Genomic DNA, 1112511 nt, shown 5'->3' with positions numbered 1-1112511 from the left:
CTATTAAGAAATGTTGACAACTTTGCCAAACATTGAAATGCTCGTGTTACCTCCACTTCCGGCCATCCTGTGTTTGTTCTGTCTGCAGTGGGGCGGGGATGGGGGTCGGGCATTTGAGGTATTTGAACCCAGGAGGAAGGTTGATAGAGACTCTGTGTTGAATTAGTACTGCAAACTACTGCACAAAAACATTTGTCCTCGTCCTTTTTCAAATAAATACATTTCCTCACAGCGCGTCATGGCGCCGATGGAACAGTAGAGGGCGCCATTCAATATCAATTCTTTACATTTGAAACTCAACTGACCCTTTTTATGTTCAACTTATTTGGGGGATGGAAAGCATCCACGGGGATATTCCTTTCATAGATCATAGGTGAGTTTCTCAAGGAGGTGTCCAAAAAAAAGCAACATCCCATCTCGTCCCGCCTCTCTCCTCTTCCAGCACCCCCCTCCCCCCACCCCCAGCAAGTAGCAACCTCATCCTGACCTCAGACTGAGGAAGGTGCAAGAGCAAGGCGAGGAGGATGCCTGATCCATACCTGGAAAACCTGGAAAACTTTCACTCACGGCAACTTTAAGGAGGTATGTTTCATTGTTGTGTATGATGTTGTGATAAGTGATAGGATGACGCCATCACATATGCGAAAATGACATCTTTAAAAATAATATTGATCATTTTTGGATGCATTGTGGTTGTAGTTTATAGTAGTCTCCATTAGGCTGAGTTTCTTTTTCATATATATCTATACAGTACAGCAGATTTATTTACCCATTTTTATTTAATAATGTCATTTAAAACACATTTTTATTGTTATTGTTATTTTTATTTAAATTTATATATATATTTATATTTATTTATATATGTATATTTATTTATATTTTATCATATACATTTAAACCACATTTTTTAAATTATATACATTGTGTATATACATGAAAAAGATACAATATCAGTGTACCAATATTTGGAACCAGTTTAACAGTGATTTTAATATATCAATATAAATAGTATTTTAATATTATGAATACTACAAATATTTTCAAATATGCATATAATGACCTCTCCATTTTTGTTTTATTTTTGTTCTGGTGTGCAAATGTACCAAAATGTGTTTATGAATGTATTATTCTGCTTTTCTTGTTCGGAATTATTGTCAGAATTTGTGTTATTCTTGCATGGGATTAAGATTTTAAGATTATTAAGATTATTAAAATGAAGATTTTATTTTATTTTATTTTTATCCCATTTTTAAGACATTGTTTTTTAAAGCTACAATTCCTGAGAGCGCCTTTAATGTTGGAGATAAAACCGAGAGCGCGGTGAAAGCCAAGACAAACGTGTGTGGCCATGGAAGAGAAGAAACAGGAGCTGAAAGCCGAGCGTCCGTCCTCGCTCCCTCAGCAGTTATCGATTAAAGGCTCGTCTGCCGTACAGTTAGAACCTCCTGTCGTGCCGAGAGGTATAACGTCTTCGGTGCACCGTCACTCGGCATGCGGCGAGGTCAACTGTAGTAGAAGCTATAGGACATCACTGTTGACTTTCATCTTCTGTCCCGTGTAGACAGTCCCGTGGACCGTAGACAGTCCCGTGGACCGTAGACAGTCCTGTGGACCCTCGGCAGTCCCGTGGACCCTCGGCAGTCCCATGGACCATAGCGGAAGGAAGGTGGCAGCAGACTGGAGATGTTTACCAAGAAGCCTCCTCCAGGTTAGTATGCCAAAATCCACATCCCGTTACACCAACTATTAGATTATTAGATGAGGACAACTTGGATAGACTTTAGAGTAGTCAGTGTACAGCTCGTGCAGCTGTGTTTCCCTTCAATGAACCACAGCTCCCTGGCACTGGTGGCACTCATGCAGCCCCACACCGTGATGCTGCCACCACGACCACCATTCATGTCGCTCCTCATCAGCTATGAAGACAGTAGTCTATTGTAATACAGCAAGGGTGTCCTAATGAGGCCCCGGGGCCATTTGTGGTCCGTGGTTGTTTTTTTATTGGCCAGCGGCACATTCTAAAAATCTTAACAAGAAAATGTTAAAAAACAAAAAAATATGTTTTTCATTTTACAATAAATTATCCTTGGAATTATTATGAATTATTAAATATAATTGCAATAGAATTGGTACAAAATATTTTATTAAATAAAAGAAAAAAGTTGTAATCCAATGAGAAAGTTGTAATTTTTTTTTTTTAATATGACAAAAATGTCATTTTAGTAGCATAGAGTTAAAAAGTTATGAAGAAAAAAGATGTAATTCCTGACTTCATTGTGATACCAAAGGTCATCCACCAGCAAGCATCATCAGCATCTTCACGTGTGTATTGCATAGTGGCAAAGTACACACACCTTCATGGCGCCCGGTTGCCCCGTCCTGCAACCCAATCCCCAGCGAGAGCCCTGTGGTTACCTTGGTAACGTCCTTGCTCATGCGGTGATGTCATATCTCCAGCTGTCTTTTGGTGGCACGTCTCATAAGATAGCATAGGTTATGTATGTAGCATGTCATATATTCATGTGTTATGTTATGTTATGTTATGTTATGTTATGTTATGTTATGTTATGTTATGTTATGTTATGTTATGTTATGTTATGTTATGTTATGTTATGTTATGTTATGTTATGTTATGTTATGTTATGTTATGTTATGTATCCACGTGTCCTTGCTACCGCTGGCTGACATGCTGATCCATCTGAGGGCGCCATCACTTGGCTGCGACTGTGCTGCCTCATCATCATCGGTGCAACAGATCACGCTGATGTACACATTCCTCTAACCTCTAACCTTCCTAGCTTGACCTTAAAAATGAGCGCACTCCTGTTATAGAAGCATTTTTACTCTCAGCCTATGGAAAAGGGAGAGCATCCTGTCTGTCGTGTAGAGGATCTTTTGTCTAGCAGGATGTTAGAATGTTGTATTATCGTGTTCAACAATGCTAACGTTTCACATAATGAGGTTTGTGCATTTGGAAGTGAACCCTGAAAGAAATCTTGGATGGCTCTGAACGCTCGGTTTCAGAGAGTTTTTTTGTTGTGAGAAGTCACCAGCTCCGTCCAGCCCATTACTTCCTTATATGGGTGTGCCCAGGGTGCAAGTTGTACCAGCTGTACAAGCCGTGGGTGGAATGAATTGCCGTTTTGGAAAAAAAATCCAAGGAAATACAGCTGGAATAGGTGCAGATTGTGGAAGATCTGGAAAGCTTTCTGTGTGGGCTATCACAACTCAATACAAATGGTGGAAAATAAGCATAATATGTCCCCTTTAAATATAGCAGAGGGCTCTCATCATATGGAACAGTTGTTCTCAACTGTTGACCCAAAAGTGGTTCATTCAAGCTCGTTAAAAAATTGAAAATATGTAATATACATAAGCACATTTGAGCAATATTTTAGTCATCTTCCTCCTTGGTGTATATTTGTTGTTGATTTATAAAATACAGTTGTGCCTCGGTTAGCATCAGTAATGTATTCCAGAAGGACGGACTCAAACCAAAACAAACTCTAACCAAAACAAATTCAATTGATTAATTAATTAATAAATGTTTGAAAATATCTGAGCACTCCTGTCATATACAGGATCTTTGATGATAGTGTTTTTTGTTTTGTTGTGTTTTTTTGCATGGTATAGCCAAGGACAACATTTTGGGGGCACCAAAAAGCTAGTCCCCAACAAATGAAAGACATTCTGAGTACACCATCTTGATCTTCATCATCATCCTCATCAGTCAGTATGGCCAACGTTCACACCTCCGTCAAGGCCATGCACTCATGACATGTTTGATGTGTGCCGTTCAAATGTGTGTATGTGTGATGAATATGTAGCCTCGGTCTTCGTATTAAAAGTGTCCCTGTACACAAGCCAGCAACAGAACTCCGAGGTGGAGTATTTCGGCTGGAATCGATGCTCGTATTGTCGTTTATGTCTCAGAAGGAGCCTGCAAGTTTCTCTGTAATGGAGCTGTATAGATTTGTACACACTTCTCTCATCTAAAGTCAGCATTAGGGCTTCTAATGCCTTTGCTGCTGCCAAGACGTATTAAACACTTAATGGGCAGTTTGCTAAAGATGCATTCAGGTTCGGCTCGGCTTTCTTGGGGAGAACACGAGATAGGAGCACGAGTGCATCTCTCAAAGTGAACGTGCACCTCAGCGCGTGTCCGCCATTTTCAGTTGGGTTATTTTGGGAAAAATCAATGCGAACGTAGTTAACGATGACATTCATTATTTAGATGACGAAGTAACTCGAGTTGCCTGGTAAGCAACTTCCCAGTTTAGAAAATCACTTCAGAAATCTTATTACTGATGAACCCAATCCAGTTGACTTGTTTTAATTTGAAAACAAAGTCCTTAAAATGGGAAGGGAATACATGGATTTCAAAATAAAACCTGTAGCTCTGACAGTCCTTCAGCAACTGACGTGGGAGCCGTAAGTTTGCTTGTTTTGTTTTTCTTCAGTGACTTTGCTAACCTAGCATGCTATTGCTGTTAAAATGTGAGGGTAATTTTAGCATTGTAGCTCACACAGCTATGCTAGCGTTGCTAACCTGTATGCTCTTAAAGTGGAGCACTTTTGAACATCAAGGCTACATTTTAGACAAAACATTTCCAATATATTATTGTGAGATATCTGAGACTATTTAAAATGATATTGGACCCGTAATACTGTATATTATAGCGTACATGAACCCTAACTGAGAATGTACTGTATAACCTAGCATGATATTGCTGTTAAAATGGGAGGGTAATTTTAGCAGTGGCGCTCACACAGCTATGCTAGCGTTGCAAACCTGCCCCGTTCCTTATTTTTACATAATTTTATGTGATATATGACGTCTATTACTTTGAACAAGTTACATTATAAGTGTATCTGAGAGACACACACTCTGTCTGAGACAAATTCGGACAAACACGACTCGTTAGCATCGAAGCTACAGACACACAAAATAGCGTCTTTTCAGTAGGGCTGGCTAAAAGCACTTTTAAACATCAAGGCTACATTTATTTCAATGTAAATTACTATTTAAAATGATATTGGACCTGTAATACTGTATATTATAGCGTACATGAACCCTTGCTGAAATGTACTGTATAACCTAGCATGATATTGCTGTTAAAATGGGAGGGTAATTTTAGCATTGTAGCTCACACAGCTATGCTAGCGTTGCTAACCTGAATCCTCCTGTCCCGCTCCTTATTTTTATATAATTTTATGTGATATATGACATCTATTATTTTGAACAAGTTACAGTATAAGTGCGAGGCTACATTTTAGACAAAACACTTTATTAACACACATTATTGTGGGATATCTACGACTATTTAAAATGATATGGGACCTGTAATATTGTATATTATAGCATTCATGAACCCTTGCTGAAATGTACTGTATATTGTGTATATTGTAATTTGAACATGGGCCAACTAATTGGCATATAATTATTGGCTCTAGTGATTGCATAACATCTCTACTGAGATGATTGGGTTAGAGCTGCAGAAACCCAGCAAATGGCAGCATCTGTATTAATTAGCGTGCATGTCATTATGTGCTAATCGCTTTAGTTGTGCCATTGCTTCCTGTGGCTTCCTCATTGCTGCTCATGTAGCTATCAATGAAACGTATCATCAGTGCAACGCAGGTCCTTAATACTCATGTACTGTACCCCGTTGCAGCCATCCATGTCTTTTGGAAAATGTCTGGTCGTGAATGAGTTACTATATGTATCTTTTTGTGTTTGTGTGTCGATGCCACCCCTCAGAGGAGAAGAGAATGGTGAGGGCCAATGACAGAGAGTACAACGAGAAGTTCCAGTATGCGGTAAGGGGACGTCGTCTCTGGTATGTAACGTTATACTACACTACAATCATACCTGGGTCCTTTTCTTCTGCTCAAGACGAACTACATCACAACATCCAAGTACAACATCCTCACCTTTCTGCCCATCAACCTGTTTGAGCAGTTTCAGGTAGCGGCCAACACCTACTTCCTCTTCCTGTTCCTGCTGCAGGTAAGCGACAGTCCTGTTGCTGCTCGCCACAATGCGCTGCGTTCACTGAGTGTTATTCTCTGTCCAGTTGATTCCTCAGGTGTCCTCTCTGTCCTGGTTCACCACTATCGTGCCTTTAGTGATGGTGCTGAGCATCACGGCGGTGAAGGATGCCTCAGACGACTATGTTAGCATGACAGATGCGTATATTTCAAAGGGAAGTGCATTTATAAGAACTTAACCTTCTTCTTCTCTGTCGCCTTCTGCAGTTTCGCCAGCAGAGTGACAACAAAGTCAACAACCGTCAGTCTCAGGTGCTCATCAGTGGCTCGTAAGTTGGATCATGAAGGTTGAGACGTTTTAAATATGTGTCTCTTTGAGATTTGTCGCCATTTTTGGCAGATTTTTTTAACCCCTATTTTGCTGTGTCAGGCTAAGGAATGAAAAGTGGATGAACGTCCGAGTTGGCGACATCATCAAGTTGGAGAACAATCAGTTTGTGGCGGTAAGTTACCGTTTGTACGGAATGTTTGCAATCAGGTAAACCAAAGTAGACATCGACAATTCTCACCGCCAATCAGGGAAGAAAAATAATGGTGACAACAATGACAATGCTACGATTAAAAAGGATTTTTTCACTAATTCAGCTCCCTAGTGCAGTGAGTGTTTTGGAGTCGGGGGGGTTTAATCAACGCTAACCCCTGCCTGTGTTTGCAGGCCGACCTGCTGCTGTTGTCCAGCAGTGAACCTCACGGGCTGTGTTACATAGAGACCGCAGAACTGGACGGGTCAGTGAACGCACCGCTCCTCACCACCAAGGTGAAGGGAACTGATTCTGATGGGTTCGATGTCTTACAGAGAGACCAACATGAAGGTGCGCCAATCCGTCTCAGTGACGTCCGAACTGGGGGACCCAAACAACTTGTCTGAGTTTGACGGTGGGATTTGACACATTTTATTTTACTCCTGTCTTGACTCATTTGGTTATTTCATGTACGTTTGTCGCTCTGTATGTGAAGGTAAGGTGGTCTGCGAGCCCCCCAACAACAAGCTGGATCGTTTTAACGGGACTCTGTACTGGAGAGACAGGAAGTACACCTTGACCAACCAGAACATGCTCCTTCGAGGGTGTGTATTGCGCAACACTGAAGCCTGCTACGGTCTGGTCGTCTTTGCAGGTAAAATAAAAGTGTCTGGTGTTGTTGTTGCCATGACGTTTTATAACCCTATTTCTCTAAACTGCACTTTTTAGGAAATGTACCCATTATTCAAGAATGAAGGTTTTAGGAACCCAACTGCGACATGTTTCAAAGTTTAACTCGTCTAATTGTTTGTTTCCCAGGTCCAGACACCAAGCTGATGCAGAACAGCGGTCCTACCAAGTTTAAACGTGCCAGCATCGATCTTCTGATGAACACGTTGGTCCTCTGGGTAAGACATGCTACTTTTGTCACATCTCACATCTATTCCAACATCATATCTTTAATCGTTCTTTTTTGTCTGGCAGATCTTTGGCTTCCTGGTGTGTATGTGCATGTTTTTAGCGATAGGGAATGCGGTGTGGGAGCAAGTGGTAGGTTCTCGCTTTCAGAATTACCTACCGTGGGAACCTCCCGTGAACAGCTTTGTCTTCTCGGCTTTCTTTGCCTTCTGGTCCTATGTGATCATTCTCAACACCGTGGTGCCCATCTCTCTCTATGTCAGGTGAGGATGAACATTGAGAACGTTTGCACTTGTCATGTTTGGTTCGGTTCAAATGAACTCTGATCATCTGAACCCTGGTGTGCACCAAACAAGCAGACTGAGTCCGCTATGAGTTTTCTTATGAGGCTTCTTAAAACAATATGAGTTCAAAAGAGTCATATATTTGCATCACAACAATGCCTCCTCAAAAAAAAAAAATCAGACCTCACAAAACGCTTGTTATATTTGTCTCCAGCCATATCCTATACGCACTGTCGCCTGTGTATGGGATACTGCCGTCTTACTGATACCTTTTGTGTCATAACAGCGTGGAGGTGATCAGACTGGCTCACAGCTTCTTCATTAACCGGGACCAGCAAATGTTCTGCTCCCAATGCAACACAGCAGCTAAGGCCCGGACCACCACTTTGAGTGAGGAGCTCGGCCAGGTGGACTTCCTTAAACACACACACGCACACACACTGTTTATCATATGTTTTTGGAATGTGGGAGGAAAGTGGGGTACTCACACGCACACGGAGAACATGCAAACTCCACACAGAGATGCCCAAACCCAGATCTCCTGACTGTGCGATCAACATGAAAACCACTAATCCACCGTGTGGCTTTAAAAACATTTAGGACAAAAAGAAAACAATCACATTATCAATGAAAAACAATAATAATATCCCAAAAACAAACATACATAAATGTAGTTTTCTGACAATACTGCAACTAAGGATAAACAATAGTTAATTTTAGAATACTTTATTTCATTCAGGTTGAATACATCTTTAGTGACAAGACTGGAACCCTCACTCAGAACATCATGAACTTCAACAAGTGCTCCATCAATGGAAGCAGTTACGGTAAGTCCACATTTGGGATTGTGATTGTCTCCCTAAACTGATGACTGATGCCCAGCCATAGAACCGTGGGTCCTAAGAATCCTTAGGGTAATATAATCCAGTGAAATGTGTATTACAGTCCAGTACATTTGTGTGACTTTTAGGTGATGTGCCAGGCCCACCGGGACCCAAGCCAAAGGTCAGTCATCATCATAAAATGAATGCTAGTACTATACCAACATATTATTGTTTCCTTCCCAGAGGCTGGACTTCACTCCCTTCAATCCCCTGGCAGACCCAGACTTCTGTTTCTATGACGACACGCTGCTGGAGTCGGTCAAAGTGGGAGATTCCTCCACTCAGGAGTTCTTCCGTCTGCTCTCCCTCTGCCACACGGTCATGAGCGAGGAGAAGAGCGAAGGTGAGGAAGATGAGGGCGCTCACTTCTGTCCACAGAGTCCCCCTCGGTGACATTCCGTGCTCCGTGTCTCCAGGAAAGCTGGTGTACAAAGCTCAGTCTCCAGATGAGAGCGCTCTAGTGACGGCCGCGCGAAACTTTGGATTTGTTTTTCGCTCTCGAACGCCTGGGACCATCACCACCACCGAGATGGGGCGGCCCGTCACCTACACGCTGCTGGCCATCCTGGACTTTAACAACGTACGCAAGAGGATGTCTGTCATAGGTGTGCTGCCCTGATAGACACGTACACCGCGCATGTAATATTTACCAGGGCTGTCAAATCTGGTTTGTTAGATTTTATCCATAGTCGATAATCGTCATTATTAGGCACTTAAGTATCTCTTTAGGATTAGGATATATTCATTTATTCATTCATTCATTCTCCGGAGTACCCGGAGAAAATTTAGGATATATTTAATAAATCAATAATATGTGATGAATGTATTATTTATTTTATAGATTATATCTAAGATGAGATAAGGTAAGTAAAATGAGGTCACATGATAGATGACAGGACACTGTCAATGTGTGTTTAGTAGGCTCTGTAGTAGGTACAGTTAAATCATGAGACAGACTAAATGTCATTGTTGATGCCAGTCATGACAGATGATTTATGTTGATACAAGTCATAAGATAGGAAGATGGACCCCTGTGTTCATTTGTCCCCTTTTCTGTTATTGTCAGTACGTAACCCAGAGGGCAAAATCCGTCTGTACTGCAAAGGTGCTGACACTGTGTTGTTGGAGAGGCTCCACCCCTGTAACCAGAAACTGATCGATATCACCTCAGACCACCTCCATGTGAGTCAACCAAAGGGTCGATCAACCCACTCGTGATGCTGTGACGCCATCTAGTGTTTGTATATTTTGGGGCGCCAGGAGTACGCGACAGAGGGGCTCCGGACCCTGACTCTAGCCTATAGGGACCTGTCCGAGGAGGAATGGGACACGTGGTCCAAGAACCATCGCTGTGCTGAGAAAGAAGAAGATCAGCTCACAGCTGTCTATGAGGAGATTGAACAAAACATGATGGTCAGTGAGACTTCTTCTTGTGTAAGTCTGTGAAATAATGCTTGTGTGTGTCTAGCTACTCGGTGCTACAGCCATAGAGGACAAGCTTCAGGAAGGCGTCCGAGAGACCATCGCTCTCCTCTCCCTGGCTAACATCAAAACGTGGGTTCTTACTGGAGACAAGCAAGGTGAGACACAATCCCTGTGAAAACTGGCCCAGAATCTGCTTAGTCTTTGTTGGCTTCCACAGAGACGGCTATTAATATCGGCTACTCGTGTAAGATGCTGACCGATGATATGACTGAGGTGTTCGTCATCAGTGGGCACAGTGTACAGACAGTGAAGCAGGAGCTCAGGTCCCATTTGATACTTTTCCTCAATTAACACATGATTCTCCTCTCCTGTTGAAGTGTTTGGTTTATTCCTATCCAGGAGTGCGAGAGAAAGGATGATTGAGTTGTCACAAAGTAAGGACGGTGAGAAAAACGAAGGAGTTAACGGGTGTGGAGACGCCCGCTTCAAGGGTGCAACAAAAAGGAAAGTGACCTCCGACCTCACGGATAGCTTCTCTGGGGAATTTGCCCTCGTCGTCAACGGCCACAGCCTGGTATGAACATAAACTCACTGGCCACAACATTAGGTACATCTGCACATGATAATGATAATGCGATATGGTATTATACAATAATACATAATATGTGTAAAGTGTACCTAATGAAGTGACAGATGAGATATAAATAGAGTCTCATGCCACTCAAGCTTATCAAGCTCCTTCTCTCCACCAGGCCCATGCGCTGGAAGGAGACATGGAGGAGGAGTTTGTCACGACGGCGTGCGCGTGCAAAGCGGTGATCTGCTGCAGGGTCACCCCTTTGCAAAAGGCTCAGGTGGTGGAGCTGATTAAAAAACACAAGACGGCCATCACCCTGGCCATTGGGGACGGAGCCAATGACGTGAGCATGATCAAGAGTAAGTCGGAGTAAGAACCATAACAGCAGGGCGGAATAAGAGAAGTAGCGAGCTGGTGTTACGAAATGCCAGACGGGCTGTGTGGCAAGTTGTGGCATGTTGCCGCACATACTGTGTCTTCATCACGCTGGGAACTGGATGTTTAACCGCCTTGGTAGTCACACTATGTTGAGTTAACCCAGTAACTCAATGTACTGTGTTCCTCTGTGTTTGCTATGTGTTGCATCACCTTGTGCTTGTAGTACTGTGCACATGCTAGTACATACATACACGTGTCCCCTAGAGAAAGCTAGGGGTACAATTTGGGCATTGGGCTTGCTGTACATACCAGCTATATATACTAGCTACTCAATTCCCAAATCAAAATATTGATACTTTCCATATTTTGATACCCAAACTCACCAGGAGCTGATCAGACTTCTCATGAGCTCAACTCAAAGATCTAAAACTTTTTCTACATGCAGCTCAAAAGGCTGAAATATTGTTTCTCGACTCTGTCGAAATCCAAAATTCCCAAGCTTCCCGAACATGCTCGATTGATGAGGTGAGTATGCTGGACATGCAAGTACTGGGATGTTTTCAGCTTCCAGGAATTGTGTCGATGCGTGTTCAATATGGGGCCGTGCATTGTCATTGGCATTTGTGGATGAATGACACAATGGCCCTCAGGCTTCATATCTCGTCATCGTATATCTGCATCCGAAATGTCTCCAACACCGTAAAATGCATCTATATCGTGGATCGGGTGGCCCAACAAACATAGGTGCATTTTATTGATGCCATTTTGAAGCTAGCAAGCATGTTTGGGATGCTCTGGATCAACGAGTACGGTTTTTGAGTCAAATGATGGTTACTGATACCGGTTTTTGGGCCCCCTGTGCATCCCCAATGCAGTTCAACTGCACATTTTGGAGTGGCATTTTATTGTGGCACACTTGTGCAATAATCACGCTGTCTCATCAGCATCTTGATATGTCATACCTGTGAGGTGAATAGACTATGAATCATGATTGATGAAGGCTTATTAGCACACATTTTGACAGATAAGTGAACAATATTTGAGAGAAATGCTGTAGGCCTTTTGTGTTCATAGAAAAAGAAGACAGATCTTTCAGTTCAGCTCATGAAAAATTGAATGAGATGTGTTTTGTGCCTATTTTCTGAGAAAAAAAATAAAATATTTTTTTTTTACCAGAAATCATGTTTGTGCAGTGCTGTGAATGTTTCCTCTTCCTCTCTTCCTCCAGCCGCTCATATTGGGGTGGGTATCTCGGGCCAGGAGGGCATCCAGGCCGTGTTGGCCAGTGACTACTCCTTCTCCCAGTTCCGCTTCCTACAGCGCCTCTTGCTGGTGCACGGTCGATGGTCCTACCTCCGCATGTGCCGCTTCCTGTATTACTTCTTCTACAAGAACTTTGCCTTCACCATGGTGCACTTCTGGTTCGCCTTCTTCTGCGGCTTCTCTGCACAGGTCAGGAAGGAAATGTTCCGGTGCTTCACAAATCCTCGTTTACACTTGCACGCACCTGGCCCCCACAGTGGTGCACAATTTTGCGTGTTGGTGAGTAAGCTGGTCATTAACAGGTGTGAAGTATCTGGAAACTGTGCAGGACTGCGCAAAGAAAACACATAATATCAGTGATCTAATCATAAATGCAACGCACTGCAAATGTACGGAGGCAAAACTGGTGCAAGTCTAAACGCTACTTAAGTCTTGAATGGAAGAAGAAAGAAAAAGCCTGTTCCTGTCTCTCTCTGTTTGGTGTAGACGGTGTATGATCAGTTTTTCATCACACTCTTCAACATTGTCTACACATCTCTCCCTGTGCTGGCCATGGGCATATTTAACCAGGTTTGTTCATCAATACAAGTGTGTGCATGTCCTGACCATGAATGGCTTGAATTTTCCGATCTATTTGCGCCCTCTTGTATGTTAGGACGTGTCTGATCAGAAGAGTCTAGAGTACCCAAAACTATATGAGCCTGGCCAACTCAACCTGCTCTTCAACAAGAAAGAGTTCTTCATCTGCATCGCCCAAGGCATCTACACATCAATGGTGCTGTTTTTTGTCCCTTACGCCACCATGTCCAACGCCACAGAGAGCAGCGGAGAGCCCCTCGCTGACTACCAGACCTTTGCTGTCACCACAGCAACAGCCCTGGTCATTGTTGTCAGCGTACAGGTAAGCCAGGCCAGAACACTGGGATTTTTCCCTGCAGCTGTTTTAAGGTTATATTGAATCCCCGTGGGTTAACCGCAGTGTGTGTGCTTTGGTTAGATAGCGCTTGACACATCCTACTGGACCGTCATCAACCACGTCTGTGTGTGGGGCTCGTTGGGTTCCTACTTTCTCATCATGTTTGGTCTGCACAGTCAGAGACTCTTCACCATCTCCATCACTCACTTCCATTTCGTAGGTCGGTGTGATTTATTCCTTAAATAAATTCACCACTTAGTCCTCTTTCTGCAACGTTTATGACGCGGGTGTCACTGCCTTCCGGTTGATCGCTATCAACCTTTCTTGATCTGTTCTGATAGCTCTACTTTGGTCATCATTATACGTAGTACATCTGTCATCTCCAGTTTTAGCACTCTCTTCCACTCATTGTCCTCTCTTGTACTTATTAGCGGCCAAATGGTGGTAAAATGGTCAAATTCATCATCACACCAAAAGGGGACTAAGGAAAGTGCCATGGGGAACTCCATATTCTACCCTTGTATGGTTGTTTTTGAATGCAGGCAATGCTCAGAGTACACTATCTCAGCCGGCCGTGTGGTTGACTCTTGCGCTGACGACAGCAATCTGCATCGTTCCAGTTTTGGCACTACGCTTCCTCAGATGGGTCCTTAAACCTCAGCTCTCGGACACGGTGAGGAAAAAACACACAACACACGAACGTGTCCATCTGCCTCCTCGTCAGCTTCACTGATCTAATTGTCATTGGTTCATTTTCCAATTGGTAAATGATTAACTGTGTTAAAACGGCTGAATACATACTGTGACTGAATGACCACTGCAAATATTGATTGAATCAGTCACCACTAATGACTGAACGGTCTTTTATTGCAACGTCCTCTTGTGTGATCTCTCTTGTCGGAGTGTCTTGAACTGGATGTTTTTGCATTTGTTTTTACTTTCTCTCAAGTTGAAGGCACATATGTGCGATTTTTTTCGTGCAGTGTAGCGTCTTGCACTAACGTCTTTGGCCGCGTTGTGTGTGACAGTCAGACGGCTAAGCTAATAACCTAGAAAATAATTAAATCCATCGGCAGGTGGGAGGTTTTATATAGTCTTAGTAGCCTAATTCATAATAACGGCATAATATCCTTGAAAGCCTTCCGCTCTTACTGTAGAGTCGACCCAATGACTTCCATATGAGTCAGCACAGTAGCCTGGGAAAAAACAGTCACAGGATGGGCGGACTGAAGGGGGAAACTGAGGTGGGATTAAAGGAATGAATGCAACACTATTTATGGAAAGTTATTATGGAATATTTATTTATGTCTCGTTGAAACCGCATAAAATTCCTTCTGGTTCCATGTCCAGGTCCGCTATGTTCAGCTGGTAGTGGAAAAGAAGAGGAGCCCAGCCGGGAGCAGCATGGCATCCACCTGGTGCAACGTGGGCAGCATTTGGAAGGACCGCCCGAGCACAAGAGACGGCTCCCGGAGGTCCGGCTATGCCTTCTCGCACCAGGAGGGATTTGGAGAGCTGATCACCTCTGGAAAGAACATGGCCAGCTTCGCCCCCAAACACAGCTCCAGCTGGATCGACACCCTCCTCAAGAAGAAACATGCTCACAGTTCCACCAGCGACTTGGCAGAATACACTCCGGCGGTCTCACACTCGTCTTCCGTTCCTGGATCTTTGCAGGATGTTCCCATCAAGGAAGAAAGTCAAGAGAAGCTTCCAGAATAGAGGCTGGTCCATCACCCAGAAAAGATCCTGATGCTTTGCAAAAACCAAACGGCATGGTCAACAAGCACAGTGTATCCCATAGGGCATCCCCAATTGCTTAGTATACTGTATATTTACAGTACATGCACCAAAGAGGCGTGGATTCATCACGGTCCAACAGCTACATATGTCAAGTTAGCATCCAATGAACAGAAAAAACAAAAAGAAATCCTGCATCAATTATTTCTCAAGGAGAGCAGTGCAACAGGTAACGCAATGCAACCCATCACGGTAACACCTTGTCATTTGGTTGGCTGCATCATATTGATGTGTTTACCACACACGCTTTTGATAGTACGGATGATTGACTTTGTCATGTGATGTAATAAGACGTATCACCTGACCCGGTGGCTCATCTTGGAAAGCTAAGCGGAAAAACTTGAAAAGAATGTGGGCGTGAATTTTATGTGATGTCTCGTCCCTGCACACTGTATGAAATGCGCTTGAGGTGCTTAGTTCCTGATCAATGGGAGGTATTTTGGTATTTTTATTTCTTACGGTGTGTGAAGCTTCTCTCAAAACGCAAATGCTTCTATCAGAGTAGGACTGTAAAACTTGAAATAATGTCGTCTTAAACAACATTTAAATATCTTGCTGTCCTTTTTGGATGCATGATGTTTTTTCATGACCTACCAAAACTTACATTCTTCTGGGAGTGGCAAGAAAAATGACCTCAATTCCAATCTTTGTGTCTTTGTGGTTCTAAGAATCGTAATGTTTTTACAACAAACTTAAAGGGGAACTGCGCTTTTTTGGAAATTTCCCTGTCATTTGCAATCCTTGTGTGAAACATGAACACATTTCTTTTCCTGTTTTTTTGCATACTAGCGTGAGAAAACGATTAAATATGAGCTAGCTAACAATGGACTTCATGAGAAGAAGTCCTCACAAAAAAACGCCAACAATGTTCAATTTATATAACATACTTCTATATTAACCAACCTACAGTGATATTGTTATTGTAGCAGCTAACAGGAAAAACTATATTTATCTGGCGGACTAACATGACTAGCTAGACGAAGGAAATTTCGGTAATGTTTCAAATCATCAAAATAGGGCAAGATACTGCAAATAAAAAGCTGTTACAGTTTTTTTTTAAGTAGTCCAAATAGGCGTGTCCCAATGACGTGCATTGTTAGCTAGCTCATATAAAAGGGAAATAAATGTGTTCATGTTTAACATAAGGATTGTGAATGATGGCCAGCATTCCAGTTTAATTTTGGTTAGAGATGTTGATTTTTATTATAGTTTGATCAACAAAAGAGTTTCTGACTATTTGGTAGGTTTGGGTTACCTTCCAGGGCTGCACGGTGGATGAGTGAACACCCGAGTTGGAGATAAATGTTTTCACAGGGAAAAACCAGAGCAGCTAATAGATGTCTGGATCATCCTGCAATATAATCTATACTGCAGGATACCTTTATTGGCATGGAGTTCAATTCCAATGTTGATCCAGTTACATGGGGCTCTGCAGGAGGATATCCTTTGTGTGTGTGTGTGTTTATGCTTGTGTGTGCGTGTGCGCGCATGCACGTGCGTAGGGGGCGGATGAATTTCACAATAACGAGTTTCAGAGGAAGTTTGTAGTTTGTAGACTCCAGACACAAGTCGGGCTCCCCGTTTACAAACAAGGACAAGGATCCAGAAGAAGGACCGCTGCCAGAGGCGATGTGACCGCTTTACGACTCCTCTCTGGGGGGATCTTTACAAGCAAACCATGCACCGTTTCCTCCCTCTGCTGTGTGTCTGGCTCTGCATCACGCCGGTAGGCAGCTTTTTCCAAGGGACCTGTCCGAAACAAGGTACGGAACCAATGCTGATGTGAGGACTTTTGTAGTGTGCCTCTTATGTAGCCTTCCTGGGTGTTTTATGACGTTATTGGAATGAAAACGACAGTGATAAGGATGGTGGAATCATCATCATTCTTTCTGAATTTCGTGTGTATTTATCTCTATTTAATTTGTGTCCCTTCCAGCAGCTGCGGGAAAGTGTGTTTACTCTTTAAAAGAGCAAAAGGTCATTTGGTAGACTTTCAACATTTATCTTTCTAAGAGTCAGTGAGTTGAGAGTGAAATCAGAACATGGTGGTTATTTACATTAGTGACAGAACAAGCCAGATGAAGATGTAAAGGAGGAAGTTACATTTGGTCATTTTTGGTCATCTTTATTTGTTTTGTTTGTTAACTATATAACTGTACAAACTATGCTGAGGTTATTTTACCACATATTATTATGTTATTCTCATTAAGTTAAGACCTTTTGTCATTAGATTCTTAATATGATGACTTTGTTATTGTTTTATTTTTGCTGATTTTTTTTAACTTAAAAGATATTTAACACAAATGGACCCCAGGCCGCACTTTGGACACCACTGCCCTAACCTGACCCTAATTAACATCCTAACCCTAAACCCAACCACAACCAAAAACCTAACCCTAAAAGTAACACCAATATCAACCCTAATCCTAATCTAATCCTGATCAAACCCTAACCCTTAGCCTATTGACACACAATAATCTGTACTATTTCCTTTCTGTCTTCAGAAGCTCCCCCTGGTGTGCTAGTTGTGTCCCCGGGCAGTAGCTTAGTTCTGTCCTGTGATGGTGACGTGAAGGTGGACGGAGCAAAGGTCAAGGTGTCCAAACAGAGCTCAAACAACAACAACACAGGAGAACATTCCTCCAGTGAGACGCAGACCACGGCGGAAAAACCACACCGCAACAAAGCTTTAAGAAAAGATGATACAAACAAAATGAAGGACGAGCGTCAGGACCAAGGAGTCCAGCCTACCAGTTCACCTCCTAAGGCTGATGGCATGGACACCAGCACGCCGTCAAGGGGCTTCAAGGGGAAGTGGAAGTTGAATGGGAAGACTGTCGGGAGAGGACACTGGGATTGGGAGGGGTTCACGGTGGGGAGGGGCGGGACACAGCTCTCAGTGTCCTCGGTGCAAGTGAAGGATTCCGGGAATTACTCGTGTCACCACCGAGGCAGAGAGAGGTTCACCTTAAAGGTCACGGTGGCAGGTAAGCCACAACACGTATAACACGGGACTCCATGCTGGGTAGATAACCACGGTTGCCATCCAAACTAATACTGGTTTAATACTAATGTTTTAGCATAAGCAGGACTAAATGAACTTCCACAGCACCCACACTGAGGACAGAACACGTGAAGGACATATGAACTTGTCATTCAAACATGACATTCAAAAGTGAACATTTAACATACACAAATTTTGCATGGCTGGATGGAGCCTTGCGATAATCGTCCTGTCACGCAGGGTATTGGTATTGTATCGTATCGGTGTGGTATCTGTATGGCATCGTATCGGTGGCTTATTGCTATCTGTATGGTATCGGTATCTCATCTGTATGGTATCGGTATTGTATTGTATTGGTGTGGTATCTGTATGGCATCGTATCGGTGGCTTATTGCTATCTGTATGGTATCGGTATCTCATCTGTATGGTATCGGTATTGTATTGTATTGGTGTGGTATCTGTATGGTATCGTATCGGTGGATTATTGGTATTGTATCTGTATGGTATCGGTATCATATCTGTATGGTATCGGTATGGTATTGTATCGTATGGTATGATAGCTGTATGGTATCGGTATCATATCGGTGTCTTATTGGTATCATATCTGTATGGTATCGGTATTGCATCGGTATAGTATCTGTATGGTATTGGTATGGTATCAGTACTGTATCAGTATCGGTGTCTATTGATATTGTATCTGTATGGTATCGGTATGTATCGGTGTCTATTGATATTGTATCTTTATGGTATCTGTATGTATCGGAATGGTATCTGTGTGGTATCAGTATTGTATCGGTATTGTATTGGTATGGCATGATATCTGTATGGTATCGGTGTCTTATAGGTATGGTATCTGTATGGTACAGGTATAGTATCTGTATGGTGTCTGTATTGTATTGGTATTGTATTGCATCGGTATGGTATCGGTATACTATCTGTATGGTATCAGTTTCGTATCAGTTTTGTATCAGTATTGTATCAGAATCATATTAGTATCATATCAGTATCGTCAATCCCAGCCTGAGTTTCAGTCAGTGTGGGATCGTACACAAAATCAGCGGTATCGCACATCATTAGTGGTTTCCTCCATAAACAGTAAGAGTATTTGTTCTATGATGTACTGTAGATCCTCCAGAGACCCCCAGACTGTCCTGCAGCAAAAAGTCACCCAGCAGTAAGATCCGCTGTGAGTGGACGCCTGAGAAGCCGCTGACTTTACGACCTCACTGCTCCCTGTTGCTCAGTAAACGGTAAGAGACAGTCGCTGTGCTTGTGCCGATGCTGCCGTTCCGGCGTATCAGACGCTAATCTATCAGATCAATAAAAGTCTTGATCAGTGTGATTGTGCTCGTTCTAACAAGCCGCTTGTCATCATTAACATGACACGTTTATTTTAAGCCGCACTCTTGGTTTCCTCCCATGACACTTTCCTATCTCCTCTTCCCGCCCTCTCCCAGGCCCAGCGACACATTCCATCGTGTTCCATGCTCCTCCTCCTCCCATTGGTCCCGCTGCTGGTGCGCTCTGGACCACGACGAGGACGAGCTCAGAACCAGTCACATGGCCTACTTGTGTGTGACAAGCGCGGCTGGCAACGCCACCAGCCCCATCTTGTCCTTTTCCCCTCTGGGTATACGTACGTTCTCGCCAACTCTCGGCATCACCTTGGCCTCGGCTTTTTAAGCCAGTCATCACGCTTCTCTCTGATTTCTCAGTGAGGCCCGATCCTCCGGCGGCGGTGGCGGTGCGACAGGAAGTAGGGCATGAGACCAGGCTAAAGGTGAACTGGACTTACCCCGTCTCCTGGAAGTCTCAAGACACGTATTATGAGCTCGTCTATGAACTCAGATATCAACCGGTCGATTCTTCTCACGAGCAGGTACACCCCAGCAACAACGATGGAGACCTGTCCTTAGCATCACCAGAACCCCATCACCATCACATCACCCCCATCTTTCAGCAACTCCACTGGCACCTATAAAAGTCCATCCATAACCTTGCCCCCCCTTACCTCTCTGACCTCATCCACATTCTCAAGCCATCCCGTTCCCTCAGATCTTCCGCGTCCCTCCATCTCACTGTACCCTCTGCACGTCTTAGCACTATGGGGCACTACGTTTTTTATCTTCTGCACAGCGATCTTGGGTGTCCTGAAAGGCGCTTTTAAATAAAATGTATTATTATTTATTATTATGATTTAAACATGCTCTTACTGAGTGTTTGTGTGTGTGTTAGGTGAGGTTAATCAAGGGCCGTCGCTCCTTCACCATCACAGACGCGCTGTCAGGTGTGGAGTACATGATCCAGCTCAGGACTCAGGATGAATTTGACGGACTGTGGAGCAGCTGGAGTGCACCGGTCTATGGCAGCAGCTGGACTGGTAATTAAGTACAAAACAAAAACACAACACACTGACATATTTAATTGCACTTTATCCTTGCATAAATCATCATGTAGGAAGTATGATTATGATGTTGGCATCCACTTGGAATCCCGCAGTACTTGAGCTTCCTTGATACACAAACGTAGCCATGGCAACCCCAGAAGGAGGCGCTCCTGTTTCCTTCCTGCATGTTCAGTAGAGAGTACTAAGAAGAGCATGCAAACACTTTCTTGGGCTCCTTCCTCTTCCTGTCTTTGTCACAGAGCTTTAGGATTTTTCCAAAATTAAACCTTTCACTACGCCAACAGAATGAAATGAAAACCAATATAGAAAATAATCTTGATGTATGAAAGGTATTTGTTGTCCAACATGGTTCTTATCATGGTTGTGTAGTGTGCAGTGCTGGGCAGAAACAGCGAAAACTAAACGTTATATATATATATACATGTACATATATATATTATATATATAATATAACCTTATTGATTTATGTTGTGTTTCAGATGTAAGGACGCAAGAACCCGTGGCATTGCTGAATGACGACTTGGTAAATATGATATTATTATAATGTAGATTGTCTACCGTAAATCCCGGTGTTTAAACGGAACAGATTTGTACAAATATTAACCAAACGTTTCCAAGTCCGTAAGAACCAGGCAGCTCTTTATTTGACAGGAGCAACTGAAAATAATAGTTTGACTGACTGTGTCATCTTACACTAAACTCATCACACAGCAACTTAACACTCAAAAGGAATACCTAATAAATATACAAACGTGTGCCAATACGAGTTAAAAAAATTTAAACTTTTTAGTGAGAGAAAACCATTTCATTTGAGAAAATGCCAGATGAGCCCAGAGGGAGGCTGACGTCCTTGCAGAACCCCAATGAATATGTTACTCAGATGCAATGCATGATGGGAAAACGTTTTTTTAAATCATTTTAAACTCATATTTGTCCATGTTTGTCAGATGTACTTTTGGAGTGTTAAGTTGCTGTGTGATGAGGTTAGTGGTCTTAGTAAGATGACACCATTTCATATTCTTATATTACAACTTTGAAAGATGAAAATGATAACTTGATAGCTTTAACTTTATGTAACTATACTGTAACTTTACAGTTTTTGTACAATTGTGAACTTTTCTCTTTAGATTACATTTAACATGCACAATAGTTTTTTCTGTTAATAATTATTTTTGCAAAATGACTGCTGACTACGATATACGTATAGTCTGCAGTGCAATAAGAGTACTCTATTTCATTTCAACTGCATGACAGTTAGCCACATTAATATGTAGACATTTTTTGCTATTGTCCTCCATTCAGTCTCACTCTCTCTCTTGTCATCTTCTCCGATGTTCAGTTCCCGGAGTACGAAAGTTCTGGAACAGAAGAGGAGCCATCAGAAGGTGAGTCCTGTGTCGTACTCACTCAGTAGTCAACGTATTGAGCGTGAGACTCGGGGAAAGGAGCAAGTTGATGTTGAAAAGTTCCCTCCGCTTTGAACAGGAAGTCATGTCAACATCAACAACCGCTGCACAGGAAACATGGCTCAACACACCTTGGCTTAGCCACTCCCGAAAATGTACTTTGGTGGTCATTGTTCTCAATTTTTGTGGTTAAAATTCATTGGAAGACATTATAGCATGCATATCATACACACATTTTTCCAAGTGTTATAATAATTAACACTAAAGCATTAGTGTCCAAAATTATTTCAATTAGCCCAAAGCGCATTCTAAAAATACAAAAAAACTGCAGTAATTTTGCAAGAATAAGGTGGAACTATAAGGAGAATAAAGTCATAATTATCAGGGAAAAAAGGCATCTTTCAGAGAAAGATTTTACTCGAATAAGGCCGAAGTATTCTGAGAAAAAAAAACAAAGAATGAAGTTGCAAATTTTTAAAAATTACTTTGGAAAAAATTATAATATTAAGAGAATGAAGTCAAAATATTATAAGAATAAAGTCATAAAGAAAATGTAGTGTAAATATTAGAAATAATGACATCAAAGTGCAGGACCCGCCTGTTGTTTTATTGGCCTCAAGCACATTCCAAAGATGCAATTATGGAGAAGGTTGGGTCAGCGGGTGTTTTGGAGAGCGTATTGATCTGTGGGAGAAATTCCAAGTCATTCCGCCGTCATGTGTTGCATAGGTCATAAAAATAGTAGCACCGGCAACGCAGCCGGGGTGCATTTCGTCTCACATTTTCACCCGTTTGTCTGCAGCGGTTCAGGAGGAGAAGAGTTTTTTTTCACATGGCCGTTCATGTCTTTGCAGTACTTCCTGAATTAAGCGTCAGTAGTCCCACAGCTGTGTCACATCACATCCTGTGGATCTCATGTCCGTTGGCCCTCTTCGCTGTCATTTTGGTCGCCTGCGTGTTCAGGTGAGACTCAGAACCAGCTCACAACCAAAGTGACAAACTCGGGATTGTGACCCACGTGTTCCGTTTCAGAGACAAGAACAAATTCTTGTCCAAACTCCACAGCTTGAGTCTCCCCGGTCGGCAACCCGCACCGCCTGCCCCGATCGCACCAGAGGGTCGAGCTCTGGTGACTTTTCATCCCCCGGCTACCAAAGAAGACGAGGAGATGGGGGGAAATGAAGACGAGTGGTCAGAGATGGCGAGACAGGAAGTCGTTCATTACAACAACACACATTACTTCTTAGCCCAAGGCCAGTGACGCTCACGTGACGATGGACTTCTCAATATCGATCTAACACCAGGGAAAGCTTTTCTACCTTTTATGACTTCTTACCTTAAACATGCAGCCTTTAAGCTAATCTATTCACTGATGGACCATTCTATTGTACAGAGAACCGCATGTTGCGGTGTGGTATTTTTGATAAAGTCTATTAAATATCAGACTTGTGAATGTCAAGTCGGGTCTATTTTATTTTATTTTCTCATTTGGATGCAGCAGTTTATGCTCGGCGTCACTAAGAGGTGTTTCTAATGTTTTAGTGAGCTAATAACAATGGCGTACAGGGGACATTGAAGTACATCACATGTTTACATTTTTCAACATGTCTGTCCGAAAAGGAGCAGGATGAAGCAGATTTATTTCACATTTATGATTTATAATGCAAAATTGTGAGTATTTGTCCTAAGATTATAACAATAACTATTATTTTTATTATACAATTTGACTGTATAATACAGTGCATTAACAATGACGACTGATCAGATGTGTAGGTGTACCTAATGATGTGGTCGGTGAGTGTTTACAGCACAAACGAACATTAAACAGGACCTCTTTGTGTACCTATGACGCCATTTTTCACTTCCAAGTACTGCGAATTCCAAGAAGTGTAACGTTTGTCGTCCATACTGACTGCTTCAGGGCGATAGAAACTACAGATCAAGCAGGTGTTGTGTCGCCATCTTGCGGCCAAATGTTGTCACTTCAAGCGATCGTTACCACAGCAACTGTTTAGTGTCAGCAGCAGATGAAAGCGCTTATCGTGACTCAGCACTTTTGACGTATTCAAAGGAGGGCAAATGGCGGCAGAAAGCGCCTCGGGAAAAAAACTGGACGTCAGCATTCTGAGCGCCGACCAGCGGGAGAAACTCCGCCTGTTCAAAGTAAGAGTCAATTAAATAAAAAACAAAGACAAGATGTGTGGAGTTTGACCGAATTTTTGCGAATTTTTGAGCACAGATCCAGACGAGGATCGACAATGAGAAGTACCTGATGGCGCATCCTGAGGTGGAAATCCTGGTTGGAGACTTCCTCAGGTTTTATAAGACGTCCATATATGACACCAATTGTTTTTTAATAAACAATAGTAACTACAGTAACTGAATTGTGAATATATATTCCAATTTTGACATCCTATGAGTGCTCCCATGAGAAAACATTGTTGGGGTGGGCATATTGTTGTCCCAAGCTGCAGTTCGGTCTATGGGCGTTAGAGGGCAGTCATGTCCAGCATTCTGGTTCGAGCAAGCGTTAGCAAGTGCGTAGATTAAGAAAACGAGGAAGTGTTGTTGCATTGTATGTTCTTAAAAATGAATGGCCAACTGAATACAGCCATTCTAACGTACAGTTATTCAACCGTATTTTAAATTAATAGACGGTTAAAATGTTTACTGTCAAGTCAACTTAATTTTTCTGCTTTTGAGTATTGACTGTTTGTATTAATATATGTATACTACAGTATATTCATTTTGATAAATATTGTTAGTTTTTGAGTTAGTACATAGTATATTTACAATGACATCTCTATCGACTGATTGGGTAACTTCTACAAATTTCAATGCCTTAGTTCTTCAATAACTACTCATTAGTTCGTCTGTAAAAATGTATATAGTTTATTAAAAGTGGTGAATGGTCATAACTGTGACACATGTACAGTTTATCATAAAATGATGACACGGTCCACTTCCTGTTTGTCTTACAGAGACGTGCTTCTTAAAAGACCCGCTGACATCTGTGCTTTTGCTGCAGGTGAGTGACAGCACACAAAAACACTCTTTATTGTTCCAATCAATGTGCTTTATCGCCTTCCTTCAGATCATTTCACTGACCCAAACCTTCCCGTGGTTATCAATGCTAAAATGGAGACCATAAAGACGGACTGAGACTGAGGCCCCTACCAACGTCTCTCTAGTGATGTTTACCAAACGTTGTGGGACAATAATAAAGGGCTGATTCTGCTACAAAGTCTTAGCTGCTCATTTAAAGCAACCTTAGGGGAAAAAAAATTCTTTATGGTGCCTACAAAGGTTGTAAACAGTACTGTATCAGGGCCCTTTATTTACCTAGGATGGTGATATTTGGAGAGATTGAAAAAAACTTACATATAACAAACTATAACTGTAATAATGATTTAGACAGCATGAGAAAGTGGAAAGAGAAATGCAGCTCATTGGACACATAGTGATTTAGGCTAATAGGCTTTTTTTCCAAGTTAATTAGGATTTTACCCACCATATAAGTGTAAAATTGTTGATTTTTCAATTTTTGCTGTCCTTGTTTTCAGTTTTTGAAGCTTTTCGCAAAATGTAAAAAGACATAAAAATATGAAAGTGTCCTATAATTTTTCTGTATGCGGCCCTCGGTGGAAAACATTTGGATTGCTTGATTCATGGAAAAAGCAAGCCTGAGATGAATGGACTAAGAAAAGTTGCAGCCTGCTCACCAAGCAGCGTGAAGCGTGACAACATTGTTGCATTTCTTCCACTTCCCGCTTCTGTGGTTAGCATCACACTTTGGTACCCTTTTGTTTGTTTTGACCTTTCAAAAAAAATCGTTCAACTAGGTCTGAGCAATATATCGATTTTTTTTAGTATCGACATTTCTGTTAAGCACGGTATCAAAAACCAGTATATCCTTCATATCGATTTAGACTGGATTTGATGGAGGTCTCATGTTTCAAGATGGCGCCGCCCGAGTACAAGCTAGTTAAGGCTGCTCCGTGTCTCCTGCAGCGTTTTATTGTTTAATAGTGCTTTATTTATTACTTCTTTGTTGTTTTTGTGCCATACCGACCCTTAAACAAGTGTGCAGCTATGGATATTCATCTTATTACGTTTGTAGTTTACCGCTTGGGCCATTGTCGACACTCGGGCGCAGCTGTTAGCATCTGTTAGCATCGTTACGTCCAATTATCGGATATCCCCGCGGAAATATGGAGGTGGAGAGGCTGCGTGGCGGGAGTGAACAGCGAAAAAGACGGCATCAACCATGTTTACCGTCTGTCGTCGTGGGGAACTTGAAATGGAAACGCTAACGGCGCTAACCCGGCTACAGAGACTACCGTAAGTGCGTAAAAGTGCACTAAGTGCACTTACTACCGTAAGTGCGTAAAAGTACCATAAGTGCCACTATTGCACTGAAGATTGAACATTATATTTTACTTTTTCTATATTTATCTAAAAAATAGAATATGCTATTTTATTTCAGTGGCAATTTTTCCAATATTGCTTATATTTTAACACAACTTTGTACACATATTTGAATTTGACTTTGGTTTGAGTTGTGTTTATGGAAAAAATGTCGATATGAGTTTTTGCCCAGCCCTATGTTCAACCTTTGGGGTGTTTGACTTTTGAGGTTCCACTGTCCATTTGCCTGACTTTTCATTAGCTCAAGAAAATAACACCAGTTGATCTTTTGAAAACTTGTCGCCCCCCAGGCGTGGAGACGCTCTGACAGAGGGAACATCTTGTCTCTTGTTCATGAATAATTGACTTAGCAAAGATTTCAACCTAAATGACAAATCACAGAATCAAAGAATGTGTAACTGTTGTTATAACGTCCTGTTCTAAAGAACTCACCAGGGGAGAGGTCTTAGTCTACTTTACAGTGTCACAGTACATGTTGGCACTCGTGTTGAACCTCAGCACCCCTGGTGCTGGTGGCACTCGTGCAGCCCTGCACCAGCAAGACACAATTATTTGTTACATCCAGGTTTTTTATGCTTCTAAGTACAAAAATATTTAATTTATTATCACTGAATTGTATAAGACAGAAATTCATTTATCACAGTCAAGTCTGAACTGCTGTCATTTGGCTCCTCTCAATGCGGAGGAGCAGTGAGTTTTTTCACCTGGATGATAGTCATTCTTATTTCTAAGGGAAAGCTTAGCCAACCACGGGAGAAAAGTCTTTTTGACCCACCATCTAGTACTCAGTATTCATGACGATAGGTTATTAATTTGTTATTTAAAAAAAAAACAGTAAAGTTAAAAAGTGTCAGTATCGGCGATCCTGGCCCTGGATTTCCCTGGTGGTGGATCCACATTAAAATTTTTCAGTATGACTTTTTTAATCCCTTCTATGAAAACATTTACCAGTAAAAAAAAAACAAACTGAAATCCTGCTCGGACACCATAAACCCTCCCACTTGACATCACACAAAAGGACGCACTCCCAGGCAGCAAAGTCTCCTCCACTCTCTACTGGAAGAGAAGACACACGTTTGTAAGTACTTGACTTCTTTTGTGGTATTTTTGTCACAGAGTTTTGATTACATTTCCATTGGACAATTTTTTGAGTGTAAAATGATTGCGGCATCAATCAAAGATGCTGCTTTGACCTTCAAGGAAAAATAAATCTAAGTTCTGTACATGACGGACGCCCCCATAGGAGGAGGTGGTAACTATGGGGAAGTTCTCATAAGAGGCCGCTGTAAAAGAGAACAACAATGAATCAGCTGTAAATGTATGCAGATCATCAGCAGTCATTTTTCATATTTTTTATCCTCACCAGCAGGCGTTTCATCATGGCTGCAAGGGGTGGATTTTCTCTCCTTATTGTTTCCTGCTCAGCCTTGGGTAAGCATCATTAGCGTGAAGATGTCTAAATACATGCCCACCTACTGTGTTGGCCGTGATATTAGTTTTCAGACAAATACGCCATGGTTGTGCTGTTATTAAACACTTTTTTTTTTTACATATTTTACATTATTTTAAAATGTGTCTGCCAAAGTCAGTTGGGGTGGGCTCCAACATACCCGTGACCCGAGTGAGTGAGGATCATGGAAAATGGATGCATGGATGACTTTGATATTTAATTATTCAACACATTAATTGTTTCAGTTGTAAAATTATATTATGTAAAAATTATTTATAAATCTGTTATTTTGTTTTTAGTATTTTCAAAATTATTTAAATTATTTTAAATATATTTTTATTATGATGTACATTGCATATTTAATTTTAAAATATAATTTTCAAAAATCATAGACACTACGTATTTTTAAATAATATTTTATTAAAATAATTTATTAAAATGTATTTATAATTATTACATACATTGAATATATTTAAAAATCTACTAGATAAAAAATAATTGTTACATAATCAAAGGGAAACTTAATCTTTCTTGCCAAATGTATTTGTTGTGTCAATTGTCACCGACTTACAGGTTATGAAATGTTAGTGATTGACACGTCTTCATTTGTCTGTTGATCAGTGTTGATCAAGTCCTGCAACGCTCAGCCGGAGTGGACGAACTCGGACACGATGCAGCCTCACAAAGGAAAAGCAGCACCGGATTCCTTCGATTCGTACCCACCAGAAACGGTGCGTTCACTGCAATCGAACATCAGCCTCGTCCCGTCTTTACTTCCGCTGAATGCCTTTTCCGGCCTTCTTCACGTAGATGTGTGCCACGTTCCGCTCGGCCAACTTCACATCCAAGGTGAAGAAGAGCAACATGGCGCCCAGCTCGGCCAGGAAGCTGCTGCAAAAAATGAAAGCGTGCTACGCCGGAACGCAGGAGTTTGTGGAAGATGTGCAACAGTGAGTGTTTGCGCGTACACACGAGTGCCATTTACTTGAGAGAAGCTAGGTAACAATTTGCACGCACAATTCCTAAGTGACTTTTACTTGGGAAATATTCAAGTAAAATTTACTTCTCAGCAAGGATTTTTAAAAAATTAAAAATACTCTTTAACATTACTTGAAATTGATTGTCTTAGACACAAAAGGTACTCTCTTTGCTAGTAAATTTTACTCAAAATTTGCCTCGGGAAGTCTGAGTGCAAACAAAGTATATTTTACTATCTGGTATCAGGTTGTAAAATCAATACATTAGTTATGTAAATATTACTGATCAAATTTACATATAAATGTGAGGATACAAAGTTACACACAATCATCAAGTAAGGCATTAAATAAAGAGTGAGATTTTAGAGTAAAAGAATATAATATAATATTTCAGGTAATAATTACAGGGCCAAAAAAAATAATTTTTTTCAGTGGAGGACATATTGTGAACCAAGTGGATAAAGATTTGGTTTGGAGGCTTTTTCATACAACAAGTTGTCATGCAACTTGTCATGTGTTAGGTAAATAGATTTTTATACATACAAAAAAACAAAAAAGAGCATATTTCACTCATACTTGCAAATGGTGATTAATCATGATTAATTAATTAGATTAAAATGTGCAATCATTTGGCAACCCTAGTATTATTATACGGAAGCTTTTCTCCATTTGACGCTATTTATTGTCCGGCTACGTCCACAGGCTGGGCTCATTGGCTTGTTACTTTAACGACACTTCCGCCTTGACCCCTGAACTCAATCAGCAAGTTCTGGCCCTGTTTGCTCAATGCTACAACCCGCTGGCCACGGTGGTACGGTACAAATCTCCACTTGTTGTTTTTGTCTTCAAATGCCAATCATCTCGCTTTGACCCCCAGCAAAAGACGCTCGTTCTCAAGAAGGTGTTTTCAAACACCAACTGGACCACGTCTGATGTGCTGCGCGTGCTCGGCGTCACCGTTAGCTTGCTGTCGCCCATACCGCTGGATAACATCTCTAGCTCCGATCTCCAAGAGGCGCTGACAAACCTGACGTCGTCTGACGTCCAGTTGACGACCAGGCAGCAGCGCAGCGTCGTCACCAAAGTACTGGGTGATGAGAAGGTGAGGCCTTCCAGGAGCTCTTCTCCAGTATCACAATGTTAGGAAATTTACATGGAAAATTCTATCAATTGGGATAAAAGATCCAAGAAAAATAATTTTCTGTCCATCGTTCCTTGGAAATTTGGTGAATCTTCTTTTAAATCATGTAAAAATTGATGATATGACGATAAAATATGACAATAAATATGAGGGCAGCATTGGCCATGATAACAAGTGGACTGTAAATTCATAGAGTGGTTCAATGACACCCCCTGCTGGCAGAAATCTATCATAACGCCACTACTCTGAAGCGTTGGACCACAGCATACATATGTATGTGTATGTATATAGTATGTATACGTATGTATATATGTATTGGTGTATATATGTGTGTATATATATGTGTGTGTGTATGTGTATATATGTATATACATACATATAAATATACACACACATATATCTACATATACATACATATATATATACACATACATATATGCGTGTGTGTGTATATATATGTATATGTGTGTATATGTATGTATGTATATATGTGTGTGTATATATATATATAATGTTTGTGTGTGTGCGCGGAAGGCCCCCAGTGAAGCAATCAAGGGATTAACTGTGCTTTTTCTTTGGCTTTCCGCCACACCGCACCACCTGCTGTGTAAAGTGTCCAGAGGTTTCCGGCCAGCAGCTGCTCCAGCTGGCTCCGGTGGTAAAAGGAGTTCCACGCCATGTTCTGCAGAGTACGAAAGCTTGGGAGTCGCTGGAAGACGTGGAGGTTCTGAGGAACATCTCCAGGGGGATGAGCAGGGGTCAGCGAAAGGCCGTGCTGCTAGAGGTGGGCATCAAACTACCTCAGTGGAGTCTGTGTTGACTTCAACGTGACGGGTGTGCGTTCACCGTAGCTGCTGAAGAAGAGGAGCGCTTCGGAGCTGGTGCGCCAGCTGCCGGGTTCTTTGCTGCGCAGCATGTCTGTGGAGAACCTGGATGAAGCGGACATCACCTCCTTCCACCAAGTGAGGGGGGAAAGCCTGAGTCGCCCACAGGTCGCTACACGCGTCACGCTCATCTTCACGCTCATCTTCACGCCCTTTTCAGTCACAATGCTAACACGTGTCTTCTCCTTAGGCTGCTTTTCTGGCTAAAAAGCTTTTCAAGGGAAATGAGTCGCTCTTTTGGTAAGCTAGACAAACAACAGCCAATGTGGTGGACTTTCAATACGCTAAGTCCCTCATTCTTGGAAATGTGTGTGTGTGTGTGTGTGTGTGTGTGTGTGTGTCATGGCGACAGGAGGACGTCCCTCCTTCAGGGCGTTACCTGCCAGATGATTGACAAAGTTGCTGACACAACCCTGCAAGACATGGCTCAGGCCATGGAGAAGATGCCATGGTGGCTCTCCCAAGCACAGGTATCAGCCCTGCACACCTTGGTATCCATCTGGTACCAACTCAACACACGCATTCTATATAAATATAATTATTACAATAAGTTCAGTAGCATCAAGTGGAAATATTAAAGAAAAAGAAAGCAAGTCGTTTTTTAAAGTTTTTTTTCAACTTGCTTCTAATGTACTTTTCTGCTCAAAAAAACACGGGAAACCTCCCTCACACTCATCTGGGGCCTCAGAAGCACCCAAAAATGGCATAAAATGCCAGTGTTTGAAATTGGTGATTTTTGACAAAAAACGTAAGGGGTTAGTATGGCGGTTTTTTGTCATTTTTTTCCAACTTGTGGCTAATGCACTTTTCTGGTGAAAAAAACACGGGAAACCTCCCACACACGCATTAGGGGCCTGAGAAGCACCCAAAAATGGCATAAAATGCCAGTGTTTGAATTTGGTGATTTTTGACCAAAAACGTAAGGGGTTAGTATGGCGTTTTTTTCATTTTTTTTCAACTTGCTGCTAATGTACTTTTCTGGTGAAAAAAACACGGGAAACCTCCCTCACACGCATCAGGGGCATCAGAAGCACCCAAAAATGGCATAAAATGCCAGTGTTTGAATTTGGTGATTTTTGACAAAAAACGTAAGGGGTTAGTATGGCGTTTTTTTCAGTTTTTTCAACTTGCTGCTAATGCACTTTTCTGGTGAAAAAACCACGGGAAACCTCCCTCACACGCATCAGGGGCATCAGAAGCACCCAAAAATGGCATAAAAGGCCAGTGTTTGATTTGGTGATTTTTGACAAAAAACGTAAGGGGTTAGTATGGCGTTTTTTTCAGTTTTTTCAACTTGCTGCTAATGCACTTTTCTGGTGAAAAAAACACGGGAAACCTCCCTCACACGCATCAGGGGCATCAGAAGCACCCAAAAATGGCATAAAAGGCCAGTGTTTGATTTGGTGATTTTTGACAAAAAACTTAAGGGGTTAGTATGGCGTTTTTTTCATTTTTTTCAACTTGCTGCTAATGCACTTTTCTGGTGAAAAAAACACGGGAAACCTCCCACACACGCATTAGGGGCCCGAGAAGTACCCAAAAATGGCATAAAAGGCCAGTGTTAGATTTGGTGATTTTTGACAAAAAACGTAAGGGGTTAGTATGGCGTTTTTTTTCAGTTTTTTCAACTTGTGGCTAATGCACTTTTCTGGTGAAAAAACCACGGGAAACCTCCCTCACACGCATTAGGGGCCCGAGAAGCACCCAAAAATGGCATAAAAGGCCAGTGTTTGAATTTGGGGATTTTTGACAAAAAACGTAAGGGGTTAGTATGGCGTTTTTTTCAGTTTTTTCAACTTGCTGCTAATGCACTTTTCTGGTGAAAAAAACACGGGAAACCTCCCTCACACTCATCGGGGGCCTCAGAAGCACCCAAAAATGGCATAAAATGCCATTGTTTGAATTTGGTGATTTTTGACAAAAAACGTAAGGGGTTAGTATGTCGTTTTTTTCAGTTTTTTCAACTTGCTGCTAATGCACTTTTCTGGTGAAAAAACCACGGGAAACCTCCCTCACACGCATCAGGGGCATCAGAAGCACCCAAAAATGGCATAAAAGGCCAGTGTTTGATTTGGTGATTTTTGACAAAAAACGTAAGGGGTTAGTATGGCGTTTTTTTCAGTTTTTTCAACTTGCTGCTAATGCACTTTTCTGGTGAAAAAACCACGGGAAACCTCCCTCACACGCATCAGGGGCATCAGAAGCACCCAAAAATGGCATAAAAGGCCAGTGTTAGATTTGGTGATTTTTGACAAAAAACGTAAGGGGTTAGTATGGCGTTTTTTTCATTTTTTTCAACTTGCTGCTAATGCACTTTTCTGGTGAAAAAAACACGGGAAACCTCCCACACACGCATTAGGGGCCCGAGAAGCACCCAAAAATGGCATAAAAGGCCAGTGTTTGATTTGGTGATTTTTGACAAAAAACGTAAGGGGTTAGTATGGCGTTTTTTTCAGTTTTTTCAACTTGTGGCTAATGCACTTTTCTGGTGAAAAAACCACGGGAAACCTCCCTCACACGCATTAGGGGCCTGAGAAGCACCCAAAAATGGCATAAAAGGCCAGTGTTTGAATTTGGGGATTTTTGACAAAAAACGTAAGGGGTTAGTATGGCGTTTTTTTCAGTTTTTTCAACTTGCTGCTAATGCACTTTTCTGGTGAAAAAACCACGGGAAACCTCCCTCACACGCATCAGGGGCATCAGAAGCACCCAAAAATGGCATAAAAGGCCAGTGTTTGATTTGGTGATTTTTGACAAAAAACGTAAGGGGTTAGTTAGTATGGCGTTTTTTTTCATTTTTTTCAACTTGCTGCTAATGCACTTTTCTGGTGAAAAAAACACGGGAAACCTCCCACTACGCATTAGGGGCCCGAGAAGTACCCAAAAATGGCATAAAAGGCCAGTGTTAGATTTGGTGATTTTTGACAAAAAACGTAAGGGGTTAGTATGGCGTTTTTTTTCATTTTTTTCAACTTGCTGCTAATGCACTTTTCTGGTGAAAAAACCACGGGAAACCTCCCTCACACGCATCAGGGGCATCAGAAGCACCCAAAAATGGCATAAAAGGCCAGTGTTAGATTTGGTGATTTTTGACAAAAAACGTAAGGGGTTAGTATGGCGTTTTTTTCAGTTTTTTCAACTTGCTGCTAATGCACTTTTCTGGTGGAAAAAAACACGGGAAACCTCCCTCACACGCATTAGGGGCCTGAGAAGCACCCAAAAATGGCATAAAATGCCATTGTTTGAATTTGGTGATTTTTGACAAAAAACGTAAGGGGTTAGTATGGCGTTTTTTTCAGTTTTTTCAACTTGCTGCTAATGCACTTTTCTGGTGAAAAAAACACGGGAAACCTCCCTCACACGCATCAGGGGCATCAGAAGCACCCAAAAATGGCATAAAAGGCCAGTGTTTGATTTGGTGATTTTTGACAAAAAACGTAAGGGGTTAGTATGGCGTTTTTTTCCTTTTTTTCAACTTGCTGCTAATGCACTTTTCTGGTGAAAAAACCACGGGAAACCTCCCTCACACGCATTAGGGGCCTGAGAAGCACCCAAAAATGGCATAAAAGGCCAGTGTTAGATTTGGTGATTTTTGACAAAAAACGTAAGGGGTTAGTATGGCGTTTTTTTCATTTTTTTCAACTTGCTGCTAATGCACTTTTCTGGTGAAAAAAACACGGGAAACCTCCCACACACGCATTAGGGGCCCGAGAAGCACCCAAAAATGGCATAAAAGGCCAGTGTTTGATTTGGTGATTTTTGACAAAAAACGTAAGGGGTTAGTATGTCGTTTTTTTCAGTTTTTTCAACTTGCTGCTAATGCACTTTTCTGGTGAAAAAACCACGGGAAACCTCCCTCACACGCATCAGGGGCATCAGAAGCACCCAAAAATGGCATAAAAGGCCAGTGTTAGATTTGGTGATTTTTGACAAAAAACGTAAGGGGTTAGTATGGCGTTTTTTTCATTTTTTTCAACTTGCTGCTAATGCACTTTTCTGGTGAAAAAAACACGGGAAACCTCCCACACACGCATTAGGGGCCCGAGAAGCACCCAAAAATGGCATAAAAGGCCAGTGTTTGATTTGGTGATTTTTGACAAAAAACGTAAGGGGTTAGTATGGCGTTTTTTTCAGTTTTTTCAACTTGTGGCTAATGCACTTTTCTGGTGAAAAAACCACGGGAAACCTCCCTCACACGCATTAGGGGCCTGAGAAGCACCCAAAAATGGCATAAAAGGCCAGTGTTTGAATTTGGGGATTTTTGACAAAAAACGTAAGGGGTTAGTATGGCGTTTTTTTCAGTTTTTTCAACTTGCTGCTAATGCACTTTTCTGGTGAAAAAACCACGGGAAACTTCCCTCACACGCATTAGGGGCCTGAGAAGTACCCAAAAATGGCATAAAAGGCCAGTGTTTGATTTGGTGATTTTTGACAAAAAACATAAGGTGTTAGTATGGCGTTTTTTTCAGTTTTTTCAACTTGCTGCTAATGCACTTTTCTGGTGAAAAAAACACGGGAAACCTCCCACACACGCATTAGGGGCCCGAGAAGCACCCAAAAATGGCATAAAAGGCCAGTGTTTGATTTGGTGATTTTTGACAAAAAACGTAAGGGGTTAGTATGGCGTTTTTTTCAGTTTTTTCAACTTGTGGCTAATGCACTTTTCTGGTGAAAAAACCACGGGAAACCTCCCTCACACGCATTAGGGGCCTGAGAAGCACCCAAAAATGGCATAAAAGGCCAGTGTTTGAATTTGGGGATTTTTGACAAAAAACGTAAGGGGTTAGTATGGCGTTTTTTTCAGTTTTTTCAACTTGCTGCTAATGCACTTTTCTGGTGAAAAAAACACGGGAAACCTCCCTCACACTCATCGGGGGCCTCAGAAGCACCCAAAAATGGCATAAAATGCCATTGTTTGAATTTGGTGATTTTTGACAAAAAACGTAAGGGGTTAGTATGTCGTTTTTTCAGTTTTTTCAACTTGCTGCTAATGCACTTTTCTGGTGAAAAAAACACGGGAAACCTCCCACACACGCATTAGGGGCCCGAGAAGCACCCAAAAATGGCATAAAAGGCCAGTGTTTGAATTTGGTGATTTTTGACAAAAAACGTAAGGGGTTAGTATGGCGTTTTTTTTTATTTTTTTCAACGTGCTGATAATGAACTTTTCTGGTTGAAAAAACAAGGGAAACCCCTCACACACTCAACAGGGGGCCCAGGAGTACCCAAAAATGGCATAAAATGCCAAAATTTTAGGGCGTCAATTTTTGACAAAAACGTAAGGGGTTAGTATGTCGTTTTTTCTGTAAGATGTACATGTATACATACATACATATATACATGTGTAAGTTATACTACTTATACTGCAGCATCCATGGTATGTACTTTCAGGTTGGATGTGCAGCCAGGAAATACTTGGCAACATTGAGGAAAGATCAGCCGGACTACTTCCAGGTCATCACGGAGGAGCAGCTGAACAGCATCCCGACGAGTCTATTCATCCACCTGCCGTAAGAACACCAAAACTGTGTCTTTAAGAGCGGAGGTCATTCATACGCTGCATATGCTGCTTCCAGGCCTCGGGAATTGAACAATCTGCCTGACTCAGTTTGCCAAGCCTTTGTCGACAAAATGCAAACAGCCGACCTCAGCTCACTGCCTCGGCGATCTCCGTCTCGACCCGCTCTGCTCCAGAAAGCACTGCTCTGCCTGACCAAGGTGCGTTTACACACGGTGTACAAATGATTGCTATTTCATAATCTATACATTTTCCTTACTGTTGTTTTCAGGTATAGCATAATCATCTTATCTTTTTACAGTATATGATACTGAAAACCTAGAACGAATAAAGTCTTATTTGAAATAACGTTGTCATGGAAAGTACACATCCATCGTTGACATCAAGATGAGTTTACTGACTGATTGACGAGAGCATGGGGTGCTCAAGCCAGGCGATGCGTTCACTGTTTTCAGGAGAACACGTCATCGCTACTGACCATGGACGATGTTTCCCGACTCGGACCGCTCGTATGCGAGCTGGAAGTCTCCACGCTTTCCAGCCTCATAGACGCCGACAGCCTCAACTCCAGCCTCCACGCCATGGCCGCCTGCCCACAACTTCCTCTGTGGAACAGGGAGGCACTGATGGAGCTCGTCACAGACAACTTTGGGTACTTCCTGTTCCGAGCGGACACCTCAGATATGAAAGAGGCGGGATGTCACAAAAAAATTTTTTCTATCTCCCACAGGGATCCGTCTGATTGGTCACAGGAGACGATGGAGTCTTTGGGTCCACTCTTGGTTTTGAACGAGACCACTCTGCTGGCGCTGCCCTTCAAGGTGTGTAGCTTCCAGTCTCCCAGCAGATGGTGCTGTTGGTCGCTAATTCTCATCGGCTAAATTAGCATGTGTGAACAGAGACAATCCAGATTTACATTTGCAGTCCAGGGAATTTTATTTATTAATACGAGGGTCACATTGAAAAAAATAACCTGAGATTTCAAGAATAAAGTCATAAATTTAGGAGAAAAAAGTTGTACTTTTACAAGAATAAAGTCATAAATTTAGGGGAAAAAGTTGTACTTTTACAAGAATAAAGTCATAAATTTAGGGGAAAAAGTTGTACTTTTACAAGAATAAAGTCATAAATTTAGGAGAAAAAAAGTTGTACTTTTACAAGAATAATGTCATAAATTTAGGAGAAAAAGTTGTACTTTTACAAGAATAATGTCAAATTTAGGAGAAAAAAAGTAGTACTTTTACAAGAATAGTCATAAATTTAGGGTAAAAATTTGTACTTTTACAAGAATAAAGTCATAAATTTAGGGTAAAAAGTTGTACTTTTACAAGAATAAAGTCGTAAATTTAGGAGAAAAAAAGTTGTACTTTTACAAGAATAAAGTCATAAATTTACAGAAAAAATATTACTTTTACAAGAATAATGTCATAAATTTAGGGTAAAAAGTTGTAATTTTACAAGAATAAAGTCGTAAATTTAGGAGAAAAAAAGTTGTACTTTTACAAGAATAAAGTCGTAAATTTAGGAGAAAAACTTGTACTTTTACAGGAATAAAGTCAAATTCAGGCGAAAAAACTAATTTAGGAGAAAAAAGTAGTATTCTTACAAGAATAAAGTCATAAATTTAGGAGTAAAAAGTTGTACTTTTACAAGAATAAAGTCATAAATGTACAGAAAAAAAGTTGTACTTTTACAAGAATAAAGTCATAAATGTATAGAAAAAAAGTTGTACTTTTACAAGAATGTCATAAATGTATAGAAAAAAAGTTGTACTTTTACAAAAATAAAGTCATAAATTTAGGAGAAAAAAGTTGTACTTTTACAAGAATAAAATCATAAATTTACAGAAAAAAGTTGTACTTTTACAAGAATAAAGTCATAAATGTATAGAAAAAAAGTTGTACTTTTACAAGAATAAAATCATAAATTTACAGAAAAAAGTTGTACTTTTACAAGAATAAAGTCATAAATGTATAGAAAAAAAGTTGTACTTTTACAAGAATAAAGTTGTAAATTTAGGAGTAAAAAGTTGTAATATTAAGTCTTACATTTACTAGAATAGAATCGTAAATTTGTGAGAAACAATATTACAATAATAAACTAGAAAATTTACGAGATAAATCATCGTAATATTCCAAGAATTACTAGTAATTATTACTAGAAAGTCGTACATTGACAAGAATTGAATCATAAATTTACGAGAAAACAGTAATTCCAAGAACCAAGTAGTACATTTGAGAAAAAAAACGTAATATTGAAGTCGTACATTTACTAGAATAGAAATGTACAATAACGAGGATAAGGTAGTACACTTCCGAGAAAAAAAAAAGTAATATCACAAGAATGAAGTCATAGATTTGAGTGATGGATGTTTGGTGTGCGGCATCGGCGCGGCGCGGCGTGCTCGTGCTGGACTTCCAGTACGAGAGCGTGCGTGCGTGCGTGCGTGCCGGTTGGTGGACGTTCAGGATGCTAGGTCCTCACCGCTATGCTTTGTGGGCCTGCAAGCCGTGGATCACGGAGGTCTTCTATTTCCTGAGGACGAGACACCAAGCAGAAGCTCTGAGGAGGAAATTCTTCAACATCATCACATCCAAACGGGAGCAGGGACGCAGAAGGAGAACAGGTCAGGAGTTAATATTTAGCGTGTTACCGTTTTTAACCCGAGATGGCGTCCATTGTCCCTCCTCTAGCCAACGCTGGGACTCGCCGTTGGAGCGGGAACAAACCAACGGTGGAGGCCATAGCGGCGCTGGGACAGGACAACGTGTTCTGGTCGGCTGATCAGCTGGACGCGATGCCGTCAGACACTTTCCTTGTTGCCATGGAAACACTCGGCACCATCCCTGACTACGACTCGGAGCAGCTGCGTGTGCTCAGCAAAAAGGCAACGGAGGTAGAGTCCGGATTAGAACTAAGGAATATCGTAAGCGTGGTCACGTGACTTTGTTGCTTGCGTCCAGGTCCTGGGTCCAGCGTCCCAGATGAACGAGAGCGTTGTGGCACAGATGGGATGCATCGCTCAGGGATTCTCCAATTCCGACCTGGAGAGGATGGCCTTCTCCTTGGACACGCTGGAGGAAATGGGACGCTGCGGCTGGAAGACGACACAGGTGACGTCCAAGCCGCTTGTATCCGCCATCTTGTTCTCTCAGTAGAAGATGTGTTGGCGTTCTAGGACGTGACTGTTTGACTTTAGAGGTTGTATTCTTTCCATCCCGATGTCCACGACCGACAGCTGAATCCGGTTTGGCGAAGCGTGGCTAAGCGCAACAATCTGGCGGCTCAGCGGCTGGACGCGTCACACATGGTGGCTCTGAACCGGTTCATGTGCGGCCTGAGCTCCGACGAGATCTCCCGGCTGGATCTCCGTGCTTTCAGGTTTGAGGTGGATTGATGATGATGATGATGACGACGATGGGTTAAAACGCGTGCTTCAACAGGGACGCCGTCGGCGGCATCAACGACATCCGCTGCTCTCTCAAAGTCGCCCAGCGGTTTAAAAAGGCGCTCGTGTCCGCCTTTGGAGACCCCAGCAGCTGGACGGCGGCGACCGTCTCCGAAGTGGGCAACATGATCGGTAGGAAGTCCCGCCCACCTTTGTCTTGTGGTGTTTCCATTCTTAGGAACGGCTTGGGTTGTCCTCAGCTGGCTTGCACGCACGCGACTTCAAATCCATGGACGCGTCCGTCTTCATGTTTCTTCGTGAGAGCTGCGTTCCGCTCCTTCATCCGACGGCCATAGCCGTGAGTCCCGTACTCTACCTGATCCATCTACCAGGTTCTTCACCTCCACGAGTCCTGACTCGTTTCTGTTCCTCACCCAATCAGGGACTCTCTGCCGACCAGCTGAGCGCCCTCGGGCCCGACAACGCAGCCAAGGTCACGGCCGGACAGCGAGCCGCTCTTTCACGTGTGCAACTGGACGCCCTGGAGAGGGCCGAGATGGGGGAAGGTCCAAATCCTGCAAGTCAGGTGCAATCAAGTGGTAATGTGATGACTGTGCGGTATTTACCCGCTTAGCCAAAATACGACAAGCCAACAGAACTCTGGTATCAACGGTATCGGTATCCACAGTCATGTATCAACATGGATCCCTGTTTTATTTGACTAATAAGAGTGGTTGACTACTGATAATATGGAAATAATAATCATAATCTAATGACGTAAATAAAAGTGAGCATGAAGACACTCTTTTCATGTATCAGTATTAACAGTGCTTAGCTTCTTTTTATACTTGCACAACAGCAAACAATGCTAAAACGATGCTCCATAAATATTTCAAGATGGCGACCAGAGCCACGCTGCTTTCCAACATGGAGGCCTCCTAAATGAAGCGAGCGCTCCCACACTAAACCAAATCCATCCATGAAAAGGTGAGCTGGCCTACCTTCATGGTTGTCATTCTGGTGTCTCTCTGATGTCCAGGAGCTCCGTCAGTGACCACCGAGGGGACGTCGGCCCTTGGCAAGCTTCTGGTTCTCCTGGTTGGCTTCCTGCTGCTGTGACATCCTGCAGACATCACTGAGAGACTGGCTACATTTCTTAAAAGATCAAATATATAACTGTGAATGTTCTGAACTCCTGTTTCCATGCCACCAGCTGGACTTGTGTCACAGCAAAGTCAGCAGCACTTGAATAGCGCCTCTGCTGGTCGCAGCCAAGCAGTGCACTTCAAACACTGAAAGAATGATTTTCTTTAGCTGAACGTTGGCGCCATCTAGCGTTGGAACACTGAATCTTACTGTTAATAAAGACCACAAATTAATTGCATGACAATCTGTCACTTTATTTTTTTTGTTCGAACACCATCAACACCTCGCTAAATTGTTGATTGATCTCCTGAGAAGATAACCACAAGCGCACATAAATCACTCAATAATAATAATAATAATAATAATGCACACATTAAAAAGAATCGTTCTCTAAAAGTCTATTTGTCCCGCTCAGAAATATTCTGGAAAATTCACACAATATTCAGGAAAATATACAAAATTTTGCTGTCGGCCGACTGAGCCACTGATTCAAGTTGAAACCCGAAGTCTCTTATTGAGTGGAAAAGACACATTTAGGGGGGATAAAAGGACAAACATACTAAATGACACAATGTCAGCATGCACAGTGGAACCCGTGGAACCCGTGGAACCCGTGGTCCCCCCAACATGTTCTGGATAATAAGCCCCCAAAGTTGCACTAAAACATACGAGACTGAAGCCAGCATCTAACCAACCCGTGTAAATCAGCTGTTAGCAACGCCTGCAATGCTACAGTATGTCTGTCCTGGCTGCTCAGTACCGTACGGTTAAAGTAACCATCAATTACAACATCAAAGTTACTTGTTTTTGTCATCTAGGAGTTAGCGTGAAGCGGCTAACCGAGTTCCACTGTAAACGCTGGCTCGCTATGGAGAGACAAGGACAGTGAAGAAAAGTCTGGCAGTTAAAATAAAACATATTTTCACAGTCGAACTCGTTGGAGTCACTTTTTTTTTAAATTTGTGGCGACAGAGACGAACGCATGGTGACGGATCTCTCGTTGCCATATCACAGTGAAAAGCGGTTAGGGGGAGTCTTTAACGGGATTAAGTCCTTTCGGGTCATTACTACCGTGGTGAGATGGATATTTTTAAGTCGTTGTCTATGTTTAATTTCACTAATATTTTTGTTTTATATTATTTTATTATTTTTTTAAATATTTTTTTATTTATATTTTATATATTTTATATTTATTTATTATAAATTATTAGTAGCGGCATTTATTTATTATATTTATTTATATAAATTTATTTATTTTTATTATATTATTATTTTTGTATTTATATATATTAATCTCTTGTTTATGACAGTTAGAAAATGCTTCATCTGGACCAAAAATATCCCCAATTTGCTTACATATGCATATTTTAGGCTAATAGTAGGCCGAGTCGAGTACGAAACTGCAATGCAACACATTATGACTAATTGTATTATTTTGTTTGCATTGTTACATTCATATATTGTTTCATTCTTCCAAAATAGTTTTTTTGATGACATTTTTTGAACCTAAAATGTGATTATACTGTAATTCTTATCAACAAATTTAATGCAAAAATGATTGAATAATGTTGAAAAAGGTCCATAAAAAAGCATCAGTACCGTTACTATTGGCCCTGCCTGTACTTGGTGGGACTCAATACCAACTGGGACACGTAGAAAGTGGATTCGATCCTGAGCAGGAGGTTCAAGGCTAAGGCAAACAACATGAGCATCATCTCTAATCTTTACGTCATTTGTGCAATTTTTGGTTTCAATTTAGCAAAGCCACGACTCACCGACCAATAAGGCGCCTCATCACGGTTTTCCCGGGTTTCTTGCGTTGATGAAGGCCATCCCGTGAGTCCTGAAGTGCGTGTTGAGATCGGCGGTCTTGTGGAAGCGTTTGCCGCACACCCGACAGTCCAGAGACGCGTCCTCCTCCCTCGCTGCAGCCATGTTTGTTGGCGGCGGGGGCGATGCTGCTGCAGGATAAGCCGCAGGATTCTCATCAAGGATCCGGCTGTTCGGTGGAGACGACACTTCAGATGAGTTGGCCGTTTCCTGTTGGTCAGTGAACGCGTCTCGGACTTTGTGGGTGATGAAGAGGTGGCGTGAGAGCGAGGTGGCGGAAGTGAAGCAGGCGCCGCACTGCACGCACTGCTGCTTGCCGACGCCGCCCTCCGACGTCGCTCGATGCTGGCTGATGTGCGCCAGGAAGGCCGGTTGGTCTTCGGTGGCGAAGCGGAAGCCGGAGGACTCCGGGGGGGAGTGCGGGGCCGGCGTGGAGGAGGAGCGGCGCTTCTTCACAGGAGTGGACTCGTCGTGGTGTTGGTGTTCCTTCTTAGCGGCCGCTCTGCGTCCACGGCGGCTCAGCGGCGTCCCGTCGTGTTCCGAGGAGCTGTCTGCTTCTTCGGCGGCTCCCTGCTGAGATGACCTCATTTCACATTTGGCGCTGACCGGGACGCCCCAACAATCGTGCCTTCACAAACGTGGCTCCTGATCACCACAGCGTTATTACGTCCACCTAATGGCCGCTTGTTGATATTTACTTTTGGAAACAGGATCAACTCCATCATTTTTGCATTTTAGGACCAATTTTTATCACTGTGGCGAATATTGTGGCCAGGAATTGAACTTACCTTCTGCATCTCCGAGCCGTGTCGAAGGCGGACGTGCTTGTCCAACATCGCTCTGCTGCTGAAGGTTTTCTTACTGCCCGTACAGAACCTACAAGCACAAACAATCAATTCCTGGGTGGGTAGAAAAAGGCACGTCTACACCCATGAGACCCCTGCACTCATCAAATGTACCATATCTGGCTCTCAAGCCACAGGCTCCCTACCCGTGTTAACATTGCGGGGATAAAGAAGGCAAATACGGTGTTCCCTCGCTACATCGTGTTTTGGTTTTTTTTTAAGTGCAATTTAAATATATTCTAAAGAGCGTTGTGTTCTGTGTCCTTGTGGTGTATTAGAGTCACCTCTCAGTGCTCTGCTGTGTGTGTCTGTTATTGTATTACTGCTACCGGTATAGCCACAACAGTCCTTACTGGCTGGGGAACAATCTCGCTGTCGCTAGTGAACTAGCTTACTTTGTGTGCTGCTTGCTAACCGCCAATAAACAACAAAATAACCGGCTAAATTAAACTTTGCTTGAAGGAGTCGGATAACGGCAGTTTTAACAAGGATAGAAAAACACTGCAGCTAAACGCCACCAGGACAAATTGGCTACTTAAATTGGCTACTTCACTTCTTGGGAGCAATTTTGGGAACCTATCGCTGTACAAACTAAGTTGGTGAAGATAATGGCGGTTTGCCAGCAGCGCAACACTCACTGGCAGCGGACGCCTCGGCTGTGTTTGTCACGGATGTGCCGTCTCAGACTGGAGGTGGAGGTGAAGGAGCTCTCGCATTTGTTACAAGGGAAGTTCTTCAAGATCTAAAAGCACACCAAATGACATGAAAATGGCTGCCGTGTGACCATCAACATGAACTCGGTGACCTTGTTGTGCTGTTCCGCCATGTGGTGGATGTACTGTTCCCGGTCAAGGAAGCGCGCCTGGCAGTCAACGCAATTCCACCCTGAGAGAGTCTTTGCGTTGCCGTCCTCCTCGCCGTTTTTATCGACGTCATCCTCACCGTCTGAGCTCTCTAACTTGACTGGCGGCTGCGGGCTAGAAGAAGCTTGGGCACCGGGCAACTCTACGGCCGCTTTGTGGCTCTGTGGGGTCAGTGGAAGAAGGGACGACGTTAGTCGCTCATCTTCCAACGCTGGATTTGAGGAATAAGCATGAAAATACCTTGACGTGATCCATTAGGGAATTCCTCTGGGAGAACAGCTTGGTGCACTCGGGACATTTATACACATGCACCTTTTGATTGGTTAGGTGTGACTCAAAGTGGACGCACAGCAAGGACTTGTGAGTGAAAACGGTGTCACACATGACGCACTTGTAGATCAACCTGTGGAAGACAAACACGTTCCTGTCAGAGGCACGCATACGTTTTATGGTACGACCCGTGTGCGGCGTACATGGCCTGGCCCTCGGTTAACGTCGGGTGATGCGTCGCGATGTGACTTTGCGCGCTGGGGGCAGATTTAAAGGCCATGGGACAGCTGGGGCACTTGTGGAAAATATCACAGTGGGCCTGCTGGATGTGGGACTTCACCGAGTTCAAGCCTCCAAACACCACCAGGCAACTGGAACATCTGAAAAGACAGACAGACAACCCGTTTAGAAACATGTTTAGAGCCCTCTAGCCATGAAATAACACCCCTATAGTCACATTTATATTTGTATCACCCAATATAGTAGCAGTAATCAGAGAAAATATGAAATAATTGAATATTTTCATAGCTATGGCACAAAACAAAACTATTTAGAACCTTGTAAACACATTTTTAGAGCCCTCTAGACATGAAATAACACCCCTATAGTCACATTTATATTTGTATCACCCAAAATAGTAGCGGTAATCAGAGAAAATATGAAATAATTGAATATTTTCATAGTTATGGCACACAGAAAACCTGTTTAGAACCCTGTAAACACATTTTTAGAGCCCTCTAGCCATGAAATAACACCCCTATAGTCACATTTATATTTGTATCACCCAATATAGTAACGGTAATCAGAGAAATAATATAAAATTGAATATTTTCATAGTTATGGCACAGAAAACCTGTTTAGAACCTTGTAAACACATTTTCAGAGCCCTCTAGCCATGAAATAACACCCCTATAGTCACATTTATATTTGTATCACCCAATATAGTAACGGTAATCAGAGAAAATATAAAATAATTGAATATTTTCATAGTTATGGCACAGAAAACCTGTTTAGAACCTTGTAAACACATTTTTAGAGCCCTCTAGCCATGAAATAACACCCCTATAGTCACATTTATATTTGTATCACCCAATATAATAGCGGTAATCATACAAAATATGAAATAATTGAATATTTTCATAGTTATGGCACAGAGAAAAACCCGTTTAGAACCTTGTAAACTCATTTTTAGAGCCCTCTAGCCATGAAATAACACCCCTATAGTGACATTTATATTTGTATCACCCAATATAATAGCGGTAACCATAGAAAATATGAAATAATTGAATATTTTCATAGTTATGGCACAGAGAAAAACCTGTTTAGAAACTTGTAAACACATTTTAGAGCCCTCTAGCCATGAAATAACACCCCTATAGTCACATTTATATTTGTATCACCCAATATAGTAGCTGTTCCTTGTTTTTTTTCCTGGATGGTGTACTTCCTGTGGTGGCTATTGTCTCACCAATGTATTGTAATATTCGTATTACCCAATATAGCAGACATAATAACAGTAAATATGCCATTTAAGGAGTATAAAACAGAACAGGAAGTGACGTCAGTGAGGTTCCGAGTTGAGATTTAACTTGTCATGTGTTATGACCCCAAAAGTAGCCAGTGTTATTATTATGGGATTGTTACGCTATTATTAAACGTGTTTAGCAATTAGCTGCCACACCTGTAACCGATGCGTCGTGCAAAGTGCAAACAAGTGTGATCCAGATGTGCCTGAAAGTGCGCCTGCTTGGCCGTGCCGCCACATTCGGGGCAGACGTACGGCGGAGCGCCTTGGTGGATGCGCTGATGCGCTGCTGCGCTGCAGCCGTTGGGCAGCAGCATGGGAGGAGAACACTCCGTGCACGGCTGGAGGAAGACGAACCCGAGTCAAAAGATGCCATGAATTGTTAAGTGAAAATAAAACAATGGAGACTATTTGACTCACCGTGCTTTGAGATTGTTTGCTTTCTTGGAAATGTTGAGCCACTTCCTCTTTAGTGCTGAACTGAGTCTGACATTCTGGACATTTATTCCCGATGACCTGCAGGGAATCTGCTTTGTTTGGTGTCGCTAGATGTGGCTGCACCTTGGACTGGAAAGTGGACTGTCCTAAAAATGATGGAGACACAGGGTCAAACTCTTGTAATCATAAAATCTTCATTAAGTGCAAAATAAGACCATTGTGTCCGTTTAAAAGAAATCGCACTATTATTCATTCATTCATTCATTTTCTACCGCTTTTCCTGATGAGGGTCGCGGTGGGTGCTGGAGCCTATCCCAGCTGTCTTTGGGCGAGAGGCGGTGTACACCCTGGACTGGTGGCCAGCCAATCACAGGGCACATATAGACAAACAACCATTCACACTCACATTCATACCTATGGAGGAAACAGGAGTACCCGGAGAAAACCCACGCATGCACGGGGAGAACATGCAAACTCCACTGGAATTGAACCCTGGTCTCCTAGCTGTGAGGTCTGCGTGCTAACCACTTGACCGCCATGCCGCCCCGCACTATTATTATTATTACTACATCGAGCTAGCTGCACAGAAACGGAGAGTCACTAACCATTGGGTTCACTGTGGCTGATCATCAGCTCCACAGGCACAGGATTCATGACCAAGTGGGAACACTGCATGATCAGGCCTCGCTCCTTGTGCTCCCTGGCGTGCAAAAGGAGGCTGCACTTGTTGAAGAATGCTAACCGCTTGGCGCAGTGATTGCACGTCACCTCGATGCGAAGCGAACGCCGATCGTAATGCCGGGCCAGACTCTGCTCAAGGGCGAAGGCGTCGCCGCACTCCAAGCAGCGGTAACCCTGTAAAAGGTTCAGAGTCAAGATACTCGTAGGAATTTGAAGTAAATATATCGGGAGTTTTGGTGCATATCGCCCAATTCCATACTAATTTTTTTTTTTGGATGTTTATGAGATTGATGTTGATGAAATAACACCCCTATAGTCACATTTATATTTGTATCACCCAATATAGCAGCGGTAATCAGAGAAAATATGAAATAATTGAATATTTTCATAGTTATGGTACAACAAAAACCTGTTTAGAACCTTGTAAACAATTTTTTAGAGCCCTCTACCCATGAAATAACACCCCTATAGTCACATTTATATTTGTATCACCCAATATAGTAGCGGTAATCTGAGAAAATATGAAATAATTGAATATTTTCATAGTTATGGCACACAAAAAAAACTATTTAGAACCTTGTAAACACATTTTAGAGCCCTCTACCCATGAAATAACACCCCTATAGTCACATTTATATTTGTATCACCCAATATAGTAGCGGTAATCTGAGAAAATATGAAATAATTGAATATTTTCATAGTTATGGCACACAAAAAAAACTATTTAGAACCTTGTAAACACATTTTAGAGCCCTCTAGCCATGAAATAACACCCCCACAGTCACATTTATATTTGTATCACCCAATATAGTAGCGGTAATCAGAGAAAATAATATAAAATGCCGCACTCCAAGCAGCGGTAACCCTGTAAAAGGTTCAGAGTCAAGATACTCGTAGGAATTTGAAGTAAATATATCGGGAATATGAGTTTTGGTGCATATCGCCCAATTCCATAATAATTTTTTTTTTATGTTGATGAGATTTACCTGTGCAGGCAGAGGAAGGCCCCACTCCGGAGGAGGGGGGGAGCTCAGGTCCGGTTTATAACATGGCAGCAGGTTCTTATTGGTGAGAATTTTGTTGAAACTTTCCACCAAGTTGGTCTGGGTCTTGGAGATGACGGCCCCGGCGCTGCTGACTATGGAGGCCGGTCGGCTGCTGCTGTTCTGAGGTGGGCTCTGCAGAGTCTTGCGACCCAGGCTGCGGAGGCTGCCGCCACTCGGGATGGTTGATGATGCGGACATGGGGGGAAGAGGTGCAGTTTTTGCGACGCCGACAACCGCGGGGGGGACTTTAGCTTTCGGGACTGCTGTGCTTTTTTCTTTGATTGCACCTTCCCGGGATACCCCCTTCTTAGATCTTGGATTGGGAGCTTGTGGTGAAGATTTTGAAGTATCCACGCCCTTTAAATTTGCCCGTTTTTTAGGCGTTGTCTTTGTTAAAGTCTTTGGAGGCACTTTGATTTTAACTTTCAGGGGCAACAATTGGGATGGAGCTGTCAGCGTAGCATCTGATGATGACTCGGACGGCAGGCCCACATCGCCATTTTCCTCGTTTACAGTTTGCTCATCTCCTGCAGTCTTCTCAGTGTCACTCGACCTGCCCTCACAGTCCATAAGCTCCTCCTGGTAATCAGAGGCAGCATGGTTCTCTACTGTAGACGACTCCGGGCTGCTGCTTCTCTTGTGCGGCAGAAGCCCCGTCTCGCTGGGTGGTGGGCTCTCGGGCGAGTCCCTCTCATCGATGATGTGCTCTGGGTATTTCTCCTCTTGCACCGGTGCAACCAGACAGTTCTGGCTTGGAGGTTGTGGAGCTGCAACCGAAACAAGCTTCACTTCCTGCTCATCAGAGGTGCCGGAAGATGCATTTTGTGGGGGAGTCCTTGAAGTGGTTTCTGGGGAGGTGCACAGCTCAGGTTGATACCTGACGCCGTGTTTCAGTTTCGGAGGCGACGGCATGACAAATTCGGGGCTTTCGTGGATGACCAGCGGGCTTCCCAAGTCTGGTTCCGAGTCCTCCTCATCCAAATGTGTGGTATTCTTATTTGAAGCATTCCCATTGTGTGCTAAAGGAGAAGCACGGTGCGCCTCCTCCTTCTGCTGCGTCGACAAGGAAGGAATTGGAAATTTGCTCGACTCCAGATGTGGATTGCAACCTGTGTCATCTTCGCTTAATCTCCATGGAGCCGCGTTGGGACCACGAGCAGCAGACCCAGCATTGTACCTTGACTCGGTGTCATCCAGCTCAGGAGTGTCTGTGGCGTTGGTTTTCTCGCCGTCATCTTCACAAGCCCGCACGGTGTTCATCACAATGACACTGACAGCAGGGGGGTTACTGCGAGAGGTTGGTGAGCCCGGGAAGGTGGAAGGGGAGCGGCTTTGACCTTCCTTAGCTTTATCAACATTATTATTAGCGGCAGGCACATTGTCGTCTTCTGGGCTTGACTGGATGGCATCAATGTCCGGGATATCAAAAGCTGCCAGCAAGTCATCAAAGTCTGGGGTCTTCACGTCCCCCATCCCCCGCCTACAGTTTCAGAACCTATCAAGACAGCACGTGAGTGAGGAACAAGTCAATTGTTGGAGTTTCTTTCTACATCTAAATATACAGCTGACGCAAACCTGAGGTTGCTCGACTTCATATTATATAAACAACACACACGTATTGTATATTAACAATATAACCACGGCTCATTATTGATGTCAAACATTACATGTCAAGATTCAACAAGTGGTTCCTTCGGCTAACAGCTTAGCACGGCGAGCTGGCCTCGTTGACGTCAACCATATAAAAGTGAAAAGCTAATAAAAATGTGCAACACTCAGCAAACGAATAATGTTTAGTCGTCTTAAAATGTGCTATAGGTTCCGTGTTTAATGATAACATTCGCATGAACGTGTGCTAAAGTTGCGTTACCTGTCAGCGAGCGAGGTTGAAGACAGACTTTCCTCTTGGTCGCACAAATATTACGTCACCACAAGGCGCAACGGCGGTAAAGACTTTACGTCAACTCAATTCACTTTACAGCACTTTTGTTTGGGCAGTGGAAATAACAAGTATTGTGCAATATATGGTTGTGATACTATTACTAGTACTGCTACTATTACTAGTACTGCTTTAATTAAACTTTATTTTATTTAATTAAACTCATTTACTTTAAATGACACTGCTATATTAACAAGCTACAAAATGCGTCAATATACAGTGTGGACCAAAAATTTTATAGTTAATTAACATTTGACACTTATTCAATATATATTATATATGTTTAATAATATTAATATATTTTAATTTTTACATATTAGACATTGCATAACTGTACCCTTATTTTTGGCCCACCCTATATAGCATCTAAATATAAAAATATATCTAATTAAAATATACAATTTCACCACCTTTTTTGGCCACCCTTTTTAATAGCATTGTATTCAATGACCATACACATCAATGGAAAATGACAAAAAAGTGTTAAGGATGGAGAAAGAATTTTTTATGCTAATTGAGCTAATTGTGACACAATTTGTGACAAGAGTCAAACAAAAATGTTTGGCATTTATAAAAATAAAAAAAAAGATGGAGACTGATTAATGTAACCTTAAATTAGAGGTAAAGATGTTATGGAAAAAAAGACAAAACGCTGCTGGGGAAAGATGTTGTAAATGTTGCTCCTGTGAAATACACCAACATACAGAATGAAGTGTATATTCAGACACCATATTCCATTCTTTCTTCCTTGCTGTTCATTTCTTTTTCTCCTCATCCTTCTTGGTGTCAGGTTTGGGGCCAGTCTGCGATGCCAGTGAGCCCATAGCATTACGGATGGCCTCGTTGTTGGGGTCAACGCCAGGAAGGTTCTCCAGGACGCTTTGAAGGAACTCTGGGTCCTGCATGACGTCGTAGTCTTCGTCATCCTGGACATAGAAAGCGTCAAGACTCGATGAGCTAATTGTGTGTTTGGTTTTTTTTGTTAGCTACAACTGGATGTAACATTTACCTTGGTCTCACTTGAGTCCATGTCAGCGCCTGTGTCCATGTCCTCCCCGCCAAACTCTGCAGGAAATGGAGAAGCAAGCTGATTAGGCAAAGTCGACATAAGTGGTTGTCCACAACCTAAACGAGCCATTGCTTGAAGTTCAAGTTCTACGTGTTTATGCGCCTGAAGCTAATTAAGTGACGATGTCAAGTGTTCACCTGCTGCTGATCCCTGCATGGACATCTGCAGAGCATAGGCAATCTGCTCATCCTCTGTCATGCGGCTGAAGTCAGGCAAGGCAGGTGTAGCCGAGTCTGTCGTTGGAACGGACATCTTCAACAGGGCATCCTCAGACTCTATAACAGGAAGAAAACACGCTGTGGCTGATCCACCTATGTGGTATCTATAAAAGAAAGACACTACAAGATGGCGGATGTTTATTACCATCGGCAGGTGAGGAAATGCCAGCTTCGGTAGCTGATGCCACAGCGGCCCTGCGGGCTTCATCCTCTTGCCGTTGTCTCTGCTCCTCCATCGATACCCTCAGAGCCTGGACAGGAGCAAGTAAGAGTTGAAAAAAGGAGCTGTGAAATACAGCGTCCCCCTTTTAGCTCTTCTCTTACCAGGGCCAGCTCTGGGTCTGCGCTGGGATCCACTCCAAACTCAAAGTCACTGGCACCCAGACCTAACACCGCACCGCCTTCCCCGGCAAGGATGGGCGAGGACAGCAGAGCATCTGCCAGACTGGGGCCAGGAGGCACTGTGACCAGATGGGAGCCCGTGCCCTCTTTACCGTTCAGCGCATTGATGAAGGCTGTCAGTTTTTCTGTGTTCATTTCCTGTCAGAGTGCATTGCAGTGAGCATGTAGAGCACAAAACGCAGGTGTGTGTGCGCGCTAGTGTGTGTGTGTCAATACCTCCTCTCCAAAGTTAATGATATCAACATTAACTTTTTCTTTCTTCAGACGTTTTGCCATTTTGACCAGCTGTAACAAGAAAAAAAATGTTACACCATCGACACGATGCCAACCATAAACACAAACTACATATTCTAAAAATAGCACATTTCTTCATATAGTCTTGAGGAGTTAAACTGCAAAGTATCAATCATGTAGAAAAGTGGAGGCTTATAATTGGACTGTAATTGTCTCTGTCCACCAGGGGGAGCCAGAGGAGCCGCCAGCTTTGGGCCTGGTGGACAGAGACAGCTGATAGCTTTGAATGAAATACTTTGCTGGGGCGAAATGCATTATGGGAAGAACTTACGTACTTATATTCTATATTTCTTAGCTACCTTTAAGGGCTGCATCAAGTTAGACTGTTTTATTGAGTAATGACCTCATGCAATTTCCAATGGCTTCTCTGTACCCTGGAAATTTGTGCAATAAAGTTTTGGGAAAAACAATATTTAATAAAAGATGAAACCAACAAAATTAATCTTTAACAACTGGGCAGTTGTTTGATTACTCAGTTTCACGCCTCCTCTATTGCTACGGTTGGGGGGGATGAGGAGTATCAACAAGGAGCTTATAGTGTATCGCGGAGAAAGGGACAGAAAACCCACACATGGAAAACATGCAAACTCCACACAGAGATGCCCATACGGAGATTCGAACCTCTTTATCGTTGTCCTCCACTGGACTGCCAACAAACGCAATGATGCGCATCTTGTGGTTCTTGCCCTGTCGGTGCTTCAAAGCCAACTGCAAAGAAGAGGAGAACAAAAACTATGAAGACCACCAAAACCAACATGAGCAGAGTGCAGTACCGCCAAAAAAAATCAATAACTTACATGTGCTACCCTGATGCCGGTGCAGAAGCTGATATTCCCACGAGGCTGCACGGCATGCAGCTTTGACAGTATCCTCCCCGTGTCTGGAGTCAGGGTGGTCAGCACTTCACAGTTGCTGCTCAGGAGACAAATAAATACTTGGGTCATTATAATACTTTATTTCTAAGGCAAGCAGGTTATCTGTTTTTCGCTCCCTTTCCAAGCATTTTTTAATGGTGTCAGCTTTCCTTTTCTTTGTCACACTGCCATTGTGTTCTTAAGAGACATGATGAAGAGAAAGCGATTTGGGTCTTTTTTTTTTTACCAGAGCAAGTCTCATATTTATCAACCAACCCACTTAGATGGAAACCACCATTTTAAGCAAGAAATAGGAGTGCGTCGTAGCCACAAAACATGGCAAACCGAGGACCGCCTGTCCTGCAAACAGCGCTGCTTACTTTGCCATGGTGATGAGGCCCACGTTGTTTTCAGGGTTGCTGCGAGTCTTGGAGTGACAAACGATATTGACTGCATCCTGCTGAGCCTGAAGCCTGGTGGGAAGAAAGTCGCCATTGCGCATGTACTCACTGTTGTCCACACTGTAATAAATAAAACTAAATGTGAGAATAAATGATTGGTGAGCTTAATGATATACAATTGTATTCAAAACAAATCACATAGCAAGCAATTTGTGATTACAATACTTTCCAAAAAAACAAATTGTTGTTGTTTAACGGTAATCTGAGAACTAGTGAATTGTGCTAACCTATTAGACGGCAAACGTTTGCTAGTTTTACAATGACACTAGCTTATGAGTTGCGGCTAATGCTAACGCTCTAAAATCGCCGGTTTTCTCACACTTAGACCAAAAAAACACCACCGCACAACAGTCCATATCTATTGGGAATAAACGTTCCTATGTTTGTCATGAGTGACCATCTAAATGTAGCCTTAATGACGCGAAAAAAACAAACATTCTTGCTAGCTATGTGCGCTAGGTGGCTAGCATCGGGCAGTGACTCAGGAAAAAAAAACAATAAAAGTATTTATCTTAAACGAACAAATTTAGCAGCAAAACGACAACAACGTGAGTTTTACAGTATACGTAAATATTTTCCGCCATTGTATGAAATGGCATTAAACGTTAACTTGAAGCCTATTTTTCGCATCCTTACCAGACCATAGTACTTTCCAGCACCATCTTGAAGGCTCTTGTTTTCTACGTCATCGTGACGCATGATGGGTAATGTTGTTTTTTTTTTTTTAAGGGGACGACCCTTAAAAAAGCTATTTCTGTTGAATGGAAAACATGGATTGCTAAATATTTTACAATAACAAAGACCCCAAAATTATGCAAAGACACAAAACACACACTCACTGCACTTAGAAGCACCATTACTGACAGGGTGATGCAAAGATTGTGAAGGAGAGATACCGCAGGTCTTTCCTTCCTGCAGCTGTCAGACTAGAATATTAAAAAAAAAAACTGTGCAATAAACCGTGCAATAAATATGTGACTTGGTCAACATGCATACAGCGGTATTTAGTTTATTTAACTTCTGATTTGCATTTGCAACATCTGTATTACGCCATTATTACCCCAAGCCCAAAGTCCTCAGCCTGCATGTCTTATTTACAAAAACTTAAAAAAACGACATACTAACCCCTTCAGTTTTTTGTCAAAAATCACCAAATTCAAACACTGGCATTTTATGCCATTTTTGGATGCTTCTCAGGCCCCTGATGCGTGTGTGTGAGTTTTTGTGTGCATTAGCCGCAAGTTGAAAAAAACTTTGACCTTGTGGGATACATGGTGATCGCCTACGACGCTGCATTGTTACGAGCACCCGTTCGTCCGATGTTGTGCCGTGCATTACGTTGCACAATTAAAATAAACTTTTCCATATTGACCCCCCCCCCTCGTGTTTACCTAAGAGTCCAAAATCCTCCGTGCCAGTGAACAAATGACATTTGAAGACAGATAAAAGGCAAGTCCTCCCTTCCATCGAGCCTGCACAGTCAAGACAAGGTAAGACGTCACATGGTGCTCCATATCATACATTCATATGTCATGATATGATATATCATACAGTATATAGTATAGCATATACCTTCTATTTCAGATGGAGAGACTCTTCCTTGTAATGGTGATGCTTGCATCGTGTTGTGCAGCACCCACAGGTAGGAACCCGTTCAAGACCCTAAAACGCTGTTTTATTTTGGATCATTTCCAGAAGTACATTTTGCGATATTACCTCACATTGCGTTCAGTAGACTACTGCATATTTTTACCATATGCTGTATGTTGGAGAACTTCGTCAGATAAGCCCCACGGTTGAACTGTCTAACATGTTTGTTGTGGTGTGCAGATCTTTCGGGCAAAATGTTTGTCTTCCCCAAGGAGACCAACACAGATCATGTCAAACTGTTGACATCCAAGTCGTCGTTGGATGCCGTGACGGTGTGTCTCAGGTAAACCAGGTGATCAGGAGCGTTTGATTTCATTCCACTGGTGTTAGTCTTCACTCCACCACCTTCATCCTGTGTCTGATCAGGTTCTTCACAGACCTCACCAGGAACTACGGGCTCTTCTCTTTGGCGACGCCCGCACACAGCAATGATTTTGTTCTCTTCAAGATAGACAAAGACGATGTCATCAGGATGCACGCTCGGGACGGTGGCACGGACTTTCTGTCCCTGTTCTTCCCCCCCAATTCCTGGCACTCCATGTGCGCCGCCTGGAATTCCCAGAACGGTGTGGCGCAGTTGTGGGTGGACGGCAAGCAGACCGTGAAGAGGTTCATCCACTCGGGGCAGCCCATCAGCGGTGAATTCTTCCCCATCCTGGGTCAAGAGCAGGACGCCTACGGCGGAGGCTTCGACGCCTCTCAGTCGTTCATCGGGATGATCTCCCGGCTTCACGTGTGGGACTACGTGCTCTCTGCCGCTGAGATCCGACGCTACGTGGAGGACGCCAACTTCAGCCCGGGCAACGTCTTCAACTGGAGATCTCTGGACTATGAAATTGTTGGCAGTGTTTTGGTGGAAGAAGAGATCCTGTAGCAGCGTGAAAAGATGGTATTGAGTGGGCTGCAGCAGCTTGAGAAAAATAAAGATCACCACTTGACAAATCTGGTCCAATTTCCTTAAAATTGCAACTATTATATCCTTTGTTTTTCATACTACGACTAATCTGAGTCACTATTACTATTTTTAAAAACAGCCACTATCTCAGTTTTGTGTCGCTTTCTTGCATTTCTGCTTTTTGTTTGAAATTCTCCAAAAAACACGACTGTCGTTGTTCGTTTTTGTATATTATTATGACTTTATTGACTGAATTTTTTTAGGTAGGTAGGTAATAAATAATAAATAATAATGGTGGTCCCAGGTGAGGGATGAGACAAAGAGTAGCTCAAAATGACCCTGATGATGACTTTAAACTTTGGACCAGGTTTTCAGGACCGCGGGTGCAAAAGGCCGAAATGAGTTTTCTCCACAGGGTGGCTGGGCTCTCGGTTACAGATAAGGTGAGAAGTACTGTCATCCGGGAGAGACTCGGAGTAGAACCACTGCTCCTCCGCATGGAGAGGAGCCAGATGAGGTGGCTTGGACATCTGGGTAGGATGCCTCGTGGACGCCTCACTGGCGACTTTGTTCTCCTAACACTGCCTTAATTACTAATTATTTATGCTAATAATTACACACAATGAATACAGTTTCACATAAAATATAATGTTTTCAATGCAGTACTTTAGTTTCCTCGTGTGTACCTCTGTAGTACTCCATTAAAAAAACAAACGTGTGCAAAGTCACCAAGCCCAAAGTCCTCGGCTTGCGTGTGTTATTTACAAATACTTTTTTTTTTAAATAAGCAGTTCAAAGTCCATTTATTTCTTTCTCTCCTTAAGCCTACATATAAAACTACTTGAGGATGCCCGGTGGGATACATGGTGATCGCCTACGACAGTGCATTCGTGTAGTTATCTTTGCAATAAGCGGCATTGTTACGAGCACCCGTTCGTCCGATGTTGTGCGGTGCATTACGTTGCACAATTAAAATAAACTTTTCCATATTGACCCCCCCCCCCTCGTGTTTACCTAAGAGTCCAAAATCCTTCATGCCAGTGGACAAATGACATTTGAAGACAGATAAAAGGCAAGTCCTCCCTTCCATCGAGCCTGCACAGTCAAGACAAGGTAAGACGTCACATGGTGCTCCATATCATACATTCATATGTCATGATATGATATATCATACAGTATATAGTATAGCATATACCTTCTATTCCAGATGGAGAGACTCTTCCTTGTAATGGTGATGCTTGCATCGTGTGGTGCAGCACCCACAGGTAGGAACCCATTCAAGACCCTAAAACACTGTTTCATTTTGAAGTACATTTTGCGATATTACCTCACATTGCGTTCAATAAACTACTTATATTTTTACCATAAGCTATTGGAGAACTCATATATTTTTGCATTTCATCCAAGTACGAAACTAAATGTAGAGCATACAAGTGTATTCAAGAGTCAAATTGCATGTTGAGTACTATGAATTTGTACATGTTGATGCTGCGGGCCACAGTCTGGACACCACTGCTGTATTTAGAAAATGTCCTTTCCCCTGCGACATGAAACCATTTTTCTATACCATGGAAATAAAGATTAAAGCAGAGAAATGATCAGGAAAAAAAGAGCGATCTACTGTACTGGTTCCATAGAAAAAAAGATGCAGGTGACCAATGACGCGTCATCAAAGTGTCCAGCAGATAAGCCCCACGGTTGAAATGTCTGACATGTTTGTTGTGGTGTGCAGATCTTTCGGGCAAAATGTTTGTCTTCCCCAAGGAGACCAAAACAGATCATGTCAAACTGTTGACATCCAAGTCGTCGTTGGATGCCGTGACGGTCTGTCTCAGGTAAACCAGGTGATCAGGAGCGTTTGATTGCATTCATTAAGTCTTCACACCACCACCTTCATCCTGTGTCTGATCAGGTTCTTCACAGACCTCACCAGGAACTACGCGCTCTTCTCTTTGGCGACGCCCGCACACAGCAACGACTTTCTGCTCTTCAAGATGAACACGGACGATGTCATCTCCATGGAAGCTCGGGACAGCAGCACACGTTTCCTGTCCCTGTCCTTCCCCCCCAACTCCTGGCACTCCATGTGCGCCACCTGGAATTCCCAGAACGGTGTGGGGCAGTTGTGGGTGGATGGCAAGCAGACCGTGAAGAGGTTCATCCACTCGGGGCAGCCCATCAGCGGTGAATTCTTCCCCATCCTGGGCCAAGAGCAGGACGCCTACGGCGGAGGCTTCGACGCCACTCAGTCGTTCATCGGGATGATCTCCCGGCTTCACGTGTGGGACTACGTGCTCTCTGCCGCTGAGATCCGACGCTACGTGGAGGACGCCAACTTCAGCCCGGGCAACGTCTTCAACTGGAGATCTCTGGACTATGAAATTGTTGGCAGTGTTTTGGTGGAAGAAGAGATCCTGTAGCAGCATGAAGGGATGGCGACAGTGTATCGAGTGGGCCGCAGCAGCTTGAGAAAAATAAAGATCAACAGACCAATGTTCCTTATAATATTAGGACTTTATGTCCATCATGTTTCAAAATTATTTTTGAAACAGAACTCTTTTTGTAACCTCATATACATCAGCCTCAATTTTTCATATGTTAAAATACATTTTAATATTTCAACTTTATGCTTCTAAAATTACATAAAAAAATATTTTTTTAATTTTTAAAGTTTTTTTTATCTTCATCTTTAGACACCCTTGTTCGAGGTTTCCCCGTGTGTTCGAGTCTCAGACCCTCCCGGGTGTAAACCAACATTGACGGAGCATAATGAAGATTTACAAATGTTCCTTGTAATATTATGACTTTATCCCCATCATGTTTCTAAATTATTTTTGAAACATCATTTTTTCCAACTTTTTTTTTTTTTTAAATTGCAACATCAGCCTCCATTTTTCATATGTTAAAATACATTTTAATATTTCAACTTTATGCTTCTAAAATTACATTTTAAGATATATTTTTGATTTTTTAATTTCTTTTTGTTTTTTATCTTTAGACACACTTGATTGAGGTTTCTCTGTGTGCCGTGTGTTGGAGTCTCAGACCCTCCCGGGTGTAAACCAACATTGCCGGAGCACAATGAAGATTTACAAAACGTGTTTAATCCTTAGAATGCATGAAAACATCATCACCACCACATTGACCCAAACATGGTAGGAGCGTACAGGCAGCACATATTGCATGAGAAGGCATTTCAGTGACTTCTATGTACATTATACACATTTTTGTACACACATCTTGTAGAAATATAGTCATTGAAGCATATTCGGACAAACAACCAGCAACAATTGGCTCATGTAAAACATTCATGTAGAAAAAAAAAAAAAAGCACGGGAGATTATGAACCCGTTGTGGAGAGAATAGATTTCTATTTTGTGGTAAGAATCTAAGACGCACAAAAAGTTGTCCTCTTCATTTATAAGATAAGCAATCCTTCTAGACAGTACAAGCATACAACTTTGTCTATGAAATAAATATACGTACTTGTGTGTATAGTGAGTGCTGGCAGACTGTTGCCGTTGCGTTGGCTCTTTAACAAAATGTAGTGTCCAAATATCGCAGCACCAGATTGCATATAGCGATCAGACCAGGGTTCCCCCAAACCGACAGGGCGCGGACGCCAAAATGCGTCTCCATTATTCTCAATGGTTTGGGAAAACCCTGCGTTAGGCGAGAATCTATCCTCACGAGGGTTACTGGAGCCTATCCCAGCTGTTTTCGAGTCGAGAGAGGCGGGGTACGCCCTGGAATGGTGGCCAGCCAATCACAGGGCACATAGTATAGACAAACAACCATTCACACTCACATTCATACCTATGGACAATTTGGAGTCGCTAATTAACCTAGCATGTTTTTGGAATGTGGGGAGAAAAAAAACCCACGCATGCACGGGGAGAACATGCAAACTCCACACAGAGATGGCCGAGGATGGGATTGAACCCGGGTCTCCTAGCTGTGAGGCCTAACCGCTCGTCCGCCGTGCAGCCAGTTAGACAAGACTGTCAGTCAAAATTCAACACAAAAACACACACAACGGAATCTAGAAGTTTCTAACTCAACACCGACTAAATTTTTAGGTTTTTTTTCTTACATTTTGGTTTTAACACCAAAAATATCCGCACTAGAAGAAGATGGCTCTACAAAGCTACCCCCAAATGAAGCCAATTATAATTTAAATTTCACAGGAATGCGCTGGAAAACAGTGACTGGATATACAGTAGCTTATCAGATGTAAACAAACAAAAAAGGGGTCCTATCCTGCACATTTCAAAGGCTTTTAAAATGATATTGGATCCCAGTGAGGTACTATAGGACCTTTAATTTGAATAAAATATCCTCGCTAGATTGCTGTTCCAACATCGCAACCTCCCTCCAACATTTATTTCAGCAAATATGTTACTTTCTCTTAGCCTAAATTAAGCATTTAAGCAACTAAATGAACTAAAATCAAAATACAAAGCAGAAGAAGCGTTGAAATTGTGAATGTAGTATTCCACATTAGCCACTAGGTGTCAGTAATTGCTCTGTGAGACCGCTATCAGACTTGTGGTCCGGAAGAGGCATTTATAGCTGATCCCACCACAGGCACAATAATAATCACAATAAAAAACACACGTACTGTTGGGGTCATAAACCCACGACAAACTAAAACTCAACGCTGAACCTTCGACGTCACTTCCTGTTTTAATGAAGTCTTAAATATTTACTTTTTTGTGTCAACCATATTGGGTAATGAGCGTAAAGCCATTTAAAGGCGCCGTTACACTACTTTGATGAGACAATAGCCAATGCAGGAAGTACACTGTCCAGAAAAAAACTATAAGAAACTGCTTACGTTTGAGTCTCTGTTACCTTATGTGTGTCTAACATGTCTCAGTTTCCTTGATTATATCCACTATATTGGGTAACACAAATGTAAAGGTGACTATAGGGGTGTTACTTCATGTCTAGTACTCTCATAATGTTAAAATAATCTATTTAGAGGATCTTAAAACAGGTTTTTGATGCCAAAACTATGAAAATATGGCATACTACTTTGCGGAAATTCACGTTTCCGATCCAGTCAGATCTTGAACCAACTGTCCGTGACAGACCAGCTTTGAAAAAATTCGGAAAGAGCGTGATAGGGTGAAGCCCTACACCAGTTTGAGTTTAATACTAAACAGCAGCTGTTTACTACGGGACCTGTCCGGGTATGCCACAGCGTACCTGAATGCGTCATGGCCAATAGATACATAATAACACTGAACATATACAGAATTCTGCAAAGTTCCAAATGCAGGATAGGGTCCCTTTAAGAACCTAATATAACTGGATGGTGAACATTTGCGGGACTTGTGCGTCTTTTGCAAAACTCTTCCTCCTCTCTTTGGTGCAGTAACCGGTTCAGAAAATAATCTTTGCATTGGACATGAGATGTTTTTTTTCAGTCTATAAAGTCGAGACCCACGACCGCGCCTTCCTCCCTCGCTGCTGCATAGACCACATGTGGCTGAAACTACAGCACATAAGATGAAGTCACATATAGTCAAGCGTATGTGAAATATCTCACTGTTGTACAGTATTAAAAAAAAAAAAAAAAAGCACCCCGAATGCCACCTCAATGTGTTATTTAGTGCTCCGAACAGCAACGGCATGAAAGCAAAAGCACACTATATGAATAAGACATATGCTAACATTCAAAACAAACACTACTTGTATATGTTATTATTAATAATTGGTCCAGGGGTGGATGCAGGCGCCATCATTTCCGTAACCAGCAGAAATGAACAGAAACAGACGTTTGTCTGAGCGCACTGTAGATGCATCGGTAAATTATCCAATTTCACTTCATTGGTCCAAAAATTATTTATGTATTGACTGGATTCATTCATTCATTTTATGGCGCTTATCATCACGAGGGTCACGGTGGGTGCTGGAGCCTATCCCAGCTGTCTTTGTTCACCCTTATTACTTACCTGATTAATAAATGGCATCCCTCTCATTATGTGTAATGTTGCATTCACTTGCAATGCATCGCTTCTAATGTAAGATTCTCATAATATGCAGACCTTATTCTCATACTAGGACTTGATGGGATTGCGGTAAAATACTTTTCAAAGCCATGCAAACGATTTGCTGAGAATGACATGCAATGATCGTCTGCAGTAATAAGGCATGTGTGTGTGTGTGTGTGTGTGTGAGTTCACTCAAGCTGTTCATACTTCAATAGAGGGGCGGGGAAATGCATGAAAAGGCACAGACACGACAAGACAAAAACAGTCGCAGCTGGTAACGCTTGGCGGCTTCGTACTTCACGGGAGAGCAGCTAGTGGCCGCCAACTGCTCTTCCCACCGTTCTCGTCAAACTATTAGCACATATGGTCGACATGAGAGGCTTGAGAGACTTGAGAGTCTCACGTTCGTCCGGGTTAATGAGACGCATTCTATGAGAGGAAAGGCGTTGTACATTCGGCGGCGGTGAGACCTGATTGCCTCGCACGGGTTAGAGCCATCCGTCTGCTGTTTTTGAGATGGAAAACGTGATTGCGGGGTGTTGATTTGAAAACGTCTAACAACCGCAGCGTGAGAGCCTGCGGAGGGGAGCACCAAGCTGATGTGCTTGTAACAGGAAGACCAAGTAAACTATGATCCCACTCACACTCACTTCAGTGTGCAGCGTTCCTGTGCCCACACACACAAAAAAAGTGACTCATCATCATAGTAAAACGAGATGTCCGAAATTAAACCACTCTTGTGATGCACAGTTGCTTTTCAGGGGCGGGAAAAAAAACAACTTCAAACATATAATGAAGGAATTGTCGTCCTAACTCCAATTCATACCGTTTTGGGTGACCTTTAGGGTGTGTGTGTGTGTGTGTGTGTGTGTGCACAGTGACAGTGTTGACGGCTGGGAAAGACTACATACACGCAACACAGACACGTGGTGGCCCGTCACCGCTCTTCTTTGTCATCTCAGCCATCGCCATGTCCTCCAGCGACCCCCTTTCAGTATAAACGGTAGTGCAGGGGGTCCAAGGTGGGTGGGTGGTTGGGTGGGTGGGCTTTCGCTGTCTCTTTATGCTTACTTCGGCCCACCTCGCCTTTTTCCAGGCACGTCCTTCTCTCGATGGCACTGTGCACTCGTTTACTGCAAAGCAAAATCACAACGTCAAAATATGAATTTGGTCCAAATCCACGCACAGTGGAAACTCTAAAGTCCAATGTCCCTGAAGCCTTATTATGATAAATTAAGTCTTTAGTGATGTTCTCACGGTAACACATGTTTGCTCCATTTTTATAATAATAATAATAATAATAATAATAGAAATGTTTGTTTTTCCACTATTACCCATGGTTACCCGCAAGAAAACACATGCAATTATTATTATTATTATATTATCACTTAGCCACAGACGTGGGAGCTGGATATGTCATCATTTTCTTTTTCTAAAATGGCTTCTAATCGCTAATAGGCTAAGCTAACAGGAGCTAAAAGTCAGCTGTGTTTTGTTTGTATACAAAGAGACCCACCTAAAGCACAAGCATTAATCCTCCCATTGCACTGTTATTAAGGGCTAGGCCGCACACTAGGCCGCAGTTCCTCGACAATAAAGCAATTAACTTCTTTTTACACTTGTACAACAAATGCTACTCTGTGCTTTACAGTTAATAAATCAATAAATAAATAAAGGTTTGATGATTTGACAGTTGACACATTCCATTTCAGTCCTGCTTCCTGGGATTATTTGGCTTTAAGAGGTTCCACTGTGTGACGCGAGGGCCGTTTTTGAGGACATACAAAATTGATGTTCGTCTCGGGGATGATGTCAGATAGCGAAACTACATCTTCACTTCCGGACAGGTTGGCTGAATTGTCTGCACTGCCTTCAACCTCCAAACTGGAACAGAGATAGGTCAATAAGAATCCATAAACCAAAAGAGGGAGGAAGTGAGATTTAAAGATAGTTACAAGATATTTATTATTAAGATAGTTACAAACCTGTGAAAAGCACCCTGGTCGTAGTCTGTGTGCGCCGATTTGTGCACCTCCACCCCCACAGACCTAAACGTCAAAGTGTTGAAAACCGATATTGATGATATCGGCCAAATACTGGCATAGAATTGAGAATCACAGTTCATATCAGCGTCAGGTCTTGTCCGACAATGATATTAGATATTATATTACGTAGATATGTCAGTGATATGTCAGTATGCCCGTGTTACAACTCAAGTTTGGATTATAAATATGCATTTTGCAATGAAAGCAAGGAGACGTGAGGTATCATCCTACTTCTAATCTAATGTTTTGTTCACGCTGCATCCACGTGTGATGCGTCCAATTAATAATTTTGCATATATATGTCATATTTTGAACTTTTTTCTTATGTTGATGTTTGTGACACATACAAGTGTGCAACTTTCAAAATTGAATTCTTCTAATTTGTGATTTTTTGTTGACCATGGCACTTTTTCTGTAACTTCGTATTTTTCCCAAACAGTATGTACATGGGATATCAGTAATATCGGTAACTAGCAGTAACCAAACCAATATGGAGCATCTCATCCCTTTGATGATGTTTTTTACCTTAAGGGAGGAGAGGAAGCAAATTCTAGGCTGCCTACTGACGAGGTGGAAAGGTTGGCCTCGCAATCAGTCGGGTTGTCCTGCAACGTCGGGGTGTTGGGAACCAGATCTGGTCTGCCCGGCTGGACTATTAAAAGCAAAGGCAAAATCCGGGAACTGAGTTTCTCCCAAAGCACTCAAAGTGGCTCATCACTTTAGCTCTTACCGCCGTCAGCCTCCGACTCTGTGCTTTTAAAGTGGGGATGGTAAACCAGTCTGGGGTCCATAAGCGACTGCCCCGTTGCGTGGGAGAGTGGGGTGGGAGCACCCAGAGTGGGGGCTCTTCTAAGCCCTCCTTGACCTCCCCCACGACTCTTCTTAGATGGAGAGGGCTTTACTACAGAGGACAGAGGAAGTGCTGTGTAAGAGCCCTGCATTTCCTGTGGCAATAAAGCACTGAGAATTTTAAAAAATAAATGGCAGATGAGGACTTACGTGGGATTTTCTTGAACACCGTGCTGCACATGAAATGCTGGAAGCGCTCTGCATAGAAGCCAGGTCTGTGAACTGAAACAGTGTCCTACAATATGACAGCAAAAAAAGCCATTAACATCATTTCTTATGTTTTTGGTTCATTTTGTGTACAGTTCTTACCCCATCATGCACCAGGGCCTTCCAGGAGTGTTCCAATCTCTTAACAAATCTGAAGGGTCGAATATAAGAGAAGAAAATGGTACACCAATAGGCAAGGGGCATGAAACTAGATTTTTTGGTGAGCTACAAACCTGTACGACTGGAGGATGTCGATGATGCCGATGTAGATGAGTAACCTCTCTCCTTTTGCGTTACGAGCTGGAATACCTCCCATGCTGCAAAAAAACACCAGAGATGATTCAGAAGTTGCGGGTTATGTAACATGCTAACACGTCTGCAGGTGAAGAGACTCACTGGTCTTCCGAATCTAAAGCTCCCTTTCCCCGAGCCTCCCCCTGGATGGACTCCATGGCCGTACAGTAAAGACTCTTCTGGGCTTGAGGCCGGCGCTGATCCGGGGTCACCGCTCCCTCCGACCCCCCGCTGTCCGCCGAATAGCCACCGGAACGTTCTCGCTCCCGACTGGCCTGGTCCATGTTGTGAATGCCCATCAGCAGACTGTAATCCATGATTTTGAAACTCTGCAAGAGCTTTTTTTTTTAATAACACAAAACAATAGTTTTAGTTATTAGCAATCTCCATTCATGCCTTCTGTCCAAGTAGGAAATATTACAGGAAAAAAATCGAATTCGAGATTGACATCTTCAGTTCTGTCAACCTCTACAGTGTTCCAAACGAGCAATGGGCCGCACTTTGGACACCACTCAGATAAAAGCGTGTGATGTGACCTTTGACCCCCTCCTTTAGCTTCTTGAAGGAACGTGTTATAACTAAGAATCGACCGATACATCGGCCGGCCGATATATCGGGCCAATATTTGCGTTTTTTTACTTGAATCGGTATCGACCGATACACGCGTGGGTTCGCCGATATATTTTTCCGCCGCATGATTTAAAACTTGAGACCTGTAATATTTGTTATCATTGTAATTTTTTCATATAAATTGAGGGAGCAAAAGCTTTATCGGCCACAAATATCGGCCCAAGCAAAATCGTCCATCGGCTAAAAGTGATGAAAAAAAAATGGTATCAGCATCGGCTCGAAAAAAAAACATATCGGTCGATCCCTACTGGAAAGTGCCTGCATAAGTTGACGTCGACATAGGTGTGTAATAATAAAAATAATAATAATAAAAAATATTACCCTGAGGCTAGTCTGGAAGGTTAACCTCCACTTCCCCTCCCTGATGTCCTTGTTACGGCGCACACCTCAACAGGGGCCCCAGGAGCACCCAAAAATGGCTTATAATGCCCAAATTTTAGGGCGTCAATATTTGACAAAAAAGTAAGGGGCTAGTATGTCGGTTTTTTTTCAGTTTTTTCGAAAATCGGTATCGGCCGGAAAAAAAAACGGTCGATCCCTAGCTATAACTGTGTTGTATTGGTGAAAGACATGCCATTCTATACGTACATACAACACAGTACGGCGCCATAAACAAGTGACTCAAGGTATTGTTTGTTACAAAAAAAAAAAAGTGGGAAGCATAAAGACGTCACAGCCTTTTAAGTGTACACCGTGACAGCCGCCTGACATTTACCATTCACGGCACGACATTTACAGAGTGGTTGGTCGAGTCGAGTTACCTGAGAAGATCCAACTTGTGTGTTGATGTGTATCTTTTTCCATGCATGCATGAAGAGGCAAAGCCATGCTGACTCAGCACATCTAAAAAAATATATATATTGCTTGCCTTATATAATATGATACTTGCTAAGAAAAATAATAAATCAGTCGTTTCAAGTGTAAGCTTCTATCAAAGTAAACAAAGGATTAGTTTGCAGGTTCACTCAAGCATTAGTTCTCCATTGAGGCCTTGCAAGATAAGTCAGCCTCAGTGTGGTGGGGAGGCTGGAACCTATCTCAGCTGACTGGGGGCGAAAGGTTGACTCCACCAAGGATTGGTCGCGGGTCAAGACACGCAGTCACAGGGATCTATGTTTGTGAAGATTACAGTGGTGCACAAAGAGGGAATGCTGCTGTATGGAGCAGAAAGATTCCCAAGGAAAAGCATTGGAAAATCATTAGAAACTGGGACAACTACGTTATACAACTATGTTTATTGTAATATAATGTATTCTGTACTATATACTCTATTGTAGGGGTGTTCAAACTTGTTCCACTGAGCCACATACTGAAAAGTCAAAGGAAGCCTGGACTACTGTGATTGTTTATTTACACAAACCGGAATTTCTGGAATTAAACCGTAATAAAAACGAATGCTATTTGTTCCGAAATAGTGCCAAACAATGCGTGTAACACAGCTGGTTAAAGAGTACTCTACAAGAAAAATCAGTCACCGCTGTCCTCCTCCTCCTCCTGGGAATTAAAACCACTCAACTTGTCCTTTTCAGCATTGGAACCGAAAGGCCCCGGAATTCCCTCAGCACATACGCCGCACCTCAAGATTGATCGCCTTCAACCTGAAAGCCGCATCAAATGCACCTCTCCATGATACCACAAATGAGCCGTATCTAGGGTTTGAATAAATACCATGGAAAGTTGGACTGAAAGAATGAAATTCTGATGGTCGCCTTATTCTAACTGTCATACGCTCATACGCTCCCGTACAGGCGGAGCCGTTTCGCCGCACCCTCCCTAAATGATAGTGTGCTCTTCTGTGACTCACCAGGCAGTCCCTCTGTATGGTCTTGCTCAGGGCGTTGTAGTTGTCCGATTCAAGCTGCAGGCCATCGGGCATATCCTGGATAAAATCCAGATCTTTGTATATGGGAACAGCCTTTTCCCTCTCCTTGGGCGACGCCCGTCTCTTATAGGTGGAGCCTTTCAAGTCGTACTTGAGGTGCATGGGGATGATGCGGGGGAGGAGATTGTTCATCACAACGATGCGGATATTCTTGCCCCCCGCCTGGACGCAGTAGAGGCCGTAGAACTTGGGCAGGAGTGTCCGCTTGTTTTGGTTTATGTTCTAGACAAAAACAAGTTTTCCGTAAATACCTCACAGCAACAACCACCGACTACCAACAACGCAGCTTTATTCTGACCATGAAGTATCCAGGAAGTAGTTTCTGGAGAAACTCCGCCTCTTTGTGCTGTACTGTTTTGATGATAAACTCGTCGTCACTGGAGACGTAGAAAAGAGATCCACTGGCTCCCGGGTTGGAGAGCTCAATCAGTGGCTCGCTGCACAGGGAATACTTGCAAAGAAAGAGTAGGCCGTGTTACTATCCGCTCCGGAAACATCTAGAGACACAATCTCCGCTTTGATTGTGACTTTGCGCCTCAAGTGCTTACCAGGTAGTCATCTGGTCGAATGCCAAACAGCTCTCTGAAGTAACGAAAGGCGATGGGAGCGTAGGTCTTAAAACGAAAGTCGCTGTAGTGATGAGCTGGAGTCAGGTTGCTGCCTTCACTGGGGAGACACATCAAGACGCTGACATCAAGGCCGAAACAGGAAGAGCTGTCTATCGCCGAACTCAAGTCAACATTAGGTGTGCACCTTTGTTTTTTTACATTTTTTGTCAAAAAGTGACGCCCTAAAATTTGGGCATTTTATGCCATTTTTGGGTGGTCCTGGGGCCCCTGTTGAGTGTGTGTGAGTTTTCCCGTTTTTTTGACCCGAAAAGTGCATTACAAGCAAGTTAAAAAAACTGAAAAAAACAACATACGATTGTACGTTTTTTTTTGTCAAAAATTGACACCCTAAATTTTTGGCATTTTATGCCATTTTTGGGTGCTCCCCTGTTGAGTGTGTGTGAGGTTTCCTCTGTTTTTTTGACCCGAAGTGTGCATTAGAAGCAAGTTGAAAAAAACGACATACTAACAACCCCTTGCGTTTTTTGTCAAAAATTAACGCCCTCAATTTTTGGCATTTTATGCCATTTTTGGGTGCCCCTGTTGAGGTGTGCGCCGTAACAAGGACATCAGGGAGGAGAAGTGGAGGTTAGCCTTCCAGACTAGCCTCAGGGTAATATTTGTTATTATTATTATTTTTATTATTACACACCTATGTCGACGTCAACTTATGCCGGCACTTTTCAGTAGTGATCGACCGATATGTTTTTTTTCAAGCCGATGCTGATACCGATTTTTTTTCGGTCACCCTTAGCCGATGGCCGATTTTTGTGGCCGATATTTGTGGCCAATACTGCTTTTGCTCCCTCAATTTACATGAAAAAATGACAATGATAACAAATATTACAGGTCTGAAGTTTAACCAAATATTTATTGAAATGTAAACACGGAACTCAGTAGGATTCGGCTTTCTTAAACACATATTTAAACGGCAATATCGATATCGATATATCGGCCGATCCTTACTTTTCGGCAATAAAAAGAACACTATGGACCGGAGATAGACGGGTTGTCGACTTATGCTGGTTCCACTGTAATAAAACCCAACAATAGCTCTGCTACCAACCTGGGGAAGAAGATGCTTTCAACAACCACAAAATCCTGCATGAGCACATCCCTCTCCGCCTTTTGGCTCAAGCTGCCGACCGTGTGAGTGATGCCCAACTGAATGGCGCCTTTTAGGGCAGAGGATGTCGTCTACAGAATGCAGAGAGGAAGAGGCTTGTTAGCAAGTTTACAGCTACGTACGATGCCGTCGCTGGTGTCCATCGACCAGTGTGTCCATGACTGTCCACTGGCCTCCGCAACCCAGTGCTAACCTTTTTGTAGGTGGTCTCTCCCGTGGTGGTCTCAACTCCACGGTGTCCAATGGTCTTCTTCATACTCTGAGCCGTGGCTGAGGAGCCAGGCATCTGAGTGGAGAGTAGAACAAGGCTTACAAACACATTGTATATGAAAGCTGCAAGAAAATTATTCAATATAGTTCTTTGGTTTTTAATTTATTTACATCCCATTTACTGTAAATTCTGGACTTTAATCTGCTACTTTTCTTTTTCCACACACTTTGAAACGCTATAGCTTTAATACCATGGTTTGAAGTGTTATGTAGCGATTGTATTTGATCAGAAAAATCTCAAGTAAGTTTAATCAAGTTTAGAATTAAAAATCAGAGCAAACCAGCCTACACAAAGTGTAGGTAGGCTTACAGGGTTTGTACAGTGTGTCTTTCTGTGTAAATATCCCGTGTACCCACATCTACTGACACCTACTGCACCAATACAGAACCCAATTAGAAGAGCTGTGTGAAGAAACCCGTCTTTTGTAAGATGACCAAGTTCAGTCGACATGCTAGTTCATCAAATGTTTTTTTTTTGTCCTCTCGCCACAGTTATGGCATTGCATAATTAGCACCTCCCTACCAACCACCAAAAAAACAAACACAAAAACCACGTGACGTTCCCAGCTGTGCCATCCCGTCTCTCTCCAGAAACGGAATGTCAGCCACCACACGCCATGGCCTCTGTGTGCCAACATGGCGGCGTGTGCGCTACCTTTTAATTTGCCAAACAGGGGTCACGGTGCCAAGTGCTGGTTCAGCCTGTTTGGATTGGTATGCGCTGCGCTTGCCCCCGTACGCTCAAGCCGGACCAGTAGAACAGGAAACGATTGTGTTGGCAGGTGATTTGATTTGAGCCTCCGAGTAACGGTTCGTTGACAAAAGCTACACAGGTGACTTTCTCGAATGAAGTCAACAATCATTAAAACGGAGAGGTTTGTGGTCTGAAACCTTTCGTTGTTCCTCCACTAGATGATGGAAATAGCTGACCTATTAGTATTAGTATTAGTATTGACAGACCAAAAATGTTTTCTTTCACATTCAAACCACTTTTAAGGGATGAGGCAAATCATGTACGTAATGTGTGAAATGGTTTCCTGTATGGTGTCACAGCATTGAGCGGGCGATTGCTCCAACACTGGACAGTACCGCTGTTGCAATGCTTTGTCATGAACAGGAAGCAACAGACGCCTGATGACGCAAGGATAATCAACCTGCTCTGTTTAGCTTGGAATGTCAGCCATGTTAGCCCAGGGGTCGGCAACCTTTACTATGAAAAGAGCCATTTTACCCGCTTGCCCACTAAAGAAAGATAGCCTGGAGACGCAAAAAATACATTTAAAACAACATTGGAGGGAATTTGGGGATATCAAAGTAGTTCAGATAAGAAAAGAAGAGTTGTAGTACTCTTGCTAGTATAGGAGATAAACTTACATAAATGTACATGTGTGTAAACTAATGTAAACTGATTTGTTTACTCTGGCGCAAACATGTTTTTTTTTATGATCGTTAATTTCTTTTTTAGACATGTCAAATAGCTCTGGGAAAGTATGACCTATTTTCCTTCATGTCAGGATGCATTCATGGTCTGACACAAAGTTGGATTTTTTTAAAGGGTCCACAACAAATAGGCTGAAGAGCCACATGGCTCTGGAGCCTCGGGTTGCTGACCCCTGTATTAGCCTGAATATGATAAAAAAATATGTAAAGTGGCCAAATAATTCCTTTAACTCCTTACCTCTGAGGGGCCCCCCTTGAAGATGCCGCTGGTCCCTAAAAAGACAAAGCAAACTTTATTTAAAACATGATGCAATACAGAGTTATAAACTGGTTAATGAGCTAGCCCATTTCCAGCATGCTAATGACAACAAGGTCAATGATGAGCCTTCACGGCCACATGTACTAACTACTGCTTCTTCATACCAGCAGCTCGGCACAAACTGGACCCCCCCCCTCCCACCCAGCCCCCGAGTTGCCTGCTCCAGATTCACAGTCCCTGCGGAAGTTTCTTCAATTACCGCCTCCCTTAAAAATGTATTTTCCACAGACTTCTGTACAGTCAGCGAGTACAGAGCATATTCCTATCCGGCTACCACTACACATTAAGTGGTCACATATTATTTATACTCTCGTATGACAGTTCAAATGCACGTTCAAATGTTACTTAACACATTGCCTGGACAGTTAGTAATGGTTATTCGTTCAACTTTGGAATATTTCAAACAATGCACAACGATGAGCCAATTCAAGAAACAATACAAGCAGTTGATGTTTGCTAAATACAAGGATGAAGAGTCTTGAACCAGTCATGATGTGCTATATATATCACTATATTGACACTTACTATGGTACACATTATGGCATTGGATGCTCATATCGCCGAGTACTTCGGTACGAGGTACATTATTAAAAAAAAAAACCTTAAACTGTATTATGGAAAGCAGGAAGTGAACAAATGTAACAGTTAGTGATTGTAAAAGTACCAGATGGAGGAGTAGGATTTAATAAGCTTTGCTTCTTCCTACTCCTTTGGACATGTGGAACTGTGACCTGATTATGGGATGCACTCAATTGTAATCTGATGCATGTTCAAATGAAATTAAACCATTACCGTAATTCTATTTCCATTTCAAGACAGGAACCAATCAGAAATTGACACGTTTCCCCGAACATCGATTGTGGTCAAAGTGCTGCAATTTTGACAGAAATGGGCTGAATTCAAAGGAAGTGAATGCTCGACACGATTCCATTACATAAACATTCGGTTTAAACCTACAGTACTTTCTCGCCCACTCTGAGGGCACCTCTCGCTTGTAACTAGTAGCAACAGCTCAGCTACTTCAATGTAGCAGCAGCAGCAGATGCGCAGGTCAACGCATCCAAAAAGGATGCTGGGAATTGTAAAACGGATACAATGTGTTTCAACAAGTAATACACAGTTAAGCAGCGTTTCAAAGTCCATTTTAAAAAGGTATCTTAACAGATAGATAAGTAGATAGATAGATAGATATCATCATCAAATATGAACAATGTACAGCGAAAAACAGTAATTTGTATAATTTAAATTTTTTTAAATAAATAAATAAAAATAAATAAAATATGAAAAAATAAATAAAATAAATAAAATAAATAAAATAAATAAAATAAATAAAATAAATAAAATAAATAAAATAAATAAAATAATAATTTAAAGTATGTATGTGTGTGTGTGTATTTATATAATATTTTTGTTGTTACAGCGAGGAATCTCTGTTTACAATAAGCTACAAATGCTTTATTAACATTAAAGCTCTCCAGACATGAACTAGCAACCCTATACTCACCTTTACATGCATATTACAAATATAGACGGCATAATAGTAGTAAATTTAAGACATTAAGTGTTCCCTCGGGAAGGAGACTGAGTGGAGGACAGGAAGTGGCAGCGGGGGTTCAGAGTTGAGTTTCAGCTAGTCGTGGGTTATGGCTGCAACAGTAGCGTAGTGTTCTTTATGGGGGATTCTGGCGGCCATGTCTGGTGATCGTGTCTTTGAATGTGTCCTCACAGCGCCGTATTTTTGATCATTTATCCAATTTTACGCTTGAACATGGTTACTTTATTTTCACTCAATAACACCCCTCCTCCCCCAAGCATGATTTATTCATTAATGTGTTTTTGACCAACTGCGATGCCACAAAATTCCAAGCTCGAAGTGAAGAAGGGCGACTGTAATGCGCTTGGACAAACAAACATGGATGTCACGTTGCTGGCCGGCCCGTTCAAAGAGTCCTAGAAGACTTGGGTACTTCGACCCGAGAGATTCGTTCCAAATGCAGAGTCATCTGCTTCCGATTAGCATGGTTACACACTAGTACACGACAAGCATCATTCCGCTATTGGTCGATCGGTCTCTTGTTATGAAACATCATCACGAGCCATGCACTTTCTATCCACGCATAGACACACCCATGCCAGTACCTCGTTGCAACGCTCTCCTCCAGAAATGAGTCCTAATATCTGGAAGGTAGGACAGGGTCAGGCTAAAACACTTCCGTAACAAAATAAGAAACCGTGAGAGCCAACGTGTACAGTATGTACAGTATCATGTACCACCACATTATCAGTTGCTTTATCAGTAGAAGTAGTACTAGAATAGTAGTAGACAACCAAACTAACCCAATTACTTAACATAAGAGGACAACAGATCCAAACCATCTGTTCCTAAACTACACAATCCCTGCCGGAATCTCACGTGTCGCCTGCAGCCTTTACTTGGCAAAAATAGTCATGTAGGGCAGCCAATGAGACGGGAATCCAGTTTCAAGCTATGTTTGCTAATACTATGTTTGCTAATACTCCTTTGGCTACGTTTTCCGATATTCTTCTAGCTACATTTGCTGATATTCTTTTTGTTTACATTTGCTAATATTCTTCAAGCTATGTTTGCTAATACTCCTTTGGCTACGTTTTCTGATAGCTACATTTGCTAATATTCTTCAAGCTATGTTTGCTAATACTCCTTTGGCTACGGTTTCCGATATTCTTCTAGCTACATTTGCTAATATTCTTCAAGCTATGTTTGCTAATACTCTTTTGGCTATGTTTTCTGACATTCTTCTCGCTACATTTGCTGATACTCTTTTGGTTACATTTGCTGATATTCTTCAAGCTATGTTTGCTAATACTACTTTGGCGACGGTTTCTGATATTCTTTTAGCTACATTTGCTAATATTCTTCAAGCTCTGTTTGCTAATACTCCTTTGGCTACGGTTTCCGATATACTTCTAGCTACATTTGCTGATACTCTTTTGGTGCCATTTGCTAATATCCTTCAAGCTATGTTTGCTAATACTCCTTTGGCTACGGTTTCCGATATTCTTCTAGCTACATTTGCTAATATCCTTCAAGCTATGTTTGCTAATACTCCTTTGGCTACGGTTTCCGATATACTTCTAGCTCCATTTGCTGATACTCTTTTGGTTACATTTGCTGATATTCTTCTAGCTATGTTTGCTAATACTCCTTTGGCTACGGTTTCCGATATTCTTCTAGCTACATTTGCGGACAACAAGCTAGCATCCTTAAAGCACAGACATGGCTAACGGATCGCATATGGTGGTATCAGAAATTTCAAAATGTGAATTACACGAGTATTCTTTTGGCTACATTTGCTGATATTCTTCTAGCTATGTCTGGTTCATGGATTGGACATCTCCACAGGTGGTAGCAGCAATTTTGAAATGTAAATTATGTTGGTATCGGAACTCGATACCAAAACTATCAAGACACAAAAACAGAGTGGAATACTTCACAAAATATAACATAACATAAAAAATCACTTTTCACAGATGTGGGCATCCCCCACCCATGTTATATTCCTCGGAGAGGGTTGCTGAGTCACTCAACAAAACTACTCAGAGTCCCACATTTTCGGAAAGTAAAAGAACTACCCTCAAGAGTAAATGTCCTGCCCCTGAACATGGATGAATAGATGTTTTAACGTTGCTACCCAATTCAAAGATTGTCTATATAAGAGGAGCATTGCCTTGTACTGCGTTTGAGCGAACTTCACCCCCAAAGACCCTTGATATTGTGATCGTTCCGTGCTGAACTTTGGCGCACTTGGACCCGTAGGCCAGTGTCATAGCATTTGAGGGTAAGTTGTTGGCCACGCGGGCCACCGGTTGAATGAACTAGTGGAGAGAATGGTTAAAGCGACATGGTAACAATGCTGCCACCGTTATTTTTGGTATCGGTGTCATTGGATGGACTTGCAACACAAATATATATATATATATATATATATATATATATATATGAACACACAATTTGGCAAAATATGAATAGTGCGAAAAATTTGGTTTGCTTATCTTGCCCCCCCAATGTGGTAACACGAAGGAAATTACCGGTTTGGCAACAAAAAACGACCACTGTGGTCTGAAGGATTTTGGCATAATATACCATGGCTGTAAAGAAATATATTTATTCGCTACAACAAACCTAGTTATTTAGATATAACTAAACAAGCTACCCATCAGTCGATTCATTTATTTGCCTCGGTGCTAGCTCTCATTAGCAACCTAGCCACCCGGGGCTGCCTAAATTCAATGGCGCCACATCTCTAAATGATGTCATCTCTACGAAATGTCACCCCGACGTGTTTGTATGTTACTTTAATGACCCAAAGTACAAAGAAGTGATGTCTAGATACCTGTCGGGGCTGTTGATCCCGGGTCTGCTGTTCCAGCAGTCGCCATTATGGTTTCACTGTGTTCACATCACAACCAGCACCGATGCGTTTTCATTCGCATGCTCTTCGGGTGGCAGTGGCGCCACAGCGCCTCCCAGTGGACGGAAGATGTTACATGTTTACCTTTGTGATCAGTTTTCCAACAAGCCATTTAATAAATATGGAAATTGTAGCCTTAGACATTTTTGCTCTATTTTATGTTTATGTTGTATGAATTTGCAATGTTTATTGAAATATTAAATTAAATATTACAAAAACAAAAGTTTTTATAAATTTTAATTTACATTAACATACATGGCATTAAGTAATGATGAACTAATATTATGACTGTAAATAGTAATAGAATATTTTGATAAAACAATTTCCTAAAAAAACACAGCATGAGACAAAATAAAAATGAAGAAAACTTTATTCCAACAATTTTGGGTGCTATCTTGAATCAACCTTTATAATAAAAATAGTGGCACAATGACACAGAAATCAGTCTGATTAGCATTAAAAAAGATGTTTATTTAGTACAGAACACGTGTGTGTGTGTGTGGAGGGGGGGCAGGGGGGTGTTATATAAAAAGATACAAATAATACTGGCAGTAGATGAAGCACAAACGTGGTCCACGTGATAAAAAAAGTGGGATTTGTGCAAGATGAATACTTTCTGTCGATTGGTTGCAAGCGTTAGTCGACGTTTAAATGGGACACCTTTTCTTCTTCTTCTGGTTGGAGACCTTGGTTGCCTTGGTGATGGCATCCATGACAAAGTCGGTGACGCACTTTGGCAGCTCCGGGGGAGCCATGCGGCAACAGCGGCGGGCGGCCGGCGGGGACGTCTTCCTCGATGAACACATCCTGGTGGACGTCTCCTCAATCTAGATCATAATTAAACAGTTTAATCGTTCATAGTTTAACACTCTTAGTTTTATTCTCTAATCGGAGGCCTCACCTTCTGAAAAAAGCAAGAGTTGTGGTTTTCTGGTGACAGGGCGCAGCAATCGTTTAGAATGTTCTTGACAAGAAAGTCAGCAGGTAACCTAAAAGGCACATCAAAAGTGGACACATCATTCATCTCTTCCAGCCGTGTCCGTCATCAAGACTTTAGTAACAGTGCAGCCAATGTATGAATGTTTTAAAATTCTAAAAGTGCGCCCCGTTAAAAGAGCTCATTAGTCCAAAATAAGTATTTTTTCAGATAACTAATCTTGAAAAACTATCTTTTGATGCTTGTTGAGGTCTTACTGGGTCTCCGGCAGCATTTGTGTAGCTTAATAAGCTGATTTCTACAGAAGATTCATTCATTCATTCATTCATTTTCTACCGGGGGTGCTGGAGCCTATCCCAGCTGTCTTCGAACAAGAGGTGGGGTACACTCTGGACTGGTTGCCAGCCAAACCATTCACACTCACATTCATATGTATGGACAATTTGGAATTGACAATTAACCTAGCATTCATTCATTCATTCATTCATTTTCTACCCCTTTTCCTCACGAGGGTCGCGGAGGGTGCTGGAGCCTATCCCAGCTGTCTTCGGACGAGAGGCGGTGTACACCCTGGACTGGTGGCCAGCCAATCAATCACAGGGCAAATATAGACAAACAACCATTCACACTCACATTTACCACTTCCACACAAAATAAGAGGAGAACTCATTCATTCATTCATTTTCTACCGCTTTTCCTCACAAGTGTTGCGGGGGGTGCTGGAGCCTATCCCAGCTGTCTTCTACCCTGGACTGGTGGCCAGCCAATCACAGGGCACATATAAACAAACAACCATTCACACTCACATTCATACCTATGGACAATTTGGAGTCGCTAATTAGCCTAGCATGTTTTTATTTGGATTGTGGGAGGAAACCAGAGTACCTGGAGAAAACCCACGCAAGCACGGGGAGAACATGCAAACTCCATACAAAGATGGCTGAGGGTGGAATTGAACTCGGGTCTCCTAGCTGTGAGGCCTACACGCTAACCACTCAAGCACCGTGCGTCCCTCTACAGAAGATCTTGTGAGAAATGACCCTTTCTTACACTTTCTTGATGATCTTGCGCGCCTTACAGACTTTCGGGGCGAGGTCTTCGGCGGACAAGGTCACGTTGTATCGCGGGTCAGGAGCCAGCGATTGGAAACAGTGGAAGCGATCGCCGCCATTGGCGCCACGACAACAGTGATGGTCAGCCTTGCCGCCCTTCTTGTTGGAGCAAAACCTGCTGAGCTCAGCACGCCACTGACGGACACACACATCAAATACGAGACAGACGTTAAAAATCAGACATGGACGTTATTATGAATATTCAACCGTCAACGGTCTTCTACCTTATGCTCGGCACACGTGACGACATCCTGCTTCTTCTTGCAGCACTGTTTGAATCCCTTCTCCATGCGATTAATCATCTTGGCCTGACGAGCCAGCATCTCGTAGCCGGTACCCGGGAGGCACTTGAGGCTGTACAGGGGGCGCAGCTTCTGGTTGCGACACAGCCCTTCCACGTTATCCTCGGTGGGTCGACCGGGGGGGAAGATGAAGTCACTTTTCGGGGGAGTAGACGGTTGTGTTCCTCTGCTGCTGCTGCTGGCGCTCTGCTGAGTCCTGTCGAGTAGAAGTCACGCACAAATGTTTATTTTCCTGTGCTTGTATTGGTATTTCTGCATCTAGGGTTATCGTCACACATTTTTATCTTGGCTATGGAGATGGAGATGGTGGATTTAAGTCATTTTAGTCATCGTGCTTTGAACATCACACCCCCAATCTGTTGTCGTTTTCAAAAATTAATTTATAAATGATGGCTGTTTTGTGGTTGAATTATTTTTTATCTATTATTTATAAAAATATACATATATATTTAACTAAATTGTACTTCCTTTCCTAAATTGAGCATTTTCAAGCATAAAAAAATGCTAAATGAACAAACTAAATGAACTAAAATACAAGACAGATGTGCCGGAGTGGTGAATGTAGTACTAAATTTGGCCACTAGGTGTCAGTAATTATTAGGTGAGACAAGCACCAGACGTGATAGACACAACAGGCATTTATTGCAAGTTGAAATGATCAGACACAATCATAACAACAACATAATAATCATAATAATATGATTGCTACTCTTGGGGCCATAACCCACGACAAACTACAACTCAACTCTGAACCTCTGATGTCACTTCCTGTCCTCCACACATCCCAGGGGGAGCACATGGACTGCGACACACCAACAGTTTTATTTTCATCTTAAATGACAGATTTTCTCTCAGTATGTTTGCTATACTAAGTAATCAGAGTTGAAAGCCATTTAAAGCTGCCATTACAATACAGTGATGAGACAACAGCCACTGCAGGAAGTACACTGCCCAGGGAAAAACAACGTGTGAGTCTACGTTATCTTATTTATGTCTCATATGTCTTTATTTCCTCTGATTATATCAACTATATTGCGTAATACAAATGTCAAGGTGACTATAGGGGTGTTATTTCATGTCTGGAGGGCTCTAGTAATGTTGAAAAACATATTTAGGTCATAAACAGGTTTTATACGGCATAACTACAAAAATGTTATGTTTTTTTTTTTTTAAATGCTCAAAGCAGTGATGATGCTTAATAATTGACACATAAAATTTGATTATAATTAATTAATTTAATCATGTTAATTATATTAATTATATTTTTAATTAAATAATTTTAATTAAATGAATAATTAATTTGATAATTTTAATTATCGTTGTAGTTGCACATCCAATCGTTTACCACAAAGATATTTCCCTTGCTTATTATGGATAAAAACATATTTTCATCTGTGATTAAATGTGATTAATTGTGAGTTAACTATGGGGAAATGCGATTAATCATGATCAAATATTTTAATCGATGGACAATATATCCAAATTCGTGTCAAAGTGAAAGTTTTGCTTGAAATGTATCTTCACAAAATGCCTTTTTGATATTTTGCAGAAACTTATATTTATTATTAAGAAGTTAAAACAATGTCAACGTAAGCGGTTGTCGACATAACCAAAAGTGGTCATTGCTTTTACTTTTACTGGTTTTTGCAAAATGAAAACGGTTGCATTTTGTTAATAGCAGCTGAGCAGTTCTTCATTTGATTTTTTTAAATAGATTTTTCCATAACCACAAATCTGCTTCTGCAAAAATAAGTTAGTGATAATGTCGGCGTTAACAATATTCCAAAGCAGCACCCCTTTGGCTCGGCTTAAGCGGGCTCCACCGTGCCGCTACTTCCCTCCATACCTGTGACAAGTCTTTCTGTCAAAGCTGAAGTCAAAGGTTGCGGGAAGCGGGACCACCGGCAACGCCTCTGTTGGCTCGTAGCTGGGATTGTGAGCGTCGTTTTGGAAGCACAGGAGCCTCTCGTTGCCCGTCTGTCTGCAGCAGTGATAAAGCCGATCCTTCACGGATGAATCCTCCTCGCAGAATGTTTCCACGGATAGCTCCCACTAGGCAAGCAGAGGTCATATAAAAGCATAACTGAAAGTCAGGATGTGTGCGGGTCACATGACGTGTGGACGGATGAGCCAACATTAAGCGAAAACACTCCATTCAAAACAACCCTTAGCTTGCCTGTCGCGGGGCCTGTCAAGGCCTGTGTGCTATGTCTGCCTGGGTGGTGGATGACGGGCTTATCAACAGCTTTAGCTTTATTGAAAACATGCAAGTACCATCAAGTTGGGAAGGATCCTTTTTGGGTGTAAAAACACCACAAAAGGAATTAAGGAATGAGAGGTATGCTATGTACAGTATTGTATTACTATGCCATCATGCCTACACCAATTTACACCAGACTCGTCTGTTTTTATCCGCCCGGTGGTGAGGGTGTGGGGTAACAAGGCGACTCATTAGAGCCCCGAAGACATGAAATAACACCCCTACAGTCACCCTTACACGCCAATTATTCATTGTTTACACCACATCGCAAATTCTACGCCGCAGGGACACGAGACGACCCATTAGAGAACTGTAGACATGAAATAACACCCCTATAGTCACCCTTACACTCCCGTTATTCATTGTTTACACCACATTGCAACTCCTACACCGCAGGGACACGAGACGACCCATTAGAGCTCTGTAGACATGAAATAACACCCCTACAGTCATCCTAACACTCACGTTATTCATTGTTTACACCACATCGCAACTCCTACGCCGCAGGGACACGAGGCGACCTATTAGAGCCCTGTAGACATGAAATAACACCCCTACAGTCATCCTTACACTCCCGTTATTTTTTGTTTACACCACATCGCAACTCCTACGCCGCAGGGACATGAGACGGCCGCAAGCTAGCTAACTAACCAGTTATTTCTCCTAAACTTAAGAAGCCAAAAACTTACCACTTCCACACATAAAATGAGGAGAACCTATTTTCGCTCTGGCACGATAAGACGATTTTCCGTGAAAAAAATGCCCGTGTCTACCGATTGACACATGGTCTGTCCTTAAAAAATACATGTCTTTAAAAAGGAGGTGCTCTTTTATTCAGGTCAATACGGTAATTGTTGATCAGGAACATGCAGTCAACCCCTTGGTTTTTTCAGTCTTGTTTTGTATGTTCACCCAGCTAAAGTGTGCGTAAAAATCAAATCACAGCTGTGAAGACTCACCGCCTGCGTGGCGCAACACAGCGTCACCTCCCTCCCCCACGTCTGGTTGCCTTTGCAGCATGTGCTAAACCACGCCTCCGCGTTATTGACAGCGCTCGCCCTCCGCCGCTGCTGGCCGAATCCTGAACTGGGGAAGAACGATTCGGGGTAGCGAGGACGAAGGTCTCCATTGAGACAGAGGGCTTCCAGATTGTCGGAGGTGGGCTGGCCGAGTGGGAATTGAACGTGGTAATCCAGCATGGGAGGGTGAGAACGAGGGCCAAAACCTGGGTGACCTTGGAAGAAAAGAGGGACTCATCAAGTTACCTGCTAGTGGAGGTTTACTGATGGAAAAATTATAAAATTATAAAAATAATATATATAATATTATTATATAAATAAATAAGAAATAATATATATAAAATTATAAAATAATTAAATTATAATAATTAAAATAAAATATAAAAAATAATCATATAAAATGTAAAATAATAATAAATAAATAAAATAAATACATTTGGGCAAACATTTGGGTTTCCAAAAAAACCCTTTGAAATCCAAAATGTCTGGAACGGATTGTGTTCCACATTAGAGGTTCCACTGTAACTAAAGTTGAAAAGGTGAAAATAGACACGCACGTCCTCGAGGTGACATGGCTCCTGGCCTGGAACCTGCACGAATAAAAGGCTTTATCAGTGACAAAAAATGACATTTGACTTTGAAAAATGAAAATTTGAAAAATGTCTTGGGGTGTCTAGCGTGGATGGTGCTAAGGGAGGCACCCCCGATGCTGTATATATCATGTAAACAACTCACCTCTCCCTCTTGGGGTGTCCAAGATATCAGGCTCCTGCTCCACAGCAAACTCTTTCGGAGAAAACAAACACAAGACACTTCAGGAAAGCCAGTTGAAATAAAGGTTAGAATGAAGGTCAAAGTCAACACTGCACCTTTTGGATCAAGGAGATCAGTCAGGTCCGCCTCTTGCTGCATCACAAATGAATCAGGTGACTGCATCTCTGGAAGACACAGGATGTTATTGTTATTATTATTATTTTTTTATATTATTATTATTAGCGTGGCGACAGGTACTTCATTTCACACAACTACTAAAATCACACACTTCCTGCTTGGCGTCACAACAGAACCGTCCACCCCATTTGCCAATGCTTCACATCTGAAGCCACAGCAGCACCATAATAAACTTAATTTTGGTTATCGAACGGGTTCTGATGACAGAACTGAAAATCGACCCCTCTGAAAAGCAGCACCTTAGGCTATTTTTGGAGTCTTACCGGGACCCCTCTTGAGGGTTTTTGTGAATTTTTACGTGACACAAAACAAGGTCATGGTATTGCAGTAACCAAAAAAAAATATGCTTACACAGGTCCTGGCAAAACATAGGAAAAGTGACCCCTCTGAAAAGTAGTGTCTTAGGATATTATTGGTTTCTTATGTAAAATATAACCCCCCACCCAATGAGGGTTTTGGAATTTTTGCGTGACTCAAAAACGGTTCATAGCAACAAACAAAAATTCATTTTTAGGAAGGTCTTGACTAAACATCGGAAAAGCGACCCCTCTGAAAAGTAGCGCCTTAGGCTATTATTGGTTTCTCCTCTCATCAGGGTTTTAGGACTCTGTCGTGGCACAAAAAGGGCTCATGGCAGCAACCTAAAAAAATATTTCAGGACAGGTTCTGACAAAACACCAGGAAAGCGACCCCTCTGAGAAGTAGCATCTTAGTTTATCTTACCTCAGGACCCCTAATGAGGGTTTTACAAATTTGCCGTCTCACAAAAAGGGCTCATCGCAGCAACCTAGAAAAATATATATTTTTGGACATGTCCTGACAAAACATCAGAAAAGCGACCCCTCTGAAAAGTAGCATTTTAGGCTATTATTGGGTCCCGGCGTGGGGCCCCTAATGAGGGTTTTAGAATTTTTGCGTGACACACAAAGGTCCCGTGACAGTCACGTTAAAATAATATTTTGAGACAGGTCCTGACAAAACGGTGGGAAAACCGTTGTGTCTTAGGCTTACTGGGTCATGCCAGGGGCCCCTGATTAGGGTTTGGAAATATTTATGTGACACAGAAAGGGGCTTATGGAAGCCACCTAAAAAAATTGAAAGAAGAGCTAGAGGTGTAAGTAATTATCTTGTTTGAATAAAATGCGCACTAATCACAAAGCCCGGTCTCAAGTGTTGGTGCCTGCTCGCCAATATCCCGTACATCTCCTAATTGTTCCTGGCAAAGACTCAACGCTCAGATGTGAAAACACTCCCCGAGGCTTACCTTGCATGATGGCGTCGAGGTCAAAGGAGACCTCACGTTGTTCCATGCTGCGCTCATCTGGAAAGTTGGGAGCCAAGCAAGAGAGAAAGAGACGAGCAGAGAGTCAGACGGTTACGCAACCGAGATGTTTTGTTTTGGCGTCAAAATATGACAGGCAGACAGGAAGAAAGTACTTATCTTTGACAAAACACGTTTCATGTACCCATATTAAGTGTTTTCCCCAAACCTATGTACAGTATAATACCACTTTTTTAGTATTTCATCTGTATGCTACTAAAATGACATTTTTTTAAACATAATGAGTTTATTCTTGTAAAATTGCTATTTTTTGTCTTAATATTTTTACTTAATTATCATAAAATCACAGCCTTTTTTCATTTTTGCTGTTGTTTGATTTTATTCTCAGAAAATAAAAACTAATATTCAAAAAATTTCTTTACCTTATTTGTTTGTTTGTTATAATATTCTGACTTAAAAAAAATGTTTTCATCTTTTTGCTAGTAAAAATACATTATTTTTCCCCATAATATTAAAATGTTATTCTGGTAAAGTTTTACTCTACTTTTCTTCTTAATATTTTGACTTTATTCTTGGAAAAAATGACTTTAGTTTTCTTGTATTTTTTAGAATGTACTGTGGGCTCCAAATGCCCCCCAGGCCACACTTAGGAAAGCTCTGCTTTAGCTTACAATCCACTAAAAATGGATTTTGACATCATTAGAGCCCTCTATGCATGACATAACACCCCTATAGTCTCCTTTACACGCCAAAGTTGACTTTTAGCTGGATTACAGTCCCAACAGTGTGGAATACATTTGAAATACACAATTTCAATGTGGCTTTTGAAGAGTGAATAAATCACCCCTGCATTGAATTAAAAAATAATTAATTATAATTTTTTTTCGATTAAGTCAAAATGTCAAAAAAAGTCAAGTAAAATGTGTATGTACTGATGAACACATTAACTGAATATAATACAGTAGTGTAGCAGCTATATTTGTTTGTACAATTATATTAGTATTTAGAAGCTGTATTATTACAGTAAACAAACTGTAAAGTGATAACAATATACATTAAAAACCAATACATAGGCTTTAAATTAGATTTCAATGTATGTAATGTAACAGTAGAGCTGTCATTTGAAGTGTATTTCATAAAAGTAGCATATTTATATTTAGAAGTGTTAAAAGTGTCCATTGGCTAATCAAAATGGAGGCCGGTCATCTGCCAGAAAGCAAACACACAACTATCTAGCGAAAGATAAACAAAAAATAAGCCAACTTACCCTTGGCCGCCGAACCTAACAGAACCAAGAGAGACACAACATGGTGGACCAGAACCCAAGAGGAGCCCATTGCGGGTTCAAAGTGTTAGCCCCGGGCGCGGTGAAGTCAGTCAGCGGTAGCCGACCTCGAAGGCTCACTGGACGGGTCAGACACTCACACGAGCCCGCTGGTGTAAAAGGATCCGACAGACGCTGCGGTTGTCGTCCTCTCTCTGAGCAGAGGCAACACCGGACCAGCCGTTTTATTGACTCGTTGGATCATTCCACCGTGAGATGAGGCGGGGAGAAGACGGGGAAGGGGGGAGAGAAGGGAGGGAAGAAGTATTTGGACATGACTCATGTGTGATTAAATCCTGCATGCCTACTGTTATGGCAACTTATGGCTTATCTACATGGGCCACAACTCGTATGGACATGACGGACACTTCCTGTTTACATTATTCGTATCTACATGTGCGAGTCATGAACGAGTCGTTGTTTTATTTTAAACTAAATCGGGACTCACTGGTACTCCTTCCCTGCTACAGTTAGCTAAATAAAAAATCAAACCAGGTAACGTGTCAGGGTGTGATTATCGCGAGGTTGGTGTTTGGAAGTTGTTGGCCATTTTCGAGGCATGGGTCTTAGAATTCGGGTGATTCACAATTTACTGCAAACTGGTATCAAGTATCCGATTAACTTCAACTCGAGTCAGTAAAAGAAATCGAGTTTCTACCGAGTTTGCCAACTCCTCAGTCAGCAAGGTGTCTGTTGGCTGTCCTAAAAGTAGCCAGAAGTCTTAATTCATTGACTCTCATTAGTTCAGTGGTGAGAGAGACCCGATTTCGGATCAATTTGCTTTAAAAATGACAGTTATAAGCAACAAATTTGTTAATTTTCAGCTCCAGTAACACCCCGTCTCACTTCCATTGCCATTGTTTGCTCACGAAGACGGATGCAGATAAAGCAACGATAATAAAGCAATTGAGTTGACACTCCGGCCAACAGCGCCCCTAGTGATTCGTCAGAACATTACACGTCTGAAGAGCCCTAGAAATCTAAATTATATGAGGAAAAAAATAATGTCATTTTAGTAGCATACTTTATGAGAAACAACATAAAGTCCATATATTTTGGGAATAATCTTTTTACAAGGATTATGTCAGGAGAAAGTAGAAATATATGGAAAATTAAAAAAAAAAGATCGAAGCTGGTACTAATAAAAGGCCTTTTCACCTACACCACAAAGCTGAGATGCATTTAAAAAAATATATAAATATATATAACTTCATAGCATATCTACATGTGTTGCTTTCCACAATATAAAAGTAGCCCTTGCAATCTTTGACTTTTCTCGATGTCTTTTTCCCACCTCCATGGAGTCCTTCATGGAGACAGACGCTCCACTGCCCTTGGAGGCCGTCAAATTCCTTCTTATCACAGGCCCAGGGTCAAGGTGACCTTGTAGATTAAAGTAAGAGAATCTGACGGTGACCTCCAAACATGAGAGCAGACAGCGAGTAGCGCTCAGATGCTTGCGAACACATTATTTGTAAATCGCCATTGTCTCACAGCCGAGCAGCGACTGCTATGCTAACTTGTACTTGTAAAATAATGTCTGGTACTCTCAGCAGTTGCGTAAATAAGAACCCAATTTTCATTTTTTCAGGGGGTGGGGTTGCCGATGATCACAGTAAAATTATGGAAAATATTTCAGTCATCGACAGTTTCTGCCAAAGTGCTTTCAGTCATGTTTTTTGCAACATAAATTCCCTCTTTAAAGCACAAAACGTAACAGCTGATGAACAGGAGCAAGTGATAACTGGAGCGAGGATGCTATTTCTGACATTTGTGAAAGTGAAAAAATTTGTGGGCTTACCTTTGACGTACATGCACTCTATCCTTCTCCAGGAAAAGCTCTCATACTTTGTTGTAAAAGTCTGGTCACCTTCTGTTGAGCCCGGATGTACAGCGGTGTGAAAAAGTCTTTGACCCCCTCCTGCACACTTAAATGTTTCAGATCATACAACAAATTTAAATATTGGCCATAAGTGAACACAAAACGGGATCTATCAATATGTAAAAGTCATTTTTAAAGCTTTGGGACTCCAGCCAACCACAGTGAGAGCCATTATCCAAAAATGGTGAAAACATAGAACAGAGGCAAACTTGGGCAACCAAAATGAACTCCAAAAGCGTAGGGACGACTCATCCAAGAGGTCACAAAAGACCCCACAACAACACCCCACAGAACTGACTTGCCTTAGTTAAGACACTGGGCAAGAATAGGTTGGTAAAATATGGTGGCGGTAGTGTGATGGTCTGAGGCTGTTATGCCATTTTATTCACTTCAAGACATTCATTAAAATGTCTTGTATTATTGATGCTGTGATATTTAAATCTACCGGACACTTTAGGTGAATTTGAAAACATCGCCGATACCAGTCTGATTTGTACTCAATATGGGATCGCATTACTACTTTCAAAAAGTCAAACATGGCAAATTGTTCAGCTTTATCAGTCGCCAAAGTAACACGACAACGTTTGCTTCTTGCCAAAGAAAAAAAAGCATCTGCTTCTTAATCATATCCTGCGTGACTCACTTTTTTTTTTGTCGGCATGACAACATGTGTTGACTGCGTAACTGTCCGAAGTTTGGAATAGTTCAAAGGCTGTGGGAGGATCGCGTCCAACTCCTATCAACATTTCGTAACATTTTTGTTCAAACAGAACGTCAAAACAGAGAAGCGGTGAAGACGTTTCCTTGCAGTCTCAGCATTTTATTGACTTCATGGTGAAATTTGCACACAAAGAATGTTGTGTTTTTCTGCACTTAATGCTAAAAGCCAAACAAGTTTTTTGTTGTTGGATTTAAAATCACATTTGCGGGACCTGCCAATGCAACTTGTGATATATTTATATATATGTATATATATATATATATATATATATACAGTGTGCATCACAACATTGCTGTACTGTGGAGCTACAGGAGGTTACTATTGGGGTCAGCATCTTCTCATAACGTACAAAATAGCTTGAGGTGTTTGCTACGGAGCCTGATCACCGTCATTAAGTCTTGGCAAGCACTGAAACTGAAACATACGGAGCCCCCAAAAGGAAATGGGTGATGGGTAAAAAAAAATAAAAAAAATAAATTTCCCTATGTTCCCTTAGGGGCTCGGTCTTTTGTTTACATTTTGCGGTGACACTATGTTTATTTTTTCAGGGTCTTTGTCTTTTTAATATAAAACATATATATATATTTTAATAAATATATATATATATATATATATATATATATATTTATTTTTTAGTTTTTTTTTAGTTTTTAAATTATTTTTAATAATCTTATTTTTTTAATATCGATTTCCTTGTTTTCAATTTCAACGTATGTTTTATTTTTGTGCTTCTGACTTAATGGCAGTGTTTTGGCGTCTATAGTGACAGACAGCACAGGCCGCCCCCGCTCCATTTTTAAAGTCATTCTAGCCCCGCCCCCTCATTTATTGATTGTATTACAGTACACGGGAACTATCACAGGAGTGCCATTCAAACGGACAATCAATTTTTCCCTTAAGAAATATTAATTAATCCAATTCATCCTTTCCAAAAAGCCTAAAATGTTCACACAAAACACATTTTTCAGAATTATACATTAATATGCAGAAAACAACTGGAAATGCATATAAATATAGATTGTGTCGAAATTGTGTGTTTTCAACGGGCGGACGCTAACCGAGGCTCCACCAGTCAAACCTTTTTCAGCATTGTTTTTTCACCTGCATCAAAACCAGCTTATAAGTGGACACACTCACGTCACAGTGCAAGCTATCTTATACTTATAGAGAAATATTTACACGTAGCATTAACAACAACAACCACAACAAAAAATAGGCTTGTCTGGAATATTTCAAAATAGCATCAAGATATGAAAATAATACTGAATTATCTGAATGATATATTCATACAAGCTCAGACCACGTCACCGATGGCTACTCTCCAAATTACAAAAATAGATCATGTATTATGTATGTATTACCGTATTTTCCGGACTATAAAAACGCATCACGAATAAAAAAAACACACATACATATAAGTCCCATTTTGGGAGCGAAATTGACTTTCAAGTTAACGGAGAACAACAAGCTAAATACGTAACGTGAATAGGCGGTATGTTAACATATGCTAACATATGCTAACAGTTATTCGAACTAACAAACGATAAAACAAACGACCTTGCTTACAGATTGTAATCCATCTTTTTCGGTTGATGTTTACGTTGTAAATATTCGGTGGTACGGGCGTGATGGGAGTAGCAGATACTGGCACCGCAAGGCTAGAGCGCCCTCTTGTGGCTGTCAGTGTGGAGAATACAAACATACATAGTAATTCGCCCGGAGTATAAGTGGCAGGACCAGCCAAACCGTGGGGAAAAAAAAGTGCGACTTATATTCTGGAAAATACGTTCCGTGATGTTACCGTTAATGACTGGATGATTGGCGTTGACGTCATCGGTTGTCGGCGTAACTTCTGTATACGATAACATCAACTGTGTGTGTGTGTGTGTTTGATCAGTGTGTGGCCTCGGGCAGAAGCAGCAGCTCCGCCTCAGAAGCAAACAGCTCCTTGTAGAGGGGAGGGAAGAGAGTGTGAGCGGTAAGCGGGTAGCGCCGACTGAACCAGCGCAACTTCTCCATGTGCAGACTGCACAGTGAACGCAACACGGACATCCTCTGGTACAGCTGCACAAAAAGATACAATGATGTACTACTGAAGCGCGGTGCATGTTTTCAACCAATCGGCAGCCTGGAGTGCTTGGTTTTGATGTACCTTATGCATCAGGCTGTCCCGGTTGTCTCTGCGTAGAATGTGTGTCAGACCCAATTCCACGCTTCTTTGCACACGCTGCACCCTGCCTCTGTCCTCCAGACACGGCCGATCTGCAGAGAGACATCACCACCGTCACTTTGTGCTGCTTAACCACAATCAACCAATCTTGCAATGACTACCGACGACCACTAGAGGGCAACCCACGACAACAATGAACCTGGGATCCAACCGGTGTGAAAAATAAGACATAAGAATACATACATTTAAACATTATAACTTAAATAAGGAATTAATCATGGATAAAAATTATTACTGTGCAGCCTCAACTTATTACTGGATATTATATACGTATATTTTAAAGTTGGATATTATATATCAAACAGTGCATTCATTTATAACTGTGACAAAAATGAACCTGAGATTAAAATAGGTAATAATAATAATAATGATAATATAGAATAATAATAATGATAATAATAATAATATCTTAATATATAATAATTATTATAATTATTTAATATATAATTATATAATTATATCATATAATTATATATTATTATAATATAACAATAATTATATATATATATATTATTTATACATTTATTATTTATAATTATATATTATATTATATAATAATTAATCGTACAAAATAGTTATCAATGAAATAATGATAATAAAAAAAGTCAGGCTGTTATTGTAATTCTACAATTTCTTATAACTGGACTATAATTCCATAGAAAAATAATTTTGTAATCTACAAAAATAGATAATACATGAAATAATACATTTATAACAAACAAAAATTCAGAGTGGTTAGCATGGTGGCCACACAATCAGGAGATCGGGAAGAACTGGGTTCGATTCTGCGCTTGGGCATCTCCACATGGAGTCATAATTAGGTACAAATATGGCAAAATACAATCGAAAAATTTTATTAAAATATTTTATCATTGTTTTTAGAATGACTTCCAACTATTTAAAAAAAGGTTCCTAAGTGGTTTGAAATGTCCCCAGTATTATGGATGGCTTGTTGAATGATACTGTTACATATTTAACAATTTCAATATGTCTAAATGGGTGCTGTAATCCCGACCTCGCTGCGGAACGGGATTAACTGTTCGTACCTGATTTGGCGATGTAGGTGTGATGCTTAGCGATGCCACACTAATAAACATATTGCGAAATCCCAACCAGGCATAATTTTTTACGTTTTCTTTATGGTGTTTCATTCCATGGTTCAGGTGTGCCTAATAAAGTGTCCTACCAGCATTGATCAAGACCAGAGCGCTGAAGAGCGCCACCTGCTGCTCGGTGAGCTTCAAAGCGCACAGGCTGTGCGCAAAGTCGAACACGGCCGCGATCAAATCGGTGCACGCTGCAAGAGAAGACGTGTCGCCACGGTGAAGCGGAAGAAGAAGGACTTCCGAGATAACGTTCCCAGTAGAAGCGTCCTCACCCAAAGACTTGAAGACTTCACTTCCGGCGAATTTTCCGTCGAAGAAGACGGTGTTGTTGTCGGTGTTGAAGGAGCGACTCATCCTCACCAGAACCACCTCCATGGAACCTGAGGCCCGGCGGATCCGGCGGATGGAGTGCGAGTCATCAGTTGGACGGCGAGGGAGTGAGTCTGCGGAAGGTGACCTCACCTGTCTTGAGGAGGGCGATCTGGTCGTTCTGGCTGAGCAGACGGAACCCGGGGATGTGTTTTGCAAACTCCACCACGTACTGCACCGCATCGGTCAGACGAACCGCGCAGTGCTGCCACATCTCATCCACTGACTGGGGGAAGGAGAACGTGTTACCGCCATTACGTCTTCGAATCTACGCATTTGAAGTAGAAGTTAGGGAGCCACACGCTAAAAGTTCTCCTGAAGATCAGTTAAGAACTGTAAGAACTGACATATTGCACTGTTGGAGCTTAAGGAGGCCATTCTTGCTAACTGGCTAACTGGTTAGCTGGTTTCCAGGAGGCGAGTGGGAATGTTGCTCCAGGTATCGGAGACGGTTTCACAGAGGGCATCCGCCGTCTGGACCCTTGCCAACCATCCCCAAATGTTCCCCATTGGATATACGGTAGATCAGGGGAACACGCGGGATGTTCGGAAACACTGACGTTAGTCGTCCTTTGTCAGGCACACATTGTCATTACCACACATGAAAAAGTACTGTAGATGTTTGCTAGTTGTGAAAAAGTTACCAGGTAGCTAGAATTTAGGTACGTCCGTCATAGAGGTTGGCGGTAGAGGTGCCCTAGTTAGGTTGGTAGGTAGAATTTAGTTCAATATTATGGTGCAAGACCTTTGTCAGGCACACATTGTCATTACCACACATATGAAAAAGTACTGTAGATGTTTGCTAGTTGTGAAAAAGTCACCATGTAGCTAGAATTTAGGTACGTCCGTCATAGAGGTTGGCGCTAGAGGTGCCCTAGTTGGGTTAAAGTTAGGTTGGTAGGTAGAATTTAGTTACTAGTTTAGTTAGATACTGATGTTGAATATTGATACCGATATTAGCCAGGGAGCTAGTTCCATGATGGATGAATCTTGCATGTATTATGGAGTCACGCTAGCCCTTATGTGCTAGTCAGTTAGGATGGTAGGTTAAAAGCAGTTAGTGAAGGACGTGGTGGAGGTCAGCTATTTATGTAGGTACAGTAGTTGGTAGTACAGGTTTATGTTTTTCATTGCGTTATGTATGTTCGCCCTTTTAGCTAGGACAGTAAAAATTAGGCGAGTTAGCTGTTTATGTTGCAAAGTAAGGTAAGGTAAGTAAGCTGAAATTTGAACTTGAATGTAGGCCTCGTCGAAGGTCTGAACTTCCCTTCATGCCACTCTGGTTTTAAGCCACTGCAAGAGGCAGAAGAAGAGTGGAAAATTCTGAAAAGTATCTTTTGCAGTTTCCTGTTAGCTTCCTCAAAGAGAACAGTAGCCGCAGCCTGAAGCCCCCCCCCCTCCTAAAAAAGGCCGCATGTTGGTTTTAGAGAGCCCCTAACGAGGTCACAGAAAAACCCGAGACAAAAACGCTAGTTACTTTGCTCTGGTAGGCTTGGACCTCCTCCCTGCTGAACACCTTCCACTTGAGCGCCTGCAGCTCCTCCGCTCGGAACTGGGAGGTGTCCTTGTTGGAGCGGACGATGCTGGCGCACAGCTCATCTGAGCCAATAGGAAGGCAGTCAGAAATACGACACATACGACATTATCTGGCTGTGCCTTTACTTCACCTGTATTACGCGAGTAGGGGCCGCGAGGGTCCTCGGCATGGTTGTAGGGATGAATCGCAATCAGGTCATGTGACGATGATCTCGAGTCCAATCCTGATGTGAAGATGAGAGAACAGGATGATGCAAACAATAAGAAATACTTTCTATAAAGTATAAAAAGAGTAACGAGAGCATCACCTCTTACGTCAGCGTGTCCACTGGTGTCCAACCTCATGAGGGTTCTGGAAGATGGCGAGATAGCGGAGCTCCTGTAGATGATATCAGACACTTGCGGCTGGTTGGGGGAGCACAGAAGGTAGGGGTGGACATCAGCGGTGAAGGACAGAAGTTCAGACTCCGCGCTGTAGGAGTAGGCTGAAGCCACGGGCTGAAGCAGCTGTGAGGAGCAGTCTTGGCGCTCCTTGGTGGTGTAGGACGAGCCTGACTGGGCGTCCATTTGTAGCTGCTGCTGCTGCTGTCGGTGCCGTTCCACTTCAGCGATGAGGGAGTCGCGCTGGCGTTTGGACATGCGTCCAAACTTCACGGCTGAAGGGGACAAGGTGTTAAAAACTCAGGTAAACCACAAGAAGGGTGCAAGGGCGCCTCACCGTCTTTGCTCATGCCTTGGGCCAAGCACTTCTGCAGGCGGCAGTGCTGGCATCGGTTGCGGCTGGACCGGTCGATGGTACAGTTACTCTGTCTGGAGCAGGAGTAGGACACCGTGGGCAGCTGGCTACGACGGAAAAATCCCTGATTTGAGAGCGGAGTGAGATTTTAATGATAAAAACAACCGGATTTAAGTTGTCAAGACGTCCGTTCTGTTCTTTACATCAGGCGTGCTCGGTCTCACCTTGCAGCCCTCGCATGTGATGACTCCATAATGCACTCCAGAGGACTTATCACCGCAGATCTTGCATGGGATAACTTCAATCTGGGCTGAATAAACACATACACAAAATGCTGTGAGAAGTAAACATTCACAACAATTAAACTAAATTTACAAAGAAAAATGGAAAATAAATTCTAAATAATCAGATGTATTTGTTCCACAGTGGAAAAGTGGAAGAAAGTGCACGACAATGTACTTCCCCTTGAAGATCAATCAACTGATGTGAAAAAGGGGAAGGTATTTCCCGCCAATAATGATCAAAAATGAGCAAAGTAACATCAAATACAACGAGAGTGTCTTGTGAGGACATGGAATATGAGCAAGCGGAGAGAGGTGGCGAGCGTGAAGGTGTGAAACCTCAAAACCCTTTCAAGTGGTCGACTGGCTTTTCTTCTCGCTCTGAGTGTCCTGCTTTCAAGTCGTGTCTTTCTCAGCGAATCCTTCCCTGTCTCGCTCATCAAGGACACGACTGCCGGTAATACTCTCGTGTTCCATCATTGCCAGTAATACCCGTCCCCCCCTTTTACCGAGCCTACCATCCCCCCAAGTGAACCTAATACGTACTACAACTTTTGCTTTGGGGTCGTTTTGGTTTGGTCGTTTCTATGGTGACGTATTGGATACACAAATATGCCGTGCGTGGATTTGTATGTTTGGGCTGTGTGGAACTGTGTCAGGGGATCTGTGTGTTAGTGTGTCAGTGTGTGCCCTTCTCTCCTGGTGCCACACATCACCCAATGTGGGACCGCCACTGATTTATTTTCTGATACAAACAAAACGTAATTTTTTGCCATCAGCATGCAGGACATTTGTTATGAATCTCATTTTATATTGGCCAACTTATTACTTAATTCTCATTTTATTTACATTATTGATTTAAATTGAAACAACCTTCATTGTTTTTATGTTTTTCGTTTTTTAAGTACCATTTCGGGCACCGTTTAACCATTTCAAACCTACCGATTTAGCACTAGTATCAGACAATATTGAAACGATAGCCAACCCCTGTTAACCTCTATTAAAGAAGAAAATCCCATCGTTGCGTGCGGACAAGAGATATGTGAAAATAATATTTGTTTTATAACTATACAGTAATCTCTCGCTTATCGCAGTCAACTGACCGTGATAAGTGAATTTCCACAAAGTAGGATTCCTGATTCGTAAATGAAACATTTTCGTTATGGTTCTTAACATTATTAGAGCCCTCTAGACATCAGATAACATCCCTATAGTCACTTTTACACACCTGCTACCCAATATAGTAAATATCATGAGAAACAATAAGGCATTCAAGACAGGGGAGCAGAATGGGTGACGGAGAGGAAGTGAGTAAAAGTATTAGTGTAAAAATATGAAAACGTGTTCTGCGTTGGAACGGATTAATTTGACTTTATTTGAAAAGATTAATTCGCTGTGAGGCAAACAAGGATAGGACAAAAAACACAACAGCTGGAGGACCGAAGGACAAGTACTAGGAAACAAGCGAGTAACAGTACGCCATGTACGCTTGGTCATCTGTGATAGCTTAGCGTATATCCAGCTACATTGGATTAGTTCAGTGCTTCTCAGTTTTAGCATCTTTCATGTACAAAATGTATCTGAATACGTTGATAAATAAAATGTGGCCCTGTGTACTTTGATAAAGTGGCTTGGTATTTGTTGGAGGTGTGCAATATTGGTGTACAAGCCACGGCACCTGTGGTGTAGCGTTAACATCTGCATCAGGTGCTAACTGTACAGTGCAGCTCGACGTTTTCTGGTCTAATACAGCGGCTTCAAAAAAAAAGAAAGAAAAAAAAAACAAAAACTGATGCCTCGCAAAATTCCATTAGCGGTGGGGTTTTTATGAGAGTGTAAACACAAAAAGGAAATGAAATCGCACAACTTTTTGGCAAAGGTGCGTGTCTGAGTATCTGTGTGTGTGTGTAGGTGGGTGGGTATGCGTGTCTAGTACATGTATGGGGGCATCGGATGGGGTGGGCCACTTTCATCGAATTGAGAAAAAAATCACTCTGTCAGCGGTCTGCTCCCTGCACTGTGAAATGGACAACAAAAAACCTCAACTTTCCTGTGACGCAAGTTGAAGTCCCTGATAAGAGTGTACAAAAAATAAAAATAAAAATAAAAATAAAAATAAAAATAAAAATAAAAATAAAAATAAAAATAAAAATAAAAATAAAAATAAAAATAAAAATAAAAATAAAAATAAAAATAAAAATAAAAATAAAAATAAAAATAAAAATAAAAATAAAAATAAAAATAAAAATAAAAAACAACTTACCACACACATCCAAACATTGCAAAATTCAAAACATATCTCGTATACAAAAATATCCCGTTTAAATTGGTTAGTGTTTGGATGTTGCGTTATTCCACCTCATATGTTAAATGTATATTTTATATACACAAAGTGCTGAACAAAACAATGAAATGACAAAAACAACACTTTCTTCTCTCAGGTTTAATCAAATTAATAATTGTAATATAATACGGCATGGCTGCACGGCGGCCTCACAGCTAGGAGACCTGCGTTCGATTCCACCCTCTGCCATCTCTGTGTGGCGTTTGCATGTTCTCACAAGTCAGTTAAACGGAACACTTGCTGTTTTTTTTAGCTTTTTTTGTGAGGGCTTTTGTGTCAAAATAGGTATTTCTCATGATGCCCGTTGCTAGCTAGCTCTTGCTAGAATGCACAGAAAAGGGAAAGAAATATGTGTCCATGTTTCACATAAGGATTTTGAATGATGGGCAATTTTTTTTAAAAAAGTGCAGTTCCCCTTTAATTACTTTTTTTAAACTAGAAAAATGCAGCATTAGCCACAGCGTTGTTATTATTAATTTTGACAAAATTCAGTTATTTTTGTTTTGTCTTGACTTGTTCTTCTCTTCTTTTCAATCTGTATTTTTCTGAATAACACATCTCACAGCTGTAATTATAATAATACAGTGAAACTTTGGTATTTTTGCCCAAGGTTATCTATAATACCCGCCTAAAGAATTTAAAAACTCACAAAAAATGTGCAAATGTGTCGGGCCGTGATTGCTGATTTGTGAATCTGCGAGGATCCTCTGTACACTCATTTGTTTGATCACCTTCGTCCAAGCTAAGGTGCCGCCATCTTATCATATTTGCCCCTGCACGGGATGAGAAACGTTCAAACAGTCTTGGACTCCATTTGCCATATTTCAGACAGGAAACGTGTCACCTGCCAGATTGGGCGCTTTGATGTGAAGCACTTTGCTTAAGACGCTGCGTCGCAACAAAGGAAATCCTCTCAGATAAAGATAACGCATGTACAGATCCACTCCGGAATCCCCCCCCACCCCCACCCAAAAGTCTTAACAATGATCGCCTCTGCCCTGTGTGGTACACGCGTGCGGTGTTTTATTCCATCACTACTACATGATTGTTGCACGATAGGAATATTAGCACCACTTCCTGTGCATATTGTTAACTGCGCGCTTGCGGGCCGCAACATCAGGTGCGCCGGCCTAATGTCATTGAGTTTCAGGCTTAACGAAGATAAGAAAGTTTTGGACTGACATTGTCATAGCAGCAGCTTTATCATGGTGGTTGCAGTTAGTGACTGCAATGCATCATATTGAGAGTTTCTAACGTTCTGGTTACCTCATTTGGCAAAGACGAGAGTCCGTATGTTGCGAATACCTCTCAGTATGATGAAGTGCAACACTGCGACATCAGACATTTTTTTTTTTGCAAATATACACACTATTCTTGTATTTACTAACATTGATTAACAGGGAATACACAGATTGTTATTATTCATAATAATTTATTATTCTTTATCTATTCTTTTAACACGTATGGCTGAGATGCGGCTGACCCCAGCTAAGTACATGTGGGACTGGTCGCCTGTCAATCACAGAGTATTCAAAATACAAATTTTAAGTTACATAAAATAATAATAATAATAATAATAAGTGTCATTTTGTGGTTAGCATTTATTTCATCGTTTTCTAGACTTGAATATTTGCAAAGCATGGCGCTTGATCAAACCTTAAAGCAGACAAAATTCTGATTGACTTGTGGGAATATTTAAATTGTGTGGCTAACACTTGATATTCGCTACTTCCTGTGTGGCACATTAAATTGACTCATTTCACTGGAGAAAATGGAAAATCTTAAAAACAAGTTTATCCCGCACAACTATACTCTGCTGTGGGGCTACAGGGTGGCTATGGCCACCCCTGGTAGCTCTACGGCCACAATATTGGCCATTTGGATAGTTCAGGCATCAACTTATTGCCACCCCTATGTGAGTAATGGTCTCACCATGGCCACCCCAATTAAAAAAGTCTGTCTGACTGCGCACACACACACACTGGAAATAACTCTAGTCTCAATTGTGTAACTTAAATCAGTCCATATAAAGACACAAGATTTTATCACTCACTACATACATGGAAATTCGAGAAAAGATTCGAACGGTCTCATAATCAGTGACCGCAACAGTCGGCGTTCTTGATTTCAACAAGATTAGAGACTGTACATTTCATACACAAGATCTCACGGTGCGCGCACACACACACACACACACACACACACACACACACACGCACTACAAAAAATGCCTACCTCGCATCATCTTGACTCGTCCACTTGTCTCAGACGTTTGTCCCACTTTTCCTCTCACTTTGTCTTTCTTCTTCTGCCACGCACCTCTTCTTCCTACCATTATTAGAGGTGGTGTACACCCCCCTCCCCACCAAGCACCCCCCCCCCCCATCATCTATGTGGGCGTGCACACGTGCGTGCATGCGTGTGCCATCTTCCTTGTCAGTGTGAGGGACACAAAAGCACAAAAAAAACGGGACTGTCCCCCCCCCCAAATCTTTTGAAACAGGGACTTTTTCCCTCAAAGCTTTGTAGTCGTCGTTCACCCCACTCACTCTTACAAGCACGCTGCACCGCCTGTCACAAAACGACATTTTACTGCGACTTTTCATTGATGTTTGTGGAAAAAACTCAGACTGATGTGCAAAAAAAATAGTATCAGTGGAACAATACTATTTTTTTTTGTCAAAATAGTCATATCACTGAATTCAAAACATTATTAGTTTAAAAAAATATTTTAAAAACTTTAGAATGATAACCATTAAATAGTAATTGGTTGTAGATACTTTCCCAATCAAGTCATTGAATGAGTAACCCTGTTATTCCTTCATAATTGTAATTAGAATTGAACCTCGGTTAGCATTGGTTTACGTCCAAAATGTATGCCCAAATTTCGCCTTGGTTTGCGTACATTTTCCAGTTAGTGTAAGAGGGGTGTCCAAACTTTTTCCACCAAGGGCCGAATACTGAAAATCAACAAATGTGGGGGTCTGCTTTAATATTTGTATGTATTTTTTCAAGGTCCATATAGGTCAGAAAAGTAAAAAAAAACATAATAGGTCCAATTTAAAAATATATATACAATTTATATTATGGTATTTTTTTAAAGGAGCACCAAATCTATCTGTGGCGGTCCAAATGCATTTATGGCAGGCCACCACTGAGAAATGAATGCATACTTTAAAAAAAATGTCTGTATACGGCCCTAGATGGAAAAGAAACAGGACACATCTGACTTAGCAGGTTTGGTTTTCCTGACTTTTCTTAAGCTGCCACACCTCACACACAGATGGAACATCCCATGAGTTAAATGAAATTGTTTTCTGTAGTGTAATTTGATCAGCAGTGAAGAAATGCTTCCTCTTCTACATTCGCTGGTGTTGTTAAGAAGAAGGACGAGTGAAAGCACAAAAGTTTAACATCATTCAATATGCAGCTGCACTGACGTTCGCCGATATAAATACAACTTTTTATGTTACCATTGTACCACCTGACACAGTCAGTGTGGTGTTGGTTTGGGTATTTGGATGACACACCCAGGTGTGTTGTGGCAGAGCAAAAAAAAGGAAAACAGAGATGCTATCGCTGTGTTGCGTAGTCAGATGTCACAAAGCAGCAAAGCTGCTGTTGAATACATGAGTAGGGTGCGCGATAGGGAGACATGGTTGAGGCGCAGGTGCAACACCGCCTTGCCGTGTCCAATAGCTCAACTCCAACAACGCCACAGTGTGCGCGTGTGTCGTTATTTTCTGTCAATCTCTCAACAGGTGCCGTTGATAGCTTCCCTTCCTAAGACGTTAACCACATTGCATGCAAAAATATCTAGCACAAACACAGGCAATGTCCTTACCACACACACACACACACACACACACACACACACACACATTCAGTTGTACTTACTCAAATGAGTCTTCTTGGACACGTTTCCTCCTGAGGATAACAACATGCAGTTAAAAACTTAAGGTGTCCAACAGGTTGCTTAGTTACACACATACAATACAACATGAATGGACAGTATTCATATACAAAACACCTACAGCTTACACTTACAACATACTGGACCCAAGCATTACTTTTTAACATGAGTTAGTTTTAAAACTATTATTAGTTTTACATTAATTTAGACATGTTTTGTTAAGTTAGCACACAGTTTTTGTGTTCATGGCAAGTGTTTGAGTTCAGCTAGCTAGCTAGCTAAACATCCAGCTAGCTAGCTAAACTCAAACAAAAACTCGTATTTAAACTTGTATTTAGTAATGTGTGTCTTCGATTTTTTTATGCTGTCATTTGAAATACTATTTTTTCAATTTTACCAGACAAAATAGATTCAAAAGTACCAGAATGGGCTCGGTATCGCCATTACTAGCTTGGTATTATACATCACTACTGGTATTCCAAACAGGAAGTGACGTCACCACTCGTTTGTGTTTAAAGAACTGTTTACGTCCTGTTTTATCACGCAAATGTTTTGTTACATATTTAATTTAACTTGGTATTATGCCTTTACTTTTTTTGTGAAATTGAAACACGAAAGTGTTTCACCATTGAGACGTGTTTTTCATTAACCATTTTTGCTGTATCTTATAACACATATTAAAAGGTCCAATTATAGCAAAATGTTAATTTCAGTGAAACACACGCCACCTAACTGTTAAGTCGCCCTCGATAAAATAAATTGTCAACAATTACCTTAACCTTAATTACCTTAATCGATTACCTTAAACGTCACGTGATCTGTAGCCGGGCGGGAAGAACACTCAAACCCCGGAAATATTCGCGGGTCGACGTGTCAAGCTGCGATGGCCGAGTGGTTAAGGCGTTGGACTTGAAATCCAATGGGATCTTCCCGCGCAGGTTCGAACCCTGCTCGCAGCGTTTTTGAAGAGGAGACGTATCACTTTGGATGTAAATGTGACACAAAGTAGTCCACTACCTCGCTGGTGTTTATCTTTCTCCACACACAAGTGCCTTGCTAGATAGTCATCTCTATTATAATGTCATGTTGCATAATGAAAACAACTGCATCACAGATTAGGCACCCTGGAACTCTTGTTTAGATTATTGATGTTGCTGAAAGTGGCTGCATGGTGGGCGCGCAGGCCTCACAGCGAGGAGCTTGCATGTTCCAAAAATATGCTTTGTTAATTGGCGACTGCAAATTGTTCATTGGTATGAATGTGAGTGTGAATGGTTGTTTGTCTATATGTGCCCTGTGATTGGCTGGCCACCAATCCAGGGTGACTGCAAAATCCACTGTAGAAACAAGTAGAAACAACGCTGCGAGCAGGGTTCGAACATGCGTGGGAAGATCCCATTGGATTTCAAGTCCAACGCCTTAACCACTCGGCCATCACAGCTCCCCTAAATGGTCTCCAAGTCGCATTCTAGCTCTCCAAAGAGCCTGGATGCTACGCTAGACGTTCCAAAGGAGAGCACAAGCAAAGCCGGGTAGAACAAAAAGATGCAGACTCGAGACAAACGCAAAAAAAAAACCCACCCACGACCGCCACCAAAACCATGACAGTCATCACCTTAAAAAGACTTGACAGCATGATGAAATACTCAGAAACCACACTGTGACTGTACGTTAACCAGATTTAAATCAACACCACAGAACCTCCAGTATGAATAATTATATTTTATATTATATTTTATATTCAATCACAGAAACAAACCTTGGACAAAACTAAAACTCAATCGTCAGATTGAGTAATTCAGTCAGCATTTTGCAAACCTCACATAAGTCATGAAAATATGCAAGTCAAGTCTTAAGTCATAGTTTTGAAATGTTCGAGTTCAAGTGTTTGATAATACTCTGAGTGGGGGCACGTTTTAGTCAACTCACTGAAAAACTCAAATATTTTCAAGTCTTCAGAATAAAACCTGAACGAAATTGTTATTGTTATTGAAGTCAATACAGTGGAACCTTGGTTCGCGTCAATATTTTGTTCCAGAAGGTCTGACCAAATTATTTTTTTCCCATAAGAAACAATGCAAATCCAATGAATCCCTTCCAAAAAGCCAAAAATATTAACATAAAACATGTTTTTATAATTTTACACATTAACATGCGGAAAATAATTGTAAATGCTTATAAATAAATATAAAATGAAAGGTATAAATGAGCATATAAGGTTACTTTTACCTTCATTGAAGACCATGTGGCAGCCAGATCAACCGCCGCCACCTTCCTGTTTTGACATGAGTTGTTTCTTGAATTCGGTAATTTCTCACCTCAGTACCGTAACCCAAAATGTAGCCAAAGAAAGCTGCAAGTGGCAGCATTTTTGATAAATAATGTGAGAAAGACTATTGAATTAAAAAAATAATAAACAGGAAGATGGTGTCTGTGTGATGTCTCGCTTCCACGTTACATCTTTGGGTAGTACAACAGTAGTCGTCAATGAAGGTAAAAGTAATCTTACATGTTGACTGAGCCCTTTCATTCACCGTTTACACTGTATGCATTTGCAATTGTTTTATGCATGTAAAACGTAAAATTATAAAAAAGTGTTAATATTTTTGAGTCGACTGCCGATGACATCATCGACAGGTGATGTAACTTTGGGTTTTCGTGAATGCACTTGGATTTACTTTAGCAGTGCTTTTAATAGAAAGGCGTCAAGCAAAAACAGAAGCCAAGTGCAGGCTAATCCCTGTGGATTACGCCAGATTACTGCCATTTTTAACCTCCTCACACCGCACGTTGGGTAAAGAGTTCTGACCGAGTGAGAGAGGATGCAGAGGCACAAAAAACATCAACATGAACAAAAACACAACACATAAAGTTGAAATGGATTTCAATGTAAATAAAAACAATGACTATATACCTCTTTTGATGGCATTATCAGCAGGGGGCGCGTCAAATTGATCATAGTCCATCACTTTCACCACAAACACCTGGCATGGGATGCGCATGCGCAAACATAAACTCTTATTAGTTGTTTATATAGTACATTTTGTTGTAATAGTAGCCGGAAGTAGTATCGGTACCTGTTGTTCTAGCGTCCAGGCCGACGCAGACATTTCAAAACATGCGCTGCCATCGGGACCACTTCCTGTCTTCACGAGAGGTCCCGGAAGACGGGTTGGACCAGCCTCGCCGAGTTTGGAAGCAAGAACCGAATGAGCAGTGAGAGGACTCGGAGCGAGGTGCGGCAGTGCCGGTGTTCCCTGGGCAAGTCCCCCGCCTCCTCCTTCCCCTCCTCCGGGCTCCGGTGCCTCCGAGCGCGCTGGCCCCGAGTTACGTCACCGCCTCTTATGCAATGGCAGCGGTCTGCATTGGGCATTGGGCCAGTGAGGAAGTACCATACACGTACAATTAATCCATACTATGTTGGTACACAGTAGTGGGGGTGGCGGATCGATACTCGTGTGATCAGATCGACTTTGTACTTATTTGAACAAAAATCAATGTTTTTTGTTGTTAATGTGGTTGAAATGTTATATTAATATATTGTAATGGTAATGGTTTTATTTCATTTGAACATGCATCAGATTACAATTGAGTGCATCCCAATCAGTAACAGTAACATTTGTTCACTTCCTGCTTTCCTAATATAGTTTAAGCTAATTTTTTTAATTAATTTTTTTTATTTATAATTTTTGTCACGTACCAAAGTGGTAATGCTAATGGTTTTATTTCATTTGAACATGCATCAGATTACAATTGAGTGCATCCCAATCAGTAACAGTAACATTTGTTCACTTCCTGCTTTCCTAATATAGTTTAAGCTATTTTTTTTAATTAATTTTTTTTATTTATAATTTTTGTCACATACTAAAGTGGTAATGCTAATGGTTTTATTTCATTTGAACATGCATCAGATTCCAATTGAGTGCATCCCATAATCAGTTCCCAGTTCCACATGTCCAAAAGGAGTAGGAAGAAGCAAAGCTTATTAAATCCTACCCCTCCATCTGGTACTTTTACAATCAGTAACTGTTTTTCACTTCCTGAAAACTTCCAATTTGTTCACTTCCTGCTTTCCTAATATTTTATGTTATTTTATTTTATTTTAATTATTTTATCTGATTTTTTTTGCAGTACATTTAGCGAGTGAAGATTACTTTTATATTATTAGCCCATATTTCCACACAATAAGTAAGATATGGTAGAACCAGAGAGCAATAAAGAGTGTGGATTGATTTCTGATTGAGAACAAATTTAGCTTTGTTCAATACTGAAATATTTCTGACCACCTTATGTTGTATATTTGTAATATGAGGTTTCCAGCTCATATTTTCCTCTATTGTGATCGCCAGAAATGTATTTTCGTTGTTTACTAAATCAGGGAATAACTTCTTGGACACAAGCGGGCTGAATGAAAGATACGTTTTTTTTATTTTAAAGTTTTCATTCATATTAGGAACAATGCTGAAAGTAGCAGTTTTGATCCTGTCCTTTCTGCCGCAGCAACCTTCATTCATGAAGAAAACCCCGAGGGATTTCAACTCCTCCACTCGGGACAGGATCTCATCCCCGACCCTGACATGGCACTGCCCTCTTTTCCAAGTGAGAACCATGGAGAACCACGTTAAAGGACTTCCTTTAAAATAACCTAGTATAATAATAGTCATGTTTTTGTGTGTGTGTGTGTAATAGTTTTAACTGACAACACCCTTGCCTGACCTTGACCACGACTCTTGACACACACACACACACACACCGCAAATACGTTACAGATAGCAAGGTAGCTTTTCAACTGAGGTCAAAGGGGCCCTCCAACAGAGAAACCACACAAGTGCGTGCTCCTCAGATGTGTGCAATGTCAGCACTATATGAGATGATAATTGCGCAATATTTAGTGGGAGGGGGCTGAAGAACATCCATAAATGTCGGAGAAATGATGCGAGTTTCTTTATTGACGTCAAAGTTTGCGTTTTATTTGATGTATGTTTAGCTTGGACTGTCTCAGCGACACATTTGTCTGTTCTTGATACTTTAAAAGACGACTCATACTTTCATCATTTTTTTTTTTAGAAATTCATACAGCATATCAAGTTTTGAGTATGTTAAGGACCCGACATGTGGAGAAGATTTTACAGTGTGTGATGTTGGTGTTAGTAAATAATGAGGTAGTCAAGTAAGATAAATTAGTACAATATGGAGGCACTAATTACAAACTTTTATGGAAATGTATGGACGTCACGTAGCACTCGTGTGACGACATGACAAGTCGGCACATCTAGTCCAACCTCGGTGGGGGGTGGGGGGGGGGGGTCTAACAGCTACAAAAATCTAGAGTTTTTTTCTAACGCCACCACAGAAGTGTAAAAAAAAAAAAACAGAAAAAGTGTGATTATAACCATAGAACCATAAATATCACATACTGTGTGACCTTGGAACCGTTCTGGCTGCTCAGTACAATCTGAACAATGCAGTGAATGACATATGATAAGGCTTTAACAATCCACTAGATCAGGGGTTGAGTGTAACAGTTTGAAGTCATGGTTAGTGTCCCACTGTCTAAAAAAAAAAAAAAATTTCTAAAATAAGTTAGGCACATAAAACACACACAAAAAAGCACTTTTTTCCCCAAGAAGTCCAACGAGGAACAACCAATAGCGTTTTAGGTTTGTGTCACACTCCCAATAAATGGCTGACATTGATTGACAGGAACAGGACTGTAGAAAGAGACAAGAAAAAAACAACAGTGATGAAAAAGAAAATGGAGTCCATATTGTACACGTTAGAATGAATGAATAAAATATGTCACCTTTGGCCTCCGTGTGCAGCTTGGAGCCATCGGTGCTGGTCACTTTACAGGAAATAAAGGTCTTTCTGCCTTCCCTCTTATCGAGGGTGCTTTCGATTAACACCGTACTTCCCAGTGGGATTGGGCTTAAAAGAAAGCGGGTCTTTGTTAGGAAAACATTCTTATATGCATTCAGATTTACAGTCAGAAAATACCCGGTTTAATGCCGCTGTTCAATTAACTGACATCGGGTGTGTGGTCTACAAAAACATGGACCCGAACAATGATGGCGGCCGCGTGGAAAGGCTCGAAGACTACCACCGACCACAGGAAACAGCCTCCCCTCGCCCATGCAACAGACAACAACAGGGTGGCAGCAACCCCCCACCTCAGCCTGCACTAAACCATCAGTGAAATGGAGATCCGTCTGGACTCCAGGACCTGGATGCAGTGAAAATGGGGCTGCATATTCCACCATCCTGTTCAATTCCACCTTTAAACATCATAGTTCCGAGCCATGTCCTCACCCCCCCTCCGCATGTCTGTGGGTCAACAGCTTCCTGACTGACAGGAAGGTACCAAGTATGTTTTTCCAGCTCCCGGAACATCAGCATCGGCGCCCCACGGGGGTGATGTCTTCACCCCTCAATTTTTCAAACGACACCACTGGCCTCGTCAGAACAACCCGGAACTGAATCCACTCAAAACCGAGCAGGCGACAATGGACCTCAGGCGCCCCACAAAACATTCGACTGTTGATTCCAGCCAATTCACTCAAAGTAGACACATGCATATGGCCGGTATGACATTAAACACATCGTTATTGTATTGAATGTGAATATGCTGCATTGCTAACCTGCGGTAATCGATATTTAGGTTGGCAGTCATCAGAGGTCCAGATATGTACGCTGCATGAGTCCCTGACACAGAGTCAATCATGGTGGCGATTGCCCCCCCGTGGACATGTCTGGAAATACAAGCAATAAAATGCTCACTAGTAAACAAAGCATCATATAATCTTCATTTGATTTAATCTTTTCATTATGGATTGATCGATAGAGAGAGATAACATCATCGATAGGTAGGTAGGTAGGTAGGTAGGTAGGTAGAGAGATGGATAGAAAAAAAGAGCAGTAATGTGGTGAGACTAAAGTAAAAATATTAGCAGAATAATGTGATAAAAATGTTGTAATCTTACAAGAAAAATTTAAAAATTTTACACAAATAAAGTTGTAATATGATCAGGGCAAAAAAAATATTTAATTAGCCCTCGCCCTCAAAAACACAAACAAAAAATGAAAAACAGTGAAATGAATAAAGTAAAAATATGAGAATAAAGCCATAATTTTATAAAAAATATTGTTGTAATTTTAGGAGAACAAAGTTATGCTATAAAAAGAAAAAAATTTAATTTTATGAGTAGAAAAAAGTAAATTTTATAAAAATAAAGTTGTTACATTAGGAGAATAAAGTAATAATATTAAGAGGGAAAAAGTTTTGATCTTAAAATAAAAATAAAAATAAAAATAAAAATAAAAATAAAAATAAAAATAAAAATAAAAATAAAAATAAAAATAAAAATAAAAATAAAAATAAAAATAAAAATAAAAATAAAAATAAAAATAAGGTTAGATTTGAGAGTACTTTTCAAGGCACCTAAAGTGCTGAAGAAGTGAAAAAGGAAAAAGTGATAATTTTCCAAGAATAAAGACATCATATTATGAGGGGTGGAAAATTATTTTTGTAGCATAAAGTTGAAATCTGTGGAAAATGTTTGTACACTGCTGCTGATGGAAAGATAGCTGGATGGATAGTAGCTACAGGGTAACAGGACGGTAGATAGCTCACCCCGGGGGCCCCTCCAGCAGGTATCCCGCCTGGAAAATGCAGACGGTCCTCTGCTCTTCTTTGTTAAGAAAAACAACATACTCAAAGGCGGCCCCTGCGGTTTTGATGCTGCGGGTAAAGAGACGGTTTTTGGACTGGATGAATTTACTTAGATAGGCGCCACCTGAAGAGGAAAACAGAAGATTGGTTTCTTTTTCGTGCTCGTCGACTGTTAATCAGGTGAATGTGTACGTCGGTCCATGCTGTCCACCTTTTGCATACTTGAGGGTGCGATTGTAGCTGGGTAATCTCCTCCAGGGTCCCCTCTGTTTCTCCCCGCTTTCAGTCTCCACCTCACACTGGCTGTTGTAGTAGTCATACAAGCGCATCATTTCTTCACTCCAGGAGGAATTTGGCTGACTGAAGTCCCGAGGCTTGAAAGAAAACGGGAAGGGCATCCCCTGAGGATGATGACAAGGTGCAAAAGTAAACACTGTGTCTGTGACACACTTTGGTACTTAGACATTTGATGGCGTAGTGCAAAGTATCGACACAGTGTAAATACATTAGATTGAGTTTGATACACTGACCTGGTAGAAGGGTTGCATTACACCATATTTATGTTGAGACATTTTGACAGGCATAAAAGTACATACCACTATGGTGCGCACAACGCTGCTTGTGAATGGTTGAGGGTACTTGGATGGGGTTGAAGCAAGGTTCTGACAGCCTTTCAGTATTCGGAAGAAGGTTCTCGCCATGTGTGCGTTTGGCATGAAGATAATGGTAAAACAAACAAACTATAATAGTTAAAAATGCTTATAAATTGAAGGAAATTGAAACGAGTAAAACAAACATATGCCTTCATGTGACGAGAGTTCACCTCTGTCAACTTCCGGCATGCGGGAGCGGCACAGCCTGACGCAACGCGTGACGTTGTGATCACGTGAGCTATGTCTGCATTGTAATTGGCCAGAATGGAGACACTATTTCCGGAACTAGTCGACTAGTTCTCACAGCAACGACCTTAAAGGACCCAGACCCAAGTACTGTACTGTATATTTTGTAAAGAACCAATAGCGACAGCCTAAAGATGCATTTTATTATAGAAATATTGGCATTTGAGCAAAGTACCTTACAAAATTATTAGTGTCGTCATTTTGTGTATTGTTTTTACCGTATTTGTTGTTCTTTGCTTTATTTGCTGCTGTACAGCACGTCCAGCAGTTAACTTTTGTAAATAACATATAAATAACTTTCTTTTTTATTGTTTATTGTACTTGTGTTGGACAAAATCACAAAACTCGTTTTCCGGGGCGGGCATGAGGGACTACTTGGATGTGACGTCACAGAGGGGTTCCTGAGTCACGTGCCTTAATTCCGCAGTGTGATTGGTCTGTATGGACCCTATTTATTTCCTATTGTAAACCTGTATTCTCAAAAAAAACACTTTTGTTGAAACAAAATGTTTAAAATAATAATATATAATAATAATTTATAATAATATATATAATAATATATAATGATAATTACAATGCATTTGCAGTATTTGTAATAAAGTGTGAAAAGTAGTATTAGTATATAGTATTATGATAAATCAAAATATAAAGATTTATGACAAGAAAAAAATGTATAAATATTTGCAAAACACTAAGAATACGCTTTGTGACCGATACCAGTGACAAATCCGAGATACGGGATGTTTATTTTTTTGACTTTATTTTGCACTTAGAAAAGGTAGACAATTTAACACTGCGGCACCATAACGTCACAAAAAGAGACAAAAACATCTCCACATCTGCATCAAGTGGAATTGATTCTTCTATTCAACAAAAGAATCGCATTTTCACAAAACACACCCTGAGCTCGTGGGTCCTGCTCAGCATCAACATTGTTGTTTTCTGATTTGTCTTTAATGTGGAGCATCCATTCCACACAGCCTCCTGCAAAACAGGAACAACGATAACATGTAAAACAATGCAAGAGTAGTAAACAAACACCGCAGCAGAAAGGACCGGTGCGCTTGTAGATATTATTTTCCACCCTGATTGAATGTTTCCTACCGTGCCTCTGCGATGCTGGGATCAGCAAAAATGCAAACAGCTTTGTCTCGATCCAAGATCTGTTGTTTCAAGCTCTTTAATTGCTCCTCTGCTTTTGCTTTTTCCTCCGCGTGATCAGCTGAAGGGTGGAGCAAAAGAGAAAGTCATATTACACACTATTGTTGAATCCAGGTTAATAGTATCGTGTGTTTATTCATTTATTTTTTGTAAAATTTGTACCCTTTTGAGCGCATCGGTACTGCAGTAGAAGATTTTAATTATTTTTCACATTGCTGTATTTGTGGACTAATGCTATACTATACATACCTTTGATTTTAGCTATGGAGTTCATGACATCTTTCTTGTTCTTCTCCGTGCTTTCCTAACAAAGACAGTCATAAAGTATTTGTTAGTTATTTCAAGTAGAAATGTTGCAAGGAAGCAAAAAAAAAAATATGTCTCAATGACCCTCTGGTGTAGCTAAGTACAGCGGAACCATGGTTAGCGTCATTAATTCATTCCAGAAGATGTGACTCTAACCAAAACAAATGTTATCAGAATCAATTAATCTGTTCCATATAGATGCATGTAAATGGGAATTTTGCGCCAATAATTGAGAAATGGTTGTAGCATGGCTAACTTTTCCAAAAGGCATGTCAACCTACGTATACATTGCTACAAAATATTTTAAAAAATTAAGGAAGATGTAGTCACCCATGCAAATTCAATTGCAATATTAATGTAAGACATTTTTTGGTGACGGTGTGGCAAACAGCGCTAAGCGTGTTCTGCGTATACTGGGAATGTTTGTTTACAGTTACAGCGAACTGGGTGCAAGAATAAACATGCCATTGTAAAAAAAACAACAAAAAAAAAAAACACAGACATTTTACTTATGCAGCCTTAACACACACGCAGCCAAACTAGCATGCTCTGCTAAACTAAGCTAACCCAGCTAGCTTCAATTCACACTCCTTTAAAGAAGTGTCCGCCAACTTTTGTTGGTGTTTTAGGTCGCTAGTTTTTATGATGAGATTCCGCCACAATTGAGCGGTCCGCCGGGGAAATACTTCCCCACACGAATATTCCTTCTCCTTGTGATGATAGCATTTAATTTACATTATGTAAATTTCCACAAGATGCCACGTTTAACGATCAATTCTATTGTTATTGACCAAATTCCATATATGGTGGGTGGTTATTTATGTATTAATTATTTATGTATGTATTAATTGGACCAATAATTTATATATTATTATTATTATATGGTTATTTTACAAGTGACTCTTATTAAAAGACTAGGCTAGCATGCAGATGTTTGTATGTCTTTATTAACCAAGACATCATTTCCGGTCAGCACGTGACTGCTGAAAAACAGGCAGACCGGCTGGAGGTGTTTTCTGCACATGCGTAAAACCGATCGCATTTCCGGTACGGATCGTGTAGTGACGAGAAAAGACGTTTTTGTACGCTAGGAACACAGCTGGACTTGTGTGAGTTGTAAACGCAACTCTAACCGAACGGGGCGGCCGCTAACCGAGGTTCCACCGGAACCAAAATATTAGAAACAGCCACCGAAGTCACACAGGAGTTAATTCAACACGCAAGTGTGTATTTCACCGCTTGCCTGAGTTTTACCGCACGCATCCAAGTCCTTTTTGACTCCCTGCTCCGTTTTCTCAGTCGCCGCTTTGCGTTTCTTCAGCTCGTCCATCCTGCCCATGACGGACGCCAGGTTGGTCTTCAGCTCATTGATTTGCGGTTTGATCGCGTCTATGACTTTCTCTTCCCTCTTGGCCACTGACAAGTCCTCCAGTCTGCGGGCTTTCGAATTGCGGAATTCCAACTCCTGGCGCAAAGTCTGGAAGATCATTGCGGCCATCACCGCCAAACTGAGGCCGAATAAAACCACCACGAACTTCATTTTGTGCCTGTTTGATTTTATTTCCAGCTCTCCCCGATCCTTCACCCGCCAAACTACTTCTTCAATAGGACTTCCGCAATAAGTGACGCACTGATGAACACACCTTGATGGGATTTACGTCCTGCTGCGGCCACGCCCACAATACAATGACACTCCACCCCCAACCCGACTCCATGACAGATTTACACCTGCTTTTTACGCCATTATTCATGTAAGACACGCACTGTATGCCGTACGTTGGGGGGATCCAAGTAGCTGCACTGTCGATATCAGCAGTATCAGCATCGGTTCAATGGATACTAGCGTACTGATATCGATATTTCTTCTCTTTATTTCCACAAATACCTGTATATTTTTATTTTGTTGATGTTGTCGTACACACTCTGCAGTGCTAATTCTGATATTTCACTCAATCATGGTTTAAAAAAATATATATTAATAAATAATGCTGTTTTGTGGTTGAATATGGCATATTATGAGTTCATAATTGGAGCATGAAAATGTCTACATCAAGTACAATACAAATATAAGACATTCAGAAAATGTATTTGAGATGTTGTAATGTTCTGCAGTGGTCACTGGGTGTCAGCGGTGTTACTGTACAGTGCCATGAGATACACAAGCACCAGACTGATACTAATAGTAAGATGAGATAAGATATGCCTTTAATTTGCATTGCACAGCAGCAAGAGTACAGAATCAGTTAAGCAGTACAAAAATACACAATATCGAAAAATAAACAATATAACCAAGCCAAGTATTAACAAAATCAACAGTTATGATATAACCCAGTTATATACAAATACAGTATGCAGATAATATGAAACGAGATGAGATACATGACCAGTCTATACACTGAGATCTTGCCGGTGAGTTAATATGAGGCATTATAGAAATACTTCACATAGAACTTAATATATTCATTCATTATTAATGAATATATAGTATAGTAATAGAATCTAAATGGTGTAATAATAACATGACAAGACACATGTCAAACCGAGGCAAAATCGGGGCATACATTTTCGACTTTAACCAAAAAAACATGCTAACCAGAGCACTCAGTCTATGGGGACTAAAGCTCCAATGTTATTATTTCGATGGGCCAAGTTTCAGAAAAAAATCAAATATAATGCCTCTCTTTTATTGTATTCCGACTTGTGTTTATCAATGTCAATCATATTCACACCCATTGTGATTGTTAGCCTTCAAAAGAACCCAAAGCCAGGCCTCAAATAGTTTGACATCCGTGAATGGCGCATGTAAACGGGATTGATCTCAGGGGATGTCGTAGATTTGGCACGATGAATGGCACATTAGAATCCAGAAATACTTTACATTGTATGTATTGGGAGTGTCTACTTCGCCATAAGAACACGCTAACCTTGCCAAGCTACATTATTCACTCAATGTGGAAAGTTGGCACCCATATTAGGATTTCACCAAGTCAACAGGATCACATTTGGGATCGGTTGCCGATCATTTTTCAAGATCATTCAATGATTTGCTGGTTTGTGCCTTGAATGTCCGATAATTAGCTCCACGGTGGTTGAGTGGTTAGCGCACATGCCTCACAGCTAAGAGGCCTAAGTTCAATCCCACCCTGGGCCATCTCTGTGTGGAGTTTGCATGTTCTCCCCGTGCATGCGTGGGATTTCTCCGGGTACTCCGGTTTCCTCCCACATTCCAAAAACATGCTAGGTTAATTAGCCACTCCAAATTGTCCATAGGTATGAATGTGAGTGTGAATGGTTGTTTGTCTATATGTGCCCTGTGATTGGCTGGCCAGCTGTCTTTTCGCCCGAAGACAGCTGGGATAGGCTCCAGCACCCCCCATGTCACCCTTGTGAGGATAAGCCATAAAAAAATGAATGAATGACTGTCTGATAATTATTGATACTGATAATTATTGGCCAACATCAGCATAAAAATGTGATATCGGTTGACCTCAGTATCGGATTTTTAGGGGCATAAAGAGAAAATATAAAAAATTAAAGTCATAATATTATGAGAAACAACAAATTTGGAAAATTAGGTTATGGAATGTTGAAAGTCAAAATATTATGGTAATAAAGTCCTAATTGCAAGAATAAAATCTACAAGAAACATGCTGGAAAAAAAATTAAAAAACAGCTCTAATGTTGCAAAAATAGTCAAAATATTAAGAGGACAATTATTGTAATTTAAAAAATAATAAATTTTTTTTTCAATTTTTCACAAAAATAAATGTAGTTGTTTTTTGTAAAGTCTTAGCATCCTTTCATTTTCCAGTCAGTGGCCCTCGCAGGAAAAAGGTTCTACACCTGACAGTACACCTGTCACGCTGGTATCGACACTATCGATGCTTGTATCGAGCCGTGCACTTCCGATCACAAGACACGTGAGCGTGTCTTAGACACACCTGGAGTTGAACGCGATCGACGTCTCATTCCGTAGACTTCATCGTGAGTTTATGGGTACAAATCCGTGATTTAGGAAGGTGCTGACCCGGAAGCACACCGGAAGCGGTGCCATGCCGTCCGTTTAGAGGATCGTGTCGCAGCCGAGAGACGCCAGGTGAGAGGATGAAGCTGCAACTGTTGCTGCCTCTCACCATCGCGGTGACCGTCATGTTGGTGGTGATCATCAAAACCCGCAAAAGGGAGCACGACCAAGTGGACAAACAGAACAGGATCGAGCGCATCAAGCTGCGGCTGACGCACGACCTGCTGGGAGGATACCAGGAGGAGAAAATGTCCCTTGAGAACCAAATCGAGCAAAGCAACAAGGACGTGAACGCGCTGAAGACTGGAGGTGTCTCAGTAGATCAGAAAGTACTGAAGACCAAGGCGGACCTAAAAAAATGCCAAGGAGCCCTGGTAGGAACTAGATTCATCAGCAAATAGTAATTTAATTATAGTTATTTTTATTTTTAATAGGAAAGGAATTATTCCCCCATAAGTGTAGTTACTTCACAGGGAAAGTCATTTATTCAGTTGTGTAACATTTTTCTAAATAATTCATATATCCGACTTGTACCGTACAAGGGGTCCAAATAATAAAGTCAAAATATTACCAGAAAAAAGGTGTTATCTAACAAAAAAAAGTTGCAATTTTATGATGTAATACTATGGGGAAAAAAACATAATTTTAGTAGTATAAAAAAATGAACATAATGAGAAACAAATAAAGTTAGTTTATGGAAAAAGTTATTATTGACAATAAAGTCAAAATATTATGAGAATAAAGTCGTAATTACGAAGAAAAAAAAGAAAGACAATCATTTTAATTTCATTTTCCTTTGTATTGATCTGTGGACTCCTTTAGAGCAGCTACACTTTCAAGCTTTCTAGATCTTCCAGAATCTGCACCCATTCCAGCTGCATAAGGGGTCCAAATAATAAAGTCAAAATATTACCAGAAAAAAGGTGTAATCTAACAAAAAAAGTTGCAATTTTATGATATGATATTATGAAAAAAATATCATAATTTTAGTAGTATAAAAAATGAACATGAGAAACAAATAAAGTTACTTTATGGAAAAAGTTATTATGTTTTGACAATAAAGTCAAAATGTTATGAGAATAAAGTCGTAATTCTGAAAACAAATGTTAATTTTCATTTCATTTTCCTTTGTATTGAGATGTGGACTCCTTTAGAGCAGCTACACTCTCAAGCTTTCTAGACCTTCCAGAATCTGCACCCATTCCAGCTGCATTTCCTCAGATTTCCAAAACGGTCTGTTTTAATGAATTATAGTTATAGTACCAAAACAGGAATTTTAATAGTAAAGGAATTATTCCCCCATAAGTGTAGTTACTTCACAGGGAAAGTCATTTATTCTGTTGTGTAATTTTTTCAAAATCATTCATATACCCGGCTTATACCATATAAGGGGTCCAAATAATAAAGTCAAAATATTCCCAGAAAAAAGGTGTAATCTAACAAAAAAGTAGTAATTTTATGATGTAATATTATGAAGAAAAATAACAAATTTAGTAGTATAAAAAATGAACATGATGAGAAACAAATAATAAAGTTAGTTCCTGGAAAAAGTTATTATGTGTTGACAATAAAGTCAAAATACTATGAGAATAAAGTCGTAATTTAAAAAAAAAAAGACAAACAGAAAGTTAAAGGAGACCTATTATTATGTTTGTTTTCAGCCCTTTGTATTGAGATGTGGACTCCTTTAGAGCAGCTACACTCTCAAGCTTTCTAGATCTTCCAGAATCTGCACCCATTCCAGCTGTATTTCCTCAGATTTCCAAAATCAGTTTTAATTAATTCCACCCACGGCACACCCACTCCGCTGTGATTGGATATTTGGACTTTATGCGACTGAAATGACATAATTTTCCCTCCTTACATTGGACCACATACATAACTTCATAAAAAGGGGTAATGACATAAAAAGGAATTTATTGAAAAGGAATGCAGAATTAACTCCAAAAACCAGTGTAGTTAATAATAGAATCTCATCATGGGACATTCCTGCAATGTCAACAAAAACGGGAGTGCCAGCCAAATAGAGAGACAAAAGACAATGTGTGTCTGTCCGTGATCATCACACCGATAAGATGCACGTCGTTGATCATAAAGATAACACAAATCATATCGCTGACTTCCTCTTTCCTTCCCTGCAGAAAACACTAGATGATGAGTTGGTGGCACTGCAGACACTATTCACCAATCTGGAAGGTAAAAAAATGGTACTATTTTAGCTAACACGACAGCACTGTGTACCGTATGTCATTGTCTAAATATACACAGTATCTCATAGTACACAGTACATATCTCAAGTACATCCCTCCTTGAGTACTTGAGTGCTATAGAAATAAATGGAAAAATGACTCAAACACACCACAACGCAAGTGAGTACCAAGCTAATAGTGTCATGGCATGAGGCTGCATGAGTGCTGCCAGCACCGGGGAGCTGCGGTTCACCGAGGAGAAACCCAAATCCCTATTATCTGGAATGTAAGGGCTACTGGAATCCTCTTCCGCTCCTGATGACATCACTGAGAGAACATTAGCACACACACTATGGTGCGTTCAAGGACCGTGGAGAAGGTCGCTACTCACAAAAAAGAGCGTACACACAAAACCTATGCAATTTGTTACTGTTTTAAAAATGTAAAATTTGATGTAGTTTTTTTTTTTTTTACCATTGCACCTGAACCCTTCCCCTGTTCTGCAGTGGCAGCTCTCGTGCAGCCCCATGCCATGACACGCCTATCTTGTATCAGTTGTACTCAGATGTGTTAGATACTATATTAAGAAGTAGAAGTAAAGCTAGTAGTAGCCTCTAGAGCCGGAATTCCAGCATGTGCTTTAACTCCAGTTTGCGTGGTCTTCCCATGTGATCATGTGACCTCAAGGTGAGAACGGTAAGGAGAAGGACTCGTGGATCGCTGAACTGGAATCCCTCAACAAACAGCTTCAAAGTCCGAGTGCCATATGTGCCTTTTTGAAGAAAGGAGCAGATTCCGCAAGGTATATATACGGCATTGTTTCCACTTTCTGCACACAGTCGGCATCCCTCATCCTGGGAATGCTGGGAATTTCGCCTCATGTTAACGTATTAAAACTATATACGGTATTATTTATCAGACTCAAATCATGGACGATATCGTGCAATCACCAGCTTTTTATTGGTTTCTCTTGCAGCAAGCTGTGCAGCAGTGAAGGGCCTGAAGGGGCCCTGAAACCGGAGGAACCGAAACCAGAACCTCCCCAACCAGAGGAGCCCAAGTCAGAGCCCCCTAAAACAGTGGAAACAAAACCAGAAGAGATAAAACCAGAGGACCCGAAACCAGAGGAACCCAAACTGTAAACCAGAGTAGCTCAAGATGGAGGCTTCTAAACAGGAAGAACCGTATCGGCCTTATGGAGAAATAATGTAATAATCATGTAATATCATATCGGACCTTTCCTGAAGTTGCCACATTTCTTAGCTACCTCTGGAGTGTTAAGTTGCTGTGTGATGAATATAAATGACTGTTACGGCATTGAGTAATTAACGACCTCCTGACATTTCCATTGGGTTGAAAAGATCGAAGTGAGTTTTTTCATGTCAATTAAAAATTTTCACGTACTTGTACCACGCCACAATATGCCATTTTATGACGTGGATATGTACAAATCCGTTTTTCTCTACATTTAGTGGGTGCAGCTAAAACACCGGCGTGCCTTATACAGCGGAAAAGACGGTTACAAATCAAACATCTTATTTCCCTGACTTTAGAGATCCTGACTTTAGACCCTGTCTGACTGGTAGGATATGTTTCCACTTCCACATTGTTTTGCCTGTATGTGGGTTGCACATTAAACCACTACACAAACTACCACAGCGTAACTCTTTCATATTTAGGCAACGTAAAAATAAAATATGAAAAATGTTTGTGTATTTTGAATTAAAAACAGTTCACATGACAAAAAAAAGTATTTTTTTATGATATTTCAGAATCAGAATCAGAATTAGAAATAGTTTTATTGCATCATATATATATATCACACATATATATGATCATACATATATGATCACACACATACTAGGAATTTGTTTTGGTGAAGTAGGTGCAGACACATCTATTGATAAATGAAAATACAAAAAAAAAATTTTTTTTACACATTTTTAATTTTTTAAAAAATATTTTACGGTTCATTGTAATAACCTTTATTAAGGTTGTAAAGTGTTTAAGCATATTATATTAATACGGATGCAATTTTCTTGCTTTTTATGGTCACACTTTCCTGTCTTTTTCAAAATTATTTATTAGTTTTTTATTTATTAATTATTATTAAAAGTAATATAAAAGTAGAATTAATTATATTAGTTAATTAATTAATTAATTAATTATACTTAATTTTTGGGAACTTTTTGCAACTTTTGGAAAAATTAAAAAAATCAAAAATAAGATTTTTTTTGCTGTGTATCTGCAATAAATGCTTTCTCTTTGCTCATGACTTACACATGGCGTGTGTTTTAATGTATATTTAGGATATACTGTATATATATGTACTATATATGTTCATATAGGAAGAATTTAAACAACCTTTTTGCTCACGTTTGACTTTGCCCCTGCTGGGTGCTCCATCTGTTTGAGTGTATTAAAAAGCGCCCCCAGGCTGACAATTAGGCAATCAACGGGCTGTCATTCTGCCCCAATAGGCTGCCAAGGTCATGGCAGCAGAGGATACAGAGATGCTGCTGATGCTGGTGCTCACTTGGGTTGGTTGGCCGCACGGACTTCAGAAAGCCTCTTATGTGGAAATGAATGTCACCATGAAGAGTTCATCCATTCGTCGTTGGGTTCTATAGCATGTGGAAACCCTCCGTTGACTCCAGTGACAACAAACTAATATTTGTTATGAGTAAAATAAATGTGGAGGAATAATAGTAATAGTAATAAGAAATAGTAGGTTGGGACCCATCAGTACATGTTCTACTGCATTACATTTATGCATGTGCTGGATTTAGTGGTGTACATAAACAGTATAAACATTAAATATGAGTTATGATTACTATTATTTTACCAGAGGGATGCTGTCAGGCAGAAGAAGTAGTCCCCCATCGGGCCTTTTTTTGGTTCATGGGCTGGGATAGGCTCGAGCACTCCCCATGTGACCCTTGTGAGGATAAGCGGTAGAAAATGAATGAATAACTGTCCGATATTAATTATTGATACTGATAATAATTGGTCAACATCAGCATAAAAATGTCATATCGGTCGACATCAGTATCGGATTTTTAGGGGCATAAAGAGGAAATATTAATATATAATATTAATAATATTAAGTCGTAATATTATGAGAAACAACAAATTTGGAAAATTAGAATTAGAATAAAATCTACAAGAAACATGCTGGAAAAAATTCTAAAAAAAATGTTAAAAAATATTAAATATTATTAAAAATATTAAAAATTAAAGTCGTAATATTATGAGAAACAACAAATAAAGTTCTAATTTTTTTTAATTAGGTTATGTAATATTGAAAGTCAAAATATTATGGTAATAAAGTCCTGAAAAGTGAATGAATGAGTTATTATATATGTATATATGTATGTATATATATGACATACAACCATTCACTTTCAAATTCATCCTATCTTCATGTGTGTCCTCCCTGAAAGTCATTTGATTTTGCAGCTGCAGTGTGTGTGTGTGTGTGTGTGTGTGTGTGCGAGTGTGATCCCACTCACAGTGGGATGAACATCGTGTCTATTGATCATCGCTAATGTGGGGAGGAAAGGCTACAGGCCTGGATCAATCCAACCCTAATTACATACAACAGTGACTGTGACAGTGGCCCCCCCACCCATTAAAAAATCTCTGGGTGTTGTATATAAATAGCGTCCCACTGGGGAATTTCTCCCACATTCATTTTGAACTTAGAATGGCGGTGAGGTATGACTTTTTTTTTGTCGCCATCTTGGTAAGTGTTGTGTGTTTGCTTGTGGTTTCCCGAAGGATGATGTTGTCATTTATTTGAATTTGCGTTCATGTTTTGACTGCTTTGTGTCGCCACTGCAGGCCGGAGACGTTCCGATCAGCTGGAGGCTGTGTGATATGTTTGATATTCGGTTGTTCTTGTGCTCGACTATGTCAACTAAATATCAGACATATTCCTACAGAGTCCGGCACTGACAACCTTGGGACGCTGTGACAAAGGCCCTTGCTTATACTGGCTGTAAACTTCCATGTCTTTTCATAGAAATAGCATCGTATGGTAAATATTATATTAGTATTTACAGTTGGATTTGTTCTCTCTGCAAGCGAAATAAAAAAAATGTACAACGTGACAGGTGAATGTGCTTGCGTTTTATTGTTGACTCTTCTTTGTGTGGATTCGAATCCTGTTCTGTGAGAAAACGTGTTTGGGGTTGGAAGTTGGAAAGGAGGAAAGTCATTCATAAGTCTCTTTGCTTTCCTTACTGTAGCTAACTTTATTTATTTATGTTTTGTCAGTATTTGGTTTATTTAATTATTGTTACTATTTATTTTATTTTTTATTTTTTGATGTAGAATTTTTTTGAAGAAAGTGTTATTGAGATTTCATATTTTTTAATTTCTTTTTTTGTACTGTAAAAAAATACTTTATTTATTTATGGTTTTTCAGCATTTGGTTTATTTAATTATTGTTACTATTTATTTTTTATTATTTTATTTTGGTGTAGAATTTTTTTGTAGAAAGTGTTATTATTGAGATTTCATATTTTTTTAATTCTTTTTTTGTACCGTAAATTGTTTTAAAAAATTACTGTATTATTATTTCTTATGTATAATAGTTTTGTTTTGTTACTATTGCTTTGGGACTTTAATTCATTGCTATATCATTTAATTTTTTAAAATTCATTAATTAAAAAAATATATTATTCATTTCATTTTTTCCATTTATATTTGATTCCTTTTTGTATATTGAATTTTTCGAAAAATTGCAAAACTATTTCTTAAATGTGTCTGTTTCTCCGTGGGCTCTTCTTGTAGTTGTTTTTTTAATATCAATTTTTATGTGAATATGTGTTTTACTATTTAGAAGTGATTTCTTTATCATTTCTGCCACTACTTCTACATGATTTTTCATTTTTATTTATTACAATGAGGATTATTAGTATTATTAGATTTTGATTTATTTATATTTGTTTAATATTAATATTGATGTAATATTTTTTAGATTGAGAAATGTCATTATGATTATTTATTTAATTTATTATTATTTATTAGATGTGGATCACTGATGTGTGACTGAAGGTCCTGGCTGGCTACAGCATCACAAATGTGACGTCACACGGACGCTGTTGTTTTGACAATCTGATGATAAGTTATCACAAAGTGTCAAGGAAGGCATGGCATGAAATAAGACAAGCCTGATCCCTCAGCAGCCTGGGAGGTTGAATGAGGTCGCCAGTTAGGGAAGCATTCATCAGAAGAATGCGGACTAAACGTTCAGGTTTGACGATGGATTGCCTCGAGCCTGTTGGTCTTGTTAGAAATAGCTAGGCAGGGATGGTCTTCTGCACTGAGAGCATTATTATTTCTAAGTTGGATTTATCAGTGCTAATGGTGGATGCAAACACGGATCTGTAGTCTGTCACTTTCCATATCTGTTGACCATCAACTGGGCCAAACTGCAATATTTGGTATCAAGGGTCACATCGGACAAAGAATAATCTGAGATTTCATGAATAAAGTCATAAATGCCCAATGCCTGTTACGACGGAGCATTCAAATAATCCGAGATTTGGAAGATAAAGTGCTACATCGACCAGAAAAACTCATAATATTCCGAGAACAATGTGGTATGTGACCTTTGGCCTTGGGCTTGTGGAGGGGGCAGGGCAAGGGAGGCGGAAGTGAGAAGGGCCAGACAGGCTAACCAGTTTGTGTTCATCTGCTCTGTTTTGCTCCCACGTTTTAAATAAAAGCTCGCCTGAAGCAAGAGGGCCATTTCCTTCGTTCCTTCTTTTCTTCCTTTCTTCTTAATGTATTTTTGAAATTGTAATAAATATAATAAACAACTAAAAATACACTTAACATATATATATAATAGGATGGCTAGGATTTTAGCATATTTACTTATGTGACAGCTAAATAAAAATACTTATACTACACTTTTAAAGCAGGATTCAATTATAAATACAATGAATAAATAACCCACTTGAATTTAATTTATGTCTTTTTTTTTACATTATCAAGGCCACACATTCTGCATTAAATCATTCCATAAGCTCATATTTTCCATTTAGTGTTGATCGTGGTTTGTTTTACGTTATTGTGGGTTTATTTTTGTAATATCTCCTTAATGCCGCTAGAAGCAGTAATGCGTAAAAACTAAACAAGCAATTCCCCGGAAAACAGGCGTAGAAGAAGAAAAGAAAGTCGCTGCATTGTGACGTCACAAGACCGCGCGGGTGTTGCTTGTCGATAGTGGCAAAAACACGATTCATTCTGGTTGTTTTCCGAACTTTTTAAGTCATTTCAATTTCATAAAAAGAAGAATATCACCGAAATGTGGATTCTAATTCCGGCGGGGCCGGGAGGTATCTATTGATATTGATATATACTGATATTTTAACATAACGAACTTAAGCTGTAGTAAATGAAATGCAATGAGTGTGACTTAGTTTAGCTACTTCTGACCGGAAAGTGTCATTGATGAAATATTTAACTATGTGGCAAAATACAAGTTTTATCTTATATTATATAGCCTACATTTGCTTTGTTTGTCTTTAAACAATCTGTATGATGTGTTTTGTGTAACTATTTATTGTATGTTGTTTGTACTGACCAAGAGTGGATTGGTTCCACCGTCGTTAATGCACAAAATGTCGTCACATATGGGTTAGGGAGTTTGAAAAGTCAGTAAAAAGCTCTTGTTATTGACAGGTGAGACCCACTATCTGCTCTCTGGTAAAGAATATGTGGTGGGTCGCAAGAACTGTGAAATTCTGCTGCCTAATGACCAGTCCATCAGCAGAGCCCATGCTCACTGCATAGTTACTGATCAGGTAAGAGCGGTATATGCAAAAAGATTTTAATAGGAATATCTACACATGTTTACCCATTTGTCATGTATTTCACCCCAAGACACTGACCCTGAAGGACACCTCCAAGTACGGCACTGTCGTCAACGGCAAGCGCCTGGCGGAGAACACTCCGGTGAACATGAAGTCAGGGGACAGTGTTACATTTGGAGTCTTTCATTCCAAATTCAGGTACTGAGGGAAAAAACAACAGGACGTATCATTAATCAAATATTCATGAATTAATTCTATCCTTTCTTTTTCCTGCCCAGCGTGGCTCATCAGAAGCCGGTCGTGTGTTCTTCTTGCTTGGACGACGTCGGCAAAGCTGCCCTCTCTCAGGCTCTGCAGCTGCTGGGGGGAACGCTAGTCAACACGTGGAGTACGGCATGTACCCACCTGGTCATGCCGTCGGTTAAAGTCACCATCAAGGTCAGAAAGGTCACTTTACTTCCGTGTCTTTATGTGTGTTCATCAACATTATTCAACCCGCTGAATTCTATGGCAGCTCGTTTCCGCCACAAAAAAAAAATTATCCCAATTCTGAGATAAAAAGTCAAAATAATGAGATAAAAAGTCGAAATTCTGAGATAAAAAGGCAAAATTTTGAGATAGAAAGTCATAATAATGAGATATAAAGTCATAATAATGAGATAAAAAGTCAAAATTATGAGATACAAAGTCAAAATTTTGAGATAAAGTCAAAATTATGAAATAGAAAGTCATAATAATGAGATAAAAAGTCAAAATAATGACATTAAAAGTCAAAATTACGAGATAAAAAGTTGAAATTTTGAGATAAGAAAGTCAAAATTATGAGATAGAAAGTCATAATAATGAGGTAAAAAAGGCCGAGATAAAAAGTCGAAATTTTGAGATAAGAAAGTCAAAATTATGAGATAGAAAGTCATAATAATGAGATAAAACATAGAATTCAGCCCTTTTTATGTCAACAAAAAATTTGAGACCCAAGAGTGTCATTTCTGGAAAAATGGGTCGGTTTATGTCTACACGTGTAGTATTCAATATTTCCCACAGGACCACGATGTAGCTGTGGCAGTTGGAGAATGCCTTAATGGTTGAATTTGGTATTGTTAACTTCATTGTTATCGCCAAGCATTATGAAAGGACTACCGCAGCATAACGACTGTCTAGTTACTTCCTGTTCAAGGCAACGTGAGCTTCAAAATAAAAACACGGTTGTTTTAACCTGGATCCTGGAAGAAAGAAAAAGCGCTTATCATGTTGACATCACCGGGTTCTTCTGTACCTCAACTTGTAGACCATTTCTGCCCTGCTGTGCTGCTGTCCCATCGTAAAGCCGGAGTTCTTCTCAGAGCTCAGCAAAGCGGCCCAACAGAAGTTACCCCCTCCTGTAGCCGAGAGGTACGATGCCATCGTGGACTTTTTTTCTTGTTTTATCGTTTAATCCGCAACATGAGCTAATTTTTCCTGCTTCGTTGTCATTTTTAGATTCACTCCTGACATTGATGAGCCCAGCTTGAATAAAGAGGATGTTAACCTGGCGCCGGATGTCAAACGCAAACATCTTTTTGGAGGAACAACCTTCATATTTCTCAGCGCTAAACAGGTATTGTCACATCTTGGATTCAAGTTCATCAGCTCTAGTGTGACATTGTATGTGATGGAGGTTAGCACTCATTTCTGGGGAATTGCAATGACTATGGGTTCGACTATGTTGACATGTGTCGTAGTATTCCCGGGTTCCAGTGTTAGTATTAATGTTTCTCTAAATGTTTCATAGCTCAAGCGTCTGAGCACAGCGATAAGTTTTGGTGGTGGGACAAGCCAACTCCTGGAGGAAGGCTCCCTGCCCTCTGACCTCCTGGAGTCACCGAGGACCTGCGTGGTGGACGTTTCTACTGGCAGCTCGCAACCTGTGCTTCCACCTTCTACCACAGGGTGGCATGATTCCGTGAAAAACATCGTTGAAAGGTGGTATGGCATGATCGCTCATACTGATACGTTTGAAATTTTGCAGATGATTGAATAACTTTGCCTTTTAGTTGCACTTCATGATAAATAAAATACTTAAGACTTGGATTTTAAGCAAGCATAACGATATTTTTAGGCAAACAAATGTTTGCAAACAATCATTCTCGATGCCGCTTAATTCTCATTAAGGTCACACGGGTATGCTGGAGCCTATCCCAGCTGACTTTGGGCAAGAGACGGGGTTCCCACACACGGGGAGAACATGCAAACTCCACACTTAAATGCCCAATCATTTGTATCCTATTGTGGTATCTTCTGATTATGCAAACAATAAATAAATAAATAAGGTATATACAATATATTTGAACAATACAACAAAAAAAACACAGGGCGGCACGGCGGTCGAGTGGTTAGCGTGCAGACGTCACAGCTAGGAGACCAGGGTTCAATTCCACCCTCGGCCATCTCTGTGTGGCACATTCCAAAAACATGCAAGGTTAATTGGCCACTCCAAATTGTCCATAGGTATGAATGTGAGTGTGAATGGTTGTTTGTCTATATGTGCCCTGTGATTGGCTGGCCACCAGTCCAGGGTGTACCCTGCCTCTCGCCCAAAGACAGCCGGGATAGGTATCGATCATACTCTGCTACTACCCTTGATATGGATTCGATCGGTATTTGTATCGATCCAAGAACTTCTTTCTCTTTCTGTGAGACAGGAAACGCCTTCGAGTCATCACAGAGTCTGAAATCGGGTTGGCTGCCATCTACGCCTCATGCAGCAAGTACTGCAACCCGACCAGTGCAATGACAGATACAGGTAGAAGAACGTGAACCGCCGTCCCTCTTCCGTTGTTTCACGTCTTTTTGCTTCTTTCGGGTTTAGTGCCAAAGGTGAAGGCCAGAAGCCTGAGCGCGTCTTTGTCCCAGCATGTGGCAGTGGATGAGACCGTCTTACCAGCGGCGTCACAGAACATCACGGCGTACGTGGTCAACACGGAGACGTCACAAATGTACAACACACACACACACAACTTCCTGGTCTGTTTCATTTCAGTCTTCCAGACTTGCCCCCGTTTGCCTTGTTTATCAGAACAGATCCATGCCAGACCACCGGCATCATGGCGGTCGGAGAGACACCGGAAAAAACGCACAAAGGGACCGCAAGTCGTCCTAATGGTTCGAAAACCACAACACAGATGATGGTGACAGATTCACATAGCTTGACGGAGACCACACACTCCCAGAGGAGGAGGCCTGAGTCCAGAGTTATGGGTAGATATCGTCAATCGCATTTGTGGAAAACGTCAACAAAAAAACAACGGTTGATAGCAAAATGCTAGCATACCGTTGTTTATTATATTTTGGTTATGTTGACAACAGCTTATGTTGATGTCTGCTAGCTGGGTTGTGGGTCATCAACATTTAAAATATCCATTTGTCACTCACCACTTTCTAGTTGGACAACTCTTGTTTGTTCAAAAATATATGAACAAACTCATTCAGTCATCCCTTCCACTGTCGGCCATTTTAGATTTGGCTGATCTTTCTATGGCTATATATATATATATATATACATAAACATCAAACCTACCAAAACACAAGCGATTAGACTCCCGTCTGTCGCTAGACAAAAGTTTGTTTCTACATTTTTCCGTTCTTTAGTAATCAGCAAAACATAGGAAAATATCAGTTCCCAACTAAAACGGGGAGAAAACCAGCATTTTGTGCAAAAAAAACATTTCAAGCTTAATTTTTGACGCTGATATTTGTTGTTTTTGTGACATCTCAACAAGTATACCAACATAAAGAACACAAACTAGGGGTTGTTTTACACCCAAATCATTTATTTACAAGTGTAACACCATAAACCCCCCCTGGTGGACCATGAGAGGTCATAAAAAATAATGCAATTAATAATAATAATAATAATAAATTAATAAATAATAATAATAAATTGAATTAATTGATTAAAAATAATCAATAATAATAATTAAATTAATTGATTAAAAATAATCATTAATAATAATTATTAAAAATGATACTTACTTTTTGCAAATATTATTTTAAAAATGATTTTTATTGTAAAATATTTATCCACAATTTAAAAAATATATTTATATATTATTTATATATTTATATTTAAGTAATTAAGTAACCTATTGAGTGTTATTGACCTGTCACAATATTTTAGGAACTTTATACAGTTTATGATTGGAACATAGCTCTCTGGTCATCATGCCAGGCTTGAATGCAGTTATGAAAAGTATGAGCATTAATGTCTATGTCCTGTTTATAGGACAAAGGTGGGCCCTGAGTTGGTAAAGTTTGGGAACCCCTGCCATAAACTATTTAGCATTTTTGTGAGTGTTGCGTTGTATGAGTTGTGTTACATTTGAAAAATCCTAACTTCCCATTAAACCGTGTTTCTGGGCGAGGGCGGTATAGGAAGTGGATGCTCACCCTGGACCTGTAGCTTGCGTGTAGTTCAACACCGGGCCCAGTCGTGATGAAGAGGGAGAAGCACTGAATCATAAAGCACCGATGAAGAACAAAAAGCAATGACAACACAAAGGAAAAACAAATTCTCTGAAACACCTTTGCACTTTCAGGACATCAAGACCGGAAGACGACAACTTCGGGGCCGCCTATGGCAAAGCCTGGTGTGGCTAAGAAGACATCCTTGTCAAAGAATTCTCCTCAGCACGTTTCTCCAACAACGTCCCCACAGAAGCAGTCGACAATGACCAGTTTTTTTAAACCAGTCAACAAGAAGAGGTAACCATCAAGATGAATTAGCATCCATAAACACAAAAGATGTCGCTTGGTGGGATACGCTGGTATGTCTGCATCCATTTTTTTTGACAGTACAATTGTGTGTTTTTCTTCAAGGCCTTTGGATGAGGAGCTGGCGGCTGTGACGTCACAGCCAAAGCGTCCCGTGCTTGAACCCAGCATCAACACCTCTTCTGACACCCCCTCATGTTCAATCCAAGCCCCTGCAGCTTCTTCCCAGAATCCCACGAGCCACAATGATGATGATCTCATCGTCGATCGGTCAGCGTCTTCATCAGAAGCGGCCTCCCACACGAGCAGAAAAAGAAAGGGTATGGAAGAAGAAATGGATGTGGCTGAACTGGAATTTATCATGTCCGAGGACATGGACGATATGGATGAGTCGCTCTCTGCGAGCCAAGCGGCACCTGCAAGAACCCACGCTCCCGACCGGCCGTCCGAAGCAGCGCAGGCTTCAAATAAAAAGCAACGCGTGGCTCGTGAAGATGATGACGCCACCAGCAGCCTAAGGTCACGGTTGGGCCTGGAAAAAGCCCCATCTGTCCATCAAAACCACCGAACTGAGCTGCAAGTTGTCTCAGAGATGGCGGCGAAGCCATCAGAAGCGAGCACACGCGGTACACGGCAGCTTGTTGAAGCTAACAAGATGTTCTCCATTAAGGTCAGTTGGAGATTTCCGATCCTGGTGTTCTTTTTCAGCCTTTCTCTTAATACTCCTGTTTGTTCTCCTAGAATGTTGAGCCACTCAAAGCAGATGTTGGTCAGGACGCAGAAGATGCTGAGGTTCACCTTGGTCAACCTGTCAAACTGGAGGAGGTCGAAGTAAGTGGTTTACATACGCAGGGGTACACCCTGGACTGGTGGCCAGCCAATCACAGGGCACATATAGACAAACAACCACTCACATTCATACCTATGGACAATTTGGAGTGGCCAATTAACCTAGCATGTTTTTGGAATATGGGAGGAAACCCGGAGAAAACCCACGCACGCACGGGGAGAACATGCAAACTCCACACAGAGATGGCCGAGGGTGGGATTGAACTCGGTTCTCCTAGCTGTGAGGTCTGCTAACCACTCGACCACCGTGCAGGCCACTACCTTTTATTTCTGGCTTTAAAACAAAAACACTGAACAAACCATCTGGCTACATTGACACAAAAAAACTTTTAATTCAAACCATTCTTTAAAATGTGTATTTATTAATTTATCCTTAATATATTCACTTATTCTAACTTATTTACTTTATATTTATTATAAATTCTGTTCAACTTGAGGTACTTTAATTTATTTCTCTAACTCTGCATTTGAAATTCTTTGTTATTCTTACATGTATTTTCATTTAATAGATGTATAGGAAATAATGGAAATTGAAATAATAAATTTTAGGGTCAGACTGTCCCCATATTAACTGTCAAATGTAAAAAAACAAACAAACTGTTAACCACTTTACAACAAAACAACGATATGCTAGTTTTTAGGAAAATAAATTGTGCCCTCACCAGTAATTATAACGAGTAGCCAGGACAGACGCTACCGGAACATTACCAGTGCTATGGTCATCATCACACTTTTCCTCTTTGCCATCACTGCTCTGTGACAAAAAAAAACATTTTTGTAACAGTACCGTATTTATCCTGATTTTATGCTGCTGTGTTTGTGTAGCCTCTCCTCACTGTTAGCACATGCTATCCACTAAGTTGTGTGCCTCTATTGGCATGAAGACATAAAAATAGACATAGAAATGTCTAAAATGTCAGAGTCGTTTTCTGTGACAAGGTTACAAACTCCCACATGCGTTATCAACAGACAGTAATCATTTGCCTGGCACATCCTGGCCCACTTCCTGTTTGTGTGCAAAGGTTCACATCAGTCCTCATTGGCGTTGTTTGTGTTGACATTTAACAGCCCCCTGCATCTAAAACCAGAGTCTCTTAGTTGTTGACTCCCCTTTGGCTACTTTCAGATAAACCAGTGGACATCTTTGTGTGTTGGTGTTGCAGGAAACCAAAGTGGACCAAGACCACCCTAAAAACCTGATTTTGGTGGAGTTCAGATCCCTCACCGTCAACGTGCTGCCCAAAGCCCAACCGCAGCAGACGCTCGCCAACAGCTTTGCAAAGAACTTCAAACGTTTCCGCAAGGTCAGGACTCAGAACTCGCTCATATCCAAATATATATATAATATAATATTTAATAATATATATTTATAATATATTTAAAATATATTTAATATTATATATAATACTATTGTAAAAGTATAAAATAATAAATTATAAAATGATACTTATACAATACAATACTATACATAACTTATACATAACAATATAATATTTAATAATATAATAATAATATATATGTATATATATATACATATATTATAGATATAAAAATATATTATTACATAGGCGCATCATTTTTTTCACCACTTTTGGCACTTTTGATGCACGATAAATGAATTTCCGCTTGGGATTAAAAATAAATACTACATGGCATATTTTCATAGTTTGGGCATAGAAAACCTACTTATGACCTTCTAAAACAGGATTTAACCTTATTACAGCCTTATAGACACCTTTATACTCATATCAGCTAATATAGTGGATATGATAAGCCATAATGAGACATAATAATTCATCTGTTTGCATCGGGGAAGGTCCTTGTTGTGGAATCTCCTACGTAATGTGGTGTATTATGTTTTATTGAATGACACAGCAGCATAAGGAACATGCTGACTAGTGGTAGCATGTACTCTTACAGTACATGTAAACAGTACTCTGTACAATACAATAATGTTGACTTTTTGGCTCCTGTTGAATTCGATGCATTCAATGCACTATGCTATATATGGAAACATGTTCTCTTCTCACCCCGGGACAGATGCACGGGCCCAGGACGGAGTGCTCGGCACACATCATCGGTGGGCCTGAACTGCTGGTCCACGACCGGGGCAAGAACTCTGAAATGGATGAATGGCTGAAAGAATCGCTTGAGGTCTGATTCCCTCCATGATGGTGCGATGATTTGTGCTTCCACTCACGATTTGTGTTTCAGGCGGAGCGTCAGAGCAGACGGGAGGAGAGCCAAAGAGAAGAACTTTTTAGGTGAGATGTATTTAAGTGTATAAAATTGATCTAAATGTCAACAACAATCTGGAACCGTTGAACCCTGATAAACGGGGGAGTACTACTTTACCAACTGTACTGTAGGTACTCTGCAATGCTTACTACTACTTTACCCACTGTACTGTAGGTGCTTTGCAATGCTTACTACTACTTTACACACTGTACTGTAGGTACTCTGCAATGCTTACTACTACTTTACCCACTGTACTGTAGGTACTGTGCAATGCTTACTACTACTTTACCCACTGTACTGTAGGTACTCTGCAATGCTTACTACTACTTTACCCACCGTACTGTAGGTACTCTGCAATGCTTACTACTACTTTACCCACTGTACTGTAGGTACTCTGCAATGCTTACTACTACTTTACCCACCGTACTGTAGGTACTCTGCAATGCTTACTACTACTACTTTACCCACTGTACTGTAGGTACTCTGCAATGCTTTTAATATGTTGTGGACCAGCCAGGACGTACGGTAATTAATCTTGTGTACAAAGTTTGCCGCAGACTAAAAGCATGAATATTTTCATCTTCCTGTGCTGTCATGGTGTATTAATCATAGTGACTTAAGAGTAAAGCATACTGCTGCGGAGGAGACCTGGAAGGGGGAAAAAGTAATTATTTACTACTTAAAATGTGCAGGTACTACATTTAAGGGTTTTTTCTTCTACCTGTAAGACCTGAGGATTTAACTGTGAAATATTGTAATGCACGCAGCCGTTCTAATCAACATAATTAACAGAGAACCAGGCCCAACGCGCTTTCATCACAGCGGTTTCCACGGTAACGGCGGTGATGTAAGCCGCCGTGTTTTCTTTGACGAAGCAGAAAAGAGACAGTCCGAGATTGATTTTGTGTGTGTATGTTGAGGCTGAGCTGTGTTTGATCACCGAGTCATGCTCAAGTCAGTCATGCGTGGCCCCGGGGGGGAACAGACTCTGCCGCTAAGAAAACAGCGCAGTACATTTCGCCAGCTTAAAAACCAGCGGGTGTCCAGACGTGCTTTATAGGAAGCCTGTTTGCTTTAAGCTGTTCAAACACGCTCACGCCGTCTTTTACGGCGCTTCATTTGGGCTGTTTTTTGTTTGTTCAAAATGCCTCTAAGGACATTGAGGAATGAGCCATGAGGAATGTTAAAAGCCCGTCCTGGGGGGGGGAGCCATGACATCAACTGTTTGTCTCTTCCTGTCTGTTTTAGGTACAACCCCACCAAATTGACCAGGAGAAGATGAAACACCTCCTGGGCATGCCCGTCACCCGTCAGTGCAACGGTCAGATAAGACGATCGCATTCGTGTTCACTCACAGCAGGGTGGCCAAAATGCGGCTCTGGGGTCCGTATTTGTTTTTCACCTGCGACACTTTCTAAAAATACAATTAAACGAGAAATCTGAAAAGAAAACAACACAAAAACGTAGGAATGTTGATACTAACACAGTTAGTATTCGTTGAATTGGTTCCCACTAACATTCCCACTATCCGAAACGGACATCAATTTTTCCCATAATGGAATCATTTAAGTCCAATTAATTCGTTCTCGAACGCTGACACACAGTTTCTTACTTTTTACCTTCGTTAAAGACGTGATTCTTGATGGGAGTGTTCCCAAACGCCACACGGACGCCACCTTCCTGTTTTGCCATGAGTTATTGCTTGAGTGCTTCTCGTCTCACTAACACAAAATGGAACCAAAATAGCACAATTTTCGAAGAATAACACTAGAGAACTGAACTTAATTCAAGACATAAACAGGAAGTTGGTGTCCGTGTCGTGAAAGGAATCATTTAAGTCCAATGAATTCATTCCCGAACGTTGACACACAGTTTCTTACTTTTACTTTTACTTTCATTGAAGACGCGATTTTTGATGGGAGTGTTCCCAAACGCCACACGGACGCCACCTTCCTGTTTTGCCATGAGTTATTGCTTGTTTCTCGTCTCGCTAACACAAAATGGAACCAAATCAACACAATTTTTGATGAATAACACTAGAGAACTGAACTGAATTCAAGACATAAACAGGAAGTTGATGTCCGTGTCGCGAAAGGGATCATTTAAGTCCAATGAATTAATTCCCGACTGTTGACACAAAGTTTCTAACTTTTACTTTTACTTTCATTGAAGACGTGATTTTTGATGGGAGTGTTCCCAAACGCCACACGGACGCCACCTTCCTGTTTTGCCATGAGTTATTGCTCGAGTGTTTCTCGTCTTACTAACAAAAAATGGAACCAAATTAGCACAATTTTCGATGAATAACACTAGAGAACTGAACTGAATTCAAGACCAAAACAGGAAGTTGATGTCCTTGTCCTTGGGAGCACTCACATCCACAAAGATGTCACCTTAAATGTCATTTTATCCCTTCCATTTATATTTATATGCATTTTGAATAGTTTCATGCATGTAGAACTGTAAAAAAAATGTGTTTTGAATTGACATAAGACGTACACTGACCTGAAAATGTATTTAAAACGAGGTAAAGTATGCTAACTGAGGTTCCACTGTAGTGTGTGTAGGATTTAGGATTGGTTTTAGCAAGATTACAAGGTTTGCACCCGCTTAAGTCAAACATTGTGATTATCCAACTATGAACTTTATGAAGCCACCGACGGAAAATAATGTAACACGCGTTTTCTTTCTCATTGTTTTATTTGTCAATAATAATAAAAAAAAAACATGGCATAGAAAACATTACAAAGTATTTTTATGTTAAAACCCGACATGCCGAGAGCAGCTTATCCTTAGACCAAATGTTTACCTGCTTTAGCAAGCGGATGAGAGGCGATGGATTCAAGTGTCGCTGCCGTCTGAGCAATATTCTCCACCATAGGGATGGGTGTTTTATTCCTCAATTCATTTCTATGGCATGCACTAACTGGATGCAACCAGCAGGGGCGCTGTTAGCAGTCCTATCTTAAACCTGCTGTAAATACAAGCGCTTGCCGACACAAACGGGTTCCGCCAAGCTATGGCAAGGCTCAATATGACATGCATGGAAATAGGAGTTCAGAATAAAATTCTCTGAACTTTACAGCCAAACAAACAAACTAAAGCTAGTCTGCTACGAAGTCACCTCGCCAAAACATGGTGGCACCAATAGAGAATGCGGTAAGCTAAATATCAAACACCTCTCAATTCTGTATTGAATGTCAATGGATGGTGCAGGTGTTCCTAATGATGTGGCCAGTGCGTGTATCCAAGTCTGCCCAAGAAGCACTGAAAAAAACCATCAGGAATTCCTGATTGACCGCTAATGTGGCTAACAGTGACCCGTCATAATAAATAAGCCAAAAAACTACGCACACAAAATGTAAGCTTATATTGCAGGTGTGTTTTCAATGAGGTGAGCTTATTTTGCACGTGTTCAAACATTCAAGCATTTAATGACAAGCCGTGTGGAAAAAAACAGCAGAGCAATACACACACGCCGGAAATCATTATTACTTAGTCACTTTTCTTCTCGTGTTTTGTGTGCTGTGTCGGTTTTCACAGCATACAAGCTAACGAACAAGGCAACCGTCACGTTGGTTCTTTGCAACCGAGCTGTTTGGTGTAGTTACTGTTGGAGGGATGCCGCTATACCTGCTCCGAGTGCCCTGAGATGACTTGAAAGTTAAGATAAAAGACCCTTGTTTTTGCTGTCATGAATGCTATTAGTGGAAATATGTGGAAATTTGGCCCACAGGTTGTGGTCATCCATTGTGAGAAGCGTACATGTACACGAGGCAACCAAAAGGCAAAATGTGTGTTTAATGCTGCCGTTATTTACAAAGTTAGGGCCACACTAAAAAGAAAAAAAAAACCTAAGAATTAAGTAATTTTATCAGAAATAAGCAGTACATTTATGAGCCTAAAATATGCTTTGTTTGAGAGAAAAAGAAAAAAAAGGGTAAGAGGGAAAAAAGTTAATTTTATGATTTTTTTAAAATAGTTGTGACTACAAAAAAGTTTAAAAAATGTCGTAATACTATGAAGAAAAGTGTAAGAATAAAGCAGTCATATTTTAATGATAAAAACATCCCGCAAAACCAGAATAAAGTAAAGAAAAATGCAATTGTACGCCGAAAAAAAATTTGCATAGAAATGAAAGCCTCTCGCGACACCCCCTGACAGTTCCCCGCGACCCACTATATGAGAAGCACTGTATTAAGGTTACATTTATGACAATAATGTTGTAATATTTTGAGAGTAATGTCATAATGCTACAATAAAAAGGTTGGAATTTTATTGTATTAAAGGTGTAGTATTTTGATTAAAGTTAAGTTGTACATCTGCGAGAATAAAGTTTATTTGTGAGGTGAAAAAAAAATTTTATGACCAAAAATATAATTTTACTAGACTAGAGTAAATTTGGAGCAAAACAGTCATAATGCTACAAGAAAAAAGTTATTATACTACAAAAAAAGTTGAATTTCATGAAAAAAAAATCTCAAAATTAAAAATAAAACTTGTAATAATACAGTTAAAAATAAAAATAAACTTGTAATACTACGAATATACTTGTAATACTATTTCCCAAAGATTTTTGATTTTTTTTCCCGTCAGTGTGGCTTAGTAGTTATTTTCTTAGTACAAAAAAAATATTTAAGCTACTAAAATTCTTTGAAATGACCAAAATTCCTGTCACTAAAAGATATAAATCTACACTCAGTGGGTAGCAACGTCGCACGTTGGGTACATTCAAACCTGCCTGTGAAATGATTTGCATAGAAAGCCTCTCGGTTGCACTCTGACTAAAGAGATAGATTACATACAAGTAGATATAAATAGAATATTTTCAACCTTAACTGAGGAAGCATCTACAACTCCAAAAAGCGGATTGTCTCCTAAGGAAGATAGACGTTGCTAGTTTAAGTTTATTCCTGGTGTTCACGCTTTCAGAGAACATTTTTGGGAGTTCAGTACTAAATGATAGCATAGATGGATTCAAAGAAATGCAGAAATCGATGGAATTACCTGATTGAAAAAAACCCACGTTCCCATTCACTGTGAGGTTCCATGAATAACGGACATGTAGAAAATGTTGGCACATAAGTAGCTTACATTTCTGGAAAGTCAAACACGCTAAAGCAGTTCTCTAGAAGTTCGGGTATTTTTGGTGGTAAAAACGGCAGAATATCATCCGTTCAAATAAAGCTATTCCCGCCGTTGCCGATGAGCTTCCCTTTCTTTTTCAGTTTCTTCAGAAGGCAGGAAGCGATGCCGAGGGCGCCGCCCTTCAAGAAGCGAACAAAGTTGTCTCCCACCAACGGACCCATGGCGAACAGACCGGGTTCCTTGGTGCACTCAAAGGTGTAGGGGTGGATGTCGATGGGGTTCTGCTTGCAGGAGATGGGCTTTGTCGGATCGAGGCCTAGATACTGGCCCTGCCCCTTCAAGAAAAACAAATTGGGGTTGGTTCCAATCAGCACCAGAGCCATGGATATCTTGAAGGCCTTCAGGGAATTGTTCCCCTGCAGAAGACACTTCATGTCCGACTGGAAGGACACCACGCAGTGTCCGGGGAAACTGGTGTAGTCTGGAAAGAGGCCGGCGTTAGCGGCCATGTTCGCCGCGGTCAACTGCGTCTTGGGGCACATTTTGGCACACACCGAAGAAGCAATGCTCATGGTCTGATTTGGACCAGACGAGGGTGCAACGGTTGTGTAGGTCTGAGAGCACATCATGTTGTAGACTTTGTGGTACTCTGGGTACAAAGTCTTGGGCAGCTGTTTGAAGATGAGGTCAGAGTCGTCTACGTTTTTCCTGAAGACGTGCAACACTCTGATGTTGCTGTTGCAAGCGCACAGAACCGCATCTGCGGCGCTTAAACCGGCGCCCATGACTAAAACCGGATCTGAGTTTGTATCTAGCTTCCGCAGGTTTAAAGCCAAGCCCAGGTCTGCGATGCTGTGGAACACAAAGGGCAGGTCCTCCCCTTCCACATTTAATCGAACCGGCGAATCGGATGCACCTGTGGCCAGAACTACATTCTCAGCAAACAGAGAGAAGGGGACATGAGTGTTGTTCTGCACCTGCTGGTATCCCCGTACCTCCCAGAGAGACCCCGATCCTCCATCGCCATTTCCCTCAAAGCTTTCATCCTGACCGTCATCCGCTCTTTCGCCTCCGAGATTTTCCAGACCTTCCATCTTGTGCGCACGGCAGAGTCTCTGGACCGATGTCACGTACGTGTTGTCAACAAAATTATTTTGGAGGCCTTGTAACGTCACGTAGTTTCGGTAATAGGATGAGATCTCCTCGGGGGTGGCCCTGTCGCTGGTGGGATCCCTTGGAAGAAGAGAGGGACAATGGGCAAAGAGGCGGCACCAAACAAAGGCTGTGGGTTCTTTTCGGTACCTTCGTTTTTCGCTGATCAAGTCCCGGTAGTTGACGCCAGGGAGTTCCATCCAGATGCCGAGACTTATTGTGAGCATGGAGCCTTCCATAGCCTGGAGAAGAACGAAAATGAAGATCCAAAAGAACAACTTCAGTTCAAAGTTTATACAGTAGAACCCGTTTAGTGTCTTAACCCAACTGATCAAATCCTGGTCCCGACACGTTCTTACCACTCAAGAAAACATTGAAAGTTTTGGTTACGTCGACGTGGATCCGGCAGTCCGCGGGCCGTCTACTTCCTGTTCCACCGTGTAAGGAAACTTACATGCCAGGCTCCTCCGGGCGTCGCCTTCCCTAAGACGAGATGTGGAATGTGTTGCTGCTTGTCCCTCCTCCACTGGAGCACGGGTGGGTACTCGTACCCAAAGTCGGCGTTGGGGTGGAGTAACGTGTCAAACAGCACGGCGACGGGGTTCGTGGACCTTCCCTCAAGACCTTCGCTCAAATATTCCAGATCCTGCAGACAATGAATATCTGGCGTCTTTTGTTCGTCTAATCCTTCGAATCTGTTTCCCGATCCGGGATTTGTACCTGCTCAGTAATGGGTAGGTGTTTGGTCTCCTGTAGTTTTCTATATAGTATCGGGTTTGGGTGGACCGTCGCCGTGTCTAGGTAGGGCTTGTTGCCACTCAGCAGGTACGACAGACAAATACCAGATGGTCCATTACCTGAACATGGAAAGCGATCATCACAAAAGGGGACAAGGAAGGATTGCGATGAACAAAGTCCCGATCGGTGGTTACCTATGATGATGACAGGAACTGTAGGTGGGTGCTCTTGTGGGTGTTGATCGGTCTCTTCCAGAAGAGGCATGGCTGGAGCCTGGGCCACTGCAAAGGATGAGAGAAAAGCTCCATCCATTTCGGTACCAGTCCATTTGATATTTTACTACACAGCCACGATTGTGCTTGGTGTTTTTTTTCCTGACTGGCAGGTTCAAACTGGATAGCTGTCTTTGTGTCTGCACGCCAATATTGTCCTTGTTGTCATCTCATGACCTAACCCCCCCCTTATATGGAAGTACCCCGCCACAAGATAAAATGCCCGCCCTGCCAGAGCGCCCACACCCCCTATCCCATCCTATCAAAGACCGCCTGAGGCCGGGCTAGCGTCTCTTTAACCCCCGGTGCCGCTTCCCACACAAAAGCCGCTTCTAATCAGATTTATATAGGCTGGCGTCTGTTATGAAACATTACTATTGTGTTTGTGTGTTTTGGTGTGTTACACGACGGCGCCATTGTGTGGCCACCGGGCAGCAAATCCCCGCTGATCACTCCTCCCAGTGGGCTCTAATCCCACTGGGTCTGTTTATGTCTTTACCGCCCGTTAGAACAGCAGCGGTATATGAATGGGGTCCTGGCACCGTGACAGACACCAACGTCATAGGTCCTAGCTCCTAGCTCCTAGCGCCTAGCTCCTGGCCATTTTATGTGTGTGGTTTTGCCGCATTGGGAGCTAACGAAACAACCAACATGTTGGCCCCAGTCAGGTGATCGGGAAGACCTCCGATATTCCGAAACATGTATGTTAGGTTAATTGGTGACTCTAAATTGAATGAATATGAATGTGAGTGTGAATGGTTGTTTGTCTATATCTGCCCTGTGATTGGCTGACGACCAGTCCATTGGCCGGCAACTCAAAAGTCAGCTGGGATAGGCTCCAGCATACCCCTCGTATAGAAAATTGATAGATGGATATTCTGTGTGTACGCTAGCAACCCCTCCACCCACTGAGACAAACAGACTAACAAAAGGCCTCACTCCCGTTCATGCCGTTGTTCTATGGAATAAACATGCTAAGGTACTGAAACCGATTGAACCAAACAACTGGAACCATAAAACAAAAAAAACCTGTTGGACCCCGCCCATGCACTGGTACTGGGGCACTGCCCCATCCGTGGTTGGGACCCCTGCCTTCTGAGACACACTCCCCGCACTTTGAGTAGAAGATGCCTTCTTGGCTCCTACTATCCTACAAAGAAGTGCATCATTGTACTACTATTGTACTTTTCGGGAACATTACTGCATATTAAATGGTGAAATCAGTCACCTTGGAGGCCAATTATTCCTATTAGTACAGCGTGTACCTGAAGTGACAATAAAGTCAATATACTACCCTTAAAAATACTGCAGACTTCACTTGAACATCATGTTCTTAGTATGTTCAGTGTCATGTATTTCCATTTCTAGCCTGTTGTCCCAGGCCTCGATCTTTGCACCTTGTGTTGATTTCCACGCTGCATGCAACTATCAGGATGCTGCATCCCACGCTGGCTCAATTTTACACCACGCCGCTACATCGTAGTAAGCCCGTTTCTCCATCATTGCATCATTCAGGTCAATAGTCCCATTCAAGGACAATCGTTTCTTACCGCGTTGTGGATTGCGTCTCTTCTTTCCTCCCCGTCGCGTCCTGTGATCACGACCCACGGCGGCGTGTGTGTGTGAGTGTGCCGTATAAATAGGCTGATGCTGGTGGGAGGACTTGTAGGGGATGCGCACGACGGATTCCGCGCACTGGTGATCCAAGCCGAGGGATGGAGCTCTTCTCCGTGTAAGAGATGCGAGAGAGTGGACCCCCCCCCCCAAACATGCGCATCTCGTTCTGCGCTGGCAAGTGTAGGCGCGTTCACGCAAGGTTAACACGCGCACTCTACACTCCACGTGGAAGCGAGCCTTGTGAAAGCCGGCGCGCCCCCGTAAACACGTGACAAGCCAAAACAACACAGTGCAAATGATAATCTGTGCTTCGATTTCGGTGTGTTGTATCCGATTATGGATGAAGCGGCCCTTGTATCAAAAGTGCATGTCTCCGGATTAATAATGGCAAACCGGGATTAAATCACATGTAGTTGAGACGAAATCTCCGCATACTCTCGTTTTCGCAATTTAGTGAAACCGTGTATATTGTGTAACTGTCTAGGTTCTGTTTACAATCCGGATACCTGTATTTTTAAAACGTAATTCATGCATTTACGACGGTCATATTGTGACTTGAATGCACCACCTCAGCCATTGGCTCCTGTCCCGCGGATTGATACACGTCAATGTTCACGTGATGCGGAAGCAGTTCCGTCGCATCATGCAAACAGACCTGCACGGGTCGGTCTTCCAACCCAAGCTAACACGCAGCTACATTGGCTTCTTAAACGGCTAAACTCTTCTAAACATGGTTCAGCTGTGCAGCATTTGCCTCCGGAAAGTAAGTATTGTTGTGAGGACTTCATACCCGACACTTTTTGTTAAGAATTTGTCAAATTGACAGGCAGTAGCTCGCTAGCTAGCGAGCTAGCTAATGTCAAAACAGCCAATGCTAACTGGCTACATATGACTGAATGGGCTGTGTGTTCACGTGCGGTTTACTCGTGTATTTTCAATAGTTAAGATAGAAAATATAAACACCTAAACGTGAAATACTTTCAAAGTTAAACATGGTTCAGCTGTGCGGTATTCCCCTCCGGAAAGTAAATATTGTGAGGACTTCATAACCCACATTTTTTGATAAGCATTTGTCAAAGCGACAGGTAAGTAGCTCGCTAGCTAGCGAGCTAGCTAATGTCAAAACAGTCAATGCTAACAGGCTACATATGATTGAATTGGCTGTGTGTTCACGTGCCGTTTACTCGTGTATATTCAATGCTTAATATAGAAATTATAAACACCTAAACGTTAAATACTTTCAAAGTTAAACGTGGTTCAGCTGTGCAGTATTTGCCTCCGGAAAGTAATTATTGTTGTGAGTACTTCATACCCGGCACCTTTTGCTAAAAATTTGTCAAATTGGCAGGCAGTAGCTCGTCGCTAGCTAGCTAGCTAGCGACTAGTTTACTCGTGTATTTTCAATGCTTAGGATAGAAAATAGAAACACCTAAACGGTAAATACTTTCAAAGTGTGGCACGGTGAGCCTCCAATCAGAGAATATCATATGCTACCCTCTTAAAAACTTGTTTTCTGGAGCTTTTTTTGGCTCACTCCACACTCCATTTACGCATTGGAGTATTTGGGACATAAGTACATTTTGCCTTTGCCTTTTGGAAAATGCCGATTTTTTTTCATTTTTGTGAAGCTGTTGTACCTTTCAGAAGAAGCCTGTCCCTGTACTACGGTGGTATAACATAACAAATACAATACAAGTATGTAATCTGGCTGGTTTTGTGTCTTTTGCAGTATGGAAACTTTGTGGACAACGTCCGACTGTTTGTCCGTGCTGGCGCCGGCGGCATGGGCTTGCCTCGCCTTGGGGGGCACGGAGGAAACGGTGGAGACGTTTGGGTGGTCGCCACCGAGAAGATGACGTTGAAAAAGATCAGGGACAAGTACCCTCAAAAACGCTTTGTAGCCGACGTAGGAGCCAACAGCAGGTTCGCTAGCCATAATAGAATCGATGGCAAATTATGAGTGGATTGTTTATTATTTGAATTGTTTCTATGTCAACAGTGTGCGGTCCCTGAAAGGAGAGAAGGGGAAGGACAAAGAGATTCTGGTTCCTGTGGGTGTCACAGTCACAACCGATGATGACAAGATAATTGGTAGGTGGAAAACTGCCACAGTCGGTAGAACAGCAACACAGAGGTCAGCTTTGGCTTCCTCGTGTGCCGTTTTGCACCTTATTCATACGGATGTGGGCTTTTTAGAACAGAAAGTAGGAACATTTTATGTGGAACACGCTGCATTCTGGGATCATTTCCCCAGTAGGAAATGATAGAAATGCAGACGTTGGTCAGCTAAGTTGGGAGGTTCTGATGCACTTTGTCTTCTTCTCAAAGGAGACCTGAATGCGGAGGGTGATCGCGTGATGGTGGCCAAAGGAGGACACGGAGGGTCCTTGACCTCCGCCTTCCTGCCCAGCAAAGGCCAGTCAAGGCAGATCAAGCTGGACCTCAAACTCATCGCTGACATGGGCATGGTGGGGTAAGTGTGTGTGTGTGTGTGTGTGTGTGTGTGTGTGTGTGTGTGTGGTGTCATTAAGGCCCCCAACTCAAGGAACCGTACTTTGTCCCCTTCAGGTTTCCGAATGCGGGCAAATCCTCCCTGCTGACGGTCTTGTCTAACGCCACGCCTCAGATAGCCAGCTACGCTTGTAAGTACCTCGGCTACGTTTTGGTATTACGTTATATTTACATTACTTATTACGTACATGATATTTATTAGTGATTTATTTACACTTATATTACATCATTTTTACAATATGTTAGTTATGAGTACTAGTTTTTAAATTGGATTTGTAATCAGTCTTTTCAGTTTTTATAATGTGTTCTATTAGGTATGCAAAATATTAGGTATTAACATTTTTTATTAGTTATTTCCAGGGCTGTCAATCGATTAAAAAGTTTAATTGCATGTTAACTCGCAATTAATCACAGATGATTAAATGATACACGGATTGTTTTTCTCATAATTATGACTTTATTCTCATAATATTTTGACTTTATTCTCCTAACATTTTGACTTTATTCTCCTAGTATTTGGACTTTATTGTCCTAATATAACATTTAGTGCTAATTTTTCAAAAATCATATCTTTAGTAATTGTTTCTCATAAGATTATGACTAAAATTATTATTACTAAAATTATGAGTTTTTAAAATCCTAATATTTTGGTTTTATTCTTGTAAAATTACCCACATTTTTCAATTTTTGCTGCTCCCCTTATTTTTTTGCAATGATACTTTTAGAATGTATAAAAAAAGGTGGGGCCACAAATGGCCCATGTGCCGTACTTTGGACACCCCCTGGTTTATGTGGACATGTAGTATTGTTAATGTAATCATTACCACTACGTAGTGTGAAAACATGCACACAGTGACTTCCTGTTCACTGCTGTAATAACCTATAATAAAATGGCCCCCAGTTATTATTTATGACTTCATTTTTGTACGCCAGGGTTCTAATGCGTGTTGTTGTTTTGCAGTCACAACGTTGAAGCCCCAGATTGGAAAATTATTCTACCAGGACCACAAGCAGGTACGTAAAGGTGGGCTGCGTCTTGCAGTACACTTGAAAGTATTTTGAGTGCATCAGTATGTTGGTACTAAGAAGTACATGAAAACGTTTCACTCAGTAGTCCCAACCTTGAAGTATTCCATTTGAAACACAGTCGCAGTATTGGATATCAGTGAATTTAGTGTTTAATTACAGCACCTTATAGTGTCTTTTATTGTGGATGATACGTAAGATAAGACAAGATTAATTATTAATTAGTCCCACAAGCGTAAATTACAGATTTACAGAAGCAAAAGCAGAGTACAAAAAACACACAAGTATAGAGATGGCAACATCAAGGTAATACAAAACTGTATGTATGTATGTAAGTACGTATGTATGTAATTGCATTGTGTACTGATGGTTGCTTTTCCCTGACGTAGATCTCCGTAGCGGATCTGCCGGGTTTGATTGAGGGCGCTCACATGAACAAAGGAATGGGCCACAAGTTCCTCAAGCACGTGGAGAGAACCAAGCACCTCCTCTTTGTGGTTTGTGGCAGCGGCATTATCTTCTACATCCGTGCCCCTATGTCTAGTGTTATACATTGTGGTTGTCTACAGTTTTGGTTTTTGTTTCTTAGGTAGATGTTTGCGGCTTCCAGCTAGCGAGTCAAACGCCATTCAGGTCGGCCTTTGAAGCCGTGCAGCTCCTCACCAAGGTGACGCTCACCAAGAAGTCAGTGTTGCGTTTCCTGGATGGACTCAATGTTGTAAGGCGTCCGCTTCCTTCCCCGCAGGAGCTGGAGCTCTACAAGGAGGAGCTTGCGGGCAAACCGGCCCTGCTGGTGGTCAACAAGATGGACCTCCCTGATGCTGAGGAGAAACTGGCCGAGCTCAAAGAGCAGCTGCTAAACCCAAAAGGTGAACACGTTGGAAGTTCTGTGGCTATAATCCTCAGTTTCATTGGTTGTTTTTTTGTATGCTGTAGACTTTTGCCATACGTTGCTGCCCGCCGACATGATACCAAAGAATCACATGACGTTCAGGCATGTGGTTCCCGTCTCTGCCGCCACCGGGTTCAGCGTGGACCGCTTGAAAAGTCTGATTCGGGAGTCCCTGGAGGAGGACGACAACATGGCGACCGAGGCCTTCCGTCAGGAAAGACTGCAGCTGCTGAGGCACCGCTGAGGTTAGCATTGCACCAAACAACATTAAAATAGTCCAAGAGGCGGAGATACACAAACAAACCCGCACACGCAACTAAATGTACAACTGTTTTTTTGCACCACAAAGTTGAGGCAAGTGTGTTGATGAAAGATTTATTGATATTAAATATTACAATACTGAATTAGGAGGGAAAAATGGGAGGTTTTTGCATCATTGTCCTGTACAGCACACAGGCTAAACTTATTCACAAAAAACACTTTTCATCATCATGTGTGGGCGGGGCTCAAAGACTAATGTGTTGCTGTCTTATAGTCCTACAGGAATACATTCAATGGACCAGCGCCCGAGAGTGTGGGTGTGTTGGGGGGGGGGGGGGCGTGTGTGTGTGTGTGTTGGGGGGGGGGGGCGTGTGTGTGTGTGTTGGGGGGGGGCGTGTGTGTGTGTGTGTTGGGGGGGGGGGGCGTGTGTGTGTTGGGGGGGCGTGTGTGTGTGTGTGTTGGGGGGGCGTGTGTGTGTGTGTTGGGGGGGGGGCGTGTGTGTGTGTGTTGGGGGGGGGGCGTGTGTGTGTGTGTTGGGGGGGGCGTGTGTGTGTGTGTGTGTGTGTGTGTGTTGGGGGGGGCGTGTGTGTGTGTGTGTGTGTGTTGGGGGGGGCGTGTGTGTGTGTTGGGGGGGGCGTGTGTGTGTGTGTGTGTGTTGGGGGGGGCGTGTGTGTGTGTGTGTGTGTTGGGGGGGGCGTGTGTGTGTGTGTGTTGGGGGGGGGCGTGTGTGTGTGTGTTGGGGGGGGCGTGTGTGTGTGTGTTGGGGGGGGCGTGTGTGTGTGTGTGTTGGGGGGGGCGTGTGTGTGTGTGTGTGTGTTGGGGGGGGGCGTGTGTGTGTGTGTGTGTGTGTTGGGGGGGGGGCGTGTGTGTGTGTGTGTGTTGGGGGGGGGCGCGTGTGTGTGTGTGTGTGTTGGGGGGGGGCGCGTGTGTGTGTGTGTTGGGGGGGGCGCGTGTGTGTGTGTGTTGGGGGGGGGCGCGTGTGTGTGTGTTGGGGGGGGGCGCGTGTGTGTGTGTGTGTGTTGGGGGGGGCGCGTGTGTGTGTGTGTGTGTGTGTTGGGGGGGCGCGTGTGTGTGTGTGTGTGTGTTGGGGGGGCGCGTGTGTGTGTGTGTGTGTGTTGGGGGGGGCGCGTGTGTGTGTGTGTGTTGGGGGGGGCGCGTGTGTGTGTGTGTTGGGGGGGCGTGTGTGTGTGTGTGTTGGGGGGGGGCGTGTGTGTGTGTGTGTGTTGGGGGGGGCGTGTGTGTGTGTGTGTGTTGGGGGGGGCGTGTGTGTGTGTGTGTGTTGGGGGGGGCGTGTGTGTGTGTGTGTGTTGGGGGGGGCGTGTGTGTGTGTGTGTGTTGGGGGGGGCGTGTGTGTGTGTGTGTGTTGGGGGGGGCGTGTGTGTGTGTGTGTGTGTTGGGGGGGGCGTGTGTGTGTGTGTGTGTGTTGGGGGGGGCGTGTGTGTGTGTGTGTGTGTGTGTTGGGGGGGGCGTGTGTGTGTGTGTGTGTGTGTTGGGGGGGGCGTGTGTGTGTGTGTGTGTTGGGGGGGCGTGTGTGTGTGTGTGTGTTGGGGGGGCGTGTGTGTGTGTGTTGGGGGGGCGTGTGTGTGTGTGTGTGTTGGGGGGGGCGTGTGTGTGTGTGTTGGGGGGGGCGTGTGTGTGTGTGTGTGTTGGGGGGGGCGTGTGTGTGTGTGTGTGTTGGGGGGGGCGTGTGTGTGTGTGTGTGTTGGGGGGGCGTGTGTGTGTGTGTTGGGGGGGGCGTGTGTGTGTGTGTTGGGGGGGCGTGTGTGTGTGTGTGTGTTGGGGGGGGCGTGTGTGTGTGTGTGTGTGTTGGGGGGGGCGTGTGTGTGTGTGTGTGTTGGGGGGCGTGTGTGTGTGTGTGTGTTGGGGGGCGTGTGTGTGTGTGTGTGTTGGGGGGGCGTGTGTGTGTGTGTGTTGGGGGGGCGTGTGTGTGTGTGTGTTGGGGGGGCGTGTGTGTGTGTTGGGGGGGGCGTGTGTGTGTGTGTGTGTTGGGGGGGTGTGTGTGTGTGTGTGTGTTGGGGGGGCGTGTGTATGTGTGTGTGTGTTGGGGGGTCGTGTGTTGGGGGGGCGTGTGTGTGTGTGTGTGTGTTGGGGGGGCGTGTGTGTGTGTGTGTGTTGGGGGGCATGTGTGTGGGCGTGTGCGTGTGTTGGGGGGCATGTGTGTGGGCGTGTGCGTGTGTTGGGGGGGCGTGTGTGTGTGCGTGTGTTGGGGGGGCGTGTGTGTGCGTGTGTTGGGGGGGCGTGTGTGTGCGTGTGTTGGGGGGGCGTGTGTGTGTGCGTGTGTTGGGGGGGGCGTGTGTGTGCGTGTGTTGGGGGGGCGTGTGTGTGCGTGTGTTGGGGGGGGCAAATGATTTAATTTCACAGCTCAAGTTCGGGCCAACAAGAAGAAATATAAAAAAACACAAATACAATAAAGCACTTCATTAGCGTGTGAGTCGCTGCTGTACATAATGCCGAGAGAGAAAAGTGAACAATATAAAGGTATTTAATAATAAAAAATATACTACTAGTAGCAATAGTAATCAGTAGTAATGATGGTGACCTTCATATGCTAAAGCCTAACAGACATGATTTACAAAAGGTGCTAAACAAAATGACAAATGCACAATTCAAACTGTACAAAAGAATTAGATTTTGGGACGTCAATGTCAAAATGTTTTGGACGGGCTACAAGCCATGAAGCTAAGAATTCGTATAAATTAAAGGGGTCCTATCCTCATTACGAAAGCTTTTCCAATTATTTTGGATGCCAGTGGGCCACTATGGGAAGTTTACTTGAATAAAATACTAAAATACTATAATATTAATATAATAATACCCCGCCACCACGCACACCTGCAGAGAGACACGCCCCATTACATGCTAATTGATATTGGATAGCAATAGCGCTCGTTTTGTTTCCGATCTGATAGTGATACTTTAACCTTACATGTCTGGTGAATTTAAAATGTAGTTTAAAACATTTCATTGAAATAAATGAATTTTTAAAAAAGTTAATTTAAATTATTATTATTATTAAATTATTAATAAAGCAATTTTTTTTAAACCCTGAAGTGTATTGAGGTAGCAGGGTGATAAAATATAAACAACGCGAAGTACAGCAGAACAAACGGAGGTCAAAATCATACTTTTAACAATAAAAGAAGAATATAAGTAATCTTATTGTATTTTAAACTTTTTAAGACTGCACGGATACTGGCTAGTCGGGTATAGACGTACAATTGTTACATCCGAAAAAAACACTTTCCGGCTGCCCTACTCAAGAAAAAACGCTTTGACAATGTTACTGTATTGTCCTACCGATGACGCAGCGTCGGGAGCAACCGGCGGTTGAGTATCTTGCCCAAGGATACTTCGGCAGGATCGAACCTGCCACCTTCAGGTTGAGAGCCGCCTACCACCCGAGCCATGCCACCTTGCAGGTCTGCTTGCAGGGAATTCAAACAAAAAAATGAATCAACATAGTAATCGATGAACAGGATGATGATGAAATAATGTTTGAACCAAAGCCACCTGATGATGTCACTTCCTCATCACGTTGCCAGCGTAAGGAAGGATAGAACCCCTTTCATCATGAGAGCCTGCATGTCAGCTTTACGTTCCAGGTTCTTCTTAGTAGCCGTATCAGGTTGTCTACCTTCTAGATCTCCTCATAAAGGGGGTGTCAGGAGTCCACGCGAGAAACGGACGCAACAATTTAAGGTCACAGTAATAAAAAAAAAAAAGTGATTTTCTTTCCGTATGTACACGACATGGAGAGGAGGAGTGATGCGTGATCGTGAGCTACGATGGCCACAAAGCGGAGAAACGGCGAAGTATATCTGCTCCTCTCATGCGTTCCGTCCCAAAGAGAGTCTTTGTTGATTCATGCATTTTTAGTCTTTCTACACTCGCCAACGAGCAACGGACATGGAGGACGTCCACAGTGGGGGGGGGGGGGGGGGGGGGGGGGGAGATGGCTCAGGGTTAGGTTGGGTTGGGTTGGGGGGGCGGAGTCAATGCTCCAACCGGTGCTGGGTCCCTCCAGCACCGCCAGTGACGCTCACCTCTGTTGGGTTTGAGTTTGTCTTGTTGATCAGAGTCCATTTTGTTTTGTGTGTGTGTGTGTATGTATGTGTGTGTGTGTGTGTGTGTGTGTCGTTCAGTTTTCCTCCTCTCTTATATCGACGTCTCCCACAGCTGCAAAGATAAGAAACATCAAAGTGAACTTTAAGGATGTACAGTCGTGGCCAAGCGCTTTGAGATCTTTCAAGGCACACACAGCATACACACAGTATATCGTATTCCAGTATACGGAATCCACACAAACATTTTCAGTTCAAAATGATTTTACTACTCTACTCATTAGTTCCTCAGTAACTACTCTAAGTCATTAGTTTGTGGTTAGTTCTTAATTAGCTGCTCAGTAACTACTGCATTGATGTGTACCTTAATGTAAAGTGAGACCATACCCATAAAAATATCAAATCCAATTATGCAAATCAATACTTGTGTCACTCTCAAAACTGATGGCCATGACCATAGGAGACGTATTTGAAATGGTTAAAAGTAGCATAGTATAATAAAAGGTGAGCAGAAGGAAAGGATAGAAAGCAAGATGGCGTCAGTCACCCTTGCACTCTGCCTGCTGGCTTTCCTCTGGTCATCGGGAAGGGGCGGCATTGGGTAAGGGTATCTCCTGCTGGATGCAATAGATCCCGTGGAGGAAGTGGGGGACTTGGCAGGAGACAGTGTCCTATGAGGAGGAAAAAAAAGTCAATGGTTGTTGCCAGGTTGCCCTGTTTGTCGTTTGTCAGTGTTGCGTGTCGGTGCACTCGTGGCTGCCTCACGTTGTGTACTTTTGGTGAATGACGTGAGGAAACCAGGAGAACAGAGTAAAGTGGCTAGGAGACACACTGAAGCCGACCCATAGCAGCTTGTTTCCAATACAGTACTACAATACTACAGTACTCGATATACTGTATGTGGACCAGTCAGCCCAGTGGAGGAGAGAAAAGTGCAACCTACTGCTTCGACAGATACATAATATACAGTAGTATTCTAGACTGGACACTAGGTGTCAGTAATGTTACACAGCCACCACAGGAAGGAACCTCCCTTTGCTAAGGTGTGAGTATACTAATATATTAGCTCTTATTTATGCCAAATATGTCGAATTGTATCTTATTATGTCTACTACATTTAGTAACACAAATGTAAAGTTGACTATAGGGGTGTTATTGTATGTCTAGAGGGCTCTAATATGTAAAAAAAAAAACATGTAGAAGGTCGTTGACAAGTTTTCTATGCTGTAAATGCAAAAATATGCCAAATAAAGAATAAGGTCTGGAGCGAGGGATTATTGTATAGTTAAAAAAAAAAGGTTTGACACTGGAACTGATTATTTCTACTTCCTACTAGTCTCTAAAGCATGATTATCTTGGGTAATGTACCCCGGACAAAAAAAAGGCAGTTAACAGGAGCAGCCTGGTCCCCGCCATCTCTCTGACTGTTTTTGGAAACAATGTGCTGTGGGACACAGCGTTCGGAGTGGCGACCTGGCGGGGGCGGGGAGGTCTCGGTCATGACGTCCTCGCACTGCTCCTCTGACGTCATGACTGAGACGCATGTGGTCACCGGCTGACACACTTGACATCACGACAGTCAACATGCAGACCGAACAATAGGCTGGGGGAGGGAGGGAGGGGGGGGGGCATAACAACACATGAGGTATAAATACACTACGGTGCATTCAAATCAAATGCAGTGGGGAAAGGATAAATAGGCAAATGAAAGGATGACATCTTGTCTTGTTGCTGCTCAGGTTTGAACACGCTGTGTACTTTCACTTTGGCCAAGCAAAAAGTGAGGGGGGGGGGGCTGTAAACAAGAAGATATACCTAAGGTACGGTCCTTGTGTGTTTTTATTCACATCTTCTACCCATTTAGTTACATCATAAAAGTCTGTTTTGTCGTGAGGGGTTAAATACCTGTGGGGTGGGGGTGGGGTGGGGGGGTAGACACAAAAAAGGAGAGGAGAGGAAGTGTAAGAATGAAGGAAAATGGAAAAGGATGGTAAAAAGTCTCAGAGTGAGTGACAGAGGAGAGGCATCCTGAACAAGACAGCACAATGCAAGTGGACTGGGACGGTGGACAACCCCCCCCCCGGCGTGGTTTGTGATGGAAAATGGAGGATAAAAAAAAACTAATCACACACACGTCACCCCCCCCCTCCCCCCCCATTGTGCATTCCAAGCGTCTCATGCTTGCAACGCAAACATGTGCCAAACACAGCCAGTGCACAATGTGGTGCATTCACAGGCATACGGTAAATCACAACTGCTTGAGAGAAGGTTTCACGTGTACGAACGTGTCATCAAAGCAGAGAGCGGAAGGTTGGCGGTTCCATCCTCGCTCCCTCCCTCCACCCACCCAGTCACTGTCGTCATGGCAACATTGGTGTATGAATGGTAATGATACTACCCCAAGGCAGCTGTGCCCACGGATGTACATTACCACCACCAGCGTGTGTGAGGAATTAATGAATAATGAAGTCACGTCATTGTGAGACACTCTGGTCTAGTCAATTATTATTATTTACTAATTTTGCCCATATGTATAATAATGTTATTTTAATAATTAATATCCTTCATTTTGTTGACCAATCAGTCGGGGCACATAGAGTAACTTGTGTTTTCTGTCCTCCATTTCTTTCATCACGGCTCGCCATGAGGTACTTACTCTGTGGAGTTGGAGCGAGCACGGAACTTCTTTCCTTTCAGTTTCTTGCGATTGCCACTCAGGTTTCCTGGCGAGACAACAGTTAGACCGTTAGGGGCGTACACACCAGAGGCACGACCACCCGCACTCGTATCTCCGCGTTGGCCGAGCGTTACCTTGCCACGAGTTGCTCCGCGGCCGACCGTTCTCGCAGATGTCGGAGATGTGTTTGGCATCTGGGATTCTCTCGCTCCACGAGTGGGAGAGGCCGTTAGATCTATGACAACGACAACGTGCACATAAGCGATACAATGACAAAGATGCTAAAATAAACAGTAAAACCTCAAAAGTTGGTTGCCCTGAATTAGACCACATTGTGGTGGAAAACGGGCCTCTAAAGGCACACAAAAAAAATCTCACAGGTGGCGGGACTTCAGCCCTGTGAGAATCGAAAGCATTGCCTCCAAGATGGACGTGTGATGGTAACCATAGAACTGGAAATGTTCAAATATTTCTTAGTCTGTACAGTTCAATCGGATTTTGACCCTGGAACAAATTAATTCCAATTCCATGATTTCCTTTGGGAGGGAGTGAGTTGGACCTTAGGGGCTCCACTGTACTGTACTGTACAAAAGGAAGGCATCACATGACAGGAAGTAGTGTGTGCACACACACACAGATAAAACGAATGACGGAATGGCGAGATGGCACACCTGAATCCAAACAGTGAGATGTTCTGAGTAATGGATGGGATGGATGGAGTGAAGGACAGGGCGCAAATCTGAAGGTGCGACAGACAGGCTGACCTCTTCTTGGAGCTGCAGCCCGAGTTTGTGCTCACGCCAGGCGGCATGTCGCTGTAAAAGGAATCGGCATCGCTGGGCTTTGTTACATAGTCACCTGGGGGCATTTGCCTGCACATACAAGAGACGGCGTTCATCTTGGTACACGTACACGTGACCCGTCGTACATCCGTTTAGCTCTTTTAATCATTTATTTCAGCCATCTTCCATGCAACTTGGCTGGGCTTTTCTATTGATATTGTATAATAATAACAGTTGAATTATGATATCCTCACATAAACTCTTTAGTACGGCACAGCATTGAGAAAATAGAGAGTGAGCAAACCGGCAGAATCTTCGGTGAACCTCGGACTCCACGTAGCATCTCTGCTTGTAGCTCCTGAGAGGTGAAGAGGAGGGCCGTCAGTCAACAGTGTGACGCGACCGGTGCCAAAAGACTTGCATGTTTATGAATATCATAATATCTGCTTGCAAGACGTATGATATAGCGTGTATAATGTTAGCAACCATTCTGTTACATCAGGGGTGGGCAAACTTGGACTTGTTGGCCACGCTGGGTTAAAACATTTGGCAATAAACACCAGCGAAGGTTAGCGGAACCTCGCAGCGTGGATGGAAGCTAGCAGGGTTAGCATGGTTTAGCATGCTAGAGTGCGTGACTCGGGATGGGATGAGTATATCGTCACCGCTCTTAATTTTGTCGCCAGCTCAAAAATAAAAGCGTTGTCTAACTGTGTAAACAAGAGACGCGTGGCGTTGGAATTGCATGCGAGCTTCCTTAATCACAAGCACGGACATTACGGCTTGATGATTTGCTAGCGATGTGTGCTGAAAAGTTAGCCAGTTTGTTGCCAAATATTATTACATTTTTTCGTTTGATAACATCATATCTTGACGCATTCCAAAGATTTTGAGATTTTTGCCAAGGTCCGTATCGCCCAACCCTACTCCAAATGCCTGCAAGGCATGCTGGGTAGTCCACAATATGAACTGTTAACAATAAAAGATTGGATATCAACAGTATGTTAACTACTTCTCTGACGACCTCAATCAAGTAAAAATGTTGGGAGAACACAAGCTACCCAGCATGCCTTGCGGCAGGAATATATGGGTGTTTTTTTTTTAGCGTGGGTATTATATGTAGATTTGTATTTGTATGAGCACATGATGCAATAGGTAGGTTACTTTCTATGTTGTTTGCCCACCCTGTTAGATAAATATGTTTTCTCAAAGTGAGCATTATTACTAAAGGTAGAATTTCCCATCCAGCTTTTGTAGCAGCTATCCGTATATAGGCCACTGGCACACTCACTTGTAGCACCAGGCCGTCACAGCCAGTATGAGGGCGAGGAAGAGGATGGACCCAACGATGGCCCCAATGATGATGTTGGTACTGGTGATGCCTGATACACAGGAAGAAGGGGAGGAAGGAAGGAAGCCGGATTTGTGTTAGTTGATTCTCCTATTTCACTTAATCGGGACACATGGGGTTGCGGGGTACAAAACCACAAACCACTGCAAAGGAACACACCGTCACACCACACTTAGCAAGGGGGGGGGGGGGGTGTAAGAGGTGAAAAGGGGGAAGTCTGGTTTGTACCAACAGCTTCACATTACATTCAATAGGCAGCCTGAACTGGCTGTGGGACGGTAAGAGGGGGGAAAGAACCAGGAAATGAAATAGTAACTCAAATCTGACCTCAAGGAACTGCGTCAAAGACCTGTCAACAAAGAATGGGCGTGGGAAAAAAAAACAAAGAAAAAGTGATGCTGACCGGTGATGAGCAAACAACAAAACAGCAAAGCAAAGCATAAAATATTCATAACAAAATGAACGAGTATAAAAGTGGATGACAGGAAGAGAGAGAGAAAAAAAAGAAATGGCAATGAGTGGTGAGAATCGGTGATAGCGCTACCTGAAACCGAGGCTGTGGGTCCCACCACGAGGTAGCTGAGCGGTGAGGTGGAGTTACAGTCCTCTCCTGCCCAGCCCAGGTAGCACACACACCTCAGCTCATTACTGCAAACCTGCGGAGGAAAATAACACCACAAATATAGTCTGGTTGTTTCAGCAGAAAATATCATTACCTCTGAAATATAGCTTTGCAAAGATGAGAAAAATTACACTAAATTTGGATTGGAAAGTTAGGGAATTTTGGACATTAAATTTCAAGTTAGACACCGTCCACTGGATATAAACGGAATTTGGGGGAATTTACTGACATTTTGGGGTGTGCACACACCGTCATGATGATTTGGTAAGCAAATATGCTTCCAAAAACATGCTAGGTTAATTGGCCACTCCAAATTGTCCATAGGTATGAATGTGAGTGTGAATGGTTGTTTGTCGATATGTGCCCTGTGATTGGCTGGCCACCAGTCCAGGGTGTACCCCGCCTCTCGCCCGAAGACAGCTGGGATAGGCTCCAGCACCCCCCACGACCCTCGTGAGGAAAATGAATGAATGAATGTCTTGGCCTCCTACTGGTCGGATGTGACCTAAACCCCTCCCCCCAGGGCGTGTCCCAACCCAAAGCTTGTGACCATAGGTGAGGGTAGGAATGGAGATCAAACGCTAAATTGACAGCTTTGGGCTTTTGGCTCAGCACCTGATGCAGGTACCTGGGGCAGGACATCATCCCCCCTGATCCAGAGATGGCAATCCTCCCTCCATAGACTTGGATTTAGAAGTCCTGAATCTCATGTGAGTGCACGTGTGGATGTTTGTACCCCGTGTCCAGAGCAGACGGTTTTGTCGGTGGTCCCGGGGCAGGTGCTGAAGTTGAACTGCTGGAGGGGGAGACATTTGTGGTTGAAGCAGATGCGGTCTGTCCCGCAGGCCGTGCCGTCCTCCACGTAGCCCAGGTCGGTGTCCCCGTCGATCACCACGTGGGCACCGCTGACATAAAACACATTCGTCACTCACAAAGATACATTTTGAAGTAAGTACTCACTTTAAATGTTTTTGTGTACCTGCAGTCCAGAGAGGCACTGTGTCTCGCCACCGAGAAGGACGTCAGGCCTCCTTGCAGCTCCCCCAGGCGTGGGGCGGGCGAGATGTTGGAGCACAGCAGGTAACCGCAGTGAACGTCCCTGCGAGACGGAGATGGAACTGAGAGCACAGCAGAGACGTTTGGGGCGAGAGTCAAGAGAAGACAGACTGACTGTTTGTTACACTGGATCCACGTGTCTTGGTCCCGCCCACAGTTGCCCTTCTCCGTGCCCTCAATGTTGAGCTTCTCGTAGCAGAACTTGTCAGCCGCCATGGCCTCTGGAGTAGACAAACACGGTGAATGGATAGACGTGTGTCAATGGAGCAGTGATGTTTACAGCGTATGTCAAAGGCTAAAGACGTGCATGTAGACAAATGTATACTGTACAATGTGTGCGTATATGAACGGACATAGGGATATGTACTTGTACACATCAGGCGTGTATGCGAACGGACATACAGGCGTTTGCATTACACCGTATGCACATGCAAAAGGACAGATATTCACATTATGGGCGCATACAAATTGACAAATCGATGCTTATAATTTTAAGAATTATTAAGAATGTATGTGAATTGGCAAGCAAGTTGAAATTACATATGTGCGAATGGACAGACAAATGCATACACGTGGAGGTGACAGAAGGCACATACATTACATGTGTATGTCAAGGGTCAGATATTTACATTTTGTGTGCAATAAATGGACAAATAGATGCTTCCATTGTGTGTGTATGTGAACGGACATATGCATGTATACATTATATACGCATGCTTATGCAAACGGACCTACAGATGTTTAATACTACCATTGCAATTGAACGGAAAAAATTCAGTCAGACAAATGTGCATATTATTTATATGTGCATATATTTATATGTGCAAATGTGTGCACAAGTGAAGGGACATACAGAAATTTGTATGGTGTGTGCATATAGATGGTTAAATAGATCCATCATGTGTGCATATAGATGGTTAAATAGATCCATCATGTGTGCATATAGATGGTTAAATAGATCCATCATGTGTGCATATAGATGGTTAAATAGATCCATCATGTGTGCATATAGATGGTTAAATAGATCCATCATGTGTGCATATAGATGGTTAAATAGATCCATCATGTGTGCATATAGATGGTTAAATAGATCCATCATGTGTGCATATAGATGGTTAAATAGATCCATCATGTGTGCATATAGATGGTTAAATAGATCCATCATGTGTGCATATAGATGGTTAAATAGATCCATCATGTGTGCATATAGATGTTTAAATAGATCCATCATGTGTGCATATAGATGGTTAAATAGATCCATCATGTGTGCATATAGATGGTTAAATAGATCCATCATGTGTGCATATGGATGGTTAAATAGATCCATCATGTGTGCATATAGATGGTTAAATAGATCCATCATGTGTGCATATGGTTAAATAGATCCATCATGTGTGCATATGGTTAAATAGATCCATCATGTGTGCATATAGATGGTTAAATAGATCCATCATGTGTGCATATAGATGGTTAAATAGATCCATCATGTGTGCATATAGATGGTTAAATAGATCCATCATGTGTGCATATAGATGTTTAAATAGATCCATCATGTGTGCATATAGATGGTTAAATAGATCCATCATGTGTGCATATAGATGGTTAAATAGATCCATCATGTGTGCATATAGATGGTTAAATAGATCCATCATGTGTGCATATAGATGGTTAAATAGATCCATCATGTGTGCATATAGATGGTTAAATAGATCCATCATGTGTGCATATAGATGGTTAAATAGATCCATCATGTGTGCATATAGATGGTTAAATGTCAATGGGTGAGCAATGTTGACATGATGTGTGTATGCAAATGGCCGTACAAATGTGAATGGACATAGAGATATTCCACGATGCGTGTACGCGTCGGACTTACTCTCTCCCCAAATGTACTTGCACTGCTTGTCTTTGGTTTTGCATCTCCCGTTAAAGCAGCGGCCCTGCAGACACCGAGAACAGTCGGAGTCAGGAACAAGCAAATATTATAATAATATAAGTTTTCATATTGTGCTGTCTCACCTGGTCCTTTTCACACGTGTAGCCATCCATCTTATGCACGTTTGGTGGACACTGACAAAGCAAGACGAGCGTGAGAGCTTTGTTCAAACGGTTTGGATGCTCCGCTGAGCGGCAATGATGCTCACCTGGCTGGAGTTTCCTGTGCAGTTTTCGGGGATGTCGCAGTCGTTCACTGCATCCCGGCACACGACGCCCATGAATTCCATCTGAGGGAACGCGGGAAGAACAGGAAGAGGACTTACTTAAGGCATAAGGGCTCCCTTGGTAAACACCGTGTGTAAGCATCTCCACCAATATGGCGCCAAGGTGTGAGAAAGACGGGCATAGCGCGTATCTTTGTTACCTGGCAGTTATTGCAGCACAGCCCATCGCTACATTTGGAGCCTTGAGTTAGGGTGCACTTTTTACAGCAGTTCTCCCCCTCTTTGGCGCACTCCTGTGACGACATCACAATGATTTACATTTCATCAGAAGTCTACCTGGGCAAAAATAGCAACTTACCAGCGGGCTGCCGCAGTCACACTCCTCCCCTGGCTCCACAAAACCATTCCCACATTCAGGAGGGTCCAGCAGCTGGAAGAAAAACAGCAGATAGCGCCATCAAGGCTTAAATATCTCTAAGAGGAGATATCTGTCTTGAGGAAACAGAGCAGCCAGAAGTTTATCAGATTGTGAACTATAGCATGGCTACTGTGAATGATAATACATGTAACACGGAGGTGAACATTACGTGCTTTATGCACATTGCAAACCTTCCAGTCCGACCTGCATCACATGGCGTGTGAGTGGATTTACTGTCGGAGATTGAAAGCTGCCAGTGTGGTTAATGTCAAAGCAGAAATTGCAGTAATTACACGTTTGATCAAAGTTACTTAAGATTTGTAGGATCAGAATGTGATGGCTGCATGTGACTATTAAAACATGTCGTCAAGTCTAAGTTGGGCCTAGTTCCTGGTACGGCACGCTAAGCATCATGGGAATAATTTGTGGAAAGAAGCTCAACGGTTAAATATGAATATGATTAAATACAAATTTTAAAAGTATTTTCAAATATGATAGCACTTTAATAATCACTACAAACAAAATAGGGATAATGATATGGTATATGGCGTTTGCCACTGAAGACATACCTTCATGGGTTTGTTGAACAAACAGGCTCCTCCCCCGCTGTTTAGGAAGTTGTAGTATTCCTCCACGTTGCAGTCAGAGAACTTCTTGGGCAGGTAGAAGCTGTTCAGTACAACCACAGCATACTAGGGGTCATGCGGTTACCACGGCAACAGGCAGACAACACTTGAAACACTCTGCAGGATGGGAAAACATCCAGTTCATCATTACCTGCCAGATGCACCGTAACAACTAGGCACGAATGTGCAGGAATACTCACGGTTGAGGGGATCCGCACCACAACCTGGACTTAGAGTACACCTACAATTGTGAGGTTTTGGGTAATGAATGGTAACGGACGTGGTGGAGGATCCAAATTTGAACAGTTGCGGCATCCACCTCCAAGTCATGAGCCCTTAGCGAGCTCTTAGTGAGTGATTGGACCTGTCGCTCTTATATTGAATAAAAGCAAATGCTTAGTTGTTGATGGATGGATGCAGGCGGACTTCTATTATTCTATTCCCTTTCTACTGTCATGGGAGCTCTGCCAGATTGAGGCTGATTGAGCGCTACAGCTACTTCCATGGTGTGCTAAAAGACTGCTGCATGAGATATTTTTTTTTAAAAGGTTTTAAATACAAAAAGGCATACAAGTCTAAAAATGTGGTTAATATCGAACAATAAGCATGTAACATCTGACCCCATTCACCCAACATCTTGCACATTGAATTTAAGTAGAACTAAATCAACTGTGCTTCTTCCTACTCCTGTTCGGACTTTGTTGAACTGTGCAGACGTAAACTTTGTAAGGCATGTTGGAAGGAAAGTGACAAAGGAATAATAATAATAATAATAATAATAATAATAATAAATAATCTTCCCTTTGCCCCCAGCTACCTCCACCGTCTTGTACCAGCTATGATTCCATACATTAGATAAGCCTGTGAAAATATAACGTTCAAACATGCAAGAAGCTGGCGTCAATGGACATGGCTGTGGCTGAACATTGAATACAAATGTCTGAAATACCATAATGGCGTTGATTTGCGATAGAGATAGAGAGCGAGAGAGCAACCAGAAGACAGGCGACAGAGCGCGGAGGTGCTGGTCCTCTGTCACGTGACCTCCTGCCATATTAAGACAGAAGGCGGGGGAGTACTACTGGAGCCCAATCGGGCGGGGGAGTAGCGTACCACACGGTTAAAGGGATAGGCGTTCATTTACCATGAGACTGACATTGCAGACAGTATCAATCGATTACACATGGACGAGACAGTGATGGGAAGTGATGAGGCGTCCAATGGGACAAGTGAAGCTATCTTCTAAAATAAATAAATGAGCCAAAAAAATAAACAAAAACCCTGTTAATTACACCTACTCAGTCTGTTGACATCCAACACAAAAGAACCGCCTTTCCAAAGCTAATAATACTCACTTGTTTGTTTACTACTGAGGCTGCAGTTTGAAGCAATGTAGGCGTAAAACGTCAGGAAACTAAATATTACCTTTGTAAAGGCAGTATTGTTGCACTGGATCTCAGTAGATTGGAGATAAGGTGCGCCTAATGAAGTGTCAGCTGAGCGTAAACTTGAACAAACAACACAGACGGAGCGCTGATGTTCAACATGATGATGACAAATACAGCCCGAGCGGAGGAAAACCTTGAAGGGCCATCAAACTGCATTTAGTTCACATCATTTGAACGACACACAGACATTTGCAGCGGGCTGTCGAACTGCGGCGAGAAAGGTTGTGATGGCTTACAACCGTTCTCCCAAACGGAGCGCAAGCAACGTTCCAGCCAGGCTTCTGCTCACCTGCTGTCCCATTTGGGATAGACGGGGGAATGCAAGAAGTATTTAAGAGGGGGGGAAGGGGGGGTAATTGCACAAATGCACAACACATATCACAGTGATGCAGAGGGAAAGTGGATGTGTGCTAGCATCATGAACAGAACACAAAACAGTGCGTCATCAAGCGTCCAAAGGGGTACCAAAGTACCAATCACTAGCACGGTTTAGAAAAGGGGCCTGGGGTGACACCTACTGGTGACTTCTTCAACTGCAGCGGTGTATTGTGCAATCAAGTGTAAAGAGCCCACAACTGAGGTTTTAATGTTATCAGGGGCGGGCTTACCATGAAGCAAACACAGGCTATTGGCCGGGGACGCGTGATTTCCAGGGGCACCCAAACGTCTCATAAAAACTGACTGTTTTTCCTTCAATTTAAAATTTCAATTTTAAGTCACATATTTAAAACGACACAAGTTTTGATGAAAACTACAGAAGGCGTCGACCTTTTTCACAGTCACAACAAACGCAGACACGATGACAGTGCCGAGGAGAACGCAGTCGATGACGCTGAGAGTGACGCTTTTTATCACAAAAACGTGAGTGCCGAAGCGGTAAAGTACGGTATGTTAAATGTCGATTCATGTTCTTATCGATGACAGTAAAAGCCTTTTCTATGCCGCTCATCCTCACCAGGGTCGCGGGTATGCTGGAGCCTATCCCAGCTGACTTTGGGCGAGAGGCGGGGACTGGTCGCCAGCCAATGGCAGGGCACATATAGACAAACAACCGTTCACAATTTGGCTTCGCCAATGAACCTAGCATGTTTTTGGAATGTGGGAGGTAACCGGAGTACCCGGAAAAACCCCCCAGGGCCCCAATGCCTAGGTTTACCTTGGGCCCCCAAATGCTTATTATACATTGCTGTAGTGTAACTTACCCAACATCATCCATGATGCAGCCCGACCAGCGATCGTCACATTTGCACTCTCCTGGAAGACAAAAAGTACAGCTTTTACGGGTATTTATTGTAAATGTTTGCAAAACACGCGGGTTACACAAACGTACCATTAAGGATCCTCTTCTTGTCGGAGAAGATGCCGATGTTCTGCCCCAGGGACTGAGCCAGAGTTATGGCCATCTCATCCGTTTTTCCATACTGGAGGAGAAAGACAAAAGGACATAATCCAAATAAGTCTAGAAGATAAACATAAGACAAAAGAGAGGGCTCTGGGTGGGCTATTATCATCGACAAATTAACATCCCAAAGTTTTACCTCATTGACTCCTCCCCCTTTAGAGAGGGAGCACACTCCCCCCATGTAGGAAGCGCCCCCCCAGCTGCTGTGAAAGCGATTCCCTCTGGGGAGAAGAAACCAAACGGTAAAGAGTCAGCAACGTATAGCTGCTGGAAATGGATGCTGCAGCGGAACCCTTCAAGTCGACACCCCCGCAGGCTGGCCGACTCACGTCGACATAAGCGGTTAACAACATAAACTAGCCTTGCGTATTTTCTTTGCTGTCGACAAAAGCAAGACATTGTGTGCGTCGACGGGTGGCCACTTTTTAGCTGTGTACTACGAAGAACACGGCGGTCCAGGACTGTCCTCCACATAAAATGTGTGTAATTCCCAAAAGGTATATTTTGTCGACACACCTACATTAAAGCTGGCAGCCTCCACTGTAATCCCGTCATGACCGTTTTAATTTCAACTCACGAGAAGAGGTGCACGGAGTCGCATCGCTCCGTGATGAAGTCCTTTCGGTACTTCATGAACTCCCTCAGGGTCACCATGGGGTCGTCGTCGATGTTGAATTTGTTGTCTGCGGACCATGTCTCCATGGCAACCAGCACAATGCGCGTATTCAGCTGCTCCTTGAAAATCTGGAAAAAATTCAAAATTAAATGATGAAAGGGTCCTCAACAATCTATTTTATACCAGTTTTATGAGTCCCTGGAGCCTGTTTATCAGCACCAAACCACGCTTCCATGGAGTCATGACCCGTGATACTTCATTAGGTACCGGTTACTCTAGTAATGAGTAATCTAACTCTTTTACGTCGGACTAGTGCAGAGTTACAGTTTATATGTGATCCAGGTAAAACTTACTAAAAGTTTAAATTCCAGTACTGAGGCTAGATTTTGAACACGCTTCCAATACAGGACTCGGGGGGCCTCTGAGAGGGATTTAGGTTGTTCCTGATGCAACCTACGACATAAAGTGCTGCAAATGGCCTCGTTGTGCAAAAAGGAAATTCTACTCGCACATGGAAATCAATGGCGACTTTCCGCAGACAGTCTGCAATCATGTGATCTTTTTCAAGGCCGTGACAAAAAAGCACGACCTTTCTCCGGAGCTTCTCCAGCTGATCACCTTACAGTCGTGACCCTGCAAGGTCCGGTCGCATTTCAATAGCGAAGCACAGAAAGGCACGATCAGGCATAACCGTGATGACAGCGAGTTTGATATGCTGCTACGCTCCCGGTCCTCGAACTGAACACTCACGAGTGGCTGCTTAATGGCTGTTTAGGGTGGAGAGCCAGCTTGGTTAAAATGACAAATCAGCGCCGATACCAGGAAGTGCTTGTGGCGAGTTTTCCGAGAGGAGGATCAATACAATTCTTACCATGTCAGCCATATTGACCACTGACTTAGCATAGTTATTGGTGTGGCCGACGCAGAGGCGATGCTTCTTGTACTGGAATGAAACACAGAAGGGAATAAACACATACGTAAGTGGAAAATATCATATAACATTGAAACATAATATTTACACACTGATCATTACATTAGCTCCAGTTGCCTATGTTGTGACTTAACTAAACATATAAGGCAGCAAAGTAGCCACAAATTGTTCTATAATGTTATCATACCATAAAGTACATGTTGTCTCACACACCCACAAAACACCTTTGTTATACTTTTACTACTCTGCTCTCATAATTGTTCCAGTACTATAAATAAAACCATTACACTTCATATATTACACTGTTTTTAATGCAAAGTCATATGGGGATCCGAAATGAAAACAATAAATATCAATAAATAAGTGTAACGTACCATTAAATGGTCATTGATCACCATCAGCTCGATGTATTTAGTCTCATCTTCAACGCTTCGTGACATATGTGGAGCCTGGAAGGCAAACAAAATCAGACTTTTATCAATATTATCAACTCTTAACAAGATGATACCAAAAACAGAACCCAAACATCCAAATACACAAAGTTTAGTTTCCCAAAAACATGTGAGAGCAACTCGGATATGTGAGAAAAGACGACGCAGGAGGTTAATATTTCATGGAAAGGAAGAGCTGGGAGGATGTGGAGAGCTGTGTGAGTGGGAGAAAACTTGCCTTTTAGCTTTGCGAACAAATACCAAAACACATACAAGTGGGACACAGACACATAACACAATGCTTATATATACACACCTGTCTCTTTTTTCTCCTGTGAACACCTCTTGATCCAGGAAAGGGAGGACTGGGAAAAGGTGGCTCTGGAAGATCACCTAAAAGAAGCGAGTCCCATCAGCACTCAACCAAAATACTGTCTTGATCCCATTTCCATACTCGGGCTCACCAGCGAGATCATGAAGAAGTCCATCTGGTCCTCCTCCAGATTTGTATATCATGTGAACGCCGTCATCCTCCTGAAGGACAAAAAAAAAGCAATTATGGCTGCAATTGCAGGAAAACTTTCAACCATACGGAGGAACCGGCTAGAAAAGGCAAGTGAATGTTAACATTTATTGGCTACTCACTGTTTTTATAGGACTTGAATCAATTTTAACAACTTTAAATGGAGTCAACCATGTGCCTGATAAAAGGAGAATGTTGTAGATCAATTAATCCCAAGTCTGTGTTGCTTAGAGTCCCCGAATAAATTGTTTTTATTGACTACCAGTGCTTGCACACACACACACACACACACACACACACTCTCTCGACAAATTCCACCAAAATACGGACGTGAAGCATACTATACAATTGCAAAAATTTCAAACAAATTACCACTATTTGCTCATATCACCTCGTACTTCAGTACGAGGTACATTATTTAAAAAACAAAACAAACAAAAAAAATACCAACTGTATTATGGAAAGCAGGAAGTGAACAAATGTAACAGTTAGTGATTGTAAAAGTACCAGATGGAGGGGTAGGATTTAATAAGCTTTGCTTCTTCCTACTCCTTTTGGACATGTGGAACTGGGAACTGATTATGGGATGCACTCAATTGTAATCTGATGCATGTTCAAATGAAATAAAACCATTACCATTACTATTTTGTACAATGAAGATGGTAGAAATATTCTATTGTAGTTTTATAAACAAATCCTAGCTTTGTGTTATGGGTGACAAAGCTAACTTGTATTTTATTTTTAGTATATGCACTTTGGGCACCACTGGTGCAGATGTTTTTGATAAAGTTATAATCTAAATATTGAAAACGTCCTGCAAGCAAACATCATTCATTGCCAGGTTCGCTGTAATTTGCATAATTGTGCATAATTTGCTATGGAAGGTCTAATATAGTAGCAAGGTATGGAATACAAGCGACCAGCAACTCTTGACCAACCTTTTGGAAAAACCTGAAATACACTGTCCTTATTGAGGGGACGCGACAACGCCATCACTGAGACGGGAGGGGAACCGAAATACATTATATACACCATTATTACGTCAAATAAGCCTCCATATTGTGTACACGTTTGTTCAAGTAAGCAAACCTGCGAGACTGCGCTGTGGGGAAAGCCCTCCCTTTCCTCCCTGATGCTACATCCTGTTGACTAGCTAGCTAGCTCCTGTACCTTAACGCTACTCGTTTGCTTTTGTTTTACACTTGAAAAAGACACACGCCAAACGCCACAACATTTCACTATGAACACCATTGAGTTGCTGGAAAAATAAGGTACGATACGAGTTGGTCTGGTGTGTCTAGTTTTCCGATTTTAAACCGTATTTTGGCCGCACACGAAGAAAGACTCAACAGGTGGCTGTGAAATGCTAACGCTTTAGCCGCTAGCCGTTACAGTCGGGATAGCAAAGCTGACTTTTAATATTGAAACTACCTTTATAACGAGTGCTTCCCGTGGCACGCCGCGGGTTTTTATGACACATTCAAATTATGACAAAGTCAAATGTAGTTAATTTGGATTATTTGCCTGCTTACTTACTCAGCAAACTTAACGCCGCAGGTTGCTGGCGAGGCTACCTGGCTGGCAGGTGTGTTGATTGGCTGATTACGATGCAGTAGTAACTGACAGGATATGACGTCATTGTTATTGAACTTAAGGTATTTTTTTATAATAAACAATCGATTTTATTGCATTCACGTTTACATAGGAATCGTAAAAATAAAACCACATGTGATTAGGACATATTGCAAAAAATGTTTTTTTTAATGCCTGAGATAAAGAGCAAACAAATATTTAGTTGTATTTTTTGTGTAATTCTATTGTTCACTTATCTAGTCCTGGCGTGCCCCCCCTCCCAAGTGGACTCCACCACAGAGTCTGTTTGCAAATGAAATGAGAGCATTGTCTAAGGGACAGCTCATATTAGGTCAACCACACTATAGTGAATAGAACTAGAAAGGGGGGTGGGCCTTACTTCACTATCACTAGATCAGGTGATCTTCTCGATCCAAAATGATACTTTTCTAATAACATTTGTCTGGTTTCTTCTCTACCTCTTTTAGGTATTTTATCTCCCCCCCTTGTGATTTACAGCTCCGCTCAGCAACAACGACAAAAAACCACCATGTCTTGCCGGGACATCCACGCCACCAACGCCTTTGCCTTCTTCATAGCCTTCGTGTCTGTGGCCGGTATGACAGTAGCAGCCCTAATCCCTCAGTGGCGCGTGACCAGACTGGTCACCTTCAATCGCAATGCCAAGAACATCAGCGTTTACGATGGGCTGTGGGCGAAATGCGTCAAACAAGATGGCTATTCGGGATGCTACTTCTATGACTCAGAGGTACGGCGGTGAAGTAATAATGTAATAACATAATGTGACCTGCATATTAACCAAGCTAACTGTTAACATTTTTACGCCAAAGAACTACGTTTCTGGCGTACTGACACCTTGCAACAGTAGCTCATTTTTCCTGGGTAGGAACCTGCTGCAGTATTTGTCTTTACTGCGTTCTAAAACAGAACATCTCTTGCTTCATATTTCCAGTGGTACTCCAAAGTGGACCAGCTGGACCTGAGGCTCCTGCAGTTCTGCTTGCCTGCAGGTTTAGGTTTCGGCTCGATGGCCTTGCTGCTGTGCATGGCCGGAATGTGTAAAACCTGCTGCTGCTCAGACAAGCCCGAACCGGATATTAAAAGCATCCGCTTCCTGGTGAACAGCGCGGGATGTCACCTGGTGGCAGGGATGTTTCTCTTCCTGGGCGGCGCCATCGCCATCGCGCCCTCCGTGTGGTTCCTGTTCCGCACTAAGGAGCTCAACAAAAGATATGACAACATTTTCTCTGACGGCTTTGCCGTGTACGTGTCCATCGGCTGCTCCGGGGGGCTGATGTTAGCCGCCCTGCTCATGTTTATGTGGTACTGCATGTGCAAAAGGCTGCCTTCGCCATTCTGGTTGCCCCTTCCCTCCATGTCCACCTCCGCGTCTACTCAGCCGCTCACCGCTAACGGATTCCCCCCGTCGCCGCTTTACGGCCCTCAGCCCATGCCGCCGCCTCAGGCCTACCCTCCCACGGTGATCGACACACAGACATATGTTCCGGCGCAGGGATATGTGCAAAGTGTGGCCGCCCCCGCACCGCCACAAGTGTACATGTCTCAGATTTCTGCTCCAGATGGGTACGGCTCAGAGGCGGGAGGCGGGCAGGCATACAGCTACGCGCCCTCTCAGAGCTACGCGCCCTCTCAGACCTACGCACCCAGCCAGACCTACGCACCCAGCCAGACCTACGCACCCTCTCAGACCTACGCGCCCTCCCAGACCTACGCGCCCTCCCAGACCTACGCACACAGCTACGTCGGCCACCGCTACTCCAGCCGCTCACGCACGTCAGCCATCGAGATTGACATTCCTGTGGTGACGCAGTAACAAAAAAAAAAACGAGGCGCGAGTTAATGATCCTCTTCAGAGGCTGATGAAATTGCTGATCATAGAAGCGAGCACCTGTCGAGATACTCCAAGTGTTTAATGAAGGATGACATTTACCGAAGAACAAAGAGTCACGCTGTTGGTGCAAATGGAGTGTTTGTATGTTCAAAACAAAAAACAAAACCACTAAAATATGTCCTACTAACTGGTCTTTTCACTGTTTGGTGCCTAATAAGTAGCAAATATTCATCCATTGGAAGCCTGGACACTGGATGCCAAATAACTGCAAATTACTTCTCACCACATGAAGTATGCGATGATGCCATGTAAAGATTTCGTGGAGGTGCCTGCTACTTTGGTGTAACGTATTGTTGATCATGTGAGCAGCTGTTATTAATGCACTAATATGAAGTACTAATGTGAGCAACAGTGCCACTTCACACTGTAAAACGTTGTAGTTTGTTGTTACTGTAATGTGATACACTGGTCACGCGGGTCAAATGATGATACATGTACTAGAATAAGTATTTGCATCACTTAATGAACATTCCAATTTAGTTGTTTTATTTAAGAACACACTAGGATTTATCGGACACTTTATTTTGTTATATTGAGGTCAATGAAAGAAAGTAGTTTTTGTACACGTTTTTTCCCCCCATTAAAAACAAAATGTGATTTTTGTGTAATTTCTTCCTTCATTTAGCACACACGATCACATTTCTGTTAGGTGCTTATTAATGTCATACAAATATAGTTAATTTTCAAACAGCTAAAATAATGCATAAGGCTAAAAACAACCAATTAGCTAAAAATGTCATCTAGTACTTCTCTACAAGAGAGGAGAAATATGATCTCAGGGAAGAAGTACATTTGAAACACTTCTATGCTAGGACTACGTTAAAAAAGCCGTAGCATTTCAGTATGTGGAATCAAACTATGGAATGGATTGAGTAAGGAAATCAAACAATGCACAACGATGAGCCAATTCAAGTCTCGAACCAGTCATGATGTGCTATATATATCACTATATTGACACTTACTATGGTACACATTATGTCATTGTATGGTCATATCACCTCGTACTTTGGTACGAGGTGCATTATAAAAATAAAAAAAAAGAAAGAAAAAAACCTTAAACTGTATTATGAAAGCAGGAAGTGAACAAATGTAACAGTTAGTGATTGTAAAAGTACCAGATGGAGGGGTAGGATTTAATAAGCTTTGCTTCTTCCAACTCCTTTTGGATATGTGGAACTGGGAACTGATTATGGGATGCACTCAATTGTAATCTGATGCATGTTGAAATGAAATAAAACCATTAGCATTACCATACAACCTATTGCACTGTATTGAAATACAATGAAATACAATGCTATTTGCATTGTGTGCTGATGCTAGAGCGACTATAACATCAGCTCTTCCAAACACACCAGTTCATTTGGGTCAGATTGCTTTTTGTGTGCGCTTCACGAAGGTACGAACACGCAAGCAGACGAGACAATAACTCCCTGACGTCTGGTCTGATCTTCTAAAACGATGTTAATAAATATTTATATGATCACAGCACAGCAGTCTCGAGGGGTGGGGGTGAACGTCAAGACGTTGATCTCCCTGGTGTTTACTAGTCTCATCTTTAAAGCGAGAATCTCAAACGAACAGCCAGCAGCATAAAGCGCCGCAGTCTGCTTCGTTTATGATCACTTTTTAAATAAAAAAAAAAAAGTTTGCTGACTTCAGCGGCTGGTGATTATTAAGAGCTTCATTAGAGAAGTGCAGGCCACGCGTTATTTAACATTACTGCTGACTGACCAGCGTTGTCGTCTTTGTTCCCCCAACGGCCTTCAGACGCCGCAGGGCGTGTGTAGAGGATGGAGATTAAGGCCCTAAACACAGATGGCTTTCATATGTTGGGCTACAAAGACAAGGGGGCGGGGCTTGCGTTGCCACGGGACACGACACCTCCTTGGATGACTGGCTGATGAATATAATGCAATGAGGTGTAACAAGCTCTGGTTCTGTATGTGTGAATGAACTGGTGGTACCCCGGGACCCCCAACCCCCAACCCCACTGAACACTCTTATTCCATAAGCTAAAAAAAAAAAAAAACATCTTGGCAGCCCCCCCCCCCAGTCAGTCACAACCTGCCACTAATCATCACCCCCACAAAAATCCACCATGGCACCACCACATGGAAGCTCCCCAACCCCCCAGGCCCAGCTACCTCCCCCAGCCTCCTCCATCCCCAAAAACCAGCACACCTCTCATCTTAGCTGAAGGTTACTAAAAAAAAAAAAAAAATCTATTCCGGACAAAGAAAACCCTCTTTGGTGACTGAAACATGTCAAGTAAGTCAGTGTGGGGCGGCCATCTGCCTTGACCAGTTGACAAAGTACGGGTGGGCGTATCTATTCAAATATCGACATACCAGTGACATACCAGTCAGTATAAGAATGATATTTGAAATGGATATTTTTTCATTTCTTTCCCCCACAAATATCTGTGTTTTATTTTTATTTGTTTATTTTAGTTTTATTTAATTACATCTTGCAGTGGCTTTAAGATTTAAGAATATTAAAAACGTAACTAAATAAGCGTACAGACATAGGCAAGCTCAGCTATCACCATTCAAATGCCACTAGGTGACAGTATCGCAACATCCTGTTGACTGCTAGTTTTACTTTATTTTAGTTTAATTATACAGTGGGTGGTTGTTTTTATTCTTGACAGTTGCCAGGTAAGAACCTAAACTGCTACTGAAAAGCGATGTTTGAATTAGTTTTTATTAAAATGTTTTTTTCCAGTTTCCTGTCAGCAATGTCACCCTTAACGAGCAACTTTAATTGATTTTTTTTGGGTGAAATATTCTCAGAGGAGCAGGTCTAGGTTGTTTAAAAAAACAAAAACACCACCAAAAACCAGAACATATGGTATTTTACCGCAGCATCTTTCCACAAAGTGCGAGCAGTCACATCCGAGCAAACCTGGCAACGTGCACCTGCTGCAACTTGACTTGAACTGCTCACTCGTGTGCTTTTATGGTTGACAAAAGATGCCGACTCAACAGTAGCACCTGGAAAATCCCGTACGTTACGTTTCAACGTTTGCTGATGGAGGATGCGCTCTGCTCACGTCACGGCTTTACCGCGTCCTCAAAGAAAGGGGCAGATGGATTTACCATATGGCCGTCAGGAGTCATGCCGACTCCATCTCAACACACGCCTCCTCCTCCTGTGGTGATTTTTGCTTGATTACGTGATTTTTAATCCACATGAGAACATTGCATGCCTGAGAGTCCATGTTGTTGTTTGTTCGTTTCTGTGCTAGTACTTCTTTAGTTCATCATTTTGCTGATATTAGACTGGACTGGACCGGTATTTTGGATGACACAGAAAGTTCAGTTTCTGGGTCTGTGGTTATCATCACCCTTTTTCCATTTGCGGACAAATCAGCTAGTGTTTATGCTATTCTTGTTAGCAACTACTTATTTTGATTGTATTGGTTTCATTCAGGGGCTGCACGGTGGTCGTGTGGTTAGCGCGCAGACCTCACAGCTATGAGACCAGGGTTCAATTCCACCCTCGGCCATCTCTGTGTGGAGTTTGCATGTTCTCCCCGTGCATGAGTGGGTTTTCTCCAGGTACTCCGGTTTCCTCCTACATTCCAAAAACATGCTAGGTTAATCCTAATTGTCCATAGGTATGAATGTGAGTGTGAATGGTTGTTTGTCTATATGCGCCCTGTGATTGGCTGGCCACCAGTCCAGGGTGTACCCCGCCTCTCGCCCGAAGACAGCTGGGATAGGCTCCAGCATCCCCAATGAGTCTCTTCACATTTCTAGTTCTATGGTTACCATCACACTTCCAACTTGGAGGCAATATTTTTGGATTCTCACAGGGCTGAAGTCCCGTGACCTGTGAGATTTTTTTGTGTGACAGCTGGGATAGGCTCCAGCACCCCCGTGACTGTGAGGAAAAGCGGTAAAAAAAATGAATGAATGGTTTCATTCATTTCTGGTTCTATGGTTATCATCATCCGACTGTTATTCAATTTATACGGCCTATCTTTTATCTTTGAGCCGCTCTTGCCGGCAAGGATCTAGAAGGTCTAAAGAGGAGCAGCTAATTTAAACTGTCTTTCTGCTCTTTTGAATAATTCACCGTCTCCAAAAAACACGGGAGAGGAGTCAAGCGTGAGGAGACAAGGCCAAAAAAAAACAAAAAACAAAAAACACAGCCTCGTCATAATACAATTCTGTGACAACCAATCAAAGGATTGCATTTATTTGTGCTTGCCCTTCATGAAAGGACTCCCCGTTTGCAGCGTTTATCCTCTCACCTCCATCAGTTTCTGGCTCCGGTATGAGAGCCTCGTATAGGAATGGAGTGCTGACAGCTCTCTAACAAGTACGGAGCCAGCGCACCCCAAAGTCCATTACCTCGCTTATCTTGTCCCTTTTTGCTGATTAACAGTAGAAACGGACTCACATCTTGCGGCTATTTTAATTAGAGAGGACAGAGACTCAACGCATGCACACAATATCTCAAGCTCGGGGCGTCACGAGGCAATCTGAGGTCCATCCTCTCTCCTTTCCACCATAATGCCTTTAATCGTTATTATCTAATTAGCTGAAGGCTTCTTTACCGCAGGCTTTGTAACGGAGCACGTTGAAAACCTTTGTGTGTGTGTTAGAGACACATTTTTGTCTCATCATCCTCTCAGGACAATGGCTGACCCCCTTTTTCAATCCTGTAATCCCATTTTTTTAGGTTCATTATCGGCTGGTAGCGGCATCCACGAGCAGATTATTCAGCGGTACGGGTGTAAAAACTTACATCGTTAGTCCCGCCTTCTCCTCCCGGCTCAATCAGGTAAGTGTGATTGCCATCGAAGAACATTCCACTGCAAGACAAGGAAGTCAAAGTGTTAGTCGCCACATGTTGCAGGTTGGTACAAGGTCATTTATTAAAACTAAATATGAGTACACAAGGGGACCGTACTTCAACATTTGCACAAATTAGAGATTTTTTGGAATCAAAAATAGATGGATGGGCTGGACGGTAACATTCGGCAAATTCTGGTTTATCTGGAATTTACAGGACCGATCCGTACTGCAGAAACGCTAGTCCAAGATTCTCTATGAGTGGAGCATTTTGTTGTTTTTTTTAAGCACAAACAGCAAAAACTCACATCAAAGATGTTTTATATGACAGGAGCGCTTGGCTGTCTAATATCCCGTAGTCTATATTACGGAAGCACTCGCTGTACTTTAACACAGGGGTCCCTAAAATAGACACGTTTTTTTAAAATAGTTTTGTAAATAATGACATTAAATTGTATAAAAATGCGTATCAATTCCGGAAATAAAAGGTACTGTTTTATTGGAAAAAATAACATACTGTTGTCCCAGTGGTCCTTGAACGCACCATAGTTTTGAGTCAACAATCCATACTATGAGCAGTCATTCAGCTGCAAAAACGTCAAAGATCTTCTGCTGCGCATCCTTGGAGGTTTCCTTCCCCGGAGATGCTTTGCCAGGCAAGTGAAATTGGGTAAAACGCTCCAGTGTCCTCAAACAGACGACATGCGCACGCCGTCGCTGCAACGCCGAGCACTTCACTTAATAAGTCATAGATCAGTTTCTCATTCAGCAGCTAGGTGAAGGTCTTTGGCGGCGGCGTGGGCGCACCTGAAGTGACCGCGCCACGGCCGTTAATTAACTTTATCTGAAGCTTTTAAGAGATTGGCTGTGTCCAAGCCCGGGCGGGGGGGGGGGGGGGGGGGGGGTACAGTCTGCACATGTTTGCAATTAGTCTCTGTTAATGACGGCAACCAATAAGGACTACAAATGATTAGTGGGTTAAGTCACATTTGGGAGAATTGTGTCTTTTTTTTGGTGTGTCCAAATGATCTTAATGAAGTTGTGGTGCATAATAAACACTAATAATAAGACGTCAACGCAACCCTGACTTGCTTATATGGGCATGCCCAGCACGTCGAGCAATGGCTCCCGGGAAATGTTTCTTGGGGTGTGCCTGAAGAGGCAAGCATCAGGCAGAAGTGGTTGGTGTTCCCGATTCCCGGCCAGCTAGAGAAAATAATTATCTGTCAACGGCTCGTCACACAAGATCGTTTTGTGGGCCGATAAGAAGGACTGTGGGCCAAACTGTTGCTGAAGTCAGACATCTTTTCATCTTTTCTTCGTGTTGAAGAGTCAGACGAGGAAGCTCACCGTCATAATTGTGTTTATTTTACGTTACGAATCGGACAAAAGTGGTTGCCTGTGTAGCAGTATAGCATGTGCATAAAGCGTGTGACCAATCCCAGCAGGGTGGGCTGGCCCCTTTAAACAGTCCAACTGAAAAGAAACACGAGCCGACGGTGAACGTGACGGAAGAATCGGACAAAAATATCCCCTCTGTTTGCGGTTAAGAGCTATTATTGCAGTGTAGGTTTAAGTTTCCGTATGTCTATCACACACACACACGCACACACGCAAAGACAGCAGGATGTATATTATGGTAAATACATGACGCAGCTTATGGGAAGTACTCTGACTGTAATGTCTGACGCCGCTGTACAGTCACACACACACACACACACACACACACACACAGAGGGTGAAACGCCCTCATCATCGCATTTCCTGGTGTGGACCAGCTCCAATGTCCCCCATAGTGCAGGTGTCAAATGCGGGGCCACATAAAGATAGAAAGAAAAGATTCAATATTATACCTTGTCTTATATTGGGGGATAGAGATTTATATAGCCAACCAACAGCCAGAGCTTTTCTTCCCATCACTCACACACACACACACCAGAAATGGAATGCTCAAATGAGGAAAGCAACCATCCTTCATTTTTCACTGTGTGGCCCCCGGCTGGAAGAAGCTTGCACATCTCTGATTAGAACGTTAAAGCGAAGCAGAGCTGTCCTAGATGTAAGTGAAGGGTGCACATGCAGCGGAAGCGTTTATTACGGTACTATATGTACTTACTGCAGTCCGTGGCAGGTAGAGAGGGCGGCAAAGGAGCGAGGAACATCTCTCACCTTCCCCTGATAGTAGCAGTGTTCTCCTCCCTGTGAAAACACACACATGCTGGTAATGTGAGAAGCAGTGGCGTCATTAGGCCTATTTTAAAATGGTCTAAAATGTTCTTAAGCCCCGCTAAATAATTTTATTTTTTTTTTTTTACAAAAAAATCTAAAATTTAATATAATATTTTGACAATTTCAAAAATGTCATATACAAATTTCATATAATTAGGGCAAAAGTAGGCTAATGAGCAAGTCAATAAGCAGGCTAATACTAGTAGTAATAATCAGAAGAAGGATAATGATGATAGTAATAATAATAGGCTAATTAATAATATAATAATAATAATTATTATAATTTATTATTATTATATATTTATTATTAATATTTTATTTACTGTAATTTATTTATTTATTTTATTATTGTTATTATATTATTATTAATTGATCACTGTCCACTGGACAAAATGGTTGCAGAGTTTGTGTAGATTGTGTGTACTTGTGTACATTTAATGGTGGCCTAAAACAATTGAGTATCTCTACTAAATCTGTCCAAAAGTGGGAAAGTTATATTCCCGTTCTTGTCTTGTTTTGATTTGTTTTTTGGATTTTTTTTTTAAATGTCTACTACATTCATTCATATCCTGTGCATCTCCAGGGGGCTAAGCCCCTCTCCGCCCCCCGTCCTCAGAACCTAGTGACGCCCCTGATGAGAAGATACACTGTAGCACGTCATCATCAACGCTTCTCTCCCTTTATTTACAATCTCTGCAAGCGTCAACACATTTATGTCCCACTGAAGTGCACAACGTCTAAAAATCCCTTCCACGCCGCCTAAGGGCCATTAAGCAGGAAGCTGGACTCCCCGAGGAAACTCGGCTTTTATCAGGAGGATCGATTGCTGCGCTGATGCTGCGCATAGCGACGCGCTGCTACGCCCTGGCGTTTTACGACTTTGCACGCACGTGCTTTGCTGGGAAAAACATTTCAATGCTGAATATCAAAAAGCGGAACATCTGGTATTTAGCGTTTATGCACACCAGCAGCATCTTTCCTCAAAGTTCGAGCAGTCACATCCCAGCAAATCTGGCAACGTGCACCTGACAACTTGACTTGAACTGCTCGCTAATGTGCTTTTATGGTTCACACAGGATACCAAATACCAACAAAGGTGATGAGAAATTTGCCCTTTTCATTAGTTTGATGTGTTGCTGCAGGGTAAACACATAAAACACTGACGATGGCGGCTCTGTTGAAGGCCTTCCTTGTTCTGTTAATCCTTAAAAAGTATAAAATATTCGACAGGGAGGGATCAGAACTCTAAATTAAAAATGTATAAAATAGCATCGCAATTAGGTTCATCCTCGACGATATCAAATATCATACTCATTTTGCGGCTGAGAGGAGCCAATCCTAATCCATCATGAAACGGCTACTTATGTGATGTAACAACGCCTCGGTGGGCTCTCCCAAACTCCCTACGATTGGAGTGGATTATCACTCTTAATCTGGTGTTAGTTCAACACTTTGTGACACAGCAACTCCAATTCCACCGCAGTAGCGAGTGAATGGAGTTGGGCTGCACACTTAAAAAGAGGCGGGGTCGGGGCATGATTGTACAAGAATGACATGGTGAGATCTCTCCTCCCACCAGTTATTAATGATAATCACTTTGTGTGATACAAATAAATACTTGACTTGAAATAAGGCACACAATTAAAGTCCACAGTACGTGTACGGTATTCACGTAGATGTATCGTATAATTAATGCAATCGCTCCTCCCGCCAGTTATTCACGATGACCGTGACAACTTGAAATAGGCCACTAAATTAAATCCACAGTAGCCTCTATCACACACTACAACATGCGCAGGCAATGCAGACGTGTCATGTAAATAACACAATTACTCCTCCTGCCAGTTATTAATGCCAACTTTTACAGTATAACGACAGCAAGACTCCGATATTCCGGAAAATCAAAGCCCGGGGTAGTTTGCCAACACAGTACACATGCCTGCACAGTTGTAGACGTGTCACAATCGATACGATTACTCCTCCCACCGGTTATTAATGATAACCACCGCTTTGTGTCATACAAATAAGCCACAAAATTACACTCAAGTCCACAGTATGCATTATCACATACTGGCACAGGCATGCGCAATGTAGATATATGTCATATAGATATTGCTATTGCTCCTCCCACCGGTTACTGACGATAACTATAAACAGGATGACTCAACATAAGTTGCAAAATTAAAACCCACAGTATAACATTCACACACCAGCCCGTACGCTGGCAATGTATACGTGTCATATAAACAATGCCATCACTTCTGGCAGTTATGGATAATAACCATAATAATAATTGGATCACTCCTCCCCGCCAATAATTAATGACAAAACACACATTTTGTGTCATAAAATTCAATTGGACGACTCGATCATATAGTCGCACGTGTGCACGCAATGTGGACGTGTTACATGATTGATGCAAATGCTCTTCCCACCAGTTATTAATAATCACTTTGTGACACTGAAAGCAACACAGTGACTCGAATAAGCCACAAAACGGAAGCCCAAGATACGCTCGATCACATGTAATAACGTGTAATGTAGATCTGTTGAATAATTAATGTGATTCCTCTCCGTCAGTTATTAAAATAGAAATACAAAATATGGTGGATGATGCGGACAATCTTACAGCGGTGATGACCGTCCTGCCTTTGGCCGACAAATGCTTCTCCACGTACTCCGAAGACAGCAGATCACTGGGAAGAGAAGAAGAAGAAGAAGAAGAAGAAGAAGAAGAAGAAGAAGAAGGGAAAAGTCACCAAATGTTCTTTTTTTTTTATTTGGGCAAATATATGAAACATTACAGTGCATTTCTTACCATCAATCAAAATATAACTTTACATTATTTACATTTGTATTCAACTATCTGATCACAAGCCCAAAAGGAGTAGGCTGAAGCAAAAGCTTATAAATAATCATGTTCAATGCCACAGTCTTGTTTTCCCCTGTTATTATCATCATTGTAATATTATTATTATTGTTATTATCATTATCACCATTATTATTGTTATTATTATGACCATTTTTATAATCATCATTAATGTTACCATTTTCATCATTATAGTTGTAACAATTTTTTTTTATTATTGAATAGAATTAAATATTTACAGACTTCATTGCTTCATGTAGAGTGCTGTATCATTCCATCTGTTGTTTTCTGAAATACGCAGTATTTGTGCTTTTATTGTCAATTTATTTATTATAATTTATTTATTATTTACTTTCCCCCCCTAAGTGTTTGTGCTTTTATTGTCAATTTATTTATTATAATTTATTTATTGTTTACTTTTTCCCCCTAAGTGTAACATTTCCATATGATTTTCTGGATTGCATGTGTCTAATCTTGTGCATTAAAAAAAACAGACTATGTTCATTCAAAGTATTCATTCAAGTGTCACGATTATATTTTTTTATGGAACAGTTTTATTCCAAATCAGCTTCAAGGAGCCCCCCCAAAAATTAAATGGGCTAATTATGACCCCAGCAAAGAGGGACAAGGCTATTTCCAGCCAGCAAACACAATTAAACAAATGTGAGTCCGCCTTGGAGACATTGGCTGTGTGAGGAGTGTCTATCACGGCACTGAAGGACGGATAGAGGTTGGCGTAAAAACAGCAACACGGGCAGAATAGCGAGGGAAGAGGAAATAAATTGAGAGGGCTAAGTAGCAGGAAGACAGTAAAACTAGTGTGTGTGTGTGTGTGTGTGTGTGTGTGTGCTTTCTCAGCAGCAAGAATCCCAAAGGAGATATACACATCCCAACCTGAGACAAAGATATATGGGGTATGATACACACACTGCACCGCAATATGCTAAAGAGAAGTAGAAATAACAATCAGCAACGGTTATTATTTATTTATATTATAGTGAATATATTTACATTATTATTTTTATATATTTATTAGCATAGTATTGTTGCATTGTATAATTACCATACAGCATTGACCCGAATATAAGACATTTTCTCAAAAAGAGTCAGAAAATTTTAATTAAATTGTAATTATTATTTATATTATTTTATTATTTTACTTTTAATATTAATATTTATTTTATGTTATTGTTGAAAATAGTGTTTTTTAGAGAGTGGAACAACTCCAGCAGCAAAAAAATCAAATTGTTATATGATGATGATAATTATCGTGCAATAAACTGTGCAATAAACCGTGCAATAAGCTGTGGATTAATCAACATGTACAGCTCTAAATAGTGCATATAAGTTCTTTATTTGTATTACCTTGATTCTGCAATAATTTGATTACAATTACATTTTGTTTTTTATTTTTTATCGGATGGTGGAATCTCTGAATGTTCTGAGCTCCTGTTTCAATGCCTGTGTTGTTTGTATGGAGCTGAATAGGGACGTCAATGTAGCCCAAGTTCAAGACAATAAAGTTGTCTGTTAAAAAAAATAATAATAATAATAAAAAAATAAAAAAAAATAAAAAGTTGTCTGTTAATTCATATATTTGCAGTAGTCGGTCATGTACTTCAATTTTTCCGCATATTTGATTCATTTGTTCAAAAATGAGTCAGATGTTCCGCTCCATTAGGCAAAACAGGAAGTCAGGTATAGTATTATTACATATTCTGCCTCACGACAGAGTGCAGACTCACACAGGAAATAGACTCCCTCTCTAAGACTAATGGCCGCTTCGGTCTGGTAATAAAAGCACAGCACACATGAGAGGAGAGGCAGGGGAGATCAAATGGAAAGATGGAGGAATGGCTATCAAGGGGCGAATAAAGAGGTAGTGAATGTTAAAAAGAGGGGGGGGGGGGTGTCAACGCAGGCCTCGGGGCTATAACAAATATCTCATCATGCACCAGCCCGTGGAAAAAAAAAAATCCATCAATGTGTATGGAATACAAAACCAAAAATAAAACGGCAAAAGTATGGAAAAGAAGCAGAAAAAGAAGACTTTTAGTGTTTATGTGAGTGAAAGTCTGGGGGTCAAAAGCGCCTGGGATTTGTGTTTAAGATTCACAGCTTGTGATCTTAATCCAACGCCACGCTAAACCCAGGCGAGGCAGAATGGGGAAAGTGGGGAGGGGGGGGGGGCAACATGGCAACCACACGGGCCTCTGATGGTGGAGGGCTGATAACGGATTTAAGCTAATTGTTGGAGGATTTAAATAATTTATTAGATAGACAAAAGACTAAACGTGAGCCCCCATGGTCCAAACACACACGATTCGCTCCTCCTGTTAACCTGCCATAGTAACACTTACAGCTAGTAGTACTTGGAAAATAAACACTACGTGCACGAGTACCGAGTCTTACCAAAAAGTGTATTGTAAAAATGTATAGTGTATTATTTTTCAAAGACGACATACAGACTACATGTATGACTATACTGGACTACATCTAGACTACCGTGTTGTATTCAGGATTCAGTGTTTCCCACAGCATTGATGACTGTATGTGTTTCCTTGCAGTTAACAGAGGAAAAATAAAGATTTCATGCATCACCCCCCGCCCCCCTCACTCAATCAAGATGTCATCACCAGTATTTGTCCTTGTCAACACATTCAGCTTTGTTAACTACGGAATACATACAATAATGTCAGATGGTCCTTTTGCGGCATGGCTGAAATGCAGTGGAAATATGGATGGATGGATGGAAAATGCTTTTTTTCTGTATTATGTTCCACATTGGGCTGCACGGCGGTCGAGTGGTTAGTGTGCAGACCTCACAGCTAGGAGAACCGAGTTCAATCCCACCCTCGGCCATCTCTGTGTGGAGTTTGCATGTTAGAAAAACATAGCAAAAACATGCTAGGTTAATTGGTGACTCCAAATTGTCCATAGGTATGAATGTGAGTGTGAATGGTTGTTTGTCTATATGTGCCCTGTGATTGGCTGGAGTACAGCCAATCCAGTACCAGGATGTACCCCACCGCTCGCCTGAAGACAGCTGGAATAGGCTCCAGCACCCCCGCGACACTCATGATGATAAGCGGTAGAAAATGAATGAATGAATGAATGTTCCACACTGCACAAAGGTTGAACGCAAGCTAATTATTCGGCGGTCTGGGGCTGCATGGGTGATGCCGGCACTGGGGAGCTGCGGTTCCTGGAGGGGACACATAAGTTCCAACATGTGGCGTGACATTGTGAGGCGCAGCATGATCCCCCCTGCCTCCGGGAACGCTCAGCATCAGGAGCCTAAGCAGACCTCCAAGATGGCAGGCCTTGCTGAGGAAGAAGAAGCGGTCTAGTCCTGAATATAAGCGGATTATGTAGCGGGACTGCTGAGAGGTAGAATACCATCATAGCTTCAGTTAAGGGTCAGTTCGAAAAAATGGGAGATTCTAAATGCTTCACTTGCTACCCAAAAACGGTTTTAATTGGCGGTTGCCAAGCCAACGCCGATGAATTGTGAAATGCTTTGAATCCACAGCCTACTCGCCCGCTTAAAACCGAAGACGACACCGTGCGTTCGTTATTGTGCTCGTCGTTTTCGGCGGCACAGAAATGATGCGTCTGCCAGTCTCGTTTTTCCGAGTTCACGACCCCTTTTCATCCTCCGCTCTGCCTGAAGGCGTTTCTCCCGGGCTTAGTCTCCGCCGCCACGTCTCGTGTCTGCTCGCTCGCATCCCCCGCTGTCAATCAGAGGGGTTTCCGACATCCACAGACGCTCTGCCGCTGTGAGCTGACAGCAAGCTCGTAAGCGGCGAGCACACAACAGCCATTTACGTCACGGCCCTCTCTCTCTCTGGCGTTCTCGCCTCTTTAATGTCAGCCGGCCCACTCATGCTGGGATCAGGCAGCGAGCAAAAGGAAAATGATGCATTCAGAAGATCTATTGAGATTCATTAGGAGAGCTTTCTTATTAATTGGTTCCAAGTTTGGGCATACTTTAAAACTCAGCTGCTGGGTTGCTATTTGAACAAAAGTCGTAGAAGAATCCTGACGTTTGGATGTCGAGTCTTCTTGAGCCACATATAGACAAACAACCATTCACACTCACATTCATACCTATGGACAATTTGGAGTCGCTAATTAACCTAGCATGTTTTGTTTTTTTTTATTTCTAAGAGCCAGTGGTGTCATTAGGAATATTATAAAATGTTCTTAAGCCCCCCTAAATAATTTGATATTTTTTATTGATTTTTTTTTCATTTATTTTTTTATAAAAAAAAAAATGTCTGACAAATTTTATGTAATGGGGCAAAAGCAGGCTAACACTAGCCTACTACTACTACAAGTAGTAGTACGAATAATCAGTCATTTTCTACCGCTTATCCTCACGAGGGTCGCGGGGGATGCTGGAGCCTATCCCAGCTGTCTTCGGGCGAGAGGCGGGGTACACCCTGGACTGGTGGCCAGCCAATCACAGGGCACATATAAACAAACAACCATTCACACTCGCATTCATACCTATGGACAATTTGGAGTCGCTAATTAACCTAGCATGTTTTTGGAATGTGGGAGGAAACCGGAGTACCGGGAGAAAACCCACGCATGCACAGGGAGAACATGCAAACTCCACACAGAGAGTGACCGAGAGTGGGGAAAGACAAAATAAGAAGCCAAAAAGTTACCACTTCCACACAAAATAGGAGGATAACTCATTCATTCATTTTCTACCACTTATCCTCATGAGGGTCACAGGGGGTGCTGGAGCCTATCCCAGCTGTCTTGGGGCGAGAGGCGGGGTGCACCCTGGACTGGTGGCCAGCCAATCACAGGGCATATATAGACAAACAACCATTCACACTCACATTCATACCTATGGACAATTTGGAGTCGCTAATTAACCTAGCATGTTTTTGGAACGTGGGAGGAAACCGGAGTACCGGGAGAAAACCCACGCATGCACAGGGAGAACATGCAAACTCCACACAGAGAGTGACCGAGGGTGGGGAAAGACAAAGTAAGAAGCCAAAAAGTTACCACTTCCACAAAGCGGTAGAAAATGAATGAATGAATGTTTTGAAATGAATACCACAGAGAATGTATGTTATGAAAAATTCGAACTACAGGGTTTTCATAAGATATTACAAAACGTTGAGTTAAAATATTTCAGCAATAAGGAGTGATGGTGGGTAGCCAACATCCATCCTGGTTGAGAAGCAGCGGTCTAAAATTCCCGTCACGCTCCGTGTCGCCAGGCACAGCGTGAAAAAGCACAAAAAGGCAACTTTGGCAGCACGAATGCGAGCTAGCGTGAGAGTGGAGGCATCGGCCCAGGAATTGGACTGGGAGCCTTTCATTGCTTGCACAAAGGAAGCATCTTTGAGTGCTCATGCTAACAAACATTAGCATTAGCCTTCTCCTGCATGTATGGATGAACATGTGCTGTGTCAGGCGGCCATAATGAGGAGCGGGGAGTGCTGACGAGGAAAGAGCTACCAAGTCGGAAAGGTGGATGTGGGGAATAACGACGTGAAAAGGGGGGGGGGGGTTTCTCTTTAGGGATCGCTGCAGCTGCTCTCACCTTAACGCCCACCCCCACTTCCTGTCTGTATGCCTCGGCCTTCCTCGTTAAAAGGTCCCCGGGCTATAATCCAGTCACTCTCCAATCACTTATCAGCTTGACGAGGATGTCCCGCTTCCTATACAGGGATCACTTATTGATTTCATGGCAAAACACAGAACTTTGAACTCACAGCGTCTCTTGATGTTCGTTATGGAGGCGGTCCTTCGAGCATGCGATGTACAGGAAGAAGCGACTGCTGCATTATGCAGTATGTGTGCATGCTGCACGCTAGGACAAGAACATGCAAAGCTACGCTATCTGGGGCCTCACCTGGATTGTTGCTAAGTGAATTATGATACATTTAGGGTTCTAAAGAACAAGAACATATGTGGACAATAGACAATTTCAGCCTGTTGAACACATTTAGTGAGCAACTTGTACCGTATAAGCAGAAGATTTTTAGTATTCATATTTTTCCCCATTCAATTAGATTAAAATTTGTTTCATTGGTGTAAATATCACAACAATATTTACAAAACACCAAGAATCAATTCAACAAAAATTAAATCAAGAAAACATGACATTGTACTGTTAAAACTCGCTCTGTTGGTGGGTGTACATGTGCGTTTGTTACATTATATTATTGTATGTGTGATTTTGTGTGTTATATGGGGAAGAAATAATCAAAAGAAATAATAAAATATAATAATAATAATAATAACAATAATTTTATTAAAACAATTGAAATTATCACAATTATGTTATCTTTTTAAATTTGAAATTAATTTAATAATAAAAATTTATTAATTTTAGAATTAATTTTACTAATTATAAAATTAAGTACAAATTAATTTTATAATTTAATAATTAAAGATTCCTTTCATGTAAAATGATACTCTTTGAATAATATTTTTCTAATATTAATTATTATTTAATATAATTAATAATATTTGTAAAAATATATTTGGGGGTCCAAAACCCCCCAAAACAAAAATGTCTATTGGACCAGTCTTGGCCACTTATTTATATCAAAGTGCACCGGCACCATTTTGACTTGTACGTTTCTTGGCTCTCTGGCAGTTGCCATTGATAACTGGCAGGAGGAGCAATCGTCAAGCTTGTGGATAAAAAAAATCACGGGAGGGCCACCCCCCCCCCCCTCAGTTTGGATGTAACTGGAGCTTCATGCATTCATTTTCCTAATCTCTGAACATACTTTCCCATTGATTTCCAATGCGACATTCCTGACAGAAGACAAGAGCAATCAATGAGACAGTAGACATGATAGTTCACCACGTTTTGTGCAAATGGGACAAACTGACAGATAGACAGAGGCGGGATAAAAGGGGGAGAGGAGGCGGGGGCTGGATAATGTACTTGTGCCTGTATACTACATATATGCTAGCTTGTTTTCCGAAGCGCTTTGAACACAACCCATCGGGGACGCCGCAAATGTTTACAGTCATGACCGTAAACTGAGAGGTTTATTCTTTAGAAGGCTCTCCTTTCAACGAGCTACTTCCCGCAAGCATACAGCTACACAAACACGGTACCCACGCTATACTTCCCCATCTGCTCGATTCCATCCCCACACACACACACACACACACACAAAAGATGGAGAGTACTTAAAAGCCATCCACACGTTCTATACTCTACACTCAAACAAACACACACCGTTGTGTGTATTCCTCCTCACTAAATCAGACCTCGCCTTTTGTTCGATAAATGACAGACGATGGAGCAGAGGAGGAGAGACAGCGATGGAGATACAAATGGAGGGGGAGAGCGCCGTTGGCTTGTATCAGTGTCAGGAAGCAGGTCGGGTGGATGATGCATGGTCCAGGAATGGGCCATGAGAGGGACTTCAATCACACACGCGTGGATGTGGAAGGTCGCACGTTCGTGTAGGTACAAGCGGCCGATGGCGGTGACATGATGTACTCGCGTACGACACAGAGGCACACATAACTACATCGGTTATATCAAAATATACACGTACATAAAGTGGAAATACATTAGTCAACTTACTGTATTTAATACTGTAATCTCCACCTCGAGTCAATGTGTCAGAAAACTAACTGTTGTGGCTGTAGGCGACATCTTGATGTCATTTTTAATCAATGCCACAAGATGGCAGTATCACAGTATCATTTTATAATAGTTAGGGCCCTGTGATTTACACAGTATTACATGCTATCATCAGTTTAATTGGTTTACGTCCCAATGAGGTGCATTGTGAGCTAGCTCCTATTAAGTAGTTTTGTCTTCCACATAAGGATTGTGGATGCAAAATTTCAAAAAAGTGCAGTTCCCCTTTAAGACTGGAATGTGGAGAAGGTGCGATTTGTTGTGCGTGTAAAAGGTGATGTGAAATCAAATTAAATTCGGCAAGAGGTGTTAAAACAAAGACGATGTGATGAATCACTTCTTTGTTGGTTTTGGTCCTCTGATCAGTCCTTTTAGAGTTATTACGGTCATTTTTCCCGTCTCATTAGTTCCGATCCCTCCTTGTAGTTTCTAATTAGGACAGCACTTATTGTGCTACTTCTGCACCTGAGGCCCCGACGACACGATACAACGTTGCAGCAGCTGCATATTATCGACGACTGAGACGCCATTTCTTCGCAACACGCCTGCCAATGCACACGCACGCCCACGTGTATGCGCACATTCATCAAACTATTAAGCCGTGGGATGTTTGAATGACAAACATATGTACTTAAGGGGGCGTTCATTCCACTCTACCCCCAACACGCACTTCACACACATGAATAATGCATTTAGCATTGTAGCAGTAACTGACCCTCGGCATTAGCATAAAGAGTGTGTCTTGCGTGCCGGAAAGCTGACGCGACGGGCACTGGTGGAAATAACAACACACTGAGCGCCTGTCAGTGGCAACACTAGCACACAAGAGGGACACGCGGCGACACTGGAGAGACGATGTAACTCCAATTAGGACCCCCCTCACCTGCTCTCACGAAATATTTGTCAAACATGACATGATATTATCAGTGTTTTTCCCGTAGAGATGGGGTGCTCAAAAACACATTATAATGGGACTGCTTTGGAGCACACCTCATACACAGCTGGTTTGAACATGCATCAGATTACAATTGAATGCATCCCACATTTGTTCACTTCCTGCTTTCATAATATAGTTTAAGTTGTTTTTTTTTAATTTTTTTGTCACATACCAAAATACGAGGTGATATGAGCATCCAATGACATAATGGGTACCATAGTAACTGTCAATATAGTGATATGTATAGCACATCATGGCTGTTTACGTTTACATATTTACCGTTTACGCTGCTTCCTGCTTTCATAATATTGTTTAAGTTGTTTTTTTACATTTTTAAACATTATGACTGTCTGACTGACTACGTTTACATGTTTAGGCTGTACATTGTTCATATTTGATGTCATCTATTTATTCTCCACATTATTATTTATTATTATACGGGAGCCAGGCAACTGCATTTTGTTGGCAATTTCACTGCTGTGTTATTGTGCAATGACAATAAAGAAAGTCTATCTATCATAAGACAACATAGTAGTATGTTTACATTCGCAAAAAAAATAATCAAAACTAGCCTTCAAACAAGCATGGAAAAAAACCTAAACTCAAGACTTAAACTCAACCAAAAACGTATTTATACCTCTTATACGTTTTTTGAAGGTAAAGTGAAGGTAAAAGTAACCTTAAATCTTCATTCACGCTTATGTTACTTTCTATTTAGCGTGATGTAAGAACATTTCCTTATGAACTTGAGCAGTAGTGTGACATAATGCAGAGCTTCACACACACAAAAAAACACTCTTTCATTTTACACCATCTATTATTCACCAAGAGCAGGTGGGGTGGGGGCCAAAGGGTAGGGCTGAATGGAGGAGGGCGTGTGTGTGTGTGTTTTAGTGTTTGGTGAGGATGATTAACAAAAAAAAAAAAGGGGGGGGGGGCAACCCCCAATCTTATCTGCACCTCTTCCGTTTGCTCTTGTCCAATGAATGGTAAATAGCGCAGCCGGCTGCAGCGATGGAGGAGTACGAGCCAGACAAAGACCTCAGACCTCGTAACCCCGCCCCCTCTGTATAGACCGACACACTTCACACGGGTGGCTTGTGTCAATACAACACAAATGAAGGCACGCTTTCAACACATGTAACAAAAAAAATGTAAGAGTAGCTTAAAAAAACGGTACAAAACCCCCAAAAACGGAACAGCAGCATTACTCATTCATGTGATTTTCTAACACAGAGTAAAAAAAAAAAAAGGTCCCATTCAGCTCTGCAGCCTCCCACTCTGATAAACAAAAATGGACATGTGGCTTTCAAGCAGGGAATTAGCGTGTTATCGCAGGACAGACAGGAGCTGAAAGTGGAAAACTGTCAACCCCCCCGAGGAATGAGAAAGTGGGCCTCGAAGTGGGACAGACAGCGCTGCTAAACTGCTGCAAAGTGTGTCACATACCACGGACATGGTACTGCCCCTTTTACTTGTCGACACTACACGTCTAGTCCACACTTTGTCTATGTTAACTAACTGGTACACCAATTTACTAGTCAAAAAATATTGAAAGACAAGTTCATTGTGGCCATTAAGTACCAGTAGTGTGACTTAATAGCTTTTCCTCTCATATCGTGTGGAAGTGGTTAGTTTTAGGATTATTTGTTCTTCTTCCCAACTCAGTTTGAAACACTTTAAGAAGTAAATTGCAGAGGCTAACTTGTTAGCTCAGTAGCTTGCTATGCTAGCAGCAGCAGCAGTGATCCCGTAGCTGGCGCAATGTGGTGTAAACAAGGAATACTAGGAGCGTAAAGGTGTTATTTCATGTCTACAGGACACTCTTTCTAGAGTCATGGGCAGGTTTTCTATGATCCAACGACAAAAATATTAAGTTTATTAATATTGAATCTTAATTCATGGAAATTTAATTAGTCGCTTATTTATTGTAGGATTTATTCCCGAATCTTGATATCTCTGGCTTGTAAACCGAGTCCAGTTGTATCAGCTTATCGCTAAGCACCGTGACAGGACTGTTTAGTTACACGGAAGTCATCCGGGGTAGGCTCCAGCATACCCGCCACTCTAGTGCAAAATGTCTCAAACTCCCGCTGTGTTCGTAACAAAAGGCAACACTGTTTTCAAGTACAGTATAACTGGCGGCGGCATTTTCAGGCAAAACATCCCAACTTTGACACTTTTATGGACGCCAGAGTTTAGCTTTTTTTCAAAAAGCAGCCCAAAAGTCCAAGTGGGTCTAGTCTATTGGTATTCCAAGCCACACTTGTCTAACTGTTGCCAAGAGCGACTCGTTGGAGGCCGATGGTTGGCTCTGAAATGTGATTTGTGACTTGTGTGCTGGCTTTCAGATGCAATTGTGCTGGAGAGATGATTATGCCCCAACATGTCATCAAACTGTTCTCACTGAAATGCGTTGCACAAAACGTCCGCATTTCCATTCCGCCACACTGACACCCTCCAATGAAGGCGGTGAGCTGAAAGAGGGTGTGTACGGTAGAAGTGATGAAAGTGTGTGAGAGTGGCAGGGGAACATGAGAGAGGGAGAAATGAAGAGTAAGGAGGAAAGTGAGTAGCTGACTTTCCATCAGTGGTGATCAATACGAGCGTCTGACAAGGCAGCACTCCAGCCTTTACTGTAAATCACCCACGATTATGATGGAGCCTCTAAATCATATCCATAATAATAATAATAAAACAATACTTACTGGTTCAGCTCCACATCCAAGGTGAATTTCCTGCCAAAGGCCTCCAGTTGAAAGCTGGCCTGATCCACGTGGTTCACCTGCAAGGGGGACAGAATGGATGTCAAGATCCAAAGCATCAGCGCTTTATTCATGCGGGCTTGAATCAGACGCGTCAACGGTGATGGATGGCTGCAGGCCTTCTGGCCACAAAATGACGGCTCATTAAGACGTCAATGTTCGTTAAGTCTTTGCTTTGGAGCCACACACACACACACACACACACAAGAGAAACAGCATGTACGAACATCAAGCTCCAACATGGCGTCAGTAGGATTTGGTGGTAAATCTTACAAAAATTAATTAAAATTGTCATTGATATTCTCTCTGAAAATACATACTGTATGTCATAGAAGTACATTGAATGGGTATTTTTTTCCCTACATAGAAACTCGGCAACTCCGTGACCCCTTAGACCCCCCGTAGTTACTGGGGTACTAAGGCACATAGAGTTAGAGTAGTTACTGGAGAACTAAGGCACATTGAGTTAGAGTAGATACTGAGGAACTAATGAGTAGAGTAGTTACTGGGGAACAAAGGCACATAGAGTTAGAGTAGTTACTGGAGAACTAAGGCACATCGAGTTAGAGTAGATACTGAGGAACTAATGAGTAGACTAGTTACTGAGGAACTAATGAAGAACTAATGAGTAGAGCAGTTACTGACGAACTAATAAGTAGAGCAGTTACTGGGGAACTGAGGCACATAGATTTAGAGTAGTTACTAATTTTGTAGTTGTAATTTTGTGTACCTTATTGTGAAGTAGTAATGTAGTGTTACCGTGACAAAAAACATTGTTCATTAAGAAAATGCATTATTTTCACATAACCCCCAAATATGTCAGCCATCTATTAATTATTGTGTGATTTTTGTACCAAAATATGGTATATATTATGTATATAATATATTCTATATACTATGTAACCTGTCACTGATTTTGGTACCTGAACAGTGTGACATGCAATACCATGATTCCGAGTGTGTGTGTGATGGATGCGACCAGAGGAGAATTCCCATTCCTTGTCAGGGTTGGACACAGATGGTGCACGAGGCTTCATTCATTCATTCATTCATTCATTCATATATTACACAGCCTGGGGTCAATGACAAAGCACCAAGAGTCATTCCGGTGCAGGTCAAGCCAGGGGAAACCCCCAACTCCCTGCCCCCCTCTCCCGGTCCATGCTAGTGCCACGGGCTACCTTCATTTCATTAGAGCATGGATGCTGCATGACAACAAGAGGAGGAGGGGAACCGAGGTCAACCGAGGGTGACCTTAGCTCACACGCTCCCCGGAGAGCGCACGCTCTATTGTTTGTAAGCGTGCGTGTCCTCAATGCATATATGGGTGGCTGCTACGCATGTGTGGCATCCACCCTCCACCATGAAATCTAATATGGAATATTGAATCCTCGTTGGGAGGTAATGCTGTTTAAAAGACAGCGCATCCCTGCTTGGTTAGAGCGAGCCAGTCCTCCCAGGTCTGCACTAAAGCGTTCCCACATTGATTTCCATTCCAGACCACAGAGCAGCATGAGTGTCCCAACTTTTTCCATCGAGGGATGCATACAGGAACGCTGAAGGATGTGGGCGGCACTTACGTATCCCTTCGGTGTCTGTTTATTGAACGCGTTCAAATAAAAAAAATAGCATTTTCTTAGCGAATTGCGAGAATACGGAGATACTCTTCTCGCTATGCTTCTTAAAAAAATCACATGACAACAACCTACAAGGCGCATCATTTCGGGTAAGGGCGTCACGCCATTTCATATCCCAACTGTGGATTTTAGTTCAGTTTTGCCGAAAGCGACCATGTTCCGGTTTTGTTCATCGACCTTGTACTCGAGTCGACTCGGTGAGAAACCGACTGTTGCGCTTTTTAGCGTCCTTTGTCGCTAATGTACAACGGCAACTAAAGCAACAAGGAGGGTGGTAGTGGAACTAATCGATGTGTTATAACTGGGGCTGTCAATCCATTAAAATATTTGATCGTGATTAATTGCATTTTGTCCATAGTTAACTTAGAATGAATCGCATTTAATCGCAGATGGAAATAGGTTTGTCATTTCTCTTTTAAAACACATTGAAATCAATCATAATATTAACAGTAAATATTATTTTATTACAATACGCTAACTATTTCTTAAGTTTTTCAATGTTTAATGCAATTTGCAGGTTGACCAGGCTGTTGTTTACAATTTAGCAAACAGAGGCATTATGATGGTCATTTTACGATAACGGAGATCAATGAATCAGTCATCAAACCACAGTCCAGCATCTGAGAAAAATGATATTGAAAATATTTAGTCCTGGTCGTCTTATCTTAAGTGGCCCCAGGGGCCGCTGTTGGGGCTGGCCGTAGCGAGACTTATACAATAGACAAAAACACACAGTCTAGTTTCATTTGAGAGGCTTGTTTTTCCACCAAACACAACATGAGCACTTTGCTAGCGGTAGTTGATGTTTGCGTCTGGGATTTAAAAATAGCCAAAGTCTATTAATAACAACCTGTGTGTGTGTGCGGCATTCTTTGAAATACACACTTGATGGGTTTGTTTTTAGATTACGGAGCTAAAAACAGCCAATAAGTGATCAAACCCGCGTTGAGGTGACATCAGAGGATGATTGGCGACTAGTTTGGACTCTCCAGAGACTTCTCGGATAAGTCCTTGTAGTAAATACGCATCATAGCTGAATCAACGGAAGTTGATGGACACGCTGATGAGGCATGATATGCTGCGTGTTGCTGACTTTGCTTGGATGACGATGCTGCGGTGGTGGGTGATGAAAGCTCGATATATCCATTCCAACGCAGCACTTGTATGTCCTCAAACTAATGGGAGCGACTTAATGTTTACAATTTACTGTTGCACTTCAAATTATACAACCTCTGCTGCATTGTAGAAACATTTAAAATGAGTGAATATTAAAATAATTTCAATTTTTAACTTCATGAAGCAATGCAAGACGGGCACATGAATCTCAACACGGAACCACCACCATCGTTATTCCGTTGCAAGGATGACAGTATAACTAAACAGACTACCCAACCCCGCCAAAACAACATCAGCAAACTCTTCTGTCCTGTCTGCACGGACCATCCTTCTACTCACACACAGAGTCAGGACACGTCACGTTCAATGACATTCGGAAATGACAAAACTCTTTGATACTACACATAACAGCCAGGTCACTACACTCTTTGAGCCTGATCAAGGATTTGTGTCTGAGAGTTACAATAATAAAGGTTGTTGGTGCTTTTATTTTTATATTACCGTTTAGATGTCATTACTTGGCGTATTTTATGTGTTCATGTGTTCTGTGTATTTTGCGAGTGGCGAGGGAATGAATGAAGCTATAATTTAGGTATAGGCTCCGATTTACATCACAGGCTAGGAGCATAACTCTTGTATTCAAGAATTGCGACCCCTGGTGGGGAAAACATGCAATAGCAACTTGTGGCATTCTGCATGTTTGCAGGATGTAAATGGAGGTTTAGGACCAAAAGACGAAATATTACATGTTATTTGTGGAGTGGTGTTAGGTATGGGAGTTGATATTTTTTAAATAATCGACTGTAAATATTATGTTTAGTTTTCTATATATTTATAATATTACTGTGTTTTTCCAGCATGGACTGATACTGCCTGCTTTGCAAGTATTTTCCAGGAAGGTGCCGGGTACAAACATGTAAACAAGGAGACAAGGCTGCAGCCAGCCAGTTTCCCTCCACCCCCAAAACACGGCGTGCATACCTGCGTGGATCCGGGTCTGCCCTTCACCCGGGTGCTGAGCTCATCGTGGCCGATCTGGCTGTGGTTGTGTCGGCTGTAGAGCAGGCGGACGGGCACCGTGTCCTCCTTGCCCAGGAACCTTCCTTCTTTACGAGGCGCCTTGAAGCTCGACGAGGCGCCCCCTGGACCGGGTGGGGTGGGGGGGGGGACAGTGCATTTTTATTATTATGAAGACAAAAAGCCCCCACACATCCACCATATTTAGATGTCCATTCCTGTTATTTAAGCATGTCCAGTAGCAGGCTATAAATGAATAAATATGATAAATATAATAAGAAATTACCATTAAGGAGCTGGGGGTTGCTCTGGTGACCGACGTGCATCAATCCACAGACGCACAAAAGGGAAATCCACCATGGGGAGCGCACCATCATCATCTTCTTCCTGTTCATGTCCGTTGAAGGGAATTACAAAACAATGCGGTAATCCACGAGTGGGCTCTGGTGGGGTCCTGCCTTCGCTAGGGGAGGCTGCTGATCTGGTTTCTGCAGTCCCTGTGATCGGAGGCCATTGGGAGGGGGGGTCCGGACGAGACCGAACGCCGAGCGCGTCTGAGCGCACCGAGACACCGCGGTTCATCAGCGGCAAAGAGGAGGAGGAGGAGGGGGTGTAGAGAGGATGAGGAGAGGGAGGGAGGGAGACATGGCGGGAGGGGTGGGGGAGGGATGGAGGCCAGGGGACACCTCCTTAAAACACATCAATATCCAGCGGCTCACTGCAGAAACGCCTCATGCATAAACATGAGCAAGGAGGGATGGAGGGGAAGCTGCGGGCCGGGCCTTCCACCTCCTCCGCCCTCTTCTCTGGATGCTGAAGCCCGGCGAGGAGCGCCATTCCTCAGACTCATCTCCCCGTGACTCACGCAGTCATCTGCAAAGGCGCAATAAATCAAAGCATATTGGAAGAGGAGGGACGATGGGAGACGTTGTATTTAGCATCCGGTTTCATTATTCTTCACCAGTAGACACATTGATTGATTATACTGGGAGGGGGAAACCAGACAAGAGTTAGAAAAATGCAGCACCATGATTGCATTTTTATTTTTCATATTTCATACACTAAGGAGATTTTGATGAATGCATATCATATTTACGCAATTATATTATAAATGTGCAAAATGTGTCTCCAGCATCTTCCATCCTGCTACATTGTGGCGTTTAGACCCGGCGTGTTTACACCTGAGTCAACTGCTTCTTTTGCACTTTGTGTTGTGCGGCTGTTGTGCATTAAAAAAAAAGGCAAAAGACGTGGAACAAAGAGGCAATTTTGACCATTTTCTGCAAAAGATTTACGATATACAAGATAAGATACCTTCAACGTCGTTCCTTTACAGATGGACGCTGTCAGCGCCTCGTTTTCCTCTTTCACGCCATCTGTGTGTGGGACGGGCTGCACGGCGGTTGAGTGGTTAGCACGCAGACCTCACAGCTAGGAGACCAGGGATCAATTCCACCCTCGGCCATCTCTGTGTGGAGTTTGCATGTTCTCTCCGGATACTCCGGTTTCCTCCCACATTCCAAAAACATGCTAGGAATGAATGAATGAATGAATGAGTTCTCCTATTTTGTGTGGAAGTGGTAACTTTTTGGCTTCTTACTTTGTCTTTCCCCACCCTCGGCTATCTCTGTGTGAAGTTTGCATGTTCTCCCCGTGCATGCGTGGGTTTTCTCCGGGTACTCCGGTTTCCTCCCACATTCTAAAAACAGGCTAGGTTAATTAGCGACTCCAAATTGTCCATAGATATGAATGTGAGTGTGAAGTGTGTGTGGTTGTCTATATGTGCCCTGTGATTGGCTGGCGACCAGTCCAGGGTGTACCCCGCCTCTCGCCCGAAGACAGCTGGGACAGGCGCCGCGACCCTCGCGAGGATAAGCGGTAGAAAATGAATGAATGAGTGTGTGGGACAGGACACCGTCTGTGTGTCAGGGTACTGCACAATGCCAGGACCGAGCTGCCAATATAGGTCACCATTTACAGGTAATTAACTGCTACCCAGGAACTTGCCTGGGTGTTCTGTATAAAAGGCACCTGCGGATAAATAACTAGCGTTGCGGCTGTGATGAACCCCCATTCCTTGTTGGTACGGTTTAAACACAACAGCCAGCAAGGGAAAACAACCTCTTACAATCCATTTCATTCCATAATTCCCGTCTGGTCTTCGAATCCCAGGAATTCCACGTGTGTGTCGTCACTGGAGCAAAAAAGTTGCCGCAGCGTCAGCAGGGAATCGTCGCAAGGGTCATGCTCTTGACATGTCAACTTTGGGTCTAGTTTCCGTCTTTTGCGTTTATAAGCTTTGACCTTCCTCTTTACTCTCCTGGCGGGAGAAGTTCGGGTCTGTGAAGGAGGATCTCGCTCCCAAACGCCTCTGCTCGCTTTCCCGGGCGACTCGGTGTTCCCGTTAGCCTCATCTGGTTGATTTGTGATAACGTCGGGGCCTCCCAAGTATGACACACTGCGCAGATCTTGATGGGCAGGTGGTGTCAGGCTGTGCGTGTCCGTGTGAGATACTTGCACATCAAGGCTGACCTGAGGGAATAACAGGGCACTGTGGGTCACACGCTCACCGCTAGAGGGCGGCGTTGCTGCATTCTCGGCCGACTTTTGAGGGCAGGAAGTGAACAGATTCTGTCTGCACACAGATTGGAGTTTTGACTTGCGTGAGGCAGAAAGCCACTTCCTGCCGCGAATCAGACGAGCTGGAGACATTTTTAAAGCGTGTTGTGAAAAAGGTTCTTCTGTGCCGTCAACAGGAGCGTGCGGCTCGTCTTTAATACTCCTCGTGGAGTCATGGTCTCGCTTGCTGCCGAGCTCAGTTCTTCCAAATGTTCCAGGGGAAACCAGAGCGGTAGAAAGAATCCACCTTGGTCTGACGGGAAAGTAAAAGTTTTTATTTTTTTTTTAAGTGATAGTCTATGTGTTACCAAGGGAAACTTGAAGGGATACCTTTTAACAAGAGCGCTGACGCGAGTGAAGCTGCAGTGTAGATTGGAAAGGAGTCGATCCACCACTTGATACGCATCGCTCTTGGAGAAAGCCTTGTGACGTTCACTCTGCAGGTGCTGGATTGAACGGATGTGACAGAGGAAATGAATAAAAGATAAGGGTGACAACATCTCTCTTTTTGGGGAAAAAAAATGTCCTGTGGGCACCGAGATGATCTAATTCATCACACAACAAATGAATATTAAGTCTATAATTTTGCCACGTGCATGTGTGTTCGTCTGTCTTTTAAAATATATCTACCGTTGCAAGAAGCGCAGTCATACAAATCTGCACAAGGAGGAAGTGATGTACAATGATTATTATTACTCCTGTACTCTCTATTCATTCGTCATTATTTTATTTAATTAGTTGTTTTTTTTTAATCATCCATCATGTACGTCTTCCAACTCCTTTTCAGACATGTTGAATTGTGCCAGTGTCAACATAAAGTATGTGTAATTTACTTATTTGCCCAGACAATGCATTTAGCTTTCAGCATTTTAGCTTTTAGAATCTAACTAGAAAGATGGATATGTTTTACTGAACTTCTGACTTTATGAACGACAAGCTACGGTAAATGTGTTCCCCTATTTTTACACTTGGGGGATGGGATGACTCGATACGCTCACGGCACCGTGTCAGAATGAAAGTGAAAGAACAGAAGACCAAAGCCACCCCTGCATTCTAATCTACGACATGTTGCATACAAATGGAAAGTTTAACCAAGAGTAAATATTACCAGTTCTCCTTTAGATTTACCGGTTCTCCTTTTTTGAACAATTCCAGATGAATTCAAAATCTGTATCTGATTATAATCTGAAATGTCATATTTAAAAGATATATATGTACAAGTCCTCTCGCCAACCCTTTGAAAATATATGTTACAGGAACATGTTTGTTCCCTTACAACAGTGCTAATCAAACTTTAATAAGAGCAAGAATTTCAAAGGTTTTGGAAAACAATATATATTAAAAAAAATCATCAAGGATACCAAAAACAGTGTTATCACCACCCACTCCATCCATTTGACATAATAATAGCCCTCAATCTCAAAAAAATAAATAAATAAAAACTTTTTCTCTGCTCCAAAAAACAAAGCCTTACTGTTGTCAGGTTTTCGTATCTGGCAGCGCAGCACTCGCAGTAGCCGCCTCGTTTCTTGTCCTTGTTCTTCTTCCGCCCAGCGGCTTGTTCTTCAGGGGTCGAGGCTTTGCCACTTCTACGGGATAAAATCACAGCAACCGTATTTCGGTCAAGCACCTTCCCGAGGCTTCACTACAGGAAGTCAAAGACTGCTGGGACAGATAGTTTTTTAAATGTAAACAAGGATTGAAGCAGATTGCCGCCATACCTGTTCCCTTGCTGTTTGCCCCCGGCATTGTCTTCATCGTTAAATAAGAAGGGACTACGAGGGGGAAGCGTCTTCAGGTTTAAGTCAGCCATGTTTGGCATGGTGAGGTATATCGGACAGTAATGTCTGAGGATAATAAACCAACGACACTTGAGAGAAGAACGGGCATTTCAATGTAGTACGAGGATGCCAGCATTTAGTGTGCCTCACCTGCTGGAATCTTCAACCTTGATGAAAGGTTTGTGGATGCGTCCTCCTTGGGGGACAAGCAGGTTTGAGCACACGTTTATAGATAATGACAGATGACTACAAATACTGCACAAGCCATTCAACCTTTGTGTTTCCGATGGGTGTGCTTTGCTGTTGACTCGGCTTTGACCTACAGGAAAATAGGGTCCAATTAAAAAAAGAACGTTTACTGTTTACATGAATCTATTATTTTAAAAAAAACAACTTACATTTGTTGTGGCTGCAGGGCAGTGGCTTGCGAGGATCTTTTTCTTCTTCTCAACATACGCCATCACATCTGCAGATGAGTGCAAAGGTAGCATCGCAACACACACACACACAACACAAATACTTTGTACGACAATGTTACTTGATGTAGTATTTGTCTGGCATGAAAACACACCATTCATGTAGAGGATTTTCACACCCCATTCCAGAGCATTTGACAGGATCTTGTGGATCTGCACTCTTTCCTAAAAACAAACAAGATTACTATCCCCCATTCATTGTATTCTCAGGGCTTTCAATCGATGACAAGTGGACATTTAAGGTTGTCTTAGAAGACGCTTTGCCTCACAAACCAAGCAGGCTTCATTGGTTCATGCTAAGACACTAGGAGGATCTTGCAACAGACTCTCGGAGTAGAGCTGCCCGATCCAGTCCACCTTGTCTTTGAGCATGAAGTGATAAGGCAAACCATCCAAGACAACTTAAACAGTCCTGTTCCCATCGATTGAATGCCCTGAGAACCCCTACCAATATCGTTAAAATATACGATTAGCAAGCCAACAAACCTTTTCCTTCACTGCCTTCTCCGCTAAACACTTTCCACGACTGACAACCTGCAAACCAGAAATGGAAAAAAAAATTGACATATTCTGAATGGACAAACATGTATATGACAATACACTTCGGAACCTTCAAAGTCAAGTGCTGCCAAGTGAGCTCACCGTTTCTATTTGACCCGTAGACCTGCTCTTTGTGTGGTCACTGCCGTGGAGCGGCTGGAGCGGATTTGGGCTAGGGAAGGGTGAACTGTGTCCAGATTGCGGGCTTGGGACCGGAGAGTCTCGCTTGAGGCATTGAATGTATCTCGCCTCCCTCTTGTTGGTTACGAGATACTTGATTTCTTTGCTGAAGAACTTCTCAACACTCTGAGAAGTAACAGGAGTAACAGAAGAACAGTCACAACTGTGTACAATTTAAACTTTATCGATTTGAGGCATGAAAGCTAAAATTTTATACCAAAAGCTGAAGCGGGAATTAAAGTTTTAAGTATTCCACAGCACAAGTCATACAATAAAAGGTGTAAAACCACAGTTGAAGGGTTAAATTATGATGCTATGGGTCGTACAAGGTCAGCCTCATGTTTGTTATTTAATAATAAAAGTAGTTATCCCACAAGATGATTAAAAATCTCCCACCCCTCCGAGGCGCTGAATGTCTCGCTCCAATGACTCTGCTGTTTTGTTGGATGGCAGGTCCAGGTAAAACACTTTCCCAGCAAAAGGTTTAAGCAGCGCCAAATGGGACTTTTGTGACGTCTTGTCGCCATTTTTGCTACCTTTTCCTAAAAAAACAACAACAACAAAGTGACAAATGTGGAGAGAAGTAAGCTCTTCAAGATTAATGGAGCTTTTTTTGCTAACTCACAGATCATTATGTATTGATCCACTTATTATTTTAACCAGGAAGACGAACATTTAAGTATATCAGGGTAATACGTTTACCTTTATAATTTGGTCCAGTTTTCCTCTGTGTGGATTTGGGCCTCATTATGTTCTCCTTAAAGGAACAAAAAGCATTTCTTTGCGCTCTGTTGTGAGACGACATACCCCAGTCACTGTCCTCAGTTGACCCCTGTGGTGATAAACATGGGGGGTATTTACGCATTACTGCGCCATATTGACGTAAATATTTATTTTTTTACAACTAATACTCCATTGTTAGCTAACAAGTATACTGTACTGCTAGTGGCGCGAGCAACTCACCGTTTGTTGCCTAGCTTCCTTTGCTTAAGTTACATCCATTCGTCCAATTTCACGTAAATTCAGCGCTTCGGCAGCTGCATTTTATCATTTAATGACGAGCGTTACCCATTATCTTTAACATTTGTAACTGTTCGTCCCAGTTACAGAGTTTTAACGTCGACGTTTCACCTTAAAGATTCATTTCCCGCTCTACCAACTTACAGTGGTGACGACACTGGGTTGCCATGTTTTCACCCTCGAGGCGCATATCCAACAATAACGTTGAAATGACTGATTTCTACTTACGTATGTTTAGCATCTCATATTTTATTCAATTTCTTCTCCCAGATGATTTAAAATTGTGGGAATAATCCCCAGTATTTCCACTAAGCACTCTAAATGGCGTGAAAATGGAGTGAGAAATGTTTCTGGTTTCCTTCATCAAAATATGGCAACGCAGGAAATAGGTATATTCACCTTCGTGTTCGGATGTGTTGTTTCCACACTATCTTAAAATAAAAGCAAAAACCATTAAAGTTATATATTTGGACGATACACACGTAACAGCTCGTTACCACGAGTTTTTATATGTATAAGGTTACTGCAATTGGCACTGCGTGAAACTTTCATTTTCAGTTTCGAGAATGTGCGAAGCAGAAACTAATGTTATGAAACATTTTGTCATGCAACACCGATGACTAGCAAGACCTTTGAGGTAAATACACGTGTTTTTATAAATTGTGTTTTAGGAATTATAGGACAGGAGTGACTGTAACCTTGAGAGGGATATTTATTTTAATGTCACAAGTATTTGTCGACGTAATTGAGCATTTGCAGGTAGGCGCATTAGGTATCCACGCGTCCTTCTCGTATTAGCTTTTATTGAGCTACAGGGCGCCGTTGATATTAGCAAATAAATACTATCTTTAGCGAATTTATGGCTGCATAGCGTTACATATTCCTATCACAGTGCGTTTATTGCTGTGTCTTGTCTTGTCAAAAAGCCATGAGCGGTCCTTCCTCGAAAGGCGGAGATGGTGGCATTACTCCCATCCAACAGATGGCGGCGTCCTGCTCCGGAGCTTTGCTCACGTCTCTATTTGGTGAGTGTCACGTGACGTATTTGCTATTTCATCAATAAGTCAACTAATGCTGCTTTATTTACTTTACTCATTTTAGTCCATTATTATATTTAATTTCAGTCACACCTTTGGATGTTGTAAAGATCAGACTTCAAGCGCAGAAAAAACCCTTCCCCAAAGGTAAAATACAACACAAGTCAAAAGTTTGGAGACACCTTGTCAATCAATAACACTAAACTTTTGACTGACATGGTCATGTATTTTCCTTTCAACGTTTAGGCAAATGTTTTGTCTACTGCAATGGACTCATGGACCATATATGTGTGTGTGAGAATGGCAACAATAAGGCCTGGTACAAAATGTCAGGCCACTTTAATGGCACAGCGGTAATTAAATTAAAAATTAAACATAAATGTCACAATTGAGGGGGGGGTACACATTATAAATGAATTATTTTGTGCTCCTGCAGGACGCCTTTGTCAGGATAGTACGCAATGAAGGAATCAGATCACTGTGGAGTGGTCTCCCTCCAACACTGTGAGGCTTTTTTTGTTGATGTTTTAACAATGTTCCCGTAAAGATGGTTCATGTTTTTGGTCTATTGTGCTCTAGTGTGATGGCAGTGCCGGCGACCGTCATCTATTTCACCAGCTATGACCAGCTGTGCACAAAGCTCAGGGTCAAGATGGGCGACCACGCGCAGTTCGCCCCAATGGTGTCCGGAGCCGTCGCCAGAGGTGCGCTATCCCATCAAGAAGTCAAAATAACCCCTATACTCGATTTAATGTATACAATGGGTATCCATCAGTGGGCGCGGCCTCTGTGATCAGCCCCCTGGAGCTGATGCGCACCAAGCTCCAGTCCCAGAAACAGTCGTACCGGCAGCTCGCCGCCTGCGTTCGCACGGCGGTGGAGGCGGACGGCTGGCTGTCACTGTGGCGAGGCCTGGGGCCCACGCTGCTGCGAGACGTGCCTTTTTCCGCCATGTACTGGTACAACTACGAGAGGGGCAAGAAGTGGATGTGCGAGCGCTACAACACCAGAGAGCCCACGTTCACCATGACCTTCGTATCGGGCGCCACGTCTGGTTCGGTGAGTCTGTAGACCATGTTCATTTACACGTGCTTTGTCAGTCCCCTATAAGTGTGTACTATTTTTTGGGTGTTTCGGCTAACCACTTAAACGTTACAGTGGCCGTTTTGTAGAGCATGCTGCATTGTGTGAGAAATTTCAAGTCATTCCGACATATGGGGTTTAATAACAGTGCCACTATGTGGTGTGTTTGCCCGAAAAGTAGTAGCACAGGCGACACGTTTTCACCGTTTTTTTTGTGCAGCGGTTCAAGTGTTAGCTTATACAGGTGGTCCTCGGTACTTGATGTTCACAGGTCCACTCACTCGAAAAGTAGTTTCAGCGCAAAACGGTGGAAGAATACACGCCACGCGCCAGATATCAGAAAAAAATGGCTATAAAATACAAAAAGTACCAATATACGACCCTTTTTCCATTCTTTAGTAATCAACGTTTTAGGAAAATATCAGCTCCCGACTAAAAACAAATGTGTGAAAAGATACACTATTTTTTGCTTTTATTCTATTTTTTTTATTTTTATGACCATCCAGATATCTAAACAACTACATAACACCAAACAGGGTTGTTTCACATAAAAATAACTCTTTACAAACCATGAATTATTTCCAATTTTCACATTTGGAACTAAACTGTGTGTGTACGCATTCAAATTTGCCTCCAAATCCGCATGCTACATCCCTTCACTTCCACCTTGTGGCCGTTTTATGGCTTATTACTAAAAGAAGTGTTAATGCACTTGAGTGCAATGTCGGTTGAGAGTTGCATCATCGCCTCTTTTTGCCTCTCACGCAAAAAAAAAAAAAAAAAGTAAAAAAGTACAAATATGTTTTTGGGTTCGGGTGTGCGGGTTTATAAGAACTTCTAAGTACGTCTTTGGTACTAAATGAGTTACGAATTAAGATGATTGAATGCTAATATATATGCTAGAGGGGTCATGGATTCGGTGCGCTGTTACCAGGAGATCTTTTATACTTTATATCTTTCATTACAGTATTTTACACGACGACTACTGTAAATCACATTCTAGGAACCCGAGGACCATCTGCATGGAGACTCGTGTTCACAATAAAATATGAATAAAATAAAAGCAACATTTACTTTCTTTCAGTTTGCCTCCATCGTGACGTTGCCGTTTGACGTGGTGAAAACCAGACGGCAGGTGGAACTCGGGGAGCTGCAGGCGATGAATTGTAACTAAAGCGTCAAGATGGCTTCATTTTTGTAATGTTATTATTTCCCCAACGGCATTGATCAGCTGCTTGGTGTTTCTATGGCGACAGTATCACACCAGGCCTCCTCCACCTTCAGCGTGATGAAGAGGATCGTGGCACAACATGGCGTCACAGGCTTGTTTGCGGGTTAGTGTGTTGTTGCCCTCCAACCTTTGTTGCCAGACGTCTTCGCCTCCTTTACTCCCGCTTTTATCCTCACTAGGTTTCCTCCCTCGCCTCATCAAAGTGGCGCCGGCTTGCGCCATCATGATCAGCACCTACGAGTTCGGGAAGGCTTTTTTCCGCAAACACAACCAGGAACGGATACTGGGACCCTTGCAGACCAGTAAGACCTGAAAGATTACCAGTTCAAACGCCCCCAAATCGAACACCAAGAAAAAAACAACACTGTGAAATGTTTAAATAAGCAGAAGATTACAAAGCTCATATTAAAAAAAAAAACTTTTAATGATAGTATTGATCATTTATAACTTCCATTTTTGTATAGGGATGTATTATAAGTTATATTATGTATTACTGAATATTCATGAGCAATTGTGCGTGATGTGCTTTTGGGGTTTTGGGTGACACGTCCTCCACCAACTCAGGGCAAAATCAACCATTGGAATGTTCTGAACTCCTGTTTCCATGCCAGTGTTGCACCATTGCATAACGTAGCTCACTAACTCTCTCATGTCTGCTTCTTCAGTCAGCAGACCGAATCAATAGAGCCTCGACTTTTTCGAGACGCGACGAATGGAAAATCAATTCTTTTGTTGCGCCCATCCAGATGACGGTTTCGGTTCGAAATCTATATCAGTGCCAACGAATGAAGGATGGCATGGAAAAGGTTGTCTTGTTAGGTGTAAAACTCACCCGGTGTTTCCTCCAAATGACGAATAACGACTGAAAAGACAAAATGAGTCCAATAAAACGTAATTTGTCTGATGTTTCTGATGTGAACGAGTGCTTGAAAAAGCAGCAAAGGTGCGTGTTGTTACGCTCGGTTTGATCCCGTTTAACACAAGTCAATCAGGACAGCATTGGGAATAATAATTAAAGGGGAGTACAGAGTCTGAGTCAACTGAAAGGAGAATATCAATCATATCAATCATAGCGGTCACGACCTGAGAACAAAATACTGCGTTATCCACAAAACTGAAAGCAAAGGCACACCACAGAAAAGCACCTGAGAACTAAAGATGATCTGTTTGCAAAATGTGACAGAAAGTGCGGGTGAGATGATCTTTTGTGGACAGATCACCCTGAAAGCATCAGTATGTGATGATTGGCAACGTCTCTCGATACGAAGCATTCAAGTTAAAAGGAACACGATGAGCGGAGAGCATTTTAACGTTGGGAATGCTACACCACTTAAGAAGTCAGGAGTGTCCAAACTTGGTCCAGGGAGGGCCGCATACAGAAAAATGACGAAAGTACTTTGATACAGTTTGTATATTTAAGTCCAATGTAAGTCAAATACTACAAACTAAGTCATTTATGAGATTACATTCAAGAATCAGCCAATGACGCATGACTCGGCTCCAGAACCCCCCCTCACTGGAGCCTATCCCAGCTGTCTTCGGGCTAGAAGCGGGGGTACACCCTGGACTGGTCGCCAGCCAATCACAAGACAGACAATTTCCCAATTCGCTAATTAACCTAGCATGTTTTTGGAATGAATACCCGGAGAAAACCTACGCATGCACAGGGAGAACATGCAAACTCCGAGGGTGGGATTGAACTCGGGTCTCCGAACTGTGAGGTGGTTAGCTGCGCGCTAACCACTCAACCGCCGTGCAGCCCTGAGCAACTTATATTGACATTAAAAAAAAAAAAAAAAACTCCAAAGGAGTCAGTGCAACATACAGGAAACGGCATCAGTTTCACAGCAACTATGGTGCATTCAAGGACCGTGTGAAATCTCAATGCATGATGACATAAATATGTAAAAAAAAAACATGTACGTATGTATGGCACATATGTATGCTGTACATTTGACCTGTTTTGTCACATATTTATAAATTATTACCAAACTAAATGAGATATTTTTAAAAAAATTATAAAAAAGGCCTATTTGAAAAGATAGTTTGTATATATTTATTAATATTATCATATCTATTTGTGATATATGACATAATAAACATTCATATATATATATAATATTTACATATTTTTAAAAGATTTATAAAAAAAAAAAAATCGAGCTAAAAATGGCCCGCGGGCCGCACTTTGGACACCCCTGACTTGACTGAACATGGCTTCCAAAAGCGAACACGGAACATTAATTTGTACAAAAATAATACCACGTTGAGGGGACTGCCGAATGGCGTGCGTGGCGTGGCGTGGCGTGGGCCTACGTGGGCGTGAACCCCGGGCTGTTGACCTCTGCGGCCGGACTAGCCAAACACTCGTTGGACCGCAGACTGGCCAGAGACCTGAAACTGTTGACGGAGGTCAGAGAGCCGCACAGCCCCCTGAGAGACGGCGACTGCTCCTTTCCTGGATGGGACGGGATAAGATCAGCGCCTTTTTTGAAGAGCGTTGGGAGTACCGTGCGGCACGTGTTACCTTGGCGGGGCCAGTGTGCGCAGGCGGCTTTGGTCTCCAGCGTTAGCGTGTGTGACGGTTCTAGGGACATCTGTGATAGGCTCATGTGTGCCGGGACGTTACGGAGGCTCTTGCTGCAAAGCAAAGATTGCACACAGGAGGTTAACTCCATAAAACCTAAAAAAAGAAAAATTCATGAATCCATTCAATGTGTCCATTGACGTACTCCTCCCACTGGCCGGTGCTGTTCCTCACAAGCAGCGTATCCAGGGCGACGGCGTTGGCGTCCAGCGCATCGGGGGATGGCCACTGATTGGTGAGGTGCGCCGTCAGCTCCCGTCGCGACCGCAAATCGTTGTTCTTCAGAACTGTCCTGACGACCCACGACAAAGAACACTTGATGATGAACTTTTGGTTTGGTTGACACAGTATTCCATCCCAAACATCTCCAACGTCAAAGCCCCTCACTGCGTCCTCAATGGCACCCAGCGCCCCAGCACCCCGCCACCCGGGAAATCCAACTAACTCACAGTTGGTCCTGCAGCTCCAAAATGATCAACTCCAGCTGCTCTTTCTCCAGCGAGTGTGAAAGGTGCGTGTCAACCAGGCTCTGCTGAAGAACTTTGTGATGTGTGGTGGCCTCAGCCAGCTGGGCCTCACGCAGACGAACCAGCTCCTCCAGGTACGACTGACGACAAACCGACAAAAAAAAAAAAAGACAAAATGGGAGTGACACAAACCATTTTTTGAGTCAGCAATTTATCGCAAAAACAAGCATCCATCCATTCAATTTTCTATGCCGCTTATCCTCACTGAGGTCATGGGGGTATGCTGGAGCCTATCCCAGCTCACTTCGGGCGAGAGGCGGTGTACACCCTGGTACTGGTGGCCGGCCAATCACAGGGCACATATAGAAAAACAACCATTCACACTCACATTCATACCTATGGACAATTTGGAGTCGCTAATTAACCTAGCATGTTTTTGGAATGTGGGAGGAAACCGGAGTACCCGGAGAAAACCCACGCATGCACGTGGAGAACATGCTAACTCCACATAGAGATGGCCGTGGGTGGGGAAAGACAAAGTAAGAAGCCAAAAAGTTACCACTTCCACACAAAATAGGAGAACTCATTCATTTTCAACCGCTTTTCCTCACAAGTGTTGCGGGAGTGCTGGAGCCTATCCCAGCTGTCTTCGGGTAAGAGACGGGGTACACCCTGGTACTGGTGGCCGGCCAATCACAGGGCACATATAGACAAACAACCATTCACACTCACATTCATACCTATGGACAATTTGGAGTCGCTAATTAACCTAGCATGTTTTTGGAATGTGGGAGGAAGCCGGAGTACCCGGAGAAAACCCACGCATGCACGAGGAGAACATGCAAACTTCACACAGAGATAGCCGAGGTTGGGGAAAGACAAAGTAAGAAGCCAAAAAGTTACCACTTCCACACAAAATAGGAGAACTCATTCATTCATTCATTTTCTACCGCTTTTCCTCACAAGTGTTGCGGGGGGTGCTGGAGCCTATCCCAGCTGTCTTCTACCCTGGACCGGTGGCCAGCCAATCACAGGGCACATATAGACAAACAACCATTCACACTCACATTCATACCTATGGACAATTTGGAGTCGCTAATTAACCTAGCATGTTTTTGGAATGTGGGAGGAAACCGGAGTACCCGGAGAAAACCCACGCATGCACGAGGAGAACATGCAAACTTCACACAGAGATAGCCGAGGGTGGGGAAAGACAAAGTAAGAAGCCAAAAAGTTACCACTTCCACACAAAATAGGAGAACTCATTCATTCATTCATTTTCTACTGCTTTTCCTCACAAGTGCTGCGGGGGGTGCCGGAGCCTATCCCAGCTGACTTCGGGCGAGAGGCGGGGTACACCCTGGACTGGTGGCCAGCCAATCACAGGGCACATATAGACAAACAACCATTCACACTCACATTCACATAGAAAATGAATGAATGAATAATGCGATATTATGAGACAGTACACTAACACTATGCTATTGCTAAGTACATTTTGAAGTATTTAGCAACACAAGGATTAAGAATCGAACCTGTTTTAAAAAGTTTCAAGCGCAAGCAAGCACCCTACTCTTGTCAAAAATGGTCCCTTGTGACATTTTCAAAATGTCAGACTTCATATTTTATTCATGCGTTTCTTTCATGTCGGATCTGGGTTACCTTCTGCTCCAGCGCCGTGCGATATTTCTGCTCCAGGCGTTTGCACTTGCTGACCAAGTTGCTCTGCTCGGTGAAGATGGACGCGGCCGTGGCCATTTTGTCGGGCGTGCTGCTGTCGCTGCCGCTGCCGCTGCTCCCCAGGGTGCGCATCTCCTCCTCGTCGCTGCTGATGCTGTCTGCGCTGCGCACAGGGGGAGCGACGCCGATGCCGTCAGCCAACGTGCGTGCACACTCCGCTATCGGGTAATCGGGTACACAAGTACCTTTGGGTGAACTTCAGGTAAGGCGTGTAGTCGATCACCGAGGGGCCTCCGCCGTCAAGACCCTCCCCCTTCAGACAGAAGCTAAAGCGACGAGATAAGATAGCAGATGATGCCGTATTTATGGCACTATGACACCCAAACGCCTCACCGGACAAAAAGACGAGGTACCTGAAGTCGATGGTGTTGAGCCCGATTAGCGTGTCGGCGAGAAGCCCCGCCTCCTCTCCAAGCATGATGGCTCCCTCGTCGTAAAACCTCCTGCAGCCAAACACAGTTGATTAGCTCATTGGCTAAACGAGGTGGAACCCGTTTAAGTCGACACTCCTGTCGCCGTAACAGGAAATAGCGTTGACCGTCTTGACCACGAGTCATGGACTCCTACAGAGCAGCTACACATGATAACCCGCGCACAAAGCTTTCTAGATCTTCCGGATTCTGCACATCTTTTTGCAGTATTTCCAGGGATGTCCTGTTTCCCAACAAAATGGCCCATTTAATTTACTCCGCCAGGTACCACTGTGATTGGTCACACTTCCGAGAGTGCTCCCGAGGACTTCCGGACAGCTGCCGAGCTCATTTTGTCCGATTACTTTGAAATTAAACGCTGATAAATTGTTACTTATAGCTTGCTCCTCTGACTCTTCCACACAGCCGAGCGACATCGGAGAGGCGACTTCAGCAACAGCTTCGCCCATGTTCACGAAAGTCGCAGATTTTTCTCTTGCTGGCCCAGAACGCCGACCACTTCTGCCTGATGTTGGCCTCTTTAAGCAAATTAGCTCTGCCTCGCACCCAAACAAACATTTCTCCCTACAGTGTGTACCAGGGCATGCCCATATAAGGAAGTCGTGGTTGGACTGATGTCAGTAGATCCAGAACTTCTCTCAGGGCTCACTTCCAAACCCTTTGGCATGGTTTAACCCGATAATACAACATTGGAAATACATTTATATGTCACAAAAGTATTGCAACATTTCAGTCAGCCAATCCGAGTTGCGTTCAATGATGCAGATTGATTGATTGATTGACATTAGGAGGTAGTTCTGCACTCCTAGTGCCGTACCCAATGAGTGCATAATGTCGTATTAAGACGCAGCACACTCAAACCTGGTAGTTTTCAAGTCCCTCAGAGCAGATGAGATGTAGTCGGATAATCTTTTCTCCATCAGGACCACCCGGATCCACGCTCGACCCTGAGGAGACAAAAATATGGCGGAACTAATTTCCAATTTTCCGTCACTAATATTATATTTTTTAACTACTACAAACAAATATTGTCTGTGGAGGCAGCTTGTGGTTACAAAGGTGGCATTGTAACTCTGCTGCTGAACACACCTCACACGCAACTGTTCTGCCAGAGAATAAGAAGATGTAGCAAGAGTGAAGCATGTTTATCTTTTAGAAAACATGGATATTTTTCAGTTTCCATTTTCCATACTTGCATAGGAACCCTGTAAAAAAAAAAAATGAAATGCTTAAATGTGACGTCAGATCTTACCTTAGCTTTGGATGTTCGCACATTCTCCATACACTCGATGCTTCGGATGCAATTATGAGGGACTTTACTGCAGGCCGCTTTGACATAATCCCAGAAATTCCGAGGACTCTCGTAGCCAAACCAAGAGGTCTGACCTGGGTGACGGAAAGAAGGACAAAGTAAGATCTTAAATCAAGTCTCCAAAACAATACAAGAACTTCTGTTAGAGATGACCTTTAAGTCGATGGTTGAGGATATGCTCCAAGATGGACATAAAGTTCACTAAATCCGCAGAAGAATCGTCCATGCTCTCCAAGCAGGACCGATCCAGGAGGGTCTTCACGGAAAAACTGAAAGCCAAAGTGGACCGTCTTCAGATTGGACATTTAGGTTTTGTCTCAATTGACAGTTAGCATTTTGAATGCCCTCAATCGTCGCCATCTTGGCTACTGTATGTAGATGACCAACTCAAGCCTGACAGTCATGGATTTGGGACTACACTACACTAAAACTAGTACAAAGAGTACATAGTATACATATTTAAGTGTACTAATGCAAGAGTTGGGTTTGAGACCGTCTTTTCCTTTGTCGTGTTATGGTTAGTCTCACAGCAAGAGACGTGCACACATCTGCCCTCCCCAGTCGTAACAAACCTAATCCCATTCCAACTAATGAGGCAGAAGGAAGAGTGGATGGATGAGCCTGCAAACTTGTTTGTCCACCTTTCCATCAAGCAGATGATCTGACTGTCTCCTGCATCCGTTGCCTAGCAGCAGTGTTTGCAAGGAATACAGCAGACAAAAAAAAACATCATATGGGTGCAAGTATGTAAAAAGCTTATTCAGGAACTTTGGGAAAAGCTTAGAAGGAGGATTTGTGTGTTGTTTTTCGCAATTTTATGTATAAAATGGCAATGCTGTCAAAGTATTGTTACCTAATAATGTGGATTACATGTCCTAGAAAGTGGATTTTCATGATAAATTCAGTGCTATGGACGACAGTCTATATATATCCCTATGGAAGTCAACGAATACTTGCAAGTAAGAAAACAACGCGCATATTAAAAATGGAGGTAAAAATGCATAAATGTTCAGTCAGGTGATGACTTGATTGTACATGACGAGGGCTTCCTACCGGCACACCGTCAGCAGGTTCCTCCTTTCCACCGCCGCACTCCTGCCCGCGGACCGTTTGCGGCTGACATGCAGCCCCGCGCCGAGCGACGCCATCCCCGGCCTGAGTCGGCGAGCCAGCGTCCGGAGGTGGTGCGCACAAATCGGAGACGGTCCCGCGGCTTGGTTCTCCTGTGCGCGCCGGAGGAGGGACACTGGCTGCTAACGTCATCCAGAGAAACTGCTCCAGGGAGGGACGAACCGGAAGTAGTGGCGACTACACCACAAGAGACGGATCGTACTTCCGGTTACGGCTTTCAGCATCAAGACTCCTCGGGGTAAGCAGCACTTTCTCCGTTTTTTTAGAAAATAAATATTCCATAATTTATACACTCAGAATGATTATTGGATATAACTAGCTTGTCATTAATATTTCTAAATACCACCTAAATGGAAACTCGGATTTATCCTTGACATCTTTTTTCAAAACAGCAAATCGCCAAAAGATAGAAAAAATGAAAATATGTCCTAAAATGATATATCATTGCGTTTATGGTATATTTTGAGTTAGAAATTCGTGTTTGAATGTGTATTGACATAGCAAATCGTGACCTCAAGCGACGTTGACAACCGGAAGTAAACAGTGCGACACCCAGTGGCGGCAAAGATGAGCGTCTGGTTTAGTTGCTTTATACTCAAATCACCAAAGCTATTTTATTTAATTTCCTGAGAGGATAAAACATCGTTGTATCTGCAAATACACAATGGAGATGAATGGACCGCATAGTATTTAATAATAGTTTGCTTCTGGTATTAATTTGACATGTTGAACTGCCATCATTTGAACGGTAAGTACATAAAAGACATCTTAACACAGCACCAGCTAGAAAGCTAGCTTATTCCTAATTCAACAATATTAAGAATGACATTTTATTTATTTATTCCACATATTAGCAAGCTGCTAACAAGGAGGTTTTGTGATTAAAAATACATGAAAAAGAAATGTATGCCAAAGCAAGCATTAACCTTCCTCTTGTGTTAGCTTTCTGGTATCATCTCTTATGTTAACAGATCGTTTTTTACCCATGTGTTAAATCAGCTATAAAATAAATAAAAACAATAAGTTACCATTAAATTTGCTTCTCATGTCTTGCGTACCTTCCCAGTTTGTGCAGGGGTGTCAAACGGTAGATGGTAAAAATGACTGAAGGCCCTCATCTGTTTTGTAATGACTTTTTTTGCATGACAATCCAGAGGAATAAGCTAACTCTTTTGGACTATCCTGATATGAATCCAATAGAGAACACCTGAGGGCGGATGTTTACAAAAATAGACATCAGTTCCAGACAGTGGAAGCCATCTTCACCACCTGGGGCATCAAGCATGCCCAAACCAACATTTTGGAATAAATGGCTTACTAAAAAACATTTTTGTCTCACTACCATTTCTTCTTTTTGTATTTTGTAAAAATGTTATCTTAACGGAACTATAAAGGTGCGAATTGCCACCGTAAAATACTAAATAATGACATTTTTGTCTTTGCTCCAGTTGAATGTTTTTTCCGGGAGCCCCTTAATCCAAACACCCGCCCCCAAAATGATGAATGTTGTTTAGAACTTTGAGAGTTGACGTGTAAACACATTTAATGGCCGCTACCTTTGGTCCACGTGTTTATATACATTATTACCTTTAGTAAAACCGTTATCTAAAATGTGTTGCACGTGCACGCTCTCTCACACACATTCAAAAGTCGCCTACAATTTAGCAATAAATTCCCTCGCTAGATACGACATGCTCGTCAGGTTTATCTTTTTTTTAGTCTCTCATCTCCTTATCTCTTTTTGGCTGTTATGACTAAATATGTATAGGTAAAATAATAAATAGCATCATGCTGTTTGTACAAACATTGCTTCAACACCTCAGTCCCTAATGATGTATTTATTACCTTTTTCAATATTTAATGTACTCCATAGTGGTCAAAAGGTGAGGTCAGATGAGGGTGCGGAGTCAAAAGCAGTTGAATAGAGTCCCTTTTTGTCGCTGACACACCTCCAAACATAAATTCATAAATCAATGATGCGCCACGACGGGACATAAACAGCCAGTAAAAATGAAAACCCAACGTAGATGAGCCATCATCAGCCAGTGAAGGCTGTCGGGGAGGGCAGCTGAGCATTGTGTTTATTCTTGTGAACAGACGTTGGAGCCACGTGAGTGGGAGGGAGAGGTAGGAAAAAGGGCGAGTGGAGAGGAGGAGGGGGGGGGGTCCAGTCCAGTCCACTCGTCAGTCACCTCTGTGAAACACAGGAGCAGGGAGGACAAGCTCTCAGGAGGAGTGGGGGGGTCTGTGTGTGATCACCATCTCCGTCTGAGATTGGAGTCCCTTTTGGAAGTTGTTTTGTTGGTTTTTTTTTAAATCATTAAGTGATCAGCTGTGGTTGATTCCCATTGCCATCTTGTATTCCAGACATGGATGAAACAGGCGAGTTGAAAAAGGACAAGAGACGTATTTATTTCAGGTAATGTTCTGTAACTCTTGGATTCAAAAGACGGGAATTGCGCTGATGATTTTGTATTTTTACCCAGTAACTCAAAGAGTAAGGATGGCGAAGTTAAAAAGAAGAAAGAAAAAAAGGAGAAGTTGCCCATGGTTGGCCCCATTGAACTGGTAAGTTGAATTATTTCTGTTCCTTTACAGCAGGGGTGTCCAAAGTGCGGACATTGGGCTGTTTTCATCTTACAGCTTGTTTTTTTTAATTGGCTTTTGGCATATTCTAAAATGGAAATTCATTATTTATTAGGGCCATGATAAATAATGCGCTAATGGCGGTTATTCTATCCATCCATTTGCGATATTGCATGTGGTCATTATGGTCGCCAGCCCATCACAGGGTAAATGTAGACACAGAACCTCCAATGGAATGAATGGTTTAGAGATAGGTAGAGAAGGTAGAATTGAGGTAGAATTGTGGAATTGAACCCTGGTCTCCTAGCTGTGAGGTCTGCACGCTAACCACTCGACAGCTGTGCCGCCATATTATATATATATATATAGATATATATCACACTTTAATTTGTAAAATAATTTTTTTTATCGTGTAATTTTGCACTCCACCCTCTCTGTGGTCAATTTGAAAAACTTCAGCTCTCTGAAACTTTGCAAAGACAAACGATAGTTTTTTTGTGCTGTGGGAGCATTACCCCACAGACAATTATTGGGTATTACAGTGGAACCTTGGTTAGCGTCGTTCATTTATTCCAGACTAGTCAGACTCTAACCGAAACGGACGCTAACCACATCAAATTGTCCCGTAAGAAAGAATGTAAATTCAATTCATCGGTTGATCAACCACCAGCACCTTCTTGTTTTGACATGAGTTGTTTCTTGAATTTAATACCGGCTTATTTTTAAATGTGTTTTTAACCAAAAATCAGCAAATGCTGAATGATAAATGTGTGGAGGGGGGGTCCAATGTGTGTCCTAAGATGAGGACCACCTGTATTGACTTATATTGGAGTGTCTTCATCGTCTGCATCCTTCAATTGTTTTCAATTGTTCAATTTTCAATTGTTCCTTATTGTGTATTGTATTATTGTGCTTCTACTACTGCTGTCTGGAAATGGCTTTAAAATGAGATTTCAGCGTTTCCCCAAGGCCTTGACATCTTCTGATTGGCGGCACTGAGTGAATTGGAGGGAATAATGTCTCCTTTTCTGGTGAACACAGTTCAAGTTTGCAGAAGGCAAAGATTTGGCGCTGCTCATCTTTGGGACACTGATGTCCATGACCCATGGCGTGGTGTTGCCGATGATGCTAATCGTGTTTGGGGACATGACGGACAGCCTCGTGAGTGATGCAGCGGCCTCGCTCATGAACACCAGCCACCCCAGTGAGTTCACACAAACATTTCCACTAGCCTGACTAGACGGTATCCTGAGAAAAATGTTTTTTTTTTACAGATTTCACAATGCCAAACAGTACCTTACAGGCGGACATGACCACGTAAGACCAAGAGGTCCAATCAGGACTTATCCCTGATGAGATGACATTTGACCATTTTTTCTCCTAATTCCAGCTTTGCCATCTATTACTCCATCTTGGGCGCTTTGGTGTTGGTGGCCGCCTACATGCAGGTTGCCTTCTTTACGCTGTCAGCCGGACGGCAGGTCAAACGCATTCGAAAGCATTTTTTCCATAGCATCATGCGACAGGACATCGGCTGGTTCGACGTCAGCGAGACAGGAGAGCTGAACACTCGTCTCACAGAGTGAGTAACGTCAACGCAGCGTAATAAGTCCCATTTAAGATAACCATTGATATGATTTCATGTGCACTAACAGTGACGTCTATAAGATCCAAGAAGGTATTGGAGACAAGGTGGCCATGCTGATCCAGTCCTTTACCACCTTCTTCACCTCCGTCATCATCGGTTTAGTCAAAGGATGGAAGCTCACCTTGGTCCTCCTGGCCATTAGCCCCTTGCTGGGTATTACGGCGGCACTTTTCAGTATGGTAAGCCTTGCTCTTTGTTCGGCCATCTTGAAATCCCGATTCTTCTCGCTCTGCTTATACGCATCTCATCTTTTTGAGTAGGTTCTGACGTCATTCACCTCTAAAGAGCAGACTGCTTATGCTAAAGCGGGGGCCGTGGCAGAGGAGGTGCTTTCTTCCATCAGGACTGTGTTTGCCTTCAGTGGTCAGCAGAGGGAGATTGACAGGTGTGTGGTAGGATGGTATATGCCGCATGAGTGACGATTACTATTTCAACTTGACGGCGCAGTTCCAGTACCGTGAAATGTGGCGCGTTATTATTGTAGAGTCCATTTTTTTCCCCCAACTTTATGTCAACAACAAAATGGCAGTGCGTCTCTGCGTCCTCTCTACATCCACACGACACTTCCTCTCTCTCCACCAATCACGTGCGAGGTGCATTCACGGACATTCGAACTCAAACAAGCCTTTATGTACTAATGTATTAAGTTCTCAACGCCACACACACCAGATATTTGAATCATCATATATCATCATATATATCATATATCATCATATGTTGGCGCGCCCAAGGAGGACAGTTCCCTTGGACTTCAAGGTGAAACTTGCTTTAAAAAATGTTTAATACATTTTTTAATTTGTCAAATAAAATAAACAAATATATAAAATATATAAATAATAATAATATGAAATATATATGTATATATATAAATATATATAAATAAAAGAATAACAATAAATTAAATACGTATAAGAAATGCATAAAATAAAATAAACAAATATATAAAATATATAAATAATAATTATATAAATATTTATATATATAAATAAAAGAATAGCAATAAATTAAATACATACAAGAAATAAATAAAAACTTCCACATCCAAGCCGTCACTTCTATCTGCAGGCAGCGTTTTGAGTGTGTGACTAAGCTAAGCTAACAACCATGAACACATCCCAAAGATGAAAATTTATAAAATCAAAATAAGTGAGATCAAATTGACAGCTTCCACCTTGTGTCGTACAAGTTTATACGTCATACTTTGCGGCTACAAAAAATGTTTCTTCAGTAAAAGAGGGGCCAAAATTGCTATTTTGATAAAGGTAAAGGTTGCCGACTCCTGGCCTATGCAGTTCATGTCAGAGAGGATGGAGGAAGCGAAGGTACAATGAAGTCATTTCTGTCGATGGTAAAATGACTGTATAGAGTTTTTGTCTGGAGTCTGGATTGGTTTTCAATGGCTATGTTTACATGCAGCCCAAAAAACCAAATATTGGTATTGGTACAGATAAGCCACGGTTGATTCTTATGTCTTTGCATCGTCTCACAGGTATCATAAGAACCTGCAGGATGCTAGGAACATGGGAATAAAGAAAGCAATAAGTTCAAACATCGCTATGGGCTTCACCTTCTTGGTCATCTACCTGTCTTATGCTCTGGCCTTCTGGTACGGGAGTACACTCATCCTGAGTGGAGAGTACACTATCGGGGTTGTACTCACGGTGAGTGGAACGAACATTAACACCATTAAGAACATCCGGACCACGCTCTGAATAGAATTTTGAAGCTAAGAAATTGTGTGTTAAGGTTTTATTCGCTCTGCTTCTCGGAGTGTTTGCATTGGGGCAGACCTCACCTAACATCCAGTCGTTTGCCAGTGCTCGAGGAGCTGCACACAAAGTGTACAGGATCATTGAAAATGTAAGGAAAAACTACATTCTCTCTTTTTCTCTGTCCAAGTTTAGGCAGAACATGTTTTCTCGTAGAGCTGCCCTGCTGTCGGTTTGCATCAGTGCATAAGCACACGTGTGTTGTGGCACACCAGGAAGCCACTTTAACACGGCGGACGACGGCGAGGAGGCGGTGAGGGGGATGGAATTCGCTCTAATTGGAGCGCCCTCTGTTTCAGTGCATATTTGGGAGATCTGAAACAAACGACGATTGCAGTAGCCTGACTTAAAAATGTTCATCTAAGTCATATTAGCAATATGACGAATATGCGAGGTCAACATTCGTTTTAAGACGAGATAAATGAAAGTTGTTCAGGCTGCGGCTTGCTAGCTTTTGATTATTTCTTAACCTTCCTCTTGTGTTAGCTTTCTAGTATCGTCTCTTATGTTACCGGGTCGGTTTTTGACCCGTGTATTAAATCAGCTATGAAATACACTAAAAACAATAACCATCAAATTTGCTTCTCATGTCTTGGTTACCTTCTTAGGCTTCCTCATCCATGAAAATGTTGGCTTTAATACTTTTGGTGTGGGCATTTTTTGTCACTATACCCCTCCATTTCAATTTCCAAAAATGGTCAAATGAACCTCAAAAGAATCATATTAATAAATTTAATTCTTTTATTACCTGGCTATTAATGAGAGCTATAGAACATAGCTCTTAAATCAATTAGTTTGATTTATTTTCTCATTTTAGTATTAATCACTAAATAAACATCTATGGTGTTGGGGTGAATTTTGACCCATATATATTCATGTCAAGAAAAGGTAGAAAAAGCAACACAACTTTAGTATCAACTGCAATCAAAAAGCAGAACAGGTCCAGATCTTGCTGTACTTCTCGCCATTCTTTCCATGATCCAAATTGTAAATGTGAAATCAGCCATCAGTCAAATGAGTGAATTCACCTCACATGTATACTGGAAAAGCGGTCAAAATGATGAGATGATGATGAGAAAATGAGCTGGTTGTCATTGTGTTGGCTAATTGTACACTCAAAATATTGCTTTATAGTCATATTATTAGAACCGGGTCCAAACACACCCTAACATTACAGTGGTCATAATTTCAACCAAACCATTTTAAAATGTATTTTTTTGTTTTTATTTTGTAGAAATAGAGTTTACTGACAAAGTCAAAAAGCCTTAATGCAATAAACAAATGTGATGTGATTCTTTTAATGCATTAACATGTAAAACGGGTCGGTGCCGACCCTAACACAAGAGGAGGGTTAAGGTATCTTCTTCCATCCATGTGGAGAGACTTCCCCAAACAACAGTACGTTTGTTTGCGTATCCGCACATTGAGCACAGCGGCTCAAGTAAAAGGCTGCATAAACAAACACCAGCCCGGTTCGATCCTCCCGCAGAGCAGACGCTCTTCCTCACATTGTGTCTTTCTGGCCTCTGATGAATATCAGTTTCTTTGTCCCCGCTGTGACTAAACTTCCAACCACACCTGAGAAGTACTCAGTAGAAGTACACGAAACATTTTTGCTCTGCAGAAACCGAGCATCGACAGCTATTCGGACGGCGGCTTCAAACCTGACGCCATCACTGGTAACATACTGTTCAAGAACATCCACTTTAACTACCCCTCAAGGCCGGACGTCAAAGTAAGCTACTCACTGACACTGTTTAACATGCTAACCACTTTTCCATCTATTTAATATACTTATATTTAAAGTATGAATGTAGTTCAGTGCTTCTGATATCGTTTAGGCCTGCAGATGAGGCTTTGCTGGCCCTAACTGCATACCATTGGTATATTTGCAGGTATTAAACAACATGTCTCTGAGCGTGAAAAGTGGACAGACCATTGCTTTAGTAGGAAGCAGTGGCTGTGGAAAAAGCACCACCATCCAGCTGTTGCAGAGGTTCTACGATCCTCAGGAGGGAACCGTGCGTTCGCATTTATTAAAGTTCTCCCTCGGACAGATTTAGTCACAAGAAATGGACACATAAGACACCCTCCGTCTTTGCAGATATTCGTCGATGACCACGACATCCGTTCTCTCAATGTCCGCTATCTGCGAGAGATGATCGGAGTGGTGAGTCAAGAGCCCATCCTTTTTGCCACCACCATCGCAGAGAACATCCGATACGGCCGACCGGACGTGACGCAGCAGGAGATCGAGCGAGCAACCAAGGAGGCCAACGCCTACGACTTCATCGTCAACCTTCCTGATGTGCGTTCGTGACTTAAACACATTTGTCCGCCACTTTCCAATCATGACACTGTTTGTCGTTGAGCAGAAGTTTGAGACTCTGGTCGGGAATCGGGGGACTCAGCTGAGTGGAGGACAGAAGCAGAGGATTGCAATTGCTCGGGCGCTAGTCCGGAACCCCAAAATCCTTCTGCTGGATGAAGCAACATCTGCTCTGGATGCTGAGAGTGAGACTATTGTACAGGCGGCACTGGACAAGGTACAGCAGACTACTTTAGTTTGGCTTATGCATGCTAGGCTAATCGTGGGCGATGCCATTCATCGAAGTTATGCTGAATTGGGGACTGAATTGACGATTTGACGTTTCACCTTCTTATCCGAACAGGTTTCATCCGTTCATACTCATGACTTGATCAGACAAATCGATCTGGAAGTCGCCTTTTTTTATTTAGGCGGGATGTATCAGCGCTTATTAAACTAATAGTTATCTTGCATTACTATCCTTTTCAGTGTTTACGGGCAAGCGTTATTGTAGACGTTATCATATGTAATGTATACACACAGGAGCTGCTGTCGGCCACAACTCACTACAGTATCTGCTCTCTCCACGCAAAGAAGCTGCTGCTAACAATTAGCGACACAGAACTGTAGCTAGCTGACGTCATAGGGGCGTGTGAAAGGCACACAGATAATGCGCTACATCACATTTTTGAAACACTGCGATCGAGTTCGACGGTCGCAATGTAGCATGACTGTAATGTGTCATGATACCTAATACTGTAACCATCCGTTAACGTTTACAACTTCGTGCAGGTCCGACTGGGTCGTACCACCATAGTTGTGGCCCATCGCCTCTCCACTATCAGAAACGCTGATATCATCGCTGGCTTTCAAAACGGAGCAGTTGTGGAGTTGGGGACTCACAGCCAGCTGATGGAAAAAAAGGGTGTCTACCACAGTCTGGTCACTATGCAGGTAACACTGTCCCACAACGTTCATCTAGGATCAGAAGTGTCAACCTTGTGGTTTACTGGAATTCTCATCTTAAAGACCTTCGAGGACGCCCAAGATGAGGAGCAGTATGGCGACCAGGAGGAAAAGAGCCCGGTATCATGCCCGGATTCCCCTCTGATTAGGAGAAGGTCCACAAAAACGTCTTTTGCTGGTTCAGAAGGAAAGAAAGAAGAGCAAGAAAAGCTGGTGGACGGCAAGGACAAAACCGAGGAGGTGAGATTGGTGCGTTGTACATCTTGAACCACATCCAAACATGAACCAGATTTTTGTGTTTCTGTCTGCAGGATGAAAAAGTCCCACCCGTGTCGTTCTTAAAAGTCATGCGTTTCAACCTTCCCGAGTGGCCTTACATTTTGGTTGGGACGATCTGTGCTACAATCAATGGAGCAATGCAGCCTTTGTTTGCCATCCTCTTCTCCAAGATCATCACTGTAGGTTCTTGTCGTGCATATAAAAGTTCTGTGTGAAATGAAGCTGCCTTTTCCACATTTTCAGGTGTTTGCAGAGCCGGATATCGAAGTTGTTCGACAGAGATCTGAATTCTTTTCACTCATGTTTGTTGCTATCGGAGCCGTATCTTTTTTCTCCATGTTTCTCCAGGTATGCATACCAGCATTCAAATTTTAAGAGCAGTCGAAAAAAAATTTGCAAGAATGTACATATGGCACTGTTTGGTCCTAAGGAGGTTGGAAGTACAGATTCAAAATGCAAAAAGAATGGTAATGGTTTAATTTCATTTGAACATGCATCACATTACAATTGAGTGCATCCCATAATCAGTTCCCAGTTCCACATGTCCAAAAGGAGTAGGAAGAAGCAAAGCTTATTAAATCCTACCCCTCCATCTGGTACTTTTACAATCAGTAACTGTTAGATTTGTTCACTTCCTGCTTTCCATAATATAGTTTAAGGTTTTTTTAAAATAATGTACCTCGTACCAAGGTGATATAATAAGAAGTGGGAGTGAGATAGAAATGTCAGATAAAAATGTTTTGAGTAAGCCCTGTGACATAGCCAGCAGCCGTTTGACACCCCTGCACAACCTGTAGCTGCATTGTTCCATTGAAGGATAATCATGGCGCCCCCTAAACTGTGCCGTGTGGAAAACATCTCAGTAATTGGACTTCGCCCGGCACCTCAACAACTTTAATTTGGGCCCGCGGGTGGATCCAGATCCTGTGGCTCAGGTTCGGTGAAATTCCTTTGGGTCTACCGTTTGATTTCTTTGTTCCATAACCCTTAAGTTAGGTCAGGTCAGATCTTACTGCGTCCAACCTCAGAAGCAATGGCGCACTGCGAGAGGCCTTGCTTATGCAGCTTAACAATACGGCCGTATTCAAAGAGACCGGCAATATGTACATTCTTGCGGTCTTTCAACTGGTCTTGACATTTTGATCAGGAGTTGTGTTCAATGACAACATCAAGGGAGCCATTTTTTACATTTAAAGTTTGTCTGTGTGCTTGCGTTTGTCACAATATCCAGGGTTACTGTTTTGGTAAATCTGGAGAGATCCTTACTATGAAACTGAGACTTTCAGCATTCAAGTCCATGATGAGGCAGGTATGTTCTTCCCTGAGATCATATTTCTCCTCTCTTGTAGAGAAGTATTGGATGACATTTTTAGGTTATTTTTATTTTTGTTTTATTTTAGCTGTTTGAAGATGAACTATGTCAGCAAGTTGAAGTATTTGTGATTTTAGAAATAAGGAGTTAGTATGTTCTCTGTAGGCGGCATTATGAATTATCCTTACTGACCCTTTTTTGCAGTACATTTAGTGAGTACTGCAAAAAAGGTCAGTAAGGATAATTCATAATGCCGCCTACAGAGATGCAGTACATTTAGTGAGTACTGCAAAAAAGGTCAGTAAGGACAATTCATCATGCTGTATAAGATGCACCGGCCTTTAAGCCACATTTTGAGAGAAAAACAGATGTGTACGTTTATAAGCCACAACGGACTATAAGCCACATGCCCATGTCATCACCAGTCTGTGAGGACCGGGTAGCTCTTTATCTCGTTTATCAATATAACAGGATTACTCACAGTGTAGAAGGCTAAAACCATTGCACAGCAACTTCACAGTCAAAACGAGGAAATATTGCTACCAGGGTGCTGCAATAACGTCAGCCTCTCCGGCTGCAATAACCAATGAAATACTTTGCTGGGACCAAATGCATTACGGGATGAAATTAAAGTAGCTTTTGTTTTTTTATTTTAAACTTGTATTGGTACTTGCATTGTATATTTATTATCAAATGTTTGCGTGTTAAGTTGCTGTGCGATGATTTTAGCCGTCTTTGTAAGATGACAACGTCAGTCAGACAATGTTTTTCGCGAGTTTCCTTACCGCTTGTGATTGGCTCCTGCCAAAGAATGAGCTACCGTTTCCTCACTGACTTGCAAGCGGCACAGTTTTGGCTCCTTCAGAAGTATCGGAATGGTGAGGTACCGGAAGGCCAAGCGGTGGAACAAAGGCCGACCTCAGCCTATTGTTCTCCTCAACCTTTGGATGGAGTAGAGTAAAGCAGTAACTTTTATTGTAGACTATTTATAATTTAGCTCATTCCAATCTATCAAGATATTACAACCTTAAAATACGGTCCGCCGGAAGATGGAATGATCCGTATAATGATTGATTGATTACATAACACAAGTCAAATTTGTTTTCTTTTAGGATCTTGGCTGGTTTGATGACCATAAAAACAGCATTGGTGCTCTCACTACAAGGCTGGCCACAGATGCTGCTCAAGTCCAAGGCGTAAGGCGTTTCATCCACTCAAGCCACACATACACATCCTTTAAGCGTTAACGTTTAAAGACTTTTTGTCCTCTGCTCAGGCTACGGGAGTACGTCTGGCTACTCTGGTCCAGAATCTAGCCAACATGGGCACCGGTCTGATTCTGGCCTTTGTGTACGGCTGGGAGCTGACGCTGCTCATCCTAGCAGTGGTGCCTGCTATGGCAGTGGCCGGAACGGTGCAGATGAAGTTGCTAGCCGGGCAAGCTGCCGAGGACAAGAAGGAGCTGGAGAAGGCTGGAAAGGTGGGGGTTATGTTGGAGGAAGCTTTGTTTGTGTTCCATTCGGCCTCATTGTCCCAGGCAAAACCCAATCTTTGCAAACATTTACAACACGGATATCTGAAAAAGGCATATTTTTCTGGTTTTTTTTGTCCACACCCAAGCGTTGTTTTGGTGGGTTTTAAGCTTGGAGGCCATTTTCTGTCCCTCCACGATGGTGAAACCAAAGACGGTCCATAAAGGTGTCGCTGAACGACTTTGGTGTCGAACTTGACTTTACCTCAGTGCTTTAAACGCTGGGATAAAGTCAAGCGTACGACGTTAGCACGTAAATGTGATGCTCATGATCTGTTTCCTCAGATCGCTACAGAAGCCATCGACAATATTCGCACCGTTGCATCCCTGACCAGAGAACCCAAGTTTGAGTCTCTGTATCATGAAAACCTCCGCGTTCCATACAAGTAAGGACAAATCTGTGGTTTTTTTTTTGTTTTTTTTTTTTCAAAGTGGTCTTGTTAATGGTTTTGTCCGTTTTTGCAGAAACTCCCAGAAAAAAGCCAACGTGTACGGCTTTACCTTTGCATTTTCCCAGGCCATGATCTACTTTGCTTACGCAGGATGTTTCCGGTTTGGAGCTTGGCTCATTGACAATAAACGAATGGACGCAGAGGCAGTTTTCTTGTGAGTCAACTTACTTTGGTTGTGGTTTTACATCAATAGATCACCCAATATGGAATCTCTGGACGCATTTTTACGCTTGGAAGTGGTTTTTGGTTGGCATGCCTGCAACAGTGAGGGCAACGTTCAAATTTGGACAGTAGCTGAGAAAGCTATGTTTATCTTTTAATCATTTACTTACGAGCTCAAAAGGCATTTGCGTGGCAACAGTGACCGTGATGGGATTATAAAGAAAGAACAGTAAACATACCGATGCGAGGAGCAGCTGTTTTCACATTAAAGTTCATCACATGGCGCTTTTGATAGCGCTTGTCATATAACGTGACTAAATGACAGTAAACGTTGTATTCCATCCAGGGTGGTTTCGGCGGTTCTGTATGGCGCCATGGCTCTGGGAGAAGCCAATTCCTTCACTCCCAACTACGCAAAGGCCAAAATGTCTGCTGCACACCTCATGGTGCTTCTGAACAGAGAACCCGCCATAGATAATCTCTCAGAACAGGGGGAGTCACTGGTATGCCACGCGACGCCTTACTTAACCTTTCTGTTTACATACAGATTATGTAATCAATTTTTTCCCCCACCCTCCTCAAAACTCCAGGAAAAATTTCACGGTAATGTGCAGTTTGAGAGTGTAAAGTTTAACTACCCCTCACGCCCCGACGTGCCAGTCCTGCGAGGTCTGAATCTGAAGGTGAAAAAGGGAGAGACGTTGGCCCTGGTGGGGAGCAGCGGCTGTGGAAAAAGCACAACCATCCAACTTCTGGAGAGGTTCTACGACACCTCCAACGGGACAGTGGTGAGAAGACACACGGCGGCTTTATGACGCTCATGCCTCTTCACCTACCGCCTGTTGCCTGGTGGTTAATGGTTAGTGTTTTTATAGCCGCTTTACTGGGCTGCACTGATAAGATCACAATACCGAGCACGGGAGGTCATTCTGAAAGCTGCTGCTGCTGCTGACCAATCAAATACAACATAGTACACGGAATATTCACCGCTGACTTGGTCTTAATTTGGGACCAAAACAATGCTAAACTTTAAAGTTAATCTTTGACATGATTACTGTATTTTCTGGACTGTAAGTCGCTCCCGAGTTCCTACGCATGTATTGAATTTGATTGTTATACATTTATTAGCTGATTCATCTGAAAGTTATTGTTTCCATTAATAAAGTTAGGGATTAGGCTCTAAAAAAGGGGTCGGCAAACTTGTTCACTCACGGGCCGAGGTAACAAAATTGTAAGAAAATATATTTAGAGAAATATATATATATATATTCATTCATTGTTGCTAAAAATGGACATATAGCAGATTTGATTACACTTTTACAGATAAAATAAGACAAATTTGAATAGTGGGCATGTAAGAAATATATTTTCTCAAATATTATTATATTATATATAATATATTGTATATATATATATATATACATTTAATATATATATATATAATATTTTCTCAAATATTATTATATTATATATAATATATTGTATATATATATATATATACATATATATATATATAATATATATATATATATTATATATAATATATTGTATATATATATATATATATATATACGTACATATATATATATATATATATACATATATATATATATATATATAATATATATATATTTGAGAAAATATATTTCTTACATGCCCACTATTCAAATTTGTCTTATTTTATCTGTAAAAGTGTCATCAAATCTGCTATATGTCCATTTTTAGCAACAATGAATGAATGTGAACCCAATGAATCAGTTAAATACTAACAAAAAAAAACTCATCCTATGGTGAGTAATTAGTTTTACATGCAGAAAAAAAAATGCAAAATAATTCTAAATGCCAGACAAAATTGATAACGAACATTTAACATCACTTTTACCGTCAAAAGGGGTACTTTGCGAGGAGTTCTTGAATTCAAAAGTGTTTCTCACCATCTTTAGCAAAGTTCTGGCAAGCACAGCTGGTTTTTTTTTTGGGCCCCATGGTGGATTATTTTTGCAGACAGTCACACACAGTTGAACAGAATGATATAGTTTGTTACGTGCAATGTTTGGCCGGAAGATAACAGAGACGGCATACAAAAACTGAGGCAAAATTTTGGCAACAAGTTTTGTAGAAAACCAAAACACGGAGCATTAAAAAAACAGGGCTTCAAAACAATTTGTTTATATAATGCCCCAAACAACAATCCTCCTTGTTTGAAACTTGATATTTCATCTACTGAATTTTGACCTACCTGGAGACTTGGACTATATAACTTCTGCCTTGCTTATCTTCTGATTTTTCCTCGCAGATGCTCGATTCCAGGAATGTGAAAGAGCTGAACATCCACTGGCTGAGGTCTCAGATGGGTATTGTGTCCCAGGAGCCTGTGCTGTTTGACTGTAGCTTGGCTGAAAACATCGCCTACGGGGACAACAGTCGCACTGTAACCATGGAGGAGATTAAGGCGGCTGCTGAGGCCGCCAACATTCATAGCTTCATTGAAAGTCTACCAAAGGTAATCGTCTTGATTAAAGCTCACTTTGTATAGACTTGATTTTACTCCTTGTTAGTATTTTCTAGTCAACTTAATGATGACTTTGTTGATTTTAAAATCTGAAAACAAAACAAATTATTACGCCGCTGACTGTTTTCTGCGTTTACCTGAGCAGAAGTATGACACCCAGGCGGGCGATAAGGGCACCCAGCTGTCAGGTGGTCAGAAACAACGAATAGCCATCGCCCGAGCCATCCTCCGTAACCCCAAACTGTTGCTTCTGGACGAGGCCACGTCTGCACTCGACGCCGAGAGCGAGAAGGTGGGTCTTTACCTTCTCTTCTGGAAGATCTCTGCATTCCTCCGTCTCATTTGTGTGACCTTTGTCCTCTCCAGGTGGTGCAAGAGGCGTTGGACAAAGCGAGGCAGGGCAGGACGTGCATCATTGTAGCCCACCGTCTGTCCACCATCCAAAACGCAGACCGCATCGCTGTCTTTCAAGGAGGGGAGGTGGTAGAACAAGGCACACACCAACAGCTGTTAGCCAAAAAGGGCGTTTATCACATGCTGGTCACGACCCAGATGGGTCACGGAAGGGAATCAGAATAATCACATGAATTAACTTTATTTGAACAGGTATGCAGGCTTTGTATCATGTTTTTTTAATTATCAGTAGTGGCTGTTTGTTTGAATGCACTACCTCAGCATTGGCATTCGTGCTGACTTCATCATCGTCATCATCATCCTCACACAAGTTGCCTTTTAGTCAAATGGCTTGTTTAGCACGTTTTTGTGCCTTTTCCTTTAGGGCTGTCCAAGCACTGTGCCAGATTAGACCAATGTAACATTACTAGCATATTGTACAATCTGCACTGGAGTTGTACTACTGATGTTTGCTGACAAATTGATGAATGTGAAGGCATTAAAAAGTCTTGAGTTTGGAGAACTACAATGTAATATTGAATGTATTAAGTATTGATTAAAGTTTTGTATTTGGTTCACACTGATTGTCTGTAATGACTGACTACATAATGTTTCTTTTACTGCAATGCCACTGGATGCATTTCACAAATTAATTAATATAGTGCAAAATATGACAAATACAGCAAAATGCAATAGAAATCATAGACTTTCTAAATACATATGTTTTTTTTTTACATTATTAGACCCTTATAGATAATACCCTCGTAGGTAATAACACAACTATAGTCACATTGGCTGCTTGTCACACAAGCTTACAGCCATGCACCCTTGATTGACACAAGCTGGGACCAGTTAAATACCAACATTTAAATGACATCCGCTCAGGAAGGAAGACACGCCCTTGTGTGGGCGTATCTCAAAGCTCTCGCGCACTTAGCTTAACCTCTTTCTGGTTTTTACAACGACCTGTTCATGTAATGAGAAGTCTGGCATACAGGACTTTTGTAGACAATTTTTCACACAATTTTTTAAAAACTCTTAACCTAATAACTTCACAACCTACGAGGTCATTTCAGTCCAACCGTGTTCAACGTTCTTACTTGTAACAAAGGAGCTAGCATGCTAGCATGGCAACCGGAACCGGAAGTTAACTAAAGCACGTCTACGTTGTCATCAGCGGTTTAAAAACAGGTTTTTGTTTATTTTTCATGAAACAATTCTCAATGCATATAAAAAAGTGCGATAAATGAACATTTAAGGCTACTTTTATCTTTATTGAGGATGTGATTCTTAATGTGGCAGCAAGACACCAGTGCATCATCTTCCTGTTTGTCATCACATTTCTTGAATTTCTCCTTCGTCATCAAAGTTTCGGCACTTGAACCTTTCTGTGATTCCATTTGGAGTTTTTTGAGGTGAGAAACACTGTTGATTTACTTGTATTACAAATACTTGTATTAAGAGGCAGTGAAATAGTGATCATTTTATTGTATATGCAGCTACTGCCACCCTGTGGAGTTAATGAAAACTACATCAAGAGGTTGCCTATAACCACATAGCGACATATTCATATGAATGCTTCTGAGGGTTTCAGATTTTCAGTTAAGAGGCGGATTCAGTCGATAAAGGCCCAGGTACGGAATAGAAGAAGTACTGGCAACACCCAAGTCATTTAGGTAGTTAAACAACGCTGTGGGCAGCTTTTTCTCGAAGCAAACATTTCATAGCCTGTTTTTATTTACATATAAGAACAAGATCTACCAGTTGGTCAAGGCTGTTTGATAATTATTGAAAGACTGTCCAGTCTGTACAGTCAAAACAGCCTAGTATTGTTCATCTCAATCTTCATCTACACCCGAAAAGACTTGACTGTCCTTCCCAACTACACCTCTGTCAGTAATGTGGATTCAGGGGAGGCCGGTGAGATAAAGACTTTTTAATGGGGACGTACAATACTCATTTTCATCCCTTTGTATTGAATTGTGGACTCCTATAGAGCAGCTACACACAATAACCCGCACAGATTAGATAGATTTGTCAGAAAGATTGGTCACACGCTCAAAGTGACATCACAAAGAGGCAGTTTTACCACATATTTTGAAACCGAGCGTTTTGAGTCATCCCAAACTTCTTTTTAGGGCTCACTTTTAAATGCGTTAACATCATTATATGAAACTTTGGCATCGTTTCACGCGAGAATACAACATTCTAACTACATTTGTAGGTCAAAAAAGTGGAAAAATTGGTCCCCTTTAACATTGACTAGAGTCATTCATTAAGTCTTATGGTGGGACTTGAATACCGAAGACTCAAAGGAGTTGCAACATTAACACTGCAAAAGTGAAAAAAACTTACAAAATATTGAAAATCCAAAATAAACAACGACAAGTTATAAACAAGTCTAATATTGCATGTCATAAGCAGAAATTATGCTGATGTAGAAGGAAGTGTTAACCACCAGATATTGTCATGTGACCAATCACAGCGGAGTGAGCGTGCCTAGAGGAGAGCTGGGGGTGTAGTAAATTAAACACACCATTTGAGTCAGAAGCAGGAAGTGCATGTAAACACTACGCAAAAAAAGAAGTTCTAGAAAGCTTTCTGTTCGGGTTATTGTGTGTAGCTGCTCTCTAGGAGTCCACAACTCAGTACAAAAGGCCGGAAATGTTCATCCGGCTCATTCATTGTCATTCTTTTGCAGAGTCTGTGTATATATCCAGTTTTGTGGAGTGTGTTACCGCTGGACTCTGTTAGTGTAAACCGGTAAGGCAAGTACGTCAAAAGTATTCATATAGCACCTTTTACAGACAAAAAACCCCACAAAGTGCTTCAAAATCAAATTAAAAACCACAGTATATACACAATTAAGAGAGGCTAAAATAAAAGAACAGCTGTCACATCAGAATCACAATCAGAATCAGAATAAAAAACGATTTAAATTGGGTTTTAAACACATCAACGTCAACAGTAAACCGGAGGACTTTAGGACCCAGACGTCGACTTAAATCATGAGCAGTGATGCTCTTCATTCACCTTATGGTGGCTGCCAACCAGGAAGTGGAGAGGGACAGACGCTGGATAGCCAAACATGTACTTGCGGTAATACTTCGTTTCTCCTTTTTAAAGTTTTGTAAAATAATGTTTAATAATATTCAAAGGCTTAGTTTGCTTTTTATCCATGTTTCGTGTGAGAAGGTCCTGTATATGTATAGGTACAGCGTATTTTTTTATTTTTATTTATAATAAAACTAGTAGTTTGGGTGGTTAATCGAGTCATATTTTAGGCCTAGGTGTTTTACCAATTAATATAAAGTCATTTTGTAACCAATGTCGTAATGCAATATGATGTATAAAAATGAATTACACGAATTAATCACTTAATTTGGTCGATAAAGGTGAGACTCGCTGGAGAATGAACGAATAACAAGCGTGTTTACGTCTCGATCAACTCTTTCTTTATTGCAAAAACAATAAACAAAAACAAAAACGCCTGCTTGGAGGCTGCAGCGAGGAGACGTTTAAAGACGGTCGGAAATCACAACTTCCGGGGCGCCCATCCAAGTAATAGTGTCGTGTCTGATTAATGACATCTTTATGACTGTTTCATTGACTTTTGTGTACAGTGTTTTATTACTGCGTTGCATGTCATCTGTGAAAATGATTTAATTGAATGATTTAATTTGAGTTAATATTAATTTACAATTAAACCACAGCAGGACTTACATCACAGTCTGGGAGATTTTAAAATAATCAAAATAAGCCAGGACTCTTTGGGTTGGTTTACAGTCAATGGCGGTATCTAGTCATCCTAGGCGCCCTACGAGTCCATCAACGCTGGGGAGGCAAGGCAGGTTTATTTATAGGGCAGAAGGTAATTCCAAGAGTAAAATCACTTCATAAAAAATTTAAATTATTCTAAAATTATTCCATTAAATTCCATAAAAAGTAAAAAAAATATTTTTTTTGTGTGACAAGTCTGTTAGAGTCGTGTAGCCTGCTGGAGACAAATCCAGGTTACACACTATTCCCTTGAGTCCCTTGCTTTGGTTGCCAAAAAGATGCTGCTGTTTTTGATTTAATGTGGCTGTTAAAATTCTAGTCAGACTTTTATTACTCCTTACCTGGAACCAGGGAGATGTTACTGTTTGTATTTGTATTTAAAATTAAATATTATTAATTGCATCCATTATTATGCATTTGATTTGCTTTTCTGCAGACCTCATGCTGACTGGTCCAAGGCTGGAAAAGGCGGTATAATTCCCTCACTTCTCTAACAACATCACCACCACCCTCATCATCTGATCACGTGCACTTCCTCCCGAAGAATGAGATGCCCCCTTCCCAAATAAACCTTCAGCAAGTCACCGCACTTCCGTAACCGCGTGTCACCAATAGTGGATAAAGCCACATGAGACTCAGGGGGAGGGGACAAGGGTGAGTGCTGTGTGTGAGCGACCCATCTCCGTCAAACACTGGAGCCTGACCATCGGGTGTGGAAGGACAGCAGGACTCGGGTATGATTCCGTTTTTTCTTTTTTTGTGGTCAGCTTATACTCCTTTTTGAAATGGCTTGTTTTTTCCAGACAGGACGACTGAAGTTTTGTCATTTTGACGTTTCCCAAACCGATAAGGCCTACAAATGGCTGAAACTGACAAGTTTCAAAATGATGCAACCGATTGTCAAGAAGATGTTTGCTTAAGGTAATATTCTGTAACTCTTCAACAAACCAGTTAAGTGGGTTGTCCGGTGAAATTACATCACAACAATAATGAAATGAGTCCAAAAATGAAATGAGCATTTAAAAATTAAGAACAATAAAGACATTACACTGATGATTGTATATTTTTTTTCCAGTGATCTCAAAAATGAGGCCGACGAAGGTAAAAAGAAGAAAGAAAAAACAGCAACAGTACCCAAAGTTGGCCCCATTAAAGTGGTAAGTTTCATAATTATCATAATTATTGTACTTTCAGTATGCATCATAATTGTCAATCCTGAATCAAGTACATTTACAGAATATTAAAAACCTGATCTGGCCGTCCGGCATAAAAAAAAACAATGTTCGCTACCAGAATCTTAAAGGAAAATGGCACACGTCACATGCATTGTAAAGATATAAAAACAGATAAAAAGAGACAGCTCATTAGTGCATGTAATGGGACACAACTAAGCCGTCTCCAAAGACTGTTAGTACAATACCTCCAAGAACCTCCAACAAGATTTTGTGGTCTTCTGTCCAGGTACATTCATGATAGCATGGAATTGTTAGTGTTTTGTTGTGCCATACTTTGGCATTTTAAGCATTACCGGAACTTCCTTGTACGGTATATTGTGTTCACATAGCAGCATAGAAACGGTCACCTACGCCTAGTATTAACTTCTCCAAATATCATTCATCAAACAAAAGTTAAATATTAGACGGCACATGGCCCTGTGAGATTAATTGAGTCCAATAAGTGTGGGAAAGGTTATAGAACCATTTCTAAAGCTTTGAGACCCCAGCAAACCTCAACGAGAGCCATTATCCACAAATGTCGAAAACATGGAACAGCGCTGAACCTACCCAGGAATGGCACGATGACACATCCAAGAGGTCACAAAAGACCCCACAGAACTACATTTTGCCAGAAAACATCCCCAAGACCTTTTTGGTCTGATGAGACAAAAGTTGAACTTTTTGGAAAGTGTGTGTCCCAATGGCCTCATTTTAGAAAAAGGTAAAATATGGTGGTGGTAGTTGGAACTAATGAATTTGACTATTTCGTATGTTGCGTTCATGTGATCTTATTCATTGGCATTTGGCCGTTATCCCACTCAGATTAGAGGACCAAGTGAAGTATATTTTACCACATGTACTAATATATATACTACTATGTAGATACATCGATAAACACAACTGCTTCCTGAGATTCTTCAACGTTGGTTTGGCCTCCTCTTTACATGAGCACAGTTCAGGTTTGCAGACAGCAAAGATGTCGTACTCATAGTCTTTGGGACCTTGATGTCGGTGGCGCATGGATCCATAATGCCTTTAACGTGTGTCGTGTTCGGGGACATGACGGACGGCTTCACGCATCACTCGCTGCATCAAATCAACGCCAGTGACGCCAGTGAGTCCACAGCAGGAGTAGCGATTATCCGATTAAATTATGACAAATTTGCTAACACTTTATCTCTTCTGTTTTCAGATTCCACCTTCATGATTCTTAACGACACCTTTCAGGAGGACATGACCACGTAGGACAGGAAGTCAATGAAGGTTCCCATAATGAGGCACATTTCATCCATTTTTTTTCCCATTCCAGCTTTGCCATCTATTACTCCATCTTGGGCGCTTTGGTGCTGGCGGCCGCCTACATGCAGGTGGCTTTCTTCACGCTGTCGGCCGGACGGCAAGTCCTCCGCATACGCAAGCGATTCTTCCACAGCGTCATGCGACAGGATATTGGCTGGTTCGATGTGAACGACACGGCAGAGCTCAACACTCGTCTCACAGAGTGAGTGTTGTGTAAAGTCCGCAACGCAGTCGCAAACGCAGCGGAACCTCGGTTGGCGTATGCCGTATTTTTCAGTTTTGGTCCAAAACGTACACAAAGATTTAGCACCTTTTTTTTCCCGGGTTAGCGTACAATATTGCACGCGTCTGGTGTCGTTAACTCGTTCAAATCCATTTTCCAAAACAACTCTTCCATTGGCTGGCCATTTTAGACGGTTTTAACTGATCTTTCAAGGCACCCACAATAATGTGTTCTAAGGCTGTATGAACATGGAACCTACCAAAGCAAAGATTAGACTCAAGTCTTCCGTCCATCCGTTTTCTATGCCGCTTATCCTCACAATAATTACTGCTGTAAAAAAAACCCAATATCCCATAATAACCCATCCGTCCATCATCAGCCTCTAGGGACCAGGAAGTAGCCCACCAAATACTAAACAGCTCGACTCTAGTGGGTGCAGGTCTAGTTTTATGTGAATGTCATAGAAATATCCTCCATAAAATAGTCGTATCATACATGAAATATTATGATATTATGATATATTATGATCCCGTTTGGAATTCCGAAACATGATTTCAATTTTTGGTCAGGTTTTATCTCCCCCATCATTACATTGCATGCCATGTATTACTTACTATATGCAAGGACTAACTAATTGCTCTTTTTCCTTTACATGAACAGGGATGTGTATAAGATCCAAGAAGGTATCGGAGACAAAGTGGGAATGTTGCTCCAGTCCATTTCCACCTTTGTGGTTTCCTTAGTGGTTGGGTTATATAAAGGATGGAAGCTCACTCTGGTCCTCCTGGCCGTCTGCCCCTTTTTGGGTCTCACAGCTGCACTTTTCAGTAAGGTAATAAAGCCTTCAGCTAAAGAGCATGCCTCGTCTTAGTAGGGTTCAATGTTAGCTCAAACGGGTTCCAAAATGGTGTACGCTGCAGGAAACTGGGCGTTGAGCTGTGACATCATACTGTATGAAGACAGAGTTGGGTCTGCACCCTCCCGCCGCACAAAAACTTTTTTTACGCTTGTGATTTTTACAGGCGATTACACGGAAACAATCTGCAGACGTGATGTCACAGCTCAAGCCATGAGGGCCGTCAATTATTATCGTGATAATTAATGATTTCTTCACATTATCCGTGTGTAAGAATTTGGGCTGCCTTTTAACGGTACGTTTCTCGCTAGGTGGTGACATCATTCACCTCGAAAGAGCAGGCTGCTTATGCTAAAGCGGGGGCAGTAGCAGAGGAGGTGCTTTCATCCATCAGGACCGTGTTTGCCTTCAGCGGTCAGAAGAAAGAGATCGAGAGGTTTGTATGCTCGTGGTTGAATGTGCAAATGTAGAACTATTTATTTTTATATCAGTGACGGACACTGCATTTGATACCTGGGCCTTCAATGGGGACGATGGAGATCTGCAGGATTGGTTTTCATTGAAACGCTTCCTTTGTTTTGTCTTTGTGATGCCTCACAGGTATCATAAGCACTTGGAGGACGCTAAGAAAATGGGAATAAAGGCGGTGTTAAGTTCAAATGTTATCATGGGGTTCACCTTCCTGATTATATACCTGTCTTATGCTCTAGCCTTCTGGTACGGGAGTACGCTCGTTCTGAGTAACGAGTACACTGTTGGAACTGTACTCGCAGTGAGTAGAGACGTCATTGTCATTTAACAACGGCGCTCAAATGGAAGCTAACAATAACGCATGTGTGTTAAGGTTTTATTTGCTTTGCTGGTTGGAGCGTTTGCATTGGGGCAGACCTCACCGAACATCCAGTCCTTTGCCCGTGCTCAAGGAGCGGCATATACGGTGTACAACATCATCGACAATGTAAGGAGTCACCCTTTCACACCTTCTACACACCCTTTGACCATACCTCTTTTTGGCGCCGTTTGGCTGTAGCGTTTTTGTATCCTTGTTAAAACATTTTGACTGATCTTTTGAAATTACATAGAATATTGTGTTCTAGGGCGATATAAACACATGCGGGTGTATCCAATGAGTGTGTTGAAGCCTGGAGAGATCTAGAAAACTAATAGCAACAAATATTTGCGATGCTGCACGTCACAGCTTCTAAGCAGGTCCAATGACAGACAAAGTAGTTTTAACATTATTTTTCTTGGTTATTTTAAAGTTATTCTCGTGCTATGTCATATTTTCTGTGGGCCACCATGTCCAAACTTCACTATACCTGCTCTTTAAGAGAAGTAAATGCAACATATGCAACATATTTATTTATTTTGCAGAAACCGGGCATCGACAGCTATTCGGAGAGAGGCTTCAAGCCTGACTTCATCAATGGAAATATTGAGTTCATGAATATCCACTTTAAATACCCCTCAAGGCCAGAAGTTAAAGTAAGTTCATCACTGACATTTTAACATGCTAACCACTTTTCCACCTATCTAATATACTTATATTTAAAGTATGAATGTAGTTCAGTGCTTCTGATATTGTTTAGGCCAGCAGATGAGGCTTTGCTGGCCCTAACCGCATACCATTGGTATATTTGCAGGTATTAAACAACATGTCCCTGAGCGTGAAGAGTGGACAGACCATTGCTTTAGTAGGAAGCAGTGGCTGTGGAAAAAGCACCACCATCCAGCTGTTGCAGAGGTTCTACGACATTCAGGAGGGATCCGTAAGCACATATGCTCCTCACGATAAACTGACACAAGGACACAGCTGAAGAACAATCAAAAGGCATCCCCCCTGTCACTCTCTCTGTAGATATTTATTGATGAACACGACATCCGTTCTCTCAATGTGCGCCACCTGCGAGAGATGATTGGAGTGGTGAGTCAAGAGCCCATCCTTTTTGCCACCACCATCGCAGAGAACATCCGATACGGCCGACTTGACGTGACGCAGCAGGAGATAGAGCAAGCTGCCAAGGAGGCCAACGCCTACGACTTCATCATCAACCTTCCTGATGTATGACTTTTATATTTACTTCAACTTGCCGACATACTTTCCAATCATGTGACTGTTTTGTCCCTGAGCAGAAGTTTGAGACGCTGGTCGGGGAACGAGGGATTCAGATGAGTGGAGGACAGAAGCAGAGGATTGCAATTGCTCGGGCGCTAGTCCGAAACCCCAAAATCCTTCTGCTGGATGAGGCAACATCTGCTCTGGATGCTGAGAGTGAGACTATTGTACAGGCGGCACTGGACAAGGTACAAACATACAGTACATTTAGGGGCACGTCTATGAATCCACATTAGTACCAGATTGTTGCCACGCTGCTACGTGTCAGTCAGTCGAAGCAGGAGCCTGGTTCGCAAGTCACTCCTGTTCCTGGTGAACGTTGACCTCCGCCACGGTGTTGCAGGCATGCCCAGTTAGGAGGAGGCTCTGGGGTAGACCTCGGACACGCTGGAGGGGTTGTTACAGCTGACCCATGAATGACTCTGAAGCTTCAAACCCCCCTTACTGAAAATCCACCTTTTGTGTTCTGTGCAGGCCAGACTGGGTCGGACCACCATCATCGTGGCCCATCGCCTCTCAACCATCCGAAACGCTGACATCATCGCCGGCATACGGAACGGCGAGGTGGTAGAGTTGGGGACTCATAGCCAGCTGATGGAAAAAAAGGGCGTGTACCACACTCTGGTCACTATGCAGGTAACACTTGCACACGTTTGCTTGCCATTTATGGATATTTCATATTTCCTGTCATATTTTGGTCATCTTGCAGACCTTCCATAAAGCAGAGGAGCAGGAAGAGTCTCAGCAGCATGAGAAGACCCCACTGTCCATAACCATCTCTGAATCTTCCCGACCAAGAAGAAAGTCTTCCTTTTCTGCTTCGGAGGGAAATAAAGAAGAGAAGGAGACGTTGGTGGATGCTACAGCCAAGAGAGTGGATGTAAGATGGCTGCTTTATCTGCTTTACAATGAAGAAGAAGAAGAAGAACAGGAGACGTGATTGGCTTCTTTCTCCACCTTTCTGCAGGATGACAAAGTCCCGCCCGTGTCCTTCCTGGAAGTGATGCGCTTCAACCTCCCCGAATGGCCTTACATTTTATTCGGGGTCGTCTGTGCTGTACTCAACGGAGTCATGCAGCCCATGTTTGACGTCATCCTCGCCAAGTTCATCGTTGTAGGTTACAACTTCAGCCGAGCGAGATTGCTTTCAATGAACAAAGTTATGAACTCTCCTCTTCCAAACTTCAGGTGTTTTTGGGTCCTGATCAAGAGGAGATCAGAAAGCGGTCTCTATTCCTTTCCCTCATGTTTGTTGTTATTGGAGTTGCATCTTTTTTCGCCACATTTCTACAGGTAAACATTAACACCCGTACATTAGTAGTGTGATCATCCAAGTTAGGACTAAAACGGGACCTATTTATGCTCATTTGGCGCCCTTTGTATTGAGTTGTGTACTCATAGCAATTAATACATGATTACCCGCAAAGAAAGCTTTCTAGATCTTCCAGAATCTGCACCTACTCAAGCTGTATTTCCTTGGATTTTCCAAAACGGTCTGTTTTAATTTATACCACCCATGGCCCGCCTTCCTGGCCCTGTGACGTGTAACCAAGCACATCCATATAAGGGAGTCCGGCTCACTGTGATGTCACAAAACGCTCTGAAACCAAGCGTCCCCAAACTTCTTTCATGATCTGAAATTTTGCCATCAGAACGGTACAAGAAAGCAATACTTGCTGTCAGTCGCCATACCAGGAGTCGAATAATAATAATAATGCTAACATCTGTCTTTCTCCACTCTTGAATTTCATATTTCGATCATGTTTAAGTGTGTTTGTTTTTTTTTTACAGGGTTTCTGTTTTGGTAAATCAGGAGAGATTCTGACCATGAAACTGAGACTGGCGTCTTTTAAGGCCATGATGAGGCAGGTAAGTGTAAGAATTACTTCCCAGTGGACATATGTCGAAGGTTTTGTCATTATACAGTCATACACAAAAATAATAATAACAAGTCTAAGTCAGTCGTATATCAAGCTGTCCGGCGGTCAATAAGGACTATGAACCAAATTCACCTTGTAGTGCAAATGGAGCGCAAATGAAAAGCAATTGGCAAGACAACCTAGCTAGCCTTGCTAGCCAACCAGCTAAACCGTTCCCAAACACCAACAGAAGTCTTTCTTCTTCTTTAGTCTTTATAGGATTTAGTGAAACTGTGACACAATACAGAACTTGAATGAGAATAGTACATATTTTGGTTACATGTACATTTAGTTAGCAACAGGGATGAAAAATGAAAGCTACACAATACAAAGGAAAACCTAGCTTAGCCAACATTAACTTAGCTAACATTACACGGGACTGCTTAATATTAACAATTACTATATAAACATAAATGGAATGGAATGACAATAAAGGCCATTCCATTTATATTTATATAGTATTTATATTCATAGTTGTATTCTATATTTAGGATCTCGGCTGGTTCGATAACCCCAAAAACAGCGTTGGCGCTCTCTCAACAAGGCTCGCCTCAGATGCTGCTCAAGTCCAAGGGGTAACGCACGTCTCTCCAGCGCTCATAAAATGTTCTTTATCCACACTGATGAACACGTTTCCCTTTGTTGTAGGTTACGGGACTACGTTTGGCCGCAGTGGTTCAAAGTGTTGGTAATTTGGGCACCTGCATGATTCTTGCCTTTGCGTACGGCTGGGAGCTAACGCTACTCGCACTAGTGATAGTGCCCATTATGATCGTGGCCGGAACCGTGCAGATGGAGTTGATAGCTGGGCACGCCGAAGAGGACAAGAAGGAGTTGGAGATAGCTGGAAAGGTGGGCATTTGGTTTAGCAAGGAGTGGTGTGAAAAGTGTTGGAACCCCCCCCCCTTCCTGATTTCTTTGTTTTTTTCTATGTTCGTCATACTTACATTATTCAAATCATCAAACACATTTAAATACTCGGCAACACAAAATGCTGAAAAGGCTATAAATCCATTTCTAAAGCTTTGGGACTCCAGCAAACCACAGTGAGAGCCATTATTCAGAAATGGCAAAAATCGGAACAGCGGTGAACCTTCCCAAGAGTGACCGCCCGACCACAATGACCCCAAGAGCGCCTCCCAGAGGTCACGAAAGACCCCACAACAACATCATAAAGAACTACAGGCCTCAATACCCTGTGGTCTGACGAGACAAAAGTGGAAGGTGTGTGTTCCATGACATGTGGCGTAAAAGTAACAACATCATACCAACGGTAAAATATGGTGGTGGTAGTGTGATGGTCTGGGGCTGCTGTGCTGCTTCCGGACCTGGAAGGCCTGCTGTGATAAATGGAAGCATGAATTCAGCTGTAGGAGAATGTCCGACCATCTGTCGGTGACCTCGAGCTGAAACCAACGATCCAGAACACACCAGCGAGTCCACCTCTGTGTACTTGTGCCGGCTGCCATTGTGCAAATATCAGTTTGACTCCCATTATGTGTCAACCATGATATTTTTATCATGTGTCTTATCAGATTTTCACAGAAACCACCGACAATATCCGCACTGTAGCATCTCTGACCAGAGAGCCGTTGTTTGAGTCCCTGTACCAAACGAGTCTCCAAGTTCCATTCAAGTACGTGACATCCTACAACTTGTGGAAATATTTCAAAGGTTAAAATGAATTGAATGGCATTTTTTATGACCATTTTCTCTGCAGGAACTCCCAGAAAAAAGCACATGTGCAGGGTGTCGTCTTCTGCGTATCCCAAGCAATGCTGTGCTTTGCTTATGCAGGATGTTTCCGCTTCGGAGCTTGGCTTGTTGACCAAGGGCGAATGGATGTGGAGGCCGTGTTTTTGTGAGTGACGTTCTTCTCTCCTGCTTTATGATGGACAATTCCAAATGTTTGTGTGACAAAATACGTCCTTACAAAATAAAATGAATTTCTTCTCTCAGAATTGTTATGGTGCTTATATATGGCGCCATGGCCGTCGGAGAGGTCAATTCCTTCACCCCAAACTACGCCAAGGCCAAAGTATCAGCTGCTCACATTGTGATGCTTCTGAAAAGAGAGCCTGCTATCGATAATCTCTCCGAGGAAGGACAGCCACTGGTAAGCAGCAAGAATCCTCCCATGAGAGCAAGCAATTAATACATACTTAAAACTTAATAATTAATTAATTCTGTCTCCCGCTTGAAATCCCAGGACCAATTTGACGGTAATGTGCAATTTGAGGGTGTAAAGTTTAGCTACCCGTCACGCCCCGGTGTACCCGTCCTCCGAGGGCTGAATCTGAAGGTGTGCAAGGGAGAGACGTTGGCCCTGGTGGGAAGCAGCGGCTGTGGTAAAAGCACAACCATACAACTTCTGGAGAGGTTCTACGACACCATGCATGGGACCGTGGTGAGAAGACAAATACAAATATTAGTTTGCTAATTGTTGACGTTTTTTTGACTAATGTACCACACTGCAAGTAAGCTAAAAAACCAACACAGGTAATCGGACTTAGTGGGAATTACCTTTTGTTTACCTTTTCGACTTTGCTCGCAATTGCGTTAGCCTTGCATATTTGTTTTTGTCATCTTTGGTTTTCCAGATGTTGGATTCCAAGAGCGTGAAAGAGCTGAACGTCCACTCGATGAGATCCCATATAGGTATTGTGTCCCAGGAGCCTGTGCTGTTTGACTGTAGCTTGGCTGAAAACATCGCCTACGGGGACAACAGTCGCACTGTAACCATGGAGGAGATTAAGGCGGCTGCTGAGGCCGCCAACATTCATAGCTTCATTGAAAGTCTACCAAAGGTGAGTCCTAATCTTGATCAATGCTAACTGAAGATTCTGGATGTTATTAGGATTTTGGTAAAGGCTAATGTTACTCTCTGTGTTTGCTGGAGCAGAAGTATGACACCCAGGCGGGCGATAAGGGCACCCAGCTGTCAGGTGGTCAGAAACAACGAATAGCCATCGCCCGAGCCATCCTCCGTAACCCCAAACTGTTGCTTCTGGATGAGGCCACGTCTGCACTCGACACCGAGAGCGAGAAGGTGGGTCTTTTCTTTCCGTTCTGGAAGATCTCTGCGTTCCTAGGTCTCATTTGTGTGACCTTTGTCCTCTCCAGGTGGTGCAAGAGGCGTTGGACAAAGCGAGGCAGGGCAGGACGTGTATCGTCATTGCCCACCGTCTGTCCACCATCCAAAACGCAGACCGCATCGCCGTCTTTCAGGGCGGCGTGGTGGCAGAAGAAGGCACACATCAACAGCTGTTAGCCAAAAAGGGAATCTATCACATGCTGGTCACGACCCAGATGGGCCATGGAAGGGAACGACAGTGATAATTCTTGTTATTCTTAAATAGTAGTTGACGCTTTGAATGTACTTGAGTGCTTTTTGTCGACTTGCTCATCTCATTAAGGCATCACACAAGTTGCCTTTTAGGTCAAATCCCTTGTTTAGCCTGTTTTTTGTCTTTTAGGTCAGGGGTCATGGAGTAATGGTTTTGATGGTTGTTTAAATTATGTCCATGCGCAGCTAATATTTACTTTTTACAGCGTTTGTTTATATATTATATGTAAGATTAGTGACTACCTGGTTTGTGTTTTTTTAAATCAATGGTCAGGGATTATCTGCTACCTACTTTTTTAATGTTTGAAATGATATTTATGCACAGCTAATATTTAATTTTTACTGTGTTTATATATGATATTATAAACTAAAGGTATATAGTAACATCATAAAATGCTGTTCTGTCTTTCGGTAGATTTCTAAATACTTGTGCAGGGCCGGCTTTAGGCTTTTTGTGGCCCTGAACAAGATTTTGTTGGTGGCTGTTATGGTTTGCTGTGTTTTTGCACTTTTGAAAGTCTTTTAGGAGACGATTCATTGGAGGAATGTTAACATAGGATAAAGTTAGAAATGCCTCTGCAAACATTAGAGTGTAATAGGATATGATATGGATACAATACATAGAATAGGATTTGATAAATATCTTATACTCATGTCAAAACTACTAGTCCATACCTGTCAACATTTGTATTTGGAAATACAATAATAGAAACATGTTCAGCTCAAAATCTGCTGCTTTTTTTTTAGTTTTCACGACCATTCACAAATGTTTACTTCTGTGACATCATGTGCTGTAATTATTATGAATGATGGTCAATAACCATACTTCATATATGTAATATGTTAGTGGTTATATCGTACATATCTAATCATAATAATGCTGAGTTTGGCTAGCAATAAACTGCGTTGTGTTCTTTGGTGGCTGTTGTAGCTGTAGTTCTCCCCACCAACCAGAGGGGGGAGCTTTTATTCTCTGTGCACAGCATATAAAATGTACAGCAACTTCATGCACGCGACCCAGATTGACAGGAAATGACATCTCCGTGATGTCAAAGTTCACGCAACAAAAATAAATACAAATAAAACAAACTGCACATAAATTGGTGCATATGACCACGAATACATACATGAGAAATGGGAAACGAGTTATTAGTGGTATTAAATGAACTCTCCGTTACAGTCTAAATAGGAAGCGCAAAAGTCCTACAGTCAACGCCCCCTTGAAGGCATCACGTGCAGCCATGGCGCATCCGCACCAATTAGCTAGCTTGCTTTTGACGTAAGTGTGTTCTTCCATCTGTGGCTAGCTACGGCGCGTCATCGGCACCCGGGATGTGTCGACCACGTCTGCCGCCCCGTTTGAGTCCTGAAGGAAGGCGATGAAGGGAACCATGAAGGGAACCATGAAGGTAACCATCGCATGGCTACCTGCACCAGGCTAACTGTTGACGTCCTGTTTATCAGTGAGCCGCTGCTGCCTTGTCATGTCCGGTTATGCCTTTTGCTCTCTCTCTCTCTTATCCACTTTTATTTTGCCTCTCATGTTACTCACTGATTCGATGAAGTTTGAAACTCGAAAAGTTTATTTGTTGTATGCTCTGTCTCAGCTTGACCTGTTGACCTTTTGGTGTCAATGACATTCATTCATTTTTTTTACCGCTCATCCTCACGAGGGTCGTGGGGGTGCTGGAGCCTATCCCAGCTGTCTTAGGGCGAGAGAGGCGGGGTACACCTTGGACTGGTGGCCAGCCAATCACAGGGCACATATAGACAAACAACCATTCACACTCACATTCATACCTATGGACAATTTGGAGTCGCTAATTAGCCTAGCATGTTTTTGGAATGTGGGAGTACCCGGAGAAAACCCACGCATGCACGGGGGAGAACGTGCAAACTCCACGCAGAGATGGCCGAAGGTGGGATTGAACCCTGATGTCTTAGCTGTGAGGTCTGCACGCTAACCACTTGACCACCCATAATCACTGTTAGATCATTGTTAATTAGCCTATTATTATTACTATCATCATTATTCTTCTTCTGATTATTACTAGTAGTAGGCTAGTATTAGCCTGCTTATTGGCTTGCTTATTAGCCTGCTTTTGCCCTATTACATAAAATTTTATAAAAAATAATCTATATCTAAATCTATGTATAAACAAATCAATATCATCAATAAAAAAAATCAAATTATTTAGGGGGGCTTAAGTACATTTTAGGGGGGGCTTCATCCCACTCACTGCACTGCGTGAAAGGTTGCTGCAAGCTGGAACATGCTTGAGTTTGCAGTGACAAAAAAAGTTGAAAATATTGTTAGAACTCAAAAATACTCATGAAAATAATGAAACGTGAACCACCAGAGCGGCATCCTGGCCCAAACAGATCAGCGTTCCACCTGGAAGCATGCCCACGTATTGATGCAGACACTGATTTGGTGTATGGACACAAGTAGCCATGTTTGATGTATTAAACTACATCTTCATGCAACACACACCATGTACACTCACAACTGGAACAACAACAACATGCATGGTTACTTCCTGTTTGATCTGCTAAATATTATCCAAACATACAGCGTGTGTCCATATTGACACATATCCAAGCTGACTCAAGCAGCTTTGAGGTCAACGTGGTCACACAATAAGGAGGAGCAGGCAAGGCAGGGCAGGGCAGGGCAGGGCATGACAACATGGCAATGTCAACATAATCCATATTGCTTATCTGCAATTCTACTAATGACAGCGGTTATATATTAACTTGTGTATATATTAACTTGTGATACACCAAGACAACACATGATCAGTGAAATAAGGAAAAGATGTCAACAGCGGTACATGTATGCTGGACATTTTTGTTATATGCGAGGTATTGAGCTACTTCCTGTTTTTTTTTTTTTTTCTCTGTTCCTGCAGACGTCCAGGAGTTGAGGGCTGGGGGGGGGAAGACACAAGCAACTGCGTGTGTCGGAGTATTTTCATCTACCGATCGACTACCTCGCCAGCAAGTACATCTCGGTAAGCCTGGAGTATTTTAGTAGTAGTTTTTTTTGTAGTATTTTTGTTCTTACGCTTCACTGTAGTTTTGTTACTAAATGTTGTCATTAAAAGACTGTTTGAACTTTAACCTTTGCCTTAGCTTATTCTTCCCGGGTTCCCACGTATATATGAACGCTGTATTATTACCTATTTATAAATAATTGCGTTTCATACCGAAAAAACAGTTTTTTTTCCTTAATTAAAAGCAAAATAATGAAAAATAATTTCACCAGTCAATAAGCATTTCAATTGTTTTTTTCTGCAGACTTCATACTGACTGGTTGGAGGCTTTATAATCCCCACTTTCACAAACGCCTCATCCTCCCCTCCACCGTGTGACCTCCGCATCCACTTTGAGCGATGCTCAAACCCCCGTAACTGCCGGAACGCCGCACCGCATTCTATGTCACCAATAGCGTCCTTCATTACTGCCGTGATGTGTTCAAAGGCGTCAGGTGTTCCACAGGGGGAGGCAGCAGGAGGAGGAGAGAGAGAGGGTGTGGCTGCGTGTCGGCGACCCATCGCCGTCAAACACTGGAGCCTGACCATCGGGTGTGGAAGGACAGCAGGACTCGGGTATGATTCCGCTTTTATTATTATTATTAGGCGCTCAACCGTCAATCAAATCCTTTTGATTATGGCTTGGTTTTCCAGACAGGATTACTGAGATTTTCTTGCGACGCGTAAACGTTTTCCGACCTGCATCTTCCTCCGCTAAGGCCGACAAGATGGATGACACAGACAAGTTAGGAAACGATGCAACCAACGGTCAGCAAGATATTTGTTTAAGGTAATGTTCTGGAACTCTTCAACAAACTGGTTTAGTTCTTGTCTGGTCAGATTATATTACACCAAAAAACATCCAAAAATATCAAATTAGTAATAAATAAATTGATCATTTAATATTTGATACAGTGATCTCAAAAATGAGGCTGACGACGGTAAAAAGAAGACAGAAAAAACCCCCAAGCTACCCAAGGTTGGCCCCATTAAAGTGGTAAGTCTACACGCAATATTCCTCTTATTAATATCAATATATTATCTATATAAGCATAGAAAACCTGCTTAAGACTAGAGTCATCCGGACATGAAATAACAACCCTATAGTCACTTTACACTCGTATTAGCCAATATAACAGACATGGGTCGGCTTTGCCTCAGGAGCTGGTGCGGGTCAACCAGAAACCGGATCCTTGCTCCCTCCGCCCAGTCAACTGTCGTTGTGTCCCCGGGGGGGTAAAAACACTTCCACTTTGCCTCCAGTGCTGCCCACACTGGTGTATATGAATGCGAATGAGAAGTTTTTGGTGGTAGTTTTACTACCTCTGGACGTCTGTGTCTACAGATGTAGTTGACCACCACCCGCCATTTACGTCGTAAATAAGACTTGTGTGTTGCTGTAAACGAGGAAATGATGCGAATGAGAAGTTTTGGTGGTAGTTTTACTACCTCTGGACGGCTGTGTCTACAGATGTAGTTGACCACCACCAGCCATTTACGTCATAAATAAGACTTGTGTGTTGCTGTAAACGAGGAAATGATGCGAATGAGAAGTTTTTGGTGGTAGTTTTACTACCTCTGGACGTCTGTGTCTACAGATGTAGTTGACCACCACCCGCCATTTACGTCATAAATAAGACTTCAGAATTGAGTTTTATCCTTTCAAAAGGTTACGCCCCTTAAAGTAGGTTCTTTTAGGGATTCTTGTGCCTGTTGCGAGGTAATTCAAACTCAAGTCTGGTGCTTGTGTGTCTCGCCGAACATGACTGACACCTAGTGATCAGTGCAGGATACTTTGAATGCAACTTCTGAATGCCTTGTATTTGTATTTTTAGTTGATTTAGCAAGTTTTATGCTTGAAAATTATACATTTTAGCACAAAAAAACCCCAATATATTTTGGAAAAACCATGATGGAGTGAAGCCGTGAAATTGAAAGCATGAAGTGGAGTGGGACGGCCATTTTGGACATGTAAACACCTATTTCCAAATCAAGGTCATTTTATTTTACCTGTATGGTAATTGGCCTGTATCAACTAATGTTGACTCAGATTGCAAAGGATCATGGGATATGTTTAGATCTGGCCACACATCCTGGTGTGATGAGCTAATGAGCGCTGATGAGTGGCTGACCACGGTTGCCCGAAAGGCCCCGTAGCTAGCAGCGCCACCGATGAGGGTATTTTTCTCCGAGTATCTGAGACACTTTGGTCTGAGCAACTGCTGAAGTGAAGCATAGTAATCAGCTGAAAGATAACGCAGATCGCCGACAGAAAAGATAAGCGCATTTTCTTACCGTGTACTTTTGGACACCAATTGATTGATTAGCCACACGCGATAGTCGCTTTGTGTAACACCACGGCGACACGTATTTGCACTAATATGTAACAGCAAGTTTTATCTTCCAGGTCCGGCTTCACGTTATTACCAACATTATTGGGAATATAATGGAACCTTGGTTTTCAGAGTATTTGGTTTGCCTGTTTTTGTATACTGCCTTGGTTATCATATAAAGATACAGCTTTTTAATCAGGCTTTTAACTAATATTTTTAAACTTTTCTTATGTTTTTATCTTTTTAGTCCTATTTTTAGTCTTTAGATTTTAACTCCAGTGTTTCCTCAGAGGGGGTCCTCTGTGTCGGGTCAAACTGAGGGGGTGGCATCTTTGGGTCCCTTCGACACGGCCGGCTGGGGGTTCCTCCCTTTTAATGTGGGGGTCCGCCTGTCTGTCGGAGTCGGGGGGCCCGGGTGCTGGTCCCCCGATGGCACGGCCTGCGGCTCCTCCCAGTGTGGACGGTCCCAAAGGTGGCGTTTCCTGGATCCTCCTATGCTCCTATAGAGGAGCTCCACACAATAACCAGCGCAGAAAGCTTTCTAGATCTTCCATACTCTATACATAAGCCTCTCCTGCAGCGTCTCCCACTAAGCCCGCTCCGCTGTATTGGTCACAGTCCCGAGCGCTCCCGAGGATTTCCATACAGCTGCCGAACCCTAATTCCTAATTTTGCAGTTAGTCGATAGTAAACAGCAATTTACGTTGGCGTCGGAAAGGCGTCCAACTTCAACAGTTTGGCCGATAATCCAGCTTCATATTGGCCCGTGTTTACAAAACAGTCCCATGTGAAGTGTCATTTACAGATGAGCATATTTTCTCTTGCTGGGCATGCCCATATAAGGAAGTCAGGGTTTCCTTGACCTCAGTCGAACTGTAAAACACAACAGTGATACCATAGCTATAATATAGCGACAAAGCTCCATTATTTACGTACACACAGCGTCACCAACTGGTGAGTGCATAACATAAAAACGTCTCATTTTAACTATGACAATAACTTTGTGTACCTTTTATTAAAATGTAATGTGGACATTTTATCATGAGATGCTTATTTAGCCAAATTATGATCAAACAAAAAATTTTAAAAGACCAATACCGTTGACCAAGTATACAGTGGAAAAAAAGTTTATTTATTCTAGTCAGTCTGGGTGGCGCATTTGACCAGACAGAATTTCTTAGGGCCTGTATGGTTAAAAAAAATGTAATAATATCATAATAAGATCTCCTAAAGATCAGGGTTTTATCCAATCCAATCCAATCCACTTTATTTAAATAGCGCATTTTATAAACAGAGTTTCTAGTAAAATTAAAAAGTAACAATCCAAAACTAAAAGATCATTTAAGAAATAAAATATATTCAAATATTTAAAAACAAGAAACAAAGCAATAAAAGTATAAAAAAATAAAACCAATTACAATAAAAACAAAGAACTAAAAGACACAGGACCATACCGACTCACTCCGAGTTAAAAACCAGAGAATAAAAGTGGCTTTTAAGACGAGACTTAAAGCTTTCGACGTTGGGGGCCTTTTTTACTTTTTTACTGATTCTGATACCGATTCCGAAATATATATATCTATACGATACATATGAAGAGCTTGCAACCAAAAGGCGCTAAATCCATTTTGACTGATTTCGAGAAAATCAATGATTTTTAATTACGCACATATCAATCTATTTGGTCATCAAGTCTATATTGCAAATGAAAGAGCTATCAATATAGGTCATAAAAATGCATGCTATAAAAATCCTGCACACACCATGTATTTTATATATTTTTTTTAAATTACATTTTTTTTCGGATTTAGCGCCTTTTGGCTGAAATAACTTTGAAGTCTTGAACTCGTTACATTGTATGTTTTTAAGTAAAATAATGTTTCTCATGAAAGTTGGAGGTGTCAAGGTATGACATGCCTTTTATGGCGTAAAAAAAAACTTCCGTGTTACAGAATACTGTAAAAACTTTGTGTTCTCCTGAATTGCATAACATACTGTAACTATCATACATGTACTTAATGTACACAAATGTACACAACAAAACAGGATGCGCACTGTTTTGGCTTTCTGTATGTGCAGTGCCAATTGTATTCTTCTCTCTGATTGGTCAGATTATCAATAGATAGGAAACTTGGGCCGATCAGAATAAAGAATAAAGAAAGGGATTTAGCTCCTTTTGGTTGAAATCTGAAATGGAAATAGCGCCTTTTGGTTGAAAGCATAAATTTCATATCACTTTTTTTCATATTTTTTAAAATGATTTCAAGACCGAAATATGTGATTTGGATACACATTAAACTCATGAAAAACATGCAACTTAGTGAAAATTGGATTTAGCGCCTTTTGGTTGCAAGCTCTTCATATATATATATATATATATATATATGCTTTTTAACGCATTGGTTTGGCCTCCTCTTTACATGAGCACAGTTCAAGTTTGCAGACTGGAAAGACGTAGTCCTCATGGTCTTTGGGACCTTGATGTCGGTGGCGCATGGATCCATAATGCCTCTAATGTCGATCGTGTTTGGGGAAATGACGGACGGCTTTACACAACATTTGCTTCATCAAAACAACGCCAGTGACGCCAGTGAGTCCACAGCAGGAGTAGCCATTATCACATTAAATGATAACAAATTTTACTAACACTTTATCTCTTTTGTTTTCAGATTCCACCTTCATGATTCTTAACGGCACCTTTCAGGAGGAGATGACCACGTAGGACAGGAAGTCAATGGAGAAGGTTCCCTTAATGAGGCACATTTCATCCGTTTTTTTTTTTTTCCCCCATTCCAGCTTAGCTGTCTGTTACTCCGTCATGGGGGCCTTCGTGCTGGTGGCCGCCTACATGCAGGTGGCTTTCTTCACGCTGTCGGCCGGGCGGCAAGTCCTCCGCATACGCAAGCGATTCTTCCACAGCGTGATGCGACAGGATATTGGCTGGTTCGATGTGAACGACACGGGAGAGCTCAATACTCGTCTCATAGAGTGAGTGTTGTGTAAAGTCCGTTTTGTAGACGCTTCCTGGTTAAGTCATAAACACAGCGGAACCTCGGTTAGCATATTTTGACCTTTACACCCAATATATAGATATTGCCTCTGTTTGCGTACAATATGGCGTGCATTTTGTTTGATTAATACACAGAGTGAGGCGGACTCATAGTGTTTTTATCACACAACTTCATTCGTTTAGTATCAGGGTTTGGCTAACTAAGACTCTCTTGTTTTTCTCGTGCCGCATTTTGATAACCAAGGTGAGAAACGCTGTTGAATTTTTAGAAATAATTCACAACAAAAGGTAAAAGTCACACTAAATGTTCATTTATCCCTTCATTCATTATTTATATGCATGTTTTCTGCATGTGAGATTTTTGGGTGTCCAAAACAGAATATGAAGATTAACTTGATTTGGTTAGAGTATGTTTTGGTTTGAGTCGGACCTTCTGGAACGGATTAATGACGCTAACGGAGGGTTCAGCTGTGTAGGACTTTGTTTATTTGAATTACTATGACGTCAGGTGGAAAAGTCGACATCATCACCATTAATCAAACTGCTCATTCATAACATTTATCCATAATAATCTTCTATGAACCAGGAAGTAGATTATCAATTACGGTACTATACAGGTCAGTTCTAGTATTACGTAAATGACATGGAAATATCATACCTAAAATACTTACACATTTATCTTTATTGTAATTGTATATGAGCCAAAATCTACAGTATGTGTATTATAAACATGTTTTGTTTGATAGAACTCATTTCTGATTGTTTTTCCTTTATGAACAGGGATGTGTATAAGATCCAAGAAGGTATCGGAGACAAAGTGGGAATGTTGCTCCAGTCCATTTCCACCTTCGTGGTTTCCTTAGTGGTTGGCTTATGTAAAGGATGGAAGCTCACTCTGGTCCTCCTGGCCGCCTGCCCCTTGTTGGGTCTCACAGCTGCACTTTTCAGTGAGGTAATCTTTTAAAGCGAACCTATTATGCTTTTAAATGTTGTTAGAATGTTGTATTATCATGTTTACGATAATGACGTTTGCGCATTTGGATGTGAGCCGTGAAAGAAGTTAGTGATGACGCTAAACGCTAGTTTTTTTCTAGAGTTTTTTTTTCCCCCAACACCGGCTCACTGTGACCTCACAGGCTTCCTTATATGGGCGTTCCCGGTTACAGGCTGTTAGCTGTACAAGCTGAGCGGGACCAATCACAGCGGAGCGTGTATAGTTGTGGGTGGAATAGATTCAAAAAGACCGTTTTGGAAATCCAGCTGGGATTAGGTGCAGATTCTGGAAGATCTAGAAAGCACAACTCCATACAAAGGGCCCCAAAATGATAATATAATAGGTCCCCTTGAATTAGAGATGTCCGATACTATCAGTCACCGATAATTACCGGCCTGATATCAGCCTTAAAACGGTATCGGGATCCCTTTATGATAACCGATGCTAAGCATGTAGCATTAACATACTGTTAATTATACATATTAACATATTTGGGAAACAGGCACCATAAACAATGTAATACTGATTATGTCACATCACTTATGGAGCAAAAATAGTGCCTTTACCTAAAAATGAATGAATTAATTATTTAATTAATAAGAAACACAAATGTATTCTTATATAAAAGATATAATACAATCAGAAATTGTGGCTCATCTTACTAGATTTAACCGTACGTTCGTCCCCAGGTGGTGACATCCTTCACTTCCAAAGAACAGGCAGCCTACGCTAAGGCGGGGGCCGTAGCGGAGGAGGTGCTTTCATCCATCAGGACCGTGTTTGCCTTCAGTGGTCAGAAGAAAGAGATTGACAGGTCTGTACGCTCGTGTATATCCATCGAGAATATTCTCTTCTTTATATCAGGTGGAGCATTTGATTTATTAACTAGCCTATTATTATTATTATTATTACTATCATCATTATTCTTCTTCTGATTATTAGTAGTAGTAGGCTAGTATTAGCCTGCTTTTGCCCTGTTATATGAAATTTGTCAGATTTTTTTTGTAAAAAAATTTTGTATAAAATTATTTAGGGGGGCTTAACAACATTTTATGGGGACTGAAGTCCCCCTAAAATAGGCCTAATGACGCCAATGCTGCACACCAGTGGTTTATACTGTATTATGTTTTAACATGAATACCTCTCTGGTATGAAAACAGTGTCAACAAAGTGATTATTGGTTTTGTTGCTCATGTTGTGTCTTTGCGATGCCTCGCAGGTATCATAAGCACTTGGAGGACGCCAAGAAAATGGGAATAAAAGCAGCATTAAGTGCAAATGTCATCATGGGCTTCACCTTCCTGATGATATACCTGTCTTATGCTCTAGCCTTCTGGTACGGGAGTACGCTCGTTCTCAATCACGAGTACACGGTTGGAACCGTACTCGCAGTGAGTAGAGACGTTCATATGTTAAATGTCAAATAGAGGTTTTGGAGCTAACAATAATAATGGATTTACTGTATGTGAAGGTTTTATTCTCTTTGCTTCTTGGAGCGTTTGCCTTGGGCCAGACCGCACCCAACATCCAGGCCTTTGGTCGGGCTCAAGGAGCGGCATATACGGTGTACAGCATCATTGACAATGTAAGGAATACCACATTCTCATTTTATTTTACACATCAGAATTATAGAATAGACTCAAGAATAATAACGCACTTCTATTTCATGTAAGTATGAAAACATAGCATCAAATTGACATTGTCGTTGACATTGTTTTCATTTGTAGCAGAACTTTACTCATGAAGTAAGGTTGGTCGGACACATGGAAGAAATAAAATTTAATTAAAAATATCCAGCAAATCTTTTTACTTTTTTGCTTTTCAGTACATCCTCGATCATATTTTCTTTGACCCACCAGTGTCCAAATAGCACTCCAACCGCCCTTTTTCTCGACAGAAACCGAGCATCGACAGCTATTCTGAGAGTGGCTTCAAACCTGGCATCATCAGTGGGAACATTGGGTTCAAGAACGTCCACTTCAACTACCCCTCAAGGCCAGAAGTCCGAGTAAGTTCATCACTGACGCTGTGGAACGGAAACCAACTTCAATGCTTCCGGAATCCATCATGGTTTTTGGGCGCCAGCCAATCACAGGGCACATATAGACAAACAACCATTCACACTCACATTCATACCTATGGACAATTTGGAGTCGCTAATTAACCTAGCATGTTTTTGGAAAACCCACGCATGCACGGGGAGAACATGCAAACGCCACACAGAGATGGCCGACCGAGGGTGGAATTGAACCCTGGTCTCCTAGCTGTGAGGTCTACGCGCTAACCACTAGACCGCCAATTCATATTCAGTGAATCTGAAATTTAATTGGTTAAAAAAAACAGCGCAATTACTAATAGTGTTTATTAGCATGGGCCAGCGCTCCTGATTCTGAAGGCCCTGGGAAGATTACATTGACAAAACAACATACTCATGTATAACAACATACTCATAGTGTACATTACTGGAATCAACGTAGCTGAGAGACAAACTACGGAATGAAGATAATGGACTCTTGGGAGTAAATACAATAATTACAACACGTGGAACGAATACCAGAAGGCCAGCAGAGGAGGCTTTGCTGGCCATGATGGCATACCCTTGGTATATTTGCAGGTATTAAACAACATTTCCCTGAGCGTGAAGAGTGGACAGACCATTGCTTTAGTAGGAAGCAGTGGCTGTGGAAAAAGCACCACCATCCAGCTGTTGCAGAGGTTCTACGACATTCAGGAGGGATCCGTAAGCACATATGCTCCTCACCTCTAAAAATATTTTTATGAGCCATAAATGAACATAAAGTAGTACATCCATACTTTGCTTATCTCATTGAATCCTTCTGTGTAGATATCTATTGACGACCACGACATCCGTTCTCTCAATGTCCGCTACCTGCGAGAGATGATCGGAGTGGTGAGTCAAGAGCCCATCCTTTTTGCCACCACCATCGCAGAGAACATCCGATACGGCCGACTTGACGTGACGCAGCAGGAGATAGAGCAAGCTGCCAAGGAGGCCAACGCCTACGACTTCATCATCAACCTTCCTGATGTATGACTTTATTCATATTTTTTTTTTTTTCTGCCACTTTCCAATCATGACACTGTTATCGTTGAGCAGAAGTTTGAGACGCTGGTCGGGGAACGAGGGATTCAGATGAGTGGAGGACAGAAGCAGAGGATTGCAATTGCTCGGGCGCTAGTCCGGAACCCCAAAATCCTTCTGCTGGATGAAGCAACATCTGCTCTGGATGCTGAGAGTGAGACTATTGTACAGGCGGCACTGGACAAGGTACAAACATACAGTACATTCAGGCACATGTTGGGGCACCTCATGGTCCAGACTTTAGTCAGGTAGGTGTCTAAATCGTAGGTAGCCCTGGTGAGGATGGCTGTAGTCGACTACAAGTGGTGCTTTCTTTCATAGTTGACCCTGTGTCAGGTGGGACTTACATCTCAAAATGTGCTGCGTTAAAAGTTGAAATAGGGTGGTGCTTGGTTTTTGGTGACACCTAGTGGTTGAGCTTGGAACACAGTTCCAGGCATACTGCAAATGAGATAAATCATCAGTAGGACCCAAAAAGTCAATTCACCCATCTAATTTGCATGATGATGTCACCAGGCTCAGGAATCTTCAGCGCTTCTAAGCTATTAGAAGTCTCTTGGTCTCGGTCTTTCCAGTCAGGAAGACTGACCGGGTCAATCTCTTGGTCTCAGTCTCGATCTTCTACGCTATTAGAAGTCTCTCAGTATCGGTCTTTCCAATCAGAAAGAATGACCGGGTCAATTTCTTGGTCTCGGTCTTTCCAATCAGAAAGAATGACCGGGTCAATTTCTTGGTCTCGGTCTTTCCAATCAGAAAGAATGACCGGGTCAATTTCTTGGTCTCGGTCTTTCCACTCAGAAAGACTGACCGGGTCAATCTCTTGGTCTCGGTCTTCTACGCTATTAGAGGTCTCTCGGTCTCTGTCTCAGTCTCGGTCTTTCCACTCAGAAAGACTGACCGCGTCAATTTCTTGGTCTCGGTCTTTCCAGTCAGAAAGACTGACCGGGTCAATCTTTTGGTTTTTGTCTGGTACGCTATTAGAAGTCTCTCAGTCTTTCCAGTCAGAAAGAATGACCGGGTCAATCTCTCGGTTTTGGTCTTCTACACTATTAGAAGTCTCTCGGTCTTGGTCTTTAAAGTCAGAAAGACTGACCAGGTCAATCTCTTGGTCTCTGTCTTTCCAGTCAGAAAGAATGACCGGGTCAATCTCTTGGTCTCGGTCTTCTACACTAGTAGAAGTTTCTCGGTCTTTCAAGTCAGAAAGACTGACCGGGTCAATCTCTTGGTCTCGGTCTCAATCTTTCCGGTCAGAAAGAATGACTGGGTCAATCTCTTGGTCTCGGTCTTGGTATTCTACGCTATTAGAAGTCTCTCAGTTTTTCTAGTGAGAAAGACTGACCGGGTCAATCTCTTGGTTTTGGTCTCGGTCTTTCCAGGCAGAAAGACTGACTGGGTCAATCTCTTGGTCTCGGTCTTCTACGCAATTAGAAGTTTCTCGGTCTCAGTCTTTCCGGTCAGAAAAAATGACCGGGTCAATCTCTTGGTCTCGGTCTTTCAGTCAGATAACCCCACCCCACCCGCAGAGCGAGGCGTGACGATAGAATAAGACAGGAACGGTGAACTGACTCTCCAGCCAATCAAAAAAGAGCATTAGCAACCGATCGTACTGAATGGATATTTTAGGGGCGGTGACCTCGTTCATTCCGTTCATAAAAAAGAATTAGTTCTTTTGACCCGTTCGTTTGATACGACCCCCCCTTACTGAAAATCCACCTTTTGTGTTCTGTGCAGGCCAGACTGGGTCGGACCACCATCATCGTGGCCCATCGCCTCTCAACCATCCGAAACGCTGACATCATCGCCGGCATACGGAACGGCGAGGTGGTAGAGTTGGGGACTCATAGCCAGCTGATGGAAAAAAAGGGCGTGTACCACACTCTGGTCACTATGCAGGTAACACTTGCACACGTTTGCTTGCCATTTATGGATATTTCATATTTCCTGTCATATTTTGGTCATCTTGCAGACCTTCCATAAAGCAGAGGAGCAGGAAGAGTCTCAGCAGCATGAGAAGACCCCACTGTCCATAACCATCTCTGAATCTTCCCGACCAAGAAGAAAGTCTTCCTTTTCTGCTTCGGAGGGAAATAAAGACGAGAAGGAGACGTTGGTGGATGCTACAGCCAAGAGAGTGGATGTAAGATGGCTGCTTTATCTGCTTTACAATGAAGAAGAAGAAGAAGAACAGGAGACGTGATTGGCTTCTTTCTCCACCTTTCTGCAGGATGACAAAGTCCCGCCCGTGTCCTTCCTGGAAGTGATGCGCTTAAACCTCCCCGAATGGCCTTACATTTTATTCGGGGTCGTCTGTGCTGTACTCAACGGAGTCATGCAGCCCATGTTTGACGTCATCCTCGCCAAGTTCATTGTTGTAGGTTACAACTTTTTTGATTTTGGACAAAATCATGGAAATGAATGAACGACTTTACGAACTGGCTTCTTCCAAACATTTTAGGTGTTCTCACACAGCGATCAAGAGGGGATCAGAAAGCAGACCGTGGTCCTGTCGCTCATGTTTGTCGTTATTGGAGTTGTATCTTTTCTGACCACGTTTTTGGAGGTACGCACGCCGCCATTTCTTCCCGTACGTTAGCAGTGTAATAATCACCGTTAAGACCGAAACAATGCGTAGTTTACTGAACAAGAAAACGGCACAAGAAAGCAATAGTTGCGCTTGACTACACAATACTTGATCAATCCTTGCGCCGGGGGTCCAATTCCGCTGTCAAATATTGCGTAGGACCTTGATTTATTTTGAACATCAGCAATGTAGCAAAATAGCGTATTTTCCGCACTTTTTTTTCATAGGTTGGCTGTTCCTGCGACTTATACTCCAGAGCGAAGTCACCTTTTCTGTTTGTTTATTTTTTGTGTAGCTGAATAAGCATTGTGTTAGCATATCTTAGCCTATTCAGGCTGTTCTCTATTCTTTTATTGTTATGACTTGCCTTCTAAGAGGACGTAATGTCGGTTTTAGTCATAAAAAAAATTACCCGCAAAGAATGCGACTTATACTACAGAGCGACTTATAAATGAAAACAGTCACCTTTTCTGTTTATGTTTATTTTTTGTGTAGCTGAATAAGCATTGTGTTAGCATATCTTAGCCTATTCAGCTTGTTCTCTGTTCTTTTATTGTTACGACTTGCCTTCTAAGAGGACGTAATGTCAGTTTTAGTCATAAAAAAAATTACCCGCAAAAAATGCGACTTATACTCCAGTGCGACTTATGTATTTTTTTTCTACCTAATTATGCATTTTTGGCATTGTGTGACATATAGTCCAGAAAATACGGTACTTTTCGCCGCCGAATGACCAAGTTACTAACATCATCTTGAAGGAATTTCATATTCTATATGTCTTTTATGGATTTTACAGGGATTTTGTTTTGGTAAATCTGGAGAGATTCTGACTATGAAACTGAGGCTGGCGTCTTTCAAGGCCATGATGAGGCAGGTGAGTGTGAATGGTTGTTTGTTCGATATGTGCCCTGTGATTGGCTGGCCACCAGTCCAGGGTGTGCACCGCCTCTTGCCTTGAAGACAGCTGGGGTAGGCTCCAGCACCCGTAGCATTGGGTATTTGTGCTAACCAACCAAAAGGACAAACGATGATCTTTTACGTTGTGTAAAAACACGACATCAAACACGTCAGATGCGCCTGTGATTGATTGAAATGGAAGCGATTTGAACGCCCGAGCAACGTTACGCATCTTGCTAGAAATTCGGGGGTCAGTCATTCGCAGTAAGCTGGCAACTGATATGTGCAAAGTGGAACAGGATGAAAAAAAACAAACAAACCAAAACTTTAACTATATTTGGAAAGCAGGAAGTGAACAAATGTAACCATTACCATCACTGCTACGGTCACAGTCCACTGTAGCCTGGCAATTGATCCTGGTCTTGTGTCTTTTTTTGGTAATGTGAACAACCACATAAGAGTTTTCACAATAAATCCTTTTTTTCTTTTTTTTAGGACCTCCCCTGGTTCGATAACCCAAAAAACAGCGTTGGCGCTCTCTCCACAAGGCTGGCCATCGATGCTGCTCAAGTCCAAGGGGTAACGCACGTCTCTCTCGAGCTCTAACTGATTTTATCAGCACACTGACCAACACGTTTCCCTTTGTTGTAGGTTACGGGACTACGTTTGGCCGCATTGATCCAAAATGCTGGTAATTTGGGCACCTGCATGATTCTTGCCTTTGCGTACGGCTGGGAGCTAACGCTACTAGCGCTAGGGTTAGTGCCTGTCATGGTCGTGGCCGGAGCTGTGCAGATGACGGTGTTAGCTGGGCACGCCGAAGAGGACATCCAGGAGCTGGAGATAGCCGGAAAGGTGGGCATCCATCAACTTGTCTTTTGGATGAATTGAATGAATTGAGGGCGGCACGGGGGTCGAGTGGTTAGCGCGCAGACCTCACAGCTGGGAGACCAGGGTTCAATTCCACCCTCGGCCATCTCTGTGTGGAGTTTGCATGTTCGCCCCGTGCAAGGAACGAACAAAGGAACAAAGGAACGAACAAACTCTGCAATGGAAAACTCACAGGTCCGAACTCAGACGAGCTGAGGGAGGAAGGAAGGAACGAAGGAAAGAACGAACGAACTCTGCAATGGAAAACTCACAGGTCCAAACTCAGACGAGTCGAGGAAGGAAGGAAGGAAGGAATGGAGGAAAGAAGGAACGAACAAAGGAAGGAACAAAGGAACGAACGAACTCTGCATTGGAAAACTCACAGGTCCGAACTCAGACGAGTCGAGGAAGGAAGGAAGGAAGGAACGAACAAAGGAAGGAACCAAGGAACAAAAGAACGAACAAAGGAACGAACAAACTCTGCAATGGAAAACTCACAGGTCCGAACTCAGATGAGAAGGAAGGAAGGGAGGGAGGGAGAGAGAGGAAGGAAGGGAGGAAGGAACAAAGGAACGAACGAACGAACTCTGCAATGGAAAACTCACAGGTCCGAACTCAGACGAGCCGAGGAAGGAAGGAAGGAAGGAACGAACAAAGGAACGAACCAAGGAACAAAGGAACGAACAAAGGAACGAACAAACTCTGCAATGGAAAACTCACAGGTCCGAACTCAGACGAGCCGAGGAAGGAAGGAAGGAAGGAAGGACAGAACAAAGGAACAAACGAACTCTGCAATGGAAAACTGACAGGTCCGAACTCAGACGAGCCGAGGAAGGGAGGAAGGAAGGAAGGAAGGAAGGAAGGAAGGACGGAACAAAGGAACAAAGGAACGAACGAACTCTGCAATGGAAAACTGACAGGTCCGAACTCAGACGAGCCGAGGAAGGGAGGGAGGAAGGAAGGAAGGAAGGAAGGAAGGAAGGACGGAACAAAGGAACGAACGAACTCTGCAATGGAAAACTGACAGGTCCGAACTCAGACGAGCCGAATTGAATGAATGCAGGGAATTAGTGCCAGCTGCCATTGTTTGGTATAATGGGAGTTTGACTCCCATTATGTGTCAACCATGATATTTTTATCATGTGTCTTATCAGATTTTCACAGAAGCCACCGACAATATCCGCACTGTAGCATCTCTGAGCAGAGAGCCGTTGTTTGAGTCCCTGTACCAAAGGAGTCTCCAAGTTCCATTCAAGTACGTGACATCCTACAACTTGTGGAAATATTTCAAAGGTTAAAATGAATTGAATGGCATTTTTTATGTCCATTTTCTCTGCAGGAACTCCCAGAAAAAAGCACATGTGCAGGGTGTCGTCTTCTGCGTATCCCAAGCAATGCTGTGCTTTGCTTATGCAGGATGTTTCCGCTTCGGAGCTTGGCTTGTTGACCAAGGGCGAATGGATGTGGAGGCCGTGTTTTTGTGAGTGACGTTCTTCTCTCCTGCTTTATGATGGACAATTCCACCTTATTAGGACACATAGAACAACCCAAAAACACAAAATACACACTTTCTGAATTTCTTCTCTCAGAATAGTTATGGTGCTTATAAATGGCGCCATGGCCGTCGGAGAGGTCAATTCCTTCACCCCAAACTACGCCAAGGCCAAAGTATCAGCTGCTCACATCGTGATGCTTCTGAAAAGAGAGCCTGCTATCGATAATCTCTCCGAGGAAGGACAGCCACTGGTAAGCAGCAAGAATCCTCCCATGAGAGCCAGCAGTCTTAATACATCTTCTGTCTCCCGCTTGAAATCCCAGGACCAATTTGACGGTAATGTGCAATTTGAGGGTGTAAAGTTTAGCTACCCGTCACGCCCCGGTGTACCCGTCCTCCGAGGGCTGAATCTGAAGGTGTGCAAGGGAGAGACGTTGGCCCTGGTGGGAAGCAGCGGCTGTGGTAAAAGCACAACCATACAACTTCTGGAGAGGTTCTACGACACCTCACAAGGGACCGTGGTGAGAAGACAAATACAAATATTGGTTGTTTGCTAATTGTTGACGGTTAGTTAATTAGTGCTACTCTACTACACTGCCCCAGTTAGCTCCAAGAACCAACACAGGCTAATTGTGAGACGGTAATTTGATTTATTGCATTGACTTTATTCTCCTTTTGGAGAAAAACAACAAATCCTTTGACCAGAGTCTGTCACAGAACTGCAGACTACAATCTTTTCTATTATTTATGCTAAAAATCCAAAGTTTAGAATTACTTACTTATCAGTTTTTTGCCAATTGTGTTAGCCTTGCATGAAACCTGGCCGGAATCAAGTATCGAATATTTATTTTTTGTCGTCTTTGGTCTTCCAGATGTTGGATTCCAAGAGCGTGAAAGAGCTGAACATCCACTCGATGAGATCCCATATAGGTATTGTGTCCCAGGAGCCTGTGCTGTTTGACTGTAGCTTGGCTGAAAACATCGCCTACGGGGACAACAGTCGCACTGTAACCATGGAGGAGATTAAGGCGGCTGCTGAGGCCGCCAACATTCATAGCTTCATTGAAAGTCTACCAAAGGTGAGTCCTAATCTTGATCAATGCTAACTGAAGATTCTGGATGTTATTAGGATTTTGGTAAAGGCTAATGTTACTCTCTGTGTTTGCCTGAGCAGAAGTATGACACCCAGGCGGGCGATAAGGGCACCCAGCTGTCAGGTGGTCAGAAACAACGAATAGCCATCGCCCGAGCCATCCTCCGTAACCCCAAACTGTTGCTTCTGGATGAGGCCACGTCTGCACTCGACACCGAGAGCGAGAAGGTGGGTCTTTTCTTTCCGTTCTGGAAGATCTCTGCGTTCCTATGTCTCATTTGTGTGACCTTTGTCCTCTCCAGGTGGTGCAAGAGGCGTTGGACAAAGCGAGGCAGGGCAGGACCTGCATCGTTATTGCCCACCGTCTGTCCACCATCCAAAACGCAGACCGCATCGCCGTCATTCAGGGCGGCGTGGTGGTAGAAGAAGGCACACATCAACAGCTGCTAGCCAAAAAGGGAATCTATCACATGCTGGTCACGACCCAGATGGGCCATGGAAGGGAATGATGATTCTTGTTATTCTTAAAGGGGACCTATTATGCATTTTCCACCACGTATAAATGTAGTTAGAATGTTGTATTATCGTGTTGAACGATGCCAAAGAAGTTTGCGATGGCTCAAAACGCTGGGTTTCAAAAGGACTTCCTTATATGGGCGTGGCTGTAAGCCTGATAAGATCCCTGCCCTCCAAGCTCTGTTTCTCTGTTTACGTTGTTAGCAATGCCTCGTACGGGAACGCCACATTTGTTTCCAATTCCTACAGAGGCGACCATCCGGCACAAGTGGTTGGAGTTCCTGATTCCCTTAATCTGTCAGCGGTATTTCACACTGGACTGTTCAGTGAACATGGGCCACGATGCAGCTGGACTAGCCTGCAAATTAGCCGCCTTTCCAACATCGAGTCGGAAGAGCAAGCAGTAACTAACAATTTATTGTGTCCTTATTTTTTATTTTGTGTAAGTCATGGAGTCAAAAGTGTTTGTGTAGCATTATAGAGTGTGCATACACATCAGGCTAAAATGCTAAAGCTACTTACCATTGAGAGACGTTTTGAAATAACCACTTTTCTTGAGAAATGTTGACTGTTTGAATGTACAATCGTAGCGCAGCATGGCCACGCGTGCTTTTTTTTGTCGACGGCTTCAAGCGTTGCAAGGTGCCTTTCACTAAAACCTCTTGTGTCTTTCACATTCGTGGTCATGGAATTATATGCTACCTACCTTTTTTTAATTGTTGTTGAAATGACATTTATGTACCGCTGATATTATATTTTTACAGTATTTATACACAATATTAATAGTAGGAAGTAAAAGGTATATGTACACCTGATCAAAATGTAAGACCGGTTTAAAAAATCCATTGGATCTTCAGGAGGTTCTACGTATAGCTTCAAAATACAAAATTATGAAATAATAATAATATATTTATATTAATTATATTATAAAATAATTTAATAATTAATTAAATTTATTAAATTAAAAAAAATTACATTTAATTAATTATACTATAATAAGATATATTATAATATTATTCATGTGTCTGTAGCGTGGTTAATATACGTAGATGTCACATTATATGTAAACAGCATTTTTTAAAATTTGGATTCAGTGCTTAATAGAAGCCAAATTAATTAAAAACAGATTCAAGAGGCATATTGTTTCTGCTCAATGATTTTATTTTCATACAAAAGGCTATAACCCTCCATGCATACTTCCATAGTCTTGTACTCGTATGGGTCCAGGTCAGTCTTTGGTCCTTCTATTGAAAAGAAGAAAGTTGCTGATTAAAATGCATGAGACTGCAACAAACCGTGTACTACTGCTGCTGCTGCTGACTTTGAGCAGAATTTAAAAATACATTTCTCCGCATGTGTGAATGTATGGAGTTTCATAAGAAACATTAGTATGACAACAACAACAACAAACGACAACCACAATCACAAACATATTTGTATATTTTTCCACCTAGTTCTTCAGCCTAGCAATGTGGATGCCAATAAGGGATGTCCGATAATTATCGGTACCGATCAGAAGTGTACTATCCGTCGATATCGGTATCAGATTTTTTTTACTGTTCATGAAAACCGATATTTATAAAATATGTATACAACACATATATCAGTATCAGTAGGGGAACTTGAGAGTTGGACAATATCGGCAAATATCGGCAAAGAGCCGATATCAGATATTCCTAATAATAATAGTAATAATAATAATAATAATCAGCATATCGTTTTTTCAGCAAAAGAGCTAATCAGTTATCCCTAATAATAATAATAAAAATAATAATCAGCATATCGGTTTTTCAGCAAAAGAGCCAATATCAGATATCAATAATAATAATAATAATAATTGGCATATCGTTTTTTCAGCAAAAGAGCCAATATCAGATATCCCTAATAATAATAATAACAAAAACCCGCTTCATATTAGATATAAATGGTGCCTTGTTGGTACATTTGGAGTTTAAGTACATGCTTAGCTTTGTCTTTTTAGCTGTTTTTGTATCTTTAAAATGCATTAAGAAATGCATACATGTTTTTGTCTCACATAAGAATTGTGGGTGATGGTAAAAATCCCTTGAAAGTGCAGTTTTCCTTCAAGTTTATAAGCTAAAATTTTCTTTTTTGCTTCAGTGCCCACTGGTGGATCAATACAAAAAAAAAAACAGATTCAAGAGGCATGTTTCTGTTCAATGTGTTTATTTTTACAAATCATATGAAATAATGCCTCAGTTACATGTCAGTCACAGCAAAAAAAAACAAAAAAAGAAAATAAAAAAAACAGGTTGGTATAACCCTCCATGTATACTTCCATAGTCTTGTACTCGTATGGGTCCAGGTCAGTCTTTGGTCCTTCTATTGAAAGGAAGAAAGTTGCTGATTAAAATGCATGAGACTGCAACAAACCGTGTACTACTGTACATACCTGTACAGTATGTACATACTGTATACAGTACACATACCTGGAGTCTAAAGAGGCCTTGCACACACATATGGTAGTAAAGTATCACAGGCGACGTCATCCCAACATTTACCAACTGCAAGCAGAATATAGTAGTTGTAAGTATTTCTCTATGAAAGATACAGACTATGAAAAGTACTTTCAAAGTCATCAAATACTGTCGTGTACCTTGACTGTTTGTCTGGATGCAGCACTCTGGCAGTGTGTTGTCTGGTTTTTCTGGACACCAGACTGTGTTAGTCATGGCCGTACCATCGATCCAGAAAAAGGATCCAGGCTATACGAGCGGGGAATCAAGTTCAATATCAAAATATCCCCCCCCCCCCCCCCCAAAAAAAAGTAAAACTAAGGAAAAATTTGTTGATACCGTTTGGCAACCTGAGCCTCCGATCCATGTTTCGGACTGAGTCAAAGTCTGGAGGAATTTATGCTCGTCATCATTATGGATTGATACCAGGTTCCCACCCATGGTCTGGCATTGTACCTGCGGTGGGTACATCCGGAGAAAGATGTGTCTTACACAGCAAAGCACTGACTGGCAAGCCGTCTAAAAGCATCATATCATAATAATAATAATAATAATAATAATAATAACCACCTCAGCATCAGCCCAGTTCTTGGTGGAGGACTCAAAGTAGTAACAGCGATTGTTGTGTTGTTTCCAGTTGGCTGGACAAGTTGCCACGTTTGTATGAGGATGGTCTCCAGCTGGATCTGGTGTGGACAAACAGGAAGTGTGGTGCGTTCAAGCCAACCCGACCGACTAGCGCATCAAGACCCGGTACTCACCATCAGCTGTAGCCAGTGCCACCATGGCACAAACAACTAAAGACACAGTCAGCATTGTGGTGAAGACGTTGAAGACGATGGACTGAGGAACCTATGAAGTCATACAAAAGACTTATTGAGTCATGGCAATCTGCAAGAGAGAGCAGACAAAAAGGGTGCGAGTGCAAACCTGCTGGGTAAGAGCTCCTTGATGGTGGGTGGCGCTTGTCAACCTGAGCTGCTCTTATATACTGTCACTTCACCTTCATCAGCTGCCCTTTGTTTATTCATGCCTGGCATATCATAAGACTTTGAGCCCTGTCAACAAATCAAAGGGCATTGTGTACAAACACGACTTTACCGTAAGGAAAAAAAATGGGTAAACATGACAAAGTCAAACAATAATCCGCTCTTGATGGCTGCTGTGTTTGCTCGTGAGGGCTGGAGTCCATCCCGGCGGACCGAGCTTATCCGACTCTAATGAATGAAATGATTTTAAATCACAATGTACAGTATATTTATTTTTAGAGGACTATTATGAACAGCTGTCAATCCGCTGCATCGATCCATGCATGCATCCATGCACAGGAAGAAGATGGAGATTCAAACCCTCGATCTCCTGACTGCGGAGCCAACATGATAACAAGTCATCCACCGTGCAGCTACACTGCCTGCCAATCTCAGTTGTTCCGAACTGTTGACCCCAAGTACTTTTGTATCTCTTCTCCCTGTAACCTCACTCATCCACTTGGGTTCCTCACCTTTCCGAGGCTAACCTCCACTCTTCTAGCATCTCCTCCGGCTGGTCGATACTCTCGCTACAAATCCCGACGTCATCTACAAACATTGTAGTCCATGGAGGTTCTAGTCTAAGCTCATGTCAGCCTGTCCATCACCATAGCAAACAAGAAGGGGCTCAGAGCTCATCCCTGATGCAGTCCCACCTCCATCAAACAGGAAGTACCATGTGTGGGATAAATGTGTGTCAACAAAACATTTAGGGAGCGTTCACACTTGTGCTTCCGGTCTCTAGTCTGGAGCAAAAAAATGAAACATTTGCTGAATGCTAATATGCTAATAATAAAGAAAAATATGAATACAAAAATATGCTTGCTGACTATTGTTTTAAATAGTAGTTCCCAAATTGATATCCTTTTACAGAAAATTTGATGTAAATATCGTTGTAGTTGCACATCCAATCCTTTACCACAAAGAGACTTCCTGTAATTATAATTGAAAAAAAAAAAAAAAACGCATTTCAACCTGCGATTAATTCTGAGTTAAATATGGACAAAATGTGATTAATCACAATCAAATAATTTAATCGGTAGACAGCCCTAATGATTTTACTTTTAGATGACGTTTTAGCGAAAAGGTACATAAAAAATGACCACAAGGTGAAAATGCGCAGGTAAAAAAAATGGCAACATTGGGGGGGGGGGGGGGGGGGCAGCAGACACATTCTCATTTGTGTTTCACATTTAATTTTTTTTAAAAGGCTTTAGCTATAGATATACATGACTGGTGCATACTGTAGTGTGTCTTTTTTTTTACCTGTTTTTATATCTTTAGAATGCACAGAAAAGAGACAAAAAATGAACAAAAATGTAGATTTCCATTACATTTTTATGCACAGTTAGCTTCCTTTGTTTTTTTTAAAGTACACGCTTAAAAAAAATGTAAAAAAAATAAAGTACATGCTTAGCGTCGCCTTTTTAACTGTTTTTGTATCTTTAAAATGCATTCAAAAAGGCACATGTGTTGGTGTCTCACATAAGAATTGTGGGTGATGGTAAAAATCCCCCGAAAGTGCAGTTTTCCTTCAAGTTCATAAGCTACATTTTTTTCTTTTTTTGCTTCAGTGCCCACTGGTGCATCAATAAAAGTCAAATTAATTAAAAACAGATTCAAGAGGCATATTGTTTCTGCTCAATGATTTTATTTTCATACGAAAGCCTGCCTCCATGCATACTTCCATAGTCTTGTACTCGTATGGGTCCAGGTCAGTCTTTGGTCCTTCTATTGAAAAGAAGAAAGTTGCTGATTAAAATGCAACAAACCGTGTACTACTGTACATACCTGTACAGTATGTACATACTGTATACAGTACACATACCTGGAGTCTAAAGAGGCCTTGCACACACAAATGGCAGCAATGTGTCACAGGAGACGTCATCCCAACATTTACCGGCTGTTAACAAAAATCAAGCGTCAAAGTTGATCGGATTGACAAGTATTTCTTTATGAAATATACCAATATACCAGGTCATGAAGGATGGAAAAGTACTTTCAAATACTGTCGTGTACCTTGACTGTTTGTCTGGATGCAGCACTCTGGCAGTGTGTTGTCTGGTTTTTGCGGACACCAGAAAGTGTTAGCCATGGCCGTACCATCGATCCAGAAAAAGGATCCAGGCTATACGAGCGGGGAATCAAGTTCAATATCAAAACACGCAAAAGAAAAGTACAACTGAAGAAAATGTGTCGTTACCATCTGGCAACCTGAGCCTCCGATCCATGCTTGTGACTGAGTCAAAGTCTGGAGGAATTTATGCTCATCATCAGCGTGGATTGATACCAGGTTCCCACCCATGGTCTGGCATTGTGTCTGCGGTGGGTACATCCGGAGAAAGATGTGTCTTACACAACAAAGCACTGACTGACAAGCCGTCTAAAAGCATCATATAATAATAATAATAATAATAATAATAATAATAATAATAACCACCTCAGCATCAGCCCAGTTCTTGGTGGAGGACTCAAAGTAGTAACAGCGATTGTTGTGTTGTTTCCAGTTGGCTGGACAAGTTGCCACGTTTGTATGAGGATGGTCTCCAGCTGGATCTGGTGTGGACAAACAGGAAGGATGTGTGGTGCGTTCAAGCCAACCCCGTCGGAGTTCGCAGACTCGCCGATCAAGACCAGGTACTCACCATCAGCTGTAGCCAGTGCCACCATGGCACAAACAACTAAAGACACAGTCAGCATCTCGGTGAAGACGTTGAAGACGATGGACTGAGGAACCTATGAAGTCATACAAAAGACTTATTGAGTCATGGCAATCTGCAAGAGAGAGCAGACAAAAAGGGTGCGAGTGCAAACCTGCTGGGTAAGAGCTCCTTGATGGTGGGTGGCGCTTGTCAACCTGAGCTGCTCTTATATACTGTCACTTCACCTTCATCAGCTGTCCTTTGTTTATTCATGCCTGGCATATCATAAGACTTTGAGCCCTGTCAACAAATCAAAGGGCATTGTGTACAAACATGAGTTTACCGTAAGGAGGAAAAATTGGGTAAACATGACAAAGTCAAACAATAATCCCCAAATCATAACCTCGGGGTAAGTGCCAAGATGAGGGATGCAGGGTAGAATTGGGATTCAGCCTTATTAAGAATGATTTTCTGCTATATACGATGTTACATTATTAAAGTTCTAGTCTGTAATCAGGGGAAGTTACTACCTCGGAAACATATATTTATTTAACAACTCAATACACTCATATGTGACTTTACCAGTCATTACTTGCACAAACACCCATTCATCACTAAAATTAATATATCTGCAATATGTCTGCTCCTGTGAAAATATTATGTGTATATATCTTGTTAAACTGTCTTTTTTACTCTACTTTTTTAAACTTGACTATTGCACTGAAAGGAGAAACTCTCCAATCTCGTAAATACTTCAACCTGCTGATATAGTTAATTTTCAAACAGCTAAAATAATGCGTAAGGCTAAAAATAACCAATTAGCTAAAAATGTCATCCAATACTTCTCTACAAGTACACTTGAAACACATATGCTAGGACTACGTTAAAAAGCCATTGCATTTCAATATGTGGAATCAAACTATGGAATGGATAATAAATACTACTAATAATTATTATTATTAAAAAACAAAAAAAAAACCTTAAACTATATTAGGAAAGCAGGAAGTGAACAAATGTAACAGTGATTGTAAAAGTACCAGATGGAGGGGTAGGATTTAATAAGCTTTGCTTCTTCCTACTCCTTTTGGACATGTGGAACTGGGAACTGATTATGGGATGTATTCATCTTGTATAAATGACAATAAAGGCCATTCCATTCGAAATGCTTACTTCACTGAGAATTTGTTCTGGAAAGAAATGTATTTATTCCTAACCTAATTGATCCAAATATCCAGAAAAAAAATAATAATAGCAATCACTGTAGCGCCATTTCTTATTTCCTTTTGTAATATTAATATGACTTTAAAAACGACTTCTCCATATTTCTTCTGCAGAGGCAGAGTTCACTCGGACTGATGATTAACCACTTCCAGTCCATAGATGTCCTTGCTGTGATGCCAAGGTCAATGGAATATCTTCCCCCCCCCCAGGCAAACACCAGACAGGGTCAACATTTTCATTTACTGAAATTGACGAAGCGAACTTCGGGCGTGGATTGATCAGCAATCACCTGACACGTAGCACGGAATGATGCAAGCGTCCCGTATTAACGGCGAGGTCGCTGCGTCAGTCCTTGAAAGTGTCCAGTGTCGCCCAAGGATTGGCCCTGTGATTGGCTGGCCACCAGTCCAGGGTGTACCCCGCCTCTCGCCCCAAAGACAACTAGGATAGGCTCCAGCACCCCCAAGACCCTCGTGAGGATAAGCGGTAGAAAATGAATGAATAATAATAATAATAATAATAATAATAATAATGTTTCTGTAGCTACATGCTGGGTTATAGACAGGCATAGACAAACACTAGCATTAGCACATCATTAGCATTGACGCGACAGAGACACAAAGGTGGTCCAGGGTTGCCCCAAGACAACTGGGATAGGCTCCAGCACCCCAGCGACCCTTGTGAGGATAAGCGGTAGAAAATGAATAATAATAATAATAATAGTGCTTCCATAGCTACATGCTGTGTTATAGACAGGCATAGACAAACACTAGCATTAGCACGTCATTAGCATTGACGCGACAGAGACACAAAGGTGGTCCAGGGTTGCCCCAAGACAACTGGGATAGGCTCCAGCACCCCAGCGACCCTTGTGAGGATAAGCGGTAGAAAATGAATAATAATAATAATAATAATAATAGTGCTTCCATAGCTACATGCTGTGTTATAGACAGGCATAGACAAACACAGCTAATTAGCATCTATGCTACAGAGACACAAAACGCTGTTTTCCCAGTGGGTCTTACAAAAAGTACTTTCCAAAAGTTTCTAAATTCAGTAGCTTTTAGCCAACGCACTTCTAGGATACAGTTGAAATTGTTTAACAATACTATCATAACTTTTACAATACGTCAATTCATCCAAAATGTGCTGTTATTACATAATATATAATTTACATAATGGACCGTTACAGGGTTCAATTTGGAATTCACGGGGAAAAAAAAACGTTTGTGTCACATGGAAGTTGAGGTTGCTGTGACTGCTGTGGACATTTTTTTTTCTAGATGGGCTGGAGTGGAGAGGGCATTGCCCTTTCATCTGATCTTCTGCTGGATTTGAACACAGCACACCAGGAGCACAGGCTCTATCCTAAAACGATGCCCTCAGCAGGCATGCTGGCAGCATCTCTCCTCGCTTGCGTCATGATGGCGTTAACCGCAGCTGACGGTGAGTCGGGCTTTTTCTTTTCTTTCTGCATTTTAATGCTATGAAGGATGTAGCATACATCACGGTGAAATCCTTGTACTTGGAGTCCAACATATCAAAGTACTTATCATTCTGTTCCGCAGGACATATCCTGTCCAACAGTACTTGCCCTGGCAATTGGACTGATTTTGGGGAACGGTGTTTTCGTTTTGTTCCTACGCATATGATTTGGAGTACAGCTCAGGTAATCTGGATGATTTCTTTTTTTTTTTTGTACCGGGTATTCCCATTTTGTCAGCTGGCGTCTTGTTTCCTGTCTTTTCTGCAGAGACATTGTCAGTCCATGGGGGCAAACCTGGCATCAATACACAACATTAAGGAGGTAGAGTTGATCCACCGCATGGCAGCCAATGACACAGCCGTGTGGACCGGAGGCTCGTCTTGCCAGCGGGTAACTTCCACTGGTGCATTATTTCCTCACCAGTATGTTGATATGATGGGCAAAAACATGGAAGATTGTACCCATTTGTTTTGTTTCTTTGACTTATTCTGTTGTGCAGACGAATTTGTGGCTTTGGTGTGACGGAACAAAGCTAGACTATACGTACTGGTGTCCGGGTCACCCCATTGAGGACGCTGAGAGTTGCTGTCTGCATGTTTCTCCCAAAGGTGAATAAAATGCACAGGTAGTATCGTGTCTTAACCACCAACCCCCAATAATGTAAAAGTTTACTTTCATTCATCCATCCATTTTCTGTGCCGCTTATCTATGTGAGCACCAAATTGCAAAAACTTCTTCATGTTATGCTGGGTGACAGCTGAAGCGTGTTAGGACCCCAAAATGTGCAAGCGTTAAGTTGCAAACATTTTTTGGTAATGGTAATCATTTAATTTCATTTGAACATGCATCAGATTACAATTGAATACATCCCATAATCAGTTCCCAGTTCCACATGTCCAAAAGGAGTAGGAAGAAGCAAAGCTTATTAAATCCTACCCCTCCATCTGGTACTTTTACAATCACTAACTGTTACATTTGTTCACTTCCTGCTTTCCTAATATAGTTTTAGTTTAACCACACCCAATAATCCATCCATTTTCTGTGCCGCTTATCCATGTGAGCACCAAATTGCGAAAACTCCCTTATGTTATGCTGGGTGACAGCTGAAGCGTCTTAGGACCCCAAAATGCGCAAGCATTTTTTTTATTACAAAAGGATGTGTCAAGGCCGGGCTTTGTTGCTTTAAGGTTCGACCCCAGGATGCAGACAACAGGACCAAATTCAGGTAAACAATATTTTAGCTATAATTGCAGCAGAAGGAAACGCAACTCAAGTAGCAGACGGACAAACAACAATGACCCCACCAAGGGAGAAGCACACACCTGAACTAAATACACACTGGAATTAGGGACAGGTGTGGGTGATTAGGGGCAACCAAGGCAGACACGGGAAAACAGGAAGTCATATACAAAAATAAGAGCGTGCAAAACGGAACCCAAAGCCCGAGAAGGTAACTCAAACTCAAACAGTCACGTGGGAACCCACACAGGGCGTGACAGGATGTCCAATTTTGGCCAACGTATTTCCAGTATACAGTTGAAATTGTTGAACAATATTATCATACGGCACCTTTAACAGCCTCAACAAATGTTGACTTAAACGATTGCTTTTGGTTGTTTGCAGATGGAAAATGCTGGGTAGAGTTTGCGTGTAACAACCTGCTCCCATCAATCTGCGTCATGAATCGGCCTTAACTGCAGAAGGACCCGGCACAGAAGCATGGCGTAACGGAAAGAAACCGGCAGTGTTTGTCTGAAGAAATAAAACATCTGTCTATCTGCCATTAATGGATGCTGTTTCTGGTGAATTCTGGTGAATTAAAAATAAATTTCTCTGCAAGTTTCATGTCAGTGTTGTCACGGTTCGGCATGTCTGTGTTGCGATGCGACCCCAGGATGCAGAGAGCAGGACCGAATGCAGGTAAAAAAAAAATATATATATTTTTTGCAACAATTGCAGCAGCAGGAAAAAAGCAACTCAGAAAGCAGAAGCACAAACTATAATGATCCCACACAGGGAGAAGCGCACACCTGAACTAAATACACACTGAAATTAGGGACAGGTGTGTGTGATTAGGGCAACCGAGGCAGACAAAGCAAAACAGGAAGTCCAATACAAAATAAGTGTCAAAAATGGAAACCAAAGCTCAGATGAAATGCAAACAAACTGTCATGTGGGAACCCACACAGGGCGCGACAAGTATGACAACAAACGACAACAACAATCTTAAACATATCGTTAAATTAAGTATGCAATCCCTTTTTGGCTCCAAATTACACTTTTTTTTCACCAAAAGAATGAAAGAATGAACACCAACACCGACTAGCATATGTAAAAAAAAATAATAATATAATGAGAATTGTCTTTCTGCCCGAAAAGTTGGCATGGCGTTGTTAGATGATGTGTTCAAGCGACGCAAACAACAGAAAATAAATATAAATATTCGTCTAGTTATTAGGGCTGTCAATGAAAATACATATCTGATTTGATTAATCACATTTTTTGTCCATAGTTAACTCACAATCACATTTAATCACAGATGAAAATATGTTTTTATCTATAATAAGTTGGGTAAATATCTTTGTGGTAAACGATTGGATGTGCAACTACAACGATAATTACATAAACTTTTATGTAAAGGGATATCAATTTGGAAAATTTGGTGCGAATTACTGCGCTTCAACCAAACTATGGTGGGGGCCAGGGTCAAACAGGAGGAGCCATGTTAATTGTGCATAAAAATATTTGCCGCCATTTAAGGGGAACTTTCGTTAACACGTTATTAACGTTAACGTTGACAGCACTAGTATTCATATTTGTGGGACTAATAAAGACATATCATATTTATACGTATGATAAATGTATTTTCTTTATTATTCCAAGAATTTTAAATATTTCAATTCATTCATTAACATGTTCTAACGTAAAATTTGCTGAATCAGCACTTTTCCTTGATTAGTGCACAAGCCCCGCTTACCGTCTCGAGTAGCTACTGGATCCTAGATCGTAGAAGTCACTAGATGTCAAATTAGCATATCATTTGCATATGATATTTGAAATTGTTGTGGGAAAAAAAAACACATAACCTGGTAAGAAAGTCAACAAGATGTTTAGGTTTTAAGCACGCAATTAGACTTTTTAATACGCTTTCATGCGTCACTGCTCTCCATTTTGTTGCATTTGGCATGACAGGAAATAACTAAGAACCACTGAATTAACATAACATTCCGACTGTGATTGAATGAATTGATCTTTCCTGCTCATATTTTCGGTTACATTTTGCGTTTAGCGTCATAAGCTTTATGAAAACCCTGTGATTTCAGTAATCATTACCACAACAATTTAGCAATTTAGCAATTAAAGACAGCACAAACAATGTTTCCAGTAACGTAGGAATGTCTGACATGCCGATATTGTCCAAAATGTATCAATTTCCGATACCGATATCAGCCGATACTGATATTTATCAAATACTACAGTATTAATTGGCCCTGTACCCTAGAAACCGCCCATGAATGATACGGGAAAAGGCCGAAATTATACTGTGTCAAAGCCCAGGGCACTGATCCTGATAAAATATAGAGTTTAACCATGTCCAGTATCAGCCCCCATAGCTGTCCACTCAGAGCGCGCTGCTCTGGTATCGTGCCCGTTAAACAACCAATCAGAGAACAGCTCACGAGCGTGAACACACAGCGTTTGTTTTGCTGTCGTCTGTGCTCTGTGAAAATGTCAGCGGTTAAATAGTAAATAGTATAGTAAATATTAGTATAATAGTAAATATTAAATAGTACGTGATAATAAGCTCATGATTAAATAGTATGTGATAATAAGGTCATCACATGGTTTGTCTGGTGATAACCTATAAGTATAACATGACGTATCTCCTGTGGTGGACTGAACACATACTGTATACAGCATTTTTTTAAATATCGATTTTCATGATCAGGAAAAATCCGATATCGCATTTTAATGCTGATATCGGGCCAATAGTTATCGGCAGCGATATTTGGTCATTCGTGAATGTTACATCACCGTGTTGACACACAATGCCAAATTGTCACAATACATACAGAACATTTAGTTATGTCAATGAAGTCAGGTAAAAAAAAAAAACAGGGAGGGAACGGGTGTGTGCTCCGTGTGCGAGTCCTCCAGTCAAACAAAACCAAGCGATAGATTGGAGGGATGACATCCCAGAAGCACAGGAATTATTTTTTTTTCTCTTTTACTTTACCTTCAGGTGGTCAGGTGTGACTCCTTGGTTGTGCTCCAGGACTACTAATTAATATACATTATATAGAATGTATATATGAAATCTAAATTTGGACCATCAGCTTCTGACCAGACCCAGTTATGGCTGAAACAGAGGACCTGCAAAAGAACCAACAGAGCATTTGTTTAAGGTAATGTCCTTATTTATGAGTTATCCATGAACCAGTTGTGCAGCTTTTCATATTATTTCAAAAAAAGAAAACAAATAGATTTCAGGCATGATTTCATATTTAAACCAGTGATCTCCGGAATGGTACAAAGAAGAAAGACCAAAAAGAAATGGTGCCCATCGTTGGCCCCACTGAACTGGTACGTTCCCAGTCTCAAAATCCACTGCTCGCAAACAATATTCAACATTTGTTTTTTTTTTCCTCGTCAAATGAACACAGCTGAGGTTTGCAGATGGCGTAGATGTTGCACTCATGGTCCTGGGGACCTTGATGTCTATGGCCCATGGGTCTGTGTTGCCTATGATGTGCCTTGTGTTTGGCAACATGGCAGACCGATTCATACTCTACTCTACAGCAACCGACATCATCAGCAGCAGTGAGTTGACAGAAATGCTACAAATATATTTTACAATCTAGCGAGCACATCATTAATACTAATGTGAAACATGGGGACACATACTAACATACTAACTCCTTATTTCTAAAATCACAAATACTTCAACTTGCTGATATAGTTCATCTTCAAACAGCTAAAATAATGCATAAGGCTAAAAAAATAACCAATTAGCTAAAAATGTCATCCAATACTTCTCTACAAGAGAGGAGAAATATGATCTCAGGGAAGAAGTACATTTGAAACACTTCTATGCTAGGACTACGTTAAAAAGCCATAGCATTTCAGTATGTGGAATCAAACTATGGAATGGATTGAGTAAGGAAGTCAAACAATGCACAACGATGAGCCAATTCAAGAAACAATACAAGCAGTTGATGTTTGCTAAATACAAGGATGAAGAGTCTTGAACCAGTCATGATGTGCTATATATATCACTATATTGACACTTACTATGGTACCCATTATGGCATTGGATGCTTATATCACCTCCTATTTTGGTACGGGACAAAAATTTAAAAAATCAAAATTAAAACAAACAAAAACCTTAAACTGTATTATGGAAAGCAGGAAGTGAACAAATGTAACAGTTACTGATTGTAAAAGTACCAGATGGAGGGGTAGGATTTAATAAGCGTTGCTTCTTCCTACTCCTTTTGGACATGTGGAACTGGGAACTGATTATGGGATGCACTCAATTGTAATCTGATGCATGTTGAAATGAAATAAAACCATTACCATTACAATGTCTTTCCCTAACAGTTAGCATGAGGGAGCTAACAATGCACAACATGGGACACACCGATAAAGCCCTCTGAAAAAAATCCCAACAAAGATTTATTGTTTTCTATACATGCTGTGACCATGCACTACCAAATATGATAACATGCAATACCGACGGTATTTTCAGCATTTTAATAATCCTGGGCGCAGTGATCGAGTGCGACTTCTGTCAACAGTAGCAGCATGTCAAACACGTGTCTGTTTGTACTACAAATTATGGAAAACATTGCGAGAGATTCTGACAACAACTACTTTATATATATATATATATATATATATATATATATATATAGAGGATGAGCTGCAGGTTTTAGAAGATGAGCCCGCAAAAAGAGAGAGTGAAACTAAGAAGGTAGCAGATGAGGGGCAAGTCACCACACCGCCCACACCGGGCATTGAAAACAGGACCTCCGGAATGGGAGTTGGGAGCGCTGGCCGCCTGGCCAAAAGCCCAGACTGTCGCCCGAACGTTCAGGATGGCACATAAAGGTTTTTTATCTTCCAGAATCTGCACCTATTCAGCTGTATTTCTTTGGATTTTATGATTCCGGTCTGTTTTAATGTATTACATGGTGGCTTGTTCTTGTTTGCCTGTCATACAGATTGGTGTCCTATTGTATTTTTTAACAGCGTGTATTTTTAACGTATTTTTTAATAGTTCTAATAGTTCTTTTAGCTACTACAAAAAATGTTGGGGTACCTTGATTTGTATACAGGTCAGGTTGTTGATGATGGGCAAAAATTCCCAAAACGTTGGCGAATATTATAACCTTATCTTTTGTGTTTTTAGATTCCTCCATCAGAATTATGAACAGCACCTTCGAGGCGGACATAGACGTGTAAGACCAAGATCCTTTTACACTGACTGACTCACCTTTGATCATTTTGGGGTTTTTTTGCACTTTGCATGCAGCATCTCCATCGACTACACCGCTGGAGCGATCGTGGTGCTGGTGACCGCCTACATGCAGGTTGCCTTCTGGAGTTTGGCAGCCGGGCGGCAGGTCAGACGCATCCGCGAGCGTTTTTTCCAAAGCATCATGCGACAGGACATCGGCTGGTTTGATGTCAACAAAACGGGAGAGCTCAACACTCGTCTCACAGAGTGAGTAGCCTGTAATTGACACACTCCTGTCCACTTTGTCATTCACTTCCTTTAAAAGACAAGCAGATACAAGTAATGACTTCCAAAAATGGCCAAAATTAGAGAAGGACAAAGAACAAAAACATTGTGTGGAACTGGTCCAGTTAGATAAATTGGGACTTTTTCCATCCCCAAAGTGCTGGCATGTGTGGGGTTCAGTAGGTTGTTTTGGTTCTAGACCTGCTCCGTGTTTAACGTGCTTGTTAGAGATTGTTGTTCCGAACTTGCAATTCATGGCCATTTTGTGCATGTACAGCGACGTCTATAAGATCCAAGAAGGTATTGGAGACAAACTGGGGATGCTGAGCCAATCCTTTTCCACCTTCATCTTATCCCTCATCATCAGTTTCAGCAAAGGATGGAAGCTGACTCTGGTCATCCTGGCCATCAGCCCCTTGCTGGGTCTGTCAGCTGCTTTTTTCAGTAAAGTAAGCGTCCTCTTTTTCCAACCTGGCCAGTCTCCACCTGGAAAACAAGCGTCTTCCTACTCGGCTTCATTGCGTGTTTCTGCCAAGGTGCTGACGTCCTTCACTTCCAAAGAACAGGCTGCCTACGCCAAAGCCGGGGCCGTGGCAGAGGACGTGCTTTCTTCTATCAGGACCGTGTTTGCCTTCAGTGGTCAGCAGAGGGAGATTGACAGGTACGTGCCGGATGTTGTATTATGTAAGTCGATCCACAGCTGAAATGGTTTCAATAACTCGGCAAATGTGGAAGTTGTAAGAATAAATGGAATTGGTGCATTGGAAGATGTAAAAATCTGGCACAACCAGTTTTTGTTGGTATGTTGAAAATAAATACTCTGGATTTCCTGAATGAGCTGAATGTGTTAATGTCAGGATGGTTTGACTCCAGGGAGAAATGTAGAACTTGGGAAAAATTGCCCATCTATTTTCAAAAGGAATCATGGAAAATGTGGAATTAGATCTAGAAAGCTTCCTGTGCTGGTTATTGTGTGTAGCTGCTCGATGGAGTACACAACTCAATAAAAAAAGGGCGGGAAAATGAGCATAATAGGTCCCCTTTAAGGAAGCTGGGTAAACTTACTGAATCCAGGGGTCGGCAACCCAAAATTTTGAAAAAGCCATATTGGACCAAACAACAAATATGTCTTAAAAAAGCCTTATAATGAAGGCAACACATGCTGTATGTATCTATATTAGCTATATTAGCCTACTATCAAAATGACTAAGTTGGCTACAAATACATAATTAGCATTCATAATTAAATGTTTATTTTCCCTGCAGCGCATTCTGTAGGGAATGACGCACCACGTGACTACTCTGTTGTATGATGCCGCCTCAAGTTTAACTTTATTACAATATTAATAAATTATGTTTCATTGCTTTGATGCAATAAAGAAATTTTATTTTGAGGATTAGAAAAAACAACAAAAAAATGGATTTGGAATTAATACAGAATTAAGTTTGATTTCCATGTAAATGCCAAGCAAGTCAGTGCAAGGGTAAAACGCAGCTGCTGACGCAACCGACTTAGCTATCCTCGGACCCGAGCAACAAAACACAATAATATCCCTAAATGTCATTCCAAATATATTCTGACGAAAATCCAAAATCACTTCATAAAAACAGTTATTACCTGTTTAATGTGACTTCTGTTTTCAGACATGACTGGTCAGCTTCTCAACATCGGTCGTGTAAGACGAATGTTTGTCCTCCTGCAGAAACCATATTAAAAGAAAAAATATATTTCCTTACCCCATCTTTTTCCATTTTCAAACATTTTTCAAAAATCTCCACGGAGTCGCGGGTTGCCGACCCCCGGGTTAATCCATGTGTTCTCATCCTGGATTGGGCTTTGTGCAACCAGTTAAACCCAGATCTGTTTTTGGGTTGGATATGTGAATCCTACTTTCATGCTATTTTGGATTTGTTTGTTGTCCTTGTAGGTATCACAGCAACTTGGAGGAGGCTAGGAAAATGGGAATGAAGAAGGCCTTAAGTTCAAGCATATCTTTGGCCTTCTCCTTCATGATGATCTACCTGTCTTATGCCCTGGCCTTCTGGTATGGGAGTACGCGTGTTCTGAGTAACGAGTACACCATGGGAACTGTACTTGCAGTGAGTAAAAACAGCGACGGTTTACTTCACTGAAACTAAATGGTTTGAATAGAAGTTTGAAGCTAACAATAATGTATGTGGTTTAAGGTTTTATTTGCTTTGCTTCTTGGAGTGTTTGCGTTGGGCCAGACCGCACCAAACATCGAGGCCTTTGACGTTGCTCGAGGAGCCGCATATACGGTGTACAGCATCATCGACAACGTAAGGAATTCGACATTCTCTCATGTCAGCTTCATCCAACATTTACTTCCTGTAACTGAGTGTTTTTCAACCTTTTTTGAGCCACGGCACATTTTTTACATTGGAAAAATCTTACCAAATCTAACCAAAAATGTTACAAAATGTCACCACGCCCTCACACGTGCATCAATAAGTCTATCGGAGGAACAAGGCAGGTGTTACCACACGGACCAATATTACATTGCTCTGCCAGTCTTTACACCACAGACACTCCACAGTAGCCACGTTTTTACATCACCAGTTTTTCTTTTTCCGAATGACCTTTCGGAAATAAAAGAAAGGAATATTCCAATCTCTTGTCTACATGCGCCGTGAAAATCGACCAGAATAGTCAATGGGGCATGCGCAGTAAAACGTAAACATCAACATCACGTGATACCGGCTTCCCCAAGTTTTTCTTTCACTTGCTGGAATAACTCCATATTGCCAGTTTTTCGTCTGTCCGGTCTTGAAATTTAGTTTGAATCAAAAACAAACTTAGTCCAGTGCCGATTGCTGGCCTCCGTTTTTTTAAAACTGAAGAACGTCTGGATCTGCGTGTTACGTCATATCTGAGCATGCCCTGAAAGAACGCACCCTGGATGAATTTAAACAGGAAAAGATCAAATTCAGTCTTGCTAATATTTTATAATTAAACTCAGGACATGTTTTATATACATATATATTTTCTTTTTTAATAAAACTGCACTTGTGAATGGCGTATAGAAGGGTTTAGATTCTGTTTCACAGATGGCGCTAATGCACACGAAAGCTGCTTGCCAACCGCGAATAAACAACAGAACAAAGACCACGAAGAAGAAGAAGGCAGTCTGACAATTTTCCGTTTGAGCTGGTACAAGATACCTCAATCGGATTGGTTAAAGGAATATTCCACCCCTGTTCAATTCTTTCCGTTTGAGCAAATAAACCAAATGCAATTGGAATATTTGGATCCATGTATACTATTGACATAATGGCTATTGACATAATATTTGCAAATGATGATTAATAAATGTTAATTATAAAAAGGTGATATTGGATAATTCCTCACGGCACACCTGACGGTTTCTCAAGGTACACTAGTGTGCTGCGGCACAGTGGTTGAAAATCACTGCTGTAACTGCTATACATTGCAGCCTGGTGCGATTTCCCTTTAAGAGAAACATTTTTACTCTACAGAAACCCAGCATTGACAGCTATTCGGAAAGTGGCCTCCAGCCTGACTTCATCAATGGGAACATAGAGTTCAAAAACATCCACTTTAACTACCCCTCAAGGCCGGACGTCAAGGAAAGCCTTTCTAACAATTATTTTATAAATAGACTCACGTATGTACAGTGTATATATATTTACATTTGCATAACTGTCCTCCAGGTATTAAACAACATGTCCCTGAGCGTGAAGAGTGGACAGACCATGGCCTTGGTAGGAAGCAGTGGTTGTGGAAAAAGCACCACCATCCAGCTGTTGCAGAGGTTCTACGATCCTCAGGAGGGATCTGTATGTACATATTTATAAAGCTTTATGCAAAAAAGACCGGATAGTCTAGATCTAGCCACTATAGATCTACATACGTACACCGCAGGTCAAACCAGTCCAACATAAAAATATTGAAAAAGTCTTCTCAAAGCTCACATACTTGTCTTACTCTTTGTAGCCCAGAACCGGACTTGACAAAGTAAGTTGATAACCACCGTCGCAGGTACCGGTGAATTCTGTTTAGGGAAAGTAGCTTTTGCATTATGACCACAAAACCTGGTTTTGTTGAGCCGTTTTCATAGTATACCCCCACAGTCGACACTACAGCGACATGGCAAAGCAAACCAATCCATCACCAAATGTCAACATTTCTTCCTTTTGGTAGATATCTATCGGCGACCACGACATCCGTTCTCTCAATGTCCGCTACCTGCGAGAGATGATCGGAGTGGTGAGTCAAGAGCCCGTACTTTTTGCCACCACCATCGCAGAGAACATCCGATACGGCCGACTTGACGTGACGCAGCAGGAGATAGAGCAAGCTGCCAAGGAGGCCAACGCCTACGACTTCATCATCAACCTTCCTGATGTATGACTTTTATATTTACTTCTACTTGCCGACATACTTTCCAATCATGTGACTGTTGTTGTCCCTGAGCAGAAGTTTGAGACGCTGGTCGGGGAACGAGGGACTCAGATGAGCGGAGGGCAAAAACAGAGGATTGCAATTGCTCGGGTGCTAGTCCGGAACCCCAAAATCCTTCTGCTGGATGAAGCAACATCTGCTCTGGATGCTGAGAGTGAGACTATTGTACAAGCGGCACTGGACAAGGTACAAACATGCATTCGGGCACATATTGGGGCATTCCTTAGACCTGAAGTACACAGTATGAAGTATAGAATGAGAAAATTAGATTTTTTGTGCAGGCCAGACTGGGTCGTACCACCATCATTGTGGCCCATCGCCTCTCCACTATCATAAACGCTGATATCATCGCTGGCATAGAGAATGGAGAGGTCGTGGAGTTGGGGACTCATAGCCAGCTGATGGAAAAACACGGGCTTTACCACAATCTGGTCACCATGCAGGTAACGTTTGAAAAAAAAACTTGTACAAGCAGATTGTTAGGATTCACACATGGGTAGAATACGCTCCACGGATAGTTCCATTCGTGGATGTCCAATTCTGTGGTTGTTCGAGCACAGACGACTTTTGGCAATTTGGATGCCCCTTGACCTCTTCTCATCACCTGATTGACAGCTGTCCATCTGTTCGATCATCAAACTAAAGGAGTCAGTGTGAGCTAACCGGGGCGGACATTACCTTAACCGAGCTAGCGCTGTGCTGTAACCGCCAACTCCAACAATGACGTTTTCCATACAAAATGCGGATGAATCAGGAAAACTAAGACGCTATCGGTCGTGGAAGCTAACTCAATTGTTACTAAACAATTGTAGTAATTACATCTATTATATATTTACCATAAATGCACTTACTCTGTTCCAAGTTCAATGATGGACGAGGTAGCTAGCTGTCAATCTGGTGGGTCCATCACCTATGCCGCTCATCCTCACTCGGGTCACGGGGGTATGCTTGAGCCTGAAACAGTCTGCTTGTAGATGGGGGGGGTTAGCGGTTCTCGACTTTTGTCACATTTCTAAGACCATACATTTTCTCACGACATTCATTCATTTTCTACCGCTTATCCTCACGAGGGTCGCGGGGGTGCTGGAGCCTATCCCAGCTGTCTTCGGACTGGTGGCCAGCCAATCACAGGGCACATATAGACAAACAACCATTCACACTCACATTCATACCTATGGACAATTTGGAGTCGCTAATTAACCTAGCATGTTTTTGGAGTACCCGGAGAACATGCAAACTCCACACAGACAATGGCCAAGGGTGGGATTGAACTCGGGTCTCCAAGCTGTGAGGTCTGCGCGCTAACCACTCGCCCACCGTGCAACCTATTATTATTGTTATTATTATTATTATTCCACTTTTTCCGTATCCAGTACTTTTTGACCGCCGTGCAGCCCTTTCACACAATATTTGGGCAATTTTTATATTTACAGCATAATCAGTCTTGTCTTCTCCTTTCATCTCCATTTTGTAGACCTTTGAGAAAGACAAGCAGCAGTCTGACAAGCAAGATAAGAACCCACAATCCAACATTTTATCTGAACCTAAACCTCATAGGAGGAAGTCTAGAAGAGGTTCTTCCTTTTCAGATTCGGAAGGAAAGAAAGAAGAGAAAGAAAAGCTGGTGGATCCCAAAGATGAGACGGAGGTAGGATTGCCAAGAATATTCCCCAACAACAAAATGGGGTGACTTAGATCTTGCTTCTGCGTTCCCCAGTGTGATAACGTAGCACCAGTGTCGGTCCTCAAAGTGATGCGTTACAACCTTCCCGAGTGGCCTTACATTTTGCTGGGTCTGATCTCTGCCAGCATCTATGGAACAATCCATCCTCTCTACTCTGTCATCGTGTCCAAGTTTATCAGCGTAGGTCACCACTAAACAACATTTATTTTCGGAAAATAAATCAGCATGGTCTTCCAATCTTTCAGGTGTTTGCTGAGCCTGATCACGAGACTATCAGAAAAAACACTGAATTCCTTTCCATTATGTTTATGGTGCTTGGATTTGCATCTTTTTTCACGTTGTTGCTAAAGGTAAGCATGAACGCAGACTCGCAGACTTCAACTACAAAACAACAAATTGGGGGCCCACTTAACACCTACAGCAATGGCTAGGTGTTACGTAAGTGGGATAATCATGCACACCATGACCTCTACATGTCCTTGGAATCAATGAAAAAGGTTCACACTGTGATGTACAGTATGTCAATCATGTCAATGTCCTAGCGTGTCTGTCGTTTCAAACAGGGTTTCTGTCTTGGTAAGTCTGGAGAGATCCTGACCATGAAACTGAGACTTGCATCTTTCAAGGCCTTGATGAGGCAGGTAGGTGGCAACGCTACATCAAAATCGTAAGTTTCATTTTCCGATGCTGTGTATCGAATTGAATAATTTTGTCAGTACACTTGAACAAGTACACTGGGTATAGTAATGGTAATGGTAATGGTTTTATTTCATTAGAACATGCATCAGATTACAATTGAGTGCATCCCATAATCAGTTCACAGTTCCACATGTCCAAAAGGAGTAGGAAGAAGCAAAGCTTATTAAATCCTACCCCTCTACAATCAGTAACTGTTACATTTGTTCACTTCCTGCTTTCCATAATACAGTTTAAGGTTTTTTTTTTGTTTGTTTTGTTTTTTTTAATAATGCACCTCGTACCGAAGTAAAGTTTGTTTTTGATCCACACTAAATTTCAAGACCGGACGAAGGAAAAACTGTCAATACGGAGTTATTCCAAAGTTATTCCGAAGTGAAAGAAAAACTCTGGGAAGTCGGTATCACGTGATGTTGATGTTTACATTTTACTGGGCATGCCCCATTGACTATTCTGTTTGATTATAGCGGCGCATGTAGACAAGAGATTGGAATATTCCTTTCCGTGGATACCATTGTTTTGGGAAAGGTCATTTGGAAAGAGAAAAACATGGCTACTGATTGGCCAGCTTTCTGATGTAATGTCCCTGATCACCTTGGAGGACCGGTTTTGATCTCTTGTAGGACATCGGCTGGTTTGATGACCCGAGACACAGTGTTGGAATCCTAACGACAAGGCTGGCCTCAGACACTGCTCAAGTCCAAGGGGTAAGGAATATTGATTCTTTGACTTACAGATGTAAAGTACAATACTTGGTACCTGGTACTTGTTGTCCGTTTGCAGTTATATAAAATACGTAAGGTTCTTTTACCCCCGTCCATGTCTACTCAGGTTACTGGACTACGTTTGGCCACTATGATCCAGAATATTGCCAACCTGGGAACTTGTCTGATTCTGGCCTTTACGTACGGCTGGAAGCTGACTCTGCTCGTACTCGTCATAGTGCCCGTCATGATAGTGGGCGGAGCTATGAAAATCCGCTTGTTAAGTGGGCAAGCCGCAGGGGAAAGAAAGGAGCTGGAGAAAGCTGGAAAGGTGAGGAGTGAGCGACCATCGTTCTGTTCAAGTCCATCCTTCTCCGAGTGTCATGTGTTGATCGATTGTGTGTCCCGGCAGATTTTTACGGAAGCCATCGAAAATATCCGTACCGTTGCGTCTCTCACCAGGGAGCCCAAGTTTGAATCTTTGTACCACAAGAACCTCGAAATTCCATACAAGTATTCTTCCTCACTCTGCTTTAATAATATCCAAAGTGCATATTCATTTGATGAATCATTATTTGTGTCCCCGCAGAAACTCCCAGAAAAAAGCCCATGTCCAGGGTTTGATCTTCTCTTTCACCATAAGCGTGCTCTACTTTACTTACGCGGCTTGTTACCGCTTTGGAGCTTGGCTTGTTGTCCATAAACAAATGAATATTGAAGGAGTTGTTCTGTGAGTACCGAGTCCTTGTTAGTCTGGGATGAGGTTTTAGGATTTGATACTGCATTAATCCCAATGTTGTCAATGCATTGTATCGATAGCTTAGCATAAAATTGTCACGAAGAGATCCTTAGACGACTCAAGTGACTTCTTCTGTCAGGGTGGTCACAGCCATTGTGTTTGGCGCCATGGCCGTTGGAGAGAATAATTCCTTCGCTCCAAACTACGCCAAGGCTAAACTGGCCGCCGCTCACATTCTGATGCTTCTGAACAGAGAGCCTGCGATTGATAATCTCTCACAGAAGGGACAATCATTGGTAAGCCGTAAGAATCCTTACTGGAGAGCAAGTCCTGACCTGCAGTCTTAACACAATATCTGTCTCCCGCTTGAAATCCCAGGACCAATTTGACGGTAATGTGCGATTTGAGGGTGTAAAGTTTAGCTACCCGTCACGCCCCGGTGTGCCCGTCCTCCGAGGGCTGAATCTGGAGGTGGGAAAGGGAGAGACGCTGGCCCTGGTAGGAAGCAGTGGCTGTGGTAAAAGCACAGTCATACAACTTCTGGAGAGGTTCTACGACACCACGCATGGGACCGTGGTAAGACGATAAATACGACTGTTTTTACGAGTACTGCACTGAGTACTGCACTACCAAGACTTAGAAACATCCTGAAGTATTGCTTACTTAGATCATTAAAACTTCAAACATGATGTTTGATCTGAAGTATGTTGGCCTACCTTGAATCTTGGACAGGATACTTCAGTTATGAAGACTTGTCCTCGATTGCTTAGTTGGCAATTTTGTGATCTTCCAGATGTTGGATTCCAAGAGCGTGAAAGAGCTGAACATCCACTCGATGAGATCCCATATAGGTATTGTGTCCCAGGAGCCTGTGCTGTTTGACTGTAGCTTGGCTGAAAACATCGCCTACGGGGACAACAGTCGCACTGTAACCATGGAGGAGATTAAGGCGGCTGCTGAGGCCGCCAACATTCATAGCTTCATTGAAAGTCTACCAAAGGTGAGTCCTAATCTTGATCAATGCTAACTGAAGATTCTGGATGTTATTAGGATTTTGGTAAAGGCTAATGTTACTCTCTGTGTTTGCCTGAGCAGAATTATGACACCCAGGCGGGCGATAAGGGCACCCAGCTGTCAGGTGGTCAGAAACAACGAATAGCCATCGCCCGAGCCATCCTCCGTAACCCCAAACTGTTGCTTCTGGATGAGGCCACGTCTGCACTCGACGCCGAGAGCGAGAAGGTGGGTCTTTTCCTTCTCTTTGAGAATGCCTCCAATTTGCCCGTCTCATTTGTGTGACCTTTGTCCTCTCCAGGTGGTGCAAGAGGCGTTGGACAAAGCGAGGCAGGGCAGGACGTGTATCATCATTGCCCACCGTCTGTCCACCATCCAAAACGCAGACTGCATTGCTGTCATTCAGGGAGGAGTTGTGGTAGAACAAGGCACACATCAACAGCTGCTAGCCAAAAAGGGAATCTATCACATGTTAGTTACTAACCAGATACGCCATTAAAATATCAAAAAGTAACTCATTAATCGGACTATGCTGGCATAAGTAAGTGAAGGACAGGACAGATAAACTTCAGTTATTACAGCTGCAGGTTTCTTCCATTTTCCAATATGCTACTTGGGGCTCGTTTGCAATAAATTGCAAGTTTGTCTCCCTCCTGTGTCTTAATTTTGCACGTTTCAACCGGTTTAAACATTTTTTGATCAGTAGTGTACGATAAGTAATTAGTGACATTCTTTAGCCGAGGCCACATAAGGATCACACAAAGATGACAGAGACAAGCACCAAACAACAGACTTACCACTAAGAGATATGCACACACCCACAGGGCAACAATTAATACTGCGGGGAATGACAAACAAATGACATAACATTAACTATTTACAAAGCAGTCCCGGGAAGCAGGAAGTGCTCCCGTTGCTCCCCTCCAATTTTAAATACTATTGAGAATTTCATATGTATTTATCTGTACTGTACAAAATGAACTCAAAACTGAAACCAGTGAAATGCAACAAAATAGAGAGCAGTGAAGTATAGAAAATACCAGGGGTCCCCAAACGTTACCAACTCAGGGCCCACTTGAAAATCTAAAACATGTCTGCGGCCCACCTTTGTCCTATAAACAGTACATAGACGAAATGCTGCGTTCTCAGAGCACTAATAATTATTATTATTATATTATTATTAATAATACTAATATATATATATAATGTAATCACTTATAATATATTATTATATATATTATTATTATACATATTTATTATTATATATATTATAATATATATAATTATTGTTAATTATATATATATAATTACTTATAATATAATTATTGTAATAATATATTAAAATATATGACATTAAAATATATTATTTATATTTAATATTAATGGTACATATTAATAATAATATTATTTAACAATAATAATTATTATTAATTTAATAATAACATTAATAATTACTATTATTACTAATATTTATTACTATTAATAATATTTTTATTATTAAGATTCAGGATTGAAATGAAAGCAGGGGGATAAAGGAAGCCCAAACTTTTCATCTGTGGTGTACACACAAGACAGAATTAATTCTCATAATATTCATAACTGCATTCAAGACTGGCATAATGACCAGAGAGCTACATTCCAATCATAAACTGTATAAAATTCCTAAAATATTGTGACAGGTCAATAACACTCAATGGGTTATTACTTAGGCCTATTAATATTTTTGCAATAAATATTATATAATAAAAATTATTTTAAAAATGATATTTGCAAAACTGAATGATATTTTTAATGACCTCGCATGGCCTATCACTCATGGGAATGATGGGTATATACAATATGGTGTGTTCAGGCATGCTGAGTACTATTTGAGCAGCAGTGGCCGCACATAACCTAACTCAGAAAATAAGGTAAGGATGTTCTGACACATCGTGGCCTCCAGGCAGCCATGGAACTGCTGAAACAGTCCCTTTATTTGCTGGTAGGGGAAGGAGTGCTATTGTGCCCCACTTCATAGATTTCCTCCGCTTCAGGCAAGCTACAGTGATACTATATCAGTACAAATGTATTATTTCTTCAGCGTGTATTCTACAAACAGAAATGATCACAATGTGTTTGGGACAAAGGGGAGTGAAAATATGATTGAAGAGTCTCAGTTTGGCCAGAACTGGTGTAAAGTGAGACGGACCAGACCCCTTAAGAACGACTTAACCACATATGTTGTACCAGTAAGAGTCCTGACGGCTAAGTTGACAGCTACGCATTCAGGAAATAATGTCAGACTAGTAACAGAATCACAGGGATTTTTCACTCTAAACAAAAACGGAATCACAATCAATTGTCATGATGGCTACAACATAAACGTCCACCCATCCATCTTCTACCGCCACAGCAGCCTAAGCAGAGAAGCCCAGACTTCCCAGACTTTGGTCACTAAACATGTCCACAGGGTAAGAACGTGGATCACCCGGTAAACTGAGAGTTTTGTCTTTCGGCTCACCACAACAGACCGATACAGAGTCCGCATCTCACAGTCAAACCCTCACTGGAAAAGGATCCGACTTATTGCAGGCAATGCGAACCAAACTCTGACACCGGGCATCCAGGGAACAAAGCACAAAGCTATATTTGATCAAAGTTACTTCATATTTGTCAGATCACAACACAATCTATGCATAAGACTTTCATTAAAACAAGATACGAGGTGGTCCGGTACGCCATATCCCCGGAATACTCCCCAAAGAATTCCTCGAGCAACATGGTCGAATGCCTTCTCCACGCCCACAGAACACAGATAGACTGCTTGGTCAAACACCCAAGTACCTCAAGGACCCTGCCGAGACTGTAGACCAGGTCCACAGTTCCATGACTTGGACCAATGGTAACGGTAATGGTATTATTTCATTTGAACATGCATCAGATTACAATTGAATGCATCCCATAATCAGTCCCCAGTGCCACATGTCCAAAAGGAGTAGGAAGAGGCACATCTTATTAAATCCTACCCCTGCAAAACCGCACTGATCATCCTCTCCAGAACCCCTGAATCGATCCTACTGCTGTGTTTACACAGTTTAGTGCAAAAGATTTTATTATGTCAATTGACGTAAAGTCAGGAGGGGGGGCGTGTCCTGTGTCTCCAAGCCATCTTAAACAATAAATATGTGTGGAAGGATGACAGCCCCGGACCACTCAAGAAAATTCATATTTCTCTACTGCTGTATTCTCAAGCCGTCAAAGTGGGACTCCTTGGACATCGCTAGCTTAGCAGACAGAATTAAAGTGATTTCTTCCTCTGACAAGAAAGACGCAGACATGGCTGAAACAGATGAGCTGCAAAAGAGCCAGCAAGAAATATATTTAAGGTAATATTCTTATTTATATCCATAAACCTTGTCTGAATGGCTGCATGTGAAAAGATACTTAAACCAACAAAAGGAGGGAACTAAAGGATGGAACTACACTTTTTGGGAATTTTGCCCATCGTTCACAATCCTTATGTGAAACATAACAACTAGTTAATTTCAGCCAGCTTACAATGCCGTCATTGGGATACAAATATTTTGACTATGGAGCCCTCAAAAAAAAAACTCGAACAATGTTGCATTGTTTGATATACATGCTAAACTAAACAATTAACGATTAGCTATTAAGTTTCGGTATAGTTTTAAATCATCAAAATATATGATACCGCAAGATACTGCAACTATTACATGTTATCATCAGTGTATGATCATTTTATGTATATATGTCAAACAAGCGTTTTTTAGAAGGATTCATAGTCAAAATAGGTATATCTCCAATGACAGCATTGTAAGCTAGCTGAAATTAACTAGTTTTTGTGTGTTTTAATGCACAGAAAAGAAAATAAATATATGTTAATAGTCAATGTTTCGGTAGAGTTTTAAATCATCAAAATACGGCAAGATACTGCAACTATTACATGTTATCATCAGTGTATGATCACTTTATGTATATATATCAAACAAGGTTTTATTTTGGAGGGATTTATAGTCAAAATAGGTATACTAACTGAAATTAACTAGTTTTCTTGTGTTATGATGCAGAAAAAACGGAAATAAATATGTTAGCAGTCAATGTTTCAGTAGTTTTAAATCATCAAAATACAGCAAGATACTTCAACTACTACATGTTATCATCAGTGTATGATCACTTCATGTATGTACATCAAACAAGCGTTTTTTTTAGAGGGATTCATAGTCAAAATAGGTATATCTCCAATGACGGCATTGTAAGCTAGCTGAAATTACCTAGTTTTCTTGTGTTTTAATGCACAGAAAAAGGAAAAAAATATATGTTAATAGTCAATGTTTCAGTAGTTTTAAATCATCAAAATACAGCAAGATACTGCAACTATTACATGTTGTCATCAGTGTATGTTTTAATGTATGTATATCAAACAAGCATTTTTTTTTAGGGATTCATAGTCAAAATAGTTCTATATCTCCAATGACAGCATTGTAAGCTAGCTGAAATTAACTAGTTTTCTTGTGTTATAATGCACAGAAAAATGAAAGAAATATATGTTAATAGTCAATGTTTTTGTTGTTCATACACCCTTTATTCAGTATAAAAAAAAACCTGTAAAATTAAGTGTTGTTATTTGATGCGGTCGGATGTTTAAAGTGCTTCTGAAAAAGGGACACATATAGACGATCATATGATACTTTTCAAGATAAAATAGGACAAATAATTCCAGGTGGATGGTAAGAATGATAAACTTAAAGAGGACATATTATGCTAATGTTTGGCGCTTTGCATTGAGTTGTGGTCAGCTCCGCACGATAACCCACACACAGACACACTTTCTAGATCTTCCAGATTCTACAGCTCTTTACGCAGTGTTTTCCGACCCAAACGGCCTGTTTACTTTACTATATATTATATTTTGATTGATGTAATAAATGCACTGTAATGTTTTACATATTTGCCCAGATAAAATGTAAAAAAATAATAATAATAATAACCAGCTCTGTTACTTTTCACATGTAGCTATCAGATCAGAATGTACAAAACAATAAAGATTTCCGAAATGATTTCTTTTATGATTTAGTGATCTCCAGAACGAGAGTGACGAATGTAAAAGGAAGAAAGATAAAAAGGCAAAGGTTCCCTCGGTTGGTCCCATAGAACTGGTAAGTTCCCACTCCCACAATCCACCGCTCACTAACGATATTCAACATTTACTTTATCCTCCCCTTTCAAATGAACACAGTTCAGATTTGCAGATGGCGTAGATGTTTTACTGATGGCGTTTGGGACCTTGATGTCCGTGGTCCATGGGCTTGTGTTGCCTCTGATATGCGTTCTGTTTGGCGCCATAATGGATGAATTCATACTCTCCACAGCAACCATGGACACCATAAACACCAGTGAGTTCACAGACATGGAAACAGACTTAATAATGGAGAATATTCCACCTGATTCACCTTATCGTTTATGTTTTTAGATTCCACCATCAGAAACGTCAACAGTACCTTCGAGGACAACATGAACTTGTAAGACCAAGCTGCCCTTGATCACTGAATGAGACACCGATGATCATTTGGTTTTTTTTTAACTTACATTCCAGCCTCTCCATCTACTTCTCTATCGGAGCAGCCATAGTGCTGTTGGCCGGCTACGTTCAATTTTCCTTCTGGACTTTGACAGCTGCACGGCAGGTCCGACGCATTCGCAAGCATTTTTTCTACAGTGTCATGCGACAGGACATCGGATGGTTTGACGTCAACAAGACAGGAGAGCTCAACACTTGTCTTACAGAGTGAGTCAGGTGTAAATGACACAGTCGGGTCCTTCAAATAATCTAATTTTAGCTTATAGCCTGACATTTTTACAGACAATCTCATCTCCAAAGTGTTTGCATGCGTGGGGTCCAGTTGGTCTAACTAGCCCATAAAACCTAAATGATCCATTACAATCGGGAAAATATTAGGAAAAATAAATGCATTATCACATCAGTGCTTTTCACTTTCCGGTTGCTGCATCGCTGCTTTTTTACGTATACATATAAATACGTAAATACGTATAAATATGTCTTGCTCTGGGACCAAGCAGTCGGGTTGAAAAACACGTATAAATACATCTGTGCTAGCAAACTGGTTAATTTACGCAGATATTTACGTAAATGTATCTTCAGTACTAGCAAGAGTACTCGATAAACTCCGCTTTTTCTCTTCCGAACTACTTTGGTACCCCACAGTTCCCTCCATATCTGACAGCCAATCAAAACGTTGGGATACTGGTCATTCATTCTGGCGTCAGGTCGCGAGGTTTAACCAAGATGATGCTATCATAACCTTACTAGTTAGCAGAGGTTGGCACAAGTACACACTGTACTTTTATTTGTTGTATTGCGCTGTTAAAACTTTTAAACGTTTATAAGATGTTGTTTTAAAATGATGTTTTGCAACCCCTGCCTCAGTCCATTAAGGAAATTAAGTCAAATGTCCATCCTACCGGCAACCTAACAATAGAAATAGATGGATCTCTTGGAGAATAATAAAGTACTTTATGTACAGAATCTAACTAACAGAACACAATCTTGCGTGTAGATGATTGACAATAACTGCATGTGATGATGTTAAATGACATATTCACCATCATTTTATTATATGATTGGCCAGTAACGTCTTTAAGATCTACGAGGGTATTGGAGACAAAATGGGGATGCTGAGCAAGTGCTTTTCCACCTTCATCTTATCCCTCATCATCGGTTTGAGCATAGCATGGAAGCTGACTCTGGTCATCCTGGCCATCAGTCCCTTGCTGGGACTATCGGCAGCTCTTTTCAGTAAAGTAAGATTCTCCTTTGTGCAGCCTCCATTTTGAAAGCAAGGCTTAACTGTGTGTTTCTGCCAAGGTGCTGATATCCTTGACTTCCAAAGAACAAGCTGCCTACGCCAAAGCAGGGGGCGTGGCTAAGGAGGTGCTTTCATCCATCAGGACCGTGTTTGCCTTCAGTGGTCAGCAGAGGGAGATTGACAGGTTTGGGCAGGATGCTGTACGCTGCATGGTTGACTATGAGCTCACACTGAATCCGCTACGGCTCCGTTGCGGTCGTCGGAAGTATTCCGCAAGATCGAAGTCCCCGTTGTTGGCTCACACTCGCTCCGGCCAAACGGAAAAAAGTCTGTTGTGGGTTTCCGGCTTAGCCGCTGCGTCTACCGCAGTCAGTGTGAGTGGCACTTTGGGGCAAACCGGACTTGATCAGGACCAGAGCCGCAATGGATTGTGTGAGCTCGGGATGAAGGTACAATTTCTATTTGCACACGATTTTTCCAGAGCGGAAAGGAAAGCAATAGAAGTACAAAAAGCTAGCTTTTAATTGGAGATAAATTTCGGTTTTTCATGTTGAAGACATTTCTGAAACAACAAATGGTTGGCTGTTGTTTTGATATATTTGATGACGCAAAATCTATTATCCTGCCCGGCTAGCCGCGTGTTTGATTATGCCATAGCAACAACGGATAGCTTGACCATATCGAATACCAGCCTTGTTTTGGACAAACCACTCAATTTTGTGTTTGAATGTTGTCGTCACAGGTATCATAAACACTTGGCGGCGGCAAAGGAAATGGGAATAAATAAGGCAATAAGTTCAAACATCTCTGTGGGCATCACCTTCATGATGATGTACCTGTGTTACGCCGTGACCTTCTGGTATGGGAGTACGCTCGCTCTGAGTAATGAGAACACCGTCGGAAATATAATTGCAGTGAGTGGAAACTCTATTCTTCAATGGAATGGTTTGAATAGAAGTTTGAAGCTAACAATAATGCATGTGCTTTAAGGTTTTATTCACTTTGCTTCTTGGAGTGTTTGCACTGGGGCAGATCTCACCTCAGATCGAGGCCTTTGCCAGTGCTCGAGGAGCTGCATATACAGTGTACAGGATCATTGACAATGTAAGGAATTTGGCATCTGTTCTTATTCAAACCATAGTTTTTTCCACATACGTATGTATGTCACATTGCCAACACAACACTGCCCTTTTGAGATAATTGAAATTTTACTCTACAGAAACCGAGCATTGACAGCTGTTCGGAAAGCGGCTTCAAGCCTGACTTCATCAATGGGAACATAGAGTTCAAGAACATCCACTTTAACTACCCCTCAAGGCCAGAAGTCAAGGTGAGCCCTTTAACTTTAACACTTTAACTTTTAACTTACCTTACCTTACCTTACAAATGGGCTTGTACAAATACTACATTTGCATAACTGTCCTCCAGGTATTAAAGAACATGTCCCTGAGCGTGAAGAGTGGACAGACCATGGCCTTGGTAGGAAGCAGTGGCTGTGGAAAAAGCACCACCATCCAGCTGTTGCAGAGGTTCTACGACCCTCAGGAGGGATCTGTATGTACAGATTATTTGTAAACAAACAAGAACATACATTATTCACAAAAAACAGACATGGTAGAGCAAACCAATTCATCGACAATTCTTGTCTTACTTTTTGTAGATATCTATCGGCGACCACGACATCCGTTCTCTCAATGTCCGCTACCTGCGAGAGATGATCGGAGTGGTGAGTCAAGAGCCCATCCTTTTTGCCACCACCATCGCAGAGAACATCCGATACGGCCGACTTGACGTGACGCAGCAGGAGATAGAGCAAGCTGCCAAGGAGGCCAACGCCTACGACTTCATCATCAACCTTCCTGATGTATGACTTTTATATAAAGCATCAGCTGTTGTTAATTTAAATTAATTACAGATCATAATTAATCACTTGACAGCACTATTTATACCGTCCACTTACATACTTGTCTTCCACTTACCAATGATGGGACTGTTGTCGTTGAACAGAAGTTTGAGACGCTGGTCGGGGAACGAGGGACTCAGATGAGCGGAGGGCAAAAACAGAGGATTGCAATTGCTCGGGCGCTAGTCCGGAACCCCAAAATCCTTCTGCTGGATGAAGCAACATCTGCTCTGGATGCTGAGAGTGAGACTATTGTACAGGCGGCGCTGGACAAGGTACAAACATACATTCAGGCACATATTGGGGCACTCCTTTGACCTGAAGTATACAGTATGAGTATAGTAAGTACTGAGCTTGAGTAAATGTTATTTTTTGTGCAGGCCAGACTGGGTCGCACCACCATCATTGTGGCCCATCGCCTCTCAACTATCAAAAAGGCTGACATTATCGCTGGCCTAAGGAATGGAGAGGTCGTGGAGTTGGGGACTCACAGCCAGCTGATGGAAAAAGAAGGCGTCTACCATAATCTGGTCACAATGCAGGTAACATTTTTACGCAATGTTTCGTTGATATTAATATTTCCATGGCAATCGACCTTGTGTCTTCCTCTCATCTCCCTTTTGCAGACCTTTGAGAAAGAGGAACAGCAGTATGAAGTGCAAGATGATAAAAACCCACAATCCAAATTCTCTGAACATACCGCCTACAGGAGGAAGTCTACAAGAGGTTCTTCCTTTGCTGATTCACAGGGAAAAAAAGAAGAGAAAGAAAAGCTAGTGGATCCCAAAGACAAGACAGAGGTGAGATTGCTGAGAAGATTCAGTTTTCCAGATTTTAGCTTTATACCAACAAAGAAAAATGGTTGATCTTTCTTCTGCTTCCCGTAGTACGAAAAAGTCCTGCCTGCGTCGTTCCTCCAAGTGATGCGCTTCAGCGTTCATGAGTGGCCTTACATTCTGGTGGGTCTCATCTGTGCCAGCATCAATGGAGTAATCTATCCCCTCTACTCTCTCATCGTTGCCAAGTTCATCGCTGTAGGTTACAACTACTGTCAAGTAGGATTGCCGTAATTTCTGGTGTATAAATCACAACCACTAAATTTAGAGAAAAACAGATTTGTACATATACAGTATAAACCACACCAGACTATGGCATATTGTGACGAGCACGAGTCCGCGAGAACCAGGCAGCTCTTTATTTGACAGGAGCCAATCATGAGCGATGAGAAGGCTCACAATGATCTTATCAACGCATCGGAAAATGCAGGTTATTACTCAATATGACAGTCTGACTCACGGTGTCATTTTAGATAGAAGGCTAAAATCATCACACAGCAACTCAACACTCAAAAGGCAGAAATATACAAGACAATTACCAATGGTTTAAAATAAAAATAAAAACTATTTAAACTTTTTCCCATCATGCATTTCTACACCGTGAGTCAGACTGTTACACTGAATAACGACCTCCTGCGATTTTCAGTTGACAAGCTTTTGGATAGTGGCTCCTGGAAAAGAAAGAGCTACTGTTTCCTCACCGACTCATAGTATTTAAACAATTAGTGAAGGAGATGCCCCATGGTTATAAATTAGCCGCATCGCTGTATAAGCTGCAGGGTAAAAAAAAAAATAAGAAAAAAGTACCAACTTATAAACCAGAGATTACGGTACTTCATTTTTGGGGGCAAAACAGATATTTTAGGAAAAAAACCAGCATAGTGCTCTCATCATCTAATCTTTCAGGTGTTTGCTGAGCCTGATCAGGAGATTATCAGACAAACCACAGAATTTCATTCCATCATGTTTGTAGTGCTTGGATTTGTATCTTTTTTCACCAGGTTCCTACAGGTAAGCAAACTCACAATAAGGCCACTTTGACCAAAATCCCAAGGCACACTCTGTCACCCACGACTACATTTGTTTGCTTGCTCGTTGTCACTTTACACAGGGTTTTTGTTTGGGTAAATCTGGAGAGATCCTGACCATGAAACTCAGACTTGCATCCTTCAAGGCCTTGATGAGGCAGGTAAATGGAACAGCGAGTCCAGCCACTGCTCACCATTTCTGCACTTAGAAGTTTGGTGAAACTTTGTGTTAAAATTGAGACAGCATGAGTCTGACATCTTTCCGTTAGCCCTTTCCACTTGCTTAGCAGTCAATTAAATCCATGCTAAATTTCATCAAGCATTCCATTTTCATTGATGATTGTCTTTTGCGCCCCGATTGGCTGTAGGTTATTGTCAATCAATCACCTTTGTGCTGTGTCATGGCTGCCAAACTAGCTAACCGTGTAAGCTGCTTGCTAATACTGTAATACTTCATCTGCACTGTACTTACTACCTGCTGTGGCTCTTCCCATGAGGCGTTCGAGTGCATTACGTAAATGTCAGTGTTTGGCGCTAATGTAATGTCATGTACACATACCACATGTCAGGAGTCTAGGGTCAGCCTGAAGGACTCCTTGGAAATGTGTTTACTTTTCTTTCAGGACCTTGGTTGGTTTGACGACCCAAGAAACAACGTTGGAGTGCTCACCACAAGGCTCACCTCAGACACTGCTCAAGTACAAGGGGTAATGTACAGTATATATCACCTTTCTTATTTACAGACATGAAAGAATGAAAATACACAATGGTCACTGGAAAAAAAACTCAAAAACAAAACAAAACTAAAATGATACAGGCAATGGAAATCCAAAATCAAAATCAGAAACAGGGTCACTCAGGCTTTCAGATAAGGAGGATGACACCTCGACTGAAAGACAGTTGCAGAATTATCAGTTTCAGATATTCTCGACAGCAAAAATTTGATGTTACTACAAGCCTTAAAGCTCTTAAGGAGTTAGAAAATAACCTTATGGAAGAAAACTGAGCATTACGCAATCAAATCAAGGTTCTACAGAATGATATTAAGGCACGACTGGAAGATAATGCTATCTTGAGTGCTGCTCTTAGGGAGGTGTAAAACCCTACAGAAGAAAATAAACCATTATGCATTGATACCAAGGTTCTACAGAATTATGTTGAGGCACTACTGGAGGATAATGGTATCTTGAGTGCTGTTCTTAGGGAGGTGTAAACCCTACAGAAGAAAATAAACCATTATGCATTGATATCAAGGTTCTACAAAATGGTGTTAAGGCACTACTGGAGGATAATGCTGTCTTGAGTGCTGTTCTTAAGGAGGTGTAAAATCCTATGGGAGAAAATAAAGCATTAAGCAATGATACCAAGGCTCTACAGAATGATGTTAAGGCACTACTGGAGGATAATGCTGTCCCGAGTGCTGTTCTTAAGGAGGTGTAAAACCTTATGGAAGAAAATAAACCATTATGTATAGATATCAAGGTTCTACAGAATGATGTTAAGACACAATTGGAGGATAATGCTATCTTGAGTACTTCTCTTAAGGAGGGGCAAAACCATATAGATGAAAATAAAGCATTATGCAATGATAGCAAGGTTCTACAGAATGATATTAAGACACTATTGGAAGATAATGCTGTCTTGAGTGCTACTCTCAAGGAGGTGCAAAACCCTATGGAAGTTTTCCTCTTGGGAAGAGAGCTTTCATTCTTTCATAGTGAAGAAAAAAAAAAGTACTACCAGCTCACCACTTAGTTATGAAGGAATCAAATTCAGTTCGCTTTGGGTGCTAAACCAAGCTGTGCAAAAAAACCCTGACCTGTAAAGGCAAGAAAACATGCATTAATAATTCATATTATTAAAAAGTTTTCAATAATTCACTTCAGTAGAATAACATTTTATCGCACTTGTTTCGTCTCTGCCCAGGTTACTGGGCTATGTTTGGCCACAATGATCCAGAATATTGCCAACTTAGGCACTTGTCTGATTATTTCCTTTGTGTATGGCTGGGAACTAACTCTGCTCGTATCGGTGACGTTGCCTGTCATGATAGTGGCTGGAGCTTTAAAGGCAAAGTTGACAACTGGGCAAGTTGTAGAGGAGAAAAAAGAGCTGGAGAACTCTGGAAAGGTAAGGCTTGACCTAACTTCATTCCGCTCAAGTCCGTTCTCCAGGTGTGATGTGTTCATGGTGTGCCCCATCAGATTTTTACAGAAGCCATTGACAATATTCGAACAGTTGCATCTTTCACAATGGAACCCAAGTTTGAATCTTTGTACCACAATAACCTGCAAATTCCGTACAAGTATGAAAGTTCCTTGATTTCTTGTCCATAATATCTAAAAAAGCTAGTTACTACATAGAGTAGTCTTTGATGGTTCCCTCGTTCTCTTTCCACAGAAACTCCCAGAAAAAAGCCCATTTTCAGGGTTTGATCTATGCTCTTACCATATCCGTGGTTTACTTTACTAACATGGGTTGCCATCGGTTTGGAGCGTGGCTCATCGCCAATAGACGGATGACCATTGAGGGAGCTATCTTGTGAGTAATATCTCCATGTTTGTCTGGATTGAGGCTTTATGATTTTCACAGAAACATACTAAGTAGCACGACACAATTCCCGCACAAAATCCCAGTGTCATAAACACATTGTAACGACATTTTATGCCAGGATTGATTGATAAGGTCAAAATTGCCATTAAGGCTGCATGGACACCTACTTGCTCAAATGATTTGACTTCCTCTGTCAGTGTGGTTACAGCAATGGTGTTTAGTGCTGTCACTGTGGGAGAGACCAGTTTCTTCGCTCTAAACTACGCCAAGGCCAAAGTGTCTGCAGCTCACATGATGATGCTTCTGAACAGAGAGCCTGCGATCGATAATCTCTCACAAGCGGGACAGTCTTTGGTCAGCAATAAGGATCCTTATTGCTTATGTACTGTTTACAGATCCACAGTCTTAATGTATTTTCTGTCTCCTTTAAATTTCAGGACCAATTTGATGGTAATGTGCAATTTAAGGGTGTCAGGTTTAACTACCCCTCACGCCCTAATGTAGCAGTCCTCCGAGGGCTGAATCTGAAGGTGAGAAAGGGAGAGACGTTGGCCCTGGTAGGAAGCAGTGGCTGTGGAAAAAGCACAACCATACAACTTCTGGAGAGGTTCTACGACACCTTGCATGGGACCGTGGTAAGACGATAAATACGAGCACTAATTGAATTGCACTGCATTGACAATACTTGGAAACATCTCAAGGCGCTTGCTTATACTTTGGCCTCACCGTAGACTTGAACCAAATGATTTGGATGTTACATGTTCATGGGAGGTGTACTGGCCTACCTCGAAAGCATAGCTTCAGCTCCTGAACCTTGAGTGACAACTTTGTGATTTGGTCTTCCAGATGTTGGGTTCCAAGAGCGTGAAAGAGCTGAACATCCACTCGATGAGATCCCATATAGGTATTGTGTCCCAGGAGCCTGTGCTGTTTGACTGTAGCTTGGCTGAAAACATCGCCTACGGGGACAACAGTCGCACTGTAACCATGGAGGAGATTAAGGCGGCTGCTGAGGCCGCCAACATTCATAGCTTCATTGAAAGTCTACCAGAGGTAATCATTTTGTAGAGTCATCAATTTGATTGAAGCTCACTTTGATTTGTATGTTTCTGAATCCTATCATTATATTTCTGCCCTAAATGAAACATTCTGGGCTTCCCTTAAAGGAGACTTATTATGCTTTTTCCACTTTTCTGACCTATAAATGTTAGAAAGTTGTATTCTTGTGTTAAACGATGCCAATGTTTCAGATAATGAGGTTTGTGCATTTGGAAGTAAGCCTTGAAATGGGATGGATCTAATGCTCGGTTTCAGAGAGTTTTTTTCTCACACCGTCTCTCTGTGATGTCACAGAATGCCAGGCTTCCTTATATGGGCATGCACTGTACACCAGATACGCTCCTGCCCTCCCCAAAGCTCTGCTTCTCTGTTGAGGTTGTTAGCAATGTCTCCCAGGAAGTGTTTCTTCTGGTGTAAGGGAAAGCTGCATTTGTTTACAATTCCTAACAAGGCAAACATCAGGCAGAAGCGGTTGGAGTTTCTGATTCCCTACCAGCAAAAAATATATATTTTAATCGGTGAATGGCATTTCACACTGGACTGTTTTGTGAACTGTTGTTGAAGCCCGACGCCTTTCCAATGTTACTTGGCAGTGTCGTAAGTAATGGAACAAAAGCGGTTGTCTGTGTAGCATTATAGAGTGTGCATAAAGAAAGTGCGCAGCAAATTACAAGCAAGATATTTACAAGTGAGTCGGGAATTGCTAATAGTAATTTCCCGCCACATTCAGTGGGTCTACCAGAGTTTCTTAAACACTGGTAGTCCTGCAAAAAAATGTTGTAGAACGCTAAAATGTTAAAGCTACTTACCATTCAGCGGCGTCTTGAAGTAACCTTTTTTCTTGAGAAACTTTGGACTGTCCAGTCTCTACTTCTGTACCTGTACCCGGTCTCTGTACCTGGCTCTGTACTACTGCATCCTACATGAGTACTATGTGATAATTACTGACCAGAAACATGGTGACAAAATCTATATATTCATTTCATTAAAATGTATGAGTGTGTAGTTAGCATGCAAACATACTGTATAATATAGTACTTCATCTCTCTGTTTGCTGGAGCAGAAGTATGACACTCAGGCGGGCGATAAAGGCACCCAGCTGTCAGGTGGTCAGAAACAACGAATAGCCATCGCCCGAGCCATCCTCCGTAACCCCAAACTGTTGTTTCTGGATGAGGCCACGTCTGCACTCGATGCCGAGAGCGAGAAGGTGGGTCTTTTCCTTCTTGTCTAGAATGCCTTGAATTTGCCCGTCTCATTTGTGTGACTTTTGTCCTCTCCAGGTGGTGCAAGAGGCGTTGGACAAAGCGAGGAAGGGCAGGACGTGTATCATCATTGCCCACCGTCTGTCCACCGTCCAAAACGCAGACTGCATTGCTGTCATTCAGGGAGGAGTTGTGGTAGAAGAAGGCACACATCAACAGCTGTTAGCCAAAAAGGGAATCTATCACATGCTGGTCACGACCCAGATGGGTCATGGAAGGAAATGAACTATTCTGGCATAGGTTGAGTAGGTAAGGTATAGGATTCATCACCCTATGGAAGAATGAGTGGAAGTTATTGCGGCTGGTAATGGTTTAATTCATCTTGAACATGCACACAAATATTAGTAATTGTATTTGTACTGTCTGTAAATAATACTAGCCGTAGGTCTTTTGGAACTTTACAGAAGTCGTTTATATCAGTGATTTTCAAACACTGGTGTGCCGTGATGACTATATATGTCAGGAACCGTTGTGTCGTTTGACGCCCCTCCACAACCTGAAGCTCCATTGTCTCAATTGAAGGAAAAAGCACCCCATATCTCCTTGCCAGTAACAGTGGAAGCCATCAGGACTGTCAGGTTACACCTTTCAATGTCCCATGTTTGTTGCGCTCATGTAAAATGCTAATCTTTTTGTTGCTTGCATATCATTAACTTGATTTGTCTCCATAGCAATGCATGCACATACACAATATTAGTCCCAGAAAATCAATAATAACTTTAATGTTTTACTGATGATGATTTAACTGTTGTGGTTTGCTAGGATGTTCCGACATGTCCAGTACACTTTTACACCATCAACGCTTAGCGAAAGCGTCTGTAAAGCTCAGAGCAGGAAGTGGGTGGGATATAATGCTGACAGCACATTCAAAAGTTAGCTCCCTTCAGGCATAACCTTGGCAAACAGTCCCCTTAACTGTGCAGTATATGCAGTACTTCTATAGAATATGTAGGATCGCCGGAGGCTGCACCATATGACGCCTTGATGGTGTGTTTGCCGCCTTGATGGTGTTTGATTGTGACAGACACGGTGTCTCAATTTCAGTATCCAGAACATATTTATTATGTTTGAAATGTTTATCTATCATAAGAAATGGAATTGAAGGAGCAATGGTGTCCTTCCCGAGTAACATCCAGGTTAAAAATCTAGACTCTAGATTTTTTTTTTCTAGACGAATAATATTCATCTACATTATTCATCTACTTGGGTATAATTGGGTTTGTAATAATAATATTTTATGCAAGATTTAGGTTCATTGGGATAATGATGTCAAACTTACACTAAAAACATTACACAGAGCTTACAAACTAATAATTCTACAACGTGTTATTGGTTCCATCTCAGTGTGTACTCACGGTAGGCGGGGCTTGCCCACTAAGCCGAAAGGAAACACTTTCGGCAGCCTCAGGTTTCTGCTCTGTATTTGATCAAGAAATGTGCAAAATCAATACATGCAAAGTCAATACATTAGACTGGACAAATATTCATACATATATCATTATATATATTTTTGACATTTTCATCATCACTGCACCTTATACATCCTCAGCCATCGACAAAGCGCTCACCAGAGTTGTGTGTCCAGGACTGGAAAACATCCAATAGTTTTGGGTAGCGGCATAAAAGGGAAATGTGGAGAATTCACATCCAAAAACACCCTCAGCCAAGTCATTAGTTCTTCAAATTAACTCTTTTGAATGGATAAATACTTTTTCAGTGGTGAGGTGTTTTACTAAAAATGTACTATCACTGTTTGCCTGGGTCCGGCAAATTGTCAATAGGTATGAATGTGAGTGTGAACGCTTGTTTGTCTGTATGTGCCCTGCGATTGGCTGGCATACATTAGTTATTAAAAGCTTCTGTTTTATCATTTGCTTTAGTTTACTTAAATGAATGAAGAGAAAATACCTCCCACGGCATCTAGTATCTCTTTCACGTGGTCTCCTTCTGTGCCACACTCCTGTTTGTGGGTAGCTGCTCCTCATTGGAGTTAGTCTACTGCACCACAATAGAATCAGAATCAGGCTTCTCCATGTGGAACTCCAAACTCGTCAAATTTCATTTTTATGCACACACACAAAACAATTTTTAAAACTGCCACTTTCCATTTAACTGGTGTCATATCCATCCAGGTACCTACCTGTTTGGGTAGAACTTCATGATCCTCATCTTCCACATCTTTCCACTTCCTCTTCGTCTGGGTTCCTTCTTGTCGGATGTTGTCACCCTTTATGAACTCCTGTCTCGTCTTACGCAGATCACTGTAGTTGTCTGTGTAAGAAACCGGAAAAATTAATAGCTTGTAATAGCTCTTTTGCATATTGAAACACCTATTAAAATATGGAAACTCCTGTAGAAACTGTCGCAGGCCAAACATGTAGTTTTAAGAATGCAAAAACAAATGTACACTTACAGTATATGCTGAATTACTATACTATGTATACTATGTAATACATACTATACTATACTACACTACACTACACTACACTACACTACACTACACTATACTATACTATACTATACTATACTATACTATACTATACTATACTATACTATACTATACTATACTATACTATGTATTTTGCCATGGACCTACCTCCTATTAAAATAAGCAGACATTAAAGCATATATGAAGCATTGTATTGTGTTGTTAGCTTAGCTTTTTCATATCGGGTATAGATGTAAATGTCCAGGCACCACTTTGACAACAATGTGATTAAGCTAACTGGAAAGCAACACAACTGACAACTTACCCATAGTTGCTGGTCGTCAGTACTCATCTATAAAATCTTCCCAACTTCCACAACATCGTCCTTGAAATAATTCATGGCAAATGCCGTTGTGGCATCTTAATGCTGAAAAGTATTTGTTAGCTAGGCTATGTCTCCTTCCGTGGCGAACGGCACCTTTTTGGGGGGTAGAGAGGGAGGGGACGTGAAATGGCGCGAATTTAAAATGAGGCGATTCCCATTGGCTGCCAAGTTAGGGGGCGGGACCACGGCAGGAAGTGCAAGGCATACCGTCCAATGAGAACGCGGCATTGCAGAAGCTTAGCTAGCTCCTAATAGCGATTTTGAATGCTTTATACAAAACATCTTTATCAAACCTTATGAAAGGGACTAACTTCATCAGTAAAGTCAAGTGAAATGTTTTTCTGTGTGACTTTTAAAGCATAAAGATAATTGAGCGCACATATTGTATATTAGAAAGTTTTAAAACTCCGGCATAATTAATTATAAATCTATATATAAAATGTATAATATATATAAATGTTGAGCACAAGTCAATGACTTGACCTTATTATACATGTGGTATTAATGTACTTAGTATAAGCCAAGTATACTTCACTGTACTCTTCTTAAGTATATAAAATATATTTTATAAAAAGTAAACTTCAAGTATACTTCCTCATTTTTAGTATAAAATAAGTATACTTGAATAAAGGTGTTTTTGCTAAGGGAACATTCCGCTGTATTTTCACATACGAAATCCTTATTTGCCAAGTCAAACTGTACAGAACATTTAGTTGTGTCAATAAGAGTATAGTCAATGAAGTCACGTGAGAAACGGAGGTTGGGAAGGAAAAGAAACGCGATGTGCCGTAAGCGCCAGCAATCTCAAAAGGAACGCTAAGTTGGTGTGGAAACATGACAACCCAAGAGCACGCCGGGTGATTCTTGTTGTTATTCTGCTTTATGCGTACGTTTGCGGACAGGACCATCATACGGGACTGCTATTTAAAAAACATTTTGACCATCATCATCATCATCTCGCCCAGACATGGCTGAAACCGACGGGCTGCAAAGGACCCAGGAAGATATTTTTTTAAGGTAATAAATTTGTTTGCACACAAACAAATTCTCAATAGATTTCACAGATCAGTTCCTATTTGAACCAGTGATCTCCAAAATGAGGGCGATGAAGTTAAAAGGAAGAAGACAGCAAAGGCGCCGACGGTCGGCGTCACTGAACTGGTACGTTCTCGGTCCACGGTCCGTTGCTCACAACCCGTATTTAACATTTACTTGTTGTTTACTTTTTTAAATGAACGCAGTTCAGGTTTGCAGACAGCATAGATGTTGCACTGATGGTTCTCGGGACCGTGATGGCCATGGCCCACGGAGCTGTGGTGCCTCTGATGTGCGGTCTATTTGGCAAAACGGTGGACCAATTTGTAGTGTACTCGAAAATATTCAAAAGCAGTGAGTTCTCGGAGACGCAATCAAATAGTTACCTGACTTTAAATACGGAGAATATAATGACAGCTTATTTTTCTGTGTTTTTTAGATTCCTCCGTCCCACTTACGAACGACACCTTTGAGCAGGACATAAACGTGTAAGACCAAGATGTTGTTTTTTTACACTGAATACGACACCTTTGATGATTTAATTTTTTTTTTTAATCCCAAAAAATCCAGCCTCTGTATCTACTTCGCTATTATAGCGGCTAGCGTGTTGCTGGCCGCCTACGTTCAAGTTGCTTTCTGGACTTTGGCAGCTGGACGGCAGGTCAGACGCATCCGTGAGCTTTTTTTCCACAATGTCATCCGACAGGACATCAGCTGGTTTGACACCAACAAGACGGGACATCTCATTACTCATCTCACAGAGTCAGTCGCCTGTAAATCAAAAATTCCGCTCCACCGCCGCAAATTCCTGCTCAAGTTTTCATTTTCCTGAACAGTAACATTGATAAGATCCAAGAAGGTATTGGAGACAAATTGGGGATGCTGATCAAGACCATCTTCACCTTCACCTTATGCCTAATTCTCGGGTTAAGCCGAGGATGGAAGCTGACTCTGGTCATGCTGGCCATCAGCCCCTTGTTGGGAATATCAGCTGCTCTTTTCATTAAAGTAAGCTTCCTCGTTGTCCAGACGGTCATGCCTCCATTTTGTAAACGTGCCCTCTTCCCGCAAGGCTTAACTGTGTGTTTCTGCCTAGTTGCTGACATCCTTCACTTCCAAAGAACAGGCTGCTTATGCTAAAGCGGGGGCCGTGGCAGAGGAGGTGCTTTCTTCCATCAGGACCGTCTTTGCCTTCAGTGGTCAGCAAAAAGAAATCGAGAGGTGTGCGGTAGTACGAAAATACTCGTGGTGTGTCGGTCATGAACGAACGGATCAAAAGAACTAGTTCTTCAACTAGTTATTTTTTGTAAACGTAATGAATGAGGTCACCGCCCCTGAAATACCCGTTCAGTTGCAAATGTTTTTATTGATTGGCTGGAGAGTCAGTTCACCGTTCCTGTCTTATCCTTGCCTGTCTTATCCTATCGTCACGCCTACAACGCCGGACGCTCGGATCCGAAGGGCTGTCATAATACTTCAGATTTCAAAGTACGTCATCACGTGTTGTTGCGCTGTAGAGTCGGAACGAACGTGAACACGAGTGAACGAACTGACTCGACACGGCCGACCGGGGAGATCACAGGCTAACGACCAATTGACCGAAATTACCGAAATGAACGTATCTAGACCAAGACATTGAACCTCTGTCACACTAGAGCGACATGGCAAAGCAAACCAATCCATCAATAAATGTCAACATTCAAAAATGTTGAGTGGGGAGGCGGGGTTCAGCATAATCCTGGCGTTTGGCCGGGGGTTGGGAGTGTAGCGATCACAGCGTCGGATGGGGGGGTCGTAACGCCGGACGCTCGGATCCGAAGGTACGTCATCACGTGTTGTTGCGCTGTTGAGTCGGAACAAACGTGAACATGAGTGAACGAACTGACTCGCAGGCTAACGACCAATTGACCGAAATTACCGAAATCAACGTATCTTTTTACTGAATGAAACAAAATTATTCCGATGATTGGTGCGCTGGAATCCAAAACTTTAAATTTTTAATAACATTTTTCGTTTGTTGTCCTCGCAGGTATCATAAAGACTTGGAGGAGGCTAAGGAAATGGGAGTGAAGAAGGCAATGAGTTCAAACATGGCTATGGGCTTCACCTTCATGACAATACACCTGACTTACGCCCTGGCCTTCTGGTATGGGAGTACGCTCGTTATGAGCGGCGAGTACACCATTGGGAATATATTCACAGTGAGTAAAAACACTGGTAGTTTGACTCCACTGAAACTAAATGGTCCGAACAGACATTAGAAGTTAACATTGATGCATCTTGTTTCAGGTTTTATTCGCTATATTTCTTGGAGTGTTTGCATTGGGGCAGATCTCACCTCAAATCGAGGCCCTTGCCAGTGCTCGAGGAGCTGCATATACAGTGTACAGGATCATCGATAACGTAAGGAACTCTACATTCTCTCATCCCGACATCCATTGAGACTGAAGTACTTCAGTCATCAGTACTATCTGTATCTGTTCACCCATCTTAATTATCTGGATCTGCCCTCGTTGGATGCCGCCTGTAGGATCCGTCTAGGGCAGGGGTCTCAAACATGCGGCCCGCGGGCCAAATGTGGCCCGCAGGACACTAGTTTGAGGCCCCCGCCTTGATATGAAAGTTTAATGTTAGTGCGGCCCGCGCAAGTTTGATATGGATGCCGTATGGTATCATGTACCCAGAAAAAATGATCACGTTTGATTAATGTTCATGTTGAAGGTTAAATAACTGTTTATAGTTATCCTCCCTATCTGTGTGGAAGTGGTAAGTTTTTGGCTATTTAAGTTTAAAGGAAATAACTTGAAGGCTACCATTTAGGTCGCTAGCTCTCTAGTTTGCGAGTTAGCATGTGTCTCAAGACCCTGCAGTTGCGCAATATGTTGTGAATCAGCGGTCTCAAACATGCGGCCCGCGGGCCAAATGTGGCCCGCAGGACACTAGTTTGAGGCCCCCGCCTTGATATGAAACTTTAATGTTAGTGCGGCCCGCGCAAGTTTGATATGGATGCTGTATGGTATCATGTACCCAGAAAAAATTATCACGTTTGATTAATGTTCATGTTAAAGGTTAAATAACTGTTTATAGTTATCCTCCCTATCCGTGTGGAAGTGGTAAGTTTTTGGCTATTTAAGTTTAAAGGAAATAACTTGAAGGCTACCGTATAAGGTCGCTAGCTCTCTAGTTTGCGAGCATGTGTCTCAAGACCCTGCAGTTGCGCAATATGTTGTAAATCAGCGGTCTCAAACACGCGGCCCGCGGGCCAAATGTGGCCCGCAGGACACTAGTTTGAGGCCCCCGCCTTGATATGAAAGTTTAATGTTAGTGCGGCCCGCGCAAGTTTGATATGGATGCCGTATGGTATCATGTACCCAGAAAAAATGATCACGTTTGATTAATGTTCATGTTAAAGGTTAAATAACTGTTTATAGTTATCCTCCCTATCCGTGTGGAAGTGGTAAGTTTTTGGCTATTTAAGTTTAAAGGAAATAACTTGAAGGCTACCGTTTAGGTCGCTAGCTCTCTAGTTTGCGAGTTAGCATGTGTCTCAAGACCCTGCAGTTGCGCAATATGTTGTAAATAAAAAAAGAGTATAAATGTGACTATAGTCGTGTTTTGTCATGTCTACAGGGCTCTAATAATGCTTTGTTCATTTTAATCTGAAAAAAATAATTTGTCTACCGACCAACTATATGTGGTTTCTTAAGTTTTTATTATTTGCCGTTTTATTATTATTATTATATTTATTTATTTATTTATTACTGATTGATTGATTTTCTTTATTCTTGATTTGTTTATTTATTTTTCCTCTTATTTTGTGTAGAAAAATAAAAAGTAAGATATTGGAACAGTGGAATGTTTTATCAGAGCTTTTATTGTAGAAAAACCAAAGCAAAGTTTATTCATTTTTCTGTTTTTAATAAATGCGTTTTTTTTTTTTGTAAAACCTGATGCGGCCCAGTCTCACCCAGACCCTAGCTCCAGTGGCCCCCAAGTAAATTGAGTTTGAGACCCCTGGTCTCGGGAAAGGCGTCGCTGTGTGTGACTGGCCAATCACGAGCATTTTCTTTAAATAACAAATACAGATATGACGAAATATCCTTTAACGGATACTCGATCATAACGGGTATCCGACTCATCCCTAATTTTTCCCACGTCTGCCCGGTAGCAGTCCTATTCCACAAGCGCCCTTTAAGATAACCATTGACATTTTACCCAACAGAAACCGAGCATTGACAGCTATTCGGAGAGCGGTTTTAAGCCTGACTTCATCGATGGGAACATCAAGTTCAAGAACATCCACTTTAACTACCCCTCAAGGCCAGAAGTCAAGGAAAGCTGACGCTGTTTATTTTTCCACGCTAATACCACAAAGAGGAATGTCTCCATATTTAAAATGTATATAACTACCATGCAGGTATTGAACAACATGTCCCTGAGTGTGAAGAGTGGTCAGACCATTGCTTTAGTGGGAAGCAGTGGCTGTGGAAAAAGCACCACCATCCAGCTGCTGCAGAGGTTCTACGACCCTCAGGAGGGATCTGTATGTACATATTGACACAAAAAAGACATTTAAGTGGTATACCGCAAAGCCAGTTTAGTGTGTTAGGTCCACGCTTTCAGCTTAAAATCGGCGAGAAAAGCACCACAAAAGTTACACACGATAACCCACGCAGAAAGCTTTCTAGATCTTCCAGACTCTGCGCCTCTTCCTGCAGTGTTTCATTGGATTTCCCGCCTTCCTCCCCAAACGGTCTGTGTAACTTGATCCACCCCGTTCCGAAGTGATTGATCACACTCCCAAGTGCTCCCAAGGACTTAAACATGCGCAAACCTCATGATCTGACACTTTTGTAACAACATTTATAGGTCAGAAAATGGGAAAAGCATAATAAATCCCCTTTAAGTTGGCACCACAGAGCACTTGGACGCTGCCAACTAGTGGTCATCCCCTGGTACAGCATGTCTCCTGAGCAGACTGATGCAACTCATCAGTCAACCTAGTACTTACTTATATTATGTTTCACTTAGCTATGGCCATGATAAACTGATCAGTCACTAACTGGCAAAAAAGTAAAATATCTGTAAAAAAATATATATTTCAACAATATAGACATAAAAAAAATGAAAAGACTCTATTGGCAGTGATAATCTTTCTGAACACGCCATAATAATCACTTGCTTATGTTGTGTAAAATACACTTGCTAGGATCGCTTCCTTTTTGTGTGAAGGTAGAACAATAGGCTGCTTTTTATGTTAACGCGCACCGAACACAAAGCTTAGAACCGGACTTGACAAAGTGAACTGATAACCACCGTTACCGTGGAACGTAGCGTTTGCATTATGACCACAAAACCTGGTTTTGTTGAGCCGTTTTCATAGTATACCCCCACAGTCGACACTACAGCGACATGGCAAAGCAAACCGATCCATCACCAAATGTCAACATTTGAAAAAAATGTCTTCTTTTCGGTAGATATCTATCGACGACCACGACATCCGTTCTCTGAATATCCGCTACCTGCGAGAGATGATCGGAGTGGTGAGTCAAGAGCCCGTACTTTTTGCCACCACCATCGCAGAGAACATCCGATACGGCCGACCTGACGTGACGCAGCAGGAGATAGAGCAAGCTGCCAAGGAGGCCAACGCCTACGACTTCATCATCAACCTTCCTGATGTATGACTTTTATATTTACTTCAACTTGCCGACATACTTTCCAATCATGTGACTGTTTGTCGTTGAGCAGAAGTTTGAGACGCTGGTCGGGGAACGAGGGACTCAAATGAGCGGCGGACAGAAGCAGAGGATTGCAATTGCTCGGGTGCTGGTCTGTAACCCCAAAATCCTTCTGCTGGATGAAGCAACATCTGCTCTGGACGCTGAGAGTGAGACCCTTGTACAAGCGGCACTCAACAAGGTACGAAGATGCAGTACTTTCAGACTCGTTACTGTGTTGAAGTACATCTCTTGTAATTGCGCCTGGGCTTATGCTACTTGTATTTTTGTGTGCAGGTCAGACTGGGTCGGACCACCATAGTTGTGGCCCATCGCCTCTCAACTATTAGAAACGCTGACGTCATAGCTGGCGTTCAAAATGGAGAGGTTGTAGAATTGGGGACTCATAGCCAGTTGATGGAAAAACAGGGTCTGTACTACAATCTTGTCAATATGCAGGTAATACTTACCGACACTTGCTGTATATTTCCAGGAAAAAACAACCTCGTGACTTCTTCTTCTCTCGGTTTTGCAGACTTTTGAGAAAGAGGAGGAGCAGTATGAAGACCAAAACGATAAAAACCCACAATCCAAACATTTCTCTGAATGTATCCCCTATAGGAGGAAGTCCACAAGAGGTTCTTCCTTTGCTGGTTCAGCCGTAAAGAAAGACGAGAAGGAAATGTTGGTGGATCCCAAAGACAAGACAGAGGTGAGATTGCTTCGAAGATTCAACATGAGGTGGCACCAACGACAAGAGGAATGACTTAGATCTTGCTTCTTGCTTTCTCCAGTGTGAAAACGTTGCGCATGTGTCCGTCCTCAAAGTGATGCGCTACAACATTCATGAGTGGCCTTACCTTTTGCTGGGGCTGATCTCTGCCAGCATCAACGGAATAGTCCATCCTGTCCACTCGCTCATCATGGCCAAGTTCATTGCTGTAGGTTACAAATAGCGTGGAGCCGGATTACAGTGGAACCCTGGTTAGCGTCATTAATCCATTCCAGAAAACAATTCTCAAGGAAATTTACTTTGGAGATCACCACATCACCACCTTTTTGTTGTACTGTTTCTTCATTTTTTTATCTCACCTCACTCGCCCAAATATTGAATTCCAGAAATAACTCATGGCAAAACAAGAAGGTGGTGTCTCGCTGCCACGTGTCAGGGAACAGTCCCATTCCAGAAATAACTCATGGCAAAACGTGAAGGTGGTGTCTCGCTGCCACATGTCAGGGAACAGTCCCATTCAAGAAATAACTCATGGCAAAACAAGAAGGTGGTGTCTCACTGCCGCATGTCAGGGAACAGTCCCATTCAAGAAATAACTCATGGCAAAACAAGAAGGTGGTGTCTCGCTGCCGCATGTCAGGGAACAGTCCCATTCAAGAAATAACTCATGGCAAAACAAGAAGGTGGTGTCTCGCTGCCGCATGTCAGGGAACAGTCCCATTCAAGAAATAACTCATGGCAAAACAAGAAGGTGGTGTCTCACTGCCGCATGTCAGGGAACAGTCCCATTCAAGAAATAACTCATGGCAAAACAAGAAGGTGGTGTCTCGCTGCCGCATGTCAGGGAACAGTCCCATTCAAGAAATAACTCATGGCAAAACAAGAAGGTGGTGTCTCGCTGCCGCATGTCAGGGAACAGTCCCATTCAAGAAATAACTCATGGCAAAACAAGAAGGTGGTGTCTCGCTGCCGCATGTCAGGGAACAGTCCCATTCAAGAAATAACTCATGGCAAAACAAGAAGGTGGTGTCTCGCTGCCGCATGTCAGGGAACAGTCCCATTCCAGAAATAACTCATGGCAAAACAAGAAGGCGGTGTCTCGCCGTCACATGTCAGGGAACAGTCCCATTCAAGAAATAACTCATGGCAAAACAAGAAGGTGGTGTCCGTGTTGATCTGGCCGGCACGTGTCAGGGAGCAGTCCCATCATCGCTAAGCGGGATGTATGCTAACTGAGGTTCCACTGCGCTTGATTTTTGGAGGCAAAAACCTTTAATTTCAATAACAGTCTTCCACTCTTTCAGGTGTTTGTGGAGACCGACCAGGAGGTTATCAGAAAACAAACACATTTCCTTTCCATTATGTTTGCAGTCATTGGATTTGTCTCTTTTTTGTCTTTTTTTCTAAAGGTAAGCATACTCCCATTAACGCATATACTCGCTACTTCAATACTACTACAATACTTTAATGTCAAAGTCCAAGTTGTGTCACTTCAACCACACAGGGTTTCTGTTTTGGTAAATCTGGAGAGATCCTGACCATGAAACTGAGACTTGCATCTTTCAAGGCCTTGATGAGGCAGGTAAGTGGAACGAGGAATTCTTAGGAGACCTTATCGTGCCTGCAGGGTTTCCGGAAGCAAATTACTGCTCAATTTCATCCAGTCATCCATTTTCATTGGTGATGAAGGAGGCGGAAAACTTGTGGAATAGAATGTCCTTCATCAGCCTGACGGACTTTACTTGGTATTTCTTTAAGGACATTGGCTGGTTTGATCACCCGGAAAACAACGTTGGAGTGCTCACGACAAGGCTGGCCTCAGACACTTCTAAAGTACAAGCGGTAATGTCTATCGCTTGTCTTATTTAAAGACTTTTATTTAAAATTGTTGGTACACTTTGTGGAAAAATAATAACAGTAATGATAACAGTACCTGACTTTGGCATATGCACCATTTTTGGTCACAAATTGTAGACCCGATGTGTAAAGTAGCCTTTTCAGGCGTGCCATTTAATGATACTTACCATTGGACAAACGCATGCCCCGAGATCTAATAATCTCTAATAAGACTTTCTGGATTTACATTATTTCCTATGAGAAAAATTGATTTGGTTAGAGTACGATTTGGTTAGAGTCGGAGCAGACTAATAATGCTAACCAAGGTTCCACTGTATGGAACCCGTCTGCACTCCGATATCATCACCAGAAAAGCCGATATGAATTCTTGGCGTCAGGGTACCAACAGTTTCGACCTACGTTCTTTAACCACATGAGTTTAACCCCTTCTGTCTCCGCTCAGGTTAACTGTAAAAACATATTTTGTGTTTACATTTTTGGCTTTCTGGTTGACATTTTCTGGATTTACATTATTTCCTATGAGAAAAAATTATTTGGTTAGAGTACGATTTGGTTAGAGTCGGAGCAGACTAATAATGCTAACCAAGGTTCCACTGTACGGAGCCCGTCGGCTCTCCGATATCATCAACAGAAAAGCCGATATGAATTCTTGGCGTCAGGGTACCAACAGTTTCAACCTACGTTCTTTAACCACACGAGTTTAACCCCTTCTGTCTCCGCTCAGGTTAACTGTAAAAACATATTTTGTGTTTACATTTTTGGCTTTCTGGTTGACATTTTATGGATTTACATTATTTCCTATGCGAAAAATGTATTTGGTAAGAGTACGATTTGGTTAGAGTCGGAGCAGACTAATAATGCTAACCAAGGTTCCACTGTATGGAACCTGTCGGCACTCCGATATCATCACCAGAAAAGCCGATATGAATTCTTGGCGTCAGGGTACCAACAGTTTCGACCTACGTTCTTTAACCACACGAGTTTAACGCCTTCTGTCTCCGCTCAGGTTAACTGTAAAAACATATTTTGTGTTTACATTTTTGGCTTTCTGGCGATTTACATTATTTCCTAGGAGAGATATTTATTTGGTTAGAGTACGATTTGGTTAGAGTCGGAGCAGACTAATAATGCTAACCAAGGTTCCACTGTATGGAACCCGTCGGCACTCCGATATCATCACCAGAAAAGCCGATATGAATTCTTGGCGTCAGGGTACCAACAGTTTCGACCTACGTTCTTTAACCACACGAGTTTAACCCCTTCTGTCTCCGCTCAGGTTACGGGTCAATGTTTGGCCGCGGTGATCCAGAGTATTGCCAACATTGGCACCGGTATGATTCTGTCCTTTGTGACGAGCTGGGAGCTGACACTGTTCCTACTAGTGATAGTGCCCGTCATGATAGTGGGCGGGTTTTTCCGGATGAGGGCTATGACTGGGCAAGTTGTAGAGGACAAGGTGGAGCTGGAGAAAGCTGGAAAAGTAAGCACCGACCTAGAATGGTTCTCCAAAATTCTGCAAATTGTTCACGGTGATGTGTCATCAGATTTTTACAGAAGCCATCGAGAATATTCGTACTGTGGCATCTCTGACCAGGGAGCCCGAGTTTGAGTCTTTGTACTCCAGAAACCTCCAAATGCCGTACAAGTACGTGATCCTTGATGGCTTGTCTGTAATATTTAAGATCTCTGGTTTAAGATGGTTCCCTCTGTGTCTCTCTTTCTGCAGAACCTTCCAGAAACAAGCCCATGTGCAGGGTTTTCTCTTCTCCTTCACCATGGCCTTTGTCTACTTTACTTACGCGGGTTATTTCCGGTTTGGAGCTTGGGTCATGAAAAACAGAGAAGCGACCATCGAGGGGGTTTTTTTGTGAGTTTCTTGTTCGTCCGGAGTGGGACTTTATGATCGATATGATGGATTTATAGATCGCACAGTAGCAAAACACAAAGCACCCAATGTCGATATCTAGGGCCACAACTCATTCACGTTAAAATTGCCATGTACGGCGCATCCACGGCTACTTGCCAGATCGTTTTGATTCATCACGTGCTTTGACTTTTTCTGTCAGCGTGTTTTCAGCGATGGTGTATGGCAGTATCTCCATTGGAGAGGCGACTTCCTTTGCTCCGAACTATGCCAGCGCCAAAGTGTCTGCCGCTCACATTATGGCGCTTCTGAACAGAGAGCCGCCAATCGATAATCTCTCACAAGAAGGACAGTCACTGGTAAGATACAAGAATCCTCACAAGCGAGTACTGTTGACAGATTTTCAGTCTTTATGCATTTAAAATTCCAGGACCAATTTGACGGGAATGTGGAATTTGAGGGTGTAAAGTTTAGCTACCCGTCACGCCCCAACATACCCGTCCTCCGAGGGCTCAATCTAAAGTTGAGCAAAGGAAAGACGTTGGCCCTGGTGGGAAGCAGCGGCTGCGGAAAAAGCACAACCGTACAACTTCTGGAGAGGTTCTACGACACCGCGCACGGGACGGTGGTGAGATGACTCATACAGTAATCCCTCGTTTACTGACAGTGATAAGTGAATTTCCGTCAAGTACGAGTCCTTGTTTATACATAGAATAAATTCATAGTTAGGACAAAGGAAACCTGTTTACGACCTTCTAAATATGATTGTCAACATTATTAGAGCACTCAAGACATAAAATAACACCCCTATAATCACCTTTATGTTGAAGGTACTCAATACACACTCCTGATCAAAATTTTAAGACCAGTTGAAAAATTGTAAGAATTTATTTATGCTAAAATGCTAAATGCTAAAATAAGTAATAGGAGTCAAAACAAACAAAATGTGGTGAGGGATGTCTGTACTACAAATTGTTGGCGGTTTTTATGTGTATTGAATTTCACTACACTGACAAAACCAAGACAAATCCCGGGGCATTTTCTTACTTTAAGCATTACTTAGCATCGTGCTAATTATTTGGACTGCATTTTTTTTAGATCTTACATGACATTTCATCTAAAGTATGTAAGAACCTACCCTACCTATCAGTTCATGCAAGATATGGTTTTAATGACAGCTCCTCTACAAAATAGGTACGTAAAGTTGTGTGCTGCAGTGAAATGCTTCCAAGCGGAAACAGTGGTTAGGCTGAACTCATGTTCTCTAAACCATGGAGTTGCGTTGGTTAAAATGATCCCACAGAGGGTGGCCGGGACCACCCCCATAGCATCGCCGCTACTTCAAACTTGTCCACAACTTTGTTTTTCCAGATGTTGGATTCCAAGAACGTGAAAGAGCTGAACATCCACTCGATGAGATCCCATATAGGTATTGTGTCCCAGGAGCCTGTGCTGTTTGACTGTAGCTTGGCTGAAAACATCGCCTACGGGGACAACAGTCGCACTGTAACCATGGAGGAGATTAAGGCGGCTGCTGAGGCCGCCAACATTCATAGCTTCATTGAAAGTCTACCAAAGGTGAGTCCTAATCTTGATCAATGCTAACTGAAGATTCTGGATGTTATTAGGATTTTGGTAAAGGCTAATGGTACTCTCTGTGTTTACCTGAGCAGAAGTATGACACCCAGGCGGGCGATAAGGGCACCCAGCTGTCAGGTGGTCAGAAACAACGAATAGCCATCGCCCGAGCCATCCTCCGTAACCCCAAACTGTTGCTTCTGGATGAGGCCACGTCTGCACTCGACGCCGAGAGCGAGAAGGTGGGTCTTTACCTTCTCTTTTAGAAGATCTCTGCGTTCCTATGTATCATTTGTGTGACCTTTGTCCTCTCCAGGTGGTGCAAGAGACGTTGGACAAAGCCAGGCAGGGCAGGACGTGTATCATCATTGCCCACCGTCTGTCCACCATCCAAAACGCGGACAGCATTGCTGTCATTCAGGGAGGAGTTGTGGTAGAAGAAGGCACACATCAACAGCTGTTAGCCAAAAAGGGCGTCTATCACATGCTGGTCACGACCCAGATGGGTCATGGAAGGGAACGCGGAGACCCAAAAGAAATTCATTGAACGGACAAACGGACATCCCAGGACTGTCCCGTTTTCCCTCATTCCTTGGATCAATCAACAAAAACACAAGAGTGAGAGGCTACTTCCCCACTCCATCTCTAGCTCATTAGCAATGAGCTATAAAGAAAACAAGTGTAACTATAGGGGTGTTATTTCATGTCTACAGGGCTCTAATAATGACTAAAAAATGTATTTAAACAGGTTTTCTATGCTCTTATGACAAAACTGGTTTTCGGGTAAATTCCAACTTACATCCCAGTTCGTAACCCGAAGACCACCTCTATTGTTTCGGGAATCTCAAACATATCATATTTGGCTGCCATGTTACAAATAAGTGTTGATTATGTCGATTTAACAAATAAACACCTCACCTCAAAAAAAAAATGCCTCCTTTATTAACACAAGTGGGAATCGATGACGGTTTCGGATGCCACCATGTGACTCAGTTCATGATATTACCAAAATAACAATTTTATAATACAGAGGGGGTATTTTCATATGATTAATTACAATATTACAATATAATAATTTAATTCAGTTTCATTGTATGTGGGGGGGCTGCACGGTGGACGAGTGGTTAGCGCGCAGACCTCACAGCTAGGAGACCGGAGTTCAATCCCACCGTCGGCCATCTCTGTGTGGAGTTTGCATGTTATATTTATAAACTAAAAATTATGAATTTTTTTAACCAAACATTATGAATTTTAAGAAAAAATTTAGATTTTTTTTTCAAAACAAAAATTTGATTTTTTTTTTTACAAAAACATGACTTCACCCCCAAAATACAGTGTTTATACAAACATTATTTTTAGAATTTTGCCACCAAAAAAATTTTCTCCAAAGATTTTAACAAAAATGTACCCAAATTTCGGCACGGCGGACAAGTGGTTAGCGTGCAGACCTCACAGCTAGGACACCCATGTTCGATCCCACTCTAGGCCATCTCTGTGTAGAGTTTGCATGTTCTCCCCGTGCATGCGTGGGTTTTCTCCGGGTATTCCGGTTTCCTCCCACATTCCAAAAACTCCAAATTGTCCATAGGTATGAATGTGAGTGTGAATGGTTGTTTGTCTATACGTGCCTTGTGATTGGCTGGCCACCAGTCCAGGGTGTACCCCGCCCCTCGTGAGGATAAGTGGTAGAAAATGAATGAATGTTAGTGGGAAATATCAGGAAATGCACTTATGCCGATAAAGGCCTCCTCTGTAGTGAATGCCATACCTCCAATAAATGCATGGTAAGTAGTAAATAGGAATGTGTAATACTGTCCTGTGTAATGTTAAGAAACATAAAACAAGTACGGGTTTGGTGCTGAGATGAATATTTACAATCTAAAAACAATCCACAAGATTTAGCTTAGCGATAAATGACACATTCATAAACAGGCTAATTAGCAATGAACGCTTACGTTTTCACTGATCTGTGCTCACTGTAAAGTCCGCGAGTTTGATACCCAAAATGAAAACCCGAACTACTTAAAGCTGAGAGGTGGTTGCCAGGTGAAACATCTCGTGCATGGAGTTGGAGAAGTTGTTGAACAGTGCCACTGCGTCGGTCTGACGGCAAGATTCCCAGGCTGAGATGGAGATCACAACCCTGTGGGGTGCGGAAGGGGGGTCAAAAATATTTTTATTTTCTGATCATGCATTTCAGGGGCTTTAAAACTGAAGTATTTTGTTTGTTTTTTAATAAAATACTCCATAAAAATTAAAAAGCGTGGATTCGGAAGGATCGCGTTCAAACGCCATACGAGCTGCATAGAGACACGCCCCCTCAAGCGGTTCCGTGCTAATGCGTATTAGCAAACAGTGAATAATAATTCAATATTGGACATACAGGAGAATAGTAAAAACTCTTCCTATTTTAGATACACAAACCTTACATCCCCGAAAAATCATTTCTGGCTGCCATTTTTTTATTTTTATTATTATTATTTTTTTGCTACCACAACATGTCTGCGTCTGAAACGTTTCGGAACTTAAGTCAAAGTCAACAAAAACTACACCGGAACCAAAGAAAGTAATCACGGAAAATAATACACACTCAATAAACTTCAATACATGCAATGCAGTTTTTCTTCTGTGTGTTGTTGGTGTAAATACTACAATACACCAAACCGTCTTTTTAAAAGGTGATAATAAAGTTATGTACTTACCTTTAACTTTGATGCTGACCAAACACTTAAAAATGTGCTTCTGCTTCTATCATCATTGTCCTGGTGGCTCAGTACAAATACGGCCTGTGTACCGTGTTACTAGATCGGCATAAGTCCTGTACTACGGACGTCATATTTTTCCTTGGATATATTTTTGGTATTACTATTGGTAGTATTGAATTGTTCCTCGAGATGCTCATTGATTGGCGTCTTGGTTGATGGTTTCTCTACCAACTTTAGAAACGGATTTTTCCCAAAACGTGGCATTCTGAATTCCAAATTCCACAGTAGAGTACCACACCCGGTATTAGGACTACACACACAGGAAGTACATGGATGGACCTACCTGTCATTGTTGATGCGGTAGAAGAAGCCGTAGCCGTGATGCACCATGGGAGCAACGGCCCCCAGGACTGTCGTGTAGCCCACCAGGCTGGACGACAGCACAAAGTTCCCGCCGCCTCCACTGCAAGTAGAAACACAAAACTATTGGACTAAATCTACTACATTTTTAACAATTTAGAATTGAATTACCTCTTGGCATAGAGGGGGTCTGTAAAAAGAGCAGGAGTGGGACGTCCCTCTTCTTTGGCGATTAGATACAACCCAAGAAGATGCCTGTCGAAGCCTGGGAACAGCATCACGGTTACACTTCATTAGTTCATTACGTTCCCGGACTGGTGGCCAGCCAATCACAGGGCACATATAGACAAACAACCATTCACACTCACATTCATACCTATGGACAATTTGGAGTCGCTAATTAACCTAGCATGTTTTTTTTGGAATGTGGGAGGAAACCGGAGTACCCGGAGAAAACCCACGCATGCACGGGGGAGAACATGCAAACTCCACACAGAGATGGCCGAGGGTGGGATTGAACTCCGGTCTCCTAGCTGTGAGGTCTGCGCGCTAACCACTCGACCGCCGTGCCGAAATTTGGGTACATTTTTGTTAAAATCTTTGGAGAACATTTTTTTGGTAGCAGAATTCTAAAAAAAAAATGTTTGTATAAACACTGTATTTTGGGGGTGAAGTCATGTTTTTGTAAAAAAAAAATAAGAAAAAAAATAAAATTTTTGTTTTGAAAAAAATCACATTTTTTTCTTAAAATTCATAATGCTTGGTTAAAAAAATTCATAATTTTTCTTTGGATAGTTTATAAATATAACATGCAAACTCCACACAGAGATGGCCGAGGGTGGGATTGAACTCGGGTCTCCTAACTGTGAGGTCTGCGCGCTAACCACTCGACCGCTGTGCCGAAATTCGGGTACATTTTTGTTAAAATCTTTGAAGAAATTTTTTTTGGTAGCAAAATTCTAAAAAAAAATGTTTGTATTTTGGGGGTGAAGTCATGTTTTTGTAAAAAAAGAACATTTTTGTTTTGAAAATTTTTTTAATTTTTTTCTTAAAATTCATAATATTTGGTTTAAAAAATTCACAATTTTTCTTTGGATAGTTTATAAATATAACATGCAAACTCCACGCAGAGATGGCTGAGGGTGGAATTGAACTTGGGTCTCCTACCTGTAAGGTCTGCGCGCTAACCACTTGACCACCGTGCCGAAATTTGGGTACATTTTTGTTAAAAACTTTGGAGAAATTTTTTTTTGTACCAAAATTCTAAAAAAAAAATGTTTGTATTTTGGGGGTGAAGTCATGTTTTTGTAAAAAAGTAAAAAAAAAACAATTTTTGTTTTGAAAAAAAATCTAAATCTTTTCTTAAAATGTATAATGTTTGGTTAAAAAAATTCATAATTTTTTTTTGGATAGTTTATAAATATAACATGAAAACTCCACACAGGGATGTCCGAGCGTGGGATTGAACTCGGGTCTCCTAGCTGTGAGGTCTGCGCGCTAACCACTCGGCCACCGTGCAGCCGGTAATTGAAGTAATTAAGGTAATTATTACCTTTGCCGTCTTGTCCCTCTGCCATCAGCTTGTTGTGTCTGTTGAAGGCCTGCAGCATGGCTTTCCTCTTGTCTTGAATCTGAGTACAGTGTTGACGGGAGCTAGTTAAATGATCCCCACTGTGTGTGTGTGTGTGTGTGTGTGTGTGTGTGTGTGTGTGTGTGTGTGTGTGACACTACACACTTACAGTGCACGTGGGGTCCACCATGGCTTTACACCAGGCGAGCGCCTCGCTGGTGCAAGGCCGCATGGTCTCTGTCCTGCCGTGGTAGAACCTGCGGGTCATCGCCGTTTCATAGCAGCTTCCTGGTCTGAAAAGAGGATGGCAAATACTTCCTTGTACTTTTACAAACGCATGAAGTAAAATGTACCTTTTGTTCATTTTGTAGTAGCTGAGCTGCAAGGCCAGCTGAACAAAAGTATCCGGATGAAGATTCTTCTTTTTGATGGCCGACTTTCCAAAGCCGGTGAAGGCGTAGCACAAAAGCTGGAGGTCCCGCGCCTGCAAAGCGACAGAACCCGTTTCATCCACACTTATTTTCCTGTCATGCCCAGAAATGAAATACTACTGAGAAAGTGATCTGTACTGTACAGACTGAACCTAAAACTGGGTATTTTTGTTACTTTGTTACTACATTTATTACCGTCTCCTGGTATTGGCGTTTGGCGTAGCTTATGTCACTCTGAACTTTTTGGTCCACGGTAAAAACTAGCTCCTCAGGAAAAGGCACGGGTCGCACCGAGTCTGAGCCCTACAGGTGATAACGAGGAAAATGAAAAGAAAGGATGTCAGCAGTACTTCAGTGTATTCATTCATTTTCTGTCGCTTTTCCTCACGAGGGTCGCGGGGGTGCTGGAGCCTATCCCAGCTGTCTTCGGGCAAGAGGCGGGGTACACCCTGGACTGGTGGCCAGCCAATCACAGGGCACATATAGACAAACAACCATTCACACTCACATTCATACCTATGGACAATTTGGAGTCGCTAATTAACCTAGCATGTTTTTGGAATGTGGGAGGAAACTGGAGTACCCGGAGAAAACCCACTCATGCACGGGGAGAACAGCCAAACTCCACACAGAGATGGCCGAGGGTGGGGAAAGACAAAATAAGAAGCCAAAAAGTTACCACTTCCACACAAAAAAGGAGGAGAACTCATTCATTCATTTTCTACCGCTTATCCTCACAAGGGTCGCAGGGGTGCTGGAGCCTATCCCAGCTGTCTTGAGGCGAGAGGCGGGGTACACCCTGGACTGGTGGCCAGCCAATCACAGGGCACATATAGACAAACAACCATTCACACTCACATTCATACCTATGAACAATTTGGAGTCGCTAATTAACCTAGCATGTTTTGGAATGTGAGAGGGTGGAATTGAACCCTGCGCGCTAACCACTTAACCACCGTGCCACCCGAGTGTATTCATAGAAAAAAAAAAAAAAAGTACCATGTTTACCTTCCACTTGCCCTCAGTAGCTCTGAGTTGCTGGTCGATGTACCAGCACATGGACACCAGGACCATAGCATCATACGGCGCATGCTGCACAACAACATCGGACGTTTCGTCTTCATTTTGTGGGTCACGAAGGCTCCTTAAACATGAACACTCACATCACAAGTGGATCCAAAGGTACCATCGGAGAACACGAGGGAGTTGTACGATTTGTCTCCCCAGCGAATGGTGGGGTCCCCCATGAGAGCCTCCCGGGTCATCTGCAAAGGAGGGTTCAAAGTGTATGTGAAAACACACAGCGACGCAGATCCTGGAGGTCGTTTGAAAGTCATGCAGTGCGTACGTTTGTGTAGTTCTCTGCAGAGGAGTAGGGTTTGGTGTCATCCAGTGATATGACGAAGAGGCTGCTCTGGATGGTCTCCAGGATGGTTTCATTGTGGGGGTCCACGCTTATCAGATGCTCCCTGGCCTGCAGGGGGAGAAAACAAACATCTAGAAACAATAGTCTTTTGCGTTGTTTTGGGCACATTGCTAGCTAATACAGGAGTGTCCAAATGCTTACAGAAAAACTGCCATGCTATGCTAAGCTATGCTAAGCTATGCTAAGCTATGCTAAGCTATGCTAAGCTATGCTAAGCTATGCGAACAAAACATACACATCCTAGCACACGAGGGTCGCGAGCCTATCCCAGCTGTCTTCGGGCAAGAGGCGGGGTACACCCTGGACTGGTGGCCAGCCAATCACAGGGCACATATAGACAAACAACCATTCACACTCACATTCATACCTATGGACAATTTGGAGTCGCTAATTAACCTAGCATGTTTCTGGAATGTGGGAGGAAACCGGAAAAAACTCACACATGTAAGTGGAAAACATGCAAACTCCACACAGAGATGGCCCAGAGTGGAATCGAACTCGGGTCTCCCAGCTGTGAGGCCTGCGCGCTAACCATTTGGCTACCGTGGAGCTAATTAAATATATCTCATTCCAAATTATTCATTTTCTGCCGCTTATCCTCACGGGGGTCGCAAGGGGTGCTGGAGCCTATCCCAGCTGTCCGGTACACCCTGGACTGGTGGCCAGCCAATCACAGGGCACATATAGACAAACAACCATTCACACTCACATTCATAACTATGGACAATTTGGAGTCGCTAATTAACCTAGCATGTTTTTGGGAGGAAACCGAAGTACCCGGTGAAAACCCACGCATGCATGGGGAGAACATGCAAACTCCACACAGAGATGGCCGAGGGTGGGGAAAAGACAAAATAAGAAACCAAAAAGTTACCACTTCCACACAAAATGTGAGGAGGAGAACTCAGGAGAACAAAGACGGCCAGGAGTGGAATCGAACTAGCTGTGAGGTCTGCGCGCTAACCACTCGACCGCAGACTAACCAAAGTGTTTTGTAAGGTGTTCCAGTCGCGGTCCTTTACACAATTCCTAAAATAAGCTGCTTACGTCTCATGTAGTATTATTGAAACTATGCATTATCATTTTTCTTATACGGTACTATATGCTATGATCCACTAAGTCCCCTCACCTTTGCCCATCGAGTCCTTTCATCTGAGGTAAGAGCGGCCACGCCGTCACCGTGTGGTCGCCCTTGGCAACGTTCTTTCACATAGCTCAGCTGCCTAAAAGGTGAAACCGCATATGAATTGATTATGAATGTATTCCGTACTTCCATTCATTCCTGGAGGACTCGTGTATTTCTTACGGTATTTACCTGAGGAGTTCCGGCGGCGTGAGGATTTGTCCGTCACACAGAGCATCAAATGTGAAAATCCGCCCTCGACACATGACAACCAAGTGGGAGGGGCATTTGCCCTCTTGCTCTGTGACGCGACACATTTATTATTAAGAGTTATTAGTTATTAAGAGAGCTGGCCGTGTTGCATATTTAGAGACGTACCGGTCTTGAAGTAGTTGTAGAGGGCATCCTTCTTAACTCCAGGTACTTTGCAGGTGCAGAAGAGCATCCGGAACTGATCCATATCTAACGGAACCTTTCCAGCTTTCTGGGGCGCCATCTTCTCCCTGAAAGCGCATTCAGCAAACACGACAAAATGAAGCGTCACATGACTTGAATTGAGGAAACATACGTGCCTCATCTTACTTGTAAATGAGGTTCCAGTACTGCAGCGTGTGCCAGATGTTAACACTGGCCCGCTGCAGTTGCGTTCCCTCTGCGGGGGGCCAGCAGTGCTCCAGGTAGGGAGCCGGCCCAGCGAAGTTCACGTTAAGCTGCGAGGGGATGCGGACCTCCAGGTATGCCGTGTCTAACCACCACTCCTCCAGCTGGATGATTCAAATCAATAATTTCATAATTAAGAGTCGATTAATTGAAGTGCCATGGTTGAATACGAGAGCAGAACAAACCCAGTTCCTCCTGGTTTTGGCTCTCTGGAGGAGTTTCTGGTGCAGCTCTTTCCCGATGCCATGTTGAAATTTCTGCACGATATCCACTGTCGAGTTAAACTCTGTTTCGGATGCAAATGGACGCACTGCGGGAAGAACAAACGCATTAATTATTAACATTTATATGTTTTTTATCATTAAAGAAATGTAAATAAATATGAGTCTATGTCAACACAACTGAACACAAAATGCCATTTTTAAATGAAATCTTTTATTATTAAGGGAGAAAAAATCCAAACCTACAGAGCCCTGAGTAAAAATTGCAAAACAAAAACAAAACAAAACAAAACAAAACAAAACAAAACAAAACAAAACAAAACTAAACTAAACTAAACTAAACTAAACTAAACTAAACAAAACAAAACTAAACTAAACTAAACTAAACTAAACTAAAACAAAACAAAACTAAACTAAACTAAACTAAACTAAACTAAATTAAACTAAAACAAACCAAAACAAAACTAAACTAAACTAAACTAAACTAAACTAAACTAAACTAAACTAAACTAAAACAAAACAAAACAAAACAAAACAAAACAAAACAAAACAAAACAAAACAAAACAAAACAAAACAAAAACAAACTAAACTAAACTAAACTAAACTAAACTAAACTAAACTAAACTAAACTAAACTAAACTAAACTAAACTAAACTAAACCAAAAACAAAACCAAAAACAAAACAAAACCAAAGAAAACTAAACTAAACTAAACAAAAACAAAAACAAAAACAAAAACAAAAACAAAAACTAAACTAAACTAAACTAAACTAAACTAAACTAAACTAAACTAAACTAAAACAAAACAAAACAAAACAAAACAAAACAAAACAAAACAAAAACAAAAACAAAACAAAACCAAAGAAAACTAAACTAAACTAAACTAAACTAAACTAAACTAAACTAAACTAAACTAAACTAAATTAAACTAAACTAAACTAAACTAAACTAAACCAAAACAAAACAAAACAAAACAAAACAAAAACAAAACAAAACCAAAGAAAACTAAACTAAACTAAACTAAACTAAACTAAACTAAACTAAACTAAACTAAACTAAACTAAACTAAACTAAACTAAACTAAACTAAACTAAACTAAACTAAACTAAACTAAACTAAAACAAAACTTTACTGAGATTGAGATCTATCAGTGTGGAAAAGGTTATAAAGCCATGTCTAAAGCTTTGGGACTCCAGCCGACCACAGTGAGAGCCATTATCCACGAATGCTTCCCTGGGGGGGGCCGGCCGACCAAAATGACCCTAAGAGCACAATGACGATGCATCAAAGAGGTCACAAAAGACCCCACAAAAAGAACTGCAGGCCTCATTTGCCTCAGTTAAAACATCTTGATGATCTCCAAGACCTTTGGTAAAATACTCAGACCACAGAAGTTACTTCAGGCATGTCACGTATGTTTATGTATCAATAAGACATCATAGTTCCTCATATCAGCTCAATATTACCATGCACATTTAGCCTTTATTACTTTTATCAATTGTTTGGAATATTTGGTTGCGGTATTTGCAGTATTTAAAAAACAGCATCACCTGCATCCAGGTACTTGGACAGGCTGCCCTCCAGTGAAGGGACGGGTAGGGGGGGCAGGCTGCTTTGGTACTGGAAGGTCCGCTCTTGCGGTGACTCTGACAACTGACTGCTCATTTTTACGTCCGCCTGCACACACAAATAAATGTCGGGGTGACTACTTCCTGTCATGACAAGCCCTGATATTATCAAAGATCCTCTATATGAGGAGTCCCCAACCAATTTCCCGACGCAATAACAAAAAAATACTTAAAAGTACACACATTTGGAAGTAATTACATCACATTTTATGTATATGGACAATAAGGTTGTCTTTCTATATGTGCTCTGCCATTCTTCTTGCTCAAAGTCAGCTGAGATAACCTCCAGCATACCCTCTGGAAATCCCACAGTCCTTGAACGCACCATTTCACTTTCTGCACGGATAGACTACAATACTAAGATGTATTTTCGTAGTTTTTTTTCTTTCGTTTCACAAATTGAAGTTATTTCATGCTCAGGACATCACGTGTTACCCAAAACATCGAGCAGTGACGTTTAAAACGAACTACATGCGTTTGTTATGATTTCGCTGTTGTTTATTCATCATGCATATTTTTTAATAAAGTCCGCGAATTCATGTAAATAGTCAATTGTTTGCATATACTTCGGAAAGGATCGTGTATGTCCTGTGCGTGTAAATCCGTGTCATTACTACAATAATTCAAAGAAACGGCATAAATTGAGTTTTAGCTAGCTTACCGTGCAGGTTTACATGTTTACATGAACGTCACTGGCGCTTCGTATGTAAGAAGTCAATATGTGCCCTACCTTCGGGATATGTTAACAGCAGCTTAATGACGCAGCATGAGAGAAAAACGTGAATTTTATGAAGAGTTTGCGAAGACTCGGTTCGGGTTTCGGTATCCTGTGTTTACTGCTGCTGTTCACCTTTAGCCCACTGCCCCACACGAGCAGCCGGGACGAAGGCACTGCGCATGCGCGCCCCAGTGGCTCTTGCCCTACATTCAAAGAGTGGTTGCTATGGAGACATTCTATGGAAACAGTAATCACCGAGTAAGTGCGGTCTTTATTTAAAAAAACATTTTTTAAATGAACTTATAAAATGAATTGTTGAAAACTACAATAAAAAAAAAATACGAACGTTCAGTTCTTTATGCTTTCAGGAAAGTTAAGATGTAACTTTTGGTATCTCAATACCAGCACAAGATAAGATAATAATGGTTTGTTCCTCAATTAGTAGGGTGCAGCTACAGCAGCAAAGACAAAGGAAAAAAATACCTATAAAGTATGAATTTATGCCAAAGGTTATAAGAATAAAATCTATTTATATATGAGGATTAGAGCCCCAATGGGAAAAAAATTGTGACAAGGAAAAGTGTCAACATGTCAGATTCAGGGTATGAATATTTTCTTAAGTCAATTAAATATATTATGTGTTTGTCTTTTCCATGACATTTTAATACATTTTTTAACCTGTTATGTAAAGGGGACCCATTAATGCTCATTTTTCAATGCTTTGTATTGAGTTGTAGTCTCCTATAGAGCAGCTACACACAATAACCAGCACAGAAAACTTTTTAGATTTTCCAGAATCTGCACCTATTCCAGCTGTATTTGTTTATTCTACGCACGTCACACCCAAAGTGCTCCCCAACTATGAACCGTATAAGGAAGTCTGCCCCTAGAAAAAAAATGTTAATTTTCCATTAGATTCCATTAGAAATGAGCCACAAATAACACAAAAGAGTAGTGCAGATGTTTTATTTTCAAAGAGTTAACATTAACATTGATTATAATTTCTAGTAAGTCTTTCTGCTGTAATGACAAATCAAGTTTTATTTACCGTTGTCGAGAAAATCACCAGACGTTAGCATTCGAACGTTCACACAAAAGAAAAAGCAGAGTAGCAATTAGCGAAAACATTAAAAAGGCGCATGGACATTGTTATTACGTTGCAAACGGAGATGCAAAAGACACACACAGGTGAGCAATTTAGAAAAACAGCGTGATTACAACCTCTGAGAGCAGAGGTCTGGGTGTTAATATTTTTAAGACGGCAGCCTCGCTTCAGTCCTTCATTGAGTCAAGAATGTTTTCATTTCCGCTTGCATTTCCATTCCTTCATTGCATCCCATATTTGCTGATGACTTCATTCGCGAGTGCCGTGTAAGCTGCCATGGCGTCGTCCTTGGACATGCCTGAAAGAGAAAAGACAGATTAAAAATACAAACAACAACATGCAATGCATGGATTTGGATTTTGACCTTTCCGGGAGTTCCAGGCGTCCCACTTGGCTTTTCCTTTCATGTCAAACAATCCTGGTCTATCTGTAAAATATGTGAACGTGCACATTGTTATTGCATGAAATTATTCATTATTAACAGTAATTCCGTTGTGCAGTACCGGTGTTGACATCTCCAACGACCGCCTGCTTGTACAGGCCGTAAAGGTCCAGGAGTTCCTGGTCTGATGGTCTCGTTTTCAGGTTCTTTACGTCCTCGGCCGCCTTCTCAAAGTCTGCCTGAAAGTGAAAAAGATGGCACGGCGTTAAAAAAAAAGAACACTTTGCAATATCAAGTGTGTTATCTAATAATAAAAGGCAGGTTGTTTAGTAATCAGTAACAAAAGAAATAGCGGATAAGTAATCTTGTGTGCTGAACTTTAACCTATTAGAACACCACGTGGGGGGCTAAACAATAGGCTTTTATGCAAGACTGGTGCTTTTGTTCCAACTTCAACCGATCTACTTCACAAAGGAACTAGGACACTGAAAGACTGACTAATACAGACCGCTAGCAAAACATCCAGTGTTTCTTCTCAAACCTTACACAAAAGATATTGCACACAAATATTAATTGTAGCACCAGTCCTCTAAAATCAATCCTTTTTGCGCCCCCCCCCTGCATGGAATACTCTTTAATCTGAAGGAAAGTGTGCAGCATGTCAATCAGAGATGGACTACAGTGTGGGACTTGCCCGCATGATCACAGTCGATAATCGGTAATGGTCCATGAAAAAGTCAAATATCATAAATATATATTACCACAGAAGTCATTTTTGCTCGACGTGTGTTCGATGTGGTTATTTTAAAATCGATGTCGGCTCGTTCTTGTAGCTGCAGATGTAATTGCAAAAAAAACAACGGTTCACTGCTAGAATGTAGCAAGGACGAGGCTGGTGCTAGTGAGGCGGGACCATACAGCAAGGGGAGAAACTGATTGGCTGGCTGACTTATGCGCATGCGCACGCAGTAGACTGGAACTGACAGTTCTGGATGAGGCAAAGTCCACACGAACATGGGTAGTTTGGATTGGAACACGTATCTTCCCCCCAAAATAGATTTTAGCATATCATTAAAAAAAAGTAAAAATTGTTTATTACAATGAGTGATGAGATATAACTGTATCAAGTACGCTGTAGGTAAAATTATTGTTACTTTTTTTATTATGAGAAAAAACGGCAAACCCGGTGACGTCATCTATGTGCGACACACAAGCGCCTATGCCCTGTTTAACCAAATGCAATTTAAGAGAGCTCCACAGTTGGGGGCATGTCTTCGAAATGACAGATAAGCCCACCATACAGCTTAAAATGATCAGAAGTGAGAGCATTTAGCAGAAATGCACAAAAACGTTTATTCCCTGCTTGATTCACATCACGCCATGTACCGGCCACGTCTTCAGGACTACTCGTTCCACACCTTCCGGAAAAATAACTGCCATCATTATACTTTCGATAACATGACAACCATCGATTTTCCAAACATGTTTAATGGAAATAAAACAATGCCACCATTCCAGTGAATTGTGGTTGCTGTACTGTCTCTTTAAAAGAGGTAAGTTATTTTTTAAATAAAGTTTTTTTCAATTTCAAACAAGATGGCGGCATCCTGTGGCTAGCTCATGTGTTTGGATACACGGATTCTTTCACAATTACATTTAAAGAGAGATAAACTTACTTTCTGTGGTGACACGCAGGTAAATATTTTTTTGTGTTGGACTTTTTAAATTATTTATTATTTGATTTAAGTGTAATATAACTACAAAGATGTTACGTCTATGCAACGTTTACATCTGTAAAGTTTCAGATGATATTGTTACAGTTTTTTTGTTTGGTGAAAACTGCAAGTCATTCATTATGTTTGACTAGACACTAATTAATGGTTTATATTTTTTTTTCAGTTCTAGTGAAGAAATGTCCACCCCGGGAAAGTCAGGTGGCAAAAAAGCCAAAATAAGGGCAATTCCACCCAAAACCTCCTTCACCTGCCCTTTTGGACTACAGTGGAGCCCCCTTCCTCAACACGACATGCATTTCATCCTGACTACTTTAAAAGAAAAACTAACTTCAATGGGTCTCGAGAAGAAAGAGCCAAAGGTGTTTAGGCCTTGGAAGAAAAAACAGCGCAAACAGAGCGATCAAACCTCTTCATCTAGGTCAGATCCCGTCTCAGAGCCGAGCCAGGACCCGGATAAGAAGGATTCACCAAAGGGTGGCTGGACAGATTTGGCAGCGAGGAGACAACTAGCCGTGGGCATCAATGAGGTCACCAAAGCTTTGGAGAGGAACCAACTCAAACTGGTGTTGGTGTGCAAGTCCGTCAAGCCGAAACACATGACCAATCACCTGATAACACTGAGCGCCACCAGAGGAGTCCCCGCCTGCCAAGTTCCCCGGCTAAGCGAGAGCGTGGCGCAATCGCTGGGCCTGAAGAGCGTACTAGCGCTGGGGTTCTGGCAGAACGGTTGTCGAGACGACGGCACAGAGATATTCCGTGACACCGTGGAAGCCATCATACCTAAAGTGCCCTCACTGGATGTTGCTTGGCTACAAGGTGCGGCGGCGGCGGCAAGTGTCGCGTTACGACCGGAGGAAAGCAAGAGGCCCGGCCAGAAAAGGAAACTGGAGCCTGAGTGTGAAGAACCTTCCTCGTCCTCCACACTGCAACCTCTCCAAGTGAAAAGAGTTGTTCCGAACCCTGCAAAGAAAAGAAGGCTGAGAGCAAAGAAAGACAAATGACAAATCGTGTCCGATAAATATGTTCAGCACCACGGCTCTTACCGTTTATGTCTGAAGAGAACCCTTTCATTTTCATGGATTTATTTAATGTGAGGCTTTTTTTTTTGCTGCTTGACTTGGGTCCTCACAGTCTGTGTTTTTGTCCTGTGTTGGTAGCCAACATGGAAAAATGACACGACACCCAAAAGCGGGTCAACATCATCCTACCATTCCGTGCCGTTTATATAGAATAAAGCAGTGTTTGCCATGGCAATGCGTGTCAAAAAATTGCACACTCGTGACAGAAAATGGTACACATTGGCACAAAATGACCACGCTCCCGCATCTGTGAAGCAGTTGTGACATTTTGTCCCGTTTTATATCATCTCGCAGCTGCAGGAAAGAGCAGGAAAGAGGCATAAACTAGAATAAAAGGAGGCACTGACAATCTAGGAGTGGGAATTGCTGACCACAAGACATCACTTTTGGGTGTTATGATTAGTCGTGAACAGTAACTTACAAGGAAGATCCGAGAAGCTACAGAAATGACTTGAGAATTCGACCCAACTTGGTATAAAAAGTGAGGGGGAAATTGAACATTTTCATGTAAATGACACAAGCTTTGATACGTGCTGTCCATATTGTTTAGGGAAATTATGCCTGCCACAAATTTGCAACGTTTCAAAAATTTTCTTTGCACACTGATACACACTTTACATCTGTTTAGCACCAATTTTACTCATTGGAGGCAAAATTGTGTTCCTATGTAACATAGGAAAAAGGTAGAAAAAATGCCAGCTCTGACAGGAAGTGTTTTTTTATATTAATCACCAAAGGTAGAAAATCGCCGCAACTGACTGTCCTCCCCCATTCAGAAGTACTAGAAGTTCTCATGACGATGCAGCACCGTCGCTTTTTGTGTGACTGACAACAAATGTTCAAATGATCCTTGTTGATTTTTGTCAAGTGAATTTATTCAAATATCCATGCTGGTATAGGCGGCGTGTGTGTTGAAACAGATTGACATTTGCATGGGCTCACGTGATCTAAATGATGCTGGTACAAGTTCTTTCGTCTTTCTCGCAGCTTACAGTGGATTTCAATAAAAATATTGGACTTCAGTTTGTTAACAAAGCTGTTTGTGTCGTCTCCAAAGTGCATTCCGGCAAAGTCTGACAAAAATCTTCCAAATAAGGCAGGTATCTGCGTGGGGGGGGGTTGTTGAGTCGTCACTAAAGGGCGTGGCTAGTAACATGGAGTCTACAATCACAGCCAGCAACATGCGCAACATTCACACAAATGCAGGCAAAACGTCGGCGACGCAACCAAGTCAGTGTTCACCCGCTCACTTGACCTAAAACAACAAACCAGCAGTCTGCTTTTCTTTGTTTATAAAGGGAAGGAGCACAGAATCGGCTTCAGTGGTGCAGCGACGTCTCAAATATGAGAGTAGAACTTTTTGAAAAAATGAAATTTCACAGTTTTCTGGTTGCCCGCTTGGATTTTTTTTTTTTTTTTTTTTAAAGGTGAATTTCTAATTGGATGTGAACTTTTTTCCATGCATTTAGCGGCACGACACAAAGAAAAAAATAACATATTTGATTTTAGACTCAGACACAGTATGACAAGAAACTAGAATGAATATAAAAAAGGACCTGAACGCAACAAGAGAAGGAAAAACAGCCCAAATATCAAACTAGCGCAGCAGTTCTGTCTGTGAGGAATCATTGAACAGCAACAAAAACAAATGCAGCTTATTCTCGGAATGAAAAAGTAAATGCTCTTTTCTCTGCAATTTATACTAAATACTGTCTCCAACCACAAAAGGAAGACACAGCATTGTCTTCTTGCACCCTTACACTTCAAAAGTACCGTAGCGGGTTTTCAAAAAACGGGGCCCTTGAGGACTTTTAAGGAGCCCCTAAATTGTGCTTCATTGATTTAATACATTCTTCATTAAAAACAACCAAAAAAAAAAAAGTTGAGTGTTTCATGGCATCCGACCTCGACAGTGCACCGGTTGATTTCATGAAGGATCAGGAGGGTACAAGTCATCATGAGGAATTGTACCCACAACATCATCAAATCCGACGTACCCAGAAAAGAAAGTATAGATACTGCACGAGCAGCCATTGCAATAAGAACATTCCCACTACTCAAGTGCAGCAGTATACAGGGACAGCATAACTTCTTTAGAAGAAGCTCAATTTAAAAAAAAAAATTATTACATACCGCATGTTTACTTACTGTTTTTTCTTTTTTTTTTTTTGACTGACATACCGCATGCCACACCGCTTCCTTTCAAACTTCCAGCTGTTTTGGAGCATCTCAGGCATAGCATGATGTTCACATTCAGAATGTTGATGCAACAGTCCCCCCCCCCCTCCGGAAAAATGTGCCAGAGAAGCCTGCTTCAGGATGAGCTGTGTGTGTGTGTGTGTGTGTGTCTGCCAGAGGTTGGTTGTGTCAACATCCTCATTGTGTGTGTGTGTTTTTGTGTAGCAGCCCCAAAGGCACAGGCTACTGAAGCACGAGGCCGACCTGCAACACAAGAGGTTTCCATTTGTGTTGCATTCAGTCTCCCATTAAATAAAATAAAAACAAATTCAATGAACTGACCTTATCAGGGTCCATTGGGGGACATTTCCAGTTATAGAGGTAATACTGCAGATTTCCATCACCTATACCAAATTTCAGCTTATCCAGAAAGACTTTATTCTCCATGAGGTCCAAAGCATTGAACACGTCAAAGCCTTTCTGTTAAAAACAACAGCAGAAGCACATGAGAAGACAAGATCACAGACGTTTGCACCTGAGATGCAGTTTTTAAATTGTTAAACTAACATGTGCCCCCCCCCCCACACACATGGTAACAGAAAGAGTGGAACCATGTCGCTTGTTTCTGGGATCCCAGTGGCGTCATTAGGCCTATTCTTAAGCCCCCCTAAATTATTTGATATTTTTTATACATTTTTTAAAACTTTTATTTATTTATTTATTTAGGAAAAATATATCTTGACATTATTTTGTAAAATGTATTTATTTAAGAAAAACTATCTGACAAATTTAATAAAATAGGGTAAAAGCCCTATTTTAGGGGGGCTTCAGCCATCCTAAAATGTTCTTAAGCCCCCCTAAATTATTTGATATTTTTCATACATTTTTAAAAACTTTTATTTATTTATAAAAAATTATCTAACATTTTTTTAAATTTATTTATAAAAAATTATCTGACAAATTTAATAAAATAGGGCAAAAGCCCTATTTTAGGGGGCTTCAGCCACCCTAAAATGTTCTTAAGCCCCTCTAAATTATTTGATATTTTTCATAAATAAAAAAATATTTAAAAAAAAAATTATCTGACATTTTAATTTTATTTATTTATTTATTTAGAAAAATTAGCTGACAAATTTCATAAAATAGGGCAAAAGCAGGCTAATAAGCAAGCCAATAAGCAGGCTAATACTAGCCTACTAGTAGTAGTAATAATAAAATAATACAAAGAATAGTGATGATAGTAATAATAATCGGCCAATTAATAATATAATAATGATTATGATATAATTGATGACTGTCCACTGGACAGAATGTTAGCAGAGCTTGTGTAGATTGTGTGTACTTGTGTGCATTTAATGGTGGCCTAATGGTGGCTTAAAACACCAGTAAACACCCTAAACCACCCCCCCGTCCTCAGAACCTAGTGACGCCCCTGGGGGCGCCTACTCACCAGTTTGGCGAGGATGAGGGCATCGTTCATTAAGTCCAGTAGCGGCGTCTGTGTGTGGACATTGTAAAAGGAATACGCGGCCTTCAAGCTCCGATGGAGGGGGTGATGCATCACGGTGGAGGGCAGAGTGTAGAAACTAGCAAAGTCTGTCAGGACGCCACCGGCACCCTGCGAGGTAGGTACAAGAGCCGCATCGACGCAAGGATAAGAATTTCTTCACCAGCCGTAATCTTCCGTGGTTTCGATGTCTCGATGGATATCAAAGCATGCAAATGAACGTTCTTGCTACCTCTACAACGTATGTGTCGATGATGTTCTCCTGTGGTAGGAACCAGTGAGCCACTTCCTCTTCGCTCATGGAAGGCGCCAGCTGGAAACGTCTCAGGTACTTCTGCAGCAGCTCAGTCACCTGCCGGATGTCGTGCCTCTCCATCGGCCGCAAACCAGCAGTCTTGATGCTCTGCAGTAGAGAAATAAAAGAAGCGCATGGAGCCAACAGATACTTCAGTGAATCATCTCTGCTGTATGAGATGCAGGGCAGAGAAAGAGGTGGAGATGTTTACATCTGGTAGTCTGTAGAGTTTCATGGTTCTTTGCAGGGTCATGTTTCTGCTCAGGTGGGAGAATTTGACCTCCACCAGCTTTCTCGGGTTCAGAGAGCGATGCCAGTATCTGAGTGATGACAAGTAAGAAATCATTGCATGATTGGCTTTCCAACTGAGTTAACATGGATCATTTTCATCATAAAAACATGAAACATAAATGGATGGCTAGGAGGAGGAAGTGGATGCTGGAATATGATGGAAATGATTGCATAATATCGGAAATGATAAATGAGAAGTCATGTGATTGTCACTTGACATGACAAGCCTTACGCCGGGGCCCGGTTGGTAAATTACATACAACACGTCTACATAAACGAGTAGGAGAAAATTCAAGACATTTAGAGCAGCAAATGAAAATGTAAAAAGGATGCCAAAGTATTTGTTGTCTATTCGTTGCCGTTGAGCGCACGAGTCCTTACCTGCACGTGGACACCGGTTTAGGCAGCACGACTCCCGCCGTGTACACCGCCTGAAATATTCCTTCCAGGTTGACCCGCCGCGTTATCTCTCTGATGAGCACCGGCGCTACTCGCTTTGAACGCAGCTTCTTGTGGACACACAGGAAGTTGATTTCGACCATCCTCTTCAACCTAAGTGGAGATGGAGCATTGGCTGTAAACGTACTTTGTCATCGCTGCTTCGAGTGGGGTACAGACCACAACATTAGGTACAATCAAAATACAGCGGAACCTCCGTTTTCGTACGCCTCGGTTAGCGCATATTTTAGTTTACACCCAAAGAGTTACGGCAAAATGTTGCCTCGGTTTTTGTATTTTATCGCACAACATCCCTGTGAGCATGTTAGCATTGCAACCAGAAAAAAATGATTCAGTTAGAGTACGTTTTAGCAATGATTCAGTTAGAGTACGTTTTAGTTTGAGTAATGATTCAGTTAGAGTACGTTTTAGCAATGATTCAGTTTGAGTAATGATTCAGTTAGAGTACGTTTTAGTTTGAGTAATGATTCAGCTGGAGTATGTTTTAGTTTGTGTAATGATTCAGTTAGAGTACGCTTTAGTTTGAGTAATGATTCAGATAGAGTACATTTTAGCAATGCTACAGTTTGAGTAATGATTCAGTTAGAGTACGTTTCAGTTTGAGTAATGATTCAGTTAGAGTACGCTTTAGTTTGAGTAATGATTCAGTTAGAGTACGTTTTAGCAATGATTCAGTTAGAGTATGTTTCAGTTTGAGTACGTTTCAGTTTGAGTAATGATTCAGTTAGAGTACGTTTCAGTTTGAGTGATGATTCAGTTAGAGTACGTTTTAGTTTGAGTAATGATTCAGCTGGAGTACGTTTTAGTTTGTGTAATGATTCAGTTAGAGTACGCTTTAGTTTGAGTAATGCTTCAGTTAGAGTACGTTTCAGTTTGAGTATGTTTTAGTTTGAGTTTGACCTTCTGGAACGGATCAATGACGCTAACCAAGGTTCCACTGTCGTCGAAAATGCATTAAAGCTCATTCCATCAATTACTCACGTGTCATAAATGCGGATTTCTGCAGGTATGGCACTAATGAATCCAACCAGCTTCTTATTTGAGGAAACTCGCACGCCACAGTGCCACTGAGGTAACCAACCGGGTGGACGTAAAGCCCTGACGGGGGAGAAGACAAATTCAGAGACGTGCATATCATTGCTGCAAACCTGGAATTTCCCCTTGAGGGACTAATAAAGGCATATAGACGTCAATGAGCATCTGACAAAGCACAACGTAGATGGGAAAAATTAAAGAACCTGGAACGAATCCCATTCAATGTAACTTGTTTAGCATGTCCAAAACAATGACATCTTTGAGGAAATAAAAAGGTAGAAGAGGAAGAGGGGCGTGCTTGTTTCTGATGTTAAAACAAGGCTCTAACAGAAAGACAGAAAGGGAACATCAGGTTGGCTGCTTACCATTTGAGGAAGTTTGGTGAATAATCAAATCTAAACATGTTATCGTCGTCCTCCACGTAGTTCTCATTTAACAACGTGTACAGCTCCTTCAGCTGGGGAAACAAAACACACTTCATGACTTGGGTGACCTGCTGAAACAAATGTCACCCAACCCCCCCACCCCCCGCCTGCTGTACTCACCACATCCGCGTTGCTGAGATCCAGAGTGTCCCACATGAAGCCTTGAGGTAAGGAATAGGGCTCCTGTCTGATATTCTCTTTGTCAGCTTCGATTGGGCCGTGGCTCGTCACCACCTCATCTACACAAACAACACAACGCCTGTCAAACCCATGACCTCACTTGCATGGACCCCATCGTCATGGAAACCTGATTACTGTAATACCGCAAAGCATGCCATTCAAGTGGACCTTACAACTCTATAATACTTTGAGGCAATTGCTCAAGAGCAGCAGATCCCACTTGTGCAGCCAAAAGAGCGATATGACACACAACCTCGTCCATCCCCATCCATACTAATCAAGTCCTCTTGCACCGTGTTCTTCTTATTGCTGAAACGGTGGTTCTTTTGGTATGTAGCCCTAGCACACAATCTGTCAAAATCGTCAAAAATGTCCGGTACTGAGAGGGATGTCTCGGATGTCGTAAAAGAACATCCAGCAATTATCTGCCTGTGCGGGATGTCTGTGCAAAAGGGCCTACAGGCACGGAAAGAAGAGGCAGAAAAATGCAAGGTCGCATGGTAAAAACGCGTTTAAGAGTGGTGTACACGTTAAATACTTACTTAACTTGGGCACTGGCTGTGTGTCCCAAAACTGGTACTTGTGCTTGGCTGCCTCATCAATGCTCTTCGCTGGGCCCTGACAGGACAGCAACTCCATGGCTCTTTGGATGTCCTGAAGCTTCTGGATGGGCAAACCTGGATTCTATTGAACAACAGGAGATATTAAGTACGAGGACAGGACAGTGGAATTTTAAATACATATGTACTTTTTGCACTCATGTTTGGGTGAACAACAGTGAACAAAGCTAGCGACTAGCAAAATCAAGTGTTTTCAACATGTGTTGAGGTTGTGTGGGACCTCCACATCGCCTCAGACACTTTGCACATTCGTCGCGCCAAAACACTTGGAAAAAAACAAACATGAAAGCCGTCCTATATTTGCTAAAAAAAAAGACCTAGGGTCCGTTCTTTCATCACCACTGCCGTAAGACACGAGTCCCCATTGGCAAACCACTCCGAGCCATGGTATGAAGAGTCTTGAACCAGTCATGATGTGCTATATATATTACTATATTGACACTTACTATGGTACACATAAGGTCATTCTATGTTCATATCACCTTGTACTTAGGTACGAGGTACATTATTAAAAAAAAAAAACAAAAAAAAACTTAAACTGTATTATGGAAAGCAGGAAGTGAACAAATGTAACAGTTACTGATTGTAAAAGTACCAGATGGAGGGGTAGGATTTAATAAGCTTTGCTTCTTCCTACTCCTTTTGGACATGTGGAACTGGGAACTGATTATGGGATGCATTCAATTGTAATCGGATGCATGTTCAAATGAAACCGCTGATTTGAGGTTTTGTTAATTGTAGTGATGTCATAAGTCTTTAATAAGGGCAGGTACAGTTTGTTGAAGCCGACTTTGTTTGAGTTGTTCTTACATCCAAGTGTGCACAAACTACAATTACAGGAAAACTAGCTTGATAATACCACCAGCGCTTAGCAAAGTCTCCTGCATAGGTGTGTGCGTGCTCGGCCCTCAATGAACCACAGCTCCCCCAGTGCCCGGCAGCACTCACTCAGCCCCAAACAATGACACTATATTGGTGTATTCACTTGTCTCGCCAGCAAAGAAACAAAGCAATCTAATATTTACACCTTGATCTCCTGAGAGTCAGAAGCAGAGTCCGACTTGGCTCCTCCAGAGCTTGGCTTCTCCTTCTTCCTTTTTTGTTTCTTCTTCTTCCTCTTGGCCCCCAGATCTCCGCATGGACTACTATGGAAATGAGGACAAACTCAAACATCACGTTATCTTGAGGTAACTTGGACTGAGTCATGAACATAGCAAACAAACAAACACACACAAACACAAACGGGCGCACGCACGCGCAGAAAGGCGCGGAGGCAGCGGGCTAACGTTAGCTGTCATAGCAACGAATGACAGCTAGCTAGCCCAACGCTAGCTAGCTAACGGTTTCCCTGACACCCTTTCAATAAAGCCCGTATGATATTTTTAAAGTAGTTACAATGACATTTACAAATCACACAACTTTTTAGTGATGTTACGAGCCCGAAAACATGGCCCTACAGGCGGGAAAGCCTGGTTATGTTTGAGTCGGCTAACTGCATTAGCCACCAAGCACATCACACATCCTTATAAACACACACACACATACACACACATACACACACACACACAGGCAGTCTTGTGTGATGTATGGCGAGTGTGTTGGCCAGCTCAGACAGGCCGTCCTCACCCTTGCGTATTCTCATTCTCCTCCTCGTTGTCCCCGTCTATCCCGCAGGTGTCCTGGTCGTCCAGCTCCAAGCTCTGTTGGCTGGCCGCGGATTCGCTATCCTCCGCCATCATTAAAAGGTTTCAAAAAAAATGGACAAGCGCCGTCTGATAGAGATCGCGGCTCCGGGTGACAGGAGGAAAAACAAAGGGAAGCCAACCAGGAGGAAACAGCACCACCTAGAGGACAAGAGATGTACTGCAAAGCTAAACCTGGTAGGGACTCGTACTGGACACAATATTAGGTACACTTGCCCTATTGGATTACATTGTTTTGGTGCAGTTGTACACAGATGCAAACTACAAAAAAAACATTTTGTTGTCGACTGTGTTGAATGAATGTGGGTGACATTTGTCAAATGATATTAATTGTGAAAACATTTAAATATTTTATAAACTAGTAAAAAGAAAATAATAATGCATAAAATGTATTGGTTTTTTTTTCCCAATTGTGGCATGATGCAAACTTACTTTCCTCAAAAGGGTGGGGGTACAAAAGGTACATTTCCCTCTAAATTTAGATATGAAGGCACGTGAAACCATATTAACATACTTGGCAGACAACTATTCACACATATGGGTAATTAAGAGTCTCCAGATCATATAAACTGTACAATTTATGGATGCTATTCTCACAAACTGCACCCCCAGCTGGCCCACAAAATCTAAATGCTATACCGTTTAATGTGTGTGTGTTAGTACGGGGGTATGGGAAGCATTTTCATCTCAGCTGGACAGTTTAAACAGAGCGGTTACAAAAAGCCCATATGCACACATTGTTTTCGTTTGGCTCTTTATTCAGAATAATGTAATGAAATATAGAATGCAAACGACCAATTTACACACTCGAGATCAGGCTAGAGAGAAGTGCCGAGGCAGAATGCGGACTTGCATTATTTTGACTCAAAAAGGAGGAAAGGAATGATAATAAAACATTTATGTGATTGCTATGACTATATGAATCAGAGTGGTACTGATTATTGTTCAACTCTCTCACATGAGCATAGTATGCCATTAAAAAAAAAAAAAAAAAAAGCATGCAGCATGACTCAGAAAAACATAAAAAAATTAAAAAGCAACGCTGGATTTGCTTGATCAATTTCCCTGCTGCGCTGCAAACCACCTGAATGTGCATTATGGAGGAGTGTAACTGCATTTTACAGCACACCTTCAGTCACTGGCGGGAAAAGGTACGGAGGTAGAGCAGAAAAGATGAAGGCAAAATAGGGTGAGGAATAAATAAACGGTGATCATATCTGGAAAATCTGTATCTTAAGAAAAAGGCACTTGGGGACGAGGGGAAAATACTGCAAGCAAAACAGTTTGGTTTCAGGTAATATACAAAGTAAAAGTACATAAAAAAGGCAAGTGATGAAGAAAAGCCCTTAACATATATTTAGAGAGGCTCATCGGGTTAAAATACTTCACGTTGGCAATTAAAATCAGTAAAAATGACACAAAAAGGCATCTGAAGCGGGTGTATAAAAAGTGATGCATAGCCTTTACAGCAAACAAACCATCAGTGATTCAACTCCTTCAACAAACAAACAAAAAAAAAACCTTCATAGTATTTACTCGACAGTATCGTTACTTGGGACTTCACTAATAGTGGTATTCCATCCTTGCCGTGCACACGTAGTGGTTTTTGTCATTTTCTTCATGTAAAAAACACCCCTCAGACCGGACAGGCTCCATTGATTCTCTAACTCTCTCGGGCTCCATCAATGACACCTAGATATTTTTTTTTTTAATGAAAACAAAATGATACTAGAAACATATATACGTATATGTAAAAAAAAATAACTGTACACATAATGTATTTGCTGGGATTACATTTTCAAATGTCACCTGCGAGTCCAAGCCACATAGCCTACTATGTAAGAAAGCCTCCCAAAGGACATCACGTACATTCGTGTGCTAAAGGCGACTTGTTGCGTGGGAGTGGGCTTGGAATCAGAAGACAAAATGGAGGTTAAAGTTGACTTTGAATGTGTTTTGTTTCCTGTCGCTGATCTGAGGCCAATATGGCTTAAGGAAAAGGATTTCTGTAGTCCATCCTTTGTGACAATCGGCCATCTCTTGCATGGACGACGGCTCCTAAAAAGGCATATCGTTGTTTTGCATATACAGTATATTAAAAAAAAAAAAATGTTAGTGGTCGTTTCATAAAAAAAATGGACCCAAAAGTTTGTAAAAGATCCCTTGGTGGTCCCTTTGTTTGGGGGACCCAGTGCTGAAGTCAGTGCTTTGTAGGAAGAACCAATGGTGAAATCCAGGAGGATTCATTTCAGGTTGAAGGCCAGCAGGGGTCGCTCTTCTCGCCTCTGCCAGGGGCTCTTCTTCTCCTCTTCCCCGTCCTCGGGTGCAGCGTCGTCTTCGGGGGAGGCGGACAGCAGCGTGTTCCCGAGAGCGACGTCATGGTGAGGGGACAGAGGACGAGGAGAAGACGCGTGTGATGATGAGGATGGCGAAGGAGATTCCTTGTGTATTTGTGCGGCTTCTGCGTCTCCCGCGACGGACTGCACCGACCCCAATTTGCTGTCCTGGGAGTCGTACTTGAGGGTCTCCTTGCTGCCCGCCGCCTCCACATCATCCACGTACACCAGCTGCGTGAAGGCCGTCGTTGGCGCCGTGCCCTTTGACCCCTCCCTTTCGTCTCCTCGCTCCTCCTGTTCCACGTCTCTGCCCCGGCGACCCGCTCGTGGCTCATTCAGGTCCACGCCGGAGTCCAGACTGGCGTCGTTGCTGCTGCCGTGTCTCCGCCCGCTCCCCTGCTGAGCGCCGCCGCTGCCGCCGGCCGCGTTACCGTGGCAACCCGCCCGCTGAAGGTCGATGTAGGAGTGGCGTATGTGAGCGTTGGAGCGGCCGTCCAGCGAGACGAACCAGGCCCGCGGGTGAGGCAGAGGCTTCCCGCCTCGGAGCGCCATTAAAGTCTTTTCAGCCAAGAGAGTGTCCTCGCTGTTTATTTCCACCAGAGCCGTTTCGCCGAGCGCCGCCGGGATGGACAGCGCTTCCACCAGCTTCTCCCCGCCGCCCCGCTCGGAAGGACCTGGGATGCAGTCTTTCGGGGTTTGTCTCTGGGGCTGCGCTGGCTGCGAGGCGTTAAGCTCGGCCTGGATGGTTTCCAGGTCGCTCTGCTGGTCCGTTTGCAGCAGGAGGGCCTGACCCGACAGGGGGTGCTCCCCGGGCAGGCGCATGTAATGAGCGGGGATGACCAGGGTGGGGCGCACCCTCGGGTAGGTTTCGCTGCTGCTCAGCAGGTCCACCGAGGCACAGCAGAGCAGCTGTCCCGGTCTGGAGAGCGAGGGGGGGCGCTCTAGGTGGTCCACAGACCGGGACAGAAGGTAGTCGGGAGCTCGGCACTCACCTCCTTCGCCTCTGCTGGGGGAGTGAGGGGGCGAGGAAGGGGAGACGACGCCGCTCAGCTGATGTTCGGACAGCAGGCCGTGGTTTGCGGCAGACAGTCCATCGGGTATGTTGTTACTGGACGAGCACACGGAGGCGTACGACTGACGGTAGCCTCGGTCCGTTGCGCAGGAGAGGGCGGACTTCAGCTGGACCGTCTCCACAGACTGCCTGTAGTCCCGGCTGCGGGGCGTCAGGTTGCCCAGAGAGGAGCCTTGGTGGCTGTTGCCCAGGGACGAGCGGCTGTGTTTGCTGTGCTGGATCAGGCTATGCGGGTGGCGATTGTCTCCACGCTCCAAGGAGGAAGGCTTCAGCATCGGTGTGGTCATGTCAGGCTCCGTCCCCGTGGAAACCAGCTCCAGATGCACCTGAAAAAAAATAGGGTGACGCATTCCAAAGATGCACTGAAGCACAAAATGGAAGTTGAGCTGAATGTGGAATACAATCTAGATCAGGGGTCTCAAACACGCGGCCCAAATGTGGCCCGCAGGACACTAGTTTGAGGCCCCCGCCTTAAAGTTTGATATGGATGCTGTATGGTATCATGTACCCAGAAAAAATTATTACGTTTGATTAATGTTCATGTTAAAGGTTAAATAACTGTTAATAGTTATCCTCCCTATCCGTGTGGAAGTGGTAAGTTTTTGGTTATTTAAGTTTAAAGGAAACAACTTGAAGGCTACCGTTTAGGTTGCTAGCTCTCTAGTTTGCGAGTTAGCACGTGTCTCAAGACCCCGCGGTTGCGCAATATGTTGTAAATAAAAAGAGTATAAATGTGACTATAGTCGTGTTTTGTCATGTCTACAGGGCTCTAATAATGCTTTGTTCATTTTAATCTGAAAAAAATCATTTGTCTACCCACCAACTATTATTATTATTATTATATTTATTTATTACTGATTGATTGATTTTCTTTATTCTTGATTTGTTTATAAATTTTTCATCTTATTTTGTGCAGAAAAATAAAAATTAAGATATTTGAGAACAGTGGAATGTTTTATCAGAGCTTTTATTGTAGAAAATCGGAACCAAAACACTGAAAAAGTTTGTATATTTTTCTGTTTTTAATAAATTTTTTATTTTTTTTTGAAAACCTGATGCGGCCCAGCCTTGCCCAGACCCTAGCTCCAGTGGCCCCCAGGTAAATTGAGTTTGAGACCCCTTATCTATCATTATGAATAGTCATAATGGTGGCCAGTCACGTTTTAAGTATCATAATCATAAGTCATTATTTACCTCGTTGTTGATGAGGTTGAGGTGAGACATGGAGGTGGCTTGGTCCCTCTTGCTGCTGTCCAGACCAGACGCCAGTATGAGCTTGCGGTGAGAGCCCCTGGGCTTCAAACAACGACGCCTGCCGAAAGAGGAAACACGGCGTGAGGCCGTTCCAAATCATCCTGTGTGAACGCCAACTGGTATAACGCCATCACACACCTGCAGTGGTACAGAAGGACGCAGAGCAGGCACAGCAGGATGAGGGCCATGCCTCCAAGGATGGCCAGTAGAAACATGGTGTGGTACATGCTGATGTCTTTGTCAACCAGAGGACCTGCCGGAACGCCGAGAGGAACGTAAGAATAAAAGTGAAAAACTGGCTTGAAATGGTGATTCTCACCTGAGTGGGGTGGGTACATGGCGGCCACCCAGTATCCCAGCTGTGGAGCAATGTAGGTCAGGATGAGTTGGTCGTCGACTTTTCGCAAGTGACCCAAACTGCTCTTTATCCAGCCACCTATCCAAAAAACACATGGATTTTACTGTAATATCCGTCAGACCATAAAATACTATTTAAAGAGAGTTTTTTGGTTGAAAATGCGGCAGTACTTGACTCGTCCACAAGATGGCGGAGTATGACTAAAAGTCATAAAGAGTCACTTGATCTTTGCTCCTGATCCGCTTGTAAATTATTCATCATAAGCTTGGCCACATTTACAGTTTTTATTAGTTGACTGGGTTCAAAAGTAAAACTATATACTCATATTCTTTTTGTAATATTTTTGCTGGTTTTCTCATCATTTAATTTATTGTCTGTAATATTTGACTTTATTCTTGTAACGTTATAACTTTTTCTCCACAATCACAACTTTGTTTCTCATTATGCTTTTTAAATTTTAGTATAAAATGACATTACTTTTTCCCTAACAGCAATAAATTAGAAACAACAAATAAGATAAAAATGACCAATTTTGCAATTTCTAAAAACAGTAAAAAAATAAAAAAATTAAAAAAAAAAAAAAAGAAGACTTGATACTCTTTTCGTAATATTTTTGCTGGTTTTCTCATAATATATTTTATTATCCGTAAAAAAACTATAAATTATAACTTTTTCTCCACAATCACAACTTTGTTTCTCATTATGCTTTTTAAAATTTAGAATAAAATGACATAACGTTTTCCCCTATACTTTATTCTTGTGACATTACTGCTAAATTGTATTTTTCTGAATGTTCCGCTGGCCAATGAAAAAGCAGCCATGATCTGCAGACGGCTCCTGTGCCGCACATTGAAGACCCCCGGGTGCAGTCTGCTCATCAGATCATGAAAACATAAAACGTCAATGAAATCAAAAAGGAAAACATCCTAAGTGAATTCCCCTCTATTTTCCTTCCACTTGACAGACAGGATGAACCGGCTGAAACGGGGGAACAATGAGCCGCCAACCTGGCAGCGCCAAGGACCAAACCAAACAACACACGGATTGACTGGTCGCTGCAGCGGGGAGGAAGCATTCGCATGCGACGCATCCTGTGGAGGTCAGGGACAACATGGAGGGGGGGGGGTGACCCTGGTTCTGTGTTTACGGGCACGTTAGCAACATCAAGAATCTTAAAAAAGACGGAGGAAACAAATATACATAACCTGGCGCTGCTATGAGAGGAAGCGGGAGGGACAAATGGAAGTGGAGATAATAGAGACGAGAAAAGGGAGCCTGTGTGACTCAGCACATCTGACAACACACACACACACACACATCACTAAACCATGTGACAAGCCCTGCCCAGATTCACCCTGGTTCTGTGCGTCTGTCAGAAGGCTTTCCTGCCTGTCTTGCTTATTTAAGATCAAAAATGTTGCCACTTTTTCATCTATTAATAGCCTTGACTGTTGCACAAGACAAACAGGTTTCCCAGCGATCGCACGAGTGTCTCGGCGGTGGGAACCGCGGTTTATCATCCTGATGTATTCCTCCAAACGGTCCAAAAGCTCTTTTCTCTGTCCTGGTTTCAACCCGTGCGTTACCACAAACACGCAAATAGTTGCTCGGTGAAACCCAATCAGGTGTCGGGTGACTCTTGTTTTGTTATTTATTTGGGTTGGGTTGCTAGGCAACCGGGGATGTAGCCCGCAGAGGGGTCTTGGGACGGCTTCTGTTATGGAAATAGTCATGCGTGTAGGCTACAGAGCGTGCATGTGTTCCTTCTCATTTCAGAGAGGGCTGGGTGCTGAAAGGACGGCACGACAACAAACAATCAAAGGGGCTAAATGACGTACAATGCAATGATGCTCCATGTGAATCGGTTTTACAGTGCAGACATGTCTGACTCGGCAGATGATGGCGTCATCGGCTTTCTGGCCGGCGTCTGCGGGACTGTTGAAATCATTGCGTGGGCCAGCATTGTTTAGTCAGATATGATAATGGATGACAAAGTGTGGCGGTAACCATATAAACCCAAATTGACAGAGGAAAGCACATAATAATAATTATGACAATAATTCATCACCGTGTCAACATTCTTCATGAAAACTATACAAATGACATTTGGATGTTTTTTTATGTACAGTACAGTCATCAACTTCTTTTTACGCAGGATTTATGATGCTTCACTCTGGAACAGATTACCGTAATTTCCGGCGTATAAGCCACACCCACTAAATTTAGATCACGGGTGTGATGGAAAAAAAAAACTCACTGGAAATTGCAGGAGGTCATTACTCAACATTGCAGTCCGACTCACGGTGTCATTTTAGAAAGAACGTTAAACTCATCACACATCAACTTAACACTGAAAAGGTAGCTAAGAAATATATAACACAAAACTTTACTTTTAGGGCATGATTCTCTGGTAAATATTCATCAATATATTAATATAACTAATTTGAAACTATCTTTGCGGCTTTATGGTTTTTACTGCTAAAGGACCAGAGGCGACATGACGGGTGGAAGTGACGCAACAGCGATGTAGCGATAATCTAAAGTCATGGCCTCTGAGGCGCTTAAAAGGCAATGCATCTTAAAGCAAATCATCGCAATTCCTCAACACCATGCAAAAGTGACCCCCCCCCCCCCCCCCATCCCCCCAGGGGCTCTGAGCAAGAGTATATTGGGATGGCATCAGATGTCAAAGTTGCCTTTTCCAGTTCTTAATGACCTTGTAAATCAGGTCATTCATCACCGCACCACACCATGTTTGTGCATCAGGATATATATATTAAAAAAAATCTATATGAGGCATCCACCCTCATGCTTGGAACAGAAGAAAGGCTTTCATGGGGTGTGTCAATACGTACCCAACCGCGGGTCAAATCTCCACGCGGGGACGTGATCATTTTCCTTCAGGCCGCTGTCCGCAGGCAGCGGGATGGACACGGTGATTGGTTCATTCACCTGCAGCTCCGCTCCGTCGCTGGCCAATAGGTGGACAGAGACGGCGGCCACTGGAGTCAACGCCGACGGCTTCTCGGACCCTGCGAGAGAAGATATGTCAGCAGGGTTTAGACAGACAGGAAAGAAAACAAGGGAAGGGCAGGAAAGGAGGCGGAAAGTAAAAAAAAAAAGGTTGGTAGTGTCACAAAGCTCAAGTATGCCTGTGTGTGTGTGTGTGGGGGGGGGGGGGGGGGGGGGGTGTGGTATTCCAGCCGAAGGCCACACATACACACTCTTAGGGAGTGATGGGGATGCATGCAGGCATAACCAGAGCATGCACACAGGGGTTATTGTGTTTCAGAGGGTCCTGCAGAGAGAGAGAGGCCTGCTCAGGGTAGCGTCTGCAACACCCTATCCTCCATTACACCCTACCCCACCCCCACCACCCCCAACATGCCGTCTTCCAAAAACTACCTGTGCCATTGCCGCCAGGGACCAGCAGGTAGGGAAAGTGCTGGATGAGCTGGATGAGCGAGGGCGAGTCGGCCACGCTGAGCAGAGCGGTCAGGTTGGAGTACGACGTGTTGGAAGGAAGACTCAAGGCTCTGCGCTGGAAATGAACACTGGGCTGGTGCCTAAAACCTTGCAGGGGGGGGGGGGGGCAGAGATGTACCAAAATGTCAGATGGTTATGTTCTTCCTGGGATTGGAAACAACATTTCCACAACAATATTTTGATGCGTTCAGTGGACAAGCCTTGGATTAGCCGACTTGTTATCAAAAATAGCTTGACCATGTCGTCCTAGCTTTCATACGTATATACACTAATCTTTCTTGCAGTGGCTAACAATGCTAAACATGAATTTGTACATTCTGTGTATTATATTATTTTTGGATGCCATTTTGCAGGCGTGGCGGAAGTCAAGCGTACGTACGGTATATATTACGTACGTTTCTCTGATTGGTTTATTGCTGCCAGAGTATATACTGTATGTATTACGTACTATTCTCTGACTGGTTTACTGCTGCTAGCATACATACAGTACGCATTACATACTGTTCTCTGATTGGTTTACTAAGCCCCTGTGTCAGCGGGGAACCGTGTGCTAACAAGAATATTTTTCCCATTTAGAAATTATAAATGCACCTTGTCGGTTTTTAAAGAAAATTAAAGGCCTTCTAGTGCAGAAAATACGGTAATTTAATAAAGCCATTCTTATAGCGGTTTTTAAAAATGTATTTTAATGGTTATTCTACTTGATTTATTCCTTCAAACGCCATCTTCACATATTTGATATGATTATTTCCTGTTTTTTTTCATTTGTATAATTAGCATGGCTATATTGTAAATGATGCTAATATGATTCAGTGTTTAAAATAAGTAAAGCACGGTGGTCGAGTGGTTCGCATGTAGGCGACACAGAAGACCTGGGTTCGAATCCCCTCTGTGGGCGTGTCTGCGTGGAGTTTGCGTGTTTTCTCTCCGGTTTCCTCCCACATTCCAAAAACATGCTAGGTTAATTAGCGACTCCAAATTGTCCATAGGTATGAATGTGAGTGTGAATGGTTGTTTGTCTATATGTGCCCTGTGATTGGCTGGCAACCATTCCAGGGTGTACCCCGCCTCTCTCGCCTGAAGACAGCTGGGATAGGCTCCAGCATACCCGCGACCCCAGTGAGGATAAGCAGCATAGAACATAGATGGATGACTCCAATCTCTTGGATTCTTTATTATGAGGTGAATTTGCACAGTATTGGATCGATATCGTCGATTATCTAGATTATCTATATTTCCAACAGAGAAAATATGAGTTTGAGGCAACATGAATGAGTTTGCATTAAGCCATTCTAAATCCCGCTGCTATCTGTGGCATGTATCCATTTAGCGACTATCGATGAGGTTCCATAAATAGGAGAATAGTACACTGCTGGCTTGGGTAAGTGATATCATCATGGTCTCAATGCACATTCCTGAGTGGTGAGGACAACACCCAGCTGTGTTTAAGTGTTTTTAGAGGTATGGTGAAGTACTGCGTGTAGTATCCAGGTGAAAGCCTTCGTCAAGAGAGGAGGTTGTAGTCTGCGGTCGTGTTTGCTTGAAAGGAAACAACGCCGTTTCTCTTCATTGTGCGTCCCCTTCCTTAACTCTTTGTGCTTCTACTCACCCCCCCCCCCCACACACACACACATTTCTCTCACCCTGTGTTCCTCCTTCTGTTGGACACTTTTACCCCCCACTCCTAAACCCTTCTAAAAACGCTCCACCCATATCCCCACTTTCCAGCACAGATTGCATCGTCGCCCCCCCCCCCCCCTCCACCATTCATTCCTTTTACATCGCCCGTGCCACACGCCAAGGTTTATCTCTCCCCAGGGCTGGCATCGTCCACACAAACGATGTGGAAGTGTGTCAGACAGGACGTAAAGCAGCCTGCGGCAAGTGTGTCCTCGCCAGTTTACATATGAATGGCGTCTGTATATCTGGTGCATGTCTCTGAGCCTCGCACTTGAAATAACTCCCTTGTCACTCACAAAAATAATAAATAAACCCTACCAAAGACTCATTTCAGTGGGAAAGCCCTTCCTAACGGAATCACGCACATGTTATTAAAGAAAAGAGGGCATCATTTGTATTCATGCATGCAGAACAGGGTGGGACCCGTCTTAACAAAAGTCCCAGTTTTGTTTATTGAATGACCTATTACATATTTAGAGCCCTATGACTTCTGTGAACGGCCCATAAAAACGAAAATCTACTGTGAAATGCGGAACTTCTCGGAAATTGACCGTGTAAATGAATTCGTAGCGTCATGTCCAACACTAACCGCCCCCCTCCTGAAATAAAACATCAGTTAATTCAGGGGAAAAAAAACGTTGAAACGTCAAACAGACAATGTAAGCTAGCCGGGTTAGCTTATGTAGTTTAGCCACGCGTGCCAATGTGGCTGTACGAGATGTGTTTAGGTGTTAACGTAAGAGAGGCTGGGGCACATATAGACAAACAATCATTGACACTCACGCTTATGGACAGTGTAGAGCCAATTACCCAATTACCCGATCACGGGACCCTACATATTTCATTCAATCAAATACAGTGCAACCCTCGGATTGGCTGACACCAAAAATAGGAGTTTCCTGAACATTAACTTGTGACACTTGGCGAGGATTGTACTCCATTTGTGCAAAATCTAAATAGGTGCATTTTGTTAGTTGCAGAAACGGGGCTAAACAAAAGAACATCTGAGATGTCCATGAATCGTGAAAAAAAGAAAGGACCTTTGCCGTAGCTTTAAAAAGGTAAGTGGCTTCCATTCCTGTTGCAGTTTTTTTTTTTTTTTGTAACTATGATTTATTTATTCCAAGATTGTGCATTTTTAACAACCCCACAAATAAAGCAGTGTACTTTGGTACATGAAAACAACACACCACACAAAACAAAAAGCTTGAACATATTTCAACAGCTAAAGGAATAGAAAATAATTACAAATAATTGTGATAAAAATAGAAACATAGATAGTTGTATTAATGGGTCAATAATAATATAGTGTACCACTATTTTTTTGTTTGTTTGTTTTAGCCAGAAAGTTAGTCAAGGGTAGAAAGCGGCCAAAGTGTGGACCGTGGGGATATTTACGTCTTTTGGCGGGCCACGGGTAGAATATATTTAAACAGGAAATACAGCTGGGGTAGGTGCAGACACTGGAAGATCTAGAATGCTTTCTATGGGTAGAATATATTTAAACTGGAAATACAGCTGGGGTAGGTGCAGACACTGGAAGATCTAGAATGCTTTCTATGGGTAGAATATATTTAAACAGGAAATACAGCTGGGGTGGGTGCAGACACTGGAAGATCTAGTATGCTTTCTATGGGTAGAATATATTTAAACTGGAAATACAGCTGGGGTAGGTGCAGACAGTGGAAGATCTAGTATGCTTTCTATGGGTAGAATATATTTAAACAGGAAATACAGCTGGGGTGGGTGCAGACACTGGAAGATCTAGAATGCTTTCTGTGCAGGTTATCATGTGTAGCTGCTCTGTAGGAGTCCAGGGCCAAAACTGAGCATAATAGGTCCTCTTCAAATGCGTTCTACCGAATACACCACAGGAGTTAGTGGCAGCAATGGTTTGATTCCGCTTTGCAACAGCACAGTTCCCATCTTCACAGAGTTATTCTTATATTTTGCAAGATTAGCGTGTAAATAACGCTTAGAACTTCATTTTTTTTAGGGATTTAAACGTGTGGAAAATACGCCCCGCTTTTACCTTGGAAATCGGAAACAATCTCCACAGCATCTTCGTACACCGTCAGAGTGGCGGCTCTCTCGGGTAGAAGACTCAGGCTGATAGAGGAAAAGACTGGAAAACAAACACAAGTGCAGACGATGCATTAACTGTACAAATTAAAAAATGGCAGACGGAGACGAGCTGATCACTACCAGACATAACAAGTCATTAAAGCATCTCTATACATTTTTAATAAAGCCCGTTTTCCCGGCAGCAGCGCGGGACGCCCCCCTCCGACCCGGTAGACTGCACGTCTTTCTTTACTCTCGCTTCCTTCCTTTCACTCCTTCATTGTTCAGAACTGGTAAGCGTGATAATCCAATTGGCTGTCGTTCCATCGGCTTATAATAGCCCCCCCCCCCCCCCCCCCCACACACACAATCCTGCTGGCACAAAGCACTATAACTCGCACACGTTGTAGGCCGGCCCCCTTGCTGGCTTTCTGGCATCAACTGTAATAAATTAGTAATGGAGCGGGCCACTCGTTAGCTCAGACACCCGGCATGCATTCATCTAGCAGAGCATGAGGAAGCGGACTCATCCAGTGTTCTACCTACCAGGTAGTCGGGAGGGTCTCCAGGGCACGGAGTTTGGCACGTAACCGTGTTTGGTTGCAGTAACGACCAACAGGGTCCCCAGGCGGTATGGGAAGCGTAGGTAGGCGTTGCCGTCGGCCAGTGAGGTTTCCGTGGTTACCAAAGTGTGGTTTGCAAAGAGCTGTATGGATGCTCCCCCCATAGGCTGGCGAGTGCTGGAATCGCTCAGGTGGACCTTCAGAGTCACTTCTGTGAAATACCAAGAGAGAGAAATCACCTAAATGCTTCCAAGAGGATCAAGTCTCTACACGCGACACTTATTACATGATGTTAGAATGAAAGTCATCTCATAAGTCAGGTTTTGGATCGTTGCGCTGCCCTTTGCCTCCCATCTGCAGCAAAAGCATTCCATAACTCACCAATGGGCCGGCCGGCTTGACAACTTCCTGGATTCCAACCAATGGAACTTCCCCTCTAAAACAATGGACCATTTCCCTTCATCAAGTACGGCTCACAAAGAAATTATCTAAGCTAAAGTAGTAGTATTACATTGAAAATACTCAAAAACAGCAGAATTTAACAGCAAACTGCGGCCTCACAGCTAGAAGACCCGAGGTCAATTCCACCCTCGGCCATCTCTGTGTGGAGTTTGCATGTTCTCAACGTGCATGCGCGGGTTTTCTCCCACATTCCAAAAACATGCTAGGTTAATTAGCGACTCCAAATTGTCCATAGGTATGAATGTGAGTGTGAATGGTTGTTTGTCTATATGTGCCCTGTGATTGGCTGGCCACCAGTCCGGGGTGTACCCCGCCTCTTGCACGAAGACAGCTGGGATAGGCTCCAGCACCCCCAGCCCCCGCTTCTGAATATTTGGTGACATTTGTACTTTAAGTGTGAAAAATGATGCAAAAAAATATCCAAATTCAGAAGCATTACGTTGAAATATTTGTAAAATAAAAAAATAACTACCCAAAAATGGGGTACTGGGATAAGACCTTTGGGAAAATACTCGGAATACTTTTTGGAAGGTGTGCGTCCCATTACATGTGGCGTAAAAGTAACCTCTCATTTGAGAAAAGGAACATCATACCAACAGTACAATATGGTGGTGGTAGTGTGACGGCCTGGGCTGTTTTGCTGCTTACCAATTACTTTTTTGCAGGTAATTTACAGTTTGATGATGCAATCTCTCACACACTGATTATTTTTTTTAATCGCTTAATTATTTTTATTATTATTTCTTTGAGTACATTTTTTGTTAGAGTTTTTGTTTACACATTTTTTCAAATCCTTTTCTCAGTGACTAACCCATAAAGGAAAAAGTTTATTACTAGAATAAAGTCAAAATATTATGGGAATCAAGTCATAAACTGTTGGAAAATTTACAAAAAAAAAAATACATTAAAAAAATCCCATCATTTTATTCACTTCCTCCACTGATAAAAAAAAATGTAGCATCCTTTCCTCCAGCTTTGGTCTAATATTTACAAAATAGTAACTGAACCTCTCAACTACATGGTTCACATCATCAATCTAAATGAAATGGAGATTGAGCATTATTGCTTCAAGGGGAGACAGAAACAAGCGCACCTCTGCTTTCTGAGGAGACATAACCCCACGGAGCCATGTTTGATCATTGGCGGCTGACTGACCCGTGGTGACCCTTCAATTAAGGCAGAAAGGCTTTTCAACTCCCTGGCCCTAAAACATGTCCACCTCCCCCATACTGAAATGCAACTGAATTTTGTGAGCTCACCTTCAGCGGCACGCACACAAACCCGGGACGTGTGCCCTTCCCCCACTGCGAGATCTCACGGTCGACCAGTAACCGCTCTTACAATGTTTGTGGGAGTTCAACCAGAGTGCAGAGCCCCGGTCCAAATCCCGTATTTGCAGAGATAATGCAAATATGGAGGTGCACCCAGACAGTTTTTGAGATCACGCTCAAACTAAAAACATGACAAGATGGGTGTAGGACCTGATCAGGGTTCCGTGTCCACGTTCTGACCTCTGACAAGATTCTTCCCTTTATTGCATTTGTACCAGCAAAGCAGAGGTGGAAGCATGGAGAACACAAAGAAGCTCTGCAAAACTGCAAAACTGCAAAACTTCATCCAGAGTGTCACAACCTCACTTCCTGTTCTCCTCCCAATGATCCGCTGTTAGGGGTACCAGCTGCAGTCACTTAAAAAAAAAAAAACTCCCCTGGGAGAGCCAGGACTGACAAGCAAGAACTCACAAATGCAACAGGCCCCGCCCAGTCCTCTTCTAATAAATCAGCAGTGGGGTGACATCATTGTTAAACAAGCTCAGAGTCTCCCCTGCACTCCCACACGGACGAGAGAGGAAGCCTGAAGACCAACTAGAAAGCACCCTACTCACTCCGTGTGGAGAATAAAAGGGCATAAAAGAGTGAAAGAAAGGCTCCATGATGGATACCAGAAATACTTTTCACAAGTCTTATCTGTGGCCGTCATTATTAGGGACTAATGGTAGTGGTTGCTGCTGTTTTCCGTCATCAGGATTAAAAGAAAGGATGTGAATTGATGGCTAATCCCATTAACTCAGCAGGGGACAGAGTGGCGAGGTTACATCATCAGGTCTCCACACTAAGGCTTTAGAATGAGAGAGCCGTCTTCATCTTGCTTCAAAAGGTCCTTTATAATTTTATACCGACCAGTCCCGCACCCAAAAAAAGCATGTTGGAGGTGTGTTGTCAAATATCTCAATGCTGGAATTTTAAAAGTCAGTTTGCCAATTTGGAATATTGGTGTGGACCGCTATATTGATCTGTAACATTTGGTTGTAACATGACTGGATTCTTTAAAAAAAAAAGTGGACTGACTGAACTCCAACATTGGTAAACATAATTACAGGCAATAAATTACATATTGAAGCAACAATGAAGGAATAAAACCTTTCAGGTGATTTTAATAATCAACCCCTCAATTAAATCACCTGCTGGACAAAATGGTTGGAAAGAAAACCTGCAATGTCTTGCGTCTCCATTGACACATATGATTTACTGTGTTTTGCACAGGACTGAAATCTATTAGTGGCAATAGTGAGACTTTTTTTTGCGGTTTTGCAGAAAACAGAGTGAATCCTGAGGGACACTAATGTAAAGGGTGTGGGGTGGTGGTCCAATTAGATAGGTATGATATATATGTTACTTATATAGACTTAGCTCCAAAGATGGCTGACACAATAAAGTCATTTAAAAGTACACAGGTCACAGCAGAACCTCATAATTCAGTGTAATTAGCTGGTCTTTTCCGGGAAATGCACAATTAATTAACTATTGTAGTAGTAGGGAAAAACATTATTCTCATAAACTCTTTCGACGGCTTTGTGCATCTCTAAAGACACACATTTTCGACAAATGTAATGATTTGATAGCAAATATGACTATAGCCTCATCGCCATCATGGGCTTCATACAGATGAAGACAATACAGTACAGTCGATACGATAGAGTTCTCGGTCACTGTCTTTACAAGACAATAAGTGTATTGTTTTAAACGGTTTAACTCAAAAGAGATGAGTCAAATAATGAACATCAAGCTGGACATAAACAAACAAAAGTTTCTTCGCTAGCGGGGCTAACGTTAAGCTAGCTAAGTTGAGGTCACATCAGCATCCCAGCAGGCTAGCGGTACCATTAGCTTCTTAAAGTACGAGCTAGCCCCTTTCGTGAGACGGGTCGAAGCGGGCCAAGGTGTTCGAAGAGTCGTTACCTTCTGTGGCTGTATGTTCCCTCGGTGTTTTACCGGCTCCTTCTGGAACTAGAAGTCCAATAAGCGCGACTAGAAGCACGGCGGTCCTGCTCCCTTCCACAGCCCGCATCATTGCAGATGGGGAGAATCAACGTCCAAAAAAAGGCACCAAACAGCAGCCCAATCTTTTGCTTTCACAAAGTCAATAAGCGACCACACTTAGTCCGTAAAGGCGGCGACTCTCCATGTTTAGCGACATCAGCATTTTCAAATGAAAGCCTTGTCTTTTCCTCCGTGGCGCATCACCCAGCCCCCCTTTTCTTTGCCTTTTTTTTTCCATGGACGAGTCAGGGTCAGAGGAGAGCAAGCCTCAAAGCCACATGCCCGAAAACAGCACCAACAGGCGGCTTCATCCAGGGCGAAGCGTCGGTGACATTGACGGAACTCTGGCGTCTCCTGTCGGTTAAACGTTGTACTGCTTTGTAGTCGCCTCTGAAGATGGGCGATACATGCTGTATATATTGCTTGTATATATTACTTCAGAAGATCAACCAATAATTCTGTGTTTTGCCTTTAATTTTTTTTATTTAATCAGCGTAAAACACAACAATTTTAAGCAAACCAAACATATTTATTAATAATAACAAAAAAATAATAATAAAAAAAACAAAGCCAATATCGACTCTTGTGCAAATCGTGCCTTTTTGCTTCAAAATCCGTCCCACAACCAAGGACTCATTCCCTGAGTTTGTATAAACAATATAACTACATACAATTTGAACAATATCATCAACGTGGGTCAGTATTCATCCGATTACAGTCTTAATTCCGATGAATTAAGACAACAACAAAAAATCTGAGGAGCCACTTGATATTCGAAAGAGTCGGCTCTTTTTTTTAGTGAGCCGACCCTTTTGTACAAAGACACGAAATTTCCATCATTCCTGCCTGGCAGACAATGCGGAGGGGTTTTTCAACCCATGTTCATACGCATGCGCAGTCTGACATTTAAGAGAAAAATGAGTCGATTTGGATTCTATTGCGTTTTTCTTTTTTTGCTAATTAAAAGCCCGAGTTTGATCCTTTTCTTGTGCTTTGCTATTTTTCTTTATGTCCATTACAGAACGCGATAAAAAAGACCGCCATGTTTATGTTTTTCACCTCAGCAGCAGCTACAGTATCAGTGCACTGTGTGTGCGTGTGCGCGTGCGCGTGTGTTTTGGTGTCAGGGCCATCTCGTCCTTGCTACTTTGGGCTGCATGAAGACGTCGTGACGTCACTGCGAGACCGTAGATTGTACTCCTGTTGCTGTTAACGTGACCGAGCAGCATGGATACGCACGACACATCCGATAAGAGAGGCGTTTTAAATGGACTGGACGCCCAGGGGACAGCGGTTAGCAGTGGGCAAGACACAACAGCGGACGGAAGACATCTCCACAACAAGTAAGGCTGCAAATACCAGTACTACTGATTTGGAAGTACTACTGATTTGCCCCATGCGTCTACAAAATGCAGTAGTATCCTACTCTCTTGTCAGATTAGCATGTTATTTCTCGTATTCAGTGTACTATCTACACAGTATATGCTGTATTTCATTTGAGTTAAGCACCTTAGCTATACAGTCATCCTTTGGGTTCCAATTTAGCAGTTTTTCAAACATTTATCGAACAAATCATGTTGTTTTGTGGTTGAATACGTACGGTTAGTTTTAAAAAAATATGCACTTCTAAGCAGATTTTACGTATTTTTGCTGTTTTAAATGAACTAAAATACAAGGCATTAAGAAGACTCATTCAAATTGTGCCTGTAGTAATCTACACTGGTCACTAGGTGTCAGTAATTGTTCTGTGAGACAAACACCGAACATGATTGCCGGAACAACAGGCTTTTATTGCAGGTTTAAATGATCTCACCACAGGCGCAGTAATAATCATAACAATACACACAGGCTACTTTTGCGACATTAAGTTAAAACCCCCGAAATTGCTGCTTGTCCTACGTAAATCTGGACAACACACACAAACACAAAGTTAGATTTATGTTTTAGATTGCTTATTTTCTGATTATATTGGGAAATAGAAATGTATAGGTGACTATAGGGGTGTTACTTCATGTCTGGAGAGCTCTAATAGAAGATCTTAACCAGATTTTTTATGCCATAATTACAGAAATATTCCATATTTTAAAAAGGAATCCTAGTTTCTGGAAATTCACTTATCACGGGGGGTCTGGAACCAATTAACTGGGATAAACAAAGTATTATAAGTATTACTGTATACCGGTGGTCCAAAGACAGCTTGTTTTTGATTGGCTCTTCACATAATTCATTAATGTGATTGATTATTAGATACTACACTAATTAGCTGTATCATCTGTAGTACTTAATAATGTTGTGTTCAGATACTAGGTTACCATATATTGACCTGCATTGGACTGGTTTTAGAACCTTTAATATACAAATGTATATCAAAAAAAGTTAGCACACCCCTTTAAAGTGCAACATTTATCCAAGATTGGTTAAAAAAAACATCAACCAAAATGTCTGATTGGATTAACAAACAAATAATAACTGATTGTATGCAGTAGCTTGAAACAACACATAGGGGGCGACACAAACATCCTTTCCAGGCAAGTGTGTATCAAAGGCTAATGAATGGTTTCGTGTTCTGTGATATTTTCCAGAGTTATTCATCCAAATGGGTCTCTCATTATCAACATGGCTGCACGGCAGAAAAGCAGATGGTCCTCCTTCCTCCTCGTGTGCTCTCCGCTCTCTGGCCGTCCCCATCTCGTCTCGCCTGGAGGTCATTTTAAACTCCTCTCCCGTCGGTCCAGGAGACAGCCACTCACGATGGAGCTCCGTTCACTGCTCGCCTCACGTCCGTCTGTCTGCCAGCAAAGAGGAAGCCAGGCGTTCCCCCGTGGAGCGGAGCAGCGACGGCGTGAGGGCGGAAAAGGGTGTGACGGGCGGGCTTCACGTGTGGGAGGTGGTATGGATGCCCAACCACAGAGGAAGTCACGCTGTCTTGGGCATCTCCAGGCAGGGCTGCCCTCTGCAGGCATTAGGTTACAATGTACTGGTCGGGGGTGACATTCAGTCATGGGGGTGGGAACTCCAAACCAATCAGATCTGGCATGATGGACAAAATCGAGGAGCTTACCCGGAAAAAAGGGGGAGGTGTTGTAATGAAGCTGAATCATCTTCCCAACGTACCCAGCCAGGTTCACTGCTGGCAGAGACGCCTCTTCCCATTCCTGAGCGCATCCTCATGGTCTTGGATGCAGACGCAGGGACCCTAGGATTTGTCGTCGACGGCTACTTCCTTGGTGTTGCGTTTGAAGACCTGCCCCGTGGTGTGGAGCTGTTCCCAGCGGTGAGCAGCGTGAGAGGAGGAGCCTGTATACGACTTCGATATCTCAACGGCGCCACCCGTGAGTGCTGAGAACAGAAATGTGTAGCCACAAAGCAAAGACGACTAAAATAACACAATCTTTTTTTTTTTTTCCTCAGGTGATCCTCCAGCCTTGCTGGCGTTGTGCGGGCTCTCCATTCGCCGTCATTTAGGCCCACGGAGGCACAATCAAACAGATAAACTGCCTCTACCGCCCGCTCTCCGGCGCTACCTTTTTCTGGTCACTAATGGTTACATTAGAAAAATAAATGAACATACGGGGACATAATTGTATTTAGTACAAATCATATTTATGTAACAAAGTATGCGGGCTTCAGTTTTCTATGGTGAAATTATTTTTGTGTACAAAATAAATGACTCACATGGACTGTATCATGTTTGTACCTTCTGTACTGTATGCCCCATCGCACTTAATTATTATTTAAACATATTAATTCTTTCTGGTTTAGAAATTCAAAAACGTATATATTTCTATGGGTGACTTGAGCGCTGAGCCGGATGGCACTCCGTTGCTATGACAACGGAGTGAAGTGTCGTAAAAGCGGCGTGGCTTTTCCCTCCTCCGCCATTGAACGTTAGCATACGGCTAATGCTACACAGCAGTCGATAAAACCCGGATTCCCTCACTCTCTTTCCACCGTTAATTACTGCTTGCTGACATTTATCAGAGAGTTGACAATGTAAGTGTTATCTAACATTAATTATTTTTTTCCTAAATGTGTTTTTAACGAAGCAAAGTTGTAGCTTCTTGTCGCTAATTAGCAGCTGTCTGATTCGGACTGCTAGCCACAGGTGCAATGAAAATGTCACGTAATTATATACATTATTTTTTATTATTGACATATATCATGTTTGGGCGAGTTTTTATTTTTTAAATATAATTTTAGACAGTATTGGATTCAGACCTGTGAATGGCTGCTATGGAAGACTTGAGAGGAGGAGGAAGTGAAGGTCTCATATTTGCTTCCACCGAAGAAGAGGAGGACTCCTCCGAGGTTTGCTTCACTGTAAAAAGATAACATAATGGCACTCAACGCCATACATACGCTGTATATGTTTGTTTCTAGATTTTATTGAGCGTTTTGGCACAACATGATCAAGTGGGCCTCTGCTTCTATGACTGCAAAGACTCCTCCATTAACTACATGATGGATACTCCAGACAACCACGAGCTCCACCTGCTGGCGAGAAGTATGCATTGCACCAGTGGAGCATCTTCCTGAAGCATATTCATATATTCATATTTTGTCCTCATCGTTTAGTCATTCAGGAGATTAGTCCCCAAGTGATTATCACCAGCGCAAAGCAGGAGCGCTGCATGACCCGCTTCCTGCAACAACTTGGTGAGTTCATGGGAATAGACCCATCAATGCAGTTTATGTACACTGTATGGCAAATATTAATACTATAAAACAAATACATAATGTGTATAATAATGTAAGTGTTTTACAGATCTATTTCCAATGCAACACGCTCAACAAGAATATCATTCTGGGCTTTCTTGGGATCAGTCCAGTGAGATTGTACTGTATAAATGCATCAATTGTTTATAAATTTCTGTTTAAAAATGTATGTTTTACTCATCAAAGTAATAGGAAAAAAAATGACGATTCGGTTGGCACTAAATACTGCATTAAAAAAAAATTCTGTGACATATTTTTGTCACTCAATTTATTATTTAACGGGGAATCAACTTTATTTTCCTGTGTCTCTGGAGGATAATGAAGTTTGGGAATAGAAAAGGGAGTTAAAATGTGCCGGAGGAGTTGTTTTGTTGTGTTTTCGGACATGAGACAAGCTTTTTTTCTGGGTCAAGGCGATGATATGACATAAGTAGAGTGTGACGTTAAGAGTTAGTGAGTGATATGGGATAAAAACCTGTTTTGCTAGCTGCTTTTTTTGTGTGTCAAATTCCTTTCAGGGTCAAACCCAGACTACAAACCAGAAGTGGTTACCTATCCATATGTTGACTTTGGTAAACAAACACTCCAAAAAGGCTTTCCGCTATGTCTTGTTTCCAGTCTTCACATTTTGAATTTGAATGCGGTAGGTCTGGAACTCGGTAAGCAGAGGTTGCTTTTGGCCCATCTGCCTTTCCTGCCTGCCTCCATCTCAGAGCAAGAGAAGTTGGCCTACCTCTCCTCCTGTATCTCATTTGACTTCCCCCTCATGGTGAGCCAGCTGTTGATACCACATTCCAGCTCATGAAGTACCAGTTTTATAGCCTTTGTGTGTGTTTGTGTGTGTTTGTGTGTGTGTGTGATGGGGTTGGGGGGCTAGCTGAGGGCAGTTGGAGCTCTTTTAAAATGTCTGGACAGGAGGAGAGTGGGAGTTGAGCTGGAAGACAGCAGTGTCGGCGTTCCTATCCTGCATTTCCGTGCCTACACACTGTAAGACGCACATCAATAAACGGATTCATATTTTGTCATTTTCCAAATTAGCATTTTGCAAATGACTTTTTTTGTTCCCCAACCCAGTAAGGGTGTCGTTCACATTAACAAAGATGCATACAGGTGAGTGATACATTATATACAGTATATACTGTATGTCAGGCTGGTTGACGGGTCATTACATTTGCACCAGTGTCCTGCAGATCTTTAAATCAGAGCTCCACCCGTCAGTGTACAAGCTTCATTCGGGTGAAAAAGAAGGCTTTAGTCTTTATGGTATTTTGGCAAAGAAGCACCACACAATCTTCTCCAGATGAAGAGACATCAACATACATCAACGCACATACGCTGTATCGGCGCTTTTTCATTACGCTGTGTTTCAGGGATACTAAACTGCTGCAGGTGCAGGTTTGGCTCCAGACTGTTACGGTGAGTAACTCTGATAGGCTCAAACACGTGGCCCGCAGGACACTAGTTTGAGGCCCCCGCCTTGATATGAAAGTTTAATGTTAGTGTGGCCCGCGCAAGTTTGATATGGATGCTGTATGGTATCATGTACCCAGAAAAAAATTATTACGTTTGATTAATGTTCATGTTAAAGGTTAAATAACTGTTAATAGTTATCCTCCCTATCCGTGTGGAAGTGGTAAGTTTTTGGCTGTTTCAGTTGAAAGGAAATAACTTGAAGGCTACCGTTTAGGTCGCTAGCTCTCTAGTTTGCGAGTTAGCATTTGTCTCAAGACCCTGCAGTTGCGCAATATGTCGTAAATAAAAAGAGTATAAATGTGACTATAGTCGTGTTTTGTCATGTCTACAGGGCTCTAATAATGCTTTGTTAATTATAATCTGAAAAAAATAATTTGCCTGACCACTTCCACACGGATAGGGAGGATAACTATTAACAGTTATTTAACCTTTAACATGAACATTAATCAAACGTAATAATTTTTTCTGGGTACATGATACCATACAGCATCCATATCAAACTTGCGCGGGCCGCACTAACATTTTAACTTTCATATCAAGACGAGGGCCTCAAACTACTGTCCTGTGGGCCACATCTGGCCCGCGGGCCGCGTGTTTGAGACCCCTGATGTAATGTATACAGGGACGCAATCTAAACTCAATGTGTTGCTGTCGCTATTCACTATGAGCAATGTCTCTGTCTGCACCAGTCAGTGGTTCCTGCGTCCCACCGTGGACCTCGCCGTGCTACGCAGGAGACAGGAAGTTATCCGCTTCTTCGCATCGCCTCGGAACTCAGACTCCCTGAGCACCCTACAGTCGTCGCTACGCAACATCAGAAACATCCCAGTAATTACGACCGACCTACCTGTTTTGTTTTTTTTTTCCCAAAACTACATCTGTGATCGTTTCCCGCGCGTAAACATCGGATTGTGTGTGTTGCAGACACTTCTACACAGGATGTCTCTCTCACACACCAAAGTAACAGACTGGCAGAATCTCTACAAGGTTAAATCACCATGCAGGCAACGACTTATCTACAGTATGTTGTTTTACTGTGCGAGGGGAGGCTTGGTGTGTATTTTTTTATTTTTTTTTTTAGACCGTGTTCAGTGCCGTGTGTATCAGAGATACTGTGCGTCACCTGCCTCAGTCCGTTCATCTTTTCCGGGACATCAGCGAAGGCTTCTCTGATGACCTCCACCACATCGCCTCTCTCATCAGCCGTGTGGTACCAGATGAAATCTCATATCCATTCATTTTCTACCGCCTTTCCAAGGGTCGCGGGGGGTGCTGGAGCCTATCCCAGCTGTCTTCGGGCGTGAGACGGGGTACACCCTGGACTGGTGGCCAGCCAATCACAGGGCACATATAGACAAACAACCATTCACACTCACATTCATACCTATGGACAATTTGGTGTGGCCAATTAACCTAGCATGTTTTTGGAATGTGGGAGGAAACCGGAGTACCCGGAGAAAACCCACGCATGCACGGGGAGAACATGCAAACTCCACACAGAGATGACCGAAGGTGGGGAAAGACAAAATAAGAAGCCAAAAAGTTACCACTTCCACACAAAATAGGAGGAAAACTCATTCATTCATTTTCTACCACTTATCCTCACAAGGGTTGCGGGGGTGCTGGAGCCAATCCCAGCTCACTTTGGGGGCGAGAGGCGGGGTACACACTAGACTGGTGGCCAGCCAATCACAGGGCACATATAGACAAACAACCATTCACACTCACATTCATACCTATGGACAATTTGGAGTCGCTAATTAACCTAGCATGTTTTTGGAATGTGGGAGGAAACCGGAGTACCCGGAGACAACCCACGCATGCACGGGGAGAACATGCAAACTCCACACAGAGATGGCCGAGGGTGGAATTGAACCCTGGTCTCCTAGCTGTGAGGTCTGCGTGCTAACCACTTGTCCGCCGTGCCGCCCGAAATCTCATATCATCGCTTGTAATTATCACTTCATGAGACTTGTTGTTTAACTGCAGGTGGATTTTGAAACTAGTGTAACCGAGAACCGTTTCACCATCAAACCAAATGTAGATCCCGCAGTTGATGAAAGTGAGTGACGAGAGTGGGGGGGTGGCGCTCGAATGAGACTGTGTCTTATCTCTATTCTTTTCTCTATTAGAGAAAAGGCAGATGGCGGGCTTGTCCGACTTCCTAACCGATGTTGCCAGAAGAGAGCTGGAACACCTGGATGCCAACATACCCTCCTGCTGCGTCATCTACATCCCGCTGGTGTGTAAATATAAAAAAATAGACATGAACGTACTGATATTTATATGCGACTTTCTCACCAGATTGGATTCTTGCTCTCCATCCCTCGTCTGCCTACCATGGTAGAGAAAGAAGACTTTGAGTTAGTGGGGCTTGATTTCATGGTGGGTCCGTTATCTTCACATTTGACACGACCTCCAGCATGGTTTTCATTGCTGTGGCGGCTGAGTCAACGGCACCTCTGCCAGCTGCAGGGCATGATAACCTTAAAGGGGACCTATTGTGCTCATTTTCGCTCCTTTGTATTGAGCTGTGGGCTCCTATAGAGCAGCTACACACAATAACCCGCACAGAAAACTCTTTAGATTTAGCAGAATCTGCACCTATTTCCTTTTGATTTGTGCTTCCTGTCAAAGCGGTTCTAATTTATTCCAAACACGGCCCGCCTCCGGGCATGCCCACTCCGCTGTGATTGGCCACACGCCCAAAGTGCTTTCTCGCTATGATCCATGTAAGGATGTCCACCCCTCTTTGACATCACAAAGGGGCAGTTTTAAACTTCTTTCAGCGCTCACTTTGGCATGGTTTAACACAACATTCTTTGCTTTGTCTTAAAATGTTGGTTGCACTACTCAAACGTGTGCGTGTTTATAATTACTGGACTGTTTAACATGAATTCACCTTTCTTTGTGTGCTCCTTACCAGTATGACAACATTGGTTCTGCTGCAGTATCCCTTATTCAAAAAATCACCAATCATTATACATGTAAAGAAATCATTTGCGTTTAATGGGTTTTCACATTTAGGAAGTAACAGCCTCTTATTTATTATCCCTAACTTCCAATTAACAACCCGTAAATAATTCATACTGCTATAATTAGAGCATTTTGTGGTAATCAATTCCACACAGTGAATCCACAAATCCATTTATTGTGCCCAACCCTAATGGTTATCAATTCTTCTGGGGATGTTCCCAAGATCTCAGCATATCAGCCGCACGTTGCAGGATGCGTGATCTTAATGATCTTAATAGCTCAGATAGTGTCCGCGTCCAAAATATCGATACCACGGTCAGCGCTGATTGATTTTACTTGTGAAAAATGTTTAGGCTGCTCTAAGAGCTCTTTTTAATCAGCGTAAGAGTTTGTTGCCGTTCTGTTTTGACTTATGCTCATCGGTGTGTATGTTTGTTTGTGGCGAGGCCAGTTTCTATCAGAAGATCGACTCCACTACCGCAGCCAGAGGACGAAGGAGCTTGACGTGCTGCTGGGGGATTTGCACTGCGACATTAGAGGTTCTTGACACTGTATCTTGTATTTACAAAACATTTGTAAATATGCGCTCCTGGTATTAAATATTAGCCTGTATCCTCCAGACATGGAGATGACAGTCATGAGTCAGCTGCAGGACGCCATACTGGAGAGGAGCGCCGCCCTTTATAAGGTCATCTAATATCACAGCATTATGTACACTTTCACAATCTAATACAGCAGAAAAGCATGAAAAATATTCCTGTCAGTATGATACAGTCCAGACATATACAACTGTTACATTTAGGTTGCATTATTCTAAGTACGAATCCGTTCCTTCCTTGAAGGTTCTGAATTTGACCGCTGAGCTGGACTGTCTCATGGCGTTGAGCAAAGCCTCCCAGGAGTACGGCTACACCTCACCCAAGCTAGTCAACCAACGGAAGATATCCATCACTCAGGGCAGGTGGGCACTTGTCACACAAATGAAATACTTTTTTTTTTTTTTTTTTAAAAAGAGGCTTATTAATTGAAACACTGCTTCCAGACACCCGCTGCTGGAGCTGTGCTCTCCTGTTTTTGTGGCTAACCCGTTTGAGAGCTGTGAGTCGCAGGGCAGAGTCAAAATCATTACTGGACCCAACTCGTGCGGGAAGAGCATCTACCTCAAGCAGGTGAGAGGCGGGGTACGCCCTGTACTGGTTGATCTCCCAAGCTTCCCCTTGGATTCACCATTTGTACTTCTGAATCGCTGCTAATTCAGTCTTTTTTTTTTAAACCACATTTTTGTCAATGGGTTTGCTAGGTGGGTCTGATTGTGTTCATGGCTCTCATTGGCTCCGACGTGCCGGCAAAGGAGGCGGAGATCGGCCTGGTCGACGGAATATTTACCTGCTTGCAAGGCAGAGAGTCTGTGTCTGTAGGCCTCAGCACCTTCATGGTAGACCTGAACCAGGTAGACGAACACAACACTGTTGTGATACGTCTGTCTCAGGATGTGGAAATACAAAATAACATACGTAAAATAGATGACATGTCATTCTAATTGTCATCCAGGTGTACATCACTCTTCCATCGTCAGGACATTTTCACAAACACACATGTTTACCCAATATAATTATCTTTTTTCCCTCCATATTCCAGATGTCCCAAATACTGAACAGTGGCACCGGCAACTCATTAGTCCTCATCGATGAATTTGGAAAAGGGACAAACACTGTAAGGAGAATTAAACACACACTTATTAACATTAGGCGGTCCCAGTTAACATTTACCAATTTAAGGCGTGTCATGCATTAAATATGACCGTGTCATGCAGCCGCTTGGTGGGAAATGTTTCATAATATAATTGCCCTTTGAATTTTGCCATGTCACTCTTATCGTGTTATTTCCATATATATTAACTAATAAATCACACTGTTTCATGGTGGCCTACAACATATTGTTAGTCAAAAAAACATGCATATAAATATGCTAATTGTATTTTTCGCCATGATTAATCATTATAGCGGAAAAAGATCAAATATTTATTATAATAAGAAATGCAATAGCACAAGTAAAGTCCTCCCCTCCAATGAATGCCTTACATATGAACATATTCATAAGCTTCTATTTGACGTGTTCATTGCACTAGTATTCTTTTTAAGTATCTGCAATAACACCAGCAGGAGGCAGGTTTTGTTTTCTGCCTCAGAGGCAACACTAAGATGAGATGCTTTATTACCAGCAAAGTCACGGCTGCACTAACCATCTAGGAGACAACATTTCAGCCTGACTGCAGACTTTTGTAGCCCCTTTCACACAGAGATCCTGCAAAATAGCCGTAATAATAAGATGAATGGCCATAATTAGATTAAAACATTAATCTTGGTGATGTCAAATTATGATAACTATTTTATTAAAATGCTAAAAATATATTTACATATAGCATATTTAAACTCAAAGCTTTGGATTATTCATTATTAATAGCAGATCATCTTTTTTCTTTACATTTTTGACTTGCTCTATTGTTCCCATTTTTGCTGTTTTACTTGTACAACCTGCCACGGCCAGGCCGCACTTTGGACACCCCCTGCCCTAGAAAGTCATAGATACAAATGACATCACATGTCAGCGCTAAGATGATTGATTTTGTCAACAACATAAAATGTCCATTTTGTCTGTGATCTACTTCTTTGCATTTGAGTCGTGTCATTTGTGCTCAACGTCAAGGCTGTTGTGTGATTTGTCTTCTTCTTCCTTCGCCTGTGCCTCTTACAGGTGGATGGCTTGTCCTTGCTGGCAGCCACCATCTCTCACTGGCTGAGAAAAGCTCCTGCAGATGTTCCTCATGTCCTGCTGGCCACTAACTTCCACAGTTTGCTGCAGCTGGGCCTTTTACCCACGTCCGGCCTGCTGTCTCTTCTGGTACTAGCAGATGCTCTCACTGCAATATTTAAACCTCCAGCCTGCAGCGTGTGAGCGCAGGAAGACCGAAATAGCGTGCCGGAGAGCTTGTTGGAACTCGTGAAGACTCTGCTTGTGTTTCAGACTCTCGAGACGGAGACGGACGGGGATGATTTGGTGTTTCTGTACCAACTGAAGGAAGGCATCTGCCAGTGTAGCTACGCGGCCAACGTGGCAAGATTAGCCGGCCTGCCTGCCAATCTCGTACAGAGAGGCGTGGAGGTGTCTGAGCTCTACAGGACAGGAAGACCCATCAAACGTGTTGACAGCGCGTCATCGGATGAGCAGGCCAACAGGTTTGTGTGACTCTCTTGTTTAGTCGTGTGTGTTGGACATGCCGGGGTGTGTGTTTCTGCTGCCGACTCAGGTGCAGGACTGTTGTGGAGAGATTTATGAGCCTGGATCTGGAAGACGAAAACGTGGATTTGCAGAGCTTTATGAAGGAGGAGGTTCTGCCCTCTGCTGGACAGCTGCCGAACAACTGACCTGTGCTGCTGGAACGCAGGTTCCAAATAAGGTTCCGAATACTAGCAAAGAATTCTGATGCTTTTCTTCATCTAAAAACAAGCTGTTAAATATACTTTCATGTGTTATCCTGTTATATGAAAGGGTTGTACGCTAAATTGTGTTCTGCAAACTTGTCGGATGTTGTTTTTCAAGCCTGTGCAACTGGTAAATTGTCACCTTCACCATGTGGGTGTAGTCCCTTTTTTTGTATTGGCAGCACACAGTGAATAAACATTGGCTTCTCTCAGTGTGCGGAGGCCCCTGCAAAGTGCCAGGACATCATGAACGCGACAGTGATGCAGAAAAGTGTGTCGGCCTGAAGTCCGAACGCCGCGTTGCAGAAGGAGGCGTCGCAGCAGCGTTTGGTCATGACAAAGATGGTGTTGTTGGAGAAGAGCTCCACGGTGGTCTCCACGTCGCACTCCTCTGCTTTCACGCAGCCCAACGTCTTGACATCCAGGACGTCAGCTGAGTGGGTGGGGGGGGGGGGGGGGTTATAAAACATGACAAGCTTCTTTAACACAACAGGTACTAAAATAGTACAATAGGCAACGTACCTGCCTTCCCGTGACCGGTGAAGCAACGCTCCCCGGGGCTGCAGTCGGTTTCTGTAGTGTAGCAGGCATCCCAGAAACCCAGGTCGCAACGAAAGCACTGCAGAAGCTCCTCCTCTTCCTCAAGTCCTTCTGCGTTCATCATCTGCTCCAGAGGCTCCTCTTCCTCACCTGCGCCCACACAGGTACTGTTGACGTACTCTTGACAAACCTCACAAGAACGATTGTGCAAGCTCACCCAATGACTAGTATCACGCAAAAGCGAGTACACGCCTACACGAATCAGCCACCATTTGTATTACAGTCCATCTTCTCAAGAGCCAATGTGATAGAAATGAAACAGTTATACGCTCTATCTGGCAACACAAGTAGCAAGATCAGCACAGGTGATGGAATTGAGTGCTGATGGTAGGTTTCCTCAAGCAGACACGTCATCATGGAGGAGTGGAAGAGGATTCCAGAAAGAAGCTGTGCAGCTTTGGTAAATTCCATGTCTAAGAGGATTAAGGCGGCGCTAGATAACAATGGTGATAAATAGTGACACCAAGGACATGCTCATTGTGAGGATGCTATTCTAGTCCATGTACTGCTATTCAAGCTGTACGTTGACTACTCTAAATTATAGTATGCAAGTTTCGTTTCTCTCGTGTTGCCTTTGAGAAGATGGAATAAATGTGTGTGGTGTCCAGTTCCCTCGCTAATGTGAGGTCCTACTGTAAGAGGTGTCCTAAACATTGTTAAGGAGCTTCATTCTGTTGAGCGCTCCAACATCTCAAGAGATGCTTTGTTTATTCTCCAGCGGTCTGGAATTTGTTTGGGTGATTTGTGTTGTTCGGGGATGGCTTCTGGGTCTTAGGGCAGCATCCTGTTTTAATAAGCAGACAGATGGCGGGGACAAAACAGAAAAGAGTTGGCATCGTGTATAACAAAGCCTTAACCCTCCAAGAATGTGCAGTATAATAGATATAATAGATGTGCTGTCGTGCATTTACTCCCAAGAATCCAAACAGACGACTTCCCTCACAATTAGTCATGTGTTGGCAGTGTGTGTGTGACGGAGAGAAAGGGTGAGAAAGAGAAAGACATCAAAGCAGCAGCTAAATTGAAAAATGGAGGGTTTTCCCCTACAATTGTTAAGTACTCTTCAGCAACGTTTATTTAAGAACTGCAGAAGAGAACCAGCATTTATTTGAGGAAAGGAGGCTTTATTTGTATGTTTTTTATAACATTTACAGAATAATCATTAGTTTTTCATTAGTTCCTCAGTAACTACTCTAAATTCATGCACCTTCGTTCCTCAGTAACTACTTATTAGTTCCTCAGTAACTACTCTAAATTAATGCGCCTTTGTTCCTCAGTAACTACTTATTAGTTCCTCAGTAACTACTCTAAATTCATGTGCCGAGTACCTCAGTAACTTCTTATTAGTTCCTCAGTTACTACTCTAAATTAATGCACCTTTGTTCCTCAGTAACTACTTTAAATTCATGCACCTTTGTTCCTCAGTAACTACTTATTAGTTCCTCAGTAACTGCTCTAAATTCATGTGCCTTCGTTCCTCAGTAACTACTTATTAGTTCCTAAGTAACTGCTCTAAATTCATGTGCCTTCGTTCCTCAGTAACTACTTATTAGTTCCTCAGTAACTGCTCTAAATTCATGTGCCTTCGTTCCTCAGTAACTACTTATTAGTTCCTAAGTAACTGCTCTAAATTCATGTGCCTTCGTTCCTCAGTAACTACTTATTAGTTCCTCAGTAACTGCTCTAAATTCATGTGCCTTCGTTCCTCAGTAACTACTTATTAGTTCCTCAGTAACTGCTCTAAATTCATGTGCCTTTGTTCCTCAGTAACTACTTATTAGTTCCTCAGTAACTGCTCTAAATTCATGTGCCCGAGTACCTCAGTAACTTCTTATTAGTTCCTCAGTAACCACTCTAAATTCATGTGCCCGAGTACCTCAGTAACTTCTTATTAGTTATTTGCATGCCTTAGTTCCTCAGTAACTACTTTAGTTCATCAGTAACTACTCTAAATTCACATTCCTTAGTTCCTCAGTAACTACTTATTAGTTCCTCTGTAACTAATGTAAATTCACGTGCCTTAGGTCCTCAGTAACTAATCTAAATTAATGTGCCTTAGTTTCTCAGTAACTACTTATTAGTTCCTCATTAGTTTTTCATTAGTTCCTCAGTAACTACTCTAAATTCATGTGCCTATATTGATGTGCCTCAGCCATGAGCTCTTCATTAGTTCCTGTGTTACTGTATTTTTGTGTACGTATTGTAAAGTGAGACATGCTGTTTCATACATGATATTTTTTTGTCAAGCATTGAGCATTTTTTGTCAGGCCCTCGAATGCATCGTGACTCCGATTCCATCAGTTCCTGCATCATCTGTCATTAGTGGTGAGTACCTGTACATGATGTACTTTACATGTACTCAATAGTTGTGGGAGGCATATTTAGGGCTTAAACCTGGATTGTGTCCTAAGTGAACAATGGCAATTGAAGAGAAAAGGGGAGGGTTATGTTGCTGAATATAATCTAATAATTACAACAGTCAGGTTTTTAATGCAAATGCTAATCCGACATTGTAGTGGAACGGCAACATGAAGCTAGCAGGAGGGTGGGTAGATCGTGTCTATTACGTATTACCTATTATGTACTTTACGCTAATGTGCTGGGCTGTCTTTGACTTGTTGATGTTCTTGTTGGCTGACAGAGACACTGCTATGAGATAATGAAGCACAGCCAACGAATGCACTTTATGTGTGTGATAAAACTCAGCAGTCGTAACATTTATCAGAGATGCCCTGGCTGGTCCACCGGTAACACAAACCACATTACCAAACATGCCATGACTTATTCTGTCGCATGAACGGCGAGAGATGACACACAGATGGCTACACGGGTAGTGTTGCCAGATGGGAAAATGACAAATTATCACACTAGATTCTTAGCATTCATGTATTTTGAGAAAAAATATCATACACACCTTATTTGTTTGGTTTTTTAATGACCATGAACAACAGAAAAAAATTGACTAGCACTGATTTAGCATTTGAACAGAAAAGTCATCATTTGTCTTTCTGGGCACAGTTTTCTCCGCAAGCGTGGTGATGAACGAGGTGACTTAGTCCTGCCGCCTGTGAGTCGTTATTTCACGAGGCACTTCTGACATCTGGTAAAGTCAGTGTTGTTTAATCCAATGCTATAAAAGCCAAAGTGAGTCCACACTTGCTGGCGGAAGACATTTATAGCGGCTGTATTTTAATAATAATAATAAAAAAAGATACACAACAAGAGCGTATCGATAATCAATAAAACATCATTTGTAGTAAATAAATATTTACTAATGCCCACTAATGTGCTGCAGGCTTGCCAAGACTGTAACAAAGATTCTATTCCTCATCCGAAAAAAACGACGTAGCTTTGTTCGTTCTTCTTAAGCTGTTATTTTAAGGAACAACTACCAACAACAACTTATGGACTAAAAAGCCTCAGAGCTCATTTGGTTGCAGAGTGGCTGCTTGATCCCGTAAGATGAGTTTCAGCTGAACTCTTCATCCGCCCTCATCTCGTTAGCTGTGGCAAGCTCAGGTCCTCTCAGCAGACACAACAAGACACTCATTGTTTTAACACTTTTAACCCTAACGTTGCAAAAGTTGTAGTGTAACTTCAATGGAAGCTTAATATTTATACTGCAATACTGTTACTTCTTTGGCACGTTGAATGTGTAATGTCATAGACATTTGAATGGGTCCGAGCAGTTGGGAGAAAGTCAGTGTTTTGAAAGTCTCTGGAAAGTCTCAAGTCTTTCATTCCAAGTCTCAAGACTGGCAAGTCATGATTCAGAAAGGTCGAGTCAAGTCTCAAGTCATTGACAAATACAATGAATGCATTTGAATTGTTTTATTTTTAAAGGGGACCTAAGAATGTTGTATTCTAGAGTTAAATGATGCCAAATCGTCAGATAATGAGGTTTGCACTTTTGGAAGTAAATTTTGGATTTCGGTTTTACAGAGTCCTGGGTTCTACTGACATCAACGTGATCCAGACAAACAAAGACCTACGATCCAAAAATCCTCTGGAACTGTTGGGAGTGTGGCCGATCACAGCGGAGTGGGCGTACCTAGAGAGACCGTTTGGGTGGGAAGCAGGAAGTCAATTGAAATACTGCAGAACGAGGTGCAGAATCTGGAAGATCTAGAAAGCTTTCTGTGCAGTCATCGTGTGTAGCTGCTTTAGTCAGAGTCCAATACAAAGCTCCGAAAATTAGCTTAATAGGTCCCCTTTAAATAAAATAAGACAAGAGTGACAAGACTCAGGATGCAACCTGTGCATCTTTCTTCTTAAACCTGATTGGACGTTAATAAATGGATTCGATATGGAAGAGTCTGTGGGAAAATGTGTTGTCTTGCTGATAACATGCAAACTCCACACAGAGATACTTAAGATCTCCTGACTGTGTGGCCAACATGCTAACCACTCAAGTCGAGTCCAAAGTCATCAAAAGCTTCAAATTGCAAGACATAAACCAGTAAGTGTAACTGGTCATTTTACCAGTTCTTTAACATATCCTGGAGGAGGCGGCGAAGCTGTTTCGCTGTATAGCTCAAGAAAACCGTAGACCGAACATCAGTAATCCGAACCTTACCTTGAGCCGACATGAGCATCACGATAGCAAAAAGGCAAAACGTTAGTCCCTTCATTGTCAGTGGGATACTTTTCCTATTGTGTGCACCATGAGGGCTGCAAAGGAGAGCAGGGGGCGGACTTCAAATTGGATTAGTCAGTCATGCCTCTGCTTTCAGGATCAGCACTAATCAGCTGCTGCTGTATACCTGAAAATTAGCATCAGCCTATCACAACAAGAGACGATAACAATGGCGACAAGCAACGGCTTAGTGTGTTTACTTCAATGTCAGAGATTTGGTTTCATTAGTGTGTCGTACAGTATGAATGGCACATATGAAGCTCATTTGCACTGTTGTTGTTGTTGGTGTTTCGTAGGTGAATCGAAATGAACATTTTCAGCCTGCAACATCACGCTCACCAGTTCATGGCTTGTGTTTCTCTCTTCCAGAAGAGGAAAACTGCATGTGTCCTGAGTCAGCGCTCGGATAAGAGGCTTACATCCTACTGTCCGTCTGCTTAGATACACGGTACCACACACACATACACATACATATGTATACTCCGGAGGTGAGGATTTGATTCAGTTATATTCACAATGCAGCATGAAAACTGCATTGCTTGGATTATATAACTGCCGCACACACTCACAAATAGTACATAAGAGAGCAAGAGCAGTTGTTTTTTTTGTTTTTTTTTTGCTTACAGGAGATGTTATGCTGTGTGCATAAAGGTACTGAAATTGTCCAGTCAGTGTATTCGACTGCAGCTAAACTTTATCCAAAGCGTTGATATGAATATTTCACACTAAATATCCTCCCAGGTAACACTGTTAAATGTTCACAGTACACAAGGCAATTTCATCCAAAAAGAAAACGTTATTATCCAACAAAATGTATGCCGGCGGTCATGGAAAAAATGATGAGACCACCCTTGTTTCTACAGTTTCTTGTTCATTTGAATGCCTGGCACAACTAAAGGTTGCTTTATTTGGACAAATATAATAACGACGACAAAAATAGCTCATGCGAGTTTATTCTTTTGATAGCTATTCATGTAAGAACTTCAGTCATTTGGGTTATTGTCAAGAAAGCCGGGCTGCACGGCGGTCGAGTGGTTAGCGCGCAGAGTAGGAGTTTGCATGATCTCCCCGTGCATGCGTGGGTTTTCTCCGGGTACTCCGGTTTCCTCCCACATTCCAAAAACATGCTAGGTTAATTAGCGACTCCAAATTGTCTATAGGTATGAATGTGAGTGTGAATGGTTGTTTGTCTATATGTGCCCTGTGATTGGCTGGCCACCAGTCCAGAGTGTATCCCGCCTCTTGGCCGTAGACAGCTGGGATAGGCTCCAGCAACCCCTGCAACCCTTGTGAGGAAAAAGCGGTAAAAAATGAATGAATGAATACACTGGGGTGGCACAGTGTCCAAATAAATGTACCTTTGGTTGTAAAATGCGTTCAAATTGATCAATAAACTGAAGGAATATCATTTTTTCCATGACTGTATATGCAAAAAAAACCAGTGATGTCCATAATTCCATATTTCCTCAAATAGCGACCAGGGTGTGGGTTTATTGAGACCACAGAAAAGCAGTTTACGACCTTGTAAATCCTGTTCTAACATCATTACAACCCCCCCCCCCCCCAGACATGAACTAAAACCCATATGGTCGCCTTTACATCTACACTATATATAATATAGCAGATAAGTAAATAAGCCATTTAAGACAGAAATAAGACTTGTGCTTGTAAATGTGTTGTCTGGGGGGGCGAGTGGAGGGCGAACAGGAAGTGTTTTTATTATTGTGCCTGTTGTGAGATAATGCAAAGTCTGGTGATTGTGTGTCTTACTGACACCTAGTGACCAGTGTGGAATACTACATATCATTCGTAGTGTCTTTGAATACATCGTCTCAATGCCTTTATGTATTTATTTAGTTTGGTCATTTTTTATGATTGAAAATGCAGAATTTAGACAAAAAAATGCATATTTTTGACTAATAATATTACTATATTATAATGTATTTGTTTATATATATATATATATATTTAAAATAGTATTTATTTATAACATATAAAATATTTAAAACAACATTATTTGTCTGGTAGAAGTAGCGTGAACTGATCACTTTCTTGAATGTTTCACACATATCTCGCCGAGAATGAGATGTCATTGCTTGTGTGTGTGTGTGTGTGTGTGTGTGTGTGTGCGTGTGTGCGTGTGTGCGTGTGTGCGTGCGCCATCTTTCTGAGCAACTCGTGTGAAGGAGGCTGGCAGCTTGTTTCAAGATGCACTCGCACCTTCGCTAACTTCCTGCTGCCGCAGAATCATAGCATCTCCACACAGCCTGCCCACACACACACAAAAAGACCTCAGCTGCGTGTTGGGGGGGGGCTGGGGGGGTGGAGAGATGCAAATGACTGTACACTTCAGCAGTGAGAAAACACACTCGGTGTAAAAGCCCTAAAGCCGCCATTAAAAGCCATCTCCTGCAGTAAGAGGAAGAAGCCAAAAGCGACACACCTGCTGGAGCTTTTGGAATAAAGTATATGATGGAGATGATGGCGGGATGAAAAGGTCAAGACGGTGGGAGAGCCAAGCTTTGCTGACTTCTGCTGCGTCAGGGAAAACTCAATAGCTTCTTTGGAATTTCTCCCCCCCCCTTTTAAATGCCATCCTTCTTTTCCGTCCCAGCGCTAATTGAAATTCTTTAACACCTCTCCTGACCGCACGGAAAGAAGAGGAAAAAAGACGGTGAAGCAGCTGACATTGTGAATTTAAAGAAGAATGCAAAAAGCAGCGGCTGGTATTTTTAGCCTGAGCAGTAGGTGTGGAGTGAGAGGAGTGTGGCCTTAACGTGCCATCTCTCCTTTAGACCATTTCCTCCGATAAAGACCAGATGATACCACGCCTGCGATAAGATACGCACTCATTTGGCAGCTAATCTGCCTCATCCTCTTAAAACGGACTCTCTCCGAGCGAGCGTTAGCAAACCCCCCCGCCTGGAAGAGCCCATCCTATATCAAATAGGTTTAAGAAGACAGCTGGGATAGGCTCCAGCACCCCCGCAACCCTCGTGAGGATAAGCAGTAGAAAATGAATGAATGAGTTCTCCTCCTATTTTGTGTGGAAGTGGTAACTTTTTGGCTTCTTATTTTGTCTTTCCCCACCGCCGGCCATCTCTGTGTGGAGTTTGCATGTTCTCCCCGTGCATGCGTGGGTTTTCTCCCGGCACTCCGGTTTCCTCAAACATTCCAAAAACATGCTAGGTTAATTAGCGACTCCAAATTGTCCATAGGTATGAATGTGAGTGTGAATGGTTGTTTGTCTATATGTGCCTTGTGATTAGCTGGCCACTAGTCCAGGGTGTACCCCACCTCACGCTCTAAGAAGACAGCTGGGATAGGCTCCAGCACCCCCCGCGACCCTCGTGAGGATAAGCGGTAGAAAACGAATGAATGAATGAGTTCTCCTCCTATTTTGTGTGGAAGTGGTAACTTTTTGGCTTCTTATTTTGTCTTTCCCCACCGCCAGCCATCTCTGTGTGGAGTTTGCATGTTCTACCCGTGCTTGCGTGGGTTTTCTCCGGGTACTCCGTTTTCCTCCCACGTCAGAGGTGTGACAGAGGCAGGACGGGGACTGTGTGAAAGGGAATACCGGAAAGCCGGAACAGGGGTGTGAAGTTTCTAACTTGAGGGCGTCCAGACTTTTTCCAGTGAGGGGGCTCACATAAACCAACACATGTAGGTATGCTAAGCTAAAGTTAAAAACTAAAAGTGAAAAAGCCTATTATTTTTTTTTATGCTGTTTTTGAGTTTTATGAGTTTTATGAGTTTTTTTACCCAAATATCTCAACTTTCTTCTTAAATAATTAATTAATAATGAAATAATTAATTTTCTCTTGTAATATGATGACTTCATTCCCATAATATTTTGACTCCATTCACATATTAGAACACATTTTTACAAAAATTACAACTTTATTTGTTTTGATTGTCATAATATTACAACAACTCAATGCTATGGCAGTATTTGTCCTCATAATATTATGAATTGGGCCGCACGGTGGTTGAGTGGTTAGCATGTAGGTCACACAGTCCAGACATTAGGGAGACATGGGTTCGAATCTCGGCTTGGGCTCGGTTTTTCTCCGGTTTCCTCCCACATTCCAAAAACATTGACTCCAAATTGATAGGTATGAATGTGAGTGTGAATGGTTGTTTGTCTATATGTGCCCTGTGATTGGCTGGCCACCAGTCCAGGGTGTACCCCGCCTCTCGCCCTAAAACAGCTGGGATAGGCTCCAGCATACCTGCGAGGATATTGAAAATGCATGTATGGAATATTACAAATTTAGTCTTGTAAAATAAGATATTGTTAGTTAAGATAAGATTTTGTTAGTTTTTCATAATATTTTGACATCTTTATGCTACTAGCATGATGTTATTTTTGATGTAATTATGACATCGTAATGTATGTAAATGTATGGTTTTAACAATTTTGTCAATTATTTGTATTGTTTATATATTGTTTAGTTTTTACTATTTTTAGAATGTGCTGCTAGCCAATAAAAAAAGCCCGCTGGCCACACTTTGGACACCCCTGCTATAGCACACAATGCAATAATCAAATACCTCACAAGTATTTCTATCATCACAGCAAAGAAGTCGTTTTTTGGAAGACAGATTTTGTCTTATGAAACGCAAACAAACACAGCAGTGCCCCAATTTACTGGGTTCTGAAAGACACATAAATGCACCGTCTCCCGTTATGGCTCTGATGCCTCAATATTTTATGACACAGGATGTACTATTATGTATTATTATTACACAATTTTGCAACACCGGCAAATAAATGCCTGCTCTCCTGTTACGGCTCTGATGCGCCATTTTTCCAACACGGGATCTGACGCCGCATCCTAAATTATGCGGCGTCCCAGCGTACACGGGGGGTGGGGGTGTAGAGGCAGGACGGCGGCTGTGTGAAATTGCGATGTTTCAGACGTGTGAAAGACTCAGGCGTCTTCTCAGGACGGCGGATGTGTGAAAGGGGACAGCGGAAGAGGGTGCAAAGTTCAACACTCACTTCCCCCACCCTGCGTTGAAAGCAGCTGTCCGCCGCGTGACGGGAATCGTACACATCGGCCATGTCGATGGGTGGACATATTAGCTTCTCTGTATGACGCAAGGGCGGCATGGCGGGCCATGTGGCTAACGCACAGACCTCACAGCTAGGAGACCAGGGTTCAATTCCACCCTTGGTCATCTCTGTGTGGAGTTTGCATCTTCTCCCCTGGGTTTTGTCTGGGTACTCCGGTTTCCTCCCACATTCCAAAAACATGCTAGGTTAATTAGCGACTCCAAATTGTCCATAGGTATGAATGTGAGTGTGAATGGTTGTTTGTCTATATGTGCCCTGTGATTGGCTGGCAACCAGTCCAGGGTGTACCCTGCCTCTCGCCCTAAGAAGACAGCTGGGATAGGCTCCAGCACCCCCGCGACCCTCGTGATGATAAGCGGTAGAAAATGAATGAACGAATGAATGAGTTCTCCTCCTATTTTGTGTGGAAGTGGTAACTTTTTGGCTTCTTATTTTGTCTCTCCCCACCCTCGGAATGAATGAATGAATGTATGACGTCAATTTTGCGGAATCTCTGTATGAGAGAGGATTTAGGTTCCGTCCCAGAAAAACTGGAAAGTCAGAACCCCCCCCCCCCCCCCCCCCCCCCGCCTTGAGGAAGTGGAAGTGCATCGGCTCAAGGCGTGAAGTTGTCGGCCGGCAGTCTGGAAGCCTCTCTAAGGTGTTGGAACATTTACAATTCAAACACCTCATGGGATCTTCAGGTTTCCCTTCAAGGTTCCGGCAGGAGTGCCGATGCCGTCCGTGTGTTACGGTTCTCACCGTCCACGTAGGCGGAGGAGTGAGGAACCGGCAGGTCGCAGGACGAGAGTCGGGGGCTTGGCTCCTGGTGGTGCAGAACTCTGGCCAGGAGAGTGGACCTCCCCTCCTTCTCTGCCCCGTTCTCGGTTTCGGTGCGAGGCAGCTGAGATGTTGCGTTGTCCTCGTGGTTGTGTCGGCCCAGACACAAAGGGAGGGGGTATAGGGCCCAGTCTTGGTTGGAGAGGGGGGGCGTGAACCACCCCTGGTCCCCGTCTCTCCCCTCCCAATGCTCCTGACTGCTGAAGCTGGCTCGGTCTTGCGAGTCATCCCAGCCGAGGTCCCCTTTCAGGTCCTCCAGGTCCTCCGAGGACTTCAACCTGTGGACCTCCCGATCCCGGTTCTCGTAGAGCAGCGTGGCGGCGCAGATGAAGATGAAGAGTCCCACGCCCATGACCACGGGCCCCGCCAGCTTCATCCTCTCCACGTGGCTGCCCACGCGCCCCCCGACGGGCTTGGGCACGGCGGACACATACCCCGCCACGGCCACGCTCATCCCCGCCAGCACCACGGCCACGCCCACCATGAGCCACACGCCCGGGGCCGAGCGCAGGTGCAGTCGGGTTCGGGCAGCGCCGCCTCTTCTCAGGCGGCACGCTGCCGGGAGGCAGGCGGGTGAGGAGCGGGAGGAGGCGGGGCTACTGACGGGGCTGCTGGCGGCCGTCATCCTTTGGCTTTCAACTGTGAGACAAAGTGTGGCACATTAGCGAGGAGGCGGGCGTGGGGGGGGCGGACACATGAGTGTGCAAACAACAGGAAATAGCTGCCTTTTAATAGGACATGTGGCCGCCCTAATGAGACGGCGGTCCTCCGTGGGGCCGCGTAATGCATCCTCATACTTACAGCCAGGCACCCGAACCCTGGGTGACCGCACAGTTGGGCTTTTAGTTCCACGCGGTGTCAGACTCCGCCTTCCTTACACCATCTTTACATTGGCCTGTGGGGACAGGTATGATATATACAAGTCTGCCTGGCAACAAGCAGCCAATGGGAGCAGTGCTGTTTCAGTGCGGTATCATTTTGGTCGCCGTTTGTTGGTTTGTGTGTTGTTTTTGTTACGCAAAAAACACACAACCGATGACATTTTGTTCTCATTTTTTTCACTTTTGTCTTATCTTTCGGCTTTTATTGGGAAGCTTTTCAACAGGCTCCAGTCTGTTTTTCTTTAGTGAGCGAAGAGGTAAAATTAAATTAAATGAAATTAAATTTTGATAGGAAAGGTTGCCGACCCCTGATTTAATGTTTAATAAAAAATTTATCTATTTTCCTTTAGTGAGCGAGGAGGTAAAATAAAATTAAATAAAATTAAAAAATTAAATTAAAATATTGATAGGAAAGGTTGCCGACCCCCTGATTTAACATTTAATGAAAAATTGATGTATTGATTCATTCTTGGTTTGTGTGTTGTTTTTGTTACTTCGGATGTACGCAAAAACGACACAACCGATGACATTTCGCTCTCATTTTTTTCACTTTTGTGTTATCTTTCGGTTTTTACAGGGAAGCGTTTCAAGCCTCGCCGAGTACCCGAGGGGTCGGCAACCTTTCTTATTTTATTTTATTAAAATTCAGATCTTGCTAATATAGAATATAAATGTACATAAATATTGAAATGTAAACTGTTTACCTTTGGTGACAAACATGTTTACTTACTTACTGTTAAATACTTGAGGATTGCGAAGGGAGCCACAACAAAGAGGCTGAAGAGCCACATGCGGCTCTGGAGCCGTGGGTTGCTGACCCCTGCGTTAAAAATAAATGCCTACTCTTGACTAGCATAAAAATATACAAATATAAGGCGTTCAGAAGATGCACTCAAAGACGTGACTACACTGGTCAATAGGTGTCAGTAATGTTACACAATAGCCACTGCAGGAAGTACGCTGTCAAAAAAAATAATTCATATATTGTACATCATAGATTTCAGCGTCATCTCCTCGTTTACTACAAAGTATAATTTTGTGTACAGCTCTGTGGATTTACATGGCTATCTACTGCTTCGGTCTTACCAGAGCGCCTGCTGCTGATTGCAGAAATCCACACGGTGTTCTGTCTTTTTGGGTTTTTTTTTTTAAATGTTTAAAAAGTACACGAGTGACGCAGTTTTCCCGTTGCCGTCTTCCAGGATTTTGACCTCTTTTGTCATTGCAGTCGTTCCCAACTCATCCTTTAGCAGAACACCGAGCGTGTGTAAGGGGGTGGGGGGGTGGGTGTGGGGGGTTGTGTAAGGGCACAAAGTGCTTTTATCAAGGTAGAGCCGTGCTGCAGTGTAGTTTTACTTGCCTTGTTTTGCTCCTCAGCGCCAATCATCGTCCCGCTCCGGAAGCATCAGTTGGCTCGGTCGTCCACTTATCCGCTCCTCGTCATCTTTGGCTTGTAATGCTCAAAGGGAGACTTTCACCTTGTCCCCCCCCCCACACCTCACACTCCACCACCTCCTCTGACGCTTATCCTCCTGGTGTGCTGGTGTGCAGAGTGTGCCGCCGCAGTCACCCACTGATACTAAACCCTTTTTTTATTGTAGGAAGTAACAGTGTTGTTAGAAAAGTGCTGCAAAGCTGCTCTGCCTCCTCTCTCTCTCTCTCTCACTCGCTCGCTCTGTGTGTGAGTGTGTTTGCGGAGGAGGGGTCGTGGGAATGAGGGGCAGTCTCACGGTGAGTCGTGTTATTCTTGGAGGTTGACATTCACGTTGATGTAATACTTTTTTTTTTTTGCTCACCAAAAAAAAAGGGACACTAAAACCATAACAAGGCAAAAATAGATGCAATATGTGTTGTATATCTACTACATGAAGCTACAGCAGGGGTGTCCAAAGTGTGGCCCGAGGGCTATTTTGGGTTTTTTTTTATTGTCCTGTGGCACATTGTGGTAGTAAAATGTTTTTTTTATTTCTTGGCTTTTTTAAATCAACCTTGATACAAATTTTAAAACTAGTCTCAACGAATGTTTTTAAGACCTTGAAAAGATCTTCTTTATAGAAGGTAATTGGTTCCAGACCCGACCATGATAAGTGACTTTCCACCAAGTAGTTTAGAGCAGTGAAAACCTTTTTTTTTTTTAACATTATTAGAGCCCTCTCGACATAAAATAACACCCCTATAGTCACCTTTATATGCGTATTACACATTATAGTAGACATAATAACAGAAAATAAGCTATTTTAGACATAAATAAAACTCACTGTACCAGTCCAGGGTGTACCCCTGGGATAGGCTCCAGCACCCCCCGCGACCCTCGTGAGGATAAGCGGTAGAAAATGAATGAATGAATAAAACTCATAATCGTGCAAGATGAGTGGGTGGTGAACAGGAAGTGATGTGAGTTTTAGCTTTTAGTTTGACTAGCTGGGTTATTATTATTATTATTATTATTGCGCCTGCTGTGAGATAAACCCTTCAAACCTGCAATAAAAGCCTGTTGCCCCAGCGGTCAAATCTGGTCTCACCGAACATTAAAGTCCATAAATCCATAAAAAGGCCCATTTTCTTACTTAGCTTTCATATGCTGCCTGACATGTAGAATACTTTTCACTGGTCAGCTAAACACAGAATATGCATATGAAAAGGTCTTAGGTCAAGTGAGTACATAAGTCAGTGTGCATCTTATTTCATTTCATTTATTTCATTCTCTCTCGGACACGCACGCACGCACACACATTCCAAAACAGCCACAGCTTCCTCGGAGCCAAGGCTGCGGTACCATTAACCCTTAAATTAGAATACATAAATAAAAGCTGTTTGCATTATAAACACTCGCTGTTGTATACGCTCCAAAAAGTTGTCGTGACACTGACTTTTTTTTTTGCAGCGTTTGCATAATAACTGTCATTAGGTAGCTGGATTCTATTTACATTGACAAGAAAAACGAAACAAAACAGATGCTTTTTTTTTTTTTTTTACATTCGTGTGCCATGAAAATAGACGAAAATAAATAAAGCTTCTTCACTGACTGCACATTTCATTGACATAATTCTCTCGAAAAAAAGAAGGAGCTGTCATTTAAAGAAAGTTTCTTCATTGACATAATTAAAAAAGGAGCTGTCATTTAGTCACTGTACTCTCATCCAAGTCACAGCTCTTGCTCCCTCTAGTGGATGAGAGAGGAAACTACATCCTGCCTTTCTCCGATTGTAGTAGAAGCTTAAAAACCTGTAAAAGCCACCTGCTTGGAGCTCGGAAAGCACCAGTTGATAAAAAAAGATGCAAAGTGTTTCCAGGCGAGTGAAGCCGAGTGTTTCTGTGTGTGGTCCGTCCAGGAGGGAGCGGAGTCGCCATGATGGAGCCGCTCGGGCCAGCTCTTCATTCTTCATCGGCATTCTTCAGCATGAGGATGGAGTTGTAGATCTTCAGGGCGGGGCCCAACTTGATGGCCAGGATCTTGACGATGTCTGATTGGGTGAGGAGCAGGAAGGCCTCGCCGTCTATTTGCTGGAGAAAGACAAGAAAGGTCAAAGGTTACGAACCACGGCTAAAAATGTTCTAAACCGCAGCGATTACCTCGGTTTTAAATGTAGCAGCATGCTCTTTACAGCCGGGCAGCCCTTTGACGAAAGCGGCCACCTGATGGAAAAAAAACACGACAGTGAGAAGGCGCCCCTCAGCAACCGCGCCGGGTGTTTTCGCTGTCCTCTCACCTCCTCAGAACTCCACGCCGCCACCCGCTTGGCCGTCAGCCCCAGGACCTCGGGCAGCAGCTGACAGTGTTTGTCCCAGCACAGTGCCACCCGGTGGTGAGGAGCCGCCGTGAGGCCCGGGGAGAACACGGACTCGTGGAGGGCCTGCTGGAGGGAGATGGAGTCTGCTGGGGAGGCTGCGAGGAGGAGCAGAAAGAACGTGCTATTTTTGTTGAACCAGCCTTCACATGGAGAGGAGTCAGTTGAGGTGGCTCGGGCATCTAGTCCGGATGCCTCCCGGACGCCTCCCTGGTGAGGTGTTCTGGGCATGCCCAGCCTGGAAAAGGACCCGGGGGGCAGACCTTGGACACACGCTTATGTCTCACAGCTGGCCTGGGAAGGCCTTGGTGTCCTCCTGGTGGAGATGGAGGAGGTGGTCGGGGACCGGGAAGTCTGGGCTTCCCTGCTAAGACCCGGACCCCGGATAAGTGGAGGAAAATGGATGGATGGATGTACGGACAACCAGCCTCAACACAAGCTACACCAAGTACAGGCCAGTGTTTTGGTTCTACTTATTAAACAATATTAACTTGTTCGATCCCGGCCATTTTTACAACATCACATCATTAAAGGTAAGACACTTTTTAATTCATAATTCATAATTCACGATGCCCTGTCCATGTTAGCTTCTTCCAAACTCTATGGGAGTAACGTCATTAAATATGTAACATAACAAGAGGCCACACTGGAGTGTATAAGGTAATAATTCATGTATTTTTATGCCATTTTATACTATAAAAAGTACTTAGAAAATAGAAATTACCTTTGCTATCGCTGACCTCCTCTTTGACGTAGTGCATTTTCAGGTATTTGGGAACTGGAGCAGTCCTGCAGGAACAACGTTGGAAGGTTCAAGGAAAACTTTATTTTATTTTTTTTAGTAATAAGAAGATTTTTTTTTTACCGTTTCAGTCTGGTTCCATTTTGAGTCTGCTCACTGACGCCACCCGGTGGCTCCGGCTGGCCGCTGCGTCCCGAGATCTCCGCTTCCGCCTCCGCCGGTTTCCTAGTAACAGAGACAGCTGACCCTCAGGTACGGAGCGCTGCTGTGGAAAAGCGAAGGCCGAGCGAGGAGGCGGACCTGCCGTGGGGGTTGTCGGCCACCTCGGGCGGATCGGGTGTCGATGCGGCCGGCGTTGCGGCGGTTGCGTTGGGTTCGGGGCGGCGCCCGCGGGGCGGGGGGCCGCCGAGCGTGAGGGGCGGCCGCTCGCCACTGAGACGGTCTGGGAGCAGGCTTTCCTTGCTTAGGTTGACGTCGGAGTAGGGGCAGCTCACCTGGCTGCGTAGAGCACACGTTATTAATATTATGATGCTGGAGCCTATCCCGGGTGACGGGACAAAAACAGGACTCACGTGTAGTGTGTCCCGTAGCGAGGTCCCCTTATGTGGCCGAGCCCGTTGCATCCTGGGGTGGGACAGCCCTGTCCTGGGGGGCTCGCCACGTCATTAGAACCTGAAAGGACACACATGTCCAATCCATGACGGATTCCAGGTTTTATAAGGTCGGCGAGGAGCGCGACTCAAGTGCCTCACCGTTTGGATGATGGAGAGGGTGTCCGGTTTTGTGGGACCAGCCTACAGGGTGCAGGTCTGGGCAGTCAGTCTCCACCCAGTAGTCGTACTCTGGACTCCACCCGTCAAAATGGATCTTAAAAAAAAAAAGAAGATGTAAGCCCGTGTGCGAGCGGTGGCGGCGGCGTCACGTTTTGCACCTTGAGCCGGTGGTCGTCTGTGTCGGCGATGGTGGCAACCCGGATGAGCATGGGGTTCCTCTTATCCACGGCTTCCACCTTCATGCCCACCTGGAAGCCGTGCGGCGGGCGCTGACACAGAAGATACCCGTTATGCACGTTTTCTTCCCCCCACGCTATTTACACGTGTGTCTGTGTGAGACGTACCGGTTTGAAGGCCCGAGCGGGGGCGGCCTGTGTGCCCGTCTCCTCCAGGTATTTCTCCCAGGAGAAACTCTTAGGTTGCTTATATTCTGGTCAGAGCCAATGACGACATTGTCACCTCAGCTGATATTGAATGTCCAATGTGCTGCCAAGTGTTGAGTGCATAAGAAGCATGCGGTCCGACTCAGCACTCCGAATAAAGGGATGCTCCGATCGGGATTTTATGCTGCCCATTTTGATCCAGGACTGAAATCGTCCCATGCCAATCACATGGATCAATTATACATTTGATTTATGATCTATGATCATTCCAAAGCAGGGGTCTCAAACTCAATTTACCTGGGGGCCACTGGAGCTAGGGTCTGGGTGAGACTGGGCTGCATCAGGTTTTCCAAAAAAACAGAAAAATGAATAAACTTTGCTTTGGTTCCGATTTTCTACAAGAAAAGCTCTGATAAAACATTCCACTGTTCTCAAATATCTTATTTTTCTACACAAAATAAGATGAACAATAAATAAACAAATCAAGAATAAAGAAAATCAGTAATAAGTAAATATAATAATAATAATAATAAAACGGCAAATAATACAAACTTAAGAAACCATATATAGTTGGTGGGTAGATTAAAATTAACAGTTATTTAACCTTTAACATGAACATTAATCAAACGTAATATTTTTTTCTGGGTACATGATACCATACAGCATCCATATCAAACTTGCGCAGGCCGCACTAACATTAAACTTTCATATCAAAGCGTGGGGCCTCAAACTAGTGTCCGGTGGCCCACATTTGGCCCGCGGGCCACGTGTTTGAGACCCCTATCTCCTGACTGCCAGCAGGCCAAAAAAAAAAAATAGTTAATTACTAATAAAAATGAGTAATTAATTAATAAAGGGCACGGGACCTGGTGGACTTTGGATGGGGGGGGCGGCACCTGGAGAACCACCTATCTCATCCTAATAATTCTGTTATTTTTTTGGAATATTTTTCAGGTGACTGTCACGCACACGTCAGCATACCAAATGGCATATTAAAAGGAAAGCTTGTTTTGGCGAGGATGACACTGCTGCCCGAGACTTTAGTTCGAGCAAGGCACTACACTGCGTGCTGCCATAGCACCATGCATAGCGTATGTCCATCATGGGATTTTTCCAAGGAAATCGTCTGATGCTGATGGGTGGCCTGATCGATCGGAGCATCCCTACTATAAACACTCTTAACTTCCTAAGAGTTAAATGAAACTAATTACCCTTGAAATCAGAGCATTGGGTACAACAAAGCAGTCTAATAGCATCCAACACAAGAGATGCATCTAATTATCATACTGAAAGATGTTTCTCCTATTTTGGAGCAAAATAAGGTAACCACATTACAAACTTCAATAATAATAATAATAATAATAGAACTGTGATGCAGCTCTTGAATTGGACCTCATTAGATTGATTAGCAAGGCAGCAAGCGGAGCAGCATTGCTATCTACGTAGAACATCTAAAACATCTACAACACTTGGACTCTAGAGAACAGCAAAGTAGTTTATACTGACCCACGTGTGTCCTGGTCTGTGTCTTACCAGCTGGAGTGGTCAGAGTCAGCTCGGCCTCCTCGCAGTAGCCTACTGGGTGGATGTACGGACTGCTGGCATCGCACCTGCGCACAGGTAACAACATTCATGGAATCGGACATTAGGGAAAAAACGCTTATGGAAAAGATGAATCAGTTTCCCATCGTGGCTGGAATTAGCGGCGAGGCAAAAAAAACATTGGGAGCTGTGGCTGTAGGCAACCTTCCTGATGTACTTTGTAATAAATTAACTGTAAAGGATGGCACTAGCTACACTTGAGTGGTCGGAATTCAGCAGTTTTATCTACCTGTGCATAATTCATGCTGAGTAGTGTTTGCCACAGGACTACTTCCTGGGTAAGGAAACGCCAAATACGCGGGCGGGAAAGATTCATGCTAGTGCCGAAACATATTTGCTCACCAGTAATCATACGTGTCGTCCCAGTTGTCAAAGTGAATGAGAAGTCTGTTGTCCACCACAGCCGCGATGGTCGCCACACATATCAGAGACGGGTTCTTCCTGTCGACCGCCTCCAGTTTCATGCCCGCTCGAAACCCGGACGGCGTCACGGACTAACAAGGAAATACATTAGTGTGGGTAGCGGCGGAATGGAAGGAAAACATGGACGGCGTTGTGGGACGCTTACTGTGTTGAGGCTCTTGAAGAGATGCTTGGGTGCCAGCTGGGCTCTGCAGTTCTTCACGTACATGCCCCAGTTAAACTCGCGATCCTTAAAGTCTATGAGAGTCGAGCGGGTGTAAGTAAAGGCCCCAGACGCCCATAGGCGATAAGGTGATCGACGCGTGTTTGTGTGCGACTACCTTTGGGCAACAATAACTTGTGTCCGTTCTTCTCACACCAGCCCGCTGGTTTCAAATCCCACGAGTCGGCATTGGCCCAGAAGTCGTAGCATTCTGGGTAGCCGTCAAAGTGGAGCCTCACTCGATACCCTTGGATCTGTTCACAGAGAGACAGAGGCAAGTAAGGATGACGCGTCTCTCCTCGTCCAACAAACGCTGGTCACCTCCGCAACGGTGAGCACGCAGAACAGCGACGGGTGACACGGGTCCAGCCCCTCCAGCTTCATCCCCATCTTGAAACTGTTTCGGCTTTGAGGAAAAGACTGATGCTGCAGGACGACGAGCAGAAGTGGTTGTTGGCGGTGAAAATGAGGTCAGCGATTTGAGTCGTACCTCTTTGAACAGTTTGACCGGAGCAGCGACGGCCTTCTCCTCCTCCAGGTAAGCTGGCCAGCTCCATGCTCGCTTCTTATTCTGTGGGGCTGCGGCTGGTGGGCGGGGGCAGAGACATTACATAGAAATTAAATGGCACTGGTAGATAAACACAATGGAGACTTGGCTGGTGTGAGATGGGCACAGAGAGGGAAGGGTGCCCATTATTGGTACCCTGATCTATTGGACGTCGCTTGGACGTGAGCATCTCTGCAATTAAGCCACTAACCAAATGGAAAAAAAGTCTAAATATAGAAACATTATATTCCCACACTGTTATGTACAAACCTAACATTCCCCAGTCACCCCATCTTACTGTCACGTACCAAGTTTCGCCATCTTGGCTCCTCTCCTGCCTTTGGTCGTCCTGGTTTTCTCCTACGAAAGTGGAAAAGGGAACAGTTGTGATTGCCGTGTTCACACCAACAACGGTGCAGCTTTTGTAGCGTCGGTGGACACTGGCCGCCCTGCCTCTTGTTCCTCTTGGTTGTCTTCCTCCTCGTCACCAGAATCCATGTAGATCTTCCTCTTTTTACGCACACGTTTCCCCAGCGTCTCGCTTTCCACCACCTGACACTCCCTGGCCTCGCCTGGAGATGACCTGCGCAAAATAAATAGATATCTCGCTATAAACACGCCCACTTTCGGTAAAAAAAAAACATTTTGTTTACCTGCCACTGGAAGGCTGGGCACAAACGCTGCTACAGAACTTTCCCTGTAGGAGGGCATCCCGGGCAACTTGACCACCACAGGCCTTGCACTGCGTAACCTCCTTGTCGGGAGCAACTTCCACACGTGGAGCAACCTCCGCTTTGGAAGCTTCTGTACTGGGGGGCTCCTCCAGAGACGCGACAGCAGGAGCAGGGGCTGCAAAAAAAGAGGATAACCTTAAACTGAAACATGGATGTGCTGTAGAGTAGTCAGTGTGCAGCTTATATATAGCGGCATAGCTTTACTGTCCACACACAGCCGTTGTGCCAGTAGCACTCATAAAGCCCCAAATCATGACGATACCGCCACCATGCTTGACTGCCACGATGACATCCTTGCTAATTAGCATAATGGGCCATATGCATGTGCATGTTTTATGGAAAAGTGCTTTCATGTCTGCGAAAAGTTTCTAGATTTGTTCTAGAGGGATCTAAATAGAGCAAGTCGCTCAATTGGCAACACTCATCCTTCCTGCAACATCTTCTTATTCTCTGGCAGAACCCGACCGCGATAAAGAGATTTCTGCGATATAGGAATGTTAATATTAATGTTAATAAATGGAATATTGTCATAGTTTGAGCATTAATAAACTATATGACATTATTAGAGCACTGTAGACATGCAATAACATGCTTACAACACATTACGCGACTATTATGCTGCAGGGACTCGAGACGGACGCTGGCAAGAAAAACTTCTGAAAAACCCATCTACGGTCCATAGTTGTTATGACAAGCTACATTCAGAGTCATTGCCCATCATAATGTGTTCACGAGCGAGTACCTGTTCCCGGCGGTGCTGCTGACTGACTCTTATTGGCTGGTACTGCTGCCGTTTTGCCCTGTGATTGGCCCTCTGGCGGAGGGGTGGGACTGTGAGACGGTGCCGGATCCAAAGTCCCACTTTTAAGCTCTGGCTCCTGCCCTTTGACCTCTACGTCTGTCACAATCTCAAGAGTGCCAAACTCTGTCATACGGAACTAAGGGACACAAAATGCATTAAGATTAGAACCAGTTCCGGTAGCAGCAACACTGTACGCAGCATATAAGACGGTAATAGCAATAGCTGAAAAACACGCAGTGTAAAAATATATAAAAAAACATATGTGTGCGTACACTGGGCAAGAATTAATGGTGGAAACTTCACTGATTGCAAAATACATATAAGAGGAGAGATCAGACACACAAAAGATGGACATGTTGCAATGAGAGTTGACTTCCTGTACCCTGATGTCACTTCCTGGCAAAGTGGCAATGCCATCCTTCCAGTCCAGAGCACCCATCATGTCAAACTCTGTGCCCTTTGAGGGGCCGTCACTCGGCGGAGTGTCAGCCATTCCCAATCGTCAGGAATCCTACACCTGCAAAAAAAAGTACTGCAATATTTGGTATCAGAAAAAGAGTAAATAATCTTGTCAGTGGTGTAGTCTTTGACTGTAGACTTGGTAAGGCATGTTACGCGTCCAGGGTTGTCGCTTCCTGCACTTGTAAACAGCGATACGCAACATCACCGCTAGATGGCGACGGTGTGCCGCCTTTGCAGGATACACCATGCACTTCGATTTCACACAAAACACTCAGTAATAACACTCTTTTGCAGGCCAACCAGCGGATAAATGTGCTCGCAAACGACCCTGTTAGCATGGACCTCCATCCGGATCACTGGCAAACAGAAGAAAAGCTCCCCCAACTTAAAGTTAATCACATAAATTCATCTTTTCCTTGTTTTAACAGTATCTCCGAAAGACGTCCGTTTGCCTCCACGTAAACAAGCGTTGGGTTTATTTGTTTGCCACTTTCAACAAGAACGCAGTCCCCCGCAGCGACCGCATCAACTTAAAACCGTTTTGCCCCCATTTATACTGCGATATAACGTTTTAGTCCTGACGCAGGCTCAACACTGGAATAAGATGATGTTTCTGTTTGTTTGATGGCGTCAACCCGGGGAAAAGTGACAAACGACCCGAGCCGGTGTCTGTGCGGGGGTTAAGTTTGACTTTATAGACGACGGCTCCGTTGTTTTTATTCCAGCCGTAAATAAAGTGTACGTAAGAGAGAGCGCCCATGATTAGCATTCGGTCTTGTACAAAATGGCGGCGCGTGGGGAAGAGGCCACCAACACGTTGAAACTTATGTCAATTACTCAAGTTACGCCTCGAAACAAAGCACACACAATGAAGCCAGGTGTCGAGCAGGGGCTGACGTTTGCCGTGTAATTTCCTGACTAGTTGTTTTCCCCCGCCGTGGTTATTTTCTTCACTTTCCCCCCCTCCCTTGTCACGGAATGTCAGCCCGGGTTGGCTAGCTAGCGCTGACACAAAGCTAACTGTCAGCTAGCTCCGCTCCGTTCTAACTCAAGCGGCGGCGGCTAAGCGGCTAGCATAGCATTGTGATTGGATGCAGCCAGCTAAGGGCGAGCTGTAATAAATAAGTTTACCGGTTAATAACAACAGGAAAAGACGTCCCGCGACTCTCTAATATTTAACACGTCGCCATTAAGACTGACAGTGACACCGAGCAACTGTTATTGTCTTCGGCATTGTTGCGTGATTAAATTCTTCTAGAGAAACTTGAAAAAAACGATTTATTCTCACCGTTCACAATAAATCGGAGTGGAAAAGAATAACGCAAAACAACAGACGCCCTTCTCGGTATAACAGCGACGCTTCAAACTTGCAATAAATCACCATTCCCGACGCGGTGTGTTGTTTTTTTAAAAATGTGGAACTCACCTCGTTTCTCTTTTAACTCTTATTTAGAGCTGCTGGGGGAGAGGAGGCTGCGCATGCGCGGAAGATGCGCTGCCTTGACAAGTTTGGCTCTCTGTGTAAAAAAAAAAAAAAAAAAGTTTACAATCGGCGATCGGTGGTGCATGACAATCAATCATAACAAGTCACTTTAGCACCGACGATGTTGCACACAAGCAACCGGCTTGGGTGGAGCTGTGCGCGCATTGTCTGTGTTTAACGCCAAGAAGCGACGATCAAACCCGTCCCCCCCCCAAAAAGACGACGGTTTGCTTGCATTTGTAATGAACACGATCACCTCATGTTAATTTCTGTCAAGTTATCCAACAGCAGTGTGCTTATTACATGGCGGAATACTTAAGTAGCAGGCGCCTTACGCAATGCATGTGTATGCAAATCAACGCGCGTTCTAATCATCATTTATGGACACACAGCTTGAGCATTTTTGCTCCATCTGACGTCCCGCCGCCACCAAACTGTCCTCATATAACCTGCAGATTCCCGTGCCGTTGTTTTAAGGCTGCGTGTCACGTTTTAGCTCGAAGCACCGCAGCGAGTAGTTGAACATGCGCAAAAAAACCACACACACTGTAGTGTTCATTTTGCGGATTTGTGGGAGAAAATGAGAACGAAATGAGAAAGAAGAAGTCATTTTAGCGAACAAAGGCAGTGCCAGCTTTCCGGGGGTGAAGTGCAGGAGAGGAGAAGCGGTGCCTCGGGGTTGTAGTGTCGTGTGTTGACCGCTAGATGGCAGTAGATGACCGCGTTTTATGAGGAGGAAGCATCAAAATACTATGTTACTAGTACTGTGTATTCTATCTGAGACAGAAGTAGTTTTAAAGATGTCTCTGTTGAGGTGGATATTTTTTACCCTGAGGACATTGAGCGTGAGTTTTTATTTTTTTACATCTTACAATGTAGTAAAAATAATACATGGCAATCAAAGTGCCAATCATATCAACGTATGATAATAATAACAATAAGCACACACTTATTGGAATGGAAATGTTGTGTTTTTCAGATTAAAATAGTGTCAATACAAAAAGTCAATATATAATATTCTTACAGCAGGGAAACTGATATTTGACTTTCCGGATTGTCATGCCGTGTTTTGGCCGCTAGATGGCAGTAGTCGAGAGTGTCTTTTTTTTATGTGTGAGGCTGAAGAAGGATATTGAAGGGGCGGATTAACCGGGTTGCGCAAGCCGCAGCCACACGCATTATTTAGGGACACGAAGAAACCATGACATGGCTTTCAGAAGCAAAGCGGTCGACTCCAAGGTAAGACACTCAAATGTCGACACGACAGACCCCCGGCTGGGTTTCTTCATGCGTGTGCCGTGGCACGATGACGTCATGTAAACATGTAAAAGGCGGTGGTGCACTCATAACACCTGCTTGGAAAAGCTGCATTCACTGGACACAATATTAGGTACACCCTGTGGTTCATACTGGGAGGGTGAAAATATTATCCGGTGTAGGATCCATTTGCTTTAAGACAGTAAAAACTACAATCATAAATATTTTTCATATAGTACAAAACATACAGTATACTACATATATACTGTATATTCAGCTGATGTCCTTTTAAAAGATTGACTCCCTTAAAGTGGGAAAAATAGAAATATGTAAGATTTTCACGCTCACTATTTTTTTTTTTGGGGGGGGGGTTCTCCACCCCCTACAGACCGTACTCTGCAACCTGCTGCTGTGTTTGCTCATCTTCTACTCCCTCTTCTACATGATCGCAAGCGTTTGCTTCGGTGCCTTCAGGTATGGTTATGTCCATGTTATTGTTACGAAATATACGCTCATTTAGCTTGACTGTATACTGTAGTATATACTGTAGTATATGTATATTTCATACACAGGTTGGATGACTTCGATGGACTCATACCGTTTGACTTTAAGACCACACCTGAGGACTCCACTTCCAAATATTTGGGTGAGCACACTTTGGGAAGCCCACATGATCCAAAAAGACGTATCTTTTTTTAAATCAGGCGGGGTACACCCTGGACTAGTGGCCAGCCAATCACAGGGCACATATAGACAAACAACCATTCACACTCACATTCATAGCTATGGACAATTTGGAGTCGCTAATTAACCTAGCATGTTTTTTTTGGAATGTGGGAGGAAACCGCAGTACCCGGAGAAAACCCACGCATGCACGGGGAGAACATGCAAACTCCACACAGCGATGACTGAGGGTGGAATTGAACCCTGGTCTCCTAGCTGTGAGGTCTGCGTGTTAACCACTCGACCGCCGTGCCGAAATTTGGGTACATTTTTGTTAAAGTTTTTGGAGAAAATTTTTTGGGTAGCAAAATGTAAAAAAAAAAAAAAAATTGTACACTGTATTTTGGGGGTGAAGTCATGTTTTTGTGGGAAAAAAAGGAAAAAAATCAAATTTTTGTTTTGAAAAAAAATCTAAATTTTTTGTTAAAATTCATAATGTTTGGTTAAAAAAATTCCTAATTTTTCTTTGGATAGTTTATAAATATATAATGATATTCCAGTACACCACTTTGTGTTTTTATCTTAATTACAGCTTTTTTAAAATCATATTCTGCCATTTTGCTGTATTTCTCCAATTTTTCTATATATTTTTTTGTTGTTGTTGTCGCTACATTGTGCTCTGAGTCGCAAACGTTCCCCGGGCCGCACTTTGGATACCCCCCGCTGCCCAAAACTGCTTTTTCTGAGAGAAACATGACAGGCTGGAGGGCCCACATTCTTGCATTCTTTGGATCCATCATCAGACTCTCCCGATGTCCCAAAAGCGCCACTTTACAGCATCAGTAGAAATGTAACGTTTAAAACATAATTTTAGGGTCCTACAATGCCTAAATATTTGTACCTGTGTGTTTTATCTCCCTCCGACTGTCTCAGTCAACATCCTGTCTCTGGAGCTCACATACTTCAGCAGCAGCCTGCTGTTTGCCGCCGTGGTCAAGAGGCGAGTGTGGGATTATGCCGTCACAGTCACTGTCCTGCACGTCTTCATTACAAGCATCGGTGAGTACGGGAAAAACACTTCATTAGGTGTTTGGCTTTAGGCAGACATGACGCGAGTGTTTACCGTGTTTATTGTATGTTGCAGTCATGCTGGAGTTTCCGCTGGCGTGGCAGTGGTGGTTGGCCTTAGGTGAGGCAAATGGCGAACCATTAACTCTCCGTTTACTTTGATCCTGTCATGTAGATCTCCGCCATTTTCACACTTTGAACTGTAAAATATGCCTTTCATCGTTACTAAACATATTTTAAATTGAGTTTCATACATTAAGAAATCATTAAAGTCAATTATAGCCTGTTTATGACTTTCTAAATCATTATTAGAGCCCCGTAGACATGAAATAACACCCCTATAGCCACCTTTACACTGTTATTCTTTGTTTACGCCACACTGCGCAACGCTAATGCGCATGGTACGGGATCACCGCAGAGACATGAGACGGACGACGCTTGCAGCATGTAGCAAGCTAGCGAGCTAGCTACTTAGCCTCTAATTTATTGGTTCCAAACTTAAGAAGGATTTTCAAACGGAGCGGGGAGGAAGGAAAAAGCCAAAATCGTGATGGGAGGAGAACCTTGTTTCACTCCATCATGATGAACATGCAGTGTTAAGGCAAAGTAATGTAAGGTAACGGTTCATCAATGTAACAGTTTGACCAGAATACTACTTTGTAGTATTTTTTTTTATACCACGATGGCCGACTGTATGTACATTATCGTCGATTATTATTGTCAAAGCGGCAATGTAGCGTTTCCACTGTATTTGTCATACACTGCGTTATTATTGTTATTTCACAGGTAGCGGCTTGTTTCTGATGATCTGCAACGGTCAGCTGATTGCTTACTTCACCTGCCCAGCGGACCAAAGCTATGTTGCTTTTACCGTCTATTAAATGGGATAGTGTTGTCATGTGCAAAAGTCTTGGGCCGCTATTAGATAAGTTGTTTAAGCAGTGTTGTAACAACCCAAATCATCCCCAGGGATATAGTGATATACCATAGAGTGTAAAACAGCAGGATTTACTGTCCACGCACAGCCCAAGTTGAGTACACTTCACAATGAATAATTCTTGGGTTGTTACCGGACTCCTGGGTCCACCTCGCTCCTCATCCAAATGTGACGCCAACCTTCCACGGCGTCAACATCATTTTTCCTGCCGCTTTTTATTTGTCACGTTACGTTCAATGTCAATGGTGGCGTGAGACTTGCTGATGGTTCTATATGTTTGAGTTATGATGCACAACTTAAAGTATTTGTTACTGTATCTTTAAGAGCTACGAATGTAACACCTGAATGTTGGGAATGTTGCAATATTTATTTATTTGAAATAAAACTAAACATTCCATCAATCAAACAGGGCTGTGAAATGATTAAAGACTCATCACAGTTTCCAATTAATTAATCATGATTAATCAGTATGTCTGAAATATGGCCATTTTTACAGCGTTTTATTGAAGGAAATACAAATGACAGGGCAGGATTATACACTGTATATTTGTATGCATTCAATGATTTAAATAAAGTTTATTGAGGCACAAAACCTCTATCGCTCTTACAAAGACAGGAAGTCCAACACATGGCAGACATGCTAGTTCTAAATGCTGCAACGGGGTGCGGGGGCGGAGCTGATCTTGGAGACGATTTTAAAGCATCGGCTGATATCGATACCGTGCTTTTGCGTTGATATCGTCCGATACCAATCAGTGGCCGATGGATCGGAGCACCCCAAGTTGACACAATGACTGTGTCGTTGTGGAGATACATATACGGAAAGTTCTAGAAGAGAGTTCTAAAAGAGCGTCAGACTCCGTGGGGAGCGCTGTCAGGGGGCGTGGCTTGTCATGATGCGGCTGCGTTAATTCCGCTAAACGCAATGAATGAAATAAATGAGCCATTGACGCGCTATTTTTGACAGCCCTAATTTTCCTATTCCATTCTGAAAAGTGTCATACAATATAATGCAATGTACACAATGTATCCAGGTATATTATATGACATTATATTATAGTTCATATACTGTACATTTTGATTTATGACATAGAAAAATAAATATTTTGTCCAATGAGAGTACCTGGCCATGCTATGAAATTACTCCGGTTGCCGTGCACTTGTTCATGTAAGAGAACCCCGTAAAGACTTGGCTAGCCCCGCCTTCTTGGCTCCTGTCAATCACGGAGGCGGGCAGAGGCTGCAGCGTGAACTCGGGGTCAATGTACCTGACGTCAGAAGGACTGGTCTGCCAAAAGGGAGGCGGGACACACGTTGAAGAGCGTAATAATGTCACGTGAAGCACTCGTCTTACCACGTCGGGGACAAACGGGGGTGTGACCTTCCTTGTCAGGAGGTCGTCCCAGTGGATGGATGCAAAGAACGGATGCTCCTGCAGCTCCACCTGGTTGACGTTTGATGTTTAATACATGATCTAAACAACGTTTACGGTTCTGTAGGTTCTGTACTGTTGTCTTACAATGTCACGTCTCTCTCCCAAGCGTTTTGACACGTTCCTTTCCAGTAAGCCCTCCAGCAGCGAGCAGGCCGCCTCGGATACGCCGCTGAGCGGGGGGAGAGGCGCGTGGAGTATCTTCTCAAACATCTCTGCTTTGCTGTGGCTGTAAAATGGAGGCTGAAGGACCAAACAGAGTCAAAAATAAGACGCAGAGAAGAGGTGAGGTGATTAAAAAAATGTGCCACCGACTCACCACTCCGTACAGCATCTCGAAAAGCACACTTCCGAGTCCCCACCAGTCCACTGCTGGACTGTATGTGTGACCCCGCAGGACCTCAGGAGCGAGATACTCAGGAGTGCCGCAGAAGGTGTGCATGATTCCTCCTACGGCCACGCCTTCTTTGCAGAGTCCAAAGTCAGTCAGCCTCACGTGACCCTCGTTGTCCAGCAAAATGTTCTCTGGTTTCAGGTCTCTGAAACAAAAACAAGTACGTGTTGATTCACCTCCTGACACAGGGGTGTCCCAAAGGGCAGCCCGGGGGCTATTCATGGCACATAAACTAAAAAAAACGTGGAAAAAAGGAGCAAAAAGGCATAAAACCTGAAATGTAATATATATGTAACACATAGAAATGAAGATTTGTATGATGGCGACCAGTCCAGGGTGTACCCCACCTCTTACCGCAGTCAGCTGGGATAGGCTCCAGCATACCCCTGTCACCCTAACGAGAATAAGCGGCATAGAAAAAAGATGAATAGAAAATTAGTATTTCTAGAAATCTCTTACTTTCTATGCCGCTTATCCTCACTAGGGTTGCAGTGGTATGCTGGAGCCTATCCCAGCTCACTTTGCGCAAGAAGCGGGGTACACCCTAGACTGATCATTGTGATGAATAATCTAGAATATTACTATATAATGTATCAATATAATTCTAATAGTTTTAATAATAGCATACCCGCACGGCGATTGAGTGGTTAGCGCGCAGGCCACACGGCTAGAGACCAGAGTTCAATTCCACCTTCGGCCATCTCTGTGTGGAGTTTGCATGTTCTACCCGTGCGTGCCTGGGTTTTCTCTGGGTACTCCGGTTTCCTCCCACGTTCCAAAAACATGCTAGGTTAATTAGCGACTCCAAATTGTCCATAGGTATGAATGTGAGTGTGAATGGTTGTTTGTCTATATGTGCCCTGTGATTGGCTGGCCACCAGTCCAGGGTGTACCCGGCCTCTCACCCCAAGACAGCTGGGATAGGCTCCAGCTCCCCCGAGAACCCTCGTGAGGATAAGCAGTAGAAAATGAATGAATGGATTACTAGTACTAGTACTGTAATTGATTATCAGTAGAGTCGCCCCCTGGTGGTGTTTAGGAATTTAGCTTTGTTTGGCTTTTTTTTCTTCTGGTTTTGTACCTCCAAACCTGATTGTGTCGACCGCCATTTTCTGGAAAAATATTCTTCAAAGGTCAAAGTGTTCCAGTTTAAAGCGCCAGCAACACGACCAATCAATGGCGTAGAATCCTAGCATAAGAAATCAGGTGACTCTGACTGTGTTTACCTGTAGACAATGTCTAAGGAGTGGAGGTAGCCAAGCGCCATGGCCATCTCCGCAGCGTAAAAAGCGGCCCTGCTTTCAGGAAACGAACCTTCTTTCTGAAGATGGTAGAACAGCTAGACGCAAACAAAACAAAGGGTTACAGCGGCTTAGCGGTGTTATAGCATGGCTGGATGTAGTTGTTTACCTCGCCTCCATTAACGTAGTCCAATACAAAGTAGAGCATGTTTGGGGTCTGGAAAGAGAAGTGGAGTCCCACCAAGAAGGGATGCTGTAGTCCTTTAAGTAGAACGCTCCTCTCCACCATCACATGCTGCTGCTGCAAATGTAGCACAATACAGTCAGATGCAAGAGACCGGTACCGGAACCGGTGCTGGAGGGTCTACATTGTATCCTGGTTTGAGAAGTCTAGACCGAATCATTTCTTAATAGCGATCATGATGATTACAGCTGGATTCACAACATCACCAATTTAAATCAAGTCTACCAATTATTGCGCCGGAAGCTAAGGAACACACTTAAGTCGGTCCCGTTTATGTCGACAGCCCGTTTGTGTCAACCAACGCATCAAGTCCCGGTCCACCGTGTTTTTTTACGACTCAAAAATGCCCACTTAAGTCATCAGCAACAAACATCAAATTTGACATCCAAAGGGGTCATTTCGATGAAAAAAGGGTCTGTTTATGTTGACATTTTTTTTGTATCGTTTTGTACCGTTAACGTCATCAACAGCACTACTAGATATGCCTTAATTAGTCCCACAAAGGGATGTTTTAGCTTTACAGAAGCGAAAATACAAAAGTGTATAAATTGCAAAATCAAGGTATTTGAAGTCAAGGTTTATTGCACAGTTTATTGCACGCTTATTCTACACGATTTCTGCGATGTAACTCCCCCTTCACACACTTAGCATGTATCATTCCATCGCTAGTGGAGCTAATTAGTGCAGTCAGTGTGTTTTAAAACACTGACTTCCTGTTCAGTGCAAAGCAGGGGTTGTTACGATATACTCAGCTGATGAGACGAGACGATACACAATCATGGGTTCATGAAAACGAGACGAGATTTTAACGTTACTTTTAAGAAAATGACAACATCTACGATTGGATAAACAGACTTTTTCCATTTAACCGAGTCACCAAACAATGCAGGCATATTCTGAAATATTTTAGCGCTTTACATGCATGACCTGTGGGAACTTTTTTTTTTGGAACTTCACGGAAGCTTTATTGTTATTAACACATACAACAAAAATAGCACAGCTATTCCGTCGACGAGTCTACGTAAACCTCTGACCGCCAATTACCTCTTTTCTCTTAACAATGGTGTGTTTGTGTAACGCTTTGATGGCGTAATAGCCGCCATGTTGTCGGTGTCTGGCCAGCAGGACCTGCATGGATCGAGGGATGACGTTAACACATAACAAAAAGAAGACATAATACCCCAAAATAAAATACCCTACCTTTCCAAAACTTCCTTTGCCAATAACCGTGAGGTAGTCAAAGTCCGATGGCGTCATCCTGGAAGACAAATAGTAATAAATTATTAATTCATTTAAAGTTTAAAAAAGCCACTTTTTCTATGTTTCATTTGTTTGTAATATTTCTAATAACATTTCTAATTTAGTTTAATTTGTATTTTTAATTTTTAATTTTAGGTTTAATTTTTATTTATTTATTTAAATGTATTATCTTAATATTAGAACTTTATTCTCCTAATATTTTGTATTTATTCTTGGAAAATGACTGCTCTTTTTCCCATTTTTGCTGTTTTTGTTTTCTTGTTTAATTGTCTAATTATAAATTGCTGAGTGTCAATAGAAAGGGACACTAGACAAAATGGCCCCCAGGCCGCACTTTGGTCAACCCTAGGTCCACAAATATTTGTGTAGGTTTGATTTTAAGAACTTTATACATCACCACAATGGTTTTGAAATATAATAATAATATAATATAATCATGATAAAACTCTACAAATGTCAGATGACTTGCAGGCCAACCAAAGCGTATGACATCACATGTCAAACATGTTATAGGCGTGTTATAAGCGTGTACAGTGCGGCTGCTAACGGAAGATACTCACAGGGAAGGTTGAGACTGTACTGAACTCTGAGATGACAGAAAAGACACAAAAGGTCAAGAGGGCAGGCGTCCTCTCATTTCCTGTCAATGCTAAGTCATCTTTAAAAAAAGCAACAGCAACAAACATTACACCTTGTACTCACCACAGCGTCTCCGTCCTCCATCTTTGATTTGCGCCGAAGACGCAGGATGTTTTGAGTATCCAGGCTTGAAGGAAGAAAACAGTATATTTAGGGTTGAGATGTTTCCTTATGATGTACAATCCCTTTTCATGCTTACTTACTGCTGATAGAGCGGTTGACAGGAGGCCATTTTGTGTAATACGTTGCTGAAAACGGTTTTCTTCCTCTTTAGAAGACCTGGAAGACAGACAGAAGGAGGTTTACCCCTAATATACGATATCAACATCTACATGATGTGTTTAGTATCTGGGTTACTCCTTGGGATTGGCAATGCCACAAATTTTGGTAATGATCCAAGTCAATACATGGCCAAAATTACTGATACTGATATAGATAGAACATTTAGTACTGAACATTCCCTGAGTTTATAAATAAAACATCAATACAACAACATGAACATTGTTACTGTATAAACAAATGAAAAATTAAAATTATGAAAATAAACATAGGAAAGAACTGACAATATCAATACCAGCCAACACTGATACGACCTATGTATCGATAAGATCGACATTGGAATCGATCCGCTCGCCCATAGTTAACTGCTGCCACATGTTTATAAAACACCTATTTCCAAAACGTTATTAAATTAGCGCTGTATTAAAAATATATAATTTCACAGATTGTCAGTTGTGAATTTTTCGATAATTCTGAAAGTTTGCACCATTTTTTACAGTTTCTTCTAATTGGGGTTAATCAATTGCTAATATTTTTAGCTAGCTATTTGTGAAAAAAGGCGCAGGCGAACATATAACGTTTAGACTGCTGAGTGACTCCTATACAAGCTTTAATAAGGAATGTAAAATGTTACTCTTCAAAATGTAGCATCAATTTAATAGAAAATATAAAAAAATACAGTATATTCAAACATTCTACACGACGTGTTCGAATCACTCACGGGGCGCTACATCCTGCTAGCTAAATGTAAAGTAGCCTCCTTACCTGAGAAAAATGACACAAGCCGACTCATTCTGGCGTACGTCATCGCTCCGTCCTGACTAACATTCATGTGGATGAATGAATGAGCAGCTATTTTGGAGTCAATTATCGCCGGCGTTGAAGGAGGAAGAAGTTTGTAGTGTAAACAATCACAGCTCGCTTCCCCAAATTACTCTGCCTTCACTTGACAGACCACAACTCAAATGACTACCACTGGTGCGTTCAAGGAGCCTCGGTCATTTTGTTCTTCGAGAGAAAAAAAAGGAAAGCTGCTGCATTTAAGAACATGGGTGAGTGGCCACGTTTAGATTGAAAAAACAATTACATTTACAACACAAATTATTGGTTTGATAGCTATCAAAAACGTCATTGAAAGTTATACCTACTTGCACAACTAACTCCAAATTTGATGCCTTTTGTTATTTGTATGGGTCATAATTCCAATAAAAACGGGACCTGAAGGCATCATGCTATTGTACCACTTTTCAACAGGCACTTTTTTGCAGTTGGTCCTCAAAAACAGCAGAGTGCTCCTGTTACACAGTATAAAGGATCTTTGACTAGCTTTTTTGTAATAGGGTCATAAAAACAGCAGAGGGTTCCTGTCTTATAGAGGATCTTTGACTTGCATTTTTTTTTTTGCAGTCGATCTTTAAAAACAGCAGAGTGCTCCTGTCGTACAGAGGAGCTTTGACTAGCGTTTTTGTTTTGCAGTTGGTCCTCAAAAACAGCAGAGTGCTCCTGTTACACAGTATAAAGGATCTTTGACTAGCTTTTTTGTAATAGGGTCATAAAAACAGCAGAGGGTTCCTGTCTTATAGAGGATCTTTGACTTGCATTTTTTTTTGCAGTCGATCCTTAAAAACAGCAGAGTGCTCCTGTCGTACAGAGGAGCTTTGACTAGCGTTTTTGTTTTGCAGTTGGTCCTTAAAAACAGCAGAGTGTTCTGGTCGTATAAAGGATCTTTGACTTGTGTTTTTTTTGGTCAGTTTTTAAAAACAGCAGATTGCTCTCAGATTGTCATATAGAGGATCTTTGACTAGTGTTTTTTTTTTTTTTGCAGTTGGTCCTTAAAAACAGCAGCATGCTCCTGTCCGTTAGAGGATCTTTGACTACCATTTCTTTGCAGTCAATCTTAAAAAACAGCAGAGTGCTTCTGTCAGATAGAGGATCTTTGACTAGCATTATTTTTGTAGTCTATCCTTAAAAACAGCAGAGTGCTCCGCTCGTATAAAGGATCTTTGATTAGCATTTTTTTTTTGCAGTTGGTCCTTTAGAACAGCAGCATGCTCCTGTCATTCAGATGATCTTTGACTTGTGTTTTTTTCAGCCAGTTTTTAAAAACAGCAGATTGCTCCTGTCATATAGAGGATCTTTGACTAGTGTTTTTTGTTTGTTTGTTTTTTGCAGTCGGTCTTTAAAAACAGCAAAATGGTTCTGTCATATAGATGATTTTTGATTAGCTCTTTTTTTTCGAGTCGGTCCTTAAAACAGCACAGTGCTCCTGTCATTTGGAGGATCTTTGATTAGCATTTTTTTTTTCAGTTGGTCCTTGGGCCCCCAGTACAATTCAGTTGAATGACCTTACACTGGTGTGTCAAAGGTCTCATCGTGGCTAAAGTAACCCACTGACCTTGCCTGAATATGTTTTTATTAATCACCAACCACACTGGTTTAGCTTACTTCCCTTTTAGAACAACGTTTGTTTATTAGTTTGGACTTTTTCCAGCCGTTCATCTTTGGGAATTTCCACACCTCATAAATGAGCTCCTAAAAGAAAGGAGATTCTGCCAATGCATTCTGAACAAAACGTCCATTGCAAACTAAATATATCAAATAGGTCATGGCAGCTACGAGCGAGTGACGACATTTGACAACTCTATATCGCTCGTCCTGTCTCAGGTGGCCGTCGCATGCTTGAGAATCCAAAGCACCTGTCAGCACCGTCACAGGGCCGCTTCGGGATTTACGGCCAAGTGAAAGCGCTGCTTGCTTATTTCATAGGCTTCAAATACGTCTGGCATTTCTCTCGCAATGATTAAATCTTACCTTTTTTAATGAGCTCGTTGCATAATCAGAGATTTATGACAGCTTGTGGTCATATAGTGGATGAAAATAGAAAGACAGGATATTAGGTGTGATGCAGCAAGTGATAACATCTCTCTGACCCCCAGTTCTTGCACAGGAAGTGCACGCAAAGTGTAAATAATCAAACACGCCACAGAAGCATCAAATGAAGCAGATAGAAAGGGACGTTGCTGTGAGTGACATGTGAAGCAATGTCCCGTGTCCAAAATGGAAAGAGTTGATATGGGTCATGTTGGTTGCTGGTACAGAAAGCCGATCCTTAGACGCTTCCTCGCTTGTCCGCATCGAGCCGAGAGTAAACCGGTCTCGGCTGGTCAACGGCGTGACCGTGACCACATCAGCATGAAAAGCGCTCCAGCAGGCAGGTGACATTGAAGGCGATTCCCACACGTGATGAGCACGAACAACATTCTGGGTACATGGGGCGACCTTTGACCTCATGGTGCACTCCTGATCACACGCCGATCTGTATTTAATGTCAACATTTCTTTGCTTTGTTGTTTTAGTCACGCACCTTAAGATTTATTTGTGTAATATTTATTTATGTGTCGTCAATGCATGTCAAAGCAATTGACATGTTTGACAGCTGCAGTACCCACAATCTCCTTTAGATGGCGACAACAAACCAGAGGCAAAGTCTATTTAATCATCATTTAATCACTCCTGTATATTATTATTATTTGTGTATTATTTTTATGCCTGAAAATGCTTGCTTTTCGTTCCCTGTTATTATAAAATGGTAACATGTACTTATGAGTATATTGAGTATCATGAGTATATTGCTGATACAGAGTATAGGATTAAAATAACTCTCTTGCTTAACATGGTTAAGTGTGCAATTATATATTTAGAAGATAACATATTTTTCTTTAATATTTTGACTTTCTGCTACTAAAATAACATTATTTTTCCTCATAATATTATTCTCGTAAAATTGCAACTTTTTCTCGTTAGAATACGACCTTTTTGTCTTAATATTTAGATTTTTTTCCACTAATTTCAACTTTATTCTTGTGAATGTTCTACTCACAGTTATGACTTTATTCATACAATATTTTTATTGTTTTTCCAATTATATTATAACCTTTTACACAAAGGTATTTTCAAAAAAAAATTTCTCGCAATATTTTGACTTAAAGAAGATTAATATTAATCGATTTAATATTTAATTAATATTTAATATATTATTTTGGTTTGTTTTTTCTTAATATTGGGCACCACTTTTCTAAATAAACAAAACTATTAGCGCTGTTTTCAACCTCTGTATATTGCATTATTATTATAATAGTTGATACTAGCTTGATGAGGTCAATATTTTTCAATTCAATTTCAAGTTAATTTAATTCATAATTTGATATTGTCGGTATTGTGATGTTTAAATAGTCGAGTCAATTTTATTGCTCTAGCACCGATTGACAACAAGTATCGGCAATACCTATTAACGTGGTATCGAATCTATGCCGAAATCTACAGTATCGCCCACCTCTAGTTGTTGTCGGCGTGATAGTTTCCCCATTCTTTACGTGCGCGCCCCCGCGGAGCGTGGCTTCCAAGTTCGCGGGCGCGCAGCGCGAAGGGGCGGGGCGGGACTGCGCGCAATCAGGGCAGCGCTTGATGAGAAGTGTCCCGGATATTTACCTTCCTCTACCTGGATCCTCGGACACGCTGCCCCTTTCCGAGGTGTCCTCGGCGGTCTCTCTCATGTGTATGACTCGTCTCTGAAGCGGGACGACTGAGGTAGACTTGACTCTTTTCTGAACCAAAAAAAAAGTAGTTTCGGGCATGGAGGAAAGTTTACCAGCGAGACGTTTGTTCGTGTTTAGGGTGTTGCTGACTGAACTTGAGGCTGTCAACAGGTTCCTTGTTCGGCTCAAAGTACACATAGTTCACTGTCGTTTATATTGACACGCTTATTACTTTTCCAAATAAGGCTTAGTTTGTTTTGTTTGTGTACATTAACTAGTTGTTTACTAGTCCCTTATCTACAATATCTCATTCCATGTCAACATATCACAAATAGATGTTTAAGCTAGCTTAAGCTAGCATGTACATGCTGATTATCCCCTTTCATAAGAACATGTACTTGTTAGTTGATTAGACGCCAAGCCTGTGAGAAGCTGTGGAAAACAAGCCATCAGATTAGTTTTTAATACATTCCAAGTGTGTTGCCGTGTCAAACATTAACTAAAAAAAAAAAAAAAACAACAACACTGTGGGTCCCTTGTTGAGTGGGATCCATGACTCTTTTACCTAGCCCAGACAGGAATGGATGCATTCAAGGACTATTTCTAATGCATGTGTATGATGTTTTTGTGGGGGTGTTTCAGCTGTAAAAAATGTTTAACATTCTTATCATTCAGCCGCCAGTGCAGGGAAGCGGCGAGATGCAGAGTTAGTGGGACGGCGGGGACGTGTTGAGGCCAAGGCCTAACAATAAATACACTACACACACACGTACAGAGTCACTCCTTCGCATTCATGCTGCATTACTCACTGGCAGGCCGTTCGCTTCATCCATTACTCAACGTGCAATGTCATCCTGAGGGAGGTGCTGTCAGACAACAGTGAGGAAACATCTCAGCCTAGCCTTGTGGATCATTTTGGTTATGTGTTTTTTTTTTCCAGGTCCCCTCACACTGACGAGCTAAAGGGCTGCTGTGGTGGGGGCAGTTACCGTGGTAACAGACATGCCCAAACCGGACCTGCTCTGCCTGATTCAGCTGCTGGACGGCACCATCAAGACCTTCAGAGTAAATGTATGACACGCACACACAAATAGTATTTCCTGTGTATGAGGAGATCATATGTTCCCGCTATCTGTCACCGCGCTCTGCTAATGATCGTTGTGTCCGAGCGCCATTCTTGTTCCGCATTGATCCACGTCTCCTGTTCGTCAGCGACCTCGGTGTCAAGGACGAGCTAACCTCATACAGTAAAGTCACGCTTTAGTTTTTTTTTTTTTTTTGCATGGTCAGCGCATCAAGTCAAACGAAGCCCGTCGGCGATTTAGACACAAGCAGGGCAAGTTGCTCCATCAGACGCCAACTGTGTAGCATCACTAGTTGAATATTAAATATGCAATACGGTGTGTCGACAAATTGTGTATTATGAAAGTCCTGTCCATCATTCAAGCCCATCATTCTCAAAAATTGACTCGTTAATCAGTAGCTGCAATATTCTTGTTAATCAGCTAAAAAATGGGTTTGGGCACGCTTGATGGCTTGCATGTATGCAGTAAATCTCTACTAGTCTGTTTGAGACTTTTTAGTGTTATTTCCTGTCCACTCTAATGATGTTTAAAACCATATTCAGGAACTGTTTATGCTATAAGTACAAAAATAAGGAATCATTTTCTACCGCTTATCCTCACGAGGGTTCCGGGTATGCTGGAGCCTATCCCAGCTGTCTTCTTAGGCCGAGAGGCGGTGTACACCCTGGACTGGTGGCCAGCCAATCACAGAGCACATATAGACAAACAACCATTCACACTCACATTCATACCTATGGACAATTTGGAGTCGCTAATTAACCTAGCATGTTTTTGGAATGTGGGAGGAAACCGGAGTACCCGGAGAAAACCCACGCATGCACGGGGAGAACATGCAAACTCCACACAGAGATGGCCGAGGGTGGGATTGAACTCAGGTTTCCTTGCGCTAACCACTCGATCACCATGCAGCCGACAAGGAATCATTCATTCATTCATTTTCTACCTCTTATCCTCACGAGGGTCGCGGGGGTGCTGGAGCCTATCCCAGCTGTCTTGGGGCGAGAGGCGGGGTACACCCTGGACTGGTGGCCAGCCAATCACAGAGCACATATAGACAAACAACCATTCACACTCACATTCATACCTATGGACAATTTGGAGTGGCTAATTAACCTAGCATGTTTTTGGAATGTGGGAGGAAACCGGAGTACCTGGAGAAAACCCACGCATGCACGGGGAGAACATGCAAACTCCACACAGAGATGGCCGAGGGTGGAATCGAACTCGGGTCTCCTAGCTGTGACGTCTGCGTGCTAACCACTTGACCACCGTGCAGGTCGTCGGTCCAATGAATGGGAAATTCCTATTTGAAAAACCCTCCGACAGCATTAAGTGATACGCCATCTTTGTAAGGAGGAGTCAATGGATAGTAGCGCATCTGTTAAATTTCGCTAAAAACAATAAATGACTTCATAAAGCCGCCATTTTGTAATATGCCAAGATTAAAAAAAATGAGATGGCCGAGGGTGGGATTGAACTACTTGACCGCCGTGCAGCCTATAATGAATCATATTACACGGAAATTCACTTATCACAGACGGGTCTGGAACCAATAATCAGTGATAAACGAGGGACTGTATTCTTGGCCGGAGCAATCGACCACAGATCACGGGGTTCTTGAGTGGAGCGCTCTTAAAGTGCTTCCTGACTTTGTGGGTAATGCAAATCAGCTGTAAAATAATGCGCTTCGCACCACAGATGGCCTATAAAAATGATTAATGATCGCTCTGTCTAGATCAGGGGTGTCCAGACTCTTTCCACCGAGGGCCGCGTCCCAAAAAAAAAAAAAAAAAAAAAAGGAAGTATGTCGGGGGAGCAAACGCTGCGGTCGGTGGTGTTGGCCGCGCCTGGTGTCATTTGCGGTGTGTCCAATGTGTCAGAAGCAGGATGAAGGCGTAGTTCTCTTGGACCAAGTGTGTGACCACCTGGGTCTGCAAGAGAGACAGCTCTTCAGTCTGCAGATCAGAGAGTCCAGCACAGCCGTCCCCTCAATCACAGCCAACACACACTCGCCTGTGAGCATTAAACCAGCCACTGTAACGTATCGCACATTCTCATTGCCTAACAACCACAGGGAGCGCTTACATAAATGTTTTTTTTAAGCCCCTTGTAAGCCATTATGCTGAATGAATTTCTTTCTTTCAGAGATGGCTGGAGCCTGAGAAACCCTTGAAGAAGCAGATAAAAGGTATTCGAGTCCATATAATACATTGTTTTTGTTCAGAATGGCTCTCATTAATATTTACATAATGGCGTTATCATTGACGTTTATGTGCAGGTCTCGCTTATCCCATTTATCTAAACTTCAGAGTGCGCTTCTTCATTTCCGACCCCAACTCTCTGCAGCACGAACAGACAAGGTACTCACTCCAATATTTTGTTTTCTTACCCCTGTACTAATATTAGCCATGGTACTAATATTAACTCGAACTGAAACAGTAGCCTTCAAGTTATTTACTTTAAACTTAAATAACCAAAAACTTACCACTTCCACACGGATAGGGAGGATAACTATTAACAGTTATTTAACCTTTAACATGAACATTAATCAAACGTAATAATTTTTTCTGGGTACATGATACCATACAGCATCCATATCAAACTTGCATCAAACATTAAACTTTCATATCAAGGCGGGGGCCTCAAACTAGTGTCCTGCGGGCCACATTTGGCCCGCGGGCCACATGTTTGAGACCCCTGATCTAAATGGTCTCACAAAAAGCTCATTATTTCATCTTGTACGGATAAAAAAACAACACATTTTCTCATGTTTGAGTGCTAAAGTGGCTAATGTTGTCTCTCTGCAGGCACCTTTACTTCCTCCAGATCAGGAGCGATATTAAAGAGGGCAGGTGAGTGTGCACAACAAGCCTGAACACGGCCATCCGCCCCATACGTGTGTGCTTTTTAATAGCTGTTACATTGTGTCACGCTGATTTGCAGGTTGCAGTGCCCGTTGAGTGCAGCTGTAGTGTTGGCCTCTTATGCTGTGCAGTGTGAGTCTCCTCCCAGAGCAACGACTGATTAATGACTTAATAATAACATCTGTGCTGATAATTACGCCTGTTGAATATGCTTTATAGTTTGTGGGGGCACTCATTCAGTTCCCCTGTGACAAAAAAAAGTATTGGGACACTATAAAGTAAACATTTGAGTAATATGGAACTGGGGTTTCTGCTTTGGGTTTCAATTTCAGGGTTCAATTCCACCCTGTGTGGAGTTTGCATGTTCTCCCTGTGCATGCGTGGGTTTCCTCCCACATTCCAAAAACATGCTAGGTTAATTAGCGACTCCAAATTGTCCATAGGTATGAATGTGAGTGTGAATGGTTGTTTGTCTATATGTGCCCTGTGATTGGCTGGCCACCAGTCCAGGGTGTACCCCGCCTCTTGCCTGAAGACAGCTGGGATAGGCTCCAGCACCCCCGCGACCCTCGTGAGGAAAAAGCTGTAGAAAATGAATGAATGCTCTAATTATAGCTTGGGCGGTTTATTTTTTATTATATTTATTTATTATGACTTGATTTTAGTAATAATGATCTGGAGTGCATGAGAAAGTCAAAAGCAAAATTTAAAAAAATGATACCACACGGTCATTTATTAAGGATACTGCACAACACTGCGACAGAACCGATGTTGTAATAGCGCTGAGGGGCAAACTGCTCTGCTAGCATGAATAGCACTGCTAAGTTCATTGTCAACAATAAGGAAAGTATAAAGCCTGAATTATGCACCAGCACCACAACAACCAGCCTCCGAGTCTACTAGCGGCGCTTGATGTGCGCCTCCCAAAAAAGACACCCGGGTGGCGCTTCAGTCGCCATTCATCAGAAGTTAAAAAGCTAGTCAAAAAGAAAAAAATAGTTATGTTTTGGTGAAGAATTGCACGTGAAGAACTCGGCCAGAGAGCTAGAAATGCATAAAGACACCATCAGAGTTGCAGCATTTTAAAGCACATGCAGAGGTAGATACTGGATGCGGACCACACAGGCGTTAATTGGAGCATTTATAGTATATTAATACTGCGTCTCAAGACTTTTGTCCATATTTAGACTCATCTCGTATTGACTGCATCTCTCTGACCTTTTTAGCCGAGCTGGGGGATCACTGCCCATCCCAGCAAAGCGGTTACTTGTCAAAATGCCACTTCATCCCTGAGCAGGATGACGACTTCCTGTCCAAAGTGGAGGACCTGCATCCACAGCATAAGTAATGATTTTTGCATCGTGTCCATCCAGACATTTGCTGTGCTTTGAATTTCTCGCCATGTTTAGGGGTTTGAAGCAAAGTGAAGCGGAGTTGTGTTTCCTCAACACAGCGCGGACGTTGGAGCTGTACGGAGTGGAGCTGCACACCGCCCTGGTATCACAGAACCCCCACGTTTCATGCTCAACTTCCTCTTTTAAACGTCCTTCCACGCTCATCGCTGTGCGTCTTTACAGGACACCAACAATGCCCCTCTAATGGTGGGCTTGGCATCGAGTGGTGTTGCAATATTCTGTAATATGATTTGCTCCAGTTTTTTCCCCTGGTGAGTGATGGCCGCGCTAATTGGATTGTTGTTTGACTCACCAAGGCCGGAGTGAATAACGTTACGTATTCCCGCACAGGGCCAACATCATCAAGATTTCATTTAAGAGGAAACGCTTCCTTATACATCTCAAACGAAAACATGTAAGTATAACCACATAGCGATGTGATTATATGCCGCATATAATGGAGAGATCATGTGACATCAACGCACGCTCTGCTGCAGGGGGAGACCCAAGACTGCGTGGTGTCGCTGGTCCTGCCCTGTCCAAAGACCTGTAAGAACCTGTGGCGCTCCAGCGTGGATCATCACTCCTTTTTCAGCTGCAACCGGAACGCCAGGAGCCCCAAGCACAACAACAGCACGGTTCATTCCTACAGGAAGTTGATAACTCATCACCTGGGCTTGGCGAACAGTAAAAATGAAAGGTGTGCGGTTGAAGACGTCGTTTTCTGGGTATAAATACTGAAACTTTGGAATTTCCAGTGGTCCGGTGTGCCAACGCGTCGTAGGCGGGATGGTGTGGAACCCCGTCCTGCGGAGATCTATTTCATCCGAATATTTGGAGACCAAGAGCCTTCCGTCCAGATCGCCCCCCAACACCCCCAACTGGTACGGCATCCTTCCAAACCGTAGTTTGCGGTCTTTCATCTTCCTGCTGCGACAGGCGGAGTCCTCGCGTTCGCCACGGCATCCGCAAAATCCGCCCATCGTCCATGGAGCTGAGCGGCGAACTGAAAGACGTGTGCGAAGGAGAGGACGTCTTCTACACATACAGGACGTCCGTCAGCAGTAGCAAGGGCAGCGAGGGGGATGCTTCGCTGCATCAGTACGCATTTTGTCTCTTTCCCTTCCATATTGTGGGCCCTCTTAAAATAGAAATGTTATTTTTTTATAAATAGAAATTATGTTTTTCATTTGCTTAGTGATATTTTTCTTTGCTGCAAGGCAGCATTAGCTTCCAATATTGCCTTGATATCATCCTGTAGAACCTTTTATCATTGCGTAGTGCTCTATTTCTTCCTGAAGAGCAGCGGCCAAGGCAGGATTATCATCTTGTAGTACCTTGATATTGTCTCGTAGTACCTTTTGGTATCATCTTATTTAACGATAACCGTTCATATCACTCCCAGACTCTCTGGACTGTAGAACCTTATATCATTGAGTCGTGCTCTATTTCTTCCTGAAGATTATCATCTTGTAGTACCTTGATATTGTCTTGTAGTACCTTGGTATCATCTTATTTAACAGATAACCGTTCATTCTGCATAATATCACTCCCAGACTCTCTGGACTGTAGAACCTTTTATCATTGCGTAGTGCTCTATTTCTTCCTGAAGATTATCATCTTGTAGTACCTTGATATTGTCTCGTAGTACCTTGGTATCATCTTATTTAACAGATAACCGTTCATTCTGCATAATATCACTCCCAGACTCTGGACTGTAGAACCTTTTATCATTGGGTAGTGCTCTATTTCTTCCTGAAGAGCAGCGCCCAAGGCAGGATTATCATCTTGTAGTACCTTGATATTGTCTTGTAGTACCTTGGTATCATCTTATTTAACAATAACCGTTCATTCTGCATAATATCACTCCCAGACTCTCTGGACTGTAGAACCTTTTATCATTGGGTAGTGCTCTATTTCTTCCTGAAGAGCAGCGCCCAAGGCAGGATTATCATCTTGTAGTACCTTGATATTGTCTTGTAGTACCTTGGTATCATCTTATTTCACGATAACCGTTCATTCTGCGTAATATCACTCCCAGACTCTCTGGACTGTAGAACCTTTTATCATTGCGTAGTGCTCTATTTCTTCCTGAAGATTATCATCTTGTAGTACCTTGATATTGTCTTGTAGTACCTTGGTATCATCTTATTTAACAATAACCGTTCATTCTGCATAATATCACTCCCAGACTCTCTGGACTGTAGAACCTTTTATCATTGCGTAGTGCTCTATTTCTTCCTGAAGATTATCATCTTGTAGTACCTTGATATTGTCTCGTAGTGCCTTGGTATCATCTTATTTAACAGATAACCGTTCATTCTGCATTTTATCACCCCCAGACTCTCTGGACTGTATAACCACGGCATGGACGAGGTCTTACAAGCTGACGACAGCACAGCAGATGAGGATGGAGTCAGTAGCTTTGTGTACAACAAGGTCGGCCATCATAGGCCATCCGTCAGGTATGCTCTATCCATATTTATTGGTAATCACGAGTGTTGATTGACCAGGCCCTGTGCGACGGCGACCTGCTGCTAATTCGCATTGCTCCCGATCACGAGGGCAAGTTTGGCTTTAATGTTAAAGTAAGTGTCACAAGTGTTAGCATGATAGCATGTCGCACCGTTCTTATTCCATGTGACTTTTCATAGGGTGGGGTGGATCAGAAGATGCCTCTATCCATATCTCAAGTTAAAGCCGACTCGCCGGTAAGAGCTTATGGCAACAATCTAGTTAAAATCATTTTCTCACATTTCTCACCCTGACTCATCTCCAGGCCGGCCGATGTGAGCCCAAACTGCTGGAGGGAGACCAGGTGGTTCTCATCAATGGTCGAGACATTTCTGAACACACACACGACCAGGTGGTCATGTTCATACGGGCCAGCAGAGAGTCGCACTCCCGAGAGCTGGCCCTGCTCATCAAACGCAAAGGTCTGCTGACGGAAATGCAAATGGAGAGGAATGCGCCGAGGAGGCGGAGTGTCAAAACTCGGCGACCTTGAATGTCCTTGTTTATCCAGGTCCCGGCCGAGCGGCGGCTCTGCTCCAGCTGCCTCCCGCCCTCACCCTCGCCGGCCACTCCCAAGGAGACGGACCGCAGTCACCTGGCCAGCGGGTCACAACGTTGGACGAATCCATGCGACAGCTGGAGAGAGGGATTCAGTCCGGCACTCTGTGCTTCCACTTTGAGGTATTTGAGTGGAGTCTATCTCAACACTGCACACAAATGTCTTTAATTGTGTTCATTTTAAGCAGGATTTAGCCGGTCCCATTCAGTTACATTCGCTATCATAAAATGCTTTTCTTTAGGACAGATGTTGTCCCTAATCCGCCCTGGTCCAGCACAAAGAGATACAGTGGAGCCACAAAAATTCTATTCTGTGATGCCGGTTGAGAGTTGAACAATATCGGCATATCAGTGTCAGAATTGAACAGCCTCCTAATTCCTTCATCACACACTTTGTCAGCCTCTCTCTCTTTTCTTGTTGCTCTTGGTGTCACTTTTATATTCAGGCAGTTTAGCCCTTTAGTCCTTTTTCATCGGAGTTCAAACAGAAGCTGTAGTAGGTCACGATTTCCTGAATCTGCACCATATGCATCATGGGACCTGTAGTTCTATTAGCCATAAATTAGCCGCACTGCAGGGTTCAAGGTGGAGGCAAAAAGTAGAGGTTTATACACCGGAAGTGTATTTATTTTTTAGATTGTATTGCTGACATTGCGGAAAACACAATATTTGCTGGCATTATGCATAATAACAGCTGAGTTAGTTTTAATTAATATATATATTATTATTATATATTATATATTTAATTAATAGTTTTTATTAGTTTTTATTCCAGGTTAAGTTTTACTTGACTTTTGAGCCGGGATGTCTGATAATTATCAATACCAATAATTATCGTCACGATATCAGCATAAAAATGCGATATCGGTATCGGAAATTGAGAGTTGAACAATATCGGAATATCAGTTTGCAGCAAAAAAGCCAATATCGGACATCCCTACTTTTGAGGCATATTTGACGTCAGAGTGGCCACTGTTTTTGTTTTCTCATCCATGTCAATTGTCTTCCGTTTTTGTCATTCCCAGAATTTATACAAGAGGAAGCCCGGCCTGTCCCTTTGCAGCGCTCGACTTCCAGAAAACATGGAGAAGAATCGCTACCGGGACATTTTACCTTGTGAGCGCTTCCTCTTTCACCCTTGACCTTTTCCTAACCTTGCATCGCAGCTGATTGCTGCAGCGTTGATGTCCCACTCTGCTTGCAGATGACGCCACCAGAGTCACTCTCCAGGGCCAGGAGGACTACATCAACGCCAGCCACATCACGGTGTGCATGAAGCCGGTTAAGCACAGTTTTCCATCACCCGCATGTCGCCGACACTGCATATTTATTGTATGCGTGTATTTGTGTGTTTCTCAGTTGGCGCCTCCGGTGTCTGGTGTGTGTTTACGTTACGTTGCAGCTCAGGGTCCATTGCCACACACCTGCAGTCACTTTTGGCAGACTGTTTGGGAGCAACAGTCTCACACCATCATCATGCTTACAACTCTGACCGAGAGGGGGCGGGTATGCATGCTACCACCAGTTCCTACGTACACATACATACTTCAAAATAACATATATTTTTACATATTACACAAATTTGCTGCTAAGCCGAGACGTGAATGTTTGTTCTGATATCTTAGCATATATTGACCTATCTTGGACTGGTTTTGGCGCCCGTATCCTTTTTATTTTTCATTCAACAGTTTGGTCACCCTTGCCCTCCACCCTTCACGCTGCGTGCAACACCCGTATTTGTTCAGGAATGACAAGAAGTAAACAGGAGAAACACAAACAGATGGGAACACGTAATTGCTGTTTCTGCGCTGTGCAATTATGATAATTCCGTTGTGATGTACAACTGCCACAGCACAGAAGAATGTGACTAAATAACAACACATAATAATGATAATACTGCATAACCCATTTTTGTATACTAATTTGTACACACCCTGATTGATAGAAAAATATAAAGTTATGAATTGTAGTTTTAGTAATACATACTGTATATATTCACAAGTATAATGATAATACTACATAACCCATTTTTGTATATTAATTCGTACACACCCTTATTGATAGAAAAATATAAATGAAGTTATTAATAGTAGTTGTAGTAATATTTTTATTAGTAATACATACTGTATATATTCACAAGTATAATGATAATACTGCATAACCCATTTTTGTATACTAATTTGTACATACCCTGATTGATAGAAAAAATATATAAAGTTATTAATAGTAGTTGTAGTAATATTATTAGTAATACATATTGTATATATTCACAAGTATAATGATAATAATAATACTGCATAACCCATTTTTGTATACCAATTGGTACACACCCTGATTGATAGAAAAATATGTATAAAGTTATTAATAGTAGTAGTTGTAGTAATATTTTTATTAATAATATATACTGCATATATTCACAAGAATAATGATAATACTGCATAACCCATTTTTATACTAATTTGTACATATCCTGATTGATAGAAAAATATATAGTTATTAATAGTAGTTGTAGTAATATTGTTATTAGTAATACATACTGTATATATTCACAAGTATAATGATAATAATGATAATACTGCATAACCCATTTTTGTATACCAATTCGTACACACCCTGATTGATAGAAAAATATGTATAAAGTTATGAATATTTTAGTTAGTAATATTTTTATTAATAATACATACTGTATATTGCATCATCTTTATCTACCAATAAAAGAATAGAGAACAGGCTGAATAGGTGTAAGATATGCTAACACAATGCTTATTCAGCTACACAAAAAATAAACATAAACAGAAAAGGTGTCCAGTGTTTATGTAATATAAACACTTTTTTTTATTTATAAGTCGCTCTGGAGTAGAAGTGGCAGGAACAGCCAACCTATGAAAAAAAGTGTGGCTTATAGTCCGGAAAATACGGTACCTTATACTCGAAATCTTACATTTATGGTCCTAATTTTGTGGTGAAGGCAGATAAAATGGCCAAAACGTAGCTAAACAATAAACTGGTTTTATGATTTGCACTTGAAAACATTTAGTATTTCTGGTAAAAGTCGTGAATGATGTATTTCACAGCGCCGTTCACAGTATTCATGCAACCGTATGGAGACGCGTGGCGATCAAGGTTTTCATCTCTGAATGAGCGCTCATTTATCACAGCTTGCCTGTTGCTTGGTAACCCCAAGCTCCCATTAATTGATCCTTTTTCTGATCTTCGTCAAGTGCCGTGACATTTTCCTTTCTTGAGGCGTGTGTTCTCTTTCTCTCACACACACACACACACACACACGCACACACACTGACAATCACTTCACATCCTGCTCCTGATGAATCTCCTCTCCTCCCTTGTCTGCAAATGTACACCAGTTTGATTTCAAGAGCAAGGAAATGATATCCTGACGGATGACTCATATCTAAGGCAACGTTATTGTACGCTTATCGCTCCGCTGTGCTGCTTTTACCAGACCAAGTGCCACCAGTACTGGCCGCATCCGCCTGAGGTGAAGGATTACGGCCACATGCGGGTGAAGTGTCACTCGGAGGAGTGCAACCTGGCCTACGTGACGCGGCGGTTCACACTCACCCACACTAAGGTACAGCGCCGGTACACGACCCCTTCACTTCATAATGACTGTTGGAGTCGCCATTTGTGTGTGGTGTTCTACTACACATGATGTATTGGGCCTTTTAATTCAGAATTTACAGCGGAAACTCGAAAAGCTCCAGAAGCTCGCACTCCAACTGAAACGGATGTTAACCAAATCAATTTTTTCCATAAGAAATACATTTTTTTTATAGTTTTATACTTAATAGCTTGACATGCAGGAAAAAATTTTAAATGCATATAAATACTAGACATTAACCAATGCGATACTGATTGGTAGTACTCAGGGAGTACCGATAACTGATATTTTGGAGCCGATAGTCATTTGCTATCCGTAAAACTGTAGGTAAAACAGCTCGTGTTGATGCAATTCCAATTAATAAGCTGTAAAATACAGCACGTTTTAAACACACTCATACAGCCACACTAGCATGTTCTGCTAAACTAAGCTAACCGAGCCAAAGGAGTTTTTTGGCCAACTTTTACCCGTGCAGACAGAGAGGCTTACCTGCATCAGAGCCAAAATAACCCAGTTTTAAATTGATCTCTTATTGGCTGTAAGAATTTTAAAAAGCCTATGTCAATATGTTTCAATACAAAATATTGATCAATCACTAATAAATACATAGAAATGATAAGCTTTTACCCTCTTTGAAGGTGTGATTCTTGACGTGACTGTCCCCCAAAGACACAATGTGGCAGCGAGATCAACCACCACCATTTTCCTGTTTTGACATCATAAGTTGTTAGCGTGCTGGCCTCACAGCTAGGAGACCTGAGTTCAATTCCACCCTCGGCCATCTCTGTGTGGAGTTTTCTCCGGGTACTCCGGTTTCCTCCCACATTCCAAAAACATGCTAGGTTAATTAGCGACTCCAAATTGTCCATAGGTATGAGTGTGAGTGTGAATGGTTGTTTGTCTATATGTGCCCTGTGATTGGCTGGCCACCAGTCCAGGGTGTACCCCGCTTCTTCAATGAAGGTAAAAAAAACCAAAACCTTAAATGTTCCTTTAGCCCTTTCATTCCTTGTTTATAAGCATTTAGATTAGGCAAAATTTGCAAAATTTGCAAATTGAGGCAAAATTGTGGTGTAAAAAAAACATGATGCTAACCAAGGTTTGAAGGTGGAATATGATATTATTTTTAAGCAGTCTTCCACAACAAACTACATTACCTCCATTTTCACTTCCTATGAGTTTCATTCCCTTTTTGTAGTATCATTTTTACTCCATATTGTGTGGACAGAAAACATTTTTGTCCCTTTTCCTTTTCTTGGTTGCTAGTTACCTTCAAGAGTTTTAAGTGCGTTTGCAGTTTGCAGTCCGCAGTGCTTGCCGCATGTCTACATCTTAAACAGCTGTGCTCTTTATAACATTGCCATGGTTACAGGTTGGGGTGTTGGCGGATGAATTTCACATTAAACTTGAGCTGAACTTTTGGGTGCAACACAGATTTATTGCACACCGACAAGGCAATCACAAAAAAAAAAAAAAAAAGCACGCACCCGTATAGTCGTATGTTTGAAACGGGTTGAATCAAAGTCAGAATTCCCCTGCATAACAATGGTTCTGCGATATTAACATAATCCCTCAGTGAGACGTACAGGCGGTGACTCATGTTAAATGAAAACACCAGAAGGCCACCGTGCATTTTCTATTAATGCTCCGTAACTGAGGGGGAGGGGTATTCACTCCATTGCGTTCCTTCCAACACCTTCCACGGCCACGTGAGTAAGTCATGACTGTCAACGCCACGGCGATAGTTTGCTACCACGTTGGTGACATATGTCCCGTGGCAGAGCTCACCGCGGGACGATACCGGCAGCCAACGTGGCGGTCATTTCCGCGTCGGGCTGGCGACTGTGTGCACAGCGAGAGAAAACACATATGTGTGTTTCCATGGTGCACACTCTTACCATGTAACCGTGTTATCTGATCGGACTTTCCACATTACGGCCCTTAGCGAGGCACCTCGGCGTATCACCACGGAGCTCAGCCAGGCATGGACGATGAATGCGCTCACATGCATGCACAAATACTCCTGTGTGTGTGTGTGTGTGTGTGTGTGTGTGAGCCCATCTGTTCCCCTGGCGGTGCTCTGGTTAATCCCTGCATGAAGTCACAGGCCACCCCCCCCTCCTCCTCTTCCTCGCTCAAAAACACTCAACTCAGCTCTTCTGTCCTCCTCTCCAGTCCACCTGTTTTTCTGTATTTCATCCCACCGCGGTGTCGTCATCCGGCACTTCCTGATGTCACCTCAGGGTCACGTGCGCTGTTGCTCTTTTTTTTTTCCGAAGCGCCCTCCTGCTTCTCGTTCAGTCACGCACGTCTTGTCTGGATGATTCATGTCTCTGAAGCTCCACAAAGTTACAGTCTGGTTTAGTTGCTTTCAGACCGCTTGTCAATGTGGCGTTTTCATGCTTTTTTTTTTTTTTTTTTCCCGGTATCACTGTTCTGTATGAATTGCACCGGTATGGAATGGAGGGGGTGAATGAAGTTGATCCTGCAATTCCCCCCATTTTTTGGAGGTTATATCAGATCCATGTATGTTTTGCAAAGCCTTCTTTGTCTGCCGCTGGTGGCGCTAACATTGTGTTGAAGCAGTTGTGGGTTCACGCTGGGTTCTGTGGGTTCCCAGCTGTCTTAGGGCGAGAGGCGGGGTACACCCTGGACTGGTGGCCAGCCAAACACAGGTCACATATAGACAAACAACCATTCACACTCACATTCATACCTATGGACAATTTGGAGTCGCCAATTAACCTAGCATGTTTTTGGAATGTGGGAGGAAACCGGAGAAAACCCACGCATGCACGGGGAGAACATGCAAACTCCACACAGAGATGGCCGAGGGTGGGATTGAACTCGGGTTTCCTAGCTGTGAGGTCTCCGTGCTAACCACTTTTCCACCGTGCAGGTGGAAGAATGGGAAATTCATTCATTCATTTTCTACCGCTTATCCTCACGAGGGTCGCGGGGGGTGCTGGAGCCTATCCCAGCCGTCTTCAGGCAAGAGGCGGGGTACACCCTGGACTGGTGGCCAGCCAAACACAGGTCACATATAGACAAACAACCATTCACACTCACATTCATACCTATGGACAATTTGGAGTCGCCAATTAACCTAGCATGTTTTTGGAATGTGGGAGGAAACCGGAGAAAACCCACGCATGCACGGGGAGAACAACTCCACACAGAGATGGCCGTGGGTGGGATTGAACTCGGGTCTCCTAGCTGTGAGGTCCGCGCTAACCACTGGACCACCGTGCAGGTGGATGAATAGGAAATTCCCATTTGAAAAACCCTCCGATGGCACCATTAAGTGATATGCCATCTTTGTGAGGAGGACTCAATGGATAGTACTGCATCTGTTAAATTTCGCTAATAACAATAAATGACTTCATAAAGCCGCCATTTTGTAATATGCCAATCTTTTGCTCTTCCACAATGATGTCATGAGTTTAAATGAAAATACCATGGTTTTCTCAACCATTTTAGGTGAGATTAAAAAAAGATTAATTGGATCAATTAATTTCACATTATGATTAATTAATCTCTAAAAAAAAAATTTATTTCTTGACTGCACTAATTATAGATAACTTTGTAGACGATGTCTATCTCAGACAAATCAATCCGGAATTCTATGGAAATCCTGGTCTTCTCCAGAACAACTTCAGTTCATGAATGTGTTTAATTATGTAGCATAGGTTGTAGGATCATTACATACACTCAAATTATCTTCTTTTTTTTCTGTGTCCGGTCAGCGAGGTGAGGATCGTGCAGTCACACACCTGCAGTACGTGGCGTGGCCCGACCACGGTGTACCCGAAGACCCTTCCGACTTCCTGCTGTTCGTCAGCTCGGTCAGGGAGAGGAGACGAGCTGAAGAGCCTCTCATGGTGCACTGCAGGTGACACTCGTACTAATTGATACTCCGCTGCGAGCCCGGCGATGTTCATTCAGGTTGAAATCTTCTCTGCTTTTCCAGCGCCGGGATTGGACGGACAGGTGTTCTGATCACCATGGAGACGGCTCTGACGCTGTTGGATAGGGGGCTTCCGGTGTTCCCGCTGGACGTTGTGAAAACACTGAGGGATCAGCGAGCCATGATGGTTCAGACCACGGTACTTTTGGAGCAAACACGGGCCATTCTGACGCCATTTGTTTTATAGTGTGAAACAATTCATCCCATAGGAAAGCATGAAAATAGAACGACTGTATTTACCTGAATATAAGTCGGAAATATGAGCACATTTATTCTAATGATGAAATTATAAAATACATTTTAAGATAGTGGTGATCAATGATGCATCATCAAGAGTCATCAAACATTTCATTTTGTCTTTAAAAAAAGGGGTTGTCTTATATTCATCATCGTCTTATATTTGGATCATTGCAGTAATTTGTGCCAAATTTAACTGTAAAATAATTGCCAAAATAAGTTGTTACTAATACGAAAACATTAAAAGAAAGCTTTTAGCGTACTGCTGCTACCATTATCACCCGTATTTTTGAAAGGCGATCCGCTCCACTGAGCTGCTTCTTGTTGATGTTTATACAGCATGCAAATGAATGGCTCCTGTGGAAAACATCCACAGTGAAAAAGACGTTGAATTAGACATCAATTCAGTCTTTGGTGTATTTCATTACCTCAAGATAATTATCTGAATTATTGCAATGATACAGTGGCGTTCAAGAAGGGGAATAGTATCTTGGGAATTGTTGTGATTACTTAATCTATTGGGTTATCGTGTTTTTGGACCAGCCAGGAAACTTCTGTAAGTTCATTTACATTATCAATGAAGATTTTCAGATGTTCCATAACAGAGTATTGGAAGTATGTTGTCCAAAATGTCACCTTAATGCTGGAATTTAGGAAGCCCAACTGGGAATACTGAGCAGTGTCTCCAATAATATCTGTTTTTTAAGGTTTTGGTAGAACAATGGGCTGCACGGCGGTCTAGTGGTTAGCGTGCAGACCTCACAGCTAGGAGACCAGGGTTCAATTCCACCCTCGGCCATCTCTGTGTGGAGTTTGCATGTTCTCCCCGTGCATGCGTGGGTTTTTTTCCGGGTACTCCGGTTTCCTCCCACATTCCAAAAACGTGCTAGGTTAATTAGCGACTCCAAATTGTCCATAGGTATGAATGTGAGTTTGAATGGTTGTTTGTCTATATGTGCCCTGTGATTGGCTGGCGACCAGTCCAGGGTGTACCCCGCCTCTCGCGCCCAAAGACAGCTGGGATAGGCTCCAGCATCCCCGCGACCCTCATGAGGAAAAAGCGGTAGAAAATGAATGAATGGTAGAACAATGCTATGGTATTTTGGTTATTATCAAGGAAACCATGGAGGTTGCTAAATATCGGCTCTAAAATTCGCCTGCTGTGTTTTCCTGTATCTTACGTCTCCTTTTGTCTGTTCCAGTGTCAGTACCAGTTTGTTTGTGAGGCTATCCTGCGAGTCTACAAGGAGAAGCAAGTGGGATCTCCGGCCTCGTAGATCCAAAATCAGAAACAGCACCAGAGGAAATTGAGCCTCATAACTTCCACTCAAGTGACTCCCACCGAGGGGGCTGACAAGCACCGCAAGAGATTAACCTCTGTCGTGCCTGCGGGGCCCGCTTGCACGGTCTGGATGAGAATGATGTAGCATCCATAGCACAGCTGGATGTGAGCTATGTAGCCGAGATCAAATAGGACACTTTGAATCTTTACACTCGTCTGCCTTATTAGACTCCGCAATAAGCTTGTACAGGACAGGAGACGTAAAACAAGGACGCTGCTAAGCTCGGAGCTCAACTTGTTCAAAGAGGGCAGTGGGATACTTCCAATATAACGTGTGGATTAAAGTGTGTGTTTTTAGTAGAGCCTGGCTGGAGATCACTACAGAAGATACTGTGTGGGGGTACTGTGGTGTTGCTGACACCCTGTGGAGCAGCACCCACTTTCCACTTAAATTATTCTCATGATAAAAAAAAACTGATTTGTATGCCTTTGTCTGTTTTTAGACCAAGTTAAAAGGTTCAAAATAATCAGCTTCCACTACTTGGATGCCCAGTGGGATACATTGGGGTGATCTACAATCAGTGTCTATCTTTTTAAATACATTTTAACATTATTAGAACCATTTGGACATGAAATAATATCCATATAGTCACTTTGCATTTATATTTTTTTATTTAGAACACATTGATCAACACTTATGCTGACGCTAGCTAGCGAGTTAGCAAGCTAGCGAGATAGCAAGCTAGCGAGATAGCAAGCTAGCGAGATAGCAAGCTAGCGAGTTAGCAAGCAAGCAAGCTAGCGAGTGAGCGAGTTTTCTCTGCCGCTTGTTCTCATTACAGTCGCGACGTCTTCTAAACCAAAGAAGCCCAAAACGTACGATGAGGAATGAGAGAAGAACCTGTTTTCAGTCTACCACGCCGCGGTAACGGTAATGTCGCCATGTTTTGTGTCATTACTGCCGCCTATTGACCAGAATACTACCTATCACTTGGATTTCAATGTGTTTTGACTAATAATAGACCAACGGTGATCATTATTAATTATTGAATTCATGAATAGAAAACAAAGGGAGTGATAATCGAACTATTTGACATTCAGTCAAGTTCCTGTGAAGTTCTTGGACAAAGTATGAAGAAGAAGCCAAAAAGGCGCCATATTGAAACAGCAGTAGTCCGTTGCGTGGGTTTGTGTTTACTTTACACACAAGCGGGCTTGCAGCATGATTTCATGTTCAATTTGACAACAATAGAAATCTTCAAAGGATACAGAATATTATGTAGTATTATGTATCATAATTACGAATTAAATAAGTAATTATAATAAAAACGTCAAAACGTAACATTTAAAAAATAATTAAAAAATTAATTATGTATTTATTTGATAAATTCTGTATTATATTTATTGGTATTAATAAGGAAAGACGTGAAAATGCTATTAAGCCCCTCTAGTAACACCTTGACCTTAATGTCCTGACTTGCAGCAGGTGTCCAATAGAGGGCGCCTCTCCTCCTGCATCCACACACACACACACACACACACAGTCAGCAGGAACAGAAGTTTGAAGTGTTTTGACGCAGGCGCAGATCAGGCTGTTTGTCCAGTTTCGCTGGTTGACTTTTACCTTTCAGCTCGGAACCGACTTTCACATTCTCATGCGGGGCTTTTAAAGCTTATCGACCCGCTGGCAGGGGTTCCAGTACCGGTCCAGATGCCGTGTAAGACTTTCCTCCACCCTCCCCGGAGCGGGTGACTCAGGGGTCCCCACTGCGGAGCGTCCAAGGCGGGATTGTAGTGTCGGTGCGGCAGGCAGGCAGGCAGGCAGGCAGGCAGGCAGGCAGGCAGGCAGGTGCACCCGGCCGGGAGAAGGAGGAGGAGGGCGGCCCACGGAGAGCAAATCAACTGGTTGGCTTCTTCTGTTAGCATGCTGGTCGAGTCCCAGCGTCCAGCCTGAACCGCCACAAGTCTTCGCCCGCCGACCGACTCACTCCTTGCTCCGGGGAAGCAGGCAGGACGCCTCCCCCTCCCTTCCAGCTTCCAGCGAAAGGAAAAAATGATGGGCTTTTTGCGCCGGACGTTCAGCCGCCGCTCAAGAAGCCGCTTTCAGGCGAGAGAGAGGGACGAGCGGGACGGTAAAGGAGGCGGAGGGGCGGCCGGTGGGAACCCTCTGCTCATGGCGCACCAGCAGCAGGTAGTCCACGCACCGGCTGTGGTCACCGGGGGAGCGGCGGTTCATATCCCGGCGGGTGGGACGGCGAAGACGACCATCACCTGCCGGGTGTTGCTGCTGGACGGCTCGGATGTCAGCGTGGATTTGCCTGTAAGTAGCTAATGATTGTGAGTGTGAGATGGAGATTCCGTCTGGTAACTTTACATCACTTTGTGGATTGATAGGTGTCATACCAACCATACCGGATATCACCTTTATGTGGAAAGCACAGAAAGTTGAAAACATCAGTGAATGTTTGGTTAACCTGTGAAGCCCCATGGAGGCCATGTTTATTGAAAATGAAGCTTGGTATCCAAGTCAATGTTTGCTTTGATGGTTGAATGGTAATGGTGCTTTTCCACCAACAAGGCACGTTGACGCTGTTAGCACATTTACCTACTGATGACGCAGCATCAGGAGCAACTGGGGGTTCAGGATGTTATCTTCGGTACCATTTTGATTACTACAAAATGTCAAAGTGTGCATACTGCAGCTATTCATTCATTCATTTTCTACCGCTTTTTCCTCACGAGGGTCGCGGGGGTTGCTGGAGCCTATCCCAGCTGTCTTCGCGCGAGAAGCGGAGTACACCCTGGACTGGTGGCCAGCCAATCACAGGGCACATATAGACAAACAACCATTCACACTCACATTCATACCTATGGAGTCGCTAATTAACCTAGCATGTTTTTGGAATGTGGGAGGAAACTGGAGTACCCGGAGAAAACATGCAAAATCCACACAGAGATGGCCGAAGGTGGAATCTAACTGTGAGGTCTGCGTGCTAACCACTCGACCGCCGTACTGCAGCTATTCTACTAGTAAATGGAAATCCATCCATTTTCTGCCGCTTATCCTCACAAGGGTCGCGGGGGGGCTGGAGCCTATCCCAGCTGTCTTTGGGCGCGAGAGGCGGGGTACACCCTGGACTGGTGGCCAGCCAATCACAGGGCACATATAGACAAACAACCATTCACACTCACATTCATACCTATGGACAATTTGGAGTCACCAATTAACCTAGCACGCACGGATGCAAATTCCACACAGAGATGCCTGAAGGTGGGATCGAACTCGGGGCTCTAGCTATGTGACCTTCACGCTAACCACTAGATCACCGTGTAGCGTAAATGGAAAAAAAGATGGAATTCATATTATTTGAGCTAAGGATGCTAACATGTATTCTGTAGTCAATAACAGTACTACACACGTCCACAGAAACGGACTCTTTTTCACTTTTTCATAGAAATTAGTCCCTTTGGGTGGCAGATCTTATATCGAAAAAGGCGGTCGACCATGTATGTCGATGTCGACTTAAGCGGGTACTTTATAGTACTAAGAAAAACATGGCGGCAGAAGTTGTGAACCATTGCTTTAAAAGCTTTAAAAACTATGTTTGCAGCATACATTTACACCCCTAATTTGTATTTAATGCATATTTCACGTATATTTTTTTTCCACTTAAGTGTAATAAAATGAAATATCTCATGTTTCTCCGTACCACAACACGAGCCTGCGTACCGCTAGCGTTACCAGCGTTGCTTTAAAAGAGCCAAAACAAGGCGTGTGTTTTCCTGCCAAGGTGCACCGAAGAGGCGTGGTTATGTCTGCTGTATGCTCCGCCAGCTCACCGCATCACTTCCCTGTTTTGGCTTTAGGGAAATGAAGCCATACGATTCCAAGCGAGTCCAAGCCCTTCTCCTCGCTTGCTTTGCCCTCAGAATTCCCCTTGTCTTCCCTCCTTGTGCCATCTTAATCTTCTTGCTCACACTCTCTCCTCCTCCTCCTCCTCCATCCTTTCTCAATTCCCCGAGTCCCTGATCTGATTTGATGTCACACACACACACAAGTGGGGTGGATGATGAGCGAGTGTGTGGGTATGCGTGCGTAAGTGGCTTTTTGTAAGATGTTTTTTTTTGAAGGTTGTGTGTCAGCTCATGCTTCTCCGCTGTGTGTCCAGCTGGGACTCCCAGCAGCGGGAAACAACACCAGCACGGACGTTCCGCTAAGGTATCGCGGCACCGACAAATAATGCAAAGTGACACATGGCTCATCAGAGCGGTGCGGCTTAGTCACAGATGTGTTGCAACAAGTTTGCTCATGTCTTCATATTTCCCCCAAGGCTCCGACGCAGGTGAGACAGCCCAGGCGGTAAAAGCTTATTAGCCGTTCACCATGTGGGACTAGGTCATTTGTGTCCCGCTATTGCCGCTTCGTGGTCACAAATAGGATCCGGGTCATGACTTCAATCAGAATACGTGCTTGCGGAATGAGCCTCATGTCCCCAATCCTTTAATGCCTCTGATTTCCTCACATACTCACCAGGAAGTTTGGACTGGTTATCAGGATCCAAAGTACAGGGTTGTCATCTTTTTTTTTTTTTTTTTTTTTTATAAACGCACACCCACCCACTTTACTGTCTAAAGTGGAGCTGGTTCAGTTCCGGTTGCAGACAATGAAGCCCACATGAAGACTGACTCCTGTGTCACAATGGAACCTGTTTATGTTGGGATAGTTGGGGATTTTGTTGACATGAACTTGTATCAGCACTGTACTACATCTAACCCCCTTTCCCCACTTGGTCCAATGAGTCCAGCTCAGGTCGGGATTCCTTCAGCTCAAAGTGAAGAGATTGACTTCTCGGAACAAACAATATGCATTCAAAAGAGTAATACTTTTGCATCACAGAAATGCCATAAATGTGACGAAAAGGCACACATAAACAAGATAATCGCCGAAGAAGATGTTCCTGTTGCACAGAGAATAGACTCTGTTTGTGTACAAAAAGTCAAGTTTTCACGGTTTTGCGCCAGAGACTTGTTACGGTCATATAAGCTAGCATAGAGGTCTCCTGCAGTTGCCCAGAGTCAGGACTAAACCCAGACAAGGTGAGGCTGCGTTTCGGTTTTATGCTGCCAAAATCTGGAACGGTCTTCCAGAACATGTGAGACAATCCTCAACATTGGCAAATGTTCAAATCCAGACTGAAAACAGTTCCAAAACTATCTTACCTACACTTTCAATTTGTACTTGTATGTTTTATAGAAGGATTTCATGGAATTCTATTTTATGTGATGATTTTCAAATTTTTTCATGGAGGCGTGATTTGGCAGCCACGTTTCTGTCCGTCTACACAATGGCAGCTGTGACTCCAGATGTAGTTTACCACCTACCGAGGTTGAGGAGTGAACGAAAGGCGCTACATAAATCTAATCCATTATTTATTATCTGTGGAACAGAATCTAAACCCTTCTATACGCCATTCACAAGTCCAGTTTTATTTAAAAAAAACAAATCTATATAAAACATGTCCCGAGTTTAATTATAAAATATTAGCTACATTGAATTTGAACTTTTCCTGTTTAAATTTATGTATGTTGTATTGAAGGATTTCATGGAATTGTATTTTATGTGATGATTTTCACATTTTTTCATGTGCTGCCCACTGGTGGTCGGAGGTGTGATATGGCAGCCACGTTTCTGTCCGTATACCCGAGGGCAGCTGTGACTCCAGATGTAGTTTACCACCTACCGAGGCTGAAAGGCGCTACATAAATCTAATCCATAATTTATTATTATACACAAGGACTCACACTGCGCTATGGTTGGCATGACGGCCGACTCCTCCCGTTCCTCGCCTTCATTCCACGGCCCTTGGCTGGCGAGGCTGGCTGATCATTCATCAGCTTGATTTGTCTTTATTACTGGCATGAATGTACTGTCGAGTGAGCGACGCCATGTTTTTGACTCGATAGATTATTGTCAGTCTCGCTATTCGTTATCAAGACAAGACAATGATAATCATTTTTTTCAAAGCAGTCCTTGTAATGTATAATTGTCCGTTTTAGCTCACATTGTCAGCCATAAAAGCTGCGTGAGATTGAGTTTAGCTCGAAAAGATCATTATATTCAACACTCACTAAGCCCCTTTTTTTGGAAACAATTCACTTTTGTGTTTTTCTGTTGTAGAGCAAATGCAAAGGCCAGGACCTTTTTGACCAAATCATGTATCACATAGATCTGGTGGAGGCGGACTACTTTGGCCTACAATACATGGACTCTGACCAAGTTTCGGTGAGTCCTTCATTTAAAATACACAAGCTTGACTTTGGTGATGACTTTTTCTTTCCCAACAGCACTGGCTGGATATGTCCAAGCAAATCAAGAAAGAGATCAAAGGTACGCTACATTTTTTTTAAAGATGCCTGGGATGGCTCGTGTGCATGGCGGGACCAGGTGGCGCATTATCAAATGTTGACGTGGCGATTAGCATTTGGAGCTGTACCCTTGTTTGCTCTGCTGTGTGAACATGGAGAAGCTGATGTGATACACGGGAAACGGGACATCCACTCACTGCTCACAGACTGCACAACTACAATCTTTTTTTCTTTTTTTTCGAGGGGACCTATTTTGCTCATTTTGTATTGAGTTGTGGACTCCTATAGAGTAGCTACACACAATAACCCCCACGGAAAGCTTTCTAGAACTTCCGGAATCTGCACCTGCTGTGACGTTACAGTGAAAAAACTTGCTTCCAAATGTGCAAACCTCATTATCCGAAACTTTAATATCGTTCAACATTCCAACATCACTAGCCACGTATACATGGACCCAAATATTCCAATTGCATTCGGTTTATTTGCTCAAACGGAAAGAATGTAACCTTTGTATACACCTCATTCCCAAAGAAAAGTGCCGATCCGAATGAACATATAATGGGATTCCCGGGGGTGGAATATTCCTTTCCCCGATCCGATCAAGGTATTTTGTACTCGCTCAAACGGAAAGTTTTTCTTATTCTGTTTATTGGCGGTTGGCAAGCAGCTTTTGGTGTGCATTAGCGCCATCTGTGGAACAGAATCTAAACCCTTCTATACTTTATTCACAAGTCCAGTTTTATTAAAAAAGAAAATATATATATCTAATCATAAAATCATAAAATATTAGCAAGATTGAATTTGATCTTTTCCTGTTTAAATTTATCCCGGGTGCGTTTGAAAAACTGGCAGTACGTTGGTTATTCCAACAAGTGAAAGAAAAACTCTGGGAAGCCGGTATCACGTGATGTTGATGTTTACGTTTTTACTGGGCATGCCCCATTGACTATTCTGTTTGATTATAGCGGCGCATGTAGACTGAAATATTCCATGGATACCATTGTTTTCAGAGAAGTCATTCGGAAAGATTCCATTCGGAAAGAGGAAAAACTCCTCATGTAAACGTGGCTATTTATAGGTCAGAAAAGTGGAAAAAGCATCATACATCCCCTTTAAATATTCCTCTTTCCTTACATGAGAGTGCAGCGGTATCTTGGCTGACATCACATGATACGCATGCGTTAATGACGCAAAAAAAATCTTGCGATTTTTTTCCCCATTTTTGCACGTCGGAGCACATACGCCGGGATGTAACTCCTGATCACATATTTTTGTGAGGTGTCAAATTTGCAGGGCAGCGAATGAACTGAATTCCCCTTCTGGCTTTTCCTTCACTCAGATGGTCCACCATTCCGACTGTTCTTCAGAGTGAAATTTTACTCCTCGGAGCCAAATAACCTGCGTGAGGAATTCACAAGGTAAGGGGAGAGGAAAAAAAACACATCTCTCTTCAGCGTGATGGCGATAATGATGAGGTCCAGAGGGAACGTGAGGCAAATTACGTTGTCGCTAAATGGACTTTGTCGAACAAGGAGCGTGTCGCAGAAGCTTATGTATATCATGTCAGCAAAATGGATGTTATTGCTCAATTAAAAATATGCATAAACACATATGATATTTTTGACGTTACATTTCTCACTGCAGGTATCTGTTTGTGCTGCAGCTTCGACAAGACATCCTGTCTGGCAAGTAAGTGGAGTGGACACGTAAAAGACACAATTTCACGTAAACCGAGGTGTTTGACACACTGCCGTCGGGGGGGCGGCGGCTTACGTTTGGGCCGTATGATGGACTGAACGTTGGCATTGGCGAGGGACAGTGACGGCGCCATCGTTCCCAAGCGTACAGAACCTGGCTCTTGGCCTCATATTTACAAACCGCTCAGGTCCAAACTAAGCACAGTCGTCCCTCGTTAATCACGGTTAATTGGTTCAGCGATAAGTGAATTTTCCTCCAAGAAGGATTCAGTGTTACTAAATGGAATATTGTTGTAGTCATAGCATAGAAAGCCTGTTTATCATCTTTTAAATATGTTTTGTAACATGTTTAGAGCCCTCCAGACATGAAATAACACCCCTATAGTCACCTCAAGTGTGTGACATTAAATGTGTGGAGGACAGGAAGTGACGTGGAACGTTCAGAGATGAGTTTTAGCTAGTCAGTAATTATTATGTCATTATTATTATTATCTCACTGAACAATTACTGACGGGCGGCACGGCGGTCTTGTGGTTAGCGCGCAGACCTCACAGCTAGGAGACCAGGGTTCAATTCCACCTTCGGCCATCTCTGTGTGGAGTTAGCATGTTCTCCCCGTGCATGCGTGGGTTTATCTCCGGGTACTCCGGTTTCCTCCCACATTCCAAAAACATGCTAGGTTAATTAGCGACTCCAAATTGTCCATAGGTATGAATGTGAGTGTGAATGGTTGTTTGTCTATATGTGCCCTGTGATTGGCTGGCCACCAGTCCAGGGTGTACCCCGCCTCTCGCCCGAAGACAGCTGGGATAGGCTCCAGCACCCCCGCGACCCTCGTGAGGAAAAGCGGTAGAAAATGAATGAACATGTTTAGAGCCCTCCAGACATGAAATAACACCCCTATAGTCACCTTTACATGTGTATTAGCCACTATAGTAGACATAATCAGAGAAAATAAGACATATTAGACATAAATAAGATGATATGGACTCGCACGTCAACAGGTCCTTTCTGGACAGCGTACTGCAGCGGCTTTACACATGTATTACCCAATATAGTACATATAGTAAGAGTATATAAGCCATGTAAGACGGAAAAAAACCATGTGTGTGACATTAAATGTGTGGAGGACAGGAAGTGACGTGGAACGTTTTAGCTAGTTGTAATTATTATGTCATTATTATTATTATCTCACTGGACAATTACTGACACCCAGTGGCCAATGTAGGATACTACATTCACATGTTCGGATGCTTCTTCTGCGTTTGTATGTAAACAGACTCCACTGTAATTTATGGGCGTAGGTTGTAAACCATGAAAGTCCATGAAAGAATGGATAGATCATCCCAAAACAATGCGCTTCAAAGCTAAGTTCAAAGTTTCACGCCTATCAGCGGAATGATAACCAACCCCGCAGCCTGCGGGTTGGTGGGGATCAAAGGTCAGGTGACACAAGTGTCACATAAACAGACTGCATGCGAACACACACACACACACACACACACACAAGCAGCAGTATATTGGCCATCTCTGTGTTCCGGCTTTATCTGGGCCACACATCCCCTGAGTGCAGCTCTATTATAACACTCAAGATCAGGAGCTGAAGAGAGATGATTATTTTCGGAAGAGGGTTGCTCCTTTATCCACACACGCACACACACACACACACACACACACACACACACACACACACACACAGACAGGTAGATGATTGTATTTGACTTGGCCCGGTGTGTACGCAGCCATCCCACTGACAGCCGCTGATCACAGCAGCTCATCTTGCCCCCCTTTTTTTTTTTCTTCTCTCCTCAGACTGAAATGTCCATACGATGTCTCAGTAGAGCTGGCTGCGTACTGTTTGCAAAGTAAGTGCTTTTTTTTTTTTTCATACCTCCAACATGGCTCCTTTAATGAAAGGAAAATATTATTATTATAGAAGCGGTGTTAGATTAGTAGTTTTTCCCCTTCGGCAAATCTCAAATGCCAAATCGTCCAAAAATAGCTTTTTTTAATTATTCTTATTCCCGAGACATGTAAATATTCACTGCCTATTAGTTTGAGTGTGTAACAACGTTAGGTAAACCTGCACGCTCCTAATGAGATCCAGTACCAGAGCTGTATTAAGTATGCACAAAAGCATGATTGATGCTATAACTACACTATAACTATAACTATACTCATCAATATATTTTTAAATATGTCATTATAAGGGACAATCAAACAAATGACCGTTATCGTTTGTAAAATCGTGTCTCCAAGAGGGAGAATGAAGCGCACCGCTTGACTGCGACCAGCAGAGGCGCTGTTGCTTCCACCTGTCTGTCCGTCTGTCCAATTAATATTTAAAGATCTCTACTTTGTGTTGTAGGTGACAAAGTGTATTTGGACTTTTTCACCACTGCTCATTTTTGCGACTTTACGCCGAGAATGATTAGACTTTTCTATATTGCTGATGCTTATTATTATGCTGGAGTCTATCCCAGCTGTCGTCAGGCGAGAGGCGGGGTACACCCTGGATTGGTTGTGTTTTTTTTACCAATATTGACAAAATTGTTCCAAAAAATTATTGTGAAAAGTGTATTTTTCTTCCTCGCAGTACTAACACGTTATGCTCATAAAGTATTTTGTCGTGCTGTTCCAATTTTTTTAATATTAGTATTATGACTTAATTCTGATATTTTTACTTTATTATCATCATAAAATTACTGCTGTTTTTTTTTTTTCACTTGTTGTTTTTGTTGTTTTCTCTTCCTGGTAAGACTTCACAATAAAGTACACAAAATGACTTGTTAATGGGGAATGAACCTACCTAACCCAAACCACCAATCATTTGTTCCTCATTAGTTCTTATTATGCTAGGAATCCACTGGGCCGGCGCCAGTTGGTGCCACTTGGCGCCAGAGATTATGTGATTGGCGCGTAGTGGCTCGCTGTGGCGCCGAATTAATGTTCGCTCGGCATGTTACCGTTATTCGTGGCAATCACATAATCTTTGGCGAGAAGTGGCACCAACTGGCACCAGCCCAGTGGACACAGAGTAGCATCATTGGCGCAACTTGGCTCGGGCCATTACATTCCAGTGGATTCCAATAGGCGGATTGCTTGTGACATTTGGTTCCACTTGGTGGACACTTGGCACCGATTGCTGGATGCAAGTGGCGCGATGAAGATTTTAAACATTTTGAAATTTTCTTCCTGCCAAATTCAATTTTTGCCGGCATTACGGGCCACCACGAGCCAGTTGGGAGGCAGTTTGAGCCACTGCACGCCACTAGGCACCTTATTGGCGACACAGCAAATTGAATTGGCGCCAACTGGCACCAACTGTGGACTCTCAGTCACGACTTTTTGTGTACTTTATCGCTTAATTTTTTAATATCGCTTAATATTTTTTGCTTAATTGCAGGCGAGCTGGGCGACTGCGATCCCTTGGACCACTCTCCCGAGCTGGTGTCGGAATTCCGCTTCACTCCGAAACAAAGTGAAGCCATGGAGGCGGACATCTTCAGCAGGTGGCTGGACCTCAGGTGAGACATGGACGTTTTCAGGCGACGAGCGGGTAGTCGCCGTCCCGTCCTCCTCTTCCTCAGCCAGCCACTCTGCGGCCGGTCTGTGTGAAGGATTATGGGATTAATCCCAGGAGGGTCTTGATTGATTCGGGGCAGTATTTAACCCAGCGGCGGTCTGATCGCTCCCATCTGGGATTAGATTACGTATGCCATGCAAAGTGAGGACAACACCCATGAAGTAGATGCCGTCTCTTTGCAGGGGGAAGAGTCCCTCCCAAGCCGAGATCTCCTTCCTCAACAAATGCAAGTGGCTGGAGCTTTACGGAGTCGACATGCACTTTGTTAAGGTGGGCCATCCTCCATTCATCCAACCCAGGTGGGCAATGCTGAGCTTTAAATGTGCTAAATCTTCAGGGCAGAGACGGAGGTGATTACGCACTTGGTCTCACTCCCACGGGCATCCTGGTGTTTGAGGGCGCCAACAAAATCGGCCTCTTCTTTTGGTAAGACGTCACAAAAGCTCAGTTTTTTTTGGTGGGGTATCCCCAAAAACGCCGACTGGAAAAAAACCTCACAAAAAGTGTTATTTTCTTGTATCACTTTGCGCTCCCGCCTGTCCATTGTTGCGCACATTTCACCGGTTTCACAGTGTTTACTGCTGGGATAGTGGAAGTAAACATGTGATGACGACATTCCTTTCAGCACGAAGCCACAGGGATATCTTTCTGAACCGGAATACACGGATTTCTTACACATCCGTAGGTTTCGCCTGAAGACAGCTGGGATAGGCTCCAGCACCCCCTCGACCCTTGTGAGGGTAAGCGACAGAAAATGAATGAATGAATAAATGAACGATGGACGAGTGGTCAGGCAGCCAGGTAGGAGACATGCCACGGGCCAGTAAAAAACAAGCTGCCGGCTCCAAATGACCCCTGGGCCGCATGTTAGACACCCCTGGAGCCAGCGATCAAAATGTCTCAACTTTATGTCAAAACCAAATATCCAATAAATAAATAATATATCATAATAAAATAATATATATAATAATATATAATATAAAATATAATATAAAATATAATATGAGAATACATATAACAATACATATAATAATACATGTAATAATATAAATAAATAATAAATAATAAATAGTACTATAGCTCTCACATTGCCGTGATCGCGATGTAAACACTGAGAAACACGCATATACACAACAATGGACAGGAAGTAGCCTGCGAGGTCAAACAACCAGCAGAATTAAGTCATGAATTATATGCGGTCATCAAATATGGAATCTGGCTAAAATGTTGACTTTGTGTTTGACACGCAGGCCCAAAATCACACGTCTGGATTTCAAAAAGAGCCGACTCACTTTGGTGGTGGTGGAGGACGACGACCAGGTTGGTAGTCTACAAACGTTGGTAGTCTACGCTGGCTATATTATGGATTTCCATGTCCTCCATGTCCAAAGGGCCGCGAGCAGGAGCACACCTTCGTGTTCCAGCTGGCCAGCGCCAAGAGCTGCAAACACGTGTGGAAGTGCGCCGTGGAGAGCCACGCCTTCTTCCGCCTACGGCAGCCAACCACGGGGAAGACGGGCCGCAGCGACTTCACGCGACTGGGCTCCCGCTTCAGATTCAGGTAGAGCTCAAATCACAGGTAGCGAGAGCCCAAGCGTAGCGGACATTTTGTCCTCCGAAGGGACGTTTGCCGTTATCGCCTTTTTCTGAAATGAAACGGAATCAAACAAAACAAGCGACACTGGTAATGCTTTTAAATCCTCAACGTGCTCATCAAAGTATACGCGGGTCCCGGCCCCAACATACGAGCGGTGATGTGTGCTTGGTATCTATGGTGATGTCGTATCTATGGTTACATGGATGTGTTCCTATGGCGACTGAGATATGTCCTTCATATTGTTTTCTTTCTCGCTTTTTTTTTTCTTTTTTAACCAAAGCAAGTATTCACACCTGAGGGACACATCCTCTTATTTTCCACAAGGGCTCCACGCAGCGCACGGCTTGCTGCCTTGCAAAGGCAGGCAGCAGGATTTGTACCGACGTGTGTGAATCAGTAACATAGAACAAGGCAGGGGTGTCCAAACTTGATATGTTTCATTTTGGAAAAATAGAAAGGGTTCAACCATTACATTATTTTAATATTTAATATTATTACATGGCATAGTGGTTAGCGCTAACAGCTAGGAGACCGGAGTTTGATTCCACCCTCGGGCCATCTCTGTGTGGAGTTAGCATGTTCATCCCCGTGCATGCGTGGGTTTTCTCCGGGTCCTCCGGTTTCCTCCCACACTCCAAAAACATACATTCATTCGGAGTGTGCTGGAGCCTATCCCAGCTGTCTTCGGGCGAAAGGCGGGGTACACCCTGCGCTGGTCGCCAGCCATTCCAAAAACATGCTAGGTTAAATGCCGTCTCCAAATTGTCCGTAGGTTTCGCCCGAAGACAGCTGGGATAGGCTCCAGCACCCCCGCGACCCTTGTGAGGATAAGCGGCAGAAAATGAATGAATAACGGTGGACGAGTGGTCAGCGCGCAGGCCACACAGCTAGGAGATGTGCCACGGGCCAGTAAAAAAAAAAACAAGTTGTCGGCTCCAAATGACCCCTGGGCCGCATGTTGGACACCCCTGGAGCCAGGGATCAAAATGTCTCAACTTTATGTGAAAACAGCAAAAATGGACAGTGTGAAGTCTGCAACGTATCTTTACTCATACGTGAGCTGCGGCTGTCGTCATAACAATAACACGGAAAATACCTCCTGATTCCTTGATTCCTTGATTCCTTGATTCCTTGATTCCTTGATTCCTTGATTCCTTGATTCCTTGATTCCTTGATTCCTTGATTCCTTGATTCCTTGATTCCTTGATTCCTTGATTCCTTTCCCTTGTCCCTGGCAGTGGTAAAACGGAGTACCAGGCCACTCACAGCAGCCGACTGAGGCGAGCCAGCACGTTCGAGAGAAGGCCGAGCAAACGCTACCCCTCCCGCACGCAGTCGCTGGGCAAAGGTGAGTTTTATCGGCGCACGCCGTGTACGACCGGAGAGTCGACCAGATGCGCCATCGCTCACCGTCGGCCCCCTTCATGCCTGCCGAGGCACAATATTGCGTCAGAGCATTGTCGAGCTCATAGTGTAATAATGATGTCACACGCTTGCATTCAAGACATCACATTAAACCGAAAGCGAAGGCATTTTGCATTCAGGGACTTGGACCTTACCTCTTCTTTCTGCTCTGCATCCAATGGGGATATGTGCTAATTCAGTGTTTTTTACTTAAGAAAATGTCATGGCAATGGTTTATTTGTTTTGGACATGCTTAGCGACTTACATTAGGGACATCGTGTTCCACACACACTTGCATAATTCATCATCACAATGTGTTGGAATTGATATGGAACTCACCGGCCGTGTTGAGTTAACAAAATTTATTTTAAAATTAAATTAAAATTAATTTAACACACACACACAATTTTACGCTTAGAATTCATTGAATTATTTGTCTAATTATATCTGTAAAAGTGTCGTACTATCAGCTGTATGTTCTCATGTCCCTTTTTTCAGGAGCACTTCAAACATCAGACCACATCAAATTATTTAATTTAATTTAATTTAATTTAATTTAATTTAATTTAATTTAATTTTTTTCTGAATAAGACATGTTGCCAGCTTGTATGTTAAAAATGTAAATACTTGGAAAGCAACTAGGGGGCCGGATTCAAACGCTTGGTGGGCCGCATGTGGCCCCTGGGCTGTAGTTTGCCCACCCCTGATATAGAACATAGTAACTCCATAATAATAATAGGAAGAAAGTAATCTAAAAAAACATGAATAAGTAACAAATAGTATATAGTAATATAATAGTAAAATAATAATAAATTTAATTAAACCTTACTGTAATAGGCCGCACAGTCAGGAGATCGGCAAAACCTGGGTTCGATTCTCAACTTGGGCATCTCTGTGTGGAGTTTGCATGTTCTCCCGTGGGTTTTCTCCGGATACTCCGGTTTCCTCCCACATTCCAAAAACACGCTAGGTTAATTAGCGGCTCCAAATTGTCCATAGGTATGAATGTGAGTGTGAATGGTTGTTTGTCTATATGTGCCCTGTGATTGGCTGGCCACCAGTCCATCGGCTCCAGCATGCCCCCACCACTCTAATGAGGATAAGCGGCATGGAAAATGGATGGATGGATGGAATTATACATTTTGTCAGGTGATGAAGGTCTTTCCTTCCTCCTGCTGTCAGACTCCAATAATCCTGTACAATAATCGTGCAATTAACCGTGCAATAAACCTGCTTGATCTACACAACTGTAAATAGTGTACATATGTTGATATGTTATGGCAATATGTGATGTATTTTAATGGGTTGGGGAGTAACCACATTTGTCTGCAACAAGTAATTATTGAACAATTTGGCTGTAAGAAATCATTTTTCCATTCTTACGCAACTGGTAATTGAGCTTGTTAGCGTCAAAAAGTGCTTTACATTCCCCGGGCTTACAGTGTCACCTTTCCATACTGTCAAAAAACACCTGCTGTCACTCTCCCTTTAATCCCTTCCCTTTGAGCAGGCGCCGCGCCTGCGCCCTCGCGGCTATTCAACACCGCCTCGACGCAGTTGAAAGGTCACATGGTTTACGTGCTTTCTCCGCTTTTCAGTTGCTGCCATCTCCCCAGTGAAGCCGGCTCACATCAGGTAAGCACGCGAGGACACGCTTTTTCATTTCTGATATGTGGGTCATGGCACCGTGTTTGTTCCTTCTTCTTCGACCGCTGCGTCGTTGCCACGCTTACGCCTCGCTGGTGCACCCTGCAGAGCAGAGGAAGTAACTGCAGGGACGTTCCGCTGACTGGTTTCATTATTAGTTAGACTCATGAAACTGTTTGAATGCTTGAACCTGATGAACTCTGCCTCACAACAAATGGTGGGGGGGGGGGGTTGATCATGTGATTTATACCAAAGAAAAAAGGTTACTTTAGTTTTAGTGTTTGTTCCCAGCCATTTGTGTATGAATAACATTGTGTATTACTCTACTTTCTATTTCTACTTCATATGTTTTTATCTTCAGTACTTGCAATTTTATTTACTATAAGGAAGTAGCACATGCGCAGGGCTCACAGCCAGGAGACCCGAGTTCGATTCCACGCTCAGCCATCTCAGTTTGCATGTTATCACCGTGCATGCGTGGGTTTTCTTCCGGTACTCCGGTTTCCTCCGTGTTTTTTCCTTATTACGTGTCCTAGTGGTTAGCGTGCAGGCCACACAGCTAGGAGACCCGAGTTCGATCCCATACTCGGCCGTCTCTGTGTGGCATTTGCATGTTCTCCCCGTGCATGCGTGGGTTTTCTCCGGGTACTCCGGTTTCCTCCCACATTCCAAAAAACATGCTAGGTTAATTAGCGACTCCAAATTGTCCATAGTTATGAATTTGAGTGTGAATGGTTGTTTGTCTATATGTGCCCTGTGATTGGCTGGAGACCAGTCCAGGGTGTACCCCACCTCTTGCCCCAAGACATCTGGGATAGGCTCCAGCACGCCCGTGCGACCCTCGTGAGGATAAGCGATAGAAATCAAGCTATGAACTGTACAGTGCTGCCATACGAAGCATCAAACCTCATTGATTGTCGTTTTTTCTTTTCCCGCCCTCGCTCCAGCCCTGATCCCAGCCTGCACGCAGTGAGTGACCTCCGATGACCTTCTTAAAAACACACACGCACACACGCACACACACACACACACACGCCGTCACAGCACGCGCGGCGGCTCAGTGACATTTAATTTTCTCCAATCCTCTCCAGTACCAGCACAACATCCCGATGGCGGGTCACGAGGCGTGGCACCCGGCGGCCCACACCTCCTTCACGCCCTCCATTTACCTGCATCCCTCCGGGCACACGGCGCCGCACAGGTAGGACGGTGGGACCGGCGTAGCGACGAGGGGATGACGTGACCACATATTTAGTCGCTTAATCACACTGCAGGGCAGGTTTCTATTTTTAGAATGCTATCTTTTCCTTTCATCTCACTTTCATGTCGCTCATACACCTTGTGTGTGTGTGTGTGTGTGTGTGTTTGTGTGTGTGTGTGTGCTCGCCTGTGTGTGTGTTCAGACCTTCTGTCGGGGCCTCGTCCAGCCCCGTGTCCAGTCACCCTCCCATCCCAGAGAGAACCACCAGCATCCTCACTGGACCCATCAGTGTCGTTCACAGGGACAAGGTCATGACTGCACTTTGACCCCTATTTGACTTTTGAACCAGACTCTTTTTTGACCCCCCCCCCCCCCAACCTTCATCATCATTCTCATCACATTGTTTGTTGTTCTATAAGAAGACAAACTAGAATGTAACAGGATGCTTGAATAGTGGCTGGGTTTGCTTGTGCAAGGTCAGGAGCTTTAAATGGCCGTAGTAGGCGAGAACCTGCTTTGTGGTGCCTTCACTTGTCACTTTTTCTCTCTGATTAGAGGCACCGATGAAGTGATAGATGTGCTTAGAACGGTAATTTTTCAAGAGGTTAAAAGGGTGCAATCCTGCATGCTGCTTTCGAGACGCTGCTGCTGCTGCTGCTGCTGCTTTATTGTCGTATGTGACGTCATGGATGACATTTATATATTTGTTTACATATAATGTGCTTTTGCCGTGATAGTGGGATAAGATCTATTGAAATCACATTGTGCCTTAATTCATTTATTCATCCATTTATGGGTTTTTGCCATATTGCTTGTTCAAAAAAAATAAACAAATGTGAATGAATGCAACGTTCAGCATCTAGAAATCCAGTTTTTTCATGGTCTTATATTGGTGTGTATTGCTGGAGATGAAGGTATGAACTTCTTTGAAACCCTTATTTGTTCGTTCATTTCCAATTATGATGGTTTTTACTGGGACTTCTACTTTTAGCAGTGAATACAGTGGAACCTTGGTTAGCGTGATTAATTCATTCCAGAAATTCAGACTCTAACCAAAACGGATGCTAACCGAATCCATGTATATTCATATATTTAAGGTTACTTTTACCTTCATTGATGTCGTTGTTCTTGACGTGACTGTCCCCGAAGACACGGTGTGGCAGCCTGATCAACCACCGCCACCTTCTTGTTTTGACATCATGAGTTGTTTCTTCAATTCAGTAGTTGTCGCCTCAGTACTGCGACCCAAAATGGAGCCAAAGAAACACTATAGAATTCAGAAAATAACTCATGACTAAACAGGAAGATGGCGTCCGTTTGGTGCCTTTTCATTAATATCATTAATATGCATTTACAGTTGTTTTATACCTATAAAATTATAATTATAAACCGCTGATGATGTCATAGACGGGTGATACAACTTCCAGTTTTGGTTGTCAGTTTGTTTGCTAGCTCACGCAGTGTATCAATAACACGACCGGACACAAGTCCGTAAATTGTTGACGCTAACTGGGACGGATGCTAACCAAGGTAACAATATATGTTGATTTTGGGGGGAAGGGAAATACATTAAAATATCAGTTTCCATGTGAGAATGTTTTTGCAAAATGGCCATTATTAGGGCTGTCAAGTTTAACGGAAGCTTCTTTTAACGGTGCTGGGGGTTTTTTGACACGTGCTCGACTCCTGTCTGACACTTGAACACACCGTAGTTTGATTGAACCGGGAACAAATATTGAGCAGAAATGGTGAACTCTCATAAAATCTGAAATAAAATGTCCTAACTTATTTTTTAAATCTGTGATTAATTGTGATTAATCATGATTAAATATTTTAATCGATTGCCAGCCCTAGTTTATGTAGACTAAAAGTTTGGTTAATTAATTAATCCCTATCGAATCTCTTGAACCGCCATGGAAAATGTCCAACTTAATTCCACAAAGTGGGTACGGCAGCTTGAGAAAAATACAGAAAAAAAGTATTTTAAGCTTGTTGAATTAATAATGTTATGATTTCATGGTTGTATTTTTTTTTATTATGTCCTGTGTCGTCCTCCTCAGCTTCCCTCTGAGCGGTCCCGCCTCGGACCATCAGCTAAACATGGAACAGAACGAGACGTCATATTCCGCCAAGGTCCATCGCCGCCATCGCCGCCACACACACAGCCAGGACACGCTCTGCCACACGCACAATAAAATCAGTGAGTGCACTTTTACCTGCAAATATTAAGTATATCTCAAGTATGTGGTGCGTTTAGGTACAAACAGAAACAATACCACTCCTATAGAATGGCGTTGCGGGACAAGGTCTCGCAAGTATTTAAATACGCGGTACGGTATATTGCCAATATACAAGGCATATTGTTTTACAGTATATGACGTATAAACACACACTCGCTGCTGACAACAATTCTGTATGATTTATAAAGTGCAACGATAACCATAGAACCATGAATACAACAACAGTGACTTAGGAAAGGGTCTGTTATTATTATTATTATTATTATTTGTAGTCATTTTTCTTTTATTTTAGAATGTCGAGCGTCGCCCTGCCCGGGAAAAGACTTGGAAATGTCTCCGTCTCTCCGAAAGGCCGTGGAGTCAGACAGCGAGTGTCCTCCGTGGCCTTCACTGCTCCTCAACATGGACACCAGGGTCAGATAGACTTCTTCCTTTTCTGCTCACAAGATGATCAATTTCCCGCCTGCTCTCACTTGTCCTTCCGCAGCGAGAAGAGAAGCAGCTGTCGGAAAAGTCTCTCCATCCTCCCGCCGCCGCCGCCGCCTCCTCCTCTCCGGCTCTGCATCCTGACCACCTTAAGTGTAACATTTTCAAAGCTCAGATGGAGGCAGCTTTCAGGGTGGGTACCAGAGAAGATCTCCATTTCATGCCGCGTGTGGGAACGCTTTCATGTGCGTCCTTTTTGCACACAGAAGGAAGGTTCATCGAGTCCACGAGGGAAGAACTCCAACATGCCTCTCAAGGACAGGCCAGTTGTGTTCATCTTTTCTTCCTTCAACGCCAACAAAAGTTCAATCAGGGTTTTATCAGCATATTGCAGAAGCTTACATAATAGGCATAAAATATGTATAATAGCTAGCATACTTCAACACGTTTATGAACCAACGGAAGGCAGGGATGGCCCGACGTTCAGGACTTGGAGGCTCCTGTCAGCACATACATTACATTACTAGTTACTGAGGAGCTAATCAGTACAGTAGTTACTGTGGAACTAATCCATAGAGTAGTTACTGGGGAACCAGGGCCTATAAATCTAGAGTAGTTACTGTGGAACTAATGCATAGATCAGTTACTGGGGAACCAAGTCATATATATTTAGAGTTGTTACTGAGGAACTAATGAATAGAGTAGTTACTGAGGAACAAAGGCATATGCCTTCAGAGTAGTCACTGAAGAACTAATAAGGGACTAATGTGTTGAGTAGTTACTGAGGCACATACATTTGGAGTAGTTACTGAGGAACTATTGAGTAGAGTAGTCACTGAGGAACTAATGGGGAACTAATGAGTAGAGTAGTTACTAGGTAACTAAGCCACATTCATTTAGAGTAGTTACTGTGGAACTGATGAAGAGTTAATGACCAGTTACTGACAAACTAATGAAGAACTAATGTGTAGAGTAGTTACTGGGAAACGAAGGCGCATGTATTTAGAGTGGTGACTGAAGAAGTAATGTGGAGCTAAGGTGTAGAGTAGTTACCGATGAAGTAATGAGGAACGAATGCGTAGAGTAGTTACTGGGGTACTAAGGCTCATATATTTAGAGTAGTTACTGAAGAACTAATGAGTAATTAAGGAGTCGAGTAGTCACTGAGGAACTATTTAGAGTGGTTACTGAAGAAGTAATGATGAACTGATGAGAAACAAATGCGTAGAGTAGTTAATGGGGAACTAAGGCTCATGTATTTGGAGTAGTTACTAATGAAGAATTAATGAGTAGAGTAGTTACTGAGGAACTAATGGGGAACTAATGAGTAGAGTAGTTACTGAGGAACTAATGAGTAGAGTAGTTACTGAGGAACTAATGAGGAATGAATGAGTAGAGTAGTTACTGTGGAACTAATGAAGAATTAATGAGCAGTTACCGACAAACTAATGAGGAATGAATGAGTAGAGTAGTTACTGAGGAATCTCAGGTGTCGACGACTAAAATGTCAGTATGGTCTCCAGGTATCACAACTCCTCCCAAGACTCGCTGGCGTCCATCTTGCCTGCAGACCAAGCGTCCCTCAGACCAGACGCGGCATCCAGCGCCAGCACCAACCGCAGGAAACGTCTGGTCAGACAGTTCAGCTTGTGAGTTCATCGCCGCCGCCGTGCCCTCGGTCTGCACCGCGGGCCTTTTATTCGCCGGGAATCTCGAATCCGAGCGTGCGTCTCTCTCCTTGTCGGGCAGTAACCACGAGGATGAAGACAATCTCCCTGAAGCGCTGGCGGCCATTTCCTGCGAGAGCGCGGCCAAGTCGGGCTCCAGCAGCTCCCTGGACAAACAAGTCCAGCCGTCCATTTACCCGCAGGTACCACGCCCACTCATGTCACCCACGGGGGGGCCGTCATGGGGGGAATGGATTCATGCTGTGTGGGATTGTGTGTGTGTGCATCAGGTGGATAATGTGCCAACATTGACGGGGGGTGGTCCGTGCTGTGTCTCTCCTTTGCCTTCCCCCCACTGCTCCCCTTCTTGCTACTGTAGCCCCCTCCCACACCTGGTCCCTTACCTTGCCGCCCACCACGACAGGTAACGCACCTTATGTATCTTCTTTACAACAATATATAACAATGGACACACTTCTACTGGAACCAATCAAGTCCTGCTTAAAGGGGCCGTCTGCTAGTGGTGGGCGGATCGATACAAATATCGATCATCACGATCCCAACGTCGGTATCAATATTGATACAGCAGCGTTTGATTAACCGTGACCCAGCAACGACCGCCCACCATTAGATGCCAGCCAGCCAGGGAGGCAAGGCAAAGCCCAGACTAACCACAGAGAGAGCAGGAGGATGGCAGAAAGAATGAAAATGAAAATGAATAGAGTAGTTACTGAGAAACTAATGAGTAGAGTAGTTACTGAGGAACTAATGAGTAGAGTAGTCACTGAGGAACTAATGAATAGAGTAGTTACTGGGAAACTAATGGGAAGCTAATGAGTAGAGTAGTTACTGAGAAACTAAGGCACGTTCATTTGGAGTAGTTGCTGTGGAACTGATGAAGAATCAATGGGAAGTTACTGACAAACTAATGAAGAACTAATGAATAGAGTAGTTACTGAGAAACTAATGAGTAGAGTAGTTACTGAGGAACTAATGAGTAGAGTAGTCACTGAGGAACTAATGAGTAGAGTAGTTACTGAGGAACTAATGGGAAACTAATGAGTAGAGTAGTTACTGAGAAACTAAGGCTCGTTCATTTAGAGTAGTTACTGTGGAACTGATGAATAATTAATGGGCAGTTACTGGCAAACTAATGAGTAGAGTGGTTACTGAGGAACTAAGGCACATGCATTTAGAGTGGTTACTGAAGAAGTAATGAACTGATGTGTAGAGTAGTTACCGATGAAATAATGAGGAACTAATTAGTAGAGTAGTTACTGGGGAACTAAGGCACATGCATTTAGAGTGGTTACTGAAGAAGCAACGATGAACTGATGTGTAGAGTAGTTACCGATGAACTAATGAGGAACTAATTCGTAGAGTAGTTACTGGGGAACTAAGGCACGTGCATTTAGAGTAGTTACTGAAGAACTAATGAGGAATTAATGAGTAGAGTAGTTACTGAGGAACTAATGGGACTTAATGAGTAGAGTAGTAATACTATAATATATAATAGCGGCTGATCCAGTATACAGTATATATAGTATCCAGTATATGGTGCATACTGTATTACAAATACAAAGATGATAGTACTATTATGTCTGTTGACATTCTTCTTGTGGACTAAATCTAATATTGTGTGTGTGTGCGTGTGTGCGTGTGCAGTAGCGGCGAGGAAATGTGCGTGGACAGAGAGAAGATACTACGAGCCCTCCTCATGACCGAGCTCTGAGACCACGACCTCCGACCCCTCCCGGGCTTTGGCCGCAGTCAACATTTGTGAATATTTATTTGATATTTGCTTCAGTGTTCCTTTCTATTCATCCAATGGAAAGTATAGATACCGCAGGGGTGGAGCCCAGGGCTGATTATGACCATAAATATGGTTATTAACGAGCTACACGATATCATTAAATGATATTAGTAGATGGTTTGATTGACATTATCGACCAACATGGGATGGAGTTTAACGTCTGTTATGTTAGTTTAGTTTAGTATTCATGAAAGGCTTGGACACCCCTGTTGGTGCATGCATGATATTAGGCAGTATCCTGTACTTTATAGTGTACATATACACTGTATGTATATACAGTACTGTATGTAGATACACTATATTATTTTCAACAACTTGAATGTATTTGACGTGAAACATCTTTTACCAGAGAGCTTGTTCCTCCTCACGGAGTGACGGAGGTTCAGTTGCACCGCATGGACAAAAGTCATGGGACACCTGACCGTGACAGGAAGTAGTCGGTATTGAACGGCAGGATGCAGGTTTTGTTGTGTTTATTTATATGTCTGTTTCTACTTCATGCCTTCATGACACATTGCTTTACAAGGAAATGTATTTCTAGCTCTTCTTGTCCACAAGATAAATACTTGCAATCCAAAGGAATTCGAGAGGCACTTTGGGTCACAGCCTCTCTCTCTCGCTCTTTCTTTTTCTCTCTCTTTCTCCATTTTTTTCTTGTATCATTTCATTCAGGCTGTTTAAGGGTTGCAAAGACGTTCATTCACTTCACTGTCGTGTTTCTTTGTTCTTTTTCAGGAAGTTCATCACATTTTTAATGAGGAAATTATATTCTGCCCATAAAGGTATTGTAAAAGTTTTTTGATGCTTCATTTATTTATTTATTTATTTATTTATGTATTTATCGTTGCTCAAGTTTTTTTTTTAAGTAACGGACTGTATTACAATGGATTCATTGGAATAATGAATAATAACAGTGACATTTATGTTAAAAAAAATAACATGTTTTCTATTGATTTATTGGTTATTATTTAATGTATTTATTTATTTTTACTACACTTATATTTAGGGCAAAATAATTTATGTAAACAAAAATTACACATTTAAACATTGATTGATTTAATATTATTTAATTATTTTTATACACTTTTGGGGGGGCAAAATAAATAATAGTAACAGTGAAATTGATGTTAAAAAATAGCAGATTTTCCATTGATTATTATTAATTATTTAATTATTAATTAATATGGAGCAAAAGAAAATAATAGCATCAGTGAAATTTATGTTAAGAAAATTTAAAAAATGTATTTTATACAAATTTTGGTATTAATTAAAAATGTTATGATTTATATAACTAAATGTCTATACTATAAATATTACAGTTAATTTTTATACATTATAATGAAAAATACTTCATCATTATTAATTATTATCAACCCAAAGGGTGAACCAGGTGAGTTTAAGCGACATAGATAATGAATTAATGATTATTATTATTTTTGGGAGGAAAATCCTTCTTCTAAAAGCTGCCTTCTAAAATAGTCCGCTAGAGGGAGACACATTGTCTCCGTTTGGCAGCCGGTATTATCTTGTCACAGAAAGCAAGCTGACATGTGGCACCGCGTGACAGACACGCGCCAACGTCTTCTTCTACTTCCTTCAGCAGCGTGATATCAAAATAAAAGCAATATTTATATTCTACTTAACCCAGTTCTAATTTGTGGTCCCTCGTTAAAGTACACTTGATGTTTGAGGGACACACTATCAGGTTCAGGACAGCATCTTTCCTGTGTGTGTGTGTGTGTGTGTGTGTGTGTACACTGACTGACACGGGAATGTGGATCAGCCTCACCCTGCATGCTTCTAAGTGTGTGTGTGTGTGTGTGTGTGTGTGTGTGTGCGTGCGTGCGCAGCTTCCCCTCCCTGTGAGAGAATGCTGGCATTATTAAAAAAAAATCACCAAACCAGGACTCACCTGTCAGGTAAAACAATACGCTAATTGCTGTCTTCTGCTGTTAGATAATCATCAAAGGCAATCCAGCATTTTGGGGAGCTTACTTGTGGCTCCAAATTGAACCGCGGGCCTCGTTACAACCATGTGACCTCAACCAGCCAATCAGAGAAGACAGGTGAGATTCCTAAATGCAATTTTAGAGTTTTTTTTATTGTGGATTATAAATGAACATTATAAATGAATATTATTCATATATGATGGTTGAAACATATTTTACTATATGTATTTATATTATTATGTTATATTACATCATAATAGGTAATATAATATTGAATTGATATATATTTTATTTTACAATGACTTTACAACAATTGATAGTAATTAATGAGGAACTACCTAAAATCACTGCTCATTAGTTCCTCAGTAACTACTCAAAATATGTGTCTTAGTTCCTCAGTAACTACTCATAATATGTGTCTCAGTTCCTCAGTAACTACTCAAAATGCGCGTGCCTTAATTCCCCAGTAACCGCTCGACTCATTAGTTCCTGAGTAACCACTCTACTCGTAGGTTCATCAGTAACTACTCAAAAATGTATGTGCCTTAGTTCGTCAGCAGCTACTCTACTAATCAGTTCCTCGGTAACCACTCTAAACATATGTGCCTTTGTTCCCCAGTAACTACTCAAAATGTGTGTGCCTTAGTTCCTCAGTAGCTACTCATTAGTTTATCAGTAACTACTCTAAATATGTTTTGTAGTTTCTCAGTAACTACTCATTAGTTCCTCATTAGTTCTTATTAGTTCATCAGTAACTACTCTACTCATTAGTTCCTCATTAGTTCTTATTAGTTCATCAGTAACTACTCTACTCATTAGTTCCTCAGTAACTACTCTAAATGTGTGTGCCTTAGTTCCCCAGTGACTACTCTAAATATGTTTTGTAGTTTCTCAGTAACTACTCATTAGTTCTTGTTAGTTCATCAGTAACTACTCTACTCATTAGTTCCTCAGTAACTACTCTAAATTCGTGGACCTTAGTTTCTCAGCCACTATCCCACTCATTAGTTCCTCACAAACTACTCAAAATGCATGCGCCTTAGTTCCTGAGTAACTACTCTACTCATAAGTTCCTCGGTAACTACTCTATATTTCTGTACCTTAGTTTCTCAGCAACGTCTCCGCTCCTTAGTGCATCAGTTCCCCAGTAACTACTCTAGATTTCTGTACCTTTGTTTTTAGTTCCTCAGTAACTACTCTAGATTTCTGTACCTTTGTCATTAGCGCTTCAGTAACTACTGTATTTTTGTGTACTTTACGAGAAAAAGTCATGAATTGAAACTAAACTTTATTATTTTGTTTTTAAAAGAACATTGAAGTTTTTCAAGCAACGAGTGAGGACTAGTAGCAGTAGTAAGAATGGTAAAAAATGAAGCTGCGTAATTACAAAATAATAGAAAAATAATAATAATAATAACTGAGTCATGTTGATAAAAACCTGGTCTACGTTGTGAAGAGGAGTGTTTTTTTCCCTGACTTGATGAAGCGTTCCAGTGGCGTGGAAGCGCCTGCGGTGAATGTTTAAAAGGGATCAAGTAGGGTGGGGTGGCCAAGATTGAATTACACAACGCCAAATCTTCCCTGGGGGGGGTCTGACATGTTTTTTTTTTTTTGTGTGTGTCTGCTTTCCTCCTTTCTTCTGTTCTCGCCATTCTCCCTTTCTCCTCTCACATAATGTGTGTGTGTTTGTAATCACTGTGGGCCGTGTGAGGGGGTTCCCACTTGAGCCTGCAGCCACCCGAGTGTTTGCACACACACACACACACACACACACACCGTTAAGTATCTTAATAGTTCTGCAATTGTCATAATAGATTTATTGAGTTAGTTTTGAGCAGGGGTTTATAGTCACAAATCTACGATATTGATTATTACAGGAGGGACCACTTTGGCCTGCACGCGGCCTCAATGTTGACAAACAAAGGTACACAATTCTAACATAAAGGACATATACAGTATATACTGTATATTCAGAAGTATCGATTAGCAGTGCATTGGTATTTGGCATTATGTAAACATTTTTACTATACTAACTTCTTCATGCACTAAAGCGTCCAATACAATCATGTACAGTATGTGGAAAAAAAAAAAACCACATCAAACACGTTGGCCATTCAAATCAATACATAGAAGTACGAGGGCCACACTAAAAAGATCAAATAATAATACTACTGGAATAAAGTTGAAATATTATTATGCGATATATTTATAATATATTGATATATTATGATGAGAAATAAGTTGTAATAATTGGAATATTAAGAGCAAAAAGATGTGGTGTCCGAATATTTTTGAGGAAAAATACTTTAATAGGCGACATTATCAAATATGACCTACTATGCTCATTTCCTGCCCTTTGTATTGTATTGTATTGTATTGCATTGTATTCCTGCCCTGTGGACTCCTATAGAGCAGCTACATGTAATAACCAAACCAAAAGTTGTAATTTTACAAGAACTGGCATAATATTAAGAGGGGAGAGAATAGTGGGAATAACGTTGTAATATTACAGAAATAAATTTTAATTTCAATATATAAAGTTATAACAAAGCTATATTAATACAATAATTAAAAAGTCATATTGGACCAAAATTGTTATAATATTACAAGAAAAAAAGAGTTGTCAATTGACAAGTTATAATAAAAAATGGGAAAAATAAAGCTATTTTTGGTGAATAAAATTGGAATATTACAAGAAAAAGTTGTTATAATATTACGAGATAAGCAGGTGTAAATTGAAGAGAATAAGTTTGTAATATTCCATGAAAAAATAATTCTATTTATATCTAAAAAAAAAAAAAATGTCGAAAAAATAATAAAATTGTAACCATTGAAGTTTGCAATATTTACATGAATAAATATTATGAGGGATACGCGGATAAGACGAGAACAATGCGTCATTTGTGTAACAATAAAATTGTAATATTAGCAAAAAGGCATTGTATTTTTACAAAAATAGCCGGGATGTCATGATTTTTAAAAAGTTGTAAATATAATGATATTATTGATATAATATTCGATTACATAACTTCCCCCCCAAGTTATTTAAATACAATATTTGTTATCTTTCCACTGTGGCCCCAATAGTCCCATGTATAAACACACACACACACACACACACACACACTTTCTCTCTTCACGGAGAAGCTTGAACATTTCTCTCTCGTTCCACAACGACATTCTTTACCACTTTGGTTGGTTGTGAAATATATAATAGTGACGCTCATAATCATAATAATCCTAATAATAATCCTAATAATAATAATGTAACACATGGCTATAAAGCTTTCCAGAAGAAAGACACTGTGCAATAAAATGGTATCAAATATGATGGCGGCTGTTCTTGAACATATAAATAAGAGTACGTTTTAAAAAGGCTAACAATATGCGGGATCCGGACCGGGCGTGACTCTCTAGAGCAGACTCAGGTCCAGGTACTGTCCCGCGGGCTTGGTCACCAGGCCGGGGAGGGACACCAGAGGCGGGTCGCCCCCGCCCGATTGGCCAATCAGGCTGCTGCTGAGGAGGGAAACCGGCTCCACGGGAGTCTGGACGTTTGGGACAGATGGGGGAGGGTGCAGGAGTACAATGTTTAGTTTTAGCTGGGGGGGGTCATAGTGGAAAAGTGTGATGATAACCATAGAACCGGCAATGGAAATAAATGATCAAACGCAGTATACTTCGTCGTCGTATTTTGCTTTTTCTTTAGCTTTTCATGTGTTTTTTGCGATGATGTTACCACAAAAGGACACTGTTGATGGTAAAGCGGAAATGTGATAACAACCATAGAACTGCTAATGGAATTAAATTGCAACATTGAAAGCAGTCATCTACACGTCCTGGCTGCCGAGTACAATATGGCGGTTGGAGTTCAAACGTCCTGAACCTTTTTGGCAAAAAATTTGCAGTGAAAAGTCGCACCAAAAAAATTCCGAGCTCAAACCATCTCGTGAGGCATTTAAGGATCAACGCTTTTTCTTGAGCTTTTGAAAGGGCAATGTCTGCGTCCTGGCAGCTCAGTACAATAGCAGATGGACTAACCCGGAGTCTACCATAGCACCCGTTGGATGATTATGTTTTGGACTGTAATAACTTTATTGTCCGTGCCGTGAAAAGAGACAACAAAACGAGAGCATAAATCGTGAAAAGAAGAAGCTGGTTTTAGTTAAGTTGGCGAGCGCGTGTCCCGCGAGTCTGGGGCCGGGGGGGGGGACTAAACGCAACGCCCCGCCTCCAGTCGTCACAGCTCATCCAAACCTGCCGCCGGCCTCGGAATCCTTTCAAGTGCCCTGCCCCGAAATAAAAAACTGTCAAAGTGGAGTCGAACGCATGCACGTGCCCCAGGCTGCGCACGAGAGCGTGGCCCCAGGGCGTGCTGCGGAGTTAGGTGAGGGAGGGGGGGGGTGAGGGCTGACGGAGACAAGCACGACCCTAAAAGGACTCGGACGTGGAGCTCCGCCCTCATGTTGGATGTATGATTTGTGTGTCATCCGCCCCCCTTCCATGTCGAACTGGGGCCCTTGAGCGCAAGTCGAAGCAAGCACAAGTGTGGGGCGGTCACACGGCAGGGAGAGAAGACAGGATAAACTCGTTTTTAGAGCACCCCAGGCAAACGGCAGCGCGTCTGACAATACACGCCCTCCGCATCGGAAGACTTGTGTTCCAACACTTGGACGCTACGGAGGCGTCGTGTCAGGTAGTTCCTCATCACGCACGCACCCACGCACCCACGCACCCACGCACCCACGCACCCACGCACCCACGTCTCACCTGATATCCCTGCATTGCATTGATGAGGTCTTTGCTGTTGTAGGTCAGACCCGGCATGCGCATCAACCCCCCAGGTGTGGACAGGGCGGAGGGGGAGGGGAAGAAGCCTACAGTGGTGGGAGAGCCAGGTGGGCTGGTGGGAGAAAGGAAAAAGAGAAGCCGTCATGGTGGGAAACCTTCAGTGGACTGGGAAAGCAGGAATGCTGGTTAGTTAGCAACATGGAATATTCCATATGGAATATTCAAGCTTCTAATACCATAAAGTTCAGTTAGTTTTTTATTTTATTTTCTACAACCTCCCTTTTCATTCATTCATTCATTCATTCATTCATTCATTTTCTACCGCTTTTCCTCACGAGGGTCGCGGGGGTTGCTGGAGCCTATCCCAGCTGTCTTGGGGTTTGCTGGAGCCTATCCCAGCTGTCTTGGGGTTTGCTGGAGCCTATCCCAGCTGTCTTGGGGGGGTTGCTGGAGCCTATCCCAGCTGTCTTGGGGTTTGCTGGAGCCTATCCCAGCTGTCTTGGGGTTTGCTGGAGCCTATCCCAGCTGTCTTGGGGGGGTTGCTGGAGCCTATCCCAGCTGTCTTGGGGGGTTGCTGGAGCCTATCCCAGCTGTCTTGGGAGGGTTGCTGGAGTCAATCCCAGCTGTCTTGGGAGGGTTGCTGGAGTCTATCCCAGCTGTCTTGGGAGGGTTGCTGGAGTCAATCCCAGCTGTCTTGGGAGGGTTCTTGGAGTCTATCCCAGCTGTCTTGGGAGGGTTCTTGGAGTCTATCCCAGCTGTCTTGGGAGGGTTGCTGGAGTCTATCCCAGCTGTCTTGGGTTTTGCTGGAGCCTATCCCAGCTGTCTTGGTAGTTTGCTGGAGTCTATCCCAGCTGTCTTGGGGGGTTGCTGGAGCCTATCCCAGCTGTCTTGGGGTTTTGCTGGAGCCTATCCCAGCTGTCTTGGTAGTTTGCTGGAGTCTATCCCAGCTGTCTTGGGAGGGTTGCTGGAGCCTATCCCAGCCGTCCTGGGGCAAGAGGCGGGGTACACCCTGGACTGGTGGCCAGCCAGCCAATCACAGGGCACATATAGACAAACAACCATTCACACTCACATTCATACCTATGGACAATTTGGAGTCGCTAATTAACCTAGCATGTTTTTGGAATGTGGGAGGAAACCGGAGTACCCGGAGAAAACCCACGCATGCACGGGGAGAACATGCAAACTCCACACAGAGATGGCCGAGGGTGGAATTGAACCCTGGTTTCCTAGCTGTGAGGTCTGCGTGCTAACCACTCGGTCGCCGTTCAGTTCAGTTATTAACTACCTTTGTCCCGGAGGATACAACCCCCGAACCCCCCCCCCTCGCTTTGATTGACTCAGCGACACTATCAGGTTCCCACGGAGGTTTGACGTAAAGACCCTGACGCTCCCTTTCCTTCGTGCGGCTGTAGCCGACCACACGGTCCACACCTCGGTTGGTTAAAATAGATGCTGGGTGCACGTTTACCTGGGGTAATAGGCTGTGTAGTTCATGTAAAGCTGTGCCGACGAGGGGTAGTAGGGGTGACCCGGGTGTAGAGGACGAGGAGCTAGCAACACCTGACCGAGGGGAGGGTAGAGGGCTGCGGCTGCGGCGGCGGCGTCGGTGGGCAGGATGTGTGGAGTGGGGGTGAAGGAGTAGGACGGCGGAGATAGACCTAGAGGAGACCACAGAGACCAAAGACGTAGGTCAGGTGACGGCGATGAGAAAGGAGGCACTCGTGCTGCGTGTTTGCGGACAATGAGCACCATGACTTGTTGTTATGGTGGTCATTGTTTGCACTGTTTGTTTATTTCTAGGAGATCTTGGCGTTTAAATCTGTTTTTGGTGATGTTGTCATACACAACAGGAACTAAGTGGCATTTATTGCCAATCATGAAAGTCATGAAAGGACTTGACTTGACTTGCCCCAGCATGACCTCATTTCTGCGTCCTACCCGTGCCATCATTACCACAGTCATATATGTTATATATATTTGGCCAATTGGGAATGAGTGTCAAAAACCTGCTTGTTGTGTATGATGTGAAGCTCCGCCCACCTTCCTTGAATTGATTAGGTAAACACAACAGGCACACACGCCTAAGACTAACTGGTCAAACTGGAGCCACGGTTGGGCTACGTTTATTCCAACTCCCACTCGTGTTTGATGGACACCGTAAGAAGTGACAAAGACAGGATGAACTCCGATCCGATTCCTGACTGACAGATCCACATGAGAAATGCATGCAAGGCTAGCCAAGTGAATCACGCTAATTCATCAAGCGGCACCACACCAAGACACACGGCAGCGGCGGATCTCCTGGTTAGACCAGTACGTCCGGTCTCCCGCAGTTCTAGATTGGTGGAAAAACCCAGCAACTTCTGCCCCCCACGGCAGGAGCCCACCTACCCTGCAGGCCCCGAAGCGCCCCCAGCTCCCAGCAGCACTTACGTCTGGACTTACATGGCGGCGGGCTGAGCCCTGTCCCACTCCTGTTCCGGGTGTGTGTGTGTGTGTGCGTGTGTGAGAGCGAGCCTCCCATCAGCACTAGGCCCATCTCCTCGGCGCTGCAGGGGAACACCTCCACGTAGCGGCTGTTGGGCCCCCGCTGGCACGACATGATGTGCTTGTGGAGCTGCTGCGAGGCCGAGAGTGCTCTTTCCGCGGATGTCATCTGGATGAAGCAGTCGCCCGATGGACGACCCTGAAAACGCACGATCTTCTTAAAAAATAACCCGGCGCCAGTCCAGGTGTGCTGGTTTATGGGCGTACCTGCTGATTGAGGACCATGTGGACGCCTTGCGGTCGGATGTCTTGGGTGAACTCGCCCAGGAAGGTGAGGATGTCCTCTATGCTCGCCGTGTAGGGCAACCCCCGCAGCCTCAGGCAGTCCCTCACGCTGACAGGAGGGGGCAGGAGCGACACGGTGGGCAACACTGACACCAAGGGGGCGGGGGCCACGGGGATCAGAGGGGCGGACGAGTAGCGGTTCAACACCTAGGACATGAGAAGTTACATTTATCACACATTAAACTGGAATGACACCCAGTAGAGTGCATACATCTGCCAAGTGTGGATGGGAATCACCGGGCGGCTCCTCATTAAGATATATAACAATCCCACGTTAGCATAGTACATAACTCCACTGTGGCAAACTTCCTCTTGCTTGAGGAGGTGCCTTGCATTTATATTTATACTCTGACTCACACATCACGATCCAGCAAACGCCTACCTCACTCGCGGTGCCCTCCGTAATAACACAGCAAGGCACACAATGCATGCAATACATGCAAAACAATGGGAGACTTCATAAAGACTGATATTGTTCAATGTTATAGTATATTCATGAATTCTTTAATTGGGAGTCATTTTTGCGTAATCTTTCTACGCATAGTACTGTCTACTATCTACTACTACTACTATATTTCAGTATGTGGAAAACGATGCACAACGATGTACCAATTCAAGAAACAATACAAGCAGTTGATGTTTGCTAAATACAAGGATGAAGAGTCTTGAACCAGTCATGATGTGCTATATATATCACTATATTGACACTTACTATGGTACCCATTATGGCATTGGATGCTCATATCACCTCCTACTTTGGTATGTGACGAAAAATAAAAAAAAGAAAAAAAGAAATAAAACAAAAATAAATAATTAAAATAAAATAAATCACTTAAATTATATTAGGAAAGCAGGAAGTGAACAAATGTAACAGTTACTGATTGTAAAAGTACCAGATGTAGGGGTAGGATTTAATAAAAAAATAAAACTAAAATAAAACCAAAATAAATCATTAAAACAAAATAAAATAAATCACTTAAATCATATTAGGAAAGCAGGAAGTGAACAAATGTAACAGTTACTGATTGTAAAAGTACCAGATGGAGGGGGGGGTAGGATTTAATAAAAAATTAAACTAAAATAAAACAAAAGTAAATCACTTAAATTATATCAAGAAAGCAGGAAGTGAACAAATGTAACAGTTACTGATTGTAAAAGTACCAGATGGAGGGGTAGGATTTAATAAGCTTTGCTTCTTCCTACTCCTTTTGGACATGTGGAACTGTGAACTGATTATGGGATGCATTCAATTGTAATCTGATGCATGTTCAAATGAAATAAAACCATTACTAATTTTCAATCAAACTTTTCGTAGCTGGCTTGCTACCAACAGGATATCGGTATGTTTGCATTTGTAGAGGCCACCAATAAAAGTGCACACACATCGAAGAAGGTGCCGACATCCAGCAAATGTGTAAAGTCGTATGCTTATCAGCTCTCTGCATTGGAATATCCTTGTTTTCTTTATGCAGCCAATGAAGGAGTGAGAAATCCACAAAGAATGAACAGAGGACAAAGGCGTAGCTACTACAGTTACTCTGTGGAGGCACACTAAAAGTAAACAAACTGTAAGTACTTCTTCCCAGCAAATAACAAAGCAGTAAAAAAAAAAAAAGTCACACACCCAATGGTGCAGTTTCCAACTGTCCCATCATCAACGCCTTTTCAAAAGGATCAAAACAAACAAGCGACATACCTGTTGGACCTCCGCCGCCGTACTCTTAAATAGCTCTATATATCTTCTCCCCAGGATCTCCTTGTGCTTCCTGAGTGCACACTGTGCGTGTTCATCACAGGCGAACAAGACAAAGGCGTCGCCAGTGGGACGGCCGTCCGGGTAGCGTACGAATAGGATGCCTTCCTTCCCTCCGCTGACCGGACATGTGTCTTTCAGTGCGTCCGCCGGCGAGAAGAAGGCCAGCACCTGCTCGGGCGTGGCCGTGAAAGGAAGCCCTCGCATCCTCACTATGATCTGGTCCTCCCGGGACAGGAAAATGGCTACTTCGTTGGACGTACCTGGCACAATGGGTAAATACATAAATACAGGATATATTTATATCAATATAAGACTACAAGTCATTCATTCATTTTCTACCGCTTTTCCTCACGAGGGTCGCGGAGGTGCTGGAGCCTATCCTAGCTGTCTTTGGGCGAGACGCGGGGTACACCCTGGACTGGTGGCCAGCCAATGACAGGGCACATATAGACAAACAACCATTCACACTCACATTCATACCTAAGACAATTTGGAGTCGCTAATTAACCTAGCATGTTTTTGGAATGTGGGAGGAAACCGCAGTACCCGGAGAAAACCCACGCATGCACGGGGAGAACATGCAAACTCCACACAGAGAAGGCCAAGGGTGGAATTGAACCATGGTCTCGTAGCTGTGAGGTCTGCGCGCTAACCACTCGACCGCCGTGCCGCCGACTACAAGTCAATTGCGTGGGAAATAATTGTTCGTTCATTCATTCATTTTCTACCGCTTTTTCCTCACGAGGGTCGCGGGGGTGCTGGAGCCTATCCCAGCTGTCTTCTTAGGGCGAGAGGACTGGTGGCCAGCCAATCACAGGGCACATATAGACAAACAACCATTCACACTCACATTCATACCTATGGGCAATTTGGAGTCGCTAATTAACCTAGCATGTTTTTGGAATGTGGGAGGAAACCGGAGTACCCGGAGAAAACCCACGCATGCACAGGGAGAACAGAGATGGCCAAGGGTGGAATTGAACCCTGGTCTCCTAGCTGTGAGGTCTGCGCGCGAACCACTTGACGGCCATGCCGCCGACTACAAGTCGATTGTGTGGAAATAATTGTTAATTTAGCTAATATGTTGTCTATGGCAGGGCTCTTCTTAGAAAAAAAAAAGAAACGTCAACTTGAAATTTGACATCAAAAACGCTGAATCAACACAAGGCCGCAAACGGCAAGCGACCATCATAAAGGATGAAGACGGTATTCTTGAACATGTGAAAGGATCTTTTTATTGTGCAACTTTAAAAGTTCTCTGTGTGTTCTGTGTATGGCGCCAGTGACTTAGGTGTTGATTTAGGTAAGCATGATTATTATTATTAGGTCTAATTTAATAATTATTAAATAATTTATTTATTATTAAATAATTTAATAAATTAATAATCAAGGAAATGTAGTCAAATGGCGATCCTGAATAACCACTAAAAGTCAAATTGCGATGGGACATGGCATGGACATGTGTTCATCACACTGTATTACATAAGCGATTGTTAAGCTCACCTCCTGCTATCTTCAGGAAGTCCTCTCCTGTTGCTTTGTAAACCTGCAATCAAAAGGGAGTCGTTTTAGAACGACACGCAGTAGAGCGGCCTGCTTCAGGTGTGCCCATCCAGCAACGGGTTACCTCAATGTATCTGTTGCCCATATGATGCTTATGTCTTTGAAGCGCCAGGTCTCGATGTTCTTCACTGATGAAACGAACAAGGGCCTCGCCGTTCCTCCTCCCCTGAGCATTGAGGCACAACGCAGCCCCTCCTCTGCGAACGCAGCAGCAACACACAATCAGACTCATTTCGGCATGTGAGTTAGAACTCCTGGTGTTTATGGTCATGCACCGACTTGGCAATATTTAGTCCGCTGAAGAAGCGGGCGATGTCCTGGTCTGATGACTGCCAAGGCAAACCTCTGGCTCTGATTACTGTGTTGTCGTTGACTTTCTCCATTTTACTGCTGCAAACAAGCATGTCAGCGGAGTCAACTATAGGGAGACGGTCAGGAATATTGGACTGGACCATACATGACTTACCAAGTACCCGTCTCAAACTTCTCATTGACTCTTTCCGGGTTTGAGAATGTGTGACCTGGAATTAAGAACTGCCTTCAGACATCTTAGGTAAGAGACTACACTCATTAGCTTATCCAAGCTAGGCCTAAAACAGAATATACCCTCCACAGACACTTGACTTTTATTGTAAATGTTGATCTGAAATAAGGGGAGAACAAAAATAGATATTTCTTATGGCCGTATCAATTACTTTGGGATTTACTGTATACGGTCATCCCTCGCAATATCGCTGTTGCAGTTTTTCAGAAATGAATTCATTAATAAATGATCGCCATTTTGCGGTACACTACGGTATGTTACTAGTCAAAACATATTGAAATACAAGCGATATGTAGTATTCTGGTCGCTAGGAAGCAGTAATGACATTAGCTTACATTACAAAAAAAAGTTATCCTCATATTCAGTGTGGAAGTGGTACATTTTTAAATCTTACGTTTAGAAGAAATACATTTTGAGGCTAGCTGCTAACTACGTTGCACAGTGTGTTGTAAACGATGAATAATAAAAGTGTCAAGGTGACTAAAGACATGATGTTAAAATATTTATTAAACCGATTTTCCATGATATAGCTCCAAAAATATTCATTTTTATTAACATTGAATTCTATTAACCAATTAACCGCTATAAATGAGTCTCAAGTCTTCAATACCAAGTCGAGATGAGACAGGACGAGTCAAGTCCAAAGTCATAGGCTTGAAAGATTCAAGTCCTTACGGGTCATAAGCACTGTTAGGTGTACCAAAGAAAATGCCATGATCTCATAATTTGTGAATGCAAATACAGTTATCCTCGGCAGCATGTGGAAACATCCCACTGTTAATCACTGCCACAGTGATCACAGTCTCCAGCAGTGTGGAGCTTGCAGAAATGGAATCCAGACCCTCGTTGTTTGCTCTTAAATTTGATTGGACGTTAGATGCCATTATAACGGTCTTGTTAGTTTAATACTTTGAATGGGGTCCCCTGTTTCCTCAACACAGTATTGTCAAGTCATTAGAGTCAAGTCCCAAGTCATTGATATCAAAGTCGGTTGCAGTCTCTGACGATATCGTCGAGTCCAAAGTCATCAAAATGGTGACTCGAATCTAAGTCGTGTGACTTTGAGTTCACACCTCTGCAAAACAGCGCGATGAATGTGAAACCGCATACCAAATGAATTATTTAAAATGCTTTGGCTCCAAATGTGAATAGCGTTTGAATAATAAACAGCAGGCCCATGCATCATTTTCATAAAATCTTGCACCTTAATTAAGTCCCATTGCGTACAGTGGGGTGTGGTACTCACATAATGGCTCAGAAAGCAGGGTAAGCACAATGTTGGCCATGGTCTGGACCTGTTGCACTGCCACTTCTGGAGACAAAGTGGCCGATGGATCCATTGTACCCACTTCTACTGGTATACTTAAAGCTGAAGAGGGGGCTCCATCAAGGAAATGTTGTGAGGAATACGATGAAATAATGAGCGAGGAAATGGTTTCCGTGTTCCGGTGTGTGCTCGCCCTTGTTAGTTAAGCACACTTGAACTGCTCGGCAAGGCGCTGATCATTTGCATTTCAAAACTTCCATCTTTTTCAGCACGGCGACAAACAACAGTGTGTAAAGGATACACTCCGCCATGGCGTATACGTCCAAAGCCTTAAGGTTAGATGAGGGGAAGTGCGTCTTGAACTCTTTCCGAAGGTCAAAGAAGGAGTAGAAGCATTCTGGGATCAGGATGTTCTATACGAGGGAAACACATAATGCGGCGTCCTTGTTTCAGTTTATTTAAGTGTCTTCTAAGCCGTGGTGTTTGAAGATGTGGGAAAATGTCGGCGGCAACATTGTGTGCTCAAGTGTGGTATGTGCATGGGTGTGTTCCCATCATCGAGTCTGCATGAGCAAATTCAAGCAGGAACACAGGCGTGTTTGCAAGCGAAAGGTTACTGCGGCAGTTCGAGCGCACATACTCCTCGGCTGTGGGGCGTTCACCCACCCAGCCCGCTTACCTTGCCGGTGGCCTCGGGGTGAACAACTTGACGGATATGGAGCTGCCCGTCTGTACATAAACACACTGACGTGCCCGCACCTGCGCTGTTCACTTCATTCGTCAGCTGGAGTTGGAACTGCAGAGACACGAGTTTGAAAAAGAAACACTTCATGAAAGCGATTCAGATGCAGGAACTGTTGCTTGTACTTATTATTACCATATTTAAAGCACTTTCAAGGCTCTTGGCGTTAAAGACACAATCTGCTCCGGATCCATTTTCTTCTTCTTCTTCTTCTTCTACTGCTTTTTCTACAAACTCCGTCACCACATTGTCCGGTTCTTTTGCCTCTGTGGAGTCTGACACTTCAGGCGTAATCAGAATCTCGTTCACCTTACCTAACTTTACGGCAAAGCAAAAAAGAAAATGGGAAAAACATGTAAATCAAAGATATAATTGGTAAATAGCTGTAATAGTCCATGTATTAACAATTATGTAGATGAAATGTTATAAATAATTATTCAAATGCTTCGTTAATAAAATAACTATGAATGAATAACTGCAATACAGACACGTTTCATCACTTATTATCTCGCTATTAAGCCACCGCGTATCTAATGCACACAATAAATTGCAGTATGAACACTTTTAAAGAGCATATTAGTAGAATATCAAACTTTAGGTGGCTATAACATGGTAAATATATACAGAACCAGTCATAGGTTTCAACACACCAACTCATTCTAAGGTATGATAAGCGTATCCAAACTGATTGTGTACATGTATAATGGCATAGATCATGATAAAATAATATGGGTATTTATTGACATAAAGTGCGTCAAGGACAATAAGGTTATTCATCATAATTAGGTCAAGTCTGTATGCAATTAATAAACATGGTTATAGTGGTTATAACTATGATTTAAACACATATACAAGCAATACAAGCACATTAGGCATCTTATATCATGCTAGCATCTGACTCTGTCTACTTAAGCCAAATTAGCATCCTAGTTACATACTTGTTGGCTTTCATTTACAAGAGCAGTATTATCGAGTGAAATACGTTATTTATTAATAAAGAAATGTCTACCTTTTTGTTATTTACATCCACCTGCTGCCACACCAGCCGCACTAGTTCCTTCTCGTCGGAACCCAGCAGCTCTCCACCGGCGCCAGATGTGGCGGCGCACAGCACCACCAGGTAGTCTACCTGCGCCGTCATTTGAGGACCGTCAAGGCACGTCTAAATACTACACCAAACTCGACCGGAGCAGCTACGTCGAGGAAACAAACACCTGTGACACCTGGGCGCATAGGTGAGCTCGGTGGGTCCAGAGTTTGTCAGCGTGGCTCAGTGTTTTCCTTACGTGAAGCCACCCTCAGCCACCATCGCGGAGTAATAATGGCTGAAGGTTGGCCGTTTTTGTAGTGGAGCTTCTACCTGTCGGGTCACGTGACTCCCTACCTGCCGCCTCCCCTCCCTCCTTCAGGCGGTGTGCAGGTTAGGACGTGGCACACGAAGGACACCAAATACTTTAAAAATGAATATAATTCATGTATATGTTGATGTAATTTTAAGTGAGCGAAAGGGGAGCGGGTTCTAATGCGGTTAAGTATATGCTTAACCTTAGTTCAACAAGTAGGCTATAAGCGTTTAAACGATTTATTTGAAATTTATTTTTTATTTAAGTAAATCATGACAGTTATAAAACTATTAATATATATCTATCATAAAACACACAAAATAATTATCCTAGCACATTTTTTAATTGATTTCGTGCACTCTTGGGACGGTTGTGCCCCGGAAGTAGTTAGTCACAGAAAGCGGAAGTTGACCCCGGGCCACTGGTAGCTGAAAGCAATGGCGGGGGATTCTTCAACGGAGCTTCTCTTTCTCGATACATTTAAACACCAGAGCGCAGAGGTGACGATATAGACGATTACACGTTGAATTAATATCTTTGCTTTGAACCGTTGTGTCGTTTCTGGTCTGGAGTTTTCGGAAAAGCAAGGCGCAAGCCCGAAGCTAACAAGCTAATGTTAGCATTGTCTCCATGGAAATCGTGGTTATTTACATAATGAGCCAGATTGATTTATGTAGTAAAAGTAATTATTATTGCATGATATATATTGTCTCTTACTGTTGTCTATTTCTAAATAGTAGACCTAATATACTTTAAGTTGAATTTTGGCTTTGTTTACTTCTGAAACCAACAGCTCAAGTGTTAGCGCTGGCCTGTGTTTTGTTTTGATTATGGATAATGCACTCATACACGTTTACCATAATATTTACCTTCTTTGTACAATTATTTTCAGTTTACCAATGTGGATGTGGTGCGCTTCCCCTGCGTGGTTGTCATCACAGAAGTCCGTGTCATTCCTCCCGGAATTAAAGCCCATAGCAACTTACCTGACAGCAGAGCATTTGGGTAAGTCATGTGGCTAGCCCATGATAGCACAAGCACACACTATCGATGAGTGATCGTGTTTATGGATAAACACTTGGTACCTAACACCTTAAAGTGCACAGGCAATGCTTTAAGTAACATTCTTAGTTGTTGTCAAATTAAATAAAAGTGCACTTTGACGGTGTGCAAGGAGGCCTGAGGTTGGCATTAGACCTAATGCATATGATTTCATATAGGTGTAAAAAGTATTTTTTTATGCTACTGAAACGTGATGCAGTATTGAATGTTCAGCGGCCTGGGAGGTGAGCCAACAATGTACATTCCATTCTTCTTATATAATGTAGTGATGCTTGAGCCATCTTGTGCTGAGCAGTCAAGACAGAGACTTTGATTTGTACTCGATGATCATTGCACATCACATTTTTTATTCTTGTTATCACTGGTACCCTTCTATTGTGGCGGCGCAAAAAATGCAGAGAAGCTAAAGAATAAGCAGAACATACTTATGTGCTTGTGTAATCCTGAAATTTTTGTCAATGTCAGTAGTGTAATTTAAAGAAATAGTTTTTTCAGTCTTCATAATATATTTTTGGAAGGTGCTGATTGGCACAAGGTGTTCATCTGTTTAACCGAGCGTGTGTTCCTGTCTTTCTAGAAAGACATCTCCTCATGCCTTCCAGCTCGAGCTGTTCTTCAACAACGTCCCCAAACCGAACAGCCCCACCTTCCACAGACTTGGCAGGTGAGGATAACATTATTTCTGCTCCACCCCCAAACCCCCCAAACCCCCCAAACCCCCCAAACCCCTCCTTGTTTTGTTTCTGTATCCTTAGGAGGCTGTCCTTTTTTTTCCATGTCTGTGTTTTCCTGGGCTGACCTGAAAAAAATGATGTCTGTCTGACCTGTAGAACCAGTCACGGTAGCATCTAAAGTCGCTTCTCAGTGGCTAGTGGGGTGTGTTAGTGCGCACCCACACATATTCTGTTGTCATTGTTCCTACTTTGGTTAACTGGTCTCACCAGAAACTCAACCGCCCACCCCCACCCTCGTCCTACCCTTGCTGCGACCGAGTGTGACAACACTCATCAGTGGTCCCAGCATGGAAACATTATAAGAACATCGGTTTATGCAGTAGCACCAGGGCATCAATAAGAGTGTCCATTAGAGTTATTGATAACTACCATTATATGGCTGAATGTTTTAGATAAATACAAAATATTTTGATGTTTTTTGTGTTTTTATGAGGGCTGCCTTACTCTGGAAATGTAGTATGAGGGACACATTTTCACAGAATAAATAAATATTACTATGTAACTGTTTCAAATACATTTCATTCATATGACCCAACACAACATATTTTTGGTGTAAGCAAAATAGTGTATATACTGTGTATTTGTATAGACTGTTATTGATTGTTGTATTTTTATATATTTTCCTACTCTCTCCCTACAGTCTGGAATATGATGAGAACAAGTCGATCGTTTTCAGACCCAATGGGAAGGTGAGGTGATATGCTGGATGTGACGCCAGTAGTTTGACCTATATCCTTTACAATTCAATGTGTGGGAACGCTAAAACCACTACAGGTGGTGCAACGTTTTGTGTTATGACATGCCTCTATAAATTATTAATACTAATGGTTGTCTAGATAGAAAAACAATGCAATGAAAGAATGCGTAGGCGAAATAATATATAGTCACATGTTGCTACACTGAGGAAGGACACCATCACGTTTGAGGGTCATATATGGAGGCAAGGTCTGCTCCAATTAGTTTTTTTTATGTTCCTGTCCTGTTTGGTTGCAGATCCAAACCAGACAGTGATGGAACTGCGCAGAACAGACTGAATGTGGTGTAGAACTGGATTAGTAGCCCTATACATTGTCCTATACAGTGTCTATGTGGGAGGACCACTTCAGGTCCTGAGCGTTTGTGGTTCCCAGAAACCTGAAGGTGTCCACATTAGACACTGTGCTATTGAGGAATATGAGAGTGGGGATTTCTTCTGAAATCCACCATCTACACAGTCTTTAGTCCAGAGTTCGGCTCAGGATGGTTCTGACAACAGCAGAAATTTGATCCTCAAAATAACATTTATTTTGAAAACTTGTTAACTCTTTTTTTTATATTTGTGAAGATCAACACAGATGGCTTGGTGCTGCGTGGCTGGTACACCAGCCTGACCTTGGCTGTGTACGGGACAGCGGAGCGTTCGCATGGACAGGACCAAGGCTCATCCTCGCCTCCTCCACCGCCACCCCCGCAACAACCTTGCGGGCCTAAAAGACTTGTCAAACAGGGTGGGCATCATTCCAAAGAAAGCCAATTGCTCATCGGTTGAGTAGGGCATCCCTTCTTACTTTGCTCAGTGTTTTTTTTTTTTTTTTTTTTTGAAGAGTGGGAAAAAGACGACCAATATAATGGCAGTCCACCCAGACCAGCACCCCGAGGGCCTCGTACCCCGCCAGGGCCTCCACCCCCAGATGATGACGATGAGGAGCAGGTCCAAGTCCAGGGACTGAACAGTTAGTAACACAGTTTCCTTTTTTTTTCCTAAAAAAAAAATCTGTTTTTATAAGACGTTTGCGTAATGCTAAGTGGGCCCCTGGGTGTGATATATGGCGTCTATTTGGGTGGACAAGTGCAGGGCAAAAAGTGGCTAAAATTGTGTGTAGCAAGACAAGGTGTGGACTAGCATCTCATTAGCATAAAAGCTACAGACCCACAAAAGGTGGCCTTACTTAGAGCACTTTAAAACTGTATTAAGATTTTGGACAAAACAAAAACTAATGTGATAAAAAAAAACTATCATATGGGATCTTTAAGCACTGTCACTTTTTATATGCATATGTAAGGGGTAATACCGGAAGTGACCTGTATGGAAGGTGTAAAGTTTTGCATAGGGGAGGGGCAAAAAAGGGGCGAGTTCACCACGCCTTGTCACTACTGTCACTACCAAAAGGATAAAAAAAAAAGTAACATAGTTTCCTTCTCTAACTGTAATAATATTTAAAAATTCACGACTAATATGCGTATCATTTACACGTCTACTACCGTGCGGTGTCACTAAATGTCACGTTGACGTCAACAGTGGGCATGGTCAAAGAAGAGCCACGCGAGGGCCGCGAGGACTCCCTGGAGGCCGTGTCACCGGAAAGATCATTGGCCGCCGACGAAGCGTACTCCGACGCTGAGCGAGAAGAAGAAGGGGAGGAGGAAGAGGAGGAGCAAGAGGAGGAAGACGATGCGCGGACCGAAGGGAGCGCTCCGGAGGATGAAGAAGAAGAGGAGGACGATGAGGGTGAGGACGAGGAAATGGAGGAAGGTAGGGGAGTTGTTTGGTGGTGGAGTAGGATAGTCCCCCAATCCCAAATGGAACCACGGCATCAAGAGCAGAGTCCATTTGAGATTGAGTGAAAATTCCAGATTGTGTGCTGTGGCATGCTGCCTCCATCGACAGTGGACGCTAGCCTGGCCTCATCGTAAGCTTATAAATAAAAGTGGACACCCCCGTCTCCACAGCCATGCTTGTGCTGTCATCATCATTTCCTGCATGTTGAACGGACCCCTAATGCTTGGGAGTGACGGTGTCATCAGGTTTGTCTGTGAATGTATTAGTAAACAAGAAAGGAAAATTTGCTACCAGCGTTCTTGTTTCGCAAATAACCTAGCCTCGAGCCTGAGTCCCGTTTTATCTCTTACACCCTCCTAGGCGATGACGGCTATGAGCAGATTTCCAGTGACGAGGACGACCTGGATAACGGCACCTTTAAGTTGCCCTCCTTTGACATGGACTACACACCCGAGGACCTTGCGTCTGTTCCACCGGTCCAGTATGACCCCTACGAACGGGAACTCCGACCCCTGGTCTACTTCACCCCGCCATACAAAACACTATTCGATACCCAACTAGAGAAGCCCAGTGTGGAGGAGCCCAAGGAGCCTACCAGTCCAGAGGGAGCAGCACTTGGAGAGGACACAGAGGCGGTGGCACAGCTTAAAGAGCTGCTAGGGAGCATCGGCGAAGACAGAGATGTCCGCTGGGTCACGGCTCTGGAAGAAGCGTCAGGACTCCTGGCCAAGGGCTTGGCGTGCCTAATTAAAGAGGGTGGTGTGGAAGACCACGTGGAACTTTTAGCCCAGTGGGCTCTCCAAGCGCTAAGTATGGAGATTGCGCTAACACAACCAATTGCTCTGAACCTCAGACAACTGAAAGCAGGTGCCAAGCTAGCGTCTTACCTAGCAGAGAGTCCACAGGGCTTGACGGCGCTGCTGCATGACGGGGCCCTCGGCGTGCTGCTGGACCTGCTCCACAGGGACCATATCTCTTCTACATTAAAGCTGAGCCTCATTAGGGCACTTGATGCACTTATTAGCTCTCCTGTTGGAGTAGAGGCTTTTCTCAACCCCGGCGAGTCAGAGAAGAGTGGCTATCAGGTTAGCGCCAATGGAGTTGCTATTTTATGTTTAGCCTTTTTTGAAGCCCCGAAGTACACGTGCATCATTGTTATGTTCTTCTCAGCGTTTAGTCCAGCTCTTCCTGCGTGATGAAACAGTGAGGGTCATAACGGCTGGCAATGCCGTTCTTCAGAAGAGCCACACCTTTGAGGTGCTGCTTGACCTCCAGCGTACGGCAGCAGCGTGGAGTGAACCACAGCCGGTACACACACACACACACACACACACACCCCTGTAACTTTAAAAACGGTGGCTATTTTGACTGTAATTACTTTCCAGGAGGACATGGAGGATGCTGAAAGCGCCATGGAGGAAGAGCCGGCTCTGAGTTCCTCGTCCCCCGTGAGCGAGGCAGAGCTTGATCGGTTGGTGGGTGTTTTGGAGGAGTTGTATCAGCTGCTGGAGACGGCCCCTCACTGCATGGTGCAGCCCCCAGGCAAAGCCTTCCCGACGTCTGCCAGAATTACAGGACCCCAAGAGAGGGATGACCCATACCCAACTCTCTACAGGTACCCATTCACACACGGAACGCTTTTTTTTTAAATTCATTTGTGCTGATTGATGGTATCTCCAGGTACATGCATGCCTGCCGTTTCCTGGAGAGCACCTCCGTGGTGCTATCTGCAGCGGCAGCGGCTGGACACTTGGGCGTCACCCAAGCTGTGAGAGAGGTCCTCCGCTTCCTGTCACTCACACAATCGGGTCTGCTCTTCCTTCTCGCCCAACCCTCTCCCGCCAACTTACTTCTGCGGCTTCTTGCATCTGTGGCTGAGACCGATGGGGAGGAGGTGACCTTTACGGGAGGAGAGGGTGGCCTCAACGGGCCCGGCTTCGGTGAAGAAGGCTTTGGCGCGTGGCTCATGCAGGCCCTGCACGCTCTCCAGGGGATCTCCGAGCTCATGAGCCATGTGACCTCAGGAGTGGACGGAGGAGTGGGCTTGGAGGAAGGTGACAACCCAGAGGTCCTGGCCATGCTCCATTCACTCTATCTGATGACTTTCACTGTGACCGGCCGCAGCGCTGTCGCTCACGTCTTCAGTTTGGACAACAACTTGTCCTGCCTGGTCGCTCTTCTGCAGCACTACAGCAAGGACGGACAAGGGTGAGGACATCATCTGCTCCTTTGTCTTTGTTGGCGAGAAAAACAAACCACCGAGATTCCTCATGTCTGAGTATGTCTCACTGTTTTCTTTTAGCGAAGCCAAGACTCGCAAAGCAGTGACGTATAACTACGCGTGCATGCTGGTGTTGTTGGTGGTGCAAAGCTCAAATGAACTGCGGATGATGGAACAGCATGCTGCTACGTTGCTCACTATATCCAAAGCTGATGACACCAATGCTAAGCTACAGGGTAAATATGACCAATTTGTGTTTATGTTTGCAATTCTTTTCCACGCTGACTTTTATGTTGTTCCTCAGAGCTCAGTAAATGGTTGGAGCCTTTGGAGAAAGTGCGCTTTGAGATCGGCAGCATTCCCACCGTCTTAGAATACATTAAGCAGGTATAGAATTCTCATTTCATTTTCTCAAGTGATTTTGCATGAATTCGGCAACATCATCTATTGATCACATGACTTTAAACCAAATCCTGCCCAAGGAAGGCATTCAACTGAATGATCTCATCTAATAACAACCCCCCTGTTGCCATCTACGCGTCTGATGTATCTCCCAGTGGTATGCAGGGTTCCACTGACATGCCTGAACTGTTCCAACATATTCCCGCACTGCTGCATGTTTATGTCAAGACTGCATAAAAGTAATTGCGCTATATATCATTTTTTTTTATGTGTGTTTTTCCCTCATGGCTTCAGAACGTGGAGCATGTGTTGACTCCTGAGGGGACTGGATTGGTCACTGCTCTCAGGGTGATCTGCCACATCGCCTGCCCCCCGCCTGCTGTCGAGGGTAAATGATAAGAGTAGCTTGTGCAAAACTAAAATTGTCAACGTTATCAGGAAAAAGCCCAAACAAACAAACTAAATTTATGCTGTACCATATTTGCTCAAGTAATGACTCCACTCTCTCAGACGCCCCCCATAAATAATTTTCATAAAATCCAAAAATTGTATATATAACCTCCCAACACGGTGCTCAGCTCGTCTTCCATGTTTGCCCAGGTCAGCAAAAGGACCTAAAGTGGAGTCTTGCCGGGGTTCAGCTGTTCTCCGGCGAAGGTCTGGATACGTGCGTACGCGTCCTGCAGAAGCTATGTGGCGTCCTGCTGCAGCCGTGGCGCTTGCACGGAAACATGGGCCCCACGCCGCAGCGCTGCACCATCCTCAGCATTTGCGTCAGCACACTGCGCTTGTTGCGCACGATGCTGACGGAGCTGCTCCGCGGAGGGGCGTTCCAGTTCAGGGACACCCGCGTGGCCAGCGTGTTGGTGACACTCCACATGATTGTTTGTTCCATCCCTGCATCCGGACGACTGGACGGAGAGGAAACCAGAGTGCAGGCTCTTATCGTTGATGTGCTGCTCACCTTTACTCAAGGTGTCAACGAGGAGGTGTGCGGAACTCCAAAGATTACTCAAACCAAGCTGTTCCTTTTATTGATGATGTGACTGGTTTTATGTTTCTCACAGGTGACGCACACAGAGGAGACTCTGGCCAGTAACACTTGGTCTCTGATGTTGAAGGAGGTTTTAGTGTCGTTACTCAAGGCTCCTGAAGGGCTCTTCTCTGGTCTCACGTTATTGTCTGAGCTCTTGCCTTTACCGCTTCCGATGCAAAGCACTCAGGTACATCACCTCTTTCATGGCACTCGCATTTGTCATTTATTTATTTATGGGACGGCGGAGAACAAAGTGCAACTTCCTGTTCGTCATCTTCTTACTGTACACATCCATGTCACTGGTTCCTTTAGGTGTTATCGGTACAAGACGTGGCAATAGCCTTAAACACAAGAAAGCTGTGGAGCATGCACATCCGGGCACAGTGGAAGGTGTTCTCCGAGGCCTTGAGATGCGTGTGCGCCACCAGCTGCCCTCCGCTCTTGGCCATTCTCAGGAGGGTGTGTGTTCAGCTGGCCGACCTCTCCTCACCCACCGCAACACTCATCATGAAGACCTTGCTGGAGATGCTGCTGGAGGAGCTTCAGCCGTGAGTGAAGGACCCCCGTGCGCGTTTCGGTCACCTGTATGGGTTGCCGCGAATTGAACGAGGACTAAATGTGCTAAATGCTGCAGGGCGGAGGGGAAAGCGTCGTGCTGGGGCCAGGTCCTGCGCCTGCTTTCTTTGACGGACGCGCTGGCGTCACAGAGAGCTTGCAAGAGTGCCATGTTGCACCTGCTGTCCGGATCAGTGTCTGGAGACGAGGATTTGGTGGATCTCTTCCCCTTGCTGCTGCCCCTACTGGTGCCCCCGTCTGACCACTCTTTACAGCAGCAGCAATGCAGTGAAATCATGGGAACAATATTACAGTCACTGTGTGACCAGGTAAGGGAATTCAACCGTGGGTAAAAAAAAATTCTTCACAAGGAGAGGAGGCTCAAAAGGTGAAATGCTCTCTTCACTAGGATATTTCTCTGGTGATGTCGCAAGGAGGCGATGGCTGCGTGTCGGAGGTGGAACAGCTGGCCAATGCGCTCCCAGGGCGAGATATGATGTCATCAGTATGCAACGCCTTGATGGAGGTTTTGGCAAATGCGTACAGCAGCGTCCCTCTTCTCCTCACCTCTATCAGGACCCTGACGTTCCTCACGGAGCACGACTATGGACTTTACCATCTCAAAATGTAAATAGTGTAAATGGTTTAAACCCTTTTTGTTACACAATTATTGCCACTTTTTAATGCATCTTTTGAATAACGTTTCAGAGCTCTGAAGAAACACAGTGCGGGTTTATATTCGCTCTTGAAGAGGTTAGTGTTTCCGTTCAACAAGGACTCTGCAGATCTGCTGTCAGCTCTGATAGACTTCCTGCGGCAGATTGTCAACACAGACTCAGGGGTAAGTTCTGCCAAAATGTGGCCATTTGCTCTCATAAGTTGGAAGTTTACTACCTCAAGTGTTTTTGTCCAGTGTAATGAGGAGGGCCAGGCATCTGCCGAAGAGTCGTCTTTTGCTCCTCCACCACGGTTGCTGAGCGGATCCGAAATGAAAGCTCTCCTGCAATGGGAAAAGTCCGAGTCGCATCCTTTACCTACTTTGGAGAAGCAGATTACGGTACAACTGAGTGAAGGATTAATGACATGTGTTGTTGTCTCACAAAGCCTTTACGTGGCTCGAAGAAAATCAATCAGTAATAAATAAATATAATAATAATAATAAAACGGCAAATAATAAAAACTTAAGAAATCACCTATAGTTGGTCGGTAGACAAATTATTTTTTTCGGATTAAAATTAACAAATCATTATTAGAGCCCTGTAGACATGACAAAACACGACTATAGTCACATTTATACTCTTTATTTACAACATATTGCGCAACTGCTGGGTCTTGAGACACATGCTAACTCGCAAGCTAGAGAGCTAGCCACCTAAACGGTAGCCTTCAAGTTATTTCCTTTAAACTTAAATAGCCAAAAACTTACCGCTTCCACACGGATAGGGAGGATAACTATTAAGTTATTTAACCTTTAACATGAACATTAATCAAACGTAATAATATTTTCTGGGTACATGATACCATACAGCATCCATATCAAACTTGCACGGGCCGCACTAACACTCATATCAAGGCGGGGGCCTCAAACTAGTGTCCTGCGGGCCACATTTGGCCCGCGGGCCGCGTGTTTGAGACCCCCTGATCTATACTGTATGTATATAGCATGTGGATATGTGTTTCCCATGCAGAAACTCTGTAAGGAAGATGATTCCCTGGAGACCATGTTAGAAAGTGTGACCGTCCTGAGGCAAACACTGGAGACTGCAGCAGATGAGCCACCGGCAGCCGATACGGAACCTACGCTCCCGGTGCCGGAAACTCTTGCCGCTCAGTTTAATCACCGGTAAAACCGCTGATGATGCCCCAGTCGAGGAACACAGAACTGAAACTAACCCAAACTATTCATGTCATTTTCTTTAGGACAGTGTTTATCCTCTCGGAGGCCCTTGATGATCAACTCAAGGCGCTGTGGTTCTCTCCCTTCCAAACGGATGACATAGAAAGTGAACTCGACATGGTGAGTGCCGGTGCTGCATATTGTCTTGCGCAACATCACTAGCCACGTATACATGGACGCAAATATTCCAATGGCATTCGGTTTATTTGCTCAAACGGAAAGAATGTAACCTTTGTATACACCTCATTCCCAAAGAAAAGTGCCAATCTGAATGAACATATAATCAGATTCCCAGGGGTGGAATATTCCTTTTCCCGATCCGATTGAGGTATCTTGTACCCGCTCAAATGGAAAGTTGTCAGACTGCGTTCTTCTTCATGGTGTTTTTCTTCATTGGCGGTTGGCAAGCAGCTTTGGTGTGGATTAGCGCCATCTGTGGAACAGAATCTAAACCCTTCTATACGCCATTCACAAGTCCAGTTTTATTAAAAAAGAAAATATATGTCTTTATAAAACATGTCCCGAGTTTAATTATAAAATATTAGCAAGATTGAATTTCATCTTTTCCTGTTTAAATTTATCCCGGGTGCGTTCTTTCAGGGCATGCTCAGATATGACGTAACACGCAGCTCGAGACGTTCTTCGGTTTTAAAAATGGAGGCGAGCAATCGGCACTGGACTGCTGCGGAATGTTTTGATCCAAACTAAATTCAAGACCGGACGAACGAAAAACTCGGGGGGAAAACTCGCGGAAGCCGGTATCACGTGATGTTGATGTTTACGTTTTGCTGGGCATGCCCCATGGACTTTGATTATAGTGCCGCATGTAGACAAGAGATTGGAATATTCCTTTCCGTGGATACCATTGCTTTCGGAAAAGTCATTCGGAAAGAGAAAAACTCCTCATGTAAACGTGGCTACTTAAAAGCAGTTTCTACTTTTTAATTCCTCACTTCAGCTTTTGGAATTGCACTACCAAAAAATTCAACTCTGAGCTATTTTTGTTGTCATCATATTAGCCCACACAAATGTATCAATAAGAACCAATGGTGACCTAATAATCTTATCCATGATTGCATCAATTGACACACTTATGAGCCACGGTGACGCCGGTGCCGTCTCAGCAGCTCTATCCTGTCTATGTCATAGGTAAAGGTGGACCTGGTGGGTCTGGCCCAAGAATGTTGTCCAGAACTGGACCTGAAGGCTGAGCTGGAGCGCTCCTACCTGTCAGAACCTTCCTCCCCCGGTCACGCCAAGGCTCAAAAAGGCTTCCGGCCAGGGAAACACAAACACGAGACCTTCATCACATCCAGGTAGCATAATTAGTCTCAATTAGCTGAATGGTTTGACTGAAATGAAACGAAATGAAATGTCATCGCATTTTGCAGTGGTAAATCAGACTACGTGGAACCGGCGAAGAGAGCACACATCATGGCAGCCCCGCGTGGCAGAGGGGGTCGAGGGGGCTTTGGACAGAATCTCTGCAGACCCCACGACATCTTCCGCCAGCGCAAACAGAACACTTCCCGTCCTCCCAGCATGCACGTGGATGACTTTGTGGCAGCGGAGTTTAAAGACATTACCACCCCGATTGGACTCTTACCCCCTAAACGGCCTCCTAAAAGCGCTCCCAAGCTCCCGACCAGAGGACTCTTTACCGGAAACCGAGGCAGAGCCACCTTTCACAACCAGACTCGCTTTTTTACTCCACCGCAGCCTAAAAGTGTACTTCTGTCTGGTATGTACGCACCTCGTGTCTTGATCACGTGGTAGTCATGGGTCATAATGGTGGACCGAGGGCTTGTTATGGTAACCTCTTCAAATCTCACACTGGATCCGGAATCCGGAAGGATTCATTCATTTTCTACCGCTTTTCCTCACGAGGGTTGTGGGGGTGCTGGAGCCTATCCCAGCTGTCTTCGGGCGAGAGGCGGGTTACACCCTGGACTGGTGACCAGCCAGCTAATCACAGGGCACATATAGACAAACAACCATTCACACTCACATTCATACCTATGGACAATTTGGAGTCGCTAATTAACCTAGCATGTTTTTGGAATGTGGGAGGAAACCGGAGTACCCGAGAAAACCCACACATGCACGGGGAGAACATGCAAACTCCACACAGAGATGGCCGAGGGTTGAATCGAACCCTGGTCTCCTAGCTGTGAGGTCTGCGTGCTAACCACTCGACCGCCGTGCTGCCAGATTAATTCATTCATTTTCTACCGCTTTTCCTCACGAGGGCCGCGGGGGGTGCTGGAGCTTATCCCAGCTGTCTTGGGGCAAGAGGCGGGCTACACCCTGGACTGGTGGCCAGCCAATCACAGGGCACATATAGACAAACAACCATTCACACTCACATTCATACCTATGGACAATTTGGAGTCGCCAAGTAACCTAGCATGTTTTTGGAATGTGGGAAAAAATCCGGAAAAAACCCACGCATGCACGGGGAGAACATGCAAACTCCACACAGAGATGGCCGAGGGTGGAATCGAACCCTGGTCTCCTAGCTGTGAGGTCTGCACGCTAACCACTGGCCCACCGTGCTGCCGGATGTAAAGCAATGATCACATAAAGACCGCTCACAATTATGACAAAAGACATAATCCGAGGGGGATTTGAACATGTCAGGGACCCCCCAGGAGGCGCATCAGCCTGAGAAAAATAGAGACATGTTTAAATACTTCCTGTAGTTTCAGTTTGACGTCAGTCAGCCGTTCCGAACCTGCACTTTGTAGTCGCTTCTCAGCACCAGCAGGAGGCGCTAAAGTCTTGTATTTTTCCACAGGTAACTATGCTCGCCGAGAGGGAGGCCGAGGCTCATCGTGGAGCGGCCAAGTCCCAGCCGTCACTCACAGAGGAACGTACAGTGAACCTCGGGGGGGGCAAAGCAACTTCACACGAGGACCTCTGCCTTCCAGACAACTTCCTGCTAGTAAGGAATGACGCACACGTTTACGTTAAATGCATTTCTAAACTACTTCTCATCATTTCCCAGATGCATATCGCCTGGCTCCACGTGATCGCGCCCCACGCGGAAGAGGAGGCACCGGGCTGTCATGGCTTAGCGGAGGAGGAGGCGGCGGAGGTGGAGGCGGCGGGGGCGCGGGTGGTGGTGGCGGTGGAGGAGGTGGCGGCGGAGGAGGAGGAGGAGGGAGAGGGTCCCAGGTGAGCAAGTTTAGCGGCGGGGGAGGGAGCGGAGGCGGGAGGGGCCGACACGTCCGCTCCTTCACCAGGTAAATCACACCTGGGCATTGACTGGAGCCTGTTAGGGCTCCTTTTTTGGACCAATGGGGATCTTTTATGTGTCGTCTCCATGGCGATCATGATGTCATAATGATGTGCAGGCTTTTGTGTTGTTTTATGTTTTGTTATTATGAATTGTACCCAGAGAATTAAAGTTCATAGCAACAGAGTTGTTTCCCCTTTCGCCATTTTAATTGATTTTAGCCTTTAAATTTGTTTGTTTTTAATTTTAATTGGTATTTTATATTTATATCTTTTATTAGGCACACATTGAAATACTATATATATATGGCAGTACATGATATTATGTTATATTACTACACTAATCAGTGGAGTTTATGAAATGAGTAGAAGTTTATTCACAGTTCAACCTACAGCCAAATGATATAACATATTTTTCAAACACAGCGTCTCCTTCTAAAACTTCCACTTCCTGTTGTGCACTTGATGTGATTACTACATCTAGTTAAACTTTGTTGACCAAGAAAAAGACGTTCTTATTTGGCTAATCTTCAGTCCAGTCTTTTCAGATGACTGTGACCTCCCGACTCTTCTTCTTGATGTAGTCCAGCGTCATACTCCGGGTTCCACTCTTACGTGCGCCGTCACTCAGCTGGGGTGAAGGAGGAGGAGGATCTGATGCATTCAAAGCCTGAGATGAGTGAAGTGATAGACCGGAAAGATTTAAGGAAGCCTCCCTTCTCTGGTGCCTCGATGGCTGAGAGGATGGTTCCCATACGGGTGTATGCTGATCCCCCTGCTGAGGGGCCTCTCGGGCCACCTGGTCCACAGGCTGCTGACACTTGGCGGGGTGCAGGTCTCTGAGGAGCTCCAGGAGTTCCTGCTTCTCCAGCTCCACCTCTGCCAACTCCTGTCTTCTTAGACGCTCGGCTCCCAGGAGGGCACGCATGTCACCCATCACACGGGACAGCTGGCCCTGGATTGCGAAGACAGACCGTATGGCTTACATGTAAGAACAGAACCAGGAAATTCCACGCATGCACGCACGGACACCGGGGTCAACATGCTAACCAGGGGTGTCCAAACTTTTGAGTAATAATCCAAATGATCCAAATATTTCCCCTTTCTTCTCAAATAATATTCATACATTTTCTTCTCCTAATATTATGATTTTATTCCCATAATAATTTGACAATATTCCTAATTTTTCTTATAGTTTTTCTTATAATTTTACAGCTTAATTTCATCTTTACGCTACATTCCTTACAATATTCTGAGTTTATTCTTGTGAAATTGCGCCCTTTTTTTATTAGAATACGACTTTTTCGTCTTAATATTTTGACTTTATCACCATAAAATTATTCTCGTACATTTTCCTCATGGAATTTTGACTTTATTCTCGTAATATTTTGACTTTATTCTCGCAACATTATACCTTTGCAACTTTGTTATTTGTTGATTTATTTGTTTTTCATAATATTACAACTTAAAAATTTTTTTTGTTTATGCTCCTAAAATCACATTATTTTTTCTCATGATATTCCCACACTATTCTCATAAAATTATGACTTTTTTTCATTAGATTGCAAAATTTTTCTTTTAAAATTTTGACTATCATCATAAAATTATTGTTGTACATTTTCTTCTTGGAATTTTAACTTTACTGCTGTAATATTTTGACTTTATTCTGGCAAGATTATACCTTTGCAACTTTGTTTTTGATAATATTACCACTTAAAAAACATTTTTTCTTTATGCTCCTAAAATCACATTTGTTCTCATAATATTTCCACACTATTCTCATAAAATTATGACTTTTTCTCGTTAGATTACAAATTTTTTCTCTTAATATTTTGACTTTATTCTTGTTTTAGTGGTATGCTAGAATGTGCCGCAGCACAATCAAAGAACAGGCTGCACTTGGGACACCCCTGCGTTACGTCAACCATCAAGTGTTTCTTTTTACACTTTAGTTGAGAATGTTTATGTGACAGTTTTGACCCCGGAACTGATAAATGCAATGTCTATGAACACCAATCGGGGGGGGGGGGTAAAAATAGTTGGGTCCTGTAAAAATGCTCTCTGCTTGTGGCCACGTTACCTTCACCTCCTCGACTTCGTTCTTCAGCTGCGACTCTTTCTGCACCATGTGTCTCCTCTGCGAGTCCAAACGAGACTCCATCTCCCGTCTCACCTCCTCCACCTTGCACAGCATCTCAACCCTAACGTGGAAGAGCGGAACCTCAGCCCAAAAAAAAAAAAAAAAGTGTCCAGGTAACGTTGCGTCCGTCCACGTTGTGATACATACCGCAGCATCTCCACTTCCGTGCGCAACTCTGCCACACAGTTATGCTGCGGTTGCTCGGTGGAGAGGAGCGTATGGCCGCACCCGTTTGGACACTCTCTGCTGCAGAAGTTGCATTCGGACAGGTGAGCCTCCAAGCCACGCCTCTCGACTTGAGCGGGACAACCTTGCAAGAAAAAGGCCACGTGAGGTACATTTTCACAAACCTATCTCAGTTCAAAAGCAACACACTGCAGCATGGGCTGTACCACTGCACACACACACACACACACACACACACACACACACACACAAATGAAACGCACACATTCACACGGTTGCTATGCAATACCTACCACAGTGGTAACACATGTACTCGCCACCTGTCAACAATAATGTAAACCATGTTGAGAGAACAAGACCATTGTACACAAAGTCTCATTAAAGAATGATGGGAAGTTGACCCCGGCTGCCCTCTGAGCAAGTCCCCGTAGATACAGGAGTTCATGTGGTTGCCATGGTGACCAAGGTGCCACCTGTTGCGTTCTCCCATAGGTGTGTCAGATTACATTTCCATTCCCAAAAGACGCAACGATGACATGTTGACTGTGAGGTGGTGTGTTATATGGTGCTATACAAGCTATACACGGACTACTCTAAAGCAGGGGTGTCCAACCCCGCCCCCCCCCCCCACATTTTTCCAAATATTCTTAAATAGTTTGAAATAATTTCATGAGATTTATTTTCGTAATATTGTGACGTTATTCCCACAGTATTATAACTTTTTCCCCAAAATAATTTTTTGGTTTCTTAGATTAAAAAATAATGTTTTTGCCATTTATAAAAGACCTCTATGCTACTAAAATGACATTATTTTTTCTTAAAACATAAATAAATATAAATTCATTCGACATTTCTTACTATTTTGGCTTTATTTTTGTAAAATTACATAGTTTTTTTCATTATTATTATTTCCCAACCATTTTAACTTTCTTCTTCTCATAATTATAACTGAAAATATTTGAATATATTCTTAAATAATCTTTAAAAATTATTATATTATTTATTATTATATATTATTACTATAATTTCATTTGTTGTTTTGTTTCTCATAACATTTTTATAATATAATTTTTTTAATTCATTTTTCTTTAGTACTTCAATTAAATGATGTTATTTGTCCTCACGATATTACGGCGTGAAATGACAATTTTTTCTCTTAATATTTTGACTTCATGCTTGTGAAATTATTACTGATTTTTAAATTTTTGCTGTTTTTTTAAAGGTTTCTTGTTAATTGATGTTTTCAGCACGTGCCACAAGCCAATAAAAATACTAAGGGCCACACTGTGGACCCCCTCGGCTCTAAAATATATCCAAATAGTCACTTGAGAAGATATAAAGTATGAAATATGAGTGGTGTGCTCGCTTTTGTGAGATGCTGTAATATTTAAAAAAAATCAGGTTTCCTACCTGAGTTTGAGCATGATACAAACGCAAAGTCGCACTCATCCTCATGGGTGTGCAGGCTCTCCAGCGAGCACACAACATCACACCCGTGTCCTGCGTTCACACAACGTATCTGCAGACGGTTGAGGTCGTTACGCATGTACCTGCCAACACATGATGATATGATGAACAGAGAAGATAATATAAAAACGTAACATAACCCCACCCAGTCTACCTGTAGAGAGGTTTGAGACCTCCCACATCCAGCGGCTGCCTATCCTCCGGACAAGTGTGGTGATGGAGCAGCCAGCTGCTGATGCAGGCGCTGCAGAAGGCGTGTTCACAGGGCGCCTGGAGGGGGCGCTCGAGCACGTCTCGGCACACGCAGCACAGTAGCCCGTCATTCACATATCCCACAAACCTCTCCAGGTCATACCCCATCCTAAAAAAAAAAAAAAGCACACATGAGAATTCGACACATCGCATTCCCGCTTTCCTGCACATCCTTACCTGACGGTCCAACTTTTCCTCTTCCTGGTGACCTTTACGTCTGAGCTACGCCCTGCCCTTCTTCATTGCTCTCTTTCCCTGTTGCTTCATCACATTGAGGGTCTCCTCTCTCTTAAAGCCCGCCCCTACCTCTGGGAGTGCATGTCCCTGGAGACGTATGCCTGGCAACAAAGGCTTCCGGACGCGGGAAAAGCAGCTGTCAGACGGGAATGGACCGGAGCAGAGGGACAAACGAGACAGAATTACAGGTCACACTCACATGTCAACACATGCCGATGTGGGGTGGTTGCTCCTTGAGCTGCACTCAGATTACTGGCGTCTTTGCCTATAGGTTACTCTCGCTCTCCCTGGATGCGGGATTAACTTGGATTAAACTCTCTCCCGCGCTGATTGGATTACAGGCCGCACAACATCAAATGACGTCAAAAATCAACAAGCAACCGATATGGCTGCATCCTTCCACTCCACTATTGTTATTGTCATGTTTGTTCTTAGAACAACATTTCAGTGATTAATTATAGGCTACTTCCTGTCCATTATCAATTCCATCCAACTGTACTGGGGTGTACAGAATAGTTAATAATAATTATTATTATTAATAATTAATAACTAATCATGCCTTTATTGGCTCTTGGTGTTGTGTTGTCCAATAAAGAAAGTATAAGTATAAAGTATATACATAGTTTACTATGTTCTAATTTGTTACTTATTGGTAATTTTATAAATATATGACAGACATGAAGATGCTAGATTACATAAAAATTACCTTGTTTTGGTCCCTTCAATTAATCACATTATCACAGAGCACCTTGTTAGTTTGATTCCAGTTCCTCTACCTCTATTAATAAAAGTAACACTACTGGCACCTGTAGTAGAGTACTACAAGTCGTCACACGCCGGTCGTTACCGCCTCCAGCGGCGCAGCAAAACAAGCGCACCACTCTCCCTCTCATGTCGCACCTTCTTCCGGGATTTTAACCAATTACGTCTCACAGCTTGCTCAGCGGGAAAACGGTGCAGAAACAAAACAATACCGCGTCAGAAAAGCCAAGTACAAGTGACTTTTTCTGAACTATCATGGCTTCTAACTGACTTCTAGCTGGTAAGTTTTGTTGTTAACTGTTTTTAAGCTTACAGTCATTACAGTCAAGCGTGTTTTGTCACTACCGAGTTACTGAACTTTCTGGCGTTCAACAGCTAGCTAGCTTACAGTTTGAGATAGCTACATTGTAAATATGTGTAATAATTACATCATTTTCCCAAATTAGGTTGTGTGTGTTTATAATGAGGCGCTCTGGAGCCCCCAGCCAACTCCTGGGTAATGCTGCGAAAAAGCCTCGTTTTATACCTCCTGGAGCATCTTCGTGTGTTGCAGTTGAACCCAAGACCCAAAGCCCTAAACTAGGCTTGGGCGATACCCTGAATAAGGTGAAGTATTTTCATATTTTAGCTACAACATGGGTGTCCAAAGTGCGGCCTGGGGACCAACTGTGACTCATTGCTTGTTTTGTATTGATTGGTCTGCAGCACATTCTAAAAATACAAAAATATCAGCAACAAGAAGGGGTAATTAATAAGAAAAAGGCTGAATATTGACACTGCATTGTTGTTGTGTATTCATCCAGCAGTAACATCTTCCTTCTTCTCACACTCCTATTTCCCTGTAAGGTGCAGAGAAGTCTAGCGGCGCCACCTCCCAGTCAAAGTGAATGCATTGGCCAGGCAGCACCAGCCTTGTCCAAAGCTCTGGCTCGAGTGCTCAGTGCTACAGAAAGTAAGGAGAATATTGCCGACACCCAACCTACAAGCCCTTCCTCACAAGAGCTCATAACATCAACAAGCATCATAGGAACAGGTAAGGAGACCGACCAAGTAGTTGAATGGGGGGAAAATTGTATTTTTTGACTTTAAATATATGGAAGACATGTTATCTGTCACCAAATCACATTTAATAAGCTATGACAAAAAAATGCTGATGCTGTATCTCCTCTGGAAAGGATACAGACTAATTCAGGGGTTTTCAAACTATGGCACGGTGAGCTTCACCTCAGAGAACAATTTGGGTTGTACTACTTACTGGAAAACTTCCTGTAGTATAATTTGTGGCATTTTCTGCTTACCTCAGACAATGTTTACATCCTTTATATAGGAACTAAAAATCCACTCATTTTGCATTTGACTTCACTGAAGTCTGATAAACAGGTTGAAGAAAAATATGTTTTATACGCCGCCTCTGCAGTCTTTTTAATATTTTTGGAAATTTGTAAATATTTTGATATATCAAATATTTTATTACACTTAATTTACTTAAAATGGGATTATAATGTACAGTATTTCTTTAACTGAATAAGTACACCTTCACTCCATCATAGTGAGATGTGTTTTGAGTGGCTTATTTAGTCACTGGTCAAAAATATTACACACACCTTTCAATATGATGCAGTGTACATGTCTGACTGCAATATTTAAAAGTCAATCATACCCTCGTTTTTCAAAGTTATTTTATATACTGTATATAAATACACACACACACAAGTATGGTTTTGTCGTTATTGTGTCGACCCCTGCTGGCGATTCAGAAGTATGCAGCCTCAACTCCTCCAACATATATCCATTTAAAAACACCGACGCAACCTTCATTTTAGTAACGTGTTTGTTTAATACTCAATACGGAAAGCCTAACTGCTAAAGAGGATCATGTGATTTTTGTATGTGGCGAAGCGGCAGGTTAGTACCGTGGTCCTGGACCCGGTCGGGATCCGGACTCAAGCCGCTCCTCCCCATCGATATCATCCGTTGCCTTTACTTCCCACCCGGAAAACAGCCCCATCGGACTCGAACGACTCCCACCGCAACACTAGCGTGATCTGGCCGTGTCAACATCAAGCTCAGACGCGTTAGCATGTAGCATCACTACGCGCGCGCCCAGCGTAGTCGCGCCCCCTCACGGACATGTGCAGCGCGCTCTCTCTTAAACTCCTCCCCCAGCTTAGTTAAACCCGCGCTGCAGACATCTTCGTGCACAACAGTGTCCGGGTAGACCCAAATAAACTGATCTGCACCAACCCCCCCACTGAGTGTCACCATCTTTTGTTGTGTGTTGAGGCTGCAGGGCCCCGCTGTGCTCGGTTTGAGGTTTAGAGAGGCCGGGCTGTAAGTAGGTCGGGCTGGGTTTAAGCGGCTTAGCGACGTCAGTCTAAGCTGAGAGGAATTCATCCAAAACCCTGCGCGGTAGGCGGGGGCCTAAGCGAGGCTGGCCTAGTTAAGCCTGATTCTTATTGTTCACAGCAGCAGCCTGGTTTTGTTGTGCAAGGAAGCAAGAGAGGCAACCAAGGAGTGGTGCGTTTCCACTCTCATGACAGAACACAGCCTGTGTTTGTTTTGGAGTGGGAAGAGGAGGAAAATGAGGCCTGTGAAGCAGTTAAAGCTGTGTTGTGTTTACATCACGGTGGACTAAGAGAATTCTGCATCAGGACAAGAAAAGACAGACAGACAGGTGGTGGAGTGACAGCTGAAGGCCCGACTTGGTCTGCGCTTTTAAGATGGCATCGGGCTCGGTGTTCCTCTCCAGCATGGTGGGTAAAGCTCGCTCCTCCAACTTCACCCTCTCTGAGAAGCTGGACCTGTTGAAGCTGGTCCGCCCTCACATCCGCATCCTGGAGGAGCACACCAACAAACACGCCGTCATCGTGGACAAGAACAAGTGCTGGGACACCGTGGCGGAGCAGTACAACGCCTTGGGGGGCGACAGGCCTCACCGCACGGCGCAGGGCCTCCGGACCCTCTACAAGAGGCTGAAGGAGTCGGCCAAACAGGAAGTGATGCAAAGGAGACACGCCCAGCCGGAGTACAGAGCCAGCATCTCTGAGCCTACCAGGAGAATAATGGAGATGATCCCTCACCTGTTTCAGCATGTGCCTATTCACGAAAAGGACCTGGCGCTGCGCAGGTACACGCACCGGCACGGACACACACAAGTACTACACAAGTACTGCACAAGTGACAAGATTAGTTCGGAAGCCAACGCGCACCCAAACATTTGGGGTTCTTTTAGTATTTAGTATTATATCCAAAATTTTGATAAATTAGACGATTTTCACCCCAATGATCTCAGATTTTAACGAGCTCTGCTAAAAAGTTTTGTAGAGCATCACTGAGGCACGGGAGAATGTCGTCAGGGCGTGCTGCAGCGTGTTTGGCAGGAGCTGGACTGCTAACATCATGTCATGTCACAGACTGACATTTTTTATTTTATTTTTTAAATGAAGCCATTTTGTTTGCCAAGCACATGTTGTTACACAGATTTTATTTGGGACACGTGACATTTATATATATATTTGATATATTCAAATTTGTTGTATTGCTGTTGCTAATCAATGCACTGAAGATTGTGTAAATCCACTGACAACACACAGCCATTATTGGCTAAATAGCTAGCAATACGTGTGTGTACCAAGATAATTGCATCTTGGTGGTGGCAGTGTCATGGTCTCAGGCAGCATGAGTGCTGCCAGCATTGGGGAGCTGTGGTGCATTCAGGGATTCCAGTAACTAGTGAATTCCACACCCGAGAGAATTAAGGCAATGCTAAATATCAATTTGTCAATCAATCACGTGTGTCACCAGCTATTTGTACAATAATGGCCATGTATAGTTCATAAGTCTATACTGCGATAGAAGATGTACACTGACTATTCTCAAGTATTTCCAAGTTCCAGTTTTATAGTATTGTTCCTTGAGAATATATATATAATTTGTCAATAAGTGTCATGTGACCGTTTTCACTCATGTTGATCCTTGTGTCCATCCACAGATTAATATACCGTAAGCACGCATCTCCCATCGAAGCTCCTGGCAGCAGCTCCTCTCTTGCTGGCCTTCAGGAATACTCGGCAGCCGTCCCAGCTATTCCCCATGAGGTAGTCCATCTGGACGCCGAAGATGATGTAAAACCGCCTCCGGATCTCCCCATCCCCTGCACGCTCTCGGAGCCAGGGCTGGAGGCCGGCCAGGAGCTGGAGGAGGAGCGGGATGCCGACAGCATCCACGATTACGAAGCATCCCTGTCACCCGCCCCTTCGTCTGTCAACATCGCCCTTTCCGCATCGCCGCTGCCTTTACGCCACGACCTGTACCCCAACAACATCTACCCCCACCACGAGCCCGAGCAATTCCGCCCGGTGCACTTGGCCAAAGAGGAGCACGAGTTGGTGATAGCCAATCACAGGAAAGTGGCCGTGTACCTTGAGGAGAAGAGGGAGGGGCTCAAGAGGAAGCAGCAGCTGGAGGAGGAACTTTTGAGAGCCAAGATCAAAGTGGAGAGGCTGAAGGCGGCCCGACTCCGACATGGATTGCCCATCTCTCTTTAGCACACGGAACCAGAGACTCTGGCCCTACGTGCACCATTTCATCTCAGGGTGGTCCACACATTTTTGCCACTTTGGTGATGTGCTACTAAAGGCTACAGCTAGACAGGGTTAGTCGTCAGAGTCTCATCATTTTTGGGCAGCACTCGGAATGGAATGGACTCCATTTTGAGAGGAACGAAAACAAAATGTCTCGTCCTTCGTCTACTTTCCATTGGTGAATCAAGTGACTGATTGTTGATGCTACACCATTTCCAGCCACCGCCATCAGTTTTTACACCGCCAGGTTCAAGGGGCCATACGTGTTGAGCCAAATCCAGCTGGTGCGGGTTCGAAAAATCTGCGAGATAAGAATCATGGACTACATAGTGCCTCCCGCAGACGACGATGAGCCTGCCTACCGTCAGCGTCTGTTCATGTTGCCGTTATGTCTCACATTCTTTTGACAGATGACGCAACAACACTGTGATATGTAATTCTGACAAATTCATAAGGGAATGATAATTATGTGCATCTTAAGGATGCCGTTTCTGCCATCGCTCCATTGTAGCCGTGTGACAGTGGTGCCAGTATTTGGAATATTCTTGTCTACTGTTGAATATTTTGGAGTTCATTAAAAAAAATCAACTCGTCGGTTTATAATGATGACTAAAATCATGTTTAAAGATCTCACGCTGAGCCTTAATGCACAATTCTAATGTTGTTACACCTTGTTACATGAGTTAAAAAAAATAGTTTGTGGCCAGTTTAGAGAAAAAGGCAGATGCAGTTTTGTGACATTAAGAATTATTTCATATACTGTAAGTGACTGGAATATTGTTGTATTTTTGGTAAGTGGCTGTTGGGTATTGTTACTTTTGTTTGTCTTTTTTATATTAAATACAACATTACTATCCTGCGGCCTTTTTTGTTGTAATGTCATTCAAGCTCCACACAGGGAACTAGTTGTGCTGCAACAGCGGCCTCTGCTGGTGTGACCCCGTGTGTGCGTGTATAGAATCTCCCTCATGTGTGTTTTTGCCTCTATTCCCACAGCCCCCCCACAGCGATCTGCCGGAGCAAATCGAGTTCCTGATGCGACAGACTGCAGCCGGGATGCCGTGCGCTACTTCAGCGTCATGTGGTGTAAGGCCAGTAAGAAGAAGCACAAGCGCTGGGAAGGGGATGCCGTGCTGGTGACGAAGGGGCGCACTGCCACCTTGAAGGACATGGAAGGCAAGAACATTGGGCAGGGTAAGGCTCCTCAGTTACTAAAACTTTGTCCAAAGTGCAGCCTACAAGCTGTATACCATAATGTCATACTTTCTGTCCATGTAGGTAGCGGCTACAAGGTGTCAGTATTGGCTTCCCTGTGTGAGGGGGACAGCCTAATGATTGGAGCGAAGGAGGTGGAGGTCATGGGTGTCATATCTGCAGAGAATTTTGCCACCGGACGTTGTTTCCAAGAAGCCCAAGGAGATGGAGAAGATCCACCGCCGAAGACGGCGCCTTCACGATGCTTGCCATCCAAACCTTTCTGCCCTCCTACACTTTTGGGGAGAGCAGGACTTCCACGATCAAAACCAGCAGAGGAACACACCTGCAGACCTCGCTTTGATCCACAAGCTCCAAGTATGTAGACACCTTGTAGCTACAGAGAGCGGACAGTAATTGATCTTTGTAATGTTCCTATCAGATGCACTAGTGATGCCTCGGCCGTCCCCCAACCATCAGTGGTCTAATAACAAGTCTGGACTCCCTGTGGTTGATGTCGTGGTTGACCCGCACCTGACAGCTCACCTGCGCCCCCATCAGAGAGACGGCCTGCTCTTCCTCTATGAATGTGTTATGGGCATCAGGTTGTACTTTTATTTGTAGGTCTAATCTCTTCTAAAAGGCTCCTACCAACTAACATTTGTGGACCTCAGAGCTGAAGGGCGCTACGGGGCTATCCTGGCTGATGAGATGGGTCTCGGGAAGACCCTCCAGAGCGTGGCTCTCTGCTGGACGCTGCTCAAACAGGGTCCGTATGGCGGGAAAGCGGTCACCAAGCGTGTGCTTGTGGTCACGCCTGGCAGCCTGGTGCAGAACTGGGGGGCCGAGTTCAACAAGTGGCTTGGCCGTGAGAGGATCAACGTTTTCACTGTGGATCAGGTGAGGAAGTTACCGAGCCCCTGAGGGGGCCGTAAAGTCCAAAAAATGTATGGATCCTCTACTTCCGCTGTGATTTTTTTTTCACACGCCCAAAGTGCTTCCTAACTATGAACCATATAAGGAAGTCCACCCCTCTGTGACATCACAAGGGAACGGTTTTCCCACGCCTATTCAAACCGAGCGTTTTGAGCCATCCCAAACTTCTTTTAGGGCTCACTTCCAAATCTCAAACCTCATTATCTGAAACTCTGGCATCATTTCATTTTCTACCGCTTATCCTCACAAAGGTCGCGGGGGGGAGAGAGGGGGGCGGGGTACACCCTGGACTGGTGGCCAGCCAATCACAGGGCACATATAGACAAACAACCATTCACACTCACATTCATACCTATGGACAATTTGGAGTCGCTAATTAACCTAGCATGTTTTTGGAATGTGGGAGGGAGAAAACCCACGCATGCACGGGGAGAACGTGCAAACTCCACACAGTCAACATAAAAAATAATAATCTGGTAATTTTTCATGTCCATAAGAAACAACTGTAATTGGATTTAAAGTACTTAATGGATAATTAAATGGAAGTATTTACACAGTGCAACATTTATTTCAGTAGTGGCATTGTTTACACATTTGTTAAACAATTTGACAGAAACCGACCACTTCATGCAAGCCGCACTTTTATTGACGGGCATGTAGCGCTCTCTTGTGCTGCAGTGAAATGAGTCCAAGCGGAAACGGAAACAGAAAATTGTCCCCCCCAGCTGTTTAGTTAGTTTGTCTATTGTCTATAACAACTTGTTGTGATGCTGTATTTCAATCCAAAGGAGCACAGGATCGAGCAGTTTGTTTTGTCTCCTCTACACAATGTCCTTGTGATCAGCTATGAGATGCTGCTGCGCGGCCTTGAACAGGTTTGCTCGCCTCATGTCTCTTCACGTTTGGGTACGATTGTGCGATTGTGTAAAAAGACAACTGCTGAATGCCACTTTTTTTTTTTGGGAAGGTTCAAAAAGTGGAGTTTGGTCTTATTATCTGCGATGAAGGTCACAGATTGAAGAACAGCAACATCAAAACATCCTCGGCCCTCAGCAGCCTGAGCTGCACTCGCAGAGTCATACTAACAGGTACAAAGGACCCCTTAACGCTCAATTGGGGGGGGGGGGGGGTAGCGACAAGCTGCTGTTCAAGTTATATTAAATGTCTCTCCTAGGCACCCCTGTACAGAATGACCTCCAGGAGTTCTACGCCATAATCGACTTTGTTAATCCTGGCATTCTTGGCTCAACCACTGCGTATAGGAAGGTGTATGAGGAGCCCATTCTTCGCTGCAGGCAGCCTTCCTGCTCAGAGGTGACGCTCCTTCCTCCACACTACATGTTCAGTGATTGTAGTACCAACTATCCTAAACCCCCCCCCCCCCAATAGGAGGAGAAATCTTTGGGCGAAGAGCGAGCTGCTGAGCTCTCCCGACTCACCGGCATGTTCATCTTGAGGAGGACGCAGGAGATCATCAACCGCTACCTCCCACCCCGCATGGACTGGACCCTGTTCTGCAGGCCGTCTCCGCTGCAGCGAGAGCTCTACGGGCATCTCCTCAGCCACAGAGTGTTCAGAGCCTGCCTCCAGGGCTCCGTGCAGACACACACCCACCTGGCCTGCATCACGGCCTTGAAAAAGCTGTGCAACCACCCTGTTCTGCTTCACTCCACCATCATGGTTGAGACAATTATAGCGTTACAATTATTATAAATATGCGCAAATGTTGTGATGCTGAGAGTTCCTGTCTTCTGCTGTTCAGGAAAAGGCTGCTTCAGAAGAGATGACCTTATATGAAGGTCTAGCACTGTTTTTCCCAGAGGCCTACTCTTCGGATAGCTTAAACCCTGCTGACTCGGGGAAACTTTTGGTTCTGTTGGACTTGCTGGAAACCATCAGACAGCTCAGCCCAAATGACAGGTGTGTGATTATCACGCGTGTAGTAGCTTAGCGTATTGTTGATGAGAGTGAAGGTGTCTCCTCCAGGGTTGTGGTCGTGTCCAACTACACTCAGACCCTGGACATGATCCAGAGCGTGTGTGTGCACATGAGCTACACATTCTGCCGGCTGGACGGACAAACGCCCACCAACCAGAGGCAACGTCTGGTCGACGGCTTCAACAGCCCTCATTCTCCGAATTTCCTCTTTCTGCTGAGCTCCAAAGCTGGCGGGGTGGGGCTCAATCTGGTGGGGGCTTCCCATTTGGTGCTCTATGATCTCGACTGGAACCCTGCAAATGATATTCAGGCAAAAGATCGCCCAAAATATTCAGTGTGGACGATGATCTGCTATTGCAACATTCTTTTGTTTGATGTTTGCAGGCCATGGCTCGAGTGTGGCGAGACGGACAGAAGAAGACCGTGCATACTTACCGTCTCCTCACTGCAGGTTGGAGTAACTACACATAACGGTTTTTGGAAGACATGTTGGAATGTATTACGCTAATGGTGGTCCTTGGTTTGGTTATTACTTGATGCAAGTCTAGTTTATTTATACTTAATTTAACAGCTAAATGACTCACATTGTACACAGAACACATGAAGGACCTATACAATACTGCAATTGTGGAAAAAAAACAATTTTTTACTTTTATCCCTGTGGATGTCTTGCACATTGGAAGGGGCGTTGCAAGGGAGGGAGATGTAGTGAGGAGGAATTACTCATGATAGTGGTGGTATTATTATTATTATTATTATTATTATTATTTGTTGCTCACTGTACACCAGACTGATTATAAATGGAATGTTTCCATCGAGGTACCATTGAGGAGCGCATATTCCAGCGGCAGGTTTCCAAACAGGGACTCTCTGGGACAGTGGTGGACCTCGGCAAAGGCTCCGAGCACGCCAACTTCTCCACCAGCGAGCTCAGAGACCTTTTCAGCCTGACTGAAACGCCCTCTCTAACACACGACCTACTGAACTGCAGCTGTGACACGAACGGATCCATCACTTTGATCGGCACGTTGATAATCTGACTTTACCTGGAAAAGATAGAGTTACTCACTCAATTGCTTTCTTTCCCCGCTCAGATGTTAGAGATGATGAGGAGCAGGACGATGCAAAGCGGCCATGCCAGCTCGGGCGTGAACGTGGCGGGGGGTCGGGGCAGAAACATCTCAGCATGTCCGAGCTGATGAAGTGGCGACATTTCTCTGGAGACGCCCACACCTTCTCAGACCCTTACCTTGATCACGCCAGAGACCATGTCACCTTTGCCTTTCAGACCACCATCTCACATACGGACCAGTAAGCACAACTACGGACCGGAACTGATCAGGGCAATATGGCATCCAATGCAAGAGCAGTATCAAAATACTTCATATAGAAAATAAAGCTTGAAAAACAGGCAATCATTTGACTAATGAGTTTTGTAGTTGTGTAGAAGAAGGGTAAGGTTTTTGGGAGTGAGCATACATTGAGAGTTTGCGCAGGAGTCCCTAATATTGTGGAAGGTGAGTGTCATTAAAAATAAAAAAAATTGTAGTGGTAATAAAACTTGATTATTTATTGTCCATTGTTGCAGGTCAGGACAACACAGTCTCTGCTCATGCATGGACTTCCTGCTGTGTCCATATAAGGTAATACTGTCTTTTGAGTCCATTTTATGCGGTCCATCAATTGGGAATAATCTAGTTTACATGCTCCTTCCTGCCTTGTGACGGTTTTCACTGAACAATAAGCTCGCCTCGCCGATACTTTCTCCCGCAGTGACCTTCAACATGGCTGTGTCAAGTGAGTCAGGGGTCGTTTGGTAGATGTAGCCCACTGCGGCTCTGTTCATACTCTTCTTTGTCGCAGCGGCAGCGTGGGAGTTGCGTGTCTGTGTGTGTGTTGCAGCATGGGCTGCGTATGCTCTGTCAGAGCGGCCCAGTTGCAAGACATTTTATTGTTACATAAAATGGCCGATTTATTGTATATTTGACCATCATCACGCTGCATGATTAGGCAATTTTATTGCATAATAAGTGGGTTTCTGGGATGTTGGGCTTTGCTCTTTATGTGAACTCGCATGATTACACAAATCCCCTTATGACGACTATTATACTACTGACTGTTATGTGAATGACTATTATACTCGCCTACTTGAAATTAGATTAGGTGAGCTGTCTGCAGTTCCTCAAAAAAAAAAAAGCATGCACAACTCTAATTTCTCCAAATATTATTTAGATACTTATTTTCCCCAATGTGGTCCTCGGTGGAAAATACTTTTCCACCCCTGCCCTAAGTGAAAATGTCCAAAATGTGAGGGTGTATTTGGCTGTATGAGAGGAACTCTCCATCCATCCATCCATCTTCTATTCCGCCTATCCTCACTTGGGTCACTTTTTGGGCAGGGGGCAGCCAAACAACCATTCACACTCACGCTCCTATGCACAATTTAGAGTTGCCAATGAACCTAACATGCATGTTTTTGGAATGTGGGAGGAAGCTGGAGCACCCAGAGAAAACCCACTCACTCAAAACTTGACACAGAGATGCCCAAACGGAGACGCGAACCCAGATCTTCCAGCTCTTGCTAACCACTAGACCATCGTCTATTAGACCAACAATAATTTTTGACCCAAAAAGAACGTTAATGGTTTTGGAACGATGAACAAGTCCTTAAATGAGGTGGCTAGAGGTTGAGTGTAGCAACTGTCACTAGGCAACAACCGCTACAAAGGTAGCAGGCTTTTGTAAACAAAGGACTCCACTGAAACTTCCCTACTCATCTCAATCCATCCTCACCGTGTCATTTATCACTTGATTGATATCCAGGACAGCCAGTCTAACATTAATATGCCTAGCATTAGCTTACACCCCGACAATACAATACAAACTAACAATAGAACTCTATCGAGCTAATTCTCTAATGTATTTATTCTAAACTGAATCGCGATGGGGAAGAAGGACAAAGCAAGAAGCCAAAAATATTACCACTGCCACACTGAATGGGAGGATAACTTATTTTCAATCAAAATCAATGGTAATGACTCATCAATGTAAGATTACTGACGCCTAGTAGTGACCACAATACTATATATTACATAGTCTTTCAATATTTTTGGACTATTATGAAACGGCAAGCATTTATGCTTTCTTGTTGGAAAATAGTCCCATAACCGCAATTTTTTGTGTGATTTTCTACTTGGACAACACATTTGACTGCATTTCCAGGATTGACTATTAATTGTTTGGATAAATTTTTTTTTTTTTACTTGTGTAATCTCTCCCTGAATGTTCTTAACTCCTGTTTCCATATTGTGTGGGGAGCTTTGGCTGTAGCATAATGTTGACATTATGCTTCATTTTGCTTCAAGATGCGATTAATCAACATTATTTCTATGCGATTCTTAATGATCAGTTAACTACCATGATGGCCATGCCTATTTCCTATTAGCGTCCCACAAGAGGGCGGCCCGTGTCGGGGCAAGACCCGTATGTGTCATCATGCGCCAGTGTTGCCACCAGACACGTGTCAGATACACACCCGTCCGATCGCCATCCAATTGATCCAAATGGTGTCTCGGGGGCCATGTGTCTGGTGGGTGCACGAGGTGTGGTCGGTTCTAAAGCTCTTACCGTCCGCTGCCAATCCCCCTTTTAAGCCTGCCAGCTCATAGACCAGCCTTATGGATCGGAATGAATGACTCCATGGCTGCACGGGGAAGGGAGGGGTTAGGATGAGAGACTAAATCACAGATTGGACGTTTATTCCCTGTGATCCCGGGACCTCTGAATGAAGAGGCATTCGGGCCAAGCCTGCGGCATTAACTCTCATCGAGGTCACATGTCTTATATTTCATTCATTATCACTTAGAGAATCATTGACATTTAAGCTGCATGAGCTTTTAGCCACGTGCATCGGGCCGGCTGCACGTACTCTTCAGGCCGCCAACTATTTTATCGTCTGGCGCTTCAAAGGCACCTGCTCAGACACAGCAGAAGTGATCGAACTCATCAAGGAGCAACGAGTCCTTCAGAGAGAGGCGGCCTTCGTGGCCATAACATCCTATTCAGGACGTACTTTGCCCTTCACCCTATTTATGGCCTCTCATAGAGTACTGCAGCGTACTGACAAACCTGTGTTTGATCGAAATTCACAGTTCTTTATGCTGGCGGTTATGAACAGTTGGCCTTGCACCAGCATGCAAATAATCCCCGGCAGTCTATTCCATACACAGCATCGTTCTTCCTGAACCACAAACTAGTCTGCTTGATAACAAATGGGCTGAATTCAATGCTTTTGTCACCAAATAATTTTCCCTGGGTTCTTGTACAGTATTGCACCCAACAAACTAATCTGCAAAATTGAAACCGCGTTGCTGACTGACTGTCTGTGCATTTTTTCATTGAGTGTGACAGCTAAATAACACGCCATGGGGGCAAAGAAAAAACTTTTGACGTTGATCTGACCAGGATGTAAGGCAAGTCTGCAGTCTCTACTTACGGATTGGATTTTGCTGTGTGTTTAAAAGCGGACATTTTAAAAAGATCAATCACCGTTTGTTATCAACTCCGATAGTCCAGCTAGCAGCACAAACCGGAACTCTTTTTTTTAAGTACTTGCTAGTGTGACCAACCACTGCATAGTGGGCATACAGGGACATACAGAAATACAGCTGAATAGGTGCAGATTCTGGAAGAACCATAAAGCTTTTTGTGCTGGTTATTGTGTGTAGCTGCTCTATCGGAGTCCACAACTCAATACAAAGGGCAGAAAAATTAGCATAATGGGTCCCCTTTAAGAAAAAGGAGGAAGTAAAAATATTACATGAGTAATAAAATATGATTAAATTGTTAACAATAAATCCCAAAATGAATATGTTGAGTGTATATAACTGGGCTCTTCTAGTAAACGTTTTGTTGATTTGCACAATTTGAGTAAATTAAGCAATGACTGAATGAAAAATGTTGCTTAATATTACTGAATTTGAATTTGGCATAATGTATTGTTGTGGAGACTGTCTGGGCATGTGGGACACAACACCGTGCTCCGGTATCAATCATGTCGAAACTGACCGTCGTGACCCTGCCAATGTGCAGCATGAAATCCTCCATCGCCTCCCGAGCTCTCCTCGCCGCGCTCCAGCACTTAACAAGGATTTAAGGTTGCCCCCGTCGTCTGTCGGCCAGATGAGATCACAGTGGATGAAACCACAAGTACTGCAAAAACAACAACAGCAGCAGCAGCAGGAAAAAGCCTTGTGGTAATCCCACAATTAGTATAATGGCTCTGTATGGTCGGCTCCTTGCAAACCAAACCACGGAGACCAGTTACAATCACATGTTTGCAACATGAAAGCAAAGGAAACACGCTTGATTGATTGCAAACAAGCGTTGAGGTGAAATAGGATTTTCATCAGCTCCTTTTAAACACCAAAATGTGGATTCTGTCAGGTATTTACACTATGATGATCTCTTGATGGCAAAGGCAAAAAAAGCTTTCTCTCTTTGAACGTGGTAAGATTGTTGAGCTGCTGAGGTTGGATGCAGTTATTTTAAGCTTCAAAGATCCTGACCTAACCCCTAGAACCGGTTGTTAGGGATTTGCACCAGAGCACCAAACATGGGATACTGAAAAGTTATTTTTGTTAAAGTTTTATTCTCTACTGAGAAAATGGCTTCAAATGTTACTTTCATGACAAGGGGGTCCCACTTGAGATGATACAGGGGAGCTAGGGGACCATGACTTCCTGTTTCCGTTTCTAATGCGATGCTACCAGGGACATTTCGGGACAACACAATTGGACTGACGCTTTGTATTAAGAACATACCATAGTACCGAAAAATACGCTAATCCGCACCACTGTAATCAGTTATCATCTTTATCTACTGTACAGTCCATGTTTTAGGTAACATTTCAACATTCCTAAATGTTGTGTCAAAAGAAGTTAAATTACCGTAAAATGCAAAAATAAAATTTAAATTTTTAAATTTAAATGTATCCACTGTTAGCTATGCAGCAGCCTCCAAGTGTTTCCATTCACCTTCATGAGAACAGCCCCAGGTTCCATCTGAGCGACCGGGTCATTCATAAACTTGCACTTGGTATTTTTCCAAGCCATTAATGACATGCCTGTGCTGCTCATGATGGCTTAGCTGCTAAATCTCCTCTTAGAGCGCTCTTACTAGCTCCTGATTGGAGATAGAAGTCATATTTACAGATTGTCCGACAGTGAAAAGATGATCCTTCATGCTGACTTGGAAGTATAACCAAGATGTCCGTTCATTTGATATAAAATCCTGTTATGACCATTTCCACTCCACCGTGATTTAACCATCATTATCATCATCACAATTATGATCACTGACTTAACACAAAAAGTCTAATGTGTAAGTATAATAATAAATAACATTTCCGGCTACATGTCCACTTCACAGATTATTAACACATTTCATAGTTGATATTTAGTCATGTAGTAAATCCTTGTTTCCCTGTGAAACTCTTCAGTGACACACAGATGTTAAACATTACAAAGAAGCTGCTAATGCAGGTTCAAATCCTACTCCTGACACATCTTTTCTGGGGGGAGGGATTTCACATAAGATCCATTAGGTATCAAGTATACATTGTTTTTTCTAAAGGTGGTCAAGTATGTTTTTTTTTACTCACCCACAAAAAGTATGACATCTATTTAATTTAAGTAAGGCGTCTATTTAAGTACTTTGCCTGATTGTCCCCTGCCTGTCCCCACAGTGCGAATGTCACACTATGGTGCATGTCATATACGCAACTTGTGGCACGAATGTAAGATTATGCTGATGTATGTTTTGGTTGTATTTTTTTTGTGAACTCTGAAGACTAAAGCTTGAAATTTTCTCCCAAATAAAGGAAAAAACCTGTCAGGAGTGGGATTTGAACCCACGCCTCCATTTGGAGACCAGAATTCCCACTTCATAGGAAGGATCGGGTCCTTGAGTCTGGCGCCTTAGACCGCTCGGCCATCCTGACTGATGATCAATGAAGTACCTGCTTAAGTCAACATCGCTTTTAGACCCAAAGAGGTAAATTCTATGAAAAATGATACTTTATGGACCTTGAACAAAACAACCTGTCAGGAGTGGGATTTGAACCCACGCCTCCAATTGGAGACCAGAATTCCCACTTCATAGGAAGGATCGGATCCTTGAGTCTGGCGCCTTAGACCGCTCGGCCATCCTGACTGATAACCAATGAAGTACCTGCTTAAGTCAACATCGAGTTGAGACCCAAAGGGGTAAATTCTATGAAAAATGATACTTTATGGACCTTGAGCACATTCACTGGATGCTCACCAGGAAAATTCCTGTCAGGAGTGGGATTTGAACCCACGCCTCCATTTGGAGACCAGAATTCCCATTTCACAGGAAGGATCGCGATCCTTGAGTCTGGCGCCTTAGACCACTCGGCCATCCTGACTGGTGGTCAATGAAGTACCTGCTGAAGTCAACATCGCTTTTAGACCCAAAGGGGTAAAGTCTATGAAAAAACATACTTTATGGACTTTGAGCACAAGTCACAAAGCAACCTGTCAGGAGTGGGATTTGAACCCACGCCTCCATTTGGAGACCAGAATTCCCTCTTCATAGGAAGGATTGAATCCTTGAGTCTGGCGCCTTAGACCCCTCGGCCATCCTGACTGCTAACCAATGAAGTACCTGCTTAAGTCAACATCGAGTTGAGACCCAAAGTTCTACGAAATTCTATGAAGAATGATACTTTATGGACTTTGAGCACATTCACTGGATGCTCACCAGGAACATTCACGAAAATGCCTGTCAGGAGTGGGATTTGAACCCACGCCTCCATTCGGAGACCAGAATTCCCACTTCATAGGAAGGATCGAATCCTTGAGTCTGGCGCCTTAGACCACTCGGCCATCCTGACTGACAACCAATGAAGTCCCTGCTTAAGTCAACATCGAGTTGAGACCCAAAGGTGTCTATGACAAATGACCAATGGACCTTGAGCACATTCACTGGATGCTCATTGTACTTTCTGTGGGTTAGATAATTTAACAACCCTGTCCACGTTTTGAGAAAAAACAATAAGATACACATGGATCTTGTGGAAAATTCACAAAAAACACTGTCAGGAGTGGGATTTGAACCCACGCCTCCATTAGGAGACCAGAATTCCCACTTCACAAGAAGGATCGGATCCTTGAGTCTGGCGCCTTAGACCGCTCGGCCATCCTGACTGTTGACCAACGAAGTACCAACAACGAGTTGAGACCCAAAGGGGTAAATTCTATGAAAAATGATACTTTACGGACCTTGAGCACAAGTCACAAAATAACCTGTCAGGAGTGGGATTTGAACCCACGCCTCCATTCGGAGACCAGAATTCCCACTTCATTGGAAGGATCGGATCCTTGAGTCTGGCGCCTTAGACCGCTCGGCCATCCTGACTGGTAACCAATGAGGTACCTGCTTAAGTCAACATCGAGTTGAGACCCAAAGTTCTATGAAATTCTATGAAGAATGATACTTTATGGACCTTGAGAATATTCACTGGATGCTCACCACGAAAATGCCTGTCAGGAGTGGGATTTGAACCCACGCCTCCATTCGGAGACCAGAATTCCCTCTTCATAGGAAGGATCGAATCCTTGAGTCTGGCGCCTTAGACCGCTCGGCCATCCTGACTGAGTATAGAAGCATAATTTGAGTTATCATTACCGAAAGGTTGCTAAAATGTCTAATGTATTATTTTGTTCCTATTTTTCATGCACAGATATAATGTCCCCAAACGCACCACTGTCACCTCTGTGTTTGTGAATGCACCTGTGAATATATTCCTCATGCTGGCACACCAAAGTGAAAAGGACATTCAGTGTGACAGTGGGACATGTTGTAGTGTCACATCTTGTATAAGTCCTTAATTCTATATTCATGCATGCATTGTGTAATCACTCTGCTGTGCAATTTAATGCATTTATTAGTGTGACGTGTGTGAGAGTCCACGTAGACCAGACATGTCCAAAGTCCGGCCCCCGGGCCAATTGCGGCCCGTGGACAAATTTTTACCGGCCCGCGGCCTCTATCATGAAATCAATAATATGCGGCCCGCCATCACTGTTGACCACAGTATAAAATACATGTGTACAAAAATTTTTCATTTCACCAGAAGATGGCAGTAGCCCTCTGGCCGCACTCTGGCCGCCGTGACCCTTGGCCTTGCGTGATCGTTTCAGCCCAGCCCATTTCTAACATGGCGACTATAAACAAAAAAAGGAAAGTTGACCGTGAGGGCCGCCGCTTCCAGGACAAGTGGAAATTTGAGTATTTTTTCACTGAAATACGAAACAACTGTGTCTGCCTAATTTGCCAAGAGACTGTGGCTGTTTTCAAGGAATTCAACATCAAGAGGCACTACCAGACGAAACATGCTAGCTACGACAAGCTAACTGGGAACGAACGCGGTGAAAAAGTGAAGCAACTGGAAGCTGTTTTAACGGCACAGCAAAGCTTTTTCACAAGAGCCCGTGAGTCAAATGAAAATGCCACAAAGGCAAGCTACGAAGTGGCAACGCTGATTGCAAAGCACTGCAAACCTTGTCAAACCTTGTCAACTTCTACCGCCAGCTGGATGAAGGCAGGTTCCAAGCAATTCGGACATTTGCTAAGAAAATGCTGAGCTTGTTTGGCTCCACATACATGTGCGAGAAGACATTCTCCGTTATGAACATTAACAAGAGCCGCATGAGGACGAGACTGAGTGACTCTCACCTGCGTGACGTCTTGCGCATCAAAACCACTGCTCTTGAGCCAGACCTGGACTACATACTGCAGTCAAGATCCCAGTATCACCCTTCACATTAGTGCAGGCAAGATATTTGTTAAGTCCTCTGAGTTGAATAAATTCTTAAATCTCAGTTAATTAATTTTTTTGTGATGGTCAAAATCACAGTTTGAATATGCAGTGATCATTGTTTTGTTTTCAGCACTGTTCCTACAGTGAGCATATAATAGTGAATAATATGTAATCTTTCACATGAACTTAGATATCCGTGATAGTTTTCTTAATTTTTTGTGGTTTGTGATTTCGGTAAAAACCTAAATGTAAAAAAAATGTAAAAGTAAAAGTATGCCATTTGTAATTAAAAAAAATCCCAAAAAGTTAATTTGTATTTAATGTTAATGGTTCAAAGAATGTCAGGCTAAATAGTCGGCCCCCACACATTTTCACCTTACCAAATCTGGCCCTCTTTGCAAAAAGTTTGGACACCCCTGACGTAGACTATGCCTCCCTGAGAGAGAGGGGGAGGGGAGGGGGGGCGTTGCCATATAAACATGCAGGGAAACCCCAGCTGGATTAAGCGAGAGGGAGGCAGGGAGAGGACACCAGATGCTCCGTTTGACTGTTAACAGCAGCAGGAACCATATTTGACTTTCAACACTTTTCCCAAGTTAATTTGACAATGAAAGAAGTAGCACCTTCTCCCTAATTTGAGCCCGGCACCATGATGTCCAGCGTCCGCCGGCACAGCCTCCGTCTGCAGACCGAGCTCCACCGCTGGAGCATCTGCGACCCGGGCACCCACCTCCTCCCCGACGGCATCTTCGCCCGCGTGCCCGCTTGCATCTCCCGATCCAAGTCGTGCACCAGCTCCGCCGGGGAGTCCGACGGAGGCAGCCGCGGTAGCTGGTCCTCCTCCGACTCGGTTATCTCCGCCGATTCCGGCAGCCCGTACCGGGTGGTGCTCCTCGGGGGCAGCGGGGTCGGTAAGACCGCCTTCGCCTGCATCTTCTCCGGGGCAGCGGACAGCATGGACAGTGATGATTGTGAGCTGTGTGGAGGTGAGAACCGAGCATTCACTTACAATGATGATCATGTTTTTAACATATGAGCATTTCCATAGATGTTGAGTAAAAAAAAAAGTATAATTTTATATTTTATATATAATAATTTTGCAGGAATATCCACATTTTAAACCCACTTTTTATTCTTTTTGCATGCGTCAGCAAATTCTCAAAGTGGAATTACTTATAAAACATATCATTAGATATTACACTAATAAATAAATTGTTAGCACATAACTGTTTTTATCAACTTTAATGCACAATATTGCCCTTGTATAGCTTTCATGCTTTTTTTTCAGATGAACTGCAAGAAAAGGAGATTGATGTTGATGGAGAACCTGCAACTATAACCCTATTGGACACATGGGATGCAGACGTGAGTCAAGCCAGGGCCGCAGTGAACGATACCACCGGTCCGGGGGTTTAATTTGTGGTTGGACACCCCCCCCCCCAGCTTGCGCTACACAAACTAACTCGTGTATGTGTTTTACAGACGGACACTGAGTGGGCTCAGGAACGCTACATGGAATCAGGCGATGCGTTCCTGTTGTTGTACTCCATAACCGACCGGGCGTCGTTCCTTCGGGCGTCGGAGATTCGTGTCACCCTGCGTCGCCTTCGCCCCGCTCAAAACACACCCATCATCCTGGTGGGCAACAAGTGTGACCTGGTTAGACGAAGGGAGGTTTCCACCAATGGTAAGATAATTTTGTTTTGTGAATATAGTACAGTACATATATAGTACATACATACTAGTAACAGGCACCTTAGACCATTCGGCCATCCTGACTGATAACCAATGAAGTACCTGCTTAAGTCAACAGTTGAGACCCAAAGAGGTAAATTCTATGAAAAATGATACTTTATGGACCTTGAGCACAAGTCACAAAACAACCTGTCAGGAGTGGGATTTGAACCCACGCCTCCATTCGGAGACCAGAATTCCCACTTCATAGGAAGGATCGGTTCCTTGAGTCTGGCGCCTTAGACCGCTCGGCCATCCTGACTGATAACCAATGAAGTACCTGCTTAAGTCAACATCGAGTTGAGACCCAAAGGGGTAAATTCTATGAAAAATGATACTTTATGGACCTTGAGCACAAGTCACAAAACAACCTGTCAGGAGTGGGATTTGAACCCACGCCTCCATTCGGAGACCAGAATTCCCACTTCATAGGAAGGATCAGGTCCTTGAGTCTGGCGCCTTAGACCGCTCGGCCATCCTGACTGATGACCAATGAAGTACCTGCTTAAGTCAACATCGAGTTGAGACCCAAAGTTCTACGAAATTCTATGAAGAATGATACTTTATGGACTTTGAGCACATTCACTGGATGCTCACCAGGAAAATTCACAAAAACGCTGTCAGGAGTGGGATTTGAACCCACGCCTCCATTCGGAGACCAGAATTCCCACTTCATAGGAAGGATCAGATCCTTGAGTCTGGCGCCTTAGACCGCTCGGCCATCCTGACTGATAACCAATGAAGTACCTGCTTAAGTCAACATCGCTTTGAGACCCAAAGCGGTAAATTCTATGAAAAATGATACTTTATGGACCTTGAGCACAAGTCACAAAACAACCTGTCAGGAGTGGGATTTGAACCCACGCCTCCATTCGGAGACCAGAATTCCCACTTCATAGGAAGGATCAGGTCCTTGAGTCTGGCGCCTTAGACCGCTCGGCCACCCTGACTGAGTATAGTACCAGTATCACTGCTACTGATGTTGACTTTTTTCAATATCATGATTGAAATGATTTATCGATATTTGGGTTGATCTGATCGTCTACGGTATAGTCGCCTCTTATTTCGACCCCCTTATCCCTGCTTTCAGAGGGCCGTGCCTGCGCCGCCGTCTTTGACTGCAAGTTCATCGAAACCTCGGCCGCCATGCAGCACAACGTGTGGGAAGCCTTCCGCGGCATCGTGCGACAACTGCGTCTGCGTCGAAACCCCAACGACGCCGCCGCCACCAGGCGCCGGGGCCGCCGGGAGAGCCTGCCCATGAAGGCCAAACGTTTTCTGGACAAGATGGTGGCGAGGAACAATCCCGGCGTGGCGTTCTGGCTCAAATCCAAATCCTGCCATGACCTGTCAGTGCTGTAGGAGGGTGATTGACACATCTCAGCGAGGAGTCGGCCGCGTGGGCTTGTGGAAAAAACAGATGGCGCCGTGAGAGGCGTTCAAGAACACTTTCGGCCCTGATGATGACGTGAACTGTTGAAAAGCAACTGCTGTGCAAGAACAATGCGTTTACTCGTGTTTTCGTGTTTCTTCTTCTCTCCTAACGTTGCTCTTTGTGCTCATTCCTGCCTTCGACTAAACTACTAAAATGATTTATTTTTTATAATAACAAACTTTACCCTGGGCTGATGTGCATTGTCTTTATTCTGCCGCCTGGATGTAGCTTCAGTGTTAAATAAAGTGACCTCACTACTGAATATAGAGACGCCTCTTTTGTGTCAAGCTACACAAAAAAAACACACAACAGGCTGAAATGAAATAATGAGTCATGATGATTATAATGTCAAGCGCCATTTTTAATCAAAAGATATTACCTAATGTGTTTGTGTGTGTGATTGGCTGGGAGATTTGGGTCACTGTGACACAGAGCAACATGCTTCCATCTTTTTGTATCACGACTCTTGACTCCCCACCCGAATTGTTTTTGTGGGGACATTTTAGTCGGTCCACATGAGAAAATGTTACCATAAATCTCTTTCACGCTATTTGAGAGGGCCTATGTGTATGTGTCTTCTTGTCATTGTATGTTTGTGTGGCCCAACTCATGACATGCCGCCCTTGTTGTGGGGACCTTTGGTTTTGCGAGTACATTTTGGCTAGTCCGCTCAAAAGAAAATAGGATGCACTCCTTTCACCTTGTTAGACTATGTATGTGTTATTGTCTTTTGGTGTTGGTGTAGCACAAGTCATGACATGCCGCCCTTTTTGTGGGGACCTTTTGGCTACCTCACTCCAAAAAATTACAGGCTAGGCTCCTTTCACCTTATTAGACCCTCTGTGTGTGTATGTGTGTTATTGTCTTTCAATCTTTTTGTATCACGACTCTTGACTCCCCACCCTAATTATGGGGACCTTTGTTTTGTGGGGACATTTTAGTTGGTCCACATAAGAAAAATGTTACCATAAACCTCTTTCTATTCTATTTAAGCATTTGTGAGTGTATGTGTGTTCTTGTCATTGTATCTTTGTGTGGCCCAACTCATGACATGACGCCCTTTTTGTAGGGACCTTTAGTTTTGTGAGGACATTTTGGCTAGCTCACTCCAAAAATGACAGGCTGAGCTCCTTTCACCTTATTAGACCCTGTGTGTGTGTGTGTGTCTAGGGAGGTTATTGTCTTTTGGTATTTGTGTGGCACAACTCTTGACATGCCGCCCTTTTTGTGGGTACCTTTGATTTTGTGAGGACATTTTGGCTAGTCCATTCCAAAAATGACAGCCAGAGCTCCTTTCACTTTGTGTGTTTATGTGTGTTCTTGTCATTATATCTTTATGTATCACAACTTTTGACACGCCACCCTTTTTGTGGGGACCTTTGTCTTACAGTTTAGGACAGTTTAGTCGCTACAAAAGATATTACGAGATATTTGTTGTTTGCGACCATGTATGAATAATTACATAATGGTTCATGTGAACGCTCTTTGTGCTGCTAAGTCACAGGTTGCGTTCAAACGTCCTCGCTGCTGTGAAACGGTGACTCATTCACAGGCTGTTCGCTCCCATCGGTTAAGAATTCACACACATTGTCGCCTTCTTCTTCTCGTCCTTCCTCCTCCTTCACAGCTTGTCACAGGATGTTTGGATAGATAAGGACGTCGGCATCTTCTCTCAGTAAAGACATGGAAAATATGCAAAAGTATCACCGATGCAGCCAAGGTCGACTTTTAACCTTCACAGTGGTGACCTGCCAGTTGACCCCCGTGACCTCTTATTGCCGCCCTCCTTTTGCACGGGGGTGTGATCCATCAGCGCTATTGGCGAAATGAAATCCTTATCGGTCATTTCCGCTAATGGACAATCTGAAAGCAGTCCACTGGCGGGTAGGTCAAAGTCTGAAATGAGAAACTTTGCGCTGAGTGGTGGAAATTGTTGTCTCTTAACATTCCCGTCATTGTTTACGTTTCATTTTCCATATTTCTCAATGATTCTAAAGATTATTGTACTTTTGAATTTACAGTTACAGTTGTGGATAAATGTCTAATCCAATGGCGAGAGACTAACCCTTAAACACGCCTTCTCTCGGATACAACCATGACTTCATCCAGCCAATCAGTGACAGGAATGGAAATAAGAATTCACTATTATGCTACAGCATTATATTACGCTGGTATATTATAATAAATAAAATTATAATACAAATTACAAAAAAATACTCTAGTTAAACCAAAAGTCTTAAATAATACATGTTCGATGCTGCCTGTCCAGGGGAATGCTGGAGCCTATCCCAGCTGACTGATCAGCAGTCAATCATTGTTATTGTATAATCAATTTTAATTTATGAATTATTATATTTATATGCAGTTTATCCTCACTAGTGTTGCAGGGGCTATGCTGGAGCCTATCCCAGCTGACTTCAAAACTTGCCCGGCTCCAACCTGGATTTGAACCATGATCTCCCGCACCATGAAACTTTGGTGCTACCAGCAGAGCTAGCTAGCTGGCTACATAGCATTGTTCTAAACATGATTAGAAATATTTTATAAAAAAATATTATATTTAACATATTTATTATATTCATATTTAACAGCCAAATCTCCAATCCTTGACATGAATACACGTCTTTCTCTATTCTAAGCCTTCTAAATAGAGCAAAACTGCTAGCACAAGGCAGCTAACAATGAAGGGAATGGTAATGAGACACACCTCTTCCGCTTATAAAGCCCTCTGTTTAATACACGTCCAACAATTTTATGGTTTTATATTCATGCCGTGACCATGTAGCAACAAACACATTCATCACAACAGACACTGAATAATATTAAAATGTCTGTTTCATTTAAAATGCCTTAGATATGGACTTGGAGCGGTTTCAGAAGGGAAGATAAAACGATCATCCATTTAATCGGAAAATGTAATCTAAATAGTTATTGGTAATTAAAATATATTAATCAAAACAAAGCGAGAAGATGTTTAAAGGTGTTTTTATATTGTTAATTCCATTGTTATGATTTAAATCTGCCTGTAATTACGTGAATCTGTGCTCTGTGGTAAATAATCATCCATTATCCTGAGATCGATTGCTTTTGTCTCCCGACAACATCATGTAGCTGTCTGCCATGACACCTGCGTTCACAATGGCGGAAACGCCACAGGTTCACGTGAGCTCATTTCTTCACTAATTTAATATTATTTGGTAAAACCACGTTCTTATATCGTATTTCATAAATATCGACTACCAAAAAGCCATATTACACGATTCAAAATCACTTCTCCGTGTTTACTTCTTGACAGGTGAGTAAGTATTTTCAAAATAGAACATTTATTTTCAAGCAAAATGGCTAAGTCTATTGTTGGTAAACAGATTCGATTTAGTTTTTAAAACAATATCATAAAATATCTTCAATACATTTCCAGTACATCTCATTAAAGTAAATGACTTTTATCTTGGAGGCAGATGGAGCCCAAACAAGTGTAATATCATGTGGTTATATTCATACATTCATACATATACATACATTCATTCATACAGTATATTCATATGTTTATAAGTTATACTAAAGTATTAAGGAATATTTCTCAACTGTATTTGGGTTTTCCAACACAGTGTAGCCACAAAGCAGCATTGAAAGCATCAAGGTGATACAAGGAGATGATGTCATTAGCTCTCTGACTGTATTCCTCCTCTCCTTCCTTCCTTCCTTCCTTGCTTCCTTCCTTTCAGGCAGGCCCGCATTGGCCGAGGGCAGAGGTGATTAGACAATCATTAGATCCAATAAAACTTTGCAGGTTAGCATGTGGTTAACGTTTGACCAAACAGGATGAAGCTGCTCACATTGGTCTCCGCTCGGAGTGACTGGCGAGATCTCTCCGTGGAAAGGTAAAAGCTCTCTGCTCTTTGTCTGTATTTGGTCGTTTTTAACAACATTGCATGTTTTTCTTTGTCGAGGCCTTCTTGGTGACGACTTCCAAATGGAAAATTCCAATCTAATACTAATGATGGATATTTAGTCATGTGATAATAAAGCAAATGTGTCATTTAACTCAATACTACAACACCTTGCTCACTGTAGTTAAAAAAAAAAGTAACAATTTGTAGTTAAACTTGTTCTAAATGTGTCACCCTGAGACAAGAAAAGCATTCAAATGAATCATTTAGTTGGAATAAATCCGGACCACGTTGGTTGGGTGACTTTACCAAAAGGTCACAACTCAATGTCACCTTCGGGTGGGTCCACTTCCCCCTTTTCTGCACTTTGTGTCACCACTAACTGCCAATCATGCATAGATAAGCTATGTGATTTTTTTTACAATATTGTCAATTAAATGTGTTTTTTTTTCCCTGCAGATTAGCAAAACACGTTATTTAAGCAACACGTTTTACTCGACATTTGGTCAAATGGCATCCGATACAAGCGGCGTATCATAAACACTGAATATTGTCATAACCCTGTGACAGATTGAATAGATTGTGCAGGCGTACCTAATGAGTGACATTTAGGTGCATAATTCTAGCCTTTTATAAGGTGGTGCAGTCAGTGAATTAATGCAATGGTACACAATGATACACAATTAATTGTCATTTATCCATAGTTAACTCATAATTAGTCACAATGAATTGCAGTTTTTGTTTGTTTCTTTCGACTTTTTTCTTACTTTTCGGACTTTTTTTGATGCGCATCCTGATTATTATCCCGACTTATCTATGTATCACAAGTGTACTTTTGAAAGATTAATTTATCAACACGAGAGTGGATAATATGTTTGCATTATATAGTCTGGTTTTTTTTTTTAAACAACTCAACACAAATATGAAAAAGAAACATAATTTGGTAAGGTAAACTGTCCATCATTGGAATATCATAGTCGTCAAGCAACATCATTTCAATATTGCAAAAAAAAAAGGCGTGCAAAAACACCCAACAACTAAGTGAAATGAAAAATTAATAATGACAACTTATATTAAAAAAAAGTAAAGAAAAAAAGAACAGCCAGTCCTTTGCAGAAGTAGGGCTGTAGGGCTGTTATACTCCCAAACACTCTTTTACACTTTTCCTGATCTGGTGATGTCAGCAAGTCTTGCAAATAATAATAATAATAATAATAATAATAATAATAATAATAATAATAATAATAATAATAATAACGCTTTGTCCCCACATATTAAGGTGACACACTCTCCAAATAAATGTCTTCGGCTATGCTAGCTAACTAGCTTATGTACTCTAGCACATTCTCTCGCTTCTTCACTTTCTCTGTCTCAATCCAGCAAGTACGTGATACTCAACATACTTTTAATAACTAGAATAAAAACCGCTCCAAAAAATAACTATCACGATTGCCGTTAGCCGATGTTTGGTACCCACAATGCAGTAAGGACACAGTAAACAAAAAATATAACCAAAAGTGCTGCAACCATAAAGCAGGGAAGAAGGCTAACAAAAAGCACAGCTAAAAAGACAAGCAGGGAAAAAAAATCACTACTGGATACTTAAAGTAGTAATACAAGTAGTAATACTCACCAAAACTACACAGGAAGCACCAGAGAGTAATGATACGGAGGCTTGGGGAGATTGAAACAATCTGGCAACCAGAGTGAATTACAGCCATGCTTAAAAGTGTCGCCAGGTGTGTGCTGGTGAGTCGGAAGCAGATAACAATAACCGTGCAATAAACCGTGCAATAAACCGTTCCGTTTGTATTTGTATTACACTGTTTTTGCACTTTATTTACTTTTGTGAGCTTGGTACGATATGTAAATGGCGGGTTCCGCAGAACATTGTGCTGAGAACTTCCTGTTTTCTTCCCAGACTGCGATCGCGATGACTCCCGTGGTGCATCTGTGTCTTCTGGCGCTCCTACTCAGCTCCGTGAGTACACTGCATATTCATAGGACGTCCGCAGCAACGCCACATTTCCCGGACCACACGATAATAAGTGATGAAGGGAATGACTCACGGGTGACTCATTGACGTGAATCGTGTCCTTTGCCCTGCCCCGTCCTCGCCAAGGATTTGGCTTCAATAAACAACCAACCTTTCTTGCTTCAGGGATGTTTAGGATGCTTAGGTGTGGCAAGAGATAACATGGCAGCATTCATTCATTCATTCATTTTCTATCGCTTTTTCTTCACGAGGGTTGCAGGGGGTGCTGGAGCCTATCCCAGCTGTCTTGGGGCAAGAGCCGGGGTACACACTGGACTGGCGGCCAGCCAATCACAGGGCACATATAGACAAACAACCATTCACACTCACATTCATACCTATGGACAATTTGGAGTCGCTAATTAACCTAGCATGTTTTTGGAATGTGGGAGGAAACCGGAGTACCTGGGAAAAAAACCCACGCATGCACGGGGAGAACATGCAAACTCCACACAGAGATAACCAAGGGTGGGGAAAGACAAAATAAGAAGCCAAAAAGTTACCACTTCCACACAAAATAGGAGGAGAACTCATTCATTCATTCATTTTTTCTACCGCTTATCCTCACGAGGGTGGCGGGGGTGCTGGAGCCTATCCCAGCTGTCTTCGGGGCGGAAGGCGGGACCTACACCCTGGACTGGTGGCCAGCCAATCACAGGGCACATATAGACAAACAACCATTCACACTCACATTCATACCTATGGACAATTTGGAGTCGCTAATTAACCTAGCATGTTTTTGGAATGTGGGAGGAAACCGGAGTACCTGGAAAAAAACCCACGCATGCACGGGGAGAACATGCAAACTCCACACAGATAACCAAGGGTGGGGAAAGACAAAATAAGAAGCCAAAAAGTTACCACTTCCACACAAAATAGGAGGAGAACTCATTCATTCATTCAGTCATTTTCTACCGCTTATCCTCACGAGGGTCGCGGGGGGTGCTGGAGCCTATCCCAGCTGTCTTTGGGCAAGAGGCGGGGTACACCCTTGACTGGTCGCCAGCCAGCCAATCACAGGGCACATATAGACAAACAACCATTCACACTCACATTCATACCTATGGACAATTTGGAGTCGCTAATTAAGCTAGCATGTTTTTGGAATGTGGGAGGAAACCGGAGTACCCGGAGAAAACCCACGCATGCACGGGGAGAACATGCAAACCGAGGGTGGAATTGAACCCTGGTTTCCTAGCTGTGAGGTCTGCGTGCTAACCACTAGACCGCCATGCCGACATGGCAGCATATTTGTTTTATTTTACATGACGACATTTTTACCTCTGACAGGCTGACGGATCGGGCCTGGAGGGCAAGAAGGTCTCCTTTGAGAACATGGTGGTGGAGGTACCAGAAGGGACACCCGTACCCTACGTCCTCTATCAGGTATTACACGTACAAACACACATACTGACTTCACTCGTTCGTTTTATTAAAAGCATTAAAAAAAAAGATTTCTGGTCCTTTTCAGTTCCAAGTGGCCCATCCAAGTGTGAATGGCTTCAGGTTGAGCGGAGAAGGTAGCGACGCTATCAAGATCTCCGAGGATGGATGGCTGTACCTGGACAAACCTCTAGACTGGTCCCACGATGACAACTACCTGATTGCGGTAACATGCTCTTCATATACTACATCTGTTTTTTAAGGGGGAAAAAAGTGATTCCCCCCTAAAGCTAGTAACTGGTTGCCCCCCCTCTTAGCAGCAACAACTGCAATCAAGCGTTTGTGATACCTTGCAATGAGTCTCTTCCAGTGGAGGAATGTTGGCCCACTCATCTTTGCACAATTGTTGTCATTCCGCCACAATGGAGGCTTTTCCAGCATGAAGCCTTTTTAAGGTCATGAATAGGACTCGGGTCAGGACTTGGACTAGGTTACTACGTAGTCTTCATTTTGATCTTCTTCAGCCATTCAGAGGTGGACTTGCTGGTGTGTTGGTTTCAGCTTGAGGTCACCAACAGATGTTCGAAACATTCTCCTACAGCAGAAAGTCTTTCAGGTCCTGAAGCAGCCAAACAGACCCAGACCATCACACTACCTCCACCATATTTTACTGCTGCTATGATGTTCTTTTTCTGAAGTGGGGTGTTACTTTTACACCAAATGTAATGGGAGTATTTTCCCAAAGGTCTTGGGGATCATCAAGATGTTTTCTGGCAAAATTGAGATGAGCCTTAGTGTTCTTTTTGTTCAGGAGTGGTTTTGGTCTTGGAACTTTTCCATGCAGGCCGTTTTTATCCTGCGTCTTTCATAAACACTGATCTTAACTGAGGCAAGTGAGGCCTGCCCCTTTTTTGCATGTTGTCGTGGGGTCTTTTGTGACCTCTTGGATGAGTCGTCGCTTTGGGGTCGCTTGGGGTCATTTTGGTCGGCCGGCCCCTCCTGGGAAGGTTCACTACTGTTTCATATTTTTTTCCATTTGTGGATAATGGCTCTCACTGTGGTTTGCTGGAGTCCCAAAGGTTTAGAAATGGCTTTATAACCTTTTCCACACTGATAAATCTCAATTATTCTCATTTAAATTATGTTTTAACGAGGGGGGGGGCAATCACTTTTTTCTTACACAGGGCCATGTTGTGTTCTTTCAAAAATAAATGAAATTTATGTTCAGTTGTGATAAATCGACCATTGACAAAATGACCGTGTGTGTCCAGGTGGAAGCTTTGGCAGATAATAAAGTCGTGGAGGGGCCAATTTACGTGACCATAAACGTGTTGGACGTCAACAACCACGCTCCGGTCTTCAACCAGAGTTACTACACCGCTCTGGTCCGAGAGAACGCTCCGGCAGGTCTGTGAGATCTCCTCACAAGAGAAAGTGAAAGTGAAAATATGAAGTGTAATATATCACCGCAGGCGTTCCCTTCATTCGTGTGTTTGCGTCCGATCGGGATGACCCCTCCACTCCCAACGCCCAGCTGAGGTACAGCCTGGTCAGCCAGATCCCAAACAGGGACAACACTCTGCTCTTCCAGGTGGATCCCGTCACCGGCGAGATCTCCACATCCCAACAAGGTGCTCGTCTTGTCGCTTGTGCACAGCTCACGTGCACAAACCGAGATGCCAGCATAATCTGTCCATCCGTGCTGATAATCTGCTATAGCGCCACAGTCCAGCCAGATTACGCCACTCATCTTGTGTGGGCAAGATTAACACAGATTGGAGGCGGACTGCTGAAATAAGTAGCGTGAGATTGCACACGGCTTTCATGACCGAATCAACAAAAGCACGTGAAAACGATTGACTAGTTGTACTGAAGATCTAGACCAGGGGTGGGCAAACTACGGCCCGGGGGCCACATCCGGCCCGCCAAGTGTTTGAATACGGCCCGCCCAATCTTTCCAAAGTATTTCATTTAAACTCAACATACAACCTGGCATCATGGCCTGAGCCAACCTTTGATGGTTTTATCAATTTCGTTTTTTGACATGGTCTGTTGTTTACAAAGTGCTCCTGAAAAAAGGGACACAAGCACATAATAATAATAATAATAATTATTAGATTATTATAATTATTATTAGAACTATTATAATTATTATATTAATGCTTATTATATTAATTATATATATTATTGTTATATTTGCATATTTTACATAATAGAACAGTTATTATTTTAATTTTATTGTAATTATTATAATATTTTATTATTTTTAAAATATTTAAATATAAATATAAAATAATAAATAATAATAGCAGATTGCGTGACAATTTTACAGATACAATAATACCAGGTGGACTGTTACGTGTAAAATATATAGTCTGCCCCCCCCCCCCCCCCGTAAATTTTGTCATATCAATGCGGCCCGCGAGTCAAAAAGTTTGCCCACCCCTGACCTAGACCGTCACACTACCTCCACCATATTTTACTCATGCTATGATGTTCCTTTTTTCTGAAGTGGGGTGTTACTAGTTGTACATCGCTGTTTACACACGACAACACAGTCTCATATCACTATTTGTTTTTTTTTAAAATACTAGCATGCATTGCAAAATAGTTGCTGTTCCGCGGTTGACTATGATCACAAATATTGAAAGATAAGTAAGTATTGTGGTTATGAGATATGGCGTTAGATTAGAGATTGGCTACTGATATTGAAGGTTCTTCCCTCATTAATCGTGATAAACGAGGGACATATTTATTTGTATTTATTATTTGTTTCCTAGACATGGACTAGAGCGTCACAGGTAATCGTACAAGCGTAAAAAGAAGTTAACCTGTGCTAAAAGTACAACCCTTAGTGTCCGTGTCTCCATGTTGCACTGAGCAACTACGACGAAGACACGTGCTTTGTTTGTTCCCCGCGTCACAATCAGTCCCGTTTCCTGTTCTATGGTTATCGTCACAATCACACAGTAAACACACACGCTGACCGGGCATTGTACTGTACAACAGGAGAACACAGCCTCAAGGCCAGCGAGGCCATCCAGTACGCCAGAGGAGAAGAGCGCGGCGTTGATACTCTGAAGGCAAAGTTTGACCACTACTGTCCCGCGCCGACCGTCCCGCACGAGGACAATCCCTTCTTCGCCTGTGTGGAAAGAGCAGGTGTGTTTATCTTTGATTGTATCGGAATGTTGCTGTAAGAGTTACCTGTGTACCAGGGGAAGTAGTTTTCATTTTCATTTCATTTATTTTTATTTTGTTTTATTTTTGTTTTTTGTTAGGTGACTTGTCAAATAATTACAGTTTTTAATCAGGTTATCACAGTTTTCAAGTTAATTAATCATGATTAATCGCCACTATGTCTGAAATATTCCCATTTCTATTGTATTTTATGATGGAATTACACTCCTGTTGAAATGTTCAGGTCGGAATAAAGTTCTAGAAGAGCGTTAGACCATGATTGACAAAACATGGAACGCAATTGAATTGAAGCCCTATTTTTAATTTTTTATTTTTTTTTTTGCAAACAGCCCTTTTACAATCACTTCCAAGTATTGTATGATGCTCTTGAGGGGAAAAAAAAATGAAAAAACAAAAAAAAAAATTTAAATGTAAGAAAAATTGCCAGAAACTTTCCATGGAATTGCTTTTTTATTTGTATTTTTTAGAAATATTCCAAATTGTACAAAATTCAGAATGTATGTCCATTTATTTTGTATTACTATTCATTTTCATGTACAATAGCAAAGGTCTTTAACGTTTGGATGATTTCCGTCCTCATCTTCTTCTGTGGTGTCAGAAACGAGAAGGAGGAACCTAAACCCCCTTGGGGATCCGGACTACACCTTGTTTGTGCGGGTCCAGGACATGGGGGGCGCGTCTGAGACGGCGTTGAGTGGCAACACCAGAGTCCACATCGCGGTGCAGCCCAACCTGTGGGTCAACCCTGGTCGGATCAGCATTGAAGAGCACGGCGAAGGATCTTACCCACGTATCGTTACAAAGGTGAGGATCCTTCTGGGATGGAGATGCTTGGGACGCGTCAGGAGTACCCATGGCGGTGTCTGCTTGTAGGTCCAATCCAACCATCCCAACGCCGTCTACAGGCTCGTGCAGAAAGAAAGAGAGCTGAGCTTCCCCTTCCAGATCACAGAGGACGGAGAAATCCTCTTGACGGAGGAGTTGGACAGGGAAGAGAAGGACATGGTGAGCAACGTGGTTCTTCTTCCTCCATGAGCCTCCGTGAGCAACCTTGTTGGTCTTTTAGTACATCCTGGTGGTGATGGCGGAGGATGACTACCAGAACCAGGTGGATCCACCCATGGAGATCCAGGTGGTGGTGGAGGACGTGAACGACAACGCGCCCGTGTGTGTGAACGAGGAGAGCGTGTTTGAGGTGCAGGAGGACGAGCCAGTTGGTGAGACGTTCAAGGACTTGCTTACAGTGGATTCCCATCAAAATTACTCTACAATGATATATTGGACTTACTATTTATGATTATATTATTTTTATCACTATATTTATTTTACACTCTTTACCAGGGGTGGCCAAAGTGCGGCCTGTGGGCCATTTGCGGCTCGCTAGTGGGTTTTTTTTTGGCCTGTGGCACATTCTAAAGATGTAATTCAACAAAAAAAATTAAAAAACAACAAAAAAACTGCATTTTAGTAGCATATTATTAGAAAAATATATATTATTTTAGTAGCATGAAGTTAAAATATTAAGAAAATCTATGACAAGAAAGTTTAAATTGTTGGAAAGTAAAAAAAAAATAGCAGAAATAAAAGAGAAAAAAAGGTACAATTTTTATGAGAATAAACTTAATAATATAATATTATAATAAGTAATATTAATATAATATTAATAATATAATAGTAATATAAGTAATATTAATATAATAATATAATAGTAATATAAGTAATATTATGAGAAAAAATAAATAATATGGTTTTATTGGTATAGATATATTAAAGAAAAAATAATTTATTTATAATTTATAATATAATAATTTATATATATATATATATATAGTTATTATTTTTGAGAAACAAAACAAAACCAAGTTGCCATTTTCGGAAAGTTTTAAAAGTTAAAAATTCATAACATCATGAGATGAAAATTGAAGAAAAGATGATTTGACATGACAGAAAATGGAGAGAGAAAAAAAAGAGCAAAGACCAAAGTTCAAATGAATAATACCATTATCATATTTTTTATGAAATACATAATATCATCCATCCATGCAGACACCCCTGCTCTTTACTGTCATTGTAGCTTTCCTTATTATCATGACCCTTCACCGATTGGCTGGGCGTAGTCACATGGTTGGCTGCCTTGTGGCATCCATTTTGGCTCAAATTGACAGTTTGTGAAGCTATAAGTAGGTCCTGAAGCAGCCAAGTACTACTAGTACTATAAGTACTACTTTGACACTACTCTCTTATGTTGGAGTCGTGGAATAACCAATGAAAAATACTAAATGTGGAAATATGGAATAAGAAATGTAGCGTTAGCATCTCATGCTTTCAGGTAGCCTGGTCGGACAACTGCTGGCCCACGATGGCGACGAAGAAGGGACGCTCAACGCCCTGCTGACCTACGCCATCGTGTCCCAGCAGCCGCCCACCTCGCCCGACTCCTTCGCCATCGATGCCGCCTCTGGTCGGATTCAAGCACTGCGCTCGCTGCAGCGTCGAGAGAATCAGGTGTACAAGCTCACCGTCAGAGTCAGTGATCCAGGTAACACACAGAGACACACACACATAGCACGTGTGTGTGTGTGTGTTACCTTGTGTGTTGATCACGCGTGTCCCTCAGCTTACAGTGCAGATTGCAAGGTGGTGGTCAAGGTCATTGATGTCAACAACGAGCTGCCTCTCTTTGAGAAGAATGATGTAAGGTCACACATACAAGGGTGTGTTGTGTGTATATATATGTGTGTGTGTGTGCGTGTTGCGTGCAGTATGGCAGCCACACGCTGGCGGAGGACGCGGACGTGGGACACACGGTGCTCAGCGTGGCGGCGTCAGATGCCGACGACCCGGAAAGCGGCAGCTCCTACATCGAGTTCCACATCTCGGAAGGCAACGAGGACGAAGTCTTTGCCGTGGAAACAGACGGGAAAGGCGTGGGTCACCTGGTCATCGCTAAGGTAGGCCTGACCTTTGACCTCTGACATCATGGTGTTGCTATTTTTTAAGCTGAAACCTCAACTCAATAATATTATTAATAATAATAATATATTCTAATCATTATATTTTGTAAAAGGTAATTTACCATGAGCAGATATACAATATGTATATCATATATACAGTAATATAATTGTGCATTTTGTTTTTTTAGGCTCACATCTAGCATTTATTATCATAGTAATTATAATTATTATTGTGATATTTAAATTGCATAATACAAATGTTTATTTTATGACTGTATTAATATCAGAATGTTTCTCTATTATTTCTGCTATTATAAATAAGATGTATTATGGTCATAAATAAAATAATTATCATTATTACATATAAATTAAATCATAAATTCAATAAATGTTGATTAAATACACAAAATGTATTCATAGTTTCAAAATAATTTGTATTATTATTTATATAATACATTATAAACTTGTATTTAATAATTCCTTATGGTTTTATTACAGTACTATATCATTTAATGTCATACATTAATATAATTACACTCTATTATTTTTATTATGAATGAAGTGTATTATGGTAAGAAAGAATCATTATTGGCATTATTATTAATTTTACGTATTATATAATTATTGCTATTATCATTATTACTACTAGTTTAAATATATACGTATTATGGGTCATAAATGGTAAATTATTAAATATAATACAGGATTAAATAAACAATTTATTCGTACTTTCAAAATTATTATTAGATCTTATATTTTCTTATTATAAATTATTTTTTATATTAATTATAATAATATTAAACATACATTATGTTGGCTGAAATAAAGAATTTATCATCAAGGAATAAATGAATGAATAAAAACATGAATACATTTTATTTTTACTTTTATTCATGGTTAAAAATGAAATCTGAATTATTATTGCTATTCCATAGAATAAACTATGTTGCAGCGATGAAGGTTTGTTAGCGTGTTAGCTCGGTAGCTTCAACGTGGACACTAAGACTTCCAAAATGTCTTCCAGCCACTGGACTTCGAGACGTCCGCCTCCTACAAGCTGAAGATCGACGCTCGTAACCCGGAGCCTCTGATGAGCAGCCTGGAGTACGGCGACCAATCCAGCGCCGTCGTGTCGCTGTCCGTCACGGATGTGGACGAGGTCCCGGAATTCACGTCGACCGTGCTGGACGTGAGCGTGCCGGAGAACGCCACCAAGGGAGCCGTGCTGCTCACCGTGGAGGCCCAGGACCCCGAGGGCAAAGACATACGGTAAAAGCCCACCAGGGGGCGCCCACACGTGCCGTCGTGAATTCATGCTGCTGCTCTTGTCATATAGACGATCTTTGATTAGCATTTTTTGGTATATTCATAAAAAGAGCAAAGAACTCCTGTCATATAGAGGATCTTTGACTTGCTTTTTGTTGGTATCTGATTCCCAATAACAGCAAAGAGCTCTTGTCATATAGAAGATCTTTGATTAGCATTTTTTTGGTATCATATTCCTAAAAAGAGCAAAGCACTCCTGTCATATAGAGGATCTTTGACTTGCTTTTTGTTGGTATCCGATTCCCAATAACAACAGAGAGCTCTTGTGATCTTTGACTAGCATTTTTTTTTGGTATCATATTCCTAAAAAGAGCAAAGCACTCCTGTTATATAGAGGATCTTTGACTTCTATTTGTTGGTATCAGATTCCTAAAAACAGCAGGGTGCTCCTGTCATGTAGAGGATCTTTGACATGCTATTTGTTGGTAGCAGATTCCCAATACCAGCAGAGCTCTTGTCATATAGAAGATCTTTGATTAGCATTTTTTGGTATCATATTCCTAAAACGAGGAAAGCACTCCTGTTATATAGAGGATCTTTGACTTGCTATTTCTTGGTAGCAGATTCCCAATACCAGCAGAGAGCTCTTGTCATATAGATGATCTTTGACTAGCATTTTTTGGTATCATATTCCTAAAACGAGCAAAGCACTCCTGTTATATAGAGGATCTTTGACTTGTTATTTGTTGGTAGCAGATTCCCAATACCAGCAGAGAGCTCTTGTCATATAGATGATCTTTGACTAGCATTTTTTGGTATCATATTCCTAAAACGAGCAAAGCACTCCTGTTATATAGAGGATCTTTGACTTGCTATTCCTTGGTAGCAGATTCCCAATACCAGCAGAGAGCTCTTGTCATATAGATGATCTTTGACTAGCATTTTTTGGTATCATATTCCTAAAACGAGGAAAGCACTCCTGTTATATAGAGGATCTTTGACTTGCTATTTCTTGGTAGCAGATTCCCAATACCAGCAGAGAGCTCTTGTCATATAGATGATCTTTGACTAGCATTTTTTGGTATCATATTCCTAAAACGAGCAAAGCACTCCTGTTATATAGAGGATCTTTGACTTGCTATTTGTTGGTAGCAGATTCCCAATACCAGCAGAGAGCTCTTGTCATATAGAAGATCTTTGACTAGCATTTTTTGGTATCATATTCCTAAAAAGAGCAAAGCACTCCTGTCATATAGAGGATCTTTGACTTGCTTTTTGTTGGTATCCGATTCCCAATAACAACAGAGAGCTCTTGTCATATAGATGATCTTTGACTAGCATTTTTTTTTGGTATCATATTCCTAAAAAGAGCAAAGCACTCCTGTTATATAGAGGATCTTTGACTTCTATTTGTTGGTATCAGATTCCTAAAAACAGCAGGGTGCTCCTGTCATATAGATGATCTTTGACTAGCATTTTTTTGGTATCATATTCCTAAAAAGAACAAAGCACTCCTGTCATATAGAGGATCTTTGACTTCTATTTGTTGGTATCAGATTCCTAAAACGAGCAAAGCACTCCTGTTATATAGAGGATCTTTGACTTCTATTTGTTGGTATCAGATTCCTAAAAACAGCAGGGTGCTCCTGTCATATAGATGATCTTTGACTAGCATTTTTTTGGTATCATATTCCTAAAAAGAACAAAGCACTCCTGTCATATAGAGGATCTTTGACTTCTATTTGTTGGTATCAGATTCCTAAAACGAGCAAAGCACTCCTGTTATATAGAGGATCTTTGACTTGCTATTTGTTGGTAGCAGATTCCCAATACCAGCAGAGAGCTCTTGTCATATAGAAGATCTTTGACTAGCATTTTTTGGTATCATATTCCTAAAACGAGCAAAGCACTCCTGTTATATAGAGGATCTTTGACTTGCTATTTGTTGGTAGCAGATTCCCAATACCAGCAGAGAGCTCTTGTCATATAGAAGATCTTTGACTAGCATTTTTTGGTATCATATTCCTAAAAAGAGCAAAGCACTCCTGTCATATAGAGGATCTTTGACTTCTACTTTTTCCTATGACTTTCGGGTGTGAAAGTGTGCGTGTGCTATTTCGTTGTGCAGTTTCAAGATGGAGGGCGACCCCAAGGGGTGGCTGGAGATGGACGCGGCCACGGGAGAGATCCGGACCAAAGACAAGCTGGACAGAGAGACTCTGGAGACCTTCGAGGTCAAGGTCACGGCTTACGAGAAAGGTCAGTTTGTGGATTCCCGTTTGAAGCGAAAGTGGCGTGAAAGTCCGGCGTTTTGACAGACAACCCGGACAAGTGGGATGAGCGCGTTGTGTCCGTGAGGCTGCTGGACGTCAACGACAACGTCCCCAAGCTGACGGAGACGCAGGCCTTCATCTGCGTCCAGAAGCCAGAAGCGGTCTTCATCAAGGCTCGTGACGCAGACGGCCCCCCCTTCTCGCAGCCCTTCACCTTCGCCTTCGCACACGGGAAGAAGTCCCACAACTGGGACCTGCAAGTCGTGGACGGTACGATGAAAAGATGATCTAGTGGCTCGCGTCCATCGTGATCACGTCCGTCTCTTTTGTTCCTGGCGCAGGAACCTCCGCAAAGCTGACTCTGAAGAAAACGCCGACTGAAGATAAAACCTTCTCGCTGCCCATCAACGTTAAAGACAACGCGGGAATGGGCGTCACGCAAGCCTTTGAGGGTACAGCTCACACGCAAACATGGCAGCCACGCCTTCTGGTCACGTGACCGCTCACGTTGCTCTTGTCTTTCCATGCCAAGTCCACGTGTGCACGTGCACGGAGCTGGGCTACTGCTACACGGCGCCCGCCGAACACAGCTTCAAATACGGCTTGGGACCCACCGTCGGCATCTTGGCGGGAATTCTGGCATTCTGCGGTGAGTCTCCCGAAATCGGCGTCTCAACTTCTCCCGTCTTACCGCCTCCTTTCTACGTTCCTCTGCAGTGATCGTCTTCGTGGTCGTGATCAAACGTTCGAGTAAACAGAAAGCGGCGACGGAGGAGAGGAACGCCTTAATGTAGCGATAGCTTGTTTATTTGTTGCGAAATGTTAGCTTAGCATGACATCTTTTAGCCCAGGACGTAATTGGAAAAAGGCGCTTGAACCCTAATTTATTGACCCGTGGCCCCCCGCACCCCCACGTGTGTACCAATTCTCAATATTTGTCATGTTTGTTTTGTGCCAAGACGCCCCCCCCAATAAACAAAACAAGTGGGCCACTCTAGCACTCTGGCCGCTGCTTTCCACACCGACATCTCGTCTAATCGTCTAATGGCTGACGTTTCACTCTGCACTTGCAGCCAACACTTTGGTCTCCTCCGTCTGCCGCCCGCCACACTGATGACTCATCTCTTCAGGCGGCAGGGAGGAGATCACATGATTGGTGCTTTTTCTGTCCGAACGTAGACGTCACATGTGAGGGTTGAGTGTGGAATCCGCGCATTGCGTTCGCTACGCCGATAGCCATACTGGGACGCTACGCCGATAGCCATACTGGGACGCTACGCCGATAGCCATACTGGGACGCTACGCCGATAGCCATACTGGGACGCTACGCCGATAGCCATACTGGGACGCTACGCCGATAGCCATACTGGGACGCTACGCCGATAGCCATACTGGGACGCTACGCCGATAGCCATACTGGGACGCTACGCCGATAGCTTATACTGGGACGCTACGCCGATAGCTTATACTAGACGCTACGCCGATAGCTTATACTAGACGCTACGCCGATAGCCATACTGGGACGCTACGCCGATAGCCATACTGGGACGCTACGCCGATAGCCATACTGGGACGCTACGCCGATAGCCATACTGGGACGCTACGCCGATAGCCATACTGGGACGCTACGCCGATAGCCATACTGGGACGCTACGCCGATAGCCATACTGGGACGCTACGCCGATAGCCATACTGGGACGCTACGCCGATAGCCATACTGGGACGCTACGCCGATAGCCATACTGGGACGCTACGCCGATAGCCATACTGGGACGCTACGCCGATAGCCATACTGGGACGCTACGCCGATAGCCATACTGGGACGCTACGCCGATAGCCATACTGGGACGCTACGCCGATAGCCATACTGGGACGCTACGCCGATAGCCATACTGGGACGCTACGCCGATAGCCATACTGGGACGCTACGCCGATAGCCATACTGGGACGCTACGCCGATAGCCATACTGGGACGCTACGCCGATAGCCATACTGGGACGCTACGCCGATAGCCATACTGGGACGCTACGCCGATAGCCATACTGGGACGCTACGCCGATAGCTATACTACACGCTACGCCGATAGCTAGCCCCGATCCAAACCTTTATATTTCCAAAAAAACTTTAAAAAGTTGTATATTTACAAGAAAAAAATATTGTATTCTTTGCAAATATTTTCATTTAATTGAAAACAAATGTTAACAAATTAAAATTGGGACACATTTTATTAGGATGTTATACATATCTTTTAAATATCTTCTTTTAAAAATATATATCTTTTCTTATATTATGATTTAACGCCTAATGTAGAAGTTCCTACCTTGAATAAAAACCACCATCTGTGAGGTACCGCCAGGAGTAGTACTACTACACTAGACAACAGTATAACACAAGTGGTTTATTTGTCATTCCCTATAGAAAATAGTTCCCCAGCTTGGATTCCAACTTCTACAAACAGCATAGACGAGATTAAAAGCTTGTAACGTGACTAAACGTAGCTGGATCCAAATGTACTGTAACTTTGGAGTACATGACGAGTTCAAACACTGCCTGGAGTGTTGGGAAGTTCTAGCACGGCGTTTCCCTACCTTTTACTGATCCTAGATCAGCCCGGCAAGTCACCTGTTGTGTTGCAGGAAAGGCAGCAGGTGGATGTAGCTGCTGCCTTCTAGTGGCAGAGCGTTGAATAGCTGGCATAGAGCAGATAGAACATAAAGATATGAGTAGTGATTGGGAATCACTGGTGTCGTGCACAGCTAACGTGCTAATGCTACGATATGATAGACAGTAACAGCCACTTCTAGTAAACAAACAGATGAAACTAGCATGATAAGTGTGTAATCCACAATATTGTGCAACATAGTTTAGCTTTTTTTTTTTCCCCAAAAAATATTCCCAGCATTTCTTCCCGACACTCTTTGGAATTTCTGAGGATCTTTTGGCACAAAATAAGTTTGTAACAGTGTCTCGTCAGCCATGGCGTCAAGTGTGAGTGTTTACAAAGTACCATCCCATGGTACGGTACATAAATAAAGTCGCTATAAATACTTCACGCAACCAGTGAACTCCCACTTCCACACCACGTGTGAGTGTGTGCGTGTGTGTGTGCGTTTACTCAGCGTTGCGTTCCGATCACGTGCGGGTTAAACTGGGAGACGATGATGGTGATGTCGTCGCGGTACATGCGGGCCAGCTCCTCGGGCAGCGACAGCATCTTGGAGAGCCTCTCGTGGTCCACGGTGCCGAACTCGTTGTTGCCCACGGCGTGACGCATCAGGTGGGTGGCGGCGTTCTGGTCCTCGAAGGCGGACGAGGCGCGGGCCTTGCGCTCCTCCAGCAGGCCCTGCATCTGTCCCAGGGTGACCCTGTAGCCCCCGACGGTGAGCGGCTGATGCTGGTGCACGCCCGTCAGGTACTCGCCCACGATGCGGACCACTTCCTGTCTGTGCAGCGTCTCCCACAGGCCGTCGGAACCGATCACCTGCGTGGGACAGACTGCGTGGATAAAAGTGCCTGTCTACGAAAATAGTCTGATGCATAAATACCTATCCACAATACGCATGCCAAAAAACATTCCAGCCGCAAGGCATGCTGGGTAGCTTGTGGTATTCATTCTCTCTTTCAGAATATGAAGAGGAGGTCATCAGAGACGTAAACAAGGTGGGGTTGATATCCAATGACGACTTGTGCATACTTCATATTGTTGTTAGACTACCCAGCATGCCTTGTGGGCATTTGGAAATAAGAGTTTTAAGTCATGTTTAGGGCTTAGTTGTACTTTACCACCCACGTAGTAGTGAATGAAGTATACGGTATTAAGTATACGGTATTAAGTATACAGTATTAAGTATACGGTATTAAGTATACTGTATACGGTATTAAGTATACGGTATTAAGTATACGGTATTAAGTATACGGTATTAAGTATACAGTATACGGTATTAAGTATACTGTATTAAGTATACGGTATTAAGTATACAGTATTAAGTCTACGGTATTAAGTCTACGGTATTAAGTCTACTGTATACAGTATACGGTATTAAGTATACAGTATTAAGTATACAGTATTAAGTATACAGTATTAAGTATACAGTATACGGTATTAAGTCTACGGTATTAAGTATACAGTATATGGTATTAAGTCTACAGTATTAAGTATACAGTATACGGTATTAAGTATACGGTATTAAGTATACGGTATTAAGTATAGTACTGTATACAGTATACGGTATTAAGTATAAGGTATTAAGTATACGGTATTAAGTATACAGTATATAATATACGGTATCAAGTATACAGTATATAATATATGGTATACAGTATACGGTATATAGTATACAGTATAGTATGGTATACGGTATACGGTATATAGTATACAGTACATTTCCTGCGGTTAGACCACAGCACCCGCGTTTATGAAGCGAGCAAGCCATAAAGCGAAGAAGCCAAGAGACTCACCAGGAATCGATCCTGCGGCCTGAGTCTGTGATAGGTGATTTCGGGCTCGGCCGTGAGGTAAGGAGGGGTGTGGTAGTTGGGGGGGATGAACTTGGTGTGCTCGTTTTCGTTGAGCTGATCGGGGCCGGACTCCAGCACTCCCTTCTGCAGCTCGATGCTCCACTTGAACTTGACGTCGCCAAAAGCACGGAACGGCATGAGGAGGCCCAGCAGGCGGTCCTGGCGTATGACCGTCTTCCTCTCGGACGGGGGGTGCTCCCCTCGGATCCGAGCCACCTCGTCCTCGTTCTGGGCGCTGTGGTCGTTGGAGAGCGTGTGCGCGCTGAATGACCCGTCCTCCTCCTGCACCCCCAACACCGCCCGAGCATCGCCGGCGTTGGCGATGTACCTTTAGAAAACAGACAGCGTATCTCAAGGCCCCGCCCGACGTACGATAGATGATGTCATGCTTACAGGTCTGGTCCGTCCACGTGAGCCACGCATGCGGTCGCTCCGGAGAAGGCCACCCTGAGAACCCAGTAGTGCAGGAACGCGTTGGGGTCTCCAACCTGGACAGACACAACGTGATGCCATCACACACAGCTTTGATTAGGAATTGAACGTCTCCCAAGTGCCTGTAGCAAACTAGCTAACTTTGAGTTGCGTGCTACGTGCCGATAAACGTTAGAATAAGAATAAGCAGCAGCTAACCGACTAAAGGAATCTTTGGTTCAAGGAGCGGGACGAGGACGTCAGCATGAGGAATATGTTTTAACAAGGATACAAAAACGCTACAGCCGAGGAGTGAATATCTGTGAGGATTGTACTACAAAGAATCTTTCATAGCAATGATCCTCTTGGCTTTCAAATGTTATGTCAACACAAGTGGCCGACTGTGTCGACGTCGACTTCATGGGCACTTTTACGTAATAACAACACATGACCAAACGTTTTCCAGCAAGGTCACATCATGAAAAAATGAAAGGAATCAAAGGACACTTTGATATTTAGTAAACATAGGCTAAGAACTTGTATATATATATATATATATATATATTTATTTATATACGTATACACAATTATGATTATTAACTATTTTTAATATGAACGTGCTTTGCTATTTTTTCCCCATTTTTTTCAACTGTGTTGTCAAATTGTCTTCTGTAATATTATGACTTTAGTCCCATAATATTGTAAATTATTCCTATTTTCCCAAAACATTTGTCTTGTTTATCATAATATTATGACCTTAAAACAAATGTTTTTAATATTTCAACTCTATGCCACTAAAATAACATAATTATAATAATATCATAATTTCCTCATAATTATACCAGTTTATCATGTCAGAATAAGACTTTTTTTCCCTTCTTAATATTTTGACTTTATTCTTGTAAAATAGCTGTTTTTTTATTTTCCCACTATTTCAACTTTCTTCTTGTAAATGTTCTTCTCATAATTATGACTTTATTGCCATAATATTTTTGAAATGATAACTTTTCCAATTTCCAAAACAATTCAAACTTTATTAATTGCTCTGTTTCTCGCAATATTATGATAGTTCATATTTCAACTTTCTGGTACTAAGTTATTTGTTACTACTTTTAGTAAAATTATGACTTTTTGTTAGATTAAAAACATTTTGACTATTCTTTTTCCCTTTTTGCTGGTGTTGTTTTTTTTCCCTTGTTAATTCAATTTCTACAATGTTCCACGGGCCAATAAAGAAACACAAACAGCTCCAGGGCCGCAGTTTGGACACCCCTGAATTATAGTCCCCATTAATGGGATCTAGACAAGAGTGCATTAGGGACATGAGAGAAGGTACCTGAGCCTCCAAGGAGATGTCATTATCCAGCCTCTTGAAGGCATTCATCAAAGCCTCGCTGGTTTCTGGGACGTCGCCTGGGCTGAAATGGGAGAAGACGCCACAGCCTCATTAGGGAAGAAGCAATTCGCCAGTATGTTTCCATGCACTGACTTCGCCAGATTACCCAATCGTTAGGTTTCGCCGTTCTGTGATTGGCCGGCGTACCCCACCCACACCCACCCCCCCTTGCTCCAGCACACCCCTACTGAGGATAATCAGACGACCCAACAATTTCAATGCTATATAGCTTGGACAGCTACTAGCGTTTATCAATGTGGACATAATGGGGACCCACCCGGCCACAATCAGTTTGAGGTTATGGGGACCGGCGTGTGCACCAAATGCCGTCGGAGCGCCGGTATCAAACAAAAAAAAGAACCAGTTTCCAATGGCATCATGTCCTGACCTGATCTTATGAAGCCAAACACAATCTCATTGAAAACGTTACATGCGTGTTGAAAAACTGGTTTTAAAGTCAATTTATGCAATAATTCTGTTTTTTTTTCACGAATTCCGTGAGAACTTCATGGAAAGCGAGCTGGTAAGAGTAAATCATGTCGTTCCTGCGTTCCTCACCTGGTGAGATCAATCAACTCCTGCCAGTAGGTCCGCAGGCTGTTGAAGTACAGCGTCTGAGCCTCCCTGCTGAAGTAGTCGTTGGGGTGTTTGTGCCACTGGAGGATGGGGCTCAGGGCCCGGCCCCCCTCCACGGCGGCCTCCAACTCGCACAGGGTGTCGTGGGGCAGCAGCGACACGGCGATGTAGTAGAAGAGCCTCTCGCTGAGCGCCTGGTGCGGAGACGGAGATGGTGGGGGTAAAAAAGCAACTAAGAGTAGAGTATAGCATAAAAATGAGCTCCACCTGCGCGCAAGCACATCCGGCGTGGCCATCAAACACGCCCAGCAGCATCCCTCGGGTCTGCAGGCATGTGGCGGCACTGCGGCGGTCTTCTATCGGAGCGTTAGCCGGGAGCTGATTGCTCTCGAAGCCCATCACGGATGACAGGTTCTTGCCATCAAACTCGGGCACCTGGAACCGGCACACAAGTCACTGAGTTAGACTTGACTTGGACTAAGTCCAATGACGATGACCTCTAACTAACCTTGAAGCTGTACTCGTTGGCTTTGAGGATGGAGTTGACTTGCGGCGGAGTGAGGATGTAGCTGTGGAGTGCTGAGGTGGTGCGGTAACATCTTGAGGGGGTGTGACGCGTGTGGGATGGGCGCCTGGAGGCAGGTGGGCGGGTGGCGGACCCTAAATGGTGATGCTGGCATGGTACCAGACTGGAGGAGAGGACCGTCGCCCGGGGCAAACCCCGGAGGAGCTGTGACATCACGGGCATGGCTGATGGAGAACTGCAAACACACGCATGCCCATGACTTACAAGACACTACATGTCACTATTACACACTACACACTCTGGGTGTATTCTAGCAGCCCCGCCTCCACCCACCGAGACAGAAAGCATCTACGACTGACAAAAGGGCTCAATCCGTTCATGCCGTTGTTCTATGGAATAAACATGCCAAGGTGCGGAATCCAATGCACAGAGTGAACCCTCTTCCTGCTAGTTTGGAAGCGAAATCTTGTTATTTGTGTCAGAATTTCAACTTTTTTGGCGCTTTTTTTGATTCATTTTGACCGATTTCTGTTGTTTTATTTCTCTAATGCACCGCATGCTAATAAAACAATAAATAAAACCTAATAAATAATAAAATAATAATAATAATGATAATAAAACCCCCTTTAAACACAACCGCTATCATATAAACTCTTCAGATCTATTACTGAATGCTTCTGTCATTTATTTTCATTCATTAATTCATTTTCTACCGCTTATCCTCAAAAGGGTCGCAAGAGCGAGAGGCGGCCTACACCCTGGACCGGTGGCCAGCCAATCACAGGGCACATATAGACAAACAACCATTCACACTCACATTCATACCTATGGACAATTTGGAGTCGCTAATTAACCTAGCATGTTTTTGGAATGTGGGAGGAAACCGGAGTACCCGGAGAAAACCCACGCATGCACGGGGGAGAACATGCAAACTCCACACAGAGATGGCCGAGTGTGGAATTGAACCTGTGGGGCCTGTGTGCTAGCCACTCGGTTGCCGTGCAGATTTTTTTTCTGAATGAGAAATCTTGTTATTAGTGTCAGCATTACAACTTTTTGGGCGTTTTTTTTTTTGTTACATTTTTACTAATTTCTGCTGCTTTATTTCTATAATAATCAATAAATCTCCTTTTCGGGCATGTTAAATTACATAAGTAATCATGTAACATACATCAATGTCACATTTTAAAGCACATTCTAAACTAAACTTAACCACACAAATAAAATATGAAAAACAGTAAGATGCAATGCAGGCCTCCACCACTCCAAGCAGTCAATTATAAATATTGTAAAATCTCTGATCTCTTTTAATTCTATGTAATATTATACAGCACTAAACAGGCACTGGTAGTCCAAGCCAGTAACTTAATGCCTTAGGTCTTGTAGCTTAGCATGCTGTAGGTCAACAGGCTAAAAATACCGACTGCAGGACGTTTGCATGGTGAGATTTGTTTTATGTGGCCATCCCCGGTCTGAGAGTGGATATATAGGACTGTTACATAATCACAAATATTTGTCAGCCATACTATTCCCTTCGGTTGAGGGCGGGGTAGTAAAAAAAAACCCGCACGCTTCTCTGGCGTATGTTATAGCCTAACAATACAATACAATACACGATATATTAAAGGTGCAACAATATGAAATATGAAGTAAACTTCTCACCTGGCTAGCAAACGTGTAAGCTAGCATGGTAAAGCAATGCTAACCATAATAGGCTACTAGCTTGAGGGTTACACCCACTTATACTACGACGGTTAAACAGCTCATGTCCGCTTTAAAACGTACGGTTGTATTAGTTCAAGTATTCCCTTTTTCACACAAGCGAAGGTTAAAAACGCATTACTGACTCACCTTCAACGAAGAATGCAAACAACTTATTTAAGTTCATGGCTTTCCACCAGGCACTCCATTTCGACGCCGTTCATCAAGCGCCGCACCGCAAGTGGAGCCTGATTGGCTGATCACTAACACCTTACATGACGTCACACCAGAAAATAAAGCCGGCCTTTCAAACTAAGAGTGGTGACTTTGGTAAGAATTGTGTGACCCGAAGCAATGACATACAGGTTAATGTTTGCATTTCAAAATAAGAGATATCCGGAAAATAAGGAAGTCTGATGCTGATTGGAATTCATTACGTTTGTGTGTTTTGAGTTCAGCTTTGAATTTCTTTTATTACAAAAAAGTGTAAATATACTAGCCCCAAGGGATTAAATAATAATAATAATAATAAACAATATTAATATTTTTATATTTTTACTAAACTTATAGTAGATATAGATATTAATGACTTATTTTTGTCCTGAGGATTTTGAGTGTGACTTTATGTTTTGAACCTGACAATGTAGCAATAACGCATGAAAAACCAGCTGAGCAGTTTCAGGTTCTAATAAGAAAAATACTCATTGAAAGGCATTTTTATTTTTCGTCCAATAAAGGCCTTTAAAGTGTTAAAATCACTAAAAATATTTAAAAATATAATATATTTTTTCCACTTTCTTAATTATAAAAAATCTTTGAATTACTATCATTTTCACAGCAATGCCATAAAATAATCGAATAATTATATTCAGCACAATATTGTGCATTTCTATTGACTGTATGCAAGAAAATAAATTACATTCAATGAAGTCATTGCGCCTAATTTGTATGACAATTTATTACAAAAACTTTTAATTCATGAAAAAAATAATTACCAAAACTATATTTACATGATGAAATAGGTATGTACAATTAGAAAAATCATCTACATGTAATCACTGACACTATTGGATTATGTACATAGTAGCTACCGGGGGTGTCACAAGATCTCGCGAGATTAGAACGTGACGAGAGTTGTCGTTCGGGGAAAAAAAATGTCTCCTGGGCACCAGGCCTGGGACGATAATCAATAAATGATTTCATAGCAACACATGGAATTAATGAGTCCAGTCTCTCTGTCTCGGTGGGTGGAGGCGGGGCTGATGGCATATACACACACAGCGTAACATATGATGTCACATATTTTTTTTCATCTCGTCTCGTTCTCTTCGGCCCAATCTCGTGACACCACGAATAAATGCCTAAATCAGAAATCTGTCATCCACCAGAGTTTTGTTGACAAGGTTCTTCCTTCCGAGGGCATTGCGAATTCTTTCAAAGATCTGTTAGGAATACCCAAAACTTCCATCACTAATGACGATACATTAAGCACACACACACATTCGCACAATACCCACCATTTGCTGCACGTACGTCAGCACGGCTGCGAGTACGAAGCTTTGAGACACAAGGTCCACGACGCAGAAGAACAAGGTGTCGAAAATCAGCAGTGTGCCCTCGTTTCCATAATAGAGTACGTCGCTGAAGGAGTGGCCTTCGTCTGTGGCGGTAAACAGACACGATGTAAGTAAGTAAGTACTAGACACAAATACGGCACGCCATCTCTCAACCCAGGATTGATACCATTGTAAAAGATGCTCTTGTCATTCGGTTCTAGGAACTCCATGCCCATGACTCTCTCAAAAGTCAGTTTGTCCCTCACGTAGTAGTCCATGTCAGGGTGGGCCTGAGGGAACAAAACCAGCATAAGAGAACAATCAAGATGTGGAATAAGAAACGGATCTAAAGACTAACATGCTCGATGACTGATCCCAGGAAGTGGTTCATGGTGTGGTAGGCACGGATGTTTTGCTCCATCTGGTTGGCTGAAGCCGCGTCCATAAGCCGTGATGGTCCGTGACGCTGGAAATGTATGAAGACGGAATAAAGAACCGGAATACAGCGGAACCCGCTTGCAACGAGACGAGGACAAACCTGAGTGAAAGACTCCCGTATCCTGTCATAATGGGAGCGCAGCCGCATGGAAAGGGCCACCTGGAAAGTCTGGATGTCCGTGTTGGGAAGAAGACCTCTTTGGCCACACATTGACTCCTTAATGCAAAAAAAAAAAAAAAAAAAGAGTAAACATAACGTTCATGCTTATAAAAATCCAAGTCTACAAGTGAGCATACCGCTTCTCTCCTCAGGTTGTTATTCATCTCCTCCATGTTGGTGTCAGCGTGGCCGTGCACCGAACGCCCGTGGATGTAGTAGCCGAAACAGCGGTGAGGTAAAACCAGCACTGAAATCTGCACAGGAAACGTATGAGTGGTTAGCACGCAGGCCACACAGCTAGGAGACCAGAGTTCAATTCCACCCTCGATCATCTCTGTGTGGAGTTTGCATGTTCGCCCTGTGCATGTGTGGGTTTTCTCCGGGTACTCCGGTTTCTTCCTGCTGGAGCCTATCCCAGCTGTCTTCAGGCAAGAGGCGGGGTACACCCTTTTTTTTGTACAAACACTGTATTTTGGGGGTGAAGTCATTCATTCATTCATTTTCTACCGCTTATCCTCACGAGGGTTGTGGGGGTGCTGGAGCCTATCCCAGCTGTCTTCGGGCGAGAGGTGGGGTACACCCTGGACTGGTGGCCAGTCATTTACCTATTTTTTAGGTGTGGTAAAAAATATGTATGGTAAATTTGGGTACATTTTTGTTAAAATCTTTGGAGAAAATGTAATTTTTTTGGTAGCAAAATTCAAAAAAAAAATTGGGGGCAAGAGGCGGGGGTACACCCTGGAATGGTGGCCAGCCAATCACAGGGCACATGTAGACAAACAACCATTCACACTCACATTCATACCTATGGACAATTTGGAGTCGCTAATTAACCTAGCATGTTTTTGGAATGTGGGAGGAAACCGGAGTACCCGGAGAAAACCCACGCATGCACGGGGAGAACATGCAAACTCCACACATTGACGGCCGAGGGTGGGATTGAACTCGGGTCTCCTAGCTGTCAGGTCTGTGCGCTAACCACTCGACCGCTGTGCAGCCCCATTCCAAAAACATGGTTGTTTGTCTATATGTGCCCTGTGATTGGCTGGCCACCAATCCAGGGTGTGCGCCTCTCGCCTGAAGACAGCTGGGATAGGCTCCAGCACCCTTGTGAGGATAAGCGGTAGAAAATGAATGAATATTTCAAATATATCTTATTATTAAATTGCTGATATTGTGATTCGTAACTACTGCAAAATTGTTTACAAACTCCTGTAATAGGCTCCAGCAATACCCTTCAGCAATCCTAGACTTTATTCACATGTAGTAAAGGTCAACTAGAGGTCATCTGTAGAAGTACAATGTAACTCACATTACTGATGGAGCAGAGATCCACAAACTGTCGGATTTTGTCTTCCACAAAATGCTCGTAAAACACAGTGAAGAAAAGCACCTGCACGGATGAAGAAGATATTTAACAGGTGCGCCTCCTTACCTTCTTATGGGGGCTGAGATTTAAGTCCAAAATGTCACCTGCAGAAGCCCAACGCAGAGCCAGAGTGTTGCCGCCACGCCGTAGCGCATGATAAGGCTGTAGGAAGGTGCGTACGCCTGCGGGGGGCGCTGTAACGTCGGCCAGGGGTCCCTCAGGGCTAAGTTAGAGAATCCCAGCACCTGCAAAAATCAAGCAGGGTGACATTCCGTTGAAAGGGAATACAAGTACAAGTATGTACGCGGAGTTGGAAGTACTTCAAGGAAGAAGAGCACAGCCATGATCTGAAAGGTCGGGCGTATTTTCCGGATGGTTTGGATCTCGTTCCACTCGTTGGCCACAAAGTACGTCCTCCAGATGCTGACGGGGGAGGGATCACGTTTCTGCTGAGCGTTGGCTAACAACAGACGGACATTCGATAAATAGATATGCAAAACATATTTCCAAAATTGTGACTACCTGACGCGGTCTTGCTAGTTTTGCTGCGTGGTCTCTCCCAGTCAATAAAGAAGACGTCAACAGACAAGTGGACTATCAGCTTGTGGAGGAACTGAAGCGCCTGGACACGGCGTACAAATGCGTTAAGCGTAGCAGGACTTCATGTTGACATGTAGCGGGTCTCACCTTGAGGGCAAAGGCGCAACTGATGTACATCACAAACTGCTCCTCCTGGTGAGGAAGTGGTAGCAACACTGACGCCTGCTGCTGGGCCTGAAAACAGACATCTTCATTGTAGGAGCTACACAATCCCAAAGCAAAGAAGATACGTGAGCATCAATCACCTTGTAAAGGATGAGCCAGTACAGTCCGGATCCCACCGTGACGGCAAGAAAGACATTAGCCAGATCTCCGGCGTAAAATAAGAAAAACATCAGCATGGTCTGAAAATAGGAAGCGGAGTTAAAAAAAATAAACATTTATCATTTATGATAAATATACTATACTGTACCCTGAAGTCAACGACAGGCGACGCGATCCTCCTCTTCCAGCTGACGGTCTTCAGCACTGATAAGAGCACAGCCAGACCAGCCAGCACACCGAGAGCAGTCTGCACACAGACCATCAAAGTCACATGGTTTATAAAAAAAAAAAGGTACACAATGACCTTAGATTCGTACTCACATCCGTCTTCATGCGAGCCTCATTCTGATCCATCTCATACTCCACAGCAAAGCTCATCTACGGGAGGAGAGAGGCAGAGACAATGTATACTTTACTGTACACAGTAGCACACGTCGTTACTGGGAAGCAGTACCTCATCACATCCACCAGATGGCGCTGTTTCTTTACAATATTTATCTTACTAAAGCAAAGTAGTCATTCATTTATTCATTCGTTTTCTATCACTTAAAATTTGTATGGTAAATTTGGGTACATTTTTGTTGCAAAATTAAAAAAAAATTTTTTTACAAACTATTTTGGGGGTAAAGTCATTCATTCATTTTCTACGGCTTATCATCACGAGGGTTACGGGGGTGCTGGAGCCTATCCCAGCTGTCTAGGGGTGGGGTACACCCTGGACTGGTGGCCAGCCAATCACCTATTTTTAGGTGTGGTAAAATTGTTGGGGGTTTTTTTTGCAAAAAATTTGTATGGTAAATTTGGGTACATTTTTGTTAAAATTTTTGTTGCAAAATTTAAAAAAAAATTTTTTTCCAAACTATTTTGGGGGTAAAGTCATTCATTCATTTTCTACGGCTTATCATCACGAGGGTTACAGGGGTGCTGGAGCCTATCCCAGCTGCCAATCACCTATTTCTAGGTGTGGTAAAAAAAAATATTTGCAAAAAAAATTGTATGGTAAATTTGGGTACATTTTTGTTAAAATCTTTGGAGAAAATTTAATTTTTTTGGTAGCTTAATTCAAAAAAAAATTTGGGGGCGAGAAGCGGGGTACACCCTGGACTGTTGCCAGCCAATCACAGGGCACATATAGACAAACAACCATTCACACTCACATTCATACCTATGGACAATTAACCTAGCATGTCGCCAATTAACCTAGCATGTTTTTGGAATGTGGGAGGGGGAGAACATGCAAACTCCAACAGAGATGGGTGGAATCAAACTCAGGTCTCCTAGCTGTGTGGCCTGTGCGCTAACCACTCGGTTATAAAAAAAAACTCAGATATAAAAAAAAAACCAAAACAACGTAAAACAGTTGAGGGCGTGCAATATAGCGAGGGATGTCTGTCGATGGCCGCCGACCAATCACTGTTGCCGGGTAGAGTTCCTGACTCACATTTGCCTGAAGACCGACTTAGCTTGAGTTACACAAGCGAGTGACATGACGGAGCCGACGACGTATGTTGTGACTTACAGACACAGTCTGTGTGTCCATATCAGTGATGGGAAGATCTCGGTACTCCACAGTCAGCAAAGGAGGAAACACCTGACCCTCCTGGGAGCGTGGAACCAACTGGAACCTGGACACATTGAAGCACGTCACGACATATTTACAAAACAACCATTCTGTGTCTTTAAATGTCAGACCTTATTTTGATAGAACTGGCAACCCGGACCACTTTAGGAATGGAGCTCACACTTTTCTCTCTGCCGCTCAGCGCATCCACGAGAAACATCCGCCGAGACAGGTACCAGCTCTTCATGCTCTCTGTGAAAGGCATACCCATAAATATGACACCACACCCCAAAGATCCGACACTGCTGATCCTACGCAAATACCACCTCGGTTAACGAAGCGTCCGTTGTACTGCTGGTTATACACCAACGTGGGCAAGGGGAGAAGTTTTCTGCCGTCTTCTCCACCGAGGTCCATGAACACATCGTAAAACAGCGGCAGGGGATGAGCGAGCACCAGGTCGGCGACTGAAACATCACACTAGCGACAAACACACATGAGTCCTGAGTCCAAGTCTTTTATGGTGGGCTGAACAAGACCAGCATACTTACACTTTCGTGGTAAGCGGTGCCGAAGCTGAAGGCAGACGAGCGTTTGGCGTCCGTTTGCGGGCACATCTGAACAAGAAAAGCAGATATCGTGTTCATTGTGAAGTAATCGGCGTATGCCGATACACGCCAATCAATATGTTTTCAATCAGCACATTAAAACGGTTAATGCAGCATTTGGGAGCCGGCACCTGTAGATTGGATGCTCCGATGTTTTCCCATTTAAGGAACTCTCCTCTGACGTTATAAACGGCAGCAAGAAGCTTAATTCCTATGTTCTGTCCAAAAATAACAAAATGTCAGCTCATATAGGAAGATTTTCTGTATCATTGTTATTTAGATTACCTTGTTTCTTCCCCTGAAACTGAAGCTAACCGGGACTGGGTCGGTCTGAAGGACTCGACTTGCCAGCCCTGGTTCGTCGCCGTAGTAAAGCCACGGCAAATGGAGTCTCCTGCGAACAAAAACGATTGACATCCAATCCAATCTAATATCGTGCGTCTGCTCTTACCAGTAGGAAATGACTTGAGTGGAAGTGAAAGCGGCCTGAGATCTGAAGACGGCGTTAAAGAGGCCGCAGGCATCAGTGCCCATCCCGCCGAAGGAGTGCATGTTCATCACGCACATGTTGCCGAGCGCCTGGCACGCCGTCAGGTTGGAGAAGCTCTGTTTGACGTATATGATTGGTTAACATACATGATGGAGGTCACGCCAAGAGCATAATCAAAAAGATGCATAATCAAAAAGATGCATAATCACCAGGCAGGCTGCTGCGGAGGAATACAGGTTTTTGACGAACCAGGCAGACAGGACACTGATCTTCTACAAGAGGAACGCCATCACAGGACATCAGCTCATGTATTTTACTATAGACTCAAATATTTATACAATAGTTATACAGTATATATTTCAAGAAAAAAAGTGTATTATTAGTGTCTACTTGGATCTTTGATGTTTTTTCCCATGTTTGTTGGTTTTGTTTTTTGAAATTTCTAAATATTTATTTGTCAATTTTCTTTTTCTATTATTATGAGTTTATTCCCATAATATTCTTTTTCCCACAACCTAATTTTCCAAAAATTACAACTTTCCTCTTTATTCTAAAAAAAGTTTTTTTTCTTAATAAAATTTAATGTAATTTTAATTTAATTTAAAAAAAATTATGATTACTTATATTTCAACGTTCTTCTTGTAAAGTTTCTTTTCATAATTATGACTTTATTCCCATAATAATTTGTCTTTATTCTCATAATATTGTTGTTTTTTCCGGAGCCTCATTTTCTAAAAATTACAACTTTTTATGTATGTTTATTTTAATATTTCAACTCTCAGCCACAAAAATGTTTCCTCTTTATTCTAAAAAAAAATCTATGTTTTTTTTCTTAATAAAATGCAATTTAATTTTTTGTAATTTCTGCAACGGTTATTTTTTTATGATTATTTTCCAAATATTTCAACTTTCTTCTTGTAAAGTTTCTTTTCATAATTATGACTTTATTCCCATAATAATTTGTCTTTATTCTCATAATATTGTTTTTTCCCGCAGCCTAATTTTCTAAAAATTACAACTTTTTATGTATGTTTATTTTAATATTTCAACTCTCAGTCACAAAATTAATATTAATATTACAACTTTATTTTTAAGGAAATCTATGTTTTATTTCTCAATAAAATGTAACACTTATTCATTTTTGTCATTTCGGCTCTGGTTATTTTATTTAATTTTTTTAATAGAAAAAGTGAGAGACAATAAGAGCAACTCACCAATTGAGAAAAGCTGACGCTGGGGTTGACATTAGAGGGCAGGCTGCTTGGGGGGAGACACAACCCCCCTGCCTGGAATACCAACATAACATATAACATGGATTATTAAGCTTTAGAATAATATCTGTTGAGAGCGGAGTGAGCTCACCAGCACGGAGGGCGAGTTACACACGCAGGAGCTTTTGATGAACGAAGCCTGGCATCTCTCACACCTGAAACACAGAAGACAGATAGTGTAAACAAAACAAGATACGGGTGTCATTGTACGATGGTTTGAATGCCGGGTGTGTCTTTTGACTCCACGGCACGGATACCTGTCTCCGCTGCTGTTTGGCACTGAGAAAGCTGAACCGTTTCCATTGCAGATCTCACACACGGCTTCATCCAAAATGTCACCGCTGATGTCCCTCTCCACTGGAAGAAACAATGGCCGCAGCAAGCAGCCATGTGGAAATGAAATAGGGTACATGATATGAAATGACCCAGCAATTCACCCCACCGAGGATGTATCCTGCGGGACACTGGCACCCTCCCTTGTCAGTGAGACTACCCGGGCAGCGGATGCACCCAAAGCCATCTTTAGTTACTGCCTGGAATGAAAATAATGAAGATGCGTTCAATGGTGGTATTTTGTAAGACAAACAGCATGAAGAGTACTTACAGGTTTGTCTGCTGGACAGGACTCACAAGCGATGGACGTCTGCTCAGTCGGGACAGTTCGGAATCCACTTTTACATACGCAACTCAGACCTGGAAAAGTTGAAATGAATTAGTTTGGTTTATTAGTTGGAGAAATGATGAACCGGCATGATGTTCTATGTCTTCTTTTTGCATACAGATATGTAGATTGAAGACATTGTTTGGAGTAGTAGTAGTTGCAGTTGAGGTAAGTGGGCGTGGCCTTTTGCCTTCTCTCTCTCTGCACCAGAAATAACAGAAATTAAAAAATGATCTAATATGTATATGGTACTATGGTCAAGGGATGTTATTTAAAAACGTTAAAATCCTGAAAAAATATGTATAGTCATTTTTAACAGAGACAACATTAATTTAAAAAATATAATGGTATTTTTTTAATATATACATATATGTGTATATATATATATATATATATATATATGGTATAATGGTAAAAAAACAATCCAGAATATTCATTTAAAGACAGAATGTATTTTTTTTAAGTATTACAAGTTTATGAATTAATTTGCATTTGCATTTAACAAACCATCATTACAATCCCATAAGTTTGTTATTATTTTATGTGCGCCAATGTTTCAAATAAGAGTAACAAATGTGGTCTGTTATATCAAGAGTGATGCTACAGTGCTGTTTTTTTGTTTAAGAACCATGTTTGCTTTTAAATAAAATCATTAAACGTTACTTTTAAAGACTAGCAAACATTGCAGGACACACGATATGGAAAATGGACGAACAGTGAACCTTTGTGCGTTTTAGTGAGATTATTTCCAAACCTCCATCGTTCTGTTGTTGATTCGGACCGCAGCTAGCACATGACAGACTGGAAATGTCAAAGAACTCGTCCACACTGCAATTAGAAGGTGCTTGAAAAGGGATGATATACAGTTGGCCGTGAATCGGCATAAATTGTATAAAAACAAACACTATGAACGGCAATCTGTATCTGCTAAGAAAAAGCGGTAGCGTCCCTGTCGCCATGGTGTGGCGTTTTCTTCCTGTTTTGTGGGCGCAGCATCCATTACTGTAATAATGCACTAGCGCCACCTTGTGTTCCGGAGGACGCACGGTGGCAGTTGCAGATACAGTAAGTAGGTCTATTGACAAAGGATACAAATAAATACAATAATTTAACATATGAAAAAAAATAATAGAATAAAAAAATAAAATAAAATAATTAAATAAGAAATATATAAAAAATAAACTGAACTAAAAATAAATCAATAATGTAAAGTAATCTGAAAAATAGAATAAAAACAAACAAATACCAATAATTAAATGAAATACAAATGAAAAAAAATATATAAAAAATCAACTGAAATAAAAAAAATCAATCAAATTATGCAAAGAAGTAATGCATTTACTTACGCTCCTAGTGGACTTGCAATGACAATGAATGTAACTCCAGAAAAAAACATTATAGACAATGTAATACAGTGAAAGTCGAAAAACTTTAATCAATAACGTGTTTGACATATTTGACACTGAACCTCACAATAAAGAAGCCGAAATGAAAAACAGTACTGTCTAAAAGGGGACACGGCAATCAAAAATGAAAACTTTCATTATTGTTCCAAATGATTTACCTTGGTCATTACAAAAGAAATCTCTCATCCACCTGACTTTTGAAGGCCAGGTTCTTCTTCCCAAGCCAAAGGCGGATCCTTTTAAAGATCTGTTTGGGAAGTTCATTCATTTCATAATGAAGTTTATCTCAGGAAAATAGTACAGAAATACTAACCACTTGCTCCAGGTACGTCAGCACGGCCGCTAGTACGAAATCCTGACAAGCCAGATCGATGATGCAGAAGAATAAGGTGTCGAAAATCAGCAGGGTGCCCTCATGTCCGTAGAAGAGCACGTTGCTGAACGTGTAGGCCTCGTCTGGGATGACAAAGGAGCTTTAGGAGAATGCATCACGGAAGAGAAAAGCAGAGGACAGCACAGATAAGATACCGTTGTAAAAGATGCTCTTGTCATTTGGTTCCAGGAACTCCATGCCCATGATCCTCTCCAATGTTAGCTTGTCCCTCACGTAGTAGTCCATGTCAGGGTGAGCCTGCATGAGGGACAAATAAGCCTGGAAATGCACCACCAACAACGATATCGGCGTCAGACTAACATGATCGATGACGGATCCCAGGAAGTGGTTCATGGTGTGGTACGCCCGGATGTTTTGCTCAGGCTGGTTGGCTAAGACCGGGTCCATCAGCCGTGATGGTCTGTATCTCTGGAAGAACGCAGTCAAGCATTTCAAATGTAAACAATTTCACTTAGAACAGGGCTTTTCCGAGTGTGAGGGCTCTTAGCAGCTCGAGAAAAAATAAGAAAATACATTTTTCAAACCTGCTAAGCCAGGGGTGTCCAAAGTGTGGCTCAGGGGCCATTTGCAGCCCTCCAGCAAAAATGGGAAAAATAGAGCCAACGGTGTTGAAAGTGTTGTCTTTACAATATTAAAAAAAAAAACATTTTGTACTAAGCTAACATCAGTTATGTTAAACTGGACTGAGTGATCCATCCTAATATCAATAGTATCAATACCAATGGTAGTGCTGTATCCGTATCGGATGGATACTAGTGTCATGAGAGCGATATTTTATTTTATGTTTAGTTGTTCATATTGTTAGATTTTTATCTATTTGTTTGTGTTCAAAATACTTGGAAAGTTCTGAGTGGATTTGAATTAAATTTTCAGGAATTGTCGGATATATGGGATATGGAAGAACTGATTACGTTTTGGAGGTGATCTGGATCACCATCTGGATCCAGGAATTTTTTCAAGGAGACTTTAACATTGCAAGATAGGACAACTTTTGACATTTGTGCATATAACTCCACAAGAAATGGTCTGCGCTCCTCCATTGCTTCTCCAGTTGATATTGTTAGATGTACGGTTATGTGGTGAGACAAGTAGACACCGTAGTGAAGGACTCCTGGATCCTGTCATAATGGGAACGCAGCTGGGGGGAAAGGGCCACCTGGAAGGTCTGGATGTCCGTGTTGGGAAGAAGACCTCGTCGGCCACACCTTGACTCCTTGATGCAGAAATACAGAAAATGACAACCTGCTGAGTAGAGAACCTGCTTCCGTATTGGCTCCCCACATTTAAGAATATATTAAATAATAAGAAAATAAGTAAGAAAAAAAAACGCATTAAAATAAAAAAAATAACTTTAAAAAGGTAAAAATAAAATAAAACCAAAAATACATAAAATAAAACAAAAACACAAAAAAACTAAATATACGTATGTATAAATAAATATTTTAATAAGACAGGAGTAGATTATAAGATAAAAAGAATGAATATAAAAATCAAAATAATAAAATATAAACTACATAAATAAAAACCAAACAAGACAAAAATCTAAGGAAAAATAATGTAACTATAAAAATTATAAAACAAAACCCCAAACTTGAAAAGTTCTGAATGGATTTGGATGACATTTTGGGGGTGAGCCGGATCCCCGTGTGGATCCTGGAATTCTTTACCATTCCAAAATAGGACAATTTTCGGCATTTGTACATACACTGTACAACGCCGCAATGAATGATCTGTACAAAAAAATAGAGAACAAGGTTCTACAACCGTGATCCATGTAGGACTATTATTTTGGTGTCAATCATATTATTTTTAGAATGTGTGGCAGCCGGCCAATAAACAGTCGCAGGCTGTAAACGGGCCACACCCCTCGTAGATATGCAAAGAATTGCGTCAATGTCAACGGCAATGATGTCAACACATACCGCTTCTCTCCTCAGGTTGTTATTCATCTCCTCCATGTTGATGTCAGCGTGGCCGTGCACTGAGCGCCCGTGGATGTAGTAGCCAAAACAGCGGTGAGGTAAGAGCAGCACTGAAATCTGCCCAAGACAAAAGACTTTTTTACATTGGGGGGTGGAAGTGCGGGTGGGGGTGGGCAGACGGACACCGAGATTTGCTGTTTCGTAACTCACATTGCTTATGGAGCAGAGATCCACAAACTGGCGGATTTTGTCATCCACGCAAATCTCATAAAAGACCGACACAATGACCTGTGTGGATGTAGGAACACATGTTGCATGGCACTTTTTACAGTCGGTAACGTAAAGCGAGAAATACGTCACCTGGAGAAACCCAATGCCGAGCCAAAGTGGTGCCGCAAGGCCGTAACGCAGGATCCGGCTGTGTGAAAGTGTGGAAACCTGGGGGGGCTGCTGGGTCAGAGGCAGGGGGTCCTTGACTGTGAACTTTGAGAACCCCAACACCTGAAAGGTATTATGAGATAGTATAAACGGGCAAAGCAGACAGCTGACATAATAAAGAAAAGAGACTAAGAAGTACTTCAAGGAAGAAGAGCACAGATATGATTTGAAAGGTCGGCCATATTTTGCGCATGGTCTGGATCTCGTTCCACTCGTTGGCCACAAAGTATGTCCTCCAGATGCTGACGGGGCAGGGATCACGTTTTTGCTGACCCTTGGCTAACAACACAAATGCAGGATACAGTAAACAGACATGAAACAGGCACAGCTAAGAACCATTTCAATACCTGGCACGGCCTTGCTGGCTGTGGTGCGTGGTCTCTCCCAGTCAACAAAGAAGACGTCAACAGACAACTGCAAGGCCAGCTTGTGGAGGAACTGGACCGCCTGGAAGGACAGAAGACAATGATCCGCATACTGTCAGGATTTGATTGATGTGATATGGGTCAAATTGATTTGATATGTTCAAAGGTCATAACCAGGTGATGTTAGATGAAATATTTAGACCTATACTCTATTCTCCTCAGAAAAGAAGACCTGGATATCACATACATATGCACTTTTGTCCAGGGGTCGGCAACCTGCTACTCTGGCTTCGGCCACCTTGTTGCATCTCTCTTTGCCGAGCGCTGTGATTGTGTTTTTTAACCACCAAAGTAGGAGAAATGTGCATTTTCACATATAGGGGTCGGCAACCCGCGGCTTCTACTTCCTTGTTGCGGCTGTCCTCACCAAGCACAGTAAGTTTTTAGTCATTTTAGACATTAGTCTTGGGGTCGGCAACCCGCTAGTCCGGCTTCAGCCTCCTTGTTGGGCTCTCTTCACCGAGCGTGGTGATTGTTTTTTTTAAACAACCAAAGTAGAAGAAATGTGAATTTTCTCATATAGTTTAGTCCTGGGGTCGGCAACCCGCTACTCCGGCTTCAGCCTCCTTGTTGGGCTCTCTTCACCAAGCGTGGTGATTTTTTTTTTTTAAACAACCAAAGTAGAAGAAATGTGAATTTTCCCATATAGTTTAGTCCTGGGGTCGGCAACCCGCTACTCCGGCTTCAGCCTCCTTGTTGGGCTCTCTTCACCAAGCGTGGTGATTGTTTTTTTTAACAACCAAAGTAGAAGAAATGTGAATTTTCACAGATAGTTTAGTCCTGGGGTTGGCAACCCGCTACTCCGGCTTCAGCCTCCTTGTTGGGCTCTCTTCAATGAGTGCGGTGATTGTTTTTTTTTTAACAACCAAAGTAGAAAAAATTTGCATTTTCATATATAGTTTAGTCCTGGGGTCGGCAACCCGCTACTCCGGCTTCATTGTTGAGGTTGTTGAATTTTAGAATGTGTAGCAAAGCCTGATTTTTGTGGGGTGATTATTATATGAATATACAACATATTTCTGTGTGGCTATGTTCCGTCGACTCACCTTGAGAGCAAAGGCACAAATGATGTATGTCACCAAGTGCTCCTCTTCATGAGGCTGTGGAAAGCTCAACGTCACCCGCGTTTGGGCCTAAACACGCACGCAGGGGGAGAAATATATGTGAAAAATGCAAGGATGGAGCCCAAGTCAACCGTGACGAAAGCTGACCTTGCACAGCATGAGCCAGTAGAACGCCGTCCCCACTGAGACCATGAGGAACACGTTGGCCAGATCTCCAGCGTAAAACAAAAAAAACATCAACACGACCTTCAAGAGGGAGGACATGACACCAACATCAGGGTCCACTCAGGGGAAACGGACATCTGGGATATCACGTGACAGTCACCCTCAAGTCAATAACAGATGAGGCGATCCTCCTCCTCCAGCTGACCGTCTTCAGCACCGATAAGACCACCGCCAGACCAGCCAGCACACACTGAGCAGTCTGTGCACACATAAAAAAACTCACCAAGAGGATATCAACCAGTCATCTTAGATCCAAGGCTAAAGTCATCACACAGCAACTTAACACTCAAAAGGTAGCTAAGAAATTAAAATAAACTATTTTGCCTTTTTCCCATAATGCATTTCTTCCCAGCAGAGCAGTATACTCAATAAAATGAACTATAAGTAGACTTTTTGCTAAGGGCAACCTTGCCAGGATATACAAAAATTTATCATCGACAGTAATGTCCATTTATCATGATTTTGCAACTGTAATAACTTCTTATAAATGTATTTTGGTTCTTATTTTTGGGTGCCTGGAACGTCCTAACTGGATGTACATTACCGTCGCCACTTTTCTGTTAGAACAGTGCGCCCTTTTTAGGAAAGAGATATGCTCAGCTGATGCTAATTTTATGTATTCTTAGCCTAAATTAAGCTTTTCCAGCATAAAAATGACTTACATGCACTAAAATATATAAACTGTTTCAAGCATTAAAGGATGTTGATGAACTACACTGGCTACTCGGTGTCACTGATTGTTGTTATAATAATTATTGCAGATTTGAATGATTACACAACAGACAATAAGAATACTAATCATCATTATCATAATCACCGTAATAGCACTGTTGTGGCTATACTCCAGCGACTTAAATGGCTCATTTTCTCTCATTATATTTACTATGTTGGGTAATATGAGTGTAAAGGTGACTGTAGGGCTGTTATTCTCTGTCTCGGGGGGCTCTAATAATTGCAAACAGGTTTTCTATGCTCTTAACTATTGAAATATTTCATTTTTGAATAAGGAAACGGACAATGCAGTCAAGTTCAAGCCAGTAAGCGGTAGTACTTTTGTCGTACTGTTTCTACTCACGTTCACGACGTGGACCTTGTACGTCACTGCGGTCGGCTGCAAACATCGAGACAAACATTAATTAAAAATGGCGTTTTGGGGGGATGCTAGGATGTCTTCAGTTTTAATTTAATTTCCCATGATTATATTCAAACAAAATTTTATATAGATAAAATATAATGTGTGCTTACTTACGTCATCCATCATGAATGTCTGCAATAGTAAACAACAGATGCCAACGCCCCCACAAAAGGCAAAAGGATCATGGGATTCAAAAGGCACGCGTAATAAAGTCACAATACATCATATAGGTGATGCTTTACATACATAAACACAATGACTGTCAACAGTTAGTGTTAATATGAAGGCCCTAGCGCTTGGTCGTTATTAGTAACCAGTGTGCCATCACCTATATCAGTAAAATATGGTGGAGGTAGTACGATGATCTGGGTCTGTTTTGCTGCTTCAGGAGCGGGAAGCGTGATTTCTGCTGTCTACCAAAACAGTGCATTTTCAAGGCATTGTTCATATCGAAGTCTTAAGTGCGCGTATTAATCACGCAGCCACCCAATTAGCATAACAAGCATAGCTAGCATGAGGTTGTTGAAGTTGAAATACCGAGCATGACAAGATAAGTACATGCATCTTTGGCGCATCAGATCTGGTTCCTGGTTCCTCCCCAGAGGAGACGCGCAAGAATTTTTGTACGTCATCACCATGATTTGTGAATGAACAACCCTTTCTTCTGCAATGTAGTCCCCGCTGTATTGTTGCGTTATATTGTAGCAATACTGTTTCCGCTTTTTTCCCCCTGGATTTTACCCTTGCACATGAGTTTGTCACTTGTGTACAGTATGATTGAAAAGTAATAATACATAGTAGTAATAATAGTAAGACTTTGCAGGCTGATTTTCCTCTGCTCCCTTGAGTCGAGGTCAGTGTTGCGTTGCTCGCTGATGTAGACACTTCAGCTATGCTAACTTGCTTTTCCTGTTGTTGAACTCGCCGACGATGAGGTGGTGTGTTGTTGACAAACACCGGGACACACACATCCATGTCAGTGCGCCCCCCCCTTTTGTGTGTCTGCTTATTCATTCAGGCTCCAGCAACTGTCTAGCAAATGTATATGTCACAGGTTTTATATGGGTTGGATTACTTTAAAGCCTTTTGTAGAGCTTCAACGTTTGTATCCGATCACATCCTGCTGTCCCTTCAAGGATAGCGGGCACAGCAGGAGGCTGTCTGGAAACTGGGACAGTTGGGGACGGTACCTGAGGAGGTGATTATTTGATCAAATGATCAAAGCACCCCCTTCACGGGGCAGGGGGACATCAATCATGAAAACCGATATTAAAAATGGTATATGTCATATAGTTTTTTGTCAGAAAGGCCAATATCGGACATCGCTAATATATATCATAATATAGTTAGCGTGGAACAAAACTCATCACCATAGATTGTGTTCACTTGTGTCAGTGAATTATGTTCATCCATCTGTTTTCCATGCCGCTTATCCTCATCAGGGTCGCTGGGGTATGCTGGAGCCTATCCCGGCTGACTTTGGGCGAGAGGCGGGGTACACCCTGGACTGGTCGCCATTGATGGAAGCAGTAGATCACTGGACAATTTTGCCCCAACTTTTCATTGCTACAAAATTCTCAACAAACAATGGTATCAGTGCTTGTGGTTAGAGAAGATGGGAAAATGTATCATTTATGGATGTAGCAGAAATATGAGTGGTTTAAAAAAATCTCCATATTGATTTTATCAAAGGAGTGTATCGTTAGCATGCTAATATATAACTAATTTATCCATTCAATATTTTTTATATGATAAAAAGTTCCTTGTTGATACAAAGTCAAAGATAATTACCATGAGGTGTATTAAAATACTGTTTCAGGAGCATCGCCTTGTGATGTGGCTTCCTATTTTCTTGCTGAAAACTGGAAACAACAGTTGGTGTTGAGCTAACTGTTATCTGCTAACACATCTACATGTCTCAACTTGCTAGCTCACGCTTTAGGCGGGAAACTTTTATTGTCTCCTCTGTTTCCTGGTTCCTCCGGAAATGTCCGCCCCTTTAGAATCGTCCTGATACGGTCCTCGTATTTCCGGGCCCAAAACAAAAACAAACACTTCAATTTGAATGAAATGTCGTCTGCTGATAGTTTAAGTAAATTAATACCACATATACATTTTATATTGTCCTATAGATCCGGTCTATGAATTTGAAAGGCTTGTAAAGTTAATTTTCTAAGCAGTAATTTAACTTGATGTGGTCCAACACTCAAAATAAATCCGATACTAAATTGAAGATGAAGTAATCCACCTACCGAACATGTAGAATGAAAGTACACCGGATATCGGTGTTTAAAACTTATGTACGGGCTGGAGAGTGAGCCAAAGAAATAAACACTTCTTTAAAAAAATCTTTAAAGATGTTTTCATCATCTTTGAAAAAGCAAACTGTTATAATTGGGCCTCCCGTCCACTGAGTGGCGTTATTGTGTTGTGTGGAACACTTGCATCGCCCGAGGGGAAGCGAGTGCAACTGAGGGTATAAATAGCTTGATACGTACTTGTTGTGGTACTTTCCGGACCAGACAGAAGGCGAGCGCGTCGCCTCGGCGCTCGGCTACCTCGTCGGATAACGGCTCGTAGTTAGGAGCGGCATTATCAGCCTGTCTTTCAGAAAGTACCCCCCTGTGTCAAAAATGAGAAGCGGCGTCGTCAGATTAAAGGGACTGGATAAAAAAGCGGGCGCGGAGGACATCCGACACTTTTTCCAACGCTTCCACATCCCGAGCGGTGGCGTCTACATCCTGGGAGGAACGCAGCGTGAGGCGTTTATTGCCTTCGCCTCCGAGAAGGAGGCTGGACGAGCCGCCCGCTACACTGGGCGTCCTCTTAAAGGCTCCAAGGTGGAAATACGACGGAGTGATATTTCAGAACTGGAACACAAGCTAAAGTACTTTTTGAAGAAGAGGAATCATTCAGCCAGTAAGTCAAGTTCAAAGCCTACAAAGACACTTGAAGGGACTCTGGCGCCCTCTAGCGTCCATCCACAGCACCTGTGTGATGGACTCTCTGATCCAAGGACTGTTTTAACCCTTTCCCTCTCGAATTCATATTCTGTTAGTGGATTTGAGACTTCGGACAAGTCTCAAGATTCCTTAAGCTCACCACCTTTTGTTACTGGTGATTGTCCACAGCCACAGAGTCCCAGAATATCTCCACCTTTATTTCCCAAACCAGAAGGTCCAAAATCTGTTCCATCTTTTGTCCCGAGTGGGTGTCCAAAGACCCTTGATGATCCACACACTCGTGGAACCATTCCTCATTGTGTTGCCGGTGGATCTCCTCCGCAGGTGTGCAACAAGCGCCATGATCCCAGGTGTCCAAAGGCTCCTGAAGATCCACGCACTGGTAGAACCATTCCACATTGTGTTGCTAGTGGGTCTCCTCCGCAGGTGTGCAACAAGCTCCACGATCCCAAGTGTCCAAGGGCTCCTGAAGATCCACGCACTGGTAGAACCATTCCACATTGTGTTGCCGGTGGATCTCCTTCGCAGGTGTGCAACAAGCTACAGGATCCCCGGTGTCCAAAGGCTCCTGAAGATCCACGCACCGGTGGGTCTCCTCCGCAGGTGTGCAACAAGCTCCACGATCCCAGGTGTCCAAGGGCTCCTGAAGATCCACGCACCGGTGGGTCTCCTCCGCAGGTGTGCAACAAGCTCCACGATCCCAGGTGTCCAAGGGCTCCTGAAGATCCACGCACCGGTGGGTCTCCTCCGCAGGTGTGCAACAAGCTCCACGATCCCAGGTGCCCAAAGGCTCCTGATGAGCCAGACCATCCCAGAACCAATCCACCTGTCGTTTGCAGTCAGCAACCATCTTCAGAGTCTTTACACGATGCGTTTTTTCTCGGCGTTTTCACCGCTTTGGAACAGCTGCAGCATCGCTATGGAAATGAGCACCAGGACATTTTGCCAGGACTTGATTGGCAGGATCCTAACATGGGTAAACCACCAGAGCGTAGGCAGCAGACTGCGCCGCCGTCGCCGCCACCACCAGGCTACGTGAGGCTCTCGGGACCGCCACCCTCCACCACTAAGAAGGACATTTGTACTTTCTTTGAAGGGCTGAAGGTGCAGGAAGTGGTGGCCAATGTCAAGTTGCAAAACAGTCGCGTGTGCTTGGTCAAGTTTGGGGATGTCGACGATGCTCTGGCTGCTTTAGGGTTCAACCATCGCTCCATGGGGGCCGTTTGCGTGGAGGTACGCACCGCCACGGCGCTAATGTGGAGCGAAGCGTTACAAGAATGTGAAAATGCAGCAGTGAGGCGAGCCAAACTCAACCACGGCTCTCTCGCGGATGCACCAAACCACAAACGGAAGCGCCATTTTGCATCAGAGAACAAGCTGCCGGCGTCGTTGAAATGCAACACCCGCAAAAAGCCCCGAATTAAAACTCCCCCGGCGATTAAAGAGTACATCGTCATGGTGTGCAATATATCTGTTAGGACAACAAAGACAGAATTAAGAGATCTGCTCGGATATCCTCACATGGCAAACTCCAAAATCCAACACTTGCTGGACAAGAACCTCAGCAGGACGGACACGGCGTTTCTCATTTTTAACCAAAAGGACGACTTTGAACACGCACTAAAATACGACGGCTTCTGCATGGCCTCCAACGCTATTAACGTGTCAGCAATTACCAGAGAGAAGATGAATCAGATGATGGCACTAAAAGCCAAACTGAGTCCAGAGTACGGCGTGGTGGACCCCCCGCAATCAGAAGACGACTCAAGAGGGAAGAGGGCGAAGAACCCGAATCCGGCAGCTCAAACGTGCCTGCTGGTTGAAAACCTGCATGCGAATACAAAAGAAAGCAGACGGCACACAAAGCACTTTTAATGAACAGCGAATCCTGCTGCACGGCCGCGGTGCATTTTTACGTCCCACAAACCTGCCGTGATGGCCCACAGGAAGTAGTCAGGACTTTGGAGGAAAACTGTAAATTGCAAAACACAAATTGGATTAGTGCATTAGTTCGACATTCTTTGCGTGTGGCCATGCACTAAATCTCACCTTTGGTTAGTAAGTTTCCTAAGTTTGCCTGCAACAGGCCCTTTTGGACCAGGTTCCACTTCAGTACCAATTGTGGAATTTTTCCAGCACTCTTCCAAACCCTTGAGGACACTTTTTTTTCTTTTTCTATTGAGCAATCAGAGTGAACTTGACAACGCTTGAATAGAATTGTTTATTTCCAATTAACATGTTCCTTCCATCAGATGAAAGGACTGAAAACTCTTTAAAATTCAAAGACTGAAGAAAGGTTTTGTTTTAATAAACTAAAAGTCCAAAAATAAAAAAAGCAATATATACAAAAAGAGCGACTCCTGAATGTTCACCACGGGAAGAATCTTCATGTCTAGAACCTGAGGGGACCGTCGGAATAACGAGATGGACCTGCATGCACAGTAACAGCATTGAAAGACTTTGTTAAAACAGGAAGAAAAGCAAGAGGAAGAAATGGCCGACTTCTTACTCCATCTGCATTTGAATCTGTGTCATGGCCGGAAGGAAGGTCCTTACCTTTGGTTAAAGGAAGCGAAAATCTGTCGCTTCTTGGCAAGCTGGACGACATTGATGAGAACCCCGAGGTCATTGACAAGCTGCTCATACTAGGACCCTGTGGAGAATGGAGATCAAAGTCAATCATTCATACTACATGTGGCTAAAAACTACAGTTCCGTGATGCTTGGAGTGCAGTACAGGGTCTGGATGTACTTGCAAGGATTCCTCGTATCGAGCACCTCCATTACAATCTCTTGCGTCACCCACGGAGACGCGGGAAGGTGGACGAGGCTAGCCGCTATCCAAAGCGACAAGGTAACGAAAGAAGGAAACAGGAAGTCGGACGCTGTCGTAACACGGCAACAATGAAGCCTGCAAGTCAACCACGGCTGCAGCGGGACGCTCTGACCCGCCATTTGTTTTTTGTCAAGGACACCTGTTTGTTTCTCCTATCTGGGATCGCGGTGGACGTCTCCGTGGCAACTGCTGTTTTATCGCAACGACGCCCTGCGAACTGAGCTCCGAGATTTGTCTCACTGTATTATTATGCTGTATATGTACGACAAGATCAATAAATGGCCATCCCATTCGTGTTATTCCAGCCTGTCTACCGGGGTCTCCATTTTAAATGAAGCTACTGCTGTGACTCTTCTACAAAGCTATCATTATTTACACTTTTCCTCTCATTATTATGACTTTCTAGCTCATCTCATAATTTCGACTCTCAAAATTTCGACTTTTTATTTCATTATGACTTTCTATCTCATAATTTCGACTCTCATTATTTCAACTTTTTATCTCATGACTCATCTCATAATTTTGACTAAAAATTTTGACTTTTTATCTCATTAGGACTTTCTATCTAATCTCATAATTTTGACTCAAAATTTTGACTTTTTATCTCATTAGGACTTTCTATCTAATCTCATAATTTTGACTCAAAATTTCGACTCTCGTTATTTCGACTTTTTATCTCATTAGGACTTTCATCTCATAATTTCGACTTTATCTCATGACTTTCTATCTCATAATTTTGACTCATTATTTCAACTTTTTATCTCATGACTCATCTCATAATTTTGACTAAAAATTTTGACTTTTTATCTCAGGACTTTCTATCTAATCTCATAATTTTGACTTCTCATGACTCATCTCATAATTTCGACTCTCGTTATTTCGACTTTTTATCTCATTATTAGGACTTTCATCTCAATTTCGACTTTTTATCTCATGACTTTCTATCTGATAATTTTGACTCATTATTTCAACTTTTTATCTCATGACTCATCTCATAATTTTGACTAAACATTTCGACTTTTTATCTCATTATTAGGACTTTCATCTCATAATTTCGACTTTTTATCTCATGACTTTCATCTCAATTCTGACTCAAAATATTTGACTTATTTTGTAATTTTGACTTATTTTGTAATTTTGACTTTCTATCTCATAATTTCAAGTCTCTCAAAATTTTGACTTTTTATTATTCAACTTATTATTTTGACTTTTTATCTCATTTCGACTTACCATTGGGATAATTTTTTTTCAGTGGCGGAAACGGGCTTCCATAGAGAAGGGAATCTTGTCATTATAAGGGGGTGCAATGAGGAAGTCTCCCTGTGATGCAAGTCATTTAGGAATGTCTACTATACCGTATTAGGTAGGATGAGTATAAAAGGTTCCTACTAAGGGTGTTATTCCATGTTTACAGGGCTGGAATAAAGTTTTTTTAGAATGTCAATAACAGGCTTTCTATGCTCCAACTCCAACTCTATGCTCCTTTGTGGAAAGTCACTTTTGGCGGTCGGGCCTGGAACCCATCAATCGCTGTGATGGAAATATTTATAATTTAGCATTAGGTCAATTGATTAGAACAAATACAGTATTTCTGCTAATGTGATAATTGATTTCCTAGCACAACAACATATGCCGTGTTGTGGCTCCAAAACAGGTTTCTCCAATGGCGTTTCCATGTTAACGGGTTCTGGTTAGACCAGGATACGTCCTTGCACCTGATAAAAGTGTGGGGGGGCACTTTCGGCAGACGCTCAACTGTTTCAACCGCCTTCCGTTCTGCAGAATAAATACCCATAAAAGATGGATGCCAATTTAAAAAGTAGCGGGTGTACTAGTGCAGTTTGTAAGGGTCCAAATGTGTACATGTTGGCAGGTGAGAATGGTGTGAAAGGGATAAATTGCATAAGAAAAGGTCGTCGGCCGCTCACCGCAGATGATATGCTCTTCAGTCTGAACTCCATCAGCAGGTCCGTAAGTTTCTGCGTCACCTTCAGCACCAGCTGTGCATCCTTCTCATTCTCGATCTGGAAGGTATCCTGAAAGCGCACAAACGCAACGTCACGACGAGGCACGGCGGTCCCAGATGTGCTGCAGGAAAAGCCGCCTTACCAGGTAATCGAGCAGCGCATTCGAATGGATGCCGCCGGCTGGCGCTGGCGGCGCGACGGGGGGTCTTGGCATGTCGAACGGCTTCTTCGTGTGCAAGTCCATTAAACTGCCCCCCATTGTGGGGCTTTGGTAGTTGTCAAACATTTCGCCGGGGTTATAGCGACCTGGTCCGTTATTGGCTCTGAAGTCATCACCCGGCCGATCTGGGTAGGATCCTGGACCCATGTTAGAGTCTGGGAACCCGTGATCGGATGGAAAGCCTTGATAGTCTGATGTCTGAAATTCCGCAGGATATTGTTCGTAAGGACCTTCGTTTGGGGGAAAGTCCTCGTGAAACGACTGGTCGTCGAACACTGGACCTGGGAAACAAGTGTGCAGCGGCCCATTTAGCCCCATTGCTGGTGCTGGCGGGGGGATGGCCTTAGGAAAAGCAGTAGCTGAGGACAGACGGAAAAAAAAAGTGAACCCAATATCCCAATATGAAATATTTGATATGGAGAGATTGACTTACAGAATGCTTTGAAAGACGGTATGTTACAAGGCTCCTTCATGACGACCTAAAGGATCACGAGTCCAAGCGTGAGAAATGGGATCAGGATATCCTTCAAAAAAAAAAAAAAAGGCATCCACAGCCACAGTCACTCACCTTGATTTGTCCTCTCCCATCCATCTTCTCCACTTCGGCTGTGATATCCTTAACCTTCTTCTTCAGGGTGGCATCTTTGAGGCACTCCTCCTCGTCAGACGTGACCTTATTAGGGTGTTCCTTTTTCTACATAACGGGAAATCACATTTTTATTAACAACATTCGGATATTTTCAACTTTTTGTTAAAAGACCAGAGTCAGGTAGCGCATTTTATTATTGTATGTACCAACCCCTTCCCCGAGCACTACACGATCTACAAAAAGAAAAGGCAACAGAAGCAAAACAGTGAGTTTAGTTGAACTTTATTCAACAAAAAAACTCAGCAAATTTCACTCTGCAATTTCACCATCAAAACATGCCGGGTTCCCTCTCATCATTGTCGGAGTCAGTCTCGTTGTCAGGTGGCTGTTCAGCAACAATGCCGGCTTTCGGCCAACCCGAAGAAAACCCGTTTGTAACAAAGACCTCTAGACAGGAAGTAACACCCTCTATAGAGAATAAGCCATTTAAGACATAAATGACACCCGTTGCTAAAGTGTGTTGCTGTACATGTTTTCCCAGACGTGTGGACTAGTGAAAGTGACGTCGGGGCTTGGAGTTGATTACGGCTGCAACAGTAGTTGTTATTGATATGATTATTAAGTTGTTATGTTGTGCACCGCCCCACTTTTACTCATGTTTTAACTGTGTATTAACAAATAAATGTTGTATTTTGGTGTGTCTTCTACTCTGTTTACTTGCTTTATTCAACTCCATTCTTCTGTAAAGTGTCTGAGTATTTTGAAAAGCGTAATACAGATAAAATGTATTATTATTATTATTGTGCGAGGATTCAAACCTGCAATGAAAGACTGCATCTTCTGAATGTCGTGTGTGTACTGCAGGTGCCTGGCTCAGCTGCAAATTCTGATGTATGCGACTTGCACATTTCCACAGGAAGTTGTCTGTGACTAAGTGCTACTTCCTCTTTTACAGTGTGACTCTATTTGCAAGAATAAAACTCCTAACAAATTGGTTTTGCACCAAACAAACTGGAAGTCCTCCAGAAGAAGGGGCGAACTGCAGGAATGGACTAAAGGATTAAGGAGTTAAAGTCCTGCTTCATCATCAAACTTATACCAGTCTACCTGGAAAAACTGCTATGATTTTCTCTTTGTGAAATTGTTCTTGTTGTCATTGATTCAACTCCACTGAACTCATCGAACGACTCACCAAGTATCGCAGGTTGTGTCTCCAGCTTTTCACGTGAGCAACCATGTCTTGCAGCAAGCGTGACACCGAGCAAATTTTGCACAGGTAGTGCGGCGGGACGGTCTTACTGGGGCTGCGGTACTCCCACACATACTGGAGGCCTGCGAACATGTCGTATGTGGATTTTGGCAGTGAAAGTCCAAGCACCAGGAATGTGCAAGAGAATTTTGCTTACCAAGCATAGGCTCTATGATCTTGTTCAACACTTTTCCGAGAGAGGGCACGGTCTGGAAGGATGCTCCTTTGGCATACACTGGCATCACACAACAATGGTTAGTGCAAAAATAGACAAAGTGTCAAAAGAAATAAAGAAAATGTGCTTGGGAAATATGGCAGTTTAAGGTCATTTTGTTTTCTTCCATGTGTATTAAATGGACAACCATTCAGAATGCAAGCCGCTGGTCTGCTGTGAGGCTCACACCGCATCCATCGCGGCCACCGGTAGCATTCCATAAGATTGAAATGCCCGTCGTAGGCTAACACAAGCTCGGTGCGACGCTGCTTCGTCTGCATTTGCCGTACGGCAACACGGAAAGAATCCGTTCATGTTCGGACCTTTTTGGTGTCGCTGACATCAGATATCATTAAATAATAAACATGAAAAATAAAAATATAATTACACACGTGCCTTTGGTTGACCAGAACGCGTGTGATCTCAGAACGGTACTTTTATTTACGTCTGACGGGCCTAAAATTAAACCCATTGCACAATTTGAAATGTTCACATTCAGTATCTTAGCTAGCTGGTTGGTGTCAATATGGAGCACCCCCCCACCAGAGCTACACCAATAATTCAATGTCAAGGTTCTGCCTTTGTTTCAGCATGTGAGCACCACTGCCCCATGCTAACGATTTTTGCTATTCAAGGTAAAAAAAATACATAAATAAAATAAAAAAAAAGCAAACCTGTTCTGCTAAATGCATACAGGTTGACAAGTCTGCCACATGGTGGCAAATTTGGGTACAACAAAATGTACTGGTCTCCATTGAACAAGAGCACCGGATGATGGCACACAAGCCCAATCTCTGAGAGTGGACCAGCCACCGCTCCCGTCATGCGAAGCAGAGGGGACGTCAAGGCCCCAAGCTTCGGTTTTCTCAGCACAGGCAGCGGTACCATGTATGGAAGACTTACCTATGTCATCAGCCTGCTGCAGAAACTGCTTTCCCTGTCAGGGGAGGGAATAAGTCCACATAAAGGAGAAAGACACATACAGGCATTAGTGACACCTTGACACCTACTAGCTGTGGACCAAACTTCTCAGCGATGTACACCACACCACATCACATGACTGCCTTGCATCGGCAACGGCCTGTCATGGATACGGGTGTACAGATTCTCACCAAGTGAGAATTGGGTGCATTGGGTTCAAAAGGCTACACAGACACTCGGTGAATGAGTCACGTCAAAACATTGAGGTCGAGACCTCAATCTCAATCATATCATAAAGACATGTTGAGAAAAAAATATATATTACTATAATCTACAGTCCATTAAGGATGCGTTCACACTTGTAGTCTGGTACTATGGTCCAGACCAAAACAGTTAAAATGATACACTTTTGTCAGCAGACTAAATAACGCTCACTCGCCATGGTCATGGTTACGGTCACATCTGCTGACGTCATATCGCGATTGGCGTTCACACTTCCTCGCTCGGGACTACAGTCCGCTGGCAGGCAGACCAAGACCCACCTCTCAGGCAGGCAGTCTCTGTCCCCATGCGGTACAGTCCTGAACAGCGTTCAGACTTGACCAAATGAATGATACTGGCGGAGCAAACGGGCTCAAGCCCGTTTTAACCAGACCAAAAATGACAAGCGTGAACGCACCCCTATAGTATATGGAGTTAAAAAGACGTTTGCAGCATCCTGAATGAAACATCGCACAGCCACCCATTTGCTTTATTAAAAAGGCAAGGTGCAGGTTTATTGGTTACGTTAATATTTGGATATATTTTTAAACATTTTTGCAAATTTTTGTTGCAGCTATACGGTGTGTTTATTTTGTTAATTTGAGGTTTGTTTTTTCTGAACTGGATTGACATAATTCTCTATAGGAATACTTGCTTTGGTTAGAGTCCGTTTTAGTTTGAGTCGGACCTTTGGGAACAGATTCATGACGTTAACAAAGGTACCACTGCATTTTATATTTGCAGCACTTTCCTGTTTTCATTTGCTTTACGGCATTCGTGTGTTTTTCGTTTTGGGTCATTTTGTTTGAAACGTTTGCTCGCAGTTGGGAGAGAATGGGGGTGTTAAACACTCATTTGTCCTCTTTAGTGACAATTGTCCAATTGTCCAAAAAAAGTCGTTCTGTACTTACCTTGGGTTTTTTGCCCTTCTTCTGCTTAAATAGAGCCGTTGTGTTTGGGTTGCCGTTCTTAAAGTGACTGACCGATGCCCCAGACTCCATTTTCTTCTTTCTTTGCTGCTGGTTTAAACAATTCATTCACACAAATTAAGTCACATTAAGAAGAAAGAGTTGAACACTCGTTAAATTATATAATAAGTTATAAAGAAATTATTTCATATGCGACGGCGGTTCGAGTGGTGTTTTGTTTCGTTTGGGGCCTAGTCACGCCATTTTGAAAGGCAGTTTAATGTTTCTAATAGAACTACGTCAATAAGCTTCATGTAAGACAGACTGCAAACCAAACATCATTTATCAGCCTATATAAGCGTTTCGAAATTTACCTGAGATCAGTTAATACGCATGAAAATATCCTTGGATTTCTGGCAGTCGATCCAAAAGACGAAAGCTGTGAGAGGTGACTAAATTGTGTCCATGGGAGATACACCCGAGAAAGACAAGGACAGCCCGGAGATGTGCCTGCTTAAAATGTATGATTATTTTTTCTTTTTACTGAATTGTGGTACCAATATACCAATACCAAAATAACATGAATAAAACACGAACACAATTTGTCCCTGAAAGTTTAAATTTAAAAGTAAATATAAAAGACAAAAATAATTAGTCCCAGGCATTTACGACGGCGACTATGTAGTGTGTTGCTGTTGTACACCCGGACACACCGTTGTAGACTGAAGGAGAACTGTGAAAGGTATTGAACACGCTGATATTTTTGCTCAAATATAGCAGCGATATCGTACGCTTGTCACGTTGTTTGTGCATTAAAACGTTACTGCACGTATTGCCTCGTCGTACCAAAATTAGAATTTCCGCCACGAATGTTTTATTTTATAAGCCCCGCCGCCGGTTTGAAAAAAGAGGCGGTGGTTATGAAAACATGCACACTTTCATCAGAACCGATCGGGGCACATGATTGAACCATAAAGTAACTCGTATTGGAATAATAGTTAACATTGTGCCTTTTTCCTTCAAATCCAGACAACTAAAAGTGTGCTACAGTTTAAATCTCGGAGCCGAGACCTTAGACTGACGTAAGTTCCCTCAAACACGCTGATGATGATGCTCTGTTAGCATGCTAATGCTACTAATACACACAGCTGTCCTGTACTATATACTGTATATATGGATCTAACTTCCACGAACCGATTTTGATAATTGGCACTATGTAGTGCATATCGATTCATTAAATTCTCAATTGCTTTGCAATGACACACTACCAGCCTTTAAATGCCACCTTTACCTTGATGTTGATGAATAGGTTTGGCATCAGATTGTTGCAATGAAGTCCAAGAAGAAGAAGAGACAGGATGACTTCCAGAAGGTCAAGTTAAAAGTGGGAAAGAAGAAGCCCAGAGCTGACAACGCCACCAACACAAACTTCCGAACGAAGGGAATACATCTACCTGAGCAGCTGAGGACGGACACCAGTGGTCCCACCACTCACAGACAGCTTGGCATCAATGTAAGTCCAGTGTCAGTGCCTTCAGGATGTAAAGCACCGCTCTGGAATTTGCGTGCTTTCTTTACCAGGACCTGTTGTCCCAGCTTCACCATTACAACGCCAACGTGAAACACGGTGCCTTGCTGGGTTTGAGAGAGCTGCTGTCGTTGAACCCGTCTCTGTTAGAGCAGCATCTGTCACGTTTGCTCTCAGAGGTGGCTGCTGTGTTCACTGACAAGGATGGAAACGTTCGTGTGGCCGCCACACGGGTGCTCAGGTTAGTGAGTCAACTGATTATGTAAATGACTATTTTTTTAGCCTTCCCGTAACTGCTTCTGATCAAATAACAACTTGTGTTTCCAGTACATTTATTTGTGGCGGTCCACTACAAATAAATTTAAATCGCCACTGATCAATTTGGCCATGCTTTGCACTCACCATTGTGCCTCATCCCATAACAGATTCAGATCAAATAATAACGTGTGTTACAGGGGTTTCCAGTACATTTATTTGTGGCGGTCCACCACAAATAAATTTAAATCGCCACTGATGAATTTGGCCATGCTTTGCACTCACCATTGTGCCTCATCCCATAACAGATTCAGATCAAATAATAACTTGTGTTACAGGGGTTTTCAGTACATTTATTTGTGGCGGTCCATCACAAATAAATTTAAATCGCCACTGATGAATTGTGCTCTTACTTTGCACTCAGTTACTAGGAGGCCAATTGTGCCTCATCCCGTAACAGATTCAGATCAAATAATAGCTTGTGTTACAGGGGTTTCCAATATATTTATTTGTGGCGGTCCACCACAAATAAATTTAAATCGCCACTGATGAATTTGACCCTACTTTGCACTCACTTACAAGGAGGCCCATTGTGCCTCATCCCGTAACAGCTTCAGATCAAATAATAACATGTGTTACAGGGGTTTCCAGTACATTTATTTGTGGCGGTCCACCACAAATACATTTAAATCGCCAACGATGAATTTGGCCATGCTTTGCACTCACCATTGTGCCTCATCCCATAACAGATTCAGATCAAATAATAACTTGTGTTAAAGGGTTTCCAGTACATTTATTTGTGGCGGTCCACCACAAATACATTTAAATCGCCATTGATGAATTGTGCTCTTACTTTGCACTCACTTACAAGGAGGCCCATTGTGCCTCATCCCGTAACAGCTTCAGATCAAATAATAACTTGTGTTACAGGGGGTTCATTTGTGGCGGTCCACCACAAATACATTTAAATTGCCACTGATGAATTTGGCCATGCTTTGCACTCACCATTGTGCCTCATCCCGTAACGGCTTCAGATCAAATAATAACTTGTGTTGCATGGGTTTCCTGTACATTTATTTGTGGCGGTCCACCACAAATAAATTGAAATCGCCACTGATGAATTTTGCTGTTATTTTGCACTCACTTACTAGTAGGCCCATCGTGCCTCATCACGTAACAACTTCAGATCAAATAATAACTTGTGTTACAGGGGTTTGCAGTACATTTATTTGTGGCGGTCCACCACAAATAAATTTAAATCGCCACTGATCAATTTGGCCATGCTTTGCACTCACCATTGTGCCTCATCCCATAACAGATTCAGATCAAATAATAACGTGTGTTACAGGGGTTTCCAGTACATTTATTTGTGGCGATCCACCACAAATACATTTAAATCGCCACTGATGAATTTGGCCATGCTTTGCACTCACCATTGTGCCTCATCCCATAACAGATTCAGATCAAATAATAACTTGTGTTACAGGGGTTTTCAGTACATTTATTTGTGGCGGTCCATCACAAATAAATTTAAATCGCCACTGATGAATTGTGCTCTTACTTTGCACTCAGTTACTAGGAGGCCAATTGTGCCTCATCCCGTAACAGATTCAGATCAAATAATAGCTTGTGTTACAGGGGTTTCCAATATATTTATTTGTGGCGGTCCACCACAAATAAATTTAAATCGCCACTGATGAATTTGACCCTACTTTGCACTCACTTACAAGGAGGCCCATTGTGCCTCATCCCGTAACAGCTTCAGATCAAATAATAACATGTGTTACAGGGGTTTCCAGTACATTTATTTGTGGCGGTCCACCACAAATACATTTAAATCGCCAACGATGAATTTGGCCATGCTTTGCACTCACCATTGTGCCTCATCCCATAACAGATTCAGATCAAATAATAACTTGTGTTAAAGGGTTTCCAGTACATTTATTTGTGGCGGTCCACCACAAATACATTTAAATCGCCATTGATGAATTGTGCTCTTACTTTGCACTCACTTACAAGGAGGCCCATTGTGCCTCATCCGTTACAGCTTCAGATCAAATAATAACTTGTGTTACAGGGGGTTCATTTGTGGCGGTCCACCACAAATACATTTAAATTGCCACTGATGAATTTGGCCATGCTTTGCACTCACCATTGTGCCTCATCCCGTAACGGCTTCAGATCAAATAATAACTTGTGTTGCATGGGTTTCCTGTACATTTATTTGTGGCGGTCCACCACAAATAAATTGAAATCGCCACTGATGAATTTTGCTGTTATTTTGCACTCACTTACTAGTAGGCCCATCGTGCCTCATCACGTAACAACTTCAGATCAAATAATAACTTGTGTTACAGGGGTTTGCAGTACATTTATTTGTGGCGGTCCACCACAAATACATTTGGCCCTATATATATTTGCGTGTGAATCGCTAGCAAAACAGGTGTCCTTTTTACCTCTCAATCTCCCTAAAACAACACAGACTTTAATTGCAGGTATATTTCCCAATCTGTGCCTGCGGAACGAGTGGCCCCCTTTTTCCCCCTCCTCAGTGCCCACCTGTGTTGTGCCATGACTCACATTGAGTTGGGCATCCAAGAAGACGCCATGAAGGTCCTGGACGTGCTGCTGGAGCACTACCCGGCCCTGCTCGCGGCACGGCCCGCCGTCCTCCTCACCAACTTCCTGGAGCTAATCTCTCACAGGCAGAGCAGCACGGGCGCTAAAAAGGACCAGGATCCCAAGGGACGCACGTGGGCCCTCTCGGTCAACCCCTGCAGAACCGTGACCAGCCAGCAGTGGCGCCTCTCCGTGCTCCTCAGGTACGTGGACGGCGTCTGAAAAAGCGCTCGTTCAATGCTTGCTGATGATCTTCTTTGCGTTTCAGGCTGGGACGTTTTCTCCAAGCGGTCGTGGAGGAAAGACCGGTGGAGGATTGTGACACGTCCGTCCCGGCCGAGGGGCTTTTCGGGGTGAGCGGCGAGAGCAGGATCACGCCTCTGAATCTGATCTGGGGAGAACTCGGGAACAGCAAGATTGAAGTTAAGGTGTACGAGCATTCCGGGAGTAAACCAACGCCGCATTCCACTTTCAAACTCCGGTACGAATCCTACGCACACAGTCCTCATTGTCTGAACACCTGGCAACACCAGCTAGCATCTCCACTGGCGTCCTCGTCACACGGGTGGTCTCAAACCACCTTCATCTTGGAGGTGCGTTTGGGGTCTTTATAAATGTTGGAAAACTGACATGGGGCCCCATTTTCGTGGACTTGGAATTCAATGTTTGCGTCAACAAACCACAGCTCCCCCTGCGGTGGTGGCAGCACTCGTGTAGCTCCATAATTATCTTGTTGCCAGGTATTTAGACAATAATGACTATCATTGGGTAGTAAATATATACTGTACATACAAACTGTACACTGTCTATAGTACTGTAATACAAATGCTGACTGACTAGCGTATTTTATCGTCCGTGTAGACCAGAGTCTGAACACGGAGGAGACGGGGGCGAAGGTTTGAACTCGGCCGATGCTGTGCGGAGCTTCGCAGCCACGCTGGTCCCGCTCCTGCTGGAAGTGTGGGTGGAGGCCAACGCCAGCGATTCGCCGAGCAACAACTCCGAGGGCGGTCACCTGCTCAGGCCGGACGCCATGTCGGTCATGTTCCAGGTCTTGACGATTTTGCAGCTGCTCCGCAAACTGGCACCACGGCAGGAGCATCAAGACGCCCTGGTGAGATCAGGGCAGCACCGGGACTCGTGTGTTGATGAGCAGGATTCAAGGCTGACCCCCCCCCCCCCCCGCCCCCCTTATTGTGTGTGTCTAGGATGCGTGGTTCCGGAAAGAATACTTGGGGGATTTCAAGCAGTACTTCATGAAAAACTTTCCCTATGGTCTTCAGGACACGCCCAAACAGAAAAAGAAGGTTAATCTCAAAAGGTAAGAAGTTTTTTTGAATGTAGTTGGAATGTTGTATTGATATTTGGATGGCTCAAAACGCTTGGTTTCAAAAGGCGTGGTAAAAAACGTTCCTTTGTGATGTCACAGAGGCGCCTACTTCCTTAATGCTTCATAGTTAGGAAGCACTTTGGGCATGTGACCAATCACAGTGCAGTGGGCGTGCCCTGGAATAAATTAAAAATGACCGTTTCGACAGGGAGCGCAAAATCAAAGGAAATCCAGCTGGAATAGGTGCAGATGCTGGAAGATCTAAAAAGTTGAGTAATGTGACAACATTGTGTGTATGTGGATAAAAATACACACCAGAGTTTTTTCTTACCGGTTACTTGTTACTATTCTCTGAGTAATAACACTTTCTAAGTGGCGGACAAAATGTTCGATGCCACAGGAAAAATGGTAAAAACCCTCACCTTGACTGTCCTTCCTGCAGGGGTATCCATACGGCGTCGGCCCCCGATGTGAGCGTGGACCCTCTGGCGTTGAACATCACACTCTGCCAGGTCATGGTCTCTCTGGGCCAGAGGCAGGGAGGCGGCCGAGAGGCGGACGGCGGCTGGCTGACACCTCTGAGGACGTTCGTGCGAGACACTCTGGGCGGCGACGTGAAGCTGAGCTACCGGCAGCTGCACATGCTGCTCGGCACCGTGTGGAAAATGGTGCTCACGCAAAAGAGCAAAAGTGAGCCAAAGCGAGAAAGCTAAATTTGCCAATTTAGACGACAGGAATGCGCTAACTCATTTTGTGTGTGTGTGTGTGCTGATCTGGGTTCAGCAGTGACCGAGGACCTGTTTGCGGCGGCGTATGCATACTACCAACAGAGGCACCTAACGCTGCAGACCAGATCTCTCCTGCTGTCCTTCTACAGCAAGATCTACCTCCACGAGCAAGGACATTCACATGTTGCCAGGTGAGCACAATGGAGCACGACATCAACCGGTTGCACGCTGGGAGGAGCTTTAACGCTGACCACCCGTGACAAATAAATACACTTGCCTTGTTTTGAAGGAGCAAAGTGCTGGGTCAGTGGCTGGCGTCGCTTCCTGTGCAGTTGTCCCAGCTGGGCCACCGGAATCCCGGTCTTTCCGCATTGCTTATCCAGTCCATCCAGGCTGCGGCCTCCAGGGGCAACAAAGACCTGCTCAACAGTCTGCAGACGCATGCCTGCAAGCTCTACGGTACGCCATGCTCTTCACGCTCACATGTCCTAATCAGATAGTATAGTGGGGTTTCTGACATGTGCATGATTGGGAATGGGGAATGGGAATGACCCAACAATGGGAATGACTCAACACCGCTGTGGTCATCCTGACACTCATTCATTCATTCATTCATTCATTTTCTACCGCTTATCCTTACGAAGGTCGCGGGGGGTCAGCTCCCAGCTGACTTGGAGCGAGAGGCGGGGTACACCCTGGACTGGTGGCCAGCCAATCACAGGGCACATATAGACAAACAACCATTCACACTCACATTCATACCTATGGACAATTTGGAGTCGCTAATTAACCTAGCATGTTTTTGGAATGTGGGAGGAAACCCACGCATGGCCGAGGGTGGAATTGAACTCGGGTCTCCTAGCTGTGAGGTCTGCGCGCTAACCACTAGCCCACCGTGCAGCCCATCCTGACACTCATATTACCAAATATTGTAGCCATAATCAGATGACATGAGATGCGTCGTCATGCTTGAAGGTCATTTTTGCTACTGAAGGTACAGACGGTTCTTCTCTGTGTTCAGTGGGTGAAAGTGATCAGTCCGTCTGGGTCATTTTTACACTTTCAGGGATCATCCCATCGATTCCCATCCAAAACATGACTGATATCATAGCCTTGTTGGGACATGGTGGCCATCCATAACATCACAATGGCAAAAACACTAATCAAAGATCTTCTATATATGCCAGGGATGCTCTGCTATTGTTAAGCAATAGCCCAAAAGCAGTGGTGAAGGATACTAGGGGTTCTGTTATGGTAACAATCTGCTGTATGTTGGCATAGTAGGGTTGTTGTGATACGAGGAAGCAGCAGCAGGAGGCGAGGGGGAACTTCTGGCAGTCTACCATCACAAGAGTCCTTTTGTCCGAGGTCTTCTGACATCAGCATGTGCGTCAGAGAACGACACACGCACGCTATCAAAGTGTTTCCTGGCATCAAAAAAAATTTTATTTATTTTTTTGCTGCACATGTGCCCGCGGCCTACGAGGCGGTACGTACAAATCTTCTTGGATCTTCTAGACGTCACCGTTAGCGCAGATGAAATCATATCAATGGTTATCAATCTTAAATGGGACTTATGATGCTTTTTACAATGTTGTATTCTCGTTTTAAACCATGACAAAGTTTTCGGAGAATGGGTCGATACAGGCGGGTCCTCGTCTTAGGACACACATTGGACCCCCCCCATCCCCCTCCACACATTTATTATTCAGCATTTGATGATTTTTGGTTACAAAACATATTCAAGGGCTGCACGGCGGTTGAGTGGTTAGCGCGCAGACGTCACAGCTAGGAGACCCGAGTTCAGCTCCACCCTCGGCCATCTCTGTGTGAAGTTTGCATGTTCTCCCCCGGGTACTCCGGTTTCCTCCCACGTTCCAAAAACATGCTAGGTTAATTAGCGACTCCAAATTGTCCATAGGTATGAATGTGAGTGTGAATGGTTGTTTGTCTATATGTGCCCTGTGATTGGCTGCATGGCCACCAGTCCAGGGTGTACCCCCGCCTCTCTCGCACAAAGACAGCTGGGATAGGCTCCAGCATCCCCCGCGACCCTCGTGAGGATAAGCGGTAGAAAATGAATAAATGAATGAATTAACTCATGTCAAAACAGGAAGGTGCTGGTGGTTGATGAACCGATGAATTGAATTTACATTATTTCTTATGGGAAAATTTGATGTGGTTAGCGTCTGTTTCGGTTAGAGTCTGACTAGTCTGGAATAAATGAACGACGCTAACCAAGGTTCCACTGTAATACCCAATAACTGTCTGTGGGGTACGCTCCCACAGCACAAATTTTAAATTGACCACAAAGAGTGCAAAATGACAAAAATCTGTCTTGTATCTCCCCGAAGATCCACAGGAAGGCGCTGTGGTTCTTTTGCCGGTAGAGTCCCAGCAGCGACTGGTGCAGCTGCTCTACTTCCTGCCCAAGATGTCCTGCCCGCTTCTGGCCAACCTGAGCGGCTGCTGCACGGCCGGGCGAATCTCGGCGGGTCTTGCCGGCTCGCTGATTGGCATTTTACACCTGAGGTGAGCTTCTTTGTATCGCTTTTGCTCGGTTTTGCACGCCACGCAGACACACACCGCCGGGGCCAAAACGCGGCGGTAACGCTAATACTGAAATCACGACTGCTTTCCAGATGTATTAAACGCAGAAGTAGAAATAACAACACTGACACTGACGTGTACGTCGGCCCGTGAAGTACCACACTGCCACCATGAGAGGGCAGTAGCGCCCTGTCCCACCGACTCCACGCAAAGCCGCCCGCTCCATCCTGACTTGTTCCTTGTGTCAGCGCGTTAGGGGTCGTCTCGGTCCAACGGGACGAGAGCGTGGCGACACAAAGAGCTCATTTTGGGAAGCTGGAATGCGGTGTCGTCACGGCGAGGGATAGTAGTTTTCTGCTCATCACAAACGCCGTGTTGTGTGCGGGCCGCCGGGGCCGCTGTTGCTCGCAGCCGCTCGTATGTGCTTCAGGGCACGGGCCCCCGTTTCATAAGCGTGCTGCATAAGTAACTCAATGTTTCCTCATAATCTGTCAATTATAGAGGAATGGTGGAACCTCCAAAGTTGAACACAGCGGTTTGCCTACGAGTTGTTCGAATTCGGACCTGACGCAAGTAAGTACGCTGGAACCTTGGTTAGCATCATTCAGTTGTTCTGGGAGGTCTGACTTTAACCAAAATGGCCGCAAACCGAATCAATTTGTCCCGTAAGAAATAATGGAAATCCAATTCATCCGTTCCAGAAAGAAACTTTTTATAGTGTGGCATGCAGAAAAACAATTTAAAAGCATATTAAAATATATAAATGATAAATGAAAAGGATAAAGGAACATTGGGCGTTACTTTTACCTTCACTGGAGACGCCGTTCTTGACAACCGTCCCCAAAGACACCATGTGACACAGAGATCAACCACCACCACCTACTTGTTTTGACATGAGTTGTTTCTTCAATTCAATCATTTTGTACCGCTTATCCTCATGAGGGTTGCGGGTGGTGCTGGAGCGTACCCCAGCTGTCTTCGGGCGTGGTACACCCTGGACTGGTGGCCAGCCAATCACAGGGCACGTATAGGCAAACAACCATTCACACTCACATTCATACCTATGGACAATTTGGAGTCGCTAATTAACCTAGCATGTTTTTGGAATGTGGGAGGAAAACCCGGAGTACCTGGAAAAAACCCACACATGCACGGGGAGAACATGCATGGGATTGAACCCTAGTCTCCTAGCTGTGAGGTCTGCACGCTAACCACTCGACAACCGTGCAGCCGTGCAAATATATTTATTCATTCATTCATTTTCTACCGCTTATCCTCACGAGGGTCGCAGGGGGTGCTGGAGCCTATCCCAGCTGTCTTCGAGCGAGAGGACTGGTGGCCAGCCAATCACAGGGCACATATAGACAAACAACCATTCACACTCACATTCATACCTATGGACAATTTGGAGTCGCTAATTAACCTAGCATGTTTTTGGAATGTGGGAGGAAACCGGAGTACCCGGAAAAAACCCACGCATGCACGGGGAGAACATGCAAACTCCACACAGAGATGACCGAGGGTGGAATTGAACTCGGGTCTCCCAGCTGTGAGGCCTGTGCGCTAACCACTCGTCCAATTGTGTTTCTCATCTAAATTTTTTGAATATATCTTACAAATTCCAGGCCTCAAATGGCCCCCAGGCCAGACTTTGGACATCCCTGAGCTACACAGTAATGCACTTTTCTTTTTTTTTTTTTGTTCCCCAGGTCGTCTCTGAGTGGCTGGTCACTGGGGAGCCAGGAAGCTTCTCTGCAGGATGTGGACTACATCAGCTTCCTGTTCTCCACCCTGACGGGCTTCTCGTGCGACCAGCTCTCCCGCCTGGAGGCGTCCCGTGACGCCAGAGCTCCCGCCTCCCCTCTGTCGCCCCTGAAGCTTCACCGCACCCCGCTGGAGCAGTTCACGCACCACTGGGACGTGGCTGAGGTGTGTTCAGGGTTCCTCTATGTCGGGAGTGCGGCTCGAAAGTTTCGCCAACGCACATCAGCGCAGCCGCAAGTGAGAGAAGACGGGCGGGTAAAACCGAGAAGTTGATATTGTGATTTTCCACATAAGAGCTCAGAGCGCTGAAAGCGTCCCCCGCTTTTATCGCGCGGCGCAGGTTGGAGATGCGCGGTTATCGTCCACGGTGGATATGTACCAGCTCTAATGAGAGCCGGTGGCGTGATGAGAGCGTGACATTTCTGCACTGAAATTACACTTAACGTAGCCAAGCCTCGGGGCGGGTGGTGTGTGTGCGTGTGGGGGGGGGGGGGGGGGGGGGGGGTTTAAGGGGGGGGGGGGACTTGTAATCACTAATTCAGCTCCTCAATTATGGCCTCAGATCCTGCCTCTCTCATTTGCCTGTCGGAGTCAATCACAGCCGAGTGGCGGTAAAGAGGAGGGACGGGGGGACGCGAGGGGGGGGGGGCGGCATTAAGGGACGGACCGTGTCAACGGCGGTCGGACTAATGAGGCGGGATTGTTTCTAATGACGGGGAGAATGTCAACAGGTGCGGCGCCATGACAAACGTTGGCGTGCGCTCACGCGCGTGTTGAAATAAGAAGATCTAATTAGGGGATGATGAAAACGGACGACGGAATTCTGGGAATTATCTGGGAGTGCGGGAAGACGGAGAAGAAAAAAAAGAGTCATATCGCTACATTTTCACCGATGTTGATGAATCTGCGATATTTCATACTTTATATTGGAAATCGTGTGGGCGGCGGTAGCGTCATGATCCGGGGCTGCAAGAGTGCTGCCGCGGTCAGTGGGGGTGCTGCGGTTAACACGTACTTCAAATGAAGCCAGAGTGGTTTTTTTTTCTATTCATATCGGCTTTATCGCCACGTACAGGAAGTGTGTCACCGTCTGGAAACGCTGGGTTCCAAGACTCAGTGCTTTGAGATCATCCAAAATGGCGTCCACGAGTACCTGGTGAGTACCAAAAAAAAACGGGTTTCAGGTCTCGGGGGTTGTCGGCTAACCGTGTGTGTCGCAGACTAAGCTGAGGGTGGTGCCCGACAGCATGGCGGCCGGTCTGCTCAGAACCGTTTCCAGACTCACGGACCCGTCCCTGCTTCCGATGGAACCGGTACTGCGTTTCCTGTCGCGGTGCTGCCTCAGCCTGCTGACTCAGCTGGTCGCCGAGCAGCAGGAGGCGCCCGACGACAGCCCCCACAAAAGGTCCCCCATCGTCTCCTCGCCGCTGTTAAAACGCCGAAAAGGAAGGGACATTTGTTGACATTTTTTTTGGCTTCTTCCTGCAGGGAGGCCGTTTGGGCGGCGTGCGTGACGGCGCTGAGCACCGTGCCCCGCCTCCTGAGGATGGTTTTGCAGATACGTGTGGGGGATTTGGCGGAAGATGAGCTGCCCCAGCTGGGACGGGTGTTGACCATGCTGCTGCAGCACACGCCGCTCACCAACCAGATGATGGCCAACACCGGTCTACTGCAAGAAATAATACAACACCTCACGGTACTTATCGTACGGCCGTCCCGAATATTTATCCGAGTATTTCTTCTTCAGAAATTGAAGTACTTGTGGCCTCGTAAATACGCTTGTAACATTATTACGGCCCTCTATCAGGACTTTTACACTCTGTAGCTGTAATAAGAGGAAACGACTTAACCATAGGGGTGTTATTTTATGTCTACAGGGCTCTAATAATGGGCTTGTCATTGAGCCGAAAGTTTGTCGAATTGGCAGCCCCGTTTCCGTCATGCTGCCGATTCTGATCAACCGTGGGTGACATTGGCGGATACCGTCACTGATCACATGGTTTCACATGGCACATATAGACAAACAACCATTCACACTCACATTCATACCTATGGACAATTTGAGGTCGCTAATTAACCTAGCATGTTTTTGGAATGTGGGAGGAAACCGGAGTACCCGGAAGAAAACCCACTCATGCACGGGGAGAACATGCAAACTCCACACAGAGATAGCCGAGAGTGGGGAAAGACAAAATAAGAAGCCAAAAAGTTACCACTTCCACACAAAATAGGAGGAAAACTCATTCATTTTCTACTGCTTATCCTCACGAGGGTTGCGGGGGGTGCTGGAGCCTATCCCAGCTGTCTTGGGGCGAGAGGCGGGGTACACCCTGGACTGGTGGCCAGCCAATCACAGGGCACATATAGACAAACAACCATTCACACTCACATTCATACCTATGGACAATTTGGAGTCGCTAATTAACCTAGCATGTTTTTTTTTGGAATGTGGCAAACTCCACACAGAGTGGCCCACTTAATTCAATGCTAAAAACTTATATATTCGGATACGTATGGTGTTAGCCTCCTCGATGCTAAAGTGTGACATGTCTTGTGTGCGTTACAGAGGTACTCCTGCGGCGCGACCAGGGAGCAATGGCTGACCGACCTGCTCTACTGTTACAGCGTCACCGTGGCCCACGGCACGTCGGCTCAGCGCGGCAACATTCAAGACATCTACTGACTGAACGCACGACAAACACACACACACACACACCTCAAGGGCGACTGCGCTTTGTACACGAGACAGCGGAACCATGTTTGTATTTTTTATTGTGGTAATAACACTTTTTTTTTTTTTTAATGTTGAAAACAACAGAAAATAAAAGCAATGATACAAATTTTGTGTCCATTTTTTTCCCCAATGAATATTTTCATATTGTAATAAAAAGTAATACTTAGTGTGTTCTAACAAGAAACATGAGAAGGAATGCATTGTGATTCGTGCGTTAGCATTCGTGTGTGTGCGTGTGTGCGTGCAGGTGGGCTATCCGTATGAGCGGCTGTTGATGGAGCGCCTCATTCGCCACAACAGGAGTAAAGGTTATCTCGGTGTGTGTGAGCCGCAGCGCCGACCACGAGAGCGGGGGTGGGGGTGGGGGGCGGAGTTGTGTACGTGCGTGTCTCACAATGGATAAAAAGGTTATCTTTTTTACACGCGTCCTTTCTGCAGACTTAACCCCCCCCGCCCTGTGAGGTCACGCCTCTGATGTCACGCGGCTTCATTTTAGAAAACGGTGCGCCCCGTCCAACAAAAAGGCTTTGCTTGAGAAAACATTCAAACACATCCGTCTCTCGGCACTACGTGTCGATTTTGTGTCCTGGTTGGCCCCGGCCCCCCTGCCCGGCGCTATGCGGCCTCAGGTTGTACGAGAAGCGCCTGGCGTGATTCACGGCTTCGGTCAGGTGCACGCGGTCCAACCCGCTCACTGGATAAGCCACACAAATGTTTAGTCCTCCTTGAAAAGCGCCCGCGCCGAGTGAGTGCATGCGAATGAACTTACGTTGGCTTTGAGTACGCAGAGGGAGGTCCAAGAGCAGCTGGGACCCTCGAAGTGAAGGCCCCCGTATGGCCATGGAGTTTCCTGGAAGGGAAATAGAACACAGCGGACATCTTGAGTCGACGCAGCACTGGTGAATAGCAGGGTTGTAAAAAAGACAGCATGGTTCAACAAACAGGATAAATACATCTGAAAATATAGTGATTTGAAATGTACAATAAACTGGTGTTCTGTTCAATTTGGAGGTTTTTCTCATGTAAAAAATGAGAGCATGATAAAAAAAAATCAGAACCACGCTCAAAAAAATAATATAACCTGCAAGCTGCGTCATTCAACAAACTGTTAAATGTGGAAAAAACATATGAAATGTGCAATAAGATGGGTACACACTGTTAAATGTGCATTTTTTTTCTCATGTACAAAAACTGAAAAACTTTTTCTCATGTAAAAAAATGAGAGCGTGATCAAAAAAAAAATAATAATAATATGACCTACAACCTGCGTCATTCAATAAACAGGACAAATACATCTGGGGGAAAAAAGTAAAATAACATGGTTACACTGTTAAATTTGCAGTTTTTTCTCATAAAAAAAATTAAAAAATTTGCATGATAAAAATCAAAAACTTTTTCCAAAAATAATGTGACCTATAACCTGTGTCATTCAACAAACAGGACAAATAATTCAGAAAAAAATGAACACAATAAGCTGGTTGGACTGTGGTGCAGGTTTTTCTCATGTAAAAAATGAGAGCATGATAAAAAAAAAAAAAAATCAGAACCACGCTCAAAAAAAAAATAACGTAACCTGCAACCTGTGTCATTCAACAAACAGGACAAATAATTCAGAAAAAAATGAACACAATAAGATGGTTGTGCTGTGGTGCAATTTTTTCTCATGTAAAAAATGAGAGCATGATAAAAAAAAATACTAAATCAGTGCTTGTTTCAATATAATGTGGCCTATTACTGCACAAAATACAGGAATAAGAAAGGAATAATATAATAATATAATAATATGACTTACAACCTGATGAGATGGTTCCACTGTTAAATTTGCAGGTTTTTCTCATGTACAAAAAATCTGCATGATAAAAATAAAAAATAAAAAAATAAAAAATAATGTGACCTACAACAAACAGAAAAAATAATTCAGAAAAAAATGAATACACTAAGATGGTTGTGCTGTTGTTGTGCAGGTTTTTCTCATGTAAAAAATGAGAGCATGATAAAAAAATATATATAATAATATGACTTACAACCTGATGAGATGGTTCCACTGTTAAATTTGCAGGTTTTTCTCATGTACAAAAAATCTGCATGATAAAAATCCCAAATAAAAAAAAAAAAATAATGTGACCTACAACAAACAGAACAAATAATTCAGAAAAATGAATACACCAAGATGGTTGTGCTGTTGTTGTGCAGGTTTTTCTCATGTAAAAAATGAGAACATGATAAAAAAAAATACAAAATCAGTGCATGTTTCAATAAATAATATGGCCTATTACCACACAAAATAGAGGAATAAGACGCTACATTTTTGTTGTGCTCGTTGTTGCGCAATAAGAGTGACACTCTTGGAAGGTTTTAGGGCCAAAATGGCCGCTCCGGTTGCCAGTTGTGTTATGTATAAACGCGTAACGGTTGTGTAACGGTTGGAAGAAATACGATACGGGAGATGAGCCGATTCCGGTGCAATTAGATACTAGATAAAGGTGTACCACCTTTATGATGGGCAGTGCCACCCGGGCCAGATGCTGGATGTCAAACGTCTGTCTGAAACAGAGAGAGCGTGGACGTCTCATGACTGTGTGTGTGTGTGTGTGCGTGTGTGTGTGTGTGTGTTCAGCGGATCGCTCTACACTGTTGACATTCCCCCTGACAGCTCTGAACTTTTCACGATGCCGCGACTGTCAGAGGGACAAACGAGGGAAGGAAAGGAGGAGAGGCGAGGCGAGGTGAGGAGTGGGAGGGGAAACGCCACGTCACCGAGTCGGGTCGGAACAACTGAGGAGGTTCTGTCGGTCGTAGTTCAGTTCCTCATGTCCGTACTCCGAATCATCACCTGCTCATGTTTGCTGAAGGTCAGGCCTGTCGTGAACCGGCGGGCCAAAGACCCCCTTAAATTAGAGATAGGTGTTGGGGCGGCCATTTTGTTGTGGTAATAATAATTATTTTTCCCGGGGCGTCAGTGGATGGAGACACGCGGCCACCCTTGTGGACATGCCCCCCATGGTTGGGGGACAATTTTGACAAATGCGGCTCTGTGGTTCAGCCTAGCTGCCGTTTCACTGCAGCACACAACTTTCCGTGGACCCCGGAGTTAAAACAGGGGGTGCCGATCGGCATCTGCTTCCGTATTATGTCCTACTATTCCCCAGGTGTACATTTAGAAGTACAATTTTTAAAAATAAAAATAAAAATAAAAATAAAAATAAAAATAAAAATAAAAATAAAAATAAAAATAAAAATAAAAATAAAAATAAAAATAAAAATAAAAATAAAAATAAAAATAAAAATAATTCATTTTATTTGTATAGAGCTTTTCAAAATACTCAAAGACACCACAAAAGAATGGAGTTGAATTAAAGCAAGTAAACAGAGTAAAAGATACATTAAAATTAAAATACAACATTCAATCATTAATACAGTTAAAAACATTTGACTACATATAATATGATATAGTTGATGATATTAAGACAGAAAAATCTTACCATAAATGTTTTGCAGCACCGAGGTCTTACTGGCCGCAGGTTTAGCAGACGAAGCTCGCAGCTCCGTCTTCCTCTTCCTGGCGAGGGCGTGGCTCAGGTCGCTTAACTCCGCCCCCCTGCGGGCCCGGCCCCGCTCTCTGTGCCTGCGTGCGAGGAACCTGGAGACATGCGCGCAGTTAGTTGGATGGAACGACAAAGCCGTACTCGCAAACAAAGCTAACGGGCTGCTAATTGGCCGCCTATGTGCTAAGTCGTAAACGGAAACAGACGGTCTGCGGTGTTTGCAGCCTGTTAAAGCTGCAAACAGCCTCAAAGACCTTAAAACGGGGTGTGCAAACCACGGCCCGGGGGCCACATGCGGCCCACCAAGCATTAGAATGCGGCCCGCCAGTAGTTCAACTTTTAACATACAAACTGGCAACATGACTTGCAAGTCGGATGTCTTATTTAGTAAAAAAAAAAACAACAAAAGTGTAAAATAAAATTTTAAGAATTAAATTATAATTTTATGTAAAATTAAAATTAAAATTTTATTTTAATAATTAAATTAAATTAAAATTGTATTTAGAATTATAAGTAAAATAATTAAATTAAAATTTTATTTAAAATTAAAAGTAAAATAAGATTTTAATAATTAAATTAAAATTGTATTTAAAATTCTAAGTAAAATAACATTATAATAATTAAATTAAAATTGTATTTAAAATTAAAAGTAAAATAACATTATAATAATTAAATTAAAATTGTATTAAAATTAAAAGCAAAATAACATTTTAAAAATTAAATTAAATTTAAATTTTATTCAAAATTATAAGTAAAATTAATTTTAATAATTAAATTTAAATTTAATTTTATTAATTTGATGTAGTCTGATGTTTAAAGTGCTCCTGAAAAAAAGAGTATAACACTTTTACAGATAAAATTAGACAAATAATTCAAGGAAAATGATAAGCATAAATGTGTGTGTGTGCTAAATATATGTTCTGGCCCCCCCCTGACAATTTTGTCAACTCAATGCGGCCCACCAGTCCAAATATTTGCCCACCGAGCGTCCTCGGCCTGAGCACTAACACGATCCAGCGCTTCAACTCGCCTTCGCCACGCTCGCTGGATGACCCTCGCCGCCTCGTGCCTCCTCCGGCGCCGCTCCCTGTCGTGTCCCCTGGCCGCGTGCGTGGCGTCGTGTGCTTTTCCTGAAGGGCTTCTCCTGTTCAAAGGTGAAGTGAGATCTTTGGTCTTTTCTAGAGCGTGCTTGTGGTGCCGGTGCTTCACTGGATCACTCTTCCTTGGAGCGATGCTCTCCCTGGAGGGGGTGCTGGAGGAAGGTCGGAGTTCCCTGACTTTGGCCATGGAGGAGGGTCTGCACGCCGCTCGGCTGACGCTGGCGCCCGGGGAGAGCGTGTCCTCCGGTCTGTTAGCGACAGGTCCACCTGGCGTTGTCGTATCGCAGCTCACGTGACTTGGAGGGCTCACAGAGTCAGCTGGATCGGCTGCTTTCCTTCTTGTGGATCTGCTTCTGTGGCCTGAGATTCATTTAAGGCAGATTTTTACGTTAGAAACCCCTAGCTTTAATTTCCTGACCTAATTCCGAGCAGCATACCATGCACTGTCGTAACTATTAAAATAAAATTTTAATAATTAAATTAAATTAAAATTGTATTTAAAATTAAAAGTAAAATACAATTTAAATAATTAAATTAAATTAAAATTGTATTTAAAATTAAAAGTAAAATAAAATTTTAATAATTAGATTAAATTCAATTTGTATTTAATATCAAAAGTAAAATAAAATTTTAATAATTAAATTAAATTCAAATTGTAATAATTAAATAAAAATTGTATTTAAAATTAAAAGTAAAAACATTTTAATAATTAAATTAAATTAAAATTGTATTTAAAATTAAAAGTAAAATAACATTTTAATAATGAAATTAAATTAAAATTGTATTTAAAATTCAAAGTAAAATTACATTTTAATAATTAAATTAAATTTGTATTTAAAATTAAAAGTAAAATTACATTTTAATAATTAAATTAAAACAGCTTTAATTTCCTGACCTAATTCCGAGCAGCATACCATGCACTGTCCTAACTATTCCATCCCAGCCTTTTATTTTCTTATACTTTCCACAATTTAGGTCAAAATCAATACTGACAATAGTGATTCCATATTTTCTAAATTCCGAGCATACCATGCACTGTCGTTACTATTCCATCTGAATACGGCATCCAGACTTTCATCTTCTTGCACTTTCCTCATCTTTGTTGGCACAATTTAGGTCAAAATCAATACTGATAATAGTGATTCCATATTTTCTAAATTCCAAGCATACCATGCACTGTCGTGACTATTTGATCCTAACGCAGCAAACAGTATTAAATGTTATTGGAAAACCTTACAGTGGGCCTGACAGTTATTTTTACGCCATATGATCCTACCTTTGTGTCTCTCCTCTCTGCTCTTCCGTTCATGTTTAGCCGCTTTCTTTGTCTCCACCGGTGAGTCGTTCACGGATAAATCTGCCATCAGGTTCTCGAAGGACAGCTTCCCCTGCACGGCCATCCCCGAAGGCAATTTTCGATTCTCCGCCGTGGCCATAGAGATTTGCAGAACGGCTTCTCTCCTCCGCAGTTCCTCCTCTCGCTTTCTGGACAGAAGGAAAAGCAACATGGCTTAAATTTGTGAGTTTGCACATGCTGTATCATCTTCCATGTTACATCGATATGCTTGACAATGATGCGTCATTGTCTAGTGTACATCCTAAACAAATAATCAATGGCTCTCACTGTGGTTTGCTGGAGTCCCAAAGCCTTAGAAACGCCTTTATAACCTTTTCCAGACTGATGGGGTTTGGTGTGAGGTAAAAAAAAAAACAAACTGCAGCTCGGACACCATCATTTAGATTTCGGGGCATCCGAATCATCCATCCATCCATTTTTTTTGTTAAATAAATGCACGTCGCAAAGCCAAGTGTCTGAAAACTAATGGTAAGTAAATAACAAGTAGCAAGAGGACGGAGACAGGAGGAAGATGCATATGTGTGCAGAGACGACAGAACCAAAGACAGATACGAGCAAAGTGTGACTGTTCCTGTGTGAGCCAGACGACAACAAAGGATGTCAATGTCCAGAGTGCATCGCGTGTCCAGGAAAGAGACGACAAAACGAACAAGACAAAGCGGTCGAGGCAGATAATCAATATTTATATTTGCAGAAAGTACAAATATTTTCAATTATATTAAAGGGGACGTATTATGCTCATTTTTCCACCCTTTGTATTGAGTTGTGGTTTCCTATAGAGCAGCTACACACAATAACCCGCACAGAAAACTTTCTAGATTTTCCAGAATCTGCACCTATTCCAGCTGTATTTCCTTTGATTTGTGCTTCCTGCCTTTCACAGCATGCCCACTCCACTGTGGGTCACACGCCCAAAGTGCTTCCTGACTATGAACCACATAAGGAAGTCCGCCCCTCTGTGACATCACAAAGGGCCAGTTTTACCACTCCTTTTAAAACCGAGTACTTCCAAATGCGCAAATCTCATTATGTGAAACTTTGGCATCACTGGAGCCACTGGGGCTAGGGTCTGGGTGAGGCTGGGGGCCACTGGAACTAGAGTCTGGGCCGCATCAGGTTTTCCAAAAAAAAACAAAAAACAAACTTCATTTATTATAAACAGAAACTGCTTTACCCTACACTTTTTCAGTGCTTTGATCTCAGTCATGGATGATGAGATGAAAAAGCAAAACAGGCGGGCGGCTTGCTAGCTTGCGTATGGGCGGGGCAAAATGGCGTCAATTGTGTGTGCGGTGTGCACGCACCTTTAAGCTGTCATTTCTGGGTTCATGAAAACCATACGGCATCCATATCAGACTCCCGTGGGCCGCGCTGACATTAAACTTTCATATTAAGGCGGGGGCCTCAAACTAGTGTCCCACGTGCTGCATTTGGCCCGCGGGCCGCGAGTTTGAGACCCCTGATCTAGAGTATCTATTTTACTGAAGTACCCATAACAGGGTGTCTATGAGCGCCATGCATGCATGTGTTCACTGCTGATTGGCCGCTACCCGTGACGTGGTTCTGTGTGTAACCAATCAGACGGTGCCGTGGGCGGGACATTGCTGGAGACAAAACTGCGGCATGAGAGCCAAAGGAACTCACTTGGCTGCGTCTTTGCGGAGCTGCTCGTGCCTCATGAGGAGCTGCTTCCTCTCCCGGAAGGCCTTGCGGACGGTGTAGCCCTTGTACACGGCCTGGATGGAGGAGGCGGCGATGTCCTGGATGGCGGCGATGGACAGGGCGCCGTGCTCCAACATGAACTGAGTCACCTCGCTGTGGCCCCCCAGTAGAGCGTAGTCCAGCGGGGTGTACCTGCACATGAAGTCGCCATTTGTCAGGCACCGCCCTTTGTGATGTCGTCACGGGCATCGGCACGATACATCATCAAAGCGCCACCTCTCCTCTGTGTGCTCCATCTGGTTGGGGAAGGCCTTGTAGCCCAGCAGCAGCTTCACGGCGTCCAGGTAGCCGTTGTTGCAGGACCAGTGGAGAGCCGTCCGGCCCTGTGCGGATATATATAGTTATATTTATATCCGCATTTTATATGTAAACAATAGACATACTTACTGTAGTCTGTGTGAAATGGGTATTGGAGGTGAAATACTATGATATTGTCATTATTATTCATGGTAATATAGGAAGACATTTGGGGTGCACGCAGGAAAACCTTGCAGAGAACCGCCTACAGAGAACATACTAACTCGCTTATTTCTAAAAATAAATACTTCAACTTGCTGATATAGTTCATCTTCAAACAGCTAAAATAATGCATAAGGCTAAAAAAAATAACTATTCATTCATTCATTGTCTACCGCTTATCCTCACGAGGGTGATGCTGGAGCCTATCCCAGAGGCGGGGTACACCCTGGACTGGTGGCCAGCCAGCCAGCCAATCACAGGGGACATATAGACAAACAACCATTCACACTCACATTCATACCTATGGACAATTTGGAGTCGCTAATTAACCTAGCATGTTTTTGGAATGTGGGAGGAAACCGGAGTACCCGGAGAAAACCCAAGCATGCAAACTCCACACAGAGATGCTGAAGCAGGAATCGAACCCGGGTCTCCTAGCTGTGTGGCCACCACTAAGGCACTGTGTAGCTTTAAAGTTAGCTAAAATTAGGTAATTTTAGGTAATATTCACCCAAAGACAGCAACCCTAGTGAGGTTAAGCGACATAGAAAATTGATGGATGGATGTTAGAATTTGATGAGAATACAGTCAAGAATTACAAGAATTTCTTTTTTTATTATAAAATGAAGATATTGCAAGAAAGGGTCAGAATTTTAGGAGATAAAACTATTAACTTATATTAACCTAGCATGTTTTTGGAATGTGGGAGGAAACCGGAGTACCCGGAGAAAACCCACGCTTGCACAGGGAGAACATGCAAACTCCACACAGAGAGGGTGGAATTGAACCCTGGTCTCCTAGCTGTGAGATCTGCACGCTAAACACTAGACCGCCGTGCCGCCAAATGTAAGTTACTGATTGTAAAAGTACCAGATGGAGGGGTAGGATTTAATAAGCTTTGCTTCTTCCTACTCCTTTCGGACATGTGGAACTGGGAACTGATTATGGGATGCATTCAATTGTAATCTGATGCATTACATTACCATTACCATTACCATTACCATTACCATTACCCTTGCAACTTTAAAAATACATTGTGTCCACCGGGCGGCCATTCACATGAATGAATGAAGCATGACTGCGGATTCCCAACCTCCTTGTCTTGGATGTTTGGATCGGCGTCGTTCTCCATGAGAACAGCCATGCAGGTGATGTAGCCGCCATAAGCCGCGCACTGCAGAGGAGTCCGCCCCGCTTGGTCCTGCCCAGTAGAACCAACACGATAACATCAAGCAATACCGGAAAATTCTGCGGGTATCTGTGCACGTACCTGCACATTGGGACTGATCCCGTTCTCCATCAGAATCTGGCAGACTTCGGCATTCCCTCCCAGAGCGGCCCAGTGCAGAGCAGTGTGACCGTCCACGTCCACCAGGTCCACGCGTGCGGAGCCTTGGTTGGACACAGTGAGCGGCGCTGAGAACATGGCATCGCGGATCGCGCCGAGGTTGAGCCCACCTTTGATGAGCGTGAGGATGACGTCCCTGTGTCCCATCTCGCAGGCGCGAAACAGCGGCGTGTGTTTCATCACGTCCAGAGAGTCCACCATGGCTCCTTTCTCCAGCAGCAGCTTCACGGTGCTCACGTGGCCTGAAAGGGAGGCTGCGTGGAGCGCTGTTGGCACAGTTGCAGGATACAACGTTGGGGGAATTCAATAAGAACTAAAAACATGAATGGCTGCACGGTGGATGAGTGGTTAGCGCGCAGGCCTCACAGCTAGGAGACCCAAGTTCAATTCCACCCTCTGCCATATCCGTGTGGAGTTTGCATGTTCTCTCCATGGGTTTTCTCCGGTTTCCTTCCACATTCCAAAAACATGCTCCAAATTGTCCATAGGTATGAATGTGAGTGTGAATGGTTGTTTGTCTATATGTGCCCTGTGATTGGCTGGCCACCAAGACAGCTGGGATAGGCTCCAGCAACCCCCCGCGACCCTCGTGAGGAAAAAGCGTTAGAAAATGAATGAATGAATGGACTGACAACGGCTGCACGGTGATCGAGTGGTTAGCGCGCAGGCCTCACAGCTAGGAGACCCGAGTTCAATTCCACCCTCGGCCATCTCTGTGTGGAGTTTGCATGTGTGGGTTTTCTCCGGGTATTCTGGTTTCCTCCCACATTCCAAAAATTAATTGGCGACTCCAAATTGTCCATAGGTATGAATGTGAGTGTGAATGGTTGTTTGTCTATATGTGCCCTGTGATTGGCTGGCCACCAAGACAGCTGGGATAGGCTCCAGCAACCCCCCGCGACCCTCGTGAGGAAAAAGCGTTAGAAAATGAATGAATGAATGGACTGACAACGGCTGCACGGTGATCGAGTGGTTAGCGCGCAGGCCTCACAGCTAGGAGACCCGAGTTCAATTCCACCCTCGGCCATCTCTGTGTGGAGTTTGCATGCGTGGGTTTTCTCCGGGTATTCCGGTTTCCTCCCACATTCCAAAAATTAATTGGCGACTCCAAATTGTCCATAGGTATGAATGTGAGTGTGAATGGTTGTTTGTCTATATGTGCCCTGTGATTGGCTGGCTGGCGACCAGTCCAGGGTGTACCCCGCCTCTCGCCCCAAGACAGCTGGGATAGGCTCCAGCACCCCCGCGACCATGAGGATAAGCGGTAGAAAATGAATGAACGAATGAATGGACTGACAACGGCGCGCAGGCCTCACAGCCAGGAGACCCGAGTTCGATTCCACCCTCGGCCATCTCTGTGTGGAGTTTGCATTGGTGTTGTGTTAACATTTTTGGCTTTCTGGAACGGCTTGTTTGGATTTACGTTATCCTTATGGGAAAAATAAATTCAGTTAGCCTCCCACATCCAATCTTTTTTTTTTTTTTTGGTGTCCCGTCCAGCCATTGGGGGCAGATAGTATTCCACATCAGGAAGTACTGTAATGGGAGTAACCAGGCAGCCTGGCTGTCCTTCACACCGTCTCATTTCCATACGCATACATAAACAATGACCCTGTCTGGCTGAGCATGGACGCCATCGTCATGGTCATTATACATCCAAACAGCCCCTCGGGGGTCAGTACTTGGGCGGCGTGTCACAAGTGTATCCATGTGTGACTAGTACTGCTCAGGAGGACCGCCGCTCTGCGAGTCCACGCTAATTTTGCTGACACAACCGGCGTCCCTCTCTCGGGGGATCACCTTTGAGATCGGCCATTAAGGAGCCGCCGGCGACACGCTTGACGAGCGGAGCATGTGGAACGAGCGCTCTCACCTGTGCCGCCGTACTTGTCGGCCATGTTGATGTCAATGTGAGGCGTGAGGCCCAGCATGGTGCGAATGACGTCGTCGCTGCCCTTCCCGGCGGCCCACATGAAGGCCGTCCTGCCCTCCAGATCTGGCTCGTCCTTCACTGACGGGTGGGATAGAAACACGCCTACAGTCTCCTGTTAGCAAACATACGCAATAATAATAATAATACAATACAATAATAACACAATGACATATTTCTACACTTTTACAAGACTACAGAATGACAGACGTTGGTTACAGTGTTCCCTCGTTTATTCCTGCAATAAGTGAAACCCGCAACATAGCCAAATATATAATTTTTTACTATTATATATGTTTTAAGGCCAGAAAAAAGTGATCATTATAACGTTTTCTCACATTTGTCTCTTGCTTAAACACGCTCAAAGCTCAAATTTTAATTTTAATGATCACCCTACCGGATTGGACGCAAGAAATTATAAAGTGACTCACACGTTTTTTCATTCCTCCGACCCTGCCTCGTCCTTGTGCCATTCAGCTGTAATGTTTTTGTATCCTTGTTAAAACAGATTGCTCCTATTGGCGTATTTTCGCTTCTTCTTGTTTCTTCTACTGTTTACAGGAGATTGAGTCTTAATGGTCTACAGCCAATCAGGACGGAGAAGACAAATTGAGTCTTAATGGTCTACAGCCAATCAGGACGCAGAAGACAAAGGGCTGTACAGACAGAAGAGTGAGAATAGAGAGACAACGGTGCCTTGCGCTAAGACACAGAACTATAAAACTTCCCAGAATGCAATTCAAAATTTAAAAAAATCTGTGGATTTGTGGTTCCTGCGTGACTCACAGCATTGTTGCTCTGCGCTCCATAGTGCAAGGGTGTCGCTCCTTGGCTGTCTGAGGGAATGGTGCCTGACGTGTTCCTCTCCAGAAGCAGGTGGACAATTTTAGCATGGCCTGAAATCAAACGGGAGGACGGGAAGACACCCCTTTATACAGTTAAAACGCACATTTTTTGGAGCGGCCTTTTATTGCAGCCAACCTAAGGCAATAATAATAATAATAATGCTGGCTCATCAGCATCGGCTTGATAGGCCACAATCGTAATCATACCACAATATAACAATCGTATCGAAAAAAATAAATCTCGATTTTTGAGGTCAGCTCATGAAAGACGGGGGTGCAAATCTAGTAGATCCTCTGTGGATATGCTGCTCTGTTTTTTTTAGCCTTTTACCAGCTAAAATGAGACAACAGCATCTTTGTACGCTAACATTTGTGAGCAGCACAAACTAAGCTCAAAATGTTGACTGACGTTTGGTTTGGTTTTGCGACGTGCCGCGTGATGAAAGATAAACAGGCGAGCCGCAGCGACAACGATGAATACGGTCATGCGTTTGCTGACCCAGCAGGGCGGCCCAGTGCAGCGGCGTTCTGAAGAGGTTGTCGTAGGCCGTCACGTTGCAACCCTGGTAGGACGTCAGCACCTCCACCACCGCCTGATTGCCGTCCGCGACGGCAAAGTGCAGGGGTGTCCGACCCTCGTAGTCCTGCCAGTTCAGCAGCGACTCGGTTGGGGCTGCTTCCTGCACACACACACACACACAATACAGTCAATGGTGTGTCTAAATGACCTTAACGGTGCCCCCATTCATGCTAGCTGGGGGGCAGTGGGTCATCTGAGGACTCTTAAGTCAGAATCATTCATTCATTCATTCATTTTCTACCGCTTTTTCCTCACGAGGGTCGTGTTTTTGGAATGTGGGAGAACTCCACACAGAGATGGCCGAGGGTGGAATTGAACTCGGGTCTCCTAGCTGTGAGGCCTGCGTGCTAACCACTCGGATCACCGTGCTGCCATTGTCAGTCCATGCATTCATTCATTCATTTTCTACCGCTTATCCTCACGAGGGTCGCGGGGGGAGGGATTGAGGGGGTGCTGGAGCCTATCCCAGCTGTCTTGGGGCGAGAGGCGGGGTACACCCTGGACTGGTGGCCAGCCAGCCAATCACAGGGCACATATAGACAAACAACCATTCACACTCACATTCATACCTATGGACAATTTGGAGTCGCCAATTAACCTAGCATGTTTTTTTTGGAATGTGGGAGGAAACCGGAGTACCCGGAGAAAACCCACGCATGCACGGGGAGAACATGCAAACTCCACACAGAGATGGCTGAAGGTGGAATCGAACCCTGCGCACTAACCACTTATGCACTGTGCCACCCCAGTGTATTCATTCATTCATTTTTTACTGCTTTTTCTTCACGAGGGTCGCGGGGGGTGCTGGAGCCTATCCCAGCTGTCTTTGGGCAAGAGGCGGGGTACACCCTGGACTGGTGGCCAGCCAGTCACAGGGCACATATAGACAAACAACCATTCACACTCACATTCATACCTATGGACAATTTGGAGTCGCCAATTAACCTAGCATGTTTTTTTTGGAATGTGGGAGGAAACCGGAGTACCCGGAGAAAACCCACGCATGCACGGGGAGAACATGCAAACTCCACACAAAGATGGCCGAGGGTGGAATCGAACTCGGGTCTCCTAGCTGTGAGGCCTGCGTGCTAATCACTCGTATGGAGGTCAAACTGTTTCCAATGACTGCATATAAACGAATGGCCGACGTTCACCGTGTACGGCCGACGCGTACCAGTATGCAGCGGACGGTCTGCGTGGCGCTGGCCTCCTGACTGTGCGCGGCCCAGTGCAGGGGGATCTTGCCCTCGCTGTCGGGGATCCCGATGTTGGAGTCATGCTTGATGAGGAGGCGGACGTGCTCCGGTCTGTTGTAAAACGCCGACCAATGCAGGGCGGTTTGCTGCGAAGAGACGAGAGCACAGGCAGGACGGGATGAACAAGGAAGAGACGAGGGATGACAAAACGGGGTCGAGAACAGAGAGGGCCGTTGTGGCGTCGGCTTTGAGCCGCTCTGTTACGCAAAGAGAAAAACCCGCTGATAAATGCGAGGGCGAGCGGCGGCACAAAGCTCGCATTGAAACCCTGATGAAGCGACTGGCTTATTGGATGTGCCGTCATCTGACACCGTGATGCGTTTCGGATTATTACAAAACTATCGACTGATGTCGGACGCACCTCGGCGGCGGCACACAAGGCGGGCTCTGTCTGCGCGACCACAGATACTTCAACCGTTCGCTGTGACATGAGCGTGTCTGTGCGTATGACCTCAAAACGGCGTGGATAAAACCGTCCCGAATGGCCTGAGTGACTGTGTTAATCAGGAAGTGCATCCAAACAAAAATGCCCCTGAGGTCAAAGTATTAGGATTTTGGAGCATCACAGCTAGGAGACCCCGAGTTCAATTCCACCCTCGGCCATCTCTGTGTGGAGTTTGCATGCGTGGGTTTCCTCCCACATTCCAAAAACATGCTAGGTTAATTAGCGACTCCAAATTGTCCATAGGTATGAATGTGAGTGTGAATGGTTGTTTGTCTATATGTGCCCTGTGATTGGCTGGCTGGCGGCCAGTCAAGGGTGTACCCCGCTTCTCGCCCCAAGACAGCTGGGATAGGCTCCAGCAACCCCCAAGACCCTGGTGAGGATAAGCGGTAGAAAATGAATGAATGAATGAATGAATGTCTTATTTATGATTACATCTACTATATTGGGTCATAGAAATGTCAAGGTGACTATAGGGGTGTTATTTCATGTCTGGAGGGCTCTGACAATGTGAACAAATATATCTAGAATATCGTGAACATGATTTGTGTGGGGAAAAAATAAGGTCACTTTACAAAAAAATTTAATAATTAGCCGAGTAGTTAGCGCGCAGGCCCCGAGGCCATCGAACCCGAGTTCGATTCCACCCTCGACCCTCTCTGTGTGGAGTACTCTCCGGTACTCCGGTTACTCCGGTTTCCTCCCACAGTCCAAAAACATGCTAGGTTAATTAGCGACTCCAAATTGTCCATAGGTATGAATGTGAGTGTGAATGGTTGTTTGTCTATATGTGCCCTGTGATTGGCTGGCTGGCCACCAGTCCAGGGTCAATGTCCTATTTTTGATTACATCTACTATATTGGGTCATAGAAATGTCAACGTGACTATAGGGGTGTTATTTCATGTCTGGAGGGCTCTGACAATGTGAAAAAAAAATATCTAGAATATAGTGAACATGATTTGTGTGGGGAAAAAATAAGGTAACTAAGGGGCGCAGGCCTCGAGGCCATCGAACCCGAGTTCGATTCCACCCTCGACCCTCTCTATGTGGAGTACCCTCCGGGACTCCGGTTTCCTCCCACATTCCAAAAACATGCTAGGTTAATTAGCGACTCCAAATTGTCCATAGGTATGAATGTGAGTGTGAATGGTTGTTTGTCTATATGTGACCTGTGATTGGCTGGCTACCAGAGTGTACCCCACCTCCCGCCCGAAACATGCCCTTGTGAGGATAAGCGGTATAAAATGAATGTATGATTTTTTAAATTTCCATTAATTCCAATGGGAAAACGTGTTTGACTTTGGAGGTCGACGCTGTACCTTGTTCTTGTCCTGCGTGTCGACCTCTCCGGGTCCGATGTGTTTGAGCAGCAGCGCGAGCGCCTTGGGCGAAGGGTGCCGTGTGGCGAGGTGGAGCGGGGTCATCTCCTCCAAGTCTTTCTGCAGCCAGTTGGCGTGTCGGGACAGCAGCAGCTTGAGGAAACGGACGTTTCCCTGTGACGCGGATTTCAGCCAAAGTTGCAGAATGAGATCACTGTGCTTTTTCTTTGATGACACACACACACACACACACACACACACACACACACACACACACACAGCTTCTAGGCTTTTTAGCAATGTCTTGTTCAATCCAGGGGTCATCCATCTTTGTTCACCGTCCCCCCCTTACATCTATTTTCAGGTGTGTGATGAGGTGTTAAACAGTTAACACCCCTCTTCTATTCATCCCCATCATCATCATCACCATCATCCTCAGGGTGGATGATAAACCACAAGTGCCCCCCCCAGCCCCCCTAGAGTGATCTCCTGGCCAACAGCCCTCGTGGGACAGCAGCTAGTGTGCATGCGTGGGTGTGTTTTGTATATTTACTATGCGGCGGCCTGAAAGCCACAGTCTGACGGATCTATCTTGAGTGTGAGCATGCATCTCCACCCCGTGTGTGTGTGTGTGTGTGTGTGTGTGTGTGTGTGTGTGTGTGCGCTCCTGTCCTCCCTATTCTCAGTCCAATTAGATCGGTAATCCCTGGCCTCTCCGCCTGTCTCAGCCAATTATTGATTCTGTGTCAAAGACATGCCCCCCCCCCCTCGTCACGATCATCCCCATACACACGCACACACATACACACACACACACAAATACCCTATTACCACCCCCTTTTCTTCAAGTATATAGTGATGGCACATTAGCGACCAATGTGACCAAATGAAGAAAGAAGTCAGCGCTGAAGAGGATTGGGACATCCAAAGAGAGTTCGGGACTTCATTGGGAACTTCTTGTAGATGTTAGTTCTGTCCGGATGCGGTCTACTTACTCACGGTGCAACAAAACAACAACAACAACACATCCGCAGCAGGTTAACGCGTCACATGTATCAACATCTAAGCGGTAAAGATTTTACACTGTGGTGTAAATTTAGATGTGCCCGCAAGGCATGCTGGGTAGCGAGGCGGCAACAATAATATGAGCTGTGAACAGTAAAACATTGGATGTTAACTCCTAAATGTTGGGGGGGTGGGGGCAGGGCTATATGGGTGTAATTTTGGGTATTTTGCATAAAGATTGAGTCATACTATTTCCTGCCGCAATAGCGCTCCACGCCATGTTGCCGGCTTCAATATTCATTCATTCGTTTTCTACCGCTTATCCTCACGAGGGTCGCGGCAGGGGGGTGCTGGAGCCTATGCCAGCTGTCTTCGAGGCGAGAGGCGGGGTACACCCTGGACTGGTCGCCAACAGCCAACCAATCACAGGGCACATATAGACAAACAACCATTCACACTCACATTCATACGTAACCTAATTAACCTAGCATGTTTTTGGAATGTGGGAGGAAACCGGAATACCCGGAGAAAACCCACGCATGCACGGGGAGAACATACGTGTGGCCTTTGCCAGTTCTGACATAACATAAGTAATAAAGCAATATAACAATGTGTCACAATAAAGGTGAATATAGTTCAACATAAACATATTGAATAGAAAAATCTATATAATAATAATAAAGTGCATGGCGCCGAGTGGTTAGTGCGCAGGCCTCACAGCTAGGAGACCCGAGTTCAATCCTACCCTCGGCCCTCTCTGAATGGAGTTTGAATAGGAAGTGAACAAATGTACCATTTATATTCATTTTTATAATAATATACAGAGAGTATATATATAATAATTGATGCTGTCAATATGGCTAGCTTGTTTCCGCTGGGCCCCGAGCCTCAACCACCGGGAAACTTGTCAAAAAACACAATAAATATAGTTGGAAATCCCAAATTTGATGCATTGTTTGCCGCAAGGAGCGACTCGTCCCACTTTGCTTGACGGATTAGGAATGTACCATTGTGCATGTGCTAGCAGCTAATATACTGTATTATTCCCCTTTTTTTCTATGTCATATTTGGTCCCATATTTGCTGATACTATTTGTGAATACATAAAGGTGACGTTTCGTGATGTTATTGAGTGCTAATGTAGTGGGGTCCAAAAAAGGTTGGGGGCCCACTGCTGTATGTATTAAGTTCTATTGTCATTCTTTCCTGAGGCTATAAAAGCAGCCACTAGAGGGCACTGTCTTCCCACAGCTTCTCCATCCCAGCCTAAGCTTGCAGAGCTTTACTTCTTGACAATTCTGCTGGATAAACTTTGCAGACCGGCCGCAAAAAAATGCCCACCCCCATCCCTCCCGATCTGCCTCATGTGCAAACAGCCAGCATTTGACCGACGTGACCCCCCCTGGCTAAGAGGTGCAACATCTTTAACCTGCTGCCTGAATCATTGCGTCCTTGCAATGTGTGTGTGTGGTGTGTGTGGGGGGGGGGGCGTGCCTTCTGAGCAGCGAGGTGCAGAGCCGTGCGCTGGCTGTGGTCCGTCTTGTTGACCGAGGCGCCGGCCTTCAGCAGAATCTCCGCGCAGTCCAGGCGATCGGCCAGCACGCAATACATGAGGGGGGTCCGCCCAAACTGGTCCTCGCGGTCCCTCGCGGCCGGCTCGGCTACACACACACACAAGATAGACGCGTGAGCATGAATGATGGTACCCCCGGGGTGGGGGTGGGGGGGTGGGGTATTATCTTAAATACTACACTCCTACCAGCCCCCCCACATTCATTCATTTTTCCTCACAAGGGTCGCGGGGATGCTGTAGCCTATCCCAGCTGTCTTCGGGCGAGAGGCTGGTGGCCAGCCAATCACAGGGCACATATAGACAAACAACCATTCACACTCACATTCATACCTATGGACAATTTGGAGTCGCTAATTAACTTAGCATGTTTTTGGAAAGTGGGAGGAAACCGGAGTACCCGGAGTCCCGTAGAGTACTCCACACAGAGGGTCGAGGGTGGAATCAAACTCGGGTTCGATGGCCTCGGCGCCTGCGCGCTAATGTTTGCATGTTTTAGCATGTTTTTGGAATGTGGGAGGAAACCGGAGTGGGAGACGGACACGGGGAGAACATGCAAACTCCACACAGAGATGGGCGAGGGTGGAATTGAACCCTGGTCTCCTAGCTGTGAGGTCTGCGCGCTAACCACTAGACCGCCGTGTCCCCTCACACTCATGTATTCATATTTCAGCACAATTAAATATCACTTAGGGGCGGCCCGGCGGTCTAGTGGTTAGTGCGCAGACCTCACAGCTAGGAGACCAGGGTTCAATTCCACCCTCGGCCATCTCTGTGTGGAGTTTGCATGTTCTCCCCGTGCATGCGTGGGTTTTTTTCCGGGTACTCCGGTTTCCTCCCACATTCCAAAAACATGCTAGGTTAATTAGCGACTCCAAATTGTCCATAGGTATGAATGTGAGTGTGAATGGTTGTTTGTCTATATGTGCCCTGTGATTGGCTGGCGACCAGTTCAGGGTGTGCCCCGCCTCTCGCCCGAAGACAGCTGTGACCCTCCTGAGGAAAAAGCGGTAGAAAATGAATGAATGAATAAATATCACTTTATGGAGTAAGCATTTACTCTTTTTCTGGCCTCGTTCTATGACCGGTCACATGGGTTTTCCGCCAGGGCTGATTTTGACCTCTGACCTCCCCGCACACATTTTCCTTGCAGAAATCAATAAAGCATTCCAGTATTACATACTAATGCGAGAGGACGCTGTGCTTACTGTAGGTGATGCGGCCGAGGTAGCAGAGAACTCATTTTGAAGAAAATCACACACGCGGAAAAAAAACAACAAAAAAACTTCCCAATGTGAGCTTTCCCGGTCAATACGCAGGTAAGGGATGAGGCGATGCTAATGTGGAAAAGTTTGCTGTAAAACAATACAGGCTGTGGGGGACAAAAAGTGTTGTTTTACCTGTGATGAGTTTGAGAAGTGCGTTCTTATCGCCGTTGACGGCTGCGGCGTGGACCTGCGAGCCCGGAGTGGTGCCGCCCGGGCTGGACGGCGCCGAGGCCTGTCAGACATGAACGCACATGAGGTCACAACTCCACCTGCGGCCATTTTCTCTTCATCAGCATTCTTACTACTCAATACCATAACATTAAACTACAAGCCGTTTACCGGACCATGGCAACCACTTTAAATGACTATAAATAACAGTATTAGTTAATTAGTTAATTACATTAATTAGGACTCCAATTAATTGAGCTTTAGAGGAATTTAGACTCCAATTTAGGCTTGAGTGTAAGGGAACCTTACAGGTAGAACACATGATACACATGCTAACCATCACAGAAAGCTTTCTAGATCTTCCAGAATCAGCACCTATCCCAGCTGTATTTCCAAATCGATCTGTTTTAAATTTATTCCACCCACACGCCCACTCCGCTGGGGTTGATCCCGCTCAACTTTTACCGCTAACAGCTTGTACCCGGGCACGCCCATATAAGGACGTCTCATTGTGACTTCACAGTGAGATGGTGTTAGAAGAAACTCTCTGAAACGGAGCGTTCGGAGCCATCCCAAACTTCTTTCAGGGCTCACTTGCAAATGCGCAAACCCAATTATTTTGAAATTCGTTAAACACGAGGATGCAACATTTAACAACATTTATAGGTTACAAAAATGGAAAAGGCATAATAGGTACCCTTGAAATAAGTGTATGTTGTTTACGGTACCTATTTTGGCTAAATATATAAGGCTAAAGTTGGGTGCATTGAAAAATCAGTCAAAAATCATCAAACTGCACCACACATGCTCTCTTCTATTGCAGAGTTGCATCATCACCTCTTTGTGCCTCTAGCGCAAAAAAAACAAACAAACCATAAAAGACGTATAAATACATTATACGTTACAAATGTTAATAATGTTAACCGGAAAATGTACAGAAAATGAGGCACATTTTGGCCAAAGTTTTGTCGACTGAAATCATGCTAACTGGGGCGGACACTAACCGAGGTTCCACTACATAATAAAATGTGTATATATTTAGACTGCAATGTGTAAAATACAGGCCGCAAAATCAAAACGGTTAAGATTGAATGAGTTAATAATAACCATTAAAATAATAATAATAATAATAATAATATTACTTGATTCAGATAGACACCAGAAGCATGCCCATATAAGGACATCCGTCTCACTGTGAAGTCACAATGAGCCGTAGTCATTATCTGAAACTCGTTATACGCGAGGATACAACATTTAACAACATTTATAGGTTATAAAAGTGGGAAATAACACATTTTTTAAAAAACTTGATATACTGAAATGTTGTTTACGGTACATATTTTGGCTAAATATATAAGGCTAAATTTGGGTGCATTGAAAAATCAGTCAAAATCATCAAAATCATCACCAGTCGGATTCACGCAGGGTATTAATAAGGCTAACCGGAAAAATGTACGTAAACTGAGGCACATTTTGGCCAAAGTTTTGTCGACTGAAATCATGCTAACTGGGGCGGACACTAACCGAGGTTCCACTACATAATAAAATGTGTATATATTTATACTGCGACGTATAAAATACAGGCCGCAAAAATCAAAACGGTTAAGATTGAATGAGTTAATAATAACCATTAAAAAAATATATAATAATAATAATATTATTTGATTAAGATGAACACCTGAAGCTCCCTCCAAATGAAGACATAGTGCTAATGTATTAGTGAGCTGATGTCTTCTGACAGCATGAATGTGGATGAGGTGTGTGTGTGTGTGTGTGTGTGTGTGTGTGTGTGTGAGTGGGCTCTCGCTGAGGGGGTTAAATCTCTTCCTGGCCCCACTTAACAAGAGCCCAGTGAAAGCTTGGTAATCTGTAGACAGGAAGCAGCTGGGGAGTGAGGGTGTGTGTGGGGAGACCCTGTGTGAGCGTGTAAGAGGGGGGTCTCTCCTCATGTCTTATTAATGTCTCATTAATACTGCAAGATGCGCCGCTCTCTCTCTCTCTGTGTGTGTGTGTGTGTGTGTGTGTTGAGAGATGTGGGACAAAGCCTGCGGGGGTACAACGCAGAAATCAATCATTGCCCCTAAACACATAAACGCCAGCGGCACTAACCCCCGGGTCCTTGTCACCACGCGAGATTTTTCGCCGTTTGCGACTGACAAAAGAACCGGGAATCCGATGTCCCTCAACGTTTCCTCCTCGTCTCACGCCCCTTCCTCGCTTCCACCTCGTAAAAAGAGAGCTCCTGCGGACGGTGCGTGCGGCGCGGCAATTACCCATCATACCTCCTGCTTTCTCACGCTCCGTCCAAGTAGCGTATTAGGGACTCACGGTTGCTTTTCTAGCTTTAATGCTACGTAAATTGCCGTGTATGCTTGGCACATGTGCTCTTCCATGGGGAGTCGGTTTCCTTGATATTCCCAAAATGAACCACAAGCATCTAAACCCATCGCTAATTTGGACTTATTAGTCAGCAATGCTGCATTCTAATGTCTAACACGTGCTGAAAACAAAACGGGCAACGCTGCATCTCGACAGGAAGAGCAGCACTGTTTTTCCTAGCCGTCCAAATTATATAGTTCATACAGAGTCCATTTAAAATGTATCTAAGTCCACGCATGGCACTTTAACTTGCGACGTGACTCTTCCCAAAGATACCATGTGGTGGTGAAGAAATGAAATGTACGTAAACTGAGGCATGAAATAATGCAAGAAGAATGAAATAATGCTAACCGGGGGCGGATGCTAACTGAGGTTCCGCTGCTACAAAAACTGCCCAAATAAGGAACAGTGAAATGTAACCTGATGGCTTCCGACGTTACTGGCATGACAAGGAGAACACCCCCGCCCCCGCGACGATCTGAGCTTCAGATTGCGCAGGGGCGTCAAACGGCAGCTTCCATTATGACTGAATTCTTTCGTCTGAATGAGGAATAAAGCCACTCTTTTGGAACAACCTGCGTGTGTCCCCCCTCTACTATAGTGGAACCTGTTCATGTTGACTGTTTATGTCGACTGTTTATGTCTCTACTACAGTGGAACCTGTTTATGTTGACTGTTAATGTCGACTGTTTATGTCTCTACTACAGTGGAACCTGTTTATGTTGACTGTTTATGTCGACTGTTTATGTCTCTACTACAGTGGAACCTGTTTATGTTGACTGTTTATGTCTCTACTACAGTGGAACCTGTTTATGTTGAATGTTTATGTCGACTGTTTATGTCTCTACTACAGTGGAACCTGTTTATGTTGAATGTTTATGTCGACTGTTTATGTCTCTACTACAGTGGAACCTGTTTATGTTGACTGTTAATGTCGACTGTTTATGTCTCTACTACAGTGGAACCTGTTTATGTTGACTGTTTATGTCGACTGTTTATGTCTCTACTACAGTGGAACCTGTTTATGTTGAATGTTTATGTCGACTGTTTATGTCTCTACTACAGTGGAACCTGTTTATGTTGACTGTTTATGTCGACTGTTTATGTCTCTACTACAGTGGAACCTGTTTATGTCGACTGTTTACGTCTCTACTACAGTGGAACCTGTTTATGTTGACTGTTTACGTCGACTGTTTATGTCTCTACTACAGTGGAACCTGTTTATGTTGACTGTTTATGTCTCTACTACAGTGGAACCTGTTTATGTCGACACTTTATGTCGACTGTTTACGTCTCTACTACAGTGGAACCTCTTTATGTCGACTGTTTATGTCTCTACTATAGTGGAACCTGTTTATGTTGACTGTTTATGTCGACTGCTTATGTCTCTACTACAGTGGAACCTGTTTATGTTGACTGTTCATGTCGACTGTTTATGTCGACTGTTTATGTCTCTACTACAGTTGAACCTATTTATGTTGACTGTTTATGTTGACTGTTTATGTCGACTGTTTACGTCTCTACTACAGTAGAACCTGTTTATGTTGACTGTTTATGTTGACTGTTTATGTCGACTGTTTACATCTCTACTACAGTGGGACCTGTTTATGTCGACTGTTTATGTCTCTACTATTATTTGAAAGTCGTTAAATGCGAGGATACAACAGTTAACAACATTTATAGGTCACAAAAGAGGAAAAAGTATAACATGCCCCCCCCCCCCGATCTAAATCCATTTGAGAACATTTGGGGATGGATGGCCACGGAAGAGCGGATGCCCTCCAGTGAAGCCATCTGGAGCAACATTCCCAACCCATTTTTTTGGGAAGGATCAACAAGAACTTGTTGTGAATATCCGTATCTGTGTCATTTTATGACAGGTTTTATAATAAATTCCCAATTATTGACCCAAACAGGAGTCGTTCATCTGAACGGCTGCACTATTGTAGAGTAACTAATCCTTAGATTAACATCAAGTCACCCCATGTTCTTTTCCGTGATGATAAGAGGTTATTAAAACTTTTCCTTTGACTTTTCCCGGCTTATTCCGATCCTTTGCTCCTGACCTGGAGTCAATACAAACATCCCCAGCTGCTACTATAAACATATTCATTGATCTATGAATAATCTTAAATGCAAGGGGGCAAGAAAAAAAATAAATCTGAATTTGAGCCGACGCTGACGCGGGGAGGTGAGGGGGTCGTAGGGGGGGGGACACAAGTCGATAAAGCCGATTGATGTGAGGGACATTCAGGTCAGCGAAAGGAAGCAATTAGAGTTTCATGAGGGCCCGTGTGTTTTGGAAACACCTACAGTGAATCCAAATTTGTCGAAAAAGCCTTTTGAGATGCCGCGTCTGGAATCAAACAAAAGAGGTTGTAAAAACAACGGCTGGGTCCCGTTGAGAGGTTTTGCAGTGGTCTCATTTGGCCATTCACGCGCGTTCCTCGGGGAGCACTCACTTGTTAATATGAAGACAATAACTCAGAGTAAAGCATTGATCACGGTGGGCCGAGGTCCGGGCCCGCCGATTGTTTATCTGTACCGCTATCGATTCATGCTGATGCTGACATTATTTATTCTTTATTCATAGTCTCTCTTGTATAAACGCAGGAAGTTTAACAAAGAATCTACACTTTGTTCCGGCCTTTTAGAAACACGACAGGAGTGCTAAGCACGCGGGACTCAAAAAGTGGACTCTGTATGTGTGGATTTTAGTCTATATGTTTTGGGAGGGGGCGGCACGGTGGACGAGTGGTTGGCACGCAGACCTCACAGCTAGGAGACCCAAGTTCAATTCCACCCTCGGCCATCTCTGTGTGGAGTTTGCAGGTTCTCCCCCGTGCATGCGTGGGTTTTCTCCGGGTATTCCGGTTTCCTCCCACATTCCAAAAACATGCTAGGTTAATCATTCATTCATTTTCTACTGCTTTTTCCTCACGATGGGGTGCTGGAGCCTATCCCAGCTGTCTTTGGGCGAGAGGCGGGGTACACCCTGGACTGGTGGCCAGCCAATCACAGGGCACATATAGACAAACAACCATTCACACTCACATTCATACCTATGGACAATTTGGAGTCGCTAATTAGCATGTAACCTAGCATGTTTTTGGAATGTGGGAGGAAACCGGAATACCCGGAGAAAACCCACGCATGCACGGGGAGAACATGCAAACTCTACACAGAGATGGCCGAGGGTGGAATTGAACCCTGGTCTCCTAGCTGTGAGGTCTGTGCGCTAACCACATGACCGCCGTGCCGCCCCGCTAGGTTAATTAGCGACTCCAAACTGTCCATAGGTATGAATGTGAGTGTGAATGGTTGTTTGTCTATATGTGCCCTGTGATTGGCTGGCCACCAGTCCAGGGTGTACCCCGCCTCTCGCCCAAAGACAGCTGGGATAGGCTCCAGCACCCCCAAGACCCTCGGGAGGATAAGCGGTAGAAAATGAATGAATGAATGAATGTCTTATTTATGATTACATCTACTATATTGGGTCATAGAAATGTCAAGGTGACTATAGGGGTGTTATTTCATGTCTGGAGGGCTCTGACAATGTGAAAAAATATATCTAGAATATCGTGAACATGATTTGTGTGGGGAAAAAATGAGGTAACTTCACAAAAAAATGTATTAATTAATTAGACGAGTGGTTAGTGCACAGGCCTCACAGCTAGGAGACCAGGGTTCGATTCCACCCTCGGCCATCTCTGTGTGGAGTTTGCATGTTCTCCCCGTGCATGCGTGGGTTTTCTCCGGGTACTCCGGTTTCCTCCCACATTCCAAAAAAAAACATGCTAGGTTACATGCTAATTAGCGACTCCAAATTGTCCATAGGTATGAATGTGAGTGTGAATGGTTGTTTGTCTATATGTGCCCTGTGATTGGCTGGCTGGCCACCAGTCCAGGGTGTACTTGTGGCCTTTCTGTCTATTCTACACGTTTCTACGAGTCTATTTTCTGACACTTGGTACGGTTAGACCCGTTTGGGCCCAACACAGGGCTCCTAAATACGCCGCACCGCCTCCACGCTTCTTTCCCTTGAGACTGTGCAGCTCCGATAGGAGACGGAAGCTGCAGGGATCCGTCCCTGCGTTTTGACTGACAGGTAAAGAGGTGGGAGGATGGATAATATCAGCCCACAGGGATGCCGGATCCACAAAGCCCTATTTCTGGGGGACATCCTGGATCCCCCGAAGACCAATGAGCTGGCTCCCTCAGCTGGGGGCCGGGCCCGGGAGCACAGCGGGGCCAATCAGCGAGGTGGTAGGAGGCTGAGTGACATATACGCCTGCTAATTTACATCATTACCGCCATGCATCCTGACAAATGAGCCCCCCGGGTTTGAGCCAATCACCTGGGAGGGTAATGCAATTAGGTGGAACCACAGCTGTCATTCAAACAGCCACAGGGAGGGGGTCAGGTAGTGGCGCCTGTGGCCAAAACACCCCTGCCTGCCGCCTTGTCGTTCACACACGCACACGCATGCAGATGGAGAGTGAGAATTCCCGAAGCGCTGGTGCGGATATGAGGAGCAGGATTTTAGGGATGTGTGTGCCCACTAAAGGGACACTGCGGAGGCCTGGGCCCTCAGGGGCGTCCCGCAGGGACACAGAGATTGACTTGTGCCCGGTGGGTGCTAGTGTGTGCTGTGATCTCACTGGATGCATTTCATAAATAAACGCTGATTGTACAAAATAAAATGAATATTACAATAATTTGGTGGTTAGCATGTTGGCCACACAGTCAGGAGATCAGGAAAACCTGGGTTCAAATCTTCGCTTGGGCACACCCTGGACTGGTGGCCAGCCAATCACAGGGCACATATAGACAAACAACCATTCACACTCACATTCATACCTATGGACAATTTGGAGTCGCTAATTAACCTAGCATGTTTTTGGAATGTGGGAGGAAACCGGAGTACCCGGAGAAAACCCACAGTCTCTACTACAGTGGAACCTGTTTATGTCGACTGTTTATGTCGACTGTTTATGTCTCTACTACAGTGGAACCTGTTTATGTCGACTGTTCATGTCTCTACTCTAGTGGAACCTGTTTATGTTGACTGTTTATGTTGACTGTTTATGTCTCAACTACAGTGGAACCTGTTTATGTCGACTGTTTATGTCGACTGTTAAAGTCGCTACTATAGTGGAACCTGTTTATGTTGACTGTTTATGTCGACTGTTTATGTCTCTACTACAGTAGAACCTGTTTATGTCGACTGTTTACGTCACTACTACAGTGGAATCTGTTTATGTCGACTGTTTATGTCTCTACTATAGTGGAACCAGTTTATGTTGACTGTTTATGTCGACTGTTATGTCTCTACTACAGTGGAACCTGTTTATGTTGACTGTTTATGTCGACTGTTATGTCTCTACTACAGTGGAACCTGTTTATGTCGACTGTTTATGTCTCTACTACAGTCAAACCTGTTTATGTCGACTGTTTATGTCTCTACTACAGTGGAACCTGTTTATGTTGACTGTTTATGTCTCTACTACAGTGGAACCTGTTTATGTTGACTGTTTATGTCGACTATTTATGTCTCTACTACAGTGGGACCTGTTTATGTTGACTGTTTATGTCTCTACTACAGTGGAACCTGTTTATGTCGACTGTTTATGTCTCTACTACAGTGGAACCTGTTCATGTCGACTGTTTATGTCGACTGTTTACGTCTCTACTACAGTGGAACCTGTTTATGTTGACTGTTTATGTCTCTACTATAGTGGAACCTGTTAATGTTGACTGTTTATGTCGACTGTTTATGTCGACTGTTATGTCTCTACTACAGTGGAACCTGTTTATGTCGACTGTTCACGTCTCTACTACAGTGGAACCTGTTTATGTCGACTTTTTATGTCGACAGTTTATGTCTCCACTATAGTGGAACCTGTTTGTGTCGACTGTTTATGTCGACTGTTTATGTCTCTACTACAGCGGAACCTGTTTATGTGGACAAGCCGTCTATGTCTTCTTATTGATAAAAAGTCCCTGCTTCAGCCGACTAGGCATATATGGTCGACCGCTTTTGTCGACATGTCTCTTTGAACGCGGTCAGGTCAAACTGTTGCTCTGCCTAAGCAAGGCTTCTCGCAGCGCAGCGTTGCCGCTGAGGTTGGACGCACTAAGTCAATCACTTCTTATAAAATGAAACTGAAAAGTCAAGTACTCGACCCCAAAAAATGTATTTTACATGTGACGCCGAAGTAATCAAACAAGTGTTGTGCCTTTTATGGCACAGAGATGGAAGAGGGCGGAACTGAATGCAAAGTACCCGTGCATTTGAGTGACATGCGTATTAGCTTGATGGCTAATCAAGCTGATGTCGGCCTCGTTAAGCGCAGTTCTGGCCGGAACATCTTGCGTTGATGTTTGCGTTGTGTCCACTGGTCGATACTGGCCTGAGTGACAGCTTGTCCAGTCGTGTTAATCAGAGACTCTTCACTATTTCCATAAACACATCACGGCGCTGGCGTCCAAATAAAAACATTAATAAGGCAAAAAAAAAAACAAAAAAGAATACAAGGTGTACAAAATGAGCTGCTGTCGTCTTGTCTATGTGGGTTCGATGCTGTTTGAGTCACTCTTAGAGCGGGTCTATGTGCTCTGTGTCCTCCCATTATATCACTAATGAGGAGCCCTCCGGAGGGATGGATGGATGGATGGATGGATGGGGGGGCTGAGCGGACAGAAAAAGACAGATGAAAAAAAAAAAAAAGAAAAGGAGGAAAGAGAGACCGACATCAGCTTGAGGACGTTTCCCTCTTCGCCCTCCCATCTCCTCTTCCACACACCTCGGAGTCTAATTGGACTAAAACTGTGATCTAATTAAATGTCCAATTAAAGTGCAGAGAGCAACGTGCCCAACGGCGGATCACAGTAGAGGGACATAATCAGCTGGAAAAACAAACAAAAAAATCAATGCCAAACGGGGGAAAGACGTTAAAGCAGAAATGGGAGCGTGTCATTTATTTGGGACGAGGCGCTTTTTGTCCGTCTTTACACAAGCTGACGTATCATTTAAAAAAAAAAATCAGTTGCAGTGGAACACGTCCATGTCGGAAGCCCCATTCGGGCTGGCTGATTGACATAAGCGGTTGTCGACATAACAGAAATGATTTATTTACTTGTGGCTAGACGACAAACGGTCATCACAGAGGACGATCCTGCGTGTTTGTTTTGATTCTTCTGTTTTCACATGATATTTGAACGATATACTAACGACATACTAACCCCTTACGTTTTTTTTTCAAAAATCGACGCCCTAAAATTGTTAAAATTTTGGCATTTTATGCCCTTTTTGGGTGCTCCTGGGGCCCCTGTTGAGTGTGTGTAAGGTTTCCCCTGTTTTTTTGACCAGAAAAGTGCATTAGAAGCAAGTTGAAAAAAATGAAAAAAAACGACATACGTTATGTATGTCGTTACATTTTTACATCTTACGTTTTTTTTCAAAAATCGACGCCCTAAAATTTTTTTAATTTTGGCATTTTATGCCATTTTTGGGTGCTCCTGGGGCCCCTGTTGAGTGTGTGTGAGGTTCCCCCTGTCTTTTTGACCAGAAAAGTGCATTAGAAGCAAGTTGAAAAAAATGAAAAAAAACCACATACTAACCCCTTACGTTTTTTTTCAAAAAATTGACGCCCTAAAATTTTGGCATTTTATGCTATTTTTGGGTGCTTCTGGGGCCCCTGTTGAGTGTGTGTGAGGTTCCCCTTGTCTTTTTGACCAGAAAAGTGCATTAGAAGCAAGTTGAAAAAAATGAAAAAAAACGACATACTAACCCCTTACGTTTTTTTTTCAAAAATCGATGCCCTAAAATTTTGCCATTTTATGCTATTTTTGGGTGCTTCTGGGGCCCCTGTTGAGTGTGTGTGAGGTTCCCCTTGTTTTTTTGACCAGAAAAGTGCATTAGAAGCAAGTTGAAAAAAATGAAAAAAACGACATACTAACCCCTTATGTTTTTTTTCAAAAATCGATGCCCTAAAATTTTGCCATTTTATGCCATTTTTGGGTATATTATATATACCCATAACGATATTAGTGGACAGGTTTTGAAGAACTTTTAACTACAAGAAAAATAAAAGTCACAAAATACACAGACTTGATGCAGCTTCAAGTCATCAACAACATCAAGGCAATCGTTTCGACAATATTAGCAACACGTGTAATTCATTGATCATTATCAATAAGTCCTAGCTTAATTCATACACAGAAATTACTTAGTAATTCTGACATTCACTCAAGTTTTTGCTCTTTTTTTGTTTCTTTTTCAGTGCTTAACTAATGTCTTCGCTATACATCCATTTTCAGGGGTATGCTGGAGCCTATCCCAGCTGACCCTGGACTGGTGGCCAGCCAATCACAGGGCACATATAGACAAACAACCATTCACACTCACATTCATAACCTATGGACAATTTGAAGCCGCCAATTAACCTAACGCTGATTGTATGTAGGATTGCAAGGTTTATAGTGTCTATTGTCTTTCTGTGTAAATATCCCATGTTACAACCTGGACACCTGAATCTTATACACTTAAGTGCACTTTTTAAACTTTTTAAAGTTGTTTTCAAATGTTGTATTTGTACTTTTAGTTTTAATTCTGTTTAAAAGCTTGACAACATTTAAGTAAAAACTCAAGTTAATAAAAAAGTTTCCTTTGATGTGTTTTCTGTGCTTGAGTACCTAAAAGACACACATTTTTACTTGTATTTGAGTACAAATTTATGAGTAAATTTAAGAGTGGTTCGCACGCAGGCCTCATAGCTAGGAGACCCGAGTTCAATTCCACACTCTGCCATCTCTGTGTGGAGTTTGCACGTTGTCCCCCGTGCATGCGTGGGTTTTCTCCGGGTACTCCGGTTTCCTCCCACATTCCAAAAACATGCTAGGTTAATTAGCGACTCCAAATTGTCCATAGGTATGAATATGAGTGTGAATGGTTGTTTGTCTATATGTGCCCTGTGATTGGCTGGCTGGCCACCAGTCCAGGGTGTACCCCGCCTCGCGTCAGAAGACAGCTGGGATAGGCTCCAGCACCCCCCGCGACCTTCGTGAGGATAAGCGGTAGAAAATGAATGAATTTAATTTACATTAAAATTACATTTACTAGAGTAAAACACTTTAGTACTCCGTCCTCCTGTGTATTTATTACTAATTCTCACATCCCAGTACTAGTGTTTAACATTTATTTACAGATATTTCATATTAAGTTATCTATTTCTGGAATAAAGATAAGTGCGTAATGAAATCCGTGTTGTGGTACACAACTAAAAGGGTTAAGACATAACATCAAGTCCATCTTTACACTTTCCTGCCACTGATAGTCAGATGGCGCGAATGAGATCAACCTTGCACTTTCTCCATCTGTGAGTTGCTCCCACACTGTGAGGCCCCTATGGACAGCTTGAGCCCATAAAATATTAACGCACGGATTCAATTCAACATTCTAGTTAATCTTCCCTAACAATTAAGCTGCGGCGGCTCACATAATTAGCTTTGTTTTCGTCTCAAATGACCTTCGACTCCTGGGAGAGAAACATAATTTGGTGGCAGACGGGGGGGTAATCCCAAAACTAACCTCTGATTTTTAACCACAGCTGCACTCTTGCTCTTTTTGTGTTTGCGTGTTCTTACCATGGTTGTTTCGCTTTCGCTTCAGCGCATTCTTGACGGGTGCGAGTCCATGTCCCCTACCTGCCCTGATCCCTCCGTCCTGCTGGGGAGGAGAAAGAGGATCAATCACATACTGAGACGAGCCCACCTGCTCACACGGTGAAGTGCCAGAAGAACAGAGTCCTTTGGTACGCTCCAAAAACATGCTTATTCCATAAACCGGACACTGTAAATTGTCCGTAATTGGGAATGTGAGTGTGAATGCTTTGTATATGGGACCAGTCTAACATGTACTGGGATAGGCTCCAGCTCACCCACAACCCTAATGGGGACAATCAGACTTGAAAATGATAATGGATTAGTATTCTATTCTCAGTCTTTATTATTGTCGTCACTTCAAGTAAGTACTCATAAACTGGGAACCAAAATGTGATTTTTTTTTTAGGTTCACCACAATAAATGAACAGACTTTTCTCATTTGAATACGTTCTAGTAAGGGACACTCAACAAAACATTAAATGCTAAAATGTTGATTAGGCGAGGTTATCTTAAAGTAACGTCAAGCAGGGGACATCACAAAACTACCTTCAATGTATCTTAGCAGAAACAGGATGGATTTAACAATACAACAAAAAGTCACGTAAAAATGATGCATCTCGCGTCATTCTAAAGTTGCCCGTTTGTAATTCACACATACACACCCGTAATGGTTAACTACATCGAACAAATGGTACTCTTATTAATATGTTTACCTTTGCAGACAAACTCTTCTAAAAGTTTTCTTTCAGGGCGTCCCGTTGGCTGTCGCTATACCGAAACACTACAACTCCCATTTACCAAGCTTTTACATTAGCTGCCATGTTGGTAGTTTTCTCACCCGTTAGAAGCGTTGCCTGCTGTCATTTATAAACTACATTTCCCTTGAACGCAAAATGCTCTCCCGGATATGTCACACTCGTTTCCGTGGTCACCAGAACATCGGTTCGCCGCTTGTTTCCTGTTGCAGCAAGGAGAGCGGCGGCGGCGGCGTCGAGGCAGACAGGGACGACTTAACACCTCCACAAATTCCACTATACAATGAAACTATCGGCAATATTACCCTTTCTCTGTGATCGCATCATCTGCATTACACTGCTGGTAAGCGCCTTCCTCGCCGCCCTGCCGCTGACACAGTTAATAAAGCGCTAACGTGCAAAGCTAACGTTAGCGCGGAGGGTTGCTAGTCAGTTGCTAGCTAACGGAGCAGTTTCTGTTGTCGTTAGCCGGGGCTTTTGTAGTGACTTGTTGTGAAAAACTGTTAATTCACTGCTGAGGATTTTATTATTTTGTTCGATTACTGTAGGGGGCGAGTTTTTGCCTGCAATGTTTGCGTTTTGCACGAACTGTTAGCAACCGGATTGTTCAGTGAGGCTGTTTTCCAGGTATCGGTGCTTATTTTGTACAGTGCTGATGGTTATATCATATATAATATCGTACACTTTGTGTCCAGTATAAAGTGTACTTTGGGTATATCAGATTTGGCTGAGCATTTAATTACTTTGTGGATGCATGTGAAGTAACAAGATAGCACTGCTGTTAAACACTTTTTAGATTAACTATGTTCCGTCATTTACAGTGTTTTCTATGAGCTAAACGTGCTGTAATGCGAATGTTATTGATAGCTATTATAAGTTAGTAAAGGTCCTAGATGCCTGTGACTGATGCTCATCGGTTGGTGAGTTCCTCTGTTGTGTCTCATTCTCATTGGCTAACAAGCCGGAAGTAAACGCCGCGGCTTTCTAGTGAGTTTGGGCCGGACGAGACCAGAGTTTTTCCCACTTTTAATCCAACTTTAACCAACCGCAATGACTCATATTCCACAGATGAAAGCTTCATCGTGTGGAGTTCAAATGTAATTTGTAATTAAGAGAATTATATGACAACAGTCGCTCAATGCGATATTCACAGTCACTACCAAAGCTCCTGCAACTGCTCTCCTAACTGGTTGGACCAGATTCCCACACAGCAAGAAAGATTCCATTCCCCGTGTATAAATGTAATTAAATTATCGCCATTAGACACTGGCAGCAGTGTTTGCTCTCCCTCTATGAATATTATAAAGAGCACCGTCAACAGTTAATTATTTTTAATGCATATTCTGGGTTGGAGTCTATCCCAGTTGACTCCTATGGTCACCAAACAGTCACAAGGCACACACAGACAAGCATTGACACTCATGCACACTAATGGACGATTTTGTGTCTCCAATTAGACTAAAATGTATGTTGTTGGACTGTGGGAGGAAACAAGGCGGCCAGCGATTTAATACAAGATGCCTATATTTTTTGTATTTTATGTATAATGCTGAAATATATGAAAAAACCTGCATTAAACGTCCTTCGCAGTCATTCATACAAGGCACACAAGTATTTTATAGAGTAAATACTCTTGTAAGATTGTTCCCTCAGAGTTAATAGTTGTTTGTTTTTGGGTGTGTTGACGCCTGCCTTGCGGTTGGTTTGATTTTAAAATGAAACTATCAACCTGGTGTGCTTGCAAATGAAGGAGTGCATCAACACCAAAGGACATGACATCAGAAAGCACAGTAGTGTGAAAGAACACCTTCAGAATGTTTTCCTCCGGGACTGCAGATCGCTGATGTAAGTGTTTTGTGTTTTGCAGGTGATGGGCCTTTCCACTCCGGGACAAACAGAAATCACCAGTCTGGACTCGGGCAACATTGACGACGTCCTAAGTAAGACACGGCAGAACATACATCACCTCTTAAGTATCACTCGCGGCACAAATCACTGAGTGTGTTTGGTCGTGTGCTTGTGTGTCCCTACAGACAACGCTGGGGTTTCCTTAGTCAACTTTTATGCAGACTGGTGAGTGACTTGCTTGTAAATAGCCGAAATTGAAATAAGCCACTGGAGGGTCAATTATGTTGCTTAGCTATTTCTGTCACTTTCATAGAGGCAGATCCTTGAACATGCCCAAGGATACTGCAGCAACCCTGCAGTTTTGCGTCTAGTGTTAATAATGTGAACATGGCAGGCGTGGTTGAGCCCGACAGAATCCTGCCTTGATTGACCCCCCCCCTTCCCCGTCCGCGTAGACCACACTGACTTTGTCTCACCCTTCAGGTGCAGATTTAGTCAGATGCTCCATCCCATTTTTGAGGAGGCGTCGAACATCGTGCGGGAGGAGTTTCCCGACACCAAGCAAGTGGTGTTTGCACGCGTGGACTGTGATCAACATTGTGAGTATTGACGGCTCCGCCCTTTTCCTTTGTTTTGTCTCTCCACCCCTTGTGAAAATAGACACAGCAGGTCAGTTACACGGGAGACAGTTTGTGTCCTGATAAGTCGCTTACCTCATTTGCTACACAAGACGCATTTGTTTTTTCCCAACCTGAAGACGCGTATATATATATATACATATTTTATGATTTATTTGCGAGGGAGGCAAAAAGAAGCGACGGCTCAACTGCAAAATAGAGGAGACCATTGTTTGGTGCAGTTTTAAGATGTGAAAACGGCCACAAGGTGGACAAAGTGCATTTTATAAGAGCTCGGCATGCACGGAGCCGTGTAGCATCCACCAGGTTTACTCATTGACGGAAAATTTCAATGCATGCACAGCTGCAAAAAGTACACGCATGCACACACACACAGTTCAGTTCACGGTGTTATATATGTAAAGAAATGATGTTCATGTAAAACGACTATTTTTTGTATCGTTTATGTTGTGGCGTAGTTGCTATGTTGGTTAAATATATATGGTATATTTATAATATGATATATATTTCACTGAAATTGCTGATCCAAACAACCAGTGATCTTGAAAATTGGGGGCGTCCAAACTTTTTCACACCACTGTATGCTTGAAATGTGTCTTTTTACCACAAGCGTTATTTCTTGAGAAGTGATATTTTGCAGAAACAATCTTTTTTTTGTCTCCTAAAAGATGCGTCTAATCTGTCTTTTGGTATATACCACGTTCATATCGCCCCTGAACACAACATTCCGTGTTCCGTGGAAAAATCTGTCAAAATTGTCGTAAATGGCCGGTACTGAGAGGGATGTATTTTGGAAAATGGCTCCATACCGATATCCGACCACGGTCCGATATCTGCTAATACATCAGCAAAAACCAGTATTGGATTATATCTGCCTGCAGTATTATTTTAAGTAATAAGACCGTGGGTCTTTTATATCAATTCCACTAGAACATTTTATTTGTAATATTTGAATTGAATTTCATCCATGTTTTGAGTCTGGCCAATTATGGCATTGATGCATATCGTCTTTTCGTCGAAGCAATTCCAACATCTTTCATGTAATATATACAAAGCGGAAAAGGTCCCTCAAACACACACACACACTTAATGGGCCTACATACGCGAAAATGGCCGCCACACCAAAGCGTGGCACAGACAGAAACCGCCGGCCGCAGCCTTTTGAGATAAAGCAAATTAAAGAGAATTATTGATGACCCGCAAACTGTTTGAAGGCTAATGACAAAACTGCTTCTTCCTGTGAAGCCTGGAGGCTTAGAGACACCCCGCGGAGAGATTGACACCTGCCTCACCGACACACACATGCGCACACACGCACCAACAAACACACAGGCAGTGAGTGTGTACACAGCGAATATTTACCCCTGGTGGTGGGTGGAGGGGGGGAGGGCGGCTTTCATGTGGGAGATCAGAGCCCAGAGCTGTCTGAAGGTTGTGTCTTCAGCCTTGTGGTTTCGACTCCGGTTGCCGCCGCCGCCGTCGCCGCCGCTCCTCCGTTTTACACTTTTACACCTCTTCATCAATCGATTTCTTCAACTTCTCCTTCTGCTTCCGCGCAGCGGTCATCGCCCAGCGCTACCGCATCACCAAGTACCCCACGCTCAAGCTGTTCCGCAACGGGATGATGATGAAGCGGGAGTACAGGGGTCAGAGGTCGGTGGCGGCCATCGCAGACTTCATACGCCAGCAGCAGGTGGACCCTGTGAAAGAGATTCACTCGCTGGAGGAGCTGAAAGCTGTGGATGTGAGCGGCGGCGACGACACGTTTACACACTGTAGAGTAGTCTGTGTGCAGCTTGATCAGACATCCGCTGGTACAATAGGAGTAGCAAGGCAACTGTCCAGCACACGAGTGCTGCTGCCATTGTGGGGAGCTGCGGTTCTTTGAGGGAGTCACAAAGGCCAGGAGCATCAAGGCAGTGCTCGATACCACTGGTGCTCCCACTGAATTGTCACATTTTGGACAGTAATGGCCGTGTGTTGACACTAAATCAACGCTGCTTTCCAAGCTGCACACTGACTACTCTAAGGAATATATGTTGACATTCTGTCGTCCCTCGCTTATAACTGTTAGTTAATTGGTTCCAGACCCCACCCCGATAAATGAATTTCCACTATATAGGATTCAATAGCCACGTTTACATGAGGAGTTTTTCTCTTTCCGAATTACGTTTTCTGAAAACAATGGTATCCAAGGAAAGGAATATTCCAATCTCTTGTCTACATGCGGCGATATAATCAACCAGAATAGTCAATGGGGCATGCCCAGTAAAACGTAAACATCAACATCACGTGATACCGGCTTCCTCGAGTTCCTCGGTTTTGAAATTTAGTTTGGATCCAAAACAAACTTTCCTTAGCAGTCCAGTGCCGATTGCTCGCCTCCATTTTTAAAACCAAAGAACGTCTCGAGCTGCGTCTGAGCATGCCCTGAAAGAACACACCCGGGATAAATTTAAACAGGAAAAGATCAAATTCAATCTTGCTAATATTTTATGATGAGAACTATATTTTCTTTATGAATAAAACTGAACTTGTGAACGGCGTATAGAAGGGTTTAGATTCTGTTCCACAGATGGCGCTAATGCACACGAAAGCTGCTTGCCAACCGACAATAAACAACAACAACAACTTTCCGTTTGAGTGGGTATAAGATACCTCAGTCGGATCGGGGAAAGGAATATTCCACCCCCTGTGAATATTTGGGTCCATGTATACGTGGCTAATGTTAATAATTAGGATATTTTCATTGTTAGAGCATAAAAAAACCTTTCTAAATAAGTTTTTTTAACATCATTAGAGCCCTGTTGGCATGAAATAACACACCTACAGTCACCTTTACACTCCTGTTACTCTTTCACACATTATCACATTATGCAGCTTTTAGGCTGCATAATAGACCGGAGTCTAAAACCGCAATATTGCGAGGGACGACTGCATTGTCGCCTGAGAATGCGACGCCGTAAAGCAACACTTGGTGTCATTCCACAGAGAAGCAAAAGGAACATCGTAGGTTACTTTGAGAAAAAGGACTCGGACAACTACCACTCCTATGAAAAAGTTGCCAACATCCTCCGAGACGACTGCGTCTTCATGGCTGCTTTTGGGTGAGTGTTTTTCCCCTCTTCCTGACCCCCCTCCCCGCGGGGAACCTGATGCGAGTGGTCCTTCCCAACCCCCCTTCCCCCCGTCACCCACCAAACCAGTTCAGCATCCGAGTCGGAGCGCTTCAGCGGCGACAACGTCATCTACAAGCCGGTGGGGGAGAGCGTCCCCGACATGGTCTACCTCGGCTCCCTTACCAACTTTGACCTGACCTACGCTTGGGCCCAGGACAAGTGTGTGCCTCTGGTCAGGGAGATCACTTTTGAAAACGGAGAGGTTGGTCCCATCAGCAGTAGATTTAAAGTTTTAATGAAGGCCGCCATCTTTTTAACGTCAACTGTGTGTGTGTGTGTGTGTGTTGTACAGGAGCTCACCGAAGAGGGGATCCCGTTCCTCATCTTGTTCCATCTCAAGGAAGACAACGAGAGCTTAGAGAAGTTTCAGCATGAAGTAGCCCGACAGCTCATCAGCGAGAAAGGTGAGGACTTTTGGCTGTTTTTTTTTTCTTTTTTTTAATTGGCCCGCGGCGCATTCTGTAAATAAAATTAGATAACTAAATAAAAATATTTCTGTCTTTGTTGCTCAGGGTCGATCAACTTCCTGCACGCGGACTGCGACAAGTTCCGCCATCCTCTCCTCCACATCCAGAAGACTCCGGCCGACTGTCCCGTGATCGCCATCGACTCGTTCAGGCACATGTATGTGTTTCCTGACTTCAGAGACATCGAGTAAGTGACACCTTTCTCCGGGGAGACGCTCCCTCAAACCGGAATGACGCGAGGTTCTTGGTGCTGTGAACACAAAGCCAACATAACACAACACATAACACTGCTTTTCCAGAAATGCTGCAAATGTTTGATAAAACTTGACAAGAATTGCCAGCATGTCATAAACGCCAATTCCACAACGTCACAGCGTGAAAGATGACACGTTATTACAAAATTGTGCATATTTAGTAGCTGCGATGCTGCCTTCAATGAGCGCTGAACAAAGTGCGAGATCTTGACGCTTGGTGAAAAAACTTTACCTGTATTATCACATATTTATACATTCATTTAGAAATGATTACTGGTTTTCAATAATTTCATAATATTATGTAAAAAGCAATGAGGGGAATGTAATGTAAAGTGACCAGACATACCCCCCCCCCCACCCGACGGTGGTGTCACAGCCCTATGATTGATTTGACCTCTTTTGGTGCATTTTGGGCTCGTTATTGGCCGACATGCTTAATGATGTCTCGTCTTCCCGAATAAAGCAGGTTTTATTGCACGCGTGCGCCACAATACGCTTACTGGGCAGCAGCCAGAAAAGGGTCCCACCCCGCGCCGCCCGGCCCCCCCCCGCCTTGTGAAAATGCGCGCTTTATGAATGGGCCAGGACAGCGGCGCTAATGTGACATGATTTGGCACGGGCAATAAGTGCTAAACTAATCCATTCTAATCAAATTTGCTCTTATTTATTGTGGCCCAATCAGAGCCTGATCACATAGACAGAAGCCCCGAGGACTGACCAGCCGCGCGCGGCCTAATTGCATCACATCACCGCTGCGTGTGGCACACGGCTTGAAATTGCATTAGCACAGCGTATGTTATATGTATGCGCTAATGCGCCCCTCTCTCGCACACACACACACACACACACACGAGCGTCCACCGGGACTGCGGCCCGAGCGCCTCCTTGTGTGACATGACAGCCGCTCATGACCTGTCATTAATAAGCCGGCCGGGCAGCTCTCTCCGCTCTATGGATTCACGCAGGAGACGTTATCCGCCGCCACGGCCTTTGTCTGTCTCCATCTGTCTGTCGTGTGCAGGAATGCCCCCCACACCCCCACCCCCCCACCCCACCACACACACACACACACCGCGCACTCATCACATGTTCTCCTTGCAGTGTTCCCGGCAGACTGAGACAGTTCGTGTTGGACCTTCACTCCGGAAAGCTGCACAGAGAATTCCACCACGGCCCCGACCCCACGGACAGCACGCCCGGACAGGTCTGGCGGGACACGCACTCGATGTCGCGCACTTGTTTTTTTCGGAGTCTGCAATTATGCCTTTGAATACCGTGGTCCCTCGTTTATCATGGTTAATTGGTGCCGGGGCAGACCAGTCTGCAGTTATGCCTTTGAGTACCGTGGTCCCTCGTTTATCACGGTTAATTATGCCGGGCCAGACCGTGATAAGTGATGTCTCGCATTTGTTTTCGGAGTCTGCAATTATGCCTTTGAATACCGTGGTCCCTCGTTTATCACGGTTAATTGGTGCCGGGCCAGACCAGTCTGCAGTTATGCCTTTGAGTACCGTGGTCCCTCGTTTATCACGGTTAATTATGCCAGGCCAGACCGTGATAAGTGATGTCTCGCATTTGTTTTCGGAGTCTGCAATTATGCCTTTGAATACCGTGGTCCCTCGTTTATCACGGTTAATTGGTGCCGGGCCAGACCAGTCTGCAGTTATGCCTTTGAGTACCGTGGTCCCTCGTTTATCACGGTTAATTATGCCAGGCCAGACCGTGATAAGTGATGTCTCGCATTTGTTTTCGGAGTCTGCAATTATGCCTTTGAATACCGTGGTCCCTCGTTTATCACGGTTAATTGGTGTCAGGCCAGACTGTGATAAGTGATGTCTCGCACTTGTTTTCAGAGTCTGCAGTTATGCCTTTGAGTACCGTGGTCCCTCGTTTATCACGGTTAATTAATGCCGGGCCAGACCGTGATAAGTGATGTCTCGCATTTGTTTTCGGAGTCTGCAATTATGCCTTTGAATACCGTGGTCCCTCGTGTATCACGGTTAATTGGTGTCAGGCCAGACCGTGATAAGTGATGTCTCGCACTTGTTTTCAGAGTCTGCAATTATGCCTTTGAGTACCGTGGTCCCTCGTTTATCACCGTTAATTGGTTCCAGGCCAGACTGTGATAAGTGAATTTCCGCAAAGTAGCAGTCCTTAGTTCTAAATGAAATATTTTCATAGTTAAGAGCCTAAAAAACCTGTTTACGATCGTCTTAATACGGTTGGTAACATCCTCCACCTGCTCACTTAAAACGACTCTTTTTGTGTCCCATCAGGAGGAATCTGATGTGGCCAGCAGCCCCCCGGGGAGCTCCTTCCAGAAACTGGCGCCCAGCGAGACCCGCTACACCATCCTCAGACGGGACCGCGACGAGCTGTGACCTCAGACGGCGCCTTCCCAAGTCACCCCTTTTGACTCGATGCCGCGCCTCGGTGGGTGGGGTGGTATGGGGGGATGGGAGGGGGGACTCTGGGCAGGACAGGCCAAGCGGGACGGATCAGCAACACCCAACACCCTTACTGAAGAGACAGCGATGAAGAAGAACCGGAGAAGGTAAAAGAGTCCATGTTGGAAGAACATATATTTTCTTAAACATTTTTATTTGGGATTTTTGAGGGAGGAGGAATGTGCGTGCAGGGGTCGAAAAAAGGTCTTTTTACGTTTTTTTTTGTTTCGTTTTTTTTTTGAGCTTGTACATATGTTCCATGGCATTTTGTTGATCTAAATTAAATGCTTTTCTTTATTTTTATTCCACCCCTTCCACTCCAGTCGTTCTCATCCGTGGCTACGTCTTTTCAAAGCTCAACATTACGTACAACATCCGTTCCGTCTTCTCAGCCATGCTAGATGCTAAATGCTAAATGCTGAAGCATTACCAACATACGTTGTAGCTAAGAGAGACAGCTATTTGGTACTACTACACCTTTTTATTTACAGTGCCTAGAAATAGAAATGGCCCCCTTTGCTTTTCTTTTTGTTGTTGTTGCAAAACGGTGGGTGTAATTTAGTTTTCCTTGAATGAAATGTCAGGAAGATGCTATTTAAACGGTTCATTAAAAAAAAAGCACCTTTTGGATTACTTTCCAGTTGTTTTCAACCCCTTGTCTATTAAACACGCTAAAGTAAAGACTAATGTAATGTAGGTCAAGGTGTGTTAAATATATTTCACCTTCTAGGTAGAAAAAAAACAAGTGTGATGTCATATATATGTAAGTTTGTTTTCTTTATTTTTTTTAATGAGAAATGGACCATAAATGGTTTCTAAGCCAGAGTTTGGACACCCGTGCTGGAACTCACTCATAGTGCCACGTGTATAAATCATAGTAACAGCAGACATGCATTAAAAAGCCCAAAATTGTGTGCCATGTGACACTAAATTTGACCCCCCCCCCCTTGCAGAAATTTCACTTTAAAAACTTTAAATTACCTCCACTGTGATGCAAAGTGAAAGGATGCTCTACTAGGCAAGTGTTTTGTGTTCAAGCGTACATTTTGTACATTCGTATGTTGTCTCCAGACAGCGCGAGGAGCCCCCCAAGCGCCCCACCCACCCGGCTGTTTGATTTGTCTTTTCAATAAGTCCTTGTACAATCCCTCAAGACGGATCCAAAAGTGGACTTGGGAGGACGTAGTGGACTGGTTGCTAAGTTGATATCCTGTCCTTTTAAGAGGCCAAGAGACATTGGGACATATCAGCCCCCCCTCACCCCCAGACATGACAAAGTGGATGCCATTTCCAAATGAGTCATCTCAAAAGGGGAACACGGATGACAATTAAAAGTCATTTTACAGAATGTTGTGTTGCCAGGTGTCTTTTTGTGTCTTTGAGTAAGAACACAATTTAAAGAGTTTATTTAGCACTTTAGTACTTCAAGTGACCTGCAAATTGGCACTTTGGTGTGTTTTCAATATGTTTCAATGCAGTAATATTACAGTACAATACAGTCAAGAGATTTCTCGTTGTGGTACAAGGAAAAAAAGTATACTCACTACACACATTTTTGGGATCCAATACAAGAGCTGTATCAAGAATTGTGCCTTTGCTTTAATTTAAAGGGACTGCTTCCTGTCACATTGCATAACAGCAAAGCATAGAATGTTTTGCGAAACTGCTCTGCTAGTTATTAACAGTATCGTTCACCAAGTCTAACCATAAGCTTACTCATACGGGGGACATATAGTCATAAAATTAACATTTCCGCTCCTCCTGCCAGTTATTAATAACCAACATTTAACATAATGCACACACAGATGCTGCCTAACCTCCGTTTTATGTAATCCAAATATAAAGGAAGACTGGAATAATGCATAAATTCATGCCAAAGTAAGCTTGCCCATGAGCAATCCAGTCAATCTTGTCATGGCTCCTCCTGCCAGTTATTCATGATATTGCGCAGCAGAAATAAATAGAAATCATCCACAATGTCAATCGTATGCTGACTCACGCAGGGGAACATACATTGTCGAGTCGTTACATTAATGTTGTCCTCCCGCCAGTTATTAATTATAACCACCATTTCTCATAACGCACATTCACGTCAAATAATTAGTGTCATCACTCCTCCCACCTATTATTACTAATATCTGTTGCTTGGCACTTGACTTAAAATAACTTAGTCGAAATGTAACAGTAACCTCCTGCCAGTTATTAAAAAAAACTACCACTTCCCAAAAATGTATATAAAGACATTAAATATTCCGTCTTAAAAGTACGCTCGCTCGCTGACAACAGACACGTCGTGATTAATGTGGCCGCTCCTCCCACCGGTTATTAATGAGCTCTACCTTGCTTAACAGCAATACATAGAAACCGTAGAGCTGTTTTTGTTTCCTTATATAGCCACCAAATAGGAGGTGAAGATTGTTTTGAGTCACAGAGGAGCTGCTCCCCCACTCCTCCCACCGGTTATTCATAAAAACTACCACTTCACAAAAATGTATATAAAGACATTAAATATTCAGTCATCTTAAAAGTACGCTCGCTCGCTGACAACAGACACGTCATGATTAATGTGGCCGCTCCTCCCACCGGTTATTAATGAGCTCTACCTTGCATAACAGCAATACATAGAAACCGTAGAGCTGTTTTTGTTTCCTTATTTAGCAAACAAATAGGAGGTAAAGATTGTTTTGAGTCACAGAGGACCTGCTCCCTCACTCCTCCCACCGGTTATTAACGCTAACCACCACTTTTCTCTGCAAAAATAAATAGAAAAATGAACGTGACTGCTCCGCCCACCAGTTATTCATGATGACGCAGTTGTACTGTACTGTGTACTAAAGTGAAGGCGTACGTAGAGCGATTGGGCTGAGGTTTGTACATTTGCGGTCTTGAACATAATCAGCTCTTGCATGGGATGGCGTTATGTTGTGTTAATGTTGTGGCCAGTCACTCATTCCAAAGACCTTATAGGAGACAAGACGGCGTGTAAGATGGCGGCGCCTGTGTTTTTACGATCAACATGAGCGCACAACTATGTCAGATGTGACGCAACCTCGTTAAGAAGCAGGGTTGCACGCGTCGTAAACAAACGGATTCTGACAGAAACACGTGTGTTTTACATAAGAGCGTTACAGCTCCGCTTACCACTCAGGCGTTTTGGTCGGCGCTGCATCACTTGTCCTCGCCCGACCCCGCCTCCAACGGCGGCGGCGCCGTCAGCTGTTTCATCTGCAGTTGCAGCAGACCTTTGCGGTGCTTTTGGACCAGGTTGCCTCCCGCGAAGCCCAGTGCGCCGCCCCCGACCGCGGCGGCCACACCTGCGGCTTTGAAGCCGGCCAGCAGGCCCAGCGGACCCCCCAAGACCCCGCCCAGCAGCGCGCCGGCCAAGGGCAGCACCGCCAACTTGTAGCCCGCCGCCTGGAGAGACGAACGCACAAGAGATCATGCTTTATTAAAACATTTTTACATAACCAACATGTTGCATAATTCATCGAAAAAAATCCATATCACCTGTTGCCTCGCTGCGCGTTACCTTCACGTTTAAACAACGATGCCGTTCACAAACCCGAATGACCTTACAGCATCAAACTCAAAGTAGCACGCTTTTGCGTGGCGACACAAACTCGGTGAAGGTCCGCCTCGCCGAGACGTAGCATAGCGTAGCGCTCGTTAGGCCAAAAGGGTGGAGGGAGATAACGCAGATGAGAGGGCCGTCAGATGTTTTAACATGTTCAAACGCCTCCTAATCTGTCATCGGGTCAAACAACACACACACACACACACACACACTCCTTACCTGAACGGAATCCTTTTAACTCAGATGGAATTAGAATTGGCTGCCACGGGGGGAGGGGGTGGAGTCTGAGGATGTTAGCGTTTGAACTACATTAATTTAATAGTGAAGTGTTAATCAAGTGTGTGTGTGTGTGTGTGTGTGCGTGCGCTTATTAATTGCCATCAGCAAAGACCACCTTCCGCTCTGATGATAGCGGCCGCAAAATGCAACCAGGCTGCAGTCCAAAAGAAAAGATAACGGAATCGATTTGAAGCCGGCGTGGAAGAGTGCGTTTCACATTGACGACGCACGCTTGCTAGCGTGTGGTTTTTTAATTCTCCTTCCCAATGTGTCAAAACGAAAATGGAGAAAGATTATAAACCGTCAGTGTCAAGGAGTACTAAATCCAGACTGAAAAGTGAAAAAAAAATTTTGCTCAATCTGTTGTCGCTGCTGTTGTTGGAACTAGCATAAATGTGTATATTTTAAATCATCAAAACACAGCAAGATGCCGCAAGTATTACATGGTATCATCAGTGTACTTGCTCACGTTGTTTATGTTTATCATAAACATGTTTTTTCATGTTTATGTAACGATATGTTGTTAGTTTAGGGGCTTCGTAGTCTAAATATGTACGTCCCAATGATGCGCATTGTTAGCTAGCTCATATTAACTAGTTTTCTGGTATTATAATGCACAGACAAGGGAAAGAAACACCCTGTACGTGTTCAACTGTTCATGTTTTTTCACATAAAGATTGTGAATGATGTAGTTCCCCTTTAAAGTCAAAATATGACAAGAAACCTGAAACCCTCTGGGGGAAAAAAAAATACAAAAAGTTGGAGACAGAATAGCTCTGTCCCATAAAAAAAAAAAACAAGAACAAAGCTGTATTTTGGGGGGCAAAATTTTTTTATTTTCCAATAATTTAAAAAAAGTCAAAATTTAATATGAATGGACTTTTTTTTTCAAATTTTGTCAGGACTAAAATTCTAAATTTTCAAGAATGAAAATGAAATCTAATGAGAATTAATTGATGAAAAAAGGTAATCTTACAGCAATAAAACTGTCTTTTCTGTAGAAAAAGATTTTAAAAAAAAAGTCATAATGTTATGAGAATTAAATAACATTTTTATTCTGATTTTGTTGGGGTAACATTTTTCAAGAAAAACTTTTTTGTTTGTTTAAAAAGTTGCAATCTTATATTTATTTATATTTATATTATATAAATATATTTATAAAATTATATTACATAAATAATATAATATATATTATATTATATAAATATTTTTTTATATATTTATAATATTTATTTATAATACATAATATTTATTACATATATTATAATATTTTTTAGGGAAAAAAGCTAAATCTTTTAGAGATTTAACTTAATTTTTTTTCCGGAAAATAAAAGTAGTAAGGAACATTAAAATTACCTGCTATGTTATCAACCTGACCTCATTGGACCCTTTCATTGTTTTGTTTTACTGAACTTGTTTTTCCAACAGTCGTTCTCATACAGGACACAGGAAGTTCAGAGATTTAGGAGTAAAACGATCGTAGCTGCGGCGGCGGTGCGTGTGTGCGTAGTCGACGGCTCGGACATGTGATTCACGCCAAATGTTTCGCATTTTGAGTGTGTCATACGTGTGAACGCCACCGATGTGCACTCACGGCGGAGTGTGTGCTCACATGGCGATGAAAAGATTATACGGTCATTCCCAGCTCTTCTTCATACGACACACACAAGCGCTCTCTCCATCCCTCTCCTCTCTCAATTTCCTTAATTGTGGCTTTCCTCCCTATTGAAGCGGATCAATAGGGACAAACGCTGTCGGAATGGCTGCGAGGCAAAGTGCCATCGATCAGCTTGTTTCCCCAAACACACCCGCGCGCACACGCGCGTACAGAGCATACACACCTTCCCCAGGCTCTTGGTCCCCTCCTCCACGTTGGCGGCGGCTGTGTTGACGTTGTCCTCGATGCTGTCAATCTTCTCCTGCTGGGACTGAAACACAGGGGTTCCACACGTATGCAAATTATATTCGGAACACACACACACAGATCTACTCGCGACACAACTTTTGACATGCAAGTGTTATCGTGGGGACCTCCATGTATGCGTGGAAATTTTGGCTGGTCATGGTCTTTCTCCACCGGTTTGTGTGTGTGTGTGATTTGTGTACATCTCATGAAATATTCAGAGTGGCAGCTGTCTCTCTCCCTATGAGGACGGTATGGACACGGTGACCAAACAACGAGGATGGCACTTTCCGTAGCCCCCGACCCACCGCCACGAGCCCCTTTATGGAAGAAAATATGTATTCATTCATTCATTCATTCATTTTCTACCGCTTTTTCCTCACGAGGGTCGCGGGCGGTGCTGGAGCCTATCCCAGCTGTCTTTGGGCGAGAGGCGGGGTACACCCTGGACCGGTGGCCAGCCAGCCAATCACAGGGCACATATAGACAAACAACCATTCACACTCACATTCATACCTATGGACAATTTGGAGTCGCTAATTAACCTAACACTGATTGTATATAGGATTGCAAGGTTTATAGCGTCTATAGTCTTTCTGCGTTTAAAATCTTGACAACATTTGAGTAAAAACTCAAGTTAATAAAAAATAAAAATCTGTTATTGCTCTAGGGCACGGCGGTCTAGTGGTTAGCGCGCAGACCTCACAGCTAGGAGACCAGGGTTCAATTCCACCCTCGGCCATCTCTGTGTGGAGTTTGCATGTTCTCCCTGTGCATGCGTGGGTTTTCTCCGGGTACTCCGGTTTCCTCCTACATTCCAAAAACATGCTAGGTTAATTGGTGAAAATCAAATAAAAAAACAATTGAATTTTTATTTATTATTAACTTATTAAATAACTGTTTGTTATTTTTTTCGACACAAAATAAGACGGAAAAATAAATAAGCAAATCAAAAAACAAATTACACAAATTAAACTTTCATATCAAGGCGGGGGCCTCAAACTAGTGTCCCACGGGCCAAATGCTGCCCGCGGGCCGCGAGTTTGAGACCCCTGCTCTACTAAGTTCCTTTGATGTGTTTTCTGTTTTCTGTGTACCTAAAAGACACACATTTTTACTTTTTGTATTTGAGTACAAATTTATAAGTAAATTTAATTTACGGCTGCACGACGGTCGAGTGGTTAGCACGCAGGCCTCATAGCTAGGAGACCCGAGTTCAATTCCACCCTCGGCCATCTCTGTGTGGAGTTTGCATGTTCTCTGTAAGATATTTCTTACGTGCCGGACATGACCCTGCTTCATTGATCCTCATTACCATCAAATGAGCATCATTACGACTCCTCTGTTGTTTATGCCGTGCGGGCGCTGTGAGGCGTTCAGGCGCACTGGTGACTACGTGTGTTCGCCGCTAATTGTTACTCAACTTGGGCTTTATATTATTTCATTGCAGTAGAAGCAACATAAAGGATGTAATATGAAGAGAATATTAAGGTGACACACATTCCAAGTGTTTCCACTGTGGTCGTGTATAAAGCATTACCCCCCCCCCCCCCCCCCCCCCCCCGGAGACGTCGGAACGACATGTCTATGCTCTTTCCCCTCCTCTTCTTGCCTGTTTTCAACCACAACGGCGCCGTCACTCTCTTTCTCCGCTACTGTTAATCTCCTCCTACTCTCGTCCTCCCGCCATCCCCCCCGAGGGTCGGCTGATAATCTGAGCCGTCTGTTCTCCACCTGCTCCGATGCGTCCCGACGTTCCCCACCTCCTCCATCCCTCCCTATAGTCGACCGCTCTGCTGTGGCGAGACCTCCCGGGGCCCTGCGGAGGTCCTTAAACTGATCTGCTGTCTCGGAGGAGCCCCGTCAGGAACACAAACAAGAGCAGGGGGGGGGGGGGGTAAAAGCTAATCGTTGTTCGTACTTACGTGTACGAGCGCAGAGAAGGTTGTCACCATACCACTCAGCTCCTTCAAATCCTGGACGGAATGAAAAGTACACGTATGTAGTACACATATCATCTTGTAACGTCGCAAAATCACAAGACTTTGTACTTGCAGATGATACATTTCACTTACAGCCAGCAGATGGCGCTGTCAGGAAAAAAGCCTACACTTGTATCTACTTGATAATGCACAGTGCTGCCACCTGCTGGACTACAGCGAAACAGTATTGGACGTGTTTAGGACGGTACCACTGGAGGAGTTGTATTGCATCGATACTGCCATAAAAGCTGGTTAAAGGCATTATGAATATAGTTAGCTTTAGGCAGGGGTCTCAAACACGTGGCCCGCAGGACACTAGCTTGAGGCCCCCGCCTTGATATGAAAGTTTAATGTTAGTGCGGCCCGCGCAAGTTTGATATGGATGCTGTATGGTATCATGTACCCAGAAAAAATTATTACGTTTGATTAATGTTCATGTTAAAGGTTAAATAACTGTTAATAGTTATCCTCCCTATCCGTGTGGAAGTGGTACGTTTTGGGTTATTTAAGTATAAAGGAAATAACTTGAAGGCTACCGTTTAGGTTGCTAGCTCTCTAGTTTGCGAGTTAGCATGTGTCTCAAGACCCTGCAGTTGCGCAATATGTTGTAAATAAAGAGTATAAATGTGACTATAGTCGTGTTTTGTCATGTCTACAGGGCTCTAATAATGCTTTGTTAATTATAATCTGAAAAAAATAATTTGTCTACCCACCAACTATATGTGGTTTCTTAAGTTTTTATTATTTGCTGTTTTATTATTATTATTATATTTATTTATTACTGATTGATTTTCTTTATTCTTGATTTGTTTGTTTATTTTTCATCTTATTTTGTGTAGAAAAATAAAAAGTAAGATATTTGAGAACATGCGTTTTTTTGTTTTTTTTTGGAAGACCTGATGCGGCCCAGCCTCGCCCATTTTAGGTATGTTCCAAAGGGGAGGAACCAAGATATGGCGTGGAAGTACCTCCTCCAGGTTCTCCCAGGACTCGGCAGCATTTTCCTCTGTAGGGATCTCTGGTAGCTGAGACTGAACCTGCCATCCACAAACGGGCTCCTCCGCGTCATCGCCAGCACACGAGATGCTGGTCTCACAACTGCCGGACGGCGGCGAAGACGGCGTAGGCTGAGGTGCGGGATTGGAGTGCAACTGCAGGAAGTCTCGCACGGCCGCCGCCGCCCTGTCCTTGACCGGCGCGACGAGCCTCTCCAGAGCTGCGGCGTCTTCCGTGCGGACGCGGCTGCACAGCTTCTCCATCTCTCGAATGTTTGCCCTCAGCTGCTGCGGTGTCACATGACAAGATGATTTGAGTGTGAACATTTGATTCGTGGTGGCAGGACAGACAAAAGAGGGAAAGTGACACATTCGGTGGGGGTGGGGGGGGGGCACGTCGGGGGATTCGACTTCGAATCTCCGCGTGGAGTCCGCAAGTGTGAACGGTTGTTTATCTGTTCGTGTTAGCCCTGTGATTGACAGCCGATCAGTCCAGGGTGGACCCCCGCCTTTCACCGCCGGGCCATCAACCGCTCTGTCAAAATGAAAATTGTTGAAGTTACCCTCCGTCTGACAGACCCACCCTGCGCCGCTGATGGGAACCTTCAAAGGGGACCGAGGGGCTGGGGGGTTACTTAATAACCATGAGAGACGTGAGGCAGGAAAAACAGGAGGCCCTTCATCCCTCCGTGCCCTGAGGGTGACAGGAGGATTACACCTCGGACATCCACCCTCCGGGCTGCGACGCCACCTGGACCGAATGGGGGTTGGGGGGTCGACGTTCTGCAGATAACACGTTTGTCTAATTACGCTGCATGAATAAACATGCGTGTAGGAACGTGCGCTCACGTGCATTAAACTGAAAAACAGAGCGATTAGCGCCGAGGCAGTCTGGTCAGGTTCCTGTCAAGTCTGCGAGTGCACGCATCTGTTTAGCTATCTAGCTAGCTAGCTAGCTAGCTATCTGTCTGTCTCCCACACTTAAAGCAGAGTGCACTAACCCGAGTCTAGATTAAGACACGGGAAAGCACTCTGTGTGCACCCCCAAAGGCTTGCAGGGTTCATGGTGAGAGGATTTCTGGGTGCCTATTGGTTTCCAGTCGACAGCGTCCCTCGAGGAATTTCACACCCATCACGTCAACGAGTTCACACACACTCTCTTCATCCATGGGTGCTAAATCTGATCTTTTTTTTTTAATGTTTGTTGTATTAACATAGTCAATTCTGATGTAATTACAGTGGAAACTGTAAATTCCAACGCTGAAAGGTCACATAGCTTGGAATTTGATTAAAATCTAGGTTATAAAAGGAAAATAAAAAATAAAAATATTTCTGCAAATTTGGTGAAACCTCAGTTCAGCCGGCATCACATAATTCTCAATTCATTCTTTTGAGACTTAGAAGTGGCTTCTTGCATTAAGCTAATTGGAGCACCGGGCAATCTGCCTTTCATTCCGAGCATGCAATGAATGCGGCGCATTAATACGGTGAATATTTAACCGAAATATTAATTCTGTCGCTCTGTTCTTATGTGTCCCTCGGTGCTGCTCCCTGCTCGAGTACACTGAAGAAAGAAACTGAAAGAAAGAAAAGAAACCCTGATTAAAATGTAAGAAGAAGTGAATTGCTAATTGTGTAGCCTAAAGGCTAGGTTCCTAAAGTGGGGTACACGTAACAATTGTCATAGGGGATAAAAACGTGAATAAAAACAATTAGCGCCTAAAAGTGACAATTACGAGTGCACCTGAACACCTCACGGCACGAGGAGACGGAAGCAGGATGCATCATATCAGCAAATAGTAAGTTTGAATGATTATTTTGTGCATTAAGAGTGTTTTATCTTGACGAATCTATTCATAAAAGTGTTCCAATTAACCCCCCCACGGCGCAGCGTCAAAAACCAGTCCGTGGAGTGGAGATTCACCCGGAAATGATTCACCCTGTGGAATCCCTCCGGTTCTTTTTTTCTCTCCATTGGCCTTAAAAAATCATACTAATAAATTCACTTTGTTTGTATTACTCACAAAGCAGGGATACAAGTTGCTTTTTTACTTTAAATGAGACATAATATGCGTCTTCCAATCTATAAATGTAGTTACAATGTTCTTTTCTCGTGTTAAACGATGGCAAAGTTTCAGATAATGAGGTTTACGTATTTTGGAAGTGAGCCCTGAAAAAGGTTTGGGGTGGTTCAAAACGCTCGGTTTCAGAGGGCGTTCTAACACTGGCCATTTGTGATGTCACAGATTGGCCGGTTTCCTTATATGGGCGTTCACTGTAGGAGTGGTGTCTTTAATACCCCAGGATCTGCTTTTCTGGGATTCAACACATTTGGTTGTATATTTTAAAACAATTAATCGGCGTTTAGTGGGCGAGTGGTTAGTGCGCAGGCCTCACAGCTAGGAGACCCGAGTTCAATTCCACCCTCGGCTATCTCTGTGTGGAGTTTGCATGTTCTGTGGGTTTCCTCCCACATTCCAAAAATATGCTACGTTAATTGGCGACTTTAAATTGTCCATAGGTATGAATGTGAGTGTGAATGGTTGTTTCTCTATATGTGCTCTGTGATTGGCTGGCCACCAGTCCAGGGTGTATCCCACCTCTCGCCTGAAGACAGCTGGGATAGGCTCCAGCACCCCTGCGTGACCTTTGAAAATGAATGAATGAATGAAAATCTGCATTTATTATCAACTTTTTGGGTTCGCAGCTAGCGGCGCACCATCGGACGTCCTTCTAAACACAAGGGAGTGTCACCAACCAGTGTGGGTGAGCAGACTTTTCGCGGGAAGCACAAAATCTAAAAAAATACAGCTGGAATAGGTGCAGATTCTGGAAGAACTAGAAAGCTTTATGTGAAGGCATTTTTTTTTATACCATGGCGAGCTGTGACTTTATTTTAGCTGCATTTTCTGCTATTTTTTGTAATGGTTGCAACTGAAATTTTTCATAGTAATGACCCCAGTTGACTATGGCGGATGTACCTGAACAGTACGGCTGGCGTTGATGTGCTCTCGATGAAGGCGGTCCCATTGCTGGCTTTGTTGGTACTGCAACGATAAAGCAAAAATCAAGACATCCGCAGGCGGAACGGTTTGGTTGCAGTCGTATGCTACGCCGAGGGGACACCTTCAGTATGTTGTTGTGGTGTTTGTGCAGCCTCTCCAGGTCGGTGGGTAGAGCCACTTTAATGAACTTGTGTATGGGGGCCTCCAGGCGCCTCAGTGTCAGCTTAGTGGTTTCTTCCGCCATGGGGACCTGTGCTGACGTGACACCACGTGCCCGCTGGGCTTAATCTCTGCAGAGATGAGAATATGTCATCATTAAGTTTGGGACTGCGTTAGAAAATGACTGCTAAGCATTCATGCAGTGGCTGCTTATGAAAGTAGGAGTTATTGAATGTTTAGCATTCTACATTAAATAAGTGGATATGTGATGTTCTGTTCCTCAAAGCAAGTAACTTGTCGATGTTGTGTGCTGCCAGAGAAGAGGACCACATTCCAAAAACATGCTAGGTTAATTAGCGACTTCAAATTGTCCATAGGTATGAATGTGAGTGTGAATGGTTGTTTGTCTATATGTGCACTGTGATTGGCTGGCTGGCGACCAGTCCAGGGTGTACGCCACCTCTCGCCCGAAGACAGCTGGGATAGGCTCCAGCACTCCCCGCAACCCTCGTGAGGTCCCAAGAGACAGTTTTTGTCTTAACAAGAAATATTGACACATTTTAATCTCGCGAGATCTCGTGACACCCCAATTGACCACATGCATTTCATCACATTTCACACAAGAAAAGAGGAAGTGGGCAAATTGAAGCTCAAGTTACGAATTTAGGTTCCTTGCGCCACAAAACTATCTCGCTGCATGCAAGTGGAGATTGTGCATTTGGCAACAATTTGATTTCCACGTGAAAAATCCCATTGGGCATGCTCAGAGTCATTTGTGAAATTTGTAGTGCTTATGCAAGATCCTAAGATTAGAGCTTTTCATTCACATCCAAATATTTATCTACATCCATTCTAACAAATTTAATTGACGTTTGAAGCCGTAAAATACACTACAAAATACTACACAATACAAATTTATATAATGTTACACAACTGAACTGCACACCACGGTGAATATTCAGTAGAGTATAATATTTATTCAAATGTGTCACCTCGATGCTAAGCTAGGGCTGTTCACTAAACCGGGGAAGAAACAGCAGACATATAACCAGGAAATGAGGACAAACAAGCTGAAGATTAACAATGAATAATGATATGTAATAATTAGCCCACTTCAACTCATACATGCTAACGTTTAAGATGCTACGAGCTAATGTAAGCTAGCTGTAGCTTTGGTAACTCCCACTACAAAAACGTCGAATAAACCGAACAATTTACTCTTTACATAAAATGACACTTACCAGAGAAAGAATATCTCTTAAAACCCAATACGTATGATTCACTGTTCCATTTTGTGGAGGGGAAAAAAACATTTGTGACTGTGTAGCGAGTTTCTGACAGTTATTTGTAAACAATTGACGAAAGCGCCCGTGAACCCGTCCGACCTCAAACAGCAGTGACGCAACTTTGGTTCCGCATGATGATCTAAATGTATACTACGTAATTAAAGAGGACGAAATACTCTCAGAATGAATGACACTGAAAACAAAGCTGCTTTTTATGAGTTTGACAACCAAGCTGTGGTAAAATTAACTCGTTATTAAGGCTGGCCACAATATTTGGCTCAATAAGGTTAACTATAAAGGCTGTATAAAATATAATGAAGAAAATAACAAAAGTAAAATCAATATAAACTAGCTGTGTTGTAATATGACAGAAGATAAGTGGGATTCCCCCTCCTCTGAGATGAGCCATCTTGAGTGGGTCGGCTGTGTGTTTCCACTTCCTCTTCTTTACCATCTTCTTACCTTTGACATTCAGGCCAACCCCCACACAGTTTCCTCCTAGTAAAGGAAACACTGAAGCACACAACCCCCAACCACAAGGTGATTTCCCTGCCTGCTTGTGCAAAAAAAAAATACATAAAAAAAAAATGACTTAACCATATTAAGGTTGTCATTGCACATGCAATCTTCATCCACTTCCAGGGGACTCCCAGAGTTGCAGCATGAGTGGGAAGAAAAAGCTCAAAGATTGTGTGCAAATCACCAGAAATGTTTGTTTATTAGTGTGTGTGACTCAGTGTGTGTGTGTCACTCAGTGTGTGTGTGTGTGTGTGTGCATGTTTCAGTCACAGGACTCAGGTGTGTCATCCATTTGGGTCTAATCCAGGAAGTTTGTCAGCGGGAGAGGAAGACAGCAGGCAGTTCCGATCACTTCTTACCACCCGCTTCTTAAAGCGTAATCATCAGCCACCCTGTTGGATTAGCGCGTCGCTCATTTTTCGATGCGTTTATGTCATGTTGACGTTTGACATAAATGCATAAACACACATTGAAATATAATAAAGGAAGGGGTATCACACTTTTTTTTTCATTATTATCCTCTAAAAGAATTCCTCCATGAGCTTGTTCTTTGGCTTTTTGACCAATGTGTGATGACAACCATAGAAACCAGACATAGGAAACGGTTTCGGCTAATATATTTGACAATTATGGGGGTTGTTTTCCTATTCGGATTAGAATAAATGATGAAGCCGCAGCTAGAAATTAAATCAAAAATTAAACAAACACACACAAACACACACACACCAGCAGCTCTAATTAAGACTCTGGGGGTATCTGCTATCTGTCAGCTGTAATCGATTGTCCAGGAGACTGACACTTCATTGAATATATGTGTAAGTGTGTTTAAGTCTTAGCTTCCTGCTACCTAGTTGTGTTATTTATCTCCTCTGCAGTAAAATGATCGCATCATCTTTTTCATAAGGACTCTAAACACAACTACAGATGTAGAAGAAAGAAAGAAGAAGAAGAAGAAAGCAACATTAATTCTTCATCAGCTTCAAGGAAAAATTGGCGTTAGGAAGGATGTAGTATCAGTTTAACTCTTCTTTCATGTGTCATCATTACATATCCAACTGGGTAGCGTTCAGGTACGGCTTGGTCTCGGGTCCCGGGTCGAAGAGGGCGGCCTCTGAGGTGGTTTGTAGACGAGGCGGGTGGTGATGATGTGGTCTGCTGTCTGGTCAGGCTCCCCAACTCCTTTCTTGGAAGTCTCACGGACATAAGGATGTGAATCCATCCTTTCCAGGGTCAAACTGATCTCATAAAACCCTTATTAAAATGTAAGAAGAAGTGAATTGCTAATTGTGTAACCTAAAGGCTAGGTTCCTAAAGTGGGGTACACGTAACAATTGTCATAGGGGATAATAACGTGAATAAAAACAATTAGCGCCTAAAAGTGACAATTACGAGTGCACCTGAACACCTCACGGCACGAGGAGACGGAAGCAGGATGCATCATATCAGCAAATAAGTAAGTTTGAACGATTATTTTGCGCATTAAGAGTGTTTTGTCTTGACGAATCCATTTATAAAAGTGTTCCAATTAATCCCCCCCACGGCGCAGCGTTGAAAAACCGTCCGTGGAGTGGAGATTCACCCGGAAATGATTCACCCTGCGGAATCGCTCCGGTTCTTTTTTTTCTCTCCATTGGCCTTAAAAAATCATACTAATAAATAAAGCAGGGATACAAGTTGCTTTTTTACTTTAAATGAGACATAATATGCGTCTTCCAATCTATAAATGTAGTTAGAATGTTCTATTCTCGTGTTAAATGATGGCAAAGTTTCAGATAATGAGGTTTATGTATTTTGGAAGTGAGTCCTGAAAAAGGTTTGGGGTGGTTAAAAACGCTCGGTTTCAGAGGGCGTTCTAACACTGGCCATTTGTGATGTCACAGATTGGCCGGTTTCCTTATATGGGCGTTCACTGTAGGAGTGGTCTCTTTAATTCCCCCAAGATCTGCTTTTCTGGGATTCAACACATTTGGTTGTTTTAAAACAACAAATTGGTGTTTAGGGTAAAGTGGTTAGTGCGCAGGCCTCACAGCTAGGAGACCCGAGTTCAATTCCACCCTCGGCTATCTCTGTGTGGAGTTTGCATGTTCGGTGGGTTTTTTCCAGGTACTCCGGTTTCCTCCCACATTCCAAAAACATGCTAGGTTACATGCTAATTAGCGACTCCAAATTGTCCATAGGTATGAATGTGAGTGTGAATGGTTGTTTGTCTATATGTGACCTGTGATTGGCTGGCCACCAGTCCAGGGTGTACCCTGCCTCTCGCCTGAAGACAGCTGGGATAGGCTCCAGCACCCCCGCATGACCTTTGAAAATGAATGAATGAATGAAAATCTGCGTTTATTATCAACTCTTTGGGTTCGCAGCTAGCGCGCGCACCATCGGACGTCCTTCTAAGCACAAGGGAGTGTCACCAACCAGTGTGACTTTTCGCGGGAAGCACAAAATCTAAAGAAATACAGCTGGAATCGGTGCAGATTCTGGAAGAACTAGAAAGCTTTATGTGAAGGTTATTGTGTGTAGCTGCTCTATAGGAGTCCACAACTCAATACGAAGGCTGAAAAATGAGCATAGTAGGTCCTAATAGGTATATATTTAAAAAAATTCAGTATGTGACCCTTGGTGGAAAAATGCTAATGTGCCCGTAACTTTTGTGTCAACGTTGTACGTTACAATAACAACACGTGGAATGAGCCGTAATCCGACATCATGTGTGTCCCATCCCAGTCGCAATCAATCACCTGCTCGTCTCACTGCCCTGCCCGTGTGCGGTTCTGCGTTGCGCTGTTGCAAAGACGGGACGGGCGAGTGATGGCAACGACAGCGGAGAGGACATGTACTGGAAAATGTCACCCGGGCGATCAATGCTGTTTAACGAGGCTGCAGGCTGATCCGGACCTCATGCTACCGTTCTTGCCTTCTTCCTCTCCTTAATCCTCTTGTAGGCGATCCTCCTGTATCGCCTTTCACACTTCCTGTCAAAGCTGGCTCATGTTCACCTTTTAGTACTGTCGCTGTTCTGTATAAACGGACACGTACAGAGACAATTTTTGGAAGTAGAAACAGAGGTGGGATGACGCCCCTGTGAGGGTATTTTCACTGGGGTGTCGTACTATAGTATTTTCAACCATTTTAAATAAGACTCAGAAGGCCAACAAAAGTGTTTTGTTAAAAATTGCTCCATCATACTGGCAACATGTGGTTTTGTGTGTCTGTAGCTTTAATGCTAATGAGCTGTGTTTGTCCACGCCCCTCTCTGAGGGACTGAGACAGGAGGACACAAATGCTAGCAACACTAGCATACCAATGTGTGCTACAGTACTTAATAATAATATCATATAAATAGCGGCACGGCGGTCGAGTGATTAGCACGCAGACCTCACAGCTAGGAGACCAGGGTTCAATTCCACCCTCGGCCATCTCTGTGTGGAGTTTGCATGTTCTCCTTGTGCATGCGTGGGTTTTCTCCGGGTACTCCGGTTTCCTCTCACATTAAAAAAAAAACCATGCTAGGTTAATTAGCGACTCCAAATTGTCCATAGGTATGAATGTGAGTGTGAATGGTTGTTTGTCTATATGTGCCCTGTGATTGGCTGCATGGCCACCAGTCCAGGGTGTACCCCGCCTGTCGCCCAAAGACAGCTGGGATAGCTGTGACTATGAATGAATAATATAAATATAAATATAAATATAAATATAAATATAAATATAAATATAAATATAAATATAAATATAAATATAAATATAAATATAAATATAAATATAAATATAAATATAAATATAAATATAAATATAAATATAAATATAAATATAAATATATAATAATTATAATAAAATGAATAAATAAATAAAATAAATGTAAATAATGTATAAATTATTTATATTATTAATTATTTACTTTATTATATCTGTACCTTTAGTTGTGCCAGGCATTCAAACGGATCAATAAACCATGACCGCATGTCATTGTCAGGAAGTGCAGGAAGTGGCAAATATAAAAACAACACAGGAGCCAGAATAATCAGAACTAGTTTATGATTTCAAAGTGCTGAACAGAAAATCCAGTGAACCAAAGAGAAAGAAAAAAAAATCGAACAGGAAACTCAAAACCAAAGAGGGACATTTAAAAAAAAAAACAAACAAAAAAAAAACAGCAACTTTTTCTCTCTCTTTTTTTTGTTTGTTTTGCGTCTTTTTGAAAACAATGCACAAGTCGTACCACAATATTTGAAAAAAGCTAAAAACACTTCAAAATATTAGTTTTTGTATATTTATATATTTATATATCTATAGAATTTGCTTTTTTTCCTTCTTTTTCTTTAGTTTTTTTTTTTTTTAAATATCACTGCTGCCGTGAGTGTGTGAGGGCTTTTTTTTTTTCTTTCTTTCAGGGAGCGGAGAGGGGGGGGGTGGTTGAGACACATGAGGCAAGCTGCTTTTCGACAGCTTTAAAACACACCATGCAGAAGATGCTGGCTTCTCCAAGCTTCTCATACACACACACACACACACACACACACAGGCAAAAAAAAAAAAACAGCATCGGAACACGGTCCCGCTCACACTCACGTCGCCACAAATAGAAAAAGACTGTCGGAATGTCGAGCACCCTGCTCTCCGGGTGTGTGTCGGTGCTTGTCGCCCTTTGCAGGGTGTAAGTGCTTCACAAGCCCGTTTTTTGTCTCCTATCATTTCAATATGCGTCATAAAAATAAAAAAAAAAAACAAAAAACAAGCCATTCAAGTCTGAGTGAGCAGTCATCAATCGTTAGTGCACGTTTCTCGATCTCCAGCCGTCTTTCTTCTTAGCCGGACTGACAATATGGGACACGTCTTCAAATAATTTAGAGTTTGAAATGAAGCCATTCCGTATGCTTCCTCCAACGGGACGAGAAAAAGCGGTCCGAAATTGCACTTGGAATCAAACAATGCGCTTCCTGTGTTATTGAACATGTGGACGCTCACATGTGTGCAATGCATGATGTTCTCAGAGCTGCCCCCCCCTTCCCCAGACGGCAAAACGTCCTTTCCCACGTGTGGAAATTAGAAGTGGCAAAGCATTTTTCGTGTCTTTTCATGTGCTTGTCCTGTTGGCATCACATAGCAAAGTGAGTTTTTTTTTTTTTGGGGGGGGGTTCTTTCAATTTTCCTCTCCGTCCTTCAACCATCAGTAAGGCAGAGTGTCCAGGAACCTGTCAATCAAAGGCGGAGGTGGCACCAGGTCCTCCAGCTTCAGGTAGAAGATCCGCTGAAGGCCCTGAGTCCTCTGGGAGCGCAGCTCTGCCCTTAAGCCCAGAATACGACTCAGGGCGGGCGTGGCCTTGGACGAGGATGACGAGGAGGAGGAGGAGGAGGGGCCGCAGCCCAGGTGGTCTCTGAGACAACAAATCACTTTATTCTGGAGCTCCTCCACCCGCTTGGAATCCTTCAGGCCAGGGACTTGCTCTGTGGAGAAGGAGGACGGATAATTCAATGTTTGCATAACTTGGATGACTCTTCCTTTATTTATAAGACACTCATGTGAGTGACAGGAAGAAAAGCTCAGACTCACTTGGAGGGAAATTGTTACTCATATATCCGAATATAAATAGACTTTTCAGTCTGTTTTCTATAGGGAAACATTCCATGTGTATTACAGTCTATCAATAGGGTTTACATGACAACAAATTAGCATTCATTCCCATGATAATCGCCCAAGTCGGTATTTCAAATACATTCTATAAACTACCACAAATTCCTAGTTAAGTGTCATTCTTGTCCAATTTAATATTTCTCAACTAAAACTGTGTACATACAACAAAACCAAATATTCTTTAGTGATAACATTTGGACAAATGATCCCAAATGTACGTTGAAAAGTAATATTTTTTTTGTAATTTTTTTTTCTTGAAAACAAGATTTTTTTTAAATCTTGAAAAAGTGTCATTTTTTTGTAGTTGAAAAAGGAATTTTTTTTCTTGAAAATTCCAGATTGTTTTTTCTTAAAATAGAATATTTTTTGAATAACGCAAATTTTACAATTTATTTACTTTATTTAAATTTTATTTAATTGTTTTTCCTCAAAATAATTTTTTTATGCAAAGTAATAATTTTTTTTCTTGAAAAAGTGAATTTTTTAAAATTGTTTTTTTTTAAATAATCTTTAAAAAAAATATTTTTTCTCAACAACCACAAATTCCTAGTTAAGTGTCCAATTTAATATTTCTTAACTAAAAAAACCCATGGAAAAATGACAGAAATTGCCACTTATTTGCCTATTTTTCCATATAATGCCAAAACAGAATCAATATGAATAGAAATGTACCTTACATAGGTCGTATTAAAGACCAAAAAATGGTGAGTTGCCATTAAAACTACCACTATATTCAAATTTTCAGCTAAACTTTCAACGGTAAAAAAACAAATATTCTTTTGTGATAGCATTTGGACAAATGATCCCAAATGTACATTGAAAAGTAAATGTCTTTATTAGTAAATAATTTTTTTTTTAAACAATAAAAAAAAAAATCTTGAAAAAGTGTCATATTTTTTTGGTTGAAAAAAGAAGAAGTTTTTGGTTGAAAACATAAATTTTTTTCTTGAAAATTCCAGATTGTTTTTTCTTAAAATAGAATATTTTTTGAATAACGCAAATTTTTACTTTATTTAATCAATTTTATTTACAACTGTTTTTCCTCAAAATATATATTTTTAAAATTTCTAAGAAATTTTTTTCTTGAAAAAGTACATTTTCAATTGAAATATAAAATAAAATACATATTTTTTTATAATCTTTAAAAAATTATTTTTTTCTCGACAACCACAAATTCCTAGTTAAGTGTCCAATTTAATATTTCTTGACTAAAAAAACCCATGGAAAAATGACAGAATAGAATAGAAAATAGAATATATATGAATAGAAATGTACTTTAAATCGGTCGTAATAAAGACCAAAAAATGGTGAGTTGCCATTAAAACTACCAATATATAAAATTTTTCAGCTAAACTTTCAACGGTAAAAAAAACTAAGAAAAAAACAAATATTCTTTAGTGATAGCATTCGGACAAATGATCCCAAATGTCCAGTTCTGTAAATTTAGGCCACATTTTCCGCCCCTTTTGCGGTCATCATGAAGGAAAGCGGTTAGCGACGTCGTCTTCTTCTATTGAATTGCACCTCATTAGCCCGTATGGCTTAAGTTCTTAACAGGCTTTAACCTGTCTCAGTCACCGCTGATCAATACGCAGCCTAACCTAATAAGCCCTCAGCACACAATGGATGCGCAGAAAAACGTTGGCGTGCGCACACACAAAACACGGACACACAAATTGCGTAGCGCAATTGAAGACACGGACAAAGACAAAAGTGCTCAACAATTAGCTGATTATTCGGCCCTGTGAGCCGCCAAATGAGATTAGAAGCACACGCCGCATACACACAAAACACAAACACGCTGCTGCCCGTAGCAACTCCAGCGGCACTCCAACGGGGCTTAATGTGACACTAAGTCATTCTGCAGAGCACGGGGTGTACACCCGCAGCACACACACACACCCTGCAGGGAGGCCGTGGCTGGGACCACTTTGAGATCTCCATTATGTGAAGCGTATTTATTGTTTGTTTATGTGGCGCTTTTGTTTGTGCGCTCAACTCCAGCCCTCCTTTCAGCGTGCCTTTCAGACCTCTTACTTACAAACTCACCCCCGGTAGCGAGGGGGGGAATCGATGGCCGCCTTTCTACGTGGGCCCACTCTGAAGTGGTCGATGGCCCCGGTCGCTCCGGCGGTGCGCTTGTGTGCGCGAGCGAGGTGGCGCTGAGACACCGGCGCAGCGCCGTGGTGGGCTGGTCGATGAGGCGCAGAGTTAAGTGCTCCCCCAGAGAGAGGGGGGCTTGTGTTGGGGGGCTTTAGAGCGAGGAAGCCAAGGCGGTGAGGGCCGTAAAGAAATTCAGCAACGACGACGGGGGGAAGGCTTTTACGTGTTGCACGTTTATGTGCAGACTTTGGGATGATATTTATACGTGGATGTCATGTTTTACCCTGAAAATTTTACAATTCTTTGTTATCCGTACGTTCATCATATGATTATATTGTGCATAATCCATCAACTACTTCATTACTGATTGGCTGACAAAAGTACTGCAATATAGTGCTTTTTTTTTACTTCAACAAGAGCGGTCCTTAGCCCATTAAAGGCTAAGGCTAAGGACACAAGGTCAAGTTTCAGGGGGTGCAAAAACATGGCCTTATTCTCTTAAAAAAAACAAATACCAGTATCCACTTAAAAAATGTGATTAAAAAACATGTAATGAAAAAAAAAAGAAAATTAAAATATTATGTTTTTTTAATCATTAAAAAAACATTTTTTGTGTGAAAAAGTAATATTTATTTACCTGGTTTTCCTCAACAAGTACATTGAAAAGTAAATTTAGTTTATTCTTTAGTTTAGTCTTTTTAGTAATTTTTTTTCTTGAAAACAACTTTAAAAAAAAAAATCTTGAAAAAGTGTAATTTTTTTAGTTGAAAAAGGATGATGTTTTTGGTTGAAAACCTAATTTTTTTCCTAGAAAATTCAAGATTTTTTTTTCTTAAAATACAGTGTTTTTTGAATAACGCAAATGTTACAATTTATTTACTTTATTTAATCGATTTTATTTATGATTGTTTTTCCTCAAAATATTTTTTTATGCAAAGTAAAAATTTCAAAGTAATTTTTTTTCTTGAAAAAGCAATTTTTAAAAATTGAAATATAAAATAAAATACATAGTTTGTTTTTCTTGACAACCACAAATTCCTAGTTAAGTGTAAACATTTTGTTTTTTTTCTTGAAAAAGTAATTTAAAAATTGAAATATAAAATAAAATACCTTATTTTTTTTAATAATCTTTAAAAAATAATATTTTTCTTGACAACCTAAATTTATTTACATGAAAACATACACATTTTCCCGGAACGTAATTTTTTTTCATGCAAAGTAAAATATTTGTAATTAAGGAGGATTTTGTGTTGTCGAAAACATAATTTTTTATAGTGATTTGTTTATTAAAATATTAAGAATTACTTTGAAAAAGACTTTTAAAAATATAATAATTTATTTGTTTAAATTGACAACTTTATTAACGGGGTATATACATTTTTTCCAGCATGTCTTTAGTCTTTATAATTCACTTTGGCGTTTTAGGGCACTTTCCACTCCACTTTTGGATAGATGGATTTTATTCTGATTTTTTATGATGATCTTTTCAATAATATTTTGTTCCTAATAAGAAAAGTAAAGAATCTTAGCCAGTTTGAAGCAAATATAGCAAAGGCCCACAGCACAGCACAGACCTTCACCGATTAAAAACAAAACAGGTACTTCCTGGTTGAAAGATGTCGGCTGGCGCTATTGTGAGTCATTTTGCTTGATTGACACAGCAGATTTTAACACGGACACCATTGAACACCACGCCGTGTGAAATCTTCCACTTCCGTCCAACCTATTTCATTATCTATTGATTTTTTTGCACGTGACAAAATATTTAAGCCCTTTGACCGCTAACTTCCTGTTTCCTCAGGGTCCACTCTGGCCGTGGATTGACTACCGCGTGTTCCGCACATCCACGGCGATTAAAGCGGCAGGTGTGAAGCAGGTGCAGCAGGTGGCGGTGAGTATCGGGTTCTTGGGAGCGCTAGCAGAAATGTGCTAGAAGCCGCGTACGTATGCATGTCTTGCACCTGATCGCTGTCACGTTCAATCCCCCCCCCCGCGCACGCACTTGAGTGGCAAACACACGTAAATCCACCCACAGTCCAATTCGTCTTATTTACCTGTGAGCAGGACGAGCGCGGCCAAGCAGGCGAAGGCGGACGCGTCCAGGTTTAGGCTCTGGAGATGGTTGGAAAAGTCTCGAATGGAGTCCAGCCACTCTCCGAAACCACGAAGGCACTGGAACCTGTGCAGCACCAAACCGTTACAGAACACGAGTTTATCCTCCGACAGCATCGACCTGGAAACAAAAAGAAAAATGCTGAGTTCAGGGCCCTTTTTTTTAATAAACACTCACACACAATTTGGACACACATCAAACATGAAATTATAAATTATTATTAAAACATACTATAAGCCGTGAACGACCGGCACGGAGAGGTAGATACCCTAAACGAGTTGGGCTCGAACGGCTGCGTGCCAGGGAAATATGTCTTAATGAAAAGGCTTCCATGGGTTCCTCACGACACACAACCAAGCAGCAGAGAGGAAGACAGCGAGGTCTATAAAGTCTTCTTTATGAGTGCCTGGCTAAACAGCATGCCTCCTTCTTATTAGGAGCCTGAAATAAAGGAAGACAGATGGAGGATGGAAGTTGCTGGAGATCAGAGACCAACATCATACGTCTCGTGTCTTCGTGCTATAGCGCACGCACGCATCTAAATAGCAACGTAATCACCACTTTAGTATGTTTTGATTCAACTTATGGGTATGATACCCGAGGGCTGCATGTAGTCGAGTGGTTAGTACGGAGGCCTCACAACAAGGAGACCAGGGTTCAATTCCACCCTCGGCCATCTCTGTGTGGAGTTTGCATGTTCCTCCCACATTCCAAAAACATGCTAGGTTAATTAGCGACTCCAAATTGTCCATAGGTATGAATGTGAGTGTGAATGGTTGTTTGTCTATATGTGCCCTGTGATTGGCTGCATGGCCACCAGTCCAGGGTGGACCCCGCCTCTCGCCCCCAAAGTGAGCTGGGATAGGCTCCAGCACCCCCGCAACCTTTGTGAGGATAAAATTAAAATTAATAAAATTAATGAATGAGTTTTCCTCCTATTTTGTGTGGAAGTGGTAACTTTTTGGCTTCTTATTTTGTCTTTCCCCACCCTCGGCCATCTCTTTGTGGAGTTTGCAGCTGGGATAGGCTCCAGCACCCCCCGCGACCATCGTGAGGAAAAGCGGTAGAAAATGAATGAATGAATGAAGGTCAAATTCAACCATGATACAATGATGGCTTATTAATTACTATCCATGCATCCATTTTCTAGGGTCACGGGGGGTGCTGGAGCCTATCCCAGCTGTCTTCGGGCCAGCCAATCACAGGGCACATATAGACAAACAACCATTCACACTCACATTCAGTCGCCAATGACATGAGTCGCTACAGAGTTCGCTAAGGTAATGTAATGGTTAGGTAATGTAATGGTAAGGTAATGTAATGGTAAGGTAATGTAACGGTAAGGTAATGTAACGGTAAGGTAATGTAACGGTAAGGTAATGTAACGGTAAGGTAATGTAACGGTAAGGTAATGTAACGGTAAGGTAATGTAATGGTAAGGTAATGTAACGGTAAGGTAATGTAACGGTAAGGTAATGTAACGGTAAGGTAATGTAACGGTAAGGTAATGTAACGGTAAGGTAATGTAACGGTAAGGTAATGTAACGGTAAGGTAATGTAACGGTAAGGTAATGTAATGGTAAGGTAATGTAACGGTAAGGTAATGTAACGGTAAGGTAATGTAATGGTAAGGTAATGTAACGGTAAGGTAATGTAACATAAGCCACAAGGTGGAATGCTGCGTATTAAAGCACAACCAATTCCAAACAATGCGCAGATGTGACGCACGGGCACCCAAGCTGCCGTCCACAATCACATTATATATACAGCTGGATTTCTGCCACGCATTCCGCTCCCCCCTGACGACGGCGTCGCCACGGTAACCCACCCATAACCACTGAAAGTGTTTGGTGAAGGGGGTGCTTACAGCAGGAGAGCGGAGTAAATTTACTCTTACAAACATTGAGTGTGCACACACACACTCTGACGAATATACAAGCATAAGCTCGCATAAGAGGGGGACGGGGGCACGGGGGGTCCTGCAAGGCATCTGAGTTCAACATGGGGGCCGGTCATCAAAGATGATATAGGTCCGCGTGGCGTGTGAGTCACTGCTATTCCTGCTGGAGCTGTGATGCCACCACCCGTAGTCCTACCCACCCTGCACCTGGACCCATTAGCCGGGGCGGACGAGAACAAAGTTGTACATCATCAGCGTGTTTGGGTGAGTAAGTGTGTGTGACTGTGTTAGTTTTTTTTTTGGCCCTAGACGACAGCCGGGGACAAAAGGATGAGTTTGTAGGCCGAGCCCCGCTCCTCTACATAAATTTAAGCCGCCGCATGCCTTGCTTGGAGGTGCACGGTAACCCGGGGCAATGCGGTAGGGGGGCGGCGGGGTACCACAAGACACACACACTGTACTGGACACATGCGCTACGTGATGATTTCATCTCGGATTGAGTATGAATTTCCTGCCATGACGTCTCAGCTGACTTGTTTATTTTTTTAATTTTTTTTTATTTGTAGAGGGAATTGAACTTGTCGATTCACACGCACACACACACTCACACAAATTGAGCCCTCTTGTGCGTCACACATCAGACAAGCGGAACTCCGTGGGTGTTGCTGCTGTCATAACCACCGACTCCATTCATAATTCTCTTCATATGGCCAATTACTCAGCTCCGCTCCTCCACCTGAGGAGATCCACCAACACGGCAGCACACTTCCTAAGTGCCTTATAATGCTCACCCATGCCTTGCTGCCTAAACGGGCTGCCATGGTCTATACGGTAAACGGTGTTCATCTGTTGAATTGACACATTTTCTTTAATTATTCATTAGCATGAATTCATATTCATTACTCCGTGGCAACAACCTGCCGAATATGCAATGCTGCCTTAACGGGCATTGTAATCAGAAGTTGATACAGTATGTGTGTCAGTGGTTTTCCATAATATTTTGACTTTTTTCCATAATATTTTGACTTTTTTCTATAATATTTTGACTTTATTTCCATAATATTTTGACTTTATTTCCATAATATTTTGACTTTTTTCTATAATATTTTGACTTTATTTCCATAATATTTTGACTTTATTTCCACAATATTTTGACTTTAGTTCCATAATAATTTGACTTTATTTCTACAATATTTTGACTTTAGTTCCATAATATTTTGACTTTATTTCCACAATATTTTGACTTTATTTCCATAATATTTTGACATTATTTCCATATTTTGACTTTTTTTCATAATATTTTGACTTTATTTCCACAATATTTTGACATTATTTCCATAATATTTTGACTTTTTCCCATAATATTTTGACTTTATTTCCATAATATTTTGACTTTAGTTCCATAATATTTTGACTTTATTTACACAATATTTTGACTTTAGTTCCATAATATTTTGACTGTATTTCTACAATATTTTGACTTTAGTTCCATAATATTTTGACTTTTTTTTCACAATATTTTGACTTTATTTCCATAATATTTTGACTTTATTTCCACAATATTTTGACTTTATTTCCATAATATTTTGACTTTATTTCCACAATATTTTGACTTTAGTTCCATAATATTTTGACTTTATTTCCATAATATTTTGACTTTATTTCCACTATATTTTGACTTCATTTCCATAATATTTTAACTTTATTTCCACAATATTTTGACTTTAGTTCCATAATATTTTGACTTTATTTCCATAATATTATAATTTTTTGCGCTTCCTAATGTTAAAATTTTTTTATTTACATGTTATTACATGTTATTTTTTATATTACATTTATTTTTATATTTATATTTTTTTCCTCTCAACTTTATGGAAGTAAAATTTTACATTATTCTCATAAAATTATGACTTTTTCTTGTTAGATTACAACATTTTTCTCTTAATATTTTGACTTTATTCTTGTAAAATGACAACTGATTTTTCCATTTAAACAAAGTTTTTTTTTTAATATATATTTTAAATATTATAAGTTTCTTTAGTATTTCAAATTGGGGTCGGGGCGTGAAAACATAATAATATGCTGAGGGCCAATATACATAAAAGAAGCTGCGAGCCCCCGGGTCATACGTGTCCTGTGCATGATTATGTATACTACCTATACATAAAAGTACATAAAAGTACATAAAAGTACTGGTCTCATGGCCACATCAGCCTTTGAAGCGTTAAAGGCGTAGAAGAGTGACGCAAGAGATGCTGTCCAGGCGCCGTTTGCCATGATCAACTTACGAACGTGACCATTTTATGACATCCCATGACACTTGCACTACTCCATCATTGAGTAGCGCTATTGTTAGCGTGTCGCTTGCTACAGCTAGCATGGGATCCACTCCCGCTCACTACCCTACTACCCAACTGCACCGCCATTGACACGGCCTTTGGGGCATAGGCGTCAGCCAATGGGACGGGTGGATTTTCAAATCAGCATCTATCTCACCTGTGAGCCAATCGCAAGACAAACAGCTCCAAGAAGGCGGAATCTATGAGAAGGTTCTGATCATCCCGCAGGAGCTCGGAAAACCCCGGCAGCCGGTCGGCCCAGCACCGCGTGGTCTCCATCGAAATAGTAAGGAGCCGGTAGAAAAGGTGGATGTGCTCTGCATCCGAGGACGAGGAGGGGGGGTCAGCAGCACTGAACTGTGGGACAAAAAGAGAAGATGAGAATCTGCACGGAACTTCTGATTGGAGACATACTTGGAACCCTTTGGAGAACTACCTGGCTGTAGTCAAGGTCGTGGGGCGTGCAGTGGGAATAAGCCCGGAGCAGTGCGGAGATCAGGCTGAGGGGCGGAGAGGGAGGGGCCGCCTCTGTCTGCAGGGGGCTCTTTGGTTTGGAGGGCAAACGGCCACGACGCCCTTTCAAGCTATCGGTGCGCACCACTGTGGAGACATGACGTGGGCGTGAATAATCAGCAATTAGTTAGCGGGGTTTTTTTAGTGCTGCAAAATGAGACGCGATGATGTGGTGACCAGCCAGCAGGTGGCACCGGAGTTGTGACTTGTTGATGGGAAAGACAGGTGTGTGTGTGTGTGTGTGTGTGTGTGTGTGTGTGTGTGTGTGTGTGAGAGTATTTGCACTGTGGCCTAGGGGGAATTATGTGTGCTATCAAAGCAGCGAGGACCATATGTCTAAATTCCATCTTGCTTTCTTCTTGTTAAAATTCCTTGTGGGGTTCCACACGGTATTTTGAACTAACTATTTATTCATCGGGGAGGTCGGCCCCCGAAGAAAACAACACGGTCGTATTCTTCAACATGAACTATAATATATATATATATATATATAAACTTCAATACTATGGAAAACAACTAGCAACTAGAATAAAGTTGGAAATTTACAAAGGAAAAAGGCATACTTTTGTAAGAATAAAGTTGGAAATGTATGAGAAAAAAAATGTAATATTATGGTAATAAAGTCTGAATATTACGTATCATGACTTTATTATGTACTACGTAATATTAACATCGTAATATCAAAATAATAAAGCCGTACAGAGAAAAAAGTCACAATGTTACGTTTTACATAATATTACGTATATTTACATTTTTTTTTACTAGCAAATTTACAACTTTATTCTCAATTTTAGGGCAATAAAATCATAAATTTACCAGAAAAAAAGTTGTAAATTTACAACTTTATTCATGTAACTTTCCACCTTTTATTCTTGAAATCTCAGATTTCACGAACAAAGAAAAAAAGATCGTAATATCAAAATAATAAAGTCATACAGAGAAAAAAGTCACAATGTTACGTTTAGCATAATATTACGTATATTTGCAATTTTTTCAAGCAAATTTACAACTTTATTCTCAATTTTACGGGAATAAAGTCATAAATTTACTAGAAAAAAGTTGTAAATTCAAATTTTTTTGTGTGTAAATTTATTTTGCAATTGTTTTCTAGCAAATTTACGACTTTCTCAATTTTAGGGCAATAAAATCATAAATTTACCAGAAAAAAAGTTGTAAATTTACATTTTTTTTTGTGTGTAAATTTACAACTTTATTCCCGTAAATTTCCACCTTTATTCTTGAAATCTCAGATTTCACGAACAAAGAAAAAAAATCGTAATATCAAAATAATAAAGTCATACAGAGAAAAAAGTCACAATGTTACGTTTAGCATAATATTACGTATATTTGCAATTTTTTCAAGCAAATTTACAACTTTATTCTCAATTTTACGGGAATAAAGTCATAAATTTACTAGAAAAAAGTTGTAAATTCAAATTTTTTTGTGTGTAAATTTACAACGTTATTCCCGTAAATTTACAACTTTATTCTTGAAATCTCAAGATTTCACGAACAAAGAAAAAAAGATCGTAATATCAAAATAATAAAGTCGTACAGAGAAAAAAGTTACAATGTTACGTCTTTATTACGTTTTACGTAATATTACATATATTTAAAAAAAAATTCTAGCAAATTTACAACTTTATTCTCAATTTTACAGGAATAAAGTCAAAAATTTACCAGATTAAAAGTCATAAATTAAATTTTTTTTGTGTGTGTGTAAATTTGCGACTTTATTTTCATAAATGTATGATTTTTTTCTGGTTCATTAATGACTTTATTCACGTAAATTTCCACCTTTATTCTTGAAATCTCAGATTTCACCAACAAAGAAAAAAAGATGGTTATATCAAAATAATATCGTACAGAGAAAAAAGTCACAATTTTATGTCTACATTTTACGTAATATTACATATATTTACTATTTTTTTGCTAGCAAATTTACAACTTTATTCTCAATTTTACGGGTATAAAGTCATAAATTTACCAGATTAAAAGTCGTAAATTAATTTTTTTTTGTGTGTGTGAATTTACGATTTTTTTTCATAAATTTATGACTTTTTTCTGTTCCATTTACGACTTTATCCATATTTTGAATGATCCAAATAATAAAGTCGTACAGAGACAAAAGTCACAATGTTACGTCTTTATTACGTTTTACGTAATATTACATATATTTTTTAAAAAATTCTAGCAAATTTACAACTTTATTCTCAATTTTATAGGAATAAAGTCATAAATTTACCAGATTAAAAGTCATAAATAAAAATTTTTTTGTGTGTGTAAATTTGCAACTTTATTTTCATAAAAGTAGGACTTTTTTCTGGTCCATTTACGACTTTATTTACGTAAATTGATATTTGTCGTACAGAGACAAAAGTCGGAATGTTACGTCTTTATTACATTTTACGTAATATTATTTATATTTAGATTTTTTTCTTGTAAATTTACGACTTTTTCTCTGAAATTGACGACTTTATCCTCGTACATTTATGCCTTTATTCTTGAAATCTCCGATTATTCTTTTTATTCAACGTGGCCCTAATACTCGGCGGTAGCACACTTCTTGGGAAAGACGCATTGGAGTTGAGTAACGAGTACGGAATACCGACCTTCCTTGACCATGCCCACGCTGAGACACTTCTGGAAGCGGCAGTACTGGCATCGGTTGCGTCTCCTCTTGTCCACGGGACAGTTCTTACTGGCCAGGCACACATACTTGGCGTTCTTCTGCACGGTGCGCTGGAGAGGAATAAAAAGAGGAGCAAAGAGACGTTCCAATAATCAGCCCCCAAAACACAATCAAGCGTTTATTTCATTCAATTTCAGCTTTTCCCTGGCAAAGAATGAAAGCAGAAGCTCGCAGGTCACTTTTTAATTACGCGCTGAAAGGCGGCGCTGACATCAGTATAATTAGATAAAATTCATTTCCCCAACAAGCGTCGCCTGCAGGGGGGACCGTTTTATTAGCGCGCGGGCTCCACAATGGCCGCCGTGCACGTGGCGTGCCGAGGAGGCTCCCGCGAGACAGGCGCAAAGGAAGGAAGGAGCCGACTGATCAGATTGTTTGTGAAGCTCGCGGGTCAAGCTCGTGGCACCTCAAGGGGGGAGGGGGGGGGGGGGGGGGGGGCTCGCGGGGTCGCGCCGCTCTCGACGGGCCCCGCGGGAGCTGTTTTCTCCTCGGCTGGCTCGCCCGATTATTACTGACCTTATTAAAATGAAATCAGAAACGGGCTGCGTGGGGAACGCCGCCGATGGAGATCACAACAACAACAAAAATTCAAATCGTTTTCTTTTCATGGCCATTTTAACTTGCGTTTTACTTTTACGAATAAAAAGGTTTTTATAAACGGAGGGGGTCAGAGGTCGCTCCCCCGATGACTAAGACATCTCCCCTCCCTTTTAAAAAGCACGAAAAAATAATAAATTGGACATTTTGGAAAAAAGACACTGTCCAATAAAAAGTACATTTTGTAAGTAAATTTTTAAATAAAATTTTGTAAGTAAATTTCCCAAATTTTGGGAGTGAAAAACAGTTTTTCGCTGGAGAATAAAAAAGTCACATTTCAAATTTCAAAAGTTGATGAAAGCCTTTTAAGAAGGCAAAATGTGCTTATACGCGCTTTTCGTCGGTTCCGCCAAAGTGTTGTTTTGTTAGCTTTTTCGCGAAATTTGGAGATACGTGTTTTAAAAAATGGACAAAAAAAAAAGAAAAAATAGCAGGTTAATTTTCACGACTGTTTTTTTTTTTAATTGGGTAAAAAAAATAAGAAACGCTGACGAAATGTAGAGATACGCGCTTTTTGTTGGTCCCTCCAAAGTGTTGTTTTGTTTGCTTTTTCGCAAAATTTTGAGATACGTGTTTTAAAAAATGGACAAAAAAAAAAAGAAGAAATAGCAGGTTGATTTTCACGACTTTTTTTGTTTTTATTGGGTAAAAAAATAAGAAACGCTGACGAAATGTAGAGATACGCGCTTTTTGTTGGTTCCTTGGTCCCTCCAAAATGTTGTTTTGTTTACTTTTTCACAAAATTTGGAGATACGTGTTTTGCAAATGGACAAAAAAAAAAGTTTTTTTTTGTTTTTATCGAGTAAAAAAATAAGAAACGCTGACGAAATGTGGACATTTGCGCTTTTCGTTGGTCCCGCCAAAGTGTTGTTTTGTTTGCTTTTTCCGAAAATTTGGAGATACGTGTTTTACAAATGGACCAAAAAAACAAAGAAATAGGTTAATTTTCACGACTGTTTTTGTTTTTATTGGGTAAAAAAATAAACGCTGACGAAATGTAGAGATACGCGCTTTTCGTTGGTTCGTTGGTCCCCCCCAAAGTGTTGTTTTGTTTACTTTTTCGCAAAATTTGGAGATACTTGTTTTGCAAATAAACAACAAAAAAAAAAATTTTTTTGTTTTTATCAAATTTGATTAAATTTTATTAAATTTGGACACTGCACTGAGAAATTATTTTATGGCTAAAATTTTGTGGGGGTGGGGGGGGGCTTTGGCTTTAACCTGTGCATCAGCATGGCCCAGCATTTGTAATAACATCTCTATGATTACTCCCATGGCTACAAATAATAATAATAATAATAATAATAATAATAATAATAATAATAATAATAATAGAAGCGTTTAGCGCCCCACCGAAATGGCCGCACCCCCTGGGGTGTAGCATAGCATAGCATAGCATAGCATAGCATAGCAATTATTCCATATGCTGCGGCACGAGTGGTGAATTGACACGATGAGGCGTTTACATGTCGTTAGGGTCGGTTTCGTAGTCACCCAGCTGCCCCCCCCCCCCCCCCCCATTGTGATGACTATGCAGTTGGACTCAGAGATCAGATGTAGTTATAGTATGCATTACACCACAAAGTGAAACTAGCAACGGCGGGGGGGGGGCTGTCCTTCAGGAAAACAAGAAAAGCAACAGCAAATGTTGCAGATGAGGTAAAGGTAGCGCTGATCGCACATGCTGGGGGGGGGGGGGGGGTTCTAGACATGTAACATGTGCTAATATACATGGTTGAAATTAAAAACCTTTAGGGATTTTTCTCCCACCCCCCCTTTTATTCCTCTGCTTCTTAATCGGGGGGGGGGGGGGCCCTCTGTTATAATGTATTCATATTTGACTGACAACTCATGAATGTATTTGACATATATTTGTATGTCAAAATGACTAAATGGAGCGCATACTGTAAATTCTGGCAGGCCACTTATTGAACACCCGCAATTAATTCCCACTGAAAACATCATTTAAAAAAAAAAAAATTACACTAATGAACTCACAACAATTTAACATGCTAATACTTGTGGCATAATTGAATATAATCAGGAAATAGTGTTTTTTTTAGGATAATAAAAGCATTATGATAATAATGATAATGCTAACAACGTTTTAGCCCATGATTTGATTCCTGGAAGTGAAATGATGTGCGTGCTAAATGATGTTTCCAACAAGTGGACGTGCACAAACATTATCTTGTGGCCAAGGAAGCAGGAGACGAGGAGACAAGGAGAGAGAGAGACAGAGAGAGAGAGAGAGAGCCCGCGGCCCGACCGGCGACCAGACTATGCTTCCGTTAATTACCACATGAAAACAAATTGTTTATCTCATTGAAAAGAAGGAGAATTCATTCCATTTTACAATTGCTGGGGAAATAGAAATAATAGAAATATATTTGCACGGTGGGCGAGTGGTTAGCGAGCAGAACTCACAGCTACGAGACTAGGGTTCAATTCCACCCTCGGCCGTCTCTGTGTGGAGTTTGCATGTTCTCCCCGTGCGTGTGTGGGTTTTCTCCTGGAATTCCGGTTTCCTCCCACATTCCATAAACATGCTAGGTTAATTAGCGACTCCAAATTGTCCATAGGTATGAATGTGAGTGTGAATGGTTGTTTGTCTATATGTGCCCTGTGATTGGCTGGCCACCAGTCCAGGGTGTACCCCGCCTCTTGCCCTAAGAAGACAGCTGGGATAGGCTCCAGCACCCCCGCAACCCTCGTGAGGATAGGCGGTAGAAAATGAATGAAGGAATGAGTTCTCCTCCTATTTTGTGTGGAAGTGGTAACTTTTTGGCTTCTTATTTTGTCTTTTCCCCACCCTCGGCCATCTCTGTGTGGAGTTTGCATGTTCTCCCCGTGCATGTGTGTGTTTTCTCCGGGTACTCCGGTTTCCTCCCACATTCCAAGTGGTTAGCGCGCAGACCTCACAGCTAGGAGACCAGAGTTCAACTCCACCCTCGGCCATCTCTGTGTGGAGTTTGCATGTTCTCCCCGTGGGTTTTCTCCGGGTACTCCGGTTTCCTCCCACATTCCAAAAACATGCTAGGTTAATTAGCGACTCCAAATTGTCCATAGGTATGAATGTGAGTGTGAATGGTTGTTTGTCTATATGTGCCCTGTGATTGGCTGGCTGGCCACCAGTCCAGGGTGTACCCCACCTCTCGCCCTAAGAAGACAGCTGGGATAGGCTCCAGCACCCCCGCAACCCTCGTGAGGATAAGCGGTAGAAAATGAATGAAGGAATGAGTTCTCCTCCTATTTTGTGTGGAAGTGGTAACTTTTTGGCTTCTTATTTTGTCTTTTTTTCCCACCCTCGGTCATCTCTGTGTGGAGTTTGCATGTTCTCCCCGTGCATGCGTGGGTTTTCTCCGGGTACTCCGGTTTCCTCCCACATTCCAAGTGGTTAGCGCGCAGACCTCACAGCTAGGAGACCAGAGTTCAATTCCACCCTCGGCCATCTCTGTGTGGAGTTTGCATGCGTGGGTTTTCTCCCACATTCCAAAAACATGCTAGGTTAATTAGCGACTCCAAATTGTCCATAGGTATGAATGTGAGTGTGAATGGTTGTTTGTCTATATGTGCCCTGTGATTGGCTGGCCACCAGTCCGGGGTGTACCCCGCCTCTCGCCCTGAAGACAGCTGGGATAGGCTCCAGCACCCCCCCCTCCGCAAGTGGTAAAAAATGAATGAATGAATGAGTTCTCCTCCTATTTTGTGTGGAAGTGGTAACTTTTTGGCTTCTTATTTTGTCTTTTCCCACCCTCGGTCATCTCTGTGTGGAGTTTGCATGTTCTCCCCGTGCATGCGTGGGTTTTCTCCGGGTACTCCGTTTTCCTCCCACATTCCAAAAACATGCTAGGTTAATTAGCGACTCCAAATTGTCCATAGGTATGAATGTGAGTGTGAATGGTTGTTTGTGTCTATATGTGCCCTGTGATTGGCTGGCCACTGAAAAACAGTTGGGATAGGCTCCAGCACCCCCCAAGCGACCCTCGTGAGGATAAGCGGTAGAAAATGAATGAATGAAATAATAATTGACGGTACTGATATGATATTGTTGTGAAATTGTGTGTGTGTGTGGTCACATGGTACGTGGGATATGTGTTATAAGAATCTATAAAATGACTCGTGTAACTTTTGCCGATTCAAATCGGCGGATACATTTTCTGAAATGTCGGTTTGTGTATTTTATTTGTATTTGAGACTGAAAGTGAAAGTTTGGGGGGATTTTTGTCTCGGTTGTCTTAGAGAGCGAGTGTGTGTTCTCACATAAATCACACACACACACACACACACACACACACACCATGCACGCACTTTCTGGCCATTCGGTTGCCGGGAGCGACGACCTCTGTGGGTGTTCTGTGCGCTCATAATGACTCCTCTGATAATTTAGAGAGGGGGGGCAAGGTTTCGTGGGGTGCCTGCCGTCTAAGTAGCTTAAATGCTAATACAGGTTACCGCTTGTGTTGATATTTTTACCTTGAAGAAGCCTTTGCAGCCTTCGCATGTTCGAACGCCGTAGTGCTGGCAGGCGGCGTTGTCCCCGCACACCGCGCAGGTCCCCTCCCCCTGCGGCCCGCGGGGCGGCGGCGATGGCAGGCTGTCCCCGAGCAAGGGCCCGCAGGGGCCGAGCGCCAGGGAGCGGAATGCCAGGCTGGTGCCCCCGGCCCCGCGGTGCAGCTGATACATGGGCTGCTGGTCCAGGGGCGAGGCGTGAGCATGGGAGACTGACGATGACGAGGAGGAAGAGGAGGAGGAAGTGCGTACCAGGCCCCCCGAGAGACCCTCGTAGCCTCCTGTGCTGCCCCCGCTGTGGGGTGGCGAGTGTTGGTAGAAGTGTGGAAAGCGGGGGGACTTGAGGGAGCTCGTGTCCAGGTTGGAGCCCATGGAGTGGGGATGCGATGGAAGGGCGAGGGGGTGCTCCTCCCACAGGAAGGAGGTGCCGGGCTGCGGGGGCAAGGAAGGGGTGGTCGGAGTCGAAGGGGGGGACTGTTTAAAGTACATGGCGGAGGAGGATAACGCCTCCAGCTGGGGGGCGGACGGATAGCTGTCCTCCTCCTTCTTGATGGCGGGCCTGTGCGGGGGCATCTGGTAGAGGCAGGACGACTTGGGCTCGTAGCCCCCCTCCACGAAGACGTTGAAGCTGGGGAGGGAGGTGGTGGCGGCGGCGGCGGAGATCTCTCCGCCGCCCAGGTCCAGCTTGGTGTAGTCGGAGGTCATGAGGTCAGAGCCGTAGCTGTCCCCTTGGTAACCGAAAGACTGGCCGGAGTAGGCGGAGCCTGGGGGGGCGGGCCCGTACTGAGCCTGCACGCAGGGCATGTCTGGCGAGGAAGCAGAGCACACGTGGACGGTTAGAACCAAACGCTTGATGGGCGTGTACAACGTTAGTACGGCAACGGTCGTTAGTGGCGGAGGAGGGTGGACGACGCGCTAGTTCATCGCTAACCGACGCGGCGCCGCAACGTGACTACGAGCTGCGGATGCGCATGCACGCCTACTCTCATGAGGATGCGTTCACACTTGCGCTTCGGTACTCTGAAAATTCTTCATGCTGGTATTTATTGTCACGGGACCAAAGGTCAAAGGTCAAAACCCCAGTATGAGTGTGACTGCAAAATAACCCGCCATGGGGGCCCATGAAGAAGTCCCATATCAATACCTCATAATTAACTCAAATTAATCACGACTTTGCATTGTTTTCTGCATGCAAGACTACAATTATTCTCCATAAAATGAAGAATACAGAAAAAATTGCTTTGGTTTTCACACATGCTAATGCTAATTAACAACAAAAATGAAGGTACCGCTGTACAATAACGACTCCAAACTAAAATTAAACATCTCGGTTCTTTTTATATTCTGTGATTTGGTCGGATTTCATTTTTTTTTTGTGAAATTAGGGAACATCATAATTACATAACACACAGCAAACATAAATTCACATTCAGAAGAATTTGATTTTATTTTCTCCATAATTCTCTAGAGCAGGGGTCTCAAACTCAATTTACCTGGGAGCCACTGGAGCTACGGTCTGGTAAAAAAATCAGGAAATAAATAAATAATTTTTAAAAAATAATATATATATATATTTAAAAATAAAAAATACAAATAAAAATATAATAAAATATCAATAAATATTAATTATATTAAATATTAATAAATATATATAATATAATAGTCTTCAATGCTTGATGCTATACCCTCCACTCTTTCAGTGCTTTGGTTCTTTGGAAAAGCTCTGATAAAATATTAAATTATTATAAATTAATTTTTATTTATTATTCAATTATTAAATAAAGGTTTAATGTTAATTTTTTTGACACAAAACAAGATGGAAAAATAAACAAACAAATAAAAAAAACAAATGAAACAAATGAACAAATACATTTTTATTTATGACTAAATTATTAAATAAATGTGTAATGTTAATTTTTATTTTTCGGCACAAAATAAGATGGAAAAATAAATAAGCAAATCAAAAAACAAATGAAACAAATGAAACAAATTTCATATCAAGGCGGGGGCGTCAGACTAGCGTCCTGCGGGCCAAATGCGGCCCGCGGGCCGTGAGTTTGAGACCCCTGCTCTGGATGAAGAGAAAAGAATAGGAAATGTGTAACAATGAATGTCCAGCTTATGTGAAAGGCGTGAATCCATGCAAAGTCAATAAAGAGAATAAAATAAAGGAGTATTAATAGTGGAAACAATAATAACTATCAATTAATTGTATTAATCCATAATTAATCAATTAACTGTATTTTGTCATTTCGCCACTACTTTGGGTCTACTTTGGGTCTACTTGCAAGGGTGAACGCACCGTAAGAATGCACAACTCAGTTGGAACAGACATTTTTCTTTGCATTCTGGGAGGGGGGGGGTTGGGTGGGGTGTGGAGGGGGGGGGCAGGAGGGGGGGGGGGTTTGATTCTGCTGATTCCTCACCTAAAGTTAGTCAAGTTAAAGAAGCCCTGCAACTTTGTGTCCTCTGTGTGCGTGGGTTAGTCAGATGGCCAAGCAGATGACATGAAATAATAATGGAACCCCATGGTGCTGCTGGATGTGCACACACACACACACACATGCACACGCACACACACACACACACACAAAATAAGGCCCCCGTTCTGCAGCAGACACCCGCCTTTGTTTTTTGATTTAATCCGGACATAGTCGTTCTCTTATCAAACTTCTTCTACGTCATACACTTGTATGTGTATGTGTGTATGTGTGTGTGTTTATGTGTGTGTGTGTGTGTGTGTGTGAGCGTCAACACAACAGTCAACACACAACCGCAGACGCCTGCACGCACGCACCTAATGGCCCCCCGCATGTTTGGCCAGTCAAATAGGGGACGTATCAGCCGTGCTGTGGAGTACCTCCATCCACTCACACCAGCTTTTAAAGGTCATTTAAAGGTCGTTTATTCAAAGACACAAAAGAGTCCTCATCCAAAACGGAAGAAGTGTGCGGAATGGCACGGTCACTCGCGTCGTCACAAGATATTATTCCCGGAAGGCGGGGGGGTGCTGTTATTTATTTATTTTGGAAAACACAACGAGTGCACGAGTGGTTAGCGCACAGGCCTCGCAGCTAGGAGACCCAAGTTCGATTCCACCTTCGTTTGCATGTTCTACCCGTGGGTTTCTCCGGGTACTCCGGTTTCCTCCCACATTCCAAAAACATGCTAGGTTAATTAGCGACTCCAAATTGTCCATAGGTATGAATGTGAGTGTGAATGGTTGTTTGTCTATATGTGCCCTGTGATTGGCTGGACACCAGTCCAGGGTGTAGGTCCCGCCTCTCGCCCCGAAGACAGCTGGGATAGGCTCCAGCACCCCCTGCGACCCTCGTGAGGATAAGCAGTAGAAAATGAATGAATGAATGAGTTCTCCTCCTATTTTGTGTGGAAGTGGTAACTTTTTGGCTTCTTATTTTGTCTTTCCCCACCCTCGGTCATCTCTGTGTGGAGTTTGCATGTTCTCCCTGTGGGTTTTCTCCGGGTACTCCGGTTTCCTCCCACATTCCAAAAACATGCTAGGTTAATTGGCCACTCCAAATATAAGTATTTTTTTTAAAGCTCAAGAAAAAGCAAAACTTGCTTTGTGTATTGTGGAAATATTAACCTAAAAAGCAAAAAAAACTTTTGTCAGAATTTGACCAGTGGGTTCCAACTGACCTTGTGACCCCTTCTATGGACGAGTGAGGTAATTAACTACAAGGTGTTAATTGGAAGCAGGCGTCAATGGGAATTAATAATAACAATGATTTGTAGTGCATGAGAAAGTGCCAAGCAGTAGCTCTCTTTGACCACATGGTCTTTTTGGAACATGTTTATCCCGACAAGAGGAACACATGCAGCATTTTAAAGCACACGCAGTGGTAGGTAAAGCTGATACTTAATTTCAGGAAGTTGCCTACAGCCGCAGTTTAAGGTTGTATTGTGTCTTCTTACAGGTCAGCCTTTTCTTGACCTTTGTCCTCAGGGGAGATAATGATATGTGAATACAAATAAAAAATGGCGGCTATGTTGGTTACACTCAATGTAAAGCAGTGCCTGGTCATGTGATCACAGATGAACGTCGTGTTCTACGTAAGCATAAAATAAGAAATATAAATAAAAAAATAACTCATTCATTCATTCATTTTCTACCGCTTATCCTCACGAGGGTCACCGGGGGGGTGCTGGAGCCTATCCCAGCTCACTTTCGGGGCAAGAGGCGTGGGGTACACCCTGGACTGGTGGCCAGCCAATCACAGGGCACATATAGACAAACAACCATTCACACTCACATTCATACCTATGGACAATTTGGAGTCGCTAATTAACCTAGCATGTTTTTGGAATGTGGGAGGAAACCGGAGTACCCGGAGAAAACCCACGCATGCACGGGGGAGAACATGCAAACTCCACACAGAGATCGCCGAGGGTGGGGAAAGACAAAATAAGAAGCCAAAAAGTTACCACTTCCACACAAAATAGGAGGAGAACTCATTCATTCATTCATTCGTTTTCTAGCGCTTATCCTCACGACGGTCGTGGGGGGTGCTGGAGCCTATCCCAGCTGTTTTCGTGGCGAGAGGCGGGGTACACCCTGGACTGGTGGCCAGCCAATCACAGGGCACATATAGACAAACAACCATTCACACTCACATTCATACCTATGGACAATTTGGAGTCGCTAATTAACCTAGCATGTTTTTTTTTGGAATGTGGGAGGAAACCGGAGTACCCGGAGAAAAGCGGCATGCACGGGGTGGAATCGAACCCCGGTTTCCTAGCTGTGAGGCCTGCGCGCTAACCACTCGACCACCGTGCAGCCTAAACACGGAGGCCATTTTCTCCTTAATTGGAGCTGTTTAGAGAATTCCCGTATACGAGAGATCCGAATGCGACGCAGGGTGTTGGTTTATGTGGCAAAACGCAAAGTATGAGGAAACGGGGTGGCCGCAGTGGCGAAGGACGGTGCCAGCAGCTCGAGCCTCAGGTGGATTGTGCGTACAAGTGTTTGCACCTGTCACATCGCTTAATACTCTTGTGGTTGAAGGGGTGTGTGTGTGTGGGGGGGGGGGTAAAAAAAACACTACAGCTTACTTTTAACTGATTGGGATGCTAGCCTGCCAGTCCGGTACTTAAGTCCGTATCCGTGTGTGTTTTTACCGCCAGTCTGAGCGGTGGTGGTGTTAAGGATGTAAACATCAACCCGCATGTGCTCAATCGGCCAAAAGCATACACCAGCGTCTCGGGGAAGAACCTGTAAATCCACTTCAATCTGGTTCGGGCTTCAGTTTTTGGCGGCTTCACACACGCTTTTTTTTTTTACACCCATAGGCACAACAACACCGATGCAAAGCAAAAAAAAACCTTTGGGAATCCAACAACAGCGCTCTCAGATTTTTGGCCTTTTTTTTTTGACTACCATGCATATGTGTGTGTTTGTGTGTGTGTTTATGTGCAAGCAAGAGGACAGACAACCCAAGCGGACACACAAAGTTGCGTAGCGGCGGTGATAGCAAGAGCTAGCAAGAGCGAGGTGAAGGGAGACAGTCTCTAACCTCGAGGTGTGCATTTCAACTGGACAAACTGCAGCTGTTCCAATAACTGAGTGCGCTTGTTCATTGTCACAATGCCATAGATCTAACAAATAAATAAAAACATGGAGGTTGCATACATCAATACAACACAATTCAACACCAGATTTGTTTTTTTTTTGGTAAAGGGTAGGGGGGTTGCATTTAAAAAAAAAAAATTTTTTTTTTTTTTGCATTGAATTGAAAGATTTAATAAAATAAAAAAGAAAACACACACATGCAAAGCAAAACATTTGACATGATAAATAATAAAACATGCATAATGTGTGCGTGGAAGTCAACAATGCAGTTATGCAACAATAGTGCAACTCATCTGCTTTCTTTTCTTCTAAAAGAAATACAGACATGTGTGTGGGGGGTGGGGGGTGGGGGGAAGAGGATGTGGAGGGGGGTGGTGGGGGGGTAATTAATGAAAAAGTTAAGCTACCTGGTGTGAGAGCTTCGCGCTGAATGGTGCTGGGTGTCCGGGCTTCAGAGGTGGCGTGGCTCCTGCCGCCGGGACGGGGCTCCTGAAGCGGGCAGGGCTCGGCGGAGGAAGGGTCCAATCGCCGGGACTCCGGGCTCGGCGCGGGGCACTTTTCCGAACCTGTGTCTGGAGGAGATTGATTTATTATTATTATTATTAATGCGTTACTCCTAATTTAGTTCACTTTGTGCGTCATTTTTAACCTGCCACCACTCAAAGAAACATAAAAACTCATATTTAACAACAAAAAAATCACATAATAATCATGTTTGAGCCCAGTAAAATTATATTAAATACAATATCTGCAATATTTAATACAAACCCAGACGAGTGAGCACTTTTATAAAGGTAGCAGATCTTTCCAAAGCCACCGTGGTCTTCTTCTTCTGTTGTGACTTCATCAGACTGACAGCTTGCAGTTGTTTTTTTTTTAGGAGGGAGGAGAGAGTCTTTCATGCAACTCCCGTATGCGCATATGCATGCATGCATGCATGCGGCAGAAGGAACTCCCGTAACTCGGTGCGCCTCCAGCTTGCCTCTCACTATACAGCCGGACGCGGGATTGAACGGCGGGTTTGAAGGTTTTATAGCGCCCCCTTTCTGTCACGCGTACCACATTTAGACGCCTACTTGTCTGATATTCTTGCATGAGAAGATTTTGCACCGCCTTTAATGGCTTTTCTTTAACTATTAACACCACAGTGCACAATTTCAGCCCAATTCCTTGCCTGATAATAACATTCAAAGTTGCAATGTTGACATCTCGATCAACATTATTGTTTTTAGGGTGTTTAAAAGACAATAAAATAAAGAAAAGTGACTAATATCAATGTTATATCGCACTTCACTAACTGTCATGTATCAAATATTAGGAGTTTTGGTTTAATTTGCAGAAAAAAAAGCCTACCTGAAAGCGACGTAACTTCAAAATAAAACTTTATTTAATCACACAAATGCACTTTAGTCATGACATTTCCTAACAGGCAAGTAGACTCCTCTTGTTGGGGGTACCGGTAACCAGGAGAGCCGCAAAGAAAGTGGAAAACACGCACCCGGGAGCAACCGGTAAAGCCCTCCCTATCCCTCCCCTTCCCATATGCAGCACCGATAAATCCGAGGAGCAAGTGAAGCAGACACATTAAAAGGTGGATAAAAGTGTCGTAAAAACACCCGCAGGTGTACTTCACTGTCACAGAAAGTAGTTTCGACAATTAAAAACAACACTCGTCAGTGAAAAGAACCCGAGTGGTGTACCGTAGGTGTATTTTAACGCGATAATTAAGATAAATATACACCATATACACCGAAATATAAACGCGGTAGATCATTTCCATGACAACCACAATGGAAGGCTACGGAGGCGAGCTTTCAGGGGGGGGAAATGAGCTCATGGATGAGAAGTTGAGTGTTTAAAAGTGCGCAAGGCATCATTCATTGATAACTGACTTACTGCTTTGCTGTGGCGGTTCCGTCTTTACTTGCGATGATGACAAGCCCGCATCTAGTATCCTTTTCCCATCCGCAATAATCACCAAGAAATGTCGAGGTAATAATAATAATAATATTTTTTAAAAAAGCAATACTCTAAAAGCGAGGCAAAAAAAAGTTTCCTTTCTAGTTGTTTCTTGAAAAAATAAAAATAAAAAGTCAAGTGGTTTAAAAATGAAAAACAAGCACCCGAGTGGTACATGAGAGTCGGAGTGCCGTCCTTGTGAAGCCGATCGCGCCACTTTGCAAAGTGTGCACTTTGTTTATGCGCGCCGTCTGAAGGGAGAAAGTGAAATAGTGCATTTTATGTGGGCTCAGCCTCCACTAGAGCGCCTGGTATGCGCTACGTCAATGTGACGCCATGGGATAGGTGACGTCACCAAGTAAAACTCTCTCTCTCTCTCTCTCTCTCTCTCTAGGTCTCGCGCGCGCTCACTCACTCACACACACACACAGAGGAGCACAGCGAGAAGAGAGAGAGAGGGAGCCGAGCTGGTTGGTTTGATGTGTGCGGTTAAAGGGGGGGAACACTTTGCTTTAGCGATAAGGGGGATCCAATAGGCGGTAGGGCTTGTTTGTAACTTCCTGTATTTGAATGAATCCGCTAAAAACTTGAAAAAAAACATCTTTAAAACGTTAGGTGATAGAAAATTCCCATTTTCAAATCAGACCGAAAACTGTAGTATATAGAATGTAAGTCCTACTCTAACAAAAACGGACTTTAACCGTATCAAATTTTCCCATAAGAAATAATGTAAATCCAATTAAACTGTTCCAGAATGCCAAAACTGTTAATACAATACGTATTTTTTATAGTTTTAAACGCAGAAAACAAGTCAAGTATTCAGCAAAATTAAAAATAACCTTAAATGGTGATGCCTTACATTCGGAATTTATATTTATTTTGAATTGTTGAATCACTGTCTGATGACGTCATAGACAAGCGACGTAACGTTTAGCTGGGCTAAAAAGGCTAGCTAGCAAGGATAAATCAATGTAAAAGTTTTAGTGACCCATTTTATTCGCATTTCAATGAAACAAATTACTTTGGCTGGTTTATAAAACACGCAAAACGCCATTGTCCATAAGCTATTAAACATTTATCTCTAAAACATTGATGTGATCTGTATTACATGTGTTGCTAGCATGTCTTCCAAAGCATTTTTGAACACAACCTACAGGGGGCGCCACAAATGTCAGCTTGTTTCTGTTGTGAATTGGCACAAAATAAATAACGTCAAATAAATGGCGTCAATACAATTGGCTTGGAGGTCAGCGCACACGTTTTCAGTTGCATTTCGGTCTAGACTGTGGTTTGACCATTCCGAAACTTTCATTTTCTCCCAGTCATCAGACCGGCTTGCGAGTTTAATTCCAAATTTGGGAGCGACTGACAAGAGCTCAAAACCACAAGAGCACTCTTGTCATACAAAGGATCTTTTTTTTTTTTTTTTTACTTCATAACTGCAGAATGCTGCTGACACATAGAGGATCTTTGACGAGTGCTCCTGTTACATAGAGGATCTATGCCCAGTGTTTTTTAGGATGTTGTGTAAACCTCATTCCCCAGAGCCTTAAGAGCTGCACTGGGTGGTGTTACTGTTACAATAGCATGGAAGCGACCAAAACCATATTTTAAGAAGCTGCTGCCATCATGATTGATATTTTATACATCTCCAAGAGAAATTAATTGAAGTTTCTTGCTTTTGTACTCGTTATGCTGACTGAGAAAGCTTGTTAATTTGGTATGCAGTTGGTTCACTTAAACTTCTACTGTATTCATTCCTGACTTTATTCATAATGGCATCAAAAAATGTGAAGTATTGGCTGAACTTTGCACTGATGACGTACATAAAGAACAATAGTGAAGTTCTGACAATATGTGCTACAACCAATCCTTTATAAACTGTAACATTTCGTTGAACGTACACGACAACCACAAAATTAAATGTTTCCCCTGTAGCAAAAAAAAAAAAAAAGAGAAAAAAAACAGCAGCCAATCACGAGGCGCGTAATTTTTTGACAACGTCCTAATTCTGGCCAATGACGAGCACTGGTGGGAGGGGACAGCCTTGACGCACTGAGGCTCGTGATTGACGCAAGCTTTGTTGCTAATTTTAGCAGCTGGCAGACGGAGGCTGGAGGTTGAAAGGGAGTCCATTCATTGTACCGGGGCGGGCCCTACTATTTCAGCGGCAGCAATTGTGATCCAGCCAAGCCAAATATAGTCGTAGACAGGTATTTTTAGCCATACAGCGTGTCCCCGTTTTTTTTTATTCGACCCAAACCTGATACGGGATACCGCTTTAAGTAGCTCCAAAAGCGAGCACGCGCTCGGCTTCGACAGTCAGCTGATGCGACGCTCCCGCCATCACACACACACAGTAAACACAACAACTATTAGCTAACATAATGCGTATAGCAGCTAACCGTGGGAGAACGGAAGAACCTTCGCTATGCCCGGCGATAAGTGTTGGGAACTCGGGTTCGCCAGGCAGACACACACGGCAGGTTTGTGAAAGAGCACCAGCCTCAAACCACAGCACCCGTAGCCGCTAAAAAGTAGTCAGGACTCGGGTAGAGAAGCGGTGTAGTCAAGCGAGAGGCAAAATAAACAGGCGTTATTAAGTACATTGCTAATAAGTCCAATATAAAGCAATTAAACGACATTCAGCGTTATAGCATCACTCTACACTAACATTATTATTTGCATTTATCCCAAATAACTGCATAGAAATGCTGTAGTATCCAGTGTAAACCACCATAACATAAGCCAAAACTTTGAAATTGTACAGGCAATGTTTTAAGTAACTTAAAAAAACAGGCATACAAATGTAAACAGAAGTTACTCATAATGTTTAAAACATGAGAGCACGCAAAACTCATAACTTAAATGATGGATGGGTAGTTTTGGAAAAGAAACATCCATGTAAAACAAGTCCTCGGTTTTATTAAAATTTAACTTAAAATTTATTCTCACATCCTGACCCAATTCCGAGTCTCCCGTGGTTTTCATGGAGGGAATTTGGGTGTATCAAAGTAGCTCAAAAGGAGGAAAAGTGTTGATTGTGTACTTTTGCTAGTACCTGATCTTGTTACTAAGAAAAGATAAGATAAAAATATGTCTTTATTCGTCCTTCAGTGGGGAAATTTGCATTGCACAGCAGCAATACAGTACAGAATCAGTTAAGCAGTACAAAATACACAATATAAAAAATAAACAACCCAAGTATTTACAAATCAACAAGTTATATACAAATACAATTTGCAGATAATATGAAATAAGATGAACGGTCTATACACTATGAGATCTTGCTAGTGAGTTAATATTATAGAAATACTTCACTTACAACTTAATATATTGCACTTAAAGCCTTAATATTGCACGTATTATGGAAGATTAATTTACATACATGTCCGTGTAAACTAATGTAAACTTCCTGCTAACTTACTCCCCTCGATAAGTTGCCTCGGGCAGCAGCTTCATCGGCTAGCAAGCTGCACATTATGGGATATAATTGAATTTACACATATATATATATATATATATATATGAACAAATAAACACATTTATGATGGAGGCTGGAAAAAAAACAAGCTTCCTTTCCTTAAATGACCGGCAACCACCACTGCTGCTTAATATAGCGTAACATTGACTTTTCCACTCATCATAAATAGAAAAATGATCATGAATCCACATGAGTGGTATCGGCCGACTTCACTCATCGGAATCGGCGGCACAAAACCCCCCGATCGGAGCATCCCTAAATGACATACAACAAGACGGGTAAGCATAAAAACATTCCAAACCCAAGGCAATGATTAATACAGACCTGTGTACGAGGGGGAAAATGCAAATTAACGCCAATGTGTCATCTCCATGCTGCAAATGCTGATATTTGCCTGAACAAATTTTAGAAAAGTACTCAAAGTATTGCTCGTTCACCGGTCAAATATCTTACTTTTTATTTTTCTACACAAAATAAGATAAAAAATAAATAAACAAATCAGGAATAAAGAAAATCAATCAATTAGTAATAAATAAATAAATATAATAATAATAATAAAACGGCAAAAAAAGAAACCACATATAGTTGGTGGGTAGATAAATTAATTTTTTTCAGATTAAAATTAACAAATCATTGCCCTGTAGACATGACAAAACACAACTATAGTCACATTTATATTTTTTTTTATTTACAACATATTGTGCAACTGCAGGGTCTTGAGACACATGCTAACTCGCAAACTAGAGAGCTAGCAACCTAAACGGTAGCCTTCAAGTTATTTCCTTTAAACTTAAATAGCCAAAAACTTACCACTTCCACACGGATAGGGAGGATAACTATTAACAGTTATTTAACCTTTAACATGAACATTAATCAAACGTAATAATTTTTTCTGGGTACATGATACCATACAGCATCCATATCAAACTTGCGCGGGGCCGCACTAACATTAAACTTTCGTATCAAGGCGGGGGGCCTCAAACTAGTGTCCTGCGGGCCACGTGTTTGAGAACCCTGATTTACAACATATTGCGCAACTGCAGGGTCTTGAGACACATGCTAACTCGCAAACTAGAGAGCTAGTCACCTAAACGGTAGCCTTCAAGTTATTTCCTTTAAACTGAAATAGCCAAAAGCTTACCACTTCCACACGGATCGGGAGGATAACTATTAACAGTGATTTAACCTTTAACATGAACATGAATCAAACGTAATAATTTTTTCTGGGTACATGATACCATACAGCATCCATATCAAACTTGCGCGGGACGCACTAATGTTAAACTTTCGTATCAAGGCGGGGGCCCCAAACTAGTGTCCTGCGGGCCACATTTGGCCCGTGGGCCGCATGTTTGAGACCCCTGCTTTATACAATGCAATTGATTCCAATTTATGTACTTATTATGCCCATAAGTCTGTCCAACTATGTCATTTTCTGAATATTGATATGGCATTAACTCCATCTTGTGTTTTGTAGGCCAAAACATGTCCTATAGGCATAAGTCACATGTTCTTCTTCGGCTGATCCTGTGCTGTTCTGCTTCCCTGAAGAGTCTAAAGAATTTTCCGGGTCACCCAAGGCAAGTCCTCATAAAAGGAATTCTTTATTTTGTGAAAGGGACACTGTATGGAGGGTTGCGAATGTTGACCCCGCATCACTTCATTCTCCATCACGGTCACATAAAATGTGTCGACGGAGCAGTTTTGCCTTCACTCGATTGTTTGTGCCTTTCACCTGGAGTCCCGTTTGGCCCGTCGGTGACCTCATCATAACGGTGACGTTTATACGTAATCCAGATTAGCCCGATTCTTTATTCCGCCAGACCTGTGAGTAAAAAGAGATTATGACCGAGTTCTTAAAATAGAATCGAACGTGCGGCTTATTAACATTGAAAGTCAGGAAGTTCACAGACGAGAAAGACAGTCATAGTACAATACGCTATAAACATAAACATAACTGAAACCTTGTGGCTTATTTCCAGACGATGTGTTGATTCAGATAGTGAAATGTGGCAGTTATTAATAACACGAGTCTACGAGCAAAATTCTTCCGAAGCAAAAGTAGTGACTTTTTTTTTTTCTTGGTTCAGACGTACAGATTTCCTATACTTTCCAAGATACAGTATATTGGGTTCAAAATAAGGCAAAAACGGTCGTTTATCAGAACGTACAGTGCATCCAGAAGTAAGCAGTTCTATCGGAAAGCCTGTCTTCACATTCCAATACATTGGTTTTCATACGTCTAGAGTTCTGACATCAAATGTTTTGGTAATGGTAATGGTTTTATTTCATTTGAACATTTTAATCTCACTGAAACAATACCATAACATTGGTGTTTTTTTTATATCTGTTTTTTTTACAGAAAAAATTTGTTCACTTCCTGCTTTCCATAATACAGTTTTAAGTTTTTTTTGTTTTTTTTTTTTAAATAATGCACCTCATACCGAAGTACAAGTTGATATGAGCATCCAATGACAGAATGTGTACCATAGTAAGTATCAATATAGTGATATATATATGTAGTACTTCATGACTGGTTTCAAGACTCTTCATCCTTGTATTTAGCAAACATCAACTGCTTGTATTGTTTCTTGAATTGGCGCATCGTTGTGCATCGTTTGATTTCCTTACTCAATCCATTCCATAGTTTGATTCCACATACTGAAATGCTATGGCTAGCATAACGTAGTCCTAGCAATATAAGTGTTTCAAATGTATTCTTCCCTGAGATTCTTCCCTTTTGTTTTTATTTCAGGCAATCTCTCTCTTGGAAGCGGACAAAATGCTTCCAGGTAGAGAAATTTCACAAACTTTTGCATAATTATAAGCAGCTGGTGGCAAACCTTAAGTTCTCAAAGTCCTTGGCTGCAATATGTCACTGAAGATACACTTTTTGCATTCCCGTTTGGATTCCTTTTCCGTGGAACTGTGGAAGTAAGTGATGAGCACGGGGGAACGATTCCATCGGGAGATTGAAGCTACGGAGAAAAGATATCAGGGAAAAGTGGAATCCATCTGTGCTTGTTGAGTAATATCGGAATGTGGTCAGGGATGACCCTGCCACTGAGTAGAAGATCCAAGCCAAAAAGCGTCTTTCGGATACCGAATCAAGTATTTGTTGTTTTAAGTGATACTTCAGCTTGTTTTTCATAAGATATCTGTTAGCATATTTTTTGTCTCGTCGAAAATTTGACCCTGGTTTGCATCCATTTCCCGCTGAGCATGGAATACAGTGTGCGTCTTTTTACAAAACGTCCTTGTGAGCAGACTGAGCCGAAAGCCATTTTTCCCCCAGCTCCGTTCCCCGTCTATGATGTCAGTGGTTGACTCTGTAGTTCTATCCAAACACAGTTACGCCTAGGGGTGTCACAAGATTACGACGTTGCAAGATGTGGGATCATAAGCCTGGGATCATAATAATTAATCACAATTAAATGACAATTAACTCTGTATATTGGTTTCAACACCTTGGGGTAATAAATTGCAATATATTTAGGGCGGCACGGTGGTCGAGTGGTTAGCGCGCATACCTCACAGCTAGGAGACCAGGGTTCGATTCCACCCTCGTCCATCTCTGTGTGGAGTTTGCATGTTCTCCCCGTGCATGTGTGGGTTTTCTCCGGGTACTTCGGTTTCCTCCCACATTCCAAAAACATGCTAGGTTAATTAGCGACTCCAAATTGTCCATAGGTATGAATGTGAGTGTGAATGGTTGTTTGTCTATATGTGCCCTGTGATTGGCTGGCCACCAGTCCAGGGTGCACCCCGCCTCTCGCCCAAAGACAGCTGGGATAGGCTCCAGCACCCCCGTGAGGAAAAGCAGTAGAAAATGAATGAATGAATATTTACTGCAATTTTACTGATTTTTACTGATATTTTTTGTTTTTGCTACAGGTCAGAGGTCACCTGGACTGGGCTCCACGTAGGGCGATCAGAGAGCTGAATGGTGAGTTCAAGTTTGATTGTCGTTATCAGGTAATGTTTGCTTTTTAGATGGTTTAGAGACAAATCTAGACAGGGGATGCTAGCTATTCCAAAATCGTGTTGGTTGTATAATAAATTGGCGTAAATATTATTATTTATTATTATTTTTATGTCTTAATACACTATGTGTTTTATTGTTCATAGTTGTTGTTGCAGCTGGACTACCCAGCATGCTTTGCGGATATTTGGAAATACCAGTTTTAAGTTATGTGTTATGATTTACATTCATTCATTCCTTTTCTACCGCTTATCCTCACCAGGGTCGCGGGGGGTGCTGGAGCCTATCCCAGCTGTCTTGGGGCGAGAGGCAGGGTACACCCTGGACTGGTGGTGGCCAGCTAATCACAGGGCACATATAGACAAACAACCATTCACACTCACATTCATACCTATGGACAATTTGGAGTCGCTAATTAACCTAGCATGTTTTTGGAATGTGGGAGGAAACCCGAGTACCTGGAAAAAAAACCCACGCATGCACGGGGAGAACATGCAAACTCCACACAGAGATAACCAAGGGTGGGGAAAGACAAAATAAGAAGCCAAAAAGTTACCACTTCCACACAAAATAGGAGGAGAACTCATTCATTCATTAATTTTTTCTACCGCTTATCCTCACGAGGGTGGCGGGTGGTGCTGGAGCCTATCCCAGCTGCCTTCGGAGCGAGAGGCAGGACCTACACCCTGGACTGGTGGCCAGCCAATCACAGGGCACATATAGACAAACAACCATTCACACTCACATTCATACCTATGGACAATTTGGAGTCGCTAATTAACCTAGCATGATTTTGGAATGTGGGAGGAAACCGGAGAAAACCCAAGCATGCACGGGGAGAACATGCAAACTCCACAATGAGATGTCCGAGGGTGGAATTGAACTCGGGTTTCCTAGCTGTGAGGCCTGAGTGCTAACCATTCAGCTGCCCATTTGGTGTGTATTTGTCAGACAATTCCTTTTCAGGGAACTTGAACATTACGGAATATTCTTACACACAGGTGGCATACGTCTTTGATACTGAGTTGACTTTGTGGCCCCCTTTGTCCCCCCCCATATTTATGAGGGTGTACAGTTTGGTGCTGATCCAAATCTGGGTTGCGTCCCAGCTTTTTTGGAAGCGTTTTGTGCCAACATATTTTCAGTCTTGTCCGATTTATGTCCCAGGCCGTTCCTTCCTGGGGACCAAGAGTGAGTTTGTGAGCGGCGTCGCCGTTCCAGCGTCTTGGCAGCTTAACCACGGACACATTGCACCGCCACGCAGTGAACTCTGGTTTATCGCAGAGCAGAAGTGAAAAGTGATTGTGTCACTTTGAATGAGGCCTCTATGCGGACGGGGGGGCCAAAGCGGCAGCACTCAGCGCGCCGGTGACACCGGAGAGCGGAGAGGAAACAGAGGAAGGCTTTTATCTCACTGTCACCAAATCTGCTCCGACTGTACGTCAGAGTACAAGGAAGGGGAGGACGTGCGGGGGGAGGGGATTGCCGGGCACGGTGGCACGGCGCTCAATAGTGGCATTCTTCCTTTTCCGTGGACGCACACACCCCAGGGGGATTCCCCCACCCGGGAGTGTCCGAGTGGAGTAACGCAAGCCATCCCTGCCTTATCACCCCAGTGCCCAAAGACAGGAGAAAGCGTCCAGAAGTGTTTCCATGAGCCATGACACAGGCGGACGCACAGTATACCACTCCGGGCCATTAGTAGATGTTATCACGTGTTTTTACGCTTTCCTCTCCAGTGTGCATTTCCACACGGCAAAGCGGCGCTCCCAATGTTCCACAGTGTTTTCCCCCCCTACGCTTGCTTGTTGGCAGATTTATCGCATTTGTTTATGATTACGCTGCAGTAAAATTTAACCGCGTGATTCTCTTCTTTTGAAGGTTGTGCAACAGTGTGAGAACCGACCCGCCCATTTTTTGCATACATGTGCATGTCCACGCGTTTATGGGTGCGTTGAATTTTAGTACCTCCACCGCACACAATTTCTTCCATGATGTAGATTCATTTGCATTGTGGAGGGCTGCTAAAGATCGTAAACGTTTTCCATATCAATTTGATGTTTGGATGGAATTCATGTAGATGTTTAGAAACCGGACGGTTTAGGCAGGAGTTTGTTTTTTTTCCGAATGACTTTTCCGAAAACAATGGTATCCAAGGAAAGGAATATTCCAATCTCTTATCTACATGCACCGCTATAATCAAACAGAATAGTCAATAGGGCATGCCCAGTAAAACGTAAACATCAACATCACGTGATACAGGATTCCCCGAGTTTTTCCTTTCACTTGTTGGAATAATAATTCTGTATTGTTTTTCGTTCATCCGGTTTTGAAATTTATTTTGGATCCAAAAGAAACTTTTCCGCAGCAGTCCAGTGCCGATTGCTCGCCTCCATTTTTAAAACCGAAGAACGTCTTGATCTGCGTGTTACGTCATATCTGAGCATGCCCTGAAAGAACGCACCCGGGATAAATTCATTCATGGAGCCTATCCCAGCTGTCTTCGGGGCGAGAGGTGGGACCTACACCCTGGACTGGTGGCCAGCCAATCACAGGGCGCATATAGACAAACAACCATTCACACTCACATTCATACCTATGGACAATTTGGAGTCGCTAATTAACCTAGCATGTTTTTTGGAATGTGGGAGGAAACCGGAGTACCCGGAGAAAACCCACGCATGCACGGGGAGAACATGCAAACTCCACACAGAGATGTGGGAGAGTGGGATTGAACCCTGATCTCCTGGCTGTGAGGTCTGTGTGCTAACCACTCGACCAACGTGCATCCCACTCGGGATAAATAAAAAATAAAAAACAGGAAAAGATCAAATTCAATCTTCAATCTAATATTTTATAATTAAACTCGGGACAGGTTTTATATAGATATATATTTTCTTTTTAAATAAAACTGGACTGGAAGGGTTTACATTCTGTTCCACACTAATAATGTAAAAAAATATTTTGAATGTCACAAACAGGCTTTCTATGCTCTAATTATGAAAATATTGTATTTATTTACAAGGAATCCTACTTCGTGGAAACTGACTCATCACGTTCAGGTTTGGATCCAGTTAATTGTGATAAACAAGGGATTACTGTACTCTGAATAATGCGCGTCGCTGTGTAAAAATGTACACAGCGGCAGCAATATCATCCTCATTTGATCTCTGTGGCTGGTGTAACTAAATTGTGCAGGTGTGACTAATGTATGATGGCTAGTACTGTAGATGCTATTCAAGGATCCACTCTGTCATTCACAAGTTGGAGACATTTGTGATTATATGCTCTAACATCTTAGGACAACTTGTTCAAAATTCTGCTGTTGGGTGGCTCACGAGGACACATTCTATAAGTCACACCATGCAGTATCAGTCCGCAGACCTCGCAGATAGGAGACCAGGGTTCAATTCCACCCACGGTCATCTCGCATGTTCTTCCCGTGCATTCCCATTTCTCCGGGTATTCCGGTTTCCTCCCACATTCCAAAAACATGCTAGGTTAAGCAGCGACTCCAAATTATGAGTGTGAATGGTTGTTTGTCTATATGTGCCCTGTGATTGGCTGGCCACCAGTCCAGGGTGTACCCTGCCTCTTGCCCTAAGAAGACAGCTGGGATAGGCTCCAGCACCCCCGCGACCCTCATGAGGATAAGCGGTAGAAAATGAATGAATGAGTTCTCCTATTTTGTGTGGAAGTGGTAACTTTTTGGCTTCTTATTTTGTCTTTCCCCACCCTCTGCCATCTCTGTGTGGAGTTTGCATGTTCTCCCCGTGCATGCGTGGGTTTTCTCCGGGTACTCCGGTTTCCTGCCACATTCTAAAAACTGTCCAAATTGTCCATAGGTATGAATGTGAGTGTGAATGGTTGTTTGTTTATATGTGCCCTGTGATTGGCTGGCCACCACCAGGCCAGGGTGTACCCCGCCTCTCGCCCGAAGACAGCTGGGATAGGCTCCAGCACCCCCGCGACCCTCGTGAGAATAAGCAGTAGAAAATGAATGAATGAATGTAAATCAAGTACTTGATAAACAACAGCTGAGCGCTAAACATAACACGTAACTTAATACTGGTATTTCCAAATATCCGCAAGGCATGCTGGGTAGTCCAGCTGCAACAACAACTATGAACAATAAAACACTAATCATCTCGCATGACGCATGCGTGGGTTTTCTCCGGGTACTCCGGTTTCCTCCCACATTCCAAAAACATGCTAGGTTAATTAGCGACTCCAAATTGTCCATAGGTATGAATGTGAGTGTGAATGGTTGTTTGTCTATATGTGCCCTGTGATTGGCTGGCCAGCAGTCCAGGGTGTACCAAAGACAGCTGGGATAGGCTCCAGCACCCGCCGTGAGGAAAAGCGAATGAATGAATGAAACAATACAGAGGAACTTCAAGACACTAAGTTTGCCAGATTGTTGCGATACCAACAGTGCAGTGCTTCTGGTTAGTGTTGAGGCCAGCAGAGAAGGCCTTGCTCGCCTTGACTGACTGAATTCCATTCATCAAGTGAAGACCTCCACCTAAAAAAAAAAGGTACTACATAATAACGAAATGTCACATAGTTTGGCAGGCTACCCCAAAAAAAGCCACATGAAGCAGTCTCACGTTTGTGCAACAGAATCACATGTTTTGATGACGATAAGAGCTTTTCACTTCTGGTTGGAAATAACCATTTCGATCATAATGTTTACAACTAATCCTGAATTGTAAGGGGCACGGGATAGGCTGTGTGAACAAAGGGTATGTGATTCAACACAGTGTAGGCGGTTGTTTAAAGGCCATTTTTTTAGGGAGGTGGAAGAAAGGGGAACATACATAGCAGAGTTTATGTATGTGTGACATTGTTGTCAAAACATTTCACATAACTTCCCATTGAACAGCATGGCGGTGACCTTACATGACATTGGTACTGATTATGACCGTATTTGTATTTGACCATTATTAGAGCCCCAAAGACACAAAATAACACCCCTATAGTCCACCTTTACACTCGTTATACTTTGTTTACACCACATTGCACAACATTTGCGTGTATGCTATCACCGTAAGGACGTAGCAGATAGCTGCCGCTCATAGCATATCGCAAGCTAGGAGTTAGCTTCCAATGTATTTTTTCTAAACTTACAAAAGTGTTTCAAACAGGGTGTGGAACAAGGACAAAGTGAGTAGCCAAGAAGCGTACCACTTCCACACTAAATGGTAGGAGAACTGTCGGACATTCAGTGACTTTGCGGTGTTAAGCTAATGTAATCTAAAGTAATGTCACATCAGTGTGACACTAGTGATACTTATTGACCAGAATACTACATATGACTCGTCTTTCAATATTTTTGACTAATAATAGCCCAAAGTAGAGGTCTATACGGAGCGGCTGGGGCGGGGCGGGCTGAAGAAATCTCAAGAACATGGCCTTTTTGGACTTTATGCTTTCTGCGATAGTTCTTAGGGTTTATAAATTTGTGTAGATAATAAAAATCAGATAATAAAAATAGCCTCATTTGTTTCTCGAAAGGTCACCTATATTGTCCATAATCCTTCCTTATATCATATATTTCACACAATTTATACTATCTTATTTTGTCAACCACAAAATCCTTTATGAATTAATTGATTTTTGAAAAACTTCCAACCTAAAATGGATACATTGTGCGGAATTGATTCCGGATCATTCTTGAGCATTTGAAAGAAAATGAAACAGTCAACTCCCGTGGGTAGAATCATTCTGCTGAGTACTACACTGGCTTTGAAACAGGAGTTCAGAACTTTCAGGGAGCGATTCTTTACCCTAGTAGAAATAGCATTTGGTAATGGTAATGGTTTTATTTCATTTGAACATGCATCAGATTACAATTGAATGCATCACATAATTACTTCACATTTCCTCATGTCCAAAATTATTTTTATTATTTGACAATAAGAACTGACATATTAATAGAGTATATTTCTTTTGTTGATGACAGACGGAATGCATTGTAGTAGTTTGTTCAACGTTGATAACGCAGCCTTCCATTCAGTCTTCAAAGCGAATGAATGAAATGCTTGCGTGGATGTAATGAGACGTAATATTTTCATGCGTGCTTGAATTCAGGTATGTGGAGCTTGACTTCGAGAAAGGGAGGAACTCGACATTGCTCGGGGCCGTATACAGTATGTGTGTCTTTGTGCTTGTGTACACATGCACGGTACAGATCAGGGTTACTCAGGTTTTATACATATCGGGATTACTATACCCTTTTATACAAGGATTGCCAGCGAAGTACTGCTCACTAACGTATGTACTTGCAACCTTTCATTAGCAAATAATGGCGCGTTTGAGGTTGAACGTTTAATAACACGTGACAACAATGTTGACATTGAAGTCGGGTCGCTTTGAATGCGAGTCAGCTTCACCTAATTAATGGCTTTGTAGTTGGGCTCATATTCTTTTCTAGTCCTTGTTGAAACTGAATCCCCCCCCCACAAAAAAAAAAGCTACAAAAGCCATAGAAATAGCAGAGTAAATCCTTCAATGCTAGTTGAAATCAGCCCTTGTGTTGTACGCTAAGTCCATGGCTCATGTGACTTTATACACAACAGGCTACTTATCTGTCTGGACAAGCGTTCCCCCAAAAACAGATACAAGGGAAAGAAACTTTTGATTCCTACTGAATTTAGGTCTTTTTGGGTACGCAGAAAGTGCTAGTTTGAACATTATAGGACTCATTTTTTTTCAAGATATTGGTCGAATTTTGAATTAGCGCGCAGACCTCACAGCTAGGAGACCAGGGTTCAATTCCACCCTCGGTCATCTCTGTGTGGAGTTAGCATGTGTGGGTTTTCTCCCGGTACTCCGGTTTCCTCCCACATTCCAAAAAAAAAAAACCATGCTAGGTTAATTAGCGACTCCAAATTGTCCATAGGTATGAATGTGAGTGTGAATGGTTGTTTGTCTATATGTGCCCTGTGATTGGCTGGCCACCAGTCCAGGGTGTACAGAGGCTGTTTGACTCCAGTCTAAACTAAAGTAAACTTTCAAGAGTGGATGGTTAGAGTTGTGTACTCTCTCAGTTGAACTTTATTGTAAACATCCGCAGAGGGTACACTGGCCTGGCACACTTTCTGTTATGTGTCTCCGTTAAACCGTTCCCCTGCAACTTGTCTTGACTAAGGAACCTTTGCATTACAATCCTATTGTTCTACTACCTTAGTACTTTGCTATGCGCTTGAATTCAGTAGTGTTTCTCTCCCTTTATATGAAAATTGTGACTTTTTTATATTTATTTTTTGCATGCACAGATTCCTTAGAAATACAGTGTGCCTGAATGCCTCATTCGCGCCCAGTGCAGCTCTTGAAAGGAGAATGGAAGAAACAGATACAGAGATTCTCTGAGCAGATAAACATACATACATAATAAAGATGATTATAGATTCCCGGGATGGAATCTGTCTATTGTGTCCCAACACTGAAAGAACCACTATCCATCACCAATGCATGGATTCTTTGTCAGGTGCTGTTTTGCCATACGATAACTGAGACAGTTTTCGTAAATCCTGACATAGTTTTGTCAAGAAATTAATCCGACGAAAAATTTGATGTACGAAAACCGAGTTTTTACTGTTTTGAATGTCATCATTCTGTCTTGATATCAACCTTTGGGCATCTACGACTTGGAATTGGAAACCTACACAAAAGTGACACTAATCTGTGTCCAATAATCTAAGCTAGCCATTTTTTTTATTGTCATTGTGATCTTTTTGCGAAATCCTCAACACAAGTAAAAAAAAAAAGTCCAAATATTTTCCACCACAGCGATATTCCGGGGGGAAAGGAGTGCCAGGCTTTTTCTACTGATGCTTAGCCAGCTGCATACCTGCAAATCAAGTACTTAGCTCGCCACTCCCTGCATCTATAACCGCTCACTCGTTTCGGGGGAATGCAGTGACCATAAAAGTAGTCGTAATTTGTTGCTGACGTACGATGCTTGCAACCGGTGTCATCTATAATCTGTATTGTGGGTTCAGTAGAATTAAAATGGAGTCCATTTTTGGGTTTTTTTTCTGCAACAATGAGACAGCAACGTAGCGGCGGCGATCATTTTCTTTAATTTAAGTGGAAAATCACTTTTTGTGATTTTCCAACCATGCATACATGATGGTAAATAGAGCTGCCTGACTATTCGTGTTCTAGGAAATGAAGATCTCGACTTAGTCGTCAAATTACATTCCAATGAACCCACACTTGTGAGATTCCTTTGTGGACCGTTTGACTCTCCTCGTGTTCGTATCTGTCCATTTTCATCATTGTTTGAGAATCGATCACATTCTTGATCTCACGGTCGTAGCCTGGGCTTCCTGATGCTGCGGTGACTCACCGCTACCGTATTACGAAACACTAGAGACCAGTGCCAGCTTGTTCAACCTCAAGTTGTCTGTCTACAGATCCTGCAGTTAGCCTGGTTTAACCTCGACATAGGCTACTGTCGTGATTCTGTGCCAAAGAAGTCGTTACCGCCCTAAAACCTGAACTAGTTTTAGCACATATTGTCATAGACTGTAAGCGGAAGGTGCAATCTTTTGTTTTTTTTGGTTTGACTGCATGTCCAACATAAACGGTAGTAAGTATGTAAGTAAGGTGGAATTTAGTGGTACCAAATTGAGGTAAAACATGAGGTATGGTTTTCTACCGCCGTACACGTTTCCTCAAAAATTTTTTACCAAATTTGTCTGTTTTTGTTTTTTAAGTACCGGTTCAAGCACAGTTTAAAGGGGACCTACTATGCACATTTTACGGCCTTTGTATTGAGTTGTGGACTCCCATAGAGCATCTACACACAATAACCCGCACAGAAAGTTTTCTAGATCTTCCAGAATCTGAACCTACGCCATTTGTATTTCCTTTGGATTTCCACTACGGCAGGGGTCTCAAACTCAATTTACCTGGGGGCCACCGGAGCGAGGTTCTGGGTGAAGCCGGGCCGCATCAGGTTTAAAAAAAACAAAAAACAAAACGCATTTATTAAAAACTGGAAATAAAATAAATAAAAAAAGACAATAAATCAACCAATCAGTAATCAGTAAATAAGTAAAATAATAATAAAACAGCAAATAAGAAAAACGTAAGAAACCACATACAGTTGGTAGAGAAATAATTTTTTTCAGATTCAAATGTACAGTATTAACAGTTATTTAACCTTTAACATGAACATTAATGAAACGTAATAATTTTACCCAATTAGCACGTTAGCATCGTACTCAGTTCCATCTGGGAGCGGCGTCGTAACTTTAACAACATCTTATATCTTGACGTGTATTTTCCCTTTTATTCCAAATCATTTCCTGCATTTATTTGTACCCAGCGTCATATAAGCCTTTAGCTTCATTGCTAATCCAAAGCAAAACAGGGTGGGGTAACAGGGTAGGGTAACAGTATGGGCGGGGCAAAATCATGTTAATTGTGTCCGGTGTGCACACAGCTTTAAACTGTCATTTCAACATTAAACTTTGGCATCAAGGTTGGGGGCCTCAAACTAGTGTCTCGCGGGCCACATTTGGCCCACGGGGCACAAGTTTGAGACCCCTGCACTATGGTCTGTTTTAATTTATTCCACCCACAGCCTGACTTCTCATAAGGCTCACCGTGACATCACAGTTATCCGGTGTCTTTGAAAACCGATCGTTCAGAACCATCCCATGTCGAGACGTTGTGAGGCGAGGCATTTTGCAGCGGTACGGATACAAGGACTTATGTCTTCCAAGTGTAAGGCAGGCTTGAAAAACCATCACGGAGGAGACGTTTGGTCTCAGCCGTTCCACTGTGACGTGTATCAGTAAGGATAAAGATTGTATCCTTGAACATGTAAAAGGATCTGCTTCTATGAAGTAAGATAGTTATTGTTGTTGTTATGGTTATTGAGATGGAAAAGGTCGCTTGTTCTTTGGCTGGAGGATCAGAATCATCACCGTTTACCAGTGAGCCCAGTCATTCAGGAAGTGATCCGGTATCCTCCACCCCAGCACCTTCTTCTGCAGCTTAAGATGTTTTATTTTATGACTGTTTTGTTGAATTACTGTATTTTACGTCCTTCTTGACTTCTATGTACAGTGTGACTGAGGAGTTAATTTAGGTGTAGATCCAACTTAGATGAAAACTGGACTCATACGTATCATGTTCTAGCAGTCACGGCCCAGTCACATCCTTAGTAGTTCAGCAGGGATTATTATGCGGTCAACTACATTTTGTCCTCAAACAACCTGCACCATACCTGGACTTCACTTTCCATTTCTGTTCCAGTCTTGCAGTCCATCTTCACTCCACTCATGTCAGAACGTGTCATGACCTCACGCTGACCCTCTCAGTAGCCCCCCCCCCCTTCTACCAACTCACCACCACTTCACTGCTTCACTTTCTGGCTCTTTACCCCCTTCCTGTTATCACTGGATACGCACTGTTGACCTCTCTTTAAACCTTCCACTCACCGCTTCCTCTTTCCCTGTCTTTTATTTCCCACCTCCTGTTCCTTCCCTCCCGTCAGGGGGAACTTCCACTGCAGCCCCCACATCCAATCCAGGAACAGGCTTCCACTGTGGAAACAGCCACATAATACCGCTTAAGTGTTTTTTCCAAGCACGGGAGGGGGGGGGAAACACACATTTGCACTCCTGCCATCATTTTTCCAATTTTGTGATTATCTGTACAATTTTAGAGGGGGGAAAAAATAGGCACTCTTTGATTTTCAATTGTTTCGCTCCCAGAGTGCACCCAAGGAGACTGCTATTTTTGATGCTACTGTTAAAAAGAACAACAAAATATTACATTGTATCAATGCATAATAAACACATACAGTTAGCATAGTCATAGAATGGTCATATGAGCATAGAAAGTACACGAAGAGTGAAAAAGGAACTAGTACGGTTCAGTTTGGTCAAGTGTGAACGCAGTCCACCCAACCCAGGACTGGACCAGCTTGGTGGGTGGAGATCGGCCGAGAGATCAGTCATGGCCCGCCTGTGGATGAGGCAAGTGTGAATGCCGACCACACCAACGCACCAAAACACCGGATATGATGTCATCAAATGGTGAGCGAAATCAGGCCATGTTTTGCTAAGCTGAGTCTCTCTGCCAGACAGAGGAAATTGTTGTCTTTTTATCATTTGTTACATCCCAGCGTCCGAGATGCGACTTCATGCGAATTACTGAGTGTTGTTTGGGCCGCCGATAAAAATAAGAGTATCGTACCATAAGTGCGGCATCATCCTCAATCGTTTTGTGAGACATCAACATACGTCTTTCCCTTTGTGTGTGTTCTAAAGACAGAAAACCAGCTAGCACGAGGCAGCTAACAATACACGTACAGCCATCCCTCGTTTATTGCTATTATTCATTGTTTACATCACATTGCACAGCCTAAAGGATCACTTCAAGGATGCATGGGCATGCCCATATAAGGACTATCAATATTTTTTGACTATTTACCGGCCATAGTCAACCATGAAACAACGATCATTTATAAATGTATTATTTTTTCTAAAAAAAAAAACAACTTGATACAGCGAGGGAGCGATATTCTATCCTTGGTATCCTTATATATCCTTGAGTGATGACTGTAATGGGAGTCATGTATTTTAACTATAAAGCCTTCTTTAGAAAAAACATCAACAATGTTCCATTTATTGTTATGATATGACCTTTTTAATGAATGACTTCTACTGTGCATTTCTCACAGGGCTATTAATAACCAATATATAAGTACCAAACATGAACATAATGGCACATATTCAGTTGTTTATGTGCTGGAGAGTGTTTTATGATGCAGAATAGACAAAGTGTAACTTAACCATGTTTCTTTTAACCTGTGTGGAGGAAGTTGATGGTTTGATTTAGAATATATTGCTTAAAAAAAAAAAAAACTCTCTTCAATGCAATAGTAATTTATTGATGGTCTTGAGCAGGGGTCTCAAACACACGGCCCGCGGGCCAAATGTGGCCCTCGCCTTGATATGAAAGTTTAATGTTAGTGCGGCCCGCGCAAGTTTGATATGGATGCTGTATGGTATCATGTACCCAGAAAAAATTATTACGTTTGATTAATGTTCATGTTAAAGGTTAAATAACTGTTAATAGTTATCCTCCCTATCCGTGGGGAAGTGGTAAGTTTTTGGCTATTTAAGTTTAAAGGAAATAACTTGAAGGCTACCGTTTAGGTCGCTAGCTCTCGAGTTTGCGAGTTAGCATGTGTCTCAAGACCCTGCAGTTGCGCAATATGTTGTAAATAAAGAGTATAAATGTGACTATAGTCGTGTTTTGTCATGTCTACAGGGCTCTAATAATGCTTTGTTCATTTTAATCTGAAAAAAAATAATTTGTCTACCCACCAACTATATTTTATTGTATATATATATTTTATTTTATTGTTTTGTGTAGAAAAATAAAAAGTAAGATATTTGAGAACAGTGGAATGTTTTATCAGAGCTTTTATTGTAGAAAATTGGAACCAAAGCAAAGTTTTTTAAATTTTTTTGTTTTTAATAAATGTGTTTTTTGTTTTTTTTTCAAAAACCTGATGCGGCCCAGTCTCACCCAGACCCTAGCTCCAGTGGCCCCCAAGTAAATTGAGTTTGAGACCCGTGCTGTAAACCGTTTAGTCCTGAGAGTGGTGCATCCTCCTTTGCACAATCCTCATTTTTTTGCACAATTTCAGCCAAACTAGCGACCGCCAAAAGGGGGTCTATTATGCTTTTCCACTTTTCTGACCGATAAATGTTGCTAGAATGTTGTATTATTACGATGCCAAATTTCGGGTACAAGCTGAGTGGGACCAAACACAGCAGAGTGGGCCGTGCCGGGAGGCGGGGGAATAATGGGTAGAATTAATGAAAACAGACCGTTTTGGAAATCCAAGTAAATACAGCTTGGAAGATCTAGAAAGCTTTCTGTGCGGGTTATTGTGTGTCGCCGCTCTATAGGAGTCCACAACTCAATACAAAGAGCCATAAATGGGTATAATAGGTGACGTTTGTGGAAAAGTGCAGTTTGCCTTTTAGGTTCTTGATGATAGTACAATCACTGTGTTGTAAATAAACTGGCAAATAAATGTTTCATGTAATGTGAGCTTCCATTGTTTGCACTTTGGCCATGGGCTTGAACTTAGTATGATTACACTGTATCACAACCGAAGGTCATTTTTCATCTTTGATACAGTTGGTCTCAGGACTGGTAGCTACAAAGGAAAGTACTTAGTAAAGTATGTACTAAATGTAATTCAGTCATTGTATCCCCGATTGTGCTACGTGACAAGCTGCAGAGGATGCGGGTTTGATTCCAGGAAGGGCTTCTGCTGTAAAAAATCTATGAATTAAGAAGACATAACAGCGGGCGAGTGGTTAGCATGCAGGCCTCACAGCGAGGCGACCCGGGTTCAATGCCACCCTGGCTATCTCTGTGTGGAGTTTGCATGCGTGGGTTTTCTCCGGGTACTCCGGTTTCCTCCCACATTCCAAAAACATGCTAGGTTAATTAGCGACTCCAAATTGTCCATAGGTATGAATGTGAGTGTGAATGGTTGTTTGTCTATATGTGCCCTGTGATTGGCTGGCTACCAGTCCGGGGTGACCGCCTCTTTCCCATTTTCATGAGAATTTCTGTGGTTACAACATTTTAACTTTGGTTTTAGTATGCATTTTGCTTTCACCTGCTAGCGCGGTAAATTAAAACAGACCATTTTGGCAATCCGAGGACATACAGTTATAATAGGTACAGATTCCGGAAGATCTAGAAAGCTTTCTGTGCGGGTTATTGTGTGCAGGTGCTCTATAGGAGTCCACAAAAATGAGCATAATAGGTTCTCTTTAAAGTGATGTTACTCATCATCTTAGCCTCAGACTAAAATGTGTCTGTCCTCTGTTTTGGGAATGGTTTCCGTGGAATGTCTGGGCAAGAGTCCCACTTTTCCCCAGTGGAGCTGACTCTTCACATACGACTATCAGTGTGCAACATGAAAATGAAGCACAGAACACTACACTTAAAGTGGACATATTATTCTTTTCTGGAAGGGAGCCCTGAAAACAGTTTTGGATGGGTCTGTATGCTGTGTTTAAACATCACTGCAACCCGGACTTTTTTATATGGGCATGCCCCCAGGAAATATTATTTTCCAGTGTTAGGCAAAGCTACATTTGTTTAGCTTAGGCAAGCATCGGGCAGAAGTGGTTGGAGTTGATGATTCCCAGCCAGCAAGAGAAAAATATGCTAATTTGTCAACGGCGCTTGACACGGGACTGTTTTGTGAACATGGTCGAGTGCGAAGCTGTTGCTACTATCCGCCAAACTGTTGCTAAAGTCCGACTTTACTTTATCTTGCTGAAGACTCAGAACTGTAAGCTGTAAGTAATAATTTATCGTTGCCCTAACTGTGTTTATTTTGTGTAAGTAATCTAACCAAAGGGGTTCGGCTGCTGTCCGGGGTCCTCGGGAGCGCTTGTGAGTGTGACCAATCACAGCGAAGTCGGCTCAATGGGAGATATACCCGGAGGAGTAAATTACACACAGTTTGGGCGGGAAAAGGCGGCAAAAGCCGAGAAAACAGTGCAGGAAGAGGTGCAGAATCTGGAAGATCTAGAAAGATCTTTGTTGTGTAGCTGCTCCACAGGAGTCCACAACCGAAAACGAGTATAGCAGGTCCCCTTTAAGACAACGGTATAAACTGTGAAACATTAAGCTAGCGGTTTTTATCGGGCAAGACAGTAAAACGATGAAAGCTGTTTTACTGATCATCATATTTTCTCGGCAAATGGCTTTTTTTTTATGCATGCTAGCGGTAATAAATCCACGTCTGTTGTGTTCTTCAGTATTTATGTACGGTGTCTGTCAGTGTTATGGCTATAAATAATGCATTTAGTAAGTTTGAAAAGGTTTAGACAACTACAGACGACTAAAGTACGGGATCTGGGGTCGCTATGGCAACAACAGAGACACTATGCTTCTTATTACAGGCTACTGTAGCATCACTTGGATTTGGAAGCTGTTATTTTAAGGAACGGTAGGAAGAAAATGCGCGTCTGTTTGTCTGTTAGCTCATTTCTTTTTATGCGTATCTATCTTGTCTTCTTCCTCCGCCAACACTGGAATGTGCAACTTGGGGTCGACCCCGTGATTCATCTCTCCCACACTGACCACACCGCCGTTGTGCGGACCGAGAAAGTCTCGAGTGCAACTCACACAGAGACGGACGGACAGACGGACACGCACTTGCGCTGAGCCACCGTCATGGCGTCACGCACTCTTTGTGGTCGCCGGCAGCTGTTCTTGCTCAACTGTGCTCTCCGCCGTGACGTCAGAGCTTTGTTGTTGTTGTGTGGGAGTGGGAGTGGGAGTGTGTCATGCTTGATGTCACAACAAGGATGAAGCGGTCAGAGGTTCCTCAACCTTGTTACGTCTTGTTGACCACTGAGAAAAGTCGTTTGTTTTTTTTTATGGCCTGGTTGCAATGCAGATGAACCAATCGAATATTTTGACATAATGATAAACAGTTATCAATAATGGGTCGGAATCAGACTTTTATTCTACTACTTACTTTGTACTAGTTCATTTTTAGTTTGATTCAGCCATCAGTTTAAATCTCTTTAGATTGCTGTTTAGTCGATGCTTTTATGAATAATATGGAGGCTGCACGGAGAACAAGTGGTTAGCTAGGAGACCTGAGTTCAATTCCAACCTCGGCCATCTCTGTGTGGAGTTAGCACCCCCGCCCCCACCTCCCCCCATGCATGCATGGGTTTTCTCCGGGTACTCCGGTTTCCTCCCACATTCCAAAAACATGCTAGGTTAATTAGCCACTCCAAATTGTCCATAGGTATGAATGTGAGTGTGAATGGTTGTTTGTCTATATGTGCCCTGTGATTGGCTGGCCACCGGTCCAGGGTGTACCCCGCCTCTCGCCCGAAGACTGCTGGGATAGGCTCCAGCACCCCCCACAACCCTCGTGAGGATAAGCGATAGAAAATGAATGAATGAATGAAAACAGTGCTGCACGGTGTATGAGTGGTTAGCACTCAGGCCACACAGCTCTAAGACCCGAGTTCAATTCCACCCTCGGCCATCTCTGTGTGGAGTTTGCATGTTCTCCGGGTACTCCAGTTTCCTCCCACATTCCGAAAACATGCTAGGTTAATTAGCGACTCCAAATTGTCCATAGGTATGAATGTGAGTGTGAATGGTTGTTTGTCTATATGTGCCCTGTGATTGGCTGGCCAGCATTCCAGGGTGTACCCCGCCTCTCGCCCGAAGACTGCTGGGATAGGCTCCAGCACCGGCCGCGATCCTCGTGAGGAAAAGCGGTAGAAAATGAATAAATGAATATATTTGCACTGCTGCACGGTGGGCGAGTGGTTAGCGCGCAGGCCTCACAGCTAGGAAACCCGAGTTCAATCCCACCCTCGGACATCTCAGCAGTAGAAAATGAATGAATGAATGCATATAATATGACGTGTGATAAACAGTAGCTTAGCAGTAAAATAATTAATCGCTGTCTTCATCTTCCTCCTGCGTCTTCTTCGGTGTCGGAATTGAACAGCCTTCTAATTTTCTTTGTGACACACTTTGTCAGTCTCTCTTTCGCTGTCACTTTTTGTGTCAGTCTCGTCTCAAGGCAAATTGGCCCTTGAGCTTGTACTATCCTCTTCATCATGATAGTGTGTTTATTGACACTGATCCGTGCTGTCAGGCTCCATTGGCAGACTTGAACAAATGTATTTGTGCATTTATGTATTTTCCATGATGAAGGTGTGTATGAAGTGCAAAATGAAGCATCGCAAGATTAGAATGTGATATTTCTGCTATTAATAATCGGCCAAGATGCATGTGCATTATTATTATTATTATGTGCATTACATTATGATTTTGTTTTCTTTACTACAAGTCGGCCATGACACAACTAGCCATAGTGTGTAAATGACTTCTCGACTTTTATTAGTGGGTCACCACAAATAAATGAATGTTTGTGAAACGGTGATAATGACAGACAGAAATATTTTTTCCAACAGTTAAGAATATTACAATATTACTTACAACAAATGTATTCAAATTCCCTGCGCTAAATAATTTAGGTCAGGTTAACTCTTGATGTGGTTTATCAGTAGCTACTTAGACGTAGTGTGCTTTTTGAAAAGAAATGCATCAGTGTTTCACCAAAACTGGGTCAGAGGACTACCAAACTGTCTTTGTTGTATTTTGACACTCTGACATTTTTTTTTTTTTACGCAGTTGTGCATGTGCATGTCTGTGTGTGTGTGTGTCCCCATTCATAGTCACCATGGTGAAGTCCTAAAAGTCGTCATGACAACTCCATCCACAGCCGTGTTGCGAGCCAAAACACACAACTGTCTCCTATGCATCACCACTGTTCACACAAACGCTCATGGAGTCACTATCGCGCACAACAAAGACACCCACACGCGCATCCAACGTCTATGGCGGTGTCAAAATAGATGCGTAATATCCAAAAAAAAGTGTTTACCGCTATCAGGATCACCGAAAACCGAGTCCGCTTTATCTTATTTTTATTTCACACAACTCTTGTGACTTGTTGAGTTTTGACAGGCTTGTTGGTGGGAAAAAAAAAATGTGAGAGGCGCTAGCGGCATGTGCCGGAAGGTGATGCCACCCTCGGGAGGGGGGGGGGGGGTCTCACCACTGGCACCTCCCCCACACCCCCCTTTCGCTCACCTCTATACACACACAGCCCTGAGCACATTTTACTCCTCGATGGTCGCCCCCCCTTACGTGATCTGTACCTATATCTGACCCATTTTTCTACGTGCGCCGCAGCCACCCACCCCTCTACATTTCCACTGGGGTGGAAAACACTACTAGAGTGGGGAAAAAAATGTCGGGGGTCTCTGTGGAAGATGAGCTGAAAGGCGGCAGGAAAGTATCAGGATGAGTGAGTCTGTCCATTAAGCCCCCCAGGGGTGCACCTCAGGGTGCCGAGGGATTGGCCCTTGCGTTAAGTGTGTGTAAGAGAGTTATTGGAAGCATGGAGGTGTTCCAGAAATGGGAATAACATTCCCTCCTTTCTACTCTCTCCCTGTGCCTGCACCGTACCGAACAAGACTTTTCTGTTTGAGAAAAATAACATAGAAAACACATCTTTGTGACGAGAACAGAAGGAATGGTCCAAGTACAATTCTTTGAAAAATGCTTTTATGCATCCTCTCAGGAGAATGCCTAAGGAGCATCTCCAAGAGCGTCATTGTTGGGTGTAACTTCCTTAATGTCAGGCATCCCTTGTGGTCATGGTTATAGTAATGACGCAGTACTGACGTGCAAGTCAGGCCGTTTAGGCTGGCCTAAACACTATCGGAATTGACAACTTCCATTCTAGTATTTATTAAGATTGTATTCTTTTATTATTCCCAACATTAGTTATTAGTTATTTACTGTAGGGCTGGGCTATATAGCGATATTTTAAAAAATAGTCATATTTCTGGGCTGCACGGTGGTCGAGTGGTTAGCGCGCAGGCCTCACAGCTAGGAGATCAGGGTTCAATCCCACTCTCGGCAAAAACACAAAAGAGTCCCCATCTAAAACTGAAGTGTGCGGAGTGGCACGGTCAGAAGATATTATTCCTGGAAGGTTGGGAGTGCTGTTATTTATTTATTATATGGCCTTGGTTAGCGCGCAGGCCTCGCGGCTAGGAGACCTGAGTTCGATTCCACCTTCGTTTTGCATGTTCTCCCCGTGGGTTTTCTCCGGGTACTCGGGTTTCCTCCCACATTCCAAAAACATGCTAGGTTAATTAGCGACTCCAAATTGTCCATAGGTATGAATGTGAGTGTGAATGGTTGTTTGTCTATATGTGCCCTGTGATTGGCCGGCCACCAGTCCAGGGTGTACCCCGACTCTCGCCCCAAGACAGCTGGGATAGGCTCCAGCACCCACCGCGACCCTGGTGAGGATAAGCGGTAGAAAATGAATGAATTAATGAGTTCTCCTCCTATTTTGTGTGGAAGTGGTAACTTTTTGGCTTCTTATTTTATCTTTCCCCACGCTCGGTCATCTCTGTGTGGAGTTTGCATGTTCTCCCCGTGCATGCGTGGGTTTTCTCCGGGTACTCCGGTTTCCTCCCACATTCCAAAAACATGCTAGGTTAATTAGCGACTCCAAATTGTCCATAGGTATGAATGGAGTGTGAATGGTTGTTTGTCTATACTATGTGCCCTGTGATTGGCCGGCCACCAGTCCAGGGTGTACCCCGACTCTCGCCCCAAGACAGCTGGGATAGGCTTCAGCCCCCCCCCCCCCACGACCCTCATGAGGATAAGCGGTAGAAAATGAATGAATGAATGAATGAATGTAAATCAAGTACTTGATAAAGAACAGCTGAGCGCTAAACAAAACACGTAACTTAAAACTAGTATTTCCAAATATCCGCAAGGCATGCTGGGTAGTCCAGCTGCAACAACAACTATGAATAATAAAACACTAATCGTCATCATCATGACGCATGCGTGGGTTTTCTCCGGGTACTCCGGTTTCCTCCCACATTCCAAAAACATGCTAGGTTAATTAGCGACTCCAAATTGTCCATAGGTATATGAGTGTGAATGGTTGTTTGTCTATATGTGCCCTGTGATTGGCTGGCTGTTTTAGTGTGCAAAATCCTAGTTTGAACTGCAAGACTCTTCATTGGGACTATCTGCCATCTTTGATTCGCTATACTTTTGCTCACATCGGAGTCGAGTGGCGGTCCGGTTCGATCCAGGTAGTGATAAACACCACCCACTCTGGTCTCGCTTGCTTGCTTGCTTGCTTGCTGCTGTCTCGTGATGTAAATGGAAGTGAGAGAACACCCACTCTGTCCACATTGCTGTGACAATCATGTGACAAGTACTGCAATGACACAGCTTCATCATCACCAGGTGGACAGAGTAACTCAAGTTGGTGCTACTAGTTTTTCCTGTACTATATACTCCTGTATATATATATATATATATATAACGATAACAAATGTTGAGAACATATGCTTATTAAAATGGTGTCTACGTAGGTGTCTGCGGCAAAGGAAGTATGCACTTTCACTGGCTACTCTCACATACGTATATATGCGTGCTTATTGTATCTGTATATCGTGTATATTAATCCTGCAAAGAGAAGTGAGACGGACACTTCTGCTCTTTTTTTTTTTTTTTTACTAAAATTAGACCTTCCACTGCAGCTTGCATCACTTCCTCTTACACATGCGTTTGTTATAACCTGACTTATAATTTCCTTATCTGGCTCTGCGTGGTTGCCGTCTTGTGTGTGTGTGTTTGTTTTATTGTGCGCGCGTGGAAAAGCGGTTTTGTGTAATGGCACAATGTGTGGGCGGGGAAACAGCTGGTGACTCCCGTCAGCGCGCATCGTGGATGAGCGGCGTGCTGTGTTACATTGTCGTTACTATGTATGTACATCTGTGGCAGTTACACACGCAAACGCAGAAAGTGTGCGTTTGTTTTGTGTGTGTGTGTGTGTGTGTGTGTGTGACGGAAAGTGGTTGTCACCACGCAACGTCAATTTCAGGGTGTTTTCCAAAACCAAACTGGAAGCAAGAGTGATGAGGATGTGATGTCATCAGCGTCATCGGGCTTTCGTTCCCGCCCACAAACCTCAACTCCCTCAACTACTTCACCGCTACTTAGTAGTTTTGTCTGAGTGTACATTTTTCCGTTTATTTTTCCGTCTATCTTCATGTTTTTATCGCTACCCCTCGTGCTGCCCTGCAAGGGAGGACAAGGAGGAGGCCATTGGCTTTTTTTTTTTTTTTTTTATGAATGAGACGTGTTGTTTACTTACTGCGAGAGCTATTTCTGTCACTGCTGATGATGAGCACACACTGTGTTACCACACCAACTTCCTCTTTTATTGCACTTCTGATTGGTGTAGATTCGCCACTCCACCGCATTGGCGGTGTGTCACTCTTACAGTGGTGTGTGAAAAAGTCTTTGCCCCCTTCCTGATTTCCGATTGTTTTGCATGTTTTGTCACATTTACATGTTTCAGATCGTCAAATCATGTAAATGTTAGTCAATGACAAAACAACTGAACACAAAATGCAGTTTTTCCATCCATCCATCCATACATACATTTTCCTCCACTTATCCGGGTCCGGGTCGCGGGGGCAGCAGTCTTAGTAGGGAAGCCCAGACTTCCCGGTCCCCGGCCACCTCCTTCCAGCTCCACCGGGAAGACACCAAGGCGTTCCCAGGCCAGCTGTGAGACATAATCCCTCCAGCATGTCCTAGGTCTGCCCCGGGGCCTTTTCCTGGCTGGACATTCAGTTTTTAAAACAAAATAATGGAGAAAAAAGGGCACATATAGACAAACAACCATTCACACTCACATTCATACCTATGGACAAATTTGGAGTCGCTAATTAAACTAGCATGTTTTTTGGAATGTGGGAGGAAACTGGAGTGATTAGTGATTAGTGTTTTATTGTTCATAGTTGTTGTTGCAGCTGGATTACCCAGCATGCCTTGCGGATAATTGGAAATACCAGTTTTAAGTTACGTGTTATGTTTAGCGCTCAGCTGTTGTTTATCAAGTACTTGATTTACATTCATTCATTTTCTACCGCTTATCTTCACGAGGGTCGCGGGGGTGCTGGAGCCTATCCCAGCTGTCTTTTGGGCGAGAGGCGGGGTACACCCTGGACTGGTGGCCATGCAGCCAATCACAGGGCACATATAGACAAACAACCATTCACACTCACATTCACACCTATGGACAATTTGGAGTCGCTAATTAACCTAGCATGTTTTTGGAATGTGGGAGGAAACCGGAGTACCCCGGCTCCGTTCTGGCCGGCGGAATGGAGCCCACACACGACCGGAGGAGACCCCCCCCCCCCCCACCACCCACCCACAAAAGGAAGGAAAGTGTAGGAGCACAAGGTGTCTAACATCCACCAGTTAACCGAAAAGCATGCTAACCGGGGTGGGCCTTAACCGAGGCACCGCTCTGTATATACTATAAATGATGAAAGGTCAAATATTCAGCGTCTCCTTCCCCACAGACACCATCTTCTTGTTATTTCTTGAATTCAATCGTTTCTCACCTTCTTTATCAAACCGGTAGAGACGGTCCGTGTCTCACCCATCAGTCCCAAAGCCAAAAACCCCTTCCCCCAACGTCCAAGGTCCTGGTTTCAGGATGTTGGGCAGTGTGGCTTCCTGTCGGTAATGACATTTCTCCGTCCAAAATAATTAATTGCATTGATAAATGGGCTCAAAACCCAAGCAAAACGTGCGACCACACGTCATGATATCAAGCGGCATAGAAAATAAACAAATGGATGAACGTGATGATACCACGAAGCATAAAGAATAAAAAAAAAAACACAATCTTCATTACCTTTCACCAGACTAATACCACACTAGCGGGAATCTAGTCTGGTCCGGTGTTTGCATGTGTGGGTGTGTGACTGGGGGGGGGGGGGGCCTGGATGTTGAATGTGCCAATCCATAAGCCCCCATCGACAGAAAAAGTACCGTTCCTCAACCGGAAAGATCACTGGAGGAGAAACACTCCAACTGGATGTCCTCAGAGCAATTCACACACACAAATACGCTCAAACACACGCTCACAGTGGGCAGGCGCAGATGTCGATATGGAATTTGGGCGAAAGAAAATGTACCAGTGAGTGGGAGTCGGAGCAAAAAAAAAATTAAAAAAAACTTCAAATTGTGATCCTTTTTAACAAGTTTTTACGACTATATATTTTACAATAATATCATGTCGGCTGGTGCTGGCTCAATTCCCCGGGCCGGTGCTCTAACAACTTGTCGTTGGAGCTCTCTGGTGTCCGTCCCCAGCCAGGACCAGGATAAATAAATGGGTGGCTTACACCAGGAAGGGAATCGGGTGTAAAAACTAAGCACAACAACTCATGCAAATGATGATGTGAATGGAAAATACTACAATTTGTGACCTAAGATCACAATTAAGACTCTAAGTTCAAGTCCGGGGCTGCACGGTGGACAAGTGGTTAGCGCACAGACCTCACAGCTAGGAGACCAGGGGTTCAATTCCACCCTCGGCTATCTCTGGGTACTCAACAGCTGAGCGCTAAACATGACACATAACTTAAAACTGGTGTTTCCAAATATCCGCAAGGCATGCTAGGTAGTCCAGCTGCAACAACAACTATGAACAATAAATCCGATCCCGTATGGATCGGTTTGATACAGATACACGTTTGTTGCACTCTAAATACTTGGACCGCTTCACCTTCCTCAGAAATACATTTATTATCTTGGTGGTGTGTTCAAGCTCTGCTTGTTCAGGTAGCTTTTTTGCCTCTTTGTGAGTTATATAATCCCGACAACATGCAGGCTTTTTTTTTTTCTTTTTTTCTTACAATCATGTTTATGTCAGGTTGATTTGTTTCCTGCTATCTTGCAGTTCTCCTGCGGTGACGTCACACTCGTATTGCTGACGGAATCTCCTCCTCGGTGTTGCAGTTGGCAGCAGGAAAATACCTGTCACGGGGTCACCAGGGCCACCGGACACGAGTCTTAAGAGAGTGACGTCAGCGGTAAGTCTTACTCCAGCAACTTTACTACACACACGGACAGCCAGGGGAACCCTCACACACACACACACACACACACACAAGCACAGTCACACTCCCTAATCCAATTAGGACATTAGTTTGTGTCCCGGGCCTCATCGGACACATGCTAATCCAATTATTTGTGGATGGATAGGCCAGGCAATCCCAGTGTTTCCCTGCTCTAATGTGCTTAAGTCCGCCACACCGGGAGGACACCTCATACGCACAAAAGGATCCCACCCCCTTTGCTATTTTTGTGGACAAACACCCTGCCTGCCCGGTGAGTCAAACCGAGGCGTGGAAGAAGCCAAGAGTGACTTTCACGCAGTCAGCACAGTCGCAGAGAGGAAAACCGGAAACTTAGTCCAGGGGGTAAGCGATTTTCCCCCTACGTGGAAGCCAATGCATATAAAACTACTAAGCGAATAGTCAGGAATAGTCAGGAATAGTCACAGATTTCTACACGCTGGACATTATCTTCATCCGCGCCAAATGATCAACAAACCATTTCACCCACCAAACGTGCGCTTCATTTTCCTTCCACTAACAAAACATTGACACCAATTTGTAGAGCGTGTGTACGTGCGCATGGAGAGGCTCTTTATTGCACAACTCACTTCAACCGGGCCCCCCTCCAAACAAGGACAGAAGTCCACACAGAGGCCCTTATCCGACTCACTCCATCTCTAGGGCTGTTCTATTCTCTTTTATTCTCTTCACAAACATACACATTGTGTCGATGGTCGTCTCGGGAAGTGAGATGGAGTGCCGTGGCCTTTCCGCTCTTGATGCGATGCTCTGGGCTTGTTAACATTATGGACACATGAACACGCCAGGTAGGAATGACATCCACTCTCCATTCACACTAAGCATACCTGTCAATATTTGCATTTAGATATAACTATAGTAGTACTTAGTAGTAGTTGGGTATTCATTCATTCATTCATTCATTTTCTACCGCGGGGGTGCTGGAGCCTATCCCAGCTGTCTTCTTCCCTGGACTGGTGGCCAGCCAATCACAGGGCACATATAGACAAACAACCATTCACACTCACATTCATACCTATGGACAATTTGGAGTCGCTAATTAACCTAGCATGTTTTTGGAATGTGGGAGGAAACCGGAGTACCCGGAGAAAACCCACGCATGCACGGGGAGAACATGCAAACTCCACACAGAGATGGCCGAGGGTGGAATTGAACCCTTGTCTCCTAGTTGGGTATTTACATGAAAAATGAAGAAAAACATAGCACATAGAGGCCTCACAGCTAGGAGACCCAAGTTCAATTCCACCCTCGGCCATCTCTGTGTGGAGTTTGCATGTTCTCCCCGTGCATGCGTGGGTTTTCTCCGGGTACTCCGGTTTCCTCCCACATTCCAAAAACATGCTAGGTTAATTAGCGACTCCAAATTGTCCATAGCTATGAATGTGAGTGTGAATGGTTGTTTGTCTATATGTGCCCTGTGATTGGCTGGCTACCACCAGTCCAGGGTGTACCCCGCCTCTCGCCCGAAGACAGCTGGGATAGGCTCCAGCACCCCCGCGACCCTGGTGAGGATAAGCTGTAGAAAATGAATGAATGAATTCAAGTACTTGATAAACAACAGCTGAGCGCTAAACATAACACATAACTTAAAACTGTTTTTTCCAAATATCCGCAAGGCATGCTGGGTAGTCCAGCTGCCACAACAACTATGAACAATAAAACATGAGAAATCAAGAGTATGTCAACGTCCCTCCTTGTTTACTTCTCTGATAAACTCCTCAACATATTTTGTACCAGTGCCACAAGCTACCCAGCATGCCTTGCGGGGCAAACATATGGGTGTTTTTTGGGGGGGCACGGGTATTAAGGGTAGAATTGGGTAGAATTGTCCATAGGTATGAATGTGAGAGTGAATGGTCGTTTGTCTATATGGGCCCTGTGATTGGCTGGCGACTAGTCCAGGATGCACCCCGCCCGCGACCCTCGTGAGGATAAGCGGTACAAAATGAATGAATGAATGAACATAGCACATTATACTCCCATCTTGTCTGATTACGCCAATCTTAGGCGTCCTTATTTTGTCGCCTGAGGAGATCGATTAAGGCCGAAGATGCTTTGTAGATAACTTTTGTCTTTCCATGAAAAATCGTAGAATTCTAAGGTTTTTCTGTGAATGAAGAGCTATTTTTAGCCTTAGGTTGCATTGTGAAAACAGGCCTGGGGTATTTAGTGGTTATTTTGTATAGTAGCACTATTTTTCCACGGGCTGTCATGCATTTGAGGTCAAAATCACCAAAACATCAGTGGCCACATGTACGTAGATAGCATGCTGCATGTGACCATGCATCCATTTTCTATGACGCTTACTTATCCCAGTAGGGTGGCGGGGGGTAAGCTGGAGCCTATATCAGCTGACTTCAAGCGAGAGGTTGGGTACACCCTGGACCGGTCCCATACGGACAAACCGTCGCATTTAGTCGCATTTCAGCATTGACAAAGTATGCCTTTAATTTTCTCCGACACTGTGCGATTGCATGAAATTAGATTTTGAGCGAAAAATCCTCACATCGCCGTGGTTTGACTGGCGACCAGTCCAAGGTGATAGGCTCCAGTCTCCTGTGACCCCCGAACAGGATAAGCGGTATGGGAAATGGATTGAGTTAACCAGTTAACTCAAACACCTGAGGTGCACAAACGACAAGACAATAGCCACGTTTACATGAGGAGTTTTTCTCTTTCCGAATGGAATCTGACTTTTCCGAAAACAATGGTATACATGGAAAGGAATATTCCAATCTCTTGTCTACATCTCTTGTCAATGGGGCATGCCCAGTAAAATGTAAACATCAACATCACGTGATACCGACTTCATTCATTCATTCATTCATTTTCTACCGCTTTTTGCGGGGGGTGCTGGAGCCTATCCCAGCTGTCTTCTGGCGAGAGGCGGGGTACACCCCGGACCGGTCGCCAGCCAATCACAGGGCACATATAGACAAACAACCATTCACACTCACATTCATACCTATGGACAATTTGGAGTCGCTAATTAACCTAGCATGTTTTTGGAATGTGGGAGGAAACCGGAGTACCCGGAGAAAACCCACGCATGCACGGGGAGAACATGCAAACTCCACACAGAGATGGCCGAGGGTGGAATTGAACCCTTGTCTCCTAGAGTAGTTGGGTATTTACATGAAAAATGAAGAAAAACATAGCACATAGAGCTGCACGGTGGATGAGTGGTTAGCGTGCAGGCCTCACAGCTAGGAGACCCAAGTTCAATTCCACCCTCGGCCATCTCTGTGTGGAGTTTGCATGTTCTCCCCGTGCATGCGTGGGTTTTCTCCGGGTACTCCGGTTTCCTCCCACATTCCAAAAACATGCTAGGTTAATTAGCGACTCCAAATTGTCCATAGGTATGAATGTGAGTGTGAATGGTTGTTTGTCTATATGTGCCCTGTGATTGGCTGGCTACCACCAGTCCACCAACTCCACACAGAGATGGCCGAGGGTGGGGAAAGACAAAATAAGAAGCCAAAAAAAGTTACCACTTCCACACAAAATAGGAGGAGAACTCATTCATTCATTCATTTTCTACCGCTTATCCTCACAAGGGTCGCGGGGGGTGCTGGAGCCTATCCCAGCTGTCTTCTTAGGGTGAGAGGCGGGGTACACCCTGGACTGGTGGCCAGCCAATCACAGGGCACATATAGACAAACAACCATTCACACTCAAGTTCAATCATGCTAATATTTTATAATTAAGCTCACATATTTTATATAGATATGTATTTTTTTTTAATAAAACTGGACTTGTGAATGGCGTATAGAAGGGTTTAGATTCTGTTCCACAGATGGCGCTAACGCACACGAAAGCTGCTTGCCAACCGCCAATAAACAACAGAAGAAGAAAAACACCACAAAGAAGAACGCAGTCTGACAACTTTCCGATTGAGCGGGTACAAGATACCTCAATCGGATCGAGGAAAGGAATATTCCACCCCTGGGAATCCCATTATATATTCATTCGGATTGGCACTTTCGGTGTATAAAAAGGTTACAAATACAAATAACCCGAAATGAATTGGAATATTTAGGTCCATGTAAACGTGGCTAATGTTGCGTTGAGAAAATGCCTAGCACATTTAGCCAGGACAAAAGTTACAAAGAACACGTTTGTCTCTTAATCTAATCGTATTTAAATGAAATGTACTCTATGTACTGTTGGCAAGGTCACATGCTGGAAAGTCAAATCTTGTTTGTTCCAGATGGGACCACACATTTCGTTCATTCATTCATTCATTCATTCATTGAGCATGAACCCTAAACTCTACACTGAAATCCCCATCTGACATGCTCACTTATTTAGTACAGTAAGTATAGTAAGGCGCTATTCACACGGAAACATTTCCAGGTCAAAAGTATTTTATTAGCATTACCGCATTTTTACTGCATTTTTGTGAAAACGGCAACCAGAGTGGGAGTTTAAAGTGTCCACAGAGGTGCTTTATAACTCTAATCAATTATTATGACAGTATTACTATTATTCTAATTGTATCATTTCACCTCCTTATGCTGTGAAGATACTAGGCCAGGGGTGTCCAAACTGTGGCCCAGGACTCGTTGATTACCGGCTGAGTCATATTATAGGACACGGACTGCACGGTGGTTGAGTGGTTAGCACACATGCCTCACAGCTTGGAGACCCGAGTTCAATTCCACGCTCGGACATCTCTGTGTGGAGTTTTGTTTTGTTTTTTCCGGGTACTCCGGTTTCCTCACACATTCCAAAAACATGCTAAGCTAATTAGCGACTCCAAATTGTCCATAGGTATGAATGTGAGTGTGAATGGTTGTTTGTCTAAATGTGCCCTGTGACTGGCTGGCCATCAGTCCAGGGTGTAGCTCCCGCCTCTCGCCCCAAGACAGCTGGGATAGGTTCCAGCACCCCCAGTAACCCTTGTGAGGATAAGCGGTAGAAAATGAATAAATATTTCAAATATATCTTACTATTACATTGCTGATATTGTGATTTGGAACTACTACTATATTGTTTACAAACTTTTGTGATCCTGGGATAGGCTCCAGCAATACCCTGCAAAAATTAATGAATGAATAGTTGTTTGTCTATATGTGTCTTGTGATTGGCCAGCCACCAGTCCAGCGTGTACCCCCCGCCTCTCGCCCCAAGACAGCTGGGATAGGTTCCAGCACCCCCAGTAACCCTTGTGAGGATAAGCGGTAGAAAATGAATAAATATTTCAAATATATCTTACTATTACATTGCTGATATTGTGATTTGGAACTACTACTATATTGTTTACAAACGCCTGTGATCCTGGGATAGGCTCCAGCAATACCCTGCAAAAATGAATGAATGAATAGTTGTTTGTCTATATGTGCGCTGTGATTGGCTGGCCACCAGTCCAGGGTGTACCTTGCCTCTCGCCCGAAGACAGCTGGGATAGGCTCCAGCACCCCCAGCAGTGTTTCCAACACACTGTTGGAAGCACAAAGCAAAAATGGTAAAAATCGAGCAAAAAGCAAGAATGCAAAGACTTAAATTAATACAACACAAGGCTTTATCGAGAAATATGTCATTTTTAAAATCAAATTGCTCACTTTCTCACTCAAACAGGGGTCTCCAAAGTGTGGCTCGGGGGCCATATGCTGCCGATTGTGACTTTCAGTGTTCATTTATCTTCCAGTCGTCATTTATATGCATTTTGAATAGTTTTTTTTAATGTAAAGCCGTAAATTGTAAAACTTGTGGAACGAATGAATTAGCTCTACTTCACCGCACGTCACAGATAACCTCAGATGCTCATTTGCCTTTATGCTATATGGAACCAGGGAACAATGTTGATTGACTAAGTGTAGCAATCTGTGCTTTTGCAGGAAGCACGGCCCTCTTAGATGCTCGACATAATCATAAATAACAATAGCGAGTGTCGGGATGGGTATTGTGTACGTGTAAAATATCTCAGCTCTGTGGGTGAAGAGCATATGCTTGCAGTGGGTCAGCGTGGAACGACTGACAAGAAAAAGCGAGGGGAAAAGGGAAGAGATTTCAGCTGCAGGGGACAGTGGGGGATAGCACATAGCTCTTGGGATGTCGAACCACGGACAATGCAAGTGTGCTCTGCATGTGTGTGTGTGTGTGTGTGTGTGTGCGTGCACGCCCCGAGGTAAAGCAGTGGATGTTGAAGCTGATTTGTTCTGATGGATTCAAACACAGACACAGACTCTTGCCTGTGACTCACAGACGAGACACAAGTATCCCTTAGGGGACAGCCCGGGGCACGCACACAAATACACACACACACACATACACACACATACACACACATAGGCACGTGCTTGCCAGGTTAGATATCTGCCTACTTGTGGATTTAATTCCAGCAGGGATTTGAAGGCAGCATCACGTCGTTTCAATGTTTGACTTCGATTCTTCAGAGATCAGAACCGCGTTAAAAACCTCTGATTGTGAGGTCACATGATACTTGACACATGACTTTAATGCAAATGATTGGAAATATTTAAGATTAAGATTAAGATATGCCTTTATTCGTATTTGTATTGCACAGCAGCAAGAGTACAGAGTCAGTTAAGCAGTACAAAATACACAATATAGAAAAATAAACAATATAAACAACCCAAGTATTAACAAAAATACATATACAAATATTCATTCATTCATAAAATACATTATATACAATTTTGCTATAGACAATTTAGCAAAAAAATAACACAGAAATAGTAAATGATGCTGTTTTTGTCCTTGAATACGCCCTATTATTAGTCAAATGATATGCATATTTAAGGTAATAACACTTATTTTAGGGCTAAATTAAACACGTTCAAGCATAAAAAAATTGACTAAAGTACTTTTATTGCAGGTTTTACTGATCTTAAGACAGACACAATGTTCTCTAACAAGTTTCTACTGTTGCGGCCGTACTCTCCCGCAAGCTGAAACTCAACTCTGAACCCTTGACGTCACTTCCTATCCTTGAATACGCCCTATTATTAGTCAAATGATATGCATATTTAAGGTAATAACACTTATTTTAGGGCTACATTAAACACGTTCAAGCATAAAAAAATGTACTGAAGTACTTTTATCGCAGGTTTTACTGATCTTAAGACAGACACAATGTTCTCTAACAGGTTTCTACTGTTGAAACTCAAACTCTGAACCCTTGACGTCACTTCCTGTCATACTCTGCTCCCGGAGGGAACACATTTATAGTGACACACAAGTCTTTAAAGGGCTTATTTACTTTTAACCATGTCTACTATATTGGATAATATGCGTGTAAATCTGACTATAGGGGTGCTATTTCATGTCAAGAGGACTCTAATGATGTTAAAAACATATTCAGAAGGCCACAAACACAATAAACCACAAAAAAGAAAATGATGACTGTAAAAAAACAAAACAAAAAAAAACCTCTGATTGTGTCTTTTCCCTTTTGGGAATATTTTTCCCGTGAAAATGAAACGGGATTAGGATGTAACTGAGTTGCTTTCTCACGTCTGTCAGTGTAGTGGCCTAAATGTACTGTATGAAAGCACAATGTCCGGTTGTGTTGTTGCCTATATTGTACAATACAGCGAGTCGCCAGTCATGAATGACGCTTATTGAGCAGCCTGTGGGAACGAGCTCTCCGGGTGCACGGGCCGCCTCCTCTCAGGGCGGCAGAAGTTTAGCACAGCCACTTGAGGGTGTGGACGCAATAAAGATGGATGATGAGGCCAAAAGCTCTTGAGTTTGTTGCCCCCGAGTCAAGACTTTGCCTCGTTCCTTCCCTGACTAACCGCTTGTAATCGGACATTAAAACGCGAGCCAACCACTTAACATCGTTTGTGTCGAGGCCGACTCGCACAAAGCCAACACACAATTTGCCTGCGCGGTCGCAGCGGGATGCGGAGATGCATCGGGGGCACGCAAAAGTGCCGTGGGGTTAATATGAGCAGCGTGTGACGTCAACCGTATGCTCGTTATAACAGAGCTGGGAGCGTCAAAGTGACAGATATCACACACAGGCAAACACAGTGAATTAGCGGTGGCTCATGCTGAGATCAAAACATTAATCACAATTCAATGCTTGCTTATTAGAAGCACAAAATGGCCGGGCGGTTGCGTCCTGTGCCTGTTAATGTGTTGCTCCCGTTGATGCAGACTTGTGTGGAGTCTTGCAAAGTAGGTACCGAGTCTCTTTGTTTGGTCACCCTACGGTCAGGAGCTCGGGCAGGTGGGCGAAACTGGTGGAAGATTCTACAGATACTCTCCAAATACTGTACGTTTTGAGGCAGTCACTTGGTCATTTCAAGGTTCTGCTCACCTCCATAGGTTTTTGATGGCATGGCAGTATGGTGGCACTCTAGCATCTTAACACGCTTGGTCGCTAGCCACTCCTTTTTAGTCCCTCCACAGACTTTCTATGGGATTATGACGTGGTGCCACTCCTATGTTGTCTTGGTTGTATGAATGTTTCCATGTCCATGTTTGGAAAAAAAAAATCATTGTGCACTTGTGTCATGTGCTGGTTAATACTGTATTTTCTGGACTATGAGTCACTTTGGAGAAAAAAACATACATAAGTCGCACTAGAGTATAAGTCGCACAAGGCCAAAAATGCATAATTAGGTCGAAAAAAACATACATAAGTCGCTCCGGAGTATAAATCGCACCAGGCCAAAAATGCATAATTAGGGAGAAAAAAACATACATAAGTCGCACTGGAGTATAAGTCGCACAAGGCCAAAAATGCATAATTAGTTAGAAAAGAACATACATAAGTCGCTCCGGAGTATAAGTCGCACCAGACCAAAAATGCATAATTAGGTAAAAAAAAACATACATAAGTTGCTCCGGAGTATAAGTCGCACAAGGCCAAAAATGCATAATTAGGTAAAAAAAAAACAACCCATACATAAGTTGCTCCGGAGTATAAGTCGCACCAGACCAAAAATGCATAATTAGGTACAAAAAAAACATACATAAGTCGCTCCGGAGTATAAGTCACACAAGGCCAAAAATGCATAATTAGGTAGGAAAAAAACATACATAAGTCGCTTCGGAGTATAAGTCGCACAAGGCCAAAAATGCATAATTAGGTAGAAAGAAACATACATAAGTCACACTGGAGTATAAGTCGCACAAGGCCAAAAATGCATAATTAGTTAGAAAAGAACATACATAAGTCGCTCCGGAGTATAATTCGCACCAAGCCAAAAATGCATAATTAGGTAAAAAAAAAAAAACAACCCATACATAAGTCGCTCCGGAGTATAAGTCGCACCAGACCAAAAATGCATAATTAGGTAAAAAAAACATACATAAGTCGCTCCGGAGTATAAGTTGCACCAGACCAAAAATGCATAATTAGGTAAAAAAAAAACATACATAAGTCGCTCCGGAGTATAAGTCGCACAAGGCCGAAAATGCATAATTAGGTAGAAAAAAACATACATAAGTCACACTGGAGTGTAAGTCACACAAGGCCAAAAATGCATAATTAGGTCGAAAAAAACATACATAAGTCGTACTGGAGTCCTATGAAAAAAGTGCGATTTATAGTCTGGAAAATATGGTACTTGTGTAAAGTAGGTGAGACGGTGAGTGATGTCAAAAACTGGACTCAAGAGCGTTGGGATGGGGTAACTGTGGGTGAGGACACATAGAACATATAGGTACCTTTTGAGTCAGTCGCTTGGCAATTTGAAGTTTCCGTACATTTTTAGATGGGATAACAAGCCACTTTGTTCGATAGCCACTCCTTTGTCGTCTTTACTGTATGTTTTTGTGTCCTTGTAAAAACTCGAGAACCCATCCACAAGCCGTCCTCAGTGTTCTGGCGGAGGCCAGGAGGTTCTCTTCCAAGATTCTGTGGAACATGGCGCCCTTTCATCGGCCCCTCAATGCATCTGTTTGTACCCAGAGCAGAGAAACAGCCCCAAAGCAGAATGTTTCCACTTCCATGTTTGTAAAAAAAAAAAAAAAAATGACCGTGCATTCGTGTCATGTGCTTGTTAAAAGTATCTTCTTGTTCCCGTGAATCCTGCTCACTAGGTGGGTCAATAGAGAAGATGGTACAGATACAGTAGATAGGAAAAAAGGCCAAAAATGGCCCATAATAGCCTGAGATGTGACCACATTTATTGCCCATTAATTCAGTCTACTGTCACTGGGTAGAAACCCGGGAAGTCAATCAGTCAATGTGCCTATTGTCCCTCAAGGGTCACAGTAGGTGAGGTGATGTGGGAACCGCTAGCGGAAGAGAGATACTTTCCACTGCTTTCTGAATGTGGAAAATTGATTTGTTCCCTGTGAAAAAAAAAAAGAGTCTAGCGTCTGGAGGAAATTGTGTATATACTGTATTAAAGCATTTAAAGCGTTTCCATGACTGGGAAGCAAACACGTGTTATGGTTTGAAACGGTTCATAAGGAGGCGAATGCAGTACTGAAGTATGTGCTTTGTCCATAAAGTGATGATGAAAATGCTCGCCAGTGCACCCTATGCATGCATGCATGTAATTTTTCTTCAATTATGAACCCCACTGAGACAGTGAGACTTCACGTGTGGTCCCTCGTTTATCGAGGGTAATGGGTTCCATACCAGTTGGAGTATAGAAAACCTGTTTATGACTTTCTAAATACTATTTTTAGCATTATTACAGCCCTCTAAACTTGAAACAACATCACTGCACTGCACCTTTACACTCCTATCATTCTTTGTTTACATCACATTGCTCAACTGTAATGCCTGAGCTATGGGATTACTGCAGGGACGCAAGAGTCGGCCGCCCCTTTAAACATACCATGTTACTAAGCTAACTAGTTAGCCTCTCCAGTTTATTCATTCATTCATTTTCTACCGCTTTTTCCTCGCGGGGGTGCTGGAGCCTATCCCAGCTGTCTTCGAGCGAGAGGTGGGGTACACCCTGGACTGGTGGCCAGGGTCGCGGGCGTGCTGGAGCCTATCCCAGTTGTCCCAGTTGGGCGAGAGACTGGTGGCCAGCCAATCACAGGGCACATATAGACAAACAACCATTCACACTCACATTCATACCTATGGACAATTTGGAGTTGCTAATTAACCTAGCATGTTTTTTGGAATGTGGGAGGAAACCGGAGTACCCGGAGAAAACCTGCGCATGCACGGGGAGAACATACAAACTCCACACAGAGATGGCCGAGGGTGGAATTGAACCTCTCCAGTTTACTTATTCCAAAATTAAAATGTTTTAAATGAAATTGGAAAGAAGGAGAAGAAGTAAGATGCAAAAATCTTACCACTTCCACACGAAATGGGAGGAGGACTATGCAATGTCGGACATGCCATGAACGATTACATGCAGTGTGAAGATAATCTAATCCGTGTCAGGCGATGTTACCGACGTTAAGTGGCCAGGGTCACGGGCGTGCTGGAGCCTATCCCAGTTCTCCCAGTTGGGCGAGAGACTGGTGGCCAGCCAATAATAATTGTCCATACATAAACACAAAACAATTGCCATTTAATTATTTTAGTGAGGGACTGTGCAGTGCAACCTAGGTTCGGTTCAGGTGTACCCTGGTTAGCGTGTTTTTGGTTAACGTTCAAAATTCACGCCACAATTTTGCCTCGTGCATTCTCCGTTTAGCGTACAATGTAGCGCATGTGAGGTTAATATAGAATTTCGTTACGTAAAACTGTTTTGAGTTTTTTTTTTTTTTTTGTGAAGACTTTAGCATCAAAATAAGTACTTCCCTTGAAGTCAGTTGTTAGCTAGCTCATATTGAGTTGTTTCTTTGTGTTATAATGCACAGAAAAGTGAAGAAATACATGATTGTGAATGATGGGCAAAAATCCTCCCAAAAGTACAAAATTTGGGAAAAATAACATTCATTAGAGGTGGCTAGATATTCGAACGTGAGATTATTTTTCTCATGCGAAAATTTCATTCATTCATTTTCTACTGCTTATCCTCACAAAGGTCGGAAGGGGTGCTGGAGCCTATCCAGCTGTCTTGAGAGATGGGCGAGGGTGGAATTGAACTCGGGTCTCTTAGCTGTGAGGCCTGTGTGCTAATAAACAAGGTATTTTTTTGTCATTTTAGGAAAAAATGAGTAGTTTTTTCAGTGCATTGCAGTGTCAATTGAAAGCAAAAAGTGGGCATTTATTGTTTCTTTACCATCCCGATGCTTGTTGTGTAAACACAGTGGAGTGCGGAGCCGCCCTGACAGTGGAAAATGAAGCGGCGAGCATGTGGGTCTGCTAAGAGCGATCAAGCGAGGGGGGGGGGGTCAGTGCCGAAAGCCCAAAGTGTCATGTATAAAGCACTTATTGAAATTTAGCCAGACTCCAGCTATCAGCAGCTTATCCATCTTCCTTGCTCGCCACTTGTCTTATTTACCCCCCCCACTCGGAACATATTGTGCATATTCTGTTGCCTCTGTGGTATTTCCGAATGTGTGGTCGCCGGCTCAGCATCACCCCTGGACTTTATCACTCGTGATTCGGCGTGGTCGGGATTACGGCAGCATTTCCTCCGCAGCAATGTCATGATGTCAAAATCTCTTTCTCCGGGTTTGTTGGTTTTCCGAGACAGGATGAGCATATTACGAAAGCATTTAGGAATCGGGAAGATATCGTCAGGGATACTTTGAATTCCTCGTGGAGATGTTTGAGTCTGACAGAGAAGGTGAAGTGCAGTCCAGCCAAAGCCGGCGTTTGAAGCGGCGAGGGAGAAGGGTGCAGCGGTCGCCTCCCCCGCTCCCGCCTTCCTTTTGAGGCCAGAGCCAGCTGGATCTCCTCACGGCTTTAGAATTACGGGACAGTTAGTCGGGGAAGCCTATTATGGGTATGAGGACACAACACGTTTTTCCACAAGCAGGGGCGATTACGCCACCCCCGGTTCGATAGGAATCAGGCTTTTCCAGCGTTATCGGGCCAGGAAGTGATGATGCAGTGCATTCCTCGAATAGCAAAGTGGTCAGGTTTGCTCCTCGCTTTGGACACGTGGTGCAAATATTTACCTAAAAGCAGACTGGGTGGTAATAAAACTAAATCTTAGGCTTGCCATTACACTTATGAAGTCATGCGGGAGGAATAAGAAACTAGTAAAGAGATGAAAGGAATGCAGAGGAAAAATTATGCAAGAGAATGACGGAGCGGTGACACACACGGCAGCTATTAGCTAAAAGTCATTTGCAGGCCATGCGGCACATTAGCGCTTTTGCATATGAGGTCATTTTTACATCACTTCTTCCCAACAGTTATTCCTCAATTTCTGGGTCAGCCTCAAGACGTCCACTAATGCAATACAGTGGAACTCGACTCAACTCTAACCGAAACGGATGCTAACTGAATGCATTTATCACTTAAACGGGAACTGCACTTTTTCGGGAATTTTGTCAAACATTCACAATCCTTATGTTAAACATGAACACATATTTATTTTCCCTTTTCTGTGCATTCTAAAAACAATATGAGCTAGCTAACAACAGACATCAGACATTACGACGCAAAAGCCCCATAAAAAAACCCTAAAGAAACGCCAACACTGTTCATGAAAAACAATTTTTAGCTGGCGGACTAACACGACGCCTCTCCATTTCACTAAAAAGACTCAACAAGATGCTCTTTTGCTGTCAGAATTTTTCTTACCTGAGAACTGGAGCCCCCATTTTGTGCTGGAAGAGACAGCCATCCCAAGGAAGTGTTGCCAAAAAAGTTTGGGTAGTGTTTTAAGCCATCGGAAAACTGCAACTATTACCGTATTTTCTGGACTATAAGTTACTCCGGAGTATAAGTTGCACAAAGCCAAAAATGCATAATTAGGTAGAAAAAAACATACATAAGTCGCTCCGGAGTATAAGTCGCACATGGCCAAAAATGCATCATTAGGTAGAAAAAAACATACATAAGTCGCTCCGGAGTATAAGTCACACCAGACCAAAAATGCATAATTAGGTAGAAAAAAACATACATAAGTTGCACTGGAGTATAAGTCGCACAAGGCCAAAAATGCATAATTAGGTAGAAAAAAACATACATAAGTCGCTCCGGAGTATAAGTCACACAAGGCCAAAAATGCATAATTAGGTAGAAAAAAACATACATAAGTCGCACTGGAGTTTAAGTCGCACAAGGCCAAAAATGCATAATTAGGTAGAAAAAAACATACATAAGTCGCTCTGGAGTACAAGTCGCAGGAACAGCCAACCTATGAAAAAAAGTGCCACTTATAGTCCGAAAAGTACAGTACATGTTATCATCAATGTAAGTGTTAACCCGGGTTAACAGGCTGTAACAGAATGGACATTTAAAATGGCTATTTACCACGGACCGTACCATGATATTGAATATTTTTAAAGACAAGGCTCAACATTGAAACAACCTAAGCGTGTTGGCTTAGTCAGACATCACATGGTATCCTTACTATCAAAGTGCATTATTGTTGTTTTGGAGGAGGCAAACGGGGGGGGGGGGGGGGGTAAGTCCATGTCCCTGTCGACTGAGCTCTGCAGCATGCAAACAACACTACGCATAGATTATTATCAATCATAATATTGCTTCATTAAGAAAGGTCAGCTGTCAAATTATTGGGTGATGTCGGAGGGCCTTCCTTGTGGTTTGGCTTAATCAGCGTAGCCAGTCACGGCAATATCTACTTAGGAGTTTTAGCATGTCTTGATGTTGCTACAAATGGAAGTGGAGCCAACAAACTATGTTTTGTTGTATACTGTGTGCAATGATAATAAACTTGGGTGACAGTGGAATCGAACTCAGGCTTCTAGCTGTGTGGCATGTGCGCTAACCACTCGCTCATCGTGCAGCCCATATAGTAGACATTCATTCATTCATTCATTCATTTTCTACTGCTTTTTCCTCACGAGGGTCGCAGGGGTGCTGAAGCCTATCCCAGCTGTTTTGGAGCGAGAGGCGGGGTACACCCTGGACTGGTGGCCAGCCAATCACAGGGCACATATAGACAAACAACCATTCACACTCACATTCATACCTATGGACAATTTGGAGTCGCTAATTAACCTAGCATGTTTTTGGAATGTAGGAGGAAACCGGAGTATCAACAAACTCCGCACAGAGATTGGTGAGGGTGGAATCGAACTCGGGTCTCCTAGCTGTGTGGCATGTGCGCTAACCACTAGGGCACTGTGCAACCCATATAGTAGACATTAATTAATTTTCTACTGCTTTTTCCTCAAGAGGGTCGCAGGGGTGCTGGAGCCTATCCCAGCTGTCTTCAGGCAAGAGGCGGGGTACACCCTGGACTGATGGCCAGCCAATCACAGGGCACATATAGACAAACAACCATTCACACTCACATTCATACCTATGGACAATTTGGAGTCGCTAATTAACCTAGCATGTTTTTGGAATGTAGGAGGAAGCTGGAGCATCAGGAAACTCCACACAGAGATTGCTGAGGGTGGAATCGAACTCGGGTCTCCTAGCTGTGTGGCATGTGTGTTAAACACTTGGTCACCGTGCAGCCCATAAAGTAGACATGAAAAGTGAAAATAAGAAATGTTAGCAGTGTTGTATCTCAAACATAATAGTTAATAAAGGTTAAATGATAGTGACAGTTTGACCCGGGAACAGATTATTTGTCCATCCATTGCTGCATGGGGCAAACCGTTGTGAAATGTGAACAGATGGTCGTGAATCCGCACGCGTATGTTGAACACGTCCAGTGTGCTCATGCCGCTCTCGAACAGGCCCACCTGAACATAATCAGAAATATTTCACACTCGTCGCCATTTACCACTTGCTCGTTCACTCCAATTAGAGCTCTGGCACTCCACGGAGGACAAGGGCCAAGCGAGTGCTTTGGAGTGCGCGTGAGTGTGCGGCCGCTGGAGTGGTCGTGTCCCTGAAAGACTCTTCTTCCTCCACTTGGCGCCGAGCGAAGAGTGGCGCAGCCGTGGAAGTGACAACTCTCATCCTTTTCACCGCGGCGAGAGAGAGCTACCGGGTCAGCATAAAGTGCTGCCGGGCGCTATTACCGTGAAAAGGACCCCATCTCGGGGGTGTCCTTTCAAGTGTCTGATGAACAGGACACTCCTGGCAGCCGTGGTCAACTTGTGTGTGTGTGTGTGTGTGTGTGTGTGCTTGTTGAATGTGTTGCCGGGAAGGTTTGTGTGTCTGAAACCAGATCAGATGTGTGTGACATCCACCGCGTGAGGGTGCATTTATAGAGCGACGCATGTGTGTGACAGACTACAGTATTATTGGACGGCAGTGTGTTTGCACCGGCCACTAATAGCAACGTGGCTGATGTTAGTGGATCAGGTTCCGTCACACACTGTGTGGCGTAGAAGCGCCTGATTCAGCAGGTGTCCCCGACACCCCTGCCAATGTTCTGTGCTATCTAGGATGGACTTGTTATGTGGACTGGGGACATACGCACACTGACCCTAACATGTGCTGTTGAGGAGTATTCATTTATGTGATTAAACTGACTTTTAGGGGGGCTGCACGGTGGATAAGTGGTTAGCATACATGCCTCACAGCGAGGAGACCCGAGTTCGATTCCACCCTCGACCCTTTCTGTGTGGAGTACTCTCCGGGTACTCCGGTTTCGTCCCACATAACAAAAACATGCTAGGTTAATTAGCGACTCCAAATTGTCCATAGGTATGAATGTGAGTGTGAATGGTTGTTTGTCTATATGTGCCCTGTGATTGGCTGGCCACCAGTCCAGGGTGTACCCCGCCTCTCGCCTGAAGACGTCTGGGATAGGCTCCAGCACCCCCGCGATGTTGTGAGGATAAGTGGTAAAAAATTAATGAATTAATGAAACTGACTTTTGGGGGCTGCGCGGTGGAGAGTGGTTAGTATATACGCCTCACAGCAAGGAGACCCGAGTTCAATTCCACCATCGACCCTCTCTGTGTGGAGTACTCGCCGGGTACTCCGGTTTCCTCCCACATAACAAAAACATGCTAGGTTAATTAGCGACTCCAAATTGTCCATAGGTATGAATGTGAGTGTGAATGGTTGTTTGTCTATATGTGCCCTGTGATTGGCTGGCTGGCGACCAGTCAAGGGTGTACCCCGCCTCTCGCCTGAAGACGGCTGGGATAGGCTCCAGCACCCCCGCGATGTTGTGAGGATAAGCGGTAAAAAATTAATGAATTAATGAAACTGACTTTTGGGGGCTGCGCGGTGGAGAGTGGTTAGTATATACGCCTCACAGCAAGGAGACCCGAGTTCAATTCCACCATCGACCCTCTCTCTGTGGAGTACTCGCCGGGTACTCCGGTTTCCTCCCACATAACAAAAACATGCTAGGTTAATTAGCGACTCCAAATTGTCCATAGGTATGAATGTGAGTGTGAATGGTTGTTTGTCTATATGTGCCCTGTGATTGGCTGGCTGGCGACCAGTCAAGGGTGTACCCCGCCTCTCGCCTGAAGACGGCTGGGATAGGCTCCAGCACCCCCGCGATGTTGTGAGGATAAGCGGTAAAAAATTAATGAATTAATGAAACTGACTTTTGGGGGCTGCGCGGTGGAGACTGGTTAGTATATACGCCTCACAGCAAGGAGACCCGAGTTCGATTCCACCCTCAACCCTCTCTGTGTGGAGTACTCTCCGGGTACTCCGGTTTCCTCCCACATAACAAAAACATGCTAGGTTAATTAGCGACTCCAAATTGTCCATAGGTATGGATGTGAGTGTGAATGGTTGTTTGTCTATATGTGCCCTGTGATTGGCTGGCCACCAGTCCAGGGTGTACCCCGCCTCTCGCAGACAGCTGGGATAGGCTCCAGCACCCCCGCAACCCTCGTGCGGATAAGCGGTAGAAAATGAATGAATGAATGGACTGACAACGGCTGCGCGGTGATCGAGTGGTTAGCACGCAGGCCTCACAGCTAGGAGACCCGAGTTCAATTCCACCCTCGGCCATCTCTGTGTGGAGTTTGCATGTTTTCCCTGTTTTTTCCGGGTACTCCGGTTTCCTCCCACATTCCAAAAACATGCTAGGTTAATTAGCGACTCCAAATTGTTATTAACCTTGACTTGAAATTTCTCCCACAGCTCAATGTGCTGTACAAAACGATTGATGAATTCATGAAATTTTGGTCCACACATTTCGGTGACTGACCAGCACATGCGTCTCTAAGATCAGGATTGGTTGAAAAACATGGCTGCCATGACTCATCAAATAAGTCATTGAGCGTTTGTCTCATGATGATCCAACATTGAGGATATCTGTATGACATGTAGCATACTGAGGCCACAGATGTCATTAGGACCCCCCATGGGGGTTTTTTTCACATGACAAAAGTTGATCAGTTCAACAATTTAACAGAGAAGTCTCTTATTTAAGCCCCGGCAGATGAAGAGTAAAAGCATCCAGTTCCTTTTCTTTTCCAGCCGTGTGCACACATAACACAACGCACGTTTACATACAAACAATGAACACTCAGTCTTGGAAAGTCGGAGAATTTTCCAAGAAGTTGATTTGAAAACTGACTTGGTGTGAGAGCAAATAAAGTCAACAGAGAAGATGATACATTAAAAAAAAGATATAGAGTACTGTCAATATGATGAGTTAGCCAATCACAGGGCACATATAGACAAACAACCATTCACACTCACATTCATACCTATGGACAATTTGGAGTCGCCAATTAACCTAGCATGTTTTTGGAATGTGGCAGGAAACCCGGAGTACCCGGAAGAAAACCCACACATGCACGGAGAGAACATGCAAGGGTGGAATTGAACTCGGGTCTCCTCGCTGTGCGCTAACCACTCGACCGCCGTGCAGCCCTCAACACAATACATACAATACACACTTATTAACTTAATCACCGCGCAGCCTGTTTATTTAGCCGTAGTTTTTCTTGATCAGTGAAAATTGTCTAAAGTAGCTAATTAACCTAGCATGTTTTTGGAATGTGGGAGAAAACCGGAGTACCTGGAAGAAAACCCACGCATGCACGGGGAGAACATGCAAACTCCACACAGAGATGGCCGAGGGTGGAATTGAACCCTGGTCTCCTAGCTGTGAGGTCTGCGCGCTAACCACTGAATGGCACGATTAAACAAAAAAAAACACCCATGTTCTCCTGCCGCAAGGCATGCTGGGTAGCTTGGGTGGTACTCTTTCTCCCAAAATGTTTGCTTCATTGCAAAAATATGTTAAGAGTAGATGTAGAGGTTGTTTTACATGGTTTTTTTTTTTGGTTTTTTTTTTCACTGGGTGGCACGGCGGTCGCATGTTCTCCCCGTGCATGCGTGGGTTTTCTCCAGGTACTCCGGTTTCCTCCCACATTCCAAAAACATGCTAGGTCAATTAGCGACTCCAAATTGCCCATAGGTATGAATGTGAGTGTGAATGGTTGTTTGTCTATATGTGCCCTGTGATTGGCTGGCCACCAGTCCAGGGAAGAAGACAGCTGGGATAGGCTCCAGCACCCCCCTGCGACCCTCGTGAGGACAAGCGGTAGAAAATGAATGAATGAATTTATTCACTTCGTCCCTGAAGGAGTTTTATGTGTACGTGTTGCGTTTCCGTTGATCTAATGTCGCGATCAAAGTTCTGTTGAAACGAGATAGCGCTTCCCGTTGACACCACGGAGTTCAAGGATGCTGCCGCCGTCGCAGTGCAAGTCCCACACATGGGGGGGCGCTTCAGTTTACGAGGAGTTAAGAAGGGTTGAACGGGTTTAATCCGGCTGCTGTAGTTTGTGGACGATCACATTTCCGTGGCCGGCAGTTGAATGGACAGGTGGTGTGATCATGTTCGAGTGCGAGTGTGCGTGTGTGTGTGTGTGTGTGTATGCATGGGTGTTATACAAGCCCATAATTATACTCTGAGACCTAGTGGAACAAGGCACACATGCATGCATTCGGGGTACACATGCACACACGGGAACAGCATCATGAGTTGGCAGTGTGCTTCTTTTCCACCCAGGGTCAGCCTTAGTTCACGCGCACACAGGAGAGAGTTAGGATGTGTGTCAGGGAGCGTGTGCAGTAACCCTGCTTTGGTTTTATTTTTAAAGTGAGCTCAGACAAAGGCCTTCAGTCAAACTTCTCTGAGAACAGGACCTTGGGAACATGACCAGTGGATGTTGCGTCACATCGTGCGTGGATGTGCGCTTTGTTTTTATGTGTGTGTGAGAATAGAGAGCGTCCAACTTTTGCTTGTAAAGAAGTCACTTGTTCGTGCTGGAAAGGAACAAAGACGGAGGAAAAAAAGTTCTTGGAAATTCTTGCCAGATGTGTCACACATACACATGTTCTAATCGGGTGGAAAGAGCTCATCCTTGCAGTTGGCTTGCCAAAGAACTGGAGGTGGACGGTATCGGTGCCGGATACAGATACTGCACTCTGTACTCTACTATATATTGTAAAAATGCATGTGTACTGGGCGGCACGGCGGTCGGGTGGTTAACGCGCAGACCTCACAGCTAGGAGACCAGGGTTCAATTCCACCCTCGGCCATCTCTGTTTTCTCCGGTTTCCTACCACATTCCAAAAACATGCTAGGTTAATTAGCAACTCCAAATTGTCCATAGGTATGAATGTGAGTGTGAATGGTTGTTTGTCTATATGTGCCCCGTGATTGGCTGGCCACCAGTCCAGGGTGTACCCCGCCTGTCGCCCGAAGACAGCTGGGATAGGCTCCAGCACCCCCGCGACCCTCGTGAGGAAAAGCGGTAGAAAATGAATGAATGAATAATCGAACAAAAGGGGTTCGGCAGCTGTCTGGAAGTCCTCGGGAGCGTTTGGGAGTGTGGCTGATAAATTGTTACTTACAGCTTGTTGGAAAGGCGTCGGACTTTAGCAACAGTTTGGTGGGTAGGTCAGATTCTGCCGTTCTTACACATGCATATTTTTACTATATATTTTTTTTACATTCATTCATTCATTCATTTTCTACCGCTTATCCATTATGCATGGGGGAGAACATGCAAACTCCACACAGAGATGGCCGAGGGTGGAATCGAACTCGGATCTCCTAGCTGTGCGACCTGTGCGCTAACCACTTGTGCAGCTATAAATGGAACAGTGTTGCTTTTTTAGGTATTTTTATGAGGGCTATAGTAACAAAATAGGTATTTCTGTTGTTAGCTAGCTCCTATTAACTCGTTAATTGATGATTGATGGGTGATTGACATTCATTCATTCATTCATTCATTTTCTACCACTTTTCCTCACAAGGGTCGCGGGGGTGCTGGAGCCTATCCCAGCTGTCTTTGAGCAAGAGGCAGGGTACACCCTGGACTGGTGGCCAGCCAGCCAATCACAGGGCACATATAGACAAACAACCATTCACACTCACATTCATACCTATGGACAATTTGGAGTCGCTAATTAACCTAGCATGTTTTTTGGAATGTGGGAGGAAACCGGAGAAAATCCACACATGTGTGGGGGAGAACATGCAAACTCCACACAGAGATAGCCGAGGGTGGAATCGAACTCGGGTCTTCTAGGTGTGAGGCCCGCACGCTAACCACAATTTTTGATAACATGATAGAGTGAAGCCGCAAAATTTGACCCACAATATGGCGAAGGTCTACTGAAGTCCCTCAAAAAAAAAGTGATTTTCTTTGTTTTTCTCAAGCTTCTGCACCGCCCATATAGTGCGTTGGCGCCACCTCACGCTGTGAAAAGCCCCTGGTCCACATCATCACGTCAACGTCACTGTGTGTTGTCATGGGGAAGGCTTTAAAATGTGGTTTCAGATGATGAAGGAGAGAGGGAAAGAAGGGAGGATAGAAAGGTGGAGGAGAAACGCTGTTACTCTTGTTCTGTGGAGGTTTCCTGGACCTGCCAGGGGAATGGGGGAAGCCTGATCTCTGTTACATCACACACACACACACACACACACACACACACACACACACTGAGTGTAATCTGTCCCACATCTACACACCGCTGCCTGCCCCCGTCTTTCCTTCTCCATTTCTTCCTGTGTTTTTCAGCTCTTTTATTTCCACTCATGACGCACTCTGCCATAATGAAAGCGTTAAGGGGAGTCCGGTTAAGACTCTGGCTGCTGCAGATGGGGGGGGGGAGGGGGGTGCGGAGGCTGGTTAGCGATGTGGTATAAAGTGTCACCACGCATAGCCGCTATATTTACAACGCGCCTCTTTAACGCCGAGCCTATTTATAGCCGCCAGATCTTTTCTCAGCATCCGCCGCACATTGTTGCACCGTCACAGACGCGAGCATCAGATGACAGTGGCGGCGTACGCTGCGCTACGCTGCCAAAAGGGAACACGCCTGTTCTCCGGCAAGTTCCTGTTGCGAATCCAACCTCTGTCTCTCTCTCTCACACACACACACACACACAGTCATCAGATACAGATACAGTACTCTGGACTTTCCCTCCTGACAGCCTTGTGAATTGTCTTCTACAGTCAAATATACTAACACATACTAATATGATAATATTATATTCTATCCATACAAATAATGCATGTTTACCATTCATTCATTCATTCATTTTCTACCGCTTTTCCTCACGAGGGTCGCGGGGAGTGTTTCGGGCGAAAGGCGAAGTACACCCTGGACTGGTGGCCAGCCAATCACAGGGCACATATAGACAAACAACCATTCACACTCACATTCATACCTATGGACAATTTGGAGTGGGGATTTAGAGTTGGAATATGGGAGGAAACTCAATAGATGCCCAAGCGGAGATTCGAACCCAGATCTTCCCATCTCCTGACTATGTGGCCAACATGCCAACCACTCAACCACCGTGTAGCCTGTTTATTTAGCCGTAGTTTATCTTGATCAGTGAAAATTGTCTAAAATAGCCAATTAACCTAGCATGTTTTTGGAATGTGGGAGGAAACTGGAGTACCCGGAGAAAACCCACGCATGCACGGGGAGAACATGCAAACTCCACACAGAGATGGCCGAGGGTGGAATTGAACTCGGGTCTCCTAACTGTGAGGCCTGCGCGCTAACCACTTATCCCATTTCATTCATTCATTCATTCATTTTCTACCGCTTTTCCTCACGAGGGTTGCGGGGGTGCTGGAGCCTATCCCAGCTGTCTTGGGGGGCGAGAGGCGGGGTACACCCCGGACTGGTGGCCAGCCAATCACAGGGCACATATAGACAAACAACCATTCACACTCACATTCATACCTATGGACAATTTGGAGTCGCTAATTAACCTAGCATGTTTTTGGAATGTGGGAGGAAACCGGAGTACCCGGAGAAAACCCACGCACTCACAGGGAGGAACATGCAAACTCCACACAGAGATGGCCGAGGGTGGGGAAAGACAAAGTAAGAAGCCAAAAAGTTACCACTTCCACACAAAATAAGAGGAGAACTCATTCATTCGTTCATTCATTTTCTACCGCTTTTCCTCACAAGTGTTGCGGGGGGTCCTGGAGCTTATCCCAGCTGTCTTCTACCCTGGACTGGTGGCCAGCCAATTACAGGGCACATATAGACAAACAACCATTCACACTCACATTCATACCTATGGACAATTTGGAGTCGCTAATTAACCTAGCATGTTTTTGGAATGTGGGAGGAAACCGGAGTACCCGGAGAAAACCCACGCATGCACGGGGAGAACGTGCAAAATCCACACAGAGATGGTAGAGGGTGGAATTGAACTCGGGTCTCCTAGCTGTGAGGCCTGCGCGCTAACCACTTATCCCATCGGTTTTCATGATTGGGAAAAAAAAAATCTGATATCGGACCAATAATTATCTCACATCCCTAATTAAAATACATCAAGTTTTATATTTAGAACATGTTTATATTTAGAACACTTTTCAAAAATAAACAATGTCTGAGAACCAGACGCAGTCATCAAAAGAGCCACATTTGTGGTTCCCGACTCCTACTAGTCCATAATTCAAAGCCTACTTCAGGCTAAGTTATTCTCCATGACACACATCATTTAAATGTGTACTTTTTTTACTGGCTTTCACCTTCGCATGCGTGCATGCAACCCAAAATCAGGTTTGTAGTTCAAGCGAGGGCTCTTTTAGTCGTCTTAGCGGCTGCCCAGTGTGTCTGGGGCTGACTCAGGAGGCCTCTATTTCTGTCTATTACTTCACACTCTGAACCAATATAAACAGAATAATTCCACATCAGAGTGTACAGGCTCCACAGTGGCTGCAGCGTTCTGTTTTGGTCCGCGTCAATGTTTTTAAACACAATGTTAGAACATACTTTACACAATATATTTTCCATGAAGTCACGGACTTGAAACATTTGGCAAAAAAAGCCTTTCAGGTGACCCAAATAAAGACGGTGATTGAATAAGTGGTTGAATATGTTCTAGTCCAGTGTCAAACTGCGGCCATCACAGGGGGATCCACACTTTTTACACTGAAAAATGAAAGGATGAAAGGGCCATTAGACTTCTTTTGTTGGCGCCTTTTTTCTCTTTGATAGTTTGACTTTATTATTTTTTTGTTTTTTTTCCCAACATCCTTCTTGTAGTTAAGTCTTTATTCCATAGTATTTTGACCATATTCCTGTACTATTACTATTGTATGGTACTATATTGTATGGTCATATCACCTCATACTTCGGTACGTGACAAAAATTAAAAAAAAAAAAAAAAAAAACTTTAACCATATTAGGAAAGCAGGAAGTGAACAAATGTAACTTTTACTGATTGTAAAAGTACCAGATGGAGGGGTAGGATTTAATAAGCTTTGCTTCTTCCTACTCCTTTTGGACATTTGAACTGATTATGGGATGCACTCAATTGTAATCTGATGCATGTTCAAATGAAATAAAACCATTACCATTACCATTACCATTACCATATTATAACCAAAAGTAAAAAAAATTACAACTTCAACATTCCTCACGAGGGTCGTGGGGGGTGCTGGAGCCTATCCCAGCTGTCTTCGGGCGAGAGGCGGGACCTACACCCTGGACTGGTGGCCAGCCAATCACAGGGCACATATAGACAAACAACCATTCACACTCACATTCATACCTATGGACAATTTGGAGTCGCTAATTAACCTAGCATGTTTTTGGAATGTGGGAGGAAACCGGAGTACCCGGAGAAAACCCACGCATGCACGGCGGAGAACATGCAAACTCCACACAGAGATGGCCGAGGGTGGGGAAAGACAAAATAAGAAGCCAAAAAGTTACCACTTCCACACAAAATAGGAGGAGAACTCATTCATTCATTTTCTACCGCTTATCCTCACGAGGGTCTCGGGGGTGCTGGAGCCTATCCCAGCTGTCTTCGGGCGAGAGGCGGGACCTACACCCTGGACTGGTGGCCAGCCAATCACAGGGCACATATAGACAAACAACCATTCACACTCACATTCATACCTATGGACAATTTGGAGTCGCTAATTAACCTAGCATGTTTTTGGAATGTGGGAGGAAACCGGAGTACCCGGAGAAAACCCACGCATGCACAGGGGATAACATGCAAACTCCACACAGAGACGACCGAGGGTGGAATTGAACCCTGGTCGTCCTAGCTGTGAGGCCTCCGCGCTAACCACTCGACTTGCCGTGCCGCTTAAAACAAACATATCAAGGTTTAAAAAGTACTCCCGAATCAAGCCTGAGTAGTACAACTAGTACAACTTGAGGCCCTGGGAACTACTTCTTCCACGGGGAGACATTAGTGTGTGACACCTTAAGGCTGTGGCATCCCAGTGGGGGGGGGCGGGTGTGCATTTTGGCTAGTGTTGCTGCACAGTACTGTACGTGAAGGCCTTAGCCGGCGATGAGAGTGCACGGGTCATCGTGATGGTCACATGTGGTTTGGGACCGTAAGGAATTGTGGCAGCTGGGAAAGACTCCCGAGGGAGTGCTGGGAAAGCGGCTATAAAGACGGAACGAGGGACGCCCTCAGCATAAAAAAATAATAATGTTGTTCTCTTTCTGCGTGTCGTCATATGAGGTCTCTAAAGTCGTAATCGTATGTGCGCAGCATCGCAACACAGGAAGCCTCGGTGACGCTTTCACACCGCCCACTACAGTATAGACATGACAATAGAAAGCCTCAGCCGAGGCATCCCATAATATTCCGTGTTTGGAGACAGCAAAAAGAGATGCTGGCAAAGCAAAAAGGTGAGGTTAGACACGCTCCGCTTCGGACACAAGCGAGAATAAACATCTGACATTAACACCCCTGTTGAGTAAACATACACCTGAGTGGCGGCGTGGCGGTGTGTGTCGCCGCCAATGCCGCCGCCAATGCCGCCGCCCCCGCACACTGGGTGCGTACAAGCGTCTCTACCCATCTCTTGAGCCGTGACAGACCCAACAAACAGCGCCACTTCAGGGTTCAGAGCAGTTCGGTCCTGACGCCCGGCCACTCCACTCCACGGCGTACACGCCTCCATTGTGGTTGGCCACACCTCTCCGTGAATCACCACCTTATCGTGGTGGAGGGGTTTGAGGGGTCTGGGGCTATATGCCCCTCGTAGGGGTCTCCCAAGGCAACCAGGTCCGAGGTGACGGGACAGACCAAGACTGATTCAGAAGACCCATATGAGCAAGAACAAGAGGAGAAAACGTACCTGGCCCGGATGTGGGATACCGGGGCCTCACCCTGGAGCCAGGCCCGGGGGGAGAGGGGCTCGCAGGTGAGCGCCTGGTGGTCGGGCCTTCACCCGTGGAGCCCGAAGAAGCCACACGGGATCTCCCCCCTTGTAGACCCACCACCTACGGGGGCAAGCATAAGGGTCCGGTGCAATGTGTGTTGGGTGGCGGTCAAGGGCGGGGGCGTAGGCGACACCCCCGAACACCACACACACACACTTTTGACTGCCGTGCTTATGAGGGGTTTATTTACTCATTCAAATCCCTCATTCAGGCGGCACAGCGGTTGAGTGGTTAGCGCGCAGGCCTCACAGCTAGAAGACCTGAGTTCAATCCCACAGATGGACGGACTGCAAACTTTCCATATCTGTTATTCCTGCAAAATGACAAAGCTTTGACAACGAGTCTTCAGTTTTAGCACAGTGGGAGGAGATGCTTTTGTCCATTTTGTTGTTGATGGTCCACCCACACAAGAGGCTTTTTTTTTTTTTTCACCATTCCATGGCTACGATATTGTCCACGGTCCCTAAACAGCACATTGCTTTGGTGAATGTAATTGTACACACAGTATGGCGGTGCCTGCAATGTGGAGGTTGTAGTGCTTGCTAACTAAAGAAGTCATATTTGATGAATCAGGGCGGCATCAAGCAGCACGCATGGATAGTCTCTCCTTCCTCGTCAGTGCAGCTCCCAGCGCACCAGTCACGTTTTCCTGGTGGAAGAATATAAATATGCATGATGTGTGTGTGGGTGAAAAGTGGACATAAGACTTGCAGGACTGGATTGTTCGTTCTTCTTCGTTTCAAATGTGTTGATTCATGTTTATGTATAATACATTTATTAGAAATCTATATCAATTATGACAGTCACTCTTTTGGAGTGTTCCCTTCATTGAAATCCATTGGAGAATATGTGGGGATGTTTGCGAGACAATTTATTTTTATTTTTATTTTTATTTTTATTTTTATTTTTATTTTTATTTTTATTTTTATTTTTATTTTTATTTTTATTTTTATTTTTATTTTTATTTTTATTTTTATTTTTATTTTTATTTTTATCATTATTATAAAGATTCAGTATTGAAATGAAAGCAGGGGGATAAAGGAAGCCCCAAAATAATAAAATGCAATAAATATTTTACAATAAAAATAGTTTTTTGTTTTTTATTTTTATTTTTATTTTTATTTTTATTTTTATTTTTATTTTTATTTTTATTTTTATTTTTATTTTTATTTTTATTTTTATTTTTATTTTTATCATTATTATAAAGATTCAGTATTGAAATGAAAGCAGGGGGATAAAGGAAGCCCCAAAATAATAAAATGCAATAAATATTTTACAATAAAAATAGTTTTTTGTTTTTTATTTTTATTTTTATTTTTATTTTTATTTTTATTTTTATTTTTATTTTTATTTTTATTTTTATTTTTATTTTTATTTTTATTTTTATTTTTATTTTTATCATTATCATTATCATTATCATTATCATTATCATTATTATTATTATAAAGATTCAGTATTGAAATGAAAGCAGGGGGATAAAGGAAGCCCCCCCAAAAAAAATGCAATAAATATTTGACAATAAAAATAGTTTTTTATTTTTATTTATTTATTTATTTCTATTTTTATTTTTATCATTATCATTATCACTATTATAACGATTCAGTATTGAAATGAAAGCAGGGGGCTAAAGGAAGCCCAAAAATAATAAAATGCAATAAATATTTTACAATAAAAATAGTTTTAAAAATAATATTTCCTAAAAAGAATCATATTTTTAATGACCTCTAATGGCCCACCTGAAGTACCACCACAGCCCATTAGGGGGCCGCGGCCCACACTTTGGGAATCACTGGCATAATGCGTTAAATTAGGGATACTCCGATCCATCGGCTACTGATCGGTATCGGCCGATATCAGTTTAAAAAAAGGACGGTATTGACATCGGCTGATACTTGCTTTAAAACGCCGATCAGCTCCGCCCCCTGTTGCAGTCATCCTGTCTTTGTGGGAGTCATATAAGTTTGAGTTTGAGTTACGCCCCCCCCCCCCCCCCTCCCATAGAAACCTATAACCTATGGACCTATAGAAACAATGTAGCATTTCTAGTGCAGGAGGAACTTTTGTTGTGTGCGGGTCAGCATCGGCTGCATCTGCACCAAACATTGTACAATTTCACACTTCCGAATTCTATCCTATCACCTTGGGGGGGGGGGGGGGGGGTGCTGTACCACCCTGTCCATCAAGACCTCGGGTGCCGGCCTCACACTCCGGCTGTCACCCCCTTGAGGTGGACATTCTCACGTTCACAGCTCGGTACTGCAAATGTGGAACCGAAGGGAAATCATTTTCCCAGAAAAACAAAGAAGAAGTCGAGGGCGTCAGGCTATCCTGCATCCACCCGAACCCAAGCTAGGCATTGATCTTACGCCGTGGATCCAGCTTTCCACACGGGCCGGCCCGCACACTTGCACATATTTGTGCGTAACCTCGAAAATCTTGTGACTCACGCCGGCGAAAACAGTGTGACTGTGAAATCATGTCGTACGAAAAAAAAAACAAAAAAAAAAACGGGAAAAGGTCATTTGCCGCGTTCTCACAACAACTTGACGTGGAATCAAAAGTCACTGGTGGGTGCCTACAAATCACTGACTCACTAAAGAGTCATCAATATGAAACGCCCTCATAAATGAATGAACACATAAAGCTCCTGTGATCGCTTGTCTTTCTGGGCTTCTCCATTATGAATTAGGCTAATACACACACACACACACACACACACACACACACTTTTATTCCCGGCCTGTCCCTCCTCATCAGTCATTCACCGTGGCAAATCTATGTGAGAAAAATCTGCCAGTCGGCATTTTTTTTTTTAAATCTCCCTGTAGATTTTGGATTTGCTTTACCTGACTTTGCTAACATCCACTCATCCATGCAAGCAACTGGTGAGCATCGAGTGGGGGGGTTGGAGGAGGTGCTTGTTTCCTTTCTCCTACTTAAACAAGCGAGTGTGTGCACAAGAAAGCCTGACTACCTTGCGTTACATCAGGGAAAGTGCATTGTTACAATTTGGGATTGGGAACATTGCATTGGGAATTGGAAATTGGTATACTACTAGAATGTATGTTGGCTTTTAGGCTGCACGGTGGAGGAGTGGTGAGCGCACAGAGATGGCCGAGGGTAGGATTGAACTCGGTTCTCCTAGCTGTGAGGTCTGCGCGCCAACCACTGGACCGCCGTGCAGCCCAGTAATGATGACTTTTTGTCTCATTATTTTGGCTTTTTAGCTCATAATTATGACTTTTTAGCTCATAAATATGACTTTTATCTCATAATTCTGACTTTTTATTTCATAATTTAGATTTTTTATCTCATAATTTTATCTCAAATTCCACATTTATCTCATAATTATGACTTTTTAGCTCATAATTATGACTTTTATCTCACAGTTTTCACTTTTTTTATCTCATAATTATGACTTTTATCTTAATATTTTCACTTTTTTATCTCATTATTACGACTTTTATCTCACAATTTTCACTTTTTTATCTCATAATTATGACTTTTATCTCAATATTTTTACTTTTTTATGTCATAATTCTGACTTTTTATTTCATAATTTAGATTTTTTTATCTCATAATTATGACTTTTATCTCAAATTCCACTTTTATCTCATAATTATGACTTTTTCTCATAATTATGACTTTTTAGCTCATAATTATGACTTTTATCTCACAGTTGTCACTTTTTTATCTCATAATTATGACTTTTATCTTAATATTTTCACTTTTGATCTCATAATTTTGACTTTTTATCTAATAATTATGACTTATCTCATAATTATGACTTTTTATCTCATAATTATGACTTTTTATCTCATAATTTAGACTTATCTCATAATTATGACTTTTTATCTCATAATTTTGACTTTTTAATCTAATAATTATGACTTTCTGTCTCATAATTTAGACTTTTTAGCTCATAATTACGACTTTTATCTCACAATTTTCACTTTCTTGTCTCATAATTCTGACTTTATCTCATAATTTAGACTTTTTATCTAATAATTATGACTTTTAATCTAATAATTATGACTTTTATCTCACAATTTTCACTTTTCTATCTCATAATTATGACTTTATCTCATAATTATGACTTTTATCTCACAATTTTCACTTTTTTATCTCATAATTATGACTTTTTTTCTTGTAATTTTGACTTTCTTATCTTATAATTTCGACTTTTTTTCTCATAATTATCTGCGACCCTCGTGAGGATAGAAAATGGTCGAAAATGATTGAACGAATGAATGAATCTCATAACTCTGACTCACCATTGGGATAACTTTTTTTTTCAGTGGTGGAAATGGACTTCCATAAAATAGTCAAGTTTATTTATAAGAGCCTCAAAGGGCTTAAATAATAAGAATAAGGAGAATAAATAAATCGGCTTGTTATATGTCAATGCTCTATAATAATAATAATAATAATGACAATTTTGCTGAGTGGTGAACATTTGACAAAAGGTAGCTGTCAAAAATGCAGAGACAAACACCCCCCCCCACCCCCCCCTCCCATACACCAGCATAACAAGACACCCCTGAAGTCATAGGGGGATTATGGCTTGGGGACCGCCTTGTCATTATGTAGTTATTATCCCTTCTGCCATCAAAGAGCTTTGACATGCTTGTCGGCATTCCCACACTTAAACCCCAGTAACCCCCCCCCCCCCCCCTTATGAAATCGTACATAACTCTGCAGTCACTAAGCAGTCACCAAAATAATATTATTATCATCACAATATTATACAGAAATAATGCATGGTAGAAACGTATGCAAGATATTTGAATATGACTAGTATATGAATATGAATAGTGGTGAAATGTAGTAGTGTAGACACGCCCCAGCTATGAAGAAGGAATGAACATTACTCAGAACAGGACACGCTCACATGACATGCAACTAGCAAACAAGCCTTCTTCCACTGTATGCAAATCAGCAGGCTTGGGAGATGCTGGTGGACCTGCAACATATTTGGAGGTTATTGGACGGAGATGAAAGAATATTGACTGCGTGTTGCATTCTGCTGCACGTCGTTACAAAGACAGCGTGCTCGCTGGATGACAACGCCGATGACTAACACGATTAGCGCCGTGGAAAACAACTTGCCCGGTGACTCACTGACGGCTTCTCTTTTAAGTCATTTTAGCTTGGAAGTGGATCAAATCGGTTTTGTCCTCATACGGTTGTAAATTAGGATCAGTTAGGGGCCGTCCTGGTCTTCCTTACCTGGGTTGGTTCCTTACCTGGTTAGCTCCGCCTGACCTTTGCCACTACTCAAAAAAAAAAACAGCCTCGTGTTCGGCCATTTTTCAAAAAACAACTTTATTTCTAAAATCACAAATACTTAAACTTGCTGATAGAGTTAATATTCAAACAGTTAAAATAATGCATAAGGCTTTATAAAATAAAATATATTATTATATAATATTATTATTATTATTTTTATTATATTTTATTATTATAAAAATTTTATATATTATATTATATTTTTATTATTTTTATTATTTATATTATATAATATGTATTATATATATACAATATATATTATTTATATTATTTTATTATTATATTATATACAATTATTTTAAAATATATTTTAATTATTTTAAGTATTATTAAATAAAATTATAAAAAAACAATAATAATATAATATTTTATTAATATAATGTATAATATTACTAAAATATATTATTATATTATGTTATGTTGTGTTATATACAATTATTTTTAAATATATTTTAATTATTTTAAATATTATTAAATAAAATAATAATACAAAATAATTATATATTAAATAAATAAAATTATTTTGAATTATAATTATTAATTTTAATTATTTTAAAAATATTAAATAAAAATAACCAATTAGCTAAAAATGTCACCCAGTACTTCTCTACAAGAGAGGAGAAATATGATCTCAGGGAAGAACTACAAGGGTGTAGTCGGGGTGTACCCCGCCTCTCGCCCCGAGACAGCTGGGATAGGCTCCAGCACCACTCTTGTACCCTTGTGATGATTAGCGGTAGAATGAGGAATGAATGTCTACTATATCAGGTAATATATAGGAGTGTAAAGTTGACTATAGGGGTGTTATTTCATGCCTAGAGAGCTCTAATGATCTTAAAAAAACGTGCAAAGCTAATTAGCGACTCCAAATTGTCCATAGGTATGAATGTGAGTGTAAATGGTTGTTTGTCTATATGTGCCCTGTGATTGGCTGCCTGGCCACCAGTCCAGGGTGTACCCAAGACAGCTGGGATAGGCTCCAGCACCACCTTTGTACCCTTGTGATGATTAGCGGTAGAATGAGGAATGAATGTCTACTATATCAGGTAATATATAGGAGTGTAAAGTTGACTATAGGGATGTTATTTCATGCTTAGAGGGCTCTAATAATGGTAAAAAAAAACATGCTAAGCTAATTGCCGACTCCAAATTGTCTATAGGTATGAATGTGAGTGTAAATGGTTGTTTGTCTATATGTGCCCTGTGATTGGCTGGCCACCAGTCCAGGGTGTACCCAAGACAGCTGGGATAGGCTCCAGCACCACCTTTGTACCCTTGTGAGGATAAGCGGTAGAATGAGGAATGAATGTCTACTATATCAGGTAATATATAGGAGTGTAAAGTTGACTATAGGGGTGTTATTTCATGCTTAGAGGGCTCTAATAATGGTAAAAAAAAACGTGCTAAGCTAATTGCCGACTCCAAATTGTCTATAGGTATGAATGTGAGTGTGAATGGTTGTTTGTCTATATGTGCCCTGTGATTGGCTGGCCACCAGTCCAGGGTACCTAAGACAGCTGGGATAGGCTCCAGCACCCTCCGCGACCCTGGTGAGGATAAGCGGTAGAAAATGAATGAATGAGTGTTCCATGAATATATGTTAAGCAGCCAGGTGATAATCCAAAGCCCCCCCAAGTTGCTTCTCCACTCTTTGTCACTCACCCCGTGGGGGCTGCAGAAGGAGTGGAAAATATAGTCCGCTAAAAATACACTTACAAACCCTCGGGCGCACACTTGCATCCGGGCCAGGTGTCTTTAATATTAGAAAGCACAAGGCTGACACCTGAACCACTTTGGCACAGAGGCGTCGCTGGGCCACATGTGTCCGTGCCCCCCTCCCTCGCCACCCGACAGGTCATAAGCATCACAGCCCAGTTGTCGACGCATACTTTGGCAGTCACACGGGCATCACCGGGCGTGACGTGGCCCCCCGACGCCGGTGGGAGGCGACACCACGCATGTGTGAGGCAAAAGGTCACGGCGTCGAATGTGTGTGTGGACCGAGTGGGGAGATCTTACTCAGCTGGGTGCGTTGGATTCATTGTTCTCTCGTGGTGATCAGCATTATTTTGTACAGCTGGGTTACTATTTTGTGGTACCGCTCCGTGAAATCCAGTGCCCCCCCCCAGAGAAGATCTTTACACTATTCATATGTCCTATGTGATTCTTTATTGTCATTGTGATTGTCAAGGTAATACAAATCAATAAGTTATATACACTATCTACTGCTATGTACACAGGTTTATTGCACGGTTTATTGCACAGTTATTGTTATTGTACAGGAGTTTTTTGGCGCAGTTTATAGAAAGGATGTAAACAGTGTTACATCCAAAATTTATGTATGTGTGTAGTATGTATGTACGTATGTACGTATGTACGTATGTACATATGTATGAGGACTGATCCAGATAATGGAATACTTCTGGATACTCATTCATTCATTCATTTTCTACCGCGTAACCTCACAAGGGTCGCAGGAGGTGCTGGAGCCTATCCCAGAAACTGTGTGCAAACTCCACACAGAGATGGCCGAGAGTGGAATCGAACTCGGTTCTCCTAGCTGTGAGGCCAGCGCGCTAACCATTTGGTTGCCATGGAGCTAATTAAATATATCTCATTCCAATGCTGGAGCCTATCCCAGCTGTCTTCCGGCGAGAGGCGGGGTCCATCCTGGACTGGTGGCCAGCCAATCACAGGGCACATATAGACAAACAACCATTCACACTCACATTCATACCTATGGACAATTTGGAGTCGCTAATTAACCTAGCATGTTTTTGGAATGTGGGAGGAAACCGGAGTACCCGGAGAAAACCCACACATGCACGGGGAGAACATGCAAACTCCACACAGAGATGAGATGGCCGAAAGTGGAATCGAACTCGGGTCTCCTAGCTGTGAGGCATACACACTAACCACTCGACCACCGTGCAGCCCCTTCTGGATATTAATAATGGTCATCCATTCATTCATTTGCTACCGCTTTTTCCTCACGAGGTTCGCGGGGGTGCTGGAGCCTATCCCAGCTGTCTTGGGGCGAGAGGCGGGGTACACCCTGGACTGGTGGCCAGCCAATCACAGGGCACATATAGACAAACAACCATTCACACTCACATTCATACCTATGGACAATTTGGAGTCGCTAATTGCTAAACCTAGCATGTTTTTGGAGGACACCGGAGTGGACACCGTAGTACCCGGAGAACATGCAAACTCCACACAGAGATGGCCGAGGGGGATGAATTGAACCCTGGTCTCCTAGCTGTGAGGTCTGTGCGCTAACCACTAGACCACCGTGCCGCCCTCTAATAATGGTAAAACCCATAAATAGATTTTTTTATGCTCTAATCGTACTTCACTGAAATTCACTTATCACACTCGGGTCTGGAACCAATTAACTGTGATAAATGAGGGATTATTTTACTCCCAACATTGTTCATCGTCAAATGACTTTGATGGAAATGAGCAATATTGCGTTTGTTGTGAATTTGATAGCACAGAAGGTCATATCTATGACAGGATGTGACGCTTTAGACACGCTGACATTTCCGAAATGTGAAACTAGATTTATATCTACATATATAACGTATCATAATTCCACACTGGGGAGTATTATTATTATTATTATTATTATTATTATTATTATTATTCTGGCAAATCAACACCCTTGTTTCTAACGCTACAATGTGATGTGTGTATTTGAATTACCTTATACCAGGGTGAGATGCTCTCTTATTTATTTTTATCTCAGGAAGGATCCAAGTCTAGGAAGGCTCGGCATTCTGGACACACACACACACACACACACACACACACATATACACACACCTGACCCACACAGAGCACACATGACCGAGGCTCTGGATGGCATAAAACTGGAGTCAGATTATTTTACAGCGAACAAGCTCTCACCTTTTAGCAGTTGACTGTGGCGACCATACCAACTAACTGCTGGGGGCACGGACATAAAAATAGCAACCTCTTCATGTACAATCATCTTTTATGTATTTATTCTTTTAATATTTTCATTTTCAGTCATCACCAGGTCAGCTTTTCAATGTTTTGCTCAGAAATTTAGTTGTCACTTGCAATTTTCTTGGGTTTAGAAACAACTCATGTCAAAACAAGAAGGTGGTTGGTGGTTGATCTCGCTGTCGCATCGTGTCTTTGGGGACAGTCACGTCAAGAATCACACCTTCAGTGAAAGTAAACATAACCTTAAAGCAGGGGTCTCAAACTCGATTTACTTGGGGGCCACTGGAGCTAGGGTCTGGGCGAGGCTGGGCCGCATCAGGTTTTACAAAAAAAACCAAAAAAAAAAACGCATTTATTAAAAACAGAAAAATGAATAAACTTTGCTTTTGTTCCAATTTTCTACAATAAAAGCTCTGATAAAACATTCCACTGTTCTCAAATATCTTACTTTTTATTTTTCTACACAAAATAAGATGAAAAATAAATAAACAAATCAAGAATAAAGAAAATCAATCAATCAGTAATAAATAAATATAATAATAATAATAATAATAAAAACTTAAGAAACCACATATAGTTGGTGGGTAGACAAATTATTTTTTTCATATTAAAATGAACAAAGCATTATTAGAGCCCTGTAGACATGACAAAACACGACTATAGTCACATTTATACTCTTTTTATTTACAACATATTGCGCAACTGCAGGGTCTTGAAACATGCTAACTCGCAAACTAGAGAGCTAGCGACCTAAACGATAGCCTTCAAGTTATTTCCTTTGAACTCAAAATAGCCAAAAACTTACCACTTCCACACGGATAGAGAGGATAACTATTAACAGTTATTTAACCTTTAACATGAACATTAATCAAACGTAATAATTTTTTCTGGGTACATGATACCATACAGCATCCATATCAAACTTTATCATTAAACTTTCATATCAAGGCGGGGGCCTTAAACTAGTGTCCTGCGGGACACATTTGGCCCGCGGGCTGCGTGTTTGAGACCCCTGTGTTAAACGATGCAAAATTTCAGGTACAAGCTGTACAAGCTGAGTGGGAACAAACACAGCAGAGTGGGCCGTGCCGGGAGGCGGGGCCACATATGACCCGCGGGCCATGTATTTGAGACCCCTGCCTTAAAGGAAAACCGGCCATTATTTTCCGCCATCATTCAGAACCCTTATGTGACACATGACTACATATTTAGTTTTAGAGTTAGTATAAGCTAGCTAACAATGCATGATACCTAACATAACATACCTAACAGACATTTTTTTTCCCCAAAAAAAAATCATTTAAATGGTCGCGATTGAGTTAAACAATCTACAGTGATATTGTTATTGTAGCAGCTAACACCAAAAACTAGCCTTGCTAGTCTCACAACACCTCTTGTTTATATTATTGATGTTTTTAAGTAAGGGCTGCACGGTGGTCAAGTGGTTACTGTGCAGACCTCACAGCCCGAAGACAGCTGGGATAGTCATAGGCATGTTTTACATTTTGAAGTAACATTACCAAAATGACATTCAAAATATAAAAACTTTATTCATAATCATCCATCCATTTTCCACCAGGATGCAGATGGCCGTAGCCAATGCCAGCTGTCCTCCTTTCATCAAATAGTCAGCCAGCTAATTCTGCAGATTTGATGACGAATATGTGGAGTATGGTACAAAACCATGCAGCACCACAAGTGGCATTCATGTTTTTACGACCTCTTGATGGCAAAGGCGAGACAGCTTTCTCTCTTTCAACCTGAGGGTTATGGAACAAAAAAAAGTCAACCAACCTTGAGCTGAAGTATTGGCTGTCAGTCAAGACACGGGACGATCCGATGCCGAGTCCAATGACTACCAGACGGCATCTACGAGACAAAGAACAAAAACATCTTCGGAATTGTACGAGCGCACCAAACAACGGGACATTGAAAGTTTTATAAAATAGAACCTTGATGGTCCCACATGAGATGTTTTCCACACGGCGCAGTGGATTTTTCCTTCAATTGAACTTCATGTGGGGCGGCACGGTGTTTGAGTGGTTAGCGCGCAGACCTCACACAGCTAGGAGGATCAGGGTTCGATTCCACCCTCGGCCATCTCTGTGTGGAGTTTGCATGTTCTCCCCCGTGCATGCGTGGGTTTTCTCCGGGTACTCCGGTTTCCTCCCACATTCCAAAAACATGCTAGGTTAATTAGCGACTCCAAATTGTCCATAGGTATGAATGTGAGTGTGAATGGTTGTTTGTCTATATGTGCCCTGTGATTGGCTGGTACCCCCGCCTTTCGCCCGAAGACAGCTGGGATAGGCTCCGGCACCCCCCCGCGACCCTCGTGAGGAAAAAAGCGGTAGAAAATGAATGAATGAATGAATTTCAGGTTGCGCAGGGGCGTCAAATGGCTACTGGCTTTGTGGCTGATTAGCAGGGGGCACCCCCGTGACTGAAGACGGCCCTCAGATGTGGACCAGGATGGTGTTTTGGACCATCCTGCGTGTCACCCTGATCTAAATCCAAATTGCTGGGTCCATTCTTGAACATGTATTTTTATTTCCTGGGGTCTTGGGGGTCTTGAACGTTCACTCACTTGTTTCCAACGAATTGCTGACTCTGCACATTTTTTGCGGCACTCCCATTTCTTTTATGTTCCAACCTCCTTAAATATAAATTCCTGCAATTTTTCAACTGGTCTGCGTATGACATGTTTTGTTGTTTTGCACGGTGTCACTCACCAATCCCACGCCCACACACTTCCACACTCATGACCATAAATATTCCTCCCTGCAGGTAAACACAAGCTCCAGATTTGGAGTCCCGTCCATCCTTCCGCACCTCCTTGAGCGGGAACACGCCTTCTTTAGGTAAGCTCGCCTGTCATGCGTGCACACATCTCACGTACCGTGTTGACTTTTGAGCCGATCACACGGTCGGTAAAGCGTGGAACGGACGGGCGGCTAGAATTGATTGGCGATGGGCCAGCCAGGGAATCCTAAAGCATGTTAGAAGCAATGCAGCTACACGACTCCTTCCATGTTGTGTCATCAACACCATTAATCCTAGGCTCAAATTATAATCCAGTAAAAACAGGTCCGACTGGTATATTAATAACTAATACACAAAACAATTTCTCTGATTTAAAAACAGTTGGAGTAGAAAAGTTAGCTTTTAGACATACAAAACAATTCATTCATTTTCTACCGCTTATCCTTACGAGGGTCGCGGGGGTGCTGGAGCCTATCCCAGCTATCCCAGTCTTTGGGCGAGAGGCGGACTGGTGGCCAGCCAATCACAGGGCACAAATAGACAAACAACCATTCACACTCACATTCATACCTATGGACAATTTGGAGTCGCTAATTAACCTAGCATGTTTTTTTGGAATGTGGGAGGAAACCGGAGTACCCGGAGAAAACCCACGCATGCACAGGGAGTACGTGCAAACTCCACACAGAGATGGCCGAGGGTGGAATTGAACTCGGGTCTCCTAGCTGTGAGGCCTGCGCGCTAACTACTCGGCTAATTAATTAATACATTTTTTTGTAAAGTTACCTTATTTTTTCCCCACACAAATCTTGTTTACGATATTCTAGATATATTTTTTTCACATTGTCAGAGCCCTCCAGACATGAAATAACACCCCTATAGTCACCTTGACATTTCTATGACCCAATATAGTAGATGTAATCATAAATAAGACATTCATTCATTCATTTTCTACTGCTTATCCTCACGAGGGTCGCAGAGGGTGCTGGAGCCTATCCCAGCTGTCTTTGAGCGAGAGGCGGGGTACACCCTGGACTGGTGGCCAGCCAATCACAGGGCACATATAGACAAACAACCATTCACACTCACATTCATACCTATGGACAATTTGGAGTCGCTAATTAACCTAGCATGTTTTTTTTGTAATGTGGGAGGAAACCGGAGTACTCCACACAGAGATGGCCGAGGGTGGAATTGAACCCCGGTCTCCTAACTGTGAGGTCTGCATGCTAACCACTCAACCGCCATGCAGCCCGTCAGTGAAAACAAATCAAAATAAATACTTTCTGTATTATCTAGTCAGAAATGACTGCGAGCCAGATGCAGTCATCAAAAGAACCACATCTGGCTCCCGGGCCATAGGTTTCCTACCAGTGCTTTTCAAACTGGGGGGCCTGGCGTTATGATGGAGGCTCCCATTAACACGTTTCATTATTAACCTTTAAGGTGCCATTTTTTTCAAGAAAATATTCACTTCTGATATTACAATTTCATCAGTATGACCCGAAGCAGGGGTGAGCAAACTTCGGCCCGGGGGCTACATGCGGCACACCAAGCGTTTGAGTCTGTCCCGCCAAGTATTTCAACTTTTAAACATCAAAACTGGAAACATGACTTGCAAGTCAGATGTCTTATTTAGTAAAAAAAAAAACAACAACAACAACTAAATTGAGTTAATCTGACTTTAAATTAATCGGACCGGTGCCACGTGCTGCTGTCAGTTCAATATTCTACTTTTCTATATTTGATAAACACCGATGAAGAATTGCGTTGACGATGTCAAATGAGAGTTTACAACGTCAGGTCGTCAGCCCCCTGGGCGGGCCCCGCCTGCAGCCCCCCCCCCCCCGGCACTGAGGGACAGCTTAGCCGCAGCTCCTCCATATTTAATTGTTATGTTGAATTATTCTGGCTCGGTGCCGTGTTGTGCCACCGTGCATTGGGCCATGGAGTTCACTGTGTGTGTGTGTGTGGGGAGGGGGGGCAGGACAGGGACGAGAGGGAGCGGTAGGATAGCGCCCGAGTTTGCCACGAACACCGGGGGCCTCTGGGAAGGCAGAGCCATAGCAACAAAATGAATTAATGAACAGGGCCCAAATGCTACGTTTAACACAACCAACAAGCTCTCTCTTCAACACACACACTCACTCACACACACTCACACACACACACACTCACACACACACACACACACTCGGTGACAGCTGGTGGTTTCATATTCAACATTCTGCTAACCTGGCGATGCAAGTTGGGCCCAAACTTGGTTTACAATACAAAAACATGGCAGCCGCTCATGTATGTAATGTTACCTTCAGGTTCTCCTAAGTGTAGGAAAACTGCTAATTCTTTTGTAGTCATTGATTATAAAGACGCTTTTACAATCATGGCTAGTTATTAGCCTCAGTTACTACTATATAGTATTGACACAAGTCAATGGACGCAAATGGTAATAGTTGAAAAGAGTAGTCTGCAGCGCCCCCCTCAGGAGACAAGCAGTACCAACCTCTATGAGTAAATAGTGTATGTATTTTACTTGGGATGTTTTCATTCATTCATTTTCTACCGCTTTTCCTCACGAGGGTCGCGGGGGTGCTGGAGCCTATCCCAGCTGTCTTTCGGCCACCCTGGACTGGTGGCCAGCCAATCACAGGGCACATATAGACAAACAACCATTCACACTCACATTCATACCTATGGACAATTTGGAGTCGCTAATTAACCTAGCATGTTTTTGGAATGTGGGAGGAAACCGGAGTACCCGGAGAAAACCCATGCATGCCGTGGATTTGAACCCTGGTCTCCTAGCTGTGAGGTCTGCGCGCTAACCACTAGACCGCCGTGCCGCCCCTTGGGATGTTTTTTACTTTTTAAATGAAAGTGCTGAGATGCATTCAAGTGCTGAATTCTACTTTGCTTAATCATTCTTTCAGTGTTTAGCTTAGCTAAATTAGCCTAAATTGTTATTACTTACAAAATGACATCACAATTGATTTTTGTTTTGTTTTTATTGTACAATAAAAATCACATTTTGTACAAATACTTTTAACAAAAAAGAAAAAAGTATTCAGGCTGCAAGGAGAAATAACGTCCCGGCTTTGATCGGCAGCCGATGACAAACATGGACGATAACGTGAGCGTTGAAAATGTCTTACTTTAAATCCAAAAAGTTTTTACATGCTTTGTAGTCGTGGAAGGAGATGATGGGGGGTCTGCGGTTTGGTCCTGGTCCGAGGCGGTCGTCATCAGGTGCGGGGGTGGGGGGTGGGGGTTAAGAGCGGGTGTATTTACCCCAGATGTGAAGCATGAAGACGGAGGCGATGAAGAGCAGGCTCATCACCAGCACCGGCACCGGCCCGCTGTTCCAAGACATATTAAGAGTCATAAACCATAATAATCCTTTTTTTACACAGAAGTTGCGTTCACATTGCGTGTAAAAGCCGCCGTCAACAATTGTCCAGCTTTGGAGGTCGTTTGACGGGCGTAAGAGAGGGCGGGACTTTCTTGTAAATGTCTTGTTTTTTTGTCCAATTGTAAAAGATAGTAATATGACAAGATTAGTGACACTTAGTTGACAAGACTGTATGAAAAATATGGGGCTGCGCGGTGGTCTAGTGGTTAGCGCGCAGACCTCCCAGCTAGGAGACCCGAGTGTGGAGTTTGCATGTTCTCCCCGTGCATGCGTGGGTTTTCTTCCGGGTACTCCGGTTTTCCTCCCACATTCCAAAAACATGCTAGGTTAATTAGCGACTCCAAATTGTCCGTAGGTATGAATGTGAGTGTGAATGGTTGTTTGTCTATATGTGCCCTGTGATTGGCTGGCCACCAGTCCGGGGTGTACCCCGCCTCTCTCGCCCCCAAGACAGCTGGGATAGGCTCCAGCGGTACAGAAAATGGATGCATGGTACTTAGTTGCTGTGGCAGAATGCAGGTTAATCCTGTCATGCTTTTATATTGACGCTTACTTTGCACTGAACAGGAAGTCATTGTGTGCATGTTTCATGTTGCTCTTTCATGCTATAATAATAATGATGAAGTTAACAAATTGATTGATTAATTACTCCGGTTTCCTCCCACATTCCAAAAACATGCTAGGTTAATTAGCGACTCCAAATTGTCCATAGGTATGAATATGAGTGTGAATGGTTGTTTGACTATATGTGCCCTGTGATTGGCTGGCCACCAGTCCAGGGTGTACCCCGCCTCTCACCCCAAGACAGCTGGGATAGGCTCCAGCATCAGGAAAAAGCGGTAGAAAATGAATGAATGAATTTCTACTACAGTACACTCTTTTGCACTCTGTGTGTATGCCAGGGGCCCCGCCTCCGCCCAGCGAGACTGTATGATTGGCAAAAAAAAAGGCCTCACTCCGACATGGTACTGAAGCCAATGCACAGAGTGAACTCTCCCCCCGCCTGTTCGGAGGTGAGCGACGAGCAAAACAAACACGCATGCACACGGCAATATTATGGAGTTCATGTTCGCCGTGCGATTAATTAATTACGACTTGTGAGGCACCCTAGGCGCTAGCCGCCCCTCCCCTCGTTTATCCCGATGATGAGCTTCTCTTACCATTCAACACAAAAAATGGCCGACCTTTAACCGCGATTCAAGCCGAATAAACAACGCCTCGGAGTGTACAAACAAAAGTAAGAAGTTTGAAATGGTTTCTCGTTAGCTTTCAAGTCCGAGGGCTTTGTGGAGTGGCTCATTTTATTGATGAGCAACTGACACAAGGAGGGGCTCTCATCCCTGAAGGAGGGGGAAATGGGGTGGAGGGGTTGGGGGTGCATCGCTACGCAACAGCATCGCCATGCCAACCGTCTCCTCCCTTCCCCGCCTGTCAGAAGGCTGTAATTGAGTTGACCTTTCAGAGTGGCTCCTTTAATGAAGCTTTGCGAGCGCCGTCTAACGCGGGGAACAAACGCGCACTCGATATACAGCGGCGTGCGGGGAGTGTGCCCTCCTTCGACGCCAGGAGACACGCACTCGATAAGCAGCACAGCGCCATCGATCAACCGCGTCCGCCTGCGACCAGGGGATGGGATGCTTTCTTTAATAATGGGCAGGATGGCTTGATGTAGGAACAGGAAGTTATGGGACTTTTATGCAAAGTTTCCACACGTGAACATATCTCGGTTTCATGCTACGTTCATACGTTTTTGTTCATATTTACCTATGAACAAGTGTGGCTGCAGATTGTTACGATACTTACACTTTGAGTCCCGGCGAGTCCTCGGTGTAGAAGCGCCACATTCCACCGGTACCAGCAGACCCGGTGGTCCTGGCGCCACTACGGGTACCGCTGCTGGTTGCTTTCCTGTGCAACACACGGACAAGTATATGTAGACTGAGAAAACTTTAAATTTTAGTTTTGAGTCGTAATATTACATTAATAATATATATATTATATTATATATATTATATTATATTATATTAAAGATTACAAAAAAATAAAAATTCAAAAACAAATTGGCAATACTTCGCACCTATGAGAATAATCATATAAAAATGATACTTGTGTGTTGAGAATAAATTTGTTCTACTATGGGAGAAAAAGTGGGATACTAGTCAGATCACAGTAATTTTACAAGAATAAATCTAGGAAAAAAAAACTGAAAAACCGTCTCATCATATTACTCTCATGAAGTTTATTCTAATAAAATTGCAACTTTTTTCTCTTAATATTTTGAATTTATTCTCATAAAATTAGTGCCGTTTTTTTCATTTCTGTTTTTTTTAATTTTCCAAAACTATTTAAAATTTCCTCTTGTAAATTTTCTTCTCATAATTCAGGCTTTACTTCAATATATTCTTATTCTTGTAATATTTTTTTCCCCCTAACCTAATTTTCCAAAACGTACAACTGCAATCTTTGTTTTGGTTCTCATATTTTGACTTAAAATTTTTCTTCATGTTACTTTACTCTCATATTTTATCTTAATATTTTGACTTTATCCTTGTAAAATCACGGCTCATTTCAGCCGTAAGCATTATGTACGTTCAAAAAGAATCGATGAATTTTGTGATGACAAATCATGTACATCATTACGCTCCGTCTCGTCAGTGGAGCACCGGCTACAGCCTGTGATGATGGGGCGTCATTTGACCAGATTAAAAAGATGTTAATGAAGATGCTTGATAATGACTTCACAGCGAACCTTTTTGATTGGGCACCGATTATCCCCCTAGTGAAACATCTATCTGGCATTTTAATCTAAACGTAGCCAGAACGAGGCTGTTTAAAAGCAATCATGGTATGATCAAATCATAGGGGGAGGGGTCAATTATGATTGTCTGGGAATCGGTGTTTGTGCAGGTAAATAATCGCTTTGACATGATTTGTCTGATGGAATCTATGTTATTTTATAGTTTCATATGCATCCGCTGGCCTCATTTTATAACATCTGCTTAATTGTGCATTTATTCTCACCCGAGTTGACCTTATTGCTACTTTTGTGCAGACTTCTAAGCTGTTTAAAAGTCCAAATTGAAGCTCTGTGGACATGTTAGTTTGAAAGGCTGTGTACCTCTGCCGGACTGTGGATCCTGCTGCCCTGGGGGCCACTGTCTTACTGGGGGAACGGCTAGAAGCCCCAACGTTGGTTGCACTTGCAGCTGGTCCAGGCTGTGGAAAAAACGCAAATTAAATCTAATATCAGTATACAATTATTTACTAATATACATCCCTACAGCTAAGAGATGACTCGTCAACTTGCTAGTATTTCAAGCTAAACTGAACAGAACTATACTATAAATTGCTATTTTATATTAACATAAAGTCTCAGACATATGCATGATGCACATTAAATTATTTAATCTTGTGTTTTATGGAAGTTATAAGTGCCTTAATTTCTAGTGGGTAAAGCCACGTATACATATGTTGAGCTAATGCTAGCAGGCTAACAGATAGCAAAAGAAAATGTGTATTTAAAAGCACGTCGATTTGTCTCAGAAGAAAAGATGCAGATGAAGGCTGCGGGTCTTACCATGTTGTTTTATTTGTTTGAAGCGAGATGAATCCCTGAGCACCTCTCCCGATAATGTCCACGTCAAATGATGGGATGGCAGTAGTGAATGGAGTGCTCAAAACTTGAGAAGGGACCAGCAAAGCTGACGCTAGTCGAAAAAAGGACACGACTGCAAAAACTTCGGACCTGTATAGGTGGCCAAAACGATGCCTGTAAATAACTCCAGTTCGATACCAAATTATTAAATGCAAACCACACCAAATGAGATTTAGTTAATATTTTACTAATATATATTGCTTTTAAAAAATATAGATGGTCGTATATTTGATAAAAATCATCAAGTATTTGTTTTTGTTAGTCGGCAAAAATAACGAACCTCTATGCCGTTCTGGGTGACGTGTCTTCTATGAGACGTGTGGTTCTCAATGGGGAAACTGGCGCCATTTTGGCGCAAGCAGGAAGTCCGTCGCGCTTTATCGCGAGAGTGAATTTAGAGCCACTATGGCGGCGTCGCGTATAGTTTCATGACAGCAGGTTTGGCGAGAGCCCACCGAAACGAGTCACATCACTGGTCTCAACTTGGATAAGATATCAGAGAAGGTAAACAAAAATGTATGAAAATAACGTGTAAATGTGCCTTCGTTGATATCTCTATTGTACGCGTTTTTTAGTTTTGAGAACGGCTAAGTTGTAATGTAATGTGATTGATTTGAATGGACATTTCATCTCCATGTGTGTATATGTATGTGGTATGTACAGGATGGTACAGGTGGTTTTTCTGCATCCAGACCTTGGTATAGGTGGAGCGGAGCGCCTGGTTGTTGACGCTGCTGTCGCTCTAAAGTCTCAAGGATGTAATGTCCAAATCTGGACTGCCCACTATGACCCGAACCACTGTTTCTCTGAGACCCTTGACCCAGACCTACCTGTGGTAAGACCAATGCGCTGTGTCCCTTGCTATTTTTTTCCACGCGTAAATTATCCCTCAATTTCTTCTGACAGGTGTGTGTGGGTGACTGGCTGCCCACCAATGTTTTTGGTTACCTCCATGCCCTGTGTGCTTACCTACGCATGATCTACGTGGCGCTCTATTTGGTTTTCCTGAGTGGCGTGGAGTACGATGTCATCTTCTGTGATCAAGTGAGTTGTTACAAATGTGGATAAGCTCCGTATGTACGTTAATGCCAACTACTGTATACTACAGTATACTTATGTACTCTCAATTCCATCCTAGGTGTCGGCGTGTATTCCGGTACTGAGACTGTCCCGTCGTAGGAAGAAGGTTTTATTCTACTGTCACTTTCCGGACCAGCTACTCACTCAAAGGAAGTCGATGCTGAAGAAGATGTACCGTGCTCCCATCGACTTCCTGGAGGAACGCACCACCGGCATGGCTGATTTGGTATGTAGAGGGGTGAGGTTTGGATGTGTCTCCAATAGATTGCAAAATGAGACTGCATGATGGTCGAGTGGTTAGCGTGCAGACCTCACATACACGAGTTCAATTCCACCCTCGGCTGTTTTTTTTTTGGGAGTTTGCATGTTCTCCCCGTGCATGCGTGGGTTTTCTCCGGGTATTCCGGTTTCCTCCCACATTCCAAAAACATGCTAGGTTAATTAGCGACTCCAAATTGTCCATAAGTATGAATGTGAGTGTGAATGGTTGTTTGTCTATATGACAGCTGGGATAGGCTCCAGCACAGCCGCGACCCTCATAAGGATAAGCGGTAGAAAATGAATGAATGAATTTCTGTAATAATACTACAATATTACATGTTTATATGCCTTTATGCAATTAAAAAAAAGGGTTGAGATTTCTCTCTTCAGCTGTTTAACAGTCCTTGAACGCACCATACGTGTGTGAAATGACTGGCGACGATGACGTGACTCGGATTCCATCAATTCGTGTGCAGGAAATAATTGGACTCGGACTCTATGGTGCTTTCCTTTATTCCAACACAGAATGCTAGGAACAGACTTTCTGGAATTTTCTTTTCTCCTTTCCTATTTCCTTGTAAGAACTAAAAAAAAATGTGAAAATATTTAATCTTCCTGTTTTTTACTGGCTAATCCTCTTAGGGTGTGTGTTAGAGCCGTAACAATTAATCAATGAATTGATGATTAATTAACTTTCTTGATTGTTTTTATTTTCTTAGTCATCCGTGAAAGACGACATATTATCTTTGTGTTTTTGTGTTTTAACTCTTTGTGTTTAGCTCATATTGATTTGGTCCATCCAGGGCAGGGGTGTCCAAAGTGCGGTCCGGGGGCCATTTGCAGCACATTGTAAAGATTTTTTTTTTTTTAAAACAGCAAAAATTGATAAATCGGCACTAATTTCCAAAGAATACAGTCACAATATTAATTAGTTAATTAATTAATTAGTTGTAATATGTCAAACTAAATAAAAATGTGGAAAAATGTTTACTGTTTGGGGAATATATTAAATAAATATTATGGGAATAAAGTCATAATTTGCGAGGATCATTTAAGAATGCTGAAATCTTTTTGTATATATGTACGTATTTATATATATTATTTATTATGCTGTATTTATTATGCTGTACACAATGTCAAAGCCCTGGTCTAGACCTTACTGATTACTTAGCTTCAGATGAATTGACAAAGAAATAATGGTTATTTGAAGCCCTAGTGTGTCGCTCTTATTTTGAAAAGCCCTGCTGTAAGTTTTAGAAAAAAAGCCTGATGCATTTTTACTTCCTCTTAGATTCTGGTAAACAGCCAGTTCACCGCAGGAGTCTTCAGGGAGACCTTTCAGAGTCTCAGAGGGGTCCAGACAGACGTCCTCTATCCCTCCCTCAACACGCGCACCTTTGACCGGCCATCCACCGAAGCACACGTCCTGGAGGGGCTCCTCCCCGAGGGAACCAACCACCTGTTCCTCTCGCTCAACAGATACGAGCGAAAGAAGGACTTGGGTTTGGCGCTGAAGGCCCTGGCAGCTCTGAGAAGCGTCCTCCCCCCGGCCCGAAGCGCAGGTGTTCACCTGGTGGTGGCAGGAGGCTACGACGACCGAGTCGGCGAGAACGTGGAGCACTACACGGAGCTGAAAGGCCTGGCGTCGGAACTGCACTTGGAGGACTGTGTGACTTTCTTGCGTTCCCCCTCGGATTCCGTCAAGGTGGCGCTGCTGCGGGGGAGCCACGCCGTGCTCTACACCCCGAGCAGGGAGCATTTTGGGATCGTCCCCGTGGAGGCCATGTACTGCCGCTGTCCCGTTATCGCCGTGAACTCTGGTGGGCCCCTGGAGAGCGTAGCGGATGGAAAGACCGGCTTCCTGTGCGAGCCCACGGCAGAGGCATTCTCCAAGGCCATGGAGAAGCTGGTCATGGAGCCACACCTCCGTAGGGACATGGGACAAGCTGGCAGGAAGAGGGTAGAAGATAAGTTCTCTCTTTTGGCCTTCTCAAAGCAGCTCTACGGCTACGTTGTCGGCCTCAGTCGCTGACGTCAAGACTGCAGGTATTTTTTTCTGGAATGAGCGGAAGTGGGAGTCTTCATCTGGCTTGAGGGGTGGAGTTTTAGGAGGACAATTAATCAGCGTTCCCTTAGACGTGTTGCCGAGGAACAGAGTTCCATCCCAATTATGAAGACACTAAATCGCAACACAGCAACCAAAATCTATTGATTCATACGTTTATGTTTTTTTTCTCCAGCATCTTCATGAGAGCTGCATAGTTCTCCTCAGCTCGCACGCCGTCCTAAATCAATAACCAGGATGCTTTCCTCCACTTCCTGTCTGCTCAGAGCTTTGTACCAAAGACGCTGGCCTGCTCCGTGACTCCTGCTGCTGCACGGAGGTTATTAGCAGATGATAGAGCGTCTTTGGCTTCATTAGAGGTCTGGATGGTGGGCAGAATGCCGCTGTCTGGGTCATCATGGAGGAGAATACCAGAAGGTCATTGTGTCTACGCAATGGCCTCCTCAGGCCCTCCCTATTGTACGGACACGCTCTTATTGACATTCCAGCAGTCTTAATAAACCAGAAGACACACACACAAAGTTTCTAACAGCCGCTTTGTCGGAAACTTTCTTCTTTCCTTTTATTTTGCTTTGTGGGGGTGACACACAAAATATGGCCTTTGCTGTGAGAACACGTTTCAAAGTAAAGGTTTTTTCGTATTTGGGAAAATTGGTGGTGAGCGCTTAGGTTTCTGTCTCCATCCGCTGCTGCATAATCAGTTCGAGATTCGCGGTTGTGTCGGCGTGGTCGGCGTTCGTTTTCTGGAAGGGAATCTGAAAACAGGAAATGACCATCAACAGGTGATGTACGAGTTGCCTTCCTAGAGTTTTGGTTTAAGTTAGGACTTAAAAGGATAGTTTGGATTTGGATCCACGGTGACTTACCCCACACTAGGTTCTGGTGGGATTTTTTTGTGATTGGGAACATAGTTCCGGTGAGTTTATGGAACCACTTAAGAGTTTGGCTTCTGAGAACAATATGCGTTCAGAAGAGTAATATACATTTGCATCACAAAAAAAAAAGACCTCACAATTTTCCTCTGCTTATTCGGGTCCGGGTCACGGGGGCAGCAGTCAGACTTCTCGGTCCCTGGCCACCTCCTCCAGTTCCACCGGAAGGACACCAATGCAGGCGTTCCCAGGCCAGCTGTGAGACATAATCCCTCCAGCGCGGCCTTTTCCCGACTGGACATGCCCGGAACACCTCACCAGGGATGCGTCCAGGAGTCACGAGCCACCTCAACTGACTCCTCTGGATGTGAAGGAGAAGCGGCTCTACTCTGAGCCCCTCCCGGATGGCTGAGCTCCTCACCCTAGGATTATGAGGTCTTTGTTTTGAGAAGCAAAACTATTAAGTGTCCTCACAAACTAACCAGAACTACGTTCCTCATCACAGAAATCCAACCAGAACTTGAAGCGAGGGGGTAAGTCATCGTTGATGCACTACACTGCTTTTGGGAATGCCATACAAAGAAGTATCCCTTTAAACCTGAACCTCTTACATTGCCCCTCAGGAATATTAGAACAATGGACGGAATCGCACATTATCCAATACGCGGAATCGAACCCACCTGGGTGCAAACTGCCCGTCCATAGCGAACAAATGTGGCAAAATGCTCGCTGTTGAAGTTGATCAGGTCGTATTTGAACTCCTGGTTGAGAAACGTGTGACAGCGATGCATCATCACATCCAGCGTGGAGGGAACCAGCTGGTGTTTGTCATTGTTGACCCGGATGCGGATTCCTGCCGGCACTCTGATGTCAGAAATGGGCTCAGAGATGATTGTGGTCTTCTTCAGAACACCGTCACCTTTGGACCTGGGGAGCATGAGCTGCATGAGGCTGCGGCACGCTTTTTGCGTCATGTTCTCATCTTTGAAACAAGGAGAAAAAAGGACAAGCATAGCAAGATCATCCAGGTCTTATCTTACTTTCACTTTACTTTCACTTTAAATTAAATCATATTTCACTCGCTCACCTCCAACTCCAAAATGGATCACATGACCTTTTCCCATATAAACTCCCCAGAGAGACAACCCCAACCATGGATTGACAAACTCTATCAAGTCTCCAATCTCCGCTGTGGATACTTTATTATCAATCTGGGGAGAGAAATTGTTCAAATGAGCAGACTTGTGAAAAGCAATTAAAGAATAGTCCACCAGAGGGCGCCATAGGACCCAGAGTCAAGAGAGAGGCTGACGTCAATGCAGTGCCCCAATAAATTAAGCGCAATGCATTATGTAAAAAATTAAATAGAGCATTGCTACATATTTGTATATTTCTGAGGTATACCTTTTCGGTGCTAAGTTGCTGCGTGATGAGTTTAGTGTTCTTAGTAAGTCAGACTCTGTTGTTTTATATTATGACCTGAGATTTCCAATGGGTTGACAATCTCGTTGCGAGTGCACTAATAGCTTTTGATTGGCTCCTGCCCGAAAGAAAGAGCAAAATTTTCCTCACTGACTAGTGAGCGGGACAGTATTTAAATAATTGGTAGCAGTCTGGAGAGAGAAATTGTTCAAATGAGCAGTCGTGTGTAAACATTTGTGGAAAGCAATAAAAAAAATAGTCCACTTGAGGGAGCCATAGTACCCGGAGTCAAGAGAGAGGCTGACGTCAATGCAGTGCCCCAATAAATTAAGCGCAATGCATTATGTAAAAAATTTAATAGAGCATTGCTACATATTTGTATATTTCTGAGGTATACCTTTTCAGTGCTAAGTTGCTGCGTGATGAGTTTAGTGTTCTTAGTAAGTCAGACTCTGTTGTTTTATATTATGACCTGAGATTTCCAATGGGTTGACAATCTCATTGCGAGTGCAATAATAGCTTGTGATTGGCTCCTTCCCGAAAGAAAGAGCTACATTTTCCTCACTGACTCGCAAAGTAAAAGCGTTGTCACAAGATTAGAACTAGCCGCACCACTGTTGGATTATTTCAAAATAAGAGATTGTTTATCTGAACTTATTTCTTTGCTTCTTTCTTTATGAAGACGTTTGATCGAAACGCATAAAATACAAGCTCACCTGTCGCCACTTCATTGGAGAGAGAACGCTGTCCCACGTTCCCCGTCGAGCCATGGTTCGTTAGCTGAGGACAACCAAGCGCCCAAGGAGTAAAGAAGATTTTCTATGCTGCAATCAGGTTGTATAAAATCCCTAACGTAGCCTTGGCTGATGCAGCTGGAAGATAGGCAGCCTAATATGTTACTTATTAATCTATTACATGCTTTGTTATTCTTACATGCAAATAGAACAAATAGTTCTCATGTCGTCGATTGATTTCCACCAAAGCTCAGATGCAAACAAACTAATGCTGATCTTGCTTTGAGCTTTAGTGATTATTGGTTCCGTAAGGTCTAATTAGTGCTTGGAGCCTTGATTTGATTTAAAATACATTTTAGTAACATAGTTGAAGTAGCATTAGCGTGATTCTGTCAATGTATGTATGTGACTTGGGGACTAACACCGCATTGGTTTAACAAGTGTACCTATTTCAGGGTCCCGAGATGCCACCCCCGCCAGATAGTGGAAAAGTGCATGAAAGTCAACAAAGAGGCTGTACTGTACAATACGCAGGTAATCCACCATTTTGGTTTGCAAGTGCTGTTTATTTATTTGTTTTTTATGTGTATGGCCGTATGACCATGTGTCCTACCTACTGTATCCAAACTTTTTCTACCGTTAGCTGAAAAATCACCAGGATATGTGTGCCACTTGGAGCTTTTTTATTTGGTAAAAAAAAGGCTTAACATACTTTAGCAACAATATGCTAAGAAGTTGTACTGCGTATATACTAGACTAGTCTAGTATATACTAGTGCTAGTCTTCGTCGAGCACCTGTGAGTCAGTAAAGCTTGAGTCTTTATTGTGTGAGTCAGTAAAAGTTGAGTCTTTAGTGAGCACCTGCGAGTCAGTGAAACTCGAGTCTTTGTCTGGTACCCGTGAGTCAGTGAAACACGAGTCTTTGTCTGGTACCCGTGAGTTAGTGAAACACGAGTCTTTGTCTGGTACCCGTGAGTCAGTGAAACACGAGTCTTTGTCTGGTACCCGTGAGTCAGTGAAACACGAGTCTTTGTCTAATACCCGTGAGTTAGTGAAACACGAGTCTTTGTCTAGTACCCGTGAGTTAGTGAAACACGAGTCTTTGTCTGGTACCCGTGAGTTAGTGAAACATGAATCTTTGTCTGGTAACCGTGAGTTAGTGAAACACAAATCTTTGTCTAGAACACGCGAGTTAGTGACACATGAATCTTTGTCTACTACCCGTGAGTTAGTGAAACACAAGTCTTTGTCTAGTACCCGTGAGTTAGTGAAACACAAATCTTTGTCTAGAACACGCGAGTTAGTGAAACATAAGTCTTTGTCTACTACCCGTGAGTGAGTTAAACACGAGTCTTTGTCTAGTACCCGTGAGTTAGTGAAACATGAATCTTTGTCTAGTACCCGTGAGTCAGTGAAACGCTAGTCTTTGTCTAGTACCCGTGAGTTAGTGAAACACGAATCTTTGTCTCGTACCTGTGAGTTAGTGAAACTCGAGTCTTTGTCTGGTACCTGTGAGTTAGTGAAACACGAATCTTTGTCTAGTACCCGTGAGTCAGTGAAACGCTAGTCTTTGTCTAGTACCGTGAGTTAGTGAAACACGAATCTTTGTCTCGTACCTGTGAGGTAGTGAAACTTGAGTCTTTGTCTAGTACCTGTGAGTCAGTGAAACTTGAGTCTTTGTCTAGTACCCATGAGTTAGTGAAACTCGAGTCTTTGCCTGGTACCCATGAGTTAGTGAAACGTGAATCTTTGTCCAGTACCCGTGAGTTAGTGAAACATGAATCTTTGTCTAGTTCCAGTGAGTTAGTGAAACAGGAATCTTTGTCTAGTACCCGTGAGTTATTGAAACATGAATCTTTGTCTAGTACCCATGAGTTAGTGAAACATGAATCTTTGTCCAGTACCCGTGAGTTAGTGAAACATGAATCTTTGTCTAGTTCCAGTGAGTTAGTGAAACATGAATCTTTGTCTAGTTCCAGTGAGTTAGTGAAACAGGAATCTTTGTCTAGTACCCGTGAGTTAGTGAAACATGAATCTTTGTCTAATACCCGTGAGTTAGTAAAACTCAGGTCTTTGTTGACCGCTCCTGAATCGTGTGAGTATGTGAAACTTGAGTCTTGGTCGAGCACCCGTGAGTCAATGAAACTCAAGTTTTCATCGAGCACCCGTGAGTCAGTTCGGGTAGGAAGTGGAAAGGAGGGTTGATTTGATTGCTTTTTCCAAGGATCTGATACATTTCTACAAATACAGGTAGAGTAACGAGTGGCACATTGGTTACCTGGTTTCCTTTAGCTAGCTGTAGTAGCGGCGAGTAAGTGAACGTGTTAACCGATTCAGTAAAAACTAGCGTCCATTGTCTAATTTGAAGTACACGAAGCACCATGGGTGAACATGTCGGTGAAACAACATGACCATACGTTTTATTACCGAGACCAACAAAGAGAGTGTAAAAATTCCCAGTGAAGAAAGTCCAAGTAGCAGCGGATCGGGAGGAGGCGTGGGTGTCCGCCTGGCCTCCCGGTGCCCTGTGGTGGGGTTCTTATTGAGATCACCGTGTGTCTGAGTGACAGCGATAACCAGCACCCAGGTGCCACCGGCACATGCCGTTTAATTAATTAATGAGACCGCAGGCTTGCTTTTCTAATTCCAACCATCCGGCGTGGGCCGAGGGGGGGGTCGGAAGAGAGAGGGGAGGGGGTTGCATGTGCTGTAGATAGGCCTGCAATGTTGGTGTAGGTGTGTTTTCAGGCGAGGAAAGCAGAAGATGTATGTGCGGCTGCTGGCGCTATATCCGTTTTCCTCGGCACTCTGGGACCTGCTCTCCTTGTTAGTGTTGGAATATTAAATATGTGTAGAATATTTTTACTGCGTCTCATGATTGGGAGTTAATCATGGGCTAAATGAAGATGATGATGATGATGAGAATTACAGGGTTAGTACATCAATTCCTGCTCCCCGTGTAATAACCAGGTCATGGACTCATGGCCCAGAAAAAAACATGGTGCACGTTAGCGAAGGTGCTTAGTGCAGCACACGTGTCTCGTTATGAAGAAGAAGCTTGTGTTAGGAGATGAGAATTAACAAGCTTTTATTTTTAGATTGCTCCCGTGTTCTCCTGTGTTCTTCTCGGAGACAGTCAGTAACACAAAGCAAACAGGAACGTGCTAATGAAAGGAAATAATCCAACAAAACAACGGCTTGTGAGACTTATTCTAATTTGGTAGACATCATTTTGACGCTACATGTGTTCCATACTGACATAAAGTGGCCGTGACCATTTTTGGTCACTCTCCGGCCACCCCAGTGGCCACCCCCACAGTTGGGGAACAACTTTGACAAATGCGACAGAACGTTGTTTCCGACTGAGCGCATTTCACTGCTGCACACAACTTTACGTCTTGCATGAACTGCAAATGGTAGCTAAGTTTACTGTGTAAACAACTGGGCATGTCAACCGCCATAACCGGTTGAGACACACAGCCGCCCCACAGAGAGAGGGTGGAATTGAACCCTGGTCTGGTAGCTGTGAGTTCTGCGCGCTAACCACTAGATCGCCGTGCCGTCCTATTTTTGACATGATTATTTCAAAAAGTTGTATCGTGACGAGGGCGGCACGGCGGTCGAGTGGTTAGCGCGCATGCTAACAACTCGACTAACCATGCTAACCACATGCTAACCTAGCATGTTTTTGGAATGTGGGAAGAAACCGGAGTACCCGGAGAAATCCCACGCATGCACGGGGGGGAGGAACATGCAAACTCCACACAGAGATGGCCGAGGGTGGAATTGAACCCTGGTCTCCTAGCTGTGAGGTCTGCGCGCTAACCACTAGACCGCTGTGCCGCCCTATTTTTGACATGATTATTTCAAAAAGTTGTGACGAGGGCGGCACGGTGGTCGAGTGCTTAGCGCGCAGACCTCACAGCTAGGAGACCAGGGTTCAATTCCACCCTCGGCCATCTCTGTGTGGAGTTTGCATGTTCTTTCCGTGCATGCGTGGGTTTTCTCCGGGTACTCCGGTTTCCTCCCACATTCCAAAAACATGCTAGGTTAATTAGCGACTCCAAATTTGTCCATAGGTATGAATGTGAGTGTGAATGGTTGTTTGTCTATATGTGCCCTGTGATTGGCTGGCCACCACCAGTCCAGGGTGTACCCCGCCTCTCGCCCAAAAGACAGCTGGGATAGGCTCCAGCACCCCCCGCGACCCTTGTGAGGCATGCACGGGGAGAACATGCAAACTGGAGGTCTGCGCGCTAACCACTCAACCGCCGTGCCGCCCGGCATCCATACAGTATTCTGTATATTAATTAAATACAACAAAGCATGAGCCGCCTTCACTTTCCGTGCATGTGACAGGAATTCCCAACATCAGCAGCATGACAGCACCTGCGCTAAAGTAAAAGATGATCTCCATTTGTATTCACATCTCATCATTTAAACGCGCTTTTAAATGCAGAATGTTTGTATTTCATTCTTTACTGCCCCCCCCTTTTAACTATCCAAATACACTAAACTCCTCCCCATAAATGGGAAAACTGCATCCCTCACAACCGCAAAGGCAAACAAAGTCAGATATGTGGCAGCCCAGGAATGATTTACTAGCACCGAATAAAAGTCCATGCTCTGTGGAAGATCATAATAAAACATTTATGGTCTCTGATTGTGGAATATTTTACACACCGGAGCCTCCACAAAAATAACTTTTATAGCCCGAGAATGAGACGCCTTACGACGTGTTCTGCTTTGTATGTTGCAGTTTAAAACATCGTAAAGCTCCCAATATTTAACTCACAGTAGCTTTATTAATAAGACTATATATTTTTACCAGTAAAAAAAAAAAACACTAAATAAGACAACAGAATGCACACAATAGCCAATCCAATAGCAGGATGTGCTTGCTGTGTGCATTGTTTACATGTACAATACACAATATAATTATTAGTTATTATCCGTCACGTCGTCGCCTCTTTCTTTTCTTGACAGGCATTTTGCTTCGTCAGCTGTTAGGTCTCAAAGTTCACTCCATTATTTGACACGCTGCTTGTTGTCACTCACAAATCAGGATTTAATAATTGATTGGGGGGGGGGGGGCAGAACTTTATTTTTCTGTCCTACCTCGGGTCCCCTTGTGCAAAAACTGGGCCCCACTTGCGGACTTGGAAGAAATAATTTCACAGCACAAAGAAATTGTATTATTTCATCCATAAAAATTATTATTTAATATTTGCTGTTCTCCATGAATGATAAACTACCCAATGCTAACTTTATTTACGACTTAAATGGCTCATTTGTGTTTACTATATTGGATAATATGAGTCTAAAGGAGGCTGCATGGTGGTCGAGTGGTTAGCGCGCAGACCTCACAGCTTGGAGACAAGGGTTCAATTCCACCCTCGGCCATATCTGTGCATGTTCTCCCTGTGCATGCGTGGGTTTTTTCCCCACGTTCCAAAAACATGCTAGGTTAATTAGCGACTCCAAATTGTCCATAGGTATGAATGTGAGTGTGAATGGTTGTTTGTCTATATGTGCCCTGTGATTGGCTGGCCACCAGTCCAGGGTGTACCCCGCCTCTCGCCCAAAAGACAGCTGGGATAGGCTCCAGCACCCCCGCGACCCTCGTGAGGAAAAAGTGGTAGAAAATGAATGAATGAATGAATGAATGAGTCTAAAGGAGGCTGCACGGTGGACGAGTGGTTAGCGCGCAGACCTCACAGCTAGGAGACAAGGGTTCAATTCCACCCTCGGCCATATCTGTGCATGTTCTCCCTGTGCATGCGTGGGTTTTTTCAGACAGCTGGGATAGGCTCCAGCACCCCCGCGACTCTTGTGAGGATAAGCGGTCGAAAATGAATGAATGAATGAGTTCTCCTCCTATTTTGTGTGGAAGTGGTAACTTTTTGGCTTTTTGGCTAACTTTTTTTTTTTTCCAGACACCGTTGCGCTCTCTGTGTCTACCGAAGTCATTGTGAGAGTGGCACTTTGCGGCAAACTGGACTGGATCAGGACCGGAACCGCAACAGATTCAATGTGAGCCCGGGATAAAGAACGGAAAAAGGTAGAACTTTTTTTTTTTTACTATATCGCATAAGAACACAAAATGCTGTGAGCCTTGAAAAATCAGTAAAAATCATCAACAATGGACGCTTTTTGAAAAATTGTATGAATGCCTGGCATCAACAAAACATGAACCGCCTTCACTTTCCGTGAATCTGACAGGAATTCCCAACATCACTAGCATGACAGCACCCCCGCGACCCTTGTGGGGATAAGCGGTAGAGAATGAATGAATTGTGTGGAAGTGGTAACTTTTTGGCTTCTCTAAATGTGACTGTAGGGGTGTTATTTCATGTCTAGAGGGCTCTAATAAAGTTAAACACTATATAGAACAGGTGTCTCAAACTAAATTTACTTGGGGGCCACTGGAGCTAGGGTCTGGGTGAGGCTAGGCCGCATCAGGTTTTCCAAAAAAAAAACAAAAAAAACAAAATTAATTTATTAAAAACAGAAAAAATAATATACGCTAGCTCGCGTATGGGCGGCGGGGGGGGGCAAAATCGCGTCAATTGTGTCCGGTGTGCACGCAGCTTTAAGCTGTCATTTCTGGGTACATGAAACCATACGGCATCCATATCAAACTATTAAGGCGGGGGCCTCAAACTAGCATCCTGTGGACCGCATTTGGCCCTCGGGCCACAAGTTTGAGACCCCTGATTTAGAAGGTTGTAAACAGGTATTCCATGCTCTAACGATGAAAATATTGTATTTGTAAATACGCAGCCGGGTCTGGAACCGATTAACGTCGATAAACGAGAGTCGACTGTAATTTGATTATGATGAGAATAACACACAAGAAAAAAAAATAAACATTTAAAAAATAAACAGTAACTCAACTAAATCCGCCCAATCCTGTTGGGCGGAGGTGGAGGGTGCGGGTCCGGGGACAGGAGAACAGACCTCCCGTTGAACTTGGCCGTCTTCCAAGCGCTCATTTCGCTCGTTAATCTGCCGCAAATGAGTCGGTCACGCCGCCTTTTTAAACAAACACATTAACATTTGAGACACCGAGCGCGTCCATTCTTTCTGTCCTGCTGCTGCATCTTTGTGATCCACCTGTCAGCGGGGACTTTCTTCATCCAAGGTTCGAGTCCGAGGTGCGTGCGCGTGTTGCCATTCCCGTCCCTTGCACCTGTGGCCTCGAGGCGCTCGTCAAAACAGACCACAGGTGTGACACCGCATAGCTGGATGTCAATCATCACTTTGACGTGTGTGTGTTGAGAAACAATGCTTCTTTGATTCTTGGTGTTATGTTAACGCTGCATTATCTGTCTTAATGTGTGTGTGTGTGTGTGTGTGTGTGTGCGGCTGTTAGATTGAGCTGTCACGTCGGCAAGCAGCAGATGAAGATTAATGGAGCGAGCAAACAATAAGAGGCTGGCAATGATCATGAATATGCTAATTGGCCAACACACTCGCTGACATGCACGTTGTGTGTGTGTGTGTGTGTGTTTGCGTTATGGGAGGTGATGCGGGTTCTTTTGGGACACACCTAAAAAAAAAAAAAAAAAAAAAAAAGCAGGGTGATGGACAGGTTTGGTGTACATGAGCGAGTGTATTAAAATGTGTGTGTTGTAATGAGAGGCTGAAAAAAAGCAATAGATGGACGGATCTATTCACTGAGAGGAGGATGCGGGGGCGATGGGGGGGGGTCCTTTGTTGTCTTGTCCCATTTTGCTGGTTCTCAGGGGTGCTTCCTGTGTTTGTTTGCAGCCATTGAAAAAAAAAAAAAATCCTCTCTCCTCACGTCTCATTTTTACTCCCACCCATCTGGGTCACCCCCTTCCCTGGCCACCCACTCCATCACCTGAATACACTCTTTTGCCCCCTGGGGAAACATTTGTAGGGGGGGGCTCTCTGACCTTCCCCGTCCTTTAAACACACCTGCACTTAAACCCCCCCCCGCCTCCCTTTCCTCGCCGTATCCTGATGGAGAGAGTCATTTTGTGGCGATGGATGGCGCGTGTAAAGCAGTGCAAGGAAGCGGTTATGATTGGCGCTAATGAGCTCACAGGGGACGCGGCGCAGAGAGGGAGCCGGCCAATGGCGGCGGCCGCTGGAATGCGACTCCCCGCTGAGCTGAGGCCCACGCGTCTTGGGAGTTTGTTTGTGAGTGAGTCCCGGTGGTCATTATGCTGGCGTTCTGCTGAGCTGGTTAGCGCGGCAGGGCTTGGACAGCGGTACTTAAACACTTGGATGTTGAATTACATCACATGGAGGCAAGGTCACTTGGCTTTGGAGCATTAAATGCTCTACTAGGGCACGGGGCGGAGACACCGACGCACCGGGTATTCCACTGAGTCCGTGCTATTTGCGTCTCCGGGAAATAACATGTATAAATGCACAATACAATTAAGATTTTTTTGGAGTAAGCATGCATAAAATATCAATTATAATATACTATAATATATATAATATATAAATAGTAAAGAAAAAAATATGTATCAGTCCTGATATGAGAAATAATTGGGTTTTGTACAACTTTTGAAAAAAAAAGTTATACTACGGGAACATAGTATCACCCCTGATTCTGTAACGCCCCTCCATGTTACATGATTCTGTAACGCCCTTACATCGTACCTGATTCTGTAACGCCCTTACATGGTACCTGATTCTGTAACGCCCTTACACGTTACATGATTCTGTAACACCCCGACATGTTACCTGATGCTGTAACGCCACTACATGTTACATGATTCTGTAACGCCCTTACATGGTACCTGATTCTGTAACGCCCTTACACGCTACATGATTCTGTAACACCCCGACATGTTACCTGATTCTGTAACACCCCGACATGTTACCTGATGCTGTAACGCCCCTATATGTTACCTGATGCTGTAACGCCACTACATGTTACCTGATTCTGTAACGCACCTCCATGTTACCTGATGCTGGAACGCCCCTCCATGTTACCTGATGCTGTAACGCCCCTACATGTTACCTGATGCTGTAACGCCCCCTCCATGTTACCTGATGCCGTAAGGCCCCTACATGTTACCTGATGCCGTAAGGCCCCTGCATGTTACCTGATGCCGTAACGCCCCTGCATGTTACCTGATGCTGTAACGCCCCTGCATGTTACCTGATGCTGTAACGCCCCTCCATGTTACCTGATGCTGTAACGCCCCTGCATGTTACCAGATGCTGTAACGCCCCCGCATGTTACCAGATGCTGTAACGCCCCCGCATGTTACCAGATGCTGTAACGCCCCCTACATGTTACCTGATTCTGTAACACCCCTGCGTGTTACCGGATGCTGTAACGCCCCCCTCCATGTTACCGGATGCTGTAACGCCCCCCTCCATGTTACCGGAGGCTGTAACGCCCCCTCCATGTTACCGGATGCTGTAACGCCCCCTCCATGTTACCTGATGCCGTAACGACCCCTCCATGTTACCTGATGCCGTAACGCCCCCTCCATGTTACCGGATGCTGTAACTCCCCCTCCATGTTACCGGATGCTGTAACGCCCCCGCATGTTACATGATGCTCTAACGCCCCTACATGTTACCTGATGCTGTAACACCCCTACATGTTACCTGATGCTGTAACGCCCCTACATGTTACCTGATGCTGTAACGCCCCTACATGTTACCGGATGCTGTAACGCCCCTACATGTTCCAGCATCAAAAGTAGGCAAATATAGGCCTTTCTTTGAGTGCCATTTGTTCCTTATTCCTGGGGGGGCGAGGGGGGCCTGGATCGCAAATAGCGGGGATCTAGTGGATGTACACACAACAATATAAGACAATGTAACAGTATCAACAGTATTGATAACACTATCAACAATAACATAGAAGAAAACGGACAATTATTGATCTCATCATGCTAGTATCGATCCCATCCATACGAATCCTATCCATACTTGGATCGATCTGTCCACCCCTCAATGGATACTGAGTGAGAATTGCTGCTGTAGAGGAAGGTGTGTGTGTGTGTGTGTGTGTCTTATTACCATGCATCATGTGTCAGTGTTGTCCAGCCGGCTGAGCCTTGACACGGTGCTCCAGGGGGAGGGAGTTATAGATTACTGGCTGGAGCAGGCAAGGGGCCGAGGGAGCTGCCGGGGCCCAGACCTGAGCACTGTAGGCTGGGCACGGCTATCTGCTCATCATGCTGTCTCTGGAGGCTGCGGAGGCTTAACCTGGAGCAAGGCTCTGATTAACCAGACTAATGACGCCGCGGCCCCCAGCTCCCACTCCTCAACACTATAATCACTGCTTAAGGCCCCCGGCCAGTTGCCGTGTCTATATGTAGAGGGAGAGAAAGAGTCGTGTTCACGGAGAACGTTTTCTCATTACGATTTGGTAAGAAGGAGTTTGCATGTTCTCATGTCGGTTCGAACCATTGGGTCTTCAAACCCTAGCACCAAAGCGGTCCCTTCCACGTACTCCACCTAAAAAAACACAGCAGTACGTCACTACAAAGTGGGTGCGGTGCATTGGTCAAAGACCCGGAGAAAACCCACAGAACATGCAAACTCCGCACAGAGATGGCCGAGGGTGGAATTGAACCAGGGGTCTCCTAGATGTGTGGCCACATAAATAAAAATATATACATATTCCATTAATGGTACATATTTAAACATGCAATAAATGCCTTTTCTGGCAATCACGTCTGCTGCTCATCTCACTGAAAAAAATAGTGACACCTTGTGGTCAATGTAGAATACTACATTCACAATTACAATGCTTCTTTTGCCTTGTATTTGTATTTTAGTTTATTTTGTGACTTCATTTAGTCGCTTTTATGCTTGGAAATTTAGGTCAAAAACAAATACAATCTGCTTAAATATGATTTTAAAAAAATAATAATAATAGGCGGGCGGCACGGCTAGTGGTTAGCGCGCAGACCTCACAGCTAGGAGACCAGGGTTCGATTCCACCCTCGGCCATCTCTGTGTGGAGTTTGCATGTTCTCCCCCATGCATGCGTGGGTTTTCTCCGGGTACTCCGGTTTCCTTCCGCATTCCAAAAACATGCTAGGTTAATTAGCGACTCCAAATTGTCCATAGGTATGAATGTGAGTGTGAATGGTTGTTTGTCTATATGTGCCCTGTGATTGGCTGGCCACCAGTCCAGGGTGTACCCTGCCTCTCGCCCAAAAGACAGCTGGGATAGGCTCCAGCACCCCCTGCGACCCTTGTGAGGATAAGCAGTAGAAAATGAATGAATGAATGAGTTCTCCTCCTATTTTGTGTGGAAGTGGTAACTTTTTGGCTTCTTATTTTTGGCTTTTTGGCTACCTTTTTTTTTTTTTTTTCCAGACACCGGAGCGCTCTCTGTGTCTACCGAAGTCATTGTGAGTGGCACTTTGCGGCAAACTGGACTGGATCAGGACCGGAACTGCAACAGATTCAGTGTGATCCCAGGATAAAGATATCCGGTTTTCCTCCCACATTCCCAAAAAACATGCTAGGTTCATTGACGACTCCAAATCTTCTGCCCTCAAATGGCCCCTCGGTTACACTTTGGACACCTTGAATGTAGGCCAAGAAACATGTCGCATTAAAAGGCTGCGTTGAGTCGCTGTAGTGAAATGTTCGAGTGCGTGTGAACGCCGGCACTTTTGAGTGAGTTTACCGTGTGCTGATCGATGCGTCATCCGTGTGCTCCTTATCTCCGAAGCAAACATTTGACTGATGATGGAGGCTTTCGGTTCTTCATAGGCTGAAACGCAGCCAAACCGTAACGATGCATGCAAAGCAGACGAAGACACGCCAAGCCTTTGTTTCAGTGTGGCGGTGAGCATACTACTGTGTACTGTGTACTGTGTACTGTGTACTGTGTACTGTGTACCGTCAGTGTGTATTGAAGGTGGGAATGCCAATAGTGCTGACTGTCCCCTGTGATGAAAGTTGGCACTGACACATCCTAAATGAAGCCCTCGGGCTCGGTTTCGTGGGGGGGTTGGAGGGGGGCGGCTGCATCACAGGCCCACCTTGTGACTATTGGAGGGCGTTAGACAAGAGGAAATAGCTCCAAGTGGAGTCAATAAGTGATCTAGCGCCTGTCTGATGTTCAAAGACGAGGTTGAGGGTGTGGGGGTGCGTGGGGGGGGGGGGGGGGGGTCCAACATCAGATTTACCAAAGTAATGTGCCAGCACAAAGAGAAGGAACAAGAAACAAAGGTTCAGTTCTTCGTCCCCACGAGGCCGCGTATCTCTCAGACTACAAAGTATTTGACCCACGTTGATTTATGATTTATGAGATCCATAAAAGTCCATTCAAAAAATGGTGGCTCCAGAGAACATTTGGAATTTGACTCAAACGCACAAAAAAAGTAAAAAGAAGTACTTGACAAATGTGTCCATACAAATCCAATTCAGGAGGCCTTTTACACAGCCGATAAAAAGCCCCCCCCCCCCCCCCCCCTGGGAAAAATCTCTCTATTTCCCTGTAAAATACCCCCCCCCCTATTTAATACCACACTTTTTTTTTTGTCATGATTTCTCGTGACTTGTTGCTCCTAATGTTACATCTTTCATCTCTGTAGCATTACTGCCTTAAGAAATAAGAAAATTGCACTTTGGGGTGAATATTGGCCATCATCTGCAATCCTTATAGGAGATTCTGTGCGTTCTAAAGATATAAAAACTGATAAAAAAAGACAAAGAAACACTTCACCACGCCCTCGCTAGCTGTATGCTGCTAGCTCTTCATTAGCTCCTCAATAACTGCTCTGTATGTATGTGCTTTAGTCGTTACTTCCACGAGAGTTCTTTATTATTTCTCAGTAACCACTCTTCTCATTAGCTCCTCATTAGTTCTTCATTGGTTCCTCGGTAACTGCTCTAAATTTATATGCCATGGTCATTAGTTCCTCGTCAGTTTTTCCAGTAACTACTCTAAATGCATATGCCTTAGCCATTAATTCCTCAATAACCACTCTAAATGTATATGCCCTAGTCATTAATTCCACATTAGTTCTTCAGTACTCTAAATGTATATGCTTTAGTCAATAATTCCCCAATAACTACTCTAAATGTATCAGCATAAGTCATCAATTCCTAAATAACCACTCTATGTATGTGCAATATGCCATCAATTCCACATTAGTTCCTTGGTAACTACTCTAAATGTATATGCTTAAGTCATTAATTCCACATTGGTCCTCAGTAACTACTCTAAATGCTTTTGCCTACATCATTAGTTCCCCGATAACTACTCTAAATGTATGTTCCTAAGTCAATAATTAGACATTATATCTTCAGTAACTACTCTAAATGTATATTCCTTAGTCATGAATTCCTCAATAACTACTCTAAATGTATGTGCATAAGTCATCAATTCCTCAATAACCACTCTATTCCACATGTATGTGCAATAAGCCATTAGTTCCACATTAGTTCCTCGGTAACTACTCTAAATGTATATACCCAAGGCATTAATTCCACATTGGTCCTCAGTAACTACTCTAAATGTATATGCCTAAGCCATTAGTTCCCCCAACAACTACTCTAAATGTATATTCCTTAGTCATGAATTCCTCAATAACTACTCTAAATGTATGTGCATAAGTCATCAATTACTCAATAACCACTCTATGCCAAATGTATGTGCAATAAGCCATTAATTCCACATTAGTTCCTCGGTAACTACTCTACATGTATATACCCAAGTCATTAATTCCACATTGGTCCTCAATTCAAGTCATTAGTTCCCCCAACAACTACTCTAAATGTATGTGCCTAAGTCAATAATTGGACATTATATCTTCAGTAACTACTCTAAATGTATATTCCTTAGTGATGAATTCCTCAATAACTACTCTAAATGTATAGTCCTTAGTCATTAGTTTGTGTTGGAATAAATCCAACACAACCAAGTTATTTTTTCTATTGATAAAAATACTAAATTATATAATAATAAAATTAATTTATTTTTAAATTAATTTTAATTGTATTAATACATAATAAATGTTGTTTTAATCTAATTTCCAAATGTTTAAATTAATAGTTTATCTCGCCCAATGATTATTTCTCATAAACTATTTTTTTTGTCTCTTCCTTGTGAAATATCAATTTCACATAAGATTTTTTTCCACATAAATAATATGTTTTTTCTCTGAATATTGCATGTTTTTCTTGTAAAAACGATGGCTTTTTTCCTCATAAATGTATTTTCTCCTTTAACGTCGCATCTTTCTTCTTCTTGTAAACTTTTTCCAGGAACAATCACAACTTTTTGACTTTTTTTCCCCTCGTAAAATCGATGTTATTTTCCATCATAAATCTTCTTTCTCACGTTACATTTTTTTCTTGTAAAATTTTAGCTTTTTTTCTGAACTTATTCTGACTTCAGTACCTCCCCGCTGTTGGAGTATTTCAGGTGTTATGTTCCTAAGAAAGAGGATTACAGGTGAATTTGCAGGTGCTTCAACATGACGCACGTGTGCATGTTTGTCGTACGTGCGTGGTGTGTTTACGGTCAAGTTGACGAAGACTCCCGGGCACGTGCACTCAAAGCTTTTGTATGTGTGTGTGTGTGTGTGCGAATGGACCCGGCGGCCATTGTTCTGCTGTCACCGAGTCGTCTCTCGGGCCCAGGAGACACACCGCTGACATTTAGCAGGCCGGCCCACCCCATCACCACCAGCGCCCCCCTCCCTCTCCTGCTGCTTCCATCAAACTCCTTGCTCACTCTCTTTTCCTGTCACTCCTTGGCCGTGTCCGTGGCATGATGTGCGAGGGAGTGTGTGTGTATGTGTTAATGAGCGGCCCTTTAAGGCTATTAAGATAAGATTGCTACGCCCAGAGTTCCTCATTATAAGCATCGCCCTTACACAGAATGTTAATTGGGTGGACGGTGTTTAAAGGGGGCGGTTGAGAGGGTTGGGGTTGGGTGTTTTGGTGGTATATGTGGAAATAGTAATAGAAAGAACAGGAACTGGCTCATTTGTGTCCGTGGAGTCGCATGGCGGCAAGGTTAAAGGTCATGGGTCTTGTGTATGTATGTATGTCCTAAGTAGACATGCGTGGTACGGTCAAACTAAACCAACAAAACAAAGCGACCCTGATTGTGTTTCATTATTCCATACTGCGTGGCTTTAGCACCACCTGCAGGATGTTAATGGAACTGTATAAATATCTAAGCGAAGAGTCTACAATTCAGTGCATTCTATTAAGAGGCAGAAAAAAAGTGAGTTATTACATAAGTGTAAATGTCACGTGACAATCACAAATGGCGTGTCAATTTAACATTAATACATTTTAAAATATTACACCGTTGTTAAGGTTTTATTTTCAACACGACAATTAAAAGAACAAACAGGAAGCTCTTGCTTGTCACGCTCATAATAACATTATGGATTTATACCGCCATCGTGTGGCAAAATGGTGAACAACAACCCCGACAGAACAAGTGGAAAGCAGTCAGTTATTGCTGAAGTTGGCACACAATTAAAACTAATAATCAATAATAATATTATATATATTTTACAGATGAAATTATGAAGAAATATTCAATGTGTGTTATGTATTATCGACTGTAAATATTATGAATTGTTGTTATTATTAACAACTTATTAAGTTAAAACTAACCATGCTAGCTTACATTTATTGTATCGTTGTCTATAGCCAAATATGGTTGTTGTGCTTGTAGTTCCCAGTGGTGTACAACATTATATTTATTATTATATTATCAATGATAATTAACATATTGTCCAATAACCGTTCACCAATCGATACACCGTGCGGTGTCTGATGACGTTTTTCCTCTTCATTGGCGGCCATGTTTGACAGGCAGATCATGGAGAAGACGGAGTGGACGAAACCATTCTATCTCGATTTGAAAAAAACCCACATCGTGATTAGCCATCTTCAGTGTGTATCATGACTGTGATTCCAAAGAGGATTTAGATTTTTGTGTGTAAATTAGACGCCCAGATTATCTTTGGATTAGCGTGAATATCCCCGAATTAACACCGAGGCACCCCCATTTCCCCCCTGTAATGATCCTGCTAATAAACAGCCATCGAGGATGACGGAACCGTGAAGATGGGCACCTGGGAAGGGAATCGGAGAAAAATGAGGATTCACTTCAATTTATGACCAATTTTGTCCTCGACTTTCTTTTTTTAAAAAAAAAAACAATAACGTGGTCATGATTTTTGTCCTGTGGACGCTGCTCATCCACGGTAGTGGATGGCGGGAGGTCTCCCCGAGCCCTACCGACGAGGGAGCACTGCGGGCCGGCCACGGAGATCACGGAGAGCCGGGCCACCAGGAGCACCATAAAGACTCATACAGCACCTTCGCCTCTGAGTTCTTAGAGTCCAGATATCTGTCTGATGATGGTGAGTAGTACTCTCTTAAAGTACTAGATCAATGTTTTAGTAGTACAGTATATCCTGTGTACGAGCACAGAAAAAGGGGGTCTTTCAGCACCCAGGCCAGCTCCCCCCACCCCCTCAGGGTGCCTACCCCAGACCCCCCTCTCTGCATGGATGTGTGCATCAGGTGTGTCCAGACTTTTTCCCACCGAGGACTACATACTGAATAATGAATAATAACAGATTTGTTTTTCCACTTTGGGACATTGATTTCAATGCTAGCAAATCACAACAAGCATCTAATATTTGGGGGAACACTTTTATAGAAAAAAAAACATTGTAAGGTAACAGAAAAAAACACAATTATTTTATTATAATTATTATAATTTTTTATTATTTTTATTACAAAATATAAACTGAAAAAAAATATGAAAAATATATAATAATATATATTATTATTATGTATTTATATTATTATATTTGTGTATATATCATTTAGACACAGAATCTAGTACATTTTGGTGAAGATGGGGAAGCAAGAGCAAAAGGCGGGATTTATTATTCCAGTTTGAGTCACTGTTGTTGAGTACTGTGGAATATAATGGTACCAATAATGGTACCCCTGTCTGTCACCCCCCAGGAACCTTAAAGGGGAACTGCACCTCTTTGGGTATTTTGCCCATCAGTCCCAATCCTTATGTTAAACATGAACACATATCTCTTTATTATAGCACTATGAGGATCTACTAAAATATTGATGTCATTTTTTTGTACAGGTTATCCATTCCCCACCGCCCCGCCAGTGGACCCATTTGCCAAAATCAAAGTTAGTGACTGTGGCGTAACCAAAGGATGTATCAGGTAAGAACAAAGCAGCAAGTGTCACATGACCATTCTTCTTTTGCACAGACATGTATGTGTGTGTGTGTGTGTTGAGGTATGGAAAACCTGGCTGCGACGCTGAGACATGTGACTACTTCCTGAGTTACCGTCGCATCGGGACTGATGTGGAATTTGAGATGAGCGCCGATACTGACGGCTGGGTGGCTGTCGGGTTCTCCTCTGACAAGAAAATGGTGAGCCGCTGATCTGAGGTCAGCTCTCTTGGGAAAAAGACGATAGAGGAGCGCCGTCGCCGCTAACATTTCACCAATGTCGTATCTTCTCAAGTAACTACTCTGTAGAGTAGTCAGTGTACAGCTTGTACAGGCAAAGTGGTAGCAGCTAGCTGGAGTGTATGCTAACCATGGAACCCGTTTGTGTTGTCAACTCGTCTGCCTGCCCATCATCCACAATCCTTATATGAGACATGAACACACGTCTTTCTCTTTTCTGTGCGTTCTAAAGATATAAAAACAGATAAAAAGAGACACTTAGTTTGCCTTTTCAGCCTTTTGAAAAATACTGCAATAGTGTCTGTTTGCGTATGATGTGACATGCGTACAACCAAGCTACAGTGACAATGTTATTATTATTATTATTATTATTATTATTATTACGCTGATTGAACTACATTACTGGCCAGCTAGCGACTAGCTAGCGACTAGCTTCATCACCGATTCGCCTGCATCGCATCAACGTCGAGCTCACGACGCCTCAGACCACTACAAAAGTTAACGCTAGCTGTAGCCGTTTGTTTCTGCGTTGCTATGTGAAATCAATGCACCGAGGCAGAAGTACCGCTAATACTTAGCATGACCAAAATACTATAAGTATACTGTAAGTACTACACGGTCACAGCATCTATATAAAAACATTTGGAAATGTTTTCATAGACGCCTGTAATAGACACTGCTAGGTGTATTCTATTATGTGCTATCTCTTTTTATCTGTTTTTATATCTTTAGAATGTACATAAAAGTGTGTTTATGTCTCACATTAGGATTGTGGATGATGGGTAAAATTCCCCCTCATTCCCGATCCTTATGTGAAATATGAACGCATATTTCTTTCTCTTTACGGTGTGAAGTAATAAGAGAAAACAAGTTAGAATAAGCTAGCAAACAATGAACATCATTGGGACTTATTTTGGCTATAAAACACTGAAAAAAAATATGGGATCGCTTTACAGGAAATGAAGTTAAATTTGCAGTGGACGGACGGTTTGGGAGGTTTTATGCTCCTTGCTAATTTCCACAGGGCGGCGACGACGTCATGGGCTGCGTCCATGACGATAATGGCCGCGTCCGCATCCACCACTTCTACAACGTGGGCCAGTGGGCAAAGGAGATCAAGAGGAACCCCGCCAGAGACGAGGAGGGCATCTTCGAGAACAACCGCGTCACCTGCCGCTTTAAGCGCCCTCTGTACGTCCCCCGAGAGGAAACGCTCGTGGACCTCCACCTGTCGTGGTACTACCTGTTTGCGTGGGGGCCTGCCATACAAGGTCAGCGTTCAGCCGTGAGGGTTCTTGTTGCCTTTTTGGTCGCCCGTGACATCATCACCTCATTTCTCCTGCAGGCTCCATCACCCGACACGACATCGACAGTCCGCCAGTGAGCGAGCGTATGATCAGTATTTACAAATACGAGGACATCTTCATGCCTTCCACTGCCTACCAGACCTTCAACTCCCCGCTCTGCTTACTCCTCATAGTAGCCCTCACCTTCTACTTGCTGATGGGAACACCGTGAAAACCGAGGAGGACAAAACAACAAGAGGAGGAGAAGATGTAGCAGCAATAAAAAGAAGTTGCCATTTAGTTTTTCTCGAAAGACACCGTATCAGATACTTGAAACTAAATATATCACAACTATAGTACATTTTAGGGTTGCCAGATGCTGACTTCACATTTAAAAAAAGCCAGTTATTATGAAGCTTTTATTCAAAAAAAGCAAAGACGAGTAAATAAAATCACCGCATGCGCTCGGAAATCCCCACTGAGAAGCAAAAAAAGAGAGCAGATGGCCAATGTTCACTGGCTCGTGATGAACTTGACCCAGGACAAAAAAATGAACCAGTCACAGCCGGAATCCTTTTTCATCACCCGTTTTCTCCGATTCGCCATATTTTTTTTTAATGAATATCAATGTGCATTTACTTTGCAAAAGACCTCAATTTATGGCACATCATACATTCTACACATTGCCAGATATGGGGGTTATTAAACTGTATGTTGACTGTGTTTGACAGTGAGAGAGGCTGCTATAGCTGAGATAATAACTGCAATAACTCACATTAATACAGTATACACGATGCCTACATAATACTATTAGAATATTACAATAAAAATGTTATTATAGTCTGTAATGTGTCCTGTTTATCACTCCATGCACATAGTGAATTGTTTGTCATCAGTTGCTATGCAGGCTTTACTTGCTGTTAATATTTTAAAAATACTGTAAAAAATATGTAAGTTAATAATTAATACAGAAAATATATGATACTTTATTAATTAATACAATAATTAATAAATGATAGTCGATGTGTATGTTTTTTTTTAATGGTTAAAATGATTAAAATGAGTGGATAAGGGTACGGGTGTGGTTACGACTACATTTCCCATGATGCACGTCGTCGAGGCAACGACACAGTTTTTCTTTCTCACGCGGCAAAAGAGGTTAGGGAAACATGGCGGACGAGGAGGACTCGTCGCCGGACCCTGCCGCTGGCTTTCCCCCGGAGAGCCCTGGCACAGGTCGGCACCACTCCGTCTCCTTCTCCGAGAGCGTCCAGCCGGCCGTTGGAATGGTTAGCCAGCTTCTAACCCAACCGTCGTCGCTGAAGTTCGACAAAAACATCAAACAGGCCTTCTACAACACCGGGGCGATGATTTTTGTGGCTATCTGCTGCGGGGCGGCGGTGCTGGTCTACTTCATCCTGGAAGCCTTCCTCCGGCCGCTGCTCTGGGCCGTGCTGTGCGGTACCTTCCTCCACCCTTTCAAGCACTCCCTGGCCGGGCTTGGACGTTCCTGGCTCAGCGGTCTACAGGACACGGGGACGCCCATCGTGGTTGGGACTCTGCTGGTGCCGGTGTGGTGTGTCAACTACGTGGTGGACGCCACGGGCAGGCAGGTGGTGGAGAAGCTCACCCTGTTGCTGGTCATCGGAGCCGGGGCGCCGCTGCTCTACCTCCTCTACCTGTCGTGGAGCTTTATCGGTATGCAGGTGTTACTGGGCTACCTCTGTGGGATCATCGCCGCCGTGCTGGACTGTTTCCACGCAGTGTGGGTGAGTTGACACTGACAATATATATACTATATATTATATATACAATATATAGTACTTAGTACTTAGTATACTAGATAGTAAACAGCAGTATGTTTTACAGTGGTGTATAACTCCATTTTTATGCAGTCTGATACTTCATCCCTTCACAAACAACCCTTGAACCATTTATTCATGTGCTTTCAAGTCAAGCTAACATGCTAAAGTTAGCAAACAAGCTAAAGTGAGAAACTTCCTCTAAATTACTTTTTTGAGCACTGCATTGGTGCAACAATGTCAACAATGACAACTACCAAAATAAAGTTTTTTTTTTAACTATACCACATCATAGACTGAGCAGCTAAACTTAATGAAAAGTAAATAAAGTAGGGCAAATAATAGGCAAATACATGAAGGTTTTGCATGTGTTGATCTACATGTCAAGAAATACCTTTTTAAATACTACTTTAAGCAATAATAACATTATTTTTATCAACAAAAATAGCACAGCAGTAAATAAAGTAGCTCCCTAAATGGGACCTGTTATGCCTTTTCTACTATTCTGATCTATAAATGTAGTTAGAATGTAGTATTCTCGTGTTAAACGATGCCTAAAAAGTTCAGATAACGAGGTTTACACATTTGGAAGTGAGCCTTAAAAAAGTTTGGGACGGCTCAAAACGCTCCGTTTCAACAGGCGTGGTAAAACGGCCCCTTTGTGATGTCACAGAGGGGTTCCTTATATACTTCCTTATATATAAACTCTGCTGTTTACTTACTAGCAATGGCTCTTACAAGAAAGCATTTGTTTACAATTCCTAAAGACGCCACCTTCAGGCACAAGCGGTTGGAGTTACTGATTCCCTATCAGCAAAAAAAAATGCATTTTAATCCGTCAACGGCATTTTACATTGGACTGTTTTGTGAACGTGGGCCAGTATGTAAAGTATGGAAGAACTAGAACGCTTTCTGTGATGGTTATTGAGTGTAGCTGCTCTATAGGAGTCCACAACACGATACAATGGACAAAAATGAGCATAATAGGCCCCCTTTCATAAAAAAAAGTGTACACAAACACAGCTTTTTGGTTTGTCATAAGAGACATGCATTTTGACATGTTTTTAAACCGTATTTAAAGTATTCATGTGGTATATATGAAATATATATATGTACTATATGAATGTAAATATACAAATATATGAATGTATGAGCGTAATGGATTCCAGTCAGTGTGGTTGCGGGTCCTGCAGCTGTCAGACTAAAAACTGCTCTAAAGAAATCCTGTACAGTAACCGTGCAATAAACCGTGCAATAATAATATCTTGGATAATATGTTTTTAGAATAACCGGGAGTATATAAAGTAAGTTAAGCAGGCAAATTTATGGCAAATTCCAGTCATTGTTTTTTTTTTTTGTTATTATCAGGTGTGCACCGTGGTTGTGGGCTATTTGTTGGCAGTGGGCTTTAAGTGGAGTCCTAGCACTGAAGGCTACTTGAGAACTGCTGCTCTGCCTGTGTGGACCACCCTGCTCTTCTACATTGGTGAGATTCTAAGAGAACACATGCAGAATAAATGCAGTGTAACATGAGAAAACCCCCCCTCCCTTCTTATTTTTAGCACATGGGGGGGATTCTGCTATGAGGTTTTGACCTTTTGAGGGGTTGAATTGTTAAAAAGGACATCCTGCAATACAAGATACATTATTGTTAAATATTTTTTCATATGAATTAATAGTATTTGATGTCCGTGTAGTGTCTCTGACGGGCTCGTGGAAGGTTCCACTGTTTGTGCTGGTGCTTGTGCTGCTCCTTGTGGGCTCCCAACAGAAACCACCCGTCCCTGGCAGAGGTAAGGTTATCACGGTTCGTTGGTTCGTTGGCAGGCCTCACAGCTAGGAGACCTGAGTTCAATTCCACCCTCCGCGCCATCTCAGTGTGAAGTTTGCATGTTCCAAAAAAAACATGCTAGGTTAATTGGCGACTCCAAATTGTCCATAGGTATGAATGTGAGTGTGAATGGTTGTTTGTCTATATGAGCCCTGTGATTGGCTGTCCAGAGTGTACCCCGCCTCTCGCCTGAAGACAGCTGGGATAGGCTCCAGCACCCATCCCCGCCGCGACCCTCATGAGGATAAGCGGTAGAAAATTAATGAATGAATGTATATTATTGTGATAATGTGACACTTTTGGATTAATAATGTTTATTATTGAGTTTCCCACTGGGAAAAAAAATACATATATATTTTTTCATTTATTTTTATTTTTTCAGAATTTTTTTTCATATATATATATACGTATATATATTTTTTATTCAAAAAATATGTATTTTTTCATATATATATATTTTTCTGAAAAAAATATTTTCATATATACGTACATATATATAAAATATAATTTGTTTCCAGTGGGAAACTCAATAATAAACATTATTAATCCAAAAGTGTCACATTATTACAATAATACATTAATACATTCATTCATTCATTTTCTACCCCTTTTCCTCATGATATATATATATATATGTATTTATATACGGCTGTCGGTATGAGTGTTTTGAGTATTTCTCTTTCTGTTTACCAACGCTTAGGAGAGCTGTCGGGACAAGTGTTGTCATTTGCTGCTAGCACGTTTTACATGGCCGTTTCCAGTGGTAAACTTCAGCCAAAATCGCAGTCCGGCAAAGCATCTGCAACAGGTGAGCAATTTGTACATGTACAAGTTGTACATGTATTACCTTATACTTAAAGCAAAATAGTGAAGAAGCAGAACTTATTCCGTTTCTTGTGTGTGTTCCACCCTTAAGATGGTGAAGATTCAGTAGACCACATCCCAACCACCCCCGGATACCCTCAGACCTCTCGCCCAGTACCGACCGGTCTCTTCCAGAAAGAGAAGCCCTCCCAGAAGGCCAGCGACATCTACTTCATCCTGCTGGTCTGGGCCATAGTCCTGGTCCAGGTGTGGCTCAACCTCTGGATCCTCCAGCTCCTTCCCATCCCCGTGGCCGGTAACATAAACATACACGACATGACATGACGCCGTCTGTCCAAGATGTCCTCCTCACAGCTGTGTTGATGTTTCAGTGTGGGTGATGAAGAAGCTGGTGGTCCATTTTGGACTGAAGAGCTTTGCGGCGCGGACGCTGTACTCATGGTGGGCGGTGCTGGAACGGTTCGGTCGGGAAAGAGAGGAGGCCCTGCTGCCGGGTCCTATTAAAGGCGTGGCTCAGTTCTTACTGCGTATCGACACGAAGGTAACGTTTGTCCATTGTTGGTCTTATATTCAATATGGCTGGAGCCTGGTTAAGATATAAGACTTATGTAAATGGGTCACTGAGGTTTTTTGTGAGGGCTTTAGCATCAAAATAGGTATTTCCTGTGACGCCTGTTGCTAGCTCGCTCATATAAACTCGTTTTCTCGAAATATGTGTTCATGTTTCAGGATTTTAATGATGGGCAAAAAAAAGTGCAGTTGCCCTTTAAGAAAAAAAAAAAAATGTATATTTTGTTTACCGTTTTACCGTTTTGTGATATTGAAGGTGGTTATTGCTTTGAAAATGTACGACACAAGCAATGATTAATTGGGGTATGGCATCTATTAGTGAGGAGTATATACAGTAATCATGGCGTCTATTAGTGAGGAGTATATACTGTAATCATGGCATCTATTAGTGAGTAGTATATACTACTGTAATCATGGCGTCTATTAGTGAGGAGTATATACTGTAATCATGGCGTCTATTAGTGAGGAGTATATACTACTGTAATCATGGCGTCTATTAGTGAGGAGTATATACTACTGTAATCATGGCGTCTATTAGTGAGTAGTATATACTACTGTAATGGCGTCTATTAGTGAGTAGTATATACTACTGTAATCATGGCGTTTATTAGTGAGTAGTATATACTACTGTAATCATGGCGTCTATTAGTGAGTAGTATATACTACTGTAATCATGGCGTCTATTAGTGAGGAGTATATACTGTAATCATGGCGTCTATTAGTGAGTAGTATATACTACTGTAATCATGGCGTTTATTAGTGAGTAGTATATACTACTGTAATCATGGCGTCTATTAGTGAGTAGTATATACTACTGTAATCATGGCGTCTATTAGTGAGGAGTATATACTGTAATCATGGCGTCTATTAGTGAGTAGTATATACTACTGTAATCATGGCGTTTATTAGTGAGTAGTATATACTACTGTAATCATGGCGTCTATTAGTGAGTAGTATATACTACTGTAATCATGGCGTCTATTAGTGAGGAGTATATACTGTAATCATGGCGTCTATTAGTGAGGAGTATATACTACTGTAATCATGGCGTCTATTAGTGAGGAGTATATACTACTGTAATCATGGCGTCTATTAGTGAGTAGTATATACTACTGTAATCATGGCGTCTATTAGTGAGTAGTATATACTACTGTAATCATGGCGTCTATTAGTGAGTAGTATATACTGTAATCATGGCGTCTATTAGTGAGGAGTATATACTGTAATCATGGCGTCTATTAGTGAGGAGTATATACTGTAATCATGGCGTCTATTAGTGAGGAGTATATACTGTAATCATGGCGTCTATTAGTGAGGAGTATATACTGTAATCATGGCGTCATTAGTGAGTAGTATATACTGTAATCATGGTGTCTATTAGTGAGTAGTATATACTGTAATCATGGCGTCTATTAGTGAGGAGTATGTAAGGATAGTACCCCACCTCACCTGTAGAGACCCCCGACTTGCCCACACTCTCCTTTTCTTGTTGTTTTTGTAGCACGGGGTTGGGGGGGGGGGTGCAAACCTTTCCAATAATAATCTTCCCAATGTCTCTTTGTGTCTTCCATCCAAGCTGTGGCATTGGCTTAACAAGCAGGTAATGATGCAGGGATGAGAGAGACTGCTAGCTAAGTGTGTGTGACATGATCAACAATGGAGAAGCAGGATATTGATGAGTGAGTGAATGATGGAGAGAGAGAGAGAGAGAGAGAGAGGGCACACGCTTGGACTGGCTTTAACCCATCCATCACCTTCCTGTGACGTCTACATGTTCTTTTATCCCCTTGACTTAGATGACACTTTTTTCCTTGTAGTTCCCATTGCTCCTTATTTGTCTTTGCTGTGGTGGTTTGGCTTGGCTGTGTGTGACTTGCATACACCCCCAATTCATCTGGTAGTAGGGGCTGTGTTATAGGCCGACACGTAATGGTAATGGTTTTATTTCAGATTACAATTGAATGCATCACATAATCAGTTCCCACTTCCACATGTCCGAAAGGAGTAGGAAGAAGCAAAGCTTATTAAATCCTACCCCTCCATCTGGTACTTTTACAATCAGTAACTGTTACATTTGTTCACTTCCTGCTTTCATAATATTTTTTTTAATAAAAAATGTAAAATGTAATGTAAAATTTTTTTTTTAAAGGGAGGACGCTACAGGTTATGCAATGGTAGTGACATTTTTGGCATTCAAATTGTATGAAAGACACACAAAAGTGACGGCTCCTTTAGCTCCAGGTTTTTAAGTCCAGGGTTTTTTTTTTAGGTGCAAGCAGCTTCTCCACCTGAAATAGACTTTGCTTTGTCCCTTTGTGTTTTCAAGCCTCTCCCCGCCTCTCCCCTTCTTCTGTGTGCTCCGTGCAGATGGTGGTGTGGTTGGAGCGCTCCCTGGATAAAATCATCAGCATCTTCATCATCATCATCTTGGTGACGGGGACCCTCCTCGCGGCGCTGCTGCTCACCGCCATGGTACGTCTTGTCTTCCTTTCCCCCCCCCCCCTTCCATCCCTGCTTCTTGGGTGATGTCGCCTCGCTCGAACCTGCTTCCAGGTTCATCACGAGAGCGTTCACATCATCGAGGTCACCAGTAATCTCATCAACGAGACCGTCTCCAACCACCCGGAATGGGCAAAGTAGGCCGGGGCCGTCTTCTTGTTTCTCATCACTTCTGGAAAAATCTGTGAGCGTCGTGCCGTAAGAATCATCCTCCTCTTCCTCTCCAGCTTGCTTCCAGAAGCTCGTGTGGTCCAGAAGGCCTTGAATTCCGCCGCCACAAACGTCTATCAGCACGGCCGAGAGTGGATAACGCAAAAAGTTGGCATATTTTTTTGAGTAATTGTGTGAGTGTGTGATGCAATCGTCCCTCGTTTATAACGTTTAATTGATTCCACTCCCAAGTCCCATAAACTAATTTCCGCAATATAGAATTTAATGTTAATAAAAGGAATATTTTCATAGTTAAAACATAGAAACCCTGTATATGACTTTCTAAGTACGTTTTTAATATGGTTAGAGCCCTGCAGACATGAAATAGCACCCCTATAGTCACCTTCACAGTATGCAAACGCATGCGCAACTCTTATCCTGCAGGGACTGGACACGGCTGCTAACTAGGAAGCTAACTCAAATCAATTTCTTCTAAACTGATGCAGTCGTCCCTCGTTTGTAACGGTTAATTGATTCCACACCCAAGTCCCAGAAATTAATTTCCACAGTATAGAATTTAATGTTAATAAAAGGAATATTTTCATCGTTAAAACATAGAAAACCTGTATATGACTTTCAAAGTACGTTTTTAACATGATTAGAGCCCTGCAGACATGAAATAGCACCCCTATAGTCACCTTCACAGTATGCAAACGCATGCACAACTCTTATCCTGCAGGGATAGGAAGCTAACTCAAATTAATTTCTTCTAAACTTAAGACAAAAATGTACCACTTCCACATGTGATGGGAGGAGAACTTTTTTTTTTGACATTTTATTTATTAATTATGTTGCTGATTATTTAATTTCATATTATTTTTATAGATTTGTTTTCAGTGAAGCATTTACTAGCACAGATGCTAGCCCTCTAGTGTCAACCGTTTAGGTTCATACTTTGGGTGCTAATGTCGTCATACCATCACCAGGAGGTCAGACCTCTTCCTCGGATGTCATCCCTGTACTGCCCACATCCGGCCACTAGGGGGCGTACTTCTATGGATAACCGCATCTCTTTCCTTGGTGTGCAGCTTCACAAGATGCTAGGAGACAAGGCCAACCACACGGCGATGATTGAGAAGCAAGTTTTGGAACTTTGGGACAGACTCTACCACTCCTGGTTTGTCAAGGTAGCAATGGAAGCAGTCTTCTGTGTCTCTGTTCAGATGTTCACCTTATTGGGGTCTATTTCTGCGTAGAACGTGACCCACTCTGGTCGCCCTCGTAGTCAGAAGATGAACATCCACAGACAAAACAGCTGGTTGGGGGACATCCTGGACTGGAAGGACGTTGCCTCTTTTCTGCAGGAGAACATTGAGACACTCTGGTCTGTAAGTGAGGGTTTTTATTTCGTTACACAATGCTCCTTTCTGCTCTCCAAGTCATCAAGTTGAAGGACCTGGATGTTCTTTGTGGTAGTTTTAACGTCGATGATCTTGTCTCTCAGATCTTGGAGTCTCTTTGGGTGGTGATGAGCAGAAACCTTGGCCTCCTCATCTCCACGACGACCACACTCCTCACTGTGTTGTTTCACAGCGGCACTGCTGTGCTCAACTTCGCCCTCAGCCTGGTGAGTAGACCAGAAGACCCCCCCAACTGAACCCCCTGGTGAACCAGGTCTCAGTGATGTGCTGTTTGGGTGCAGGTGATCTTCTTGACCACCCTCTTCTACCTGCTGAGCTCCAGTGGAGAATCCTACAAACCTGTCAAGTGGGTCATCAGCCTGACCCCCCTCTCCCAGCCGGGACCCTCGTCCAACATCATCGGACAGTCCGTGGAGGAGGCCATCAGGTAGTACGGATGTTTCTTCTTATCATGCGTGACCGCGTTGTTATCATCATCATTCACTAAGAATATGCATCTCATTAGACTTATTGACTTCATGTTATTATTCGTCAACATACTCACTCACCTCATACACGTACGTACGTATGTATGTATGTGTACATATGTATGTGTACGTACGTGTGTATGTATGTATGTGTACGTATGTATGTGTACATACGTATGTGTACGTATGTATGTGTACGTATGTATGTGTACGTATGTATGTGTACGTATGTATGTGTACGTATGTATGTGTACGTACGTATGTGTGTACGTACGTATGTGTGTACGTACGTATGTGTGTACGTATGTATGCGTGTGTACGTATGTATGCGTGTGTACGTATGTATGCGTGCGTACGTATGTATGCGTGCGTACGTATGTATGCGTGCGTACGTATGCGTGCGTACGTATGCGTGCGTACGTACATATGTGTGTACGTATGTATGCGTGCGTACGTATGCGTGCGTACGCATGCGCGCGTACGTATGCGTGCGTACGTATGCGTGCGTACGTATGCGTGCGTACGTATGCGTGCGTACGTATGTGTGTGCGTACGTATGTGTGTGCGTACGTATGTGTGTACGTATGTACGTATGTGTGCGTACGCATGCGTGCGTACGTATGCGTGCGTACGCATGCGTGCGTACGCATGCGCGCGTACGCATGCGCGCGTACGCATGCGCGCGTACGCATGCGCGCGTACGCATGCGCGCGTACGCATGCGCGCGTGCGTGCGTGCGTGCGTATGTATGCGTGCGTGCGTATGTATGCGTGCGTGCGTATGCGTGCGTGCGCGTGCGTGCGCGTGCGTGCGTATGTATGTATGCGTGCGTGCGTATGTATGCGTGCGTGCGTATGTATGCGTGCGTGCGTGCGTGCGTGCGTGCGTGCGTGCGTATGCGTGCGTGCGTATGTATGTATACGTATGTATGTATGTGTGTATATATATATATATATATATATATATATATATACATACTGAAGAAAAATGATCTACAAAAATGAGTACTATATTTAAATAATATGAAAAGTAAATGTTTAACTTGATTGTATATTGATTACTAGAAATAGCATGAGGATATCTTAGAAAAAACAAGAAAAAAATATGTATTTGCTACTGTTATTAATAGCAGTGTGATAATGTATATATTATTATTATTATTATTATCATTCTATTTTGTATATATATCACATCACCATTATTATGAAGGGCTTTATTTGAAAGAATATGTTTACAACAAGTAATGAAATAATGATACGTTTGTGTGTGTCTGCTAGAGGTGTGTTCGATGCCTCTCTCAAGATGGCGTGCTTCTACTTCCTGTACACGTGGCTCACACACACCATCTTTGGCATCAACGTGGTCTTCATTCCTTCAGGTGAGCGTCTCTCTCTCTCTCTCTGTCCCGCTCTCGTCATTCCTCTTCTCACTCTCTCATCTTCCAAAATAGCTCTGGCCGCCATCTTGGGGGCGGTGCCCTTTCTGGGGACGTACTGGGCGGCCGTGCCGGCCATGTGCGACCTTTGGTTGGCTCAGGGCGAAGGCGTGAAGGCCGTGCTGCTCCTCGTCTGCCACCTGCTGCCCACCTACTTTGTTGACACCGCCATCTACTCCGACATCTCCGGGTGAGCGGCTCAAACACTGGACACTTCATTAGGTACACTTTGCGTAACATCCCACGGCGAGCGTTAGTATCTGTCAAGACTCGTATGCGACCTCATGAAGTGAACTATTGTAACGGGGGCGGCGTGTGTTTGTTCAGGGGGGGTCACCCCTACCTGACAGGCTTGGCGGTGGCGGGCGGAGCCTACTACCTGGGCCTGGAGGGCGCCATCATGGGGCCCATCCTCCTGTGCATCCTGGTGGTGGCGGCCAACATCTACAGCGCCATGCTGATGAGCCCCAGCTCTGCGGCGCCGACGCCGGTGCAGACCGGCTGGCCTCAGCAAGGAATCAGGTTCGAATCCTGCCTTCCGACCAACGTTGCACTAAATGTTCCACTCTTGGCAGCTTATCTTTTTTTTTTTTTTTTTAAGGCCCTTCCCTGACTCCACCCCTTCTGTCCTGAAGAAGAGCAGCGACTGAGAACGACGCAGGTAGAACATCATCTGACCCCAAAAGACCCCTACCTGGGCCCGGGTGTCCAGCAGCAAGATGCCGCCCGAGGAAGGCGGCGGCGTGGCCGTTTACCCACAATGCTCAGCTGCACCGACGCCCTGAGCAATAAGCTGCCTGCTGCTGTCAATCAAGACGTGATTTGACAACACTGCTTTTACACTTACGGTATTTCTACACACACACACACACACACACACACACACACACACACACACACACACAGGCAGTCTTCTGGAAGCGAAACCTTCCATGGGAAATGAATGGGAATAAACTGGAAATGTACTTTTTTCCTAAACAGTCCTTCAAACTAGAACGGAGTATTTAGGCCAGACGGGGAAGAAAACCATCGCAGATTTTGAGGATAAAGTCGTACATTTACGAGAAAAAGTCAAATAACGTTACCTTTGCCCAAGGCCCGCCTTAAGTCCCGCCTTTTTTCATAGCTGTCTCTGCGCATGCCTGTTACAACGGAATAAAACGATACTTGAGAACAAAGCTGGAAATTATGGACAAATAAGTCAAACATTTACAAGAAAAAAATGAGAATTTCTCAACGTTTTCCTCGTGGATTTATTTATTTTTGTAATATTACCATTTTTTCTTGTAAATATATGACTTTTTTTATGAAAATTATATATTATTATACTTTTTTTTCCCCAAATCATGAATTTATGTCTGTTCTCGTACACTTACAATTTTATTCTAGTAAATTTATGACATTCTCGTAATATTAAGGTGTTTTTTTCTCAAATGTTTGACATTTTTCTCATAAATTCACGACTTTGTTGTGGTAATATCATGACTTTTTCTCGTAAATTTAATACTTTAAATTTCTGACTTTTTGTAAATTTACGACATAATTAACGACTTTGTTCTTGTGAATTTCTTGAGAATTTGTGGCAATAATTCAAATCATGAATTTGTTCTCGTACACTTACGACTTTATTCTAGTTTATTTATAAATTTATGACATTCTCGTAATTTTAAGGCGATTTTTTTTCTCAAATGTTTGACTTTTTTCTTGTAAATTCACAACTTTGTTGCGGTAATATCATGGCTTTTTGTCGTAAATGTAATACTTTATTCTTGTAAATTTCTGACTTAAAATGACTTAAAATTTGATTTAAAATTTTTATAAAAAAAAAAAAATTACATTTCCAACTTCAATTTACGACTTTAAATGCACGGCTTATAATGTAAACGTATGATTTATGACAAATCTACGACTTTTTCTGTTTGTACATTTACAACTTCGTTCTTGAAAAAGTTCCGTCATTCCTCGTAAATGTATGACTTTATTCTCATACTGTACTGTGTACAGTACCATGTACTATACTGTGCTAACGTTACAACGCTAGTAATTACGGCACGATAACAGCTAGCATGATTGGAGTTCAGACTTTGGATTTTGTCGATTTCCAGTTTAAATTCTCGTCATTTTCACTTCCTCCCATGGAATGTTTCCAACTTCCTGGAAGTTTCCAACTCATTAAATGTGCTGAGTTTGCACGTCTGCAGCAGCACGGCTGCTTTCCTTCGCCACCGCACTTTCATTGTTTTTCTCTCCTAAACAAGGAACCTAAGACCCCCCCCCCCCAATTAATATAAGACATTATATATGAATATGACCTTTCATTACAGTTTACATTTTTTGATCACGTTAGTGTTAGCTTGGATGCTAACGCCAGCCAAAGACGAGACATATTTTACTAAATGGAGCACTCTTGTACCAAATGTTAAAAAGACTAATGAAGTGTTTTGTTTACTTGTTTGACTCCACCAGCACTTTGTTCACAGCTCAAAGCTTTCATGGAAAAGTTTCTGTTTGTCTGTCAGTGATGATTGTGTGTAAAAAGTGTCTTTGACAAGCAAACGGAAGGGGTGGGTAGTGTTGTTTGGTTTGTGGTTTGGACAAACAACATTCGTGTTTAGCATCGGTTTTCTTGTTCTGCTATGCTGATGTTATTTCTAAATGGCTGCACTGACAATTAAACACCACCTTTTCAACACATTTGTCTCATTCTTGTCCATCCAGCCCATTTTCACCTTCATTGCTAGCGAACCTCTATTCAACATTTGACAGTTAAGTACGCACATACATATGTACGTACACATGTACGTACGCACATACATATGTACGTACACATGTACGCACATACATATGTACGCACATACATATGTACGTACACATGTACGCACATACATATGTACGCACATACATATGTACGCACATACATATGTACGCACATACATATGTACGCACATACATATGTACGCACATACATATGTACGCACACATGTACGCACATACATATGTACGCACATACATATGTACGTACACACATATGTACGCACACATGTACGCACGTACATATGTACGCACACATGTACGCACGTACATATGTACGTACACATGTACGCACGTACATATGTACGTACACATGTACGCACGTACATATGTACGTACACATGTACGTACGCACGTACATATGTACGTACATATGTACGTACGCATGTACGTACGCACGTACATATGTACGTACACATGTACGTACGCACGTACATATGTACGTACACATGTACATATGTATGTACACATGTACGTACGCACGTACATATGTACGTACACATGTACATATGTATGTACACATGTATGTGCGTACGTACATATGTACGTACATGTGTACGTACATATGTACGTACACATGTACATATGTATGTACACATGTATGTGCGTACGTACATATGTACGTACACGTGTATGTGCGTACGTACATATGTACGTACATGTGTATGTGCGTACGTACATGTGTATGTGCGTACGCACGTCCACATGTGCGTACGCGCGTCCACATGTGCGTACGCACGTCCACATGTGCGTACGCACGTCCACATGTATGTGCGTACGCACGTCCACATGTATGTGCGTACGCACGTCCACATGTATGTGCGTACGCACGTCCACATGTATGTGCGTACGCACGTCCACATGTATGTGCGTACGCACGTCCACATGTATGTGCGTACGCACGTACACATGTATGTGCGTACGCACGTACACATGTATGTGCGTACGCACGTACACATGTATGTGCGTACGCACGTACACATGTATGTGCGTACGCACGTACACATGTATGTGCGTATGTGCGTACGCACGTACACATGTATGTGCGTATGTGCGTACGCACGTACACATGTATGTGCGTATGTGCGTACGCACGTACACATGTATGTGCGTACGCACGTACACATGTATGTGCGTACGCACGTACACATGTATGTGCGTACGCACGTACACATGTGCGTACGTACACGCACGCACACATGTACGTACGTACACGCACGCACGCACGCACACATGTACGTACGTACACGCACGCACGCACGCACACATGTACGTACGTACACGCACGCACGCACGTACACGCACGCACGCACGTACACATGTACGTACGTACACGCACGCACGCACGTACACATGTACGTACGTACACGCACGCACGCACACATGTACGTACGTACACGCACGCACGCACATACACATGTACGTACGTACACGCACGCACGCACGCACATACACATGTACGTACGTACACGCACGCACGCACATACATATGTACGTACACGCACGCACATACATATGTACGTACACGCACGCACATACATATGTACGTACACGCACGCACATACATATGTACGTACACGCACGCACATACATATGTACGTACACGCACGCACATACATATGTACGTACACGCACGCACATACATATGTACGTACACGCACGCACATACATATGTACGTACACACATACATACAGTGCATCCGGAAAGTATTCACAGCGCTTCACTTTTTCTACATTTTGTCATGTTACAGCCTCATTCCAAACTGAATTAAATTAATCTCTTACCTCAAAATTCTACACAAAATACTCCATTATGACAATGTGAAAAAAGGTTTTTTTGACATGTTTTGAATTTATTAAAAATGGAAAACAAAAAAATCACATGTACATAAGTATTCACAGCCTTTGCCATGAAGCTGAAAATTGAGCTCAGGTGCATCTTTTTTCCACTGATCATCCTTGAGATCTTTCTACAGCTTCATTGGAGTCCACCTGCAGTAAATTCAGTTGATTGGACATGATTTGGAAATATAATAACTGTCTATATAAGGTCCCACAGTTGACTGTGCATGTCAGAGCACAAACACCAAGCATGAAGTCAAAAGAACTGTCTGTAGACCTGCGAGACAGGATGGTCTTGAGGCACAAATCTGGGGAAGGATACAGAAACATTTCTGCTGCTTTGAAGGTCCCAATGAGCACAGTGGCCTCCATTATTCCTAAATGGAAGACGTTTGGAACCACCAGGACTCTTCCTAGAGCTGGCCGGCCTTCTAAACTGAGCGATCGGGGAAGAAGGGCCTTAGTCAGGGAGGTGACCAAGGCCCCGATGGTCACTCTGTCAGAGCTCCAGCGTTCCTCTGTGGAGAGAGGAGAGCCTTCCAGAAGGACAACCATCTCTGCAGCAATCCACCAAGCAGGCCTGTATGGTAGAGTGGCCAGACGAAAGCCACTCCTTAGTAAAAGGAACATGGCAGCCCGTCTGGAATTTGCCAAAAAGCACCTGAATGACTCTCAGACCATGAGAAACAAACTTCTCTGGTCTGATGGCTTTCGTATGTCGTTTTTTTCATTTTTTTCAACTTGCTTCTAATGAACTTTTCTGGTCAAAAAAACAAGGGGAACCTCACACACACTCAACAGGGGCCCCAGAAGCACCCAAAAATGGCATAAAATGCCAAAATTTTCGGGCGTCGATTTTTGAAAAAAACGTAAGGGGTTAGTATGTCGTTTTTTTCATTTTTTTCAACTTGCTTCTAATGAACTTTTCTGGTCAAAAAGACAGGGGGAACCTCACACACACTCAACAGGGGCCCCAGAAGCACCCAAAAATGGCATGAAATGCCAAAATTTTCGGGCGTCGATTTTTGAAAAAAACGTAAGGGGTTAGTATGTCGTTTTTTTCATTTTTTTCAACTTGCTTCTAATGAACTTTTCTGGTCAAAAAAACAAGGGGAACCTCACACACACTCAACAGGGGCCCCAGAAGCACCCAAAAATGGCATAAAATGCCAAAATTTTCGGGCGTCGATTTTTGAAAAAAACGTAAGGGGTTAGTATGTCGTTTTTTTCATTTTTTTCAACTTGCTTCTAATGAACTTTTCTGGTCAAAAAGACAGGGGGAACCTCACACACACTCAACAGGGGCCCCAGAAGCACCCAAAAATGGCATGAAATGCCAAAATTTTCGGGCGTCGATTTTTGAAAAAAACGTAAGGGGTTAGTATGTCGTTTTTTTCATTTTTTTCAACTTGCTTCTAATGAACTTTTCTGGTCAAAAAAACAAGGGGAACCTCACACACACTCAACAGGGGCCCCAGAAGCACCCAAAAATGGCATAAAATGCCAAAATTTTCGGGCGTCGATTTTTGAAAAAAACGTAAGGGGTTAGTATGTCGTTTTTTTCATTTTTTTCAACTTGCTTCTAATGAACTTTTCTGGTCAAAAAGACAGGGGGAACCTCAAACACACTCAACAGGGGCCCCAGAAGCACCCAAAAATGGCATGAAATGCCAAAATTTTCGGGCGTCGATTTTTGAAAAAAACGTAAGGGGTTAGTATGTCGTTTTTTTCATTTTTTTCAACTTGCTTCTAATGAACTTTTCTGGTCAAAAAGACAGGGGGAACCTCACACACACTCAACAGGGGCCCCAGAAGCACCCAAAAATGGCATAAAATGCCAAAATTTTCGGGCGTCGATTTTTGAAAAAAACGTAAGGGGTTAGTATGTCGTTTTTTTCATTTTTTTCAACTTGCTTCTAATGAACTTTTCTGGTCAAAAAGACAGGGGGAACCTCAAACACACTCAACAGGGGCCCCAGAAGCACCCAAAAATGGCATGAAATGCCAAAATTTTCGGGCGTCGATTTTTGAAAAAAACGTAAGGGGTTAGTATGTCGTTTTTTTCATTTTTTTCAACTTGCTTCTAATGAACTTTTCTGGTCAAAAAAACAAGGGGAACCTCACACACACTCAACAGGGGCCCCAGAAGCACCCAAAAATGGCATAAAATGCCAAAATTTTCGGGCGTCGATTTTTGAAAAAAACGTAAGGGGTTAGTATGTCGTTTTTTTCATTTTTTTCAACTTGCTTCTAATGAACTTTTCTGGTCAAAAAGACAGGGGGAACCTCAAACACACTCAACAGGGGCCCCAGAAGCACCCAAAAATGGCATGAAATGCCAAAATTTTCGGGCGTCGATTTTTGAAAAAAACGTAAGGGGTTAGTATGTCGTTTTTTTCATTTTTTTCAACTTGCTTCTAATGAACTTTTCTGGTCAAAAAGACAGGGGGAACCTCACACACACTCAACAGGGGCCCCAGAAGCACCCAAAAATGGCATAAAATGCCAAAATTTTCGGGCGTCGATTTTTGAAAAAAACGTAAGGGGTTAGTATGTCGTTTTTTTCATTTTTTTCAACTTGCTTCTAATGAACTTTTCTGGTCAAAAAGACAGGGGGAACCTCAAACACACTCAACAGGGGCCCCAGAAGCACCCAAAAATGGCATGAAATGCCAAAATTTTCGGGCGTCGATTTTTGAAAAAAACGTAAGGGGTTAGTATGTCGTTTTTTTCATTTTTTTCAACTTGCTTCTAATGAACTTTTCTGGTCAAAAAGACAGGGGGAACCTCACACACACTCAACAGGGGCCCCAGAAGCACCCAAAAATGGCATAAAATGCCAACATTTTCGGGCGTCGATTTTTGAAAAAAACGTAAGGGGTTAGTATGTCGTTTTTTTCATTTTTTTCAACTTGCTTCTAATGAACTTTTCTGGTCAAAAAAACAAGGGGAACCTCACACACACTCAACAGGGGCCCCAGAAGCACCGAAAAATGGCATAAAATGCCCAAATTTTCGGGCGTCGATTTTTGAAAAAAACGTAAGGGGTTAGTATGTCGTTTTTTTCATTTTTTTCAACTTGCTTCTAATGAACTTTTCTGGTCAAAAAGACAGGGGGAACCTCACACACACTCAACAGGGGCCCCAGAAGCACCCAAAAATGGCATAAAATGCCAAAATTTTCGGGCGTCGATTTTTGAAAAAAACGTAAGGGGTTAGTATGTCGTTTTTTTCATTTTTTTCAACTTGCTTCTAATGAACTTTTCTGGTCAAAAAGACAGGGGGAACCTCACACACACTCAACAGGGGCCCCAGAAGCACCCAAAAATGGCATAAAATGCCAAAATTTTTGGGCGGCAATTTTTGAAAAAAACGTAAGGGGTTAGTATGTCGTTTTTTTCATTTTTTTCAACTTGCTTCTAATGAACTTTTCTGGTCAAAAAGACAGGGGGAACCTCACACACACTCAACAGGGGCCCCAGAAGCACCCAAAAATGGCATAAAATGCCAAAATTTTCGGGCGGCAATTTTTGAAAAAAACGTAAGGGGTTAGTATGTCGTTTTTTTCATTTTTTTCAACTTGCTTCTAATGAACTTTTCTGGTCAAAAAGACAGGGGGAACCTCACACACACTCAACAGGGGCCCCAGAAGCACCCAAAAATGGCATAAAATGCCAAAATTTTCGGGCGTCGATTTTTGAAAAAAACGTAAGGGGTTAGTATGTCGTTTTTTTCATTTTTTTCAACTTGCTTCTAATGAACTTTTCTGGTCAAAAAGACAGGGGGAACCTCAAACACACTCAACAGGGGCCCCAGAAGCACCCAAAAATGGCATGAAATGCCAAAATTTTCGGGCGTCGATTTTTGAAAAAAACGTAAGGGGTTAGTATGTCGTTTTTTTCATTTTTTTCAACTTGCTTCTAATGAACTTTTCTGGTCAAAAAGACAGGGGGAACCTCACACACACTCAACAGGGGCCCCAGAAGCACCCAAAAATGGCATAAAATGCCAACATTTTCGGGCGTCGATTTTTGAAAAAAACGTAAGGGGTTAGTATGTCGTTTTTTTCATTTTTTTCAACTTGCTTCTAATGAACTTTTCTGGTCAAAAAAACAAGGGGAACCTCACACACACTCAACAGGGGCCCCAGAAGCACCGAAAAATGGCATAAAATGCCCAAATTTTCGGGCGTCGATTTTTGAAAAAAACGTAAGGGGTTAGTATGTCGTTTTTTTCATTTTTTTCAACTTGCTTCTAATGAACTTTTCTGGTCAAAAAGACAGGGGGAACCTCACACACACTCAACAGGGGCCCCAGAAGCACCCAAAAATGGCATAAAATGCCAAAATTTTCGGGCGTCGATTTTTGAAAAAAACGTAAGGGGTTAGTATGTCATTTTTTTCATTTTTTTCAACTTGCTTCTAATGAACTTTTCTGGTCAAAAAGACAGGGGGAACCTCACACACACTCAACAGGGGCCCCAGAAGCACCCAAAAATGGCATAAAATGCCAAAATTTTTGGGCGGCAATTTTTGAAAAAAACGTAAGGGGTTAGTATGTCGTTTTTTTCATTTTTTTCAACTTGCTTCTAATGAACTTTTCTGGTCAAAAAGACAGGGGGAACCTCACACACACTCAACAGGGGCCCCAGAAGCACCCAAAAATGGCATAAAATGCCAAAATTTTCGGGCGGCAATTTTTGAAAAAAACGTAAGGGGTTAGTATGTCGTTTTTTTCATTTTTTTCAACTTGCTTCTAATGAACTTTTCTGGTCAAAAAGACAGGGGGAACCTCACACACACTCAACAGGGGCCCCAGAAGCACCCAAAAGTGGCATAAAATGCCAAAATTTTCGGGCGTCGATTTTTGAAAAAAACGTAAGGGGTTAGTATGTCGTTTTTTTCATTTTTTTCAACTTGCTTCTAATGAACTTTTCTGGTCAAAAAGACAGGGGGAACCTCACACACACTCAACGGGGGCCCCAGAAGCACCCAAAAATGGCATAAAATGCCAAAATTTTCGGGCGTCGATTTTTGAAAAAAACGTAAGGGGTTAGTATGTCGTTTTTTTCATTTTTTTCAACTTGCTTCTAATGAACTTTTCTGGTCAAAAAGACAGGGGGAACCTCAAACACACTCAACAGGGGCCCCAGAAGCACCCAAAAATGGCATGAAATGCCAAAATTTTCGGGCGTCGATTTTTGAAAAAAACGTAAGGGGTTAGTATGTCGTTTTTTTCATTTTTTTCAACTTGCTTCTAATGAACTTTTCTGGTCAAAAAGACAGGGGGAACCTCACACACACTCAACAGGGGCCCCAGAAGCACCCAAAAATGGCATAAAATGCCAAAATTTTCGGGCGTCGATTTTTGAAAAAAACGTAAGGGGTTAGTATGTCGTTTTTTTCATTTTTTTCAACTTGCTTCTAATGAACTTTTCTGGTCAAAAAGACAGGGGGAACCTCACACACACTCAACAGGGGCCCCAGAAGCACCCAAAAATGGCATGAAATGCCAAAATTTTCGGGCGTCGATTTTTGAAAAAAACGTAAGGGGTTAGTATGTCGTTTTTTTCATTTTTTTCAACTTGCTTCTAATGAACTTTTCTGGTCAAAAAAACAAGGGGAACCTCACACACACTCAACAGGGGCCCCAGAAGCACCCAAAAATGGCATAAAATGCCAAAATTTTCGGGCGTCGATTTTTGAAAAAAACGTAAGGGGTTAGTATGTCGTTTTTTTCATTTTTTTCAACTTGCTTCTAATGAACTTTTCTGGTCAAAAAGACAGGGGGAACCTCAAACACACTCAACAGGGGCCCCAGAAGCACCCAAAAATGGCATGAAATGCCAAAATTTTCGGGCGTCGATTTTTGAAAAAAACGTAAGGGGTTAGTATGTCGTTTTTTTCATTTTTTTCAACTTGCTTCTAATGAACTTTTCTGGTCAAAAAGACAGGGGGAACCTCACACACACTCAACAGGGGCCCCAGAAGCACCCAAAAATGGCATAAAATGCCAAAATTTTCGGGCGTCGATTTTTGAAAAAAACGTAAGGGGTTAGTATGTCGTTTTTTTCATTTTTTTCAACTTGCTTCTAATGAACTTTTCTGGTCAAAAAGACAGGGGGAACCTCAAACACACTCAACAGGGGCCCCAGAAGCACCCAAAAATGGCATGAAATGCCAAAATTTTCGGGCGTCGATTTTTGAAAAAAACGTAAGGGGTTAGTATGTCGTTTTTTTCATTTTTTTCAACTTGCTTCTAATGAACTTTTCTGGTCAAAAAAACAAGGGGAACCTCACACACACTCAACAGGGGCCCCAGAAGCACCCAAAAATGGCATAAAATGCCAAAATTTTCGGGCGTCGATTTTTGAAAAAAACGTAAGGGGTTAGTATGTCGTTTTTTTCATTTTTTTCAACTTGCTTCTAATGAACTTTTCTGGTCAAAAAGACAGGGGGAACCTCAAACACACTCAACAGGGGCCCCAGAAGCACCCAAAAATGGCATGAAATGCCAAAATTTTCGGGCGTCGATTTTTGAAAAAAACGTAAGGGGTTAGTATGTCGTTTTTTTCATTTTTTTCAACTTGCTTCTAATGAACTTTTCTGGTCAAAAAGACAGGGGGAACCTCACACACACTCAACAGGGGCCCCAGAAGCACCCAAAAATGGCATAAAATGCCAAAATTTTCGGGCGTCGATTTTTGAAAAAAACGTAAGGGGTTAGTATGTCGTTTTTTTCATTTTTTTCAACTTGCTTCTAATGAACTTTTCTGGTCAAAAAGACAGGGGGAACCTCAAACACACTCAACAGGGGCCCCAGAAGCACCCAAAAATGGCATGAAATGCCAAAATTTTCGGGCGTCGATTTTTGAAAAAAACGTAAGGGGTTAGTATGTCGTTTTTTTCATTTTTTTCAACTTGCTTCTAATGAACTTTTCTGGTCAAAAAGACAGGGGGAACCTCACACACACTCAACAGGGGCCCCAGAAGCACCCAAAAATGGCATAAAATGCCAACATTTTCGGGCGTCGATTTTTGAAAAAAACGTAAGGGGTTAGTATGTCGTTTTTTTCATTTTTTTCAACTTGCTTCTAATGAACTTTTCTGGTCAAAAAAACAAGGGGAACCTCACACACACTCAACAGGGGCCCCAGAAGCACCGAAAAATGGCATAAAATGCCCAAATTTTCGGGCGTCGATTTTTGAAAAAAACGTAAAGGGTTAGTATGTCGTTTTTTTCATTTTTTTCAACTTGCTTCTAATGAACTTTTCTGGTCAAAAAGACAGGGGGAACCTCACACACACTCAACAGGGGCCCCAGAAGCACCCAAAAATGGCATAAAATGCCAAAATTTTCGGGCGTCGATTTTTGAAAAAAACGTAAGGGGTTAGTATGTCGTTTTTTTCATTTTTTTCAACTTGCTTCTAATGAACTTTTCTGGTCAAAAAGACAGGGGGAACCTCACACACACTCAACAGGGGCCCCAGAAGCACCCAAAAATGGCATAAAATGCCAAAATTTTCGGGCGGCAATTTTTGAAAAAAACGTAAGGGGTTAGTATGTCGTTTTTTTCATTTTTTTCAACTTGCTTCTAATGAACTTTTCTGGTCAAAAAGACAGGGGGAACCTCACACACACTCAACAGGGGCCCCAGAAGCACCCAAAAATGGCATAAAATGCCAAAATTTTCGGGCGTCGATTTTTGAAAAAAACGTAAGGGGTTAGTATGTCGTTTTTTTCATTTTTTTCAACTTGCTTCTAATGAACTTTTCTGGTCAAAAAGACAGGGGGAACCTCAAACACACTCAACAGGGGCCCCAGAAGCACCCAAAAATGGCATGAAATGCCAAAATTTTCGGGCGTCGATTTTTGAAAAAAACGTAAGGGGTTAGTATGTCGTTTTTTTCATTTTTTTCAACTTGCTTCTAATGAACTTTTCTGGTCAAAAAGACAGGGGGAACCTCACACACACTCAACAGGGGCCCCAGAAGCACCCAAAAATGGCATAAAATGCCAACATTTTCGGGCGTCGATTTTTGAAAAAAACGTAAGGGGTTAGTATGTCGTTTTTTTCATTTTTTTCAACTTGCTTCTAATGAACTTTTCTGGTCAAAAAAACAAGGGGAACCTCACACACACTCAACAGGGGCCCCAGAAGCACCGAAAAATGGCATAAAATGCCCAAATTTTCGGGCGTCGATTTTTGAAAAAAACGTAAGGGGTTAGTATGTCGTTTTTTTCATTTTTTTCAACTTGCTTCTAATGAACTTTTCTGGTCAAAAAGACAGGGGGAACCTCACACACACTCAACAGGGGCCCCAGAAGCACCCAAAAATGGCATAAAATGCCAAAATTTTCGGGCGTCGATTTTTGAAAAAAACGTAAGGGGTTAGTATGTCGTTTTTTTCATTTTTTTCAACTTGCTTCTAATGAACTTTTCTGGTCAAAAAGACAGGGGGAACCTCACACACACTCAACAGGGGCCCCAGAAGCACCCAAAAATGGCATAAAATGCCAAAATTTTTGGGCGGCAATTTTTGAAAAAAACGTAAGGGGTTAGTATGTCGTTTTTTTCATTTTTTTCAACTTGCTTCTAATGAACTTTTCTGGTCAAAAAGACAGGGGGAACCTCACACACACTCAACAGGGGCCCCAGAAGCACCCAAAAATGGCATAAAATGCCAAAATTTTCGGGCGGCAATTTTTGAAAAAAACGTAAGGGGTTAGTATGTCGTTTTTTTCATTTTTTTCAACTTGCTTCTAATGAACTTTTCTGGTCAAAAAGACAGGGGGAACCTCACACACACTCAACAGGGGCCCCAGAAGCACCCAAAAGTGGCATAAAATGCCAAAATTTTCGGGCGTCGATTTTTGAAAAAAACGTAAGGGGTTAGTATGTCGTTTTTTTCATTTTTTTCAACTTGCTTCTAATGAACTTTTCTGGTCAAAAAGACAGGGGGAACCTCACACACACTCAACGGGGGCCCCAGAAGCACCCAAAAATGGCATAAAATGCCAAAATTTTCGGGCGTCGATTTTTGAAAAAAACGTAAGGGGTTAGTATGTCGTTTTTTTCATTTTTTTCAACTTGCTTCTAATGAACTTTTCTGGTCAAAAAGACAGGGGGAACCTCAAACACACTCAACAGGGGCCCCAGAAGCACCCAAAAATGGCATGAAATGCCAAAATTTTCGGGCGTCGATTTTTGAAAAAAACGTAAGGGGTTAGTATGTCGTTTTTTTCATTTTTTTCAACTTGCTTCTAATGAACTTTTCTGGTCAAAAAGACAGGGGGAACCTCACACACACTCAACAGGGGCCCCAGAAGCACCCAAAAATGGCATAAAATGCCAAAATTTTCGGGCGTCGATTTTTGAAAAAAACGTAAGGGGTTAGTATGTCGTTTTTTTCATTTTTTTCAACTTGCTTCTAATGAACTTTTCTGGTCAAAAAGACAGGGGGAACCTCACACACACTCAACAGGGGCCCCAGAAGCACCCAAAAATGGCATAAAATGCCAAAATTTTCGGGCGTCGATTTTTGAAAAAAACGTAAGGGGTTAGTATGTCGTTTTTTTCATTTTTTTCAACTTGCTTCTAATGAACTTTTCTGGTCAAAAAGACAGGGGGAACCTCACACACACTCAACAGGGGCCCCAGAAGCACCCAAAAATGGCATAAAATGCCAAAATTTTCGGGCGTCGATTTTTGAAAAAAACGTAAGGGGTTAGTATGTCGTTTTTTTCATTTTTTTCAACTTGCTTCTAATGAACTTTTCTGGTCAAAAAGACAGGGGGAACCTCACACACACTCAACAGGGGCCCCAGAAGCACCCAAAAATGGCATAAAATGCCAAAATTTTCGGGCGTCGATTTTTGAAAAAAACGTAAGGGGTTAGTATGTCGTTTTTTTCATTTTTTTCAACTTGCTTCTAATGAACTTTTCTGGTCAAAAAGACAGGGGGAACCTCACACACACTCAACAGGGGCCCCAGAAGCACCCAAAAATGGCATAAAATGCCAACATTTTCGGGCGTCGATTTTTGAAAAAAACGTAAGGGGTTAGTATGTCGTTTTTTTCATTTTTTTCAACTTGCTTCTAATGAACTTTTCTGGTCAAAAAGACAGGGGGAACCTCACACACACTCAACAGGGGCCCCAGAAGCACCCAAAAATGGCATAAAATGCCAACATTTTCGGGCGTCGATTTTTGAAAAAAACGTAAGGGGTTAGTATGTCGTTTTTTTCATTTTTTTCAACTTGCTTCTAATGAACTTTTCTGGTCAAAAAGACAGGGGGAACCTCACACACACTCAACAGGGGCCCCAGAAGCACCCAAAAATGGCATAAAATGCCAACATTTTCGGGCGTCGATTTTTGAAAAAAACGTAAGGGGTTAGTATGTCGTTTTTTTCATTTTTTTCAACTTGCTTCTAATGAACTTTTCTGGTCAAAAAGACAGGGGGAACCTCACACACACTCAACAGGGGCCCCAGAAGCACCCAAAAATGGCATAAAATGCCAACATTTTCGGGCGTCGATTTTTGAAAAAAACGTAAGGGGTTAGTATGTCGTTTTTTTCATTTTTTTCAACTTGCTTCTAATGAACTTTTCTGGTCAAAAAGACAGGGGGAACCTCACACACACTCAACAGGGGCCCCAGAAGCACCCAAAAATGGCATAAAATGCCAAAATTTACGGGCGTCGATTTTTGAAAAAAACGTAAGGGGTTAGTATGTCGTTTTTTTCATTTTTTTCAACTTGCTTCTAATGAACTTTTCTGGTCAAAAAGACAGGGGGAACCTCACACACACTCAACAGGGGCCCCAGAAGCACCCAAAAATGGCATAAAATGCCAAAATTTTCGGGCGTCGATTTTTGAAAAAAACGTAAGGGGTTAGTATGTCGTTTTTTTCATTTTTTTCAACTTGCTTCTAATGAACTTTTCTGGTCAAAAAAACAAGGGGAACCTCACACACACTCAACAGGGGCCCCAGAAGCACCGAAAAATGGCATAAAATGCCAAAATTTTCGGGCGTCGATTTTTGAAAAAAACGTAAGGGGTTAGTATGTCGTTTTTTTCATTTTTTTCAACTTGCTTCTAATGAACTTTTCTGGTCAAAAAGACAGGGGGAACCTCACACACACTCAACAGGGGCCCCAGAAGCACCCAAAAATGGCATAAAATGCCAAAATTTTCGGGCGTCGATTTTTGAAAAAAACGTAAGGGGTTAGTATGTCGTTTTTTTCATTTTTTTCAACTTGCTTCTAATGAACTTTTCTGGTCAAAAAGACAGGGGGAACCTCACACACACTCAACAGGGGCCCCAGAAGCACCCAAAAATGGCATAAAATGCCAAAATTTTTGGGCGGCAATTTTTGAAAAAAACGTAAGGGGTTAGTATGTCGTTTTTTTCATTTTTTTCAACTTGCTTCTAATGAACTTTTCTGGTCAAAAAGACAGGGGGAACCTCACACACACTCAACAGGGGCCCCAGAAGCACCCAAAAGTGGCATAAAATGCCAAAATTTTCGGGCGTCGATTTTTGAAAAAAACGTAAGGGGTTAGTATGTCGTTTTTTTCATTTTTTTCAACTTGCTTCTAATGAACTTTTCTGGTCAAAAAGACAGGGGGAACCTCACACACACTCAACGGGGGCCCCAGAAGCACCCAAAAATGGCATAAAATGCCAAAATTTACGGGCGTCGATTTTTGAAAAAAACGTAAGGGGTTAGTATGTCGTTTTTTTCATTTTTTTCAACTTGCTTCTAATGAACTTTTCTGGTCAAAAAGACAGGGGGAACCTCACACACACTCAACAGGGGCCCCAGAAGCACCCAAAAATGGCATAAAATGCCAAAATTTTCGGGCGTCAATTTTTGAAAAAAACGTAAGGGGTTAGTATGTCGTTTTTTTCATTTTTTTCAACTTGCTTCTAATGAACTTTTCTGGTCAAAAAGACAGGGGGAACCTCACACACACTCAACAGGGGCCCCAGAAGCACCCAAAAATGGCATGAAATGCCAAAATTTTCGGGCGGCAATTTTTGAAAAAAACGTAAGGGGTTAGTATGTCGTTTTTTTCATTTTTTTCAACTTGCTTCTAATGAACTTTTCTGGTCAAAAAGACAGGGGGAACCTCACACACACTCAACAGGGGCCCCAGAAGCACCCAAAAATGGCATGAAATGCCAAAATTTTCGGGCGGCAATTTTTGAAAAAAACGTAAGGGGTTAGTATGTCGTTTTTTTCATTTTTTTCAACTTGCTTCTAATGAACTTTTCTGGTCAAAAAGACAGGGGGAACCTCACACACACTCAACAGGGGCCCCAGAAGCACCCAAAAATGGCATAAAATGCCAAAATTTTCGGGCGGCAATTTTTGAAAAAAACGTAAGGGGTTAGTATGTCGTTTTTTTCATTTTTTTCAACTTGCTTCTAATGAACTTTTCTGGTCAAAAAGACAGGGGGAACCTCACACACACTCAACAGGGGCCCCAGAAGCACCCAAAAATGGCATAAAATGCCAAAATTTTCGGGCGTCGATTTTTGAAAAAAACGTAAGGGGTTAGTATGTCGTTTTTTTCATTTTTTTCAACTTGCTTCTAATGAACTTTTCTGGTCAAAAAGACAGGGGGAACCTCACACACACTCAACAGGGGCCCCAGAAGCACCCAAAAATGGCATAAAATGCCAAAATTTTCGGGCGGCAATTTTTGAAAAAAACGTAAGGGGTTAGTATGTCGTTTTTTTCATTTTTTTCAACTTGCTTCTAATGAACTTTTCTGGTCAAAAAGACAGGGGGAACCTCACACACACTCAACAGGGGCCCCAGAAGCACCCAAAAATGGCATAAAATGCCAAAATTTTCGGGCGGCAATTTTTGAAAAAAACGTAAGGGGTTAGTATGTCGTTTTTTTCATTTTTTTCAACTTGCTTCTAATGAACTTTTCTGGTCAAAAAGACAGGGGGAACCTCACACACACTCAACAGGGGCCCCAGAAGCACCCAAAAGTGGCATAAAATGCCAAAATTTTCGGGCGTCGATTTTTGAAAAAAACGTAAGGGGTTAGTATGTCGTTTTTTTCATTTTTTTCAACTTGCTTCTAATGAACTTTTCTGGTCAAAAAGACAGGGGGAACCTCACACACACTCAACGGGGGCCCCAGAAGCACCCAAAAATGGCATAAAATGCCAACATTTACGGGCGTCGATTTTTGAAAAAAACGTAAGGGGTTAGTATGTCGTTTTTTTCATTTTTTTCAACTTGCTTCTAATGAACTTTTCTGGTCAAAAAGACAGGGGGAACCTCACACACACTCAACAGGGGCCCCAGAAGCACCCAAAAATGGCATAAAATGCCAAAATTTTCGGGCGGCAATTTTTGAAAAAAACGTAAGGGGTTAGTATGTCATTTTTTTCATTTTTTTCAACTTGCTTCTAATGAACTTTTCTGGTCAAAAAGACAGGGGGAACCTCACACACACTCAACAGGGGCCCCAGAAGCACCCAAAAATGGCATGAAATGCCAAAATTTTCGGGCGGCAATTTTTGAAAAAAACGTAAGGGGTTAGTATGTCGTTTTTTTCATTTTTTTCTGCTTGCTTCTAATGAACTTTTCTGGTCAAAAAGACAGGGGGAACCTCACACACACTTAAGAGGGGCCCCAGAAGCACCCAAAAATGGCATGAAATGCCAAAATTTTCGGGCGTCGATTTTTGAAAAAAACGTAAGGGGTTAGTATGTCGTTTTTTTCATTCTTTTCAACTTGCTTCTAATGAACTTTTCTGGTCAAAAAGACAGGGGGAACCTCACACACACTCAACGGGGGCCCCAGAAGCACCCAAAAATGGCATAAAATGCCAAAATTTACGGGCGTCGATTTTTGAAAAAAACGTAAGGGGTTAGTATGTCGTTTTTTTCATTTTTTTCAACTTGCTTCTAATGAACTTTTCTGGTCAAAAAGACAGGGGGAACCTCACACACACTCAACAGGGGCCCCAGAAGCACCCAAAAATGGCATAAAATGCCAAAATTTTAGGGTGTCGATTTTTGAAAAAAACGTAAGGGGTTAGTATTGATATGGTAACACCTAGCATGATAGTGCTAAGTACTAATATTACAAAGTATAACATCCTTTGTGAGATGTCAACAAATATGAAAAGTCGGTGCTTTGACCATCTCAACGCATTAGCATAATAAACTACACCTGTTCAATAAATGTGACTAACAGACGTAATTGTAGTCAAGACGTAGCTCTGTCGACCTCTGCTGGACGAATTAAATATTACATATTGCCAAAATTTCACCGCGAGCTAATTAAAATAACACGATCACCAAACAATGAAATACATCACTAATTATGCAAATAAAAATGCAAAATAATGTACAATATTGCTGTATTTTACTCACATACGAAGATATGACCACGTTTCCGTCACGAAGCTCTCACGTGCGATTGTCTGCTTTGCGACTGCTCGTCTGGTATATGTCCGTCACTCAAAAAGGTCCGACTGGAAACAACGGCTGAGTGGTTTGAAGTCTTCAAATCAAAGGCATTTTAAATTAGAAGAATTAAGAGGAAAGTAGAAGAAAGATATTAGTGGTGCATAATTTTAATTGTATAATAATAGTGACAAGTGTTTGACCCCTTTTACCATTAGCATGTTACGTGTTTTGCTTTTTCTTTGCTGTTAATTGTGTTTTCCGGTGATGAACTTCTTGAGGCCTTGCACTGAATCAGCATAAATATCGTTTTCAATATAAATATATTTTGCTATTGTTTTTCTTCTGACTCTACTCAGCATGTTTCCCATTTAAAGTGGAATCAAGGAAAAGTGAAACGTTGATGCTCGGAGGTTAAAAATACACCAATCCATAATTAATTGGAGAGGGAAGCACAAGGAAGGGAAGATCCAATCATCCAATATTTAAAATGCGGATGCAAAAACAATGTTGGGAATTTCTTTGGGATGAATTATTGATCAGATCTTATTGGAAATCCTTACTGGGGACCTTAGAGAACACATGAATCATTTGTACAGTTCCTGTATATTTCAAATGGTGTCTGCTGGGTAGACAGGAGTATTATTACGCTCTATCATTGTTATGATTTTGAAGTAACATGTATTGAATAATTGGATCAAGTTGTTTTGAATCAGGGTTGGTTAAGTTACGTACGTACGTACATACATACGTACGTACGTACATACATACGTACGTACGTACATACATACGTACGTACGTACATACATACATACATACATACGTACATACATACATACATACGTACGTACATACGTGCATAGATACATACGTACGTATGTACGTACATACATACATAGTATGTACGTACATACATACATATGTACGTACGTACGTACATACATACATAGTATGTACGTACATACATACATACATAGTATGTACGTACATACATACATACATAGTATGTACGTACATACATACATACATAGTATGTACGTACATACATACATACATAGTATGTACGTACATACATACATACATAGTATGTACGTACATACATACATATGTACGTATGTACGTACATACATACATACATACATAGTATGTACGTACATACATACATATGTACGTATGTACGTACATACATACATACATACATAGTATGTACGTACATACATACATACATACATACATATGTACGTATGTACGTACATACATACATACATACATAGTATGTACGTACATACATACATATGTACGTATGTACATACATATGTACGTATGTACATACATATGTACGTATGTACGTACATACATATGTACGTATGTACATACATATGTACGTACGTACATACATATGTACGTACGTACATACATACCAAGGTATACATACGTACATACATACATACATATGTACGTATGTACATACATATGTACGTATGTACGTACATATGTACGTATGTACGTACATACCAAGGTATACATACGTACCTACGTACGTACCTACATACGTACGTACCTACATACATACACACGTACGTATATACATACACACGTACGTATATACATACACACGTACGTATATACATACACACGTAGTACGTACGTATATACATACACACACACGTACGTATATACATACACACACACGTACGTATATACATACACACACACGTACGTATATACATACACACACACGTACGTATATACATACACACGTACGTATATACATACACATACGTATATACATACACACATATGTACATACATACACACACACACGTACATATATACGTACATACACACACACACGTACATACATACACACACACACGTACATACATACGTACACACACACACATACATACATACATACTACACACACACGTACATACATACATACATGTGTACATACATACATGTTTACATACATATGTACATACATACAATATCACTATCTTATAAACTTTCAAAAGCTTATACCTGATGCCTGTGGTCATACCCTACCAGGCAGCATTTATGACAAGACACTTCGTACCTCAATCAACCACTGAAACAGGTGTTAGCTTAGCTTAGCTTACATCGCGGCCCCAAACTGTCGTTCTTGTAAAGGCAAGCTAGCGAGAGAAGCAACAGAGGAGACAGGATGTGACTGTTGTCCTTGTCAGGTTGTGTAAATGCCTTCACTTTTATTCACGACACTTGGATGCTCTCAGAGTGGAAATCCGGACACGTCTGTCCCAACACAATCCAAACAAAACCACAACAACACTTCTTCTCATTCCCACTTGAAATGATGCGTCGTGTGTGTAAACACTCGCTGGCCACATCGCTTTGATACGTAAAAAAACAAAAAAAAACATGATGGATGTGGTGTCTTATCGGATATGGGCGGAGTAAAATATGACGAGAGCTGATAAAGTGAGATATGTCCTAAAAGACGCTCCACTCTTTTGTCCCTGAATGCCTCACACGCTCTGTGGAGAGTTCAAAAGCAGCATTGTTTAAAAACAAATCTAAAATAAAAAAAATAAAAAATTAAAAACAATTGGAAGCCAACAAGCTGTTGTCAGTTGATGCTACAAGCTCAGGCGCCTAAACGGGTAGCGGGGGGGGAGGAGTTGGTTAGAATGGAAGAAGCTTGTTTACACACTGGAGTGGCTTGAATGGAGGCGAGTGGAATCGCGTGTGAAGGGCAGTGACACGGGACATTTTAAAAAAATTGATATGTTACTTGTCCTAAATCTCAATGTCACTTTTGGTCCTCTCGTTTTTTTTTGTGTGTCCCGCCCATCAGAAACAAGCTATTCGTTCATAAATGCACCAGGCGTTCAGTCTGGGTGTAATGACAAGGAGTGGACACCAGAGGGAGACAAACACTCGCAAGGAGAGAACACAGGCACGCTTTTAAGAGTTCATTTTCACAACCCATTAGAAAATTAAATAAAAAAAAAAGGAAAAGCAAACATTCATGTCACACACAAATTAAGTGCACACAGTCTGTGATAAGAGGCAGTCAGTAAACGTTACATGATGACCACGTGGACGACGTTTGCACACAAAAGGGGGAATCACTCGCCGAGTCTCCCGAAAACAAAGAAAAGTCAAACATCCAGTGTCTCCTCCTAGCCGGAGTCCTTTCCTCTCATCCAACACTCCTCCCCGCGTTGATGGAAGGCAGGCGGAGGTCGTACCGTCCCAGCCGTCCTCCCGCATCCCCCTCACGGGACCTCCCTGGAGCCCTTTCCCCCCCATTTTCTTTCTGAACGTGATGGCTTCCCGTGCGCCGGCCGCTGTATATGTGTGAGAGTGTGTGTCCGTTGATCGGGAGGGAGGGAGAGAAAGAGGGAGAGAGAAAGTGGGGGGGGGGGGGTGGCGTCCTGTTCGCTCAGAAGACCTCAGGTAGTGTGACGTTCCGGAGCAGCCACTGCTGGGAGCGCAAGTGTGTGCAGTCTCTGACGCTGGGAACCTGACTGTCCTCCTCGCTGGCCTTGTCCAAACACTGGTTGCTGTTGACGTGCACCAGGCTCAGCTTCTGGGATGGCGCAAGCACATTCAAGAGCATTCAGCAACATTCGGCAACACTCAACGACATTAACTAACATTAACTAACACTTAACAACATTAACTAACATTCAACAACATTCGGCAACATTAACTAACATTCAACAACGTTAACTAACATTCAGCAACATTAACTAACATTCAGCAACATTAACTAACATTCAACAACATTAACTAACATTCAGCAACATTCAGCAACATTAACTAACATTCAACAACATTAACATTCAGCAACATTCAGCAACATTAACTAACATTCAACAATATTAACTAACATTCAACAACATTCAACAACATTAACTAACATTCAGCAACATTAACTAACATTCAGCAACATTAACTAACATTCAGCAACATTAACTAACATTCAGCAACGTTAACTAACATTCAACAACGTTAACTAACATTCAGCAACATTAACTAACATTCAGCAACATTAACTAACATTCAGCAACATTAACTAACATTCAGCAACATTAACTAACATTCAGCAACATTAACTAACATTCAGCAACATTAACTAACATTCAGAAACATTAACTAACATTCAACAACATTAACTAACATTCAGCAACATTAACTAACATTCAGCAACATTAACTAACATTCAGCAACATTAACTAACATTTGGCAACCTTCGGCAGCATTCAGCAACATTAACTAACATTCAGCAACATTAACTAACATTCAACAACATTAACTAACATTCAACAACATTACCTAACATTCAACAACATTAACTAACATTCAACAACATTAACTAACATTCGGCAACCTTCGGCAGCATTCAGCAACATTAACGAACATTCAACAACATTAACTAACATTCGGCAACCTTCGGCAGCATTCAGCAACATTAACTAACATTCAGCAACATTAACTAACATTCAGCAACATTAACTAACATTCAGCAACATTAACTAACATTCAGCAACATTAACTAACATTCAACAACATTAACTAACATTTAGCAACATTAACTAACATTCAGCAACATTAACTAACATTCAACAACATTAACTAACATTCGGCAACCTTCGGCAGCATTCGGCAACATTAACTAACATTCAGCAACATTAACTAACATTCAGCAACATTAACTAACACTCAGCAACATTCAGCAACATTAACTAACATTCAGCAACATTAACTAACATTCAGCAACATTAACTAACATTCAGCAACATTAACTAACATTCAACAACATTAACTAACATTTAGCAACATTAACTAACATTCAGCAACATTAACTAACATTCAACAACATTAACTAACATTCGGCAACCTTCGGCAGCATTCGGCAACATTAACTAACATTCAGCAACATTAACTAACATTCAGCAACATTAACTAACACTCAGCAACATTCAGCAACATTAACTAACATTCAGCAACATTAACTAACATTCAGCAACATTAACTAACATTCAACAACATTAACTAACATTCAACAACATTAACTAACATTCAGCAACATTAGGCAACATTCAACAACATTCAGCAGCATTCAGCAGCATTCAGCAGCATTCTGCAGCATTCGGCAGCATTCAGCAACATTAACCAACATTCACCAGCATTCAGCAACATTTGTGCAACATAAGCACAAACGCTTACAATAACTTTACAATAACCTACACACACTTATAGTAGTTAATAATAATGAGGAACTAACCTACCTTACCATAACCACTACTTTCTCATTAGTTCTTCAAGAACTACTCTAAATTCATGTGCCTTAGTTCCTCAGTAACTACTCCAAATGTATGTGACTTAGTTCATCGGTAACTACTCTAAATGTAGTTAATGAAATAATGTATTATTATTATTATTATTATTATGGCGCATGGACGCTTGACTCACCACAGGGTCGTACTCCCACAGCTGGTTGCCTTTGAGGTGATGACACTTGAGCATCATGACGGGTCCGTTTAATTTGGACACATCCAGACACAAGTCATCCGTCCTGATCTCCTTATTGGCCGTGTAGGAGAAAACCTTGCAAGGCGCACAAACCAGACCAAAGCTGTTTACTGTGACAGTATCGGGCAAAGTCATTTCAAAGTCATTCATTCTAAAATGAATATATAAGGAATGTTTTTTTTTAATTTTTTATTTTCCAGTCGTACCTGGTTGCCCCCCATGCCGTGGCAGTTGAAAATGCCGACTTTCTCGTTCTCTTTGCGGGCCATGTTGTCCAAGCACTGATTGGTCTCCACATTTCGGATCTTTAAATGAACATATTATATTATATTGTGTAGTGATAAATGAAAGAATGCATATATATGCTAAAAAGTTATTAAAAAAGGCATCTCACACTAAAAAAAAAATCATATCTGGAATACAGGAAGTGAACAAATGTAATAGTAACATATGGGGGTAGGATTTAATAAGCTTTGCTTCTTCCTGTGAATTGATTGAAGTAATGTATTCCATTGTAAACTGATGCATGCTCAAATAAAACTAAACCATTAAAATTAAACCATTATAACTTTTGATGCTGTTTAGTTTTTTTTAGTTAAATTCTATTTTTAGAATCTGCCATGAATGAGTTTGTAGCTTTGTAGATTTTGGTCACACTCCAGCCACCCCACTGGCCATCATGTATTTATTGGTACCTTTTACCCTGTACTGCTAATATTACTGCTTTGTGTACTGGAACCATCATTTCCCTAAGGACACATGCCCAAGGGATCAATATAGTTCTATCTAATCTAATCTACAATATACACGGACACCATGAAAGATTCCCAAAGGCAATAAACATCTCAGGCTTCTTTGTGGTGTGTGTGTGTGTACATGTGTGTGCATGTGTGTACCTCTCCGAGAGAGTAATAGTGGCGAGGAATCTGGGAGTCGGGATAGACGTTTTCCAAGTACCAACTGAAAGGTTTGCATTGAAGCTTCTGTCTGAGAGCCGAGCGAGACGTGATGTCACCGTAGTCCACTTTGGTCACACCTGAACACAAACACACACACACACACACATTGAGGTGGGGAAATATACCTCAAAAATGGAACAAAACTTGCAATTGAATCATCATGTGTGCTGATGGGGATTAACATTTTGGGTTCCATTTGGCTTTTTTGTGCTTCATAATACCGACACAAGTAAATATGTGCTTATAACCATAGAACCAAAAATGGAAGCTTTCAAAGTAACAATTATTAAACATCTGTGAAATACATACAGTACACTAATTCATAAATTGCAATGTAGCCAAGTGCATAATGTCCTTTAATATTACTTATTATTATTATTACCACCAGTGTGGGACTGAGGAATAAATGAATAATGGCTTCACTTCATTATGAAAGGGTCCCTTGTAAGAAGGTGCTATATGAAATCAATACATTATTATTTATTATTATTATTATAAGTTTTCTTAAACATTACTTTGCAGTATCTCCTTTGCCAGCTTGTGAGTGTGTGCATACACTAGATGATGCTCCTTAGCGTGAAATTACTCTCTACCCTCCCCCACCCCCCAGTCCCGCACTGTTGGGTCAACACAGTGATATCACACACAAGGTTAATTGATAGATCACACCTACTTCACACACACACACACACACATGGACAAACACACACACACACACACACACTCACCAGGGGAGATGATGTAGAAGAAGTTCTTGAATTCGTCCATCCAGACTTCTGCCAGTCGTCGGTTGTTTTTGTTGATGATCTGCCCCGTTCCTCCAGGAAACGTGTAGGGCGTGGCCTTTCTGAACACGTGACCCACGTGCGAGCATGTGACGATTTCGAGGGTTCCGCCACACTGCCATATCTGTGAGGAACACGCACACGTACGCACTCACACGCGGGTAGGCCACTTAAGACGTTCGTCCAAAAGGTTTTTTCTTCAGTTGTAAGATTTTAGGTGTGGCGTTTCCTTGTTCATGAGGGTGGGATTGAACCCTGGTCTGCGTGCAAACCACTCGACCACCGTGCAGCCATTCATTCATTTTCTACCGCTTTTCCTCACGAGGGTCGCGGGACGTGCTGGAGCCTATCCCAGCTGTCTTTGGGCCAAGAGGCGGGGTACACCCTGGACTGGTGGCCAGCCAATCACAGGGCACATATAGACAAACAACCATTCACACTCACATTCATACCTACGGACAGTTTGGAGTCGCTAATTAACCTAGCATGTTTTTGGAATGTGGGAGGAAACCGGAGTACCCAAACCCAAACGGAGTACCCAGGTCTCCCGGCTGTGAGGTCTGTGCGCTAACCACTCGACCGCCGTGCCGCAAATGTGTTGTTTCTTTAGTATATATAAATTATAATGAAATATTTGCAGAAATGTGAGGGGGTCAGCTAGGAGACCAGGGTTCAATTCCACCCTCGGCCATCTCTGTGTGGAGTTTGCATGTTCTCTTCGTGCATGCGTGGGTTTTCTCCGGGTACTCCGGTTTCCTCCCACATTCCAAAAACATGCTAGGTTAATTAGCGACTCCAAATTGTCCATAGGTATGAATGTGAGTGTGAATGGTTGTTTGTCTATATGTGCTCTGTGATTGGCTGCTGGCCACCAGTCCAGTCACTTTAAATGTTTGTTGCCGAGTTTGTGTGTCATGTGTTACCGAACGTGGTCCTCTGTGGGTGTGGAACACTCACTCTGAAAGAGATTTCCAGGTTCTCCCCTCCCCAGATGTCCATGCCTGCGTCATACGTGCCAATCTCCTGGAAATAATCTCTGTCGATGGAGAACAGGCCGCCCGCCATCGTGGGAGTCCTGGAAAGAGAAGCGGGTGGTTAATTCCCTACTGTTCTATTTTACTTTAAAAAAAAGGTCACATAATAGACGTATCAGTCCAAGGTTTCATGTTGTTTTCCTGTTTCTCCCTCCCTGCTCCGCTCAGCCTTTAATAGCTTCAAGACGACAGACACTCCGCTTTCCACATCTAAAAATAATTTCCTCTCGCTGTCGAAGAGGCTTATTTTCTTGGTTTGTCAGGTTGACACACAGCAGACGACGGTACGTTATGTAAAAATGTAAAAACAACCACAAACATCTTTGTGTTGTAGCCGTTTTAGCTGAGGAGAAATGAATATGTGGCTTAGATGTAGGAGGACACTAGCAGAAAATTAATGTTAGAAAATACATCACGGGAGTCTTTATTTGATGTTTAATTCTATTATTGAAACACCGCAGTGACCTTGGTCAATCCGAAATGCGAATCAGCGTCAAATTTGACTATGTAAAGAAGTAAAAGTGAGCTTTTGCTTATCTACGTGTGCACAACGATGATGCAACTACATGAAAATCTTTCACGAAAACGTTCCCGTCTCGCTTGTTTGTATTCACCTGTTCAAGTGAGCAAAACAAGAGAACACGTGCAAACATTTCTGACACGAGCGCCGTGTCATTATTTCATTATTTTAAGGCCTTGCAACCCCCGTTGAGTTTTTGCAACAAAGTTGCAGTTCTTAGCAATTCCGTCAGCATTTCAACAGTTCTTTTGTTCTGCACACTTTGATACAAATTAGGCGTTAATCTCCTTAGATGGCCTGTGCTGAAACCCAAGAAGCACTATACAGCTTGGGAGTTGGAAAATATGCTTAAAAATAATGATATGGGACATATTTTCAATTGTGCTGACCCTGCAATGCCTACTTAATAACGAAAGCTATTGATGGGCTACTGATGTTATTGCTAAATGGAGTGCAGTCAGTGATCAGTGTTTCCTATAGGACTGCAATCTGTGTGTGGTTTTTTTTTTGGGGGGGGGGGTCGCTGTGAAGACCGATTCATGCTGATTCTCCAAAAAATGTCCAATAAAACCAGAAGGGTCTGAATACTCGCAACAAAGCAACAAAGTGGCCAAGTTCCTCCTGCTACATCTTCTTATTCTCTGGCAGACTGTGTGCTAGGTCTTTACTACAAGGCGCGATGCTATAGCACTGATAACTTTGCTGTGTTTTAAGCTCCCGACAGTATAATAATAAATAAAATAGGCAGGTAACTGACACGGTAGTGGAAGCCATAAAAAAGTAGTTTCTTACTACTCCTTTCATCGACCTTGATGTTCACTGACACATTTAAAGGAAAAAATTATACAGTATTTGATCATTTATTAGTCATTGTTGAGATGAAAACTCAAATAAGATGACACTTTTCGCCCCCGTCATGTCTTTGTAGACTGCAATCTGTGTGTTTTTTTTTTTTGGGGGGGGGGGGGGGGGGGGGGTCGCTGTGAAGACCGATTCATGCTGATTCTCCAAAAAATGTCCAATAAAACCAGAAGGGTCTGAATACTCGCAACAAAGCAACAAAGTGGCCAAGTTCCTCCTGCTACATCTTCTTATTCTCTGGCAGACTGTGTGCTAGGTCTTTACTACAATGCGCGATGCTATAGCACTGATAACTTTGCTGTGTTTTAAGCTCCCGACAGTATAGTAATAAATAAAATAGGTAGGTAACTGACACGGTAGTGGAAGCCAGAGAGACAAAAAAAAAAAGTAGTTTCTTACTACTCCTTTCATCGACCTTGATGTTCACTGACACATTTAAAAGGAAAAATTTATACAGTATTTGATCATTTATTAGTCATTGTTGAGATGAAAACTCATAAGATTACACTTTTCGCCCCGTCATGTCTTTGTAGACTGCAATCTGTGTTTTTTTGTTTTTTTTTTGGGGGGGGGGGGGGCTGTGAAGATCGATTCATGCTGATTCTCCAAAAAATGTCCAATAAAACCAGAAGGGTCTGAATACTTGCAACAAAGCAACAAAGTGGCCAAGTTCCTCCTGCTACATCTTCTTATTCTCTGGCAGACTGTGTGCTAGGTCTTTACTACAAGGCGCGATGCTATAGCACTGATAACTTTGCTGTGTTTTAAGCTCCCGACAGTATAGTAATAAATAAAATAGGTAGGTAACTGACACGGTAGTGGAAGCCAGAGAGACAAAAAAAAAAAGTAGTTTCTTACTACTCCTTTCATCGACCTTGATGTTAACTGACACATTTAAAAGGAAAAATTTATACAGTATTTGATCATTTATTAGTCATTGTTGAGATGAAAACTCAAATAAGATCACACTTTTCGCCCCCGTCATGTCTTTGTAGACTGCAATCTGTGTGTTTTTTTTTGGGGGGGGGGGGGGGGGGGGGGGGGCTGTGAAGATCGATTCATGCTGATTCTCCAAAAAATGTCCAATAAAACCAGAAGGGTCTGAATACTTGCAACAAAGAAAAATTTATACAGTATTTGATCATTTATTAGTCGTTGTTGAGATGAAAACTCAAATAAGATTACACTTTTCGCCCCCGTCATGTCTTTGTAACGCTTTGATAAAGTGAGTGACAAAAGGCTTTTTCACAGTGCAACAATAACAGCCAGTTTGACTGCTGAGTCTTTCTGCAATATTGCCAATGATATGTGTCTAAAGGCTGGGGGGGGTGGGGGCGCGGATTTGGCATTCATTGGCCCCTGACATCATGTAATACCCAATGCATGCCAGCCAATACTAGCGTTTCAGTTCAAATACTTTAATCGCGCATGAGGGGACAATAACGCTCACCGGCAATTTGGAGCAGTTTTGAAACAGTTGAGTCCTTGCAGTATCTTTTCAATGCTCAATGATTCTGACAGAACAGGACTCATTCATTTCCGGCTCTAAAAAAGCCACCCTTTGTGAGGGACTTGCCTGAAAAACAAGTGAAATGCGGCGGTGTTGTAATGCGTGTTACATAAGTGATTAGAATATGTGTGTGACCTTGAGGAATGGGGTCAGCGTTGAAAACAAGAGCAGGAAGAAGAGATGATGGACAGGCTGAAATACAGAAACACTTTCCAAACCGACGCCTGGCAATTCGTGTTGTGTGTGCGCTTACACGTTTCACTATTCTTTTTTTCCACCACCCTGGTATCATTCCATGATGATTAGAGGTGACAAATGACCGTATTGACCAACATATAAGACGAAGAATAAGTATTTTACCCAAGAAGTAGTATTATAGAACAGTTATGATATAATATGTCCTTTTGTCACCGATATAGAAAACAGTTTTTTTTTTAACTTTTAATGTTGTCTTCCCAAAACTATGCCTTGAAAAAGAGGGGTCGTCTTATATCCAGGTCAATATGTTATATGTGAAAGGGACATTGTGTTCATTTTCACTCCTTTGTATTGAGTTGTGGACTCCTATAGAGCAGCAACACACAATAACCTGCACAGAAAGCTTTGTAGATCTTACAGAATCTGCACCTACTCCACCAATGCCTCTGGACACGCCCACTCAGCTTGTACCCAGGCACATCCATATAAGGAAGTCGTCGCAGTGACATCACAGAAACCGAGCGTTCAGAGCCATCCCGTATTTCAGGACTCACTGCCAAGTGCGCAAAACCTCGTTATGTGAAACTTTGGCATCGTTTAACGTGAAAATACAACATTCTAGCAGCATTTATAGGTCAGAAAAGTGCAGACGTACAGATAATATATGAAAGAAGCTGCTATTTAATTTTGTATTACTAGAATATAAAAGTTTGTTCTTCTGATTTTGTCTTTAGTAATTTTCCAAAAAAAGTGTCTTTTAAAAAAAAAAAGAACGATCGTCTTATGTTGGTGGGAAAAAAAAACAGACTACTGGGAGCTGACAGTGCACAATCAAAACAAACCCACCTGACAGGAAGTGTACGGTCTCCCTTGCGGCGGTCCATTTCTCTCTGGGGCACCGGGTACCATCTGAAGTTGAGCTTCCAGTTGAAGCCTCCGTACGTCATGTCTGATCCCGCCATGTACTCGAAGGTGTCGTCGCTGATCACGTCAATGATGGGACACACAACTGTCCTCCTGGTCCACACACACACAGATCAACACCTAGCTTACGTTTCTGTTGCTGTGGTCATCAAAACATGACCGTACGACTGTGACTGTGCCATAAGAGACATTGCTAATATGCTAACGCTCATTACCCCCTTTTTTGTAAGAGTGCTTGCGTGAGGCGGTAAACACAGCATGACTAATTAGCCTACAAATGAACATAAGGGCAAAGCCTCTGCACACTCGCTCGCCAATTTGGTGCGTGCCTTTCTCGCTGGGTGCTTGAGGTCTTACTTGTCTTGCTTGATGCGAGCGAGCAGCGGCTCCAGCCAGCCTGTCGTGCATTCGCAATGAGCATCCAGAAAGGTAATGACCTGCAAAGAATGAGAAAAAAAAACACATAAAACAAATTCCCAGAGTGTGTCGGGCCAGAGGTAGCGCAGGTTACATGTGCGAGCACGGAGTTCACTAACCTGGCCTGTAGAGATGGAAGCCCCCTTGAGGCGAGCGCGAATGAGTCCGGACCTTTGATCCATCCTCACCACCCTGACAGGAATCTCCAGCCTCCGCACATATTGCTCCAACGGCCGCTTTAGGAAATCTAACACACATAAGTGTAAAAAGAAATAAAACAAATCATGAAACTATTTTTTTTTTAAATAATCGTTCATATATCATATCATATATCGAATCATATAGTTTGTACACTGTATGGAATGGTTCTACTTTTAGAACATACGTATCATTTATCGTATCGTTCATCGTATATTAACCCATGCACCAAATTAATCGTGATTATATTTTAATTATATTTTTTATATTTTAATCAAAATATATATCACAAATTTTACACAAAATAAAATAAAAATAACAAAAAAAATAAAATACACATAAAAAATACAGATAAAATTAACAAAAAAAATCCAGGTTGATGTCACAAATCTACGGGAAATTTTTATTTTATATTTAAAAAAAGAAGAAGAAAAAAACAACACAAACACGTGCTAACACGCACACACATACACTACAGTGGCCGAGATCAAACAGTTAACTATGGACAAATGTGATTAAATTAATCGTGATTAAATTTTAATTATATTTTTAATATTTTAAATATTTTTATCAAAATATATATCACACATTTTTCACAAAATCAGATAAAAATAAAATAACAAAACAAAATAAAAAAATAAAATACACATAAAAAAAATAAAGTTAACTATGGACAAATGTGATTAAATTAATCGTGATTATATTTTAATTATATTTTTAATATTTTAATGAAAATATATATCACACATTTTTCACAAAATAAATTTAAAATAAAATAACAAAACAAAATAAAAAAAATAAAATTAACAAAAAAAAATCCAGTTTGATGTCACAACTCTATGTGAATTTTTTATTTTAAAACAACACAAACACGTGCTAACACGCACACACATACACTACAGTGGCCGAACTCAAACAGTACACGTGAGTCGGACTTAGTGTGTTTTAAAGCTGCCGACAACACACACACACACCCACACACACACACACACACACCTTTGATTCACACAATCACACCTGCAGTCCCACACGATGTAACGGTGCAGTGCAGTGACAGTGGTGGCTTGGGTGTAATAAGAGCGTAATCCCTGCCACTGACGAATTAAAGACTTAACCCCCCCCACACATAAAAAGGGATTTACAGTACTGCAAAGGGTGTAGTGGCACACTCTGCCCCCGGGATGCTGGACATCACAACCACGATAAAAATCCCACTGTTGCTTGAAAAACCTCAATGAGACTCAAACAGAAACGGACAAGGAAAGCTCCAAGGCCCGTGTGTGTGTGTGTTTATGTGTGTGTGTGTGTGCATATATACCTCGTTCACTGGCATCGTCCACCAGAACAATCTCCTCCAGCAGCGTGTGGGGAGAGCGGTCGATGACAGAGTGGACGGTGCGCAGCAGCGTGCTCCACGCCTCGTTGTGAAATACAATCACTACGCTGGTTCTGGGCAGATTGTCAGGGTATAACTTGTTCTTGCACCTATATAGACACAACACACAAGCTATATTTATAAGGCTGCCAAGGAGGAGTAGGAGGAGGACACTGGAGGCACTTGGACAGCAACACAATGTTGTCATTATTGGCATCAGTGCACCAATCAGTGCGTCGTTTATTGCCTCGGGAAACGTGGTAATCAACGATGCCTCGAAGCATGACCTGAACAAAGCAAACCGAGGGTGGGTAATACGTAGGCCAACACGGGCATGTGTGCAAATTTAGAAACGTGCACAAATGAGAGGTAGGGTGATGACAGTTTACTTATGTTGCAACGTCATTTCTCTCCTCATTCACCATCAAAACACAAGTGTCTTCTGTAAGTGTTACAATGACTTCAAATGGGAAACTTTATCTGTTGAAATCATGTGAAAGAAAGCGCAAGGCCTTTTGCCCGAGCTTTACGGATTAAGAATTTCATAATCGTCTTAGCAGCAAAAATTATTTTACTTCCGTGTCATAATCTTAGATAAGAGTGAATATTATGAGCGATTAACATATAACACAAAAACGTACACTGCGGACAAGAAGCTTCATTTGGGCGAAACCATATTTGGTTGGGTCAGGCAGTCACGGAGACAGACCAGTGTGGGCACGCATCTGGCACACAATCTAGGTCAAAAGCCAGAGTAGAATCCGCCGCCGCCGTCGTTGCCAGGAAGCCAACATGCACGCTCTCTGATATTAAAGGATAAGTCTGCAAAATTTACTACATTTTTTTTTTTTTTTTTTTTTGTAATCATCCGACAAAGCCTGTGGAAAGCTCAAAACTAGCAGTGTAACACTTACTGACGTTGGTCTGTTTAGATAAAATTATCTGCTATTATTTCATTTTTTATTTTGCTCAGACAGGAAGTCAACGGCATTTCACACAGGACTGTTTTTGCGAACATGAATGTGAAATATCCACTAAACTCCACTACAATGGTGCCTCTGACAAAGTGTGTCCGACAATGAGTGCGAGGTTGGAGGCAGGGCCTCACCTGTGCTCCACCCGCTGAGCTCAGGGGTCTCCAACCAGTAGATCATGAGCTGCCAGTAGCTCCTAAACTTTGCAAGACTTTATTCATTTATTATGAACTCCGATACCCACTATCTTAAAAGAAAGTGGGGTTCGTTCGTAGTAAGGAAACACTTTGGGTGTGTGACCAATCACAGCGGAGTAGGCGTACCCGGAGGCGGGCCGTGGATGGAATAAATTAAAACAGACCGTTTAGGTTTAGTCTAAACAAATCCAAGGAAATACAGCCGGAATAGGTGCATATTCTGGAAGATCTAGAAAGTTTTCTGTGCAGGTTATTGTGTGTAGCTGCTCTATAGAAGTCCACAACTCAATCCAGTGTCCCCTGTAGGTCCTCTATAATTTCATTCATTCATTCATTCATTTCTTACCGCTTTTCCGGTGGCCGGCCAATCACAGGGCACATATAGACAAACAACCATTCACACTCACATTCATACCTATGGACAGTTTGGAGTCGCTAATTAACCTAGCATGTTTTTGGAATGTGGGAGGAAACCGGAGAAAACCCACGCATGCACGGGGAGAACATGCAAACTCCACACAGAGATAGCCGAGGGTGGAATTGAACCCTGGTCTCCTAGCTGTGAGTTACGCGCGCTAACCACTCGGCCACCGTGCCGCCCCCCCTATAATTTAATTATCAAAATTGTGTTCTCCCCGTGCATGCGTGGGTATTTTGAACGATAAAATAAGTTTGAATAAGGGCTGCAAAAAAAACCTTCCGTAATTGTTTTCAATAAACCAAACACCATGTATGTAAGTAACTGCCATTATAAGCCAAGCCGCTTTTCCCTTTGCATCCCTTGATGAAGTGGATGGACCTGGTGTGTGATAATAATAATCATGAATTACTCTAATGTTAAGCGAGTGGTTCCTTTTCATTGTTATGCACGAATACACAAACCGCGGAGCCCGATGGCTCACGGGTCCCAGCTGGAGACTCCCTGCTCCATCCCACTTCTTGAACGCTACCTCTCCGTTTTGCATGTTCAACAAAAATCCAGGGACGATGACGTACGGCACAATTTCACTCTGTGTAAACATTCACACTTTTAATTTGTATCCACATCAGACACTCTTGACATCGACATCTGTTGGAAAACTGAAGGACTTTGTGCGTCTCCGCCAAGCAGACCTGTTTTGACGCACGTCAAGTGTCACCGTGTGTTGATTTTTGTGTGCCGTGTGTTTAAATAAGACAGGGAAGGTGGAGCAGCGTTTGGCAAAAGGCAGGCAGCGTAATGAGTTACAGGTTGTCTGGCCCAGCGAGGAATCGTGGGCACGGTCAACAGCGCAACATCGCAGCAATAAAAATGATGCAGTCAGAATGTAAAAATAAAAAAAAGGGTAAAAGCTGTCATGTGTTGTGTCATCATGGAAAATGTTCCCATGCTGCAGATGATCCACCCAAGGCACATGTGCACAACCACACACTAGCCCATTAAACATACACATACACACACAGAGACTGGACTGTAATGTCAAAATGGCCGATCCCCTTGTCATTTATTTCACTGTAAATGCCCTGCTGACAATAATGGAAATAAACTGCCAGTGTGTTCACGCTCTGCAGTTTGAGCTAATGGTGACCTACGCCGAATTCATTCGGCGGCTTCCGTCAACCTGACACACACATACATACACACGCACGGTATTGCGATATTGACTCGGTCTTATCTCCTAATTGGAAAAGTAGATAGACGGTGAGGCGGCTGAGGGAAAACACACCTAGTAATCAACTCTTGTTCAAAGACTAAAACACATTTCACGGATCAATGTCTTCTTTTTCCCCTCCAGTCTGTCGTGAGCGTATGTGTCCTTCCTTGCCTGTCAGTCAATATTTTTTTGAAAACGTTCATTATTTGTACATGCATAGTCCTCTAGTGAGGAGAGGCCCAAAGGGGCTAGAGGGGGTTGTAACTGCATCCGATATATAATAGCCAATTCTCTTTTTAAAGATAAAATCCACTTTCATTGTTGTATTTTCCGGATCATAAGTCATACCAGGCAAAAAAAAAAAAAAGAAATGTGTCATGAAGAAGATAAAAAAACAAATGTCCGGAGTTCGATTCCACCCTCGGCCATCTCTGTGTGGAGTTTGCATGTGTGGGTTTTCTCCGCGGCTTCCTCCCACATTTAGTACCCGTACCCCGCCTCTCGCCAAAAGACAGCTGGGATAGGCTCCAGCACCCCCGCGACCCTCATGAGGATAAGCGGTAAAAATGAATTAATTAACTTTAACAGTTAGCTATAAGATGTCCGCTACAAGCTGACAACCATTCACACTCACATTCATACCTATGGACAATATGGAGTCGCTAATTAACCTAGCATGTTTTTGGAATGTGGGAGGAAACCGGAGTACCGGGAGAAAACCCACGCATGCACGGGGAGAACATGCACACTCCACACAGAGATGGCAGAGGGTGGAATTGAATCCTGGTCTGCGTGCTAACCACTCGACCACCGTGCAGCCATTCATTCATTCATTCATTCATTAATTTTCTACCGCTTTTCCTCACGAGCGTCGCAGGGGTGCTGGAGCCTATCCCAGCTGTCTTTTTAGGCGAGAGGCGGGGTAAACCCCGGACTGGCGGCCAGCCAATCACAGGGCACATATAGACAAACAACCATTCACACTCACATTCATACTTATGGACAATTTGGAGTCGCTAATTAACCTAGCATGTTTTTGGAATGTGGGAGGAAACCGGAGTACTCGGAGAAAACATGCAAATTCCACACAGAGATGGCCGAGGGTGGGACTGAACCCCGGTCTGCGTGCTAACCACTCCACCACCGTGCAGCCAGTTCAGAGAATATGATACATGAATAACTTGATTGCATTGAATCCTGCAGTAGTTTGGGTAGCTTATTTCGGGTACAGCAGACATCTTTCAGTATGATGTGTTGTATTTTGACCGGTGTCCCGTCCCAACAATGGACATTTATTCAAAGGAGAACCTGAGCCGAATAAAAAGGAACACCGAGAGGCCGGCTCATTCCGGATACTCACCCTTCTAGCCGCACGTCGGGTAATGACCGATTGAGCGCAATCATCTCAGAGGCCATCAGGTTGAACTGGTTGATCTTAAACATCTCCTTCATCTTCTCCTGGTTCTCCTTCGGGATCACCACAGGCTTCCCACCTTCCCCGGGCCCGTCCCGCGGCCTCACTAGGGAGTCTGCGGGCAGAGACGCAAACAAATGTTGAGTGTCTGTTCTTCTGCGTACGTAAAAATAAATACTCACCTTCTCTACCAGGCAGTCCTCTTTCCTTCTTGTCGTCGCACTTGTTGCACTCGCTGAAGTAGAGCAGGATGAACATGTCCAGCATCACCCAGACCAGAGAGGTGGCCAGAACCACCTTGCAGTAGGCGAACCTCCGCATCCTGAGACAGACACATAAAGAGACATAAAGAGACATGAGCCTGATGAAGCGGTCACTAGTCCAATTTCCTCTCCATTGTGCGTGCATTTTCTTCTCATTCCCCCTCAACTGCCAAGCCCTCCTTGCAGCTCATCTTCTAAGCACCTCCCGTCCGTCTGAGTCGCGTCTTATCTGCTGGCTGGTTATAGTCACATTTGGAATTTGAGTATTATTGCATTGCTGTCACTCGGCAAAATGAATGGAACTTTGTTTTCTGCTTATCGAGCGCTAGTTGTAACAATTCCTGACCGCTGCAAAACAATGGCTGCGTTTCTGCCAGGAAGCATCTATGTGACGTACGGTGCGCTCGCACCGGGCAATCAATAACCGAGCTCAAGCACACTTGGTCCCTAAAGTGCTGACTGTTTGATGAGTGTAAGCCCCCCCCGCCCCCCCGCCGTACTCAAGCACGATACACCCCAGCAGCCGTTAGAAGGGGTGAACTTAGGTATGATAAGAACACAGACATGCTGCATAATTGATGCAACGGTCCGGCCGCCAGTCATAAATATCATAAACCACCATCTTGTGTTAGCTCCATCATTTGTTTGCACCACTTGTGTTCGAAGAGGCCTTCAAACACTCGTTTGGAGGATTTCATGAACAGACAGAGGCTTCTCTACAGTGATTCATTCATTTTCTACCGCTTATCCTCACGAGGGTCGCGGGGGTGCTGGAGCCTATCCCAGCTGTCTTGGGGGGTTGCTGGAGCCTATCCCAGCTGTCTTGGGGGGTTGCTGGAGCCTATCCCAGCTGTCTTGGGGGGTTGCTGGAGCCTATCCCAGCTGTCTTGGGGGGTTGCTGGAGCCTATCCCAGCTGTCTTGGGGGGTTGCTGGAGCCTATCCCAGCTGTCTTCGGGCGTGAGGCGAGATACACCCTGGACTGGTCGCCAGCCAATCACAGGGCACATATAGACAAACAACCATTCACACTCACATTCATACCTATGGACAATTTGGAGTCGCTAATTAACCTAGCATGTTTTTTTTGGAATGTGGGAGGAAACCGGAGTACCTGGAGAAAACCCACGCATGCACAGGGAGAACATGCAAACTCCACACAGAGATGGCCGAAGGGTGGAATTGAACCCTGGTCTCCTAGCTGTGAGGGCTGCTAAACCGCCGTGACCTGGCATGATATTGATGTTAAATTATTATTATTCCATAGTGTCCCACCTTTGTGTCATATTGTCATATGTGATATATGGCATCAATTACATTGGACAAGTGCAGAGTTAGAGAGCATGTAACTCTCCGACCCCAATGACTAAAAACCTGACAAGGCCATCAAAATGTCATTTTTTGGGGTGTTCAACCATTCATTCATTCATTCCTTTTCTACAGCTTTTCCTCACCAGGGTCGCGGGGGGTGGCGTACACGCTGGACTGATCGCCAGCCAATCACAGACCACATATAGACAAACAACCATTCACACTCACATTCATACCTATGGACAATTTGGAGTCGCTAATTAACCTAGCATGTTTTTGGAATGTGGGAGGAAACCGGAGTACTTGGAAAAAACCCACGCGAGAACATGCAAATTCCACACAGGGTGGATCTGAACTCGGGTCTCCTAGCTGTGAGGCCTGTGCGCTAACCACTCATCGTCATGCAGTCGGTGTTCAACCATTCATTCATTCATTTTCTACCGCTTATCCTCACGAGGGTGGCAAGGGGTGCTGGAGCCTATCCCAGCTGTCTTTGGTCGAGAGGTCGGGTACACCCTGGACTGGTGGCCAGCCAGCCAATCACAGGGCACATATAGACAAACAACCATTCACACTCACATTCATACTTATGGACAATTTGGAGTCGCTAATTAACCTAGCATGTTTTTGGAATGTGGGAGGAAACCGGAGAAAATGAAAACTCCACACAGGGTGGAACTGAACTGGGGTCTCCTACCTGCGAGGCCTCTGTGCTAACCACTTGTCACCGTGCAGCTGGTGTTCAACCAGTTCATGAAAAACATTGCACTCGCAAAACATTGATGATGATTAGACACCATATGATTCTTAAGATATTAATACGTACATAATAATAGTACTAATAGTAATAATAGTGATTTGGCCCCATAACTATAGTCCAGCTTCTTGCTTTGCAACTGGTGTTAGAAACAAAACAGAACGGTGACGACCATGAACGATTCTTACTGGATTCCCAGAGTTCCTGTACTTCGGCAATACTATCTGTATTTTGTTTTTTGACAAATTACAGTTAATATCAATAAAGTCGTGTCATTCGTGTCAACAAACCAACATTTTATCATCACTACACATCAATAATCTAACAAGTAAAGTGTAAAAGCACATGAAAATAAACAAGCTCCAGGACCGTTTGCACATCAAATCCCGACCAAACAACCCAAGGTGTCAAAGTGACAAAACTGTTGTGGCCCGCAGCGTCCGTATGTTCAATGCTAAGCCAGCTACTGCACATCAGTCCAGAATAAAATCATTTTCATATAATCAATCAATTGACATACAGCTTGAAATGACTATTTTTTTAGCTGTGGAGGACGGTGTTGGACAATGGAGCCCGTCGCAGTCGCTACAGGTTTCATTTAAGATAATGCTACATTTTGACCTACTTTCTAAACCAATTTAAAGACGTTTAAAACTCAAACGATAACCGAGCCTTGTGCGTGCAGCGTTCCGTACTCGAGAGCCACTTGTGTAATATGGAATGAATGTTTTATAGCAACAAAGCAGTGCTTTAGATACACGGAGAGGGGAGAAAGAGATCTCCATCGGAGAGCTCCTAAATAACCTGCTGTGTGTATAAGCCAATTTGCCATTCGTACATGCAACACAGCAAATCCCCGTACACACACACACACACACACACTCACGGCGGTGAGAGAGAAGCTGTGACAGTAATTGCTTTTCTTTGGCAGGCAGCGACAGACAGACAGACAGACAGACAGAACCACATTAAAATTCCTCTGCTCTCCTTTCCGCCTCTCCTGCAGCACCATCTCCTCCACTTTTGACTGACTCGATGCTTCAGTCATCCCTCGGGTTACGGCAGCACAAGGAGAAGGAAGAAAATTAAATTTGGCCACGGCGATTTCTGCCTCATGTCGCCGGGAGACAAAAAAAGTTGTTTGCGAATCGGATGCAGAAGTGCACGGCGCGCGTTTCTAAATTCTACCTGATAGGATTGCCGTGCCACAAAGTGCCATGCAAAGCAGAATGACAAGAGGGAAGATCTGTTTGTTCTCCCGGTACGGTCTTGTCCACGCAGCAGTTCTACAAGGTTAAAAACAAAAGTGGAGCATATGTCGGCTGTCCCGGTTGAAAGATGACATACAACAAATGACAACAACAAAGGCGAACTCAGGGCTCTACATTCAAAACAAAAATGACTTGCCCACGGGGAATCCTTAAGGTGAGAACTACTTGCCCGAACTTGCCCCCATGTAAAACGAAAAAACTGCCATAATGATATCATCTCATTTTTGTGGCATCACATGAGAATCTCAAATAAAGATGAAATGATTATCATTTGTTGTGGTTGTTTTCCTACATAGATCATAACGTTGCATGGAAATCTGGATTGTCAAGAGACTTCTAGGCACCTTGATAAATAAAAGTACAGTAAACCTCGGATATATCGGATTCAATTGTTCCCACTGGTTTTGTCCGATATAAGCGAAATCCGTTATATGCGTATACCGGAAAATGTCCGTTTTACGCATATAACGGATTTATATCCGGTATAAATCCTTGAAACTGCTCTAAAAGTGACATCTGTTAGTGTGCGGTTGCATCATCACCTCCTTTTGCGCATAAAAATGTAAAAGATGTATAAATAAATCTTTGGGATCGGGCCTTTTGGATTATAAAAATATATAAATACATCTTTTGAAAGGCTTAACGTAAAAAAATAAATAAATATTAAATTGGCCACAGGTATGAATGTGAGTGTGAATGGTTGTTTGTCTATATGTGCCCTGTGATTGGCTGGCCACCAGTCCAGGGTGTACCCGGCCTCTCGCCCCGAAGACAGCTGGGATAGGCTCCAGCACCCCACGCGATTCTCGTGAGGAAAAAGCGGTAGAAAATGAATGAATGAATGAATAATAATAATATTCTAATAGCACAACTTTGCTGCACGGCGGTCGAGTGGTTAGCGCGCAGACCTCACAGTTAGGAGACCAAGGAATTCAATCCCACCTTCGGCCATCTCTGTGTGGGGTTTGCATATTCTCGCCGTGCATCCGGGGTTTCTCTCCGGGTACTCCGGTTTCCTCCCACATTCCAAAAACATGCTAGGTTAATTAGCGACTCCAAATTGTCCATAGGTATGAATGTGAGTGTGAATGGTTGTTTGTCTATATATGCCCTGTGATTGGCTGGCCACCAGTCCAGGGTGTACCCCGTCTCTCGCCCCGAAGAGAGCTAGGATAGACTCCAGCACCCCAGCAGCTCTTGTGAGAAAAAGCGGCAGAAAATGAATGACACTCTTATTGTTTACACAACATTTGTTGTGAACAGCGCTCTTATTTTGAAGGCCGGAAGTGTGTTGTGTGTTGAGAATGGCCGAGGGAGCAAGAATAAACGTGCCTCTGGTCTCAGAACTTGCATGACGTTACATTAAGAAGCGGCAAAACACAACAGCTCGGCTAAACTAAGCTAAACTAAGCTAGCTTCCATTCACACTCCATAGAAGAGTGGTTTCGGCAACGTTTTCCGGTGTTTCAAGTCGCCGTGTTGTGATGGGCGGGTTAAGGTTTGTGATTTGTGATTTTCTCCACACAAAAGTTCCTTCTCTAGACGATGACAGCATTTTAATCACAAAATGTCAATTTCCACAAATTCCGCGTTGAGCAGTAGATTCCGTTTTTATTGGCTAGTCTAGTCTCTTTTAAACGCACAGGCTTCCTTGTTATATAATTTCTCTATCACGCCCCCCCCCCCCCCCCATCCCTATAACTCAATCGTTGCCATCGTTACGCCCCTGCTGGTATACAAATTTCCCCTTGTGGCACTAATAAAGGCATATCTTACCGGCGTATCTTCCCCCATTGCAACCAATCCCCTCCTCTCCTCTACTCAACAGGCTTAACCCTCCGTCAGAAGTTGCTCAAGCAGAGGATACAATTATATGACTGCGAGGGAGGAAGCTCTCTTCAGGAGATGCAATATTTATGCAGGTAAATGAAAATAAAAAATGAGAGCGATGGTGTTTAAATGCGTGAGCGGCATTGAAAGATTCACATGTTTGGTAACATCTGTCAAGAACAGGGGTCTCAAACTCAATTTGCCTGGGGGCCACTGGAGCTAGGGTCTGGGCAAGGCTGGGCCGCATCAGGTTTTTCCAAAAAAACAAAAACAAAAACAAAAAAACGCATTTATTAAAAACAGAAAAATGAATAAACTTTGCTTTGGTTCCGATTTTCTACAAGAAAAGCTCTGATAAAACATTCCACTGTTCTCAAATATCTTAATTTTTATTTTTTCTGCACAAAATAAGATGAAAAATAAATAAACAAATCAAGAATAAATCTGTTATAAATAAATATAATAATAATAATAAAACGGCAAAAAATAAAAACTTAAGAAACCATATATAGTTGGTGGTTAGACAAATTATTTTTTTCAGATTAAAATGAACAAAGCATTATTAGAGCCCTGTAGACATGACAAAACACGACTATAGTCACATTTATACTCTTTTTATTTACAACATATTGCGCAACTGCAGGGTCTTGAGACACATGCTAACTCGCAAACTAGAGAGCTAGCGACCTAAACGGTAGCCTTCAAGTTATTTCCTTTAAACTTAAATCGCCAAAAACGTACCGCTTCCACACGGATAGGGAGGATAGCTATTAACAGTTATTTAACCTTTAACATGAACATTAATCAAACGTAATAATTTTTTCTGGGTACATGATACCATACAGCATCCATATCAAACTTGCGCGGGCCGCACTAACATTAAACTTTCATATCAAGGCGGGGGCCTCAAACTAGTGTCCTGCGGGCCACATTTGGCCCGCGGGCAGCGTGTTTGAGACCCCTGATTGACAACATATTGCGCAACTGCAGGGTCTTGAGACACATGCCAACTCGCAAACTAGAGAGCTAGCGACCTAAACGGTAGCCTTCAAGTTATTTCCTTTAAACTTAAATAGCCAAAAACTTACCGCTTCCACACGGATAGGGAGGATAACTATTAACAGTTATTTAACCTTTAACATGAACATTAATCAAACGTAATAATTTTTTTCTGGGTACATGATACCATACAGCATCCATATCAAACTTTAACATTAAACTTTCATATCAAGGCGGGGGCCTCAAACTAGTGTCCTGCGGACCACATTTGGCCCGCGGGCCACATGTTTCAGACCCCTGGTCAAGAACAACAGCGGCGACAACGCTTACAATTTATAAACCCAGAATACAAAAGCCCAGATAGATAGAAGGTAGGCGCTAAAAAGAGTAATTATTATTCAAATTTAGTGAAAAAGAGAGAGTCGGGGAGGGAGAACAGGTCGAGACAAGAAAGAAAACAAAGAGCGAAAGTGCCCACAGAAGCGAAAAAGTACCAGCTAAAATTGATTACCAATTTAAAGCCTGGCACAGGCACAAAGTGGAATTAAACACTCCAATCAGTCAGACCTTCTCAGCCAAAATCAATACATATTACCGTCACAAGGCTGCACCGGAACACACACACAGAACAACAAATGTCACAATCCAAAGCGCCGCTGTACTGTAATTGCTCTTCCAACACTGCAAGTCATTATTAGAAGAAGAAAAAAAAAAAACATCCATTATCGTAACGAATGAGACAATAACGTGCTAATTTGTGTAAACACACACTCTTATGAATACACGACCATGTCGAGTGATAACACTATGCGAGTGGGATGCTGGAAGCAGCAGGTTTGTGTCAGGGTGTCAGCTGTTCCCGGCCTGCTCCTCCTACGCCTCCTCGTTCGCAATCAGGCTCTGCGGGCGAGATTTAAATGGCTGCCCCTGTCTACTAAGCACTTAAGTAGTCTACTCAGTATACTGTACATACTGATCACCAGAGTGTGAAAACGGGCCTTCTGCCTCTACTTAACGGGTCTAAACTCAAACTGTGCCTGTACCTGTGCACGCCCGGGATTAAACCGGGTTGATAGCACTAGCCCTCGAGCTGTCGACTCAATTCTTAAGGCTTATGTTTACCAAAATAATTTTGCACAGCTTCCGTTACATGTACTAATGTATGTATCAGTTACACTTAGCGCTTAATAACCAATGAAATGACACGTTTTCTCTAAATAATCTTAAGAGTTCCATTATAAGCAAATATGAATATACATATTGAATGCCAGTACCAGAGAAGTAAACAAAACTTGATGTTCCATTTCATATTACGACGTTAAAAAGCCATAGCATTTCAGTATGTGGAATCAAACTATGGAATGGATTGAGTAAGGAAATCAAACAATGCACAACAATGAGCCAATTCAAGAAACAATACAAGTAGTTGATGTTTGCTAAATACAATAATGAAGAGTCTTGAACCAGTCATGAAGTACTACATATATATATATATATATATATATATATATATATATATATATATCACTATATATATATATATATATATATATATATATATATATATATATATCACTATATTGATGGTTACTATGGTACCCATTATGTCATTGTATGGTCATATCAACTTGTACTTCGGTATATAACAAAAAATAAATACAAATACAAAGTAATAATTAAAAAAAAAAATTAAATTATATTAGAAAGGCAGAAAGTGATTGTAAAAGTACCAGATTTGTACCATGTTTCCAAATATTTCAACTTTCTTTTTAAATAATCTTAGTAAATTTTCTTCTAATAATATTATGACTATCACAATAATATTGTAACATTTTCCTTAATTTAATTTCCCCACCCAAAAAAACAAAAAAATGAAAAAAAAACCCTTACATTGTATTATGGAAAGCAGGAAGTGAACAAATGTAACAGTCCTACTCCTTTTGGACATGTGGAACTGTGAACTGATTATGTGATGCATTCAATTGTAATCTGATGCATGTTCAAATGAAATTAAACCATGAACCATATTAGCCAGTCATACTTGTGGTCATACCTGCCCAGTTGAAAGGGGAGTCTCTGGTCAGATGTACAGGGGGCTCCACCAGCAGGGAGGGCAGAGCGTCAGAGATCTGATTGCGTGTCACTCAAACATGCTCCTGGACGAGACGAGACAGAGAAAGATGCGGATGAATCTGAGGCAGGATGCTCAGGACAGGAAGTGTCTCTTGCGTCGTGCATTTATTTGGTAATCAAATACAAATGGTCACGAAAAGCTTTTGTTTTAATTTTTCATGTTATAAGACAATTTTAAAAAAGTACATTAATGTAAGGGGCGGCACGGCGGTATAGTGGTTAGCGCGCAGACCTCACAGATAGGAGACCAGGGTTCAATTCCACCCTCGGCCATCTCTGTGTGGAGTTTGCATGTTCTCCTCGTGCATGCGTGGGTTTTCTCCGGGTACTCCGGTTTCCTCCCGCATTCCAAAAACATGCTAGGTTAATTAGCGACTCCAAATTGTCTCCAATTGTATGAATGTGAGTGTGAATGGTTGTTTGACTATATGTGCCCTGTGATTGGCTGGCCACCAGTCCAGGGTGTACCCAGGGGCCTCTCGCCCGAAGACAGCTGGGATAGGCTCCAGCACCCCCCGCGACCCTTGTGAGGAAAAAGCAGTAGAAAATGAATGAATGAATGAACATTAATGTAAGCAATTCTGATTAAAAATTTAAAGCACAAAATAAAAATGATAATTTGTGACCTGTGCTATTTTTAGAAGATGCCTCACGGGGCGCCTTAAGTGGTCCGCGTGGGCGCCCGCGGGCACAGCGTTGGTGACCCCTGCTCTATATGTTGATCTAGAAACCTTAACTCCACTGTAAAAAAAATTGTTTACATCTTGATCATTTTCTTACAAATGATACATGTACAGTACAGGAAGTGAGCAAGAAGCGTTAGGATTACATAAGATTTGATTCTTCCTCTATTGTGAATCGTAACGTGAAGATTCCAATGTAAGCTGCATGCATGTTCAAAACAAATTAAAACCATTAGCGCAAAAAAACGTAGTAGATGTTGGAAAAACCGTGCCTTGCAGGATCTGGCAAGACACCAAGTTGTTTCATCTTCACCTCTGCGACGCCAAAATTCATACACAGGAAGACCAGAGCAGAAATGTCCTACACCACGACCTGAAAACAGACTTCCTAGTTGTGCTTATAAAAGTATGCGGAACGCTCAGCATACAGTCAGTGTCACAATCCATATTTCCAGTCCACCGACACTTCCCTTATCAGTGGAAAAAGCATCATCATTCAGTGAATAAAACGTGGACCTTGGAAAGTCAATTATTTACAGCTTGCATTCTTCTGTACGGTGTCGGGAAATCAATCTGCTTCCCGTCCTTTGAGAAAGCTCGAAAGTCAAACATAACTAGACTGATACGGGATGAAAGCGCGATGACGGAGCAGGAGGGTGGAGAGATTGACAAGTCGGAGCTGCTCATTTCACAGGATTAATCTGCTATTTTTGAAAAATCCACAGAGAATGAAGATGAGAGGGAATGTGACTCAGAGTGGGCATAGTGTGTGTGTGTGTGTGTGTGTGTGTGTGTGAGCGTCTTCAATCTAGTCCTTGGCCTACTTTAAATCCAAGTCATCATTTTGGCCTATTGGGGCTTTATATTGCCAGCCCGTGTGTGTGTGTTGTATTACAAGACGTATGATATCATAAATCTCTTCCTGCAAGCCCACACACCGCACTGCACTGCATTACTGACGGTTGTGCTGCAGTGCAGGTGTGTTTCAGAATACCACCAGGGGTGTCTGCTTGTCCCTCTCAGCTGAGTCACGATCCCCCCCATCTTCCTCCTACCTTTTGCTCCATCTCCATCTTTTTTTTTTTTTTTTACTGTCCATCACTCTTTTTTCTGTTTACACACTGTCAACTTCTTTGGGACTTGCACCAGCTTGAACTTGATAGGGCCGAATTCGGTCTCGGGCTGATACTGACACTTAGGGGCATGATACCGGGCCTGATACCGGACAAACCATGTGATGATGTTATTATCACATACTATTTAATCATGAGCTTATTCTCGGGTACAGGGCCAATTAATACTGTAGTATGTGATAATTATAGGTTATCACATGGTTTGTCTGGTATCAGGCCCGGTATCATGCCCGAATGATACCGGGCCTGATACCAGACAAACCATGTGATGATGTTATTATCACATACTATTTAATCATGAGCTTATTCTCGGGTACAGGGCCAATTAATACTGTAGTATGTGATAATTATAGGTTATCACATGGTTTGTCTGGTATCAGGCCCGGTATCATGCCCGAATGATACCGGGCCTGATACCGGACAAACCATGTGATGATGTTATTATCACATACTATTTAATCATGAGCTTATTCTCGGGTACAGGGCCAATTAATACTGTAGTATGTGATAATTATAGGTTATCACATGGTTTGTCTGGTATCAGGCCCGGTATCATGCCCGAATGATACCGGGCCTGATACCAGACAAACCATGTGATGATGTTATTATCACATACTATTTAATCATGAGCTTATTCTCGGGTACAGGGCCAATTAATACTGTAGTATGTGATAATTATAGGTTATCACATGGTTTGTCTGGTATCAGGCCCGGTATCATGCCCGAATGATACCGGGCCTGATACCAGACAAACCATGTGATGATCTTATTATAACATACTATTTAATCATGAGCTTATTATCACGTACTATTTAATCAAAAGACCATTTTGTTTCCAGAAAATGTTCAGTTTATTACATGTATTATATCTAAACAGTGTAAACACAATAATTGCAAAAATATTGAAACAATAATATTTTATCAACAGTCTTATCTTATCAATGTCTGACAATTAAAGTACTAGCACTAGGAAGCACTAGGAATATTTATAGTGTGTGTTCACGCTCGTGCGCTGTTCTCTGATTGGTTGTTTCACGGGCACGATACCAGAGAAGCGCGTTCTGAGCGGACAGCTACGGGGGCTGATACTGGACATGGTTAAACTCTATATTTTATCAGTATCACTGCCCTGGGCTTTGACATAGTATCATTTCGGCCGTTTTCCGTATCATTCATGGGCGGTTTCTAGGGTACAGGGACAATTAATACTGTAATATCTGATAAACAACTTTATCAGATACTACAGTATTAATTGGCCCTGTACCCCAGGGCCAATAATCCAATAATCAATTGGCCCTGTACCCTAGAAACCGCCCATGAATGATACGGGAAAAGGCCGAAATGATACTCCCGACAAAAAACAAATAGGGAAAATAGCAAACAGAATATTAGACCAAAAAACCCAAACTTAATGGATTAATGGAACTTTAATTGTCAGACATTGATAAGATTAGACTGTTGATAAAATATTATTGTTGAAATATTTTTGCAATTGTTGTGTTTACACTGTTTAGATATAATACATGTAATAAACTGAAAATTGTCTGGAAACAAAATGGTCTTTTGATTAAATAGTACGTGATAATAAGCTCATGATTGAATAGTATGTGATAATAAGATCATCACATGGTTTGTCTGGTATCAGGCCCAGTATCATGCCCTCGCGTGCCAGTATCGAGGGGGCATGATACCTGGCCTGATACCAGACAAACCATGTGATAACCTATAAATACCAGTTGTCTCACTTAATACAATCAATTAAATGGTCTTCTCCTTTCTTAAAAATTTTTTTTTTTTTACTTTGTACAACCACCTAGTGTTGTACAACGCGACTTACGGTTATGTCATGTAGCCGTAAAATAAGTCATGATACATAACAGAGTTTTCAAAGACATACACCTTTAGCATTATAAACATACAATCATGTAACACTTGTTTCCTTCCAACGCTGAGCCAATTGGATCGGTCAAATCGGACCGAACACACACCTCCTCACAGCTTCAGTGTAAGAATTGAAAACCAACTGCAAATCGGGCAAGCAAGTGCCTCTATAAATAACTATCACACACACAAACACACATACACAAACACAACGCAGAGCAAATAGCAATGCAGCTCTATCACTGTCTGCAGATCAAACGGTCTGCTCCCTGACAGTCCAAATGCTGCGGTCTTGTGTGTTGAGCAAGGAAATAATCAATCACGAAGGCAAAAAAAAAAAAAAATGAGAGCGACACATTGAGGATGAGCACACAATCTCTGTATACATGATATGGCAAAAGTGCAAAAACATATTGACATAGCACAGCGTTTTCCACCAGTGTAATGAAACCCAAGCAGCCCATCTGGCTTAGGATGGCTGCCAAGCAGGCCTAAGCATCTGGGATTGAGATGGGGGGGTGGGGGGGGGTGTATTTCTCTGATGTTTATCCAAACTAACCTGCAAAGTACTCTGTAGAACAGGTTGCGTGCAGAATGTTAGTAGGTGTAAGTACGTTTTGGTATAAATCGGGATTTGACAAAGATTGATAAAATGAGGCCGCACTGTGGTCAAGTGGTTAGCACGTAGGCCGCACTGGGATCGGGAAGACCTGGGTTCGATTATTCGCGAGGCATCTCTGTGTGGAGTTTGCATGTTCTCCCCGTGCATACGTGAGTTTTCTCCGGGTACTCCTTATCCTGGATGGACTACTCCTGGATGGATGGACTCCTGGAAGTAGGAAGTGCCTACTCGACTATCCTGTTCTATGGTCCCAACCTCACAGGGGTGGTACAGCTCCCCTACATGGACTAGTGGCGTGGCTGCGTTTTCATCCAACTGGTTTTAGCTTATGTCAGTCCTCCCACATTCCAAAAAACATGCTAGGTTAATTGGCGACTCCAAATTGTCATACCAAAAAGGTATGAATGTGAGTGTGAATGGTTGTTTGTCTATATGTGCCCTGTGATTGGCTGGCCACCAGCTCAGATAAGTTCCAGCATACCTGCGACCCTAATGTGGATAAGCGGCATAGAAAAATCGATGGATGAATGATAGTATTAGAAGACTTATACGGTCAGTGACACTGGAAAGAATTGCAAGGTTTATAGTGTCTTTCTGTATAAATAGCCCATGTGACACATGCGAGTACGGCCTGTGTATACTTTGTATTTAAATTTGGTGGATGCATCTTAAATTTAGGTGCATTTAATAGTCAGGAACTACGGTACCTAACACTGCTTCAGGTCCCCGAATCCTACATGGTTGCATAAAACTGCGACTCTGCGACCGGTTTAGACGCACATAGCACATATGACAAATAAAAGTACCTTTAACTGAAACTCATGACTGACTCACTCTGATTGTGACGAGCAAAGAACCGGGAAAGAGGGTGCGGCTGTGTGGCCAAACTGTTAGCTTCTCATCCACCCATCCCACCCAGCTCTCTGTGGCTACAGAACACAAACGGTTCTCCAAAACAGGACTCTTTCCATTTAGTCTTTTCTGTCCACATCCAAAAGGCCAGCAACTGAGACAGACTACCAAAGTGGACGAGTGAGAAGATGGCACTGGTAGAAATACTATACTAATAATAATACGGGTGATGGAGTAGAATTAAGTTCATACAATACTTTGAAAAGTCAAATTAGCCTGATAAAGACTGATGACTCAAGTCATGGTCCATAAAAGAAAAAAAAAAAAGGCGGGCGCGTGAGTCAAGCAATGCCATCCAGCCTTGACAGCGACTCTGCAACCAGCCATCCGTGTTCAAGCGTTAAAATCAACAGTTCCGCTGTGTCTTTACAGACAGAAACACACGTTGAAAAACTGGAAAATATGACTGAAAAGGTCACTAGAGCTCTATTTCGACCGAGCGGTACAGTTCAATTCACTTGATATCGCTAAAGGCTGATTACGGGTCGTGTTTTGACCCGCAGGGAGAGTCGGCGGGATGGCTGGGATTGCGACACAAAGTGTGACAAATGAAGCAGCGGCACAGCGTCAAACTCGCCAACAGATTAAACAAAGAAGAGAAACACACCGCTGTCCATCACTGTCTAAGCAAACGGCTTTGAATCTTGTCTGTTGGTATCACGAATTACACACAGGATGCTCTCTGCAGACTGAAATCTGAGTAAAAGTACGATGGAACAGACATGCCGTGACATACTATATATTAAAAATGTCATACATGTACTGTATATGCCACAAATACTATGTAGGCTGTTAGTCAGGTTGACATACACCCGTTCTAAGAAAAGTACAGTAAGTATAATCTTCATCCAAACAGTCTGTAGCAAAGTAATGATCCGAGTTCGATAAAAAGTCGTCCATTCATTACGTACCGTGTCCATTGGCATTGAACCATCTGTCATTTTAACATTTTTGTTTTCAACCACACATGCTCCATCCGGATTACTTCATTCCCACGATGTCGACGCAAGGTACTGCGACATGAAAATCACAGTTCTCCGTTGATTACTCGACAAGATCAATGCATCCGGCAACCCAAAACAATTGAAAACAAAAAAAAACAGTTGTGTGGGAGTTTTCAATTTTATCGTTTTGTTTATCTACGGAAAAATAGTTAAAATGTGACTGTATCTCTAACACTGCATCTTGGAAAAAAATGGGACCTTTACTAGCATACCAGAGCTCGACAATAACAATGTACCGATGGCCCGGGGCAAGTTAAAACAAAATTCGGGCAATTCGATATTCCCGTCGGGCAAGTGCACTTTGGCATGCCATACTGACAAGACTTTTTTTTTAAAGCGGTTCTGGTTGGGTGTTGGTAAAAAACACGGACTGCGTAATTCCGGTGGTGATTTGCAAACCAATCCTTGCAAATCTTGAAATGGACCAATCAGAATCGTTTACGTAGACCGCGGTTCGCAGTCCACAGTCCGTGTTTTACCCACACCCGTTCTTGTTCGCGATCAACCAATCAGCGATGGTTTGACTAGGAAAACATCTATCATGGCGTCCATGCCAACATCGTCTAATTCTTCACCAAATTCTAAAGGAAAACAGCAAAAAGTGATGAAACAGTGCCTCCTAAAACAAATCAAGAATAAAGAAAATCAATCAATCAGTAATAAATAATAAAACGGCAAATAATAAAAACTTAAGAAACCACATATAGTTGGTGGGTAGACAAAATTTTTTTTAAATTAACAAATCATTATTAGAGCCCTGTAGACATGACAAAAAAACGACTATAGTCACATTTATACTTTTTTTATTTACAACATATTGCGCGACTGCAGGGTCTTGAGACACATGCTAACTCGCAAACTAGAGAGCTAGCGACCTAAACGGTAGCCTTCAAGTTATTTCCCTTAAACTTAAATAGCCAAAAACTTACCACTTCCACACGGATAGGGAGGATAACTATTAACAGTTATTTAACCTTTAACATGAACAGTAATCAAACGTAATAATTTTTTCTGGGTACATGATACCATACAGCATCCATATCAAACTTGCGCGGGCCGCACTAAAATTAAACTTTAATATCAAACTAGTGTCCTGCGGGCCACATTTGGCCGGCGGGCCGCGTGTTTGAGACCCCTGATCTATGATGATCTATGTAGGAAAACCACAAGAAATGATAATAATTTAGTCTTTATTTGAGATTCTCATGTGATGCCAAAAAAATTATATATCATTATGGCAGTCTTTTCGTTTTACATGGGGCAAGTTCGGGCAAGTAGTTCTCACCTTAAGGATTCCCCGTGGGCAAGTCATTTTTGTTTTGAATGTAGAGCCCTGCATACGCTAGTTTGTCAACACCATGACGTGTGTACACTTTGGTTGGTATCCAAGGTTTCTCAATGTGTTACATGACACCGATTGTAACATATGTTGTAACAGAGGGTGCCATACTTGGCGTTCGCAACAACAAACTGCCTACGCCTTTGCCTCCTTCCAGGCCTCCTTGCATTTCGAGGTCTACGTCTCCAGCGGCGTGTAAAAGGAAGACCACCACGCATGCCGACGGAACACCAAATCCATGCAAAAACCAGAGGATGAAGAAACCAGAAAAAAAACAACTGTGTTGCATTCAAGTGTAGCTATAGCTGGACTGTTCTGAAAATGTAGAGGAAACTCAGGGAGTGAAAACAGGAATGCCAGGAATAGAGCGAGGATAAAATTGGTACGGAGGAGCAGGTCCACCTTCCTTTGACGCGCCGCTTTGTCGCACTTATTCTGGATGAAACAGCTCCGGTCGCGGCCTGTTGTGCTTCCATAGAGGGGCCATGCTTTGGGAAGCTGTCACTTTCTGGACATACTGTATGTAATCACGGGAGGGGGGGGGTAGGAAGAGGAACAAACAGTGACCGAGAGAGACTGACAGGGACAGGCGCAGGGAAAGAGTTACCGCTAGAAAGATAACTGTTTCCTGTTTACGGAGGGTAGAAAGTACAGGACAAAGAGCAGCAGGCCACTTGAACACAACGACTGACTGCTTGAACACAACAGATTTGGCCCCGTTCTGAACTCTGAACTGTTGAGGAAATACTGTACCTGTGTGACACATTCAATGTCGTAGGAGATGGGATGTGCGTCATAACGAATTAACAATTGATTCTTAAGAATTATCTTGATTATATGGATTGTTCATTTTATACCGCTTTTCCTCACGAGGTTCGCAGGGGGTGCTGGAGCCTATCCCAGCTGTCTTTGGGCGAGAGGCCCCCGGGGTACACCCTGGACTGGTGGCCAGCCAATCACAGGGCACATATAGACAAACAACCATTCACACTCACATTCATACCTATGGACAATTTGGAGTCGCTAATTAACCGAGCATGTTTTTTTTTGGAATGTGGGAGGAAACCGGAGTACCCGGAGAAAACCCACGCATGCACGGGGGAGAACATGCAAACTCCACACAGAGATGACCGAGGGTGGAATTGAACCCTGGTCTCCTAGCTGTGAGACCACATGTTATGTTTTCATCTATTTATTCCTCTTCTCTAACACTACTGCTTCTTATTCCACTTCATTTTTTGTCCGTTAACTACTAAGGATCGACCGATACATCGGCCGGCCGATATATCGGGCCGATATTTGCGTTTTTTTCCTTGTATCGGTATCGGCCGATACGCGTATGGGTTCGCCGATTTATTTTTCCGCCGCATGATTTACAGTCAGGCATCCGACATTTCAATAAATATTTGTTTAAACAGGAGACTTGTAATATTTGTTGTCATGGTCATTTTTTCATGTAAATTGAGGGATCAAAAGCAGTATCGGCCACAAATATCGGCCCAAGCAAAATCGGCCATCGGCTAAGGGTGATTGGTAAAAAAATCGGTATCGGCCCCAAAAAAACATATGGGTCGATCCCTGTTAACTACTCCATTTCGTGACCAATTCAACCGAATCTAACATCAAAATGTTCAGCTCGGTCAGGACAAATTTGCTACCAATTCAGACTTTTCAAAGTATTCCGAAATTTATTATAGTTTCATATTTTCAGCAAGAAATGTTTACATTTCAATAAATATTTGTTTAAACAGGAGACTGGTAATATTTGTTATCATGGTCATTTTTTCATGTAAATTGAAGGATCAAAAGCAGTATCGGCCACAAATATCGGCCCAAGCAAAATCGGCCATCAACTAAGGGTGATGGAAAAAAATCGGTATCGGTCCCAAAAAAACATATGGGTCGATCCCAGTTAACTACTCCATTTCGTGACCAATTCAACCGAATCTAACATCAAAATGTTCAGCTCGGTCAGGACAAATTTGCTACCAATTCAGACTTTTCAAAATATTCCGAAATTTATTATAGTTTCATATTTTCTGCAAGAAATGTTTACATTTCAATAAATATTTGTTTAAACAGAAGACTTGTAATATTTGTTATCATGGTCATTTTTTCATGTAAATTGAGGGATCAAAAGCAGTATCGGCCACAAATATCGGCCCAAGCAAAATCGGCCATCGGCTAAGGGTGATCGGTAAAAAAATCGGTATCGGCATCAGCCCCAAAAAAAACCATATCAAACCACATAAAAATGTTCAGCTCACTCAGGACAAATTTGCTACCAATTCAGACTTTTCAAAATATTCCCATATTTATTATAGTTTCATATTTTCTGCAAGAAATGTACCCATTATAAATGAAAGGGCAATTTAAATGGTGCCCTTTGGTGGTGAGAATGAAAATTTTCCATTACTGAATCATTTTGTGGGTCCGAGAGTGATGGTATGGCCTGGTTGATAAAGTACGTGCTTCCCAACCCAAAAGGTACCTAGTTCAATTCCCGCTTATGCGTTCATAATGTTGTATAGTGTTAGATTACATCAGACAGAAGTCACGCTCCTCTTATCACCGCCGACATCTAATCTGACGAGACATCAAATTCTAACATTCATTTGTGATTTCAACCATCAAACTTCCCACATTTAGAGCAGATTTGATATTTTCTATAAAATACAGTTATTCACGCTTCCATATCTCCTCCTATCCACTCCTGCTGTGTTAATAGGCACAAGAGTTTGCAATGCCCCGAGCTGTAGAGAGCTGAAACGCTCCCGGCAACATTTCCAATCCAGAACAAACTCCCTCGTGATTCAAAGCAGCATTTCATGCAATTCGGTGCAATGGGATATATTTTTAGCTGCGTAAGCTGCAGTGACATTAATGAACCTAAACATTTTCTTTTTCCAAAAAGGTTTTCCAGGTCGTCCCTAACAATACATGCATACTAAGGAAGTTTAAGAGAAGATAAAAAATCTTCCGCGGAAATGTGACCGGGATGCAAAATGAAATAATGACTTCCTGTCGTCATAATTTTTAGTTTCACTTTGTGTGTCCATTAGGATGATAAGAAACTGCTGATGTGAGCATGTTACGTCACCTGTCACTGCTGTTTGATGTTACAAACCAATCCGTTTCTGTGCTCGTCTGCAGACAGCTTGGGAGGCAGACAACGGATAATATGGCGGCTGGAAATATTCATTGACACAAAGGCGCCCAACTTACTTGGCTTAGTTACTTAGTAACTAAGGAACTTAGGAACCGTCAGAAAGCACGTAAGACGATTGCTTCGTTTACAAAGTGATCGATATGAGGCTGGATATTTTTGAACTACTTTTGTATACAAGGTAAGTTCATTCATTCATTCATTCATTTTCTACCGCTTATCCTCACGAGGGTCACCGGGGATGCTGGAGCCTATCCCAGCTGTCTTCGTGCAAGAGGCCCCGGGGTACACCCTGGACTGGTGGCCAGCCAATCACAGGGCACATATAGACAAACAACCATTCACACTCACATTCATACCTATGGACAATTTGGAGTCGCTAATTAACCTAGCATGTTTTTGGAATGTGGGAGGAAACCGGAGTACCCGGAGAAAACCCATGCATGCACGGGGAGAACATGCCAACTCGACACAGAGATGGACGATGGTGGGATTGAACTACTTGGTCTCTTAACTGTGAGGTCTGCGCGCTAACCACTTGACCGCCGTGCAGCAAAGTCGTTCTAGTAGAATATTATTATTATTTGTGATTAGAATATTAAGGTTTGTAGCATTCATTCATTTATTCATTTTCTACCGCTTTTTCCTCACGAGGGTCGCGGGGGTGCTGGAGCCTATCCCAGCTGTCTTCGGGCAAGAGGCCCCGGGCTACACCCTGGACTGGTGACCAGCCAATCACAGGGCACTTATAGACAAACATTGAAATCCTTGGACTACTAACTGTGAGGTCTGCACGCTAACCACTCGACTGCCGTGCAGCAAAGTTGTTCTATTAGAATATTATTATTATTTGTTATTAAATATTAAGTTTTGTAGCAATCATTCATTCATTCATTCATTTTCTAACACTTTTTCCTCACGAGGGTCACAGGGGTGCTGGAGCCTATCCCAGCTGTCTTCGGGTGAGAGGCCCCGGGGTACACCCTGGACTGGTGACCAGCCAATCACAGGGCACATATAGACAAACATTGAAATCCTTGAACTACTAACTGTGACGTCTGCACGCTAACCACTCGACCGCCGTGCAGCAAAGTTGTGCTATTAGAATTTTTTTTTTTTATTAGAATATTAAGGTTTGTAGCATATTAACACATTTTTTTTGACTGATGCGGCTCAAAGTGCGGTATAGTAGAACAACACGTAAACAGCAGTCTGACACATATCTGTAGGAAAGAAACCACTAGCTAAAATACCACTACAGTGTGCGTGAAGGAAATCAGTTACATGAGCAGCAGAGATCTGGAGAGCCCATTTAAGATAACCGGATGGTGAACTGTGCTGAGTCACTACAAGGTTGTATAACGTCAACTTCAGATTCCTACAAAAATGGCATATTTGTTCTATCACATCTGATCATTTCTGATCTTATCGCATCTTATACACAAATCCTCTCTGCTTGTCCATGGCAGTCGGCATCGTTATGTAACCAGCATGGCTGCATGCATGCTTGCTGTCATTTAACACCACTGGGCCAGTCCAAGCGATCTGATCTATGTGACCGTACTAACAAAAAAAAAAAAACAGACACTCAATAGCCTATTAGCAGCTGCAAAATGCACAATCAATCACGGGGGCCAAGATCTAAATATATCCACATGCAACTTCCCTTTCGCACCAGCACGTCTCTAAAACCAGCTCGGGCTATCAATATTCCATTTAAGCAGTTCCGTCATTAGGTCGATATCCCGGCACATGGCATAACCACTGATAAGCTTCACAATTCCGTTCAGCATTTTCCTGAACACATAACGGGTCATATTCAATTTAATCACTGGCATGACTTTCCAGCATGCTTTATTGCAGGGGTCTCAAACTCAATTTACCTGGGGGCCACTGGATTTCGGGTCTGGGTGAGACTGGGCCGCATCAGGTTTTCAAAAAAACCCAAAAAACGCATTTATTAAAAACAGAAAAATGAATAAACTTTGCTTTGGTTTCGATTTTCTACAAGAAAAGCTCTGATAAATGAAAAATGAATAAACAAATCAAGAATAAAGAAAATCAATCAATCAGTAATAAATAAATATAATAATAATAATAATAAAACGGCAAATAATAAAAACTAGAGAGCTAGCGACCTAAACGGTAGCCTTCAAGTTATTTCCTTTAAACTTAAATAGCCAAAAACTTACCACTTCCACACGGACAGGGAGGATAACTATTAACAGTTATTTAACCTTTAACATGAACATTAATCAAACGTAATACTTTTTTCTGGGTACATGATACCATACAGCATCCATATCAAATTTGCGCGGGCCGCACTAACATTAAACTTTCATATCAAGGCGGGGGCCTCAAACTAGTGTCCTGCGGACCACATTTGGCCCGCGGGCCGCGTGTTTGAGACCCCTGATTGACAACATATTGCGCAACTGCAGGGTCTTGAGACACATGCCAACTCGCAAACTAGAGAGCTAGCGACCTAAACGGTAGCCTTCAAGTTATTTCCTTTAAACTTAAATAGCCAAAAGCTTACCACTTCCCCACGGATAGGGAGGATAACTATTAACAGTTATTTAACCTTTAACATGAACATTAATCAAACGTAATAATTTTTTCTGGGTACATGATACCATACAGCATCCATATCAAACTTTAACATTAAACTTTCATATCAAGGCGGGGGGCCTCAAACTTGTGTCCTGCGGGCCACATTTGGCCCGCGGGCCGTGTGTATGAGACCCCTGATTGACAACATATTGCGCAACTGCAGGGTCTTGAGACACATGCTAACTCGCAAACTAGAGAGCTAGCGACCTAAACGGTAGCCTTCAAGTTATTTCCTTTAAACTTAAATAGCCAAAAGCTTACCACTTCCCCACGGATAGGGAGGATAACTATTAACAGTTATTTAACCTTTAACATGAACATTAATCAAACGTAATAATTTTTTCTGGGTACATGATACCATACAGCATCCATATCAAACTTGCGCGGGCCGCACTAACATTAAACTTTCATATCAAGGCGGGGGCCTCAAACTAGCGTGTTTGAGACCCCTGATTGACAACATATTGCGCAACTGCAGGGTCTTGAGACACATGCTAACTCGCAAACTAGAGAGCTAGCGACCTAAACGGTAGCCTTCAAGTTATTTCCTTTAAACTTAAATAGCCAAAAACTTACCACTTCCACACGGATAGGGAGGATAACTCATTTCATTTTACATGGGGCAAGTTCGGGCAAGTAGTTCTCACCTTAAGGATTCCCCATGGGTAAGTAATTTTTGTTTTTAATGTAGAACCCTGAGGTCCTGTTGCACATGGAAAGTATGTAGTAAAGTAAAGGATGTGCACACACACACACACACACACACACACACACACACACACACGACAACAATGCTGCTGCTGTTCAGTAAGCCATCAGCCTGTAGTAACAGTTGATACGGTTATCAGTGTGACTGGGCTACAACCCCTTTCCACTCAAAGGGTCCATAGTCTCACGCACTCAAGGAAGCAGATAAAAGCCACAGATGAATGGTTGTGTCCATGTGGCCCCACAGGGAACGCTGAATTTTGGACAAGAAGAGTGACTTAAAGCACACAACTGCCACAGCGGGGGTCTTTCCCCTTGCTCTCGTTCCTCCCCGCTTCCTGCTTTACTCTCCGTTTGGCTCCTGCTGACATACAGCGTTTAAAGTCAGCCTACATGGAAACTATTAAGGATACAGAAAAGACACTTGAGGATCCAAACAACCTCAAAAGTGGACCTTCGAGGACAACAGTTACACAATGGAAAGTGTTTGTTTTGGGCTCACACAAGCCTAATTAAAACCCAGGAGAGGAAAACAAAAGGAAAAAACTTGCTCCTTGCACGGCTAATTAAAAGGGATTTTGCTATGCTACATGCTTTTTTTTTTTATTTGTGGTTGTTTTAGACACGTCATTTGTTTTGTTTGGCAAAATGAGGGCTGAGGGCGACGGCCACATGTGGCCCGCAGGACACTAGTTTGAGGCCCCCGCCTTGATATGAAAGTTTAATGTTAAAGTTTGATATGGATGCTGTATGGTATCATGTACCCAGAAAAAAATTATTACGTTTGATTAATGTTCATGTTAAAGGTTAAATAACTGTTAATAGTTATCCTCCCTATCCGTGTGGAAGTGGTAAGTTTTTGGCTATTTAAGTTTCAAGGAAATAACTTGAAGACTACTGTTTAGGTTGCTAGCTCTCTAGTTTGCGAGTTAGCACGTGTCTCAAGACCCTGCAGTTGCGCAATATGTTGTAAATCTGGGGTCTCAAACACATGGCCCGTGGGCCAAATGTGACCCACAGGACACTAGTTTGAGGCCCCCGCCTTGATATGGAAGTTTAATGTTCGTGCGGCCCGTGCAAGTTTGATATGGATGCTGTATGGTATCATGTACCCAGAAAAAATTATTACGTTTGATTAATGTTCATGTTAAAGGTTAAATGACTGTTAATAGTTATCCTCCCTATCCGTGTGGAAGTGGTAAGTTTTTGGCTATTTAAGTTTAAAGGAAATAACTTGAAGACTACCGTTTAGGTCGCTAGCTCTCTAGTTTGCGAGTTAGCATGTGTCTCAAGACCCTGCAGTTGCGCAATATGTTGTAAATAAAAAGAGTATAAATGTGACTATAGTCGTGTTTTGTCATGTCTACAGGGCTCTAATAATGCTTTGTTCATTTTAATCTGAAAAAAATAATGTCTACCCACCAACTGTATGTGGTTTCTTAAGTTTTTATTATTTGCCGTTTTATTATTATTATTATATTTATTTATTTATTACTGATTGATTGGTTTTCTGATGCGGCCCAGCGTTGCCCAGACCCTAGCTCCAGTGGCCCCCAGGTAAATTGAGTTTTATTTAGAATCAATTAATCGCTACAAACGAGTGATTACTTATAATTTTTGTAGAAGTCACTGTACCGCTTGTATAGCAGTACACATGTACTGAAAATGACTTCACAACACAAGTACATACACCAAGACCAACAGTCATGGTCTGGGGGCTGCAAGAGTAGTGCTGGCATTGGGGAGCAGTGGTTCATGGAGGATGTGACACCTTGGGAAACTGGGCCAAATGGCAGTTTTCCAACGTGATAAAGATTCCAAACACATGTCCGAGATAACAAAAGGGCCTTGCTGAGGAAGCTGAAGGTGAAAGTGACGAAATGAACCAAGTATGTCTTGGAACCTGAACCTGAACCCATTGACAATACAGTGGAACCTTGGTTAGCATAATGAAATGGACGCAAACTGAATCAATTTTTCCAATAAAAAAATCCAATGAATCTGTTCCAGAAAGATGCGTGTCATATTGTACGCTGACCGGAGAATGCACTCAAATCGAGGGAAAATTGTGGCTAACCGAGGCGGCTAACCGAGGTTCCGCTGTAGTGGCTGTTTTGACTTACATTTAATGATTGAGTGATGTGGTCTAACAGAGATAGCACAAAGGCAACAAGGCCAAGTCCAAACAGGATTCCCTTTTCAGGATGAAAGTGAGATTTGAGAGCCAAATCTTGATAAATCCTCGGTGTCGCCGCATTACAAGTCATCCGTTGCTGCTGCTACTATTGGCAAGTGAGTCTCATTAGAGCCCTGAGTGGCACTTTAGCCATTGCCCTTGACCAAGGCACTGGCTTCAGAAGTTGAAGATAATTACCCCCACTGCACTATGACTGCCCCTCTGCACTCTAAACAGCCGGTCTGACTCCAAAATCCCCTTTGAGTTTTTAATACAATGTTCTTTTTTGGATGGGTTATACGTTGCAGATACGTTGCAAAACATCGAGCAGAGCAGGGGTCTCAAACTCAATTTACCTGGGGGCCACTGGAGCTAGGGTCCTTTAAACTTAAATAGCCAAAAACTTACCACTTCCACACGGATAGGGAGGATAACTATTAACAGTTATTTAACCTTTAACATGAACATTAATCAAACGTAATACTTTTTTCTGGGTACATGATACCATACAGCATCCATATCAAACTTGCACGGGCCGCACTAACATTAAAATTTCATATCAAGGCTTGGGCCTCAAACTAGTGTCCTGCGGGCCACATTTGGCCCGCGGGGCGTGTGTTTGAGACCCCTGATTGACAACATATTGCGCAACTGCAGGGTCTTGAGACTCATGCTAACTCGCAAACTAGAGAGCTAGCGACCTAAACAGTAGCCTCCAAGTTATTTCCTTTAAACTTAAAAAGCCAAAAACTTACCACTTCCACACGGATAGGGAGGATAACTATTAACAGTTATTTAACCTTTAACATGAACATTAATCAAACGTAATAATTTTTTCTGGGTACATGATACCATACAGCATCCATATCAAACTTGCGCGGGCCGCACTAACATTAAAATTTCATATCAAGGCTTGGGCCTCAAACTAGTGTTCTGCGGGCCACATTTGGCCCGCGGGCCGCGTGTTTGAGACCCCTGGTTTAGCGTGTCTCTAATCACACAATAGTACAGGCTTCACTGACTCCAGACCCCAACTCACGAGATGAGACAATTGATGACCGTTTTGACCACCGTCATTTTACCCGGGCCATTCAATGTGGCAGCCGTAAATTCCCGCTCCCCTTCAAGGGCTGCTACATTCACACCCGTTTTCCAATTAAAAAAAAAGAGAGAATGCCGAGATTGTACTCAGAGCGGTGAAGGATTGTAACCCGAGTACAACATTCCGGTTCTCCTTACGAGTAAAATTGTCTATGCTGTTGTCACAGGCAATTCACACTCTTTGACCTTTGCAGCATTTCTTGAAACATCGTTTTTTCAACTGTATTGCATTGTACTGTACATTTGCAAAAACTTTCCGTGAACGCACACCATTTTGCACTGTTCCGTTTAATTTTCACTGTTCCGTCAGTATGAAGGCTCTGTATCTCGATGTGTAGTTTATTTCAGTCGGGGAAAAGCTGTTTGAGGTCATTTAGTCGTTATCGTTGCCTATTAAATTCGGCATACTGCTTCGTTTTGTGTTGATGGGCCTACCTTGCTCATTATTAATACTCCCATACGGGGGCTGTGGCTTTTTCACGAAGGGAGGGGGTTCACAGCATATAATGAGAGATGGTATCACGTTCACGAGGAAAGAGGTTTACCCTTCAGAAGTGACTCAAGGTACACATATTATTGTTAGAACATCTTTAAAAAGTCAATTTTCCATAAAAAGGCGAGAAATGTCAGCCTCTTAATATTCACGGCACTCCAATTACTTTTACGAGAACCGCATGTCTTACTGTGAACGAGGACAGCTTAGCTGGTAATTGGCGTACCTAAGAACCATAACGATAAATCATGATCTTAAGTGTCTATGCGCGGTATAAAAAATAAGCACGCTGTCATTCGTAACAGAGTAAATAGAGACATCTGTGTCAAAGTCTGCGTCACACGGCGGTTTCGCCACGAGTCAGCAAAAATGAGACGTATTCTACTTTACAACGGTGGGTAAAAAAAAAAGGGGGGGGGTGGGCAAGGAGCGGAGCAGAGCTGTCACCATGGAAACTATGCCTTTTTCCTGTCGGCTCGTATCTCGGGACTGAAACAGATGCTGTGAGCAACATACAGATGAAAGCAACACACTGTCACACCACGCAGGAAACTGGACCCAACTGGAAAAGGGTTAGCGGGCGCGACCTTCGCCGAGCAACTGAACGCTAGCTCGCTCTCGCCGCAAATGTTCCGCCGCATTTCTCTGTGTAAAAAGGACAAATTGTAAAGTCTTCATTCATATGGTGACAGTTTGAGCCTTAGGAGCTTTTCACAGGAAGTAGCTGTGCAGTCAACGCCATGGGAGGAAGTGACTGTAAAAAACAAGTATATAAGTGCAATTTGAGTCGTCCACCTGGCCTCGCACCAGTGGGATGGGGGGTGGGGGGGGGCTCGCTTTCGTATCAGATGCCGTAAAGCATATCAGCGTTGTGATACAAGTGAAAAAGTGTATTAATATGAACTTGTTTCCAAAGGTTTCAACTTTCTTTTGAAATTTTCTTCTAATAATATTATGACTACTACAAAACTATTACAAAAATTAAATTTTCCCCCTCAAAAAACCCAAAAAACCTTAAATTGTATTATGGAAAGCAGGAAGTGAACAAATGTAACAGTTACTGATTGTAAAAGTACCAGATGAAGGAGTAGGATTTAATAAGCTTTGCTTCTTCCTACTCCTTTTGAAAATGTGTATTAATATGAACTTGGGTCTGCCCTCCCCCCCATGTTTCCAAATATTTCAACTTTCTTTTTAAATAATCTGAGTGAATTTTCTTCTAATAATATTATGACTATTACAATAATATAACATTTTCCTTAATTTAATTTTCACAAAAAAAACAAAAAAAAACTTAAATTGTATTATGGAAAGCAGGAAGTGAACAAATGTAACAGTTACTGATAGTAAAAGTACCAGATGAAGGGGTAGGATTTAATAAGCTTTGCTTCTTCCTACTCCTTTTGAAAATGTGTATTAATATGAACTTGGGTCCGCCCCCCCCATGTTTCCAAATATTTCAACTTTCTTTTTAAATAATCTTAGTAAATTTTCTTCTAATAATATTATGACTATTACAATAATATTATAACATTTTCCTTAATTTAATTTCCCCCCCCCCAAAAAACCTTAAATTGTATTATGGAAAGCAGGAAGTGAACAAATGTAACAGTTACTGATTGTAAAAGTACCAAATGAAGGGGTGGGATTTAATAAGCTTTGTTTCTTCCTACTCCTTTCGGGCATGTGGAACTGTGAACTGATTATGTGATGCATTCAATTGTAATCTGATGCATGTTCAAATGAAATAAAACCATTACCAAATTTTTTTTGTTGACCTTTTGTAAATTTTTCTGTCTTTATTTTGATAATTCTACAAATTCAGACAAACATTTTTTAGCCTAAAACTGTGCTTGTGTTTATTGCTGAATGTTGACTACCTTTGAAAAGAGAACTAGATCGGGAAAGACTGAGGTGGCATCTTCACCTTGCTTTCTTATGATTTCTTATGAATATGAAAATATTGCATCATAACATCTACCACCATAGCGTTACAATGATTCTTCCTGTAATACATTATGAGAAAGACATAACCAATACAACCCAGTGCAGATACACACAAAAACCATATTGCGGTGCATTGACTATGTTCACTAATAACTTAGGATGTAAATGTTTACATTGGCCTTTAGTGGGTTCAAGCCAAAGTGTGAGCTAGAAAGGCTCCCTGGTGGCACTGACTGACCCACTTTGACGCAACTCTATCCCCGACATGACCCAGAGGAAAACCAGAGGACGCACACGGTCGCATACGGATGACAGAAACTGACCAACGAGAAGGAAGCAACTCTAAATGCTGCTGATGGATATCTGGCTTCATCCCTCTTGTTTTCTTTTGAACGTCATCAGAACATCGGCTCTTTGTGGTGCTGCTATCTGATCTAGACAAAGCGCTAACAACATCCAGTGTCACGACACAACACGAGTACCTGTAGACCGAGTGGTAAAGTGTTGTTTGGTTTTTTTTCAAGCTATCTTGGGAATATCCGACTAATAAAAAGGTGCAGGCAGTGAAGCACAGTTTTGTGATTGTAAATTGTACAGTACTAATAAATACAAGAACATGTACAGCAGTAGTTGTAGTAGTAGTTCCTCCAACAGCAACCTCTGCTTTCAGTGCCACGATCAGGGGTACGTTGAATACATTTATTAGCCTCCTTATTTCTTTTGGTGGCAAAGATGTAACAACGTGTAATGTAAGGAGAAAAGGTTCATACCTGTCATATGCTTTGGAACCGATAACACAAAGATAAGATACAGGCTTTTTTTTCCTTAAAATAAAAATAAAAATAAAAATAAAAAAAATAAAAATAAAAATAAAAATAAAAATAAAAATAAAAATAAAAATAAAAATAAAAATAAAAATAAAAATCCCTATTCACATACTGTATCTACATGGGTTGGTTATGACAATGTAAAAGTGGCACCACACGTCCTTTGATTTTTCAGTTGATTTTCCAGTTATTATGTAAATAAATGATGGATTTACAATACCTTTCCCCTGTTATTATTATAATTGTAATATTGTTATTGTTATTATCATTATTGTTATAATCTTTATCATTATTATTGTTATTATTATCACCAGTATTCTAATCATCATTAATATTACCATTTCCATCATTATAGTTGTAACAATTTTGGGATTTTTTTTAATAATTATTTAATTTTACAGACTTCATTGCTGTATCATTCCATCTGTTTTCTGAAATTCGCAGTATTTGTGCTTTTATTGTCAATTTATTAGCCCACTTTCCCCCCCCCCTAAGTGTAACATTTACATATCATTTTCTGGATTGCATGTGTCTAATCTTGTGCATTAAAAAACAAGAACTTGAGACTGTGTCACTTCTTTTCACTTCTTAGAAACATTCGATTCATTACACAGCAACTAACACTCAAACGTTATACCTCGGATGTATAGACACATGTATCAAAACTACTTTAATATAAAAAAAAAAACAATTGAAAGTGTTTCCACGACACATTTTGTTTGAGAAAATCGTTGAATCGGAGGAGCATGGAAAGCATAGAAAATGGCACTGCAATGCTGCTCTACCCGGTGCCCAAAGCAAGACGGGAGTTGACCTCTCATTGTAGCGCCCCAATGAATGCGTTGCAATGCAAAAAAAATTCTAAACTCATATATTGACATGTTTGTATATTTGTGCACATACCTTTTGAGTGTTAAGTTACTGTGTGATGAATTTAGCGATGTTAGCAAAGTGTTTTGATGACACCGTAGAAAATCAAGGAATATAAATGGGTATTTAAAAATAATGCAATATAATTTGTTGGCGCATACTTTATATTATAATAAAAATGCCTTTTTACGAATGAAATATAACATGCTCTGATTTATACTTTCTGCAGTAACCACTCTATGACAACAACACAACTTTAAGCACTACATTCATCCACAGTAACCAAACCTATAAAACTGATTCATGATCATTAATCTTCAAGCAAGGTTACAGCAAGGATATGAACACCCCCCCCCCCCTCCACCCCCTCTCCTTCTCCATTGCCACATTGTTAAAACACAGAACAGGATCTACAAAGCGGAGAAGCATCCACGTGAAAGACCGATTCCAACTCCGCCTCGCCCCGCCTCCCATGAGCGGGGGGCCGTGACGAGCATCGGCGACAAACCCAAATTAATGATGTGACAAACACCGAGATAAACACAGTCAGTGTCAGTCAGATATGCGGAGGATCAGTCAACATTAATTAAACCGAGTGAAGTCATCCGCTGAAACAAATTGGCAGGACTCATACTTTCACTATTAAATGATCCGCTGATTCATTCCAACAGTGATTCATTGGAGGCTCCGGCTAAAAAAATAAAAATAAAAAAAAAAAGTCTGGCTATAAAGAACAATGCTTAATTTATTTCTCCTGAGTCAAAGAAAAAAACAGTTTTGTCGCATAGACGGCATAAACTAATAAAATCCCCAAAGTATTTACGAATAGAGAGTCAAAATGGAAAATGTTTGCCTTTCATTTTTTGATAAATGAAACCACTTAGCGGCTTGTCAAATTTACTGCAGACTATCACACAACCAATAAACAGCCTGGTTTCATTTCCAACCGCTTCTTACTACGTTTGCTTTCATCTCAAGCAGCTGAAGCTTTCCAATAAAACTTCCAGATTTTACACACACACACACACACACACTGTTGCTGCTGTGTGTGTGTGTTTGCGTCTGACTACTTGGTCGTGAGCATGCAAGTGGTTCTGATCCTGCTATAGTCCCACAGTGGGAACAATGGCATTCCTGTGCTGCGAGCTCCAGGTGGCTGTGGAAACCCAATCCTAAAACTAAAGCAAGCCTAGCTGGCACACGGAGAGAGCTGGGAATGCTGCTGCCTCCCACCGGAGACATGTGCCAGAATGGCGCTATTGTTCCTGACGAGCTACGTACGAGCAATAAGAAATTCGCCGCCACGGATGACAAACAAACGCATCACAGATTTACACCTAGATATTAGGGATCTAACGGGGTGCAATGGGGTGCCGTGATCCCGGTTCAGCACGGACATCGATTTGAAGGTCACAATTAGGTTTATTTTTACAATTGCAACAATCACAGTCACAGTTTAAACAGACTAATTTATTAGTGAGTGGTTAGCACGCAGGCCTCACAGCTAGGAGACCTGAGTTCAATTCCACCCTCGGCCATCTCTGTGTGGAGTTTGCATGTTCTCCCCGTGCATGCGTGGGTTTTCTCCGGGTACTCCGGTTTCCTCCCACATTCCAAAAACATGCTAGGTTAATTAGCGACTCCAAATTGTCCATAGGTATGAATGTGAGTGTGAATGGTTGTTTGTCTATATGTGCCCTGTGATTGGCTGGCCACCGGTCCAGGGTGTACCCCGCCTCTCACCTCCAAAGTGAGCTGGGATAGGCTCCAGCACCCCCCGCAACCCTTGTGAGGATTAGCGGTAGAAAATGAATGAGTTCTCCTCCTATTTTGTGTGGAAGTGGTAACTTTTTGGCTTCTTATTTTGTCTTTCCCCACCCTAGGTCATCTCTGTGTGGAGTTTGCATGTTCTCCCCCGTGCATGCGTGGGTTTGTTTTCTCCGGGTACTCCGGTTTCCTCCCACGTTCCAAAAACATGCTGGGTTAATTAGCGACTCCAAATTGTCCATAGGTATGAATGTGAGTGTGAATGGTTGTTTGTCTATATGTGCCCTGTGATTGGCTGGCCACCAGTCCAGGATGTACCCCGTGTCTCGCCCCCAAAGTGAGCTGGGATAGGCTCCAGCACCCCCCGCAACCCTTGTGAGGATAAGCGGTAGAAAATGAATGAGTTCTCCTCCTATTTTGTGTGGAAGTGGTAACTTGTTGGCTTCTTATTTTGTCTTTCCCCACCCTCGGTCCTCTCTGTGTGCAGTTTGCATGTTCTCCCCGTGCATGCGTGGGTTTGTTTTCTCCGGGTACTCCGGTTTCCTCCCACATTCCAAAAACATGCTAGGTTAATTAGCGACTCCAAATTGTCCATAGGTATGAATGTGAGCGTGAATGGTTGTTTGTCTATATGTGCCCTGTGATTGGCTGGCCACCAGTCCAGGATGTACCCCGTCTCTCGCCCCCAAAGTGAGCTGGGATAGGTTCCAGCACCCCCTGCAACCCTCGTGAGGATAAGCGGTAGAAAATGTATGAATGAATGAGTTCTCCTCCTATTTTGTGTGGAAGTGGTAACTTTTTGGCGACTCCAAATTGTCCATAGGTATGAATGTGAGTGTGAATGGTTGTTTGTCTATATGTGCCCTGTGATTGGCTGACCACCAGTCCAGGGTGTACCCCGCCTCTCGCCTGAAGATAGCTGGGATAGGCTCCAGCACCCCCCGCGACCCTTGTGAGGATAAGCGGTAGAAAATGAATGAATGAATAAGGAATACTACTTTGCGTTAATACTCACGCTCATCTAGTCATCAGTCAGAACTCAGCCATGATGCATTCAAGGTCTTACCAAAAGTCTGATAATTTCAACTATCTTCAAAAATGCCTATTTTCCACACTTGGGTGTAAAAAATAGATTTTTGCTTTACAAATTAGGGGTTGCCGACCCGCCTCTGAAAAAAAAAATGTGCTGAGGCCAGACCACACTGTCAACACACATACACCGCACAGGAAACGCATCATACCAACTCCACGGCCTTGAAAATGAGGAACATGAATCATTTCCTCCTTATGTTGAATTAACACAAGTTTGAGGTGTGAAGAACACGACACACACAAACACACAAACCGACTTTAACGTTACATCCGCATCTTAAGGCAACCGTTATCATTATTTATAGCCAACCTGATGTTGAGAATACAATCAAAGCTGTCAAAGCTACAGGTTTCCTCCCTCAGGCAACACACAAACACACACACACCTGTGATAAATAATAGATCCTCCTCTCTTTCAGGGACATGACAGATTCATTTGACTGCATACTTGTCACATCTTCATCAACTCTGCTTCATGATGACAGTGAATCAATTTCCCTCCCATCGTAGATCATTACATTCCTCTTAATGCACGGTTCTCTCGGTGCTTGCACTGAGTTTTTCCACGTTTGGAAAACAGATTACAGATGTGCTTTCTGATTGGCCGTTGACCGGTCCAGGGTGCGCCCAGCTGGGATAGGCTCCAGCTCATCGCAGCCCCAAATGAGGATAAGTTGAGTAGAAACTAGAAACTGGATGGATGTTCAAAGTATGTTCAAGCACTGCATGACATGCTATTATATTTGTCGAGAAGGCCAAAAAAGAATAATATGTTTTTTCTCTCATTAATGTGACAGTACTGCAAATTTAGAGTACACACATTTACACAGACAATAACAACAAAGTATGTCCAGACAGGGCAGCATCATGCATTATTATTTTCAGAGCTGCATGAAGGTTCCATCACAAATTTGTATCCGTGTTAAAAAAAATAATAATCCATGCAAACTTCTGTTATTGCAGCAAATAAAAAGTGTGATGAAATTATATTATTAGCACATCCTATTCCGTTAACTTGCCTGCCTCTGTCAACAAGAACTACCATAGCGCCTGATCGCGGCTACTAACATGTCACTGGGGGACAAGCAACCTGGCGCTGGGACAACATGGCAACGACAAGGTTGTTTATTTCAAGAAAAAAAAAATAATTCTCGCTTACCTTGATTTAACAGAGTGACGCGGCAGCTCCGAGTCCGCCCGAGACTATCCACAAAACTCCCCCCCGGCTATGGTACCAAGTGTCGCGGCTAAAGTTAGCTAGCTACGTTAGCTTCCACGGCTAACGACTAGGGGGGGCGAGCCTCCTGTGTGTCACTGCCGTCGAACACCAACCTTTTACGGCATGGAAAAAAAGGAGCTTAGCGTAAAGGCCGACGAGCACATCTACGCGGCCGTGGCCCGACGTCTACAGCCGATGTGAGCTGGGACATCCATGAGGGTTAAGTAGGGTGGATACGACGGCTGAAGGAAAGGATTGCGCGGCTGGCTGGCTGGCTGGCTGGCTGGATGACTGAGCGCCGTCCCTCGCGGTTGCCGGGGCGGACGTGCTGCCTCTGGCTGGCCGGGACCTTATGTGAGAGAGCGGGGAGGAGGGGAGAGTGTGGCTCCTGATGCACGGAGGGGGACGCACAGGCAGCCAGCATCACTGTTCATCCCTCCCTTCACTGCTTCAACCCGGAAGGAATACCACCACACTGAGCCCATCCTCTTCAGAAAAAAAAAATATGGAGACATTTAAAATCCATTCACATCAAACAAGGACTATAAAAGCCTCTTGCATGCATCTTAATTTAAAAAAAAATACATTACAATTTGTTTCTCAAAAATGACATATCCAAAATATTACACCCCATCCACAAAGTCTACATAGTTAACAAATAATTGGAAGTGTACATATTAAGCGCCACTAAGTACTGTATATGTACATGAAGATGGAACGCTTTAAAAAATACTTAATATCTTCATAAAATTAAATAATTGCAAAAATTTCCACAAAATAAAACATTAAAAGTGTGCAGTCTGCAGACTTTAGAGGTCATATCATATCAACCGGGATTTGAACATTGCCAAAGTTGCTATTTGTCTCACATCTTTTGGAAAACTGTCAGTATAAAACTAAAACACTCACTGTATTTAGTCTTAGATCCCAAGATGGTTCATGTAGCTCTAGGGTTAAGTGGCTGTGTGATGATTTTAATGTTTTTTTTTGTAAGAGGACACTGTGACTTGGACTGTTAGCATCCTGCGATTTCTGATGGGTTGACTGATTTGTGACAGCTTGTGATTGGCTACTGTCAAAGTAAGAGCTACCACTTCCTCACTGAGAGCGAGAGCGGCACAGTATTTAAACAATTAGTAGTATTTCGGAAGTACAGGCGATGTCATGAGACCAGAATCTGGTCATAAATTATCCGCACCAATCTATAAGGTTTATACACCGGACATTATGGTAAATAATTTACATAATTTGCTTGCCTGAACCAATGAAAAAACACATTGTTAGAATTAAGCAATCAGTTTTTCTTGGTGAGACATTTCTTACATAATCTTGACTGAACCAAAGTGCACCGTGTTGACTCCCAGAAACTCCTTCTTGTGAACAAAATGGGAATTTTGTTTGAACATTCCAAAGCACAGAACGATAGAACACACAGAGACTTAACATTCTGAAGGCTTATCTTCCTACCTTGAATGCTGGACAGTGGAACACCAGATTGTGTCTTTGAAATGCTAAGCAGTGTTTAAGTACATTTACTTATGGTCATTGCAACCCCTCCTCTTTCTTTGGAAAAAAAAAAAAAAAAAAAACACTCCCAGGGCAAACAATGTGTCAAACAAAGACGCCTCTGCACGGTTTTTGCCCGGCTGCAGAAACACAAGGTATGAAGTACTGAAGCTTCTTTTCGCTGATCCCCATTTATCAAGTGTTGAAGAAACATCAACTTATTTTCTCTGGACAGTTCGAGAACATTTTGGGAATTATTGGAAAGCCAAATGTTGTTTTTGGTCTGCCACATGCAAGCATCCCCACCTGAAAAACAGAAACTCACTGTCCAAAGTGAGGCCACATTGGTTAGCATTTTGTGTTCATTTGCATTGTTTGATTCTGTTACATCCCAAAAGGTGTCTAGGGTAGGGTAGGGTGTAACAAATAAAAAGAAAAACAGCATACTTGTAGGTCAAAAATATTAAGTATTTAATGAATAAAAAACAATCTCCACAAAGTCTGGATACGGAACAAAAAAAATCCTCAAAACCAGGACGTTGGGTTGGCCCGGATAATAACGTAAGATGATCCATTAACAGATGGAATCAGAGTCAACATGGCTCGGATCGACATCCATACAATTGTGGTGTGTTCAAGGACCGCCAAACAAAGCAGGGCGTGTCAGTGCTTGAGGAAAAAAAAATTTCAGTGAGGTAAAAAAAAAAAAAACATGTAAAAAATGTTGGGCTTCTTACTTCTTTTCTTGTTTTTTGACCAAAAATCCACAAATTTGCAAAGACGTGAATGCTGAATCACCGGGTGCCACACTGAGCTTTCCTGTTAAAACTGCAAAAAAAACAAAAAAAATCTGCTTTGGTTTAATATGCATTCATAATGCTGAGTATGTCATTTTAAAAGCATATTATGTAAAAAGGTTAGTAGAGTTTTTTCTACTCCGGTGACATGCAAGCGAGTACCCCAAGCTACTTATTGATCTCGACTGGTGCTCGTACAGTATGTGTCAATGTTGATAATGGGAATAGATGGCTCGTGCATGTATTTGCGCAAACGTGTGGGCGGATTTGAAATGCATATGAACATTTTGACTAACACAAAGGCTATCATGAAATGTGAAGAGGCGGGTTTTAAATGTCTACCACCCACCTCTATGTATAAATAGGAGGCCTCTGTCTGTGTTTGTTCATCTATGACAGCCAAAGACTGACTACCAGTGGTGTGCAGGCAGGGTCAGCGAGGCCTAAACACGATCAGAAACACATTCAGAATGTGGAATCAAACTATGGAATGGATTGAGTAAGGAAATCAAACAATGCACAACGATGAGCCAATTCAAGAAACAATACAAGCAGTTGATGTTTGCTAAATACAAGGATGGAGAGTCTTGAACCAGTCCTGATGTGCTATATATATCACTATATTGACACTTACTATGGTACCCATTATGGCATTGGATGCTCATATCACCTCATACTTCAGTACGTGACAAAAAAAAAAAATTAAAAAAATGTTTTATGAAAAAATATAAATTAAATTAAATTAAATTAAATTAAATTAAATTAAATTAAATTAAATTAAATTAAATTAAATTAAATTAAATTAAATTAAATTAAATTCATCTTGTACTTTGGTATGTGACAAAAAAAATAAAACAAATAAAAACAAAACCCAAAAAAAACTATATTAGGAAAGCAGGAAGTGAACAAATGTAACAGTTACTGATTGTAAAAGTACCAGATGGAGGGGTAGGATTTAATAAGCTTTGCTTCTTCCTACTCCTTTTGGACATGTGGAACTGGGAACTGATTATGTGATGCATTCAATTGTAATCTGATGCATGTTCAAATGAAATTAAACCATTACCATTACAGGTCTCTTTTACCTTCCCGCGCACGAAATGTGGCCCCCGTTGGAAGATGCGTTTAGGGAGGGGCGGCCCTGCTCCTGATAACGTTGATAAAAGGTGGACAGATTTATTGGTTGACTTTGTCTTGCCATTCTGGTGTTGGTACCATTTATACAGAACAGTGACTTTGAAAAAATCACTTCCTGTGTTTATATTGAAGTGTAAAATGGCATGAGACGGGCCCTGTTGCGTTTAAAGCTATTGTCGTTCTCCGATTGTATTTAGTCTTAGATCCCAAGATGGTTCATGTAGCTCTAGGGTTAAGTTGCTGTGTGATGATTTTAACGTTTTTTTTTGTAAGAGGACACTGTGACTTGGACTGTTGGCATCCCGGCAACAGGTTTGTTACAGCTTGCGATTGGCTCCTGTCAAAGTAAGAGCTACCACTTCCTCACTGAGAGCGAGAGCGGCACAGTATTTAAACAATTTGTAGTATTTCGGACGTATAGGCGATGTCATGAGACCAGAATCTGGTTATAAATTACTGGCGTCTGTCTGCAAGGCACGCGGATTAATGCATTCTCTGCTATTGCAGCACAGCAATAGCAATTCTGCAGGATCTCTATGGGAAAGACTCACAAGATAAGCAAGGATGTTCTTCTGTTTTCCACTCACACACACACACTAAGTCGCTCGAATGACACCAGCAGCCCTCACTTAATCAAGCTCTGTGCTGTGTTGAATTTCGGATTTGGAGCTTCCTTGTAGTGTGGAGGTGTCTGATTCCTTGATAGACCCTTCCTTTCCCCCTTGCAGGCTTAGAAAGATACACGAAAGGCACTTTCCCATCAAACGTTGTTGCATTGACAAGCAAAGGCCCACTCAAGGCCCCTAAGGCGTAGCAGTCTACTCTTAACCAATCAGAACATTCCTGGAGGGAGTTCTAGCTTGTTTGACCCTATACTTAACCAGCCAGATTTATAGGATCTCTGAATGTTTGTGATTCAGAAATAACAGCTCCACACGTGTGGATTTTTGATTTAAAAAATAGTTTTTGTTTTATTCTAGGAGTCCACTGGTGCCAGTTTGCGCCAATAGTCAATCTTGCTGCAAATGTATATCTAAACCAGTAGAAACTAGTAGAAAATAATTATTATCAGCGACTTTGACTTGTTTTGTCTGATTGTCAAGGCAATTGGGACATTGATGATTCGGGATGGACTCAAAGATAAACTAATCAGACCCTGCCGGTTAAAAGTTACTGTCAATAGCGTGGCCGTGAAGTTTTTACTTTTTGTTTTGCCATTTGAAACGTAGAAAAAGAGCTAAAAATAAAAGAGGAAACTACAACTGGCTTTGTATAATAGTGTCATTTTACAAGTTACTACACCGTTTTTTTACAACATAAATAATTATAATGTTAATAACAGTCGATCATAATAGTGTTAATATCTTAATAATAATGTTAAAAACAATAGTATGGATATTGTTAGCTATAGATTATACTGTTTGCGACGCTTCCGGGTCACGTGTCACAAGAAAAAGGAAGTGAAATAAATCAACATCCGTTTGCCGGGACCTGTCTGGGGCTGTGGAGAGCAGCTAATGCTAACGGGACGTGAAAAAGCTACATTAAAATACATTTTATTAATCGTTGTGGAGAAATAGAGCAACATATGGCATCCCAACTCCCTGTAACGATCAAGAGTCAGCCGGTGGCCGGCAACCATGCTGCTTTACGGGGGAAGAAACGTCCCTGTAGTCCGGCGGTGTCTGCCGCCGCTGCTCAGCCTTCGAGCGGGGGTAACAGGAGGAAGAAAACTCAAGTTATCCAAGGGTCACAGAATCAGGTATAAACCAAATGGCTCATACTGTAAGAGTACATTACTACTCTCCGTCTGTTAATTTTTACATTTTATTCCTTCTTTCGTACTGGAAATCGACTGCTGTTGACGCCATCTTTGTTTGTTGACAACATGTAACTTTGAGCTCAAGTTACTTATTTTAAATAATCGTCACCATTTCATGTTGACATGTGAAACACTCATTGTGTTCTTTTCAGATATCAGCAGTAGAAGCAGTGTGTGATATGAAAACAGTCGGATCAGTGGACAACACACCAACAACCGCCATCAACACAGAATCCTCTCAAACCAAACCCCCACCGTTCAAGGACCCTTCCTTCACGGTGGCTGCCACTTGATAATTAGCATTGCTTTGTTTTTGTGGCTTCTTCATTAAATTCACACCTTTACTCTCCATCATGACAGCATTCCGGGATTGGCGGAGCGGCGGCGGGTAAAAAAAACAGAACATGGAAGAATCTCAAGCAAATTCTGGCTTTGGAACGGACGCTACCCTGGAAGCTGAACGACCCCAATTGTGAGTTCCACTTGTAAGCGACGATCGGCATTCTATTTGTTCAACATTTAATAGAAATTGAAATAATTAAAAGAATATGAAACTTGTATTAACAGTACAGACAATGTAGCATTTTAACTTTACTAACTTTACTAGTGTAAAAATAGTGTAAAAAGACTGTCTTGCATTAATCTTAGTGGGTTATTGTCAACCTAGCCATATTGTACCGAGCAGCCAGGACAAAGATAGTCCTGTCTTGAAATGGGTTACATATATAATTCTGTGATTATCATTGTAATCCCAGTTTATGGATAATTAGTGGGTAATTGTAAGTTATTAATTATTTAATGCTATTAATTTATTATGTAATGTGTAAAACTAAGACAGGAACAACATCAAATTAAAAGCACAAAGGAAATAGAGAGCCATGATCCACCACTAGAGTCTGGAGTTTGTTTTTCAGAGAGTGGTAACAGGCAGTGTAACATGAATTAACTTTTGGTTGTGAAAAAATTGAACAAATATGTACATTAGCATTCAATATCAATATCGTGCAATATCCATTCCCACATAGTATCAACATTTGGGACTAAATAGGTGTAAGTAAAATGAAAAAAAATACAGTATAGTCGTCTATCTGTGCAGCATGAGGAAAAAGTTAGCACACGCACACACCTATGGTGCGTTCACAGACCGTCAAACAAAGTGGCACGGGTTGCCGCTCGCCAAACATGCAAAATTGTGGGATTTCTAATTGTATATTATTTTTTAATATAATTATAGCCCATAATTTTCCAAAATATGCAGCTGTCAGACTCCATAATATAAACGTCTCCCAAAATCCTGTACAATAAGTGCAATAAACTGTGCAATAAACCGTGCAATAAATTAAAATTTTGTGTTTTTTGAATTCTGCTTTTAATGAAGGCAAAGCTTATCTTATTTATGAATGAATGAATGACAACGAGCTACATTGTGAATATTTACAGTACAATGCACATGCAATATAATCATCCATGTCTTATTTTGTGCATCCACAGACTACAACATTGATGCCCCTCCCTCACTGAAACCAGCCAAAAAATACTCAGACATCTCCGGATTACCTGTAAGCAACTTTAGGGATTATTTAATAAAGTAAACGCAATAACATATCTATTATTATTATTATTATTTCTCATATTCCCTCAGGCCAGTTACACAGACCCGCAGACCAAACTACGCTTCACATCCACAGAGGAGTTCTCATACATCCGCCTCCTCCCCACTGATGTCGTCACGGGCTACCTGGCCCTGCGGAAGGCAACCTGTATCGTACCGTGACAGCTAACCGGCGTTTTAGTCGTTCACAGACGACAATGGATAACCCGGATCACAGTGTTCGATGAGCACTGAGAGACTGGTTTAAGTTCTCATCAGCTGGGTGTTGATAGAATGCACAGTGCCCCCTTGTGGTTGTCACTTTAAAGTGCAGGCTATATTTTCTGTGAAAATATACTCGAGTAACATGAATTTCACGTTCATGCATGTAATACAAGAAAAAAGCCATTTTGAATTATAGTACTAGTTATCAATAGTTCTACATGATTTTAATTATCCATCTATTTTCTATGTTGCTTATCCTCGCAGGCACGGTATGCTGGAGCCTATGACACCAAACTTTGGGCGAGAGGCGGGGTACACGCTGGACCGGTGGCCAGCCAATCAGAGGGCACATGTAGACAAACAACCATTCACACTCACATTCATAACTATGGATAATGTGGAGTCGTCAATTAACCTAGCATGTTTTTGGAATGGAGACTCATTCATTCATTCATTCATTTTCTACCGCTTTTTCCTCACGAGGGTCGCGGGGGGTGCTGGAGCCTATCCCAGCTGTCTTTGGGCGAGAGGCGGGGTACACCCTGGACTGGTCGCCAGCCAATCACAGGGCACATATAGACAAACAACCATTCACACTCACATACCTATGGATAATGTGGAGTTGCCAATTAAACTAGCATGTTTTTGGAATCGAACTCCATACAGATGTGCCCAAACGGAGACTCAAACAATTTTAATTCATCTATAATTTTTTTTTACTCCTATACACAAATGAGACTTATTTGTCACAATTGGCAGTATTGTTTTCCACACCCTGGACTGGTGGCCAGCCAATCACAGGGCACATATAGACAAACAACCATTCACACTCACATTCATACCTATGGACAATTTGGAGTGGCTAATTAACCTAGCATGTTTTGGAATGTGGGAGGAAACCGGAGTACCCGGAAAAAACCCACACATGCACGGGGAGAACATGCAAACTCCACACAGAGATGACCGAGGGTGGGGAAAGACAAAATAAGAAGCCAAAAAGTTACCACTTCCACACAAAATAGGAGGAGAACTAATTCATTCATTCATTTTGTACCGCTTATCCTCACGAGGGTTGCGGGGGTGCTGGAGCCTATCCCAGCTGTCTTTGGGCGAGAGGCGGGGTACACCCTGGACTGGTGGCCAGCCAGCCAATCACAGGGCACATATAGACAAACAACCATTCACACTCACATTCATACCTATGGACAATTTGGAGTGGCTAATTAACCTAGCATGTTTTTGGAATGTGGGAGGAAACCGGAGTACCCGGAGAAAACCCACACATGCACGGGGAGAACATGCAAACTCCACACAGAGATAGCCGAGGGTGGAATCGAACTCGGGTCTCCAAGCTGTGAGGCCTGCGCGCTAACTACTCGGCTAATTAATGAATACGTTTTTTTGTAAAGTTACCTTATTTTTTCCCCACACAAATCATGTTCACGATATTCTAGATATATTTTTTCACATTGTCAGAGCCCTCCAGACATGAAATAACACCCCTATAGTCACCTTGACATTTCTATGACCCAATATAGTAGATGTAATCATAAATAAGACATTCATTCATTGAATGAATGTCTCCGGAGTACCTGGAGAAAACCCACGCATGCACGGGGAGAACATGCGTGTGAGGTCTGCGCGCTAACCACTAGACCACCGTGCCCACCTGTTGAGTTGCTAAATAATATTATATCAGCCTCAAGAACCTTGATTGGTTACATGAAAATGGCTCAGCAAACCTTGTCTGAATGTCAAACAAGTATTTTTGCAATATCCCTCTTGGGAATTGACACGTCCATTTGCTAAGATTTGAGCCTCTTACTTGGCACATTCCTAATGAATGTCCAGGTGGGCGCCAGCAGCAGAGTGGCTGCTGTCTCGCTGTGCCCCGCGTCCTAAAGTGAAGCTGATGGCGGCAGCTCTTTTTAGTACATCTGTTCACGTTAGAGCAGCACTTTCATTCCTGCTGTGGCATCAAAACCTCAACGTTGTGATTAATGATGTTGGGGGGGGGGGGGGGGGGGGACTTTGTGCCAACACAGCACGCTACCCCCAATAGTGTGCTGTTTGCGTGTACATTTTTAGCAGCGCTATGCTTTTTTTTTTTTTTCCATCTCGCATATTTTATTATTGCAGATGTATGAATTTGGTCAGATATTAGCAATATCATCATGTGGAATGCAGTGTTTCTAATTGACTTGCAGTCATACTTCATCACCAGCAGGGTGTGCTAGAGACCTGCTCAATCTGCATCCACAAAGGTCAGGAGGCAGCTGTCAGTTATGTCATTCATCACTAGTAGTGACGTCATCAATATTAATTCCACAGTTAAAAGTACTGTATATATATATATATAGTACTTAAAGGCACATGACTTCATTACCAAGCCGAGCTAAATTGAGTCAGTACATGCATGAAATACTGTCATTTTGTAGCACTAGCATCATTAGGAAGATAATTGTGTCCCATCATCTTTTCCTGGAGGTTTTGACGTTGACTGTGTTGTACAGAACACGTGTCTCGGGACGCAAACGCAATCGGGGTGCTCATTTGGCCGCTCGTCTTCCTGTATTCTTTGTCACCGTTAGACTGCCTAATGAGGGAGAAGACGCCGTCTAATGCTGACAAAGTGTCGGGCTGCTTTTCTCGCTTTTGTGTAGCATGTAGCAGATTGCTTTAATATGGAGCTGGACATAGTGTTATTAATTACAGCTGGGAGTATTAGTCATAGAATTGATCTGGTACTGCTGACGTTAGCTACAACGACATACTACAGGTATACAACAAGTTGGCGCAAAGGTTATTTTATGGACTGCATTATGTTAAATAATATCATTTGCACTCTGCTCAGTCAGTCCTGTCATTAGTGGGAATGAAAATGAAACATAAATAACATTTCAAAATGTATACACAAGAAATCAAAGTGGGAGAAAAGGAATCTGGAAAAATATATTTAAAAAAAAAGAGTCACCCTTCCAGGCATACTAAAAAAAAATCTAATAATAATTAAAAAAAATCATGCAGTTTGCCAATTTTCTCTGCATGAATAGAAAAAAACAAAAAAAGTTAGTTTGGAAATTAAAATCAATAAACCCATAATTAAATAAGTCATGGCAATGAAACAAAATAAAGCTACTACCTTGTTAGAATAAATTAAATATAAAAAATATAATATTATTTAATTTATTTAAAAGGTATAGCTTATCTCATCTTGCTTAGTAAATTATAACTACCACAAAAAATAAATTAATAGACACAAAGAATTTTAAATATTAATTTGTACAAAGAATCATCTGTGAATAAATAGTAAATTATTACAAATTAATAAGTAAGTCAAGAAAATGAAACTAAAGATTCTACCTCATTAAAATAACGTCTAATATAATAATAAATAGTTGTGGTTGTAGTTATAGTTTTATTTAGTTCAAACAAAAATGTTTAAAGTAAATAAAAATGTAACAAATAATAATAATAATATATTAATAAATATATTAAATATATAAAATTGTACAAGGGATCAGAATTAAATTAAACAAAAAAAAGTAAAATTTATCCAGCAATTAAGTAAATAATGTGGGCACGGTAATAAAACAAACTAAAATAAAACAAAATAAACATTTGCTGGAATTATTAAATTAAAGTGAATAAACCCATCATTAAATATGGAAGTCATGGCAGGGAAAGTAAAATATATATAATAATATTTAATATTGAATTTATTTAAAAGGTATAGCTTATGTCATCTTGCTTTGTAAATTATAACTACCACAAAAAATTAATTAATAAAAACAAAATAAAGAATTTAAAATATTAATTTGTACAAGGAATCATCTGTGAATAAATAGTAAATTATTACAACTTAATAAGTAAGTCAAGACAATAAAACTAAAAATTCTACCTCACTAAAATAATAAAAAAAAATTGTTGTGGTTGTAGTTATGGTTTTATTTAGTTCAAACAAAAATGTTTAAAGTAAATAAAAATGTAACAATAATATATATATAAAAAATTGTACAATGGATGAGAATTAAATTAAACAAAAAAAGAGTAAAATTTATCTGGCAATTAAGTAAATAATGTGGGTACGGTAATAAAATAAACTAAAATAAAACAAAATAAACATTTGCTGGAATTATTAAATTAAAGTGAATTAACCCATCATTAAAATTACAAATGAAATGAAAGTAAGTACAAATAAATATGAAATAAAATGAAACTTTTGATGATTTTTTTTTTTAGTCGAGGGTATTGAATTAAATTAAATGAATTTAATGATTTAAGTGACATTTCATAAAGCTGCGAGTCGATGTGACCAGTGACCAGTCCGTCGATGTCGTCGGGCTTTGGAGGTCAAACAGCAAAAGTGCCATCAGATAGCTAATCAACTCATTCACATATCATTACACTTGCAAGGCTAAATCGCCGTTAATCCTGCTGAAGATCCAATAAGTGTCCTCTCTCACAGGTCAGCCTCTTTATATGTGTGTGTGTGTGTGTGTGTGTGTGTGTGAGCACATGTGGGCATACGGACAGGCGAGAAAAGTCATCCTTCACGTTGATAGACAACGATTGTCCTTCAACCACATGACCACATTTGGCGTCTCCTCTCTTGTCCTTCTCTTCATTTTCCTGCACAGTCCTCTCCTATCTCCTTTGTCGTCCTCTCTCGCTCCCGTAAAAAAAAAAAAAAAAAGAGTCCTCTCCCTCTCTCCTGCCTGCCATGGCTGCTGGCTTGAGGATTAGCACTCTGCTTTGGGCGTTGATTGATAACACGACTGTCAATCTGTCCTTTCAGGTTCACCCGTCTCCGTTCTTGTATAGGTTTTTGGATTGTTTTCATGTTTGACTATTTGTTATGGTTAAATTTATTTTTTTTATAGACTTTGGAACATATAATAAAAGTAAAATAAATACAAAATAATCAGTAAAAAATACAATAAAAATGTATTAATACAACAAATTTTTTCTGTCAAAACAGATAATTTATTTATTCATTCATTCATTTTCTACCGCTTTTCCTCACGAGGGTCGCGGGGGGTGCTGGAGCCTATCCCAGCTGTCTTTGGGCGAGAGGCGGGGTACACCCTGGACTGGTGGCCAGCCAATCACAGGGCACTATTCGTTATGGTTAAATTTATTTTTTTATAGACTTTGGAACATATAATAAAAGTAAAATAAATACAAAATAATCAGTAAAAAAATACAATAAAAATGTATTAATTCAACAATTTTTTTCTGTAAAAACAGATAATTTATTTATTCATTCATTCATTTTCTACCGCTTCTCCTTACGAGTTTAAACAGTCTGATTTATTATTTGTGCTGCACAGTGGTCGAGTGGTTAGCGCGCAGACCTCACAGCTAGGAGACCAGGGTTCAATTCCACCCTCGGCCATCTCTGTGTGGAGTTTGCATGTTCTCCCCCGTGCATGCGTGGGTTTTCTCCGGGTACTCCGGTTTCCTCCCACATTCCAAAAACATGCTAGGTTAATTAGCGACTCCAAATTGTCCATAGGTATGAATGTGAGTGTGAATGGTTGTTTGTCTATATGTGCCCTGTGATTGGCTGGCCACCAGTCCAGGGTGTACCTCATGCCCGAAGACAGCTGGGATAGGCTCCAGCACCCCCCGCGACCCTTGTGAGGATAAGCGGTAGAAAATGAATGAATGAATGAATAGATAAACGAACATTTAAAGGGGACTTAATGTGCTTTTTCCACTTTTCTGCCCTATAAATCAATTTGGTTAACGTCCGCTTTGGTTAGCAGTTAACAAATGTTGCTAACCAAGGTTCCACTGTAAACCAAAAAAAACTCCATCATAGTGTTTTTTGTCATCATTATAAATGTACCTTTCATTCCACTGTGGTAAATGTGCTGACAAGCGGTAGAAAATGAATGAATGAATGAATATTTAGTTCATATTTAGTTCATTCGTCATTCGCAGGTGATGTCAAAGGTCGTTATGATTGTTAGTTAATGGGGTACCATGACTTAATAAAGCTTCCTTTGACTAATTTCAGCAAATATCCGAGTCTATACTATGTGATGAATAATAAAGTGTCATCGGCCAGTGAGAGGTAGCAGGAAGGATGTGACCCAGCGACCTTCTCCACGACAGATGGAACCAATCTCGCCAATCCCAGACACACCATCTATTCATACCTAACCTGTGTGTGTGTGTGTGTGTGTGTGTGTAATGATAGCTTCTGCTGCTGCAGATGCAACTCAATGCCTTTCTGTGCTTAAAAGCTATTACATGTCACAAGTGGATTTATGTGCTATCAGATGCGTGTGTGTTGGTATCTCACCTGATATTTCACCACCGCCTCAGCCAGTTTGGTATCTGATATAGCTATAAATGTCAATTCCGGGCCTCAGATTAGGAGAACAAACCATAACATTTCATCCAAAGTCAACTTTTTACGACATTGCATTGCAGAAATAAGTTGATTTGAACTGCGAAAATGTTAAAAAAAAAAAAAAAGAAATAAAAAGGCTTACAGTCAAATCAATTGTGCAGCCGTGGAGAATATTTACAGCAGTGGTCTCAAACATGCGGCCCGCGGGCCAAATGTGGCCCGCAGGACACTAGTTTGAGGCCCCTGCCTTGATACAAAAGTTTGATATGGATGCTGTATGGTATCATGTACCCAGAAAAAAATTATTACGTTTGATTAATGTTCATGTTAAAGGTTAAATAACTGTTAATAGCTATCCTCCCTATCTGTGTGGAAGTGGTAAGTTTTTGGGCGATTTAAGTTGAAAGGAAATAACTTGAAGGCTAACGTTCAGGTCGCGAGCTCTCTAGTTTGCGAGTTAGCATGTGTCTCAAGACCCTGCAGTTGTGCAATATGTTGTAAATCTGGGGTCTCAAACACGCGGCCCGCGGGCCAAGTGTGGCCCGCAGGACACTACTTTGAGGCCCCCGCCTTATACGAAAGTTTAATGTTAGCGCGGCTTGCGCAATTTTGATATGGATGCTGTATGGTATCATGTACCCAGAAAAAAATTATTACGTTTGATTAATGTTCATGTTAAAGGTTAAATAACTGTTAATAGTTATCCTCCCTATCCGTGTGGAAGTGGTAAGTTTTTGGCTATTTAAGTTGAAAGGAAATAACTTGAAGGCTACCGTTTAGGTTGCTAGCTCTCTAGTTTGCGAGTTAGCATGTGTCTCAAGACCCTGCAGTTGTGCAATATGTTGTAAATCAGGGGTCTCAAACACGCGACACTAGTTTGAAGCCCCCGCTTTGATACAAAAGTTTGTTAGTGGGGCCCGCGCAAGTTTGATATGGATGCTGTATGGTATCATGTACCCAGAAAAAATTATTACGTTTGATTAATGTTCATGTTAAAGGTTAAATAACTGTTAATAGTTATCCTCCCTATCCGTGTGGAAGTGGTAAGTTTTTGCCGATTTAAGTTGAAAGGAAATAACTTGAAGGCTACCGTTTAGGTGGCTAGCTCTCTAGTTTGCGAGTTAGCATGTGTCTCAAGACCCTGCAGTTGCGCAATATGTTGTAAATACAAAAAAAGTATAAATGTGACTATAGTCGTGTTTTGTCATGTCTACAGGGCTCTAATAATGCTTTGTTCATTTTAATCTGAAAAAAAAAAAATTGTCTACCCACCAACTATATGTGGTTTCTTAAGTTTTTATTATTTTATTATTTTATTATTATTATTATATTTATTTATTACTGATTGATTTTCTTTATTCTTGATTTGTTTGTTTATTTTTCATCTTATTTTGTGTAGAAAAATAAAAAGTAAGATATTTGAGAACAGTGGAATGTTTGAGCAGAGCTTTTATTGTAGAAAATTGGAACCAAAGCGAAGTAAAAAAATTTTTTTTTTTAATAAATGCGTTTTTTTTTTTGGAAACCCCTTGGTTTACAGTGTATTGACACTGCAGAGGCTTCATGAGTTACCGTATCGCCAATAACTATGACTATCCATCCTAATATATTGTATAATGCTCATTGCATTACAGAGATGATTGCATTGGCTTTTGCCAGTTTGTCAGTGTGACAGTATTCAGTGTGCGGGGACACCATGATCATTGTCCTTGCAGATCAACATTGAGCAGATACAAGATACATTACATAAGCATGACTTGGTGATTTGCTTTAGCCAAGTAATAACGCTGAGTGGAAAGGAAACGAACGACCTCACACACACACACACACAATGTTTTGCCGGGGAGTGATGTTAAATGAAGCATGAAATGAAGAGTCAGAGGTGTTAGAACATACCACCACTAGGGAACCTCCACAGAAGACTGACAGCGGCCGTGCAGGTCAACACAGATCAGGACAACCGGTAACGACTCACAACATTGAGCGCCCCCTAGTGGGTGAAAAAGTATTCTCAATTTGTACCTTTTTTTTTTAGAAGCATTTAAACAACTGCAAGGTGTAGATAAGGGTGCCCTGTGGTGTGCCACAAGCCTTTTTTTCCCCCCACGAGCTATTAACAGTGGAATAGTGCAGCCACTGTGTGCTTTTCACACTCGGCTTTTCCAACGACAACATCAGTGTCGACATGCGGACATATTTTGACATTGCTTTCAACACAACACGGCGGTAGATGTGGGGTGATAAACGCCCCTCACCCAGTCCCAGCCGACCAGCCTACCCTTACACAAAAGGAGGCGTCCCGATTTGTTGCATTCCTGACAAGCATTATAACAACTGTAAGCAGCAGATGAAGCCCCTTTTACACAGATATCCTGCACAATATCAGGGATATTAATAGGAAAGCCACAATATTCTTCATGGCATTGTGTATTGTGAGACATTCATCAAGGAGGCATGAGTTGGGGTTCCAGGTACAGAGCAGAGGCTTCCGGTTCTGGATGGAGAAAAGAGGAACCTTCCAGGTGGAGAGATTCCTGGTGGAGACTAGAGGTTTCCTGTTTCAGCTGGAGAGTAGTGGCTTCTGGTTCCGGGTTGAGAATAGAGGAACGTAGAGGCTTCTGGGTGGATAAATTCTGGGTAAGGACTAGAGACTTCCGGTACCAAGTGGAGGCTTGCGGTTCTGGGTGGAGAGGTTCTGAATGGAGAGTAGTCACCATCAGTTCTAGGTGGAGAGGCTTAGGATGGAGAATATAGGCTTCTGGTTCTAGGTGGAGCGTAGTAGCTTATGGTTCCGGGTGGAGAGGTTCCGGATGGAGAGTAGAGGAACCTAGAGGCTTCCGGTTCTGGGTGGATAAATTCTGGGTAAGGGCTAAAGACTTCTGGTTCCAGGTGGAGGTTAGTGGTTCTGGGTAAAGAGGTTCTGAATGGAAAGTAGTCACTATCGGTTCTAGTTGGATAGGTTTAGGATGGAGAATATAGTCTTCTGATTCTAGGTGGAGGCTTCTAGTTCTGGGTGGAGCGTAGTAGCTTATGGTTCCGGGTGGATAAATTCTGGGTAACGACTTCCGGTTCCAGGTGGAGGCCAGCGGTTCTGGGTAGAGAGGTTCAGCATGTAGAGTCATTGCTATCGGTTCTGGGTGGAGAGGTTCTGAATGGAGAGTAGTCTCTATCAGTTCTGGGTGGAGAGGTTCAGGATGGATAGTCGTTGCTATCGGTTCTGGGTGGAGAGGTTCAGGATGGAGAATATAGCCTTCTGATTCTAGGTGGAGGCTTCTAGTTCTGGGCGGAGCGTAGTAGCTTATGGTTCCGGGTGGATAAATTCTGGGTAACGACTTCCGGTTCCAGGTGGAGGCCAGCGGTTCTGGGTAGAGAGGTTCAGTATGTAGAGTCGTTGCTATCAGTTCTGGGTGGAGAGGTTCTGAATGGAGAGTAGTCTCTATCAGTTCTGGGTGGAGAGGTTCAGGATGGAGAATATAGCCTTCTGATTCTAGGTGGAGTCTTCTAGTTCTGGGTGGAGCGTAGTAGCTTATGGTTCCGGGTGGATAAATTCTGGGTAACGACTTCCGGTTCCAGGTGGAGGCCAGCGGTTCTGGGTAGAAAGGTTCAGTATGTAGAGTTGTCGCTATCGGTTCTGGGTGGAAAGATTCTGAATGGAGAGTAGTCTCTATCAGTTCTGGGTGGAGAGGTTCAGGATGGATAGTCGTTGCTATCGGTTCTGGGTGGAGAGGTTCAGGATGGAGAATATAGCCGTCTGATTCTAGATGGAGGCTTCTAGTTTTGGGCAGAGCGTAGTAGCTTATGGTTCCGGGTGGATAAATTCTGGGTAACGACTTCCGGTTCCAGGTGGAGGCCAGCGGTTCTGGGTAGAGAGGTTCAGTATGTAGAGTTGTCGCTATCGGTTCTGGGTGGAGAGATTCTGAATGGAGAGTAGTCTCTATCAGTTCTGGGTGGAGAGGTTCAGGATGGATAGTCGTCGCTATCGGTTCTGGGTGGAGAGGTTCAGAATAGAGAATATAGCCTTCTGATTCTAGGTGGAGGCTTCTAGTTTTGGGCGGAGCGTAGTAGCTTATGGTTCCGGGTGGATAAATTCTGGGTAACGACTTCCGGTTCCAGGTGGAGGCCAGCGGTTCTGGGTAGAGAGGTTCAGTATGTAGAGTCGTCGCTATCGGTTCTGGGTGGAGAGGTTTAGGATGGAGAATATAGCCTTCTGATTCTAGGTGGAGGCTTCTAGTTCTGGGTGGAGCGTAGTAGCTTATTGTTCCGGGTGGACAAATTCTGGGTAAGGACTAGAGACTTCCGGTTCTAGGTGGAGGCTAGCGGTTCTGGGTAGAGAGGTTCATTATGTAGAGTCGTTGCTATCGGTTCTGGGTGGAGAGATTCTGAATGGAGAGTAGTCGCTATCTGTTCTGGGTGGAGAGGTTCAGTATGCAGAGTCGTTGCTATTGGTTCTGGGTGGAGACTATAGCCTTCTGATTCTAGGTGAAGGCTTCCAGTTCTGGGTAGAGCGGTTCCGGGTGGAAAGTATAGGCTTCCGGTTCTGGGTTACAGGTGTACTCTCAGCCAATTAAGTCATAGTTAATGTTTTCTCGTTAATTGGATTGCATTGAACTGTTGAGTCAACCAGTCTTTGGCTTCTGTTTCGTCAACAACAGATCATAGACCCCTAAATAAGGACTGTGTCCTTATTTAACGTATCAAAGGTGTTTCTGGTGATCCCCCGCCCCTGTGTCTTTCCTCCCTTCCAGTAATTTATTTTTTTAAGCCAAGATGCTCACTATTCTTTCACTTCCTGGTCCTACCTGTGCTTTTCCAGTCAGTTGTTTTATAAGTGGTGTAATTAGCAGACTTTACAACACTAATAGCGTTAATGATGATAATGCGCATCTTTGGAGAAGTACTATGGACCGAACAGTAAGGAACACTACAAGGAGGGTTTTTTTTTTCCTTTTAATGACCACTCGTAACATTATTATCCTGCTCTTGATTGCCATAGCAGGTCACCTAATCCTATTGAAGACAGCCGGCTGCCTTTCTCTCCTCCAACAGAGTCCATTACAATCGCCTCTTATCTGCTCTAATATGCTCTGCTGTTAATGAATAATCAGTCTCGTTAATGTCCTGCTAATGAATGGCCCATCAGCCTCTTTCCGAGTGGCAATTAAGTGCCAGTCGAGGCGTCTAATTGGCACGCTTTCTGAACTGGGACCTCTGGGAGCGGAGGAGGTGAATTATTGCCTTGTCATCGTTGTAGGAAGGACGTTTAAGAGGAATGCTGACTTGCTTGTTTAATAAAACGTATCATCTCGTTAACCCGCGCGGCAGTAAATTGAATCACTGTTTTGCTCAAGTGATTCTGTCAGAGGACAAACTGAATTAAAGCGGCGTTTGGACCTCAGACGACAAGCCAGAAAGCCGCTTTGGGTTTGGCGGAACGGCGACATGTTTGGATATGACGCTCGGTTTGGATTAGGGAACAGTTGCAGACGTGGGAAAATATTCAACATTTTATAATCATTAGACACATTGTCAATGATTTATGACCAATTAGTTAAGTTACGGTTTGGTTCATGGTGGCCATCTTTTTCTACCAATCTTTTTTCTATTTGACAGATTAATGCAACACAGGTTGCACGTTTTGGCTAATTTTCATGCTAATAATAAAATAATAAGTTCATTCATTCATTTTCTACCGCTTTTCCTCATGAGGGTCGCGGTGGGTGCTGGAGCCTATCCCAGCTGTCTTCAGACGAGAGGCGGGGTACACCCAAATCAAAATGTCTGACCCACTCAAGCAAACCCAGCCATCATCATCATCATCAGTCAACTTACAGAAGCATCTCAATGCATGTAATAATTTGACAAACACAATTGATACACTTTGAATGTGTATCAATGGTGGCCAGCCAATCACAGGGCACATATAGACAAACAACCATTCACACTCACATTCATACCTATGGACAATTTGGAGTCGCTAATTAACCTAGCATGTTTTTGGAATGTGGGAGGAAACCCGGAGAACATGCAAACTCCACACAGAGATGGCCGAGGGTGGAATTGAACTCGGGTCTTAGAGCTGTGTGGCCTGAGTGCTAACCACTCATACACCGTGCAGCACTGTTTTCATTCATTCATTCATTTTCTATCGCTTATCCTCACGAGGGTTGTGGGGGGTGCTGGAGCCTATCCCAGCTATCTTCGTGGCGAGAGGCGGGGTACACCCTGGACTGGTGGCCAGCCAATCACAGGGCACATATAGACAAACAACCATTCACACTCACATTCATACCTATGGACAATTTGGAGTCGCTAATTAGCCTAGCATGTTTTTGGAATGTGGGAGGAAACCGGAGTACCCGGAGAAAACCCACGCATGCACGGGGGAGAACATGCAAACTCCACACAGAGATGGCAGAGGGTGGAATCGAACCCTGGTTTCCTAGCTGCGAGGTCCCAAAATAATAAGTTGTTGCACTTTAAATGTACAAACTTTAAATGTAAAGTCCAAATATAAAGGCATAAAAAAACCCAGAGATAGTGTTCACATATGGCTGGCTGCAAGCTGCTGGTTTAATTAGTTTGACTGTCGCAAAGAAGCAAACTAGCCAAAGGTTTAGGGCAAAGTTTAAGGCGCAGGGAGCCAGCCCGATATAATGCAAGCTAACAGTGTGTGAGGCGTCAGGTTTCATTCTCATATGGCTGACTGGTTGCTTCAAGCTGTTGGATAATGAGTGACAGCGAGGTAAAAGGGAGAGAGAGGAGGCAGAAAAGGCAGAGAAGGGAATGGGGGAGGAAAGAGCAAGGTAAGGTGTCTTTTATAATGAGGGGACAGAAGAGACAAACAGCAGAGAAACTGCAGAGACAAAGGGTGCATTTGGCAGCTACTGTAAACACAAACACACACACACACACACACACACACCTGCGTGCACACACAAGTTGCTTGGAGCATCTCGGGATAATAAGAAACACACAGTTTTTCTAATGAGAAACAACAGCTGAAGCACCGATGGCGGCGGAGAGAGCGAGGAGGCTTGCAGGCAATGGCGAGATCCACTTACTGTACTAAGCAAGAAATAGAACGTTGTTATATGATACTTATATGCATGAAAAAAAAATCACAGATGGACGTCTTGAATTCATCCCTGACACAGAGTCAGGTGCAGTGGATGATGGGTATTTGGGCCGTGCATCGCCATCGCTGAGGTTGAGATCTCCATACACTTTTAACGACAATGTATATACAGTGGCATGAAAAAGCGTCCACTGAACACAAAATGTGATTTTTAAATGTAACAACTGCAATCAAGCGTTTGTGATAACTTGCAATGAGTCTATTCCAGAGCAGATTTGTTGTCATTCAGCCACAGCGTGAAAAAGCGTCCTGGTTTATCACAACACCACTGAACACAAAATGTGATTTTTAAATGTAACAACTGCAATCAAGCGTTTGCGATAACTTGCAATGAGTCTATTCCAGCGCAGAATTGCTGTCATTCGGCCACAGCGTGAAAAAGCATCCTGGTTTATCACAACACCACTGAACACAAAATGTGATTTTTAAATGTAACAACTGCAATCAAGCGTTTGTGATAACTTGCAATGAGTCTATTCCAGAGCAGATTTGTTGTCATTCAGCCACAGCGTGAAAAAGCATCCTGGTTTATCACAACACCACAAAATGTGATTTTAAAATGTAACAACTGCAATCAAGCGTTTGCGATAACTTGCAATGAGTCTATTCCAGAGCAGATTTGTTGTCATTCAGCCACAGCGTGAAAAAGCGTCCTGATTTATCACAACACCACTGAACACAAAATGTGATTTTTAAATGTAACAACTGCAATCAAGCGTTTGTGATAACTTGCAATGAGTCTATTCCAGCGCAGAATTGTTGTCATTCAGCCACAGCGTTAAAAAGCATCCTGGTTTATCACAACACCACAAAATGTGATTTTAAAATGTAACAACTGCAATCAAGCGTTTGCGATAACTTGCAATGAGTCTATTCCAGCGCAGAATTGTTGTCATTCAGCCACAGCGTGAAAAAGCATCCTGGTTTATCACAACACCACAAAATGTGATTTTAAAATGTAACAACTGCAATCAAGCGTTTGCGATAACTTGCAATGAGTCTATTCCAGCGCAGAATTGTTGTCATTCAGCCACAGCGTTAAAAAGCATCCTGGTTTGTCGCAACACCACCGCACACAAAATGGGATTTTTAAATGTAACAACTGCAATCAAGCGTTTGCGATAACTTGCAATGAGTCTATTCCAGCGCAGAATTGTTGTCATTCAGCCACAGCGTTAAAAAGCATCCTGGTTTGCCACAACACCACCGCACACAAAATGGGATTTTTAAATGTAACAACTGCAATCAAGCGTTTGCGATAACTTGCAATGAGTCTATTCCAGCGCAGAATTGTCGTCATTCAGCCACAGTGTGAAAAAGCATCCTGGTTTATCACAAACACCACTGAACACAAAATGTGATTTTTAAATGTAACAACTGCAATCAAGCGTTTGCGATAACTTGCAATGAGTCTATGTCTGTGCAGAATTGTTGTCATTCAGCTGATACTGTCTGATGGATTGGGTATGCAGTAAGGAGTGTGGATAGTATGGGCATGGAAGTATGTAGTAGTAAATATGCGGTTTCGAACACACCATGAGGCTGGAGGCGGGGCCGCTAGCATACACACAGAGTGCAGTGTAACATAGTTCATTCATTCATTCATTCATTTTCTACCGCTTTTTCCTCGCGGGGGTGCTGGAGCCTATCCCAGCTGTCTTGGGACGAGAGGCGGGGTACACGCTGGACTGGTGGCCAGCCAATCACAGGGCACATATAGACAAACAACCATTCACACTCAAATTCATACCTATGGACAATTTGGAGACGCTAATTAACCTAGCATGTTTTTGGAATGTAGGAGGAAACCGGAGTACCCGGAGAAAACCCACGCATGCACGGGGGAGAACATGCAAACTCCACACAGAGATGGCCGAGGATGGAATCGAACTTGGGTCTCCTAGCTGTGAGGTCTGCGCGCTAACCACTCGACCACCGTGTAACATAGTACAGATTGAATTTGTACTTGCACTGAATTCAGTTGGTTGACAAGGTTTAGTGGGAATTGAGACCCCAAACAAAGCCGTGTCATCCCAACATAAGCAGTAGACTTCAAAGGGTGGGTTTTACTCTTTACGGCCGTGTGTCAGTGTGTCACCGAGGTGTGTGTCAGTGAGTGAGTGTGTGTGTGTCTGCTCACAGGATTGAAAAGCCACCATTTTTTTTTTTCTGATGGATAAGCACTTTGTTGTCCTTGGGAGACTGCTGGTGCTCGGCTTGCTCGTGCACGCGCGCTAGGTGCTGTTACACCGAGCCGTGCATGGGAGGTGACCTTCCTTTGCCTCTGAACGAACACACACACACACACACACACACACTCCAAATGACGTACCTCTGGGGCTGCAGGATCACGCACACACACACACACAAACACACACACACACAAACGCAGAGTCCCCTGTGATGTCTCCAACTGACAGATGTCCTGCGTTGTTCACTTTAATGTGCCACGATAACCGTAAACTAGCACATTTACACACATGAACACACCGCACAGAAACACGACCGCAAAAAAATACACACCGCATCTCCGTCATTTCAGAGGACGCCACCTTAAAAACGGTTATAGGAAGATTAGCGGGACCTTATTTCTGTCCTGAAAGTGAGTCTCAACAACATGGCGGCATTCTTAAAGAGATAGGACACCTTCTCCGCCACATGTAGGACAGCGGTTGGGAGATGACCGACTAAAACTCAAACCGTTTTTAACGAGATTTTACGAGTCCGTGAAAATGACTGGACAAACAAACTTAAAAAAAAAAAAGTCACAAAACAATACACGTGTGTTTTGAAATATTTGTTGACACTCAAACACTGTTATAATAATAATACATTATGTAATGATATAATGTAGCTCACTGTTTTTCTCTCAACTACTGTCTTAAAAAATATATATTAAATAAATAAAATAACAAATGATAAACAATAAATAATATTATACATATATTTAAGGACAAATCTTTGTGTTTTTATTTGTTATTAGTATCAGCGGTCTCGCTTTTTCTAGTGTGTTTTGAAATATTTGTTGACACTCAAACATTGTTATAATAATAATACAATATGTAATGATATACTGTAGCTAACTGTTTTTCTCTCAACTACTGTCTTAAAAAAATATATTAAATAAATAATAAAAAAAATAAAAAAAAATAAAAAAAATAAAAAATAAAAAATAAATAAAAAATAAATAAATAAATAAATAAATAAATAAATAAATAAATAAATAAATAAATAAATAAATAAATAAATACATAAATAAATAAATAAATAAATAACATTATACATGTACTTAAAAACAAATTGTTGTGTTTTTATTTGTTATTAGCATCAGCGGTCTCGCTTTTTTTTAATGCTATTTTTCCACTTTAGCTTGTTTTTGTTTTTATTTTATTTCCGCAATGATCTACATTCCACGAATGGCCTCGGCGCCACACTTTGGACAACCATGCATGTTCCACCAGGATTATTAAAATGTATTTTTGAGCATGTGTTAGTACATATACATTTTGAAAATTATAATTATAAAAACAAAAAAGTTCTATAACCTCCTTAAAAGGAAAACTGCACTATTTCTGGAATCATCCACAAATTTCTCTCTTTTCTGTGTTTCTAAAGATATACAAAGAGATAAAAAAAAAGAGGATGTACATAATGGGACACACCTATTCCACTTGTAAAGTCACCATATTCACCAAGCTACATTATTATGGCAGCTATTAACATTGTTACACCAAAGAACTATATTACTGGTGTAGTGACACCTTGTCACACAACACCGGCTAGTGACTAGCTTTGCCACACACACACACACACATACACATACACACACACACACTCGCTCACAACTATTAAGTTGGAAGTAGTAGTGCTGCTGTGCTTTTGTTTGTTTTTTTGAGTTTGCAATTGTTAATTTAAATGTGTTTTAATGGCAGGCTTTGTTTACGGTATATTGTAGGTGTGTCCCATTACATGCATTAATCATTTTTTTTTTGCTGTTTTTACATCTTCAGAATACATGTAAGGGTTGTGGATGATGTGCAAAATCCAAAAAAATCCAAAAAAACTTGTTTTAATATTTTAAAGAGGAGTGTGTACTGTATATATTTGCTAAGTGTGATACTTTCAGGCGTTATCGTTAGACCCGGGTGTCGGGTCCGCCATTCCCATTTTGACAGGCCGATGGTGAACCACCCCAAGTAACTCTCGACTTTCCCAAAGAGCGTTCATTGCTCGGTGCAATTTTCCAGCCTTTTTATCAGAAAGCTGCAAACGGTGCGTTTGTGGTTCCTAACACTTTAATGACTACGGAGACCAAAGTGTTGCCGGGTTGTGAGCTTCCTTCCTTAAGTCCAGATGTTGACCTGGCTGAACAGCCTTCCAGCTGAAAATAAGCCCCGGGTGTTGCACCACAGCTATCAGGTCTGTACTGACAGATGCTCATTAGGAGGAACGGGCACACAAACACACACGTTCACGGCTCATAATGGCTTCTTCTTCTCCGTGGAAAAGTTCAGCTTCACTTACGTCTGTAAAAGGTTCCCGTATCCTGTTGGCTCTGTGATATTGACTTTTTGTTTGTTTCATCCAATCAAATGTTTACCGTCAGTTTACGATCTGTGGGTCCGGAATTGAGAGCGGCGGGAATTTTTAGCTTTAACAAAATGTTTTCTTAATCAAAAAGATCAATGAAAAGACAGAAAAGTAATGATGTCATGGCCTAAGCAGAAGATCATAGCACTTCCAATTCCCTATATTGCTTCCAACCACTAGGGGGCATACTAGCATAATATGAACAATATGCCTATGATGTTTTTATTCATTCATTCATTCATTTTCTGCCGCTTATCCTCACGAGGGTGATGCTGGAGCCTATCCCAGAGGCGGGGTACACCCTGGACTGGTGGCCATCCAATCGCAGGGCACATATAGACAAACAACCATTCACACTCACATTCATACCTATGGACAATTTGGAGTCGCTAATTAACCTAGCATGTTTTTGGAATGTGGGAGGAAACCGGAGTACCCGGAAAAAACCCACGCATGCGTCATGCATGCGAGATGATTAGTGTTTTATTGTTCGTAGTTGTTGTTGCAGCTGGACTACCCAGCATGCCTTGCGGATATTTGGAAATACCAGTTTTAAGTTAGTTTAACTACTTTTGTATACAAGGTAAGTTCATTCATTAACTCCTTTCTTAAACCTTTCACTTTTCATGTGCATGTTTTGGCAAATTTTCACTCCTTTGTGTGAGTTTTTTTTTTCCACTGAACCAATTGAATTGTTTAAATGCAAAACCACAAAATAAAATGTATTAAGCCCAAAAAAAAGGCGATACGTGTTTTCTATCGGATGGCAAATTTATGCAGATTTTTTTCCGACCATGATCCAGCCTGTGTATCTTGACAGTACTTTACAGTAGGGAGTTTATAGTGGAAATAAAAGGTAGCAGCAGGTCCCCACTGTTGTCGGCATTAGCATACAGTAGTGGTTGTAAGCAGGCAGACAGGTGTTAATGATCCTCCGAGGACCGCCATATTTATTCATGGATTTCACTTCAGCCTAATTTCTAACCCTCCATCCAAACGTATCGTGACGGCACCGCTCGGTTTTGATGTAGCTTTACTGTACGTCGAGCAGCGTGAGCCGACGTGTGTCATGTGAAATCATCATCGTTTTTTTTGCACCAGGTCTAGATTTAGTTCGTTATTGATCTAGTGCTGTTTTTTTTTTTTTTTTTTTTTCGTGCGTTTTAAAAAGGATGCAAAGACGCCTCGTAGTCAAGTAGGACTCACTAGGACTCACATCATCATCGTCACTTACAGAGGCATTTCAACGCATGAAACACAATCATACACTTTGAATTGATTTTTTTAAGACCAGCATTGGACGAGTGGTTAGCGCATAGGCCACACAGCTAGGAGACCCGAGTTCGATTCCACTCTCGGCCATCCCTATATGGAGTTTGCATGTTCTCCCCGTGCATGCGTGGGTTTTCTCCGGATACTCCGGCTTCCTCCCACATTACAAAAAACATGCTAAGCTAATTAGCGACTCCAAATTGTCCATAGGTATGAATGAGAGTGTGAATGGTTGTTTGTCTATATGTGCCCTGTGATTGGCTGGCGACCAGTCCAGGGTAGAAGACAGCTGGGATAGGCTCCAGCACCCCCCGCAACACTTGTGAGGAAAAGCGGTAGAAAATGAATGAACGAATGAATGAGTTCTCTTATTTTGTGTGGAAGTGGTAACTTTTTGGCTTCTTACTTTGTCTTTCCCCACCCTTGGCCATCTCTGTGTGGAGTTTGCGTGTTCCTCCCTGTGAGTGCGTGGGTTTTCTCCGGGTACTCCGGCTTCCTCCCACATTCCAAAAACATGCTAGGTTAATTAGCGACTCCAAATTGTCCATACGTATGAATGTGAGTGTGAATGGTTGTTTGTCTATATGTGCCCTGTGATTGGCTGGCCACCAGTTCAGGGTGTACCCCGCCTCTCGACCAAAGACAGCTGGGATAGGCTCCAGCACCCATTGCGACCCTCGTGAGGATAAGCGGCAGAAAATGAATGAATGAATGAATTATACACTTTGAATTGATTTTTTTAAGACCAACGTTGGACGAGTGGTTAGCGCATAGGCCACACAGCTAGGAGACCCGAGTTCGATTCCACCCTCGGCCATCTCTGTGTGGAGTTAGCATGTTAGCATCACGTGTACTCCGGCTTCCTCCCACATTCCAAAAAACATGCTAAGCTAATTAGCGACTCCAAATTGTCCATAGGTATGAATGTGAGTGTGAATGGTTGTTTGTCTATATGTGCCCTGCGATTGGCTCGAAGACAGCTGGGATAGGCTCCAGCACCCATTGCGACCCTCGTGAGGATAAGTGAATAAAATGAATGAAAGACCAGTGTGACAAATGACAGAAAAAGATTGCCGACAAAACAGTACCAGACTTGTTAATCCACATGTTTTGTTCTTAAACCTGATTGGACGTTAATTAATGCATTTAATGTAAAAAATTCCAAGGGAAAAAATGTTGTCTTGCTGGAAAAAATACAAATCATATGAAATGAATACTTTGAATGGGGGACACATTTAAAAAAAAATCTGAAATATTGTCAGTCATCATGCTAAAGTCAGAGTCAAGTCCAAGTCATTGAAAGTCCAAGTCGAGTCCAAACCGATCCTAAAGCATTATTATCGCAAAACTTTTCTCCTTTGCAAAAAAACCAAAACAGAATGTTATCGAACTTTATTGAGCAGTCTTAAGTTCAAGACCAAAATGCAAAAAAAGTGTGTGTTTTGTTTTTTAGCGTAGACAGATGGATGTAAATAATCCTCTGTGGCCTCTTTGCTTTTTATTCATAGCGTCCGTGTCGCCTCATTTTGCCAGCTCATTGTTGTGTCTGTCGCAGACTCCTCCCTCATTAATATGAATGAAGAGCAGATTTGCATAATTAGATGTTGTGTTATCATAACAACAAAGACCCGACTGTATATGTCGCATCCTCGACAGCCAATCACGTCGTTGGGTGTGCGACAATAAAAAATGGTTTACAGTCTGTGTGGTTATGTACTGGTGCCACCATTATGTAGTCAAACTCTTATTTAATGAAGTAAAATATAGATACCAAAACATTAAAAAGTAATAAATGTAGTATTCTACGATGTTACTGTCATATTATGTATGTCCAGATATCCGGAATACGTTTATTATAACATACACAAGCACGAGTATTATTTATCTTAAATGTTTTTTTTCCTCTCTGATTCTATGTACTATATAATATGAGTATAAATGTAACTATAGGGGTGTTATTTCATGTCTAGAGGGCTCTAATAATGTTAAAAAACATTTGTCGTGAGGTTTTTCTATGCTCTAAACATGAAAATATTTTGTTTATAAAGTAATTCAGGCTGCACGGCGAACAAGTGGTTAGCACGCAGGCCTCACAGTAGGAGACCCAGGTTCGATTCCACCCACGGCCATGTCTGTGTGGAGTTTGCACGTTCTCCCAGGGTTCTCCCAGTCCAGGGTGTACCCCGCCTTCTCGCCCCAAAGACAGCTGGGATAGGCTCCAGCACCCCCGCGACCCTTGTGAGGAAAAAGCGGTAGAAAATGAATGAATGAATGAATGAATGAATAATGAAGTAAACTATAGATAACAAAACATTAAAAAGTAGTAAATGTAGCATTCTACCCTGGCCGAGTCTTATTTATCTTAAGTTTTTTTCTCTATGATTCTATGTACTATATAATATGAGCGTAAATGTAACTATAGGGGTGTTATTTCATGTCTAGAGAGCTCTAATAATGTTAAAAAAACATATATTCAAGGTTTTTAAAGAGGTTTTTCTATGCTCTAAACATGAAAATACTTTGTTTATAAAGTAATTCAGGCTGCACGGCGAACAAGTGGTTAGCACACATGCCTCACAGCTAGGACACCCGAGTTCGATTCCACCCACGGCCATGTCTGTGTGGAGTTTGCACGTTCTCCCATTGTTCTCCCAGTCCAGGGTGTACCCCGCCTTCTCGCCCCAAAGACAGCTGGGATAGGCTCCAGCACCCCCCCATTGTGAGGATAAGCAGTAGAAAATGAATGTAATACTATGTTTATAAAGTAAATAAGTAATCCTACTTTGTGGAAACTCACTTATCACAGTCTGGAACAAATTAATTACGATAATGAGGTTATAAAATATTATCCATATGCTGGAGTCTATCCCAGCTGCCTTCAGGCGAGAATTGGGGTACACTCCGGACTAGTGGCCAACCAATGGCAGTACTGTACGAGTACTTTTAATGACCGCTAGTATAAATGAATGAGAATCCGACATATTTGTCCGAACTGGAGAAATATTGAAGACGTTCAATACACAAAAAATGAAGATTGATGGCATGAAGTTTACTTCCTGCCCCCCCCCCCCCCCCACACACCTTCGATAAGTCGATGATTCTCGTCTTTTCTTGTTTATTAATTTTCATGCCTTTCTTAACTCCATTCTTAAACTTTTCACTTTTCATCATCATCTTTCATCTTGGGGTAATTTTCATCTTTGCCCCCCCCCATCCAGTCTTGCATCCATACATCTTTACCCCCCCCCCCTCAGTGTAAAGGTTCAATTAGGCTAAGATATGATTCATAGCACACTCCAGCAAACAATCTCACATACAGTGATGATAATTATCTAACCCACGGGTGGGTGGGGGGGTGGTGGGGGGGGTACAGAGCTTTGGATCTGCATTTAATACTGCTTCAATGACACACACACACACACACACTTAACACACTTTTGTCTACCTCTACCTGCGTGTGTGCACATATGCAGCAAATTAAGAAATACATCACAAACACGTGCACAAAAAAAACAACAAAAAAAAAACAATACAAGCCAAATGTGCAAAATAATCCTGTATACACCCGCAAGGATGTGCCTCTTGGCCACACACACACACACACACACACACACACACACACACGTGCTGGCTGGCTGGCTGTGTCCTGTGGTCTGTGAGCGCTGATAAGGGTTTAATCCTGATTGGAGCCCGAGTAAAAGGCTTTGTTATGAACACTAAATAGACTGGCCCTCGGCGAGCACACTGGGACTCCGCTGATAACATATACCCGCGTGCGCAAAAACACACATACTGTATATCCAAGCATATACATTTACCAACCGATACACACACTCCTTTTCGAATCCGGCATCTTCATACGAGTGTGCCTGCATGTAAATACGCGTGTGTAGTTTATCAGTGGCTTGATAAAGCTCTGGAGTAAAGTGTTGACGGGCTCCAGACTGAATACGCCGTAAATAGACTACTAATAGAGGCAGAGATTAGAGGAAGTGGAGAAGAGGATAGTAGAGGAGAGATCCCGAAGAGATGCGAGATGACTAGTAATGTCAACCGAGCCAAGGTTTATCTTAGAATGTCATCGTCAACAAAGACGCGACAAACTTTGTACTGGACTAGGTTGGGCATAAGTGGGGAGAGGCGGGACTCGGACCGGCACCGTAGGTCATGCGTGAACACATGCGTGTTCGTAACCTTGTCGAATCATTTAACAAAGCCTCCGATACACACGGTCAATTTATTCGCCTGTACCGACAAAATTAGAAAGTGGGTTTCGGCAGCTGTCCAGAGGTCCTCGGGAGCGCTTGGGAACTGCCTCCTGTACACAATAGAAACATATACAAAGACTCAAAATAAGACGCTAAATCAAAGTCTGCTATACTTGCTCATGTGCAAACACAAGCAAATGTAACATGGTGGGTTTCGGCAGCTGTCCAGAGGTCCTCGGGAGCGCTTTGGGAATGGGCTGGTTCTACAGGTGGTACAACAAAATAATCCAGATGGATGTTACCCAGGTCGTAATGATAATTAAATCATAATTAATGTAATCACTCCTCCTGCCAGTTATTAATGATCACTGCAACCCTGCACAATATAAATATATACTACTAAGACTCAAAGTAAGCCACAAAATCAGATGCTGCTCACACTTTCTGGTGGACAGATACATGCAACTGAAACTATTTTGAGTCAAAAGTGATCACTCCTCCCGCCAGTTATTAATGATCACTGCAACCTTACACAAGAGAAATACATACAAAAACCTACAATAAGCCACACAATCAAGCATGCTTATGCACAAACACATGCAAATGTAACATAGTCGAGGTATAATCGACACGAGCACTCCTCCCGCCAGTTATTAACAATCACTGCAACCTTACACAAGAGAAATACATACAAAAATATATAATAAGCCACACAATCAAAACATGCTTATGCACAAACACATGCAAATGTAACATAGTCGAGGTATAATCGACATGAGCACTCCTCCCGCCAGTTATTAATGATCACTGCAACCTTACACAAGAGAAATACATACAAAAACCTACAATAAGCCACACAATCAAGCATGCTTATGCACAAACACATGCAAATGTAACATAGTCGAGGTATAATCGACACGAGCACTCCTCCCGCCAGTTATTAACGATCACTGCAACCTTACACAAGAGAAATACATACAAAAATGTATAATAAGCCACACAATCAAAACATGCTTATGCACAAACACATGCAAATGTAACGTAGTCGAGGTATAATCGACATGAGCACTCCTCCCGCCAGTTATTAATGATCACTGCAACCTTACACAAGAGAAATACATACAAAAATCTATAATAAGCCACACAATCAAAGCATGCCGATGCACAAACACATGCAAATGTAACGTAGTCGAGGTATAATCGACATGAGCACTCCTCCCGCCAGTTATTAACGATCACTGCAACCTTACACAAGAGAAATACATACAAAAATGTATAATAAGCCACACAATCAAAACATGCTTATGCACAAACACATGCAAATGTAATGTAGTCGAGGTATAATCGACATGAGCACTCCTCCCGCCAGTTATTAATGATCACTGCAACCTTACACAAGAGAAATACATACAAAAATCTATAATAAGCCACACAATCAAAGCATGCCGATGCACAAACACATGCAAATGTAAAGTAGTCGAGGTATAATCGACATGAGCACTCCTCCCGCCAGTTATTAATGATCACTGCAACCTTACACAATAAAAATACATACAAAGACTCAAAATAAGCCAGAAAACAAAAGCGCTGACACATGCAAACGCAACATTGTCGAGTAACGGCCACCTTAGAAAAGAGAACTAAAAAATAAGCCACAAAATCAAGGCATGCCATAATCATTGGGATCACTCCTCCCGCCAGTTAGTTACGATAACTGCCTCCTCGACCAATAGAAATACCGTAAATACAAGGACTCAAATTAAGCCACGTCATCAGCTGACCCCTTCGAGTCATAATGTTATCCCTCCTCCCGCCAGTTAACGCTAGCTCATGATAACTGCCACCTTACCCAATAAACTACGGCGTTAACGATCTCATCCTCGGCAAATGGACTCTCCAGCGAGTTCACCAGAAGATTCTTGGTGTGTCTGTGCAACATCTGCTCTTGACCTTCCATCAATGGTGTTGGGGGGGGGGTCATTAAATGAGAGGTCAGGGGTGAAAGGTCGCTGCTGTGTCATCAATAACAAACAGCGTGTGTAGCGGCTTTTGTTGTCGACAAGTCGGGATGGGCTCGGACCGAGGAGTCTGGTCCCAGTGGAACAAATCAGCAAGGCCTGCTTTTGTTTAACCTGACGTGATGGAACTTTTTTTTTGGGGGGGGGGATTCAGAAGACACAAAGCAGGCCAGCTGCAGTATGCGATGCCCTTTTGGTGCTCAGTGTACTCACTTATGATGAATGTTCATCGTTGTGTTTGTTTTTTTTTTCATGCATGCACTGACTCAGCCCACAGGTTTTATGTTTTGATATTTTTTATGTACTTTTATTTGGATGGAGCAACAGAGATGTTTTTTTTTTTTTTTTTAAAAGTGCTGACACATGGGTACCGTTTGATCTCAGGTGATCCAGGGTTCAGTCAAACATCCAAAACGTCTAGCTGGCACAGTTTGCTATTCCTGCTCACTCTGTGTAAAGCACAAAAGCTTCAGAAGCAGCACAAAGCCTGCATACGGTGTTGTACAGCCTTGGGCTATGCTGTCCTGCCTGCGCTACGAAAAAGAGACGCACGAGTTGCTGTGAAGACGTCAAACCTAAAAAAAAAAAAAATCTGAATCAGAAATGGTTTATTGCCATGTATGATCAAACACATACGAGGAATTTGTTTTGGTGAAGTAGGTGCAGACACGTCTATTAAAAAAAGAATGAAAATATAAAATATACAGAATAAACAGTAGAAATATGTGTACACAGTCTGTTTTTTGTTTGTTATTCAGGAAGTGCAGTCTGATTGTTTTTCCTAAGAGTCCAAACTGAGCGTTAATGTCACGCATATAGTGTAAAAAAAAAAATATATAATATTATTATTATATTATTATATATAATATTTTTTGGTTTGTTATGTGGTTTGTTATTATTATATTATGATATTATTTTATATAATATTATTATAATATATATATATATATATATATATAATTATTATGTAATTATACAATAATGTTAATATAATTAAACATTAACATTATTAACAAATAACCTTGCATTATTTGATGCTGTCCGTGCTGCCATTGGTTGGTTATGTGTTTTTTATTATTATATTATGATATTATTTTATATTGTATATATATATATATATATATATATATTATATAATTATATAATAATGTTAATATAATTAAACATTAACATTATTAACAAATAACCTTGCATTATTTGATGCTGTCTGTGCTGCCATTGGTTTGTTATGTGGTTTGTTATTATGATATTATGATATTATTTTATATTGTATATATATAATTATTATATAATTATATAATAATGTTAATATAATTAAACATTAACATTATTAACAAATAACCTTGCATTATTTGATGCTGTCCGTGCTGCCATTGGTTTGTTTATATAAATAAATAAATAAGTAAATAAGTAAATAAATAAATAAATAAATAAATAAATAAATAAATAAATAAATAAATAAATAAATAAATAAATAAATAAATAAATAAATATTTTGCGCTGCCCTCCCACCCCGCTAATTAAAAGCATTTGTTATATATATACCAACATTTATATAAAAACAAACCAATGGCAGCACGGGCAGCATCAAATAATGCAAGGTTATTTGTTAATAATGTTAATTTTTTTCTTTTTCTTATAACCAATAAGAACACTAAACATGCACCCCCAACCCCCCCCCCCCCCCCCCTGTGGTTGTGACCCACCATCCCTCCCTCCAAGACTCCCCCGGTGTAACCTTGCGGGGTAAAGCTCCATTGACATCTGCTTCATAAGTATTCAGGACTCAACGCCTTTGACATTAATCAGCCTACAGTACATTATCTCCCCTCTCCTGAACCCCCCCCCCTCCCTCTTTTTTTTTTTTTTTTCTTTTTTTACCTCCTGCATCCTCATCATCACCTCTCTTTCACCTCCTTTCCGCCTCCTATCACCCTGCACGGCTTCGCATCCACCGATTTCTTATCACAGGCGATAACCGCGAGAAAAAAACCTTCACGTTAACGCGTCTATTCTCATACCGTTAGTTAAATACTTTTTTTAACACGGCAAGGTCGTCTAATAAACCAGGAGACTCTAAAAAAAAAAAACTAATCATCTTTTGTGCTTTTTATAACGTTTATAAAACAGAGAGAAACGTTTACAACTCTTACGGCGAAAGAAGTCATCAAATGAAATGACTTTGCACAATCATGTATTTTATATTTAACTGGCTTTTGGGAAGAGAATAAACACGGAAATAAACCAAGTGGGACGGTGGACTACTTCATAAAATATGTATTTACAGTACTGTATATGTGTGAGCATGTGTAATAGATAAAAACATGTAGTAAATAGTAAACCGCGTCTATTTAACCATTGCGCATTTCAACCCTGCAAACTTTATTATTAAGTGAAATCAGAATTTGAATTTTTTTTGTTCATTTTAGTGTCTGGTACAATGAAAGGTACATTTACAATGATGACAAAAAAAACCCTGCTAGTTTGTTTGAAATTATCTGGCTTTGATGGAGGTTTTTTTGGTTTACAGTGGAACCTTGGTTAGCAACATTTGTTATGGAACATTTTTTTTGTTCATTTTAACGTCTGGTACAATGAAAGCTACATTTACAATGACAAAAAAAACCTGCTAGTTTGTTTGAAATTATCTGGCTTTGATGGAGGCTTTTTCAGTTTACAGTGAAACCTTGGTTAGCAACATTTGTTATGGAACATTTTTTTTGTTTATTTTAGTGTCTGGTACAAAGAAAGGTACATTTACAATGATGACAAAAAACTGCTAGTTTGTTTGAAATTATCTGGCTTTGATGGAGGCTTTTTCGGTTTACAGTGGAACCTTGGTTAGCAACATTTGTTATGGAACATTTTTTTGTTCATTTTAGTGTCTGGTACAATGAAAGGTACATTTACAATGATGACAAAAAAAACTGCTAGTTTGTTTGAAATTATCTGGCTTTGATGGAGGCTTTTTCGGTTTACAGTGGAACCTTGGTTAGCAACATTTGTTATGGAACATTTTTTTTTGTTCATTTTAGTGTCTGGTACAATGAAAGGTACATTTACAATGATGACAAAAAAAATCTGGTAGTTTGTTTGAAATTATCTGGCTTTGATGGAGTTTTTTTCGGTTTACAGTGGAACCTTGGTTAGCAACATTTGTTATAGAACATTTTTTTTGTTCATTTTAACATCTGGTACAATGAAAGGTACATTTACAATGATGACAAAAAAACTGCTAGTTTGTTTGAAATTTTCTGGCTTTGATGGAGGCTTTTTCGGTTTACAGTGGAACCTTGGTTAGCAACATTTGTTATGGAACATTTTTTTTGTTCATTTTAGTGTCTGGTACAATGAAAGGTACATTTACAATGATGACAAAAAAATCTGCTAGTTTGTTTGAAATTATCTGGCTTTGATGGAGGTTTTTTCGGTTTACAGTGGAACCTTGGTTAGCAACATTTGTTATGGAACATTTTTTTGTTCATTTTAGTGTCTGGTACAATGAAAGGTACATTTACAATGATGACAAAAAAATCTGCTAGTTTGTTTGAAATTATCTGGCTTTGATGGAGGTTTTTTCGGTTTACAGTGGAACCTTGGTTAACATTTTTTTTGTTCATTTTAATGTCTGGTACAATGAAAGGCACATTTACAATGATGACAAAAAAATCTGCTAGTTTGTTTGAAATTATCTGGCTTTGATGGAGGTTTTTTCGGTTTACAGTGGAACCTTGGTTAACATTTTTTTTGTTCATTTTAATGTCTGGTACAATGAAAGGCACATTTACAATGATGACAAAAAAATCTGCTAGTTTGTTTGAAATTATCTGGCTACTTGCATCTCTGCAAGTAGCCATGATAGAACTGCTACCAAGAAATGATCCAATCCTGTCCATTTATCTGAAGCGCACTAAAACTTTGAATTTACAGTAATCACCACCCAAACAACGAGTCCATGACGCCTTCCGGCAAAAACCTCCAATACTACACCCAGAAGTACGACTCGTTACGGGTACTTTAAATATAAAACAGATAGTCCTGGTGTGTACGTATCATCGGCAAAGTCGCTGACTGTGCATCTAACCCCTGAAGGAGTAGATTACCGGAGTAGATGAGGACAAGTCGAGGTGTGTAACTGTCACACAGATTATCTCGGAGGTGTGATGTATGCCTCCGCTGCTTGCTAACAAGGGATTATAAAGCTTCACATAATCCTGGATGGGCGGGCTCGGCTCAGGATTGTCACTGTTACTGCATTAGCATTAAGCATTAATAGTAGCCGGGGCATTAGTGTTAGCAGCTCATAGTGTCCCCGAATACATTAAGAGCTAATAATGCGATGCGGTGAGATTAGTGTTGCCTTATTTTAATAGCATGCATTATGCAGGACGGCGAGTACAATGCGGTTAGATGCATACGTACGCATAGTGTAGAACGTGCGATCGCGACTAAGACAGAGGTTAGATCACGGACACAAAGCCACAATGGGAGGTGACAGGAGACATTAGACAAAAGGACGGGCAAGGTCGTGTCAGGTGATCAACTGAAAGGATACGACTTTGTCCTACAGGAAGGTCAACTTGAGGGGAACAAAGAGGCAACTCAACAAACTTGATGGTACGTCGACGGCTGCACGGCGGTCGAGTGGTTAGCGCGAGTGTTTGAAACTGAGCGTTCAGATGCAACCCAAACCAGTAATACTTATATCTAATTACTTTTATGAAGGAGTACATTTTCATGTATTCCACACTTATTTTTTTTCTTCCTTTTTTCTACTACTAGAATGAATTTGACAGCCAAAATGGAGGATTATGTAGCCAGGCTCAGCAGGAAGTGATCAGACATTTGCAGCAAAGTATCACAACTTTCCCCCCCGGTGAAGGAAATACTGCATGTACTTCAGATACAATACAAAATAAAAAGTGCTGCATCTGAAATGCGTTTTTCTAATGCATTAAAAAAATACATTAAAAAAAACCCTTAAACTATAGTAAGAAAGCAGGAAGTGAACAAATGTAACAGTTACTGATTGTAAAAGTTCCAGATGGAGGGGTAGGATTTAATAAGCTTTGCTTCTTCCTACTCCTTTTGGACATGTGGAACTGTGAACTGTGAATTGGTTAGCATTCGTCCCGGTTAGCATGTTTTTCGGTTAATGCCGAAAATTTCCGACAATGTACCTCGACTACGTTGAATGCATCCCACAATCAGTTGCAAACACATGCAAATGTAACGTAGTCGAGGTATAATCGACATGAGCACTCCTCCCGCCAGTTATTAATGACCACTGCGACCCTGCACAATGTAAACATATACAAAGACTCAAAGTAAGCCACAAAATCAGGGGCTGCTCTACGCCTTCTGCTCCGCAGATACATGCAACTGAAGCATTGTTGAGTCAATGCGATCACTCCTCCCACCAGTTATTCACGATAACTGCCACATTACACAAGAGGAAAAACCTACAATAAGCCACACAATCGAAGCATGCTTATGCACAAACACATGTAAATGTAACGTCGTCAAGGTATAATCGACACGAGCACTCCTCCCGCCAGTTATTAATGATAACTGCCACATTACGCAAGAGAAAAACCTACAATAAGCCACAATTTTTGGCATTAACCGAAAAACATGCTAACCGGGATGAATGCTAACCAATGCAGTTCCCGGTTCCACATGTTCAAAAGGAGTAGGAAGAAGCAAAGCTTATTAAATCCTACCCCTCCATCTGGTACTTTTACAATCAGTAACTGTTACATTTGTTCACTTCCTGCTTTCCATAATACAGTTTTTTTTTTTTTTTTTTTTTAATAATGCACCTCGTACCGAAGTACAAACCATCCAATGACATAATATTGACATATATATTGACAGTTGCTATGGTTTGTTTGTACTATGGTTTGTACTATGGTTGATTATGTGATGCATTCAATTGTAATCTGATGCATGTTCAAATGAAATAAAACCATTACCAATACATTTTTAGTGTATTCAGTTAAAGCTGATCTCGGTTACTGATGAAATTGAAATGATGTTGCGGCTTAATTAATATGAGCTGGCGAGTGATTGAATAAATAACGCCTTCATTAATTATGATGATATTGTTGGCTTTGGAAGATGTGCATGGGTATATACTGTACTGTAGGCATAACAACCCGCAGTGTAAATCCAGCTTTGAAACGGTGATTGGTGAGACGAAGCAAAAGAACAAAGCTGAAAGAAAGAGTCAACAGGGAGACTTTTAGAGACGGGGGAAAAAAAAAAGAAAGCAGAGGGGAGGCAAAGAGGGGGGGGCAACATATCCCAGAAAGAGGTATAATCATGCAGCTATTCAACAGAATCATTATCAGGCTGCGGTCTGTTCGCCTCTTAACAGCAGGGGAGTGGGATCATCGAAAACCACCCACAGATACACACCCCGAAAAGCCCCCCCCCCCACAGCCACAATGTCATTTTTTGAAATCTAAGCTGCGACAATCAGATCAGAACCGAAACTGACCGATCAAAAACTACTCATTGTAATGATATATTTTGGAATATTGTTAAAAAAAATAAAATACATAAAAAAATTAATGCACCAAAAAAAAGTGTGTTTGAATATCCACAATGTGTGTAGCAAAGGGGGGCGAAAAATTGCACTGTAATTGGGCTGTCCATCCATATCCGCCCACAGCGCCATGTGGGACCCGGCGGGCTAAAGTGGCTGCCACCATTTCAGAAATAGTCGTCTGAGCGACTGGAGGGGAGTTGTAAAATTCTCCATTGTCTCCACGGTGGCATCGTTGGGCCTTAAGGGAGCCATTTACTCGCTCAGACCAACAAATAGAGGCCGCCGTAATTCTTACTGTGAGCACATTGCTTGGATTTTCAACCGGGGGGACTACTAGGAATGAACTTTTTTTTTTATTATTAGAGTCCCTGCTCTTCTGTAATACCACCCCCAAAATCTCTCTTGTACGGTCTGCTGAGCAGGGAGTGTTTTCTGCCTTGTTAAAGGATACCTTTTGTAACCCGTTGGTTATTTTCAGACACACGCTGTGCTGTAAAATAAGCGGCATATCAAAAAAATGACTTCTAAGCTTGTTAGAGTAAGTCTTAAAATAATGTGCTGCAGGTTAACAACCGTAGGACTGTAGCACATTTATGACAGTGGAATCTACAGACACTTACGGTGTATAGACGCTATATCTACATTATATACAGGAATGGAAAAAAAAAATGTTCATTTTAGTGTCTGGTACAATGAAAGGTACATTTACAATTTCAAACAATAATTTGTTTGAAATTATCTGGCTTTGATGGAGGCTTTTTTGGTTTACAGTGGAACCTTGGTTAGCAACATTTGTTATGGAAATTTTTTTTGTTTATTTTAGTGTCTGGTACAATGAAAGGTACATTTACAATGATGACAAAAAAAACTGCTAGTTTGTTTGAAATTATCTGGCTTTGATGGAGGCTTTTTCGGTTTACAGTGGAACCTTGGTTAGCAACATTTGTTATGGAAAATATTTTTTGTTCATTTTAGTGTCTGGTACAACGAAAGGTACATTTATAATGATGACAAAAAAAACCTGCTAGTTTGTTTGAAATTATCTGGCTTTGATGGTGGCTTTTTTAGTTTACAGTGGAACCTTGGTTAGCAACATTTGTTATGGAATTTTTTTTTTGTTCATTTTAGTGTCTGGTACAATGAAAGGTACATTTACAATGATGACAAAAAAACTGTTAGTTTGTTTGAAATTATCTGGCTTTGATGGAGGCTTTTTTGGTTTACAGTGGAACTTTGGTTAGCAACATTTGTTATGGAAATTTTTTTTTGGTCATTTTAGTGTCTGGTACAATGAAAGGTACATTTATAATGATGACAAAAAAACTGCTAGTTTGTTTGAAATGATCTAACTTTGATGGAGGCTTTTTCGGTTTACAGTGGAACCTTGGTTAGCAACATTTGTTATGGAAAATTTTTTTTTGTTCATTTTAGTGTCTGGTACAATGAAAGGTACATTTACAATGATGACAAAAAAACTGCTAGTTTGTTTGAAATTATCTGGCTTTGATGGAGGCTTTTTTGGTTTACAGTGGAACTTTGGTTAGCAACATTTGTTATGGAACATTTTTTTTGTTCATTTTAGTGTCTGGTACAATGAAAGCTACATTTACAATGATGACCAAAAAAAAACTGCTAGTTTGTTTGAAATTATCTGGCTTTGATGGAGGCTTTTTCGGTTTACAGTGGAACCTTGGTTAACAACATTTGTTATGGAACATTGTTTTTGTTCATTTTAGTGTCTGGTAGTCTAGTCTAGTCTAGTGTCTAGTTTGTTTGAAATTTATTGGTTTACAGTGGAACCTTGGTTAGCAACATTTGTTAACTGTTAATTTTACTTGTATTATACATGCTTTATACATGCTGATGTATACGGTATGTGAGCATCTTTACTTTATTTTACTTGTATTGTACATGCTTTAATCGGGATGTATACGGTATGTGAGCATCTTTACTTTATTTTACTTGTATTGTACATGCTTTAATCGGGATGTATACAGTATGTCAGCATCTTTACTTTATTTTACTTGTATTATACATGATTTAATCGGGATGTTATTTTCTCCTTTTGCTATTTGAGTCAAAAATGGAGTATCATACATATATACTATTTCTTATATGTTGGCTTATTTTGCGCCAAGAGTTGGCAGTTTATGATGCAACTTTGCACTAAAGGCCATGCAATGTCATTTTCTAGCCCGTTCTAGTCAGAGTGCACACCGCTGATTGCAGAAACTGCCCGGTTGTTGCGTCGGCGTAGCACAGAAACACAAACAAACATCTCACTTGACCTTGGAGGAGGTCTGCAGTACTCGAATGCTCTATTAGTTTGACAGGCAATGTAATCCAATTTCGGGTAGCGTACAGTAGTAATCATTTTCACATTCACCCTCACTTTAACAAGTTCAAAAATAACCTCCATTCAAGCTCCGCCATAACGCATTTAGTCCAACATCAATGCAAAACTGCACCCCTCATCAGGCGTAATTAATCAAACGCTGTCACCAATCTGTAATCATTTACATCTCTGCAGCGTGCTGCTTACGATGTGACGGTCTGGCAGTTGGGAAGTGTGTGTGCGTGTGCATGTGTGTGTTTGTGTGTCAATAAGTCACCCACACCATCTGGGGTATGGAGGACATAAAGAGCAGGAGCATGTTGAGACTCAAAGGGGGTTCTCTCAAAACATACAAGACAAGAACATCCCCCGCATGCTTCAACACACACACACACACGTGCGCGCAAACACACACACACACACACGTGCGCACACACGGGTTTATGTGTTCATTACAAACATAATCACAGCCTACATCCCACACCTGTGTCTCTGTTACATGCTCGGAGGTGCGTTTGTGTCACGCCAGAAAGGTAATCTATCAATTCCAAGTGGCTGCGAGCGCAAACACGTGTCGTCTTATTATTATTATTATTATTATTATTATTATTATTGGATGGACACTTTTTGTGATGCACAACTCAAATGCACAGACGTATTTGACGTCGTATCGACCAAATGTTGGTTGAACGAGATTCTATGGACGTCAATGCGATCCGGACTTCCTTATATGGGCTGTAGATTGCTTGCAATCTAAACCCGGACCGAGGTATCTGGAAGTCCTCGGGAGCGTGAATGATCGTAGCGGAATGGGTGGAGAATCTGGACAATCTAGAAAGCTTTGTGTCCAGGTCATTGTGTGTAGCTGCTCTATAGGAGTCCACAACTTAATACAAAAGGGCCCAAAGACACAATACGGCAGTAAGATCAATCACCACCACTTTCCTGTTTTTCCATGATTTTCCATTACTCAAAATGCTGGCAAAAATTAATTAAATAAATTTTTATTAATTTTGCACAAACAGGGTTTATTTGTGAAATACAATACAGTACAAGATAGTACAAATACAGTACAAGAAGAGATTAAGTGATGCTGCCAGTTGTAACGTTGTTGTTGTAACATTATGAAGCATTCAAGACCACCATAATGTCGGATTTTGTGGTCCACTGCCGACGGAGTAACAGCAGTTCGATGTTGGGGAACACTTTACAATAAGGTACACAAATACCGTATTTCTGGACTATAAGTCAAACTGGAGTATAAGTCGCACAAGGCCAAAAATGCACAATTAGGTAGAAAAAAACATACATAAGTCGAACTGGAGTATAAGTCACACAAAGCCAAAAATGCATAATTAGGTAAAAAAAAAAACATACATAAGTCACTCCGGAGTATAAGTCACACCAGGCCAAAAATGCATAGTTAGGTAGAAAAAAACATACATAAGTAGCTCCGGAGTATAATTCGCACAAGGCCAAAAATGCATAATTTGGTAAAAAAAAAAAAAAAAAAAAAAAAACATACATAAGTCGCTCCGGACTATAAGTCACACAAAGCCAAAAATGCATAATTAGGTAGAAAAAAACATACATAAGTCGAACTGGAGTATAAGTCACACAAAGCCAAAAATGCATAATTAGGTAAAAAAAAAAACATACATAAGTCGCTCCGGAGTATAAGTCGCACAAGGCCAAAAATGCATAATTAGGTAGAAAAAAACATACATAAGTCGCTCCAGAGTATAAGTCACACCAGGCCAAAATTGCATAATTAGGTAGAAAAAAACATACATAAGTCACACAGGAGTATAAATCACACAAGGCCAAAAATGCATAATTAGGTAGAAAAAAACATACATAAGTCGCTGCGAGTATAAGTCACACAAGGCCAAAATTGCATAATTAGGTGGAAAAAAATCATACATAAGTCGCTCCGGAGTATAAGTCACACCACGCCAAAAATGCATAATTAGGTAGAAAAAAAACATACATAAGTCGAACTGAAGTATAAGTCACACAAGGTCAAAAATGCATAATTAGGTAAAAAAAAACATACATAAGTCGAACTGGAGTATAAGTTGCACAAGGCCAAAAATGCATAATTAGGTAGAAAAAAAACATACATAAGTCGCACTGGAGTATAAGTTGCATTTTTTGCGGGTAATTTATTTTCCAAACTACTTGACCAAAACAGACATTACGCCATCTTGGAAGGCAAGTTCTAACAATAAAAGGCTAAATAGGTGTAAGATATGCTAACACAATGCTTATTCAGCTACACAAAAAATAAACAAACAGAAAAAGTGTCCAGTGTTTATGTAACATAAACACTTTTTTCATTTATAAGTCGCTCTGGAGTATAAGTCGCAGGAACAGCCAACCTATGAAAACAAGTGCGACTTATAGTCCGGAAAATATGGTAAACCGTATTTTAAACAATCACAAACAATCACAATGGTTCCTCATTCCTAATTTGGGTGTGGACTATGCTATTGTAAATGATATCGGGTCGGTGTACCTAATGCAGTGGCTGCAGTTTGCATAACTTTGCATTTTGCTGGCCAGTGATGACAGCTGACCTGCCTTCACAAAGCTTTAAAAGTCACTCACTTCCCACAGATCAAAAGACGTCACATAAGCTGTGTTTTTTTTTTTTTTTTTTTTAGTTCATCTGGCAGTGGAGAGTCCCCTGGCAGCGTTAGCTCTGCATGAGATGAGACGCTAGTGGCAGTCTGGCAGAGCATAAAAAAGCATTAACACTCAATATGAGCAGTTAACAGACACTAAAAGTTTGTTTTGCTTTGAAAAGAGACGCCGGCATGCCTGCCATTTAATGACGTCTGGAGGCTCGTGGAAGTGAGGCGGCCTTCACACCCGAGCACAATAACCTTGATCATGGGAACTCTTAAGGATCCGCGGCTGCTTGGAAGAGTGATTTGTGGCACAAAGCGCGTCATTCAGAAGGAGGGGAACTCGAGGATGCGACGCGGGGCTTCCCTAGAACACTTTTCTGCCTCTTTTTCATTATAGTCCTTCATCAGCATCTTTAAAAGAGGGAAAATGCTGCAGCTGGGCTGTTTTCACAAGACCTAACCTTCCGCCAGTGGCGTGCATTTAAATGCATACGGTTGAACCCAACATGATTTGTACATTGAAAATGATTGACTCATATTCATTAAAAAAATTCTTAATCATACTCGTTTTTAGTTTAGTTCCGAATTTGAGTTGTCATAAATAATAAAAACATCCAAATCTCTCTTTTTTCACAAAAAAGCTGTTTTTTTGTTGGGAACTGAAATTTTCCTGAAACTTTTCTATGTTCTACGGCTGATACTAAAGAACGGAAAATCGAAAACAACTTTTTTTTCTGACCAGAAGACTAGAATCTAACCTGATTCTCAGTATCCGACAGATTTTAAGGACGCACGGAAAAAAACATACATAAGTCGCTCTGGAGTATAAGTCGCACAAGGCCAATAATGCATAATTAGGTAGAAATGAACATACATAAGTCGCACTGGAGTATAAGTCGCACAAGGCCAATAATGCATAATTAGGTAGAAATAAACATACATAAGTCGCACAAGGCCAATAATGCATAATTAGGTAAAAAAAAAACATACATAAGTCGCTCCGGAGAAATACATACAGTGAAACCCAAAATGATTTGTACATTGAAAATGACTGACTGATATTAATAAAAATAATTCTTAATCATACTCGTTTTTTTGTGCACACACACAGTTTAGTTCCGAATTTGAGTTGTCATAAATAATAAAAACATCGAAAACTCTCTTTCACAAAAAAGTGTTTTTTGTTGGGAACTGAAACTTTCCTGAAACTTTTCTATGTTACTACTGTTGATACTAAAGAACGGAAAATCGAAACCAACTTTTTTTTTCTGACCAGAAGACTAGAATCTAACCTGATTCTCAATGTCCGACATATTTAAGGACACACGAAAAAAAACATACATAAGTCGCACAAGGCCAATAATGCATAATTAGGTAGAAATTAACATACATAAGTCGCACTGGAGTATAAGTTGCACAAGGCCAATAATGCATAATTAAGTAAAAAAAAAAAACATACATAAGTCGCTCCGGAGAAATGCATACAGTGGAACCCAAAATTATTTGTACATTGAAAACGACTGACTGAAATAAAATAAAAAAAATTCTTAATCATACTCGTTTTTTTGTGCACACACACTGTTTAGTTCCGAATTTGAGTTGTCATAAATAATAAAAACATCAAAAACTCTCTTTTTTCACAAAAAAGTGTTTTTTGTTGGGAACTGAAATTTTCCTGAAACTTTTCTATGTTCTACTGCTGATACTAAAGAACGGAAAATCGAAACCAACTTTTTTACTAGAATCTAACCTGATTCTCAATGTCCGACATATTTAAGGACACATGAAAAAAAACATACATAAGTCGCTCTGGAGTATAAGTCGCACAAGGCCAATAATGCATAATTAGGTAGAAATAAACATACATAAGTCGCACTGGAGTATAAGTTGCACAAGGCCAATAATACATAATTAAGTAAAAAAAAAAAACAACCATACATAAGTCGCTCCGGAGAAATGCATACAGTGGAACCCAAAATTATTTGTACATTGAAAACGACTGACTGATATTAATTTAAAAAAATTCTTAATCATACTCGTTTTTTTGTGCACACACACTGTTTAGTTCCGAATTTGAGTTGTCATAAAAAAATAAAAATATCAAAATCTCTCTTTTTTCACGAAAAAGTGTTTTTTGTTGGGAACTGAAATTTTCCTGAAACTTTTCTATGTTCGGAAAATGTAACGGAAAATCGAAACCAACTTTTTTTCTGACCAGAAGACTAGAATCTAACCTGATTCTCAATATCCGACAGATTTGCGCCTGCGCGCAAACCACTCGAGCGGCATAAGCTAGCTCGCTCATAGAATGCTAACACCTTGTTTTATGGCACAAAATACAACAAGAACACAGTTGGACTTATGCGGGTGTATCAATAACACTAAAATTGGAGAAAAAAAAAATGCAAAATTGGGGTAAAAAAATTTTCGGCATTAATTAACCTAGCTTTTTTTTTGGAATGGGGGAGGAAACCGGAGTAGCTGTGAGGCCTGCGCGCTAACCACACGACCACCGTGCAGCCTACAAAGCAAAATGGTGCTTTCTTACAGATCCAGTATCTGATATACTGATATTGTCCAGTATGTCATTACTTACTAATAATAAGTAAGTAATATTTGCATAATAAGACTAGATAGATCGATGGATACCAGAAGATACGTTACAATCCCGAGGCCAAATTTGGAATCCACATTGTGGACATACTCCTGTGCCGATATCACAGGTGGACATTCCTAAAAAATAATATTCTATGTGGGTTAATATGGTAAAATGAGTAATTCTGTATTTGTTGGGTTATTTTCTCCTTTGCACATCGTGTACTGTTATTGTCTTACATAACGTGGTGGTGTCAGGTCTATTTTATTGTGAGCTGTATTCCAATTATAATTCCGCGTATCCCGGTGCAATCCAATAATTGCACATATCTATGCAAATCTACCGTAGTCTTTACATAACACAAAGAAATGAACGTAACTAAAAGGACACTGCTGCCTTGCAGACATGATATTATTCATTTCCCACAAGTTACGCGTCCGATTCAACATCGGATTCTCTGTGTGAATTTCCTGCAAACCTGCACAGTCGTTCACATTAATAGACAAGCGCAGCAGAGCAGGCGGCGTGGCCTGGAGCCAAGTGTCCCTTCTGCTCGTACAGCCGAGGCCAAGAGCCAATTTAAGCCCCGTGTTCAAGTTTCGGGCCAATTAGAGCCATTGGGCAGAACGCTGGACAAGTATGAGATATCGGTGACCGCTTTTTGGCCGAAGCACGGAAGAGTTGGTGAGCTGCTCTAAAAACACATTATTGTCTTATGTATGTTTCTTATGTATGTTTTTGGTTTATTTGTACTTAGACTAGCCCAGGGGTCGGCAACCTTTACTATGAAAAGAGCCATTTTACCCAATGCCCACTGAAGAAAAATAGCCTGGAGCCGCAAAACATATAGTATGTTTAAAACAACATTGGAGGGAATTTGGGGGTATCAAAGTAGTTCAGATAAGAAAAGACGAGTTGGAGTACTCTTGCTAGTTTTGGAGATAAACTTACATAAATGTATGTGTAAACTACTGTAAACGTAAAAACAAGTTCCCATGCCGCTGTTTTTAAATTATCTCAAATTTATTTTTTAGATTTGTAGGTAAGTATTACTTGTTTTTCTTCATGTACTGAACTGGATAGCAGTCAGAACTCACTCAGGATGCATTCATGGTCTCAGACAAAGTTGGATTTTTTAAAACTCATTACAAAAGACGTGCATTTTCCCCACTCGGGTGTTAAAAATATTCAAGCATCGCAAAGGGAGCCACAATAAAGAGGCTGAAGAGCCACATGCGGCTCTGGAGCCGCAGGTTGCTGACCCCTGGACTAGCCTAACGGTTAAACAAGCTATACGCTAACCCGCTCAGTTTATCATCATGTTCACAATGGGCCTCTCGTGTCGGCTCATCCTGTTCCGAGCCACTCAGGTCGAGGCTTTTGGCCAAGGGAGCAGAGGAGGCCCATCCGTCAGCCGCCCGAGCCAATGAGACCCTCTGCTCCGCCGCCTGAGCCAGACAGCGAGGTCACGCTAAGGTCGGGTGGTCGTGCCTGAGGTCAAATGTCAACAGACTCCCTCAGTCACCAGAAGTAATAAATGTCAGTGACTCACGTACCCCCCCACCCCCCTAATGACTGGCAAGGCTGTCCAGCAGCGAGCAGTGACTGTGACTGATTCCCTCCGCTGGACCAGACCTTCATTTATCACATGACAAGCTCTGCTATCATTGGATATGAATGTCTTCATTTTGTCACTAAAAGGCACCTAACCCATTAAGTAATGCATCACCGGTAGTGTGTACTTGTACTCGTAGTATATTATTCCTTTGTATTTGGTATCAAAAGGATATTAGGCGATACATCATCTCCAAAAAACTCCAAAAAATATTAAAAATCAATATTTCCTTAAAGGGGACCTATTATGCTATTTTTCGGGACTTTGTATTTAGTTTTGGACTCCTAAAGAGCAGCTAAAAGAAAGCTTTGTAGATCTTCCAGACTCTGCACCTAATCCTGCATTTTTTCCATGGTTTTCCTGCCTCCCGCCCGAACTGGTCTGTGTAATTTACACCACCCTCGGACTCCTCTCTCCCGCCAAGCCCACTCCGCTGTGATTGGTCACACTCCCGAGCGTTCCCGAGGACTTCCGGAACAGCTGCCGAACCCTTTTTCCCCCCCGATAACTTAGACAAAATAAACAGTTCAGACACTGATAAATTGTTACCTGGTCTTCTGACTCTTCAGGTGTTGGACTTTAGCAACAGTTTGGCGGATAATCCGGCTTGGTATTGACCCATGTTCATACAGCAATGAACAACACCGTGTCGGTCTCTTTTCTGCATGTCCCAACAGCATCAGTTCAGCTTAGCGCAGTTAGATATTAGTCTAACGCTCGTGTGATGATGCATTCAAGCGCACCGGTAACTTTGAGTGTTAGGCATAGGGCTACCAGACAGTCAGAGGACAGAAAAATGCTGACTCTACTTTACGCCTGGCCTTGTGAGGAAAATCCGAAATCTGATTGGTTAAAGAAACATGGCACCATGGCAAATAGTGTTCAATAGTGTTCAAGTGACATGGGCCAGCAATCCTGATTCTGAAGGCCCCGGGCAGAAATGTAACAAATATATAAGCATGTATTGGAAGCAGTGCAGCTAAGTGACACAATACAACATGGAAATGGAAATAAATTCCTATTAGTGTTGAGGCCAGCAGACTTTACATCACTGATTTGCTACACAAGATGACATTAAGGGACGGACAGTAGACGTAATGTCAAAGAGTTGTCCATCACTTCCATTGCCATGCGTCAACAACCGTACCATGCTCAAAAGGCCCGCGGGCACCACGTTGATGACCCCCTCCGCCCCCCCGGCTGTCCTGCAGTGCGTGAAACAAACCTACAAGTGCCGACTTGTGCACGCTCACATAAATCAGAAAAAAAAAGATAAAAGAAATGATAAATTGCGATGCGGAATGAGGACGAGGGAGATGTGTTTGATGCTTATCTTGTTCTCCTTCCTTCAGGTGGCCTCGCTCAATAACACATCAGACATTCAAAGAGCATAAAAGAGCAATCAGTGAACAATTTAACCTCTCCTCACACAGCTCCCACTCCACAAACTCCCCACAAATGATAACTTTCAGGCCCCCCTGGCGATAAAGTAATTTCTCCATTTCTCCTTTGAGGGCAGAAGTGTGTGTGTGTGTGTGGGGATGGGGGGGGGGTGTTCGTAGGGTACGACTTGGAGGGCTGTGATAATCTCATAAACAGAAGCTCTGTAGATACGGGCCATCTATTATGACCGGGAACAGTAGCGCAGATAGAAGCATTTATTATGTGCGACAGCAGACGATGCATTCTCATTGTGAGATACTACTGGTGACGGACACGCGGCCATCCATCTTCGAGGGAGCGACAGATGGGGAGCGAGCGAGGTGTACGCGTGCACACAGTGTGAGAAGGGGAAGGACAACACGCAGGGACAAAGTTAGAGTGCACGTGAAGAGGAGGATGCCGTTGCGGTTACATTTCACGTAACGCGCCACGGGAAGGCATTACAATGTGGCCTCGAGCTTCACTTATGTAAATATACTCTATATATACGTATATATGACGCTTAGTTTTATTGCCACACTGCTAAACTGCGGCAGGCAGACATATGGGGGATATGTCGTAAAACAAATATCGATCTGTAAACGCGTTTCAATGTGACACATAACATTAAGCACACCTGCACAAGCTAAGGGAGATCCAATACAAGAATCCGATTTTTTAAAAAAAGCGCTTTACAAACATGATGTTTATGTTTCCTAAGAAGCATCAGGCAGATTCTGGTCCATTTCATCTGTCAACAGCACTTCACAAGGTACTGTTTTGTGAACACGGTCCAATACCAAGCTGGACTATCCGACATTACTTGGTTGTGTCGAAGAGTTACAAAATCAAGCTGTAAGTAACAATTTAATAGCGTTCTGTGTTTATGTTTTCAAAGTAATTGCACAAAAAGGGGTTCGGCAGTTGTTCCGGAAGTCCTCCGGAGCGCTTGGGGAGCGTGAGCAATCACAGCGGAATGAAGGTGGAGTCAATTACAAAGACTGTTTGGGCGAGAGGCAGGAAAACGCTGCAGGAAGAGTTGCAGAATCTGGAAGATCTAGAAAGCCTTTTGTGTATATGTAAGATATATGTAAGACGTCGTATATATTCACCAGCTCTCGTCGGAGCTACAGTACAGAGCTGTTTCCTTTCTTTTTAATTTATTTCAGACATGCATAATATGTTACACCCTTGTTTCTCACATATACGCTTACAATATATATTTATATACTTACATATATATATACACACATATACACACACACACACATATATATATACGTCCAGCATATATGCACATATTCATACATATAGTACATCCGTACACACATATATATACACGTATGTATATACACACATACATACATACATATATATACATACATATATACATACATACATATACATTCGTATATACACACATGCACGTACGTTTACACACACACACACACACATACATACATACATACATACATATACGCACGTATACATATATATACACACACATACACACACACATACATACACGTACGTATATACACACATACATACATACGTATATACACACACACATACATACACGTACGTATATACACACATACATACATACGTATATACACACATACATACATACGTATATACACACATACATACATACGTATATACACACATACATACATACACATATACACACATACATACATACATACACATATACACACATACATACATACATATATACATATATACACACATACATATATACATACATATATACATACATACATACATGTATACATACATACATACACGTACGTATATACACACATACATACATACATACGTACATACACAACACCTCATTACTACACATGTCTGATAAGGAGCAGGAAGAAGCAAAGCTTACATTTGTTTACATTTCTGCTAAGCGTCTCCATGCCACACGCTGCCATGGAAAAGTTGACGGTGCAGCTAGCGCCAGCATCCATGACTACTTAGGTAAAAACACAATTGGGCCTTACAGGTTCCTGGCATCCATTTCCCGGAATACATGGAGGTTGTTTTGGCACATTATCTACAGCATCATGCGGAAAAAAATAAGTCAACAAAAGAGCTTAAAAGGAGGCACACTGAATAAGTTGGCAATCGAGATAAAAGTGGGTAGAGAGTGCGACGATGGAATACGTCCAGGTGATATTTTTATTAGTTTTATTTTGTCACAGTGCTCCATTCATTAAGGTTTGAGCATGCAAAGTGGACTGCGGAGACGAATAATAATAATAATAATAAAAAAAAGGCTAAAAACAGCTTGTTATCAAGTGCGGAATGACAGATGAGAAGCAATTAGAATGTGCCATATGGATGATCATATGGTAATGTTATAATTAGCACCATTTTCAAATAGAGCACTTGAATAAAAACGGAGAATAGATGTTTAAAAATGTTAGCTGATTCACAAATCACTTTACTGATAAAAAATAAAAATAAAAAAAACAAATTACAACTCACAATGCAGCTTTCACTTTCTATCTAATGACTCCCTAATCTAATTGTTTCCCTCCATAGGCTCATTTGCCATTTTAAGTAAATGATTATTTCAGCGCTTATGCAAACAAATTGAAGTACACGGCTCATATTTAGATACCTACTGTTGTGTTAATGTTTACAGAAATAAAACTTTCTCCGACTCTACTGAGAGGAAGAGCCGCTGTTGTGTTTAGGTAGCAATAAAAATGTAATTAACGCGTTTTTATGCCTGCGTGTTATAGAATATGCAGTATGACTCCAATTATAATCGCTGTTGTTTTATTCTTCTTTGCCTCTCGTCTGTTTATCAAAGAGTATGTTAATAAAGAAGAAAAGCGAAGAAAGATTCGATGCAATCGGAACGGTGTTGCGGTAAACAATGATTAACTTCAATAATTCAATCTCACGCCTTCAGGAGATTGTTTTTTAATCGTATGTATGATATGCAAATGACTTGAAATATTTGGTTTCTTACTCCAAATACAATTTGTTGCACAGCACAGAAAGGTCGTTTCTGATCAAGACAAAATGTACGGTCATCGGTTACCTAAAAAAACATTGCGGTGTCCCACTGGGCGAGATCTTAGGTCCACTCTGATTTTACCGATTGATTGAATATCTTATTCTAATACAGAAGTTATCGCAGAGGGGGCAGAAAAAGCTTCATCCTGAAAGGGTGTGGGTGTGTGTGTGAACAGGGAGGTGCTTGTCACTGCCATCCTTCCATATTTTGACAGCAGGAGCTCATTCTGGACAGCAGCAAGTCAAATATTTTAAACATATTTTATAAATTTGACTGCCAAGATGGAGGATTACAGTATATACCCAGGCTCACCAGAAGGTAAATCGACTCTTACAACAAAGTATCAGAGCTTTTCCTGGAGAAGGATAGGGTGCATGTACTTCATACACAAAAGGTCACGGATGTTAAAAATAAATACATGGGACTATGAATTTGAAATTTTTTTTTTTAAGCAACAAGCGTGCAACAAGTGGCCCCTGGACCGCACTTTGGACACACTGCTCTAAAATCAATTTAGGGTGTAAACACATCACACACTCCGGTTTTCCTCCCACATTCCAAAAACATGCTAGGCTAATTAGCGACTCCAAATTGTCCATAGGTATGAATGTGAGTGTGAATGGTTGTTTGTCTATATGTGCCCTGTGATTGGCTGGCCACCAGTCCACGGTGTACCCCGCCTATTGCACAAAGACAGCTGGGATAGGCTCCAGCATGCCTCCAACCCTAATGAGGATAAGCGGTAGAAAATGAATGAATGTTTGTTTATTTGTGCCCTTTGCTGACGACCAGTCCAGGGTGTACCCCACTTCTCGCCCGAAGATGCTGGGATAGGCTCCAGCACCCCTGCCACCCTTGTGAAAATAAGCGGTAGAACATGAAGAATGAATGGTTGTTTGTTTATATGTGCACTGTGATTGGCTGGCCACCAGTCCACGGTGTACCCCGCCTATTGCACAAAGACAGCTGGGATAGGCTCCAGCATGCCTGCAACCCGAGTGAGGATAAGCGGTAGAAAATGAATGAATGTTTGTCTATATGTGCCCTTTGCTGACGACCAGTCCAGGGTGTACACCACCTCTCGTCCGAAGATGCTGGGATAGGCTCCAGCACCCCTGCAACCCTTATGAAAATAAGCTGTAGAACATGAAGAATGAATGGTTGTTTGTCTATATGTGCACTGTGATTGGCTGGCCACCAGTCCACGGTGTACCCTGTCTATCGCACGAAGACAACTGGGATAGGCTCCAGCATGCCTCCAACCCTAATGTGGATAAGCGGTAGAAAATGAATGAATGTTTGTCTATTTGTGCCCTTTGCTGACGACCAGTCCAGGGTGTACCCCACCTCTTGTCCGAAGATGCTGGGATAGGCTCCAGCACCCCTGCAACCCTTATGAAAATAAGCTGTAGAACATGAAGAATGAATGGTTGTTTGTCTATATGTGCACTGTGATTGGCTGGCCACCAGTCCAGGGTGTACCCCGCCTATCGCACGAAAACAGCTGGGATAGGCTCCAGCATGCCTCCAACCCTAGTGAGGATAAGCGGTAGAACATGAAGAATGAATGGTTGTTTGTCTATATGTGCCCTGTGATTGGCTGGCCACCAGTCCAGGGTGTACCCTGCCTATCACACGAAAACAACTGGGATAGGCTCCAGCATGCCTGCAACCCTAGTGAGGATAAGCGGTAGAAAATGAATGAATGAATGAACACATAACAATAAGATTTCCAGCATCTTCAATGAATTATGTTGTTTCAACAAGAGGTCCCTTTACACATAGTCCCATGTACCGCCAAGTAATCTGTGATTTGTATTCCGTTTCATTTATTTATCATCTCTATTTATACGCCGAGTGACATTCGGTGGTACTAACATCATTTTTACTCCTGTTTTCCAGAGCAAACACAGCCAATGACCTTTGCATAGGTTAGCATGCCATTTCTGGTGGCTTAAACCTAAATATGATTTACTTGCAACGGGCATATTCCCTCGTGCCGCGCAGCTCCCGCTTCCCCGACATCTGTAAAAGGTCACGGCCAAGTGAAACATACGGCGGCAACATTTTCGCACAACAAACACGAGCGGAAACCCTGGAGACAAACCTCGCTGTCTGCGTCTCTCTGTGAGGAAGCCCACTCAACTTTATCAGCACTTTGTCCGCCTCGTTTAAGGAAAGACGTTTCTGCCTAGCAACGGAAAGTGAAGCATTTCTATGACTTGGCTATGAGGAGTAAAATAAGCACAATCACACTTCACTTTTTTTTATCCTCATGAGGGTGGCGGGGGGTGCTGGAGCCTATCCCAGCTGTTTTCGTGGCGAGAGACAGGGGTACACCCTGGACTGGTGGCCAGCCAATCACAGGGCACATATAGACAAACAACCATTCACACTCACATTCATACCTATGGACAATTTGGATTCGCTAATTAGCCTTAGCATGTTTTTGGAATGTGGGAGGAAAAACCGGAGTACCCGGAGAAAACCCACGCATGCACGGGGAGAATGTGCAAACTCCAAGCAAAATATCAGTTCTTAACAAAAAAGGATTTTTTTGTGAAAAGACACATTTCACTTTGACACAAATTAAGTCATATACATTTATTTAAAAAAAATAAATTTTAATGAAAAAAAAATTAATTACATTTTTTTTGTACTCCCATGTATTTATTTTTAACTTCCGTGGCCTTTTGTGTATGAAAAAAAATATTTCTAAAAATTTTTCAAAATTTTTTTTTCATATATATTTATCCAAAATGTTTAAACAATGACACCACAACATAAACAAAATATTTAAAAAAAATTCTGCGCGTGTGCACGCATGCATGTGCGCATTTGCGTGTTAACATTTCCTTTCAATGTGTAACCTTCTTCTCGCAACACGCCGATATGCCTTTTCACTTCCTGGTCACTGTTCAGCTCATACAGGGTCAGGCAAAAATGATCTGACACATTAGTTAAATAAAAGGCAAATAAAGTAAAAATACATATAATACCATTTAAATTAATCGGTTCTGGTGGTGCGAAGTCGGCCGCTTGATTTTTGTTTCAATGCAGATCCAGTCGCTCTGAGGTTGATAACCCATAACAAAATCATGGAATTGAACTCGGGTCTCCTAGCTGCGAGGCCTGCGTGCTAACCACTCGACCACCGTGCAGCTCGATCAGTCATTCATTCCAATAAATACATCCGAGCAACTCAAAGCGACCACATTAGTACTCACGACTTGAAACTTCTCACACGAGTACATTGAACCGGACTCTGTTGGAGCAGCTGAAATAAGCCAGCACTGTTTCCCCATTGCAATACACTCAAATGCTTCCATTCAACAGTATCATATTCCTATACGGATATTTCATGTTTATATCTTACAGATAGATAAAGGCAACACCATGCGACGCCCCAAGGGGGTCAAGTGTCGTATACGGCGTAAAGTACATAAAAATAAAAACAGAAACTGAACATAAAAAGACGTAGGTAGGGTGAAGTAATGGGTTCGTTGGAGGTTCATGCCACGTCTTCATAACACAAGTGTGTTTAGAAGCTCTTTGTCCTCTGGGGCTTAATAGAGCTGATTTAGCAGTATTGACAAAACATGAGAACATTTCCTCAGCGCTGTCATGGAATAGTTATGCGTCGTCCCGTTGATGGAACATCGCTACTGGTGCTAAAGCGCCGCCGCAGGGTTACATATATTCAGCCTGTCTGTGTGTGTGTGTTGCGTGTGTGTGTTGCGTATATTATAGGGAAATAAATCCATTTGTGGCTCCGTACCACTTTTAGAGACAAAAACACTGTTCTATAAACGCAACTTATTCATTTTCATGATGAAGACTTTGTAGTTTCAAAAGCAGGGGAGAGTTAAGCTTGAGGAAATGAATGTAAATAAATACAGTGTCCTCTGAAGTGATGGAAGAAACAATGTGTGTGTGTGTGTGTGTGTGTGTGTGTGTGTGTGTGTGTGTGCGTGAAAGAAAGAAGAGCGTGTAAGACAGATTGCTTGCGTGTGAGATGAAACACAGCAATACAGGCGGATGGAATCAAAGAATGAAATCTCAGATAATATTGGATACACCCGGAGCTGAGGAAGAGGATGGTGAAGAGGAAGAGTCATGTACCTTTTTTTTTTTTTTTTTTTTTTCTCCTTACACCTCAGCAAGCAATTTGTGCTTCACTGGCTTCTATTGTCAGTCAACCTCACTGGGGAAAAATAACAAAGTTATACATTTTCATGTTAATATTATGAGAAGAAAGTTACATTGGGCTGTGGGGGGGTTGAAATATAATATTACATGAATAGATTTTTAAATATGGTAAGAAAAGTCATCAAGGCTAATGGGATGGGCAAACAAAGTTACTTACAAAGTTGTAGACTCCTATAGAGCAAGCTACACACAATAACCAGCACGGAAAGCTTTCTAGATCTTCCAGAATCAGCACCTATTCCGGCTGTATTTTCTTGGATTTCCAAAACATTCATTCATTTTCTACCGCTGATCTTCATGAGGGTCGCGGGGGTGCTGGAGCCTATCCCAGCTGTCTTTCAGACGAGAGGCGGGGTAGAAAAAGTAGAAAAGTAGAAAAAGTAATCAAGGCTGATGGGGGTGGACAAACAACAGCCCGTGGGCCACATACGGCCGGTCGGCCGTGAGTTTGAATCCGCCCTGCCAAAGTTGCTTACAAAGTTATAGACTCCTATAGAGCAAGCTACACACAATAACCAGCACAGACAGCTTTCTAGATCTTCCAGAATCAGCACCTATTCCGTCTGTATTTTCTTGGATTTCCAAAACATTCATTCATTAATTCAATTTTCTACCGCTTATCCTCATGAGGGTCGCTGGGGGTGCTGGAGCCTATCCCAGCTGTCTTTCAGGCGAGAGGCGGGGTAGAAAAAGTAGAAAAAGTCATCAAGGCTGATGTCGTGGGCAAACAATGGCCCGTGGGCCACATGCGGCCGGCCGTGAGTTTTAATCTGCCGACCCTAGTGAGGAGTTGCCGACTCCCACAGAGCAGCTAGACACAATAACCCACACAGAAAGCTTTCTAGATCTTCCAGAATCAGCACCCATTCCGGCTGTATTTTCTTGGATTTCCAAAACATTCATTCATATCGACCATTCCTACTTATATTATGTTGGTTTTCCATGAAATATTATGTATACAAAGTTGTGATCATTTGTTAGCGCTAGCGTAGCATCTGATCCCCATAATTTTAATAATTAACCTAGCATGTTTTTGGAATGTGGGAGGAAACCGGAGAAAACCCACGGGGAGAACATGCAAAATCCACACAGAGATGGCCGAGGGTGGAATTGAACTCGGGTCTCCTAGCTGAGAGGCCTGTGTGCTAACCACTCGGTGATCGGTATTGAACGATTTCAATCATGGATGATTCTGCATTGGAACCGGTAACATAAAACCCTGATCGGAGTATCTCTAAGGTAATACGAGTGTAAAGGTGACTATAGGGGTGTTATTTCCTGTCTCGACAGCTCTAATGTTAAACTTTGTATTGAGGTTGTAAACACATTTATCGTGGGCAAACAATGGCCCGTGGGCCACATGCGGCCGGCCGTGAGTTTTAATCTGCCGACCCTAGTGAGGAGTTGCCGACTCCCACAGAGCAGCTAGACACAATAACCCACACAGAAAGCTTTCTAGATCTTCCAGAATCAGCACCCATTCCGACTGTATTTTCTTGGATTTCCAAAACATTCATTCATATCGACCATTCCTACTTTATATTATGTTGGTTTTCCATGAAATATTATGTATACAAAGTTGGGATCATTTGTTAGCGCTAGCGTAGCATCTGATCCCCATACAAAACATTACACACCTCACTCTTTCTCCTCACCCCTCCATCCCCCCGATGGAATTCTATTGTCAATTCCATTGTATTGTTTAACACAACCCTATCTGCCTTTTTTCCACTCCATCTTCCAGGAAAGCCAAATAAATGAATCAATCCATAAAACAAATAAAAATGTCACCAGGAATGTTTCCACAAGTCTCTTACTTACTCCATCACTCTTTTATCCCTTCCTTCATTTTTCGTCTCTACCCATCCTTGCACCCCACACCCCCTCTTCCCTGCGTTTTTTCCAGAAATATGTCCGTCTTTATTGCAGGTGACATTGCCGGGATAGGCCTGTCCGGGCCAGGTAATGATTTTTTTTTTTGTTCTTATTTCAGCTTTGAAGGGGGATCGGAGCCATGCTGCTTATCGGGCCATTTATTACCCTGCCAGCTCACCACTCAGCTGTCTGACTAAATGCAATCTGCCCTGATTCACACAATTACCCCAAGATGGCGAGAGGAAGAGGGATAGCCCTTTCAGCATGGGTCACTAAGAGTTTAGGGAAATACACAAAGACACCTCAGTGCTTTGCCGAAAGGTCAGGCAGGCGGGGTTTGTTTGCGTCCACACATGGCGGAGTTACGATGAAAACAACAGTTACAGACCATAGTCTGGTCCTTGAAGTATCACCTCATGGCCGACTGTTGTGGTGTCCTAATTTCATTCATTCATTCATTTTTCACCGCTTATCCTCGCCGGGGGTGCTGGAGCCTATCCCTGTGTGTCTTCTACCCTGGACTGGTGGCCAGCCAATCACAGGGCACATATAGACAAACAACCATTCACACTCACATTCATACCTATGGACAATTTGGAGTCGCTAATTAACCTAGCATGTTTTTGGAATGTGGGAGGAAACCGGAGAAAACCCACATGGAGAACATGCAAACACCACACAGAGATGGCCGAGGGTGGAATTGAACTCGGGTCTCCTAGCTGCGAGGCCTGTGTGCTAACCACTCGGTGATCGGTATTGAACGATTTCAATCATGGATGATTCGGTATCGGAATCGGCAACATAAAACCCTGATCGGAGTATCCCTAAGGTAATACGAGTGTAAAGGTGACTATAGGGGTGTTATTTCCTGTCTCGACAGCTCTAATGTTAAACTTTGTATTGAGGTCGTAAACACATTCCTCTGCTCTAACTATGAAAATATTGCATTCATGAAAAAGGAAGAGAGACAGAGATGGAAGGTGGAATTGAACTCGGGTGTTCTACCTGTGAGGCCTGCGTTCGTCAGTAGAAAAGTAGAAAAAGTAGAAAAAGTCATCAAGGCTGATGGGGTGGGCAAACAACAGCCTGGAGGCTACATGCGGCCAGCTGTGAGTTTGAATCCGCCCTGCCAAAGTTGCCGACTCCTATAGAGCAAGCTACACACAATAACTCGCACAGACAGCTTTCTAGATCTTCCAGAATCAGCACCTATTCCGGCTGTATTTTCTTGGATTTCCAAAACATTCATTCATTCATTTTCTACTACTTGCAGGCGAGAAGCGGGGTAGAAAAAGTAGAAAAAGTCAGTGGGCAAACAACGGCCCGTGGGCCACATGCAGCCAGCCGTGAGTTTGAATCCATGTGTTGTATGCTGGCCTGCTGGTGTGTGTGTAGGTGGTTGAGGGTTTGAACATGGCCTATGGTGCATATGACAGCTGCTGCAGGCCCTTTATTAGAATGAAACACATCAGAGACGTTGTATTGTTATGCATCAACGCAAACACACGTGCATTGGCATAACACAAAGCACAACATCAGGTCATTGAATTAATAATTCAATTTTTTCCCAACTGGCATAACAAAACAGGTATTTGTTTTGTTAGAAGCATGACAATATATGAATATATGGGGCTGATTTCTCAGATTTTTTTTGGTTGTGCGTTCTTTTCTGCTAGGTTTTGCAGCAATGCTACATATTGCTGAACAGCTCTTCTCATCAGGCAACAACACACACACACACACACACAAGTGCTGGTCTAGGGGAGAAATGTGGCCTGTTTCTTTGCAGTTTTGATGACTCGGGCTGTACCCGTGAAGCAGAATGTGGCGTACGTTAGCACAGCATACTGATGATGACTTCATAAAAAGACCTTGAGACCAAATATTTGGGGTGTGCAGCCGCTATGCTTAAAGTGTACGTTTGTTTCCTATGACAAAGTGGACATCGCCAGACAAACAATGAACGAACCACGCCTAAACGGCTTTTGAACAAATGAATATGTTCATTTTCCGCATGGGGGAATTTGTGATGACCGCCACCGCCTGACCCGGTGGACACGCCCCATTATTCACCATGTGATGATGAATTATAAGATTTATTGGTAATTTGGAGAGGATCCGCTCCGGTTAAGAGTGGATAATCTGAATGTATAATGTTTAGAATAAATCTTTGTTCGGGGGGGGGGGGTCATTTACTCACTTTGCACTAAATGGAAGTGCTTGGTTCAGTCTGGTGTGTCAGGCATTCATTCATTCATTTTTTACCGATTATCCCCACAAGGGTTGCGGAGGGTGCTGGAGCCTATCCCAGCTGTCTTGGGGGGTTGCTGGAGCCTATCCCAGCTGTCTTGGCGGGTTGCTGGAGCCTATCCCAGCTGTCTCGGGGGGGGGGGTTGCTGGAGCCTATCCCAGCTGTCTCGGGGGTTTGCTAGAGCATATCCCAGCTGTCTCGGGGGGTGGGTTGCTGGAGCCTATCCCAGCTGTCTTGGGGAGGGTTGCTGGAGCTTATCCCAGCTGTCTTGGGGGGGTTGCTGGAGCTTATCCCAGCTGTCTTGGGGGGGTTGCTGGAGCCTATCCCAGCTGTCTTGGGGGGGTTGCTGGAGCCTATCCCAGCTGTCTCGGGGGTGCTGGAGCCTATCCCAGCTGTCCCGGGGGGTGCTGGAGCCTATGCCAGCTGTCTTGGGAATTGCTGGAGCCTATCCCAGCGGTCTTGGGGGTTGCTGGAGCCTATCCCAGCGGTCTTGGGGGTTTGCTGGAGCCTATCCCAGCTTTCTTGGAGGTTTGCTAGAGTCTATCCCAGCTGTCTTGGGGGGTTTGCTGGAGCCTATCCCAGCTGTCTTGGGGAGGGTTGCTGGAGCCTATCCCAGCTATCTTGGGGAGGGTTGCTGGAGCTTATCCCAGCTGTTTTGGGGAGGGTTGCTGGAGCCTATCCCAGCTGTCTTGGGGGGTTGCTGGAGACAATCCCAGCTGTCTTGGGGGATTACTGGAGCCTATCCCAGCTGTCTCGGGGGTGCTGGAGCCTATCCCAGCTGTCCCGGGGGGGTGCTGGAGCCTATGCCAGCTGTCTTGGGGGTTGCTGGAGCCTATGCCAGCTGTCTTGGGGGTTGCTGGAGCCTATCCCAGCGGTCTTGGGGGCTTGCTGGAGCCTATCCCAGCTTTCTTGGAGGTTTGCTAGAGTCTATCCCAGCTGTCTTGGGGGGTTTGCTGGAGCCTATCCCAGCTGTCTTGGGGGTTGTTGGAGCCTATCCCAGCTGTCTTGAGGCGAGAGGCGGGGTACACCCTGGACTGGTGGCCAGCCAATCACAGGGCACATATAGACAAACAACCATTCACACTCACATTCATACCTATGGACAATTTGGAGTCGCTAATTAACCTAGCATGTTTTTGGAATGCGGGAGGAAACCGGAGTACCCGGAGTAAACCCACGCATGCACGGGGAGAACATCCAAACTCCACACAGAGATGGCCGAGGATGGAATTGAACTTGGGTCTCCTAGCTGTGAGGTCTGCGCTCCACTTTGGAGAGAAGGACAAATAAAGTTGATTTGATTTGAAGTGCGTGTTTATGCATATGCCGCCATGCTGATGGACTGTCTGTACTATGCGGATGTATACATGTGTTCACTTTAACGATGATGAAATATGTTGCTAACGTTGGCGGTTATTTTAGTCAGCTGACAGTTGTTGTAGAATGGGGGTGTGTACGTGTTTAATTGGACCTCCCTGAGTTATCCTCCAGGTGATGGAACTCATCTGCTCTTCCTCTGATTAAGGACAACAGATGGACCGGTAGCAACACACACACACGCACCGTTGCTTGGACACACTTACACTAAACACAGTAAACCTTGAACTTAGTTCAAAAGTATTTGCATATCCGTGGTTCCAACTAGCGATGACGAGTGAATTTTAAAAACAATTTTTAGAACTAAGAATCATGATTATCTAAAGGATAAAGTCCACTCGTGCTTTTTCTTTGGCTTTTTTTGGGGGGGGGGTATCCAATCTAACTAGATATTGAACTTACTGCGCCATAGCGACAAAATATGTTGAAATAAGCCCCAGCGTCAAAGCACTCAATATGCTCGCTGACACATAATGCACGTATAATCTGATGAATGCGTTCGCTCCTCCCACCAGTTATTAATGATAACTTCCATCTTTCTTATACTAAATACATAGAAATAAGCCTCAAAGTCAAATCCCACAACACTCTAACGCGCGTACACTCAGATTATACAAATAAGACAATCAACGTGATTGCTCCTCCCGCCTGTTATTAATAACTGCCACCTTTCATAAAATAAATGCATATATATTCTCCACAAAGTCAAAAGCTACAACTCTCTCTGTGGTGCACACATTCAGATTGTATATGTAAATTAATAATTGCGATGGCTCCTCCCGCCAGTTATGATAAATACCACCTTTCTTAAAGGAAATCTGCAGAAAATTTGCCACAAAGTCAAAGCCCATGCCCAATGTTCTCTGATACATGGGCACACACATTGTACATATAATATGATTAATGCGATTGCTCCACCTGCCAGTTGTTAATGGAAACTGCCACCTTTCATAAATGAAATATATAAAAATAAGCAACAAAATCAAAGCCCAAAACACATGATCTCACATACAGGCATGCACATTGTACTTGTAATTTTATTAATGCGATTGCTCCTCCTGCCAGTTGTTAATGGCAACTGCCACCTTTCATAAATGAAATATATAGAAATAAGCAACAAATTCAAAGTCCACAATTTACTCCCTGACAAATAGGCACACACATTGTAGGTATAATATGATTGCGATCGCTCCTCTCTCTGGTTGTTAATGATAACTGCCACCTTTCATATAAATAAGCATAAATTACATGGCATTACATAGAAATAACATACGGGCAGGCACACTGTGTGTGTAATATGATCACTTTAATATGACCAGTTGTTGATAGCTGCCACCTTTCATACATGAAAAGACATAGAAATAAGCAACACAATCAGAGCCCAAAATACGTTGTCGCATACATGCATATTGTACATGCAATAATATTAATGCGATCTCGCCTCCTGCCAGTTATTTGTGGTGACTGCCACCTTTCATGAACAAAATACATAGACATACAGGCTGAAATATGCTCTCTATTAGGTCATAAGGCTATAAGGTCAAAGCCCTCCATACACAGACACGCACATTGTACCTCCTGCCAGTTATTTGTGATGACTGCCACCTTTCATGAACAAAATACATAGACATATGGGCTGAAATATGCTCTCTATTCATGACAACTGCCACTGTTCTAAGCAAAATACATAGAAATATGTCATAAGGTCAAAGCCCTCCACAGACACACACGTTGTACCGCCTGCCAGTTATTAGTAACCAAATAGTTCTTCTGTTAACCTATACTTGAACTTTCACATGAACTGTGTTACCCTGTGGCCCCTTTGTCCCCTAGACCCAGACACTAGCAGCTAGAAGGACTCTTCTAGTTTCGCCATCTTGATTATAACAGAGGAAAACGTCCTCATCTTCAACTGCTAGCCCCCTTTTTTTCTGTTGGCTTCAATCTACACAACAATCATTTTTACAAGATCTTATACGTCCCTCAAATGTGTCTCTCCAAAGCCCCCAAAAAGATTTGTATGAACTCGACTTTGCCACCCCCGCCCCGCCCAAGAAATAGGTCATAGTTAATGGTGGCAGACAGTCTCAGTAAGGTGAGGGACCGACCGCCCGCCCTCCAACTTTTCAACCAAAGTTGCTCCGGCGTGCGCCAACTTTCACATTACTGCAAAATTCTTCATCTTTAAGTGGTTTCCCTGCAGATGAAAGACGTGCAGTGAAATGAATCGAAGCCTTAACAGATGACCACCGACTTCACCCCCGCCTGCCGTTATGAGCTGCGGACTACTTTCCAGTTGACGTTACGTTTGTTTTATTACACATAAATAAATCAGTACTTATGTATACATTGGTATTCATTTCAAATGGGCAGAATCATCAGTTAGCAAACTATTTGAATAAACTACAAAAAACCCAACCATCCAACCACGTGTTATGTGGAAAAACACTAATTTTATAGGAATTTTTAAAAATAATAACCATCCTCCATTAAATCAAATGGAGTTTGTACTGTATATTATACATACTGTATTAATGTACACACATATACATTCATGTTATCTTATTTTTTTATATAATCTATATATATATTTATAAATTTATAAATATAAAAAAATAAATAAATGGAGTTTGTACTATATATTATACATACTGTATTAATGTACATACATATACATTCATGTTATATTATATTTTTTATATAATCTATGTATATATACTATATTTATAAATAGTTTTTGTATAAATGTATATAAGTATAAATTTCTATATTTATAAAAAATAAATTGAGTTTGTACTATATATTATACATACTGCATTAATGTACACACATACGTTCATGTTCTTATATATTTATAAAATCTATATATATATATATTTATAAATAAATAAATGTATAAATTAATAATACATTTAATATATTTATAAAAAAAATAAATAAATTGAGTTTGTACTATATATTATACATACTGCATTAATGTACACACATACATTCATGTTCTTATATATTTATAAAATCTATATATATATATTTATAAATAAATACATGTATAAATTAAAAATACATTTAATATATTTATAAAAAAATAAATAAATTGAGTTTGTACTATATATTATACATACTGCATTAATGTACACACATACATTCATGTTTTTATATATTTATAAAATCTATATATATATTTATAAATAAATACATGTATAAATTAATAATATATTTAATATATTTATAAAAAATAAATAAATTGAGTTTGTACTATATATTATACATACTGTACTAATGTACACACATACATTCATGTTATCTTATATTTTTTATATAATCTATTTTTTTATAAATAAATACATGCACTCACATATAGTTGAAGTAAATAATTGCATCTAATCTGTGATTATTCACTTAAATATGATCATAAATTTGTACTTCTGTGTTTGTTGTTGTTCGCTTCCAGGTCTCCTCTGATGTCTAACTGGGTCTCGGGGGGGGGGGGGGGGGGGTAAAAATCCTGTCCATTATATGAAATTGATTGTTGATTAAAGGTGTCAGTGGAGGCCAAATAGTGTGTAGTACCTGGCTGCAACCAGCAGAGGTGCTGTTGTCTCGACTAGTTTACTTACCAAAAAAAAAAAAAAAAAAGATAATAATACAATATTTAATTTAGGAAAATTAAGCAAAAGGATGAAATAAAGATAGAAAACAGAAGGATGGAAAGCTTGGATAAATCATCCGGGCTAGTCGGCTCTCTGGAGAGGTGGGATGGATTAAATTAAGCACTCCTTGGACTATCTTGCTCTCTCCTCTCGCTCTCTCTCTCTCTCTCTCATATATAAATGCAGCGCAGTCAGCTGATCGCCAGACGCCACACGCACCGAGCATCTCGCTGCACAAAGCGGGAGAGGAGAGAAGAGAGAGGGAAGCAGCAAAAGAGAAGAGGAAGGTGGAGTGGATGCAATGAGACACCGACGATAGTCGCTGTTCACGGGCGGATTTAAGGACTACAAACAAAAAGGACCCGGAGGGGGGGGGTCTTCACGGCAAAGCTTCCTACCCTTGTTCGTACTTCCCTCCCTCTTTCTCCTCTCCTATTCTTTAAGAGGCTGATTTATATTCATGTTTTTTTTTGTTTTTTTTTTGGAAGAGGACTTCCATCTGCCGGGTGCATAGGCAGCACTGGGAGCTGTCCGGTGCTGAACTTGCTTCCGGAGGAGCCAGCACAGGAATTTGTGTATTTCTCTACAATCTTCCAAATTTAAAAACAGAGGTCACGCTGGACAGGGCAGTTTTCTGTGTTTGCGTGTGTGTGGACGTGTGTGTCTGAGTGTGTGTGTGTGTGTGTGTGTGTGTGTGTTTTGCACCACCATGCCGAGGTCTTTCCTGGTGAAAAAGGTGAAACTGGATGATTTCTCCACCGGGGCTGATTTGGAGAACGCATACCGGCCCAGGACAGAGCTCAGTTTGCGGCTCCATGACAAAGGTAGGTCTGGCTGGGCTTTAACAGGTGTGTGTGGTCCACGTTAGGGACTCCATCGTGGATGAATTGGCTCAAGTTCTTCACAAGCGACTCAAAGATTATGACCAAAAACTTGTCACCATGACATTCATCACACATTACAGCAGTGGGACGCTTTCTACAAGAAAATACAGTTTATGGAGAACGTCACATGACAAATAAGTCCCCGTTTCATTGGATTCTAGCTCCATCTTCATCAAGGGACCAACCCCTCTCCTCAATCTGCCTCCTCCCACGCAGGCCAAGTAAGGTTAAAGGCAACCAAGAGGTGACATGTGGTTATTTATGTATAAAAAGATTTCCACTCATGTGTGGGCAAAACGCCACTCTATACAGGCTTCCCTGTAAAGTGCAAGGAGGGCAGCATGACTCATGAGGTTGCTGGTTCGATCCTCCCGTGACCTGATGCTGTCATCAATAAGTAAAAGTGGTAACGGTTTTTAATTGATTTGAGTAACTTGAAGTACTTTGGCAAACATTCGTTTTCTACCGCTTGTCCTCACGAGGGTCGCGGGGGTGCTGGAGCCTACCCCAGCTGTCTTCAAGCGAGAGGCGGGGTACACCCTGGACTGGTCGAGAGCCAATCACATGACAATTTGGAGTCGCTAATTAGCCTAGCATGTTTTTGGAATGTGGGAGGAAACCGGAGTGTGTTATGTGTTTACACCCTAAATTGTTTATAGAGCAGCGGTGACCAAAGTGTGGTCCAGGGGCTACTTGTTTCACGCTTGTTGCTTAAAAAAAGCATAAAAAAGCAAACATAAACATGCAAAGAGACGGGGTACACCCTGGACTGGTGGCCAGCCAATCACAGGGCACATATAGACAAACAACCATTCACACTCACATTCATACCTATGGACAATTTGGAGTCGCTAATTAGCCTAGCATGTTTTTGGAATGTGGGAGGGAAACCGGAGTACCTGGAGAAAACCGCAGTGGGATGTTTAAACGTTTGCATAAAACTCGAAATCGTATCCGACAAACCCTGTTATGAACTGCAAGGGGGGGGGGTCCTCATGCATGTTTGATACCCGTAGTCAACTGTGATAGGCTCCATCTTACCCTATGACCCTAATGAGGACAAACAGTAGAAGAAATGCATGGATGTATGGATACTTTAATGATGACCATTTGGACCCAGGAACAGGAAAATTATTTTAATATTTATTTTCTACAATTGACATCGTTTTTGACCTTAGAGATTCCTTTTGGAACATTGCTTTTCTCCGCATGTAATTCAAGATAAATGCATTATCCTTACAAGCTGACCTTTTGGAGTGGAAACAATTGTGATTAATGAAAGTGTTGGACTGACTCTCGAAGGCAAATAATAAATATAGTGGGTGTGTTCACTTGTGGGCCAACCCTGAGTGGCGCCTTGGGCAGGATTTGATATGGCGCCCCCCCCCCACCCATACACTTGCATAACAGATTGAATGACATTATTGGGTTTAATTTGTACGACAAATAATATTATGAAGTAAAATACAAATGTAAGGCATTCAAAATACACATTTTAAGATGTTGACGTAGTACTCTACACTAGCCACTAGGTGTCAGTAATGTTACTGTAAGACACACAATTTATTATCTCATCTTCATTCATTTTCTACCGCTTATCCTCATGAGGGTTGTGGAGGTTGCTGGAGCCTATCCCAGCTGTCTTCGGGGGGTTGCTGGAGCCTATCCCAGCTGTCTTCGGGGGGTTGCTGGAGCCTATCCCAGCTGTCTTCGAGGGGTTGCTGGAGCCTATCCCAGCTGCTTTTGGGGCTTTGCTGGAGCCTATCCCAGCTGCTTTTGGGGCTTTGCTGGAGCCTATCCCAGCTGCTTTTGGGGTTTTGCTGGAGCCTATCCCAGCTGCTTTTGGGGCTTTGCTGGAGCCTATCCCAGCTGCTTTTGGGGTTTTGCTGGAGCCTATCCCAGCTGCTTTTGGGGTTTTGCTGGAGCCTATCCCAGCTGCTTTTGGGGTTTTGCTGGAGCCTATCCCAGCTGCTTTTGGGGTTTTGCTGGAGCCTATCCCAGCTGCTTTTGGGGTTTTGCTGGAGCCTATCCCAGCTGCTTTTGGGGTTTTGCTGGAGCCTATCCCAGCTGCTTTTGGGGTTTTGCTGGAGCCTATCCCAGCTGCTTTTAGGGGTTGCTGGAGCCTATCCAGCTGTCTCGGTGGGGTTGTTGGAGCCTATCCCAGCTGTCTTGGTGGGGTTGCCGGAGCCCATCCCAGCTGTCTTGGTGGGGTTGCCGGAGCCTATCCCAGGTGTCCTGGGGGGTTGCCGCAGCCTATCCCAGGTGTCCTGGGGGGTTGCCGGAGCCTATCCCAGCTGTCTTGGGGGGTTTGCCGTGGCCTATCCCAGCTGTCTTGGGAGGTTTGCTGGAGCCTATCCCAGCTGTCTTGAGGGGTTGCTGGAGCCTATCCCAGCTGTCTTGAGGGGTTGCCAGAGCCTATCCCAGCTGTCTTGGGGGTTGCTGGAGCCTATCCCAGCTCTCTTGAGGGGTTGCCGGAGCTTATCCTAGCTGTCTTTGGGTGAGAGGTGGGGTATAGAGGTAGCCAATCACATGGCATGTTTTCGGAATATGGGAGGAGACCGGAGTACCCGGAGAAAACCCACGCATGCACGAAGAGAACATGCAAACTCCACATAGAGATGGCCGAGGGCGGGATTGAACTCGGGTTTCCTAGCTGTGAGGCCTGCGCGCTAACCACTCAACCACCGTGCAGCCCCTTTATTATCTTATTATTTGATTCATTCTCTCACGAATCCTGAATAAAAACAAGGGCTACTATTCAAGATGAAACTAATCTTGAACCCCCAACGTCTGTTCCCCTGGGGAACACATTTACAGCAACACACACAAGCACATTAAGTCTACTACTATATTGAGTAATACTAGAGGTGGTCCGATCGATCGTCAATGATCCAAAGTGGTCGATTTCTGTAACAAAGCATGTGATCGGCTGATCACCTGTGGCTTGCAACCTGTAAGGAGCATCTCACCCCCCCCCACACACACACACTACACAGGTGTGCCAAAACCAAACCAAAACAAACATTGGTAGGGTGGCCGCCATTGGAGGTAGCATTGGATACTTGCTGGTATGTATTAGGAGGAAACCGGAGTACCCGGAGAAAACCCACAAATTGCACAGGGAGAACATGCAAACTCCACACAGAGATGACCGAGGGTGGAATTGAACTCAGGTCTCCTAACTGCGAAGCCTGTGTGCTAACCACTCGGTGATCGGTATTGAACAATTTCAATCATGGATGATTCGGTATCGGAACCGGCAGCATAAAACCCTGATCGGAGTATCTCTAAGGTAATATGAGTGTAAAGGTGACTATAGGGGTGTTATTTCATGTCTAGACAGCTCTAATGTTAAACTTTGTATTGAGGTTGTGAACACATTTCTCTGCTTTAACTATGAAAATATTACATTCATGATAAAGGAGGGAATTCACTTATCACGGTCGGGTCTGAAACAAATTCACAGCAATAAATGAGGGATTATTGTATATGTGGGGAAACATATTGATCATTTGTTGGAATATTAATTTAGCATTGCTTTAAATTAGAAACAATGTAGACTTTAATTTAAGAGTTTATAGTAATTGATAATATTGAAGGTGAATTTAGCCAATGTGTATGGGATCTGTCTATAGTGTCCAATGGGATCAGGTTGTACTTTTTAGTCAGGCTTTTGTTGTAAATCATACAGCAGCAAACAAAGCGACTTATTGTGTTGCTATGAACTTCACTCCACCCTTGAACAGACGTCTCCATGCATCCTCTCACCGCTTCCACGCCGGCGCCACTGACACGTTGTTGCATCAGCATGTGTTTCCCGCGCCCCCGACCATCACTGGCTAAGTTTTTTTTTTTTTTTTGCAAAAAGCTGTCAGCGGTATATTCATCATGTCGAGGCTAACAAGGCCTGCGTGGCTTCACACGCGACCTGCAGCCGCCTCATCCTCTGCTCCCTTTTTACCCCCCCCCCCCCCCCATCCATCCTGCACAGCTTCACTCAGTCCTAAGACCCACTGCAGTGCAGGATTTAGCCTCTCTGAGCCACTGCATGTTAGCAGCAACTTTCTGGTCGAATGAAGCAGACTTGGGAATAATTTATATCCCACTTGTTTTGCTTTGTGTGTAATGGGACTGTTCGGAGAGGAGGGGCGCCCTGCGGATACGAACTAGTCATGCAGAGCTTGTTGCCTCAACTGGATAAGAGCAACACAAAGCCTGCTACTCCTTCGTGCTGTGTGAGAACAATAACATTCAATGTACAGCACGGTGATATAAAGACTGACTTATGCAGTGCTGTCTGAACTAGCTTTGTTTATAAGACGAAGAGGAGGCGGTAGAACCATGTGAACACTAGCAGCCAATCAATACGTCTTTGTACTGTTTTTTTCTGTGAAGCATTGGTCCTTGAACAGGCTGCACGGCGGACGAGTGGTTAGCGCGCAGACATCACAGCTAGGAGACCCGTGTTTGATCCCACCCTCGGCCATCTCTGTGTGGAGTTTGCATGTTCTCCCCGTGTTTTTCCTCTGGTTTCCTCCCACATTCCAAAAACATGCTAGGTTAATTAGCGACTCCAAATTGTCCATAGGTATGAATGTGAGTGTGAATGGTTGTTTGTCTATATGTGCCCTGTGATTGGCTGGCCACCAGTCCAGGGTGTACCCCGCCTCTCACCCGAAGACAGCTGGGATAGGTTCCGGCAACCCCCCCCAGACAGCTGGGATAGGCTCCGGCAACCCCCCCCAGACAGCTGGGATAGGCTCCGGCAACCCCATCAAGACAGCCGGGATAGGCTCCAGCAACCCCCAAGACAGCCGGGATAGGCTCCTGCAACCCCCCAAGACAGCCGGGATAGGCTCCAGCAACCCCAAGACAGCCGGGATAGGCTCCAGCAAACCCCCAAGACAGCTCGCATAGGCTCCAGCAAACCCCCAAGACAGCTCGCATAGGCTCCGGCAACCCCCCCAGACATCTCGCATAGGCTCCGGCAACCCCCCAAGACAGCCGGGATAGGCTCCAGCAACCCCATCGAGACAGCCGGGATAGGTTCCAACAAACCCTTCAAGACAGCCGGGATAGGCTCCAACAAACCCCTCAAGACAGCCGGGATAGGCTCCAACAAACCCCTCAAGACAGCCGGGATAGGCTCCAACAAACCCCTCAAGACAGCCGGGATAGGCTCCAACAAACCCCTCAAGACAGCCGGGATAGGCTCCAACAAACCCCTCAAGACAGCTGGGATAGGCTCCAGCAACCCCCCAAGACAGCTCGTATAGGCTCCAGCAACCCCCCAAGACAGCTGGGATAGGCTAAAGCAACCCCCCAAGACAGCTGGGATAGGCTCCAGCAACCCCCCAAGACAGCTGGGATAGGCTCCAGCAACCCCCCAAGACAGCTGGGATAGGCTCCAGCAACCCCCCAAGACAGCTGGGATAGGCTCCAGCAACCCCCCAAGACAGCTGGGATAGGCTCCAGCAACCCCCCAAGACAGCTGGGATAGGCTCCAGCAACCCCCCAAGACAGCTGGGATAGGCTCCAGCAACCCCCCAAGACAGCTCGCATAGGCTCCAGCAACCCCCCAAGACAGCTCGCATAGGCTCCAGCAACCCCCACTCAAAATTTGTACATGTTGGCAGGTCAGCATTAAAATGTCTGCGATAGTCAAGCCGGTACCAAAATAGCAAAAATATGCGTATTTTACCGATAATGTTAAGTATGCGGGTCTTTAATGCAGCCTGTCTCAACTTTACTTCACTAAACCGGGAGCAAACTATTTGGACTTGACCCAGAGGAGGTTTTATACGAGCGATTTGAGGACATGATCTGAGGTTTGGAGGGCTTTCATTCTCCTCACATGCATCCTCTCCTCTGTGTGCTTTCAATACCGAGTCTAAAAACAACCATTGAAAGGATTACAATTAGATGATTTCTTCTTTGTATTAAACGATCGAAAATTTGGAACCTTCCTTGGCCATTAAACGTTGAAGGAGTCTGATTTCAAAGTTGAAAAAAAATACAAATTCAGTGATCAAAACATGTTATCATGCTATTTTTGTAACAATGTTATAAAAACATTTGCCATTCTAATCACACCAATTCATAACGGATTGGCTAATTTAACCTGCATTCGTGACTCAGAGTGTTGAGTTCAAAGACGCTACGGATCCCAAGTTTAAGACAGGATTTGACATTTAGCACACTGTTGGCTCGTAAGGAGGTTCTAGGCAGAGCTTCAAAAAGTAAACAAACCGTAAAACCCATAAAACAACCGTTAAACTGAAATAGCATAATCATCAGCGATTCGAACCTGGAAGACCACAGCTCAACCCCCCCCCCCATCACCAGTAAAAGTACTCACTAATGAGTAGCTTCACCGTTGTTGTTAATCACCTCAAAAAATGTTTCTGAGATGGCTTGAAAAAGCCAGTCATTACCACACAGAAGATAGCTGCCTTTTGACGCCCCTGCGCAAAGTTAAGCTGCATTGTTCCATCAAAGGAAAAAAAAAAGCAGGCAATATCACAATGACCCCCCTCCAGGTGTGATCTCGTCATGCCAGTAACCTTGGAAGCCATCCGGGCCGTCAAGGTTGCATTTTCCTACCCGAGATAATAAAACTGTGCAATTTCCAAACCAGCAATTTTGTAACGTTGAAGGAGACGATGCCTTTGAAGAGTTTGTTTTTAAAAACCTTCCCTTGCAGATGCTGGTTATTGGACTGCACTTGACACCAGTAACAACCTTCATGTGGGTCGAGAATGGCGCCGTGTCTTGACGGACAGTCCATCCAATGGCTGTTCACATGAAATTGATTACTCAATTTCTTTGTTTTGGTCTCACTCCCATTTCTGTTTGTTGCATTTGGACGATCCAAGATCCAAGAGTGCAACATTTTTCAGCTTAAAATGAAAATGAACAGAATTGTATACAATTATGATACTCAATAATATTATGTTCAAGGACGTCGGCACTAACTGTGCATTTTCACTGCACGGTGCACAGTCCCGCTCAACCAATGAGCGACCAGCAGTGGTCAACCATGCGGTACTGACTGTTTTGTTTGTGTGTTGTTGTTGTTGTTTACACATTTTTAATTTCCGCCTCTTCATTCAGAAATAGATGATTTGAACTGGCAAAGTAAGTAATTGCACAAACATCAGGTTGCGGCTTGAATATTCTGTTAAAATTCATTCATTCATTCATTTTCTACCGCTTATCCTCACAAGGGGTGCTGGAACCTATCCCAGCTAAACCAAACACCATACAGAGATGGCCAAGGTTGGAATTGAACGCTAGCTGTGAGGTTAGCGTGCTAACCACTTGACCGCCGTGCAACCTATTCTGTTAAAATAATAAATAATAATAATTTAAAATCTAATTTTTTGCCAAATAAAACACAATCATAGTCATTTTCTTAATCGACTAAAAATGCCCATCACTGTTTTTCTTTAAATATTGACATTTTTTAGGCTGAAATCAGAGGATATTTACGTATTTAAATTGAAAAAAAAGATTAATCGATGACTAAAATAATTGTTGATTAATTGGGTATGTGATTAATCAATTAATTGTCGCAGCTCCATTTGTTAACTTCATCATTATTGCCAAGCAGCATGAAAGAGCAACATGAAACATGCACACAATGACTTCCTGTTCAGTGCAAAGTAAGCTTCAATATAAAAGCATGACAGGATTAACCTGCATTCTGCCACAGCAACTAAGTACCATCCATCCATTTTCTGTACCGCTGGAGCCTATCCCAGCTGTTTTCGAGGCGAGGCTACACCCTGCACTGGTGGCCAGCCAATCACAGGGCACATATCGACAAACAACCATTCACACTCACATTCATACCTATGGACAATTTGGAGTCGCTAATTAACCTAGCATGTTTTTTGGAATGTGGGAGGAAAACCGGAGTAATTAATCAATTAATTGTTACAGCTCCATTTGTTAACGTCATCATTATTGCTAAGCAGCATGAAAGAGCGACATGAAACATGCACACAATGACTTCCTGTTCAGTGCCAAGTAAGCTTCTATATAAAAGCATGACAGGATTAACCTGGATTCTGCCACAGCAACTAACCTAGCATGTTTTGGAATGTGGGAGGAAACCGGAGTACCCGGAGCGGAATTGAACTCTGGTCTCCTAGCTGTGAGGCCTGCGCGCTAACCACTTCATCGCCATGCAGCCCCTTTCTGGAACCAATTTTTTGGATTTACATTATTTCTTATGGGAAATTTTATTTGGTTAGCGTCTGTTTTGGTTAGAGTCGGACCTTCCGGATTAAATTAATGACGCTAACCAAGGTTGGGTGGAATTGAAAACCCACGCATGCTCTGGGAGAACATGCAAACTCCACACGGAGATGCCCGAGCGGGGAATCGAACCCGGGTCTCCAAGCTGTGTGGCCTGCATGCTAACCATAGGACATTTTTTTTGAAAGGATGTTCATCCATAAATATTCTTAGTATCCTTGCACAAAAGCTTGTTTTGGTTTAAGTACGACGGGAGTCCAACGGAGAAGAGTCCAAAGTAACGACTGCTTCTTGTCTATTCCGTGTTAGTCTCGTCACCAGTCAGCAGACTGGATCAATAGCGATAACCATAAAAATAATGACATCATAAATTATGTCATAAAGTGTACTTTAGCGAACGAGTGGCTAATCGGCTTTGTTTTCTTCCTCGCCGACAGCAGGCTACATCAGCGACTACATCAGCCCATCTGTGTACGATGGCGAGAGCGATGGCGGCATCAAGGTGCCCTCCCCGGACCCCCTCTACGACGGCATTCACAGTGACTACGGAGCGCCGGATTCGGAGTCTCCAGACAGCCCGGGCTCGGAGCTAACCGACGGGTACATCAACGGCGACGCGGCGGTGAGCGAAGGCTACACGGTGGACGCCTTCTTCATCACAGATGGCCGCTCCAGGAGGAAAGTCATGGGAAGCCCTCGCAGCATCCAGAGGCACACGTGCAACGAATGCGGCAAAACCTACGCCACTTCGTCCAACTTGAGCCGACACAAACAGACGCACCGCTCTCTGGACAGCAAGCTGGCCAAAAAATGCCCCACCTGCGGCAAGGTGTATGTGTCCATGCCCGCCATGGCGATGCATCTGCTCACGCACGACCTCAAACACAAGTGCGACGTGTGCGGGAAAGCGTTCAGCCGACCGTGGCTCTTGCAGGGTCACATGCGCTCCCACACGGGCGAGAAACCGTTTGGTTGCGCGCACTGCGGGAAGGCCTTCGCCGATCGCTCGAACCTGCGCGCTCACATGCAGACCCACTCGGCCTTCAAACACTTCAAGTGCAAACGCTGCAACAAGACCTTCGCGCTCAAGAGTTACCTGAACAAGCACTACGAGTCGGCCTGCTTTAAGGGCCCCTTCTCTCCTCTCGGACCGCTGGACGCATGACCCCGCCCCGCCTCTCCCCGCCATTATTCTTTAAAAACACTCTATTTTTGTTCTGACCTGGCTTTCTCTTCCTCGCTCACATTGTGCACCTCGCTTCCGCCAACCCCCCCCCCCCCCCCCACACACACCCTGGAGCCAATTAACGCTGATGAAGATAGCACAAATTTGTCCTCCTTGACTTTTAAGGATTGAACCGTTTTACGCATGCACTTCCTGGAATAAACAAACTCTTCACCTCTTCTTCCTGCTCTGGACAGAGACCATAGTAATAATAATAATAATAATAATAATAATAATAACAATGAGGATAGGAATATGGCTTCTTTCCTGCAGATCCACACATGGATGACGAGGATGGACGACTTCCTCTCTGCACTACGATGCTTACAACCACTCTTTGCTTTTGTATTTCATAGTAATAATTAGTCATAATAATAATAATAATAATAATAACAACGTCTGCACCAAGTGACCATATTTTGAGGTTAAAAAAATTATTTATTTATGTAATTATTTATTATGAATTTGTCATGTTTTAAATGTTATGTTGCACTTTATTTTTTTTTTTTTTAATTTTTATTTATTTTTTGTGTACTTTGTTTTTTTGAAAAATCACAACAGGCCAAAGCATATGTCACTTTTCAGTGCTATTTTTTCTAATTATGTTCACTTTTTTACAAATTGCATGCAAAAACACACACACACAAAAAAGAAAACTATGCCAACGTCATAAAAAAGCTTTTTTTTCTTTGCCAAAATTCTATAAATAGAACCTGAGGGCAATATTTTTCTCTGTAGGAGGTTTTTTCAAAGCAATAATCACACTAATGCATGGTATTTTATGAAGTATTACCTACTACTGTATAGCAGTTTTAAAAATCAGGTATGTTTTACTTCAAACTATAGTCGATAAAACAGAAAAAGGCAAATATTACAGACATCAGGGAACATGCCGATGTAGTGTTAGAGAAAGAAAAAAAAAAAAAAAAAGAAAAGATTTCCTCTCTTGTTATGCACTGCCTGCCTCTTAGCGAATAGAACCAATGTAGGAATGTCGGGAAGGGAGCTGGGATCAGCCGTCGTGGGGGCGACCGCGTACAGATACAGTGAAATTCTAACATTTAAGCTAAAAGACGGAAAAGACCCCTGCGGTGATGTGCAGGTGCATGGAGGCGAAGTGAAGGGAGGCTATTCAGCAAGTTGGATGATGCCCTGTGGTCAGCTTGAAATGTGATGCATTATTCAAGCACGCATCCTTTTAAACCATAAAGCGTGCATTCTTAGACCGCCGAGAGGAAAAAAAAGCCTGCAATTATATAGCCGGATGGTCCTGCCTTCACGGTTACAGCCCTCTTCCCTATACATTAGTACCGCTTTTTTTTTTTTTTTTAGTAGGCTCCTACAACCACGACGTGAACCCATAGGGGAACAATGGATGCTGTGATCCACGGTGCGGCTGAAGCCAGCTCTCTAACCCTCCCCAAAAAACATCCAATGCAGATTCATGGAGCTTCCCTGGAGACACACTGAGGACAGACATAACTATTAAAAAAAAAAAAAAAAAAACGGCACGGTGGATAAGTGGTTAGCGCACAAACCTCGCAGCTAGGAGACCAGGGTTCAATTCCACTCCAGGTACTCCGGTTTCCTCCCACATTCCAAAAACACGCTAGGTTTAATTAGCGACTCCAAATTGTTCATAGGTATGAATGTGAGTGTGAATGGTTGTTTGTCTATATGTGCCCTGTGATTGGTTGTCCACCAAAGACAGCTGGGATAGGCTCCAGCACCCCCCCACGACCCTCGTGAGGATAAGCGGTAGAAAATGAATAAATGAATGAAACTGACTTTTGGGGGCTGCACAGTGGTCGAATGGTTAGCGCGCAGACCTCACAGCTAGGAGACTAAGGTTCAATCCCACCCTCGGCCATCTCTGTGTGGAGTTTGAATGTTCTCCATGCGTGGGTTTTCTCCAGGTACTCCGGTTTCCTCCCATTTCCAAAAACATGCTAGGTTAATTAGCGACTCCAAATTGTCCATAGGTATGAATGTGAGTGTGAATGGTTGTTTGTCTATATGTGACCTGTGATTGGCTGGCCACCAGTCCAGGGTTTACCCCGCCTCTCGCCCCCAAAGTGAGCTGGGATAGGCTCCAGCACCCCCTGCAACCCTTGTGAGGATAAGCGGTAGAAAATGAATGAATGAATGAGTTTTCCTCCTATTTTGTGTGGAAGTGGTAACTTTTTGGCTTCTTATTTTGTCTTTCCCCACCCTCGGTCATCTCTGTGTGGAGTTTGCATGTTCTCCCCGTGCATGCGTGGGTTTTCTCCGGGTACTCCGGTTTCCTCCCACATTCCAAAAACATGCTAGGTTAATTAGCGACTCCAAATTGTCCATAGGTATGAATGTGAGTATGAATGGAGGAAAGACCATCTGTCTGATTATACGCCACACATCCCAGCCAAGCGTCCAACAATTGGAAGTAATAGATTAAAAATGGAGAGATTCTCTTACAAAAATGACTTGTGATAATCGTAGCACTTCCTCAGGCGTATTTAACCTTTATTTAATCAGAGATGAAGATTCAGACTTTAATAAGGAGATGATTCAATTAGCGACTCGCTACGTTTGGAGGCTTCTAAAAAGGACAAAAGGAAGACTCGCACCGAACACCGATGGCCTACTTTCACCTTCGTCTCAGCACAACCAAGACAAACACATCTGAGAAGGCTCTGTAGTTTTGTACGAAGGTGTTATGTTGCGGGTGTCGATCTAATCTTCAAACCTTTGAAAAATGAGCCTCAAAAGGAGTACAAGTGTTTTTTTTTTTGGTTTTTAAATCGAGGAATTTTTCAAAACCTTGTAAAAGTTATGTAGCAAATAAGGGGGAAAAAAAAAACAAATAAAAGCACAAATACTTTGGAGACAAAGCGAGATCACAGAGTGTAGACCTCCGCTAAGGTTGGAGAGTTTGTCAATTCATAAACTCACGGCTAGAATAAAAGGAATCAAACCATTTTTATTCCACTGCAGTACATCTCAAGGGAAAATACTATAAACTAGAGTATTCAGTGTGCATCCCTCGCAATATTACGGTTAGATTATTGCGCAAAACATTGAGACATCATCTTATATTAAAAATATCCTCACATTCTGTGTGGAAGTGGTAAGTTTTTGGCGTTTAAGTTAGAAAAAAATTATAATTTGAGGCCGTCCGTCTCGAGTCAAGGAAGCATAACAATGTGATGGAATCATGTGTGGCTGCATGGTGGATGAGTGGTTAGCACGCAGACCTCACAGATAGGAGACCCGAGTTCAATCCCACCCTCGGCCATCTCTGTGTGGAGTTTGCATGTTCTCCCCGTGCATGCGTGGGTTTTCAATTCCGCCCAACCTTGGTTAGCATCATTAATTTGATCCAAAAGGTCCGACTCTAACCAAAACGGACTCTAACCAAATAAATGTTTGCCATAAGAAATAATGTAAATACAAATAATTGTGGTTAAAAAAAGTGGTTAGCGCGCAGGCCGAACAGCTAGGAGACCAGAGTTCAATTCCGCTCCGGGTACTCCGGTTTCCTCCCACATTCCAAAAACATGCTAGGTTAATTAGCGACTCCAAATTGTCCATAGGTATGAATGTGAGTGTGAATGGTTGTTTGGCTATATGTGGCCTGTGATTGGCTGGCCACCAGTCCAGGATGTACCCCGTCTGAAGACAGCTGGGATAGGCTCCAGCACCCCCGTGATGAAAGGTCTATTTGTTTGTTTATTTCGGCTTTTTTCCTGAAAACTGAGTCGCCACAGTGGATCTTTTGATTTTGGATTGTGTAATTATGTTAAAAATTATAATTAGAAAGTTATAAGTTCTGACTTTCCTTTTCTTTGGCGCACCACTGCTTGAGAACCATAATGAAACATTGATGAAAATGTCGTTCTTCCACAGAAACACACACTACGTAACTAGTTCTCAAACCAGGCTCATGTTTACCGACCAAAAACTGAGCTTTGAATCAATTTATGGAGAGTAACCACAAAGTTCTTCATATGTGAAGATGAAATATGTCTATTAAGCATCCGATCAACCACGGCAGTATTGCGTCTCTCCAGGCCAGCTCCACATCTCCTCAAGCACTTCCATTCTAACCATCGCCACCTTAAAAAGAAGTAGCACAATGAAACTAACTAGAAATTCAGGTAGAGAAGTAAATTGAAATCTTGTACTAGCTTGACCTCTCTTTTCATTTTTTTCTCCCCCCCTTTTTTTGTATTTCCGAGCTGAAGGGTGACTTAAATAATCATTTATTGGAGAAGGGTTTGTAAAAAAAAAAAAAAAAAAAAAAAAGCAAAAACAAAAAAGGACTGAGGCATTTTTACCGCTGTACAGTGATATCTGACACACTTTATCTCAGGAGATCTCGGGAGGATCTCCTGAGTCTTTTGAGCCAGTATTTAGACAATGTAAGCACAATGAACACAAAGCATTTTGTGGCACTTCATAATAAAGAACTATCTTAACCAACACATGCGCTGTCTTTTTTTTTTTTTGCCTTTGTTTCATTTTTTTGGGACTAAAGTATCAGCATTATATTGTTAAAAAAAAGTAAAAAAGTAAAAATAAAGATTTTAACTTCCTGTTCAATTATGTATTTCATTTAGCAAAAACATGGTGATGTATTAATTATTTTTTTGGGACTAAAGTATCAGCATTATATTAAAAAAAAAGTAAAAAAAAAAGTATTAGCAATTTATTAAAAAAAAGTAAAAAAAAAAGTATTTGCATTTTAACTTCCTCTTCTATTATATATTTAATTCATCAAAAACATGGTGATGTATGAATTATGTGTTTTAATTATTTTTTTTGGACTAAAGTATCAGCATTATATTTTTTAAAAAAGTAAAAAAAAGTATTAGCATTTTATAAAAAAAAAAGTTAATAAAAGTATTAGCATTTTAACTTCCTGTTCAATTATATATTTCATTTAACAAAAACATGGTCATGTATTAATTATGTGTATTAATTTTTTTGGACTAAAGTATTAGCATTTTATAATGTTTTCAAGTAAAAAAAGTATTAGCATTTTATTTAAAAAAAAAAAGTATTAGCATTTTAACTTCCTGTTCAATAATGTATTTCATTTAACAAAAACATGGTGATGTATTAATTATGTGTATTAATTTTTCTGGACTAAAGTATTAGCATTTTATTAAAAAAAAAAAGTAAAAAAAAGTATTAGCATTTTATTTTTTAAAAAGTTAAAAAAAGTATTAGCATTTGATTTTTAAAAAAAGTATTAGTATTTTAACTTCCTGTTCAATGATGTATTTCATTTAACAAAAACATGGTGATGTATTAATTATGTGTATTAATTTTTTTGGACTAAAGGATTAGCATTTTATTTAAAAAAAAAAAGTAAAAACAAGCATTAGCATTTTATTTTTTAAAAAGTAAAAAAAAATTATTAGCATTTGATTTTTAAAAAAAGGAAAATTAGTATTTTAACTTCCTGTTCAATGATGTATTTCATTTAACAAAAACATGGTGATGTATTAATTGTGTATTAATTTTTTTTACTAACGTATTAGCATTTAATTTTAAAAAAAGTAAAAAAAAGTATTAGCATTTAATTAAAAAAAACATATTTTTTTGACAACCTGTTCAATGATGTATTTCATTTAACAAAAACATGGTGATGTATTAATTATGTGTATTAATTATTTTTTTTGGACTAAAGTATGAGCATTTTATAAAAAAAGTGAAAAAAGTATTAGCATTTCATTTTTTAAAAAAGTAAAAAAAAAAGGTATTAGCATTTTAACTTCCTGTTCAATGATGTATTTCATTTAACAAAAACATGGTCATGTATTAATTGTGTATTAATTTTTTTTACTAATGTATTAGCATTTAATTTTAAAAAAGTAAAAAAAAGTATTAGCATTTAATTAAAAAAAACATATTTTTTTGACAACCTGTTCAATGATGTATTTCATTTAACAAAAACATGGTGATGTATTAATTATGTGTATTAATTATTTTTTTTGGACTAAAGTATGAGCATTTTATAAAAAAAGTGAAAAAAGTATTAGCATTTCATTTTTTAAAAAAGTAAAAAAAAAAGGTATTAGCATTTTAACTTCCTGTTCAATGATGTATTTCATTTAACAAAAACATGGTGATGTATTAATTATGCGCATTGCTAATCAGGTATTATGCTAGCGTTTTCAACAATTACTCCCAATGCATTGATTATGTATGTAAAAACTATATGAGCAAACATGATGCGTCAGGAAGAGGATAAGCAAGGTAAACCGTCTAACATAGGCCGGGTCCAGCGCCGGCTTGGGTTTACATAGATGATTATGCACACATGCATGTATTAGCAGAGTCAATATTGTATGTTTAAAGAGATACAGATGAGATAGAGAGAGGGCACAGTGGGCTCATTAGCACTCTTTAGGCTGGAGGCTGCCTGCCAGTAATGGGCTGCTTTGCTTTGCTTAAAGAAACACAGCAGTTTCCTAAATCAATATGTGGACATTTAGCAAGTGTTTAACGGTCCCCCCTCCACTTTCATGTCTATTTTGCTTCTAGTTACTTCAGATGGAAACTTGACCTTCACCGATTCATCCCGTAAAAGGGGAGACAAGTTGGGTGTGGACAACGTTTAGCATCAAAGCCATCCATCTTCTATCCTATCTATCCGCTTACACTCACTAGGATCACAGGGGTATGCTGGGTACACCCTGGACTGGTGGCCAGCCAATCACAGGGCTCATATAGACAAACAACCATTCACACTCACATTCATACCTATGGACAATTTGGAGTCGCTAATTAACCTAGCATGTTTTTTGGAATGTGGGAGGAAACCGGAGTACCCGGAGAAAACCCACGCATGCACGGAGAGAACGTGCAAACTCCACACAGAGATGGCCGAGGGTGGAATTGAACTCGGGTTTCCTCGCTGTGAGGCATACGTGCTAACCACTCAACCACTGTGCAGCCCCCAAAAGTCAGTTTCATTCATTCATTTTCTACCGCTTATCCTCGCGAGGGGTGCTGGAGCCTATCCCAGCTGTCGTCATGGAAGAGGCGGGGTACACCCTGGACTGGTGTCCGGCCAATCACAGGGCACATATAGACAAACAACCATTCACACTCACATTCATACCTATGAACAATTTGGAGTCGCTAATTAACCTAGCATGTTTTTTGGAATGTGGGAGGAAACCGGAGTACCCGGAGAAAACCCACGCATGCACGGAGAGAACACGCAAACTCCACACAGAGATGGCCGAGGGTGGGGAAAGACAAAATAAGAAGCCAAAAAGTTACCACTTCCACACAAAATAGGAGAACTCATTCATTCATTCATTTTCTACCGCTTATCCTCACTAGGGTCGCGGGGGGTGCTGGAGCCTATCCCAGCTGTCTTCTTAGGGTGAGAGGCGGGGTACACCCTGGACTGGTGTCCGGCCAATCACAGGGCACATATAGACAAACAACCATTCACACTCACATTCATACCTATGGACAATTTGGAGTCGCTAATTAACCTAGCATGTTTTTTGGAATGTGGGAGGAAACCGGAGTACCCGGAGCGGAATTTAACTCTGGTCTCCTCGCTGTTCGGCCTGCGCGCTAACCACTTCTACGCCATGCAACCCCTTTCTGGAACCAATTATTTGGATTTACATTATTTCTTATGGGAAACATTTATTTGGTTAGAGTCCGTTTTGGTTAGAGTCTGACCTTTTGGATCAAATTAATGATGCTAACCAAGGTTGGGCGGAATTGAAAACCCACGCATGCACGGGGAGAACATGCAAACTCCACACAGAGATGGCCGAGGGTGGGATTGAACTCGGGTCTCCTATCTATGAGGTCTTCCAAGTGGAGATTCAAACCCAGGTCTTCCCGATCAAACAACCACTCATCCACTAATTCGGTACATAGTGAATGAATTTGGCAATTTAAACTGCCCGATTACCCAAACAAACATTTATATTTCAGTATTTTGTAATTTTCCCTTTGAACTTTAATCCAAAACAATAGAACAACAAGCTTCTGGTTCAGCTTTGCTGCAAATAAAAACCAACCACTTTATATTTGACTATCTCAACATTTGTCCTATTTTTCCCTAGCCCAGAAAATAAAATAAAACAAAAGCTTTGGTAGTGTATGGGAGGAAAAACAACACTAATAACTGCACTCTACAATATAATCAGGGCAACCTTGAAGGTAGCAAAGCGCTACAGTGAAGGCCCATTTACATGGATGGAACACAGCCATCATTTAAGTACAGTAGAACCTGAATTAGGCAGCTAGGAACCGATGCAAGAAAAAAATGATTTCTTTTCTTTCTATGCTAGTTCTGTCAACAACAACACTTCCGAATTCCGCTCTCCTTGGGATTGGCCGTATCTTCCAGCACAAGACGTTTGCTCAAGTTCTCAGGTTCGAAACGCTGACGCCAAACCAGAATCTTGTTGAGTCTTTGTAGTGAAATTCAGAGCTAGCTAATGATGCAGAGGCTAGCGGTCGGCGAGGTGTCGTGGTAGTTAGTTTGGGTCGTGTTTTAAAAATCATCAAAATACGACAACATACTGCAAATATTACTCGTTATCATCAGATCAATCATCAGTGTACGTGATATCAAACCAACATTGTAGGAGAGCTTCATAGTCAAAATAGGTACGTTGTTACATGATGTGCATTGTTAGCTAGCTCGTATTGAATATAGTGTTTATTCTGTCAATTCAGCGCTTTTAAAGTGGTCTCTAAGTGCCTTTATGTCTTTATTATCGTTATGTATTTCTTTTAGGTACATTGTTACATGAGGTGCATTGTTAGCCAGCTCGTATTAACTGGTTTTCTTGTGTTATAATGCACCTAAAAAGGGAAATAAATATGTTTTCTGATACAACTGATGCAAGAACTTGGTTATTACCAAGAACGGCACAAACAATTGTGGTGTTACCATGGTGATTCTTACTGAAGATACTGTAAATTTCGTCAATTCAGCGCTTTTAAAGTGATCTCTAAGTGACTTTATGTCTTTATTATCTTTATGTGTTGCTTTTAGGTACATTGTTACATGATGTGCATTGTTAGCCAGCTCGTATTAACTGGTTTTCTTGTGTTATAATGCACAGAAAAGGGAAAGAAATATGTGTTCTGATGCAACTGATGCAAGAACTTGGTTATTAGCAAGAACAACACAAACAATTGTGGTGTTACCATGGTGATTCTTACTGAATATACTGTAAATTCCGTCAATTCAGCGCTTTTAAAGTGATTTCTAAGTGCCTTTATGTCTTTATTATCTTTATGTGTTGCTTTTAGGTACATTGTTACATGATGTGCATTGTTAGCCAGCTCGTATTAACTGGTTTTCTAGTGTTATAATGCACAGAAAAGGGAAAAAAAATATGTGTTCTGATGCAACTGATGCAAGAACTTGGTTATTAGCAAGAACAACACAAACAATTGTGGTGTTACCATGGTGATTCTTACTGAATATACTGTAAATTCCGTCAATTCAGCGCTTTTAAAGTGATCTCTAAGTGACTTTCTTGTTAAAGATGCTACTTGGAGGAAGTAGCATCTTTATGTGTTGCTTTTAGGTACATTGTTACATGATGTGCATTGTTAGCCAGCTCGTATTAACTCGTTTACTCGTGTTATAATGTTTGTTCATATTGTCTTACTGTCTTATTAACTTTATGTCCTGCTTTCAGGTGATGTGCATTGTTGGCTAGCTCATATTAACTGATATTCTTGTATCATAATGCACAGAAACGAGAAAGAAATATGTTTTCTGCTTCAACTGATGCAAGAACTTGGTTATTACCAAGAACGGCACAAACAATTGTGGTGTTACCATGGGGATTCTTACCGAATATACTGTAAATTCCGTCAATTCAGCGCTTTTAAAGTGATCTCTAAGTGCTTTTTTTTGAAACGTCCATTGTTTTTCCTACGTACCTGAAGGGCTGCTGCCCTATGCTGTTGTGACATAACAATCCAACACGGCCAATACGCTCTTGCCGTTGCCGTCGTCATCACTTGTAGCATCTGACGCTAAAAACAATCTCGGCTATCTCACAGGAGCCCGAGCCGCTTCCAAAAAAAGACACAATGCAGCACTTTATGAAGCTTTATCAAACGGAGTACATCTCACGACTTCAAGTAGAAAATTGGTTTCACAGCAGTGCCAGTGCTCACCTATGAATCACCTTCAGCAACAAACCCCCCCGAAATCCACCCCCCCTCCACCACCACCTAGCACAAGCATCTTTTCATCCCTCTCCATCACCTCTTCCTTCCTTTTAGCCATCTGCCTCCAACCTCTCCTCTCCTCTCCTGCCAAGCCAAACCAGGCCATCGGGCCTTGGAGGACCTGCAAGTAATTTAACTCCTGGTAGATAATAAGTCTTAGAATATAGCTCCCCTCTGATAATAAGCTTTATCGCTTGATTGCTCTGCACTCTCCCTACTGTCTTTAGATTCCTGTCCAGGGACCCAGTCGAGCGAATCACACCATTTCCTTCCTGGCAAGTCAAATTAACACTGCGCTTGTGTGCGGGTGTTTAAGTGTGTGATTAGCGAGGATAGAGGGAGCGTCAAGGGTGCAAAATAAAAATCCAACAAGTAATGCTTGAGGAACAATAGCGAGGACACCTGTATCGTTTTACAGCGCCGCGCCGTGCACCAAAAGTCCACAGGTGTGGCGTGATGGTGATTTTATTTATACGTTGGGTTCAAAAACACCCCGGGTGACTAATAAGCATGCTGCAATATCACTTACCAAAGTAGAGGACACGAGGCAAAAAAAAAAAAAGCGTCCACTGGAGTGAAATAAGAAAATGATCTCACTACAGGGTCACTCGGGGCGTGAAAAGGCAAAGACGTGTAATAATGTGATGTCACGCCGATGACCTCCCACTTGTATGTGATCAGTGCAGGATGAGGGAGCAGCGATATAATGACTACATGACCTTTTTTCCTCTCTTTTCCTCTTTTTTTTTTTTCCTGGTGTCAGGCCGTGTCCACTCAACCCCACTTTTCATTTTTCATCCGTGACAGAGAACAACACACTCCGACTTTAAACACTTACACGGTGCCGCTTTCAAGGACTTCTTGTTCATCTTTCACTTGTGTGGGATAAATACACAACTCATGTTGGGGGGGGATCGGATCGGATCGGATCGAGGTTGGCTTATGTTTCTTGGAAATGCGATGATCCATACATCGAACGTAACAACTTTTCCTTGAACACTCGGTCCACTGATCTACTGTACAGTCGTCGGTTCAAATATCGCTACTCATGGTAAACTAGAGCCTATTATTAGTCTAAACCCTAACCCTAAACCTCTAACCTTAACCCTAAACCTCTAACCTTAACCCTAACCAAAACCCTAACCCTCTAACCCTAAACCATAAACCCTAACCCTCTAACCCTAACCAAAACCCTAACCCTCTAACCCCCTAACCCTCTAACCCTAACCAAAACCTTAACCCCTAACCTTAACCAAAATCCTAACCCTCTAACCTTAACCAAAACCCTAACCCTCCAACCTTAATCCTAACTTCAACCTTCTAACTCTAATCCTAACCCTAACCAAAACTCGAACCCTAACCAAAACCCTAACCCTCCAACCATAATCCTAACCCTCCAACCATAATCCTAACCCTCTAACTCTAATCCTAACCCTAACCCTCAAACCCTAATAAAAACCCCAACCGTCTAACCTTAATCTTAACCCCAACCCTCTAACCAAAACCCTAAACACTAAACCCTCAACCAAAACCCTAACCCTCAAACCCTAACAAAACCCCAACCCTCTAACCAAAACCAAAACCCTAAACCCTAACCCTCTAACCTTAATCCTAACCCCAACCCTCTAACCCTAACCAAAATCCTAACCCTCTAACCTTAAACAAAACCCTAACCCTCCAACCTTAATCCTAACCCCAACCCTCTAACTCTAATCCTAACCCTAACCAAAACTCGAACCCTAACCAAAACCCTAACCCTCCAACCTTAATCCTAACCCTCTAACTTTAATCCTAACCCTAACCAAAACTCGAACCCTAACCAAAACCCTAACCCTCCAACCTTAATCCTAACCCTCTAACTCTAATCCTAACCCTAACAAAAACCCTAACCGTCTAACCTTAATCTTAACCCCATCCCTCTAACCAAAACCCTAAACCCTAAACCCTCTAACCCTAACCAAAACCCTAACCCTCCAACCTTAATCCTAACCCTCTAACTCTAATCCTAACCCTAACCCTCAAACCCTAACAAAACCCCCAACCCTCTAACCAAAACCCAAAACCCTAACCCTCTAACCTTAATCCTAACCCCAACCCTCTAACTCTAATCCTAACCCTAACCAAAACTCGAACCCTAACCAAAACCCTAACCCTCCAACCTTAATCCTAACCCTCTAACTTTAATCCTAACCCTAACCAAAACTCGAACCCTAACCAAAACCCTAACCCTCCAACCTTAATCCTAACCCTCTAACTCTAATCCTAACCCTAACAAAAACCCTAACCCTCCAACCTTAATCCTAACCCTCTAACTCTAATCCTAACCCTAACCCTCAAACCCTAACAAAACCCCCAACCCTCTAACCAAAACCCTAACCCTCTAACCTTAATCCTAACCCCAACCCTCTAACCAAAACCAAAACCCTAAACCAAACCCTAACCCTTGTTTGTCTGTACTGCCATCTCGTGTTCACTTTAATGTGTTCGTACTTGTGTCCCAACAATGCAACCTCAAAGAACGTCTTTTATAACATCCGAACAGAAAGTATTGTATCGACTTGAAAACAACTTCAGCCTACCCTAATTCGACTACGAGCTTTTGATTGAGGCCACCCTTGACTCTGTACGACTGCCATGATGACCGCGGGGGGGGAACATGCAGGTTCTACCCGAGTGCATCAGAGGTTTTCTTCCTGGCACTCACACACACACACACCTGGAAAGTTTGCTATCAAGTTATGAAACAGAGGGAGCAGTTGAGTGAAAGAAACAAGAATTTGACTTGTGACTGCTTCAGCTATTAATACATTAGTCGTTAGCATGAGAGCTCCGTGGAACTGACACGACACGTCGGGGTGGAAGCTTGTTGTGTCTGCCGAGAATTGAAGCGCAGCGAGAGAGAGAGAGAAATGTAGGCTGCGAAACACGACAACAGATGACAATCCTGGGAGGGTGAGGAGAGAGCAACAGATTGGAGACAAACAAAACATGCAGAAGCAGTCATGGAAGCGGCCGACCAAGAGGAAGACACCCCTGAGAAGGTGGAGAACGCAGAAGAGTCATTTTCGAATGCGTTTCACTGCAGTCGTATACAACGATGAAGGATGGCGAAGGTTTAAGAACATTGGATTTATACCCAAAAAATGTTGGAAAAGGGACGTTTCCGTGTTTCCGCCATTACTGATAGTTTGTCAACTGAACTCACAGCTAGAATAAAAGGAATCAAACCATTTTTATTCCACTGTAGTACATCTTCTCAAGGGAAAATACTACAAACTAGAGTATTCAGCGTGCATCCCCCGCAATATCACGGATCGATTATTGCGCAAAACATTGAGACATCATCTTATATTAAAAATATCCTCACATTCCATGTGGAAGTGGTAAGTTTTTGGCGTTTAAGTAAAAAAAAAAATTATAATTTGAGGCTAACTGGGGAGCGTCCGTCTCCAGTCAAGGCAGCGTAACAGTTGCGCAATGTGATGGACGAGTGGTTAGCGCGCAGACCTCAGATAGGAGACCCCGAGTTCAATCCCACTGTCGGCCATCTCTTGTGTGGAGTTTGCATGTTCTCCCAGTGCATGCATGGGTTTTCAATTCCACCCAACCTTGGTTAGCGTCATTAATTTGATCCAAAAGGTCCGACTCTAACCAAAACGGACGCTAACCAAATCAATGTTTCCCATAAGAAATCATGTAAATCCAAATAATTGGTTCCAGAAAAAGGCTGCATGGCGGTCAAGTGGTTAGCTCGTAAGGCCTCACAGCTAGGAGACCAGAGTTCAATTCCACTCCGGGTACTCCGGTTTCCTCCCACATTCCAAAAAAACATGCTAGGTTAATTAGCGACTCCAAATTGTCCATAGGTATGAATGAGTGTGAATGGTTGTTTGTCTATATGTGTCCTGTGATTGGCTGGCGACCAGTCCAGGGTGTACCTCGCCTCTCGCCCCAAGACAGCTGGGATAGGCTCCAGCACCCCCTGCGACCCTCATGAGGAAAATGAACCCATTCCGTGTACTATCCGTTGTTGAGGGTATTCAACATTACCGCATTATCATTATTCCTCCATCTTCAGCTCCCACTCCTGTGCGGGATGTGGGAGCAATGAGGTATAAAGGACAAGGCTGTGTGAACATTTCCACCACATTCCGGTCTATTTGTAGCGACGGCTGCTGCCGTCAGAAACATCAACAGGCTGAAGTCAAGCGCCGTTCACAACTCTGCCAGCGGAAGGTGTGGAACGACAGCCAGCCTGATTATTTCATCATCTTACTGTAGTGCGAGTCTCAAACCTCACCTTCTCCATCCATCTCCCTGGAGATCCACTTGCTAATTCCAGTCTTACTTGTCAGAAGACCGCGCAGATTTCCTGAAAGGCTTTCCAGGTGAATATTTTCAGGAGCTACGTTGAAGAGTTGCTGAACACAAGCCCGGTACTGTCGCACTTTAAAAATAGCAAACACGTCTAGTTTGGGTGGCAACAAGCCTGATAACGTTTGAGAACTGGTTTTATTTCACTAGTTTCTTCTTACCAGAGAAGTATTTTGGTTTGAAAAGATGATTTGTTGCTGTACAAAACATCTCATTTGCAGTCGTTTTGGAAAAATACATGGAAAACAAGGAAAAATAATGAATGAAGTACCGTATTTTCCGGACTATAAGTCACACTTTTTCCAAGGTTCATTCATTCATTTTCTACCGCCTTTTCCTCCCGAGGGTCGCGGGGGTGCTTGAGCCTATCCCAGCTGTCTTCGGGCGTACAACCTGGACTGGTCGCCAGCCAATCACAGGGCACATATAGACAAACAACCATTCACACTCACATTCATACCTATGGACAATTTGGAGTCGCTAATTAACCTAGCATGTTTTTGGAATGTGGGAGGAAACCGGAGTGCCCGGAGAAAACCCACGCATGCACGGGGAGAACATGCAAACTCCACACAGAGAAGGCCGAGGGTGGGAATTGAACCCTGGTCTCCTAGCTGTGAGGTCTGCGCGCTAACCACTAGACCGCCAAGGTTTATATAAAAAAATTATAAAAAAGGCTACAAGGCTAATTTGCCTTAAGAGCCAAAAGGAACAAAAAATAAAGAGAGAGGCCGACAACATGTGTGATGAAGGAATTATGAGGGTGTTCATTTCCAACACACGGTTATGTACCGCTGTGCTTTAGTCCACAAATTACGGTACATTAAATCCAACTCCAGCAACCTCAATCCAGGTGTAGCACCCAGGCGTCACAGCTAGGAGACCCGTGTTCGATTCCACCCTTCTCTCCCATGTTCTCCCCGTGCATGTGTGGGTTTTCTCCGGGTACTCCGGCTTCCTCCCACATTCCAAAAACATGCTAGGTTAATTAGCGACTCCAAATTGTACATAGGTATGAATATGACAGCTGGGATAGGCTCCAGCACCCCCCCCCCGCGACCCTCGTGAGGATAAGCGGTAGAACTCAAATTCACCGTAAGGCTAGCGTGAGAGGTTAGCATACTAGAGAAACGCCAAACAAACTTTTGGTGTTTCAAAGCACACAACGATGGGGCGTTCAAGGACCCCCCAAAAAATTATTGCGGTTACTTTTTGTTATGATAACCAAAAATCAGTCAGTTTTGGGGGGCCTTGAATGCTGAATTGTGAATGTGCGGGGAGCCACTGCGCACCCAGGCTTTGTTGACACTGCAGGGTATGAAAAAATAAAGTGCTCAATAAAGACCATTTTTTTATAATATCGGACTAGCACGGATGTCTGTATGTTCGATTCCTCCAATGCACCACCAGGCCACTTACATGTTACATATTGTACCATTATAAAAAGGTGAGCATCATTGCGATGAGTAATATTCATAAAAATTCTAAAATACGCTGCCGATACTTCGTCTTTGTCTGACGGGACATGAAAACGACATAATGTGAACAATTAGCGGCTACGGCGGCGATCGTTAAGGCGCGCGCAAAAAATACACACACTTAAAAATAACAGAAATTATTCATCGCGTTGCTCAAAAATTTATAGGCCTCTTTATTTGACTTGGAGAATGGATTGGAGCATGGATCTGCCTCCGAGCTGTGTAGCTAAGCAAATACTCCCTCCGAGAGGGGGGGAGAGAGAGAGAAAGAGAGAGAGAAGGGAAGAAAAGAGAGGAGGTGGGAGGAGAAAAGGAAATGAGATTAAAAGGCAAACGACAGAGAAAGATAGAGAGAGAGAGAGAGCACTCGGGGAGTTGAGCAAAAAGAGAACGACAGAAACGGGCGAGTGGAGGATGAGGATGGAGGGATGGAGGTAGCTCGGGGGGGGGGGAGAAGAGGAAGGAGACTTGACCCAGATTGGAAGCCTAACAGCAGCAGCAGCAGCCGCCGAGTGAGCCGGTGAATGTTTAATAGCTCCGACACACACGCACATACACACATATGCCGACACACGCACACACACACACACACACACAGGCATGCCGACACACACACTGTTGATTGGGACTCTTGTTGCTGGAGTTGAGTTCAGACCTGTTGAACTGCTGTAATGGTGATGTGATTAGCGCTTAGAATCCACTAAAAAAAAAAAAAGGGGGGGGCATGCATGCATTCATTTTATACAGCGTTTGTCCTCATTAGGGTTTTGTCACCGGTTTAAGGTTATACGACGGGGACGGCTTGACCCTGGAGGTCATTATATTATTTTTGTCCCGACACCGTTTGTGTCGTCCACACCGAAAGCCGAGAACATATTTCTTGTGTTTTAGCGGCCAGTAAAGATGATTCAGATTCTCCTTACTTCTGTTTGCCTCATTTCAGAAGTCAGCACTTGTTCATGTTTTCAGCTCCAGTGAGTCACTCCTGTGTGTGTGTGTGTGTGTGTGTGTGTGTGTGTGTGTGTGTGCGTGGCTGCTATTTCAGCACTTTCCAGCTCTATTGATTCAAACCAGCCTGCAGGGGAGAAAGCAGGCCCCTTAGAGCAACACACACACACAGGAAGATACGGTGTCAGTCAGATAAATGAAGCAAAAATCCTAAAGATTTATTGTCACATACATACGTACGCATAGTGCAGAATACAGTACAGCGAGAAGAGATGAGTTTCTGCATGCGTATCTACATAAGGTCCATCTTATACTTATAGTACAACCACAACAGCGAGGGCAGAAATGATGACTTATTGATATAGTACTGTATGTAATCGAGAGGATTGTTACACCCCGCAAACGTAATACAAATCTGCAGCTTTGAATGTAATAAATAATCCTGCAAATGTAATAAATTTCCCACAAACGTTATAAAATTTGCCCACTTCAAACTTGCAACACACACACACAGGAAGATACGGTGTCAGTCAGATAAATGAAGCAAAAAATCCAAAGATTTATTGTCACATACATACGTACGCATAGTGCAGAATACAGTACAGATGCGTTTCTGCATGCATATCTATATAAGGTCCATCTTATACTCAAACACAAACAACAGCGAGGGCAGAAATGATGACTTATTGATATAGTACTGTATGTAATCGAGAGGATTGTTACACCCCGCAAACGTAATAAACAACAAACGTAATACAAATCTGCAGCTTTGAATGTAATAAATAATCCTGCAAATTTCTCACAAATGTCATAAAATTTGACCACTTCAAACGTAATACTGAAATTAATACATTTTGTTTGTGTGTTTGCGTACATATGCGTTTTAGTTACAGTATATTATTGTATGTGTGACTTTGTGTGTATATGGGGAAGAAATAAAAGAAATAATAAAATATAATAGTAATAATAATTTTATTAAAACAATTGCAGTTATCAGTTATTTTTAAATGAAAAACATATAATTTAATTAATTATTTTTAATTACATTTAATTAAATTAATTTAAATTGTATTTATTCATTTTAAAATAAATTTTATTTAATTAAAATTATAGAGTCCTTTAATGTATTCAAATGATACTCTTTGAATAATATTTTTTCCACAAAAAAAAATAATTCTTGTTAAAATCCTCAAAATTACATCAAACAACAACAACAACCATAAAGATTATTATTTTGTCTCATATTACATTTACAGATTTTCACTTTCCCACATATGTAATAATTTCCTGCAAATGTACTAACTATTACATTCAGTATTACTTTTGCAGTAGGCACATTTTATTACGTTTGTGGCAAATTTATTACATTTGCGGGATTATTACATTCAAAGCTGCAGATTTGTATTACGTTTGTGGGCAGTTATTACGTTTGCGGGTGTAACAAGGACACATTACCTCCATTAAAATACATCCAAAACAGTTTGAATTAAGTATACGTTGCAAGGGAGTAATTGTATGCATTTGTGTGCCTACTCAAGGTCATATACATACACTACACACACACACACACACACACACACACACACTACACACACACGCTGATGCTTGAGTGTATACACAGCGGGCGGGAGGGTCAAACCCGCCGAGCCACGTCGCACCTTTCCAGTGTGGCGTACTCCTCCGCCGCTGACCTCAGCTTAAAAATAGAACCAGGAAGTCATTATTTTCTGGATCTCATTTCCAGCCACAGCAGGAGCGGAACGCAATTAGCAAAACGTCTCTCTTTGCGTGACCGCCGCCTACCGACGCCGTCTCCGCTTGAACTGTGGCGGCGACCATCTGTAACCACGGGGGGGGGGGGGCGCTGTCTACGCTCTTTGAAAAAAATGGCCGCCTTCTTGACATTGAAGTAGCCTGTTTGACCCCGACACTGAGGATATGTTGGGATTGTTGAGACATTTGCTATTTAAAAATGTAGAAATTAAAATGATACATTGTTTTTGTGTTCGGAAATTTTGGGAAAACATGATAACCGAAAACTTGCAAGTTCATCAACGCTAATATTCATCAACCAACCGTTTGTCATTCTTCCTTTAGACCAGGGGTCCTGGATTGGGTGTGGCCTGTGGTCCCATTATAATGGGACTGTAAATGTACAACATGCAGTGGATGGCATTGTAGCACCGTTTCTTAGTACACTTCAGTCTGCCAGGGAATAAGAAGATGTAGCAGGAGGGATTGCCAACATTTATCCCGAAAAGAGGTCAGTGGAACACAGATATTCAGTCCATCCAGGATAAGGAAGAAGTCTGGAAATAGGAAGTGACTACTCTAGTATCCTGTTCTCTGGTCCCAACCTTGCGGGGTACACCCTGGACTGGTGGCCAGCCAATCACAGGGCACATATAGACAAACAACCATTCACACTCACATTCATACCTATGGACAATTTGGAGTCACCAATTAGCCTAGCATGTTTTTGGAATGTGGCAGGAAACCGGAGTACCCGGAGTGGAATTGAACTCTGGTCTCCTAGCTGTGAGGCCTTACAAGCTAACCACTTGTCCACCATGCAGCCCCTTTCTGGAACCAATTATTTGGATTTACATTATTTCTTATGGGAAAAATGTATTTGGTTAGCGTCCGTTTCGGTTAGAGTCGGACCTTTTTGGTTCAAATTAATGACGCTAACCAAGGTTGGGTGGAATTGGAGACCCACGCATGCACTGGGAGAACATGCAAACTCCACACAGAGATGGCAACTGACTGACCCATCCATCCATCCATCCATCTTTCCGTTTTCGATGCCGCTTATCTTCACTAGTGGCGCGGGTATGCCGGAGCGTAGCGACCGCAACTAATGCAAACCGTAGCCACAAATAAAAAAACAGTTACTCACACAAAAACAAATACACACCCTGGTGATAATCAATAACCGTACAACAACAAATCGGTGTTAACAGATGATGGTTATTTTAAGGAATCGGTCGTGTGGCGTCATTGAAAAGCAACGCAGCGTATCACGATACAAGCGGATAAACACACGGGATGACAAACGATATTGTGTGTGTTCATAATATACGACGATAAAACTGTTAGTCACACACACACACACACACAAGAAGAAGACTCATCTGCGGCTAATCTGTTTTTCGCAGCTTTTGGTTGGCCATCTTTTCGCCATTTTCCCATCAAAATGTAGAAACGTGTCACCTAGTGAACTCCACGTCCGGATCGTGCAGCAGTCATCCAGAGTTCCGCTATTGAACAACTCCCAATGTTGGCGGTAAACTGATGCGTCACCAGCTTGGATCGGAGACTCTGACGCCGCAGATCTGCCTAATTATTTTCCCCTCCTTATTTGTGCAAAAAACAATTAAGCCATTTTTTTTTCCACTGCTTCTCTTGCAGAAGAAAATATAGAAAAAGCTTAAATTCTGTTTTTGTTATTGGATTGAGTCGCTCGCCAAACTGATTGTTTCCCCCTTTTGCGAGACGTACAAAGACGCTGATAAGATGCTGACAAGCTGTGACGGATGCTTTTATTCCTCCTCATATTGTGCTGACGTGCAGATTCCGCGGAAAGTAGAATGCGTCTATTGCTGAACACAGACTCCATGCAATGAGGTAAACAGACAACACAATACAATTGCGTTGAAAGTGCCAATTTGTGCATCTGTCTTCTCTTTTTTTTTTTTTTTTTTTTTTTTGTTTTCCAGAACTCTTCTGGTCCAGCAGTGCTGAGTGTGTTTGTACATTAGGATTTGTTTTGTGGAGCCCAGCAGGCAACATTTCTCTTCCCCCGAATTGAGTCTCTTTACTAACTCAAATAACACAAAGTGTGTGATGTTGACTCCACATTTAAAGCAACAGTGTCCAAGCTTGTTTTAATATTCATTCATTCATTTTCTACCGCTTTTTCGTCACGAGGGTCGCGGGGGTGCTGGAGCCTATCCCGGCTGTCTTTGGGCAAGAGGCGGGGTACAACCTAGACTGGTGGCCAGCCAATCACAGGGCACATATAGACAAACAACCATTCACACTCACATTCATACCTATGGACAATTTGGAGTCGCTAATTAACCTAGCATGTTTTTGGAATGTGGGAGGAAACCGGAGTACTCGGAGAAACGCGGCATGTACGGGGAGAACATGCAAACTCCACACAGAGATCACTGAGAGTGGGGAAAGACAAAATAAGAAGCCAAAAAGTTACCACTTCCACACAAAATAGGAGGAGAACTCATTCATTCATTCATTCATTCATTCATTTTCTACCGCTTATCCTCACGAGGGTCGTGGGGGGTGCTGGAGCCTATCCCAGCTGTCTTGGGGCGAGAGGCGGAGTACACCCTGGACTGGTGGCCAGCCAATCACAGGGCACATATAGACAAACAACCATTCACACTCACATTCATACCTATGGACAATTTGGAGTCGCTAATTAACCTAGCATGTTTTTGGAATGTGGGAGGAAACCGGAGTACCCGGAGAAAACCCACGCATGCACGGGGAGAACATGCAAACTCCACACAGAGATGGCCCAGGGTGGAATTGAACCCTGGTCGTCCTAGCTGTGAGGTCTGCGTGCTAACCACTCGACCCCCGTGCATGCGTGGGTTTTCTCCGGGTACTCCGGTTTCCTCCCACATTCCAAAAACATGCTAGGTTAATTAGCGACTCCAAATTGTCCATAGGTATGAATGTGAGTGTGAATGGTTGTTTGTCTATATGTGCCCTGTGATTGGCTGGCTTGGTGTACCCCGCCTCTCGCCCGAAGACAGCTGGGATAGGCTCCAGCACCCCCGCGACCCTCGTGAGGAAAAAGCTGTAGAAAATGAATGAATGAGTTCCTAAGCCCTTGCAGCTCCAAAAAAAAAAAAAAAAAGCTATCTTTTATTTATCTTTCAGTGGCATAAACTGAAAATGGAACATCAGTGAGCCAGAGGATATATAAGCGGGCAAAAAACATCCAGTGACACAGTTTGTTGTCTGATATCAGCGATAGCTGAGACTGCACGTCAAGTCAAATGCGCGGTGACGTTTTTGCGGAGCTCACGGTGGACTCTTTTTTTTTTTTTTGCGGTTTATTTCTGCTCGTTGTCATTCTTTTTGAGCTATGAAAGATTAGAGACTGAAACACACACACACACACACACACACACTGTGAAGATATGCATCACTGACCATATAACACACACACACACACACACACACACACAAAGCTCCATGGGTTTACTTTCATGATGATAGTAATCGGCAAGATGCCCACTGGCTACAGCTGCTTGCTAGTCATTACCGTTTGGCTAACTGTTTACACCCGTTAATCAAATTAGCAAGACGCACACACTTGCCAACATACTTACATAGATGAGTTATCCTGTCTTATTATTTTATCTCTTTCACAAAGCCGACTCCGAGGTAAGAGAGAGAAATATTTCAAGTAGATAAACCGACGCGGATGGTAGAAAGCGAAAGAGACAATGGGCGTCTGGTGTGTGGCAGGCGGCGAGGCGGTTGAGGGATCGACGTGTCAGGAGTTTGAACTTTTTCAAATACGCGTCAGGAGGCGCAAAAAAAAAAAAAAAAAAAAAAAAAAAAGTATCGCGTGTAAAGAAGATGAACAGCGACAACCACAACAGGAAGCCCGCAGGCGACGAGGGGAGCTTTCAGGCATCTAGTGTTGTCTTGAGGCCATTTTATTTGATGCGCCGGTGACGGCTACTTTTATTTCCAGTAAGGATTAGGAGTGGCAGCTGTAATAAATCAATATATTACCATAGAGTGGTGTGTGTGGATCCATATGCTATTAAAATATATATGTATATATATATACACACACACATGTTGGCTAGTGGGCATTACCTTGCAATCAGACACGCAGCATTAATGAGGCATTACAAACCTACCATGTATAGATGGTCAAGTGGCTAATGAGCCATACAAAGCCAAAGAAAAAGCATGTGAAGAGTGAATGGTTTCAGACTCTATAGCAGGGGTTCCCAAAATTTACCAACTCAGGGCCCACTTGAAAATCTACAAAATGTCCACATTAAAAAGGTACACATGCACGGGATAAAACCGGCGGGTACTCCGGTTTCCTCCCACATTCCCCACATACGACCTCAATACAAAGTTTAACATTAGAGCTGTCTAGACATGAAATAACACCCCTATAGTCACCTTTACACTCATATTACCTTAGGGATACTCAGATCAGGGTTTTATGCTGCCGGTTCCGATGCCGAATCATCCATGATTGAAATTGTTCAATACAGACCACCGAGTGGTTAGCACAACGGCCTCGCAGCTAGGAGACCCGAGTTCAATTCCACACTCGGCCATCTCTGTGTGGAGTTTGCATGTTCTCCCCGTGTTCCTAAAACATGCTAGGTTAATTAGCGACTCCAAATTGTCCATAGGTATGAATGTGAGTGTGAATGGTTGTTTGGCCCACCTTTGTCCCATAAACAGTACATGAAATGCTGCGTAATAATAATATATAAAAATATATTCTATTAATTATATATACTATATATAATTTTTTTATTTTTTCAAGATTCAGGATTGAAATGAAAGCAGGGGGATAAAAAGGAAGCCCAAACTTTTAATCTGTACACACAAGCTAGGTTAATTAATTAATTTAAAAAAATTAATTAGCGACTCCAAATTGTCCATAGGTATGAATGTGAGTGTGAATGGTTGTTTGTCTATATGTGTCCTGTGATTGGCTGGCCACCAGTCCAGGGTGTACCCCGCCTTTCACTCCGAAGACAGCTGGGATAGGCTCCAGCACCCCCGCGACCCTTGTGAGGAAAAGCGGTAGAAAATTAATGAATGAATGAATGACAATCACCCATCAATCATCAATTAACGAGTTAATAGGAGCTAGCTAACAACAGAAATACCTATTTTGATACTATAGCCCTCATAAAAATACCTAAAAAAGCTACACTGTTCTATTTATGGCTGCATGGCGGTCAAGTGGTTAGCATGCAGGTTGCACAGCTATGAGACCCGAGTTCGATTCCAGCCTCGGTCATCTTTGTGTGGAGTTTGCATGTTCTCTCCGTGTTTTTCTCCGGTTTCCTCCCACATTCCAAAAACATGCTAGGTTAATTGGCTGCACAGCAGATGAGTGGTTAGTGTGCAGGCCTCACAGCTAGGAGACCTGAGTTCAATTCCATCTCTGTGTGGAGTTTGCATGTTCTCCCCGTGCATGCGTGGGTTTTCTCCGGGTACTCCGGTTTCCTCCCACATTCCAAAAAACATGCTAGGTTAATTAGCGACTCCAAATTGTCCATAGGTATGAATGTGAGTGTGAATGGTTGTTTGTCTATATGTGCCCTGTGATTGGCTGGCCACCAGTCCAGGGTGTACCCCGCCTCTCGCCCGAAGACTGCTGGGATAGGCTCCAGCACCCCCTGCGACCCTCGTGAGGACAAAGAAGATGAATGAATGTTTACTCACGCTAAATAAACTCGGTATCAATAATTGAACGTCACAACTCCGCCACATCTTTCTGCCAAGTTGTCACATTATTACTGGAAACAGGGAAAACATTTTCAATCCACGGTAATTCACCACTCAGTTGGCATGTAATGGAATCATTAATAAGCGCACGTACTCAAACTGTTGCTGAGCACTTTTGCGTCTATAACCTACTTAAGCACTTTAATCTGCAGCGGAGTCCAGTTCTGATGAGTTCCACAATATAAGCTCCTCTGCTCCCCTATCGGCTTTCTGCTCGCCGTTTGTGTTCACGCACACACACACACACACACACGGTGCACCCACAACACAGGCTGACAAGCAGGGATGCTAATACACACAAAAAAATACACACACGTGCAGTTGGAATGCATCTGGGAGGCTGTTCCCTTGTCTTGCCTGGAGAGGGAGAAGCTTATTATGGAGCCTTATTGAAGGCTTCAAAGAGTTTAAATTAGGGTGGAGAGGAGGGATTAGAAGACAAGCAGGAGAATGAAGGAGGAGAGATGCTGGAAGTGAGGAAAAGAACAGCGGCAGACAGAAAAGAGAGAGCGAGAGAGAGAGAGAGAAAAAGGAGGAAAGAGGTACAAAGAGGCCATGAGATGAGAGCACCGAGGAACGATGGAGAGGGCAGAAAGGGGGGGGGGGACAAAAGGGGAAGGGTGCGTTGGCTCGTGCTGAGCTTACACTAGAAGACGACGCTGGGAGGCTTTGCCCCGTTTACGTCGCAAGTGCGGCTCTGTGTATTTCCTGAAAAAAGACATTCGTATAATTGAATTTAGCCCATCAAGCCGCATTATTCAACACTCCCGTTTTCAGAAGTACGCGTCTGAAACTCAACGGACACTTCAATAGGTACACATGCACGGGATAAAACCGGCGGGTACTCCGGTTTCCTCCCACATTCCCCACATATGACCTCAATACAGAGTTTAACATTAGAGCTGTCTAGACATGAAATAACACCCCTATAGTCATCTTTACACTCATATTACCTTAGGGATACTCCGATCAGGGTTTTATGTTGCCGGTTCCGATACCGAATCATCCATGATTGAAATTGTTCAATACAGATCACCGAGTGGTTAGCACAACGGCCTCGCAGCTAGGAGACCCGAGTTCAATTCCACACTCGGCCATCTCTGTGTGGAGTTTGCATGTTCTCCCAGTGTTCCAAAAACATGCTAGGTTAATTAGCGACTCCAAATTGTCCATAGGTATGAATGTGAGTGTGAATGGTTGTTTGTCTATATGTGCCCTGTGATTGGCTGGTTGGCCACCAGTCCAGGGTGTACCCTGCCTCTCTCGCATGAAGACAGCTAGGATAGGCTCCAGCATGAGCCTAGTGAGGATAAACGGCATAGAAAATGATTGGACACCAACCGTTTACAATTTCGTTCGGACTAATTCGGCTAAATTTAAGCTAGCAGAAGTGAGCAACGCACTTCCGGTTGTTTTCACAAAATAAAATATTTGTACAAAAAAAAAAAAAAAAACCAGTGATAAATCACTGCTTTTACTTTGAAAACAAGAAACGAACCAACTCGGAATATATACTGCTTATACTCGTCCCGGTGACGTCACATTGCGTTGCATTCTGGGTAATTTGGGTATGAGTAGTAAACTGACGATACATACACAACATTTCTGGCGAATGCAGTATGAGTTAGTATGAGTAGTAGTAGGTAAGTATGCGGTTTCGAACACAGTCATATTTTTAAGCGACTTCAGTAACGTTCGGTAACCGGGTGTCGAAAACGGTAACGGGTGTTATGCTGACAGTAAGAGTAATTACCGTATTTTCTGGAGTATAAGTCACACAAGGCCAAAAAAGCATAATTAGGTAGAAAAAAAACATACATAAGTCGCATTTTTTGCGGGCAATTTATTTTATAAACTACAAACTTCTAAAAATAGAACAGGCGGAATAGGTGTAAGATATGCTAACACAATGCTTATTAGCTACATAAAAAATAAACATGAACAGAAAAGTTGTCCATTGTTTATGTAACATAAACACTTTTTTCATTTATAAGTCGCTCTGGAGTATAAGTTGCAGGAACAGCCAACCTATGAAAAAAAAAGTGACTTATAGTCCGAAAAATACGGTATTTAGATTACCTGTTACTGAAAAAAGTTAATTTAAATTATTATTATTATTATTTTTCCCATCACTGATTGTGTGGCACTTTGTAGAAAAAGTTTGGACACCCCTGATTTATGATGCGGCAATGTAATTTTTGGTAACTAACTAAAAAACAATATGTACCTAGAATGTATTTTTTATATTTTTTTAATTAAAAGTATGAATCCCAGTGGGAATAAACCCAACTCATTTTTGGACTGACTCAAATATAGAGACTTCTTTCCAACAAAGCACAGAGTTTGTCGCGTTCAAAGAGTAGAATAAACTGTCTCAAACCGTTAACGGCGGAATGTACGCAAAATAACATCCAATTTGCTCCTAACCTGACTGAGCTGAAAACCACTTTGCGATTATGCACATTATTCATTTTTATGGAAATAAACTGTCCTTGTTTGGGTTTTGTATCCAAATGAGCTGGGTTTTGTAACCAACAAGAGCCTTGAACCAAAAAATAAAAAAAAAGAGCCACAGCCTTGGAAGAGCTACTTATTCCTGGCACTATAATTCTAATAGATTTATTTAAAGTTAAAAGAAGACAAATGCAGTTGCCAGTTTGTGCTGATTGTTTCATGCTAGGTCCTGTCTGCTGTTGGCAGCGCTATCGCCCGTCTTATCACCGTCCCAGCTGGCACTTTGCATCATATTGTTATGAAACAGGGTTGGCAGTCACCTCAGGGACGGACTGAAATAGCAACCTGACTGGGAGGATGTTTTGCAGCTAAAAAACATTCGTAACAGAATTAGACTATTTTTCATTCATTTATCCCGAATCCCTACAAACGATTCCATGCTTAGCACTCGTTTTACCTTGTCGTCTCGACTGAGTCATTTCACGTTCAGAAAGTCTGCACTCAGATTTGGGTATCAGAAGCCTTAGCTCCGCATTGCAGACTATTAAACATTGATGTGTTGTTATTGTAAAAGCTGCAATCTGGAACATCCACAGTCAATGACCTCAAATAAAAACAACGACCGCAAATTGTCTGATACACAATTAGAAGAACCGAAGATCATCTTGGTACTTGGGTACGTATTAAAGTTTTACTTTAGAAAGTTGCTTTGTAAGGTTGGGAATGTTCTTCGGAGGATTGGGTTGGTAAATAGTCCAATCCAGACGGTAACAGATTAATTGAAAACGATGTACTACAGAAGGTAAACCTACGTATGGTGCCGTGAACAGAACCACATGAGATACCAAACCATAGAAGAAGAAATTACATTTGAGTCATTTTGGGAGTATGAAGACAGGAAAACGCCAGAACAGTCGTGAGTCTGGATACTCAAAATATTCGGATATTATGTTGGTCATTCTGTTACCCCAACGTGATCACAAACTACCCTGGAACTGGGGGAGGTGGCCAAGGACTGGGAAGTATGGGCTTCCCAACTGAGACTGCTGCCCCCAAGAACTGGACCTTGGAAAGAGGAGGAAAATGGATGGACGGACGTCCTTAGTCAACTCCGTTTTTGGGTTGGTAAATAGTCCAATCCAGATGGGAACAGATTAAGTGAAAACGATGTACTCTAGAAGGTAAACCGACATATGGTGCCGAGAACAGATACAAAGACAGAACCGCATGAGATACCAAACCATAGAAGAAGAAATTACATTCGAGTCATTTTGGGAGTATGAAGACAGGAAAATACCACAACAGTGGTGAGTCTTGACTGTCAAAATATTCGGATATTATGTTGGTCATTCTGTTACCCCAACGTGATCACAAACTGGGGACTGGGAAGTATGGGCTTCCCAACTGAGACTGCTGTCCCCAAGAACCGGACCTGGATAAGAGGAGGAAATTGGATGGATGGATGTCCTTACTCAACTCGGTTTTTGGGTTGTTCTTGAGTTTAGTGATTGTGTTTTTCGAAATACATATTTGAACTTATCCATCGGTCTTCTTCTGCTTATCCAAGGTCGGGTCGTGGGGGAAGCAGTCCAAGCAAGGAGGCCCAGGCTTCCCTGTCCCCAGACACTTCGTCCAGCTCTAAGCAGATCCCAATGTGCTCCCAGGCTAGCTGGGAGACACTCCAACTTCTGGGTCTTTCCATAGGCCTTCTACCGGTTGGACGTACCCCAAACACCGGGAGGCATCCAAACCAGATGCATATGCCACCTTTGTCCTTTCGATCACTAGCCAAGAGTCCTGACCATGGGTGACGGTAGGAACGTAGATCAACCGGTAAATTGAGAACTTTGGTCTATGGACTGATGGACTGACACCAATTCGCCCATCGATCTCACGCTCCATACTTCCTTCACTCGTGATCAAGACCCTGAGGGACCTCAACTCATCTTGTGGAGTCCTTTCGGTCACTAGCCAAGGGTCCTGACCATAGGTGAGGGTAGGAAAGTAGATCAATCGGTAAATGAGAACTTTTGTCTATGGACTGATGTAGAATCCGCATCACTGCAGACGCCGCTCAAATTCGCCCGTCGATCTCATGTTCCATACTTCCTTCACTGGTGAACAAGACCCTGAAGGACCTCAACTCCTCATCTTGTGGAGCGATCTTGTCCTTTAGGTCACTAGCCAAGGGTCCTGACCATAGGTGAGGGTGGGAACGTAGATCGACCAGTAAATTGAGAACTTTTGTCTATGGACTGATCCATAGAATCCGTAGAATCCGCATCACTACAGATGCCGCACAAATTCGCCCGTCGATCTCACGTTCCATACTTCTTTCACTCGTGAACAAGACCCTGAAGGACGTCAACTCCTCATCTTGTAGAGCGATCTTGTCCTTTAGGTCACTAGCCAAGGGTCATGACCATGGGTGAGGGTAGGAACAGAGACCGACCGGTAAATTGAGAACTTTTGTCTATGGACTGATGGACTGACACCAATTCACCCGTCGATCTCATGTTCCATACTTCCTTCACTCGTGAACAAGACCCTGAGGGACCTCAACTCTTCCACTTGGGGCAAGATCTCAACCCTCGGACCGGAGATGGCACTCCACACTTTTCCGGGCTGGAACCACGAACCCAGACTTGGAGATGATGGCTCTCATGAACTATGGAGTAGTTTTACAGCATATGAGATTTGCGACTTATATGCTGGAATTTACGGTAAAGGGGGGCGTGATCTGAAACATGTCCCCCCAATGCACATAAAGTACTATAGTGCTGTATATTGTTAAGAAGTCTTCAGCAGAGTATCTGGACCTCCACAGTAATAAAACAAAAAAAAACAGTATGAATGCCTCTTTATGGCGGAATTAAGGAATTATTGTTGTCAGTGTTTGTGACTTAACAGGCGTAAAGGTGAGTTATTTCCGTGCGTTTCCATTTTCCACCAATCGTGTGTCAGCAGCTCACTCAAGAAGGATAATTCGCTTCTCACTCAGGAGGATGAGGACTTCTATCCAGCTTTAGTCTGTCACTGCATTTGTTCCACATTCAAATGAGACCGCCGCCGTGGGACGACTTTGCTGCATCGGGAGCAGGAGGAAGAGGGGTAAGAGACGGGGTAAAAAAAAAAAAAAAGGGAGGGAGCACAGGAGAGGGAGAAAAGACGCAAAGGAACAGGACTACTTTTCCTTGCCAGACACACTCAGCACAATCAACTGTTGTTGTTTCGCCATCAGACCAGTCCCCATGACAACTGGCCTGGATTCGGATGCGTGCCATCGCTTATAACAACACGCATCTATAATAAATCAACTAAAAAAAAAATCACACATGCAATAAAACAGGGCAAATTAAATCAAAACGTTCCACATTCACAATTCAAGTAAGCCATGGTATATTCCGCAATTCCACATCCAAAGAACTCTACTTCATAACGTTTTTTTGGTTTTTTTTTTCCTTGTATGGGGTAAATTGGTAATTCATTAAAAAGAGTCAAGAACAGATGAAACCGACTCGCTGTGTGTTCTGCCAAGTTCTCCTCACTTTCATTCAGTTTTACACTTAACACGTTTGTCTCCAACACAGTTGCCGTCTCCATGACAAATAATAACAAGAAAGCCGCTACAATCTGGCTTCTCAATAAAGTTTTATTTGACCAAATTTGGCATGCACACTCTAAAAAAATATACCTCTATGATGATGACCATGCTGACATTTGAGAAATATGTTTATTTATTGTACATTGTAATGGTGCAAAATGTGTCGTATAAAATAAAATATTAAAAAATATAATATATAAAAATATTTCCACTTTTCTGACCTATAAATGTAGTTACAATGTTTGATTCTCGTGTTAAACTATGCCAGAGTTCCATATATTAAAGTTTGGGATGGCTCAAAACGCTTGGTTTCAGAGGGCGTAGCTAAAACTGTTCCTTTGTGATGTCACAAAAGGGAGGACTTCCTTATATGGGCGTGGTGTAAACAGTATATGCTCTCTGCTCTCCCCTAAGCTCTGTTTCTCTGTTTAGGAAACAGGTTCAGGGAGAAGTTATTGTATTTGGTGATTCCCCAGCAATCTGTCAACGGTTTTGTCAACATGAACGTGAAATATCTGAAATATGAATCATTAATATCGGGCACGCTGTACGTTGACGTATGTCCGACTTCTGAGTGTTTCTTAAACTCCTATACGATAACCTTTATATACTACACACTATATACTTTATATACTATTTACTTTATAAACTTCTATATTATATTAGCAAGTGGGGTTCGTTCGTAGTCAGGAAGCACTTTGGGTGAGTGGCCAATCACAGCGGAGTGAGCATGAAAAGTAAATTACAGCAAGTTAACGCATCACATAAATCAACAACTAAGCGCTAAACACAACACGCAACTTAAAACTGTTATTTCAAAATACCCACAAGGCATGCTGGGTAGTCCAGCTGCAGCAATGTGAACACTAAAAACGATGTCAAGAGTATGTCAACATGTCCTTGTTTAATTTTCTAATCAACATATTATTTTTAATATGGACATAAATATTTTAAAAAGCAGGCTTTGCACAATCAAAAATAAAAATATTAAAAAATAATAATAATAATAATAAAAAATAAAAATAATAAAAAAATAAAAATAATTAAAAAATAAAAATAAAAAAATAATTAAAAAAAATAAAAATAAAAATAAAAATAAAAATAAAAATAAAAATAAAAATAAAAATAAAAATAAAAATAAAAATAAATAAAACCCAGAGCTCTGCCAACTAGTCCGTTACAGAAGTGGTTGCTGTAAATGTGATCATGTTTTTCCCCATCAATGAATAGACTAAGCTAGCATGACGTCACAAATGTGAGAAAATGTTAGCACTGCGGCTATGCTAGTATTGCTTAACGTTATATATCCTCAATGTTATGTTGTTGTATGCAATATACCACATCGGTTATGTGGCGGAATTAAAGAATATATCTGAAAAGATTACCAAAAGTGCTTCTTGGAGTCAAGCAGCTAAACACAGCTCATTAGCATTAAAGCTACAGGCACACAAAATGGAATGTTAAAGTGTAACACAAAATAAATTATATGAATTTTGTTTTTATTCAGTTCTTGTTTTGATCTCGTGAGAGTGTACCTAATAAAGTGGCATGTGAGAGGGAAAACGAGCGTTTAGCTTGACGTTTGCACGCTTTTTGTCGATGTTTTGTACAGGATGAGCGTCTGTAAGGTGTCTGTCAACCCCCCCCCCCACACACACACCCCCTCACTAACCCCATCACCCGTGTCTCCAACTCTCTAACCGGCGGTGACGGCTGTTCTTTTTAAAAGCGGAGTGGATCAGAACGCAAGCGGAGTGACTCTTAATTATGGATGGCCTGTTTATCCTCCCAGGAGCACCCAGGGAGGGAAAACATCCATTCCGACTTGGCCTAGCGACGCCTTTGCCGCGCTAATATGACCAGAGTTTGCACTCTTATATTCTGCTGCTCACGCCTCAAAGCAACAGCCGCATCGAGTATGGATCATCACGCAGTCGACACGTGAACGCAAATTCATCGGGACTCCAGCCGAAAATTCCGTTACAAGCATTAAATCCCATTTTTAAACAGAAACAAATACAGTAGAACCTCAAAGATGAGGCGGTACAGTGTAATTTAACCCAAAAATCCCGCTTCTGGAATTCCGTATAACGTCAAAGTTCAAAAACGAAACAGCTCAATGTACTTGTGAAACTCTACTGCATTATTTGTTATTTTGTGTTTTATTATCTTAATATTAATAGTGCTTAACTTCTTGTACCTCTTCTATGACATGTTTGTATATTTGATACAGTTTATACCACGAGTGATGTGTCGGTTGTGAACAAATCGACTCTTTGAAATGGAAAGGAGCCGGTTCGCGTCATTGAAAAAGATTAGTTTTTTTTGACCTTGTTGAAAGTAGGGCGGGGTTAAACATGCTGTGGTGCTTTTAAGGACCGATTCATTTGTGAGAAATTTGCCTTTTCATAATAAACACTCAATATAAATGTTTTTATTTACATTGGTGACACATTTGACATCCAGAGAAAGCACGGTATAAAGAGTCGAGCCAAAAGAAACGGCTCTCTAAAAAGAGACACAATTTCCATCATGATTTACTACTGATATTTATTTTTGGAGCGGGCGACTCGGGTTCGAATCTTTACTAGTAAGCATCATCTGTATTTGTCAGGAAGGGGATCCGGAATATAAAGGACTCCAGCCAAAATCAAAAAGGCCCGCTGTGGCGACTCCGTAATCAGAAAAAAGCCGGAATTTTTTTTTTCGTTTTTTTTTTTAATTTATTTTTTTATATTTATATAGTTTTAAATTATTTCCAATTCCAGTATTTCCCAATGATTAAATTATTTGGAAATTACAGGAAATTGATGAAGTTCTACACAAATACAAAATTCCGGAATTTGAAAATAATAAAGTATTTATGCACATTTGAAAGGAAATCTGTGGTATTTTCAGCAGGAACTGGTAAAACTGTGTCAGGTCATGGTCGGGGGGTGGGGGGGGGGGGGGGGGGGCAAAGTCCGGGTGCACCACATCTACATATACACATCCAGAATGCAAGATTGTGACATTTGTCTAAAATAATATTATATATTCTTACAGGTATGAATGTACAGGCTTTAACACCGTCTGTGGCTGTAGGCGACATCCTGATGTAGTTTTTTTTTTTTTCAATAAACGTCGTCAGTCCACAAATGACACGTATCACGAGTGGTCGGCATGCGGCCGCTTTATCTACCTCTGCATGCGCTATATGTTGCTACTGGTGTGCAGTGTACTTGGTCATAAATGATTGTGTGGTTGAAGAGAGTTATGTTTGTCTTCCCACTTTCTCATGTACCCCAAATCATGAATACCTGCTAGTGATTAACAGCAGTCCTTTTAGGTTTATGGAAAGAAAACATGCTGGCTATTATGATAATAATTTAAATACATTAAAATGTTGATTTAGGGATGTTTTACTTATAAAATAAACTTTCAGTCAACACACACACACACACACACACACACACACACACACACACACACACTGCAGCCTTGTAAAGGATTGTTCTGCTCAGCACCTTCACATCTGATTAATTGACTTGTCAGCACTGTATTTTTATCTTGTTCCCTTGTGTATGAATGTATGCGAGAGTGTGTGTGTGTGTGTGTGCGTGCAGTCCTTCCCAGTGTCCTTTCTGTACTGGTGTTACTCCCTAGGCGCTATGGCAACACAATCCATGTGAGTTTATGCAATGTGGGCAAACCTACGGTAATTTCCATGCTGTGTGCCGAACTGACTGGCCGATGCCTGTAGCTACTTTCCGGTCTTCTTCTTCCTGTGTCCTAAAGGTGTGCGTGTTTTCCCGAAAAATTCCCTTTAAAAAAAAAAAAAAAGCAAAAATAACCTTCACACATTCTGACTTCCTGAACTGATCCAGCGTGATAATTTGTTCTCTAATAATGGAGTCTTGCTCTCATGGGAGTTTGGCAGGATTGGAAGGAAATGTACTGCAGGATAATGTAGTAGTCTTGTATTGCAATGTATGTATTTTGTTGTACCGTAATACAATAATAAAATTAATATTTTTGCATTGTGAGACCTGTCAGTAGATTGCAATTTCATTTACATGCTTCAAAATAATGATAAAAAAATAATAATGAATTTAAAAAAAAAAAAAAAAATTTAAATAAATTCCAAAGCCGGAATTAAACCGTACCCGGATACTGATTCCATTTTTCCCTTGGAAAGATCAGTAAGACAGATTTTCTTGCATTCATGGTTGAGATATTTATACATACAAAACAGGTGGCTCCAAAAAAAAAGTGGTCTTAAAAAAAAATTGCTTAAATTTGATTCCAAAAAATGTCTAAATCCCATTACCCACATTGCTTTTCAATTATGGTAAAATTTTCATACCAAAATGCAAAAAAAAACCGAGTTGAAAATGGTAGTTAACCGCAGCTTCCTTGCACTCGTGCAGCTCGCATAACACAATTATCTTGCTAATCAGTTTAAAAGCTATTTAGACACTAATGTCAGTGTAAAGACAATCTGTACAAATTTACAACGCTAACTGAAAAACACGCTAACCGAGGTTCCATGGAATACGTATGCAAAAGCTAAAAAAGACCTGTATTCATGCGAGTCGGAGCTTTTCTTCCAGTCACTCACACACAGCAATGACTTGGAGAAATGCATCCACGTAGACGGGTTGTTGACTAAATTAATTAACTTACACTTTGTCATTTTATTTAATAATTTGGTCTTGCGTAATATTTTTGGGTCAAAGCAGGTATTAAAAAAAATGTCAAAATCACATTTATTATGGTAAAATCCCAATTTTCATTGCTAAATTAAAAAAAATTAAAAATTTAAAAAAAAAAAAAAAAAATGAGTTGAAAATGGTAGTTAACCGCAGCTTCCTTGCACTCGTGCAGCCCACATAACACAATTATCTTGCTAATCAGTTTAAAAGCTATTTAGACACTAATGTCGATATAATAAGAAGCTGTACACTGACTACTCGCATCCAAGCGTCATTTCTCGAGTATCGCCCCTCGGTTTTGTAGCTACTGTACATAAGGACATGAATTCTTCAGCACAGCAGAAAAGCTCGTAAACGCGTCATTTGCGGAGTCGAGAATGCAAGCGCAGTAGGCAACACCCTCCGCCATCCGGCGCCGATGGAGAGCTCCGCCATTAAACTATTAAAAACAATAAACATCTGCTTTGCGGACCACACATTGCCACAATGTGTCACAGCATTTGCTAATTAAAAACTTCACAGAAGCTTACGCACGCACACACACTTAAGAGTTTGAGGACATTAAGAGAAACATATAAAGAACTTGAAAAGTGCCGTCTCCTAACCTCCCACTGGGGCAATCTCAGCTCTTTTCTTACCTCCAGAGCCAATCAGGGAGAAGCTAAATGAGCCTCAGTCATCAGAGGACTGACTTGATTGGTTTGGGCCTTTGTGGATGTGATAGGACCTCGCAGGGAAACACTTGTATTTGTTCTTTTTTTTTTTTTTTACTCGCCTCTGAGTGACTTTGTTTACTTGGGCTCATTATTTCAAGAAAAGATCTTGAATGGCAGCCGGAGTCACCAGCACCGATGCAGAAGGAGATAAGAGGCAAACACTAATAATCATGTAACTGCAATAAGGACACGGAGATATTGCAATTTCACAGAATAATTCATATCAAAATTAACAATATTACCCTGAAAAGGCTCTTATTGCATCGGATGGTGGTGGCTATATCCAGGTGTACCTAATGATGTGGCCAGTTGGAGTGTGATGGCTACCCAAACAACCATTCACACTCACATTCATACCTATGGACAATTTGGAGTCGCTAATTAACCTAGCATGTTTTTGGAATGTGGGAGGAAACCGGAATACCCGTAAAAAAAACCCACGCATGCACGGGGAGAACATGCAAACTCCACACAGAGATGGCCGAAGGTGGAATTGAACTCGGGGCTCCTAGCTGTGAGGCCTGTGCGCTAACTATTTGGCTAATTAATTAATAATTTTTTTTGTAAAGTTACCTTATTTTTTCCCCACACAAATCATGTTCACGATATTCTAGATGTATTTTTTTCACATTGTCAGAGCCCTCCAGACATGAAATAACACCCCTATAGTCACCTTGACATTTCTATGACCCAATATAGTAGATGTAATCATAAATAAGACATTCATTCATTTTCTACCACTTATCCTCACGAGGGTCTTAGGGGTGCTGGAGCCTATCCCAGGTGTCTTCGGGCAAGAGGCGTGGTACACCCTGGACTGGTGGCCAGCCAATCACAGGGCACATATAGACAAACAACCATTCACACTCACATTCATACCTATGGACAATTTGGAGTCGCTAATTAACCTAGCATGTTTTTGGAATGTGGGAGGAAACCGGAGTACCCGGATAAAACCCACGCATGCAAACTCCACACAGAGATGGCCGAAGGTGGAATTGAACTCGGGGCTCCTAGCTGTGAGGCATGCATGCTAACCACGTGTCCACCGTGCAGCCTTAATAGGTACATTAATTCATTTTCCACCACTTATCCTCACCAGGGTTCCGGGTATGCTGGAGCCTATCCCAGCTGTCTTCGTGGCGAGAGGCGGGGTACACCCTGGACTGGTGGCCAGCCAATCACAGGGCACATATAGACAAACAACCATTCACACTCACATTCATACCTATGGACAATTTGGAGTCGCTAATTAGCGTAGCATGTTTTTGGAATGTGGGAGGAAACCGGAGTACCCGGAGAAACTCCACACCGAGGGTGGAATCGAACTCGGGTCTCCTAACTGTGAGGCCTGTGCCTAACCACTCAACCACTGTGCAAGGACCTCAACAATAAACAGTCCTCCTGTCGCAGCCCAAGCCAAACAATGGGAGTCTAGTTTCCTACCCCAGGGCCCAAGCCAATTTAAAACATATTAGTGCTCTTGTCGTGTGTGTGTGTGTGTGTGTGTGTGGGGGGGGGGGGACCAAAGTGAGAAAAGTGGCCACATCAAAAATCCTGCAACAAACAGGATTAGAAAGCATCCATCAAACGGCAAAAAAGCTCTTCTCTCCCTTTGCAGTTGTGTGTAACCGAGTGTTACGGCCCACACTACAGATATCCTGGCTGTCACACTCGTCTTATTGAAACACCGTGTCACTTCTTATCCAGCTCAGTGGATGCAAAGAAGTGCTTTAGATGTGTTTATATTTGCGTGTCAATCCACTGCAAAAGGATCCATAATGAATAACAGCACCCGGGAGTGTGTCAACACGCAAGTGTCTGAGAGCTTGACACTGTGTGCACACGCCAAACGCCGGCATATTTTAGCAGCGGGGGTATTGTTTCACATTATATGTGTGTGTGTGTGTGTGTCATTGTAGCGCTGATCCACTGACCTGACAGCTCTTCCCCAGGGATGCACACATCTCTGTCATTACTGCCCATGCACTGCTCTCCACGGAGCTGTGGAGATGTTGGACAAAACACTCGACACAACACAGATGACGCTTAAGTGATAACTTATGATCGAGTTTACTCCTCCGTTTGTGTCCACTTCTTTAGACGGGAATCTCACTCAGACGGAATTAACCCTTTTTCCAATACTTGACTGGTGTTGGAACACAAAAACACAAAATTAACGGCTGCACGGTGGACAAGTGGTTAGCGTGCAGGTCTCGCAGCCAGGAGACCCGGGTTCGATTCCACCCTCAGCCATCTCTGTGTGGAGTTTGAATGTTCTCAGTTTTCTCCGAGTACTCCGGTTTCCTCCCACATTCCAAAAACATGCTAGGTTAATTAGCGACTCCAAATTGTCCATAGGTATGAATGTGAGTGTGAATGGTTGTTTGTCTATATGTGCCCTGTGATTGGCTGGCCACCAGTCCAGGGTGTACCCCGCCTCTCTCGCCCAAAGACAGCTGGGATAGGCTCCAGAACCCCCTGCGACCCTTGTGAGGATAAGCGGTAGAAAATTAATGAATAATAATAATAATAATAATAATGATAATAACAAAAAACTGCTGCACAGCGGTCGAGTGGTTAGCGCGCAGACCTCACAGCTAGGAGACCCGAGTTCAATCCCACCCTCCTCCTTCTCCCCGTGCATGCGTGCGTTTTCTCCGGGTGAATGAGTGTGAATGGTTGTTTGTCTATATGTGCCCTGTGATTGGCTGGCCACCAGTCCAGGGTGTACCCCGCTTCTTGCCCCAAGACAGCTGGGATAGGCTCCAGCACCGCCCGCGACCCTCGTGAGGATAAGCGGTAGAAAATGAATAATAATAATAATAATAATAATAATAATAACAAAAAAGTTCTGCATGAAAGATGAGTGGTTAGCGCGCAGACCTCACAGCTAGGAGACCCGAGTTCAATTCCACCTTCAGCCATCTCTGTGTGGAGTTTGTGTGATTGGCTGGCCTCTCGCCCGAAGACAGCTGGGATAGGCTCCAGCACCCCCTGCGACCCTCGTGAGGATAAGCGGTAGAAAATGAATAATAATAATAATAACAATAACAAAAAAGTGCTGCACAGCGGTCGAGTGGTTAGCGCGCAGACCTCACAGCTAGGAGACCCGAGTTCAATCCCACCCTCTGTCAGCCATCTCTGTGTGGATTTTGCATGTTTGCCGGTTTCCTCCCACATTCCAAAAACATGCTAGGCTAATTAGCGACTCCAAATTGTCCATAGGTATGAATGTGAGTGTGAATGGTTGTTTGTCTATATGTGCCCTGTGATTGGCTGGCCACCAGTCCAGGGTGTACCCCGCCTTTCGTCCGAAGACAGCTGGGATAGACTCCAGCACCCCCTCGACTCTGATTAAAGCTAATTTTAAGTAATTTGCTATAAAAATAAAATGTATTATTATAAAGACTCATGTCATCGCGATGATCAACAACCTTTGCGATCTCGCCAAACCGCAGCCGAGCGAGGATGGCACGACCTTTTTCTGCTGACCTTTCATATCGTCCGGGGGACATAGGTGTTTACGGACAAACAGAAAGCGGTCAGACTTGTTTACCAATTAAACAGTAGTGACAGATGTGTTTACAATCAACAAACGCCGCCATCCTCTGATGAGTTTAATATTCATACCTGCTCTCCACGGAGAAACCCCGTGTAAAAACAACACGCTCACGTTGAATACTAAAAAAAAAAAAAAAAAAAAAGACGCTTCAGGACCAGACCCCAAACACTCTTTCATCTTTTAATATTTAGGTCGATCATTTTCAGTGTCGGGCTAATGAAATTGCAGGTAAAATGGTGTAAAAGCGGTAGCTTTATGCGTCATTGCATTATGACAGAAACAATTAGGACACTTGCAATGATTCTTTGTCATGCCGGAACAAGCGCATTCAAATTAAACACACCTCTTCTGTGTGTGTGTGTGTGTGTGTGTGTGTGTGTGTGTGTCGGGATGTTGACTAAAGTGTGTTTGTCAGTTGCAGTTGTTTTGTTTTTATTTTTTTTTTGTCTCTCTCGCGCTACAGCAAACGCCTCGATGGGCTGTCTGTCTTATTGGATGGAGCTGGGCATGACAAATTGACAGTTTCTAACACACACACACACACACACACACACACACACTGAAATAGTATGCAAACACCCCGCCCGGTGTACTCAAGATGCAGGTAGACTGTTTAACAGACTGAGTGGCAGCTCACTTTCTGCGCGTCAGCACGTATACTTGATGCTATCGGGGGCGGAGTCAGCTACACAAAACAACAGCCCGGCCAGTGTTGCATTCAATGACTCCCACTGCATGAAATAAAAAGGGGATGAAGCCGGCGGTCACCCACACGCGTCTTTGATTGCAGTTCATGCTGAGGATTTACGTTGAATTTGGTACATTCACATGCTAATGACGCCTCTGCTAATGTAGGCGGCGCTATAGCTGCTTTGACATGAAAATATTATAAAAAAAAAATAAAGTGTAAGTTAGTTAATTTAGTCAACAACCCGTCTACGTGGATGCATTTCTCCAAGTCATTGCTGTGTGTGTGTGTGAGTGACTGGAAGAAAAGCTCCGACTCGCATGAATACAGGTCCTTTTAGCTTTAGCGTATTCCATGGAACCTCGGTTAGCGTGATTTTTTTTTTTTTTAACATTGTAAATTTGTGCAGCTTCTCTTTCTCTAAATAGCTTTTAAACTGATTAGCAAGATAATTGTCATATGCAGGCTGCACGAGTGCAAGGAAGCTGCGGTTAACTACCATTTTCAATTTTTTTTTTTTTAATTTTGCTATGAAAATTTTTACCATAATTGAAAAGTAATGTGAGTAATGGGATTTAGACGGTTTTTTTTTTGTTTTTTTTTTAAATCAAATTTAAGCAAATTTTTTTTTTAAGGCCACTTTTTTTGGAGCCACCCATTTTATATGTATAAATATCTCCACCATGAATGCGAGAAAATCCGTCTTACTGAACTTTCCGAGGGAAAAATGGCATCAGTATCCGAGTACGGTTTAATTCCGGTCTTGGAATTTATTTACGCAAGACCAAATTATTAAATAAAATAAAGTGCAAGTCATTAATTTAGTTATTTTAGGTTAATACGTTAGGTTAATTAGCGACTCCAAATTGTCCATAGGTATGAATGTGAGTGTGAATGGTTGTTTGTCTATATGTGCCCTGTGATTGGCTGGCCACCAGTCCAGGGTGTACCCCGCCTCTCGCCTGAAAACAGCTGGGATAGGTTCCAGCACCCCCCGTGACCCTTGTGAGGATATACAGTAGAAAATGAATGAATGATTTCATCCGCAAAATACAGTGTTTGTACAAAAAATTTTGAATTTTGCTACCAAAAAAATTACATTTTCTCTAAAGATTTTAACAAAAATGTACCCAAATTTAGCATACAATTTTTTTGCCCAAAAATTTTTTTTTACCACACCTAAATATAGGTGATTGGCTGGCCACCAGTCCAGGGTGTACCTCGCCTCTCACCCGAAGACAGCTGGGATAGGCTCCAGCACCCCGCGACCCTCGTGAGTATATACGGTAGAAAATGAATTGATGATTTCACCCCCAAAATACAGTGTTTGTACAAAAAAAGATTACATTTTCTCTAAAGACTAAGAAAAAAAAATTACCCAAATTTACCATACAAATTTTTTGCCCAAATTTTTTTTTTACCACACCTAATTATAGGTGATTGGCTGGCCACCAGTCCAGGGTGTACCCCGCCTCTCGCCCGAAGACAGCTGGGATAGGCTCCAGCACCGCCGCGACCCTTGTGAGTATATACGGTAGAAAATGAAAGATTTCACCCCCAAAATAGTGTTTGTACAAAAAAAATTTGAATTTTGCTACAAAAAAAATTACATTTTCTCTACAGATTTTAACAAAAAATGTACCAAAATTTACCATACAAATTTTTTGCCAAAAAAAAAAAAAAAAATTGACCACACCTAATTATAGGTGATTGGCTGGCCACCAGTCCAGAGTGTACACCGCCTCTCGCCCGAAGACAGCTGGGATAGGCTCCAGCACCTTCCACGATCCAGTAGAAAATGAATGAATAATTTTATCTTGGTAATACTAATACATGGAAACAGGAAATGCAAGTCAGCTCAGTCGTCCATTTGTAATGTAGTTCTGTTACAAACTTATGATTGCAAATAAAAACCTCCAATTAAGCTCCAGCAGTCCAGATACTCAAAAGTCGACAGACAAAAAGCTCAGCAAAAACCACAAGCAGCAACCAAGAGTCGAGTCGAAACATTTCGGCGGCAGCGAGAATGATTGAAACGACGACAACAAAGAACCAGCAAAGTCACAACGACTCCGCTGGAGTCATGCGGCTACGCATTACACCCAACAGGAAGCAAAACCACACAAAATAAAAGCACAGAACAGAACACTTCCTGTTCTACAGAGCATTACAGTACCTTTGGCTGGCGTGGAGCAGGCGGAGACTCGACCTGAAGGTTATCCAACCTGTGACTTGACCTCAGTGTGGGGACGTCTTGTCCAGTGTAGCCGGAACCGGAAGGAGCTGACTCTTCCCCCCTTCTTAAGGGATGGATTCCAGATCCGAGAGGGGACATCTGGCGAGGGTCTTGGAACCAGCAAGTCTATTCAACCAGGGAGGAGCTTCCGGAGGCCCTCTAAGAGACCTACAGTGTCTTATTTTGTGATGTGGAAATGTCAATAAAACTGTCAATAAAAATATGTAATTAATAATTAAGCACAATTAGGTAAAAGTACTCAAAAAACTGCAAAAACACAAAAGGTAGTCCAGAGAAATATCAACAGGTAAGACGAATCGTCCGACCAACAGCTTGGATGAGTGAAACAATGAACTAACAAAGTCACAATGACTCCCCACCCCACTTAGCTCTAATTGCAGCCAGCTGTGGATCACTGCCACACTGGTGTCAATCAACAGCCCATTCCACTCAAAAGGAATCACAATACAAACCACTAAAAAGCACCCAAGTGGGGGTTTTCTCACGGTATTCCGGTTTCCTCCCACATTCCAAAAACATGCTAGGTTAATTAGCGACTCCAAATTGTCCATAGGTATGAATGTGAGTGGGAATGGTTGTTTGTCTATATGTGCCCTGTGATTGGCTGGGATAAGCTCATAGAAATTGAATGGATCCATTCGTTTATTTTCTACCGCTTATCCAGGTCGCGGTGGGTGCTGGAGCCTATCCCAGCTGTCTTCTACACCCTGGACTGGTGGCCAGCCAATCACAGGGCACATATAGACAAACAACCATTCACACTCACATTCATACCTATGGACAATTTGGAGTCGCTAATTAACCTAGCATGTTTTTGGAATGTGGGAGGAAACCGGAGTACCCGGAGAAAACCCACGCATGCGTCAAGCGAGATGATTAGTGTTTTATTGTTCATAGTTCTTGTTGCAGCTGGACTACCCAGCATGCCTTGCGGATATTTGAAAATACCAGTTTTAAGTTACGTGTTATGTTTAGCGCTCAGCTGTTGTTTGTCAAGTACTTGATTTACATTCATTCATTCATTTTCTACCGCTTATCCTCACGAGGGTCGCAGGGGGTGCTGGAGCCTATCCCAGCTGTCTTCAGGCGAGAGGCGGGGTATACTCTGGACTGGTGGTGGCCAGCCAATCACAGGGCACATATAGACAAACAACCATTCACACTCACATTCATACCTATGAACAATTTGGAGTCGCTAATTAACCTAGCATGTTCTGGAGTACCCGGAGAAAACCCACGCATGCACGGGGAGAACATGCAAAACTCCACACAGAGATGTGTGCCGAGGGTGGAATTGAACCCTGGTCTCCTAGCTGTGAAGCTAACCACTCGACCACCGTGCAACTGAAATTGAATGAATGGAACAAATAAGGTTGTGACTGTTGAGTGCACCTTCATGTTTTGACATGAGTTATTTCTTGAATTCAATATTGCATCCCAGCTCACTGTTTTCTACAAATATATTAACTAATAAAAATGTGCTGTTTTTGAGGCTGTTATTATTCAAAAATGTGCATAATTCAGCACTTTTTACTTTTTTTGTTGTTGCCAAAGTTAAGCGCTGGTCACTGTGTGTCAGTTTCACCTCCACATTCCGGCTTCTTCTTCGTTGGTATTTTATTATTTGAAAATATCAGTTTATTAATACATTTGAATTAGAATTAAGAAAGTCATATTTTATTAATGAACTATTGTGCTTCCCAGTCGAGCTCTGGGAATTGGAGCCTGGGGCTTGCATGTTTAGATGCACCGTCCAACCTTACTCCCTTGACGAACACACTAACATGCTTACTGCTGTATATATACATATATATATATATATATATATATATATATATATATTATATATTATATATTGATACAAAACATACCCTACAGAAGGGGGGAACACTAATGTGTCTTTAATCATGACTTCATTTTAAATTACATCGTTTAAATCCAATTAGAAGGGTGGAAATGCAGTTAATTAACATCAATAAGATCCGCAACATGGGGGTATACATACAGCAGGGGGCGGGACAACCTGTTGATCCACGGATCCCATTGGCTGGACCAATATGAACACATGATGACGTACTTGCTCACGGTGCTACAAATCCACAGCAAGTTAACGTATCACATAAATCAACTACCGCTACTACGTGGTTAATAAGAAGAACTGCACGGTGGTTGAGTGGTGAGCACGCAGGCCTCACAGCTAGGAGACCCACGTTCAATTCCACCCGCGGGCATCTCTGTGTGGAGTTTGCATGTTCTCCCCGTTTTCCTCCCACAATCCAAAAACATGCTAGGTTAATTAGCGACTCCAAATTGTCCATAGGTATGAATGTGAGTGTGAATGGTTGTTTGTCTATATGTGCCCTGTGATTGGCTGGCTGGCCACCAGTCCAGGGTGTACCTCGCCTCTCGCCCTGAAGACAGCTGGGATAGGCTCCAGCACCCCTGCAACCCTAGTGAGGAAAAGCGGTAGAAAATGAATGAATGAATAATAATAATAATAACAACAAAAAAGGGCTGCATGGAAGATGAGTGGTTAGCACGCAGACCTCACAGCTAGGAGACCCGAGTTCAATTCCACCCTCGGCCATCTCTGTGTGGAGTTTGTGTGATTGGCTGGCCTCTCGCCGGAAGACAGCTGGGATAGGCACCAGCACTCCCTACAACCCTCGTGAGGATAAGCGGTAGAAAATGAATAATAATAATAATAATAACAAAAAAGTGCTGCACGGCAGTCAAGTGGTTAGCGCGCAGACCTCACAGCTAGGAGACCCGAGTTCAATCCCGCCATCTCCCATCTCTGTGTGGAGTTTGCATGCGTGGGTTTTCTCTGTGGTACTCCGGTTAGGGTTGTAACCATTATTTAAGTGCCTGCAAGGTATGCTGGGTAGTGCGGTGGCGAATCATAAAAGTACATAAACATCTCTCCTTGTTTATTTCGCAATCAAGCAAAAATGCAACAAACACTGCGACATGTTGGGAGAGACGGTACCACAAGTTACCCAGCATACCTTGCAGCGGAATTTTTTTTTTTTTTGGTGGCTTTGTTCCCAAACACAAATAAAACAAATAAATATGTGTTCATGTTTCATATCAGGACTGTGAATAATGGGACCCCCCCCCCCAACTTGCGCATTTACACGCTCAGCATTATTCTGACATTGGCGGTGTTGCTTTTGGCGGCGCTGATCTTCGTAACGCTCCATCATAATAACGACTCGCTCGTGTTGTGTATAAAATACACCAGCTGACATCGTTTCATTTTGCGGCGAATAAGAAACCGCCAGGAAGTGCAGGTTTTGTTGAGCTGCATGTTGAGGATAAAGGCCAGGTTTGTTGAGCCATTTTCACAGTACCCCCCCCCCCCCCCCTGTCCCCCCGTCCCCCATTCTTGCGAAAATGGAGAACACGCCACATTATGAATGTGTAAGATGAGAAAAATACTCACACTGACGCCTTTTCTCAAGCCTTTTTAAAGTGTGCTGGTGCAGCAGGAGGTGGCGGAGTAAATCCCCACCAAAGCCATATGATATGATATGACACACTGTGGACTTTTTGTTTGGAAAGAGAGAATTATAGAAGTGGGATTTATAACTGGTGCGAGGAGGAGACAAGTGAAATGGACACAGGAGGGTAAAGCATGCAGCATCGGGGGGGTTGGGGGGCAAATGGTGGTACTGGACCACCACATCCAGTCGGTAACACTAGGACACTACTGTTCAAGGTCACCTTACATGTCTGGGGTGGGTTTCTACCATTTCTATTCATCCAGGAAGAGGGTCATAATTACACAAAAAAACCCCACAAACAAAACCAGTACTGTTAGCTTTCATTTCTGCCTAGCAACAAGTATAAGGTGACCAGTCAAAACAATTCAAGTCATGCAAAAATAACATTTGGAACTTTTGTTTTATGCACGGTGGTCGAGTGGTTAGCATCCAGACCTCACAGCTAGAAGACCGGAGTTCAATTCCACACTCGGGCATCTCTGTGTGGAGTTTTCATGTTCTCCCCGTGCATGTGTGGGTTTTCTCCGGGTACTCCGGTTTCCTCCCTCCTTCAATCCCCCAACCCCCGTCTTCTTTTCTAACCGGGGTGTACGCTAACTGAGGTTCTGATGTATTTGGTTTGAGTCCATTTCAGTTAGGGTCGGACCTTCTGGATCCCGATAAACAAACCATGTTTGTTAAAAACTAAAGTTAAAGACTTTTAACCCTCCTTGAATCGGGTGTACGCTAACTGAGGTTCTGATGTATTTGGTTTGAGTCAATTTCAGTTAGGGTCAGACCTTGTGGAGCCCGATAAACAAACCACGTTTGTTAAAAACTAAAGTTAAAGACTTTTAACCCTCCTTCAATCCCCCACCCCTCCGTCTTTTTTTCTAACTGTGGTGTATGCTAACTGAGGTTCTGATGTATTTGGTTTGAGTCCATTTCAGTTAGGGTCGGATCTTCTGGATCCCGATAAACAAACCAAGTTTGTTAAAAACTAAAGTTGAAGACTTTCAACCCTCCTTAAATCCTACCCCCCCCCCCCACCCCCCTCCGTCTTCTTTTCTAACCGGGGTGTACGCTAACTGAGGTTCTGATGTATTTGGTTTGAGTCCATTTCAGTTAGGGTCGGATCTTCTGGATCCCGATAAACAAACCAGGTTTGTTAAAAACTAAAGTTAAAGACTTTTAACCCTGCTTTAATTGGGTGTATGCTAAGTGAGGTTCTGATGTATTTGGTATGAGTCCATTTCAGTTAGGGTCGGACCTTCTGGACCCCGATAAACAAACCAGGTTTGTTAAAAACTAAAGTTGAAGACTTTTAACCCTCCTTCAATTTTTCGCCCTTACCCCTCTGTCTTCTTTTCTAACCGGGGTGTACGCTAACTGAGGTTCTGATGTATTTGGTTTGAGTCAATTTCAGTTAGGGTCGGACCTTCTGGAGCCCGATAAACAAACCACGTTTGTTAAAAACTAAATTTAAAGACTTTTAACCCTCCTTCAATCGGGTGTACGCTAACTGAGGTTCTGATGTATTTGGTTTGAGTCAATTTCAGTTAGAGTCGGACCTTCTGGACCCCGATAAACAAACCAGGTTTGTTAAAAACTAAAGTTGAAGACTTTTAACCCTCCTTCAAATTTTTGCCCCCACCCCTCTGTCTTCTTTTCTAACCGCCGTGTACGCTAACTGAGGTTCTGATGTATTTGGTTTGAGTCCATTTCAGTTAGGGTCGGATCTTCTGGATCCCGATAAACAAACCAAGTTTGTTAAAAACTAAAGTTGAAGACTTTTAACCCTCCTTCAATTTCTTGTCCCCCCCCCCCCCCCACCCCTGATGTACAGTTTACAGAACTGCCAAAATAAAACATCAGCATCCGAGCAGAGGTCCGATTCGGTTCAGACAACAAAAACAATTGCCTTCCCTCGGCTGTAGCTCATATTGCTGTACATTAGCTTGTCGAAAAGCGAGCGTGTGGGCCCGGATGTCCCACCAGCACGCATTACGCATTTTTACCGTGCCCCCGTGAGGACTCCTTTAGCGACCTTGCATTAGGAAAGAAGAGCAATGAGAAGAGCTGACTTGGAGCTTTTCCTTTATGTAGTCTAATATTACACAGCGAGGGGGGTGGTGATGGTGGGTCGGGGGGGGGGGGGGCAAGTAGGAGGATGGCGCTCCGACCTTCACCCTCCGCTCATGCCTGTCGCATCTTGGATGAAGGTTTCTCCGGGCTAGATGTCATTTACACTGTTTTCTGCTTCGTTTCTCCTCTTTACCTCCTCCCATCTTTATTTCACCCCCCGCCCCCTTTTTTTCACCTCCTCGGGGCTACATATCACATACATTACCCTGCTTCTCCTCTAAACACACTTCCTCCCTCCGTATGACCGCTCGCCCTCCACGCTTTTCTGTACTTTTTTGCCTTCTCCTCTACCGTCCTTTACCTCGGTTCCCCTGCTTTTTAACTTCCTTCTCCTCTTCTTCCCAGTCCCAGGGCTCATTTAACAATGTCCACATTCACCTTATATGATCCTCAGAGAGATGCCAATAAGGGGGGGCGGGTAATAAGGGTAGGAATATCTGCATACAGTTGCAGGATCCTAATAAGATTGAGTAGTCGCTGCTTCGGGAGACAAATAGGAGCAATTCAAATGGTGCAATGATTTTATAGACGGAGTAAAAGTCGAATATACATTTTTTTTTGCAGAGAAATTATATTGGTTTGAGTCCATTTCAGTTAGGGTCGGACCTTCTGGACCCCGATAAACAAACCAGGTTTGTTAAAAAGTAAAGTTAAAGGCTTTTAACCCTCCTTCAATCGGGTGTATGCTAACTGAGGTTCTGATGTATTTGGTTTGAGTCCATTTCAGTTAGGGCTGGACCTTCTGGACCCCGATAAACAAACCAGGTTTGTTAAAAAGTAAAGTTAAAGACTTTTAACCCTCCTTCAATCGGGTGTACGCTAACTGAGGTTCTGATGTATTTGGTTTGAGTCCATTTCAGTTAGGGTCGGACCTTCTGGACCCCGATAAACAAACCAGGTTTGTTAAAAAGTAAAGTTAAAGACTTTTAACCCTCCTTCAATCGGGTGTACGCTAACTGAGGTTCTGATGTATTTGGTTTGAGTCCATTTCAGTTAGGGTCGGACCTTCTGGAGCCCGATAAACAAACCAGGTTTGTTAAAAACTAAAGTTAAAGACTTTTAACCCTCCTTCAATCGGGTGTACACTAACTGAGGTTCTGATGTATTTGGTTTGAGTCCATTTCAGTAAGGGTCGGACCTTCTGGACCCCGATAAACAAACCAGGTTTGTTAAAAACTAAAGTTAAAGACTTTTAACCCTCCTTCAATCCCCCCAAGCCCCCCCGTCTTCTTTTCTAACTGGGGTGTACGCTAACTGAGGTTCTGATGTATTTGGTTTGAGTCCATTTCAGTTAGGGTCGGACCTTCTGGAGCCCGATAAACAAACCAGGTTTGTTAAAAACTAAAGTTAAAGACTTTTAACCCTCCTTCAATCGGGTGTACGCTAACTGAGGTTCTGATGTATTTGGTTTGAGTCCATTTCAGTTAGAGTCGGACCTTCTGGAGCCCGATAAACAAACCAGGTTTGTTAAAAAGTAAAGTTAAAGACTTTTAACCCTCCTTCAATTGGGTGTACACTAACTGAGGTTCTGATGTATTTGGTTTGAGTCCATTTCAGTTAGGGTCGGACCTTCTGGAGCCCGATAAACAAACCAGGTTTGTTAAAAACTAAAGTTAAAGACTTTTAACCCTCCTTCAATCGGGTGTACACTAACTGAGGTTCTGATGTATTTGGTTTGAGTCCATTTCAGTTAGGGTCGGACCTTCTGGACCCCGATAAACAAACCAGGTTTGTTAAAAACTAAAGTTAAAGACTTTTAACCCTCCTTCAATCCCCCCAAGCCCCCCCGTCTTCTTTTCTAACTGGGGTGTACGCTAACTGAGGTTCTGATGTATTTGGTTTGAGTCCATTTCAGTTAGGGTCGGACCTTCTGGAGCCCGATAAACAAACCAGGTTTGTTAAAAACTAAAGTTAAAGACTTTTAGCCCTCCTTCAATCGGGTGTACGCTAACTGAGGTTCTGATGTATTTGGTTTGAGTCCATTTCAGTAAGGGTCGGACCTTCTGGACCCCGATAAACAAACCAGATTTGTTAAAAAGTAAAGTTAAAGACTTTTAACCCTCCTTCAATCCCCCCCGTCTTCTTTTCTAACCGGGGTGTACGCTAACTGAGGTTCTGATGTACTTGGTTTGAGTCCATTTCAGTTAGGGTCGGACCTTCTGGAGCCCGATAAACAAACCAGGTTTGTTAAAAACTAAAGTTAAAGACTTTTAACCCTCCTTCAATCGGGTGTACGCTAACTGAGGTTCTGATGTATTTGGTTTGAGCTAATAAGATTGAGTAGTCGCTGCTTCAGGAGACAAATAGGAGCAATTCAAATGGTGCAATGATTTCATAGAGGGAGTAAAAGTCGAATATACATTTTTTTTTGCAGAGAAATTGGTATTCAAAAGCAATAACTATACAAGCTCCTGGTCTAGTCTCCAACTTATTGCCTTTCCGCTCTCCTCCTCCCAATTCCTTTTTTTCAGGTTTGTTTGTTTACAGATCTGTCGACGCCATTTTCTCTCTTGCTTTGAAGTCGGCTCATACCTGCTGTCACGTACCACCTGTTTCGCTCCCAGCCGGACAGGACCGGATTAAAGTACCGCTACAATGGATGCGGGACAGAGCTGAACCGAGCAGGACCGGGACTGACGAGATGATGGGAATCTTATTGACGTGATTATTCGGGTCTCCCGGGGTGCGTATAAAACGGGATTTATGTGGTTAGAGAGGTAACTGCGGGGTTGGGTTTGGGATTTGTGGCATCATGGGAGGTGGTTTATTTTGTAGCAGATCATATTGTCGTGGTCATGTGGTGCGGATATGGAAATAGAACAAAACTATAAAATATAAATAGAGTATATATTTGTAGTTGTAGTTATTATAAATCATCATGGTGGTTACTATTATTATATATTCATTCATACATTATTCATGAAATATATTTTAAAATTCTAAAAAATTATAACAAAGGACATTAAAATAGTATTAAAAATAATATTTTTTTTCAGCAAGTTATGGTGCTATGATCTGTCAAATAAATAATTTTCCACACTGCTAAATAAATACATAAAAACAATAATAATTCCATGGTACTATAATAGTTATTATTACAACTTGAAAGTTGTTGACAAAATTGTTGAAAAAAAAGTTGAAAAATTCAACAACAAAAACAACAAAAAATTTGAAAAAAAAATTAAATATTTTTTTCTCACTTAATCAAATAGATCGTATTTGTTAAACATATTAAAATTATTTATATGTAAAAATGAAGAACATACTCATACAACAGGCACAACAAACTCCTAACCACCTGAGCAAGTACTTGTCGATGGAGGCAAGGAAAACCTCCCTCTAGGGAAAGAAACTTCAGCCGTCTGTATTGGGTAATAGATTGCAAAGGTGACTATAGGGGTGTTATACCATGTCTAAAAGGGTCTAATAATGTAAAAAATGCAGTTTTTAGGCGTATAAAGTATAAATAAGGACTCCTACTTTGCTGAAATTCACTTATCACGGTCTTAACTGTGATAAACGAGGGATTACCTTAGTGTGTATCTGCCAAAGATTTGTTTTTACAGATATAACTTACTTTTGATGAACACTGTCAGAGAGGTCATTTCATTATTATTATAAAAATTCCTGTGACCTTAGTGAGGATAAACGGCATCGATTATTTTAGCTAATCTAATTTATCTACATGAGAGTTTTAGGATTTTTTTTATTTATTTTAAACGTCAATTTACTTCTCTGGATTCTGTTTTTAGTCCATCCCGTTTTCTTTTCTGCTTTTCCTGCCCGTGTCCGTATTCGTTTTCCCTCTGATCCAAAGCAATAGTTGAGTTGAAAGGTTAGCTCCGACTGTGACCATGACTCGTCAAGAACGCCCAACATTGCAACACAGGAAAGAAACGTACGTCTGCATGCATGCATGCATGCATGCGTGTTCTCCCAAGTGATGCGGCATGGGCAAAGGAGAGCGAGGAAGATACTTGTTTGATCCCTGGAACAAAGCGAAAGGGGAGGGAAGACGGGAGTAAGGAAACGGAGCGGGTAGAGTGTGAAGGGTGAGCGAGAGACACGAAAGGGAGATGGGTGGCGTGGAGGGGGGGGTTAGAGGAGGATCAGGCCTCATGAGAAGAGCTTTAGTTGAAGGGGGTTTGAAGATCACCATTGGCTTTGTCAAACCAAGCAGACTAGGAAAGGAACAATCTGTGCCATTTACCGGAGTTGCGTTCAAGGAACACCTCCATGTCTGTTTTTTTTTTTTTTTACCCTCAATAATCACAATGCTTTGCCTATATACGGCCCAGAAAGACAAATGTAATGTTTACATCCGTTTTTTGCACTTGCGGTAAACTTTCACATCCATTAGTGTGTTTGCAAAAGTCACAATGTGGCAAAAAAGCTGACGGCAGCGTATCATTTTGGGGGACAGGATTGAATTAATTCGCTGAGATTGTACTGCACGGGTTGTATCGGCGCCACTGACAGACATGAATACGAGAAAATAATATAAGATTGGCTTCCTGCTGCCACAGTGGTAATTAAAGGACAGGGATGCATTGTGTTGTGTTTATAGCTTAGTGACTTAGACGCTGCACTTTTTATGCTGCATTCAAGACCGCGAGGAAGTTGGAAATATACCAAGTGGAGCTTACATAAATGTGGTCTGATGTTGGCAACCAAATGGACCGTAACCAAAAATGACGAGTAAAGATAGTCGTAGTCAGGCATGTTTACAACTCCATGTCGAAAAATCGGAACTATCCCTTTAAATCCGTCAACTTGTTGCAGGTGATTTCTGTGTCAGCTCCTTTTTTGACAATATTAGCTCACTTGATTATGTCGTTATTCTTCGAAGTTGCGATTGTTGTCAATTGTTTTTACTGTATGTGCCTTACAGGCTGCCGTAGCTAAGGGTGAAATACGTACATTTCAAACCAAGCACAAATATGACAGTTTGCTAACCAAGCAGATGGATGCAAACCAAGGCAGAATTTTAGTGAAAATTTTGGTTGAAAAAAACCTGCCAACCAGAGGACGGACGTTAGTCGATATCACTGCAAGAGTAGTGTGACAAGGCTAATAATCTGTCATCAGACTAAAGCCTTAATGTCAAAGTCATTAATGATATTGTCGAGTCGAGTCCAAAGTCATCAGAATTTAAACCAAGTCAAAACACTGCCATAGGTTACAAAGGATTGTTTATTCTCTTTGTGTCTCTGGTTAAAGTCTGAAATAAATGCAAGCAATGGCTAGGTTAGGTTCCGGTTATGCTAGGAGTCCACTGGGCCGGCGCCAGTTGGTGCCACAGCGAGCCACTACGTGCCAATTACATAATCTTTAGCGCGGACTGGCACCAACTGGCAACGGCTCAGTGTCATCAACATTTTGAAATTTTCTTGCCGCCAAATGAAAATTTTTTGCTGTCGTCACCACGAGCCAATTGGGGGGCAGTTTGAGCCACTGCACGCCACTAGGCACCTTATTGGTGACACTAGGCGCCACAGCAAATTGCATTGGAGGGAACTGGCACAAACTGGCGCCGACCCAGTGGACTCCTAGTATCCTTGGCGCAACTTGGCTCGTGCCATTACATTCCAGTGGATTCCAATAGGCGGATTGTTTGTGACATTTGGTTCCACTTGGTGGACACTTTGCGCCGATTGCTTGATGCAAGTTGCGCGACAAAGATTTTAAACATTTTTGAAATGTTCTTGCCGCCGTTACGGTCCAACACGAGCTAGTTGGGGGGCAGTTTGAGCCACTGCACGCCACTAGGCACCTTATTGGTGACACTAGGCGCCACAGCAAATTGCATTGGTGGGAACTGGCACCAACTGGCGCCGGCCCAGTGGACTCTTAGCATCATTGCCGCAACTTGGCTCGCGCCATTACATTCCACTGGATTCCAATACGTGGATTGTTTTTGGCATTTGGTTCCACTTGGTGGACACTTTGTGCCGATTGCTTGATGCAAGTTGCGCGACAAAGATTTTAAACATTTTTGAAATGTTCTTGCCCCGGTTCGGGCCAACACGAGCCACTTGGGGGGCAGTTTGAGCCACTGCACGCCTTATTGGTGACACTAGGCGCTACAGCAAATTGCATTGGAGGGAACTGGCACCAACTGGCACCGGCCCAGTCGACTCCTAGCATCATTGGCGTAACTTGGCTCGCGCCATTAGATTCCACTGGATTCCAATACGCGGATTGTTTGTGACATTTGGTTCCACTTGGTGGACACTTGGTGCCGATTGCTTGATGCAAGTTTCGCGACAAAGATTTTAAACATTTTTGAAATGTTCTTGCCGCCGTTACGGTCCAACACGAGCTAGTTGGGGGGCAGTTTGAGCCACTGCATGCCACTAGGCACCTTATTGGTGACACTAAACAATGTGTGTTTAAACATCACATACAGTAAATATTCACTTCTACAGCTGATTTGCCACCAGTGGAATTAAAATGTGATCTGCTTAGGTGTGCAAGGCCGCGGCGTATTATAATGCGACTGGATCACCGTCATGCACTCGTGCACATGATATTATGTACAAAGCAAATCAGGCTCTTTAGACATTCTCCTTTGCCCTTTAATTTCATCACGTTTGCTGTTATTGATATGGTTTTTCATGGGGGGGGAATTCATTTTTGGGGTTATTTAGCAGATGCAAAAGAACAGGAAATACACAAAAAGCACTGTGATACACACAAATAAGCCTTTTGTCACCTGACACACATCTCTACATTATAAACCGCTTTTACAAAACAAGCCTTAAAACACCAGCATTGTACTTCACGTCTTTCATGCAGACATCTCCCATGGGAATTAAGTAAAAGGAAAAATATTGTTTTTTTTCCCCCTCAAAATTCAACCCAGCCCGCTACCGAAATACTTTTTGTATTGTCTTCTTATAAAATGTTATTGTTTTTGATCCTTTCCACAAAACATGTCCATGACAAGTGACTCCTGCGTCGTAGTTCCTACAGGAAGTAAAGCGCTCCGACTAGATATGTCATGTTCCACATGACAGATAGGATTGTGTAGCGGTGCCTTTGTTTGGGGTTCCCGGGGCGGAACCACCTGTCTGCCATCATGCCTTTTACTACACTGTCTCGGCGGCTGACTGTTCTTTATTTGTCTCCTTGTTCCTTTTTCCTGTTTTTCATGCCAGTTTGTGTCACCAGTTCTTGTTCCGGGCTGTGATTATAGTGGAACCTCGGTTTTGGCCATGAGTGTGTTCTCAAACCGAAACGTACTCTAACCAAAACATTTTTTCCCGCAGGTAAAAATGTCAATCTAATTCATTCATTCCAGAACACAAAATATGTTTTTTATAGTTATACAATTATAGGTCCAATTTACATGGAAAAAATAATCTAAAAGCATATACCGTATTTTTAGGACTATAAGTTGCACTATTTTTCATAAGTTTCATAGGTAAAATAAATTGCGACTTATGTATGTTTTTTTTTCTACTTAATGATGCATTTTTGGCCTTATTTTTGTGACTTATACTTCAGAGCGACTTATAGTCCAGAAAATACGTTAATATATGTAAATTATTATTTAAATTGATACATTACATTACAAACACGGCATATTAATGACAAAACATGCCATATTGTACGCAAACCAAGGCAAAAATAGGGTTTTTTTTACACCGAAAAACACACTAAGAGGGGTGTACACTAACTGAGGTTCTGATTTATTTGGTTTGAGTCCATTTCAGTTCTGGAGCGGATTTACCAAGATTCCACTGATTTATTTGAGTGTATTTTTGTTTTAATATAGTAATAATATTTGGAGATAAGTCGTTTTTACATGTGGCTGACTATTAAAAATGTCAAAATGGTGCTTTAAAAAAATTAAGATTTTTAATCAAAAGGTTTGTTTGTGTTGTGTTTTCATGTTTTATTTGGGAAATCAACTCTAGCAGGACCATTACAATAATGTACCACATTCACTAACTTGTTCCTACTAGCTCAGCTTTATATATACAGTTCATAAAATAAGACTATTATGTACAGTACGTATTAAAAAATCCATCACAGTTCTACATATCACAATGTGTCAGTAAAAATGTAAGTTTTTGAAATGACAAGCATAAAAGCGGACATTTTTCTTGTCAGGATTGATTCATCGGGGGCTTAAAAGTTCTTCCTTCCTCTCTATTCATTTTTTTTTTTTCACAACTTCTTTTAAGCTACAAGATTGCATCACCTTATTCAAACAAGCAATCCCGTTGCTATTAATTCTGCAGCCTTGCAGTGCTTTTAGCCGTCTAGACTGGTTATCAGTCTGTGGTTCAATCTTTACTCTAATTAGGTTTTCTGGTCCGGAATGCTTTGGTCAGCTCAGAAGAAAAAAAAAATATGTCCATCTCCATCTACAGAAATATCTGGTCATTATTTCGTTTTTTTTTTTTTTCAACTACAAATTAGGATACTGTACATCACAATGTCTTCACCGTGGGGCGTTCAACAGTCAACTGAATTGACCAAAGTTTGATTCTTGTCAAGAAATAAACAAAGAATAGAAAAAAGTTCATCTTAAGTTGGGAGTCACTGATGACAGATCGTCCAGGAAGTGTTTTTAGTTAGCAAAAGGTGCAATTTATCCAGTTTATACATTTACAGTGGGACCTTGGTTAGCATGTTTTTAGTTAATGTTGAAAATGTTGCCTCGGTTTACATACATTTTCCTGTTCCTGTATTAATCCAACTGTTTTTTTTTTATTGGATTTTTATTGGATTTTTATCACAAAACCACAAAACCAAGGGTGAGTGGAATTGAACCTGGGTCTTCTAGCTGTGAGGCCTGCGCGCTAACCACAGAATTGCGCTCCAATTATTTGGCTTTACATCGTTTCTTATGGGAAACATTTGTTTGGTTGGCGTCCGTTTCGGTTAGAGTTTGGATCTTCTGGATAAAATTAATGACGCTAACCACTCGTCCACTGTGCAGCCGTTATTTCACTACATTCATTCATTCATTCAGTGTTGCGGAGGGTGCTGGAGCCTATCCCAGCTGTCTTTGGGCGAGAGGCGGGGTACACCCTGGACTGGTGGCCAGCCAATCACAGGGCACATATAGACAAACAACCATTCACACTCACATTCATACCTATGGACAATATGGAGTCGCTAATTAACCTAGCATGTTTTTGGAATGTGGGAGGAAACCGGAGTACCCGGAGAAAACCCACGCATGCACGGGGAGAACATGCAAACCGAGGCTAAATTAATGACGCTAACCAAGGGTGGGTGGAATTGAACTCGGGTCTTCTAGCTGTGAGGCCTGCGCGCTCACCACAGAATTGCGCTCCAATTATTTGGCTTTGCATAATTTCTTATGGAAAACATTTGTTTGGTTAGTGTCCGTTTCGGTTAGAGTCGGATCTTCTGGATCAAATTAATGACGCTAACCACTCATCCACCGTGCAGCCGTTATTTTACTGCATGTAAAACTATAATTGTAAAACCATTAAAAGTGTTTTTGGCCTTCTGGAATGAATCAAATGGATTCACATAGTTTCTTATGCGGAAAAATTTGATTCAGTTAGAGTCCGTTTTGGTTAGAGCCGGACCTCTGCAATGAATTAATGACGCTAACCAAGTCGCTACATCACGGATTAACGCATCGTTATTCTATCGCAGTTTTTCAACAATTTATTAACTTTTTAGTCTTTTTTTAAAGACGTCTAGCGAAGCCTGTATTTAAGGAAATGAAGATAATCATTAACAAGTGGCCTCCATCACCGACTGTGCTGCCTCGCTGTCAGACGAGAGCACCCGAGTGCAGAATCGGAGCCGGGGGTAGCGTGGTGAGTCAGCCAGCAGCTTTACATTTAACACATGCCAACGCTAGCGGGACTGAGCAGCAGCACAGTGGGGGGGGGTCGCTTTCTCTGCCGCACTTCCTCTGGTGGTTTTATCCCCTCCCTCCTTTCCCGTTCTTCCTCTCCTTATTTCAACCAATTACCCATCGTTCCCGCCCTTTGCTACTTTATTCTCGCCCTCGTTCTCTGCGTCTCTGAAGCTTCCCAGTGGTCTTGCTGAGGGGCATATGCTGTTGCGGGGAGAAGGGGATGTCAGCTTGGATTTCAACAGGGGAACACACACACACAGATACACACACACACAGATACACACACGGTCACACACTAGCAAAGGAAGCAAATGGTTGCTAATAAATATGCTGTCACACACACAAGTGCACAGTCACAGACACTAGTGAGAGCATGAATCATGTGGCCACTTGCACTGGAGATGAACGCGTACTGGGAAAAGAGTCTCTCCAGGGTGGAAAATGATGCATCTCAGTAAACTGCTGGACAGGCAGAAAATAGGGGAGGAAGAGGAGGAGCAGTGGGAACGGAAGAGAGCCTTTTTGACCTCTAACAAACACTTTATTGCCTCTATTTTGGTTGAAAGGAAGTCAAAGAGTTGCTAAGTACACATTTGGAGGTGCTTGTAGTCTTTTACATATATTATACGTTTGAGAGAAAAAAGGAGACCTTGACATTTAGCACATATGCGAACAAATAAACACTTAAACCGCCAAATCAACCCTGCATTTTAGCGACAGAGGAAAGGAAATACCCCAAAGGAACCGCAACTCATTGTCAAATGCGAACAAATACACACTTTTGGCAACGAAAACAACACAGGAGCTGAACAAAAACTACCAACTCAACCCTGCATTTTGGCGACAGAGGAAAGGAAATACCCCCCAAAAAACGCAACTCATTGTCAAATGCGAACAAATACACACTTTTAGCAACGAAAACAACACAGGGGCTGAACAAAAACCGCCAACTCAACCCCGCATTTTGGTGACAGAGGAAAGGAAATACTCCAAAGGAACCGCAACTCATTGTCAACATGCAATCAAATACACACTTTTAGAAACAAAAACAACACAGGGGCTGCACAAAAACCTCCAACTGAACCTCGCATGTTGGCGACAGTGGAAAGGAAATACCCCCACAAGAACCACAACTTATTGTCAAATGTGAACAAATACACACTTTTAGCAACGAAAACAACACAGGGGCTGCACAAACACCGCCAACTCAACCCCGTATTTTGGCGACAGAGGAAAGGAAATACCCCCAAAAAACCGCAACTCATTGTCAAATGCAAACAAATACACACTTTCAGCAACAAAAACAACACAGGGGCTGCACAAAAACCGGCAACTCAACCTCGCATTTTGCCGACAGAGGAAAGGAAATACCCCAAAAAAAACGCAACTCATTGTCAAATGCGAACAAATACACACTTTTAGCAACGAAAACAACACAGAAGCTGAACAAAAAACACCAAATCAACCCCGCATTTTGGCGACAGAGGAAATGAAATACCCCAAAAGAACCGCAACTCATTGTCAAATGCGAAGAAATACACACTTTTACCAACAAAAACAACACAGGGGCTGCACGAACACCACCAACTCAACCCCGTATTTTGGCGACAGAGGAAAGGAAATACCCCCCAAAAAACGCAACTCATTGTCAAATGTGAACAAATACACACTTTTAGCAACGAAAACAACACAGGGGCTGAACAAAAACCGCCAACTCAACCCCGCATTTTGGCGACAGAGGAAAGGAAATACTCCAAAGGAACCGCAACTCTTTGTCAACATGCAATCAAATACACACTTTTAGAAACAAAAACCACACAGGGGCTGCACAAACACCGCCAACTCAACCCCGTATTTTGGCGACAGAGGAAAGGAAATACCCCCAAAAAACCGCAACTCATTGTCAAATGCAAACAAATACACACTTTCAGCAACAAAAACAACACAGGGGCTGCACAAAAACCGGCAACTCAACCTCGCATTTTGCCGACAGAGGAAAGGAAATACCCCAAAAGAACTGCAACTCATTGTCAAATGCGAACAAGTACAAATGATTAGCAAGAAAAACAACACAGGGGCTGCACAAAAACCGCCAACTCAACCCCGCATTTTGGCGACAGTGGAAAGGAAATACCCCAAAGGAACCGCAACTCATTGTCAACATGCGAACAAATACACACTTTTAGCAACAAAAACAACACAGGGGCTGAACAAAAACCGCCAACTCAACTCCGCATTTTGGCGACAGAGGAAAGGAAATACCCCAAAGGAACTGCAACTCCTCAACATGCGAACAAATGCACACTTTAAGCAATGAAAACACTACAGGGGCTTAACAAAAACCGCCAAATCAACCCCGCATTTTGGCGACAGAGGAAAGGAAATACCCCCCAAAAAACGCAACTCATTGTCAAATGCAAACAATTACACACTTTTAGCAACGAAAACAACACAGGAGCTGAACAAAAACCGCCAACTCAACCCCGCATTTTGGCGACAGAGGAAAGGAAATACCCCAAAGGAACCGCAATTCATTGTCAAATGCGAACAAATACACACTTTTAGCAACAAAAACAACACAGGGGCTGAACAAAAACCACCAACTCAACCCCGCATTTTGGCGACAGAGGAAAGGAAATACCCCGCAACTCATTATCAACCATTGTGGGTACATCGTTTTAGGCCGGTTTTCCATGTTCCATAATCGTCCAAGTCAAGTCTCAAGTCATGACAAGTCGAGTCAATGTTCAGTTTTTTTTTTTTGATACACACCCTTCTTATTAGATATAATGCTAGTGTAGCTAATGTTGTAGCCGGTGAGTGTATATAAAAACAGGGAACCGAGAGAACAAATAACACTCTAACAAGCCCCTTTGTGTGTTTTTTTTTCCTCCCAGCCATCCATTTATATACCCTAACCCAAATTCTCACTCCCACTCTCCCCAGACATGGTATGAATGACCTTAACAGTGTGCAGCATGGTCACACTGGCCTGAACAGAATCCCATTACTGACAGCCTTCATGTGTAACATCACTGCTCTGTGTGTGTGTGTGTGTGTGTGTGTGTGTGTGTGTGCTTGTATACATGCATGACATTGCCCTTTCCAAAATCATTATAAAAGGTGCAAAGCAGAAACACACACACAGAATTATTCCATCATCGTTAATATTAATCCCCCAGTATGGGACTGCCTTGAAACTTTTCCATCTGGGAACAAAGCTGATTAAGACAGCAACCGTGTGAGGTATAAAAAAAAAAAAAAAAAAAAAAAAAAAATAGTCTGCCTCTGAAGCAATCTGCAGCTCGACTTGAAAAGAACATTTTTTCTGAAGTATGTTTTTCTATCCCAGCTATCACACATGAGGTTTAAAAACACACAGATGGAAGTTACATCATTTCTTGTAGTTGAAAAATATTTATTGGAGACGAGAAGCTTCTGCTCCGCCGCCAGTCGGGACTTCCTGGATATTATTTTAATCACCGTGTTTATTTTTAGCAACGGAAAAGCCTCACCGTGGCGTGAGCTTAATGATGAGGTAATAATGGAGTCTTCAATTTTTTTTGGTGTGCCGCACTTAACCTACTGTAACCGTGATGTTGCATTTCGGATGAGAATCGGACAAATCTGCATTTTTTTTTTATGCCACGGAATGCATGTAATGCTAATAAAGCTCCAAAATTGAAATGACGTGCAATGACTCATATATTATGATGATGTATGATCACTTTGAGTGACTTAATGACTGCAAAGTTGGCGTTGGTCGAAGAATAACTGGGATTTTATACGCTGATGACGGGAAAAACCTGAATCGGCTCAATGGTGGCCATCTGGTTTGTTATGTTAGCGCCAGACTGGATGATGATTAAGGCTGTGGGAAGCTCTGTAACAATACAGTGAGGAATATATGGATTTATATAAATAATATAAGGACATAAGGAAAGTCTTAACTGTCATACAAGTATGCGTGAAAACAATAAATTGTGTGGCTGAACTTTGCTGAAAAGTGATTAGCATTGATAAATGTGTGCATCCGAGGTGAAAATTGAAATTAAACACAGCTCTTCTTTAATTATTATTATTATTATTATTGTAGATTTATTGTAGCACATAATTTGCTGCCTGGAGACGGGATCAACATATTGTAAGGATGATACCAGGTCCCAAAAACCGGAGAGAGGATTAATATAATTTGTGCCTAGTGGTTAGCACGCAGGCCTCACAGCTAGAACACACCAAGTTCAACACCAAGCTTTGGTTAGCGTATTTAATTTGATCCAAAAGGTCCAAAATGGACTCTAACCAAATAAATGTTTCCCATAAGAAATAATGTAAATCCAAATATTTGGTTCCAGAAAGGGGCTGCATGGCGAACAAGTGGTTAACATGCAGGCCTCACAGCTAGGAGACCCTACCTTGGTTAGCGTCATTAATTAGATTCAGAAGGTCCGACTCTAACTGAAACAGACGCTAACCAAATAAATGTTTCCCATAAGAAATAATGTAAATCTAAATATTTGGTTCCAGAAAGGGGCTGCACGGCAGTCGAGTGGTTAACGTGCAGGCCTCACAGCTAGGAGACCCTAGTTCAATTCCATCCAACCTTGGTTAGCGTCATTAATTAGATCCAGAAGGTCCGACTCTAACTGAAACAGACGCTAACCAAATAAATGTTTCCCATAAGAAATAATGTAAATCCAAATATTTGGTTCCAGAAAGGGGTTGCACGGCGAACGAGTGGTTAACATGCAGGCCTCACAGCTAGGAGACCCTAGTTCAATTCCATCCAACCTTGGTTAGCATCATTAATTTGATCCAGAAGGTCCGACTCTAACCGAAATGGACGGTATCCAAATAAATGTTTCCCATAAGAAATAATGTGAATCCAAATATTTGGTTCCAGAAAGGGGCAACATGGCAGTTGAGTGGTTAGCGCGCAGACCTCACAGGCGGCTAGGTAACCTGAGTTAAATTCCACCCAGCCTTGGTTAGCGTCATTAATTTGATCCAGAAGGTCCGACTCTAACCGAAACGGACGGTATCCAATGTAAATCCAAATAATTGGTTCCAAAAAGGGGCTGCACGGTTGACGAGTGCTTAGTGCACAGGCCTCACAGCTAGGAGACCCGAGTTCAATTCCACCCAGCCTTGGTTAGCGTCATTAATTTGATCCAGTAGGTCCGACTCTAACCGAAATGGACGCTAACCAAATAAATGTTTCCCATAAGAAATAATGCAAATCCAAATAATTGGTTCCAGGAAGGGGCTGCACGAGCGGTTAGCGTGCAGGCCTCACAGATAGGGGACCCGAGTTCAATTCCACCCAGCCTTGGATAGCGTCATTAATTTGATCCAGTAGGTCCGACTCTAACCGAAACGGACGCTAACCAAATAAATGTTTCGCATAAGAAATAATGCAAACCCAAATAATTGGTTCCAGGGAGGGGCTGCACGAGCGGTTAGCGTGCAGGCCTCACAGATAGGGGACCCGAGTTCAATTCCACCCAGCCTTGGATAGCGTCATTAATTTGATCCAGTAGGTCCGACTCTAACCGAAACGGACGCTAACCAAATAAATGTTTCCCATAAGAAATAATGTAAATCCAAATAATTGGTTCCAGGGAGGGGCTGCACGAGCGGTTAGCGTGCAGGCCTCACAGATAGGGGACCCGAGTTCAATTCCACCCAGCCTTGGATAGCGTCATTAATTTGATCCAGTAGGTCCGACTCTAACCGAAACGGACGCTAACCAAATAAATGTTTCCCATAAGAAATAATGCAAACCCAAATAATTGGTTCCAGGGAGGGGCTGCACGAGCGGTTAGCGTGCAGGCCTCACAGCTAGAAGACCCGAGTTCAATTCCAAAAACATGCTAGGTTAATTGCCGACTCCAAATTGTCCATACGTATGAATGTGAGTGTGAATGGTTGTTTGTCTATATGTGCCCTGTGATTGGCTGGCCACCTCTCGCCAGAAGACAGCTGGGATAGGCTCCAGCACCCCCGTGACCCTCATGAGGATAAGAGGTAGAAAATGAATGAATGAACAATGTCCTATACGTTTCATGGCATTCATTGTTAGAAGGGTGGATATAAATAAAGCAAGACAACAACAGAAGGATGTAAAAAAAAAACACAAATAAAGGGGTGGGGCCAGTTTGGGGTGGAAGGAAGGAGCAGAAAGGTGTGATGAAAGAGGCTGGATGAGTCTCTAATGAGCTTTTTTCAGCTCAGACTTTCAGTGGCTCGCTGTGACCTTAATACACTGATGATACACACACACACACACACACACACACACACACACACACTCAGAGGGTATGATGAAAGTATTACCTCAGCATTTTCCCGCTAAATGTACTCATTAGCCTAGTTGCACATGGCTGCCTGGGAAAACAACAAAGTCAGCTGCAGAAAGCAGCGAGCGTTCATTTGAGAGGCTGTCAAGAGATGGTGACAGAGAGCAGAGAGATGTCAGGGCTGCGTTATTTTCCCCGAGACTGACTTACATTAGATGCTACGTTAAAAACAAAACAAAAAAAACTCTCCAGTTTGTTCTTTAGGAAGACTTTATGTTACAAAACAAACATCTGCACATTTAACAGGTTAGGACATGCATCATAGCTACCCACCAATCAGAATATTAGGTACACTACGTCCTTTGAGAAACATGGTTCCGTTTTTTTTTTGCATGATTCGGTCTTGGTCTGACCTTTTGGAATGGATGACTAACAAAAAACTGAGTAATGATAGCTAAACATAAACAGTCACAGGTGCCATTCCATCATCATCTTTGTTGAGTGGTAGATGTTATCGCAGCATGTCCTGCTCCGGGGTATGTACTAACACTGCAAAGTCGTTTGAACTCCCCTCCCTGAGTTCAATTCCACCCAGCCTTGGTTAGCGTCATTAATTTGTCCGACTCTAACTGAAACGGACGCTAACCAAATAAATGTTTCCCCCGAGTCCAAAGGGCACAATGATGACAACACAGCTAGGAGACCAGATTTCAACTCCACCCAGCCTTGGTTAGCATTAATTTGATCCTGAAGGTCCGACTCTAACTGAAACGGACGCTAACCAAATAAATGTTTCCCATAAGAAATAATGTAAATCCAAATAATTCGTTCCAGAAAGGGGCTGCACGGCAGACGAGTTTTTAACATGCAGGCCTCACAGCTAGGAGACCCAAGTTCAATTCCACCCAGCCTTAGCGTCATTAATTTGATCCAGAAGGTCCGACTCTAACTGAAACGGACGCTAACCAAATAAATGTTTCCCATAAGAAATAATGTAAATCCAAAAAAATTGGTTACAGAAAGGGGATGCACGACAGACGAGTGGTTAGCGCGCAGGACTCACAGCTAGGAGACCCGAGTTAAATTCCACCCAGCCTTGGTTAGCGTCATTAATTTGATCCAGAAGGTCCGACTCCAACCGAAACGGACGCTATCCAAAGAAATGTTAAATGTTGGTCTGACCTTTTGGAATGGATGACTAACAAAAACCGAGTAATGATAGCTAAACATAAACAGTCACAGGTGCCATTCCATCATCATCTTTGCTGATGTGATGTGTCACGAGTGGTAGATGTTATCGCAGCATGTCCTGCTCCGGGGTATGTACCAACACTGCAAAGTCGTTTGAACTCCCCTCCCTTGTTTGTGACTTACTGGAATGCGTCATACGCTCGCCCGAGTCCAAAGGGCACAATGAAGACGACACAGCTAGGAGACCAGATTTCAACTCCACCCAGCCTTGGTTAGCATTAATTTGATCCTGAAGGTCTGACTCTAACTGAAACGGACTCTAACCAAATAAATGTTTCCCATAAGAAATAATGTAAATTGCAATGTAAATTCCAGAAAGGGGATGCATGGCGGATGAGTGGTTAGCACGCAGGCCTCGGAGCTAGGAGACCCGAGTTAAATTCCACCCAGCCTTAGTTTGCGTCATTAATTTGATCCAGAAGGTCCGACTTTAACTGAAACGCACGCTAACCAAATAAATGTGTCCCATAAGAAATAATGTAAATCCAAATAATTGGTTCCAGAAAGGGGCTGTACGGTTAATGAGTGGTTAGCGCGCACGCCTCACAGCTAGGAAACCAGTGTTCAATTCCACCCAGTTAGCGTTATTAATTTGTTCCAGAAGGTCCAACTCTAACCGAAACGGACGCTAACCAAATAAATGTTAAATGTTGGAATTGATTACTAACAAAAACCGAGGTACCGCTGTCCAGTAATGATAGCTAAACATAAACAGTCACAGGTGCCATTCCATCATCATCTTTGCTGATGTGATGTGTCACGAGTGGTAGATGTTATCGCAGCATGTCCCGCTCCGGGGTATGTACCAACACTGCAAAGTCGTTTGAACTCCCCTCCCTTGTTTGTGACTTACTGGAATGCGTCATACGCTCGCCCGAGTCCAAAGGGCACAATGAAGACGACAGAATCAAAAGGCAGGATCTGCTGGGGTTGGAGGACTCCACGCAATCCCTCCCCGCTTGAAGCGTCGGGGCTCACGTTTGGAGTCACGACATTCCCGCTTTCAAAGAAACAAAGAGAAGACAGTAGAGAGCGTGCGCTAGGAGAAAGAAAGATGGTGTTTGCCAAGGAGCTTCATTATGACTCCTCCAGCTTGGAGTGAAGGTGCAGTAGAGCATTGCATGACAGCAAATGAGCTCCTCTGAGATTCATTGTCCTTCAGCGTGCTAGCAAAAGGCTGAGGTGATTTGGGTTCTCTCATCCAACTAGTGGCTGAAGGCTTCAATGACTTTAGGGCTGGACCGAGTGTAGTCCGTGAACACTTACAGGTACTCTTTGTAAAAGTTTGAATCCCACAGGGATGAATGTCGGTCAAATGCGAACGTAATACCGCTTTCACAGCGAGAGACACTTTTGATGTAAAAATAGGAGGAGGAAGCGAGGCTAGTGGAACACCAAGTGTCCTGGAAGTGGAGACTGACAAACTGGATAATCACTTTGGCGACTTGTGTTGTCTGCATATGGCAACACGCTCGCCTCCTGCTTCAAAAGCAACGAGGCAGCCTGCTGCACAAGGCTCCTTTTCCAGGCTTTCAAGCTGTATTACAAAGGGATTCATCATCACTGTTCAATGGAAAAGCAAATGGAGATACACGCATATCTCTACTTGGAGTGGCGGGGCAGAAACCGGAAGTGGGTGGCATTGAACCGGAAATGTGTGGGCCTTACATGTGTACATTTAAATCTGAAATTGTCATGGATGTGTGGGGCTTACATGCGTTCATTAATTTAAATCTGAAATTGACATGATCAGAATTTGCCATTTATTATTATTATTATTATTCCCCTATATGTGTACTGTGTATGTGTGTAAGTGATATGTAAACCGGAATAAACCGGAAGTGGGTGTGATTGAACCGGAAATGTGTGGGGCTTACATGCGTACATTAATTTAAATCTGAAATTGACATGGATTGATCAGAATTTGCCATATTTATTATTATAATTATTCCCTTATATGTGTACTGTGTATGTGTATAAGTCATATGTAAACCGGAATAAACCGGAAGTGGGTGTGATTGAATCGGACATGTGTGGGGCTTACATACATGTGTACATTATTTAAAATCTTAAGTTGACATGGATTGATCAGAATTTGCCATATTTATTATTATTATTATTCCCCTATATGTGTACTGTGTATGTGTGTAAGTGATATGTAAACTGGAATAAACCGGAAGTGGGTGTGATTGAACCGGAAATGTGTGGGGCTTACATGCGTACATTAATTTAAATCTGAAATTGACATGGATTGATCAGAATTTGCCATATTTATTATTATTATTATTCCCCTATACATATGTGTACTGTGTATGTGTATAAGTCATATGTAAACCGGAATAAACCGGAAGTGGGTGCGATTGAACTGGGAATGTGTGGGGCTTACATACATGTGTACATTATTTAAAATCTTAAGTTGACATGGATTGATCAGAATTTGCCATATTTATTATTATTATTATTCCCCTATATGTGTACTGTGTATGTGTGTAAGTGATATGTAAACCGGAATAAACCGGAAGTGGGTGTGATTGAACCGGAAATGTGTGGGGCTTACATGCGTACATTAATTTACATCTGAAATTGACATGGATTGATCAGAATTTGCCATATTTATTATTATTATTATTCCCTTATATGTGTACTGTGTATGTGTATAAGTCATATGTAAACCGGAATAAACCGGAAGTGGGTGCGATTGAGCTGGGAATGTGTGGGGCTTACATACATGTGTACATTATTAAAAATCTTAAATTGGCATGGATTGATCAGAATTTGCCATATTTATTATTATTATTATTCCCCTATATGTGTACTGTGTATGTGTGTAAGTGATATGTAAACCGGAATAAACCGGAAGTGGGTTTGATTGAATCGGACATGTGTGGGGCTTACATACATGTGTACATTATTAAAAATCTTAAGTTGACATGAATTGATCAGAATTTGCCATATTTATTATTATTATTCCGCTATATGTGTACTGTGTATGTGTGTAAGTGATATGTAAACCGGAATAAACCGGAAGTGGGTGCGATTGATTCGGAAATGTGTGGGGCTTACATACATGCATACATTAATTTAAATCTGAAATTGACATGGATTGATCAGAATTTGCTATATTTATTATTATTCCACTATATATGTACTGTGTATGTGTGTAAGTGATCTGTAAACCGGAATAAACCGGAAGTGGGTTTGATTGAACCAACAATGTATGGGGCTTACATACATGTGTACATTATTTAAAATTTTAAGTTGACATGGATTTATCAGAATTTGCCATATTTATTATTATTATTCCACTATATATGTACTGTGTATGTGTGTAAGTGGTCTGTAAACCGGAATAAACCAAAAGTGGGTCTGACTGAACCAAAAAATATGTGGGTCTTAAATGTGTATATTTAAATCTGAAATTGACATAACTTGATCAGAATTTGTTATATTTATTATTATTCCGCAATATTGGACTGTGTATGTGTGTAAGTGATCTGTAAGACTTATTATAAATTTTTTTGTCATATACAGTATTTGGATTATAACTGAGCAGAATAAGGACATTCTCTGAAATTCTGCTTATGAGTGGTAATTGAGGAGTTCATACATATTCATTCTGTCATAATGTGCTGTATATATCATCCGTGGCAGCAGAGCCGGATATGCAAACAAGCTCCTCGTGAAATGTTTTAATTGGCTCGTTCTATTTCCATTTCAATAAGATAGACCCTCCCCTTCATGAGTCCTTCTACCTCCCTTGTTGTCCTTTATATACCTTTGTCACGCCATCTTGTCCCAAATTTGACGTGTTGGTGCTTTTATCTCATGTCACCATTTAAAGCTGTGTACACACACGTGTGTGTGTGTGCATCAACAATTTTTTTAAAAATTGGATTTATATTATTTTCTGTGGGAAAACTTGACTTGGTTAGAGTCCGTTTTGGTTTCAGTCGGACCCTCTGGAACAGATTCATGACGCTAACCAAGGCACCACTGTAATGTTTTCCAACAGGCTTTGCAATTTTGTATCTTTGTGTATATATAAGTACATGTACTACAATTAGTGTCTATAAAATATGTTTTGTATTCAAATTTGTGGGTGTCTGGAACAGATTAATTGGATTTACATTATTTTTCTGTGGGAAAACTTGCCTTGGTTAGAGTCCGTTTTGGTTCTGCAGTCCAGTTTGACTCGTATACAATATGTATATATAAGTACATGTAAACTCCACACAGAGATGGCCGAGGGTGGGATTGAACTTGTGTCTCCTCACTGTCAGGTCTGCGCGCTAACCACTCGTCCGCCGTGCAGCACAGTATTCATTTGTAATTTGTAATTACTTTTGCATAATTTTCTGATTGTAAGACTACAATTAGTAATTCATTCATTTTCTGCCACTTATGCTCACAAGGGTTGCGGGGGGTGCTGGAGCCTATCCCAGCTGTCTTCGGGCGAGAGGCGGGGTACTACAATTAGTGTCTATAAAATATGTTTTGAATTCAAATTTGTGGGTGTCTGGAAGAGATTAATTGGATTTACATTATTTTGCTGTGGGAAAACTTGTCTTGGTTAGAGTCCGTTTTGGTTTCAGTCGGACCCTCTGGAACAGATTAATGACGCTAACCAAGGCTTTGCGATTTCGACATTTGTTCTGCAGTCCAGTTTGACTCGTATACAATATGTATATATAAGTACATGCAAACTCCACACAGAGATGGCCGAGGGTGGGATTGAATTCGGGTCTCCTCGCTGTTAGGTCTGTGCGGTAACCACTCAATCACCGTGCAGCCCCATTACATATTATGTTAATGTTTTTTTTTTTTTAAATAGTTCTGAAAAGAAATCGGTCGTCTTATATTTGGGTTGATATAGTATTATTGATAGCTTAACTGTATTGTGCTGAGCAGCCAGGACAGAAATGGCGTTTGGGCAAAGTTAGTTGAGGTTTTGTGTTAAATCTAAGCAGTTCCACTGTATTACTTTTACAGTGTGGGCCAAAGCCCATTAAAAGTTGTGTAGAACTTCCAAAGTCGTCAGCAAATAATTGAACTACTGAGAATCAACGACGTCTTACCCCTTGTGATCCCTCACAGCGAGACATGTCCTAACTTCTCGTGTTTTTGTACGCTCATGTTTGTGTTCTTTCCCCCTTCATTTATCCGTCCTCTACGACTTCATTCATCTCTTCGTCCCCACTCCTCCCTTCCAGCCCTTCAAATGTCTCCTTTCTCCTCCATATTTCCGCCCTTCTATCATCCTTTTCTTGCTGTATTTTCTCCCGGTCTCTCATTCATCCCCCCACCACCCCACCCCTCTTGTCTTTGTTCGCCTTTGTGCGCTCTGCCACTCTCCGCGCCGCCCCGGGCCCAGACATATGGCGCTCTCCGCTCTGCTATTGTCATCCATTAACACCGTTGTCAGTGGGAATTACCCACACATAGCGCAACATGCGAGGCTGTGCTCCCGCTTCTGATGTCAAACAGAGGAGAGAACAAGGCGGGAGGGTGGGGGTGGGGGGTGGGGGACATAGAAAAGTGTACCGTGTCTGGAAAAAAAAGGGGGGCAAGAAAAGAACTGTGATATGCTGCAAGTGGCGTATTACCTCAAACAAGAGTTCCCTTTCAGAAAATGCGGCAAGGAATTAGGATTACATATTTTCATGTGTATAATAGCCCCCCCTCCCCTTTTTTTTTTTTACTCCAGGTGGGAAATCACAGCATGAAGAGCACACAAACACACGTGCACAAACTTCTGCTCGGTTCTAATTAAAGTGGTTGTGATGACGGCGCGTTGGGTGTGATGTGTGTGTTTGTGAGCGAGAGAGAACGAGAGTGATAGAGAAAGAGAGCGATAACAGCTCTATAATAATCAGTCCACGGGGAGCGGCAGAACAGGAGACTGTGACAGCTTGTCCGCCAGTAAAGCTTCAGACACACAAACACATCAGCGCTGATCAAAAACCGTGCAGCGGTTACATGTGATCAAATCTTTAAAAGCACTATTTTAAGATTTGTCCTCCATTACTGTTGCCGTGTAGTTTTAAAGCGAGTAACGGGATGGGAATTGGGCAATAAAAAAATTGCCTTCAATTGTTGCAGCCGGTGATAATGATGTGACTGTAAAAATGGGAAATGGATGGATGGACGGATGGATCTTGTCCACTTTGATCCAAATGGAAGCAGATGGCCACATGGGTCACATGTCAGTGGTCTTCCCAAAGACCAAGATGATCTCCTCGCTACCTGGTCCACAGGATCTTCACATCTTGTCTTAGTGTGTAGAAACTTGGCTTTACCACCTTGTCCCCCTGGTTGGAGGACAATACCAAAACATCCTTGTAGTCAAACTGACCATTTCTATCTGTAAAAAGTAAAATAGAGAGAAGATGGATGGATGAATGGATGGACAGATGGATGGATCAATGCATGGATGGATGGATGGATGGATGGATGGATGGATCTTGTCCACTATCATCCAAATGAAAGCAGGTTCAGATTACAGACGGTCACATGGGTCACATTTCAGTGGTCTTCCCAAAGACCAAGATGATCTCCTCGCTACCTGGTCCACAGGATCTTCACATCTTGTCTTAGTGTGTAGAAACTTGGCTTTACCACCTTGTCCCCCTGGTTGGAGGACAATACCAAAACGTCCTTGTAGTCAAACTGACCATTTCTATCTGTAAAAGTTAAAATAGAGAGAAGATGGATGGATGGATGGATGGATGGATGGACGGACGGATCAATGGATGGATAGATGGATGGATGGATCTTGTCCACTTTCATCCAAATGAAAGCAGGTTCAGGTGACAGATGGCCATATGGGTCACATTTCAGTGGTCTTCCCAAAGACCAAGATGATCTCCTCGCTACCTGGTCCACAGGATCTTCACATCTTGTCTTAGTGTGTAGAAACTTGGCTTTACCACCTTGTCCCCCTGGTTGGAGGACAATACCAAAACATCCTTGTAGTCAAACTGACCATTTCTATCTGTAAAAGTTAAATAGAGAGAAGATAGATGGATGGATGGATGGACGGATGGACGGATCAATGCATGGATCGATGGATGGATGGCTGGACGGATGGATCTTGTCCACTTTCATCCAAATGGAAGCACACACAAACACATCACGCAGTGGTTACAAGCACTATTTTAAGATTAGTGGAAAGCGAGTAACGGGATGGGAATTGGGCAATAAAAAATTGCCTTCAATTGTTGCAGCCGGTGATAATGATGTGACTGTAAAAAAGGCAGTGATTGGGTAGATGGAAAGACAGATTGACAGAGAGGCTCGGGAGGCAGACATCCAGGCCCCCGAGGTGCTACGTTTGCATCGCTACTTCACTGTCTGCAGGTTCTGATTGAAGTTCTCTTCTCCCGCCATGGGTTTTGTTAAGTCTTTTCAAGTTATTCTCCCCATTTTTTTTTCCCCGACTTGTCAAGACAAGGTTTCTTTTATCTCCTCTAAGCACTATATCTGTGAGGGGGAAAGTATAATCTTTTGATACGAGGAAATATGGTATCTAGTGTGTAACAATAATTAAGTGGATTTGTGCTTGGTTTGACTAGTTGCTAGACTGGTTTGCAATGGGTGGGTTCTCGGTGGTATTACGGTTTCCATGGCAAAGACTGCAAATTGAGTGCGGATGGTATGTCTCTATGTGTGATTGACAGGTCATCAGTCCGGTATGTAAGTCAGCTGCAATAGGTTTCTGCTGCGTAGAAAATGGATTCTAGATTGGATGGATCAGAGGTTGGAGAGCAACAGGTGGATCAGTGGTGATGCAGACTCCGTATCGGTTTATCGTGGTAACAAGTCTCGATTTACCATTGGGTTCCCCGTTCCCACCCTCACTTTGGGTCACAAGTTGTGGGTAGTGACCGAAAGAACAACATGAGATAGATGCTCCTTGGGCGCCTCTGTGGTGAGGTATTCTGGGGCACAAGAAACGGTTGAAAGGTTGGCTCGTAACTGGTCTGGGAGAGCTGGACGAAGGGACTGGGAAGAGTCTGGGCCTCTCTGTTTGGACTGTTCAATCCAATGCTGGATAGGCAAGAGAAGATGGATGTATGGATGGATGGATGGACGGACGGATGGATGGACGGATCTTGTCCACTTTGATCCAAATGGAAGCAGATGGCCACATGGGTCACATTTCAGTGGTCTTCCCAAAGACCAAGATGATCTCCTTGCTACCTGGTCCACAGGATCTTCACATCTTGTCTTAGTGTGTAGAAACTTGGCTTTACCACCTTATCCCCCTGGTTGGAGGACAATACCAAAACGTCCTTGAAGTCAAACCGACCATTTCTATCTGTAAAAGTTAAATAGAGAGAAGATGGATGGATGGACGGATGGACGGATGGATGGATCAATGCATGGATCGATGGATGGATGGCTGGACGGATGGATCTTGTCCACTTTCATCCAAATGGAAGCAGGTTCAGATGACAGATGGCCATATGGGTCACATTTCAGTGGTCTTCCCAAAGACCAAGATGATCTCTTCGCTACCTGGCCCACAGGATCTTCACATCAATACCAAAACGTCCTTGTAGTCAAAAAGACTATTAGACTAAAGACTTTTTGACTGATTATTGATCTACTCTACAATCAATCCCTACATCTAAAAATGTGAAAACATGCCATGTCTGCATGGAAGTTCTTCTTGTTATCCGAGAAGAATGCTGGATGACGTCAGTAGATGGACTTACACTCTGAAAATTATATGTCCGACTCCACTGGTGTCACCTTTCCCTAGCTTTATCCCGATTCCTTTTACAAGCGAATGGGAAAGGCTGGTCTCTGTCTATATTTAGTCAATTCTCAGACTACTGGTCTCCATTTTTATCAAGTATTTATTGTGCAAAAAAGTCGAGATTTCTCAGATAGACAGATAACTGTCTATACCTGACCTTCGCTTTGGTTATCAACGTATTTCCCTTATTACGTTCCCCAATCAATCTCTGCTGAAACCCAAGATGACCATATCCATTTTTCGATGACTTTTACCCCGGTAATCCATATTTTTCTTCTCAAGAACATCTTGTCCAGTATCCCGTCCCTTGGTCCCTCTCGTCTCCAACTCACCCTATCCCGATCCAAATTAGACAAAAAGCCCACATGCATGGATTTCATGTCAGACTAATCAATGAAAACTAAATATAACGAGATGTACGCTACAGACCAGCGACGAGCGGCGAGTTGGAAGCTCAACCGGTGGCATTGAACTCAGCGGTAAACCAATTCAAATCATCATTGACTTTTTTTTTTGAATCCTTGGAGTTAATCTCATCATAATTCAGGACTATTTTCCAGTTCATGGTTTGCTGACAGAGGGAATCGTCGTAATGGGGGGGGGGGGGGGGGGGGAGACCAAGCATTGACGCATCAAATTAGCGGCGACCCCAAACACGACCACACATATGAACAAATGTATAAGGAAGACATAGTCGCAGTACAATAACGTTCGATCTCCCGTTGTTCCGCTGACATTCTGTTCGTCATTAAATCGCTACCAAGAGTTATCATCTCCGGACATTCTATATTAATCAAAACTAAATTATTCGCTGAATCAAACCTCCGCTCTAATTGATGAATTGCCTTTTAAGACGTAATGAAGAAATCATTTTGTAGTTACGGAGAAACCACATGATAGCCCAGCGTTAAATGTAAAAGGCGCTGAAGTCTGACTAATTAAAACGGCTCGTAGTATCTGACCTTGAACCTGCTTGATACGACCTATGATTTCAATATATAGTACCCTAAATTTAGGTTATAAATATATTGTTGCTATGCTATTAGTAAATATTAAGTTGTGTACAAAGAACAAGCCAGTGTGTAGTAAATGCTCCATACGTCCTTTCCCGTTTTTTTGTTTTTTTTTAGCTTCATAGTCAAGGTCGGTTTGTGCGTTTGCGTGCCCGTGCATATGTGTACAGCGCGTGTGTTAATGTCTGGCAAATACAATAATGCATCCACACCAAAGCACAGTAAAACCATTAAGCCTCACACAGAAGTGCTGACTGGAGATTTCAGTGGCTCTAAATCTCAGTCAGGCATTAAGGAGTCACTGTGCTTCATAAACAACATAAGTATACAGTATGTCAATGCCCAGGACTTGGTGCGCTGGTTATACACTGAAAAACAAGTTGGAATTAATAGTACACTCGATTATATGAGTGCAAATGTGACAGTTAATAACATCATTCAACAGTTAATGGTCGTGGTTCGATTTATGTCAACATTCTCCATTAAATATCATAATTCCGCATGTCAAAAAAAAGAGCCTTGGTTAGCATCATTAATTTGATCCGGAAGGTCCGACTCTAACTGAAACGGACGCTAACCAAATAAATGTTTCCAATAAATAATGTAAATACAAATAATTGGTTAAAGAAAGGGGCTGCACGGTGGGTGAGCGCTTTACGCAGGCCTCACGAGAGGCTAGGAGACCCAAGTTAGATTCCACCCAGCTGAAACGGACGCTAACCAAATAAATGTTTCCCATAACAAATAATGTAAATTCAAATAATTGGTTCCAGAAAGGAGCTGCATGGCAGGCGAGTGGTTAGCCTGCAGGTCTCACAGCTAGGTGACCCGAGTTCAATTCCACCCAGCCTTGGTTCGCGTCATTAATTTGATCCAGAAGATCCGACTCTAACAGAAACGGACGCTAACCAAATAAATGTTTCCCATAAGAAGTAATGTAAATTCAAATAATTGGTTCCAGAACGGGGCTGCATGGCAGATGAGTGGTTAGCGCGCAGGCCTCACAAGAGGCTAGGAGACCCGAGTTAAATTCCCCCCAGTCTTGGTTAGCGTCATCAATTTGATCCATAAGGTCTGACTCTAACCAAAACGGACGCTAACCAAATAAATATTTGCAGTAACAAATAATGTAAATCCAAATAATTAGTTCCAGAAAGGAGCTGCACGGTGTGCGAGTGGTTAGGGTACAGGCCTCACAGCTAGTAGACACGAGTTCAATTCCACCCAGCTTTGGTTAGCGTCATTAATTTGATCCAGAAGGTCCGACTCTAACCGAAACGGACGCTAACCAAATAAATATTTCCAGTAACAAAAAATGTAAATCCAAATAATTAGTTCCAGAAAGGAGCTGCATGGTGTGCGAGTGGTTAGGGTACAGGCCTCACAGATAGGAGACCCGAGTTCAATTCCACCCAGCTTTGGTTAGCGTCATTAATTTGATCCAGAAGGTCCGACTCTAACTGAAACGGACGCTAACCAAATAAATATTTTCAGTAACAAATAATGTAAATCCAAATAATTGGTTCCAGAAAGGGGCTGCATGGTGTGCGAGTGGTTAGGGTACAGGCCTCACAGCTAGTAGACACGAGTTCAATTCCACCCAGCTTTGGTTAGCGTCATTAATTTGATCCAGAAGGTCCGACTCTAACCGAAATGGACGCTAACCAAATAAATATTTCCAGTAACAAATAATGTAAATCCAAATAATTGGTTCCAGAAAGGGGGTGTATGGTGTTGGAGTGGTTAGGGTACAGGCCTCACAGCTAGTAGACCAGAGTTCAATTCCACCCAGCCTTGGTTTGCATCAATAATTTGATCCAGAAGGTCCGACTCTAACCAAATAAATGTTTCCCATAAGAAATAATGTGAATCTAACTAATTAAAATGACCAAAGTCTCCAGTAGCTGGTTTCTATGTGGCTCAACTCCTCAGTCAGTCTGGCACTTTTCCGTTCGTGATCAGGTGCTTGGAGCGTCACTCATCTCAAGTTGACTCTGACAGCTCAGCCAGGAGGAAGGGAAAGGAAGCAAGACAAAAGCGTGAGTGGAAGGAGGTAGTTGGAAGGTATTTGGGGGAGAAAAAGGGAGCTAAGCATGCAAGCGTGATCCTCCTAACCACCAGCTGACATCTTTCATCTGTTGTCGCTGTGGCTGTTGCACCATCGGAGCGCTGTGGGTTTGTCTGAAGTAGCGACAAGGAAACAAAGAATTTTCTTAGAGAGACGCCGCCATCACTGCTTTTCTGGCTGGGTTCCTCTCTCATTTCTCTCCGTGTAATATTATTTCCCTGTTCTGTCCTGTTTTTATCACTCCGACATCCTCCCTCCCACGCCCCCAACCACCACCACCACCACCATCACCCAACAACCCCTGCTTTTTTTTCTCGTCTCGGCTCTCAGAAGCGAGAGTTGGGGAGCAAAAGACAGGAGACAGACAAGATAAAAGCTGTTTCCTGATTCTTCGGCTCTCAGCTAGACTGCTGTCAGCCATAAGAAGACAGCTAGTCAAGACGGAGAATTTCCTGCCCAAAGTATCCCGAGCAGCAGCTGTCGCTAACAGGCACAGGGAAAAGGTGGAGATGGAGAGATGGACAGGTAAGCAGATACATGATAAATAGAGAGGAAGGAACATCCTGCATCGTCTTGACCCACGGGGGGGGGGGATAAGGGCACTGCATTTCGACATTTTAGGTGACTACAACATAGAGTGATAATGCGCTGTTTCGCTTTATTTGCATAATTGATTAACGTAACCTTCTGGAGTTTCCTCATGCATTCAAATAAGAACATGCAGTGAAATGGTTTGGTCCAGATTAGTACAATATTCCCATTTTTGGGTGTTTCCACTGTCAAGGGTGCCAAAATATGCATATATGTGCGCCTAAACACATCGTTTACACATCATGCCAATGATCAGACCAAACAACAATTAATTGATGAATCGATGATTAATTCACTATCCGATAAATGTATTAATCAATTATTCATTCATTCATTTTCTACCGCTTTTCCTCACGAGGGTCGCGGGGGGTGCTGGAGCCTATCCCAGCTGTCTTCGGGCGAGAGGCGGGGTATACCCTGGACTGGTGGCCAGCCAATCACAGGGCACATATAGACAAACAACCATTCACACTCACATTCATACCTGTGGACAATTTGGAGTCGCTAATTAACCTAGCATGTTTTTTTTGGAATGTGGGAGGAAACCGGAGTACCCGGAGAAAACCCACGCATGCAAACTCCACACAGAGATGGCCGAGGGTGGAATTGAACGTTGGTCTCCTAGCTGTGAGGTCTGCGCGCTAACCACTCGCCCGCCGTGCCGCCCATTAATCAATTAATTGTTTTTAATTTAAGAATGTAAATATCCTTTTTTTATTTCCTTAGTCACCCATAAAAGCAGGTCTATTATTTTTAGGCATTATTTTTAAAATATTTTTTTGCCAAAACAAATTAGCTTGGAAAACAGTGATTAGCATTTTTATTAACAAACAATATCAGCGGTTAGACTCTGTAAATTTGTGGAATAGACGTTTGTGACGTGTATTTTCTTACCGTCAAATTCATCTGTCAAACATTTGCAGCATTTCTTGAAATGCTGCCTTCTCGTCTGTATTAAAGAGCAACATTTCTTTTTGAAATTATCATTTTTTTTTCTGCTTAAATTCTACGACGTTGCTTCCTGTGTGTGTGTGTGTGTGTGTGTACGTTAGTACACAAAGTGTCTGACAAGGGGTCTCACTACGGGTTGCCGTTGTTCTGTGGAACGGCTGCTGAACTAATGCTAGTTTAGCCTCTTCCTGCCTGTTTGGAGGCAAGAGACGAGGAAAAAGAAACACACAATCGAGTTCATTTTAATTTATCGTGTGATTAATTAATTAATTTAGGGGCGTACGAGTTAACAAGCTGTACACTGGCTACTCTAAAATAGAATAGAGAAGTGTAGCTTTGGAATGGCATAAATGGCACAAAGCTAGCACTGTGCTCATTCTGTTTATGGAGTGTATAGAGGCAGGTCTCCGTAGAACATAATACAGTGCTTAACTTTTACTTTCATTTCCCGACTAAATTCTCATAAGAAGACATTGATCCATAAAACGTACTTACCTCAAGCCCGCCTCATTAAATATGATTATTTGTTGCCCAATACAACTGTAAACTGAATTTACAGGAACCAATGTCACACTCCCTGATGTTATGTTCGGAAGACTGACAAAATTGCCTTATTTAGAGAAGAAGTGTCTCCGTTGCCGTTGAAGTGAAGTGTTGTTCTTTATTAGCGTGGAGGCGTGAAATATTCACAAAAGCCAGACACCAGACGTGTGGTCTCATGGCTGTCTGGCTCAAATGCCACAACCTTACTTTAATACCATAAAGGAGGTCGCAAACCTGACTGCCATAAATATTCAATACTTATAAAGTGAATATTTTCATAGTTAGAGCATATAAAACCTGTTTTGAAAAACTTTTGGTTTTTAACATTAGGCGGCCGCTATCTAGCAAGCTAACCAGTGAGTGAGCTCACCAGTTAGCCTCAAATAATTTTTTTCTAGACTCATGAAGCCAGCAATGTACCACTTCCACACGGAACAGGAGGATAATTTTGTTTCACTCTAACTTGCCAGTCATGCCGTGGTTGGCTTTATGACTTTCATTCATTCATTCATTCATTTTCTTCCACTTATCCTCACAAGGGTCGTGGGGGTGCTGGAGCCTATCCCAGCTGTCTTTGGGCGAGAGGCGGGGTACACCCTGGACTGGTGGCCAGCCAGCCAATCACAGGGTACATAGAGACAAACAACCATTCACACTCACATTCATACCTATGGACAATTTGGAGTCGCAAATTTCGCAAACCTGACTGCCATAAATATTCAATACTTATAAAGTGAATATTTTCATAGTTAGAGCATATAAAACCTGTTTATAACTTTTGGTTTTTAACATTAGGCGGCCGCTATCTAGCAAGCTAACCAGTGAGTGAGCTCACCAGTTAGCCTCAAATAATTTTTTTCTAGACTCATGAAGCCAGCAATGTACCACTTCCACACGGAACAGGAGGATAATTTTGTTTCACTCTAACTTGCCAGTCATGCCGTGGTTGGCTTTATGACTTTCATTCATTCATTCATTCATTTTCTTCCGCTTATCCTCACGAGGGTCACGGGGGGTGCTGGAGCCTATCCCAGCTGTCTTTGGACTGGTGGCCAGCCAATCACAGGGCACATATAGACAAACAACCATTCACACTCACATTCATACCTATGGACAATTTGGAGTCGCTAATGAACCTAGCATGTTTTTGGAATGTGGGAGGTTGCAAACCTGACTGCCATAAATATTCAATGCTTTTAAAGTGAATATTTTCATAGTTAGAGCATATAAAACCTGTTTATAACTTTCGTTTTTTTTACATTAGGCGGCCGCTATCGAGCAAGCTAAGTAGCAAGTGAGCAAAACGGTCATTTTTTCTAGACTTATGAAGCCAGCAATGTACCACTTCCACACCAAATAGGAGGATAACTTTGTTTCACTCTAACTTGCAAGTGATGCCACGGTTGACTTTATGACTTCATGCATGTAATGTCAGGTAATGTCTCAATGTTTTGCGTCATTACTGCCGCCAAGTGACCAAAATTCTACATATCACTTGTATTCCCAAATGTTTTCACTCATAATAAACCAACGTCTGTATCAAGGCTAGATTTAAACCAACACACTTCCTCAGGTGTATGAATATTCTAGATAAGGCAGTGTCTATGGAAACCTTGTAAGTGCAGTCATCCAGTGCTGGGGGAAAAAAAATTAAAAAATCCCATGGTTCTACACTCCCGTCTGTCACACAAACCAACACAAGACGTCACGCATCGGGGTTGCAAATACACTTCTTCCTGCATGCTTCCCTTTTAATTATTCACTGCCTCCTCCCGTTTGCTCAGATATAGAGCAGAAACCCCTGCGCTATTTCTACAACCCAAATGACAAGTTAAGTGATTTGTCGTGTATTTTCACCTTGCAACACGGCGCATGCCGAGCCTCGCAGGACAGACAAGACCTCACAAGTGGCTCTCGGCATGATAACGTGTCTGCACACCCTTCTCCCAGATAATTATTGACACCGACGTTGGTGCTAGTAGAATCATGCCGGTTAATCTGTGTGTACAGTACATGCTGGTCGTGGTGGCAAAAGTCACTTTGTGACAATACTTGCTGAGGCTGCTCGGAGACGTTTTTTATCCCTTCCCCCTTTTTGCAGGTAGGCCACCATTGGGTCTGTCTCTTTACGAGGGCAGCTGCCGCACTCATTTGCATGAAAATGGATGATACGACTGTGCACTTCCTGACAATACAGGACTTGTGACCATATTTGGGATTAGAGGGACACTCATTGCAACTACTAAGAATAGGCTTTTAATGACATTTACTTGATTCACTGTGAGAAAAATCAGTTAGTGTCCGAAATATATGCTAACCTAATCAATTTTTTAATAATGTAAATCTAATTCGTCCGTTCCAGACACTCCAAAATATTTTATACTTCATAGTTTTACAATTATTATTATTAGAATTATTAGTTTTTTGTGCAGCTGTGATTAATAAGAAAAGAAGAAAGTGGTGGCGTAACTGTGTTAATTAGAAAATAACTACAAAGTCAACCACTGATGACATCATAGACGTTCATATAGTTCTATGCCACCTGAGGACATTTTGTGATAAAAAAAAAATATATATATATTAGACAGTTGGACTAATGTAGTATACTATTACCAACATGACAAGATATGCGCCACATTGTATGCTAGCTCGTAAATGTCCCTGGGTATATGCTAACCGAGGTTACACTTTGTATAGAATTAATTGTTATTGTTAAAATCCAAACATAAGACAGGATTTTTCAAGTTGACGACAAAAAAAAAATCAATGTCTGATTATTAATTATTTGGATTTACATTATTTCTTATGGGACACATTTATTTGGTTAGCATCCGTTTCGGTTAGAGTCGGACCTTCTGGATCAAATTAATGACGCTAAAAAAAAAGGCTGGGTTGAATTTAACTCGGGTCTCCTAGCCTCCTGTGAGGCCTGCGCGCTAACCACTCGACCATCATGCAGCCCCTTTCTGGAACCAATTATTTTGATTTACATTATTTCTTATGGGAAACATTTATTTGGTTAGCGTCCGTTACGGTTAGAGTCGGACCTTCTGGATCAAATTTATGACCGCTAACCAAGATGGGTGGAATTTAACTCGGGTCTCCTTGCTTCCTGTGAGGCCTGCGCGCTAACCACTCGCCACCGTGCAGCCCCTTTCTGGAACCAATTATTTTGATTTACATTATTTCTTATGGGAAACATTTATTTGGTTAGCGTCCGTTTCGGTTAAAGTCGGACCTTCTGGATCAAATTTATGACCGCTAACCAAGATGGGTGGAATTTAACTCGGGTCTCCTAGCCTCCTATGAGGCCTGCGCGCTAACCACTCGTCCACCGTGCAGCCCTTTTCTGGAACCAATTATTTGGATTTACATGATTTCTTATGGGAAACATTGATTTGGTTAGCGTCCGTTTCGGTTAGAGTCGGACCTTCTGGATCAAATTTATGACGCTAACCAAGATTGGTGGAATTGAACTCGGGTTTCCTTGCCTCCTGTGAGGCCTGCGCGCTAACCACTCGTCCACCGTGCAGCCCTTTTCTGGAACCAATTATTTGGATTTACATTATTTCTTATGGGAAACATTTATTTGGTTAGCGTCCGTTTCGGTTAAAGTCGGACCTTCTGGATCAAATTTATGACCGCTAACCAAGATGGGTGGAATTTAACTCGGGTCTCCTAGCCTCCTATGAGGCCTGCGCGCTAACCACTCGTCCACCGTGCAGCCCTTTTCTGGAACCAATTATTTGGATTTACATGATTTCTTATGGGAAACATTTATTTGGTTTGCGTCCGTTTCGGTTAGAGTCGGACCTTCTGGATCAAATTTATGACGCTAACCAAGATTGGTGGAATTGAACTCGGGTTTCCTTGCCTCCTGTCAGGCCTGCGCGCTAACCACTTGTCCACCGTGCAGCCCCTTTCTGGAACCAATTATCTGGATTTACATTATTTCTTATGGGAAACATTTATTTGGTTTGCGTCCGTTTCGGTTAGAGTTGGACCTTCTGGATCAAATTTATGACGCTAACCAAGATTGGTGGAATTGAACTCGGGTTTCCTTGCCTCCTGTGAGGCCTGAGCACCAACCACTCGACCACGGTGCAGCCCCTTTCTGGAACCAATTATCTGGATTTACATTATTTCTTATGGGAAACATTTATTTGGTTTGCGTCCGTTTCGGTTAGAGTTGGACCTTCTGGATCAAATTTATGACGCTAACCAAGATTGGTGGAATTGAACTCGGGTTTCCTTGCCTCCTGTGAGGCCTGAGCGCCAACCACTCGACCACGGTGCAGCCCCTTTCTGGAACCAATTATCTGGATTTACATTATTTCTTATGGGAAACATTTATTTGGTTAGCGTCCGTTTCGGTTAGAGTTGGGATTGATATTATCCATATTTGGATCGATCCGCCATCGGATAATTGGGGCCTAACTTCCAAATCAAACAAACGGCAGAGCTCGTATCATGGCTGCTTCTTTTCTTGCCCCCACATCAACACCATTTTCATGATCCGCTGTGATCCTCCTGGCTGAAGAAAGCCCAGCGCCTGCATCTCAACTCTCCGCCTTCAGCATGCGGGGCCCCAGAATTATGTGTTGCGCGAGCGTCCGTCCTCAACCCCACAGGGCTTGTATATAGGAGCCTGTCTCTCTCTCTCTCTCTCTCTCTCTTTCCATGCCTTTGTTGCACCAGCTTGTCGCCTCTGAGCTTCTGTGTGTGTTTTTGTGTGCATAAGCATGTGTGCGTGCCATAGGTGAGTTTGTGCATGTGTTAATTGTGGCTACATGCGGCTTCTTCCTGCCAAGACTCGGCTTCTGTCGGGGTGCGTCTATTGTGTTTGGTGGCTGGTGGGCATGCGGCCGCTTTGGAGGACAATGCAGAGCGAGACAATGCTCGGAGAATTGATGAGATACTCTGCGGTACACAGGGACGAGTCGCCTAGCGTGGACTTAAAGCTCCACGACTCTCGAATATCCGCAGCTCTTTCTATTGTGTACAAGATGTGAGCTCTTTATTGCTATAAAACGAGGCTGTATATTTACTCTAAGTGCTTAACTAGCAAGAGATCAACATCTCCCGTGCCGCTATACATCCCACCTAACCTCCGCGGACCTCCTCCATTCAACAGAAGCCAGCTGGCAGCTTAAGGTATCTAAAATCTATTAGTCATTCTTTCTTTGCCGCCCCATCCATCTCCCTGTCTCCATAAGCCATCAGTGTTTTTGGTTGGGATCCAAATCAATCCTGTTCTGACACATGACCTGAATCATTCATCTCTTCCCGCTGTCTCTCTCTATCTTTTCACCTCTCTAGCAGTAGGAGTGTGTAGCCAGCTGCCAGCCGGCATCAGTCACGTTGTCAACGCCTACCTGGCTACGAGGCTGCTCTTGGCTTAGAGGGCAAGTTCTGGCCCAAGAGCCCCGGCCATAAAGTGTCCAAGATGCGGCTACGACGTTTAGAAGCTTTGACCTTGTCACCGGACATGAGTAGAATGGCTGATTGCTTTTGATTCCGCACACTAAGTACATATGCAGATCCTTCTTCCTGTTGTCAAAACCTGAAAGAAACGCTGTGCAGGCCCTTTCAGGAACCAATTATTTGGATTTACATCATTTCTTATGGGAAACATTTATTTGGTTAGCATCCGTTTTGGTTAGAGTCTGACCTTCTGGAACAAATAAATGACGCTAACCAAGGCTGGGTGGAATTGAACTCGGGTCTCCTAGCCTCCTGATAGGCCTGCGCACGAACCACTCATCCGCCGTGCAGCCCCTTTCTGGAACCAATTATTTGGATTTACATTATTTCTTATGGGAAGCATTTATTTGGTTTGCGTCCGTTTCGGTTAAAGTTGGACCTTCTGGATCAAATAAATGACACTAACCAAGGTTGGGTGGAATTGAACTCGGGTCTCCTAGCCTCCTGATAGGCCTGCACACGAACCACTTGCCCGCCGTGCAGCCAGAAAATTATCACTCTACAAGAAATATTCTATTAATATTTATTATTATATTATTTTATTTTATGGAAATATGGCATATTTTTTAATAATAACTCTATATATTAATTAATATTTTTTTTATTATTTTGGAAAGTCTTACAAGGCTACACAATTAAGAACACCATTCCTCCTGACTTTTTTTTCCCTTCAAAATCCCACGCTTTCCTCCAGTTTTAATTGGGCCTATAAATAACCTGCCGCAACAGTCATTTTAAGGCATGGGGGGGGGGCAGGCATAGGGGACACACACACACAAACAGTGACCAACACACAGAGATAATAAATGCCATGATACAGGAGCAGGGGGAAGAGGAAGAGATGGACGTGGAGTAAGTACTGCAGTATTTACATACAGCAACTCTTTTCACTGTTTCTTGCGGTGGAGTCATGAACACCGGACTTAACTGAGGCAAGTGAGGCCTGCAGTTTTTTGGATGGGGTCTTTTGTGACCTCTTGGGGTCATTTTGGTTGGCTGGCCCCTTCTAGGAAGGTTCACCACAGTTCCATGTTTTCACCATTTCTTACGGTGGAGTCATGAACACCGACCTTAACTGAGGCAAGTGAGGCCTGCAGTTTTTTGGATGTTGTTGTGGGGTCTTTTGTGACCTTTTGGGGTCATTTTGGTTGACTGGCCAGTACTGGTAAGGGTCACCACAGTTCCATCTTTCACCGTTTCTTACGGTGGAGTCATGAACACCGACCTTAACTGAGGCAAGTGAGGCCTGCAGTTGTTTGGATGTTGCTGTGGGGTCTTTTGTGACCTCTTGGGGTCATTTTGTTTGGCCGGACCCTCCTAGGAAGGTTCACCACAGTTCCATGTTCTCTGTTTCTTACGGTGGAGTCATGAACACCGACCTTAACTGAGGCAAGTGAGGCCTGCAGTTTTTTGGATGTTGTTGTGGGGTCTTTTGTGACCTTTTGGGGTGATTTTGGTTGACTGGCCAGTACTGGTAAGGGTCCCGACAGTTCCATCTTTCACCGTTTCTTACGGTGGAGTCATGAACACCAACCTTAACTGAGGCAAGTGAGGCCCGCAGTTCTTTGGATGTTGTTGTGGGGTCTTTTGTGACCTCTTGGGGTCATTTTGGTTGGCCGGCCCCTTCTGGGAAGGACCTTAACTGAGGCAAGTGAGGCCTGCAGTTGTTTGGATGTTGTTGTGGGGTCTTTTGTGACCTTTTGGGGTCATTTTGGTTGGCCGGCCCCTCCTGGGAAGGACCTTAACTGAGGCAAGTAAGGCCTGCAGTTGTTTGGATGTTGTTGTGGGGTCTTTTGTGACCTTTTGGGGTCATTTTGGTTGGCCGGCCCCTCCTGGGAAGGACCTTAACTGAGGCAAGTGAGACCTGCAGTTGTTTGGATGTTGTTGTGGTGTCTTTTGTGACCTTTTGGGGTCGTTTTGGTCGGCCGGCCAGTCCTGGGAAGGTTCACCATTTGTGAATAATGGCTCTCACTGTGGTTTGCTGGAGTCCCAATGCTTTAGATATGGCATTATAACCTTTTCCATACCGATAGATCTCAATTACTTTCAGTTTTTCCTCTTTATAAACATGTGAAAAAACAAGAAATCGGGACGCTCACCCGCTCAAGGCCATGGGTACACAACCTGCGCCACCGTGAGCCATTTGTCCTGCACATCTGCATGTATGTGGAGAAAGCCAGCCTGGTTGTGAAGATGTGCTAATGTTTGCGAGTACGAGACAGAAACAAAGTGTAATCATTGCCATGCAGGGTGTTGCCTCTACGGGGATGTGCGGAAACATGGCGTCTAATTAAGAGTGTACTCTCCTCGGTGAGGCTGGTTCCCAAAGCCCCGGCAGCCATGATTAAAAGAGAAGCTCTCAAAGGACGGCGTGCTCTTCCAATCCACTCTAGATACTTCCTGGATGGCATCCATACGCAATCAACTATCTCATCTTGACCAGAACGGACGCTCTTTCAACTCCCCCGTTCTCAAGTACGCTCGCTTTTCTCTCTTGCTTCCTTCATCTGTTTACAGCTTCTTTTTTTTGTGTGTGTGTGTGTGTGTCTTTCGCTCACAACTTCTTCTCCCCTCAAACAGCCGTTCTCTTCCCTCCCCTTTCACTTCTCCCACCCCTCGTCTGCCAAGGCTTCACATCAAAGCCGCTGATTGGTTTCTGACTGTTCAGCAGGCAGCATTTAATCCCGCTTTGTGCGAAAAAGACCAAAAATAATCAGCATGAATATGGAAAAACCTGCTTCGGTGGTAATATCCAGCCCAGTAATATCCATATCAGTCAAACTAACTTGGCTTCATTTGACTTGCAGACAAAAGGGAAGGCCACACTTTTTCTCCAAAGTCCCCTTGGCTCAGAGTCACATTGTGTGGATAAATATACCAACTTGACAAGGTTGTTGATTCAGGCCTGACATTGAGTCATGCTCACAAAGCAACAATTTAATACTTTAATTCTCTTGTTTCCTTGGCACTATCTCCACCTTCTGATGTACAGTCCCTTCACCTTGGTTTGACTGCTCCATACAACACTGCCGCCCAAGGTTGTTTAGTGCTTTAAAAACCTCTGACTTTCACCAAGTTTGAACGATCGAGCTTGTTGGGTTTTCGCTCATTAACGCCTTGTCCTTCAGTTGTGATATTAATTACAGCAGAAACAATATTTCAGCATTGCATGGCAGGAGAAATCCTTTACCTCGGTAGGAAACTAATGAGAGGATAATAATCTACATGAAAGTACACGTGCTGGTAGTATCGTAAAGATTGGACACACTACAATACAGCAGATAGATGACAGAAGATAGATGACAGAAATGTTGTCAATACGTACAGTATATACTTATATACATATATTGTATACGAGTCAAACTGGACTGCAGAACAAAATACGAAACCTTGGTTAGCGTCATTAATCTGTTCCAAAGGGTCCGACTCCAACCAAAACAGACTCAAACCAAGGCAAGTTTTCCCATAGAAATACTCGTATAGGAGTCAAACTGGACTGCAGAACAAAATACGAAACCACAAAGCCTGATTGAAAACATTACAGTAATGCCTTGGTTAGCGTCATTAATCTGTTCCGGAGGGTCAGACTCAAACCAAAACAGACTCAAACCAAGGCAAGTTTTCCCATAGAAATACTCGTATAGGAGTCAAACTGGACTGCAGAACAAAATCCGAAACCGCAAAGGTTGATTGAAAACATTACAGTAATGCCTTGGTTAGCATCATTAATCTGTTCCGGAGGGTCAGACTCAAACCAAAACAGACTCAAACCAAGGCAAGTTTTCCCATAGAAATACTCGTATAGGAGTCAAACTGGACTGCAGAACAAAATACGAAACTGCAAAGCCTGATTGAAAACATTACAGTAATGCCTTGGTTAGCGTCATTAATCTGTTCCGGAGGGTCCGACTCCAACCAAAACAGACTCAAACCAAGGCAAGTTTTCCCATAGAAATACTCGTATAGGAGTCAAACTGGACTGCAGAACAAAATACGAAACTGCAAAGCCTGATTGAAAACATTACAGTAATGCCTTGGTTAGCATCATTAATCTGTTCCGGAGGGTCCGACTCAAACCAAAACGGACTCTAACCAAGGCAAGTTTTTCCATAGAAATACTCGTATAGGAGTCAAACTGGACTGCAGAACAAAATACGAAACTGCAAAGCCTGATTGAAAACATTACAGTAATGCCTTGGTTAGCATCATTAATCTGTTCCGGAGGGTCCGACTCAAACCAAAACGGACTCTAACCAAGTCAAGATTTCCCATAGAAAATAATGTAAATTAATCTGTTCCAGACACCCACAAATTTGAATACAAAACATATTTTATAGACACTAATTGTAGTACCCCACCTCTCGCCTGAAGACAGCTGGGATAGGCTCCAGCACCCCCGCGACCGTCGTGAGGATAAGCGGTACAAAATGAATGAATGATTATTACTACTACTACTACTACTAGTAGTAGGCTAGTATTAGCCTGCTTTTTGGCTTGCTTATTAGCCTGCCTTATTATATACAATTTGTCAGACATTTTTTTGTAAAAAAAAAAAAAAAAAAATTAATGCAAAAAAAATCAATTAAAAATATCAAATTATTTAGGGGGGGCTTAAGAACATTTTTAAAATAGGTCTAATGATGCCACTGGCTCTTAGAAGTAAAAAAAAAAAAAAAAAAAAACATGCTAGGTTAATTAGCGACTCCAAATTGTCCATAGGTATGAATGTGAGTGTGAATGGTTGTTTGTATATATGTGCGAGGGGAAGACAGCTAGCTGGGATAGGCTCCAGCACCCCCGCGACCCTCGTGAGGATAAGCAGTAGAAAATGAATGAATGAATTTTGGACATTTATCAATGTTACCCGTTTTTTTGCGACCTGTTTTATTGTATTGTTTTACCTTAGTGATTCCTACCTTTGTCATATTGTGTCTTTTCCTGTTGCTGGTGAAATGAACTAATCATAAAGGATTTGATGATGTATAAAATGGAAGATGTACAGAAAGACTTTTGCAGATTGAGGGAGAAAAAAAAGGGGGATGGTGAAAAGACATATTTCCCCATCACAGAGATTGATAAAAGGAAGATATTTCTGTAACTCCGGGCTAATTCTGCGAGTAGCGGCGGATCTCGCCAGGGATTTACAAGGCTGGCTTCAAAACAATTAGTCGGAGAATGGGAGCCATTTAAAAGACAAGGAGACAGATCTTAATACAGCTGTGGGCATTTCCCCGCGGAGGACTCATTTTTACAACCTCCTTACTGAATCTCTCTCCCAGCTCTCTGGCGCTAATACTCCAAGCCAATCTCCTCCGTCTCATTTCACACAGAAGAACCTTTTATAAAAGAGAGAAAAGGACAAAAAAAAAAAAAAGGAGATAGCCCGAGTCGAGGAAGTTTCAGGAGGCGGAAGTACAACAGATTAAAAAGAAGCTTAAACCGTGAGACAAACACAGAAAAAAAAACCACACATCCGTGAGGCTGCAAGATATTAAACATCCATCTTTCTTTATGAGGACTGTCTTCCCGCTGCCCTGTGTATGCTGAGGACCAATCAGTGAGTCCATGTGTCCGTGGGGGCCAATCATTGTTCACACGGAAGGACTTACTCAGCATGTCCTTGCATGCAGGTAAACGACACCGCTAAACCTTTCTCATCTATGCAAGCACTCAAAGGAGAAACTGCTTCCTCTTATGCAGGTGGGGAATAATCCACTTCCTGTTAATTAATGTGTTTTGTCAACCCTGAATTTAATCTCAGGGCTACTATTACATTCATTATGAGATTATTCAAAGTAGCAGTTCCAGACATCCTGACGTGACACTATTTACAGTTACGTCGTCTCACAGGAGGGTAAACTACTTCACATTCATAACTGCATTTTTTTTTTTTTTTCACATGGAAATCATTGCATCGGAAGCTTCGGGTATAAAACTCTCCCGCAAGCAATAACACGCTTGCGGTTATTGCACATGTGTAATAATACGGATAATACTTATAGGTGATGTTTGTTTCGATGCTAAGTTGGAGTAAAGTGAGATAATGGGGATATTTCAATGCAAAGCATGTTTATAATTGACTGGGAGTACAGTGGGAGCACAACCATTTGGCACTCGCACAAACTAAACACGGGCCCCAGAAGCACCCAAAAATGGCATAAAATGCCAATGTTCGAGGACGTCGATTCTTGACAAAAAAAGGGGTTAGTATGTTGTTTTTTTCTGTTTTTTCAACTTGCTCCTAATGCACTTTTCTGGTCAAAAAAACAAAGAAAACTCACACACATTAAACAGGGGCCCCAGAAGCACCCAAAAAGGGCATAAAATGCCAATGTTCGAGGGCGTCGATTTTTGACAAAAAACGTAAGGGGTTAGCATGTCGTTTTTTGAGGTTTTTTCAACTTGCTTCTAACGCACTTTTCTGGTAAAAAAAAAAAAAAAAAAAAAAAACAGGGGAAATCTCACACATGCTCAACAGGGGCCCCAGAGGCACTCAAAAATGGCATAAAATGCCAATGTTCGAGGACGTCGATTTTTGACAAAAAACGTAAGGGGTTAGTATGTCGGTTTTTTTTTAGTTTTTTTCAACTTGCTTCTAACGCACTTTTCTGGTCAAAAAAACAGAGGAAAACTCACACACGCTCAACAGGGGCCCCAGAAACACCCAAAAGGTGCATAAAATGCCAATGTTGAGGGGCACTGATTTTTGACAAAAAACGTAAAAACATGACAAAAAATGTTTTTTTCTGTTTTTTTTCAACTTGCTACTAATGTACTTTTCTGGTCAAAAAAACAGGGGACACCTCACACATGCTCAACAGGGGCCCCAGAAGCCCCCAATAAGGGCATAAAATGCCAATGTTCGAGGGCGGGGATTTTTTTGACAAAAAACGTAAGTCGTTTTTTTTTTAGTTTTTTTCAACTTGCTTCTAAAGCACTTTTCTGGTCAAAAAAACAGAGGAAAACTCACACACACTAAACAGGGGCCCCAGAAACACCCAAAAATGGCATAAAATGCCAATGTTCGAGGGCGGTGATTTTTGACAAAAAAACGTAAAAACGTGACAAAAAAACATTTTTTCTGTTTTTTTCAACTTGCTTCTAATGCACTTTTCTGGTAAAAAAAACAAAACAAAACAGGAGAAACCTCACACATGCTCAACAGGGGCCCCAGAAGCACCCAAAAGGTGCATAAAATGCCAATGTTGCGGGGCACTGATTTTTGACAAAAAACGTAAAAACGTGACAAAAAACATTTTTTTTCTTATGCACTTTTCTGGTCAAAAAACAGGGGAAAACTCACACATGCTCAACAGGGGCCCCAGAAGCACCCAAAAAGGGCATAAAATGCCAATGTTGATGGGCGGTGATTTTTGACAAAAAACGTAAGGGGTTAGTAAGTATGTTGTTTTTTTTCGTTTTTTTTCAACTTGCTTCTATCGCACTTTTCTGGTCAAAAAAACAGAGGGCCCTTCACATATGCTCAACAGGGGCCCCATCACCGATCAGTAAAAATAATATTACGATATTACCCTCATATCATCATCAGAGAGTACTACTGAGGAAAAGACAGGAAGCAGAACTGGAGGCAGCAGAAATGAGGATGCAGATGTTCTCATTGGGAGTGACCAGGATGGATAGGATCAGGAAAAAGTACATGAGAGGGACATTACATGTTAAGAGGCCTTGGATATAAAGTCATAGAGGCCAGGGTGAGGCCTCTATGGGTAATGAGGGTAATGAGGGTAATGAGGTGAGAAAGAAGAAGACCCTAATATCACCATCCATCCATCAACCATCCATTTTCTAAGCCGCTTATCCTCACTATGGTCATGGGGGTATGCTTGAGCCTATCCCGGGCGGGGTGCAACCTGGATTGGTTGCCAGTACCCCAATATCTTTACTCCAGTATTTCGATTATTTATTCTCAGTATCGATTCTTTACTTGTATTCATCCTAACTACTACACAATTGATGGGTATTGGGGTACTGACAGGGAATTGAACCTCAACTGTAAGAAAAGCATCAGCATGTACTTCAGCTTCCAGATTTCCCCCAACCGTTTTGAAACCATACCGTTTCAGGTAAAGCAGAACGCCGTATCGGTGTGGGCGGCCCCCTATAACAGCCCCAACAGACTCATCAACCCAAAGCACGACAGTAAAGTTCCACTTAAAAGCCGCGGACGTTGGTCTTGCTATCAGCATGAAGAAAATTGAAAAGTCTTTAAGCAAAGAGGACCGCTGTTGTCAAAGCACTCACAAATGCCCCATTCATGTCCCCGCTATTCTGATTTTAATTCAGAATGTCTGTATTATTTGCATGTTAAGGTGTCGCTCACACCGGGGAGCAATTAAATGATAAAGCGTCGCTGTTACAGGTTTATGTAAATGTCCTCCGCTTCAGGCTCGTATGGAGAAAAGGCGTGGAATTACAGCCAAAGCAAATAACTTCAGGTGGCACGCTTTGCCCGTTCCTATTTTAATGGCTACGGTGGCACAGAGAAAAAAGTCGAATCTTCGGGGAAGCAGTAAGTTTTTCAGGGGTGATTTGTCATCAAATAAAAAGAAGGGTAACGAATGAAATGTGGAGTATACCGAAAGTACATTATATCGGGATCGGACGATACCAGTGAAAAAGCACAGTATCGATATCGGTCGATACTTGCTTCATAACACCGATCCGACACTATTAGTGCAGGAGGAACTTTTGTTGTGTGCGGGGCTGAGCGTTTGTGTACTAGAGATGGGATTTTTTGGCTCTTTGAGGGGAGCCGGATCTTGGTGAGCCGTTCCTTTCAAAGAGTCGTTCAAAAAAACTGTCTCATTTGGCTCATTTTTATATTTATTAAGTTTTAAGAAGCCAGTCTGGCCTTAACTCGGTTTATCTTAAAAAAATAATCACTGGGAGGAATGAATTTGGATATCCCACCAATATGAATTTGAATTATCGAGTTCGATTCCACGCTCGGGCATCTCTGTGTGACATACATTTTCTAAGTAGTAACTACTTTGTTCATTCAAACATTCCACCCAGCCTTGGTTAGCGTCATTAATTTGATCCAGAAGGCCCGACTGTAACTGAAACGGACGCTAACCAAATAAATGTTTCCAATAAGAAATAATGTAAATCCAAATAATTGATTCCAGAAAGGGGCTGCACGGTGGCCAAGTGGTTAGCATGCAGGCCTCACAAGAAGGCGAGGAGACCCGAGTTAAATTCCACCCAGCCTTGGTTAGCATCATTAATTTGATCCAGAAGGTCTGACTCTAACTGAAACAAACGCGAACCAAATAAATGTTTCCAATAACAAATAATGTAAATCCAAATAATTGATTCCAGAAAGGGGCTGCACGGCTGAGGAGTGGTTACCGCGCAGGCCTCACAGGAGGCTAGGAGACCCGAGTTAAATTCCACCCAACCTTTATTAGCGTCATTAATTTGATCCAGAAGGCCAGACTCTAACTGAAACGGATGCTAACCAAATAAATGTTTCCCATAAGAAATAATGTAAATCCAAATAATTGGTTCCAGAAAAGGGCTGCACGGTGAACGAGTGGTTAGCGCGCAGGCCTCACAGGAGGCTAGGAGACCCGAGTTAAATTCCACCCAGCCTTGGTTAGCGTCATTAATTTGATCCAGAAGGTCCGACTCTAACTGAAACAAACGCTAACCAAATAAATGTTTCCAATAACAAATAATGTAAATCCAAATAATTGATTCGAGAAAGAGGCTGCTGGCGGCCGAGTGGTTAGCGTGCAGGCCTCACAGCCAGGAGACCTGAGTTCAATTCCAACCTTGGAAGAGTTTGCGAACGGTTCCCAGCTGCCACTCGGTTCCCATCGTTTATGTTAATGAGCCGTTCAAAAGAACAGATTCGTTTGTGAACGTCACAACACTATTGTGCACACTCCACAAGGCAGCGGATGGGGCTGGAGGGACCCGGCAGAGGTGGATAAACCTGCTTTTTTCAGGTTTTCAGGGAAAAATGAGTAGAAATAATTACATTGTGAAATACAAAAGTTGCGGTTATCATAATTTTGGTAATATTCTAATAAAATAAGCTAAATAATTCTGCTAAAATAATTCCATAACGGATGAAGATGCGAAAACAACGGACAGCCGATTAAAAGGGACAATAGCAGACAGTCCGATTGGTGTGAAATATGTCAAACGCCAAAGCACTCGTGCCACAGGTGGGCACTTTTTTTTTTTTTCCCCCCTCAAGCACCGCGAGGGTCCTATGCATGCGTGCTTTCAACCTTCATCTTTTCCAGCTCATCAACTCCAAAAGGTTGGCTTGGTATTTCGCTTTCAAGTCACCTCTGAAACCCAAACGAGAAAGAAGGTGATGCAGCCTCCTTGACGCACAGTAAAACGGAGAGGCCGCCATTGTTCTCTGACAAGTGGCTCAGGATCAATAATGCAACCCGATCTACAGTAGAGTGATGCAGTGGAGCCGACAGCACCGGGGGCTGATTTAATTGGCTTAGTTTTCGCAGAGCCTAGAGTGGATCCGTCCTACAGGTTTGTCCTTCTTGGTTATATTTCGCTAACTTTACGACAAGTCTGGGAGATTTTATTATTCTCTAAAAAGCAGTGAGATTCGTTGTGCTTGTGACTGGTATCGATCATGACAAATCATTTTCCTTACAGATCAATTTGCCCAGTTTGCTGGAAATTCTATCGCCGAGCTATTGAATGCATCTTGCAGCATTGCCAATAAAGTTTTCTGGCCGCAATGGATCTTTATGTAGCGAACAAATCAAGAAGTGCATTTTGAAGCATTTGCCCAAGGCTTCTCCATCGGCGAATATATTAATGATACACAAAGTCTGTGTGTGTTTTTTAAATCAATGGTAACATTTATAATAACACAAATCTATTTTCCCACATACAACTCCACATGAGAAGTTTAGTAAATAGTGTGGGATGCCCTTGAGGGCCTACAGTCAAGTATCTGACCAGAACTTTGCCAGTTTCAGAAGGTCTAACGGATGAATGAATGCAAAAAAAAAAACAACCTGTCAGGTCACTCCAGCTCGGTGAGCATTTATAAAATCATGAATTTTGCTTTTTCTTTGGCTTGTTTTGATGTGAGAAATTGTCTCCGATGTACCAGTGATGCCGCTTGAACAGTTTCGACTCATCTCTATGTGCTTTGGTTTCCATAAACCACTTAGTTCTAAACAGTAATGGTCATTAAACGCATCACTCGCTTATAAACAACAGGTTTTTTTGTACAGTAAACCTCCATTGTTGGCGGTTAATTGGTTCCAGACCCCACCAAGATAAGTGACTTTCTGCTATAAATTATAAATAGAATATTTTTCACAACTAAACCTGTTTACAACTTTCTAAATACAATTTTTAATATTATTAGAGCCCTGCAGACATGAACTAACAACCCTATAGTCACATTTGTTCTCGTATTACCCAATGTTCATTCATTCATTTGCTACCGCTTTTCCTCACGAGGGTCGCGGGGGGTGCTGGAGCCTATCCCAGCTGTCTCGGGATAGGCTAACCCGACCAGGTCATTTTTGACCCACTTATGGAAGGTTGGGGTAGTAACACAAAAACAAAAAATTCTTAAAATGTATAAAACATAAGTTAAAATGTGAATGGCATGATATCAAAAATATGTTTTTTGAGGATACCTGGAATATGAAATGATAAAAATTTTTCATTACAAACATATTTCAAGAAAACAACCTGACCGGGTCATTTTTGACCCACTTATGGAAAGTTGGGGTAGTAACACAAAAACAAAAATTTCTTAAAATGTATAAAAGATAAGTTAAAAATGTGAACTGCATAATATCAAAAATATGTTTTTTGAGGAATACCTGGAATATGAAATGATAAAATTTTTTCATTACAAAGATATTTCAAGAAAACAACCTGACCGGGTCATTTTTGACCCACTTATGCATCTAAGGGTTAAACAAAAAGTTGCAGTAAAATACAATAGCGTTTTGTGCTTTAGTGAAATTGGGTTAAGATGTTATCCATCAATGATTCCCACAATCACCAGTAGACAAAACATTGCCTTCTTGGAAAGTGACAACGAGTGCTAAAAACGCAGATTGCGGCGATGCTGAGATGGAAAACAAAGCCAGTGAAGCAAGAGATCAATACCTCACTGCTGAGTGTTGACACCGCGGTGCCAACTGTCTCCCTTTGTTTCCTTCCTTCTTTCCACGCACGCTCAGAGATACAAGACAATAGTGGAAAAAAACACTGGAAAAACACAAACACAGATTTTAAGACGCATATTAACAGTTGTTAAGACATTGGGATTTCATGATGACTGCATGTTAACACTTAGATGCATAAGTGGGTCAAAAATGACCCGGTCAGGTTGTTTTCTTGAAATATCTTCGTTATGAAAATTTTTTGTCATTTCATATTCCAGGTATTCCTCAAAAAACATGTTTTTGATATTATGCAGTTCACATTTTTAACTTATCTTTTATACATTTTAAGAATTTTTTGTTTTTGTGTTACTACCCCAACCTTCCATAAGTGGGTCAAAAATGACCCGTTCAAATTGTTTTCTTGAAATATCTTCGTAATGAAAAATTGTTATCATTTCATATTCCAGGTATTCCTCAAAAAACATGTTTTTGACATCATGCCGTTCACATTTTTAACTTATCTTTTATACATTTTAAGAATTTTTTTTTTGTGTTACTACCCCAACCTTTCATAAGTGGGTCAAAAATGACCCGGTCAGATTGTTTTCTTGAAATATCTTTGTAATTAATTTTTTTTAATCATTTCATATTGCAGGTATTCCTCAAAAAATATGTTTTTGATATCATCCCATTCACATTTTTAAATTATCTTTTATACATTTTAAGAAATTTTTGTTTTTGTGTTACTACCCCAACCTTTCATAAGTGGGTCAAAAATGACCCGTTCAAATTGTTTTCTTGAAATTTCTTCGTAATGAAAATTTTTTATCATTTCATATTGCAGGTATTCTTCAAAAAACATATTTTTGATATCATGCCATTCATATTTTTAACTTAACTTTATGCAACACACAATGGATACACACATTTTCTATTGTTGTGCGGGGTCATTTTCTTTTTCAAAGATGGAAAAAAGTCAAAAATTAAGATATATTTTTGATATCATATCATGAAATTATTTTTGTGTGGTCCTAAATATAATACTAAATATAATACAAGTGATTATTCCTAACCAAAATGGCAAAATTGGCATAAAAATGCATTGATTCTATAGTAGGGGTCATTTTTGATCCACTTATGGAAGAGTGTAGGGTCCGGTCACTCGTGCATTTAAGGGTTAATGTAATAGCAAATGTTAGTCCTATGAAGGTACAGTATATTCGGCGTTGATCCCTTTTTTGTACAGTTTGGCCTTGAAAGAATGTGCTCTACTGAATCCAATCCTGGCTACATTCTTTTTTCTGCAGTAGTTTTGGACAAAATCTCTTTTTTATATCACCTTTTGATCTCCTGCGGTGCAACAAATAGTAAGCGCGTACGCCACATTCACTGTGTTTTCTCAGGTTACAGCAAGAGCAAGAGGATACAACCGTGCAGAGCTCACAACTGCCACCCTCAGGCGATGCTGGGAACTGTCTCGACCTGACTTGATGATTCATGAGGTTTTATCTGCCATTGGTAAGTAAGTAGTAGATAGATACATCATTCTTCTCTGTGCATTGATAATGTTGGGAGGAGGAAAGTGGGAGACATTCTGTGTGTGTGTGTGTGTGTGTGTGTGAGACAGACAGAGGGTGAGGGACGGAGAGCAAATGAGAAAGTGCAGGTTGCAATTGTCAGGCTTATTGCACTTTCAGTTTCCGTGCTGTCAGTTTGCGTCTCTTACAACCTTGGAATTGGCAGTCGAAGAGATACACACACCGACCCACCGACCACACGCAAAGACAAAAATACAACTAACGACATACATTGATTCATTCATTTTCGACCGCTTATCCTCACGAAGGTCGCAGGGGGTGCTGGAGCCTATCCCAGCTGTCTTCAGGCGAGAGGCGAGGTACTACAATTAGTGTCTATAAAATATGTTTTGTATTCAAATTTGTGGGTGTCTGGATTAATGGATTAATTGGATTTACATTATTTTCTATGGGAAAAATTGCCTTGGTTAGAGTCCGTTTTGGTTTGAGTCGGACCCTCTAGAGCAGGGGTGGGCAAATATTTTGACTCGTGGGCCACATTGAGTTAACAAAATTGCCCGGGGGGCCAGAACATATATTTAACACACACACACACACACACTATTTTATGCTTATAATTTTCCTTGAATTATTTGTCTAATTTTATGTGTAAAAGTGTTATACTATCAGCTGTATGTTCTCATATCCCTTTTTTCAGGAGCACTTTAAACATCAGACCACATCAAACTATGTCATTTCATTTGACAGTTTTGTTTAGTTTTTTTGTTGTTTTTTTTAACTAAATAAGACATTCCACTTGCAAGTCATGTGGCCAGTTTTTATGTTAAAAGTTGAAATACTTAGAAAGCAACTGGCGGGCCGGATTCAAACACTTGGTGGGCCGCATGTGGCCCCCGGGCCGCAGTTTGCCCACCCCTGCTCTAGAGCCTATCCCAGCTGTCTTCGGGCAAAAGGCGGGGTACTACAATTAGTGTCTATAAAATATGTTTTGTATTCAAATTTGTGGGTGTCTGGATTAATGGATTAATTGGATTTACATTATTTTCTATGGGAAAACTTGCCTTGGTTAGAGTCCATTTTGGTTTGAGTCGGACCTTCTGGAGCCTATAATTAGTGTCTATTAAATATGTTTTGTATTCAAATTTGTGGGTTTCTGGAACGGATTAATTGGATTTGCATTATTTTCTATGGTTTCTTGGTTTGAGTCTGTTTTGGTTTGAGTCGGACCCTCTGGAGCCTACAATTAGTGTCTATAAAATATGTTTTGTATTCAAATTTGTGGGTGTCTGGATTAATGGATTAATTGGATTTACATTATTTTCTATGGGAAAACTTGCCTTGGTTAGAGTCCGTTTTGGTTTGAGTCGGACCCTCTGGAGCCTACAATTAGTGTCTATAAAATATGTTTTGTATTCAAATTTGTGGGTTTCTAGAACGGATTAATTGGATTTACATTATTTTCTATGGTTTTAGGTTAGAGTCCGTTTTGGTTTGAGTCGGACCCTCTGGAGCCTACAATTAGTGTCTATAAAATATGTTTTGTATTCAAATTTGTGGGTGTCTGTATTAATTGGATTTACATTATTTTCTATGGGAAAACTTGCCTTGGTTAGAGTCCGTTTTGGTTTGAGTCGGACACTCTGGAGCCTACAATTAGTGTCTATAAAATATGTTTTGTATTCAAATTTGTGGGTTTCTGGAACGGATTAATTGGATTTGCATTATTTTCTATGGTTTCTTGGTTTGAGTCTGTTTTGGTTTGAGTCGGACCCTCTGGAGCCTACAATTAGTGTCTATTAAATATGTTTTGTATTCAAATTTGTGGGTTTCTGGAACGGATTAATTGAATTTACATTATTTTCTATGGTTTCTTGGTTTGAATTCGTTTTGGTTTGAGTCGGACCCTCTGGAGCCTACAATTAGTGTCTATAAAATATGTTTTGTATTCTAATTTGTGGGTTTCTGGAACGGATCAATTGGATTTACATTATTTTCTATGGTTTTAGGTTAGAGTCCGTTTTGGTTTGAGTCGGACCCTCTGGCGCCTACAATTAGTGTCTATAAAATATGTTTTGTATTCAAATTCGCCCTTCTTTTTGTTCAGCAGTGGTTTTCGTCTTGGAACTCTCCGAGGCAAGTGAGGCCTACAGTTCTTTGGATGTTTTTATGGGGTTTTCAGGTGACCACTTTGATGAGTAGGGGTTTTCATTTTAGTTGGTCGGCAACTCTTGGGAAGGTTCATGCTTGCTCCATTTATGGGTAATGGCTCTCACTGTGGTTTGCTGGAGTGCAAACGCTTTATAAAAGGATTTGTTTGATGATCTGAAAGATTAAAGTGTGACAAAAAAATCGGGAATTTAAGGGCAAACACTTTTTCCCACCACTGTAACCCCCCCGAAAAGAGCGGATCTACACATACAGTACACACTGTAGTAAGATGTTTCTTCTGACAGTGCCAGCCCGTTTGCTTGTGACTTATTAAACCAATTAAAATGCCTGAGATCCCGTGTGTCACTCTGGATTAACATTACTCATCACCGACATTCGTTTTCCTTGCTCTGATTTAACTGTAACACCGCACACACAAATCCCGCTTTAATTGGCAATTTAAAGGGGATGAAAATAATCAAGAAATTTAATTCCGGCAGATTTAAGGCTGTTAGCAACAAAATCTCTACGATCAAGTAGCCCCTCGTAAAAACAAACAGGAAATAATCCATTCAAGATTCGCTTTAAACTACACACACACACACACACACACACAATCACATGTACATATTTGAACACCGAGGAAGAAACAAACACGTGCATGACACACACACACACACACACACACATATCTCTTCTGGCAGCAGATCTACAGTGTGTGTTTGTTTGTGTGTGTGTGTTGTGTTGTGTTGTGTACAAAGTAAAAAGAACAGCTTCTTGGACAAATCCAGTCTAAATAATCATCCCGTCCTGGCTGTTCAGATACCAACACTGTGTCCCATGTGGCTTCATTACTGTTGCTGCTAATTAAGCAGCTCCAAATAAACACCATCTTCAGCCTTCATTAACACAAACACAGCGGCATCAACACATGCTTCAACCGGGTAGCTCAGTCCGTGCTGGCATGGATGGATATGGAAATGTGTCATACTGTATATATTGTTTTGAAATGCGGAAAATAAATATATATATATATATATTAGGCTATTAGATTATTATATTGTGATACATTTAGATTTATAAGTAATGTATGAATCGGTTGATGGGAATTTGTTGCAAATGCTTTGTTTTTACTGCGAGTGGATATAAGATTCTTGGGATGTTCATTTCTTGTGAGCTACGGGCAAATATTTCTGCAGTCGATTTAAGCCCTACCGCTGTTTTATAGCCTTTAATTGAATGTAATCAGTGATTTCCGGTCAAGGGAGGCACAACATTTGGCCATAGCTGTGTTAAAAAAAGAAAAAAAATGGCTGAATTAGCATATTTCCTGATCAAATTCACAAATACTCTAAGTGTACTGAATTGTGGCCCATTTCTGAGTCAGTCAATAAATCATAATTATGAGATGATGAGATAAAAAGTCAAAATTACAAGATAACAAAGTCATTATTTTGAGATATAAAGTCAAAATTACAAGATAACAAAGTCATTATTTTGAGATATAAAGTCAAAATTATGAGAAAACTAAGTCTTCTTTTTGCATTTTGAAGCTAACCTCCTTAAGAGTCAACAATGCAAAATTCATTCATTCATTCATTTTCTACCTGCGGTGGATGCTGGAGCCTATCCCAGCTGTCTTGAGGCGAGAGGCGGGGTACACCCTGGACTGGTGGCCAGCCAGCCAATCACAGGGCACATTTAGACAAACAACCATTCACACTCACATTCATACCTATGGACAATTTGGAGTCGCTAATTAACCTAGCATGTTTTTAAATGTGGGAGGAAACCGGAGTACCTGGAGAAAACTCGGGAAAACTCCACACAGAAATGGCCGAGGGTGGAATTGAACTCGGGTCTCCTAGCTGTGAGGCTTGCGCGCTAACCACTTGTCCGCCATGCGGTGGTATTTTTGGTATTTAGGTATTTTTGTGAGGGCTATAGCATCAAAATAGGTATTTCTGTTGTTAGCTAGCTCCTATTAACTCTTAATTTTACTCATTTACAGTTGCCAATTAACCTAGCCTGTTTTTGGAATGTGGGAGGAAACTGGAGTAACTGGAAAAAACCCACGGGGAGAACATGCAAACGAGGGTGGAATCGAACTCGGGTCTCCTAGCTGTGAGACGTGCGCACTAACCACTAGCATGTTTTTGGAATGTGGGAGGAAACCAGAGTACCCGGAGAAAACCCGGGAAAACATGCACACTCCACACAGAGATGGTCGAGGGTGGAATTGAACTCGGGTCTCCTAGCTGTGAGGCCTCCGTGCTAACCACTTGGTCACCATGCGGAAGTATTTTTGGTATTTAGGTATTTTTGTGAGAGCTGTAGAATCTAAATAGGTATTTCTGTTGTTAGCTATCTCCTATTAACTCTTAATTTAATTTGACTCATTTAGAGTCGCGAATTAACCTAGCATGTTTTTGGAATGTGGGAGGAAACCGCAGTACCCGGAGAAAACCCACGGGGAGAACATGCAAACAAGGGCGGAATCGAACTCAGGTCTCCTAGCTGTGAGGCCTCCGTGCTAACCACTTGGTCACCATGCGGAAGTATTTTTGGTATTTAGGTATTTTTGTGAGAGCTGTAGAATCTAAATAGGTATTTCTGTTGTTAGCTAGCTCCTATTAACTCTTAATTTAATTTGACTCATTTAGAGTCGCGAATTAACCTAGCATGTTTTTGGAATGTGGGAGGAAACCGCAGTACCCGGAGAAAACCCACGGGGAGAACATGCAAATGAGGGCGGAATCAAACTCGGGTCTCCTAGCTGTGAGGCATGCGTGCTAACCACTTTCCACTGTGCAGCCCCACAATGCAAAACATAATTTTTTAAAATTAGTAGATACACCATTTTTTGTAACTTTAATAATGATTTGGAGTGCATGAGAAAATGGAAAGGAAATAGTCCTCTATTAACAAGTATTACATTGCGTAATGTGGAACGCCAGATCGACAAGCGAATTGCTGTGGCGGATGATCCACTCGAGTCTACGTCTCTACCATCATCTATTGTCATGGGATTTGGGTAATGGTCAAAAGGACGAGATCTCCGTAGGGTGGCTGGGCTCTCCCTTAGAGGACAGTAGACCCGACGAGGTGGCTTGGGCATCTGGTTAGGATGCTCCCAGTCGCTTCCAGGCCATTGGACACCTCCATTTGCTGGCTGGAACATCTCCACCAACCCCTTTCCACATCCCCTGGTTCAAGTCTTTGAGTTCCTAAGTTGTAAAGTGTGCTTATTTGTGCCTATGTTGCTTTTTTTTTGCAAGTCCCATACTATACTCCCGTTTTTCTCCTTCTCTCTCCTCTGGGATTCCCAGATCATGTCAATACTGTAATGGATAGTGATTGTGTAGCAGCCGACAAGAGAGCCAACAACACCTAAAGATCTGCTTTAATTAATTATAATCTGCGCTTAAAGTGGAATTACAAAAGCGCAGAGTTTCCACAAATCACGGAATTGGGCTGAATTACATCAGGAATGTTGGTGCGAAAGGCTTTGAAGTCTTGCGAGGACAAAACACACACATTCTTTTTCATATTGTGTGTCTGCTAACACGTGTCTGCGTGTGAAATAATGAGCAGCAGATAAAACATAATTGTATGCCGAAAAACCCAGCAACTTCAATTTATTCCTCCATTATGACTCTTGAGTTCAACACAAAGCCTAGTGGGGGGGGGGGGGGGCTTTTGATTATGAAGCTGTTAAAAAGTGGAGCACCAGTGTAAACAACTGGAGCTCGCTAGACTGAACTTGTACATTTTTCTCCATCAAAACACGGAATTCATTCTCGATACAAAGACAAACGGGGGCTACAAAATGTTTGGGATGTGCAAATGTTGGAGAATTGGAGTGCAGTTTTTTTTTTTTTTTTTTGCACCAGGTTTTGCTTTCACGGGGCATGATGAAGATTATATCAGAGATGCGGCTTAGTGGTTGTAAAACTATTTTGTGTTAATATTTTGGCTTCCTAGAACGGATTAATTGCATTATTTTTTTAATTATTATTTTTATTATTATTTAATTATTATTATTATTATTATTATTATTGTTATTATTATATTATTATAATATTATATTATTATATTATTATATTATTATATTATTATATTATTATATTATTATATTATTATAATATTATATTATTATATTATTATATTATTATATTATTATATTAGTATATTATTATATTATTATATTATTATTATTATTATTTGTCCTGTCCAGCCATTGGGGCAGATAGTACGTACAATAGTAAGGTACACCTTCCCTGTTACAGTATGTATTATTTCACTTTATTTGATGTTTTGTTGGGTATGCGAATTTGGAGTGGCCAGACCGGAGCATGAGGGGATAGAAAAGAAGAAAAAAAAAACATAAATTGCAATGACAATACCAGACCAACAGAAACAAACAGGACTACATCAGTCAATGTCTACGATGGACTTCGAAGTATTGAACAGCCACAGTATTGAAATGAAACAGTCAAATATATTAGTAATAATAGTAGAAATAAAAATATGAAATTATTATTATTAGAGTCAGACCTTTAGAAAAGGAATTACCGATGCTAACCAAGGTTCCACTGTACTAACACATCACATATTTCAATCCACCGTTCCATCTATTTTAAATAAATTGCAATACGTTTGTTCACTTCCTGTATTCCAAACAGAAAGCATTATTATTGTATTATGGTATCATCAAGAATGATGTCGCCAAATTAAGGTAAAATGTATCAATATGTATTTGTATTTATATGCATTTTGGATTGTTTTCTGCATGTCTAACTATAATTGTAAAACTATTTTGTGTTAACATTTTGGCTTCCTGGAACGGATTAATTGCATTATTTATTTAATTATTATTATTATATTATTATTATTTGTCCTGCCCAGCCATTGGGGCAGATAGTAAGTACAATAGTAAGGTACACCATCCCTGTTACAGTATGTATTATTTCGATTTATATGATGTTTTGTTGGGTATGCAAATTTGGAGTGGCCGGATCGGAGCATGAGGTGATAGAAAAAGAAAGAAAAAAAACACATCAATTACAATGACAGGGCAGCACGGTGATCGAGTGGTTACCACACAGACCTCACAGCTAGGACCCCAGGGTTCCATTCCACCCTCGGCCATCTTTGTGTGGAGTTTGCATGTTCTCCCCGTGCATGCGTGGGTTTTCTCCGGGTACTCCGGTTTCCTCCCACATTCCAAAAAAAAACATGCTAGGTTAATTGGCGACTCCAAATTGTCCGTAGGTATTAATGTGAGTGTGAATGGTTGTTTGTCTACATGTGCCCTGAAGACAGCTGGGATAGGCTCCAGCATCCCCATGAACAGCCACAGTACTGAAATGAAACAGTCAAACATATTAGTAGTAATAGTAGAAATGAAAATATTCAATTATTATTAGAGTCAGACCTTTAGAAAGAAAATTAGCGATGCTAACCAAGGTTCCACTGTACAATAATAATCAATACCCGCAGCCCTAACTCCCATGGGGCTACAAATACATCACAGATTAAAGGCGTCTCCACTTGGTTTTAGCGCAAACCCATTTCACTCCTACATCCCCGAATCCGACGAGCGAATGGTGAACGACATTTCCCCCCCCCCCCCCAGGCCCACTCTTTTCCTCCTCCTACGTGTGTATGGGAACACATGCAAACGTGTCCATCCCCGCTCACTCTCTGTCTCTCTTTGTCCAACTCCCACGTGTGCCCTTTAGTATTCTCAAGCAAGTCAAACTATTTTAGGTGGCCTTTAATTCTGCCTGCCGCTCGAATGACTGGAAGTCTCCAGAGAACATCACAACGTCTCTGGAAGGCTTTCAACATGAGAAGATGATCTTTGAGTTGAATATTTTGTCTTTTTTTTTTTTTCAGTTCAAAATTGCCACACAGGGGGCAAAGTGAGGTAATGAGGTAGGAGTTTCGGAGGAAGGGGGGGGGGGCATCGTGTGACAGGTTTGATTCATACTCGGGCTGACAACATTGTCAACATGTAGCATGTGTTTGCGGCCAATGTGACACGGGTTTTTATCATCAAAACCCAGCGTGCATGACAGTAGGGGGGTTCACGTTGGCACACATTTTCAGGCACCGTGATGACCTTTTTCTGAAATAGGCCCGTGCACGAGGTTTGTCTTTTGTGGCGGTCCTAGCTTCAAGCTTGTGAGACCTCTTTTTTTTTTGGGGGGGGGGGGGGGGGGGGTCCCTGCATGGCGCACTAAGGTCCTCACTTCCTTGTTTACATTGACAGGGATGTCGACTTGTGTGCATCATCTCTCATTATTACATATTTTCATAGTTAAAGCATAAAAAACTGTTTACAACCTTCTAATTACTGTTTTTAACATCATTAGAGCCCTCTAGACATGAACTAACACCCCTATAGTCACCTTTACACTCGTATTACCCAATATAGTAGACATAATAAGTGTAAATGTGTAAATAAGACATAAATAAAACTGGTAGTACTGGTGGGTGTCGCTGTAAATGTGTTCCTGGTTGTCATGAAAACATTGAAAATATTGAAAACATGTTTTAAAAAAACTGCAAAAAGCACAATTCCGTTATTCATAAATGAAATATTTTCATAGTTAAAGCATAAAAAACTGTTTACAACCTTCTAAATACTGTTTTTAACATCATTAGAGCCCTCTCGACATGAACTAACACCACTATAGTCACCTTTACACTCATATTACCCAATGTAGTAGGCATAATAAGAGAAAATAAGTCATATAAGACATAAATAAAACTCGTATTGGCGTGTGTCGATATAAACGTGTTCCTGGTTGTCATGTCAACACATTGAAAACATGTTTTAAAAAAATTTTAAATCACAATTCCGTTATTTATAAATCAAATATTATCATAGTTAAAGCATTAAAAAACTGTTTACAACCTTCTACATACTGTTTTTAACATCATTAGAGCCCTCTAGACATGAACTAACACCCCTATAGCCACCTTTATACTCGTATTACCCAATATAGTAGACATAATAAGAGTAAATAACTAAATAAAACATAAATAAAACCTGTACTAGTGTGTCGCTATAAATGTGTTCCTGGTTGTCGTGTCAACACATTGAAAACATGTTTTAAAAAAATTTTAAATCACAATTCCGTTATTTATAAATCAAATATTTTCATAGTTAAAGCATAAAAAACTGTTTACAACCTTCTAAATACTGTTTTTAACATCATTAGAGCCCTCTCGACATGAACTAACACCCCTATAGTCACCTTTACACTCATATTACCCAATGTAGTAGACATAATAAGAGAAAATAAGTCATATAAGACATAAATAAAACTCGTATTGGCGTGTGTCGATATAAACGTGTTCCTGGTTGTCATGTCAACACATTGAAAACATGTTTTAAAAAATTTTTAAATCACAATTCCGTTATTTATAAATCAAATATTATCATAGTTAAAGCATTAAAAAACTGTTTACAACCTTCTACATACTGTTTTTAACATCATTAGAGCCCTCTAGACATGAACTAACACCCCTATAGCCACCTTTATACTCGTATTACCCAATATAGTAGACATAATAAGAGTAAATAACTAAATAAAACATAAATAAAACCTGTACTAGTGTGTCGCTATAAATGTGTTTCTGGTTGTCATGTCAACACATTGAAAACATATTTTAAATTTTTGTTATAATTTAACCTTCTAAATGCAGTTTTTAACATTATTAGAGCCCTCTAGACATGAACTAACACCCCTATAGCCAACTTTATACTCGTATTACCCAATATAGTAGACTTAATAAGAGTAAATAGGTAAATAAGACATAAATAAAACCTGTACTAGTGTGTCGCTATAAATGTGTTTCTGGTTGTCATGTCAACACATTGAAAACATATTTTAAATTTTTTTTATAATTTAACCTTCTAAATGCAGTTTTTAACATTATTAGAGCCCTCTAGACATGAACTAACACCCCTATAGGCAACTTTATACTCGTATTACCCAATATAGTAGACTTAATAAGAGTAAATAGGTAAATAAGACATAAATGAAACCTATACTAGTGTGTGTCGCTATAAATGAGTTCCTGGTTGTCGTGTCAACACATTGAAAACATATTTTTTTTTTTTTATAATTTAACCTTCTAAATGCAGTTTTTAACATTATTAGAGCCCTCTAGACATGAACTAACACCCCTATAGCCAACTTTATACTTGTATTACCCAATATAGTAGACATAATAAGAGTAAATAAGACATAAATAAAACCCGTACTAGCGTGTGTCGCTATAAATGTGTTGGGAGATGCGTATCTGCAATAAAAGTCTGACAGTGTAGAATGCTACATAGCATTAGCACCGTCTTCTGAATGACTTGTTTTTGTATTTCAGCCATTTTCATGCTTATTACCATAAGGCAAAAAATGCATGATATTTGCTTCAATATGCATATTTTTGCACTAATAAGCCGTATTTCATGACGGACAGCCACAAAGATGATCCTCACACGGCATCAAATGATACACAAGCGCAATAACCTAACCACTACATCTCACTGGGCATCGACCATAAAGAAGAAACATCTGCGGCGTTCTCTGCAGATGATACTGCATCCAAACATGTCTACATTCTTCCTCCCTGATACGAGCCAGCTAGCAGGCGCTACATCTCCCGCTCACCCTTTCCCAGGGTGAAAGATGGATTGACAGCGTGTGCAGGAGTCCTTGGCTGAACTGCAGAAGTGCTGATGTGGCGCCAGGCTCTCTAACAGCACGATGACGCCTCTATCCGTCTCTCTCTGTGATGCACTCTTCCTCACACGCCAACACACTGCACACAGGTGTGAGGCTCAACAACAACAACAACAACAACAACAACAACAACTTCTAGCACCAGCCTGGTAAACATCTGCACATAGATTTGTCCTCTAATAAGGCATTGATATTTCAATATATTTAAAAAATTAGATTTAAAATGAGGTTTGATGGCGATATCTGCAGTTGTATGTTTCTGCGTATACTGTATATAAATATTAATAAAGTTACATGTTTTTGTTGTATTTTCTTCTCTGTCTTTGATACCCTTCGATTTACTTAAGAAAGTGTTTCAAATAGAGTGGCAAAAATATACCACTTCCACACAGAATGAGAGGACAACCCTTTAACGTCATGCAGTGTGAAAGGTAATGTAGTCCAATGTCATGCCTCATAACATTATTGATGTCTTTCAATATTTTTTTTGACTAGTCAAACCACAAAACAGCAACAATAATTCATTATTATTATTATTATTTTTTATTATCATGATTATTATTTTGCAACATAGTGAGGTCACTCTATTTGAACTGTAATCTAGCGGGGGAACAACTGTAATATAGTTTCTAATCCATGTTGTATTGGAAAATATAACAAATATATCAATACAGACCATCACCTTGTTATTTACTATTTATTTAATATTACTACTATTTTTCATTTACAACTACTGCAAAACCTCGGTTAGCATACTCCCTGGTTTGCATGTTTTTTTTGGTTTATGTAGAAAATGTATGCTGTGTGTGTACATCATTCATTCATTCATTTTCTACCGCTTATCCTCACAAGAGTCGCGGGGGTGCTGATCCGTGGGGTTCCCCAGGGCTCAATCCTGGAACCCCTATTGCCTTTTGGCCAGCTAATATATTGCTTTTTTTTTTTTTTAAACATAACATTTTATGTGAAACTACATCAACTTACCACAAAGTGGTTTCCCTTAGATATTATAGATAAAAATGTATTTCTAGCTACGATTAAATGGGATTAATTCTGAGTTAACTATGGACATAACTGGTAGAAAACGAATGAACGAATGAATGATTATCAACTGGAGCCTATCCCAGCTGTTTTGGGGCGAGAGGCGGGGTACACCCTGGACTGGTGGCCAGCCAGCCAATCACAGGGCACATATAGACAAACAACCATTCACACTCACATTCATACCTATGGACAATTTGAAGTAGCTAATTAAGCTAGCATGTTTTTTGGAATGTGGGAGGAAACCGGAGTACCCGGAGAAAACCCACGCATGCACGAGAGATGGCCGAGGGTGGAATTGAACCCTGGTCTCCTAGCTGTGGTGCGCGCTAACCACTCGACCACCGTGCCGCCCGCTATGAGTTGTTTTTTTTAACTTGAATTCAGTAGTGTTTCTCACCTTTACCAAAATCCCGCAGTACTTGCACCATCTCCTGGTTGCTGCTGGTCCATTCCGCTTCCGTTGCTTTTCCAAGAAGAACATTCCTGCGCATTAACAGCGAGGCCTTTTAATCGCTGACTGGCTGCTTATCTATCAACATCTTTATTACTCCATCAAGTCTCCCATATAATCAGCATCTGTTGTCGCACACACTCGCGGCCAACCTCCAACCACCGTCGCCCTTACACACACACACACACACACACTCGCATAGATTCACACCTACACTCAAACACAAGTTCATGCAACATCACTCAGCTGACCTGAATGATGTTGGGAGTGTGTATTTCTCCTGTGCCTGTGTTAAAGTGAGTCATCCATCCTTCCACGGCTTCATTACAGCCTGCAAGGGCAAACACTATCTCCCGCTCCTTCTGCCGCCCCAGCTGGAGGCAGAGAGATGGAGATATACAGTAGGTAGAAAGTGTGATATCACTTTGCTTTCTCTCCTTTTTCCCTCATCTCTATATTTATCTCCTGTCTCTTCATCTATTGCTTTCTATCTCCGTTTTCAATCATTCTTTGAGTGAGTGCCAGGATGTTTTCGGAAGTAAAATGTCAATATTTTGCATTTGAACCCCAAACCTAAAGAGCTGTGATGCCCCATTTTGCTCTCTTCCACAAAAGATGGAAGCCAGGGGTTAACAAAATTGTCCAGGGGGACCAGAGGGTGCTGGAGCCTATCCCAGCAACCATTCACACTCACATTCATACCTATGGACAATTTGGAGTCGCCAATTAACCTAGCATGTTTTTGGAATGTGGGAGGAGTACCCGGACACAGAGATGGCTGAGGGTGGAATTGAACTTAGGTCTCCTAGCTGCAAGGCCTGCGCGCTAACCACTCTACTAATTTTTTTGTAAAGTTACCTTATTTTTTCCCCACACAAATCCTGTTCACGATATTCTAGATATATTTTTTCACATTGTCAGAGACCTCCAGACATGAAATAACACCCCTATAGTCACCTTGACATTTCTATGACTCAATATTGTCGGACAATTCGGAGTCGCCAATTAACCTAGCATGTTTTTGGAATGTGGGAGGAGTACCCGGACACAGAGATGGCTGAGGGTGGAATTGAACTTAGGTCTCCTAGCTGCAAGGCCTGCGTGCTAACCACTCTACTAATTTTTTTGTAAAGTTACCTTATTTTTTCCCCACACAAATCCTGTTCACGATATTCTAGATATATTTTTTCACATTGTCAGAGACCTCCAGACATGAAATAACACCCCTATAGTCACCTTGACATTTCTATGACCCAATATAGTAGATGTAATCATAAATAAGACATTCATTCATTTTCTACCGCTTATCCTCCCGAGGGTCTTGGGGGTGCTGGAGCCTATCCCAGCTGTCTTGTGGGGGAGAGGCGGGGTACACCATAGACTGGTAGCCAGCCAATCACACGGCACATATAGACAAACAACCATTCACACTCACATTCATACCTATGGACAATTTGGAGTCGCTAATTAGCCTAGCATGTTTTTGGAATGTGGGAGGAAACCGGAGTACCCGGAGAAAACCCACGCATGCACGGGGAGAACGTGCAAACTCCACACAGAAATGGCCGAGGGTGGGATTGAACTCGGGTTTTTCCTTGATTTATTAGTCTAATTTTATCTGTAAAAGTGTTATTTAGTTTTGTTCTCAAACTATGTCATTTAATTTTACAGTTGTTGTTTTTTTTTTTAATAAATAAGACATCCAACTTGCAAGTCATGTTGCCAGTTAGTATGTTAAAAGTTGAAAGCAACTGGCGGGCCGGATTCAAACGCTTGGTGTGCCGCATGTGGCCCCCGGGGCCGTAGTTTGCCCACCCCTGATGTAAGCTATTACTAGCTGTATTTTAACCTCTTTTTGATGACATAGCATATTTGAGAGTAGAGCTAAATGAAAAGATTAAAAAGGTGTGACTATACGTACAATAAAAATGGCAGTCGGAAAGGCAAAGGGTTAGATTGTGTTCCGCTCGGAGGCAACGGCTTTTTTTGGAGAAAGCTCTCGTCTTTTTGAGGCCCCCGGGGGTAAGGCATAAATAATGGATCGCTAAAACCTCTTATTCTCTCCATTTTATATGGCTGGCTGTTATCAAAAATAACTGGATCCGTGGCGCATTAGCAGACTTGCACGCAACAAGAATGGTTTTCGGCGTAAGGCGGACTTACTAGGCAAAAGTTCAACTCATCGTTGTAAAGCAGGGGTCTCAAACATGCGGCCAGCGGGCCAAATGTGGCCCATCGGACACTAGTTTGAGGCCCCCGCCTTCATATGAAAGTTTAATGCTGTATGGTATCATGTACCCAGAAAAAATTATTACGTTTGATTAATGTTCATGTTAAAGGTTAAATAACTGTTAATAGTTATCCTCCCTATCCGTGTGGAAGTGGTAAGTTTTTGGCTATTTAAGTTTAAGGGAAATAACTTGAAGGCTACCGTTTAGGTCGCTAGCTCTCTAGTTTGCGAGTTAGCATGTGTCTCAAGACCCTGCAGTTGCGCAATATGTTGTAAATAGAAAGAGTATAAATGTGACTATAGTCGTGTTTTGTCATGTCTGCAGGGCTCTAATGATGCTTTGTTAATTTTAATCTGAAAAAAATAATTTGTCTACCCACCAACTATATATGGTTTCTTAAATTTTAATTTTTTTTACTTATTACTGATTGATTGATTTTCTTTATTCTTGATTTGTTTATTTATTTTTCGTCTTATTTTGTGTAGAAAAATAAGATATTTGACAACAGTGGAATGTTTTATCAGAGCTTTTCTTGTAGAAAATCGGAACCAAAGCAAAGTTTATTCATTTTTCCGTTTTTTGTCGGTTTTTATTTGGAAAACCTGATGCGGCCCAGTCTCACCCAGACCCTAGCTACAGTGGCCCCCAGGTAAATTGAGTTTGAGACCCCTGTTGTAAAGCTTTGCTTCCAATGGTAAAAATGTGTAAACAAAGATGCTAGAAAAAGCGCAAATAAAAACCAGAGGTACAAGTTGCATAACTTGACTTGGTTTGACCTTTATTATTGAAACTTTATTCAAAGTTTGTGTCCAAGAAATGTTTGCGCAATTACTTATAACGTTTCTATTGATCAGGTTCTCTTATCCCAACAACCAGATACACCCAAACCTCATTACTCTAAAAGACAGGGGGTATAGACAGAGCGGACTGATAAAGCCGGATCAATACTAGTGATCACTTGCCACTGTGACATGTATAAGCACACTGAAGAAGACAGAAGGGGTTCTTTCAACTAGTTTTGGCGACAGGAAGGACTTTGTAGGACTTTGATTGTAAACATACTTCCACTGTGCTGTAGGAAGTCATATTTGTTATAATATTGTATATTTTTAATCTATAGGGCCACACACAAGCGCCACCTAGAGGGCTGCAGAGTAACTTCCGTGTTGCGCCACTTACCTTTGTAGCACAGTTGTAGTATTATCTATGAGACGCTCCGTTGAAATACAGCTTCCAGCCACTTGGTGGCACTGATGTGCTATAGCCAGTTTGTTCAACACGCTCTAACAAACAGAAGAAGACAGCAAACAGTATGGAGTTATGGAAATATGTCCCTGGCAGGATATTAAAAGTTATTGTATTGCTGCACTGAAAATAAATACTGCCATTTTTCTGAAGGTGTCACATTACACTTCCTCCTCATGGTCGCCGTCCCCCAGTGAGCCTCGTAGACAGGGCGAGTTGGCTCCATCCTCCAGTCAATGTCACTGTAGCATCCATAAGGGAACAATCATAGTATTTGAGAACTTACATCACAGCAAAAAAAAAAGTGTCCAAAGTCCATTTAGAATGTAACATCAACGTTATTCTCCTTGAAATGAAAACCCACAAATAATTAGCATAAGTTTAGCTCATACACGCCTTACCGTATTGTGCCTGGTGTGTATTAACCCTCAGGAAAAACAAACGCCGGGTTCTTACGTCGCCCTCAAGTGACGTCATGACGCTCCTACCTGTTCAGTGACAGTGCGGAAATCTGAGTTTCGGGGCGGATTTGCTGGGCTACGACTTCCCCTTTTCATTCTGCTCCCACGCCCATGTTACTCAATACAACAACAACAAGTATGCAACTCCTAAAGTTAAGTTAACTTTAGTTTTGAAGTTTTGTTTCCACCATGGGAGACACGGACACTACCGGGGCCTTGAGTCGCAGGAGAAGGGCAACTTTCGCGGCGGCGCGAGGAGGAGCGAGTATGCAGCCGGCGAATGGGAAGCATACGGCGGCGTTTCATCGCTCAATGACCGCTGCTGACGGTAGAGGAGTCGGCGAGCAGAGGAAAGCCGATCCCTCCTTGGAGAAGACTCGGTCCAAAACAAAGAATGACAAAAATAAACGCAACAATGACATAAATGACAGGTTAAGGTGAGAAAGTGTACCATGGAGTTGTTTACACTATTATGTGTTATAGGCGGTAAGCTAATTTACATGTTAGCTACTTGCTATAATAATTCAGCTTTATTTATTTATTAGCTTGACAACTGGGATATTTGTCCAACGGTGTTTTTTTTCTCTGTTTTAACGCCCTTAAGCTGTCACAAGCCACAGGAGTCCCTGCTGAGTTCATCCAGTGGTTTCAGTAACTACAGGGGGATTCTCAACTGGTGTGTGGTAATGCTGGTAAGATCATGGTTATAAGCACTAACCTACTCAATGATATACTCATTTTATACAATCATTTTTTTTTGCAGTACATCTTCTTAGAAGACAACATTATGCAAGACAGTTGTATCCCATTTTTAGATTTTTTGATTTTATTAACAGGCTAACAGAGGAGACCCGAGTTCGATTCCACCCTCGGCCGACTCTGTGTGGAGTTTGCATGTTTTCTTCGGGTACTCTGGTTTCGGTTTTCTAAATAATAAACACTTTGTTCATTCAAACAGAGTGTGTCTCCTACAAAGTGAATGAAGGGCAGAGCCTTGGTTAGCGTCAATAATTTGATCCAGAAAGTCCAACTCTAACCGAAACGGACGCTAACCAAATAAATGTTTCCCATAAGAAATAATGTAAATTCAAAGAATTGGTTCCAGAAATGGGCTGCACGGCGAAGGAGTGGTTAGCGCGCAGGTCTCACAGCTAGGAGACCTGAGTTCAATTCCACCCTCGACCATCTACAGGCTCCAGCACCCCCACAACCGCTTTTGAGGATAAGCGGTAGAAAATGAATTAATAAACAGTTGCTATGATAAGCATGACAGCACATGTTATTATTAGCATATTTATTATAATAAATTCTGAAGTATTATTAGTACCAACATTTCACTTTTTTTACCAACATTTTTCCTTTTTTTATTTTTTTAATTTGTCATTTTATTTAATGGCATTTATTTTTATTATTATTATTTTTAGAGCAACATACAGTAGCTATGATAAGAACTTCAAGTAATCTCTAGTTTTGTGTTGTAGATGACAGCACATATTATTATTAGCATATTTATTATAATGAGTTTATTTGTAATAAATTGTGATGTATTATTAGTACCAACATTTAACTTTTTTTGCCAACATTTTTCCTTTTTTATTTTTATTTTTTTTATTAATTTATTAATTTGGCATTTTATTTAATGACATTTATTTTTTATTGTTTTTAGAGCAACATACAGTAGCTATGATAAGAACTTCAAGCAATCTCTAGTTTTGTGTTGTAGGTGACAGCACATATTATTATTAGCATATTTATTATAATGAGTTTATTTGTAATAAATTGTGATGTATTATTAGTACCAACATTTAACTTTTTGCCAACATTTTTCCTTTTTTTATTTTAAATTTTTTATGTTTATTTTAGTTGGCATTTTATTTAATGGCATTTATTTTTTTTATAGCAACATACAGTTGCGATGATAAGAACTTCAAGCAATCTTTAGTTTTGTGTGAGTTTATTCATAATAAATTGTGATGTATTATTAGTACCAACATTTCACTTTTTTGCCATCATTTTTCCATTTTTTTATTTAAAAAAAATTATATTTATTTTAGTTGGCATTTTATTTAATGACATTTATTCATTTATTTCCTTTTTTTTAATTTTTTTAGTTCAAGACACAATTGTCTTGATGCTCACTTGTGTTGCCAGCTATTTACACAATAAATATTTCATTTTCAGTGGCTAGTAAATCTCTACTGCTATACAGGCTGTACACTGACTTTTCATTTTTATTCACTTTTGTGAGGTACTGTGAGTAAATTTTGAGTTAAAGTGACTTATTATATGTTGAATCTTGTCGCTAGATATGAAACAAGACATTGACAAAGGAGTAGTGATTATGACCTTTTGGTATTAATGGAAAATATCGACAATTTTCATTGAGTCTGTACTGCTTGATAAACACCCACTTGCGTTCAGGAACACTCAATTTATCTCTTATGTGTCAGATTTGGTCTCTTGCCAGTTGAAACTCTCTATAAATGCGCGTCTTGGCAAGGTGCTGTATTTTAGATCAATATTGCTTAAATGTAGCCGGAGTAAGTCTTGACGTTTAGTCAGATCTACCTCAGATAAGATCAAATGTGTGCGCTCACAACCCCCGATTATTTACAGCTGAGGCACAATGATGGAATCCAAAAACGGCTACGTCAAGGCATTTTACGGAATTTCTTCACTCACAAAAAAAAAAAAAAAAAAAAAAGGGGAGTGAATATGAGAGAATAGGAGGGATGGGGATGAGGCTCCAGCAAAGCCTGCCTGCTTGCTAATCCAGCCTTTGAACACAGATCGTTGTGTTCATCGCGAGAGGTTTTCCTTCATTCCGACTGAACTTCTGTCCCATCCCCAGGCATTGAGCCTTTGTGTGGGGTAATGAGATATCACAATCTATTCAGAAATAGGAAAAGGGAGCCGGGGAGATAATAAGAATGACAAGAGAAAAGTACGGTAAGAAAGAAGAACAAAGAATTGAAAGAGAAAAAAAAAAAATTTTTTTTTTTGAATGTATCCCATTAGTGAAGAAACAACAAAAAAGCAATTGAAAAGTGTCGCCATCTCTAACATCTCTAACGATTTATCTCGATTTCAGGTACTTAGTAATGCTCGCCTCTTCCTAGAAAACCTATTAAGGTAAGCAAGCGTATTTCTCTTATTTTATTCCATGATATTTCTTTTATTAAATCATTACTGTTTCAACGCCAGTGTTGTGTTTATTAGCATAATGCTGCCAATTATTGAGGTGTGCCATAAGTTCAACTTGATTCAACAGCGCCCCTGCTGGTTGGAACCAAGTAGTGCACTCCCATTATGCCTCAGTCGATTCACAACACAGTCACTGATTGACTCTCCAATGCTTTATAATTGTATACAATATTTTTTTTAACAGTTTTCGCTTTTTGTAGATGAAATTGCTAACATTTTTCCATACATGTTTTTCTATCGGCAGGTATGGGGTTCTGGTGGACCCGATTCAAGTGGTTTCCTTATTCCTGAAGGACCCCTACAGCTGGCCAGCGCCGTGCCTGGTGATTGGTAGGTAGACATGCAGCTCAGGTTAGCCCCAAGGCAAAATTCACTATTTTTAAATTTTTTTATTTTTTCATTGCTGGAGCCTATCCCAGCTGTACCCAATATAGTAGATGTAATCATAAATAAGACATTCATTCATTTTCTACCGCTTATCCTCACGAGGGTCAAGGAGGGTGCTGGAGCCTATCCCAGCTGTCTTTGGGCGAGAGGCGGGGTACACCCTGGGCTGGTGGTCATGCAGTCAATCACAGGGCACATATAGACAAACAACCATTCACACTCACATTCATACCGATGGACAATTTGGAGTCGCTAATTAACCTAGCATGTTTTTGGAATGTGGGAGGAAACCGGAGTACCCGGAGAAAACCCATGCATGCACGGGAGAACATGCAAACTTTTTTTTAAAAAAACATTTTTTTTTAATTTTTTTTAAATTTATTTTATTTATTTTTAAATTATTTTTATTTTTTTGTATTTTTTGTATTTTTATTTTTATTTTTTCATTTTTTTTAGAGAGAGGGAAACAGAAACAGCAACAGCAACAACAATCATTATTACTGTAATAATAGCATACCAATAGCATAAAGACATCAAGGATAAATAGAAATGAGCACATATGCAGTGCTTTTTGTGTGTTAGCAAAATTAATATGGCTTTTTATTATGATGGCACATGAAACTTCTCCCTAAGTTGTGACACAGAGGCATATTTTTTTTTAAATGCTTAATACGTAAATCTGCAATGGCGCAGCTCAGCTTGTCTCCAGAGAGATGGCCACCTGCCCTATATAATGATATACTGCAGATATACTGCATAGGTAGGTATTGTACTGCAAAGAAAAGAAGCCACATAAGCCACTTTTGTACCACCTGACCATCCCGGAGTCAACTTTGTTCTCCGATACTCATCCTCCCTCCGAAGTACTTCAAGACCAATTAAAATAAAAAAAATCATTTTTAAAAAGTAATTGCAAGACTTTGATAGTCAGAAAATATTGGAAAATATAACAGTGGGTTAGAAGAAAGATAATTACTGCACTGCACACCTACTGGTATTATTGATCTTTCGCTGGAGTTAACTTCTTTAAAAATGGTTTTCTTTATTTTTCTCGAGCTGCTGCACTTACATAATATAACTTTAGATTATTCGATTTATTATAGATAGATATTAGATTATTAGATTTTTTTTTTACTAATAATTTCATAAATGGGCGGTTGAGTGGTTAGCGCGCAGACCTCACAGCTAGGAGACCAGGGTTCGATTCCACCCTCGGCCATCTCTGTGTGGAGTTTGCATGTTCTTGTGGGTTTTCTCCGGGTATTCCGGTTTCCTCCCACATTCCAAAAACATGCTAGGTTAATTAGCGACTCCAAATTGTCCATAGGTATGAATGTGAGTGTGAATGGTTGTTTGTCCATATGTGCCCTGTGATTGGCTGGCCACCAGTCCAGGGTGTACCCCGCCTCTCTCGCCCGAAGTCAGCTGGGATAGGCTCCAGCACCCCCGCGAACATCGTGAGGAAAAACCGGTAGAAAATGAATGAATGTTTTGCTGGCTGCATGGTGTCTGAGTGATTAGCACGCAGGTCTCACTGCTAGGAGACCCGAGTTCGATTCCACTCTCGGCCATCTCTGTGTGGAGTTTGCATGTTCTCCCTGTGCCTGCGTGGGTTTTCTCCGGGTATTCCGGTTTCCTCCCACATTCCAAGAAAAAACATGCTAGGTTAATTAGCGACTCCAAATTGTCCATAGGTATGAATGTGAGTGTGAATGGTTGTTTGTCTATATGTGCCCTGTGACTGGCTGGCCACCAGCTGGGATAAGACAGCTGGGATAGGCTCCAGCACCCCCCACGACCCTTGTAAGGATAAGCGGTAGAAAACAAATTAATATTTTTGCTCACTTTTTGTCTCCCATAGCATAGCGTTATGGCCAATTAGGTAAATTAGATAATGACATCATCTCGAAGCGCACCCAACCCAACAACCCCTTGCCACAAATAGATCGCAGTCCAGTGAGAAAACGATTGCATTACTAAACTGCCACATTGTAAAACTATCATAAAAATTTGACTAAATGTGTTGCAGGCAAATACAATATCATTTCTTGATCTTCACATCTTATTCCCAACAGTGTCCAACGTCTTCATCGTGGTGGCCCTCTACACAGAGAGACAACTCTCGAAGGTGAGTCGGAGAAACTCTGGATTATTTAATTTGATTGCTTACACACGCAGAGCTGAAAGTTTGACTGAACTTATGAATTCATAACCACCGGCTGGATCCTAGAGGGGGATTATTTTTGTACGGCTATCCATCAAAACTGACTAAGTGACGCTCGCCATGTTTTACCAGTAAAACACGGAATTTGTTTCACCATCTGCATTTAGGGCATCTGTTAAGAAACATTATAAGCCTTTTAAAAACTTTATCGGGTCTCCATAAAGTCCTAAAGTGGTTGTGGTTCTGCTCCGGGAATTACTCAATCACACAGTATATAAGCACCTGTAATCGCAGTATGTTGGATGTCGGTTGCTGATTTATTGCAGCCAATCACAACTGACCCCGTGTGTCTTTTTGTCCTCCTGCTCAGGGTTCATTCGGCGAGCGTGTGGGCTTACTCGTTCACTTTCTTAATATGGCTGTCATGCTAACATTCCCCGCCGCTGTGGTCCTCACGGTGCCCTCGGTGACCCCAGGTAAAATGTTGTTTACTGTTGTTAAAATGCAATTTATCTTGCACCCCTTCTTCCCTAAATTAACTACTAGCCAGATAGCAGCGTGGCAGGCTAGCTGACTGGAATATTGCCATCCATCGTCTCGGAGCAGCAATACTGTCAACCGGTAACGTGTCACAATGTGTGCGAAATAGAAAACAACGTCATTGCGCTAAAGATTAAAAGGGCATCGGCGTCTTTGCCCTTCAAAGAAACAGTTGAGCCGTTTGATGGTGCCGTAAAAGACGACTCTTATAAGGCAAGTCATAATTGGAGCCGGTTAGTGGTAATGAACCAGTTGGTCATGACTGGATTGTATCCAGCTGGCAGAGAACGAGGAGAGCGGTAAAGGAGGAGAGAAGCGATGCCAAAAGAGTGTATGGTTTGCAGGACAGGGTCATCCAAGGGTCATTGTCTTCTCTATTCATCACGCAATCCATAAAATACTGTATATATTTAAAAAGAAGTTTTATACTGCCTTTAAAACGGCCACAAGGTGGTAGAAGTGCATTTGATAAGAGCTCAAATGGAGGAGTGTAGCGTGCAAAAGGTTAGGTAAGTGTAGGTACATTTTAATGCATACACACACACACACATATTTCAGTTTAAAATATGAAAATTGTAAATACTTTGTGGTGTTACATTTCAAACATTTATTTCTTTAATTAATGAAAACTCAAAAATGCACTCTCATCATGGAAAGTCATGGTGTCACACCCTAATCGACAAATTAACTCAATTAGCAAATTAATTTTCATTTATCATGGGATTGATTAATTCATCATCACAAGTTTTTTTTTTCTGAAGGAAAAATCTCGTCACAAGATCATGTGACACCCCTAATTGTTCTTTCAGTTCTTTTAAACATGCTCTGACCTATAAATGAAGTTAAAATGTCGTATTCTCGTGTTAAAATGACGCCAAAGTTTCAGATAACAAGTTTTACGCATTTGGAAGTGAGCCTTTAAAAAAGTTTGGTATAGCCCAAAATGCTCTGTTTTCAAAAGGCGTGGTAAAAGTGTTCCTTTGTGATGTCACAGGGAGCGGACTTCGGCTGTGTTCGAAACAGCATACTTGCCTACTTTTTTTGAGTATGCGAGAAGTTCCCGGATACATACTGCATTCGACAGAAATGTTGAGTATGTATCGTCAGATTAGTACTCGTAGATGTCAATACACAAATTACCCAGAATGCAATGCGATGTGACGTCACCGGGACGAGATCAGTCCAAACGGCGGTGACAAGCACAATATGTCGCGAGTTGGTTCGCTTCTTGTTTTCAAAGTAAAAGCAGTGATTTATCACGATGTTTTTTTTTTGTATGAGAAAAGTAAGCGGTGTTTTATTTTGTGAAAATAACCGGAAGTGCGTTGCTCACTTTGGCTAGCTTAAATTTTGCCGACTTCATCCAAACTAAATTGTACACAATTGGTATTTGGACAAATAAATGGCACAATGAGCGTACCCGGAGGCGGACCGTAGGTGGAATAAATTAAAACAGACCGTTTTGGCAGGAAGTGCAAATCAAAGGAATAGGTGCAGATTCTGGAAAATCTAAAAAAGTTTTTTGTGTGTGTTATTGTGTGTAGCTGCTCTATAGAAGACCACAACTCAATACTCAGACTTCGTTATATACGGGTTGCAGATTGCCCGCACTCAGTTAACGCGGACCTACGTTTCCCGGAAGTCCTCGGGAGCACATGAGAGTGTGACTCTGGAACAGATAAGCTTTAAGGTTTCAGTCCCATTCATGTGCTTTAGAATTTAGACTTAGTATTGGCTGTCCTGCATGGTTGTCATGCACGTTTTGTCACTGTGCTTTACTTGCTGCATTGCACCGCAGATACTACCTGTATACACAGAGTCGCTACCTCAGGCTGGGTACAATTGCTTTTACAAAGTTGTATGCCCTTCACCCTAATCAACTGGCTGATGTAAATAAATTCCCCACCAAGGTCACTTTTGTCACCTCACCCCCCCAAAAAAAGTTTCACACCATTACCATAATACAGTATGGCGAGTACAGATTCTTGGCATTGCTTCTGTCCTTTATTCTACGCTCTAGTGCGGGCATGTATAATTTTATGAGACATATTATGAGGTAGATAATGGGTTTCTTGTAAATGCATGGTAATTTGGTTGTTCTCTTGAATGCATTACTCCAAGATGTTGACTTGGCATTGAGATTAGTTTAATGTCCAAACACCATAAAAAAAAGGGGGAATGTGTCGCTTCTGCTTTTTGTGCCCCTAACCCCCCCTCTCTTCCACCTCCCATCTTGTCCTGTCCTCTCCTCTTACTGGGTGGTGAATGAGGAAAAGGTATCAGCCCATCTGTCTGTTCTCCTCCGCACTCTGCGGTTCACACCGGAAGGGCAGTAAAGGAGGGCAGGTGTGTGAGGGTACGGCCATGAGAGTGTGTGTATGCACGCGCGCTCGCCCGCCGCAATGGCCAATGGAAAAAGACAAAGAACAAAACTGCGGTCTTTGCTACTACGTATGCACAAAGGAGTATTAGAGTCTCTCTCTCCAGCGAATGGCTGCTTGGGGAGATGTTCAAGTTTTGAATATTATTTATAAAATTTATTATTTAATCTAATCAGTAATGTTATTTTTTGCACTACAGAATATGACTTTTACCATTTGACAAACTGCACGGTGGACGAGTGGTTAGTGCGTGGGCCTCGCAGCTAGGAGACCGGAGTTCGATTCCACCCTCGGCCATGTCTGTGTGGAGTTTGCATGTTCTCCCTGTGGGTTTTGTCCAGGTACTCCCACATTCCAAAAACATGCTAGGTTAATTAGCGACTCCAAATTGTCCATAGGTATGAATGTGAGTGTGAATGGTTGTTTGTCTATATGTGCCCTGTGATTGGCTGTGTGGCCACCAGTCCAGGGTGTACCCCGCCTCTCGCTCGAAGACAGCTGGGATAGGCTCCAGCACCCCTGTGAATGAATATTATTTAATCTAATCAGTGATGTTATTTTTTGCACTACAAAATATGACTTACCAGTTGACAAACTGCACGGTGGCCGAGTGGTTAGTGTGTGGGCCTCACAGCTAGGAGACGGGAGTTTGATTCCACCCTCGGCCATGTCTGTGTGGAGTTTGCATGTTCTCCCTGTGGGTTTTGTTCGGGTACTCCCACATTCCAAAAACATGCTAGGTTAATTAGCGACTCCAAATTGTCCATAGGTATGAATGTGAGTGTGAATGGTTGTTTGTCTATATGTGCCCTGTGATTGGCTGCGTGGCCACCAGTCCAGGGTGTACCCCGCCTCTCGCTTGAAGACAGCTGGGATAGGCTCCAGCTAAGCCCCGCGACCCTCATGAGGATAAGCGGTAGAAAATGAATGAATTAATTAATTCATGAATTAATCACACAATAAACAAAAATAAACAAAAATCATTTTGCCGGCCTCAATATATCGCCATGACAACGCATATCTGTTTTACTCGTCTCTTGCTTCCAAACAGACAGATAGGTTGTTCCATAGAACAACGGCATGAACAGAGTGAGCTCTTTTGCCAGTGGCTTTGTCTCGGTGGGGGGAGGCGGGGCCCCTAGCATACAAACACATAGCACAAAAGAGTGTAACGTAGTAGAAATTACATTATATATTTTTTCATTGTACTTTTTTTAAAAGTAATGTTAAAATATCATCCCCATATATACTAGTATCCATACATAATTAATCAGGGAAATTATGCTAATATATAAAACATGATAATACAACATATACAGTATGTATAATTAATAAGTGCAGTGGCCCATGTCCCACCCCTGCACAAAGATTTGTCAGCGAGTGAGAATAGTTGAATGGTTGTGTATGTGCGTGTCACAATGATCACCATGGTCACCTGCAAATGTCTGGAGGCCACATTAAGCCAGAGAGACAGATGGCAAACGAATATTATCTGCTGTGATTCGACGCCAGGTGTTCTGACCTGCATCTCACCCTACTGGCAAAAGAGTCTTTATTTCTATGTGCATGTATTTGGCTCCGATACTGCATGACAAGAAGGTACTACTTCATTTTCAGTATGAAATTGCCATGTCTTCTTCTGTTTTAGTCGGCGGCACCTTCGTGCTGGGTGCTTACACCATTCTCTTCCTTAAGCTCTACTCCTATAAGGACGTCAACATGTGGTGTCGGGAGATGAGTAGCATGAAGGCCAAGAAGCTGGCAAGGTCACTGTCTTGTAAGTTCCTCACACACAGAAGCAGTACAAAGGCCTCGCCATCATACAGCGACATCATTTGCTCATGTTCTGACAGTGACATCTGTAGGCAGGCGGTTGTTACTGCAGTTGCATCTATTCTCAACTTGTGTTGTTTTAGGCCGTAATATGGGGTAATAAGGCGGCACGGCGGTTGAGTGGTTAGCGTGCAGACCAGGTTTCAATTCCATGCATGTTCTCCCCGTGCATGCGTGGGTTTTCTCCGGGTACTCCACATTCCAAAAAAAAAACATGCTAGGTTAATTGGCGACTCCAAATTGTCCATAAGTATGAATGTGAGTGTGAATGGTTGTTTGTCTATATGTGCCCTGTGTACCCCGCCTCTCGCCCAAAGACAGCTGGGATAGGCTCCAGCACCCCCGCGACCCTCGTGAGGAAAAAGCGGTAGAAAATGAATGAATGAATGAATGAATGGGGTAATAACTACAAAATTGTACTGCAAAAAAGGTCAGTAAGGATAATTAATAATGCCGCCTAACTCCTTATTTCTAAAATCACAAATACTTCAACTTGCTGATGATATAGTTAATCTTCAAACAGCTAAAAATAATGCATAAGGCTAAAAATAACCAATTAGCTAAAAATGTCATCCAATACTTCTCTACAAGTGAGGAGAAATACTACATTTAAAGAACTACATTTGAAACACTTATATGCCAGGACTATGTTAAAAAGCCATAGCATTTCAGTATGTGGAATCAAACTATGGAATGGATTGAGTAAGGAAATCAAACAATGCACAACGATGAGCCAATTCAAGAAACAATACAAGCAGTTGATGTTTGCTAAATACAAGGATGAAGAGTCTTAAACCAGTCATGATGTGCTATACATATCACTATATTGACACTTACTATGGTACACATTATGTCATTGGATGCTCATATCACCTCATACTTCAGTACATGACAAAAATAAAAATAAAAATATATTTTTTTAAATAAAATAAAACTAAAATAAAACAAAAATAAATAATTAAAATAAAATAAATCACTTAAATTATATTAGGAAAGCAGGAAGTGAACAAATGTAACAGTTACTGATTGTAAAAGTACCAGATGCAGGGGTAGGATTTAATAAAACTAAAATAAATCATTAAAACAAAATAAAATAAAATAAATCACTTAAACTATATTAGGAAAGCAGGAAGTGAACAAATGTAACAGTTACTGATTGTAAAAGTACCAGATGGAGGGGTAGGATTTAATAAGCTTTGCTTCTTCCTACTCCTTTTGATCATGTGGAACTGTGAACTGATTATGTGATGCATTCAATTGTAATCTGATGCATGTTCAAATGAAATAAAACCATTACCATAATGTGTGCTGTGTCTTTATAGGTCCTTCAACACAGTATTCCAATGGAGAGGAACGTAAGGTGTGTTACCCTGGCAACCTCACCATCAGAGGTACTTGACTGCAGTTTGTGTTGTGCCTTGAGTCATTCTGTAACGCGCCGGGTATGTCACTTGTACTTCCTGGTTGTGTGTCTGCAGACCTGTACTACTTTGTCTTTGCTCCGACTCTGTGCTACGAGCTCAACTTTCCTCGCTCTCCCAACATACGTATGAGTTTCCTTCTGAGAAGACTTTTTGAAATGGTGAGGAAATATCTTCTCTGTGTTTATAATTTATTTTGTTTTGATAACAAGTTATGTATTTTTAGTTTGTTACTTAAGTTTGTTTTTAGTTTGTTACTTAATATTGTGGATCTCAAGGTTTGCACATTCAAATAATAGGTTAGCACACATTTGTGATGCTAATTTTAAGATAACAGTGATGTCACTGATGGGCGGCACGGCGGTCGAGTGGTTAGCGCGCCGACCTCACAGCTAGGAGACCAGGGTTCAATTCCACCCTGGAGTTTTGCATGTTCTCCCCGTGCATGCGTGGGTTTTCTCTGGGTACTCCGGGTACTCCAGTTTCTGGCCACCAGTCCAGGGTGTACCCCGCCTCTCTCCCAAAGACTGCTGGGATAGGCTCCAGCTCCCCTACACAACCCTCGTGAGGAAAAAGCGGTAGAAAATGAATGAATGAATGATGTCACTGATGGGCGGCACGGCGTTCGAGTGGTTAGCGTGCCGACCTCACAGCTAGGACACCAGGGTTCAATTCCACCCTGGAGTTTGCATGTTCTCCCCGTGCATGCGTGGGTTTTCTCCGGTTTCCTCCCACATTCCAAAAACATGCTAGGTTAATTAGCGACTCCAAATTGTCCATAGGTATGAATGTGAGTGTGAATGGTTGTTTGTCTATATGTGCCCTGTGATTGGCTGGCAATCGCCTCTCGCCCAAAGACAGCTGGGATAGGCTCCAGCACCCTTACGCGATCCTTGTGAGGAAAAAGCAGTAGAAAATGAATGATATCACTGACACTAAAAACACCAAAAAAAGGTTTATGTCTTAAAAAAATATATTTAAAAAAATGTTTTTTGTCTTATATTAAGGTCAATGCAGTACTTGTACGTGTATATTGCTTCACAACAAATAACTTAAAGTAATAATATAAAGTCATGTGTGTGTTTTTCCCCAGCTGTTCCTCATCCAGATGTTAGTCGGTCTTACCCAACAGGTAATCTGTCATATTTTAACTCATATTTTTAACATTAAAGTGAATTCGGGCTTCCTTTAAAATCAATTCTAAGCTCTTTTCTCGTCTCCTTTGGCTCCCAGTGGATGATTCCCATCATTCAAAGCTCCATGAAGCCACTCGAGGTGAGAAAGAGAGCACGGCACGCAGCAAAGCGACTATGTTCTTTTTTTAATTGCAATTTCTTATTTCTTCTTTTGTATGGTAGGAGATGGATCTATCTCGGATGACTGAGAGACTCTTACGATTGGCCGTGAGTCCGTATAGGAGTATATTCCTTATAGCAGTTTGTTTTGAGTTCCTGCATCCGTCTCGTGTTTATGCGGATCCTGGTGTGTCTTATAGGTTCCCAACCATTTGCTTTGGTTAATGTTTTTCTACTGGTTCTTCCACTCGTCTTTGAACTTCACAGCGGAGCTTCTGCGCTTCGGAGACAGACAGTTCTACAAAGACTGGTGGTAGATAATCTCTCTGTGATGTCTCTGTTTGCTTTATTTTATTTTTATTTTCTCTTTCTTCAATTACATTACATCGTTAACACGTGACCGAGAATGATGTTTGTGATAATAATAATAATAATAGGAGTGTAAACAGAGGACCATTTATATGTAGTATAAATGATGTGGACAAAAGTATTGGGACGGCTGTAGGAAGATACTAATGATAAAAATGTGGTATTCCTCATCTAAGCATATCTGAATGGACCTCACGGACACTGGGAACAGAAAAGGTCCAATAATAATAATAATAATAACAATAATAATAATCATGATAATAATAATAACAATAATGATAAAAATAATAACAATAATAATAATAGCGATAATAATAATAACAATAATAATAACAATGATACCAATAACAATTATAACAATAAAAATAATAACAATAATAATAACAATAATAATAATAATCATGATGATAATAATAATAACAATAATGATAAAAATAATGATAATAATGATAATAATAACAATAATAATAACAATAATACCAATAACAATAATAACAATAATAACAATGATAATCGTAATAATATTAATAACAATAATAATGACAATAATAATGATAATAATAACAATAATAATAATAATAACAATACCAATAACAATAATAGAATGATAATAGTAATAATAATATTAATAACAATAATAATAACAATAATAGAATGATAATAGTAATAATAATATTAATAACAATAATAATAACAATAATAATGATAAAAATAATAATGACAATAATAATGATAATAATAATAACAATAATATCAATAATAATAATAATAATAATGACTTAACTTGACTGTTTACCATGGTTGATGAAATTGTGATAGACTTAGAAATGTGTCATAATAATGAAAGTGTCATAAAAATAATAATAACAAAAATAATGATAATAATAATAACAATAATACCAATAACAATAATACCATAACAATAATAATAATAATGTTTGTGAGTGACTTGACTGTTTACCATGGTTGATGAAATTGTGATAGACTTAGAAATGTGTCATAATAATGAAAGTGTCATAAAAATAATAATAACAATAATAATGATAATAATAATAATAATAACAATAATAATAATAACAATAATACCAATAACAATAATAATAATAATGTTTGTGAGTGACTTGACTGTTTACCATGGTTGTTGAAATTGTGATAGACTTAGAAATGTGTCATAATAATAATAAAAAGTGTCATATCCACTGATCCATTATTTAAGCCCTGTAAAGCCTCGATATCCCTTTTCGCTGACTCGTCTTTTTCAGGAACTCGGAGACGGTGACATATTTCTGGCAGAACTGGAACATCCCCGTTCACAAGTGGTGTCTCCGGTGAGTTATTCACTCTACTTAACTTGGGAAGACGCTGCAGTGAAATTCCTAGAAGCGAACGCAAAGGGAGCGGCGGCTTTGATGCAGGCAGACTGTACATACAATAGCACAATACAGGCGCCAGTCACAAGTACAATGAGTGTGTGTGTGTGTGTGTGTGTGTGTGTGTGTGTGTGTGTGTTTGTTATGATGAGTTTCCTCATGTGTTCCCGCAGGCACTTTTACAAGCCGTTGCTGAGGAGAGGATTTAGTAAGATAGTCAGCCAATCAGCCGTCTTCTTCTTGTCCGCTTTCTTCCACGAGGTAAAGAGACCATAAAAAAAATGTGTAAAATTCAAGAAAGTCATATTTATGATGCCATTTTATTGTTTTATTTTTTTTTATATCTGTGTCTAGTATCTGGTGAGTGTCCCTCTGAGGATGTTCCGACTTTGGGCCTTTATGGGCATGATGGCTCAGGTAAGCAAATTCTGGAGGTACGAAGTAGGTCTTTAAAAAGAAATGGGAGAGAAACAAAAAAAAAATATTAAGCAATTTATTGTAAAGAAACTATGAAAGTGAAAGACTTTTCATCAGCTCATCATAAGGTTCAGACCATAGATCCAAAAAAAAAACATAAAAAAACATAAAATAGAATGAAAATGTTCAGAAAAGGACTCAATAATGAGTCTAATAATTCTTTTTTAAAAAGACTGTTGAAAAAGCCTTTGCCTTTTGCAACATCTCCACATAGCCATCTGCTGTTTGACGCCCCTGCACAACATCTGGAAGTGATCCTAGTATGTCATAATTATTGTACTAGTCTAGAAATAGTAGCTGACAGGAGGCAGAACTAAAGACGTTTGGATTTTCATTGGGATGGACAGCGTTAGAAATGAGCCGATCAGAGGAACATCCCACGTTTAGATGTCTGGGAGACAAGGAGACAAGGTCAAGGGAGGCCAGACTGAGATGGTCTGGCCGTGTGAGAAGGAAGGATTGTGATTATATCGATGGAAGGATGCTGAGATGGAGCTCCCTTGGGAGACCAAAAGGAGGTTCTCGGGTTCTTAGATGTGATTAGAGGAGAGGACATGTATGTGATGGAGGCTGACAGACAGAGGAAGACGGAAAGGAGAGGATAACATCCGTGTCGTCCATGGCAACCACTAATGGGACAAGCTCACTGTAGAAGAAGAGGAATTATTCTATAAAAGCGTGAGGCTGGGAGATTGCGTAGAGACTTTTAAGGGTGGTGCAGCAGCTTGAGAAAAATGAAGAAAAACATGCAATAAAGAAGGACCGGTATATATTATAATCTCGGAGGGGAATTTTCTATATCATCATGATGATGGTACCTTTCATAGGAGTGTAAACAGAGGACCATTTATATGTAGTATCAATGATGTGGACAAAAGTATTGGGACGGCAGTAGGAAGATACTAATGATAAAAATGTGGTATTCCTCATCTAAGCATATCTGAATGGACCTCACGGACACTGGGAACAGAAAAGGTCCAATAATAATAATAATAACAATAATAATAATAATAATCATAGTAATAATAGTAATAACAATAATAATAATTCTAATAATAATAACGATATAATAACATTTGTAATAATAATAACAATAATAATAATAATAATCATAGTAATAACAATAATAATAATTCTAATAATAATAACGATATAATAACATTTATAATAATAATAACAATATAATAATAATAACAATATAATAATAATAACAATATAATAATAATAATAACAACAACAATAATAATATAATAACATTAATAATAATAATAACAATACTAATAATAACAACAATAATAACAACAACAATAATAATAAAATTAATAATAATAGTAATAACAATAATAATAATGATAATAGTAATAACAATAAAACCAACAAAAATAATAATAATAATTATAACAAAATAATAACAACAATCATAATAAAAATAATAATAATAATAACAACAACATTAATAAAATAATAATAATAATAACAATATTAATAAGAAATAATAATATAATAATAATAATAACAATTATACCAATAATAATAATAATAATAATAACAATAATAATAATAACAACAATAGTATTAATAAAAAATAATAATAACAATAACAATTATACCAATAATAATAATAATAATAACAATAATAACAACACCAACAATAATAATAATAATAAAAATAAGTCCCAATACATTTGTCCATACAGTTTATCTCTGTTACCGTGCTTTGCTGATTGGTTGGAATAAATCAGGTGGTACTACTACCTTTATTGTGAGCGAATCAACTATATACGACTACAACTTCATTAGCATAGCAGGTCAGAGACTTCTCTCCTGTTCCTAAAAAAAAGCATTTATGTTGTTTGTTTGTTTTTTTTTATTCTGTTGATTAGCTTCCATTAGCCTGGCTTGTTGGTCACTACCTGCACGGCAATTACGGCAACGCTGCTGTGTGGATTTCGCTCATAATTGGCCAACCGTTCGCCGTCCTCATGTACGTCCATGACTACTACGTCCTGCACTACAGACAAGAAGCGGACTGATTGGTAGAAACACGCACTCTCAGTTCTTATACGTCATATGGATCATCCATCGGAGCATTATTTTTTTTATACATTTGCATATAATGTTTATAATAACACAGGCCGTCCCATTTTTTTTTTTTTTTTTTTTGAAACGTGTGATGTTGATTGTGAATACGAACACTGCTGTCCTCATGTATCTGCTGGCCAGCATGATATAACATTACCTTTAAGACACCTCTAACTTCTGGTGGAGGCTTTTACTGTACATACTGTACTACATACAGTAGGAAATCAAAAAAGAACAACGTACTTGACTATTGCAGTATTTGTGCAAACAACACACCTTCAACTATGGCAGATATGCTGCTGTCAGTTTTGTCATGGTAATACTTTTGTTTTGCATTACTTAATTTTGTTTGGGGGTCGAGCGGTTAGCATATGAAAAATGCATATTTGGGTACAAAGTTCGAATGATTGTTTTCTGAAGTGCCTTTCGTAGATATTATACTTGTGTTAAGTGGCTTTTACTTTGTCCAGTGTTACTGTGAAATGAGCACAATAATGAAAAACAACGTATGCTGGTAAGTAGGGGTGACACTAAATCAGGGGGGGTGGGCAAACTTTTTGACTCGCGGGCCGCTTTTGAGTATTTTACGTTTATAATTCTAACAGTCCATATTTAATTATTTGATTTTTGTCTTAATAAGACATCCGACTTTCAAGTTATGTTGCCAGCTGTTGTATGTTAAAAGTTGAAATACTTAGAAAGCAACAGACGGGCCGGATTCTAACGTTTGGTGGGCCGCATGTGGCCCCCGGGCCGTAGTTTGCCCGCACCTGTCACAAGATCTCACCAGATTAAAAGGTTTCTCGTTCAGAAAAAAAAAACTGTCTTGTGGGTACTAGGCACACAATAAATGAAAAGGAACTCGATCATTTTGCCGGTTTCAATATATCGCCATGAGAAATGAAAAGGTTTTCCTCGCCTCCAAACAGGCAGGAAGAGGGTTCACTCTGTGCATTGGCATATTTTTCCATAGACCAACATGAGCCATTTGTCAACCAGCTTTTGTGTTGTTGTCAAGTGTTTCTTAAAATAAATGTGAATTTTAAAAGAAAAAAAAAACCTTTTTTGTGTTATCAACCATCGGACCAAAAAGTAAAAACTGATAAATGTTGGTATGACACTGAAGTGGACATGCAGTAAACCATACTGTGTGTGTGTGTGCTTGTCACCCTGACACGGGGACACGGGTCTGTGGGTCTGTGGATCTGCTTTTTATCACACTGACAGCGATTTAAACAGCTGGTCTTCAGCACATCACTGACATTTGGTTCAACAACGACTTTGGGGAATTTATAGTAGAGTCAAATCTAAATGAACAACCCATTCAAAATAGAATTGCTATGAGCTCTTATGAAATTGGGATTTTATTTAAGAAGTTTGCAGCAATAAATCTGCCAAACTGGTGAAATAGGTCAACAAAACTAATATTGTGTGACTTATACTCCAGTGCGACTTATGTATGTTTTTTTTGACCTCGTTATGCATTTTTGGCCTTGTGCGACTTATACTCTGGAGCGACTTATGTATGTTTTTTCTACCTAATTATGCATTTTTGGCCATGTGCGACTTATACTCCAGTGCGACTTATGTATGTTTTTTTTCTACCTAATTATGCATTTTTGGCCTTGTGCGACTTATACTCCGGAGCGACTTATGTATGTTTTTTTCTACCTAATTATCCATTTTTGATCTTGTGCGACTTATATGCCGGAGCGACTTATGTATGTTTTTTTTCTACCTAATTATGCATTTTTGATCTTGTGCGACTTATACTCTAGTGCGACTTATGTATGTTTTTTTTCTACCTAATTATGCATTTTTGGCCTTGTGCGACTTATACTCCGGAGCGACTTATGTATGTTTTTTTTGACCTAATTATGCATTTTTGATCTTGTGCGACTTAAACTCCGGAGCAACTTATGTATGTTTTTTTCTACCTAATTATGCATTTTTGATCTTGTGCGACTTATATGCCGCAGCGACTTATGTATGTTTTTTTTCTACCTAATTATGCATTTTTGGCCTTGTGCGACTTATACTCCGGAGCAACTTATGTTTGTTTTTTTCTACCTAATTATGCATTTTTGGCCTTGTGCGACTTATGTATGTTTTTTTTCTACCTAATTATGCATTTTTGATCTTGTGCGACTTATACTCCGGAGCAACTTATGTATGTTTTTTTTTTTTTACCAAATTATGCATTTTTGGCCTTGTGCGACTTATACTCCGGAGCGACTTATGTATGTTTTGTTTTTTTTACCTAATAATGCATTTTTTGCCTTGTGCGACTTATACTCCGGAGCAACTTATGTATGTTTTTTTTCTACCTAATTATGCATTTTTGGCCTTGTGCGACTTATACTCCGGAGCGACTTATGTATGTTTTTTTTGACCTAATTATGCATTTTTGATCTTGTGCGACTTAAACTCCGGAGCAACTTATGTATGTTTTTTTCTACCTAATTATGCATTTTTGATCTTGTGCGACTTATATGCCGGAGCGACTTATGTATGTTTTTTTTCTACCTAATTATGCATTTTTGGCCTTGTGCAACTTATACTCCGGAGCGACTTATGTATGTTTTTTCTACCTAAGGATGCATTTTTGGGCTTGTGCGACTTATACTCCGGAGCAACTTATGTTTGTTTTTTTCTACCTAATTATGCATTTTTAGCCTTGTGCGACTTATGTATGTTTTTTTTCTACCTAATTATGCATTTTTGATCTTGTGCGACTTATACGCCGGAGCAACTTATGTATGTTTTTTTTTTTTACCAAATTATGCATTTTTGGCCTTGTGCGACTTATACTCCGGAGCGACTTATGTATGTTTTGTTTTTTTTTACCTAATAATGCATTTTTTTGCCTTGTGCGACTTATACTCCGGAGCAACTTATGTATGTTTTTTTTCTACCAAATTATGCATTTTTGGCCTTGTGCGACTTATACTCCGGAGCGACTTATGTATGTTTTGTTTTTTTTACCTAATCAGGCATTTTTGGCCTTGTGCGACTTATACTCCAATGTGACTTATGTATGTTTTTTTCTACCAAATTATGCATTTTTGGCCTTGTGCGACTCTGGAGCGACTTATAGTCCAGAAAATACGGTATTTATATTAGCCTCCGATTGTTTTTCTATGATATTGTTGTACGTTTTCTACACTTGTTAAGACACTTAAGAACATTACAAAGTGTGACGCATGACGACTTAAGAAACCGGCCGCTCCACACCATCAAAGGGTGAGTTATTTTTAGTTCTTATTCGGTTTTTAGGTCTTATTGTTTGACTTCTTTCTTCCCTTTGACATTTTATAGAGTACTAAATGTAATAAGTCGGTGCATTCAATCCATCCCCAAACATTTGATCATTTTATCAAAGTGACAAAAAAAAATGGAGACCAGTGAAGGACAGTCCCCATCCCATCATCAATATCGGCCTCTCATCCCTGACAAATGTATCACGTCATGCGTCATGAGAAGAGAGGCGATGAAGGAAAAGGTGCACAGACTTTGTCCTCCGTCGTCCATCATCAACTTATTCCTGACACGGACGCAGTCATCCGCTTCTCCTTGTTTGACTCACACATCGGAACGTCATTGTTGACCCTCACACTCCCACACACACAAATCCGTCATCCACTGATCCATCTGGCATTTTTTATGTTTATACATACACACGGAGACGGAGACTGTCCACCTCTCTTAACTTCTTTTGGACGCCTCGCCCTTCACTTCTTCTCGTCCGTCCTCGTGTGCTGCGTCTTCTCTTTGTATCAGTAACAGGTTGATCCATGGCGCCCTCTCCAGACATCCGTTATGGCGGATGTTTCCGAGGAACCCTGCCAGGCTGTGAGTGATGATGATCCTCTGGACAGGAAGCCAGGAGACGCAGACCTGTCTCATTCTGTCAGGTAGATGCAGAGGAGGCCTGGGACGAGTTAGAAAATGACCTCCGACGCTTTAGCTTAGTTAGCTTTTCTTCCCGTCACTCACCCACTGGAAAAAACTATCCTTGAGGTTGTTGGCAAATAGTTATGATTCTAATTTTAAGATCAATGAAGCAGAGTAGTCAAAAAGGAATATTATTTTAAAAATGTATTTATATATTCGGTCTGTGAAATGATTAAAAATTCTAATACATTTTAAAATTAATCCAGCATGATTAATCAACATTTGTGTGTGAACTATGCCTAACTGTATTTCCTAAACAAAAACGAGCCAAGAAAGGTTGCGTTCAAAGACACCATGCAATTTCAGGTGTGTAGATGTATTTTCTGTAATACATTTTAAAATTAATCCAGCATGATTAATCAGCATGATTAATCAGCATTTGCATGTGAACTATGCCCATTTTTACTGTATTCCCTAAACAAAACGAGCCAAGAAAGGTTGCGTTCAAAGACACCATGCAATTTCAGGTGTGTAGATGTATTTTCTGTAATACATTTTAAAATTAATCCAGCATGATTAATCAGCATTTGCGCGTGAACTATGCCTAACTGTATTTCCTAAACGAAAACGAGCCAAGAAAGGTTGCGTTCAAAGACACCATGCAATTTCAGGTTGTAGATGTATTTTCTGTAATACATTTAAAAATTAATCCAGCATGATTAATCAGCATGATTAATCATCATGATTAATCAGCATTTGCGCGTGAACTATGCCTAACTGTATTTCCTAAACAAAAACGAGCCAAGAAAGGTTGCGTTCAAAGACACCATGCAATTTCAGGTGTGTAGATGTATTTTCTGTAATACATTTTAAAATTAATCCAGCATGATTAATCAGCATTTGCGTGTGAACTATGCCCATTTTTACTGTATTCCCTAAACAAAACAAGCCAAGTAAGGTTGCGTTCAAAGACACCATGCAATTTCAGGTGTGTAGATGTATTTTCTGGGCATTCCGAGCATACTTAAATGCAACAAGTTGTACTCCCGCAGCAAGAGTCATGTTAGAGATGAATAATAATATCCAGTTATTGTTTTTTTTATTTGTCTTTTAGCTAAAATAAAAGGAAATGTATACAAAACTTTAGTGAGACCAGCCATGTTTAGAGAGACATTTAGAGACGGTGCCACCGAGGAAAAGACAGGAACTGGAGGTAGCAGAGATGAGGATGCTGAGTTCTTATCGGGAGTGACCAGGATGGATAGGATCAGGAATGAGTACAATAAAAAAAATTAAAATAAATAAATAAAAAGCCCAGAGAGATAGAAGAAGACACTACAGAATGGTTTTTTCTTCTCCCAACTAGAAATGTTACATATTTCAGGTACATTTCAGTAAATTGTAACAAACATCTGCAATTCACATTGGGCATGCGTGTCTTGATATCAAATGTAAACAGATAATCCAACTTCCTGTCTGAAGACGAACAGACGGGGCAGTGAGAGGGAGGGACGAGGTTAAGAGTGTTGTTACAAGGAGGAGAGCCACTGAATGGAGGACGGGACGCTATCTTGAAAGAAGTCACTGAATCCCAAGAACCTGCATGGAGACACGGTGATGACATCTGGATGTCGTTGTGGAGTTATGAAGATACAAAGTCACCCGCTCGGACGTTCAACAAGGATTGGGATCCACGATGATGGGGCCACAGAAAGAACTTGAACCGGGCTGCTTTTCCTCTCAGGTCAGTACCCATCTATTGGCAATAAAGTTTTCTAAAAAAGTGTACTATTGTTCTGGAACCAGAATATTTGTAAGGTACTTAAATCAAAGTTATTACTGCAGGAGAATGTCCAGTTTGCCTGGAGGGGGCACCCGAAATGCAATAACTTGATGGTAGACAGCGTGAGATCTTTGTTCCCTCTGTCTTTTTATAGACCCTCCCCCCCCCCTCCACACACACACAAGCATATACAGTACAAGACTCCCACGCTGCTGGGATTTATTTGGGATGCGCTTCTCACTCCCCCCCTCCCTATTTGAGATGCCTCCCAAATGTCACTTTGCAGCAACCGTTGCATCACAACGCTCTTTCATGTAGCATAGCAGCCGTATGACGACAGCACGCGTCGATGTCATAAATACAATGTGGACTCCATTAAGGCTTTCCTGGTACCGTAAATCTATAAGAGCAGTGAGAGCTGCTTTCAAACTTCATGTTTCCGTTATTTATCACAGGAAATATTAGCTTAAGTTAAGCAAATTTATCATTATATTCGCATCCGTGATGCTAATGCAGTGTCACTGCAGGAAAACAGTCAGACAACCAACCTTATTTTGGAACATTGACATTATTGTTAAAGCCTACAGCCTACACGTTTAGCGCAAATAATGGATCCTAACTATTTATATGGGCTATTGGTATTTTTATAAAACATCATGCACTGCTAAAATGGAGACCTTTTATATACAAGAGTGGGAATATTTAAAAATCAGAGACATAGTCTCTCCAATGTGTCCTAGGTCTTCCCTGGAGGCCTCCTACCGGTCGGATTTACCCTGAACACCTCACTAGGGAGGCATCAAAAGCATGTATTTGTGGATGATCAATATTGTTTGTTTATATGCCAAAAATGCATAATTAGGTAAAAAAAACATACATAAGTGGCTCCGGAGTATAAGTCGCACACGGCCAAAAATGCATAATTAGGTAGAAAAAAACATACATAAGTCGCTCCAGAGTATAAGTCGCACACGGCAAAACATTCATAATTAGGTAGAAAAAAACATACATAAGTCGCTCTGGAGTATAAGTCGCACAAGGCCAAAAATGCATAATTAGGTAGAAAAAAACATACATAAGTCATTCCGGAGTATAAGTCGCAGAAGCCCAAAAATGCATAATTAGGTCGAAAAAAAACATACATAAGTCGCTCTGGAGTATAAGTCGCACACGGCCAAAAATGCATAATTAGGTAGAAAAAAACATACATAAGTCGCACTGGAGTATAAGTCGCACACGGCCAAAAATGCATAATTAGGTAGAAAAAAACATACATAAGTCGCTCCAGAGTATAAGTCGCACACGGCAAAACATTCATAATTAGGTAGAAAAAAACATACATAAGTCGCTCTGGAGTATAAGTCGCACAAGGCCAAAAATGCATAATTAGGTAGAAAAAAACATACATAAGTCATTCCGGAGTATAAGTCGCAGAAGCCCAAAAATGCATAATTAGGTCGAAAAAAAACATACATAAGTCGCTCTGGAGTATAAGTCGCACACGGCCAAAAATGCATAATTAGGTAGAAAAAAACATACATAAGTCGCTCTGGAGTATAAGTCGCACACGGCCAAAAATGCATAATTAGGTAGAAAAAAACATACATAAGTCGCACTGGAGTATAAGTCGCACACGGCCAAAAATGCATAATTAGGTAGAAAAAAACATACATAAGTCGCTCCGGAGTATAAGTCACACAAGGCCAAAAATGCATAATTAGGTAGAAAAAAACATACATAAGTCGCTCCGGAGTATAAGTCGCAGAAGGCCAAAAATGCATAATTAGGTAGAAAAAAACATATATAAGTCGTTCACGGTTGGGCATGTCTGTGTTACAATACGACCCCAGAACGCAGAGAGCAGGACTGAATTCAGGTAAAAATATTTATTTTTTGCAATAATTGCAGCAGCAGGAAAAAGGCAAGTCAGGTAGCAGAAGGACAAACTATAATGATCTCAGGCAGGGAGAAGCACACACCTGAACTAAATAGACTGCACAAATTAGGGACAGGTGTGGGACATCAGGACAACCAAGGCAGACACAGGAAAACAGGAAGTCCAATTCAAAATAAGAGTGTCCAATAAGGAAACCAAAGCCCAGACAGGGTAGACAAACTGTCACCTGGGAACCCACACAGGGCGTGACAAAGTCACAAAAGGCCAAAAATGCACAATTAGGTAGAAAAAAAACATACATAAGTCGCACTTGAGTATAAGTCGCATTTTTTGCGGGTAATTTATTTTCCAAACTACTTAACCAAAACAAACATTACGTCATCTTGGAAGGCAAGTTCTAACATCAACGCTCCGGAGTATAAGTCGAACAAGGCCATAAATGCATATTTAGGTAGAAAAAAAACATACATAAGTCGCTCTGGAGTATAAGTCGCACAAGGTCAAAAATGCATAATTAGGTAGAAAAAAAACATACATAAGTTGCTCTGGAGTATAAGTCGCACAAGGTCAAAAATGCATAATTAGGTAGAAAAAACATACATAAGTCACACTGGAATATAAGTTGCACAAGGCCAAAAATGCATAATTAGGTAGAAAAAAACATATATAAGTCGCTCCGTAGTATAAGTTGCACAAGGCCAAAAATGCATAATTAGGTAGAAAAAAACATACATAAGTCGTTCCGGTGTGTAAATCGCACAAGGCCATAAAAGCATAATTAGGTAGAAAAAAAACATACATAAGTCGTTCCGGTGTGTAAATTGCACAAGGCCATAAAAGCATAATTAGGTACAAAAAAACATACATAAGTCGCTCCGGAGTATAAGTCGCACAAGTCCAAAAATGCATAATTAGGTAGAAAAAAAACATACATAAGTCACACTGCAGTATAAGTCGCACAAGGCCAAAAAAGCATAATTAGGTAGAAAAAAACATACATAAGTCGTTCCAGTGTGTAAATCGCACAAGGCCATAAAAGCATAATTAGGTACAAAAAAACATACATAAGTCGCTCCGGAGTATAAGTCACACAAGGCCAAAAACGCATAATTAGGTACAAAAAAACATACATAAGTCGCTCCGGAGTATAAGTCGCACAAGGCCAAAAATGCATAATTAGGTAGAAAAAAAACATACATAAGTCGCACTGGAGTATAAGTCGTATTTTTTGCGGGTAATTTATTTTATTACTTGACCAAAACAGACATTACGTCATCTTGGAAGACAAGTTCTAACAATAATAAAAGAATAGCGAACAGGCTAAATAAGTGTAAGATATGCTAACACAATGCTTATTCAGCTACATGAAAAATAACTCTGGAGTATAAGTCACAGGAACAGCCAACCTATGAAAAAAAGTGTGACTTATAATCCGGAAAATACGATATTAAACTGTGTTAATATTTGTCATCATCATCATCATCCAGGTTCTCACTTCCATCACCAACCTCCATCCTCATCATCATCTGCGTCAGTCATGGTCACCTTAATTGCAAACAGTACAGAGGCCTGGACTACGGGAAACACTTCACTCCCTGAAGTAACGACCGGATCCAGTTTTGGCGACCGAAACGGGATGACAGCCTGTCTACAAGAGCTAGCTCATTTGGACGAAGGACTTTATAATGACTTCTATGGACTTTGGATAACACTGATGGTCATCAACTCCATCATATTACTGGTATAGGTCTCAGTTGGGAAGGCTATTTAGCGTAATGTTTTATTTAGTCCCTGGTCTTGTCTTCTCAGGTGGGCATGGCGCTGAACACATTGGCTCTGTATGTGTTCTGTTTCCGCACCAAGCCAAAGAGCACGTCCGTGATCTACACCATCAATCTGGCCGTGACCGACCTACTGGTCAACCTCTCGTTGCCTACTCGTATCCTGCTTTACTACAACGGAAGCGCTTGCCTCACCTGCTCCTACTTGCACATCTTCAGCTACTTTGTCAACATGTACTGCAGCATCCTTTTCCTCACCTGCATTTGCGTGGACCGCTACCTTGCCATCGTTCAGGTGAGGCAAAAGCGTTACGAAGCATCCTTTTTAACGAAACAGTCTCATTTCATTGTTTTTTTTTTCCCGTTAAAGGTCGAAGCATCACGTCGGTGGCGCAACTCCGGCGTGGCCAAATGCGTGTGCGTATCGGTGTGGCTGTTCGCCATCGTGGTCACCTACTCCTTCCTGTCCGCCTTCCAGCGCACAGGCTGCTGTCTTTCTAAGCTACTCTTCCTCACCGTCGCAGAGTTCTTTGTGCCCCTGGTCATCATCGTGGCGTTCACCCTGCGGATCGTGTGGGCGCTGGCGGACCGCCGCTTGATGCAGCAGAGCAGGTACTGGGGATGATTTTTGTGGGGGGCGGTTAGGGACCACTATAGGTTAGGGATCACCTAATTTAGTCCTAATTAAAAACATTGCATCTCCAAATTTATCACAGTTTGTATGTTTATTATTAAAGATGTACTGTAGCACCTCCTTTTCTGTCTAACATTCACGGTGTATCCCCACATTTTTTGCCATTTAAAAAACAATTTTCTTAGTCCTCGTAACTTTCCTTTTGCAAGTCCTGGTAAGGGTGTGTATCCAAAAAAAAATGTATCTCCAGATTTTATGCCAATTCTAATAATATTCAACCATAATCCACACTTCTTGCCTGTTGTTGTAATTCCAATAACGATGTACCATCACGGCCCAAAGCATAAGGGATATAAGCACCTGCTTAGGACCCTGTGACCAGTAGGGGGCCCCCAAGAGGCATTAACTTAAAAAAGACAAAATATACCGTATTTTCTGGACTATAAGTCGCACTGGAGTATAAGTCGCACAAGGCCAAAAACGAATAATTAGGAAGAAAAATAACATACATAAGTCGCTCCGGAGTATAAGTCGCACAAGACCAAAAATGCATAATTATGTAGAAAAAAACATACATAAGTCGCTCCAGAGTATAAGTCGCACAAGACCAAAAATGCATAATTAGGTAGAAAAAAACATACATAAGTCACTCCGGAGTATAAGTCGCACAAGACCAAAAATGCATAATTAGGTAGAAAAAAACATACATAAGTCACTCCGGAGTATAAGTCGCACAAGACCAAAAATGCATAATTAGGTAGAAAAAAACATACATAAGTCGCTCCAGAGTATAAGTCGCACAAGGCCAAGAATGCATAATTAGGTAGAAAAAAAACATACATAAGTCGCTCCGGAGTATAAGTTGCACAAGGCCATAAAAGCATAATTAGGTACAAAAAAACATACATAAGTCGCTCCGGAGTATAAGTCGCACAAGGCCAAAATTGCATAATTAGGTAGAAAAAAACATACATAAGTCGCTCCGGAGTATAAGTCGCACAAGGCCAAAATTGCATAATTAGGTAGAAAAAAACATACATAAGTCGCTCCAGAGCATAAGTCGCACAAGGCCAAAAATGCATAATTAGGTCGAAAAAAAACATACATAAGTCGCTCCGGAGTATAAGTCGCACAAGGCCAAAAATGCATAATTAAGTAAAAAAAAAATACATAAGTCGCTCCGGAGTATAAGTCGCACAAGGCCAAAAATGCATAATTAGGTAGAAAAAAACATACATAAGTCGCTCCGGAGTATAAGTCGCACAAGGTCAAAAATGCATAATTAGGTAGAAAAAAACATACATAAGTCGCTCCAGAGTATCAGTCGCACAAGGCCAAAAATGCATAATTAGGTAGAAAAAAGACATACATAAGTCGCACTGGAGTATAAGTCGCACAAGGTCAAAAATGCATAATTAGGTAGAAAAATACATACATAAGTCGCTCCAGAGTATCAGTCGCACAAGGCCAAAAATGCATAATTAGGTAGAAAAAAGACATACATAAGTCGCACTGGAGTATGTGGCATTTTTGCGGGTAATTTATTTTCCAAACTACTTGACCAAAACAGACATTACATCGTCTTGGAAAGCAAGTTGTAACAATAAAAGAATAGAGAACAGGCTAAATAGGTGTAAGATATGCTAACACAATGCTTATTCAGCTACACAAAAAATAAACAAACAGAAAAGGTGTCCAGTGTTTACGTAACAAACACTTTTATCATTTATAAGTCGCTCTGGAGTATAAGTCGCAGGAACAGCCAACCTATGAAAAAAAGTGTCATTTATAATCCGGAAAATACGGATTTGATTTTGAGGGCCCCAAAAGTTGAAGCTAGTGCAAACAATTATGGTGCATTCAAGGACAATCAAACAAAGAGTGGAATGTCAGCGTTCTACAAAGTAACAGCAGTGAAGGATGAAGATGAAGCATGTAAAAATGGTGGTGTACATGTATACTGTCTTTTTTACCTGCTATAATGTATGTATAAACTATCACTGACTTATGATGAATGGAGTTCTGACTCGTGAATGTACGGGAGTCCATTATAAACCTCATTATCAAATCAGATCTTCTCCTGGTTTTATCCGTGTCCAGAAAAAGACGACGTAGGGCCGTCCAGCTGCTGACCACAGTGCTGATCATCTTCACCGTGTGCTTCACGCCGTTCCACATACGACAGGTAATGTAGGTAGAAGCTGCTATCGAATGCGAGTATTCACCAGCGCCAATACGCATCACTACCGTAGGTGGTGGTGTACTTCTACCCGGACATGCCTCACCACGCCATCGTCTACCATTTAACCGTCACGCTCAGCAGTCTGAACAGCTGCATGGATCCGGTGATCTACTGCTTTGTCACAAACAACTTCCAGGTACAATCAAAGTCAAATATGGCTACCATGTTTCACTTCACTGATAATCTGCTCACCTGTTAATTAATCGTCTATTTATTCTTAAGTTATTTAATCATAATTGTTCCTATCCCGGCTCAGGCAACTATGAGAAATATTTTCCGGCGTGCAGAGGCAGAGCAAAGCAGCGGTGACATCATCAGCATGCATCACAGCTCGGGAGGGCCTGCTGTCGCCATACCTGATGTCATCACGATGAACGTGATTTCCTCCTCACCGCCGAAAGAGTCGGAGAAAAACTCATTTTCAATTCAACATCACAGCAGGAATTCGTAGTGGGGGCCGTACCGGACAATCGGGAACGAACCGATTCATCCATACATTTTCAATACTGCTTGTCCTCATTGGGTTCACAGGTGAGTCAGTTAGTCTCCTAACATGGTATGTACTATTGGAGTAAAAGTTATCTTAACAGCTAAGCCAGAATGTTGCTAAAATACATATGTGTCAATTGCAGAGGAAGAAAATAAACACTGTCTGGATATTTATGTATATGCAGCACTTTATAGCTTGGATTCTAACCGGAAAGTTCAAAATAATGGTCCCTTTTGTACAGCAGAGGGCGACATTGCTCCCCTTTCTGGCCCACGATGTATAATACAGCATGTAATATGTTTTTTTTTATTTTTTACGTAAAATTATGAATATAAAGCAATCATCTGTGATTCATTTTATTTGTTTTTTTATATAAAGTACGATTGCAGCACATTACTTTGTTTGTCGTTTTCCGGAAGTGAACGTGCGATGATGACGTTTACACGCCTCCAATTTAGCCACGCCTCTCTTTGTTACTGTGGTAACCGGTGAGGTTGAGGAGGGGGGTTGTATATTAGTAAGTGAAGCGCACACACATCTAGCTGGCAAAAGGTTAGCCGACTTGCTAGCCCTACACTTTGGGGCTTCGCTGTCCGCGGTATCGAACACGGGTTCCGGTGTGTGACGAGGAGATGGCTTCATTTTGAGAAACAACATCCTCAGGTAGGTTTCCGTACATCTTGGCGGTTTCCCTCGCGAGTGCGCGTGCTGGGTTTGGAATCCTTTCAGCCGGCGGTTAGCACTTTTGAGTTTAACGTTAGCTAGCGAGATGTCGTGTTTTTGTCATCCATCTGGACTTGACACATTCCTTTTATTCGTTTTTACACGACCTGCCAACCTCCGGCTAAGTGTTAGGGACACGGCAAAAGAGCTAGGGGATGTTGCAACATTTAACAGGTAGGACAAAGTTACGGTTAGCTTGACAAAAAAAAAAAAAAAGCATGTCCAGACCGGCTAAACAATCCCCCTAAACGTATGTACCGCTAATACCATTCATTCCACGCATTCATTTCCACTCTTCACGGAGTAGAATAAGGAATTTGTGTTACTCTAACACATCATCTTAACACAGAATAGGATCTGTGTTCTTCCTAAAGAATGTAAAAATCTACAAAAAAGTGACTGTTCAGGCTGCTCAGTTAGTATGGCAGCAAGTAAGCAATAATAATAATAGAACACAATTTCCACCACAAATTGAGCTATGTTTAGTCTGTATGGGAGATGCCGCCACCGACAAATACATACAAATGGTGGTAAAGCGTAAAGGTGTGATGATAACCATAGAACCGGAAATGCAACAAAAGTGGTGCTATACAGCTGTCGTGACTGCCGGGTACGATATAGCTACATCAACAGTAAAAAATAATTCTAGAATAACAGACTGTCCGCTACAAATAATAAAAAGAAGAAGGAAAGTGTGATGGTAGCCATAGAACCGGAAATACACCTGTATGCACAGTAGCAATAGTAATAATAGAGGACCCCAGATTGAGCTATGTTTAGTATTTATGTGAGATGCCACGATAGAATGGTACCAATGGTGGTAAAGAAGGAAAGTGTCATGATAACCATAGAATCTGAATTTCAATTAAAAAAATTCAGTCTTGGCTACTCGGCACAATATGGCTACGTCAACAACCATAAAAATGGAGCAACAGAACATACTAATCTAATTGAGCTGTGTTTAGCCTTCGTGAGAAGCAATTCACATTTTATTTTGTCTTATTTCAAAGATATTACATATTAATAATTTACCTTATTGCTCAAATCTTTTGATAACGTCCATATGCTGTCAGCACAAGTGAACGATTTTGGCTTATGTATTTATTAACTTAATTAACATGAATGAAGAACCTGTTAATTTAATGGCAAAGTTGCTGAATGCACATAGACAGTCTAAAAAGCAAGTTAGCATGTATACCAAAAATGCATACCTCACCCATGGGACGAAAATGGGCGCCAGGCAAAATGTGTAAACAAAGATGCCAGGAAGTGAAATAAGTGAGTTACTACACACACTAGCATGTATAGGCTAGCATATGACAAGCTGAAGTGATCATGCGTAGTGTCACGGTACACAATAGAATCCATATTTTCCCTTAATGAACCACAGCTCCTCAGTACTGGCAGGACTCGTGCAGCCGGTGACTCTGCCGCCGTTGTGCTTGTCTGTAAGGACGATACAATTATCTTGGTACTTTTAGATACAAACTGTACAGACTATAAAGTACCGGTACATAGTGGTGGGCAAAAGCTTTCATTTCAGTGAACCGGTTCATTCAGTAAAAAGATCCGTTCATTTCGGTCAATTGGTCGTGAGCCTGTGAGCCGGTCAGCCGTGTCGAGTCAGTCCGTTCACTAACGTTCACATGTGTTCCGACTCAACATCGCAAACAACACGTGATGACTTAATGGTGTGTCGGTTATGAACGAACGGGTCAAAAGAACTAGTTCTTTTTTGTGAACGGAATGAACGAGGTCACCGAGTCAGTCTCGGTCTTTCAGTCAGCTAACCCCACCCACCCACAGAGCGAGTCGCGATGATAGGATCAGACTGGCAAGCACGGAGATAGTCCCGCCCTGCAAAAGGAACGGTGAACTGACTCTCCAGCCAATCAAAAAAAAAAGCATTTGCAACTGAACGGGTATTTTAGGAGCGGTTCGTTCAATACTCCCTTTTGTGAGCTATACCGTGAGCTGCACTGAAACCCAAGTTGTGCGTGTCGAAGATGGCCTGAAACGAACGGAGGCGGTCTGTGCAATGCCCTGTCTGTTTCTCTGCAGGTCGCCGTCGGAGTCTTTGTCAAGGAAACGTGCACACGCTTTTGGCTCCAAGCGCCCTTTGGCACTCCCCGCACATGCTCTGCAGGCACGCACACGCAAATGTTGCACAATCTGAAAGCTCCAAACACCCTTGCGGCCACTGCAAACACAGTTACCGAATAAGTCCAACCCTCACCTTCAAAACACACACACATCCGCCCTCCAATTATCCCTTTTTTTTGGAGCTGGCTGTTCATTTTCATTTAGCACAAGTCACACCGAGGATTCCATCTGCATCATTTTTGCTGAATAAACCTGCAAAAAGCACAATGGATGGAATCATTTTTTTACTACCATCAGGCAGTTGCAGGTGTGGCGGTGTGCCCTCAATCAATGTATACTGTAGGTACTTTGTGACTGATGAATATATGGATGCTTTATATTCCCATCTAGGGAGATAATAACATTTTAACTGGACAAAGTTAAATAGACAAGCGGTAATGGAAGGACTGGCGGCTTCAGAGAAGAAGCCAATAAAGGACGCAAACAATGGCAAAAACGAGAGAGACGATGCGGAGGAAGCGGCGGACGAGGACGCCACGCGTACTCGGATCCCCTTGCACCGCTGGGTGATGCACGGAGCGGTGATGTTTGGCCGGGAGTTCTGCTACGCCATGGAGACTGCCTTGGTCACACCGGTGCTTCTCCAGATAGGTAAGGATTTAAATATTAAGTTTCAACACACATTTAAATTAGTGGCCCGTCAAGTTATGCGAGTCGGCTGGATGCAGCGTCATGTGACTGCAGCAAAACACCTTATAAGAATTAACCTAAGTACACAAGTATGGTTCCTTGCAGGTTAGGAGAGCAGATGATTATATAGAATATGCACCCATAATTATTATGGACTTAGGGGCCCACATAAAAAAACACAACCTAATGGTGGAAATAAACATTGTCCATTTTGTCACATTAATATATTCTTAGCTAAAATAACAACAAGTCAATGGCACATTGCACCCTGAGAAAGCACTATACAGTTATTGTTTACTTTTGGTTCAATGCACGCGAAAGGTTCTGTTGACACTGCTTGCCAGGTAAACAGAAACCTGATGTAATAAACTCACACGAGTTTATTACATCATTAATATATTGCTACAAATAGTTAAACCATTAAAAGCCAACCCAGCCAAAGAGGTTGTTGACTATCCCCGGCATGCGTACTGCAACACGTGTCACGTTAACCTGCACGCCCAGCAATAGCTACGAGCTATGTCCGTGGCAAACCGAACAAAGGCATTTTTTCCTGGTATGTCAAGAATGTCCAGCACAGCACATTTCTCTCTCACCGTCTTTCCCCGTGTTGGCAATATTGGGAGAAAGATCAGTTAAAAAAAAAAAAAAAATGGAAGAGGCCGTTTCCTTTTTCTAACTTTGCAATGTTATGCAAAATATGCAGGAGTCCACGGATTAGTTTCTCTGTAGTCTTGTTATTTTCCTCTAGTGTTTTTTTAGTGTAATGTACCTTTTAGGCTCATGTCAGGTGGTAGAAACGCATTTGTTAACGATGTCATATGACGAGATTGCGGCTAGGGGAATACAAATTAGCTTTTCAACATTCAAGGTACCGCAAATATACCGCGTACCGCGATATTGTGGTACAAAGTAAATAAATATTCATGTGTTTTTCCTGTGTAAATAGACCATAACACATATATCACTCATCACAAGTCAGTAATTATTTAAAATATCTAGCATATACTGTTAGACATTTTTATATTTTTATCTCTTTATGTTTCACTGATGTTTTGGACGCGTTAAAATTTCGCACTTTTTTCATCGGCTCTTGAACGCACCGTAGCTGTGTGCTCTGGCTGCACCATGACTCCGATCACGTCTGTTCATGGATCATCTTACATGATCATGTATTGGCGGTGAGTACCTATACATTTTATTCTTTCAATGTGTCTTAATATACTAATATATTATATTAGTTATATTATATTATTATATTCGTTCATCACGAGGGTCGCAGGGGTGCTGGAGCCTATCCCAGCTGTCTTCAGGCGAGAGGCAGGGTACACCCTGGACTGGTGGCCGGCCAATCACAGGGCACATATAGACAAACAACCATTCACACTCACTTTCATACCTATGGACAATTTGGAGTGGCCAATTAACCTAGCATGTTTTTGGAATGTGGGAGGAAACCGGAGTACCCGGAGAAAACCCACACATGCACGGGGAGAACATGCAAACTCCACACAGAGATGGCCGAGGGTGGAATTGAACCCTGGTCTCCTAGCTGTGAGGTCTGCGCTCTAACAACACGACCGCCGTGCCGCCTATATTATTATATAATATAGTTAAATACTAAGTGTTGCGGCATATTTTTGGTCATGAGTAAACAATGGCGATTGAAGAGAGAATCTTACTGATTAATAACGGTCACTTTTATTGCAAATGTTGATCTGAAATCAGACAACAGAATCGTAGTGGCAAGTTTGCAGTCCAAAAAAAAAAACACATTTCCTTAACCGCCATAAGGTTTTCATTTGTGCAAAGGTGCTGCTCAAACCAAAAGGGGCAAACTCGGAAGCGTCTTTGTTTGGCCTCTGCCATGCTGTGAAAGTGTAGCTAAACACGTTGACTCGGGGGGGGGGGGGGGGGGGGGGGGGGGGGGGGTGGGGGGGCGGAGACCTCAGCGGAGGAGGAAGGCAGCGTGGGTAACATGTTCTTCCCGTGAGAACCAGCCAGCTGACTGGCTTGGAATCCAATCGAGATGAAAACAAAGCTCCACTTCTCTAGAAGGGATGGAAAATTTTGGGTTTTGTTGTTTTGCTGGAGCGAGAGTGCCTGGCTTTAAATCTGCCAATGTGAGCGCGGCGCATATGGCAGGCTCATCACGGTCACGCTTCGTCACGATTGGTTGCTATTTCTGTCCTATTAACCGGTCACCTCCGAGTTACTGGTTCTCTCGAGGTACCCTGGACTTTGCTTTACATCAACAGACGTTGTTTCACCTTAAATGGCTGACTCGGTTGAAGTTAATGCACAACAAAACAATGTTGAAATCCAATGTGTTGCAAGACATCAGCTCAAAGTTGCGTCATAAAGAAGTGATTCATTGAAAGATAAACTTTTGATTAAAATACCAAGGATGCTACTATTGAACATCGCTGCCCTGTGATGGAGACCGGAATGGTAGACAAGGTTCCGTTGTCAATATCAACCGTCCTATGACTCGCTCGTCTTGAATGAATCGTTGTATTGTGTGCGTTTCAGGCCTTCCCGAGCAGTATTACAGTCTCACGTGGTTCCTCAGTCCCGTCCTGGGTCTCTTCTTCACACCTGTGATGGGCTCAGCCAGCGACCGCTGTACGCTGCGTTGGGGCCGCAGGAGGCCGTTTATACTCGCGTTGTGTGTTGGCGTCCTGCTGGGTATGGCATTGTTTTTAAATGGATCCTTGATAGGTGGGTGAAAAGTCGCAAAGCACATTTCTGTTTGGATTGTCCGCAGCCTGATCATTTTCCGTGTGTGTTTTTTTTTCCAGGCCTTTCCATCGGTGACCGTGCGGGAAGCCAACCAATAGGGATCGTTCTCACCGTTTTAGGAGTGGTGGTGCTGGACTTTTGCGCTGATGCCTGTGATGGACCCATCAGAGCTTATCTTCTGGATGTGGCTGACACAGAGGAGCAAGATATGGCGCTAAATATCCATGCCTTTTCTGCAGGTAACTTTTCCATGCATAACAAAGCATCCATCGGAAAGGCATCAATGACTTATCATGCTGTAGGAAAGGAAATATTATATAAACAAAACAATAGCATTCCTTTGTAAATATTCGGGCGGCACGGTGGACGAGTGGTTAGCGCGCAGACCTCACAGCTAGGAGACCAGGGTTCAATTCCACCCTCGGCATGCGTGGGTTTTCTCCGGGTACTCCGGTTTCCTCCCACATTCCAAAAACATGCTAGGTTAATTAGCGACTCCAAATTGTCCATAGGTATGAATGTGAGTGTGAATGGTTGTTTGTCTATATGTGCCCTGTGATTGGCTGGCCACCAGTCCAGGGTGTACCCCGCCTCTGTCGCCCGAAGACAGCTGGGATAGGCTCCAGCTGATTCACTTCACATTCATTCATTTTCTATCGCTTATGTCCATAGTTAACTCAGAATTAATCCCATTTAATCGTAGATAGAAATAAGTTTTTATCTATAATATTGTAGGAGAAACCACTTTGTGGTAAACAAGTCGATGTAGTTGCACATAAAATTTTATGTTTAAAAAAAAAGCTGCGTATTAGCTGGCCAAAATGCAATAGGGGTCCCAGGATTGACCCCTGGGGAACCGACAGCTGGGATAGGCTCCAGCAACCCCGCGACCCTCGTGAGGAAAAAGCAGTAGAAAATGAATGAATGAATGTAAATATGTCCTCTCCAGGTCTCGGCGGCGCTATTGGCTACATGCTCGGCGGTCTGGACTGGACCGGCACAGCTCTGGGTCAAGCTTTTAAGTCACAGCAGCAAGTGCTCTTCCTTTTTGCAGCCATCATCTTCATCACCTCCGTCATTCTGCACATGTTTAGCATTCCCGAGAGGCGCTTTGCGCCGTCGCTGCAGCGTAAAGCCACAAGGAGAAGGGAATCGAACAGCCAATCGTCCTCCAGGCCTGTAAGCCACACGCCACCTCTTCTGGACATAATCACAGAGGAGGACGCCTCTTGCAGAGAGGACGACCAATCAGATCCCGAGCCCAGGGAAATGGACTTCCTGGTTATGGAGCGAGTGCGTAGCAAAAGTGATTCGGTTTTAGCCATGCCAGACACGACAATCAAGCTGGATCCTGATCTGGACCCGACGCTCCAGCTCTTCTTTCCAGAGGTGCACCATGTGTTACCCGAAATCCAGGAGGGTCCGCAAGATTCTTTTAAACCTTCAGACGGCGGAATTGCGAGCACACCCAGACTTCCAGACGGGATGGCGGTTGTGCATTCCGGAGATTCAGCCTTTTCCGAACTCAACGGTCACACAAATAGTCCATCCTCTCCGGGCTCACACGTGAAACCAAAGGTGAAGGAGGTCTCTCACGTCTGGTTACGTTGCGGTGAGCATCACTCATCTTTTTTCCCTTCCTCCCTGGAGCAGACCAAGCTGTCTAACGGCCTCAATGCAGGCACGGAGCGCTGCAATTCAAACAAAAGCCACACCTCCAATAAACCCGGCACCCGCCTCCTCAGCGCCTCCACGTCTCCGCGGCCACACAAGCACACTTTCTACCGACAAGTAATTTTCAAAATGTCCTTCAAAGTCAATTATTCATTTAAAAAAAAAAACAGACTGACATTCAAATGTGTTTGATTCCTTAGCCGTCTTTCACGTTCTCGTATTACGGACGAGTGGGATCGCATCGCCACAGACTGCGACGGGCAACCGCCTCGAGCCCTCAGCCCATCACCACGTCCCGCAGTCTGAACGACCTGAGCGATCTGCAGCGGCGAGGAGACAGGAGGGACTTTCAGCTTTCCACCAGCAGTATGTCCTCGGAGGCCTCCAGCAGCGACAGCCAGTCTGACAAGGGCACCACTGTACGGCTGCTCTGGCTCTCCATGTTGAAGGTTAGGAAAGGATGCAAGGACATTTTCATATTTATATTATAAGATGCTAAGATATTATATACTGTATATTTCAAGAAATGTGTGATATAGGTCGAAAAGATTTCCCCATTTTTTTTTCAAATATTTAAACTTTTGTAGGTTTTCAATATTCTGTCTATTTTATGATTTTTCCCCCCCAAACCTAATTTTCCAAAAAATGGCAATATATATTATGACTTCATAACAATATGTTTTTCTAATATGTTCACTTTTATGCTACAAAAATGACACTATTTTCACAAATTATGGCTGTTTTTTTTCATTTGAGTTTTTTTTTTATTCAACTATTTCCACTTTTTCATGTAGTTATGATTTTATTCCCATAATATTTTGACTTAATTCTCATAACATTACTTTTTTCATAACCTACTTTTTGTTGAAAATTACAAAATGTTCAAAATTACAAAATTCATAATATGATGTCTTCAAAAGAATAATGTCTTTCTTCTTCTTTTTCTCATATTATTATATTAAATTTATTAAATTTTTAATTTTATTATAAATTATTATTAAATTATTTTATTACATTTTTCCAACTTTTTTTGAAAATCTTTATTCTTGTAAAATTAATGCACTTCATTTTTTTGTCCAAATATATTTATAGCATATGCCATGGACCAATAACGAGACAGCTGGGGGCCGCAGTTTGGACACCCTTTAAATACTTTAAATATTGATTCCAAACAAGTCATTATGTTTTTGTTTTGCGAAATAATAATAATAATAATAATGTCCTTTTCATTCTGCAGATGCCGAAGCAGCTGTGGAGGCTGTGTGTGTGTCACTTGGTCACATGGTTCTCCTACATCGCCGAAGCCGTCTTCTACACCGATTTCATGGGGCAAGTCATCTACCATGGAGACCCCCAGGTACCCCCGGACGTTGTTTTCCTCTTGGATTTATCATATTTTTTGGTACCCTCACAGCTTTTGATGATGATGTAAGAACACAATATTCCGTGTGACTTGATAAATCGTTTTTTTTTTTTAAATCAGACGGTATTGAATGAGTCAATGTTTCCCCAGGCGCCAGTCAACTCCACGGAGTTCCAGAATTATAACAGCGGAGTCCAGATGGGGTGCTGGGGACTTGTGGTCTATGCTGCAACTGCTGCCGTCAGCTCAGGTAAAACCGCACACGTCCCGTGAAAGCATGTCACGTTTCCACGTTACCAAATCATCCCCGGATTGTGCAGCCATCCTTCAGAAATACCTGGATAACTTTGACCTGAGCATCAAAGTCATCTACATCGTCGGCACCCTGGGCTTCTCCATAGGTCAGACACGACGAAAGCGTAGCCGCGTGTTCAAGTCCCCTTCACATACCCCTCCCGTTTCTAACCTCAGGAACCGCCGTCATGGCCATCTTCCCGAATGTCTACGTTGCCATGGTGATGATCAGCAGCATGGGCGTCAGCTCCATGAGCATGTCTTACTGTCCGTACGCTTTACTCGGGCAGTACCATGAGATCAAAGAGGTATTCACGCGGAATTGAACACAATTTCCCGAGCGGACGTCACATCTCCTCTGCGGTTTCCTTCCTCAGTACATCCATCACAGTCCGGCCAATACGAGAAGAGGGTTCGGGATTGATTGCGCCATCTTAACATGCCAGGTGAGTCCATTTAGCTAATTTAGCTAATTTAGCTCTCTTTCCGAATGACCTTTCCGAAAGCGATGGTATCCATGGAAAGGAATATTCCAATCGCGTGTCTACATGCGCTGCTATAATCAACCAGAATAGTCAATGGGGCATGCCCAGTAAAATGTAAACACCAACATCACGTGATACCGACTTCCCATTTTTCAAACAACCATTCACACTCACATTCATACCTATGGACAATTTGGAGTCGCCAATTAACCTAGCATGTTTTTTGGAATGTGGGAGGAAACCGGAGTACCCGGGGAGAACATGCAAACTCCACACAGAGATGGCCGAGGGTGGAATTGAACCCTGGTTTCCTAGCTGTGAGGTCTGCGTGCTAACCACTCGACCACCGTGCATCCCTACTTGCATTAAATATGCAAAAACTGGGATTTCTAATCATGTAATGGTTCATATTTCCAAATATGACATCCATTTACATAACATGTGATTTAGTTATCGTTTTTCATAAAGAGATTTAAATCCCTACGTATCGATAAACTATTTAATCTGGGATTAAATGTGATTAATTATGAGTTGGCTATGGACAAAATGAAATATTTCAACGTATTGCCAATCGGAAACATTTGTGTACGTTTCGAATAACGACCTTGTGTCTTATGGTCTCTGTGTCCAGGTCTACATAAGCCAGATTCTGGTGGCGTCAGCATTGGGCGCCGTCATCAAGGCCGTGGGCACCGTGCGGGTCATTCCCATGGTGGCCTCCGGCAGCTCTTTCCTCGCTTTCCTGGTTGCCTGTTTCCTCGTCATTTACCCCGACGAGGAGCCCGAGAAGGACCGGGACTCGGACCGCTTGTCCGTCGAGGCGGACCAGAAAGGAGGGAAAATGGCTGACAGATTGTCTCTGCAGAAGCTGAAAGACGGAGACGGTGTGAAGAACAGGAAAAGCGTGAACAACGAGCAGATGTTGTAGAGATCACGGAAAAACGTGGATGGATTTGCACGGATATGTCGCGTGTTCCGCTTGCGTCATCTCTACCTCAGCCCAAGGAGTTCTAACGTGGGCTCCGTTGGAACACGGCTGATAGAAGGTTTGGGCAGAAACCGGCTAAGGGGAAGCACGGATAGCACTTTGTGTCTCGTTTCTCACCTGACGATGCTGCAGTATTACACAATGCCTTCTAACCGCTCCATTGGACAATCACTTTGGCTTCCTCTAATCAACCTAATCTTAGTTTCTACCATATCTTACTTATTGTGTGGAAATATGGGCTCATAACTATAAAAGCAATCTTCACTCGCTAAATGTACTGCAAAAAAGGTCAGTAAGGATAATTCATAATGCCGCCTACAGAGAACATACTTATTTCTAAAATCACAAATACTCCAACTTGCTCATATAGTTCATCTTCAATCAGCTAAAATATTGCATAAGGCTAAAAATGAGCTATTAGTTAAAAATGTCATCCGATACTTCTCTACAAGAGAGGAGAAATATGATCTCAGGGAAGAAGTACATTTGAAACACTTCTATGCTAGGACGACGTTAAAAAGCCATAGCATTTCAGTATGTGGAATCAAACTATGGAATGGATTGAGTAAGGAAATCAAACAATGCACAACGATGAGCCAATTCAAGAAACAATACAAGTAGTTGATGTTTGCTAAATACAAGGATGAAGAGTCTTGAACCAGTCATGATGTGCTATATATATCACTATATTGACACTTACTATGGTACCCATTATGTCATTGGATGCTCATATCACCTCCTACTTTGGTACGTGACAAAAATAAAAATGAATTAAATAAAACTAAAATAAATCTCAAATAAATAATTAAAATAAAATCACTTAAATTATATTAGGAAAGCAGGAAGTGAACAAATGTAACGGTTACTGATTGTAAAAGTAACAGATGGAGGGGTAGGGTTTAATAAAACTAAAACTAAAATAAAACTAAAATAAATCATTAAAACAAAATAAAATAAATCACTTAAACTATGTTGGGAAAACAGGAAGTGAACAAATGTAACAGTTACTGATTGTAAAAGTACCAGATGGAGGGGTAGGATTTAATAAAAATAAAACAAAAATAAATCATTACACAAAATAAAATAAATCACTTAAACTATATTAGGAAAGCAGGAAGTGAACAAATGTAACAGTTACTGATTGTAAAAGTACCAAATGGAGGGGTAGGATTTAATAAGCTCTGCTTCTTACTACTCCTTTTGGACATGTGGAACTGTGAACTGATTATGGGATGCATTCAATTGTAATCTGATGCATGTTCAAATGAAATAGAACCATTACCATTATCAGGACCTCATGGAAAACATTTATTTCCACCGTAGCTTAATGTGCCATTGTTTTGTTTTTGTTTTATTGACGTGTGCTATGTTGCTGAGAAACTATCTTTCATACTATGACTCCAGCGGCATTTAACCACAATGTGAAATGACACGCTATGCCACTTGTTTCCCGCACAATCATTATATTCCTCAAGGGACTTTCTTTTACCTCCTATCGAGAAATTGAATCATATTTTTCTGCCTTAACATCAAAAATCAATCCCGAGAAATATGCAATATGGAACGGCCAACCTCTCCTCCTATGCAGGCTAACAAGGCCAAACGTTACTGGAAGTGCCTTTGACTTCAGAAGTCATTGTGGTAGCATGGTTGGCGTTCAAGTGCTAATAATGTGGTTTAATGCAGCCATCTTTCCTCCAATCAAGTGGCCCACTCAGGATAGAACTCCACTCACTTTTGTTTTTGTGCCACCAAAGCTCCTAAGGTTTCTTCTAACGAGCAGTACTACTGGAGGACACGTCAGCATCTTGTTGTGTAACTGCTGTAACAGGGTGTTGGTGGTAAAAGATCATCACTAAAACCTGTATTCTCTTCCTGTTGAGTTAGATGTGGATCACCAATGCTTTTGATTGGTTTCTTTTTTGCTGATGTACAGATTTTTATATACATTTTTTTTAGTTAATGATTAAAAAAACGCTGAATTCAGTTACAGTTGTGGGTCATTTATTGACAAATTGTTAGTCTGGCTTAGCTGTCTTGTAGACTATATTCAATAGCAAACATATTTATACCAAAACATTTATGAATATAATAGGAAAAATACACATTAAACAGCATTAAGATGTTTAATATTGTAAAAACCATTTACATTGCTATATGGCGACCAGTCAACTGAACGGTCGCAGCAACACTTGGACGCTCACGCCCTCTGCTGGTCACTAGACGGAATAGCAAGTATGTTTTGTAACTACGTCACATTATGGCTGCATCTTCATGCACGTGGGTTGTGTTCAAGTGCAGCTCGATTATTTCTCAGTCGAGCCTCGCTTCAATCAGATTACATAAGATTAATTTTAATAACTTTCATTCTTCATAAATAAACGTAACCACTACTAAGCGTAGTACACTGGCAGCATTTGTTGGTTGTAATTAGTAATTTACATGTGTTATTATGCCTTAAATATTTATACAGGGTGTGGAAAATAACAATGCTCTATTGCGGTATGATAAAATAAACGAAAAAGAGCAAATGCATTGAATTCAAAATGAATACCCACAAAGTAACTAGATACAGTACTCCAGTCCTGTAGGGGGCGGTATTACTCATTTGCTTTAGTCGACGATTAATGTTCAACAGAAGAACAGCTATATTATGTTAATTTAAAAAATGCTCGTCAAAATAATTGACTAAAACCAAAAAAATTGAAAGCTACTTATTTCTTTTATTTTAAGTCCACGAGCGTCCAAAATTGACGTAATACTTCCGTCTACGTCATTTCCCCGCGACAGCCCCCTCTCGGCACACTCTTCCATGTGAAGCGCTTTTAAGCAAGTATGTCATTCATTTTTCACATGAATTGTGCCTTTTTGTGACGGCCGACGGTGCTGCGCTTCGTCGCCGGCGGCTGTTGTTTGCAAAAAGTCCCGCGAGAAGAGGCGAAAGTGCTGCTTTGGGAGCTCTTCCTCTCCGCGACAAGGTCAGCATTTGACGTTACGTGACGGCTCTGCCGGAGACTCTTGGGGGTCCCGTTTAGATAACTCCTTGTCACAGTGGGACAACATGGAGTATATGAGTTCGGAATGCTTTTTATCACATTTTGGTGAATTTTGCTGACGGTAATAAATAATTGTGTTGTCCTTTGCCGTTTCAGTTTTAATGTGGAATGGTGTCTTGGGACTGCTGAATAGTGGGAACGTTCTCTCCAAAGAGCCCGGTGCCGCCTGACCTCATCACTTCACCGCGATGGCGACCCGTTTCCTGGGCAGGTACGCCCGCCTCCTGTGTCGGGCCTCCTCCCAGACTCCAGCCGCCCGCCCGCCCCCATCAGCAGCCAGGATGCTTGAGCTGCAGAGGACTCGGTGTTGCGCTTTGGTGTCCAAGAGGTGGTTGTGTGACGGCAGGCTGATGCCGAAAGACGACGCTTTCCCGATTATGCCGATTCGCACGCAGCTGGATGAGACGGTGGAGAAGGCGACGGCGCCGGAGGACATTTTGATCGCCTGGGAACAACACGGGGGAAATGCTAACCAAGCTGCTAGTACTCTGTTGGCTTGGATTAAGTTGGTGCAGAAGACGGGGGCCAGGTTTTACCAAGACTCATCAGGAATGGACTCAAGGCTGCGGGACATCATGGATACGATAACGGAGCACGTAAGGAATTTTAATTCGCTAAGCGGCATCAAACACGTGCTCATGAGAGTTGTTTCTCTTCCAGACGCCGTCCGTGTGGAACAGCACCCTCGTGTCCGTGTTGCGAGCGCTCTGGGTCATGGGCGTCCCCAACTCTGATCCGGTGTTGGGTTCCATCCAAACCGAGGTCATGTGGCGAATCCGTAGGCTCAACTACAAGCAGGTGGCGTTCCTGGCCGAGTGGGGGACCGGCAGGAAGGGGCAGCAGGACGTGGCCATCGTCAACGCGGCGCTGAAACAGTTGGAGCTACGCTGGACTGAAATCTCCGATGCCAAAACCGTCAGCGCGCTCATCGCCAAGGGACAATACATGTCGCCGACGTTGATGGACAGGCTGGAGGACAAGGTAGGTCGCATTTGGTTGGAAGACTGAAGCGTCTCAACGGCGGTCCTTTCGCCCTAAGCCAGCTGGGATAGGCTCCAGCTCATCCCTTACGTTGGGTAAAATAAATGTAATTAAATAATATATGATCTCTAAAATAAGCCTGGTACTCTCTTCAGTTGAGTAAATATAGTCCGAATGTCTGAATTCTAATATTCACCGGGATAGGCTCCAGCATCCCCGCGACTCAAGTGAGGATAAGCGGTACAGAAAAGCAATGAATGACGTCTACAGAAAATTAAATAGCACTGGTACTCTCTGCAGTTAAGTAAATCATTACAATCGAACCTCGGTTAGCAAAAATGTACACCAAAACATAGCCTTGGTTAGTGTACAGTATGGTGCCTCCATCTGTCCTTCCTTAATGTGTTTTTACTATAAACGCCCTTGTTAGCATATTTAGCTAGCTTAAGAAAATGGCAACTGGAAGTTACGTCACCCGTTGATGATGTCATCGGCAGTTGACTCTCAACAATGTTACCACAAAACACGTTTTTATATTTTTTTTTGTTTTGTTTTACATACTTTCACATGCTTAAAATATTTAGAAAAATATAATATATATAAATATAATATACATGTAATATATAAATATAACAAATAAAAGTGATAAATGTTTGAGGTTACTTTTATCTTCATTTTATCTTAAACTGACGCAACTGACACCTCCTTCCTGTTTTGTCATGAGTTATTTATTTTTAGTTACTGGAGAAATAACTCGCAGCAAAACAGGAAGGTGTTGATCTCACTGCCACATCATGTCTTCGGGAAGAGTCATGAAAGAAGGTAAACTATATTGTTTATATCGACAGTAAATAAATGCTATTCCTTCTCTTATCTCGCTCGCTAGGCTTTGGAGCTCGCCGAAAGCTTTTCAGCGGAAGGAATCCGCAAAGTGTGCGTGGCTTTGGCGACCATGGGCCGCAGATCTGTGCCCCTCCTCCGGGCGCTGTCCTACCACCTCCTGCAGAGGCCGTCGTCAGAATTCACCACGTCACTAATACTGGATATGGGCTTTGCATATGGTAGTATCATAATAACACATAACGCATTTATATGAGAGATATTCATGCTTATTATTGTTTGGTGAAACATCTGCTGTTTCTCCAGGGAAGCTGAGTTTCCACCAGTCTCAGGTGTTTCAGCGAATGGCATCGGAGTTGATGCCCAAAGTCCCTGAACTGACGTCTAGTGACGTCACCCGCTTCGCAAAGTCCCTGGGCTTCCTGAAATGGCTTCATATCCCGCTCTTTGAGGCCTTTGCCGAGGTCAGAAACGCAGACGTAAAGATCAAGATGACGGATTTTTTACATATGGATATGTTTCCTTCCCAGCACTACGTGGAGCACGGAGAGAAGTACAGCACTCTGCAGTTGTGTAACCTGATCATGACGTTTGCCAGACTGGGATTCCAGCCTAGCAAAGGAGAACAGTTCTTTGATAAGGTACTCGCCAATATGGTAGAAAGCTAACATGCACTCCGGATTATTGATGGGTATTAGCGTAGATTAATCGGTCGTTATGAAAATAAGATCTGGTGTCAATTTGTTATCTGTGGAAAGAAGACCCATCTAACCTAGCGACTATTCCGGGCCATATTGGGATTGTTGTTGTTATTATTATTATTTTTCATTCATTCATTTTCTACTGCTTTTCCTCACGAGGGTCGCGGGGGGAGGCGGGGTACACCCTGGACTGGTGGCCAGCCAATCACAGGGCACATATAGACAAACAACCATTCACACTCACATTCATACCTATGGACAATTTGGAGTCGCTAATTAACCTAGCATGTTTTTGGAATGTGGGAGGAAACCGGAGTACCCGGAGAAACCCGGAGAACATGCAAACTCCACACAGAGATGGCCGAGGGTGGGATTGAACTCGGGTGTCCTAGCTGTGAGGTCTGTGCGCTAACCACTCGTCCACCGTGCAGCCCCCAAAAGTCAGTTTCATTTCATTAATTTTCTACCACTCATCCTCACTAGGGTCACGGGGAGAACATGCAAACTCCACACAGAGATGGCCGAGGGTGGATCATTATTATTATTATTATTATTATTATTATTCCGTCCCTCATACAGTAACAACAAAGTACCAATGAATATTTCTATTTTCATTCACAAGGTTTTGATCGTTCATACTCCATATTGTGCTTTGACGTTGTGTTCAGGTTCATCCCGTAATGGAGGGCTCCCTGTCAGGCCTGGAGCCCTTCCTGAGGACGGACGTGGCCTGGTCGCTGTGTGTGCTCCAGCAAGCCAGGCCCCACTATCTCACCCCCCTCATGCAGCAGGGACACGTCGCAAAGCTCTCAGGTCGGAAGCGCGTCATAACCGAGTGCCACAAGGTACATTTCCGTTGCTGTAAGTGTGATGATGTCATTTCCCACACCCACTAATCAGACGGCAGTCCTGCTCGGGTGGAGAACTACCGGCTGAAGCTCCTCCACCTCGCCGCCACGCTGCACTTGGAGCATCCCGAATCCTCAGAGCCGGCAGCTACCTCATCCGTCATGAACGCTGCCGCGGCTGCTCCGGCCAGTAGCTCCTCCCTCTCGCCACTGCAGAGCAGCCTGAGAGAGGCTTTGCACGCTTTGGTGGGCGGGAGGACGGACATGCTCCGCACTGGGGTCAGCACCGTTTATGGATGGACTATTGGTAAGGGGGGGGCGACTTCCATAGTGTCCCAATATGTTGATCCATATATGGATAACTAGATGTTTGCTTGTTTTTCTGCTCCAGAGGGGGAGGTGCTAATCGACTGTGACGTCAAGCCTATTGAATTATCAAAGATGACAGCTCCTCATCTTCTAGGTGGGGGAGGACAGCAGACGCTACCTGAGGGGTCACGACGGTGAGTCCGCTCCTGTTTTATTTCGATTCCACATCTTCATTATCATTAAGTCTTCATTCGTCTGAAGTCACGTTGCTTTCTGTGTTGTGTTCAGGATCGCTTTCTTGACTTGGGAATTCCCTAACTTCGGCTCCAAGAGTAAAGACCTGCTGGGGCGCTTTAGCATGATGAAGCGACACCTGCAGCTAGCTGGCTTCATCATCGTGGATGTACGTCCTTTTTCTTCGTCTGTACAATGTCAATGATTATGTCCATGGGCTGCACGGTGTTGGAGTGGTTAGCACGCAGGCCTCACAGCTAGGAGAGCCGAGTTCAATTCCATCCTCGGCCATCTCTGTGTGGAGTTTGCATGTTCTCTCCGGGTACTCCGGTTTCCTCCCACATTCCAAAAACATGCTAGGTTAATTAGCGACTCCAAATTGTCCATAGGTATGAATGTGAGTGTGAATGGTTGTTTGTCTATATGTGCCCTGTGATTGGCTGGCCACCAGTCCGGGGTGTAGCCGTCCTCTTGCCCGAAGACAGCTGGGATAGGCTCCAGCTAATAATCTTTCATTCATTTTCTACCGCTTATGTCCATAGTTAACTCAGGATTAATCCCATTTAATCATTGATATAAATAAGTTTTTATCTATAATATGTAGGGAAACCACTTTGTGGTAAACAATTCCATCTGCAACTACATCAAACTTTGTTTAAAAAAAAAACTGCGTATCAGCTAGCGTAAAGGCAGCATGTACAGACTGAACAATATGAGTCGCAGGATTGACCCCTGGGGAACCCCACGGATCATAGCCATTGGGTTTCAGACATGGTTACCAATTCCAACCAAGTACTTCCTGTCCACCAGATGGGATTTGAACTCGTTTAGAGCAGTGCCAGAGATTCCAACCCAGTTTGTTAACCTCTAACATGTCAACCGTGTCGGAGGTCTGAGGAAGACTGCCGACTATCCAAAAATCCAAATAAATGAACACGATGCCTTTTGTGTTTCAGGTTCCATATTACGAGTGGCTGGAGCTCAAGACGGACCGTCAGAAGTTGGCGTATCTGAAGGACAAGCTGGGCAAGGCCGTGGCCGAGGACATGGCCAAGTGAGCCGGGTAGCAGAAGCACACGTGTTCATATTGCAGAACAGCGCAGCATTGCAGAGGAGCTCTCTCTCTCTCGTCCCGGTGAAATAAAGACACATTACATATATTCAGCGTGGTTCCCGTGGCAACGTGTGGGGCTTTCCCTGTTTCCATGGAGATGGCAGCAAGAGTTCTGGAGTCAGAAATAAACCCGACAGCGAGGGCTTCAAGGTTTTAAGTTGCCGCATCTGTGAAGGACTTTATGATATCTCCAATTGTCCAACATGGAGGAGCTTTCAGTGGATGCTCGTAATTCAATGAATAAAATATTTTATTGCTAATCGTGTCGTCGTGTGTTTTTCCAGGAATTATGACTACAACAACAGACACGCCTCCCTCGCGGCGTGGGGGCGTCGCTACTGTTATTGGCAAACGTGAAATTAAAGCAGAGTGAGTGCGAAACTAAAACAATGACCAGCCTGTATGATGAACTTCAGTTCAAGGTGGGATAGGCTCCAGCTCACCTATGATCCTGAATTCTACTGGGGTTGGGATGAGGTCCCCAAACCTTTGCCACCAAGATTTGCATAATTCCACATTGATATATTTGCATTATAGGTGTCAAAGATCCAAAAGGAGGCTCTTCGACCTAATTACTGTCGGCAAAGAAAGAACCCAAACACTTCTCTGTCCTCTGTAACAATGCCGTGGGAAGTTCTGGGTTGCTATAGCAACTGCCCTCGCTGGTCATTCTTAGTGTTGCATCCTCCTCTCCGTTTTCCATTACCACATATGCATTCTCCTCTTGTTCAAAGTAGAAACAGGAGGAGGCAGACCAGGTTGTGTGTGTTTGTGTGTGTGTGTGGGTCGGTTTCAAAACAGATGCTCTCCTGCCCTTGGGCCGGGCTCATTAGGGATGCAGCAAGAGCATTAGTATTAATTAGTTATATAAAAAAGGTATATGATTCATCAGTTTCCTTTTTCAAACATGATTTGACATTTCTGTTGTTTTTGCAGTACCTTTCTTCGCAGGTGAGGGGCAGCATTGAGTCGTAGAAATCTGCTGACATCATCTCCATAAGATCCAGTCAGAGCTTGACTGTGAGAAGAAGAGGAGAGGGAGGAAGAGTTGACTGCGGATTCATATACGTATGCGTATAAAAATAAGTGTATGGATATATATTGATAATGACACACACACACACACACAACAGTAGCATCACCGCCGCACCACAGCATCCTACTTTTCCACTCATCCACAAACACACCACAACACGTGCTGCAGGGAAGATGATGCCAGTGGTGGGTCGCCCCTCCCTCCCCCACTTCGCTCTCCGTCAACCCTCCCTCTATTCCCCTCTCTCTCGCTCTCTCTCTTGTTCACCTTGTCTGTTCTGGCTTTTATTGTTGCGTCAGAGCCAGCCAGAAGAGAAGCATGCCGGGGGAGAGCGCTCATAGATCTGTCCCCGCCAACAAGCATCCAGGGCAGGGAGAGGAGGAGCCGGGGCTCCCTGGACCAGGTAGGAGCTCTGTGGGTTGGGGAGAGGGGGCACAAAGGAGGTAATTATTAAGATTATGAATACAATTGAAGATGCTGATGTAGACCCTAAAAGATAGTTGTGATACAGCCGGATGTCATCCTCGTGCTAAAACCGCATGCCCCCTCCCTCTTGCCCCCCCCTCCCTGAAGCATCACCGCTGCCCTTAAGCCTGTGACTTGCAAAAAATTGGGCTTGCGAAGCATGTGCGTGGCTGTCATCTAGTACGCATCGCTTCTTTAACTACCCCCCCCCCTTTTCTTCAACCCCCATCCCACCCTTCCACTGCCCTCGGCCCGCCGCCCCACAGTGCCTCCATGTCCTCATACGCAGGCGGCATTATCCCCATCTCCCATGCAGTGTTGTCAGCTGTCAGATGAGCGTAATGTGGCTCCGCCCTTCGCCCCCCCCCCCACTCCCCTCACCCCAGCAGCCTTAGCTGGATCATGACACAGCAATAGCATGGCCCGGCACACACGCTGATACAACCATGCATGGGTTAAAAAATGTCGATATTCTGTCACTACAGCCTCCATTATGTGTGTGACTATAATTACAGTACAATAACTGACTTATTTTTCTTAATTGGTTGCGATTACTACAAAAAAAGACAACAGTAAATATATGTAACTGATTTCCACTAAACAAGCAACACTAACAATTGTTTACCCCCTCAGAATCGCAATGGTAGCGTCTCATCTGCTAGTAGGGTTGGGTATCCTTTTCATATTATCCTATAGTGAGATGCACAAACTTGAGTCAATAGTAACATGGGTTGGGGGGGCCGGGGGTTTCGCTACGTATCCCCGTATCCTAGGAAACGAGACGGCGCTCTAAATTTGGGTCCACGAGATGACGGTTTTAACAACAATTCGAACAAACTCTGCATTATTTATATTTCCATTTTCACTCATTTCTACAGGAGTACATTACATTGCTACTAACAAGGCTACCCTTGTTGCAATGTGTGTGTGTGTGTATGCTAGCAGCCCCGCCTCCCCCCACAGAGACAAAAGTATAGATTCACAGAATGAGTCCTCTTCCTGCCTGTTTGGAGGTGAGAGACTAGGAAAACAGACATATTTATGGCGAGATATGGAAACTGGCAAAATGATCCAATTAGTTTTCTTATATCATGTGACATAAGACATTTTTTTCAGAACACCAGTGACACCCCTAATAAAAAGACCAATATTGCATAATTTATGAAATAAAAGTTAACAAGTGAAAGTACAACGGATCTTGAACCCTCAACCTCTACTTTGTTGATCTTATTGTTTCATTCACCCAACCCCCCCCCAGCTTAAAGTGCACTGACCGCCGTGTCGGGGCAAGGAAGAGAGAGTAAGGCAGCACAAATCTATTATTTATCTATTTCAGAGACTGCAGTGGATATGCGGTAGAGTATGCTACAGCTAAGCTACAATATGCTACATCATTGTAGTGATGCAGGCTTGCTTCACAAACAATGGTGTCTTTGAACGTCCACATGTGTAGTGTGGGAACCATATGCACGCTCAGCAGCGTATCGCTCTTTGTTACGGGCGAGGAAGGCATGACTCAGCTCAAAACACAAACACACACACTTGGAGCCAATTGTCGGGGTTGGCAATCATGCGGAGACGCTATCGGACTTGGGAAGTAGGGTGACAAGTGACAGATTGACAATTGGGAATAGCGACTCCGGGGTGTTTCTGTCGTAGGCTGGCACGGAGCTGTGAGCCTTTTGTGTGTCAAAAAATGGCCAATCGGCATGCGGATTGAGGTCATGGCGACACTGGCCTAGTTCGAATGAAGGGACTGTTCTTTCGATAAGTTACAAAGGGATGGATTGAATGTTGGTGATTTTATGAATTCATAACTATTCATAAATAAATTACCTCTTTTATTATGTTACTTTGGACATGTTTGGATGATGGTAGCATCAAAGTACGAGAAGAGAGGATCGAGTTAAAAACATGTCGTGGTAGCCTATGCCTAAGTTAGCCTAAGCTAAAGAAATCAGGTTTGTCGACGTGCTTTGTTTGGTAAGAGTTTGGGATTGTCAGGGGTCCGCGCGGTGGACGAACTCCGGTGGTTAGCATGTCAGGAGATCGCGAAGACCTGATTTCGAAATTTCGCTTGGGCATCTATGTGTGGGGTTTGCATGTTTTCTCCGGTGGTACTCCGGTTTCCTCACACATTCCCAAAACAAGCATATTGGTTTGTCAGGAATCGAATGTTTGTTCAAATGTCATCCCATTGACGTGTTTTTTTTTTTTGGTGGGGTGTGGGTTCCAGGCAAAAGCAGATGTCAGTCCACAGACTCCACGCCCAGTGACAGTGGCTCCTCCCCTTGTGACACAAGCTCAAGCCCTTCTCCCAGTACTCCTCAGAAGCTGCTCCCATCGTACACGTCCCCATTCGGACCAAGGCTATTTCACACGACACCTAATTCCTCTGCTACTCCAAGACCTCAACCTGAAGGGTCGGACCATCGGCACAACCCGCTGAGGCTGTCCGGGAAGTTAGGCGGCCATGGACCTTGTGGCCGCCTTGTCCCTGTTAAGATGGAGAGAATTAAAGTTGGTGTTATGTGTGTATGGTACATTTTTGATCCCTTCAGTGGATGCACGGCGCTAATACGTGTGTATTGTTCCCAGGTACTGACTGGTTCTGAGGTGGAGAGCGACTACCCGGAGGAACAGACCATTGACACAAGGGTGGTGATGGGCCAAGAGACGCTCCTAAAACCGTCAGAGATCCTGAAAGGGATTCGCTATCCCAGGCAGTGCGTCCAGAATATCTCGTCATCAAGCTTTTCAGAGCCTCAGACAAAAGTAAAGAAACTGGAAACCAACAAGGAAGAACACAAAACCCCAAACGTGGACAAACAAGATGAGCAAACAGAACCGGTAAATCCTACGACCCCATCAATTCCCGCTATTAACCGTCCCGCAGCACCCACTTCCTCTTCCTGTGTTGACGATAACGTCACAGAGAAGGAAGAGGGTCGACGTCTCTCGAATGTTGAAGTGCCTTCCCTGTCCGACCACGAGCAGGCCTGCCCGGTGGCTCTGTCCTTCTCCGAGCCAGTTTACTCTGTGGACCCACTCAGAGTGGGTATGCCGTCGTTCCTCGACCCCGACTTGTATTATACCGCCCCCTCCACCCCGATTAAGGTGATGTCACGCTCCTCGCACCTTAAACATCATTCATATCCAGGCTCTCCCGCTTGCTCCCCGTCGCCTGGCTTACCCTCAGACAGCGACGACCTCTGCTCCCCTATGACCTCCCCCTCTGGGTCGTATATGACAGCAGAAGGAGGAAGCTGGGCCTCCTCTTATGCCTCCTCCACCTCCCCCTCCACGTCTCCCAACCTGTTGACCACGGAAGACGCACAGGAGGCTCGGGCTTGCTTTGTGGGCTCCTTGTCCGAGATCGGAGACGAAGGTCCACAGCGGGATGAGGAGAGTGACTTAGCTGTTCAACATTCCGAGAGCGTAATGAATCAACGGCCGGGAATAACAGGAACAGCGATACCAGAAGAGGAAGAGACTCAAAAGGAAGACGAGCCCACGATTTGCAGAGAAAGTCATCGTCCTTGCTGGGTGACTGAGCATACGCCTCCCCCGAGGAGGAGCAGCAGCAGCCACACCAGTGACTCCCAAGATGACGGCGGGGAGTCTGAGGGCTCCCTGTGTCCTCTAGAGGAGGCCAGGGCAGCAAATGAGGAACATTCAAGAATAAAACCCGCGGGCCTTAAACTGCAACTGGACCCGTGCGTATCAGACAAAGATTATGAAAAGACGGCTGATCGGCAAGAGAAAGAAAAATCCGTAGCCGTGACTCCCGATACGGACAACATGGCCTCATCCAACCCTAGTCCTGACTCGCCTGTGGTCCACGTGGATTCTTTGTATCCTGGGGCGTTTGGCAGACTCGGTCCCAGCTCTTTCATGCTCTCTCAGGCATCCTGTGCTGAGGATATTCCCGAGGAAGAAAGAATGATCCCGGTTTCTCTTATCCCATTTCCTCCTCACACAAGCCTCATTTTTAAAGCTGATTCCTTTGAAATAACGCTCTTTCCCACAGAGGATGAAAATGAAATAGTGACAGACAGAAATGAAGGCAAGAACTTTGATGCGTACGCAGCAGGAGAGGAGGAAGCAGACGTGGAAGATGACGACGAAGAGGATGACAATGACTATGATGATGATGACGACATCAATGGCAATGAAACCGCCGACGGTGGTGATGATAACGAAGACACCGACGACAGTCCGGAGTCAAGCGTGGAAGCCAAGGTGGAGGTGAAAGTGGTTGAAGAAGAAGAAGAAGAAGAAGAAGAGGAGGAGGAAGATGACGAAGATGGGCGGTACATCAGTAAGACTGCGGAGGGTGCTACAGATGAGGACAGCTCAGGGTCCTTGCTTCATACGCTCTCGGACACGTCCATAAACGAGGGACTGGACGACTTCTTCTGTTTCCAAGACGATACGGATGACTCATTGGATTCAGCCTCCTATAACGGCGAGGAAGACGAACGCCTCTACAGTACCGAGCGGCATGCGCAAGCGCTGGAGTCGTCACCTTTGGATTCGCTGGAATCCACAGAAAGGTCAGAATCAGAACAAGGATATGCCGTCGGAGTGGGTCAAACGGAATCACCGCCCACACCGCCGAGCGCAGATAAGTCAGCGGATAACCCTGAAACCGATTCTGCAAACGTCTCCGCCCAGGAGCCCGGATCCCGACAAACTCTAGCATGTGCCAATCTTGTGGACGGAACAAAACCTGTACAAATGGACGGCATCTTAAAACCACTTTCTTTGTGCCCTGGTAACAAAACCAGGGATGCGACCGAGACGAGAGGACATTGTAGTTCTCTTGAGGAACCCAAACACAACTCCCCTGTCCCCAATACTCAAGTCGACCCTTCCAGTTCGAGTAGTACAATACAGGGATCAGAACATGGGCATGATAGGGAGCAACGCAACAACGGTCCAGAAGAAGATCCCACATCTGAGCCAGAAAGAGATTCTTATAAATTGCTGATTAAGCATCGCCATTATCAGACAGGAAGTCATGGAGCTGCAGGAGTAAGTCGACTAATTTCATCCCAGTGCTCCTCTAATAGACTCGACAAGCCTGAGAGAGAAGACCAGGAGAAAAAGAAGAATGGGAATGCCTCTGTAGGAATAAGAAGCACGGAGTGTAGATCCGCAGACCTGGGTTTCTCAGATTTGGGTCCAGCCACCAATGATTTAAACAAAGGTGTGCTTCCTCTGTCTTATCCTAAAGACCCGGGTACGAACCCCAGTAATATCCCCATCTCTGCATCTCCGGAGGTAATTTTTGGACTTGCAGACAACCTGGTCTTGACTCCTGAACATTGCCCCGGTGACTCCAGTCAGGAGAACCTGAGTACAGATGAGAGGGTTCTTGGAGCAGCTGGATCCCCTCACTCTCCTCTGGCAATCTCACCCAAAAGAGAAAACTCAGAAACAGATACAAGGAGGGAAATTGGTCCCGTCACGGACATGACTGAATTACATTTAGGATCCGTGTCTGAATTTGGAGTATGGGGAGCAGGGGAGTCGCTTTCCTTGTCGCTGGGGAAAAAGTACGACTTAGAAGCAGAGAGTCTTCTTGTGTGTGACACACAAGGCCAAAGCACCCAGACTCCGGTGATCCCTAACAATGAAACCTACCAAAGATTTGCTCTTTCTTATGTTCGGGAGAGAGAAGATAACAACAAAGATGGAACGAGGCATCGGGAAGAAGATAAGGAACAAATAGGACAAGGGACTTCAGAGTCCAATTTGGTTTGTTGGAAGTCAACTGAGGAGATCTCACAGGTAGAGCGGAGAGTCCCTGAAGATGACACCAGCAACCGGGACAACGACGGGAATAACACACAGATGCAAGTAACGAGGACGGATTCAAACAATAATAACGATGCTACATTTGACTCAATGGAAGTAGAAATGTGTGAAGGACTGAATGCTCTATCGGAAGATGTGAGATCCCACTTTGACAGTGTGAAAGTCAGAGAATCCGTTTCGAATATCCCACTTGAGGAAGTGCCACGGCGTGTTTGTGTAGAACAAGAAGCAGCAGGCGGTTCCGGAACCCAAACATCTCCCACGAATGGCCGACGTAACACTAGCGTGGACGCATTTTCAGTCAATGACCATCTCAACAGAGCAACAAAGTCAAGATGTCAAACAGGTCCAGAGTGTCAGACGGTGAGCGCAGAGAGTAATATAGTACCTTCTTTACTACATGGAACCTTTGCTTTCTTCAGTCCGAGATCCATTCAAAGTGCAAAGACGTGTTTGCGGTCAGAATCAGACATGGCAGCGGAGCCTCAAAGAATAAGCGATTGCGGTACTGATAGACTTGTTGACGAATCAAATAATAAAGATGCCTTTAAAGACTCTAACTCAGGGATGGATGAAGAAATAAATACAAAGACAACAAAAGAGGCATGCCCAGAAGATAAAACCAAAATAGAAAGACACCCCTCTCCCTTGGATAGTTTTGCACAAGACACTGCTAAGAATGCAATTTGCACAGACAAAACAGGTTCTACTAAGAAAGGGCGAAGACGGAAACAACACAAAGTGTTGAAGGTGGGCATGCATTCGGATTCCAGTCCGGAAACTCCCGATGATGACAAGAAAATTCCTGTTTCCAAAGAAACTCCAGCAGTGGCGGTTGGGAACACTTCAAAAACCAACAAAGTATTCTCAACCGAAAATGAAGTCGACCAAAAGATCAGAAAAGATCAGAAACGCAACTCAAAGAAATGTATCCGAGAGAACCATCATGGCGTGGTAGAACAAACAGACCAAAAATTGCATCAGCTGGGCGACAGACAGGAAGTGCTTGATAACAGACCCCTGACTAACAACACAAGAGGAATCAGAGTGGACATTAACGACAACAACATTATCGACGATGATCACAGCCCGTCGTCGCAGGCTTTATCCTCCTCACTTTTCCACGGAGCTTCAACAGATCATGAACTCACCACGCCTGTGCAAGAATCCCAACCTCTGCTTTCGGTCCAGCACTCGCTATCTTCGCTAGCGACATCCCACACAACCTGTCCAACTAGTCAGCAAGCCTCATTCTGTCAATCATCTGGGATGCAGAGTAGTCCATCCGAGCCAACCCAGGAGTCATCTTCCATTCCTTCTTGCCGTAACCGATCCTTCTCACAGACTCCCAAACAAACCAAGCAAGGTTGTCCAAAGGACATAACCAAAGGTAAGAAATCAATAACCAATATTCCCATCTCGATGAATGATCAATAAATATGTGCTTTTTAAGACTTCACCCTAGCAGAGACGGGAACGGACAGCAGCGAAGAGGATTGTGGACTCCCCCGACATAGTCGAGGGTCTGTTCTCAAAGGGAAAACCGGAAACCGACCGGAGAAAACCAGTCCGTCTGATCAAAAGGAAACTCAGCCTTTCTCTTCTCATCAGCCAACCGACAAAGCGTCTGGCTGTTCAACCAACCACAGTCCAGGTTCCGTTGTGGCTTCCTGTAACGAGTCGGAGAGTGAAGGGTCAGTCCCTGAGCTCGAGGAAGCCGAGCCGGTGAGACCTCTTCAACCTGAGGTGGGTGTACGGAACTGTTCAAGTACTACCTTTGGGTCACATAAGGAGAGTCAAAACATTATGAACAGTACTCTAAACGATGCAGTTCTACAAAAATCCAGTCATGATCACAATAATATATATATATATATATACACTTTTTAATACAGATATTGTACTATATACTTCATGACTTCTAGTAAACCAATTGCACAAACATGCATTATTTTTAAGGCTGTCAATCGATTAAATTTTTTGATTGTGATTAATCACATTTTGTCCACAGTTAACTCACAATTAATCGCATTTAATCACAGATGGAAATAAGTTTTTATCTATAATAAGTAGGGGAAATCTCTTCATGGTAAAAGATTTGATGTGCAACTACAACGATAATTACAAAAAATCTAATTTTATGCAAAACATTAGCATATTAGCATAATATATAATATGCTAATAATATTAGCATAAATCAAGCATATTTTTGTATTACAATTTTTCTTCATGATTCGCATATTAGCTCTTAAACTTGCCCACAAATGTTCAGAAAATACAAAATGTGAGCGAGTGAGACCTCTCACACTAACATGTTTTTGTTTATTTGTGTCAGATCAAAATAAGATTTGTTTATTTACAATACTGGTTTTAAATGTTTGTGAAATGTACAAATTAAAATTCCTAAAACAGGGCAATAGTCATAAAACATTTCATCCAAATTTCATTTCTCTTAAAAAAACATTGAAATACATAGAAATCAATCATTATATTACTGTAAATATTATTATGTTACAATACTCTATTTCCACAGTTTTTGAATGTTTAATGCGATTTGCAATTTGTCAGTGCACGTTAATGTCACATGGAAAAATGTGTCGCCGTTAAAGGGAACTTCCGTTAATGAGTCATTAATACGTTAACTTTGACAACCCTAATTATTTCCTACATTAAGATGAGCTCTTGGGGTATATGCTACGGTACATTCATTTATTTTGAATAAATGAATTTTATTCAGATATTATTATGGGCTGTACCTGTCCTGTCCACACAGTGGACAAGTCGGACTTTTCAAAAACATCCACTCTAGTAGTTTTGCATCAACTATGCAAATTGGAACGCCAACCCAAAGCCTCAGATAGAATCCAGTCTTGTGGGACACACTGACTTTTGTTCTTTCCGAATACGACCTCCTACCTCATTAATATTTTTAGTTAATTAGGTTGAGGACTTTTTTTGTGTCATTTTTCCTAAAAATAGCCTGCGCCTGTCCTGCAGCTTCTCTCCTCTGCAGACGAAGGCCTGAACAGACCAAAACAGAGCCGCAGTGAGAAGAAGGCCCGTAAGGTGGGATTAAAAACACCAACCAATGCGTACTTGACTGTACTTTATGTAGCTGCTCTGTGTATGCGTATGCGTAGGCCATGTCTAAACTGGGTCTAAAGCCAGTCCACGGTGTGACGAGAATCACCATAAGGAAGTCCAAGAGTATCCTGTTTGTCATCAGCCGACCTGACGTATTTAAAAGCCCCGCGTCGGACATTTATATTGTATTTGGGGAAGCTAAGGTAAGTATTTTTGTTTCCTTTTGCTTGTTTCCTTTATTGCTAATTCCTCTTTACTATCTTCCACCCAGATCGAGGATCTTTCTCAACAGGCTCACAAAGCTGCTGCAGAGAAATTCAAGGTGCCTGTGACCTCGACTCCCTTGGCGCCTCCTGTCCCACCCAGCCTCCGCATCAAGGAGGAGAGTGAAGAAGAAGAAGAGGAGGTACACAGTAGAGCGCTCACTTCTTTCTTTAACATGCAACATTGTCTCTAACCGTTTAGTGTCCGTTTCCAGGTGGACGAAGGGGGTCTGGAGCAGAGGGATATCGAGCTGGTGATGGCTCAGGCTAACGTGTCTCGAGCCAAGGCCGTGCGTGCGCTGAAACACAACAAGAACGACATTGTGAACACCATCATGGTGAGCAGGGAGCGAACGGGAGGGCAGATGGCTGAATAATTAGTCACAGACAAGCAACGGGGTGGGTGGGGGGGGGGTTGAGTGGAAGGGAAAGAATGGAGGACAATGACAAGTGGAATTTCTCCCCAATAACACTCACATTGTACCTCTTCGGTTCTACTCAGCATCTTGTCATGACAGTTTCTCTCCACTAGATGGCAGTAGAACTTCATAATGAAGTGCTGGACTGGTCCCATTTTACATATTACTCTTCTACTTTCTTCCAGGAGCTGACTATGTGAATGGTGGGGATTATTCGAATCTCCTCCTCGACCCCTAAAGCCTGAAGACCACGCTGTATCGCTGCTACTGTATGTCGCATCTCCAAAACCTGCTAAATCTAAATAAAGTCTGTTAGGATGCCAAGCTGTGGATAATTGGAATCATTGCACAACAGTTAGCTTAAATGTCTGGACTAAACGTACCAACAATTTACGCTTTATCTCGCTAGCTTGCGTTTTGACACACCTTTACGACACAATTATACACGGTAATGTGAATAAAACAAAAAATATATATATTTAAGTCATACAAATACCTCAAGTTGATTCGAATTAAAGGGCGACGGATGCGGGCAGGAACAAGTTAACGGCTGTGACGAGTCACCAGTTATCGCAATGCATTGTGGGTCTTGTAGTACACAAGCATGTACATATACAGTGTTTCCGTTTAGAAACATTAATTGGGGTTCAAATAAAACTTTCCCGCACTTTGTTTCCGTCTTAGGGTTTAAATACAATATTACAATGTAGTAATACAATACTAATACGTAAACCGTTGGAGGATTATAAAAGTTTGACACTTGAAGGTACTAGCTAAACGTTAGCTTATTTTTTTAAATGGTTTTTTTTAACCACATAAAGAAGCCCTCTGGCGCCCCCTAGAGGAATGCATTATATTTCGGCTTCACCTTTTGTTTACTCAATGGATATTACACAAATCCACGTTTGCTGGAAACCAGCATGGGTTGAAACAGGCAAAGCAAACACTATGTTTGTTGTCAATTTTATTAACTAAATGGATGGATTACAACATTTTTGTACAGTTTTTCCTCTTTAAGTACTAGTAAACAAAACACAGAAGGTATGAGTCAATATGTAAAAAAAAAAAACATAGTGTTACGTGTTAGCAAACAGTAGTCATCATATTTCTCTAAGCAATGTACCGTTCATGTCCAAAATAGCAAAACACTCATAATTTCAGTCCAATGCAGGCCAGGAATGGACTCAAAAAAGGCTTTGCATCATTAAGATGGAGATCCAGGAGCTTTAGCTGGAAGGACGTTGTTGTCAAAGTGTCCCTGGTTGGTGATATTCCCAGCTGGAAAGTATCTGGCCACCACAAAGGAGGAGCCGTCCGATGCGGTGGCTTTACCGACACCCAGCTTTGTACTGCTCTTCCACACCATGGCTGTGAAATGACCTAAAAGCACAATTTGTTACAAAATAAATTAAATGAGTCAATAAATTACTCTTTGCAATAGCAACCTATTAGTAGTAGTTCACCATAAGGATCAGCAGAGGGCGCAATTGATGCATGTGTGCTGCTTTAATGGAGTCAGGTTCCCAGGCTGGCTAAATTAGCATATTTATACACACATGAATGGGTGTACAGTTATATACATATAACTGTATTCCACAAATTATTATATTATTATTGAATATTACAAGTATTTCTTTGAAAATGCAAAGCGCAGCTCTCCAGGAAGTAAAGACTTTCAGTTGAACCCTACAACAAAGCGATTCCCCTTTAAATATTTACACAATCCACCTTTAAACACCACTCTCGGTCAACGTTTTTTTCCGACATTAGTCAAGCACGAATCAGCATGACGAGCAGCCGGGAGTGAGGTTGACACTTTGCTTGACATTGAGCAGCCTAGAATGTATTTAGAAGAATTTAGAAGACGCCTGCATGAATATGATTGGTACGTCGGTTTATCCACGGTTGATCTCCGGAGACGGACAGGTCACATTGTGATGGAAGCGTGACATCGGCATGACAACAACAACCTCACGCATGTCTCGGTTAATGGGCGACAGAATACATTACGCAGGGTGAATACTGAGAAAGAACGGGGAAGGAAATGGGAGGAAGTAGAAGAACGGGAAGCACAGTGTTTATTTTTTGTGGAAGCATCTCGGATAACTGTTGCTATTTAGCGCTATATAAATAAACTGATTGATTTAGGTGAAGCAAAATGCTATAAACACACTCAACTCATCCTAGCATGCTCTGCTAAACTAAGCTAACCGACTTCCATGCATGCTCCGCTGACGTGTCGGATATGTTTTTACGTTATTACGCCAACTGCGGCAGTGTTTCAGGTTGGCGCTGTGGCATATTGTTTAGCTCAGGAAGGGGCGGAGTTAGCGTCTTTGAGGGATTCCACGATGATTCAGCAGTCGGCTGGGGAGATAGTATTTTTGTATTTGCACAAATGTCGATTTTCACAACAGTTTTTAATGGCCAATTCCGCTTTGCGTTAACACAGCCTCTCCTCCTCCGTATCGCCACAGGGATCTCTGTTTGCTCGGCGTAGAGAAGGGGTGCTCAAAGTTAACAGGCTGGGTTAGCGTCTTTGAGGTATTCCACGATGATTCAACGGTTTGCTGGGGAGATAGTATTTTTGTATTTGTATTTGTACAAATGTCGATTTTCACAAGTTTTTAATGGCCAATTCCGCTTTGCGTTAACACAGCCTCTCCTCCTCCGTATCGCCACGGGGATCTCCGTTTGCTCGGTGTAGCCAAGAGGTGCTTAAAGTTAGCTGGGTTAGCGTCTTTGAGGGATTCCACGATGATTCAACGGTCGGCTGGCGAGGTAGTATTTTTGTATTTGCACAAGTGTCGATTTTCACAACAGTTTTTAATGGCCTCTCCTCCTTCGTATCTCCGCGGGGATCTCTGTTTGCTCAACGTATCCAAGGGGTGCTCAAAGCTAACAGCTGAGTGTAAACAACGGAGCAAAAAGTGCGGATAAAGCACTATTAAACACTAAAAACTCTCAAAGAAAAGTGATAATTTACAATTACACAGATGGTACTTTTGAATTCTGCAGAAGTTTCTACAGTTGCCAAAACGTAATGGTTTCTCCCACAGGAAATTTGCCACCCCTCCACATGATGAAGATAAACGAGCGGTCATCTATACCCGGCGTTCCTCCAATATGAAAAGAGTGATTAAAAGGAGGGCCTCACCAGTGCCAGACGAGAATCCAGGAGAGCTGAAGTTGTACTGTTTGACTTCATCGTACCAGCGGTCGGCCACATCCTTCCCTGCGTAGACAGCAACCTCAATTTAGAGCGCCATCACCATCAGTCTTCCGTCATCCGCCATAATCACAATGACAGCATTGTCACTGAATCTTTTTTGATCAGCGCAAATCCCCGCGGGGTACGTTTTTATTTACAATGCTGCACTTTTGGTCACCCCCGTGCGGCACCATAGGAGATGCTTTATGACTCAGAGTGTCGCATATTTCGGTAGTGAATCACGCTGTCTGAGCTCTAAAATGGAAGAGAATAAAAAGACGGTAGCTTCTCGATAAGAAGGGTGTCATTAGCGACCCGCTTGATACCTCCTCATACGAGACAGTGGTGTCCACGGGGGAAGGTTTACAGTGCAAATACTGACAGGAAATGACACGACCGGTGCTCCTCATCAATTGGGAGAATGAGAATGAATTTAGCCCGGGTAGACCGGAGTTCGACTCCCCGCTTGGGCATCTCTGTGTGGACTTGCAAAAGCGAGGCTTGTGATGTAATGGTGTTAGTTAGCAAAACACTACAGAGTCAACCCCCTGCTAGCGTCATAGACCGGGGGGATAGAGCTAACGGACAATGACATCCGGTTACGGTTTCCATGCTAACGGGGACTTTTTGTGATGCTAACACAGTTGGACTCATGCTAGTCTATGCTAGGCAATTTTGAGTAAATTCGACATAAACCAAAAAATACGCTAACAGAGATTCCACTGTATTTATGTACATTTGATTGTAATACAACGGACAAGTGGTTAGCAAGCAGGTCTCACAGCTAGGAGACCCAAGTTCAATTCCACCCTCGGCCATCTCTATGTGGAGTTTGCATGTTCTCCCCGTGCATGCGTGGGTTTTCTCCAGGTACTAAACATGCTAGGTTAATTGCCGACTCCAAATTGTCCATAGATATGAATGTGAGTGTGAATGGTTGTTTGTCTATATGTGCCCTGTGATTGGCTGGCCACCAGTCCAGGGTGTACCCTCGCCCGAAGACAGCTGGGATAGGCTCCAGCAACCCCCGCGACCCTCGTGAAGATAAGCAGTAGAAAATGAATGAATGAATGAAATACATCAATATGGCCACCATGACACGTTGGGCTTTGGTAAATAAACTGACCAACTAATTAAGAAAACCATTTTCACAGTTTGGTTTTCAGTACATTGACTACATACCTGATTGGTCATAGGAGGCCCATGCCAGATTCTCTCCACAGGTCCCCTTGCTGGACTCCTCACTGTGTTTTAGAATGCGCGTGCTAGCCAAACTCTCAGCATAGCTTTAGCGGGACAAAGAAATACAATATCAAAAGGGATGTCCCGAGTTGTAAATGTCACCTTTGGATGGTAAACATGCAATTTGGAATGACTGTAAAAGGCTAATAATAAGGGATATCGTCCTTTAGTACCTTTGGATTAGTTAGTGTAACACTTAGGAGGTGTGAAGCCCAATATCTTCCTTTAGTACCTATGGATTAGTTACTGTAACAATTAGGAGGTACGAAGCCCAATATCTTCCTTTAGTACCTGTGGATTAGTTACTGTAACACTTGGGAGGTACGAAGCCAAATATCTTCCTTTAGTACCTGTGGATTAGTTACTGTAACAGTTAGGAGGTACAAAGCCAAATATCTTCCTTTAGTACCTGTGGATTAGTTACTGTAACAGTTAGGAGGTACAAAGCCAAATATCTTCCTTTAGTACCTGTGGATTAGTTACTGTAACAGTTAGGAGGTACAAAGCCAAATATCTTCCTTAAGTACCTGTGGATTAGTTACTGTAACAGTTAGGAGGTACAAAGCCAAATATCTTCCTTAAGTACCTGTGGATTAGTTACTGTAACACTTGGGAGGTACGAAGCCAAATATCTTCCTTAAGTACCTGTGGATTAGTTACTGTAACACTTGGGAGGTACGAAGCCAAATATCTTCCTTTAGTACCTGTGGATTAGTTAGTGTAACAGTTAGGAGGTACGAAGCCAAATATCTTCCTTAAGTACCTGTGGATTAGTTACTGTAACAGTTAGGAGGTACAAAGCCAAATATCTTCCTTAAGTACCTGTGGATTAGTTACTGTAACAGTTGGGAGGTACGAAGCCCAATATCTTCCTTTAGTACCTGTGGATTAGTTAGTGTAACACTTTGGAGGTACAAAGCCAAATATCTTCCTTTAGTACCTGTGGATTAGTTACTGTAACAGTTGGGAGGTACAAAGCCAAATATCTTCCTTTAGTACCTGTGGATTAGTTACTGTAACAGTTGGGAGGTACGAAGCCCAAAATCTTCCTTTAGTACCTGTGGATTAGTTAGTGTAACAGTTAGGAGGTACAAAGCCCAAACTGTGATTAAAATGCTGCTGCTCAACGTCACCTAGTAGCATTCTTATGTTGAATCTTCAAAATAAGCGCAGCACATTTTCACACAAAGAATCATTTTGTGGGTATTGGCCACAGCGGTTTGAATCCCTTTGACATTTTCCCTATATCGCCGGTGTGTATACAACATTGCACGTGTGTGTGTATGTGAGCGCACCGGGTGGCCTCTCTGTTCAGTTTGCCGCTCAGCTTGAGTGGTGGAGCCTGGTGCTTCTTCCTGTGCTCGTTATGGCGCCGCAGCACCTCCTCTGCAAATTGCTTTGAGGCTGAGAGACAAGACAGACGGGAGGCAATGTCAGACATCAGCCTGGCGAAAAGAGAGACAGGACTATTGAACACGGGCTTCAATAAATGTTATTGCGGAATCCATACAAGAGCTTTGAGTGTGGTCGTTTGGAGAACCAGACAGAGGATTCTGTGTTGCCCAAGTGTGGTGCCATCACTCACTGCTCTTTTCTCCTCCGCTCCGACACAATAGGCACATTCAAAAAGCCACAACCCCCCCCTGCTAAACTAGTAATTTGATTTACAGCTTGCACATACTTTGAAGTGGCTCTCTCGGACGTTAATAAAGTATCCATCTTTCCACTTACCTGACTTCCCCATAGTGCAAACACAGGAAGTTGTCAGTCGGTCCGATAGCGAGCTTTCTGCTGCGCTTCTGCCTTGCAGCTGTTTTCCGATGCTAATACCCCAAACCAGCTGCTCAATGCCTCATGTTTTTCGAGCCTGGCCAGCTTCTCAATTGGGTCTCATTCCTTCTTAAATTCTACACTGGTGCAAAATGGCCCCTTTTGGCGGTTTTAGCTGGGTGGAACATTCCGCTACATGTCACGCATAGCTCCGCATGCCAAAGTTTGTCAAGTTGTACACATCTTCCTTGAGCGTGGCTTTATTGGCCGAGACGAGAACACACCCTTTGTGTGGCCTTCCTTTGATTGGGGAGCCCGGCGGTTTGTGACATCATCTTTGAGAGACATATGCCCATATAAGGCTGGAAGAGTTTTTTTTTTTTTTTTTTGTGGTTACTCTCATACTTCCCAGAGAAGAGGCCTCTATTGGTTTGTATGCATTTTTTCTTCATTAATCACTGAAACGTTTGCATTCAGTTTCATAAATATGTTGTGAAATTAATTAAACTGATAAAAAAAAAAGAAAAATTATGCAAAAGATGGGTTTTATAGAGGTCTTTTGAGGCAACACCCAAAAGGTTGCAATGGTGTTCCCCAATATGAAAACAAAATAATATATATTTAATTTTGTCCTAAAAAAATATTTCTCCAAAAACAGGCCCTAGTTTCAGTGTGTGGAGTTTGCATGTTCTTCCCATGCGTGCGTGACTTTTCTCTGGGTACTACGGTTTCCTCCCACATTCCAAAAATATTCACATTCGGTTAACCGGAGACTCGAAATTGTCCATATGTATGAGTTATGAGTTTGAATGGTTGTTTTTCTACTGTGTGTGCTCTGCTGAGGTTCTCATTGGGAGTGACCATGATGGATAGGATCAGGAACGGAGTACATCAGAGGGACATTACGTGTTAGAGGCCTTGGAGATAAAGTCAGAGAGGCCAGACTGAGATGCAGAAGACAGGGTTGGATGGAGGCGGTTGATTTGCTGTGGCGACCCCTGAGGAGAAAGAAGAAGAGTTTATGGTGACCGCTCAGTTGGGATAGGCTCAAGCATATACCCTCGCGACCCAAGTGAGGTCAAGCGATGGATAGCTGGATGGATGGACGGAGGTCATGCCCTTAAAATTATGGTTAAATTTGCGTCAATACATTTCATTAAATGTTGTCATATTCACATTACTGTGTTAAAAGTGGAGCCATTGCCGGTTTTTCTTCCACTATACTACTTCTAAAAAGTATTTTTAATAATTTAACTAGCTGTCGCTGTAGATAAGTCACTTGCATCCCGGGATGTGCAGTCAGCGCCTCGAGCCATAAACCTCACAGAACGTCACTGAAAAAATAAAATAAAATACTTTACATGTAAGTCTATTATTTCTCAGTATGTTATAAGTTTGTATGCACACAGTATGGAAGTTTTTCCACCTTTGAATAGTACATATGTATGTAAGGTGTCTTCCTGTATTTAGTTCTGGACTACACATGATAACCCGCACTGAAAGCTTTCTAGATCTTCCAGGTTCTGCACCTATTCCTTGCAGTGTTTCCGTGGATTTTCCTGCCTGCCGCCGAAACGGTCTGGGTAATTTACTCAACTCCCGAGCCGCCTCCAGGTCACAAATCCAATTGTTTATCGCAAGTAATTGGCTAATCAGACGCAAAACACGATACATGAAGTAGGATTCAACAAGAATAACCTGAATATTTTCGTACTTATGTCAGGATCCCAACAGATCCCTTTCTTTCCATTCCTCAACTTCCATGAGGAGTCATCTTTTACTCATACTAAGGTGTAGTTCACAATCCCGGACCCTTTCATGACAAGAAAACATCTAAATACTAGTTTTACCATTATTAGAGCCCTGCAGACACTGAAGTAACACCCCTATAGTCACTTTTACACTTGTATTATCCAATATTATAGACATTCATTCATTCATTTTCTACCGGGGTCGCGGGGGTTCTGGAGCCTATCCCAGCTGTCTTCGGGCGAGAGGCGGGGTACACCCTGGACTGGTGGCCAGCCAATCACAGGGCACATATAGACAAACAACCATTCACACTCACATTCATACCTATGGACAATTTGGAGTCGCTAATTAACCTAGCATGTTTTTGGAATGTGGGAGAAAACCGGAGTACCCGGAGAAAACCCACGCATGCACAGGGAGAACATGCAAACTCCACACAGAGATGGCCTAGGGTGGAATCGAACTCGGGTCTCCTAGCTGTGCTAACCATTCGCCGCAGCCCGGATGTATTAAATTTCAAATGTAAACACAGTGTAATCTCTGCTAGCGTATTTTTTTGTTTTTTGTCGAATTACTCAAAAATGTTGCCTAGCATAGACTAGCATGAGTCCAACTGTGTTAGCATCACAAAAAGTCCCAGTTAGCATGGAAACCGGAACCGGATGTCATTGTCCGTCAGCTCTATCCCCCCGGTTTATGACGCTAGCAGGGGGTTGACTCTGTAGTGCACGGGGAGAACATGCAAACTCCACACAGAGATGGCCGAGGGTGGAATCGAACCCTGGTCCTCCTAGCTGTGAGGTCTGCGCGCTAACCACTCGACCACTGTGCCGCCCCTATTATAGACATATTAAGAGAAAATCTTTGTTTTCTTCCCAACAGTCAGAACAGATTAATGAACTACAGTAAACCTCGGATATATCGGACTCGGATATATCGAAATTCACTCACAACGGACAGATAAAAAAGAACCAATTTTTCTGTAATGCACTTCCAATAAAATTTCATTGCATATATCGGATTTTTTATAACGGATTTCCGCTATTTCGGACAAAATCTCCAGTCCCGTTCCAATGCATTTCCATTAAATTTCCCTCGCATATATCGGATGGCCGCATCGTGGCGCTCCGATTCGCCGAATCGTGACAGGCCGTTATACGACGTCATTTGCAGCGTTGCCTGCGCGTGCAAGTAAAATCCGATTTACGCATAAACCGGATATAAATCCGATATATGCTTAAAACTGACATTTTCCGGTATACGCATATAACGGATTTCGCTTATATCGGACAAAACCAGTGGGAACAATTGAATCCGATATATCCGAGGTTTACTGTAGTAACAGTTACCTAATGGATGCCATCATGGTTTAAATGAGTAAATGTTTGAATTCCTACCCTTTTTTCCCGCCATCTTTCAGCATGAAGTATGCTTCTTTTTGAGTGTTTTCAAGTCAGATATTCATCACTTCCAAGAAGATATAAAGAACTGGAGTTTAAACAAAAGGATAGTGCGTATGGAAAAAAAGCCTGGTGATAGATCACCTTGCCAGGCGTTCCTTTTGTACACACTGCACTTTGCGCGAGTAGAAACGCGGTGGAAAATGACAGCTTTATTATCCCTCGGTGTAAATCAAGTGGAGCGACAGTGGCAAACATCTCCGAGGACGCTGCTGCATTTTTTGAACAAAAGAATGCAAAAGAATGTCAGTTCAAGCGCACTTTGTTTGGGCTTGAATTCATCAAAGCAAAAAAAATAAAAATAAATAAGACAGACATTTAAAGCTATACAGTTATTTGTTTGCGTCTTCCTCTGTTGCTTGTTTTACATTTTTGTTTTAATTTAAACAACAAATTATGATAAATATAAAATATATAATTTTCAAAACTAAGTCGAGAAACATGTGAGGAGCCTTGGGTATTCTAACATCGGCCATCAAGTCAGGTTCTTTGACTCGCCCAATGAAGGTCGTTAGCATATTCATGCGTTCTTGAAGTTTTTCGCCATCGCAGCCCTTATAGACACTGAATTGCAAATGAAGTCATCATCACAGCAAGGTGCTTCACATATCAAATGGAACAGCGGGACTTGACCTTTTTTTTTTTTTCTTTCTATCGCTAGGTTGATGCTTGTCAACTCTGCGGGCGAGAAAAACAGATTTGGCAAAAAATCACTGCGGCAATCGTCTCGCCACGTTTTGTATAAAGCTGTGTTTACTCTTTGTATAACAGGATGCAAATATATGCCCTTATTCAATCAGATGGCTTCTACTGATAAAATAAATTCTCTTTTACATAGATTCTAGTTTGGAGCAGTTCATTTTGATGGGGGGGGGCATTAAAAAAAAGTAGGTCTCCTTTTAAAAATTATGGCTGACAAAACCTGCAAATTAACACAAATTAGCATTTTGGTGTCTATTATGCTAATTTGTATTGAGGTTTCTAGATCTTCCAGATTCTGCACCTTTCTGCAGTATTTCCATGGATTTCCTGCCCCCCGCCCAAGCCGTGTGTTGAATTTACTCCACCCTCCGCCCTTCTCTAGGTTGTGATTGGTCACAATCCCGAGCATTTGGGACTTCTGGACAGCTGCCGAGCTGATTTTTTTTTCCGATTACACAAATTACAGCTTGATCTTCTGGTTCTTTAAGATGACCAAGAAACGTTGGACTTCAGCAATGGACTTCAGACTTCAGGCGTGTGTTGAATTTATTCCACCCTCAGCCCTCCTCCAGGTTGTGATTGGTCACACTCCTGAGCATTTTGGACGTCTGGACAGCTGCCGAGCTGATTTTTTTTCCGATTACACAAATTACAGCTTGATCTTCTGATTCTTCAAGATGACCAAGTAACGTTGGAGAGACGTTGGACTTCATCAATGGACTTCAGACTTCAGGCGTGTGTTGAATTTACTCCACCCTCGGCCCTCCTCGAGGTTGTGATTGGTCACACTCCCGAGCATTTTGGACTTCTGGACAGCTGCCGAGCTGATTTTTTCCGATTACACAAATTACAGCTTGATCTTCTGATTCTTCAAGATGACCAAGTAACGTTGGAGAGACGTTGGACTTCAGCAATAGACTTCAGACTTCAGGCGTGTGTTGAATTTACTCCACCCTCAGCCCTCCTCGAGGTTGTGATTGGTCACACTCCCGAGCATTTTGGACGTCTGGACAGCTGCCGAGCTGATTTTTTTTGCGATTACACAAATTACAGCTTGATCTTCTGATTCTTCAAGATGACCAAGTAACGTTGGAGAGACATTGGACTTCAGACTTCAGCTGTGTGTTGAATTTACTCCATCCTCAGCCCTCCTCTAGGTGGTGATTGGTGTCACTCCCGAGCATTTTGGACTTCTGGACAGCTGCCGAGCTGATTTTTTCCGATTACACAAATTACAGCTTGATCTTCTGATTCTTCAAGATGACCAAGAAACGTTGGAGAGACATTGGACTTCAGCCGTGTGTTGAATTTACTCCACCCTCAGCCCTCCTCGAGGTTGTGATTGGTCACACTCCTGAGCATTTTGGACTTCTGGACAGCTGCCAAGCTGATTTTTTCCGATTACACAGATTACAGCTTGATCTTCTGATTCTTCAAGATGACCAAGTAACGTTGGAGAGACATTGGACTTCAGACTCCACCCTCGGCCCTCCTCCAGGTTGTAATTGGTCACACTCCCGAGCATTTTGGACTTCTGGACAACTGCCGAGCTGATTTTTTGCGATTACACAAATTACAGCTTGATCTTCTGATTCTTCAAGATGACCAAGAAATATTGGAGAGACGTTGGCGGATAGTCCAGCTTCAGCCATGTTCACAAAACAGACCTGCGGACCAGCATTTTTTTGTTCCTCTTACTTGCCAGGAATCAGGAACTTCAACCACTTCTGCCTGATGCTTGCCTCTTCAGAAAAGCTAAACAAAACATTGAGGTCCTCTCTTCGGTCCAAATTCAGTGACCTCTGATTCTCCCCCCTTAAGAGTGAAAGTGCTCATTATACTTTTGGTGTTATTGTAGTTGCTCCAGCTGCCACCAGATGGTGCTGGATGCAAAGACACTACTAGGAGACCTGACTGACGTACTGCATTGGGCCCTCTAAGAACTGCTAATGACATCTCGGTGTCATCCATCCATTTTAGCAGACGTGATGGTCTGCATGTGACAAGTCAAGCCTCTTGCTTTCTCATTAGCTGCATGAGTTATTGTAACGGATGTCGACCCACTGCCCGCCTCCATCCGCATCGTGCAAGAGTTATTAGACTGGACCGCTGGACGAGGAACAATGATGACGCACCTCAATTCATACTAATTACTGCAATTGTGATAAGTCTTATGTATATGGTGTATGTAAAAGTAGCGGCGCGGCGGTCTAGTGGTTAGCGCGCAGACCTCACAGCAAGGAGACTAGGGTTCAATTCCACTCATGCTAGTCTATGCTAAGCAACATTTTTGAGTAAATTCGACATAAACCAAAAAATATGCTAACAGAGATTACACTGTGTTTACATTTGATTGCAATACATCCAGGCTGCGGCTAATAGTTTTAGCACAGCTCGGAGACCCGAGTTCGATTCCACCCTAAGCCATCTCTGTGCGGAGTTTGCATGTTCTCCCCGTGCATGCGTGTTTTTTTTCTTCCGGGTACTCCGGTTTCCTCCTACATTCCAAAAAAACATGCTAGGTTAATTAGCGACTCCAAATTGTCCATAGGTATGAATGTGAGTGTGAATGGTTGTTTGTGCATATGTGCCCTGTGATTGGCTAGCAACAAGTCCAGGGTGTACATCGCCTCTCGCCCCCAAAGACAGCTGGGGTAGACTCCAGCACCCCCTGCGAGGAAAAAGGGGTAGAAAATGAATGAATTAATAATTAATCTGCACAAAATAACTTAATAACAGCTGTAATTCTCCTCAAAAAATTGCATAGCTTTTAATAAAACTCTCCCACAAAAAAAAAAGCGAGGGAGAGAAACACTGAAATACTGAAATGATTTTCTACTGCTGTCAGAATGTGGATTTATGGTGGCAGAAATGTGAAATAACTTCCAAGTGTGGCTATAAGTGCACTTAGTTGAGTATAATTCCTCTTTAGCAGTCCCGGGAGGAAGGTGAAGACTTTTTAATAACTCCTTCCATTCACCTCCATCCTCATTAAGAGGTATGGCAGTGAAAATGGAGAGGGGGTGTGCGGAGAGGATTGATCTCGGCACATGGAAAGGGAAATTGAGGGGGATGTGCTTTTTTTTTTTTTTCTTCAACACATACCCCCCCCCTTACTTGAACGAGTTGTTGGAACATCAAGAGGAACTTTTATGGCGTCATTTAGCGCGAGGATGAAGGAGTCTCGTGGGTTAAGATGAGTTAATCACCTGCCAATCAAGCCTCCGTAGATGAGGCGTCTTAATATACAAAATCTCATCACATTTAGACGTGCCTTCAGGATGGGCAGATGAGGTTGAAGTTGGAGTGAAAGACGGATAGATAGCACGAGAGAGAGAGAGAAACGTAATGCCGTAAAAAGGCCATTGCAGTCAATAAAGTTTCTAATGTGCTTAAAGCAATTAGTCTGTCCGGGGAGGAGCAGAGTGCATGCAGGATATTAACCCCGGGAACCTTCTCTATCTGCTCCATAATTAAATTATCCTCACATTCTCCTCTTCCTCCTTATACACGCACACGTATTTACAGCAAGGATGCACTGAGAAGTACTTAGTACTAACGATAACCATACAAAAAATTTTATTTTGTTGCAAAATATGAACCAGAAAGGCTCCAATGTAAACATTATTTCAACTCAAAAGGACTAAAAGTATTCTAAACTAGATTTGAAGGTGTGGGATTGTTTGGGACATTCCGGCATGAAGGTCTCCGATCCGATTGAGCACATATATCCAATGGCGGCCATTTATCCACGCAACAAGTATTAATACTTGAAGGTAATAGATGAACTAGCAGCTGTTCATAAACGGCTAAATGCAGCTATTCACTACGACACAGATTTTTTTTTTTTCTGATGAATAAATAATCAGAGAATATAACCAAGGTTAAATCGTGGCACGCTTAAAGGGGAACTGCACTTTTGTCCATCAATTATAATTCGAGGACAAGAAAATTAGTTAATAGGAGCTAGCTAACAACAGAAATACCTAATTTGATGCTGTAGGCCTTACAAAAATACCTAAAAAAAAGCAATTGTTCCATTTATGGCTGCATGGCGGACTAGTGGTTAGTGTGCAGGCCTCACAGCTAGGAGACAGAGTTCAATTCCACCCTCGATCGGTATGAGTAAAATTATATTAAAATAGTTAATAGGAGCTAGCTAACAACAGAAATGGCTATTTTGATGCTATAGCCCTCACAAAAATACCCAAATACCAAAAATAATAGTGAGTGGTTAGCGCGCAGGCCTCACAGCTAGGAGACCTGAGTTCGATTCCACCCTCGGCCATCTCTGTGTGGAGTTGGCATGTTTTCCGGGATTTTCTCCGGGTATGCACAGAAAATGGAAATAAATATGTGTTTGTGTTCTATATTAACCAAGTTACGGCGACATTATTATTGCATTGCATTATTATGTATGTACATTGTTAGCTAGCTCTTATTAACTAGCTCTTATTAACTCATTTTCTTGTGTTATAATGCACAGAAAAGGGAAATAAATATGTGTTTGTGTTCTATATTAACCAAGTTACGGCGACATTATTGCATTAAATTATTATGTGCATTGTTAGCTAGCTCTTAACTCATTTTCTTGTGTTATAATGCACAGAAAAAGGGAAATAAATATGTGTTTGTGTTCTATATTAACCAAGTTACGACGACATTATTATTGCATTGCATTATTATGTATGTGCATTGTTAGCTAGCTCTTATTAACTAGCTCTTATTAACTCATTTTCTTGTGTTATAATGCACAGAAAAGGGAAATAAATATGTGTTTGTGTTCTATATTAACCAAGTTACGGCGACATTATTATTGCATTAAATTATTATGTGCATTGTTAGCTAGCTCTTAACTCATTTTCTTGTGTTATAATGCACAGAAAAGGGAAATAAATATGTGTTTGTGTTCTATATTAACCAAGTTATGGCGACATTATTATTGCATTGCATTATGTGCATTGTTAGCTAGCTCTTATTAACTAGCTCTTATTAACTCATTTTCTTGTGTTATAATGCACAGAAAATGGAAATAAATATGTGTTTGTGTTCTATATTAACCAAGTTACGGCGACATTATTATTGCATTGCATTATTATGTATGTGCATTGTTAGCTAGCTCTTATTAACTAGCTCTTATTAACTCATTTTCTTGTGTTATAATGCACAGAAAAGGGAAATAAATATGTGTTTGTGTTCTATATTAACCAAGTTACGGCGACATTATTATTGCATTAAATTATTATGTGCATTGTTAGCTAGCTCTTAACTCATTTTCTTGTGTTATAATGCACAGAAAAAGGGAAATAAATATGTGTTTGTGTTCTATATTAACCAAGTTACGGCGACATTATTATTGCATTGCATTATTATGTGCATTGTTAGCTAGCTCTTATTAACTCATTTTCTTGTGTTATAATGCACAGAAAATGGAAATAAATATGTTTGTGTTCTATATTAACCAAGTTACAGCGACATTATTATTGCATTGCATTATGTGCATTGTTAGCTAGCTCTTATTAACTCATTTTCTTGTGTTATAAGGCACAGAAAATGGAAATAAATATGTGTTTGTGTTCTATATTAACCAAGTTACGGCGACATTATTATTGCATTGCATTATTATGTATGTGCATTGTTAGCTAGCTCTTATTAACTCATTTTCTTGTGTTATAATGCACAGAAAAGGGAAATAAATATGTGTTTGTGTTCTATATTAACCAAGTTACGGCGACATTATTATTGCATTAAATTATTATGTGCATTGTTAGCTAGCTCTTAACTCATTTTCTTGTGTTATAATGCACAGAAAAAGGGAAATAAATATGTGTTTGTGTTCTATATTAACCAAGTTACGGCGACATTATTATTGCATTGCATTATTATGTATGTGCATTGTTAGCTAGCTCTTATTAACTCATTTTCTTGTGTTATAATGCACAGAAAAGGGAAATAAATGTGTTTGTGTTTCACATAAGGACTGAATGAGTGTCCCTGACCTCACAAAAGGCATAGATGATAACCCCCGCCCCTCCCAAACAATAATTATTTTTATTTCTATAACTCTCACAAGATGATTTCACCCATTCTCATTTGCCGTTTTCATTAAATTAGTTTTCCGTTCGTGTTAGCTTTGCATATACTTCCACAACTTTTCTTCCTCCCCTGTAAGCCTTCTTTTTCTCCAGTCTTAATGTCTTATTTTTTTAAATATAAATTGTTCTGTTCAAGTGGCATAACTAATGAGCGCTTCAAGGGGCTTTAATGCTGTTTAACAGTTGTCAAGCCAAATGCGCCGTGCAGAGGCGACGCCGAATCCTGACACCACAGAGGCTAATTATTGGGTCTGAAAATGGATAATCACCCTTTAGCATTATGCATGGGACTCACTGGAGTGCCTCCCTGCAAACAGCCCAGAGGGGGATATGGGGTCAAAATGGGCAGCAAGAGCGTTCCAGTTTTAGCACATTGCCCCCTCTTGGCTTAATATTGCTGCTATGGAATCCATTTGTTGTTGTTTTTTTTGACCTTGTCTTGAGTACATTATGTTTATCTGTTAAATATAGAACTATAATTGTCTGCAAGCACATTGCAGTCAGGAATATGAAAAACAAGCAATAAATTAATAAAAAAAAAAACATTTCATTCCATTTATTGACCAATAAAAAAAGGCATGTCTCTC

The 1112511-nt window shown here is 42.4% G+C and overlaps 78 protein-coding genes, 6 long non-coding RNA genes and 14 other non-coding genes across 164 annotated transcripts; 46 read left to right on the top strand and 52 right to left on the bottom strand.

The window, feature by feature from the left end:
* Window positions 1-1596: 1596 nt before the first annotated feature.
* On the top strand, window positions 1597-16183 carry atp8b2 (ATPase phospholipid transporting 8B2). 3 transcript variants are annotated; one of them, XM_058083925.2, is made up of 28 exons: window positions 1597-1708; window positions 5762-5820; window positions 5897-6010; window positions 6078-6176; window positions 6259-6320; window positions 6422-6494; window positions 6707-6777; window positions 6848-6927; window positions 7009-7167; window positions 7332-7420; window positions 7497-7693; window positions 8001-8121; window positions 8454-8541; window positions 8685-8719; window positions 8782-8941; window positions 9015-9203; window positions 9665-9780; window positions 9835-10011; window positions 10067-10178; window positions 10241-10346; window positions 10423-10597; window positions 10776-10959; window positions 12207-12430; window positions 12728-12811; window positions 12897-13142; window positions 13239-13377; window positions 13700-13830; window positions 14508-16183. In XM_058083925.2, exons 1-28 carry the CDS (start codon window positions 1684-1686, stop codon window positions 14877-14879), a joined length of 3687 nt encoding a protein of 1228 aa, XP_057939908.2. In that variant the 5' UTR covers window positions 1597-1683; the 3' UTR covers window positions 14880-16183. The 3 variants fall into 3 exon arrangements, with proteins under 3 accessions (XP_057939908.2, XP_057939909.2, XP_057939912.2); XM_058083926.2 differs by having other exon boundaries at window positions 1599-1708; window positions 9859-10011; XM_058083929.2 differs by lacking the exons at window positions 1597-1708; window positions 5762-5820; window positions 5897-6010; ... (2 more) ...; window positions 6422-6494; window positions 6707-6777 and having other exon boundaries at window positions 6885-6927; window positions 7014-7167.
* Window positions 16184-16297: 114 nt separating this feature from the next.
* On the top strand, window positions 16298-23233 carry il6r (interleukin 6 receptor). 3 transcript variants are annotated; one of them, XM_078798234.1, is made up of 10 exons: window positions 16298-16720; window positions 17462-17944; window positions 19088-19211; window positions 19419-19591; window positions 19677-19840; window positions 20197-20341; window positions 20848-20891; window positions 21708-21753; window positions 22629-22737; window positions 22807-23233. In XM_078798234.1, exons 1-10 carry the CDS (start codon window positions 16636-16638, stop codon window positions 23033-23035), a joined length of 1602 nt encoding a protein of 533 aa, XP_078654360.1. In that variant the 5' UTR covers window positions 16298-16635; the 3' UTR covers window positions 23036-23233. The 3 variants fall into 3 exon arrangements, with proteins under 3 accessions (XP_078654360.1, XP_057939924.2, XP_057939923.2); XM_058083941.2 differs by having other exon boundaries at window positions 16302-16720; window positions 19419-19597; window positions 22840-23233; XM_058083940.2 differs by having other exon boundaries at window positions 16309-16720; window positions 19419-19597.
* A 136-nt stretch (window positions 23234-23369) lies between these two features.
* riiad1 (regulatory subunit of type II PKA R-subunit domain containing 1) lies at window positions 23370-25313 on the top strand. Its single transcript, XM_058083943.2, has 4 exons — window positions 23370-23937; window positions 24014-24090; window positions 24756-24802; window positions 24869-25313. The coding sequence occupies exons 1-4, from the start codon at window positions 23854-23856 to the stop codon at window positions 24934-24936; spliced, it is 276 nt and encodes a 91-aa protein (XP_057939926.1). The 5' UTR covers window positions 23370-23853; the 3' UTR covers window positions 24937-25313.
* Window positions 25314-27571: 2258 nt separating this feature from the next.
* On the top strand, window positions 27572-40987 carry otoa (otoancorin). 2 transcript variants are annotated; one of them, XM_078797890.1, is made up of 21 exons: window positions 27572-27633; window positions 28274-28383; window positions 28463-28602; window positions 29332-29440; window positions 29507-29731; window positions 30384-30554; window positions 30622-30762; window positions 30845-30894; window positions 31007-31124; window positions 36046-36164; window positions 36231-36372; window positions 36628-36824; window positions 36903-36993; window positions 38681-38798; window positions 38866-39068; window positions 39136-39285; window positions 39411-39553; window positions 39616-39752; window positions 39821-39918; window positions 40003-40146; window positions 40600-40987. In XM_078797890.1, exons 1-21 carry the CDS (start codon window positions 27582-27584, stop codon window positions 40612-40614), a joined length of 2673 nt encoding a protein of 890 aa, XP_078654016.1. In that variant the 5' UTR covers window positions 27572-27581; the 3' UTR covers window positions 40615-40987. The 2 variants fall into 2 exon arrangements, with proteins under 2 accessions (XP_078654016.1, XP_078654015.1); XM_078797889.1 differs by lacking the exon at window positions 40600-40987 and having other exon boundaries at window positions 40003-40332.
* Window positions 40988-41507: 520 nt separating this feature from the next.
* On the bottom strand, window positions 41508-50155 carry znf687a (zinc finger protein 687a). 2 transcript variants are annotated; one of them, XM_058083930.2, is made up of 11 exons: window positions 50075-50155; window positions 48145-49699; window positions 47083-47332; window positions 46460-46623; window positions 46196-46380; window positions 44718-44894; window positions 44485-44647; window positions 44187-44405; window positions 44020-44123; window positions 43325-43412; window positions 41508-43109 (listed from the first exon to the last, which is right to left on the bottom strand). In XM_058083930.2, the coding sequence occupies exons 2-11, from the start codon at window positions 49675-49677 to the stop codon at window positions 42501-42503; spliced, it is 3492 nt and encodes a 1163-aa protein (XP_057939913.2). In that variant the 5' UTR covers window positions 49678-49699; window positions 50075-50155; the 3' UTR covers window positions 41508-42500. The 2 variants fall into 2 exon arrangements, with proteins under 2 accessions (XP_057939913.2, XP_057939914.2); XM_058083931.2 differs by having other exon boundaries at window positions 41508-43106.
* Window positions 50156-50542: 387 nt separating this feature from the next.
* Window positions 50543-54178, bottom strand: LOC131136742 (26S proteasome non-ATPase regulatory subunit 4-like). Its single transcript, XM_058083942.2, has 10 exons — window positions 54078-54178; window positions 53361-53501; window positions 52924-53038; window positions 52748-52834; window positions 52049-52117; window positions 51755-51970; window positions 51576-51681; window positions 51350-51487; window positions 51153-51208; window positions 50543-51069 (listed from the first exon to the last, which is right to left on the bottom strand). Exons 1-10 carry the CDS (start codon window positions 54101-54103, stop codon window positions 50899-50901), a joined length of 1125 nt encoding a protein of 374 aa, XP_057939925.1. The 5' UTR covers window positions 54104-54178; the 3' UTR covers window positions 50543-50898.
* A 670-nt stretch (window positions 54179-54848) lies between these two features.
* Window positions 54849-56056, top strand: LOC131137192 (C-reactive protein-like). Its single transcript, XM_078798010.1, has 4 exons — window positions 54849-54931; window positions 55026-55083; window positions 55272-55374; window positions 55458-56056. Exons 2-4 carry the CDS (start codon window positions 55026-55028, stop codon window positions 55963-55965), a joined length of 669 nt encoding a protein of 222 aa, XP_078654136.1. The 5' UTR covers window positions 54849-54931; the 3' UTR covers window positions 55966-56056.
* Window positions 56057-57005: 949 nt separating this feature from the next.
* On the top strand, window positions 57006-58479 carry LOC131136844 (C-reactive protein-like). The gene is made up of 4 exons (XM_078797737.1): window positions 57006-57099; window positions 57194-57251; window positions 57719-57821; window positions 57899-58479. Exons 2-4 carry the CDS (start codon window positions 57194-57196, stop codon window positions 58404-58406), a joined length of 669 nt encoding a protein of 222 aa, XP_078653863.1. The 5' UTR covers window positions 57006-57099; the 3' UTR covers window positions 58407-58479.
* A 2688-nt stretch (window positions 58480-61167) lies between these two features.
* pip5k1ab (phosphatidylinositol-4-phosphate 5-kinase, type I, alpha, b) lies at window positions 61168-76142 on the bottom strand. 2 transcript variants are annotated; one of them, XM_058084117.2, is made up of 16 exons: window positions 76029-76142; window positions 71575-71609; window positions 69820-69912; window positions 69567-69697; window positions 68441-68558; window positions 68191-68343; window positions 67815-68114; window positions 65483-65718; window positions 65320-65403; window positions 65189-65237; window positions 65030-65114; window positions 64761-64931; window positions 64556-64682; window positions 63971-64033; window positions 63770-63869; window positions 61168-63118 (listed from the first exon to the last, which is right to left on the bottom strand). In XM_058084117.2, exons 1-16 carry the CDS (start codon window positions 76072-76074, stop codon window positions 63116-63118), a joined length of 1794 nt encoding a protein of 597 aa, XP_057940100.1. In that variant the 5' UTR covers window positions 76075-76142; the 3' UTR covers window positions 61168-63115. The 2 variants fall into 2 exon arrangements, with proteins under 2 accessions (XP_057940100.1, XP_057940099.2); XM_058084116.2 differs by lacking the exon at window positions 61168-63118 and having other exon boundaries at window positions 63561-63869.
* A 316-nt stretch (window positions 76143-76458) lies between these two features.
* On the bottom strand, window positions 76459-85926 carry ecm1b (extracellular matrix protein 1b). 2 transcript variants are annotated; one of them, XM_058084121.2, is made up of 11 exons: window positions 85237-85922; window positions 83952-84008; window positions 82606-82674; window positions 82472-82522; window positions 82294-82326; window positions 81677-81951; window positions 80304-80509; window positions 78380-78653; window positions 78094-78290; window positions 77008-77095; window positions 76459-76933 (listed from the first exon to the last, which is right to left on the bottom strand). In XM_058084121.2, the coding sequence occupies exons 1-11, from the start codon at window positions 85304-85306 to the stop codon at window positions 76754-76756; spliced, it is 1500 nt and encodes a 499-aa protein (XP_057940104.2). In that variant the 5' UTR covers window positions 85307-85922; the 3' UTR covers window positions 76459-76753. The 2 variants fall into 2 exon arrangements, with proteins under 2 accessions (XP_057940104.2, XP_057940105.2); XM_058084122.2 differs by lacking the exon at window positions 82294-82326 and having other exon boundaries at window positions 85237-85926.
* A 2937-nt stretch (window positions 85927-88863) lies between these two features.
* On the bottom strand, window positions 88864-103730 carry rorc (RAR-related orphan receptor C). Its single transcript, XM_058084120.2, has 13 exons — window positions 103489-103730; window positions 103326-103395; window positions 100396-100425; window positions 94098-94183; window positions 93856-93997; window positions 93446-93793; window positions 93269-93361; window positions 93079-93200; window positions 91695-91827; window positions 91505-91612; window positions 91313-91423; window positions 90049-90158; window positions 88864-89960 (listed from the first exon to the last, which is right to left on the bottom strand). Exons 1-13 carry the CDS (start codon window positions 103519-103521, stop codon window positions 89790-89792), a joined length of 1557 nt encoding a protein of 518 aa, XP_057940103.2. The 5' UTR covers window positions 103522-103730; the 3' UTR covers window positions 88864-89789.
* On the top strand, window positions 101289-101370 carry trnas-uga (transfer RNA serine (anticodon UGA)). Its single transcript has one exon. It is a non-coding gene; the product is annotated as a tRNA-Ser (tRNA).
* trnas-uga (transfer RNA serine (anticodon UGA)) lies at window positions 101771-101852 on the bottom strand. Its single transcript has one exon. It is a non-coding gene; the product is annotated as a tRNA-Ser (tRNA).
* A 1086-nt stretch (window positions 103731-104816) lies between the features above and the next one.
* Window positions 104817-108948, bottom strand: them4 (thioesterase superfamily member 4). The gene is made up of 6 exons (XM_058084129.2): window positions 108677-108948; window positions 108292-108481; window positions 108042-108204; window positions 107050-107160; window positions 106215-106339; window positions 104817-106122 (listed from the first exon to the last, which is right to left on the bottom strand). Exons 1-6 carry the CDS (start codon window positions 108794-108796, stop codon window positions 106079-106081), a joined length of 753 nt encoding a protein of 250 aa, XP_057940112.2. The 5' UTR covers window positions 108797-108948; the 3' UTR covers window positions 104817-106078.
* Window positions 108949-109722: 774 nt separating this feature from the next.
* LOC131136846 (uncharacterized) lies at window positions 109723-112068 on the bottom strand. The gene is made up of 4 exons (XM_058084133.2): window positions 111690-112068; window positions 110390-110444; window positions 110084-110201; window positions 109723-109963 (listed from the first exon to the last, which is right to left on the bottom strand). Exons 1-4 carry the CDS (start codon window positions 111984-111986, stop codon window positions 109933-109935), a joined length of 501 nt encoding a protein of 166 aa, XP_057940116.2. The 5' UTR covers window positions 111987-112068; the 3' UTR covers window positions 109723-109932.
* Window positions 112069-114405: 2337 nt separating this feature from the next.
* LOC131136845 (uncharacterized) lies at window positions 114406-118334 on the top strand. The gene is made up of 4 exons (XM_058084132.2): window positions 114406-114844; window positions 116612-116666; window positions 117347-117461; window positions 117636-118334. Exons 1-4 carry the CDS (start codon window positions 114551-114553, stop codon window positions 117799-117801), a joined length of 630 nt encoding a protein of 209 aa, XP_057940115.2. The 5' UTR covers window positions 114406-114550; the 3' UTR covers window positions 117802-118334.
* A 4528-nt stretch (window positions 118335-122862) lies between these two features.
* Window positions 122863-135764, top strand: nbn (nibrin). Its single transcript, XM_058084112.2, has 17 exons — window positions 122863-123009; window positions 123356-123477; window positions 123557-123684; window positions 123765-123924; window positions 124775-124878; window positions 124966-125083; window positions 125258-125448; window positions 126168-126268; window positions 126335-126461; window positions 126542-126723; window positions 128061-128226; window positions 128341-128905; window positions 128977-129066; window positions 130248-130388; window positions 131125-131238; window positions 131299-131348; window positions 132571-135764. The coding sequence occupies exons 1-17, from the start codon at window positions 122979-122981 to the stop codon at window positions 132602-132604; spliced, it is 2424 nt and encodes an 807-aa protein (XP_057940095.2). The 5' UTR covers window positions 122863-122978; the 3' UTR covers window positions 132605-135764.
* On the bottom strand, window positions 134024-140263 carry osgin2 (oxidative stress induced growth inhibitor family member 2). 3 transcript variants are annotated; one of them, XM_058084114.2, is made up of 5 exons: window positions 140123-140263; window positions 138495-138581; window positions 138283-138419; window positions 138017-138208; window positions 134024-137804 (listed from the first exon to the last, which is right to left on the bottom strand). In XM_058084114.2, exons 2-5 carry the CDS (start codon window positions 138562-138564, stop codon window positions 136500-136502), a joined length of 1704 nt encoding a protein of 567 aa, XP_057940097.2. In that variant the 5' UTR covers window positions 138565-138581; window positions 140123-140263; the 3' UTR covers window positions 134024-136499. The 3 variants fall into 3 exon arrangements, with proteins under 3 accessions (XP_057940097.2, XP_078653945.1, XP_078653944.1); XM_078797819.1 differs by lacking the exon at window positions 140123-140263 and having other exon boundaries at window positions 134024-137643; window positions 137713-137804; window positions 138495-138750; XM_078797818.1 differs by lacking the exon at window positions 140123-140263 and having other exon boundaries at window positions 138495-138752.
* A 140-nt stretch (window positions 140264-140403) lies between these two features.
* On the top strand, window positions 140404-156105 carry gtpbp10 (GTP-binding protein 10 (putative)). Of its 3 annotated transcripts, none has more exons than XM_078797856.1 (10): window positions 140404-140952; window positions 141919-142112; window positions 142189-142280; window positions 142518-142662; window positions 142758-142831; window positions 143662-143714; window positions 144116-144223; window positions 144316-144595; window positions 144663-144863; window positions 155358-156105. In XM_078797856.1, exons 1-9 carry the CDS (start codon window positions 140920-140922, stop codon window positions 144860-144862), a joined length of 1179 nt encoding a protein of 392 aa, XP_078653982.1. In that variant the 5' UTR covers window positions 140404-140919; the 3' UTR covers window position 144863; window positions 155358-156105. The 3 variants fall into 3 exon arrangements, with proteins under 3 accessions (XP_078653982.1, XP_078653983.1, XP_078653984.1); XM_078797857.1 differs by lacking the exon at window positions 155358-156105 and having other exon boundaries at window positions 140411-140952; window positions 144316-144393; window positions 144472-144595; window positions 144663-145135; XM_078797858.1 differs by lacking the exons at window positions 140404-140952; window positions 155358-156105 and adding an exon at window positions 141350-141474 and having other exon boundaries at window positions 144663-145139.
* LOC144901938 (uncharacterized) lies at window positions 143734-148825 on the bottom strand. Its single transcript, XR_013630120.1, has 3 exons — window positions 148390-148825; window positions 148177-148300; window positions 143734-144790 (listed from the first exon to the last, which is right to left on the bottom strand). It is a non-coding gene; the product is annotated as an uncharacterized LOC144901938 (long non-coding RNA).
* adam22 (ADAM metallopeptidase domain 22) lies at window positions 148839-194430 on the bottom strand. 10 transcript variants are annotated; one of them, XM_058084111.2, is made up of 33 exons: window positions 193822-194430; window positions 192794-193380; window positions 192472-192632; window positions 188681-188757; window positions 177151-177217; window positions 174409-174491; window positions 172246-172312; window positions 163927-163996; window positions 163779-163855; window positions 163406-163480; window positions 162972-163043; window positions 162062-162228; window positions 161621-161705; window positions 161413-161503; window positions 161285-161336; window positions 158578-158677; window positions 157949-158020; window positions 157791-157883; window positions 157573-157653; window positions 157448-157498; window positions 157305-157368; window positions 155544-155649; window positions 155352-155471; window positions 155109-155277; window positions 154295-154406; window positions 153691-153781; window positions 152704-152757; window positions 152289-152489; window positions 151752-151852; window positions 151597-151663; window positions 150756-150845; window positions 149488-149611; window positions 148839-149055 (listed from the first exon to the last, which is right to left on the bottom strand). In XM_058084111.2, exons 2-33 carry the CDS (start codon window positions 192900-192902, stop codon window positions 149035-149037), a joined length of 2970 nt encoding a protein of 989 aa, XP_057940094.2. In that variant the 5' UTR covers window positions 192903-193380; window positions 193822-194430; the 3' UTR covers window positions 148839-149034. The 10 variants fall into 10 exon arrangements, with proteins under 10 accessions (XP_057940094.2, XP_057940085.2, XP_057940088.2 ...); XM_058084102.2 differs by lacking the exon at window positions 150756-150845; XM_058084105.2 differs by lacking the exon at window positions 150756-150845 and having other exon boundaries at window positions 152382-152489.
* Window positions 165101-168224, top strand: cldn12 (claudin 12). 2 transcript variants are annotated; one of them, XM_078797859.1, is made up of 4 exons: window positions 165101-165256; window positions 166046-166326; window positions 166531-167234; window positions 167307-168224. In XM_078797859.1, exons 2-4 carry the CDS (start codon window positions 166108-166110, stop codon window positions 167410-167412), a joined length of 1029 nt encoding a protein of 342 aa, XP_078653985.1. In that variant the 5' UTR covers window positions 165101-165256; window positions 166046-166107; the 3' UTR covers window positions 167413-168224. The 2 variants fall into 2 exon arrangements, with proteins under 2 accessions (XP_078653985.1, XP_057940109.2); XM_058084126.2 differs by having other exon boundaries at window positions 166531-168224.
* A 150-nt stretch (window positions 194431-194580) lies between the features above and the next one.
* On the bottom strand, window positions 194581-199433 carry dbf4 (DBF4-CDC7 kinase regulatory subunit). Its single transcript, XM_058084118.2, has 13 exons — window positions 199067-199433; window positions 198806-198935; window positions 198500-198645; window positions 198026-198229; window positions 197870-197917; window positions 197479-197548; window positions 197306-197373; window positions 197181-197226; window positions 197058-197103; window positions 196848-196973; window positions 196601-196715; window positions 195457-195572; window positions 194581-195379 (listed from the first exon to the last, which is right to left on the bottom strand). Exons 2-13 carry the CDS (start codon window positions 198906-198908, stop codon window positions 194644-194646), a joined length of 1824 nt encoding a protein of 607 aa, XP_057940101.2. The 5' UTR covers window positions 198909-198935; window positions 199067-199433; the 3' UTR covers window positions 194581-194643.
* A 171-nt stretch (window positions 199434-199604) lies between these two features.
* On the top strand, window positions 199605-203386 carry slc25a40 (solute carrier family 25 member 40). Its single transcript, XM_058084190.2, has 10 exons — window positions 199605-199760; window positions 200050-200148; window positions 200248-200307; window positions 200407-200513; window positions 200597-200664; window positions 200740-200864; window positions 200936-201219; window positions 202328-202409; window positions 202500-202577; window positions 202654-203386. The coding sequence occupies exons 2-10, from the start codon at window positions 200052-200054 to the stop codon at window positions 202785-202787; spliced, it is 1035 nt and encodes a 344-aa protein (XP_057940173.2). The 5' UTR covers window positions 199605-199760; window positions 200050-200051; the 3' UTR covers window positions 202788-203386.
* Window positions 203387-204501: 1115 nt separating this feature from the next.
* Window positions 204502-210304, bottom strand: rundc3b (RUN domain containing 3b). 2 transcript variants are annotated; one of them, XM_058084188.2, is made up of 11 exons: window positions 210065-210304; window positions 209165-209280; window positions 208952-209085; window positions 208561-208646; window positions 207622-207711; window positions 207454-207534; window positions 207191-207371; window positions 205511-205668; window positions 205207-205353; window positions 205002-205114; window positions 204502-204932 (listed from the first exon to the last, which is right to left on the bottom strand). In XM_058084188.2, the coding sequence occupies exons 1-11, from the start codon at window positions 210157-210159 to the stop codon at window positions 204787-204789; spliced, it is 1347 nt and encodes a 448-aa protein (XP_057940171.2). In that variant the 5' UTR covers window positions 210160-210304; the 3' UTR covers window positions 204502-204786. The 2 variants fall into 2 exon arrangements, with proteins under 2 accessions (XP_057940171.2, XP_078653973.1); XM_078797847.1 differs by having other exon boundaries at window positions 204502-205114.
* Window positions 210305-210724: 420 nt separating this feature from the next.
* Window positions 210725-261133, top strand: LOC131136601 (ATP-dependent translocase ABCB1-like). Of its 6 annotated transcripts, XM_078797839.1 has the most exons (22): window positions 210725-210890; window positions 212510-212561; window positions 212629-212710; window positions 213770-213932; window positions 214003-214045; window positions 214119-214310; window positions 214384-214555; window positions 214637-214761; window positions 215866-216037; window positions 216123-216236; window positions 217770-217880; window positions 235079-235204; window positions 235294-235497; window positions 235569-235739; window positions 236026-236187; window positions 236261-236431; window positions 236519-236665; window positions 236740-236844; window positions 237343-237420; window positions 237962-238045; window positions 238119-238322; window positions 238494-238535. In XM_078797839.1, exons 1-22 carry the CDS (start codon window positions 210866-210868, stop codon window positions 238518-238520), a joined length of 2730 nt encoding a protein of 909 aa, XP_078653965.1. In that variant the 5' UTR covers window positions 210725-210865; the 3' UTR covers window positions 238521-238535. The 6 variants fall into 6 exon arrangements, with proteins under 6 accessions (XP_078653965.1, XP_078653964.1, XP_078653967.1 ...); XM_078797838.1 differs by lacking the exons at window positions 236740-236844; window positions 237343-237420; window positions 237962-238045; window positions 238119-238322; window positions 238494-238535 and adding exons at window positions 255747-255851; window positions 256669-256746; window positions 257265-257348; window positions 257421-257799; XM_078797840.1 differs by lacking the exons at window positions 210725-210890; window positions 212510-212561; window positions 212629-212710; ... (17 more) ...; window positions 238119-238322; window positions 238494-238535 and adding exons at window positions 255286-255428; window positions 255516-255662; window positions 255747-255851; ... (8 more) ...; window positions 260309-260455; window positions 260530-261133.
* Window positions 219844-226638, top strand: LOC144901935 (phosphatidylcholine translocator ABCB4-like). Its single transcript, XM_078797846.1, has 12 exons — window positions 219844-219877; window positions 219942-220046; window positions 220930-221007; window positions 222123-222206; window positions 222287-222490; window positions 222827-222927; window positions 223007-223147; window positions 223502-223658; window positions 223746-223943; window positions 225452-225658; window positions 225813-225959; window positions 226034-226638. The coding sequence occupies exons 2-12, from the start codon at window positions 219999-220001 to the stop codon at window positions 226244-226246; spliced, it is 1578 nt and encodes a 525-aa protein (XP_078653972.1). The 5' UTR covers window positions 219844-219877; window positions 219942-219998; the 3' UTR covers window positions 226247-226638.
* LOC144901936 (ATP-dependent translocase ABCB1-like) lies at window positions 228969-234393 on the top strand. Its single transcript, XM_078797848.1, has 11 exons — window positions 228969-229159; window positions 230277-230574; window positions 230644-230761; window positions 230916-230997; window positions 232012-232171; window positions 232250-232298; window positions 232367-232558; window positions 233240-233411; window positions 233747-233871; window positions 234146-234207; window positions 234280-234393. Exons 3-10 carry the CDS (start codon window positions 230700-230702, stop codon window positions 234177-234179), a joined length of 876 nt encoding a protein of 291 aa, XP_078653974.1. The 5' UTR covers window positions 228969-229159; window positions 230277-230574; window positions 230644-230699; the 3' UTR covers window positions 234180-234207; window positions 234280-234393.
* On the top strand, window positions 242042-255488 carry LOC131136600 (ATP-dependent translocase ABCB1-like). Its single transcript, XM_078797986.1, has 19 exons — window positions 242042-242225; window positions 243729-243830; window positions 244117-244225; window positions 244300-244427; window positions 244506-244641; window positions 244767-244848; window positions 248615-248791; window positions 248889-248902; window positions 248981-249172; window positions 249975-250146; window positions 250878-251002; window positions 251408-251579; window positions 251660-251773; window positions 252086-252196; window positions 252803-252928; window positions 253034-253237; window positions 253307-253477; window positions 255023-255184; window positions 255258-255488. Exons 5-19 carry the CDS (start codon window positions 244580-244582, stop codon window positions 255486-255488), a joined length of 2115 nt encoding a protein of 704 aa, XP_078654112.1. The 5' UTR covers window positions 242042-242225; window positions 243729-243830; window positions 244117-244225; window positions 244300-244427; window positions 244506-244579.
* Window positions 261134-261909: 776 nt separating the features above from the next.
* Window positions 261910-264202, bottom strand: LOC131136608 (type-2 ice-structuring protein-like). Its single transcript, XM_078797849.1, has 7 exons — window positions 264151-264202; window positions 263982-264072; window positions 263791-263906; window positions 263560-263676; window positions 263361-263469; window positions 263194-263268; window positions 261910-261987 (listed from the first exon to the last, which is right to left on the bottom strand). Exons 2-6 carry the CDS (start codon window positions 264034-264036, stop codon window positions 263201-263203), a joined length of 465 nt encoding a protein of 154 aa, XP_078653975.1. The 5' UTR covers window positions 264037-264072; window positions 264151-264202; the 3' UTR covers window positions 261910-261987; window positions 263194-263200.
* A 1677-nt stretch (window positions 264203-265879) lies between these two features.
* Window positions 265880-267135, bottom strand: LOC131136606 (type-2 ice-structuring protein-like). The gene is made up of 7 exons (XM_058083664.2): window positions 267063-267135; window positions 266894-266984; window positions 266689-266804; window positions 266452-266568; window positions 266268-266376; window positions 266077-266151; window positions 265880-265979 (listed from the first exon to the last, which is right to left on the bottom strand). The coding sequence occupies exons 2-6, from the start codon at window positions 266946-266948 to the stop codon at window positions 266084-266086; spliced, it is 465 nt and encodes a 154-aa protein (XP_057939647.2). The 5' UTR covers window positions 266949-266984; window positions 267063-267135; the 3' UTR covers window positions 265880-265979; window positions 266077-266083.
* A 2251-nt stretch (window positions 267136-269386) lies between these two features.
* LOC131136611 (type-2 ice-structuring protein-like) lies at window positions 269387-271437 on the top strand. The gene is made up of 5 exons (XM_058083669.2): window positions 269387-269557; window positions 269680-269780; window positions 269865-269987; window positions 270097-270205; window positions 271221-271437. Exons 1-5 carry the CDS (start codon window positions 269395-269397, stop codon window positions 271289-271291), a joined length of 567 nt encoding a protein of 188 aa, XP_057939652.2. The 5' UTR covers window positions 269387-269394; the 3' UTR covers window positions 271292-271437.
* A 4715-nt stretch (window positions 271438-276152) lies between these two features.
* Window positions 276153-284714, top strand: LOC131137642 (ATP-dependent translocase ABCB1-like). The gene is made up of 17 exons (XM_078798328.1): window positions 276153-276324; window positions 276620-276791; window positions 276879-277003; window positions 278270-278441; window positions 278529-278642; window positions 279840-280160; window positions 280525-280728; window positions 280801-280971; window positions 281067-281228; window positions 282260-282433; window positions 282503-282649; window positions 282715-282819; window positions 283033-283110; window positions 283789-283872; window positions 283997-284200; window positions 284282-284382; window positions 284459-284714. Exons 1-17 carry the CDS (start codon window positions 276185-276187, stop codon window positions 284601-284603), a joined length of 2619 nt encoding a protein of 872 aa, XP_078654454.1. The 5' UTR covers window positions 276153-276184; the 3' UTR covers window positions 284604-284714.
* Window positions 284715-284765: 51 nt separating this feature from the next.
* Window positions 284766-285922, top strand: LOC144902012 (ATP-dependent translocase ABCB1-like). The gene is made up of 4 exons (XM_078798329.1): window positions 284766-284904; window positions 284987-285184; window positions 285402-285608; window positions 285704-285922. Exons 1-4 carry the CDS (start codon window positions 284776-284778, stop codon window positions 285905-285907), a joined length of 738 nt encoding a protein of 245 aa, XP_078654455.1. The 5' UTR covers window positions 284766-284775; the 3' UTR covers window positions 285908-285922.
* Window positions 285923-290996: 5074 nt separating this feature from the next.
* Window positions 290997-301229, top strand: LOC144901972 (ATP-dependent translocase ABCB1-like). The gene is made up of 23 exons (XM_078798036.1): window positions 290997-291015; window positions 291093-291141; window positions 291216-291407; window positions 292270-292441; window positions 292506-292646; window positions 293479-293550; window positions 293666-293776; window positions 293875-294000; window positions 294107-294310; window positions 294454-294624; window positions 294730-294891; window positions 294976-295149; window positions 295237-295404; window positions 296092-296196; window positions 296297-296374; window positions 298140-298343; window positions 298418-298518; window positions 298964-299120; window positions 299204-299401; window positions 299613-299819; window positions 300889-301035; window positions 301109-301149; window positions 301214-301229. The coding sequence occupies exons 1-23, from the start codon at window positions 290997-290999 to the stop codon at window positions 301227-301229; spliced, it is 3015 nt and encodes a 1004-aa protein (XP_078654162.1).
* An 82-nt stretch (window positions 301230-301311) lies between these two features.
* Window positions 301312-304184, bottom strand: LOC144901937 (uncharacterized). Of its 2 annotated transcripts, XR_013630119.1 has the most exons (5): window positions 303844-304184; window positions 303231-303361; window positions 302999-303088; window positions 302446-302507; window positions 301312-301361 (listed from the first exon to the last, which is right to left on the bottom strand). It is a non-coding gene; the product is annotated as an uncharacterized LOC144901937 (long non-coding RNA). The 2 variants fall into 2 exon arrangements; XR_013630118.1 differs by lacking the exon at window positions 301312-301361 and having other exon boundaries at window positions 302402-302507; window positions 303844-304176.
* Window positions 304185-305177: 993 nt separating this feature from the next.
* Window positions 305178-311323, top strand: LOC144901971 (ATP-dependent translocase ABCB1-like). The gene is made up of 13 exons (XM_078798034.1): window positions 305178-305292; window positions 305378-305426; window positions 305509-305700; window positions 305775-305946; window positions 306035-306159; window positions 306968-307139; window positions 307228-307341; window positions 309161-309265; window positions 309356-309481; window positions 310416-310619; window positions 310690-310860; window positions 310956-311117; window positions 311318-311323. The coding sequence occupies exons 1-13, from the start codon at window positions 305178-305180 to the stop codon at window positions 311321-311323; spliced, it is 1713 nt and encodes a 570-aa protein (XP_078654160.1).
* Window positions 311277-317306, top strand: LOC144894426 (ATP-dependent translocase ABCB1-like). The gene is made up of 13 exons (XM_078797845.1): window positions 311277-311370; window positions 311453-311599; window positions 312696-312800; window positions 312896-312973; window positions 313150-313233; window positions 314525-314728; window positions 314793-314893; window positions 314975-315115; window positions 315315-315471; window positions 315543-315740; window positions 316484-316690; window positions 316786-316932; window positions 317007-317306. Exons 1-13 carry the CDS (start codon window positions 311341-311343, stop codon window positions 317235-317237), a joined length of 1830 nt encoding a protein of 609 aa, XP_078653971.1. The 5' UTR covers window positions 311277-311340; the 3' UTR covers window positions 317238-317306.
* A 960-nt stretch (window positions 317307-318266) lies between these two features.
* Window positions 318267-327696, bottom strand: crot (carnitine O-octanoyltransferase). 3 transcript variants are annotated; one of them, XM_058083659.2, is made up of 17 exons: window positions 327545-327696; window positions 326737-326863; window positions 325151-325275; window positions 324888-325069; window positions 324684-324808; window positions 324498-324606; window positions 324312-324405; window positions 323105-323230; window positions 322920-323021; window positions 322765-322848; window positions 321952-322059; window positions 321679-321809; window positions 321495-321618; window positions 321308-321386; window positions 319927-320020; window positions 319739-319858; window positions 318267-318833 (listed from the first exon to the last, which is right to left on the bottom strand). In XM_058083659.2, the coding sequence occupies exons 2-17, from the start codon at window positions 326849-326851 to the stop codon at window positions 318713-318715; spliced, it is 1839 nt and encodes a 612-aa protein (XP_057939642.2). In that variant the 5' UTR covers window positions 326852-326863; window positions 327545-327696; the 3' UTR covers window positions 318267-318712. The 3 variants fall into 3 exon arrangements, 2 of the variants coding, with proteins under 2 accessions (XP_057939642.2, XP_057939643.2); XM_058083660.2 differs by lacking the exon at window positions 322765-322848; XR_009131770.2 differs by lacking the exons at window positions 318267-318833; window positions 321308-321386; window positions 321495-321618; window positions 321679-321809; window positions 321952-322059.
* Window positions 327697-328482: 786 nt separating this feature from the next.
* Window positions 328483-329947, bottom strand: acbd7 (acyl-CoA binding domain containing 7). Its single transcript, XM_058083671.2, has 4 exons — window positions 329781-329947; window positions 329141-329258; window positions 329002-329064; window positions 328483-328935 (listed from the first exon to the last, which is right to left on the bottom strand). The coding sequence occupies exons 1-4, from the start codon at window positions 329790-329792 to the stop codon at window positions 328859-328861; spliced, it is 270 nt and encodes an 89-aa protein (XP_057939654.2). The 5' UTR covers window positions 329793-329947; the 3' UTR covers window positions 328483-328858.
* A 335-nt stretch (window positions 329948-330282) lies between these two features.
* On the top strand, window positions 330283-332009 carry rpp38 (ribonuclease P/MRP 38 subunit). 2 transcript variants are annotated; one of them, XM_058083663.2, is made up of 2 exons: window positions 330283-330572; window positions 330919-332009. In XM_058083663.2, the coding sequence occupies exon 2, from the start codon at window positions 330932-330934 to the stop codon at window positions 331754-331756; it is 825 nt and encodes a 274-aa protein (XP_057939646.2). In that variant the 5' UTR covers window positions 330283-330572; window positions 330919-330931; the 3' UTR covers window positions 331757-332009. The 2 variants fall into 2 exon arrangements, with proteins under 2 accessions (XP_057939646.2, XP_057939645.2); XM_058083662.2 differs by lacking the exon at window positions 330283-330572 and adding an exon at window positions 330590-330714.
* Window positions 332010-332663: 654 nt separating this feature from the next.
* Window positions 332664-340663, bottom strand: nmt2 (N-myristoyltransferase 2). The gene is made up of 12 exons (XM_058083661.2): window positions 340451-340663; window positions 339852-339969; window positions 338747-338888; window positions 338145-338263; window positions 337965-338056; window positions 337546-337662; window positions 336487-336657; window positions 336026-336134; window positions 335752-335922; window positions 335463-335630; window positions 334355-334492; window positions 332664-334276 (listed from the first exon to the last, which is right to left on the bottom strand). Exons 1-12 carry the CDS (start codon window positions 340561-340563, stop codon window positions 334256-334258), a joined length of 1479 nt encoding a protein of 492 aa, XP_057939644.1. The 5' UTR covers window positions 340564-340663; the 3' UTR covers window positions 332664-334255.
* A 610-nt stretch (window positions 340664-341273) lies between these two features.
* On the bottom strand, window positions 341274-357547 carry fam171a1 (family with sequence similarity 171 member A1). Its single transcript, XM_058085506.2, has 9 exons — window positions 357042-357547; window positions 353324-353551; window positions 352746-352838; window positions 348953-349120; window positions 348403-348579; window positions 345509-345625; window positions 345328-345442; window positions 345130-345247; window positions 341274-344261 (listed from the first exon to the last, which is right to left on the bottom strand). Exons 1-9 carry the CDS (start codon window positions 357151-357153, stop codon window positions 342771-342773), a joined length of 2619 nt encoding a protein of 872 aa, XP_057941489.2. The 5' UTR covers window positions 357154-357547; the 3' UTR covers window positions 341274-342770.
* Window positions 357548-358119: 572 nt separating this feature from the next.
* LOC131137241 (SPRY domain-containing SOCS box protein 2) lies at window positions 358120-360790 on the top strand. The gene is made up of 3 exons (XM_058084942.2): window positions 358120-358465; window positions 359705-360454; window positions 360534-360790. Exons 1-3 carry the CDS (start codon window positions 358390-358392, stop codon window positions 360701-360703), a joined length of 996 nt encoding a protein of 331 aa, XP_057940925.2. The 5' UTR covers window positions 358120-358389; the 3' UTR covers window positions 360704-360790.
* Window positions 360791-360945: 155 nt separating this feature from the next.
* msh5 (mutS homolog 5) lies at window positions 360946-370187 on the top strand. Its single transcript, XM_058085029.2, has 25 exons — window positions 360946-361115; window positions 361323-361430; window positions 361503-361626; window positions 361698-361778; window positions 362357-362410; window positions 362486-362607; window positions 362716-362825; window positions 362913-362948; window positions 363019-363101; window positions 363209-363254; window positions 364001-364139; window positions 364236-364298; window positions 364393-364521; window positions 365301-365373; window positions 365444-365553; window positions 365616-365696; window positions 366739-366826; window positions 366908-366975; window positions 367130-367248; window positions 367330-367456; window positions 367588-367737; window positions 367926-368000; window positions 369042-369188; window positions 369312-369523; window positions 369595-370187. Exons 2-25 carry the CDS (start codon window positions 361347-361349, stop codon window positions 369710-369712), a joined length of 2439 nt encoding a protein of 812 aa, XP_057941012.2. The 5' UTR covers window positions 360946-361115; window positions 361323-361346; the 3' UTR covers window positions 369713-370187.
* LOC131137290 (protein Bouncer-like) lies at window positions 366738-375082 on the bottom strand. 2 transcript variants are annotated; one of them, XM_078798288.1, is made up of 4 exons: window positions 374946-375076; window positions 370527-371153; window positions 370292-370459; window positions 366738-370202 (listed from the first exon to the last, which is right to left on the bottom strand). In XM_078798288.1, the coding sequence occupies exons 3-4, from the start codon at window positions 370431-370433 to the stop codon at window positions 369979-369981; spliced, it is 366 nt and encodes a 121-aa protein (XP_078654414.1). In that variant the 5' UTR covers window positions 370434-370459; window positions 370527-371153; window positions 374946-375076; the 3' UTR covers window positions 366738-369978. The 2 variants fall into 2 exon arrangements, with proteins under 2 accessions (XP_078654414.1, XP_057941016.2); XM_058085033.2 differs by lacking the exon at window positions 370527-371153 and having other exon boundaries at window positions 374946-375082.
* On the top strand, window positions 374102-385844 carry LOC144902006 (uncharacterized). 2 transcript variants are annotated; one of them, XR_013630232.1, is made up of 3 exons: window positions 374102-374476; window positions 375375-375453; window positions 385118-385844. It is a non-coding gene; the product is annotated as an uncharacterized LOC144902006 (long non-coding RNA). The 2 variants fall into 2 exon arrangements; XR_013630231.1 differs by lacking the exon at window positions 374102-374476 and adding an exon at window positions 375224-375301.
* LOC131137289 (uncharacterized) lies at window positions 380684-383271 on the bottom strand. Its single transcript, XM_058085032.2, has 2 exons — window positions 383146-383271; window positions 380684-381543 (listed from the first exon to the last, which is right to left on the bottom strand). Exon 2 carries the CDS (start codon window positions 381527-381529, stop codon window positions 380777-380779), a length of 753 nt encoding a protein of 250 aa, XP_057941015.2. The 5' UTR covers window positions 381530-381543; window positions 383146-383271; the 3' UTR covers window positions 380684-380776.
* Window positions 384466-393921, bottom strand: l3mbtl1b (L3MBTL histone methyl-lysine binding protein 1b). 3 transcript variants are annotated; one of them, XM_058084876.2, is made up of 22 exons: window positions 393670-393921; window positions 392164-392298; window positions 391722-391917; window positions 390899-391094; window positions 390699-390828; window positions 390554-390605; window positions 390189-390283; window positions 390020-390124; window positions 389817-389952; window positions 389642-389733; window positions 389416-389567; window positions 388978-389081; window positions 387433-387518; window positions 387247-387357; window positions 387068-387182; window positions 386888-386987; window positions 386616-386813; window positions 386439-386540; window positions 386298-386362; window positions 385496-385671; window positions 385359-385421; window positions 384466-385289 (listed from the first exon to the last, which is right to left on the bottom strand). In XM_058084876.2, exons 2-22 carry the CDS (start codon window positions 392272-392274, stop codon window positions 385161-385163), a joined length of 2514 nt encoding a protein of 837 aa, XP_057940859.2. In that variant the 5' UTR covers window positions 392275-392298; window positions 393670-393921; the 3' UTR covers window positions 384466-385160. The 3 variants fall into 3 exon arrangements, with proteins under 3 accessions (XP_057940859.2, XP_057940856.2, XP_057940862.2); XM_058084873.2 differs by lacking the exon at window positions 393670-393921 and adding an exon at window positions 393532-393663; XM_058084879.2 differs by lacking the exon at window positions 393670-393921 and adding an exon at window positions 393532-393663 and having other exon boundaries at window positions 389005-389081.
* On the top strand, window positions 386419-398521 carry LOC131137205 (putative transmembrane protein 244). Of its 3 annotated transcripts, XM_078798287.1 has the most exons (8): window positions 386419-386567; window positions 389008-389091; window positions 389963-390236; window positions 395372-395457; window positions 395556-395629; window positions 396580-396705; window positions 396791-396835; window positions 397501-398521. In XM_078798287.1, exons 4-8 carry the CDS (start codon window positions 395426-395428, stop codon window positions 397593-397595), a joined length of 372 nt encoding a protein of 123 aa, XP_078654413.1. In that variant the 5' UTR covers window positions 386419-386567; window positions 389008-389091; window positions 389963-390236; window positions 395372-395425; the 3' UTR covers window positions 397596-398521. The 3 variants fall into 3 exon arrangements, with proteins under 3 accessions (XP_078654413.1, XP_057940865.2, XP_057940864.2); XM_058084882.2 differs by lacking the exons at window positions 386419-386567; window positions 389008-389091; window positions 389963-390236 and adding an exon at window positions 391638-394965 and having other exon boundaries at window positions 395437-395457; XM_058084881.2 differs by lacking the exons at window positions 386419-386567; window positions 389008-389091; window positions 389963-390236 and adding an exon at window positions 391862-394965.
* A 54-nt stretch (window positions 398522-398575) lies between these two features.
* sgk2b (serum/glucocorticoid regulated kinase 2b) lies at window positions 398576-404101 on the bottom strand. Its single transcript, XM_058084880.2, has 12 exons — window positions 403906-404101; window positions 403065-403140; window positions 402925-402988; window positions 402783-402808; window positions 402163-402220; window positions 402007-402090; window positions 400888-401019; window positions 400704-400816; window positions 399403-399622; window positions 399171-399326; window positions 399006-399095; window positions 398576-398939 (listed from the first exon to the last, which is right to left on the bottom strand). Exons 1-12 carry the CDS (start codon window positions 403970-403972, stop codon window positions 398784-398786), a joined length of 1242 nt encoding a protein of 413 aa, XP_057940863.2. The 5' UTR covers window positions 403973-404101; the 3' UTR covers window positions 398576-398783.
* A 3475-nt stretch (window positions 404102-407576) lies between these two features.
* On the top strand, window positions 407577-425684 carry ptpn3 (protein tyrosine phosphatase non-receptor type 3). Of its 3 annotated transcripts, XM_078797784.1 has the most exons (26): window positions 407577-407727; window positions 408616-408746; window positions 410641-410775; window positions 410906-410948; window positions 411039-411120; window positions 411568-411612; window positions 411704-411756; window positions 412851-412968; window positions 413034-413121; window positions 413202-413290; window positions 413370-413433; window positions 413516-413718; window positions 413777-413902; window positions 413958-414119; window positions 415361-415457; window positions 415532-415606; window positions 415673-415729; window positions 415798-415954; window positions 416044-416213; window positions 417116-417206; window positions 417295-417356; window positions 417450-417596; window positions 419554-419682; window positions 423459-423604; window positions 423683-423818; window positions 425119-425683. In XM_078797784.1, the coding sequence occupies exons 2-26, from the start codon at window positions 408678-408680 to the stop codon at window positions 425191-425193; spliced, it is 2619 nt and encodes an 872-aa protein (XP_078653910.1). In that variant the 5' UTR covers window positions 407577-407727; window positions 408616-408677; the 3' UTR covers window positions 425194-425683. The 3 variants fall into 3 exon arrangements, with proteins under 3 accessions (XP_078653910.1, XP_078653911.1, XP_078653909.1); XM_078797783.1 differs by lacking the exons at window positions 407577-407727; window positions 408616-408746 and having other exon boundaries at window positions 409757-410775; XM_078797785.1 differs by lacking the exons at window positions 407577-407727; window positions 408616-408746; window positions 417450-417596 and having other exon boundaries at window positions 409755-410775; window positions 425119-425684.
* A 1046-nt stretch (window positions 425685-426730) lies between these two features.
* Window positions 426731-449638, top strand: epb41l4b (erythrocyte membrane protein band 4.1 like 4B). Its single transcript, XM_058083393.2, has 23 exons — window positions 426731-427518; window positions 431377-431481; window positions 431544-431586; window positions 432904-432982; window positions 433209-433253; window positions 435074-435126; window positions 436668-436788; window positions 437030-437117; window positions 437185-437273; window positions 438098-438167; window positions 438239-438408; window positions 439683-439792; window positions 441447-441483; window positions 442443-442464; window positions 442587-442696; window positions 444757-444896; window positions 445229-445350; window positions 445424-445555; window positions 445629-445684; window positions 446886-447011; window positions 447112-447232; window positions 447320-447453; window positions 448695-449638. The coding sequence occupies exons 1-23, from the start codon at window positions 427252-427254 to the stop codon at window positions 448759-448761; spliced, it is 2307 nt and encodes a 768-aa protein (XP_057939376.2). The 5' UTR covers window positions 426731-427251; the 3' UTR covers window positions 448762-449638.
* Window positions 449639-452133: 2495 nt separating this feature from the next.
* On the bottom strand, window positions 452134-465599 carry esrp1 (epithelial splicing regulatory protein 1). Its single transcript, XM_058083403.2, has 15 exons — window positions 465299-465599; window positions 464425-464607; window positions 464227-464343; window positions 463849-463960; window positions 463527-463649; window positions 462203-462257; window positions 462016-462126; window positions 461801-461933; window positions 461677-461719; window positions 460114-460433; window positions 458340-458564; window positions 458031-458271; window positions 457054-457243; window positions 455562-455694; window positions 452134-454339 (listed from the first exon to the last, which is right to left on the bottom strand). Exons 1-15 carry the CDS (start codon window positions 465428-465430, stop codon window positions 454205-454207), a joined length of 2253 nt encoding a protein of 750 aa, XP_057939386.2. The 5' UTR covers window positions 465431-465599; the 3' UTR covers window positions 452134-454204.
* Window positions 465600-466011: 412 nt separating this feature from the next.
* virma (vir like m6A methyltransferase associated) lies at window positions 466012-479502 on the top strand. Its single transcript, XM_058084642.2, has 27 exons — window positions 466012-466132; window positions 466525-466637; window positions 467272-467358; window positions 468069-468117; window positions 468753-468915; window positions 469012-469140; window positions 469707-469940; window positions 470328-471052; window positions 471138-471275; window positions 471353-471582; window positions 471648-472175; window positions 472270-472424; window positions 472493-472575; window positions 472885-472978; window positions 473191-473579; window positions 473658-473813; window positions 473939-474174; window positions 474261-474510; window positions 474591-474808; window positions 474890-475022; window positions 475095-475238; window positions 475870-476024; window positions 476102-476198; window positions 477228-477394; window positions 477470-477819; window positions 478876-479022; window positions 479086-479502. Exons 1-27 carry the CDS (start codon window positions 466070-466072, stop codon window positions 479325-479327), a joined length of 5475 nt encoding a protein of 1824 aa, XP_057940625.2. The 5' UTR covers window positions 466012-466069; the 3' UTR covers window positions 479328-479502.
* Window positions 479503-479663: 161 nt separating this feature from the next.
* rnf41l (ring finger protein 41, like) lies at window positions 479664-483902 on the bottom strand. The gene is made up of 7 exons (XM_078797812.1): window positions 483797-483902; window positions 483538-483711; window positions 483263-483469; window positions 483052-483191; window positions 481603-481765; window positions 481396-481516; window positions 479664-480270 (listed from the first exon to the last, which is right to left on the bottom strand). The coding sequence occupies exons 3-7, from the start codon at window positions 483466-483468 to the stop codon at window positions 479860-479862; spliced, it is 1041 nt and encodes a 346-aa protein (XP_078653938.1). The 5' UTR covers window position 483469; window positions 483538-483711; window positions 483797-483902; the 3' UTR covers window positions 479664-479859.
* A 595-nt stretch (window positions 483903-484497) lies between these two features.
* rad54b (RAD54 homolog B) lies at window positions 484498-494653 on the top strand. Its single transcript, XM_058084644.2, has 16 exons — window positions 484498-484639; window positions 484806-484965; window positions 485206-485392; window positions 489939-490136; window positions 490221-490514; window positions 490579-490741; window positions 490811-491036; window positions 491861-491947; window positions 492040-492160; window positions 492247-492386; window positions 492462-492752; window positions 492835-492992; window positions 493059-493320; window positions 493395-493461; window positions 493830-494033; window positions 494105-494653. The coding sequence occupies exons 2-16, from the start codon at window positions 484822-484824 to the stop codon at window positions 494323-494325; spliced, it is 2763 nt and encodes a 920-aa protein (XP_057940627.2). The 5' UTR covers window positions 484498-484639; window positions 484806-484821; the 3' UTR covers window positions 494326-494653.
* LOC144901960 (fibrinogen silencer-binding protein-like) lies at window positions 486894-489790 on the top strand. The gene is made up of 2 exons (XM_078797993.1): window positions 486894-487486; window positions 488351-489790. Exons 1-2 carry the CDS (start codon window positions 487080-487082, stop codon window positions 488904-488906), a joined length of 963 nt encoding a protein of 320 aa, XP_078654119.1. The 5' UTR covers window positions 486894-487079; the 3' UTR covers window positions 488907-489790.
* Window positions 494654-499899: 5246 nt separating the features above from the next.
* trnal-caa (transfer RNA leucine (anticodon CAA)) lies at window positions 499900-500010 on the bottom strand. The gene is made up of 2 exons: window positions 499973-500010; window positions 499900-499945 (listed from the first exon to the last, which is right to left on the bottom strand). It is a non-coding gene; the product is annotated as a tRNA-Leu (tRNA).
* Window positions 500011-500111: 101 nt separating this feature from the next.
* On the bottom strand, window positions 500112-500222 carry trnal-caa (transfer RNA leucine (anticodon CAA)). The gene is made up of 2 exons: window positions 500185-500222; window positions 500112-500157 (listed from the first exon to the last, which is right to left on the bottom strand). It is a non-coding gene; the product is annotated as a tRNA-Leu (tRNA).
* A 123-nt stretch (window positions 500223-500345) lies between these two features.
* On the bottom strand, window positions 500346-500457 carry trnal-caa (transfer RNA leucine (anticodon CAA)). Its single transcript has 2 exons — window positions 500420-500457; window positions 500346-500391 (listed from the first exon to the last, which is right to left on the bottom strand). It is a non-coding gene; the product is annotated as a tRNA-Leu (tRNA).
* A 110-nt stretch (window positions 500458-500567) lies between these two features.
* trnal-caa (transfer RNA leucine (anticodon CAA)) lies at window positions 500568-500678 on the bottom strand. The gene is made up of 2 exons: window positions 500641-500678; window positions 500568-500613 (listed from the first exon to the last, which is right to left on the bottom strand). It is a non-coding gene; the product is annotated as a tRNA-Leu (tRNA).
* Window positions 500679-500814: 136 nt separating this feature from the next.
* trnal-caa (transfer RNA leucine (anticodon CAA)) lies at window positions 500815-500925 on the bottom strand. The gene is made up of 2 exons: window positions 500888-500925; window positions 500815-500860 (listed from the first exon to the last, which is right to left on the bottom strand). It is a non-coding gene; the product is annotated as a tRNA-Leu (tRNA).
* Window positions 500926-501127: 202 nt separating this feature from the next.
* Window positions 501128-501238, bottom strand: trnal-caa (transfer RNA leucine (anticodon CAA)). Its single transcript has 2 exons — window positions 501201-501238; window positions 501128-501173 (listed from the first exon to the last, which is right to left on the bottom strand). It is a non-coding gene; the product is annotated as a tRNA-Leu (tRNA).
* A 100-nt stretch (window positions 501239-501338) lies between these two features.
* On the bottom strand, window positions 501339-501449 carry trnal-caa (transfer RNA leucine (anticodon CAA)). Its single transcript has 2 exons — window positions 501412-501449; window positions 501339-501384 (listed from the first exon to the last, which is right to left on the bottom strand). It is a non-coding gene; the product is annotated as a tRNA-Leu (tRNA).
* A 126-nt stretch (window positions 501450-501575) lies between these two features.
* trnal-caa (transfer RNA leucine (anticodon CAA)) lies at window positions 501576-501686 on the bottom strand. The gene is made up of 2 exons: window positions 501649-501686; window positions 501576-501621 (listed from the first exon to the last, which is right to left on the bottom strand). It is a non-coding gene; the product is annotated as a tRNA-Leu (tRNA).
* Window positions 501687-503346: 1660 nt separating this feature from the next.
* gem (GTP binding protein overexpressed in skeletal muscle) lies at window positions 503347-506976 on the top strand. Its single transcript, XM_058084679.2, has 4 exons — window positions 503347-503840; window positions 504143-504219; window positions 504337-504541; window positions 505679-506976. The coding sequence occupies exons 1-4, from the start codon at window positions 503504-503506 to the stop codon at window positions 505948-505950; spliced, it is 891 nt and encodes a 296-aa protein (XP_057940662.2). The 5' UTR covers window positions 503347-503503; the 3' UTR covers window positions 505951-506976.
* Window positions 504740-504850, bottom strand: trnal-caa (transfer RNA leucine (anticodon CAA)). The gene is made up of 2 exons: window positions 504813-504850; window positions 504740-504785 (listed from the first exon to the last, which is right to left on the bottom strand). It is a non-coding gene; the product is annotated as a tRNA-Leu (tRNA).
* trnal-caa (transfer RNA leucine (anticodon CAA)) lies at window positions 504961-505071 on the bottom strand. Its single transcript has 2 exons — window positions 505034-505071; window positions 504961-505006 (listed from the first exon to the last, which is right to left on the bottom strand). It is a non-coding gene; the product is annotated as a tRNA-Leu (tRNA).
* trnal-caa (transfer RNA leucine (anticodon CAA)) lies at window positions 505207-505317 on the bottom strand. The gene is made up of 2 exons: window positions 505280-505317; window positions 505207-505252 (listed from the first exon to the last, which is right to left on the bottom strand). It is a non-coding gene; the product is annotated as a tRNA-Leu (tRNA).
* Window positions 505428-505538, bottom strand: trnal-caa (transfer RNA leucine (anticodon CAA)). The gene is made up of 2 exons: window positions 505501-505538; window positions 505428-505473 (listed from the first exon to the last, which is right to left on the bottom strand). It is a non-coding gene; the product is annotated as a tRNA-Leu (tRNA).
* Window positions 506977-509206: 2230 nt separating the features above from the next.
* Window positions 509207-524029, top strand: cdh17 (cadherin 17, LI cadherin (liver-intestine)). Of its 2 annotated transcripts, none has more exons than XM_058084826.2 (20): window positions 509207-509318; window positions 509753-509904; window positions 511835-511894; window positions 513239-513334; window positions 513420-513557; window positions 514603-514738; window positions 514804-514962; window positions 516341-516493; window positions 517131-517336; window positions 517406-517537; window positions 517599-517749; window positions 518862-519071; window positions 519150-519226; window positions 519295-519483; window positions 520511-520755; window positions 522881-523011; window positions 523071-523295; window positions 523367-523477; window positions 523558-523674; window positions 523743-524029. In XM_058084826.2, the coding sequence occupies exons 3-20, from the start codon at window positions 511847-511849 to the stop codon at window positions 523817-523819; spliced, it is 2601 nt and encodes an 866-aa protein (XP_057940809.2). In that variant the 5' UTR covers window positions 509207-509318; window positions 509753-509904; window positions 511835-511846; the 3' UTR covers window positions 523820-524029. The 2 variants fall into 2 exon arrangements, with proteins under 2 accessions (XP_057940809.2, XP_057940812.2); XM_058084829.2 differs by having other exon boundaries at window positions 509749-509904.
* A 1202-nt stretch (window positions 524030-525231) lies between these two features.
* On the bottom strand, window positions 525232-533799 carry pdp1 (pyruvate dehydrogenase phosphatase catalytic subunit 1). 2 transcript variants are annotated; one of them, XM_058084832.2, is made up of 9 exons: window positions 532304-532454; window positions 530435-530687; window positions 530194-530361; window positions 529909-530120; window positions 529291-529372; window positions 527937-528031; window positions 527484-527871; window positions 526141-526506; window positions 525232-525715 (listed from the first exon to the last, which is right to left on the bottom strand). In XM_058084832.2, exons 2-8 carry the CDS (start codon window positions 530672-530674, stop codon window positions 526141-526143), a joined length of 1551 nt encoding a protein of 516 aa, XP_057940815.2. In that variant the 5' UTR covers window positions 530675-530687; window positions 532304-532454; the 3' UTR covers window positions 525232-525715. The 2 variants fall into 2 exon arrangements, with proteins under 2 accessions (XP_057940815.2, XP_057940814.2); XM_058084831.2 differs by lacking the exon at window positions 532304-532454 and adding an exon at window positions 533671-533799 and having other exon boundaries at window positions 525232-526506.
* On the bottom strand, window positions 533216-542217 carry LOC131137184 (meckelin-like). The gene is made up of 28 exons (XM_058084825.2): window positions 541886-542217; window positions 541075-541163; window positions 540913-541003; window positions 540728-540827; window positions 540562-540625; window positions 540414-540485; window positions 539409-539471; window positions 539161-539315; window positions 538995-539103; window positions 538841-538927; window positions 538653-538718; window positions 538428-538581; window positions 538233-538353; window positions 538060-538165; window positions 536862-536918; window positions 536689-536787; window positions 536522-536620; window positions 536364-536450; window positions 536199-536298; window positions 535997-536136; window positions 535781-535921; window positions 535620-535700; window positions 534445-534561; window positions 534248-534364; window positions 534068-534175; window positions 533897-533999; window positions 533671-533813; window positions 533216-533595 (listed from the first exon to the last, which is right to left on the bottom strand). The coding sequence occupies exons 1-28, from the start codon at window positions 542088-542090 to the stop codon at window positions 533515-533517; spliced, it is 2955 nt and encodes a 984-aa protein (XP_057940808.2). The 5' UTR covers window positions 542091-542217; the 3' UTR covers window positions 533216-533514.
* A 338-nt stretch (window positions 542218-542555) lies between these two features.
* Window positions 542556-550761, bottom strand: LOC131137017 (meckelin-like; the record flags this gene model as incomplete). The annotated part of the gene is made up of 15 exons (XM_078798032.1): window positions 542556-542784; window positions 542851-542993; window positions 543066-543168; window positions 543232-543339; window positions 544028-544144; window positions 544854-544970; window positions 545064-545141; window positions 545214-545354; window positions 545431-545570; window positions 545639-545738; window positions 546763-546849; window positions 546928-547026; window positions 547106-547204; window positions 548081-548116; window positions 550639-550761. Coding segments are annotated over 15 exons (1572 nt in total), but the record flags the coding sequence as incomplete, so codon positions are not given.
* On the top strand, window positions 550582-554261 carry rbm12ba (RNA binding motif protein 12Ba). Its single transcript, XM_058084470.2, has one exon. It carries the CDS (start codon window positions 550774-550776, stop codon window positions 552976-552978), a length of 2205 nt encoding a protein of 734 aa, XP_057940453.2. The 5' UTR covers window positions 550582-550773; the 3' UTR covers window positions 552979-554261.
* LOC131137019 (uncharacterized) lies at window positions 553310-560801 on the bottom strand. 5 transcript variants are annotated; one of them, XM_058084492.2, is made up of 11 exons: window positions 560642-560801; window positions 560271-560375; window positions 559081-559114; window positions 558121-558198; window positions 557907-558046; window positions 556694-556819; window positions 556559-556604; window positions 556048-556484; window positions 555867-555974; window positions 553660-553756; window positions 553310-553533 (listed from the first exon to the last, which is right to left on the bottom strand). In XM_058084492.2, exons 2-11 carry the CDS (start codon window positions 560358-560360, stop codon window positions 553496-553498), a joined length of 1194 nt encoding a protein of 397 aa, XP_057940475.2. In that variant the 5' UTR covers window positions 560361-560375; window positions 560642-560801; the 3' UTR covers window positions 553310-553495. The 5 variants fall into 5 exon arrangements, with proteins under 5 accessions (XP_057940475.2, XP_057940472.2, XP_057940474.2 ...); XM_058084489.2 differs by having other exon boundaries at window positions 553310-553756; XM_058084491.2 differs by having other exon boundaries at window positions 553310-553756; window positions 560271-560378; window positions 560642-560800.
* A 141-nt stretch (window positions 560802-560942) lies between these two features.
* tex10 (testis expressed 10) lies at window positions 560943-573875 on the top strand. Of its 4 annotated transcripts, XM_058084465.2 has the most exons (17): window positions 560943-561009; window positions 561297-561349; window positions 561577-561780; window positions 561849-562036; window positions 564546-564872; window positions 564938-565150; window positions 565531-565783; window positions 565878-565990; window positions 566442-566689; window positions 566783-566918; window positions 567017-567186; window positions 569082-569259; window positions 570987-571206; window positions 572117-572197; window positions 572262-572446; window positions 572530-572737; window positions 573608-573875. In XM_058084465.2, exons 3-17 carry the CDS (start codon window positions 561598-561600, stop codon window positions 573722-573724), a joined length of 2820 nt encoding a protein of 939 aa, XP_057940448.2. In that variant the 5' UTR covers window positions 560943-561009; window positions 561297-561349; window positions 561577-561597; the 3' UTR covers window positions 573725-573875. The 4 variants fall into 4 exon arrangements, with proteins under 4 accessions (XP_057940448.2, XP_057940449.2, XP_078653840.1 ...); XM_058084466.2 differs by lacking the exon at window positions 561297-561349 and having other exon boundaries at window positions 560962-561009; XM_078797714.1 differs by lacking the exon at window positions 560943-561009 and having other exon boundaries at window positions 561046-561349; window positions 566786-566918.
* Window positions 573198-606811, bottom strand: invs (inversin). 2 transcript variants are annotated; one of them, XM_058084464.2, is made up of 19 exons: window positions 606451-606810; window positions 605720-605801; window positions 593657-593756; window positions 592181-592347; window positions 589683-589856; window positions 587836-588003; window positions 586581-586761; window positions 586023-586132; window positions 585180-585351; window positions 583417-583572; window positions 583229-583350; window positions 583052-583159; window positions 581716-581822; window positions 581422-581631; window positions 579697-579905; window positions 578351-578780; window positions 577258-577415; window positions 574545-574625; window positions 573199-574469 (listed from the first exon to the last, which is right to left on the bottom strand). In XM_058084464.2, the coding sequence occupies exons 2-19, from the start codon at window positions 605720-605722 to the stop codon at window positions 574342-574344; spliced, it is 2784 nt and encodes a 927-aa protein (XP_057940447.2). In that variant the 5' UTR covers window positions 605723-605801; window positions 606451-606810; the 3' UTR covers window positions 573199-574341. The 2 variants fall into 2 exon arrangements, with proteins under 2 accessions (XP_057940443.2, XP_057940447.2); XM_058084460.2 differs by having other exon boundaries at window positions 573198-574625; window positions 606451-606811.
* erp44 (endoplasmic reticulum protein 44) lies at window positions 606661-616673 on the top strand. 2 transcript variants are annotated; one of them, XM_058084496.2, is made up of 11 exons: window positions 606661-606835; window positions 608360-608432; window positions 608526-608565; window positions 608824-608939; window positions 610538-610722; window positions 611970-612085; window positions 612185-612359; window positions 612450-612561; window positions 612670-612811; window positions 613980-614082; window positions 615155-616673. In XM_058084496.2, exons 1-11 carry the CDS (start codon window positions 606776-606778, stop codon window positions 615257-615259), a joined length of 1227 nt encoding a protein of 408 aa, XP_057940479.2. In that variant the 5' UTR covers window positions 606661-606775; the 3' UTR covers window positions 615260-616673. The 2 variants fall into 2 exon arrangements, with proteins under 2 accessions (XP_057940479.2, XP_057940480.2); XM_058084497.2 differs by lacking the exon at window positions 606661-606835 and adding an exon at window positions 607070-607119.
* On the bottom strand, window positions 607597-628615 carry stx17 (syntaxin 17). 2 transcript variants are annotated; one of them, XR_013630101.1, is made up of 11 exons: window positions 628464-628615; window positions 627185-627353; window positions 627040-627105; window positions 624032-624346; window positions 623007-623057; window positions 621020-621106; window positions 618467-618739; window positions 612458-612874; window positions 610341-610678; window positions 608817-608987; window positions 607597-608428 (listed from the first exon to the last, which is right to left on the bottom strand). XR_013630101.1 is itself a non-coding variant. In XM_058084499.2 (8 exons), exons 2-7 carry the CDS (start codon window positions 627305-627307, stop codon window positions 618494-618496), a joined length of 888 nt encoding a protein of 295 aa, XP_057940482.2. In that variant the 5' UTR covers window positions 627308-627353; window positions 628464-628615; the 3' UTR covers window positions 612388-612874; window positions 618467-618493. The 2 variants fall into 2 exon arrangements, 1 of the variants encoding a protein (XP_057940482.2); XM_058084499.2 differs by lacking the exons at window positions 607597-608428; window positions 608817-608987; window positions 610341-610678 and having other exon boundaries at window positions 612388-612874.
* A 4284-nt stretch (window positions 628616-632899) lies between these two features.
* Window positions 632900-659235, bottom strand: nr4a3 (nuclear receptor subfamily 4, group A, member 3). Of its 2 annotated transcripts, XM_058084472.2 has the most exons (9): window positions 658915-659235; window positions 657426-657590; window positions 656963-657044; window positions 651390-652231; window positions 646237-646366; window positions 643548-643711; window positions 643269-643468; window positions 638814-638992; window positions 632900-634469 (listed from the first exon to the last, which is right to left on the bottom strand). In XM_058084472.2, exons 3-9 carry the CDS (start codon window positions 657024-657026, stop codon window positions 634192-634194), a joined length of 1857 nt encoding a protein of 618 aa, XP_057940455.2. In that variant the 5' UTR covers window positions 657027-657044; window positions 657426-657590; window positions 658915-659235; the 3' UTR covers window positions 632900-634191. The 2 variants fall into 2 exon arrangements, with proteins under 2 accessions (XP_057940455.2, XP_057940456.2); XM_058084473.2 differs by lacking the exon at window positions 656963-657044.
* A 1534-nt stretch (window positions 659236-660769) lies between these two features.
* alg2 (ALG2 alpha-1,3/1,6-mannosyltransferase) lies at window positions 660770-758484 on the top strand. 8 transcript variants are annotated; one of them, XR_013630100.1, is made up of 14 exons: window positions 660770-661463; window positions 662631-662739; window positions 663939-664041; window positions 666356-666407; window positions 689866-689998; window positions 728670-728743; window positions 736373-736544; window positions 736616-736753; window positions 736848-737015; window positions 738342-739096; window positions 742092-742243; window positions 742599-742677; window positions 748080-748204; window positions 758350-758484. XR_013630100.1 is itself a non-coding variant. In XM_078797718.1 (11 exons), exons 7-10 carry the CDS (start codon window positions 736374-736376, stop codon window positions 739080-739082), a joined length of 1218 nt encoding a protein of 405 aa, XP_078653844.1. In that variant the 5' UTR covers window positions 660770-661463; window positions 662631-662739; window positions 663939-664041; window positions 666356-666407; window positions 689866-689998; window positions 728670-728743; window position 736373; the 3' UTR covers window positions 739083-739096; window positions 739291-739995. The 8 variants fall into 8 exon arrangements, 5 of the variants coding, with proteins under 5 accessions (XP_078653844.1, XP_078653842.1, XP_078653843.1 ...); XR_013630098.1 differs by having other exon boundaries at window positions 742092-742677; XR_013630099.1 differs by lacking the exon at window positions 758350-758484 and adding an exon at window positions 753475-754137 and having other exon boundaries at window positions 742092-742677.
* Window positions 714792-727860, bottom strand: LOC144901944 (uncharacterized). The gene is made up of 3 exons (XR_013630142.1): window positions 727835-727860; window positions 727677-727751; window positions 714792-717267 (listed from the first exon to the last, which is right to left on the bottom strand). It is a non-coding gene; the product is annotated as an uncharacterized LOC144901944 (long non-coding RNA).
* Window positions 731632-735792, bottom strand: sec61b (SEC61 translocon subunit beta). The gene is made up of 4 exons (XM_058084503.2): window positions 735632-735792; window positions 735173-735270; window positions 733858-733962; window positions 731632-732001 (listed from the first exon to the last, which is right to left on the bottom strand). Exons 1-4 carry the CDS (start codon window positions 735632-735634, stop codon window positions 731914-731916), a joined length of 294 nt encoding a protein of 97 aa, XP_057940486.1. The 5' UTR covers window positions 735635-735792; the 3' UTR covers window positions 731632-731913.
* On the bottom strand, window positions 739756-742197 carry LOC131136776 (phospholipase A and acyltransferase 4-like). The gene is made up of 4 exons (XM_058084009.2): window positions 742126-742197; window positions 741075-741198; window positions 740668-740969; window positions 739756-739870 (listed from the first exon to the last, which is right to left on the bottom strand). The coding sequence occupies exons 1-4, from the start codon at window positions 742177-742179 to the stop codon at window positions 739781-739783; spliced, it is 570 nt and encodes a 189-aa protein (XP_057939992.2). The 5' UTR covers window positions 742180-742197; the 3' UTR covers window positions 739756-739780.
* frrs1l (ferric-chelate reductase 1-like) lies at window positions 757664-761724 on the top strand. The gene is made up of 5 exons (XM_058084501.2): window positions 757664-758504; window positions 759257-759341; window positions 759418-759556; window positions 760620-760866; window positions 760941-761724. The coding sequence occupies exons 1-5, from the start codon at window positions 758312-758314 to the stop codon at window positions 761111-761113; spliced, it is 837 nt and encodes a 278-aa protein (XP_057940484.1). The 5' UTR covers window positions 757664-758311; the 3' UTR covers window positions 761114-761724.
* A 304-nt stretch (window positions 761725-762028) lies between these two features.
* tmem245 (transmembrane protein 245) lies at window positions 762029-774573 on the top strand. Of its 3 annotated transcripts, XM_058084467.2 has the most exons (18): window positions 762029-762650; window positions 764052-764169; window positions 764381-764476; window positions 765215-765322; window positions 765431-765634; window positions 765711-765880; window positions 767486-767509; window positions 768277-768381; window positions 768463-768545; window positions 768636-768726; window positions 769647-769745; window positions 769815-769946; window positions 770063-770185; window positions 770261-770406; window positions 771724-771824; window positions 771897-772071; window positions 772209-772403; window positions 772483-774573. In XM_058084467.2, exons 1-18 carry the CDS (start codon window positions 762051-762053, stop codon window positions 772529-772531), a joined length of 2619 nt encoding a protein of 872 aa, XP_057940450.2. In that variant the 5' UTR covers window positions 762029-762050; the 3' UTR covers window positions 772532-774573. The 3 variants fall into 3 exon arrangements, with proteins under 3 accessions (XP_057940450.2, XP_057940451.2, XP_057940452.2); XM_058084468.2 differs by lacking the exon at window positions 767486-767509; XM_058084469.2 differs by lacking the exon at window positions 772483-774573 and having other exon boundaries at window positions 771897-772103; window positions 772209-772348.
* A 19347-nt stretch (window positions 774574-793920) lies between these two features.
* On the bottom strand, window positions 793921-962819 carry galnt1 (UDP-N-acetyl-alpha-D-galactosamine:polypeptide N-acetylgalactosaminyltransferase 1). Of its 2 annotated transcripts, none has more exons than XM_058084756.2 (14): window positions 962672-962819; window positions 817987-818089; window positions 809687-809826; window positions 809451-809619; window positions 805229-805395; window positions 803832-803959; window positions 803653-803732; window positions 803218-803388; window positions 799206-799323; window positions 798192-798372; window positions 797401-797540; window positions 796711-796809; window positions 796445-796579; window positions 793921-794555 (listed from the first exon to the last, which is right to left on the bottom strand). In XM_058084756.2, exons 3-14 carry the CDS (start codon window positions 809823-809825, stop codon window positions 794409-794411), a joined length of 1674 nt encoding a protein of 557 aa, XP_057940739.1. In that variant the 5' UTR covers window position 809826; window positions 817987-818089; window positions 962672-962819; the 3' UTR covers window positions 793921-794408. The 2 variants fall into 2 exon arrangements, with proteins under 2 accessions (XP_057940739.1, XP_057940738.1); XM_058084755.2 differs by lacking the exon at window positions 962672-962819 and adding an exon at window positions 843560-844082.
* Window positions 848526-851457, top strand: ino80c (INO80 complex subunit C). Its single transcript, XM_058084762.2, has 5 exons — window positions 848526-848821; window positions 849034-849159; window positions 849242-849353; window positions 850373-850440; window positions 850524-851457. Exons 1-5 carry the CDS (start codon window positions 848648-848650, stop codon window positions 850653-850655), a joined length of 612 nt encoding a protein of 203 aa, XP_057940745.2. The 5' UTR covers window positions 848526-848647; the 3' UTR covers window positions 850656-851457.
* LOC131137155 (transcriptional repressor scratch 1-like) lies at window positions 910067-924683 on the top strand. Of its 2 annotated transcripts, none has more exons than XM_058084761.2 (2): window positions 910067-910673; window positions 919436-924683. In XM_058084761.2, exons 1-2 carry the CDS (start codon window positions 910559-910561, stop codon window positions 920158-920160), a joined length of 840 nt encoding a protein of 279 aa, XP_057940744.1. In that variant the 5' UTR covers window positions 910067-910558; the 3' UTR covers window positions 920161-924683. The 2 variants fall into 2 exon arrangements, with proteins under 2 accessions (XP_057940744.1, XP_057940743.1); XM_058084760.2 differs by having other exon boundaries at window positions 919433-924683.
* Window positions 962820-1029503: 66684 nt separating the features above from the next.
* Window positions 1029504-1034936, bottom strand: LOC131137158 (uncharacterized). Its single transcript, XR_009131858.2, has 3 exons — window positions 1034687-1034936; window positions 1031223-1031308; window positions 1029504-1029860 (listed from the first exon to the last, which is right to left on the bottom strand). It is a non-coding gene; the product is annotated as an uncharacterized LOC131137158 (long non-coding RNA).
* Window positions 1034937-1035250: 314 nt separating this feature from the next.
* Window positions 1035251-1054188, top strand: dgat1b (diacylglycerol O-acyltransferase 1b). Its single transcript, XM_058084757.2, has 17 exons — window positions 1035251-1035650; window positions 1035818-1035905; window positions 1038305-1038345; window positions 1038662-1038747; window positions 1040880-1040932; window positions 1041339-1041444; window positions 1045538-1045666; window positions 1047045-1047113; window positions 1047201-1047304; window positions 1048237-1048275; window positions 1048377-1048418; window positions 1048502-1048546; window positions 1048639-1048751; window positions 1050070-1050135; window positions 1050351-1050438; window positions 1050532-1050594; window positions 1052538-1054188. The coding sequence occupies exons 1-17, from the start codon at window positions 1035403-1035405 to the stop codon at window positions 1052685-1052687; spliced, it is 1530 nt and encodes a 509-aa protein (XP_057940740.2). The 5' UTR covers window positions 1035251-1035402; the 3' UTR covers window positions 1052688-1054188.
* A 1823-nt stretch (window positions 1054189-1056011) lies between these two features.
* Window positions 1056012-1065839, top strand: gpr20 (G protein-coupled receptor 20). The gene is made up of 8 exons (XM_058084758.2): window positions 1056012-1056650; window positions 1058130-1058374; window positions 1061798-1062051; window positions 1062120-1062386; window positions 1062462-1062703; window positions 1064826-1064910; window positions 1064978-1065103; window positions 1065224-1065839. The coding sequence occupies exons 3-8, from the start codon at window positions 1061848-1061850 to the stop codon at window positions 1065416-1065418; spliced, it is 1119 nt and encodes a 372-aa protein (XP_057940741.2). The 5' UTR covers window positions 1056012-1056650; window positions 1058130-1058374; window positions 1061798-1061847; the 3' UTR covers window positions 1065419-1065839.
* A 1947-nt stretch (window positions 1065840-1067786) lies between these two features.
* Window positions 1067787-1084862, top strand: tbrg4 (transforming growth factor beta regulator 4). The gene is made up of 21 exons (XM_078798031.1): window positions 1067787-1068934; window positions 1071506-1071694; window positions 1071775-1071954; window positions 1072665-1073506; window positions 1073590-1073838; window positions 1074627-1074746; window positions 1074903-1075002; window positions 1075073-1075153; window positions 1075224-1075354; window positions 1075424-1075492; window positions 1076163-1076455; window positions 1079745-1080171; window positions 1080236-1080556; window positions 1081443-1081617; window positions 1081703-1081860; window positions 1081927-1082037; window positions 1082766-1082910; window positions 1082998-1083252; window positions 1083337-1083448; window positions 1083543-1083657; window positions 1084445-1084862. The coding sequence occupies exons 1-21, from the start codon at window positions 1068721-1068723 to the stop codon at window positions 1084544-1084546; spliced, it is 4389 nt and encodes a 1462-aa protein (XP_078654157.1). The 5' UTR covers window positions 1067787-1068720; the 3' UTR covers window positions 1084547-1084862.
* Window positions 1084863-1085419: 557 nt separating this feature from the next.
* Window positions 1085420-1096417, bottom strand: LOC131137157 (uncharacterized). The gene is made up of 4 exons (XR_013630115.1): window positions 1096189-1096417; window positions 1095469-1095572; window positions 1085906-1086050; window positions 1085420-1085620 (listed from the first exon to the last, which is right to left on the bottom strand). It is a non-coding gene; the product is annotated as an uncharacterized LOC131137157 (long non-coding RNA).
* nacad (NAC alpha domain containing) lies at window positions 1085896-1096145 on the top strand. Of its 2 annotated transcripts, XM_058084747.2 has the most exons (9): window positions 1085896-1086041; window positions 1088340-1088623; window positions 1088702-1093316; window positions 1093380-1093672; window positions 1094924-1094992; window positions 1095067-1095213; window positions 1095282-1095416; window positions 1095489-1095611; window positions 1095878-1096145. In XM_058084747.2, the coding sequence occupies exons 1-9, from the start codon at window positions 1085957-1085959 to the stop codon at window positions 1095890-1095892; spliced, it is 5766 nt and encodes a 1921-aa protein (XP_057940730.2). In that variant the 5' UTR covers window positions 1085896-1085956; the 3' UTR covers window positions 1095893-1096145. The 2 variants fall into 2 exon arrangements, with proteins under 2 accessions (XP_057940730.2, XP_057940731.2); XM_058084748.2 differs by lacking the exon at window positions 1085896-1086041 and having other exon boundaries at window positions 1088487-1088634.
* A 440-nt stretch (window positions 1096418-1096857) lies between the features above and the next one.
* Window positions 1096858-1102350, bottom strand: glipr2l (GLI pathogenesis-related 2, like). Of its 2 annotated transcripts, XM_058085504.2 has the most exons (5): window positions 1101877-1102345; window positions 1101441-1101549; window positions 1100086-1100189; window positions 1098850-1098927; window positions 1096858-1097072 (listed from the first exon to the last, which is right to left on the bottom strand). In XM_058085504.2, exons 1-5 carry the CDS (start codon window positions 1101887-1101889, stop codon window positions 1096897-1096899), a joined length of 480 nt encoding a protein of 159 aa, XP_057941487.1. In that variant the 5' UTR covers window positions 1101890-1102345; the 3' UTR covers window positions 1096858-1096896. The 2 variants fall into 2 exon arrangements, with proteins under 2 accessions (XP_057941487.1, XP_057941488.1); XM_058085505.2 differs by lacking the exon at window positions 1098850-1098927 and having other exon boundaries at window positions 1101877-1102350.
* Window positions 1102351-1112511: the final 10161 nt, after the last annotated feature.

Source organism: Doryrhamphus excisus, linkage group LG17, assembly GCF_037039965.1.
Source record: "Doryrhamphus excisus strain RoL-2023G ecotype Guam linkage group LG17, RoL_Dexc_Guam_v1.1, whole genome shotgun sequence".
NCBI classification, from domain to species: Eukaryota; Metazoa; Chordata; class Actinopteri; order Syngnathiformes; family Syngnathidae; genus Doryrhamphus; species Doryrhamphus excisus.
This window is presented reverse-complemented; position numbering and strand designations above follow the sequence as displayed.

Coding starts and splice junctions, on each gene's coding strand:
- atp8b2 (XM_058083925.2), top strand. CDS start 1,684: ATGTTTACCAAGAAGCCTCCTCCAG. Junction 6,778..6,847: donor GAGACCGCAGAACTGGACGG/GTCAGTGAACGC, acceptor GATGTCTTACAG/AGAGACCAACATGAAGGTGC. Junction 8,942..9,014: donor GAGCGAGGAGAAGAGCGAAG/GTGAGGAAGATG, acceptor CCGTGTCTCCAG/GAAAGCTGGTGTACAAAGCT.
- il6r (XM_058083940.2), top strand. CDS start 16,636: ATGCACCGTTTCCTCCCTCTGCTGTGTGTCTGGCTCTGCATCACGCCG. Junction 19,598..19,676: donor CTTTTCCCCTCTGGGTATAC/GTACGTTCTCGC, acceptor CTGATTTCTCAG/TGAGGCCCGATCCTCCGGCG. Junction 21,754..22,628: donor AGAAGAGGAGCCATCAGAAG/GTGAGTCCTGTG, acceptor ATGTCTTTGCAG/TACTTCCTGAATTAAGCGTC.
- riiad1 (XM_058083943.2), top strand. CDS start 23,854: ATGGCGGCAGAAAGCGCCTCGGGAAAAAAACTGGACGTCAGCATTCTG. Junction 23,938..24,013: donor AGAAACTCCGCCTGTTCAAA/GTAAGAGTCAAT, acceptor TTTTGAGCACAG/ATCCAGACGAGGATCGACAA. Junction 24,803..24,868: donor CATCTGTGCTTTTGCTGCAG/GTGAGTGACAGC, acceptor GCCTTCCTTCAG/ATCATTTCACTGACCCAAAC.
- otoa (XM_078797889.1), top strand. CDS start 27,582: ATGGCTGCAAGGGGTGGATTTTCTCTCCTTATTGTTTCCTGCTCAGCC. Junction 29,441..29,506: donor ACAACCCGCTGGCCACGGTG/GTACGGTACAAA, acceptor TTTGACCCCCAG/CAAAAGACGCTCGTTCTCAA. Junction 36,825..36,902: donor CTCGTCACAGACAACTTTGG/GTACTTCCTGTT, acceptor TATCTCCCACAG/GGATCCGTCTGATTGGTCAC.
- znf687a (XM_058083930.2), bottom strand. CDS start 49,677: ATGGGGGACGTGAAGACCCCAGACTTTGATGACTTGCTGGCAGCTTTT. Junction 44,648..44,717: donor TTAACCGAGGGCCAGGCCAT/GTACGCCGCACA, acceptor TGTCTTCCACAG/GTTGATCTACAAGTGCGTCA. Junction 44,124..44,186: donor TGGCGGAACAGCACAACAAG/GTCACCGAGTTC, acceptor GTGTGCTTTTAG/ATCTTGAAGAACTTCCCTTG.
- LOC131136742 (XM_058083942.2), bottom strand. CDS start 54,103: ATGGTGCTGGAAAGTACTATGGTCTG. Junction 52,835..52,923: donor CCGGCATCAGGGTAGCACAT/GTAAGTTATTGA, acceptor TCTTCTTTGCAG/TTGGCTTTGAAGCACCGACA. Junction 51,488..51,575: donor CATTTCCTCACCTGCCGATG/GTAATAAACATC, acceptor TTCCTGTTATAG/AGTCTGAGGATGCCCTGTTG.
- LOC131137192 (XM_078798010.1), top strand. CDS start 55,026: ATGGAGAGACTCTTCCTTGTAATGGTGATGCTTGCATCGTGTTGTGCA. Junction 55,084..55,271: donor GTGTTGTGCAGCACCCACAG/GTAGGAACCCGT, acceptor TGTGGTGTGCAG/ATCTTTCGGGCAAAATGTTT. Junction 55,375..55,457: donor GCCGTGACGGTGTGTCTCAG/GTAAACCAGGTG, acceptor GTGTCTGATCAG/GTTCTTCACAGACCTCACCA.
- LOC131136844 (XM_078797737.1), top strand. CDS start 57,194: ATGGAGAGACTCTTCCTTGTAATGGTGATGCTTGCATCGTGTGGTGCA. Junction 57,252..57,718: donor GTGTGGTGCAGCACCCACAG/GTAGGAACCCAT, acceptor TGTGGTGTGCAG/ATCTTTCGGGCAAAATGTTT. Junction 57,822..57,898: donor GCCGTGACGGTCTGTCTCAG/GTAAACCAGGTG, acceptor GTGTCTGATCAG/GTTCTTCACAGACCTCACCA.
- pip5k1ab (XM_058084116.2), bottom strand. CDS start 76,074: ATGGCGACTGCTGGAACAGCAGACCCGGGATCAACAGCCCCGACAG. Junction 69,913..71,574: donor TCAAGGGGGGCCCCTCAGAG/GTAAGGAGTTAA, acceptor CTCTCCACTCAG/ATGCCTGGCTCCTCAGCCAC. Junction 65,719..67,814: donor CCATACAGAGGGACTGCCTG/GTGAGTCACAGA, acceptor TAAAAAAAAAAG/CTCTTGCAGAGTTTCAAAAT.
- ecm1b (XM_058084121.2), bottom strand. CDS start 85,306: ATGGGCTCCTCTTGGGTTCTGGTCCACCATGTTGTGTCTCTCTTGGTT. Junction 82,675..83,951: donor CCTCGACGCCATCATGCAAG/GTAAGCCTCGGG, acceptor TGTGTCTTCCAG/AGATGCAGTCACCTGATTCA. Junction 82,327..82,471: donor GGACACCCCAAGAGGGAGAG/GTGAGTTGTTTA, acceptor TTATTCGTGCAG/GTTCCAGGCCAGGAGCCATG.
- rorc (XM_058084120.2), bottom strand. CDS start 103,521: ATGTCTGCGTCGGCCTGGACGCTAGAACAACAG. Junction 100,426..103,325: donor TGATAATGCCATCAAAAGAG/GTATATAGTCAT, acceptor TGTTATCCTCAG/GAGGAAACGTGTCCAAGAAG. Junction 93,794..93,855: donor CCAAGGCATGAGCAAAGACG/GTGAGGCGCCCT, acceptor TGTCCCCTTCAG/CCGTGAAGTTTGGACGCATG.
- them4 (XM_058084129.2), bottom strand. CDS start 108,796: ATGCCAAACGCACACATGGCGAGAACCTTCTTCCGAATACTGAAAGGC. Junction 108,205..108,291: donor CACCCTCAAGTATGCAAAAG/GTGGACAGCATG, acceptor TTTCCTCTTCAG/GTGGCGCCTATCTAAGTAAA. Junction 107,161..108,041: donor CTGCTGGAGGGGCCCCCGGG/GTGAGCTATCTA, acceptor TTGTATTTCCAG/ACATGTCCACGGGGGGGCAA.
- LOC131136846 (XM_058084133.2), bottom strand. CDS start 111,986: ATGAAGTTCGTGGTGGTTTTATTCGGCCTCAGTTTGGCGGTGATGGCC. Junction 110,445..111,689: donor ATGCGTGCGGTAAAACTCAG/GCAAGCGGTGAA, acceptor TGTCTTTGTTAG/GAAAGCACGGAGAAGAACAA. Junction 109,964..110,083: donor CCCAGCATCGCAGAGGCACG/GTAGGAAACATT, acceptor CCTGTTTTGCAG/GAGGCTGTGTGGAATGGATG.
- LOC131136845 (XM_058084132.2), top strand. CDS start 114,551: ATGAAGCTGCAACTGTTGCTGCCTCTCACCATCGCGGTGACCGTCATG. Junction 114,845..116,611: donor AAAAATGCCAAGGAGCCCTG/GTAGGAACTAGA, acceptor CCTTCCCTGCAG/AAAACACTAGATGATGAGTT. Junction 116,667..117,346: donor ACTATTCACCAATCTGGAAG/GTAAAAAAATGG, acceptor TGTGACCTCAAG/GTGAGAACGGTAAGGAGAAG.
- nbn (XM_058084112.2), top strand. CDS start 122,979: ATGTGGATTCTAATTCCGGCGGGGCCGGGAG. Junction 125,449..126,167: donor GTGAAAAACATCGTTGAAAG/GTGGTATGGCAT, acceptor TCTGTGAGACAG/GAAACGCCTTCGAGTCATCA. Junction 126,462..126,541: donor AACACGGAGACGTCACAAAT/GTACAACACACA, acceptor CTTGTTTATCAG/AACAGATCCATGCCAGACCA.
- osgin2 (XM_078797818.1), bottom strand. CDS start 138,612: ATGGATGGAGCTTTTCTCTCATCCTTTGCAGTGGCCCAGGCTCCAGCC. Junction 138,209..138,282: donor ACCTACCCATTACTGAGCAG/GTACAAATCCCG, acceptor CATTGTCTGCAG/GATCTGGAATATTTGAGCGA. Junction 137,805..138,016: donor CGCCCGGAGGAGCCTGGCAT/GTAAGTTTCCTT, acceptor GTTCTTCTCCAG/GCTATGGAAGGCTCCATGCT.
- gtpbp10 (XM_078797856.1), top strand. CDS start 140,920: ATGGTTCAGCTGTGCAGCATTTGCCTCCGGAAA. Junction 142,663..142,757: donor GCTGACATGGGCATGGTGGG/GTAAGTGTGTGT, acceptor TGTCCCCTTCAG/GTTTCCGAATGCGGGCAAAT. Junction 142,832..143,661: donor TCAGATAGCCAGCTACGCTT/GTAAGTACCTCG, acceptor GTTGTTTTGCAG/TCACAACGTTGAAGCCCCAG.
- cldn12 (XM_058084126.2), top strand. CDS start 166,108: ATGTCTTGCCGGGACATCCACGCCACCAACGCCTTTGCCTTCTTCATA. Junction 166,327..166,530: donor GCTACTTCTATGACTCAGAG/GTACGGCGGTGA, acceptor TCATATTTCCAG/TGGTACTCCAAAGTGGACCA.
- adam22 (XM_078797850.1), bottom strand. CDS start 192,902: ATGAACAGGAAGAAGATGATGATGGTGCGCTCCCCATGGTGGATTTCC. Junction 158,678..161,284: donor TGCATCATGGATGATGTTGG/GTAAGTTACACT, acceptor TGTACTGAACAG/CTTCTACCTGCCCAAGAAGT. Junction 157,369..157,447: donor ACACGTGTGAAAAGGACCAG/GTGAGACAGCAC, acceptor CGGTGTCTGCAG/GGCCGCTGCTTTAACGGGAG.
- dbf4 (XM_058084118.2), bottom strand. CDS start 198,908: ATGTCGTCTCACAACAGAGCGCAAAGAAATGCTTTTTGTTCCTTTAAG. Junction 196,974..197,057: donor AAGGTTGAAGATTCCAGCAG/GTGAGGCACACT, acceptor TATTATCCTCAG/ACATTACTGTCCGATATACC. Junction 195,573..196,600: donor GATACGAAAACCTGACAACA/GTAAGGCTTTGT, acceptor CGTTCAATCCAG/CACCTGCAGAGTGAACGTCA.
- slc25a40 (XM_058084190.2), top strand. CDS start 200,052: ATGAGCGGTCCTTCCTCGAAAGGCGGAGATGGTGGCATTACTCCCATC. Junction 200,514..200,596: donor GCCACTTTAATGGCACAGCG/GTAATTAAATTA, acceptor GTGCTCCTGCAG/GACGCCTTTGTCAGGATAGT. Junction 201,220..202,327: donor CGGGCGCCACGTCTGGTTCG/GTGAGTCTGTAG, acceptor ACTTTCTTTCAG/TTTGCCTCCATCGTGACGTT.
- rundc3b (XM_078797847.1), bottom strand. CDS start 210,159: ATGGCGTCGCTCGGCGCGGGGCTGCATGTCAGCCGCAAACGGTCCGCG. Junction 209,086..209,164: donor CCTCAACCATCGACTTAAAG/GTCATCTCTAAC, acceptor TCCGTCACCCAG/GTCAGACCTCTTGGTTTGGC. Junction 205,115..205,206: donor AGCACCGGCCAGTGGGAGGA/GTACGTCAATGG, acceptor TTTGCTTTGCAG/CAAGAGCCTCCGTAACGTCC.
- LOC131136601 (XM_078797838.1), top strand. CDS start 210,866: ATGTTGAACTGCCATCATTTGAACG. Junction 236,666..255,746: donor TCCTCGCCAAGTTCATCGTT/GTAGGTTACAAC, acceptor CAAACATTTTAG/GTGTTCTCACACAGCGATCA. Junction 255,852..256,668: donor TTCTGACCACGTTTTTGGAG/GTACGCACGCCG, acceptor TGGATTTTACAG/GGATTTTGTTTTGGTAAATC.
- LOC144901935 (XM_078797846.1), top strand. CDS start 219,999: ATGTTTGTTGCTATCGGAGCCGTATCTTTTTTCTCCATGTTTCTCCAG. Junction 223,944..225,451: donor ACACCTCCAACGGGACAGTG/GTGAGAAGACAC, acceptor TTTTCCTCGCAG/ATGCTCGATTCCAGGAATGT. Junction 225,960..226,033: donor TCGACGCCGAGAGCGAGAAG/GTGGGTCTTTAC, acceptor TGTCCTCTCCAG/GTGGTGCAAGAGGCGTTGGA.
- LOC144901936 (XM_078797848.1), top strand. CDS start 230,700: ATGGCTGAAACTGACAAGTTTCAAAATGATGCAACCGATTGTCAAGAA. Junction 230,998..232,011: donor AAGTTGGCCCCATTAAAGTG/GTAAGTTTCATA, acceptor ACATGAGCACAG/TTCAGGTTTGCAGACAGCAA. Junction 232,559..233,239: donor CTCAACACTCGTCTCACAGA/GTGAGTGTTGTG, acceptor TTACATGAACAG/GGATGTGTATAAGATCCAAG.
- LOC131136600 (XM_078797986.1), top strand. CDS start 244,580: ATGGATGACACAGACAAGTTAGGAAACGATGCAACCAACGGTCAGCAA. Junction 251,003..251,407: donor CAGAAGAAAGAGATTGACAG/GTCTGTACGCTC, acceptor GATGCCTCGCAG/GTATCATAAGCACTTGGAGG. Junction 253,478..255,022: donor TACAGGCGGCACTGGACAAG/GTACAAACATAC, acceptor TGTTCTGTGCAG/GCCAGACTGGGTCGGACCAC.
- LOC131136608 (XM_078797849.1), bottom strand. CDS start 264,036: ATGCTGACTGTGTCTTTAGTTGTTTGTGCCATGGTGGCACTGGCTACA. Junction 263,907..263,981: donor GGCACTGGCTACAGCTGATG/GTGAGTACCGGG, acceptor TGTCCACACCAG/ATCCAGCTGGAGACCATCCT. Junction 263,269..263,360: donor CATCCAGACAAACAGTCAAG/GTACACGACAGT, acceptor TTCTGCTTGCAG/TTGGTAAATGTTGGGATGAC.
- LOC131136606 (XM_058083664.2), bottom strand. CDS start 266,948: ATGCTGACTGTGTCTTTAGTTGTTTGTGCCATGGTGGCACTGGCTACA. Junction 266,805..266,893: donor GGCACTGGCTACAGCTGATG/GTGAGTACCTGG, acceptor TGTCCACACCAG/ATCCAGCTGGAGACCATCCT. Junction 266,377..266,451: donor GAGGCTCAGGTTGCCAGATG/GTAACGACACAT, acceptor CCGCTCGTATAG/CCTGGATCCTTTTTCTGGAT.
- LOC131136611 (XM_058083669.2), top strand. CDS start 269,395: ATGGGCTGGAGTGGAGAGGGCATTGCCCTTTCATCTGATCTTCTGCTG. Junction 269,988..270,096: donor GAGGCTCGTCTTGCCAGCGG/GTAACTTCCACT, acceptor TCTGTTGTGCAG/ACGAATTTGTGGCTTTGGTG. Junction 270,206..271,220: donor TCTGCATGTTTCTCCCAAAG/GTGAATAAAATG, acceptor GGTTGTTTGCAG/ATGGAAAATGCTGGGTAGAG.
- LOC131137642 (XM_078798328.1), top strand. CDS start 276,185: ATGCAGGTTGCCTTCTGGAGTTTGGCAGCCGGGCGGCAGGTCAGACGC. Junction 280,972..281,066: donor TACAAGCGGCACTGGACAAG/GTACAAACATGC, acceptor TTTTTTGTGCAG/GCCAGACTGGGTCGTACCAC. Junction 283,873..283,996: donor ACACTGCTCAAGTCCAAGGG/GTAAGGAATATT, acceptor ATGTCTACTCAG/GTTACTGGACTACGTTTGGC.
- LOC144902012 (XM_078798329.1), top strand. CDS start 284,776: ATGGCCGTTGGAGAGAATAATTCCTTCGCTCCAAACTACGCCAAGGCT. Junction 284,905..284,986: donor CACAGAAGGGACAATCATTG/GTAAGCCGTAAG, acceptor TTGAAATCCCAG/GACCAATTTGACGGTAATGT. Junction 285,185..285,401: donor ACACCACGCATGGGACCGTG/GTAAGACGATAA, acceptor GTGATCTTCCAG/ATGTTGGATTCCAAGAGCGT.
- LOC144901972 (XM_078798036.1), top strand. Junction 296,197..296,296: donor TTTTCACCAGGTTCCTACAG/GTAAGCAAACTC, acceptor CACTTTACACAG/GGTTTTTGTTTGGGTAAATC. Junction 298,519..298,963: donor AACCTGCAAATTCCGTACAA/GTATGAAAGTTC, acceptor TTCCTCTGTCAG/TGTGGTTACAGCAATGGTGT.
- LOC144901971 (XM_078798034.1), top strand. CDS start 305,178: ATGGTTCTCGGGACCGTGATGGCCATGGCCCACGGAGCTGTGGTGCCT. Junction 305,947..306,034: donor CAGCTGCTCTTTTCATTAAA/GTAAGCTTCCTC, acceptor GTTTCTGCCTAG/TTGCTGACATCCTTCACTTC. Junction 309,482..310,415: donor ACGACCCTCAGGAGGGATCT/GTATGTACATAT, acceptor TCTTTTCGGTAG/ATATCTATCGACGACCACGA.
- LOC144894426 (XM_078797845.1), top strand. CDS start 311,341: ATGTTGGTGGATCCCAAAGACAAGACAGAG. Junction 311,371..311,452: donor ATCCCAAAGACAAGACAGAG/GTGAGATTGCTT, acceptor TGCTTTCTCCAG/TGTGAAAACGTTGCGCATGT. Junction 314,729..314,792: donor AGCTGGAGAAAGCTGGAAAA/GTAAGCACCGAC, acceptor ATGTGTCATCAG/ATTTTTACAGAAGCCATCGA.
- crot (XM_058083659.2), bottom strand. CDS start 326,851: ATGAGCAGTCAGTTGTCAGAGTCACCGCAAGAGCGGACCTTCCAGTAC. Junction 322,060..322,764: donor CTACTGAGGGCAAGTGGAAG/GTAAACATGGTA, acceptor TATCACCTGTAG/GGCTCAGACTCGGTGCGACC. Junction 321,810..321,951: donor AACGCCAATACCAGGAGACG/GTAATAAATGTA, acceptor GTCGCTTTGCAG/GCGCGGGACCTCCAGCTTTT.
- acbd7 (XM_058083671.2), bottom strand. Junction 329,065..329,140: donor CGTTGGAGATGTCAACACCG/GTACTGCACAAC, acceptor CATATTTTACAG/ATAGACCAGGATTGTTTGAC. Junction 328,936..329,001: donor CGCCTGGAACTCCCGGAAAG/GTCAAAATCCAA, acceptor TTTCTCTTTCAG/GCATGTCCAAGGACGACGCC.
- rpp38 (XM_058083663.2), top strand. CDS start 330,932: ATGTCCACCCCGGGAAAGTCAGGTGGCAAAAAAGCCAAAATAAGGGCA.
- nmt2 (XM_058083661.2), bottom strand. CDS start 340,563: ATGATGGCGGAGGATAGCGAATCCGCGGCCAGCCAACAGAGCTTGGAG. Junction 338,057..338,144: donor ATCTCAGCAACGCGGATGTG/GTGAGTACAGCA, acceptor TTGTTTCCCCAG/CTGAAGGAGCTGTACACGTT. Junction 335,923..336,025: donor AACTCTACAGACTACCAGAT/GTAAACATCTCC, acceptor TCTCTACTGCAG/AGCATCAAGACTGCTGGTTT.
- fam171a1 (XM_058085506.2), bottom strand. CDS start 357,153: ATGATGCGGGCTGTGGAAGGGAGCAGGACCGCCGTGCTTCTAGTCGCG. Junction 352,839..353,323: donor GAGACCCTCCCGACTACCTG/GTAGGTAGAACA, acceptor TTTGTTTTCCAG/TCTTTTCCTCTATCAGCCTG. Junction 345,626..348,402: donor GAGATTTGACCCGCGGTTGG/GTACGTATTGAC, acceptor TTTTTTGGATAG/GTGGCTGGATAAAGAGCAGT.
- LOC131137241 (XM_058084942.2), top strand. CDS start 358,390: ATGGACTGGACGCCCAGGGGACAGCGGTTAGCAGTGGGCAAGACACAA. Junction 358,466..359,704: donor GGAAGACATCTCCACAACAA/GTAAGGCTGCAA, acceptor GATATTTTCCAG/AGTTATTCATCCAAATGGGT. Junction 360,455..360,533: donor ATATCTCAACGGCGCCACCC/GTGAGTGCTGAG, acceptor TTTTTTCCTCAG/GTGATCCTCCAGCCTTGCTG.
- msh5 (XM_058085029.2), top strand. CDS start 361,347: ATGGCTGCTATGGAAGACTTGAGAGGAGGAGGAAGTGAAGGTCTCATA. Junction 366,976..367,129: donor GGAGCGCCGCCCTTTATAAG/GTCATCTAATAT, acceptor CCTTCCTTGAAG/GTTCTGAATTTGACCGCTGA. Junction 369,524..369,594: donor TCGGATGAGCAGGCCAACAG/GTTTGTGTGACT, acceptor CTGCCGACTCAG/GTGCAGGACTGTTGTGGAGA.
- LOC131137290 (XM_058085033.2), bottom strand. CDS start 375,000: ATGAAGGGACTAACGTTTTGCCTTTTTGCTATCGTGATGCTCATGTCG. Junction 370,460..374,945: donor GATGCTCATGTCGGCTCAAG/GTAAGGTTCGGA, acceptor GTGTGGGCGCAG/GTGAGGAAGAGGAGCCTCTG. Junction 370,203..370,291: donor CACCGGTCACGGGAAGGCAG/GTACGTTGCCTA, acceptor CCACCCACTCAG/CTGACGTCCTGGATGTCAAG.
- LOC131137289 (XM_058085032.2), bottom strand. CDS start 381,529: ATGACGGCCGCCAGCAGCCCCGTCAGTAGCCCCGCCTCCTCCCGCTCC.
- l3mbtl1b (XM_058084876.2), bottom strand. CDS start 392,274: ATGGCTGACACTCCGCCGAGTGACGGCCCCTCAAAGGGCACAGAGTTT. Junction 390,829..390,898: donor GCCCAGCCTTCCAGTGGCAG/GTAAACAAAATG, acceptor TATTTTGCGCAG/GTCATCTCCAGGCGAGGCCA. Junction 386,988..387,067: donor CCCTCTCCATCATCCAAACG/GTGAGGCACTTG, acceptor GTGTCCTTTCAG/GTTCTAATGACGTGGCGAGC.
- LOC131137205 (XM_058084881.2), top strand. CDS start 394,933: ATGGCTTTCAGAAGCAAAGCGGTCGACTCCAAG. Junction 396,706..396,790: donor CGTCTTCATTACAAGCATCG/GTGAGTACGGGA, acceptor TGTATGTTGCAG/TCATGCTGGAGTTTCCGCTG. Junction 396,836..397,500: donor GCAGTGGTGGTTGGCCTTAG/GTGAGGCAAATG, acceptor GTTATTTCACAG/GTAGCGGCTTGTTTCTGATG.
- sgk2b (XM_058084880.2), bottom strand. CDS start 403,972: ATGAATGTTAGTCAGGACGGAGCGATGACGTACGCCAGAATGAGTCGG. Junction 403,141..403,905: donor GCTTGTGTCATTTTTCTCAG/GTAAGGAGGCTA, acceptor TCTGTCTTCCAG/GTCTTCTAAAGAGGAAGAAA. Junction 402,091..402,162: donor GCAAAGGAAGTTTTGGAAAG/GTAGGGTATTTT, acceptor CGATCCATGCAG/GTCCTGCTGGCCAGACACCG.
- ptpn3 (XM_078797783.1), top strand. CDS start 410,479: ATGATCGCTCTGTCTAGATCAGGGGTGTCCAGACTCTTTCCACCGAGG. Junction 417,207..417,294: donor CTACCGGGACATTTTACCTT/GTGAGCGCTTCC, acceptor CTCTGCTTGCAG/ATGACGCCACCAGAGTCACT. Junction 423,819..425,118: donor CCATGATGGTTCAGACCACG/GTACTTTTGGAG, acceptor TGTCTGTTCCAG/TGTCAGTACCAGTTTGTTTG.
- epb41l4b (XM_058083393.2), top strand. CDS start 427,252: ATGATGGGCTTTTTGCGCCGGACGTTCAGCCGCCGCTCAAGAAGCCGC. Junction 437,118..437,184: donor TCGACATGCACTTTGTTAAG/GTGGGCCATCCT, acceptor CTAAATCTTCAG/GGCAGAGACGGAGGTGATTA. Junction 441,484..442,442: donor GTGAAGCCGGCTCACATCAG/GTAAGCACGCGA, acceptor CCCTCGCTCCAG/CCCTGATCCCAGCCTGCACG.
- esrp1 (XM_058083403.2), bottom strand. CDS start 465,430: ATGACGGCGCAGGTAGACTACCTGGTGGTGCTGTGCGCCGCCACATCT. Junction 464,608..465,298: donor TGGATGTAAATAACAAAAAG/GTAGACATTTCT, acceptor TTTGCCGTAAAG/TTAGGTAAGGTGAACGAGAT. Junction 461,720..461,800: donor TGGGCAACAGATACATTGAG/GTAACCCGTTGC, acceptor TTTTGATTGCAG/GTTTACAAAGCAACAGGAGA.
- virma (XM_058084642.2), top strand. CDS start 466,070: ATGGCGGGGGATTCTTCAACGGAGCTTCTCTTTCTCGATACATTTAAA. Junction 472,425..472,492: donor CACCAATGCTAAGCTACAGG/GTAAATATGACC, acceptor GTTGTTCCTCAG/AGCTCAGTAAATGGTTGGAG. Junction 472,576..472,884: donor TCTTAGAATACATTAAGCAG/GTATAGAATTCT, acceptor TCATGGCTTCAG/AACGTGGAGCATGTGTTGAC.
- rnf41l (XM_078797812.1), bottom strand. CDS start 483,468: ATGGGGTATGACCTGGAGAGGTTTGTGGGATATGTGAATGACGGGCTA. Junction 483,192..483,262: donor GGTCTCAAACCTCTCTACAG/GTAGACTGGGTG, acceptor ATGTGTTGGCAG/GTACATGCGTAACGACCTCA. Junction 481,517..481,602: donor ACGGAAGTGGAGATGCTGCG/GTATGTATCACA, acceptor CTTCCACGTTAG/GGTTGAGATGCTGTGCAAGG.
- rad54b (XM_058084644.2), top strand. CDS start 484,822: ATGAGGCGCTCTGGAGCCCCCAGCCAACTCCTGGGTAATGCTGCGAAA. Junction 491,037..491,860: donor ACGTTTTCACTGTGGATCAG/GTGAGGAAGTTA, acceptor TTCAATCCAAAG/GAGCACAGGATCGAGCAGTT. Junction 493,321..493,394: donor ACCCTGCAAATGATATTCAG/GCAAAAGATCGC, acceptor TGATGTTTGCAG/GCCATGGCTCGAGTGTGGCG.
- LOC144901960 (XM_078797993.1), top strand. CDS start 487,080: ATGGCATCGGGCTCGGTGTTCCTCTCCAGCATGGTGGGTAAAGCTCGC. Junction 487,487..488,350: donor AAGGACCTGGCGCTGCGCAG/GTACACGCACCG, acceptor GTCCATCCACAG/ATTAATATACCGTAAGCACG.
- gem (XM_058084679.2), top strand. CDS start 503,504: ATGATGTCCAGCGTCCGCCGGCACAGCCTCCGTCTGCAGACCGAGCTC. Junction 503,841..504,142: donor TGATTGTGAGCTGTGTGGAG/GTGAGAACCGAG, acceptor CTTTTTTTTCAG/ATGAACTGCAAGAAAAGGAG. Junction 504,220..504,336: donor TGGACACATGGGATGCAGAC/GTGAGTCAAGCC, acceptor TGTGTTTTACAG/ACGGACACTGAGTGGGCTCA.
- cdh17 (XM_058084826.2), top strand. CDS start 511,847: ATGACTCCCGTGGTGCATCTGTGTCTTCTGGCGCTCCTACTCAGCTCC. Junction 513,558..514,602: donor ATGACAACTACCTGATTGCG/GTAACATGCTCT, acceptor GTGTGTGTCCAG/GTGGAAGCTTTGGCAGATAA. Junction 519,227..519,294: donor CTCTCTTTGAGAAGAATGAT/GTAAGGTCACAC, acceptor TGTTGCGTGCAG/TATGGCAGCCACACGCTGGC.
- pdp1 (XM_058084831.2), bottom strand. CDS start 530,674: ATGCCCGTGATGTCACAGCTCCTCCGGGGTTTGCCCCGGGCGACGGTC. Junction 530,362..530,434: donor CCAACGAGTACAGCTTCAAG/GTTAGTTAGAGG, acceptor TGCCGGTTCCAG/GTGCCCGAGTTTGATGGCAA. Junction 527,872..527,936: donor CACGTGGACGGACCAGACCT/GTAAGCATGACA, acceptor TGTTTTCTAAAG/GTACATCGCCAACGCCGGCG.
- LOC131137184 (XM_058084825.2), bottom strand. CDS start 542,090: ATGGCGACAGGGACGCTACCGCTTTTTCTTAGCAGATACAGATTGCCG. Junction 538,166..538,232: donor GCCAGTTCTATCAAAATAAG/GTCTGACATTTA, acceptor CAATGTGTCCAG/GTTCCAGTTGGTTCCACGCT. Junction 534,562..535,619: donor ATCTCTGCTCCATCAGTAAT/GTGAGTTACATT, acceptor TTTCCTGTGCAG/ATTTCAGTGCTGGTTTTACC.
- rbm12ba (XM_058084470.2), top strand. CDS start 550,774: ATGAGAAGCGGCGTCGTCAGATTAAAGGGACTGGATAAAAAAGCGGGC.
- LOC131137019 (XM_058084489.2), bottom strand. CDS start 560,360: ATGGAGTCTGGGGCATCGGTCAGTCACTTTAAGAACGGCAACCCAAAC. Junction 556,820..557,906: donor GACACAACCTGCGATACTTG/GTGAGTCGTTCG, acceptor CCCGTTATGTAG/AAAAAGGAACACCCTAATAA. Junction 553,757..555,866: donor TGAAGAGCATATCATCTGCG/GTGAGCGGCCGA, acceptor CATTCTCCACAG/GGTCCTAGTATGAGCAGCTT.
- tex10 (XM_058084465.2), top strand. CDS start 561,598: ATGAAGTCCAAGAAGAAGAAGAGACAGGATGACTTCCAGAAGGTCAAG. Junction 566,690..566,782: donor GCTCACGCAAAAGAGCAAAA/GTGAGCCAAAGC, acceptor ATCTGGGTTCAG/CAGTGACCGAGGACCTGTTT. Junction 569,260..570,986: donor ATTGGCATTTTACACCTGAG/GTGAGCTTCTTT, acceptor TTTGTTCCCCAG/GTCGTCTCTGAGTGGCTGGT.
- invs (XM_058084460.2), bottom strand. Junction 592,348..593,656: donor ACTTCTCAAACTCATCACAG/GTAAAACAACAC, acceptor GTGTGTGTGTAG/CCGAGCCGGCCGCGAGGGAC. Junction 589,857..592,180: donor TGCACCTCGCTGCTCAGAAG/GCACGCCCCCCC, acceptor TCCGCGTCACAG/GGAAACGTCCGTTTCCTCAA.
- erp44 (XM_058084496.2), top strand. CDS start 606,776: ATGAAACTATCGGCAATATTACCCTTTCTCTGTGATCGCATCATCTGC. Junction 608,940..610,537: donor CGTGGACTGTGATCAACATT/GTGAGTATTGAC, acceptor GCTTCCGCGCAG/CGGTCATCGCCCAGCGCTAC. Junction 610,723..611,969: donor AGGAGCTGAAAGCTGTGGAT/GTGAGCGGCGGC, acceptor GTCATTCCACAG/AGAAGCAAAAGGAACATCGT.
- stx17 (XM_058084499.2), bottom strand. CDS start 627,307: ATGGCGGAAGAAACCACTAAGCTGACACTGAGGCGCCTGGAGGCCCCC. Junction 623,058..624,031: donor CCTGGGAGAACCTGGAGGAG/GTACTTCCACGC, acceptor CATTCCGTCCAG/GATTTGAAGGAGCTGAGTGG. Junction 618,740..621,019: donor GGACCAAGAGCCTGGGGAAG/GTGTGTATGCTC, acceptor TCGTCTCTCCAG/GCGGCGGGCTACAAGTTGGC.
- nr4a3 (XM_058084472.2), bottom strand. CDS start 657,026: ATGAACAAGCGCACTCAGTTATTGGAACAGCTGCAGTTTGTCCAGTTG. Junction 643,712..646,236: donor CGTGGGCATGGTCAAGGAAG/GTCGGTATTCCG, acceptor ATGTCTCCACAG/TGGTGCGCACCGATAGCTTG. Junction 638,993..643,268: donor GTCTTGCGATTGGCTCACAG/GTGAGATAGATG, acceptor TTTTGTTTCCAG/GTCGATGCTGTCGGAGGATA.
- sec61b (XM_058084503.2), bottom strand. Junction 733,963..735,172: donor GGATCCACAGTCCGGCAGAG/GTACACAGCCTT, acceptor TGTGTTGCACAG/GAAAGCAACCAGCAGCGGTA. Junction 732,002..733,857: donor GACTCGCCGGGACTCAAAGT/GTAAGTATCGTA, acceptor GTCTTGGAACAG/CGGGCCGGTGCCGGTGCTGG.
- alg2 (XM_078797718.1), top strand. CDS start 736,374: ATGGTACAGGTGGTTTTTCTGCATCCAGACCTTGGTATAGGTGGAGCG. Junction 736,545..736,615: donor TTGACCCAGACCTACCTGTG/GTAAGACCAATG, acceptor TTCTTCTGACAG/GTGTGTGTGGGTGACTGGCT. Junction 736,754..736,847: donor ATGTCATCTTCTGTGATCAA/GTGAGTTGTTAC, acceptor ATTCCATCCTAG/GTGTCGGCGTGTATTCCGGT.
- LOC131136776 (XM_058084009.2), bottom strand. CDS start 742,179: ATGGCTCGACGGGGAACGTGGGACAGCGTTCTCTCTCCAATGAAGTGG. Junction 741,199..742,125: donor CTCCAATGAAGTGGCGACAG/GTGAGCTTGTAT, acceptor TTCTCTCCCCAG/ATTGATAATAAAGTATCCAC. Junction 740,970..741,074: donor GATCCATTTTGGAGTTGGAG/GTGAGCGAGTGA, acceptor CTTGTTTCAAAG/ATGAGAACATGACGCAAAAA.
- frrs1l (XM_058084501.2), top strand. CDS start 758,312: ATGATTTTTGTCCTGTGGACGCTGCTCATCCACGGTAGTGGATGGCGG. Junction 758,505..759,256: donor CAGATATCTGTCTGATGATG/GTGAGTAGTACT, acceptor TTTTTTGTACAG/GTTATCCATTCCCCACCGCC. Junction 759,557..760,619: donor TCTCCTCTGACAAGAAAATG/GTGAGCCGCTGA, acceptor TAATTTCCACAG/GGCGGCGACGACGTCATGGG.
- tmem245 (XM_058084467.2), top strand. CDS start 762,051: ATGGCGGACGAGGAGGACTCGTCGCCGGACCCTGCCGCTGGCTTTCCC. Junction 768,382..768,462: donor CGCTGCTGCTCACCGCCATG/GTACGTCTTGTC, acceptor ACCTGCTTCCAG/GTTCATCACGAGAGCGTTCA. Junction 769,947..770,062: donor ACATTGAGACACTCTGGTCT/GTAAGTGAGGGT, acceptor CTTGTCTCTCAG/ATCTTGGAGTCTCTTTGGGT.
- galnt1 (XM_058084756.2), bottom strand. CDS start 809,825: ATGCGGAGGTTCGCCTACTGCAAGGTGGTTCTGGCCACCTCTCTGGTC. Junction 809,620..809,686: donor AGGACTGCCTGGTAGAGAAG/GTGAGTATTTAT, acceptor CTCTGCCCGCAG/ACTCCCTAGTGAGGCCGCGG. Junction 799,324..803,217: donor GACCGTACACTTCCTGTCAG/GTGGGTTTGTTT, acceptor TTCTCTTTCCAG/GACTCCCACGATGGCGGGCG.
- ino80c (XM_058084762.2), top strand. CDS start 848,648: ATGGCATCCCAACTCCCTGTAACGATCAAGAGTCAGCCGGTGGCCGGC. Junction 848,822..849,033: donor TCCAAGGGTCACAGAATCAG/GTATAAACCAAA, acceptor TGTTCTTTTCAG/ATATCAGCAGTAGAAGCAGT. Junction 849,160..849,241: donor TCAAGGACCCTTCCTTCACG/GTGGCTGCCACT, acceptor CCATCATGACAG/CATTCCGGGATTGGCGGAGC.
- LOC131137155 (XM_058084760.2), top strand. CDS start 910,559: ATGCCGAGGTCTTTCCTGGTGAAAAAGGTGAAACTGGATGATTTCTCC. Junction 910,674..919,432: donor TTTGCGGCTCCATGACAAAG/GTAGGTCTGGCT, acceptor CCTCGCCGACAG/CAGGCTACATCAGCGACTAC.
- dgat1b (XM_058084757.2), top strand. CDS start 1,035,403: ATGGGAGACACGGACACTACCGGGGCCTTGAGTCGCAGGAGAAGGGCA. Junction 1,045,667..1,047,044: donor GCTGGCAAGGTCACTGTCTT/GTAAGTTCCTCA, acceptor GTGTCTTTATAG/GTCCTTCAACACAGTATTCC. Junction 1,050,439..1,050,531: donor TGTCCGCTTTCTTCCACGAG/GTAAAGAGACCA, acceptor ATCTGTGTCTAG/TATCTGGTGAGTGTCCCTCT.
- gpr20 (XM_058084758.2), top strand. CDS start 1,061,848: ATGGTCACCTTAATTGCAAACAGTACAGAGGCCTGGACTACGGGAAAC. Junction 1,062,052..1,062,119: donor TCAACTCCATCATATTACTG/GTATAGGTCTCA, acceptor TTGTCTTCTCAG/GTGGGCATGGCGCTGAACAC. Junction 1,062,704..1,064,825: donor CGCTTGATGCAGCAGAGCAG/GTACTGGGGATG, acceptor ATCCGTGTCCAG/AAAAAGACGACGTAGGGCCG.
- tbrg4 (XM_078798031.1), top strand. CDS start 1,068,721: ATGGAAGGACTGGCGGCTTCAGAGAAGAAGCCAATAAAGGACGCAAAC. Junction 1,073,839..1,074,626: donor TCTGGCTCTCCATGTTGAAG/GTTAGGAAAGGA, acceptor TTCATTCTGCAG/ATGCCGAAGCAGCTGTGGAG. Junction 1,075,493..1,076,162: donor GCGCCATCTTAACATGCCAG/GTGAGTCCATTT, acceptor CTCTGTGTCCAG/GTCTACATAAGCCAGATTCT.
- nacad (XM_058084747.2), top strand. CDS start 1,085,957: ATGCCGGGGGAGAGCGCTCATAGATCTGTCCCCGCCAACAAGCATCCA. Junction 1,088,624..1,088,701: donor TTAAGATGGAGAGAATTAAA/GTTGGTGTTATG, acceptor TATTGTTCCCAG/GTACTGACTGGTTCTGAGGT. Junction 1,093,317..1,093,379: donor TCCAAAGGACATAACCAAAG/GTAAGAAATCAA, acceptor GTGCTTTTTAAG/ACTTCACCCTAGCAGAGACG.
- glipr2l (XM_058085504.2), bottom strand. Junction 1,100,190..1,101,440: donor CTGAACAGAGAGGCCACCCG/GTGCGCTCACAT, acceptor GTCCCGCTAAAG/CTATGCTGAGAGTTTGGCTA. Junction 1,098,928..1,100,085: donor GGCCTCCTATGACCAATCAG/GTATGTAGTCAA, acceptor CTGTCTACGCAG/GGAAGGATGTGGCCGACCGC.